The 1,020,037-nt window shown below is 44.1% G+C and overlaps 4 protein-coding genes, 4 long non-coding RNA genes and 1 other non-coding gene across 24 annotated transcripts; 5 read left to right on the top strand and 4 right to left on the bottom strand.

Annotated features, from left to right (window-relative positions):
• The first annotated feature begins 39,745 nt into the window (after window positions 1-39,745).
• NRP1 (neuropilin 1) lies at window positions 39,746-255,376 on the top strand. Of its 2 annotated transcripts, none has more exons than XM_053261193.1 (18): window positions 39,746-40,012; window positions 41,337-42,295; window positions 45,485-45,659; window positions 124,719-124,900; window positions 135,103-135,330; window positions 158,674-158,829; window positions 164,067-164,233; window positions 197,632-197,790; window positions 205,241-205,385; window positions 206,052-206,383; window positions 214,880-215,024; window positions 217,013-217,117; window positions 228,938-228,997; window positions 239,429-239,557; window positions 243,299-243,570; window positions 245,137-245,230; window positions 247,339-247,395; window positions 250,603-255,376. In XM_053261193.1, the coding sequence occupies exons 2-18, from the start codon at window positions 42,229-42,231 to the stop codon at window positions 250,893-250,895; spliced, it is 2,766 nt and encodes a 921-aa protein (XP_053117168.1). In that variant the 5' UTR covers window positions 39,746-40,012; window positions 41,337-42,228; the 3' UTR covers window positions 250,896-255,376. The 2 variants fall into 2 exon arrangements, with proteins under 2 accessions (XP_053117168.1, XP_053117169.1); XM_053261194.1 differs by lacking the exon at window positions 39,746-40,012 and adding an exon at window positions 40,321-40,641 and having other exon boundaries at window positions 217,013-217,096.
• On the bottom strand, window positions 120,665-129,531 carry LOC128329648 (uncharacterized). The gene is made up of 3 exons (XR_008309740.1): window positions 129,419-129,531; window positions 127,606-127,662; window positions 120,665-120,993 (listed from the first exon to the last, which is right to left on the bottom strand). It is a non-coding gene; the product is annotated as an uncharacterized LOC128329648 (long non-coding RNA).
• LOC128329649 (uncharacterized) lies at window positions 179,135-295,871 on the bottom strand. 2 transcript variants are annotated; one of them, XR_008309741.1, is made up of 7 exons: window positions 293,914-295,871; window positions 263,331-263,458; window positions 250,884-251,037; window positions 238,347-238,457; window positions 225,780-225,884; window positions 181,232-181,295; window positions 179,135-179,225 (listed from the first exon to the last, which is right to left on the bottom strand). It is a non-coding gene; the product is annotated as an uncharacterized LOC128329649 (long non-coding RNA). The 2 variants fall into 2 exon arrangements; XR_008309742.1 differs by lacking the exon at window positions 293,914-295,871 and adding an exon at window positions 265,412-266,194.
• LOC128332223 (U6 spliceosomal RNA) lies at window positions 253,292-253,398 on the top strand. Its single transcript, XR_008310629.1, has one exon. It is a non-coding gene; the product is annotated as a U6 spliceosomal RNA (small nuclear RNA).
• A 69,182-nt stretch (window positions 295,872-365,053) lies between the features above and the next one.
• On the top strand, window positions 365,054-434,556 carry ITGB1 (integrin subunit beta 1). Of its 2 annotated transcripts, XM_053261196.1 has the most exons (17): window positions 365,054-365,341; window positions 381,531-381,600; window positions 382,912-382,997; window positions 394,296-394,524; window positions 399,193-399,363; window positions 400,220-400,458; window positions 401,791-401,946; window positions 402,681-402,776; window positions 405,050-405,139; window positions 406,308-406,448; window positions 407,243-407,445; window positions 408,971-409,209; window positions 412,760-412,982; window positions 415,317-415,546; window positions 420,034-420,200; window positions 421,504-421,584; window positions 433,390-434,556. In XM_053261196.1, the coding sequence occupies exons 1-16, from the start codon at window positions 365,069-365,071 to the stop codon at window positions 421,576-421,578; spliced, it is 2,688 nt and encodes an 895-aa protein (XP_053117171.1). In that variant the 5' UTR covers window positions 365,054-365,068; the 3' UTR covers window positions 421,579-421,584; window positions 433,390-434,556. The 2 variants fall into 2 exon arrangements, with proteins under 2 accessions (XP_053117171.1, XP_053117172.1); XM_053261197.1 differs by lacking the exon at window positions 421,504-421,584.
• LOC128329653 (uncharacterized) lies at window positions 419,813-429,174 on the bottom strand. Its single transcript, XR_008309743.1, has 3 exons — window positions 428,970-429,174; window positions 426,358-426,466; window positions 419,813-420,920 (listed from the first exon to the last, which is right to left on the bottom strand). It is a non-coding gene; the product is annotated as an uncharacterized LOC128329653 (long non-coding RNA).
• A 2,889-nt stretch (window positions 434,557-437,445) lies between the features above and the next one.
• Window positions 437,446-894,633, bottom strand: CCDC7 (coiled-coil domain containing 7). Of its 7 annotated transcripts, none has more exons than XM_053259060.1 (77): window positions 894,379-894,633; window positions 891,022-891,083; window positions 881,446-881,705; window positions 877,225-877,308; window positions 850,924-851,013; window positions 850,333-850,353; window positions 850,200-850,232; window positions 830,543-830,703; window positions 826,586-826,650; window positions 821,567-821,638; window positions 820,559-820,634; window positions 807,424-807,454; window positions 786,231-786,320; window positions 780,362-780,459; window positions 773,223-773,301; window positions 762,689-762,754; window positions 758,350-758,467; window positions 756,005-756,246; window positions 754,700-754,770; window positions 728,238-728,673; window positions 724,842-724,908; window positions 715,365-715,478; window positions 713,266-713,385; window positions 711,814-711,936; window positions 709,709-709,828; window positions 698,829-698,954; window positions 682,004-682,123; window positions 681,168-681,290; window positions 680,971-681,090; window positions 678,531-678,653; window positions 676,114-676,233; window positions 674,212-674,337; window positions 665,173-665,292; window positions 664,231-664,356; window positions 652,282-652,401; window positions 651,121-651,246; window positions 650,923-651,042; window positions 649,472-649,591; window positions 646,425-646,550; window positions 631,441-631,560; window positions 621,899-622,024; window positions 620,674-620,793; window positions 619,152-619,271; window positions 612,728-612,847; window positions 605,465-605,590; window positions 597,084-597,203; window positions 579,312-579,437; window positions 577,668-577,787; window positions 574,700-574,822; window positions 572,119-572,238; window positions 566,273-566,398; window positions 564,042-564,149; window positions 552,350-552,469; window positions 549,146-549,274; window positions 530,664-530,786; window positions 525,523-525,645; window positions 524,820-524,939; window positions 524,117-524,242; window positions 523,671-523,790; window positions 511,160-511,285; window positions 510,900-511,019; window positions 509,965-510,090; window positions 506,053-506,163; window positions 503,633-503,740; window positions 502,749-502,850; window positions 502,440-502,556; window positions 492,757-492,864; window positions 479,107-479,226; window positions 475,888-475,986; window positions 463,504-463,611; window positions 461,118-461,216; window positions 449,386-449,493; window positions 447,350-447,469; window positions 446,412-446,510; window positions 440,465-440,551; window positions 439,987-440,060; window positions 437,446-437,627 (listed from the first exon to the last, which is right to left on the bottom strand). In XM_053259060.1, the coding sequence occupies exons 3-77, from the start codon at window positions 881,686-881,688 to the stop codon at window positions 437,535-437,537; spliced, it is 8,697 nt and encodes a 2,898-aa protein (XP_053115035.1). In that variant the 5' UTR covers window positions 881,689-881,705; window positions 891,022-891,083; window positions 894,379-894,633; the 3' UTR covers window positions 437,446-437,534. The 7 variants fall into 7 exon arrangements, 6 of the variants coding, with proteins under 6 accessions (XP_053115035.1, XP_053115037.1, XP_053115036.1 ...); XM_053259062.1 differs by having other exon boundaries at window positions 506,065-506,163; XM_053259061.1 differs by lacking the exon at window positions 894,379-894,633 and adding an exon at window positions 893,018-893,317.
• A 63-nt stretch (window positions 894,634-894,696) lies between these two features.
• Window positions 894,697-903,266, top strand: LOC128328880 (uncharacterized). The gene is made up of 2 exons (XR_008309434.1): window positions 894,697-894,908; window positions 901,768-903,266. It is a non-coding gene; the product is annotated as an uncharacterized LOC128328880 (long non-coding RNA).
• Window positions 903,267-907,712: 4,446 nt separating this feature from the next.
• EPC1 (enhancer of polycomb homolog 1) lies at window positions 907,713-975,203 on the top strand. 7 transcript variants are annotated; one of them, XM_053260632.1, is made up of 15 exons: window positions 907,713-907,867; window positions 908,570-908,759; window positions 951,445-951,604; window positions 954,959-955,104; window positions 955,184-955,390; window positions 956,060-956,208; window positions 957,157-957,337; window positions 958,079-958,252; window positions 958,363-958,452; window positions 958,543-958,691; window positions 960,158-960,510; window positions 970,465-970,583; window positions 971,782-971,923; window positions 972,021-972,381; window positions 973,841-975,203. In XM_053260632.1, exons 3-15 carry the CDS (start codon window positions 951,505-951,507, stop codon window positions 973,911-973,913), a joined length of 2,244 nt encoding a protein of 747 aa, XP_053116607.1. In that variant the 5' UTR covers window positions 907,713-907,867; window positions 908,570-908,759; window positions 951,445-951,504; the 3' UTR covers window positions 973,914-975,203. The 7 variants fall into 7 exon arrangements, with proteins under 7 accessions (XP_053116607.1, XP_053116610.1, XP_053116609.1 ...); XM_053260635.1 differs by having other exon boundaries at window positions 907,741-907,867; window positions 908,234-908,759; XM_053260636.1 differs by lacking the exons at window positions 907,713-907,867; window positions 908,570-908,759 and adding exons at window positions 925,064-926,058; window positions 970,664-970,750 and having other exon boundaries at window positions 957,157-957,316.
• Window positions 975,204-1,020,037: the final 44,834 nt, after the last annotated feature.

Raw genomic sequence — 1,020,037 nt, 5'->3', positions numbered from 1 at the left:
AAGGGGTTCATGATTGCTACTGCAAGACCAGCACAATCAAAAGGACTGCAGCTGGCTCATTTGGGGGGAATTCCCTCTCTCCACAAGGGGAACATGCAAACGTTCATCAGAGGTAGCTCAGTGCTATGTTGGCTTGTGCCAGGAGAACATCTTGGCTGCTTCCCAGGCCAGTCTCTTTATGCATCTTGATAGGAGGACTCAGATCTACCTCCTCCTCACTAGTCTTAGTTGATGCATGTATGCCTTTAAATAAATGTGTGGCCTATTTAATCCCATTTAGTGTGGCCCCTCTTTATTCCCTCCCATTGCCAAAAACAAAAAACAAAAACCCGTCACGTGAGCCACATGTTTCATTTTGGGATGGGCTTATATTTTAGCCAGAACATCCACTTCTATAGAAAACATCAATCTGATGTCATAGTCAATATTTACTACACTTTCCAGTGCATATGCAAGATGATTCACCCACTGATATTTATTCACATGCTGAATGAATCCATTTGCCCTGGGTGGTAGAAACATTTCAGAGAAAACACTGCTGGAGTAAGTTACAGCTCAGTACAAGTAAAGGTGTGAAAATCCATTTTGTGGCATTATGCCTAGAAGTGAATATACCCATCCGTCGTACTATGCATTCAACTGAAACACACTTACCTGTGCATTCAGGGTGTTTCTGAAATGTCTAGGATTAATGGTGCTTAGGTATTATTCCACAGTACAGGGAATGGAAAATATTTCTTTTTTCTTCACAGTACAAAGAAAAGTTGAAAACATGACAGTGCAGGCAAGGAAAAGTAGAGTTCTTTTAATTCTTTGGTCTCCCTTTTGCTTAATTGGGTTTATTTTTCTTCAGCTATATAAAACAACCGGGACTTTTGATCAAGTGAATATCCATCCATCATCGCTTCCAAGCGCTTTTATAAAGCCACAGATCTGAATATTTCTTTGACATATTTTTAAATCTAGAAATAGTTCTGCAGTAAGATATTTTCATCAAAAATGTAAAACCTTATAAAAAATTCAAATGTTTTGGTGCAATAGAGGCCCTCAACTGGAATAATGTCATCCCACATATATATACAGTGTGGTGTTATTCCTAGGTGAGTTTTCCTTTTCTTTGCTCTTCTAGTATACTGATTTCAAAGGTTCTAACTCCTCTAGCTCTCAGAAGAAGCTATGGTAATAATTATTCTGATCTGTCATCACCTTGCCAGATCATGATATTTCAGGTTTCTTGTTTTGAGTAAATTTAATTCCTTATCTTTGCAGCTTCATAAAACAGAAATCCATTTTGAACAATAAAGCATAAAAAATGTATTTCTATTTTTGAATGCGTTCTTGGATATGATTGCAATTTATGAGAAAAGCAACTATAATTATGAATGCAAATGATTTCACAGTTATTGCAACAGATTTTGTTTATATACATTAAAGTGTCTTGAAAAATAGCCTGCTTTCATGAGGGAAGCCTCGGCATCTTTTTTGAGACCACAGTTAGAGTAGCAGCTATAGAAAGTAGGACAGTTCCTGTAGTGTGATTCCAAAATGTACCAGTTGGGTTCTTTTATGCGGGTGTATCTCAGGCATCAAAGTGTAGCATGAAAACTTACAAGAATGCTGGTTAGATAGAAAGATAAAGTTTATTGTGGTCGTAGATCAGCCAACAAGAAAGCTGGTTGTTTTGGAGTCCACAGTTCTCTTAAAATGAAATTCTAACCTTACATTTGCAGATTATGAAAAAAACCAAAAATAATTTACAATCTGAAGGACAATATTGTAGCTAACTAAACGCTTTATGGACAAACTCCATGACATTAATTCCTTGACTACCTGGATCAAAGATACTTTAGCTAATGCCTTCTGCCCTTGGAACCTCTGTTATATGAACTCTTCAGGAGAATCAGTTCTTGTGTGACACTATTTAGAGAGATCCATAGGATAAAGGCATGGAATAGTATCTGCTCAAAGGTGACACTACTGATGTGGAATGCTCTCCCTAGAGACCCCTACCACACAACACCTTTGTTAATTTTTAGGGGGGAAAATTGAAATGTGTCTGTTCTGGTTTGGGGGCTAACCGCAGGTGCTCTCCATTTGCAAATTTTATTTTCATTGTAATTGTGGCTTTATCACTTGCATTTAGTGCTTTGGATTTGTTTTTTATGTAAGCCAGGGGCGTAGCAAGGTTGGAGTGGGCTCAGAGACAAGATTTTAAAATGCCCTCCGCCTCACTGAAGCTCAGCTCATGAAGTAAAGAAATCTTAAATTAGGATGAATAGTGGTAACAAAAAGCATAGTAATATCTCTATATCTGTATATCTACCTATATATATAACACCTGTGTGCCACATTAGAACATCATTCTAAATTATTTTTTAAGCGGTTTTGTAAATTGTGGACGATGCAAGTCATTTAATGGTACTGGAGAAAGACATGCTGTTCTGGTAGCTCCAAGTCTTAACACTCACATCAATTTCAGAGGATGAACACAACTGAAGGAAGCCCGGGTGGGTGCGCAGCTGGGGGAGTCAGTCATGTGACTTGCCTCTGGGGCCCCCCACAGGCAGTGGGCCCCCAGACAACAGTCTCCTCTTGCCCTATTATAGTTACACCCCTGATGTAAGCTTTTCATTACCTTGGACACTTTTAGCAGAGGAGTGATCCATATGAATAAATGGTTGTCTCTGATGATAACACAGCTAGGGAGACACTTCTAGCAAGCTCACATGTCACTAGGGTATCTCATCTCAAAGATATGAAAAGCTGAAGAAAAGGCTTTGAGTCCTTTCTCACAATTGGTAAGAAAGGGCTAAAGGGTCAGCGGGGAGGAAGCTTTAAAAAGATTACCTCCCCGTTTCTGTTTGTTTGTCAGGTGGATTGCCCACCCAGATGATTGATAGCTGCTGCTGGTAGCTCGGAGGGTCAGGGTCCAGGATGCATCACCACATGTTGCCCCACCCCCCAGAACTCCCATAATGCACCACATGAGTGTACGGTGCATTACCGGAATCCCCCCTCCCTGAAGATGGCCAGGAGCCCTGCAGTCTGCCAGCCCTGGCTGCAAGCAAACAAGCAAGCAAGCGGCCATGGCTAGCAGGTGATCAGAAAAACAGGGTTAAGAGACCGCTCACTATCTTAACCCCATTTAAGAGGATGGCTCCGGAGGCAGGTTTGACAGCAAGGCACCACCGGAATTGGGCACAATCCCAGCAGTTCTTATGCGCAGGCATAAACGGGCTTGGCTTCGTTAGCCCGGTTTTGCCTACACATGAGAACCGCCTCTTTGCGTTTTTACCAGCTATATGTACATAACTACCCAGAGTTGCATTGTAATTTTTCCATCATATTGGTTACCAGCACACAATAAACCCAAGGTCACCATTTTAACCTGCCTCTTGCCCACCAATTGCGTAGTATACAGATGAATACTGAAGGACGTTAATTTATTTTAGCCGTACAGATCCTCCTACACAGCATTCATTTCTAATATGTTTCACTTTCTGCTTTGCAATCTATTGTTATAGAGGTGAGCAATGTGTTCAGAAACAAAGGCCAACTCATGACTGACTCTTATGTTAGTATTGTGGGAGACACTTCTATATACAGGCTGAGTAATGTCAGTATGATGCCACACACCAATAATGTCTATATCCATGTAGGATGGGAGGATTACACAGTTTCTTCCCATACCACCACCACCCACCACTACCACCATCACTCTGTTGTACTTGTTGCTAAAGTAACACGTTAGAAAATGTGACACCTAGATCAGGTTTACATGTATCATTCTGACTAGGGCCAAGTCTCCAGCTTTGCAGATATTAGGAAAGAAGCAAATAGTTCTCTAATGCACATTCCATTCTGCAAATATTTGGAGAATATGTTATTCATTCATTCATTCATTCATTCATTCCATTTTTATACCACCTTTCATCCTGAGACCCCAGGACAGTGTACAAAAATTAAAACATCATAGTATTAATAAAAATAATACAATAAGCAAAACAAACAGCAGAGCAGAGTAAAACAAACACATGTAATTATTAGCCACCGATAAAGTGTTTCATCCCCTGCTCTGGAGTAGGGGTGGGGACTTCTACCTCAGCTAGCCATAGCAGCAGTAGCAGAGCAGTGGTGGAGCCACCATTGTGTGGATGGGTCCAAGGAACCCAGCCGTCACTCCCTGTGAAGCCACCCCATCCAACCTAAGCATGCCCCCTGCATCTGACATCTGATGCAGGGGGCGTGGCCATATGTGGAAACGGGGCCACGGCCCTGTTCGCAAGGCACTTCAGCCAGTGCTGGGTTTCCAGCCTGGCTGGGAGTGCCTTTTCCTGCCTTGAAAGGCAGAGAAACATGTTCCCAGCTAGGCTGGGGACCCAGTGCTGGCTGAAGCGTCTCACAAACATGTGAGCCTGCAAACTTGTGAATGTTCCTGCAACTTTATTTCATTGCATTGTCGGGTCTACATTCCTGAACTGTTTTTTACTAATGCTGTTGCTGATTATTTCTCCAGCTTCCTGACATGCACAAACCCTGAAGGTACTTTTTCCTTAAAAATCCTGTACTCTGTTCTTCACTGGATGCCCACACGGCTCAGATCCCAACCCCACCTTTTTTCTTGTCCACCCCAGGAGAACTTACTTTTCCCTGGAAATAATGAAGGTCCTATTTCTGCAATTACCGCCTCACTATACAGACCCCTAATTTTACTCCAGCAAACCAGAAGGCTATATTGTTTTACTGCCTGGGCCCTAAAGTCCAAAGTATATATACTCATTTGCCATTTCCTACTGGCTTGGAAGGGCATGCCAACCCCTATGAAGCTGGTTTTTAAGCCTTAGGTTATCATTTCAACCCTACTTAGAATGGGATTGCTGAATGTTACAAGTTGTGAATCTATTGATCAATATGTCACAGCATTGTGTGCCTTAAGTGTAACCTGCAAGTTTGCCAACTTTACTGATGAAATGATCAGGGATCAGATTGTTATGAAAACAAACTGCTCCAAATCTATCTATCTATCTATCTATCTATCTATCTATCTATCTATCTATCTATCTATCTATCTATCTATCATATTTTTGTACTGCCTGATATGTACTTCTCTAGGCGGTGTACAAAATTTAAGATATGAAAAATGCACAGATTAAAATACATGAAACACAATCAAAATGATAGTATAAAACACATTAAAATTGTTAAAATTAATTCTAATTAAAAACTTGTGAGAACAGGGGAGTCTTGAAGGTCTTCCTGGAAACAAACAGAGAAGGAAACATATTCCAAAGCCCTGGAGCAGTCAAAAAGAAAGCCAGGTCCTGAGTTGCCACCAGATGAGCTGGTGGAAACCATAACCTGACCTCTCCAGAAGATTATAACAGGTGGCAGGGTTCGTGACAAAGGAGGTGCTTTCTTAAATAGCTTGGACCCAAACCGTTACCCAAATTGCATGAAAAACTACTATTGCAGTGGAAACCTACCTTGGATAAAGTTATAGAGATGGCTAGGAGGGTGGGAAATGCTCTTAGTTGTGCCAAACCATCCTCTTTAGTACCCCAAAAACCAACCTCCTGAAATCCAGTAATCAGAATCCAAGAATATTCTGTCATATTGAATGAAAATGGAACAGAAATAAATGGAACAGTTTGAGACTTTCAAGCTTGCATATTATGAGACAAGAGAGAAAGAAGTCTGATCTCAAGAGACAAACTATAGAGGAATTTGATCTTGCCTCAGGTTTTGACATCACAGATGAGGTTAATGAATGTGATGGACAATCCTCTGTACCAGAAAACAAATCACTAACACCTCCTGTGCCTGAGACCCCAAGAATTAGGAGCAGTGTGCGTGACAGGATACCACCTAAAAGATTTCAAGACTTTGTCACCAAATTTTAAATGAATTCAATTTTGGTTGTTATAAAGGCAAGCAATGGGTTGTATTCTATCTAGGAGTCCTTTATATTTTCTTGATTAGAATTTTATCCCAGTGGGGATTCTGTAGAGAGAGTGTTTAGGGGGGAGGGGATTCAAAAAGAAAAGGGAGGCAAAGAAGAAGGAGAAAATGGAGTTGTTTCTAGAACAAAGTCTTAATTACACAAACATAAGATTACTTTGTATTTATTAGGGAAGCAGACTCTGGGCCAGTCATGTATCTCTCAGCCTAACCTACCTCACAGGGTTGTTGTGAGGATAAAAATAACCATGTACACTGTTCTGAGCTCCTCGGAGGAAAAGCAAGATATAAGTGTAAAAATAAAAATAAATAAATAAATAAATTTGTAAAACAGAACTCCAGAGAGTGATCACATTACATGATGTGCCCATTTATGCAACTAAAGGCCAATATATGAAAAGTCCTCATGATCAGGTACACTGACTAGCTAACTGTGGTTGTAGTCTACATATTCAAATAGTGACTTTAAGTTTTGTTTTATAAGAACCCGTGAGAGGGAAACCATTTCAAAACTGGGATGTAGAAATACCTTTTGGTCTTTGAGCTTTCCAAATACTAGCCCATCATATTTCCAAGCAAATGAAAATAATCAGAAACACTAACTGGGGCACAAAGGGAAAGCCTAAGGTGCAACAACTCATTTAATTTTGGGGTGGGGGGAAGAAAGACACATTTGGGTGGAGAAAAATATGCTTCGGGAGAGTTAGTAAAATGAGGGGGTAACTCCTCAAGTGTTTAGGGGAGATCTGTACCCTTAGTTACTAAAAGCTTGTCCCTGAGGAAAGAGGCACCTTTTAAAGTGATGATTCTCTTGTGTTTAGCGGGGGCAATAACTGTCTCTATCCAATTTCAGCATATGGAAGTTTGAACAACAGCATATGTTCAGCAACAACCAGTGGTTGTTGCTGGTGTCTACCTTTAGATTTTGTGCCTTTTTGAGACAGGAAACTATCTAATTTCTTTTTCTATGTAAACCACTTTTATAACTTTTTTGTTGAGAAGTGGTATGTTGTTGTTGTTGTTTCAAAATATGTATGCTGGGAAATTCAGGATTCTTACTAATGCCCAGAAGTCATTCAGAAATGTTAGCCCAAGTCACACAACATGGATTTCAAATCAATGCATGATGGAGGCAGGGCAGAATTGCACCCATTAGCCCCATCCCTAATGTCCATGAATTTGAACACAGCCTATGTGCAACTGACAGTCAGTGGTGGATTAACGCATAGGCAAAGTAGGCACTTGCCTGCGGCAGCAAATTTTGAGGAGTGGCAAATTTGCCTATGTGTTAATCTGCCACTTGAACTTGGGAAGTAGGGGAAAGTTACATCTACTTTGAAAGCTTTGAAAACTGCTGCTGTGTGAAGGCGGCGAGAGCTCCTAGTGGGCCTGCCTGCCTCCCAAATCATGACCAACCATAAGACCATCTTCATACATGTGTGTGGCAGGATGGTGGTGGAGACGGAGGCAAGAGCTCCTCCCACGGGCCCACCTGCCTCCCAAATGACAGGATGGGCCATTTCCAGGCCATTTTGGACCTCTGCACACATGAGGCCCAAAATGGGCTGAAAATGTTTTAAAAGTAGATTTAAACCCCACCCCCAGCCCTTTCCTTGTAAAGAGGAACCCTTGCTGGGGCAGCAAAAAGCTTAATCTGCCCCTGCTGACAGTAGGTGCAACTTGGATATACCAAGAGCCGGGGCTCACGATCAGTGAGACCCGGTTTGGGAAGCTCAGCAAGGAGAGCGGGCTAAGCCTGCTCTCCCCGCACACAAGCAGGGCGGGAGCCCTGGGCGGCCAGATCGGCTGCCCACACGATTGCCGGCTCCGTGACGGAGCCAGCCAGGGCTGGGGAGTTCGGGGGCCGTGCAGCCCCCGGAAGCTCCAGTATGCCCTGCGCGAGCGCATAGGGCATACTGGGAAGACCCCCCAAGCCGGGAGGCTGCTTTTCAGCCTCCCACCAGGGGTCTACTCATGAGTAACCGTGGCGCGGAGCTGCTCCATGGCTACTCACAATTTAAAAACCTGGGTTTAAGGGGCAGGCTACTTGAGCGGGTTACCCGCTCAAAAGCCACCGGGCCTGCAGCTGAGCCCAGTGATTCTCACGATTGTAGAAAATTGGGCTAGCGGAGGCTAGCCCGATTGTCTACAGTCATGTGAATAGCCTCCAAGACTCTGTTCAGAAGATGGGGACAGAGCCAGGAAGTGCAAACCTGTTTCCATTTTCCCATGTTTGATTCTCCACACACCAGTGAATAGGGCTATCATGTCAGTGTGCTGGGGTGGTGGAGAGTACATAACCAGCCTGTGGATGGCCACTCTTGATGGCCAGCCCAGGCTATAGAAAGGCTCAGTCCTTAGAGAAAGGACAGAGATTCCCTAAATCAGTAGATCCATAAATAAATGTAAAGCAAACCATATGATTTGCCACTAAGGGACTATTTCTTGCCAATGTTTGTAAAACCTTATTCTTGAAAGAGAAGTTGATTAGGGCTGACAGCATTCTCATTTTGGGGTCAGTAGGGCAATAGGTTAATATCATGGCAAAAGAACCTTCACTCAGGAACTGAGCAGCACATTAAAATGCCGTCGTCAACTATAAGAATTGAAAGATGGAGTTGTATGATAATTCTTTTTGCTAGAGGGAAGAGAGATTAATAAATTCCCTTGCATTTCTTTCATAGCATCTGCAGCATGTATGCCAATCTATAGTAGTTCAAATCTGAACCATTTGCACCGTTCAGATTTAAGAACACTGTTGGTGCTATGTAGAACCAGCAACAAAGCTTGGGGGAAAAATTCTTTTTGATTTAAAAAATCTAAAGAACTCTTTCACAGGATGCATTGTGTCCTAATATTATCCACCATATGTTGCATCTGGCTGTTACAGTACAAGGAATAATTTAACATTCCTATTTCTATAACATATTTTGAAGATGGCCTGATTTCATCCTTATGTTTGCGAGGAGTGGTTTCAATCTGAATATTTAAGGGATGGAGAACTTGCATGTTAGGCACATTACTTATACTTCACCAAACAGACTTCTGGGTTTGATTGTTTCCTTTTCTGTGAAAACATTACTCTGCAATATTGGAAGTGCGGACAGTAAGTGGCTAATAAATTTGTTCTTCCTTGGCATGGTGCAAAACTGAAGAATGAATATCATGGAATGGAATGAATATCAATTTATGAACATTTCCATTTGTTTATAAATTATTTCTACTTTTTAAAGAACTGCAGTGCTTGTGAAATGTGCTAAACCCTGGTTCTGTGGCATTAAGATGTCTTCTTATCCCTACAGTGAAGACAGCAAGTCTATACCGTGCAGCTGTGCAAATCCAGGAAACCCAGTAAAATATTTTCCATTGCAACTTGCTTTCATGTACAGGTGGTACTCGTTATCCATGGACTCCCAGATTATGATTTTATGTATCCACAGTTGGTTCTTAGAGACCCAAATAATTTGCCTATTCGTGGTTTTGAGTGGCCAGAAATTACCCAGAAATGACTGACAATGTCATTTCTGGCTGCCATTTTACAGTGGAGAGCCACAGAATGTGTCAGCCAGGTTGGTCTCTGGGTCATCTCGGAGAGACCATATTTCTCCCGTACTGAAAGATCTACACTGGCTACCAATAAGTTTCTGGGCAAAATACAAGGTGCTGGTTATAACCTATAAAGCCCTAAATGGCTTGGGCCCTGGCTATTTAAGAGAACATCTTTTTCATCATGAACCCCACCGACCACTGAGATCATCAGGAGAAGTCCATCTGCAGTTGTCACCAGCTTGTCTCCTTCTCCACTGCTGCCCCAAAGCTTTGGAACGTACTCCCTGCTGAAATAAGAGACTCCCCATCTCTGACAACTTTTAAAAAGTCTTTAAAGATGTACCTATTCACCCAGGCTTTTAATTAAATATTGTTTTAGCATCATTTTAAAATGTTGTTTTAGAATTTGAGTTCTCATGTTTTAACTTATATTATATCATTTATTTTGTTTTAACTGTTGTGTAAAGTTTTTGTTGTTATTTAACAAATGTTTTAACTTTTTGTTTTATTTGCTTGTTGTAAACCACCCAGAGACATGAGTTTTGGGCAGTATAAAAATATGTTAAATAAATAAATGTGGTTGTTAAGAAAAATTGGTGAATATTTGCCCCAATTCAACTGTTTTGGGGGTTTGGGGGGGGCATTGTTGGAGAGCTGAAGAATAGGGTAATGTGCTTCTCCTCTATTTCTCTCCCCCCCCCTTGATTTTTTGGCTGTTTGTTTGTTTGTTTGTTTGTTTGTTTGTTTGTTTGTTAGGAACCTACCTCCTAGATTCCCATGAGGTAAGGTTTCATTATTCATGTTTTCCATACTCGTGCCTATAGGCGAGAATGGACTCCCGCGAATGAGAAGGGCCACCTGCAATCTGGAGACCTCTTCTAAATGTGAACATCTACATGGGCTATGGCAACCTAATCAGTGAAATGTAATCTCTACCTTTGTGTCAATTCTCACCTTTTTCCATGGCTGTTCACAGGCTTGTATCAACAATCTTCTGCTTCAATACTAGTTTTATTTCTTCTTCCTTTCTAATAATGTGTTCACATTCAATCAAGAATAACAGCATGGATGTGTTGCCATCAGAGAGGGCAAATTAAACCGCTTGCCCTCATTGGTACTGAAGGATCTTGTTCTATTTCTTGTGCTCTCACAAACGAACCCACAATGTCATCCAGCATGTCAACACATCTGTCATACACCAAAATGGTCAGACTAGTTTATCAGGGAGCATATCAATGCCATAAATATGCATTTACGTGGTGATGTCAAGGTCCAGACATAATTTATTTGAGCCCAGGACAAACTTGTAACATGGGCCCCATTTCACATACATACACATTAAGGCCACAAGCTTGGGTCTCTGAAAATTATGAATGAGATAGTGTAGTACTACTTTCTCCTGCTTTTTGTAAACCTTCTTCTGAATGTAGTGGTGCTTGTGGAGATATTACCAGACAATCTTCTAAAAGCAAAGGCTTGCAATGCATCTGACTGTTTTCTTCAACATCAGTTGCCACAGACACAGTCTCTACACTGAAATTATTATCATTTTGTTTTGGTTCATCTACTTCCCTCAGCCAAGGTCTGCAGAAAGATCATGTTTGTTCTGAAAAAGTGGAGGATTTATTTGCGTCCTTTAATGTCTCTTAGTTTTCTTTGTTTTACCTTCTGATATTTCCGGCTACCTGATTTGTATTTATAACCAGACATGGAGGCTCTTCTCTAGGAGTGTGCACGGTTTTGGTCCGGCACAATAGAAAAGACCGCTGGACCAGTCCGGCAGTATGGCGGTCCGGCGGTCTGGCACAGGGGGAATGTTTCTTTAAGGGGGGGTAGTACTTACACCCCCCACCGCTCTTCCCCCTCCGGCGCTCGTCCTTTGTATAATCTTCTTGGGGCGGCAGAGTTCTTCCCTGCCGCCCCTGCCCCTGTCGTTGTTTGTAAAGGCTTTAACGAGACGAGCGCTAGCGGCATGCATATGCCCTCCTCGGCGCGCGCTTGTCTCTGACGCTGCCGCCCGCGCGCCGCATACGTCACGGCGCGCACACCGCATACGAGCACGCACGCTGAGGAGGGCGCATGCGCGCTGCTAGCGCTCGTAAGTACTACCACCCCCCTGCTTAAAGAAACAGTCCCCCCCCCGTGCCGGACCGGGGGCCCACTAGACCATGTACACCCTACTCTTCTCATGATTACTGAGAAGAGCCTCTAGGGGGTTTTTGGCTTAGCCCGCTCTCCCCGCAGACGAGCAGACAGTCTGCTCTGGACGGCCACAGTGGCTGCCCACATGACTGCCAGCTCCGAGGAGAGAGCTGGCAGCTCCGACTGCCAGCTCTCCTGCCAGCATGCTGGAGAGACCCCCAAGCCAGGAGGCTGACCTCCCAGCCAGGGGTCTCCTCATGAATAGCCATGGCATGGAGCCGCACCGTGGCAACTCACGAGCAGGAAAACTGGGTTTAAGTGCGGGGCTACATAAGCGGGTGACCCGCTTAAGAACCACCAGGCTCACAGCCAAGCCCGATGGTTCTCATGGTGGAATGAAATCAGGCTAGCGGAGGCTAGTCTGATTTCGTCCCATTGTGTGAATAGCCTCATGGTGTGTGTGTGTGTGTGTGTGTGTGTGTGTGTGTGTGTGTGTGTGTGTGTGATGAAATGTCCTTTCCATCCAAGTCTATTCCCTATCACAGTTCTTCTCTGTGGAATCTGTAAACTAGGCCTAACTTATTTACTCATTTTGGGGCATATAAATCTACCAGCATCACTGGTAGCTCCCACTGCCCCTGGGATCAATGTCCCTGATCATATGGTGTTTTGTCTCTCCCACCAGCTGTTTCTTTCTACCTATATCCACAAAAAACCCTGGGACTTGTAATTCTTGAGAAAACTTTTATACTAGTAAACAGCTTGCAGTTTGCAAGCACATTAATGTCTTATGATGCTGTGACTATAGTCTTTTCCCAGCTCTATGAGGTCTCATGACCCATGCTAAACAATGGGAGAGTATTCCCGCATTTCCAGGGGCATTTTTCTGAGGGTTTGGATGTTTTTTAAATTGCATGTTTCTTTTTGTGTGTGTGGTTTGGTCTGGATGTTTAATGTCAGTCATTTTGTGGCTACCTTCAGACATAATGTGAAACTGGAGGAAACTGTAGCAGAGGTTCAAGAATTTGGTCATCCTAAGGTGTGAACCAGCAGTTTCATCACTGAACTGTGGGTTGGTTTTAGCCCCCAGACTTGAATTGGAATCGATAAAATCTCAGGTCAGAAAGTGGCATCGTGGCATCCAAAGGACTGGAGTTGAGGGTAGGAAGCTCCTCCCTCCCTCTTACTCCATTGGCTGCCATGACTTTCCTTCATGTCTCAAAGGAAGCCCATACAACCAGTGCCATACACTTTTCAGCCTCCCAGACTGCAAATCTCAATGGTCTGGGAGCACACAGGGGGAATGGAGACAAACTGAGGGTCCAATGAGCCCGACCGTTATGTGCAAAGGTGGCCAGTGAGTCAGTGAGGGCTTGAAATCTGCAAACATTCTAATGTCTCTTGTGTTGCTGTGACTCTTGTCTTTTGAGGTCATGCTCTCCAATGAGAGAGTTTTTTTCTGGGAAAGTAACAAATTTTTCTGGGGGTATTGGATTTTTTTGGTGGTCTGGGCAAGGCCTGGAACACCTGTAAAAAACAGCATGTTTCTAGCTTTTGTGGTTTGATCTGGGAGTTTCATATCGGTCAGTGAGGCCCAAGCAGCTTTATATTCTAGATACAGTAGTGTAAATCTCTCTTTCTCTCAAACAACAAGCCCTATAATGAAGAGATGTAGAGAAACCATATAAGAAAATTATCTAAAACCTCTTCTTGGGTGGAACTCTGAATTTCCGTTTCTCCTTGGGCTAGCCCAGAAAACCCTGAAATTCAGAGATAATTGCCACTTAAAAGAAATTTCTCAGCACTCGCTGAGAAGAGCCTTGGCCTGGCCAGCTCTTTGCTGCTCAGAATGTTTCTTGTCCTGCTCTAAGACTACATTGCTGGGCTCCAGCAAATCTTACAACTTGCACACCACATTTAGGCCATGCATAACTTTTCATGCATGTCTTCAAACATAATCTACAATGGAGCTTCATTCCACCCCCCACCCCACCCCCACCACAGCAATGGGTTTGCTGCCTAGGCCAGGCTCTCTTGGATTTCGATGCATAGTGAAGTGCTTCCTTCCTTTACTGCCCCATGCCTGGGCCTTGAACAATGTTCTGGGGAAGAGAAATCGGAAGCAAGCAACATTTGAAACTCAGTGAACTTCAGCAGGGGGAAATGAAAGAAGCCAGAAGAGGAAGCCCTCTTTCAAGACTGAGAACCTGTTTACAGAGTTGAGGCCCTAATATAATCTAAAATGGCACTGACGTTTAGATCCACAACATTGCTTTGCAGATTCATGTTTATTAGTCACTGTGGTCCCTAAAGCCTTCTCAGAAGCATTGTTGATGACACAGTTTGGTTTCCTTCACCAAAACCCAGAATTGGAAGTGGGTCAGGGGTGTAGTGTCTGTATGATGGAACATCTGGCCGTCCCTTCCCCACGCACAGCCAGGTAAGCCTGCACGGCCCATACTGGGCAAAGGCCCTCGCCAGACCCCTTCAGCCAGGATGATGGTGGTGCCCCTGCCCTTCTGGTCATTCTTAGCCTGACGCAGGCGCAACACCACCCTGTTCCCCTCCAACTGGGTGTCCTTGTACTGCAGGGCTCAGGATGACATATCAAACCTGGAAGTGGCAACCAGCTCTCTGATTTGCAGTGCACCGAAGAAGGGCACTAGTCAGGAGGCCCTAAGCAGCCAGACCTCAAAGTTGGAGAAACAAATATTAAAATGTGGTAGCAGCTGCCACAGGGTTGTCGGTGCCAAAGGGACCCTTGGGTCTGAGAGAGAGGGGTGCTCCCACACCCATCCCTTGAGCATTCTGCATACCCGGAAGTCAGCAGTGGAGTCCACGTACCCCCCCCCCCATTTTTGCCTGGAAGGCAAGGGCTGCCAGCCTGCCCCCAATGGACCACGGTGCCAAGCCCCGACCATGTAGGTGGATGCTATAGTGCATTACATGCTCCACCGGGATAGGCCAGAGGTCATCAAGCCCTGCAGCTGCCCTGAACGCATTGAAGTCATGGACCGCTGACACATAGCACGTTCTTGTGCTAGGTGCCAAGGATAGGCGAATGGCCTCCTCAGCTGCTAGAATCCAAGGCTCCATAGGTGGGCAGGAAATACTTCAGGGAGTTCCCTGGCTGCTGAGGAGCGAGTTTGAAAGCGCTCCTCCTGCATCCTAGACAGCACGTCCGTGATGCTGTTATCCAGCCCAGGCACATGTTGTGCAGCAAAAACAATGTTGTGATGCAGGCATTGCAGTGTGAAGCAATGCACCAGGTGCATCACCCGGGGACTCCTAGAGGTCCCTGAGTTGATCACCTGCACTGTGACCATGTTATCACACCAGAACTGAATGGCCCACTCTTTGAAATCCATGGCCCAGATGTGCACCGCAATGACTACTGAAAAGAACTCAAGGAACATCATATTCCAGGTCACTCCCATTGTATCCCAATCAGGGGAGCATCTGGCTGCACACCACCTCCCCCAGAAGAAGAGACCAAAACCATACCCACCCGCTGTGTCAGACTGAACCTGGAGCTCAGCTTCTAGCAGGAATTTGGAGCACCAGAGGGAGATTCCATTGAAGTCCTTTAGGAATTCCACCCACATCCTGGCGTCCTCCCTAATTTGTTGGGCCACGAACACCCAGTGATGAGGGTCTCTAAGCCCTCTAGTGGCATCACAGAGTCTCCTAAGGAAGGCATGGCTGGGTGCAATCACCCTGCGTGCAAAGTTCAAGTGCCCCACTATGACCTGTAATTCCCTCAAGGTGACCTTCCTGGCATCCAGCAGCTGCCTCAGGCATTGCTCCAGGGCAAGGACCTTCTCTGCTGGCAATCAGCAGCATTGGGCCAATTTCAATTCTGCGGAAGGCCAGCTGAGTGGTTGGGCCCTCAGCTTTTTCCAGCACAATGGCACGCCCAATTCCTGCGCCAGCTCATGGAACGTGCGCATAAGGCATTTGCAGGTCAATGAAGACCCCAGACCAGAAAAAAGGAAGTCATCTAGAAAATGCACCATTGAGGCCAGTCCCAACCTATCCTGCACTGCCCATTCTAGAAAGAAACTGAAATGCTCAAAGGCAGAGCAGGAAATGGAACATCCCATGGGCAGCGCCCTATCCATGTAGTAACTGCCTCCAAAAGCAAAGCCCAAGAGGTCAAAATCATCTGGGTGGACTGGCAAGAGCCTGAAGGCTGACTTGATGTCGCACTTTCCCATCAATGTGCCCCTCCCCTGCGCCCGAACTATCTCCACTGCTGCTTCAAAGGTTGTGTACTTCACAGAACACAGCTGGTGGGGAATGGCATCATTTATTGATCTGCCCACAGGAAAGGAGAAGTGATGTACCAAGCGATATTCCCCTTTTGCCTCCGTAGGCACCACTCCCAGGAGGGGGGACCCTAAAACTGGGTAAGGGCAGTTCTGGGAAGGGGCCCAGCACACACTGTTCCTGTACTTCTTCATCAATTTTTGCCCTAACAATCTGCTCCAACCCGTTCACCAATCGCAAATTCATCACCCAACGTACCCTAGGGCCCTGATAAGGGAACCAGAAACCTCATTGGAACCCCTCCCTCAGGTAACCCCTATCCTGCACTACGGGTTGTGCTGCAGAAGCTGCAGCAGGGGTCCCAAACTTATGGGACTAGGTCCCCTTTGCCAGAGCAGGGGTTCCCCCTTTTCTAGGGGGAGGCCAGTCTTTTGGGCCTGGACAGGGCCAGTTGTCCTTTGTACAGGAGTTGTTGGCACAGGGGCCTCCCGAAGATGCAAATTCCCAGCGAGGCTGGCGAAACTGGCCCACCAACCCAGGCATCTGGCCCCTAGCAGGTACAGCAGCAGATTTTACTATTAAGTGTCCACTGTCCAAGAAATCCCCACTAACCGGCCATTTGGAGCCCATGATCCTCAACCAGAGTTGTTGGTAGTGACAATCCCAAGGGAGATCCGGGTTTATGACCGAATGCCTTCTAAATGCCTTGTCATACCAAACCCAAGAAGGCCCACTGTACTCGAGAAGGCATGATATATGATGACTAAATACTTCACCATAGATGTTCCCCATGCTGGCTGTTTTTGCAATACCACCCCCATGTACACCATGTACCCGACCAGCCAGATCGACCAGTTATGGTCAACCATCTTATACCTGAGCCTTTCTCTGTCCTTCAGGTCCCCCTTTCCCCCCTCCCTGGGAACAGCAATGAGAACATGTCAACATATTCGTTCCTCCATATCTTTTCCTTGTTGGTTAGATGCAAGTGATCACCCAAGGGCATAGACACTTCCCCCTGGGGGTAGCGCTCGATCTTATTGTTCGTAGCCACTGATCCCTTCCCTCCAGCCGCCTCCCCTGAATCTGCGCTAGCCGCCTTATTGCTCCCCCACTTCTGCTCCCATGGTGTAAGCTGCTGCTGCGCAGCTGATTCTGCCTTCTTATCTGTTGCCCCAGTAGCCCCTGTAATGCTTGAGGCTGAGTAACCTGGTCCTGCTGGCCATGTGGGCATCCCCCCCCCCAAGAAAGTGGCCAGGTGCCCAGCCAATAGCACCAACCCCATTCAGACTCACCAAAAGACCCTACATCTGTGTCCAAGGTGTTCCAACTGGCAGCATCCGTTGACTCGGTCACCTCCACCTCGTCATTCTCCAGTGCATCAAGCCTCACCTCAGTGGACTGTAAAAGTTGCAGCTGCTTGTTAGGTCAGTTCCCTGCCTTCTTTGCATCCTCTCTCCCAACTGTCTGGGCCCCTCCCCCCGAGGGGCCTTCTTCTTGGACTCCAAAGCGTCTAAGCGGGACAGAACCCATGCCATTGCCAGCTGCCCTTCATCCTCTGAACCAGAGGAGGGGTTGGGGCTGTGTCGGAGGCCACTTAGGGGTGGGGGCCTTGCCCTTGCCCTTCTCCTTGCCGGGCCCTTTCCTTGATGGCATGACTCAGTATAGGCAAGACGAGTAAGCAAAGGCAGCTCTCACAAATGGGATTTAAAAACCTGCCCCAAAGGATTTACAAAATGCCCCGTCTGAATGTAATAAATGTCCCTTTAAGTATTAATTGAATGCCCACACAACTATGCTACCCAATGAATGCTTCCCACTGAGTTCAGAAAATACCCCCCATGAATTAATGCCCCCCTAATATGTAGCACAATGAATAAGTGATGCCCACTAATTAAAAACTGCTTATCAATGCCCCCAAGAAGGGCTGCAGTGCGCCCCTGCCATTACTGCCAGCCCAGACAGCCCCCTCTAACGCTCCAAATTCCCACATTTTTGACACTGCTCTATGCAACCAGCACCGTTATATCAAACCCCTACCCAGATTGTTTTTATTCTTTTCCTATTTGCATATTGTACGCGTGTTTTTAAAATGCCAGATTTCTTTTTTCTTCTTCTTTTTGACAGAATTTGATCCAAAGGTAGGGGAGAAAGTAGCTGAATGTTTATGTGATGCTTGAAGAGCAAGCCAAGATGGAAGCCTCCAAAACAACATGCAAGTGGCAGGGATTCTACCGCTCTCTGCGGAATACACAAACAACAGTTAATAATTAGAAATGGAACAGAATCCTGGAATGTTAGGCAGCATATGACACTCTAGTTGCAGGCATAAAAAGAAGAGCATCATATGTGAATCTTTAGATGATGATTTAAAAAAAACAAAAACAAACCTTGACATTGTAAAGCCAAGAGAGCAGTTGAGATACAAAAGCCAGCATCACAGGGTACATTTAGAGAAACACTGAGTTGTTGTTGCTTCCACAGTAAATAAGATGTTCACTGGCACAGGATATGTAGCCTTTGTCAAAGCTGTCCAGATGGCCCTTGTGAACGAAACAGAGTACACAGCAGAGATACACTTGTTGGACAGATAACTTACAAATTTGGAAGAAGCCTCCTGAAGAGCTCCTTCATTAAGCTAATAATGTCTGGTTACATGGTAAACAGAAGCCAAGAGGCTGGTAACATTTTCACAAAAGGAGTAAGTTTTAGCTGCTATGGCAACCTGGACAATCCTGATGAAATCAGTTCTTAATTACCCAGACATCATGATTCCATGGATGTGAATGACTTGTCAGAGAAAATATATATAGAGAGAGAGATTATTACATGTAAAGAAGCAGGTCAGTGCTTTAGCCCCTTTCCTCTATTCTCTGTTTCTTTTCTGCTTCCACTCTGGAACAGAATCAGAGCTTTTTCATTTTGGAAAAAATATGGCTGTGAAGGACAAGATAAATGACAGAGGAGAGAGAAATTGTTTTTTCTCTCACTCATTCACTTTCTCTCAGAACACTAGAGCTTACAGTCATCCAATGAAATTGATTGGCACTAGGCCGGGCACATGTAGAAGGAAATAATTCTTCATGCAACACATCAGTTATCTGTAGAATTCATCATCACAAGAATTGGTGAAGGTCCCTAGGTGAAGGGCTTAAATGTCTTTTTAAAATATGTATGTGTTAATTTCCAGTTCCACTTTTGAGTTCAAAAGTAACCATATTAATAGCAGAGAACATCCCATTGAGGACAACATAGAATATTATCATTACTGTTGTTATTAAAAACATTTGTAATCCACCTTTCTAAATTTGACCAGGCAGTTAATAATAATTAAAATAGTAAGTTTTAATTGTGAGTGAGAGGAGGAGCCAGCATGGTATAGTGGTTAGGGTGCTGGATCATGATTGGGGAGACCTGAGTTTAAATCTGGCATTGCATTGACAAAACAATAGCATAAAATTCAGCTCAGATTATTCTGGTTGAAGAAAACTATTCCAGCCTCCTCACTTCCACCAACAAAATATTATGATCCATATTGACCACCACTGGCCATTGCCTTGCATAAAAAACATAGGAAATTTAATTTCCTAAGCCAAAGAAGAGAGGGGCTTTGACAAATGCTTCCACGGAGGCTGTTCTACAAAATCAGGGAAGCCACAAAATGACTCTGTTCCAGATCTCAGGGGAACTTGGAGCAGAGTTCTCAATGACAATCGTGGCATCTGGGCAGACTCGTACAGGAGGTCTGACCTTGAAGGGCTTGAAGGTCAATATCAGCCTCTTGAACAGTCAGTGGATTGGGTACAGAACTAGTTGTATATGCTCCCACCTGCCTACACCCACTCATGATCAGGCCATAGCATTCTGCACCAGCTGCAACTTCTGAACAAGGGCAGTCCCACAAAGAGAGCGTTAGAATAATAATTCTTTAAAGTTACAAAGGTATGGATAACTATTGCAAAATTATTGCTGGCTTAGTGGGAATGTGGTCAACATAGCATGAATGCACTCCTGGTTACTTCTGCCATCTGCTTATCCAGCAAGATCAGTAGATCCTGGCACATAATCAGTAATACTGTAGATAAATCTCCTGCTCCTGAGCTTGAGACTTCCAGCTAGCAACACTTCATTGTGACTAGATTCAACCTCCATTTATTAGCCCACATCTATATGACCATGGCTTTCAGGCACCAGTTCAAGGCTGATTCTGTTACTACTCATTACGTAGGGAACAACATAGAGAAATAATTATCAGCAGCATATTGATGACATCTTGCACAAAACTCTGGACCAGAGTTTCTTAACCTTAGGCCCCCAGATGTTGTTGGACTACAACTCCCATCATCCTCAGCCACAAAGGCTATGTCTGGGGATGATGGGGGTTGTAGTCCAACAACATCTGGGGGCCCAAGGTTAAGAAACCCTGCTCTGGACCACTTCTCCCAGCAGCTTAATATAAATGTTAAACAGCATAGAGCCAGTACAGATGCTACAGTCTCTGCCCACATGATTAGAAAAGAGACATTGCAAGAGTGTGCCCATTATGATGTCTTCTGCAGACATCCCGACACCCTCCCAGTACATCCCTTTATCATGTGCAGGGACTGTTAATCAAAATGGCACCTCTTCACAAGTTCCAAATACTTGTTTAAACAAGTATTTGGAGTGCATATAGAGGTGTGTTTGGATGAATAGCCCCCACACCCGGTGACAAAATGATGTGCCAGTTGGGACATCCACAGATGATGTAACAACAGGTATGTTCTCAACAGACACTATCTCAGAAATCCACTTTGCATGTTTGCATGGGCCAGGAAGGTATTGTCCAAACCTTCCCATAGGAGATAAAATACCACACTCACATTTCCCAGGGGACAAAGCAGACCTCCCCAATTACCATCTAGGACAGGTTCTCCAACTGCGATCTTCCAGCTGTTTTTGGCCTACAACTCCCATCATTTTGGGCTACGGGCACTCTGACTGGGGGTGATGGGATTTGTAGGCCAAAAACAGCTGGAAGACCGCAGTTGGACAACCCTGTACTAGGGTCATCCTACAAGTAAAGAACAGAACTTGGCCAACCTCCTCATTCCCACCGTTTTTCCAAATGATAGAACAAAATATGATGATCCGGAGTGATAAGTACACTGGCAGGTCCAGGAGCATCAACAAGGAGACATTCTTCTTGTCTTCCTGATGCATATTATCCACCAGAACAACTAATGTGGTCACCTACATATCCAAGTCTAAAACCAGAATGAGAAGGATCAAAGAATGATGTGTCATACAAGAAAGTCTGGAGTTGTTGCTCTCCAACCACCCAATCAATATTTTTTCCTTGAAAGAGAGAGATATGAAATGGACTCTTCGTTATAGTAGTATAGATACTGAGGCGAGTCTCACAATCAGTGAGACCCGCCTTGGAAGGTTAGCGGGGAAAGCAGGCGTAGCCCGCTCTCCCCACACACAAGCAGGCTAAAGCCTTGGGCGGCCGGATCGGCCACCCACACGACTGCCAGCTCCATCACAGAGCCAGTGGGGGCTGCGGGGATCAGGGGCTGCACAGCACCCAGAAGTTCCCGCATGCTCTGTGCAAGTGCGCAGAGCATGCTGGAGAGACCCCCGAGCTGGGAGGCTGCTTTTTAGCCTCCCGGTCGGGGGTCTCCTTGTGAGTTGCCACAGCACGGAGCCGTGCTGCAGCAACACACGATCATAGAGCCCAGGTTAGCGGAGCGCTTGCTCCACTAACGTGGGCTTAGGGAAGGGCTTTGCAAGCAGGTTACCTGCTTTGCAGCAACCAGGCTCTCCTGTGACTGTGCAGGCGAGCCCGGTGCTTCTCATGGTCCGCTAAAATCGGGCCACTTGCCTGCGAGCCCGGTGCTTCTCATGGGCTGCTAAAATCGGGCTAGGTTCCCCAGCCCTATTTTAGCCGATCGTGAGAATAGCCTCAATATCTAATAAACTAAAGGTAAAGTGTGCTGTCAAGTCGACTTCGACTCCTGGCAGGTCCAGAAGCATCTGTGAGAGCCCTGTGGTTTTCTTTGGTAGAATAAAGGAGGGGTTTACCATTGCCTCCTCCCGTGCAGTATGAGATGATGCCTTTCAGCATCTTCCTATATTGCTGCTGCCCGATATAGTACCAGCAGGGATTCGAACAGGCAACCTTCTGCTTGTTAGTCAAGTCCCCACTGTGCCACTTAAGGTGACGCTATCTAAAAAGCTAGCCAGATAATATCTAATAAACTGTGATTTAAAGGGGAAGGGGTCCCTGCCTCCTTCAAAGAAGATGGTAGTCTTCTTCCATGGAGAGCTGGCCACAATCTACCTAACATTTGCAGCCTTAGGGTGATGATCATAGGTTCAGGCGAGAATGGAACTCCCGCAAACAATGAGGGTGACCTGTATTTACAATCTGGATGCGTCTTCTAAGCGTGAACATCAACATGGACCATGGCAATTCAACCAGTGGACCCTAATAGTTGTGAATTACAGTTGTGAAATGTAATCTCTACCTTTGTGCTCACTGTCACCTTTTTCATGGCTGTTCACAGGCTTGTATATCTCCAATCTGCAGCTTCAACACTAGTTTTTATTTCTTCTTCCTTTCTGATAATCTGTTCACATTCAATCAAGAATAACAGCATAGATGTGTAATGTAACCACCAGAGAGGGCAAATTAAACTGCTCACCCTCACTGGTGATCTTGTTTTGTTTCTTGGGCTCTCACAAACAAACCCACAATGTCATTCAGCATGTCAACACGTCTGTCACACACTGAAATGGTCAGACTAGTTAATCAGGGAGCATATCAGTCCCATAAATATGCAGTCATGTAGTGATGTCAAGCCTTTACAGAACCCAGTCATCTGCTAACTCTTGAGAGCATCATATTGAAACAATCCAAGTAAGCTGTTGTTGTTAATCTAATTTGTTAACAACAAATATTTATATACCACTTTTCAACAAAAGTATCCAAAGCTGTTTACACAGAGAAATAATAAATAAATAAGATGGATCCCTGTCCCCAAAGGGCTCACAATCTAAAAAGAAACATAAGATAGACACCAGCAACTGACACTGAAGGTACTATGCTGGGGGTAGATAGGGCCAGTTACTCTCCCTCTGCTAAATAAAGAGAATCACCATGTTAAAAAGGTGCCTCTTTGCTAAGTTAGCTGGGGAGTAACTGGCTAAGAATATGCACATAGACTACTTTTCAACAACAACAATAAAACTAAATGAAGTTTATTTGTTAGCCGCCCCATAACAGTTTGTTATCTGGGTGACTCACAATGTTAAAACATCAAGTAAAAACACATAAATTACATGAAATCAGAACACATTGAAAATACAAAATACAAAACTATTTAAAAGTTTTTAAAAATCTTTTTAAAAAGTCAATTAAAAAAAATAAATTTAAAAGGCCTGAGTGAACACAGAAGTATTTACCTGGCATGTAAAAGAACAAAGTCTTTACTTATACTTTTACTAAAAGAAAAAGTCTTTACCTGGCACCTAAAAGAACCATAGTAATGATGCCAGGTGAACCTCACTGTGCAGACTGCTCCATAAATGGGGTGCAACCACTGAAAAGGCCCTCTCCCTAGTAGCCACTTGCCTCACCTCATTTGGCAGGGGCACTTGGAGCAGGGCCTCTGAAGAAAATCTTAAGGTCTGAGCTGGGACATATGGGGCAAGATGCTCCTTTAGGTAACCCTGTCCCAAGCCATTTGGGGTTTTAAAGGTTAAAACCAGTACTTTGAATTGGGCTCAGAAACGGACTGGAATTTGTTGACCAGAAATGGACAACAAATTCAGCAATGTAGTTTACATCGCAAAAGGAATGAGACCATGATTCCTTGGCCCAAAAGGACTAGCAATCTAAAATGAAATGCAAGGGAGACACCAACAGCTACTGGAGGAATTTTTGTTACATTTTTTTAAACATTCACTATCCTTTATCAGGATATGGCCATTGTCCTCAGCAGCAGGGCAGTGAATTGATAGCAAGGCTCCCCAGAACTACTTGTCTTGTTGACCCACAGAGAAATATCTTGACACAAATATTCAGTTAACAGTATAGAAGTACTTTATTATGCTCACCACCAGTCAAGATGAATACAGTCATTTCAGCTAGCTGGGTGACCAGGCCTTGAACAGTTAGCTTCCTCTGCAGAATTGGCAACACCTCGCAGTCTTGCTCAAGTATTCTTATACCCCATCTCCCACAATGAAACCTTTAGAACATGTTACCCTTGACCTTTTCTTGTGTATTGATTGACTAGAGCCCTTATTTCTTTCCCTTACTCCTTGACCTTTCATATCACCTGATACGTTTTGTCGATTGTGGGTTTTCACTTTCTGTACCTAAGTAGAGAACATCCTTTGATGTAGATGAATGTCACTTTTGTGGTGGGCTATATGTTTCCTTAATACACTTAGTTTGATACTATTAGCTTGAACAACTGAAAGTTGAGAGTAGAGATGTGCAGAATGCAAACCGGACCACCGCAAACTGGGCTGGTTTGAGTGGCTTGATCATGAACCACTTAAAACCAGTTTGAGCTGGTTCATCGAACTGACTGGCCCAGCCCATCGGTTAACCAGACCAGTTCGCATACCTGTGGTTCGGTCAAAATTCGGACCAAACCATGCCAAACAGTCCATGAACACCCCTAGTTGAGAGTTGATCTGAAGGTTATAAACTTTGACCTTTCATTCAAGAGATGTGGAAAATAGGACTCTGACCTTCTTCAGAGTTGAAATTTTAGTTCAGACCTTAAGCTGCTCTTTTAAAGTTCAATAGCCATGCTCATACCAAGCTAATATCTCACCTAAGTGAGATATTACATAATTATGTAATATAATTACATATAATTATATGTATAATTACTAGTCTATTAATCCTAATAATATGTTTGATTGATAGTAAATATTTCCCCTAATAATGGATTGTGCACTATGCTGGGTTGAATAGGGACAGATGTTATGCTAAATATGAGAGCTACTACTTTAAAGTTGCCCATTTAGCATAGGTTTTAAATATGATCAGCAGCAGTCTCAAAGAGCGCAATCACAGAGTAAAAATAAAAAATCCAAGTCCAATTCGGAGCAAATCTGGATGACGTAAGGAAAATTACCACAGCTAATTTCTCCAGTTGCATGGACTCCTCATTGGGACACACAAGTCCCGACACTACCTGGAATAGCTCAACTGAGTATGATTCTGCTAATACAATGGAAAGAATTATCTTTTTGCACCAACACTACCAGCTCACTGACCTGTACATGGCTCTGCAGTATGTTCAGCTGGAGTGCCCAAGTTTTCCATTATTTGTGCTCCATCACTTCCTGTTTGTTTCATACTGTTCTGCTACCCCATATAGCAAGGAGCCAGGGCTCTCTGAGACAAGGGGAGAAGACACTAGGGTGCATCCCATCTGTATCTCAATCAACTACTCACTTGAAGTGTTGACCAGATCCTCAGCAGAGCTCCCTCTGTGTAAACCACTGCCCAGTCTCTAACTCAATTTGATCCTTTGCCCCTGCTAATATTCTTGAATACCATTCTTGAAATTTTGGTCAGTTCCCAGCATTCTAAGAATGGGTTTTCCATTTAGTTTCAAATGCGAAAGCATGCCACGGCAAACATACTCCAGTTAATAAATAACACAAACAAGCATTTAGCTGAAAGGCCATTTAACATCAGCTGTAATAAGTGACAGACAAAATTATGATGGAGAACACCTATTGAAGAAGATGAAATATGACTCACAGAAAGGGGAGCTGATCTGTAATGAATGCAGTACAACTGCTTGTTTACAGTGATTGCTGTGTTCAGGCTGAAGGGGATGCATTAAAACATGCCGCATCATGATGATAGCTTCCATTTTCCTAATAAGGCTGTATCCCTCCTGGCATTATTATGTAAAATGTATGTAACAAGAATTACAACCTTCAATAATAGTGCAATGTAAGTGTATAAATGTACAAAGGCAGGTAGATTAGATGGGTGGTGCATTAATTTTCTTGTCAGACCAACAAAACTCAAACTTAAGATGAGCAGTCCTTTACTTTTTGTAATCTGCTTTTTAAAAAAAATTCTTGCTGCATTTTATGTTTTATGTTACTATATCTTCAAAGAAAGCTCTGCACTTAAAACAGACCCACTGCCTCTTTATGTCATAAAGCTTGCCGCGTTGAAACACAAACACTGATATTTAATTTCCTTAGTGAGCAGAATAGGAGTTGATAATAACAAGCTAATTATCTAAGTTAATTATCTAATTATCTAGGGCCTGCTCTTGCTCCCTGTGAAGTCAAATGGGAATTTTGCCACGGAAGCAAAAGAGACCAATACGGGTGCAATCTCACTGAACTCTATTGAAATCAGTGGGAAAATTCCAAGATTACTCTGACCCAGTGAATGGTTTGGGAGCACCTGAAGTTGTAGCATCATTGGTTAAAAAAAAAAATGGGTGAAGAATTAGACTGTGCCTGAATGGGAGCCCCATGCAGGCTACTCAGAGCTTTCTAATTAAGTACAGTAATTAGTAATTAGAGCTAGTGTAAGTGGCATTAGGATATCTCAAGATTTCTATTCAGGACATGGTGGGCAGGCTCTCCAGTAGCGGTGGCAAGTCTGGTTTCACCAAACTCCTTTCCTCGCAAACATGTGCTTCTGGCATGGGCCACAAGTTCTTTGGTGTTGTGAGAATCCAGCAATGTAGAGTTTTGGAGCAGCACTTTCCTCCATCACCTGACATCTGCCACGCAACTTCAAATCTTGGTTACAGGTGCTGGGTAGTGGAGGGAAGTGCTGCTAAGCAACCCAACACTGGTGGGTTCAAACAACCCAGAAGGCAGGGAACTCTTGGCTCCCACTGGGAACGTGCGCTCACTAGGAACCTGAAGTTGAACAGAACGCAACTTGCCACTGTAACATGAGAACCTGCCCAGTGACCTGGTTATTATGGCATACTAGTTTCAGGAAGGATCCTTCCAATGCATCCTTCTTCTTTTGTTGGTTTGGGTTTTGCTTTTTCCATTTCTTCTGGAGCTTCAGGGCTGTAAAAGCTAAGGGTGCCTGACAAAACTGTGAAGTCAGTAAAAGCATGTATGTTGGTTGTTACATTCTCCAGAGCAGGCTGGTGCATCGAAATCCAGATGGGATAACATTTATTGGCATCTGAAAATCAGAAATGGCCATGCTTCCATGCAGCTGCGGTAAAGTCTGGATTCAACTTCCATGAAGTTGGTTGGATCTAACTATTTAACTTACTCATAAATGATCTGGAAGCAGGGCAGGGTAGTGAAGTAGCCAAGTTTGCGGTTGACAAAAATAAAATTCAAGATGGAAAAAAAACCCCATGCATTCACATATGTGGGCAACAAAATAGCAAATCAGATCCAGTATAAGTGTAAAGTGATGCACATTGGAGCAGAAAGAAAGAAAGGAATTCCAACAACACATATACACAGTGATGTGTTCTGAACTACTTGTGTGAGTATCCAAGGAAGAGATTATGAGATTGTGGGGAATAACTCAGTGAAAACATCTGTTCAGTGTTCAACAAGAGTTTTGGGGTTTTTTAAAAGGCCTAATGTTAGGGAATTATCATAAAAGGGATTGAAGATATATGGCCAATATAATAATAACTGTATGTACTGTATATCTATGGTGTCCCTGCATCTGGAATACTATGCACAGTTCCAGTTGCCTCATCTCAAAAAGATATAATAGAGCTAGAAAAGATGGACAAAAGAGCAATCAAAATAAGTAACAATTGGAGCATCCTCCTTAAAAGTAAAAGTGGACATATTTGGAAGGGGCTGGTTCAGACAATGCTTCACCTGCCGGCCCTTGCATATGCAATTAGGTTGTGCACATGTTGTGAGTGTGCATGTCCTTTCCCACTCCCTGTGCACCAAGACACCTTTCCCTAATCGTGGAGGGGGATTCATTCGAACCATTCTTCTATCTGCACTACAATTACTAGAATTGCCCCCCCCCCACAACTAGGGAAAGACAGCTTGGCATACTAGGAGGGGGAGAAGTACATGCATGTCCTTATTGAGTGTGGTGAGCCAAGCAGACAAAGAGGGCATACACATGAGCAGCCCTGCCCAGGCTTACCCTTACCCTGAGTAGGGCTGCTCTTCACTAGGGTAGCCTGTTTTGTTTTTTTTAACCTGGGCTTATACTGAAGTAAAAGGGCACCCCCGGCCCTGGCCATACGGACATTCAGGCTGCCAGGCAGCCTGAATGTCCATATGGCCAGGGCCGGGGGTGCCCTTTTACTTCAATATCACACAGTGCATTGTAGGATTTCTGGAGGACAGGCTTCATTTCACCGGCCTCCCGATGGCCACGCTGCTCCCTGCAGCATGGCTTGTGCGGGCATGAGAGCGACGCAGACAAAGAGGTACGGCAATCATCTGGTGCAATTCTGCCTCCCCCCTGTACCCTCCCTGGCTCCACCAACAGCATTTGTGAGAACGGCCTTGAAGTTCTTTCTGAACCAGCCCAAAATGTGTTAATGGCCATAGTCTGCAATGGATTTAAAAGAAAATTAGATAAATTCATGGGAGGTAGGTTGTCAATGGGCTATTAGCCGTAAAAGGTAAATGAAAGCTCCATATTCAAAGGACGTACACCTCTGAATACCAGTTGCTGCCGAGGCAGGGGGCAGGGGAGAGAGAGATTTTTGTCTTTGTCTTCATGTCTAGTTGTGGGTCTTCCAGAAGCAGGAGGCTGAACTAGATGGACCTTTCATATGATCCAGCAGGGATACTTACCTCAATGGTAAGTAAATGGCAAGGGTTCTGTAGCTCATTGGTAGAGCATCTGCTTTGCATGCAGAAGATCCCATGTTCAAACCTTGGCACCTCCAGGTAGGGCTGGGAAAGACCCTTGTCTGAAAAGCTTGAGAGCAGCTGCCAGTCACTGTAGACATTAGTGAGCGGGATGGGCCAAAGAGCTGACTTACTATGAGGCAGTTTCATATGTCCATGTGAATGCCAACAACTAGGAACCAGTGGAACTAAATAAAATGATCCAGCTAACTCTTACAGAATCTCAATCCAATTGCCTGGATCCAATTACCTGTAGTTGCAGACACACTGGACCCAATCAGAAGGAAGTGACCGAACTAACTCCTTAGAAGTGTTACTTGAGGGGAAAGATTTAATGAGAAGGGGGAGATTATAAATTGTTATATATTACTGCTGTTGCTATCCCAGCCATACTATTTAGAGCACTAGTAGTATAGCATAGAGGCATGTAGCAGAGTGTATGAAGACGGTCCCAGGTTCAGTACCTGGCATCTCCAGTTAAGAGAATATCAGACTGAAATAAAAAACCCTGCCCATCCCAGACCACCACCTCCCACCTGCCAAGAGAGCCCATGCCAGTGAGAGCAGACGCACCAGTCAGATGAGATGGCCCAGTGGTCTGACTCACTATTAAGCAGCTTCATATGTTCAGCATGCTGGCATAACAGATAATCATAATTTTGGGTTAATCATATCAACTTGGATAGAACTTCACGCTGCATATCTTTCTGTTGCAAGTGAATATCTTGACTGGTTTTAACTGACTGTGTTTCTCTTTCAAAATAGCACCAAATAAATAAGCCCCTTGTCATGATTAATCACTTGCCAAACTTAATTTTGAAATTATTTCTTTCTGAGTTTATTGGAGTTCAAGAAAAGAGTACACTTCAAAGTTGTTTAAATGCAGTGTTTAAATGGCAACATGCTTATTTTTTCTTCTCCCCACAGGCAGTGTTAAGTCTTATATTACACAATATCACTCAGGGAAGTGCTCCTTTATTTTTATTTATTTTTTTGCTTAAATTATAAAGTTCCAGGAAGTAGCTTTACAATGAGAGTACAGACAATCTTCAATAGAGCACTGTAAATACAAAGACAAATCTAGAGATGGACCTGAACCAAAACAAAACCCCTGAACTCAGAGCTTGGGGGTGTGTGGAATTAAAGTATTGTGCATAGAAATGTGATGTTGCAAGAGAACAGAGGACCAGCTTGTCCAACTGCCTGTCCAAAGCACAGGGCCTCCCACAGATTAATCCACACAAGCTAGAACATGGTGTGCCACAAACAGAGAGAAGATACAGCACAGAAATACTGGATAATGCAAACTAAGTGAACCAAGCTACATACTACAGGGAAAGGCATTAAAGTGGACCAAACCATATATTACTTTAAGTGTGTTTTTGGATCTAGCATGCTTGTTTTTATCCTGTAGCATATTTTTGCACATATACTCTGTAGAGTATACAGTTTTTTGCATCTGATGAAAGTGGGTGTGGGCAGGGGTGTAGCTATAATTGAGTGGTCTCGGAGGTGGCCTTGGGTTCCCCTAAACTTATTGTCTTGGGGGATTTCAATGTCTATTCTGAGGCCACCTCTAGTAGGTGTGGCTCAGAATTTCATGGCCTCCATGGCAACCATGGGCCTGTCTCAGCTGGTATTGGGCTCTACCCACATGGCAGGACCTTCTCTGGATCTGGTTTTTGCTGACGGGGGAATAAATTATCTGGAGGTGGGGGAGTTTGATATAACTCACTTGTCATGGACAGATCATCATCTGGTGAGCTTTAGTTTGACTGCTCCGTCTGCCCTCTGCAGGGGTGGTGGACCAATTAGAATGGTCCACCACTGGAGGCTTATGGATCCGCTTGGTTTCCAGATGGCTCTTGGGGAGTTTCCAGTGTCCAGACCTAGTGACTTTGTTGAGGCCCTGGTGAATCTCTGGAATGGAGAGACAGCCCGGGGTTTTGACACGGGTGCTCCTTAATACACTCTCTGGCTTGGTGGAGCCCATTCAGCTCCTTGGTTTACCTCAGAGCTTAGGGAGATGAAACAACTTGGGTGATGGCTGGAACGATGCTGGAGGAAGAGTCATGACGAATCCGACCAAACACGGGCTAGAGCCCATTTTAGGAACTACTCCGTGGCGGTGGGGGCGGCGAAGAAATGCTTTTTCTCCACCTCCATTGCATCTGCTCAGTGTAGACCAGCGGAGCTGTTTCATGTAGCAAAGACATTGCTGCACACATCCCCCCAAGTAGTGGGGGATGAATAATTTACAGCCTGTTGTGATCAGTTTGTGTGTCACTTTGCAGATAAAGTTGCTTGCATCCATGCTGATTTGGACTCCAGAGTTTTGGCAGTTCCAACAGACGTGCCTCTGGTACCACCTGATCCTGTTGTGTTGGATTAGTTCCAGTTGGTGCAGCCTGAGGATGTGGACAAGAACCTGGGCAGTGTATGGGCAATATCATGTGCTCTTGACTCTTGCCCTTCATGGCTAATAAAAGCTGCCAGGGAGGGTACAGGCAGGTGGTTTGAGGTGATTATTAGTGCTTCATTAAGGGAGGGCAGGATGTCATTGTGCCTCAAGGAGGCGATCGTAAGACCATTATTTTAAAAGCCCTCCCTTGATCCTTCCAACCCAGACAACTATAGACCTTTCTCTAACCTGCCTTTTTGGGGAAGGTGATAGAGCGTGTGGTGGCATCCCAGCTGCAGAGGGTCTTGGATGATACAGATTATCTGGACCCTTCCAAATCTGGCTTCCACCCCAGATATGGGACTGAAACTGCCTTGGTCACTCTAGTGGATGACCTACGCCGGGAACTAGACAGGGGGAGTGTGTCCCTGTTGGTTCTGCTGGATCTCTCAGCGACATTCAATACCATCAACAATGGTATCCTTCTGGACCGCCTCTTAAGTATGGGAATTGGAGGTACTGTGTTGGAGTGGCTCTGGTCCTTTCTTGGGGGGAAGGTCCCAAAGGTGGTGCTGAGGGACTATTGCTCAGCTCCGTGGCGATTGGCCTGTGGGGTCTCCAGGTTTCGCTTTTGTCCCCCCATGCTGTTTAACATCTACATGAAACCACTGGGAGAGGTCATCCAGGGATTTGGAACTGAGTTGTCAGCAATATGCAGATGACACTCAGCTCTTTCTCTCCTAGGATCACCTGATCCTATGCAGGCCGTGGATGTCCTGAATTGGCTGGAGGCTGTGATGGCTTGGATGTGGGCTAATAAACTGAGACTGAATCTGGAAAAGATGGAGGTAATGTTGGTCAGTAGGAGAGCCAATCAGGATGAGGAGATTTTACTGGTTCTGGATGGGGTTGCACTCCCCTTGAAGGAGCAAGTACACAGCTTGGGGTTTTTACTGGACCCGGCTCTGCTTTTGGAAGCTCAGGTGGAGGCGATGGCCAGGGGTGCCTTTGCACAGCTTCGGCTAGTGTGCCAGCTGCGCCCCTTTCTCGAGAAGGCAGATCTGGCCACTGTTACTCATACCTTAGTCACAACATGGCTGGATTACTGTAACACGCTCTACATGGGGCTGCCCTTGAAGAATATCCAGAAACTGCAACTAGTGCAAAATGCTGCAGCTAGGGTTTTATTCAGAGCTGCCTGGTGGGATCACATCCCACCCATTTTGAAAGAGCTGTACTGGCTACCAGTTGGTTTCCGGGTCCAATTCAATGTGCTGGTTTTTACTTTAAAGCCCTTAACAATTTGGGCCCGCCTGCTCCCAAGGGTTACTGCCCGCTTGACAAGGTCATCTGATGGGGCTCTGCTCCGGGTGCCAGCAATGAAAGAGGCTCAGTTGTCATGCACGTGGGACAGGGCCTTCTCTGTTACTGTCTCCAGACTCTGGAATGCTCTCCTGGTGGCTATTAACTCCTCAGTCTCCATCACAGTTTGTAGAAAGCGTGTTAAATCTTGGCTTCTATATGAATGACTCTGCTGTTGCTTCTTTGTATTTTGTACAGTTTTTATGCTTGTATTTTAAATCTTTTCAATCAGCCTTTCAATTTCAATTTGTAGATCTTTGTATTTGGTGATTTTTTCCATTTCTTTTTCTTCTATTCTGCTATCCCCTGGTATTGCTATGTCAATTATTTTAACTTGTTTTTCTTTCTTCTCGACTACAGTTATATCTGGTGTATTGTGTGGCAGATGTTTGTCTGTTTGTAGTCGGAAGTCCCATAATATTTTTGCATCTTCATTTTCTACAACTTTTCCAATTTGATGGTCCCACCAATTTTTGACTACAGGTAGCTTGTATTTTTTGAAGATGTTCCAGTGTAGCATCCCTGCTACCTTGTCATGCCTTTGTTTGTAGTCAGTCTGTGCAATCTTTTTACAACAGCTGATTAGGTGGTCCACGGTTTCATCTGCTTCTTTACAAAGGCGGCACTTGCTGTTTGTTGTTGACTTTTCGACTTTTGCTCTTATTGCATTTGTTCTTAGTGCCTGTTCTTGTGCAGCCAGTATTAAACCCTCTGTTTCTTTCTTCAAGTTGCCATTCTTAAGCCATTGCCAGGTCTTGGTGATGTCTGATTTTCCACCGATATTGTGCAAATATTGACCATTCAGTGGCTTATTTTTCTATTATCATCATCATCATCATCATCACCATCATCATTAGGCAAATGCCCAGTGAAACAGGTAGGTCTTAAGAAGGGCCTTAAAAGCAGTCAGGGATGGGGCTGAATGAATTGGGGGGGGGGAGAGTGTTCCAAAGAAGAGGGGCGGCCACAGAGAAGGGATGGCCACATGACATTCAAACCACAATATTTTGTACCGTAGACATTGGACTTCCAAATAGTGCCTTCTTTGCTATTGTGATTTCTGGTTGTATCTGACTGCACAATGTTGCAGACTTGCAGGTGAATATTGGATATTTGTGACTATGGTTAGTATCAATGACTTGAATTCACCCCCACCCCCATTATGGTGTCCTCTGCTTGCACCATTTTGTTGTTGTTTTGTTTATATACTACTTTTCAACAACAACAAAAGTTATCAAAGCAGTTTGCATAGCAAAAAGGGAAAAGAAAATGGTTCCCTATCCCAAGTGGGCTTACAGCCAAACAGAAACACAGGGTAGACACTAGCAACAGCCTCTGTAGGGATGCTATGCTGGGATGAACAGGGATAGTTGCTCTACCCCTGTTAAATATGAGAGACAGTACTGTAAAATATATCTCTTTGCTCAGTTAAAACTAAAGTGTGCTGTTGAGTCGGTGTCGCCTCCTGGTGACCATAGAGCCCTGTGGTTTTCTTTGGCAGAATATGGGAGGGGTTTACCATTGCCTCCTCTGTGCAGCATATCGCTGCTGCTTAATATAGGTGTTTCCCAAAGCCTTATGTGGAGCAGCAGGGAAATGCTTGACTAACAAGTAGAAGGTTGCTGGTTTGAATCCCTGCTGGTATGTTTCCCAGAGTTTGGGAAACACCTATATCAGGCAGCAGCAATACAGGAAGATGCTAAAAGATATCATCTCAAACTGCACGGGAGGAGGCAATGGTAAATCCCTCCTGAATTCTACCAAAGAAAACCACAGGGCTCTGTGGGCACCAGGAGTTGAAATTGACTTGATGGCACACTTTACCTTTAAAGTTAGCAGGGGTTAATTCTGTGAACCTTTTAGTAAAATGTAAATACCCTGGATGCAATGCATTGCCTTCCCCACCATACAATGCATGAGAGTGGTCATCTATCTATCTATCTATCTATCTATCTATCTATCTAATTTATTTGTTTATTTTTATTTGTTTGTTTGTTTACTTGCTCGTTTGTTTGTCCATCATATTTATATACTGCCTCATATGTATCTCTCTAGACATATTTTTTATTTTGAAGTGCTGAACAGCAATACGGGAGTCTGTGCAAGCTCCATGTTCTGAACGCAAGTACATGTTTATCAACATTTTAAAAAGATATGAGGATGCACAGTGACAACACAGCTAGTACCCCTCTATTATGGGTGGAGATATCTCATTACTGTAGTTGAAAAGTATTGCTTAGAGGCCAAAATGAGGTCAAAACTCTCTTTGAGTGATTGTTCAGATGCCTTTTGTTATCTTCATTCGAATGAGCATTACAAGTATAGCAAACATTGGAATGTCACTTTTTGTGGCTTTTGCTCCTTGGCCACAAAGCAAATATTACATCTTACCAGCCTCTACCCATGACTGCTGACCTCAGAATGAAACGTTTGTTGTCATGTAGTCCTCAGTGGGGGAAACACAGTCCAAAGTCAATGGTGTGAGTTTCCTTCTGATATAATAGGATAGCATCCAGACCACTGACCTTCTGCTTGTTAGTCAACATTTCCCTGTTGAGCCGAGCAGCGATATAGGAAGGCGCAGAGAGGCATCATCTCATACTGCACGGGAGGAGTCAATGGTAAACCCCTCCTGTATTCTACCAAAGAAAACCCACAGGACTCTGTGGGTGCCAGGAGTCGAAATTGACTTGATGACACACTTTACCTTTACCAGACAACTGAATCAATCAAACAAGTTGGGTCATTAATTCCGATGCGAGTTAGCCTACCCTGCCTCTCCTTTAATCTACCACTGCATAATCCATATATCTGTGAACATTTTTTTTCCTTTTCTTTCTAAGTAGCTACTGACTGCTGTTTGCATAGTTGGATTCAAAGGCTGCAGGGATAGAACCACATGAAAACGACAGGTGGTACTGCCTCTAGCCATGATGTGTGCATTTAGAAAATGTTATACTACACACAAAATCAGAATGAGTTCTGTGGAGCCGTTGATCAAAACTACTTTAATGATGGACATATCATTAGTCAGAAGTGTCTCTGAAATGATGGCCATGTCATTAGTTAGAAGTGTCTTTATAGTTAAAGCTAATTTGTGAAATAAGCAAAGCATAAAAGCGCAAGAACTATAAAGAACCTAATGCAAAACTAGGAGAAAGTATCTCACCAAAAAACAGTTGGGTTTTCAATTTAAAGTAGCTTTGTATAGTGTGGTGGAGTATTCATTTGTTCTCACTTGGTTTCAGAGAATCTACAAGACAGAACCAAACTAACTGAAGAAGGAAGTCATGATTTGCAGATAATCATTATAACCTTTTAATACCACACACTTATTCTCCAGATGTCTGCTCAGTAAGAGAAACCATATCTAAAATCAGCTTCCGGTGCTACTTATCAGTGAGAGAAACCATATATAAAATCAGCTTCTGGTGCTGCTTAGCACACAAACTAAAATAACTTACTTTAAATATGCACCTTAACTGGATATGTGTACTCCAAAATAAGCTGCTGTCTCTTCCAGAGTGTGCCAGCCTACAAAATGATGAGGAAAGTTTCATCTCATTTGTTTGTATTATATGGAGTGCTCAAGTTAACAGCTGCATTTGAATTTCAGAGCAACGTTTAACCCATCCCCAATCTATTGGAACATCACTAAGTAAAATACAGAGGGAACTTGTCATAAAATATGCATCACAATCTAGCCAGTAAATGTGTAAGTACTATATATGATGGGCTCAGAGACTGACTAGTGTCTGGAAATAAATAATGACTGGAAATAAGAAAAGGCTGTGACTGAGCCCGCCATTGTGTCTGACTTTAAAATTCTGCATTTTTTAACATGGGTAAACCCTAAGAATATAGTTGGAAGAGAATGGAAGAAACTGACAACATAAGGGTATCCAAAAATAACAGCTTAAGATGTAATGCAACAGAAGTCAATGAAGAGAATAAGAAATATTTGACCCTGAGCTCAGGTGCTCCATCCAATACGCAGATGTTTGCTTGTGACCTAAAGGTTATTAGGGACACCGTTGGTTTCCAAAGTGAGATCCAGAAAATTTTTGGATATTTTGCCCAGAGAGGCAAAGGCATAGATTTGAACTAAGAATGTCTTCATACGTGAGGTCAATAACTTAATTGTTCTTTAAGAAAATGAAGTGAAAGCTGCATATGGTTTCTGAACACAAATGCAAAATGCTTTGTGCTTGCCAACTGTTACAACTGTTTGAAATTTATTTCAAACATAGTTACAGTCTGTGTGTGGACAGGGATTTATGCTCTGGCAGGGTGAAGGAAATGAGTGGGGTCCCAAATCTAAGCCTGGCTTTTCTCACCTTTTTTTTACAGAAACACCTGGTGGAAAGAGAAGAGACCCCTGGTAGCATGCTTTTTGTGACCTATATTAATACATTTCCTCCTCATAAAGTTTTGCTGGTTTCGCAGCAGTTGCATATGCATTGTCACACTGCTGGATACACCTATTGGTCTGTTTCTTCCCACCTACCCACCCTCAGAGTTGAAACTGGTACAAGTGGTTCACAGACATTCATGCCTATGGTGTGTTACACTCATCCCACGATTATCTCTGTTCATATATGCAGTTTTTATTACATTATTTTATTTTAAATTTTCTAGCCTGCCCTTTCCAACTTTGAAAATGTACCGTTAGACTACTGTACATTCCAGCATTCTGATAAAACAGAAGTTGCAGTTATTTGCAAAAGATACTAGTTTTGTACTTAGGCGAAACAAATATATTAATACAATGAATATTCAGTTTCACAGGTTTTAAGCCTGAGGCCTGCCATTGTTGAAAAACAGGATCTGTTAGGCATTCCCTGGCAGGAATTCTGTTGACAGAGAATTCCTGACAAGAACATAACCTTTTTGTCAGGAGGATCTCTGAGCTCAGGTGCTCACTCCTTGAGGCTGCATTGCTCACTTCATGATTTCTGGGTTTGGCTCTAATGGACTTAATGGCATTTAAAAAAACCCAAAAACTTCTGGAATGGACATGCCCTCCTTGCTTCTCGGCTGCCGGTCCGAGGTTAAGCAAAACAAAAAACAAAGCCATCGGCTGTATACTTCAGGAGAGGTCGGCCGAATTCAGATGTAACATGGAACCGGAGTTAAACGGGGCAGAAGTTGGAACTCCATTACATCCAAATTCATGGAACTGAGGTTTCAAGTTGAAAGCAACCCTTGCCAAGTTTGCCTTGCCACACTCCAGTTTAAACCTTCAGTTTGCAGTAAGGTTCGCCACCAAGACCACTAGTTTGGCTGCCAAAGTGTTACGTACAATCCAGAACGCTGTCATAACCATGGTTTTGTGCTGATTTTCAAACCACAATCATACAGATGGTGGCGTGAATGTGCCCAGAATCGTGCCTGCTCCATGGCTGCAGCGCTTCTCACTGGCTGATACTCTGATCACCAGCTCCACCCTTCCTGTCACTTATCCTGCTAGGACGCCGCCATATCCCATCCCAGGCTTGACAGCCTGTCAAATAGCACAGTCACATAGGGGCATTCTTTCTTCCCACTCTTTAAGTATTTAAGTACCCACCCACACACCCTGTGTTCCTGCCATCTGCACATGCGGCCAGCTCTGAGCATCAAAATCCCACTTGGGTGTGTGCAAGGCTTCACGGTGTGTGTGTGTGTGTGTGTGTGTGTGTGTAGCGCTTCTGTTGTATCTTTTACCGTGTAAGATTGGGAGCCCCACAAAGGCAGGGCCCCCTTTGTTGGGTTAGATCAACTCATGAGCGTGCAGTCCTGCAGGAGACCTAGGGCTTACAACCCCATGGTCCTCCACAGTAGACTGGCCCTCTCATGAGAGAGATAGCCCACCGGCAGCAAGCTGCCAGCAGAGCAGGAGTGTAGTTTGGTCTTCATGGACTGCTTTGACAGTGTGATTCCTTGCAGCAGCATCTTAGGTTGTGGTGGAACAGAGCCCACTCTCATATACATATCCCCACCTAGGAAGTCTTCATGTTCCCCTCCCCCAGGCCATTTTTTTTGTTCTGGTTGTTTTAACAAAAAACCAGGCCCGAAAGAGCCCAAAAACCGCCCAAACAGACCTTTACAAGACTGAGGGATGCTGGTGGGGGAGGAGGAACCTCCAGAGAAACCACCACAATGGCCATGACAGAGCCCCTGGAGGTGGTGAGTTCATTTAAAAGATTAAAAAAAAAAAACAGCCAGAACCCTGAAAATGTTCAGGGGGGTTCAGTTCAATTTTGGGCCGAATTGAGGCAGGTTCAGTTTGAGGCTGGCTCGATGGTGAGCCCTGGAACTGGGCCTGTTCAAAGTCAAGCCGGTTCAAATTTGATCCAGTTTGCACCTCCCTAGTGCATGTCTCTGAAAATGCACAATCGCCCTTGGACAACCCCCTTCAAGACTGTGGCTGAACATGTCTGCTCTGCTGATGTTCTGATGCTTTGCCCACAGTCTGGCCATGGAGCTTGCTGGGATCTGCCTTGGCAGCTGAACAGCAGGGAGGAGCTCCCCTCTCCCGGAACTAGAGTTTGCCGGACCTTGGTTGGATAAACGTCTGCCGTGCGATTTACAGTTTCGAATTGAAACGGCGGGTTTGCCAACCTCTGGTTTTGTGTTAGGTCTGAATGCAGCCAGTGGAGTCAGCAACTTTAGAGCCTGGCCTCTCCTCTCTTCCTGCCCCTTTGGACACACTTCATGCACCTGTTGGCTTCCTCCATCGGTATCTGCACCTGCTCCCTTCAAAGAAGCCAAAAAGAAGGCGGGGAAAGGAGGGACCCTCCTTCTTCGCCTTGCCTTTTCTTCTCAGAGCGCTGCCCTGCATGAAGGCCAGGCAGGAGGCCGGCTGCCTGCTCTTTCCCGCCAGCCGAGAATAATCGCTTCGCTCAGGAGGTCGGCTCTCGCCTTTCTCTCTTAGTACAGAGCTGGCTCGCTTTTTTTCCGAGAGGCCCCAGAGATCTGCTGCCACAAAGTCAGGAAGTGCTGAGGAAAAGTGTGACATTTCTCTCCGAAGAGACAGCTCGTCGTCTCCTTTGAGGGGATGTGCGTGCCTGTGGCGGGGTAGCTTCGCGGAGTCGCTCCGGGAAGAGCCTCGCCTTGTGCCTGGGCTTGCCGTTTATTGCTGACACAAACCCGTTCACACACACACAGCCGCTCGCCTGCCCGCAGCCTCAATTGCTAGCGAAGGCGTTAATGCTAATTCAGAGGAGGCGGGAAGCCGTTGCCAGAGGGCGAGGCGAAAAGCTCCTTGGGCGCACGCTGGAGAGCTCTGGAGGGCGCGTTTGTGGGCAGAAAGGGAGACACACTAAACTGGCCAAGGGGCGCCTTTCAACTCATGGCAGTACACGAAGTCTGATAGGCGGCGGCAGTAGCCAAGCTTCTGCTGCAAGGTGTGCGGCGGTGCTGCTGTCAGGGGATCAAGGAGCCGCACCGTTGGCGGGCGACGAGCAATAGAAGCAGAAGGAGGGCACGCCAAGTGTAAGGGTGCTGGACCGTTGAGGGCAAACACGTCCTCTTGACAGTGGGTGGCCGGGGCTGACATGGCAGGCGCAGCGCGCACAAGTGGAAAGCTCCTCCACTGGGCTTTTGCCTGGGATGGGCGCTCGTGAAAGGGATGGGCACCCTGCGGGGCTTCGAACAGCCGAGATCAGACGACGCGCAGGTGGCGCGGCGCGTGCTGCCAGTCGAGGGGGGCAAAAACTGGAAGCTTGTTGCAAGCGGCTGGGGAAACAGCGCGGAGCAAAGGCACCGGGGTGAGGGTGGGTGGGAGAGACGGGGTGAAAGGGGGCGAGCAGCGAGGTGCAACCGCGGAGCAGGGTTTGGAATAAGAAACACAGCACGGATTCTTACTCCCCACCCCGAGGGTCGTCGCAGGCTCCTGGCAAACGCGGGGAGGTCGGCAGGAGACAGCATCTCCACCGTGCGCCTCCTTCGATGAGAAGGCGCCGTGGAGGAAGGAAGAGGGGCGAGAAGCATCCGAAAGGATGCCGAGTAGTGATCACAGAGCTCCCAGGGGTGCGTTGATGGTCATATAGGACGCGGGGGCCACGGCTGATCGAGGCGGGCACACACTCGAAAGCTGCAGGTTCCGCGCTTGGTCTCTCCAGGTAAAGAGGCAACAGGGCTGCCCAAGACTCTCCTGGGGAGCGTGCCGACGGCGCCCCGCTCAGTGGACCCTTGGTCGGGCTTGGTTGGTATAAGGCGTCTCCTCCTCCCATGTGGACTGACCACCGTTCGAGGAGGAAAAAGAATGCTACGGGCTGGCCCTTGCCAAGCGTAGGGTCCTTCTTCTCCACGGTCTTGATTGAAGACCGTGCGTGGCGGCGATGCCGGTGGGAGAGGTGGGGGGGCGGTTTGTAAAGGGAGGGGGGTCGGTGCGAAGGTGGGATTCAGCAAGGGTGCCGCGACCTGCTAGGCTCCTTCTGCCCCACGGGGGCACCTCATGCCTTGCCACAGCTTCACTTGGCTTTACCTGGTGCGCGGAGAAGCTGCCCGTCTCGCTCTTTCTGGAGCAGATAGCTTAAGCGAGGGAGGCGAGGCGGTGCCACTCCCCGCCCGCCCGCGCGCTTCTGCCCTCCCCCGTCCGTCCGTCCGTCCCTCCCTCTCCCCCGCCCCTCCACCCCTTTTCCGCTCCCCACTCACCCCCCGGGTGAATTTCAGGGCTCTCCGGCTTGTTCTGTTTGTTTGTTGATCCTTGCGTGGGGGTGGGGGGGAGAGGGCGGGGAGGGGGTGGGGACTGGGGGCTTGGGAGACGGCGGCGGCTCCTCTCTTATTGCCACTGAGTTGCGCTTCTCCTCCTCAGGCTGCAAGGAGGAGCCGCCTGGCCGCTGGGCACTTCTGCCTTCTCCCGCCACCCGCCCGGATTGACAGCCGCCCAGCCCCGCAGCAGGCAGGCGGAGGGCTTGCCCCATCCCTGGAGGTGGCGCCTTGGGACTACTGCCCAGCCAGGTCAGTAGTAGCCAGCTTTGCTGGGCTAAGCCTTCCTGCGAGAGAGCCGCTCTCCTCCTCCACACCCCTTGAAGAAGGGCGCGCTCGGGAGAAAAACACGCCCGCCGTGCCCTGCTTTCCGCGGCAGGCGGGCTGAAGAGGGCAGCAGGGCGGGATGAAGTTGGGCACCAACTCGCCTCTTCCCTCATCACTGCTTTCCCTTCTTCCTCCATGCAACAGAGCGGCGCCCCTTTCTCCCCGGTGAGCCTTCCCTTCCCTTGGAGAGTTTTGCTAGCCGCGTAGAAGAAGAAGACGAAGAAAGCGGCCAAGGATTCTTAATCTTGACTGCTGCTGCTGCCGCCCCCCACCCCGTTTTCCCCACTGCTGTGACTTCCTGGTTAGTTTCCCCACCGGCTTCTTCTGGTTTTGTTGTTTTCTGAAGCGTCTGTATGGAAACGGCCAGGGCACCACCGACGCCTGGACAGGGAACAAGTGTGGGAAAAGGCGGAGGACACCGGTGCTAAATGACAGGATGCAGGAGACTTGAGGAGAAACACACACAGAACAGAGACGCGCCTCTTGCTTCTTCCAACCGGACTCCGGCTCTTGCCGTGGCCGCTGCGGCCGCCCGTCGCCGCCGGGCTGCTGAACCGGCGTCCTCATCCTAACCTGCCCTACAGCCTGCGGATTTAAGATCTGAGAGGAATTGCTTGCTGAAGCGGATAGCTCGTATTCTTTCTTCAGTCTTGCTCGGCTGAGAAAGGAAGATGGGCTGGGGACTCCTCCTGCAGTGGGTAGCCCTCACCGTCACCCTGGGCAGGGCTTTGAAGAGTGGTAAGTGACACAGGACCGCTCTCAAGTGCATCCAGGTAGAGGGGCCCTTACCTGAGCCCCTGGTTCCATAAGCCAGTCACCAAGCAGGCTGGGCACTCGGAAACTGGGGAGAGGGAAACTTGAACAAAATGCTGGGTATTCGCCCAGAGTTACACCCAACATCCTCACAATTGCCTGTCAATCCTTTTCAGTTTGCTACACACAGTGCTTTATCATGTGCGGCTTGTGGCTTTTATTGGATCAAGGAAGCCAGTTATTTTAATGTTTCCTCCTCATGGCAATAGTGTAAGATTCCTCTTTAAATTCTGAAGAATAATGGATCTGAAGGATAACTTCTAAGGCGAGGCTTTTTGAAGCTGAGGTGGATATTTGGCCATCTTTTGTAACTCTGTCTACCTACAGGTTCCTTTGTCAGTGTTTTCCCTAACTTATATCTAAATAAAAGGGTTAGAATGCTCATAGGCAGCAAAAGTGCTATCCAATCTATGCTATCCATAGGCTGCAGTTCTAAAACAAAAAACCTCATGCCACATACTTTGCTTCTTGCTTTAAGGCTTGCTTTGAGGCAGCCTTAAAACTACAAGGTATTCCTTCTTTTAGCAATGCCACGGAACCCAGAAGATCTCCCTGAATTAGGCTGTTTTCAAGATGTTTTTACTCTAAGAGTGGTTGACATTTAACATGAGTATGGGGGGGAAAGTTCTTGTGGGCTTTTCCTTCCCAGAGCAAATCCTGAGCAATTATTATTAGCTAATTACCAAATATTAACTTTTAGTCTGACTAGGTTCTCAATCAAAGTAATTAAAAGAAGGGAGCATCCTCCACTTAAGATTGTATATTGTTTTAATAAGAGGCCACAGAGTGTCTTTTACAGGGAGGAATATAAATCATACTTTATGATGGGAGTTAATCTTTTTTTCAATGTATTTTGAGGAAGTTGGCTAATTTAGCAAGAAATAAGTTCTTCCTCTACTCCTTGATGATCATGACTCTTTCTTTAAAAGCCTCTAAGGAAGTATTTGGACATCAGTCCTTGTGAATTATGCTTGAGATCCAGTTTGGCCTAATCTTTTTGAAGAATGTAACTAACAAGACCTTGTCTTTCAATCTGAAATCTTTCTTTGCAAAGATAACAGGATCACACTGTACGTCTGCATCGATTTGTGGACAGTGTTGAATTAATGGAGATGAGAAAATAAGGAGGGATGAGCCAAAGGCATAAAGGGACAGCATGGAATGGGATGTGCAGAGTGCCTTTGTGTTATTACGGGTAATATCATTCTCTTAAGTGCTGAGTAGACATAGGAGGAGCTATGACTAGAAAGAAACTATGAAGCTGTCATTGAATCTGAGCCGTGATGGGCAGAATGTAATAGCGCTGTTAGAATTGCCCAAGCCAGTCACCTTTTCTGTAACTTAGCAGAACCATTAATGACTCGTCCACCTCTGTCCAGTACTCCTGCCTACTAAATTAATTCATTAGCCTTATTTAGGAATAATGGTCCAGAGTCATTATGAACTGTTCTTCCTAATCAGGTGCAAGGCAAATTTTACAGAGCCAGGGAGTCTAGCAGCTCCCTGCATTATCTTCTTATACTATCACTTTCCCAGGAGTTACTGATTAAAGTGCTGCTGGTGGTGAGGCCACCTAAATGTCTCCTGGAGTGACTCTGTCAAGTACCTTGCAACAACACTGGTTTATTTAACAGATGCCAGATTCTGCCATGTTGTTTGCATAGAGCTAGAGTGGACTTAATGAGGCGGGATCATTTTCCGAGTCTACTGCACACAGCAAATCATGCAAGATTCTCTCTGAAACCACATGCAGGAGTCTTATGAATGAATATCATTGGCTGCAGATTTTGAAATCATAGTTGCAACCTCTTTTGTTCTCAGAAGAGAGCCACGCCATGCAAAGTGTCAAGGCAGAAATAAATAGTATCTTATTTCAACTCAAAGATCATTTATTCATTGAACATAACACATAATATGCACCATTTCATTCTTTCCTAATTTATGGCAATTGTTTTCTATAATGACTGTAGTTTATGCATTTTTGATGTGCACTTCATCTTTCATTTCCATTTGACCTGGTTTTCCTCTAATAAAATTATTTTACACATTTATAAACTCATGCCAAGAACAAGGAATGTCATTTTCATTTCACAAAAATTCTATTAGATACAGAATACCAAGGTTTTTGTGCCATTGCTGGGAAGATGTGATACATGTCAGTGTGTTAATGAATGCTTGCTTACCTGATGTTAGCAGGAAACATTCGAGTTAAGTTTCATTGGCTGAAAGGGAAAAACTATAAAAATTAGAAGTGGCAATGCCAATCTATATCTAACAATGGAATAAGTGACCTTGGGAGTTGGATTACTTTACCCCTTTTTCATCTTTCATTAAATCTTTACAATTAACCATAACGTGGGAGTAAACATACGTTGTCCAAGATATGACTGATTTGGATGATTTGTTCAAGTAATTAAATAGAAATAAACTTTGTTTTGGGTTAGTTGGTTTGGTTTGGTTTCTGCTCCACTGCTCTTATCAGGTCTCCCAGCTGTGTGGATGGGGGAAGCATTCTTAAAGGAGCCAGCTGAATGAATGCCGCTCCAACAAATGTACTTTGTTCTCTATCACAGATAACTTCAGATTGCTTAGATTTATGATCTGATAAAGCAAAAAAGAAGGGGTTACTGTAAACAAGCAGGGTCTGAGAAGACAAGCTGCCATCTAATGACAGAAAGCAGGCTTATCATCAAAAAGCTAAGGACAGGGATCAGACAAGATTGGTCTTTTGGTCACTCTCCATTCAAAAGTTGTTACAGTACTTTAAAACATCACATCTCCCTATAATAATTGAGTCTTCAGATGAGTCTGTAACACATTATTAACATCAGTTTGGGGGATGTTTTTAAGTGACAATGACATCCATTTGGATTTAGACATTTTGTGAAGCTGTCCTGTTTTGATATTTAAGTGATATAAAACCCAATCTAATGACTGCTTCAGAAATGTTTCATGATGAATTATCAGTAAATTATAGGTGTTTGAAAAAATAAGTTGTGAAAAAACACAATATTCCACACAGTGATGGAGTATTGAGTGAAATGCCATTTCGATATTTGACTGATCAACTGAAGAGTATGACCTGAATGGGAAATGTATTTGCTTTCATTGCAGATAAATGTGGTGAAAATATAAGAATTGTAGAGCCTGGGTATCTCACCTCTCCTGGCTATCCTAATACTTATCATCCAAGCCAAAAATGTGAATGGCTGATTCAAGCTCCTCAGCCGTACCAGAGGATTATGATCAACTTCAACCCTCACTTTGATTTGGAGGACAGAGAGTGCAAGTAAGTGAGATGCTCTGTTAAGGGGACCATAGCACCATCTAGTGGGCAAAAACATCCACAGTATCTTGTATGTTTCGGAGAACAGCTGATGATTGCAAAACTCTGTGTGTAAAATGAATCCCGCAGAGGTTTGAATCCAGACCAGAGATCATATGTTTGTGGTGAAGTTATTAAAGCAAGTGCTTACTGCGTGTCAGGCACCCTATAAGATTGTTTTAGATATAATCTTGTAATCCTGCTGTCTCTTTTTGTTGGAAACATGGATCCATTAGCAGTTATTTCCGGTGAAACTTCCCTCTAAGTCATTTAGTGACGTGGAAGGGGTGGAATGCCTGCACAAGAACCGCAAGGGAGGAATAAGCATTGGCTTCTGCGTTTGCAATTGTGGACCACTCTTACATTTCTATAACTGCAAAAACAGTTTAGAAAAGTTGCAATACTTAAGGAAAACGGTGTGTAGTTCCTTACTGTTTATAAGATGCAAACCATTCATTTTTGTTTGATGGGAGAGTCTGTATATTCATGTGACATGCTGGATTTTAGGAGTGTAAAAAGTATTAATGGCTTTACTATACTAGTATAGTAATAGGGAAAATATTTGTTTGGGGTCAAGAATGTTTTTGAAAATCGTTTAGTTTTCTTTTTAAAATTTGCATAACAGACACTAGCACACCACAGAAGTACTTAAGTTTCCACTCACATGAAGGAAGGAAGAAGTTATTTGTGACAATCCTCCCTGCCCTCTGCTGTCCCTGATGGCTCCCGAAAACATTTCCTTGAGGATTGGGGGAATTTCAGTGATGTGTTTTTGTGGGCAGTGGAAGCAGGAGAAGGAGTGGGGAATCAGAAAAAATCTTCACTCCCCCCTCACCTTGTGCAAGCAGAAAGTGATTCTGTGAGCACAACTTCAGCTGGCTGTGAGCCAGTGTTCTTCATGCTGAGTTATTCCAAGAGTCTGGAGAAAAGGCTTCTCTTGGTATGAGGATTCTGGCAGATATTTATTATGTAGAGTGTACATACCTAAGGTAGTATGTAAAGTGCTTTATAGTCTTTAATTCTGATTAAAATAATTACAGGCTAAGTAATTCATCTTCTTCATGGGACTTGGTTTCCATGTGAAGAGTCGATTATGTAAAAGTGCCCTCACACAAAACTTATGGTAGTATTTCTGTACTACCTCAAAAATAAGGCTTGAGAACTAAACTTCTCTATTAGGTGGTGAATTCTGGTGTGGAACATTTTACGTGGGAGTGCTGTCAAACCTCAACTCCACCATATGAAAACAGAGGAATTGTGTACTTGATCAAGAGGACAGCGCAAGTTTGAGCATCACCTTAGTAACCTTCAAAACAACCCTGTGAAGTAGGTTAATAAATAATATTCTCATTTTACAGACGAAGATGAAATACAGCATATTGCTTAAAGTCAGCCAAATATTCTGTGTCTGAACATAGATTTGAACCCAGATAACCTGGGTCTATATAAACTATCTTCTCAACATAACCTCACTGGTTAAGTCAATCAATGGGTTAAGACAGACAATGACCTATGCTTTAAAGCTTTAGAACATTTTTAGACTTTTAAAGCTTCAGTGCAATAGTCCTGAGACCATGAGTTATCCTTCTTAGAAGAAACCCCAAAACCTATAAACTGCTTGGGCCATGCTATTTTAGGGCTTGTCTCCTGCCCTGTGTTCCACCATGATTGTTTTGATCCCAAGGCGACCTCTTGAAGGGTCTTCTTTGCACAAAATATGAATCGCAAGAGCACATAGGGAGATGTCCTTGGTGGCTACTTTCCAGCTGGGGAACTGTCGTCCCATAGAGAGACATCAAAGTTCCAGGCCAGATGTCTTTTCCTTTAAGTAGGAATGTACTGCTAGTATGAAGAAGCAGTATGGTGTAGCAGTTTAGTGTTGGACTAGGACTAAGGAGACCCAAAACCTTACTCAGCTATGTAGTTCATTGCATGACTTTCGGCTAGTCCGTCTCTCAGCCTAACCTACCTTACAGGGCTGTTATCAGGATGCAAGGTGACAATGTAATCTGCTTTGAACTCCTTGGAAGAAAGACAGGAATAAGTGTTGCTGTTGTTGCCATTGTTGCTGTTGTTGTTGTTATGAGAAATGAGGATAAGATTGTTTTGTTTAGAGTAGTACTATGTCTTGGTTATTTTTAGTATGTTTACACACTTTTATATAAACGATGCAGTAATTACATGTTGCAAATATGTAAAAAGCATGTGGCATCATTGGAGAAGGATTCCAGAAGGGGACTGGTAGCAGGGAAGGCTTACTGGAAATAGGATATACCCCCTTAACTGGCCTGGATGTTACTGAGCACGGTCACTTCCCCATCTCTGTAATCACCCCTTTATATTGTAAGAGTGAGTTGTAGGCCCAGATCTGTGGATCAGATCTGTTTAGCAATTGCAGTGTAGAGCGTATTTGAATGATGGGCCAGCTCCCTCTGGTTTCCTTTGGAATGCATTTGAGTGTTCTGGGAGAACTCATGGCAGGGAGTGGAGGAACTCACAGGTCTTTCCAAACATTTTCTGAGAAGAAAGCTTGGGAGAACTGAACATACGGGAGATTGCCACTATCTCTCCTCATAGAGGAGAGCTGGTCCTGTGGTAGCAAGCATGACTTGTCCCCTTAGCTAAGCAGGGTCTGCCCTGGTTGCATATGAAAGGGAGACTTGATGTGTGAGCACTGTAAGATATTCCCCTCAGGGGATGGAGCCACTCTGGGAAGAGCATCTAGGTTCCAAGTTCCCTCCCTGGCATCTCCCAGTTAGGGCTGAGAGAGATTCCTGCCTGCAACCTTGGAGAAGCCACTGCCAGTCTGTGTAGACAATACTGAGCCAGATAGTCTGACTCTGTATATGGCAGCTTCCTATGTTCCTATGTACCAGCCCCCCTTCCAAACTTACTCTTGTATTGTGAGGAACTACATAATTGGGGTTCTTGGTAACCTGCTGTCTGGAGGAGGCATCAGGGGACTCACAGGCCTGAGGATTCACAACCATCTGAGGGTCCACCTAATTGATCCCCAAAGGAGGGGGATATCCCATAATGGCCAGTGCTGGCACTGCCGGGTGGGGGGGAGAGGCACCTTTAAGAGAAAAGTAGTAGGATGCTTACCTCCACTACCACTGCACCTGAAAGCTCCTCGGAGCAGTGGTGCACCACCCAGCATCTCCAGTGGGGGATTGGCTCCATCACTCACCTGGCCTCCACACATGCATGGAGGCCATGTTTGATCTAAGATCGTAAATAAACAACTAACTAACTGCATGGAGGCCACTTACGCAAATGTCCTATGCCAGCTGAGTGGTGGAGCCAATCGCGCCCCCCCTCAGCGGTGCTGGACAGCATGCCACTGCTCCGAGGAGCTTTCAGGTGTGGTGGTAGCGGAGGTAAGCACCCTACTAATTTACTCTTAAAGGTGCCTCTCGCCACCGCCCCCCTAGCATTGTCTGCACCGGTCACTACTGGGAATATCCACAGCTGCAGCTATGCCTGCTGACACCCAGTCAGCCTCCGCTTTGAGCCTTTCTCCCTGGCAAGCTGGCTAAGTGGGTGGTGGGCAGCAGCAGCAACAGCAGCAGCAACAGAATCAGGCATCCTCCTCCAGCAGTGCCGCTTTGGTTTCCCCGATGTCCCAAGCCCCTGATGCAAGATCAGGAGGTGGAGGGTCTGGGGAATCAAAATGGGCCTGGGCACTGAAGGAGGAGGAGATCTGCTGCCCATCATCATCTGGTAAGCTTGCCCGGCATGGGGTCCAATGAGAAAGCTTACTGGGCAGTGGTGGATACAGCAGCAGCAGCAGCAGTAGTGGATGTCCCCCTCCTTCAGCATTGTTGTCCTAAAGAAGGCACTGAAGGAGGACGCCATCCATTCCCCAGTTAGCCTTCCTGGCTCCCGACGCCATGGGGCAGACAGAGGACCAGTGGGCATTGCAGTGCCTGCAATGCCCCTTACCCTGGTGCCCAGCACTGAGAATACCAGAACACACTTCTCCTTCAGGGCTGCCATTCTTTCAGTGATGCTGAAGGAGAAGTGCATCCCAATCAGCCTTCATAGAAACATTGGGCAGAGGAAGCTGCCTTATAATGAGTCAGACTATTGGTCCATCTAGTTCAGTATTGCTTTCAGTGACTGGCAGCAGCTTTCCCAGGTTTCAGGCAGGAGTATCTCCCAGCCCTATCTGGAGATGCCAGGGAGTGACCCTGGGACCTTCTGTGTGCAAGCGGATGCTCTTCCACTGAGCAATGGCCCCATCCCCTAAGGGGAATATCTTACAGTGCTCACATATAGTCACCCTCCAAATGCAAACCAAGGCAGACCCTGCTTAGCAAAGGATTCCTGCTTCCTGGCATCAGGCACTATTGGCGGGGAACAAGAAAACCAGTGGATGCCTTGTATGCCTGGAACTCCCCCATGCAACTCTCTCTCTCTCTCTCTCTCTCTCTCTCTCTCTCTCTCTCTCTCTCTCTCTCTCACACACACACACACACACACACACACACACACACACACACACACACACACACACACGATGCCTGGCATCAGGAAGGCTAATCAGGACACACTTCTCCTTCAGCACCACCACCAGAGCAGCAGCATTGAAGGAGAAGCATGTTCGCCATCAGGTTATGTTGGGAGGACGTTGCTTTCCCTTGAGGGACAGGGGGAAGTTCTTTGCCCAAGGGCCCCCTGCTTCTGATGCCAGCCCTGGTTCCATCCAGGCACTGGTCAGAAGCTTACCTGTGTAGCTTCAGCCAGGTTGCTGCCTCATGTGTCTTTAGACCAGACCCTATTTTGTTTGCAAAATATTTGTTCAGACAAGAAGTAATCATTATGGTGGTGTAGTATAATAATTAGGGTGGTGAAGCATAATGCAACCATTAGGTCAGCTGAAATACCTAAAAAAATCTTTATGGCTTCTCCTAGGTGTATTATGGCCTGGGGCACAGAAGTGAACTGTATTTCTTCCTTTCTGTAGAGCAGTCTTTGCTCCTTTCAATCCATTTCAAGTCTCCAAAACCCACCTAATTAATGTCCTTTCTCCCTCTAATTGGGCAGTTTTGTTGTCAGGCAAGGATGGGGTAATTTTATGGGTAGAATCTAGATAGACAGAACTGTTTAAATTGGCCTTTCGTTGACTGACTTAAATGCTTCCTGTGTTATTTTGTGCCCTGTTTTAAATTCAGATCCTTTGACTTCCACACTGTGACCATTAAATCTGAGTGAGGAGTTTTGTGACAAACCCTTAAAAACACATTTGCAGGACAAGTGACTTTTTCATAGGGAATTTTCAAAACTCTGTTAGGTCTCAGAATAACTTGTTCTTTCGAGAAATGCATATTCCACTCACCAAACCTTTAGAGAGATAATAGATCAATGTTCCAATTAAGCTGTCATGGGATTTTTAGTGTTAAGCAACCTTTGATTTCCTAACTCTAGTTTTTCAATTTATTATCACAGCTGCATGGACTGTATGTGTAATTTTGCAGCCCAATCTATTATTATTGTAGTCTTTTTTTTAAAAAAAGCCCGGCATTGTAAATGGACAAATTTAATTTATCTGCTAGCAAAACTAAAAAGTAACAGATTAAGACATCTAGGGAGAAAAATCCGACACCATTCAGACTACCTTTACCTTATTTTTTAAAACGTAAGGAGAAGGTGAAGCTTCTTTTGCTAGTATAAAAAGACAACCCATTAAAAATTTTTAATGCTTTCCTCCATGGAAAGCCAAGCAGGCTAGTGGTAATGACAGCCAAGGGGGAGTTTGGGTGCATGGGAAAGCAAGCGACCCACTTCCTTCAAGTCTAATACATCATCACTCATAAAGCAGTGTCAACACTTCTAAACTTCTGTTGATTTTGGTTGGAAGATGAGGGTGAGCACACTGTACAGATGTCTTGTGGAGAGCTCATCTTGTGGTAGCTAGCATGACTTGTGCCCTTAGCTAAGCAGGGTCTGCCCTGGTTGCATATGGATGGGAGACTAGAAGTGTGAGCACTGTAAGATATTCTCCTCAGGGGATGGATCCGCTCTGGGAAGAGCAGAAGGTTCCAAGTTCCCTCCTTGGCAGCATCTCCAAGTTAGGGCTGAGAGAGACTCCTGCCTGCAGCCTTGGAGAAGCTGCTGTCAGTCTGTGTAGACAATACTGAGCTAGATGGACCAATGGTATGTCTCAGTATGTGGCAGCTTCCTATGTAGATTCGAGACCAAAGGCTAGTGGTCTGCCCAGAACTCGTAAAGGAGGCTCCCTTCATTTGCAGTCATGGGAGTGCTTGCACAAACAGAACCCAGGTCATTCTTGCATCTGGATCACTCTGGTTCCCATAAGTTCTTAAGGGCAGAACTACAGGTTACCTTTGCAAATGTGACTGGGGGTATTTGCAGGGAAGAAAACTGACCAGTGGGGAAAGGGGATGCTTAAACTGTCTCTGACTAGGCTATTTCCGCCCATGCTGGAGCCTGCCCTTGGGGGTGGGGGTATAAGTTAAAAAGAGACCAGTGAGGACTCAGTGGGCAGAAGAATAGTTGAGGACTAATACTTCTTTACAAATGCCAACCGCCCACCCACACATTAGAATTGTAAGGCAAACATGCGGTTGGGAATCCTGTATTTATCTAGATGCATCCAAGGACCCATAGAAGGAAGCATTAAAAGTTTTAAATGGATCATCTTTTTATGCTAGCAAAAAATCCCCTGAGACCAACAGCATTACACAAGCCTAAAGATAATATGAATACGATGCATATTTGTATACCACTTTTCAACAAAAGTTCCCAAAGTGGTTTACAAATGAATGAATGAATGAATGATGCATATCATATCCTCATAATGGATATGAGGTAGTGGGGAAAAGATTATGTGAGGTCGTTCACACGACTGCACAGGTGGGGCAGTGGGTGGCAGGGGAGAGGGAAGGCTGGTTTAACTTACCTTACTGCCAGATGACTACTGCCTATTTCTGGGAGCACGAACTGTGCTCCCAGACAATTCCTACTGTGTGTCATGCGATGTGTCCCAGCCTCCAGAGATCCCACAATACACTCCACGACATGTGCAATGCATTGTCTCTGTGTCCACTGGGGCAAAACACAGCCCCACTGAACACACGATCTCAGAGCCTGGGTTAAGGGCTCACTCAAGCCCTTAACCCTGCCTAAGAAGCCAGGCTACAAAGCGGGGCTAGGTGGCGCTGCCCTGCCAAGGTTAGGCTCAATCCCAGAGGTTCTCATGCACAAACTAACCCAGACTGGACTTCCCTAGCATGGGTTAGGCTCTGCGCGAGAAAAGCCTCTGTAATTTGTAAGTAAAGTAAAGTAAAGGTAAAGTGTGCCGTCAAGTCGATTTCGACTCCTGGCACCCACAGATCCCTTTGGTTTTATTTTGGTAGAATACAGGAGGGGTTTATCATTGCCTCCTCCTGTGCAGTATGAGATGATGCCTTTCAGCATCTTCCTATATCACTGCTGCCCAATATAGTACCAGCAGGGATTCAAACTGGCAACCTTCTGCTTGTTAGTCAAGCATTTACCCACTGAACCACTTATCTGTGCAATATCACTCTCAGAGCAAGCACCTTGTTTAATGTTTTGGAGATGCTCACATGACAGGGATCATAAATGTACTGAGAATTCTAGTTTTTCCTTAGCTGGCTATTTGTGTGTGTGTGTGTGTGATGACTTTGTGATGTATTTCATCATATAATTTGTGATGTATTGTGATGTATTTCATCATATAATTCTCACACTGAAAATTTAGATGAGCAACAATAATCTTTTATTATTTGTCGGAATAAAGCTGTGATTGTAATTAAACATACTGTTAAAAAACCCCTAAGGACAGAATAGCCCATAAAGTGCTCTAGAAATAGATATAATCAGCAGAGTGTGTGTAATGTGCTAAGCCTAACAATCCTAAGCATCACATATTCCAATCAAGATTTTAAAAAAACCAAAAAAAACCACCCACATAATATATGGATATATTCCCAGAGTGAACTATGTACCACTTTGAACAAAAGCTGGAATTGCAGCAGGTCCGAAGTTTGTGATCAGCTTGCAAAGATGAATGTGATGTGCTTAATGATGGTTATGAATCATTGTAAGCACATTTATCATTAATAGTTCATGTTTGTGAAATGACAGAATATGGTTAAAATGAATGGAGGAAAAGGATGGAATGTAAGAATTATTAACTTCTTTCCCCCCATGTCTGTTTCCTGTTGTAAATGTTTTTGGTCTACAAACTCCACCATTTGCCTGCTCTGATGTCCTACTGTGTACATGTAGCTATCTTGAATCTTGTAAAACTTTATATCTGGATAATAAACAAGAATGCCACTGATTCAGTGCTTTGAATTTATGGAACTTTTCCGGTTTCCCAGCAATGCAAACTATCAGCATGATAATTTATAATGGTTTGTGACAAATGCTGCTGAGCAAAGAGGTGTGTGGTTACATTCAGATCAGATGTCGTCAGCAAGGGAGCAATAAAAATTTCACAGACACTAGGTTAAAAACATTAAGAAAATGAATGTGAAGTTTCAGGAGACAAGGTTTTGGGAAGGTGGACAGAGTGGCTAGGGAAAGCCAAATAGTGATTTCCTTCCTGACAAATTATGGACTCTGGAAACAGAGTGAACTGTATTGTTTTACAGAAGTTTCAGAGATACAATGACACCGAACTTTTCTTTTTTGAACTTGTTTTATTGGGCATAATTTAGATATGCAGAGTCCCAAATCATCCTTGTTTGACAATTACTGAGTGTTCCCATTCTGTTGTCAGATAAGTTCAAACAGGAAATTCACTCTGATATGGATACATTGAAAGTGTAGAAGGAAGGACTTGATAGTTAATTGTTCTTTAAATTGGTTTTAACAGGGATTAGTTACATGACTGAGATTAGAGCTGTACAAGGATTGCTATCAATTATATCTTTAGTAAAAAGAGCTATTACAAAATATGTTTGTTTACATAGTAGTAGATGGGTTAAAAATAAAAAACAGATGCTGCTGCTGTTAACTGTTAACAGGGAATCCACTCAGTATCTTTACCATGGTGAAGAAATGTGGGTAACATAATTCTGCTGCAAACTGGCATGCATAGAAGTCTACAGATCATTATGCAAAGGATGTTTTCATACATTATTATTGTTATTGTTATCACACAATAATCATTGTGCATGGCACTTTACAAAATATAAGTTCCTGCCCCAAGGAACTTACAATCTAAAATTTGACACAGGGGAAGAATCAGCCCTGGATCAAATCAAATGGAGTTGATAATTTCTCCCAAAGCTCTATGACAATCCTTTCATAGTCATGAGAGCTTCGGGAGAAATAGAAGCCATGCTGCCAGTGATGGAATTCACTTTGTGGCCCTTTGGAGTTTGGCCTATGCAACAATTCATGACCAATTCTCTTGGCCAAACTAGCATGCTTAGAATGTGGGTCGAGAGGGATCTATGCAGAGTTCATCATATAGTAATTTGATTGTTTGATTCGCTTCACTACCATGCCTAGCCCCCACCCAGCTTACATTTATGGAGAATTGCCACTTACCTGCTGAAATCCAAATTTCCGTCAGCTTCAGTCAACACTTGATTTGCTGTATGGTGACACAGCAGATGTGCAGATTAAGAGAGACAGCTGTGAGTGAAAGCCCATAATACCGTGGGGGGAAACAAGTAAGCTGGGCAGTTGTCCACTTGGACACACTGTAGTTCACCAGCCCTGAGAAAAAAACACTGTCATATGCATTTGCCCTTCTACCATCTGAATTTGTCAAGCTAGCTTGGGATCTCCTGCTTGGGATCTCCTGCTAAAGCTGCAAAATGTCAGACATGAAGCTGAAGCAAAACACACATGGTTCAGTCACCCCACCAAATCCAGGACACCAGAAGTCCACAATGGCTCAGTGATTTCTAAGAATTTGGCCAAAGCTTGTCAGCCTAAGGACTGTGGATGCTCAGCTATAGCTAACCTCCCACATGTGTGACCCTTTATGAGCTCTTTTGATTCAGAACAGCCCATTGCCCATTCAGGTTGCCCATTCAACCCATTGCCCATTTCGTCCGGCTCTTCCTGATTTTTAGTGAGAATTTTGATTCTACGCTTTCTAGGAATGGGACTCAGTGAATCAGCATAATGTATTAAGGCTGTAGAATGAAAGGGAATCATGTTGGCTCATTACAAATGTCATGCCAATATGCAACTATGTCAAACAGTGAGGAAAAATAGTGGTAAACAATGATCACACAACCTCGATCGATTAGTGTATTTTCTGGCTTGTTACCTGTCCACAGGAGGACTATTTCATCCACAGGAGGACGATTCTTTGGCATATAATAACCTTTCCTCCTAATGAATCCCTATGAGGATTCATTGCACACCTTCATTTCTTCTGTTCATTTTGACTGTCATTGGACAGTATCAACTGGCAACTGTCATGTGCCAACTACACACACACACATACCTGCAAGGCAGTGGAGTATTTTTTAGGAATATTGAAGTGTTTAGATTCTTTGGTGTTTAATAACTTCTCCTCATAATGAATCTATATGAGGACTCATTATACGCCTTCATTTCTTCTGCTCATTTTGACTGTCATTGAACAGTGCCAAGTGTCAACTACACCCCCACACACCCCACACACAGGGTACTCAGTTTATTTTTAAGGAATTTTTGAAGTGTTTAGATTCTTTGATGTCTTCATTACACACCTTCATTTCTTCTGTTCATTTTGACCCCACTGCTTTGCAGGTGGGGGTGGGGAATTAGTGGCATCCCATGTGCCAAATACCCCCTCAACCTGCAAGCCACTGGGTACTCAGTTTATATTTTAGGAATTTTTGATGAATTTATACTCTTTGGTGTGTAATGAATCCTCATAGGGATTAATTATGAGGAAAGGTTATTAGACACCAAAGTGTCTAAACACTTGGGGGGAAAATCCTAGAACATAAACTGAGTAGTACCCCACTGCCTTGCGGGTGGGAGAGGGTGTTGTTGGCACATGGCAGCTGACAGTTGGCACTGTCCAAAGACAGTCAAAATGAATAAAACAAATGAAGGTGTGTAATGAATCCTCATAGGCATTCATTGAGGAAAAGTTATTATACACCAAAGAATCCAAACACTTGAAAAATAATGACCACACATTATGCTCCATAACTCCACTTCTACAAGGGCTAGAGCATAGCATTTATTTATTTATTTATTTATTTGCTTTTTTAAAAAAAATGAAAGCTGAGAATCTGGGGAAATTAATAGGAGGAATCCAAATCTTGAATTGATTCAAATAGAATCTGGCTCAATTCAATCTGGACCCGATTGTAGCCAATGGACCACAGGGGTGATTTGTTCTGTCTCCAAATCACCTGAATCAGCTAGATTTGGGGACAAATTGATTCAATTTGCACATCCTTAAATATAAGCTCCCACCTGAAATCTGAAGTGGTGGAGCTCAACACAAGTTTACTAATCCAAGAAGAACACCACCTTGGTGAGAACTAGGCCTCGAATGCACTTGGTTGTCTAATCTTGCTTGTAACTAATAGTTCTTGCATCTATTGCAAGATCTAATGGATCTTGCATCTATTGCATCTCTGCATCTTCAGCCTGTGGGTGAAGCCTTGGAGAGCCACTGCAAGTCAGTGTAGACAGTTCTGAGCTAGGTGGACCAATGGTCTGACTCAGTATAAAGCAGCATATACTCAGTACAGTATAAGGCAGCTTCCTGTGTCCCTGTGTCGTGAGACTGTGAGAACCAAGCCCCTGTGAGAACCTTGACAGGCCACCAGGGCAGAGAGTGTGGTTGTTCGACATGCTTGACTTTTGGAATCTCTTGTTTTACAAATGAAACCTGGACTGTATATTTTGATGAAACCTGGATTGTGTCCAGCATGTTGTTGGAATAGACCCAGCTCATCAGGCAATCTGTACCATGCTGTCTAGCTGCCCTGTCCTTACCATTTATTTACCACTACTCCAATTTATACGCCGTACACAAAATGTAATTAATGCCAGTCAACCTGATTTTTTAAAAGTAGGTCCTGTCAAACAAACCTGATTTCATGCTTTGATGAGATTAACATTTGGCTGATGATAGTAACAGAGTTGATATAATATCTTTTGATGTGTGCCTAATATATATTTTTTAATTTGTTGCTTTTGTTAATGGTTACAAGGTAAATACATTTTAAGACTCCTTCCAGTGGAAAAAGTGGCTGACGTCCAGACTAATGCTGCACTAGTGCAAGAATGGTGCACTAGTTAGTGCTGCTACATTGGGAGCTTGCATTCCAGACTAGAACTGATGCAACAGGGTATGCTTGTTCAATCAGTGCACCTTGTGCTGTGAAACCTCTTCCTGAGTCCATATTTGTTACAGGGAATGATGCAAAACTATCCACTGCCTTGTTGTGTGTGATGTTTTTGGTAGGGATGTGCGAAATGATGTGCAAAATGATTTGTACCTGAATCTGGTCAATTCAGGTGATTTGTAGAAAAAACAAATAACCCCTGTCCTCAATTGCCCAGATTCTGGTACAAAACAAATCACCCCAGATTTGGACCCCCCAAATTCAGAGATTTGGACCTCCATTTTGTGGCCAAAGTGGGTTGGGCGGTAGTGACCGATGGGTGGAAGCTACCACCCACATTTCAAAGAAATTGGGCAAAGGGGTGCTTTTCAAAATTGTTGAAGTTGGCGTATCTTTAAGCTTTCCCCCATAGGGAATAATGGGGAATTCAGCAAACTTATAGGTCCATGTGAGGGGCACCAGGGTGTTCCAGAGTGGGTTGTGGTGGGTGGTAGTGCCCTATGGGAAAAAGCTTAAAGACACGCCAACTTCAACAATTCTTTGAAAAGCACCCCTTTACCCAATTTCTTTGAAATGTGGGTGGTAGCTTCCTTGCACCCATTCGGCACTACCACCCACCCCACTCTTTTGGCCCCAGGGCCCTTTATTTTGATTCAAATCAATTTGGTTTTGGATTCAGAAAATATGGGTACATATATAATCTGGGGTGATTCAGCGGGGGATATTCGGACCCAAAACAAATCAGGTTTGATTCAGTTCAAATTAAAAAAAAAAAGCGATTCATGCACATCCCTAGTTTTTGGTTAATCCATTCCTTGATCCAGGCTAGCTTTTGAATGGTGCTTTAGTTACTTTTATTCCAATCCTAGTGTAGAGGTGGGGCAGCAAACAGCCAGCTGCAAGAGCACTGAAAGCAGACTGCACTTGCCCTCTCTGTACATTTAGAGCTGGTTCACACATACAGCTTAATTTTATTTAATGCTAACAGTGATTGTAACAGCAGTTCATCTGAATGAAAAAAAAAAGTTTTTAAGCCTCAAAAGTTAACTCCAAACTTCCACAGCTAACTCCAGTTTGTACCTGAGATCTTTCCTATGGTTCACCACCAATAACAGTGGTTATGCCGCCGAAGCTGTACACCCGAACCCAGAACTGGAGTTAAGCACCTCTGTCTGACAGCAATCACCTCTTGGAGATTCAGCCCCACCCCCCACATCATCCCGCAGTTCTGTGTGGCAATAACGACATGTGTTATGAAATTTAAAGAGATACAAACACAAACCTCCTACTAATTCCTGCTTCAAGGTGCTGTAAAGTCTTTTGTTTCCTAGTACAATAAAATCAAAAGCATGCCACACTTCTACAGCAGCAATCCTCTGCGCTTTTACTTAAGAGGAAGCCCATTGAACCAAATCATTTACTTATGTGCAATCCCATTTACTGCAAGGCAACATAGCAATTCAGGGCAGGGAGAGAGAACAATCACTTACTCAAGAGGAAGCCAGTCTTCCAGAGAGGAGAGCTGGTCTTGTGGTAGCAAGCATGACTTGTCTTCTTAGCTAAGTAGGATGTGCCCTGGTTGCATATGAATGGGAGACTAGAAGTGTGAGCACTGTAAAATATTCCCCTTAGAGGATGGAGCCACTCTGGGAAGAGCAGAAGGCTCCAAGTTCCCTCCCTGGCATCTCCAGGATAGGGCTGAGAGAGATTCCTGCCTGCAACCTTGGAGAAGCTGCTGCCGATCTGTGTAGACAATACTGAGCTAGATGGACCTATGGTCTGACTCAGTTTCCTATGTAAGCCTATTGAACTGAATCACTTACTTCTGTGCAATCTCATTTGTTTACTGCAAGGCAATGGAGCAGTCCAGGGCAGGGAAAGAGAAGTGCCACTTACTTAAGAGGAAGCCCATTGGACTGAATCATTTACCAGCAAGCCTGAAAACTGTTCTCAAAACTTAGAACACCCGTGCCCTTCACAGCCACAGCCTGTTTTGGATTGTATCTTGGCGTTTCAGGCTTGGGGGGTGGGGGGAGGGCGGCTCCCGTCTCCTTCAGTTAGACTAACTGGAGATGTTTTCTGTATGTCTGCAGTATGAATTGGAGTTAGGATTTTTAACTCCAGTTAGCGTTAAATCCAGTTAAACTATACATGTGAACCAGCCCAATATCTATTTCAATAAGCCATTAATATTCCTGATTCTGCTCCACTGCTTTGTCCTTGCAAGCCAGAACTCTTTCCTTTGGAAAGAGCATTGGTCCACTTGCATAAATGTTGTACATTGCACAAGTACAACATTTATGCAAGTGGACCAGGAATGCAAGAGATTGATCAGCTTTAACCATCCACTCAACTACATTACCTTCTTGCATGGGTGTGTAAGGGAGAATTTGAATCAACTCCTTATTTAGAGCTCAAAGAGGAGATCTGGAGACAATTGTTTAAGGTTTATAATGCATACCGTATTTCTCTGAATCCAAGACTAGGTTTTTTCCAAGTTTTTTAATATTAGAAACCAGGAGGTCATTTTAACTTCAGAGTCCTGTTCCTTTCAACTAAATGCAGGTTTAACCTGTATTTAATCTGGCCCTATCCACCCCCAGCACAGTACCTCCAGTTACTGTTGCTGGTGTCTATCTTATGTTTCTTTTAGATTGTGAGCCCTTTGGGGACAGGGATCCATCTTATTTATGTATTATTTCTGTGTAAACCGCTCTGAGACATTTTTGGAAGGGCGGTATAGAAATCGAATAAATAATAAATAATAAATAATAATCTCTAATTTTTATGGGAGTCATCTTAAATTCAGAGCTGTCTTCAATTCGGGGGTAAATATGGTAAAAGTTTATTTGAAGAAGTTACAAACTTAGATAGAAAGCCTACACCTTGTACTAGCTATCTCATGATAGAAGGATGAAGAAAGAACAGAAAGATAAAGAAGAAGGGAGTGTCCTAAGAATATCGGTCTACCAATCAGGACAGACGTAGCACAGAGATTGACAGGTTATAGAAAGAAACCAGGGGGGCAGTTCTGTACTCTCTATCTCTACTCCTAATGTCCCTAGTGGTCAGCAGGAGTTACTGTGTGTTAAGAGTCGATGCCTGTGGAGCAACATCTCCAACCAGGTGCATCTTTGTTGGGAAGAATGGAAGTCACTCATGTTGTCCTGGTACTGTTCTCTTGCGCAATAGTGTCGCTGTGTGGTTTAGAGCCTGCAGCAATGCACCGCCTGCAGGGCATGAAGCCACTATGCTGAAGACTTATTCCATAGCCATGAGGTGTTCACATAGCAGGGGGGATTCTACTGCATCATTAAAAAGATCATGAATGTATTCCTATAGAACTTTGCCTGCCTTTTGCAGACAAGAGCTTCTAAAGATAGTTCAGGGTAATTTTCATATGCCTCTGAGAGGCAGAGAGAGTTGAAAGAAGTTGGGAATTATATTGTGCTCCTGATTACTGGCTTTAATAAGTACTCTTTTGTTGCTCATCCAAGTTTTTGGCTGCTGTGAATAGCCCCCATTGTCAAACGATTTAAGTGACTTTTTGCTGAGTAGCGCTGTCTCCATTGAGCTTCTGGAAGGAAAGGTGTTAGCCAAATTACAGCCAAATACTGACCCCAAGTGTCTCCTCGTTTGAGCAGATATTTCCTTTCATTTATTGTAGATGAATGAGCCAAAGACCATTTTAATATTGCAGGAGTAATACTATAGTAATGAGTTTAATAATCCCCAGACCACTTAAATGGGCATACTTGCATGAGAACCAGTTAAGCCTTATTGATTTCAATAGGGCTAAATGCAACAATGTTGGCAGTAAGAGAGATCTGCAGATTGCAGTCTATGTGACAGGGAAGGGGGGGCGGGTGGTGGGAATAACTTGTTTACATTTCATGCATTTGTCTGCAATCAACGGAGCTGGAGGAAAGCTCCATGTTAAACTGATATAAGAAGAAACCTTTCAATCAGAACCTTCGGTATTTATAATATAGACCACACAAAGCCTGGTGTGAACAAGAATGTCAAGATAGTTGTTAGAAGGCAGAACAAAAGGTCAGGGTCAGTTTCCAATCTGAAATACAAAGTAATTCAACTCCTTCTTCGCATATGATTTTGCATCTTGGTGTTGACTTAATTTAAACAACCTTTTCCTACATATGTTAAAAATGTGTTCGCATGAATCGTAACTTCTTGCAGCCTGTGCCTGCTGATTACAAGGAATCAGCTTGAATATGATGGGTGAGAAGCAGAATTAATGTATTCCTTAATGTTGTTAATATTCCCTAAATACAATATGCTTTGTTACATTTTCTATATTTATATCACTCTGTGTAAGTATGAGATAATAATATGCACAAAGACTTACATGGAGGAATATTGTACTGCATATGCACACATGAATATATCAGTTTCTGCAGGAGTTCCAGAAGTAAATCTAGTAATTAAGCTATAATAGCCATCTTAAGGCTGATAATTAGGTCTAAGAAAGAACACGAGATAGGATTAGTGTTCAGATCATGTTCCAAATGCTTCTTAATTGGCTGTTTGTAATCAATCCTGATTGCAGGAAGCTGTGATTTGACAGACAAAAAGAATGAAAAAGTCTTGGCTGTACTATTTCCCCTGTTTAGGTGACTTGTTGGATGTAATATTTAGGTCAAGATCGAAGGGCATAATATCAAACCAACTGACTTTGCCAGCTATGGGAATGCTTCAAAACACATAAAAAGTTCCTCTAAAGCTATTCATTTGAAGATTTAAATATCATATTCCTCGGAGCTTGTTCAAACAAGCAAGCTGAACTCATGCAGAATCTTATAAAGTATTTTCGAAGTTCAAACTCTCAAGGAGACTCTGCTTTTCTGCTGCATCCTCCATTGACTTTCAGGCTCATAGCAGGTTCATTGGTTCCTCTTGGTTCTGCTCTCAATAATAATTAGATCTTAATGTTAAACAACAAAATCATTGTTCAAGTACAAATGGCAGATGTCCCCTTGGTACCATGAGAAACAAATATTTGGTCAGGTTGAAAGGAAACATATGACCAGATCATATGAATGGGAAAAATTGCTCAGTGCTCAGTGGCATAGCTGGGGAGAGGGGGACTGTGTTCAGCCCCACCCCATAGCATATGCAATCCACACTTATCTGTCGTGGCATCACACCACAACTTCAGGCACCCACCCACCATTTCAGCTGCTGCTGCTTCCATTTGCCAACACTTCCTGCTTCTGGAAGCAGAAAGGGCTGACAAGTGGAAGCAAGAGATAGCAAAGGAGGCAGGCAAGTATCTGGCCAAGTCGGTGGCAGAGGAGAGCAGGAGGCGGGTGAATGGCTGTGGCAACAGTGTGCGGTGGTGGCAGTGAGAGAGCAGCAGTACCAGCAGTAGTATCAGGAGCAACTGGCCTCAGGGCTGTCCTTAGGGCATGGCAAGCATGGCGACCGCCCCAGGCCCTGCTCTTTTAACCCCCATTAGAATTACCTGGAAAGGGGCCCCGCACTGGCTGATTTGCCCTGGGCCCTGCACCCCGCCAGGGCTCGCTAAGGACAGCTCTGACTGTCCTGGCAGCCAGCCAGTGGGGGGGGGGAGCAAGGCAGCTCTCAGGGGTGGTGCAGCCCGTGTTCCAAGGACACCTTGGAACACTGGGAGCTCTGCCCCTGTCAAAGCTGTCATACCTTGCATTTGCAATCTCCATGTCAGTCTCCTGTCCGTCTCCTGTCAGTTGTGCAGGGCTGCACAACTTTGACTGGCCACTGTGGCTGGGGGTGATGGGAAGAATTATTGTTATTATTCTTTATTCACACAGTCAGACAGATGTTATTGGCTAGTTTGTTTTACCCAGTCATCACGTCCTTCCCAAGGACCTGGAATGCCTGAACTTTATTGTCAATATTGTTGTTATAAATATCATCGCAAAATGTAAGTTGTTCCCAGTAAAGTTGTTGTTGTTGTTGTTTATTACATTTATAAGCCGCCCCATCCAAAGGCTCTGGGCAGTGTACCCAATTTTGGTTGTAATCCAAAACCAGCTGGAGGACCAAAGCTGTGCCACCCTGGACTACTGGGCGTATTGCCTATTAGCACTCACTGTGTGAATTGGAGGGAGTTAGTGAGTTCCCATTGCCCTTGTCAGGAACTGCCATTGACATGGATTGGTAGCAGGGGAACTCGCTACATCATGGTCCCAACGTACACGATGATTAGATTCTGTATCTGGGGCTGGTCTGGTGATGGTGGAATTGGATTAAAATGCACTACAGGGATGCAAATGGAACATCTAGACTAGATCTTACAGATCTAAACATGGAAAAGAAACTCAGCACTGTTGGATACACACCAGGCTACTATAAGAGGACTGTGCTATGTATACACAGGTTATACTATACAGGTTGTACGTCCAATTGAGTTAAATGGGACTTAAATCTGAGTAAGTGTGCCTTTTAAGTGCAGCCTTAAAACCAGGTGCAGAGCCAGACCGCAAGCGGCCCGTGCCCAGCCGCTGCAGTGGCCCCTCTCACCCTGCCCCTGCATCTTGATGTGGGGACTAGCCACGCCCCCCACATCAGATGCGGGGGGCATGGTCTGGCTCCTGAATGGAGCCACGCTACTCCGTTCAGGAGTTAGAGCCAGGCCAGGAGCGGCTCCACTCCCATACACTTCTTCCTCCTCCTCCTCCTCCAACAGTAGCAGAGCAGAAGCACTCAATGTGCCTCTTTATCTATATAGTCATTATACTACCCTACCTCCTTCCTGTTGCCTCAACTCCCTACTCATGGAGAAGGAAGTTATACTCCAGGCTGGGGTGAGAGGAGAGCGTTTCGTAGTTTATTTGCTGCTAAAATGCACTGCATGGTTATGTGCATGGCAAAACACATTCCTAATGCAGACGTGTCTGATGCTTGTGGGTGTGAAACATTGCTTAGGATTACTACTTCGCTAATGCACCATGAGAAGTGAAACGATTACCTCCTAGGAACTTGGGTAGTTCATGGAGCCCCTCAATGCAAAGAGACGTGCATGTGTGTGAAAAGAGCGAAACAGAGCTACGTGTCAAATCTGTGGGCGGAGTTTCCCTAGGCTGCTTGCCGGATTTTACATAGTGCTGGTGACTGGTAGCTTTGGAGGATCTGGACAGGATGAACGATGATGTCTTTGCACTTGTTCAGAGGGCTCAACATAAACTTTGAGGAGTTGCTGCCCAGCCTTTGTCAAGATCCCTTCTTCCTCTCCTCCCACTCTATCAGCCTCGGCAGCAAATCCTGCTGTGTCTGACCACCACGTAAGAATATGCCCATGTATGAGACACCATTGCATTCTTCCCACGTCCCTTGCATTGCTTGTCCTAGTTTTCAGGACACTTCTCATTTAAAGGAGAGAGGATTTCTCCTTCCCTCCTTGAAATTAACCACCCGAGCAGTTACTGCATCAATAATTGTAATCGCATAAAGACAGCTCTGCTGCCCAACCAAGCTTCAGTTAATACTCCAGCCCTCCACTTTACTATCCAATGGCATGCTGCAAATGATAGGTCCAGAAGAGAGGCATCAGGAAAAGATAGGGGAATGCTCAGATCTGATTCGTAGGCGAGGAGAAAATGGAGGGTGTGAGACAAAAAAGTGAACTACATTTCCCTGCAGCTGTTGTTGCAATGTCACATGCACCTGGGTTGTGGCCATTGCAGTCCAAAATGGGGTAGCCCCTGTATTTTTAAGGTTGGCTGATCTCAAAATCAAAGCACACCCAGCTGCAGAAAACAAAAGCAGGGGGATGTGTGTTGTGGAGAGGCAAGAGGCAAGTCACATGACTGACTCCCCCAGCTGCGCACCCACCCAGGCTTCCTTCAGTTGTATTCATCCTTTGAAACTGATGTGAGTGTTAAGACCTGAAGCTACCAGAACAGCATGTCTTTCTCTAGTACCATTAAATGACTTGCATTGTCCACAATTTACAAAACCTTCAAAAAAAATTTAGGATGATGTTCAATTGTGGCGCATGCGCACACACACACACATTTTAGGACATTAGAACGAGGAAAGGTAGATTTGGGGAGGGTGGTGTATTGAAAAAAACACTAGAAAAATGTGGGCTTGATGAGGATGGAAAGAGGGTTACCTGACTGAAAACATATTTACGGCCATGAAACAGGAAGAAAGGGGGGTGGGGGAGATCAAGAAGCCCGCGTTTGGGATAGGGCAGCAGATGGTAGTAGTAGTACAGCAGAGCAGATTTCCAAAAGCCTTTTGCAAGCCTGAACCACTCCGTCCACTGAATTTTCTGAGGGAAGAAGTAATGGCTGTCTGTCCTGACAACCACTGAACTCTTCCCTGCCTTAAAGGCAGGGGAGAGCCGCTTCTGGCCACACCGTGAATGCAGCGCGAGCTATTTAATTCCTGAACAGGGCCGCGCAGCCCCACTCAGGAGTTAAACCAGCACCCCCACCCCCCACATCTGACGTCAGATGCGGGGGGGGGGGGGGTGTTGGGGCTGCAAGGCGCAGCCCCTGATTGCCGGCGGCCTGGGTTCTTTGAACCCGTTCGCCCAATGGTGACTCCGTGCCTGCTTAAAACCTTAATTACTTGGCATCTGTGTCCATGCGTTTCAGACTAGGAGATCTTAGAAATAACTCCATACGTTACTTTAAGTAACTCTGTAAGGTCACTCAAAACTGTCCTTCATTGCTAGAGATAGTGTTCATTTTGCCAATGGTGCCATATCATTTTTATGTGCTTAACATAAGAACAGCCCTGTTGGATCAGGCCCAAGGCCTATCTAATCCAGCATCCTGTTGTACACAGTGGCCCACCAGATGCCCCTGGGAAACCCACAGGCAAGAGCTGAGGGCATGCCCTCTCTCTTGCTGTTGCTCCCCTGCAACTGGCATTTAGAGGCGTCTTGCCTGAGGCTGGAAGTGGCCTAAAGCCCTCAGACTAGTAGCCACTGATAGACCTGTCCTCCATGAATTTATCTAAACCTCTCTTAAAGCCATCCTGGCTGTTGGCTGTCACCATATCTCCAAATTACAGACCAGTGCCTTAGTGACAGCCCTTTCAGCATTAACCTCATATATTGCTTCAGTCTTGGAAAATAATCAGCAATCTCTGCCTGTTCAGCCTGTGGTAGTTTACTGCACTTTGGTGACAACCCACTGGGAGCTTCCTGTCCAAGCTCTCGAAATAGATGGGAGTTGTGTAACACAGCTGGGAGAGTTGATGTGGGTTATTGGAAGAACTTCTATATACACAAATAAAAACTAAAGTTAGTCTCAGTGCAGAATCCTCTGCCAACCATGTCTCATATAAAGCAGCCTTTATGAAATGTTTGTAGCATACAGGTGAAACTCGGAAAATTAGAATATCGTGCAAAAGTCCATTAATTTCAGTAATGCAAATTAAAAGGTGAAACTGATATATGAGACAGACGCATTACATGCAAAGCGAGATAAGTCAAGCCTTAATTTGTTATAATTGTGATGATCATGGCGTACAGCTCATGAAAACCCCAAATCCACAATCTCAGAAAATTAGAATATTACATGGAACCAAGAAGACAAGGATTGAAGAATAGAACAATATCGGACCTCTGAAAAGCATACAGTGTACTGTGCTTGATTGGCCAGCAAACTCGCCTGACCTGACCCCATAGAGAATCTATGGGGCATTGCCAAGAGAAGGATGAGAGACATGAGACCAAACAATGCAGAATTGCTGAAGGCCGCTAATGAAGCATCCTGGTCTTCCATAATACCTCATCAGTGCCACAGGCTGATAGCATCCATGCCACGCCGCATTGAGGCAGTAATTGCTGCAAAAGGGGCCCAAACCAAGTACTGAATACATATGCATGCTTATACTTTTCAGAGGTCCGATATTGTTCTATTCTTCAATCCTTGTCTTCTTGGTTCCATGTAATATTCTAATTTTCTGAGATTGTGGATTTGGGGTTTTCATGAGCTGTACGCCATGATCATCACAATTATAACAAATTAAGGCTTGACTTATCTCGCTTTGCATGTAATGCGTCTGTCTCATATATCAGTTTCACCTTTTAATTTGCATTACTGAAATTAATGGACTTTTGCACGATATTCTAATTTTCCGAGTTTCACCTGTATTTATCTAGATCACAATACTAAAACACTGTTATTGTAGCAGATGCTTCTGTCGAGTTTGGGAGTCCTGCATGCACTATTCCTAGGACTCTGTATAGAAGAAATCCCATATAAGCTCATGGTACTAAAAGGACCACTCTCAGGATATCCTATACTTAACAGACAGTGCTGGGACCAGCTGTTTTTGAGTCCAACAGTGCTGGGAACAGCTGTTTTTCTGTGTATGGGATTATCCCCCATGCACACTTAACATATGAAGGTTTAGGTTTCCCTTTTTATAAAATCAGTGGTGTGTGATAAGGCTGCCCTTTATCAGCAATTCTTATTTTATCCATCAAACCCTCTGCCCAGTAGGGAAATCAAAGTGAACAGATTAAAGGAACTGTAACAGAATAATAATAAAATAAGTGGTTATTCGGACATTATTGTTTTGTATGTACAGATCAGTTTCCTTCTAGTGAGCTCTTCTTTTTGTTTTGCAATGAAGATGAAGGAAGAGAGAATAATCTCTACAATCAGGCTTGGTACTAGGACCAGTGCTCTTTAATGTTCATAAATAATCTAGAAGTTGGGGTGATCAGCGAAGTGGCCAAATGTTCAGATGACACTAAACTATTTAGGATAGTGAAATCCACAACAGATTGTGAGGAGCTGCAAAAACGTCTCTCCAAACTGGGGGATTGGGTGACAAAATGGGAAATGTGGTTCAATGTAAGCAAATGTAAAGTGTTGCATATTTGGGCAAAGAACCCTAGCTTCACATATATGTTGATAGGATCTGAGCTGTCGGTGACTGACAAGGAGAGAGATATTGGGATCATGGTGGACAGCTCATTGAAAGTGTCAACTCAGTGTGCGGCAGCTGTGAAAGAGGCTAATCCCATGCTAGGAGTCATTAGGAAGGGGATTGAAAATAAAAATGCTAATATTATAATGCCCTTATACAAATCTATGGTGCGGCCACAACTGGAGTACTGTATATAGCTTTGGTCACCATATCTTAAGAATATTGTAGAACTAGAAAAGGTGCAGAAGAGGACAACCAAAATGATCAGGGGCCTGGAGCACCTTCCTTATGAGGCTAGGCAACAGCATCTTGGGCTCTTTATCTTGGAAAAGAGGTGACTAAGGGGAAACATGATCGAGTATTATAAAATTATGTATGAAGTGGAGAGGGTGGACTTTTGGAACCTTTTCTCTCTCACACACAACACTAGAGCCAGGGGTCATCCCATGAAATGGAGGGTCGGGAAATTTAGGACTGACAAGAGGAAGTACTTTTTCACAAAGTGCATAATTCATCTATGGAATTCTTTGCCATGAGATGTGATGATGGCCACCAGCTTAGATAGCTTTAAAAAGGGGGTTAGACAAATTCATGGAGGACAGGTCTATCAATGGCTAATAGTCTGGTGGCTGTGGGCCACCCCCAGCCTCAGAGGCACAATGCCTCTCAATACCAGTTGCAGGGGAGCCACAGCAGGAGAGAAGGCATGCCCTCACCTCTTGCCTGTAGGCTCCCCAGAGGCATCTGGTGGGCCACTGTGTGAAACAGGATTCTGGACTAGATAGGCCTTGGGCCTAATCCAGCAGGGCTGTTCTTATGATAATCTAATAACTGAATGCCCCTAGTATCTACTGACCTCACCAAATATATTTTTCAAAGTCAAATTGTAAACTGAAATGGCATGTTAGTTTTTTTGCAACTCAAAAGAGAGATGCAGAGCCAGGAACCCAAACATTATTGTGCTCCACACAATGCCTTCCCCTTTTCCCCAAGCCACATGATGACAAAGAATAGCACACACATGTGACTCCGATCTGGTCAGAAGAATCTTGCACTCATGAGAAATCTGAGCCAGTGAGAGCTGGCTATTTGTCTTACCCCCGGTTGCATCACACTGTGGCAGTGAGGCAGTTGTGTTGTCTTCCTATCTAGTTTTTTGCACCCACACAACATGTTCTAAACAATGTTCTAAACATTGGAGCATCTGTACCTGCCTACATCACCAACCTGAGATGACATTTCATGACATTGAACTGGCATGAAACTGGTAAGCTTCATCCTCAACTCTTACTACTTAGCACGGGATTGGCCTGTGAATTATGTATGGAGGGCAAATACACAAAGGTAATTCTTTAGATAAAAGCTCTCTTTTGCTATTCAAAGACATCTCCATAATTTTTTTTGAGAGAGAGAGAAAATGAGAGAGGCACAAAATGTCTTTGTACAGCAGGCACATCCTCCAAATGCTGAGTGTTTTTTGACATTCCCACAAAGCGCTCAGGGACTTTGTGTCACAGTCCTACAAACTTTTATCAATTTGTATATTCATATCTGGGCTCAAATCCAAAATCTCTTTACATATATTTATAACAAAGTAGACTATTCTCTTACAAATTTAGCTGCCAAATACCATAAGTACATGCACATTTTTACTTCCCTAAGTATTTGCTGAAGCCCAAATGCAAAAGTGAAAGTTTTACATTGTGGTTAGAGAAGAGCAGCTGCACTTAGATGTACAAAACACATAGTTCCTAATTCAGTCCTGGTGGAGGAATCATGTCACCGTACCTTGTTATATCAGCCATTAAGTGGTCAGGATGGGACTCAATGATCACCACAACAGCTCATTGCACTTGTACTGAGAACAGAGCTAGGATGATTGATGGCCACACCAAGAAGCTCTGGAACTCCTGCTCTAGGAAGAGTCTTTGTCACCAGATGTGGCACTGTAGCATTTCTCCAAGCTATTACATATTACAGGCATGAGCATCAAAAAAGAAAGACTGGCAATATCCAGCCTAAACATCAACATAAAGGCTTTTAGTAAGGCTGCAGTTGAAGAAATCTTAGACTGCAATCCTATTTATACTTACCTGGAAGAGGTTCCATTTATCCATTAGGATTTAATTTATACCTTAATATTCCCTAAATACAATATGCTTTGTTTTATTTTTTAAAGTTTATGTCTGTTTGTATCTAGGAGAAGACCCGGGACTTAATAGGACTTATTTCTGAAGAAGACATGCAGGAATGTAGCTACAATTGAACAAGTGGGGTGGTGGGAGTGGGGGTACAAATGTCCCTGGGTCTCAGGAAGGGGGACCCTGGCTGGGTGGCAACTTGTTCTTTCTTCTTCCCCTCAAGCCTCTCTGCAAAAGAAGTGGGTGTGGGTACAGGGGCCCATCTTTACTTTTTGTCCTGGGACACACTCCAGCCTTCCTATGTCCCTGAAAACATGCATATGAAAGAGGCATCCTTTCCTTTCCTTTCCTTTCCTATCTATCTATCAATCATCTAGGAAATCTGCAGCTCAATTAATAGCAGATCATGTTTTTGTTGATCAAGAGATTTTTAATTGGTGGGTTGACTAAATATTATGGCCCTGTTTATTACATTTATATCCTGCTCATCCTCCAAAACAGAGGAACCCTGTGAAATACTTAAGAACATAAGGAGAGCCTTGCTGGATCATGCCCAAGGCCTACCTAGTCCAATACTCTGTTTCCCACAGTGGCCCACCAGATGCCTCTGGAAAACTTACAAGCATGAGACAAAGGCATGCCCTCTCTCCTGCTGTTGTTCCCCTGCAACTGGTATTCAGAGGCATCCTGCCTCTGAACCTGGGGGAAGACTAAGGTAAGTTTGACTGAAAGATGGTGACTTGTTAGGGGCCATCCAGGAAGCAGGGAGTGGAGCCCAGTTCTTCCTCATGCTAGTTCAGCTATTTTATCTCTATTTTCTCACTGCTATATTACTGTTAATCCAGGCACCAATCCTCCCAAACCATTGTGTTTCTATGCTTTCCCTATTATAACACTTTATAAAAGAAAGTGTTAGCTTATGAAGGTTATATAAGCTAGTAATGCTGTTACAGTGCAGTGTTTTTAAGCATGAACCAAGTAGTATCGTATTTACCTGAACTGAAGATGACTCTGAATTTAAGATGATTCCGTGAAAAAGTAGAGGTTAAATATAGGTTATTCCTGCATTTACTCCAAAGGAACATGGCTCTGAATTTAAGATGATCTACTGATTTCTAATATCAAAAAACAGCAGGGTGGGGCAGGATCTAGTCTTTGATTTAAGTGAATATAGTACAGTTGTCCCACTTGTTATGGAGGAGTGTTGGGTGATATGGTTGTGATAGTGTGTAACTTGATCATCCTCCCTTCTCTCTGACAAGGTGGTAGGGAAGCTTTTCGAAAAAGCTTTGCTGAGACAAGGGCGTGTTGCAAAATGGCAAGGTCAAGAGCAGAGTAGGGAGCTCAAGGTCTGAAGGGCCAAAGTATCCTGCTCTGGACTGTACCATGGTCTCCTCAATGGCAAGGACTGGGGATCCTCAACAGCAGGGCCTCAGACCCAGGACAGCCCTCAGGGCAACCAGTCAGAACCAGGACCAGAGCTAACCAGCAGCTTCATGAGCTGGGTACTACAACAGGGGAATATTGCTCTGGTGATGTCTCTCTCGAGGCATTATAGTCTGCTACTAAGACAGCTCCTCTCCTTCGAGAGGCAAGCCTTGGTGCATAAAGTGACTTTGTCCGATTTTGCAGGGATTTGCTCCAGTGATGCTGGAGGCCTCCATCATGACCAGGAGGTCTTCGGAAAACTCCTCCAACTCAAGGATGTGGGCAAATCAACATTCCTGGGGTTTGGTGGGTTGCTGGCCAGGGTCCCTTGATTCACCAGGTTTGCAGGGGAGGGGGGGTCCCAGCAGTTCAGGGTCACTTTGTGACGTTTCACTTTGTGAAACACTACCATTCAGTTTTTTGGACTCCCTGACCCATCCCCCTGCCCCAGGTGGGGGATTTCCAAGGTCCAGGATCATGACACAGAGACAGTTGTGCAGTCAGGGCTGATCGAGGACCAAGTTCCAGAGAAGGCAACCAGGTCAAGCCAGGCCAGTTACTAGGAGTTTCCTCCTCCTCCTCCTCCTTCTCACAGTGAGAAGTTGCTCAGCTTGATGGTCCAGCTCTGAGACCAACGCTTTCTGGACCAAGTTGAGCTGGGATTGGCCAGACTGTGAGGTCAGCTGACAGTTACTGTAGATGGTACCTTTGCACTGCAGTACTTTGTCAACTAGGTGTGCAGGAGAGGCAGAGTGTTGGTGGTACAGGAGATAAATGCTAGGCCCTGACTGCATGAAAATATTACGATGCCCCTAGCATTGATGGTGTATGTACATGCTCTCTCTTCAGAGCCATGGCAGATGATATGGGGTGGAGAGGTGCTCTGAGAGGAGGCCACCAGATACTCCCTCTCCCCATCCTAACCATGGGAATCTATGGGCTTGGGGGAAAGCCTTGGCTCTCTGCCCTGAAGCAGTGCTGCGGTCATGCTCTCCTCCTGCCTGCTTTCCCTCTTTGCCTCCCTCCCTCCATTCTGGCTGTTTCTTTCTCTCTTGGCTTCCTCACCAGGCAGCAGGCAAAAAAGTCAGCATCAGCAGCCTTGAATCAGCCCCACTGAGGGAGAGGCAGGCAAGAGCCAGAAAAGAGACTTGGGGAGCAGCAACCAAGGGTACCTGTTACCAGGAAGGAGGGGGAAGGACAAGCTGCTGCTAATCTGCAGGGTGGGTGGACAGCTAGTAGATTTATTCCTTTGTTTTATTTGTTTAAAATATGCATATTCCCACCTCTCCAGCCTGATGCTGCTTAGGGCAGCTCACAAGAATAGGACAAAGTGGATGTCCACTTGGGAAAGGCACCCAGCAGCCACCACTTCCACTTCCGATCAAGTTGCTTGCTTGCACAGAGAGCAAAAGGCTGCCTTTCCCCCAAACGTCTCTTTGGAAAACCCTTTTAGTGCCCCTCGGCTGAGGCCTTCAGTGTCTTTTCTTACTTCTTAAGCCTTTCAGTTGGAGGATCCAGCTTGCCATCTGGAACGTTGTGGTTCTCCACCTTTCAGGTGCCACCTTCCAGTAGAGGTGTGCACAAAAGCCCTTGTCCCATTTTGGTTCGAGTCTGAACTGGACTCAAACAGAACCAGGCATGTTTGGTTTTGTACCACTAAACAACACACCCCCCCACACACCCCGGGCTTGGCTTGATTTCAAGCCAGTTCGGGGGTTCGAACATTAAAAAAAAAATAGAACCATTCACCGGTGGGTTCAGCAGCCTTGGGGATGCTGGCATGGCTATGGGGGGGTCCCCACAGTCTCCCTCTCCCCCTACTGGCCTCCCCCTGGTCCTCTAGGGACTGTTTCAGACCATTTGGGGGCCATTCCTGCCCTTTCCCCTGTGGTGGTGGCCATTTTGGAGGCCACTGCGCATGTGCCATGCATGTGCTGCACATGTGCCTCAGAGGCTGGTGTGGGAGAAGGAGACTGCAGAGACCTCCACCCATCCACGACCATCCCAGCACCCCCAAGGCTACCGGAGCCACCAGTGAAGTATTCTTAAAATTAAAAAACAATAATGTCAGAACCCTCGAACCGGCCCCTAGCCAACCCAGGGGGTGGGGGGAAGGTTTGGCTCAAGGTCGAGCCAAACCAGGCCCAGTCTGACTCAAGGGTGAGCCCTCGAGCTGGACCAGTTCGATGGCGAACCAGCTTGATCTCAAGCCGGTTCACACATCCCTACCTTCCACCTGACACACACAAAAAGCTGCTTTTTGGTTAATGCATGGGACTAGATCATGTGCATCTGCCATTGACAGGGCAAGCAACAGTAAACAGAGCTGCACTTTGAGGGTTGTCAATGGGAAGCACCCTCTTTCTCAACATGAGATGTATGGTACCATTAGTAATTTAAAGAAGAAACAAAAAGTTTTCCCAACCAACAAAAATGAAGTGGAAGCCCTATCCTCAAGAGACATGTTACTACTTATGAGAAGCATCTATAAAAGGCTCAGCTCTAACCAAAAACCAAACTGCAAACGCCATCCATTTGCAAGTAATTTCGAGTGCGTGCTTTTTGCCTGTATGAAAGTAGTCCGTTCTGAACAAAGAGTTCCTCCAGGGAGCTGTGAACCCAACAGCAATGACAAACTAATAGCTGTGTTCTTGTTTGTGGAGGAATGGAGATCACTTTAAAGCCATCCTGGGCAGCCTGAACTTGCACACCCATTACTTCTTAAAAGGCTGCTTCTGGTTGGGAGTATTTGGCACATGACTTCTTTCCACTGTGTGCTTTCTTTTGTTTTAGCAATGTGTCTAGTTTTGGTTTGGTTTGGCTTGGTTTTTGTTGTTGTTGTGGAGGTTTTTTGGTTTTGTTTTAAACAAACAACCAACATTTGAAGAGTCTCTTGGTATCAGGGGTTTTTTTGCCTTCTCAATGTAGTTGCAAATGGTGATTTTTTTAGCATGTTTTTGCTTGTGCATTTCACCAATGGTTTGTTTATAAAATGCTTCCTGTTCCCACATGTTTAATTCTTCTTTAAGCTGACATCAAAGCTACTACACAAAATAAATACTGGGAGGAAACCAGGAAAAGAATAAAAGAGGTGGTGGCAAGTCAGGTCACTTCTATTATTATCAGCTATAGGCCATTTTTAATGAAACTCTGACACTGCCTGTTAATGACAGGGAAGTTCATTAAATAAAATGCACAGCAAAACATTAAGACTATAAAACAACCCGTACAGTTAACAGCCATCACATTCATAAGCTTTTGTCTGAGTGGTTTTTGCTACAGCTGCAAAAGAGTATGGTACATAAATCATTGGATTTTTTAAAAAACCAAAAAAAAAAACCCCCTACAAAGTTGCTGTTATGTATGCTAGTTGCAGACTAGCCTGTACACAAGTACAAAGAGTGGGAACTGGGAGGAGCAGAAGGTAGTTCTGGTGCAGAAGGTAGTTCACTAGCAAGGCTGACATTCACATTTGTACCTGAGCACTTTCGGAGAAGGTGTTATGCATGTGGGGAAAGGTGTGCATTAAATAGGGGAAAGCTGCAAAAAGAGGAGGAAAAGTAAGAAAATAAGATTTTGATATCAGTAACAAGCTCATGACGTTGCCCCAGTCATGAGTGGCAATGACACTGAACATATTGGAATATATTATCTGAAGATCTGCAACACAAAAGACATAATGTTGGATATATACAAAGTCACTTATGGTTTTGAATCCAGGCAGTCCAAGAAGAGATCTAATCATAGCTTACAGGAGACAGGAACAAAATAAGTAACTGGCAACCCTAGTAAAGGAGTAAGACCAGTCCAGGGTTAGTGAAGAAATTAATTTTTGGAAACTGTAGAGAGCAGTCTAAAGCAAAATGGATTCTCAAACCCTATTGAAATCCCAAGGCATGTGCACAGCAGAATGCTTACATCCTATTTATTTTGACAGGTGAATCTTCTCCCACCATGTGGCTGCAGAGGTGAAATGCTGCAAAATTTTCCCCGCTACTACTAAAGACCAATAGTAACAATCCTAAAGACCAATAGTACATGTTGCACATATGCTGCCCAAATCTTGCTCAAGTTTACAGTTGCAGAAGGATGTTATGGAGCACAATATTCATGCAAAAAAGAGTTTCACGCGCTGGGAGCTCACATTGCTCAATGTGTTTCCTGTGCACTTTGACCTCAGCGCTTTGACCTAAGACCTGCTCTCATGACCTGAGAGTAATTAGCAGTCCAGCAGTCCAGCACTTGCACAAGATAAGTTGCACAATTGTGCTGCTTGTGCTTTTGGGCATGATGCAGCTACATCTTGCATAAGAACACAAGAACAGCCCTAGTGGATCAGGCCAAAGGCCTATCTACTCCAGCATCCTGTTTCACCCAGTGGCCCACCAGATGTCTCTGGGATGCCCTCTCTCCTGCTGTTGCTCCCCTGCAACTGGTATTTAGAGGCATCTTGCTTCTGAGGCTGGAGGCAAGATGCCTCTTGTGGCAGAAAATTCTGTAGGTTAATTATGCATTGTATGAAAAGGTACTTCCTTTTGTCGGTTCTAGATTTCTTGGCAATCAGTTTCATGGATGACCCCTGGTTCTGTTGTTACATGAGAGGGACCCTGACCTTTGGGGGTCCTGGACTTCAACATGTTACTTAGCAGCCTAGCATATCATGTTGTGCTTGTACAAATTCCTGGGTTCCGCCAGTGCAATGTTATGCAATATGTTGGCCACTAGAGCCCAGGCCCTGTCTTAAACTAACTCTAAATGAATAGGCTCCTAATTGTAGGTTTAAAGGTGCAAATGTTTCCCTCCCCCAAATATAACACAGCTATTTAGCTGTCTGTTCTTTAAATAAACCAAATCCCAGAATGCACCATCAATATAATTCTCTCTCTTTTTTTAGTAGTGCTACACCTGCATAGTCACCTTAAGTGGCACAGCGGGAAAATGCTTGACTAACAAGCAGAAGGTTGCAGGTTCAAATCCCCACTAGTATTATATTGGGCACAATGATATAGGAAGATGCCGAAAGGCATCATCGCACACTGCACAGGAGGAGGCAATGGTAAACCCCTCCTGTATTCTACCAAAAGAAAACCACAGGGCTCTGTGGGCGCCAGGAGTCGAAATTGACTTGACGGCACACTTTACCTTTACACCTGCATAGGAATACCTGGTCAGTGTTTTCCAGAAGTCAAGGGAAAAGTTCTCAGTTCAATTTGTTCCTAAGAGGTCAGAGTTTATACCTTTTCCCCACAGTGTGGTTATAAACACAGGCCTCATAAACAGAACCTAATACTGAACACAATCTATAAAATGTGTTGCATGTGTGAGTTGTGCCTGTATTAGTGCCTGGGTGGGCTACAATAGGGGTAAGATACTGGAATGTTCCCCCTGCAAAGCAAAGCACTGAGGATGTGGGATCCCAGATTCCTATTATGGTTTAGCTGGTGTGGGATGGAAGAAGAGAGAATCCCTTTTTCTATTATGGATAATTGTGCTGCTATGAATCAGTCTGTTGTTTTTATTTAAGTAGAGCCCAGGAAGGAAACTTTATAAAATTAGAGTTCTGTTTCTCTGTTCGGCAGCTGTAGCTTTTTACCATACAGCATCTCATAATCTGAATTCTTTTCAAATGTCAAAGAAAATTACTCTTCTTTGTATATATATAAAACAAAAACCCAAGGGATTTTGAGTTTTGTACAATGTTAATTTTTGTCAGCGATGTCAATGTTGCACTAACAGTGCCTCAGAAATCACACTGCCCTATCTTTCATTGGTACGTATACTATAGCAAGAAGTTCTGATAAGAAATAATCTGCCTATTTTCTTTTCACTATAATCTTAATTAATAATTACCATCTTCACAAGTTAGCCCACTTGTGCCTCATACATTCATGTGACAGCCATCTTGAATTGGAGTGGATGACGTTATCACAAACTGTGCCATTGAGTGTTCCTATGTGTCCCTACAATTGTACCCAATTTGTTTCAAATCTGTCAAACATTGCAAAATTAAGAACATAGGAACATAGGAAGCTGCCTTATACCTATTCAGACCATTTGCTCCATTTAGCTCAGTAATGTCTACACAGACTGACAGCAGCTTCTCCAAGGTTGCAGGCAGGAGTCTTTCTCAGCTCTAGCTTGAAGACAGAGGTGCACCACCTAAGTATTTTTGGAGCGTGGACCTAAAGGCCTTTTGTGCCACTGCCACCAGAGAAGCTGCAACATGCTACTTTTTACACCAGATCATGATCAGGGAAAGCTGGAAACTTTTTTTATTTTTATTTTTTATTTTTAGAAGAGATTCTGAATAAGATACTTCCCACTGACTTGCAGAGAGATATCACATCTTGCATAGACAATCCTACCACTTAAATTAGAGGCTGCTTACCAGAATGGGCTGAAATGACCCTTTTAAGACTGGGGAAGGATGGCAGGGGGAGTGGAATCGGCAGAGACCCCCCATGGCCATGGCAGCACCCTCAAGGCCGCCAAAAGTTTTTTGGGGGGTAGGGATTGCATGTAGAACCCCTGAACCAGCCCCAAGCCAGTCTGGTGGGTTTGGCTATACCTCGAGCTGGACTGGCTCAGTGTCAAACTGGCTCAAGATCGAGCCAATTCACATATCTCTAATCCCTTAAGGCACATATCTTAGTGCTCACGCATTGTCTCCCATTCAAATGCAAACCAGGGTGGACCCTGCTTAGCAAAGGTGACAATTCATGCTTGCTACCACAAGATGAGCTCTCCTTCCATAGACCAGCTCTCCTCCCATAATAGAGGGATGCACACACACACAGCTGGGTGATCTCATAAGCTTGCTTGCCTTAAGGAAAGTAGGCTAAAAACAGTGTTTTGGATTCAGTTGTATATTACCAATGAAAGAATACTTTTCCAGCTGTTGATAGATGTACATAATTACCACACGCTCCGTTGAGTTGAAGCATCAGCAGATAGGGTTCAACACGGTGGCTAAAGCACCAGTGCAAGGGAATGATATTTCTCCTTCTGACACTGGACACACATCTGCCCCCTCGGCTTGCACCGCAGCAGCTGAAGCGGTTGAAGAAAATTTGGATACCTGACAGTTTTTATATATATATATATATATATATATATATATATATATATATATATATATATATATATATATGAATGATATCTCACTGAGGATCCACAACTATCACCGAATGTGCTACAGTAAGAAAAGAAAATACATTAAATTTTTTACTGTCTGGAGCAGTTTTCTTTCCCCTTGCTTTCATCTCTTTGTATTTTCTGAAAGAGCCTTGTTGCAGGAACCCTTGAGTACAAGTCCAACTCTGATGAAAGCAACTTTCAGTGACTGTAACAGCATCTTCCCTCCCCACCTCCCCCACCCGCCTCTTGATTGCTACAGACATCTGCCTTTGTAAACACCATGTCAGAGTCCAGCAGAGACGTTTTATACTCATTGTTCCTCCAAAATAAATAAAAGAGGCACAGACGATATGAACTGGATGAAGACATCCCATTGCTAATAACAGAGCCATGTTTGTAATTGCTAATAAGGAAGCTATGTTGCAGCCTGGGAACACTCTGAAAATGTCGATCTGGCCCGAATAAAATGACACAGATGGTAACCTTATTGCATATTTCTCTGAAGCTTAAGTTGAAATTTCACTGGGGGAAGCAGGGGGGGGGGAAGAATACCATGATTTACAAGCACCCTCACATTTGTTTCCAGACTTTATTGAAACTATACTTGTATATTTAAATCATGAGTAATGTTCATGCTCCCTAAATATTTTACTGTTAAGGGCATCAGTGTGGTTAGCTGATAGACATTACTTTTCACCTAATAAAAGGAATGATGTGTCTGGGGAAAATAGGCTTTTTGGATTCCCTTGCAAGGGCAATATTGTGATCAAGCACAGAAACCAGAAACACTTGAAGAGCCAACTGCACTAAAGCACTATTCCTTTCATAGTATCTAACCCAAAGCATCCCTAAGAGCAGCAGGCCAAACTCCGTTTATTGCATGCTTAGCACTCCCTTCTGCACTCTGCATATAATGCCGCAGTGTTCAGCTAGATACATACAATGTGTCCCAGGAAGAGGCAGCTGCTTTGGGATGAGCATGGGGAACCAGCTACGCACACCTATCTTTGCATCCGTAGACTTAATATAGCTATTAAAAGAGGGCACTGTAAATATGCTTCCAAGACATTATTTGTTATTGTTGCCTTTTCTTAGGTCGTGAAAAAAATAAATCACCATGACTCCAACTGCAGCTTGAAGTTGCCTTTCTATTGAAATAATATTTCTGTTACAAAAATAACAGATGTCAGAGCTTTTGATCTAGAAAAACAACACTGCATCTTCAGAGCAACTTTCCTGTTTATCAAATATGAAATTACTTTAACATTTCTAGTCTGCTGCATACTTAGCTTTTTTAAAGTACAGGGAAAGGGTCTGGAGTCAACTGAAACCATATATCACGAGAATGTGGAAAAAGCAAGAAATAGCTCCACCCCCATGCAGAAAAATAGAGAAAATTTTGCTTTAAAGTTTCATGAAATTTGTGGGGAAATGATAATGGTTTTAACACTTTAATTTGGATGATTTAATTTGGTTTAATATAATAACTATATACCATACATTTAAAAGGCTATCCTATCTCAATTGGATACAATTCCTCAGTCAATATAGTATGTCCATATAACAAAACTGAGTTCATAAAAGATAACAGGTCTCATGAGAATATTCACTGTGTATCTAGTTGAGAAAATTAAATCCAAGAATATATCCAATTATTTCCAAAATATCATGCTGTCAACTTGTGAGAGAAGTGTGGACGAATATCTTCATATGATTACAACGCTGCATTCAACTGGAAGACAGAGTACTCGATCAGTCTTATGGTTTTGCCAGACACGTTTTGACTGTATGTGGTCTTCCTCAGTGGCAATTATAAGGAAGATTCTCACTTCCACTTGTGGACTTCTGTCCCTTCATAGGGATTGAACTAACAGATCCTTCTCCCTGGCACATCTGGCAAAACCATAAGACTGATTGGATAGCTTCCAACTGAAAATAGCATTGTAATCATATGGAGATATTCTTCTGCACTTCTCCCACAAGTTGTCAGCATGATATTTTGGAAATCATTGGATATATTCTTGGATTTAATTTTCTCAACTGGAAACAAAGTAAGGTCCTTCTCACAACCAGCTGCAGTGGGGCAGGGGCAGGAAAACTTGAGTTGCATGGCTTGTGTGGAGCCTCAGGACCCATGCCCACCTCACTGCCAGAGCAGGGCTACCCTGTTGGAAAACCCAGCTTGAAACCAAGGTTAAAGAGCAAAACCCCAGCCCACCTCCAGAGCCCTGATCATGTGTGAGATCGGGGTTGTGTTCCACAGCTCCCAGCAGCCTGGGTCTCAAGAGTGCTGCTTAAAGAGTGGCCAGGCAGCCAGGAGCTGCAGCATTGCCATAGGAAGCTGCAGCATTGCATTGTGGGGTACTGGAGCTCTTTGTCCTCCAGATCCCCTATGTATTCAACTCTGCCATGCTGGTCATGTGAGCGTGTGGCATGGAAGAGCTCTAATAAGCATTTGATCATGTGGGGGAAGCAGGAAGCCCCAACCCAGCCACCAGGGATTTTGATCGTGGGAATAGTCGCAGGGAATATTCTCATGAGACCTCATCTGTTATCTTTTATGGACTCCGTTCTGTTATATGGACATATTATATTGACTTTGAGGAATCATATCCAATTGAGTTAGGATAGTTTTAAAATGTATGGTATATAGTTATATTAAACACCAGTATTATTTCATTTGGATTCTCTTTTGATATTGTGACACACTACTGAATCCAAATAAGGTTTTTGTGTTTTTGCTTTTTTAAAACTTTAATTTTCACCCCTGTTAATTTTATATATAACAATAGTGCTATTAAATCCAATATGTGCTTCACTTAATTCTCTTTCTTATGGCAAGTCATTTGCAACTCATTTCAACCCTAAAACACTAAGATCTAAAGAATTTTGTTTTCTGCATTTTCAGGCAATGAATAAAATAATGTTAGACAAGCCAGGGTCTACTAAAATTAATGTTTTATTGTTATGGATTTATTATTAGTCTACTTTCTGAAGGAAAGAAAGCCTATGAGATCACTATATCCATGTCTATGTATGTCTCTTGTGTGTTTGTCCCACTAATGACTTTTGGATTTACAGTTTAATACAAATCAAATATATAGCACATGGGAGGGGGCTCTAGGGGACGCTGACAGGGATGGTTTTATTTCAATCCACCATCTTATTTTAAGATAGTAGCTACTCAAATTATAAGAACCACCCCTTTAGAAGTAATGTGTTGACAGTCTGATGCAAACCAAATTCACAACACATGGGAAGGAGGTTGAAGATATCTGGATGGGAGTAGTTTTCCCCATCTGCCATTTTGAATCAGTTCATGCCTGTAGAAATTATGCATCAGGGCATTTTGGCAAAGGTGTGAGATCTTTATTACCTTTTAACCATGACAGTGGCTTGCAGTTTTTCTCAGTATTTTTTCTCAATGAACCCTTTTCTCAATGTTATAATCATGAACTATGTTATTTGATGCATATAGGTGTTGGTTTTCAAACCACCCCACCCCAATTTTTATATTCTAAATTGATTGATATTGTTATGTTGCTTAATTTGTAACTTAGTTATGTAAAAAATATTTAATCAGATCTAAAAATAAAATTAACCCTTGGGTTATATCAGAAAATGAATTAAAATACTGTATATATAAAATGATTGCTAAGGCTATAAGGAATTGCTATGCCAATTACAATGGAAATCATGGAACCCTAGCATAATAGCAACAACACACTCCAGTAGTTCAATAAAGTTAGGCCAACTGAAAAATTGACTTAGGCTTGAATATTTCATTTGCATTGACGAATGTTCTGGTCTTGACTTTATGTGTAGCAATTTGTATTAAACAACATTTCTACTGAACCCAGACTAGTAGGTTAATTGTGATCATGTTTCCTGAGTGAAGTTAGTAGTAACACGTTTTATAATTATAAGCACTTGCTCTTGCTAATAAACTGTCATTTCCAGATGGTCCAACAATAAATGGGGGAGGGGGAGATACCCACTAGTCCTAAGAGGTACTATTCCAACAATTATGGAGCTAGCATAATGTCCCAACACAGTAACTTGAGAACTGCTTTGCTGAATCATACTAAGGAACCATTGGGTTTCCAAAGCAACCAGCTCAAGGCTTTTGGAAAGCTAAGAAGCAGCAAATGAAAGAAAGAAGAGGATGGCTCTCTCCTGTTATTTTCCCCAGGTATTCAGCATTCAGACATACATTAAGGTTGTTCTCATGACCATAACTGGGGTGGAGAGGCAGCAGGTTTGAACCCACCTTCCCCCCAGAAAAGCAAGAAGCTTCTCTTTGCTTGGGATACTAAATTTGAGCACTGTAAGATACTTCCCTTAGGAGATTGTGCCATAGATCAGTGGAAGAGCATCTGCATTCTTGCATGCAGAAGGTCCCAGGTTCAATTCCTGGCATCTCCAGGTAGGCTGGGAGGGAATCCTGCCTGTAACATTGGAGAGCAGCTGCCAGTCTGTGTAGACAATATCGAGCTGGACGGATGGTCTGACTCAGAGTAAGGCAGTTTCCCATGTTCCCAGAATTCTCACCATTCTGGAAATGTCCCCAGAATTCTCACCTTCTGCACTAGACTTTAAATGATGATGTATGGAGGCTGACACCTGGTTATTGCTGTTCTAACAATACCAACCAATGCTGATTCAGCTTGGAATGCCAGTTCAGTGCCATTGCTCATTTTTTTGTACACTGTACATACCTAAATGCTAAGTAATCATTACCTAAAATGGATTTCTATGCATTTTCTACATATCCTGTGTTTTTTTTTAAAAGATGCATTGCGTCCAAAGGTTCCCTTCTTTTGGAAGAAGGAGCTTCTTCCAAAGGATGCAAGCTGATGTGGCAAAATTTCAATGAGCGTTTTTTCTCATCATTTTTGTGCACATTCTTCTCAATGTGTCACTGTCTGGGGGAACATTTATGTTTTGCCATTTCCTACAATGTGACTGTGGTAAAAAGCATGTCTCACCACTTGGGAACACAGGCAGAAGAAAGGTTAACCATTCACCAATGATGGAAAAAAGCCACCTCATGCTGGTGTTAGGACAGCAAGAACAAGCATGAAAATGCAGCCTCCTTTGGATTATATGCAGAGCAAATCTCCAAGTGATGACATACTGAATTGTAGTGGGGGAAAATATTTCAAATATTATCAGGGTGATATAACTTGTTGATAAATCCCTTTGGGAACAACTGGCTTAATTCATTGTATTGTGAGCAGGCTGAACAGATCACAGTTCAACAGAATGTAACAGAATCTGATGTACTAATTCAGAGCAACCCAGCTCCTCAGCACTTCATAAAAGGGACCCTAGCTTATAAACCACAAGCACTTTAGCAGACTGTGGGGCCATTCACACGACTTACCGGGGAGGGGGGGATTTGCAAAACTTGCCTTCCACCTAGAGTATTCTGAGCCTGGTGGGAGTGTGCTCCATGCTCTCACATGATCCCCACTGCTCTGTGCAATGTGGAACAGCACGGATCTCTCTGAGGCCAGGACTCGTTATCCCAGCCTCTGGGTATCCCACAGTGCACTGCACACTGAGCACAGTACACAGGGGGATTCCCCCCAGGGGACAAGCACTCTAGGTGCCCGTCTCTGCGTCACTGCGAAGTACAAGTAGCCCACACTGACACACGATCCCGGGAGCTGAGTTAGGGCTCAACTAAGAGCTGGGCTTCAGCACTGGGTTTTGCGCTGCAGCACCACTGGGATTCATGTGGATCCCAGCAGTTTTCATGGGCAGCCAATTTTCATGGGCAAGCCCATGAAAACCTGCCTAAGCCTAGGTTTGGCTGCTCATGAGAACAGCCTCTGTGAGTTTGTAAATATGTGACTAGTATTTGCCATTACGTAGAAACTTAGGGCATCTCCAGCCAAGTTAAGCACTTCTAAATTTCATTGCTTTCAGCTGTAGAAACTGGCCTCATTCGCACATAACAGTAAACCAGTTGAAAGGGGCAGAGGTTGAAATGTGTGTATGTCCAAATGTGTGGAATTGTGGCAACCTACGGTTTCCCTCACCAAACTCAAATTTGAACCTTCATTTTGTAGTGAGTTTTGCTGTTCCATCCTGAGGTTTGAAGGTGATAGTGTTATGTCCAAACACAGATGCCACCATGACTGGAGTTTTGTGCTGTTTTGGGGACTGAAATCATAGAGAAGGTGGCCCAAATCTAGCCAGAAATGCAGCCATTCCATGCCTGCCGTGCTTCTTGCTGGCCACCTCTCCAAACTCTTACCCTACTCCCTGTCTCCTTGCTCCTTAAGCTGTTGCCCAGCGACAGGGATGCCATCGTTGTTCCATCCCAACCTTCTAAGCCTTTCAAAGGGAAAAGTCATATCAGGGAATGTCCTCTTTCCACTGTATCTGATGTCCCCCCTCCCCCTCCCCCGCCCAGGCAATCAGAAGAGAAAGGGGACGGGATGACAAGACAGGCACTATGTGTTTTGGTCTCCAAAAATGAATTGATAAAGAAATATATTCACCAGCACATGCAGTCGCGGATCTTATATGATCCCCACTTGCCTGAGATAACCCAAGGAGGAATGAAAGAGAGAGAGAAATGGCCACTAAAGAGGGAATCCTGGCTACAAACGATAGCAAGTGGCTGTGAAAACTTCTTTTGACCTGAAAAGCAAATCTGGAGAACATTCAGCTCAGTCATATAAATAAAGTAAATATTATTCAGAGACCTGCCATAAGCAGATGAAGATAGGAAGCATTTGCAAAATGGACAATAACCCACTTTTCATTTGTTTTGTTTTTGTTAACATAATGTTTTAAGAAAACCTCTCCCTTTTCTAAGGATCTTTCTCACAGAGGAAAATAATGAAATAAATGTGGTGTACTACCCAAATAGTGGAAGCAAATAAAAACAACAACACAATCCCATGTTGTCCGCAGATCACTTAACATATCCTTCCTGGCTCTCGTTTCATTCATCCTCCTGTCCACAAAAGTCTGATTCACATGCATATGTGAAAAATGATAGTTTCCCATGACTCTGTTAGGTTCACATACTTATTATGTGAATGGACTGTTTTAGCTTAGCTTTTCATTTTCTTTGGTGGTTTGTTCTGTGCTTTAGCAGATGGCAAACACTTAACACAATGGACCAGATTAACTCCCTAGTGGAAATCAGAATAAAATTGCACTCATGATGGAATTGGCACGGTTTTGTGTTCTTTCTTATAACCATGCAGCCACAAGGGCAATGAGGCTGCATGACTATATCACAAAGAGAAGGGAACAAAAGTGCTCATGAACATACTTCACTCTCTTCTACTCACTTGAATATATACATATACTTGACATATTAAAACCTTAATGGTGTTTGTTTGTTTGTTTGTTTGTTTGTTTGTTTGTTTCCAGAGCTGTGAGTATTATGACTGATGTACTGAAAGTTGAGCTAGGAGGTTAATTAATTAGTCTGGGCAAGCTGTTAAAGAGGGTTATGAATCAAGGAGTCTCTGTTTCTCTGGCACAGGATGCTAAGAGGTTTGTTTAAAGTGAGAGAGTCAGAGGTCAGTATGTGTCAAATATTTGAAAGGAAAACCATTAGAGTAAGATCCCTATTTGCCATTGGAAATATTATTGGATGCAAATGGAGCAACTGGGTTGGATAATGGAAGGAAGTGGCAGAGAGGGCTGAAGCACAATGGGGATCAGTGAAAAATCTCTCTCTTGCATGAAAAAAAGTGTCTTCCATTTGTGCAAGAACCACTTGTGATTCTACTTTTAGTATTTATTGGGAGAGATGAATCCAGATCAGGAAAAACATGATGTATTATGAAAATCAAATCCCACTGAAGCAAATTTGTGCCATGGGAATGTGGTGATGGTGACTAGTTTGGATGGCTTTAAATGGGGCTTAGACAAATTCATGGAGGACAGGCCTATCAATGGCTACTAGTCTAGTGGCTATAGGCCACCTCCAGCCTCTGAGGCAAGATGCCTCTGAGTACCAGCTACAGGGGAACAACAACAGGAGAGAAGGCATTCCTTCACCTCTTGACTGTGGGCTTCCCAGAGGTATCTGATGGGCCACTGTGTGCAGAGGTGCACTAACCCCCAGACCTAAGGAACCCAGTCCGGTCCTCCTAGATCCGGGGGAGCCTCCAAATAGCTGGAGCCGGGAGGCCTCCAGCAGACACCCTGCATCCACCCCGCCAAAGTTCTGCTTTTTAAAAAAACTCTTACCGCAGCTGAGGGGTGGCCGTAGGAGGGAACAGAGCAGACCTTCTCCCTTCTCCCACCCTCCTCTGGCAGCAGTGGAGTGGGACCAGGAGTGACGCTGTGCCCATCCGTTAGGGCCAGCATTTTTAAGCAAATGAGAGGCAATAGTGATGTGCACAAATCATTTTGGTAGCGTGGGGAGCGGTCCCTTCCCTTAACTTTCTCTATGATTGCTCTGTTTTAATGATTGCCCTATCTTGCATTTCTGTTATATTAGAGGTTGTTTTACTGTGTTTTTAATGAATTTTGTTGTAAGTCACCATGAATTTAAAGCATGTAAAGCATTTAAATAAATACATTTTGAATCCAACTTCATCTTTATTCTATGAAGGTGTTTGCTCCCTTGCACAACATAGCAGTAAATTTAGAAGCAGTGAAATAACCTTTTCAATTTCAAGCTTGTTACAAGTTGAAACCAACAAATGTGCCATCCTCTGGTTCAGAGGTTCCCAACCTGTGATGCTCCAGATGTTGCTGAACTACAACTCCCATCATCCCAGTTACAATTTATTATGGCTGGGACTGATGGGAGTTATAGTTCATCAGCATCTGGAGTTGGAACATAGGAGGCTGCCATATACCGAGTCAGACTTTTGGGCCATCTAACTTGGTTTTGTCTGCATAGACTGGCAGTGGCTTCTCCAAGACTGTAGGCAGGAGTCTCTCTCAGCCCTATCTTGTAGGTGTCAGGGAGGGAACTTGGAACCTTCTTCTGCATGCAAGCATGCAGGTGCTCTTCCCAGAGTGGCCCCATCCCCTAAGGGGAATATCTTACAGTGCTCTCACATGTAGAGGCTCTTCACACGATTAGTGTGAAGAGCCTCTAGGGGGTTTGCGGGGAGAGCGGGCTTAGCCCGCTCTCCCCGCAGATGAGCGGACAGTCTGCTCTGGGTGGCCACAGCAGCTGCCCACACAACTGCCGGCTCCATCACAAAGCCAGCCGGGGCTGGGAGGTTCGGGGCCGTGCAGCCCCCAGAAGCTCAAGCATGCCCTGCGCGAGCTCGCAGGGCATGCTGGAGAGACCCCCGAGCCAGAAGGCTGCTCGTGAGTAGCCACGGCACGGAGCCGCGGTGCAGCTACTCACAATTTTAAAAACCGGGTTTGCGGAGCAATCACTCTGCAAACCCAGTTTAAGGGGCAGGCTAGCTGCTTGTAAGCCACTGGGCTCGCCCGTGAGCCCGGTGGTTTACACAAGCAGCAAAAATTGGGCTAGGCTCTCCTCATAGCCTCATAGTCTCCCATTCAAATGCAAAACAGGGTGGACCCTGCTTAGCAAAGACCAGCAGACCACAAGACCAGCTCTCCTCTCACGAGGAGAATTCCCACAGGTTGGCAACCCCTGCTCTAGTTATACGTGGCATACAACAAGTGGTATATAAATATTTGTAGCAGTAGTAGAACTAGTTGCCAGAGAAATGAGTCCAGTTGTTTGATTTCCATGGCTAGAGTTTGTTAAATACATTTTAATCCACACTGTATTATTTTATGTCCCAGGTCCTCTTTTGCATTGACTGAATTGACAAAGATGTTGAAAAGTTATTGCCTTGATAATAGCAGAAAATTTGAAGTTGGCAGCTTTATGGATTGGTGTGTGTCTGGAAAGCTTTTAGGAGTTCTAGATAAAGGTTACTTGCTGCAGACTCCTAGGGAGCACACTCTTTGTAAAACTACACATCATTTCCCTTCCACTAAAAGTGCTACTGGCAGGATACGCATGGTATTTAATCCATAACCTTCTATGCAGTGCACCCCACAGCGGCACACAACAGAGGGAACCAGAAGAGAGAATGATCAAAAAGACCATTAAATGTCAAGCAATGGGGCTGTGTTTGGAACTATTAAGTGGAGATGCTCTCTTGCTTTTAACAATGGCAAGCGTTAGCGCACCTCGTAAGCAGCCGCCCTCCCTGCTCCTTATGTTCTTTTTATTATTGGTCCATGGCAATTTATTCAGAATGTAGATTTCTGCTTTGCTACATTGGCACTTCACAGTTCACGTGAGCAACTATTGAAAATGTTGGCACACATTTGTAAATATTAATGAAATATTCAAATATATTTGAAGCCTGCACAAGCTGCAGGATTTGTGGTAGGTTCTTAGCACTGACTGAAATGTGAGTAATTTGACAGAAGCTGGAAGTGTGCCTTAGGTGGTGCTGATAAGTGCTGATGGAAAATAACAAGGCTGATCTGTAATTCTTTTCAGCAATTCAGCCTTAAGAAGCCCGTTCTTGAAATGCATATACATATGCTAAAGTACTGTATGGATATGCAACAACAGATGTGCTATAACCTTATTGTAGTTATACATTTGTTGGCAATGCAGTCCTAATTGCATCCCTCACAACATTTTGCTAGTAATTATCCTTGTGCTTGTCAATGCTACAGATCAGTAAAAGTCTCTCCACACAGCTCTTTAAAATAGGATATCAGTACATCCAGCCCCTTGCAATACACAAGTCTTTTTTCTTCATCTTATGCTGGATCTACATTATTCTTTCATCCCATAAACTCTGATAGGGACTACTGCAGGACTGTCAAGGGCTAGAAGCCTGGAGGCAAAGCAGGCAAGCAAGAATGAGCAGCCTAGGAGCAGCTGCTAACTTAGCAAAGAGGCTGGTTGTCTTGTATTTGGTAGGGGGAGAGCAACTGTTCCTATCCCACCCCAACACAGCATCCCTCTAGTGGTTGTTGTTGCTGGTCTACCTTGTGTTTCTTTTTAGATTGTGAGCCCTTTCAGAACAGGGAAACTTCTTTCTTTCTGTCTGTCTGTCTTTCTGTATGCTGCTTTGAGAACTCTTGTTGAAAAGCAGTATATAAATATTCATAGTCATAGCTGGTCTTCATTCAAGTGATAAGATGCTCAGCCTGAAGAGCCAGACCAGAGTGAGGCTTTATGGGGTCTGCTGGAATCCGATTGGCCCCCTAGTGTCATGTGATGACTGCTGAACTAGAAGCTGCGGTATTGCTCTCTGGCTGCTGTATCAGTGGCACCTCAGCACCCAGCAGCTCTGATTACCTAGCATTGTGGCATAGACTAAGATGCCTGGCCCAGCTGCCTAAGACTCCCCGCACAAAGGAGGTTCTGCATACCTGGTTCTCCACTCCAGCACTGCAGTGGTTGGGAAGAGTAGGGGCTGCCTGGCATAGCTGTGGGGATGGGGGGATGGTTGGGCTCAGTGGTGATATGGGTAAAGAACAGTACTCCCTCTAATTTTTTTCATCTGTGTGCAGAATGAAATTTGTTCTGGGCAGCGGTATCAAGGCAGTGTGTGCGCACATGCATTCAGAGCAGGGCCTTCCTGATTCAACCTGAGCGGGACCTAAAATTAACTGAGTGGACATCAAAAAACTTGTGAGCGTGTGCACATGCACACGCCTTCAAGGGAACACTGGTGAAGAAGACTATTAAGCCTAAGAACTCCATGTTTAATTGGAGTGGAAGGTGTATCATTTTTACAGTTTCATCCAGGCCACTAGTTTTGTCTGGGCTAGACTGTGGTCTTCAACATGCCAGTCTAATTGATTACTATGTAATCACACATAACAGATTCATGGAACAGCTGCTGATGAAGATAATCTTCTAATGCACAGTATAATGGCTAAAGGTTTTTGTGTTTTTTTTCAATGGTGAGGGAAATTAATAGGCACACAGAAGCAGCCACACTGTTATTCAGATCACACCATTTGGAAAATGTGTTCTGAATATATAGTCTATACAATATGCAAACTTTAGCCAGTGCTAGAAAGTTCAAGTCTTTCAAATGCTAAGCACTCATACCTGGTCTAACAATAAGGAATTAAACATGTTCATTATCTTCAACATGCAAGTGATGTATTTCACTTAGCACCTGACATAAATTCCTTTTTTCACAGCCGGGGCTTTTGAATCAATTCATTTTCTTCAATGAAAGCAAGATTATTATTATTATTATTATTATTATTATTATTATTATTAAATAGCCTTCTTATGTATCACAGATTGAGTTCCCAATGTCATTATCCCCAAAGTGTTAGTTCATTATTTAAATGAACTGCTCTTGGGACGTTTCAGAGTGTAGGAAGATAAAAAAATAAGGTCCCTGACATAAAACTTGCTGACCCTGTGATCATAGCTCAAAGTTCCTCCTTGCTCAGAAACAAATGAAGAGATCCATCCTATAGCAACCATCCTGACTCAAGCATCAACTCATGAATACATCTCATTGACGACACATTGAAGTCAATGGGACTTAAGTGTTCAATATTACAGTCTGTATTCTCCAACCTCATTATAATTAAAACTCCCATCTTTGCGCACTTACAGATGCACAATAGTTTCTTTCCAATATCTTGGGAATTACATAGCCAACTCTTATTAACGCTAATGGGAGCTATGTGCGTAAGTCCCTGTTCATCTAGACAAGTCTGTGCCCCCAAGCATTTATGTGTTATGAAGAGATGTTATTGTAATGATGCTTATTATAAGGAGGTTTGATGTAATTGGTAAGATAGCACAATAGTTTATGTCACAGACCACATTAACAAGCCACAGGCAGAGTGCAGTGTTCACAATCTCTTTGTTCATTTTTATGTCAAAAGTTAGCAAGTTTAACGGAACAATCCCTAAACATCTTTTAGAATATGAGTTATGGTGGTATTGCTGTGTAATAATGGTATTATTATGTGCCTAAAAATTCAGTATCTCCCATTTTTCATATTCCATAAAATAATCTACAGTGACATAGAAGGCTGCCTTATACTGAGTCCGACCATTGGTTCATCTAGCTCAGTACTGTCTACACTGGCTGGCACCAACTCTCCAAGGTTACAGGCAGGAGTCTTTCCCAGCCCTACCTGGAGATGCCAGGGAATGAACCTGGGGCATTGTGCATGCAAGCATGCAGGTGCTGCTCCACTGAGCAATGGCCCCAACCCTCAAGGGGAGTATATTACATCGCTTACATATGGCCACCCATCGAAGTGCAAACCCAGGTGAACCTTGCTTAGCAATGGGTACAATTCATGCTTGCTACTACAAGACCATTTCTCCTCGCCAGTCCAGTTTTCCTCCAGAAGCTTCATTTGGTTAGCTCCTATTCAGCTTATATCATATGATAAGCCTGTAGGAAATAATTCATAGTACTACTGTAAGATTTTGTTTGTGAAAACACATGTTAATGGCATGTGTTTAATGTGACATGTGTTTAATGTCTCCTCTGATTTCTTTAATGTCTGCTGATTTAATGGTTTAATGGTTTAATGTCTGCTGATTGGAGTCAGCAGACTAGAGTCGTGCTCACATTGTAGTTTTTGACAATGTGAATTTCTCAAGATCAGTGATGGCGTTGGTCAATGTACAAAGAACATCTTAAAACTGTATTCTCCTCCAATATGGTACGGAGGATGAGTCAAGAGGATCTGGCTGGGACTCAGGAACTCCACTATGGGTAATGAGAGGCTCAGCGTGGCTTCTAGATTGGAAATCCTGCCTCACCAATATTTTAAAATTCTTTGAGAGCAGATAGGAGCAACCCAGTAGGGAGGTTGTACATGGGCTTAAAAATGCCTTTTAAAAGCCCCTCACCAGAATCTCTGTAAAAACAAACAAACATAGTAGTTCTGAGATGAGAGAATGAATCCTCTCGTGGATTAGTATTTGGTTAAAATACCAGGAGGCCAAGGAGAGGAATAAACAGACAGTTTTCATAATGCAAGGAAGCAAGGAGTGAAGTCCCCCAAGGATCAGAATTGGGCCTGGGGCTGTTTAATTTATCCTTAAAAGATATGGAGTCAGGGATGAACAGTGAGGCAGTTAGGTTTGCAAATGTCACCAAATTGTTCGGGCTGGTGAAATCCCAACCAGACTTTGAAGAGCTTCAAAAGGTCGGATCCCTCTAAACGGGGTGAATGGGTCAACAGAATGATAGAAGGAATTTGTTGTATGCAACTTGAAAGCCATGCACACTTAACAAATCATGACCAGTTCTACATGTATGATGATGGGGGCTAGACTGCCAAGGATAAAAATTATGGGGTCATAATGCAAAACCCAAAAGACACATTGGTTGTCTGTGGCAGTGAGAAAAGAGAAAAGATGCTTATGGGTTTCTCAGAGGCATCTGGTTGGCTGCTACTAGAAACTGAATACCAGACTAGGTAGGTTTTGGTCTAATTTAGGCAAGTCTCACTGAAGAGTGGGATATTTCAAGTCAACAAAAGCAAATAAAGCATACTGAGTTTGCAAACTTATATTCATCAGCTGACATCCTGGGGCGATTCTCACGTTCAACAAAAATCGGGCTAGCAGAGGCTAGCCCAATTTTTGTTGACTGTAAGAACCACTGGGCTCGCAGCCAAGCCTGGTGGTTCTTGAGTGGGTAACCCGCTCGAGAACCCCTGCTAAAAAGCAGGTTTGCGGAGCGAGCGCTCCAGCAAACCTGCTTTTTAGGATCATGAGTAGCCGCGGCGCGCCTTCGCGGCGCGCCTACTCATGAGTAGGCCCCAGCCAGGAGGAGAAAAGCCGGCTCCGGGGGTCTCCCCAGTATGCCCAGCGCGCTCACGCAGGGCATACTGGGGCTTGCGGGGGCCATGCAGCCCCCGCTCCCCCCACCCCCGCCAGCTCCATAACAGAGCCGGACATCGTGTGGGCAGCCGATCCGACCACCCAGGGCTCCCGCTCACTGCCCCAAACCAGGTCTTTCTGATCGTGAGACCCAGTCCCCTGACAAATTAAGTCCAAGTGCTGCTTGAGAAACACCAAAGCTACTAATGCATTTGACTAAACACAGCTCTGGTGCTTGCCTGAAGGAGGCAGAGAGAGAGAGAGAGAGAGAGAGAGAGAGAGAGGGAGGAGCTGGTCTTGTGGTAGCAAGCATGACTTGTCTCCTTAGCTAAGCAGGTTCCACCCTGGTTGTATTTGAATGGGAGACTTGATGTGTGAGCACTGTAAGATATTCCCCTCAGGGGATGGAGCCTCTCTGGGAAGAGCAGAAGGTTCCAAGTTCCCTCCCTGGCATCTCCAAGATAGGACAACAAGATTTATTAATTTTTAGAGAGAGAGCTGATTTTGTGGTAGCAAGCACAACTTGTCCCCTTAGCTAAGCAGGTTCTACCCTGGTTGCATAGGAATGGGAGACCTGATGTGTGAGCACTGTAAAATATTCCCCTCAGGGGATGGATCCACTCTGGGAAGAGCAGAAGGTTCCAAGTTCCCTCCCTGGCAGCATCTCCAAGATAGAGCTTCCTGCCTGCAACCTTGGAGAAGCTGCTGCCAGTCTGTATGGGAGGAGAGCTGGTCTTGTGGTAGTAAGCATGACTTGTCTCCTTAGCTAAGCAGGGGCTGCCCTGGTTGCATATGAATGGAAGACTTGATGTGTGAGCACTGTAAGATATTCCCCTTAGGGGATGGAGCCACTCTGGGAAGAGCAGAAGGTTCCAAGTTCCCTCCCTGGCTTCTGCAAGATAGGGCTGAGAGAGATTCCTACCTGCAACCTTGGAGAAGTCGCTGGCAGTCTGTGAAGACAATACTGAGCTAGATGGACCAATGGTCTGACTCAATATAGGCAGCTTCCTATGTTCCTATGAGGGATTTCAACAACCACCCCTTCCCCGGAAGTGCTCTGTGACACTCAATAATATGTTCCTGAGGGTTGTATAGCCTTCAAGGACTATTTTCAGGTGACACAAAGCACTTCCAGGGGAAGGGGAGATCTTATGAAATGAGCACTGGTTCTGCATTAGTCTAGTATTCAGCAGCAACACCCGAGCCTCTCATGTAGCACCAACACTTTGTTACGATGTCAACCAATATGATTCTCTGTGGTTACCAAGGATATATATTTTCCTAGCATAGTGCTTTTGCTTGCTTTAGATTTCAAATAATCCACATGAACTATCCTCTTGGAGCCAGTACGTAATTCTGGAGTAAATTGATTTAGAAATTGCAACCACTGAGGCTGCTCATGTGAAGCGCCAGGATTGATCCTGATCCCAGTACTGCCTCAGCCTCAAGCTTGGGGCAGTTACTCCAGGCTTTAAACTGGGTTTAAGGGCATGAGCACGCCCTTAGCCACAGGTTTGTGGTCGTATGTGGAGGATCCTCTTGAGAGAGGATCCCCCAATGCTCTGTGCTCCTGGTGTGGTGTATTGAGGAGGGATGCTGGAGGACTTCTTTCTCCAGCTCCCTGCTCTGTTGCTCACTCTGGCATGGCTTGTGTGCCACATGAATGGCAGAGCATGTTAAAAAAAATCATCTCCCCACCCGCTTTCTGCCCTGCCAGCAGTTTTGCTCATGTGTACAACCTTAAGGTGTCTTACAAAACTTGAACAGTGTTACTTCAAAATGTTAGCATTTACAGTTTCTCAATTAGGAAAGAAAAGAAAAGAAAAAAGAAAAGAAGGCTAGTCCCACCTGGCTTTATATTCCCCAAGAGACCAAATTAAGTTTACAATGAATGAATCCTATATACACTTCAATTGTTAAATGGGGATTTCTGCATGTGTCTAGAGAGGAAGGTTATTACTATTTCAGACATGCAATAAAGAACAGGATACTGTCTCTTGGATATTTTTACAATGGAACAAATGGAGCTATGTTACATTGTAAAATTTCAAAAGGAAATACTTTGCAGTGCCTATACTCCATGGCATGAAGTAGAAGAGTTGTTCATGTGGAATGCCATTATTAAGGAACATGTTCAAATCTTAGCTACTGCAATAATCGCTACATTATATATATATATATATATATATATATATCCAGTGTTTGCACTTTCTGAACCTTGTGAAATAATGCAAAGGTTATTCTCCAGGCTACACTTATCTGGAGGCTGGCTTCTATTGCCATCAGTGTTTGTTTTTCTAATAAAATTCAACTCTATTCATAAGGAAAACCCCAATATTAAATTCCTTAGAAAACCATGGAAGGTAAAGAGCTAACTAATTTTCAGAAACCCAATTATGAACACCCTGCAAGTTCATTATATTTAATTGTAAACAGTAGTTCAGTGTTCATGTTGGAGCTCTGTCATTGTGGTACTTCACAGATGTCCTGGAACAAGCTAATAGCATGAAATCAAGATTAATGGTAGGAAATAGGAATGGCAGGAAAAGTAGAAGGGAGAAGCACGATTCCAAATGGATCCCTTGGGTCAGAGGTTCCCAAGCTCAGGACCTCAGATTTTGATGTACTGCAACTCCCATCTGGAGACTCAAGGCTGGGAACTTCTGCTCTGGGCTCTGTTTCTGAAACTAGTTAATTCCAAAAGGTGGCAGAGCAGATGGATGGCCATCCCCCCCTCCCCCCAACCGGCATCTTGGATCACCACCACAGCCCATCCTGGGCTGATTTTCAGGCCCGTTCAGGCCTACAAAGATCAGTGCAGCAGCCATTTTGGAGGTCACTGCACATGCTCAAAAGGCCTCTGTGAGGCCTGGCAAGGCATAGGACCTCACAGGGACCATTTGAGCATGTGCGGTGTTATTTTTAAAATAAAAAAGGCTGCTGAAAACAAAAATAGCCACTGCACATGCTCAAATGGCCTCTGCATGACCCAAGTCTAGATTTTTCCCTGATCTCGGAAATCAGAAGAATGCAAAGTTGTTGGCAAGGGACCGAGCATTTAAAAAACAGATATAAATGGCACAAAAGTAAGTGAACAAAACATCCCTTTAAAAGACAATGTTGGTTTAATGCCTTGTAAGCTGGCAAAACTGAAAGGTGGGGGGGGGGGAGAGGCAAGGAATAAAATGGAAATATTCACTTGCATGCTGTTAAATCCTCTATACAGAGCTCTATCTTTATCTACATATTTGTCAAGCAATCTGATTATAAGGTTTGTGGGATTTCAAACTTGGAAAGTTCCTGCCTTTAACTTGTGTGGTGCTTAAAAAAAAAATGTTGTAAGAATTCACACCCAGAAATGTTGCATTTGCAATGTATTGCCATCCCTGTGTTGTGCAATCTTACCATACTGAGAAATGGCTTGTCTTTTGGAATAAGTGGTTAACATGCTGCAAATTATTCCCTTCAATTTAGCTGAGTTGTACTCGGGTTTTTATTGCCTGTGCATCCCAAGTAGATTTGTTCAAGTTTCCCTGCCTTCTAAAAAAGTTATATTTTAGAAGGTCTTTTTTTAAAAAAAAAATCAATGCAACTCTCTTTTTACTTTGAACACAATTGTTTTTAAAAGACACATTGAATAGTCATGCTGTGATTCTGATTGATAGTGCATTTGATAAACTAGACATAAAGTTTACTGTCCAGTATGCCTGTTGCCTGCCTCTGTATTGAACAAGGGAGGTGTAACTTATCCAAGGCACCATATTTGTGTGCCTACTTAGTTCATTTATGGCAGAACTCAGTTTTGAAAGGGTTGTAATGCTATGTAGGTGGCTGGTGTCCTCCATCCAATAAATGCTATCACAGACCATATGCTCTTACTTCCTTAGTATCTGTCACAGCGATAGATAGGAAATGGAATATGTGTGCAATAGAATTGGGTTTTTTGTTTTGTTTTTACCTTTAGACCCAGGAACTTGAGGGGATGGGACAGGGGCAACCTTTTACCAAACCTTTGCAGTGTGGCAGAGACAGAAAATTGGTGACGGTAGTGCAGGGTAGATTATTGTTATAAATTCTTTCTCTCTCACACACACACGCCATTTTTCTGATTTGAATATCACACTGTTTTGTTGTTCTTTGGCTAGTTGTAACTTCCACCTTCTTCCTGATCAGGCTGCTGGATCCAAGCCTATTGTAAGCTGCTGGATAATTTCAGATTGTTTGGGGCCCCTAGGATTTCCCATTGCAACCATCTCCCTTTAAGGCAAAGGCTGTTTGGACAGAAAAACCCCATCCCTGAATTTCTTGGAGGCAGCAACCTGTAGTGAGGTGTGCTGAGGTGGCAGAGCATTTGCTGAAGAGAGCTTTCACTGCTTAGCTCTATGGAGGCATGCCCAGCACATGGATGTGCTGCATTTCCTTGGGAAGGCGAATGGCACATAAGTGCCACATGTGTGGTTGTATGTGTGTATGCATGTGTGTGTTGCTTACAACCTGTTTCTCCTGAAAGTGTCTGAACTTGTATTTTTGAGCTGATATTATCTGAAAGATATGTGTCAGATGTTTGGACAGGGGTGCAATTTCAGTGCTTGCCCTAGGCCAGGGTTTCTCAACGTGTGGGTCCCCAGATGTTATTGGACTTCAACTCCCATAATCCCCAGCCCCAGTGGCCTTTGGTTGGGAATTATGGGAGTTGAAGTCCAATTACATTTGGGGACCCACACGTTGAGAATCCCTGCCCTAGGCGCTATTTTCCCTAGATATGCCTCTGACTCTACCTGAATCAACTAGCAGTTCTTTCTTGCTCCATCCCTTTCCATTCAACTCCCAGTGTAAACACTGCATGGATAAATATATACATATAGCCCAAGGCACCCTGATAACCAGACAGATCTGAATGTGTATGTCTCCTTGAAACATAAAGCACTACATTACATATACTGCAAAAGGTACTTCCACAACAGAAAGTAGCTTTGGCACACCTAGTCCTTGATTACTAGAAAAGTCTGAACACGGGACAATTAAGTCTATCGGTCAAAACATGGAACATTTTGAGGCCATTCATGCAATCCAAAAACTGTGTTGTACCTGGGTTTGGGAGCTGTGTGTGCTCTAAATTTCTGGTTGTGTGGAAGCAAGGTTAGAAAGAAAACCTGTGTAGAAGTGATTGTGTGGAAACAAGGTAGGAGGAAAAGCTACCCAGGTGTTCTTCCTACCTTGCTTCCACACAAACACTTCTACCCAGGTGCTCCTCTAACCTTGCTTCCACTCAACCAAAAATTGAGAGAACACAGAGCTCCCAAACCCTGGTAGAACATGGTTTTTGAGCCCATTCTCACAACTGGAGAATGGGCTCGGATGGGGCAAGGGGAGGAAACGAAGCACTTACCTCCCTGACAGACGATCTTGTCCATGTTGCTAGCACAGATGATTGCTGGCTTCTGCTGGTAACAGGAAGGAAGCAGGGAAGTTTGGGGACCGAGAGGCACTGCATGCTACATAATGCATACTGCACTGCATAAGTGCTACTTGTGTCACAAGTCTTGGTCAGGAGGCTACTTGTGTGTAGGTGCCACGCAAAGTCATATGGCACTGACACACATGCATTTAGCCCACTTTTGGGGCACCCTCATGGCCAAAACCCTGGCTAAGTGGCAGACTCCCTAAGCGATCTTGCAGCCACACAGCCGCTGGGAGCTGCATGGCTCTCGGCGGTACACACACGCATCAAAAACTGGGCTGGGCTTCCTTAGCCCAGTTTTTGGTGCCCGCGCGAATAGCTTTTTTGATTGTGTGAATGATCTCAGTGTTTTCCTGGAAACAGAGGCTAGCCATCCAGCTCAGAGCAACAGAATAGAATATTAGGCTGTAGAAGGTGTCCCCCCCCCCCGACTAGATTTAAACATGGAGCGCTTTCATGTATTGTCTATCTGTACAAATACATGATTATGTGGCTCTGTTGTCTCCATTTAAATCTTGTGGACGATGGAATTTCCTTTGTGTGTATTGGAGATCCCAAACTCCATAAGAAATTGCCATTTTTTATCCCATTACCTATCTGTACTGCATTTTGGATAGTCACCCACTAACACAAGAACTGGTAATATGTGTGAAACTTGCCTGTGGTAAAATATAGCAAAACTTAGAAGATGGTAGGGATTTCCCTTTCCATTTGGAAAGGGCTAATTTGCTTAGGACATGTGTGATCTGGAATTCATGGGTGAGAATTTCCTATTATATTGGTCTAATGTCTGTTTCAAATCAACATATGCTCCTGCTTTTTAAGAGACAAAAACATGGGGATGGCTTTCCCCCCATGTCTGAATCCCCCCATGTTGCAGTCATAACAATGAGCTGTCACTATGCTTTGGGTCATGTGGCTGACCCCAGCTAACAAGCTGTTCCTGCATTTAGGCTACTGGGAAGTTTTATTGGCCTTGGTTTCCCCCCAATCTAAACACATAGTTATTTCTCAAGGCCCATATAAATCACAAGGTCACATAACTCATAAAAGCTGTGATGTTCCAGGGATATATGATACAAAGAAGCTGAACTTGGGCTTAGTGGCTTTAAATTTCTATGGGATATTTTATCATAATATCAATGCAGTTATAATTGGAGCTATATTTACATTTCAGTTTAAGCAGCACACACAATAAAAATGGCACTAAAATTACTCAACAGGATCGACTTTTATATACTGAAACTCTGACTTGGTAGCATGTTACTACAAGCTCTACTTTAAAATCAAGTTAATATAATCCAGCACTAAACAGGGTTTACAGAAAACATTGATCTGCTTGCAATACATTTTAGGGCTTTGTTTTATTATAACATGGATAATGTTATTAAGTGATTAATGTTCCTTTTGTACATGTATTATGGACAGAAAGGGGTTTCTTCATCAATGTGTCTACAGCAGCAGGTTGGTTTATATTGGAACTCATTCTGGATTCTGGACTTGTGACATTGCAGTTGTGTGGAAAGAATTCACCTATGAACCACCTTGAACTCTAGAGAGTGTAAACAAGTATGGAAAAATCAGCCAGATTTTAACTAGAAATTGTTTTTGGAGATGGTATGGTCAAAGTATCAGTTTCTGTGGTGGTTATACCAAAAGGTGGTCCATGGTATTGTGGCACCTGAAATGAGGTACCAAATACTGCCTTGCCACATGCCACTGGTGGGGGCCAACCCCCTTTTAAAGCCAACCCTTCTAATCTTTGAAAGTGCATTGGGCATAGAGAGGAGTAAAGATTACTGGCAGCCACCTCTTCCCTCCTTGTGCTTCATGCAAGCTTTGTTTACAAGTTTGAGGAGAGGTGTTCCTTACAAAGTCCCAAAGTGCTGCTCCAGTGGCAGAGGCAGGGGGCATCTTGCCACCCTGCTGGCATCCCAATAATCTGCCACTTGAGGTGACTGCCTGACCTTGCCTAATAAAAGGGCTGCCCCCATTGATTTATACGACTATCGTCTCCGGTCAAGCAGGGTTTGCAGGTTGTTGAAACAGTACAAAGCCTAATGACAATACTAAGTACCTGTATAGGAGATAGAGGGGCTTATTCTAAGAACTCCTTGAGGCGCAGCCTAGGGAAGCCCAGCCTGGGTTAGGCTGTGCATGAGAACAGCTGGGAGGCAGCACCACCCAGCCTGGATTTTTAGCCCAGCTGTTAGCTGAGGTTAAGGGAATAAGCGCTTCCTTAACCTGGGCTACCTGCTCATGTGCAAGCATGGGCTGTTTCCAGCCAGCTGCCCATCTCTTGGGGGAATCCTCCAATGCACACAGAGAGTGCCTGCCTCTTGGGCACTCTGTCTCAATCCCCCACTGCACCGCGTGTGTAGCATGGTATATTGTGTGATTCCCAGAGGCCAGGATGTGTCATCCCGGCCTCCAAAATGGCCTGCTGTGCCACGCTGTGTTGCTCATATGGGAGCGCAGTCTGAACTCCCGAAACAACAGCTTGCTCATCTGAGGAAAAGGAGGGTAAAACAAGCCTCAGTCATTTGAGCAGCCTCCTTTTCTCCCAACCGGTCATCTTTCTGGTACAAGAGAATTCCCATATGCAATACTCTGTGTGCTACTGCATACAAGCATTTCTAGATCAGGGCATATGTTTTTCTTCGACATGGTCTCTGTGCTACCCTGTGCCTGCTCAGAGACCACATCGGGAACCTTTCAAAGCTTCTATCTTTTTGGCTGTTCTTTATATGCTCTTAATAATACAATAAAATGTGTCTGGAATTTTAATATCATTTTAAAATGTAGAAATGTTGTCTGCAGTGTTTGTGATAATTTGCTGATGTGTTCATGCCAGACAAACTAGCAACACAGGCATGTGGCGGAAGTAATTAAACCATGCTAATGAAGTACCCCTGTGACCAAGACCGTGTACACTCTGGAGTCAACCCACATGGAGAACATTAACAGATTTGAGCCCATGTAATGGGTGTAGAGTAATGGAACCTTTTGAGTGCTGGACCATTGGCCTTAATGGTCTTTAGTGTTCCTTGATGGAATTCTTTATATACTTATCAATCATGCTGCTGCATTTATGGATTATCACTACCTGATTACCCTGGAGGACAATTTCCATAAACTACATTATATAGTTGTAATGTATACTGACAATTTGGTTTCTCCTTTAGTCTTTTGTTGTATTGAACATGGATGCTAGCCAAAGAGGCCTTTTATTAACCTCAGTGGATAAAGATTAGAGTCAAAAGTCTGAAACTTATTTTCAACATTAATATTTTTATGAAAAAAATGAATATCAGTGCAGTGTTTTATAAGCTGAATTCCTTAGTTTATGGCCATACATTTCACAGATGATGACTGCCAATTAATTAATAGCTTGAATCATCCAGTTAACATGATATGTGGTTAATGGCATAAAAATATCCTTGTGTATTTTCATAAAATGCCAAAGGATCACAATACAGAATTCATTTTGGTACCAACTTTGTACTCTGTGCTTGTTAGGCGTTCCAAGTAAAGAATGCAATGGTTCCATATGCACCAATTAAGAGACCTTATTAGTGCATTCAGCACTACATGTTAACAGCATCAAACCAAAGGCAAATCATTAAATCAGTCAAGCACATCAAAAGCAACAATTAATGGATTTAGTGGTTTTTGTTTTATATGGATAAATTGGTTGTTCATTCTGTTTCAGAAAATTGCACTAATTGGTTGATCTAAAAAAAAAAAAAAGCCCGCTCTTTGTCCAAGTCATATTATACTCTTTATTTTTTAACACTTGAGAGTTTCCAGATTTCAAGTTTATTAAATGGCAGTCCTTGTACAGGCGCTTGAGCTATCTCTTGTTTGTTTATTTACAATATCTTTCAACAGATAGGCTCAAAACTATGTACATAATAAGAATAATTACATTACAAACCCCATAAAAGCAAACTTAGACTGAACAGTAAAAATAAAAAATCAGCAGCGGGAAAACTACATCTTCATCAATTTTCTGTTGATAGAAGGGAAACAATAAATAATTATTATAATAATAATACTTCGCATTTGTACAGTGCTTTTTGAGCAAAGTGCTTCATGTGTATTATCTTGCTGTAATCCTTGCAATAAAGGGTAAGTTCTATCCCATGTTGCAGCTAGGGAGCTGAGGCTCAGGAGGCAGAGGCAGGATTAGCTTACCCAGGGCCATCTAAAGTGTTCTTGGGAGAGGTGAGAACTAAACCGTGGAGGTTCTGATTTTTAACTTGGTCTCCCAAGAAAAGGTCTTGAGGTTTCAAGGTCTCAAACACAAGAAAGGGAAGACAGAAACGTTAAAGCCATTCACAAAACTTATGTATATATTATATTTATAGCATGTCTTATAATTCCATGAGGGTCAAGGTGGCATTCATAGGGTTTCCCCTGTTCTCCCATCCAGGTATTGGCCAGACCCAGAGCTGCTTAGCCTCATCAAATTTGTTTCATCATGTCTTCAGACAGTGCCCTGAGACAAAAGACCTCTTCCTCTCGATGCATTCTTTCTAAACATATCTGTTCTCATTCTATACATATTCTATACAAATTTGACTCTGTGTAAATGTTTAATTAATCCACCTCTATCACAATTCATAGGTAGATAGAATTAATATTTGATGAAGTACAGGGAGTTCCCAGCTTACAAATGGGATACATTCCAAAAGTTCATTTGTAAGTTGGATGTTCGTAACTTGGAACGCATATAGTTCCCATGAGGGATGAGTTGTTTGTATGTAGGGTTGGCATTTGTAAGTCGAGGACTTCATAAATTTAATACATTATGGAGCTTTGTTTGTAAGTATGGGTCATTCATAAGTCAGGTGTTCATAAGTTGGGGCGTGCCTGTATGTGGTTATCTATTGCCATATAACGTCAGCATCTCCAGAAGTAACAGCATTTTCTCCTTCTTTGTCTTGCAAGAATGTCCTATTGCTGTGCTTAGTTTTGAGACAGTCTATAAGGGACATAGTAAATTTAAAGTGGTTGTGTTGCTCATCTAATCTGTATAATTCATATATCTGCAGATCTTTGGCATGCAAATAGTCTCCTGCCTGTTTGCACAGGAGACAGAGACAACAGTTAGACTGATGTGTACAGTCCAAGATGTTATGCCAGCATATAGTTCTGTGCCTTAGTTAGCCACCTTTGATGGTGGAGGGGCACACTGTCCATACCAACTTAAGGAGGCCCAGATCCTGTATTAAGAATCTATGAATTTAGAACTGGTGCAGCAATATTGCAAAGATATTACCTCTTCATGTAATATCTGGAAACAGGGGGGTTGGGCCGGGGAGGCTATGTTCTTTGTGTGAGAAAAGTTCTGCTTTGAGAATTATAGCAGAAACAAACCCAAGTTGAAACTCCCATCTATCCATTTCCCTTTCCTTCTTTAGAAGGTCACTGCCAAACAAAGTTGTTAGTTCATCTTCATTAATTACAGAAATGTAAATGACCTACATAAAATCAAAACATGTAATGAATCAAGAGTGTAGGTGAACAACAGAATAAGATCTGATCATAGTAACAATATTCAAAAATGACCTGGTAATTTTATAATGCATATGACTTCTGAGATATGCATCAGCTAGCTTGGAGACAGCCAATAAAATCAGACTGCAATTTTTATTTTGAAGAGAACAGTGGAAAATTGGCAGAAACTAAGATTTTGCAGTGAAATAGGGAGACGAACAAGTTGTAAATGACTCTAATATGTTCCAGATGGCACATTTTTACTTGGGGACTGGATTTGGAGTAATTAAAGGCATGTGAATTTCCTATAAAGAGTGAACTTCACCAGCTTGACACTGGAAAGCTCCATCAACTCTGAAGTCTTTAAACTGCTGTTTTCTCTCCCCCACAATCTGAAATACTTGCGTTAGTGAACATTTTTTATTTAACAGAACATGAACATTTTTTATTAAATTAAATTAAATTAAATTAAAATTTTAAATTATTAAAAATAATTTTTATTTATTCTTTTCCCTAGGAAAAGAGTAACATTTACTAATGCCAAAAACTAATAGAGTAGAGGATGGTACCAAAAAAACACCCCTTCAAAGTTGAAAGTTTCTTTTCAGAAAGGGCCTTTGTTATCATGTATTTTCATAATTACATCAAAGTCTGGCAGCTTGATGCTTCTTCTCTTGAAATCAAGGAATTAATTTGTCACTGATTTCAATGCTAATTAATCTCATCAATAAGAGGATTGAGCCATCTTATTTTGAAAATGCACTTCATAGATTGGTCTTCATAGATTTGGATGGAACTAGGTTCCCATAATAGTGATGTCAAACTAATTATGATTTCAAAGCACAGAATTCAGCCATAACTGCTCATTTTAAGAACATAAGAACAACCCAAGGCCCAAGGCCCATCTAGTCCAGCATCCTGTTTCCCACAGTGGCCCACCAGATGCCACTGGGAGCCTACAGGCAGGAGTTGAGGGCATGCCTTCTCTCCTGCTGTTACTCCCCTGCAACTGGTATTCAGAGGCATCCTGCCTCTGAGGCTGAAGGTGGCATACAGCCCTCCCACTAGTAGCCGTTGATAGACCTCTCCTCCATGAAGTTATCCAAACCCTTCTTAAAACCATCCAGGTTGTTGACTGTCACCACATCTTGTAGCAGAGAATTCCACAAGTTTATTATGTATTGTATGAAAAAGTACTTCTGTTTGTTGGTCCTAAATTTCCTGGCAATCAATTCATGGGATGACGCCTGGTTCTAGGGTTATGTGAGAGGGAGAAGAATTTATCTCGATCCACTTTCTCCACACCATGTATTATTTTATAGACCTCTATCATGTCTCCTTGCAGTCGTCTTTTTTCTAAACTAAAAAGCCCCAGGTGTTGTCGTCTTGCCTCATAAGAAAGGTGCTCTAGGCCCTTGATCATCTTGGTTGCCCTCTTCTGCACCTTCTCCAGTTCTACAGTGTCCTTTTTTTAGATGTGGTGACCAGAATTGTACGCCGTACTCCAAGTGTGGTCGCACCATAGTTTTGTATAAGGGCATTATAATATTAGCACTTTTATTTTCAATCCCCTTCCTCATGATCCCTAGCATGGAATTGGCCTTTTTCACAGCTGCCGCACATTGAGTCGACACTTTCAGTGAGCTGTCCACCATGACCCCAAGATCCCTGTCCTGGTCAGTCACCAACAGCTCAGATCCCATCAGCGTATACCTGAAGTTGTGGTTTTTCGTCTCAATGTGCATCACTTTACACTTGCCAACATTGAACTGCATTTGCTACTTTGTTGCCCACTCCCCCAGTTTGGAGAGATCCTTTTGGAGCTCCTCACAATCTGTTTTGGATTCCACTACCCTAAATAGTTTGTTATCATCAGAAAAATTTGCCACCTTGCTGCTTACCCCAACTTCTAGATCATTTATGAATAAATTAAAAAGCACAGGTCCGAGTACAGTATTTTCTGGTTTAAGACATACAAATCTAAATTCATTTAGTGATTTTTATTGCACCCATCCTCCAAGAAGCTTAGGGCAGCTTATAGGAGTCTCTTCTTCCATATTACCTTCACAACCCTGCAAGATAGGTTAGACCACAGGTAGGCAGTCTTGGCTCCCCAGCCGTTTGGCCCAGCTAGGAATGATAAGCGGTGGTTCAACAACAGCTGGAAAGCCAAGGTTGCCTACCCCAGTTAGACTGAGCAATAGGGGCTGTAGCTCAGTGGCAGAGAACATGGTTTGCATGGAGAAGGGAGATCACATGGTTTGCATGGAGTTCCAATCCCTGGCATCTGCAAGTAGGGCTGGAAAATACTCCTGCCTGAAACCTTAGAGAGCAGCAGCCAGTCAGTGTAGACAGTACTGAGCTAGTTGGACCAATGATTTGACTCAGAGGCTGTTCTCATAAGCAGCCTAGTCCAGCCAAACCTTACATTTAAGACCGGTTCTTAGCCAAGGTTAAAGGGAGCAAGTGCTCCCTTAACCTAGCTGCCAGGTTTGTGTGTATCCCCGGGCTGCATGCAGAAACACAGAAACAGGCACCTAGAGCACCCATCTAATGGCGGAATTGTGGGATTCCTGGAGGATGGAATGCATTGTCTTGGCCTTCAGAGATCTGCGCTGCTTGGCGTAATGTGGATTGTCTGGGAGCATGGTTTGCGCTCCCAGCAATGTATTTGCTGTCGTCAGGGGCAGGAGTAAATTTGGAACAGCCTTCCCACTGCCCATGTGCCTGCCTGCCCCAGTGATCATGTGAATACCCTTTCAATTTAAGGCAGCATCTTATAACAGTTAGCTTTGTGACTGGGTGGAGATTTGAAGCCTGTTCATTCTGTCTGCATAGACACCTAATGGTGCAGCAGGGAAGTAACTTGCCTAGGGAGCAAGAGGTTGCTGGTACGAATCCCTGCTGATATGTTTCCCAGACTATGGGAAACACCCATATCAGACAGCAGCGATACAGGAAGATGCTGAAAGGCATCATCTCATACTGCACAGGAGATGGCAATGGTAAACCCCTCCTGTATTCTACCAAAGAAAACCACATTATTATTATTTTGCATTTATTATTATTATCATTATTTCTTGTTTACACAGTCAGACAGGTGTTATTGACTGGTTTGTTTTATCCAGACATCGAGTCCTTCCCAAGGACCTGGGATGGCTGAATTTTATTGTCAGTTGTTATATATATCGTTGCAGAATATAGGCTGTTCCCAGTAAAGCTGCTTTTTGTAATTGGCTGATGGTGATTTCTGTGGCCCCTATGGTGTTGAGGTGCTCTTCAGGGTCTTTTGGAACTGCACCCAGGGCGCCAATTACCACTGGGATTATTTTGGTCTTTTTCTGCCACAGCCTTTCAATTTCAATTTGTAGATCTTTGTATTTGGTGATTTTTTCTATTTCTTTTTCTTCTATTCTGCTAGCCCCTGGTATTGCTATGTCGATTATTTTCACTTGTTTTTCTTTCTTCTCGACTACAGTTATATCTGGTGTATTGTGTGGCAGATGTTTGTCTGTTTGTAGTCGGAAGTCCCATAATATTTTTACATCTTCATTTTCTTCAACTTTTTCAATTTTATGGTCCCACCCATTTTTGGCTACAGGTAACTTGTATTTTTTGCAGATGTCCCAGTGTATCATCCCTGCTACTTTGTCATGCCTTTGTTTGTAGTCAGTCTGTGCGATCTTTTTACAACAGCTGATTAGGTGGTCCATGGTTTCATCTGCTTCTTTACAAAGGCGGCACTTGCTGTTTGTGGTGGATTTTTCGACTTTTGCTCTATTGCATGTGTTCTTAGTGCCTGTTCTTGTGCAGCCAGTATTAAACCCTCTGTTTCTTTCTTCAAGTTGCCATTCTTAAGCCATTGCCAGGTCTTGGTGATGTCTGATTTTCCACTTATATTGTGCAAATATTGACAATGCAGGGGCTTATTATTCCATTTTTCTGCTCAGTTCTTGACTTGTTCTTTCTTGTAGGCCTGCTTTGTTTCATTGGTGTTGAATAGTTTCTCGTTCTTGACCATTTGAAGTGCATCTTCTTCACTGTCCTTGATATATTCTTCAAGGCCTCTTTTCTCCTCCTCTGCTGTTTGATGGACTTGCAGCATTCCTCTTCCACCTGAGCTGCAAGGGAGGTATAGCCTAACAACATCACTGCGGGGGGCAGAGCATGATTGATGGTCATTATTTTCCTGGTCTTACGATCCAGCGTCTCTAGCTCTGCCTGGATCCAGTCTATTATTCCTACAGTGTATCTGATAACAGGTATAGCCCAGGTGTTTATGGCTTGTATGGTGCTCCCGCCATTGAGTTTGGACTTGAGGATTTTTCTAACTCTCCTGATGTATTCACTTCCAATTTTTCTTTTAGCTTCAGTGTGTGTGATGTTATCAGCCTGGAGAATGCCCAAGTATCTGTAATGTTCTTTCTCTTCCAGGTTCTTGATCTTGCTTCCATTGGGCAGTTCTATTCCTTCTGTTTTTGTTATTTTCCCTCTGTTCATTATTAATGCAGCACACTTGTCTAGTCCAAACTCCATTGCTATATCGCTACTGAATATACGGACAGTGTTTAGCAGTGATTCGATTTCTGACTGGGACTTTCCATACAACTTCAGATCGTCCATGTACAGCAGATGGTTGATTTGACTTGATGTTTTAGATGTTTGGTATCCAAGGCCTGTTTTGTTTAGTATTTGTGAAAGTGGAGTCATGGCGATTACAGAGGGGATAGTGAGTCCCCTTGGAAAATGCCTCTTCTAATGCTAACCTGTCCAAGTGTCTTGCCATTGATTGTTAACTGTGTACTCCACATGCTCATTGCTTTTTTTATAAATATCTGAATGTTTTTGCTGACACCAGTTGTTTCTAAACATTTTAGTGTCCATTTGTGAGGCAATGAATCGAAGGCTTTCTTGTAGTAAATCCATGCAACACTTAGATTGGTTTTTCTTCTCTTGCAATTTTCTAAAATCATTTTGTCAATCAGCAGCTGGTCTTTTGTACCTCTGGTGTTTGGGCAATTTCCTTTCTGTTCAACTGGAAGCTGTTTGTTAGTTAATAAGTGTTGCATCACTACATCTGCTGTTATTCCAGTTAATAATTTGAACATGGTTGGCAGGCAGGTTATCGGTCTATAATTACAGTGGTCCCTCGACTTACGAACTACTCGACATCCGAAGTTTTCGACTTACGAACGACAAAAATGACCGGAAGTCGTTGCCGGTTTAGTTGTGGCTTCCTCGACGTATGAATTTTTAGATGCGGTTTCCTCGACTTACGAATGTTTCCAGACCTCTGTGGGTGCGCTTTTCGACTTACGAAAATTTTGACCTACGAACGTGCGTTCGGAACGGATTAACTTCGTAAGTCAAGGGACTACTGTACTTGGAACTGCACCTTTTGCTGGGCCTTTCATGATGAGATGAGTTTTCCCAGTTGTTAGCCATTGTTCAATATCACCTCCTTGCAAAATGTGATTGAACTGTTTTGATAGTTGTTTATGAAGGCTTGGTAGGTGTTTAAGCCAAAAGCCATGCAGTTCATCATCGCCTGGCGCAGTCCAATTTTTAATTTTCTTTGCTCTTTCACTTATTAATTCTGGTGTTATTATTAGATCTTGCATTTGTTGGTTACATTTTTTGACCTCTTTCATCCAGCCTGCTTTTTTATTATAATCTATTGGATTGTCCCATAATTTCCCCCAGAATTGCACTGTTTCTTCTTTATGTGGTGTTTCTACGTTTCTTGCAGTTTCTCCTTCTATGCTTTGGTAGAAACGTCTCTGATTCGACTGGAATTGGAGATTCTGCCTGTGTTGTGTAGTTCCGGCTTCATATCTGCTAATCTTCTTTGACACTGCTGTTATTTGCTGCTTTATTATTTCCAGGACTTCTCTAATTTTCCTTGACTCTAGGTGGTATTTTTGGGTCAGATACTGTTTGGTGTTTTCATTCTTCAGCTTCTTGTCTTTCATATCTTTCAATTTACTAGCATCTGATCTAAGCCTGGAGATTTCATTTTCTAATCTAATCTTCCATTTAGGTGATGTACTACTTTCTTTTTTTTACAAGTCCATTGATCTTATTTCTGAGCTCTTGTGTTGTTATTGTTGCTGCACTGTACATTAGTTGTTCTGTTTCTTGCAAATTATTGGTTGTTATTTCTGCAAGTGCAGCATTGACATCTTTTAATACCTGAGCAAGTTGTTTTTTGGCAACTGTTTTTAGAGCTGGAAGTCGAACCCTGGTGGTTGTTTGGTTCATGTGCTCAGTTATTTTTTGCTTTAGTTCTTGTTGCTTTTCTGTTAAACGGCATTGGGGTTTTTGAGGTGAAGGCAAAGGGGAGGTTGCCTGGTTTTGATTTTGAAACAGTTCAGCAACAGTGGCATCCTCTATTTCCAACACCTCCTCCACCTGCGCCTGAGCAACTGCTTCAGTTGGTGGTAATTCTTCTTCCATGTCTTGAGCCTGTGTTGCTCTTTGCAGTTCTTCCAGTTCAACTCCTATGAATTCTTTATTTCTTATTATGAATCTTCTCTGGTCTGCTAGCCTTTGTTCTGTTATTTCCGTATCTGGATGCTTCTCTTTCCAAATTTGGTACATTCTTTTTAAATAACCTCTTCTAGTTGGACTAGACTTGTATTTATTTATTTATTTATTTATTTATTTGATTTATATACCGCCCTTCCGAGCTGGCTCAGGGGGTTTACAATTAAAAAGCAATAATCATTAAAAACAATTAAAACAGAAATACAAATATAAACACCAATTTAAAAATATCTAAAAAACAATTAAACTATCAAAACAATTTAAACCCCGAAAACCAGGTTATGATTAAAACTAATTAAAAACCCTGAAAGGCCAGGCCAAACAGATGGGTTTTAAGTTTTACTTACTTTCTGTCTGCACTTAACTCAACACCCTAACCACTAAACGGCACTCAGAAAGCTTTGAGTTCTCAGTCAGTGTCTGAATGGACCCCTTCCAGCTAAGTAATTTTAATATGCATTGCAATTGCATAATCCTGTTAAATAATAATTAGAACTGCCTACAATACTGAGTGCAGAGTGCAAGCTGTTCCTGATTTTATTAAAGGAGAGGGCATGGGAGGGACTCCTGTGGGACAGTGCATGCTGCGGCTGTGCAGGGGTCACTAAGAGAGACAAAGGTCAAGCATACTTGGAGGACAACTGCTGTGATTCATACAAGGCAGGACTATTGTCAGCTGCCACATTTTAAGATGCTTCTCCGGGCATCTGCATAACCTATCTGCAGCAGATTGTCAGCAGACATGGCAAACACAAGCTCTTACAATGCATCAAAGGCAATCTTGCCACTAAATGGTAATTCTATATATTATATTCCCTTTCAGCATTAGGTTGCTCCTTCTTCATGTAAATAAGTGTTTATTAAGTTTATTTATCATTGACCACCTGATTCACCATCTGCCAGGGACATCCAAATGGAATGAGATTCTGTGGGCACATCCACATTGGAGCTGCCTACACTCCCAGTTTGCTCTTATTATACAGATCCAGAAACCCAGATGATCTCCCAGGACAACATTGTACCAATAGCAGAAGAATTGTGGTGTACTTCCAAATACATCTTGGAACAAGAAGGTAACATTAAGCAGCAAGGAAATAATATAGCAGCAGTGTTTAAAAATACCCTATTGCAGGGCTGACTCCAGGCTTCAGGGGGACCCTTGGTGAACTATCCTCCATGGGGACCCACCTTCCTGGGTGGGCACCAAGAGAGCCACTCCACCTCCAAGAACCTGATGCAACTCTAATTGATCTCAATATCTTTTGTCAACAAGGGAAGATTTGCAGCACCCTTTGTTTGTGGAAAACAGCTGGTCTTTTTTGTGTCCTTTCTGGTAAACTTAGTTTACCTTTACCAGGCGCCTTGATCAAAACATCTATAATCGGTCCATAGGGATGACTTGAAATACTCAGAGGAAAATACACAAGTACATCAAGTCACACCAGCCTATCCAGTTAAGCTGCTTGAGCAGATCAGCTGGAGAAATTCTATTTGTGAGCAGTGTTCCCTGTATCAGGGATTCCCGGATGATGACTACAACTCCCAGCATCCCCAGCTACAGAGGCCTTTGGCTGAAGATTATGGAAATTGTAGTCAACAACACCTGGGAATCACCTTTACAGGGAACATTGCTTGTGAGTGTATCTTGTGCAGACGTCAATACAAAAGTGTTAAGAAAGCTGCTAGTAGGTTTCTGGGCAAAAATCAAAGTGCTGGTTATTACCTTGATTGATTGATTGATTTGATTTGATTTGATTTACATACTACCATTCCAAAAATGGCTCAGGGTGCCCTTAATGGCTTGGGCCCAAGATATTTAACAGAACACCTTCTTCGCTATGAACCCTACCACTTATTAAGATGGTCAAAGGAAGTTCACATAAGGTTCATCACTGGTTCATCTGTTGGCATCTCAGAGGTGAGCCTTCTTTATAGTGGTCCCAGGGTTGTGGAAACCACCTCCTGTTGAAATTAGAAGTGTTCCATCCCTGATGGCATTTTGGAAACTATTGAAGTTACACCTGTTCAGCCAGGCCTTTAATTGAATTTTTACTGACATTGTTTTATACTGAATTTTGTATATGTTTTCATGTTTGTTTTTAATTTGGGGGTGTTTTTTTTAATTTGTCTGTGAACCACCTTGAGACTTTTGTAATAGGCAGTATATAAATGAATGGAATGAATGAATGAATGAATGAATGAATAAGATCCTCTTGTCCATTGACATGGAAGTCTCCTCCACAAGTGTGAGTAGCTTGTTACAGTAGCTGACTTCAGCACCAGGCAAATTCTGTACAGTATGTTCTCTTTAGTTCCAATGGCGGCATCTTCAGTGTTGCATATATGAGCTCACATCACCCTACTGAGGAGAGAAGAACAGACAAGCAGATCACTGTAATCTCATATTTGAAACTGGGGATGTGGAATTCTTCCCATCTCTATTCCACAGTTGCATTCCCATTCTCACTGCTTCATGCTCTGCTCTTTATAACCCTTTTTCCTGAAGCCATAACTCAATACTTTCCAAATGAGTGCTAGTCTTTTTGCAGTCCTCATATAAGAACCCTTAGAAGAATTCTGTGTTCTTTCATAATTCTGGTGGGAATCTTTTCCAGACATTGTTTTACTGAACCATAAAATTAGGACTGTCTAGTAGTAGCATGTTCAACCAATGACTGTGGAATTGGAAAGAGTGGGGGAAAGATTCTCACATTGCCCTTGAGCAACTTTCCATGCAATCTGAGTACAGCCTCCCTTAAGACACAGGGAGCCTTTCTGTAATATTAAAGCTTCCACAGGGTGTGGAAATGAGAGCTCTCAGGAGAACCCCTTGAATGTAAATGTGATTGTATGGTTATGTTTACCATAATCTGGGCACATTCCCAAACACAGACCACAAGTAGTCAGATTTTGTTTCTCCCATTCCCCCCAAATTCCATTGCTGTTTATAACCCAAAGATTTGAGCAGCACTTGGCTACATATCTATACTCCGATCACCATGATCTGGACCCTATGGAGCTATAGTGCTGTAAAAATATTTGCCAAGCCATGGATAGCAATAACAGAGCAATGATTTGCTGGCTGGGAGACCCACAATCGCAGACTCAGCATCCTGGGATGTGTGCCAATCCAGTCTGGGTGTGCTGCTGAAGTGACACATTTAAGCTCCTTAGAGGAATGCCAGTGTGCCAACTCCATCCCTGGCACAGCATTTTCTAATGACAAACTTATGGAGTGGAACTGGTACCAACTCCAGGGGGAGATGCAAGCTGCTTTCCTTAGCTCCTTCAGCAACAATACTGTTTTCAAATTGTGACTAATTTTCCTATTTAGGAAAAACTGTTACACTTTAGTCTCTGGTGCAATTTTAAAATAAGTGTTAAAATGGCAGGGGTGCTTCATTTAGGAAGTCCCATAATCTGCAGTCATTTTAATTTTTTTAACCCTTTGTATAGAAGCTCATCTTTCAAATACAGTTTTCACTGCTGAACAATTTTAATTATATTTATTTCAGGATTTCTAATTGCTAGATGCAGTGCTTGTGGTGTGAAGATAATAGAGCATTGGCTGTTCTTTATTTCTCTTTTCCCATCTACACAGTCACAATTAAGACTGCCATATGTCCACCTCAAAATTTGTGAAGTAAATCTTGTGTCAGGTTAGAGATCAAATTTGTTCTAGGCTGGAGAACATTCCGTGAAATCCCAATACATCTGTGAAAGCAATCTATTTCTGCAGTGCAGAACAATAAGCAGAGAAAAGATTTCATCTCCATTTCTTTTGGAGTTGTAGTGGAATGGACAGCCATTATAGAGATTCTTCTGGCTCTAAATGACAGCATTGGTGAGATTCTGGAAAGTGTTTATTCTTGGTCGAAATTAAATTCTTGGAAGGAATTTATTCTTAGAAGGAATTAAACATGGAGAGTCCAATGGGCAGAAAGTGGATTTTGGTTGCATGAGGGTGCAAGTCTGTCATAGCCCAGCCTGGTCATTAGTATTAATCACAGCTCTTTTTGCCTGAAGCTAAGGCTCAGACTACACACAGTATGTTAATCAAGTATCATTTTCTCTCTGACAGGAGAGGAAATGTTCATGCAAGGGAGAGTCATCCTCTTGCTTCTCTTTCAGTTTTCCACCTCAACTCTACTCATCCACTTTTGGCACTGTGGTTGAATAAAACCACTTGTTTTATTTCTTCCATAGTGTCAAAAACAGTGGAGAACCAGCAGAGAAGTAAGAGTCAAGAGGCCCCCATGCCTCATGTTGGCATCCCATTGACGCATGCAGCAGTGGGGAGCAATCATGATCATGATTTGTCTGAATCTTACCTGCCACCTGTTGCTGTATTGAAGTGACCATGCTCTTGCTTAACTGAAGTTGTTGCTACATAGGCACTGTGTTATAGAGGCATGCTGAGGTACAAGAAGTAGGTTTTGCTTGTGTGGAGCATTGGGGTGAGGCTGATCCCTGTGCTGCCACCCCACCTAACTGAACTATTTACCCTGGCCTTTAGCCAGTGTTAAAGACACAAGTGCACTCTTAACCCTGGTGCTAGGGTCATGTGTATGCTTGGTTAGCATGCCTGGAGTGCCTGAATCTTGGGGGATTCCTGGAGGCTGAGAAAACAAGTCCCGGCATCCAGTGACCCATGCTGCTCAGAGTACAATGGATTGTGTGGGTGGGTGTTGGTGCACCAAAGATGTGCCAAAAGATAATCTAGGGAGAAGGTAGGTGATTCTGTGCAGAATTTCCAGAATTGGAGAAAAGTCTTATTTATTAACAGGATTTATATACCACTTTCCCATGATAAAGCATACAAAAATTGTATACAATTTTAAAACATAAAATATAGAAATCCCATTTGATTTCCTAGTGCCAAATTGTTAGCAAATTCTCCCTTACATATTGGACTAGATGTAAGGTAGTGTAGTCCTATTGACCAAAATAGGATTTAATCTGCTTGAATCTAAGTAAGTAAAGTGTGCCATCAAGACGATTTCGACTCCTGGCACCCACAGAGCCCTGTGATTTTCTTTGGTAGAATACAGGAGGGGTTGACCATTGCCTCTTCCCATGCAGTATGAGATGGTGTCTTTCAGCATCTTCCTATATCACTGCTGATAGTACCAACGGGGATTCAAACAGCAAATTTCTGCTTGTTACTCAAGCATTTCCCTACTGCGCCACTTAAGGTGGTTAAATCTAAGTACTCTCTCCCAATGGGTTCATAAATTGGAGTGTTGCAAAGCAACACACAACCTAGTTAGGCCAAAGTACTAAGACGTAAGCTAATTCATCACTATTCAGCCAATGAAACACAGGACCAAAGTAGTGTTAGCATTGCAGATTGCTGGATCCGCATAGAATGTCCCATGTGCTTGGTGTTCAGGTAATTGCTTCAAGTATATACCCAGTTCAACCCATATTTAGCACTCCATTCGAAGAGTATGGGCACTTGAAAGTATGGGCTGATTCACATAACCATTCAAATCTAGATTTAATGTGAGTTAATGATAGAATGATTGGATGGACCCACACCAAGGCGGGAATCTCAGATTTATCTTGGGCCGTAAACCACCTTGGCACTCAGTTACGCTAATGTCGCTAACTCACAGTAAACTTAGATTCGGATGTTTGTGTGAATCAGGCCCTATGATGGTACACCGCATGTGGGTTCATTGGGTACATTGCATGATGGTACACTGCATGTTAGGCAGGGTTGAGAGATGTGGGTTGAAGATGTGCTCAATCAATCTCATGACCACTTCTCAGAATATCAATACTGAACTGGTCTTCAGTCAGCTTTCCTAGACTTTTTGCTTCAGCTGGGTTGTGTATCAAGCAGCTCATTGACTAAATTTAGCAATCAGCTGGCAGCTTTGTGTTCCTTGTTTCTTTCAGTTAGCGTTTCAATAAATATTTCACAAATTGGAGAGAGGATATATATGCAAACAATCAGCAGCAGTCCTAGATGGTAGGAGAACCCACAAAATATTCCCTTCTGAGAAAATACAGTTGCTCTTTCTGGGAGACTGAAATGAACATTCCTGATGGATTCTATGACATGAAATGAGCAAACAAATCTCAAGTCAGAATGTTTTGAAGATGGAAGGGGAATAAGGGGATAAATCCACCTTTAATCTCTTTGCAGGCCACCTTAACCATATGAAACATCTGCAAAACTCACTCTAAAGTGAACATTTCCTCTTTTTGTTTCCTTGTTTTTGAAACAGAGCAGCAAAGCTAATACGCTGATCAATGGCTTCTAAAACATCAGATGTATAAGAGGAAATGCTGTTAGGACAATATTTCATATATGTTAATGCTTACAATACCATCAGTGTCAGCTTTATTTTCTATTTGATATATACTAAAGCTGGCATACAATTTTAACTGGTGAGGTAATGTCATTTTTAATTTAGAGAGCCTTTTGCTGTCCACTTTAACTAGTGATATCATCTTCGCAGTTGTCTCCTGAGATCTCATGTAAACATAAGTAATGGGCCCCAGACAGTTTGGAATTGCATTGTTCAAGGTGGCACTGGTCATCATAAAGAATTTTTTTTTCCTTGACTCTCTTCAAAATTGTCAGCTGTAGTTTCCATTACTGCCATTTAAAAAACATTCTCCATATATTGATATAATTTGGGATGTTTCAGTGTGCATCCTAATAGAATGAAATGGCCAGAACAAATTAATATAGCGTATTAATGTCAGTTATAATAGCATAATGAAAAGAAAATGAAATTGTGTAGATGAAAAAAATCATATGATGCATTTTAGAAGGCAGCATAACAGAACACAAAGAAATAAAGAGTGATGGTCCAGTCTACTCCCAAGAATTAGATACAAGACAGAGGTATAGCTATAATTGAGCTGATGGGTTCAAAGAACCCAGGCTTCTGAGGGGCCCCCAGCTCTGCCCCCCCTATTTTCCTAATTATTCCCCTCACTCTGAGGAGCCACCAGGGAGAGGGGAGAACATGGTCCCTCTCTCCCTTAGCTACGCCACCTTTACAAGAAGAAGAAATGAAATGGTGTGTCTAGATCTTCCAACTTAACTATCTGCAAGCAGCTCAAATCATTCACTCTCAACTGAGTCACCCTGAGCGTGACCAACTTGAGACTGCCTTGGGCCTGATCCAGCAGGGCTGTTCTTATGGATGGCTTTAAAATGGGCTTAGACAAATTCATGCAGGATAGTCTAGCAATGGCAACTAGTTTGGTGTCTATAGGCCACCTACAACCTCAGAGGCAAGATGCCTCTAAATACCAGTTGCAGAGGAGAAGCAGTAGGAGAGAGGGCATAAACTCTTATCTTGGCTGTGGGCTTCTCAGAGGCATCTGGTGGGCTACTATGTGAGACAGGTTGCTGGACTAGATAGGCCTTAGACCTGATCCAGCAGAACTGTTCTTATGTCCCCCAGTTTATTCACAATTTGATCCTAAAACTAATTCTAACTTTTTCTCATTTACAAACATATGGGTGAAGCCCATGCCTGAAGGCTGAAAGACAGAAAGAGCTGGGTGGGGTGTTATCAATAACCAGCTCATGCCATTCTACCTCATGAATGGCCAGCCTGCAGGCAATGCAGCTCTAGTTAATGCCAAGGTGGGGCAGGATTGGAGAGAGGGGTGCAACAGGGGCAGCTGTACCTCATTTAGCATACACACCCCGGCTTATTAGGCTGAGCCATCACTGACACAAACCCAGCCACCTTGAATTCAAATACCAGTGAAACTGCAACATTTCGCCTTACCTAGGGCAGATCTCTGGAGAGGTAACGTGATTTAAAAAAAAAAAAAACTTCCTTTGCAAAAGGCAGAAAGACGGACTCTCTAGTGGTGGCCTTGGACCTTAGGAAGGTGAAGGAGATCAAATCATCTCTTGGTCAGGCTATCAAGTGCAGTATTCAGCTATTTATTATTATTTATTTTTTACATTTATATCCCGCTCTTCCTCCGAGGACAGGAGTTCCCAACCCTGAGTCCCCAAATGTTGTTGGACTATAATTCTCATTTATAACTCTCATATATAATTCTCATTTATCATCTGTAATTGGGTTATAATGGCATTTGTGGGGACCCAAGTTCACTAAGCTGTATACATAATACAGAAATAAGAAAAATAAGATGGTTCCCTATCGTAAAGACAACCTTGGGAAAAAATTCACAAGACACAAGCAAATAGTCAGTTGGGGTGGGGTGGGGCATGCTATGCTGGATTGAATATGGACAGTTGCTCTCCCCTGTTAAGTATAAGATAGTCACCACTTAGGAAGGTGCCTCTTTTCCCAGTTGTCAAGGCTTACATACATCTCCTCCTCCTCCTCCTCCTCCTCCTCCTCCTCCTCCTCCTCCTCCTCCTCCTCCTCCTCCGTAGATTGCAAACTTGTGTTTGAAGTTTTTTCCTGAAATAAAACTGAAGACATCATTGCATCTGTATACACAAATACATTCCAATAACTTTGATATAGTATGGGAGGAAAGGGGGTACTTGAGATGAACCTGTGCAAGGTATGTGTTGTTCTACAACTCCAAAAACAATTCTTTTTCCTTTCCATAGTAATGAGCAACAAAAACATTAATGCAGCATCTGTGGTGAATGTGTGTGGGTTTCTTTACACACAAAAAAGTGGGAAGTCTCTATTAATGAAGGAGGAATGCCCAGGAAAGAGGACATGAACAGGAAGAAGGACATTATAAGACATCTGTCCTGACTAATTGTGGGAGATTTATAACTCTTTAATGAGGTACAAACTAGTGATGGACCCTTGGCTCAGTAATTGCAAGCTTTCTCAGCAAGCATTCCGAAAAATCTCGTCTGTTTTCCAGACTTCTCTTCCAGCTTATAACATTGGTGCATGTTCGCTAATGGTGCCATTGTACTGCCTCCTGGGAACCAGAGTAGTCCATGAGCCAGGTCCACAAATTCTGGCCATCAGTACGATCTCAGAGGGTGAATGCTCATCATGGTTTTTGGCAATGTCTCAATGAAAACCACAGGGCTCTGTGGGCGCCAGGAGTCGAAATCGGCTTGATAGCACACTTTACCTTTACCCTGCTAGAAATAGAAATAGGTGATTGTTACAAATTCTACAAGACCATTGTAGCTTTTTCTGTGTGATTACACCTTCATTATCCCTACACCCCTGCCCCCCCCCCCCAAAATCAGAGTAAAATTGCAGTCATTTTTGCACAGATTTTTCATATCAGATCCCCAGAGATAGGGCTACCATATGTTCCCATCCCCCCACCCCCACCAACATCATGTTCTAATCTCTTTGAAACAGAGGAGTGTTCTTGAGGAAAGGCAATCTGTCAGGTATTTCTTCACCTCCCTGTGTGAGCCACCTGGCAGACTTGGCCCCCTTCAAGCCAGTGGCCAGGTCTACTGCTTCCTGGCGTCCAAGACTACCGGTACAAGAAAGCCAGCAGGTAGTCCTGGCTGCCTTGCAAAGGTGAGCAAGGCTACCCCAGCCTGGGAGGTGTCCTGGGTAGACCTGGCTTCTGTTGCTGCAGTGGCCAGGTCTTCTGGGTGGCTGCGGCTGGGTGTCTTCCCACCCAAAAAATGGGTGCATCTGGCTGCCCAGTACTCTGGAACATAGGTCTTCCAACAGCAGTGCTGTCCCATTTCATTGGTAGGCCTGGCCTTTTATATACATATATGTGTAGGACATGGCAAGGGTGACCTAATTTTACAAGTTGAAATATAGCAGCCTCAGAGAGAAGCCCTAAACTTATTTGAAACAAACTGAGATATGAAATCTTCTTGGGTTCATATTTTCTTGGGTTTAAGGAAGTTGTTTAGCGTAAACCCAGATTGGTCAGTTCAGCTCTCATGCCAATCTTGGTTTTTAAATGTGATCAGAAGTTTTCCAAGGCTCATGTGTGCCCAAAGCTCAGGATTGTCATATGGAATCAAGATTTAACCATAGTTCTGCAGGATGTCTCAACTGGCCCATTTACTCCCAGTAAGGAAACATCAGCCACCTCTCCTGTGCCATTAGCAAAGAAACTGCTAAACCAAAAGAATCTTTTTCCTTCTGTTTTTGTTATTTGTTGTACACACTAAAAACTTCAAAATTAAATCAGGCTGCTCTGACTCTAAATAGACTTGGAAGTAAACTCTGTTGTGTGTTTCCAGTCAAGTATGTTCAGACTCCAGGTGGAACTTTGCTCTTCTACATTCTGCTGAAGCCTCACCTGTCTTCCAGTATTCTCCAAGGATGATTGCTCTTGCCCCCTTGACATTTTCCCGGCTAACTCCTTTAATACTCAAAAGTGTAGTTCAGTAGGACCAGCTGGCTTGGATTTATTCAAGGCACTAACTATTCTTGGATAATCCAAAAGGCATTGTTTTTCAACCTTTCAGACCTGTGAGATGTCAGGTTCTTGGAGATTATCTGCCCAGTTTCAAGGGCTGGAATCCAAAGAACTACTTTAGGCATGCTCCAATGCTTGAAGATGTGCCCTGTGGAATTTTTCTCCTTGAACAGCTGACCTCCCTGCCATTTTGCAAATCGCTTTTTGCAATTCCACTCTTTTCAAATGAAGTTTGCCATGCAGCATGTGGGCCTGAGCTCAAGTAATACAAGCCCAAAGTCTCTTTGGGTACACAGGACTATTTGTGTAGATCTTTGAATCCTAGTCTTTGATGCAGAAATGTAGCTTCTGGCTGATATCCTGTTAAACACTGAGCTTGTGCAACGAGCAAAGCTATGCTAGCGCAAGAAAAATGCATAGCTGCACAAAGGCACAGGGATGTTCAAAACTGTACTATCAGCCAAAAGTTCCCTTTAAAACATATGAGGTGTGCCACAGGTTGTGTGCCTGTTGCACTAGTGCAAATGTGCATGAGTGCAACATTAGTCTGTAATGCAAACTTCAAACTTGGCACTAGGGATGTGCAGGAATCAAATTTTTCGCTTCAAATTTGAATCAAATTCAAAGTGGAGTTCAAAAATTCATTTCAAATTTGAATCAAAACATGTCTTGCATGCATAAGCTCTCAGGATGAGTCCCTATAGGGCTGGATTATGACATGCTGAGACTCTAAACTGTGTTAAGGTTAAAAGGCCCTGTAGCATTACCTAAAAAAAAAAATTCTTATTAAAAAGACAATGAAAATAGAAATAAAGTTATATTTTTACATATATACTTGGCAAAGATCAAAGCTGGTCTCGGGATCCCAGAATCCCCAGAACCGAATTGATCCTGGATCAGACTTTCAAAAAGCCAGGCCTTGTTCTAATAGCAATAGCACTTACATTTATATACCGCTCTATAGCTGGAAGCTCTCTAAGCGGTTTACAATGATTTAGCATATTGCCCCCAACATTCTGGGTACTCATTTTACCGACCTCGGAAGGATGGAAGGCTGAGTCAACCTTGAATGGAAGGCTGATTCAACCTTTCAATATAATTTTCATTGACATTTCAATATAATTTACATATTATTCCTGCACCGATTTATAAGCCAAATATGATAAATATTTGAGCGACGAAGCCTAAAGGGCTCAGCATGTGAAGATCTAAACATGTGGCTTGATGTATGTTTTTTTATTGAAGATTTTATGTGAACCGCTTTGGGAGATCTGCCTGAAAAGTGGTATATAGATGCCAAAACAAACAAACAAATAAATAAAAGTGTAGCCATATAAGTATATTTTTGTCTTATCAGAACAATGTCTTTCAGAGTATTTTTCCCCCCTTTCTCTTTATTTTTCAAACAATTGTGTAAAGCTTGAAATTTAGTCCTTTAAAAAAATTCAGAGATCCCTCATAAATGTGGGGCCCTAAGATGTAGCTTCCTTAGCTTGTGCTTAAATCTGGCACTGGGACCCTGGTATGGCTTGTCAAAAAGAATGGTAGCAGACTTCTGATGTAAGGCTTTGGAGAGCTGCCACAAATCAGAGGAGACAATACTGAGCTAGATAGACTAATGGTCTTGTTATAATGAAGGTTTGAATGTTCAATCAATGTTATACTAATCTCCTATCTTTTGAATAGAAATTTACATTTATAGATTCTTTAATATGCTCATGCAGATTAAACAGAGCCTGATAGTCTATAAAGACTTTCATTGTCATTATTGTATGCTACATGAACATAAATATATATTAGTCCTTTCACTTAGAAATTCCCAGTTTAAAAAAAAATCAAAATCATATTCTTTTTTTAATAACAGATCTAGCTTTATCTGGATATTTCAAGTGATATGATATAAACATGATGCATGCTGAGATATACTTAATTTTGGTCCAACTGACAAACAGTGGAGTGGTGAAGTGTTTTGAATTTGTAGGGCTTTATTATTCTTTGGATCTCTGTTTGGAGGGTTGCATAGAGAAATTAAAGAATTGTACAGAAATTAAAGCCAAAAAGACATTTTATAATTCAGACGTGAATTTCACCGCTTGAAAAGAATACTGTGTATTATGTATTGATAACAATGCAGCTATAGACAAAGGAATGCAATTTAATAATACAAAATTGTGCGCATGAGATTTCCTTTTTCTTGTTAATTGGTTACTTTAGCTGACATTGTCTGTAAGCATAATGGGCGCCATTCTTCCTAATAGTTCCATGTTGCCAGATGATGTCTACAGACATGATGTAGTCCATTTTAATTATTTCATTTTGCTTACATCTCTCAGCATAATGCAGCTTCCAAACAGGATAGCATTTTTCTTCATTATGTATGCTGCATGGCTGTGGTTCCTAAATTAATTAGCTCTCTTTTCTTTCCTGGAAGTTAAAAGTTTCTTTCTTCCATTTATCTACTAGGTACGATTATGTTGAAGTGATTGATGGAGACAATGCAAATGGGCGAGTGTGGGGAAAGTATTGCGGCAAAATTGCTCCCTCTCCTGTGATATCTACAGGACCGTACCTCTTCATCAAATTTGTCTCTGATTACGAAACTCACGGAGCAGGCTTTTCCATTCGCTACGAAATTTTCAAAAGAGGTGAGCAAAACTGTTTATGGTTGTTCTGGCATGCTAAGTACTTTTAATATTAGTTATTAATTACCAACAGGGCCGACCTCAGTTTTGGCACTCTAGGCAAAGTTTTATTTTGGCACACAACATACACCCCAGCTGAGAAGTGCAGAGCCCCAGCTATAATTTGAGCCAAACAAGCTGCTCATCCGCGAGGCTGAATGACCAGCCTGCATGGATGACCAGCAAACGGTTAGTCCATGCTGGTTAGGGTCCTTTATGGGGGCAAAACTCTAGAACTTCAGAAACGAAAAGTTGCTGCTGTTAATTTGGAAATCCAGTCTGAGAGCATTTCTTTTTGAAAATGAATGCGGAGGTAGGCAATTTATATTCAAGAGAGGGAGTGCAGCTTACGGCTCTAGCTATTTAGTGGGGACTGAGGTGCAATGAGCAAAGAAGACTGTGTGTTTTGGGTGCAGAATGTGCAGGCCCTTTGGGGAGCAGGGTGCAGGATTACGTATTACATTCTCACACTACTGTGCAATATTTCCGGGATGCAATACAAGAGGGAGAGAGAAAATAATTAGCAGTGCTATATTCTGTCATTGTTTATGCACACACACACACCCCAAAATTGGTACCCTAAATGACTGCCTAGGTGTGCCTAGTGGCCAGCCCAATTCTCATAATCATGACATTTTAATCTGAAGGGATCTAAAATTGTTGGCGGGCGGGGGTGGGGGACAAAACCACACATATTTCAGATTGGCAGCAAGATTGTTGGGTTTTAATGTGGGAAACATAGATTCACAAATTCCCACTCATCAGTAAAGTTCAGTGGATGATCTCACGCAAGTCACTTTGTTCTGAGAGCAAGAAAGAGGCACAGACCAACAAATATGGGTAACTTGACACAGGAAAATGCCTGGCCACAACTTTATTAAGAACAAGTAAACAAGACTATATGTACATCACCCAGAAGGCTTTGAGCAAGTGGCTAGATAGTGACTATGTTTCTATTTTCTTCCTATTACCAAGGATGTGGTGGGATGAGTCCAAGCCTCACCTGCCTGCACTCTCTGCCACTTACTTATAATGCCTTGGGGCAAAGCTACAGCCCAGTAAAACCACTTGGAGGTGTGAGAGGCTAGTGCACAGGCCATCCACCTAGGTGGTGTTTGTTCCAGCCTCTCTTCTCAATGGGGCTTCAATGCCATGCAGGGTTGTTATGGGGTTGATGAGTACCCTTCTCAGTGCCCACGCGGAACGATGAATTAGACCCAATTCCCTGGCCCACTGTAACCTGCCCTATTCCTGGCCTCAGTTTGAATCAAAACCCCTGGTACCATCCAGCTATCCCTGCCCCCAAAGTTGTGATGAGAAGCCAACCAGCCAAATCACATTGCCCATGAAGGCTCCATCCTGATGAGGGTGAAAACCTCACTTCCCAAATGCCAATCAGGGAGGACGAGTTAAAATTCTCTTATAGCCCCCATAAAGAGTGACTAGCCATTGTCCAGGAAGAGTTGCAGATGAGGGAGTGCGAGTGAATGCACTTGCTAACCCACCCACACACTGCTGCTTTATTCAAGATGGGAACTCCCCTTTATACTACGTCTTCCTGCCTCTCACAATATCTCACAAGAGGCAGGAAGCACCTCTGCCTTAACCCTTAACCACCAACGGATGTCTTTCCTGGCTCAGCACAAACCTCCCCCTTGGTATATTCATGCCGAGAAGGACCCTTGTGCTGAGAGGAAGACAGAGGCCCAAACTAACAGATATTAGTAACTTGGTGAGGGGAAAAACCTGGCCACTACTTTAAGAACAAGTAAAAGGGACTGTGTGTACATTACCCAGAAGGCTTTGAGCATATTTCAATGGTGACTATGTTTCACACTTTGCTGGCCCACACCCTCTGCCACTTATAATCCCTTGGGACAAGACTAAAGCCTGGCAAAATCATTTGGAGGTGTGAGAGACTAGAGTAAAGGCTAGAGTAAACATCATGCAGATGGTGTTTGTCCCAGCCTCTTCCCTTGTTAGTGCTTCAAAGCCACAGAAATTTGCAGGGTTGGGGTGGGATTGAGGAGTGCCCTCCTCAGTGCACCCACCCCTGACCATGAATTAGACCCAGTTCCCCAGTCCACTGTAGTCTGCCCCAGACCTGGCCTCTCTATTTGAATCCCAGCTCCCATTGCCACCCAGCTATCCTTGCCATGGTAGGGGTGGGTTCAGCAGCCCGAACCCACCACTAAGCCTCTGGACCAGCACACTGCCTATCCTTGTTCTCAGTTCCTGATGTAGAGCTTGTGCTGCTGGCAGTAGATTGGTGCATGCCACCATCCCTGAAAAGCTCTGGCCGTTTTGCTGAAAACTCAAACTGGGAGAGGAACTCTCTGCCACGCCAGCCCAGAACCTTAGCAATTTCCATGTTTGCCTCCTCTCTTGCCCTTTTGATGGCCAGTGGGTTCTGGGCCCCTTCCTGCTGCAGGCGTGGCAGCATCTCCATGAAAGCAACGGCCATCCACAGGATTAGCTTACTGTAATTATTTCCATCATGTCACTGGACAGGAAGAAAATAACCCCTAGCTCATACAACTTGACTAGGTCATTCTTCTCCAGGTGAAGCACCAAGAAGTTGGATGGATTGCCCTCTTTCAACAGGTCATGAAGAGAAGGCAGTAGCGCATACTATACCATGCCCCTCTTGCAGCTCAACACATGCTCACCTCCAGCACCAGGCCCAGATCACGGTGCTTGATGAGTTGTGACATTCTTGGGAGTGTCTGGAGGAGAGGAGAGAAACCTTGTTAGCCATCTTGGAGGACCCCAGCTGAGGAAATAGCTCCTTTCTCATGTAGGCCTTGTAAGTCCATGATTGCCAGCATCCAATCCGCATAAGCTGTTCTGCCCTCTTCACCATTGCCACCAATAGCACTATAGCAATAGCACTTACATTTATATACCGCTCTATAGCCGGAGCTCTCTAAGCGGTTTACAATGATTTTAGCATATTGCCCCCAACATTCTGGGTACTCATTTTACCGACCTCGGAAGGATGGAAGGCTGAGTCAACCTTGAGCCCCTGGTCAGGATCGAACTTGTAACCAATGCAGCTCCGATGTGAAAGGAGCGCATCCCAAAGCACTTGGTCAGCAGCCGGGCTACTGCCAGACTGCAAACTGCTGGCAAAGCCCTCAGTAGGAGCTGCAGGGTTTGAATATCAAGGGGCAACCTGGAATTCTGCCACCCATGCGGATGCCCCTGGCCTCTAGCCTGGAAGTGCAGGCCTGAGTAGGCCCGGTGGCCACAGTGCTAATAGAAAATAGCCCTGTGGAGGGGCCCCACAGCTTGGCCAGCTAGCCCCAAAATAATCTCCTCTCAGGTGGGCCCAGAGTGGGTCTTGCGGCCTTGCACAAACCTGAGGAATCAGGCCCAGGGATCCCAGAACACTGGCTGCAATGCTGGTGGGTGTGTGGGTGGTGCTTGTTCTGTGGATAGATGGCTCCCTTCGGAGGGGCACAGCTGGATGCCAATGTCTCCTGCTGCCTCAGCCCCTTGTGTTTCCATGGCCTGGCCCTGTGTATGCCCAGGGCCATGACCTTCCCCATGCAATGCCTTCCTCCTCCTGCCCAAATCCTGAATGGGCTTGATGATCTGAGCAGCTTCAGGGGTGCCTGCAGGAGAGCCAATTCCCTGCCCAAGGCCTGGTGTCCCCCCTGGTGATTCTGCCCTGGCTCCCCTGGTCACTGACTGGTGTGCTCACCTACAGAATACTCACCTCTGACCCAGCAGCCTGCAAAGGAAAACTCTTGGTGCGCACCATCCAATTGGCCAATATGGCATGAATGCAAAAATGTTCTTACCCCCAGACCTTGGGGCCCTGGTCCATGGCCGCCAAGGCCCAGAGGGGCACCAAGGGTCCAGGGGGGACTTGGGGGTGGGGGCTCAGACCACCACCCCGTGCCTGCCCTGCTGTGCTGAACTGCCAAAATTTACATTAATTTTAGCCACCACTGTCCGTGGCTGGGGGGGGGCGGGGAGTGGAGTGGAGCCGAGTAGGCCTCCCCCCCCCATGCCGGCAGCAATGGTGGCAGGGGGAGCAGCCGCTGGACCTGCCCATCTGGCCCAGTGGGCCTTGGAAACTGTGAGCCACTCCAGCACGCCTGCATTCTGCTGGAGGCTGGAGTGCCTCGCTGTTTTCAAGGGCCACTGGGCCAGATGGGCAGGCCCAGTGGCCACTCTGCCCGCCACCACCACGGGATGAGTGGAAGCCTTCTCGGTTCACCCCCACACCCAACCACCACCAGCCATGAACATTGGCTGATAAAATTAAGGTAAATTTTGGCAGTTTGGCGTGGCAGGGCATGGTGGGGTGGCAAGAGGCCCCCCCCAAATGCAGGTGGGGCTCACAGCAGGGGTTGTCCAGGCACCAAAATTACCTAGGTGCACCACTGCATTAATGCTGGCATTCAGACACTCCTGCAGTGGCGGTGATGCTTCCTTCTTGGCCCCTCTTCACTTCCTGCCTTAACCACTAACCTGCATCTTTCCTGGCTCTGCACACATATTCATGCTGAGAAGGGCCTATCTGTTGGCCTAACCTGCTAAGAACTGTCTTGCTTCATCAGACTAATGGTCCGTATTGGCCAAAATTCTGTTTCCAGCAGTTGTATGGACAATGGGTGCTAAGCAATGGTTGCCTGGGAAAATAGAATGTTGGGGAGGAAGGCAAGTCCAGACATCAGTTGCCAGGTGAAATGTCAACAGGAGGGCAGTAGAAGACAGTTGAAGGAAGGGGGGAAGAGTGAGAAGAAAAAGGAGGGGGGAGGATTTGATTTTAAATTAAGGGATTGGGATTTCATTGTCATCAGAAGATAAAGGAGATCCTCTTCCCTGGGGCCAAGCCATCAGATCAATGAGGGACAGAAGCAGGAGCAGGAGGCCTATTGCACTGAAGCCTTTAGTGACCCTAGCAGCAGGAAACCTCAAACTGCCATTCTGTGCCATCTGGGACACCATGTGTACACACACAAGACCAGAGATTGAAGAGGGGCAAAGGGGTGATATAATGAAATTTGGGGGAATTTGCTTTCTGTAAAGTATCAGAATATAAAGAAAACCTGTTCCACCCAAGTGTTTGGATTCTCAAGCCCCATCTCAGATTTCTATCTAAAATAAAATGTAGCTTTCACTGTCCACAGTAGCAACAAAGGCTTCTGGTAAACTTGCAAACAAGGGATGATGGTAATGGACCACCTCTTTTGTTTGTCCATAGCATCTGGTGTTCAGAGGTATACTGCAATGCACACAGGGACTCTATTTAGTGCTCATTACTAATAACTATTGATAATCCGATTTATAATTGACAGGAACTGAGGTTCTGAGACTCATAGAATGAGATAACCTCATGCATAAACTGTGATTGAGGGATTCAAGACTCTGAACAGTCTAATCCAGAAAAAGTTAGGCAAATCCTTGATTTTAGGAACACAACTAGTCCATGACTTGGTAATTTCCCAAGTGTATGTGTGTGTGGTTTTTTAAAAAAAATTAGCTATGCAACTGAGCACTTGCTGGATCAGGTAAAATGCTCACTGCTGGTGAAATCAATCCATTAACTGCTGATGACAAGACATGCTTCACCTACCCTTTTTTTCTTAAACACACACACACACACACACACACACACACACACACACTCTAAAATCTTTAATATAGATTGTTTCTACAGTTGAGCATGTTTCTTAGTACTATTTGCTGAATGATTTATAACATTGCCATTTTTATTAATGTAGTAACCTTTGCAGTCTGGGGCTTTTTTGTCTGCTCTGGATTCCCACCAAGAACATGGGAACAGACCACGTCTCAGCTCACATGGTAAACAGATGACACAAAGGATCAGAAGAAGTATTTCTGCTGGGGAGGTGGATGTAGAGTGATGGTTAACATAAGCACCTCCTCTTATCTGGCATATGGAATTTCAGTGCGGGCAGCTGAATCCAGGCATATCTAGTTGTAGAATAGAATGCTGCAAGTTGGGGGAGGCTGACCACTATTAGAAGGACTGGCAAATGGCCTCTACTCTGTGGTCAAATCCTTTGTTGAGTAACTGGCCACTGGGTACTAATGAGATCACTTCTTGGCATAAGCCTTATTGGCATTTGGATGCAGACCAATGAATCATGCATTCAGATGCCAGGAAGGTTCTCTAACCAAAACTAGATAATTAATAAATAAAGTAAAAAACCCCAGGGAGTTAACTTTTATATGTACAAGGATTTTCCTTCCACAACAAAAGCATTTAGATTCTTAAGGACCACAATTTCAGTGCCGTGCCAATTAAGCAATGCACTTAAAGGCTAGCTTGCAATGGCGGGGGGGAACTATTGAAAAACCTTCTAGGCAAGCTACTAGCAAAAATGAACATTTTCAATGGGGCCCTTTTTTCCTTGATACTTCAGCAGCAACTCAGCAGTTCCTTGCATTTATTTCCTTGTATGATTATTTAAATCTCTCTCTGAAAGGCTATAGTGACATTAAGGCAACATTATACATGAGAATTTCCACACACAAAAGTCAGAATTTTCGAAGTTATTGGTCCCAAAGTAATTCTAACTCAGGTTTATGCTGCTTAGACAGTATATCAAAGTGGAAACGATATCACCATGACAAGGTTGGAAAGGATTGCATATGCATGTGTGGTCCAAGCGTTTCATTCACTGAGAAACACAGAGGATACATTTCGTTTCCTTCTGAACATGTTATATATCCTAGCCCATGTTGAGTTAATACATATATGGGATGCAAAATATGTATCTAGAGTATGTATATTGAACCATTATAGATACAGATATTGATTATATGAACTAAATACAAGTTTGTTGTTTTCCATTACTGCAGAATCACACAAGAATGGGCTTAAAAACAATAAACCACACATACCCCCCAAAAATCCACAAAAAAATCACTGAAATCAAATGTTTTAGGCAATACTCAATAAGTTCAATACTAAAAAAACCCTAGATGTCTAGTATCCCATAATAGAGGTTCTCAACCTTGCTACAGTTCCTATTATCCCCAGCTGAATGGCTTGTACTCTTGCACTGTGCCGCTATCCAGTTCAGTAGACTAAGCTCGAAAGAAAACCACTCTAAGGCATAAGGGTTCACAGTAGACTGGTGCTATTTTACCATTTGACTTTGGCCAGTGGCACACATATTACATAATACAATAATAAGGGTTGACCAGCACTGCCATACAGTATTGCTATATGTTAGGCATCTGTGACTTGCTTGTTAATTCATTCTGAGATCTGTTGCCAGCAATACAGTTTTGACCCAACCCTTGACATGCTATCTTGTAAACTACAAGTGTTGAGGTAACCTGCATCACCTCAATTCTCTGTTCATTCACTAACACACTCCCTCCCTTACACTTTTATACAGTGGAATCAACTATAATACACATCACATGTAATGCTGCACAGCATTTCCAAGACTAAGGGTTCTCACAAGCAGAACAGTATCTTTCTACCAGATTCGTCTGCACTTTCCAACACATGACCTGGAAATGCACCCACCTTAGACCATCATCCTAACACCCATAATTCCCTACATCCAGTACTTGCAGTTTCTCAGATATCTCCCCTTTTCTGGTTCCCTCTTCATCACTCAGACATTAAAAATGTAGAGAAAACGAGTAGCTCTACCAGAAGAAGGCAGAGTATTTAACGAGAGAGCCAGTGGGCAGAAAACTGCTCTGCCAAGAACTCACAGGGTAGGTAGCACTAGGAAAGCTGAACTCAAGCCCATTTGTAACATGAGGATAACTGTGGCCTCACTTTTATAGTTGTGAGGGTAAATTAGAAAAGAATTGCACTTCATTTTCCCCATGAAAATGATAATAATATCCCAGACTCTCATGTCACTAAAAGCATTGAAAAGGACATTTCCAAGCCTGAAGTCAATTCCCTCTCCCTACAAAATATTCAGCTAGAATAGACCGAGGAAGCAGCCATGTCTTCAGTTCATGCAGTTTGAATTCATGTGCCTGTTCCTCTTCACTAAAGCCAATTGCATGGACTCTTCAAACTTTCCAAATTATAATTTGACCAGGGCCAGGAGACTTTAGATGGTGCATTTTCCCAAAATGCACCCCTTTGTCCATGTCTGGTTTTGCCATCTCATGCACCTCAGAGAATATTTAAGAACTGAAACAAATGAGATACCTTTCAACTCATTCTCCTGAAGATTTTCTCTACCTGGATGGTAGCCAAACCAGCAAGCGGTAGCCTGTTTTATATCATTTCAGAAGGAATCCATTTCCTATGGTGTGCCATTACTTATAAACATATGCATCTAACTGCTCTCGAGAAACTACTAGTATAGGTGCCTAGGATGTTTTCTAAGCCTCCCCTCACTGTGCTTCCTGACATCAGTACTAAAGAAAATAAAATCACATGTGGATCTATGCTCTCCCCTCCTCGCCTCCTTCCCCACAATTGCTGTCGCTGCCATGTAATGGTGGTTTTAAAAAAAAACACCATGGGGGATCTTTCTCCTTGCTGCCCCCCTCCCCGCAGCTACTGCCACCGCCACGCAGCAGCAGTTTTAAAAAAAACACCATGGGGGGACTTTCTCCTTGCCCCCACCCTCACTGCAGCTGCTGCTGCCATCCCCAGAGAGGGGATGGAAAAATTTGAAGAGTGGCAAAATTTGCCACTCCTCAAATTTTGCTGCCATAGGAAAATGCCTCCACTGTTTCTCCGGTGGTCCGCTACAGCTGGGTGGCCCTTCTACTGGGAAATGAGAAATCATCCCACAGAGCCTTGCTGCATCACAGGGCCCATTGGAGGAATCTCTCTTGTCACAGTGCAAGAAGTTTCCAGCCACTCTGGCATGATGGCCACACCCACTTCAGATATGCCAAGGCCCGGGTTGGTTTCTGTTGGGAGTAGTAGGCTGATTAATCATTCAAGTGTGGAACACATCTGTCTGCACTGCACTATGTTCATTGAAAGGTGCATTCTAATATAACTTCCCATCAGCAAGTGAATGGGGATGTGCATTGGAATGTGCATCCAAATGCACATCCTATTGGAAGCAGTGCTGTGTAGCTGGATGACTTCCACATTCAGATGTGCATCCAGTTTACAATTGTTGTTCCTGATCCAACCAATGATACGTGTGTTTAAGCCTGGTTCAACACATGGATCTCTTTCCTGGGATCAGGTGAAAGTGACTAATGAGGACAAATGAACGACCTGTGTCTTGTTTGTTTGTTTGTTTGTTTTTAAAAGGTTTATATTAAGGCTTATCAAGTGACAAGTGCTTTTGAATAGTGAGAAAATCAATCCAGATCAGCTATATGTTAAGCAACAGAAGAGATAACTTGAAGCATGATTGGTGACACTGAGCATCCTTGGTGGAAATACAATGGGAGCAGTTATGCAGTCAGACCCCATTGTTTATACACATGCATGTTTTGGGGGACACTGAGGGCTACACCACAACTGGTGTTATAGGTAAGGTTAGTACGTCAATGTTGGCTTCCAGCAACCCTGCCTGTAATCACACAGTTTATCATGCCTTCACTAACAGCAACACTTTACTGGTGCACCTGTGTCAACACTGTTTGGAATGAGTCAGTCACCCTTGGTACAAGTACGAATTACCTTTCACATCTAGTTTGTCAAGGAGGCATAGGTCACATCTGGCAGAGTTACTGAGTCACTGCTCTAGGAATCCGAAACCACTGCTCCATCTACTGAATTCACTCCCCTCCTCTTGCAAAATGTTCTATTTCACCAATAAAAGGCTGTCAAGCTTAAGATTTAAAGATTTAAGCTTGAAGGGACTATAATTATTTCCCTAGGGCTGTCGAGATTTCTGCAGCTTACACTTTCATTGTTCCCACATGACTTTGTCATAATTTCTTTCTCCTTCTCCAGAGCTGGCGCAACTTTTCCTCCCCCCCCCCCCCGCTTCAGATGGTTCCCCTACACACTGAAAATCAGAATTCATGCAATAAATGTGAATTACATTTTAATGCCAATTATCAATAACAGGGACAAGCTAGCTGGATGATTAACACTAAGATTAAAGTGAAGTATTTCACTGAAAAGTCTCTCTGCTGTTTGGAAAGATAAAAGGGCCTAATTTGCTTTCTAGCTAACTGGAATATCACTAAGTCAGCATATTTTATTTGTTTCTTTTGTTCTGCAGGACCAGAATGCTCTAGAAATTTTACATCTATGAGTGGGGTAATCAAAACACCAGGATTCCCTGAAAAATATCCCAATAGCCTTGAATGCACTTATATTATCTTTGCACCAAAGATGTCCGAGATTATCCTGGAATTTGAAAGCTTTGAACTGGAACCAGATTCAAATCCTCCAGGTGGAATGTTCTGCCGCTATGACCGATTAGAAATTTGGGGTGGATTACCAGAAGGTAAGACCAAAAATATATATAAATGAGCTGCCAGTCGTAAAAGAACATAATTCCATATCATGCTGCAGTGGGAATATTGTCTTTTAATATCTATGTTCATCCTGTTACTGAGGTCTTGACTTAACTTTAAACAAAGTCAATGCAGTGGAGAAAAAGAGAAAACTTTTTTAATTGTACAAAATATTTGCATCAAATGTGCCTGAAGAGCTTGACAGTAGTTTCTGCCAAGGAACAGAATTGCATAATAAAGTCACGCACATGGCCATTTTTGCTGGTGGCGCAGAGCGCTGGTGGGGAGGCAGGCTCTGCATTACATAGTAATGTGCACATGTGTAAATGAACCAAGCTGCAGTTGGTTCTTTTACAGTAAACTAGTGCAGGCTCTAGAGATTTATTTGCACATTGTTAGCACTAATGAAGCGAGTATGTCAGGATGGTGTTATTCTGTGGTCTGCTGCTGCTGCTGCTATTGTAGATTTAACAGAGTTTAATGTTAGGGTTCTCCCCCCTCTCTGATTGAGCAACTCCCTTAGGGTGCACACAGAATTTAGGAAGCCTTGGGTTTTTTTCATACAAGTCATACAAGCAGTGATGTGCAAGCCACTGTCCTCAATGTATTTTACAAGCTCTGTGTGATTGCCATGAAAAGCAGCTGAAGGGAAGCTGTCTTCAGTTATCCCTTTCCCTCTTTTTCTTCTAATTCAGCACAAAATCCAGTAGCACAGAAAGTGAGAGTTTCTGTGCTTACGCCCAGAGGCGTAAGTTTTGGGCGGTATAGAAATACGTTAAATAAATAAATAATAAATAAAAATAAATAAGTATTTATATTACACCATGCAGGGGTGTAGTGGCATTGGCATTGACCTGTGCTCTGGATGTGGCCATCTTCACAGCCATGCCACCAGGCATACTTTCCCCCCAGTGCCCTGGCCTCATAACCTCCTCCTCCTCCATGTTGGCCAACCTCCTTCTCATGGTCATCATCGTTGTTGCCACCTCCTCCTCCCCTTACTGCTCTTGCTGCCACCATTGCAACAGAGGCAGCAGTTCTTAAAACCCCTAAGCTTTCCCATTGCCTTGGGTCCAGCCCTTTTTATAGTGCCTGGGGCTGGGGAAAGCTTAGGAACCACCACTGCAGCTCCTGGAGTTTTAGGAGTAGTTACAATAGTGGCAGAGGTACAGGTAGCTCCAGGAGCCGCCGCGGTGGCTCCTAACGTTTCCCTGGATGCTGCATGCTATAAATATTCATTCATTCATTCATTTCTTCATTCATTCATTCATTCATTTGATTAATATCTGGAGCTTTAGGAGTCACCATGGAGGCAGCGAGCAAGCAGCTGGGGGTGGGGCAGAGGCAGCCTGGGAGGTGGCATCTGGTGGTGAATGGCTCGTGTTCCTTGAACACATCTGCTCAGTTATAGCTCTGCTCCTGACATAGTGCAATAACCTGCACGTGAGGGGAACAGCTTTTTTCTGTGATCCCTGGCAAGCAGGGTAACCATTCTGGGCAAAAAGGAACATCTGAGTGAGTGCTTTCACTCTCACTGTCCATCAGTCACCATGACTTGGAAAAGTGTTGGTGTGGTACCCTTCCCAGGGCTTGTGTGGATCTAGCAATGGGGCTGGCTGGCAAAAGCCCTCCGGCCCACATGCATGTCTCTATGGCCTGCCACTCTCATGAGAGAGCGGTCCTTGGGAGACGGAGTATCATCACATATTATTAGTGATCCAGCCTGGCATTCCCCAAGATGGGCTGGAGCCCCCTTCCCCTACTAATCTGTACTCCAAAAAATAGAGCAAACCACTCAAGAATTCCAGAGGATATGTTTCAAACCAGACCCCAGGTATCACACACACACACACACACACACACACGTATTTTCTTTTTTGTGAAACAACCGGATAGCCAGGTTTATGGTGCCATTGGGGCTCCATGTGCTTGTGCAAAGACTTCTTCATCCCTGGGTGTGTGGAGACCTCTCCATAAAGTGCCCATCTTGCCATTCCATCCCCTTTTCCTGCAGATTGCCAAGGAGGGGAATATGAGACACAGTGGAAAGTGGGCACACACACCCCAATATGGCATTTCCCTTTGACATGCTGTCAAGCTTGGGATGCAGCAATGCGGCATCCCAGTTGCCAGGCAATGGCTGGAGGAGTGCGAAGACAGCGGGGACATGGCAAGTGCTCCAAGAGGCAGCCAGTAAGAAGTGTGGCAAGCATGGAGCTGGCACATTTCTGGGCTGGGCTGGCCTCTCTATGGTTTTGGCAGCAGCCAAAGCATAAAACCCCGGCTTCAGGGGCGGCAGAATTGGGACAACTCGAATCCGCCTTCAAACCTCAGGTTAGCAATAGCAATAGCAATAGCACTTACATTTATATACCGCTCTATAGCCGGAGCTCTCTAAGCGGTTTACAATGATTTAGCATATTGCCCCCCAACATTCTGGGTACTCATTTTACCGACCTTGGAAGGACGGAAGGCTGAGTCAACCTTGAGCCCCTGGTCAGGATCGAACTTGTAACCTTCTGGTTACAGGGCGGCAGTTTTACCACTACGCCACCAGGGGCTCATCATGTTGGAGCAGTGACACTCACTACAAACTGAAGGTTCAGATTATGGTTTTGGCTCAAAAACCTCAGGTTGCTCTTTTTTTTTTTAACAAAACTGCAGTTTCATGCATTAGGACTACCACAAAATGGAACCTATGCCCCCTTTGCCTCTGGATTGGCATTATGTGCAAAAGTGGCAAGACTCTCCATATTGGGTTAGGGAACCCAGGGCAATTGCTGTTTTCGGGGCCAAAGTCCAGGGCCTCCACAGCCCTTGGGGGCCCCCAAATCCTCTTTAGTTTGTTCTGGGTGGTGTGGTTTCCCAGCCAAGCATGATGATGCTTAATTTGCAGGGGAGGGGGGCCCTCCAAAGGCCTTTAGGTCCAGGCTCCAAAATTACATAGGTGCACCTCTAGCTGTTTTAGTGTATAATTGTGCACAGCTTCAGGTAGAATTCTGGACTGCACCATTTTAGGCTGCAGGTTGTATCATATATTTAAGTACTCACCTGGTACAGAGGCCTATAGTAAACATTTCTCTCTGATGTAGTATTTTTCTGCATGCAGTGAGTTTCTTACATGGGAAAGCATTCCAAAATATAACCACACATGGACTGTAGCCTTGCAATCCAAAATGGTACTGTCCAGAATTCCACCTCCTTATTCTGGGTAAGGTTGGGTGTTATATAATAACAAGCATTTTAAATAGCATTAATACTTGTGTGCTTTTGAGATTAAATTAGTTCTCTTGGAGGAGCCATGTTTTGTGCCATGTTTAAACTATCTGCTGTTCCCTTGGGTTAACCTAATATTTAGACACATATCTGTTTACACACTGTGAAGGCCTTATCTTTTAAAGAGATGCTTTAAATCTTTGTGAGAAAATAGCAGTCTAGTTTTAGTGTTTGTTTGTGTTTAGGATTGAATAGCTCCACCAGGGTTCTCTGAAATCCTTCTTACTAAGTAGCAATGGAGAAGGCAATAGATTGAATGAAGGACAAATTTAACCTGTCCATTATAACCACCTTTAAACAGTATTATAACTATGTTTCGAAATTTAATAATACATTTTTTCCTCATAACAAAGCTTCCTGAATGAATTTCTCTAGAAATTTTGATTTCAACTGATGTGTGGAGAAAAAGACCAAGCATACAAATTATTGGAAATATTTTCAAAGAGATTAGTGTCAAGGATTTTGCCCCAAAGTAGTAATTTTCTGGTTCAAGAAAATGACTGAACTGAAGCCATTATAAGCGAGTGTTGTAATTGTTCAATGTATCTTTGGATTTAAAGTGCCTTTTGTTTAAATTACAGGAATCAGGTTTGTGACATTTAAAACATGTATTTCTATATCTACTTAGCTGGCATGTCTTTCCTGGGAGGAGAGTACTTTCAAAATGTGCATGATTTAGCGTGTGTAGGCATATGAAATGTCAGCTTGTAACGTTAGTCATTATTTAATATTTTAATATTATATTAAAATACATAACGTTGGATCCAGAGAAAATTAGTCATGCTTAAGCACCTTTGGAATCAGTGAGACAAGGTAGCCATGACTAACTTAAGTCCCATTAATTTCAGTGGTGCTTAAAGATGATCAGGGATGGCCCAAGGTATTGTGGCACCTCAGGCACGTGCCAAATGCTACCTTGCCCAGTGCCCTTGCTAGGGGCCAGCCCCTTTTCAAACTGCCCCTTCCAAGCTTTGAACATGGCACATTGGGAGGTAGGAGGAAGGTTTGCCAGCAACCTTTGGTCTTGGTGTTTCTTACAATATTTACAAAGAGTGTGAGGAGAGGCACTCCTTGCGAAAAATTGCAAGGGTTGTGTGGGTCTTTAAGGGCTACTCTGCTAGCAGTGGGGGGGGCGGTTTGCTGCCCTGCTGACACCCCAGTAATCTGTTGCCTGGTGATACCTCCTAACCCCACCTCATGAAAGGACTGACCCTGAATATGACTAACTTTCTTTGGCTCCAGCAACCCATAATGGAACACTGACTTACAAACTGCATTTTCTACAATTGTTCTAAGTGCCACATGCTGCTGTGTTCTTCTCAAAAACATGTAAACGCTGCATGTAAATGCACACAGCCTCTGTGGCTCCTAAATGCAGTGTCATTGCTACAGTGACGATGCTCCCATGATTCCTAATGGGAGTATTGTCGTGGCAGCAATGACGCTGTGCTGAGGACGTTCTGGTGACAGACAGGTTGTTTTGTGACACAGAGCTGTACAGATCAAGGATAGGCATACTAAATAAATAAACAAACAAATAAACAAACAAACAAATAAATAAATAAATAAATGCTAAATAAATAAATGCAAAATGAATAAATAAATGCTAAATAAATAAATATGCAAAAGGAAATGACTCACCTGATAAGATTAAACACTGAAGCCTCTATAGAACCATGTTAAGTAAACCTTCTCTTATTATTTGGTAGTCACATTATACAGTGGCTTTGTATAAACAAACAGCAAAGCACAGCACAACAGAACAGACATTGCACCATTTTCAGACATAGAACATGCTGCAGTTGCTATGTTGGATGCATAGGCTAGGAGTATGCACAGAGGAGAATGCATGCTCCTTTCCAAAGGCAGGAAAAAAGCTATTGAGGCTATTCACATGAGCAGCCCCACCCAGGCTTGGGCAGCCCTACCTGGGTAGGGCACCTCATGTGAAGCACCAGGATCGAAGCTGATCCCAGCACTGCCTCCCCCAGTAGCCCAAGTTTTTTACCTGGGCTTTTTCCTGCGTCAAAGCGGTAGAGTGTGCCCTTTACCCCAGGATTGGGGTCGTGTGTATGCTTGGGCTGCAGGCAGACTAAGCATGCACAGAGCTGGGCTCCTGGACCGCCCAGCTTGAGGGGGAATCCCTGAATGCACTGCGCTGCTCACACAGTGTATTCAGGGCGGGACTCATTCCCCCAGCCTCCAGAGCTCTGCATTACCAGAAACAGCGCGGACCGTGTAGGCGCATGAGCTTCACACCACACACAAGAAGACCAATCATCTGTGGGGATGGTGAACTTGGTCTTGCCTTCCTCCCTGCCCACCACAAATGGTTGTGTGCACAACTTCATTTTCTCTTATTTCAGGGCACCAGATCACTAGCAAGAAATTCCCAGAACTACCAAACTAAAATACCTTGTTATCAAAGGAATCAGAAAAGCAAACAACTCTTTTTAAGCCTAGACAAACATTCCCTTGTCACTGTCCCATAGCATTGTATATCACCTATTACTCTTTATAACACTATTACTCTATGAGGCGAGTCTCACAATCAGTGAGACTCACCGAAACGGGTTCTGTGAGGAGAGTGGGGGCTGCGGGGATCGGGAGCCATGCGGCCCCCAGAAGGTCCATGATGCCCCGCACAAGTGTGCGGGGCATCCTGGAGAGACCCCTGAGCCCAGGAGTCTACTTGTGTGTCGCTGTGCTCCGTGGCAACACACGAGCAAAGCACCGAGGTAAACTGAGTGCTCACTCCGTTAACCTTGATCAAGGGGAGGGGAAATTACCGAGGTTTGCTGCTGGGAGCTGTGTGGCTCCTGTTGCAGCACACGATCAGCAAAAAGCAGGCTAGGTTCCCTTAGCCTGTTTTCTGCCGATCGTGAGAATTGCCTCATATAAAATCCTCCTGGTGATGGCCATCTTGGTTTCTGAAAGCCAATGCAGTGAAGGAAGAGAGAGATGCTAGAGCAGGCATTATGATGCACAATAAGAAGAGCAAAGGAAGAGGCAAGCCTCCAGCTGGGGCTTCAAAGTAGTAATTTATTATGTGAAGATTGCCCAGTGCATTTTGACCAAAGGTCTTCCTCAGGGGCACTGAAATGAATGACATCATATATTTTAGTCTTCCTGCCATAATTTCTTTAACTGTCCTGGAGGCAAACTGCAACTTGAAATGTATTGGGGAGTCTTCTCATGATAAATTACCACTTCAGGCTTAAGGCTTGCCTCTTCTTTCATTCTTCTGTTTTGGTGCTGGCCTGTGTTTTCCCCATGCTATATAACATAGCCATCCATATTTGGAACAGAGAGACAGAGGTAATCGGAAAAACAAATAAGCATATTGCATCCAAATAGGCTCGTGAACCTAGTAGAAAGCAGTCATCCACAAAAATGTGTATGTAAGTAATTCACAAAACAGAGATAGGCTTAAAATGATTTGAACATTTAGCTAAATAATTTTATCTCTGCTTTGTCAGTCACTTATTTACATATATAGATAGTCATGCCACAAGGTTAACTGCAGAATTGTAATAATTTCAAACTTGCATACCTTGCTTCAGTCCTTGAACTACACAAAGAAGGAATGTTTTCAGAGAGCAATGTTCAGTGAGATGTTGTCAGCTGCATATGAAGAAAATGCTTGCAAAATTATAAAGAGTGGGTGGCAACATTAAATATAGGTTTGTTGATCTTTGGTATCACATATAAGATAAAATGATGGAAAGGAGTTCTGATTGCTGAAGAACAAGCATTTTCCTGAAGGGATGAGGAGAAACCGTCTGAGAAAATTGTCCAATATTTCTCCTTGAGTGTGAGAAACCTGAAATTCTCTCCACATCTCTGTTTTTCTTGAGATGAATCCTGAAATTGCTCTTTGATTTTCAGTTTCACCTTCAATTTCACCTTCAGTGAATCCTGAAATTCCCTTTTGAATTCCACTTTGGAGAAATTTTGGTTCTGTGCTGTTTTGAAACCAAGACTATGGCCGCGATCGCATATAACAGCAAAGTGTGGATAGATGAACCTGAGGTTAATTTTTGTAACCATGAATCGCATCACAGACGTTCTTCCAACTGTAGCCCCCACAACCTTTGATTTCAGGCAAGGGAAGCCACTCCTTCTTCCTGGTCTAGCAAGGCTGCATCCCAGCAAGCCCCATAATGTTCACATTGCCAGACTGTAAGCAAGGAGTCAGAATGTCTGCAGGGTAGAAGCCATTGGCTGTTACCAGCATCCCTGTTGCTGGGCAATGACTTGAGGAGCGCAGAGATACCGGGTGGAGCAAGTGCTAGGAGACACAGCCATCAAGAAGCATGGCAGGCATGGAGCAGCCATGTTCCTGGGTGGGTCTGGGCCACCCTCTCTATGATTTCGATTCCAGAAAGAGTACAAAACCCCAGTTAGGGTGGTGTCTGCATTTGGATATAACGCTGCCTCCTTCAAACCACAGGTTGGAGCAGCAAAACTCACAACAAACTGAAGCTTCAAATTGGAGTATGGTGAGGGAAACCGCAGGTGGTTTTTTCTGTGAAACTGCAGTTTCACACATTTGGACATACATGAATTCCAACCTCTGCCCCATTCAATTCCGGTTTGGCGCTATGTGGGAATAGGGCCTGTGGCTGACATGACATGCATGCTATCAGAGTCATAAGAACATAAGAAGAGCCCTGCTGGATCAGGCCCAAGGCCTATCAAGTCCAGCATCCCGTTTCCCACAGTGGTCCACCAGATGCCTCTGAGAACCCCACAGGCAAGAGTTGTAGGCATGCCCTCTCTCTTGCTGTTGCTCTCTTGCAACTGTTATTTAGAGGAGAGCTGGTCTTGTGGTAGCAAGCATGACTTGTCCCCTTAGCTAAGCAGGATCCACCCTGGTTGCATATAAATGAGTGGCTAGAAGTATGAGCACTGTAAGATATTTCCCTCAGGATATGGAGCCGCTCTGGGAAGAGCAGAAAGTTCCAAGTTCCCTCCCTGGCATCTCCAAGACAAGGCTGAGAGAGATTCCCTCTTGCAACCTTGGAGAAGCCGCTGCCAGCCTGTGTGTAGGCAATACTGAACTAGATGGACCTATGGTCTGACTCAGTATATGGCAGCTTCCTATGTTCCTATATTCCTATAGGCATCTTGTCTCTGAGGCTGGAGGTGGTCTATTGAATAAGTTTCCATTGTGGGGCTGCAGAAAAGCTGGAAGATATCCATGATACTTTATTTAATTAAGTTGTTTATTTAATTTACTGTGTTTGTATCCTGCTCTTCCTCCAAGGAGCCCAGAGTGGTGGACATGATTATATTTATGCTCACACCAAACCTGTGGGGTATGTTAGGCTGAGAGATAAGTGACTGACCCAGGGTCACCCAGTGAGTTTCATGGCTGAATGGCAATTTGAACTTGGGTCTCCCTGGTCCTAGTCCAACTCTCTAACCACTATACCACCCCAGTTGTACAAATAGCATGACTGCATTTATCCTTATTCATAACAGTGGGTATAAATATGGTAATGTTGCTTGAGCAGCTACCATTTTTTATAAGCATCAGGGATATCTTCCAGCTTTGCTGCAGCCCCACAATGGAGCCTTATGGCTCTGTTAGCATGTGCATCATGTCAGCCATTGTTTCTTACATAGGGAACTGGCTTATACTGAGTCAGACCATTGCTCCATCTAGGCCAGTATTGTCCACACTGACTGGCAATGGTTCTGCAAAGTTTCAAGCAGGAGATTTTTCCAGCCCTGTGTGGAGATGCCAAGGACTGAACCTGGAACCTTCTGCATGCAAAGCAGATGCTCTACCATTTAGCTACGGCCCATCTTAAAAGGGTTCATAGCCTGTCAGAGTTTGACCTAAAACTGAATTTGGAAACCACTTTAACATTTTCCATTTATCTTGATGTGTCAGAATACAATTACATTGGTGGAACAGCCCAGTCCTCTGCAGTATGTGCTCCTTTTGAATTACCTTGTGGTGTTAAAATTGGAAGAATATGCTGATTAAATACTTAGTGGTCTACTAGTCAGAGGATGCCTCTGAGTACCAGTTACAGGGGAGTAACAGCAGGAGAGAGGGCATGCCCTCAACTCCTGGCCTGTGGCTTCTAGCGGCATTTGGTGGGCCACTGTGTGAAACAGGATGCTGGACTAGATGGGCCTTCTTATGTTATTATGAAATCCAGAATGGCCTGTCATACCTAAGAGACTGCCTCCACCAGTATCTTCTACCATGGCGTTTAAGAAAGTGCACCATCTGAGTGCCAAATCAGATCTGCAAGGGCACCAAGAGAAGCTTTCTCAGCTCCTCAGCTTTGGAAGTCTCTGCCCCATTGCACTTCTGGAAGTGGAATAAGATTGTTTGGTGGCTAGGAATCAGGAGGTATTTAATAGCACAATTGTTACCTACCCCCACCCCCAGTCCTAACTATGCACCAGCACCGTAAGGACCTCTTGTTGCCACTGGATCAACCACAGAGATCAGCCACAGAGGCCCTGTTCTTTGGTGCTAATAGAAATATGGCTGGAGGCTACCAGAGATCTTTCGGTGGCAACACCACACCTTTGGAAATCCCTCTGTAGGCAAATTAAACTGGTTCCCTCTGCTTTTGTTTCTAACAGAGATTGAGGATCTTCCTCTTTCTGAAAGCTTATAGTAGTATGTAGAATTGACTTTATTGGCTTTATTCTGTTGCTGGTTTGCTTTTAGTGCATTTTATATATTTAATATTATTTTAATTTGTTATTCCTTGGCAGCCACTTGATTATTTTGTTAATGGATATAAACATAGCAAATATATAAATACTCATAACCATTGCAAACCATTGAAAGAAGGGGCATATTCCATTTGGAGGAGGAAATGACAGAAGGCACAAAGTGGACTGCAGTAAGAAGTAAAGCAAAAGGCCCATGAATGTGTGATATTATGTGAGGGAGACACCAAAAATGCCTTTGCCTAAGGCAATAGTGTACATAAGGGCAGCAAGACTGAAAGCAGACCATTGATGGCTTTAGAGGAAAATGGCAATGGTTCACTCCAAATCATGCAGACCTAGTGTGATGAATTACATATATTCATCACACAACATTTCTTTGAAGCTTAGCCTATGGAATGCCTACAGAGGGCTCAAAAGGCCCTTTAAAGGAGCTTCCATATTAGTTAGCACAGGCAAAGCATTATAGCCATGGTTGATTTATCTACCCATGAAGTATACCTCCTTTCAGCTTGTGTGTGTGTATGCATGTGTGTGTACATGTGTACTCAGGCCTACACACACACACACACACACACGATCGGCAAAATAATGGTTTGGCTTGCTCTTATGACTTTCATCTGTTGCTTGATCAGCAGAACCAGCAAGTGAACCTTTTTATATGATGGAGATAAGCATTATACCCTGATAACATTTGCAGATCAAAATGCTCTCAAAGGTTCAGCTTTAGGGCCTGGTTCAGTTCTTGGCAGCTCTTTTATGCCATTCAAACTCTTTCTAGGTCCTATTGATGGAAAACATAAGGAAAAATACTTTTATTGTATGACACAAGAGTTCTGTCCTCAGAAGAGTAGTTTTCTACAGAAATGAATGTGGTCCATGGGCTTGCAAAGTAACCTATGTATTAGATTATGGATAAGGGGCATTTGTATGGCCTGGCTCAATTTGACACAAGTCACATCTCATCATACTGCAACAGAAAGTGTCAGGAGGGCGCACACAAACATGACCCTTCTCAATTTATCATCCCTTTTTAGCCAATCTGCTCTAGCTGATTGGTGTCATGCTTGAAAGCGAGGAACTGTCTTGCTGGCCACTTCACCTTTGAAACACCAGAGATGTAATACAGAATCCTATGCATGCAGGAGTTTCCCATTTTCTTCTGTGAAGAGCAATGGTACCTAGTTACAAAAAGACTCTGCGGGGACATTATTTTGTTCATAGAGAGAATGCAGAGCCTTTGCTCATGCAGAACTACTGTATGCTTGCATTGGGAAAAGTAGTCCATAAACCCCACTGATTTCTATAGGAGAGTTGAGGGTGTGTTTCATGGACATCAATGAAGCTTTACTTTGTATTACATTCTGTACTTTTCACATTCACTATAGAGAGGTAGCTAATGTATTCTTTCAATCAGAATGTTGAAAAGCATGAACATTTGTGTGCAGCGTAGTTATTTTTGTCATGATTGCAGTCCTTTAGACTAAATATAAAATAATGAGCCGAAGGAATAGACACCCCCTCCCCCCCCATTTCAAAATCGCTCCTAATCACACAACTCCAGGACTGGCAGTGTCAGAATAATACCAAATACTGTGAGTCTCAAAATACCATAATTTCTAGCAGTAACTTCAAATGAGTGCCAGGCACTCTATAATTCCAGTTTCACCAACGAAGAGTAGATTTGCAATGTTGAAATCCATTTGACCCTTAGCTCACAAATTACAAGGCAAAGAAAGATTAATAGCAGCTTTCAAGAAACACTGACATGTTCTAGCTAAGCAGGTAGTGATATAAGCTTGTGAATGGCTAGTCAAGATGTTTTCTCCACAGAGAATCGTTTAGTATGGTAGCCTTTTACACATTATTAAGTAATTTATTGTCATTCACAGGTTTGGAAGCCTGAAATTGAAAATAAAAAGAGAGAAGTTTAAGTATGCCTTGTATTAAATAGGAAGACTAGGAACCTCTATTTCATCCAGTTCAGGTCAAATCAATATTGCATTAGCTCAGTAGGCAAAGTCTTACATGTGGTGTAAGAAAATTCAATACCTCTTTATATCATATTCTACAAAGCTTTCGGCTGCTGAATTTACACAGCTAGAAATGAGAATACAGCTGTGATATCTAGTGGCAATATGCAGAAGAATGAAATTTTAAATTACCAAGTATGTATGTCTTAAAAAGTTGTAAACCCATGAGTCACGCTGAACCTTCAAGTGTGAATCTGCTTAAAACAAGCTGTCTTCTGTTTGCAATTTCAAAGGAAGCTTCCTTGCAGGAAATGGTTTGAAGCGAGATCTCAGAATAAATACCACAGTATGGTATGGTAGTGACTTCTTTTCTCCTCCTCATTAAGGTCAATGGCAGCAGTGATCTAAGGGTCCATGTTGCCCATTGGACAGAAAGGAGGAAAAGACAATGAGAGGAAAAGGCCGAATGCGATTAGTCAGATATAACCTGAAACACACAAACCCTAAGGAGGTTTTTTGTTGATTAAGGATGGAGGGACCACAGATCAACAGACCTCTGTTGCTGCTGTTAAAATTTCCAGAGACTGCCCAGAATCTTTCAGAAGTATGGGGTGAGGCCCATAAAACTGCCCCATAAATGTAGTGCCACACACCTCCCTAAACTCCTAAGGGGCTTCCCCCTCCTTGTCCCTCCAAGGCTCTCTGCCAAGTATAGCCATCATGCAGAAAACATAACAGGCCCCAGGTAAAGTTAATTAAGAGGCCAAAGAGAAAAATACACATGCAAAACCCATACAGAACCAGACCATGTAAGCTCCAAATGTGTGATCTCTCTGCAGGACACAGACTGCACATCAAGATCCTATGCAAGATCCCTTGCAGGATGGGACCTTGAATGTATGAAGGTTGAGGGCAATGATGGGGGTAGGACCAGCAGGCATTTGGAGACACAGTAGAGAAGAGTGGAAAATGAGGAATACAGAATTGTCTGAAAAACAGTTATTTCTGAATGTGAAGGTATTGCCAAGGGAATGAGAAGCTGATTATGTGGGAAGCATGACCTCTACCATTTCACAGATGAAGACAGGGACTCTTGAACACTAGGTTATAATACCTCTATTCTCTCTTGCCAAGGCTCACTGCATGAGTTCTGTTCTTCCCCCACACCTATTATAGATTGATTAATAAGGCTCTTCACCTCTTGCATTTTTGTTCACTCTGCAAGAGCTTGGCCTGCACTGCCTTCAGAAGCATGACAAGTTAGTAAGCCAAATACAACATTTTACTTTTTAATTGAATGGTGTTTAACATCTCTCAGTACATCTGGCTGCATTTATAAAATAACTGCAACTCAGACAATATCATTTACTATATGGATAGGCAGTTAGTGAGATGGAAGAGAAACACTGTGCTGCCATTTTGAGTACCAGTATGTGCATTGAAATATGTGAAAGTAGAGCTAAGATAACACTTGGAGATCCAAGGGAAGAGCTGAAACCTGGAGAATACTCACTCTGACAACTCATACTGGGCTGGTTCAAACTTCACAGTGATCCGGTGGTTCAGGCAAGTTGCTTGTTCCCTGAATGCACACACACAAGCCCGACTTCCGATATGAGGAAGGATATGCTAATGTTGGGTGTGACATGTGAATCCACCAATGTCAGTATATTCTGCCCTACTTGTGGTATGGAACCCAACATTTATAACTAAGATTTGAAATAAGGAACAGATTTGAGTCCAACTTCTAAACCTCAAGTACAGCAGAATATGCCAACATATTGGGTGTGAGTTCACATATCACACCCAATGTTAGCATATCCTTCCAACTCCAGAAGTTGGGCTTGTGCATGCTCAGGGAACCAGCGCCTTGGCTGAACTGCCAAATCACCATGACGTTTGAACTCACCCATTGTAAATGCATCCCCGAAATCTCTCCAAAAGACAAAACAGATGCGGTGATTTATGAGGGAGAGGTATCAGGAAACAGGGAGCACTGTGCTGGAAAATACACAATGAAGGAGAATATAGCCAGCATGAGGGAAATGGCACTTGCTTGTTTGCATTTCACCCTTCCTTCAAACTCAAGTGGCATGCAGAAGCGCCCCATATTAGTCAGACCCATACCTACTTTGCCTGAGAGACTGAACTTTAGTTCAATCAACCTCAACTTCAATAATTGCTAAGGAATAACCACATGTTATTTTAGAGATGGAAAACTGACTAGGAGAAGACAGAAGCATGTCAGCATTATGCTTAGGTTTCTCCATGAGCTTAAATAATATACTCCATGTGCTGTTAGACAAGCTCAGGGTGAGGTGGGTAGTCCAGGGAAACAATTCAGAGTAAACCCCAGTTCCACTGTCCTGGCAGACAGACAGTGAACAGTTACAAGATTGGTTGTAAATAAAAGTCATGCTAAACCACAAGTACCACACAAATTGCCTTGAGTTACATTATCCTAATAGCGGAGGAGAGAATATATCACAAGTCATCAAAACCCTACAATTTCCACCCTACCATTGGGAAGGAAAATCAATGCCATCCAATTTCATGATGCAAATATACACTCCTCACTGCTGCAGTGTATTTATGAGAAGGAATTGCTCATATAGCATCATATTATGTTCCTTGCCACTAAGCTGGAGATGATTATAGGTGTGCTACTCCCCCTATTTTAGAATGGGCCATCCATAGTGATTCTGCTAGGCCCCACCTGCCCTAACCAACACGGGGATGAGCTCAGTGCAGGTGTGCCTTGCGGGTATTGAGGCTATTCTCATGATGGTGTAGGGGGGAGGCTAAAAGAGCCCAGCCCTGTTTTCCCCCATTATGAGAACCACTGAGCTCATGGGCGAGCCTGGTGGGTCTCCGATGGCTAGCCTGTCAAAGCAGCCCTCCCCTTAACCTTGGTTAGTGGAGCAAGTGCTTTGCTAACCTGGGTTTTCTGGTCGAAGGCTTCATGCCGCGGCTCTGTGCGCGGTGAGACACAAGGCGACCCCAGCTGGGAGGCTGAAATAAGCCTCCCAGTCCCAGGGGTCTCCCCAGGATGCCCATGCAATAGAGTGGGCCATCCTGGAACTTCCAGGGGCCAGGCCACCGCCCCAACAAGCTGGTAATTGTGTGGGCTGCCAATTGGCTTCCCAGGCCTGCCTTGGCAATTGTCGGGGAGGGGTAAGTTAATCTGCTCTCCCCGCAGACCCGCCGGAAGCTCTTCTCACCGATCGTGAGGAGAGCTTCATCGTGTCCACTGATCAACCTGCATGACAATTTAAAATTCCTGTATTTCAAAGCAGCAGAAGATTCAGCTTACCTCTATTAAGATTCAGCTTACACTGTTCAGGCATTTGGTACCTGAATGTCCAGAATGGATGCTATTAAACTGTCTTGATCCATGGGGTGCCCAAATCCAGCTGCTATTTACTGAATTTTAAAAAGTGTGCTAGCCTCAACCACATCTTAAGAAGTAACATCTATTTTCACACTAAGTCACTGACTAATTATTCCCCACGTTCTGTGCTGAACAAGTAGTGCTGAATAATTTAAAGCTCCGTATGGTAAAGTGAGTTGGAATCTCGGTATTTATTGAAGCACACCATGTTTGTTTCTGCTGCTGTGTTTAATAAACAGAGAAGAGTGTGTTGTAAGTTAGTTATAGCTGTCCCAGAGGTGAATGCACGGAACCAGTGGTGACTTGAGAAAACTACCACTGCATGTTCCTTGCAGTGTTCCCAGAATGTCACAGAAGGATGGAGGTGGTAACTCTTCCCTTCCTGAGTCAACTACAAAGTGGCTGACATCCAGGGCAAGGAAGTGCCAGTGCAGCGAGAGGAGCAGTACTTGCCGACTAACTGCACTGGTGCACCCAAAAAGGAGTGGTTTATTACAACCTCTCCTTCCACAGGAAACCCATGGAGCCTTCTAAAAATATGTCCCCCGTAGAGCTTCCTGGGGAAGGGGAGGTAATAAAAAATTGCCGCTTCCCCACAGAGGTGGCCCAAGGTATTGTGGTGTTTGATGAAAGGTGCAGAATGCTGCCTTGTCCAATGCCTCTGGTAAGGGCAGCCCCCTTTCAAAACCAACCCTAATAAGTACATGGGGTGGGGGGAGATTGCCAGCAGCCTCCTCTTCTGTCCTTGTGCTTCTTGTAAGCTTGGCAAAGAGTGTGAGGAGAGTTGCTCCTTGCAAAGCTTGCAAGGGTCAGGTCAGTTCCAAAGAGCTGCTCCTGTGACTACAGCAGAGGGCATCTTGCTGCTCTATTGGTGCCCCATTAATCCACCACCTGAGGCAAGCAGCTTGCCTCAAAACAGCCATTCCCAAGAGGATGGGAGCAGTTAATCTGGATGCTTCTTTGCTCTGGATGCCAGCCACTGAAATCCAGCCATGCTTTCCTTCTTCAGCATTCCAGCAAGTCCTGTTAGTATCCTTGATCCAATTTTGGCTGGCCTCAATCAGGGCAGAGCCTGCACACTTTCTGAGAATTGCAGTGCTGGCAGGAGGAGAAGACCGGGTAAGGAATGCCATGTAGTTGGGTTAGGGTTAGGGTTAGGGTTGTTCCAATAGCCAACTTCTAAGCCAGTGGGGAATACCTGAAGATGTGGAGAAACCATCTGAAAAAATAATCCAGTGTTTCTCTGTGGGAAGAATCCTGACATTCTCTTTCGAGTTTTACCTTGGAAAAATGTCAGTTCTAGGAACATAGGAAGCTGCCATATACTGAGTCAGACCATTGGTCCATCTAGCTCAGTATTGTCTTCACTGACTGGCAGCAGTAGGATTGATGAACAGGACTATTGGAACAGCATGTATGGAAGATGTGATAGGACTGGGAACATATGGGAAAAGCTACTGAGAGAGGTGGTGCAGTGAGTGTAGATTTAGTTCTTGCAAAATTAAATGGCTGGGACGGAACAGAATCTGTGTGTATTTCTTGGCCCCTAGCCCATATGGAAATTGTGGTAAGAGGCTCTTAGGCTTAGGAACTTTAGCCAATCCTGTTATGGATTTTACTAGCAAAAGATTTGTTGTTCTTAAACTTCCAGAGGCGACTTCATCGGCATATATCTTCTGTGAATACCTCTGAGAGATATTATCGTAATGGAGAGGAAATATTTCATACTCCATGTGAATTATTTCTTTGGTGGCACAAGCCACAGTAGGAATGAAGGGGGAAAGAAGCTGCACGAAGCTGTTGAAAGTACAAATTAGAAAGGGCAAAAGGGGGGCAGTCATTGATAACTGGGCCATCACAGCACTCTGGCATTTCTCTGAATTGACTAAACAACCCATGACAGCTACTTGCCCTGCAAACAAGAAGTTACAGAATGAGTGGGTGCACACCACCAGTTCAGAGGATGTGGACACAAATTGAGCAACAGAAGGCTAACATCTTAGTACCACAATCTATTAAGCATAGCAATACAGTAAAGTCACATCAACATATATAAATATATAAAATCATATGCAAGCAAATGTAAAGTTTGCACTTAGTAAACTGCTACCACGGAGTCAAATATAAGCATTAATTAGTGCTCTTTTACTTATTTGTCATGACACAAATTGGTGCTTATCGCGACGTGATACCACTTTACTATATACGGCTCTCTGTATATATCATGTTTGGTTGTCACTTCACTGCAAGGGCATGTTGAATACAGTCAGTTTTAAGGGGTTACTCTTCGATTCGTTTTCTGTCTGCATCTAACATAACAGCTTATGTACTTCTGTCAGATTCTGTTCATTTCAGCACTATTCACCTTTCTTCCTGATTAGCTTATTTGTTGAGATTTAATTGTTTTTAGTTCTCATTTCTAGAAGGTGGGCTTTATCTCATAAAACGGTTGTGTTAGCTAGACCACTCAAAATGTGACCTCTGCCGGGAGCATTGTAGTTTAAAGTTATTCCCTTTTGAACTTCTTCAACTCATATGAGGCCAGTTCAGACACTACACAGAAACAAGATTAAACTGAGTCTTGGGAATGTGCTCCCCCTCCTCCTCTTCATGTGCAAGCCTTGGAGTAATTCGACTTCTGATTGTGCTTAGAAATTTGGTGACATTTGAACAACATAAGATATTGGTCTGGTTTAGGGATGTGTGAACCAGCTCGCCCTCGAGGATGAACTGAACAACCCACCCACCCCCCGGGGCCAGCTCAGGGCCATTTTGAGTTTTACAGTTTTAAAAACAGTTTAACTGTTTTTTACTCGGGGGTGCTACCGCAGCCACAGAAGAGTCACCTCCCCCTGCCAGCCCCCCCTGTTCTCCCCTGGGCTGTTTTGGCCCATTTCCGTGCCATTCTGGCCCTTTCTGAGGTGGCAGTGGCCATTTTGGAGGCTGCCATGCATGCATCCTGGCCATTTGCATGGCTGGGTCATGACCCCCCCCCCCACGGCTGCAAGCAGCACCCCCCAAGAGCCTCGGAGGCAATTAGTAGGTAAGTCCGCCATTTAAAACAACAACAACAACTCTGGCATCCCCGAACTGGGCTCAAACTGGCTTGAATTCGAGCCAAGCCAGGCCCTCATTGGGGGGTGCCAAGACCAAACTTTGGTTCGAACCCAGTTTGGTTCGAACCCAGTTTGGTTCGAACCCAGTTTGGTTTGGTTCGAACCCAGTTTGGTTCGAACCAAACTGTTTGGTTCGAACCCAGTTCAGACTCAAACTGAACCGGGGAAACTGGTTTTGTACACATCCCTAGTCTGGTTCACACAGTTATTCAACAAATGCGGGAAATGGCTTGCCTAGCAAGCATGAGATTGCCAGTTCAAATCCCCACTGGTATGTTTCCCAGACAATGGGAAACACCTATATCAGGCAGCAGCGATATAGGAAGATTCTGAAAGGCATCATCTCATACTGCATGGGAGATGGCAATGGTAAACCCCTCCTGTATTCTACCAAAGAAAAACCACATGGCTCTGTGGTCGCCAGGAGTCGACACTGACTCAACGGCACACTTTACCATTACCTTTACCATTACCTTTACCAACCTTAGTGTGATTGTGTGAACCCGTGTCAAGCTGAGATGAATCTGAGATTACCAACTTGGTGTGAGTTCACACAATCACACTAATGTTGATAACCCACATTAAACCCAGATTTGAATGATTGTGTGAACCAGGCCACTGACTTATTTATTTATTTATTTATTTATTTATAGTTAAATTTATATACTGCCTTTCATTAAAACAATCCCAAGGCGGTTTACAGCAAGAATTTAAACACAAGATGGTAAAAAAGACACAATTAAAATATTAAGTGAAAAACATTAAACAAATCTGATTAAAAATTTAAAACAAATACATAAAAGCAATACAGAGTATAAAGAGCAGCAGCAGAGAATCAAATAAATGCCTGGGCAAAAACCCAAGATTTTACACTCTTTCAGAAGCTGTAATGGAGACCGAGGAGCGAATAGCCACCAGGAGAGCATTCCAGAGTCTGGGGGCAGCGACAGAGAAGGCCCTGCCCTGCGTGCACAAAAACCGAGCCTCCCTCATTGTTGGCACCCAGAGCAGAGCCCCCTCAGATGACCTCGTCAAGCGGGCAGTAACCCTTGGGAGCAGGCGGTCCCTCAGGTATCCCGGGCCCAAACCATTAAGGGCTTTAAAGGTCAAAACCAGCACCTTGAATTGGACCCGGAAACAAACTTGTAGCCAGTGCAGCTCTTTCAAAATGGGTGTGATGTGCTCCCACCGGGCAGCTCCAGATAAAACCCTAGCTGCCGCATTTTGCACTAGCTGCAGTTTCCGGATATTCTTCAAGGGCAGCCCCACGTAGAGCACGTAACAGTAATCCAGCTGTGACGTGACTGAGGCATGGGTAACTGTGGCCAGATCTGCCTTCTCAAGAAAGGGACGCAGATGGTGCACCAGCTGAAGCCGTGCAAAAGCACCCCTGGTCACCGCCTCCACCTAAGCTTCCAAAAGCAGAGCCGGGTCCAGTAGTACCCCCAAGCTGCGTACTTGCTCCTTCAAGGGGAGTGCAACCCCATCCAGAACTGGTAAAATCTCCTCATTCGATTGGCTCTCCTACTGACCAACATTACCTCCATCTTGTCCGGATTCAATTTCAGTTTATTAGCCCACATCCAACCCATCATGGCCTCCAGCCCCTGATTCAGGACATCCACCACCTCCCTAGGATCAGGTGACAAGGTGAGATAGAGCTGAGTATCATCCGCATATTGCTGACAACTCAGTCCAAGTCCCCAGATGACCTCTCCTACCGGTTTCATGTAGATAGTAAACATCATGGAGGACAAGACCGAACCCTGCAGGACCCCACAGGCCAGTGCCCACAGAGCCGAGCAGTAGTCCCCCAGCACCACCTTCTGGACCTTCCCCCCAAGAAAGGAGCGGAACCACTGCAACACAGTACCTCCGATTCCCAAACTCGAGAGGCGGCCCAGAAGGATACCATGGTCGGTGGTATCGAACACCGCCAAGAGGTCCAGCAGAACCAACAGGGACGCACTCCCCCTGTCTAGTTCCCGGCATAGGTCATCCACTAGAGCAACCAAGGCAGTCTCAGTCCCATATCCGGGGCAGAAGCCAGATTGAAAAGGTTCCAGATAATCTGTATCATCCAAGACCCTCTGCAGCTGGGATGCCACCACACGTTCTAGCACCTTGCCCAAAAAGGGCAGGTTAGAGACTGGTCTATAGTTGTCCGGTCCACCATTCTAATCGGTCCACCACCCCTGCAGAGGGCAGACGGAGCAGTCAAACTAAACCCCACCAGATGATGATCTGTCCATGACAAGGGAGTGGTCTCAAATTCCCCCACCTCCAGATCATTTATTCCCCGGTCGGCAAAAACCAGATCCAGAGTATGCCCTGCCATGTGGGTAGGGCCCAATACCAATTGAGACAGGCCCATGGTTGCCATGGAGGCCATGAAATCCTGAGCCACACCCACTAGGGTGGCCTCATCGTGGACATTGAAATCCCACAAAACAATAAACCTGGGGGAACCCAAGGCCACCTCCGAGACCACCCCCACCAGCTCAGGAAGGGAGACTGAAGTGCAGCGGGGTGGTCGGTACACCAACAGAATCCCCTTCGGCAGTTAAGCTGCTACTCCCGAACGGAGCCTCAAGGCTCCATTCGGGAGCCAAACCACGCCCCCTGCGTCTGACGTCAGACACAGGGCGTGGCTATCCCCTGCGTCTGATGTCAGACACAGGGGGCGGGGCTATCGGGGCGCCCACCGCAGCCGCACACAGGCCGCCGGTGGGCTAGCTACGCCCCTGGCCACAAGGCCAAGTTCCCTTGTGCTCTCGCCCTTCAGCTCGCGCCAAGAGGCTTGCGCCCCTAGCTCAGCTGGTCTTAAATGGCAGTTGATGTTACTTGCAAGGGGTGGAACACAGGCAAGCATTCAGGGCCCTGCTCCGCAGAGCCCTCTCCTCATCTCCCTGCCCCTGGCTCAGCTGGTCTTATTCTGTCCACAGTCACAAGATAAACCTGGATCTGCACCCAAGGTCTGAAGTACGGTTCAGATTGGTTTTTATTTTGCAACTAGGCATAGAATAAACCAAAAATGCTGAGTTGAGATGCCACAAGGAATCCTGGTTTCTTTCTATCCACAATTGGAAGTAAAATTCTTCCAAGACTCTTACAGGGAGTGGGGAGGGGAGTGCATGCTCCCAAAGCTAAGGGATGTGATACAAAACACAGGATTAATCTTGGCTTTATGTGACGTCTGAACCATCCCATAGAGTTAAGAACAGTAGCTGTTAGGTGGAACTTTCTGCAAAACTCTTGTAATAGAAACAATTGTGTTTCTCGTTATCCTTGTATTTTTCCTGCTATCAACACAAAATGACATTAAATCAGGGCTATTGCCTGATTTAAAAAAATTAATTGATCAATACAGAATCTTATGACACCACAAAGATATACTTTCATGAACTTAAACCCGAAGTAGATGAAAGTTTATGCTACCATACATCTGTTTGGTTTTGAGGTGACACAAAACTGTTTATTGTTTTTGGTGCAACCGATGAGTACTGTTACCCCTCTGGAATCTGATTTGTCAAATGAGTTTTAAATTATTATAAATTGATGGAAAATGCATAAATTTGCATATTACTGAAATAAGAGTTTGGAAGAAAATAACTTATAGTAGATGGTGCATGTATCTGCCTCAATAGGTGCTTCATTTAGGAGAATGTCTCATCACAGATGGTACTGCCATCTCAAGTTATATATATTTTTAAATAATTTCTTTTAAAATGTAATGCCTGGTTAATCTGATGAATGAGCTGAAACCCTACTTAATAGAAAGAAAGGCATCATGATAAAAGGCTGTGGCCCATTCAACCCTTTCTGTTATCAACAAGAGTTTCAGGTTCTTGGAACTCTTAAGAATTGCCCTGGAGTCTAGAAATCAGCATCAATCTACTGGTCACTGTTGAAAACAATCCTGGAGATTGCTCAATATTAGGAAAAATATTGGAAGTGGAGATATCCAGGAATAGCTTCAGTCAGAGTGGGAAATCCTATTCGTGTGTGTGTGTGTGTGTGTGTGTGTGTGTGTGTGTGTGTGTGTGTGTATACACATATATTTGCTTGTTATTCACTAGGGCTCGATCCTGGCAGCTATGCGGTGGCAAACCCGCCTAAGTACTGTAGCCACCCTCTTAAATGAGGTTAGGAGAGAGGGCTCCCTTAATCCCATTTTAGTAATCGTGTGTCAGCTGCGGCTGGTTGCAGCCGCATCTGGCACACTCGTGGGGAAGGGGCGATCCCCATAATGTTCAGGGGATCCCCCCTTCCCCACAAGTGTGCCAGATGCGGCTGCAAGCAGCTACAGCTGACACACAATTACTAAAATGGGGTTAAAGAAGCGCTGTCTCCTAACCTCATTATCCATGCTCGGCGGGGGAGGGTGATGCACATGGCGCATCCCAGCACCCTGACCCCTGGAGCTGCCCAGAGCGCAGCTGGTCATCTGGGTGGGTGATTCGCTCACCCAGGGAAGAGAGCTTGGTTGTCTTCAGGGATGGTAAGTCAAACCCATTCTCCCCGCAGACCTCCACAAAGCTCTTCTCACTGATCGTGAGAAGAGCTCCTATGTCTCATTGCTCACAATTTTGATCATTAAAAAAACAAACAAACAACAACAAAAAACCTCCCTGGAAATTTATCTGAATTTCTCCCTCGCCCCCTCCAGATTTTGCATTACTGGTTGAAATCTTTTAGGAGCAAGGCTTCTGTAGCAGGATAGAACAATATATTGTTTTGCCTAATAACATATGAAAATTGCAGGGTACTTCCTCTTTCCTGTGAAGGCCTCTCTTCAAGGGTCTAAACAATGTAGTCATCTGTTGTCGCAGAGAAAAGGTATTTTACCATCCCTGTCTTGTTTCCTTTCAGTTGGTCCTCACATCGGCCGATACTGTGGGCAAAATACACCAGGTCGCATCCGCTCTTCAACCGGCATTCTTTCCCTGGTTTTCTACACTGATAGTGCAATAGCAAAAGAAGGATTTTCTGCAAACTACACTGTCTTGCAGAGCAGTGTATCGGAAGGTCAGTGTTTATCCATCCTGCAGAGCAGTGTGTTGAATATTCTCCGTCATGTCTCCTCACCTGCTGAGCGCCATATGAAAAATTTAAAGAAACCTTAGATAAATAAGGACTCTGTCTTTGTATGTGTGTGTCTGTTTTTAAAGCGGCTACCCTTTGATAATCAATGCCAAGAGAAGACGTTTCCTTTCAGATTTGTTTCTCTAAAAGGTCATGAGGTTTCAGAAGAATGTCCGCATTCTAATGGAAATTGAGAGCAGTACATCTAAACAATAAAATGCAAGCAAAGACCTTCGTTGCCCAAAGTCTTGACACAATCTTTCCTCTCACCACATTGTAGTCTATATTTGGCATCATTCCTGCAAAGACTATCTCTACTGCCAAGGATCAAAATCTATTTCTAACTAAGAAGGAATTTACCAGGGCATGTGTTCATCTCACCTAACATTATGTCTGTCTCCAGGTGAACCCAGCATTTGTGCAGCCCCATCCCTCCTCCTTTTGGGTCAGAAATCACTGCAGACCCCACTGCTCTTCCCCCTTACCTTCCAGGCACACACAGTTTTATGGGCCCCATGCCTTTCCATATGAATGCCAGTAGCCAACAAGCTTGGTGCTGAAATAGACATACGAAGCTGTCTTATACTGAGTAAGACCATTGGTCCATCTAGCTCAGTACTGTCTAAACTGACTGGCCGCAGCTCTCCAAAGATTCAGGGAGGACGTTTTCCCAGCCCTACTTGGAAATGCTGCCAGGGACTGAACCTGGGACCTTCTACATGCAAAGCAGATGCTCTACTAATGAACTATGGCCCCATCCCCTAAAGGAAATATCTTAGAGCAGACAGTGCTCACATGTAGTCACCCATCCAAATGCAAACCAAGGCAAACCCTGCTTAGGAAAGGGGCAAGTCATGCTCATTACTGCAAAACCAGCTGAACACCCCCATGGTGCCAGTGACTCACAGGGTCTGACAAAACTGAAGACAGTACATGCTGCCAAATGCAGCATGAACAGGCAAGCCAGTATAGGTTAGGGGAGTGCATGGAACCGGTTTGGGTAGTTTGGTTCGCATTCAAACTGAATTCTAACTGAACTGAATAGCAGTCCAGTCCTTTTGGTCAAACTGGGTTGAACCGGTTCAACCCGGTTCAAGGGGCTCTGCTTGTAAAGGGAAATCCAGTGAGGATTGCCCTTTACAAGCAAAGGGAAATCCTGCCTTTAAAAGAATTCTAAGGGTGGCCAAGGGGTGGCGAGAGGGCACTTTACTGGCTTCGGCTGCATGGTGGTGGCTCCTCTAAACTCCATCAGTGCTCCCCCCAGAAGCACAGGCCACTGGAGGCCCGGTTCCAGTCTCCACACATGAACAGAGGCCATTTTCATGACCTCCACTGTGTAGACTAGTCCTCTGAGGCAGGCTAATGTGCCAAGTCCAGAGTGGAGACCTGGTCTGCCCACCGACCCCAACTGGTAGGCCAGCTCTCCTTGGGGAAAAATGGTGCCATTTTGAGGCCTGTTTTTCCAGCTCTCCCCTGAAAAATGGGCCTCAAAATGGTGCTCGAATCACCTGAATTGATTCGGATTGAATCAGGGTTGATTCTCTTCTATCTTGAATTGGGCCCTTTATTCTCTGAATTGCCACCAACACAACCTGAATCGATTTGAGGTTATCATTGCACATCTCTACAAGCTAGTTCAGGATAAAGACAGAACTGGCAAATCCACTCCGTGCTGTTTCAAGGAGTAATCAGTTTAAACAGAGATGCATGTAGAGGGGAGATTCAAATGAACACGTCCTTTGCATGGGACATCCAGAGAGCATATTGGAATGTTCTTCTGTGATGTTAGGGCAGGTGAGTTCTTGGCATGAACCCATCCTGATTACATGTATCAGCAGATATCTTGTCCAAACCATTGTCTATATAGGACTATTATTGTCAGTTTGTACTTTTTAAAATTGTGTGTGTGTGTGTGTGTGTGTGTGTGTGTACGCACACACACACACCAAAAAATAATTGATTGATTGATTGATTGATTGATTGATTAATTAATTAATGTATTAAGCATTTCACACTCAAGCCAAAGCAGATGAATAAAAATCCCATTTATACAATCTCAAGAAGAAGAAGAAGAAATCTGACTTATTCTTGGATAGCACTTAATAATAACCAGTTGTAATTTTTCTGTTTGGTTTCACAGAATTGGTTTTCTCATAGGGGAAACACTGATTGACCAGATCTCATCTGTTTAAAAAAGGAATTTCTTATAATAAAATTAAAATTACATAGAACAGAAGCTTAACCATACCCCTGTCACATTGCTGCTGCTTTCTGATTTATAAAACATTTTACAGCACATCTCTTGTTAACATTTAGTGCTACATTTAGTTGTAATACTTTCTTGTCTGAATTTAATGCTTGTCATAAGGAATGGTCTGTTTTATCTCCAGTGAGGAGGAAAGAAGGTGTAAAGACCTAGACTGACAGCTTTTAAGGCTGCAGTTTATAAGTGAAACTGATAGCTCATGTGCTGCAAGCTCCCCAACAATGTTTCTAAAGCTGAGTGGATTTTAAAGTCCGCCTCCTAACCCAGAGCAGGGATTTCTGTTTAGTTTCCACAGCCCAGCCTAGTTTTCTTGCTTCTGTGCAAATTTACATACAGGGTATCTGTTGGTTCTAATTTTCGTCACAATTTTTGTCACTAATGAGAATGAATACGCGAGCAGAGCCATTGGTTGTCTGCTCCCCAGGGATAGGAACATAGGAAGCTGCCATATACTGAGTCAGACCATTAGTCTATCTAGCTCAGTATTGTCTTCACAGACTGGCAGCGGCTTCTCCAAGGTTGCAGGCAGGAATCTCTCTCAGCCCTATCTTGGAGAAGCCAGGGAGGGAACCTTGAACCTTCTGCTCTTCCCAGAGCAGCTCCATCCGCTGAGGGGAATATCTTACAGTGCTCACATGTGGTCTTCCATGGAATCAGGGCGGACCCTGCTTAACTAAGGAGACCAGTCATGCCTGCTACCACAAGACCAGCTCTCCTCTCCATATTTCAGGCCCTCTCCCTGAATTTTTAGCTTTTGTTTTTTTAGAAGAGTAGCAGCTGCACAGGGCCCTGATCCAGATTGGGACCTTCACCTTGTTACACAGCACAAGACCATAACTGCCAACATCTCCCTATTCTCCCATTCAGGTCAAATGGGAAAACAGGGACATCTTAGCAGGTATGCAAGACTAATCTAGAATGCAAGCTCCCGACTTAACGGAAATAGCTAGGACAATATCCTTGCATTAGTGCAACATATTTGCACTAGCCCAGAATTCATCTGGATGGCAGCCAGTGAAACAATTTACATCATAGAACAATTAATTGGCCACAACAATAGCAAAACTATAGCTGTATTGAAACTACAGCAACAGGCTTAGCTATCAGGAAGGTTAAAGGCCTGCTGGGAAATAAAGAGGGGGGGTTTCCACGATCCGTGAGATCCGCTTTTGCTGAAACTGCGGGGAGAGCGGGCTAAGCCTGCTCTCCCCTCAGACGATCTCTGCAAAAGCCCTAGGCAGCCGTATCGGCTGCCCACACGATTGCCGGCTCCATGACGGAGCCGGCGGGGGCTGGGGAGCTCGGGGGCCGCACTGCCCCCGGAAGCCCCGGTATGCCCTGCACGAGTGCACAAGGCATACTGGGAGACACCCGGAGCCAGGAGGCGGCTTTTTGCCTCCTGGTCAGGGGTCTACTCGCGAGTATCCGTGGCACTGAGCCACACCACGGCTACTCACAATCAGGTAGCCCGGTTTTGCGGAGCGCTCCGCAGACCCGGGCTAAGGGCAGGGGCACTTAGGCGAGTTACCCACCTAGGAACCACAAGGCTCGCAGCTGAGCCCAGTGGTTCCCACGATCGGGGAAAATTGGGCTAGGCTTTCCTAGCCCGATTTTTCCCAATCGTGAGAATAGCCCCAAAGGTTTTCATCAGAATGGGACAGACTTGTGGAGGCAGGGATCACTATAAACTAGATGCCACTAGTTAAAGGCCCTTCACCCATCATTACCATCTGCATTTCAGAAGCATACGTCATACTTGCATCTGACAACATTAGAAAGATGAATATTTTCAACTATGTTTACATGCTTCCAAAAATTAAAGGCAATACAAACCTCAACCACTTGATAATCAAAATCATTGGATAAAGTGCTGGATGGGGTTACACTCCCCCAGAAGGAGCAGGTGTGCAGCTTGGGAGTACTCCTGGACCCAGGCCTCACCCTGATATCTCAGGTGGAGGCCATGGCCAGGAGTGATTTCTATCAGCTTCGGCTGATTCGACAGCTGCGCCCATTCCTTGAAGAGGATGACCTCAAAACAGTGGTGCATCAGCTGGTAACCTCCCGGCTTGACTATTGCAATGCACTCTACGTGGGGCTGCCTTTGTACATAGTCCGGAAACTTCAGTTAGTTCAGAATGAGGCAGCCAGATTGGTCTCTGGGGCAACCTGGAGATACCATATTATGCCTGTTTTGAAACAGTTACACTGGCTGCTGATATGTTTCTGGGCAAAATACAAAGTGCTGGTTATTACCTTCAAAGCCCTGAATAGCTTAGGTCTGAGATATCTTAGAGAGTGCCTTCTTTTACATGATCCCCACTGCATGTTAAGGTCATCTGAGGAAGTCCATATCCAGTTACCACCGGTTCGTTTGGTGGCAACTCAGAGGCGGGCCTTCTCTGTAGCTGCTCCCGGGCTATGGAATGCACTCCCAGCAGAAATTCTCAATCTTAATCCTTTGTTGACCTTCAAGAGAGCCCTTAAAACCCATCTGTTTGGCCTGGCCTTTCAGGGTTTTAAATTAGTTTTAATTTTTTTAATGTTAACCCGGTTTTCAGGGTTTTAATTGTTCTGATAGTTTAATTGTTTTTTAAGATGTGTTTTAATTGGTGTTCCTATTTATATTTCTGCTTTAATTGTTATTTGTTTTAATGGTTTCTGTTTTTAATTGTAAACCACCCTGAGCCACTTCGGAAGGGCGGCATAAAAATCGAATAAATAAATAAATAAAGTCATTTCAAAGTATTTAGCTTTTTTCCATTCGAAACAGAAAAGGCTGCAATATTGACCTATCAATGTCAATGAGGATTTATGCCACTAACTTCAATGGGCATGGATTACACCCATTGTTTCTTGACATCATTGCTCTGCGTTGATAGGAGTGACTATACTGTCCAATTTGCCCCCCCAGATTTCGAGTGTGCAGAACCACTTGGCATGGAATCTGGTGAAATTCACTTCGACCAAATCAGTGTCTCTTCCCAGTATAGCACTAACTGGTCTTCTGAAAAGTCCCGGTTAAATTACCCTGAAAATGGGTGGACACCAGGAGAAGATTCCAGCAGAGAATGGATACAGGTATGAAAAACATATTAAAAATTAAACTTCTGCCTGTGGCAGTTCAAAGAAGGTAACTGTGGGTGACAAGATTGTTTTTTCAAAGTAAAATAATGCACATTTACTACAGAGTTTAAAAGATTTCTGCAAAATACAAAAACCTCTGTGCCAGAGTATCTCATACCCCTATTAAGTGCATACCACAAATATAGTGATTCTCAAAGGTATGGTGGGGACGGGGGGAGGAAAGAAAAGGTCAAGAAGATTAATTCTTCTGCTTCCTGCATTTTTTTTTTCCAGTCTTCTGGGCACAAATAACAGAGATTTTGGTTTAGTGGGAAAAGTCAATATTAGTTTAACAGGCACTTAAAGCAAAACGGTCTGTTAAGCAGCCTGTGCTGGCTTTCAGATGAATGATTCTCAAGGGCTATTTGGTACCATAGGTAGATGAGTGAGAATTTCACCCCTGAAGTCCTGGTGCTGACACAAGACTAAAACAAAGAGGAGAAAAATATATTGTTTTCGTGCATTAAAAGTTAGATTTGTAGGTAGAACACTGACATGGTGTGAGGCCAAAGAGCAAGAAGTGGGGAAATTGCAGTTACCTTTGAAAGTTCCTATACTTAAGTTTTAAACATACAGTCTGAAATGGAGGAGTATGAACTGAAGCAGTGTCAATGGGAGGAGAACACTAAAGGCCAGGGTACTATAAGTAAAATTCAAGCCATTTGTCTGTACTTGCTGTGTGGTATAATCCCCCCATATCACTTACAATATTTTATTTAAATATTTAAATAAAATATTTAAACTGCTTTAAATTGTTTCATATTTAATTGTTTTAATGGGTTGTTTATTTTGTTTTTGTTTTTAATTCATGTGAACTGCATAGAGGCACTTGGGCTGGGTGGTGCAAAAGTGAGTGAATGAATGAATGAATGAATGATGACACAGAAAATCAACATCATGTGGCTATGGTTGTCGCTGTTCCATCACTGAATTATATTTTATGTGTACTGTCTAAGACAAGTCAAAATGAATTTCTATTCATAAGTAGAAAATTCAAACTAAGCAGCAGAATAGAGTTTTGCTGTAAACCGCCCAGAAACGTGAGTTTTGGGCGGTATAAAAATATTATTATTTATTTGATTTCTATACCGCCCTTCCAAAAATGGCTCAGGGCAGTTTACACAGAGAAATAATAAATAAATAAGATGGATCCCTGTCCAAAAAGGGCTCACAATCTAAAAAGCAACATCAGATAGACACCAGCAACAGTCACTGGAGGTACTGTGCTAGGGGTGGATAGGGCCAGTTACTCTCCCCCTGCTAAATAAAGAGAATCACCATGTTAAAAGGTGCATCTTTGCCAAGTTAGCAGGGTTAAATACATAATAAATAAATAAACTGACTGACATCCTGTCTAAATTTACTCGAGGAAGTCGAGTTAATGCCTAACTTGTCCTTTTAATTTCGGTGGGGCTTCCTTGATTAAATTTAGTCAGAACATCAGCCGCTGAGAGGAAAACCCATTTTGGCCCCAGTTCAGTGTCTGTCTGTATGGGTTAGCGTATGCATTCTTTACATTGTTTTCAAAAAGCAATAAGAAAGGGCAAGAGGGCTAGCAGTCCTAAGAAGGAAGCCTTAAAAAGCTTACCTCCCCTCAGACGATCCAGTTCTTCTCTTTGGGCAGACGCCTGCCCAGACGATTATCGGTTGCTACCGATAGCTCTGAGGGTCAGGGTGCTGGGTGCATTGCCCCATGTCACCCCGCCCCCAGAGCTCCCATAATGCACTGCCCGAGTGCATGGTGAATTATGAGGATCCTCCCACCCTTCCCGAAGCTGACCAGGAGCCCCGTGGTTGGCCAGCCCTGGCTGCAAGCATCCAAGGCTGGCAGGCAGTCGTAGAAATGGGGTTAGGAGAGCACTCGCTCTCCTAACCGCATTTTGGAGGGTGGCTCCATAGGCGGGTTTGCCACCTTGGTTGCGCCGGGATCAGGCCCAATCCCAGCGGCACACACGCTCATGCAAAACTGGGCTGGGCTTCCTTCACCTGGTTTTGCACATGCGGATGAATAGCTCCATCTAGTTCTAGCTCATCAGTGCTGAATGGCAGTGACTCTTGAGTGCCTCAAGCCTTGGCCCTTCCAAGCTCCACCTGGAGATGCCACGGACCTTCTGCATGCAAAACAAATGCTCGTCTGCTGAGTTACAGCCCTTCCCAGATAACACACCTTGCCCTCCCTGGTTTTGAGAATCAGTTTCTGATGTGGCATGAGCAAGCTGAATTTAAAATTTAAAAAGCAAAAAAATGCATACCTGAATTCTTCCCACCACCCTGAATTCTCTATACACAGAATTCTGAATTGGTATTCTTATTTCCGCGGATAAGGGAGAAATTGACAAGGGTGGATGACTTCTCCTCCTGCCGTCTGTTTTCCCCACCCATTCATATGGACCTTCAGAATATCACTCTGAGGCTATTCCCACGATCAGCCAAAATCGGGCTAGGGGAGCCTAGCCCGATTTCGGATGATCGTGGGAGCCACCAGACTCATAGCCAAGCCCAGTTGCCTCCCGACGGTTAACCCGCCTAAGTACCCCTCCCCTTTAACTGGGTTTGCTGAGCGAGCGCTCCACAAACCCAGTTTTTCTGATCATGAGTAGCTGCTGCGCAGCTCCGCGCCACGGCTACTCATGAGCAGACCCCCCGGAGGGGAGGCGAGAAGCCACCTCCTGGCTCTAGGGGTCTCTCCAGTATGCCCTGTGTGCTTGCGCAGGGCATACTGAAGCTTCCGGGGGCCACATGGCCCCCAAACTCCCCAGCCTCCGCCAGCTCCATCCAGCCACCCAGGGCTCCGACCCTGCTTGTGTGTCTCCCTGCTTCCCTTCCCAGACCGGGTCTCACTGATCGTAAGACCCGGCTCACTGTTTCACAATAGAGAAATTTGGCTAAGGTGAACAGCATTTTCTGTGTGGCTGTTGGCCTGTACAGCTGCAAGAGCAAAACCACACCCATCATTATCATTTATGGATATGTTAAAATTATTCATGTGCATTATTACAGAACTGAACCAAATTAATGCTACTGGCTTGTTGGGTTTTCTCTTTAAAAAGAAGAAGATCCTGATAAGAAATTCAAAGGCTTCATGATAATAAACATCAGAACATTTTTTCCCCTGTGCTGTTTAATTAGAATCTTCAGTTTCCCCTTTAATTGTGATATAAATGCAGTTGATGACAGCAGGAGCCAGGAGAGAAATGTTCACATTTGTTAGATTAATAATGCAGTATTGAAAGCTTTCAGTAGTTTAAATAACTGGGGCATTCGTTGGGCTTTTATTGTTTTCCATAGGAAATATCTAGCTGACATATAAGAATAATGCATAATTAGCCATCAATAAGCACATTCGCATCAGCATTCCCTCTGAGGCTGTCTGTCTGCAAGAAGGCTTAAAAACATGTTGAGTGGTAATCAGCCAGGGGAAGAAAGTCTAGGGAAATCTTTCATTCTTGATCCTTCAGTACACAATGGGACTCTCAGGTGTCCAGCTTATGAGGCCTCAGCACATCCTGAGCTGCTGAAAACACTTTAATTGTAAACGATAAACTTTAATCACACTTCAGCGCGGCAAACAAAAATCAGTTGAGTCTAACTCCCAAGGAAGAAGTTGCAGGGAAATTAGGCAAACTTTGACTATAAATAACATGATGTTGTTGATAATTACTGCCACTTCACTCCAGAGAAGGGTAGCAAAGATCAAAATTGTATTCCAGATGTTTCATTCCTTCCCTCTTCCCTGCTTGCAAAAGAAAATTCACGTTCACGTTGACTACAGCATAACCTGGTTTTTAAAAATAACTTGCAAATTGTAATTGTCCCTGTAGTTTGCTTTTAGCTGAGCATTAAGTGGTCAAACAGGCTTAAAGGGCTACAAAGAGAGAGAGATGATCATAGGAAAGTCAACAGAACTGAGAAAATAAACCCTGAGAACAGGAAACTGGGGGTAGCAGATAGGACCAAATGCACAAAAGGATAGAACCTCTTTGCAAGGGTGACCTCATCATGAGGCAGAACACATCTCAATGCCTCCAGCAGCAGATTAGGGTACTCTGAAGGGGGACAGCAGGTTTAAGCTTCAACCCAGTGATGATGGTGGTAATGTGTGTTTCCTTTCTACGTCCATCTGAAACAGCATGACTGCCATCACAACTCATCATTACTTTCCCCCCAAGAAGAACTAGGAATGCAATTCTGAGGTAGATTTGACAATTCTGATCAGGCATATTGCTTGACTTGACCATTGTGCAAGGAGACGCAGGGGGACTGAGCACCGCTGTCACCCCTGGGTGCATGTAAACTGCTGGGATGAGGCTGTACTGCAGGGCAGCAGTGCACAGCAGTAAGGACTCCATGCACAGAGCTGTGCAACACAAAACCCACCATTTCCAGTGGGCAGCATGTCATGCAGCTCTGGACCCCGTTCTGCCAAGTGCAGCTGCCCTGTGGCAGAGCTTCATCACAGCTGTTTGCATGCACGCAAGAGCACAGGCAGGGCTCAAGCCATCCGTGTTCCCTTGTGCAGTATGCAAGCCCATGAGTGTGAGGCAGGGGCACTTACTAGAATCTGCAGTTAGTTTTGCCAAGCCCTTTGTGCACTGCCACACTCAGTCACACTGCATTCTGGGTGGTGTAGACTACAGGTCAGAGTGCAACTGGGAGTGAAGAAATGTGCACAAGATTATCTGAGAGCTGCAAGTATTCAATGACCCATGAGACCCAGTTTTGGAGAGTGAGCGGGGAGAGCGGGCTAAGCCCGCTCTCCCCGCACACGAACAGGGTGGGAGCCCTGGGTGGCCGGATTGGCCGCCCACACAATTGCCGGCTCTGTGATGGCGCTGGCGGGGGCTGGGGGGAGTGGGGACTTATCGGCATCCGGAAGCCCCAGCATGCCCTGCACGAGTGTGCAGGGCATGCTGGTGAGACGCCTGGAGCCGGGAGGCAGCTTTTTGCCTCCCCTCTGGGGGGGTATACTTGTGAGTAGCCGTACAGCACGGAGTACAGCATAGAGTCGTACCGCAGCTACTCACGATAAAAAAAACTGGGTTTGCGGAGCACTTGCTCTGCAAACCCAGTTTTAGGGGAGGGGTACTTAGGCGGGCTAACAGCCTGGAAGCCACTGGGCTCGCCTGCAAGCCCGGTGGCTCCCACGATCAGGCAAAATCGAGCTAGGCTCCCCAGCCCGATTTTGCCTGATCGTGGGAATAGCCCCAATATGTAAGTACTTATACAGTCCTCAGGTGAGCATGCACATCCTTTGCTGTCTTGGTAGCAGCCTCAGTGAGCTATGTTCTGCCAGTACAGAAGCCTCTAACACTGGCATGAGTGGTACCATCCCCTTGTACAGAGGTGCTCTTACCCCTGGACCGGGGCCGAAGTCCAGGGCCCCCACACCCCTTGAGGGCCCCCAAATCCTCTTTTGTCCTGGCTGGTGTGGTTTGTGCCCTCAAGAACCTATGCTTAATGATGCTTAATTTGCAGTGGGAGGCCTCGAGAGGCCTTCAGGTCCAGGCTCCAATATTACCTAGGTTGCACCTCCACCTTTGTAGAAGCACTGAAGGCCTCTGTGCAGGTGAAGCATGACTTATCTTTCAAGGACATGCAGTCAAGTGGAATGTCCAGGGATTGATATCCAAATCCAAAAGTGTGGCTATTTGCGCGGCATTTACTCCTCCAGTGGATCTTACCGATAGCTAAGAAGGTCCCAGGTGACTTGATAGCACAAGAACCTTCAAAGGCAGCCTGACCTAGTCTTTTCTGGCATGACAGCAGCACCCAGCACTTCTAATGGGTGTAGAAAAGAAATCTAGGGCTGCTAGAAGACACTGGCAGTGGAAGAAAACTGCAGAGAGCAGAAGACAGAAGTGGCTAATAGCATACCTGCCAACATGTCCCTATTTTCCCATTCAGGTGAATGGGAAAATGCGGACAATTCGGCAGGTATGGTATGGTCACATTCTGGTCATCAGACTTGATGTGTGAGCACTGTAAGATATTCCCCTCAGGGGATGGAGCCGCTTTGAGAAGAGCAGAAGGTTCCAAGTCCCCTTCCTGCATTATCCAAGATAGGGCTGAGAAAGATTCCTGCCTGCAACCTTGGAGAAGTTGCTGCCAGTCTGTGTAGACAATACTGAGCTAGACAGACCAATGGTCTGACTCAGTATGTGGCAGCTTTCTATGTTCCTATGTCCTGGTTTAAATCCCTGGCATCTCCAGGTAGGGCTTGGGAAAGACTCCTTCCTAAAACCTTGGGGATCTGCTGCCAGTCAGTGGAGACAGTACGTGACTAGATGGAGCAATGGACTGACATGGTATAAGGCAGCTTCGTCTGTTCCTCCACTGGCATCATGAAGGTGCCACCCCTGACAATCTCCTGAAAAAAGGCCCACATTCTAATACCCATCAGTATTATGTCCTGGCCATAGATAGTGAAAATGAGATGCAGGTTCTAACCTAGTGGTTGTTATTTCCCCACATCTACTTCCAATGGGTTATCCATTGGAATTCCCAGAGTATGATGGCAGAGGATGTGATGCTTGTATATACAGTACCATGCATGGAAAACAGCAAAATAAATTGTGATATAGACTACAAAAAGAGCAAACTTTGATTCATATCCTGATAAAAATTTAACTACAATGCTGGGAACTTTAAACTTTTACATTGAGTCTATGCAGTATGACTCAGCAGTTGCATAACTCTTAAATGTTCTTGCTTACACAAACCCATTATAAATTCTTCCAGTTCAATGTACTGGTTTTACATTCTTTTTTTCAGACTCCATTCTTTCTCATTCACAAGAGCAGTGGTAGGGTAGTTAAGTCCTCTGACTGTGGTTTAGTAAAGATGGTAACTCCTAGGGATGTGCAGAACATTCAGAGCTCGGAACATTTATCTATTTATTTATTTATTTGGTTGGTTGGTTGGTTGGTTGGTTGGTTGGTTTTTAGACCGCCCTTACAAAATAGCAACAACATTCCAACTCAAAATGGGCCGTTTCGAGTGCTCCAAGCTCGAAACAGAATGCCCTTCAAATGAAGGGCCTGTTTCGAGCTCAGAATTGAATGAACCCATTCCAAGTTGGATCGCTCTGAGCATTCTGAATGCCATTTTGGTGGGCTGTTCTCCTGTTCTTGGCACTGGTTTCTGATTGGCTAGCAATCTCCTTGCTTCTTGGTTGGGTTGTTATCATACAAATCAACTTGATTTGTATGAGAACTTGATACAAATCACAAGCCAATTTAAGGCCAGTTTCAAGAACAGGAATACAGCCCACAAAAATGGCACTCGGAACACTTGGAACACTCAAAACTTTCCAAGCTCATTTAATTGATTTGCATTAAGTTCTGAGCTCAGAACTGAACACAAATCCTGTTCCATTCACATAACTAGTAACACAAAAGTACACAATGGATGAGGTGTGTGTTTACAAACTCATAGGTTTTGCTCAAGGGCTTATAAACTATGATACAAATGGTATTTAAAAGCAACCATTTCATTTGTTCTGCTTAAATGTAACTCTTGGTCCCAAATATGAACATTACATGTACTCTGTAAAAATAAAATTGTTGCTGCCAGTGCAAAAATCTGCCATCCGTTTAAAAGGAATGTCTTGAAAGTGAAATCATAAAATCCTGGCATGTTATGGATTTGATTAACATTTTACTCCCTTAGGATTCCCAGTTGTACAATAACAGGAGTTTCTTAGATTTTAAATGCCACAGACAGGAACAGATTTCACTAAAAACAGATGTGGAACCTTTGTGCTGGCCTTCTAACTGGTTTTGAGAGCTAGAACTTGGTTGGTAATTGATACCTATTACCATGTTTGCTGTTTAGATTACAGAAATGGAAACACTATATTGCTTTCCCCCATGAAAGAATATGTTAATGAGGGGCAGTCAGACCTGTACTTCAGCTTCATTTCCCTTCTTCTGTATAATTTAGAGGGTTGTTTGAATAGAAAATAACAGTAATGCCATCTCACCACAAAAAACCAAACCCAAACAGACAACAAAACCCAAAACACAAGCAGAATATAAGAGAAACAACCAATCAGGTTTTGTAGAAAGCGAAAAGAGCAAATGATGTCCCTAAGAGCAACAAACTTTCTTTAGAATTGTTTTTGGTAACCTTTCCACATGTGTGTTCTGTCACATCTTTAGTTCCTTTTTATTGACACTTTTGGGGGGGTTGGAGACCATGCTGGCTCAATCCAGCACACCACTGGCGCAGCACACACATGGAACACACACATGGACCCCCATAGGGCCTATGAACATATGCAGCTGCCTCATACTAAGTAATACCATTGGTCCATCAAGCTCAGTATTGTGTATCCTGACTACATACAATGGGCACTGGATCCCCCAAGCTTCAGACAAGGGTCATTCCCAGCCTTTCTGGGGATGCCAGGCAGGCGCATCATTAGCGGGTGGCCAGTGGGGCTTGGGGTCCCAATGAATGGCTCAGAGCTCTGAATCTCATCGGCCACCTCTTTCTGGATTGTGGGGTGGGTGCCTTCATTGTGGGGTCTGCTGCTGCTGCTCCAGCAGCAATGATTGCTTCTCTTCTCTGTCTCCTCCCCAAAAGATGCAGTGCTGGGGACAAATTAGATGCTTAGGCCTCAATACAGCATTTGTCTCCTATAGGAGATCCAGATCGTTTAAATATCTAGCAATGCCCCTGCTGCCAGGGATTGGAGCAGGGACTGCATGCAAACAAAGCATGTATTCTGCCACTGAACTAGAGCCTTCCCCAGGCTGGACTGATCTTTGTTTACCTCACCTCCTCCTGGCACATGTACAGTGGGCATTCGGTGCTTCAGACCGTTTTGGGTCCTCAGGATGCCCCCAGCCTTTCCTTTCCTCGTCCACTAAGTGCCAATGTGTTTATGCTACAGGAAAGCAGGGGAAACCAGGCTCTGTTATGTTCTGTTGGGAATTCCTTAATGCATGTGTGCAGTGCCTGCGGAGGACTAGGTTGAGCCCAGCATGTTTCCCTCCCTCTGCTCAGTGAAAGTCCACTGTGGGTATGTGGCAAACAGGGCTCTGTTATTCCCCATGGGAATCACACCATGCATGGGCACTATGCCTCGGTTGGATCAAACCCAGTATCTTGCAAATATCTCGGCCAGAACTAGCTCAACGAAATGCAGGGCTTGTACTACACTATACTAGAAATTTACTAAGAGTTTCCCATGGGTCACTTGCAAGATGAGTGCTACAGTTGGCTTGTTGCATCCATATAGAATAATACCCAGTTGATGAATGAAGTAGATGCCACTCTTGAGGTCACTGATAGCTATACAGTTACAGCCACCATGCAAATTCCTATGGAACTGAAAAAGGAAATCTTCAGAATATGAAATCTCTCTGAGATCAGATTTTTTAAAAAATTATTTATTTATTTAGCACATTTTTATACCGCTCTAACCCAAGGTCTCAAGATTTAACTTATCTAAGACATAACAGAAAACAGTTTCTCTAGCATATTTAAAAGATTGACAATTCTAGAAGCCCCACAACACCATTTCTTAGGAACATAGGAAGCTGCCACATACTGAGTCAGACCATTGGTCTATTTAGCTCAGTATTGTCTTCACAGACTGTCAGGCAGGAATCTCTCTCAGCCCTATCTTGGAGAAGCCAGAGAGGGAACTTGAAACCTTCTGCTCTTACCAGAGTGGCTCCATCCCCTGAGGGGAATATCTTACAGTGCTCACACTTCTAGTCTCTCATTCATATGCAACCAGGGTAGACCCCGCTTAGCTAAGGGGACAAGTCATGCTTGCTACCACAAGACCAGCTCTCCTCTGTATAAGGATCAGTAGAGCCTGCTTATAATATCATAATAATAAGCTACATGTTTTGCTTCTGTTGTGAAAGGATGACCAGAATGGCAGACCCTGCTTAGCTAAGGGGACAAGTCATGCTTGTTAGCACAAGACCAGCTGCATGCAAAGCAAATGCTACCAAGGAGCCACAAAGGAAGAGAGTGGGTCTTGTGGTAGCAAGCATGAAAAGCTTGCAAGGAGCATGAGGAGAGAAAAAGAAGTTGCTGGCAACCTTCCTTGCTCCCTGTGTCCCATACCACTCTCAAAGCTTGCAAGGGTTGAGACCTGGTCTTGTGGTAGCAAGCATGAAAATTGTCCCCTTTGCTAAGCAGGGTCCACCCTGGTTGCATTTGAATGGGAGGCTAGGTGTGAGATATCCCCCTTAGGGGATGGGGCCACCCTGTGAAGAGCACCTGCTTGCTTGCCTGCAGAAGGTTCCAAGTTCCCTTCCTGGCATCTCCAAGATAGAGCTCCTGCCAGCAGTCTTGCAGAAGTTGCTGCCAGTCTGGGTAGACAATACTGAGCTAGGTGGACCAATGGTCTGACTTGGTATAAAACCTGTGTTGTTTTTGAAAGGAGGCTGGCTCCCACCAGGGACATGGGGCAATGCAGCCATTGGTGTCTTGCCTCAGGCACTGGCCCTGCAATAGCTTGGTCCTCCTGGGGATTGTTATGTTTCAACAGGTTGTGCCAGTTGTGCAGAGCAGCAGCGGGGAGCAGCATCTGTAGGGGGGAAGTGTTTTAAAGTAGAGTTAACATTCATGCGCACACAGGTCCGCATTGGCTTATTACCAGCTGACAAAAGCCGACCCAAATAAATAGTCATTAAAATACTTTTTTTTAAAGTGCCTGGCCCCAGACTTGGGCAAGCCTTTAGAGAAAGGCATTTCCCCAGCTGTGGGGAAACTCAAGGACTCCTCTTTACATGCCCCTCCCCCCGGCCGTATCTTGAGTGCAAGAGTGCTTGACTTAAGAGGACACTCTTGAGGCCGAAGGAGACTCAAGACTGGGAGGGGTTGCTAACACTTGAGAAGACAGGAATAATGTTCAAAATGAACTCAACAGAATGGAACAGTGGGCTGACACAATGTTATTCAGCAAAGGCAAATGTAAAGCTCTGCCCTTGGGCAACCACGATCAAATGCACAGGCTAAGGTTGGGCAGTTTCTGACTTAGCATGTGCGAAAAGTATCTGCGGATTGCTATTGATCACAACCTGAGCATGTCAGCAGTGTGCTGCATCCTCAGAAAAGACTAGCACAATTAGGCTGCATTAGCAGAACCATGGCTCCCAAGGCACCAGAAGTGAGAATTCCAATCTATCCCACATAGTTAGACCTAATCTGGGCATGGCCCTTTGGATAGACAGATTGAAACCAGTTCAGAGAAGGATAGTGGCCAGGATTCCGAAGAAAAGCCATATGAATAAAGGTTGATGAACTGAGTATGTTTAGCCCGGAGAAGCGGTGACTGATGGGCGTGATAGCACTCTTCAAATACCTGAAGGGTCTCATCTAGAAGAGGGCAAAGACCATGCTCTCTATTTTCCAGGGGGATAAGAACATAAGTACAGCCCTGCTTGATTAGGCCCAGGGCCCATCCAGTCCAGGATCCTGTTACACTTGAAACTTTAAAGGCCCTCTCCATCCCTAGCACAGCACTGCCCGCACCCCGCCCCCCCCCCCCCGTGGCTGTTGCTGCTGTCTATCTTATTTTTATGTTTATTTTTTACATTGTGAGCCCTTTGGGGACAGGGAGCCATTTTATTTATTTATTTCTGTCTGTCTGTGTAAACTGCTTTCGGAACTTTTTGTTGAAAAGCAGCATATAAACATTCATAGTATCAGATTCATAAAACATCATAAACTAACAGCCTGATAAAACAGGTGTGTTTTCAAAACTTGTTTACAAACAACCACAGATGTAGAAATGCTGATTTCATTTGGGAGTGTGTTCCAGAGCCTCGGGGCAACCCTAGAGAAGGCCTGGTTTTGGTTCACCACCAAGCAGGCCAGTGGCAACCGCAACCAGACCTCCCATAATGATCTTAATAGGTGGTGGGGTTCATGAAGAAGAAGGCACTCTCTTAAATACCCTGAGCTCAAGCCATTCAGGGCTTTATAGGTAATAACCAGCATTTTGTATTTTGCCTGAAAACTAATTGAGAGCCTGTGTAGCTCTGTTAAAATAGGAGTAATGTGGTCTCTATGGGTGACCCCAGAGACTAACCTGGTTGCCACATTCTGCACCAGTTGCAGTTTCCAGACTACGTACAAAGGCAGCCCAATGTAGAGCACATTGCAGAAGTCAAGCCTGGATGTTACCAGCATATACACCACTATTTAAGGTAGTTTGTCTAGAGAAATGGACATAGCTGGCATATTAGCCGAAGCTGATAAAAAGCACTTCTGGCAACTGCCTCTACCTGAAATATCAGGGAGATGTTTGGGTCCAGAAGTACTCCCAAGCTGTGTACCTGATCCTTCAGGGGGAGTGTAACCCCATCCAGAACAGGCAGATCTAAACCACTTCCTACGTTCTGGCTGCCCACAACAAGTACCTCCATCTTGTTTGGATTCAACTTCAGTTTGTTCTCCCTCATCCAGCTCATTACCGATTCCAAGCTATTCATATTCATATTCATAAACATTTAGTTTATGAATACGAGCATTTAGTAAGCTCTGGCAACCCACACCCATCAGAAGGTGAGCTGCTGTATTCTGCACCACCTGTTAATATTAAGAAACCTATAATGGTTTTCTTTTCATTGTGGGTCAAAAGCTTAATGTGGAGGAGAACTTTCCCTTCTGTGGGATGAAGCCAAAATTTTCCCTCTTGATTTTTCAGAACTTGGCAGCTATGCCAAAGGTGATAGTTTGGATAGTATTAATTTCTCCAACAGCCTGCATCGATTAAAACATCAGCCATGCTGTACATTTCTGTCTCTCTCTTTCATGAAAAATATTGATTGTATTTAAAACATTTATTAGTATAGAATAGAATATTTCCTCAGGACCAAAGATGCCTCCAAATGGAGTTTCCTTCCCCTTTCCATTGAAATGATCAAGCAATCCATAATCCTTTAATATTTATAACTTTGTAATTGCAGGGGGGAAAGGGGACAGTATGCAAAGGTAATATACATAGTTGCAAAAAAAGGATGTATCCTAGCAGCAAGTCTGAAAATAATTGCAGTTCATCATACAACATCCTGCATTAGCATCTGTACAACTGTCTGTTTCCAGGCATACTCTCTAAACACAGACACACACATTTTCATCTCTCCGGATATGTAGGCTGGTGCACAGCACGTTGGCAATTTTTCAGTAGGTTTTTACTTCTTTCAGGCAGTTGTTTAGGTTAGCTTTACTGAAGGAGCTTATCTAAACGCCTCAGATAAGAGCCTGGGGAAGCACAAACCCTCAGCGTCTGTTCCTTCTGCTTCCTTCCCCTCCCCTCCCCCCCCCCGGTGTTCGCACCGTACCCGACTGCATCGTACAACAACTGCTTGTGATAAGATGAAACCTGGAAGCAAGTCCGCATTCACGTCTTCCCTGGCTTTGAAAGGCTGCCTGAGAGCAGAAGTTCACAGTCGTCCTTGTCAGGCTTACTCATTGTTAGGGAGTGCACTGACATGAAAGCCAGGTTACTGTCAGTTCGTTTCCCCCCTTTCAAGAGTACAAGTTATCTATGCAGTTCATGTCATTTCACATCTCATAATGCCACTCCAGAAAATTATGACAAGCAGCACTTGCTGTTGAGCAGAGAGAGAAACATTGGTTTTCCATCTTGTTTGCACAAGAGCAAAGAGCTGTTCAAGAGACACCTTTCCTTGGGACTGTTACAAGATGCAGGGCTACCTGACAGTCCAGCTCTATGAGTTTCCTGGCAGGGCTGAATTTCTTCAGGAGGGAGATGAAAGAGAGAGGAACAGTAAAGAGCAGCTTTATACCTGGCCTTGAGTCTGCTGTGTCATGGGCAGGGAGAGATCCTGTCTGCAAAGCTTTGGCTAATGTGGTGGATAATGAAGAAGGAGATTCATGGCTACTGTATATCCTTCACCTGACAGGCACCAGGCGGGCAGCTCAAAAGCCTATCCAAGCACCAGTGCACATAGTTCCCTTCAACCAAATCAGTGTCCCTTCCCAGTATAGCACCAACTGGTCTTCTGAAAAGTCCTGGTTAGGTAGCAGCTCTCATTTCTAGGGCCGTATTCACATGTGACACAGAACTGCGGGTCTAATGGCCCTGCAGTTCTGCACCCCCTCCTCTCGCTCTCCCATCTGCATTCGGGCATACTGGAGAGCATTGGGGGAGCTGGCTGTGCGGGCTTCCTTCTTGCTTGAAGGACAGACTGCACAGCCAATCATGGAGGGAGGGAGAGAGGGAGGAACTTCCTCCCTCAACTCCAGTCCAACCAAATGCAGCCTCCAGTGCTGCATTTGGATGAAAAGGAGCCTCCATGGATCCTCAGTTTGGAGCAGCAAAACGCAATACAAACCAAGTGTTCAAATTGGGGTCTCATCAGTGTGACCTCAGGTCGTGCTAAGGATGGGACCGGAGTTGGCTGGGTTCTGAGATAATGGTAAGGAAACCATGGGTCCCTCCAAAGCACCCACCCAGACCATCCGGTCCCCCGTTATGTGCAAATGTTGCCTATGTGTTAATAGCCTTGGTAAGGATCAGCCAGTTGGTAATGAGACCTTTTAGCATCAGAGCCCAAGAAATAAACAAATGGGGGGACAGGCAAGAACCCAGTTCATTTAACGCTAATTTATTGTGAGTTGGAGGGACGGCACCATGGCAAAAGTCTCCACCCCCAATTGCATGTTCATTTAACATATGAAAGGAATACTTTGTGCACATGGCTGTATGCATGGAGGCTCCATCCATGTGACCAGGGAACCCATACTGCTGTACAAATGTTGGGGAGCTGGCAACCTAGTAGTCAGTGTAGATTCCAGAGGAAAGAGTTGTGTTATGCAAGGACAAGACAGTGGTGGAATCAAAAAGATTAATGGTTTAATGAGACAGATATTATTTACAGAGAGGCAAGTGCCGTCTGCCTTCAGTGCTCTTGCTGCTGGCTGTTTTGTTAGCCCCGCCTCTGCTCCTGGACTGGAATAAAAGTAAAGCACCATTCAAAAGCTGGCCTGCAGCAATGAATGAATTAACCAAAAACACCACGGTCCGTTCCACCACCACTATCCCACAAGCCTCATTTAATACATGTTGAATAATGGAACTGGGCTAAATTCATCATCTGAAATCTGACTAGGGGAGGAGGCCAGCCTTTGGAAGTGACAGTGGGTGGTAGCCTGTAGCAGAGCATCTGCTATTTTGCAGATTTAATTACAGAGCATCTTGCCTTCACATTTAGGCTCACATATATACTGAACCGTACTTGTTCGCACATCTTGTGCAGTGATATAAGATGGAAGAGTTCAGATGCCATCTGGGTCTTATTTAGTCCATACCGTGTCCCATAATGATTACGTTCCTGGCTGTCTGGTCATTTGCTGCCTTTGTCCATGTGTTTTCCAGCCTGATTTTATTCTTCCATTGAACTTTGCCCTCTTTACAGCCCTCTCATAGTGGCAGGGAATAGGAGGTCAAAGGAACTTTGCTTCATTGAGTTAACTATCTGCCCTTCTAGAATCAGTGCATTCCATCTGCCATGTTCACGCAATCCTTTTTTTTGGGGGGGGGGTTTGTTTTCCTTTTCACCATCACTTCCTGCCATCAGAGGAGACAGAGCTGAGATGCAATTCCATTTTCATGCTAACCTTAAATGATTGCATTGTCCTTTAGTTTAAAATGCATTCTTTAAAAGCCCCCACTCTGGACTTTACATTTGTCGGATGAACAAAAGCTTCCAGCAGTTCCTTTTTTAAAAGGAGCATATTAATCAAGCAAGCTGAAGCCTATTTCTTCTTTCTTTTACAAGGGAGACAGGGCTTCTCTTCAGATGAAATGTTTTCACTTAACATCTGACAGACAGCTGGCACTTATGTAGCGTGTTGTTTTTCTTCTGTAGCCTGTTGTTTCTCTTCTGTATGGCCTGAGGTGTTGGATTCGCAAAACCAGGAGTTCTCAACATTGAGTTCCCATCTGTTGTTCGACTACAGCTCCCATCATCCCCAGCCACAAAGGGCTTGTGACTGGGGGTGGTGGGAGCTGTAGTCCAACAATATGAGAAGAGGACGACCAGCAGCAAGGTGGATGGACTCGATTACGACAGCAATCAATGCACCCTTGAGAGACCTTAAAGGCCAAGTTGAAGACAGATCATCCTGGAGAGAATGTATCTATGTGGTCGCTAAGAGTCGATACTGACTTGATGGCACTTAGGAACATAGGAAGCTGCCATATACTGAGTCAGACCATTGGGCTATCTATCTCAGTATTGTCTTCACAGACTGGCAGCGGCTTCTCCAAGGTTGCAGACAGGAATCTCTCTCAGCCCTATCTTGGAGGTGCCAGGGAGGGAACCTTGAACCTTCTGCTCTTCCCAGAGCGGCTCCATACCCAAGGGGAATATCTTACAGTGCTCACACTTCTAATCTCCCATTCATATACAACCAGGGTGGACCCTGCTTAGCTAAGGGGACAAGTTGTGCTTGCTACCACAAGACCAGCTCTCCTCTCCTTAATCAATCAGTCAATCAGTCAGTCAATCAAAATGCTGATCAGAGCTTCTTTGTCATCACACTAGACTAACTTTAATCTTGATGCAGTACTACTGTTGCACCATTGAGAGCTGACGTTTAGGTGCAGAAACTTACAACTTTCGGAGAGTTCTGATGTATTCTGCCAAAAAGAACAGGCCAGTATCTGGCCAACCAGAGATAAATGGTTGTAACGCTGAATTCCCAGTGTTATTCAGCATTTTAAATGCCCTAACTTGTTTTGATGGTGCAACAATATCAGAAAAACCCTCCCTGTTGAGATTTTGCCATCTACCCATTTCTGAACATATTGGAGGTATTCTCAGTAGCAAGCCAGTGTGAATAGCAAGTTTATTCATTTATCACATTTCTCCCCAGCTGTTCCCACAAAGTTTTTTACATATGGTTCCCAGGCTTTCTCCCACCCAGACAGCTTACACGGACTGACCTGCTTACCTTCAGTGATAGAACTGTATCTTCTTATCAGAGCATTCTCTGGCCTGAGAACATTCAGACTATTCTTTGATAGAATGGAAAACTGGGTTGAAACCAACTAAATGAAATTCAGCAAAGACAAATGCAAAGTTCTGCATTTAGGCAAAATAAATCACAGTATAGGATGGGAGATAGCAGGCTTGACAGCACATATGTAAAGGATTATGGGATAGCAATCTATCACAAACTGAACATGTCACCAGTGTGATGTAGCTGCAAAGGAAAGGTTAATGTGATTTTAGTCTGCGTTAACAGAATCATAGTTTCAAAGTCATGAGATGTAAGGGCTCCATTTTGGTACTCACTAGACAAAATTCAGCTGGAGTTGTGTTTCCAGTTCTGGGCAACTGCACTTTTTAAAAGGAGAGGAGAGGATTGCTGGTCTTGTGGTAGCAAGCATGACTTGTCCCCTTAGTTAAGCAGGGTCCACCCTAGTTGCATATGAATGGGAGACTAGAAATGTGAACACTGTAATATATTCCCCTTGGGTATGGAGCCGCTCTGGGAAGAGCAGAAGGTTCAGTTCCCTCCCTGGTATCTCCAAGACAGGGCTGAAAGAGATTCCTGCCTGCAACCTTGGAGAAGCCGCTGCCAATCTGTGAAGACAATACTGAGCTAGATAGCCCAATGGTCTGGCTCAGTATATGGAAGCTTCCTATGTTCCTAAGTGCCATCAAGTCAGTATCGACTCTTAGCGACCACATAGATACATTCTCCCCAGGATGATCTGTCTTCAACTTGGCCAACGCTGCCAATCTGTGAAGACAATACTGAGCTAGATTGATCAATGGTCTGACTCAGTATATGGCAGCTTCCTATGTTCCTAAAAGATGTAGACAAACTGGAAGGGGTTCAGAGAAGGGCTAAGAAGATGGACAGCAATCTAGAAAACAAGACCTACAAGGAAAGGAACTGAGTATGTTTATGAACATGAATACGCTGAATAGTTATATGCTGTTTTTCAACAAAAGTTCCCAAAGCAGTTTAGATAGATAGATAGATAGATAGATAGATAGATAGATAGATAGATAGATAGATACATACATACATACATACATACATACATACATACAATGGCACCCTGACCCCAAAGGGCTCACAGTCTAAAAAAAGAAACATAAGATACACAAGCAACAGCCACTGGAGGGAAGCTGTGCTAGGGATGGATAAGGCCAGTTGCTCTCCCCCTGCTAAATAAAGAGAATCACCACATTTAAAGGCTCAGTTAGCAGGGGTTTAGCTTTGAAATGCTAAGGGTGGTGGTGGGGAGACATGGTAGCATTCATCAAATATCTGAAGGTCTGCTGTATAGAAAGATTTGTTCTCTGCTGCCCCAGTGAGTAGGACTCTAGATCTAATGGGATGGAGGATACATTTTGGTTGAACATTACAATCAACTTCTTAATGGTAGAAACAGGAACCAGTTATCTAGGAGGGTGGTGGGCTTCACTGGAAGTCTTCAGCAGAGAATGGAGAACCCTCTGTTGGATTGAACTAGATGACCTACACAGCTCCTTCAGCTCTGTGATAATGGCCAGGGACGGAGGCATGCCATCCTCTGTGATGGGGAGCAGCCTTATTCCCCTTGAGCAGCCTGAAGTTGAACCATAGCCAAGGTGGAGATGGGCCATCAGAGGAGAACTCTGCTTCCCACTCATCCCAGCAAATGCAAACATTCCAGTCAAGGAAAGCCTGGTAACACTGCCTTTCTGCAATTTACATTACACAAGAGTAAGCCCATTGTGTGACACAATTTGCACAGATTTTGTATTTCAGTAACATTGTGACAAATTGCACAATGCAAAGTTACTAGGCTGCAGCACTCATGTGCAGCATGTGAGCCACTATTTTTTGTTGTTTCTCAAGCATTTCGGTTCTTCTCTATGAAACACCAATTAGCACCTCGCTGTGTTCCACAATGATAACCATTTGTTATATTGATACAGCTAGAGTTATGCTAGAAGAATGAATTGCTGTTATAGTAATTGTAGCACCTTACTGATCTACCAAGAGAGATCATACACAGAGCTCCATGTCCACAGTCAACACAGATTTGGGTAGGGGCCATGTCTGAGTAGCAGACAAATGCTCTGCATAAATAAGGTCCTCAACATCTCCACATGAAAGGGTCTCAAGGACGGAGAGAGAGAGATGCCTGAAGCCTTGCAGAGCTCTGCCAGTCAGGATAGACAATGTAGGAGAGCTGGTCTTGTGGTAGCAAGCATGGCTTGTCCTCTTAGCTAAGCACAGTCTGCCATGGTTGTATATAGCACTTAGCAATAGCACTTACACTTATATACCGCTCTATAGCCGGAGCTCTCTAAGCGGTTTACAGTGATTTAGCATATTGCCCCCGACATTTCTGGGTACTCATTTTACCGACCTCGGAAGGATGGAAGGCTGAGTCAACCTTGAGCCCCTGGTCAGGATCGAACTTGTAACCTTCTGGTTACAGGGCGGCAGTTTTACCACTGCGCCACCAGGGGCTCCTGGTGTATATGAATTTGGGACTTGATGTGTGAGCACTGTAAGATCTTCCCCTCAGGGGATGGAACCGCTCTGGGAAGAGCAGAAGGTTTCAAGTTCCCTCTATGGCTTCTCCAAGATAAGGCTGAGAGAGATTCCTGCCTGCAACCTTGGAGAAGCCTCTGCCAGTCTGTGAAGACAATACTGAGCTAGATAGACCAATGGTCTGACTCACTATATGGCAGCTTCCTATGTTCCAGACCTTTGGATGCTGATGGGGGATGTGTCCATCATTTCTTGAACAAGATAAGTTGTGTGTGACCAAAACTGGATCAGGGTGCACATTCAAGCCTTTCTCGAAGCCTTTTCAAATGACAAATGTGAGATGTGTGAACCTGCTTGGGGTGAGCAGGGTCACACACACACACACACACACACACACCCAATGCATTTATTTGAAGATTGGAACCAACCATGTACAACTGTACATAGAGCACTCTCCTTCTGACTGAGAACCCTGTTCGTTCGTTCGTTCGTTCGTTCGTTCGTTCGTTCATTCATCCATACATCTATCTATCTATCTATCTATCTATCTATCTATCTATCTATCTATCTAATTTGTACAGTGCCCCAAATTTTCATCTCTGGGCAGTTAACAATAACATAAAACAAGTTAAAAACATACACAAAACTTTAAACAATTAAAACAATTTAAAAGTCAAAAACAGATTAAAACCTAAAAATTTAAAAAGCTGAAAAAGCTTGGACGAAGAGGTGGGTTTTCAAATACTTTTAAAAAATTGTCAGAGATGGGAAGGATCATATTTCAGTAGGGAGCGCATTCCACAATCTAGGGGCAGGAACCGAGCAGGCCTGCCCCTGTGTGGCCACCAGCCAAGCTGGCATTAACTGGAAACGGACCTCTCTAGACGACCTCAATGGGCGGTGGGGCTCATAATGAAGAAGACTTTTCTTTCTTTCTTTCTTTCTTTCTTTCTTTCTTTCTTTCTTTCTTTCTTTCTTTCTTTCTTTCTTTTGTTTATTTAACTTGTATACCACCCAAACTTTCGTCTCTGGGCAGTTAACAATAACATAAAAACAATTAAAACAAATATAAAAGTATTTCTCTTAAATACCAGGGCCTAAGCTATTTAGGGCTTTATAGCTTACGACCAGCACTTCGTATTTTGCCCGGAAACCTATTGGCAGCCTGTGTAACTCTATCAGCAAAGGAGTGATGTGGTCTCTCTGGGATGACCCAGAGACCAACCTGACCACCACATTCTGTACCAACTGGAGGCTCCGGTTTATGTACAAAGGCAGCCCCACATAGAGCGCATTGCAGAAGTCCAGTCTGGAGGTTACCAGCATATGTACCACTGTTTGAGGTCATTCATCTCAAGAAACGGGCGCAGCTGGCATATCAGCCGAAGCTGATAGAAAGCCCCTCTGGCCACTGCCTCAACCTGAGATACCAGGGAGCGGTGTGGGTCCAGAAGTTTTTTGAGGTTTCCTGAAAATATGTAGAGAGCCATATGCACATCGAGTTGTATGCATGTAGACTCTGTTTCAACCTTCACTGGCTCTCTCCCTGCAATCCTACTCCTTTCCCATATATACTCACTCACCTGACTTGTGCTGTTCGTAAAGGACTTGGATGCAAGATATCCATCCATAGAAGAGAAAAGTGCGGGTGCTGCGTCTAAGCTGCTGTAAAGCATACCTGTGCTGCTCACATAGGAACACAGGAAGCTGCCTTATACCAAGCCAGACCATTGGTCCATCTAGCTCACTATTATCTACACAGACTGGCAGCAACTTCTTCAAGGTTGCTGGCAGGAGTCTTTCTCAGCCCTTTCCTGGAGATGCCAGGAAGGGAACCTGGAACCTTCTGCCTGCAAGCAGGCAGAAGATCTTCCCAGAGCAAACCCATCCCCTAAGGGATATATCTTACAGAGCTCATGCATGTAGTCTCCCATTCAAATGCAAACCAGGGCAGACCCTGCTTTGCAAAGGGGACAATTCATGCTTGCTACTTAAGTGGCGCAGCGTGGAAATGCTTGACTAACAAGCAGAAGGTTGCCGGTTCGATTCCCTGCTGGAACTATATCGGGCAGCAGCGATATAGGAAGATGCTGAAAGGCATCATCTCATTCCACGCAGGAGGAGGCAATGGTAAACCCCTCCTGTATTCTACCAAAAGAAAACCACAGGGCTCTGTGGGCACCAGGAGTCGAAATCAACTTGCATCACACTTTACCTTTACTTTAGCACAAGGCCAGCTCTCCTCCACTTCTGCAGACAGCACTTCCCCCCTCCGCTCGCTTCCCCAGACTGCTTCTGAAGGTAGGACTGCTGCACGCCTACTAAGCTTTGCAATCCATAGAGTTGTTCTCTCATCATTGCCAGTGACCACGGAGCTGCAAGTACGCTTTCACAGTTCTTAGAAGGCACAAAGCAGCCCCTGCCTTCAGAAGCAGTGCAGGCATACCTTACCGTGGCTCGGAAACAGTGCCAACACCTCTCTCTTCCATGGACAGATATCTGCACAGTACGACAGCCACTGAGCCTCCAAGTGCTTGGCTCTATGTGGCCGCTTCCCAAAATGCATGCATGGTTAATGTGGATAATAGTGAGCTGAAATTATATTATGACAGTAGTTGAGAAGGCAATGATGCCTGTCAATCATCAGGGCCCTCTGGTACCAACAAACCACACTTGTCTGCTAGGAAAGCTACTTGCAGCTGAGATGCAACAGCAGTGTTCATCTACATGGAGATCCTGAGACACTTGTAGCCTGCTCCTGGGATTTTAACAGCTCTTTAATTGTTATGTTTGTAAAGTGCAATTCAGGAAGAGATTTTCACAGTTCTGTAGTCTCTGAACTCCATCCCAGAAATGTTCCACACAGGCTGTACTAAATACTTGTATTCATTCCAAACAGCAGGATTAGGCTATGGTTTAAAATTAAATCTGAATCCGAAAAAAGGATTCAAAAATGTTAATTAAAAGTATTAAGTTTCTGAATAATTTATAGCTTAGCAAGGGCTTCTAAGAACCTTAGCAAGAGAAGGGGGGACCCATTCACATTACTCTCTTTTGTTGACCCAGTGATTGTGAAATGTCTTAGGTGTACATTTGCAAGCTAATGTAGTGTTGAAGCAAAGATTTTGGCTTCAGAAGAGTAATATTTTACAATAAGCCGTGCTCCTTGTAGACGCAAAGCAATGTTTTTCAAAAGTGCCAGGAGTTAATCAGCCTCTGTTCCTGCCACAGAAAAGTTTCCAATTACATAAAAAGCTGATTGCTTTGGACTGTGGAGCTCACCCAGAATGGAGATCTCTTTGTCATAGGAACGTATTGTACCATCAAGTCCAGTTCTTAAGATGCTGCCAAGGAAGAGATGAATTGGAAAAGGGATATGTTTTCAGATTCTTCTGAAAATAATATACCTTGGGATTTATTTTTTTTAAAGTAGTGCAGATGGAGTATCACTTAACGGTGTATACAAAAGTGCATTTCTCCTTTGTTTGCATGGCCAGTGGATGGAAGCAAGCCACAAAGCATACTTTGCTAGTTTCAGTGGGATGTATTGTATTCCGCATATGTCTCAAACTCTTTTTCAAAGGCTACACTAAAAATATCTCACAGAACTAATGTATAGTGGCACACTCCTCTCCCAGGAAAGGAATAGCATTTATTTTTTATTTATTTATTTTGGTCATTCACATTAATTTTTATCATTTCCATGCTGGAGCAGTTTGGTATGCTGAATACTGGAAACGGCTCAAGTTGAAATGCTAGTGTATGAACCTGCTGTACTGAGTCGCTTTTGTCTCCCCTTACTACCATACTGCTTGCCAATTTTTACAGCTACAGCAGATTTTACTATTCAGAAACAGAACCAGATGGAATGCCAGTTCAAAGAACATGTCAGAATTAAATATTTCTCTTTTAATTAGTTGCTTCTGATTTATGCAAAAAAAATTAACATAAGAGTAGGAGAATGTGCCATGAATCCAGATGTGACACAGCCCACACAGGCATTATCTTTTCCCTGTCAAAAAGAAAGGTCTTTTCCCCTAATTTTGGGGGGTGACAGGGCTTGCAGGCAGAGCAGTGACAAGTGACAAAGGCCCTTTCTGCACTCCCTCTGCAGCACCAACATAAATCTTTCACTGAAAACTAGTACATCTTCCTTCTTCTTTGTTATCTTCCATTTCAGTAGCTCTGTCTTGTGTAGATCTTTATTTCTGGGGTCCTCAGAACAGCACTTGAGGTAGCCTATTATTGTTTCCATTTTTCAGGAAGGAGAATTGTGGTTAAGTGAGAGTGAGTTAACCAGAACCACACAGTGAACACAGGAACATAAGAAGCTGCCTTATACCAAGTCAGACCATTGGTCCATCTAGCTCAGTGTTGTCTACGCTGATTGGCAGCAGCTCTCCAAGGTGTCAGGCAGGAGTCTTTCCCAGCCCTACCTAGAGATGGTCAGGAGTGAACTGAGGACCTTCTGCATGAAAGCAGATACTCTACCACTGAGATATTACCCATCCCCTAAGGAGAATATCTTACAGCAGACAGTGCTCACATGTAGTCACCCATCCAAATGCAAACCAAGGGAAACCTTGCCTAGCAACGGGATCATTCATGCTCACTACCACAAGACCGGATCTCCACCCCACTTCATAGATTATTTATTTCTTAGAGATGCATCTTTTCTTTCTTTCTTGCCAGAGCTCAAAGTAGTCTGCATAGGGTTTCAGGTGGTCTCCCATCCAGGCATCTGCCAGACCCAGACATGCTTAGTTTCAGACAGGTTGCTGCTTCATGTGCCTTCAAACCAGACCCTGGGAATATCTGCTACCTTGTTCCTATACAGAGGCCATTTCCGTGATGAAATCATGAAACAGCTTCCAAATGTGCATACTCACAGCAAGAGAATAATGCATACCGTGTTTTGTACATTAAAGCATGTGTGTGTGTGTGTGTGTGTGTGTACATACACGGGTTTTCTCATAGCATGAACTTGCTGCAGGAAAAAGGCAACCTATGAAGTAGCCTTCAATTCATATCTGAGGAATGTGTGCCAGAGATTGTGGAAGAAACATTTCAGGATGCAAAAGGGGCATGTTGTGACATATGAGCACCAGAGGCGTATCTAGGGAAAATAGCGCCTAGGGCAAACACTGAAATTGCGCCCCCTGTTCAAACATCTGATACCCATCTTTCAGATAACTTTACCATAATATCAGCTGAAAAATACAAGTCAAGTTTGTTAATCTTTTAATGTTTCAAGAACTATTTAGCAATGGACGTAGCCAGACCAAAAAATGCTGGAAAACTATGCATTTCAGTATGCTGGGGCTCATGAAATACCCAAATACTATGTGGAGGTGTACTTGGAAAACTAAACAGAAGTGCCTGTCTAATTCTCTACTATGCATTGTAGCATAGCTATTATATAAGTTTTAAAAATAAATGGAGAATTTGACTTTTCCCAGATACTCTGAAAATAATTAAAGGATATGCAAAGAAACTCCCAGTGGGCCTTAATACTAAGGATTTCACACTGATTCAAAGACAAACTCGCCATTAATAGCCATATTATTAAGACATCACATTTAACTCACTTATCACAAGAAGCAAAGTAAGAGCAAATGAATACAATCCTAGCATATATATATATATGAATTACCTGTAGCCCCTTGGTGGGGGCTTCCTAAAGGCCTTGTGTAGGGGGTCTGCAAAGGTCCCCCCTCTGCTTGCTGGCCTCTAATGCCTCACAGGGACCATTTGAGCATGTGTGGTGGCCGTTTTTGAAAATATTTTTTTTAAAAAATGGCCACTGAAAACAAAATGGCCACCACAAATGCTCAAATGGCCTCTGCAAGGCCTGGCATGGCCTAGGGCCTCATAGAGGCCATGTGAGCATGCACGGTGGCCATTTTGGTTTTGGCAGCCATTTAAAAAAAAATTTAATTTTTAAGAATGGTGCCCCCCTTCAAGTGGCGCCCGGGGCATGTGCCTTGCCTGCACCACCCTAGATACGGCCCTGATGAGCACCACTGGATCAAACCCATCACGAACAGAGCCACTCTTACCCTGGACTTTGGGGCCAAAGTCCTGGGCCTCCACAGCCCATGGGGGCCCCCAAATCCTCTTTAGTCTGTCCCAGGTGGTGTGGTCACCCAGCCAAGCATGTTGATGCTTAATTTGCAAGGGAAGGTGTGGCCTCCAAAGGCCTTTAGGGCCAGGCTCCAAAATTACCTAGGTGCATCTCTGATCACAAATTCAAAAAGAGGTTATCTTGGTGTGGGGAAAATGCCAGGTGATTGCACGCATGAGTCTGTACCAGACATCAGAATAATGATGATTAGTTGAACACAGAGTAATTCCTGCCATCTAAGGAAATGACACCATTCTCTAAAAATATTGACTTTTGGCACAGAGGGTCAAATAACAGAGTATGCTGCTTTCCAAGCTGCAAGACCTGCTCACAAACAAAAGCTTCCTGTTAATCAAACTCCAGCCCTTCATCTTTTATTTTCTCAGGCAGTAGAACAGACAAACCTACAGCACTAAGGAGGCTGGTAGCAACAATTCCTCCCTTGCCACTGCAGCAGGTCTCAGCGGATGATGTTTTATTGTGCACGGCAGATTTCCATCTCAAAAACGAGTCCTTTGCATTTATGGCTTAGTTATATTCACATGATTATAGGAAGCAGAAAGATTCATTTCATGGCCCGTATGTTGCACACCGCTCTTTAACCAGTCATTTTCATCTATTTGCTACATAGTTTACTGCACCATAGATAAATAAGCTACTTCATTCTTTTTTCTGCTGGAATGATCCTGAATGAAACCTGTGCACTCGGCTTTCACAACTTGTTGCCCCCCACAGCTGAATGCATCTCACTAAGCATGCATTGTTATGGCCTCCTGGTCTTTTGACGACAACTCCCCCCCCACCCGTGTGTGTGTGTGTGCGCACACGCGTGCATGTGTGTGTGTTGGGGGTGGGTTGCCTGTCATTAGGCAGCAAAAACAGAAGACTGCTTGATTCCCTGATAGGATGCCACAGGGACATAGGAATGGTCTGCCTTATGCAAGTCAGACCATTGGTCCATCTCACTTAGAATTGTCTACAATGACTGGCAGTGGTGCTCCAAAATTTCAGGCAGGAGTCTCTTTCAGCCAGGGAGCGAACCTGGGACCTTGCGCATACTAGCATGTGGCTGCTCTTTCACTGAGCTATGACCCCATCCCCTAAGGGGAATATCTTACAGAGTTCACATGTAGTCACCCATCCATGTACAAATCCATGTGGACCCTGCTTAGCAAAAAGGACCATTCATACTCTCTACCACGAGATCGGCTTCCTTCCCCCCATGGCTGGTAGACTGTGTTATGTTTGGTGGGTCACGATTTGTGTAGGCCTGATTAACGTAGACCATTCTTGAGCCATTCTCTCAAGAATGCAGCCAGTGACTGCAGCATCTAAGATACAAGCTTACTCTAACATTTATCTAGTTCATGCCAAGAGAGTTGCGTTTTGGGCAATATACAAATGTGGTAAATAAATAAATAAATAAATAAATAAATAAATAAATAAATAAATAAATAAATAAATAAAGAAAGAAAGAAAGAAAGAAATAAATAAAGAAAGAAAGAAAGAAAGAAAGAAAGAAAGAAAGAGAATCACTGCAGAAATTGGAAATATACTGAGTGAGAAAGGGGTTGAAGCCTTGAAAAGCTTACCTCCCTCCAAACGATGATTGTTTCTAGTCTGGGTGTGGAGATCACCCAGATGTGCAGCTGCCCAAACGTGTTGCCCCAACCCTATAACTCCCATAATGCACTGCTCAAGTGTGTGGTGCATTATGAGGATTCCCCCAACACCAGTCAGGAGCCCCACAGTCTCCCAGCTTGGCTGCTAGCAGCCGAGCTGGCAGCCGATCAAGAAAACGGGTCTAAGGGAGCACTAAGGTTTGGCAGGTTTGCTGCTGAGGCACCGCCGGGATCAGGCACAATCCTGGTGGTCCTCACGTGAGGGCAAGACCAGGTTTGGCTTCATTAGCTCAGTTTTGCCTGCGTGTAAGAACAGCCTCAATGGTTCCTTCCTATAAACCATCATGAAATTAATAATAATGTACATACCACAGTTTGATCAACCACTCTCTCAATCATGGTATTTTCTACTGATTTAAGTATTTCATTCTTCTTCCTGGGGCGCAGGCTCATGCTTAGTCAAGATGTTGGCCACTATAGACAAAGCTGTTCTATGAAGTGCTACCCTAAAAATGCTGATGAAGCAACATCCAAAATGATATTACTTCTAGAATTTCTGGAAATGATTTCAGTGAGCATCTGTGTTTGACAATCAGAGTTCTACTTTGGAAATATCTGGCTATCAGTTTTGGTTATAGGTATTGGATGAAAATTGTACCTCTCCAGGGACTTATACAAAATCCAAGAATACATCACATGGCACAGGTCCATTTAGTCTACCACAATGATCAATACAATGCCTCTGGGAAGCCCCATATGTTGGGCACAAAGTCAGTAGCTCTCTCCTGCTAATGTTGCCCCCAAACTGCTGTCCAGTGGTATACCACCCCTAAACCTGGAGGTTCCATATAGCCAACATGGCTAATAGCCATTGATAGATTTATCATACATGAACATGTCTAATCCCTTTTTAAAACTATCTAAGTTAATGGCCATCACCACATCTTGCTGCAGGGAATTCTATAAATGAATTATGCATAAGCCTACATTTTTTTAATATATTATTTATTCATTCGATTTCTATACCGCCCTTCCAAGAATGCCTTACACAGAGAAATAACAAATAAATAAGATGGATCCCTGTCCCCAAAGGGCTCACAATCTAAAAAGAAACACAAGATAGACACCAGCAACAGTCACTGGAGGTCCTGTGCTGGGGGTGGATAGGGCCAGTTACTCTCCCCCTGCTAAATAAAGAGAATCACCATGTTAAAAGGTGCCTCTTTGCCAAGTTAGCAGGGCAACATTGCCAAGTTTGCAATGTTGCCCTGCTACATTGCAAAGCATCACCAACTTTCTCAATAGCTACACTGCTCTTACTTATTTGTCTCTCACCATATCTAAGGTTACTAACATTAGAAAGAAAAATGCATTACATAGGCATCTTAGAGCATCATCGTAAAACATTTACTCAGAAGTAAGTTTCCCTGAGTTCACTGGGGCTTACTTCTTAGCCAGTATGCCTAGTGTTATGGTATGTTCAGAGGCGTAACTAGGGAAAACGGCACCCGGGGCAAGCACTGAAATGCCCCCCCCCGCCGCCGCCCCCCCCAACATAGTACATTATACTTAGGTTTTTCCTCACAAGCACCCGCCGCTGCCGCAAAGCCAGGCCACTGACTGGCCGCCAGGCGCCAGCAAAGCAATGGGGGGGGGCGCGGGCGGCACAGAAGGGACCGCTCGTGGGGGAGGGGGCGCCGACGCGCCCCCTTGACTGCTGCAGCGCTGCTGCACTGAGCAGGAAACATTTGTATTAACAAAAAAAATTTTAAAAAAATTGTCATGGCGGCGCCCCCCACTTGACCAGAAAATATGGCGCCCGGGGCACGTGCCCCCCCTGCCCCCCCTATAGTTACGCCTCTGGGTATGTTTAACAACAGCCTCCATAGTGTGAATGAGCGACAGCCAATTGAGAAACACAGCAGGATTCCTTGTGTAGTTTCCAAGGTGTGTCTTTTGCAATTTCCTTATTCCACTATTGCTAATCTTCTTCTTCAGTAGGGCAAATGCATAAAGTTAATTACTGTTTGACATTACGATAACATGTCAGACAATTGGATTCTGCAGAAGCAGCCAAATTTAACATTTCTGTCCCTTTCCAAACTATTCCCTCCCTCCTCCCTTCTCAGAGGCCAAGTCTTCATATGGTTTCTAATTTGTAGAATGCTCATAATGGACCACTGCTTGACTTTACTCAGAATGAGCCACTTGCTGATTATTTTTTTAAAAGAAAGAAAGAAAAAGAGAGGAGAAAGAAAGATAAAAAGGGAGAAAAACACCCTCATGAAAGTCCCATTTAGAGGCATTTGAAATCACTTTGAACAGTATGAGCTTGGGACCCTAATCATTTCAAAACTGAAGAGCTGTTTGAATTTTCTGAGCAAAGGATTTCATTTACGTAACTCGGCACTTTATTCGCTCGGTATTCTAGATTTTTGAGAGTCCTTCATCCTGGAATTGAATGTACTAACTGGACACAGCTCAAAATGTAGCACACTTTGCAATCAGCAACGTACAATTTAGAGAGCTTTTCAACTTAAGTTGAGATTCCTCTGACAAAAATGCCGACATTCTCCCCATTAACCTTCAGATTGTTCTTAGGGACAAACAATGTGTGACACTTAGTTGTGTGGATCCTTTCCCGCCGCCGGCTTGTATTTTTTGTATTGAAAGTAACCCTTGGAACCAGAGTAGGGATGATTGCTAGGGATGGCAAGGGGTAGTAGGCACTCCCCCCAAATATTGCCTGATCCCCCTTTCGTTCCCCCATCCACCAGACCAGAAATTCACAGCAAAGTATCAGACAACACAGTCATAGTATATCATGGTCTTATAGCTTCAATTAATTATCTTTAAAGCCTCCCTTGTTTAAAGAAGCTTCCTTATTCACTCCTATATACCAGAACAACAAGCAGAAGCCAGTGCAGCCAGTTAGGCAGGAGACTCCTCCAGCCTCCCAGGAGCCAGGCCAACCCCTTAAGTTGCTTCCTGGCCGGAAACTAGGTTGGGTGAGACCATGTGTGCAGATCATGAAGCTGTTCACACAACCGTGTGAAATTGGGCCAATGCAGCCCAGCCTGCTTTCGCGCAGTCATGAGAACCACCAGGCAAGCCTGTTGGTTCTCTGGTGGCTAACTCACCTAGAAACCCCTCCCCTTAAGCCAGGTTAGTAGAGCAAGCACAACACACCACGGTGACTCACAAAGAGAACCCCGGCCGGGAGGTTCCATCAAGCCTCCTGGCCTCAGGGGTCTCCCCAGCATGCCGCATGCACTCGCACAGGGCATGCTGGGACTTCTGGGGGCCAGGCGGCCCCCTATTCCCGCTGCCCCTACTGGCTCCATGACAGAGCCGGTAGTCGTGTGGGTGGCCGATCTGGCCGCCCAGGTCAAGCGATCTGATCATGTGCAGACTAACCCTCCCAGAGCTTCACGCTAATAGTGTGAAGCGCCTCATAGTGTGTCATCTCCCCTGAAGAATTCAGCTAGTCTGCTACTAACATCTTTCCCCCACATGGCTCTTTCCTGCCAGATAATCTTGGAGAAGAAAAGAAAACTAGCCTGGATAGCAGACTGGAAGGTTTAGCCTAATCCAGGAAGACTGTGAGGTCATTCACACAATCAAAAACTCTGATTTTACCAGGTTTGGGAGCTCTGTGTGCTCCCTATTTCTGATTGTGTGGAAGCAAAGTAGGAGGAAAACCTGGGTAGAAAAGATTGTGTGGAAGCAAGGTAGGAGGGTTTTCCTCCTACCTTGCTTCCACACAACCAGAAATTAGGAGCACACACAATTACCAAACCTGGGTAGAACACAGTTTTTGACTGTGTGAATGACCTCTGTATTTTGTTAGAAGAATCTGACTCATTTTCTGAATAGTGAGCAAGCATCATTAACACAGTAAATAAACTAACAACATCAATAACCTTACTGTGACTGAAAGCTGAGGCCATGGGAAATATTTGGGGGAGCCAAGAACCCACCATCCCCACCGCCCTTTGGAGTGATTCCTACCCATTTCCACCCACAGCGACTAAAGCAGGTTTGAATAATCCAGTCACACCTGATGCAGAGAAGACAGGAGTTCCCAGTGCTTTTATGGAAGCTGACTGGAAGGAGAGCAGACCAGAGCAGTGCACCATGTGGAATTGCAGTGAATGGCCTCCTCTGTGGAGGGACCTTGGGGGCTGGCAGTACACTAGCAGCTATCTCATGGCACAGCCATCTGAGTTTGAGAATTACTGGCTGACATGATGAGGAAATTGCTCAAAGTAGTCCCATTTAAGTTAGTCATTGCCCAACTTGTCCTTTTAATTTCAATGAGACTACGTTGTCATTTTCACATCAGCCACATATCTGTTCCAGATATTCAAGTACAAAGGATGAATTTTGCTGAATGGCACTGAATGTAATCAAAAGTTTTGCTAGGCTTAAGCAGCTGCAATAGATCCACCAAAAGTGCTTCTTTCCTTTCCCCTCCCTACCCCATACACAGATATAGAGCCGGGTCTCACGATCAGTAAGACCCGGTTTGGGAAGCTCAGCAGGGAGAGCAGGCTAAGCCCGCAGACGATCAGGGCGGGAGCCCTGGGTGGCCAGATTGGCCATTGCCGGCTCCATGACGGAGCTGGCGGGGGCTGGGGATTTCAGGGGCCATGCAGCCCCCGGAAGCACCAGTTTGCCCTGTGCAAGTGTGCAGGGCATACTGGGGAGACCCCCGAGCCGGGAGGCTGCTTTTCAGCCTCCTGCCGGGGGTCTACTCATGAGTAGCCACAGTTACTCACTATTAAAAAAAACCAGGTTTGCGGAGCACTCGCTCTGCAAACCCGGTTTAAGGGGCGGGCTACTTGAGCGGGTTACCGGTTACCGGGCAGCCGAGCCCGGTGGTTCTCACGATTGTAGAAAATCGGGCTAGTGGAGGCTAGCCCAATTTTCTACAATCGTGTGAATAGCCCCATAGTGTTCTTGTGTTCCAGGATTTCCAGTTTCCTAGTGACTTGTATATTAGCCATGCAGATCTTAATAGCAGCCCCTCTGTCTTTAACAGGACTTCCTTCACATTTTCCCAAAGAGATGCAAAGTATGTTGACTTAACCCATCCACCCACTCCACCCTACCCCACCCTTGCTTTTGGATGTGTGACATACTTCCAGGAAAAAGGATGCTTGTGGGACACTAGAGACATACAACCTGCATCCTGCATGTTTCAAAAACAATTTAAAAGCCTATGATGTGCAGGAGACATTTGGCACAAACAGAGCCTCAACACCCTACTTAAGTCTTGAGCAATATTTAGAGAGCAACCTGCTAAAGCAAACTTCAAGCACCAAATACTCAAATGCCACTTTAAGAGGACAGAAATGATTTGGTATTTCATTACAATGATACTTTAGCAATTCCATAAATGAAGCCTGTTTTTCTCTTGACAAGCAAATATTTTCATATGTTTTGGTATCAGAAGCTAAATAAGAAGCATGGCTGATTTTTGCAATAACAGTACAGGAACTATTTCTCAAGGGTTTTTAAAAAAATTCTCTTCACTCATAGTTTAAAAGAACAAAATTTTATATTGAACCCCTTATCCAGAGAGGCTTCTGTACCAAAAAGTAGTTGTGTGAAGAAGGTGCATACATTAGCTATGATTCAAGGAGATTCCACAGGACCTCCCTCAGCCCAGAGAAAGTATGCTCCTTGCTTCCATCCCTGTTTAAGTGCTTTCTTCCTTTCTCAGTTATTATATGACAAGATTGGTTGCAACGTCAGTCAAGTCCACCAATCTAGTTTGTCCTAATCTATTTGATTCAGAGAACCCAAGATCTGACCAGGGTTGAAGTGAGGTTCAGATCTCAGGTTCTCTGAGGCAAATTGGTAAGAATAAGCCAAGATTGTTAGATTCAGACATGGCGCCCAATCTTGGCATATCCTAATCTAGAAAGGAAATTGGCACATGTGGGGATGGAAGGGGAGAGTATGTGCTCTTCGGGCTGAGGGAGGTCATGTGGAGTTCAGTTTCAACCAAACTTCCACATGACATCTTCCATTAGGATCTACATCGATGTTTTACTTCTCTTTCTACTTTTCTGCATGACCCTCTATTTTTCTTACAGGTGGACTTAGGCCTCCTCCGCTTTGTTTCTTCCATTGGGACCCAGGGAGCCATCTCAAAAGAAACAAAGAAAAAGTACTTTGTGAAAACGTACCGTGTGGACACAAGCTCCAATGGAGAAGACTGGATTTCAGTTAAAGATTCAAATAATAAACCTCTGGTAAAGCTTTTCATCTTTATAAATGCCCGTGGATTTCTAAATGCATTATTACTTTTTCATTTTCTAAACCAAAATGTTAGATGCTTGGAGTCATCCAGCTACTTTGACTACTCATTTTAATAGATGAGAGAAACAAAACAGAGAGAAACTCTCAATCTACTAAAGAGCTAGAGTGAGACATTCTGAGATATAAAAGGTTTTCACATTTTATCCCAATAGCTTTTCTTTGTTATCCATTAGATATCAGGCTTGGGTTAACCATACTCCAGGATCATTCTGGAGTAAAGTACAGTGGTCCCTCGATTTACGAAGTACTCGACATCCGAAGATTTCGACATACGAACGACAAAAAATACCGGAAGTCGTTGCCGGTTTAGATGCGGCTTCCTCGACCTACGAATTTTTAGATGCAGTTTCCTCGACCTACAAATGTTTCCGGACCTCCATGGATGCGCTTTTCGACTTACGAAAATTCCGACCTACGAACGTGCGTTCGGAACGGATTATCTTCGTAAGTCGAGGGACCACTGTATACAGTTGCTACCAAATGGAAAACAAGAAAATACTTAGGCCATGATCCAGCCAAGGTGAAGCACTTTTAAGTTCCATTGACTAGAATAAGGGAGCCTTCCCTCTGCTATTCTTGTAGGTCGCTACAGTGGGACTCCTTATGCGGAGCGTCGATGCCCCTGTGGTGATGGGGAAGTTGAAACAATCGAACATGTTTTGCTTCATTGCTCCTTTTATAGGGACTTAAGTTTAGAATTAATATCTCCACTGCTGGCTCGTTTCCCAGGAAATTCGCCTAGTCAACAAGTGGCTTTCCTGCTTGAGGACAGCATTCCTGCCATTACTCGGAAAGTGGCGGGCTTTTGTGAGGCAACTCGAAGATTGCGCCAGTTTTTAATTAATAATTCTAGTGCTGCTCTATAACCTTTCAGTTATAACATTGCTGGTGGGTTAGACTGTTGACTTGTTATCTTTTTAATTGTTATTTATATTTTAATTGTATTTCCCCCCCTTGTTATGCTGGTCATAGACCATAATAAACTTTGATTGATTGATTGATAAGGGAGCTGTAAATATTTGTTTAATAATTCCATTAAAATCTATGGGAGTTATAAATGCTTAGTTTTGTCTGGATCGCACCTAATTCGTTTTTCAGACTTCTTAATGTTTTTGTTGTTCCCTTTGACTAAGATATATTTTGCCTTTGACTCTAGCCAACAAAAGCTCATACTATGACAAACCAGTTTTCTGGGGAAGAGCAGTGGGGTTAGGGTAATTGCCTTCAGGCGCTGCTTGTGGGCTTCCTGAAGGCATCTGGCTGGTCACTGTGGGAAACAGGATGCTGGACTTTGGTCTGATCCAGCAGGCTCTTCTTAGGGCCTCATGAAACAAGTCTGATGTAAGTTTTTCCAAGGCACTTTAGTTTTGTGCAGGCATTTCCTGTTGGCTGTTTTTCACTATTCCCAATAGGGTAGGAGGCAAATCCTACCGAAGTTTGGGAGCTGTGAGCACTCCCGTTCTCCATGCCTATGAGTAAAAATAGACCTCTGCTAACTGGGCAAAGAGACGCCTTTTAAATGGTGATTCTCTTATATTTAGCATGGGGAGAGCAACTGGCCCTATCCAACACCAGCACAGCATCCCTCCAGTGGCTGTTGCTGGTATATCCCTTAAGTTTCTTTTTAGATTGTGAGCACTTTGGGGTCAGGAGGCCATCTTATTTATGTGTTATTTTTTTCTGTGCAAACTGCTTTGAGAACTTTGGTTGAAGAGCAGTATGTAAATATATGCAGCGGCATCTTAGTAGTAGTAAAAAAACAAGGTGGGGGGGGGGAAATAATCATCTGCTAAGCAGCACTGGGCCGGATGACTCTGTCCTGCTCAGCAGCTGTATCCCGCTCTTTAACAAGGTGAAATGAAAAACCCTCCTCTGACTCCACTGCTGCTTTACAGATGATAACTTCCTCCTCCCTTGCTTTCCTTGTTTTCTACTCACAGACAACTGGAAAACAGGAATGCACACAGCTTCCAAACTTGGGTAGGAGACCTCTCTTACCATAATTAGAATCATGAGAACCAGCCTTGCGTTTCCTAATTACAAGATTTGAGGGCTTTTCATTTTCAGTTATTCAGCAAGTTGTAACAACTGACACCTAGACTAATGCTGTGCTAGAGCAATGAACAAAGATGTACACACACAAACAAACACACACTCATGTAGCTGAGCAGATGGTAAAAGCTGCGCAATCTCTTGAGCTCTCCGTCCCACTTGTGCAACAAGGATAATAGATAGCTTTGCATCAATGCCTGCAATATATATGGACTGAAGAAGGGGTTTCACAGCAGGCAGTGCTGTCCTTAGAGAGCCCTGGTGAGGTGTGGGGCCCAGGGCAAATCAGCCAGTGCAAGGCCTCTTCCAGTTAATTCTAATGGGGGTTAAAAGAGCGGGGCCTGGGGTGGTCACCCTGCTTGCCATGCCCTAAGGACAGCCCTGACAGCAGGAGGAGCACTGTAGGTATTACAAGTGCACCCAGTTGCACCAGCACAACCACTAATCTGGAACACAACCTCCTGACTTAGCAGAACTCCCTAGCACAACATCCTTGCACTAGTGCAATGTATTTGATGCAACATACATAGTGGAACATATTTGCTCTAGCACAGCATTGGTCTGGATGTCAGCCCACAACTTTTTCCATTTATCAAATAGACCATGAATATTTTTTTTTAAGAGCATGTTATCACTGCATCAGATGAGCATGTTTTGCTTGATTCGATATACATACCATAATATTCAGAAAGGATTACTGAGCAAAGTCCCAAATACTCCTCACTATTTCTATTTGTACTTAGGTCATTCCTTAAACATCTTAAGTAAAGCAGTGGTATTTGTACTTCTGCTATGCTTCCTTATCATAAATAGAGGTAGCTTGAGGAGAGCTAGTCTTGTGGTAGCAAGCACAAATTGTCCCTTTTGCAAAGCAGGGTCTCCCCTGGTTTGCATTTGAATGAGAGAGTACATGCAAGCACTGTAAGATCTTCCCCTTAGGGGATGGGAAGAGGAAGCTCTGGGAAGAGCACCTGCATACTTGCATGCAGAAGGCTTCAAAGTTCCTTCTTCAGCATCTCCAGATAGGGCTGAGAGAGACTACAGGTGAAACTCGGAAAATTAGAATATCGTGCAAAAGTCCATTAATTTCAGTAATGCAAATTAAAAGGTGAAACTGATATATGAGACAGACGCATTACATGCAAAGCGAGATAAGTCAAGCCTTAATTTGTTATAATTGTGATGATCATGGCGTACAGCTCATGAAAACCCCAAATCCACAATCTCAGAAAATTAGAATATTACATGGAACCAAGAAGACAAGGATTGAAGAATAGAACAATATCGGACCTCTGAAAAGTATACAGTATACTGTGCTTGATTAGCAAGCAAACTCGCCTGACCTGACCCCATAGAGAATCTATGGGGCATTACCAAGAGAAGGATGAGAGACATGAGACCAAACAATGCAGAATTGCTGAAGGCTGCTAATGAAGCATCCTGGTCTTCCATAATACCTCATCAGTGCCACAGGCTGATAGCATCCATGCCACGCCGCATTGAGGCAGTAATTGCTGCAAAAGGGGCCCAAACCAAGTACTGAATACATATGCATGCTTATGCTTTTCAGAGGTCCGATATTGTTCTATTCTTCAATCCTTGTCTTCTTGGTTCCATGTAATATTCTAATTTTCTGAGATTGTGGATTTGGGGTTTTCATGAGCTGTACGCCATGATCATCACAATTATAACAAATTAAGGCTTGACTTATCTCGCTTTGCATGTAATGCGTCTGTCTCATATACCAGTTTCACCTTTTAATTTACGTTACTGAAATTAATGGACTTTTGCACGATATTCTAATTTTCCAAGTTTCACCTGTACTGCCTGTAACCTTGGAGAAGCTGCTGCCAGTCTGTGTAGACAATACTGAGTGAGCTAGATGGACCAATGGTCTGACTCGGTATATGGCAGCTTCCTATGTTCCAGCCCGGATGTTTCATCCTGTTTGTCTTCTTGTACTGAAAGAGAGCCAAACTTTATAACAGGCCTTAGCCTAGCTTTTCCATGTAATATTAATAAGTTAAACAGATGGTTAGTAGTAAATATAAACAATGTTTACAAGAAATCCCTGCTGATCTTCCATGGCCACTTCCTTCCCATTGGAAAAGGAAGAGCAATTATTAGCAAGACTCTGATGGAAGAAATAGATCATCTATAGATGATTCTAAATGGAGAATAATCAGAGCATGAAGCTTCTAATTGTCCAAAAACTGAGAATTGTGGTTCTAATGAGGCTAGTTCCATCATGAAGAGAAGGAGCAAGTTAAGTGCCCTTGTTGACGAGATGAGGGTATGAGATAACCAGCTTCCTGCTATACTGCTCTTAGCAAAGGACAAACAGGAAAGCAAGGAGAAGATGTAAGACATTACTGCCCATATAAGGACAAAAACACAAGACCAGGAAATCAGAACTTTGCATTGTTTAATGGACAAGGAAATTAGTCACCTTCCTTAAACTCAGACAGTGGAGGATTTGATTTTCTTATAGCAGAACTTTCTCAGATGGTCAAAACAGATGTATTGTACTTTTATTGTTTGTCTGGTTTTAAGAAAGTATCAAGAAACTAGGAGAGGTGGAGGAATGGAGAGAATATCCACTCCTCTGGCTATGAGCTAGCCGAACAGATATTTTCTCAACGGATAGATGATATAGAATATCAGATGATGTTAACGGATTGCCCCGGTACATGAGGGACTGGGCAGTAAATTTTGTATGAGAACCCGCAAGTTATTTAACTACACTTTCCTTCCTCGGGCTGCGAAAGGAATTCTTCAGGGCAAGACATAATGTTCTCCCCTCTGGACTCCTGCAGGGTAGATACTCAAAAGTGCCATTGGCTCATAGAACCTGCCCATGTGGGGGAGAAGGGATAGAAACAATCCAACATGCCCTGTTATACTGCCCCTTTTACAAGGACTCCTCCATAAGATATATTTCCCCTCTATTGCAGAGGTACCCAGACAGATTGGAGGGGTTACGGCATATACCTAGCTATTGCTCTGTGATACAAATCAAACCATAACCTGCACAGTAGCTAAATTTTGTGTAGGAAAGGACAGGTTGTGCTGTCAAGTCGGTGTCTACTCCTGGTGACCACAGAGCCCTGTGGTTTTTCTTTGGTAGAATACAGGATGATGCCTTTCAGCACCTTCCTATATTGCTGCTGCCTGATATAGGAGTTTCCCATAGTCTGGGAAACACACCAGCAGCGATTTGAACCAACAGCCTCCTGCTCTATAGGCAGGTTGCTTCCTCGCTGCGCCATTAGGTGGTAGCAGCAGTAAAAATACGACAACAGTTGGTACAGTCATGATCTAGTTGGTTGTAATATTTTTATATATTTACTGTTTGTTAACTGTATTTGATCTTTGATCGAAATAACCATTGACTTGACCAATCATAGCAAACAAATCTGTTTCATAAAAGTTGAAAGGACGACTTTCAGATTATTTGTACAATTCTTCAAAATGAAATTATCCATAAGAGAATTTGTGCTTTTACATGTTCTATGGCTTGAGGATTGCAATCCTCTGCACACTTACATGAAAATAAACCACAAGGATGTGGGTGGTTCAGACCTCATAAGCATGTTTAAACCCATTAAAATATTTAGGAGTATAGGAAGCTTCCTTAAACTGAGTCAGACCATTAGTCCATCTATATCAGTATTATCTACACTGACTGGCAGCAGCTTCTCCAAGATTATAGGCAGGGGTCTTTTCCCAGCCTTTCTTGGAGATGTCAGGGATTGAACCTGGGATTTTCTGCATGCAAAGCAGTTACACTACCACCAGTGTTCCCTCTAATTTTTATAATTAGTGAGCGGAAAGAGTTTTGTCCTGGGCGGCAGCATCAAGGCAGTGTGCGCACATAACACTCTCTCTCTCTCTCTCTCTCTCTCTCACACACACACACACACACACACACACACAGGGCCGGACTGGGGGCCCTGAGAGTGCGGTGAAATGTATGCGGGGAGGGCGCCAGGTTTTGAGCAGAATGGGTAATTAACGGTGGGAGTCAGGGCACAGGGGCACCCCGTGGGTGGGGCACACCGGGAATATACCCTGTTGCCCTGTGGGCCAGTACAAGCCTGCACACACACACACACACACCAGTTAATGATTTTTGTGGCACTCCGGTCTCTGTCTGGGCTGCCGGGAGGTGGGGAGCTGCTGCCACTGTCTCCCGTCCTCCTCTGGCTGCTCTGTCTCAGATCTCACAAGATCTGCCGCTGGAAGTGGAGGAGGAAGAGGCCCGGCCGGAGGGTGGGGGAGGGAGAAGGAGGCAGCACTGTGGCAGTGACCTGGCCGGGGAGAGGGGGAAAGTTTGGCAATGCTTCCCAGCCAGGGAGGTGGGATAACGGGGTTCTGGGAAGTTGGGCAGCAGTGGCAGGTGCAGCAGAGACTGTGAGCCCACCAAAAACTGCTGTGTGGGGGCCTGGAAGTTGGTGCACGGATGCATACACACACACACACACACACCTTAGAGGGAACAGTGACTACCACTAAGTTATGGCCCCATTGACAAGTGCTCAGCACATTTAGCTCCAAGTTGGATTGTGGTTTTAACTTAGCTGTCATAGGGATTTAGCAGTAGGTTGTGACTTTCTCTGATTCTCCAGGCTCTGTGGAGTCTTTGTTGTTGTTGTTTTTAATCACTTATTTATGGATAAATAAGACACAACTTGGACTGTATTTAAGAGAAATTGCATTGCTAGCTGGGCAAAGAGGCACATTTCAAATGCCTCCCTTGTATTTGGCAGGGGGAGAGCAACTCTCCTTTTCTGAGCCCAGCACAGCATCCCTCCAGTGGCTGTGGCTGTTGTCTCCCTTGTGAATTTTTTTAGATTGTGAGTCTCTTTTGGCCAAAGAACCATTGTCTCACTCCTTTTGTTAAGTAAACCACTTGGAGAACTTTTTTCTTGAGAAGTGGAATGTAAATATGTTAAATATTAATACAGGTTGAGTATCCCTAATCTGGACATCTGAAATCCAGAATGCTTCAAAATCTGGAAACCACCATGACGTGTGCCCGCAGCACCGACTCGTTGCTGCTTCATTTTCATTACATTTACAGCTACCTGTAGTTATCGTAAATTCAATGCTTATTCGTTCTTATACTTCAAATAAAACCTAACAGAAATAAAATACAGTGTACAGTAACCTTTCGTGTTTAGACTTGGATCCCATGCCCAAGAGATCTCATTACAAATATGCAAATATTCCAAAATCCGGAAAAGTCCGAAATTCGGAACACTTCTCGTCCCAAGCAGTTCGTATAAGGGATACTCAACCTGTGATTGCTTCCTTTCTCTCTTTCTTTAGGTGTTCATAGGGAACAACAACCCCAACGAGATTGCTTACAGACCTTTTCCCAGGCCAATCCTGACGCGTTTTGTTCGAATCAAACCTGCAACCTGGGAAAATGGGATATCACTGAGATTTGAAGTGTATGGCTGTAAAATTACAGGTAAGGGCAAAGAAGGCTTTTTTCTTTGGACACATAGCCTTTCAGAGATGGGAGAAGGGCTGCAGAATGCACAGAGGCGTCAGCATCCCTGCGCAAGAAGACTACTTGCGCAGTGGACAGGGCACGGAAGGGGGAGCGATTTTTGCATTTCTCCCCTCCCACCAAAAGCCCTTTCTACTTCCATAAATATGTTCCTATGGGCAAGTATTTATTTATTAATTCATTTGTTCGTTCGTTCACTCATTCATAGTTAAATCTTTATATTGTCTTTCATTAAAAGTTATCCTAAGGTGGTTAACATTTGCTTTTTAAAAAAAGGACAACAATAAAATCCATTTAAAAAAATAAAGCTCAGTGGTAGGGCATCTGCTTTTCATGCAAGCCTCAGATTCAGTTACTAGCATATCCCAGCAGTGCTAAGGTTTCACAGAAGGTTCCCCTCTTTCAAACCTTAAAACCGTGGAGAGCTGCTACCACTGCCAATACTGAGCTAGAAGGATTCATGGCTGTCTCAGTATAAGGCAGCTTCCTATCGAATATACTATAATAATACTGACCTGTTTTGTGAAAGATTGCTAAGATAACGTATGTGAAGTGCTTCAGCCACTTAGGAAAAATCTTGTAGAAATGTGTTTGTTTGTTTGTTTGTTTGTTTGTTGTGTTTAGACTATCCTTGCTCAGGCATGCTCGGAATGGTTTCTGGGCTTATCAGCGACTCTCAGATTACAGCATCGAATGAACAGGAACGAAGCTGGATCCCAGAAAACGTCCGTCTGGTAACGAGCCGTATAGGGTGGGCACTAGCACCAACCGCTCACACCTATTCAAAGGAATGGCTCCAAATAGACCTTGGAGAGGACAAGATAGTGCGGGGCATAATTGTGCAGGGAGGCAAGCACAGAGAGAACAAGGTCTTCATGAGGAAGTTCAAACTTGGATACAGCTACAATGGATCCGACTGGAAATGGATTATGGATGCCAGCAGAAGGAAGCCCAAGGTGAGATTGTAATCAAGATGTGGTGCTGTGATCTCTTGAAAACAACTGGCAGTGTGGTGCTGCCCTACACAGGAACTAAATAGGACATGAGACATATAGAAAATGGTTTAAGGCAGACCTTGAGAAAATATCTTTAATTAGAGGAGCCACCCGCAAAATTTAGGAGCCAGACTACCCGCTCCTCTATGCGGGGAGACAGACTCACCGCTCTCTTGCAGCAATGCCCTCTGCTCCATGGGGGTGCAGACTCCTCACCTTGCTTGCCCCCACCTTGCACTAGCATTAGCTAGCTCCTCTAAATTGTGAGCTTGCATTCCAGACTAGAATTGTACTTGTGCAAACTGTGGTGTGTCTCCTGCTGTGAAGTCTCTTCCCCATGATCCTTGCTAAGCAAGCAGACCAAGAGCACATGAACCTCAGCAACTTGGAGCACCCACTCAGCTACCTTAACTTCTTGTGTGGGTGCATCTTTGTTCATTGTGCTAGTGCAGTGTTAGTCTGGATGCTGGCCATTATAAAGACTTGGTCAAAGATTTGGTCTGTTGCAGAAGCTCACAGAGGAACAGCTCTTGGAACTGCACCCATTTTTCATCACTTTTCTGCAAAAGTGAATCTGTTTTTGAATGACCTTGATACTGCAGCTAAGAGGCTTACCATAAAGTGTAAAGAATGCATGAATCAACAATGAGATCTAACCACTTGTGTGGTTTTTTAAAATGCATGTTGTTTTGACAAATTCTTCGAAGGGAAGAGGAAAAAATAGAGCACCATATGCGTTTGATGTGACATACCTTATGCTGCTTGGCCTTCTGGTACTAAATTCAAGGCAATTACCATCACTGTCAAAGCTAACAGTCTTGAGAAAAACGAATGCTGGCAAACACATTAAGTCCACTCCAAGTTTTCATTGCTAACAAAAATAATCCTCAGAGATTAGTACTTTTTTTCCTGGGGGGAAAATTGGATGTTGTGTAACATGCATAATCCTACTAAAATATTCAACACATTTAATAATGTTTCTTCCACAGGGGAAATGCATTATAAAGGAATTTGATAAATTCCTAGGATTTAGGAGGCTGATGGATTTTAAAACAGGACCTAGGTATTTTAAGATTGTTAATCAAACTGGGCTCTATGCAATGGTAACTACACTGATTAAAAGCATAAATTAAAAGCAGTTCTGTTTCTTGAAATGAAGCATGGTTTAATTACTACCTTGCTGGGAGGCAAGAACCATACAGCAGAGGACCGACCAACTGCCTTTGGCGTTGTGCTGTACCGAACTCCTGCACTGCACAATCCAAAAGATGATCCCCAGGATGTGGTGCAGAATCACAGAGGATGCTGGGGCTCAACTCTCCAATACAGTGCAGTAGCCGGCATCCAGACTAACACTGTGCTACCACAACAAACAAAGTTGTGCACACACAGGAAGACTGCATGCAGGAGCTGCACAACATCATGGGGATGCTTGAGAACTAAACCGCAGCAGACCAACGTGCCATTGTGCCTGTGCCATTGTGCTGTGCCTCTTGCACTGCTGTTGCAGTTGTTCAAGCCTTGTGTTTCTTGCACAAGGCTTGCAGGACAGTCTTTCCACTTCCATGCAACCTTAACCCCAAGCTAGCATGCAGAGATGTGATCTGCTTTGCATCATTCCCTGCAACATCTATAGACCGAAGCCACAGGTTGCACAGCTTGCTGTGGAAGCGCAACACTAGTGGAGAACGCAAGCTTCCAGCTTAGCAGAACAAGCATTGGAAACATCCTAGTCTGGATTTCAGCCACTATTTCTAAAAATGCTACCTCTCCAATCAATTCCTTGTGTTGCTTTCTTGCTTTCACACCAGCACTGATGTGAAACTATTTGAAAAGTAAAAGCATGTCCATGGTAGTTTCCCATGATTCCCGTCAGGCACTGTAGCCCATAAGCAGAACCAAGATCTAAAGAGGGATTCTGTGTAAGAGGAAGGGTACCATGCACACAACCAGAGCTTCCTTTCTCTGTGGTTGCTCCCACTCCCCAAATGTTCAGTTTAAAAAGCAACTTGACCCTTCAGAAATGCTTGATAAAAAGCTATAAAAGCAACTTTGCTTGCATAGCACTCTTCTTACTTGTGCTTAAATTACCTTGGTACTCCCCTCCCCACCCCAGATCATCCTTGGTACTTGGTGCAGGAAGCCAGTCCTTGTCGGTCCCATGGTCTGGACTCTGGAATGAGAAACACGGACATGGTGTTTCAATTCCTGTTTCAGTCCCTGCACCTAAAGATGAAGGGAAGATCACTAGGAGTCCTTCAGTAGTGATCATATTGAGGCTATCCACACGAGCAGCCCAACTCAGACTTAGGCAGCCCAGCCTGGGTTGGGCTGCTCGTGTGGAGCACGGGGATTGCTCCTGATCCTGGTGCTTTCGATCCTGGTGCTTCTGCCCCTGCTAGCCTGACTTTAACCCGGTGGTTAGCTGGTTAAATGAACTTGTGGTTCACTTAACCTCGGCAGGCGATCGTGAGCACAATCACCGCCAGGTTAGAAGGCTTCTCCCTGGCCTGCTGCCATTTCTAGCAGTGAGCCAGTGGTGAAGAGTGACTGTGCCAAGCGCGGCCACTGCTCTAATGCGAACAGCCACCGCACTTGTGGCACAGGGCACTCTGGGATGCCGAAGGGTGAAATCCTCCAGGCTTTTGCCTTGGCTTGTGCGGCCACATGGCATGGCAAAGGCAAAGACAATGCCGTCATCTGCTGGGGAAGGCAGGCAGGCTCTTGCCTTCCCGCACAGACCTCCATGAGTGGTGGTGCATTGAGTGCACAACCTCATTGTGTTTGACCCTACATGCCCTCAGGAACAAAGGCAATTCTTCTAGCAGAAAAAATGGGTTGACATTACAATGACTATGATTTTGGGCTAACATTACAGTCACTATGAGGATGGGGCTGTAGCTCAGAGATAGAGCATCTGTTTTGCATGCAGAAGGTCCCATGTTCAATCTCTTGCGTCTCCAGGTAGTGCTAGGAAAGGCTCTTTCTGGAAACCTTGGAGAACCACTGTCAGTCATTGTAGGCCAAGGCTGCTCAACTTTGACCCTCTTGCAGATGTTGGCCTATAGCTCTCATAATCCCTTGCTATTGGCCACTGTGGCTGGGGATGATGGGAATTGTAGTTCAAAAACAGCTGGAGGGTCAGAGTTGAGCAGCCCTGGTGTAAACAATACTGAGCTAGATGGACCAACATTCTGACTTGGTATAAGGCAACTCTCATATTCCTATGTCTTAAATAGGTAGTTTGAAATGTGATCTGATTTGCCCGACATCCTTCATGCAGTGACTTCATTTGTGGCTCCAGTCCTCTGGATGAATTACAGTTTGTTCCCTCACCCCATAGTTCCTTCAGTTTCCAGTTCTTTTTACTCATGCTTTTTATCATTTTACATTTCCATCTAGCTCAAACATATAGGCCCTGGCCCTAAAAACCACTGAGATCAGTTGATATAATTAATTTTCTTTACTGAGTTTTGGACTGGGCCACATTAATGAAGGTCTTTGCTTTGGGCCTAAGACAACAAACCTGTTCCCCAGTCATTGTGGAAATCCACTTCTGCATGGCCTTTTTGCACTAACAACCCTCCAAGGACATACTTACATCATGAACCTGGTTTCCTTTTCTGTGCCCCTTCCTGACCCCTTCTATTCATTTGTCCGTAGTTTCACTTTCTTCTTCCAACACCTTGCCACTCTCCACTCTTAGTACAAATGGCTCATCTGTCCTATTCTGGGTCATCCCAAACCACCACCTGAAATCTCATTAACTTTTGGAGTCTCTCAGGTAGCTACTCTTTCCCCCTCTTCCTGGTTCATTTCAGTTTCCCTTTCATTCATCTGCTACCTATTCTGTATACAATCAAATAAACCTGGTAGTAAATGAAATAATACTATCTTCCCTCCCCTTACCTCCCTTCTGAAATGATTGGTGCATATCAATGAACAGTCATAATTATATCACAGATAGGTCTAGACTACACAGATGATACAAGACAATGATTCAGTATAATTAGGATTCAAGGGACCATTAAACATCTATTGAATTCTATGCCTGTGTGTCAGTACATTGTTCGGAAACCTTTTATAGAAAAGTTTCCATTATTATATATTGCTATTTAAACTATAATTAAGCCTGGATGCCATAGTTACAATTGCCTATGACTATAATGTAAATAGTATTTCATTACATCGCCTCTATCATGCAGTAGGGGGCTTTTATGATCATCGAAACAACATTTGACTATGAAATAAATCCTAACTACAAACTAGCTAGCCCTGCCCTCTCAGTCCTATTTAATGAGGTACATTCATTGAATACCCTCAGTATACTAATTGAGTCTATTTTCATAGAAATGAGGCTCGGAGATTCAGGGTACATTAATGTAAACCTTGCCCTTTATATTCTGATTCCATTCTCTGTGGCAAAGGTTAATTACTTGACTTCTGCGGTGCCCTCATGTGTTTCCATTGTGCCCTCAATGCCTTCCATTTCCTCAAGTTTGGCTGATAAAAGTATACGCATCTGAAGCTGCCTTAAATCAAGTCAGACCATTGGTCCACCTAGCCCAGTATTTCCTACTCTGACTGGCAATGGCTGTCCAGGTTCTCACACAAAGGTCTTTTCCGCCACTATTTTTGTGTTGTAGATGAGGAACCAAGGATAAGAGAGAGTGGCCAACATGCTGGCCAATGAAGCGCGAGTGCTCCTGTGAATTGTGCCAGTGCTGCAGATGAGTTCCTGAGTAACGCAGGACTGGCCCTCAAGTGGGAAGTTTTTGATGACCTCCCCTTTCCCCAGAAGCTGTATGGCCCTAAGGGATATATTTTTGTGTTGCACAGAGCACTTCTGGCCAGGGGCTATAGCTACATTGGAACGGAGTGGGGGTGTCCCTGGGCCCCTGAGTGGCGGGGAGCACTGGTTGGCTGACAATTTGCTCTTTGTTCTCCTCTTCGTGTCTCCCTGAAGATGGCGGGGGGGGGCATCTTCACTTTTTATCCCAGGGCCCACTCCACCGCTACTACAGCTCTGCTTCTGAGGAAGGGGAAGTCACTGGAATCCGCCCCCTAGCCCAGTAGCAGCTCATGAACACGCCGCTGGTGGGGGGGGAGGCACCTTTAAGGGAAAAGAAAGTCGCTGCTTACCTCCGCAATGTGCCGCCCAACAGCCCCTGCGGTGGGGAATCGCTGCTGCCACTCACCTGGTGTAAACGGAGCCGAGCCCCTGCCAGCGGCCAGGTGAGTGGTGGTGGTGCTTCCTCACCGCAGGGGCTGCTGGGCAGCATGCTGCGGAGATAAGCAGTGACTTTCTTTTCCATTAAAGATGCCTCCCACTGCCCACCCACCCCCCAGTGGCGCATTCATGAGCCGCTACTGCCCCAGCCCCCATCATGTAAGTGCTGTGCTTGGTCAATCACATTTGCAACACTGACACATTTCATGAAGCACTAGTATGTCATTGGTTGGGATGTTGGCCAGCGACATTAGGAACATAGGAAGCTGCCATATACTGAGTCAGACCATTGGTCCATCTAGCTCAGTATTGTCTTCACAGACTGGCAGAGGCTTCTCCAAGGTTGCAGGCAGGAATCTCTCTCAGCCCTATCTTGGAGAAGCCAGAGAGGGAACTTGAAACCTTCTGCTCTTCCCAGAGCGGTTTCATCCCCTAAGGGGAATATCTTGCAGTGCTCACACATCAAGTCTCCCATTCAGAAGCAACCAGGGCAGACCCTGCTTAGCTATTGGGACAAGTCATGCTTGCTACCACAAGACCAGCTCTCCTCTCCACTGGACATTGACCATCCAGCAGGAATGGCTGGTGAGGGAAGTGCCAGGGGCGGGGGCGGCAAGAGTCACCTTTAAGGAGGTAATAAGCAGGTCCTTACCATCATGTAAGCTGCAGCTGCAAGCAGTGGCGCTCCGCTTGCAATCCCATGTGGGGCAGCGGCACTTCGCCCGGCATCTAGCGGGGCCACAGCATAGCCCTAGCCTCTGCATGTACATGGAACTTCTGCACATGCGCAGAAACCAGCACCACACCGTATGCCAGGTGGAGTGCCACCACCCCACATGGAACTGCAGGAAGAGTGCCGCAGCTTGCAGGTTCTGCTTACATGATGGTAAGCACCTGCTTATTACCTCCTTAAAGGTGCCTCTCACCACCATCCCCAGCACCGCCCTCACCAGCCTCTCCTGCCATCCAGTCTAGGTCTTCCACATCAAGGCATCCATTGCACCAGACAGGCCCTCATTTGCATGCTCCTAGACAAACAGAAGCCGGCCCTCTGTTCTGACAAGGAGACAAAAAACAAAGTGCATCAGGGCACTTTCCAGATTAGCTCCTCAAAAGCAGCAAAATACTTCCATTCAGGCAAATCGCATTTGAAACATAAAGAGCAGGGGGAGCAGTCTCACGGAAACTAACAACCCGAAAAAAGAGCAACATTTTTACGCCAGATACACAATGCCATAGCACTATATCACAGTGATTAAATTCAAAACAAGGCATCGGAAATGTGAACGGCACCCTGCTGTCAGTGTAGGGATGCGTTGTCACAACACAGGAAGTGTAGAAGCACACTTCAGAGATCTGCAGTGACCCCATTGCAGGGTGTAATCTGGAAAGCACCCTGGTTCTACTGAGGATACTTTAAACTCACATTTCTCAGACTGCAGCCTCTGCCTCATACCAGACTCCTTCTGCACCCTGTAAAGCAGCAAACTGCTTTGGAAAGTGAGGGGAATTCCAAAAGGAATTTCTAGCTGGGAGAGTGCGCTGCAGTTATAAAGAAAAGTCAAAATCCCACTGGGCTCTTTGGCTTTCATCCCATGTTTTCATCATTTACCTTTTTGAAACCCCATCATAAGTTCATTATAGAGGAATCAAATGATGTATGTGCATGAATGAACTAGAGAAACCCTGGAGTCTCTGAAGTGCCTAAATCCAATGGCTGAGAACAGGCACAGTGAATAGCAGCAGTCAGTGGGGCACTAACTTGAGCAGCCAACATCTTAGTACAGTAAACTGGCTCTGTTTCCAAAAATAGTTGGAAATCAGTGGCTTCCTATGCAGAAACTTTGAAGGAATGACTAATGACACAAACCAGCACTGAAAAAACAATAATTAGCCTCTTCCTGTAGCCTCCCCTTGCACTGGATAAAAAAGAAAACAGGGCTTGGGTAGTAGTTGTTCTTTCTTGAGGGCTCTGCTGTGTCAGCTTCTGGGTCATTGAGGAGGAATCTGCTCTGCTCTGTTGTGTGTGCTGTTCTCTCCAGAAAGAGTTCAGTACCTGTCAGCTGCTGAAACTCTTTTCAAAAGATGTCATTGAGAGGAAGACAACAAGCTTAAATGCTGGAAATTCCCAAAAATGCCGCCAATAATCTTCGGTCTGGATTCCAAAAGAAAGAACCTGATTGTAAGGAGGCCAGCTCTTGTTAAAATCTGAAACCATGTAGATATTGCTCTTTTCTTTATCAGGGCTTCAGGGGTTGGCAGCGGGCTCTCTGCAGAGACATTGGCCTTGGCAGAGAGGAACATAGGAAGCTGCCATATACTGAGTCAGACCATTGGTCCATCTAGCTCAGTATTGTCTTCACAGACTGGCAACAGCTTCTCCAAGGTTTCAGGCAGGAATCTCTCTCAGCTCTATATTAGAGAAGCCAGGGAGGGAACTTGGAACCTTCTGCTCTTCCCTGAGTGGCTCCATCCCCTGAGGGGAATATCTTGCAGTGCTCACACATCAAGTCTCCCATTCATATGCAACCAGGGCAGACCCTGCTTAGCTAAGGGGACAAGTCATGCTTGCTACCACAAGACCAGATCTCCTCTCCTACATTAACCACAGACTGATTGACGATGACCCCAATGCAAGCTCTGGATACAAAAGGAAGGTGTTCAAAAACTATGCTTCCCTTGACCTCCAAAATATCTATCACATCTTATCAGCATTTAGCTTTCCTTATGAGTAGCTTTGCAGACTTCTGCCTTACAACTTATGCTCCAGAATTTTAATTTGCACCTTTGCAATGTCACTATAATTTCTATGCTTCTGCATAGGTGGAGTGAATCAGAGTTGAAGTGTCCCTCTTGAAGGGTTGTCTTAATGTAATTACATGAACGCCAATAGAATCCAGTCTGTGGTTAATTCCTTCCCCCACCAGCAATTTATGTATATACTAGATCTGAGCTTAGTTCAAAACCTGTCTCATTAAAACACTCTGCTCCTCTGCTGACCCTGATGGTCTGATCTGTGGAAAATGAAATGTGTAACTTCTCGATGACACTTTATCTGTTCTTCCCTCATTTACAAATGTAGAATCAGCCAGTTGATAAAATAGTTGGAACTTAGGTTACCTGTCAACACATTCAGATGCTAGAGGCATGAACAATCTCAACAGGCTTAAAGTGAACTTATTGTTGTGATGATTAAAGTAAACCACATTTTGTTGTATGTTCTGCAGATCTTTGAAGGCAACACCAACTATGACACCCCTGAGCTTCGTACTTTTGAGCCTACAACAACCAGGTTCATCCGTGTTTACCCTGAAAGAGCCACCCATAGTGGATTGGGTCTGAGAATGGAATTACTGGGCTGTGAAATTGAAGGTAATTGCTCTGCCTGTGATTAATATGGTATATTAATTATTTTCCTGCACATGTTCTTGCTTATGCTTTTGCTGTGTGAGAAATGTCTGGCCTCTTTCTTCTCCATTAGCCGTTAATGTTACAGCATTTTTCTTTGCAGCTGTAGTTATGATCTTAGAGAAGAAAATTACATTCCTATGCTATCCTAGCATCCTTAGAGCCTTGGGTTGATAGGATATAGCACTGGAGAGAATTACAGCAGCAAAGCAAAGGAGAAATATTTATTCATATCATCCGTCTTTAGTTTGATTTTGAGGAGCTGTAGTATGGTACAGGATAAAATGAAAAATTGTGACTTTGATTCATTAATGGGTCATTTTAATAGGATTTTTCCTTTTAATGATGGCCCCCATTTCTACAGAAGAGTCTGCCTATATCCGAAACCTGTGCAGAATCTTTCTCTTGATCAAGTCCTTTGATGATGAGGAGGATGAGGAGGATGATGATGATGATTTACATTTGATATCCTGCTCTTCCTCCAAGGAGCCCGGAGCGGTGTACTACATACTTAAGTTTCTCCTCACAACAACCCTGTGAAGTAGGTTAGGCTGAGAGAGAAGTGACTGGCCCAGAGTCACCCAGCTAGTATCATGGCTGAATGGGGAGTTGAACTCGGGTCTCCCCGGTCCTAGTACAGCACTCTAACCACTACACCACGCTGGCTCTCTTATGCCCCATATGTGGGGGGAAGTTCCAAATGCTGTGTGCCATACAGACAATTCCAGGTTCCTAAAATACATCTGCACAATAAGATTGGTCAAATATAATCAAAGGCCCTGATCCAGAGAAAGAGTCTGCACAGGTTTCGGATATAGGCGGATATAGGAAATTATTCTAGATTTTCCTTCTTTTGGTTAAATATATGTCAGGTTCTGAAAAGCTTGCTAAGGTCATGCAGAGGGAGATTTTTGCCTTTTAAAATTCGGAACAGCACACCCTTATGCTGTATAAGAAACTGCTTCCTTAATTCCAAAAGAAGGACAATCTAGAATAATAAGCAATTTCTGCATGCTTCCTATAGAAGAGCCCCACAGAATCATCATACAAACAAAGCACTCTGTTGTGACATAATGTTCCTCTCCAGCAAGGGTTTCTCCAGCAAGGCTTACTCCGAACCACAGGAACATAGGAAGCTGCCATATTCTGAGTCAGATCATAGGTCCATCTAGCTCAATACTGTCTACACAATACTGGCAGTGGCTTTTCCGAGGTTGCAGGCAGGAATCTCTCTCAGTCCTATTTGGAGATGCCAGGGAGGGAACTTGGGACCTAGATGCTCTTCCCAGAGTGGTTCCATCCCTTAAGGGGAATATCTTACAGTGCCCACACATCTAGTCTCCCATTCATATGCAACTAGGGTGGACCCTGCTTAGCTAAGGGGACAAGTCATGCCTACTACCACAAGACCAGTTCTCCTCCCACTGATATATGAATAAAGATGCCCCTCATTGAAATAAATGGGGGAACCATTTCTGTCAAAAGCTCTGTAAGTACAGTACAAGAGAGCACCCTCTAAAGATTTGGATCAGGCACAGTGAGTTCAGATCCCATTCAGATCATCCCCTATTGTTGTAGTTGCAATCTGTTGTTTCCAATCTGGGTCTTAAAATCATGCTACTGACTTGACAGCATGATCCTTTTAGCCTTTGCATGTTGGCTGGCAGTAAGGAACAAGCCACTAATCTTTTTTCCATACTTTAAAAACATGAATGGCTAGGAGGATGCTATTACTGAATTTCCTGTTCTTTCCCCACACTTAAGTTAGGATGCCACAGAGCATGTTGATGGGAGGGCAGAGGGCAGGAAATGAGAAGATAGAGCAGAGGGAAAGGTCCTGCTACTGTTAACAAATGACTTTGTTCATCACAGAGTCTTTCTAGATGGTGAACTAGTCTTGTAACTAGTCCTGGAATATGTTTTAACTGAGCCAGGCTGGGATTTTGTTACAGCACCTACACTGGTCCCGACCACCCCAGACAGCCATCCAATGGACGAGTGTGATGATGACCAAGCAAACTGCCACAGCGGAACAGGTGATGACTTCCAGTTGACAGGTGCAGAAATCATCCTCATTCCATTCCAACGCCATTTTTGTTCAGTTCAGTCCCTAGTTACACTGTTTGTCCTGTCTTTGTCAATCATGATTAAATGGTCTGTGGCTGACATACTGCACAACAGTTTGCCTGCCTTTTAACAGAATGTGTGAGCAGTTGTACAAGAGCACTCTTGGGCAAAATGCAAGGATTACACATTTCAATTTGTGATTCCTGAAATATAGGAATCGCACAAACACGAGTATACGATGGACAGCCATTATTTCCAATGACCACCCATCATGCAACTGTATGTGCACAATTCTTGCATTTTGCCCAAGTGAACTCTTGTATAACTGCATAACAAACATTCCATTAAAAGGCAAATGGAAAATTGCACCATATGTCAGCCATTATTATGTATATAGCACCAACCAGCAATACTTCATTATTCAAAGGTATTGAAAAGGTGAAAATCTATTGAATAAGCTGCAGTACTTGCAGGTTTGTGAGAAGTCAAATATTTATCTATCTGAGGATCCTTGGAAGGTTTATTTTTTTAATTGCCTGTTTAGGCTTCCATCGAATTCTTGGAACACTTTTTATTTCTCATTATATCCAAAGAGTGTAGTCTTTATCAAAAGTAAGTTCATTGTAAATTTTGAGTTTATTAAACAAAAGCTTCCACTCATTATTAGAAAGTCGTTGAGGCTCTACACACGATCAAAGTGTAGAGCCTCAAGGGGTTTGACAGGGAGAGCGGGCTTAGCGGGCTGACACACGATCAAAGAAACAAGGTTAACGGAGCACTTACTTCATTAACCTCGTTTAGCAGCACGGGTTTTTAGGCGGGCTAGCTGCCATGGAACCGCTGGGCTCACCCGCGAGCCCGGCAGTTCTGACAATCACTAGAAACTGGGCCGGGCTACCTTAGCCCAGTTTCTAGTGATTGTGGGAATAGCTTCATTGAGGTCATTCACACAGTCAAAAACTGTGTTCTACCCAGGTTTGGGAGCTGTGTGTGCTCCCAATTTTTGATTGTGTGGAAGCAAGGTAAGAGGAAAACCTGGGTAGCCTTTCCTTCTATCGTAGTTTCACACAATCATTTCTGCCCAGGTTGTCCTCTTACCTTGCTTCCACACAACTGAAAATTAGGAGCACACATAGCTCCCAAACCCGGGTAGAACACAGTTTTTGACTGTCTGAGTGACCTCATTGTAAGTATGAAGCTGCCTTGAAATGAGCCACACCATTGGTCCACCTAACCTAGTATCCTAACTCTCCAGGGTGTTTTCCAGATTACACACTACAACAGTTTTGCAACGTGTCTGTAAGTACCGCTCCCAATTGCCTGTGTTTTGACATCGTGGTCACTGCACTGTCAGCAGGGTGCCGTCCATATTTCCGATGCCTTGTTTTGGATTTTATTGATGTGTTGTAGCCCTACAACGTTGTATATGTGCTGCAGGAAAGTAGCTGTATTTTTCTGTTGTAGGAGGCTTGCCCATCCTTTATGCATTGCAGTGTGGTGTGGTGGGGATGGTTCAAATCTCTGTGCAACAATTTTTTTTTATTTTTATAGCCCCTTTCCATCCAGTTAATAAAACTAATTTCCATCCCATTCATGAAAGGATTTAAACAAACAAACAAAAAAAAACCCAAACCCAGGGTTTTTGCACACAGGTGCAACCCGATTCTCATTGGCTTTCGACTTTTCTTTCGATTGCATATGCTTTTGGTTTTTTACCAGATTTATTTTTCGGACACGTTCATGTTTCCTCCTTTTTTGTGCACTGTGGATTGGCTGGCTCATTCAGCAAACCCCTGCAGCCTGGGGTTGAGTTTTGTTTTTGGGTTTTTTTGCTGGATGGCCTGTGCAAGGGTGCAACGCTGCAACTAAATTATCATTTTGGAGCGACGCTTTCCCTGCCATTGCTTTTTGTTTTTCATCAGACTTCTTTTTCGAACACATTGATTTTTCCTCAGGAAAACATGTTTCCTCCAACGGGAAGGGGCCTTATACAGTGTCAGACCACTGGTCCATCTGTCATCATGCCCCACATGTTCCCAGTGCTCTTGTTAGTGCAGAGCAGATGGAACTGCACCCCTCCTGGCAGTTTTGTGGAAAGGCACCGAGAATTTTTTTTAAAGAGTTGGTCGTGTTGGCGGTTCCCCGCCCCCTCCACAACCCTATTGGCACGAAATGGAGGAGGAGGAGAGGGCAGTGAGTGCAATTAAGGTGGGATATGGACACCCCCTGCCTGGAAAACCCGCTGCAGTGGTGGGCAATATGAACGGTCAAAACCCTGTCTTGATACACTGAAAAACGCATCAAGAAATGCTGTACTTGCAGTTGCAAGCCACTGCATCATACCATTTTACTTGCATCACTTTGACTGGGGCAAATCTCATCCAGAAAACGCCCAGCAGTGGCTCTTCAAGGACTCAGGCATGGGCTTTTCTGAGCCCTGCTACCTGAAATCCTTTCAACTGGAGATACCAGGGATTGAACTTGGGGTGTTTGCCTGCAAAGCATATTCTCTTTCACTGAGTAGTGGCCTCTTCTCTAACCTGTAATGTTTCTTTTGTAATAACACATTAGAATCAAATAATCTAAAAACAACAACAGGTTCTCAGCCAATTAAAATCAGCCTCCACTGATTAATCAACTAACACTTTAGTTTATCAGTCTACCGTTTCAATCAATGAAAGCTTGCAGCCCTAGGGGAAAAAAACTGTTTTCACCATTGGATTTTTCCAGTTTCAGACATCATGTATGGATCAGCAAACACTAGAGTGTGTTTTTTCCCCTACAGTCTTAAAAAACAGATGTAGGCTAATCACTTCTCATTTAATTGTCCTTTTCTACAGAAGGGCTGAACTGATAAGTTAGAGACCACTAAGGATAATCTTGGCTGAGATCCAGTTTCCTTGCAACCTGGGGAAGAGTTCTCTACTTTACCATTTCCACTTAGCAATGAGGTCACTGGGACTGGGGGCAGGGGAGCTTTTCCCCTATTTCATTACCTGTGTCCCATTTTGCCTACAGTGAAATGGTGATCTAACCTTCCGTGCTCTGTCAGAGACACAACCAAATCTGTACAGCATTGCCAAGCACAAGCAAAGAAATAGAAGCTGCAGAAAGCAGCCATCTCTCATGGGTTCGCTTTTATGAAGGCCAGAATGTTTCTGTTTCTTTTAATATGCCAAAATCAGGTTGGCTTATGTAGCTGTTTGGAACTCTCTTATCCCATAAGGCTACACGTCTGCTCTGCTAGATAGAGCCTCTCTGTTAGCCTGAGCAAGATACCTGCAAGCACGTGGCCTCATTTTCATCCTGCTACAAGTTACTGCATGATCACTCCCTTATGTGCTAGAGGGCTAAATGTTTATTGTTTCCTATAGTGCTGTGCAGCTTACGTCGGTATGTTTCCAACAAAGCTAAAATCTGGCAACACATACTCAAAGGACTTTAGATAACCTTAGCCAGGTAGCAAAGAGTTGTTCAGGGACTTGGGGTGGGTTTTATTTTCCCCTTTAGTAAGCAATTAAGTAGGAAAAAGGCCCCTCAAGCTAATGTGAGTGGGGGAGGACCTACAAGAGAAAATGCACTTGTATTTAAGTGTTCAGCTCTTTCTGAATCTTATGTTTTTCCTGAAAATAAATGCTGAAAACATTGCAATCTATCCGTGCCACACAGTTACAGTGCCTACTTTTTAAATTATAAGTTCTCAGGCTGCCATTCCTTCTTATGGAAGCAGCAAATCAGTAGTAACAAGATACTTTTCAGCTGCAAAAATGGTTAAGAAATTCAGCAAATTCTAAACATTTGAAACTTTTTTCACCTTTTTAAAGGGGAAAACGGGTTTCAAACGTTGAGAATTTACTGAGTTCCTATGGAAGCAGACATATGCTTCATTGCCATGTTATCATGCCATTTTATTCACTCCAAAGCCAGTGTGGTGTAGTGCTTAGAGTGTTGGGCTAGGACTAGGGAGTTTCAAGTTCAAATCCCCATTCAGCCATGAAACTCATTGGGTGACTCTTAGTCATTCATTTGTCTCTGTCTAACCTTCCACACAGGGATGTTATGAAGCTAAAGATAACTATGTACAGGTGAAACTCGGAAAATTAGAATATCGTGCAAAAGTCCATTAATTTCAGTAATGCAAATTAAAAGGTGAAACTGATATATGAGACAGACGCATTACATGCAAAGCGAGATAAGTCAAGCCTTAATTTGTTATAATTGTGATGATCATGGCGTACAGCTCATGAAAACCCCAAATCCACAATCTCAGAAAATTAGAATATTACATGGAACCAAGAAGACAAGGATTGAAGAATAGAACAATATCGGACCTCTGAAAAGTATACAGTGTACTGTGCTTGATTGGCCAGCAAACTCGCCTGACCTGACCCCATAGAGAATCTATGGGGCATTGCCAAGAGAAGGATGAGAGAAATGAGACCAAACAATGCAGAATTGCTGAAGGCTGCTAATGAAGCATCCTGGTCTTCCATAATACCTCATCAGTGCCACAGGCTGATAGCATCCATGCCACGCTGCATTGAGGCAGTAATTGCTGCAAAAGGGGCCCAAACCAAGTACTGAATACATATGCATGCTTATACTTTTCAGAGGTCCGATATTGTTCTATTCTTCAATCCTTGTCTTCTTGGTTCCATGTAATATTCTAATTTTCTGAGATTGTGGATTTGGGGTTTTCATGAGCTGTACGCCATGATCATCACAATTATAACAAATTAAGGCTTGACTTATCTCGCTTTGCATGTAATGCGTCTGTCTCATATATCAGTTTCACCTTTTAATTTGCATTACTGAAATTAATGGACTTTTGCACGATATTCTAATTTTCCGAGTTTCACCTGTACACCACTCTGGGCTCCTTGGAAGATGAGTGGGATAAATGTAAAAATCAATAAATAAAGATTAGGGAAATTATGGCACCCTCATTGAAAGGATTCAGTAGAGGACTCACGTTGCATGTTTTAAGATGAAAAGCCAACTATCCTCTGCCCATGGGTGCCTCCTCCATATCACAAAGCTAAGTCCACATCCTGTCAACCCAAATCCAAATCTGTACAGTCAATTGACCCTTATGGGCTTAGCACCTGTATATCTCCGGGATCACCTCTCTCGGCCAGTTGTATCCCAGCCTGTGAGGTCTTCTCAGCTGACCCTCCTTAGTGTCCCAGGCCCTGGTGTAGCACATGGTACCTGGGCCCATAGGAGGGCCTTCCATGTGGCAGCCCCTCTTCTTTGGAACACTCTTTTTTTCCCCCAGATTCATTCAGCCCCTTCCCTGACTGCTTTTAAGGCCCTTCTTAAGACCCACCTGTTTTGCCAGGTGTTGTTGTTGTTGTTAAAAATTAATTGTTATTGGTATTGTTGCTGTTCACTGCCTAGAGTCTTAGGAGGAGGTGGTATATAAGAAAATTTTAATAAATGAATGAATGAATAAATGAGGATTATGAGAAAGCAAAACCAATGGGTGATAAAAACAATTATGAAAAAACTAGTTTCCAATTTTTAATTTTATTATATTATCCATTTATTTATATACCACCTGACTCCCTGGGCTCTAAGCAGTTCACACAAATACATACAATAAAAACAGAATAAAGCAGCTATTAAAACAATTCAAAACCATTTAAAACATTCAGCAGTTACTAAAAGCCAGGCTTAAAACATGTGTCTTAAGGGCTCTTCTAAAGGCTAGTAAAGATGTCAAAGCACAAGTGTCTGTTGGGAGTGCATTCCACACCTCCGGAGCGACTACAGAGAAGGCCTGCTCCCAAGTTGCCACTAGACAAGCTGGCAGCATCTGGAGACGGACCTCTCCTGATGACCTTAATGTGTGGTGGGGATCATACAGAAGAAGGTACTCTCCCAGGTAATTTGGGGAGTGCCTCTGAGAACATCAGAGAAAATCAAGAAAATCAATTTCCCATTGATTTTGCCTTCTAATTATTTGAATATGCCTCAGAGGCAAGATACCTCTAAATACCAATAGCAGGGGAGCAACAGCAAGAGAGAGGGCATGCCCTCACCTCTTGCCTGTGGGCTTCTCAGAGGCATCTGGTGGGCCACGGTATGAAACAGGATGCTGGACTGGATGGGCCTTGGGCCTGATCTGGCAGGGCTGTTCTGCTGTTCTTATGTTCATATGTGTAAGAAAGAAACCTCTTTTGCTTACAGTCCATTTAGAGCAAGAGAAAGCACCAAGCTAGTCTAGACTCCACACACCTCCCCTCTGCCTATTGGGATGGGGCTGTAGCACAGTATTAATCTGCTTTGCATGCAAAAGGTCCCAGGCTCACTCCCTGGCATCTCCAGGTAGGGCTGGGAAGGACTTCTGCCTGAAATCTTGGAGAAACTGCTGCCAGTCAGTGTAGACAATGCTGAACTAGATGGACCAATGGTCTGACTCCATCCCAGCCAACTCCATTCCCAACATGGGTTCCCAACCTTGGGTCCCTAGATATTGTTGGACCAGAACTCCCATCATCCTCAGCCACTAAGGCCAGCAGCCATTGTGGCTGGGGATGTGGTTATAGTTATAATTAAACAACATCTGGAGATCCAAATTTGCAAACTCCTGCCCTAGAAGGTATTCCACTTTCACACCTGATTCCCCTGCCTCTCAGACATATTGATTCAATTCCTTTCCTTTCTGTGGAATGAACAGTGCCTCCCAGTTTAACATTTTCCAAACTCTAAGCCAAAAAGACCTACAAATATATCCACAAGCTCTTAGTAATACTACTCCCTAGTGTTCCTTTTTAACCACTGGTTTTTAGAAGCCTAGTGGAACCAAGCTGTAAATTTTCTTACCACAGAAGAGGAGCGATGCTCTTGCATGGGTTCACAGCTAAATGCTCCATTACTCACATGAGTAGGCTGCTTGCAAAGACAGTTCCATGGTTTTTAGCACAAGCTGCCAGTGCTGTATCACTGGAACTGAATGCCTGAAACCATTCCAGCTTGTAGAGCCTCAGCTGAGGGCGATTGTGGCTGCAGATGCAGTTCACAGGCTAGGTGGTCTCTCCATTTAGAGAACGACGTGACTTTTTCCTGGTCTGTAACATACACACCGGAGATCCAGAGACCAAAATATCTTTTTATTCTTAACTCAGTCCTTTGTGGCTGTTGGAACATCTCACCTTTTAAAACAAGGGTAATAAAGCCCCTAACACTTAACCTCCGTTGTAGGAAGTGGAAGTAGTACTATTAATTTATTAGTGCAATAACAGCAACTAGAAAACCGCAAGGAAAATTAAAGTTCTCCAGATTGGAATCTGTTAGAGAATAATATTCATTCAGCTAATGTACCAGCTGACATCAGTGTTCCCTCTAAGGCATGCGCATGTGTGCACGCTCACATGTTTTTTGATGTCTGCGCAGTTAATTTTAGACCCCGCTCAGGTTGAATCAAGAAGGCCCCATTCCAAATGCACATGCGCGCACACTGCCTTGGATAATGAGGGTCTCCTGTGGTTGAAAATGGTTTCTCCCTGTATTTAGAGAGACAGGCTGGGGAGCTGACACCATCCCCAGCAACTTGTCCCAGCTGAAGTGCCCCCAGCTGAAACCACAGAACAGCCAGGGACCATCTTGCTCTGAGAGGAGGGGAGAAGAAGTGTGACTGAGGCCCATGTAAAAATGTAAATGTGTGGCTTGCTGTATTATCCTTTATTTAAGTTTTTTGTAAACCGCTTTGGGAGGTTTGCCTGAAAAGTGGTATGTAAATACAAAAATAATTAATCAACCAATCAATCAATCAATTTATTTGATTTATATACTGCCTGACCAAAGGGTCCATACATAACTCTGGTTTGGTTTGGTTTTGGGTTTTTTTGTTTATTTATTTATTACTAATAATAGCAATTATTTTTATTAATAATAATAATTACTTATTATTAAGCACCACCACAGTGTTAGTAACAATGGCTTCCATACTGCACAATGCTGGCAGCCCAAGTACCACCCACATCTTGGAAGCATTGTTGACGGGGCTGCACTTGCAGGTTATTTCCAACAGGCGTCATGTCATGTAATTGTATTCACAAAGCACTTGTGTTGCTGACCTGCAGCACAGCCCATCAGCAGTGATTACATGCGTAGTGGGGTGTGGTCGGTGCCCCAGCTGTCCACATTCCCCTGCACAGTAAGTCAGCCATTGTCAGCTACCATATTTTTCAGCAAAAGAAGTAGATGGACATATGATGAAATATAGGCATGAGCTTTCACAAAAATATTATTACAAGACAATTTAATATCATTGTAGATTTTGCTATCTGGAAAGAAAATAAGGCAAAAAGAGAGCAACTATTTCTGTAATTTGGAGAGTTTTTATGTTATGCTCTTGAATGTATAGTTCTTTAATCACATGACGACTTGAACTAATTATCCAAGTGCATCAAAATGAACTCGCTTAACTGTATAATTGGAACTGCACTTTAAGCTAATTGTTCCCTTTACCAACCCAAATGAAGACTTTTTGTTAACAAAAACAAACATTTGTAATGCATGTATATTATGTGCCATTTATATCTTGCATGCCTCACTCACACCTTCATCGTACACTTCCATTACATCATTCTTTCCAAGGCTTAAAAGCAATATACCTTCATTAAACCTCATCACAATCATACTCACTCTAGCACTTCGAATGGTTCCCTGCAGGGATGGGAGGAAAGCGTGGCTGATTCTAATCAGCAGCTTATTGCTTGATACATTCAGTCCTCTTCTTATTCCCTTCATCTATATGTTTAGAATAACAAAAAAGAAGTTTATTAAAAGAGAAAAGTTTCTCTATAGTACAATGAATGGACAAACATCTGAAAATGAACTAGTGACAAAATACCTGTAAATTATCTATCAATTCCTCAAGCATTTATTTTTGACTGACAGCCAGTTAAATAATACTTCTGGTTCGATCGAACCAACTGGCCGGTCTGGCTGGTTTGTTAAACCGGTTCTCCCATAAGGAATAATGGGGACTAGAACTATCCCATTATTCACCATGGGTAGAGCCCAGGGACACCAAAGCGAGTTGGATGGTAGAACTGTCAAACCATTTAAAACTGTTTCAGATCGAACTGGGTCTGATTTGGTTTGATAATGGACTGGCCACCTTTTTTAAAAGCTGGTCCAGTTCGCAATCAAACTGGTGAAACTGGCCCAGTTTGATTCAAATCTGGTTTGAATTGAACCAGTTTGGCACACTCCAAATGCCTAGTCTCACTGACCTATACAAAACCATTGGCTATGGTCTAAAAGACTGGAACATATCCACTGCATATGCAATTCCCAGCTTGCAAGGCTATGGATGATATTTGTACCAATCATTTATCTTCTGCTCTGATATGTTGCAAGGGGGGGGAAACCAATATATGTCTCCCACCATCCTATAACTTTCCATAAGAACAGTCTTGCTGGATCAGACCAAAAGCCTATCTAATCCAGCATCCTGTTTTCAACAGTGGCCCACCAGATGCCCTGGGAAGCCAAACAACCAAGAGATGAAGGCATACTTCCTCTCCTGTTGGTGCTCCTCTGCAATTGGTGTTCAGAGGCATCCTGCCTCTGAACCAGTGTTCTCTCTAACAAGGATCCCCAGATGTTGTTGACTACAACAATCCCCAGCTGCAATAGCCTTTGATTGGGGTTATGGGAGTTTTAGTCAACATCTGAGAATCCCTGTTAGAGGGAACACTGCTCTGAACATGGAAGTAGCCTATAGCCATCAGGAGTAGTAACCATTGATAGACTTATCCTCCATGAATGTGTCTGTACAGTGCTTAAAGCCATCCAAGCTGGTGACCATCACCACATCATCCCGTGGCAGAGAATACCATCTATTAATTATGTGCTATGTGAAAAAGTACTTCCTTTGGTCAGTCCTATATTTTCCTGGCAATCCATTTCATGGGGAAACCCCTGGTTTTATTGTTGTGAGAGGGGGAAAACTTCTCCCTAACCGTGTTCTCCAAACCCTGCATAATTTTATAAAACTCTATCAGTTCTCCCCTTAGTTGCCTTTTTTCTAAACTAAAAAGACCCAAATATTGTAGCCTTGCCTCCTAAGGAAAGTGCTCTAGCCCCCTATACATCCATTGAGTTTTTCATAGATACTGTCTGGCTTCACATGTTGCACTGAAGATGCTGCATCCCCAGGAGCATGTGTCTTAGCCAGGGGATATTTTCATTGATCCATTGGCCAGCCTTACATGTCTGGGTGTGTTGTATGAACCCACCCATCTTACTTACTTATTTAATTTGACATATTTATATCCCACCCAAAACTCACGTGTTTGTCTCATCTTGGCATATCCTGCCCTACTTGTGGTGCAGAACTTGACATCTGTAACTTTGATTTTAAGTGAGGAACAGATGTCCAGATCCGTGCACAAGTAGGGCAAGATATGCTAAGACTGGTTGGTTTGTATAATATGCCCAATCTCAGCATATTGTTACCAATACAAGAAGTAGGCATTTGGCACGACATGTGTAGCCAGCCAATAGATCTTTGACATATATCCTGGCTAAGACATAAATCAAAATTACATAGTCTCCAGAGGCGTAGCTGGGGAAAACGGTGCCCAGGGCAAGCTCTGCCCCTGAAATTGCGCCCGCCCCCCGGCCCTCCCCCCACATACCTGCACCCTGGCCGGAGTGAGCGCGGCGGTGGCAGGTGGCGGCAGATCGCGCGGCGGTGGCAGGCGGCAGCGGATCGTCATCGTGTGCCCCTGGGATCATGGCTTGTGGCGGCATGGGAGTGAGCACGGTGGCGGTGGATCGCGCAGCGGTGGCAGGCGGCGGCAGATCGTCATCTTGTGCCCCTGGGATCATGGCTTGTGGCGGTGAGCGCGGCGGCGGATCGCGCGGCGGATCGCGTGGCGGCGGGCAGCGGCGGATCACTGAGTGCAGCAGAGCGACGCCGAGGCCTGCCGTCTGGCCCGGCGTCGCTTCCCAACTGCAAGGCGCACCTGAAGGCCACGGTGTCGCTCTGCTGCACTCGGCAATCCGCCGCTGCCCGCCACCGCCGCGCTCACTCCCGCCGCTGCCGCCCACCACCGCCGCGCGATCCGCCACCACCGCCACGCTCACCGCCACAAGCCATGATCCCAGGGGCACACGATGACAATCCGCTGCCGCCCACCACCGCCGTGCGATCCAGGGGGGGATCGGGGGGGGTCATGGCACTTTTTGCCGCCCCCCCCACGTGACCCACCAAAGTGGCGCCCAGGGCATGTGCCCTGCCTGCCCCCCCTATCGTTACGCCCCTGATAGTCTCTGTTTTGTTGTAGTAGTAGTAGTTATTTCTTCCAACATGATGCTGAAGAGGACAGACCAGTTTATTTCAGATTGAAAAGAAAGAAACTTTCATTTCTAGATTGAGAAGGATCTTGGTTTATTTAATTCACACACACACACACATCCATCCACGGGAGAAGATTGGACCCATATCAGCCAGGGTCTTGCACTATGACCTTATTCAACCCTTCCTCATTTGCAGACTTTGTAAAGGAAAGACAATCACAGGGTTGGATTAATTAGTTAAACCCATCAAATGTGTTTTCCAAAAGGTTATACCTGAGTTAACAACATTGGCGTTGTTTTTCAGTTATCATCCCTCTTGAAAAAGGGAACCAGATCTTGATACTACTTTGGGGTTGGTATTTATGCATGAATGCTCACCTAGCATTCCAGAGTCTGGGGGCAGCAACAGAGAAGGCAAGGGACATTTTCTGATTATTTCTGGGTCTATCTTTGCTATTCCACGTGACATACCATGTGCATTCCATTTTCAGGAAGCACCACAGCCGTGATAACAGAAAAGCCGACAGCAAGCGACACTACAGCACAGCCAGGTATGAGATGGGTTCTCCTTTTCTTCTTCTTCTTCTTATTAATTCAATTTCTATACCACCCTTCCTTCTTAATCATTTCTAGTTACGATACAGTACATTCCACAATCGTATCTTGTGCCAAATACAAATATAATGAATTGCAGCACTTTCTGGCTTCTCACTCCTTCAAAGTCTCTGAAGTATAAAGTAGCATCTGGTCTCCAAGCTCAGTACAGTAAATATTTTACTCCTTTCATCCACATGTATATGCAGCACAGAGCTAGCTTCCCGTCTGCACTGGTGGATGCCAAATGGTGACAATACCACCAAAAAATGTGCAGGCAAAATCACACATGTACTTACAGAGAAATAAAGAAAGAAATGGTAGCACATCTATGATACATTATATGTTTGCAAATGGATTGGGAAAAGACCATAAAGGCAATGGCTCACATATTGTGCAACACTCTATCTGCATGAGTACTCTTGTTCAAGATTTATTTATTTATTGTTTGTTTGTTTGTTTGTTTGTTTGTTAAATTTATTTACCGCCTTTCATTAAACAATCCCAAGGCGGTTTACAGCAAGAATTTAAACACAAGATGGTAAAAAAGACACAATTAAAATATTAAGTGAAAAACATTAAACAAATCTGATTAAAAATTTAAAACAAAAGCATAAAAGCAATACAGAGTATAAAGAGCAGCAGCAGAGAATCAAATAAATGCCTGGGCAAAAAGCCAAGATTTTACACTCTTTCTAAAAACTGTAATGGAGACCGAGGAGCGAATAGCCACCAGGAGAGCATTCCAGAGTCTGGGAGCAGCAACAGAGAAGGCCCTGCCCTGCGTGCAAAACAACCGAGCCTCCCTCATTGTTGGCACCCGGAGCAGAGTCCCCTCAGATGACCTCGTCAAGTGGGCAGTAACCCTTGGGAGCAGGTGGTACCTCAGGTATCCCGGGCCCAAACCGTTAAGGGCTTTAAAGGTCAAAACCAGCACCTTGAATTGGACCCGGAAACAAACTGGTAGCCAGTGCAGCTCTTTCAAAATGGGTGTGATGTGCTCCCACTGGGCAGGTCCAGATAAAACCCTAGCTGCCGCATTTTGCACTAGCTGCAGTTTCCGGATATTCTTCAAGGGCAGCCCCACGTAGAGCGCATTACAGTAATCCAGCCGTGACGTGACTAAGATGCTAGAATTGTGCAGACACAGTTGCATGTTAGAGGGCCATTATTTCCAATGGACCTCTATCATGCAACTGCATTTGCATAATACTAGCATCTTGCATAACTACACAAACACTCCATTGCTAGACAGAGGAAACATGGCTCAGTATGTGAGCCACTTATTCTATTTGTATCATCCATTGTTCTGCAAAACCACAACCAATTAGGCAACATTTTTTCCACCATTGATTGGGCAGTTTCACAATATCCTTTTCTAGCAAGAATTCTTTCAAAAACTGCCACCATAAACTTGGGCAAAGAGGCAGGAAATTACTGGTGGCAGCTCCTTTTTTTCCTTGATCAATACAATCACCAATACCTTTTGGACAAGTTCTTAATTTGCAACTTCTCAGGGTTTCTCCTGTGTAATATTCTGTATGGTGAGAAAGAAAGAAAGAAAGAAAGAAAGAAAGAAAGAAAGAAATTCCTCTAAAGTTTTTGAAGTATGATCAGCAGTTTAAAATGCTCTGTGTTAATAGTTGGAGAAAGGTGAAAAGGTCACTCCTCAGCTACTCCCATTTCCTTTATTAAACCACAATCAGGCACAGCCTCTAAAGTAATTTATTAACAGGGTGTATATGTGTATGTCAGTGTTTCCGCCACAACATGACACCAGAGGCTTTGCTACAAGGAAAAAATGAATGTACTAATAATGATTATGCTTCCTTAAGGACAGTAGTGTTGTAGGCCTGATTAGCCAAAAGAAAAAGTAGTTAATTTCAAGGCTGTGGCTCTTAATCTCTGAATCTTCATGTCGTAAAGGTGAACGCTTTCCCCTGACTCAAAATATTTTCTTCCTCCACATTTGTCCAGTCAGCATGTGCTATTGTGAGCAACATCCTGGCTTCTGATTTCTTGAAACAAACACATTTGTAGATCTTTTTTTTTTTCTTTTGCACCACCAAAATGAAATATAGTTTATTCAGACATTATGGGCAGCTTCACACGATCCTCTGCAAGTATGTAAAATGAAGAAATGTCAGAAAAATATCAGGGAAGCGTTGGGAACTGGCAGCATATGCTCCCAACTGGCATATGGTGCGAACCTGCCCAAGGCCAGTTCCTGAATCCACAGGCCGGCTTCCAAAACCAAGATATGAAGCTGGGCAGAGGATCTTGGGGGAATGTCAGGAATGTCAACTCAGGAACCAGACTTCGGCAGGTTTGCACAACACACCCACTGGGAGCAGGGGTCTAAGGAGCTTCGCCATGGCCGGAGGACAAAGTCCTGCAGCGGGGCCCCCACCTGCTATCATCATGTGCCCCAAGCCACGCCCCCTGCATCTGATGTCAGGTGCAAGGGGGAAAGGCCCATGCCGGAAACGGGGCCTGTCAGCCCTAGCAGAGCTTCCCTCCCCCAGCCAGCGGTTTGTGGAATTGCTGACAGAGAGCTTCCTTTCCCTGCCTTTATGAGGAGGCAGGGAAAGGAGCTCCCTGTTAGCGATTCCATGAACCGCTGACTGGGGAAGGGAAGCTATGCCAGGGCTGACGTGCCCCTTTCTCGGCATCGGCCCTGCCCACTTGCATCTGACGTCAGGCACAGGGGCAGGGACAATACTCGGGAGAGGGCCCATTCGGACCCTCCTGCATCCCTCCCCAGTCAGTGTCATTGAAATCCTGGCTGGTTGGGCTCCCCCCCACACACACACACAGCACAGCCAGCGTTTCAGTGAAACACTGGCTGGAGAGGAGAGGGGTGTGCCTTGTGCTCCCAGCCAGCGAGCACTTTGTTCGCTGACTGGGTGTGGGAAGGGGCAAGAGGTTGCCCTGGCTGAGGCCAAGGGGGAGCTTTGGTGGCTCCCTTAGACCCTGGTGGCCAGGGGACAATCATACCTCCTTGATCTATAGTCCCCCTACACCCCTGACTGGGAGCGTGCATTGCCAGTTCGTCACATTTCCCTATTTCCCTGCCTTGCTTTACTAGTGGCAGAAAAGCCACTAGTGAAAACCTTCTATTGTTGGTTACATTAGTTCACAGTAATCCCGCCATCCCACCCCTGATATTGTATCATTTGATTACTGTCAAGTAGATGGGCAAAAAGGCCCAAAGCTCCTAGTGAGGCTTATTTGGTGTAAGCTTCTGACTCAAACAAGTAGGAGCCCTTTCCCACATTTCCTAGGACAACTGAAGTATCATTTTTCTTAACAAATAACATCTCTACCCCCAGCCCTGAATAATTCATGAAAACAAGAAATGGGGTGAGAGAGAACTAGTCCATCATGAGTGAATGTGTGTGGTGCCAAGGGAAAGAAAAGAGAATAAGGTTGCAATCCTAATCCTGCTAACATCAGCTGAATGCCACCCATTATGGGAGGCTGTGAGTCTGTTCAGCATTGTGGGTTAGACTGGAGCTAAATTCCATACATGCTTTTTTCCCACAAGGACTGTAAACTCAGCATATGTCAAGATCAAGCTCTTAAATTTAACCTTGCTTCCTTGTGAATGAGCAAAGCGTGTGTCACTGAATTCAGCAGAACATACTGACAACTGAAAAAGGAGTGCATAAATGACCATACAAGTCCAAAGCTCAGGACACAGGGACTAGAGTATTACTTTGCATGGAAGGAAATATCTGAAGGGATAATCTTCCAGAAGTTCACATTAAAAAATGTGAAACCTAACATTAAGATGTGTTCTCCAACCTGCTACTACCAAACAAATGGGTACAGATAGAGGGAAATCTTGAGGAGCAATTCTCCACTTAAATTTTGGGCGAGAAGAGGAAAGACACTGGCAGAGGTGGGGGAGAGATATTGGTTATTAGGTTTGGTGGGAGGAGTTCAGTAAAATGGGGGAGTGGACCAGTATTCCCTCTAACAGGGATTCCCAGATGTTGTTGACTAAACTCCCAGAATCCCTAGCTGCAATGGCTTTTGCTTGGGGATTATGGGAACTGTAGTCAACCACAAATGGGAATCCCTGTTAGAGGGAACACTGGAGGAGACTCCTCAAAAGCTTAGGTTTGATCTGTGTCTCTGCAGTCGAATGTCATTCCAGTGCTTGCACCGGGTGATCCTATGTGTGCTTTCTCAGAGGTAAGTCCCAATGAGCTCAGTAGTCCACATGGTCACTCCACTTAACACTCCACATAATGCAGTGTTCTTCATTGTAACGCCTGGAAAAACCCTAAGTGCAGATCCCCGACTAATTGTTTATTGGGCTTGTATGAAGCGTCAGCCAAAGCTGAATACTCTGCAGTCCCCCTGGCACCATACAGAGATGATCTTTCTCTCCATGGAGTGCTGCACTTTACCCAGCACTGAGAGGCTCCTTTAAGAGAAACAGAACCTCTTGAATAGCTGCACCATCTTGGAAGGTGTGCACCAAGTGCTGGGAAGTGCAGCCCTTAGCAGTGCTTTCCTCAAGAGCAGTGGTTTCCAACCTGGGGTCCTCCAGATATTGCTGAACTACAATCCCCAGCATCCCCAGCCACAATAAACTGTAGCTGGGATGCTGGGGGTTGTAGTTCAGCAACATCTGGAGGATCTCAAGTTGGGAACCACTGCTCTAGAGCTCTTAAGAAAGGGCTCGATCTCTCTTAAAGGGCCCTTTCAGCACTGAGAAGAGCACAGTACCCTCACATTGAATTGTTTGTTTGTTCGTTTGCTTATGTTTTTATTTGCCAAAGTGGCCTCCACTTGAAAAATAGTGAGAGTCACTGACACAGCAGCTGTCACATTGTAGCTGCTTCTCACTTAGGTCAGTAAATGTTTCCACACTGCTGCAAGCATCTTTTTAAAAAACCAACACCATGTGCAGTGGCATGGAGAAAGTAATTCAGTCAGCATTGTGGCTGGTGATGCATATCACCATGCCATGTGCAGTGATTTAAAGTGGCTGCTGTATGAGATCCATAATATGTAAACTAGCTCTTTATCAAGAGCTTCTAGCAATAAAATAATTCATGATAAAATTGCTTGTTGCACAGGCCTGGTTCACAGAGTCCATCAAGTCTAGGTTTAATGTGGGTCACCAACATTAGCATGATTTGTGAGCCCACACCAAGGTGGGATATAATAAAATAATAACAATAATAATAGCACTTTATTTGTTAGCCACCCCATAACAGATTGTTCTCCAGGCGGCATACCGCAGAGGATTAAAACATGCAATCAAAACACATAAAATCATAACAGGCCAAAAAAGGTGAAAAGAAAATACAAAATATAATACAAAGCAGCTTAAAAACTAATTTTAAAATTAGTTAAAATCAGAATCAAATCTGAAAAACCCGAATTTAAAAGGCCTGGGTGAACAAAAAGGTCTTTACCTGGCAAAGTAATGACATTATGAGCAAAGTGATGAAGAGCAAAGTGTTGAAGCCAGGTGAACCTCACTGGGCTTTGGGCCTGAAATGAATCTCAGTTTCCTGCCTTGGCATGGGTTCACACAATCATACTAATGTCAATAACCCACATTAAACCTAGATTCGAACGACTGTGTGAACCGGGCCATAATGTGGCATTTTAAGAAAAGAAATGTTGTTTTACATTGAGTCCCAAACTTGTTTCCTTGGTAAAAGCAACATTTCTTCCAAGTTTCAGAAGGGTGTATGTTCCAATTGCACCATGCCCCTCCTGGCCGGCAGCTGGCATAGCTGTCAGAATGTGCCACAGCCCTGTGGCCCAAGACAGACAAATGGTGCCGCAAGGCATTTGCCCAACTGCTTGTTCATGTGGAGTATCAGCGATTCCAGCTGTGCGCAAGATATAGCCAAGAATCGCAGCTGTTGGCTTCTCTCGCGGGCCAGATTTGTTTTAATTACATAATACTATGTACCTCGATGCTTTAGAAGAGTCATATGGAGCTTTTGCTACACATCACCCTCCAGCTCCGATTCAAACAGCCTTTTAGGCAAGCAGAGCTGCTGGATTGGCTGCTTTCCTCTGTGCTTCCAGCAAACCCCCAAACTTGCATGTTGTCTCCTAAGCAAAGCCAGACGTACAAGAGAACTTCTGGTTGTGCTGATCCAGCCGAGGCATCAGCTCTCCTGTTTAGTCCTTCTCAGATGCCAGCACAGGAGGCCAAGCCACAAAAGAGAATCTATGTCTGAAGAAGCTCCTGCAGGAGCAATTTACATATCATGGAATCATTTGGCATAGATGACAGGCTGCAACTGAAATTGCCTCTTGGAGATGAAATACTGCAGCACAGCAAGCTTGTCCTAACTTGGGTTGGCATTTGCCAGCAGTAGATCGGCCTTGACACTCGGCCATCTTTTAAAGGGCCTAACTGGGTATTTTAGACATCTAGTGATTTCATGTTGGCTTTAAAAAGAAAAAGAAAAACCTACACAGCACAAACAGTACAATCCTAGGCCTGTTTATTCAATGAATTCAATGGGGCTTATTCCCAAGAAAAGGTGCATAGGGCTGCAGGCAAAGTTAGGCAAATTGGTGATGATAAATTCGCATCAGCTTGCTTAGATCAGGGCTGCCACAACTTCAGCCCTCCAGCTATTGTTGGACTACAATTCCCAACATTCCTGACTTTTGGCCACTGTGGCTGAGGATGGTGGGAGCTGTAGTCCAACAACAACTGGAGGGTCAAAGTTGTGGAGCCCTAATTTAGATGGTATATTCTAAGACTGTTCCCTCTTCGAGAAGGACGACTGCCTTGATCACAGAATGAGGAAAAGAATCAATGTGGACCTGAGTTCCCATAGAAGGAACAAAGCAGACTGCTCATCTTCATTCTCAGGCAAAGTCTTGATGCAAATCAACATGGTAACAGCACAGCACACCAGTATGAACTCTTCCCTGTTGAACTCCTGACTCACATCTGTATGTACTATGGTGAGATAAGTTACTGAAAGAGTTACTGTGCTGTATGTTACCGCTGAAAGTATTACTGTGCACTCCACATTTAAATGTTCAGTGTACATTTTAGCATATATTAGGCTTTATCCCTAGGCCTGTTCACACAAGCAGTTCATTCTAGGTTTAAGGTGGGTTACCAACTCTGTCATGATTGTGTGAACCCATGCCAAGGTGGTTTATAGCCTAAGAGTCCCACCTTGGCATGGGTTCACATAACCACTTCAGGGGTGGTAACCCACATTAAACCTAGATTCAAATGACTGTGTGAATAAGCCTCCTGTGTGTTCTTTCTTTCTTTCTTTCTTTCTTTTCCCATTTAAAACACTTCTTTAAATAAGTTGATATTTCAACAATGCAAACTCTCAACAAAAAGACCTTTTTTATTGCGCACATAAAGAAAAACTAAACTTTGGTAAACATAAAAATATAAGACATTTCAGTGTGACACACCATCCTTAGTTTAAGTAAAACAAATAAGCACAGAGGAAAACCTCAGTTCCCCAGCTTTTAAATTCCTTAAACGTGATAACACACAGTTCCCTGACTGCCAGAGAGATAATGAGCGAGGTGGGGGAGGAAAGAAGGGGAAAACACCTGATTCTTCTCAGAGGCAAATAAACTTCATTGTATCGGCCAGTGCCTCCCAAGCATTAATGCCAGGTCTCAATTTCTCTATAAATAAGGCTTCCTTGATTTTCCTTCTTTGTAGGTTCTTTTCAATCCCTAATATAGATATTTTAGTGGCCACCATTTGGCCTTCATGCTTAATCCTCATATGCAATGACCAGGGTTTTGTTCTCTTTGCACAATGCCTCATATCAGCTAGATGTTCTTTATAGCTATCTTTCAATGACCTGCCGGATTCCCCAACCTAAGCACTGAATTTTAAATTTTGTATCTTTCTTTCCACAGTTTCCTTCCCCCCTTCACAAATTTCATAATCTTGTACATCACAGCTCCTACCATACAGTCTAGGGTTAACTAACAATTAGCTAACACTTCCTTAAAGAAATGCGATGCAGCTGATGCCGCTTGCAGTTTGTGGGCTCACTCCACCAGCTGAAGACCAATAGTGAACACAAAGGCTATACACACAATCAGCCAAACCCCGGCTAGGGCACCCCAGCCTGGATTTGGCTGCCCGTGCAAACTGCCGGGATCGAGCCCAATCCTGGCGCTGCCCTCATGAAGTGGTGCTCTTACCCCTGGACTTTGGGGCCAAAGTCCAGGACCTCGACACACTGGGGTGGGGGGCAATCCTCTTTAGTCTGTCCTGGATGGTGTGGTCACTGCTGGCCCGCACTGTGCCAGGCAGCCAAGTGTGATTGTGACCTGTGCCGGGTGCTTTAGCGACAGAGAGGGGAAAGTTAAGTTGTGTGTTGAAATGTTTCCACTAATGCATATTTGCATAAATATACCTGTTTTATATTCTTACATTCTTGTAAGTTCAGTAACTATTTGTGCCCTAAATAACCCACATGCTAAAAATAATGTGTGTGTCATGATTTGGGGGGGGGGGCAGGGTGCTCAGCTTTGGCCCTCCTGCAGATGTTGGCCACTGTGGCTGGGGATTATGGGAGTTGTAGTCCAAAAACAGCTGGGGGGGCTAGGTTGTGCAGGACTGGTGTAGGGGGATGATGCTTAACTTGCAGCGGGGAGAGGGGGTACCTTCCACAAGTGGGAGGGGCTCCAAAGGCCCAGGCTCCAAAATTACCTAGGTGCACCTCTGCTCTCATAGGTAGCCCAACTTTCAACCTTGGCCTTTAGCCAGGGTTAAGGGCACAAGCACACCCTTAACTCTGGCGCCATGGCCATGTATATGCTCAGCACATAGACCAAGCATACAGAGACGGGCACCTAGAGCGTCCGACTCCTGGGGGATTCCCCCAATGCCATCACATGCTGCATTGTGGGATGTCCAGAGTCCAAGATGGATCGGCACTCTCGAAGCAGCGTGGATTGTGTGGGAGCATGATTTGCGCATCCCACCAACAAGACAGGATCATTTATGGGGGAGGTAAGTCTAGCACAGTCTTCCCCCTCCCCCCCTTACATAGCCTTACAATGTTTTCACTATCAGAAGAATGCTGTTGGTGTGGGATTGCCCTACACTACCTCATTCCTGTTGAAAGAGGGTTGAATTGTTGCACTATCATTCTTCCTGCTTGAGGCAAAAACATGATAAATCACCACAGCAAGACATTGCAGGACAATACTTCAAACATTAATTGCTCACTGCAGTTGAGATTCATAGAAGTCCTCTCGCCTTCCTTTTTTTAATTAGGGATAAGTAAAAAAGTTGAGTTATGTCTTTACTGCTACCTTGTTGAGGGGAGGGGTGTTCATTTGGGAGTTGTCCATGGCCCAGGTAGGCATTTTCTTCAAAAGGCTCTCAGCAACAAGAATGGAATTTAACAAATTTTGAAGCTGTTTCTGAAAACACAAATGAATCCACCCATTTGAATGGGATTCTCTAAATAAATAAATAACAATTGCATGCAATACCATTGGGCAGAACTAGGGTGGAAATAAGATATGATCTCATCCAGACCAAAATCAGCTACATAGTACCACACTTCCCTTGTTTTACAAGAAGCCTATTTTGTATTTGGTTGGCTGTAGGCCATATTTTTCTTTCTTCCCTTTCCAAACGTATTCATTTAAATGCTGCCATCTTGTGGGCCATTGAAGACCATGCTAAAAGAGCTTGCCTTATTTATTATTCATTAATAACACATACAATACACTAAGGAAAGAAAGAAAGAGAGAAAGAAAGAAAGAACCCCAATAATATTATAATCTCAACTAGGCAAGAGTCAAAAGGAAGAGGAATAGCTGTCTATTCTTCTCATACAGGGATCCTCTTACTCAAGTTAACTTATTTTTTACAACATGCATAGACCAATCCAGCTCTAGTTGCACATAGTTATGCATAAGAATATGGACAAGGGTGTACATTGATCTGAAAGTAAAGCAGTGCACATTTACCACCTAGAGATTTCTATATTAGGTGGTATAGAAAATAGATGAATGGATAGATAGATAGATAGATAGATAGATAGATAGATAGATAGATAGATAGATAGATAGATAGGATGCACATCCAGATGCACATCCAGTGTATATCCTGATTCCTGAACCTGCTTCCATATGTGGGTCTCCTTAGGCGCAAAAGTACAATGAAATTGAAAAGTAGCAAATCAAATTAGTAGCAAACCTCATTTATGCAGCACCAAAACCAAATGATACATGATCTAGACAGACGTTATCCAAAAATATAAGACAGATACCAGTACTTTGGCAGAATGAACTTGGAAATTTCTTTTGGAAGACACATAAGAGAAAAATGTACATTAATAACTTATAAGTATTTATGATCCTTCCTCTCCTTTCCTCTTGTCCAGCATATGGTTTCAACTGTGGGTTTGGATACAGTTCTCAGAAGACTATCTGCCGTTGGGAGCATGACAGCCGATTAGACCTGAGATGGGCAGTGCTAACCAGCAAAACAGGACCCATTCAAGACCACACAGGTAAAGTAGGGTTCACATCTGAACTGGTGGAGGATGGGCAAAAGGGCACATTTTGTTTAAAATCAAAGGATTTGCTAGGAAATAGTATTTGATGTAACTGAATTAAGGCATTTAAGTCTACTAAAATAATATCGGTGAGTAAGACTGTACTCTTTCAAATTTATCGCTAGGATTTATACTCAGATTCTAGTTAATCACCGCCTTTGGACATCATGCCAAACAGGAGGCAACCATGCCAGAGGTTTGGATTTGTGTTCGTCCAAATGCGGGAACCCGCAGTTCCCCAAGAAAAACGACCCGAGGTTTCTGACCACAAACCTGAATTTCTACCCTCAGTTGATCTTCAGTTTTGCTGCTGAAACCTCCGGTCAAAAAGCAGTGTTGTGTTGTCCTAAGGCTGCCGCTCTTTGAATCCGGAGTTGAGGATAGGAAGCACCTCCCTCTCTTGGTCTCTGATTGGCTGCCTCAACTGTCCTTCATGAAAAGGAGGAAGCCCGCACAGCCAGTTCCATACCCCCACCCCCACCCCAGTCTCAAAGATCCCAGATCAGTTTGTCTAGGAGCGTGGTGGGGGGAATGGGAGCAAATCACAGGTCTGTCGGAACCGAGTTTGCCATTACTATATATGAGAAAGCCGCCACAGTGTTACATCTAATGGAGCCTTTTCCCCTAAGCAAAAGTTCCAAAACCAGCCCGATCAAGCTGCTTTTAAATTTTAAATGCTTGCTCAGACAGAGTTCCTTCTTTACTAAGATCCCGAGAATTCCTTTCCTAATGATGACAAACTACGGCTGCAAAAGCACCGTCTTGTGCGTAGTGCATGTCTCTCAGCACACCGCCAAAACCGAGAAATAGCAAAGGGCATTTTGTGACCTGTGTGTCTCTCAATTATTGCTCTCTTTTCCATGTATGCAAATAAGTCAACTGAGCTGACAATGACCGCCCGCCCCCCTGCCTTCCTCCCCATCTCCATTTTCTGCACACACACACCCCACACACACACTTAATGAGAATGACAAGGAAATTAGACAAAATTGGGCTCCTTAAATTTAGAGACGCTTTCAACTGAATCTTAAGACAAGTACATTTAGTTTTAGGGGTGGGGGGAAAACTTAAAATACTTTGACTATAAATGGCACTGTACAAATAAATGGCATCAAATTAAGCAAAAGGCAGTTAGCTGAAATGAAGGCTGTAATAATGGGGAAATTTGATGCAAAGTAAAATGAAATGGCTCAGAAAGATCTGACATTGAAGGGAGGTTAAAAGCCACGTTAGCCAAGGACTGACAAAATCTAAAAGGCATGCATAAGTTGAGCTCTAATTAAGGCAAAAGAGGCAGAGTTCCTGACCCGGAGCGGCAATAATATTCTTGAAATGAAAAATATTTGAACTTTGCCACCAGAGTCTGGAGACAGGCACAACTTGTCCTTTCACTGAAGGGCTAGAAATTATACTCCTTAAATGAGGTTTTGTTATCTCTAGGCTTCAGAATTTCAGGTACTTCTTACATTCCAAAGCTAGAATCTGGAACAAGTTTTACGGAAACACCCTGAGCTTGGTTTCTTCTTTTTAGCTGCAGCACTCAACAATCCTGAGACTTCTTATGCCCATGTGTAAAGGCTCAAGTCAGCTTTCATTCCTACATCATGAAACACACCATAGCTGTTTTGAGTAAATTCCATAGGAAAATAAGAAACAATACTAATAAACAATGACAACAGAAGCACTGCAGGGAATTATTGCAGACTTACAGGCAGATATTCTGAGTGTCAAATGTTTGGGATCAGGATATGAGTCCTTGGATGCCTTAAGAAAAGTTAGACTTTTCATTTGTCTTTCATCCAACTTACTTCCATGAAGTTGAACAGAATCAAGAACTGCACAAATTGTAACTAAGGTTGCCACTTTGGATCCTGGAAACACACCACATCCAGAAGTGGGATGTGCAGCAGGAGCAGAGCAGTGGTACAGGGGTCAGGGGGTCAGGATAGTTTACCGTATTTTCAGCGGTTTCATCTGCTTCCTCACTGCCCTCCCCTGCCCCAGTCACTAATGGGAGCTGTTGTGGCTATCCATTGCAGGGAAGTGGGGGCACCTGCACCCCCTGCTGCACCATGAATTGGTGCCCTAGGTGACTGCCTAGGTCCACCTAGAGCAGGGGCCAACACAGCAGCTGAAGGAAGGAAGCAGATGACAGGGCTGGGGAGGGACCAGTTAGGAGAAGCAGGATGCTCTCTCCCCTGCTGCATCATGGGATTTAGAGGCATGCATCTGGTGTCCATGTTACAAGATGGTGACCCTAACAGCAGCTTAAGTGGCATCCTCTGCCTCAGTGACATTATGGCATGTGGAAAAGAGAACTACTGAGCAGAATGTGTTGTTTGCAGGATACTGATCAGCATTTGGAGGAACAGAATTCAGACGTCTGGAAAGGGGGCAATATGTGCATGTGGGAATTACATGTTTCTCAGAAGCTGCAAAGCTAGCACATCAGAAGAAGACTCGGCTAGATGCCTTTGCTTTGACTTACTAGCTTTGCATTCCAGAGAGACTTGGAATAGGATTCAAACAAGCAATCTTCCATATGCATTCAGAATTGGTATATCACTATGAGGACTGTACTGTGTGCCTTTGCTGGATGTCCACATTGGCTCTAGCTTGAGATTTGTGGGGAGGGGTCCCAAACCCTTTAACTCTGAAATCTTTTGAAAAATTGCCACTGGGATTTGTTTACCTAAACCAGGGGTTCCCAACCTGTGGTACTCCAGATGTTGCTGAACTACAACTCCCATCATTCCCAGCTGCAGTGTATTTATTCCTTTGCTTATATGTCCTTCTAGACCAGGGCTGCACAACTCAAATGCCCCAGTGGGCCAGAACAAACCACGATGTGACGTTGGGGGCAGAGGTCAATTTTCAATGCATTATTATATTAAAATTAATTATTTAAAATATTGATGAAAGCAATTATTAGTTACTTGTGCATCTTTTCCGCTCATCAAGGGACCCAGAATTTTAACTAAGGATAGTGGCCAGAAAATAGACCCTGTCCCTGTTCAGTCACTGGGGCAACTGGAGTGCATGCCAGCCCCAAACAAATGCCAAGTCCTCTCCTCTCCCTAAACTGCTGTTGCTTTCAGGTTGCAATCCTAGGCATGCTTACTTAGGAATAAGCCTCACTGGAAACACTGTGGGAATATTTTCCAAGTAAATATCCATAGGGTGGTGCTGTAAGGCAGTTGCAGAGAAGATGGCCACCTTGAACAAGAGGGAGCTGACCCAAAGCGTGACCCTCTGCCTTTTGGCAATGCTATTGCTGCAGAATAATCCTACCGACGGACCAGCAAAAAAGTTGTGCAGGCTGGTTTTGGCCCTGGGGCCTTATGTTGTGCAGGCCCACTCTAGACACATATTGCCGGCTTACCCTGCCCATTCCTGTAGCGGTGTCTTGCCCTGCCTCCTATCCTACCTGTCCACACCATCACCAGAATAATCAAATGCCCCATATTCTTGTTCTGCATTGTGGGTATGCTAAGAATGGTCATGGATAGAGAATCTTGACTTCATGAGGAGGGGAGGATGAGGCCACTGCACAAAGTTCAGGCCTTTTCCAGAGTTACAGTCTTGTTACAAATCTTGAGGAAAAGGCCAGACCAGTTTTGGAATGCTTGAGGTTTATCAGGCTTAAGAGAGCTGAAAGTGGGCCATTATTTCTAATGCAGCATTTTGTCACAGCAGGAGATGGCAATTTCATTTACTCGCAAGCAGATGAAAACCAGAAAGGCAAGGTTGCACAGCTCATCAGCCCCATCATCAACCCGCACCACGCAGCACACTGCATGACCTTCTGGTATCATATGTCCGGCCCTCACGTTGGCACACTGCGAATCAAACTGAGGTACCAGACACCTGAGGAATACGATCAGGCCGTGTGGATGCTGAGTGGCAATCAGGGAAACTACTGGAAAGAAGGGCGGGTCCTTCTCCACAAATCTGCAAAGTATTATCAGGTAGGCACAAAAGAGCCAGAACTCAGGAGCAGCAACACGGGAAGCTGTCTTAGACCAAGTCAGACCCTTGCTCCATCTTGCTCAGTAGTGTCTGCACTGACTAGCATCAGGCCAGAGTCTCTCCCAGCCCTACCTGGAGATTCTGCCAGGGATTGAACCTGGGACTTTCTGCAGGCAAAGCAGGTGTTCTACCGCTGCAGTGTGGCCCTGGATTCAATCTCCAGAATCTCCAGTTGAAATTACAGTATCTCAGGGCCAGGTAAGTACCCTGCTCTTGCTGGTCAGAACAGTCAGTTCTGGGCTAGATAGAGCATTGGGCTGAATCAGTATAAGGCAGCTGCATCTGTTTATAAAACCAGGGCTAAGCACCTGCCTGCATTTGGGAGTGGAAGAGGCCAAATCCACATTGGAGGCTTTATGGTGAGCATTCAGCCCATTCAGTGGTGGACCCACAAGCCTCTTAACTGCAGATCAATGCAGTTGTGATGTAGGGTTCTCTTATGTCACATTGTTACATCCAGAAAGGGAATACTTTCTTACTTCAGCTTATTCCAGCCAATGAAAGGTGCAGCATGTACCACAGCAGACCACTTCTAATAGCCTTGGACCATATACATCCATAAGGCTTAAAGCTGCTCTTCCTTCCACAGGGTTTGCCATATGGATGTCAAATTTACATTGTCCGGGATGCTCATTTGCATTACAAATGTCTCCCTTCTGCTTTCTCTTCCATATTAACAACAATCAGAGATTAATATACATTGGCAGATCCAAGGCCATTGAAGCCACATGCCCAAGATTAACATCAAGGGAAAGTTTGTACAGACACTATCCTAGACTTGAGTTACTCACTAGTCCTACTCAGGAGTTAATCTACCTAATTTCAGCAGGACTACTTAAGAATAATTTAAACTGGATACCAGCCTATGTGTGTGCACCAAGAGTGCCATGAAACTGACTGCCAGGAAATTTAGGACTGACAAAAGGAAGTACTTTTTCACACAGCGCATAATTAATCTATGGAATTCCTTGCCATGGGATGTGATGATATTGGCCACCACCTTGGATGGCTTTAAAGGGGTTTATAATGGAGGACAAGTCTATCAGGGGCTACCAGTCTGGATGGCTATAGGCTACCTCCAGGTTTAGAGACAGGATGCCTCAGAATACAAGAGAAGAGAGTAACAGCAAGAGAGGGGGCATGCCTTCATATCCTGCTTGTGAGCTTCCCAAAGGCATCTGGTGGGCCATTTTGGGAAACAGAATGCTGGACTAGATGGGCCTTGGGCCTGATCCAGTTTTTATGTTCTTATGCTCACAGCATTGCAGAAAAGGACCAGACTGTTTTATAAACTCTGGTCCATGTCAGAGTTGCACCCTCACTGCCACTACTGTTGTTTTTAATTCTAGAAAAATGTGTGCAACATCCTCAGCCCTGAAAGGTGGCAAATTGTATGACTATTTGCCCTTAAGTGATATGCTTGCCTAAGAACTGAATTAAGAATCCCTAAACTCCGCTTCTGGGTAAATATTCTAAACCAGCATAATACTCTTTAATTTTACTAGGTGGTGGTGGAAGGAGAAATAGGAAAAGGAACTGGAGGAATTGCAGTTGATGATATTGACATTGACAACAACATAGCACAGGAGGAATGTCGAAGTAAGTACTACAACCTGCTGGTGACTTCTAAAATCCGGGGATGGCTTTTAAGATGGTGGTGGCCTTATGTAGTTTTTGTATTTAAAAATAAGTTAAACATTGTAACATCTACCGATGAATTAATTGGGGGAGACTCTATCGTCAATTAAAATGTTTTTAACCAATGAACTGTCTAAACTAAGCATACTTAACCACTGGGGAGCAGTTGCAAGGGTAAATGGGATCAGAATTTTTGGACATCCTTTAGGATTCCATTGCCAATGTATTTTCCACATTTCAGACACTGAGGCTGTTCACACATGCAGGCAAGACCAAGCTAAGGCAGCCAAGCCCAGTCTTGGCTGCACATGAAAAGCAGCTGGAGGCAAGCTGCTGCCGGTGGCCGCACCACAGTGGCAAACCCGCCTTCAGAGCCCACCTCTAAATTGGGGTTAAGGGAGTGAACTCTCCTTTACCCTGTTTTGAATTTTTTATTATTATTTTTGCTTGTCTGTCAGTGACAAGCACTGTAGCCAGCACTGTAGCAGTGATGGGCACCCAACTGTTTCTGAAGGAATCCTCACAATCAGGGGCGCACCTAGGTCCAAAAGCAGTCCGGACCTGAAAGGCTTTGGAGACGTCACCGTGACGTCACCGGCATGCAACATTCCCTATTCACACTGTGCAGGCATGCTCGCCGGACAGGCCACCGCTGCGGGGGGAGGCCTGCTGTGCTTGCCACTCACCCCCCACACCCCAATGGTGAAGATGGCAAATATTGGTGCGAGGTGGTGGCAGGCGGGGCAGCAAGGCTCCGGGAGCCCCCCCATGATCATTGGGAGGCCCGGCAGGAGGGCACAGACCTAGTCCCTGAGGTCCATGGCTAAATCCACCACTGCTCACAGTGCACCATGCACTCGCATGATGCATTATGGGATTTCCGAGGGCTGGGACGATGTGTCTTGGCCTCGAAACCTCCGCACTGCCAGAGGCAGCTTGTGAGCATCTGACTCCCCTCCCCACTTGCTTTATTGTTTAAGTCATTGAAGTTTGCAATCAGTGAGGCTGTTCTCACACGTAGGAGAAACCAGGCTAAGGAAGCCCAGCCCAGTTTTCCTTGTGCATGAGAACCACCTGGCTCCCAGTGGCATCACAGTGGCAAGCCTGCCTCTGGATCCCACCTTCAAAACAAGGTTAAGGGAGTAATCGTCTGCTAGACCCGGCTGCTTGCTGTGGGGGCTGGGAGACTGTGGGGTTCCCAGCCAGCATTGAGTGTGGGGGGGGGGTCCCTATGATGCACCACACACTTGCACTTGCATGGTGCGTTATGGGAGTTCCAGGGGGCGAGGGAGGGGTCCCAACTCTCTACACTGCCAGATGGGGCAGCTGCACATCTGGGCATGCAATCTCCGCGCGCAGACCAGCGGCCCAGATCATCTGCAGGGAGGTAAGCATTTCAAGGCTTCCTTCACAGGGCTCTTTCCCAGTCAAGTATTCATGTTGCATCTCCACAGGTCTACTTCCATTGTCCTAGCCCTGTGGAGAATGTAAGCCACCATGTCTAATTGAAATTGTCAGGAATGTGCCACAACATCTGTCGAGACTTTTACTCTCTAGCAGCCTAAAAGCTTGTCTTCCGGTTAATCTCACAGGCTTTAGATTGCAGATGGGCTTACTCATAGGTAGGATCCTAGCATAGGATGTGTCTCTTGGAGTTCAACCCAAAGGTCTCTCTCTCTTTTCTGAAATCCCTACTTCCTCACTGTAGAACAATTTCTTGCAGTTAAGTACTGCATGTGTATGATTAAGGGTTTTGCAGTACTGGGCTCCAAGATTATAAATACAATGAATGAAACATGCTAATTTCACCTCCTGATTTTCATTTTCCAGAGACAGAAACCCCCTGCCGAGAACTCTAAAATTGTGCCAAGTTGGGGTGGAGGGGGGACTTTTAAACCTTTTTTCTTCTTTGCTAATTTTGGGAGACTAGGTTAATGAACAGCTCTGTCAAGCTGACATAATCATGTTCCAAGAGAGGAGGCAAATCCTCAATACCATTATTGCCAGCATGATAGCCAATCAGTGTTTGTCACCCTAATAATCAATGTCAATTCTCTTTGCCTTGTTAGAGTCGAGTGATGCAGGGAACGAAATAGACGAAGTGGAGCCAGATATTAATCAAACAGGTAAAGTGCTCTTTTAGTTAAAGATTGACTTGATTTTCATGTGAACCTCAGTGCCATATTAATTTCTTTTCATCCCCATTGCAATAAGCCTCTTTAATAAACAAACGTAGGGTTTCTTTACTTGTGTATTGGTGTAGTTTAAATTCTATTCATGTATAAGACTTCCTTAAAATATGTTTGGGCTGCAAAGAGGTAATCAAAGACAATCATTTGGGGTGGGGGTGGGGGTGGAGGAATCCCCAGAACGTTGCAGGGGGCAGGTGAAGTATCATTACCTATAGCATGTGTACAGATCTTACAAAACTATCGAGTTCCAAACACTGAGGTCATTCACACAATCAAAAACAGTGTTCTACCCGGATTTGGGAGATCTGTGTGTGCCCAATTTTTTGATTGTGTGGGAGCAAGGTAGGAGGAAAACCTGGGTAGCTTCTCCTCCTACATTGTTTCCACACAATCACTTCTACCCATGTTTTCCTCCTGCCTTGCTTCCACACAACTGAAAATTGAGAACACACACAGCTCCCAAACCAGGATAGAACACCGTTTTTTGATTGTGTGAATGACCTCACTGTCTAGGGAAGTCAACAGTGACCCGAACAGAACACATTAGATAGAGAGGCAAAACATGGGCCCGTTTTCCAGGCAACAGAGGCTGGTTCCAATACCAGTCCCTGAGTTTAGGTAAATTAGGTAAATTCAACAAAAGTGGGGGGGATTAGACATCTTCAGGATTATTTGGCAACTTTCAAAAATCTAGCCACTCAGTCCGCAAAGCACACCTATCTGAAGCAGAGTCTTCAAGCAGACTATAGAACCTTGTTACATTTGCATGGGCAGAATATCACATTTTGCTTCCAAGAGGGTCCATCTGCATAAGTCTGGATCAGCACTGCACAGCAGATCTCAGTGCGTGCAACAAAGCTTCAGGGCCCCCCAGTTTCCAAAGACTTCACCTCCCTTGCCCTCAGCCACCTGACAAGCCATTCCTGAACCAAATTCTTCAGTAACAGCCTCTAAGGCATTAGGAAGAGCTGCAATCAGAAACAAAAGCATGGGTGCCTCACTGCATTTATGGGAGGGCTTATGTGCAGCCATGAAACTCTTTGGATCAGGACGATGGTCAAGCAATATTCTCCACTAAAACTCAAAAGCTGTGGCAGGGTGTGTGTGTGGAGAGAGAAAGAGAGCGCGTCCATTTATTAAAGGAACATGATTTCTTCTTCAGGACAAAATTTGTGCATATGTTTGTCAATAAACATATTGATGTGGAATGCAAACCTTGCAGAAATCCATAATTTGAATTCATTATTGGCCTTCAGGACAGCCTTCAAAACCTATCTGTTTGGCCTGGCCTTCCAGGGTTTTTAATTTGTTGTAAATGTTTTTAACTTTCTGTAAACTGATTTTCCAGGGTTTTAAAACTGTTTTGAATGTTTTAATTGTTAATTGTTTTGTGGTGTTTTATAGTGTCTGTTTTTAATTGTTAATTGGTTTTAATTGTTTTGTTTTAATGTAAAACAAAACAGTGGCCCTGAGCCATTTTTGAAAGGGCAGTATAGAAATTGAATGAATGAATGATAGCAAGGGAAAGGGATACAAACCATTGCTGACTGAACAAGCCCCACCTTCCCACTAACCCACAATTTTAGATGGTAAGAGAACTATTTGTGCTGCAGTTCCTCATGGGCCATATTAAGCTTGTCTTGGCGGGGGCGGGGGGAGGGTGTGAACTTGAATGGGTTAAGAGGAGGGCAACCAAGATGGTGAGGAGTCTGGAAACCAAGTCCTACACAGAAATGTTAAAGAGACTGGATTTGTTTAGTCTGGAGAAGGGGGATACAATAACCGGCTTCAAATATCTGAAGGGTTGAAATGCAGAAGAAGCAACCTCTGCTGCCCCCGAGGGCAGGACTAGGGCCAATGGGTTGGCATGAGGTAAAGGAAGTCAACAAGCCAATCTGTATCCTGAAGTTACAGACCCAGCTTGCCAACTTCCCTTGCTTACATTGTTCTAACACAAGGCAGCAAATTTAGGCTAGACATTACGAGGCATTTCCTAACCCACATTTCCTTAATTGCCTCACGGGCTGTTCAGCAATGGCACTGGTTGGTTCTCCTTCTCTAGAGGTTTTCAAGCAGAGGCTGGACATGCATCTGCCAGGGATACAGTAGCAGTTTCCTGCACTGAGCAAGGGGTTGGACTAGAAGACTCTCCAAGGTCCCCTTCCAACTCTCAAGTTATCTTTCTGATTCTACGGAAAAAACAGAGCTCCACAGGCACAGAGCTATTTCAGCGTCCCTTCCTTAACTGGTCAGTCAGCCTTTAGGAAGTAGAGTCTTACTGACACCACCGCCTGCACAAGTCCTTCTGTTCAGCACTTATCTGCCAAGGCAGGGAAAGCAGACGAGCACGGGCATGGCATCACAGGTGGCAGCAGCAGTGTGTGCAGTAGAGCTGTTGCCAGGTCCCAGAAGTGCCATCATTCCCAGAAATGCCATGTGTTGATCCTTGTGTTGGGATCCTTGGACTCCAAACTACTGAGCTGGAGCAGTGGTTTGTAGGATCAAGCCATCAGCCTTTAGCAGCTGATAAGGGACTTTTCTACATCCCTTGATCCTGCTGACTAGTTCTGAGGTTTAACTGGCCCTGATGCTCATTGTACAATGGCACAGACAGAGGACTCAGTGCTCTCCTGGAACTAGCAAAATCAGTCCGTTAACTCAGAAGCCTTCCCAAGAGGAGATAACAGCATTCTCTGCAACCACAGCCTGTGTCTTTGCTGCCAGAGCACATGTGTAATGTGAAAAAATTTAGCCTGCTGGCTCAATCAGTTCCCAAATGGGGTAGAACCTATGAAAAGCCACTCAGGCATGGGAGACAAATGATAAAACCCAGAGTCCCATGCCATGGTATATTAGGCTTTTTAAAGCAATAGAACAATGTGTCAGAAATAAATAGGCTTTCTGTTATTCAGTGATGTATCCAATTCCAGCTGCTGTCACTAAGCATTCTGCTGTCACCACATCTCCACCCAAGCCAATGTCGTCTCCTTGGCTTTCCTTCCTTCCTTCCTCCCTTCCTTCTTCTTTCTCTCTCCCTCTCTCCCTCCCTCCCCTCCCTTCTCTTCCCTTCCCTCCTTACCTTCACTGAACAATGGAAATGCTGCCATTACATCACAGCTGCCACACTTTGTTTCACTGCAGGCTTCACTCCTGATTATCGTGAAAATGGGGAGCCCTACAACAACAACATCTCTAGGAAGCCAGGCAATGTGCTGAAGACCCTCGACCCCATCCTCATCACCATCATAGCCATGAGTGCGCTGGGGGTTCTTCTGGGGGCCATCTGCGGAGTGATTCTATACTGTGCCTGTTGGCACAACAGCTTGTCAGACAGGAACTTATCTGCACTGGAGAACTACAATTTCGAACTTGTGGATGGCGTGAAATTGAAAAAAGATAAACTGAACACACAGAATACTTACTCAGAGGCATGAAGGCGTAGGAGCAGCTGGAGAAGTTTGGGAGAACTGAGACGGACAGACATGTGACTAGCTGATGCTGGGGAACTGTGGATCTTCTTTTACTGTACAGGCTGAAAACTGCGTTGAGGACGCTGAGCCAAGCTTTTCTCAGGAGCTTCAGTGAGTGTACCAGATATAGTAAAACATGGACAACAATCTGTGTTAAACAATCTGAATCATGTACAGTCTACTTCTGTTTCTATTTTAATTTGAAATAATCAAATGCTGGTGTTGAGACCAAGTATGATTGACTTAAGAGGGGGTGATTCCTTTTATTTTTATTTTTATTTTTTGGACTTTCTGCTTCCCTCCCTCCCTCCCTCCCTCCTCATTTTTGTTTCTGGCCCCCACCCCACCCCCAACACTTTGATGAGTAAGTTTTGTTTTTTACTGTGCAAAAATCCAAGATGCTGTCACAAAGTGTATTTTGGTGGGGGTCTGTTGGATGGACATGCGGCCTGCAGCTCAGTGCCCAGAAGAAGAAAAACATTGGAGTAACAGCAACTTTGTGGATTCCTGAACCTGTATTTGTGTATAATTGCTTGTGTTGTGCATAGGCAAGGAGGGTTAGGGTGTTTTCAAAAGTACTGTAGCATCAGTACTGGTATAGTGTGTCAGCTCTGTTTACCAAGCAATACAGTCAGACTTTTATTGGTGTTTCTCAGTGTTGTACTAAACTTTGTGCTTGTGAATTCCATACAAAAAATGCGTGCCATCATCCCGAAACAACCGGCAAACCGAGTGTACTGCCTATAATTGTAACAAAAACAAAGCAGAAGTCCTTGGCACTGGCTAGTGTGTGTGTTCTCTCAAGTGCCTTTTTGTTTGTACTGCTTTTCATTTGCGTTCATATCATCAACTCCAGCTTTGTCTCTCTCCAGTTAAAAATCCTTGTCTTTATTACTTACCCCGAGGACTCACTGACTAACAAGAAAGTATATTTTAGTGTAAGTAAACCTTGGGGAGGCAAGGGCTAAGGGGATTGGACAACTTGGTGGTTTGACTCTTCCACTTCCTGTACTTCAGTTCCGTGTCTCTGGACCATTTTTGTACAAAGCTGCAATATCCCCCCCCCCTTTCCTCCTCCTTTTATTGTTCTTTCATATAGAATGTATTTTCAAATATAAGCACTCTCTTTCTCTTTTGCTCTTTCTCTTTGTCTCTGAGTAGATTGTTGCATAAGCATTTGCCATTGTCAAGGAAAGGAAAATGCAGCTTTAATTTGCTGGTAATGGCAAAAAGGATTTTATTCGACTTTGTGTTCTTCTCTCTCTCTCTCTCTCTCTCTCTCTCTCTCTTTTTTTTAAGTAAGGGAAATTTCTTTATTTTTCCCTCCAAAGTTGAACTTTGGGTTTCTTGTTAACAGCATAAAGTAACAGTATCTCTTTTTCTTTAGCACGTTATGGAATAAGGCTGCAGTCCTAAACACATTTAGCAGGGAGTAAATCCCACTGAACATAATTCAGTGGGAATTATGTCTGAATAATTATGTTTAGGACTGCAATATAAGCCTTTCAATTCTATACAAGGCATTCCTATTAATAGACAGCAGAGGAACTTTTGTTCTTTCCGTCTACCAGCCCTGCTACCCAATCTAAGAGTGATCCTCTCTGTGTAGCTCTCATTCAGGTTACTTAGGGTTACACTGATGCTGCTACAAAAATATAGATGGTGCTGTATTGTCTTAGCCAACAACTGATTTGCTCAATAAAAATGAATGATATGACTCGTAAATTAGAATAACATTGGTAGAATGAATATCCATAATATTCTCCAGGCAAGAAAGTACCAGGCCAGATTCTACCACATGGGAATTTTGTTCCAGATGGTTCTTTTACTGGTTAAAATAGAGCACAGTCTATACAACAGTCTCTTTATTTCCCCTTTATTTTCCGCTCTAGAAGCAGCTATTTTAATATTGGAAAAGTATGCCCACACAAAGTAACTGGCAATAGATGCAATATATTTAGGAATTCACTTATTGCCTGGAAGACTCCTATAGAAGCCAAGTGACAATGGGTGAAGTCACTGCATGGTGGTTTTGCCACATCAGTTTTGTGTGTTGAATATTTTTTTCAAATGCACCCTCACTTAGTGAGAGCTGGTATTTACTGTAACAGAGCAAACTCTTGAAAACCAGTGTTTGCTCCTGCTGTGGTCTATATGAGTTATTACCAAAGAAGGTTGCATTGAAATCAGATATTCTCCATGAGAAAAATCACCTCAACAAAAAGTAGTACGTGAATCAGGACTTAGTTATCCAAACTGCACTGTAATTGGAATACCCTGTTTGTTCATTAGCCCAAAGAGAAGAGCAAGCTCACTGTTGACTGCATTGGTTTCAAATAAAATTTAATTGTATCATGTAATTGCTCACTTCGGCAGCACATATACCAAAATTGGAATGATACAAAGAAGATTGGCATGGCCACTGCGCAAAGATGACATGCAAATTCATGAAGTGATCCATTTTTTTAGGGGAGCAACAGCAGGAGAGAGGGCATGCCGTCACCTCTTGCCTGTGGGCGCCCCAAGAGGCATCTGATGGGCCACTGTGTAAAACAGGATGCTGGACTAGATAGGCCTCAGGCCTGATCCAGCATTGCTGTTCTTATGTTCTTTTTGTTCTTATGTAATTACCCTTTTTTGTAAGGAGTTATGGACATCTTAATCTTAAGACACATGTCTTGAATGCATGCAGACATCATTCATGAAGGGTGAATTTCATTGCAAAGACATACATTTGGCAGGGCTTGAAAAGCAGTTGGCCCAATGCATATCTTGGCACCAAAACAGGACTAGTTCACACATTGAGCATATGAAGTTGTCTTCATATCTTTGATCCAAGTAGCCTAGTAATTTCTAATCTGAGTAGTGGCACCTCTCCAAGATCCTAGACAGAGGAATTCCCCAACTTATTTGCCAGAGATCCCTTTTTAAGGGACTTCTGCCACTGAGATATGACCCTTCCCCACCACTTTACTGCATCACTTAATACTCCAGCTCTTGATTGCTATCTGCCAAACGTATGATCTGTCTGCACTGAAGAGGATTGTCCTATTGTGCAACATCATTTAAAAGATATTTGTATGATGTTGCACAATGTGCTTGGTGATATGAAAGGCTTATCAGTTGTGATTCATCCATGCATGTAACTGCTTGATGCTACTAAGGTCCATGTATGATGAACATGCCTGTGTGAACCACCACACAGAATACAACCTTTGCTACTATTTGGCCTCTATTTAATGCAAAAAGTGTGCTTGGCATCATACAGAACCCAGAAGTGGCATGTTTGCTGTTCACTAAGGCCTTTTAAATGCTGTTGCACATGTGATGAAAGTAGCATTCCAAGCAGCCCTCAGATAGCAATATGGAACGTGCTTGCATGAATAGGCTGTGCATTAACATGCACACACACAAAAAAAATTGGGGGGGGGGGCGGGAATCCCATTCCCGAAAGCCCAGCTAAACTCATTCAAACATTTCAATTTGTTGTAATGGATGCAGGCTTAACTATTTGTATTGTCCTAGCTGGAACAGAAAAGCATTTGGCTGTAATCACTAGATTTCGCTGCTGTGTATCCTCCATTCATTTCAATGCGCACGCGCCAGCCCCACAAAAACAAATGCAATTGTACAAGAGCACAGCTTGGCACATTGAGCACTTCTTCTCCATATAATCTGTCCGAAAACTTGCTGTGCCAACCAGTAGTCTATGGTGAAGTGCATTGGCTGTTGCACCATTTGAACATCCCAGAATTGTGACATTGTAGGAATGTTACCCCAGCTTTGCAGGAACATGCACCAGCAAAGATATTCAAAATTGGCAAGGCAGAGTGCAAATCGTATGAACAGAATAAGAGAACCCATGTTGTTGCAGCCATTTAATGCTAGAGCAGAAAATGGGATCTGCGTTCTTCAAGTAGAGATTGAACAGAAACTGCCCTTCAACAAAGGAAAAATGATACTGCAACTTTAAATGGGAAAAAGTATCTTGCACTGATAAATATATTTAAAAATTATATGTTTATAAAGTTATTAATTTGTAAAGGCAGTGTTACAAAATGTTCAGTTGATATTGTTTTAGATTGTTTCATAATTTTGAAAGTGTAAAATAACATATTTTTTTCTTTATCAAAAAACTATAAAAAATCTTCTGTAGTAAAATGATTTCATTTTACTGGTATATTATTGCTTCATGTTTTTGTACCATCATAAAATTTTGTGCAGATTTTTTTACAGAAATTTTTTATTTTCTATGACAATATGACACTTTTAAATTGTTATTTCAAAATGAACAGCAAAGCCTTAACTTTAAATGATGTTTGTATTCTCGGACACTGAGTAGCATTTTAAAAAAAACCACATAGGATTGAATTGTAATTTAAAGTTTCCAAACAATGACTACTACATTCCAAAGAAACAGTTGAATTAAACATTTTCATAAAATACCCCATACCTTCATGACTTTTATTATCTTACAGCTGTACTGGTTTTAAAACAGCTTGCCTTTTTAACATACCTTTTGACAAGCACCAATGGCTTAGGTTCTCATTTGTTACCAAAGAACTTTGTGAAACAGATTAAAACATAGTAGCTGACATTATGTGCAGTTTCACAGAACTGTAATGCTGCACCCCGGAGTTCCTGCAGAGTCCTAAAGCCACCTCGATGCTGTTAAGAACAGGTGGTTGCATGAGCAGTGCTTCCAGAGTTCCCCCCGATAGGAAGCTGCCTTGTACAGAGTCAGACCATTGGTCCATCTAGCTCAGTACTGTCTACACAGACTGGAAGTGGTTCCTCCCAGGTTGCAGGCAGGAGCCTGAAGATGCCAGGGAGGGAACATGGGACCTTCTGCACAGAAGCATGCAGGTGCTCTACCCAGAGCGGCCCCATCCCCTAAGGGGAATATCTTCAAGTGCTGACGGATGTAGTCTCCCATTCATATGCAAACCAGGCTGGACCCTGCTTAGCAAAGGGGACAATTCATGCTTGCTGCCACAAGACCAGCTCTCCTCTCATTTGTGACAATGGGGAAAGCTGTGGAAGCACTGCTGGCACTGTTCTTAAAAGCATCAGGGCAAGGGCGTCCAAAGGAGGAGGCAAGGGGAGGCATTCCCAGCCCCAGATTGAGGCTGGGCCTATCCTAGCACCCCTTTCCCCAACTCTTCAAAGGCAACAAAGGGGAGCAGGCAGCAACAGCATCTTAGTGCCATGGATAATCCAGCCAGTGAGCAAGGCAGGCAGGCAGTGGCACTCATTCAGCCTCCAGTGAGGGCAGCCTTGCAGGATGAAGGGGAGGAAGGAGTGAGGGATGGAGGGTGCGCCACTCACTTTCCCTCAGTTTTGGGAAGTGGCAACTGAGCTTTGGCATGGGGAGCTAGCAAGAAGGAGCCAGCACAGGGTGTGTGGCACAAGCCTTCTCCCCCAGAAAGGTCCGTGCATCCTCTGCTGTCCCTGGGAAAGATTTCTGTGGACGCTCATGTGTAGGGGGTGCCTTAGGACTCTGCAGCACCATGGGGCATAGCATTACTGCTCCATAATTTATTTATTTATTTATTTATTAAAGAAATTTAATATACCGCCCACTCCGAAGACTCTGGGCAGTGTACAACAACAGGCAACATTAAAAATTACATTACATTGATAATTAAAAATTATGAAGAACTAAAGTAACTACCAGAAAACAGAAAAATGAACTACAGGGCAAAGGCCTGGCGCAAAAGAAAAGTCTTCAATAGCGATTTGAAGATCAGTAAAGAAGGTGCTAGCCAGATCTGCAGGGGGAGAGAGTTCCAAAGGAGCAGGGCAGCAACCAAAAAGGCCCTTTCCCGGGTCCTAGCGCCCCGAACATCTCGAAAATCAGGAACCGACAGAAGGGCCGTCTGAGCTGATCTAACCGGATGGGATGTAACTGGATGGGAGAGGCGGGTCTGTAGGTAGACAGGTGCCAGGCCCCACAAGGCTTTGAAGGTCAGAACCAGGACCTTAAATTGAGCTCGGAAGCGAATAGGCAACCAGTGCAATGACTGTAGGAAAGGTGTTACCCTGTCATATTTCTGGCACCCATGAGTAGATGAGCCACTGCATTCTGGACCCGCTGCAGCTTCCTGATCGTCCTCAAAAGTAACCCTAGATAGTGTTACAATAATCTAAATTGGAGATAACAAGGGCATGGGTCACTCTGCCGATCAAGGTAAGGGCGTAATTGGCGAACCAGATGAAGCTGTGCAAAAGCACCTGGCTGCAGCTTCCACCTGCTGCTCAAGCAGGAGGCATGAGTCCAAGCTCTTTTGAGGGCAGCGCCACCCCATCTAAAACAAGGTTCACATCCAGCAGTTGGCCGTTACGAGGGCTGAATAAAAATAAATTCAGTCTTAGTGGGATTCAGTCTGAGCTTGTTTTGATTCATCCAGACCTTAATAGCTTCCAGGCATCGAGTAAGCACAGAAACAGTGTCCCCAAAACGGTCTGGGATGGCAATATATAGCTGAGTATCATCAGTGTATTGATGAAATCTCACCCCAAAGTGGGAAATGACCTGACCCAGTGGCTTCATATAGATGTTAAAAAGGTCAGGGGCAAGAACTGAACCCTGGGGAACTCCATAAAGGAGAAGCCATGGGTCAGAGCACCTGTCCTCAATGCATACCAACTGGAGACACCTGCTAAGGTAAGAATGGGACCACTGTAAAACAGTGTCCCCGATACCCAACCCACGCAGGCAGTCAAGAAGGATAGCATGATCGATAGTGTCAAAAGCCCCTGAGAGATCGAAAAAGCTGCTGAGAGATCTAGTACTATGCATCATGTCAGTCAGCAACAATGAAGCCAATTCCTCCTCTGCTCGAAATCCACCTCTGAAAATGCCACAACACAACACAAGGGTCAGCATTCACTATTGAATATTCAGGTGAAATTGCCCCACTGAAACTTAATTAATACAAATTTTGAACGGACATCCTACAGACACATGCCAGAGAGAAAGTCCTCTTTGTGTGGAAATGGGTTTCTGTGTGCAAAGAAGCTGTTTGCAAAAGCTTGCTGAATGGGAGAAAAGGCTGGCCACTGGAGGCAAATAGGTAGTGACACAGTCAGCAAGCATGCTGGGAAGTGGACAAGCAGTCAAGCAATCTGATGACCTCTTCTGAAGACCTTATAGGGTATAAGACCCTATTGGTCACTTAAGTCACCTGACCCCCTACTAAAGCAGTAATTGCAATACTGCCTTTTAGCCATGCAGATTGGTCAAGTATAGCAAAGAACACACCAGTAGCTCCTTTCCCCACCAACAAGCTACCATAGTAGTACATAGCAAGTCAACATAGAGACCTTCCCATTGGCTGCTGCTGGTATTCATTCCCCTTTCACTTCTTTCTCCTTTTGAGCCCCTTTGGGATAAGGAATCATATTTTCATTCCTTTTGCTATGGGAAGTGTTTTAAGAAAAAAAAAATTAAAAGCAGTGCATAATATCCCTAATAATAACAGGGCAAACATTAAAGCATTAAAGTCCTGGGTTGCAGGGATGCCCTTCAGCACTTTTCACCTATGTCCAGAAATCTGCTCAGGCCACCCCTGCATTGACACAGGAAGTTGAAGAGGACAGACCTCTAAGAAGAGTTTAGGGCTATAGTTCTTCCACTACTCATGCTGACCTTGTTGGTGCATTTGGGTTGGGTATGTCAAGTGAACTGACACAAACATCTCCATCTAGAAAAGGACTTCCGGCACAAGCAAAGAGACCAGAACCAACTTTTTACACCTCTGCTACAAAGGAACACAGGAAGATGCCTTATACCAAGTCAGACCATTGGTCTATCTAGTTCAGTATGGTCAACACAGACTGGCAGCAATTTCTCCAAGGTTTCAGGCAGGAGTTTTACCCAACCCTACCTGTAGATGCCAGGGGTTGAACCTGGGGCCTCCTGCATGCAAAGCAGATGCTCTAAAACATAACCTAAGGGGAATATCTTACAGCAGACAGTGCTCACTGGCAGTCACCCATCTCGATGTACAGTAAGACAAACCCAGCTTAGCAAAGCAACAATTCATGCTCGCTACCACAAGACCAGCTCTCCACACTGCACAGGCCTCTGGGTGCTGCATCTGGGTGCTGCTGACCCCATACCAGTCTCCTCTTGAGACTTGGAAATCTTAACTTACATGGCCCTGTTGGAAACTTGGCCCAGGACTAAGGATTGGCTGTAAGGAAGATAGGATGCTGGTGAGGATGAAATATTTCACATAGGTGGAGTGGAGCTAAACAGGCAGCACGTTCCTGGGCAGGGAGCAGGAAATGGCAGCCATGTTCCCTTTGTCATGTGAAACAGTGCTCTCTACAGCAGTGAATGGCTGACATACTGCCCGAGGACCCAGCAGCCTAGGAATTGAGTAGTTATGCAGTTGCACAAACACAGTTGTGCAATAATGGGCTGTTGGAAGTAACAGCTCCCTGTCATGCAACTGCATTTGCATAATTGTGCAAACATGTGCAAGACTGCTCTTGTACAACTGCACAAATGCTCCATTCCTAGGCTAAGGCTTGCACAGTATGTCAGCCAATATACTTACAGAGCTTTGCTAGCAGAGATTTGCTCTTCCATTATTTATTTATTATTTATTCAATTTCTATACCGCCCTTCCAAAAATGGCTCAGGGCAGTTTACACGAAGAAATAACAAACAATTAAGATGGAAGATTGAAGTGAATGGAAAAGAAAAAATGTGGAACTCCATGTGCGCATTGGATTGCCCACATGGATCAAGGCCATTGTGAACCAATCTGCTATAGTGGAACAATTAAGAGGCAAGTGTGGATATGTGCTAGGCAGTTAAGCAAAAAGATATATTCCATTATGAGATGTTAAAAACTGTGCTTCTGGTTAACAAGAGGAATGAAGTACCATAGACAAGAAAAAATTTAAGCGTGAACAAATCATTGCTCCTTGAGCGGACATGCTACTAGGCTCAAAGAGCAGGATGTGGTAATTACAAACTGTAATGTGAATTAGCTGGACTGCTGAGATCAAGTACCATTCATGTTACTGAATTTGACACTTCTTCAACAGTCAAAACCAAGTTTAGAAATTGTGACTCCAGGGAAACTAAAATTGTAGAATGGATTTTTAAAAATGCCAACAGGAATCATTACGCATAATAAAAGGCAGATGGGGATCAGATATAAAATAGCACTAGAAATGGCAAAAATGTATACCCTTGTCCCCAGTCCATAAAAATGAGTTCGCAAAAAAACTATTATATCATCTTAGCTATTGAATGAACATTGGCATCAGATTTGAGATGTAGACTGGAAACTAATGAAGCAATATGGGAGAGCAGCTTAGGCACAGCTAAAGTGTTGCAGGCCTCGATAGGAGCAATTCCCATTGCAAAAGTGACAAGCTCTTAGTTTGAAAATAGTGTGTCTTTTCAGCAGTGTGAATTGAAATGATGAGCACAATTGAGTTGGATGTATTGTGTAACTAAGCATTGTCTTCTTGTCCAAAGCATAAAGGTAAAGAGTGCTGTCAAGTCTATTTCAACTCCTGGTGACCACAGAGCCCTGTGGTTGTCTTTGGTAGAATACAAGAGGGGTTTACCATTGCCATCTCCCATGCAGTATGAGATGATGCCTTTCAGCATCTTCCTATAACGCTGCTGCCTGATACAGTATCAGCGGAGATTTGAACCGGCAACCTTCTACTTGTTAATCAAGCATTTCCCTGCTGCGCCACTGAAGATGACTGTGCACTCCAAAGCATACTTATCTCTATATGTATGTATGTATCTATGTTAAGTCCTTGGGGTGGAGTCAGTCTTCACTTCTCTTGACTGGTTGTTTCATCAGTTCAGTTGGTTTTGCTCTCCCTCGCTTGCAGAAGTGACTGTTTCCTTATCACTACTACTACTACTACTACTACTAATATTTATATACCACTCTTCAACCAAAGTTCACAAAGCGGTTTACAAAGAAAAATAAATAATACTTAAATAAAATGGTCCCTGGTCCCCAAAGGGCTCACAATCTAAAAGAAACATATAGGCAGACACCAGCAAGAGCCACTGGAGGGATGATGTGCTGGGGCCGGATACAGCCAGTTACTCTCCCCCCACTAAATAGAAGAGAATCACCAATTTAAAAGGTGTCTCTTTCCTCAGTTATTAGTTGATGTTAGAACATAATAAATAATTAAGATGTTGTTTCTGCAACTAAAGTTAAGCCTCTTGTTTAATTTCAAGAATCACTCTGCAACTCTGGGTTATGGGCCCAGGTTATATCTTAAACAATCTCAGAGGCATTTTATAGGTGAGAAGTGAACAAGATGACTAATTTTGAATCTGTAAGGAAGCATCCTACTATGGAACTGCTGAATGATACTACAAAAAATGGCCGTCCAGAGTCAAGATGTTGCTAAATACACTTGGGCCTTTTCCATATTACCCACTGCCACAGATTCACAATGTGTCCCATAAGTGCCCCTGCATATCGCCAGTATTTTGACATCACACTTGCTGCACTGTCAGCAGGGTGCTGTTCATATTTACCAGGCTCTGTTTCAGATTTTATTGCTGCGTTGCACCCCTACAATGTTGTAAATGTGTTGCAGGAAAGTAGCTGTATTTTCCCATTTTTAGGAGGCTTGCCCCATTTTTAATGCACTGCAATGAAGTGTTGTTTGGGTGGTTCAAAACACAGTGTGACTATTTTAGGGAAGCGAAAAAGGCAGGGGATAGGAAGGGGCTCAGTGAGGCTGGATCCAAAAGAGGAGGGATGGGCAGCGCTGCAAAGAAGGGCCCACTTTGTCAGGCTGGAGCCTCACAGCCCTCGGGGCACAGCTCCTCCTCCTCTCCTCCCCCCTTCCCCAGCACAGTTTGCGGAGTTAGGCAGCATGTAATCTGGAAAATGTCCTGCCTTTAAAACACATTGGAGTGGACAGAAAGTATGAACGGCCACCCAGCCTACAATGAATCACTGAACAACCCTTTTCTCTTGGGTTGAATCTGTTGCACTATTGCATCACACTTTGCACTGCTTTAACCAGTGCACATCTTGTGGTCTGGAAAACTCCCAGGACTATCTTACGTTCTGTAGCAGGCCTGCTCGACTTCAGCCCTCCTGCAGATGTTGCCCTACAACTCCCATAATCCCTGGCAATTGGCTACTATGGATGGGGAATCATGGGAGTTGTAGTCCAAAAAAATCTGGGGGGCCAAAGTTGAGCAGGCCTGTTCTGGAGGAACAGATATCAACAGAGAATGAAAGTAAATAACAAGAATGGGAGTCTGCAAACAAACAGCCATGGAAGACATATCTCTGACTGTAAGTGATCAGTTAATTTATCATATAGAAGATAAAATAAAAGCAAAAGAAATGTGGGGAAATTAAAGGAGTATTTCAACAAAGAATACCAAGTTTCTCTTATGCTGCAGTTATGCAATAAAAGATTCAAAGAGGAAGAGCATCTGCAAGAGCACATATGCTCATTCTGGGGGATACTGAGAGAGTTGGAGCTGCAAGAGATAAATATGCCAGAACCAGCAAAAATTGGACATTTGCTAAATTCCTTGAGAATATTGTTAACTTTCTGCAAATTAGAAAAATTTGTAGAATTTTGACTCTGCAAAAGTCAAATTATCTGCAAATTATAGATAATGTAACTTTGAGGTTTGTGCAGGAGCATTTGCAAGAATTTAACCTGAAAAATCAAACTGAGAGGGAGGAATCAATTAAAAATCAAGCCTACAAAGTTGCTGGTGACAGACAATGCTTTATATGTGGGAGTACTTCATATATGAGAAATGCATGCCCTAATAAAGAGCAAGGAAATTATTTCCAACAAAGAAAAGTGAATAAGAGTAAATTCTAGGAAAAGGGCTTTTCTAGCAAACAGTCTCATCTATGCAATAGTGAAAGCAAAGGAAAGCTGTGCATAATAGAAAGTATGCATTGCAAGTATCTGCAGGATTGATGCAAGTCAAACTAGAAAATATATATTTGGATAATGAAACTACTTCACATTTCTTCAGTAATTTACAATAAGGTAATTTACCTATTAAGGTTTGCTTTACCTCAGCTGGTGATTGTCTGCATGATTGCCACCGGGTTAATAAGCTTCCACCCGACCCACGGCCATTTCCGGCAGTGAGCCAGGGGAAAGGAGCAGTTGCACTAGTGCCCCCAGGGCACCCTGGGGTGTGGGAGGGGGGAGTCCTCCCTCTCCCAGTGTCTCCCTCTACCGTACCACTGCTCATGTAAGCGTGTGGTGTAGCAGAGGGGAGGACAGTGGTTGCTTATCTGCCAGGGAAGACAGGCGAACTCCTGCCTTCCTGACAACCCATCCTCCCTCCCTGTGAGGTCATGTGAAAGACCTCACTGTCTCTCTTCCTGTCCAACTCATACTTACCTCTATATGTATGTATGTATGTTAAGTCCTTGGAGTAGAATCAGTCTTCAATTCTGTTGACTGGTTGTTTCATCAGTTCAGTTGGTTTTGCTCTCCCTCTCTTGCAGATGTGACTGTTACCTTGTTAGCTAGTGTTAAGAAATAATGAATAATTAAGATGTTCTTTCTGCAACTAAAGATAAGCCTCTTGTTTAATTCCTTATAAAACAAGGAATCACTCTGCAACAAATTGTTCTCTGTCATGTGTGTATGTCTCTTCTTTGGATCCTAGCCAAAGTTAGGGGTATTATCAACAGCTGAAAGGGGAAGCAGATTAATGCACACAGTGGCAGGTCAAATGAAGGAATGACTATGAAAATAAAATATAATTCCGCCACACAATGCATTCCAATCTACAACATTTTATCAGGGGAACATTTTTGAGAATGTATGGGGCAGGACAAGGCTTCAATTCCCTACCCCCAAAATGTTACCAAATCCTGTCAATGCTCCTTTATACCACTCATTTGCCAGATGAAATACAATAGGGGGTCAGTTTTGGCTTAGGGGCTCTGATATTAATTTCTCGTGAAGATGGTGGCTGGCATACAGAGCAAGGAGGCAACAGTGAAGTGAGACAGCAGCCTAAGAGAACTTCCCATCTAACTGCACCAGTTAAATGTTTGATGCCCTCTCCTTCACCAGGAAGCCTTCTGTGCCACCCAAAAATATGTCCCCGAGAACTCCTCGGAGGAGAGCTCCTCGGAGGAAGAGGGGGATATTAGTGTAAAAGTAAATTTTTAAAAAATCCTTGCTCTATATGTCAGCCCATGCCTCTTATCAATGTAAAACCCCAGCTGTTTCTTCTGCTACTAGTATCATGAGCAATGATGTAGGGAGGTGGGCAGCAGAACTGGGACAGACCGCTATCACCACCTGCCTTTGTAACACCACCCCCCACCCATGCGCCACACACCCAAAAGGACCAAACTGCTTGTGCTGGCTTCAGAAGAATGTCGATGCAGGGGTGTGTGGCTGACAGTCGGGCACAGCCACGTAGCCCCTCACCCTCTCTAAGTTGGCTACTGCTTTGTTCACCATCCGGATGCTTCCTTTCTTTCCCTCGCTCAGAGTGAGGCAGAGAAAGGAAACACCCAGCCAACGAACAAAGCACTATCCAGCTGGCTGCGTGTTGGGCAGGGGGCGGGGGGAAGCATGCGCCCTGGTAGTCCCTGGATGTCAGCAGAGCAGGGACATCCCACCTTCACCTGCCGCTCATCCAAAGGTAGCTACATCACTGATTATGAGTACGGTGTAACATTTTTGGGTACCATGCATCAAGTGCTATACAGAACTACTCTATTTTTCTTAAGCTGCACTAGCAAAACATCCAGTAGAACAGTTATTGTGAGTGGAAATGAATTGGTAGGAGAAATAAAATCAGCTGGGCCAGGAACTCATAGGAGCCAAAAGCCTACCAGTGATTATGTAGAACACTCTGATAATTACTGGGTCCATGGATCCTAAACAGACTACTTGGAAGTGAATTCTGTCAATTTTTGTGGAAGGCATTATGACACCCTGTGACATCTAAGGAGGATCAAAATGATTTCCAGGTCAAGGGTAGTACCCACAAGTCAATCCAGAACAAAGCTTTCTTGGTAACTAGTTTGATTCTACAGAACCCCATATTTAATGACTGACATAATTCAGTGTGTCATATGAGAGGAGTTTGGGTAATAATACTTGTAACAGTTGGAGAGAACTTCAGTAAAACTCTTCAGCTCACAATTTCCCTGGAAGATCTGAGGCCAGCAGTAACTTGTTAACATGCTTATGGACTAGACCCAAAGGTCCTAACTGGAGAACTTCAACACCACATGTCGAAACATCAACAAAGCAAAGTTTTGAAACACATCTGTATGACTTGGCGTGAACTCAATATGGCACAGACAACAAAATTACGCCGTGTTACACTGCAGACGATGCTTGACAGGAATAGCTTCTGACAGCACTTGTCTCTTTAAATTCCCCCTCAGTCACACACTAATTAAAGTCTATGCAGTTGCTAGAAACCCAAATTAAACTCTGCAATTCATTACTTTTGATTTGTTGTCAGAGGCAAATCCATTTTCGTGTTGATGTTTCTGAAGAGCTCGTTCAAGGACTTCAGCTTCACTGCCTGCTCTGACCAGTACCATTGCAAGATGAAGGATGGCAGCAGCCTTTAATCTGGATTTGGTTGCAGCTGGCATGTCACCGTGATATGCACTGGAACAGCCCAATGTCCCTCTGCACAGTCAGGGCCTCTCAGAGATAGAGGAAAATATTTGGGGCAACAAGTTTGTACCTCTGGATTGCAAGTTTGCTTCAGGCCTTTTCTAGCTCTCTGGTCAGGTCAAGGAGAATGGCCAAGGGGCGAGGCAAGATCAGGCAAGCTAGAATCAGTTCTCATTAGTCCAGGCAAGTGGAGAGAGAAGCAGATAAGAAGAATGGTAGGGCAAAAGAGTGAGAGAAAGGCTTGTTAATTCCGAGTGCAAAGCAAAACAGGCAAAATGAGGGGGAAGAAGTGAACCTATGAAGCTTCTTTATAGCCACCTAATGACGCAGCAGAGAAATGACTTGACTAACAAGACAGAGGTTGCCAGTTCAAATCCCAACTGGTATGTTTCCCAGACTATGAGAAACACCTATGTTGGGCAGCAGCGATATAGGATGCTGAAAGGCATCATCTACTGCACTGGAGGAGGCAATGGTAAACCCCTCCTGTAGTCTACCAAAGAAAACACAGGGCTCCGTGGGCACCAGGAGGCGACACCAACTCGAAAGTACGTTTTACTGTATGAAGCTGCCTTATACTGAACTTTGGTCCATCTAGCTCAGTATTGTCTACTCTGACTGACAGCAGCTCTTCAGCATTTCAGGCAGGGGCTTTCCCAGCCCTGCTTGGAGATGCCAGGGATTGGACTGTAGCCTTCTGCATGCAAAGCATGTGCTGTATTGTTGAGCTATAGTCCCTCACTTAACACAACCTAAGTCACGTGTTCTCAACCTTGTGTCCACAGATGTTGTTTGACTACAACTCTCTTTGACCTCAGCAACAATGATGATGTTGTGTCCAACATCCGGCAATACAAGGTTGTGAATTCCAGCCCTAACCTGTGTGTTTATTAGGCACAGCAGGTGCTTTGCTGCACAGGCAAAGGTCTTGCAAGCAGCAGATGAGGCAGGAAGCTTGTTTCTGAACAGAGGAACATTCAATCACATGAGCCACCACAGGGAGGCCACATTCACACATCACGCGAAACCACAGTTGAATGGGGCATAGGTTGGACTTTGTGAAGGTCCAAATGCATGCTACCGTGGTTTCAAGGCAAAAGCAACCTGTGGTTTCCCTCACAAAAATCCAGTTTCAACCTTTGGTTTGTAGTGGGTTTCACTGCCCCAACCTGAGGTTTTGTAGCAGCAGCATTACGTCAGAACATGGATGCCACCATAACCATGGTTTCATGAAGTTTCTGGAACCGTAATCATGGAGAGGGTGGCCCAGACCCACCCGGGATTGCTCCTACTCCATGCCTGCGGTGCTTCTTGCTGACTGCCTCTCGAAGCACTTGCCACACCCCCATCTCCAATATAATAAAACAGTTGCCCAGCAACAGGGATGCTGCCATGTCCCATCCCAAGCTTCCAAGCCTGTCAAACAGGGAAATCTCACAGGGGCATGCCCTGTCCATTGTTTCCCCCCCACCTCCTGTCAGTCAGAAGAGAAAGAGGACAGGATGACAAGATGGGCACTATGTGCTTCGTTCCCAAAAAATGAAGCGATCAAGATGTATGTTCACAATCACATGTGTCACAGTGGCAACATAGGAACATAGGAAGCTGCAATATATTTAGTCAGACCTTTCGTCCATCTAGCTCATTATTGTCTACACAGACTGGCAGCACCTTCTCCAAGGTTGCAGGCAGGAATCTCTCTCAGCCCTATCTTGGAGATGCCAGGGAGAGAACTTGGAACCTAGATGCTCTCCCCAGAGTGGCTCCATCCCCTGAGGGGAATACCGTACAGTGCTCACATGTGGTCTCCCATTCAAATGCAAACAGGGCAGACCCTGCTTAGCTAATGGGCCACGTCATGCTTGCTACCACAAGACCAGCTCAATCCCATTAGATTTCTGGGACAGCAACATATGGCAGGGTGGCAATATCTGGGATCCAGTCAGGGGCGTAGCAAGGTTGGAGTGGGCCCAGAGACAAGATTTTAAAATGGGCCCCCCCCCCAAAGTCCAGGGCCTCCGCACACCCCAGGCCCCCAAGGATTTAAGTCTGATATTCCAAAATAAGTATGCTGCCTGCAAATACATTTCACTGAATACACACACACACGTCACAATATATAGTGATATACATTGAGTACTATACATTTGTATTACTTTTAATGCCTAGAACACACTAGAAAGATGAATTATTAAAATGGGCCCCTCGCTGCAGATTAGCAAAGGAGACTTTCAACCATGCAGGGTGAACCTATGTTTGTTTTCCCAGAATTCTGAACAAATTCAGTCAAGTTTGATTGCAGGAGGTTTTTCACAGGAGGCTTTTAAAGCCCTTTAAGACACATCTCCTCTGGAATGGAGGTGCTGCATTCACATGTTGGCCAGATTTACCCTGAAATCCCTGCAAGTTATTGGGGAGCAGTGAACACACAAGAAAAATAAAATAAAAGCACCACACATGCTTCACAGTTCTCACTCAGACCTTCTGGGTTGCAAAACAACTTGATCATAAGTGCATTTATAAATGAATGAATGAATAAATAAAATTAATAAAATACTGTTCCAGAAGTTTTTGCAATTTTCTGCCATGAAACAAGCCACTTATAGGACTTTTTAGATAGTTTTTTTAAAGTCAGCAAATTTTCCAAGCTGTTTCAAAATAAATATTCAGAGACTTCTCGGTCCCTCCCCCCCCCAATATCCAAGCCCTATGGCAAGCAGATCCCTATATATGGGGTGGGGGGGGGCGGGAAAGGTAACCACAAAAAGGAGTTCACACTTTACCTAGCAAATGCTGGTCTGGGTTAAGCAGGGCAGCAAGGGGTCTTCTGCTGCAGAGAACACTCTGGCTGCCTCCTCCTTCCTGGCTGGCTTGGGCCCTACTCGAGTTCAGGCTTCACTGCGGCCTACACGGAGGCCTCCGTGGAAGCCCCGCCCACCCGCCGATCAGCTGAGAGGCGGGAGAAAAGGAGCTCTTGGCAGCTTGCCTGCTGCTTCCATTGCAGGCCAGCAGAACAAGCAGGAGAGATGGCGAAGAGGGCAAGTGGCTGAGAGGCTATGGGGCTGGGCAGGGGGCAATGGGGAGTCACATGAGGTGCCTCTGGGGTGCCCCTCCAGGCACTGGGGCCCCCAGACAACTGTCTCCCCTTGCCCTATCATTGTTACGTGCCTGGATCCAGTTTAACCACCCGGGAATTCTTGAATGGCTGAGGTCTATTTATTGCACAATGATATTGCCCCAGCCCCTTCCCCTTGGGTGAATGAATACAGTCCCAAGGCTTACTAAAGAGCAGGGGAGCACAGCAGGATCAGCATGGCCTCCAGTGACAGGGGAGATTCCTCCTCTGTGATGATGATGGATGCTGTTTCTGAGCGGACGGATCTCTCATGAGAGTGTAAGGCCATGGGTATACTCCTTCACAACTTAGGAGAAGAACCATCTGTGGGAACACAGATGTCAGGCAGAATCACTAATAATGTGTGACATTAGGATAATTAGGGATCATTAGGAAGGGCACTGAAAATAAAATGGCTAACATTATAATGCCCTTATACAAAACTATGGTGCTACCACACTTGGAGTACTGCGTACAATTCTGGTCACCACATCTTAAAAAGGACATTGTTGAACTGGAGAAGGCACAGAAGAGGGCAACCAAGATGATCAGGGGCCTAGAGCACCTTTCTTACGAGGCAAGACTACAACACCTGGGGCTTTTCAGTTTAGAAAAAAGACGACTGCGGGGAGACATGATAGAGGTCTATAAAATCATGCATGGCGTGGAGAAAGTGGAGAGAGAGAGATTCTTTTCCCTCTCACACAACACTAGAACCAGGGGTCACTCCATGAAATTGATTGCCAGGAGGTCTAGGACCAACAAACGGAAGTACTTTTTCACACAATGCGTGATCCACTTGTGGAACTCTCTGCCACAGGATGTGGTGATGCCCAACAACCTGGATGGCTTTAAGAGGGGTTTGGATGACTTCATGGAGGAGAGGTCTATCAATGGCTACTAGTCAGAGGGCTGTGGGCAACCTCCAGCCTCAAGGGTGTGCCTCTGAGTACCAGTTGCAGGGGAGTAATGGCAGGAGAGAGGGCACGTCCTCAACTCCTGCCTGTGGCTTCCAGCGGCATCTGGTGGGCCACTGTGCGAAACAGGATGCTGGACTAGATGGGCCTTGAGCCTGATCCAGCAGGGCCGTTCTTATGTTCTTATGTTCTTAAATGGCCTTCTCCCATGGACTGCGTTCTCATTAGAGTGTCAGGCTATGGAGACATGCATGTGGGCTGGAGGGCAGATGCCGCCCAGCCTGGTTGCTTGACACAAGCAAGCCAGGGGATGAGCAGCCCAGCAACACCTCTCCCTGTCTTGGCTACTGCCACAGAAAAGCAGTCAAAGTGGGCCCTCTGCCAGCCCGTCTGCCCATTTGAACATGTCCATCTTTATTTTTGCCCAGAACGGCAACTCCACTATACTGGGGTCTCAGGCAACCGGGGCTCCCCTCTCCCACGATTCCCCACTGCAGCAGATCTGCATACCCTGCAATGTCTGTTCAAACCCAGGAAACTTGAATGAGAGTTAAGGTCTGTTCCCGGTCCCAGTGTTTCTCAAGTCTGCCCACTCAGCTAAGCCCAGACACAGGGAGTGACTCCTTTGGGTGCGTCAAAGCTTCTCTGGAGAGGAAGGGGTCGCTACGCAAAAGATCTATCATTAACCAGAGAGAATGGGGCCCCATGCAAGCATGGGGCCTTTTTGTTGTTGTTGTTAGATCAAGTCATGAGCGTGCAGTCTGCTAGAGGACCAAAGGTTGGCGCACCTAAGGTCCTTCCCAGTAAACTGGCCCTCTTGCCAGGGCAAGCCATTGCAAGAGCATCCTTGGTCGCAGCAGGCCAGACCCCAGGATCCTTTGCCCTCCCTCATATATATGTACATCCCCTCCTAGGAAGTCATCATGTTCCCTTCCCTTTCCTGAGTAACAGGAAAATAATGCCCCTCAGCATTCCCCCACCCCCCAAATTGTGCTGTTTTGCTGCACAGATTTTGCTGCGGGGCTCTTACAAAGGCAGCAGCGGTGCGATCGCTGTCAGATGAAGGGCCTGCTGCCTGCATGGCATTTAAAGGAATGCAAATGCCCTTTCCCTGCCGAGGGCAGGTGGGTCATTCTGAAAAGGCATGATCCCGCTTGGCATGCCTCCTTGAAGATTGCGGCCAATGGCTGCCACCCTGGAGACTTTCTAACACCTTGCCCACAGTCTGATGATGCAAATGCGATAGAGCTTGCTGGGATGCAGCTTCAGCAGACCAGGAAGAGGGAGGGGCTTCCCTACCCTGAAAACGGAGGTTGGTGGGCTGTGGTTGGACAAACATCTGCAATGCATGGTTGGAAAAATTAACCACGGGTTTGGCAACCTCTGTTTTCACATTACATGTGAATGTGGCCGGAGTCAAGAGGTACAGTCCAGACACAGGCTTACTACCTCACCTGCTGCTTGTGCGCATTAGGCCAAAATCTGCTACAAGAGGTGATATGTAGAAAGGGAGCAGAAAGGGTAGTGACCAAAAGCAGCAGGGCAGGGTGGAGCTAGGCAAGGGGTCAATAGAGCATCTGGGGCCCAAAGGGCCTGATGGCAGAGGTTCCAAACCATGGGTCCCCAGATGTTGTTGGACTGCTCTTATGAGCAGTCACTAGAAGAAGTTAACTTTGCAAACTTTGCAAAGGAATGTTCAAAGACCGCCTTCCCTCTCTTTGCCTCACTGACTTCTGCTAGCAGTTCCCTCCCCCATCCCCCGCCACCTGATTCCAATACTGGAAGTGAGCCAAACAGGGAGAAAACTGCTTAAAGCAGCCAAGCACAGCAAGGTAAGGTGAGGAAGGGGTGGGTTTCCTTTCACCTCCCTCATGGGCTCCTTTTGGAATAAAAATAGACTCATCACTACTTGATAAGTGAATGGGCCAAGCATGTGTTTGCAAATACACAGATGCCCCCAAAGTCTACTTTGGGCCTTAGAATATCCCTGGAATATATCATGTGCCCACTGGGTTTGTGGCCACAGTTTCCCAGAACTCATTTACCATGTGTGCATTCCATCTATGCAGCAAAGAAATCTGTGCAGTCTGAAAGAGCTCTTTTTTAAATAGAGGAATTTGCCCCCATCTTTTTAACTCTTCCCATTCTGCCAAATAATGTCTGCATCTTCTGGCTCTTTTCTCATCATCTGTTTTCTCTTTCTAATCTTCAGGCTCTCAAAACCATCCAGCTAATAATAGCTGTTGGAGAAATATTGGAAATCTTGACTTGAAGAGTAGATCAAGCATTCCTGACTCCCCGTGACTTGGCCACAGAAATTCAAAGGATTTATTAGTCTTGGCGGCAGAGAACAATGGAGCAACTCTGGCAGTGATGTAGGTGTGACGGGCTCCGTGGAGAAACCAAGGCAATTATTGGCTGGGCTCCTCTGTGAAGGAGATAACAGAAACATCTAGACAAGACCTGTAGCCAAAATTCAGCAAAGTTACATGTCTAAAGCTTTGAGCAGAATTAACTCCTAATAGTAGTAATGCCTTTAAGAGTCTGATGGGAGTCTGTGCTGGTAATCTCTGAAGCTGAGGAGCATGGAGGGGACTGGGGAAAGAGTGGGTGAGGACGAGAGAGAGATTCACACAAGTCACAGAATCATGGGCCAAGTCTACATTCAGCAGGGAACTGGTGGTTCAGCCGAACTGCCATGGCCCCGAGCATGTACATGTGCCATACTTCTGGTATCAGGAAGGATATGCCAAGATCGGGTGTGTCATATGAACCCATCAGTCTCAGCATATTCTATCTGACTTGTAGTAGGGAACCCAGCATTTAAGAAAGATTTTAAGTGAAGGAAAGATGTTGGGTCCCATACCACAAGTAGGGTAGAATATGCTGAGACTGATGGGTTCATACAACACTCTCAATCTTGGTGTATCCTACCCAAGATCAGAAGGAGGGCTTGCATACATGTTCGGGGCCATGGCAGCTCACTGAATCACCAGTTCCCTGCTGCATGTGAAGTTGGCCATAGATTTAGAGGGGAACAAAAGACGATCCAATTCAGCTCATACAATTCAGCTCCCCCATAATTCCAGTCCAGTATGAAGCAACTGCATTGCAGAAAGGTTCTTGTAAACAACTCAAGAAAGAGAGCCACATCCTACAGGGGAAAACAGGAAAAGAAATCTCAGGACAACCAACCATTTGAGAAATGGAAGAACCTCATAAGTTCACTTATGTTCTGACATACTAAGTAAGAATTGCAGGTGGGAAACACTTTTGTGCTTGCAAAGAGGGAAGAAGTGGTTTTCAGTCATCAAAGGAATTTGGTTATCAAGGCTGCAGGGCAATGAGGAGCATAATTGATGTGGTACACCTTTTCTCAACCTCCCATCATTTTATTTTATGCTCACAAAAAATGGCCCCAAATCACCCAGTAAACTTCATGCCCGAGTGGAGCCTTGAACTCTAACCACTATTCCTCACTGGCTTTCCATGCATACCAGCCAATATCAATATTTGATTCTGACATAATTGTTTGATAAAGAGCAGGGTCAGCCCTGGGAATGAGACAATCCAATACAACATTAGGGTCTTAGATAACTCCTGAAGAAGAACATACCCTTACAAGTTTATAAAACTCAACTTTTTAATAATTCTGAACCACAGTGAAGCTTTAAGTAACACCATGGGGTCCAAGAGCACTCTGTGGGTGAGGTATACAGAGTGTTCACTGAGCACATTTGATCACCAACAGGGTCCCCTATTAAGGAATACTTGCCTAAATTCCGGAGTGATCAGTGGTTCTTATCACCAGGGAAGTGTACATAGGTGTCAATCATATAGGATATTCTGCAGGGCAGCCAACAGTATTGCCCCCCCTTCCCCCTTTCCTTTCTTTCCCGTGCCTCAGAAGCTATCTAGGGAGTGAGGGTCGCTTTCACCATTCTCTCCTCCTCTGGATGCTGCTACTGTCCCAGCTGGTTCTCTCTCCAGAGGAACAACAGCTCGCCTCTGTGCTTGGCAGCCTTCATCATTGACTGTCTGCCCCCTAAATAAGCCCATGCAGTTCTGACAAGCCTCAAAGTCTTTGTTAGGTTCTGCCCTTTCCAGTCTCGGACTTCCTGCTCCTCACCCAGAGGAATAATCACTTATCCTCTATAAGTGATTGAACAAGAAGCCAACTTTAACTGAGAAACAAGAGTCTGATATTTATTACTAACTAAACATAGGCTAAGAAAACAATAAACAGACTAACTAGTCTCTTATTCAGAGAGAGGGAGAACCTCTCAATTTGAATTCAAAGCAGCAAGTAAGGAGCAGACAAACAAGTACTGTGACTCCACCACCAAGCCAGTACTTAGAGACATTCACATAGATAAGCATGCCCCATACAAAGAACTGAGACAAAGTCTCTGGCAAAACCCAAACTTTCCCCATCTCATTGTCTCGTTCTTGAATTCCCACACCTTGTTTTATGGTGTGATGCAATCTTTTCTTTTCCTGATTGCAACAATCAATCTGTCTTTGACAGATTGTCTCTGAATCTGGCATGCCTTCAGTTTTGTGCCAATCTGTATGTTCTGACTACACACACACACACACACACACACACACACACACACACACCTTTATTATTTTAATTGGTGGGTCCCCTTTATTAATTCTGCTTGAGTGTCACACTTCTTGTTCCATCTCAATCTCCTCTTCTTGATTGGACCCCTCTGGTTCCGTCTCAATTCCCCTTCTTGATTGGACCTCTCTGGCTCCATCTCAATATCCCTCTATTATATCATAGTCTATGATCAGAGGTGCTCTAACCCCTGGACCTTGGAGACCCAGCCCGTGGCCTCCAAGATCCAGGGGGGCCTCCTGCCCTCTGCCACCCCACCCCGCCACTGCCCCGTGAAAACTTCAAAAATTCTAGTTGCGCCATGTGTGTCACTGGGGGTATGTGGGGTGAGCCGAGCAGGCCTCCTCCACCCCCATGCACCTGGCGTCAGCAGGTGGAGCAATACTCAGGAGCAACTGCTGGGCTCGACTGCTTGGCCCAGAGCTCAACCCACTTCGAAAAATGCAGGTATAACTTTTTTAAAAAACACTTAATTTTAACTTGCAGTGCGGGGGAGAGCTCCGAAGCCCTTCAGGTCCAGGCACCAAAATTACCTAGGTGCACCCCTGTCTATGATTACTTGTTCATTTTCTTGCTGTGGTTGCTGTTCAGCCTCTTCACTTACTGGAAAATCCAAGTTACAGTCAGACATCTTAAGGCAGCAAGTAAGGAGCAGACAAACAAATCGCGACTCCACCCTCAAGCTAGTACATAGAGACATTCACATAGAAAAGCATGCCCCATATGAAGAACTGAGATAATATCTATGGCAAAATCACACACACACACACACACACACACACACACACACACACTCCTGATCAAACACTCCCCACCACAGTTATTTACTATGGCTGACAAATCTGTTAAGGTCCTGAGTGGCTAAGGAGCATAGAATAGGCCTAAAATTTCCCTTCCTCACCCAGAACATCTGGCTTCACTCTGCCATCGCAGTGGGATACTGCATCCCAGGTCATAGGGACTTTCAACTGGGTTTAGTGTCCTTGTATCATCATTCCTTTGGACCTCCTCTTTGTGAAAGGGTAATCAATTTATAAATGCCTATTACTCCCTCAGTAATAAGAGTGCATTATTGCTGATGCACGCTGGATAATTGAGAAAGCCAAAGAATACCAGAAAGAAGTCAATATGTGCTTTATTGATTACAGAAAATCCTTCGATTGCATCGACCATGTCAAGATGTGGAATATCCTTAGGAAAATGGGCTTCCCAGAACATCTTATTGTTCTCATGAGAAACCTTTACACAGGACAGGAAGCCACAATCCAGATGGAACATGGTGAAACAGACTGGATCCTGATCAGCAAAGGCATAAGACAAGGCTGTCTACTTTCTCCTTATTTATTCAACTGATATGCTGAACATATACTGAGAGAAGCTGGATTTGAAGAAGATGAGAATGGTTTTAAAGTTGCACAAAGGAACATCAATAACCTGCGCTACTTTGATGACACCACTCTGATAGCTGAGAATGCGGATGATCTGCAAAATGAAAGTCAAGGAGCACAGTGAAAAAATGGAACTACGACTAAATGTAAAGAAGACTAAACTAATAACAAAGGATACAGCCTCAGAATTGATAATGAAGACACTGAAGTGGTGGATAGCTTCTGCCTTTAAGGATCAACCATCATCAGTAAAGGATCCAGCAGTCAAGAAATACGCCGCAGACTAGCACTTGGTAGGGTTGCAATGAAGGCCTTGGAAAGGATATTTAGATGCCATGATGAGTCTATACCTACAAAGGTTAGAATTGTTCAGACAATGGTTTTCCCCGTAACTATGGATGTGAAAGCTGGACTTTGAAGAAGCAAGAGAGAGAAAGTAATGACGCTTTTGAACCTTGGTGCTGGAGAAGACTTTTGAGGATACCATGGAGAGCCAGGAAAACAAACAAATGGATCATAGAACAAATCAATCCAGAATTTTCACTTGAGGCACAAATGACCAGGCTAAAACTATCATACTTAAGACACATTATGCAAAAACGCAGCTCCCTTGTGAAGGCCATAATGATGGGGAAAGTTGAAGGAAAGAGAAGGCGATGATGACCAGCAGCAAGGTGGATGGACTCGATTACGACAGCAATGAAAGCACCACTGAGAGAACTTAAAGTCCGAGTTGAAGACAGATCATCCTGGAGAGAATCTATCTATGTGGTCGCTAAGAATCAACACCGACTTGACAGCACTTAATCAATCAATCAATCAATCAATAAGAGTGAAGCATGTGAATTGCTGGACAGAGACAGTTTTTCTCAGGCTTTCCTGTCATTTGCATCTAAGCCCTGCTTACTCTCAGTATTCCAGAACTTGATTCTGCTGGGAGTGTATGGCTTTTTCTCCTCAGATGGGGAAGGTGTGCTGTGTGCTGGAAAAAAGATTTCCACCGCTCTTTTTTTATTTAAACCCTGCTATGCCAGAGTTCCAGAATTTGGTTCTCCTGAGAATGTCAGTTCTCTTCCCTCTCAAAAGTGGAGGGGGTGGGGGAGTTGTCTGTGGGGGAAAGGGAGTTTCCTGCTCTATTTTTCTGGGCTTCCTGTAATATAGAGAGACTGTGTGTCTGTTCAGAGAGAAGGGCCATTCAAGTGATGATCATGTAGTCTGGCCCCAATATGTAAAATAGGTTAAACAGAGTTTGCCAATAGAAAGACAAGTGTGGCTCTAAGATCCTTTCCTCTTCCATGTTCTTCTGGTGAGTGGTAGATTTAAATATGGTGGCAGCGGTAGAGCATCTAAGATATGATGATGTATGGGTTCACATCCAAACCTCCAGGAGAGTTGTGGGAAAGAAGAGGATGAGACTCCTGGCTGCTCCTGCTCCAGAACTCCCAAACCAATTAGGATTCTATCATGTTTACAGCTATTGTCAGAACAGTTTCATCAAATGAGAATAAATACTGACAAAATCCACAGTTCATGGTCCATGGTTCAAGATATACATTCAGCGTTCAAGAACTGCACCATAAATTTCTAGTCCCAACTTGAATATCTCTGGAGCATTATGAAGCTAAATGTGTTCTACTGAAAGGTAGGACAAGTGCAATTTCTCTATGGATGAATATTCTCAACAGTAAATTAAACATGAAGTAAATCAAAATAATATCACCCATGGCCATTTTAAAATGTAATCAATTTGCTGCTTTTGGAAGTTGCCAGACTCCAGCAGCTGAAAGATACAGAGCGTATCCTTCGGCAGGAGTTTATGCATTCCTGAAAAACTTCTCAGGGAAGGCTTCATCACAGATTATATTAGATGGAGGAATTCTTGGGGCTCATTTTAGCCCCAAGAGGCCAACATCCACCTGCACATATCCATGAAAGCAGATGGTAAACAGGCTTTTCCTATTCAACAGTGGAGAAATAGCAAAGAATCTGCTTCCCAAAATACCCATTTAATATCATAAATAACAGCACTGCATACCCTCCAGGCCAGACAACAAGACCAACAGGAAGGTACTGTTATTATCCTCCTTCCAACATCCAGGGAGATGAATAAAATGCCTCAACAATGTACCTTACAGTCTTCCAAAGGCACCAAATGCAAAGCTAATGATCTGATGAACATCCACATCTAGGGATACCAAGAGTCAATGAAGGCTGCAAAAGTAAGCACATTTGCAAGGAAATAAATCCTACTGAATTCAGCAAGACTCACTTCAGAGTAAATATGTTTAGGATCAGAATGCAAAATGAATTAAGACAGGGGTTCTCAAAGTTGGGTTCTTAGATGGGTGTTGAATCTCAGCTCCCATCATCTCCAGCCACAATGGCCAAAGAAGATGATGGTAACTGTAGTCCAACAACATTTGAGGACCCAACTTTGAGAACCCCTGAATTCAAGGAAACAAGCCAGATTAGAAGGACTATGGGTGATACCTTATGCCCAGCATATGTATAGTTCTGAAGAATTTCCACTTAGCATCCAAAAGACAAAAAAAGTAATGTCACTGTGGCATCTTCCCTTCATCTCCTCCAAGGAGATGGGCATGTCCATTTAGTACAAGGTTTACCTGGCCTTTTGGAGAACACCTGAAATGATCTGCACACTCACTACCTAATGAAACGGTCATACTGATCCACACCAGCCACATCATGTATAGGGTAAAGAAAGGAACTGGAGTGCCAAAAAGTTAGAAGGGAAGAGTTCATGAACCTAGCAAGGGGAGAGTGAAGATGGTACAAGAGGCTTTAAGAGTTCAGAGTTTGTGGTCTGTTGCTTGAAAAGTAAAGGAGGAAACAGAGAATACAGGTGAGACGGCTTGCCCAATGTTTCAGTCATCTAAAACTGGAGATCCTCCAAAGACCACCAGTCTATCATCTAATCCTCTACTTCAGCAGTACCCAAACAATGAGATGGCTGCTGTGCCACTCACATAGATTCCCCCAAAATTACTCCACATCAGGACCTCATTCTCTGAGAACTCTCTGCATCTATAGTCACAGTACAGCAAAATACAATGGTTAGTTTTCAAAAAGCGTGACTTCTCTGGATCTATTCAACATAAAGAAGTTTGTTTTGCATTTTAATACCAGCCATGTTAGACATGCGGTGCCTGTGACACTATCATGTGTTGCAAGACATCCCTATAATGCCAAAGCTTCCCAGTAGGACTACTATCTGCCTTTCCAGTTTGGGCATAGCAAAATAAGATAGCTGATTTTCAAAAAGACTCATTTCTTAAGACCTAGCTATACATTATCTCATTCTCGGTACAGAAGGAGTAAGGCAATAACCAGGGGCGTAGCAAGGTTGGAGTGGGCCCAGAGACAAGATTTTAAAATGGGCCCCCCTTCACTGAAGCTCAACTCATGAAGTAAAGAAATCTTAAATGAGGCTGAATAGTGGTAACAAAAAGCATAGTAAAATGTATATATAACCTATGTGCCACAATAGAACATCAACCTAAATTATTTTTAAAAATGTGGATGATGCAAGTCATTTAATGGTACGAGAAAGACATTCTGTTCTGGTAGCTCCAGGTCTGAACACTCACATCAGTTTCGGAGGATGAATACAACAGAAGGAAGCCCGGGCGGGTGCGCAGCTGGGGGAGTCAGTCATGTGACTTGCTTCTGGGGGGGCCCCCAAGGCAGTGGGGACACAGCCAACTGTCTCCCCTTGCCCTATTATAGTTACGCCCCTGGCAATAACAGTGTACACTTGTGCTACTCTCCTTGCAACATATCAGGACCTTGAATCTGGAACACAATCTGCTTCTCACAAGTGTTGCAAAATCCTGTTGTGATCTTGGGCTTATTATTATTATTATTATTATTATTATTATTATTATTATATACCCCTTGCAACAAAAAAGTTCTCAAAATGGTTTAAACAGAAAAAGAATAATAAGATGGTTCCCTGATCCTGAAGGGCTCACAATCTAAACACACACACAGAGAGTCAGGGTCTTCCTATCTGTCCCTACTCTATGACCCCTGATCTGACTCTTCAGCACTTCCTGTGTTGAGTCACAATCCTTCCATTCCTCCTAAAGAGCAGATGGAAACATCTCTCTCTCTCCTTTCCTGTTCATTATGTAGTCCTTTAGATTAGGATTAGGACTTCCCTATCCAAGTGGACTTAACCAATAAATACTCAGTATTTCGTTCTACAAGGATCTCCATGTGTTTTCTCAAACTAGCTGCAAACAAGCAACCATCCTCTGCTGCCTACTCTGTAACTGGAGTGTGCGCTCTCTTCCTTTGTGCTCTGTCTTCCCTGCCTCCCGCTCTGTAGTAAACAGCAGAGCACAAAGGAAGAGGGTGCACACTCCAGTTACAGAGCAGGCAGCAGAGGATGGTCGCTGGGATATTTCCCAGACTATGGGAAACGCCATTACTGGCCAGCAGCAATATAAGAAGGTGCTGAAAGAAATCATCTCATACTATGCAGGAGATGGCAATGGTAAACCCCTCCTGTATTCTACCAAAAAGAACCACAGGGCCCTGTGGACTCCATGAGTCTACACCGACTCGATGGCACAACAGCAACAAGGTTGGGAAAGACTCTTGCCTGAAACCTTGGAGAACCACTGTCTGTCAGTGTAGTAGACAATCCTGAGCTAGGTGGACCATGGTCTGACTTTGTACAAGTCAGCTTCCTAAGTCATTATTATTAATAATAATTTAATTCTTAATGAGTTTCTTAATGAGTTAATGAGTTGCTATCATACACGAAATTCTTGCATTATTATTTTGTATTTCTCACATCTGAGCAACAGAATCATGCTAGCTCACATCTGTGTTCAAATATTAATGGTGTGTGGGTGTGTGTGTGTGTGTGTGTGTGTGTGTGTGGGTGTGGGTGTGGGTGTGTGTGAGAGAGAGAGAGAGAGAGAGAGAGAGAGAGAGAGAGAGAGAAGTTGTGTGAAACTTCTCTGAGAAACTTTTGCTATATGTTTTCCTCATCTATTAACAAGCCTTGATTTCCCTAGACAAATGAGGTGACTGACAAATTTCAGCAAATTGTGCCCAGTTCCTTTAGGTATTATTAAATTGCCCTTACTTGACTCCCTCTTTAAAAAGCATATGGAAAATTCAAATTCCTCCCAAATGGAAATGAATTTCAGCTCTTCTTCTATGGCTGCATACAGATAGTTCTTTGGCGGGCACCCTGGTAACTCATTTGTTTAGCTGTATGCAGATGTCTTCCTTTCAGTTCTTGCCTGAAACACAAGAAAATGTTCCAAATAAGAGGCCTTAACATGTTCCAAAGTCTCACAATATTTGAGAAGGGCACAAGTGCTCTATGTATCCAGTTTGGTGAGCCTTGCAGTGCAGCTTGCTGGTCCTGAGAAGTAAGGCTTTTATATATTAAGGCATATATATATATATAGAGAGAGAGAGAGAGAGAGAGAGAGGCTTTATATACAGGCTGTAAGTAAGGCTTAGTAAGGCTTTATGTAGTAAAGTAGTTATAGTAGTTATAGTAACTACTATACTAACTATACTATATTACAGTATAGTATACAATACTATAATTACTATACTATAGTAGTTATAGTAAGGCTTTATATAGGCTGCTGATATATATATATATATATATAGAGAGAGAGAGAGAGAGAGAGAGAGAGAGAGGAAAACCAGGTATCTTATTTTGCTTACTATGCCTGCCCTGGAATGGCGGCTGTTCTAGGCACAAGGGCCTGGCACAGGGGTGGCCAAAAGTGTTACCTGTAAAAAGGATTCTCCGATGTGTTTGACTACAACTCACAGCATCCCCCAGCTTCAGTGGCCTTTGGCTGGGGATTATGGGAGTTGTAGTAGTCAACAACAACATCTGGGAATCCTTGTTACAGGGAACACAGGAGGTAAACCTGAGCCTCTCCAGCTGTTGGTGGACTATAACTCCCAACATCTTTGGCCACAATCTAGGATGGGAGTTGTCATCCAAGAACAGCAGGAGTGCCTTGAGTTGGCTACCCCCGGGCTAGACTGATGCTGCTATGCTGCTGGAACCTGGCAAATGGAGTTTGCAGTGCTGTTTCAAAGGTCCCAGGCTCAATCTCTGGCAGCATCTCCAGGTAGGGTTGGGAAAGACTCCTGCCTGAAACCTTGGAGAGCTGCTGCCAGTCAGTGCAGACAATACTAAGCAAGATGGACCAAGAGTCGGACTCAGTATAAGACAGCTACCTGTGTTCCTATGTGCTCATTTTCTGATACTGGCTCACATCCAGACTTTTACTCAGTATTACTACTCAGGAGTTACTCTAAAGGACTACTGCATTTCAACAGACTTCCTCTGGTAAATTTAGTCAGCATGTCAGCCACGGTTTCTTTCTACTGAAGTTCTTTATTCTTGTTTTTATGTTTCTTAATAATTGTTTTAATTATTGCTAGCTGCTTTGAGTTTGTTTTCTGAAGACAAAGCAAGGTACACTACTGTATATATTTTTCTTCTTCATCCTCCCAGAATAATAGGATTCTAGGACACTCTCTAAGGCACCTAATGGTGCAGCGGGGAAATGCTTGGCTAACAAGCAGAAGGTTGCCAGTTCGAATCCCCGCTGGTACTATATCGGGCAGCAGCGATATAGGAAGATGCTGAAAGGCATCATCTTCTACTGCACTGGAGGAAGCAATGGCAAACCCCTCCTGTATTCTACCAAAAGAAAACCACAGGGCTCTGTGGGCACCAGGAGACGAAACCAACTTGACAGCACACTTTACTTTAGGACACTCTCTGGACTGCACAGGAATGCAAGGCACTGTCCAGCACCATTCAGTCTCATGGGTGCCTTGCATAAATTCACCCAAGAACATACCCAATGCTTACCTGTGGCTGCCCACTGCAAGGGAATATCAAGAGTGGGTGAGCAAGTTGTATTTTGGGGCATGTTTGTCCTTCGTTACTGTCCTCCTACTGAGGAATCCTTGACACTCTGCCAAAGAACCTCCGGGTTCTCAGCACAGAACTGGAAAAGAATTGTCCTAGGGCACTCTGGATCTCTGTCTTACATTAGCTCCGTGCTAGCAGGCTGCCTTTGATGTTAATAAGAGAAACACACACACACACACGCTAGATGGAAGAACAGACCCTTTACAAAGAACATGTGACAGCTAAAGTGCCTCAGTCAGCAGGGAAACAAAAAAGGTCATAATTTATGTGAAAGGTTGATTAGGCAATGCCCCCCAAATGCTGCACTAACAGGTCTGACCCCCCATGACATTTGGCAGTTTGAAATAAAAGGGGTGAACCATTCCCTGCTGGCAGGTGAATGCATAATGGGAGAGATTGATTTAAAATCCTTGTCATTGTCATTTTGCACCTGCATACATAATGATCTGCAGTTCCTTATTAAGCGCTCCTTGTACTTACAGGGCTATGGGGAAGGGGGGGGGACCCCACGGCTTTGAAATGATATTTCATTGTGATGGGAATTTTGGCAGCTCACTCCGCTTATAAGGTATCAAAGCCATTTTACAATAGATAGTCTCCACTTTGGCACAGGCGGCGCATACATTACCACCCTGCTTTGTGAGGGCTCAAATCTCATTCCGCTACCAAGCCAAAGTGCCAGCTGTCAATGCATTACATAATGAAACATGTCACCAGACATTAGAAGGAACAGCGAGATGCTAAATGGGTCCAAACTAAGCCAATGTACAAGGGAGGGAAGAAACTGGCAACACAAACTTTTACTAATAAGGTTTGCACCTTTGTTCTGGCCAAGCTCCTGTGGTTTTTAACAGCTACGGGAGACACAGAAAATTGAACAAGTGATGGAAATGTAAGTTGCACCTGTTGAAGATCTGTCCAACATGCAGTTGCTCAAAGGCAAACAGCCCTGACCTCCCCAAAATGGTAGTAATGTTATCTAGCAGGAGTTCTAAAACTTAGACTACAACTTCCATCATTTCATCAGCCTCTGGCCACTGTGGCTGGGGATGACAGGAGCGGTAGTTGAACAACATCAAGTCTGAAAGCCCCTGCTGTTGTGGCTCGAGATGATGGGAGCCTATGATTGAGGCATGGGGCCATAGCTCAGTAGTAGAGCATCTGCTTTGCATGCAGAAAGCCCCAGGTTCAATTCTTGGCATCTTCAGGCAGGGCTGGGAAAGACTCCTGTCAGAAACCACAGTGAATTGCTGCCAGGCAGTGTGGACAATACTGAGCTAGATGGACCGATGGTCAGACTTGGTATAAGGCAGCTTCCTATGTTCCTATGAGCTGTAGTCCAACAACATCTGGGAACCCAAGCTTGAGGACTCCTGCTATCTAGTAAGCATGCCCATGTGAGATTTTGAGTGCGCAGAGTTTCTGTGTGATCAATACTGTGGTGTTATCTTCTTTGAATGATAGAATTGTATTTGACTTTGTAACCTCCAGTGTGTTAGAACAGGGCAAAGTGTTCTGCATGGACCTACAACTAAACAATTTGGAAACTTAGCTTACAAAGTATGTGATTGCTTAGTTATTGGGGGGGTGGGCACTGGCCAGTGGGACTTACAGATCACTTTCTGGTGTGATTTACAGTGTTGAGATTAATCTATAGAGCACTCTAGTTCGGCAGTCGGATAATGTAGATGTTCACAAATTTTGCTAAGAAAGTTAACTGATGCTCCAGGGATGCGAATAATATTAATGAGGGATAGAAAGTAGGAAAGGGCCATTTTCAGACTGAATGTATACTTAGCCAATGTAGGTTTGCGTGCAAATTACAAACATGGGAAATGCTAGAGCTGATATAAGCCGTGTTTGTGAAAATAGCTTCAGAGATGGCCTTTTGCCTCTATATCATTGCAGAAATGAAAGATCAACTGCAGCACTCCTGATAGAGGTCCTCAAATGTCCTCTGCGGTGAATGGCTGTCTCTAGAACTTCTTGCTTGCTTTTATGCATGAGAATTAGCAATCTCATCTAAGCATTCATTCTGAATTAGTGCTGACACATATCAAGGAAGGCAGTGCACAGTAATGATTGCATCGCTGTGGCCTTGATATGCATCAGCTGCAGGTCAAAACTGCTGAATGATTTACACTGAGAAGGTCATCAGGAAACTCCTGTAGGAACAGTTTATTGTCATTTATCATGTTAAGAGTCAGTCTGCATAACATGATCGTAGGTTGCACATGAAGGATGACTGTAACCAGGGGCTCCAGACATCAGCTCTGAGCCTCTGCCCATAGTTTTGAAAGTACAGTGCAATGGAGGCTTCTGAACTGTGCCTAAATGTTCCTTTCACCCTTTTCCTTTCTCCCACTGGCTGTAGCAAGCAGGCAGAGCTGGCTTCAGGGGGCCCTCAACAAACCACCATCTCTGGGGCCCCACCTCAGGTTTGTGGTTGGTTTATGAGCAGGGCTCCATAACTCCGGGCGTCCTGCAGATGTTTGCCTGCAATTCTCATAGTCCCCTACTATTGGCCACTGTGACCAAGGACTGTGTGAGATGTAGTCCAAAACCAGCTGGAGGGCCAAAGTTGTGAAGCCCTGCCTTGAAGGATGAGACAGGAAAGAAGAGGTGATATCCAAAAAATTCTCCTGGCTGAGAAAGTCACTCCATCACAAACAAATAAAGGTTACGGGCATGCAGGCACAGAGTGGTCTTGGGGACCAGCAGTGGGCCTTGGATGCATCTAAATACCTGTTGCAGGGCAGAAACAACAAGAGAGGGCATGCCATCACCAGGGGCATCTGGTGGGCCACTGTGTGAAACAGGATGCTAGACTGGATGGGCCTTGGGCCTGATCCAGTAGGGCTGTTCTTGTGTTATGTGACCTATCTGATGGCCCTGGGTAGGGCTGGCCTTTTGGTTAGGTGAGCCAGGCAGTTGCCCAGGGCACCTATCTGAAGAGGGCGCCGAGCTGAGCTTGGTGGTTTGCTGTTTGTTGAGAGCTCAGCTGGATCCTAGAACTGGGGAGAGCACTGGCAGCATGGCAGTGAACGACTGACAGGTAGGTCTGAACCCTTTTCATAGAGATTGCTGGCAGAGTCTGAGATCAGTAGTAGAGCCCAATAAATCCTACACAAACCATACAACTTGGCTACACTGTTAAACTAATCATGGGGTGTACACAGAAGGCATTCCTGATCCGGGGTGCTATTCATCCAAGGGCAGCCCTAGGCCTTTGGAGCTGCCCAAGAATGCCAGCTGTGCCAACAGGGCTCTAAAGTCACCCAACAGGAGCAAGAGAGAAAGATGATTGAGCACTGAGGCAGGAAATGATGTTGGCACATATATTCACATTGCCCTGGAACTCATAAAACTACAGAAGGCAGTCATGAGCCAACATAGTGCTAGGCTTGCTAAAAGTTAGGGCTGGCATCAGGGTCAGCAGAATCACTGGATAGCTGCCAAGGGCCTAAAGCCCTCAGAAGGCCCCACTGGCAATCCCCAAGACTGGCAATCCCCATAGCCTGTATGTGGTAGTGGCAGAGTGACTCTCTTAGCCAGGAGAGTCACTCCATTGCCACCTCCTCGGTCCTATCCCATCCACGGTAAGCCACATCACAAACTTCAGCAAGGTCCAGGCTGGAGGGAGGCCTTGAATCCTGGAGCTGCTTAGAGCACATTTATTTATGTGTGTTTAAGCACACCTAACTCTGTGTTGGACTATGCCCAGAGTCTCCAGACTTGGAGCATCCTGAAATTCACAGTTCAAATCTCACCTGAGCTCTGCAATGTCATACCTTGATTCGGGTCAAGACCAGTTTGAATGGGGAGGTCCAGTTCAGTCATGGGTGGGTGAGAAATGGAGGGCCAAAAGCAGGAGGAGGAGGCAAGGATGGGCCAGGCTCAGGTCCTGGGTTACAGCCAAGCAGATGGCTAGAGGCAAACATTGTGGGTCACACAATGATGTGTTGCTCAGACTGCCAGGTTAGCCTAGAGCAGGGCTGCACAATTTCAACCCACCGGCTGTTTTTATACTACAACTCCCATCATTCCCAGCCACAGTGGCCAATAGAGATGGTGGGAGTTGCAGGACAACATCTGCTGGAGACCCATGAAGCCCTGGCCTAGAGTTTTATAGCACAAAGGGGTCAGGTGACCACAGTCAGCCTGGGGTCAGCTGCTCAGCCCAGCATTGCACCCCAAATGGCACTCTTGATCCATAAGGCTTAACTCCTCCAACTTGCTGATGAGCCAGGACATGGGTAGCACAGGAGATAAAGTGCTGGAGCGACCCATTTCAAAACTTTCCCCCGCCAGCACTTAGGTGACCACCATACCTCAGCCCTACATCTGCAATATTAGGATAATATTTTTATTTATTTCTCAGACTCAGCCCCTCGACAAAGGATCCCAATGAACTAACAATAGGAAATCATACAAGATACAATATTATAATTTTTAAAACTTCATAAAATGACAATCCATTAAGCCAGCAAAAACTCTGCAGCAAATCAGATGAGAGGGAGAGATTAATAGTATAAGGCAGCTACCTATGTTTCTAAGTCAGACCATTGGTCGATCTAGCTCAGTATTGTCTATACAGACCGGCAGCAGCATCTCCAGGGTTACAGGCAGCAGTCTCTTTCAGCCCTATCTGAAGATGCCAGGGAGGGAACTTTGAAACTTCTGCATGCACACATGCAGGTGCTCTTTACAGAGCGACCCTGTCCCCTAAGAAGAATATCTTACAGGGCTCGCATGTAATTTCCCATTCAAATGTAAGCCAGGGTGGACCGTGCTGAGCAAAGGGGACAATTCATCCTTGCTACCACCAGACTAGCTCATCTCCCCATAATGGCTCAATAAACAGCATTTACATTTAGCTCAAATATAGTTCCAACTGCTGAACACAGGCCACCCCACATTACAAGGTTGTTGTAAGGATTACTAAAATAATGAACTGCCACCGCCCCGCACCTGCCCCGCCCCGCCCATCTTGCTAGACACAGAGTCTCGCAAGAATCCCTACCCCAGACCTCGAGGAAGTTAGAGAGTATGCGGCTCCTCTCGTGTCCTTGCCCCTCCCTTTCCTCACACCACAGCAGAGCATGAGGCTCGCAGCTAGGGGGGAGGGGCCATGCGACTAGAGCGTGAGGCGGTTTGAGGCAGCAGTTGCTGAGATGGTGGCAGTAGCGTGTTGCTGCGCAGAGCTTCGCTGGCGGCAAGAGTTGCAAACCAAGAAGCAAGTTGCAGGAGCCACACTGGGAGGGACTCAGAAGAGTCTGGGTTCCATGAGGAAGCAAGAGGAGCACCTGAGGCAGCATGGTGGTGGTGGTGGAGGAGGAGGAAGGCACGCTGAAGATGAAGACAGTAGGACAGTAGACAGGAAGACAGTAGTTCAGATGGGAGGACAGTAGCAGCTGCAGATGGATAGTGAGCGACCAACAGACCCTTTTTTTTGTATTTCTTGTCATGGCAGGAGAGGAGGTAGCTTCCTTCCGCCATTGCTTCACGGGAGTCAGTGGCCGTGGCTTTGGCAATGGGGCTGAAGAATAAAGTAGGTCACCCCCTTTTTTGCCTTCTTTCTCCCTCCCCGTGACTTCTGCCCGCATGCAGCAGCCCTTCAGAGGCATTAGGGCTCCCACAAGTCCCTCAGACCTAGTCATGGTGGGGTCTCACGGTGGGGGGAGGGGGGCTCCGAAGCCCTTCAGGTCTGGGCACCAAAATCACCTACGTGCACCACTGTATATAAATATTATCATCGACTTCAGAATGTGGCAACACTACTGACAAGCAAATAAATAAATAAATAAATAAATCCCAGCCTACGCCTTAGTAACATGTCATCCTCAAACAGCTACTCAAAATGAATAGCCTAGATTTTCAGTCTATTAACAGAAAAAAAGACAGAAATGCAGTTCAACACTGACATCACCTGATGCAGTTACTGACTAAACCAACATGTGCCAGTGACAAAAATTCAAGCAAAGACACCTGTAAATGACAGCCTAATTCTTTCACATCTCATAAAGCAGATGGGGTTATGTTTAAGCTCTGAGGAGAAAACAAACTGTTGTGCATATGTTCTTTTGTTATTAAGTCTTGTGATTTTCACACGTATCCTACTCCTACATGCCAAGATGTATTCACGCTTGACAAGTCTTCAAAGAGTCAGTCAACCTTTGTCATAAAGTTTCTGTTTCTTAAAAAGTGCAATCCTAGTAACAGTGTACTATACCTTGTCTTGTTTGCATTGTGCACAATACTCACAACATTACTCACACAATACTTGCAACAGCATCATAGGCCTGGTTCACACAATTGTTCAAATCTAGGTTTAATGTGAGTTAACTAACTTTAGCATGATTGTGTGAACCCATGCCAAAGTGGTTTATGGCCTGGAAAGAAGCAGACTTTTGCCTTGGTGAGGGTTCGTACAGTCACACTAATGTAAGCAACATTAAACCTAGATTTGAAAAACTGTGTAAATCAGTCCATTATCATTCAACAGCATTCAAAGCACTTTCAGTAGTTCACTGCAAGGCAGAAGAATTCAAGAAACAAGCATAAGCAAGCAAGCAGTCAATCAGTCAGCAAGCAACACTGAGCAGGGCACATATCTACTATCGCCTATCCTGGGATTGCAATTCCTGGACTTATTCCAGCTTCTGATTCGCAGTCAAGGGGTGAATCAGAAATTGAAAGAAGTTCAAAGAATCTCAGTAGGCCATGGCAAGACCAAAGGCTTTTTGTTTGCATCTCTTTCATCCAAGGATAAGCGATTATGTAAACAATATCATGATTCTTCTTCCTCATGAGTGGATTTTACAGTTTCATAAACAAACAAAAGGCATAAGCAGATGACCATGTACAAAACGGTAACTTGCCGTGATGTGCTCATTATGTCAGGTGGCAAGGAGCAGCACAGAAGTGTGGTAAAAAGTGCTAAATGTTCATACTTGTGGGTTCAGAGACAACTGGTTTACCAAATGGATACTCTGGGATTAGAAAACCACCTCCAGTTAGTTTAAGCATCCTTAGGAGTTCTCTGTATCATCCTGCCAGGTAAGAAAAATTTAACCATACGTCTTGGGATTGGTTATAAACCAGTTTAAATTATAATCCTATTCAGACATTATGCTGAACGCTTGTACAAAGAGTATAGAGTGTACACAGGTACAGATCTGTACACAGATACACATATTCACATGTTATGTTGAACACAGGTACAGCACTACATCCTATCTGTATCCTGCATTTGAAAGAGCCTGTACCCAGGTTCTCTTTTTAAATACATTCATGTACAGTCATCCACACAGAAACATGCACCTGTGCACTCATACAGCCTCAACACATGATCATTTGGGGCTTGTGAGAAGCCTAACCCAGGTTAGGGCAATAGTGGGACAGACAACCAGAGCTGCTGCTAGACTCCACAAACCCTGCTTGCACATAATCATTGCAGTGGTGAGTGCAGAGCATGGAGGTCCACGCAAGGATCAGGAAAACCATCCTACAATGTAATGGCATCCCACTGCCAGGAGAAGGGGGAAACCTCATCATGTCACAGTTGTGCTCTGACTGGTCATGAAGGGAAGTGGGTGGGGCAAGCCCCATTCAAGCCATTTCCCACACGGGATCACAGAGAGGGCTGTGCAGAGTGGCACATTCCCTGCTCGCAGCCCTGACAGCCAAAGCCCTCTCTGGAAAACATGGCAGTCACCCACCAAAACTTTAAAACAGCATGGGAATTGGACACAGAACCACCAAATGCAGGTACCAGGGCCCCTGCTGTGCCCTAACTTGGGTCAAGACCCAGGTTTATTTTCAGGGTTTACCTGTTTTGGCAAGCCTGGGTTTGGCAGCTTGCCCACTGTCTAACCGCCACTGAGCTGGGTTAGCGTCATCATGTGTCAAGGCTCATTGTCTGAACAGGGCTTATGTGTGTTGGGAAAGAAGCACAGAATCAGAGTCTGAAGAGACGAGTCTGTTCCTTGTTCTACATGACAGCCCTTCATATATTTGAAGACAGCTACCTTATCCCCCCCAGTCTTTTCTTCTCCAGCTTAAACATTCCCAGCTCCTTTAGCTGACGCTCGCAAGGCTGGGTTTCCAGGCCCCTCACTAGCTTGGTTGCCCTGCTCTGGACTCATTAAAAGTCACTTAGACACCCTAGAAAGGGACAATAACATGCATGGTAAAAGAGTCCATCGGTGTCCACTCAGAGTCACCAGCAAATGACACAAGATAGCTGGCAAGGAAGTGTGGCAGAACATTCCTAGAATTCCCTGATGGTGTGCCCATAAGTGATAAGTACCCTGGGATTGCAACTCTGACATCTCAGTTGTATTCATGAGCCTATCGCCTACTGCCCTGTCAATTTCTTTTTATACAAGCCACCAGACGGCTGTTAGGAGTGACCGACCTTATGGCGTCTTTGGAGATAAAAGCGGCTGCTGCGCTGATTTCCCAAACCAAGACGCAGCCCCTGCCTTTCAACAGCTGATCAATAACAGTAATGCGTAATCATCGGGGTTTGCATTATCTGTTGTCAGTCTTGTTCTGTCATACTTGGCAGGCGCTCTTTACGCAGTACTTACAGTCGAGACCCAAGGAGTTGCTGGCAATTCCGGGAATGAGATACGGAGGCGCGTCTGGCCCTTACAAGGAACTGAGCAGCTCCTCTTCATTATGAGATACAGGTGTGGAGGGCGCTAAAGCCAAGTAGGAGCACTGAGGCCTAGCAGTTCTGAGGTAAAATGAAGCAAAATGTAGGCCACTGTCCAAGAGAAGCAGTCGCAGTTTCTGTAACCAGCTTCTGTTTGCCATCCTGCCTGCCCCCCCCCCCACTTCTCTGAAATGCTGCTCCTTTAAAAAAAAGCGGACGGAGGGGAGAGAAATCAAATAAAAATGTGCAAAAGAAATAACAATACTGGGGGATAATAAATGTTTCTCACAGTATCTACCTATGCTTTCCATCGCTTCTTTTCCATAGGGGCACACACACACGCACAAAGACACACACATTTTTCTGGTTGTGTTGTAACAGGAGCATCACGAGTGTATAGAATGCATGCAAGACAGTAATGCTATGTTGTTATCAGGTTAGGTCCTACCACATTAGTGTCTACTTTAAAGATTTTTCGCCTGACTAAAAGTCAGAAGCACCTGACTGTGTAAACAGGAGGAGTTTTTCGCCAACCAATCAGGAAAAAGGAGCTTTCCTCCCAGCTAGTTCAGATTCCCAGAGCAGCCACCATGAGATGCAAACTCTCTAAGGTGGCTCTTTGTAGTTAGATAAAAGCAACAGAAGCTTTTATAGTTTGAAGAAGCCCAAAGTCTTTCCACCTAGCAATCATCTTTTCCACATTCACATCCTTCAAGAATTCATCTCCTGCACTTTGATCTGTATTTGAACTGCCAAACTTGCAAGCTGAGCCTCTGAGAATGTGTTAACTTTGCATGCTTGGAAGTAAAATAAAGCCTTTATTTTACTTATTTTATCTTACAGTGGAAATTGTGGTGGTTGTTTGAGTGACACTTACTGGAGTCATCTGACATCCAGAACTCTAGTGTTTTTGTTTTTAATTGTGCTCTTGCATGATGGTACTATATACACCGCTTGTACTTTTAGGATTTTTCAAAATCACAGTTGTTTTGGGTCAGTTTATTACAGGGAACTTGACTTTCCATGCTCACTCAAAAAAAGATGGGCATTTGTGATGTCACAGCCCTGCCAGCATGGCTGCTGTATGTTGCGGGGTGGGGGCATGGCCAAATTGGAACTTGTCCTTGATTTCAGCTGTGTATAAGCAAATTTCTCTCTCTATCATAGGAACATAGGAAGCTGCCATATACTGAGCCAGACCATTGGTCTATCTAGCTCAGTATTGTCTTCGCAGACTGGCAGAGGCTTCTCCAAGGTTGCAGGCAGGAATATCCCTCTAAACACTATCTTGAGGAAGCCAGGGAGGGACCTTGAAACCTTCTGCTCTTCCCAGAGCAGTTCCATCCCCTGAGGAGAATATCGTACAGTGCTCACACTTCTAGTCTCTCATTCATATGCAACCAGGGCAGACCCTGCTTAGCTAAGGGGACAAGTCATGCTTGCTACCACAAGACTAGCATGCTCTCGCACTCTCTTACACACACATACACACAGTAACTTCTAATCATTTTCTGGTAAGAAATGAACAACATTTTTTTACGCAACATCCCTCTTAAGCATCTCCTCCATAACCACTTTTCTCTGCTCCCATGTCTGCTCCCAATGTGCTTCTGACAGTCCCAACCCATTTTGGATTGTCAGGGTTCTGGTAAAAGCACTTGTATACAATGAGGTCATTCACACGGCTGGGCAGGCAGGGCAGTGGGTGGGCAAGGCAGGGGAAGGCTTGTTATACTCACCTACTTTCCCCCAAGACAAGCACTTTCTTCTTTGGGGAGCGTAAACCATGCACTCAGACAGGAAGCATTGCGTGTCTGCAGCACACAGCTCCAGAGGCCAGGACAACGTGTCCCGGCTCCTGGAAATCCCACAATGCATTGCATACAGTGCATTGTGGGATCCTCCCAGTGATGAGTGGGTGCCCGTCAGTGTTTCAGTGCCAGCTGAAAGCAGCCAGCACAGATACACAGTCAATTAAATGGCATTGAGGGAGAGCTTGCTCCTTTAACCTTGCTTAAGAGCCTGGCTTTAAAGATGTGCCCGAAACATTCCGGAGGCCATTATAGAAGCCTCCAGAACGTTTTGGCCACTGGGGCCATTTCGGATTTCAGAGGCAGCGGGGGTGCTCCCTTAAGGGCGGGGGAGGGTGCACTTACCCCTCCCGCCGCATTTCCCCCGCCAGCACTCCGTTGTATCAAAGCCCCTCGGGGTGGCAAACCTCCCTGCCGCCCACCACCTCCGGAACGCAGAGGAGCGGTTTCGGGCACATCCCCACCTGGCTTCTTAGCCAAGTTTGCCATGGCCAACCAAGCCCAAGCTTAGCTGCCCTAGCCCGCTCTTGGCTGCTTGTGAGAACAGCCTCAATATTGATTTGTTAGTTTGTCAGTTTGTTTGTTTGTTTGATTGATTTCTATACCGCCCATTCAAAAATGGCTCATGGTGGTTTACACAGAGAAATAATAAATAAATAAGATGGATCCCTGTCCCCAAAGGGCTCACAGTCTAAAAAATAATAATAAGATAGACACCAGCAACAGTCACTGGAGGGGTACTGTGCTGGGGGAAGATAGGGCCACTTACTTTCCCCCTGCTAAATAAAGAGAATCACCATGTTAAAAGGTGCCTCTTTGCCAACTTAGCAGGGTCCTCAGACTCTCACATACCAACTTGTTTGTGTCTTCCAAGATCTGCAGGGTTTCTGTCATTTGAGCTGCTGCTAGACTGTGGCTTTTCCATGTTTCAGGCTCAGTGATTCAGCATCTCTGACACCTGCAAGCTTTTGGAGGATTCTTGTAAAGCCTGCGTGGATTCCTCTGAGGGCTGGTTCACACACATCCATGTGCATCGATTACACTTGATGACTGGCCGGTGACAGCCGTTCTACAGATTAAGCAGAACAATATGGAAAATTAAGGGGTAGTTATTGGGATGTACTGTGACAGGCTGCAGGCTTAGTGTCATATTTTTGTATGCTTTCCTTCTTTCTTTCTTTCTTTCTTTCTTTCTTTCTTTCTTTCTTTCTTTCTTTCTTTTTTTTTTGCATGTAGTAAACTAGCATACCATACAAAAAGCTCTGGTGCGCTTTCCTTCTCTATGGGCTAGTTTACTACATGCAGTGTGGCTGGTGTTATATACAGCGGGTGTTCAAAAATCTGACATTTCCATCCACCTGCAGCCCCAAATAGATCTGCTAAATTAAAGGGCATGCCTAACAGATGTTTACTGTTCATGTATTCTATTCAGATATAATGTTTTGCCTGATTAAATCCTTAAATTGCAGTTTCTTTGATGCAGAGATTGTGTTTATTCAGAGCGTTGGCAGCAGTTTGCTCCAACAGTTTGACTGCACAACCTGAATTTGAGCTCACATCCCAGTTCAGTCAAGGATTCACTGGTTGCCCTTGAGACAATTCAATCTTTCATTCTCAATTCTCCCTATGAAATGAGTGATTATGGTGGCCCAGCTCCATGGGTTTTTTGTCAGGGTGAACAAGCAATATAAATAAGCTAGTAATTAAAATCAGATATGAAACTTTTTAAATGCTATATTTTGGCATATTTATGCATACCAAGAATGTAGCTACAATTGAACAAGGGGTAACAAATGTCCCTGGACCTCTGAGGGAGGAGGGCCCACCAGCTGAGTGGCAGCTTGCTTTTAGTTCTCCCACAACCCTTGCCTCTATGAAGAAAATGGCAGGGAGGTGAGGGGCATCAGAGGCCCATCTTCCCTTTTTGTCCCAGGGCTCATTCCAACCTTGTTATGCCCCCAGTGCACACCCTGTTTTTCCCACCCATGGCAGTCCAAAGCATCATCAACTTTCATCTGCAATCTTGCCCGCCCATTCTATTGCAATTTTTTCATCTGTCCTCTTTGAACCAAGATTTGAAGTTGGGTAGAGAACGACGGTAGAATGTCGGGTAGATGACTTGGGCACTGGACTTGGGCAGGGTTAGCATGACATGCCCGCCAGGAGCGTGCAGTCACCAGGAACCAGAGATTCCCACCTTCCTTACTTTTGGCAGATCATGTGAAGTCACCCAAAGAAATAGCCACATTTTAACTAAACATACACAAACGATCGAGGAGTAAAGACCATGAGGTTCTGAGGGGTGGATGTTCCAGCATGTTGGCACCACCACTGAAAAGGCCCTGCTCCTTGTCAATGCTCACCACATTTCTGATGGCAAAAACACCCAGAGTAGGGTGTCAGATGATAATCAGAGTGTTTGGAAAGGAGCATGTGGAAGACGACCATCCTTACCGCCCAGGTTCTAAATCATTTAGGGCTTTACAGGTGATTATGTTGAGGGGTGTAAGGAGAAACATTAAAATCCTCACATAGTAGTGTGTGTTCTGGTGATAAAGAAGTTCAGCCCAAGAGATGATCTGGATACAGTATGTTGAGTTCAAAATAAATAAAGAACAAAAATTTATTAAGAAACTAAACACATACTGGGAGAGACATAGAACAACATACCCAAACAAGCACTAGCATTCAACACCAACTGAACAGTTTTAACTGACCAAGACAGACCTATTAGCATCTCATCATGCCTCTAGTGGCCAGAAGAGGTTACTGCGGTGCCAAGAGCAATGCTTTAGAATTCTCGCTTCTAACAGACAATCAGCACCCTTAATTGGGCACAGAAACAAACAGGTTTAATTGGGCCCAGAAACAAACAGATCACTTAGCACTCTAATAATATGTTCCCAATAGGCAGTTCTAGCCAACAGCCAAGCTGCAACATTTTGTACTAACTAAAGTTTATGGACATTCATCAAAGGCAGCCTCACATAGAACGCCTAGCAGTATTTATATAGTGCTGTACCATCTTCATTGTGCTCACCCTCACAACAAATCTGTGGGGTAGGTCACTATTATTTCCATTTCACAGGTGGGAAACGAGGCAAGAGAGGGTGACTTACCCAAGGACAGATAAGGAATACATGGCAGAGATTGGGCTTTAATACAAGTTTCTCAGATCCCAGTCCAACTTTCCAACCACCAGACCATACTGACTGTCATCTTCTGTAATGAGTAGGCAACCTTGGCCCTCCAGCTGTTGTTGAACAACTCTCATCATGGATGATGGGAGTTGTAGTCCAACAACAGCTGGAGGGCCAAGGTTGCTTATTCCTGTTCTATAACAATGCTCCACATATCAGCAAGCCTGTCTTGACATACTTTCCTTCTGAGCCATTTTACTAGTGTGTGTGGTATAGTTACCATATAGCAATCAAGAGGGAAGATAAGCTAATCGAGTATGTTTGGAGAACCTGCAGAACTTTCAGTTGGGAAATAAGTTCCCCAAATCATGTCCCTTCCTCTAAGATCTGCATTCTGGAATAACACGGCTTTCCCCTACTATAGAAAAGCATCAATGTTTTTGTGACATCACTAGTCATTGCTCCAAGTGAGGGCTGCACAACTCAAGCCCACCAGCTGCAGTTATATGACTCCCATCATCCCCAGCCACAGTGACCAATAGTTGGGGATGTGCGGACCAGTCCGGCAGCCCGGTCCAGGAGTTTGGGGTCGAACCGAACCACCACTACCCCGGTTCCGTCGGACCAGAACCAGACCGCTGGGTCCGGTCCGGTCAGTCTGCAAATTTTCTTTATTATTATTTAATTAAAGTATATTTAAAATACCTTTAGCCCCTTCAGGGGGCTTGCTGAGGCCACGAGGAGGTGTCCGCGCGAGTTCCCTCTCCCCCTGCTGGCCATCCTTATCACCGCCACGGCCTGCCATGGCCAGGTAATTGACCATTTTCGGCCCTTTCGGGCCTCCGTATGAGCTCATATGGAGACCCGAAAGGGCCAAAAATGGTTAATTACCCAGCCGCGGCGGTGATAAGGACAGCCAGCGGGGGGAGAAGGAACCCACATGGACACACACACCCCCATGGCCTCAGCAAGCCCCCCGAAGGGGCTAAAGGTCCGGGACCGGACTGGGGGGGATCGATGTAGGGCTGGACTGAACGGGCCCGAACCAAACCGGGCCAGCCGGTTCCATGCACACCCCTACCAATAGTCAGGGATGATGGGAACTGTAGTCCAACATCTTCAGAAGGAAAGACTGCCATACTTTACAGGTGAGAAGTAAACAGTCCAAGAATAAATGTGGGCATACACTGGCAAGCAGCACAGTTATTCCAGACACATTCCTGCCATTTGGTGGGCATTTTGTTAGCAATAAATACATTTTGCTTTTTTTACACTTCTTTTGAAAATGTAATATAAACCAGTCACTTGAGACACAGCTGATGAAGCTCAGTCTAAAGGAAACCCAGAGAATTTTGCGTCTGTGTGTAATTTCCTCTTCTGTACAAGAGTCAAGCCTTTATTTCTTTTTTAAAAACTGGTTAAACATTTGCAATAACCAATCATGTAAAAATATCTAATGCAGTGACATTTTACCTTGTGCTGCTGAAGACCAAAGATCACGTTTCTTTTGTATTTTATTTATGAGTTCAAACACTGCAGTGGTGTTCGGGGCTTCTTTATGAGGGCAAAGGAAAAGATCAGACTTTCAGCTCTTTATCTTCATTCTCATTGTGTTCATCCAATAGCCCGTTCTGGCCATTATTTCTTAAGCTTCTTAAAAAGCAACCTCTCTCCTGGGCCAAGCAATGCATTATTTTTTTTCCCCCACAAGCAAGGTCAAATGAGAGAATCAGATATGAAAACTGAATTTCAGGAATAAAGATGAGTTTCTTGCACTCAGACAGGCTTCGCTACTTTCAGGTTAGCCTTTACATACAGAATTCAAAACATCTACTAGAGGAGAATAGATATGATCTTGAAAATGTGTGGGTCTCTTTCAAGAGAGGATCAGTGAAAGGAAAGAAGGGTGATCAATGTTCACATACATCACACCAGCTGATTCTCCCCTACAAATGCTCCCCACCCCCTAGATTAGCTTTCCCCAGCAGAAGTCACTTCTAGTTTCAGAGTGGGGGTCTCGAACTGTGACACTCCAGCTGTTGTTGGACTACAACTCCCATCATCCCCAGTTATAATGGCCAGTAGCCAAAGATGATGGGAGTTGTAAGCCAATTTCTGCAGGGGGGCTGCCATTTGAGACCCCTGTTCTAGGGGCTGGCCAGGGGAAAATTAGATAGCCCAGAGCAGGATTTGCAGCTGAATAGTTCAGCATTCTCTCCCCGCCCCCACCGGCCACTCCTGACCGCTGACTGTCCCTTCTCAGCTCCATCCCCTGCACTCACCCCCTGCCTAGGTCATTCTTCCCAAATGCCCCCAGCCCCTGCATTAATGCTGCAAGAAAAACACTGTTCTCAGCAACTTGTAATGTCTGGTTGACATCATCTGCAAACCAGCATTATCAAGAGAGGCAAGACTTCCCCACATTTTTGGCTGGGGTCGGGTGTAGTAAAAGGTCTGCCACAGGGGCAGACTTAACCCACTGAGCCTACGGCTGCCAGCCCCTATGCCCATGAACGGTCCCTATACCTTGAATTATTAAGATTTCAGAGGTGCATTTTGTCACCAGCTGTTTGTATAATATTTCTACACTTTCCTGAAGCTTACTTACCTACAGATCTTAATGCTAAGCTAGAGCCCGGGTGGACCATCTAGACCTGAGCTCCTTACTTGAATGTAAACATAGGAAGTCTCAGAAATACTTTTCTATCCTTGCTGCTAATTTTAGTTTTGTTTGATAGTTCGTTTTCCTTTCCAGCTCTTTTCCCTCCTCAGCCCCCAGGTCACCCTTGTCTATCATTGTATTTTGACTATTTCAAAATAGTCAGTATTTTGACTATTTCAAAATATCACTGTATTTTGACTATTTCTATGGCTATCACCTTTTTGTGTTTTGTCAGAAGCGAACAAACATTCGGCAAACCCATGTCAGGTAATCAAAGGCATTACTACAGGAAGACCTGCTCTTACAGGGACCTGCTTCCTGCTGCTGGCTACCAACGAAAGGATGTCCAGCAGATAACTTAGTGGGTCAGGCAAAAGTCACAGGAAGGGTAACATCTAAAATAGTGAGATAACCTTTGTAAGAGTTCTCCTACCCTATACATGCATCCTCTACCCCAGGCATTCTCAATGTTGGGTCCCCAGATGTTATTGGACTTCAACTCCCATAATCCTCAACCAAAGGCCACTGGGTCTGGGGATTATGGGAGTTGAAGTCCAATAACATCTGGGGACCCAACATTGAGAATCCCTGCTCTACCCTATAAGCCAAATAACGGCTGTGGTAGGGTTGCCAACCCTCCAGTATTGGAACAGAGGAGGGCTGCACACCTTTGGCCCTCCAGCTGGTTTTGGACTACAACTCCCATCATCCTCAACCACAGTGGCTGAAAACTGGAGATTACCATAGTCCAGATTACTGTAGTCCAACATCTACAGGAGGGCGGAAGATGTGCAGCCCTGTACTGGAGTCTTCAGGGATCAACAGCAATCCCCAGTGAGGTAACTATACAGTATAAACCAGAGGTTTTTTTAACCTTGGGCCCCCAGATGTTGTTGGACTACAACTCCCAGAATCCTCAGCCACAAAGGCCATGTCTGGGGATTCTGGGAGGTTAAGAAACCCTGGTATAAACCAATCCTGGAGATTTTAATGGCTTGTATTAGCAGGCAGAGCTGGCCAGGAGCGGCAAGGCACTTACTCGACTGACTGATGCAGCTCTGGAAGAGACTGCTGGTGCCAGAAGCAGCAGCCCAACAGCAGTGCAGGAGGAAGGGAACAGACAGCAAGGACTGACATCAGGGCAATGCCAACAGAGAGAGGCTGCACAACTCCACAAACTGTGCATGCATGGAAGGCTGGGTCGGCCAGAAAGGAGCTGGCTATTAGGCCAGTGAGGGGAGGAACAGGAGGAAAGGTCCAAAGGGGTATGGAGAATGTACAGAGCTATGTACTTCAGAGCAAGGTAGTGCCAATTGGGAGGGGACATACCCTAAGGTATAGCCTTACTTCCTGTGGGAGCAGAGCTAAGGGACCAAGGAGCTGGGTGGCTGAACCAAACCCCCTTCCCTGCACTTCTGGGGCACTATAAAGGCCATGAGCTCTAAGGAAGGGCTGACAATCATCCTTCTCATGTGGGGATATGCCAACCCCATGACTGCTTGATATTGTTAAAATATTGGGGGAGAAAAATATCCAGGAACAGTCTCGGTTGGCAATCCTAGCTTGGCACTGGAATGTGCCAGCTACACAAACTGACCCCAGATGTTGCACTGTACTGGGTGCAGCTGCAAAAACCACTGTGACCAAACATGCCATGTGCCCCCTTGAAGAATAGTATTGGGGAGGGAGGGTACTAGTGGGACTAGGGAGGGCTGAACCATCCAACACTTAACCATGCAACCCCACACATCTGGTATATTGCAGTAAAAACAACTATGGTCAAAATGACATTGGAAAGCAGCATAGCAGCATAGCCAGATGGATGTGCTGTAGTTGCCCGACATAGGATGCTGCTGAAACTGTTTCAGCCCAAAGCCCATGCTCTGCTCTACAGTCCTATCCACGGGACTACATTTCCATTCTAGGAGGCTGTTCTCACGAGCAGCCAAGCCCAAGAACCACCAGGATCACGCCCGATCCTGGGAGCACCTCAGTGGCAAACCCGCCTAGGCAGCCACCCGCTTAACGAGGTTAAGGGAGTGAGCACTCCCTTCACCCTGTTTTGTTAATCATGTGGCAGCATCAGCTGCTTCCAGGCGATGCTGCAACACTGACAGATGGCTGCTGGGGGAATCCCCATAATGCACCACACACTTGCACGGTCCAGAGACGTCAGTTTTGGGTGATATAAAAATATGTAAATAAATAAATAAATGAAAATAAAATTATGGGAGTTCCAGGAGCTGGGGCGACGCATCCTGGTCCCCAACCCTCCACACTGCCAGGGGCAGCCGGCAGCAAAGGCCAGGATATCGTCTGCAGGGGAGGGAAGCTTTTCAAGGCTTCTTCCCCTCACCCCTTCAAGCCCTTTCTCGCCAATCGTGAGAAAGGGCTCAACGAGTCGTTTTGGTAGTCCTATTAATAATAGTTATTTCTGTCAATTCTTATGTATGTGGTTTTCTAGTAAATCTATATCACATCTCTTACATAAAGTATTTTAGACTATTGATTGATTGATTGATTGATTGAATGAATGAATGAATGAATGAATTTATATACCCCCTAGTATAAAAATCTCTGGAGCATGTATCATTGAATGAGTACAGCCTCATAGTTTTGTTCCAATGTCTGATTATTTTGCTAGATTATTCTTTTATTTTTGTTTTGTTTTGTTTTGTTTGTTATATTTATATACCACCCCATCCACATGGCTCTGGCCACAGCAGCAAAAATAAAACCCGTAAATCAGTCCTTTAAAAACAAAACAATTTTAAAACAGTTTAAAACCATTAACAACTAAGACATTTAATACAGTTTTAAAACCCAGGAAGGCCAGGCCAAACAGATTGGTTTTAAGGGCTCTCCTGTCGGCCAGCAATGAACTCAAGCTACGTATTTCTGCCGAGAGTCATTCCACAGCCCAGAAGCAGCTGCAGAGAAGGCCCGCTTCTGAGTCGCCCCCAGATGTACCAGTGGTGGTAACTGGAGACAGATCACCTCAGATGACCTTAATGTGCAGTGGGGATCAAGCAGGAGAAGGCGCTCCACAAAGGCAGCCCCACGTAGAGTTACTAGGCCCACTGTCCTTTTATGCTATTGAATGGTCACAGTTAACTTCTCCATTTCACCTACTGACCATATCTGAGTCAACCATTTCTTCCTCATTGGCATGGTATATGATTTCCATTATTTCACCAATGTTATCTCTGCTACAGTTAACCAGTTTATGCTAAAGGATCTGTCTTCCTTTTGGATAACTACATACAGACAACATAAGAATATGACAGTTGGTTCACTCTGTTATCTGTACTCTGTCATATTTTGAATCACTCTTAACACAGCACTGCAAGTATCTTTTAAAATTCCATGTAACAATGGAAAGTGTCCCAACATTCCTCTTGGTTGAGCTTTTGGGAAAACATAAGGCCTGTTTATTTTTACTGGCTTTTGGTAACTGAACAGGGGAAGCTTAACTGCTGTTGATAGTGACTTGATTCGCAGGTTTGTCACGATGCTTCTTTTAATCAATCTTATCACCTTTAAACCCAGGTTAAAGCCTGGGGTAAATTCCCGGGCTTGGGGCTGAGGCAGTACTGGGATCGGGATTGATCCTGGCACTCAGGGTTGATCCCAGCACTTCACACAGGCAGCCTTTTGGCTGTTCATGTGAACAGACTCAAGTACTTAAGTTAGTGTAGACATTGAGGAGATTCTCACAATCAGCAAAAAGCAGGCTAAGGGATCCTAGCCCGCTTTTTGCTGATCGTCTACTGCCATGGGAGCCACACAGCTAGCGGCAGCAAACCCTCCTAATTTCCCCTCCCCTTAGCTGAGGTTAGCGGAGTGAGTGCTTCACTGACCCTGTCTTTTTGACCGTGTATTGCCGCAGTGCAGCTCTGCGTCGCAGCAACACACAAGGAGACCCCCGCCGGGAGGCTCAAACAAACCTCCTGACCCTGGGGGTATCTCCAGGATGCCCCATCCTGTAACTTTTGGGGGCCGCATGGCCACTGATCCCTGCGGTCCCCGCCGGCTCCGTGACAGAGCCAGCAGTCATTTGGGCGGCCGATCGTGAGACTTGCCTCATTATCTTATAAACTCTCCTCTTCTAGCAATGGAGCAGTAGAAAGAGAAATGGGTTGCCATGGGTTCTATTTACAGTGTGCCACTGACTTACAATGTATGCAGGTTAGGTGACTCTACCTCTACATTTCCAGCCCCCTGATCTCTGTCTAATTTAGGGTCTCTGGATGTTGTTTGACTACAACTCCCATCATCTCCAGCCACAATGGCCTTTGTTGTGGCCTAACAGCATCTGAGGACTGAAATATGCGAACCCCTGATCTAATTAGATGCCAGACAAGCAAAGTATAGTGTAGCCTCATCTTTAAATGTGCTTGCATGTAAATCTTGTTGTGATCAATTTCCACTGTCCAGTAAAATGCACGCATTTAATTGGGACAGACACAGTAGACAAACCTCAGGCAACAATGCAACATGATTTACCATACTATGCCACTCACACGCAGCAAAATTAGAGCCGGAGTATCTTGCTCCCCATATATCAGCCCCCAAACATTCCATGCCAAATACGTATTAGGAGAGTTTGATCCTTCACTGATCTTTCTTTCCCCCGTCAACTTCCTTCCCACATGTGGTGTGCATACATGACCTCACACAGGGAACAGAATAGACTGCGGTCTCCTAAGTCACTTCAACTGACAGGAGGGCTCACAAGTCTGGGATCGGCTTACAGCTGTCACGGAGGCATGACTTGAATGTGTCACAAGGCAAATTACACAAGGCAAATTCCATAGCAATGGGTGGGTTAAAACATACATTTACCATCCTCTCTACTACCACATGAAGAACTGGTCATGCAGTAGCAAGCATGAGTTGTCCTCTTAGTTGAACAGAGTTTGCCTTGGTTTGCATTTGGATGGGTGACTACATGTGAGCACTGTCTGCTGTAAGATATTCCCCTTAGGGGAATGAGGCTGCAGCTCAGTGGTGCAGCATCTACTTGCATGCAAAATGCTCCAGGTTCAATCCCTGGCATCTCCAGATAGCACTGCTTGAAACCCCAGAGAGCCACTGCCAGTCAATGTAAACAATACTGAACTGCATGGACCAATATTCTGACTCAGTGTAAGGCAGCTTTCTATGTTCCTATGCAGCATCTCTCCTGCTTTTCCCTACAAACATAGCAGTATCTGCTCAACAGGAGATCCAGCCTGAATTTCTCCTGCATATGCTCTGAGTTTCTAACCTTTGGTTCCCAGATGTTGTTGGACTATAACTAGAGATGGTGGGAGTTTTATTCCAACAACATCAGGAGACCCAAAACTAATGCCTGCCTTACAAGAGAAGCAGCACAGGCCAAGGAGTTCATGAAAAATATATCCCTGAGGACTGTGTGGCCATCAGGGACATACCTTCGCAGGGTACAGAGTGCTTCTGGGGGAAGGGGAGGTAATCAAAATTGCTCCCACACATGTTCACTGGTGCTGTGTTAGTCGAACCCAACCGCAGCACCTCATGTAGCACCCACACTTCCTTAATCAGGATGTCAATCACCTTGCTGATGATGAAGATTAAAACACTTATCCTTTTACACAGCTCCAGTGCATTTCAACAGAGCATGCACATGAGAAGCTTCTCAAAGATTGTGGTTATTGTCAAAGGACAGCAAACAAGTAGCTAAATACCTCAAAACACAGACATGGAGAAAAGATAATGGAAAGACTGCATTTATTTAGCTAATTGAATTTGAACTCTGCCCTATTTTGAAGGCTAAAAGTGGATAACAATAATCATAATAATCATAGATTAAAAAGCAAACAATGTCCAGTTAAAATCTAATTCAAAAAGCTAAAACATTACCCAACATAAAAGCACCAATCTCTCTTTCTCAAAATGGAAACACATTCCTAATAAATAGTTCTCAAGTCCTAAATCATTGAAAATGCTATGTTAGCCTTGTCTGTAACCAAAGACAATTTAATCACTCAATAAAAAATGTGTAACAAATAAACATTGATTGGGCAATGTCTTTCAATTGCACTATCAAGCAAGCCATTTTTAATTTAATCTCTTTTATTTGGTTACTGCTTTTCATCTGCATATTACTACTTATTTTATAAGATTTCTAGCACAATGACTCAAATATTTCTCCATGGGAGGCTCCTATTTAAAGCATATTTTGCAATTTACTGAAACTATACCAAAAAGAACCCAAAAGGATGGTGTTGACTTGTCAAAAAAAGAATAAGAATCACTCAAATCAGTTGCTGTATTCCATCAGTAGCTACAATTATCCATTTTATCTCATTTGAGTTACTAATTTCATTATAATATTCAGTATGCAGTCAAAGAGGGGGTTGGAATTGGGATTGACTTTGTTTTCATTTTCACTATTGCAGTTCCTAGCCAGATCTTCTGTAATTTATCTCATTTAGAATAAATTGTGAAATTACACTTTTAATTTTTTTTTAAATTAAAGAAAATATCTTTTTTATCCATGCTGAGGTTAGTTCAATCTATTATTTGAGCAATAAATTGGACAATTGAATCACCTTTATTTGCAATGTGAGAATGAAATATAAACTGGCTGGGTACACACAATCATCGAATTCAGGGGAGGGGACTGGCTACTGTGGTTTGCAGGATCATGTGAACTCGCAAAAATCCCTCCAGTCCAGGTTACTTTCCAATCATGCTCTCAGCTGAGTTAGGAGAGGAGAGCTCTCCTACCTTGATTATCTGGTTGTGTGAATCTACTTTCCTCCTCTACCTAGCCACTGGGACCCAGCAGGCCCTCTCGTGCATGGAAACAATAGAGCGCTGTGGCTACAGAGGCTGCCATCCATGGACATGCCACTCTGCAAAGCACACTCTATGATCCTGAAGCTGGATCAGCTTCAGTTGTGCTAGGTCTGCCTCTTGCTCCTTTGTGGCCAGAGGGCAGCTGCTAATGCCATTAAGCTTTCCAGTCTGCTCGCAACTCAAAGCATCCTGGGAAGGCATTCCAGAGGACCTTCCATGCTTGCAGCTCCCAATGTAAACATTGTATGCCACACCTGGTTTAACGCAGGAGTGGAGCCACCATTGAACGGACAGGTTCAAAGAACCTGGCCGCGAGCAATGGAAGGGCCACACAAGCCCTCTGGAGTTCATTCCCAGTCAGCATTAGCTGGTTGGGTGCATTTATTTCCCTTTCTCTCCCTCGCTGGAGGGAGAGGAAGGGAAATAAATGCACCCAGCCAGCAAATGCTGGCTGGGAATTTGCTACAGGGGGCTTGTGTGGGCCCTCCGGTGATTGGGCCACACCCATATGCACGTGACAACATGCATAAGAGCAGAAGTGCTCTTACCCCTGGACTTCCAGGCTGAAGTAAAGGGGCTCCACACCCCCTGGGAACCTCCAAATCCTCCTTAGTCTGTCCTGGATGGTGCTGGTCCACCACTGTGCCTGGTAGCAGAGCATGACCTCTGCTTTAAAGATAGAGGGGGGAGTGGGAGAGAAATATGTGGGATGGGAATATGTTTAGTTGTGTGTGGAAATGTTTCTGCTAATGCATATTTGCATTAATGTACCTGTTTTATATTCTTACATTCTTGTGAGTTCAGTTGCTATTTGTGTCCACAAGAACCCGTGTTAAAAATACTCCATGTGTCACAGTGTGGGGGGGACCCTCCAAAGCAGGGGGGGCTCCAAAGGCCTTTAGGTCCAGGCTCCAATAATGATGCAGCGGGAAAATGACTTGACTAGGAAGCCAGAGGATGCCAGTTCAATCCCCACTGGTATGTTTCCCAGACTATGGGAAACACCTATACTGGGCAGCAGCGATATAGGAAGATGCTGAAAAGTATCATCTCATACTGCATGGGAGGAGGCAATGGTGAACCCCTCCTGTATTCTACCAAAGACAACCACAGGGCTCTGTGGGTGCCAGGAGTCGAAATCAACTTGATGGCACACTTTACCTTTGCCTTACCTCTGCATAAGGGGTGTCACTGGCACGCATGGCAGTGCCGCCGGGGATGGGGCAGAACCCATGCCTCTGTTCCCTGGCTCCACCACTGGCGGTTTGTTTCCTGGGTTTGTTGACCCAAACAGAGGTTCTGCTCACGTGCTGCTAATGGGGTAGGAGCCCTCCAACCCTCCAAATCCGCCCCCTGCAAAGGATTGTATGAACAGCCTTGTTCAACTGAGTCTTGTTCAACTCAGTAAGAAAAAAACCACATAATTTGAAAACCACTTCTTTTTCAGGCTGTCGTTCAAGGTTTATTGCAATTTGCCTAGCTGGACAGGCCTACAGGTAGCTGTGACTTGGCTGCTACGGTCATGGGGTGGGGAAACACAGGAAGTCTCTCTGGGATTCAGGTTGTGCCAGGCATTAACACAGCTGACTGGATAGCAGGTGGCTGCAAGGATAAATTTCATGCTAACATATTCATTAGCGTTCCCTTGCCTCTGTCTTCCTGGAATTGTAAAGTGCTGCTGGTATCACCTAAAGCAAGCCTGTGCAAGGACACACTCCTTTTCTCAGCAAAGAAAGAAAATGAAGCCCAGGTGAATATGAAGAGAAAGAGCACTTCCATATTCCTTGTTACTTTCTCTTCACCTTTGCAGAATGTTGCTTTAAGCTGAGACTTTCAAATGCTCCTTAATAAGAGTGTTAAGTACGCACACCCAATTCTGTTTGGAGATGAAATCGTTTGGAAGTTCTCGGTCTCAATTAATTTATTTATAAGAACCCAGAAGGTGTGACAGTATTATGCTATCTAGCCTATCTCACAGAATACCAATTTATGAATCAGCACCTGGTAAGTTTAAAAGACACAAACATTCTGAGAGTTTCGTACTTCCTGTAAGAGTACTTTTTAAAAAGACAAATGAATCTGTGATGTTTGATTTTTTATTTGCTTTTCCCATCAATAAATAAACATATTCCATAAATGTGCTGAATAAAACAAAGGCAGGAGACACTTATACTTCAAGCGCAGTGGCAGGAAAAACTAGAAGTGATGCCTGAAGTATATGTTTTTTCCTGTAAGCTAGACAAGAGAGAATCATAAATCTTCCTTTTGACCTAGTTTAGCATATGCTGCATTTCCTTCTTAAAATATTCACACACAATTAAATATCCACGGGCAAGCAGGAAGGAGACATGATCATGAGATGCCAGGAAGAATCCCACATTGAACTGGCTTCCACCTCCCACTCCCAGAATTTAAATTGGTGCATCAGGGAAATACTTGACTAACAAGCAGAAGGTTGCTGGTTCGAATCCCCGCTGGTATGTTTCCCATACTATGAGGAAACACTTATATCAGGCAGCAGTGATATAGGAAGATGCTGAAAGGCATCATCTCATACTGCACGGGAGGAGGCAATGGTAAACCTCTCCTGTATTCTACCAAAAGAAAACCACAGGGCTCTGTGGGTGCCAGGAGTCAAAATTGACTTGACAGCACACTTTACCTTTTGACTCCTTAAAAGGGACAATGGCTGGCATCAGACTAACACTGCTGTTCATGTTTGTGCCATGATGTGCATGTTTGTGCCAGCTAGCTCCATCCAGACTAGTGTTGCACTAGTGCAAACATCCTTGTACAAGAAGGTGCACAATCTGTGGTGTGCCTCCTGCTAGGAAAGTTCTTCCTTGGTTCATTTATGATGCAGGGAAGGTTTTCACAAGAGTGCAACTCTGAACATCGCCAAGACTTTGAATAGCTACGTGATCTTCTTTCAGGTACATAACTTTGTTGCACTATCACAGCCTTAGTCTGGAAGTTAGCCAGTGTAAATTGAACCAAGTAGAGTTGCCGGGTGACAACTGGAAGATTCATGTAATACCTTTGAATGTATGAAGCTTCCTTAACCTGAGTCAGACTGATGCTGAAGCCCGAATGTTGCTGTGAATCTCCTGATCAGAGCATAACACTCCATTTCAGTCTGAAATGAATTACACTAGGGAAGTTGACATGACTATAAACTGGGAAGGAGATGAGTCCTACTCAGTCTCTGGAGCTGCACACATTTCTGTGTTGTGGCTGTGTGTTAGATTAAAAGCAAGGTCAGAGGTGGAGAGCTTGATCGTCTGTCAAGCCCCAGCTGGGTAGGACAATTTTTCTGCCTATCTCATTCAGAAGCTGGGGTCAGAAGCTGGCTAGGGCATGCTAGTCCTACTCAGCTGGGGTTTGACAGATGATCAATGCCCTGCCTTCAATCTTATTTTTATCTAACACACGCACAGGAACGCACACAGCTCCCAAAATTAGATAGGACCTGTCTCCTACCTAGTCTATGGTCATGTGAACTGCCCTACTGACTTCCCATCTGTTTTCCGTTTTTATTTAAGGTCTCCTAAAAACTGCTCCATTCTGCTTCTCCTGCTGGCCATTACCTTTAAAGCCCTATACAGTTTGGATAGCTGATGGGTTACTGACAACCAGATGGTTCTGCCCACTGGAAATTTCTGGATGGGCTCTGCTTGGCATGCCTTCATTGACTGAGACTTGATTGGCATGAGAGTGGGACAGCTCATTTCATTGGTAGCCATTTCATTGGTAGCCACCAACTACCATTTCATTGGTAGCCACCCCCCTCCAGGCTCTTGAATCTTCTACCACATGGGGTTTGTGATGCTTCCACCCTGCCAGCTTTCAATAAAGCTTTAAAACTTATCTGTTCTGCCAGGTTTTTAATACTTGACCATCGGAGGTCTATAGGTAGCCAGTGGTTCTCAGCCTACCCAGAGTTCTCAACCTTGGGTCCTCAGCTCCCATCATCCCCAGACACAATGGCCTTTGATGAGTTGTAGTCCAACATCTGGAAATCCAAGTTTGATAACCCCTACTGTAGACTAAATTTTCCGTACTGCATTGGTATTTCATTGTCCTGAATTTATGATGTATATTTTTATAATGTGTGATCTTTGTGAATTTTAATTACATTTAAATTTTATGTTTGCTGTCTTGGTTTACCGTGAAAGATGAGGTCTAAATAAAATACATATTGTAATGTACTTCAAGACTTGACATTATCATCGAGTCCAATGCTGTTTAACCTCTACATGATGCCCATTGACCAGAATCATCCATCCATAGCTTTGAGGTTGAACACCACTGATATGTGGATGCCACCCAGCTCTGTATATCTGTAATAAAGCATCCAGGAACAGCTCTGTCCTGAATATGAATGTGGAGGCTGCGGTCATATGGATGACAGAGCACAGACAGAGATGAAATCCAGATGAGGTGAGGTTGGTAAGGAATAACCATGACCTGGTGGGAATAAGTCTGTCTGTTGTAGGTTACTGAGACCCCATATGATCAGACAAATTGCCTGTGGGTATTCCTGGACCCAGTGCTGTTTTTTGAAAAGCAGGATGGTATGGTTGCAAGGAGAGCTTTCTTTCATTCAGGGCTAATATAGCAGCTTTTTTCCTTCCTCAAAGAAGCCAGTCCTTGCTACACTGATGTATTCTTTTGCAGCTTCCAGGCTGAATTACTGCAATGTACTCTGTGGACAGAGTACTGCAGAAAAATACTAAGAAACTTCAACTAGTGCAGACTACTGCTTGCCATCTTCTAATAGGTGCTGAGAGGTTTGCACAAATTCAACAATGTCCGAACCAGTTACATGAGTTACCAATTGGTTGCCAAACTCTGGTCAAGGTGCTGGTTTTAGACTTTAAAGCTGGCTAAACCTGAGGCCCACTAGCTGTTGTGGCTGGGGCTGAAGAGAGTGAGGATATGCACAAAATTCACACAGATTGATTCAAATTTGAATAGAATTTGAATTGATTCAATTTGGAAACATTGAACAGAATGGAGATTTGTTCAAATCGATTCAAACAAATCTTTATTCTGTTGAATGGTTCCAAACTGAATAAATTTGAATTTGATTCAAATTGATTAGTGTGAATTTCATGCACATCTCTGGAGTTGTAGTCCAGCAACAGCAGAAGATCCTCAGGCTGGCCACCTGTGTTTTAGGCCTTCCCAGTCTGAGGCAATCTTGTTTATTCATTAAATTGTCCTATCGCTCAATCGACCGAGGTCCTTAAAGCAGTTTACAAGAAAAATATAATAATTAAAACCAGATTAAAACAGGAATACAAATAATACAATACAATACAATACAAATAAAAGCAAACAACTCTAAAATAATACAATTAAGGCTGATATGGAGGCAACAGAAACTCAGGATAAATAGCAAAATTATTCAATGAAAGTTTGTTGGAACAGGAAGGCTTTAGTCTGGCAACTGAACGTTTACAGAGAAAGGTATACGAATACCCTTAGGGAAGGTATTCCACAGACTTAAAAAAAATACATAATTATTCTTGGGGGTATGATTGAGTTTCATTTTTTAAAAGGGAACTGTGGGCCTGAGGCCCAGATATTTTTAATCCCCAGCAATGCCCCTGGGCAGCTTCCTATGTTCCTATCCTCCAGAGGAAGTATCCTTGCTCTGGCGAAAGGAAACCTTTGAATGCAACTGGCAATCATTCAGAAGACATAGTGTGAACACACACAAAAGTGTGAACACACACAACCTGTGCTTCCTTTTCTCCAGAGCAGTTACCTCAGCAAAATCTGCCCAAAAAACAACAAAAAACAACAACACAGCACTAAGAATTGGAATTATAAGGCAAATCTGCAAGTTCATGTGTAGATGTCCTCCACTCACTTATAACAGAACAATGTGTATACATATCAGATTCCTTTTAACAGCATGCACTTACATGTCATGTGCTATGAGGATAATTTCAGTTTAAATGGGGAAATAATCCATCAAATTTGTTATGTATTGGCATTGTACAGTTGGAATGAGTGAAAAATGGGCAGTGGAGTCCTGCCGAACAGCCAGAATCCCCATGAAATATTTTTCATATGTCACATCTGTGGAAAGCAACCCAATCCTTAATGTCATATGTTCCAAATTATACAAGCAATTATGGTTAAAAATCTATACCAGATCACATGTTATTCCTGAGGATTATGGCTGAATTGTTATTAAAACTTTTAAGCATTTTCAGTTGGCAGATTTATGAAATCCTTCATTTCTACAGCACATTCTCCAAGTCCGAGATTCACATGGCTCGGCCAGTCTCCTAGCATAGGGAAAGACTGGAGGATTAAAACAGACTCTCTGTTGAAAATATCTACCCACTACTCTAATACAGTAGCAATAAACTGGCAGTCATGACGGGCAGCCCTATGTCGACAATGTTGCGCAACTTGCCATGGCTGTTGCGCAACTTGAAAGGCAGGGTTAGGGTTAATGATGACCCAATGGTGCATCGTCAGAACAACTTAAAATAGTTGCTTTTCATTGTTGCCAATGGAAGTAGCGCTGCCTGACTGCCTGGAATTGGTTTTAAGTCATTCTGCAGCAGCCCCATATACATAATTACTCTTGGGGATTCCTTTCAAGTTGCACAGCAGCCCCAGTGGGTCCCTAATGTTGCTGCAGGGCTGTTCATCATGTAGGAGTACCCTGGGCTTATCATGGCTTCCTTAATCTTAACATGGTTTCTCAAATTAAAAGATCGATCATAGCAGCCATAAGAATGTTGGGTGTGTGCTAGAATGGTCCTGAAGGCCAAACTAAGTGTGAAAATGGGCAGCCATATTTATCTTTTCTTGTGTCTGTCCTGTTCAGATACAAAGTGTGTTTGGTGAGGGTGAAGGCAGATGAACTTCCCCCACTTATTCATTTCACCGCTCCAGGCACTTTCCCACTCAGCCTGTCTCATTTCCAGTATTGTAGCTGAACTGGCTGAAAACCCTGGCTAAGGAAGGAAAGAGGCACCCGCCTTCTCTTTTAAAGTGATGGTGATTCTCTTACATTTAGTGGGGTGGGGGGAGCAACTGTCCCTATCCCACCGAGACACAGCATCCCTCCAGTGGCAGTTGCCAGTGTCCCCTTATGGTTCTTTTTAGATTGTGAGCTCTGTGGGGACAGGAAACCACCTTACTTACTCCTTGTATACAAACTGCTTTGAGAACTTTTCTTGAAGATAGAGAAATATTCTTTTCTCCAGTAGTAGTGGCAATAGTGGCAATAAGCTCTGGAGCAAGAGAGTGCAGAGACTTAAGGCAAAAAGTTCCTTTGGACTTTAGCATTAGATCCTCCAGACTCTGAGGCAGACAACTTGGCCCTCCATTCAGAGCCCCAACAGACGAGCTGGTGGCAACTGCAGACAAACCTCTCCAGATGATCTCAATGGGCAATGAGACTCATAGTGAAGAAGACATTCTCTTAAATGCCCTGGGACTAAGCTGTTTAGGGCAGAGGCGCTCTTACCCCAGCCAAGTATGATGATGATTAATTTTCAGGATAGTGGGGGACCTCCAAAGGCCTTTAGGTCCCAGCCACAAAATTAACTTGGTGCAGAGCCACCTAAAGGCACAGTGGGGAAGTAACTTGCCTAGGGAGCAAGAGGTTGCTGGTTTGAATCCATGCTGGTATATTTCCCAGACTATGGCAAACACCTATATCGGGCAGCAGCAATATAGGAAGATGCTGAAAGGCATCATCTCATACTGTGCAGGAGGAGGCAATGATAAACCCCTCCTGTATTCTACCAAAGAAAATCACATGGTTATGTGGTCGCCAGGAGTCCACACCAACTCGGCACAACTTCACCTTACCTCTGTAAGGTAAGGTTTAGGGCTTTATAGGTTATAACTAGCACCTTTGAATTTTGGAGGAAATTGTCAAGCTTGGTTAGATATTAGGCTTGTATGAACAATATTTTAATCTAAGTTTAATATAGATTACCAACACTGAAGTGATTGTGTGAACCCATGCCAAGGTGGTTTATGGCCTGAGATTCCCACTTTGGCATTAGTTCATACAATCACACTAATGATTGTGATGCACATTAAACCTAGATTCAAACAATTGTGGTAACAAGCCTATTGTTTAGGACAAAGGACTGTTTCTTTAAGTGGCACAGCAGGGAAACGCTTGACTAACAAGCAGAAGGTTGCTGGTTCGAATCCTCGCTGGTACTATATTGGGCAGCAGCGATATAGGAAGATGCTGAAAGGTGTCATCTCATTCTGTGCAGGAAGAGGCAATGGTAAACCCCTCCTGTATTCTACCAAAGAAAACCACAGGGCTCTGTGGGAGCCAGGAGTCGAAATTGACTTGACAGCATACTTTACCTTTACTTTTACTGTTTCTTTCTTGTACAAGTCCACAAATCTGATTACATGTGATTATTTTCACAACCTTCTGGTATATATGGAATGTTTTTACAGATGTTGGCTATGTCTTAATGGCATGACAGTCTTACAGTTTCTATAAATTGCTTTTTATACATTCAGCTCTCTTCAGTATAATTCTTTTTCTTATGAACTTGTGAACATTTGTGTTTTGAAATCGGCACTGGCATCTCTAGTAGATAACAATAAAGCAGAGAACAGGCAACATGGATATTCACATTAGTAAGTATAGGAGGCCACACAGTGGCCAAACCTGAGAAAAATGTAAGCATACAGAACAGAATCTCTATGTGCAACAGATTTTCCTGAAAAGGAGGGGAAATCTTATGACATTTATATTCACACTTATTTCACTGTACTCAGAATGGTGTCCATGATAATCTGTGATGTATGCTGATCATCTCTAGTCTAGGACCTGGTCTGGAAAAAGAAAAGTATCACATGATGACACCTTCAGGCATTCTCTGGGCCTCAATGAAGAAGGTTAACTCAAGATAGCTTTACGCCTGGTTTGGATAGGGATAGTTGCTCCCGCACCTCACCCCTGCTCAATATGAGAATCGCCACTTGAAAGGTGCCTCTTTGCTCAGCTAGGAGAGGAAAATTATAACCAGATGTCAAGAAGGAATTGCTAAAATTATTTGTTCTCAGGCAAAACACTAGATGGCAGACAACAACTCATTTTCAGTCTATCTCTATTTTAAGGAATCTGACAAGGAAGGACTTTGCCACAGACTTGCATGTTCTGATAATCTCTCCATTTGACTGCTTATATGTGCTGTATGTAGGTCTGTGCTTGAAAGTAGTTTAGACGCTTCAGTTGATCCTGTTCAATTGATACTGTTCTGTCAGGAGCTGACAGCAGGGTTCATATCACATCAATTCTCTGCAATCTTTACTGTCTATCAGCAGGCTAAGTTCTAAGATAATAATTTTGATCTTTAAAACCCTACAGGGGTCTGGGATACCATATGCAATGCCTTCTCTCATATATACTCCTCCTGTGAATTCATATCATCTGGAAAAATGCTAATTCAGAAGCCATCGACAAGGATCTGCATCAGGCACCAGGGCATAGCTATAATTGAACGGGGTGGGGAGGGGCACCTGTCTCTGGGCCCCTGAGGGATGGAAGCCCACCATCTGGGTGACAGCTCTCTCTTCACTGTTGATGGTATATGTATATATGGTGATTGTAGTAGATATATGTTTTTAAAAAATGTTTCTGAGCCAGAGGAATGCATGAGCGTATGGTGGTGGGGGGGTGAATGTCTGCATGCACAGGGAGTGTGTGATACTTGTATAGGAGTGAGAGAAAGGGCACAATCATAATTTTTGTTTTTCACCATCTTCTTACAGTTCTTCTGCAGCAAAGACATGATGGGAAGGGAGAAGATGGTGTGGGCCCAAGGGCCCATTTTCGCTCCTTGGCCCAAGGGTCCACTTCAACCTTCCTATGCCCCTGACCATAAGCGTATCTTTTTCTACCAAGAATATGACTTTTTCTCCAGTGGCATTTGTTTGGAAGCTCCCTTTCAAGGGCAACCCACCAGGCACTTTCTGTTGAGAGTTTCAGGTGATTAGCTAAAACTTACAATTTCCAACAAGGAATTCTTTGGACTATAACTGATTTCACTTTCTGTTCAGCTGCTAACTGGGCAAAGAGGCACCTTTTACCGTGGTGATTCTCTTTATTTAGCAGGCGGGGAGTAACTGGCCCTATCCACCCCCAGCACAGTACTTCTAGTGACTGTTGCTGGTGTCTATCTTATGTTTCTTTTTAGAATGTGAGCCCTTTGGGGACAGGGAGCCATCTTATTTATTTATTATTTCTCTGTGTAAACCACCCTGAGCTATTTTTGGAAGGGCGGTATAGAAATCGAAATAATAATAATAATAATTATTATTATTGGTGGGCTAGATTTAAAATAGTATTGTGATTAAATAATCAATTAATTTTAGATAAAAATTGCAACCCCAAAAAGCCAAAGTAAGTTACTAAAATCAACAAAAAGGTCATAATACCTGTAATACCCAATATCTTCTAATTAAACATGTTTTAATTGTCTATATATTTAATTATCTTACCTCCGACTGCATAGGGAACTCCGTGGGGATGTGTCTGGATGCCTGCTGGAACACTCGCGAGGTCCTGCGAGAGTTCCAACCATTGCCTTGGGAGGGAACGGCAGAGAGGGAGGCAGGCAGGAGAAAGGAGGAAACTGGACCACAGAGAGGGCAGCAAGACAACGGACACCCGCTGTCAAGGAGCAGGAGGAAAAGTGGCAGTGGAGGACAACAGGGAAGGGGCGGCTGGGACAAAATAAGGACACAGGACCCCTGTGAGGTAAACGAACCCAAGGAGTGCCCTCAAGAAGCGGGAGGAAATTTGGTGGTTGGGCAAGCAGTTGCGAGGGGGCCAGTACCGATGACTGAGGGACCGCAAAACAGCATGTGGCTCCACCACGAAGTTCGCCACTTTCTGACTTCAAATGGGCCCATTTTCTCGGTGCAGGTTGCTCTGGGCAGAAGGGGTGAGGGAGAGGAGACTGGAGCCGAAGGGTGTGGGGAAGGAGACTGGGGCAGAAGGGAGGAGAGGAGATGGGCAGAAGGGGGTGGGACAGAGGATACTGGGGCAGAAGGGGGCAGGGGGAGACTGGGGCAGAAGGGGGTGGGACAGAGGAGACTGGGGCAGAAGGGGCGGGGCAGAGGAGACTGGAGCAGAAGGGGTGGGGGAGAGGAGACTGGGGCAGAAGGGGTGGGGTAGAGGAGACTGGGGCAGAAGGGGGCAGGGAAGGTGAGGGAAGTGTAATGCTGCATAGATGCTCTGTGCGGGTTCAGCTAGTTGGTTATAATTTGCCTTGAGGGCCGTTATGGCATAAGGAACATTTATGTTTAATTTAAATAATAAATACATCTAACAATAAATACATCTAACAATAAATACATCTAACATCACTACTGTGAATATTTATATACCACTTTTCAACAAACATGCTAAGAACAATCGCCACTCAAATTAGCTGAATGCACTACTTTTTACTCTTGAATATGCTGGGGAAAAGGTTTACTTTAAAAAAAAAGAAATGATGTTGAATATAATATTTATTTACTTATTTATTTGATTTATATACCGCCCTTCCAAAATGGCTAATAAGATTTTAACTGTTATTGTTCTGAACAGATCTTTAACACTCAATAATCAGATCAATAATTCAAAAATGATATCATGACTAAGAGAAGCAGAAGATCTTTCTGAGATTCAAATTTACTATGATTCAAATTTACTATATATGCTAATTATTTAATAAAATGCATTATGTTTGAAGTTGAAATCCTAGGACAGTGTTCTTTTACTGTATTTACCTGGCTACAAGACTTAGTTTTCCTCAAGTTTTCTGATATTAGAAATCAGGAAGTGGTCTTGAATTCAGAGTCCTTTCCTTCTAAGTAAATGCAAGGATAACCTGTATTTAACCTCTACTTTTTAAGGGGGTCGTCTTAAATTCAGAGTCATCTTCTATTCAAGTAAACACAGTGCTTCGCTTTCACAAGCACATTAATTACAAATTATGTTATATATATTTAATTTCTTGAACTTACCTATAAGTTTTTCTACAAAAAATGACACACTGCCCGGTCAACAATGGACCTCACCTACTAGGAGTGGATGGATGGATGGATGAATAAAGGCTCCATGTTCTAAAAATGCAACAATAAAAAAGGGCTCACAATCTAAAAAAGAAACACAAAGGAGACAGCAGCAGCAACCAATGAAGGAATGCTGTGTTGGGTTTGGATAGGGACAGTTGCTTTCTCCCTATTAAATATAGGAGAATCGCCATTTAAAAAGGTGCCGCTTTGCTCAGTTAGTAGAAGAAAATAAGTCGACTTTAAACTTTAAGATAGGAATTGCTAAAATTATTTTTTCCCCAAGTAGATCACTAGATGGCAGAAAACAGCTTCCATTGCTCTTTCAATTTGGTCTAGAAATCCACAAGCAAATGGCCTGTCCTAATAATGAAGCACTTTACTATTAGCCAAAGAGCTTAGCAATATTGATTGCAGTGGGGGCGGTTATTTGTGAGCAGATAGGTCCTTGCCAGTTTTCATTAACCAAAGTTATTCATTAACCAAAGTTAAAGAGCAACTTAAAGAAATTCTGAGATGGATTGGCCTCTAAAGGGTGTACTATTTAATTTGTTCCTTTGCCCTCTCCCTCCTTGTCAGTGCTGAGTGAGGGGAAAGTATTCGTACCTTTTCTCCCCTGTGCTTTTCAGCAGCTTCAAGTGGCTGGGGGAGTTTCAGCTTTGGCTATATAAGAACGCTGGTTCGAACACGGTTAAACATTAAGCATTGGTAATGATGTCTTTATGTCAAAACATTGGCTTTTAATTGAAACATTTGCTTTTAATTGAATTTTATTTGGATTTATTTCATTTTATACACAATAAAAAGATGGTCTACAAAGGAGATTTGCTTTGAGTGTCATCATGTGTATTTCATTGCCACTATACCAGCTAATTCAAAATTATATTTGTCAGACAAACTGGTGGTCTCAGAGAACAGTGTGAAAGGTGATGCCAAATGCTTCTAGAGAAAACCTGAAAATGTTCTATTTCCATTGAGATGAATTCCAGAGGGATAACCAGTAGCCACAGGAGTCTTCTGCAACTAAACAGCAAAGAGATGCGTGGCACCTTAAAGACTAACAACGTTAATGGGGCATGAATCTATTCCAGTGCCTATCCACCAGCCTGATGACTCTGATTGTGTCTTCTGCCTCTGGCCATCTGTATCACATGGTCCCTGATCCTGACCTGTCCTCAACAGTGGCCGACTTCCTCACTAATACTGTGCTTGCACAAAGGACACTGCACTAGTCCGAGGCTGTCGTGCTAAAGCTGGAACTTGCATTCCAGACAAGTGTTGTGCTAGCACAAAGATGTTTGTGCTTGTGTAACAAGGTGCCAACCTGTGGCATGCCTCATAGGTTTTGCAGGGGACATTTGCACAAGAGTGTAATTCCAAAAAATTCCATGTTTTAGTGTAACTACACTGTCTTCTTGCACTAGCACAACTTTGTTCGTTGCACAAGCACAGCATTAGTCAAGATGTTGGCCAGTAGTTTTATTTTCTGTGAACATATTTCTGTTAATTGTTCATACTGCAATTAACTTGTGGTCCTGATGAAGGATTTTCTCCAAAAAACATGTTGGACAACCATACAAGAATAAATTAATAAAAGTATCTTACTCAAAATGTAAGACCAACATAAAGAAATACTTATTCACACAGCACATAATTAATTTATGGAATTCTCTGCCATGGGATGTGATGTGGGCCACTAGCTTTGATGGCTTTAAAAAGGTCTGAGACAAATTTATGAAGGACAGGCCTATCAATGGCTACTAATCTGATGGTTATAGGCCACTTCCAGTCTCCGAGGCAAGATGCCTCTAAATACCAGTCGCAGGGGAACAACAGTAAGAGAGAGGGCATGCCCTCACCTCTTGCCTGTGGGCTTCTCAGAGGCATCTGGTGGGCCACTGTGTAAAACAGGATGCTGGACTAGATAGGCCTTGGGCCTGGTCCTGTTCTTGTCTTCTTATGTTCTTACTCTAGAATGAAGTCTTTTCCTCCCTTGTTTTTTGCTTTGGTTTGGTATGTTCCACATTTTGTCCATTTTCAACAGCGCCTCCTGTCTCAAAGCCTCTGTTATTCATTGCCATGATCCGGTACCCAACCCTGGTTCATCTTTGACTGCATCTCTGCATTTGGCCCTTCATTTCTTGCCTGCCCATGCTCAAACTTGATCAAGTTTGAGGGGCACTTGACCAAGGTATGAGAGTGCTTGGTCAAGGTATAAGCATCCACTGAGGGATGCTTGACCAAGGTATAAGACAGAACCAAGGCCAAGTGCTAGCATACTGACCACTTCATGATGTTCCTGCAACAGTTTGCTTAAGAACATAAGAACATAAGAACAGCCCTGCTGGATCAGGCCCACGGCCCATCTAGTCCAGCATCCTGTTTCACACAGTTGCCCACCAGATGCCGCTGGAAGCCACAGACAGGAGTTGAGGGCTCATCATCACAATGAAAAGTATGGGGCTATTGCATGGCATAGATAGATAAAGCTCTAAGAAACAGTTCCTTCTGATTTCCAAAACAACTTTTCCTGGCAGATTTCAGACTCAGAATCATATGAGATTCTGCAGTAACCATTGGTTACATTGACATACTATTATAATTTACAGTATTTCAGTTTATGATGAATTCCATTATTAAAATAAGTTATTTTCATTTAAAACCTTGTTTGTTAAGGCTGTTTCATGGGGAGAGTGGGACTAACTTATATCAATTTAAGTGTATCTAGTCCAAAAACTACGTAACAGAGAACTACTATATTCTTAACATGTGTAAGAAAAAGTCTGATGGCTGATTTAGTAGGAAGGTGAGTTTGAATACAGAAGCAGAGTGTTGGGAGTGCTTAACCCCTGCTGCTGCTGCTACTACTACTACTACTACTTATATACCACTCTTCAACCAAAGTTCTGAAAGCGGTTCACACAGGGGGAAAATTAATACATAAATAAGATGGTCCTCTGCCCACAAAGGGCTCACAATCTAAAAAGAAACATAAGTTAGACACCAGCAACAGCCACTGGAGGGATGCTGTGCTGGGGTTGAATAAGGCCAGTTGCTCTCCCCCTTCTAAATATAAGAGAATCGCCACTTTTTAAAGTGTCAGTTTACTCAATTAGCAGGGGTACCTTGCTCAGTTAACAGGCAGCTGCTTCTTTACTACAAATAATATATCCTAAACTGCCCCCTCCTCCGCTGTGCAAACATTATTGAACCTAGAGTTGTCACAGAGAGAATTCCTAGACACAACCATTGCGGGGAGGGGCTCATATTTCAACCCACCCACCCCCTTTTTTTTCTTTACCAGGCTTGGAAAGAGTGTTTGAAATGAAACCTGGTGACTGTTTCACACATTTTTCTCTATAGTGTTCTTTGTACAGAAGAGGGTTAGGAGTGTTTCAGCTTAGTAAACACAATCAACTATGTGAATTAAATATGCGAGCAACATATGTGCAGATGCGAAATAAAAGACACCTGTGTTAGATGTTTACTTTCTTCAGTATCAATTTATAAAATGTTTAAATACAGTTGGACCTGGGACACGCGTTTTCTTCTTCTTCTATACTTGCTGTCCTCTGTTGTTGCCTTTGGAAGATCTTTTGATTCATGGCCACTTAGAAAAGCATCAAATTCTGAATGGCTTTCACTGCAGTTCAGCCTCACTTGTAGTTCTGCCTTCACAAATCAACAGTCACACTGTTTCTTTCCATCCACCAAAGGAGTTTGAAGGAAAGAAATGACTGAAATGCAGCACTGGTGCCAGAGAAAAGGTAAGAATATGTAGCTACATCGTGTCATTTATACTGACACGACGTAGCTACAATGACTGGAGAGGAACATCAGAGAAATAGGTAAATTTGTTAAAACAATTTTCAATTCAAATCCCTGGACATTTCATATCCAGGATGACACTTTTTCTTATGGCCTGGACAATACACGAGAATTGTGGGCTTTCCAGCCTAATCCTGGACATGTGGCAACCGGGAAACATACTGGGGGGATGAGCTGGGAGAAGACTTTTGGAACAGAGCATTGGCAGTCAGGGAAAGGGTAAAGCTCCTCTGATGCTTCTGCACTACACTTCCCCCTCCTCAAAGCTGCTTTTTCTCTTTAAAAAAAATCAGTTGGGCTCTTGTTATACGTTTACATTTACAGTAGATTTAGAAGGCGGGGTGTATAGGGGTGTGCATGAATGGTTCGTGCAGAGCTGGTTCACCTCAAACCATGGTCGGTTCAAAGGTTCGATCACAGACCGAACTGGAGGTCATTCCGGTAAGGAGCGGCCAAGTGGGGGGTAGCGAGATGTGGGATAGCTGCTTACCCAGCTAGGCACAGCTGCCAGCACCGACACTCGCTCTCCCGGTGCGGCCCCAAGCACACTCCCCACTCCTTTACCAAGCTGCTGACTTGGCGGAAGCTCGGTGCTGGCCTCCACACATGCCCAGCCCCCCGTTACAGTCCCCCACTGTTCAAGTTAATGAATGCAGTCACTAGGAAATAACAGGATTCAGTACTAGGAAATAAGTACCACTGAGTGAAGCCTTAATGTTAAATCTGCAGCACACCAATCCCACCTTGCCTGCCAAGAGCACAGAAGATCCCTGGATGACCTCCTCTCCCCACAGAGGAGGTACGGAGTTCTGCAGAGACAAGAGATGAACAACTAACCCTTTGTTAAGAGTTAAGGGGAGACGTGATATATTTACTGTAGGGTGTGCAAATAGTTTGAGAGGCTGCCAAGCATGTGAAGTAGGCAGCCATGGGTTTGAGTGGGAGAAAACCCTCTTGGTCAATGATTCACCTGATTCATCCTGCCCTAAGACAGGGCCTGTTTATCTATACAGACCAAAGAACAGTTCCCCAAGGACTCGCTTCTGGTTATGATTAGGATGGGAGCATTAATGTCAAACATAGCATCATTTCTTGTAATACAACCTGTGAGGCACCCCTAGAAACACACTCCACACACACACACACACACACTCACCTCTTTCTATCACTTCTCTTCTATGCAGCCAGAGCGTTGATGACAGTAGCTGCAGTGTGGAGGCTGAGCTTTCTGGTAGGGGTGTGAACGGACCCTTTTTTCTTTTCTTTTTTTGGCAGTTCAGTCCAAATTCAGATGAAATTCAGACCAAACCAGCTGGAATTGATTTGGCAGTTCAAGGGGCTATGCATGTAAAGGGGAATCCTTGAAAAGGCTTCCAAAAGGGCAGCAGGCGGGCCGGTGACAGTGCCCCTTTAAATGTGGATGTAAGGGGCGTACTGGTCCAGTGGCATCTGCGGTACTGGTACTACCACTCCTCAAAGGCCCCCCCTGACCCAGACTGAGTGTGCATGCAGTACTCCCCCCCCCAGCAGCCCGCCCATGCAGCGATGGCGCTCCCTGCTGAAATAAGAGCCTCCCCATCGCTGACAACTTTTAAAGCGTCTTCTTTTACATGATCCTCACCGCACGTTAAGGTCATCTGAGGAAGTCCGTCTCCAGGTGGGGACTCAGAGGCGGGCCTTCTCTGTAGCTGCTCCAGGGCTGTGGAATGCACTCCCAGCAGAAATTCGCAATCTTAATTCCTTACTGACTGAGAGCCCTTAAAACCCATCGGTTTGGCTTGGCCTTTCAGGGTTTTTAATTAGTTTTAATTGTTTTAAGGCTAACCTGGTTTTCAGCGTTTTAATTGTTCTGATCGTTTAATTGTTTTTTAAAGATTTTTTAAAATTGGTGTTCATATTTATATTTCTGTTTTAATTGTTATTGGTTTTAATGGTTTCTGGTTCTAATTGTAAGCCATTCTGAGCCATTTCGGAAGGGTGGTATAAACATCAAATAAATAAATAAATAATAAAAAGTCTCTAAAGACAAATTTATTCACCCAAGCTTTTTAACTAGACTTGTGGTTTTAAATTGTTTTAAGGTTGTAATTTCTGTTTTAATTTGTTTATGTTGCTGTAAACCTCCCAGAGACAGAAGTTTGGGGTGGTGTACAAGTAAAAGAAATATATAAATAAAATAAAATAAAATAAATAAGATAGAAGTGCTCTGGGTCAGTACAAGTGATTATCCAAGTGATGAGGTAAATCTGGTCTTGGACCCAGTCACACTCCCACTGAAAGGCAAAGCTCATAGCTTGCAGGTGCTTCTGGAGAGACAGGTGGCAGTGGTGTGCAGGACTGCCTTCTACCAGCTATGGCTGGTATGTTAGCTGAGAACCTACTTGGAGAAGTCAGACCTGACTTCAGTCACTCATGCTTTGGTGACATCTAGGCTGGACTACTGCAATGCACTCTAGTGGGGCTGCCCTTGAAGAAAGCATGGAAACTTCAGCTAGTCCACAATGCTGCCACAAGGATGCTTGTGGGCACGAGTCACTTCACAAGTATTACACCCATCCTGCAGCAGCTTCTCTGGTTAGCAGTTCTGAGCTAGATTCAAGTATCTGTTGGATCGAATTTGCCCATATGAATTGAGGGGTGAGGTGTAAATAGGTTGCATAAATTAAATAAATAAATAAAAGATCAAGGGGCAGGGAGTTCCAGAGTGCCAGGGCCACCACTGAGAAGGCTCATCCATGCATCACCAACAGTAATACTTCAAAAGTTTCAAATACAAATGCATAAATGTTGGGATATCACTACCTTTTACCAAAAAACCTCCTTTATGGTGACCTATCCTCAACCCTCCTATCCTGCCCAGTGTTTGCTTCTGCACCCCCAACGAAAAATGTCTTGCTACACCTCCGTTGGAAGGATTTCATAAGAGGTGCTTAAACAGCTTTTTATATTTTCCCATGATGCCAATTACAGGGGTCATGCTCAAATTTTTTTTGAACCCTTAGAAATACCTACACACATCTCTTTGTAATATAGGAGCTACCATTCTATCCTGGCTCCTTGCCCTGGAGTACAGATATTATGTTTTTTCTATGGCAAAAATTATGGTTGAGTAAAGCACATCTTGTAGACAGCACTTTCTCATGGGAATGAGAAAGTATGTTCACCAGACCATTCAAACTTAACAGCAATAGTTCTAGGATCTATCATTCAAATAAAGCATAGGTACATCTCTGCATTACTTATCACATAAGAACATAAGAACATAAGAACAGCCCTGCTGGATCAGGCCCAAGGCCCATCTAGTCCAGCACCCTGTTTCACACAGTGGTCCACCACATACCTCTGAGAAGCCCACAGGCAAGGAGTGAGGGCATGCCCTCTCTCCTGCTGTTACTCCCCTGCAACTGGTACTCAGAAGCATCCTGCTTTTGAAGCTGGAGGTGGCCTATAGCCCTCCGACTAGCAGCCGCCGATAGACCTCTCCTCCATGAAGTTATCCAAACCCCGCTTAAAGCCATCCAAGTTGTTGGCTGTCACCACATCTTGTGGCAGAGAGTTCCACAAGTGGATTATGTGTTGTGTGAAAAAGTACCTCCATTCGCTGGTCCTAAATTTCCTGGCAATCAATTTCATGGGATGACCCCTGGTTCTAGTGTTATGTGAAAGGGAGTTTCTCTCTATTCACTTTCTCCACACCATGCATGATTTTATAGACCTCTATATCATGTCTCCCCGCAGTCGTCTTTTTTTGAAACTAAAAAGCCCCAGGTGTTGTATCCTTGCCTCATAAGAAAGGTGCTCTAGGCCCCTGATCATCTTGGTTGTGCTCTTCTGCACCTTTCCCAGTTCTACAATGTCCTTTTTTAGATGTGGTGACCAGAATTGTATGCAGTACTCCAGGTGTGGCCACACCATAGTTGTGTATAAGGGTATTATAATATTAGCAGTTTTATTTTTGATCCCCTTCCTAATGATCCCTAGCATGGAATTGGCCTTTTTCACAGCTGCTGCACATTGAGTTGACACTTTCAACAAACTGTCCTCCACAACTCCAAGATCCAGCACATAAATCATATTCACAAGATCAAATATAAAGAACAAATATGCAGAATACCACTAGTCCAAAGAGCAGACATTCAATTTCTCATTATTTCAAAGCTGGGCTTTGTAAAGTCTATCCTACGAATGCTAATATTTAACATTTTGTTACCTCAAACAACACACTTAGTGCTAAACTAAAAGCATATACAATTTAAATGACAAGGAGTCTGTCATTCTTGCAGCAGCTGCTCTGAACAGTATCATTAACTGTCTCAATATTGCAGAGCATTTGTATTCAGTATGATGCTAGCATGTCTTGTACAATCTGTGCATTGTGTAAGAACACTCCTACTGGTATAAATACTTCTATCTACCATATACAATAGTTAATGAGTATATATGAAAGAATTCTTTCAAGGCTCAATTAAGCCATTCATAGAAATGCAAGTCCAGCAATGAGTGAACAGTTGCAGTACATTTGCTCTAATGCTATATAAATCACATTCATTGGCAAAGTATCAGCACCTTCAGATAGATGATATGATCCTAGGAGAGCCCTATGAAATCCCTTAATCATCATATCTTGAAGATTGTATGGTACTCTTTAAGCATCCCTTGCAGCTGGTATTGTTATTGATTTTAGCATAAATAAAAAGCACTGGAATGTAATACAGTTTGATTAAACTAAGTTATGACTATGGAATGGATTAAAGGAAACCTACTAGCCGACTTTATGTATCAAAGGGCCCATAGCAAAGTGCCCTCTATGGGTCCATTCCTACCCAGGTGGCAAACCCAATTGATACTCAAACCCCTGAAAGAGCTCGGATGGGAAAGCCAACGGTGGAAAATTGAAGAAATTCAGCCAAAAATACTTTGGCACAGGATGCAATGACTGCTATACTGTGCAGCATTATACACACGGTGGAAAGTAACATTGCGCTGTTGCGCAAGTGCAAAATTGCACAAATGGAGTTGTGCGACAGTGCATACTGTAGCCAGTAGTGAAGAAGGGAAAGGAGGAGGAATCCTGATCATAGAGTATACGAGGAATAGGAAAAGGTGCATTGCAAGAAGGTGCCTGGGGAACAAATATCTCAAGATAGTTCAAGAAAGAAGGCCAAACAACACACTACAGGGAAAGCAAATAAATATACAAGAACAGATGCTGAAAATTAACATATGAATATTCTAATCTGAGGTGTGGCTTCACATGATTGCTGGCATGTCCAGAGGCTGGAAAAATGTCCAGACCTGGGAGCGTGCACTCCCAGTGGGCATGTTCTGCAAACTCACCCAAGTCTGATTAACAGGCCATCTGCCCAACATTTGTGTAATTTTTGCCCAACATTCTCCACCCACTTGGAACCAAGATTTCAAGTTGGGTGGAGAAAGTTATTACAGTGTTGGGTGAATGGCAAAGTTAGGCTCACTATCTGAAATGATCAGATTGATCCTTTTCATTCAAGGCAGCAAAACTAATCATTTAAAATATAAAATTTCACCTTAAAACCTTAGATTTCACATTCTTCCGTTCCCATTAGTACTCAGCTGCCTCAACCAAGACTTCCCGGTGCTTCTGAGACATCAGAATAATTAAGTGAATTGTACTTTCAGAACAAGTCAGAGATTGTTGGTTTGAATTCCCACTGGTATGTTTCCCAGACTATGGGAACACCTATATCAGGCAGCAGCGATATAGGAAGATGCTGAAAGGCATCATTTCATACTGTGCAGGAGATGGCAATGGTAAACCCCTCCTGTATTCTACCAAAGAAAAACCACAGGGCTCTGTGGTTGCTACGCTAGGAGTTGACACTGACTCGATGGCACACTTTACCTTTGCTCTCAGAAACCAGGAGCTCTCCTCCTCACACAGGCCCAGCATGACATCAGAGCAATTCAGCCAATTGAATCACCATCAACAGAGCAGAGAGGACAGGTAGGCAGAAAGGTCAGAGATCAAGGCGGAGGTTTCAAGAGTGAAGAAGTCCGAGGATGAGAAACAGAAATTCAACAATGCTCCCAGCCTGTATTCATGAGGGAACCACAAAGTTATTTCTGTAGTTTCAAAATTTTGGTCTCAGGCAAAAATATATTCCCTTTGGGTTCCCTAAACCTAAAGGGGAGGGAAATAGAAACAACAGTTGAATAAACAGACAAATTGGCTGAACTACAATTGTTAAGGATCAAGGTCATTTCCCGATTCCCAGAAGAGACGGAATGTCAAACAAATGGCCCTTTGGCTTCAACAGCCTCTTGGATGCTTCTGTTATTAATTCAAAGACAAAAAGGGACTGCAGCCAACAACTTGTTCAGAACTTAGTTTCTTAAGCCAAAACTGTTTCCTTAAAAGAATTTGTTCATTTAAACCAACAACATTTTTATATTCTATCCGGTCTCTTTTATGCTTTGTTGTTTAAAAGTTTGTCCCAGAGGGGATCCGGTAGAAAGTGTGTGGGGTGGAGTCAGAAAGGAAAAGGGAAGGGAAAGAGAAGGAGAAAATGGAGTTGTTTCTGAATAACTATTACATGTGAACTGAAAGGAAAAGGGAGGGGAAAGAGAAGAAGAAAATGGAGTTGTTTCTGAATAACTATTACATGTGAACTGAACACACACACACACACTCTCTGCTTTTTGAAAATGAGAAAGACATAAAGAGTTCCGATAATGGAATGTCAACCTTTTTTGCATATAGTTTTATTACCTTATATAGTTTAATAGTGATTATAGCAATAGCAATAGCACTTACATTTATATACCGCTCTATAGCTGGAAGCTCTCTAAGCGGTTTACAATGATTTAGCATATTGCCCCCCAACATTCTGGGTACTCATTTTACCGACCTCGGAAGGATGGAAGGCTGAGTCAACCTTGAGCCCCTGGTCAGGATCATAAAACACAATTACTGATGTTTTCTCTTTATAAACTTTCATTACCTTGTGTATCTCATTAATTTCATCTTTAGCAATGGTATTGTATTACACCATATAGTTAATGAACATATGTGGATGTTGGCAATCATAAGAAAAGCAATACGGAGCAATATGCACAAATTAGCATTAATTGTCTGCTTTCCACAAAGCAGGTTTAAAAAAAATGACATGCACTGGAAAACAGAATAATCTTATTTCTTCTGCCCTATGCCACACCTGCACAACTCATGAGCCACCAAGCCAAATACACCCCTCTAGCAAGTCATTGTGGTCTGCTAGGTGCTCGGCAGACCCCCTGCTTCTATAATCCCAGAGAGACTACAACACCAGGATGTTTTCAATATTACATGCTGCAACATACTCTCAATGTGTCCGCTAAGTGCCCCTTCGCATTGTCCGTGTTTCCACATCGGTGTTACTGCGTTGTCAGCAAGGTGCTGTTCATATTTTCCCATGCTTTGATTTGAATTTTAGTGATGTGTTTTTGCCCTACAATGTGCTGCAGGAAATGTGCTGCAGGAAATGTGTAAATGTGCTGCAGGAAAGTAACTGCATTTTTTCCATTGTAGGGAGCCTTGACCCACATTTTATGCATTGTAGCATGTTGCAGTATAGACAGTTTTTTGCTCCCTCCCCACCCGTGCTTGCTTCCTCTGCCCCCTCACCACATGGAGAGAAACAGGCAGGGAGAAATCTCGGCTTTTCCCTCCTTTCCTTCCCACAGATCCCAAACCACACACCTCTCTCCTCCTCCACTTGCTTCCAACATAAATTGGCCTTGTCACAGGATTCCCTTTCACACCCCACCCCACAATAAGCAGTTCCCTTGTTTTGTCACTCCAAAGGATCTCCTCTCTACTCCCCCTCTTAAAAAATATATCTTCGTTACTGCTTGTGCAAGACTGGAATGATGCAAGACAAAGTTAGATTTTTGTTTTGGAATGGCACTTCCCCCTGCTTGTGAATTAGTGCAAGGCAGCCAAAAAAATTCACCTCACCAAATGGCCCAAATGGAGCAGAAGGAGGGGCAGATAAACATGTTTCAAGAATATGAACAGTGTGTGCTGCCTTGAAAACACGTTGCAATGGACGGAAAACATGGATGGACACCAGCCTACAATGTAGCATTGAATAAGGCTTTACTCTCAATTTTAAACCATTGCTCTATTCCGTCACACTTTGCAACACTTTACCTGTTGCAAATCTCATAGCCTGGAAAACGCCGAGGAGGAGAGCTGTAATGCATATGTTTAGTTTGGTGGGTCACATCCTGCTCTGCTATTACCTGGCAGTTCTGGCTTCAAGAGACTCCTTGGAAGGAAAAGCAAAAAAGCTGACCACCACCAGCTGTAGCAAATGTGCTATTCCCTAGAAAGTACTGGACTTTAGTGTGATGTACTGCTCTCTATGCACATGGAAAGAGCAATAAGCAAAATAGGAATTGTCAGTGGGAGGAAAGAGTGAAGCCCCAAACAAATTTACATGAAAGTAACTCACGTTGGCTGACATTCTGACTAAATTACTCAACAGAAGTCCTACTAAAAACATAAGAACAGCCCTGCTGGATCAGGCCCAAGGCCCATCTAGTCCAGCGTCCTTTTTCACACAGTGGCCCACCAGTTATCTCTGGGGAGCCCACAGGCAAGAGGTGTGTGCATGCCCTGCTGTGGCTCCCCTGCAACTGGTACTGAGAGGCATCCTGCTCTACTGGCTGGAGGATGAAAGGGAAATTACTCAGAGCAGCCCCACTGAAATTCAAAGCACACATTAGGCAATGCCCAACTTGTCCTCTGAATTCCAGTGGGACTTCTTTGAGTAATTTTTCTCTCATGTCAGCCACTGAAAATAAGTAGTATAAAGGAGTAACTCTAAAGTAAGTTTACAGAGTAAAGTAACTCTAAAGAAGTTACTTGATAGTACTACTCAAGAGTTAATCTGGGTGTCAGTGGGAATTCCTTCAAGTACACATAGTTAGAACTGGGTTGCAAATGTCCCAGAAAAGCACCGGGGGGAGGGGGCAGGTAAGGTTAGTCATCACAGAATGTAAATATTTTCTATCACTGCCCAGAGGTTTTGGAACGAACTCTCTGTTGTTGTAAGAGCTCCCCCATCTCTAGCAGGTTTTAAAAGCTGTAAGTTGGTTGTATTGTTCTGCTGTTTTAGATTGTTTTAAAAACTGTAGAACTCTTTTAATTGTTTTTATTGTTTGCTTTGTAAACCACCGTGAGACATTGGTATGTGGCTACTGTAATAAATAAATAATGGTACATAACCATAACTGAGGACAGGGAATCCCCCCAAACTAGAGATGTATTAAGGCAGCATGTAACATAGAGACTTTTCAAACTATGTTTTCCCCCACACAATAAATATGCAGTTATTTGTTTCCCAAGATCCAGACAGATGCCTCCAAGGGTCATTTGTGTTCACAGGACACATCTTTGTCAGGGCACTATCACAGGTTTATAAATTGAGTTTATTATTGTTCATTACTTTGAGAACCATTATGATTGAAAATCCACATAAAAATAGTGTAAATAACTTGGGGGCTGGCAATATTGTCCCATCAAAGGTGACAGCAATTCCTCCTTATTTTGTAAACCTGTTGCTTGTTTAAATGCACATTAAAAAGGCTACATACTCCCTTTCTGCACCACTTGGGTAGTTTTTGGTGATGAAACAGGAATACACTGCTCAGAGCCTTTGGATAGGGCACTTATTGGTTAAATTAATAAATCTATGTTCTCAGGAGCAACATTATCCCCTTGAATGTATGTGGGGATAAAATAATGTACTACTGCTGCTGGATCAGCACTAGCATGTATTTAGTGCTAAGGCAAAAAAAAAAAAAAAAGCAGGCTGTGTTTCATTTGGTCATAACAAAGAAACTTTGGCCAGTTACCAAAGGAAAAGAAATCCCTGAATTTATTAGACTGTGGAACAGACTCAAGAAAAAGGATATGCCTCTCATATTTTGGGTCGTTTCAAACAAAGCTCTGGAGAGCACTCTCTGTGCAATAATCCTGCCCTGGCAAAAGTATGGAAAAGATTACCTAATGTTCATAATTCAAACTACCGTAGAAAGAAATGAGTTATATTACAAAGCACTCAGAGGCCTGTTGTTGCATTCTGCCGGGTATGGAAAAAGCACTCTCCTTGCCCGCCTTAGGCTTACCATTTAAGGCTGCAATCTTCAGGCAACGTCCTCTGAAATTCTCCCACTGCCTTCAGTAGAATTATCCCTCCTGAGTAATTCTCAAACGGCCCCTTTAAGCCTAGCTTACGAGGCCCTTTGACATGCTAGAAAGAGTCTTTCCCTAACCAGATTGTCATTTATTTTAATATGGGTTGCAGCAAGGGTCACTTGGAGCTGCAGAACTGAAGGAGTCCTAATACTTTGACCTTATACACTGCCTGTGACAGCACGAAGATCCAATCGCACCACTCCAGCTAAAGCAGTATCCTGTGCATGGCGGGATGGGGGGCAGGGGGGCGCAGGTATCTATCCACCCCATTGCAATGAACCTACATGTTCAGAGGGAGCATAGCTCTTAGTACCAGAGGCCAAGGAGAAACAAAGCAAGAAGGTGCCATTTTCTTTTTGTGAACTTCCCCGAGGCATCTGGGTGCCACTGTTGGAAATATAATACTGGTCAAAGAGGATCTCGCTCATCAAAGCAATTTGATAATCCTCTGTTCTCAAGCAGACCCAGTGACAAATGGGTCTAAGATTTATATAACTGAAAAAGGAGAATTCAGCAGCTCCACTGCTGAGCATTTTTGGCCCAGTCCTTTATGAGTTGATGGCTCAGTGTTGTGTTTTAGTGCTCAAACTAGACTCAGAATTCACTTCCCAACCTGCAACATGAGGCCCAGTTTCCTACTATATGTATCCTCCTTCCTTTCTAATCTTAGAAAGATTAATCTTATCCTGTGTTGTGCTCTGTATTGTGAATTCAGTGAGGATAGTTTGAAAACCTATTGCCCTAACCTTTCTTTCTTTCTAATCTTCCTTTCTTCCTGCCCTGATCTTTAGCTATGACCACAGGTGTGGCCACAGATAATGCATGCTGGGCTGGGGGTATGACCACAACACAATAATATCCTGCAGATGTCAAAAGAGCAAACCAGTAGTAACAAAAAAAGTTATCCCCCCCCCTTTTTTTTAACAGGCCTCAAGGAAGAAGGATCCCATCTTTGACTGAATACCTCCAGCCACACGTATCAGCAGCACAGCATGTTAAGGCAATTTGCCCTCTTACAGAGGCAGATTAAGTCTTTTGTGACCCTTGGGGAGCCAAGGATTATCCGCCCCCACCACAGCGAGGAGCATAGGAGTGGTGAGGATGAAGACCCCCCCCCTTTTTTTTTACTTCTGGCTGCCGCAGCGGCGGAATAAGAGCCAGTGAAGGCTGCACAGCAGCGGCTGCAGGGAGCTCTGGGGGATGAGAAGCAAGTCCCCCGCACCTGGCCTTTACATTAAAATGTCCCTGTACAGCGGAATGGGGTGATTGGGAGGTTTGTGGTGGTGGGGAGGAAGTTCCCCTGTTTTACTTCAAGGCAGGCAGCTTCCACTGTGTGGAGGAACTGGAGCAAGAGGGAGGTCCTTCCAGCTCCCCTCCACCCTCTCAAATGAGTGGCACGCCCTGAAGCAGCCTGTTTTGGGATGGATGCTGCAGCGGCATTTAGAAGTAAAAAGTGGGGGGGGCCTTCATCCTCGCCACCCCTACCCTCCTCACTGCAGTGGTGGAGCGGCAAAAGGCTTACTCTCCCACCACCACCAGCAGCAGTTTAAAGGTTTTTTTTTAAAAGAATTAAAAGTTCAAAACAAAAACAAAAAACTCCTCCCCTATCCCAAGATCTGCTGCTCCTCCAGGATTTGCTGCCATAGGCAATTGCCTCCATGGCCTCTGTGGTAATCCGCCATTGCCCTCTTACTAGAACAGACTTGTTGGCCTAACTTGCTGTGCAAAATAATTCATTTGTACAAGATGTGAAGGTGCCCTTCCACTTTTGACACTGCATTATGGAACTTCATTTTTCAATCATGGTGTGCTTAACTGCATCAGAAAACCCAACAGTTTAAATCAAGCAATTCATGTTTAATTACCGCCCAGAGACGAAAGTTTGGGCAGTATACAAGTTAAATACATACATACATACATACTAAATTGAGGTTTTGGTCGCCTTTTTACAATAACTTTCCTTGAGAGCTCTGCCTTGAGGGTGATTCGTCGGCACCTCCAGTTCAGGCAAATGTGCGAAATTTAGCTCAAGAAGAGAGACTGTTCCAATCAGCCTTAATTTGTGCAAGTGTATGAACTCAAGAAAATCGGCTTGAGAGAGAGGTTTTAATTAAATTAAAAAAGAGTTTATTGAAAGCAAAATAATAAGATGAAATTACTAGGCGGCCCTAGTGTAAAAGCAATACAAATATGTTTAGAAATAGTCTATTGTAAGGCACATTTTGCTTAAAGTTCCAAATTATGCGTAAATTCCCAGGCAGGCTAGAGAGAGGCAATTTAAGATAGAGGGGCAAGGTTGCATAAATAAGAGAAAGGGATAGATTCAGCCCTGAAGGAGCCAGGCAAGAGGCTATATCATCTATCCTGAAGAGGGGAATACCAAGGTGGTCTGCTGGAGTTCTTGTTGCAGTCTGACAGGGTCCCAAGTGAGAGGCACAAGGGAACACTGAGATGTTTTGCAGTGTGAGTCCCAAGTGTAATAGACAAGGAAGCACACTGAGTTATGGGGTTAGGGATACTTATATCCCAAAATGTGCCTTCAGGGTACTTTGCTATTGTCATGCTCTGCTGAATAGGAGAGTCCAGACAGGCTTTTTCAGCATACATTGTGTCTGATTGTCCTTCCTGAGTAGGAAGGTGTGTGAATCACCTATTTATGCAAGGCTAATTGTGAGGACAATTGGAGTGTGCAGGTGTGTCCAACAGTATCCTGTGCTAGGAAGGGCTTCCCAAATAGTTCTATTAAATTTTTCGATGGGTACCTCTTCAAAGTTACATCACTGACTCATTCCGATTGTGAGGGAGTTTGATGCTGTGCTTGTCTTATCTGTCTTCCCTTCCTGGCCTAATTGCTTCATTAGCATCAGGTGTTATCCCTCTTGCAAGAGGCTGAGGGGAGTTTTAGAGTTCATCTTAAGTCCAAAATGACCTTGGATGCCAGATAACTCACAGTAGCTAGTTCTGGAGTCTGCTTAGCCGGGCCCACACATAGGAAGAGGGTGTGTGAAGCTAATTGCCTTTGCAATTTGTGTTACTTGCAGCCCAGATCTAGGGGCAACCAGTCCACTGCCACCTAAGTGACTTATCCCCATGTATAACATAAACTGGGAGCTCACATTGCGCTGCAGTTCCTGAGCATAGCAAAGGCACACGCCTAGAGATGCAGCTGCAACCAGAGAGGCTTCTGAGAGCGGGAAGAAAACGCTCAGCTGGTAACATGTTAAAGCTGTGGTGGTGGTTTCAGTCATCAGCTGTTGTTACATTCCATCAACCACTGAACAGCCTTATGTTAGCCATTCTTAGTCTATGAGATAGAGTGGGATATACACTAAAAAAATTACATACAACTGCAATAAATACAGTCTTGGAGGAAACTGATTTTCTAGACCCATTTCAAACTGGCTTCCGGGCTGGCTATGGGGTGGAGACTGCCTTGGTCAGCCTGATGGATGATCTCCAACTGGGAATTGACAGAGGAAGTGTGACTCTGTTGGTCCTTTTGGATCTCTGGGTGGCTTTCGATACTATCGACCATAGTATACTTCTGGAGCATCTGAGGGGGTTGGGAGTGAGAGGCACTGTTCTGCAGTGGTTACACTCTTACCTCTCAGGCAGTTTCCAGATGGTGTCCCTTGGAGACTGCTGTTCTTCAAAATCTGAACTTTTGTATGGTGTCCCTTAGGGCTCCGTATTGTCTCTGATGTTGTTTAACATCTACATGAAAACACTGGGAGAGATCATCAGGAGATTTGGTGGGGGGTGTTATCAGTATGCTGATGACACCCAAATCTATTTCTCCATGTCAGCATCATCAGGAGAGGTCATAACCTCCCTAAATGCCTGTCTGGATTCAGTAATGGGCTGGATGAGGGATAACAAACTGAGACGGGCCTTCTCCGTTGCTGCCCCAAGGCTTTGGAATGTGCTCCCTAGTGAAATAAGAGCCTCCCCATCTCTGACAGCTTTTAAAAGGTCCTTTAAAACACATTTGTTCACCCAGGCTTTTAACTGATACTGTTTTGATTGTTTTTAATGTTGTTTTAGAATATATTTTTTTAATTAAATAGTTGTGTTTTAAATTTCTTGTTTTTGTTTTTAACTAATGTTTTAATGATTTACTAGCTGACCGGGCGCATAGCATCTGCGCCCCTAGTATCGCCGCCGCTGCGGCCGGGCCCGAGAGTGCCGCTGCCGCCACGGCCGGGCCCGAGAGTGCCGCTGCCGCCACGGCCGGGCCCGAGAGTGCCGCTGCGGTCAGGCCCGAGAGTGCCGCCACCGCTGCGGTCAGGCCCGAGAGTGCCGCCACCGCCTGGCCCGCCGCCTTGCCTCCGCAGCCGCCCAGCCAGGCAATTCTCCTGGGTGCGCCAGGACCAATCAGGCGCCCCCGCAGCCCAGCCAATCAGCTGGGCTGCCGGGACGCACGTTCCAAAGGCACACCCAGGAGAATTAAATATATAGATCTTGTTGTAAACCGCCTAGAAATGTAAGTTTTGGGTGGTATAAAAATCTGTTAAATAAAACAAACAAACAAACTAAATAATAAATAAATAAATAAAACTTTCAGAAGCTGCCCTGGACTCACTATTGCTTACATTAGGGGTGCAAAACTTCAGCTGCTGTCGGACTACAACTCTCACCATGTCTGACTATTAACCATTGTAGCTGAGGATGATGGGAGTTGTAGTCCAACAACAGCTGGCAGGCTAAAGTTGTGCACCCCTGGCTTAGAGGAACCGTATCATGATGTGATGCAGCCAGGTGACCAGCTAACACAGAGGAGCCTCATGCATTGGTCAGCTGACAGCAGAGGCATTTATGGGGAATTGCTGGAAGCAGTGAAAGAACATGGGTGGATAAACTGTATATATAAGGAGGAACAGACTTGGGCCAAGGAATCAGTTAGAAAATAAGAACTTGCTGGATGGGACCAGGGACCATCTAGTCTGGAATTATCTTTGCAGTAGGTGTCAGTCAGATGCCTTCAGAAAAGCAACAGTGTGATCCGAACCGGTCCACCATGAACTGGGCCGGTCTGTAGGTTTAACTGCGAACCAAACCAGCCTTCAGGAAAGGGGGGCTGGTCTGCAATCAAGCCTGCCAGTTTGAGGTGAACTGGTTTGGTGGTTAGTGCTGCTATGTAAAGGGATTCCACTTTGCTAGTAAAGGTGAATTCTTTTTAAAGGGCTTGCCGGTGAGGGTGGTGCTGGGGAGGGGCAGCAAAAGGCACCTGTAAAAGAAAGTGCTCCACACTCACTTTGCATCTGCACATGCATGATGTCTGCTGCTCAGTACTGCCGCTGGTAAGCATCTTAGCATTTTCTTTTACAGGTGCCTCTTGCCGCCCCTCTCCCCAGGCACTGCCCTCACCAGCAAGCCCTTTTAAAAGAATTTCCCTTTACAAGCAAAGGGGAATCCTCACCAGATTCCCCTTTACATAGCAGCACAAACCTCCAAACCACTTTGAGCTGGTTCATTCAAACCAACTGGGCCAGCCTGTCGGTTCAACCAAACCAGTTCACAGACAATTTGAATTTCATTTTATTTATTTAGCAAATGTCTATACCACCCAAAACCTACGTCTCCAGGTGGTTTACAATAAAAATACAATTAAAACAAAATTTTAATGGCCATTTGCCTTGCAGAGGCCATTTGCGCATGTGTGGCGGTGGACAAAATGGCCACCGCACCAGCATACGGAGGCCTGAACGGGCCCAATAAAGCGGCTGAACATGCCACGGCGGTGATGACTGAGGCCAGCAGGGGGAGGGAGAGCCTTCGCGGACCACCACACACACCCCACGGCCTAGAGGAAGCCCCCCGAAGGGGCTAAAGGTTAAAAAAAATTAAAAACCATGAACCCCCCTGGACTGAATAGAACCCAGGGGGGGGGGTCTGAAGGGGTGCCAGACTGAACTGGTCCGGTTAGGTTCGAGTCTGGACTTGAACCAAACTGGGCCTGCCGGTTCCGTGCACATCCCTAATCCTCACTGGATTCCACTTTACAAGCATAGCAACCCAAATTGGGCCAAATCGAGCCAAACTGGTTCAACCTGGTTTGACCGCATGAACCAAACCGTGGGCCAACTCTAACAAACCAGTTTGTGGACCAGCAATTCAGTTCGAATTCAGCTCAAATTTGAACTGAACCACCGAGAACGGTTCCATGCACACCCCTATCCCTGCCTCTCCTGATGGTGCTGGTGGCCTCTGTCCCAGCCAGGGCCGGAGCTATAATTGGGCGAATGGGTTCAAAGAACCCGGGCCGTGCCCAATCAGGAGCCACCATTCGCGCCAGAGTCTGACGTCAGAGGCGGGGGCGGAAGTTTCGCTCCCGAGCAGGGGCCACGTGGCCCCTTCAGGAGCTAAACAAAGGCTGGCGCTGCATTTGCAGCACCAGCCAGGAGCAACTCTGCCCTGCCTTTGCAGGGAAGAGTCGCTCCTAGCTCCTGAAGGGGCTGCGCGATGGCCCAGCAATGGTGTGCTCCACTAGCCATGCAGCGCACCACTGGGGATGGGCATTAAGTGGCCTTGGGCTGCAGAAGTGCACTGCTGGGGAGCTGGGACATGCAACTGGGGCATGCCGCTGGGGCCAGGCAGCATAGTGCACTGCCCTGTGTGAAGGAGAACAGGCAAATGAGACAGCCCTGGAGGCATGGCAGCATGGGTTCTTGGGACTTGTGTGCTCTATTATATCCCCAGCATTTTAATGAGGGTGGACAAAAAGCCATCCTGCCCTGCTCCCAGCTCCCACACAATCACTCTCTCCTCCTCCTACCTTAATGTTTGGGTTCATACAACCACTGATCGGGAGAACACATGGCTCTCCTACCCTGGCTCCTCCAGTCCTGCTTATGGTAATGTGAACAAGCTTATAATCCGAGTGCTTCTTCTTATAGACCAACAGACACTATTACCCTCCTAAAGCCAAAAGGTATCGGAGACTGAAAGACCCAGCACATTCTAGTTTCATTATGGCGCTTTCCAGATCACATGCTACAACAGGGATAACATGCTTTGGCTTGGCAGGATCATATTAAAATGATCCCCAGAATCTCAAACTCCAACAATGGGAAAATACAGCTATTTTTTTGTGACGCACATGCAATGTTGTAGCACTATAAAGCAAAGCTAAAATCCGAAAGAAGGCATTGGAAATGAGAACTGCACCTTGCTGTCAGTGCAGGGACTGCGGTGTCACAACACAGGAAGTACGGAATCACACTTAGCAGGTCCATAGTGACACTGTTTTAGGGTTTAATCTGGAAAGCGCCTATATTTCCTTACTGATTTTTTCCTCCTCAATCCTGCTGGGCAGAAAAAGTGTTGCTGCCTACTTTTGGAGAAATGGTGTTGCTGATAGTTTGGTTTTAATTCAGTTATAATAACCCTGTTTAAATTTTGATTTCACGAACACTTAACTTTACTAGGTCAACATCAACCCAGATATGCAACTTTAAATATATATATTTAATTGTATCATCCACAACTGAACAAGTTTTCTATGTAACTTGAAAGTCTGCATCTATCATTCTAAATAATAGGTGGCCCAAAATAGTGTATAGCCTCACTTGCTCAGTTAGGCTTGTCTACATGACCCTTTTTCACCCCAGAAGAGTCTCTTCTTTCCTCCTTTGTTCACTCCCTTTGTCCAGCTACATGTTTGGTTCAGTGCTGAACAGAATAACTGTAGGCGGGAGGTCACTTAACTAGGTCAGTCCCAGCCTAGCATCTGGAATATGGCACTCCTTTTGTTTAGCTAATGGAACATGCAGCACGACAACTCCCAGGCCTTGCCTTTATTCAGGAAGTGAAATGCTGATTTAGAATTAATCTTATGTTCTTGGCAATAAATGTCACCATATATATATACATATATATATATATATATATATATATATATATATATATATATATTCTGTTAAACGCAGTTTAATAAGGGAGTTAAATTGTACTCAAAGAGCATTGCAGTTACATTGATATTACTGTTATGCATCATATAACCTCTGGATAATTTAATCAGGATTCTATTCTTTTGCAGCAGGCAGGGGAAGACAAGAGCAACATAATGCTTCCTCCCGGAAGTGCAATTGCTCTAACTACTTTTTATGCTGGCAGCACCCCCATGTAGGTTAGGAATGGAAGGAGCCAATCTACTTATGCAGATGAGGAGATGTTCCTGCAACAGACCATGGTGATACAGACATCTGTGCAAGATCACCATGCTGACACACCTTACAGCAATGTCATCTCAACTCACACACAGCACACACTGTGCACTGAGTTCCAAACTGCTGCTGGGCCATTTTCGCTGATCTCCCCTTCCCTCTGAAGCCCACTGTGTATGTCATGAAAATATGCCTCCCCCCAACGCAAAGGTCAGGGGATGCACAATAAGGTTCAGAAGGAAGGGGAGATTGGTGGAAACAACCCCTTTCCCTGCTTACATGGCAGCACAGGGGTAGTCTGGAACTTAGCATGCTGCACCTGCACTGTGCTAGTCTGGATGTCAGTCAATGTTGTGGCTTCAGCACCTTCCAATCACATGGTCCAGGCAGCAAGAGGACCGAAGCAGCAAAACCCATGTCAGAAGGCAACTTCTGAGAGAACATAAACACAGAGCCCTGCCTTGCTAAGCAAGGATTCAAGGCCACCTGGGGAACACATCATCCACATGCAGGAGCAGATCCTTTTACCAAGTGGACCAGCAGCAAGCAAAGCCTCGGCTGCACTCAGGCAGGAGAAGATGCCTGCAGCACAGAGTTCCAGCTTGGGAAGCATAGGAACATAGGAAGCTGCCTTATACTGAGTTAGGTGGCCATTGACACATCTAGCTTATGTTGTCTACACTGACTGGCAGTGGCTCTCTAGGCTGGGGTCCTTCCTAGCCCTACCTAGAGATTGAACCATCTCTGCATGCAAGTAGATGCTCTACCACTGAGCTACAGCCCCATCCCCTATGGGGAATATCTTACAGCCGACAGGGCTCACATGTAGTCTCCCATCCAAATGCAAACCAGGACAGACTCTGCATAGCACGGGGGCCAAAATCATGCTTGCTGCTGCAAAACTAGCTCTCCTCCCCAATAAGCTGGTAAGCCAACTTCAAGCACAAGCGGGGGGGGGGGGGGAATAAAAGCCAAACTCAGATTGTGCTTGACTGGGCAGCAATGCCCATGAAGCAAATTTTTAGGTTTTTTTTAGTGTGCCATCAAGTCGATTTTGACTCCTGGCGCCCACAGAGCCCTGTGGTTTTCTTTGGTAGAATACAGGAGGGGCTTACCATTGCCTCCTACCATGCAGTATGAGATGATGCCTTTCAGCATCTTCCTATATCACTGCTGCCTGTTATAGGTACCAGCGGGGATTCGAACTGGCAACCTTCTGCTTGTTAGTCAAGCATTTCCCCACTGCGCCACTTAAGAGCAGAAGCAAATAGCAGAATCAAAGGATGACAGCCCAGGAAGGTCTTGAACCCCAGCTACATATACCATACAATAGTTCACTAACTATCCAATTACAAAAGAAAAACCATATCAGGAGGCATTCGTTATCCCTCAGTCACCCACCAACAGCCTCAGCAACACAGGGCAGGAACACAGAAGCTTCATATAGAGCCCTAACCCTGTGGAACAGCACAGGTCTCGTGTACAATAGCTCACAGGTTCAAACCCTGGTTGTGATCCCCCATTGGTATCTCATCCAAACAAAGTATCTCATCCAAACAAAGGGAGTACTGCCTGGGCCAATCACATGAGAAAGCTTGCCTTTTGAAGTAGCCACACCCACTGCTTGATTGCCTGGGCACCAGCATTCCTATTATCCAATTCCTCTGCCCAAACGACTGTCTCATTCATCACGGCAGCAATGACCTGGCTGCATTTGTGCGTGGAAGAATGTTATCCTTGCTGGAGCACAGGATTTTGTTTTTTAAATATGCAACCACAAAATATGCAGTTCCAAAGAAAGGTATGGTTCCAAATGAACATTTGTGCAGTTCAAAAATGTAAGTCATGCAAAAGTTGCATTATGTTCGCTGATGTAAAAATGACTGATAACCAGGAGAAAAGTAAAGTGAGTAGTCCAGGCTCCTCTAGAACCCAGACCCTGAACAAGCATAACAATTTCTCTTCTCCCTGTCAAAAATGCATCCCACAGACTCCACTGGAACTCCCCAAAGCCTTCATCAATGAATAGATATAGATATAGATATAGATATAGATATAGATACACACACACACACACACACACACAGAGGATATGTGTACAGGCAAGGCAAATAGGTGTGCTATGCATGTGAATTATACTCACATGCCATAGCATAGTGGTTAGAGTGTTGGATTAGGACTGGAAAGACCCGGGCTCGAATTCCCATTCAACCATAAAACTCACTGGGTGACTCTGGGCCAGTCATGTATCTCTCAGGCTAACCTAGCTCACAGGGTTGTTGTGAAGATAAAAATAAGCATGTACACCACTCTGAGCTCCTCTGAGGAAGAGCAAGATATACAGTAAATGTAATAAGTAAATAAATAAATAAAATTGTGCAGTTCTGAACTTTCCTTTTAAAAAGCCCTGGATTGATTGCATTTATATCCTATCCAATCCAATTGTGCGGTTATTTGGTCCACAACCAAAATACAAGAAAAGTAAACCAAAAAAAAAATTAAAATTAAAATTATAACATTATTTTTCCAGTTAACAGTTCAGTCACTAGACAGAGTTGCATTTATATCCCTCTCAAGGAGAAGTTGCAGGTCCTGAGATCTGGTCACAGAAAGGTCCCTGCCTGTCTCTAATTCGGAGTCCCATCCTGAGGCTAGCAGAAGTACCGTAATAAACAATTAAAGCTGGGGGTGGAAGGGCTTCCTATCTGCTAACCCCTGGTAACAAAGAAATAACCACCGTGACAAAGTTTACACTTTCACTGAACAGCATCAGAGAAGGAGCGGCATTTGAAAGAAAGACACTTCTCACATGAGCAGCGCTCCTGGCCCACCTACAACATACCCTGTTTTTGGCCTTGCACTAGCACCACGGCCAACCCGCCCACCTGCTAGGCAAACAAAGGGGCCAACTAGGGCATTAAGTGGGGAGGGGTGCCAACTGCCTGGGCCATGTGCTGGCACTGTCAGAGTCAGCCAGCCAAGTGGCAGGGATTGTCCCATCACCACAGCCAGCCAATCAAAAATCCTTGGGCCAGCCTGGGTGGCAGAGTTGTGCTGGCCATGCAGTTGCGTTGGTGTCGTGTTCTGCTGGTTAAGCCACTGGCAGTGCAACTGCAAACTAATCTAAAGATATGCTGCCTGACAAGGGTGCAAACAGAAGGAGAGCTTGCGGAGCGACTTAAATTTGGGGGGTCAAGAGGGAAGATACTTTGTGAGGGAGAGATGATTTGGGGTTGGATATGGAGTATGTGGTTTGTTAGATTTTACAAGGAGGAATTCCTCAAATGCTTAGGGCAGATGGATGCACCCCTGCTGGTGGAAGGCAGCATCCACTCACAGGAACATAGGAAGCTGCCATATACTGAGTCAGACCATTGGTCCATCTAGCTCAGTATTGTCTACATAGACTGGCAGCGGCTTCTCCAAGGTTGCAAGCAGGAATCTCTCCCAGCCCTATCTTAGAGAAGCCAGGGAGGGAAGTTGGAACCTTCTGAATGCAAGCATGCATGTGCAATCCTATGCTGCTCAGACTGACATAGTTGGGGCATAGGATTGCACCCTTAAGTCTAACAGGAACTCCTTGTCTGGAACCAACATAGCACCCCAGGCATTGCACACTGACAAGTTAAGCAGGATATGGTTATGGAAAGAGAATACGGAGCTACTATGACTGCATGCAGAAACATGCTCCTTACAATGAGTCAGTTTTGGTTAACATGTCTTTAAAACAAAGACCTACAGCCTTCCTTCTCTAGCAGGTGTGTCATCATTCTGAATGGGAAGCGCTGTCTCAGCTTGCAAGGTCATGATGACACACCTGTGAAGCAAAGCTTGGGAAATAAGGCTACGAAATGCCTGCCTCTGGGCTATGCTTTTCATTCTCTGTCTTCGCAGCCAGACACTGCAAAAAGACGTGTGTGTTTTTAAAGACAATGAGGAGTAAACAGTTCACAGTTGTAAAAGAGTTACATAGCAGGGCTTTTTAAAAGGAAATCTCAGGACTTCACAACCCTATGTGATTGCTACTACAACACACACCTGTGCAGTTTCCTGTTCTGTGCACATTTTGTTTGCTAGAGCACATTCCATGACATTTAGGTACTTACACAGAGTGGGAGAAAAGCCTGAGAATTGAGAATTTGACTGATAATTGTTGGTGTTTTATTTATTGGTGACAACTCTGTGGTGAGGAGCAGTGAAGTTGTGGGAAGCATTTCTGGCAGCAGCAGGAGAAGTGTGTATGTTTAATCAGGGCCTGAGTTCTGGAGCAGGGGTTCTCAACCTGCTGGTGGTAGTCCAGATGATTAAGAAGAACTACGACTCCCATCATCCCCAGCCACAATAAATTGTAGCTGAGGGTGATGAGAGTTGTAGTTCAGCAACATCTGGAGTACCACATCTGGGAATCCCTGTTCTAGAGAAAGCTGGAATACTCATTTTATTTTACTCATGATTATCAGTCTTTAAAAAAAAAAAAACAGCATCTAACATAATGCAAATTTCACATGACTTGAATTTTTGAAACACTTTTTTTACACACTCTTTTTAGGACTTCACATTTTTTGGAACTGCTGTTTTGTGTCTGGTGTGGGTGGGGGAGCCCTGACACACAGACATGAAAGATAAAATTAAAGTTATTTCATTATTTTCCTTGGCAACACAGTAGGGCCTTTCACATGACAATCTGGGGGTGGGTTTTTCTTACCCCAGTAGGAACAATCAGAAGCACTGTTTGGGTCAGCAAACTATCAGCAGCTGCCCCTGATTGGCCACAAAGGAGTAGGAGGCAGGCTCAGCACAAGTGACTGAAGCTATGGGATCATAGAGTGTGCTTTGCAGAGTGGCATATCCATAATGGCTGATTTCCAGAAGGTTGCTAGAAAATGTAAATGAATCCACACAACCAGAAAAGCAAAGTAGGGGAGCTTGTTGAGAACTGTTGAACAAAATGTCGTGTTTTGTCCCATTCCACAGTTCAGAGGGTGTTACTCCTTTAGTTTTAGACTATTCTGCAAATTCTGTGCTCGCGCCCTTAACCCAGTTTAAAAGCTGGGCTAAAAAGGCAGTGCTACCCACCAGGATCGGGCCTGATCCTATGTGTGAGAACAGCCTTTGTGACTCCACGCCCCAAGCCAGTACAAAGATACAATCAAATTAAAGAAGTATGCCCCTTACAAATAACTGAGACAATGTCTATGGAAAAATCCCAACACTGACTAGCAAAGTGCTTGCGGAAGGAGCAAAGTTATGCTAGCACAAGAAGATAGCATAGATGTGCTAAAACCCAACGGTATACACAGCAGCACAATTGCACAAAAGGCATGCTGCAGTTGTGCACTGTTGCACAAGTGCAAACACATTTTCTGTAGCACAACTCCACTCTAGTCTGGAATGCAAGCTCCAGACTTTGTGCAAGTTACACAGGAACATAGGAAGCTGCCATATACTGAGTCAGACCATTGGTCCATCTAGCTCAGTATTGGCTACATGGACTGGCAGTGGCTTCTCCAAGGTTTCAGGCAAGAGTCTCTCTCAGCCGTATCTGGAGATGCCAGGGAGGTAATCTGGGACCTTCTGCATGCTAGCATGCAGATGCTCTTCTCAGAGCAACCCCATCCCCTAAGGGGAATATCTTACAATGCTCACATGTAGTCTCTCATTCAAATGCAAACCAAGTTGGATCCTGCTTAGCAAAGGGGACAATTCATGCTTGCTGCCACAAGACCAGCTCTCCTCCGCTTTGCGCTAACATTACATCCTTCTAGAAGTGCTTCGTTCATCAGGATGTCAGCCAATAATCAGAGCTGTACTATCAATACAGGTCAAACATTCTTTTTTAAAGAAAGGTAGAGCACCTGCACATAGCACAGAGGCCTGTTTAATGGAGATATGAATGCTATAGCAGTGCTCATTCAGTGTGAAGAACAAGTGCTTTGGTCATAAATGCATTAAAGTGTGCCGACGAGCTGGTGTTGATTCCTGGCGACCACAGCATACCAGCAGGAATTCGAACCGGCAACCTCTGGCTTGCTAATTATGTCAATTCCCCTCTGTGCCATTAGGTGGCTTATAAATGTATTAGCAGGTTAGAAATAAAGATGAGGAATGATCAAATGTAGTCTGAAACACAGCCTCCCCCAGCCCATTCCTTGACAGCTCTCTCACAAACACTCATTATGCTTAGGAATATAGTAATGTATGATGTCTTTCCTATTACATACAGATGTTAAAACAAATGCCAGTTTTAATAACAGCTGAGACAGGACTGGTGCTTGGAAATAGGCCCTCAAAACCAAGCTGGACAAAATGACAGAGCCATGATTGGATCTGAAGACCCACCTCTTCCCAGCTGAATCTGCCTGCCCCTTACAATCTTCTAGATACGGCCTTTTGAATCTGCTATCTGCAATCTATCTAGGTCAGTAGCAACAATTGGAGGAGACAATCCAGCTCCGAACTGTCACACTGAAGGAGGATGATTAACCTTCCACTCTGCTGTTCTCCAATAAAATAGCCTCTTAACCCTGCTATTTGCCAATCTGGGAGCCCAGATTGGGTCTCCCTACTTTTCCTACTGGCCAAAATAGAGACAAAAACCCTGTGGATCTTCACTGGGCCTCTTCGCACACAATGGCAAGCCGGGGCTCCAACAGACCCACAGTTTACCTCACCCCACCCCATCCCAGTCTGGGAGCCAGCCATGGGGGTAGGACTGGCTGTGCGGGTTTTCTCTGACCTGGGAAGGACAGCTTGCACCAGTCAATGGGAGGGAAGCTCATGGGAGGGCCTTCCTCCATTAACTCCAGTTTGGGGTAAAATCTCAATCCAGACAACACAGAGGAAACCATGGACCCTCAGTTGGGTGAGTGGAACTCACTACAGACCAAAGGTTCATTCTAAGGGTTGGTGGTGAAATCAGAACCTCAGCTGGGTCCAGGAACCATGGTTCCGATCATTTTGACAACATGGTGGGTGAACCTGAGGTGAGTTCGCCTCAGGTCCCCCGTTATGTCCAAAGGCAGCCACTATCTCATCTAGTTTGGCCTTCAGTCATTTAAGATCTTCTACTGACTTGCCCTACCAAATAGAGAGGTCAGCTCCAACTTAAAAAGGTGCTTCTGAACCTTTCCTATTAGTTCAATGAATCTCTTGCTTTCACTTTGAAGTCTGAGCTACTGGTAACAACAATAGGGCTATCATCACTGTTATATTTCCCAACAGTTAAACAGGGTGTCTCTTCTTATCAGTGAGCATCACAAAAGGAAGACATTCACATGACTTTTTGTGCCTTCAGCCAAAGGAAATGTTGTACTTACTGGTCTCCTTCCATTTAAAATGCATGCAAGTATTGTGTTGTTAGTTTACCACTGAGTAAGGAGTGAAACATTCAACTTAAGGGGGGGGAAATGTATTTGTGCCATTTTAAGACTTCAGAATTGCCCTTCTTGAGTAAACATACCATGATCTTCTCCAGATGCCGCTGAACTGGAGACATACATACATCTACCCTTAAAAGTGAGTCAGTTTGACTCAGCAAGTTGCTGATGCTTTTAGGGAACTGTTTCTCTTAGGGAACTGTAACAGCTTTGAACAAACATATCTCTGAGCATTGCAAATGAAACATGTAAAATATGGAATGTATTACTGGAAGCTAGCCTGCTCCTGAAATCTTTCATGGAGATGTCAAAGGCAAGAAAATCAATAATACTTACCGATCCCAAGGCTTACATTTCATATTGTAAGTGCTTCTTGTATCATGCACAGTGAGAAATCAAAGGACACTGCTACAGAATTAAGTTTCCTTTGGATGAAAGCACATTGAAGGCTTAGGGTGTTTGAAATTTTAGTTGTATTTATAAATATAGAAGTAGATGCAGATCCTCCCCTTCTGTGTTGACAAGCTCAAGTTATATTGGAAGCAAGTGGAGGAGGAGGGTAGTGTGGGGTTTGGGATCTGTGGGGAGGAAAGGAGGGGAAAGCCGAGATTTCTCCCTGCCTGTTCTCTCCCTGTGGTGAGCGGGTGGAGGAAGCAAACACAGGTGGGCTGCGGGGGAGGGCAAAGAACTGTCCATACTGCAACACGCTGCAACGCATGAACTCCGTTGCAAGCCTCCCTGCCACAGAAAAATACAGCTACTTTCCTGCAGCACATTTGCAACATTGTAGGGCAAAAGCACATCATTAAAATTTGAATCAAGGCATGGGCAATATGAACGGCACCCTGCTGACCACGCAACATCGATGTGGAAACACAGGCAATATGGAGGGGCACTTAGCGGACACGTTGCGAGCACGTTGCAGCGTGTAATCCAGAAAACTCCCTTGTCATCTTACATTCATCAAATATGTTATAAACTATTCTTGTGCCCCCCCTTCTAATTTCATCTCTATCTGCCACCAGCTCTAATTGGTGTCACATTTCAAAGGCAGGGGAGAGAGATTTCCAGGCCATTGAGGAAAATATCCCCAATCACAAGGAACATTCATGTTCCTTTGTTTGCCTATTTAGTCCTCAATTACTTATTAGTAAATATGCCCAGTAATGCTAATCAAGACAGCAAAACTCAGTGATAGCCAAAAAAGGAGATTAGCTTTTCCCTAGTGTTTTGTATAACTTAATAGCTAAAGATATGTTCTCAATGGGCAATGATGATTAGGTGCTGTTTTTTTAAGTGAGCCCTGGTGAGTAGCTTGTGGTGAGTATCTACATCATTTTTTAATTTATCCTCCCTGCTTGAAGTTGCATGCATTGAGGAAAAAAACTGATTTTTGGCTGATAAGCTAGTTGTGCAGCCAAACATATTTTGTTCTGTTTGTGAGGTCTACCCTCAATAAGTTTCCATGGGCCAAATTTTAAAAAGTAAGCATGCCGGCTAGATTGATCTTATCCTTTGCTGCTGACCACATCCTTTACCAAAGGAGGATGTTAATACCACAGCAGGTATTATTATTAACAGGAACGGACTTGCAACAAAATGCTGCCATATATCCCTCGTGTGCAAAGCTGAGCCTGTGGCTGAACATGGTGGAGGGGGGAAAGTTATCAACAAAGCCAAGAATGCTTGTTCTAACTTGGGTCTTATTTCATATGCAACTTTTCCCTCTTGTATTTGTGTAGGGTGTGTGTGTGTGTACTGGTGCTCAGTCTCAGCTCCATTTCAAACCCCTTCCCTTTCACAAAACACAAAGCTGTGAAATGTCTGGTGAGAAAACAAGAGTTTTACACACCGTCTCCCCCTGTGAAACAGAAGGGCTTGTGACTGTCACTGTCTTGAGGGAGTGCACTTCAAACTGATAAATGTCCTGCTCTTTTTCTTCAAGTCCTTCTAATCTTCACTTCTGAGTTCCATTACCCCAACCATTACTTCAGGTTCCATTACTTCAAGTCCTTCTTCTCCACTGAGTTCCATTACCCCAACCCACCTGTTTGTCTGTTAACAACGTGCTGCAGCTCTACTAGGATTATGAATACGACAAATATTTATATCTGATGCATTTCAACAAGAGTTCCCAAAGCAACTTACATAGATATAAATAAATTAATTAATAAAATGGCTCACAATCTATACAAGAAACATAAGATAGACACCAGCAACAGCCACTGGTGGGATGCTATGCTGGAGATGAATAGAACCAGTTGTTCTCCCCCTGCTAAATAAAGAGAATCACCACTTTTAAAAGGTGCCTCTTTGCTCAATTAGTAGGGGATTGGGGAGACCTGAGTTCAAATCCCTATTCACACTGGGTGACTCTGCATGAGCCTGGCCTAGCCACTTATCTTTCAGTCTAACTTACCTCACAGGGTTGCTGTGAGGATAAACGTAACCATGTTTGCTGCTCTGGGTTCATTGGAGGAAGAGTGGGATATAAGCATACAAATAAAATAAGCCATGAACATTCTGCCCATTGACTATAACATTGGAGCAGTTGGTGGGGGGGTCCCCTTGGGGTGACTTTTCTTTTAGAGCTTTTTTGAAAACTGACGTATCTGTGGGTCGCTTGTGACTGCTGGCTACTCTCACTTGCTTGCAGGTGCTCTGGTTCTCCGGCTATAAGTCCCAAATTTCAAAACTTTCGGAAATCGTTTATAGATGTTTACACTCTTGAGGTTGACAAAGGAAGTTTACAAACATCAGAATGCCTGAACAGAACATTCTGTACATGAATCAGGCCGTTTCGGGCGATTTGTATGTAAAACAAATCACCCGATCACAACTTCCAAAAGTTTTGTAAACAAAACAAAACACCTGAATTTCGGCTCTGAAAGATTTGTTGTTTTGGACCTCCATTTTGTGGCGATCCCATTGTAGTGTCCATTTTGTGTTTGATGTCTGCTTGAATTTCCTGCCTTCAAATGAGTGTACAAAAGCATGGGCTGATCTGCTGACAATTGTCTCCTTGTTCCCGATTGGTTGTTTTGGCTGTTGCCACTCCTAACTGACCTCACATTGGCCAGGGGAAGGGTCAAAGAAGGGGCAAGGGTGGGGGGAGTTTGAGGGATTTTTCATTCAACAAGATTTAAAGAGGCAGCAGTCACTATTCTGCCTTGCTCTGCCTCATAAGAGAACAGAGAGTGCTTTGCTTTGCCTTGATTGCCACCATGCTATGCAATTGCCTATACCTATTGCCTTCTGCCCTGCCAGCCTGAGTCCAGCCTGCCCACCCAAGCCTGCCTGCCCCTACTGGCTAGTGGCTGGCTAGTGTGGCTATTAGCCTGGGGATGGATTAAAATTTATCTCTGCTGCATTGCTTTTTTTTTTGTTGTTGAATCCTGAGAAGAATTCTTTTATCACCCCCTTGAGACTGAGAATCACTACCTGTCTGTGCCACCAGCCATCAGCAGCCCCAGCCCCTGTGGCCACTTGGCCAGCCAGCCCTTTCCCCCCAGATTTTCAAGGCTTTTGCCCCAGCCTCCCCCCACCCCCCAAATCTGAAGACTGAAGAAGGAGGTTGAAGAAGAAAGAGTAGACTCAGAGACCAGACCACAGAAGTGGACAACTGGACACACAACATGAGTCATGCCCTAGACTGAATGAGTGTACCCCATTTTCACACCCCCTCCCTCTGGAATTCTGTATTATTGGGTTTTTTTCCTGTTTGGAGGGAGGTTTTGGGTTGCAATTGGATTTAAAAAGTTGTGTGTTGTTTAGTTTAGAATAAGTTTAAATGGGTTCTGTGTGGGAGGGATCCCTGTTACTAGTAGGTGGTGTAGCCTCGTGGTTTTAAAAAACAATTTTGTCATTTTTCCCATTCCAAAGACTGGCGGGGGGGGGGCATTTTTTAAAAAACAGAAGCCTGTCTTCCAGCCCTCTGTGCCCATAATCTATCAGTATTAATTTTCTCTGCCCAGCAGCCTACAGGCTCTGTGTGTGCACATGCTCTAACCTCCACCCTGCGCCCATTTACATTTACCACCCACCCTCAACTTTGCTTTAAACATAGAAAGCCTTCAGCCACCACCCCAGCAGCCTATTGCAGGGTTTCTTAAACTTGGGCCTCCAGCTGTAGTTGGACTACAACTCGCAGAATCCCCAGCCACAAAGGCCATGTCTGGGGATTCTAGGAGTTGTAGTCCAACAACATCTAGGGGCCCAAGGTTAAGAAACCCTGGCCTATTGTATCATTCTGTTCCCAAGTTATTATTGTATCATTCTGTTCCTTAGTTATTATGGTATCTGTTATTGTGTCTGCTATGTTCCCTATTGTATCTGTGCCCTATTGTATCTATATGTATCTATTCCCTAGTGTGTGTGTGTATTTTGTGTGTGTGTGTGTGTGTGTATATATAATGCAATTCAAATGTGTGTGTGTGTGTGATTTCTTTGCAATGCAGATTGGGTTATATTGTGACTTCTAGCATCATCAGCGTGTTTATTCAAACTAGATTGCATGCATCTACAATAGGTTGTGCTGGTGCCACAGGATCCAATCTGCTGCAGAAATGTCAAAGAAATACGCCAAAAAACTGTGTGCCGTTGTTGTCATCATCACTCTTCTACTTGCGTAGGTGGGAGTGGGAGGCAAACCTCACTGGCAGAATGTTGTTTTGCATCCTTACTTAACTCACGTTTATGGCTGGGTGCTACATATGTAGCTGTGTGTTGCTTGTGGATGAAAAATGCTTGGGGGAGGGAGGCCAGGGCACATGTGATGCTGCTGTTCGCCCTAGTCCGCTGCCTCTGTGATATCACACTTACTTACTTGCTTGTTGCTGGCTGCTGCTACCCTGCATTGGGAGGGGGTGCATGGGCCAGTGCATTTCATTGTTTTTGTTTCACACCTTGTGCTGCTACTTTCTGGGGCAATTCCATATAAGAAGACTGGGTTTCAAAGGATTTGCACCGAACAGCCTGGATTTCAGGAGGTTGATTTTGGGGTACCAAAGAGAGCAATTTGGCACAGTGAAGAGCATTTTCCACCCTCCTAGCCAACTCTGTAACTGTATCCAAGGAAAGTTTCTACTCCAACAACAGTTTTTCACAAAGTTTGGAGCAGTTTGTTTTCATAACAATCTGATCCCTGATCAGTTCATCGGCAAACCCATAGGTTACACTTAAGACACAGAATGCGGTGACTGATCGATAGATACACCAGGCAGTTGGAATCTAGAACAGAACTTGTAATGTTCAGCAATCACGTGGTGGGGCTGGAAGAGTTTAGAGCAGAGATCCCCAACCTGTGGCACTCCAGATGCTGCGGAACTACAATTCCCATCATCCCCAGCCACAGTTTATTGTGACTGGGGATGATGGGAGTTGTAGTTCATCAACATCTGGTGTGCCGCAGGCTGGGGACCCCTGGTTTAGAGGAACTAATGCTTTAGAGGAACTGAAGCTGCTTTGAAAACTAGCAATCTGTGACTGTTTCTCCTGGAGTTTCTCACTGCCTAGAAAAATGAGAAGCCTCCTAGTACATATTTTACCACAAACTATCTCAAGCAGGAGTTAAATAGTGCTTCTAGCTATTTTGTGGAAGGCACAATTTCCCTAGAAATCTATGCAGATGGGGCCTTAGCTGAGTGGTAGAGCATCTGTTTCGCATACAGAAGGTCCCAGCTAGGGATGTGCATGGAACTGGTGACTGCCGGATTAAAGGTGGGGGCGGGATAACTTTAAGGACTGGGGAGGGTGCTCTCCCCACCTCCGCCACATTTCCCCTGCCGGCGCTGTTCTCAAAAACTGTCCTGCCAGGGCTGCAGCATACCTCCTCGCTGCCCCGGTTTATCATAGACTGGAAGTGGCCACTGCGCATGCACATGTTGCAATGTGCGCATGCACGCCATGATGTGTGCACAGTCACAATGTGTGCGTGCGCAGTGGCCACTTCTGGCCTGCAATGGACCAGGGCGGCAAGGAGGTACCTTGCCGCCTTGGTGGGAGCGTTTTCAAGAACAGCACCGGCTGGGGAAACGTGGTGGCAGGGGGGTGGGGTGGTAAGAGTACCCTCTCCAGTCCTTAAAGTTATCCCCCCCACCTTTGAACCAGTCAAACCACCTGTCTTTCGAACCAGCGGTCTTTCGAACTATGAAGGGCCTCCGAACTAGTTCCGTGCACACCCCAGCTTCAGTTCCTGGGATCTCCAGATAGGGTCGGGAGAGAATCCTGCCTGAAACCTTGGAAAGCCATTGCCAGACAGTGTTGACAATACTGAGCTAGATGGACCAATGTTCTGGCTCAGTTTAAGGCAACTTCCTGTGTGCCTGTGTGTGAAAGCTTTGGAACTGAGGCAAACTACCTTGAGAATCTTTTTGAAGAATACTACATGTTTTTAACACAGCAAGAGTATTCCCAAAGAAGGGAACAAAATAGCAAGCTACAGTCCATATAATATGCTGGTGAATAAGGCATGCTTCCAGACATTCCCTTTACACACTCCCCTGAAGCATAAATAGTATCTTGGCTGACGCAGTCAGTATGTTTACACTAAATACATGATAAGAAGGTGAAGCATCATAGAGGCATTACTGATTAATCTTAGTTGATGAACAGATGCATTACGAAGAAGAAATACAGTTGTCTAGTGTTGCCTAAGTAAGAACCTAGTAAAGAATTCCAGACTTCACGTACTCATCTTTCTAGAAAACGATGTCATAAAACAGCTCCTGAAACATCTTGTATCAGACTTCTGCTGGTTTTTAGGTGGTTGTGGAATATGTTAACATTTGTTCTTAAATGCATGCGTTGAGGGTATTATGTGTGCTTAATGATGTACTGAACATAAAGAATACATTTATAACAGATTCTCAAGCATGCAAAAGCATACAAAGAATCTTCCCAGATTATCTGTTACTGCATTTTATAAAATACTAGTTGGGCTGGGCACAGAGCATCTGCTCCTCTGATGGCCCGCCCGGCCTGCTTCTCCCCACACCCCGCCTGGCTGCCGTTTCTGGCTGGCTTTCAAGCCGGCCTGGCCCTGCTTCCTGCTCCCGGTGGCTGGGCTAGGACCGCCGCCGCCGCTTCCTGGCAGCCAGGCCAGGCCCACCGCCACTGCCTCCTCATCCTGGCGGCCAAGCCGCCGCCCCCCGCCTCCTCATCTTGGCAGCCAGGCTAGGCCTGCCACCACCATCTCCTGGTGGCCGTTTTCTCCCTGTCCCCATTGCTAGTCCAGCAGCTGCTCGCGAACTCTCGCAAGAGCTGCCACACATGGGATTAGCGCATAGAGAAATAAATATATAGATGGTTTTATAACTGATGTCAAAAACGTTACTGCTTTAGGATTGTTGTTGAAAACACTGGGCTAATTGAGATACAAATAGGAAATAGCACACTCTTAAAGTTAGAGCTATATTTCAATTATGCAAACATGACATAATAAAATTGTAAAATGTTTTCATTGCAAACCTCAGTGCTCTGCAGAAGTTTTCCCAGAAAATAGCCAGAGGATTATTAGTGGATGGTATTGTGCACTTTGGTCTACAAAGCATGTGATTTGGCAGAAATGTTGTCAGATATTTGTGGTTTTAGAAAGTATAGGCAGGCACTGCAAAATCCAATATGGAGGCTAAAAAGCCAAAATTCATTGTAGCATCACAATATTACATGTTTAAGCTCACCAGAATAATTCAGATACTAATAAAGGCCTGAGATTTGGCAGACGTGTTGTCAGGTATGTGTGGTTTTAGAAAGTACAGGTGAGAACTTCAAAAATTCAATATGATAGCTAAAAATCCAATGTGGTGTCACAATATTGACTGTTTAAGCTCACCAGAATCAATCCAATTATAGACTGGATCTCAGGAAGGCTTGAGATTTGGCAGACATGTTGTCAGATATGTTTGGTTTTAGAAAGTAACATTTAGCCTCCCAAAATCCAATGTGGTGGCTAAAAATTCATTATGGTGGCTAATCATAAATATGGCCTTGTGATATTAAATGTTAACATAGTGATAGACCTGAGATTTGGCAGAAATATTGTCAGATGTTTATGGCTTGGAAAGTAACTTCAGGCACTGAAAAAAAAATCCAATGTGGTGGCTACAAAACCAATATGGTGGCTACATTGTAGCTAAAAATATGGTGTCACATTGACTCTTGAAAAATTTTAGAATCATTAAATAGTTATATAACATTGAAAAAATATCATTCAGATTGTGGGGAATACATTTTATTTGATGGAAAGGAGCATCAGAATTTGCAACAGAACAAGTTTCTGAAGAAACTGAGCTAATATGGCCCTATTACGGCCTTTTCCAGGCCCTAATGAGTCAGTGACTTCATGGACAAGAATCCATCAGTGCTTTGTGCTTTTCCAAAAACAAACCCACATAGTCTGAAGGCCAAGCTCCTTAAAGTGATGGAATAACTGATATGGTGATGACTACGATGTCTGTCTCACTGGCTTTGATTAAAAGTTTCTTGTGCATTTCAGCCTCTTCATGTGAACAAGGAGCCAAATTATCTACGCAGATATCTGGGTTGCTTATGACATGTTCTCCTTTAGTTACAATAACTGTTCCTTCTGCACAGAGTGCTATCTTGTCTGATAAAAAGTGGAAAAGTTCACTTTTGTTAGAATCTCTTCAAAAGCTTTTTCAGCCACTTGATGCTGTGTTAATTGCTGCTACTGTTCTCAGACCTTTTCCTCAGGCACACCTAGTCTCCACTTTCAAACTGTCCTGCAAGTACACATCAAGTACACATCAAATACTTTGTAGAATATGTCACCACTGCATGGAGAAAAAACATCCTATGCATAACTATCAAAGGTTGTTCCTGTTCTCCGTGGTGGTAGGCTATTCACTAGTGCTGACCCATCTATTATGATATTATCTGCTGATGGGTCCTTGTAGCTCTTTTATATCAGCTTCAAGAATTTCAATCAGTTGAGACTTCTCACAGGTATGAAGTTTCCCACTGTCACTGCGTGAGGCTGGACTGATTTTCATATTTTAAAAACTCTTGCAAATTCAGTTGTCTGTTCTGACAAGAGCTAAAGGGTCGTGCAAAAAGGTTACCATCTTCATTTATTGTAGCCTGTGGATCAACAACCTGTTGCTTGCAGAAACCCAACTTGTTCTTCTTAAGAGGTCAACTTAAGAGTCTTTCATCTTCATTGTCGAGCCCCACCATTAATGACTTGACTTGTGTCATAGGAAAAAGGAAAGATTGTGCCGTCGAGTCGGTGTCGACTCCTGGCAACCACAGAGCCATGTGATTTTCTTGGTAGAATACAGGAGTGGTTTACCATTGCCTTTCTTTACCATTGCCTTTCTCCCATGCAGTATGAGATGATGCCTTGCCTGTGTCAAAGTATGTAAAAATCCTGTCAGCAAAATTCTGATCCACAATATTTCAGGTGTGGAGAACCAGTAACTATAAGTTCTTCTGTGAAAAGCTGCCCCATTTCCAGAATCACATTGGTTTGCTGAATCTATATATCCAGAATCTATATTGGTCTGATATAGTTTGCACACTATATCAAATAATGCTTCTTGAATTCACCCACATGAATGCTGTTCATGGTGATTGCTGCTGTTCCTTAATTCTTTGATACTGAAGGCAGTCTACCAGGGGTGAGTGAAGGAGGAGAGAGAAATAATATAACAAGAAAACCCCACCTGCCACCCAAATTAATTTCTGCTCACTCCACCTCCATGCCTCAAGGGTGTGAAGGGATTAAAGAGATGTTTGAATGCAGTCTCAACTCCACGCATGTCCTAAATGAGGGAGCATTTTAGAAAGACAATGTCCAACACATTGATTCCAATAGGATTCCAAGAAGCCTTGGAAGGGTTTAGTGTTGGCTCTGCTAATGATTCTGTTGATGCTCTGGTACAAACATGGAATAATGAACTCACTAGAGCAGTAGACACAATAGCACTTAAGTGTCCTCTCTGACTTGCCTTAAAGACATCCCCGTGGTATTTGGATGAGTTACAGGAGCTGAAGCGGTGAGGTAGATGATTAGAGCACAAGTGGAGGAAGACTCGGTGTGAGTCTGATCGGGCACAACATAGAGCACATTTATGCTCTGGCAGTGTGGGCAGCAAAGAAGCAGTTCTTTTCTGCCCAATTGCTTCTGCAAATTCACATCCAGCTGAGTTGTCTAGGGTTGTGAGGGGGCTAGTATGTACCCCTCCCCATTGAATTTAAACTTGGAACCATTGGTCACTCGCTGTGACATTTTTGCAGATAAAATCTCTCACATTTGGGCTGAACTGGATTCCACAATTAATGCAGCGTCTATTGTGGAGGTGTCCAGCAACTCCTCTTATGGGATTAGATTGGAACATTTTCAATTTGTGACTCCTGAGGAAGTGAACAAACTGCTTCAGACTGTGCGTCCTACAACCTGTTCTCTTGACCCTTGTCCAACTTGGCTTATCTCATCTGATAATCATATTATCAGAGAGGGTCTGGTAAATATTATAAATGCTTCTCTGAGGGAGGGTAGGATGGCTTCCTTGTCTTAAGGAAGCTGTTATTAAGCCACTCTTCAAGAAAGCTACACTGGATCCCTCAGAATTAGCTAATTATGGACCTGTTTCTAATCTTCCATGGTTGGGCAAGGTGGTTGAGTGGGTGTTGGTCTCTCAGCTTCTGGCAGTTTTGGATGATGCAGATTATCTAGACCCATTTCAAACTGGCTTTCATGTGGGCTATGGGGTTGAGCCTGCCTTGGTTGGCCTGATGTATGATCTCCAACTGGCTATCGACAGAGGGAGTGTGACTCTGCTGATCCTTTTGGATCTCTCTGTGGCTTTCGATACCATCAACCATGGTATCCTTCTGGACCGTCTGAGGGAGGTGGGATTGGGTGGCACTGTTTTCCAGTGGTTCTGCTCCTACCTTTCGGACAGATTCCAGATGGTGTCACTTGGAGACTGTTGCTCTGAAAAGCGAGAGCTGAAGTGTGGAGTTCCACAAGGCTCCATACTGTCTCCAATGCTTTTTAACATCTACATGAAACCGCTGGGAGAGATCTCCAGGAGATTTGGTGCTGGGTGTAATCAATATGCTGATGACACCCAGATTAACTTCTCCACGCCGACCTCATCAGGAAATGGCATATCTTCCCTAAATGCCTGCCTGGAGGCAGTAATGAATTGGCTGGATGAGGGATAACAAACTGAGGTTGAATCCAAATAAGACTGATTGTGGGGGGCCAGGACCCGAGATATGGTTTGGATATGCCTGTTCTGGATGGGGTTACACTCCCCCTGAAAGATCAGGTACATAGCTTGGGAGTGTTCCTGGACCCAAAGCTCTCCCTGGTTTCTCAATCAGCAGCCAGATTGGTCTCTGGGACAACACGAAAGGACCACATAACACTAGTTTTAAAAGAACTGCACTGGCTGCCTATATGTTTCCAGGTGAAATACAAAGCACTGGTTATTGCCTATAAAACCCTTAACAGCTTGGGTCCAGGCTATTTGAGAGATCGCTTCCTTTGTCATGAACCCTGCCGCTTGTTATGATCTTCTGGAGAGGTCCGGTTACGGATGCCACTGGCTCATTTGGTGGTGACCCAAGACTGGGCTTTCTCTGTGGCTGCCCCGGGGCTTTGGAATATGCTCTCTACTGAAATAAAAGCATCTCCTTCTCTGTTTGTTTTCAGGAAGTACCACAATACTCTCCTGTTTCCACAGGCTTTTAATTAGAATTAATTTTTAATAATTTTAAAATTTTGTTTTAATAACTATTTTATTCTATTGTTTTTATTGTCATGTATTTTAATCTGTTATTTTTAAATATTTAAATTATGTACACCACCTAGAGATGTACATATCAGGCAGTATAGAAATAAGATAAACAAACAAACACAGTTGCATTTGAGAGATTTTCTTGCCTGTGCTGGCAGAGTTGAGGTCAAATCTGAGTAATCTAACTCTAAATTTGAAGTATACAGTTCTGTGAAACAAGTTCCAGAGCATAGACAGAGTACACAAAGATGTTAGAAAAAAAGAATTTTAAAAATGTGTTACATGAGGGCTGACTGAAATACTTTGTCTACAGTTATCTTAGTGCAATCAAGGGTGCAAAACAGAAGATAAATATGTGTTTTCTTAATATAGCCATGTTAATTTAGCAACACCATATTTATTTCCAGCCACCAAGTTGCATTTTTGGGGTGCGAAACATTACTTTCTAAAACCACACATATCTGACATGTCTGCCAAATCTCAGGCCTTTATCTGTAATTGGATTGATTCTGGCGAGTTTAAACATTTAATATTGCCACACCATATTGGATTTTTAGCTGCCATGTTGAATTTTGGGGGTTCCCACCTTTACTTCCTAAAACCACACATATTGGACAACATGTCTATCAAATCTCAGGCCTTTATCACTATTTGAATGATTCTGGTGAGCTTAAACATATAATGTTGTGGTGCCATATTGAATTTTAGATTTTGAGCCGCCATATTGGATATTGGGGGTGCCCACCTATACTTTCTAAAACCACACATATCTGACAACATTTCTGCCAGTTTGCTTGCTTTGTAAACCAAAGTGAATGATTCAGCTTATTTTTGCCATTTATCTGCTCCACTATATGTTATCAGCCCAGTGAACCTCTTGACTTGAATTGCCCTTCTTTCTCTTATCTTGGTATATTGCCGTAAACTTAACCTACAAAAAAGAAAAAATGTGATGCACCAAGTGAATCATAAGTGAGTAAAGAACCCATATTGTTGCGCAATAACAATTACTCTTTATCTTACATGAGCAGTCTGAGATTTGCCACGTCTATTTCTTCGGCCTTAATCAAAGCATTTTAAACATCACATTACATAGTTAATAAACTAGTTTTAGATAAACAAAGAAACATTCCACACACTTCACTAAAGCTTATCTTTGGTCACTTTCCTGATCTGCAACAGCTGCAAAACTCAATAGCAATATAGGGCCAAACTAGACATGGCTTTAAATATGTTGTTTGACCTTCCATGGTTTTTGGTTTTTTTAAAATAGCAACCACAGGGGTGGGGGAGCATCTGCTCCAGTTCGGAACCATGACTTTGTGGAAGAGAAGTTAGACACCACTTATGCCAATAGTAGCCTCTCTCCAGGGGCAAACAGTAGCTTGCCGGTGGTGGTGGTGGGGGATGGTTGGGATCATAGCACAAGGGGGAGAAGTTTTTTTTAAAAAACCCTCACCCATGTTGTAGTCCTAATTTGGATTCAGCCTCTCCAAAGCTACTATTTAAAAAAAGCAAGGATAAATAATAACATGTTTAAACTCATATCTATTTGGCTCTCAGTAGTCTGGTTCAGTTGTCATTTGCTGTGCCTCATGTTTATTTGCTCCCTTACACATTCCAGGTCTTTCCTTCATGGTTTGTGATATGTATAGTTTGCCTAAGCCAGGTCAGTGGCATTTCTTTGAGGAAACTGAAATGAAAGAATAAATGGACCAAACTCTTAATATTTTATTTTTTAAAATTTATTTTAAACATTTATATACTGTTTTTCTTTCAAAGGAAACACAAAGCAGCTCACAAAAGGAGCATTTGTAGCCATATGTTAAACATAAACATAATAAAACACAATTTATAAAAGTGATTTAAAAAATGGAGAACAAGAATAGAAATCGAACAAAACCAGGAAAAGCTAATTCAAAAAGGTGGGTCTTGGACAGCTTTTAAAATATCCCTAAGGTAGAGGGAGGAGTTCCAGAGCCAGGGGCAACCACCCAAAAGGCCCTGTTTCACATTACCACCCAACACACCCTTGAGGGAGGATGGACATGCAAGAAGGTATCTCTGGATGTTCTTAATGGGATAGGCTGATTCCTGTAGGAGAAGATGGTTCTTCAGATATCTTGGTCCCAATCCTTACACAGTTCTACCCCATCAGCCCTAAATTATGCAAAACTGCAACTACAAACATAACAAAGAACATGTAACAGGGGGTTAGCAAGTCAATGAATAACCTATATGTGATCTAGGCTAACAGAAATATTTGACAAGACTTTGGAAGGGACAAAAGGTCAGAGAAGATGACTATGAATCATTGGAAATGTAACACAATCATCTTTCCGTTTAGCATCAGCAGTTCTGCTGGGATATCTCATACAATAAAAAAGAATTTTTAAAATGAGACTGGGATAAATGAAGCTATTTTCATACCAACATGTATTGTATTATTTACAGCATAGTCCAAGCCAGAAGTAAGTCCCAGTGAGTTTACTGTATAATATCATACTGGCTTTTCTTTTAAGTATGTGTGGGGATAGGTTCAGATGATGGCAACCAAGATGGTCAGGGATCTAGAAAACAATCCCTGTGAAGAAAGATTTAAGGAACTGGATGGTCCTATTCAGACATTATGTAGTACCTCTGTACTGGTGTCTGTGTACACATGTACATGCTTTTGTTTGAATGACTATATATGTGTTCATTTTAAAAGTGGCACTGGCCCCCTCAAATACAGGGTAAAGATAGTACACATACTACAGTACATATACTGTGAATAACTGTATGTTAATACAGAACTGTACATGCATACAGATCTGTAAGTGCACACACTGTACATAGACTGTACATGTGTTGAACATAATGTGCAAACAGGACTGATTTATGCTTCAATGTCTCTCCTGCTATTTTGTTTTGGAATTTGATAGACAACACACCCCCACCTCACCCCAACTCCCTCAGTTTGTCATGTAGCACTCAAGCCTCTGTCTTAAGCACTTTGTACTAGTGGAAACGATAAAAGCCATTCTAACTTGGGAGGAAATGCAATACATATTACAAACTGTTTACCAGAAAGAAAAGTTGGATTTATAATGATGAATCTCATTGATGCCAATCTTTAATTTCATCCCTGATTCTTACCAAAGTACAGCATAACTTTTGATCTGTTCTGTTATGACAGCAGAAACATTCTATTTTTACCAAGATATGCTAGACAAATATCTTTGGTATTTTGCTATGTATCAATGCCAATTTTTCTGTCCTCTTTTCAAGAAAAGAATGAGAGAGAATACCATAAGAATATTAAATACTTGGGGGACCTTGTTATAAAATCAGTAAGAAATCACAGAAATAATTGTTTATGGCAATCCATACTAATATTCTTATACACAGAGAAATTGACAGGGGTGGCTGCTGTAGCGTTTGCTCTGCTGGTGTTGCACAGACAGTGCTCTAATAGAGTTGCTCAGAGGATTAGATCTGTGCTTGGTCCTTCTGCCTTCATTAAAACGAATTTTCTACAAAGGTACACAAATTGGAGGCAACTGTGCTAATCCGTTAGAAAAATCAATGGTAGAATAATACATGTGTTACAACCAACTAAAGTATTACAAAGTGGCAATCAACCTCTTGAATTCCCGAGAACTTTTTATTCTGGCTGGACATTAAGCAAAAAAGGAGGTGGAGAGGAGGAAGTAGGAGGAAGAGAAAATGCACAATATAAGGCCCAATGTGCACTTGGTAATAGACGTAAGATGGAGCACAAAAGGTATTGTAGACTTAAATAGGGCTAGATCATTTTGACTGCAAAACAGATTTCAGATTGTTTTAAGGCAGGGTTGCACAACTTCCACCCTCCTGCAGATGTTGTATTAGAACTCCCATTATCCCCTGACTATTGGCCACAGTGGCTGGGTATGATGGGAGTTGTAGTCCAAAAACAGCTGGATGGCCAAAGTTATGCAGCCCTGCTCTAAGGGTTACTGGAACAAAGAAACATTGTTCCCCATTTGAAAATATGTCAGCAGTTATTTGGATCTGTCTGTATGACTAAGAGGAAGTAGTAAGTTTCTGGTTCTAGAGCTGTCTGCGGATGTTCCTTTACCATAGAGAGCATCATCTGAATCTTGTCACCAATAAACAAAGGACCTTTACAGTGGCATCTCTGATATATGAGGACTACAGACAGATGGTGGGGCCTTTGATAAGTGACTATTGCTACTTCTGAGAGGTTTCTCACATGTTTTCACATGGCAGTTTGCCCCCAAAATTGCAAAATGGTTCCAAAAAGAATGGTACAAGTTTATATGTACTTCTGGAAAGTTGAACAGGTATGAAATAATAATATGCCTGAGTTTAAATTTTAAATGGTTGCTTTTAAAACTGGGTGCTATGATTTCATGTTGAATATATATGAAAACACTTATTTTGCTAAATTGCTAAGTTAGTGCTGACCACAAACTAACTAAGTAACTTCCAACTTGTGGCAAGATTAACATGTGACTGCAGGGCTCAGAAACCATGACAACATTTTATACACAGTTCCTGACAGCTTTTAAGCCAATTTCACAGAATGCCAGACTTGAGATTTTGAATATTTAGAGCTAGCAATTGTGTAGTTCTCCTTTCTGTGAGAACCCATCTAGGTGTCTGACAGTTCTTATTCAGCTTGCTCTTGTGGTCTCTGAAAGCCATGTCATTTCCCTTGCTAACACAAAATCAGTGACTATAAATTAAGATGAAGCTGATAGATGGGAAGAAAGCACATTCCAAATCTTTTCAAGTAAGTGTGCAGCCAGTGTTGAAAATGAGGTGTGTGTGTCGGTGGGGTGAGTTGCTAGTGTAGTCAAAAAGACAAAGTGTATTTTTTGTTTTACTGGAGTGTGAAGCAGGGAAAGGGTTTATTCTCTAAAGCACTGTGTGTGGAATTATTCCCTAGAGAGGTTTTGCTGCTAAAAGAACAAAGTGCCCTTTTAAAAATTAACATATAGTTGATGCTGTTCATATTTTGGTGGTTGAACAATTTAAAGAATAGACAATCTTCTCCACCTCAGTCACTCACCTCTCAGTCTGTCTCAGGGGGTTGTTGTAAGGTTGCCAACTTTGACTGAGGCTATTTCCTTTTGATTCTTCCTCACCTCCCACTGATATTTTTCAAAACATCAAGCCATTAAAATGTCCAGGATTGCCTTCAACTGACACCTGGAGATTGATTCATTCCTAAGAAACCCCAGGCCAATTCTAGAAGGTTGGCAACCCTAGCTTGTTGTGAGGCTGCATTGGATTGAGATGGGGGACATAAGAAAAGCCCTGCTGGATCAGGCCCAAGGCCTGTTTAGCCCGGCATACTGTTTCCCACAGTGGCCCACCAGATGTCTCTGGGAAGGCCAAAGGCACATGGAGGCTTCCCTGGGCCCACTGAAGGAAATGAAGAACCAACATTTAATGAATAAATTACATACTTGGAGACACTCCAGGGTGGAGAGCTGTAAGGGTGGATAATCTTTACTCTTTTTCAAATCTACAAGGAAACCTTTGGTGTGTTAAAAGCGTTACGTTGTCTCGGGTGTTTAATTAAGATATATATATATATTTTAAAGGATGCCTCAGGTTGCAATCTGATGCACCCTTACTTGAAAGCAAGCCCCACTGCAGGCAGCGCAACTTGCTTCTGAGTAAACCTCCCCAGCATTCCTCTGTCAGTTACCCAAAGCTGTGCCAACCCACCCACGGGGGGATGATGAAGAAGAGTTGCTAGTGTAGTTGCTGCTCCTTCGCAGCAGCGAGTCTGAGAAAGGGCGGGGGGGGGGGCGCCGACTGACTGCTCGTTCCCTAAAACGGACGGGAAGGAGGGACGCCCCGCTTGGTTCAGTCAGCTGCCAGATACAGCCCGGAGGACCCAAATCCGCGCTTTTCATGCTCCGCCCAGCCTGACGGCAGCGGGGAGGAATGCGCTTCCGGAGGCGCAGAGGGAGCAGCGGCGGCGGCGCTTGCAGGGCCCGCCGATCCCCCTTCCCGGCCAGGCGCTTGGAGGGAGGAGTGGCTTTGCTAGCTGGGCGTGAGGGAGCCGAGGCATCGCCCTCAGGAGGCCAGGCGCAGCCAACGCGGGGAAAGGGCCTGACGCGTGGAGGAGAAGCAGGAGAAGCGCCAACTTCTTTCTTTCCAGCGCCGCCGGGGGAGGGAGGAGGGCGACAAAGCAGGACCACGGCCATCATGGCACAGGTAGGGAGGAGAGGAAGAGGCGCCCTCGGGGTGTGCGGGGACAGGACTGGGGGAGGGGGTAGTGTGTGTGGTGGTGGAGCAGCCTGTCCTTTCGTGCCCTCAAGTGTGTGTGTGGCTGCAGTGTGTGTTTAAAAAAAGGTGGGGGGAGGGTGGCGATCAGGCGAAGGAAGGAAGACCACTGCGCTTTGCCTACGCCCTAGGCGGTGGGGCAGGGCGAAGGAAGTGTCTGGTGTCCCTTCAGCAGCCCAGACCAAAGGCGTTGCCTTATAAGGCAGGCTGGGGGGGGGGTTAGTGGGATCCTTGAAGCTGCTGGGGGCGGGGGTACTGGTGGAGGAGGAGAGAAACCTTGCACTTCAGTGGGAACTTAATGAAAACCATCTCTCTCTCCGCTGCTCCCTCCCCTCCAGAGCCAGCTTCTGGGTGCCGCTGGCAGAGAGGTGACTGGCTTAGGCCGTTGCAGAAAACGAAACAAAAGAGTTTTAATGGCACCTTTTAACGGATCACTGTCTGTGGCATAAGTGGGGCGAGGGTTGGGGTGGGGTGGCGGCGGTTGGAGGGTAGAGTCCCTGTCTGCTCGGGTGGGCTCTCGTCCAGGATAGCTTAGGCTAACAACCCTGTTCGCGTTATGGTGCGGACAGAGGACCTGTGTATGTCCGGTTTGGGTGAAGCTTGCATCACTTTCCTTCCACTTTTCTTCCTCCCCACGCTTTGTGCTTGAATGTTGGTGGCATCAACACGGCCCTGGCTGCAAGAGCATGGCAGGGCAAACGTGGAGCAAACGGCAGACAGGAAATGCCCAGCGTGTCATTTCCCCAGTGAGGGCTATTGAGCTCATACTGTGGGCCTTACCGACTTGCACCGACATGCCATGAACTTCGCAGCAGGACTTTTAACCAGAATTCTTAGGATAGCCTTCTGATCTGGGAAGTTACTCCCATTGATTTTGACACGCTTTCAGCCCAGGCCTGTGGCATGCTCACTTGGAACCAAATTCAGTGGGGTTTATTTCCAAATAACTCTGCTTTGCGCATTCTTTTGTTGATTGGAGTAGTGATTCTGGATTTTCTTCCTATGATACCTTCTGGCGGAGTGGACTCCAGTTTGGGGCTCTGACAGTTCCCAGGCCCCAGCTTGCCATGGCACATGGAAATTTAAGTGTGGCCCCTGAGCCAGGAATCAGTGAATGCAACTCGGAGGAGGAGAGAATAACCAAGTTGGGGCAGATTGCTCCCTACTGGTCCCTCACCTTGCCTAAAATGGACAGCCCAAGAGGAAGGAGAATCCTGCCCCTGCCTTACGTGCTTACTCCTTCTGGCCGTGCCCATCTGGCTCAGGCAGGCAGTGGACAGGCATGATCAGGAGGAAGAGGGAGCAAGCAAGGTGTCGATTCTGCCCTCCCATGGAGCAGAAGGCATTGTTGAGGTGAGTGGTGTGTCCACTCACTCCATGGAGTGAAGAGCCTTGCTTTGGGGGATAGGGAGTCCACCTGCCCCATGGGGCAGAGGACAGTCTGGCCCCTGAATTTTTGAAAACTTGTCAAGGCCTTCTCTAGATCACAAAAACTTTTATATTACAAATAAATGTGTGAGTCTAATTATTATTATTATTATTACATTTTATATCCCGCTCTTCCTCCAAGGAGCCCAGAGTGGTGTACTACATACTTAAGTTTCTCCTCACAACAACCGTGTGAAGTAGGTTAGGCTGAGAGAGAGGTGACTGGCCCAGAGTCACCCAGCAAGTCTCATGGCTGAATGGGGATTTGAACTCGGGTCTCCCCGGTCCTAGTCCAGCACTCTAACCACTACACCACGCTGGCTGTAATTCATTTTTTTGGTATACTTTACTGTAACAGACTTACACGGCCTTCCCTCTGAAACCTGTTTCAGTGGTAAATCATGTTTCATTAGTTCTTACTAGGTACATTTTAGGAACATAGGAAGTTGCTGTATACTGAGTCAGACCATTGGTCTATCTAGCTCAGTATTGTCTTCACAGACTGGAAGGGGCTTCTCCAATGTTGCAGGCATGAATCTCTCTCAGCTCTATCTTGGAAAAGCCAAGGAGGGAATTTCGAACCTTCTGCTCTTCCCAGAGTGGCTGCATCCCCTTACAGTGCTCACACTTCTAGTCTCCCTTTCATATGCAACCAGGGTGGACCCTGCTTAGCGAAGGGGACAAGTCATGCTTGCTACATCCACAGAAATTAATTGCAATTAATCCACATAAATCCACAATACACAGAAATTAATTGCAATTTGCAGTGCTGTGCCCATGCTTGCACTATACATGTCCTTATAGGGACTTTCCATTCTCTCCCTCTTTCTCACTCCCCTGCTCTGCTTTCTGAGTAACATTTCATATTACATGTTCATTCTTAATCATTTTGCTTTGTGACTTCCTTTTCCTTTCAGACCTTAAACCACCTTGATACATTTGTTCCATTCATATGGCACCCTTCCTCCAAGGTGCTCAGAACAGCGTTAACCTCAAAACCACACTGAGAAGTGGTTTTAGGCAGAGCAATTGTGAATTGCCTGTGGCTGTCAGGGAGGCTATTGGGATTTGAACTTGGGAAATTCCTTTATCAGGCAGCAGTGATATAGGAGGGTGCTGAAAGGTATCTCATACTGCACAGGAGAAGGCAATGGTAAACATCTCCTGTATTCTACCAAGAAAACCATATGGCTCTGTGGTTGCCAGGAGTCACCATTGCACAATCCTTCCTTTTTTCCTTTTTCACACCCACACCCCAGCTGCCAAGTTGCTATGCTGTGGTGGTGGTGCTGCTGCTGCTACTTTTGAGCTTCTGTTGGAAATTTCAGTCTGACACTTATTCATTTCTAGCTTTTGGTGATTAGTGCTGAAATTCCAGGAACACAAGTAACTACCATGAACTGGGAAATTGGCTTCTGAGTTAACTATGTATTTGAATTTCAAACAGTTGTACCCTAAGCTTTTAGCCCGAAAGCTGGCTTAACAGTTATTAAAACTAACAGTCATAATAGCGTAAAAAGTATGGTAATAAAAATAAAGCAAAAAAGAGAAATAAAAAAGCAACAATCACAGTTTGTATTATTTAGCCTTTAGTTGCTGTGGAAGCTCCAGCAACAGCACCAAATTCAGTAGGAAAATTAAGAATTAAAGGATCAGTGTGCAATACTGAGATTCAGAGCAATTATCTTGCCTGTTTAGAAATACACTGAGAGCATCCTTATCAATTGCAACTTGTATGCTGCATTGTTTCTTATCAAGTTCAAATTCCCGCTCAGTCATGAAGCTCATTGGGTGACCTTGAGCCTTTCACTTCCTCTCACCCTCTTAGTTTGTCTCCTTCAAATTTTTTTATTGATTCTTTTAATTATACTTTACAGACAGTTCGTTCTGTCTGAAGGATGTCACACAAAGGCTCTATTTTCTTACCTTTCTTTTCAAACACACATCTTTTCCAACATGCAACTTAGCTCTCTCACTCCAGTCTTCCTGACAGAAAGTTTGGATCTGGCATAGGCTAGGACAGTGTAGTGTCTGGAGAAATTTCTAAAATGTGTGAGATCCACTGTATTTAGCTCTTTGGTTACTGTTAACTTATTTACACTCCCCAAATCATGCTGCATATTATACAAGAGACTTGAGACCAAGCAAAGTGTGGCATCTTAACGATTAATTTGTGACATCACCTATTGCCATAAATGGAACTGAGGAACTCAACTCTGTTCAGATAATCTATACGCGAGATGAAGGTGGCAGTATGAGGATTGATGAGCGATAAGCAAGGATTGCTATAGTGGCCCACATTCTCTGCAGCATTATGAGGTTGGAGCAACAACTTGCCCTCACAGCAAGCCAGGAGACTAGCTGGGCTGCAGGCTTGGCATGCAAGGGGATTGGGAAGCAATTTATTTTCCTCTTTCCTCGCTTCAAAAGCCTGCTGCATGACCCTCAGGGACATATTTGTGACAGTGGAAAGAGTTTTTGCAGGGAGGGGAGATAAGCAAAAATTGTTTCCCCATTTTTCTGCCCATGTGCTGGTTTGTATAGCAAGCCTTCAGCGTAGCTCATCTTCTGGGTCCCTGCAAGGGTGGAGCAAGATGCCCTGAAACACTGCAGAGCATGTGGGCCCGTAGATTCCAATCATGTGGGAGTTCTTTTTAAGTGCTGTGCTCCTGACACTGTGACTTATGTTGAACATGTGATTTTTTTTATTAGGTTAATTAATGAAAGGCTCATGCGCATTTTAATCTTACTACTCTGTTGTTCTTAGCCTAGCTCTGCTTACTGTAGATTGCTTTATAGTTTGATTTCCCTTTATCATTTCTAAGAATCTCTTAATGACCTGGGTTGAGAAATGGAAAGGCGATGGATGGTGTATGTAGCCAAGTGGATTTACAAGCGTGTATCTAAATGGAGAACAACTCAGTTTAAAAAATAAAATAAAATGGGGAATCTTGCCAGTGACTTCAGTTGGAGGTGATTGAATGTTATGGTGGTTGAATGAATTTTTATCGTAAAAGAGTGGTCTAGAGTGTTCAAATAACATTATATTTTATCCTTACAATACCCTTGTAAGGCAGGCCAGGATCATTATCCCAGAACTGCAGAAGAAGAGCTGATCGATACTAACTTGCCTAAGGCTGCCTTGTGAGTTAATAGCTGAAATTAGATTTGAATCAGGTGCTTTCACTTACTATGCTACATCTTGTAACAAATTAAATAAATGAATGAATAGCTTTATTACGATCACTGATCAGTTATATATAGAAACAGATACTATGTTCAGATAAGTAAATCCTACAGAATACACTAACATAGAAGCCTCATGTAACAACATCTAAAAAGAAGGGCTGGAGGTTAGCTATTGGCGGATTTTAACAGCAAATTGACATACAAATGATAAGATAAGCCACTTTGTTTCTGGTGTAAAAATTGGATGGAAACTGCATGCAAAAAAGAATTTGTTATGAAAACAGAAATGCAGTAGGAATTGATACCTGGTGAGCCAGCGTGGTGTAGTGGTTAGAGTGCTGGTCTAGGACCGGGGAGACCCGAGTTCAAATCCCCATTCAGCCATGATACTAACTGGGTGACTCTGGGCCAGTCACTTCTCTCTCAGCCTAACCTACTTCACAGGGTTGTTGTGAGGAGAAACTCAAGTATGTAGCACACCGCTCTGGGCTCCTTGGAGGAAAAGCGGGATATAAATGTAAAAATAATAAAAATAATAATAATGTTTGGTAATACTCATTAGGATTCATTGAGTGAGTGCTGTGATCCATTTGGGGTTCTCTAGGAGGAAGAGAGGTGAATAGGTTTGACTGTTGTTTAGTACCACTTACCAAGTAAATTCAGAGATACCCAGCTTTGAACCTTTTAAAGAACAATGAAGCTTCCCAGCACAGACGCAAACTATAAGCATCCACCCAAATGATGATAAAATAGATGACTCATGTTTGTGTCACAAAAAATGTATACCAAGGAAATGATTAAGCAGCCCTTTCTAAGACAACATCCAGTTTCATATGAGGAAATATTACAAAAAGGAGGAAAGAAAGGAATAGTCAGCAATAACTGAAGACTTTTTAAAGACCATCAGTGAAATAGGTTGATAATGAAAGGTGCTAATCCTCAGACAGGCGTTCTAAAACAGTGTTTTCATTAAAGCTAGAATATGTCTTTGGAACCATAACTGTGTTTCTTTTTGGACTGGTCCACTGTGACATCCTTGTACTAATCTGCTGTAGAGAGTGGATATTGTTGTGATGTATCCACTCCAATTGTAGTTGTCAGAGGGATTATGAGCTTCCTTATTAACAGGTCATATTTGCATAGATCTTAGTTTATGTTCAGATCACAAACAGGTGAGTATCAGGCGATGCCTGCTAACCCTTTTTGCTTTTAGATGTCCGTGTTCAGTAGAGTATGCAAATTATGGCTAACTTCTGTTAGAGCTGCTGTTTCACCATGTAAACCTGTACAAGTTAACTAACCATGTCAGAGCAGGCAGTTTTGTTTCCTGAAGTGCAGATCTTCCAAATGCATAGTATACAAACACAGGTTAATTAAATAAGGCTATTCTGAACATGCATCTATAGCTAAGAACCAATGGCAGCTTTTCCAAATAGCTCAGTACCCACAGTTAAGGTGGTATTTTCTGTCTCTGATCTACAGGAAGGTTCAGGAAAGATCTTCACTTAGCAGCAGCAATAACAGATATTCAGTAGGAGGTGCAACAAAAGATTTTGCTCTGAATAAGCAATTTGCTGTAATAAACATGTATAGCACTATGGCTAAAGGCTTTAAGCCTTGCCAACTCCAGTCAGTTACCTAATTTTGTTCTTATTATGATCATTATACTTAGCATCTCGCTCCCCCCTCTTTCCGAATCTGCAACGGCTTTTGTAAATTGAGTCATGATGTCTATTAGCCCGGTACATAATGGGAAATATTGAATCTGTTATGATTGCCTGATGACTGTTATGATTGGAATTGGTTTTTGGGGTATGGTCATTGGATTTGCAGTCAGAAATCTGATAAAAATCAGGGGGGAAATTCTCTATAGACGATTATGGGAAAAGGGGAGAAAGCTTGGGAATGACTGGGCAGAGAGCTCTGAAATTTGGTATATGTGTAGTTCAGAATGACAGGACACTGTATTGAATTTTAAGTAAATCCGTCTATTAATTGATATTTTGTTTGAGGTGTTCTTGTGCAAGAACATGTTTTTGGTTTGACAAAATGGTGCTCTTGTGCAAGAATTTCAGCAGTTTTTCAAACAGCAATCCAATCTGCCAATACCATTTTGTATTTCTGGTGCTATTTTGTCTTGGAGTGTTCTGATATGTTTCCGATTTTATTTTTAATATTAGGATAGTGATTCCAATCATTCTAATCCAATCTAGGCTTCTAAATATCTGATCAGAATTATTTCCTATATATCCAGTATTCTTGATATCATTCTGATATCCATATCATATATATCCAGCTGCAAAAGCCTAATATCTATGTAGAACCCACTACTTGAAAGAAAGAAGGTAAGGTCAGAAAATACCAACCTCCTTAACAGGTTTGCCCCCTGAGTATGACTTCAAGTTAGACGAATGACTTCAAGTTAGCTGATTTGATCTGTAAAGTGAAGCAGATTTACAGCTTCTCTAACTTCATAAACCTCTAGAGACAGATAATTAATTTAGGCAATCAGTGTCCCTCTGCTGACATCTGCTAAAACAGAGCTGAACATGTGAACTGATATATTTGCTGCTGCTGTAATTCAGAATATTGGAGAGACTGTTTATAAACCTGTAAGAGTTGCAAAGAAGTTGTTCCTCTCTCCCACTGAATCGTCCTCTCTGCTGTTTGAAATTGAACATGGTACTAGCTTGCCTATCTAGCTTGGCTTTTTTAAAGTCCGGAGAGGGACAAAGTTGAGCAGCATTGTTCTGGCTTTAAAAAACCAAGAGAGTCTAATAAACAGCATGGAAATACTTGTTCCTAGCCTAGGTTTCTACCCTAGTCTAGGATAATGAGGGTTGTATTGGTGAGTGAGAATGGTAACTGACACAAACACAGCTCAAAATTAAGGTAATTTATTGGAATAGCATACCTACAAAGATTCAGTATAGCTGTGAGTCATCCAGGAATCTACCTTGCAGGCCAGCAACACTTTGGGAGTATTCACTGACTCGTATGGTGTCAGCAAAAATTGGTGCAAATATTCTTTTCCTAATAGTCTAGATCAGGATTTCTTAACCTTGGGTCCTCAGATGTTGTTGGACTACAGCTCCCATCATCCCCAGCCACAAAGGCCATGGCTGCAGATGATGGGAGATGTGGTCCAACAAATATATGGGGATCCAAGGTTAAGAAATCCTGGTCTAGCTCATCCTTATGTTGAACACTGACAATTAACTCATTAATTCCAGTAAGAAAATAGAGGCAGAAAGCATTCATAATTATAATTGAATTTAGAGAGGACCATGGCATTCTGTCTCCACATAGATGAAATGGTGGGAATTCTTACAGGTTAGTTTTAACTCCTGCTTTGGAAGGGTTTTATCATTTACAAACATTAGGATCGAGGTAATAATGGTGTAGCTAGTAACTCATTGACAGAAGACAATTCTTGCATAATTCTGCTTGTTTGTTTAGCTAGAGCAAAATGTGTCTTTTTCTCTTAATCTACTTATCCCTTTGGAGTTGAACTCTGCAGAATTTAAGCTAACCTCAGAACCTGGAGGTCCTGTTGGCAAAGAAGATGTAGAGCAAATATTAAAAATAGGTTACATAAATACTCTAGTGAACAAGGTGAAGAGCAGGCCTACACATTTTATCTGGCCTTGGTAGCTAAGCCAGAATTTCTAGTAGCCAGGATTCTACTCCTCCCTCTGGTGCAATCGTATGCATGGCTACTCATTAAGTCCCACTGTATTCAATGAGGCTTACTTTTGGATAACTGCAGTCCTATGCATGCCTACCTGGGAGTAAGTCCCATCAAAGTCAGTGGGACATACTTTGGAGTAGATGCACAGGCTTGGGTTGTTGGCTCTTGACCTTGTGCTGTACTTCTGCATAAGCTCAAGGACAATCTCTTGCTTCTCTCCCCAAGCTGGGAGTGGGAGTAGTGGGCTGTTTTCCACCATAATCGGAGACCATCCTTTAGTAAGGGTATTTCCTCTGTGCCATCAGGAATGACAGGAAGTTAACACAGCAAAGATTTCCTGGAGGGCTAGGTTGATCCCTAATCCCCAGTTCCTTTTCCTGTTGCCTCAGGCTGTACTTCTGCATGAACTCAGGGACAATTCCTTGCTTCTCTCCCCAAGCTGGGAGTGAGAGTAGTGGGCTGTTTTAGTGCTAGACAGTAGTGTTGCCCATCACCCAAATGATCAGCTTCAGCCTTCCCCTTTGGTTGGAGGGCAGCAGAGGCAGACCTTATGGGCATCCCTGCTACCAACCCCTAGGTCCAGCTTTCCCTTCTGGAGCCAGAGAAAGTGTGGGGATCCTATGATCAGTGGTCAGTAGAGGTGCTTCTTGGAACACCTCTGCCATTCGCCACTTAAACGGCCAGCTCCTGTTTTGTTTTCTGCTAGGAGCTGGAGATATGTATGGGGGTCTCTTTTGAAGATGTGTTTTGCTTAGGTACACTCTGAAGCCCCTATGAGGGAAGCAGTACAGGACACTGAAAGTCATAGGGATGTGCACAAAATGCTTCATGCACATCCCAGGAGGCGGGAGCGGTGCCTTTAAATGGAGGCAGGCAGGTTTTACCTGTTCCTCCGGTGAGCCACCCTGCCCACACGGTGCTGTCGTGCTTAGCTTTAAAAACTTAACTTAAAAGCCATAGCTGCAGTGCTGTCTTCTTTAAAATGCCACACCGATGGGATGTTGCTCCTAGCATCCCTTGTTCAGCATCAGCACACAAATAGCATCAGCACACATCATCGGCACAAATGATCGGCACATCATTTGTGTGAGAGGGCTGCTGGGAGCAGCATCCCATTGGCACAGTGTTTTAAAGAAGACAGCAGAGTAGCTGCTGCTTTTAAGTTGTGTTTGGTTTTTTAAAGCATGGGAGTGCTATGATGGCACTGGGGCGCGGGGCAGCGGCGGCTTACCGGAGGAGCAGGTAGGACCAGTCTGCCTCCTTTTAAAGGTAGCCCTTGCACTGAAACGTCCCAAATCGTTCCAGCACCTCTCCAAAGAGGCGCCAGAATGATTTGGGCACATCCCTGCTTAGTCAAACCATTGGTCCAAGTAGCTCAGTGTTGTCAGTGACTGGCAGAGACTCTCCAAGGTTTCAGGCAGGAGCCTTTCTTGGCCCTACCCGGAGATGCCAGGGATTGAGCCTGGGACCTTCTGCATGCAAAGCAGTTACTCTACCACTGATCTGCAGCTCCGTCCCCCATGCTTTGATCATTGGAAGTATTATTCAGCTACTTTTCTGGCTTATGTGATGTTGTCCACCTTCTTCAAGCATATATTCCCAAGAATAAGGGCTAGGAGGTTGTTTGTATTTGTTTGTTTAATGGAAGCTAAACACAGCAGCTTTTTCTGTGCTGCCATGAACGTGCACCTTATGTGCAACCTTGGTTGAATCCTCTACATCCTTAAAGGTAAAACTTTGAGTTTGTACATCTTTGAGCTATTGTGTTTCCAAATGTAGAAAATACTTGGTAAAAAGTGTATTAAATTGTTCCTCCTTTTTGTTATGGAATGGGAGCCTTTGCATGCACCAAGGCCATAGTCCTAGGAACAATAGGCTGGAGCCAAAGGAAACTTCTTTGGATTCAGCCTAATGTACTTTTCAAAATGAACACTCACATTTGCTGTGAAGTTCAGGTGGTGATAGCTACTTAGAACTTGAGGGTAGTCTATAAAACACTTGTTTTTGACAGGGTGTCTCTTTGAAGCCACCTAATGGTGCAGTGGGAAAGCAACCTGCCTAGAAAGCAGGAGGCTGTTGGTTCAAATCCTCGCTGGTGTGTTTCCCAGAATATGGGAAACTCCTGTATTGAGCAGCAGCGATATAGGAAGGTGCCGAAAGGCATCATCTCATACTGCGCTGGAGAAGGCAATGGTAAACCTCTCCTGTATCCTACCAAGAAAACCAAATGGCTCTGTGGTTGCTAAGAGTTGGCACTGACTCGAAGGCACAACTCCTCTTTGAATACTTGTGATACTCAGTGGTAGAGAACACTGGTGACTATGCTTGGGTGGGGACACTGAAAATCAGAGTGCTAAAGGAAATAGCAAACTTCCTTTTCTACAGAGAGAGATTTTACTGTACACATAATGGGCATATGTTTCCTCTATCCAACTAACAAGCTTCTTTTGGGATAGCTTCACAGTCCCCACCCCACCCTGTATAATGTCTAACCCTATCCAGCTGCTTTGACTTAGTTTAGTCCTTGATGGTGGTGATTGGGGAAGACTCGAATGATAACCTGTTATTATAGGACTTAAATTGTATGGTTCTTTTTTGTTGACGATTGACCTTGCCGATCACAGGAATAATCAAACAGATGTTTCTAAGTTCAATCTTTATGAACAAAGTAGCTAAAACATCCCCAGTTTTTTTTAATCAAAGGGGAGTATTTGGTTTTCTTCTTACTGTAGTGGCTCTTAATGTATTTATTCATTTTTACATTTATATCCCACTCTTTTTCCAAGGAGCCTTGAGCAGTGTAAAAAGTAAAGTGTGCTGCCAAGTCGATTTCGACTCCTGGTGCCCACAGAGCCCTGTGGTCTTCTTTGGTAGAATACAGGAGGGGTTTACCATTGCCTCCAGTATGAGATGATGCCTTTCAGCATCTTCCTATATCGCTGCTGCCTGATATAGGTGTTTCGAATTTAGAAATCTTGGGAACATATCAGCGGGGATTCGAACCAGCAACCTTCTGCTTGTTAGTCAAGCATTTCCCCACTGTGCCACTTAAGGTGGCCCTGAGTACATGGTGGTTCTTATCCTCAAAACAACCCTATAAGGTGGGTTATGCGGAGAGATAAGCAACTGGCCTAGAGTCACCCAGTGAGTGTCATGGCTGAGTGGGGATTTGAACTTGAGTCTCCCCAGTCCTAGTCACACTACTACCACTTACACTGGCTCTCAGCTCATTAGGAGCCAGGGAGGACCTTCTGGCAGTCCTTGTGAAGGCTCACAGAGACAGTGTTGTGTAACACATAAGCTGTGTAAGAACTGTCTATTCTCTAAACAAAATTGATTTTGTGAGGCTAAGTATGGGCTTTAAATTGCACACGGCTGCCTCAGTTGGGAGGAGCCGTGGATGGAATGTTTCTATGGTGCATAGTTTATTCAAGGCAGTAGCTGTGCTTTCTTCTAGAAATCGCAGGAAGAGTTTTCTGCTAAATTACTGTATACTATAATTCTTGTGGCAAGGAATGTGGCTCATTTGTAATTGAGAGCTTCATCAATTTTGAGAATCCTTCACTACCAAAATGAACTGGGGTGATAACAAAGGTCAATCTGTGCTGTAGACTGAGGCTGTGTAATCTTCTGCTGTGGAACTTTGCTGCTGCTTCATTATGAGGATTTGTGGGAAATGAATTAATAGTTCCCAAATGTTTGAAAGGTAAAGACTAGTCTGTATTACTAAAATACATCACTTGATTACTTGACACTTGGTGGTTCCTAGTAGCAAAATATCACATCTGATTGTCTGAAAGTTCGATAGATGGTGTTTGATCTGTGGTGGCTCTTTTAAACATCCAAATCAGTACTCAGTCTATTGAGTGAGAGTGTGTGTGTGTGTGTGTGTGTGTGTGTGTGTGTGTGTGTGTGTGTGTACACCAGCCCTTAGACGTTCCGGAAAAGAAGCAAAACTAAATGAGCAGGTCATGTATTGGTGCATCGTACCAAAGGCCTGGAGTGATTCCAGATGTTTAGTTGGTCTTGTCATTGTTCCTGGGTCTTGCACCCAAGAATTCTATCTAGGATTTCTTTTTCCTGCACAGCGCTGTTGCTCAAGAGTTCTAGGCTCCTAAACATTTGCTGATGCTCAGCGTATGAAATATTTTCCTGGCTACACCAGCAGAGGAGGCCCTTTTAGTTCATTAGCAGCGTTACCTCTGTGGCATGCGTATATGTGCGTGTACACACCAGTCTTCCTGATGTCTGCTCAGTTAATTTTAGATCCTGCTCAGGTTGAATCAAGATCACCCCTTTCTGAATATAGTTGTGCACACACTGCCTTTGTACTGCCACCCAGAGCATAACTCATTCCACACATAGATGGGGGGGCGGAAATAGAGGGAATACTGTTCATCAGAGAATAGTGGTTATTTTCTGATGACTGTGCTTGTGGAGTCACAGGCATCAAGAGCATGTGGTCAGTCATGGAAGAAGGCATATTCACTGTGCTCCATCAGGCTCCTTTGTTCTGGACAAGGAACTGCTTATGTACAACAGCTCTCCTTGTTCAAAAAAGCTACCTCTTCCATAAGTCGCATTGTAGGTTTGTGGCTTGTGGATGTGCCCAAGAAGGGAGCTTGCTGTTTGGAAAGTTTCATCGTGGAGGAGGATATTTACTTGTATACAGCTTTCAAATGGTCAAAGCACTTTGCATTATTGTGCTGTAAATGTTAGCTTTGTGAGTAAATGATATTTTCAGATTGCAGTAGGAGGGGCTGAGGCCAAGAGGGAGTGGCTTGCCTGCGTGAATTCACCTAGTGAATTCATTCTTGGAACTTCGATGCATAACTCCGTCTCTTTGGCATCATGCAGCTACACATAATGGAACCATGGTTTTTCGTTTCTTAGAAAAATATTGGCATAATGCATACATTGGCTGAGGGTAGTGTCATACAACATGAGCTGGAGTGTGAAGATTTTCAGTGCTGAAGTTCCAGATACATGTTCAGTGACAGCAACATTTATTTGCAAGCTAAAAATAGGCAACTTATATCACCTGGCTTTTTTCTGTCTCTCCATCACACATGACACTTTCTCATACCTGTCATACCAGGGAAGTAAAATAAGCACTTTGAATAATGATTGCAGAATCATGTGCCCTTACAGCAAGTATATATAGCATGTTGCTGTGTTTTTTAGCCAGTTAAAAGTGCTTTTCTGGGTTTTAAAAGCTTACATTCAGTGAAGGGCATAGTATTTTAGAGATGAATGTCTAATTGATGGTATTAGTGTTATAACACATCATCTTTATAGTAAATGAGAGAGAGAGAAGTTTTGCATTTGGTACTTTTAAAATACTGGCATTGTTATACCAATTATTGGACATTAATTTCAATTCCATAATTTCATTGTATGTGTATTGTATGAAGAACATTTGCTTGAATGCGTTAGGCTTATTTGGGGTCCGTCTTCAAATCAACATATGCAGCATCTGGGTGTTGCATATGTTGATAGTCGTCCTAGCTGTTGGACTACTATTGTTTTAGTTTCAGGAAAGTACAAAACATTTAACAGAATATAGACGTTCAAAATGTTTTGCTGGTGAAACACTTTGACTTGAAACAGGCCATTCCAAGCTCGAAACAGAACACCTTTTAAAAAAAGGTCCTGTTTCGAGCTCGGAGCAGAGCCACCCCTGTTTTGATTGAAACGTTTCAACATTCTGAGCACCACGTCTATTTTGCCCTTGCTGATTGGTTTTCTGGCACTGGATTCTGATTTCCTTGCAATTTCCTTGCTGATTGGTTGGCTTATTATCATACAGATCAAGTGTTGTCATGGGCAGCTGTGCTCCTATTGGCTGGTGGAAGGGAGGAAACACAAAATGAGTGAATTTCAAATTCAAAATGTGTTCAAAGGGACTGGGAGGCAGAGAGAAAGCCCTTCTGGTGTGCCTCTCTTGAAGAAGAGGATACATCAGGACAGGAGGGAGAAAGGTTTGATTTTGTGGCTTTCTATTCTCAGCATTGAGTATAATACTAGTGGGCCCAGGTGCAGAGCATCTGTGCCTCTAGTTGGGCTCAGCGTCCCCCCCCCATGCCACTGCCGTCTCACCCTGGGGGGCCAGCGCCAGGCCATCCCACCACCACTGCCTCCCTCTGCCTCGCCGTCGTCCTCCCAGTTTGGTGTCCCAGGGAGCTACCTGTGGAGGACAATGGGGTCTTTTGAGTTTCCCCATTGTTCCCTATGGCAGGAACACTCAAAACATTTCAAGTTGTTTTGTTGAAACAACAGGCTCGACTGCTGTTTCGATGGAATGTTTAGGCTGTCTTGCATTTCACTGCAAGCTTGAAATGGAGCAGAAAATACATTTCGTACACATCCTTAGTACAGAATTGATATCTTGGAACTTTGTGTGTGGAATACCTGGAAAAATACAGGGTTTGGGTAAAGACTGGGTGTTCACGGTGGGAAGGGGATAGAGGAGAGGTTAGATGGCAGCTCAGGAGCTTGTAAGAGGAAATGATTAGTTTGAAAAACTTTAAGGTCAGTTTTGATGAGAGATTTAGGTCTAGTATTAATTATAACATACTATTTGTATGTTAACCTGTTTACTCAGTACTTGCAACTGAATATGTGGATTGGCTTCATTGAAAAGCATAATGTTTCAGGTACATTAACTATGGTATCCATTCATAAATGCAAATCTCAAATTGAGCCTGGTCTTTCACTTTTAAAAATAGTTGTAATTTGCTATTCAATTGGCAGCTTCCAGAGCAGCTTGCAACAAAATATAAAGTAATCCTCAAGAAAACAGTGTGAGATCCATAAAACAATTTTATTGTTTTACCTTCACCAAAATAAATACAAATGGAGCATCAGGCAAGGCTCCCTGCAGAGAGCATTTCCAGTAGACACTTACTTTCTAGGCTGTAGTAACAATGACAAGATAATGCAAAGTCCTCGGGGACATATTTTTTGGAGGGCATAGAGCATTTCTGCAAAAAGCGGAGATTGGTGAAAATGGACTCATTCCACTCTGCGTGCCCCATGCTACAGAGCTAAGAAAGCTCTCGGCAATGCTGTCACCGTCTCTTGATTAGAATGTTGGCCACTGGTCTGGTTCACAAAATTGTTAAAAACTAGATTTAATGTGGGTTACTGAAATTAGTGTGATTGGCCAAGATGGGAATCTCCTTCTTCTTGGGTCATAAACTATCTTTGGTACGAGTTCACACAATCTCACTAATTTTGGCAAAACAACATTAAACCTTGATTTGAATGACTGTGTAAACTCGGCCACTAAAACAAACCAAGATTAAATTGCCAGGTCAGATATCATGGGAAATCATGGTTGGAATTAATAAATCAGCGTCAAATCTTGGATTCATGTCATGGTTTGGATGCTCAAAAAGCTCTGTATGTTGACTGAGATGGTTCAGACATATACAGTAACCACAATTGGACAAAAGTTCCACATAACATCTTAATTTGCATGTAGTGTTTAAAGGGATGTTTTGTGTTTATGCAATGCCACCCTACCCCCACCTTTTAAAGTCAATTTTTGGTATCTGGAATCCTAGAGAACAGAACAACTTTCATGATGTACATTCTGTTTATATTATAACATTTTTTTTTAAGCAACTGTAAAAATATTGCATTTTTACAATATAGTTGAGAGACCTATATTGTCACAATATTGCACTATCTGAATCACATTTTTGCACATGTTTACTCTGGCATCAGTGTTTATAAGAAAAAGTGAGTGGGGGCAGGGGAGAATGAAATACAACTAGCTGGTTCAGTGATTTGCTTTTTGTTTTCCAGGGACATTTGAAATTGTTCATCTGGACGGGATTGTTAAGCAGCCTCATAGTATGTGTACTTGCCCAACAAGGTAAATGGAATGGCTTAATTCATCTGGCATAGATCTGTGTGGGGTTTTTTTTAGAGCATAGGGACTGTGTAGTTCTACTTTGCCTTAAAGGTTATCTGGAGCTGTCCACACTAGGGTTGCTATGCTGGTGTTTAAGAACATTAGAACAGCCCTGCTGGAGCAGACCCAAGGCCTGTCTAGTCCAGCATCCTGTCTCACACAGTGGCCCACCAGATGCATCTGAGAAGCCCACAGGCAAGAGGAGAGGGCATGCCCCCTCCCTTGCTGTTTCTCCCCTGCAACTGGTATTCATCTTGCCTCTGAGGCTGGGAGGTGGCCTATAGCCACCAGGCTTACATAAGAACAGCCCTGCTGGATCAAGCCCAAGGCCCATCTAGTCCAGCATCCTGTTTCACACAGTGGCCCACCAGATGTCTCTTGGGAGCCCACAGGCAAGAGGTATGTGCATGCCCTCTCTCCTGCTGTTGCTCCCCTGCAGCTGGTATTTAATTATGCGCTGTGTGAAAAAGTACTTCCTCTTGTCAGTCCTAAATTTCACAACCTTCAGTTTCATTCTGGTTCTCCCCATGAAACTGGGGAGAAATACTTTTGACTTGTAGCCATTGATAGTAGTGAAAACCAGCTTGAGGTCGAGCCGGTTCACCATTGATCTGGGCCAGCTTGAAGGCTGGCCCTCGGACTGAGCCCGGTTTGGCTTGAGGTCGAAACAAACTCCCTGGGCCAGTTTGGGGCTGGTTCAGGGTTCTAAATGTTTTATTTGTTTACTCACATACATGCATATTTATATTTAAACTTATTGCCATAGCCAAGGGAGGGCGTTTCTGGACGTTCAGCTTCCCTCTGCCAGTCTCCCCTTGGTCTTCTGTGGGCTGGTTCGGGCCATTTTCAAGCCCTTTCGGCCCTTTCTGAGGTAGTAGCGGCCCTTTTGGAGGCTGCCACACATGCTCCCTGACCATTTGCGTGACCCGGTCATGACATGTTTGTTTAGGAGATGTGTGCCATTAGAAGTGGTCCTAATTCCCAAGCTAATTAGGAGGAGAAAAAAGCCAGTATTAGTGCAGAGCATCTGTGCTAGGCACCCACTTCTTTGGCTTTAATAATTTGCGCTAGTACAGGTTCTTTTTGGGCCCTTGGCATCTGTGGAATGGATTGTCAAACATTAGTAATATTCATGTTAATTATTGATATTTGAGTTATCTAATTATTGATATTTGAACTATAGTTTGGCTGCTAGTGAAACATCTAGTTATCTCAATACTAACTGTGCTGTTGCCATTTCTAAAAACTCAACATGTTTGTACTTTCATGCAGGTGGGAACAATTGTATAAAACATAATGCAAAATCATGTGCTGACTGTATACAAGCTGGATCAAATTGTGGATGGTGCAAAAATATAGTAGGTATTTTTTCCTTGAAATTTTGTATCCATTGCTTTATTTTCCACTGTGTTGTATATGCAGGAATTCTTATTTACACAATAATTTTCTATGGCACCTTTCTTGTCACTTGATAAATTAGCCAGCTGTAACTCCAAGTGAGCAAACTGGAGGAAAATTTTAACCATAATTTTGGCACTGTGGATATAATCATGCATGATAAAATGTATGCAAAAGCTATCCTTGCAATTAAGACAATCCTGCACATTCTCTTTTCTAAACTGCCCATTCTGGGAGTAGGTAGGTCAGGTAGGGGGATAAAGCAAAAAAAAAAAAAAAAAAACAACAACAACAACAAAAAACAAAAAAACCCACCCACCCCCAAAAAAACCCACAAAACTAATTCAAAGCTGGGTGGGAAAAGCCAAGTATCCATTCCCCATTGCTCCTGTTAAGAAGGAAATTAGACCTTGCTATTTGTTCAGGCCTTTGCCCCTTAGGAGATTTTTCCTTTCTGTATTTTATGTTGTGTTGTGGTTGTTTTAATGTTGTTTTATGGATTTTACTGTTGTATTTTAACCTTGTAAACTATCTTGGGTAAGCTTATGAAAGGTGGAATAGAAATTCAACTATAAACAAATAGCAGCAGGAAGCCACGTGACTAGGCAAAGGCTTTCTGTCTACCTTTATTTTAAGACTCCTGAGAGCCCTTGTGCATGCCTAAGATACTTCTGTGAGCAGACGATGGTGCATTTCACCTTCCAGCTACAACTTCTTGTGCTGTGTTGAATGCCTCTCCAGAGCATGTGCCATCCTTCAGGAGAGATTTGGTGGGGGGTGGGGGGAGGACAGGACAAGTTCTGATGGGAAGGAGGGCCTTGAAAGCCTTGACTTGTGTATACAACATAGCATATGACTTTTTAGATCCCAGTGTGAAATGACTGCAGAAAATGGTAGACAGCCTTTATTTCATGGGGAAAGATTCTAGGTCTTTGAGGTTCCATTAGAACAAGTGCCGTTGCCATAGTTTGCGGGGGTAGGGTGGGGTGGGGAGTCATTTTTCAGGGAATTCCGATTCCTAGGTGTCTGTCAAGATCTTCTTTTTTCAGAATTTAGATTTCATCTTTGTATAATTCAGATGTGCCCCCCTTTGCCTTGTCAAACAAATCTTCCTCAGCCCTTGGGTTAGTGCTTATATTGATCTGTTATTGGCTTGAGAAGGAGAGGTTGCAAGACTCACCCCTTGTCCTTGCTGGATTGCTTCTCAGGGTCCGAAATGCTGCTTCTTATATTCCTACTGGGGTAGCACTTGCAACCTGTCCCCAGCATCTCCAGTTTTGGATTAAAAGCAGTAGAAAAATACAAAATCTAGACACAAGCTGGCAATCTGATGCTTGCATTGCAGGCAGAATCAGAAAAAGCACACGAGAAACTGAATAGAGAATTAGAATGGAGGAGACTAGCATCAAGTTTTCTTTGTCCACTAACTGGGTGTTGTGTTCTGTTTTTAGGCAAAGTAGTAAAATGATCAAGTAGGGATCCACAAATCTTAGCTTTCAAGCCAGCCATGGTTTATGATCACCTGGCCAAGAAGAGCAGGGATTCTGCCTTGCACCCCCTGGTGCAAGAACAGCAAGATTGATTCTTGCTGTTTCTGAGTGCCTCCCAGCAGGAGGCAGATGCCTTCCCTCATTCATCTGCATTGCGCTGGCTGGAACACACTCAGAAGTGGCGCGGATTTTGTCTGCTACTTGTAAGCATGTCCCAGCTCTATGCAACGTGACTGAAGGACCCTACTTTTCCAGAGATCTAGGTGGAAAGAGGATCCTCGTCTCACCAGGCTGGAAGTCACTATATAGTTCTGGGGCATTGTACTGCCCTTATACATATGTGGCATGGCCACATTTTGAATACCATTTCTGTTCTGGTTGCCATATCTCAAAAAGGACATAATAGACCTGTGAAAAGTGCAAAAGAGAGCAACCAAAATTATTAGGGGGCTGACGTGTCTTTTCCATAAGGAAAGGCTAGAAATTTTGTTAAGGGGGAGGGAATTGTGACTAAGGAGCATATGAATGAGGCTAATAAAATTATGCATGGTTGGCTGGATAGAGGAGGTTTTTCCCCTTTTCCATCACGCTAGAATCTGGGGTCATGCAATGGAACTAGATAGGTTCCAGCAGCATGTTCTGTTACAAGGGGGATTTCCCCCCTCTGGGATCAGAAGCTGGCAGGAGTGTTCAAGACAATTACAGACACAGCAAAGGTCCAATAATAAGGTTATTAAGGGAGGTTGAAAACAAGGGATAAGTGGGCATTCCCACATGGCACAGAACACTTAAGATGAAACGCATTGTCTGGGTGCTATTATTAACTTTTGCTTTTAATTACCTGCCTAATCTAATGTATAATCTGTATACTGGCTACATGGACATATACTATGTATAGGAGGGGAGACAGCGGGATTGTAGTGAGGAGAAGACATGGCAGGCAATATTGGGAAAACATAGAACACAGAACAACTAAAGAATCCAGAGAAGTAATTTGGGTTGGTCAGAGGACTGAAGAGAAGAACAAAACGTGCAGAGCGGCGCCAGTAGAGGGAGACAAGTTGGGGGTCAGATTAGATGACCACATGAGACCAGACCGACTGGGAATACGTTCCTGGATAAGTCTGGGGAGCAAGAGTAAGCTGAGTCAATCTAGACTTCCAGAGGGCTAGTGGGGTGTATTTAAGGAGGAGACCCAATTAGCTTCGGGTTGCCAGTCCAGGAAGATACAGAGATGGGGAGGCAAAAGGGAAAAACAGGCAAACAGCATAAGGGGAGCAGACTTTGAACCCAATCAAGTTCAGGTATAGAGTGAGAGTTAGGGTTGGTCCAAGGACTGGAGGTATGGAGTAGGACAAACATGGAGGCAAAACTGGAAAGACAAGGCAGTTTGGGTCAGACTAGAGGACCGCATGGGATCCCAGATCGATGGACAGAGCTACCCAGGCAGAGCCGAAGAGCCACAATAGGCTGAGCCCTTCTGGACTTCCAGAGGGCCCGTGAGGCAGAGGTGGAAGGGGAAAGGGGTGAGGGACTGACCAAGATAGGTTAGTGGGTTGAGTGAAGCAGGAGAAGCCATAGGCAGAGCAGACCCACAAACATTGGAAGGACACAGCAGTCCAGCTCCCGGAGGGGAGTTGAAAGAGGGAGAAGGAAGCAGGGAGTCAGACACGAATATAGCCAAAGAGATTTGGGTCCAAGATCAAGGCTGGTCTCGCTGAACCTCTAGGGAAACGAGCAGGGGCAATTTGAGAGAGAGAAGCCCGAACAGACTCAGGAAAGCTACAGAGGAAATGGTGATGGGTGGAGGGAGAGGAGAAGAAACGGCTTCTAGTCCACATGGGGGAGCAGACTAACAAGCAGAATTACCCCGAACAAAGCCAGGGGGTCAGGATAGGCTTAGCCCATCTGGATAGCCAGGGGGCCAGCGGAACAGTGTCTGGAGAGGATAAAAGGGGGGTGAGGGCTTGGCAAGGACAGATCACACCTGGTCAAGGGAAACAGCAAAAAGCATCGATACAGCAGACCAATCCCTGGAAGGGGGTTGGAGAAGAGAGAGAAAGACAGGGAAGCAACCATCCCAAAGCCTGCAGAGACTTGGACACCAAACCCAGATCGCTCCCTCTGGACCTCCAGAGAAGGGAGCGGGTCAGTTTTAGGCAGCTTCGGATTTATCAGTCTCAGGAAGGCTAAGGAGATTTAAGGCTAAAGTGCAGGGGGGTAGTTTCAAAAATGGCCATACCCCGTAAGAGCTGGCATTCACTGTTCCTTTCCTTCAGAGGAAGGGTCAGAGTCATTCCTTCCGGGGAAATGCAAGCAGTCAAACAATCTCTTGCCATGTCTGTGTGCCTCTGGCAGCCCATCATTAAGCAGGTGAATGGCTGTCTTTCCCCTGGTGGAAAGGATCAAGTGCTCACCAGACATCAATCTGGGTGAGGGTCCTCTTGCTTTGTGCTCATCCACAAGTCCAGGAAGTTGAGAAGAGACCCTGCCTGCCAACAGCAAGCTGGAATGTGTATTTGTGGAAGCTTGTGAGTAAGACGCCTCAGCTCGCACAAGCAACGCATACTTCTGCAGTTGTAAAAGTTCAACTTGAAACTATTTAAGACTCCTGAATATTCTGTGCAAGCACATAATAGCTGAGATGTATATCCTATTCAGATGTTATTATGTGGTAGCAAGCATGACTTGTCCCCTTAGCTAAGCAGGATCCACCCTGGTTGCATATAAATGAGAGACTAGAAGTATGAGCACTGTAAGATATTCCCCCTCAGGGTATGGAGCCGTTCTGGGAAGAGCATCTAGGTTTCAAATTTCCTCCCTGGCTTCTCTAAGATAGGGCTGGGAGAGATTCCTGCCTGCAACCTTGGAGAAGCCGCTGCCAGTCTATGTAGAGTGTAGGCAATACTGAGCTAGATAGACCAATGGTCTGACTTAGTATATGGCAGCTTCCTATGTTCCTATCCATATTATGATGGACACACAATGAATCTTTACCATGCATTTGAAGAACCTGTACCCAGGTTCACTTTTAAAATGAACACTGGTACAGTCAATCACACAAAATAAATCTACAAGTGTACAGACATCTGTACACTCAGACAACTTAGTGTCTGAAATAGGGCTTTATACAAACAGATTTGTAAGGTGAAAAGTGCTTGCTGTTTTTAGTGTTTAGTGGAAAAGACATGGGTCCTAGCAAGATAGGATGCTGCCTGTCGCCCTATTGATTAATCTGCCTGACTATTGTCTACGCTGACTGGCAGCAGCTCCAAGCCCTGAGATAGGAATTTCCACCTACCTGCTGGGGTTTGAATCTGAGCCTTTCGACATGCAAAGCATTTGCTTTACCCCTGAGCCACAGCTCCATCCCTCCTGCAGAATTGCTCTCCCCTCCGCCCCAATCCTCCCCTTTTTTCCGGCTGTCTTATCAGTGGGAGTTCACTTATTTCCTTGCAAGTCTCCTATTAAGGAACATGCTGTCACTGTGCTCCAGTTCTCCCCACATCTGTATCCTCTGCTTTTCAGCTAAAGCAATTGTGGCAATGGCTGGCGCTGCATTGAAGGTTTCACCACATGAGCTTGAACACAGGAAGGGTCACATGGAGACAAGTGCCTTGTATGCATGAGACAGCCCTTAGCTCTGGGATAGCCAATAGGCCGAGGGAGCAGAGAATGGAAGTCTGAATGACATGCTAATAGACAGATGGGCCGAGATGCACTTTGCCTTACTAAGGCAGAACATCAGAAGTGCCAGCACTGGTTACCTAGAAGCGATTGCTAGTCATACTCAGTGACTAGGCAAATGGCTAAATGTGTTTTCTTTTAAATGACACTTGAATGATGGAGGTGGGGAAGGAATTAGACTTTGTCCTCTACCTTTTACAATTGACATTACAGCTTTTCTGCATCCCCCACCCAACAGCTCTCTCATAGTTATTTAAAAATGATTCCACACTGGAGTCTCATCGTCTGGATTTAATTATATTCTCCCTGTGACATTAGAAGGGCAGTAACTTTAGATGCAGACAAAACAGGTGGGCAGGGAAACGGAGGATTTTGTGCCCATTTCAAATCTAATTTCAGTTCTAAACTGAGCAGTCCTGTACTCTCATTATGGCTAGCCTAAGGTAGTCGGAATCCTATACCAGACCAGCACAAGGCAGGAGGAGAACACAAGAGCGGAGGCAAAGTCCCAGAGGGTCCCAGCAGCACCAGCCACATCCCCCAACATCCGTGGCAACTCACCAGCATGCACCAGTCTTAGGGTGGCAACACCCACATATGGGCCAGGCATGGAAAGATCCAAGCCACCCATTGTGAGGTAGTTCACATGATGATGGAAAGAGCAGGAGAAGCGTCCTACCCGAGTTCGGAAGTTGTGCATGCTCCCAAGTTGTGCTCCAACAAGGTTGGAGGTGCCGACAGTGATCATCTGTTAAGCAGCAGCGGGCTTGGAGGGCTTTTCCTTCTAGCTTACCGAGCCGCTTGGTATAGTTTCTGGGTAGGACAGAGCCTTCTGATCCAGCTGCCGCATAACAGATGAACACTGTTGGTGCCTCCAACCAGTGTTCTAATTTTTTTCATCTGTGTGTGGAATGAGTTTTGTTCTGGGTGGCAGTATCAAGGCAGTGTGTGCACACATGCATCCAGAGTGGGATCTCCCTGATTGAACCTGAGCAGGATCTAAAATTAACTGAGTGGACATCAGAAAATGTGTGAGTGCGTGCACGTGAGTACACCTTAGAGGGAACAGTGCCTCCACCCTTGTTTTTTTGCTCACACATGAGCAGAAACTGGGAGGGCATGCAGCTCCCAAATTTAGGTAAGAGACTTCTACCTTTTCCATCTTGTGAACCAGCCTAGTGATTAGGAAACACCCTTGTGATGTCAGCACACCAAACCACATACACAGAACATGCAGTGCACCTCCTACAAAGGTGCCTTAGTGCCTTCTACTACATGAGCGACTGTGGTGTCATCAGCCAGAGACTGGAAACAGGCATTGAGGCCCCAACAGAGAGAATTTGCATCTCTTATACCACTTGCACAGACCCACAGTGCTACTAGCCACCTTTTTGACCACACTACACAAAGGGAAGAAAGATTGCTACTTTTGGAGCAGGGAACATAGGAAGCTGCCTTATACTGAATCAGACCATTGGTCCATCTAGCCCAGTATTGTCTACACAGACTAGCAGCAGCTTCTCCAAGGTTACAGGCAGGTGCCTCTCCCAGTTCTCTCTTGGAGATGCCAGGGAGGGAACTTGGAACCTTCTGCGTGCAAGCAGGCAGAAGCTCTTCCCATACTGGCCCCATCCCCTGAGGGGGATATCCTACAGTGCTCACACTTATCTCCCATTCAAATGCAAACCAGAGTGGACCCTGCTTAGCAAATTCATGCTTGCTACCACAAGACCAGCTGGTACACTATAAACAGAGACCTTCCCAGGGCAAGGATTCAAGTTTCCCTGAGGGAGTAACGCTTATCTCTAGGAAAGCACCATTTTGCCAGGGGAGGAAGTGGGAAGCCACAAAGGGAGTCCCAACTGCACTCATGTAGGAGAGAAGGCTGCTACCTCACCATCCAGGGAACACTGGGCGGTAGCCAGGTTCAAGTCCATCTGGAGAAATGGTAGAATCAAGGCCATACTCCTCTTCTGCATGACTGTCCAGTAATAACCCTCTCGGAAGCAAAACAATCCACAGGCAGGTCTCAAAGCCCATATGGCATATACCACAGAGTAGCTCTCTGACCATCTGCCTATAGCAGGAGACGGAACAGAGGCACATCATGGGGGCATTTGCCAGATTTGCCAGCCCCTTGTAGCTCACTCTTTGTCTGGCTGCATATACCAGGAGCACAGAGACTACAGCCAGCCCCATAAAGTGGCACAGGTTTTCTGGACAAAAGGTCACAAGTGTGAGCCATGGATGTGATCCCTCCACTGGAAAGGGTTCCCACAACTGCGGTATCCCAGCCAATCAGAGAAAGCATTGCAGCGCCAATCAGTTGGCTCTGACATTGCATGGTTTGCACTCTGCTCCAGCCATCCCATCTAGCCACACACATTCCATGCTTGACTGGGTGGCCATCCAGAAGAATCTGCTGAATTCATATTTTGGGGCATTGTTTTCACCAGCACTGCCACCCTCCACTTATCGTAGTGCCTTGCTCTTGCAACCCCAGTTGGGAGAATGGAAATTCCAGTTGGATGTCCGTGTGTGGAGCCTTCCTGAGGCACAGCCTGTGAGGGTTCTGAGAAGACAAGTGTTAGCAAAATGCTCTTCATGTCTGTGTTCTGAGATTAGCAGGCAGTTTGTGCAAAATGCACACTCTCATAGTTCCCATCAACAGGGTTCACATTTGTGTACTTTAAGTCTACGCAGCATGAGGTCAGAGGGAGATAGGCGCATGCCCTAAATTATGGATGTTCTCTCAGGAGTTCATATACTGAGGGTAAATGTGCTCCTATTGGTGCAGAGTTAGTCAGAATCTGTACTCCATTGTGGCAGAGTGGTTGGCGTGGATGAGACGAGGCCTGTGTGGGTTTTGCATTTGTGTTTGCTCTCCATTGGATTCAGTTGGTGCTTTGACTTGTATCACCTCGGGAATTGGCTTAACATTATGCTTCTGGAACTGTGCCCAAAGTCTTGAGGGAGTGTATGGCTTGGCATGTGAGCTCCACTCCATAATGCCCACATTTCTGACCCTGGCCAGAGTTTCTACCAGTGATGCAGACATATCAGCACAATCTCCATTTCCATAGGGATGTGTCAAAAGAAAGATTTTGCGTTTTGTTTTGAGCTTGAAATGAAACGCAAAGCAGCCAAAATGTTTCGTCAAAACAGCAGTTGAACCAGCTGTTTAAAAAAAAAAACCCAACTTGAATCATTTTGAGTGTTTTAAACATAGGAAACAATGGGGAAGCTCTAAACACCCCATCATTCCCCTGTGGGGGTTTGGGGGAAAGGTTAAATTTTGTTAAAAATAGCCCGCTTACCCATTTCTTTTGCAGGTTGGGTGGTAGGTAGCACCCATCATGCCCCACCACACAACCCACTTTGTGTCTCTAGGAGCTACCCATGGGGGAACAATAGGGTGTCTTGAGTTTCCCCATTGTTTGGAACAAGCTGTACTCAAAGGGCACTGCACACAAGTTTTGCATTGCAATTTGCAATGCATTTTGCAACCTACCTTGAAAAGCACTTCAGAAGCACACAATAAAAGGGAATCTGTCCTCTCAATACAGAACACAGATCTCAAACACAGTCAAAATGGCCAAATAAGAATCACTGACCCCGCTCCACTGCCAGCCACAGTGCCTGTGCTGCAGTAACATCCTTGACACAAGTTGCTCTCTCTCACATTGACTCCTACTTCCTAGCATTGCAACAGCTGCCACAGCAGCACCCTTAGCAGCAAGCAGAGCCATAAGCTCAAGTAGAACAACTTCAGCCAAATCTTGACTGAATACACCTTGTAATGCAGATTACAGAGCAGACCAGAGCAGTGAGTGAAGCCCAGGTTAGTTTCAAGGCCAGATGTGGAGCTCATCACAGCAGTCACTAAGAAATATTACTTACACACACAGCTGCCACTGTCCATTTCTCACTACAGCACTATCTCACAAACAAGACAAATCTGGGATCCAGCAAAACCAGATTGTTATAGCAGCAATAGCACAGCATATTCTACTCAGTGCTGAGAGAAGAAAACCACAAAATTAAATCTACCTTCCTCTTCTCCTGATGTATTCTCTGTAAGAGAGGCATAAGGGAGCTCTCTGTCTCCCAGTTCCTTTGAATATATTTTGAAGTTCCCTCCTTCCTCCCACCAGCCAATGGGGGCACAGTTGATTTGTATGATAACAAGGCAACCAAGAAGCAAGGAGATCACAAACCAATCAGAAGCCAGTGCCAGAAAACCAACCAGAGAGGGGGGGAAACAGGCCTCCAAAATGGTGCTTGAAATGTCTTGATCAAAACGGGGTTATTTTGTTCAAACTCAAAACAGGCCCTTTATTTAGTGGGTGTTTTGTTTCAAGCTCAAAACACTCAAAACAACCTGTTTTCAATTGAAACATTCTGAACATCCCTATGTTTCTGCTGACAGAAGAGGGCTTGCACCAGATCATATGCTGATCAAACTCTCTCTCTCTCTCTCTCTCTCTCTCTCTCTCTCTCTCTCTCTCTCTCTCTCTCTCTGGTTTGTTTTTGGAAGTTAGGATTGCATATATGTCTTTGTGATACTTCATGTTTCAGGTTTTTTTTAACTGAGGGTGGTAAGCCTTGTCTCTGGTACAAGCCAGATATGGGTTTACATCTCAGTCAAAGCTAGCCTTGTTTTTAAATAAAATACATTTATGCAGGGTTATACACTCAAGACAGAAAATGGAAGGCTTAAGTTGGTCACTTTGTTCCTGCTTCTTTTTAATGTTATCAATTCCTTTCCCAGTCCATTGAAAGAGAGGGCTGGTTTGTGTGATGGTTTTTTTGGGAGCTCCCTCCCCCCCCCCCGCCCCCCGATTTGCAAGGTATGAACATCCAAGGATAAGCACAATAAGTGAACTGAACCATTTCTTGGATATACCCAGCAGTTCCTTTTATGGTTGTGCTTTCCCAGCAATCATGGGACTTGCTGTCCCCCACATCTGTCTGCATGTACGGAAGAGATAAGGCGTTAAAACTTGACACTATGGTTTGGTTTTGGCCTTTGCATGCACAATGATAGATATTGACTCTTAGAATTGTGATTGTTTAAACAAGCTGACAGCATGACTTGCTGGTCTGTTCCAGTTGTTGGATGATCAAGATGTTAGAAGCAAGTACTTCATTACTCTTAGAATTTTGAAGAGAGAAGATACACATTGGCACCTCCCCAAACTTGACAAATATTTGTATTTCTTAAACCTTTTTAAACAAGTGTACTTGTTCTGTCTTAAAGCTTCAGCTCAGGAACCCCATAGAGACTTTTAGCATGTGTATGTAGTGCATGCACACGCATGCACACACTCTCAAATGTTAAAGTTATGATACAGACTATTACAGTCACTGGCTTACACATCCAGCCTAAGTTATTCATGAGTACTCCCATTGAAATTAATACGACAAGTAAATTTGTCCCACTAATTTCAACAGCACTACTTATGAGTAACTTAATCTGTTTGTAAGGCAGTGATTGTAATAGCCAGGTCCTTTGATCATGCGGCAGTGGAGCTGGGTCAAATCACTAGTCACTGAGCTGGGGAGGCAGAGGGCTCTCGCAAGCCTTAGAAGTATCCCCAGGGCTTCGTGTACCTCTGGTTGGGAACCACAGCTTTAAAACATAGAATTCTAATTACTTTCCCCTGCTGTGGGCTTGGCTGTAGCTTCCTAGAGAAACCTACTGTCAACTTAGTCTGCTGCAAGCAATTTTCCATTTATGCTGCTTCTTGACCCTCAAAGCAGCTAATAATGATTGAAAATAGTTAAACTACAGCATCATTAAAACAGGAGGTCAATAATAAAATTATCGACTCAGCAGGGGACAAAACACATCTCTGCACTATTGAAATCGCATTTTGCAGACGTTGATTTTTCTTTTCAGTTTAGCATTGAATCTTAGCAAGACATGCCTTTTAAAAGCTAACATCAACTTTGGTTTTATCCTTATTTAAAAAAATAATGGTTCTTAAGTTTAAAGCTAAGCAAGCATAGTTGTATAATCGTTATGGAGATTTGTGAATTGTGAAGAGTCATAAACCTGATTTCTTTCATGTTTGTTAGACTTTCTTAAAAGAAGGGGAGTCTACTTCAGCAAGATGTGATGATTTGGAAGTATTAAAAAGCAAGGGCTGCCCTGCGGATGAAATAGAAAACCCCAGAGGCTCCCAACAAATGTTGAAAAACAAGGAAGTAACGAATCGCATCAAAGGTCAAACCGGGCCTGAGAACCTCAGACCAGAAGACATTACCCAGATTCAACCACAGCAAGTGCACTTGAAGCTACGGATAGGTAAGTGTGTATGCTGCAGCCCTGTCGTGTGTCACAATTACTATTGAAAGTGATTGACACTTTTTAGATCTTTAAAAAAAAAAAACAGGATGACTCCAGGGGTTTGGGGCAAAATGGGGAAAGGGGTGAGCTGTCCATTCAATTCTAAAGAGCAAGATAATTTTATAATTGGTTTTTCAGTTTCTCTTAAGTTTCTGTGATTGTTATGATCTCTCTGCTGTTTGTGCTCAACTTCTAGTTTTATTGCAGTTTTAACTCTTGTGTATGTTACTTCAAATGCTATATAGAAACACTTGTGAATGAATATTTCAGGTTGTACCACTTAGGAAATGAACCTGAAACTCTTAAATGACCAAACTTCATATAGGATAATTCCTGAAATATTTGGCATATGCTCCAAAGGTAGAGATATCTGGGAGTGCCAGGGGAGAACTGGTAAAGTCCAGTTTTTAATGAAGCATTTCTTATTGCAAACAGCTGAGGGATTAATTAATCAGGGGTATGCCACTCCTGTAGTGAATTTAATGATGTCCTAACTGGTAGTGTAGTGTTGCTGGGAGCAAATTGCAGCAATATTCTAGCATTTGTACTGGCTTTTTTGTTTTTCTAGGTATCCATTCAGAATATGTTTTCTGACTGCTTGGGCCTGTCCAACCACCTTAACTTCTGTTTTATTGTGATTTCTAAGATCAACCAAAATGACTGCCTTAAACACACCATCCATGCAGCCAAAAGTTAAGACTTCAGGAGCATGTGTGTATGTGTTCTGGTGCCTTTTCCCTGAAGACTCTCCAGGGACAGAGTCACAATATCTTCTAGAAATGGTGTGAGACCTTTTTAAAATTAATGGATATCTCTTACAAATCTCATTACCTGGGCAGGCCATAAATACTATTGGAATGTTTTGTCACTGCTCCTCTCCTGCGCGTAAGATTCAAGGTGCTCGCTGAGTAGCTGCAGGGGGAACTTGTCTTGCAAGGTGATGGATACCCCTTGCCTTCCGTTTTTTAGCTTGAGAAGTCCTCTGTTATCTAGATTGGAGGCAGCTTGCTATTGCTTTGAGACAGGAAAATACATGTATTTTGGAATATGTTGTTGAGAATTTTCACTCTGGTTCTGGTAGCTGTAGTGGTATGAATTAGGGAGAATCTACATCATAGGAACATAGGAAGCTGCCATATACTGAGTCACACCATTGGTCTATCTAGCTCAGTATTGTCTACACAGACTGGCAGCAGCTTTTCAAAGGTTGCAGCCAGGAATTTCTCTCAGCGCTGTCTTGTAGAGAGCCAGAGAGGGAACTTGGAACCTAGATGCTCTTCCCAGAACAGCTCCATCCTCTGAGGGGAATATCTTACATTGCTCACATGTAGTCTCCCATTCAAATGCAACCAGGGCGGACCCTACTTGTGAACTGTTTCTGGCCAAGTACTGTAATGAAGATCTACAGGCATACCTTGTTATACGCGGAACCGCAATTAGTGGTTTCATATATCCGCACATGGTGTAAAGACACCCGACCTCTATATCTGTGGATATGAAAGGGATAAAACCCTGCTGGTCTACGGCCGAAATAAAGTTTTTTGCTTACTTTAACTTACTTTTTACTAGTGGATAAAACCCTTTGTATCTGCAGTTCCAAGAGGGTCAGAAATGACCATTTTTTGCTCTTCTGTTTTTTAAAAAAAATGTTTGTGTGTGTGTGGTTTTTCCAAGGTTTGGGGGGCATTTTGGGGTTTCGAGGGGCATTCCTGGGCACATGGAGACCCCGCAGGGCATGGTACAGTAAACACTTTAGTTACTTTTGCCTTTTTGCACTCTTATTTTTAACCCTTCCCCCCATCCTGGAATCTAAACACACACACCCCCATTTTCCATAGGGACAATGCCTCATTACTCGCAATAGTAGGTGAGGAATAGTACCTCCACAAATAGTGAGGTAAAAATCTAATTTCCAGTTATCCTGTGTGTTACAGCACAATGTAAAATGGAGGAAGTCTTGGAGAATGAAGCTATTCTCACGATCACTGAAAAGCGGGCTAAGGGAGCTTAACCCACTTTCCAGGGATCGTGGGAACCACTGGGCTCGCAAGTGAGTCCGGTGCTACCCAGGCGGCTAGTCTGCCTAACTCCCCCTCCCCTTAAATGAGGTTAACGGAGCGAGCGCTCTGTTGACCTCATCTTTTTGCTCGTGTGTTGCCACGGCGCGCGGCAACGCACGAGTAGACCCCTAACTGGGATCTCTCCAGGATGCCCCGCGCACTCGTGAGGGGCATCCTCGAACTTCCAAGGGCCTCATGGCCCCCGATCCCCACATCCCGCACCGGATCTGTGACGGGAAACCCACTCTCCACACAGAACTCCCTCTGGCGCTTCACACCGATCGTGTGAAGCGCCTTATAGTCTAACAGAACATGGGTTAAACTTCAATATGTCGTGGAGCTTTGTACTGGCAAAGCAAAATGAGTTCATGGCAGATAAATTAGCACTCAAGCTTCAAGTATTCATTCTTTAAGAGTGGTTTGATCTATATATTCTTCTGAAGAAATAGGCTGCCTCCCCAGCACCTTCTGTGGTTTCAGCTTTCTGTTTTGCTACACTATAATTAACTTGCAAGACAAATTGAACAGTTGAGGATTTCCTTTCAGCAGCATGCAATCTTTTTGCAAACTTTTCTCATATACAGTCCTACCTTGAGCTTATTGGAGTTTACCATTGTGAAAAATTAACAATTAATGGTCTAACAGCCTCTTCAGAGAGAGAGGAAGAGATATATGTTTAGATAGACCTCAGTGGTATTGGAGATAGAAATGGGGTACTATTAGAAGAGCAAATAGAAAAAGGTGGTGCATATGGAGATGGCTTGACTGCTGGAAACAATGTGCATATAAGGACTCCTGACAGTAGTGTTTTAGTAGATCGGAAATTGACACACAAATTTCTCAAAAGCAAAGCTATCAGCAAATGTTAAGTGTGGTGATCACCATTTGTTGTTGACATGACTGTGGTTTGTGGATAGTGCTGTTTGGTTAGCATTTTAACTGTGTTGACAACTAGTGATGTTGTGTTGCTAACCTAATCCTTTTAGTGGGATTCTTCTCCTATAGTTACTTAGTCAAACCTAACTGTGTAGCTTCTGAATGCATGGATATGGTTGTCCAATAGCTTAATTATCCAGAGTGTGTGTTTGTTACCTTTATAGGTTTGGAGTATCTTGCCATACAAGAATCTGTATGGCAACCTTAAACCATTGTTGGGAGTTGTCAAGTGTAAGACCAGGTGATATAACCAGCTCTGACTGATATAAAACCTATAAAGAATGAGATTGGTAATAAATTATTCACTTGTGCCATTTCTGGATATTCAGAGTCAGTCGAGCAAAAACTAGTGAAGGAGAAAAATGTTGGAAATGAATGGCAGACATTTGAAAGGAATCTTCGTTAAAGGAGACTACATTGATGAAGACTAGACAATGTGTACCATTTGTCCTGGGTGAATCAGATAAATACATTTCTGTACATTAGAGCAGCAGGATTTAATTAATAGGTGTGCAAAATCAACCAAACCTTGAATAGGGATGTGCATGAACCAGTCTGAAGGCCATGCAAGAGGCCTGCAAACCAGTTCGTGCTGGTGCTGCTTCACAGGTCGATGCTGGCAGGGTTGGGGGTGTCTCCCTTTAAGGGCAGGTGGGGGTTGCACTTACTCCTCCCACCGCTTTCCCCCTGCCGGCACTCCATTTTAAAAAAAGTTTTTTGTGGCAGCAGCGTTCCTCCCTGCCGCCCCTGCCCCCGTTATTGCCTGGAAATACAGGACATATGCCCACAACTGCACATCCGCAGTTCTGTGCACATCACTAACCTTGAATCACATAAGTTTGGCTCCTGTATGTTGGTGGTAGCTGACTTGTGTTTTCATGTCCAGAGTTCTTTTAGTGATTATCAGCCTTCAGATGGAGATTGGGCAAAGACTTTAGCTTTATTCAAAAATTACACTGTCCTATGTACATGTGTCTGTACACATGTACATTTTTTGGTGAAAGTGACTGTACATGCATTCATTTAAAAAGTGAACTTCGGTCTCTGAACTGCAGAGTACAGATGGATTTGTACTATTGTATGTGCATTGAACATAATCTTTGATAACTATTCGTGCATATAGACCTGTACATGCACTGAACATAACAGGTGAATGTGGCCTTTAAAATCTAGAAATCTGAGTATAGCTCTGGTAGCTTCTCATCTGTCAAGATAGAAGAGGCCGTGCCTCCTGGGGCAAAAGATCTGGTGCTACCTGTCCCTATATTCCAACATAGCACACTTCTAGGTACAAGGTACTATTTCTTCCTTTTGACCACTATAGTACCTTTTGAGGAGTAGCAGCAGAAAATCAGCAGTTGTAATACCTGAAGCCTGAGGACAGAACATCTTAACACTTTTAAAGAGTTGTAATGTTTATAGTTGTAATGTAAATTGCCTTGGTGTCTTCAAATGAAAGAGAGTCTATAAATTGATATGTAATTTGTTTAGTAACCCTAGGATATGTGTGGCAAGTCCTTATGGTAAATGCATTCATATTTTCAGCTTATTTGCTGTTTACTAAGTGAAGCTTTGTTTTAACCTTAGTGAAGCTTTGTTTTAACCCCCTTTTTGCTTTTTCTGGAATTAGGGGAACCACAGACATTTTCATTAAAATTTAAGAGAGCTGAAGATTACCCTATTGATCTCTATTACCTTATGGATCTCTCTTACTCCATGAAAGACGATTTGGAGAATGTGAAAAGTCTTGGAACTTCTCTGATGAGTAAAATGAAGGATATAACTTCAGATTTCCGTATTGGTAAGAATCTTGTGTTTAAAGATGATGGGATTTTCTGACTGCTGCTGCTTCTTTCTTTTTTCTTTATCCGATCAGTGATCGTGTCTGTAATATGCATGTGCTCACAAATGTGATTTTCGAAGGCTGTGCTAGAATAGGATAATGTCCTGCATTAGAAGGAAAGTGCATATTTTTGATAGAAAAGCTCTTTCTTTAAAGAGTTCCAGGCAAAAGAATATGTTGACATAACAGCATCAACATTCCCAAGTGAATGTAGAGAGAAGCGTTTATGGTCTCTTATAGTGATCCACGTTAAACTGTTGAAAATATTTACCTTAAAACTTCCTGGTAATTGCAGTTAGGGCTGTTGATGTTCTGAGATCCTTTTACAAGCGCAGAATTTGGTACTGGGTATCAAATTCCGCCACTTGATTATATCTGTGTCAATATGATCTGTTTCAAAATTATATCTGTTTCAACAAGAACCGTGTGTAAAAGTAGCAAAACTTGGCTTTCTACAATAACAAATTTGGATTGATTTTTCATAATTTTGGTGATCTGAAGCACAGTTTACATGTTCCTGGTATATAGCACGTTGCACCTAGCAGTGGCAGGCTTTCTCTTCTCATCACCTTTGGGATAAAAGAGCATCAGAAACCTCATACAGCATCCTCTGCTTATTAAGGATGGCTTTGATCCTTCAGAAATTCCTCCCACTGATAATCCACTTCCTTCCTCACCCAAATTTCCCCATGGTTCATAGAGGGAAATATGTGTAGGAGGAACACATGCTTCCCAAGGAACACTTTTCCTCTACAGGGCTGCCTGCTGCACTGAAAACCGTGTAGTTAGAGAATCTATTTTCTCTCTCTCTTAGGTTTTGGTTCTTTTGTTGAAAAAACTGTAATGCCTTACATTAGTACCACACCAGCCAAGCTCAAGAACCCATGTACAGGTGACCTTAACTGTACGAGTCCTTTTAGCTACAGGAATGTGCTCAACTTTACCAAAGATGGAAGTCTGTTCAATAAACTTGTAGGTGAACAACAAATTTCTGGCAATTTGGATTCTCCTGAAGGTGGATTTGATGCTATTATGCAAGTTGCTGTTTGTGGCGTAAGTGCATTTCAGTTTCTTCTGGATGTTGCTGTAAAGATATCTTGCATGTATCTCGATGTAGTTGTTGTTCAGTCTCAATGGAGCTGTAATGTTTCGTGTTGCCATTCTGACCCATTAGTTAATTCTCTTGGTTGCAAACACGGAAAGAAAGATAGTGTTCACTTTTATTTGTCTTGCTATAAGCCATCACAAAATACAAAGAACAAATTGCAGCTGGGATCCTAACATAAGGTGGAAGGAGAAATACAAGGGTGAAAATGACACATTACAATTGTGGTAATTTGTGGTTTAGCCATAAGTCATAACAGTAAATGTTGGAGAAGTATAACTGCTATCAGAAGGCATCCTGAAAACATTAAACCCCATGTTGTGTTCATATGGGTTTGTGTGGACTTCCTGTTGCAAGAACAGAAACATTAATCAACCTCTTCCTGCTTGCTACTTTTCATGAGTTATGCTAATCAGATGAGTTTTTAGTTCAAGTCCTTTGAGCACCTTTTGGTATCCTAGGCTGCAATCCTATATACATTTACTTGGAAGAAAGTCCAGCTGAACACTTCCTTCTCCGTGAATATGGCTAGAGGACTGGGCAGTTTTTCAATGTTCTTTCCAATGTTAGTTTAGTTCTGTACCTTGCTCCTGTAAGGTCTAATTTGCCCCTGGTTTTGCTTCTGTAAGGTCAAACTGCCTAAAAACAACCCATTTAAAGTAACTGGTAGCCAGCAGTGTTTTCTCGGAGACATGGCTCATGTTTTCTGTTTTCCAGACACATTTTGGTAAAGATTTTAACCCAAGTCCTGAAGCAGGTGTGTGATATTAAAAAGTCCTGGTACCATGATGTCTAGTACTGGAATAAAACTTGCAATTTACTGATGGCGTTTGACAGTCATGGAACCCACAAATGGAACCCACCTCCCACCCCACTGCCACTTACACTGAAGTATTCTGAGTCAGACAGGTTCTATTTGCAAAGGTCATAAAGCCAAGGCTGCATGACTTCAATGAATCATGCTGGCAACAACTGCCTCCTAGTGCGATAACAAGACCCATCAGTAACTTCTTCCCACACGTGTTCTAAGACTGCAGTCTTAAAAATATTTACTAGGGGGCAAGTTCCAGTGAACTTGGTGAGGCTGATTTCTGAATAAATAGTGGTACTCCAATCTGTGGCCGTGTCTGCAACACAGTGATGGTGTGAGAGGAGTTTATACGTTTCTATATATGGGTATACTGATAATTTATTTGAGGTCTGAGTGCTGATGCTTTCACTCCACCCAATACTGTGTTTTTAATTAAAAAAATGTATTTAATAAAATTCTTCTTCCCAAGTCAAAACTTGGATGGAGAAATGTCACTCAGTTGTTGGTGTTTTCCACGGATGCTGGATTTCATTTTGCTGGAGATGGGAAACTTGGAGGAATTGTTTTACCAAATGACGGGCAGTGTCATTTAGAGGATAACATGTACACAATGAGCCATTATTATGTAAGTATATTTAACAGAAGCAGTGGATTTTTAAATCTTTGCATAAATCTGTTTAACACAAAAGACACTGAAGGTTGTTCCTAGCATTTTTAAAGAAGAAAAAACACAATGTTAAATACGAATGCATGAGCTTTTGAGGATTTTGAAAGCAAGATCTGTGAATCAATGTAGGCTATTCTTAGAGCTTTCAAGTAAAATCCACAGAGATTTTGCATTCAGATCACAATCGTTTTCACAAATTTTCTGTCATTGAAGAAGAAAGCTATATTGGAGTTTCCTTTCAGCTCCTACACTTAAGATTTGAGAGGTGATATTAGCAATTCTAGCAAAATGGGATTTCTTCTTGGTTTCTCTTTCTGAAATCAAACAAATGTTTGTTTCAAAATACAGGGGAAGTCATAAGCAACCCTTTTATGAGAAAGAAGAAGCAGAGAATAATTAGAGATGCATGTGAATCAGAATTGGTGGACTGTTTCCATTTTAAAAGCACTATTAAATACTCTGGTTATCTTAACAGATCTTCAGGCAATTTTATACCCTAAAGATTTCAGGAGTTAGGGTAGGAATGGAAGAAGAAGATTTGAAACTATTTTTAATGCCTTTGCTTTGTGCTTTGATCTAGGTATGCTTTTTATAGAAAGTTAATGTATTTTTTATGGTACTTTACATATACAAATCTATAATATTGTGAGTGCTTAAAAATATGAAATTAATCTAAAAACTCCATTTTGCAGGATTATCCCTCCATTGCTCACCTTGTTCAGAAGTTAAGTGACAATAACATTCAAATCATCTTTGCTGTAACACAAGAATTTCAACCAGTTTACAAGGTAAAGATCAAGTGCGGAAAGCTTCTGTCCATGTTTTAGAAACCTGACAAAAACCTTTTACAACTGGCTGGCTTGAGAAAGTTCTTTGAGGTCTTTAAACTATAGAATATCCACTATTTATGCAGAAAATTTGTTGTTCATACAATCTGGCTTGGATCCAGAGAGGTGCTGTTCTAATAGCAGAAAGCCTCTTCCACTCATGGGAAGGTTTTCCAACTTTGCTAAAGAGTGTTTAATGAGGGAAATAACGTTCTCCTGTTTGTGCAGGTTCTAAGTCTTTCTTAATTTATTATTTATATTTTTATATTGTCCTCAAGACCCAGGGCACTTAACAACAAGATAAAAATAGTAATAACACTTCAGTTAAAACATACTGCTAAAACAAAGGAACAGCTATGTATAAAAAGAGGGGCCACTCATTGGCCAAAATCCTATTTAAAAAGGGCGGTCTTCAGATTTCCCTGAAAAGCTGGGAAAGAGGGAGCCATGTGGGTCTCGGCTGAGAGTGTGTTCCAGAGCCTGGGGACAATCACTGAGAAGGCCCTGTCCCAATTGCTTGCCAAACAAGCTTCAGCAGGTGTCAGCATGTGGAGCAGAGCCCTTTCAGCCGATCTAGTCAGGTGGGTAGATTTGGCTGGGAGCAGGCAGTTCCTAAGGTACTTGGGGCCCAAGCCATTTAGGGCTTTGAAAGGTAATAACCAGCACCTTTAATTTTATCTGGAAACAAATAGACAGCCAGTGCAGTGACTATAGAATTGGTGTGATACATGCATGTGTCAATCCCAGAAATCAATCTGGCAGCTGCATTCTTCACCATCTGTACTTTTTGAATACTTTTCAAGGACATCCCCACGTAGAGCACATTGCAATAATCCAAGCTTGACGTGACTAAGGCATGGGTGACAGAGGCCAGATCAGCCTTCTCAAGGGAATGGTTGCAGCTGGCATATCAGCAGCCAAAGCTGAGCAAAGGCACTCCTGCCCATAGCGGCCACCTGATTTTCTAAGAGCAGTGTTGGGGGAGTGCAGTCCCATCTACAACAGGCCAAATCCCGCTACCCTGATCAGGTTTCCTACTAACCACCATCACCTCTGTCTTGTCAGGATTAAATTTCAGCTCCTTAGCCCCCATCCAGTCCATCACGGTTTCCAAACCACATCTCAGAACCACCTCTGCCTTCCTGGGATCAGAAGAGATCGTGAGAGAGGGCTGGGTGTCATCTGTCTGTGGCTGACACCGTAGCCCAAATCCCCAGATGATATCCCCCAGCAGTTTCATATAGATGTTAAACAACATGGAGGACAAAATTGAGCCCTGGGGGGACCCCACAGGTGATGGTTCTGGGGCTGAGCAAAGGTCCCCCAATAACACCTTCTGGACCTAACCCTTCAAGTAGGAGCAACACCAGTCCAAGACTGATCCACTCAGCCCCAGCTCAGAGGGGCAGACCAGAAAGATAACATGGTCAATAGTATCAAAAGCTGCTGAGAGGTCCAGCAGAACTAACAGGAACTCACATCCCCATCTAGTTCCTGGCATAGATGATCCACTGGAGAAACTGAGGCAGTTCCGGTGGAAAATCAAACTGACATGGGTCCAGATACTGACTCTGAAGCTGGGCTGCCACTGCATGCTCTGTCACCTTGCCCCAAAAGGGAAGATGAGAAAGATTGGAGGAATCGAGAGAGAGCTCTTTCAAAATAGGTGCAACGACAGCCTCTTTCAGAGGAGGTAGAACTTGCCCTCTCTCAATGAAGCACTGATAATAGCAACCACTGAACCATCCCCCTCCCCCACCCTTGGCAGCTTTTATCAGAAAAAAACAAGAATTTTTCCCCTGACCCACAAATAGTTGATATGCTATAGCTTTATCACATTCATCATACAATATTACAGCTCCCCATACATTGTGGTGCTCCACTGAGAGACATCTTCACTTGTGTTTGAGCAAAAGTTCATGGAACAATGCTAATCAGCTTTCTCCTGCTCACAATTCCTTGGATACACTTCACAGAGTCCCCCCAGTGTTGGTAAATGACTTGTGTAAATAGCACTTCTGTTTTTATCCAAATCCCTTGATACTCTGGTTTCCTTCCCCATCGCTACCTGGGTACTGTTTTATAAATCAGGTACCGTACTGCTGATTCACAAATCCCAGAACTTGAAAATACTGATATTTATGTTGAGAGCTTCCACTTTAAATTATGGTGTTGCAATAAATGTGTGTGTTACTTCTGGTTTTTAATTGCATTTTTAAACTCTTATGTTAAAGGAATTGAAGAATTTGATTCCAAAGTCTGCAGTGGGAACCCTGTCTTCAAACTCCAGCAATGTCATCCAGTTGATTATTGATGCATACAATGTAAGTGCAATTTAGTGAGTAGCTTTCTTTCCCTATAATGGTCATTTTTACTGGGGCTCAAGCCACATTTCATGAAGTTCAAACATATGGATTTCAATATGTCTGTTGGGTATAATAGAGCTGGATTACACCTAAGCATATCCTTGATTTAGGAGATTAAACTTTTAATATACCCTAAAAGAAGAATAACACAAGGTGCTTGGGAGAACGCTCCTCTGGGTAGTGTTGCTGCTGAATTCTATGGTTCTGGAAAATAGCTAGGAATACTGTTCTGAAACAATAGATTGCTTTTTGGAATCTGTACCCTTCTAGAAAATGTGCTCCTCACAGAGCTAATACAGAAGCCTCTCGAAAAGACCACGGGTATATGTTGGCACTAGAGGTCATTCCACAGGTATCATTTGGCCTTGGTTTCAGTAGAGTTAAACTGCAACTAGAGTGCTTGTGTTAATCAGTTACATTAAGGACCTGCACTAGGGGCCTCTGGGTGGGCATGGATTGAGTATATTTAGTCCTCCTTGAATACAGGGTAGGCTTTTCTAGAAACTTTCAGATTCTGATAAGTGAGCCGGATGTGTGAAAAACTTGAAATGAGTCCACCACTCTAGTTCCTAGGTACTGCCTCCAAGAAGCAGATTTGCTTTTCTAATTCTTTCTGTAGAGTATGTGTAGCTTCCAGATGAGACTGTGGATTAAGAATATAATATAATATATTAGAAGAAGGTGTGTTTCAGAGCAGTCTTTAGTAGCAATGTTTAAATATCAAGCAAAAGAAGTCATTCTATTTTCCTCTGCCCCAAAATGTTTAGTGCAAACAAGAAGCTGACACACTTTATTCATGCATGCTTATGTGTATGTACTGTTTTCCTGGCAAAGATAAATAAAGATAACTTTTTGTCTTTCTTGGAAAGATAAATAGATCCCAGAAAGATCTTAGCAGCAATAACTCGTAATTCATTGATCTGTTTTGTGAAGCTGCAAAGGCTGCATGAAACCCATAAATAAACTAGCTCTAATTCGTATAAGCAAGAGATATAGAGGGAAGCAGTCTTTTCAACATGTGATTAAAGCTCTTCTGTAAAAGATGCACACTCTTATAAATACTGTCTAGTCCTTTGAAAACTACATTTGATCTTTTGTATGACTCAATTATTCAATTTGGTTTTAGTCATTGTCTTCAGAAGTCATTTTGGAAAACAACAAACTACCAAAAGAAGTCTCCATTGAATATAAATCTTTCTGCAAGAATGGACTGAATGGGACAGGAGATGAAGGAAGGAAGTGCTCTAACATTTCAATAGGAGATGAGGTAATTCTCATGAACTGGAAACTAAGGCTGATAGACTAATGAAGTGCTTGCTCAAGGATGTTACGCTAGCTAGCTGCTCTAAGATTCAGGCTTGCATTCCAGGCCTGTGCTGCATGATCACAAACATAAGCATAGAACATAGGAAGCTGCCATATACTGAGTCAGACCATTGGTCCATCTAGCTCAGTTATGTCTACACAGACTGGCAGCTGCTTCTCCAGGGTTGCAGACAGGAATCTCTCTCAGCCCTATCTTGGAGATGTCAGGGAGGGAACTTGGAACCTAGATGCTCTTCCTAGAGCAGCTCCATCCCTTAAGGGGCATATCTTACAGTTCTCACACTGTAGTCTCCAATTCATATGCAACCAGGATAGACCCTGCTTAGCTAAGGGGATAAGTGATGCCACAAGACCAACTCTCCTCCTCTGCAAAGACATACCACAAGATCAGCTCTCTCCTCTACAAAAACCTGTTTGCAGTGGCACAACGAGGTGCACAATCTGTGGCATGCCTCTGTTTTTTCAGGGAAATTTCGCATAGAAGAGCAGTTTTGAGCATCCCTCACTACTTTCTGGAGCAACGTTACCTTCTTGCACTAGCACAACTTTCTTTGTTGCTTAAGCTCTTTGTTAGTCTGGGTGTCGGCCACTGTGTCTTGGATTGGCTTTTCTGCACATTTGGAGTGAGTCAAATTTGCACAAGCCTGATGCTGTTAAAAATTGCCCCTTTTCCTTTTAATTGCTTTGGACAAATTGCCTGCTGTTATACTGTTCACACTGTCGACTTTGTTACAGGTTAGGTTTGAGATTAAAGTAACAGCCACCCAATGTCCAGAAAAGGGGCACACTGAAACCATTAAAATCAAGCCACTGGGTTTCACTGAAGAAGTCGAAATTAACCTGGAGTTCATCTGCGAATGTGAATGTCATGATGAAGGAATCCCGGACAGCCCCCTGTGCCATTTTGGAAATGGGACATTTGAATGCGGTGCTTGCAGGTACAAAAATATGAACTAAACTGTGTGTTTTCCCCTCTCAAAGAAATCTCTAGCTAAGAGTAAGATATTGCTGTTTTAAAAAGAGCAAAGATTGCTGACTGCAATAGGAAAGGAGGATTTATGCCCAGGGTTGCTTTATGGCCCTTTGCTTTCTTGCGTAGCATTCACAGTAAAAGCTGCATGACTAGAGGGCATGATGTAATTCTGATGTAATTGGCTGATGGTGATTTCTGTGGCCCCTATGGTGTTGAGGTGCTCTTCAAGGTCTTTTGGAACTGCACCCAGGGCGCCAGTGACCACTGGGATTATTTTGGTCTTTTTCTGCCACAGCCTTTCAATTTCCATTTGTAGATCTTTGTATTTTGCGATTTTTTTCTATTTCTTTTTCTTCTATTCTGCTATCCCCTGGTATTGCTATGTCGATTATTTTCACTTGTTTTTCTTTCTTCTCGACAACAGTTATATCTGGTGTATTGTGTGGCAGATGTTTGTCTGTTTGTAGTCGGAAGTCCCATAATATTTTTACATCTTCATTTTCTACCACCAATGGTCCCACCAATGTTTGGCTACAGGTAGCTTGTATTTTTTGCAGATGTTCCAGTGTATCATCCCTGCTACTTTGTCATGCCTTTGTTTGTAGTCAGTCTGTGCGATCTTTTTACAACAGCTGATTAGGTGGTCCACGGTTTCATCTGCTTCTTTACAAAGGCGGCACTTGCTGTTTGTGGTTGAAATTCACAGTAAAAGCTGCATGACTAGAGGGCTTCCATTTGCGCAACAAGGGGCGGGGTGACTTTCATCAAGCCTATTATCATTATTATCATTATTATTATTATTACTTTACATTTTATATCCCGCTCTTCCTCCAAGGAGCCCAGAGCAGTGTACTACATACTTAGGTTTCTCCTCACAACAACCCTGTGAAGTAGGTTAGGCTGAGAGAGAAGTGACTGGCCCAGAGTCAGCCAGCAAGTATCATGGCTGATGGGGGATTTGAACTCGGGTCTCCCTGGTCCTAGTCCTGCACTCTAACCACTACACCATGCTGGCTCTCATACAACTATAATAATATAGAATAGAGTTGCCCAGCACCTTCCTCATACTGTTGCTCTTGAGTTTCAAAATGTCTGTCTCTAAGGCGAACTATACTATTTTTCAAACAACCTGGTTTCAGTAGCTACAGACCTTATTTGAATATCACGGTGTTGAAGTTAGGGGTACAACTATTAGTTTAAAACAATCTGCAGATGGCAAGCACAGGAAAGAAGAGTCTTTCTCTCTCTCATGGGGGGGAGAGGGAGGGGGAAAATGTCTCTTCTAGGACAATATTTGCAGCAAATATCTTATGAAAAGAAGGAAGTGGTGCTTCTTGGGAGCTATTTGTCTCATATGGATATTGATTAAAATGGATATGATGAATCTTTTTTTAATTGGGTGACATTGATTTATGTAATGAAGAAGATCAGTCTGAGATTCATGCAGCATAACAGTTCAGATATGTAGTTCATTCTTTTTTCCATTTTAGGTGTAAACCAGGACGTATTGGAAAACACTGCGAGTGCAGTATGGATGAAGTAAACAGTGAAGACATGTCAGGCACTTGCAGGCCAGTGAACAGTACAGAAATATGTAGTAACAATGGAGACTGTATCTGTGGACAGTGTGTGTGCAGGAAGAGAGAGAACCCCACTGAAGTCTACTCTGGCCAGTTTTGCCAGTGTGATAACTTCAACTGTGATCGATCTGATGGTTTGATTTGTGGAGGTAAACTTGCACATTTTCTATCTGAGCTTTTGAAACTGAACAGACAAGCCTGAAGCTGCTATGATAAAGTAGGTGAAGAACCCAGACTAATGAGACAAGCAGGTGGGAGGATTTGGAACGTATGTAGCACTGACTAGGATTGTGTGGTCAAATAGGTTTGACAGGACTACTGGATCAGACATTGGGCACGTTGGAAAATGATGGATACTGTGCATTCTGACATGACTGTAATAGAGTGCTGTTGTATCTGAATTATCAGAATGCATTCTATATTGTATAGGATTTCTGTCGAAATTGTCAGGTATGTTGGAATTAAAAAGAATTATTTGTTTAGGGGTGTCTAGAAGCCAAGGAAACAATATTGCCATTGCAGTTGCCTTATTTGGAACAGGCTGCGGGGCAAAGAGATTTGGAGTGACAGATCAGACTAGCTCTTTGCAGTGCATTATGTCAGATGGTCTGAGTCTTGCTTTTCCAGTGACAGTGCTGCTGGCGAGGGACACATCCCTATATTATCCTTGCTCAGCTGCTAGTCTTACCCTTTTGCTAGCAGTCTCTTTGGAGAGATGCTTTACCTTCCACTTGTATTACCTGTTCTACTGTCCAGTGCTTTAAAAATACACACACTCTCTCTCTCTCTCTCGTTTAATGGGTGGACTAGTATGCTTCAGACTACACACACCAAATCCTATGGCCATGTACGACCAACATGGGAGATTTGCCAACCCATTCTGGAGTTATAACATGGAATGCCAAAAAGAGTGGGGGTGCTCCTTTCATATGAAGGCAAGGAGTGCTTTCCTCCTAAAGGCATGCTCAGTGACCAGCTTCACTTCCTGTACTTTTTGTAACTCTCTGCCATGAAACAGTACAGTTATGCCATTTTAAAAAAGTTTAAATATAAATTTCATTAAAAATCAACGGGTGACCTGATATTTTTCAAGAGACACACATTTAACATATTACTACCATGAGAAGTTTGAGAACTTTCTGCCTAGCCATTCTAGAGTTGTAACATGAGGTGCCAAAAGGGGTGGGGAACATAGGAGACATAGGAACATAGGAAACTGCCATATACTGAGTCAGATCATTGGTCTGTCTAGCTCAGTATTGTCTTCACAGACTGGCAGCGGCTTCTCTAAGGTTGCAGGCAGGAATCTCTGTCAGCCCTATCTTGGAGAAGCCAGGGAGGGAACTTGAAACTTTCTGCTCTTCCCAGAGCAGCTTCATCCCCTGAGGGGAATATCTTGCAGTGTTCACACATCAAGTCTCCCATTCATATGCAACCAGGGCAGACCCTGCTTAGCTACCACAAGACCAGCTGTTCTTTTTATATGAAGACAAGGAGCAGTTTTCTCCAAATAAGGCATGATTGATGGTCGGAGTGGAGGATTTAGTCCCCACACTTTTGCCATGAAACAAAATAGGGCACTTAACAGTTTTAAAAGCTTTTAAAAAAATCATTTAAAATCAGTGGGTAGGATCATTGATTTTCCTTCAGAGTCCACACATAATGCACACTTTCCTTCATAGTCTGCACACTTGATGTGATAATCATCTGCAACCACCATACGAAATTTCAGTGCTCTCTGCCCAGTCATTAAGGAGTTATTAATTTGTTTGTTTTGCATTGACCTCTAAGGGAAATCTGACATAAGCTGGAAATTCCAACTCATTCCAACTATCTGACCATTTTAAAGGGTCCTAGTTCTGATTCTGGTAATTTTAAAGTTGTATTGGATCATGACAGAACTTCTTAGAACTTTACTGGTGCATAGACTAGGGCTGAGATATTTCCCTTCCTTCTATTGATTGCTGTCTTGTTCAGAAAACCAAACCTAAGCAAGCTCCTTGGACCTAAAGATAGTATGGGCTGAAGATGGCTATCTCTCTTTATTACCTGATCCTAGGGAGGCAGTGGATGTCCTGAGTCGGGGGCTGGAGGCAGTGATGGCTGAATGTGGGCTAATAAACTGAGATTGAATCTGGGCAAAGTGGAGGTGCTGTTGGTCAGTAGGAGAACCAATCAGGATGAGGGGATTCAACTGGTTCTGGATAGAGTGGCACTCCCCTTGAAAGAGCAGGTGCCCAACTTGGGGGTAGTGCTGGACCCTGCTCTGCTTTTGGAAGCTCAGGTGGAGGTGGTGGCCAGGGATGCCTTTGAACAGCTTCGGCTAGTGCGCCAGCTACGACCCTTTATCGAGAAGGCAGATCTGGCCACAGTTACCCACACCCTTAGTCACATCACGGCTGGATTACTGTAATGCGTTCTACATGGAGCTGCCCTTGAAGAATATTTGGAAATTGCAGCTAGTACAAAATGCGGTAGCTAGGATTGTATCCAGAGCTGTCCGCTGGGAACATGTCACACCAATTTTGAAAGAGGTACATTGGCTGCCAACTTGTTTCTGTGTCCAATTCACAATGCTGGTTTTGACCTCTAAAGCCCTTAATGATTTGAGCCCTGTATATCAGAGGGACTGCCTGCTCCCAAGAGTTTCTGGGATTTTGACAAGATCACGGGGGTGCGCTCTCCTCTGCTCTGTGTGCTGACAGTGAGGGAGGCTCAGCTATTGAGCACGCAGGATAGCGGAGCTTTCTCAGTTATTGACCTCAGACTTTGGAATGCTCTCTTGGTGAGCATCTGATTCTCTATATCAATCACAGTTTTTAGAAAGCAAGTGAAATATTGGCTTTTTACCCAGGTTTTTATGTGAATGTGGTTTTTGTTGCTGCTGTTTTGTATTTTATGGTCTTGTGTATTTTTTTAAAACTTTTAATTATATTTGTATATTTATATTCCAATTTACTATTTTTATTGTGTAACTGTTTTATAGTTTTAAATGTTTTGTAAAGTGTCTTGAGATTGTTTTAATGAAAGGTGGTATAATAATCTAACAGTCAATAAAAAGTGGTTGTAAGGATTGCATCAAGACAATAGATACGAGGTGCTTTGTGCACACACAAGTGCTATGCAGATGCCAAGGATGTACTGGATAAGATTAACCTGATGTTAGGAACATAGGAAACTGCCATATACTGAGTCAGACCATTGGTCTATCTAGCTCAGTATTGTCTTCACAGATTGGCAGCGGCTTCTCCAAGGTTGCAGGCAGGAATCTCTCTCAGCCCTATCTTGGAGAAGCCAGGGAGGGAACTTGAAACCTTCTGCTCTTCCCAGAGCGGCTTCATCCCCTGAGGGGAATATCTTGCAGTGCTCACACATCAAGTCTCCCATTCATGTGCAACCAGGGCAGACCCTGCTTAGCTATGGGGACAAGTCATGCTTGCTACCACAAGACCAGCTCTCCTCTCCTGCTTGATTGGAGGACCTTTATGGTGCCTACTCACTCGTTGGAAAGGCCTTTAACACGACTAAGAGACTGAGGCTACTTTTAAAAAGAAACAAAGCATTGTAGTCCTTAATGTATGCTCTCACTAAACTTAATTATTGGATATAAATGTACGAAGGGTACCAAATGCTATAAAATGTATACTTCGTGTCACATTTAAGTTTGGCAGTAAAGTTTTTGTTTGTCTCTTTATGTAGGACATGGTGAATGTAAATGTCGTGAGTGTGAGTGCTGGGCAAATTATACAGGCTCTGCTTGTGAGTGCCCTTTGGACAAAACCCCCTGCATAGCTAGCAACGGGCAAATCTGCAACGGCAGAGGAGAATGCCACTGTGGAGTATGTAACTGCACAGATTCCAAATTCCAGGGACCTACGTGTGAGTTATGTCAGACCTGTCTTGGAGTCTGCGCAGAGCACAAGTAAGATTTGTGTTTTAAATGATAAAATACCTTGGGCCATGTTCAGAGTGGTGCTAGCATAAAGCAGAGTTAATGCAAGCAATGTTCTCCTTCCCACTCTCTTCCTGCAACTGTTCCTAAAGTCAAAGGACCTCAGTAACAGCAAGGGATGTGGTGCCAGTGGCTGCAAGGGGAAGGGCGAGACCCTGGAAACCAGACTTAAGACACCAGAAACCCTCCCCCTGCAGCCGCTTGTAGCACATCCCATGGCTTTGCTGAGAGTCCCTTCAACCTTGGGAATAGCTTTCAGGCAGCCCTGGGGGCTACAGGGATGAGGGTGGGAAGGAAGAGACTGCTTGTTCTAACACTGCTCTGGATGTGGCCCTTTGTTCCTAAGAGGGTGTTTAAAAACAAACTGGAGGTGGGGGTTGTTCCTATTTTGGTTTGGTTTTTTTTAATATGGACCCGCATGTTGGATAAGTTTCCCCTCCTACCCAAGCTCTCAAGTGGGAGCCACAATTGTGGTGTTGCTATCAGTGTTCCGTCTAAGAGGGAATCCAGGTGTTGTTAGCTACAACTCCCAGCATCCTCATCCAAAGCCCACTGCAGCTAGGGATTCTGGGAGCTGTAGTCCACAACATCTGGGATTCCCTCTCAGACGGAACACTGGTTGCTATTTGCATTTCATGATGTTGATTTTGATGGTTTTTGTTGTTTGTAAGCTGCCTTCTAACTGAACAGTGGAGAAAGAGCACTTATTTAACTAATCGATCTGTTTCTGCAAACCATGAAAAACCACTGCACTCATTTACTTCACAAGGTTGCTTCAGCAATCTCAGTTGCTGAAGTGATCTTGTGTCTAGAGAACTTCCTGCCTGAGTTTAGTAATGCTTCACGAGCAGCCCCGCAAGCTCGTCCTAAATGTTTTTGCTTAAAAGCAAGTCTCACAAAGGTCCTTCTGTGCCCACATCCCGTTTCCCATAGTGGCCAACCAGAGGCCTGTGGGAAGCCCCAAAGTGGAACCTGAGGCAAGAACCCTTCTCCTGCTGTGATTTCCTAGCAGCTGGTATCCAGAGGCATACTGCATACTGCCTCTGAATGTGGAGGTAGCATATGACCAGGAGCCATTGCCGGCAGGAATACGCTTCACCTGCAAAGAGGTGAACAAAGAGCTGCACCTGCAAAGGGGCTTTGTTCAAAGACGAAATAGAAATGCATCCAAAGCGCAATACTGAGAGAGAATCCTGCAACGTTAAGGGAAAGAAGTTGTGAGTTTAAAAACCCATTTCGTAACACTGTTTGAAGATAAAGACATTCTGGGACTCTGACTCTTTCGCTGAGCAGATCTCCTGCAAAAATAGACAATTCAACCAAATATTAATAGGTTTATATTTTATTATAGACCAGCAGAAATAACATTTAAGTGTTTGCCTCAGACTGTTAGGGACAACAACTTAGCAGTGCCAAACGTTGGGCTGTGGTGTTGCACAGCCATTTTAACTACTGTGAATTAGTGACTGAAAGAAAATTCTGATGGGATAGATATATATTACAAGTTGCATTCTTCATCACTGTAATAGATACAATCCCCAGGAGAATTTGGGACAAGAGATACTAAACATTATGCATTGACCTACTTGGAGAGCATTCACAACTTCATATAGTCTGGGTTCCCACAGTGTCAAGGATCCTGGTTAAAAGGTTAATCGGGATTAGTGAGCCCAGAATGTCAGGGCAATCCTGATCTAACTGCTCTGGTTAACCAGCATTTAACCAGGATAGATAACCAGGATTCTGCATGATTTTTATAAATGGAATATGTTATAAATGCTATAATGGAATTTGAATATTTAAACAAAATAATTATGTAAGATGGAGGGTACTGATTGTGAGGGATTAGAACCCAAAAGACAGTTTAGATCTACCTGTTCTGGGTGGGGTTACACACACCGCCGCCGAAAGATCAGGTACATAACTTCGGAGTGCTCCTAGATCTGTGGCTGCCCCAGGGCTTTGGAAGGTGCTCTCTGTTGAAATAAGAACATCTCCTTCTGTGTTTGCTTTTAGGAAGACTCAAGACACGCCTGTTTCTCAGGCTTTTAACTAAAATTAATTTTATACTGTTTAATGTGTTCTTATCTTATGAGATTGTTTTTACTTTATTTTGTGAAATTCTAACTTTTAATCTGTTTTTCATTTTTAAACCTAGAGATGTACATATCAGGCGGTATTAAAATATGACAGAGATTAAACCTTTTTACTTCCTGTTTGTTCTTTTTGCCAAACTTTCATACTAAAATGGGTTTTTCTTTAAATAATGTTATACTGATGTGTGGTGTCTCTGGCTTCCAATAGGGATTGTGTCCAGTGCAGAGCTTTTAACAAAGGACCAAAAGTAAAGAGTTGTGATGAAGATTGTTCACATTTTAATGTGGTACAGGTAGACCACAGGGATAAGCTGCCGCAGCCTGGCCAGTTTGATGCGCTGTCTCATTGCAAAGAGAAGGATGAGGACGACTGCTGGTTTTATTTCACATATTCCGTTGACTCAAACAAAGCTGTTGTCCATGTGGTGGAGACACCAGGTATGTTTTGCTCCTCATAAAGGCATTTTTGATTTTGTTCTCCATGTATATAGCTTGGAGCAAGATTACAAGTTGTATCTTGTGTTAATTTTTTCACCATGGTGTTAATTGTGTACACCACCAAGAAATGTACATAGCAGGCGGAATAAAAATATAATAAATGTCTACAAAAGCATGCTGAAAGAGATTCAGGTGTTGTATTTTTTACTTTTTCCAGCCTCAAAGACTGGGTCACTAAAATATATCTAGCCGCCCCACGGAGGAAAGAAGTAGAGACCTCGGGCTCCTTCCTGCTTTGGCTTCTGAATTGAAAATAGCATTTTAAAATGAAATCCTTATTACACATGAGTTTCATCAGGATGTCAGCCATTGCCTCTGACAAATAGACTCTAGCCCAGCTGTAGGCAACCTTGGCTCTTCAACTCCCATCATCCCCAGCCACAGTAAATTGTGGCTGGGGGTGACAGGAGTTGTAGTTCTGCAATAGTTAGACAGCCAAGATTGCCTACCCCTTCTCTAGCCCATGAGAACTCAAACCACAGAAAGGTTAGTCTTTATGGCACAATAGGACTCCTGCTTTTTTTGAAAAAAGAACATTGTCATTCTCTTTCTCTTCTTGCTTCCCCCTTCTTTTCACATTTTTCTTAAGAACAGCCCTGTTGGATCAGGCTCAAGGCCCATCTAATCCTGCATCATGTTTCACACAGATGTCTCTGAGAAGTCCACAGGAAGTGGGGTGAGAGCTTGCCCCCTCTCCTGCCGTTGCTGCCCTGCAACTGGTATTTGGCAGCATCTTGCTTCTGAGGCTGGAGGTAGCCTATAGTTACCAACAAGTAGCCCTTGATTGACCTGTCCTCCATGACTTTGGCTAAGCCCCTTTTAAAGCCATCCAAGCTAGTGGCCATTACCACATCCTGTGGCAGAGAATTGCATAAGTTAATTATGTGCTTTGTGAAGAAGTACCTCTTTTTGAGAGTCCTAAATTTCCCAACCTTCAGTTTCATGGGATGACCCCCGTTTCTAGTGTTGTGAGAGAGGGAGAATTTTTTTTATCTCTGTCCACTCCCTCTACTCCATGCATAATTTTATACCCCTCTATCATGTCTCCCCGAGGTTGCCTCTTTTCCAAACTAAAATGGCCCATATGCTGTAGCCTTGCCTCATAAGCAAGGTGCTCCAGGCCCCGATCATCTTGGTTGCCCTCTTCTGCACCTTTCCCAGTTCTACAGTGTCCTCCTTAAAATATGGTGACCAGAACTGAACACAGTACTCCAAATGTGGTTGCACCACAGATTAGTATAAGGGCATTATAACACTAGCATTTTTATATTCAATCCCCTTTCCAATGATCCCTAGCATGGAATTGACCTTTTTCAAAGCTGCCGCACACCAAGTTGACACTTTCAACGAGCTGTCCACCTTGACCCCAAGATGTCTCTCCTAATCGGTCACCAACAGCTCAGATCCCATCAGTGTATCTGTGAAACTGGGTGGTTTTTTTTGCCCCATTATGAATCACTTTACACTTGCTTACATTGAACCACATTTGTCATTGTGTCACCCACTTCCACAGTTTGGAGAGATTTTTTTTTTGGAGTGCCTTACAATCTTTTTTGGATTTCACTACCCTGAATAGTTTAGTGTCATCTTCAAATTTGGCAGCATAGGAAACTGCCATATACTGAGTCATACCATTGGTCCATCTAGCTCAGTATTGTCTACACAGACTGGAAGTGGCTTCTCCAAGGTTGTAGGCAGGAGTCTTAGCCCTATCTTGGAGATGCCAGGGAGGGAACCTGTAATCTTGATGTTCTTCCCAGAGTGGTTCCATCTTACAGTGCTCACATATGTAGTCTCCCATTTATATGCAACCAGGGCACACCCTGCTTGGCTATGGGGACAAGTCATGCTTGTTACTACAAGACCAGCTCTCCTCCCCTTCTCTGCAATCTCCTTATCCTCCTTTTAATAATCCCTTTCACACCCTCGTCATCTAAGGGTCCAGCCTCCTCCCTGGCAGGTTTTCTGCTGCTAATATATTTAAAGAAGTTGTTGTTATTCCCCTCTACATTTCTAGCTGTATGCTCCTCAAACACTCTTTGCATCCCTTATTGTCTCCTTGCATTTCTTTTGCCAGAGTTGATGCTCCTTTTTGTTCTCTTCATTTGGGCAGGACTTCCATTTTCTGATGGAAGTTGTCTTCCCTTTTATAGCTTCCCTGACACTACTTGTTAGCCATGCTGGCGTTGTCCTGAACTTGGTGGTAACTTTCCTCCTTTTTGGTATACATTCCAACTGAGCTTCTATTATTGCAATTTTAAATAAGTTCCATGCTTTCTGGAGTGATTTGACCCTCCTGACTTTCCCTTTCAGCTTCCTTTTTACCAGTCCCCTTATTTTTGAGAAGTTTCTCCTTTTCAAGTCCAACGTATCAGTGTTGGACTTCCTTGACAATACTCCGCTCGCATATAAGCTGAATTGCTTTCCTTTCCCTTCCTTTTTTGTTTTTGGTAGTAAGATTTCATGTCCAGGGAATTAAGCACTGGTATTGCCCTAAATCCATACTTTGCACACCCATTGGATAGCATCCACAATAACACTGTTGCAGTGTGCGCCAGTGAAATACATCTTCTCCAATCTTTTATCTCTATTGAGCCTACCCTGAGCCCCCACAAAAGCAGGGGCTGGCGATTAGAGATGTGCAAATTGATTCGAGCTCAAAAATAAAACACCCTTAAAATAAAGGACCTGTTTCAAGCTCAAAATAAATCAGCCCCGTTTTGCCTTGAATCGGTTTTAGTGTTTCGAGCACCATATTGAGGCTTGTTTTTCATGTGCCAGCCTGCCTTGGAGGACTGGTCTACCTGCCGACCCCAATTGGTAAACCAACTCTCCATCGAACAACAGACCGCGATCACCACCCCTGCCCTTTGGGGGGGTTTCCTAAAAGCCGTGGGGGGTGGGGGGTCCGTGAAGGTTCCCCCTCCCCCTGCCGGCCTCAGTAATCACCACCACAGCCTGTTTTACAGTAATTTCTGGCCCATTTGGGCCTCTATAAGTAGGCGTGGTGGCCATTTTGCCTACCAACGCGCATGCACAAGTGTCCTCTGTGAGGCCTGGCATTTCGCAGAGGCCATTTGTGCATGCTTGGTGGCCAATTTTTTTTAAAAAAATTAAGAATGGCCACTGAGCATGAGCAAATGGCCTCTGCGGCCATCCCAGGCCTCTCAGAGGCCATTTGTGTATGCATGGCTGTAGGCAAAATGGCCACCGCACCTACTTACCAAGGCCGGCAGGGGGAGGGCGAACCTTCACAGACACACACACCCCTGCGGCCTTTAGGAAGACCCCCGAAGGGGCTAGAGGTAAATTTAAAAAATATTTGTGACACACACACACCCCGCACCAAGCTGAACCGGGGGGTGGGTTTGAAGGGGGCCCAGACCAATCCGGTCAAGTCAGGTTCGAGTGCAGTTCGCACTTGAACCAAACTGGGTCAGCCGGTTCCGTGCACACCCCTACTGGCACATACTGCACCACTGTTACTGTGGATGCTATCCATTGGGTTTTGCATCCGGGAATCCCAACACTGCATAATTGCAGAGGAAAATTTAAAGTATGAAAACAGTCAAAAACCATAAATTAGAAGTTACAGAATAATTGTGTGTGTGTGTAGTAACTTAAAGCTTGAGTGATTTCACAGATGTGGACCCCTGGGGGTGGTGTTGGGAGTACACTGGGGGGCAGATGGCACGTGTGTCTTGGAGAGAGCTAATTGGGTTGGCTAGTAATTTAGCCAAGCTGGTTTGTGGATCCTTGTGCTTGAGTCTTTCAGTGCAAGTTACAGATGGTACGGAAGTGCCCGTTGTTGATTTCCAAATGTCCTGAGAGTGTGGAGATGCTTGGCATAGAAAAATGCTCAGCAAATATTGTATTTAACTTTTAACCATTTCTTCATGGCTGAAAAAAGCAGGGTATTTTGCTGATGTTTGTGTCCGTAGCCATAGCTTCTGGGCTAAGTCACTTGCTGCAGCCAGTGACGTTGCTCCCCCAACCTCTTCTTCATTATATTTCCTCCACTTTCTTGTTGTGCAGTAGTGCTGCACTCACCATAATGATGGGTGACTTTAGAAGCAGACAAGTAAAGCAAGGGATTCTAGATGCAGGGCAGGTGCAGTGCATAGACGAGATAAAACTTAACAGGCCATTTGGGGGAAGCAACTGGTCAGTGTGCTGGACTAAACGAGAAAGCTTTTGAGGCAGGGACACTCTTGATTTTCTTTAATTGGTATTAAACACTTTGATTTTATACATTCACAGTGCATTAATTTGATAATTATCTGTAATTATACTCTTAATTAAGCACAAATTATTCAGACATTTTATCAGCTAAATGTACTACTTTATAGCCCACAGCTCATTTCACGTTTTCACAGTGTTGATTGTATGTTATGCTAAAATTGTGCTTCAACTATTTTGTTTGCTAGAATGCCCAGCTGGTCCTGACATCATTCCCATCGTTGCTGGTGTGGTTGCTGGAATTGTTCTTATTGGTCTTGCTTTATTGCTAATTTGGAAACTACTTATGATCATTCATGACAGAAGAGAATTTGCAAAATTTGAGAAGGAAAAGATGAATGCAAAGTGGGATACGGTGAGCCATTCTATTAATCTACTGAAATAGCTGTACACAGTTTATGTGGGAGTTCAATTTTACTTTTGTGCTCTTCAAATACCTTAACTATATCTTTATAGGACAAAGACTACAAACAAAGATTAGCCTCTCTCTAAAGCCCAATTTGGGCATTATGCTGTACAAGTGTATAGATGTCTGTACACTCGTTCACGTGTTTGTGTGAATGACTGTACCTGTGTTCATTTTAAAAGTGAACCTGAATACATTCCCTTAAAATATATGGTACAGATAGAAAGTGTACTTTTACCTGCATTCAGCATAACATGTGAATGACTGTACCTATGTATAGGACTGTACCTGTGTACACTGTACACTCGTATGAGTGTTAAACATAATGTGTGAATGGGCCATAGATCACCTACCTACCAATCCAGTGAAAAGCAGTGCTCTTTGCACTAAGTTACTTGGACAGATAATAAAGTGTTTCACCTTATGGATAGCTCTGAGCCTTTATGTCCCCCAAGATTTCTAGATGGATTTGAGCTAGAGTTAGAGTCAGAAGTCCAGCTTGATTGCATCCACGTGAAAACATCCTTTGACTTCTGGGCACAACGTAGGTGAGGTGTAGATGTACAATTTCCATTAAGAGTCAGTATATGTTACATATAGTGTTGAGGGGTGTGAGGAGAAACAGCAGAGTATGCGCTGGTGGTAAAGATGTTCAGCCCAAGAGATTATCTGGAGATATTAGATTGAGTTTTAAAAAAAAACAAGTAAAGATTTGTTAAGAAACTAAATATCACATACTGAGACAGACATAAAACAACAACATACCTAAACAGGCACTAGCCTTCAACAATAACCGAACAGTTCTGACTGACTTAACTGATCAAGAGAGACCTATTAACATAACTCCTCAGGCCTCTAGTGGCCAGAAGGGGTTACTGCAGTGTTAAGAGCAATGTTTTAGTATACTCGCTTCTAACATATAGTTGATGCAAAAGCCCAGAATATTGTGGAGAAATTGTGTGTATAGATATCTCAGTAACTTTTGAAAATGTAACTATCTGTAACTAGTCCAAAGAGATTCTGTTGGATTCAGCATGCAAACATGCCTAGTGTATCATCTTCTTTTGTCCATTTGAAGAATATCTTTTTAGTAGAGTTTTAAGCTTTAAAAGGTTTCCTTACATTTGAGGGGCACTGAATAAAAGGAACTTTAAAGAAACTAACAATTTTGTATAGATGCAGCATTCAATTTTGCATGTGAGAATACTTCTGTCTCTTCTGTATTCCACATTGACCATTTTTCTACCTTCAGCAAGAAAATCCAATATACAAGAGTCCTATTAATAATTTCAAGAATCCAAACTATGGACGTAAAGCTGGTCTCTAAATCTCCGTTCGTATTTTCTTTTCCATTTCTTTCTCTATGCATGCCACTTTCTTCAAACTTCCCTGTATGCGCCATTAACTAATCGCTGCTTGACTCTTACAAACTTTACCAGGTGCTGCTTCAAATTTTGGATTTTTAGAATGGGTGAAGTGGATAAACAACTTAAGAGCCAAACTGAAGTTAGGGTTGTATTACGGGAACCTCACTTGTTTAGTAAGATTTGAGTGACTTACCCCAGTGCATGTATGCATTGTGTTTGGCAGCCCTTAGGCAAAGTGCTTGCTGTGGGCCCTTTGAATCTGGAAGAGGCAAGTACGCAAGCAGAATTATCTCATGCTGCTTCCAATCTTCTTGATTGCCCCATGTAAAATGAGAATGGCAGTGTTGTCAGGGCAGTAGGTCCTCTTGCCGTCTTATGGGTGAACAAATGCCCAAACTTACTGCCCTCTTGACCTGGCCACATAAAATGTGGGCATGATCTAGCCATGTCTCAGTGGGAGAGTTGAGCACATGCTTAATGCTCTCCTACAGAAACCCGTAGAACTAAAAATTAACTTAGCTGGGTCATGCCCTGTATATTAGGAAAACAAAACATTGCATTAGGATGGTAGCATAGGGTAACATTGCTTTTACATCCTCTTCTTCTCTTTCTTTTCCTTTTCCTTTTATTACTGGTAACATCACAGTCTCTCACCTTCTTGGCATTCTTCAGGTTTAAATATTTGCAACTTTAACTCACCCTTTAACTAAGGATCTGGTAGAGTAAGAACACTTTTTATCCTCTCATCTTAGGCAATTTTACTAGGAAACACTAAAAGAGGAAGAATGAGTTATAGGGATGTGTGAGCTGGCTTGATTCGAACCGTGGTTGGACTTAAACTGGCCCAGTTTGGGCAGTCCAAGTTCTAACTGGACTCGTGGGCCTGTTTGGGTATACTTCTAAAGGGGAATCCTTGAGGATTCCCTTTACAAGTAAAGGGCACATCCCTAATCTTTAAGTTAAGGGGATGGAGAAATAACACAGCCTCCTTAACTTTAGAGGAGGCTGCAGCAGAGAAGCATTGGAGGAGGTGGTGTCGGCAGCAGGGACTCCTCCAAGAGAGACAGCAGCAGCTCTAAGAGCAGAGTGATGGTGGACTGAGCCTACCTGCCTGGCCCCCAGTGAGTGGAGAGAGGCACAGAGAGTGCCTGCTGGGCTTCTCTCTCTCTCTCTCTCTCACTCTCTTTTTAGCCTTGTAATTTGCAGTGCCACAACTGCTTTATATTTTCCTTCATTTTTTTTAATGGTAATAGCAGCCCCAGTGGCTTAACTGGGTGCTGCTTTTTGCCTTGTTGCCCTCCTCCCCCACAAGTTTATTGCTTTGGGATTCCCATCACCACCGTAAACTTGTTGTTTGTAGCTAGCTAGCCCCCAGTGGCTTTAATAATTGGGATGCTGTGCTGTCCTGCCCCTCCCCCCCGTAGCCCCAAACTGCACCTCTTCTTAGCTGCTGCTGTCTGGACTGAATTTTTATTTTAGTTTGTTGCAGGCTGGTGTACTGTGACTTTTGTCTGGTGCCCAGGCTCTCTCTTGATTGTTTCCCTTTGGGGTATGGTGGTGATTTTTTGTTTTGATTGGGTGGGTGTCTTACTGTTGCCCACCTGTCCACCCTCAGCTATTGAGTCCTGGTGTCTGCTCGGCCCAAGAGTGCCTCCGAGAGCAACACCTGGCAGTCTTCAGCTGGAGACACCGCTGCAAGCCCCCAGCTGAATATGCCAGAAGGCAAGAGCCCCACCCCGCCATGATCAGGTTCAGTTCTTTAAATAGGGTCTAGTTTGAGGAAGGGAGGGATTAGATGTCAGGACTATAGGACAGGAGGGGTGGGTTAGAGGCCACAGTAATCCCCTTGTTGCTTGGTCCCCTCCAAAAACAGCCCCCCTCCAAATAATGCCTCCCCCTTTATTTGGGGGGAATGTAATTTTTCTAGATTCTGTGTGTGCACCACAGTGCTGTAGATAGCTCTGTGTGTGGTGCACAGAGCATGAATAGACCACCCTCGGGCCCACACACCCTTAAAAGTGCTGCTTCTAAACACTCCACCCTCATATCAGAATTAGGGCTTGCGTTTAAAACAACAACAACCCAAGATGTCCAGAAGGGTGTGAAGCAGAGTGGCAGGCAGAGGGAGGGGAGATGCTGGTCTTGGTGGGTGATGGCGAGTGGAGCCTACTGCCATAGTCATCCCTGCTGAAGTGATTGTGTGCAGGTTCTCTGGAGGAGACTGGCCCTGCAGCGCATCTGCTTATGGTGGCTGAGGTAGAAGTATGGAGGAGGTCCTTCCCTGTCAGAGAAGAAGCTCTTCTTCCTGTGTCAGTGGACAAGTTGTTGGTGGAGGCTGCTAGCACAGTTGGATCGCACTCTCTATCCTCCCCAATCCCTGTGGGTAGTGTGACCACCCTTTCTGAGACTGAGGAGGAGCAGGAGGAAGTCATTCCAGTTGTTCCTGGAAGTTCTTAGCCCCGGATGGAGGGCAGTGGTGGTAGCCACCAGAATGGACCGGCACCCCCAGTACCACCACCACCAAAATGGTCCTTTACTGAGAGCAGCATGGTGTGGGACCACTTTGAGTGCTGCCCTGGTAACCCACACCATGCTGTCTGCATCCACTACAGGACACAGATCAGCAGGGGTAAGGACCCCAAGGATCTTGAGACAGTGGCGATACTACAGCACCTGCAACGGCATCACCCGGGGGTCCCTGCTCTTGCTGGCAGCCATAGGCCTGGTGTGTCCTCAGATAGCTGCAAGGCACCTGCTCCTCCTCTCAAGCAGGGGAAATTGCCTATGCAGTGGGTACAGTCTGTGGGCAAGCGGACTGGTCACCCAGAGCCTCATCTCTTCACCCAGGACGTTGGAGAATGCCAGCTTCTGCTGGCTGCTCTGGCTGCTTGCCCGACTATCAAATCCCCTCATGCACTATCTCAGCAGGCAGGTGGTGCACCCTGTACTGGTTGTGCAGGGAGGCCATGTTGCGGCTGCTACGCACAGCAGCCTCTGACACCAGTATGCCCTTCACTGCAGATCTGTGGTAGGAACACCTGTAGAGCTGTCCCAGTGGGAGGCATGCTGCTTTCCTGTCCCTCATAGTGCAGTGGTGGGGAGCAGGAGAGTGAGGGGACATCTGCAGCTGGTGGCATGGCCAGCCCCTCCCATGCAATGAAGCACAGGTGGCCTGTGCTGCATGGTGGGGGGGGGGTGCTGGGCACTGACCACACTGCAGGTGAAGTGTCAGCAGCCATGATGAATTGCTAGGCAGGGGGCATGGCTGTCCGGCCATGGTGTTGTGTCAAGAAATGGACAGTGGCAGCCAAAGCACATGTGCTCAGTGTGTGTGTGCGCATGTGTGCAAGATTTTCTTGTGCCAGTGATGTTACTGCAACGCCGGCACTGTGGCCGGCAGTGGATTCTGGGTCAGTGATTCTCTTTTGGCCATCTTTGGACTGTGTGTTTGGCAAAATGTGGTCTTCTGTTTTTGAAGGGACTGTGTGCGCTTCTGTTCTGCAATGTTTTTCAAGGCACGGTTGCAAAATTTCTGTACTCTGTTTTGCCCATAGGGAACAATGGGGAACTCAGATCACTCCATTGTTCCCCATGGGTAGGTCCTAGGGACACCAATTAGGTTGGCTGGTATGGCATGATAGGTGCTATCTACCACCCCACACACAAGGGAAAAGATCCTATGGGTTTTGGGGGGGAGGTTTAAACAGTTTTTTTAAAAATTGCCCATCTCTTTTGTGGGTTGGTTGGTAGGTAGCACCCATCATTCCCTACAACCCAACCCATTTTGGTGTCCCTAGGACCTACCTATGGGGAACAATGGCGTGATTAGAGGTCCCCATGGTTCTGTGTGGACAGATGTTGAAATTTTTGCACATTTCCTGTTTGATTTGTTGAACAGGCTGGCTATGGCTGGCCAGTTTGACAATTTGATTTTTTATGATTTGAAGTTGAATTGAATCGCAAAAAAAAGAAAAGAAAAAAAAAGATTCATGCACATCTCTAAATATCCAAAGGTTATCTTCTTCTTTCAGATGGAGACATGACCCTCAACTTACTAGTTCACCTGTTAATATACACGCATGCTCCTTCTGTCTGCTCATTCCCTGTTGATACCATGTATTTTAGCAATAAAAATATACATTGGGAATTAATACTAGAGCATGTACATAAGAACTGATGACCAACATTTAATGACTGTACTTGTGTCATCACATCCCTCCTTCATACACCATATTCCTTAAATTATGGCTCTTGGTTAGTTTCATTGTGGTTATTTCCATTATACTTCTATTTAAAACTTCAACTCTTAAACAGATTTCATTTACATCATGGAGCTGGAGTCATAAATATAACCAAGTCTGAAATGATTTTGTTAAAACTAAAGCAGTGTGAGAGATGTGTCTGCATAAGAATACTAGTGAATTCCTTGTGTGGTGGTGCTTGTCTTTTAAAAAGCTGCTTAGCAGAGAAGATACTGTTGTCAAAAATACATTCATGATGAGATGAGATGAGAGACAGAGCATGTGCAAGAAAGAGAAAATAAAACAAAAATGAGTCCCTCTTAAAAGGAGAAGACATACACATGAAAAGTAAAAATGAGAAAATAATTGTGGCCACTTGAACGCAACTTACTTATGACAATCAGCACTTAACATGAAAACTGATATACAACAGTAAGCATATAATGTAGATACTTCTGCTCCTTTAAAATAATTGTCATTAATATCCATTTGACTCACCTGTTTCTTTTGCCATACTGAAACAAATATACATTATTTTAAGTGGATAGACCACCATCCCAGAATTCGGTGGTTGTTGCTTTCCTGTAGTCTGCTGCTCCTGTAAGCACTTGAAAAACACATTTGAACAAAAAGTTGGGGTTCTGTGGTTTGAGTGTGTTTTTAGATGCTGTAACTTGTGATTTTGATACAGTAGCTCATTCTCTCATGAACTTGCTGTACAAAAACCCAAACAAAACTAAAATGAATCTAAAATTTGTTAAGTTTCTCAAATTAGATGTCTAATTCCATCCCCCAGAAACGCATGAATAATAATAGCATGGTGATAACATGATATATAGTTTCCAACTTTTAGGTGTGTGTTGCTATGACTTTATAATTCTGAGCAATGGATTAACGTGCAAGATGTAGGGTTCAGTACATGCATTCAGTAATGTTGGTTACAATACTTATCTAAATAAATAATTAATATTGATTTAAAATCAGTATATAACAATACTGTTGTACCAGAATCTCAGTTCCAGACTCCCTATCTCCTTCCCTATATATTTCAGATCTTTTCAGTCTAAGCAATCCTGCAAAGTTATGCCAGCTCCCTATTGTAATTAGTAACTAATTTAAATTTCCCAACATCACTTTGTATTTCTGTTGATCTTTCATTCATGTTCCTGTTTTAATAAATTGTCGATTTAAACTATTGTCATGAAAAATATTTTTAATAATTAAGTGGATTACATAATCAAATTTCACTAAGATGTAAGAGTTCCAAAATTCCTAGTTTATATTCATGTTATGGGAATCCATATAATAGTTCCCATGCTTCATTTGGGCAGATCCAGGAATGGTCTTCATAGAATGGCTTTTAAAAATGAGGCACACTACCCCTCTGTGCATATACAAAATATTGCACTGGCACTTTAAGAATGCCGAAGTGATCTGGCATTCAGGATGCTGTCCTGACTTTACCAGGAACAGTATTTGTGAATATAAACCAAATGCATTGAATTAAAAATAGTGAAGGTTATATCTAAATGTTTTACTACTAACTAAAGTGTGCTGTCAAGTAGATTTTGACTCCTGGCGCCCACAGAGCCCTGTGGTTTTCTTTGGTAGAATACGGGAGGGGTTTACCATTGCCTTCTCCCACACAGGATGAGATGATGCCTTTCAGCATCTTCCTATATCGCTTCTGCCCGATATAGGTGTCTGGGAAACATACCAGTGGAGATTCAAACCGGCAAATTTCTGCTTGTTAATCAAGCATTTCCCTGCTGCACCACTTAAGGTGGTGTTTTATTACTACAAATATTTATATACTGCTTTTCAACAAAAGTTCCCAAAGCGGTTTACATAGAGAGAGAATTAAAAAATTAAAAAGATGGCGCTCTGTCCCCAAAGGGCTCACAGTCTAAAAAAGAAACATAAGATAGACACCAGCAGCAACCATTGGAGGGAAGCTGCGCTAGAGGTCACTTGCTCTCCCGCTGCTCAATGGCGGGGGGGGGGGGGAATCACCACTTTAAAAAGGTTCCCCTTTGCTCAGTTAGCAGGGATATGCTAACTGATATTTGTAGGGATTGGTAAATATCAGTATTTGCCATGTCAAGATATGAAAGGTCTTATTTCACTTTACAAGTCCTGTATGACTTATAAAAACACATCATCAAAATAAATTCATCCAGGCCCTTTCATATATATTCTTTCTATATATACATATACATTCTCCCCACCCCCTTAGGGCAATCTGGGCTCTCTTGCTGTTGCTGAACTACAACTCACAGTTTGATGGGATGAAGGAAGTTGTAGTTCAGCAACAGCAGGAGATCCAAGATTGCCTACACCTGCTTTATGGTATAACGGTACACTTTTGAAAAGAGAATGTTTCTGTTCCTTTCCAGGACTTAAGGATACTCTGCTGTAGTAATGGGTTTATTCATAAGGTATATGATGTGCTTGCCACAAAACAAAACAAAACAAAACCCCACCCCAAAACAAAAACCAAAAACAAAACACAGCTTATAAAAATGGAGATACCTAACTTGAGTTCTTATCAAAAATCCAGTTGAAAATATTCAAATAATTCAGCACTCCCTTTTCCTTCTCTTAAAAAATGTAATTTTGTCTCCCTCTCTCTGTTTGAGATAAAAACTGGCTTCTGGCCCAGCATTTCTATTAGGACAAGAGGGAGGGAGAAATGAGCTCTCTTTCTGTTAAAATGAAATGTCCAAAGCAGCTCACAAAACCTAAAAAACAGAAAGCCCAGTCAAACATAATAAAAGAAACCACTACAGCAGAGAAAATAAAATAAAGCAAAAAGCACAGCAAAGATTCTCACAGCATCAAGAAACCACTGAAACAAAAGAACCAGCCGAATCATACTTCTTTAACCCCCTTCAGACCTCTTCTTGTGAAGGCAGAAAATCTTCAGATGTGGCAGAAAATCCAAGTCCTAGCCTCCGCATTCCACATCACACATAAGATTTTCTGCTTCAAAAAGAACAAGATGTCTCTCGTCACATCTCAACAGTCCCCTTCCTACTAGTATGGGGGAAATGATTTCCCAATCTCCTCCTGGAGATTTCAGCAGTAGCACCTTCAACAGTAGCACTCACCTTCTTTTATTTCATGAGTTCTCTTCAGTCGTGTCCTGTCTGGTTACAAGCATACTGAGGTTCAGAGGAGATGTGGGTGCACTGGCTAGTCCCCGTCCCACGCTGGTGTGTTCAGTATCCACACAACCTACACTTCTTTAAGCACAGTGCTTGTCTGCAGAAGCAAACGAGCTGGCAAGAGTTTCTCCCTGTGATCAGGACCGCCTCTGTTCCCAAACACTGTCTAGGGGGTGGGCGGGCAGTGGCACTAGCCAGCCCTCTCAGCCCACTTTGTGGCTGGGTACACTGTATCCAGATAGCAAATGCCTGAATAGGGCTAAAGTCTGATGACATTCCAGGGTCACTTCACATTGAATTTGCTTCTTTGCCCAATCCCAAACAATGATTTATAGCATCAGATAATCCCATGCTCTGTAAACCTCGTTAAAAGAAATTCTTCCAAACCTATGTTACATTTCTCTGTCAGTTTGCAGGGGAAGTGTCCTATATAATAGTTTTCACTACCTTCACCATTAAGCCTGTCTGTGTTTGGGGAAAAGGAAAGGTTGTGCCTTTGAGTCGGTGCCAACTCTTGGCAACCAGAGAGCCATTTGATTTTCTTGGTAGGATGCAGGAGAGGTTTACCATTGCCATCTCCTGCCCAGAATGAAATGATGATGCCTTTCAGCACTTTCCTATATTGCTGCTGCCCAATATAGGAGTTTCCTATATTCTGGGAAACACACCAGCGGTTGATTCGAGCCAACAAGCCTCCTGCTTTCTAGGCAGGTTGCTTCCCCACTGTGCCATCCTCTTATACCCAGTTGCATATGAGAAACACGGAAAAGACACCCCTACTGCAGTTTATTGGACCTTTCCCCATTTGATACAGTCATTAGATATATGCATGATTCCTTCCCTAAATATTAGAAGGCATTAAACTTAAATTGCTAGATTTTGAGGTTTTGACAGTACAAGCCTATGTGTGTGTGTGTGCGCACACACACACACACCCCTACACCTGGAAGTCTCACTGTTTGGTGCCACCTTCTAGTTCAGAACTGCCACATAAACTGTACATCTCTTCTCAAGTATTCTTTGCCATTTAGTAGTATAGTGTGTAGGGCTTGTGCCACTTATTAAAGGTTTCTACAAACAATAGTAGATCTAGCCTTTTCACGGCTCTTCCCACATCTCCAAGACATTCTCTAAGCCAGGGATTCTCAATGCTGGGACCCCAGATGTTATTGGACTTCAACTCCCATAATCCCCAGCCCCAGTGGCCTTTGGTTGGGAATTATGAGAGTTGAAGTCCAGTAACATCTGAGGACCCAACGTTGAGAATCCCTGCTCCAAGCTACTTCTTAAAGAGGGAAAATACCACCACCACCCCCAGGATCAGCACCTCACAGGATTGCATTTGACTTCCTTCAGGCTCCACGTACCCTCCCTCAGCTGAGTTTTTAACTCCCCCAACTGTGTGGAACAAAAGGTACTCCACACCAGCTTGCCACTGCTTATACATTTCCTAAATCATACTCTCTCTTTTTCACTCCCCGCTCTGGATTTCTAGCCACACCCCAAATTCAGTGCTTCTTTTTCTACACGGCTAGTGGTCCATAACTTATGATCCTCCACCTTAGTTTTGTTTTGTTTGTTTGTTTATTGGGATGTGAGTTTTGGGCACATACAAATATCCTAAATCATAAATAAATAATGTATTCAGACTATAAAGTAAGGATTCTGCTCCACTGCGTACTGAATTAGGTAAGAAACCAAGTTCCTAGGATTGCCTCTATACTTACCACTTTGCCAGCTATCCACATATAGATTGCAATCGTGGTTTATTTGCAAAGAAAGATGATCAGTAAACTCGTTCATGTCTGTTTCTTTGCTGTTCCCAGCCATATTCATCAATTTGTTACTGGTTAAAGAGGATGCTGGTTTTGAAGAGTGATAATTAAGCTACACAAATAGTTTTTACTATAGACAAATTAAGCTAATTTTATTGGATAGTGTACAAAGATTCCACATTCAGTGCAGCAGGAGAATCATCCAGAAGTCTGCCTTGCATTCTAAGAGTGTTCATTGGCTTTTATAGTGTCTACAAAAGTGTGTCAATATGCATTTTCTTAATTGTCTAGGGATAATCTACATATTGTATTGAGCATAGTACTGACATCAGTCCATAATAAACCTACGAATTTGACTATGCCCAGTCAGACTATAGAGGCATAATTATCATCAGATAACAGTAGAATTTTAACAGTGACAGTCCTATTTCTGTATCCAGATGGCATGATGAACATTCTCATAGGATGTCTGTGACTCCTGCTTTGGCAATGAAAGGGTTTTATCATTTACTAACACTAGTCAGGAAACAGATCATGATGGTAATATGGCTGGTAACTCATTAAAAGAAGAATACATAACCCTTGTATATTCTGCTGGTTTAGGGCAAATATGTGTTTTGTCTATGGAATCCTCTGAGGTCAAACTACCTTGCCGAGTTTTAGTTGATTGCAGAAGAGAGAGGTTTCGTGTGGTAAGAATACAGAACGTAGATTTTTTTAAAAAATAAATCATCATCATCTTCCAGGGAACTGGAACCAGCTCTGCATAATCTATTCCTGCAGTAGGATCATACATTTCCCTATGGAAGAGAGAAGGTGATGTGCAGGTTCTCTATTAGCACATCACCTTAGAAGTGCAAAAGAGCAAACACAGGTTCTGTTCACTGTCACTTTTTGCACTTGTAATATGAAGTCATCCTTGGGCTCTGTTGATTTTGTTCTCCAACTTCCACTTCTGCAATTATTGTCACCCTTCAAGTATCACCAGCAGAGGTAAATACATAACAGCACCTTTTGTTTGTTTTGGAATGCTCCGCAGTCCTTCCCAATTTTCCTATGGTAGTCTTTCCTTCCTCCTGTCGATTTTCAGTTTGCGAAAAGGCCTGCCAGACATGATCTGCATTATTTCTGTTCTACCATCACCAAGGAACAGAATGTTCTGTTTGAATATTGCAGGTAGCAGGGGTCCTTAAAATAGCATCTCAGCCATGAATTTGGTACTGCCTTTCTTTCAATTTCAAACATGGAAATAAGAAGCAAAACAGATATCGGAATTGTCTCTATCTTCATGAGAAATAAAACAATGTATTGGGGGGGACCTACAGTGTGTATCCTTTTTTTCTGTTTAACAATGTTGTTTGCCACAATTAAAGCTGTCTAGTTAATGCATTATTAGTGCCCCTTAGGAAATGTCTTTGCCACAAGCAAACTAGACATTCCAAGCTATGTATGTATGCGTACAAGACTTGCATGCTTTTGACATGAGATATTGTATGTACAATACAATACCAGCGGTATCTCAGGTATTGGATGTAATGTGGGGAGGATGGACTTTCTGGTCTCAGCAGTACTTAATTTTTTTAACTGAATTTTAAGTATTGCCTACACAGCAATACTTAATTTTTACACACAATCCTAGCGTGTACCTCCAGAAGTCAGCTAAGCTTTGCATTGATTATCACTATGTTATGCTGTGACTCTGTGAATTGGGCTATTAGTGTTGTTTGATTTTGAATTGCATATCTATATAGCTTCGGAGCTTGATTTTTACAGCACTTCTGACTTGTCTGCTTTTGTTATACAGCTTGCTCATATAGGGCTTGTGTCTGAGCCATAAACTCTCAATTTTATTCGCTTTGACATTTGCCAGCTCTGCACTTGAATAACTAAGGATGGGGATGGCTGTGTTCATACTTTAACTAATCTTGTGTCTGGTAGAATAAGCTATATATATGAAGATCCCAGTAGTGATTCTCGTGTGCCAGTCACATTTGGAATATGATAGCCACAGATCTCTATACATGAGATTAGCAGGACTTCAGGTTGGCCCTGCTCTTTCTTAAGGCCTTGTGAGAAATGAATTGCAGTAGGTCTGTGAGGATCCTGCTTTAGTTGTCAATGTGAAACAAAACATTGCCTCATACAGTCCCTTGTGCATATGTGGGTGGGGGTGGGAGAGAGCCACATAAGGGATGGAAAACAGAGGCCTATTCCTAAAACTGGTGCAAACTTTATTGTATACCTCTCTCTAATATAGCAGATGAAAGTGCTGACATGTAAGAGATTCAGCTGCCAAGCAAATATTTGCAATTCACATAACCCTTTTGCATATTATAAAATAATAATGTTATAATATGCATGGCGTTTAATACAAGCTGAAGTTGCTAGAGACCTTTAGCTCACTTTAAAATGTGTATATAGTTGCTTGCTTCAATCCAGTGATCCTTTGCAGGAGTGGGCAGTTCCAACATGCACATGGAGCTCTGGATTGGTTTGATTGTGTGTGAAAAGTTTACAAATAAAAAAGCTATTCCAGTAATCTTTGATACTAAATATTAACACATCTTTCTCTCCCCCCACTTTCTTAGGGTGAAAATCCTATATACAAGAGTGCAGTGACAACTGTGGTCAATCCCAAATATGAGGGGAAATGAAAACTGCTTTGTAACTTCACAACACTGTATGCAACATAGCAATTTTGTAGTCACCGTAACCTAGCTTTAGGGCAATACTGCAATGAATTTACTAATTCATTACATTACATATAGGTTTGTTTCCTATGCAGATTCTGAAAATGTACAGTATGTTTTTATTTTGTGTGTGAAGGGTTTTTCTCTCTGTGTTTGCAAATAATCAGTGCCAGGGGACTGACAGAAAACTTGAGACTGCATAGCCCACTCAACCAAGGTCACGTGGTGCCTTTTTGACCTTTTCCCTCCTGTGACTGGAGTGAAATGGCTAAAGCAATCAGTATGAGGGGCTTAGCGTAGCCATTAAGTATTTTAAAATAAGATCAGTTTTAGCTTTATAGACACATCAGGGCTTGGTTTGCACCTTTAAAATGCAAGCCAAATAATTCCTTGTAAACTTAATTTTTCTTCTTCTGTATAATGGAATTTACCTTATTGGGTACAGTAAGTTTTAATAAGATGGAAATCATGTTGTAAGAGACAATTTAATATGTATGTATGCATTTTAAACTGTCAAAGGCTATGTGTAAGAAAATAGGAAGAAAAAAATAGATCCAAAACAATAGCTTTATTATTGTGCCATTTTCTTCATAATGCTGTTGGCTGCACCAGTAACCTAGGAACTCTTCTTTGTAAATTTAAAGTCCTGGCTTTGGTACTTAAAAGTCTTCTGCCAAGACATTTTTTAACTGCATTAGGGCCTTAATTCATTAGTGGGATTTTTAAAAAAAACGTTTTTGCTTGGTTTAAAGCCTGGTGCTTTGTCACCTTCTTCTTTAGTGTATTTACTTTCATTTTGTGTAAGTTTGTTGTGTCAAAACAACTTGATTTTTTTTCTTGCAGTCTTGGTTGAAATTTTGTCTTTACCGTGTAGCTAAGATTGCATAATTGTCGTGTAACATGACTGTTGGTCAGAAGATATCATTGTTTTGTGCCATGTACATTCTGTCATCTGTTCTATGCTAGCTACATTCTTATTTTAAGTGCCTTTTATTTTAACAAATGTTCACTTTTTACAGTGCTATTATGGAAGTTATTTATTAAATAAAAATATTTAAAACACCAGACCTGCTTTTTCTTTCTACATCCAACATTTTAATACCTTGAAGGCAGCCTGAGGAATGTTTTAAAATATTAGGAAAAACTAAGAACTAGTTATTCTATCCATCAGGAATGACCTGGGGTTCCAGAGCTAGACTTCCCCTCGGGTCAGTCCTAAGCCAGTCCATTTTACTTAAACTTAAGCTGCCACCATCCCCTCATTAGGGAATCTTGGGGTATCCTAGCCCTCGTCTTGATGCTCTCTGTCTCCACAGAGCAGAATCTGGGCTAGGCTTGTCCCTTGAATCACATTACTCATGCGTAAGTAGCGTGACCAGCAGACAAGCACGAGAGAATGTGCATTCCCAGAACTCCCAAAAACCCACACTTGGAATTAGATTTTCTTTATAAAAGTTTGTTTGTTAAACTAGAGGAACAAGGAATTGGGTTGGGACAGAATAGGAAGCCGGAATCAGAAATAAAACAGTTAAACTGTCTCTACTAGCCTACCAGATATATTACGAATAAAGATCATTCAAGTCCAGTTTCAACATAGAACGATGGAAAAACCACTGACAACATGAAGGTAAAAACAGACAATTTTAAAACAGCCCTTCAGGAAGAGCATCTGGAGCGGGGAGAGTATTTCCCTCCAATCAGAGGTGAGTCATTCTGATAGGGGCTGGTCCAATGAAAAGTTGAGACTCCCTGGAGTAGCACAGAGTCTTGGAGTCTGATTTAAGGTGGTGCTTTCTCCATGGCGTAAGATATGATAGTCCAGGTGCAATCCTCATTTCCCTCATGCTAGACAAGGAATAAGGGGTTGGAAGAAGTGTGACGTATGAGGTGGACATGACGTGATCATCTGGAATTCATGGTGGACTCCCATAAAGTGTATGTGCCCCCACCCCACTATCATTCCAGAAATTTGGAATGCTTCAAAAAATCAAATGCCTGGGAGGAAGTGGAAATAGATTACTACAAATAATTATCTTCATACTAAGTATGGTCTTAGAGGCTCTAGCACAATATTATTAAATAGATACAAAAGAAATTAGTGTGTGTTCAGAAGCAGTCTTGAAATTTTAGTGCTACAGTGCTAGGCATACTTAATAGGAAGTATTTTGCATTGGACTCAGCAATACTTAGGTCTAGTTCTTGCTAAGGTGATGATCTATTTTTGGACTGTATCATCGTCATTGGGGGCTCTTGCAACCGAAAGCTTGTTCATACAAAACATTCACTGCACCTTGAAAACAAGCACGTCAGAAGGTTCAATTACAACCATTGTCCCTAACATCCTAATTTTTATGTGACACAATGCCCATTATTTTCAATGGGCCTTGCATCTCACAACTGTGTCCACACAACTTTGAGTTAAAGCAGAACTGCCCTGTTCTGCAACGGATAGGGTTTTACATACATGCCTCAGTGCAGGCCATGTGTGGTATGCAGGTGACATTTTAATTCTTGTAAGGAACAGTGAAGCGTAGGGCTGGTATCATACATGGACCAAGCTGGACTTGGGTCTGAGGGCCTAAACCTAGCTAACCCCTTTGCAGTGCCACAACTCCACTGCCAGAGTTGTGGCACTGGGCACACCCGTTGGCCTGTGGGAGCATTTCCTAGGCTTGTGCCATTGTGGGGCCTGGGAGACTATGAGGAGAGTGGGAAGAGGAGCTACTATATGACTCTTTTGTTGCAGACTGCTGCAAACAGCTCCTCCTTTGCCCTGGCCAATAGGCTTGCTCCCAAAGGCTCCTGCAAGGACGCAGGTGCCTTTGAGAGCAAGTCCTTTAGATGCTGGGAGAGGGAGAAGTTGTTGCTGAAGTACTTGGAAGTAGTGGTGACTGTTCCCCTTCTTCCTGCATTAGAAAAAAAGCTGCTGCTGCCACTGTTACCAAATCCTTTAGTGATGAGTTGTCCCCCTCTCACTGTTGGGGGGTGGAAAGGGCAAGAGCGAGTGCTTCCTACTACCACCCAGTAAGTTGAGGGGCAGGGAGCAGGGCAGTGTCACCATCTACCCCAGGGCCCACCACTTTGCTTAGCATGAATACAGCACTACTCTATCTTATTAATTAGTGTTATGTAACACCAGGTTAGGTGTCTGTGATAATTATTAAGGAACAAAAATCACATAACATACTGATGGTACCATATTGGAAACAAAAATGTACTAGCCGACCCCGCACAGAGCATCTGTGCGCTCTTTGGGGATGGTGATGGATACCTCTCCCCCCACCTTCTGCCCCAGTCTCTGCTTCTGGGCCAGCCACCTCTCCTCCCCACTGCCACTTCTGCCCCCGCCCAGGCCTTGCCTCCGTGGCCGGGCCAGGACCACCACCTCTGGACTCCATAGCCAGGCCACCGCTGTGGCAACCAATCCTTCTGGGTGCGCCTTAGCCAATCAGGCACGTCTGCAACCCATCCAATCAGCTGGGCTCTGGGACGCACATTCCAAAGCACACCCAGGCGAATTAATATAATAGAAGATTCCTCTCCTCTACAATCAAGAACTTTTTCCGACCAGTAACAGTTGCATTCCAACTGACCTTAACCATCACAGCCACCTCCTCCTTATCTGCATATGGAATCCCCACTGCCCAATCAACATGGTGCTTCTGCTCTCACAGGTTTCTCCTCCCTATCTGCTTATGGAATCCCCACTGCCCAATCAGGTGCTTCTGCTTGCAACTTCTGTCAGCCAATCGCCTTCTTTCTACCACGTCCCCACGCATGGCCCATCTTGGAGAATAAATCATATAGAAGTTTAGTTAGAAACACATGTAGCTGTGCTCTATTTAATCCATTAAAATTATTACTATTTGAACTTTGGTGATTCAGGTTCATGTATTCTAACTGCCATTCCAGTGCAATTAACTTTCTGCAGCTCTCAGAACAGACTCAATAACATAGGTTGTGATTTTTTATTTTCATAGATCATCAAAGATGACATTTGTAAGATGGTTGTAGCACTCGGTTGATCCATAAAAAGTCTAAGGTCAGTTGTGTCTCAATGGCTGCCTTGTGACTGGAAACCCTTGACGTTTTGATGCGTAGGGACTGCATCCTTTCCCAGAAATAGCGATTGACCCCTTAAAAAAAAAGACACTTGTTCTGTGTAATTGCAATATAGTGACTCCAATTAACACACATTTTAGATTACTATGTGAAAAGATTTTCTGCTGCAGATGTGAGTTGGCTGAACTACTAACAAGGTAATTATAACTAATCTGAACAGTTCCAAAAGTCAGAGACTGTTCTAGCCATAATGAACTAATAGAAATCTAGGGGTGGGGTGTGAAAAATGAAACCCATTCTTGGGCATTCTGCTGATCACCTAACCTGATCAGGTTCACAGCTAATTATAGAAAGGTGGCCAACATTTATTTGCCCCTCAGCTGCATTATCTTTCAGTAAGCTGCAGTGTCTGAGCAATAGTGCAGGATGGTCATTTGGTTGGAATACTGCATGGCCACCAGATGGGGCTAGATAATAGTTTATTTTATATGAAGAACAAAGCTACTAGTATGATTTAAGATTCTGCGCGAGTGTTTCATACACCCACTCTTGACTGCCTGTCTACACATGCAGCAAACTGTAAGGCATCAGTACTTACACTGGATTCTTGATGTGTCCTGCTGAAACCAATAAAGCTACTTCAACACTGGTTTGAATGTTATTCTCAAGTAAACACAAAATATCAACCATAGGGGTGGGGTAGCTAACACCTTAGAAGACAGAATCGAGATTCAAAACAATCTTGACAGCTTATACATGGGGCCAAATCCAACAAGATGAAGTTCAACATAAATAAATTAAAGTTTTGCATTTAATAATCAAAGAGCAGTTGCGCAAGTATAGGATGAAGGAGACTTGGCTTAGCAGCAGTACATGTGAAAAGGATTTAGGTGTCTTAGTGGACCACAAGCAACATGAGCCAGCAGTCTGACACAGCTGCTTAGAAAAAAGCCAATGTAATATTGGACTTTGTTAAGAGAGACATAGTGCCCTAATAATGAGAAGTAATAATTCTACTCTATTCTGTGCTGACCTCACTTGCAATAGTCCAAATCTGGAATTTGCATTTTCAGAAGGAAATTGATAAGTTGGAATGGATTCAAAGGATGACAACAAAACTGACGAGGGGTCTGGAAACCAAGCCCAATGAGGAACAGGTCAAGGAGCTGGGATGTTTAGCATGGAACAGAGGGGAGATGGTAGCCATCTTCAGGTATCTCAAAGGCTGTGAAATAGGAGGAGCAGACTTGCTCTCAGTTGCTCCCAAGGGCAAGACAAGAACCAAAGAGTTGAACGTACAAGGAAGCCAATTTAGATAGTAGGATTACATTGCTTAACTCCATTATTAAGAAAAAAGCACTGTTTGAGGGTGGAGCAGTCTTCCTTCTGCAGGAAGGCTTGCAGTTTGAGGATCCTCCTGGACCCTGCCTGATCTTGGATGCACAAGCTGTAGTGATGGCTGGAGGTTGTTCCTGGAGAGGTGACTCTCCATAGGCCAGCCATAATCACATCTGCCTTAGTTACATCTAGACTGGATGAAATTGCAACTAGGCAGAATGCTGCTGGAATACTTACTAGTGCCAGATACTCCCACTATTGTATCGGCTACACTAGCCATCAATCCATTTCCAGTCACAACTCAAAGTGTTGGTCATTACCTTTGAGGTCTGAAGCAGCTTAGGTACCTGAAGGACCTTTACGGTGGTGGTGGAGAAGTGGCAATGAGGAAGGAGGGTCTGGCTAGAAGGGCCCAACAGAGCTGTTAGATCTCCCATCTAACCCAATCTAATCCAACAGGAGAGGCAGTCATGGCCCCTCTCAATGGTGCCAGGTTGGGTTAGGTCAGAGGCCAACCACTTAATGTTCCTGGTTGGCCCTTATGGTTAAGTGGTGTCCCACCATTTTTGGAGGTGCAGTTGGCAGTAATGTGTGAAAGGGCATTTCTATAGTAAGACATAGCCTGTTGGAACTCTCATCAGTCAAGCCCGATGTTCTACTGCCTGCTGAATGTGTTTCTTTTTTTCTTAATATGCCTTTAATGTCTTAGTGAGTTAAAAATGCTATCTCACTCCTGGAACTGTGTCTGCTATGGTTTCATGTAATATTGTGTTGTTTTTTACTGAGTTGCGATGCAGCTTCCATTATTCCCAATGGAACTAGCATCACAACTACAACTGGGCAATGCTTAGTAGGAACAGAGCAGCCCGCCTCCACAGCTGCATGGATGAGTTCTGCAGAGCCTTGCAGCAGTGCCAGCAGCTCTCTAGACTGGCAACACTTCTTTGTGCAGTATTGTAAGCAACTATTTTTAACACTATGATTGCTAGCTGCTCTGGGTACCCCATAATGGGGTAGAAAAGGGAGATATTTTTTTTAAAAGCAGAAATGGCAGATACAGAAATCAGCATTTTGTGTTAATCCCTAATTACTTACCATTCTCTGACCAGGGATGGTTCCCCACGGAGTTCTTGGTCCCTGAGTGGGTGCTGGAGGACCTGCCCATAATCCTAAACACAAAATCCATTACTTGGTATACTGGGGCAAAATGTTACCTTTACATACAGTGCAAGGTGTAGAAAGCAAGGCAGCTCCTTGCATGCTCCCTCTGGAACAAAGATCACTCATTGCAACCCATCCAGTCAGAAGCTGCATTCTCTGTTCTAGGATGAGGATTTGGTAAGTGGAGGGTGGGGGTGGAGAGAGGGGAGGTGGTGGAGGAGAGGTTGCAATAAGGGGGAAGGGTCTGGCTGGAAGGGTCCAACAGAGCCTTCAGATCTCCCACCCAACCCAATCTAATCCAACAGGAGAGGGAGACATGGCCCCTCCCAATGGTGCCATGTCAGACTGGGTGAGGCCATCATTTGGGGCCATGCACAAGTGTAATAGAACCCTTATAAAAGGAAAAAAATACCTTTAATCTCTGGCCCCATGAACTTTTTCCTTAATAGATTCAGTTTATGCATATAGTCTCTTTGGGGCAACTGGTTTCCTTCCCATACTGTATAGGAAATATATAAAGATAAACTGAGCACATACTATGTTTTACTCAAAACAGAATGTTACTTTGGAATTGGGAATTTCCACCATAGCTGATCAAAAATAGTTATACACTGTTTCCACAGAACAGATTAAAATTCACAAATCTTTACATTACTTGGTGAATCAAGGATAAGGAAGATTTTGTATGCATGAATGTACAGCGTAGTTCAGAAGTATTAAAGAAAAATACAATCTGCCATTTCTACTGAATCTAAAACAGAAAAATCCTCATTTACCTAGTCCAGTATTTTATAATCTAATTGTGCTGGCAGATATGTACCTCTAAGGCAGCATGAAAAAAGAACCCAACAGGCCAGAGTAGAGAGTAGGTTAACCAAGATCCCATATAATTTGTGTTTTGTTGTTATGGGAGTAACAAAATAGAACATGTTATTATTTGACAGCCCATTGAGGGAGGGAGAAATGTGTCATGGATATTTAATGAAAATACAATAATTGATCTCTCCTCTCCAAAACAGGTTGTGCCATTTTTAATAATGGCAATCATCATCATCATCATCATCATCATCATCATCATCATCACTGTAGTCAAGAAGAAAGAAAAACAAGTGAAAATAATCGACATAGCAATACCAGGGGATAGCAGAATAGAAGAAAAAGAAATGGAAAAAATCACAAAATACAAAGATCTACAAATTGAGATTGAAAGGCTGTGGCAGAAAAAGACCAAAATAATCCCAGTGGTAACTGGCGCCCTGGATGCAGTCCCAAAAGACCTTGAAGAGCACCTCAACACCATAGGGGCCACAGAAATCACCATCAGCCAATTACAAAAAGCAGCTTTACTGGGAACAGCCTATATTCTGCGATGATATCTATAACAACAACATTGACAATAAAATTCAGCCATCCCAGGTCCTTGGGAAGGACTCGATGTCTGGATAAAACAAACCAGTCAATAACACCTGTATGACTGTGTAAACAAGAAATAATAATAAATAAGGGGCTTTTGCAAGGAAGGATCAGAAGTGAAAGCCGCTTCCTTTTCCTTACCCTGCACACTACATTGCAAGGTTAGAGTGCTGGACTAGGACCGGGGAGACTTGAGTTCAAATCCTCATTCAGCCATGATACTAGCTGGGTGACTCTGAGCCAGTCACTTCTCTCTCAGCCTAGCCTACTTCACAGGATTGTTGTGAGGAGAAACTCAAGTATGTAGTACACCACTCTGGGCTCCTTGGAGGAAGAGTGGGATATAAATGTAAAAATTAAAAAAGAAAAGAAAAAGATAAGCCTCATGTGCTATTAGTTTCCAGGCTGCTTGCTTGTGACTGAGCCCTTGCTTTGCATAACCTACTGGCTTTATTTGAATGCTATATTTTTGTATGGAGAGTTTGATTTGTATTTATCTGTGTTTTAAGGTTTGTATTCATTCTGCTTTATTGTCATGAGCCTTGTTCAGGCATTATACAGAATGGGGGTGTTGTATTTGCCAAGAAGAAAGTATACACTTCCTTCTTAAGGGAGGCACCTTGTCAAAGTTGCTGGGAAGAAAGCTGAGCTTGTCTGTCTGTTGTCACCTGGGAGCTGCAGTGAGTAAAATGCACACACACACACCACCCGCCACACACATTTTGCAGGTAATAATTAAGGGAGGTGCCTTGTCAAAGAGCTAGAGCCAAAGGGCTCTTAGCCTGGGGCACAGGAGCTGAAGAGGAGCAGAATTGCTGGGGAACACCTGGGGTCTGCAAGGAGGACGGCGATAACAGCATGCCTCTCCAAGCAGCCCGGCCCACCAAGCAGCACATCGTGATGTATGTAGGAACCCACTTCCCAGTGGACCGGGGGATGAAGGAGACTTTGCTTTTGGTTGGACTTGGAGTAGGTTTCTTTTGCTGTGAGCACCGTCCTTGTACTATTAACTAAACTCTTAAAAAAAAAAAAAAACTTCTGTCCACATGAGGTATTTAGCATGTGCCTGGGAAAGCGGGGAACTGGGGGTAGTCTGGGGGCAGCCATTACTTGGGTGGCAGGCAGAGGTAGACATGGCAGTGGGAGTTGGGCAGGCTGTTACAGGGGGTAATGGTCTAGGCAACTGAGGCCTAGTCCTTTTTCTGGCTCTTCTCCCAATCCAGCAGCTCCAGGGAGTTCTGGGAACATTCCCTCAAGGATTAGGGTTCTGCTGTTGAATGACCGGTCAGTAAATGCAAAAACACCTCTTATCCATAATTTAATTGTGGGTGAGCATGCTGACCTGGTTGGGCAAGCTTGGTAGAGTGGGTTTCATGATCCTACATCAGCCCGGCCATGAGGGTCGGGGAGGAGAAGTGGTCATTTATCGTGAGTCCATTCTCCTCTCCAGATGCCCGGTTAGGCAATATCAGAATTTCGAGTGTTTGTCCTTGAGTATGGCTTACGAGATAAGATAGGAATTCTATTGGTGTACTGACCACCCCGCTGCACCTCAGTCTCTCTGCCTGAGCTGGCAGGGGTGGTCTTGGAGATGGTGCTGAGTTCCCCTAGGCTTATTGTCTTGGGGGATTTCAATGTCCACGCTGAGCCCCACCCCCACCCCCGGTAGGAGCAGCTCAGGACTTCATAGTTGACGTGACAACCATGGGCCCATCTCAACTAATATTGGGTTCTACTCACATAGCAGGACATACGCTGAACCTGGTTTTTGCAAACCAGGAACTGAATGATCTGCAGGTGGGGGAGTTTATTATAACTCCTTTGTCATCGATAGATCATCATCTGGTGGGGTTTAATTTGACGGCTTCGACCAACATCTGCAAGGATGATGGACCAATTGGAATGGTCCACCCCTGAAGGCTTATGGATCCACTCAGTTTCCAGACAGCCCTTCGGGAGTTTCCAGTGTCCAGAACTGGTGACTCTGTTGAGGCCCTGCTGGATCTCTGGAATGTGGAGACAGCCCAGGCTATTCACATGGTTGCTCCTAAATGCCTTCTCTGGCTTGGTGAAGACGTTCTGCTCCTTGGTTCTCCTCAGAGCTTAGGGCAATGAGACAACTTGGATGACGACTAGAGCAACGCTGGAGGAAGATTTGTAAAGGTTACCCCTCCCCCCGCCGGCCTCTGTTATCACCCCCTCCAGCCGGTTCAGCCAGTTCTTCAGCCCATTCCGGCCTCCGTAGTTTGACGTGGTGGCCATTTTGGATGCTGCCGCGCATGCACAAATGGCCTCTGAGAGACCTGGCATGAAGAACCAGCCGAACTGGCCGGAGGGGGTGATAACGGAGGCTGGTGAGGGGAGGGGGAACCCCTGTAGACCCCCCTGCTGCCTCAAGGACCTTCCCCGAAGGGGAGAAGGTTAAAAAAAAATGTAAAAAAATGTTTGTGAACCACAACCCCAGACTGAACCTCGGGGTAGGGGGAGGTTCAAGGGGGTGCCGAACCGAACTGGTCCGGTCAGGTTCAAGTCCGGTCCAGACTCGAACCGAACCAGGCCAGCCAGTTTCGTGCACATCCCTAGTGTACCTCCCTGCTTCCCCTTCCTCCTCTTTGGCCAGAAGTACACACACCCGATACTTCCGGCCGAAGAGGAGGAAGGGACGGCAGGGAGGTACACTGCCTCCCCTAAGGCTTTTACCAAAATCGAGCGCAGGCAGGGGGAAAGTGGGGGGAGGGGTAAGTGCACCCTCCACTGCCCTTAAAGCAAGACCCCTCACCCAGTGTTTGAACCTGTTCAGAGGCCCATAAAATGGCCTCTGAACAGGTTTGTGCACATCCCTAGTAGGTGGTCGGAGCCAATTATTAACAAATCACTAAGGGAAAGCAAAATGCCATTGGGTCTCAAGCAGGCGGTGGTAAGACCACTATTAAGAAGCTCTCGCTTGATTTGACCAACTTTGATAACAATCGGCCTGTTTCAAATCTTCCCTTTTTAAGCAAGATGATAGGGCATTTGGTGTAAGTGTACGTGCAGCCGCAAAGGATCTTGGATTGGCACTGAAACTGCCTTGGTTGACCTAGTGGATGACCTATGTCAGGAACTAGATGGGGGAGCGCGTCTCTGTTGGTTCTGCTGGACCTCTCAGTGGCATTCAATAACATCGACCATGGTATCCTTCTGGATCACCTCTCAAGTATAGGGATTTGGGGTGGTGCACTGGAGTGGTTCTGGTCCTTTCTTGTGGCCATTGGGGTCTGGCAAGGCTCAGTATTGTCCCCCATGCTGTTTAACATCTACATTAAATCACTGGGAGAGGCCATCAGGAGGTTTGGACTGAAGTGTCATCAATTTGCAGATGACACTCAGCTCTACCTTTACCTGACATCAGATCCTAGTGAAGCAGTGGATGTACTGAACCAGGGGCTGGAGGCAGTGATGGGCTAGATGTGGCCTAGCAAAATGAGGTTAAATGCTTTTGGATGTTCAGGTGGAAGTGGTGGCCAGGGGTACCTTTGCACAATTTCAATTAGTGTGCCTATTGCATCCCTTTCTCGAGAAGGCAGATCTGGCCATGGTTACCTATGCCTTAGTCACGTTGCAGCTGGATTACTGCAATCCACTCTACATGGAGCTGCCCTTGAAAAATATTTGGAAACTTCAGTTGTTGCAGAATGCAGCTGCCTGGAACTGCTGCACTGGCTGACAATTTATTTCCAGATCCAATTTTTTGTCTTGTTGTGCACCACTCAGAGCCTTTGGATAGGTCAGTATGAAAATGTAATTAATAAATACATTGGTATGCTTCCTTCCTTCCTTCTTACACACACACACACACACACACACACACACACACACACACACACACACACACATTCTTTGTACCGACTGAAACCTCACATTCCTTTATAGCAGCTACGCTATCACAGAAGTTCATCAGGCTGGATTTTTATTCTGCTGGCATCAATGAAGTAATGAAGCTTAACAATAAATTAGCAGTTAATTAACTGATTATCAGCCCCTATGCTTACAGGTAAATTATTTTAAAAGTATTTTAAATATTAAAATAGTATTGTCCGAAAAGACCACATAGAAAACTGCCTTACACCAAGTCAGGCTATTGGTCAATATAATGTACTTTGTTTATTTAAGGAACTGCTATGTTTTGCTAAAGGTTTGGAGAACGGAGGTAGGCTATGCTTGCGGCCTGGAACTTTATAGACACCCCAAATCTAAACATTTGCACAGGTTGTGCTACTAATATATAGTGGCGCAGCAAGAGTTAGAAGTTGCCTTTAAGCCTTTTTGGTGACAAAATCTGACCCAGATCCCAGTTCTATTGAAGTACCAAATCTTTTCTCTAATTCCAGTAAAGTATTTTATTTATACTCTGGTAAAGAAATATATATCCTCTATGGCACCATCTATGTTCCTAGAATAAATGCTTCCTTTAACTCTCTGGGTCTACTGTATATGACAGCTTCAGATGTCATGTAGAACCTCTGTTCACACTGAGGTCCAGGTGACATCCTTCAGCCCTTCATGAATGCATGCTCCATCCTCCCATCCCTATGTAAGCAACTACTTCCTTTTTAGATTTGGAAGAGCTGAGATTGGTGGGTTAGGATGTTGCAGCCCATCTCAGCTTCTTCTAACCTCACCCTGAGGGTTGAAGTGAGTTTCAGAGATTGGGTTTCTCCGAAGCAAGTAGATCAAAGGAAGCCAAGATTGGTGGGTTTGGACACTGCAACCAATCTCGGCTTTTCCTAACATAGCAACAATGTAGTGACTCGCTTGGGAATAGAAGTGGGGAGCACACGCTCCTGGGGATGAGGGGTGTTAGCAAAGGTTTTACACGACGTCCAAAGCCGCCCATACTGTAAATCAGATACCCTTAAGACAAACTTTAGGAATATGTTCATCATCCATTCAACCTCATGGATTACCTGTTTTTTTAGGTTGCGTACTGTATTCATGAAACCTAGTTATGCCGTGCATTGATGGTTGGGAACCAACTATTGACATATCCATTTCCTTTTCAGCAGCTGCAAATCAAAACACACACAAAATCTTTTAGCAAAGTAATTACACAGCTATGTTCCAAAAATGCTAACAGAAAATAAACTTAACTACATGTTTAAAAAGATAACTTTTTAAAATGAGAAAATGCTGGGTATCTGCCCACTAGTTATTATTATTTTATTATTATTTATTCGATTTCTATACCGCCCTTCCAAAAATGGCTCAGGGCAGATTACACAGAGAAATAACAAACAAATAAGATGGAACCCTGTCAACAAAGGGCTCACAATCTAAAAAGAAACATAAGATAGACACCAGCAACAGTCACTGGAGGTACTGTGCTGGGGGTGGATAGGGCCAGTTACTCTCCCCCTGCTAAATAAAGAGAATCACCACATTAAAAGGTGCCTCTTTGCCAAGTTAGCAGGGGTTAGCAGGTTAGATCTGGTTAATATTTAAAGCCTCAAACTACATTAAAGTATCTGGTCCTAAACTGATAATTATATTTAAAACCTTTATCTCTTTAAGACCAGATAGCTTCAGGATCAAAACAGCATTTTGGTACTGGGCACAGAAGCAGACAGGAAGCCAGCACAGCTGCTACAAAATAGGACTGACATGCTCCCCAAACCCGGCACCAGTTAAAATACTGGCTGCAGCATTTTGGGTAAACTGAAATTTCAAGACACTCTGCAAAGGCAACAGAAACAAGTGACCACTCAAACTATTTGGCTGTCAAAATAGTGTACAACGCTGACCAATTTTGATTTTAAATCAAATTATTAGAATTATAAATATCTACAGGGTTCCTAGAAATGTAACAATGGATCCAATGCAAACAAACCATTAACCCATGACTTACCCAAAATATTAGCTTGTTGTAACTGATTCTGTGCAATCATTACTGCATGTTGCAGATTTGCCTTATGGCCTGGAAGCATATTCCTGTTATAAGTAATTATTTCTTGCAACACACTGTCCACTGAAATAAAACAATGGTTGACTTAATTCAACGAATACATTTTTAAACTTGAAAATACTCACCATTGAAGGTGCCTGTGGGAGATCTGTGTTGACTAGATTGATCAGTGCGCATAGGCCTTTACACATGGTTGGCAAGTTCAGTTTTGACAGCACTGATTCCTTGGCTGATCACTCCCACCTTTGGTAGTGAGGGACTAAAATCAGGCTGACCATGGGCAATATCCAATCAAAGTTAGTCACATGACTAAGTCTACTTGAAATGAATGGGACTTGCTTTAGTAACAACTAATTTGTCACAATGATTTCGATAGTACTTACTTATGACTAACTAGTTTGGATGCTGTTCCATGTGCTTGGGTGCTATGTTGAGAGGCACTGTTCTGGCCATTTAATTTTTGACATGGTCAGCCCAGTGTCTCTTAACTGAGAGGAGCTGTGTGGGCCATTTAACTTGGATCCAACAGGAATGTTAGGACACTGCAGGAGTTCAGACACAACAGCAGGGAGCTCAGCTGGAAGTGCTGACTGTCAGGTCTCCCTGCTGTTGTGTCTGAACTCATTCCAGTAATGCCAGACAGAGAGCACATTGGGCCTGACATACCTGTCAGATCAACACAATCACACAGCCCTAGTATTTACAGTAAAGGGGGGATTCATTTGAGAAAACATTATCTCTGAGCCCAGTTCCCCCCACCACCAAAAGGACAGCTTAGCCTGTAAACACACCATGGTGGAAGAGAGATTAGATTGTGTGGAAACTGATGAGTGGAAGGATCTTGGGATAATGATGCAAAGGCCAAAGACTTGCAACACAGCAATGACCATCTGAGAGTCATCTCTTCTGTCACTTCATTTTTCACTCAGTCAACGCAATTCCCCCATATCTTCCATGGGTCCATGCACAATCCTCACCCTGAACAACATGCAGGGAATCAGGGGGTAGGGATGTGCAAACAGGTTCAACATCGAACGTGTTCGATGTTGAACTGGTTCAGGTCGACAGTTGGGGGTCAAACTGAAACACCCCCTGCTTGGTCCAACCCCGGACCCACCCCACCCCCCGCCAGCTTGTTTAGGGGATTTGGAATTAAAAATTTTTTAAACAACAACAACAAAAAAAACAACCTTACTCCCTCCAGGGGATTCTCTGAGGCAGTGGCGGGGGGTCTGCGGAGGTTCCCCTGCCAGCCTCCCATCCATCCAAAAACAGCCCCGTTCGGCTGTTCTTCAGCCCGTTTGACCCTTTCCCCCACCACTGTGGTGGCCATTTTGGAAGCTGCCGCACCTGCGCAATGGGCCTCTGCATGGCCTGGCATGTCCCACACTGGGGGTGAGGGGAGAAAGGCCCGTATGGGTCAAAGAATGGCAATATGGGCCAGTTTGGGATGGATGGGAGGCCAGTGGGGAGAGGGAGAACCTCCACAGACACACACACACCTGCTGCCTATGTGAAAAACACACACACCCCCGCAGGGGGTAAGTTTTTTTTTAAGTTAAATGATTTTTAAAAGCTCACAAATCCCCCTGGACTGAAACGGGTGTGTGTGTGTGTGTCAAGGGGCTCCCGGTCTGTTCCGGATCTGGTTTGCACTCGAGCCAAACTGGACCAGCCGGTTCCCTGCACACCTCTAGCAGAGGGTCATTTTTCTACAAGTGTAATGGGACTCTGCTATTAGCTGACATTCAGTCCTACCTTTTCATCTACACATTTAGGCCTGGAGATATTTACACATGGATATGCTACTTCAAAAATAGATTGATGTGACTTTGTTTACTGAAAGGTTATTCTGTCCTCCTGAACCTCATTCTCTCTCTTGTCAAACACTCTTACTACTCTCCCATTCACTGTCTGAATCAGACCCTCTCTCTCACTCATTCCTCAACCCATCCCGAGTATACCAATTCTATACTTACCAGGAACTTTTGATTCAAATGACTTAGCACTAGGCACTCCTGGCAAAGATGTTTTTATCAATGGGAATTGCTGTAGTTGCCTTTTGAATGCTAGTTCTTTTTCCATCTCTACAAAGTTTTAGACACAGCAAACAGCTTATTAAATTCAAAGCATAAGAACTGACAGATTGCAACCAATAAAAGACAAAGCCTACAAGGTATCAAACAAGCTGTTCTTAATCTGGTGAACACTGAATATAAGAATGTACTAATTGTGATTATTGTGTCATTGCTTATTGATTGATTGATTGGATAGATTGCATTGTTTTGTATGTCAAAATATATAGTGTAGGATTATCTGTTACATATATATAAACAGGTTGCTTACCTGTAACTGATGATCTGGAAGAGATCCGTTGTATTCATAACATTGGGTTCTGCGCCTGCGCAGTGACCTCACGGACCGACTAGCTAGCTCCTCGCTCCGCCCTCAACTGCCATGCACGAGGCCGTGCTTCCCTTATCTCCGGCAGTTGGGGCGTGTCTCTTTCAGTTTCTGGTAAACCGTCAGATGTCTATTTGACGTTCCTAATTGATCTTGTCCTGTCCATACGTCGTGGGGAGGTCCGGGCGGGTCTTACGAATACAACGGATCTCTTCCAGATCATCAGTTACAGGTAAGCAACCTGTTTATCTGGATAGTGATCCGTTGCATTCATAACATTGGGTGATTAGCCAGCTCTAACCCTGGTGGCAGGTAGCAGTCATGGCAGGACCCTTTTCAGAACGCCTCGCCCAAACTCTCCTTCCTTCAATTGCCTAAGGTCCAAGGCATAGTGTCTTATGAAGGGTTGGCTTGACGTCCAGGTCACAGTTCTACAGATGTCCTTCATCGGAACCCCTGCCAGATCAGCTGCTGAGGACGCGTAGGCCCTTGTTGCATGTGCGGGTAACCGACCCTGGCGGGTTCTTCCCTTGAGCAGTATAAGCAGCTCTAATCGCTTGCACAATCCACTGAGCCATTCTCTGTCGTGAAACTGGCTTCCCTCTAGATGTCCCCTTATAAAGGACAAACAGCTTTTTAGTGCGTCTCAAACGTTTTGTTGCATCCAGGTAATACAGGAGTGCTCTACGCACATCCAGAGTATGCATATCCCTTTCTATACTAGACTCGGGGTTTTGGAAAAACGTTGGCAGAATTATATCAGCATTGATGTGGAAATCCGTTGTCACCTTGGGTCGAAATCTCAGATCCAAACGTAGAGTGACTTTATGTGGATAAATTTGCATGTACAGCCGGTCCATCCGCAGAGCAGCCAGTTCGCTCACCCTCCGTGCTGTGGTGATCGCTATCAAAAAGGCTGTTTTAAGCGTTTGCAGACTTAAGGACGCCGCGGCCATGGGCTCAAATGGCTCCTGAGTCATTGCCCTTAGCACCAAAGTTAAATCCCACTGTTGTTGTGGGCGTCGTATTGGTGGGAACAAATTATTCAATCCCTTGAGGAATTTTTTACACTCCGGACGGGAAAATACCGTAGCCTGGTCCCATCCCCTATGCTCTGACGAGATCGCCGACAAGTGTACCTTCAGGGAAGTATTAGCCATCCCCGCCATCTTTAGAGTTGTCATATACAACAATATCTGTGTAACAGTTGCCTTTCTCGGGGAAAAACCATGCTCTTTAGCATATTGCGTAAAACGTCGCCACTTACGATCATAATTGAGGCGCGTTGACTTTTTCCTATTATTTAGTAGTATTCTTTTCAGTAGCCTATGCGCCACGCTGTTAGTCGTAGAGACTCTACTTGAGGGTGTTGCACCGCTCCAGTGTCCTGAGTCAATAAATCTGGTACGTCGGGAAATCTGTGGTACACCCCTCTCAACATACGTAGCACTGTTGAGAACCATTGTTGTCTGGGCCACCATGGCGTTATCAAGATGCCCATCATGGCGTCCCTGAGCATCTGCGCCACCACCTTTGATATCAATGGGTGCGGTGGGAACAGGTAAAACAGACTTCGGGTCCACCTGTATTGAAATGCGTCCCACTGAGACTTCATGCCCACACCTGCACGAGAGCAATACATTGGACACTTTGTGTTTGCAGCTGTCGCAAACAGATCTATCGTTGGCCACCCCCATTCGTCGAAGAGGGCCGTTAGATAGGTCATATCCATCTCCCATTCGTGTTTCTGATTGAGCAGTAGCGACCTGCTGAGACCATCTGCTTGTATATTGTCCACTCCTTTGATGTGTATTGCCAACAACACTATGTCTCTCGCTATGCACCAGTCCCAGATGTCTTGACTCAGTGTGCAGAGCGACCGAGAGACTGGACCTCCTTGTTTGTTTAGGTATGCCATTGCCGTGGTGTTGTCCAGATGAATCTGCACAACCTTCCCCTGCAGAAGTGGCTGAAAAGCCTTCAGCGCCAAAAACACAGCAAGGAGTTCTAGGTAGTTTATGTGCCGTCGCCTCTGCTGATTCGACCACTGTCCCTGTATCTGATGGTCCAGACAATGTGCTCCCCAACCCTGCAGAGAGGCATCCGTTGTCACACTGCATGTAGGAGTGAGTGGCCAATAAGGCACCCCTGACAGTAAATTGTCCGGGATTGTCCACCAACGCAAGGACTCCAGCACCACACCGGGGAGCGTTAGCCATTTGTGCTGACTGTCCTGGTTTGGGCGGAAGCATTTTAGATACCATCTTTGCAGCGTGCGCATAAGCAGTCGAGTATTGTGAACTGTCGTGTTGCATGAGGCCATAAGTCCCAGAAGTCTCTGCACCGACACTGCCCTTTGCTCTGGTTGTTTTAGAAACAGGCGTATAAGTTCTTTGATCTGCTGGTACCTGGACTCCGGCAGATAAGCTCGTTTCTCCTGCATGTCCAAAATCGCACCTATATAATCGAGCCGCCTTCGGGGGTCCAACCTCGATTTCTTCAAGTTTACCGTGATCCCCAAGTCCTTCAACAGATCTAGTACAAATTGGACTTGCGAAAGTAACTGTTCTCTGTGGTCGCTGACCATCAGCCAATCGTCTAAATACGGGTATATCACTATCCCAGTGGTTCTTAAGTAAGCCACCACAGCCGCCATCACCTTGGTGAATACCCGTGGCTCCGTGGACAGGCCAAATGGCAACACCACATACTGGTACGCTGTACTTCCTACAGTGAACAGCAGGTACTTGCGATGTTCTTCACGAATGCCTATATGAAAGTAGGCGTCCTTCAGGTCCAGGGTGACAGCCCACTCCTCCTGCACCAGAAGGTGTAAAATGCTCTGCAGTGTTATCATTCTGAACTTCCGCGTGTCTACATATACATTCAGTTTCCTTAGGTCCATAATGGCTCTGATCCCTCCATCCTTTTTGGGGATTTGAAAATACCGGGAGTAAGACTCCCGCATTCTGTCCATCCACCTCACTGGCACAATTGCTTGCTTCTCCAATAACACCTGCACTTCCTCCATCAGCACCTGGGTTGGTCTGGTATACGTTTTACCCTGAAAGGGTGGCAAAGCTCTGAACTCAATCGCGTAGCCAGACCTTATGATCTTCAAGACCCACTGGTCTGATGTTATACGTTGCCACGCTTGAGCGTGGCTGGCCAGCTTGATGGAATTGCTGACCTGCACAAGACCGATGTCGTGGGCCTTGGGTTCTCTGTCTTGTGGTGATGTTGGTTTCGGTGGTGTTGTTGGTGCCTGAGCTGGATGGACCGTTCCATCAAAGAGACTGCTTTTGCTGGTCTTTTCCCTGTTTTTGCCCTCTCTGGCGCTGGGCATAGGGCCTATTTCTCTGGTAAGGCTTATACTGCCTTCTGTACTCCCTCTTATCCTGTCTGTAGGCTGACCGGCCTTGCTGCCGCCCGAAGGCGCGGCCCTTAGATGTCTGTCCGCCCACAGCCGCCATAAATGTTTTTGCAGTGAATTTCGACTGCTTCCAAGACTGCATTGTCGAATCTGTAGTTTCAGCAAAGAGTCCCTTGCCGTCGAAAGGCAGATATTTGACCCTTTCGCACATATCCTGTTGTAAATTTGTCGAGCGCAACCACGCATGGCGACGTAGAGTTATGGCAGTGGTCATTGCTTGAGATTCCGTCTCTGCAGCATGCTTGAATGTACTTAGTAAATGTCTTGTTATCACTGTTGATTGTTCATACGTCCTTCTAAAATTCTCTTGGAATTCCTCCGGCGACATTGTCGCCGAGTCCTGGAATAGCATATCCCAAATATGGTGCCCATAACGGGCCAAACATGCTGAATAATTTGCAATTTTAATTGCCAAACTAGATGTCGCGTAGACTTTTCTTCCGAGGACATCCAGCTTCCTGCCCTCCTTATCACTGGGCGTTGAATGACGCTCTCCGCCTTTCAAAGAAGCGCATTCTATCACTAGTGAATTTGGCACCAGGTGTTTCATGAGGTAGCCACTGTCATCATCTTGGATGCGATACAATCCCTCCAGTTTGCGGGAAGTGGCTGTAGACGTCTGCAAAACATCCCAGGCCGTTTTCGCTGCCTTTGTTATTGCCGGAAGCATGGGCAGCGAAACTGGGTGTGTTACTTTAGCCCGCGCCATCATATTGTATACAGGGTCTTTTAAGTCCAACTCCGGTTGTTTCAATTCTAACCCCAAGGCTTCTGCCATTTCCCGAATTTGGATATGGTATGCCTTCAACTCTTCATTGGGCGACACCGAAGTGTGTGGGGGCACATCAGACGGAAGATCCGGTTCAAGTGGCTCCTCCGGGATCGATGGGTCACCCTCATCCGACCCCGTCGTATCCAAGGAATCCGCATCTCCGGAATCTGGCACTGTAATAGGTGTGGAGGGCACCCTCAGTCGCTGCCTTACTGACGGGGCATTTGCCGGTGCATTCCTGGGCGGCAACTCAGCTGATTGCTGCTGTGCTTTCCAGATCTTATATTCAGCATAGTCTGCCGGATAAACCACTGGCTGAGAGTGAGTGAACCCACACATGTGGCTAGATTGCGAGGTGGCCGGGTGGGCAAGACAGGTAGCAGGAGGAGGGCGTACAAACAACGTGGATGGCCCAGTCAATGTCGCTCTGTCCATCATTGTTGGCACCTGGGCTTGCATTGGACTCGTAGCCGCTGAAACCCGTTGCACTGGTCGCAGTAGAGTAGGTAAATGTAGAGGTAGACGCTGCGGCGTCATCGACGGGGTTCTAGATACTGGGAGGACAGTCGGCGTATTCGGTACCGACAGTAGCCTGGTACCTGACACACCCGAGAAGCCATGAAACGTTGACTCAGTTGGTGTGGTATCTGCCGAGTCCAAGAGAGCCAGCAAGTCAGTCTTTGCCTTCGCACCCTCTGTTATCCCTCTCTCTGCAGCATCTTCTCCAAAATCCAGGTAGTCCTCTGTCCTGTACCCCTGTCTCGGAGTCATGGCAGGCGAGACCAGTGGGGTATGCGCTGGGGTGAGTTCCATCGCTCCCAGACATTGTAAATGGAGTCTCTGTGCTGGGGTTTCCATCGACACCGAGCACGACGCCTCAACAGTTCTCTCTACCGAGCACGGCATCGACTCACTCTGTTCCGTCGACACCGTTATCGAAGCCGTGTTCAAATTCGCCTCGACAGAGCGCAGTCTCGACACCGAGCTGGCCGTCGACATCGAGCCCGACATCAACATTAGTAGTCCTTGCGCCCCCGACATCGAGTCCTGCGTCGACATCAAAAACGATGCTGCACCCGGCTGATGTGATGGAGCTGTCACCACCGCTCGTCGACCTTGGTAAACTCGGGCTCTCTCCCGATACCGAAACCCATGGTGTCGAAGTTGTTGATTCCGTGGAGTCCCAGCCCTCACAATCGGACTGGAGCGGCAACGGTGATGGAGTGCGGCTATGGACCCGAGTCTTCTTGGTCCTTTTTCGAGGGGGTGAAGCCTCCTGTTCATCCTCTGTCAACAATTTTCGTTTATGCCGCTTATGCCGGTGGTGCTTCTTTCCCACGTCTTCCGGCTGTTTGAACTCCTTTGTTCCAGTGGCTTTCGACTGCCTGATGGCAGAGTCCACTGCAGGAGCACTCGAGCTCGGCATCGGTGTCGGTATCGTGGTCGGCATCGAAGTGGCGGTCGACACCGAGGTTGAGGGTCTCGGCGTTGGTGGGCGTAACGCATCATCGTAAAGTGCCGCCCGCAACCTCAGCACTCAGTTTTTCAAAGTCTGTTTTGAAAAGGATGAGCAAATCCGGCAAGCCACGGGGTTGTGCTGCTCCCCTAGGCACAATAAGCAGGAATCATGTGTGTCCGTGGAGGGCAGCTTCGCTTTGCACTCTGAGCAGCGCTTAAAAGTCGTTTTAGGTTTGTCCCTGGCCGCTGTGGCCTCAGCCATTCCCGCAGCGGGAACAATCGTGTTTTTGCTTTCTTTCTTCAAGGTTAATCCGTGCACAGTCCAAAATACAGTCCAATAGTCAAGATCCAATATTCATTGTCCAGATACAATCCAAATTCTGTTTTCAATAACTAACTATCCGAGGAGCTAACAGTCCAAGGTGTTGACGCAACGGCGGTCAAACAGAAACTGAAAGAGACACGCCCCAACTGCCGGAGATAAGGGAAGCACGGCCTCGTGCATGGCAGTTGAGGGTGGAGTGAGGAGCTAGTCGGTCCGTGAGGTTACTGCGCAGGCGCAGAACCCAATGTTATGAATGCAACGGATCACTATCCAGATCCACGCTATCCACCCCTAGCACAGTACCTCCAGTGACTGTTGCTGGTGTCTATCTTATGTTTCTTTTTAGATTGTGAGCCCTTTGGGGCCAGGGATTCATCTTATTTGTTTGTTATTTCTCTGTGTAATCTGCCCTGAGCCATTTTTTGAAGAAATAGAATGAATGAATGAATGAATATATCTGATATAGCTGCCCCAATCCAAAGAATCACATGTGCAAGTACACTCCTGGTGTACATCTTTCTCTATCAAAGAGCACAAGTGATCAATACTTTTCGTTCTGATAAACCTGATCATTTGTACAGGCAATGGGAGTATGTGGACTAAGGATGGAGGCAGTAGAATGCTGAGCCTCCTTTGCCTGTGAATTTGTTAACTGGAAGAAACACTGTATGCACACATAATTCTAGAAGCAGTGTGCAGTGGATTTTCCTTGTGCACAGTCCCTCGTGCACATGGAGCTAAAAGGCCACATGTGGAAACCCGTTTCTGCCCATTGATTACCCACTACTGATCAAGTTGAATGTCAAAAATTATCCTGCTCTCGTCCTGCTGGTATAATATCTCCTTTAAGATACAACATACTAAGGCTACTTCTAATGAGTATTACATATTTGCACTTTATTTTCAACATAGTGAGCCTCAACACATGATGACACTAACCCAGGTTAGTGGCAGGCTAACCTGGGTTATCTGGTCATGTAGATGGGGGACAAGCTCCCACATCCAGGCTAGCCAAAGTCCGCTAACTTCACTTGGAAACCTCAGTCCTAATTCAGGTTACTGGGCCAGAGCAATGTACTAACTGGGATTAGTCAGTTGTGTGGCTGTCGCCAGCTGAAAACCCCATGTGGATACTGCTCCCCTGCCAGGGCACCATAGAGTCCCATGGCAAGAGCAGACTTCAGAAGAAGCCATTGCACCCTGCACAGAGAGCGCAGTGGCCTCGAGCCTCGGGCAGCCTGCCACCAGGTGGCTCCTGTCTGATGAAAGCGACAGACACCCCCCATGTAGCAGCAAGCATTTGTGAGGGGAAGGGGCAACGCACCAGGTCCACTGGTGCAGTAGGCTGGCAGCACCCCAGCATGTTTCCACAAGATCCACAACCACAGCCCCTGCTGCCTGAGCAAAGGGGCACCTTTTGAAGTGGTGCCTCTCACATTTTTGGCAAAGGGAAGTCAACTGTCCATAGCCAACCACTGCTCAGCATCCCTCCAATGGCCACTGTTGGTATCCACCAATTTTCCTTTTGGATTGGGAGCCCTTTGGGGACAGGGAGTCATCACATCCATGATTTGCCCATGTATGGTGCTTTGGGCTCCCTGTGTGGGGTCCTTGCCTTGTGGGGGTGGTATAGTCCCGTTGGCATGGCTGGGCAGGGGTTCTGGGAGAGTTCCATCCCCCAGTGGGGGGTGTCCCAGCGGATATCTTGTTCTACCCTTTAACTGGTTTTATCAGAGGCTTGCAACTGCTCTCCAAAAATTAGCACATTGAGGTCCATCTTTGTGCAGCATCCAAACAAAAAAAGGGGGGGGGAATTAAAGGGAGAAGAACAAAGGGGCACATGATTAATTATTGCTGACCATGGTGGCAGCCCAGTTCAGTGGCAGTTCTGCCACCTGTGTGCAAGGCCAGTGTGCATATGAGGAATGGCTGGGGAGGGAGCCCCTCTGAGGCACTTCCTTGCCCCTCCAGCTCATGGTACATGGGCTCCCAGGACTGTCCCATGGGGCACTGGGGGGCAGGCATTTGCCAAATCCCTCCTGGCTGTGGTGGGCACAGCTCCACCATTGCTCTGGGGGGCTGTCACTCGGTGAAAGTTCCAGTACCTTGCTGGTGCCCCTTCCCTGATAGCTGGGGTGCACCGGGGGCCATGACACAACCTTGGGCAGCCACAGGATGGACGCTGAAAGGTTAAGTGCTGCCTCCCAGTTCCAAACCAGACAGCATGTGTCGAGGTGGGGCATGGGTCCACCGAGGAGTGCCGAGGCTTCCTGAGTGCTCTTGGGCCAGCGCTGGTGGCCACAGGGCCCCTGCAGCTGTTACAGGAACCCCAGTCCTTCTCTCTTTCTTTGCTTTTCTGTGGTGTTTCCTCTGTGTTGACTCCTGCTTGCTTTGCATTAAATGAGTTATCGTTTCAGCAGGGTTCTAGGCCCTAAATCAATAGCCACGGCATCTTGAGATAAGGCCTGCTATGAGTATAATGAACTGAATGTTTGCTGTCCTGTTTTAAAGGCTATACAACTATCCGAAGACAGCAGATTAGCTGATCCCCCTGCTTGACAGTTGAATTTATGTATTAGAGCCATAGATAGGAAAGAGCCAGAAGGCGTTATGTATTCAATCCACTTGTATTTAATTGTTATAGCTTGTATGGAAATTGACCCCAAAATCCCCTCACTTCTTACTGTAAAGATTATGAGGATTTGCTAAACACCCCAAGCTTTTATGTTGGTCTATTGACGGGCATAAGCTTGAGCAGGTCAGTTTCTATTAAGTACTTAGGCGTTGTATTTTACTCCACTGTTAGTCGTCGACTCCACCAAGAATATGTAATCTAAAATTAAGGTTATCATTGGCAATATTAGTGTTTTTCTGCTCTAGAGGTGATCTTTTTATTCTTGCAGCCATAAGACTATTTGAGTCCAAGGCGCTGGCTAATTTGCTTTATGGAGCACAGCTCGACCTAACATCCAAGTCTTAGAAGCTGTGCAATCTAAATATCTTAGAAAGCTGTTTAGGTACCACTTCTAAAGCAGCTTTGAGAGTGGAGGCAGTTTTGATAAATGTTGAGTCTAAAATCTGACTTTTAATATTCAAATCTTGGCTTAAAATAAACTTTAATCCCACTGGATTACTTCCGCTTATGCTAGCAGATACATTCACCTCTAACTGGGAAATGGAAGTTAAGAGGAAATTGTTCTCCTATGGGTTTGCCCCCCAGTTATTGCTGACAATGGATCTTGATCAAGCCAGCCTGGCATTCACCCAAAGAATTTGTGATGTAACGTGGTAATTCGATAGAAGTTCTATATCAAGGAGATTAATGGTGGGTAAACAAATTTTGAATATGAAAACTGCAAATTATTTAGATAAGGTTATAATAGCAAAATACCGTAGAGCTTTTACACTAGCATGCTTTGACTTTCTACCTTCTGTTGTATATGAGGGTAGGATTTAAGTAGTCCCTTATGCAGAGCGGTTTTGTTCTTGCAAGGCAGTAGCTTTTGAGACACTAACCCATGTGCTACTACAGGGACACTCACTGTTGTTTCTACAGGGACACTCACTATGAATTATAATAGTGCCCCTTCTAGCAAATTACCCTGGCCGCCTGGATGAATTCTGTGTTCATTATTTTTTATCTGACAGTGATGATAAAACCACTTATGCAGTTGGTAAGTTTTTGCCTTGTTGCCATTAGAATTTATAGTAAGAGAGTACTTGTATAGTTAGATTTCATGAGATTTATGAATACATGGATTCGTTATTAAACTGTTTGGACTGTATGTATATATTTTTCTGGTCAGCGACTGCAAATAAACTGCAAAGAAAAAAGAAAAAGACCCAAAAGTAACCCCACCTGGCCTATATGCTTATTCCTCTCCCTTTGAATTTCTAATATGGGCTTTGATGGCCCAGATGGCAGGAAAGGAGTATGAGCACGTTTGACAAGCTAAAACTTATCGATCTAGGCTGAAGACAAGAGAAGGTGAGAATTATTGCCCAGTACCAGGGAACTGCCCGTCCTCTGACCCTGGGCACAGAAGACAAGAATTGTAATACTCAACCAGCTGTGGCGCCAAGATGGGAGGAAGGGACTGGACAAGATCTGCCGGAGACAAGGGGCCTGGAAGATGGCCTAATTGCACCCTGATGATGACCAGAGGGGGTAACTTCAAAGGCCAGGAAGGATATAATAACCCAGGGTTCAGACCAGGAAGACAGAGCACCAATCCAAGAAAGGTCTCTTCCCTCTCCTATGTCGCACAGTGCTCTGCCTCTTCACTTCACTTCACCTCAACATGCTACATCTTCGTTCTCAGACATCTCTATTCAACAGGAAAAGCTGTGGGCCGGCCACCTATTGGCATTCTTGCTTCTTGGTAAAAAACAACAACTCTCCCCTATTCCCCTTTCCCTTTCTCCGCTGTTTGCTAGGAAGAACTGTTGTGCATTCAAGTTAGGAATATTAGCCTCTGCTTCCCAGGACCCAGTTGTTGCTGTCACTGCTTGAATCTATTTCTTAAGGAAAGCTATAAAAGGCAATCTGGTTTGGAACCACCGGGGCTAGGCAGGGCTCTCAACTGCTGCTTGCGGGTTTGGCTGGCACCTGGTCGCCAATCATGTGAATGCGCCTGAGTGCTGTGGTGCTCGCCTCTGCTGCTTGTGTGTTCTGCCACAGCGCTAATCTGGGTTAGGCTCTTGCCTAGCCCCAAATGATTGTGTGTTGGGGCTTGAAGTTTCTAGTTCATAGAGGACAAACAATGACTAGCTGATGCCTCCAAATTACACAGAACAGTTGATCAAGAGCTTGTGTATGAATATGACCAAGGTATGTTACAAACATATATATGAACTATGCTATGTTCCTCAATTTTATTACCAATATATCTCCTGAGACTGTCCAAGGATTAGGAAGGGAATGTTATGGTGCTATAAAGTTTTGTTGATTAGGAAGGGGTTTTTATGGTGCTATAAACCTTCTTTCCACCATCAGTCTGACTGAAGATTGATATTCTAAAGAGCTGGTGTGGAAAATATCATTACTTTAGGGAAGTAAATAGTTTCTTCAGAATTCAGAAGTATCAACAGATTATCTTACCACTTCCAAGCAAACAGGCAATATAGATACAATAGGCAATATAGATACAAACAGAACAATTTCATATTCTTCGTACAATCAAAGACATTTAATGAGTAGTCTAACAACTTATAGGTGTTCTTCCTCATAATCCTATGCATGTTTACTCAGAAGCAAGACCCATGTATTCAGTGGGGCTTACTCCTAAGTAAATATGCATAAGGTTGCAGTCTAACTTACTTAGAATTTTGTCCTCCTGTGTCAGAATTGGTGAAGCATCAATTTCTAGGTCTTGACTTTTTTGGGCCATTATATGTCCAGGCTTGGGTCTTTTAAGTACTAAATGTTCCATTGATCAGTGGAGAGAAAACAGATACATGTAAAATTAAGTGCTGACACAAATGCCAAATAGTTTCTTCTAGGGTATATTGTACATTCATTCTTGAGTAATGATTTTCTGAAAGGCCAGCTGGATCCTTTGGGTTAGCCAGAATTTCCAAAATTTCTGGGTTGTGCTCCTCTGGCTTGTGGCTGGGAGACAAGTAGGGAAGACTGCCTCTTTGCTCTGCCCTCTTCTGCAATCTCCCAGCCAAGAACATTCCAAGTAGCAGACCTTAGAAGAGTCCTAAATCATGGTAAAAAACCCAAATCTCAAAATAGAGAATTATGCAACTTGAAAAAACCCAAACAATAGTAGTGGATAATACATGGAAGTGGTTCTTGCCAATGAACCAGGCTCCCAAAAGAACCTACCAGCCAATACTAAAGAAACCTCTCTAGATCTCCCCCTTCCTCAATTATTTGGGGTGTGTGTGTGTGTGTGTGTGTGTGTGTGTGTGTGTGTGTGTTTGCAGTATTTGGTCAAATGCATGGGTTAGAATGACACTATGGAAAATCCAAGGAAGGACCCAGCTGGCATTTTTTTAGGTTATGGTGTCACTCCAAGATAACTAGAATGTATCAAAGCAATACAATCCCCAAACTGAGGGAGAACCAAATTACTGAGTTGCAATACAAAAGCATCCTTCCAGGAAGGATAATCAAAATCTTCCAAATGATCCAAACAATTAATCTAGGAAAACCTGCAGCCTTATGTCCAAAAACAGTTTCTACTGAAGAGGGAGTATCTATGTAGTGTTACATGAAGGAATGTGTTCGGTTAGTTGTCCAACATGCCCCGGATTGCAGAGTGGGAATACTGTTGATCCTCTTCCAAAATGAGCTGGGGGAAGAGTCCCTGAACTCTGACATATTTTAAGATGGTGGTTGGCTCCTGTCTCCCTGCCTGCCTCCCATCACTCCTGACTCTCCCTGTGCCTGGGAGACAAAGGGTAAGGCTTCTGCCTTCCAAAAGCTCCCACCTGACCCCCTTTAAAGTTGCTTATGCCCCTACCCAGGAGTCTTGACCAACAGACTGAGAACTCCTGGCTTAAGGTTTATTGTGACTGGAACTATCCTTCACAGAGAAAGGGGGCCTAAAAACACGAGTGGGCACTAAGAGAGGTTTCTGTCTGTATTAGCTTTGACCATCTGCATGTTTATTTGCTACAAAGGCTGGTTGTTAAATTTCTCTGCACCACCAAGGTCTGAGGCTGTCTTGTGCATTTCCCCAAAATAGAAAGATTATGTGTGTACATAATGTGTGTCCAAATGCAAGTATTCCATATTGGACAGTGGCAACTCCTTTCACTGCCAAAAGTGGTGGTAATCAAAAGTGCCACCCTTCAGCTCTGTCCAAATCTGTCCACTACTTGGATCCCTCCTACCTGCTGTACTCCCAGTTCCACCTGTCAAAAGCCTACCCCAGCTCCATATGCCACTCTTGCAAAGTACCTGTTGCAATCTATGACCCACTCACTAAAGTAAGCTACACATGTATAAGAACCAACCCTCAGACTCTTTGCATCACTTCAGTCACTGAATACATAATGAAAGGAGACAGAGACTGAATCTTTGAAGTTTCTCCACACCTGCCTATTTCTAGAGAGTGGCACATAGCGTCAAAGCCTGATTAGGACATGCTCATTTTGAGAAATTCAGGCTATAGAGGAAAGTCAACATTAAGTGCTGCACCAAGGTGTGGAAGATGCCAATTACATCCATCAGCTCATCATGCCTGTCAGGACTTTCCTCATGGTAGACACAACCCCCCTCTAAGGTGCTGATGAAGCAAACACCCTCTCCTCCTGCTCTGGTTTTTTATTATGAAGAAAAATAATGATGAAAAGAAATGAAAACTGAAGTAGAATATTCTATGAAAATGATCTATGAGAGGAAAAAAAACATGTTACTAAGGCAGCAATCAAAAGGGAATTGAGGAGAGAGCATTGGTCTCACCCTGGAGACATGCAATGGCATGATTTTTTTCTATTTTAGGGCAGGAGCCAGAAGACCTTTCTAAGTTGGAGAAGTTCTTGAAATGCTGCTCTACACAAGTGCTGATCACATATATGTGTCTGCACATAGTCTACAAAGAGAAACATTCTTCCTTTTCTCTTGTCACAACTATGCTATCTTCTACTCCCCTATGAAATACAACATACTTTACAACCATCCCAACTTAAGGGGCATCTTTGGGAATACACATGTTAGAGATGACATGTTAGAAATAACATTCTGTACTTACCAGGTGCTTTAGTTGTTTGTATCTGCAGCCCTGAAACTAATGGTTTCAAGAAATATGGAACTTGATGATCTGATGGTTCAGTTAAACTAGATTTTTCTCTGACTGGCACTGAGGGGAAAAAAGGTTGCTCACTTGTAACATGCTCTGTAAGTGATCCATAGACATTCATAAGCCTGGGTTCTGTGCCTGTGCAGGTCTTCATGGGTGGAATATAGAAGCTCATTGTGGTACTCACATGCCACCGCTTGTACTCAGCAATGCATGACCATTTACTGTATTTTGGCATGCCCTTCCTTTGGTTCCTGGACCCCATATCTCATGAAGTCTTTTAGAGAGCACAGGTTAGTCTTTATCTATTCACTTACTTTTGTGGGAAGGATGAGAAGGTCTTATGAATGTCTATGGATCACTTGCAGATAATAAGTTACAGGTGAGAAACCTGTTTATCCGTAACATGATCCACAGGACATTCATAAGCCTAGGTGTTTATCGAGCTTTCCGAGGAGGAGGGAGCAGTAAGCTATTGCAAATTTCTCTTCAAGACTCCCCTTCCAGAATTAGCTTGCACAACATAATGTAGGTCAATTACATAGTGTTTCACAAAGGGTAGTTCAGAGGACCATGCTGCCACCTTACAGATATCTTCCATTTGGATTTCTGAGAGATGTTGCATAAGCGCTAGTAGACTGAGCTCTAATTGTGCATGGTGGTTCTACCTTCTGAATCTTGAATAAAAAGATTAGTTCTACCAGCCAATTGGGCAGGCATTGTCTTGATATAGGATGGCCCTTTGACCTACCCTGATAGGTTACAAAAAGTTGTTTACTCTTATGATAGCCCTTAGTCCTACCTAAGTAAAATAAGAGTGACTTCCAAACATCCAATGCATGTAAAGATGTATTTAGAGGCATTGAGAGTTTCTGGGAAATGTAGGTAGCACAATATCCTGATTCAGGTGAAAATCCTCTTGAATTGCCTAAGTAGATGTATCTGAAACACATGTACCCTGCACACAGCTGGTCTCCCCAGAAACAGCAGTTGATCTAGGCAGAGATTTTAATGAAGAAGAAGGACCTGCAGCTGCAGTAGGGACTTTGAAATACTGTAAGAGTAACTCCTTCTCTGTTTGTTTTCAGGAAAAACTTCAAGACTCCTATTTTTGCAGGCTTTTAATTAGAATTAATTTTTAATAATTTTAAAAACTTGTTTTAATGACTATTTTATTCTATTGTTTGTATTGTCATGTATTTTAATTTGTGACTTGTATATATTTTAAATTTTGCACACTGCCTAGAGACGAACATATCAGGCGGTATAGAAATATAATAAATAAATGAATTAAATAAACAAACAAACAAGCAAACAAACAAACAAAAAAATAAACAGGTTGTCTCCCTTCTGCCCCTGGAATGCAGATGGAGCCGTCCCTTGTATTCTGAAGCTGGTCACTCCTGTCACCTCATTCTCTCCAAAGAAACAGACCTGTGTGCCTTCCACAGATGGTAGTCATCATAATCATATGGTAAGCCTGGAGACATAGTGCAGCGATATTTTTGAACCCTAGTTGGATTTCTACTGCTGCTGTAGTGGTGAGAACAACCCAGTGATGCAGGTGAACTCCAATAACTGGAACAACTGTGGCGGTGCAAGCACTGTGTGTGTGCATTACCTGATGCAGAGGCATGATCCAAATGCTGAGTGCTTCTTGGAGAGTAATGTTTAGCTGGAGGCATAGAAGGAGTCTTTGGAATGGGAATAACATCCTCTTCATCATCAAATCTAGTCCTTGACTTTAAAATCCTCTAAATGTCGCAGCCGATGGAGTGCTTTCAGTAGAGACTAACAGAGAAAGCGAGGAATAGGTACCAGCTTGATCTAGACCAACATTCTCCCCGTTAGAACTTTTTCCTCAACATCGATGATAGTCATTGATTGAGAAGGACGACCTTCTGAATGAGACTTTGTTCCCATCAATGTCGACAGATCCAGCAATGGAGACAAGTGTCCTGACACATTCACTGTCATTGCTGGCACCCCTGGTAACTGGGCAAAGAGGCACCTTTTTAACATGGTGATTCTCTTTAGAGAATCACAAGGGGGAGAGTAACTGGCCCTATCCTATACAGTACCTCCAGTGACTGTTGTTGGTGTTTATCTTATGTTTCTTTTTAGATTGTGAGCCCTTCGGGGACAGGGATCCATCTTATTTATTTATTATTTCTCCATGTAAACTGCTTTGGAAACGTTTGTTGAAAAGCAGTATATAAATAGTTAACATAAGAAGAGCCCTGCTGGAATGGGCCCAAGGCCCATCTAGTCCAGCATCCTGTTTCACACAGTGGCCCTCCAGATGCCACTGGAAGCCTACAGCAGGAGTTGAGGGCATGCCCTCTCTCCTGCTGTTACTCTCCTGCAATTGGTACTCACAGGCATCCTGCCTTTGAGGCTAGAGGTGGCCCTCCGACTAGTAGATTTTGATAGACCTCTCCTCCATGAAGTCATCCAAACCCCTCTTAAAGCCATCCAGGTTGTTGGCTGTCACCACATCTTGTGGCAGCGAATTCCACAAGTTGATTATGCCTTGAAAAAATACTTCCGTTTGCTGGTCCTAAATTTCCCGGCAATCAATTTCATGGGATGACCCCTGGTTCTAGTGTTATGGGAGAGGGAGAAGAATTTCTCTCTATCCACTTTCTCCACTCCATGCATGATTTTATACCCCTCTATCATGTCTCCCCAAGGTTGCCTCTTTTCTAAACTAAATAGCCCCAGGTGTTGTAGCCTTGCCTCATAAGAAAGGTGCTCTAGGCCCCTGATCATCTTGGTTGCCCTCTTCTGCACCTTTTCCAGTTCTACAATGTCCTTTTTTAGATGTGACTAGAATTGTACACAGTAATCCTGGTGTGGCCGCACCATAGTTTTGTATAATGGCATTATAATATTAGCAGTTTTATTTTCAATCCCCTTCCTAATGAATCCTAGCATGGAATTGGCCTTTTTCACAGCTGCCGCACATTGAGTCGACACTTTCAACGAGCTGTCCACCACAACCCCAAGATCCCTCTCTTGATCAGTCACCGACAGCTCAGATCCCATCAACATATACTTGAAGTTGGGGTTTTTCGTCACAATGTGCATCACCTTACACTTGCCAACATTGAAGCGCATTTGCCATTTTGTCGCCCACTCTCTCAGTTTGGAGAGATTCTTTTGGAGCTCCTCACAATCTTTTTTGGATTTCACTACCTGGAAGAGTTTGATATCATCTGCAAATTTGGCCACCTCGCTGCTTACCCCTACTTCTAGATTATTTATGAATAAATTAAAAAGCACCGGTCCCGGTACAGATCCCCGGGGGACCCCACTTCTTACTTACTTCCATTGTGAAAACTCTCCATTTATACCTACCCTCTGTTTCCTATCTTTCAACCAGTTAGCAATCCACATATGTACTTGTCCCCTTATCCTGTAACTGCTAGGTTTTCTCAGAAGTCTTTGATGAAGAACTGTAAAAAGCTTTTTGGAAGTCCAGGTATACTATGTCAATTGGATTACCTTTATCCACGCACTTGTTGACACTCTCAAAGAACTCCAAAAGGTTCGTGAGGCAAGATTTCCCTTTGCAGAAGCCATGCTGGTTCTCTCCCGGCCAGCAGGACCTGTTCTTCTATATGCGTTACAATTTTATCCTTGAGGATGCTTTCCATCTATTTGCCTGGAACGGATGTTAAGCTTGTTGGAAGGAAAGGACTTTGCGCTGTCTCTTTGCCTCAGACAGTGGAGGACAGACTAGTAAGTCAGAGGGCTAGAAGGTCAAAGACATTTGGTCATCACTTCCTGCTGCTCTGATGCTATCCCTTTGAAATGTAGATTGCTAATCTTAGGGGATTCAACTTCCTTCCTCCTTCTCTCTCTTCCTACCTGGCTGTTGACCTTGCAACATGGCAAGTCTCTTGCCCTGCACCATATGTGCAGAGAAGATGGTGAATCCATCTGCATCCATTTAGATAGATAGATTAGAGATCCTAAATCCTCACTTTCTTATCTAGAATGGAGTTCCTTAATAAATACCTTTTATATTGATTTGAAACTAGCAATTGGCTCCAAGTTACTTTACTCTTAGCACACATGCATGCATAACTAAATCCGCTGTGTTTCTGCCTCTGTGCACTCTGCTATATTGAAAAAGGGATTCTCTCACCACAGAGAATTTCCAACAGGTTATGGGCTCCAGCAAGTTATGGGAGCAGTATTTTGAGCTGCGTGTGCTGCAACTAGATAGTTAGGTTTGTTCCAGGAGATCCATTGAGATCTAGCGTGGACACTTTGAATTGCTAATCTACAGCAACTGCCTTTTGGAGCCGGTGAGCATGGCTGCATACCTGGAGGGAAAACTCAGGCTTACCATCCTGGAAGCGGATAATTACTTGGAATGGAAGACTCGACTGAGGATTGCACTGAAAGCAGAGGGACTCCACCAAGTTACTGAGGAAGACCCCCCGCCAGATGGAACCTCGGATGCTGAGAAAAAGGAGAAGGAACTCTGGCTAATTAAGGACCGAAAATCACAAGCGATGATTGCAGCTTCCGTGAGTAAAACTTTCCTTTATGCTATTTGTGATCTTGGAACCTCAAAGGAGATGCTAAACAAGCTAGATTCTATGCATATGAGGAAAGGATGGGCATACACGTTTAATTTACGCCGAAAATTGCAAGATCTCCAATATAAAGATGGGGACTGTTTCTCTACTTTTATTGGGACTTTGGAAGATTTCTTTTTCCAATTTAGACAAGCAGGAGAGGAATTTACAGAGAGTCAAAAGCTGGAGACTCTGTTCTTGAGCTTGCCTGCTTCCTATAGCACTATAATTGGGCAATTGGAAACCCACACCAATCTAAACTTTGAAAAGGCTGTAGAAACATTGTCTTCGGAGGCAAACCGAAGAAACCTTTTAAACTCACGCTATGAAAGTGAACTGGCTAGCAACTTTGCTCTTAAAGCAACAATTGATCATTCCAGACGTAACCCGAGATGGGGAGGGAATGCTGGAGGAAATGCTGCAAGAGGGAACCGCATGGGCACCTCACATTTGCATACAAAGAGAGCCGATTTCACCAGAGAAACTCAGCCCAGAGAGAGAGGTCACATGACCGCCAGTGCTGAAATGAGGTCAGCTGGAAACAAAGCCTTCAGGTGTTTCCTATGTAACGAATTTGGCCACCGGGTGGCGCATTGTCCCAAGAATCAGACCAGGAGGTCTGGGAATATCAGTCAAACAAAGGAGAATGAAAATAGAGATTCCAAGTATACAGACAGACATTTCAACAAGAACTATAGTGTTAATTTAATGAAAAATAATGAAAAGCTGATTTTAGATTCTGGGTCATCTGTCCATATTTCTAAAAATCTAAGTTTCTATACTGAACTGTTTGATATTCCTGAAGAGACTGTTTATTTGGGCAATAATACTACAATTAAAGCAAAGAAAAAGGGCGAAGGAATTGTATATTGCAAATTGCTGGATGGATCTGTTAAACCATTTTTTCTGAGAGATGTTTTGTATATCCCTGAATTCTCAAGCTCCTTGATTTCAATATCCAAGCTAGAGCAACAAGGCTGTGAATTGTATATTAAAAATGGACAATGTGTTGTTACCCAGAATGGAAAAGTTTGCCTTGTGGGCTCGGAATTTCAAGGTCTTTATCATGTGGAAGAGCAATTTACAGACAGAGAAAGACCAGCCCAGTCCAGACCTGAGGCATACCAGCCTAATGTAGTGAACCTAGCCAAGTTGTGTGAGCATGGAAACTGCTTACAATTATGGCACAGAAGACTAGGACACAGAAGTTTTGAATCAATTCAAAACATGAAGGAACAGGGATTAGCTAATGGCATTGATTTTGTACCATGTGACACTGTAACTAACTGTGTTTCTTGTCTCGAGTTCAAAGCAGTAAACAAGCCATTCCCAAAGCAGAGTGAAAGGAAGACGAAAGGACCCTTGGATCTGATCCACAGTGACATATCTGGACCACTACCAGCAACCATAGGTAATCATAAATATTTTCTAACTATAACAGATGATTTCTCACGATACACGTGTGTTTATTTACTGAAGGAAAAATCAGAGATGCTGGAGAAATTAAAACAATATGTGGCGATGGCAAGCAACAAATTTGGCTGGAAGCCAAAGATCCTGCGCACAGACAATGGAGGAGAATACATGTCCAATGCTACACAGCAGTTCTTAAGAGAACATGGAATTGTGCATCAAACTACGGTGCCTTACTGCCCGCCCCAAAATGGAATCGCAGAAAGAATGAACAGAACTCTACTGGACATGGTAAGATGCATGCTTGCTGACGCACACCTCCCACAGAAATTCTGGGGAGAAGGCATCATGACTGCTACATACATACACAACAGAATGAACACAAAACCTATTGAAACAACACCTTATGAACTTTGGCATGGTCATAAGCCGTCCATGACGCATCTGCGTGTCTTTGGAAGCACGGCTTACTCATACATCCCAAAGGAAAAAAGGACTAAGTTAGGGCCTAGGGCCACAAAAGGGATTTTTGTAGGCTACGCAGCACAATCCAAAGCCTACAGAATTCTGGATCCTGACACCAACAGGATAACCATGAGCAGAGCAGTGTGTTTTGAAGAGGATGAAAGAGCTACACCTTCAGAGGGGGCCTACACTGAAGCAAGCAACCAGACCAAGCACCCTGATGACTGGATTATGCTTCCTGATCTCAGAGGAACTGAGGAGGAGGAGGAGACAGCAGATCCAGATCCAACCACACTTGACACAGAGACCCCCAGCGATCCACCAGACGCACCTGAGGTGATAGAAGGGACCACAGAGGGTGAGGTGAGGCGATCAACGCGCTCAAACAGAGGTGTTCCAGCTCCGAGGCTGTCCTACCTCGCAAGAACAGCGGAACAACCAGAACCTTCATCATGGGAGGAAATATCCCAGCTACCACAACCAGAAGCCCAGAAGTGGAAACAGGCTGCAATTGAAGAGCTTGAGGCTCTACAGAAAAACAAAACCTGGACTCTTACTAAGTTACCACAAGGAAGAAAAGTTATTGGCTGCAAATGGGTTTTCAAACTCAAACATGATGCTGATGGTGAGATTCAGCGCTACAAAGCCAGATTAGTAGCAAAAGGATATTCACAAAAATATGGAGAAGATTATGATGAAACCTTTGCACCAGTGGTTAAACATACCACAGTAAGGACTCTGTTAAGTATTGCTGCTAGCAAAGGAATGCATGTTGAGCACCTAGACGTGAAAACTGCATTCTTGCATGGTGAACTAGAAGAGGACATTTACATGCAACAACCACCAGGTTTCTTACAGGAAGGCAAAGAGGACTATGTATGCAAACTGCAAAAGAGCATTTATGGTTTAAAACAAGCTGCCAGAGCATGGAATATAAAACTGAATGATATGCTGCTTCAAGCAAACTTCAAAAGAAGTGAAGCTGATCCCTGCCTGTACACGAGATGCAGAGATGGGAAATGGACTTACATTTTGGCGTATGTTGATGATTTGATTTTTGCCTATGAAAATCCAGATGACAGCAAGGAAATAATGGATCATCTGAACAAAGAAGTGGAAGTCAAGCAACTTGGCAACATTGCACACTACTTGGGCATTCAAGTACAAAGAGAGAAAGATGGAAGTTTCCTGATCAACCAAGAACAGAAAATTAAAGACTTGATAAACTTGCTCAGACTGGAAAATGCAAATCCTACACCAACTCCAATGGAAGTGAACTACATAAAGCAAGAAGATCAAACTGAGCCACTATCTGACAACCATAGATATCGTGAAGCATTGGGTAAGCTTTTATACATTAGTACACTCACTAGGCCAGATATTAGTACAGCAGTTGGTTTACTTTGTAGAAAGACTGCATCACCAACAGTCAAGGACTGGAATGCAATGAAAAGACTTGTTAGGTACCTAAAGGGTACTGCACACTTTAAGCTCAAGCTGCCAGCTAATAGTGAACCAAAACTAGAAGCATACGTAGATGCAGACTGGGGTGGAGATATAACAGACAGGAAATCCACCAGTGGTCACATAATTTTCTATGGAGATGGAGCGATAAGCTGGTCAAGCAGAAAACAAGACATAGTAGCATCATCAACCACTGAAGCGGAATATGTATCAGCTGCACAGGGCTGTCACGAGATACAATGGCTGTGTCAACTACTGAAGGACCTAGGTACAGATGTACCACAGCCCATACCAGTGTATGAAGACAACCAAAGCTGCATTCAACTCTCCAAACAAGAAGATGTAAAGAGGAGTACCAGACATATTGATGTGAAGTACCATGTAGTGAGAAGTCTGCAGAAAGATGGACTAATCAAGTTGCTCTACTGCCCGACAAATGAAATGCTCGCAGACTTACTCACTAAGCCACTACCAAGACCCTGCTTTGAAAAGCTGAGAGAGAAAATGAATATTGTGAACTGAGTCACGAGACAACGAGAGGGGGTGTTGGAAGGAAAGGACTTTGCGCTGTCTCTTTGCCTCAGACAGTGGAGGACAGACTAGTAAGTCAGAGGGCTAGAAGGTCAAAGACATTTGGTCATCACTTCCTGCTGCTCTGATGCTATCCCTTTGAAATGTAGATTGCTAATCTTAGGGGATTCAACTTCCTTCCTCCTTCTCTCTCTTCCTACCTGGCTGTTGACCTTGCAACATGGCAAGTCTCTTGCCCTGCACCATATGTGCAGAGAAGATGGTGAATCCATCTGCATCCATTTAGATAGATAGATTAGAGATCCTAAATCCTCACTTTCTTATCTAGAATGGAGTTCCTTAATAAATACCTTTTATATTGATTTGAAACTAGCAATTGGCTCCAAGTTACTTTACTCTTAGCACACATGCATGCATAACTAAATCCGCTGTGTTTGTGCCTCTGTGCACTCTGCTATATTGAAAAAGGGATTCTCTCACCACAGAGAATTTCCAATAAAGCTAACCTGCCTGTAATTTCCAGATTGCCCCTGGATCCCGTTTTGAAAATCATTGTTACATTTGCTACTTTACAGTCCTCCAGTACAGAGCCTGATTGCAGGGATAAGTTATATATTTTAGCAAGGAGGCTGGCAAGTTCACATTTGAGTTCTTTGAGGACTCTAGGATGGATGTCGTCCGGCCCTGGCAATTTGCTAGTTTTCACTTTTTCCAGACAGTTTAGAACATCATCTCTTGTCACTGCTATCTGACTCAGTTCCTTAGCCTCCATCCCTAAAAAGCCTGTTTCAGGAACAGGTATATGCTCAGTATCCTCTGCCGTGAGGACAGACACAAAGAACTGTTGTCCCTGTCAACGCTAGTACTGGGTCCGCAGCTTGCTCCTTCGACACCGAGGTTGACATCGATGGCCACTTCGTTGTTGACATAGAAGGTACTTGCAGCTTAGTTGTCGCAGCTGACTCCTTCAACAGTGATGTCAATGTTGATGTCTGCTTCAGCGTCAACAGTGCAGATGCCTGCCCCACTTTTGTTTGAACCCCTGACGGGGACAGTATTCGAAAAGTGGACTTAGATGCTGAGGCATCTGTCAACTTGTGGGGTCTTTGCTTCTTTGATGGTGACTCCAAAAGTGAATGTTTTTGAATGTTTCCTATGGTGACTCCTGGAGGCAGAATCTTTCAAGACCTCTGCTGGGAGTATACATGCTCCCCTGATGTCGATCTCAAAGCTGAAGAAGACATCGATGGTTTAGTCGGTGTCAACACCAAGGTCAATACCAACAACAGTGGCTGTGCAAAGTGCGGCATCAATGTTGGGGGGCGAAGCGCTTGCTTATACAGAGCTGCCTGAAGTCAAAGTGCCTGGTTTTCAAAAGGTTGACAAGAGAAGGATGTGCAAATTCTGCAGGTCCTCCTTGTATTGTTATCCTCAGCTAAACAGAACAAACAGAAGTTATGCTGATCCATCAACAGCAACTTTTCCACTCAATTCTTGCACTTCTTAAAAAGTTTTCCTAATGTCCATTGAGAAATCAGAAACCAAAAACAAGCTGCACCAAATCAAGAAAGCAATCCAAATCTGCCAACAAAAACCACCCATTTATTAATGAGTAGTCAGCACCCAGTCATATAAGTCAAAAATATTTCACCAGAGTCTCTCTCTCTCTCTCTCTCGCTCTCTCTCTCTCCAAATCCAACTGAGGAGCCCTAGCTGATGAGATGAACACTTTGGCGGTCAGAAAGGAATTAAAGGAAGGGCACTCCAACTGCCAAAATAAACAGTCATGCCAAGCATGAGGGGCAGTGTGTGAGTGCTATAAGGAGCTTGGATATTCCACCCATGAGATCCTGTGCAGATGCAGAACCCAGGCTTATTAACGCCCTATGGATCACGCTACAGATTATTATTTTTATATATTGTAGACAAAATAAAAGTGAATATAGCAGTTGGAAATGCAGTTTTTAAAAAGTCACTGTCTCACAGAACTAACAATAATCCTTTGCTGTGAGTAAAATGCTAGATAAGATAGGTATGGATTCCAAATAGTAGCAGCCATTGTGGCCAGAAGACATAACAGTAACAATTCACTCTGCTAGACTGATATTTACCACCGAGTGTCAGATCTATTATTATGACCTATCCACATATGCAGGTCACTATTTGATATTGCACTCATCTAGTGATGAACATGCATATGTGAACCAGAGTTGAGTCTTATCTTTGCCAACATCTGCATCTGTAGGCAGTTTCTGTAGCAGACAGAACACATCCCAGGGCGGAGGGTCAGAGGCAGCTATGTAGTTAATATCGAGTAGGTCTAGTACAGCAAATAGAATTTGCAAGTAGGGGTAGAGGTAGGGTCATAGACAAGTCAGGCAAACTGTCAGTTCCCAAAAAATGGAAGTTCAGTGAGGAGGAAAAAGAGAGGCAAGGCATGCAGGCATTTGTGTGGTTACTCACAGAGGTGAGTTGCTGAAACAGAGGAATCAAGCCTGAAACAATTATATAGGCCAAGTCAGATTCCTATTGGTTCTCCAGATCCCCTGAACTGGATAACTTCTCTGGTCACCATCTGGGTGACGGTTCAATGATAAGGCTGTAACTCCCTCTGCTTGAGAGCTGACCTGGTGGTACAGGGAGTAAGACACCTGTGCGTACTGGAGGTCCTATTTCAAGAATCACTCACCTCCAGTGCCTTTACAGAAGCAAATATCATAGTCTAATTAGAGCATTTGAAAGTTCTGCTGAGCAGCATTGATCTGCTCTTAACACATATACCAAAGAAGAGAGAAAGGGTATGAAAGAAAGGCTATGAGAGAAAGTGTATGAGTATTGGCTGGGATGAGTGACAGGAAGAAGCAGTTATTGTTATTGAATTTTGTTTGTTTGTTTTGGGGAGTGGCAATGATGGGAAAGTTTGGGGAGTGGGAGAGATACAATAGCTATATACAGCCAGGTAAGGCAACTGCTTCAAGCAGCAGATTAGTGAAAGTGACAGATTGCCCACCAACCACTGGCCCTCTGCTTCTGGCCTGGCCATCTCCCACAAATCTCGTCCACAAAGCATGCTCACCACTGCTGCTCACCCTGGGGAATGTGTAGTAGCAGAAAGTACCTTTGGATCACTTCTTGCCACTCTATTCCCTGCCTTCTGAAAAGGCAGGGTGGGTTGAAGAGCAGGAACAATACCCGAACCCATTGTCTATTGTCACCATCACCAAATCGGGGGAGATGTGGCACCATAGGGGAGAGATTGGGGCAGGGAGGGAGATTGAGAGAATTAGCAGGAGGTGGGTGAAGATTACAGGGAATTGGTGCACAGCATGCTCTGCAGGGTTCGGGAGGGAAATCAGGAAGGGATAGAAAGAAAACTGGCATGCATTGCACTCTGCACACCTCAGGGATGGTAGGAGATTAGGGGGATTGGTGTTCAGAGTGCTCTGTGTGATGCAGGGGCAAGGAGGGTGAGTGAGAGGGAAACCAGGCAGGGGTGGGGGAAACTGGCACCCAGGACACTCTGTGGACCCCAGGGACAGCGGAAATCAGAAGCTGGGAAGAAATCTCTGTGTGTCTCTGTGTTGGAGATTTGTGTATGGTACGCTTTGCACAGCATGGGAATGTAGGAGGTGGCTCAATGTATCACCTCAGGTGCCAGGTGGGCTTGGCCTTTTTTAAGCTATTCCTTTGAGGGAGGGTGTTATAAGGGCTCACTCTCTCTCATCTATAACTACAGACAACATGAAGATTCTGAGCACCATAGGGATTTTGGTCACAGATTTGCCTATTGGATTCACATATACCATGGAACTTCCAATTATCTCAACAAAATGTTTCTATATATGCTTTTTTGCTTATACTCTTCACTCACCACTAATTTTGGTTATTTTTAGATCCTTTAGAGATTGCAGTTCTTTTATATTTGCTTCTAGTTTTGCAGCCAGCACCTTTTGTTTTGCTAGTTGTTCAGCTGCAGATAAAATGTATTTAATTAAATTTACAAGTGTTTCTGAGAAGCCACAGCCACATATTTATAAAGTTAATTTGAATTGTATGAAGCCATAAAAAATTACACAGAAATTATCTTCCTCTAAACCCTCCGGATGGAAGCAGCACGGGCAGATAAAGACAATGAATCGGATAACCCTAATTTGGAGTGGTGCATGCAATATTCCCTTAATTCCCTTCTTTTCCTAAATAACCCTTTGCCCCATTGTTAATCTAAAATAGAATGGGTGTTTGTGTGGAAATAAAAGTCCCCAACAAGGTGCAGTGCAATGTCCCCATTAAGGCGTGCTCACATGCAGGTGCAATGTGAGATTTTCAAAATGTCAGCTTAGTTAATTTTAGATCCTGCTCAGGAAAGCCCCATTCTAAATGTGTGTACAAACACAATGCCTTGATACTGACGCCCAGAGCATAACTCATTTTGTGCATATATGAAAAAAAGTAGAGGGAACACTTGTGCAGCCTATCTTTAACCAGTAAAATTCCCAGGGGAAGGAGGAAGTGGGCCCCAAGGCCCTTCCTCCCCAACTTGGGAAGACAGTTTCTCTTTCCCCAAGGAGATTAAGAGGACCCCCATAAGGTGTATGCAAGGATCCTCGCAGCCAGAAGTGACACGCCATGCTTCTGGATGAATTCCAATGCAGCAAGCAGATTCCCCCTAGGGAGAGTCTACTTGCTGGTTGTAGGCTCCCCATCCAATGGCAGGGTATGTGTTTGCACTGCAATCACTGCCGAGGGGGGTCTCCACAACTGCCCTTTTAAATGCAGTGATTGCAAACTATATGTATAAATCCCTCCTTCTCTTTAGGTTTTGTCAGTCATTCCTCCTGACCAAAGGTAGAGGTCACATGGCCCTGCCCCTCTGTTTATGTGCATGTGCATCAGTGTGTGCTGGCCACACCTCCTGCATATGACATCATACGCAAGGGGCATGGCCACCAGAGCAAGACGGGTGAGATGCCTGCCTGCTTGCTGCACTTGGTGCCTCGTTCGTGTGCTGCTAGGAACTGAACTCCAATGCTGTGTGAATGAGGAATTGAGTGAAGCGCACGTGGAGCAGGGAAGGACGAATGCCGGCGGCCCCTGAAATGATGGGGGAAAGTGGAGATAAGCCTCTGGCAGCCCCTGGGAGTGCTCAGGGTTGCGGTGACTGGGTGGCGCTCATCCTTCCCTGTTCAATGGTGGCCACACACCTGGTCATGCAGTAGAGCTGGCTTGGTCTTTATTGGCTCCCATTAAGTTCTCTCTGAAGCCCAAAAGCCGAGGATGAAGGGAACAGCCCTCTCACATCGTTTTCCCTCCCCCAGCAATTGATATTTATTGGCATATCACCTCTGCACATGGAGGTTCCATTTAGTTAAATGGTTAATACACCTATCCATGGTTAATAGCCCTATCCTCCAGGAATGTTCTAATCACTTTTAAACCATCTTAGCCAGCAGTCATCACCACATCTTTAACTATGAATTTACAAAGTTTATGTACTATAAAGTATATGCAACCTACTACAGCATATTGCAAGAATTATGTGTACACTGCATTACATAAGAACAGTCCTACTGGATCAGGCCCAAGGCCTATCTAGTCCAGTATCCTTTTTCACACAGTGGCCCACTGGATGCCTCTGAGAAGCCCACAGGCAAGAGATGAGGGCATGCCTCCTCTCTTGCTGTTGCTCACCTTCAACTGGTATTTAGTGGCCTATAGCCACCAACTGGTAGCCATTGATAGATCTGTCCTCCATGAATTTGCCTAAGCCCCTTTTAAAGCCATCCAAGCTAGTGCCCATCACCACACCCCATGGCAGAGAATTCCATAGAGTAATTATACATGGTGTGAAAAAGTGCTTTCTTTTCAACAAAATTGTAATTGTAAATTTCCCGGCCTTCAGTTTCATAGGATGACCTAGTGTAATAGTAATAATAATAATAATAATAATAAATAATTCAATTTCTATACCACCCTTCCAAAAATGTGTCAGGGTGGTTTACAAAGAGAAATAACAAGCAAATAAGATGGCTCCCTGTCCCCAAAGGGCTCACATTCTAAAAAGAAACTTAAGACACACACCAGCAACAGTCACTGGAAGTACTGTGCTGGGGGTGAATAGGGTCAGTTACTCTCTCCCTGCTAAATAAGGAGAATCACCACGGTAAAAGGTGCCTCTTTGCCCATTTAGCAGGGGATTATGAAAGAGGGAGATATTTTTCTCTCTGTCCAGTCGCTCTACCCCATGCATAATTTTATAAAACTATCATGTCCCATAGTTGCCTCTTTTCAAACTAAAAAGCCCCAGATGCTGTAGCCTTGCCTCATAAGGAAGGTACTCCAGGCTAGGGATGTGCATGGAACTGGTTTCCCCAGTTTCGCTTCCATCGAGCTGGGGCCCTGTCCAGTCCAGTCCTCGAGCTGGGCCGAGCTGGTTCGTGAGGATTTCTAGCAAGGATTTGCATGGTGACACAAATGGCCTCTGCACACGTACGGAGGTCATTTTAATGGCCTTGCATGCACAGAGGAGTGAAATGGGCCGCAGCTGGCCCAGCCTGTCACTTGGGAGGCTGACGAGGGGTGGGTGTTGGAGGAGCCCCCACCGCCTCTGCAACCACATCTGCCTTCCCTACCATTGCCATCTCATTTCAAAAGGTAAAGACTACCTTTTTTTATTGCCCCCACTGCATTTACTTTGGGGAAAGTGCTTTACTTGTAAAGGGGAGTCCTTTCTGGATTCCCCTTTACCAGTATACCCCTCAAGCTGACTCGTGATCTGATTTTTCAAGTTGGGTTTGGCTCAACCGAAACTCATACTGGCTTCACTCTTTTGAGGCTGGTCTGGTTTGAGCACAAGCCTTCGAGCTGAGCTTGTTTTGAGTAGCTTCGCACACCCCTATGATCCAGACCCCTGATGATCCAGACCCTTAATCATCTTGGTTGCCCTGTTCTGCACCTTTTCCAGTTCTACAATGTCCCTCCACCCAAAATTACAGAGTTATTTTCTTTTGTCAAATGAAAAGTAGAAGTTCATGGAATTTGTCAGGTTAGCCCATTGTATTAGTTAATTCTGTTTTATTATGAACATACGCACCATGAGTTCCAGACTTTATACTTATATCAGAAGGTTCTGGTTGCAGCAGCTCTAGTGGAACTGCCACAAGATACTCATCCAAAATACTTCTGCTGCTTGATAAATTGTGTATTCTTTTCTCTGAGATAAAGGGAAATGAAATAACTAAATGCAGAAAACTTCTAAACATTTCATTATTCGTATAAAAGAATAGTCACAATTACATGGGAGAAATGAATATTGACAATGAAAACAATAGCCACCTTACAGAAGCAACTGGTTTTTGGTTACCATTTTGATTTTTGGTTACCTTCAGCAGCAAAGCAAAAGCATCATAGAGAAACTGTCAGCATGAAGCTCACTAAATATAGCACTGTCATTTGAGGAATTATTTATTTTATTTTTATTTTTACATTTTATATCCTGCTCTTCCTCCAAGGAGCCCAGAGCGGTGTACTACATACTTAAGTTTATCCTCACAACAACCCTGTGAAGTAGGTTAGGCTAAGTGCACACTCAGCAAGAAGCTATCACCAATTCCAGCACCCTGACAAATGTACATGTACAATAAACATTTGCAGATTCATGTCTATTGTATTCATTTATGTTATTATACTGTACATATGTGTAGTAGACACGATCGCTCCTAAGCGTCCCTTCTGACCTGCTTTAAAAGTGGCCCCTTGGTATATAGAGGAGTTGCAGGGTCTGAAGCAGCAAGGTAGGCAAGTGGAGAACTCAGCTTGAAATTGACAGGACACAGCATAGAGCCCATTTGAAGGTTTACGTGGAAGCGGTGCGTGCAGCAAAAAACCACAATTCTGGTCTGCACGCATTGCTTCTGCAGGTTCGCATTCAGAAGAGCTGTCCTGGGTTGTGAAGAGTTTGATTTAGGCTCATTCCATTTCGAACCAGTCCCTGGACACTTTGTTCTGTTGCGATGCTTTTAATGGGTGCTTTGCAGACAAAATCTCTTGTATTCGGGCCGACTTAGACTCCACTGTCTTTGCAGAATCTATTAAGATGGTGTCCAGCAATCTCTCTTGCAGTATTAGGTTGGATAAGATTCAATCTGTGATGCCTGAAGACGTGGACAAGCTGCTTGGCGCGGAGCAGCCTACCACTTGTACTCCGGACCTTTGCCCGACTTGGCTGCTTCTATCTATCAGCAAAATTGTTGGAGGTGGCCTAGTTAATATCACTAACTCATAGTTGAGGGAGGGTAGGATGCCTTCTTGTTTGAAATAGACAATGATTAGACCACTTCTTAAGATGCCTTTCCTAGATCCTTCAGTGATGGGTAGTTATAGGATGGTCTCTAATCTCCCATGGTTGGGCAAGGGGATTGAGAGAGTTATGGCTAACCAGCTCCAGGAAGTTTTGGAGGAAACAGATTATCTAGACCCATTCCAAACTGGCTTTAGAGAAGGCTATGGGTTTGAGTTGGCCTTGGCTTGATGGATGACCTTTACCAGGGAATCACCAGAGGGACTGTGATTCTGTTGGTTCTTTTGGATATCTCAGTGGAATTAAATACCATCGACCATGGTATCTTTCTGGATTGCTGGTCTGGTTTTCCAAGGTTTTAAAATTGTTTTTAAGTATTTTAATTGGTTTAAATGGTTCTGATTTTTTTTTTAAAAAAAAACCTTTTTATATTGTTTTAAGCATTATGTTTTAAATGGTGTTTCCTTGTATGTTTTTTAAACTTGTTGTGCACCGCCCAAAAAGGTAGTAACTTAAAAAACAGAGATGGTTTAGGACAGCAGGCTGCCTCATCTACTCTCAGGTAATTTATTAGTTGATTTGGCATAGCTCACATGTGACTCATCTACACAAAGAGATACAGAAGATGAATATCAGTGCACATGATACAGTGTCTCTATCAACCAAACCCTACCCCCATGCTCCCTTTAACCAGGATAGATATGTATGAGGTTTTTGAGTAGAAGGGTTTTTTTAGTCTGCGCATTACTGCTCTCTTTGTAAAGTAAAGCAGCCAATGCCTATCTTACCAGGAGAGCCATAGCTATGGGCTTGCTTGAAGAAGAGTGTCTTCCAGGTCAGTATCAAAAATCACAATAATAAATCATCACACTAGTTTCAATATATAGTGAAACTATCACAGAGAAAGGAGCACTGGTCACTCACCGTGAAGGCTTCTTCTGGCTGGTGGTGTCGAGGAAATCTCACGTCGGTTATCCTCTCTGCACGCTCCAGAGGCAGGACAAACAGGCAGAGTCTTTAAAAGGCAGGAGAGGATAGCCCCTCCAAGTTCTGTTTGAACCAGCCAAGCTTCTAGAAAGAAAGTAAAAGAAAAGTAGGCCCGCAGAAGAGATAAACAAACAAGGAGAAAAAAACAAAACAGACCAGTAGCTGCAGACATCCAAGGGTGGGTCGAGATGTGCTCGACACCAGCAGCCAGAAGAAGCCTTCATGGTGAGTGACCAATGCTCCTTTCTTGGCTGCTGGGTGAGGACATCTCACATGGGACATGCCACAACTGGAGACCCAGGGAGGGAGCGTCACTGGCTACTGGGGAGGAAGAACTTGTTGGAGGACTTGCCTGCCGAATGCAGCTTGGGCAGACTTGAATAGATCCAACTTGTAGTGTCTCATGAACGTGGAGGGAGAAGACCATGTAGCGGCCCTGCAGACCTCATCCAAGGGAGCACTGGTGGAAAGTGCTGCAGAAAAGTGGCTGCTGAACGAGTGGAGTGGGCTGTGAGCCGCAGAGGAGGCAGAAGGTGTTGGACCTCATAAACCAAGGCTATGCACGCCTTAATCCAACAGCCCAAGGTGGCGGAAGACACGGATTGGCCCATGGTGGCTGGCAGAAATGAAACAAAGAGGGACTCCATTGTTCGGAAGGTGGCCGTTCTAGAGATGTAGGTTTTCAGGCAGCGTTGTACGTCAAGCTTGTGCCACTGTTTCTCTTTCTGGCTTAGGGCAGAAGGAAGGTAGAATTACATCCTGGGGCTCTGTGGAAAACTGATGCAACCTTCAGGAGGACCAATGGATAGGGAATCAGTTGAACAGAGTCACTGGAGAAATTGCAGAAATGAGGATTTGCGGAGAGGGCCCTGAGTTCCGAGATCCTCCTGGCAGATGTGATGGTGACAAGGAAGATGAGTTTAAAGAAAAGTATCCGTAATGGGATGGACTTTATTGGCTTGAAAGGAGGAGCATGAAGGACCCTGAGAACTTTATGGAGATCCCAGGAGGGAAACCTGTGAACTACTGGGGGAGAGGACAGCGTGGCACCCCGCAGGAAACGATGTAGTTGGGACTGTGCATTCCTGGAGGTTGATAGAGCAAGGAGAGGAAGTATAGCAGCTGCATGTCGCCTGGTGGTATTTGCCGAGAGCCCTTTATCCAGGCCGTCCTGGAGAAAGTGGAGAAGTTGAGGGATACCACAGATGTCTGGAGTTGTACTGTGTTGGCAGCACCAGTGAAGAAAGACTCTCCAGGTAGTTTGGTAGAAGCGGTTAGTGGAGGCCCGTCTGGAGGTGAGGATTGTGTTTAGGACCTTGGGAGTATATCAGTGTCGGCTCAGATGGTTGCGCTCAGTCAGCAGGCAGCAAGCCTGAACCAGGCCAGGTTATGGTGCAGTATTGGACCTTGGCTGAGTAGGCAGTGGGGGCAAGAACCACGGCCCCACTACAGCAAGATGAAGGATTTCCGGAAACCAAGGATGCCTGGGCCAGAACGGAGCCACGCATAGGCGTAACGATGGGGGGGCAGGGGGGGCACGTGCCCTGGGTGCCATCTTTGTGTGTCACGTGGGGGGCGCCGCCATGACCCCCACCGATCCCCAAATTTTTTATTTTATTATTTTAAAAAAAATTTAATACAAATTTCTCGGGCAAGGGAGCGCGTCAGCGCCCCCTCCCACGAGCAGTCCCTTCTGCGCCCGCAGGCTGCAGCACTCTCGCTGTCCTCACATCGAGCGCGGGGGGCGGGCGGGTGGCGAGCGGGAGGAGAGAGCGTGACTGGGAGGGGATCGGGCAAGGAAGGAAGGGAAACGCGGCTTGTGTGAAGGAGTAGAGAGGTGGGAACACGAGAGGGTGGGGGCAAGGAGGGACGTGAGGCACTAGGCGAAGTGGGGAGACAGACACGGTGGCGGTAGCGGATCTTTCCGGTGTGCAAAATATCAAAGTTACTTGGAGCTCACTTTTGGCATAGGGAACGCGCCATGGGGCAGCCAGCCCCTTGCTCTTTGGGGCACAAAATTGGGATGAAGGCGTGGGGGGAGGGGGGAGCGAGTCAACCTTTATTCAGTCCAAGAGGCTTTGGGGTGCGGTAGACACACAAGACGGGGAGACGGACGAGAAGAAAGCAAACGGGTAGTAGGAGGTTTTCAAGCCACGGCGTTATTGGGCTATGTGGGCCAGCATCGGGCAGGAGAGAAAACGGCGATCAGCAGGATCCCTAGCCCCAGGGTTCCCTCCCTGTTTGGATTTGAGACCGGCGGGAGCGGGGACTTCCAGCCAACCTGTTTTTAGCACAAGCTTAGGTTCCCATAGAAACTGCGCCCAGGCGCTTGCAAAAGTCTCAACGCCTCCATGCGCGTGCTCTCACTCCCCCCCTCCTAAGACATCACAGCTCATTACCCGGGAAATGCCAATGACATCAGCAGACGAAAAGGAATGCGGGTCTTGGGAGTTGCAACGCGCGTCACGCGAGTAAAGGTTAAGGCAATCTCGAGGGGGAAAGATTGTGCGACGTGTACATAATAAAAGCGGCTTCCAAGTCCAAAATACGTTTGCACTGCAGACAGTAGACATTCAAATGGCCAGAACGGAGCCCATCATCAGCAGACTGTCCCTCATTGCTGAAAATATAACCCAGCACGACTTCTGTTATAATGAAATTACATACCCCTACTCAAAATTACAGGACGTCTTCCCATTATCGACTGCACCAAACGTATATGTTGGAATGGTCCGAGTTCAGTAGAAAAACACACTAATTTTGTGACATTTGTGTAAGGGATGGGTTCTTTTACCATAGTATACATTATATTTAAATACAGCATATTGGCAAAACAATCTAGAAACCCTTCAACTGATTGTAAAAGTACCCTCCCATAAGAAAATCCCCAATTCCCATTCTGCCACGCCCAGCCACTTCCTTCCTTCCTGCCTGCTTCTCAGCCTTGTATGCTGGCAGCTGAAAGAAGTTTGATGATACTATTTCTTGGGCATCCTTTTTCCTGTCCTTTAGGAAAGGTAAGTTTTGGATTTTCCTGATTATAATGTTTGTTCTTAGGAGGAGCTCTCCTGATTTCCCTAGAGATATGCATCTAGAAACTTTTCCAGGGGCTGTTGTTTGTGTTCAGTGAAATCAAGGGGCTGCATGAAATGGGTGGAAATGGGACCAAACAGAGGGTTGTTTTATAAATTGTAAATCATAGACTTCTAACTTTTTTTTTAATCCTGAAGAAAAAACCAGTGTGATTAAAACAACAGACCAAAAAATAAAATAAAATTAAAAAGTGCTAGAGTTCATGTGTTGTGTTTTGCTCTGACAACTTCCCCTGTGAATCAAAATACCATATTCTGGTAACAGAAAGGAGGGGAAATGATGGGTACAAATATGCAGTGCTGGATTCTTTTTTTTTAAAAAAAGGATGTAAAGTTATATTCTCAGATATGTGACATGGGCATAAGCCACGCCATTTTGTATGCAGAGCAAATGTGTATTGAAGCAAGTAGGTGCTTCTCTCTAGCATTAGGCTAGAGCTAAGAGTAGGAACCCCCTCCTTAGGAATGTGTATTGGGCCTCACCGAGATAAGCCGTTAACTGCTAGTTAAAGACCAACAGCTGCTGAAAGAGCAACGGCTGCAGGAAGAAGCCCTAGTAGAGATAAGATAAGTGAACATACCAAGGGGGCTCATGTCATTAGAAATTGAAACCGTATGGAGTGGGATTTTCCTGAACTTTTCTGGAAGTATGTAAATCTTTCTATATCATGATTGGATGAATGTAAATGTTGAGGGGTGGAGAAAAATCTTTATAAACTCTTGTTAGTCTGTAAGAGGCACGCTCCCTGGATTTTGGCCGAGAGGCACCAGGGACGTCCTCAGCGCTGTGTAATAAACCTTTTTGTTTCCTTCACCATCCCGGACTCAGTGTTGATTTCTCAGGTAACAGATATGACAAGATAGGTAGGAGAGCTTTAAGAGGACTCATAGATTCCTTATTGAACATGACATGTATAGATGAGGGAGATTAACTATTTCTGTTTCAATATTTTTCCTGTTACCCTTTCATTTTGATAAGACAAGGTCTTAAGTCAGAGATGGAATTATTATTTTTAAAGTAAGAGTATTAACTAAAATGAGACAAGAAGCCTGGCTCACTCTGTAGTTAAGGTATAGTGCCTGGTTTTAATCTGGAATATTCCTGTTATGCCAACTGGACTAAATAAATTTAGATCCATATATTTCAGCTTAGTGCTAGGTAGTGGATCAAGCAAGACACAATTCATTATATAAGAAATATAAAAATGAACCTATAAAGATAACCCAATGATTTACAATTACAATAAAATATGAAATTGTACAGGATTGGTGCAATTGAATAATATATATTTTTAAAACCCGTAAACACATTGATTCCAGATTAGGTACTAAAAGAAGGATTAACTGCACTGAGGCAGATGTAGCATATCATCATAAAAGTGTTTTTTACTGGTTCCTAAATAAATGTAAGTGCCATTGAGGTAAAAAAAGCCCCGTGAGTTTGAGAAACATGGTCTAATCCAGATGGCACATCCTCATTCATGAGCCTTAGATAAGTATCTCTTTGCCTTAGATCCCCATCTATAAATAGTAGCCTACCTTACAGGGGTGCTGTGGGGAAAAATACAGTAATGTAATGTGCTTTTCTCATTAGCAGTGCTCTAATCAATTATTAATGATAGTTTAAGATACTTCTACTTTGCATCTTTTTCCACATTTGGTTTATAGCTATTCTCATGGCATAGCAGAAGTAGGGAAAGAAGAGCCCCTAATTGTTCAGAGGCTTTCTCTCTCACTTCTAGGTCTTGGCATAATACTTTGCTCATAAAAAAACAACAACACAGAGATTGAAACAAGTGATTTCTGCTATTTTGGAATGTGAACTCATATTAGTAAGGTTTCAATGTACACAACATAAGGTCAATTTATTGAAATGTTCTGAGGGAACATTTGAAGCATTTTAGAACTGACCTGAGCCTCTTGGTGCAGGATATTACATGAGAAAGCTATAGTAATAGTTAAATTGATTTTTGTTTATACTATACAGTCACTCACAGGGTTGTTGTAAGGAAAAACCTAAGTGTAATGTGGGATGTATCATCATTCATTGCATCATAATTCTGGTGTTTGAGATACAAGCCAACTTCACAGGGTTGTTGTGAGGAGAAACCTAAGTGTAATGTGGGATGTATCATCATTGCATCATAATTCTGATGTTTGAGATAGAAGCCAACTTCACAGGGTTGTTGTGAGGAAAAACCTAAGTGTAATGTGGGATGTATCATCAGATGTATGTTGGGGGGGCAGCAGGGGGGGCGCCATTTCAGTGCTTGCCCTGGACGCCGTTTTCCCTAGTTACGCCTCGAGAATCACTTGTGCATGCAGGAGGCGAATGTGGCGGAGCAGGCAACTCAGGAGCGGTATTGGAGGGAAAGCATATAGGAGTTCCTGTGGCCAGGGTGCTGATAGGGAGTCCACCGCTTCTCCTTTGGGGCAGGGGAAGCGGGAGAAGAATCTCGGGAGCTGAGAGTTGGACTGGGAAGCAAACAGGTCCACTGTTGGTTGGCCCAAATGAAGGGAGAGTTGTTGGAAGACCCGGGGATGGAGTCTCCATTCTGCTGGGTGGAGATTCTGTCAGCTGAGCCAATCAGCATGGGTGTTCGAGGAGCTGCTGACATGATGGGCTAGAAGAGAGGCGATATGTATCTCCCAGGAGAAGAGGACGACTGTTTTGGTATGTAGAGACTTGGAGTGAGTCCTGCCCGAGCGGTTGATGTAGGTCTTGGCCGTGGTGTTATCTGTTCAGACAAGGATGTGATGGTGCAGATCCTGTTCTGGAAGGCTAGGAGAGTGAGACAGATGGCTCAAAGCTCCAGCCAGTTTATGCTCTGTTTTGCCTCCGTGGGGACCGCCTGCCCTGAATTGATTGGTTGAGGCACTGGGCTCCCCAGCCCAAGAGACTAGCATCTGTCGTGATGATGATGCGGGGCAGGTTCAGGAAAGGGCGGCCTGTGTTGAGATGGGAGTCCAAGAGCCACCAGTTCAGGGTGACCCTGACTGAGGGAGACAGTTGTATTCAGGCACGTGTTCTTTGTGCAATGGATGACTGGTGAGGAAGAAGGAACCACTGTAAGGGGCGAAGGTGAAAGCGTTCCCAGGGGACCACCTCCAGTGAAGAGACCATCAGTCCCAGAAGTTGGACAAGGGAGAACAACTGGACCGAGTTGGTGAAGAGGACCTGATGAATGAAGGATTGGAGTTTGACTATCCTGTCCAGAGGGAGGAAGAAGCAATTGCAGTTGTCCATGGTGTCTATAATGATGCCAAGATGTAGAATCCTGTTGGAGGGGTTCAGGTTGCTCTTGGAGATGTTTGACCAGGAAGCCATGAGAGGCGAGAATAGAGAGTGTTGTCTCGAGGTCCCTTTGAGCTGAGGTGCAAGAGGGCGACTGAACCAGAAGATTGTCTAAATAAGTGAAGCGCCTGATCTTTTGGAGCTGCATGTGGGCCACCTGGGGGGCTAGGGTCTTGGTGAAGATACGAGGTGCTGAGGAGAGGCCGAACGGAAGGGCTGTGTATTGGTAGTGAAGACCATTGCAGGCGAAGCTGAGAAGTCAACGGTGGTCTGGGTGGATAGGGACGTGCAGAGAGGCTTCCGTGAGGTCTACTGATGCCAGGAAGTTCCCATGGTGCAGGGCTTCAGAGATGGAGTGGACAGTTTCCATGTGGAATCTTCGGCGCTTCACTAACTTGTTTAAGAACCTGAGATCGGGAATGGTGTGGAGGGAGCAATCTCTTTTGGGCATGGTAAATAAGATGGAGTAGATGCCCCATCCCTCCTGCCTCGGCGGGATTTCTTCGATGGCAGAGATGTTGAGAAGATGTTGAATCACCTACAGAAGGGCTGAGTGCTTTTGGAGGCATCTGGAATGAGGTGTCAGAAGGAAGCGGTCTCTTGGATGAGATGTTAACTCTATCTTGCAACCGTGTTGAACAGTGTCCAGCACCCACTTGTCTGAGATGGAGGTTTCCCAGGCATGAAAATAGCAAGAAAGGCACCCTCCCACACTCTGGGGCAGTGAGTCAGGAAAACTGGTGGGGGTTTGGCTGTTGCCTAAAGTGTGGCTTGTTGGGGGCATTGCTGGGGGAGAAGCATTGACGGTTCCACTAGGGGCGAGCTGGCCAAGAGTTCCTGTCCCTAGGTCTAAAGTTTGGACAAAAGGGATGAAAAGAATGGAACGGTTTGTGTGATTGGCGTCTCTTGTCCTTACGAAGGGAGGAGGAGAGGGCTTTCTTCTTATCTTTAGTTTCTATGAGTACTTCCTGGAGGGCCTCATCGCCAAACAACTTGGAAGCTGTGAAAGGGACTGTAGTCAGGTTTGCCCAGGAGGCTTGGTCCACTTGCCAGTGTCTGATCCACAGGATGCACCTGGTGACAATATTGGTGGCCGTGGCATGTGCCACAAAACAAACTGAGTCCAAGGTGGTGTCTGCGATGAAAGCCTGAGCCTTCTGGATCTTAAAGGTGATTTGCCGCTGTCACGTAGGGTCCGGGGTGGCGACATACTGTTTAGACACAATGGCGGCAGTCTTTTTGGAAAAGGTGGGTGCCTGCCACTCCTGGTCCGCTACTTCAGAAAAAGTCTCCGGAAAAGGAAAAAGGGGGTCATTGGAGGAGGAGGTAGGTAGTACCAGCAATTCCCTCGAGGGAGTAGGTGCATCCTTAGGTACCTCTGAGTGCAAACCCAGGGTATGAAGCGCCTTGAGGAGCAATTGGGTGAAGTCATCAGGTAGTAAGAGCCTGCGGGAGGAGTGGGAAGACTCTACCTGTTGGCCATCTGACCACTCACCCTCTTCTTTGGAATCTGGATCATTGGCAGGGATTGGTATGGTGCTGCCAGGTGAGTCCTGGGATGGGGGGGGGCACCAAGGGCTCCGCAGGGACTGATAGCCGCCTGGGGTGAGGATCTGGGGAGTTGTATTCAGAAATGTCTGAGGAATGAGGGCTAACCCTCTTGCAGTTATGTCTGGAGTGTTTTTTGGAGGCTTTTACTATTTTGCGCCTATGGGACCGCTTGTGGCCATGGGACCTTTTTAACGGCTTAGGGCTTGTGGAGGAGTCCGAGGGAGAAGAGTCATCGAAGGAGAGAGACTGACACTCTTCCCCATGCCTGAGCTTCTTCTTCTGGGGTTGTTTGGGTTTGAGCTGTTCAAGGGAAGAGTGAATAGCTTCCACAAACCAAGCCTGCCAGGCAATGGGCATGTAAGCAGGAAGGGCTGGGACTGCCAGATTAGAAGGGGCAGGTTGGGCCCTGAGGGCAGAGTGGGAAGGCCGGGGAATGGGGGACTGGCCGACTGGCCGACCATGGATTCACCGATTTCGTGGGTGCAGGCATCAAGGACAGTAGAGTGATGATGCCTGGAATGCCCTCCTCTGAGGGCCAGGCCGCAGCCGTGGCGCAATTCGCAGGGCTCTGCTGTCCGTAGCCGGCAGCAGGAATGTGTCCCCCCTGTGCTGAAGGCTGCACTGGCAGAGAAAGGTTGCTGGTGGCAGTTGAGGGCGGGAGCGTTCCGGAGGACAAAGAAATGGCCGGTCATGCCTGGTCCCGCCCTTTCAGGCCGGTGCGGGAAATTACAGGCTGGGGGAGAGCGTTCAGCCTTGCAGAGCGGGAGCGTCTTCCTCCAAGACAACGATGCCAGGCTCTTCCTGAAGCCCGAGAGGAGACAATGGGCGGAAGTGTTTGTTTGCGCAAGTCACCGAGGCTGTCTGGTCTTCCGCTGACCTCTTCCAGGTAGTGAAGGAGCTTTGCCCCAGATCAGGCTCCAGCGCAGGCCGCGGGGGTCCCAAGATTTCAGCATGGACCTGCGCGGTATGGAGAAGGCGCATCCCATGCCTTGTCGGTGGATTTTTTCCCTTAGGCAGGAGGACGTGGAGAATGCCAGTTCTCTTCGGCTCCATGAGGAAGGATCGATAGAGGGAGAGAACAGAGGAAGGGGTTCACAGAGAAGGACGAAGAAGACAAACGAGGGGGGAAACTTTTTTCTTTTGTAAGACACAGAAGCAAGGAAGGAAGGGTAGAAAGAGAAGGCAAGAGCTAGGAGGCTAGAAGCTGGCAGCTGAAGAGCAAATTACCTTCTCTGGAGTGAAGCAGGACAAACTGAACTGGGAGAGGCTATCCTCTCCTGCCTTTTAAAGGCTCTGCCTAATTGTTTGTCCTACCTCTGGAGCATGAGGAGAGGATAACCGATGTGAGATGTACTCACCCAGCAGCCAAGAAAAAGCAGCCCCTCCCCCGGGGCATATCTAGGGGAGAGGGGTGCCGTGTTTGCCTCTCTCCCTGGTGGCCCCTCAGAGTGAGGGACATAATGAAGAAAATAGGGAGGGGTGGAGCTGGGGGGCCCTCAGGAGCTAAGGGGCCTGGGTTCTTTGAACCCATCTGCTCAATTATAGCTATACCCCTGCGTCCCGTCCCCCCCGGCTCTAAAACTGTGCTTTGGGGCCATCTGAAACATTTGAGCTTGGCAATTTAGATTTCTTTACTTGTCTTTTAATGGCAGCTGGAATCGTATGCTGTATTTTTGTGAATACACCCTGCATATGGGTATAGCCCACACTGAGTATACTCCATGGAAAGCTAGCAAATATGTTTGAAAGATTGAGCATAGCCCACACCCCTTTCTTACCCGCACTGGCCTACCACCACTGAGGATCCACCTCAGCTGTCTTCTGTCATGCCCTCGGGCTCAGATAGCGAGGAGGAAGGGGAAACTGACAGCCTTCTAGCTGATGAAGGGGTGCTTGAGGGGCAGAGCCCAGCTGTCAGTTCCCAAGAGATGGGTGAGGAGGGTCCGACTAGTGTTTCAGAGCAGGCACAGCAGTCTGGGGCAGCAGAGACAGCGATGGACAGCACAGCTGGAAACTATCAGGAGAAGTAAGCGCCTCTTGCAGAGGGCTGATAAGCCTTGAATCCCTGCCAGCTGAGAGTTATCAGCTTGGACTATAAAGCATGTCAACAGCTTTCTGTTAGCTGCTGGAAGACAGCATTTGTCAACCCTCGTGTCGAAAGCTTTCAGCCCGAGCCTGATATAGAGAACTATTCCAAGCCATGTTTCGTTTCTGCAGCCCAGTTTGTATTGTGGACTATCTTCCTGGACTTCCCTTCTGGGTGGCCAGATTGCTGACATCTTCCCAAGGAGACTCTCTTTTACTGCCTGCTTCTGTGCCTGAACCACTTCTCAATGTGGTTCTAAAAGCCCCCCAGAAGGAACATCCCACTCACCACCTTCTGCAACTGCTGTCATTGGCCGCCACTTAGGGAGAACTGGGCTGCCACTGCTGCCATTGGCTGTTCTTGGGGCCAGCGCTGTAGAGCAGCTAGTGCCCTCACCCCCAGTATGAGAGCTGGGAACCCTCCGCTGCCTCCCAAGGCCCAACAACAAAGTGTCCTGCCAAGTAATACCTCTGTCCACTGCCTTGTGCCTTGGACTGTGTTGGGGAAGCTTCACTGAAAGACCCTACTGGGTGGAATGGAGATGGGAGGAAGCTGAGACCTCCAGGATCTCCACCATATGTAAAAATAAGTTCGTATAAAATAAGTTCGTATAATCCAGACCACTTAGATCCCTGCATGCCCCCCATCGCAGGAAACAAACTCAGAGCGTACATTAGCAAAAATACGGTAGTAGCAATGTATGTTGTATGTCCTATGTATGTTGTCCTATGAAAAACTTGTCCTCCAAGTCTTATGTAAAGATATGCACATTCTCTTTTGCCAAGAGAACAAAACAGTGGATTGGAAATCCACTGCCAATCACATTAGGGTGTTCATTAGGAAGCTAATTAATGTTCATTAACTTCGTAATGAATACAAATGACACAAAATAGAACTTGGCATGATCTTCCTAGATGGCAGTGTATAATGGTATAAGAACATAATGGTATAAGACACAACACAACGGTACAATAACATAAGAACAGCCCTGTTGGATCAGGCTCATGGCCCATCCTGTCCAGCATCCTGTTTCATACAGTGGACCACCAAAGACTCTTGAGTAAACTTAGCAGTCATGGGATAAGGGGACAGGTTCATGTGAGGATTGCTAACATAACCTATTCAGGAAAAATGCACATTTATGGAAATTTATTTGGTAGATTTATCAACTAAAATCTGGCAACTGATTGGTTAAAATTTCTTTAATTGTGTTTCAGCCCTAGAAAAAAATCTATGTACGCAGTGGTCAGGTGAGAAGCTCTGAATGGGTCTGTGGAAGTGTCGGACTAGCAAAGTTTAGAATATTTTAATGGGGAAAGTTTGTCAGGATCTTTTGGTTTTTTGCAAATACATAATCACTCATTTGTGTGGAGCTATTCAGGAAACTCTAAAAGAAACACAAAACAAATGTCCAGAGACAACTTTGTACTTACCAATGACACTGTCTTCTGGAACAATGCCTTTTTGTTGCAGTTCTTTGATACTTGATTTCAAATATGAAAATAAATTTTTCCCCCTAATGAGTTCTTTTATTTCTTTTTCTGCAAAACCAAAATCAAATCTTTATTGAATTATTAAATTTACCTTTATTTGAGGTAACTCTATGACAGTTCTAGCTCCGTCTAACCACGTGACACTGTCATGGAGGTAATCCATGTGATGAGGAACTAGGGCTTGTTTACCAGTGCAGCACATTACTATAAATCATAATCTAGAGGTATTAGATTACGGTAAGTAGATGTAGACTGAAAATACAGAGGCTATAGATAGCAGGAAAGGAATAAGTTGGAGAAAGGCACAGAGTCTTGAATGAGGTAACTATTAGAAGAAAAGGATCATTCTCAGGTAAGAGTCAATCAACACAAAGATATTGGACTGAAAACATGGAGGGAGATTAGTAGTTTCACAGAAGCGTATAGAAGATATAAAAGACTGGTCCAGATGATCCAACAAATGGGAGGTCCAGCTAGGAGTGTAGCTATAATTGTGCAGATGGGTTCAAAGAACCTGGGCCCCCAGCTCCTGAGAGCGCTTGAGCTCCACCCCTTCTTATTTTCTTCATTATCTCCCTTACTCCAAGGGCCACCGGAGAGAGGGGTGAACACGGGCCCCATCTCCCCTAGCTACGCTGAAATGAACATATCTTGTTTGGTTAAACTACAGTTTTCTATGCTATCCGAACTGGGAAACTGTGATTTGAGTGCTACCTATAATATCAAAGCAGGTTCAAACTGTGGTTTGATGACCTAGTTTGTAGGCAGTGCTGAAACCACATTTATTATTATTATTATTATTATTATTATTATTATTATTATTATTATTACTATTAGACATAATGAGCAATATGTCAGTATTTCCATCCCACCAGGACTGCTGCATATGTGAAAGGCAGCCCCAGGAGTGTTGTGGAAATGGGCAGTTGGGCAATAGCTTGAAACAGCATGCAAGCACTATTGCAGCCTGCCTTCCATTGTTTCCAATTTAAATGGTGCAACACAACTGCTCACACACTGTTTCAAATTGTTCTGCAACTATTCACCTTTGCAATACCACTGGGGCTGCCTTTCATGGACACAGTAGCCCTGGTGAGTTGGAAATGCCGACATTTCATTGCATGTCATGTCAGCCATCATCATCATCATCATCATCATCATCATCATCAATAATATGTATATGCAATTTTTCAATAAAAAACAAGTTCTCAAAGAAATAAAAGAATGAGTCCTCTCTCAAAAGAGCTCACAACATGGAAATAAAAAGACCCAAGGGGGACACAGAAAACAGCTACTGGAAAAGTCATTGAGGGGATAAAAAGAGACAAGATTATAGACTGAACATCATGAAACTGTGATAAAAAAAACCCAGAAGTTATCAATTTAGCTAAGCATATGAGGTGAAGAGGAAAGAGTGCTCAAAGTCTTTGCTTGCTCCAACAAGCTGCTTTGGAACTTAAGCACAAAGCAGGATATGCATTTTTTAAAATAAATAAATAAAGCAAACAAACCATGGTTTGTTGGATCATTTGAATTGGCCAATAACATCCCATGGAGCAAATCTGAGCCATTGAAGAAAGGCTGTAGTAGACAGGGAGATATGGTGCGGAGAGGAAGAGAGATTATCAAGCATATAGAGCCCTCTGAATTGTGCTAATCCTAACTTTCTCCAAGACAGTGTGTTTAGGGGTCAAGGTTGCAAAGTAAAATAAATAACAATTTAATTTAAGATGGAGGTGTAACAAAAGAAGAAACTGCTCTTGGGGAATTATTGCTTTCCTCCCTTAAGCTTTAGGTTATCACCAGCTCCTTATTAGAACAGAAGGAATCTCAACCTGAGTTAACACGCAGTAATTTCTCTGGACTGAGGTCAAGGCTTGTCTTTGGCACAAAAACCCTTGAGACCATACCACTCCACATACCACTAAAATTTAAAAACAGCACTTTATCTTTTCAGAATTTGCAGAAAGAAAGACGCAAAGAACAATCACCCCTGCTAACTTGGCAAAGAGGCACCTTTTAATGTGGTTATTCTCTTTATTTAGCAGGGGAAGAGTAACTGGCCCTATCCACGCCCAGCAGAGTACCTCCAGTGACAGTTGCTAGTGTATATCATGTTTATTTTTAGATTGTGAGCCCTTTGGGGACAGGTTTCCATCTTATTTGTTTATTTGTTTATTATTCCTCTGTGTAAACCACCCTGAGCGATTTTTGAAAGGGTGGTATAGAAATTGAAATAATAATAATAATAATAATAATAATAATAATAATAATACCCCCAGTGAGGCACTACCTTGGCGTGGTTGTGGGGCTTGCGTGCTCTGAGGAAGGTGAGAGCTATGCCAGAGGTCCAACAATACTGGACAGGTCTCACCAGAGCAGCCAGACGAAGAGTGCCTCTCCCATCAACAATATGGTGAGACGTAACTTTAATAAATCTATACCGGATCGGTCGTCGCCTGGGTCAACAAGGATCGCACCAGGTGCTGGAGTCCCTTGATATCTGGTGGCAAGTGGGCTTCGGGACTCAGAAACTTCAGTTGAGCAACCAGGGCTGGAGACTGCAAGGTTACTGGAAGAAACGTCGCTTAACCAGAAAAAATATACGAAAAATGCCAACAAGGAAATAATGATCTGCTATTACAAGTCTAGTCCAACTAGAAGAGGTTATTTAAAAAGAATGTACCAAATTTGGAAAGAGAAGCATCCAGATACAGAAATAACAGAACAAAGGCTAGCAGACCAGAGAAGATTCATAATAAGAAATAAAGTATTCACAGAAGTTGAGCTGGAAGAACTGCAAAGAGCAACACAGGCTCAAGATATGGAAGAAGAATTACCATCAACTGAAGAAGTTGCTTAGGCACGGGTGGAGGAGGTAGAGGATGCCACTGTTGCTGAACTGTTTCAAAATCAAAACCAGGCAACCTCCCCTTTGCCTTCACCTCAAAAACCCAAATGCCGTTTAACAGAAAAGCAACAAGAACTAAAGCAAAAAAATAACTGAGTACATGAACCAAACAACCACCAGGGTTCGACTTCCAGCTCTAAAAACAGTTGTCAAAAAACCAACTTGCTCAGGCATTAAAAGATATAAATGCTGCACTTGCAGAAATAACAACCAATAATTTTCAAGAAACAAACCAACTAATGTACAGTGCAACAACAGTAACGACACAAGAGCTCGGATATAAGATCAATGGACCTGTAAAAAAAGAAAGTAGTACATCACCTAAATGGAAGATTAGATTAGAAAATAAAATCACCAGGCTTAGATCAGATGCTAGTAAATTGAAAGATATGAAAGACAAGACGCTGAAGAATGAAAACATCAAACAGTATCTGATCCAAAAATACCACCTGGATTCAAGGAAAATTAGAGAAGTCCTGGAAATAATAAAGCAGCAAATAACAGCAGTGTCAAAGAAGATTAGCAGATACGAAGCCAGAATCACACAACACAGGCAGAATCTCCAATTCCAGTCGAATCAGAGACGTTTCTACCAAAGCATAGAAGGAGAAACTGCAAGAAACGTAGAAACACCACATAAAGAAGAAACAGTGCAATTCTGGGGAAAAATATGGGACTAACCAATAGATTATAATAAAAAAGCAAGCTGGGTGAAAGAGGTCAAAAAATGTAACCAACAAATGCAAGATCTAATAATAACACCAGAATTAATAAGTGAAAGAGCAAAGAAAATTAAAAATTTGACTGCTCCAGGCGATGATGAACTTCATGGCTTTTGGCTTAAACACCTAACAAGCCTTCATAAACAACTATCAAAACAGTTCAATCACATTTTGCAAGGAGGTGATATTGAACAATGGCTAACAACTGGGAAAACTCATCTCATAATGAAAGACCCAGCAGAAGGTGCAGTTCCAAGTAATTATAGATCGATAACCTGCCTGCCAAACATGTTCAAATTATTAACGGGAATAATAGCAGATGAAGTAATGCAACACTTATTAACTAACAAACAGCTTCCAGTGTAACAGAAAGGAAATTGCCCGAACACCAGAGGCACAAAAGACAAGCTGCTGATTGACAAAATGATTTTTAGAAAATTGCAAGAGAAGAAAAACAAATCTAAGTGTTGCATGGATTGACTACAAGAAAGCCTTTGATTCATTGCCTCACACACGGGTATTAAAATGTTTAGAAACAACTGGTGTCAGCAAAAAAAACAGGTTGCTCACCTGTAACAGATGATCTGGAGGTGATCCGTTGTATTCATAAAGAATGGGTTCTGCGCCTGCGCAGGGACCTCGCAGACCGATTGACTAGCTCCTCATGACGCCTCCAACCGCCCTGCACGTGATCATGCTTACGTTAAATAGGCGGTTGGGGTGTGTCTTCCTCAGTTTCTGTAGACCGCCAGATACAGCTGTGTACACCGACGATCCTTCTCAAAACTTTAATGCCATCACCTTGATACCGTGGGGAGGCTGGGTGGGTATTATGAATACAACGGATCACCTCCAGATCATCTGTTACAGGTGAGCAACCTGTTTATCTGGATAGTGATCCGTTGCATTCATAAAGAATGGGTGATTAGCCAGCTCCCAGCTCCGGCAGCGGGTCATCAAGGCAGCACCCTCTTCAGGACACTTCGACCAAACTCCGCATCCTTCGCTTGCCGAATGTCCAGAGCATAATGCTTCATAAATGGATGACATGTGGTCCATGTGGCCGCCCTACAAATCTCTGGCATTGGCACACCAGCCAAATTCGCGGCCGATGCAACATAAGCTCTCGTTGAATGTGCTCTAATAGAACCCGGGGGTGCCACACCCTGAGCATTATACGCTAGCCGTATAGCCCGCACGATCCACAGTGCAAGCCACTGTCGTGTCACCGACAAGCCCTTTGACTTGCCATGGTAAAGCACAAACAACTTGTTTGTTTTCCTTATTAATCCAGTAGCTTGCAGATAGTGCAACAACAAACGTCGCACATCCAACGTATGCATTTTCACTACCAACTGAGTTTGTGGGCCCAGGAAGAATGTGGGCAACACAATATCCTCATTTATATGAAAATCTGTGACTATTTTGGGCCTGAATCTAGGATCAAGGCGCATCACCACTTTCTGCGGGTAAATTTGGGTATAAGGCCGGTCAGCTCTCATTGCAACCAACTCGCTCACTCTTCGTGCTGACGTCATCGCCACTAAGAATACTGTCTTTAATGTTAGCATGCTCAAGGGTGCAGCTCCCAAAGGTTCAAACGGTGCTTCTGTCAATGCATTCAATACTAACGTCAAGTTCCATTGCTGCACAGGACACCATACAGGTGGGTACATGTTATTCACCCCCTTAAGGAACTTCTTACTCTCGGGATGCGAAAACACGGTCTTCTCATCCCAGCCTCTATGCTGCGCTGATATAGCCGCCAGGTGCACACGGAGTGATGAATTCGCCAAACTGGACATCTTCAAGGTCGTCATATACAGTAGTACCTGCATGATCGACGCCTGTTTAGGGAAAAAACTTTCCTTCCTAGCATAGCTTAGAAATCTCAGCCATTTACTATTGTAATTTCGCCTGGTCGAAAGCTTTCTACTATTAAGCAGGATTCTTTTCATCAACCTAATAGCCACGCCGTTAGTCTCAGCGTGTGTAGTTGAGGGTGTAATATCAGACCCCCTTCTCGGCTTAGCAAGTCCGGGTAGTCGGGGAACTGGTGATACCGGCCCCGAGATAGTTTCAGTAGAAGAGCAAACCAAGGTTGCCTGGGCCACCATGGTGCCACCAGTATCCCCTGTGTCCCGTCTCGGAGAACCTGTGCTAATACCCTGGTGATCAGCGGTTGAGGGGGGAAAAGATAATACGGACCCCCCGTCCAGAGATGCTGGAACACGTCGCCCAGCGAGTCTTTGCCATGTCCTGCACGAGAGCAATAGCTCTGACATTTTCTGTTCATAGCAGTGGCAAACAAATCTATTTGCGGCAGACCCCACTTCTTGAACAACGGCCGAAGGTAACACTCGTTCAACTCCCATTCGTGCTGCTGGTTCAGCTGAAACAACCTGCTCAGCCTGTCTGCCTGAACATTGTCTTCTCCCTTGATATGCAACGCCATGGGGAGTATGGAGTTCGCAATACACCACGTCCACAGCCGCTGGCTTAGATGACACCGTCCCCCCCTATTTGTTCAGATATGCAATGGCGGTTGTGTTGTCGAGGTTCACCTGCACAACTTTCCCTTGCAACTGGGGCCTGAAAGACTTCAACGCCAAGAACACCGCCAAAAGCTCCAGATAATTTATGTGTTTTACTCTTTGCAGTGGAGTCCACTGGCCCTGGACCTGACAATGGCCACAATGCGCTCCCCAACCCCACAGGGAGGCATCCATTGTCACCCAACAGGACGGTGTCCGGGGCCGGAACTTCATTCCTCGAGTCTGCAAACAGCCCTTTCCCATCAAAGGGTAAATACTCAATTTTATCATTCATTTCTGGCTGTAAGTTTGTTGACCTAAGCCAAGCATGGCGCCGCAAAGTAACAGCTGTGGCCATTGCTCGCGACTCTGTCTCAGCCAAATGTTTGTACGTGCTCAATAACTGCCTGGTTACCACAGTAGACTTCTCATAGGTTTGTGCTAGTGCCTTTTGTAAATCACCAGCGTTTAGCCGTGAACTTCATCTTCTTCCACAATTCCATCGTGTCATCCGTGTACCGTGAAAACAATCTAATTATCCGAGGAGCAATCGATCTGAGGTTTAGACGCAATGGCAGTCTAAAAGAAACTGAGGAAGACACGCCCCAACCGCCTATTTAACGTAAGCAGGATCGCGTGCAGAGTGGTTGGAGGCGTCACGAGGAGCTAGTCAATCGGTCCGCGAGGTCCCTGCGCAGGCGCAGAACCCATTCTTTATGAATGCAACGGATCACTATCCAGATCATTCAGGTATTTATAAAAAAAGCAATGAGCATGTGGAGGACACAGTTAACAATCAATGGCAAGACATTTGGACAGGTTAGCATTAGAAGAGGTATTTTCCAAGGGGACTCACTATCCCCTCTTTTGTTTGTAATCGCCATGACCCCACTTTCACAAATACTAAACAAAACAGGCCTCGGATACCAAACATCTAAAACATCAAGTAAAATCAACCATCTGCTGTACATGGACAATCTGAAGTTGTATGGAACGTCCCAGTCAGAAATTGAATCACTGCTAAACCCTGTCCGTATATTCAGTAGCGATATAGCAATGGAGTTTGGACTAGACAAGTGTGCTGCATTAACAAGGAACAGAGGAAAAATAACAAAAACAGAAGGAATAGAATTGCCCAATGGAAGCAACATCAAGAACCTGAAAGAGAAAGAACATTACAAATACTTGGGCATTCTCCAGGCTGATAACATTGCACACACTGAAGTTAAAAGAAAAATTGGAAGTGAATACATCAGGAGAGTTAGAAAAATCCTCAAGTCCAAGCTCTATGGCGGGAACACCATACAAGCCATAAACACCTGGGCTATACCTGTTATCAGATACACTGCAGGAAAAATAGTCTGGACCCAGGCAGAGCTAGACACGCTAGATCGTAAGACCAGGAAAATAATGACCATAAATCATGCTCTGCACCCCCACAGTGATGTAGATAGGCTATACCTCCCTCGCAGCTCAGGTGGAAGAGAAATGCTGCAAGTCTATCAAACAGTAGAGGAGGAGAAAAGAGGCCTTGAAGAATATATCAAGGAGAGTGAGGAAGATGCACTTCAAATGGTCAATAACGAGAAACTATTCAACACCAATGAAACAAAGCAGGCCTACAGGAAAGAACAAGTCAAGAACTGAGCAGAAAAATGGAAAAATAAGCCACTGCATGGTCAATATTTGCACAATATTACCAGAAAATGAGACATCATCAAGACCTGGCAAGGGCTTAAGAATGGCAACTTGAAGAAAGAAACAGAGGGTCTAATATTGGCTGCACAAGAACAGGCACTAAGAACACATGCAATAAGAGCAAAAGTAGAAAAATCAACAACAAATCAAGTGCTGCCTTTGTAAAGAAGCAGATGAAACAGTGGACCACCTAATCAGCTGTTGTCAAAAGATCGCACAGACTGACTACAAACAAAGGCATGACAAGGTAGCAGGGATGATACACTGGAACATCTGCAAAAAATACAAGCTACCTGTAGCCAAAAATGGGTGGGACCATAAAACTGAAAAAGTTGAAGAAAACAAAGATGCAAAAATATGGGACTTCCGACTACAAACAGACAAACATCTGCCACACAATACACCAGATATAACTGTTATATTTTCTTCTTTCGAGAAGAAAGAAAAACAAGTGAAAATAATCGACATAGCAATACCAGGGGATAGCAGAATAGAAGAAAAAGAAATAGAAAAAATCACAAAATACAAAGATCTACAAATTGAAATTGAAAGGCTGTGGCAGAAAAAGCCCAAAATAATCCCAGTGGTAATTGGCGCCCTAGGTGCAATTCCAAAACAACTTGAAGAGCACCTCAACACCATAGGGGCCACAGGAATCACCATCAGCCAATTACAAAAAGCAACTTTACCGGGAACAGCCTATATTCTGCAACAATATCTATAACAGCAGCAACAACATTGATAGTAAAATTCAGCCATCCCAGGTCCTTGGGAAGGACTCGATGTCCGGATAAAACAAACCAGTCAATAACACCTATCCTGTGTAAACAACAATAATAATAATTGTTTACTAACAATTTACTAACAATTGTTTACTAATTGTTTAATATTGTTTAATAAATAAACAATAATAATTGTTCACACAGTCAGAAAGGAGTTATTGACTGGTTTGTTTTATCCAGACATCAAGTCCTTCCCAAGGACCTGGGATGGCTGAATTTTATTATCAATGTTGTTGCTGTTATTATTACAGATATCGTCACAGAATATAGGCTGTTCCCAGTAATGTTGCTTTTTGTAATTGGCTGATGGTGATTTCTGTGGCCCCTATGGTGTTGAGGTGCTCTTCAAGTTGTTTTGGAATTGCACCTAGGGCGCCTTTGGAATTGCACCTTAAAACCACTTCTGGGAAGTTGATGCCCAAAAACAGTTTTAAGTCATTCTGCTGCTGTCCCCTTGCACTACACCATTGGGGCTGCCCTTTAAGTTGTGACCTTTAAGTTGCTGCCCTTTAAGTCGCCCAGTGGGTCCCTAACACTGACACAGGCTTGCCGGTCATGTTGGGCACTGCCTTTAGGGGGACGTAAACTTATCTATAGGACTACAGTCTAATCTAGATAAGAAAAAAAGAAACAAATGGCTGTTACAAATTATGGTCATGTTCCAAACTAATTTAAGCATTTTCAAACTCATTGATTCCAGTACATGCTTAATTCTATCACTGAAATCAACAGGAATTAAACATTCTCAACTTCAGCAAGGTAGTGTCCCACAGTTGAAAACAACTGTAGTTGTCTTGCAGGTTTTTAATTTAGTTATAGTAAACTAGGTAGCAAAGATGAAGAAGAAAAGAAGGCTTATGAGAAGAAGCAGAATTTGAGTGCAAGAATGGATAAAATATCCAATAGAAATTAAATTCATTTTAGCACATGGAACGCCCCAAAACCTAATAATATATTTGCTATTATTTATACTTACGACTAAGTCCGTATTCTTCCAATTCAGCACTTGAAATTGATCGTACATCATGAAGAGGTACTTCCCATCTATCAATCAAATCCTGTCTTTGTTTTCTTAGTTCATGCACTTTTCTCCCTGCAAAAGTGAGTGGATTGAATTAAGTATGGGTATTGTTATAAATATTTTGTTGTCTAGCATAGCAGTTCTGTGTTTGGCCACTAAATAAACATAATGTACTGCACAGATTATTTGCCTAATAAGCTTCTTCAGTATAAATCAGTTTGGATTACAAGTTACAGTATCCACAAGGTCTAACTCTGTACTCACTCATACTGTCCAGTTGAATATCTGAAAGAGCCCCAATTTGTTGTAGTTCATTTAGTTTTGACTCTAATATAGAAAGCTCTATCAAATCAATTCCTTTTCTCCCTAGAAATGTAAGAACAAGTTATAGTCAACAACAGAAAATGGGGTTGGAAGAAGGATATCAGGTGCAGAGTTGGCAAAAGATTGGCAAAGTGATCAAAGTGGTTTTGCCCAAATCAAAGCACTTTGCCTGTCCAAAATCCCTAATTAAATTAGAGTACACTCCAAAGACTGAGACAACCCCCAAACAGCCCCCTCTTGTGCAAAAAGCACTCAAAAACCTGAGTCTTTCCCAGTAAGTTCTCTTTCAAGGATTATTCTTGGCCATTAAGATTAATAGATAAGATATTTCCATATCTTTAAAAAATTGTCAAAATCCTGGCACACAATATTTCCATTTAGTTTTCCACAGATGAGAGCTTAGGATGTTCTTCTCAGAAAATGAAGATTTGATGAAAACCAGACACAACAAAAAAGTTAATTTTTGAAGTATCTCAGATTTAAGACTACTTTTTGTATATTATGAAATAGTAGCTAGAATGCTGGCCTGGACATAGGCAATGCAGGTTCAAATACTCACTCTGGAACAAACTAGAAAACTAGAAAAAACCTTTCCCCTTCGAAAAGGATTTTTTGGGGTAATATTACATACATCTGCATTTTATGTCTAGTTTAGCCCTCTGCTAACTAATTGGGTGACCTTGAGTGTCACTAGTTTTCAGCCTAACCTATCTCTTAGCAAGGGTAAAATGCCACTATGAGAAAGGGCAAATGTAAATGTTATAAAATCCATGCAAATAGATTTTTTAAAAAGACATATACATGGAATTTTATGTCATACTCACCATCAGGTCTTCCCATTACATGTTGTGTTTCTTGCATATCTTCAATAATTGCCTCAAGACTAGCAATCAAAAGTTTTTTTCTCTTAGTTAGCTCCTGCATCTTATGCTCTGCATAACAACAAAAACAAATATTTATATATTTATATTGAAATATACTAATATTTCAACAGAAGTTTCCAAAGAAACTTTTACATAGAGAAATAATAATTTTAAAAGATGGATAAATGATTATGTCCATGTTACTAATTATGTTCTCAGAAATGCTCTCTCTAAAAGTAAACTGGAGGTCAGTAAGTTTATAGAGACCATGAAACTTGGTGTATTGGAAGAAGACTCAACTTAAAACACATCCAAGTAGTGTACTCAAATATTTTGAAAGCACTTGTGCAAACAGCTTTACTACAATCAGTCACAAAATCATTTTATCTAGCAGGTAAGGTATCAATAACAGCCAAATGGCACAGAGTGGCACAGGATTTTATGCCCCAGAAGCAATTGGCAATAGTAAGATCATGTAATACTAGTGGAATTTTAAAAACCATTAACTTTAATTTTTTGTATTAGAAAAACACTTCAAATTATAATACTGAAACAGAACATAATTTAACAGACAGTGAGGTCATTCACACAATCAAAAAACATGTGCTACATGGGTTTAGGAGCTGTGTGAGCTCCTAATTTTCAGTTGTGTGGAAGCAAGGGTGCTTTCCAGACTAGACCCTACAACAGGGTCAGGACATATCTCGGAAGTGTGTTTCCACACTTCCTGCGTCGTGACACTGCAGTCCCTATGGGGACAGCAGGGTGCTGTTCACATCTCCAGTACCTTGTTGCAAATTTAATACTGTAGCTGCAATGTAGAGCAAGAACGTCATACATCCGGCATGAAAAAGTCGCTGTTTTCTCGGGTCGTTAGTTGCTGTGAGACTGCTCCCCCTGTTGTTTACGTTCCAAACGCAACTTGCCCAAACGGAGGCATTTTGCTGCTGTTCCAGCAGCTAGACTGGAAATCGCCAAAGTAAGAGTGATGGTGTGGAAGCAAGGTAGGAGGAAAAGCTACCCAGGTTTTCTTCCTACCTTGCTTCCACACAAACAAAAATTGGGAGCACACACAGCTCCCAAACCTGGGTAGAACACAGGAGAATGATCTCCTTGTGTGTTAGTATTCTATAAACAAAACAATTCACACTACAGCATTGATAAGATCTACATGCACATATCTTGATGATTATTTTACAATACAATAAAACCCTTCACAATCATGCATAAAATTAGGGCCAAACTAGACAGGACTGTAATCACATCAATGGCTCTGGTGTGGTTCTCTGCACTGTAGTCCCAGTCCAGACCATCCCCTTTCATGTGCATTATTTGCCATGAGAAAAAAGTTGCATCGGCTTCAACAGATTTCCCCCCAAGAAGCCACTGGATCAAGATCAGGCACGCCTGTTTATGCTCCTTCAAAGGAGGGGAAAACAAGCATACCAGGATGAATTATGTGATTAAAGTCACATCTAGTTTGACCCTTGGCTCTGTCATTACACCCACAGCAGTAACAAGAATAGGGAGGAGAGGAGAGGAGGAACAAGAACAGACATATGACTGGGTTAAATCAAGTCACAACTTTACTGAATATAGCTTCCATGACTGACTAGCACTTGGGTTGGGCCTTTATTTATGGCGCAGTAGTGGCCCAAAATGCCTGGACTTGGTATGCACAGTACTGCAAGGATGAGTATGTCATTCAGGTAGACTGCCATAAATTTGTCCAACGTATCATGAAACATATTCATGAAGTGATGAAAGATTGCAAAGGCATTACATAGACCAAATGGCATCACTATATATTTGGAATGGCTATGTATCCCAAAAGCAGTTTTCTGTTCATCAAATCTTTGTTGGTATCACCACCTTTGTTAATGGAAACAAAGTTATAAGCCGGTTTGATGTAGCCAGCTGCAGTCTTTCAGTGCTCAAACAACTTGAGAATCAGGGATTGTAAACAGTGGATGGCAGTTTCTTTTTTCAGAGCATTGTCAAAGATCTACTTGTGCTCATTCCCTGCAACACATGGAGTGAGAAAGAAGTTTCACAGCAGGAGGCACACCAACTCCAAGGTGGTTTACAAAATTAAAAACAATGGCTGTCGACCAGACTAATGCTGCACTAGTGCAAACATCTTGCATTATAGCAAAGATGTTGTGCTAGCTAGTTCCATTAAGCCAGGAGCTTACATTCCAGACCAGTGTAGTACCAGTGCAAAAAGGTATGCTTGCACTCACCTTGGAGATGAATCCAGCTGCACTCTAGTTGCCCCCATACCTGTTTCACAGCCCTCAACCCAATGTTTGATGCTATCTTAGCTATAAAATATTACCAAGAAAGGGCAAGAATGCCCCAAAACATAACATTTAACTTACGACTCATACCACCTGACTGAGTAATTTCAAGAGCCTGCAGATGTTTTAGCAATTTCAGATTTGAGTCTAGATCTTTGAAAAACGATATTCTTTTCTTGGATAACTCTTTTTCTACAAAGAGAAACATTTTTTAGTTATTCTCTGAAAAAAGAGTCAAAATATCATTTTCATTACTTTAATTACTTACTGTAACATTATGACTAATTATAAGGTATCAAAGAAATTTACTATAAGCAATCTAAACAGTTGTAACTATTGAAGAAGAAGCTGCAGGACAACACTGTAAAGTATACACCTTAGGGAGCCTAAAGGCCATACAGCATTCAAGAAGGACAACCACAATGATTTAGGCCCGGCTATAACTTTGGTTCTGGAGAAGACTTTTGAGGATACCATGGACAGCAGGAAAACAAACAAATGGATCATAGAACAAATCGATCCAGAATTTTCACTCAAGGCACAAATGACCAGGCCTAAACTATCATACTTCGGACACATTATGTGAAGACGCAGCTCCCTTGAGAAGTCCATAATGCTGGGGAAAGTTGAAGGAAAGAGAAGAAGAGGACGACCAGCAGCAAGGTGGATGGACTCAGCTACAACAGCAATGAATGCACCACTGAGAGACCTTAAAGGCCAAGCTGAAGACAGATCATCCTGGAGATAATCTATGTGGTCGCTAAGAGTCAACACTGACTTGACGGCACTTAATCAATCAATCAATCACCTTCAAAGCACTCTGAGGTCAAATGCGGACTGGGAAAACACTGTTTTTGTTGGTAATGTTTTGGTTGCTCTCTGTTCATGCTCAGAAGCACGAAGAGCTTAAACCAGTCTCTCAGACTATGTTTAAGAGATATCATTGAAAAAACCTAGAGGATGCCTATATAGATGTAAATATCTTCATCCTTTGGATTTTCAATAGGTCTATGTGAGAGAGGGCCAGGTGTCACCTAAATACCTGGAGAACTTCCACTTATGAAAATCATTAGGTTCTAGTCTAAGTGAAAGAGGCAGAATCAAGGTAGTCTGAAGAGGAAGTAAGCCATTTGTTTGGAGTCTGAAATTTGTGGGGAGATCCATTTGGACTCTTTTGAGGGAAACAGATGCCAGTGGCTAGCCATGCTTTTGTCTGGAATTGAGACAAAAGCTACCCCCAGACTCCCCAAGATCCAATCCACAAACATCATCTAAAGGAGGATAAAGTACTTTGTAATGGGAGATAATGATGCATGTTCTATTCATCTTCACAGGGAGCAAGTTAGCAGTTAGGGGGAGAGAGAATAGGATTATATAATATATAGTTTTGTCTTTGCTCAGATGGTAAACAATTAGAAGTCTGTTTCTTACTACTATGTTTTATCTTCTGCCTCGAAGAGCTTGAGAGTTCTACCCACCAAGCTCCTGTGCAGGCACATCACTCAGTATTGCGAATGTACAATGGCTCATGACAAAGATGCTTTGTTTTTGTTATTTTATTGTTAGCCCAGTGGGAAGCTCAGGTGCTGGATCTTTGCCTATACTAAAATTGGGGAAGAAATACCAGGGGATTGCTCCAAGATAATTGAAGACATCATAGGCTTAAGAGAAAGTGGGGTAAATGATCCAATTTAGTGTACTAAAATATAGTAAATGATAGTAAAAAATATACTGGGGCCATTCAAATGACCAGGCAAGCGGGGTGTGGGGGGAGGCGGCACGAAGCTTCCCTTTCCCCCAGACAAGCCATGGAAGCTTGCTGCGCCAGGCAGTGCAGAGCTCTGGAGGCCCGGATGACACATCCCAGCCTCCGAGTATCTCACAATGCACTACGCGCTGAGTGTGGAGCATTGAGGGATTTCCCCGGGAGAGATTGGGGGATTCCCCTCTAGGCACCTGTCTCTGTGTCTCCTCAGGCTAAAAATAGCCTGAGGAGACACACAACCCCAGAGCCTGGTTTAACAGCGCATTGGCACCATTAACTCAGGCTAACAGCCAGGCTAGGTAGTGCTGCCCAGCCAAGATCAGGCCTGATCCCAGCAGTTCTCACATGCAGCCTAACCCAGGCTGGGCTTCCCTAGCCTGGGTTAGGCTGCACATGAGAACAGCCTCACTATCTTTTTAAATAAAATACAGTAAACAATCAAGCATCATTTACTAGCTAAAAGATCCCTTTGATGGCAGCCGCTGGGAAGTTTCAGTGGTGAGGAAATGTGACTGAGAAAAGGGAAAATTATCCTCACTAAGATCAAGTAAATCAAGATGCTGGAATTTTCTAGGTATACAGGAGAACTTTGTTAATTGTGGACGGGGCATCTGTGTTTTCACGTATTCATGTTCAGGTAATTGCCACCCGACTTGTACATCCGTGGGTCGGGGATAGGCGGAAATGGCTTCTGAGATCATACTTCAGGGCTCCCTATTGTTTCAGATGTTGTTTAACATCTACATGAAACCGCTGGGAGAGATCATCAGGAGATTTGGTGCAGGGTGTTATCATTATGCTGATGACATCCAAATCTTTTTCTCCATGTCAACATCATCAGGAGAAGGCATAACCTCCCTAAACGTCTGCCTGGAGGTGGTGATAGGCTGGATGAGATAACAAACTGAGACTGACTCCAGATAAGACGGAGGTACTTATTGTGCAGGGTTGAAATTCAGGAGATGATTTTGAAATGCCAATTCTGGGTGGGGTCACACTTCCCCAAAAGGAACAGGCACTCCTTCTGGGGGTGATTCTGGAGACAAACCCCTTCCTGGTGTCCCAGGTTGAGGCAGTGGCAAGAGGTGCCTTTTATCAGCTTCAGCTGATATGCCAGCTGCATCCATTTCTTGAGATAAATGACCTCAGAACAGTAGTATATCTGCTGGTGACCTCCAGACTTGACTATTGCAATGCACTCTATGTGGGGCTGCCTTTGTATGCAGTCTGGAAACTGCAATTGGTCCAGAACACTGCATCCAGGTTGGTCTCTGGGTCATCTCAGAGAGACCATATCACTCCTATCTTAAAAGATCTACACTGGTTGCCAATATGTTTACAGGCAAAATACAAGGTCTTGGTTATAACCTATAAAGCCCTAAACAGGTTGGGCCCTGGGAATTTAAGAGAACATCTTCTTCGCTATGAACCACACCACCCATTGAGATCATCAGGAGAGGTTCGTCTGCAGTTGCCACCAGCTCATCTGGTGCCTTCTCGGAGACGGGCCTTCTCCACTGCTGCCTCGAGGCTTTGGAACACGCTCCCTGCAGAAATACAAACCTCCCCATCTCTTACAACTTTTAAAAAGGCAGTCAAGACACATTTGTTCACCCAGGCTTTTAATTCAATACTTTTTAAATAGTTTGATGGTTTTTAATAGTTTTAATGTTGATTTAAATTTTAAATAGTTGTAATGTTTTAAGCTTTTTATTTGTTGTTTTTATTGTTTTGTTGTAAACCACCCAAAGACTTGTGTTTTGGATGGTATACAAATATGTTAAATAAATAAAATAAATTTCTGTCCGCCATATTGAGGACAGGAGCCATTTTATGACTCATTTTTGTGGGGGGGAAATGATTTTTCACACACACACAACCCGCCCCCCCCCCCATGATTTTGTTACTTTGGGACAGCATTGCTGGACAGCTGGGGACATATGGACCACAGTAGGGCGCTCCCCCCAACTTCCCCCACCCGTTTTTGTCAGCCCTTTTGCCCCGTTTTCGCCCTTTTGTATCATTATAGCAGGAACCTAACTCCCCAATTCCCATTAGCCTAATGCCCCATTATCTGCAGTTTCACTATCCATGGCCCCCTCTACAGAACAGAACACCTGTGGATTATGGGGCTCTCCTGTACATACCTTTCTATCACATACCCTTAGGTAAAAGACCCATTTTGTGCATTGTGTATTTGATGATCACGTTTTTAATTCTGTACTTACGACTGGGTTTTAATAGTCCCCCTTTGTCTGAAATCTGAGTTTGTATTTCTTGTATGTCTTGCACAATTGCCTCTAAACCTGCAGCCAAAAGCCTTCTTTCTTCAATGAGCTCCTTTACCTTGTTTCCTAAAAAATAATTTGGCTTAAATTGAAATATATTTTACACTGCATTAAACATAAAGACAATTCACATAGAAAGGTTGCTTTTTGCCTTTTGAAATAATCACAGTGAACAATTTTACAGTTTAACAATAATCATACAGTGCTTCCTGAACAGCACTTAGATTCTAGAATAAACATTATATAAATGATCATTTCAATGGGGTCTTGGCCACAAGGATCCTAAAAAGATCCTATCTTTTCCATTCTGGTTTTAGGCATGTCAGCAGAAAGGCATGCCCTGCAGAGAATGAAGGCAAAGCCCTCCCCGCTGCTGAGATCCCATGTGGGGAGTGGGTTTAAGAGTACTACGCCAGGTGCTTTCGGAGCTTGGCCACAGCCCTTGTGCATGCAACATATAGGGAGTCTGATCAAGCTCCAAAAACACCTGCGTAGCACTGCGGTAAGAGTAACGGCACCTTTAAAAAATAATAAAAGCACTGGATGTACCAAATTCCTACATACCTTATAGACGGTTGCTTCCTTTCTCTTCCACCATGACCTTTAATACCAATCAAGACCATTTGCCATACCTGATTATGTCCAGGACCAAGAAATCAATTCTATAGAAGCTGAAAGTTGTTCTTTCACATTATATGTGCTACTACACGAATTTATTTGAATAAACTCCCGAATCAATTTTCTGTGCTTTCAGGACTGTAACTCCCTTCACAGTATTCCAACCTCCAGGTGTTGCATGGTCAAAACAATTTTGAGAATGCTCCATTGGTTTCTATTGGCTACATAGAATTAATATATAAATGATAATACCTTACCATCAATACCATCTGTCTGGGCATCTGGAAGAGATTGTGCTTCTTTTAGGTCTTCCGAATTTAATGCCATATTTTCCAAAATCAATTTTCTTTTTTGAGACAGTTCCTCCAAAATCCTTTCTACAAACAGATATTTTTCACAATTATTTAAAAATTCCTCTCTACTACTTAAGTCCTATGACACAGAGAATGCTATTCAGTGGAGAAAAATGGATTCTGAAACAAAATAATATCTTTCCCAAGTTCCTTTCTGTACTCACCTTTGGATTTTATTAGTCTAGCTTTCTCTGGAGCAAAACCCCATACATCTTCTAAATCTTGTGTAATTGCTTCCAGACCAGCAGTCAAAAGTCTTCTTTGTTCAGCAACCTGTTGCATCTTTTGCACTACAAAAATATTTGAGCAAAAATGAAAATATAGTTATTAGGTAAATGCAAGGTGTTAGGTAAATTAAGGGTAAGCAATGAATTATAAAAGGTTATGTTTGCCTTTTGGAATAAATTCTAGTGTACTCTGTCACCAGAATAACATTCACATTATGATACATTCTACTATGGTCATAGAACCCACTTGTGGAGGATTCCCATGAAATCTTCATTAGACCCCCTGCACCCCATACTCTCAACTAAACATGCACATAGGGCCACACATGCAAGTAGTATGACAGACTGTAGGGGGAATAGGAAAAATGTGGATCTCCCATTGTCAAGAGCTGCTTGGGGTGAGGCTAAGAACTATAGGGTGTCTTCACATGATCATTACCAAGTCAGTGAGCCAGAAACCCAACATTCTTGGCGAGCGCACACTCCTAGCAGGTGTGATGTCTGAAGTCATCCAGGTTCAGAGAATGTCATGTGAAACTTGGAAACCTGGCATAGGAATCAGGTTCTGATATGACAACCGCCAGGAGCACACACTCACTAGGACCCTCTGATTCCTGGCTTACTGACTTGGCAGAGATAGATGAAGGTACGCTGAAGCTGATCTACAACTATCCAGTGTGGAACACTGGTGAACTACAACTGCCTTCCCAAGACATAGAGCTCTCAGGACCTGGACTGTCATCGGACTGTTCCAGACCAGGAAGGGTCATTCTATTGGGCTACAGTTTTGCTTCAATATCAAGGTCTCTTGGTTCTGGTGGTCTATAATTCCTGGTTTGTCTGCTTGGCTTTAACCCCAGGCTCTAGCTCTGATTTTCAACTCATTTACTAGGGGTGTGCATGAAACACATTTTGTGTTCTGTCCCAAGCTCAGAACGGAACATAAAATGTGCAAAACATTCCATTGGAACAATCGGGCAAGCCAGTTCACCGGGGTTTATCAGAATAATATCAGAATGCATCGGAATGGTTTGACCCCATTCTGAGCACCATTATGGATTCCAAAATGGCACTTGGAATGGGGTTGGAACATTCCTTTTCATGATGGGTCATTCCCTTCTGAGCATGGAACAGGCCCTCTTTTTTAGGGCTGTTCAATTCCGAGCTTGGAATGTTAGAAATGGCCCATTTTGAAGTGAAAGATTCCAACCTTGGAACATTCTGCACACCCACATCATTTACTGATCCTGGTTCCTGGTTTGTTCTATGCACTCCCGGTTCCTTGCTCAATCTTCCCAGTCTCAGCTTTGGACTTTGAATGATCCTGTGGTAACTGCCTACAACCCAGTCCCAACATCCATATCTTCATCTAGTCCTCTCTTTCACCTTGATACAAGTGACTCATGTCTAGAGAATAATTTTCACTGAAAGGAGGAGGGTTGGATGGAGATATGAGAGGTGCATATAGGGCCAAATTTGGAAGCTTTTTTTGTCATCTTCTTGCCATGAAGGTTGCTCGCCTGATACAATTGGTGTAGGTAGGGCACCTTGAAATCTACAAGTAACTAACATATAGCCAAAAAGCAAAGTCTTTACTGGCAGTGGGAAGACTCTGTGTGATAATTCAGACTATAAAGACAACATCACTGCTCAGGCCTAGAGTCTGGCATAATATGAAGGCATTATGGTAAGTTATAAGGTTCGGGACATTAAAACCAGGAAGCAAATCCATGCTAAAGAGAAGAATGATAATTAAACTCATACATTTGTGAAATGTGATTGTAGAAAAGAGATTAGTAAACCCCTAAGAACATGAATTAGGCAAAGGAGGATACTTATTTTGATCATGTTAATCTTCCCACAAAAAACGGACATATATCTTTTCATCTTTCCATGATCAATGAATCAATCATCTTTATTACAGTCTAGGACTAGCATAAGATAGAGCAGTAGAGCATGATTCAAAATAATAAGAACAATTTATGGATCCATGAAACTATATTACTTTAAAGTTACCACTCAAATAATATAAAGCTATATCCTTTAAAAAAATACTATACGATAATGCTGCTATTCTTTTTTTTTAAAGGGGGTAACTAAGAGATTATTAAACAGCTGTATTTAAAAAACTATGAACATATAAAATGCAAAATATATAAAATGCAAAAAGCTGTGGCTAAAACAGGGGGTAGCAATCTGGCCCTTGCTTACCCTAAAGAGTTAACCGGAAGTGAACCCTGTCCTGTCTGTCAGGCAATGACTTCTAGGGATCAGCCACTCAGCACACGGAAGTGTTCTTTGTTCTCGGTTGGAGAACCAGGCAGGGGAACACAGTTGGAGCCAGGCAGGGGAAGCAACAGGTTGGCTGGCCAAGCCATGGCAGCAGCCAGGAACTCTGCAGGGGCCTGAAGTCTCTACCATGGTTTTGGTGAGTTCAGGGAAGAAGCCAGGGCTTGGCTTCGTAGCTGGTGTCAGATTTCTTTATTTTAGTGCTTTGCAAGTCCTTACCGTTGATCTATTGTGTATTTTGTTACGTAACCTTCTCAGAAACCCTAGCCTGAGCCCTTTTATCCACCCAGGGCTCTGTAGAAGACTATGTACCCTATAAAGGTGCTTTTAAAGGTTCCTGGCAACTGGGGGTGCTTTTTGAATTATCTTTGTAACCAAGATTTTAAAGTGTACCACTCCAACTATCACCTGGAATGCTCTTTTTGGAAGTAATCTTGTAAAGTACTGAGTGTCTGCTGTTACCTGTAACTGAAGTTGAGAGAGAGAGAGCCTCAAACTGAAGCAGTCTGTAGAATTTTGAATAAAAGTTATTTTTCTTTTTTGTCCTTTACAATTTTAACCAGCCTTTTTGAGTGGATTTTCAACTCAGGAATGTGGAGGCTGGAATGGGGTCTTATTCTGGTACAAACATGCCTCAGGTTTGATTGCTCAGCAGCACACTACCAAGTTTTTCTCCTCACGTGTAGGCTACACATGGTAGGTTTTTGTATTTTTCCATTTGTTTAAAAAAAAGGGGGGGGGGAGTTTTCCTGGAATTTCGCCCATACCAGGGAGGGATTAAACTCTGTAAAAAAAAGTGGGCATGGTGGCAGTGGTTACCAGAGGGACAGCCTTTGTTGGGCAAACATGGAGGGAATGAAGCAGCATTTTTCTTTTCCCCATGTGGGCTTACTTTGAGCCAAAGGCTAGGCTTAAATCCACCATTTGCTAGAGTCTCTATGTGTTACATGGGGTATATAAAACAAGGCATCTAAATAGGAAGACTAAACAAGTCAGCAGTTTAAAACTATGCAGAGCTAATGCAAAGTAATGGCCTGGTAGTCACAACCCGGCAGATCCCACACTCTGCCATGCAGAACTTGGCAGTGTTAAACGTGAAGGCCAGGTCTTCATCTGAGAGAAGCAACGGGGTGTAGACATGGTTTGGGGGGCCCAGGGTACTTGTGAAGTAGCAGAAATATAAGCTTGGCCCGAATGTCTCTGTAAAAGGGGCAAAAGAGGAGTATATCTTCTGTGGTTTCTACCTCCCCCGTATCACAAGGACAAAGTTTCTCTGCAACTGGGATCCTTCTGTATTTGCCTTCCAATACAGTGGAGGGAAGGGCATGACAACAGGCGAGGGTAAAAGCTCTTCTGTGGTTTGAGATTTCTAGTTGTGACAGGTACACAACAAAGGAGGCAGAGTATGTGTGCCTTTCTGAGGACAGGAAGATTGGAACCCTGCCTAGGTCAGCCTGGTGCTCAATGTCCATTATCCTCTGTTTGATGACTGTTTTTGCTTGGTCATGGTTCATAGCAAATGGGGGGAGCCCAGGAGTGACAATTTAGTCCACACAGCGCTTTTCCAGGAAGATTGAAAATTGTCCTGTAGGGTTGGAGGGGCCAGGCCCCGAGGGTTGAGGGATAATTTAAGCCAGAGGTTAAGAATGGACAACTACACTCTGGCCTCAACCTTTATCATGCACATTTCCAAGCATAGGGCAGCATTTGAGACACAGCAAGGCACCTGGAGGGCCATTCTTAGAAATTTGGATTGCACCAACTCCAAGGGGGCAAGATTGGTGGGAGGTCCCAATTGGGCACCATAGAGGAGTTTTGCCATCTTGGCCTCAAATAGTTTGAGCGCTGCGGGTATGTATCGGCCCCCTCTAGACCATAGGAATTTTTAAATAGTGGTGGAGCTCCTCTGAGCAGTGAGGGTGACATGGTCACAGTGGGCCTTTCTTGAGCCAGAGGCATGTAGGACCACTCCCAGATATTTGAAACTAGCAACCTGTTTAACCTGTTTGACCTTGTGGCCACTTATACTCCAGGGTCAGGTCTTGGGTCTCCTGGCAAAAGCCATAACTTTAGGGGTTTTTTATAGTTGATTTCTAGTTGACCATTCTTGCAATACTGGGCTAGAGCTGCCAGCGCTCTTTTGAGACCTACAGGAGGTCCTAGAGAGGATGGCTGCAGGAGGGAGGAAATGCTTCTATCTGCCAGCTTGGGAGGGTAAAATCTGGGCTTCTAAGGGGTCTCACCATGTCATTAATATAAAACTTGAAAAGGAATTTGGGCCAGGATGCAACCTTGTTTAACTCCCTTCTGTGTCGGGACAGGGTTTGTGAGGTGGAATTGTGGCTTGCACCTTACCTTGAGGGTCATGTCTGCATGAAGATCAGATAGAGCAGGATTAGACAGAGCAGAAGTTGATTGATTAAGGAGGCTTCCAACCTCCCATAGCCAGACTCGGTAGATGGAATCAAATGCAGCCTTAAGATCAATGAGGACAGGACAAAGCGATGCTGAGTTGCTGGAAGAATATTTTTCAATGAGGTGCTGAAGCACCAGGCATTGATTGGTTGTGGATCTACCCTCCCTAAAGCCAACTTGCTCCTCTGCAAACAGATTTTCTTTTATTGATAGTGGATTGGATTGGAAGATGAACAATGATAGTGGATTCTTAGTTCATTCATCATTTTGCACCAAAGATGATGAATGACCAGAGAATCCTCTATCAACAAAATAATGGATTTTTAACAACATAACCCAGTACCCCATGGGCTTGTGGTTTTGAGGGATGGTTGGCACCCCATGTGCACTACACCACAACCTGCTCTGGGCCACCCTAGTGCCCCCCAAGTGGAGTTATGGAGCTGGTGAAATCACCATTATTGCCTTTGGAGAAAAGCTTAAAGATGTATAAACTTCCATTTAAAAAACAAAACAAAACAAAACCCTTTGCCAAATTTCTTTGAAATTTGGGTGGCAGCTTCCTTCCACCCATTGGGAACTACCACCCACCACAACCCACTCTGGGCCACCCTGGTGCCCCCCACACGGAGTTATGGGGCTGCTGAAATCCCCATTATTCCCTATGCAGAAAAGCTTAAAAATGCACAAACTCCCCCACCCCCACCCCCAAAATTAAAAATCACCCCTTTGCCCAATTTCTTTGAAATTTGGGTGGTAGCTTCCACCCATTGGGCATGACCACCCAACCCACTTTGGCCACAAAATGAAGGTTCAAATCTCTAAATTTGGGTGTGTGTGTGTGTCTGCATCTGGTTGATTTGTTTTGTACCCAAATCTGGGAATTTAGCACAGGTCAATTTGTTCTGTCTACAAATCACCCGAATCAGCTAGATTCAAGTACAAATCATTTTGTACCTGAATCAATTACACATCCCTACAGATAAATAAGTAAATTATCCTGAATGGTCCTCTATGAAAGAGCCATTCAGTATATGGAGTTTGAGCCTGGCAGTTGATTTTGCTAGACATAGGCCCACATAATTTGATCTCTGGTCCTTAGAGATGCAGGTGAGGTGGGGGTGCTCGGACTCCAAGCAGGGAGGTAGAAGCTGGTGTCTGGAAAATAAAGTGTAGTCATCAGGCTCCAGCCTAGCATTGAAGTCACCCCACAACACCACCAGTGCATCAGGATTGGCCAGCATAAGGTCATCTGTATAATCTTAAATCTCAGTCCGTGCCGAGCTGATTTTGGGTTTTCAGTGCTATGGTGGAAGGCATGTATTGACTATCAGCAGTGAGTTGAGCCCCAGGTGAATTAGAATAGCCATAGCAGTTTGTTTAAGTGGGGTGAGGAGTGTTTCCATGGGTTCAAGGCCTTGGGTGGGGCTGTACCGCTGGGCCTCTTGCTGAGGAGATGTAGCGGGTATGTGTGTGTGTGCTGCATGGCTCAGGCCTTCATTCTCGTTGAATACCAAAGGGCTTGTGTGAATCGGTTCTTCCATCATAGAAGTCATCAGCCCTAGAGTCAAATAAGGGGGCACCGTGGGAAGGATTCGGGAGACTCAAGTCGTGGACAATTTATCTGGGGCGAGGAGAGCAGTAACATTGTTGAAGTGTGGGTCAGAAGCAAGGAGCACTCCGGGGCACATATCTTGTGGAGCAGGAGCCCTGGAATCTAGGCCGCTTCCAGGGGAGGCAGGGGGGAAGCCTGAGAGACAGAGCTCTAGGGTTATCTCTTGCACTGTCGCTTTCGGTTTCTGAATAAAAGTCTGATGGGTGCACTTTCAGGGAGTTACCTCCATCAGGTTGGTCTGGCTGCACATGTCTGAAGCATGGCCTCATCTTTCCATGTCTAGAGCTGTTTGTTATACAATTTTGTCTAGCTTATCTATTCATTACTGTATATCCCACCTTATCCAAATTAATATCAGGCTGGCTCACAAGATTAAAAATAAAATATATCACAATTAAAAACAAAAAACAACTTACAGTAATAAAACACAAAATCTAAGACAAAACCAAAAGTCACAGCCAACTAAAATCATTGCAAGGGGAATTGCCAGGCAGGTTCATATGGAAGCAGGCAGTTCTTCGGATTCCCTGGTCTTAAGCCATTTAGGGCCTCAAAGATAAAAAACTTGAATCAGGCCCAGTAACAAACAGGTAGACCATGCAACTCTTTCAGCACTGGCATGATGTGACTACATTGGTTAGTCCCTGTCAAAAGCCTGGCCACTAAATTTTAAATCAGTTGCAATCTCTGTACACTCTTCAAGGGTAGGTCCATGTAAAATATATTACAACAAAACCATTAAAACTATACCTGGAGAGAGATTCGCTGTGACCATATAATCTCTCTCCAGGTATAGTTTTAATGGTTTTTAATGAGTTTTATGTGTTATATGTTTAATGGATTTTAATGAGTTAATAGTTTAAATATTTTATTTTTAACTGAGCCATTTTGGGATGAGAAGTATATAAATTAAATGAGATAAATACTAGTCAAAGTTGTACAAAAGTGACATTTGCTACAGATGCCTCTTGAACATAAAGTAGAAAACCGGAATCAAGCCGTACCCCCAAAGTGCAAACCTGTTCCTTAAGGAGGGTGACCCTTATCTGGAACAGGTTAAATATCGCTATCCCAAACTCATAGACCATTCACAAGCTATACTTCTATCTTGTCTGGATTGAGCTTCAATTAATTAACCATCTACATGCAACTCCCATTCAGGTGCTCCTGAAAGATATTCTTGTCAATGATACTGAAAGCTGCTAAAAGCTCCAGGAGAACAGACAAGGACACAGTTATTATCACTCTTGTAGTGTAGATCATCCACCAGGATGACCAAGGCAGTTCCTTTACCCAAACCATCCTGACGTCAGATTGAAATGATTTGGGGCCTGGAGCGGAACAAGCAACATTATCTCAAGTATCCTGCCCAGAAAAGGGAGGCTTGTCACTTGCTTATGGTTATTAAAACCACATAGTTCGAACATAGTCCATCAAACCCTCCTGGCTAGATTTTATCAGCTTCCAGGACACTGGGCCAGGAAACATGTGGATGGCTGGAGTTTGCAGGCACTCTGTGCATACCCTTGGGGTGAAATAACTGAAATCCATTAAAAAATGGATCAGTGCACTCTAGATGTCCGCCTCTGCGTTGCATCCAATCTGAAATTTAAATCAGTGTGCATGTGAAAATTTTCATCTGAAAAATGCTTAGCAAAAAAGATCACAGTGCTATTCTGAGGGTTCAACACTCACTTTATGAGAGGCAACTGAAAAAAACAGACACCACTGAAGAAAGTTCTGCTAGACAGTATTGTGCAGATTAGGGGTCTGTGAGCTGGTTCAAGGTTGAGCCAGCTCGGTTCAAAGGTTCGACCTCGAATCAAACCAAACCATCCAGTTCAGACCAGCTAAAAGCCCTACCAGCAAAAGGGAAACTGGTGAGGATTCCCCTTTACCAGTAAAGGGGCAGTGGGGGGCTTCTCTAAGTTTAGAGGGGAGTAAAGAGAAGTACTTACAAGTTGTGCCAGCAGTCCCAGTGGCAACCACAGGGTCCCCAATCCCTGCCAGTCCCCACCCCCACCCCGCCTCAAATGTCCTGGGCTGGTGGCAGCCCATTTGTGCAGGTGTGGAGGCCATTTTTGTGACCCCCACACATGCGCACAGGTTATTTGTCTGATCACACAAAAGCGTGGTCATGAAAATGGCTTGTGTGCATAAGCGGAGGTCACAAAAATAGACTCCACACCTTCGGAGAGGCCTGAAAAGGGCCAGTAAAGGCCCAAAATGGTTCACTGCTGGCCCAGGAAACTTGGGTGGATGCCAGCAGGGGTCGTGGGAGCTGCTGCCTGCCCCCACAGCCATCGGCGCAACTTGTAAGAACTTCTCTTTATTCCCCTCTATACTTAGGGAAGCCCCCCACCCTGTACTGGTAAAGGGGAATCCTCACGAGATTCCCCTTTGCTGGTAGAGCTTTGAGATGGTTTTTAAATATCTTCTATTTACTAAGAATACATACACTATAAAACCTGTTTATTATAAGGTACTTCATTAGAAACAATCATCTTGGTTAGGAAATAAGTTGTAAAGTGAATAGTGTAATAGTGGGGCTAGAAAACCATGGAAATATAGGACAAAACATTCCATCATTGGTATGTAAACTGTAAAAATCAAAGTTCAAGAAATACTTTTTTTTCGAGAATTACGTTTAATGTGAAAGAAGTCCCTCTACTTTCTTTCTTTCATAACCAAAACTCATGTTCAGGGTTCTTCCTCAATCTATCATTAGCCACAAAAAGGCACATTTAATATTACCTGCCTAATATACAATCTAACACTATATAGAGTTGGATTCCACAGCTATTGCAGAGTCTACTGTGGAGGTGTCCACATCTCTTATGGGATTAGATTGGATCATTGTCAGTTTGTGACTCCTGAGGAAGTGCACAAACTGCTTCAGACTGTGCACCCGACAACCTGTTCTCTTGACCCTTGTCATAGGAACATAGGAAGCTGTCATATACTGAGTCAGACCATTGGTCCATCTAGCTCAGTACTGTCTGCCCAGAGTGGCAGCGGCTTCTCCATTGCAGGCAGGAGTCTCTCTCAGCCCTATCTTGGAGATGCTGCCAAGGAGTGAACATGGAACCTTCTGCTCTTCCCAGAGCAGCTCCATCCCCTGAGGGGAATATCCTTACAGTACTCACACTTCTAGTTTCCCATTCATATGCAACCAGGGTGGACACTGCTTAGCTAAGGGGACAAATCATGCTTGCTACCACAAGACCAGCTCTCCTCCTGAGGAAACTTAGCAGTCATGGGATAAGGGGACAAGTACATGTGTGGATAGCTAACTGGTTGAAAGACAGGAAACCAAGGGTAAGTATAAATGGAGAGTTTTCACAATGGAGGGAAGCAAGAAGTGGGGTCCCCCAGGGATCTGTACTGGGACCAGTGCTTTTTAATTTATTCATAAATGATCTAGAAGTAGGAGTAAGCAGTGAGGTGGCCAAATTTGCAGATGATACCAAACTCTTTCAGGTAGTGAATTCCAAAACAATTTGTGAGGAGCTCCAAAAGGATCTCTCCAAACTGGGGAAGTGGGCGACAAAGTGGCAAATGTGCTTCAGTGTTGGCATGTGTAAGGTGATGCACATTGGGACGAAAAACCCCAACTTCAAGTATACGCTGATGGGATCTGAGCTGTCGGTGACTGACCAGGAGGGGAATCTTGGGGTCGTGGTGGACAGCTCGTTGAAAGTGTCGACTCAATGTGCAGCAGCTGTGAAAAAGGCCAATTCCATGCTAGGGATCATCAGGAAGGGGATTGAAAATAAAATGCTAATATTATAGTGCCCTTATACAAAACTATGGTGTGACCACACTTGGAGTACTGCGTACAATTCTGGTCACCACATCTAAAAAAGGACATTGTAAAACTGGGAAAGGTGCAGAAGAGGGCAACCAAGATGATCAGGGGCCCAGAGCACCTTTCTTATGAGGCAAGGCTACCACACCTGGGGCTTTTTAGTTTAGGAAAAAAATGACTGTGGGAAGACATGATAGAGGTCTATAAAATCATGCATGGTGTGGAGAAAGTAGATAGAGAGAAATTCTTCTCCCTCTCCCATAACACTAGAACCAGGGGTCATCCCATGAAATTGATTGCCGGGAAATCTAGGACCAACAAATGGAAGTACTTTTTCACACAACGCATAATCCACTTGTGGAATTCTCTGCCACAAGATGTGGTGACAGCCAACAACCTGGATGGCTTTAAGAAGGGTTTGGATAACTTCATGGAGGAGACGTCTATCAACGGCTACCAATCGGAGGGCTGTGGGCCACCTCCAGCCTCAAAGGCAGGATGCCTGTGAGTACCAGTTGCAGGGGAGTAACAGCAGGAGAGAGGGCATGCCCTCAACTCCTGCCTGTGGCTTCCAGCGACATCTGGTGGGTCACTGTGCAAAACAGGATGCTGGACTAGATGGGTCTTGGGCCTGATCCAGCAGGGCTGTTCTTATGTTCTTCTGTTATCTTGGGTTATCTCATCTGGTAATTATACTATCAGAGAGGGTCTGCTAAATATTATAAATGCTTCTCTGAGGGAGGGCACGATGCCTCCTTGTCTTAAGAAGGCTATTATTAGACCACTTTTGAAGAAACCTGCATTGGATCCCTCCGAGTTAGCTAATTACAGACCTCTTTCCAATCTTCCATGGTTGGGCAAGGTGACTGAGTGTGTGGTGGCATCTGAGCTCCAGGAAGTTTTAGATAATGCAGATTATCAAACTGGCTTCCATGAGGGCTATGGGGTTCAGACTGCCATGGTCAGCCTGATGGATTATCTCCAACTGGCTACTGACAAAGGGAGTGTGACTCTGCTGATCCTTTTGGATCTGTGTGGCTTTCGATATCATCATGGTATCCTTCTGGACCATCTGAGGGAGGTGGGATTGGGTGGCACTGTTATATAGTGATTCCATTCCTACCTCTCTGGTAGATTCCAGATCGTATAGCTTGGAGACCTCTGTTCTGCAAAGCGAAAACTAAATTGTGGAGTTCCACGAGGCTCCATACTGTCTCCAATGCTTTTTAACATCTATGTGAAACCACTGGGAGAGATTATCAGGAGGTTTGTTGCTGGGTGTTTGTTGCAGTAAACTGATGACACCCAGATCTCTTTCTTCTTCAACCTTATCAGAAAATGGGTCTTTTCAAAATGCCGCCCTGGAGGCAGTAATGGGCTGGATGAGGGATAACAACCTGAAGTTGAATCCAAATAAGACAGAGGTACTGACTGTGGGAGGTCGGGACTTGAGAGATGGTTTAGATCTGCCCGTTCAGGATGGGGTTATACTCCCCCTGAAAGATCAGGTATGTGGCTTGGGAGTGCTCCTAGAAACAAAGCTCTCCCTGGTTTCTCAGGTTGAGGCAGTGGCCAGGAGAGCTTTTTATCAGCTTCAGCTGATACGACAGCTATGTCCATTTCTGGAGGTAAATGACCTTAAAACAGTGGTACATATGCTGATAACCTCCAGGCTTGACTACTGTAATGCATTCTACATGGGGCTCCCTTTGTATGTAGTCCAGAAACTACAATTGGTACAGAATACGGCAGCCAGATTGGTCTCTGGGGCAACACAAAGGGACCACATAACACCGGTTTTAAGGGAACTGCACTGGCTGCCGATATGTTTCTGGGTGAAATACAAAGTGCTGGTTATTACCTATAAAGCCCTTAATGGCTTGGGTCCAGGCTATTTAAGAGAGTGCCTCCTTTGTCATGAACCCTGCCACCTGTTACAATCTTCTGGAGACGTCTGGCTACAGTTGCCACTGGCTTGTTTGGTGGCAACCAAGGACCGAGCTTTCTCTGTGGCTGCCCCGGGGCTTTGGAATATGCTCCCTGCTGAAAAAAGAGCACCTCCTTCTCTGTTTGTTTTCAGGAAGACCCTCAAGACTGACCTGTTCTCACAGGATTTTAATTAGAATTAATTTTAATAATTTGTTTTAATAATTGTTTTATGCTGTTTTTATTTCTGTTTTATGCTACTGTTTTGTTTCATGTATTTTAATCTGTGCTGATTTTTAAATATTGTTTTAAATTTTGTACATGGCCTAGAGATTTACATATCAAGCAGTATAAAAATATGACAGACAGACAGACATATAGCTAGATATACCTACCATTTAAACTCTCTGGGTGAGCAGCTGCAAGTTTTTGCCTTCGTTGCAGGAATTTTAAATTTGACTCCAAACGTTTTAAAAACAGTTTTTTCTTCTGAAATAGTTGATTTACATTCCTTTCTGAGAATGGAAATATAAATATAAATATAAATATATATTAGATTTTAAAAGTTTTGAAATATTCTCTTTATTATTGGAATCATCAGAGATCCTAAGTAATTATTTAACTGAGAGAAGTAACTTCTGAGAATACAAGCATACAGAATGTAAAAAGGAAGCTACAGAGAACATCTCCAACAAGCAGAAAGCTAACTGAAGGCAGTGTTATGGATATGATTATATTTTAAGAAATCCATAAAACAAATTACTAATATTAAGCATTATTATTTAAAAAACAATCATCATCTAGGGATCTTTGTTTACTAACCAATTTATTCTGTACTCACCAATGGGTTTTTTCATTCCATCTATCTCTGAAACATTAACTTGCATTTTTTTAATGTCTTGCACAACTTCTTCGATCTTTGCACTCAAATGTTTGGTTCGCTCATTAAATTCCTGCATTATTTTATCTGCATAATGATTTTAGTGCATATTAGAGAAACACTAAAAAAAAGTCATAGGAACACTGAAATATTCTGGCATTCTAATGTCAAAATTTTGTTTAATATTAAATAATACAATAAATGTTAAGTTATATCAATTTGAGACAATTATACCTTATGACCTTCAAAGGGATATCTGCATTCTGAAGCAACTGCATAAATTTACTCAAAGTAGTCCCATTGCAATTAAAAAGTGTTAGGCAATAACTAACTTGCTTTTTATTGCACTATGTATCTCGAGGGAAAAAAAAATCTAGATATTTCAGATATCTGCTGAAGACGACATATGATAAATTAACACTGCATTAAAATCTAATTATAAGACTGTGTAAAGACAGAAAATAAACAGATATAATATAGTAAATTCATATGGTGGCAGTACAGTTGGCAGGGAAATGCACAATTACAAATTTTTCATTTATCCAGAGTTGGCTGAACCAAACGAACCCTCAGAAATAATCTCTACTAAGATCAAAGGACATTAATTCCAAGTACATTTGTTTAAAATATGATCTTTCAGCACAAGAAATTAAAGCATACATACTGCTGATACTGGCTGGTTGGGTAGCTTCAAGAGCGTATACTTCTTGTATGTCTTTCAAGTTGGTTTCCAAATCTTCCAACAGAAGCTGCTTCCTCATAAATAATTCATGTAATTCTCTTTCTACAAAATAGAAAGATTTTAGAATTGCTTCTTGAAAAATAGTTTCAAATAGTTTCAATAGTTTAATTGCTAACAGAGTAATGTAAAATGAAAAATGTGATTCAGATATAAAAACTTTGATTTTTTTTTCATAAGACAAATATCCTTTTAAGCCATCCTGACAGTTTACACAATAAAGACTGGTGGGGGAATAGAGGCTGTTCACACGTGCAGTCAAGAGCTGGCTGAGGCAGCCTAAAAGCAGCAAGACAGTGATCAAAAACGTCTTCCTATGAAATGCTCACCTAAATAATACTGGTTTACCTGGCATTGAAATGATTTAAAAAGAGGATGACAAATGAAACTCTCTGGAGAGCTAAATCCAAAACCTGGGCACCACGACTGAGAAGGCCCTGTCTCTGTTTCACAATATAATACCTGACAATAGGCTATCAAATTCTGATAAAATTTGAGAAGTACTGAACTAGAGATACAGACAGTAGTCTCTAAAGTACTCCATTGCCACATTTCACTCACTTTAAGTGGGCTTGCAGTCACTGAAACATGATGTACATACACAGACACACACACATTATGTACTTACCAGCAGCTTGTGCAATTAAATCTCTTTCTGAAACATGTTTTGCTTTTTGGATATTGTCTAAAGTCGCCTCTAGATCTGCTGCCATTTGTTTTCTTTTCTTAGCTAGCGCCTGTAGTTTATGGTCTACAAAATAATTCAAGCCAATCCATAATTAAATATTCTTTGAAATAATAGAAGTCATCCAATTAGTATATATTACCTTGACTTTTTAAATATTAATATTCATCATTTATATAATGCTTTTGATTAACTTCATATATATTATTTCAGCAATCCATACAATAATCCTATAAGATCATTCAGTATCCCCATATTGTGTATGAGTGAGTTCTATTTTAGATTCTAAACAAGAAGCATATTCTTTATGAAAACAATGAAATAGGCATCCTGAAGGTCCAAGGATACAGATCATGCATCCCTGGGCAGAAGAGCAAGGATAATTTGAATGGTGACCATACGGAAGCAACAATAATGTGCAAAGTTGTTGAGTACTCTGAGGTCAAGGATGCGGCACAGATCTCCATCGCATTTTGGAAGTGTGAAATACCTGGGGTGGGGGGGACGCAGATTGATATTGTGTGTCACTTGAATTGCACCCTTCAGGAGAAGGCTTTGTATCTTTGCCAGAAGGGGAGGGATTGGAGGGGTTGTCATGATCCCTGAAATAGGTGAGGAAATTTGTGAATTCAATGGAATAGCTGTGTTTGATAACTGATAAGGTCCAGTGGTCTGTGGTGATGACTCTCCACTGCTCTAAGTAGGGAGTCAGCCTTAGATGGTAGTCAAACTTCTTTGGCATATGATGTCTGTTTGGGTTTGAAGATGGAGCGAAACGACTGGTAGCAGTAGGGATGAAAGGACTCAGAGTGTTGTTGGTAAGACCTGGAGGAAGTAGATGTGTAGTAATCAGCCTCCCCTTCCTGTAAAGAGTGAACAGGGAGTGATCCCTTGTCTCGACTGACAGGCTGGTGAACTCCAGGGCAGCCAATCAGTACACCAAGTGGGTGGGACCTAGAGAGCGGTTGCTGGGAATTCTGGGAACAAGAAGGGCAGTCTTTGATGGAGAGAAGCGGGTTCGGAAAGGCTTAGTGAAGGGCACAGAGTTTTTGCTCCCTCATGGTCAAAGCCAGCAGATCCTTGAGAGATAGGATTGCAGGAAGCTTGATTCTCATCAGGTATTGGGTGAGTTTTCAAGGAAAAGGAAACTCAGCATAGGGAATTCAGCATATGGAACAGTGAGTTAGTCAGATTTTGCGTTAAAAACTTATATTTCTTTGTGTGCATGCTTTGCATATTCCTGATATTGTTCTATTACAGTTTACATGCAACGTAATTAAAATAAGATACACTAGCCTATGCTCAATCCAACTAGGGCATTGTAAAAGACATTTTAAACATCTAAGCGTACCTAAATGCAATCTAAACCAAAGCCTAAGACAACCTATTTTTGTAACCTACTACATATTTTTGAGTGTATTTAAAACCTAAAAGCCTCAGATGGAATCAGTCTGTAGTAACTGAATAAAACTGTATTTGTTTTTGTTTTGTTCTTTTCTTTTTACAAGCCTCTCAGAGTTGATTTTTAACTCAAGGAAAAAAGGGGATATCTCTGGTGCAAAAGCATCCTCAAGCACAAGCCTACACGTGGAAGGTTTTTGTATTCATCCAACAGCAAAATAAAGAGAGTTTTCCCTGGGATTCCACCCTGAGCCCAGGGAGGTTCAATTTCTGTCAATAAATTTGGCAGGTGGTGGCAGCAGCATTTTAATTCTACCAGAAATATAGATTAGTTTTAGGAGAAGCCTAGCCAGGCAGCTTGCCAGGGATGATTCAGCATCCCCCCCCTCATGTGAGCTGCTCTGAGACAAAGGCTTTAATCTGCTACATGATGGCCTTGTTCACTGCCTTGGATTTATCGAGAAGTAGGATTGTTGGGAAAAGGTAGTCTAGGAGGGAGTGATAGGTTTTAGTTTCTGCACAAATTCTAGAGTATCTTCAGTTTTATCTCTGGAGGTGTTCACTATCAAAGGGTAGGTCCTCAATTTTGGATTTTGCTTCAGGTGTTAGAGAAATGGAATGAAACCAAGCATGTAGGCATAGTGTCATAGATATAGAGATGGTGTGTGATGCGCATTCTGCTGTATGACATGCTGAATGAAGCAATTGCTTGGTAAAGTTTTGGCCACCATTAAGGAATGTCAATACTGCCGCCGTGCATGCACAAATGGCTGTCGCTCCAAAATCAGCGGCCATTTTGGAGTGGCGGCCATTTGCACATGTGCAGTGGCCAAAATGGCCGCCACTCACCAAAAATACTATATTTACCCAGCCGTGGTGGTGATGAGGGAGGCCAGCGAGGGGAGAGGGAACCCTCACCCCCCCATGGCCTAAGCAAGCCCCCCAAAGGGGCTACAGGTATTTATTATTATTATTAATTTGATTTCTATACCGCCCTTCCAAAAATGGTTCAAGGCGGTTTACACAGAGAAATAATAAATAAATAAGATGGCTGTTTAGCATTGATTTAAAAAATAAAAAAACCCACAGACACCCACCGGACCGGACTGGACTGAGGGGAGGTTCGAGGGGGGCCGGACTGAACTGGCCTGGTTCCATTCGAGGCTGGTCTGACCTCAAACCAAACCTGGCCAGATGGTTCCGTGCACACCCGTAGTGTATTTGCGGGGGTTGAGCAACAGTTGTTTTCCCCAAACATATAACTGACTTTGCTGCGAGATGGACAGAAGGAATAGCTACTGTAGACATTCGTTTGAAAATAAACCTTCTGCAACCCGGTCTTAGTTGTTTTGGGCCATGGAATTTAGCTCTTTAGCTAGTTCAATCAAACAGATCATTAAGAGACATTGGTTGGCATAAAGTAAAAGATCTTCCAGATTGTGATACAGCACCAGGCATGGGCTACCTTAGAACATTCAATTTGAAGGATCATTTAGTTCATTCTGATATCAACTATACTAGGATACATTTAAACACTACGCCTACAGGACATTTTAGGTGTGGCCATTGTTCTTGCTGTTCTCAATCTTTACAGATAGAGCAATTTGTTCAGCCCAACAATGGTCATTCGGTTGCATTAAGATCCTTCACGAACTGCCTTATGACTCAGGTCATATATATTATCATTTGCCCATGTGTCCACTCATTTATGTGGGTCAAACCAGCAGGCCATTAAAAACCCGTATAACTGAACACAAAAGCAAAGTTAGGACTGGCAATTTTGAGGCCCCATTGATAGCCCTTTTTTTTCATTATTTCTATCATGGTGAGGATGAGTTCAAATTTTTTGCCATTGAAATTTTTTTTGTATCAAGTAAGAAAGGGATAGATCCAACAATCAGATTACTTCAATGTGAAGCCTTTTGGATTTTCCACTTGAATACTGTAGTTCCACATGGTGTTAATGAGAAATTCAATTTTTCATCTTTTTAATAAAATCCTGTTTTTGTTATAATGTTTACAATTATAAAGATTGCTGCAAATGTCCTTGCCGTATTATTTATTACTGGGGATCACGCCCAGTAATAAATAGCCCAATATAGACATGTAAGCGTGTTTTAGCTGGTATCTGGCATATAAGTTTCATATTCTTTTAACTTGTATATCTCAAGTCCCATATGGACTTTTTGAAAAAATGTCTTATCGTTTGTGCAAAACTTACCCAGGTTTCTGTTTCTGGGACATATCCAGTAGTAAAATCATTGTGTTAAAAATCACTGTTGTTAGTATTTTGGAGATTAACACCTATCATTGGTAGCATACTTCTAATTCTCCAATTATCACTAATTTTCTTTGGGTATATAAGCTGTGCTATATAGATAGATAGATAGATAGATAGATAGATAGATAGATAGATAGATAGATAGATAGACAGATAGACAGATAGACAGATAGACAGATAGATAGATAGACAGACAGATAGATAGATATACACACACACACATATTTCTATACCACCCAAAACTTATGTCTCTGAGCGGTTTACAACAAAATAAAAACAGAAAGTAAAACATTAGTTAAAACAAAAATGAAAAGTTTAGAACATTACAACAATTTAAAATTTTCAAAAGAATATTTTAAAACAGCATTAAAACCATTAAAACAATATTAATTAAAAGCCTGGGTGAACAGATGAGTCTTTAAAGACTTTTAAAAAGCTGTCAGAGATGGGGAGGCTCTTATTTCACTAGGGGACGCATTCCAAAGCCTTGGGGCAGCAGCGGAGAAGGCCCGTCTCTGAGTGGCCACCAGACGAGCCAGTGGCAAATGCAGATGGACCTCTCCAGATTATCTCAGTGGGCGGTGGGGTTCATGATGAAGAGGACATTCTCTTAAATACCCAGGGCCCAAGCTATTTAGGGCTTTATAGGTTATAACCAATACCTTGTATTTTGCCTGGAAACATATCGGCAGCCAGTGTAGCTCCTTCAATACAGGAGTTATATGGTCTCTCCGAGATGACCCAGAGACCAACCTGGCTGCTGCATTCTGGACCAACTGTAGTTTCCATGCTGCATACAAGGGCAGCCCCACATTGCAGTAATCCAGTCTGGAGGTTACCAGCAGATGTACCACTGTTTTGAGGTCGTTCACCTCAAGAAACGGACGCAGCTGGCATACCAGCCAAAGCAGATAGAAGGCACTTCTGGCCACTGCCTCAACCTAGGACACCAGGGAGAGGCTCGGATCCAGAAGCAACCCTAGATTGTGTACCGCCGCGCATGCTCTCTGGCCATTTGCATGGCTGGACCCCCCGAGGCGACATCAGCACCCCCCAAGTGGATGTTCTAAACCCAAGGGGAATTTGAGAAATGGAGTCACACACACACAAACCCCCATGGCCACACCAGCACCCCACCCCTCCGGACACATGGTGGTGAGTGCAATTCTTTTAAAAAAACGTTTAGAACCACCACACTGGCTCAAATTTGGGCTGGAGGGGGGCGTGTTTGGTGCCACAAAATCGAACATACCAGGTCCAGTTTGGACTCTAATCAAAACAGGCAAATCGGTTTTGTGCACACCCCTACTTGATGATAGTGAAAATTAGGCTTGCAACATGAAGAAACATGCACACTACATGATATTTAAAAAAAACACAATGAACTCATTTTTCTACTTACCACTGGGTGCAATTAGAGCCTCTTCTGAAGCAAGATGCTTTGCTTTTTGTATTTCTTGCACAATTGCTGCTAGATCTGCAGTTAAACGCTTCCTTTGCTCAACTAACTCTAGTAGTTTATTCTCTATAAAAAGGATTTAGGTCAATTCATAATAATATACTAACAATCACTGCAATAACTACACTAAATATTGTAGTGCAGTAACTATTCAATGTTAACAGGAAATATTTAATATTAATGCTTAGAATTTGCATAGCACTCACTCATTCAAGTAACTCATTCAAGTCACTTCTTGTATATTGTGGCCAACATCCTGACTAATGCAGAGCTCATGCTGTGGAAAGTGTCAGTGCTGATAAAGAATTCCAGGTTAGCAGATTATTTGTGCAGGCCTCAGAGAAACATTGTCATGTGGCACAAGAAGGGGAGATTGGAGAAATTTGCCCAACCCTGCATGATCACCACAGCTACATTAGTCAAATGTTTCAGCAGCATGCATGCATCTCAAGTAGCACCTGTGCTGCATTAGTTAGGATGTTGGCTTATATCTGTAATATATATAACAGCTCTATGAGGTCAGTATTATCTTCGCTATGCACAAAAAGCTGCTTAAAAGGCAGCTCCATTTTAGAAACAAGTTGTTCTAGTAAGGACTAATCTGCCTAATTCCCTTTCACTGTCCCTACAATGGGCTACATTTGGTCCAAATTGGCTAGGCAGTTCAGAAGTTAGCCCACTTGTGCCTCAAACATTCATGCATCTGCCATCTTGAATTGAGGTGGATGACATAAACACAAACTATGTGTTTGAGGTAGAGATGTGCACAAACAGCTTGTACACAGGCTGGTGGGGCAGGGAGGTGTTCCCTTAAGGAGACAGTAAAAAGTTCCTTACCTGCTCTGCCCCGCAGCTTTTTTGTGCATGGCGCCCACTCCCCAACCAGCCACATGCCCATGCGGCCAGTTGGGGAGCAGGCACCACACCCAGAAAAGCAGGGAAAAGGAGTCCCTACCGGCTCCGTAAAGGAACCACTCCCTGCCCTATTGAGCTAGGTCGAACACTGGTGCCTGAGCTGGTGCAACACTTCCCAGAGGAGGCACCAAACTGGCTCATGCACATCCCTAGTTTGAGGGATGTACCAAATTTGGTACACATCAGTTCCCACTTGCCATGTTCATGTTTCCACTGTCTTGAAGCAGGGTGGATGCCATCATTACAAACTACACCCTTAAGCCGTCCCTACGTGTCCCTACATCTGTAGAAAATTTGGTTCAAATCAGTTTGCCAGTTCACGTTAGCCCAATTGCACCTCAAATGTTCACATGTCTGCCATCTTGAATTGGGGTGGATAACATCATCACAAACCATGCCACTGAGGTGTCCCTATGTCTCCCTATAGCTGTAGCAATTTGGTTCAAACCAGTTAGGCAGTTCACAAGTTAGCCCACTTGCACCTCAAATATTTATGTTTCCACCATATTGAATCGGGGTATATGTCATCATCACAAACTATGCCGTTGAGGTGTACCCGATTTGGTTCATATTGGTCCAGGCATTGCGAAGTTGATGGTGGGTGGGTTAAAACACATGGACTGACACACCTATGGAATAGCCAGGTGATCTCATAAGCCTACTAGAACTAAAAGAGTCCAAATATCATAGAAAAAACAGGTTGCTTACCTGTAACTTATGATCTTTAAGTGATCCATAGATATTTTTATCTATGGCAATTTTTAAAAAACACCTAAAAACCCATCTCTTCAAACAGGCTTTCTCAGCTTTTTAAAACTTGTTTTTAAATTGTTCTGATTATTTAATTGCTGTTTTACGATGTTTTTAATTGTTAATCATTGTTTTATGCTTTATAATTTTTGTTTTAATTATTAACTGATTTTAATGATGTTTTAATGTAAACCGCCCTGAGCCTTTTGGAAGGGCAGTATAAAAGTTTTAATAATAAATAATAATAAATAAATTCATAATCCTGGGTTCTGTGACTGTGCAGGGCCTTGCGGGTGGAATTCTCAAGCTCCTTGTGATGCTCATGAACCACCCGATGCACTTAGCGCTTCCATTTATTTTGGCAGTAGGAGCACCTCCTTCCTTAGTTCCTGGATGACTGCCTATGATCATCCTGCAAGCTAAAGTTCTGAGACTACTGGTAAGGTAGTCTCTGAACTTTAGCTTGCAGGATGATCATTGTGTGAGGCAGTCATCCAGGAACCAAGGAAGGTAAGGTAAGCAATGTGCTGTCAGGAGGTTGGGAGGGTCTTATGAATATCTATAGATCACTTAAAGATAAGTTACAGGTAAGCAAATGTGTTTATCTTTAGCTTCATCCGTAGGTCATTCATAATCCTGAGCGTTTAGCAAGCTTACCTAAGAAGGTAGGAGAAGTAAGTTTCTTCAGGATTCTTCTTCCAGAATTGGCAGCCACAGTGGAATGGAAGTTAAGTGCATAATGTCTCACAAAAGGCAGTTCAGACAACTACGTAGCCACTTTACAAATCTTTTACTTTAATCCAGATAGATGAGTCACCAATTTGCATAGGCTCTAGGAAAGTCTGCCTTAATGGTATGTGGAGGCTCAGTTTTTTTAGTCTTATATGCTAGAGATATGCGCCCCACCAATCAATGTGACAAACATTGGTGTGAAATTGGGTGGTCTTTTGTCTTGCCTTTATAGGCCACAAATAGCTGCTTGCCTTTATGAAGTGTCTTTCTGTCCAAATAAAATAAAAGTGACCTCCTCACATCCAAAGAATGCAGGGATGTTTCCAAAGGTGTGGTGAGGTTCATGAAAAAGGCTGGAAGCACAATATCCTGATTCAGATGAAAATCAGACACCACCTAAGGCAGAAAGCCAGGCCCATCTGCATAATGACTTTGTCAGGAAAGAACCGTATATATGGATTGTAAGCTCTTAAAACCACCAACTCACTCACCCTTTTTGCCATTGTTGTGGCAACCAGAAAAGCAGGCTTTAACGTGAGTAACTTTAAAAGAATAATTGCCATTGGTTCAAAAGGCTTCTCTGTTAAAGTTGAAAGAACGAAAAAAAGACTCAATTGTTCAAGTTGGCTGTCGTATTGTGGGATACAAATTGTTCAAACTCTTTAAAAATATTTACAGTCAGGATGGGAAAACACAGTACTGCCATCTCAACCCTTATGTTGAAAAGATATTGCTGCCATATGGACTTTTAAACATTGGCCAGACCTGAGCCTTTAATATAGAAGAACTTGTCACACTGTAGCAACATGAGGAAGGAAACCCCGAACGGATGCATAACTCTCAAATCTTTTCCACTTGCAGGCATAATTATGCCTTCTGGAATGCTTCCGATCATGAATAGTATCTTATCTAGCAGCCAATTCTCCATGCTGTCAGTTTCATTGTGTCTAAATATGGATGCAGAACTTGACCGCTGTCCTGATACAGCAAGTCCAGATAGCATGGTAGTCGCCACTACCTCTTGACTGAAGGCAGTATAGGAAACCATGCCTAGAGTGCCACCAAGGAGTCAGCAGTATGCAGGATGCATTCTCCTGAAGGATCTTGGACAGCACCTTGTCTATCAGAGAAAAAGGAGGAAACATGTAAAGTAGCCCGTCCCTCCAAGTTTTCTGTAATGCATCTCCTGCCAAATTCCTCCCAAGACCTGCCCTTGAGCAGTATCTTGGGAGTTTCCTGTTGCCCCCTGCTGCAAACAGGTCTATAGAAGGAATCCTCCGGCATTTGAAGGTTTGTGCTAAATACTTGCACTGAATCTACCACTCATGGTTTTGTGATCCCATTGCCACTCTGCTCAAAGTGTCCTCAAGAACATTTCCATTCCCTTTATATGCAGAGCACTAGGAAAGATCAGGTGGACAATGCACCAGGTCCACAACTGTATGCCTAGGTTGCACAGTAAACGGGAATCTGTACCTCTCTGCCTGTTTAAGTACACAATGGCAGTGGTATTGTCCAATTCCACTTGTACCACCTTCCCTTTTATAAGAGGTAGGAAGGATTTTAGAACTAGAAGCACAGTCATCAGTTCCAGAAAATGTATGTTAAACTCCCTTTGATAGCTTTTCCAGATGTCCTGTGTCCTGTGACCTTCACAGTGAGCTCCCCATCCCAAGAGGGACTCATCAGTTGTGACTCTGGCTACAGGGGACAGAACTCGGAATGAAACTCTGCTCAGTAAGTTTCTGCCTGAAGTCCACCACTGCAGAGATCACAGTACTGTCACAGGAATTTCAAGGCTTCTCCGTTGGCTGTGAATGTAGGACTGAAGATCGACAGGAATTACAGATTGCTTACCTGTAACTGGAGTTCTTCTGGTGGTCATCTGTCCAGTCACACTGATGGGCTTCATGCCAGCGTGGAGAACACCCCGGAACACTCACAAGCCAACTTTTTTCACTTTGCTTTATCTCCAGATAGGTAGCTTGGCTCCTCGTGTGTCACCTGACGCACACCCTCCTCCTCAGTTCTAGAGTCCGCCGAACAAGGCTCTGCAGAGGGGCAGGCTGAGCGGGCATGTGACTGGAGAGATGACCACCAGAAGAACTCCAGTTACAGGTAAGCAACCTGTAGTTCTTCTAAGTGTTCTCTGTCCATCACACTGATGGGCACATAGCAAGCTCCAGAAAAAGGAGGTGGGGCACAGCCAGAGACAAGGCATGAGTTCCCAGAACAGTCCCCAACAAATTTAAGTGAAGAATGCAAGTAGGAATGAAGAAAAAATACTTTCCAAAACTTTCCTCTGTTTTTTTTTAAATTCAAAACAAGCAACAAGAAACAAACAAAAAAACCAGAGAACCCCACAGAAGTAGCAACTGAGGTATACAGTATAGAGGCTATGTCATTGAAAAAACTGATTGCAAAACAGATGCCACAAAGGAAGCATCTTGGCAGGCCTGCACATCCAGAGCATAATGCCTGACAAAGGATGAGGGTGAAGCCCATGTTGCAGCCTGACAAATTGACTCTAGAGAAATTCCCCTATTGAAGGCCGTCGAGGTGGAGACCACCCTAGTGGAATGCACTTTTAAAGCAAATGGAGGAGGGATACCAGCAACTTGGTAGGCCAGCTTAATGGCTTGCACAATCCATGCAGAAATTGATTGTGAAGAGGCCCACTGGCCCTTATGGGGCGCACCATGAGCGACAACGAGAGCCTTGGTGGTCCTAAAGGATGCCGTTCGATGGACATAAAAGTCTAACGCCCTCCTGACATCCAGGGAATGCCATCTTCTTTCCACCGGAGTAGATGGGTCTGGGAAGAAAACTGGCAAGGAGATAGGTTGGGATCTATGGAACGATGAAACTACTTTAGGGAGGAACAAAACATCCACTGGCAACACAACTTTATCTTTATGAAACAAAAGGATCAGCGGGGCACAACGTAATGCCCTTAACTCCCCAACCTTCCTAGCAGAAGTAATAGCGACAAGGAAGAAAGTTTTAAGAGTCAACAACCGTAAATCACAAGTTGCCATGGGCTCAAAAGGCTTGCCCATAAGAGCCGTAACTACTCCCGGCAAGTCCCAGATAGGAACCACAGAGGGCGTGTCTGGGTGCAAATGAGCTAAGCCTTTTAAAAATTGTTTAACTGATCACATGGCAAACAGGGATGGATCGTGGTCCTCAGAGGCCCAGAAGGGGAATATGGCTGCTAGGTGGACCCAGACAGAAGACATTGAAAGGCTGGACTTCTTTAAAACCAGTAGGTGTGACAAGATCATTGATAGCGCTGCCTTCGTAGGAGGTGAACCCCCCTTCAAAGAAACATACTCTGAAAAAGGTCTCCATTTTGCCCTGTAAGACATCAAAGTGAAAGGCTTTCTGCAAGCTGTGATTACCTTTTTCAACTCTGGAGACCAGAAAGCTGGATCCTCCAAACTATCAGCTGCAACTTGTGAATGTCCGGGTGACATTCAGCCGTTCTCTAAGGACAGCAGGGTCGGGAATTCTTATGAAGCAACTGCTGGCAAGTTGAAGAAGACGTGGAAACCAAGGGCAACAAGGCCACCAAGGCGTTACAAGAATGCAGTTCACCGCCTCTAGGTCTATTTTCTGGAGAATAGATGGAAGGAGGGGAACTGGGGGGAATAGGTAAAAGAAGCCCCCCGACCATCTTATCGCAAATGCGTCGCCTGCTGAACCGTTCCCCACTCCAGCCCTGGAATAATACATGTGACACTGGCAATTGACTTCGCTTGAGAAAAAGTCTACATCTGGGAAACCCCAGTGATGAAAAATATTCTGCAGGACGACTTGGTCTAGTTTCCATTCATGGGACAGAGTGTTTGATCGACTCAATCTGTCTGCCAAACAATTGTCTAGGCCCCTGATATGAACTGCCGTGAGACTGATGTGGTGAGACAGGGCCCAATGCCACAGGTTGAGTGTCAGTCGAAGGAGGGAGCGAGAACCCGTTCCACTTCAGCGATTGATATACGTCTTTGTTTTGGTATTGTCTGTCATGATTTGGACTTGCAATCCTTTCACCACCAGAAGAAAACCCTCCAGAGCCTTTAATACTACCAACTATTCTAGGTAATTTATGTGGTGTTGAGACTCCTCCATGGTACAATGCCCATTGATACGGAGATCTTGCATCGGGGGCATCTGTCGTGACCTGTACATCGGGAGGATCTCTTGTGAATGGGGTGGATTGCCGGAGATTTTGAGTGACAGTCCACCACGTAAGAGTTCTGCTCACCCGAGCAGGGATCAGAAGCCTTTTTGAGTTGTTGTCTTTGAGTGGTCAGAAGGTGACGATAAACCATCTTTGAAGTGGATGCATATGTAGTCTGGTGACCGGTAAAGTCGTTGTTGCAGAGGCCATGTAGCTTAGCATCCGTTGAACATCTTGCAGTGTGAGAAGACTTCATGCATAGACGTCAGGCAAACTGCTGAATATTCTGGATTCGATATTCTGGTAGTCTCACTTCCGTTGCTACAGAGTTGAACAGAAGACCCAAGAACCTTATATTTTGGGTAGGTTCTAAATGTGACTTTTTGAAATTGATGGGCAGACCCAAGTCTTCCAACAGGGTCAGCATCATAGTCATGTGAAGGTCCCTTAAAAGATGGGTTGTGGACCTTGTGCACAGCAGCCAATCGTCTAGATGGGGAAAATCTGTACCCCTCTTTCTTGGAGAGATCCAACAACAACAACCATGCACTTCGTAAAGACTCTCGGTGCTGAAGAGAGTCTGAAGGTCATGGCTCTGAACTGGAAAGTGTCTTCACCCACCTGAAACCGAAGGTATTTCCGGTGCTGTGGTCGAATGGATATGTGGTAATATGCATCTTCCAGGTCTATGGAAACGAACCACATCTCTTGAGAAAGGAGCGATAAAATGTCTGTGATCATCAGCATTCTGAAGCATTGGTACCACACATAGTTGTTGAGTAGGCGTAGGTCTAGAATCGGTCTCAGGCCTCCATCTCTCTTTGGGATGGTAAAGTAGCGAGAGAAAAGGCTGTCGTGCAGATAAGGCGGAACATATTCTGTCACTCCTTTTTGGAGAAGGATGTCTATTCTTCTAAGAGGACAGCATTTGCAGGTGTATGTTTTCTGTCTGAGTCTGGAGCATGCTCTGCAAACTCTATAGTGTACCCTAGGCGGATGATAGTAAGGACCCAGGCATTGGACGTGACCTTTTCCCATTGCTCGAGGTAAGGTAGCAACTGTCCTCACTTCATGAAGAGGAAGCAGCGTCCGTATCTGAATCCAAGGAGGAGTCCGAAGACTCCAAAATCTTTTCTGGTGGAACAGGACAAGTTACGTCCAGATTCGGGAGGGAGCAGGCTGCTGTGCTTGCACTTGATCAGTAGCGGGATGTATAGCTGAAGAATCTGTGTGTTTGGTACTAACTGTGGGATGAGGCACTGAAGCCACAGTCATTTGCGGGTATGCGTCAGAAGAATGCTGTCTGCCCACACGGGTCCACGCCCGAGGGGCATTATAAACCCTGTCAGCATAAGAGAGGCAGCGGTAGCACTTATGCATATGAGACCTGTCCCTGACATAGTAGTATGACTTCCTAAAGCATGGGCACGGTGATCGAGACCGAGATCTGTAATGCCTGTCTGGGGTAACAGAGCAATTTCTAGAGTCTTCACTCCTGTAGGAGCGGTAAAAATGAGGTCTTGGCAATGTCCTGTATAAGCACTCCTCTTGGTCACTATCGTTAGTCAGATAAGAACCATAGTGCTTTATTGAAAAGTAAGGAGAAAAACCTCCATCAGGGTGGTGAACGATAATATGAATCCGTGCCTCCCCTAGAGTCATCTGATTGCAGATGATCAGAGTCATATTCATAATGGTCATCACACTATGATTGGACACAGGTAGATCCTCACACCTATTGGCACTGCCTACTAGGGAAGGCTCAGACCAGGGTGGAACAGCAGTCAACAATTGTGACTGGAGACCTTTCGGGGACACAGAAGCAACTTGCTTCGCTCCCAAGTCTTTTTGCTTCCGCTTTTGTCGCTGCTCCTTTCCGATTGCCATAGCCTTGGTTTGAAGCCCTGTTGGCTTCAAAGAGCTGTGCGATCTCTTAGAAGAGACCGGGGCCTTGTTCACATGTGTGGCTTCACAACTGGCCTCAGCACGGTCTCCTGGCTTCGGCACTGCCTTTCCCTTCGGTGCTGAGCCATCTGAGGAAAGCCCCTTCTTCTTTTTATGTTTTTTGTGTGCGTTCGAAGGGGGCTGTGCTTCAGGAGCCCAGGGAAGGTTAACAGTGGTAGAACCGACCAGGGGCAGCCAAAGGCTTGGGCAAGGCTTCAAATGTCAATGTCAAGTCCGCGATCGCAGCCGTGGCCATGGAGCCAGAGGGAGTCCCTGAGGGAGTCCCAGGCCCTCCGTGTGATGGAACTGTCACCTCAGGCACCACACCAATATTGTTAGAAGCAGATGTTGAAGCCTTGGCAGACTGATCCATAACATTGCCAGACAGAGCCCTTTCCCACAAATAAAGATGAAGCTCTGTTTCTTCTTGCTTGTTTAGAAAATTTTTGACAATGGGAGCAATTCACACTCAAATGAGTCTCTCCAAGGCAGATGAGGCAGACCATGACCATCAGAAGCGGGGAAGGCTGATCTACACTTTTTGCAGCATTTAAATGCCGCCTTACTGGCCATACACGTTCCCCTCAGAAGGGAAGGAGCGATCTGAATAGAATAATTGCGAGATAAAGAAAAAAACATGCAAAATGCAAAAGGGAGAAATATATATAAGGACATAAAGAGAAAGAATAAACTTAAAATTAAAAAAGAAAGTCTAATAATTATTATTAATTCCTGACTGAAGGCTTGTAAATGTCCCAAGAGTACTTCTCTCTCCGCGGATGAAAAAGAACTGAGGAGGAGGGGGGTGTCAGGTGACTAAGGTGTATCGGGGAGGAGCCAAGCTACCTATCTGGAGATAAAGCAGGGTGAAAAACGTTGGCTTGTGAGTGTTCTGGAGTGTTCTCCATGCTGGTGTGAAGCCCATCAGTGTGATGGACAGAGACCACTTAGAAGAACCACAGCTTTAGGGGTGCATTCTTAAATGTGCATTCAGGACTGTAGTATTGTGGTATGCCATCAGACCCAGCAGACTTTGATGGAACCTTTGGATTTGATGCATCCTTTGGATTGGTTTCCCCCCAAAAGTCTTTATTGTGTACGTTATCAAAAGTTGTCTGTCTTCTGGTAAGTATGTTGTGTGTGTGTGTGTGTGTGTGTGTGTGTGTGTGTGTGTGTGTGTGTGTGTCCAATATGTATTACCCCTTCTGACAGAGTCCAGGTTGGACTTTTTCCAGTTCATCTGGATTCCCAGGTCTTCCAGGAGATGTAGAACACAGTGTATTTGAGAATGTAACTCTTTTTCATTGCACACTGTCAGAAGCCAGCCATCTGGATATGAAAAAAAACAGAAATCCCCTCTGTCCACAGATGCACTATGATCACGCTCATCTGGTGGACAACCCAAACAGAAGCACATTGTATTGGTACACTGCACCTCCCACTGTGAGATATAAATATTTTCTGTGGCTGTTCTGTATGCCAATATGGAGGTAGACATCCTTTCAATCCAATGTTGAGAGCCATTCCTCCTCGTAAAGGAGTGGCAGGATACCTTGCAGCATTATCTGCCTTCCTTGTGAGGACATACTTGTTTAACTACCATAAATCCTTTATGGGTTGAATCCCCCAATCTCTTTGGGGGATTTGAAAGTAATGGGAATAGAAGCCTTCTCTTTGAGAGATTTACTGCACAGGGGCAATTGCACCGTACGTGGGCTGCTGGGAAGCTGCCTGGAGCGGCAGAATAGAAGCTTTCTCTTTGGGAAATCCACTGCACAGGGGCAATTACACCGTATGTGGGCTGTTGGGAAGCTGCCTGGAGCAGCGGTCATGCTGGTAAGGACCTGTGTCTTTACTTTTTAAGGTGCCACTTGCTGGAACCCAAACACACCACCCACCGGTACCACCTAGAACTGTTGGAACAGTTCATGGTTCAGCTGAACTGGTTCACCAGAACATGGACCAGTCCAAATCTGGACCGGAACTTGGACAAGCATAGACAGAGCAACTGCTTGTGCAGACTGTGAAGCTGCCATAAAATTGTACACTGGATTTTTGATCCTGGCAGATTGCTTTTTAATTTCTAGCCCTAAGGCCTCTGCCATCTCAGCCACTTGAACAGATACACCTTCTCTGTAGGAGAAGTAGATGGTCTGGCAGAGATAGCTTCATCTGGAGATGGATCGGAGAACTGTTCCATGACAGCAGATTCCACCTCGAAATCAGAGGATGAGTCATAACTCTTCTGAAGATGGATCACTTGCCACTTCAACTGGTCCATCTTCAACTGGTGAAGATGGATGAGGGCACAAAAAACCTGTGTCTGTCCTGGACACATATATGCAGTCTGTACCTCTTTGACACTTATTGGCACAGCCGTAGAAGTAACAAGGGGCTGCTACAAAATCATTGCTGAAATTAGAGTTGGAGAAAGCACAGCCACTGCAGTAGGAATTCTGGGTGCCACAGACCCAGACTGCTCTCCCAGAGCAGGTGGATATGGACTTTGGGACGTGAACTGCAGCAGTTGATGCAAGGGTATAGCTATAATTGATCAGATGGGTTCAAATAACCCAGGACCTGATGGCCCACCAGTGCCATCCTCCCTATTTTCTTCATTATCTCCCTCCCTCTGAGGGGCTGCCAGGGAGAGGGGCGAACATGGACCCTCTCTCCCCTAGCTATGTCCCTGAGTTTATCACTCTTGTCAGTTCTCATACCTTCCAAGGAAGAAGACCTAAGCACCTTCCATAGATGATACTCATCATATTCATATGGTAAACTTGGTGACATGATATAGCTGTACTCCTTGACTTTAGAGTGCTCTCTAGCGCATCTGTGGTGGTGTGCACTGTCCAATGATGCAGGGGAACTCAAATACACCAAGCAGATGCAGCATGTAGAACAATGTTTTGGAGCTCCAGGTATGTCTCCAGATACCAAATGTCTTGAATGTTGTGTAGCACGGGGAGAGTAATACTTAGCAGCAACATAGTAGAGGTCTTGGTGATAAGAATAATCTCTTCCTCCATGTCATCATCAACATTGAGACCCTGGCTTAGAAAGCCCCTAAAGTGGATGCTGATGGAATGCTCTGTCAAGTCAAGAAGGGTAAGGAGAGAGTGGATTACTGATGACCGATATTGAAGAAGGTCGGCCCTGAGAACATGATGCTTTCTCTATCAATGTTGATGGCTTTGTCAATATCAATGCTCTGTCTTGGGTTGGTTCTGTCAACATTGAAGCTGGCAGGGTTTTGGTAATCGGGTCCCTCGACAGCGATGCCAACATCAACTGTGATGTCCACTTTGATGCTGAAAGAGGAGACCTCTGTGGCATGGCTATCTGAACCCCCCCAAAATATGGAGTTCAATGAGATTTTTTTTGACATCAGACTACTTTGCATCCTGTGTTTTCCAGATTGTTATAGTGGAAGCTGGAGGCACTTCCTCATTCGAGGACCTCTTTTTCTTTTTATGCTTCCTATTGGTCCTATGAAGTACTCTGAGGCGGAATCCTTCAATACATCAGTCAGGCGCTTGAACTCATGCTCTTTTGAAGTTGAATCTCCATTTGATACCGAAGACTTAGGCTGCCCCAGTGTAGGCTATGGCTTCAATATTTATGTTGACACCAGCATAGCAGGCTGTGGGGACTTTGGCATCGTCATTGGAGGTTGAAGTGCCTGTTCGTATAATGCCACTCAGAGCTGCAAAGCCCATTCTTTAGCATTTGGTAAGAAGAGGTTGTGCAAATCTTGCAGGTCTTGGTATTATGATCCTTGCCCAGACATAATAAACAGGAATTGTGATGATCAGTAAAGGGTAACTTTCCCCCTCACCCTATGCACCTCTTAAAATTTGCCTTACTGTCCACTGATAAAGCACAATCCTAAGCCAAGCCACGTCAAGCCGAAAAAAACCAATCCAAATCCCAGTCAACCAAGTCAATGTCCAAAAACCAAAGAGAGTAGTCTAAAGCCAGTTGCAATCATAAAAACCTCACTAATAATTTCTGTATCCACCAAACCAAATCTGATGAGGAGCAGAGTCTGACAAGTCAAATGCTAAGGCAGTTGGAAGGTACTAAGGAAGGAGGCACGGGCTAGAGTGCTGCACTAGGACTGGAAAGACCCAAATTCAAATCCCCATTCAGCCATTAAACTCACTAACCTACCTCACAGGGCTGTTGTGAAGATAAACATAACCATGTACCACTCTGGGCTCCTTGGAGGAAGAGTGGGATATCAATGTATAAATAAATAAAATGATCATGCTGAGCACGAGGGGAAGTTCATGATCGCCATGAGGAGCTTGAACATTCCACCCACGAGGTCCTGTGCAGTCACAGAACTCAGAATTATGAATGTCCTATGGATCACACTAAAGATCATTATAAATAAGAAACATATTCTGTTGCCTAGATATTTATTCATTTATATTTAAACGTATATGCTGTTCTGCTCGAACCCATGTCTCTTGCGTACATGTATACTTAGTTTGCATGTCCAGAGGAGAAGAATCAAATCAGTTCTGGATTAATTACTTTTTGAATCGGGGGAATTACTTTGGTACTATGGAGACTATTCCCTTTTGCAGCTAAGTCTGACCAGCTGGAAAAGCAGCTAGCTGACTGTCTAGTAAAGCATGCTCAGATTAATTAACACCAAATCAACAACTGTGCATAACTTCAGGTCAGGGTCCAGATAGTGACACATCACTGTAAAGATAAATCAGAGTCAGGAGGAGAGAACTTTTTCAAATAAAGCTTTGTTTAAAAGAAAACAATAAGCTATATTTAGACTGAATAGGAAGGATTTAAGGCTTTCTGACTAAGAAGAGTGAAGGGGAGAGGTAGTGGGTGAGAGTAAATGTTAAGTCTTACCTACAAACCCAAAAGAGAAGAGCTTGAAAAGGAAGTGGGCGGGAGGAGGGAGAGCAATATGCATTTTTCCTATTCTGCTGGGGAAAGTAAAAAAACTTGAAGGGGAAAGGATCAGAGGTTCCACGCTACAGAAAGGTCTTCATCTGGCTGGATTCATATCTTCAGATGCCTGACTAGTACAAGGGGGTCCAAAAGCATCTACAGCTCTCTGTACAAGAATAGCCCTCTGTGCAGCTCATCTCTACAAGTTAAGGATTAAGATTAGGGCTTATGCAAAGTATGCACAACCAAGTCCATTTCTAATCATAGGGTGCAAGATAGCAAAGCTGTGCACACTGTGAGACAGCACACTAGGAAGGTTCAAGGGAACACTGGAGTGCAGACTAAGACGACATTCAACCAGTAGCCTTGAAAGAGAGACTGGATAGAAAGTGTGTTTGCCAACCTGCTCTCTGAAGAAGGAAAACTGGCTCACATGCAGTGCAGTGCACTGCCCTGTGAAGAGTGGGTATGAGCTTTGGCTCCATGTCATTCAAAACTGTGTCTTCATTTCCACCAGGATGAATTTCCACCAGAATGAATGAAAAGCCAGGGTAGTGACGACCCTGGCTTTTAATCAGATCTATGGCTCTAAAAATTTTTTTTTAAAATACCGGGTTTAAAATGTTTTAAAATGTTTAATGTTTTAAATAATTTTAATTGTTAAGTGATTTGAGGTTTTAAATTATCAATTGTGCCCAGAGATGCAAGTTTTGGGTGGTATAGAAATGTTTTAAATAATTAAATAATTATATATTTATATAATACATATTAAATTTAAATGTTTTAAATATAAGATTACTAAAAACAAAACACAGCTCCTCACATGGAACTTGTCAGATACAGAATGTTTATATTTGAAAGATAAGACTGGATTTCAACTGATAGAAAAACCTATTAAATATTTAGGGATTAATTTAACAGTGAATAATAAAGACCTGTTCAAGAATAATTATTCACCGTTGTGTAGCCTTATTATGGCAGATCTAACCAGGTGGAAAAAATTAAATCTTTCTTGGTTGGGAAGGCTAGCATTGGTTAAAATGAATATTTTACCAAAGATGAACTTTCTATTTCAAATGATCCCTATTAAAATCGAGGATAAAACATTGAACATGTGGCAGAGAAATATACATTCTTTTATTTGGGCCAATAAAAAATCAAGAATTAAGTTCTGGGTCATGAAAGATGCAAAAGATCGGGGAGGATTGGCTGTTCCCAACTTGAAATTATATCATCATGCCAGTTGCTTGGCATGGATTTTGGACTGGATCAAAGAACCATATGGTTTAATTATGGCTATGGAAGGGTTTGACCTTCCAGAAGGGTTACATAAGTATTTATGGACAAATTTTTAAAAAAGGAAAGATCATTACATAAAGTTCCATACAATTAGAAGTAGTTTATTACATGTTTGGGAGAAATAAAAGAACAGGATAAGTCTGGAATTATCACCTTTGGCATCTATCCTAAACATTTTTTTTTCCATGGAGAGGAAAACTCTAGAAATTTTGCCTACTGGAGAGAGAAGGCATACAATTTGCAAAGTTTAACTTCATCCAGACTCTTGCTTCAGAGTGGTCCAATGAGCCCTCATGGTTTCATTATCTACAAATTAGCACTATAGTGCAGAAAGAAATACAGAGACAAGGTGGCAAACTTAGAGACTTAACAGAATTTGAAGTATTTATTACTAGAAATACTGATCATTTACTGGGACTGATATATACGTTGCTATTGAAATATGATTCAGAAACAGAACAGATAAAAGACTGTATGATAAAGTGGATGCAAAACTTAAACAGAACAATAGATTTGCAACAATGGGAATACCAAAGGAAGGTGAACATTAAATTTACAGAAAATAGCATTTTAAGGGGAAATTGGTACAAAATGTACTTTAGATAGTATTATTCCCACGATGATTGCAAAGATGGACAGTAATTACTCTGGAGATAGTTGGAAGTATAAGAACCATGCGGGGACGTTTTATCATATGTGGTGGACATGTAGCAAAGCGCAATAATTCTGGGGGGGAAATCACCGTAAGATGCAAGAAATTTTAAACATAAATTTTCCTTACTCTCCAGAGGGTGGTTTTTTTTGTTAAACATGACTAAATCCTATATTCCTACTAAGTATTCTGAGCTGTCTTTGTATATGATAACTGCAGCAGGATCTTATATGCAGCTAAATGGAGACAACAAATAACCCCGACGGAAGATGAGTAGTTTTTAAAATTATGGGAATATGCCTCTATGGCCAAGGTTACTGCTTATTTATGGAATACTTCAGATGAAACATTTATTTCTACTTGGGAGCCTTTCATAATTTTCAATTTAGCACAGGGTCAACACCCTCATCCAAGATTTGACTTTTCTTTCTAGAATACATGGTTATCTCTTTGTTTTTGTTTGTTTGTTTTTTGTTTCTCTTATTTTCTAATAATTCTTGGCAAGGGTGGATTTGTGTGGGTGGGTGTTTCTTTGGAAGGTGGAGAACAGAGGGCTGCTGGACCTCCCGAATGATGTATGTAATCATGAGATGTTTAAGAACTGCTAATTGTAAAATTACTTTTATTTTCTTTCTCTTTCTCTTCTACTGTTTATAGTTCCTTGTTTATTCCTGTTATTCTTTTAAAAAAACAATACAAATTTTTTTTAAGAAAGAAATGTTTTAAATAAATCTAAATAAATAAAATAAAAGGCTTGAAAGGGGACTTCCTGGGTGACAAAATGATACAGCAGGTTTGGCCAACCTGAGGCACTCCAGATTTTGCTGGACTACAGCTAAGAATGGTGGGAATTGTAGCCGAACCACAGCAACAAAGTCTCAGGTCAGCCATCCCTGGGAGAGAGGAAAGGATAATAATTTTCTAAGAAACGGATGGTGGGACCTGAATAGGTGAAACAGTTCCAACTGGTGGATTCTCAATGACTCAATCAATCAGGAACAAGATCTGACAACTGCATTGAGGTGCAATTAGGCTGGTCCATTCAGACCTCTATTGTATTGGGACCTTAGCTTTCCTGGGCAGGCCAGTTTTTATTTATTTGATTCATTCATTGGTTGATTGATTGACTTTATAAACCACCTAATATCAAACATCTCTAGGCAGTTTGCATAAAATTAGAAAATCTAAAACAACCCACAATTTAAAATGCAAATGTGCTGGGAAGGGAACATTTCCTGCTACCCACCCAAGCAGTCACATCCAGCATCAGCATATACTTACGTAACCATCAAAATGGATCTTGTGGTCCAACATGGGGACTACTTTGGAAATGTCCACAAAAAAACCCCTTAAAACCAGTTTTAAAATGAAGTAACAAATTAATATAACAATAAACTACAATAGCAACAAGAAAATAAAAACCTTACAAAATTAATACAACATTAAAAAAAAAATGGAATCAACACCACACTCCAATCAACAGCAGCAAAAAAACAGCCTCACCAATGTTCAGGGGGAGGATGACTATTTTACAAATCCTGAGTTTCTGACTTATTAAAGTCTTATTTTGAGCCATAGTTATACTTCATCTACAGTGAAGGATTAGTTAGTCTAGGGATAGGTGCACAGCATGTATCACACAGAGTTGCACTCCCCCTGAAGACCCAGGTTCACAACTTGGAGGAAGTCCTTCCTCTGGCACTTGTTTTGGATGCTCAGGGGGCAGCAGTGGCTGTCTTTTTCCAGTTTTAGCTACTGCAGCAACACTCTCTCTTGGTGGAAAGGCCAGCTGAATGATAACTTATGTTCTAGTAACTTCCAAATTGGACAACTCTAATGCACCCTACATGGGGCTGCTCTTAATGAGCATCTAGAAACGTTAGCTGACGAAATTTTCCCCCACCAGACAATTACGTAACTGTAGCTAGTCAGTCAGAACCCTTTATTCCCATTCTATCTGATCGGCATGTTTCTTCCTGGGCTCAAATCAAATGTAAGTGCTGGTTCTCATCTCTAAAATCCTAAATCAGGGGTGTCAAACTACAGTGCCCCAGCTGTTATAAATCTATAAATTCCATCATCCCTGGCTACTAGCCACTGTGACTGGGGATTATGGGAGTTAAAGGCCAACAACAGCTGGAGGGCCACAGTTTGACATGCTTGCCTTAAATGGTTTTGAAATCTGGATAACTTAAAAGACCACCCTCTCCTGTATGTTCTCTTCCATGCACCTCATCCAGCATTTGGATCCTGCTCCCTATTCCTTTGTTAATTAAAGTATGGGGGAGGGGTGTCCACTAGGGGTGTGCACAGACCACGGTTTGATTTCTGGTCCAAATTCAAACCGGCTCAGTTTGGTCGAATCGCAAACCAGTCCAGCAGTTCAAGGCAGCGCTGTGGAGGTGGTGAGTGGCACCTTTAAAAGTAAAGACACAGGTCCTTACCAGGGTGACTGCCACTCCAGGCAGCTTCTTGCTGTAGGTAGGGGCACTCCCTCCAGCAGCCCGTGCATGATGGCATGTGCGGAGGCCAGGTGAGTGATGGGGCCGCACCATTGCGCATGGGCTGCTGGCGGAAGCACTCTTCCCACTGCAATGGAGCTGTGTTCCTTTTATTGATCTGGCTACTGGTTTTATAGTTTTAGGATTTGGCTTTTTTGTTGCTTTTATTACCAGCTACTATTTTGGGCTTCATTCTCCCCTGCCCCCATCACTATTATTCTTAAAATATGATGGTTTGTTGTTCAATTGGTCTGTATGATTGTTAGATACTCTTTCTTTGGAATAATGAAATGGCATATAACCTCATATTATTGATATTGTGATATGATACAATACAAAACAATACAAGCAGTGGCCCTTATTGATGATGGTACAGTAAGACACAAGTAATGCAGAAACAATCCTCTACAGGTATAGAACAACTGCTTGACAATGACCACAAGTGCAGCTGAATAAAAGGACCTTAATTCCAAGTACATATGTTTAAAATTGTAGTTGCCTGCATGAGAAGTCACTGTATACATACCACTAATACTGCCCGGTTGGACAGCTTCAAGAACTTGTGCTGCTTCTAGTTTTTTCTTAATAGAGTCTAACTTTTTCAGTAAAAACTGCTGCTTCTTAAATAGTTCGTGTAAATCCCTGGCTGCAAGCTCTAGAAATATAAAAATATGCTTAGAAAATCTTGAATATAGTTTCAAATGTTCTGATAGAAAGCTGCCTTATACTGAGTCCGACCATTGGTCCACCTAGCTCAGTACTGTCTACCCAGACTGGCAGTGGCTTCTCCAAGGTTCCAGGCAGGAGTCTCTCTCAGCCCTATCTTGGAGATGCTGCCAGGGAGGGAACTTGGAACTTTCTGCATGCAAGCATGCAGATGCTCTTTCCAGTGCAGCCCCATCCCCTAGGGGAATATCTTACAGTGCTCACATGTGGTCTCCCATTCAAATGCAAACCAGTGCGGACCCTGCGTTAGCAAAGGGGACAATTTGTGGATCCTACCACAAGATCAGCTCTCTACCCATTGTTCAAATAGCCAAAAAAGGAAGATATTAAAAAAATGGTTAATGCATTAAAATGATAAACACTTTGTGGCTTCTCATTGCAGTTCTTAAGGCAAGAAGCTAAATGAAATCCTCCTGGAAATGTAACAAAAAACGTCAAGAGGATCTAAAGGCTAAACTAGATGTGTATGCAAATATAAAGCTCAGCTCAGCACCACAGGAATCTCTCTTTCTCTAAAATGAGCTGCAGGAAGGGGTGATCCCAGTCAGAACTGCAGCACATGCAGAGGGGAAGGTTAACTCTTTCCTCTCATGCAACTTTGACACCTAAAATTGCATCCCCATCCGCCTCTGAAGAAGCAACTTGCTCCCAAAGTGGCTATTTGAGGAAATAGCTACTTCAGAAGCAGATTGCTGCTTTGGGGGTGGGGGGCAATTTTCAGCTAGAAAATGGCACAAGGGAAAAGCATTAACTTCTTCCTCTTTGCATGCTGAAGTCCCACTGGGACCACCCCACCCTCTCACAGCTATTTTTTGAGAAAGAGAGGTGCTGTAGATGCAGAGCACACCTCTATAGCACATGTTTGCATGCATGTCTAGTTTGATGACAACATCCTGTACCTCATACAAGAACCCATGGGATGCAGAATCCCGGAGACCTCCAAATGAGCAATTTGCTCTGACTGGGGCTGGAGGTGGAATGAGTTCTTAAATGCCTCCCAGTTTAGATTATTCTTTCCACATTGGGGGTAGTTTAAGCTGGGAAGCTTTCAACACTTCATTCCATCTCTGGCCCTAATCGGAGCTAGTTGCTCACTTGGAGGTTTCCACATCTCCCTGCCTAGAGAGCAGAGAGATTTCAGGGGGTAGCCCTCTGGTTCTGGAGGATCTCTGGCTCTGGGATTTCTTGGCTGGGAGTCTGACTCCAGTCTGGTGTCAAGGCCTAGTGCTGAGACTGAGTTTAGGGCTGACTATTCTGACCCTTCTCAGGGTCAGACTCTGAACTACTGCTCAGGGCAGAGGCCATTATGCTAACTCTCTGACAATATCACATGGTTCCACTATGATTATCAAGTGCAGAACACTAAACAAGTGAGCCCTAAGGGCCACATAGGGTATTTACTAAGACAAGTCAGAGATAAACTTTGGCGTTGTTGGAAGCTCACTGATTAAGACAGCAAAGAGTCCCAGTCCCTTACATTTCCCAATTAGTAAGAAACAGGAAACAATGCACACACCATCTTATATCAATAATCAGTACTGGAAGGCCAATACACAAACTCCTTTTTGCAAAAATTCATCTTCTTATAGGAACATTGGAAGTTGCCTCATACCAAGTCAGACCATTAGTCTAACCAGCTCAGTATTATCTATACTGATGGGTGAAGACTCTCCAGGGTATTTCAGATGGTATTTTTCAGCCCTACCTAATGATGTCAGGGACTGAACCTGGGACCTGCAGAACAAGTCTGAGCTACAGCTCCTTCTTCTGATAAGTAAACTTATTAATTTACTTAGCCAATAAACTTGTGCTAAGTAGATGAATAAACAAACATTACTTGGGGAATGATCTGTCAAATGAAATATCTTATAATAATGTCTCAGAAGGTCAGTATTTCATTTAACAGACCATTCTCCAAGTAATGTTCATACATTTACTTAGCACAAGAAGTACTCTGCCAAAAGCTTCAGTCACTCTAATTTAAATGTACAAATTTTTATATTTTTTATCTTCTTAGTAAAAGGGGGGGGGGCCTCCCAAAGTGGATAAATCCAACAAAAATAACCAATTCAATTTTAAAGTGCTGTTTGGGGACAGATTCTGAGCTTGCATGGATCCAGGCATAAAGAAAAGGTGTCTGGACATTGCCTGTGGAGGGGAGGAAGGTGAGGAACTACAGCATGATCCATAGGATATTCAGAAGCCTGTGCAAGACCTCACAGGTGGAATATCCAAGCTCTCTTCCTTTTGGGTAAATAAGGGTATATCTGACATTTAACTTCTATTTTTTAATAGAGGGGTAAACAGCTTGTCTTAAATTCAGAGTCATCTTGTATTCTGGTAAAGAATTCAAGTAAGCATGCCAAGACCATTGTTTTAAAAACACAAGGCGTCATTTCAGATGATACAGCCCGGCATGTGCAAGAACACTGGGGCCACACCAAGAGTGTGCCTGCCCTGATGTCACCAGTGGACATGCCAACCTGCTCTGGGAACATCCTTGAATTGCATGAGGGGGTGTTCATTTGAATCACTCCTCTATACGTGCTCCAAAATCCTAAACAGGGTTTTGGAGTACATGTAGAGGGACAATTAAGATGAACGCCCTGTCATGTAATTCAAGGAAACGTTGAGAGTACATTGGCACTTCTGCCAGTGACATCAGGGCAGATGCATTCTTGGTGCGGCCCCAACATTAATGTGTGTGCAGGACTATGTTCAAATGTACTGGCCCCAGGAGCTTTTTCAGATGGTGACTTTACCGCGACTTTACTTTGGTGTTGTTCACATATCAGCTAGATTTACCCTGAAGTCTGTAAGATATTTCAGAGAGCACATTACACATGATTTGGGTTTCCCCCTCTGTATTGGAAGCTAGCTCGATTTATGTCCAGGGTAAAACAATCTTCTTTTTGCATCAGAGTATCCATCATGCACTGAACTCGCAGTAAAGCCTTATGTTAAACCTGTGGTAAAGCCTCCAAGTAATTTATTCTATACTTACCATCAGATGTTACAGTTGGTTTTGAAGGTTGTTCCTGCGCTTTTTGCATATAATGCACAGTTGCCACTAGATCTGCAGTCAAACGTTTTCTTTGCTCAGCCAGTTCCTGTAGCTCTTCCGCTACAAAATAATTTCAGGTGAGTTCATAACATAAGATTATTGTACTGTGAAATAACTTCCCTAAATACCCTAAACACAATTTTATTCAATATTACCAGGAAATGTTTAAATATTAAATATTAATGCTTAGCATATATATTTTAATGTGCTCTCCACTTCCCTCATCATTGTGTTATAGGCTTTTCATGTTCACTCAAGCTCCAAAATGCTGAGAAATTGCAGTTGTTAAGGCACATACCTTTAACAGAAGTGTTATTTAGGTAATATGGATGTGGTATGGTATCCTACACTGCAGTTTGTTCCAGTTTCACCACTGCGTTGGAGCTAGATTATTGTTAGTGGCAGTGTGGCAGACGTATTTCAAGCCAGATCACTCATCCCTACCTACCACCAAACCCGTTTGGGTGTCCCTAGGCACTACCCATAGGGAATAATGGGCCACTTTGAATCCCCATTATTCCCTATGGCGGAAACTAAAGCAAAAAAGAAAGAAAGAAAAAGAAAAACAACCCAGTAAGATACACACTAACATTACCAAACACAGGAAACATTTAAAAAATCCTAGAAAACCACCCGATTGCCCTACTGCTTTGCAGGTTGGACAATAGGCAGCACCCATGTTGCCCTGCCACCCAACCCGCTTTAGACTACCTAGGCATTACCCAAACCACAAGAAACCACAAACCAAACTGCAGACCTAACCGAGAGACAATAGCAAACCATTAAACTACTAACCACAAATTATAACAAACTACAAATCTAACCAAGACCACAAGAAACCACAAACCAAATTTTAGACTACAGCAAACTACAAACACAAACTACAAGCAAGCAAGCATTCAATACAAAGACAGAACTGAAGGAAGATTAAAATAACGTACCTACTGAGAAGTCTGCTTTCTTCTCTTTGTGCATGCCAAAATATTTTTGCTCAGACTGGCAGGGCCATCACAGCTTTGCTGAGGGCCTGCAAGGCTGACAGACACGTGGTGGCACCAGACCACTGACTTTTCATTGGAGATTCATGTGGGTATGAGTGTGTGTGCTAAGAAGAAGAAACAGGCTGCTCACCTGTAATATTTTATCCTTTGGTGGCTTGTCACCATTCACAACGTTGGTCTCTGTACTCTACGCAGTAGCCACCGCAGAAGGATTTGGCACCTCCACAAGGCACTTGAAGCTCTGCCCTTCACACATGGAGTACTCTCGGCCTCTTTGGGCAGCAAGTGCCTCTTCTCCTCAGTTCCTGGATGGACAATGTGATACTGAAGCTTCTACAAGACATTATCCGACAAGCAGGAAGGCTGCGTGGGTGTTGTGGATGATGCCAAGCCACCAAAGGATCAAATGTTACAGGTGAACAACTTGTTTATCCTTGTGGCCGCTAGGCATCATTCCCAACATTGAGTGAGTAGCAAGCAACCAAATAGTAGGAGGTGGGGATTTAAAGCACTTTTTTGAGTACTGAATGCCCAAAAACAGCCTCAGCCGCAGAGTGGATGCCTAGGGCATAGTGTCAGATGAAGGGCTAATCAGTGGCAGCTTTCCAGATGTCAGAGAAGTTAACACCAGACAGGTGTGCAGCTGATGTTGCCACTGCTCTTGTAAAATGAGCCCAGATGTTAGAAGGCAGAGAAACGCATTGCTTCTTGTGGCAGAAGAGGATAGTCTGGACCAGCAGTTCTGAAAGTCTTTGTCTGGAGACTGGTTTTCCTTTGCTAGTGCCCTAAAAGGTGACAAAGAGTCTATGCATATGTCTAAAGTCCTTGATACACACCAGGTAATATAGCACAGCTCTCCGAATGTTCAGTGAGTGCAATGAGTGCTCATGAGGTGTCACAGGGTCAGGAAAGAAAGTGTGAAGAACAATGTTTTGGTTGATGTGAAAGTCTGAAACATTTTTGGGGAGGAATGATGGGTCAGTCCTCATCACTACTTTGTTAGGATAGAATACAATGTAGGGGACACCCAGCACAGAAAACTTGCTGACTCTCCAAGCTGTTGTAATCACTATGAGAATTAAAGCAACTTGCGGGAGGCTGAGGAAAGTGGCTCTAAGGGATCTTCAGTCAGTGTTGACAGGACCAGAGAAAGGCTCCAGGGTTCTACTGGCTCTTTTATCAGTGGTAAAAGGTTGTTAGTCTCCTAAAATCAGTTTACAGTCTGGGTGAGAAAAAACAGACGTGGATGCCCAAGGTGCATGGCAGGCAAGGTGGACATATGTACCTTGATAGATGTATTAGATAGGCTTGTCTTCCTGATAGAAGTCAGGTAGAGCAAGATTTGGTGGACCAAAGCTTTGGAGGGGTCAAAACATTTGGAATGGTCATAGACAGAAAATCTCTTCCAAGTGCAGGAGTAGTTTAATCTCATGGAGGCCTTGTGTTCATGCAGAAGGATGTTGTTCAGAAGGTCAGCCTCTACATATTCATATTCAAGGTCCTCAGGCTGTGATACAGGACCTGGCCTCCACTCTGGTGAAGGAGATCTGGGCAGTGTTGGGGATGGCAGTTGGATCCCTGAGAAAGGTGGGGGAGAAGAGGAAACCATGGTTGGCCACCATGGGGTGAGTAGGGTGCAATCCAGCTTCTGTAGATAGATCCTGCTGACCACCCTGGAGAGGAGTGGGAAGTGGTGAGGGGATGTAAGAGTTTGCCGATCCAAGGGATTTGAAAGGTGTCTCCCAGTGACCCTTTGCCTTTGAACAATACGCCAGGCACTTCTTGTTCTCCCTGGCGAATAGATCCACTTAGGGAGCTCCCCACCACTGGAAAACAAAATCCAGAGCTTGTGGATGCAGTTACCACTCATACTGGCAGGTATCACTTGTCTGTCTGCTCAGGTTGTCTGCAAGAATGTTGTCAATGCCTGCAATATGTAGGGCCAATGAGTACATGTCGTGTAGAATGCACCAGTCCCATATTTGGATGGTCAGGTTGTGCAACTATCTGGAGACCATGCCTTCTTGATTATTCAAGTAGGCTATGGCTATAGTATTGTCGAGTATGACTTGTACAGTCTTGCCCAAAAGAAGAGGTAGAAAAGATTTTAGGGCCAAGAAAACCGCCATGAGTTCCAGGAAGCTGATGTGAAGGGAAGCTTGCTGGCAGTTTCCAAGGCCTCTAGCACATAGGCCCTCACAGTGGGCACCCCAGTCTATCAGGGAGGTTTCTGTTGTGAGTGAGATCATTGTCGTAGGTGGCTGGAATGGAAGGTCCACATTCACATTCTCCAGCCAGGTCCACCACAGCAGGGAGTCCAGAACAGAGACAGGAATCTCTAAATGAAGATCCTGATCGTCCACATTGGACCAGAATACAGAGAGCAGCTACATCTGGAGGAGGCACATATGAAATCTGGTGTAAAGTACTGTGGCTGTACCCGAGGCCATGAGACCCAAAAGGTGCTGGATGGAATGAGCTGACTGGCATGGGTTGGAGCAGAACATGGTCACTGGGTTGTCGATTGTCTGATTTCTTTCTGGAGGAACAAAGGCCCATTTGAGGGAGCTATCTATAATCACTCCAATGTATTGCAGAAAGCGCTGAGGGGGTCAGATTCAACTTTTTCCAGTTCACCTGGATGTCTAGCATTTCCAGCACAGAAAAGAATTCTGCAATGTGGGCCTAGAGAATATTCTTGTCGTTGGATGTGATCAGCCAGTAGTCCAGGTATGGGAACATATAAATTCACTGCGTTCTCAAGTGGGCAACGACCACACTCATACATTTAGTGAATAGGCATAATGTGGCCGAAAGATAGAGAAGCATACTGAAAAACCTGATCCCCTACTGTGAAAATGCAGATATTTTTGATGCCGAGAATGGATGGAAATGTTGAAATAGGCATCTTTTAAGTGCAGTGTGGTGAACCATTCCTCCCCAGACAAAATTGGGAGAAGCAGCTTAAGTACGAGAATTCATAATTTCCTCATATGAATCCGCCCCATACTAAACCTCCAGCAGATGGAGGTCTAGTATGGGGCGAAGGACACCATATTTCTTTGTCACTTGGAAATATCAGAATAAAACTCCACCCATTGGTGTTCTAAGGAGACTTGCTCTATCGCCCCTTTGGATAAGAATTCTTGTACCTCTGCTTGCAGCATAAGAGTTGCGGGGATCTATTTTATTTCCATAAAGGAAAGAGTGGACAAGAACTTGATGGCATAGCCAGTGGAAATGATACTTAGCACCCAGGAGGGTGATCATTGGAGGTGATAAGACACCTAATGTCTAAGTAGGGGGCAAGCAGGATAACGGAAGGAGCAGGAGTAATGGGTGATGGTTCTAAGGAGTCAAAATGCATCTTTGAAGTCTTCCCAGATGGAATAATAACATTTAGATATGCAGGCCATATAGTTTGATACCTTCATACATAGGGAAGATGATGAGTAGATCTTCTGCCCCATTGCGTCACATTTTTCTGCCCTCCTTGTCAATGGGAGAATGTTGCTTACCCAATTTAAGGACAGGGTGCAGGCCATCCCTAAAGAATTGGGTGGGGGATGCTTAAATAAAAACCGACAATCCTCCTCCACACAGTAGAAATTTTCAAGTCTACAGGAGGTTGAAGCTGTAGAAGATGGAGCCTCCCAGGCTGCCTTTGCTGAATTGACTAGGACAGGCAGTAAGGGCGAGGCTGCAGGAGTGGACGTCACAAAAGTGGCCATAAAATCATATACTGGGGTCACTTAAAGTGTTGGCTGGAGACTTCAATTCAAGGCCCAGAGTCTTTGCCATTTTGGAGATTAAATGCTACAGGATTTTGTCTCCTCTGATGGAGAGTTCAAGAGGTTATTAGGCACATTGCTGTCTGGTGAAGTCCCAGATGGAGTCTCTGTAACATTTGATTCAGCATCAGAGTCAAATGTGGAGGAGAGCCCCTTATCAGGAGCAGGCTTGTCAGGTAGGACAGATGCATGTCCTACATCTTGTCACTCTGGCAGTGACAAAGGCTGAATAGGCCTGCCAGGTTGGATAGCAACCTGAGACGGGGGAGCTGGTGCTGGAATGGCAGGCTGAATTGAAGGTTGGTTCAATGACCCAGAGTCAGCTGGACTCTTGAAGAGGTCAGAAGGTTGACCTTGAGGAGTGAGAGGGGACTTAGGTTTGCTCAACTTACATTGGCGGAATTCCTCATAATAATAAGGTAGAGGAGAATGACCCCACATTAAATCATAGAAGTGTCCCATTCTGCGCTTATAGCCATAATCCAGGGCCCCTGGAGAATGTCATTAATTGAATCTGCGTCGATAAAGAGATGAGGGTGGCAAAGATAAACTTAACTGCTCCTTCCATCATGAGAGAATATGAGCTGGTGAAGCCACTGGGGTGACTTTGGCCAGATAAGCCAATGGAATGGCTCTGGCAGGAGATGCTGATGGAGTGGCCCTGGCCAGAGAAGCCTATGGGGTCTTAGGGACTCATGGATTCTCAAGGTTGATGTCATTGTCTAAGTTGAGACCATGCAGATCAAATCCTTTGAAAACTGACCCCAACATTGTCAGGGGCAAGTCCAGAATGGCATCAAAGTCAGGAATTTGAATGTGCCTTGGCATCGATGCTTTCGAGGGTAGGTTGATGCCAAAGACTGGAGAGGTCAACACTGAAGATGGGCAGAAGAGACGATACTTCGATGTCAATGGGGCTATCTTTGGTGAAGGGTGAACAGTCAAGATAAGCTATGTCACCAATGTCGTCATCGATGTTGAAGCCAAAGAATGGAGATTGCTCGACATTTTAAAGTGGACGAGATGTGTCAATGATGAACTCCAGTGAATGAAGATGATGAGTGGACAACCTGAACCAGTGATGACATTGGCATCAAAGGCAATAATGAAGACTGTATGAGAGGCCGTATCTTGGTTGTCAGTGCAGAGTGGTACTTGACGGCTGACAACCTCGAAGAGGAAGCGGAAGCAGTCATGGGTAGACAAAGTTGAGCATGCTGACAGAGCTGACAAAGCTGACAATGTTGATTTCGATGCATTTTCAAATGTGAGGTCGAAGATGATTCAGACATCTTTGGCGACTTTGAGGAAGATGAAGAGTCAGAGTCGTTATGCTTTTCTTGGGACTCCTTCGGGACATCCTTTGACTTTTTAAAAGAGGTTGATGTGGAATTGGATGGGGGCTTTGATGTTGATGCTAGTTTCGATATCAATGTTGTTGGCGTTGGTGGATGGAGGGCCACCTTGTAAAGGCAGCCTTTAGCCGGAGTGCTCAACTTTTCGTGGTCTATTTGGAGAAGGACAGACAAATCCTGCAGGTTCTATTGCTATGGTCCTCTTCAACGCACAACAGGCAGGGCTCATAGTGGTCAGAGGATGGTAAAGTGCCGCAGAATGAGGTGCAATGTTTAAATGTTTTCCTCAAATGCATGGGAATTGAGGGAGAAAACAACCAGAGCAGCAGGCTAGAAAATGGTTGAGGAAGTCTGAGATCAAAGCTGATAAAATCACAGAAAAGTCAAATGCAAATGAAAAGTGAAAGCGCCGTCTAAAAATGGTCTAAGGTCAAAAGAAGGACAGGGTTTCAAGTGCTTCATGGAGCTATTGAATCCTTCTGCAGTGGCTACTGCACAAACGTAGAGCCCAATGTTGGGAATGATGCCTAGCCACCACAAGGATCAACTATTTACAACATGTTTAAAACATTAACTATTTGCAGTATCTACCTGCTCCTAGCGTAGGTCTTCTGCCATGGCTGCCAAGTACTGCTAGGCAGGGGCAAGAGTTCATCAGCATCACAGGCAGTGCCAGTGGGGTGAGTGCATGCATGTCCGTGTGTGTCAGCAGCACTAACGGCAAACTGTGACACCACTGGTTTGTCTAGAGTGAGTGTGGGGTGAGCTCTGAAGCAGTGTTGCAGATGGATGAAGGTGACCATGAGTTACTCACTCACCCTCCACTTCCAGCTCTCCACCACCCCAGTCATCAGCCGACCTGCCAGGGCTTTGCCATCCCTAGTGGTCAGCAAGGTCTGGAATTCACCCATCACGTTCTCAAGGAGAAGCGCGGCGGCAAAGTCTAGCTCAGATGCATTGCCTCAGCACACAAGCTCTTCATGGCAAACAGGTGAGCTTCCACTCTGAGTTAGAGAGGTCACACACCCTCGTCACATCTCCTCACCAGATCATGGATGGCCACCTCTTGCTCCTACAGGAGCTGGAGCTGGAGAACAGTAGAATGCAAACAGTTCTTGACATCCCCAGGGATAAGGTGTTGAGGGAACCAAGCTCATGCTGCTGCTCACGGAGCAGGCGCCTACCCTTCTCGCTCCAGTGGAAACAGCCTGCAATCTTGTGGCATTTCACCACAAGTGCAGCCATGCATGAAGGACGGCCCGCTCCCTTGGTGCCCTTGAGGCCAATGGCATCTGACACCAACACGTGAAGAGTATGGTCCATACAACATATGGACACACACTGCAGCTGCAAGACCACCTTAGTCACATTGGAGAAATTGTCAGCGACAATGAAGCCACACGAGTTTTGGCTTCCGGTCAGCCATTCCTCATTGTAGTGGCTGAATATGGCCGCCAGCTCATCCAATGTGTGCTGTGTGTTAATTGCCTCCACATGCAACACAGCCCACCTGTGCTGTACTGCATGGGAGGGACTGGCCATGGCAGCAACAGCACAGGTGGTCCGCTCTCTCTCCTGCCCCGAGTAGTGAGGGACAGGAAAGCAGTGTGCATTCCACTGATGCTGTTCCATAGGTCAGTGTCTCGCCCCTCCTCAGTGTCACTGCCCTTGTTGTTGTTGATGATGGTGGTGATGATGATGTTTGGTCTGCCTCCCCCAGATTTGGTCTGCCTTCCTTTCAGCCTTTAAAACCTTATTGAAGACATTTCTTTTCCGCCAGGCGTTTGCCCTTTAATTTAATTCATTTATTAAAATCTCGGATGCTATTCTTGTTTGTACACCACCCTGAGTCTATGGATTGGGCAGGATATTAAATCTTTCAATCAATCAATCAATCAATCAATCAAAAACTTTATTTGATATCCGCCCCATAACAAATTGTTCTCTGGGTGGCTCACAACAGAGGATTAAAACATACAATAAAAACACATAACACATTAAATCAAAACAAACAAAACAAACAAAAGGTAAAAAGAAAATACAAAATACAATACAAAGCAGCTTAAAAACTTATTTTAAAATTAGTTAAACATCAGAGGGAACTACATTCAGGGGAACTACGTCACTCAGTTTGGCCTCAGAGAGCTACCACAGGTGGGAGCTCCCTTCCGATAACAAGAGCTTGTTCTCTTCACAAGACCCTTCAGGACGGGCTAACCTGGGCTTAGCCCAAGTCACTGGGCTCCTTCCAGGTTGAGCCCTCCATGGGAACTGGCTTCTCCTCATCAGCCAGCTGTCCTTTATATAACCCTTGACACTCGTGGCAAATCTCCTGCCAAACTCTCATGAGATCTCATTGAGCTCCTACAAGACCTTTCCGAATCTTCACGAGACCACACTGTCAACAAGTGTCATCTTGCTGGTTCCTTGTGCAGACCAGCTTCGGGAGAACCCAATGGGCATTTCGCTGGTGCCATTCCTGACAGAGGTAGCAGTGCTGGCAAGATGTCCATGGGGCACTCCCCATCATGGGCCACGGATTGATCCCCAGGCTCCCCCCCCCCACACTCACACCTGGGGTTTCTTCACAGTCAGTTGTGAAATTCATGCTGGTGTTGGGCCCTGCTTACTCCAGAAGCCCCGACATGAGCTCCCTATGTGCCCGGTAAAGGGAGGGGTGCCCAGTAAAGGGAGGGGACCACCAACTGGTGGTCCTTGAGGGAATCTGATAGTCAGGGGCAAACACCTGAGTAGCTGGCAGAAGCTGGTATTTTTCACAATCTGGAAAAGCTGGTCATCCAGAGCCATCATCTCCTCAATGGTCTGGGTGATGAGACATCAGTTTGTATGACTAGGATGCTTGCCTAACTATGCCCAGTGCTGAACAGGCAACATCCCCTGCTTCAGAGAAGCTGGGGCATGTCCCTTGCCAGTGCTGGTCAAAGGCACACAACTAGGCGTGCTAGCACTGTCAGCAGTTGAAAGGACGCCAGGGTGATACCACTGGATGTGTCTCCACATTGAGGACATCCTCAGATGCTTGACATTCTTCCCCCTGCTCACTTGTGCCTTGCAGTGGACACAAACTGCACATGTGGGTTCACTTTGACAGATGTCAAAGTGCTTCCACATACCACTGGTAGAGGCCTTTGACTGCTTGTGTGATGGCAGTTCTACTGGGTTTGCTGGCTGGCCACCCGCCCTCCACCCTCTGTCTGGTGGGTACAGGAAGGGCCAGGCTCAGCAGGGTCCTACTCGCAGACTCGATGGCGGGGGTCTCACTGAGGGGCGGGATCAGTGGACAGACAGCCCCTCAGATTGAGAGGGGCTGTCTGTCTGGGCTAGCAGCCATCAAGCCCTCCCCCTCCACTCCCGCCATGGAAACATCAACTTCTCTGGCAGGGGAGTGCTCCCCCCACCAGAGGTGTTGCAAGTGGCACCTGTGATGCAGGGTCAGGCTCCTGTGGATAGGAGATCCTGCGTGCCACTTCGCTGGGGCGGAAGACTTGGTGAGTGGGTGCCTGCCCCTTCCACCTGCTTCATATCTGGCCTCCACCAGCAGGGACACCTCTCCCTCTGACCGCCACTCTGGTCCAAGTCTTGCTCAGGACCCAAAGGGTGTCAGCCATCACCCTGACCCTGGGAGCTTTTAGAGGCTTTTAGATTAAGAAAAACCAAAACCTAGCACCTACTACCTACACCTAGCACCCATCTGAACAACAAAACACACAGCAACCAGCAACCCTCCTCCCAAACCAGGCCGGCCCTATTAAAAACCAAATCTAGGAGGGCAAGAGGTTAAAAAAATGTACTCATTCTCCAGTCTTCTCCTTTCGATGTCTTCAGCTGGAGTCAGGAATTACAAGCCCAGCACAGCAGCACACCAGGCACTCACTCACATCCGGGAAGAAGGCAGATGGGGGCCAGCAGGGCCACCCACCCAAACAAACAACAGAAATAAAGCACTGATTTAAAATAAATTTTAAAAGCCAAAAAAGCAAAAGGGGGTTGGGGTGGGGTGGAGGGGATGAGACAGAGAGAAAACAAGCCGCTTTCTGTCTCAGACTCATCAGGCTCAGTCAGTGCAGTTCAAAAAATAAAACATAAACTGTAGCAGAGCCGGGCCAAAGGCCCAGAGCCCACCTAGCTGGCTCGGCAGGCAGCAGGAGCCAGGAAAAGCAGGACTCTCTCCTCTGCTTTAACAATAAAAGTAACCAGCTAGGAAATAATTTTTTTAAAAACCAAGAAGGAGAAGGAGAAGAAGAGACTCCACTCAGCTCAGCAGGCCAGCCAAGTAGAACATCTCTTAATGATCTCTCCAGGCCACTTTGAGAAGTAGTGATTTTGTTAGGCCAAGGGCTGGCCTTAAATATATTTTGATCCCCCTCCTTTCTGAACCCCTGCTTGTTTCTCCCGCACCCAGCTGATGGGGGCACAGTTGCCCCAACAACACACTGACGAACAGGATGGTAAGCCAACTGGGCGGGGGGGGGGAGAGGACACAGCTAGCCAATCAGAAGCCAGTGGCAAGAGAACCAATCAGGCATCTTAACAGAAATGTCACAAAATGGCTGCCACCACTGTGAAATAGCCATCCACCACTTTACTGGTTTTGAGCCATTCAAACTAATTTGAACTGGTTCAACTCGAACTGGGCTTGGGTCAGTTTGAATTCAGACCAGCCTTATTTTGATGTTGAGCACAGTTCAAATCGATCCAGCTCGCACCCCCCTACCCCAAACCACCCCCCAGATGATCGTGTGTATGACCTTAATATTGTTCAAATGTCATAAAACATTATTCTAAAAAAACAACAACCTATACTCTGATAAATCTAGATATATCTTAAGAAACCTGGTTTTCTGTCTGATTAAAGTTTTCCATGAAGCATAATCTTGTACAAAAACAACCAATGGCCCTTACAGATATGGATTAGCACTATGAAAGTATTACTGGAGTAACAATTCTCAGCAGGCACAGAAAGATTGTTTGGCAGACTATTAGTTTAATTCAAACAGAAGCATCATAATTCCAACTACATATGTTTAAAACTGAAAATATGAAACTGCCTTAAAGTGAATACGACCATTAGGAAATCCGCCTAGTACTGTCTACATTGGCTGACAGTGGCTGTAAGGGTGAGACCCTTTTAGATGGAGATGCCAGGAATTGAACCTATAGAACCTTCTGGAATATAGGGAGCTGCCTTATACTGAACCAGACCATAGGTCTATCTAGTTCAGTACATTAATTGGCAGCAACTCTCCAGGGTTTCAGATGGGGGTCCTCCCAACCCTACCTGGAGATGTACAGGATTGACCCTGGACATCTCCAGGTATGATCTTCTGCAAAACAGTGCTTTACCACTGCACTGCATGCACACTTCCCACTTCTGTTCTGTTTGCAGAACATGAGCTCTGCTATTGATCTTCAGAACCTTCCACAAGACTGCAGTAGGCAGCATGACAATTCACAGTATACATACCACTGATATTGCCTGATTGGGTAGCTGCTGCAGCTTGAGCTTCTTGTAGCTCCTTCAAGCTTTCCAATAATTGTTGCTTCTTCTCAGATAGTTCATATAAATCCCTTTCTGAAAACAGAAATGTTTTACAGTTATCTCTGCAAAAATAATATTCAAATAGCCTCACTGCTCACACAGTCACCTGACATGAAGATAAATATCCAAACATTGAAAAATTCATTAAAATTATGAATCACACCTTCATCTGTTATTGTATTGCAAAGACAAGACAAAAGAGGTAAGTGAAATCATTTTGGGAATGTATCAAATAAAAAATCTACTATGGTGATCTAGGGCAGAAGTTTAAAAATATGAACCCCACAGAGTAACATAGAGAATTGTAAGGAAAAGCCCAATGTCTTATCAGACACTTTTGTGAATGTCTGGGTTAGGCAAAAATATGCCATTCCCCCACATCTAAATCAGTAAGAAATAAGAGACTATAAATCTTCTCCTAAAAATAATTGGTACTACAATCAGGAGGGTCAGTACAATAAACTGATTTTTTGCAACAATTCTGTTTCTTATCCAGTAGATGAATGAGCTTTGATATCAGGTGAATGGTCTGTCAGGTGTACTATTTCAGTATATATCAGACCAGCCAGTCAGTTCAACCAAAATTATTTGGCGCAACGCAGCTTGGTTCGAACTGATTCGAATTTGAACTGAACCATGTTTTTTGTTTTCATGCACACCTCTACCAGACAGTCTTGGAGGAAACTGATTATCTAGACCCATTTCAAACCATCTTTGCGGTGGGCTTTAGGGTGGAGACTTGGACGTCCTAATGGATGATCTCCAATGAGGAATTGACCGAGGGAGTGTGACTCTGTTGGTCCTTTTGGATCTCTCAGAAGCTTTCAATACTATCGACCATAACATCCTTCTGGAGCATCTGAGGGGGTTGGGAGTGGGAGGCACTGCTTTGCAGTGGTTCCACTCCTACCTCTCGAGCAGATTCCAGATGGTGTCACTTGGAGACTGTTGTTCTTCAAAATGTGAACTTTTATATGGCATCCCCAAGGGCTCCATACTGTCTCCAATGCTTTTTAACATCTACATGAAACGGCTGGGAGAAATCATCAGGAAATTTGGTGCAGAGTGTTATCAGTATGCTGATGCCACCCAAATCTATTTCTCCATGTCGACATAATCAGAAGAAGGTATAAATGTCTCCCTAAATGTCCGCATAGAGACAGTGATGGGCTGGATAAGGGATAACAAACTGTGACTGAATCCAAATAAGATGGAGATATTTATTGTGCAGGATTGGAACTTGGGAGGCAGTTTTGATCTGCCGGTTCTGGATAGGGTCACACTTCCCCAGAAGGAACAGGTACACAGTCTGAGGGTGCTTTTGGACCCAAACCTCTCCCTGGTGTCTCAGGTTGAGGCAGTGGCCAGAGGTGCTTGCTATCAGCTTCGGCTGTTACACCAGCTACGTCTGTTTCTTGAAAAAAATGACCTGAGAACAGTGGTACATACGCTGGTAACTTCCAGACTTGACTACTGCAGTGCGCTCTATCTGGGGCTGTCTTTGTACGTAGTCTGGAAACTGCAGTTGGTACAGAATGCGGCAGCCAGGTTGGTCTCTCAGTCATCTCAAAGAGATGACTTCTCCTATACTGAAGAACTACGCTGGCTCCCAATAAGTTTCCAGACCAAACACAAGGTGCTGGTTATAACCTATAAAGCTCTAAACAGCTTAGGCCCAGAGTATTTACGAGAATGTCTTCTTCACTATGAGCCCCATTGTGATGATCCATAAAGGTTCTTCTGCAGTTGCCACGAACTCGTCTAGTGGCTACACAGGGACTGGCCTTCTCTTTTGCTGCCCTGAGACTCTGGAATGCACTCCCTGCTAAAATAGGAGCCTATACATCTCTGACAACTTCTTTAAAAAACCTCTAAAGAAAAATTTATTCACCCAAGCTTTTTAACTAGACTTGTGGTTTTAAATTGTTTTAAGGTTTTAATTTCTGTTTTAATTTGTTTATGTTACTGAAAACCGCCCAGGGACGGATGTTTTGGGGAGTATACAAATATAATATAAAAAATAAAGAATAAATACACAGCTCTTGTTCCACCCACAAACTGTTGCAAAACCTGTGGCCCAATGAACTGTAAAACTAAAGCAATATAAATGTTAGAGAGCTGTTTTTAAAGCCAAGGGTAACTTTTTCACTGCTTACCACCAAATTGCATAATTATAGGACTTTCTGAAACATGATGCTGTGCCTTTTGTATATCTTTCACAGTTGCATCTATATCTGCTTTCAAACGTTGTCTTTCCTCAACAAGCTCCTGTAGTTTATGCTCTATAAAATAGTTTCAAGCCATTTCTTAACAAAATATTACTATCTGCTGAATCAAGCCATTTCTTAATAAAGTATTACTATCTGCTGAAACTGCAACACTAAATATAAAAACAGGTTGCTTACCTGTAACAGATGATCTGGTAGTGATCCCACGATATTCATAAACAATAGGTTCTGCGCCTGCGCAGACCAGCTTCGGGTAAAATTCATTAGCTCCTCGAGACACCTCCAACCACCTCCTCCACGTGCCCTGCAGTATCTTATAACGGCGGTTAGGTGTCCTCCTTTCAGTTTCTTGTTGGCCGACTGGTGCTAATTTCTGAAGCATCTCTGCATGTATAGTACGTATTGCTTGCACTCTGCAGTGGGGATGGCTGGACAGGTTTTATGGATGTCGTGGGTTCACTACCAGATCATCTGTTACAGGTAAGCAACCTGTTTATCTGGATAGTGATCCGACAATGGTCATAAACAATGGGTGAATTACGAGCTTCCCCTGAGGAGGTGGGAGCTGCAAGCTATTGTAACACCCTTTTAAGCACTGCTCTTCCAAACTCAGCCGCTGCTGCAGAGAGAAGGTGTAAAGCATAATGCTTGACAAATGCCTGGTCTGAAGCCCAGGAAGCAGCCATGCAGATGTCCTTGAACCTTATACCGGACAAATGTGCTGCCAATGTTGCATATGCTCTCGTTGAATGGGCCTTCTCTGAACTTGGAGGGATCACATTTTTTAGTTCGTAAGCCATCATTATGACTTCCACTAGCCAGTGTGATATCCTTTGGCGTGATGGTGTCTGACCCTTTTGTTGGCCACTTACATAGACGAATAGATGTTTTGTTTTCCTTATCTTTTGTGTCCTCTTTAAATAGAACAGAATAGCTCTGCACACATCAAGAGGATGCATTGCATGCTCCAAAGGCGAGGATGGATTGCTGAAAAAGGTTGGTAGGACTATATCATTATTCAAATGAAAGTCTATCTTTGGTCTGAAGTCAGGATCCATGCGCATCACTACCTTGTCTAGATAGAGCTTTGTATATGGTTTGTCTATATGCAGCGCTAGAAGCTCGCTTACACGTTTTGCAGTTGTTATTGCCACCAGGCATAATGTTTTTAATGCCACCATTTTCATAGCAGCAGTTGCCATTGGTTCAAATGTTTTTCCCGTTAATGTTGAAAGTACGAGAGACAGGCTTCACTTGTCCATGGGCTTTCTTACCAGTGGGTACAAATTACTGATACCCTTCATGAATTCTTTGCTCCTAGGGTAGGAGAACACCATTTTTCCATCCCATCCACTGTGGTGTGCTGAAATTGCTGCCATATGAACTTTGATAGAGACATATGTGAGTCCCTTTGATTTCAAGGATGCGAGGTATAGCAACACCTCCTTTAGTGTTGTGTTTTTGGGTACAAAGTGTCTTGATTCTGCATAGGTGCAAAATCTCTTCCACTTGGACCGATATTTTTTTCTGGTGGATCTCTTTCTGTTATTTAGTAAAAAAATTCTCAGTAACCTATCCTCCATGCTGTAAGATTCAGTGTGGCTAGGTTCGGGTGCAGCAGTTGACCTTTTTCTTGAGATATTTGGTCTGGCTGCTGTGGAAGTCTCCTGGCCAGACAGTCTGAGTAGTTATGGGAACCATGGCTGTCTTGGCCACCAGGGGGTTATTAAAATTCCTCTGGTTTTGTCCTGCAGTATCTTGGCTATCACCCTGTTCAGTAGGGGATATGGAGGATAAAAGTAAAATGTACTCTGAGTACATTGAAATTGGAATGCATCGCCCTTGGACCATTTCCCCAGACCCATCCTGGAGCAGTACTTCTCACATTTCTTGTTCTGGGCGATTGCAAACAAGTCGACCATTGGTGTTCCCCAAGAGGCGAATAGTTGTTTCAAGAGTAAGTGATTAAGTTCCCATTCGTGCTATTGGATCACATGACTCCTGCTCAATGCATCTGCTAGTAAGTTGTCTTCTCCTTTTATGTGGATGGCCATCATATGAATATTCCGTGTGATGCACCAATTCCACATCTGTAGAATGAGTTGACACAGTGGTTTCAACACAGTGCCTCCTTGGTTGTTTACATACGCAATTGTGGTGGTATTGCCCATCTGAACCTGGATCACATGGTTCGTGATGATGTCCTGGAATGATTGTAGAGCCTTGAAGGCTGCTAGTAGTTCTAGGAAGTTTGTATGCAACTGCCTTTCTGGAGCAGACCAGAGGCCATGTACCCTTAGGTCTGACAGATGAGTCCCCCAGCCTTGCATGGAGGCATCCATTGTTACTGTCAGCGTGGGCACCAGAGACTTGAATGGCATTCCCTTCTGGGGATTTCTGCTGCTGGCCCACCAGTGAAGAGAGGCTAACACTTTCCTTGATAGAAGTAGGAGTTTGTTCTGAGGATCTATATTGCAACGAAATTCTTCCAAGTACCACATCTGCAGTTTCCTCAGTCTCAGTCTCACTGCGCATAGCGCACTGTGGAAGTGCATGAAGCCATCAGGCCCAAGAGTACCTGAATTGTTCTGGCTTTTTGTAGTGGTGTAGTTTGGAATACTTCCACTATCTCCCGAATGCATTTGTACCTGTCTTTAGGTAAATATGCCTTTTGGTCATCCATGTCTAGTACTGTGCCAATGTATTGTAGATGCTTGGTGGGTTGCAGATGTGACTTCTTCCAATTGATTTGTACTCCCAAGTTGTGTAATAGCGATATCACTACCTGTATGTGGGAGGTTAACTGTGTCCTTGTTTTTGCAGTGATGAGCCAGTCGTCCAGAAATGGAAAGATGGAGAGGCCCTGTATTCGAAGGTAGGCTATGATTACTGCCATACACTTCATGAACACCCTCGGGGCAGTCGCCAGGCTGAAGGGTAGCACATTGTACTGGTATATCTCTGTGCCTACTGTAAAGCGCAGGTACTTTCTGTGGTTCTCCTGTATGCCTACGTGAAAGTATGTGTCCTTCAGATCCAGTGTTGCAATCCATCTTTCTTCGTGTAGAAGTGGGAAGATTTTTTACAGCGTTATCACGCGGAACTTCTGCACTTCGACATACAGGTACAACCAACATAAGTCCATTATTGGGTGTATGATAGGATTTCATCTCTTCTGTCAGCGATACCGACAGAGCTGTCGATACATTCTGGCTGGGCTCTGGGATATGTTCCTCAGACTCTCCTCCAGAGGAGTCTGTAGCATAGCTTTCTGCTTTGTCTGAGGAGTCCAGATGTTCTTCAGTTGGGTGGCTCGCAGCCCCACATGTGTCTGTCACACTGTCCGTCAAAGATGCAGGCAGATTTCTGTTGCCCCTCCTTTCGATGTCTCTTACTTGGATTGTTTGAGTAGCTATATCCTGTGACATCTGTGTAGATTGTATAGCCACGACCGGTAAGGGAGAGAAATGTGTTTGAATGGAGACTGTTCTTATTTCTTGGCTCTTGTAGTGCAACCGTCTGTACAACTGTGTCTCTGAAATCTTGCTTGTCTGGTGTGTTGTGGTCTGTCTGTGTCAAATGGCTTCTTTGCATTTGCCATTGCTTGAATAAAGAATATTCCTCTGGGGATAGGGTTATGGAGGCATTTCCCCAACCTCTATATGGTAATAATCCCAATACTGGGGTTGTCTTATACAGACTTGCATACGATACTGAAGGTGTACTTGGTATCGAAAAATATTGGTCCAACTCTTTGTCCTCGACGTCCAGACCGTGGCTAAGGAAACCTCTAAATGTAGAGGTTGATGGGGTACTTTCTCCAGACTCCAACAGTTTTATGATGTCAGGCGCTGAGGAAGGGTCTAAACTCATTTCCACCTCAGTTCCGACGTCGTGTATTGTGTCGTGTTAGGTGTTGAGGGTGACTGGTGTCTACTCGCTTGCTTTCGATGTCTATTCACTGGCTTTTGATGTCTGTTAGCTGGCCTTCAATGTCAAAGAAACTGGTCTTGAATGTTGTGGTCTCAATGTCAATGTCAGCTGTAGTGGTCTTGTAGTCGGTGAGAGAGATGCAGATCGGTGTTGAGATTCCGGCACTTGCCCCCTTGACTTCAATATCGAGGCTGTCGATATTGAGCATGGCATCGACAGAGATTGTTGTGGAGTTGGTGCCGGTGAGAGCGATACCACTCAATACCATGACTCTGATCTCTGATTTTCAAAATTCAGTGGGATAAAGCCAAGAACAGTTGTTGTCCGTTCCGTTTCCAAGCCATTGAAGGTTTTTTTTAAAGTTTAATTGTTTATTTCTGAGGAGCTTTAGAAATCTGAAGATGTGATCGCTAAGGTGGTCAGAAAGAAACTGAAAGGAGGATGCCTAACTGCCGCTATAAGATACTGCAGGGCAGGTGCAGGAGGCGGTTGGAGGCGACTCGAGGAGCTAACGAATTTTACCTGAAGTTGGTCTGTGCAGGCCCAAAACCCATTGTTTATGACTCTTGTGGGATCACTATCCAGATTAGTACAATTAGTAATCGATGTCATCTGGAAAATTGCTTAGCATTTATTAGGACTGTGCATCACATCAAACCAATAACGGTGTCCAAGGCAATGCAAGCCTGATTAGCACTGAAATGATTCCAGAAATGATTCCAGAGAAAAATTTCTCTGCTATTGGGAGCTAATTCGATACAATATCTAAATGTATATATAATATTGGAAAGGACTGGAGGGTGTGGGTGTAGTTTACCCTTAAGCAAAGAGCCAGCTTCTGTGAAGAAAGTGGATGCCTTCCATCAGCCACAACAGCTGAATTTCAAAACATCACTTTCCCTTCCACTGTATCATCTATAATGCATCAGGGGAGGAAGCAATGTCATGATGTTGCATCCTTTTCCTGGTGCATTACGGGGTGGTGGGGGGATGACAGCACTCTGTGGACTATTTTTGTTCCCATAATGCCCCAGGAAAGGGATGCAACATCTTGATCATGCTTCCTGCCCTGGTGCATTCTAGGGTGGCACTGTGGAGGGAAAGGTACATTAGCTCAGTAATTCATACACAGAGATGTGGGTTTTCCAGACAATTTTGGATTGGAAAATATTCCCATGAAAATTCCCCCTTCATATGCATAAAATCTGCACTCCTTTTTTTTCTTTTACATTTTTTTTAATTAATTTTCCTGATGCCCTACATAGATTGTGATCTGATTTGGCATAAAACCACCTCCACCATATCCATTCCCCCAACCCGTATCAATTTTTTTCAAATAACCAAACAGAAATTTTAGAAATGGAACAATTTCCATGAATAAATGAAGTATGGGAAATATTTCTGCAGAAAGTTTCCTACCCCACATCTCTGGTCATACAAGAGTCCTATAAGGTTGGTCATTATTATTATCATGATCCTGCATGGAGAAATGCATCTGAGGGAACTCTAATTTCAGACATTCAAACTGAAATGTTATGAAACATTTTTATAAACAAGTATCTTACTTCTGATAAGTTCAGCTATATTTTACAAAGGCAGACTATTTAGCATATCCAGTTTTTCTTTTGAGTTATAATATCACTGTACAGAAGTAAGCAGTGGCCTTTCGTAACATGGTATACCATACAGATCTTAATAAGCACCAATGCATGGACAACTCACTACAGACGTACAAAGGCGGCTTGGCAGTGACCATAAAATCAAATAAAACAGAAGGAAGTTAATTCTAAGTAATATTTTAAGATTTTAATTATCAATATGAGAAATCACAGCACACATACCACTAACACTGCCTGGCTGGGTATCTGCAAGAGTCTGTGCTTCTTGTAACTCTCTCTCAATGGTTTCCAATTGTTCCATTAAATTCTGCTTCTTGTCATATAGTTCATACAATTCTCTAACTGAAAAGAGAGATGTTTTGGAGTCACATCTTGAAATACAATTTCAAATATCCTTACTGCTCACAGGTTTGCATGACATGAAGAAAGATATTTAAAAAACAGTAATTTACTAAAAATGACAGATAACTTCTTTATCTGTAAAAGCAGATCTTTACATGGAGCAACACGTGAGGAGTTGGCTAATGTGCAAGCTAATGTGCAAGCACATCATTCCATGTATGTGAATGCACAATAGATCACAACAAAGCTTAAATGAAATCCGTCTGGGAATTCATTTAGTAAAGTTACTAGTAGTGATGTGCACAGAACCACGGAGCTGCGGTCCGGCACTGGGGTGGGGGTTCCTTTAAAGGCGGAGGGAGGGTGTACTTACCCCTCCCGCCGCTTTCCCCCCTCCATGCACCATTTTTAGTTAGCAATTGGGGCAGCAAGATTCCTCCCTGCCACCCCTACCCCTGCTCAGCTGCAAAAGGCTTCAGGAAGCCTTTTGAGCGTGCGTGCGACATGCATGTGTGTGGCTGCGTGTGCATGTCGCGGAGACATGACGTGCGCATGCGTAAAAGGCTTCCTGAAGCCTTTTGCAACCGAGCAGGGGAAGGGGGCGGCAGGGAGGAATCCTGCCACCCCAATTGCTAACTAAAAAAGGTGTGCAAAGAGGGGAAAGCAGCGGGAGGGGTAAGGACACTCTCCCCCCACCCTTAAAGGAACCCCCACCCCAGACGGCCGAACCCCGAACCGCCTATGTCCGGACTGGTTCGGAGGCCTGTAGAATGGCCTCTGGATCGGTCCGTGCACATTACTAGTTGGAAACCTAAGTCTCTGACAATACCACAGAAATCCAATGTGATAAACACAGGCAGAAGTCTGAAAAAAACAAGACCCCTAGGGTTACACAGAGATCTGCCAGGAAAGGCTCAAGTTCCTCTTTCACCCTTCTCAGCAAATGGATTAGCACAGCAAAAATCCTGCCAATCTTCACACTCCCCAATCATTAAGAAAAAAAGAGACTATACCAGAGGTGGAGTTATAATAGGGCAGAAGGGTTCAAATAACCTGTTGTGCCCTGTGTCCAGGAGCTGCCAAGCATCTGGGAGGAGCTGCTGAACTCCCCCTACCCCCTGGCTGGGGCTCACACCACTATCATCACCAGTTGTCTCCTTCAACCACTTGCCCGGCTCCCAAATCCAGGTTCCTGGTGGGCCAATGAGAAGAGAGCGGGCCTGGGAACCAGGCAGCAGAAGAGGCAGTTGGCAGGAGCACTGATGGCAGGCAGGTGGCCAGCTAGAAGGGAGACCTCGGCCAACTGGAGTTGGGAGGCAAATATGGGGGGAATGGGAGGTGCACACACACACATGAGTGCCCACTCTTCCCTCACTATGCCCCTGGACTATACATGTGTCATCTTGTACTGATAATCAGTGCTGGAAGGTCATTAGAGTAATATCCTTTTGCTGGCGTTGCAGATAGTCTGCTTCCATAAGCTGGAAGAACATAAGAACATAAGAACAGCCCTGCTGGATCAGGCCCAAGGCCCATCTAGTCCAGCATCCTGTTTCACACAGTGGCCCACCAGATGCCTCTGGAAGCCACAGACAGGAGTTGAGGGCGTGCCCTCTCTCCTGCCATTACTCCCCTGCAACTGGTACTCAGAGGCACCCTGCCCTTGAGGCTGGAGGTGGCCCACAGCCCTCCGACTAGTAGCCATTGATAGACCTCTCCTCCATGAAGTCATCCAAACCCCTCTTAAAGCCATCAGGCAAACTATATGTCAAGTGAACTTTCTCATCATGATCTCATTATGATAAAGTTCTAAAAAACTGCTGAAGTTTGAGAAGTACTGGCTAAGGGTCTAGCACAACTCTGCCACAATTGTCATTTGCTTTAACTAATTAATTAATTGTATCATTGTTTAGAGCACAACAAACTGCCCCAAACAGTATATTGTTAGAGTTTTTTTAGAGCACAACAAACTGTTCCCAACAAAGCAGTTTGTTCTTAGAACACTACAGCTGCTCTCAAAGCAACTGGCTGCATTTAACATCCAAAATAATTACAGATTAAAATATCTTACAAAGTTCTGCTTTGGGACAAGAATTTCAAAATGTCTAGATCTGGATGTGGTGGAAGGGTACCAGTCTGCAGCCTTCTCCCTTTATTTGGCTGAAGGAATTGCACTTAGGAGCTGAAGGGAGGAAGGTGCTCTGTTGGAGCTCAATGCAGTTTTTAAAAAATTTACTACAAATATTTATATGCCGCTTTTCACCCCCTAAAAAGTTTAAAAGCTGTAGAACTGGAATTAGAAAAGGTGGAATTAGAAAAGGTAGAATTGAAGAGTGCTAAACATTTGCCTCCTCTCCCTTAGATGACCTTGGTGATTAAAAGGACAATTGGGATTGGGAATGAAGAATCAGGCACGTTAGTTGCTTTAAAAAAAATTAAGGTCATTAATTTATTTACATACCAATGGGTCTCACATATGCACCACTTCCTGAAGCACGACGTACAATTTGTATATCGGCCATAGTTGCCTCTAGGTCTGCAGTCAAACGTTGTCTCTGCTTAGTTAATTCCTGTAGTTTATGCTCTGTTAAATAATTTCAGGCCAATGCATAACAAAATATTAATACATGCTGAATAACCAAGCTAAGTATAAGAGTGCAATTAGTAGTCAATGGGCTAGTTGAGACAGTAAGTCCCAGAAGGCCACATTTACATGCAATTAGGGATGTAAACAAGCATGTCACACTACCCCTCCTGACATGCCATTCTGATTTTAATAATCAAGTAGGGTGGTTATCACTTCTTGGCAAAGAAGACTGCAAGTGAGTTTCCACAGAACACGTTTTATTCACCATGCACACAACACAAAAGACAAAGAGGGCTGATTTAGGATAAGACAGCATACCTGCCAACATGTCCCTATTTTCCCAGAATGGGAAGATAGGGACATGTTGGCAGGTATGAGATAGTACTCTTCTTACCAAGCCTAAACTAGACAAAATAAACAACAAGCAAACTCTGACCACATTCATATGTAATGTGGAATTTGCACATTCGGCTCCCCGCTCTCTCTACTCTCCTATCCGAATTCGGATGTAACGAAGAGATTCCTCTCTGCAGTCAGAGAGGCTGTGCAGGCTTCCGTCTTCCATGAAGGATAGCTTGCACAGCCAATCATAGCCAGAGCTGAGGGAGGAGCTTCCTCCCTCAACTGCAGTTCCAAATTTGGATGAAATGCAGCCTGCACCAAACTTCAGGTTGTGGTGATGAAACTCACTACAACCTGAGGGTTCAGATTGGAGGCAGAAAATTGAAACCTTGGGTACACCACTGTGCAGGACTGCAGTTGAAAGGATTCAGACATAACGTTTGTGGAACCTCTGGCCCCTTCAACTCCGGTTCCATGTTATATGTGAATGAGGCCTCTATGGAACAATCGCACTAGTGGACATTCTACATTATGACAACAGTGGTCCATATGAACTGCTCCTTCACATTCAATCTAAATAGTACACTACATAGTAAATATGTAGTATTTAGACTTGATGGTAGTATTTACATCATATGTGAGGATGTCGTTTAGGCAAACCACCCTCCACGTGATTATTAAAACTGGAATGATATTCCAGGAGGGGAGTAAATCATCTCTAACTGCACACGGGTGGAGTAAGTTCATACTATTGTCCCAAATGACTCTATTTTGCCATAAATACTTGCTATTTCTGCTTAGCATTTATAGTGCTTATTGATTATTCAAATTATCTATATATATATAATTCTCCTGGGTGTGCCTTGGAATGTGCGGCCCAGCTGATTGGCTGGGTGGCAGACAGGCCTGATTGGCTGAGGCGCACCCAGGAGGATTGGTCGCCGCAGCAGTGGCAGGCCTGGCCGCAAAGGCCAGAGGCAGCGGCAGGCCCAGCCCAGCTGCGCAGGCAAAGCCCAGGGTAGGGGGAGAAAGTGTGGGGGGAGAGAGGTGGCTGGGCCTGGAAGTGGAGACTGGGGCAGAAAGTGGGGGGGGGAGAGGTAACCGCCGGCCCCACAGAGCGCACAGATGCTCTGTGCGGGGTCGGCTAGTTTAATATACATTATGAAATAATAATGTATCTTTTCACATACATTTCAATGTACATATTTTATTATACATTTGGGCTATGTAGCAGCCCTATAAAATCATTGTTGGTATGACTGTGTAAGAGGAGATGATCTGGCTTTGTTTTAGACAATGGAGTTCAAATGTCATAAAAGCATTATTTTAAACAAGAAACATTCTGATAAATCCAGATACAGTATATCATAGAAAACCAGGTCTTCTGGCTTCAACTTTCATTTTGAGATATAATATAATTGTACAAAAATGCACAATGACTTTCACTGATATTGTATACCATATTATATCTAAGTATGTAATAATGTAGAAATCTTCTACAAGTGTACAAAAGATGTCTGCATTTGGCTATAGGCTGGATGAGGGTTAACAAACTGAAACTCAGTCCCAATGAGAAGGGTTTCTGTGGTTTGATAGTTCCACTGGCCAGGGAGATAAGATTCAAACCGATCTAGACCTTTCATTGGTATGCCAAAGATGATCTCTCTTGGACAGTCTGGTGGTTACAGTAATCCATACTCTGCTAACTTTCACCTCCACTATAATGCATTGTACATGAAAATAACCTTGAAGACGGTTTGGAAGCTTCAGTTCATGCAGAATGCTCCAGTTAGGATCCTAACTGGGATTGCATTAGGAAGATATTTTGCTGGTGTTGTAGGAGCTTTATTAGCTGCTAGTCTGTTTCTGAGTTGGTATTGGCCTGGAAAGCACTATGCAGCTTGAGATCTAAGTACCTAAAGAAACATTAACTCCTACATCAACCTACCCATACCCAGTAGTAATCTGCCAGTGCAGATTACTGAAGGCAGGTGTCCCCAGCTTTAGACCTTAGGCAGGTAACAAGGGCTAAGGCTTTTTCAGCTATGGTGCAGTTTGTGGCGCTCTCTCCCTAGGAAGGCCTGCCTTGTTATTCTTTAGGTTCCAGATTAAGACTTTTCTTGTTCTCCCAAATCTTCTAATGTTTTCAACTCCTCCCAGATTGGTTGGATGCCATGAGATTTTAGTGTCTTTTAAGTGCTGTTGTTTTATTTGATATTTTACCGCCATTGCTCTGACTTGCTGTTTTATTGTTGTATAAATTATTGTTGTTTTATTTTCTATTTTTGTCTTTGCAATTTTATTTTGTTGTATACAACCCTGGTATCTTTGATGAATATCAACATAAAAATAAGAAAATAAATAATATTATAAGAGCACCTTACGTGACCATCACCACTTCAGGAGTGACCATTAATCTAATTCAGATAAAAGGGCCTTATTTCCCAGTCTGAATTTTTAAGACTGAAGTTGATAATATGAGAAATCACAGCATACATACTGCTAATAGTGCCTGGCTGGATAGCTGCAAGAGCTTGAGCTTCTTGTAGTTCTTTCCAATTAGATCCCAAATTCTCCAATAAAAGTTGCTCCTTTTCAGAGAGTTCATATAATTCCCTTTCTGCAAACAGAAATGTTATACAATCATCTCGTGAAAAATAGTTTCAAATGCTAGTTGCTCACAGCTTCTCATAATTCCACCCATTGGGCAATAACACCCCCCCCACACACACACACACTTTTTGCTCCGGGACCCTTTTTAAATCCAAATCGATTCAGATTTGGAAAAATCGGCTACAAAATGTAACGGGTGATTCGGATTCATAAAATTCATGTACAAAACAAAACGGGGGCGTTTTGATTCAGATCCGAATCGAAACAAGAAAATTCCGAAATGCACACCCCAACTGGAAGTGCTGTGGATAGGGCCTGTTACTGTCCCCCTGCTAAATAAAGATAATCACCACGTTAAAAGCTGCCTCTTTGCCAAATTAGCAGGGGTAACATTACAGATGATGATGATGATGATTAACATTTTATATCCCACTCTTCCTCCAAAGAGCCCAGAGTGGTGTACTACATACTTAAGTTTCTCCTCACAACAACCCTGTGAACCCTGTGAAGGGTTCTGTCAACCCTGTGAAGTAGGTTAGGCTGAAAGAGAAGTGATTGGCCTAGAGTCACCCAGCAAGCATCATGGCTGAATGGGGATTTGAACCCGGGTCTTCCCGGTACTAGTCCAGCACTCTAACCACTACACTACGCTGGCCAGATCATAAGACAAGGCAAAGAAACTAAAGGTAATTCGTCTGGGAATCTAGCAAACTAACTTTAAGAGAGCCTAGCTCTCTAACAATGCAAATGACCCATGTGCATGTGCGGCCATGCAAATGACCCACGTGTATGTGCAGCGACCTCCAAAATGGCCACTGCACACTCTCAAAGTGCCAAAACTGTCCCCAAATGGTCTGAAATGGCCATTGGGAGACCGGGGGAGGCTGGTGGGGGGAGAAACTGCCAGAAATCCCCTCCCTGCAGCAGCACCCCCCAGGACTGCTGAACCCAGTGGTGGTGATAAGTCAGACTTTCCCCCCTACTCATTACATGTCTGGCACCCTTGAAGCGGGCCCGAACTGGTTCAAATTCAAACCAAACTGGGCACCAAGTTTAGGGGTGCCAAAACCGAACTTGCCTGGTCTGATTCAGATTCGAACCAAACAAACTGGGTTTGTGCACATCCCTAGTAAGCATTGCCAGGTGAACTACCATGATAATACAGTTTGAGAACTACTGACCTAAAGGTTTTGGCACACCCCTGCTACAAGCTTCACTCACTTTAATTTAATTTATGTATTATATATTATTGCATGTTTATCCCACTTCTCAGCTGAAACCTAGTTCCCAAAGCAGCTGGCAGCATTTACAATTCAGTATAAACAGCAATTAAAATGTAATATAAAGTGCTGCTTTAGGACTGATATTTCAGTATGTCTCAATGCAGGCATGATGGAATGCTGCCTGTCTGCTGCCTCCTCCCTCTGATAGCCTTGGTGATTAAAGTGATGATTGGAATAGTAATACTGCAGGAATATGTGCATTAGGTGCCTTTTTAAAAAAAGCTCAAGATCATTTATTCTCTCCTTACCAGCAGGTCGTAAGATGGAAGGAACTAGTGAAGCGCAACGCTCTGCTTTTTGGATAGCTTTCACAGTTGCTTCAAGAGCTGCTGTCAAATGTTCTCTTTTCTCAGCAAGTTCCTCAAGTTTATGCTCTACAAAATGTTTCAAGCCAATTAATGACATCAATATTAGCTACACTAGTACACTAAATGCAAGTGTGCAATTAGTGCTCAATAATACTTTGTTTTTAAAAAGATTAGTGCTTATCATTTATTTATTTATTTATTTTAGACATATATATTCCGCCTTTTGACCAAAATATCCCCAAAAGGACCCCCAAGGTGGCTCATAGTAATTTTTAGAATCATTCAACAATAAGCAAATACACAATCATTGGATTCACATGCACACGTCAGCCGCAACTAACACTAACTAGAGTAACAATTCCAGTTACTGGAATTGTAATTGGAGTTAACGATCCACGCCACAGATATACAGCTAATCACCGTTAGCCTAATTAGAATAGGGGAGACCCTCCCTGCCACTCAGCCTCACAGGCCGATCCCGCCCAGCCCGGCGGCCAGACTGTGGGCAAAGATTCACCACCTCATAGGTCCGGCTGCGATTGGACACAAATTGTAAGCAGCATTCCCTCGTTGCTCTGCTCTCGTGGGTTCTCCGGACAGCCTCCTAGCATTGCTAACAGCTTAACCACTTCCTCTCTATGCACCCAGCGACATTGTCCCAACAAGCGAGCTTCCCCAAATAGACTTGGGGGCCAAGAAAACTGCTGCCATGTGTACAAATCTTCACTGATGCTTATGTGTGAATTTGCTGCTCAGGGCTGAGTGTAGCCATTCATTTTAAACATCCCCCTCAGGGCACAGCAGGGCAGGAGGTGGTGTGAGATGGGATGGCATGATATGGCATTTGAGTAGAAGACACCCCCACACCCATTCCATGTTTTGTGCTGACTCCCCTTGAGGGCTCTTCTGGGAGTGGTGAAGTGCTTCTGCCTCAAAGCCATTGTTCATCCTGCAAAATGGCACCCTCAAGGGTCTGCCTATGCCCCTTCCTTCATTGCTTACCACTGCAGCCAGTGATCCTTCTTGGGTCAGCACAGCCCTCCCCCCCCCCGCAAATAGAACATTGCCCCACACTGAGCACATTCAGCAGGCCCAACAGGCCTTTGCTCCTCCCCAGTTGGAAACCCCCCCCCAAACACCCCTGCAGTTTTCATCTCCTCCTACCTGTGGATGGGGTCATTACGTGCCAATGCACACCTGCCTCTGAGAGGGCTGTCAAGGAGGACTTGTTTCCCACACCCCACCACACTGCTCCCCAAAATGCACACCGCTGCCACCCAGAGCCACCACCCACCCATTCCACACATCCCCATGAAGAAATCACCCAGATTAGGGTGGGGAGACCCCACACCACCATTGATGCCACCTAGGAACAACAGAGCTTGTAAAGGGAAGGATTGAACTGTATTTTAACACACGGCTACAAGCTTGCAGGACTTCCTGCTGGGTGACTGGGCACCAGGTGTTTGCTATCGACGATTCATCCCTCTTGCATGGGTGTGGAGTTGACATGTGCAACTGTCAGTGTTCAAAAGGGCAGCAAGCACTTTCCACACTGCAAGTAAGTGTGATGCTGCCGCAAGTGGGGTGGGGCTTCCACCACCTCCCTCACTGCCATCTGGATCCCTGGGCTGCACACTGGACTCCTCAAAGCAGGATGTTGCCTAGGGACTTACTGATGTTGTGCAGTATGCAGCAGGCCATGAATATGTTGGGCACCAGGTCCTCCTCCACGTCCAGCAAGCTTTAGAGCAGGGATTCTCAACATTGGGTCCTCAGATGTTTTTGGACTTCAACTCCCATAATCCCCAACCAAAGGCCACTGGGACTGGGGATTATGGGAGTTGGTCCAAAAACATCTGAGGACCCAACGTTGAGAATCCCTGCTTTAGAGGGTGCACCAGCAGGCCTTAAACCTACCAAAAGCCCGCTCAACCATGATGCAGACACTGCTGGGCTAGTGGTTGAAGTGCCACTCCAAGGCATTCTTTGGTGCATGGAAGGGGGTGATCATCTGTTCCTGTAGGCTGTACCCCTGGTCCCCAAAGATCATCAGCTTCACCATGTTTCTGACCACATCCACGGCTGGGATGTCCACCCATCTGCCACTGACAAGCTTGGAGGCCGGGGGGAGCTCAAGGTGGCCATTTCATAACTCCTGCCCAACATCCCTGTGTAGACATCTATGAAATGCCTGGTGGAGTCCACCACACCTTGCAACATCATGGTGTTGTAGTGCTTCCACCTATAGTATTGCTCCTGCCGCCTGGGGCCCCCCAACATTTCCACGTGAGTCCTGTCAATGCAGCCCACCACGCTGGGGAAACCCAGTACCTTGAACCCGGCCATCACCTCCCTTGTGTTGCCCACACAGATCATGTTGTCCGTGAAGAGCTCAACAATCAGGTTCACCACCTCACTCACAATTTCACAAACAATGGATCTGCCCACCACAAATAGGTTGCTGAGGATCAGATAGGTGGAGTTGGAGGCCACCTTGTAGATGGCTATGGCCACCCTCATCCTCACAGAGATTGCCCACTGCATGACTGTGTACTGATGAAGGAAAATTCCTCTGTCCCCTCAAACTTAGCAAGAAATGCTTGAGCAAGCAGCTTAAAGGTCACAGGTGGTGTCAGCAATCTGGTCACCCGGTAGGGAAGTCTAGGATGATAATTCACAAAAGACCAAACCGGGCTGAAGAAGCGAAACACGGCTCAGAAATATTTCTCTCTCTCTTTCTTTGGCTCAGGTTGAAAGCTGTCAACACTAGGGATTCCACACATTGCCTTCCAGCAGCTAACTGCAAGCTCTAGATATGCTTTATAGTCCAAGCTGATAACTCTCAGCTGGCAAGGATTCAAGGCTTATCAGCCCTCTGCAAGAGATGCTTACTTCTCCTGATTGATTCCAGCTGTGCCTGCCATCTTGTGACCCGTCTCTGCTGTGGAATCAATGGGGGTTGCCTGCACAGATCATCCTCTGGTTCATCAGTCCCTGTCTCTGCTGCCTCAGACTGCCGTGCCTGCTCTGAGACATCAGCCGGACCTGCCTTGGCCATCTCTTGGGAACCGACAGCCGGGCTCTGCCCCCTCAGGCACCCCTGCATCAGCTGAAGGGCTATAAGTTTCTCCTTCAGTCCTATCAGACAAAATAGGGTGCCATCTCTCCCCCCAGGTAGTCGAAGGTCGCATTGGAGGTCCTGAAGCTGGAACGGAAGCTGGCATCCTCCCACTCGTTCGCTTTCTCCATGGACCTCCAGGTGATGTCATGCCTTGGCAGCTCCAACCTCCTCCTTCACTCGGACAATTCTTCATCCAGGGCATGCATGGCATTGGTGAGGGCACTCAGCTGTCTAAAAGCCTGGCCTTTAAAGCCACCCTGGAGCGTGTTAGCAGATGCTTGCATCTTGTGGAGAAATAGAGAAACCTTGCCACCTCCACATGGGCCATGAACACACCTGAAGACCCCAACGTCTGAAGTGTCAGGAGGAGGCGTCTCCTTTGCACAGCTCTCTCCATCACGTCCTCCTCCATACCAAGGGCTGTCTGCATGGTGGTGAAGGCAGCCATGACTGTTTGTCCCACAAACCTGAGCTGTTGCAGAGGACCCAGTGACTGCACATAAAGAATTTTTTCTTGGTGCTCGCACAGAACGATCTGGATGTGGTGTTATGGCGTGGGGTGGCACAGGCATGACCATCTTGTGAGGTCTCTCGTCATGTAGATAGAGGAGGCATTGTGGGGGCTTTGGGGGTGTAAGACAGGGCATCATGTCCTGCTTAAGGGTTGCCTCCTTTTACCACCCTCCATGTTGTACACGTCACCTGCACCGCCTGCTCAAGTGCGTGCTTTTGGTGCACTGTGGGATGGTTTTCTCACAGCCAACCAATTATCCTCAGCAACACCAACTAGCAGCTGCCATCCATACAGGTGTGCTAGTTGTTATCTGCATCCCATTTCACCACCTGCTCAGACACATTTCTTTTTTGTTTTCCCAACCACCTGCTTCTTTAACACCTTGGGTTTGTGTGTTTGTACTCTGAAGTGCAGTGAAATGCACCCACCCACACACCAACCCACCACACACCAACCCACCACACACCAACCCCCATCTCCACAAACCACCTCTGGGCCTGGCCAGGGACCTGGTCAAGCCATGCTTCCCCTAGTTAAGGTTTGTAGAAATGACCCTAGTGGTGGGTGCTTTGACAGGAACCGACTTACTCCCTCTCGCCCGTGTTTTTCGCACAGACCATCCCCCAGCACTCTCTCAGCGTTCTCCAGTGCCACTGCACACAGACGTTAATGGACAGTACTCTTAACAAAGAACATAAATTTGATTTAAAAGACTACATAGTCTTTGGGGAAGGTAACAGGGGAGCAGGGTTATTCCATCTACCTTGCTGGGACCTACCATCTAGCCCCTATGCCTCCTGTGGACATTCCAGCTCAGACGGAGTGCAGCCTGCTTGTTGGCTGCCAAGTTCCAGCTGGCTGGTTGCCAGCCTCCCAGCTTGCTGAAGATTGCTGAAGCTCCATCACCTGCCGCCTGTCCTGGGAGCTGCTTGTGTGAGGAGTGGCTTCTGGGGCTTGCAGGCTCAAAAGCAAGGAGGCTCGCCATAGGCGTAGCCGGCGTGGCCGTCAGGCCGCCTGTAGGCAGCCGCCGAAGCCGGACGCCAAAGGCGGCCTGCCTTTGGGTGTGGGACTGAGGGCTGGGGGGTTGGGTTGGGCCAGACCTTTTGCAGACATGTGTTTGGGCTCTCTTGGGGGGGGGGTGCTGGGGATGTGCCTAGCAGTTCAGGGGCAGCTATTACTTTAGTGGTGGGGAATAGAAGAATTAGCGCTGGCAGAGCAGCTGGCCATTACAGGGGAAGGGAAGTCAGTAATTTAATAACTGTTTCCACTTCCAACTGTTCTGTCAACTCTTCGGCCTTGGGGAGCAGCTCCAACGACCCACAGGATCTGGCCTTGCTCCTTTGCAATGCCAGATCAGTTCAGAATAAGACCGAAATTGTCCACGATCTGATCGTGGATGAGGGAGCTGACCTGGCATGTATAACGGATACCTGGTTGGGGGAGGCGAGTGGTCCAGTGTGGGCTCAGCTTCTCCCACCAGGTTACTCTGTAGTGGAACAGGCCAGATGAAGTGGGCGGGGGGTGGAGTGGCTGTGGTCCATAAGAATACCATTTCCCTTACCAGGGCCCCTGTGAGACAGCCGACTTATATTGAGTGCATATTTTTGAGGCTGGGAACTAGGGATAGATTGGGGATTCTGTTGGTGTACCGTCCACCCCGCTGCCCAACTGACTCCCTAACTGAGCTGATGGAGCTGGTCGCGGAGTTGGTGTTGGAGTCTCCTAGACTTTTGGTGCTGGGGGACTTCAATATCCACTTTGGGGCTGGCTTGTCTGGTGCGGCTCAGGAGTTCATAGCGGCCATGACAACTATGGGCCTATCTCAACTAGTTTCTGAACCGACTCATGTTGCCGGCCATGCACTCGATTTGGTCTTTTGTTCGGATCAGGGGGGTGTTCCGTGGGTGGGGAATCCAGTGGTTTCCCCATTGTCATGGACGGACCACTACCTGGTTAAGGTTGGTCTCACAGCCGCAATCCACCACTGCAGGGGTGGTGGACCTATTAGGATGGTCCGTCCGAAAAGGCTGCTGGACCCAGTGGGATTTCAAAAGGCCTTGGAGGATTTTGACGTTGGTGCAGCCGGTGATTCTGTCGATGCCCTGGTGGGAACCTGGAACAGGGAACTCAACAGGGCAGTAGACACGATTGCTCCTAAGCGTCCCTTCCGACCTGCTGCAAAAAGGGCCCCTTGGTATACTGAGGAGCTGCGGGGGCTGAAGCGGTTGGGTAGGCGACTAGAGCGCAAGTGGAGGAGAACCCGGTTCAAATCTGACAGGATTCAGCACATGACCCATTTGAAGGCTTATGCGGTGGCAGTGCGCGCAGCGAAAAAGAGATTCTGGTCTGAGCGCATTGCAGCTGCAGGTTCACGCTCGGCGGAGCTATCCCAGGTTGTGAGGAGTTTGGTTTCTCCTTCTTCTACTTCCAATCAGTCCCCGGGGTTGCTCTGCTGTGATGCCTTTAATGGGTTTTTTGCGAATAAGATCTCCTGTATTCGGGCTGACTTGGACTCCACTATTTCTGCAAGGTCTATGGAGGAGGTGTCCAGCAATCCTTCTTGCAGTATTAGATTGGATCAGTTTCAATCTGTGACTCCTGAGCATGTGGACAAGCTGCTTGGGGCGGTGCGGCCTACCACCTGTTCTCTGGATCCTTGCCCGACTTGGCTGCTTCTATCTAGCAGGGAGATTGTTGGAGATGGCCTAATTAATATCATAAATGCATCGCTGAGGGAGGGTAGGGTGCCCCCCTGCCTGAAGGAGGCAATGATTAGACCACTCTTAAAGAAGCCTTCCCTGGACCCCTTAGCGATGGACAGCTACAGGCCAATCTCCAATCTCCCTTGGTTGGGCAAGGTGATTGAGAGGGTGGTGGCTGACCAGCTCCAGGCAGTCTTGGAGGAAGCTGATTATCTAGACCCATTTCAAACTGGCTTTAGAACGGGCTATGGAGTTGAGACAGCCTTGGTCGGCCTGATGGATGACCTTTACTGGGGAATCGACAGAGGGAGTGTGACTCTGCTGGTTCTTCTGGATCTCTCGGTGGCGTTCGATACCATCGACCATGGTATCCTTCTGGGTCGCCTGGGGGAGTTGGGGATAGGGGGCACTGCTTTGCAGTGGTTCCGTTCCTATCTCTCGGGCAGATTCCAGATGGTGGAGCTTGGTGACAGTTGCTCCTCAAAACGGGAGCTGTTATATGGAGTCCCTCAGGGCTCCATTCTGTCACCAATGCTTTTTAACATCTACATGAAACCGCTGGGTGAGTTCATCAGGAGGTTTGGTGCTGGTTGTTATCAGTATGCTGATGACACCCAAATCTACTTCTCCTTTTCATCCCCAGGAAATGGCACTCATTCTCTAAATGCCTGCCTACAGGCAGTAATGGGCTGGATGAGGGAGAACAAATGGAAGCTGAATCCAAGCAAGACGGAGGTGCTCATTGTGGGGGCTCAGAATCTGAGGGGTGAGTGAGATCTCCCTGTGCTGGATGGGGTTACACTCCCCCAGAAGGAGCAGGTGCATAGCTTGGGAGTACTCCTGGACCCAGGCCTCACCCTGGTATCTCAGGTGGAGGCCATGGCCAGGAGTGCTTTCTATCAGCTCCGGCTGATTCGACAGCTGCGCCCATTCCTCGAAGAGGATGACCTCAAAACAGTGGTGCATCAGCTGGTAACCTCCCAGCTTGACTATTGCAATGCGCTCTACGTGGGGCTGCCTTTGTACGTAGTCCGGAAACTTCAGTTAGTTCAGAATGCGGCAGCCAGATTGGTCTCTGGGGCAACCCAGAGAGACCATATGATGCCTGTTTTAAAACAGTTACACTGGCTGCTAATATGTTTCTGGGCAAAATACAAAGTGCTGGTTATTACCTTTAAAGCCCTGAACGGCTTGGGTCCAAGATATCTTAGAGAGCGCCTTCTTTTACATGATCCCCACTGCACGTTAAGGTCATCTGGGGAGGTCCGTCTCCAGTTGTCACCGGTTCGTTTGGTGACGACTCAGAGGCGGTCCTTCTCTGTAGCTGCTCCTGGACTGTGGAATGCACTTCCAGCGGAAATTCGTAATCTTGATTCTTTGCTGTCCTTCAAGAGAGCCCTTAAAACCTATCTGTTTGGCCTGGCCTTTCAGGGTTTTTAATCAGTTTTAATACCTGGTTTTCGGGGTTTTAATTGTTTTGATAGTTTAATTGTTTTTTAAGTTGTTTTAAATTGGTATTTATATTTGTATCTCTGTTTTAATTGTTTTTAATGTTTTCTGTTTTAATTGTAAACCGCCCTGAGCCATTTCGGAAGGGCGGTATATAAATCAAATAAATAAATAAATAAATAAATAAATAAATAAATAAATAAATAAAACATACCACTAAGTGCAAACAAGAATAACATTTCTGATTTTTAGGAGTTGTAACTGAGGTGTAGTTTAACTTGGAATGCTCTGCAGGAAAAACCTTTCAAGGTGTAAAAAAAGTGGGAGTTTTAGTGTGGTACTCTGGCCTTTGACTGCTGGGGGGCAGAACAAAACTAAACTGGCAAGGCAAAATGGTGAACTCTTGTTTTCTTCTCAGTGCAAGCTATATAGACAACTCCCATGCTTTGTGAACTTTTGGCCAAGGCACTCAACAAGTTGAGAGGTAAGGTTAGTTATCACTGCCTCCTATGTCCTGGCCTTCTGGGTTCCCCTGTGTCTGCACCTCCTCCGAGCCCTGGACATCCTGGATCACGCCCTCTGCTACAGGGGTCTAGGTTGGCCCCTGCACCCACCTCCTCAGCTGTTCCCACCTCCTTGTCTGGGCAGCCTAGACATGAGGTTATCTGTGAGCTCCCCCCCCCGCCAAGTTTGTTTCTGTTTTCATGGGGAACTGCGGGCAGGTGCTATACACCCCCGCATGCCCATCCTTTGCCCCTCACCCTGTCCCCATTCAGAAAGAGACTTGTAGGTGTGGCTCCTTGTTTGAGGAGGTGTGTTTTGCCTGTATTTCACCTTTTCTTGGGCCTTACGTGGAGGGGGCATGGCTACCATTGCAGAAGGCCCTTCCCCCATGCCAAGAGGCAGCTGTAAAGCTGGCCTAGTGCAGAAGAACTGGTATCTCCATGTGCGGGGGTGGAAGAAAGGTGGGCTGTGGCAAGCACAGGACTTCCAGAGCTGTGTCTGGATTATACTTCCTTGACAGGACACCTGAGTGGGGTATGGGGCATCGAGCTCAGACGCTCCACCCGCTGTTCTCTCGGTGTGCCTCTGGATGAACCTGGAGGCATGTGCTGTTAGGTCCTGCTGTGGGCCATCAAACCTCCAGTCCTAGTGGTGGGGGATGGCCAGGCATGTAGGACCCTTGTAGAACAACCTGTGGGGGGTACATTGGCTGTGTGTGTGGGGAGGGAATGCTTGTGGCTGGTTGGACAGCCACTCGATGGCTGCAGACATGTGCTCCAGGTGGTCTGTGTATCTGTCAAAGTGCAGCTCTGCAGCCATGTTGCTGCATTCTAGGGCATGCACCACTTCCCTCACTGTTTCCCCCTTTGCAGCAAAGACCTAAGGGACTGTGTTCTCATAGGCATCCACAGTCCTATTCATGACCACCTCAAGTACCCACCTGTCCACTGCACACATTCACCCTCCCTCATGTCCAGCTCTCAAAGCACCTTGCAGGTTGCCTGTGAGGTCTCCGCGTGTTGAGCCACCAGGTCCTTGGTGAACTGCAGGTGGTTTCTAAGCCGCACCATGAGCGCAAGGTTGCTTACTAGCCTTAGCGGGAGGTGGCTCCTCTGAGGGATCACCAGGCAGGAGAGGCTTGGCTGCCTGTTCCTCCTGTGGAATGACTGGCCAGGCAAGGTTCTCTCTTGTGGGTGTTTCTGGTGGGGGAGGGAAGGTGACAATATTATGCACTGCACTATCACACGGCCAGAAACGCCCTCCCTCAACTCTTGTGGCTGGTCCAAGAGAACTTGTTCTCTTGGTTGCATGCCCCTCCAAATTAATTTCCTGCAATCACGCTCCCCTTTAGCCAGACATTGGGCAAACATCAGGGGTTTTAAACTGTTCTGTTTAATTTCCTGAAGTGTTGATTGATTTTGATGGTTTTGTTTTAATTGTTATCCGCCCTGAGCCATTCTGGAAGGGCGCTATAGAAATTGAATAAATTAATAATAAACAAATAAACAAACAAATAAATGAAATATGCCCTCACCCAAGTACGATAGCCACCAACACAGTGGCATGAGAACAAAAGAATGTCACCACCATGCACTCATCTATGCCATCCAGGTCAAGGGCTCCCTGGTCAGGTTCAGTGTCATCTTCCAACCAGTGCCACTCTTGTTGGATCAGCTCCAGGCTGGCTTCATCCACTAACTCGTATGCACGCGGTGTTCCCAGCACATCATCTTTAAGCCCTGTTCCCTTCCCAGCAACCATTTTTGAGTACATTGGGAACAAATTGAGGGAGCCCAGGTACTGCTGGCCGACCTCCTTGATGTCAGTCTCATCTTCATATCCCCCCTCTCACAATTGCAGGGCCTCAGATATGATGCATCTTGTCTGTCCCATAAAAGATTTGTGCAGTGAATCCCGCAATCCTGCTGTACTGGGCCTCTCCACAGAACACTGTCCTCCTGAGGGCATATGTAAGGAAGCATCCAGGCGCTGCATGGGATGCCAGGTGAAGCTAGGATTTTATGCTGCTGTGGCTGTTAGGCCCACGGGCCCTCCCAAGGTGGATGTGGATTTATAGCTCAGTCCAGCTTGCTGCCATCTTGCTACCATGCACCTCCCTTGGGACAATGTGAGCAGAGGGGATGTTCCCAGGGGGTACAAAGGACATGCCCTGTGGATGTCCCTGTGGCAGTGATGCCTGTGGCTGTGGCTTGGTGGGTGCTGGCAATGCAGGAAGATGGAGGGGAGACTCTGCCCATGCCCTGCATGGCTCCGAGGGCTGAAAGTTAACTGGCCCTCAGCCTCCTGTCTGCCATAGCGTGAAATGTGTCCGATGTGTTCCCAGGCACACATCCAGCCTGTCACCCCAAACTGAGGCGAGCATTTCATAGTAGAGCATTGTCACTGGCTGAACTTTGGAAAGCATGTATCCAGAAAACAATGGTCAGTGACTGTGTTTTCGAGAGGGTATATGTCCTCGGGCAGGCCGCCTCGCACACCTGGCAAGCATGGATGTGTGTAGGTGTGACTGGGAAATGGGCACAGACATTGAGGCATGCAAAGAGGTGCAGATACAAGGAGATCTTGTGGCCTCAAGGGCCGCACAAGCGTTAGCCGCTCGCAACATTTGACAATAGTGCAATGTGCTGCATCAAAGGATGTGCCAGCTGTAGCGCAAAAGATAAGGGCCAAGACGGATGGGGAGAGCATCACTGACAGATTCATCTTTCACTTCCCTTGAGCTATCTTGGGATTTGTAGGCAGGCCAAGGACGGCATAGTGCTGCATCCATCTGTAGGTCTGTGGCCCATTGCATTGGTGCGAAAAGGCTTCAGCACCCCACCCCTTGCACTGAACTTCAGAACTCCCTAGTACAAATACCCCCATCCATGGCGCCTACAGCATTAATGATTGGCCTTTGAGACAATGGCCAGGCTTCTTAATGCTGATGGTGTTCTCAGGGGGGAAACAGACCAACTGTGAAAACAGAAACCATTTCTCTCACTGCCTCTCTGTTTACACACAGATCTAGGGAACACAAAAAGCGGGCTGGGGTCGGGAGGAGAAATCCTGGGGTGCTGTCCCAGGGCTTTGGGCAGATGGCATCTTTCAGGGCATTTAAAGTATGTGCACCCCATTCACGGGAAAGCCTCCCCAGCGAAGTTTGCCCGGCTTCACCAGGTTAAGAACTGTGTGATTATGCAGGCCACTTTTTAATGTTCTGCTCCGATGGTATATGGTTTATTTAAAAAGTATTTTAAAACATTATGTATGGCATCTTGCATCCCCTCCCACATCTTTTTTTGGGTCTGCTATGTTTTGAGTGGTGTGTTTTTATCTTGTGTTTTAAAGTTGTATAGTCAGCCGCCCAGTTATGGGGCAGCTAACAAATAAAGTTTATGATGATGATTGACCACTTTGATGAGAATGGGTGAGAAACAGTGAAGGGGAGACATGGGTGTTTTCCCACTGTGGCTCTCCATAAGAGGGCCCTGGTTGTGTGTGGGTGCGTGCATGACAGCATGCCCCAAAGAAACATTTGCCACCCCATCCCTATTTTCGGCAAGGAGTAGAGGGAGGGCCGTGTCTCTTTAAAACTGCAAGCAGGTGTCACGGTTGCCGGGCAGAACTGGTGACAGAGGGGAGAAGGTTGATGACAGAATGTGTTCTCTAAGGGCCGGCTGGAGAAGGCTGCAGTATCTGTACTGCGGGCACATTCCTGGGTGGTTCTAGGATGCTGCCTCTATGATTGCTGTTAGAGATAAGTGCTTAACTGTGGTTAGGGCAGAGTTTGCCTTTGGGCACAACAGTTTGGTGGCAAAACCACGGTTCTTGGTGGCAAACTTAAGAGTAACCTCATGTTACAAGTCGTTTTTGTCAGGGCAAACTGGAGTTAACTTTAGACTCTTAACAGCAGTTTTGTGTGTTTGAGCATACTACAGTTACAGACTCTGGCAGCTTTAACTGCAGTTAAAGTGTACGTGTGAAATGAGCCAATACATTAGAACTATCAAAAATGAAAAACTAAAAGTTAGATACTGCTTGTTGAATATTCAAATGACTACATTTGTTCAGTAAGCCATATAATAGCCCAACAAGGTTGGTCAGTATTATCAGATCTGCTCAACTTCAGCCCTCCTGCAGAAGTCCCACAATCCCTGACTATTGGCCACTGTGGCTGGGGATTATGGGAGTTGTAGTCCAAAAACAGCTGGGGGGCTGAAGTTGAACAGGCCTGGTATTATTATCCCCATCATGCATAAAGAGATGCATCTGGGTGAGCTCTGCTTTAGGCAATGGACCCTATGGGGTTTGGGGGAAAGGTTACAATTTTGTTTAAAATCACCCGCTTGCCCATTTCTTTTGTGGGTTGGGCAGTAGGTAGTACCCATCATGCCCTACCACACAACACACTTTGGTGTCCCTAGGAGCTACCCATGGGGAACAATGGGGTGTTTCGAGTTACCCCATTGTTTCCTATGGCTGGAACAAGCTGCACTCACAGAGTGCACTGCACACAAGTTTTGCATTGCAATTTGCAGTGCATTTTGCAGCCCTGCCTTGACAAATAATGCAGATTGAAAGCACACAGTAAAAGGGAATCTGTCCCTCCCAACACAGAACACACATTTCAAACACAGTCCAAAAATGGCCAAAAAAGAATCACTGACCCAGAATCCAATAACATCATTCGCTCAAGTTGCTCTCTCACAAACTATTATGACTCCTTAGCTCCTAGCATCAAACAGCTGCCACAGTAGCACTCTTAGCAGCAAGCATAGCGAGTGATTTGCCACTGTGCATTACTTGCCACAACAAAATCAAATCACAACTCAAGGAAGGCAGGCACTCAAATTCTGCCTTTGTCAATCTGAGATCCAGCAAAACCAGATTGTCATAGCAGAAAGAGCACAACATATTATAGTCAGTGCTGAGAAAAGAAAACCACAAAATCAAACCTTCCGTGATTCCTTCCTCTTATCCTCCTGATGTATCCTCTTCAAGAGAGGCACACTATAAGGGATATCTCTGCCTCCCAATCCCTTTGAATACATTTTGAAACTTCCTTCTTTTGTGTTCCCCTCTCCCTCCCCCGAGCCAAAGGGAGCACAGTTGTCCATGACAACACTTAATTTGTATGATAGGAGATCATACAAGAAGGAGATCACAAGCCATTCGGAAGCCAGTGCCAGAACACTAATCAGCAAGGGAAAAACATGCCTCCAAAATGGCACTCGAAATGTCAAAACATTTCAATCGATATGAGGTTGTTTTATTCTGAGCTCAAAACAGGCCCTTTATATAGAGGGCATTTGTTTCAAGCTCAAAACACCAGAACAGCCCGTTTTGAGTTGAAACATCCTGATGTCAAAGTTTTGCTAATTCCTAATCTAGATACATTTTACGAAGACTGGCTTTCTGGCTTATTATACTTTTCTTTTGAGTTATAAACCCATTACACAAAAACAAGAAGAGGTCTTTATTGACATGCTGCAAAGTATTAGACCTCTGTAAGTCCAAATACAGAAACAATTTGCTATAGATAGCAATGGCTAGCACACCATTGTAGCATAGCTCACTTGTAACTATTGATCTGGTAGAGGTCCGGCGACATTCATAAGAATGGGTAATGTGCCTGTGCAGAACCCTTGTGGTAGAATGCCGCAGCTCGTTGAGGCAACCAAGCCTATCCCCATACCTTCAGAGTGCTATTTAAAGGCAGGCCGGGCACCTGTTATTCAGTTCTTGGACGACCACTGTGGAGGATGATCATCTGGAATCAGGTGATTTCATCACTGAAGGAGAGTAGCATGCACACTCAGTATGCTCATATTGTAGCACTACTGGCAAAGAGATCCAACTCATGAAGAGAGGTGAAATGTAGTCTGTCTTGATTTCCCATTTGTGCTGTTGTGGTGGTGGTGGGAAAACCTGGCTTAAGTCGTCCGCCAGGATGTTGTCTATGCCCTTTTATGTGTATGGCTATCGAATAGACTTCATGCCAGATGCACCAGTGCCATTGTAGGCTGGGTGCACAAAAACTGCAAGACACTGTCTCTCCCTGACAGTTTATGTAGGCCAGAGCAGTGGTATTTTCTAACTGTGTTTGTACAGCTTTGTCTGCATTTGTACAGAAGTTGTAAGACGGCTTTCATTGCTTTGAAGACAGCCAGAAGCTCCTAGAAACAGATATGTAATTGTGTTTGTTGAAGGGTCTACTTGCCCTGAATCTGATGTGCTCCACAATGTGGCCCCCAGCCTAGCAGAAAGGTGTCCATTGTTAACCAGATAGGAGTTAGCATTTGAAAAGGAATCCCTTCCAACAGATTTCTGCCCATCGACCACCAGGTAAGTGAGTATAGAATTTGATCTGGGAGCACTAGATGTAGCCCTTGACAGTCCACATGCAGGCAGAAGACCAACAGAAACCAAAGTTGTAACTTGAACAGCTTGAACCGGGCATATCACACCACTGTGTTGCAGGATGCCATAAGACCTAGGAGTCTTTGCATGAGTCAAGCCAATTGAGACAGATGCTGCTGGAAATTGAGAACCAGGTCCCTGATGCACTGGAAGCTTTTCCGAAGTAAGTACGCCTTCCTGGTCTCCGTGTCTAGGACTGCTCCAATGTAGTTGATAACATGAACTGGCTCCAGTTTGGATTTTTTCCAAACGACTTAGATCCCCAAGTCTTGGAGAAGAGACAGTATGTATTTCATCTGAGAACTACTTCCTGATCCCAAAGGATAGTACGTATCTTGGAAGTCAGAAGCCAGTCATCCAGATATGGATAGACCCAGGCGCAGCTCGTGAACGCGCCTGGGGGGGGGGCGGCTTCTTTAAGGTAAATGGAGCTGGTGCTCTGTGCTGCCCAGCAGCCTCCGCGGTGGGGAATCACCTCCGCCACTCACCTGGCTCCCGCAGAGGTGAGCCCCCGCCAGCGGCCAGGTGAGTGGCGGAGGCGATTCCCCACTGTGGGGGCTGCTGGGTGGCACGGAGCACTGGCTCCGTTTACCTTAAAGAAGCCACCTGCCGCCACCCCAGAGGTGCGTTCACGAGCCGCACCTGGATAGACCAATATACCCTGGGTCCCCAGGTAAGCTACCACTACAGCCATACATTTTGTAAATACCCTGGGGGGCTGTGGCAAGCCCGAAGAGTAAGACTGTGTATTGGTACACTTGATTTCCTACTGCAAACCTCTGATATTTTCTGTTATGCCCTGATGCCAATGTGGAAATATGCGTCTTTGAGATCCAGAGTCACAAGCCATATAGAAGTATGGTATAGAAGAGGTAGGATCTCTTGCAACGCTATCATGCAGAATTTTTGCATATGGACAAATTTGTTCAGGTGGCGTAGATCCATGGTAGGTCGTATACCACCATCCCTCTTTGGGATCAGGAAGTAAGGTAAGTAAAATCCCCCCCCCCATCTGTGCACCTACTGTACCAGGGCAATGGCTCCTTTGGCTAAAAACCCCTTCACTTCCTCCAGTAACACTTGGGAAGGTTGAGTGAACCTCATCCCTGTAACTCTTGGGGTTGTTCTGAACTCTACGATGCAGCCTGAAAATATGATCTTCAGGACCCAGCGGTCTGATGTTATGTGGTGCCATGTGGGGGCATGGTGCACCAGTTTGATATTGGATGCTGGCAGGAGAATAGTGTTCATGAGACTGGAGTTGTCCCTTATTTGCCAAGATGTTGTGGACCCCGGTGGCAGGAAGAGTGTAGTGGTGGCAATGGGTAGATCTGAACCTCAAAGATGTTTCTGAGGCTCAGTCTGCTTTGTATGCTGGGGTTGATTTGACTTCCCCTTGCCATGAAAAGGGCATTTGTGATAAGGCTGGCACTGCTTCCTAAAGTCATGGCACTCCTGCTGTATAAATGTGGACTTCTGTTTCGAATAAGGATGGTATTTGGAGCCGTAGGAAGAGGTAGATGTTGACGCGGTGAAACGTTTGGCAGAGAATTTGGATTCCCCCCCCATTTCCCCCCATTGTGGAGTAAGTCCTCACTGAAAACTCAAAAGGTAAGCCCTCAATTCTCATTTTTTCCCCATTGTGGAGTAAATCCTGACTGAAAACTCAAAAGGTAAGCCCTCAGTTCTCTATTTCATATCACCCTACAGGTTGGTGGAATGAAGCCTGGCATGCCTCTGCAGGGAGATTGCAGCTGCCAAGAAGTGCAATTCAGACTCAGCCAGGTGTTTGGTAGTGCTCAATTGCTGGTGGGTAAGTGCTGCTGATTTATCCAATGTTTCTTGGAATTTTTAAAATTCTTTTTAAATTCTTCTGGCAAGAGGACTTCCAGGGTATCTTGTAGATCTTCCTTCCCATAAGCCATGGGTATATTTTGCAGTGCAGGCTGAATAGTTCTGTAGGTGTCAACAGAGACGAAGAGTCTACTGAAGAGGGAGCTGGTGACAGAGAGCATTCTCTTGATGCCAGCAATCTCAGAGTCGAGGCACAGCTGACATTGAAGACTCTTGGTGTTTCCAATGTCATTTGTTCCTTTTCCTTTGAGGTTGAAGTTCTCTACATCGAGCGATGTCTGTCAACCCTGACATCAGAAGTCGAGGATTTCGAGGGCAGGGTCTGTAGACTTGATGGAGATGGTGTCCTGTCCCTTGTTAAATCCACTCTTTTGGATTTCTTTAGTCTCTGAGAAGAGTAAGGATCCTCCAAGCCCGACCATTTTCATTTCAACTTCAAACGCTCCAATGTCAAAGGGGGAGTGGATTTCAAAGATATCTTTGGAATTACAAACAATGCCAACATTGAGCTCGATGTTGATGGCTGTGGTTTTGTAGGAGGCGGCTTAATGCCGACATCAAAGTTTTTGAAGTTGATGATGAGGTGGCAGGGCGGGATTCTCCTGATGTTGAAAGACTTAGCACCTCATCATAAATGGTGGCGCAAAGCCACAAGGCCCGATTCTTTCTGCTTTGAGAAAGATAAGCATATCTTTCACGAGGAGACATTGTGCTCTTCTTCCAGGCAGATTAAGCATAGGTCATGGAGTTCTTTTGAGGGAAGCTTGGCATTACACCTGTGCACCTTGAAGCTCCATTTCTCCTCAGCCATTTTAGGGATATTCCAATTTGTAGTCAAAGTCAGTTCCAAATTTGAAAATATATTTAATTTTATAAAAAGAAGAATCTAACTGACGTGGAGCAACAGCCCAAGGAATGAATGCACAGCAGTCAGAACAGAACTGAAGAGCAGGGGCCTGGCCCATCTTTAAATAGTACGCTGAAGGCGTGTGGGCAGGGCTTGGTCACCTTGACGAACTGTGGGATTCTACCGCAAGGGTCCTGCACAGGCACATTACCCATTCTTATGGATCTTGAAGGATCTTGATCCAGATATTTAAATTCTAATTTAGGAAATTAATAAGGAATAACAGCATACATACCACTGACACTGCCTGGTTGGGTAGCTGCAAGATCCTGAGCTTCTTGTAATTCTTTCCAATTGGATTCCAAATGTTCCAATAAATGTTGCTTCTTCTCAGAAAGTTGATATAATTCCCTTACTGCAAACATATATGTTTTACAATCACATCCTGAAAAACTAGTTTCACTTTCCCCCATTGCTCACAGTAACATAAAATGAAGCAAGGTATTCAAAATGGATCACTTCATAAAAATAACGTCCTCTTCATTTGTCAATGCAGGTTGACAAATGAAGACTGGGCAAGGAAACGAAACAAAATCCTTCTGGAAATGCAGCAAAGACACAGTGAAAGGATTTTTTTTACTGTAATCCTATGTATACTTACTTGAAAGTAAGTTTTATTGAATATAATGGGGTTTACTTAGAATAAACATGTCTGGGATTGAGCTCTAAACTACGGAGAAGAATATCATACAGATCCACTGATGATTACTAAAGAGTAGGAATCTGAAAAATGGTTCACAATGCCCACAAAGAAATTGGGTGGCAAAGTCCAAGGTCCTCTCTCATGCTGACTTTTTTTCCTGGTCTAAGAGACAGATTTCTTCCAAAACACAAAGTAGTTATATTGGCTTCCCAGCACTAGTTTCCACTATTGATTATTAACATGGTAAGATTTATCCATAACCTCTTGCTCCTGGTAGGAAAGTGTAAAGGTAAAGGTAAGAGGTCAGAGTTAATTTTTGATTAGGGCAACAAAAGGAATACCACTTCCGTACACTTCCTGACCAGAAAAAAACCCCAGGTTGCTTACCTGTAAGAGATGATCTGGATGTAATCCGTTGTATTCATAAGGAATGGGTTCTGCGCCTGCGCAGGGACCTCACGGATCGATTAGCTAGCTCCTCGTGCTGGCCCTAACTGCCAAGCACGTGACCATGCCTCCGCTTATTCTAGGCAGTTAGGGTGCGCTTTAGTCAGTTTCTGGCGGACCGGCAGTTGCCTTTCATGACAAACATAAATATATCCCATTACCCAGCCCTTCCATCCTTGCGGGGAGGTCAGGCGGGTTTTATCAATACAACGGATTACATCCAGAGCATCTCTTACAGGTAAGCAACCTGTTTATCTGGAGTGTAATCCACTGCATTCATAAGGAATGGGAGACTAGCCAGCTGAGAATCAACCCAGGCGGTGGGTCCATAATTTCTCCAATAATCAGGGTAGGATATGCTTCAGGACTGCACATCCAAACTCCGCTTCCTTTGTCTGTTTCAAGTCAATAGCATAGTGTTTAATGAATGGTTACATATCTCTGCCATTGAAATGCCCGCTAAGTTAGCAGCCGAAGAAGCATATGCCGTTGTAGCATGCGCAGTTATTCTTTCTGGTGGGGTCTTCCCCTGTCCTGTATACGCCAATTTGATCATCTGGACAATCCAATGTGATAGCCTCTGTCTTGTAACTGGTTGGCCTTTAGACTTTCCTCCATAGATCACAAAAGGTTTGTGCGTGGTACGCATCTGCCTTGTAGCTTGTAAGTAATATAGCAGTGCGCGCCGCACATCTAGTGCATGCATAGTTTTTTCCAGCTGCATCTCAGGATTAAAAAAGAATGTAGGCAGAACTATATCCACGTTAATACGAAAATCTGTCAAAACCTTAGGTTGGAACCGTGGGTCTAACCGCATCACTACCTTGTTTGGGAATATCTGCGTGTAGGGACGATCCACCCTGAGGGCCGCTATTTCACTAACCCTCCTCGCTGTGGTGATCGCCACCAAGAATACAGTTTTCAATGTTTGTAGACACAGAGAAGCCCCCGCCATTGGCTCAAATGGTTGCTTCATTAAGGCTTGCAGCACCAATGTCAAGTCCCACTGTTGAAGCGGCTGCCGCAGCGGCAGGAATAATTATTTAGATCTTTTAGATACTTTTTACACGGGAAAACACCGTTGTGTCCCCCCACCCCTTGTGTTCTGATGAGAGTGCTGCCAAATGAACTTTCAATGATGTGTTTGCTAGGCCAGCCATTTTGAGTGTCGTCAGGTAAAGCAATATCTGCCTGACCGTGGCCCTCCTGGGGAAGAAACCATGTCGTCTAACATATAGCTTGAAGCGTTGCCACTTGGTAGCATAATTCAGCCTTGTGGATTTCTTCCTATTATTTATCAGGAGTCTCTTTAATAATTTATTCGCCACACAGTCAACTTAAAGTCTCAAGCTGTGGATGCCGAATTACCCCTTGACCTTGCGTTAGTAAGTCTGGTCGGCTTGGCAGTTTGCGGTAAGTCCCTCTCGACAGATGCAATAGCACCAGGAACCACTGTTGTCAGGGCCACCATGGTGCAATCAAGATCCCCCTTGTGGCATCCCTGAGTTATTGGGATACCACTAGAGTTAACAGTGGCTGCGGAGGAAACAGATAATATAGTCCCCTTGTCCATTTGTGCTGAAAAGCATCTCCCAGGGAGTGCCTGCCTATTCCTGCACGCGAGCAGTATGTCCAACACTTTGTGTTCGCAGCAGTCGCAAAGAGGTCTCTCTCTGGCCAACCCCATCTGTTGAATATACTTTTCAGGTAGACCATGTTGAGTTCCCACTTGTGGTGTTGGTTGCGTAACAATGTTCGATTGAAGCCATCCGCCTGCACATTGTCCTCCCCTTTTATATGCAACGCCATCGAGATTATCGACTGAGTGATACACCACTTCCAAATCTTTTGACTCAACTGACAGAGAGAGCGTGACACTGTCCCCCCTTGTTTGTTCAAATACGCTATCGCTGTGGTGTTGTCTTGATAGACCTGCACTATCTTCCCGTGTAGCAATGGCTGGAATGCCTTCAGCGACAGAAAAACAGCATAAAGCTTGAGATAGTTTATCCACTGCTGCACAGACCATTGCCCCTGTACTTGATGGTACTGGCAATGAGTACCCCATCTCCAAAGGGAGGCATCCGCTGTCAGCCCACGCATTGGCATGAGTGGTTGGAATGGAATGCCTGCCAGTAAATTGGCAGACACCGTCCACCATTCCAAGGATTTTAGCACTGGCTCCGGGATCATTAGTATTTTCTGTTGGTTGTCTAGATTCGGCTGAAAGTTGCCGAGGTACCACCCTTGAAGTGGCCTCATATGAAGACGTGTATTGCGCACCGTCATATTGCAGGACGCCATAAATCCTAGTAGGCGCTGAATCAACTCTGCTGGTTGCCACGGTAAATGTTGAAATGGAAAAACCAATTCCTTGATCTGTTGATACCTGCTCTCTGGCAGATAAGCCCTTTTCTCTTACATATCCAGCTCTACCCCATACAACTCACACACCTTTGTGGTTCTAATTTCAACTTTTTTAGATTCACCGTGATGCCCAAGTCTTCTAGGAGCCGTAGTACATATCGGACTTGCGAACATAACTCTTCTTTCATGTTGTTGACCAGCAGACAGTTGTCTAGATAGGCATAATAACCACTCCTTCCATTCTTAAGAATGCTATCACCGCAGCCATCACCTTTGTGAATACATGCGGTGCTGTGGAGAGTCCGAACAGCAGTACTACATATTGGTACACTGTATCTCCAACTGTAAATCTCAAGTATTTGCGGTGGCGCTCACGAATCCCAATATGAAAATACGCGTCCTTTAGATCTAGAGTTGCCTCCCACTCTTCCTGCACTAGGAAGTGTAGGATTCCCTGTAAGGTTATCATTCTGAACTTCCTGTTGTCCACATAACAATTCAAGTCCCTTAAGTCCATTATCGCACGTATGCCTCCATCCTTCTTGGGGATTTGGAAATAACGGGAATAATATCCCTGTATCCTGTCCACCCACTCCACTTGCACGATCGCCTGCTTCTCTAACAATACTTGAATTTTGTCCAGAAGCACCGGGGTCGGTCTGGTGTATCTTATGCCCTGAAATGGTGGCAAAGCTTTGAACTCTATTGCATAGCCAACCTTATAATCGTCACGACCCAGTGGTCTGATGTTATGTTATGCCATGCTTGAGCATGGCTTGCGAACTTGATGTTGATGTTGGCAATCACAAGGCCGGTGGTTTGGGCCTTGGGTACTGATTCTTGCATCGTCGTGCATCATGGAAGTGGATGGATCTGACCATTAAAGAGACTGTTTACTCTGCTCCTTATTCTGCTTCTGGCCCCTTTGTCGCTGGCCATAGGCTTTATTACGTTGATATGGTTTATACTGCCTCTTATATTCTCTTCTCTCTTGCCTGCATCCAGATCGGTATTGTTTATTGCCATACGAGCGATTGCGTGGCCCTTGGCTGCTTGCTGCAGTAGTCATAAAGGTCTTTGCTGTAAACTTAGATTGCTTCCAGGATTGCATTGTTGCATCCATGGTCTCGGCAAAGAGGCCTTTCCCATCAAATGGCAAGTTCTCCACACTATCCTGCATATCCTGCTGCAGGCCCGTGGAGTGGAGCCAGGCATGGTGGTGTAAAGTGATAGCAGTGGTCATCGCACGTGACTCCGTCTCTGCTGCATGTTTAAAGGTGCTCAGTAGATGTCTAGTCACCACTGTCGCCTTTTCATGCATTCTCCTGAAAACCTTGTGGTGACATGTTATTATTTATTTTTATTTATTTACATTTATATCCTGCTCTTCCTCCAAGGAGCCCAGAGCAGTGTACTACATACTTGAGTTTCTCCTCACTACAACCCTGTGAAGTAGGTTAGGCTGAGAGAGATGTGAATGGCCCAGAGTCACCCAGCTAGTATCAAGGCTGAATGGGGATTTGAACTCGGGTCTCTCCAGTCCTAGTCCAGCACTCTAACCACTACACCACGCTGACATGGTAGAAGAGTCCTGAAAAAGCGCATCCCAAAGGTGGTGCCCATATCTGGCTAAACACGCAGAATAGTTGGCTATCTTAATTGCCAAACTGGACGTCGTGTAGACTTTACACCCCAGCACATCCAGTTTTCTGCCCTCTTTGTCACTAGGAGTCGAATGGCGCTGACCTCCTTTCGAAGATGCACATTCAACAACCAATGAATTTGATACTGGATGTTTCATCAGGTAAGTGTTTTCCTCTTCCTGTATACAGTGGAGGCCCTCTAACTTCCGAGAAGTAGCGGTTGATGTCTGCAAAACCTCCCATGCTGTCTGTGCAGCCTTTGTAATTGCCGGTAACATTGAGAGTGACACAGGATGCACTATTTTGGCCCGAGCCATCATATTGTAAACTGGATCTTTCAAATCCAACTCCGGCTGTTTCAACTCCAACCCTAAGGCTTCTGCCATTTCATGAATCTGTACATGATAGGCCTTCAATTCGTCCGTCTGAGACACCAACGTAACTGGGGACACATCTGAAGGAAGCACAGGCTCCATGAGTTCTGTAGGGACTGTAGAGTCCTCATCATCTGTCTCAGTTGTAGCAGATGAATCTGCATCTCCTGAATCAGGTGGTAAAGGTAAGTCCGGAATAGACTGCACTTGTATCGTTGGTGGAGTAGGTTGAGAACGCGCAGGCACCACCGTATCATGCGGTTGCTCTCGCTGAATTGAGTCAGTGATGGTTGTCGAAGTCTGGCACGCCATAGAAACAGTTCTCACTGCCATGGCTGCGTCCTGTCTAACTGGAGAATTCTGTAGTCTGCTTCCCTGTTGTGCTTTCCGAATCTTGTACTCAGCATAGTCTACAGGGTAAACCACCGATGGGGCATGTTGAAAACCGCAGGTATGAGCCATCCAGTTAGCAGCAGAAGACTCTCCAAGCATGGGCGATCTCCATTGTAATGTCGAGGGCCGGACAAACAACGGTAAAGGCCTTGTTAATGTGGCTCGATCTGCAGTTTGCAGACCAAGCAAGCCAATAGGGCTTGTGGCTGCCAACACAAGATGTAGTGGTCTCGGTACCGGAACCCTTGGTACCGAAGCCGTTGGTACCAGTGACATCGAGGGAGTTTTCTGGTACCGGCTGTAGCGAATGCCCCGTCACCTGTTCCATCTCTACTCCTGAGAAACCATAGAACATCGAACCTGATGGTGTGGTATCAGTCGAATTCAAAATGGCCGGCAAATCTGTCCTCATCGAAAGATCATGCATTAGTTGGTCTTGTGCAGCTGTCCCACCAAAATCTAAAAAGTCTTCCATTCGGAACTCTGCCCACCCACCCCCCGGGGTCAACACAGGTGACATCAGCGGAGTATGGGCGCGTGTAAGTTGCATAGCGCCACAATGCCAAGTCCCAGTCCCTGGCTTCGATAGATCTCCTGGCCGTACTCCTTCGATGTCGTGTTCGGTCGGTCTCGATGTCGACATCGGCACCATGGGGCTGTATTACACTCAACTATCGGCATCGGTCGCTCGAACTTGGCCGTCCTCAATATCGACATCGATGCCGATGCTGTGATGGGAAGGTCCCCCTCCGACTTCGACTCCAAAACCCACAGGGAAGGCATAACCTTCAACATGGAGTCCCATTCTGAATCAGATTGCAAAGCAGTCGGAGATGGGGTCCCACTATGAATTCTAGTCTTTTCCTTCCGTCTCCTGGGCAGAGAGTTGTCTCACTCTCCCTCAGAAGATGGGGCACACTTGTGCTTCTTATGGTGGTGCCGCTTTTTTTCCATGTCCTCTGGCCGTTTAAAGTCTTGCACAATGGCGGCTTTTGACTGCTGAACAGCAGAGTCCACCAGAGGTGCTGCGGGCTTCGACACCACTGCACTTGGTGTCGTGCCTGATACCAATGCCAAGGGTCCCAATGCCGAGGGACCCGATGTCGCGGGTCTCGGCATCGGAGGCCGAAGCACATCATCATAAAGGGCCGCTCTCAAGCGTAACGCCCAATTCTTCAGTGTTTGCTTCGAAAACGAAGAACAAATTTTACAAGTGGTCGTATTATGTTGTTCTCCTAAACACAGCAAGCAAGCATCATGAGTGTCCGTTGAAGGTAATTTTGCATGACACTCAGAGCAACGTTTAAAAGTAGTCTTTGGTTTAGTAGCATCAGCCATCGCCCCAAGGGGTGAGAAACAATCGTTTTTATGCTTAGTCCGATGGGTTTTCAGAGGGAAGTCTGTTTTCCAGTCAAGAGTCCAAGTCCAATCTTTCTTCGTTGTCCGGTCCAAGTCGTTTCCAAGGTATAAGAAGTATATCTGAGGAGCTATATAATCCGAGGTGTAGACGCAACGGCGGTCTAACAGAAACTGACGAAAGCGCACACTAACTGCCTAGGATAAGCGGAGGCACGGTCACATGCTTGGCAGTTAGGGCCAGCGCGAGGAGCTAGCTAATCAATCCGTGACGTCCCTGCACAGGCGCAGAACCCATTCCTTATGAATGCAATGGATTACACTCCAGATCAGGTTGCTTACCTGTAACTGATGATCTGGGAGTGATCTGTTGACATGCATAAGAATGGGGTTCTGCACTTGCACGGGAACTTCACAGGTAAAATACTATAGCTCCTTATGGCGCTTATGTTCCGCTCCCACCCTCGGTGTGACTTATTTAAGGAGAAAAGGACGGCATCTTCTCCAGTTCCAAGACAACTGCCACAGCTACTTTTAGTTTTGCAAGAAATCTACTTCTTAGACCAGGAAGAAGAGTAAGCATTGCCTGGTGAATGCTTTGTCAGGTGAACTCTGTCATTATGATACACTCTGAGCAGCACTAATCTAAGGGTCTAACATATATCTATTGCAAGCATCATTTATATTATTGATATATTGTATTTTTATATTGTATATTTATATTTTGTATTTTTATGCCAAATTGCCACCGAAAGCTGCCAACAGCACCTAAAATCCAATATGAATAGCAAATAAAATGAAATATTATATATAGGCTGACATCCAGAGCAACAATGCAAGGGCACAATGGGAGCTGCATACATGCAGCTGGAGGCTTCCGCCTACTGCTGCTTTACCCACGAACATGGGGCTGGAATTTTGAGAGATCTTCCCTGCCTTTGGAAGTGCCTTGTCCCTTTTGAGACTGTGTGCCTGGGGTCTATGTGATTCTCAGGGACACAATTCTGGAAGGTACAGGGGACTTCCAAAGGCAGGGAAGATTGCCCAAAATTGTTCCCTCTCTGCCCTGCACAGAGGTGCAGCACAGTGAGGAAGCTTCTGGGTACAAGGAAGCAGCTCCCATTCCACCCTCACTCCATTGCTCTGGATTTCAGCCATAATTCTCAATCTGCCTGCATACAGGTATGATGGAAAGATGCTTGCTACCTCCTCTTCCCACTCTGTTGTCCTCTGGTAGTTAGAGGATGAGTTCTCTACAGGATCTGGATCTAGGCATAATGCTGACTCATCTTTCTCTGATGGCATCAGTTATGATAATTAAGCTTGGAATACTGAGGCAATATGCTCAGATGCCTTTTTTAAAAATCAAAAGTCATTTTTTTCCTATACTTACTACTGGGTCTTACAAATACAGTCCCTATTGAAGAATGAAGCTGGACTTCTTGTATATCATGCACTGTAGCCTCTAGCTCAGCATTCAACTGTCTTCTTTGCTCAGCCAGCTCCTGTAGTTTTTGCTCTACAAAACAATTCCACACCACTTCATAACAGAATTTAGATATACTTGAAATAATTATTTAATTTTTCAAGAGGTATATAATAGCCACTATATATAATTTAACTACTAATATTCATGTAGCTCATATTGAACGCGCAAAGCACTTAACATAACAATAATCTCTTCCACAGCCCGTAAACATTATACCTATAATACCTTGGGGGCTGAATCTGAAGGGGATCTTTTTAGGTAATGGAGTTCAAATATTCTTGTAAAATATTATTGTTAGCAAGAAAAATACTTTGATAATTTATATCTTATAATCATTGGCTTTCTGGCTAATTAAACTCTTCATTTGAGTTTTAAACTCAAGAACAAGCACACAAAAAATCAATGGCCCTTATTGACATGCAGTAGCATAGTGGAATAAAGTATATATTCACTGATTTTTTAAAAAACACATTCTAACTCTGATGATAAATACACAAATGCATTCACTCCAGAGAAACACATACAATCAATAATAGAGGATGCTATACATCCTCTTATGGTCTGTGTTACCTTCGAGAGCTCCTTCTTTTGTATTACCCCCACCACATATTAAAGTAATCTGAAGAGGTCCATCTGCAGTTACCACCGGTACGTCTAGTGGCAACTTGGAACCAGGCTTTCTCTGTAGCTGCTCCTGGGCTGTGGAATGCACTCCCGGCAGAAATCAGTAGCTTAGGTTCATTGTGGGCCTTTAAGAGAGCTCTTAAAACCTATTTGTTTGGTCTGGCCTCCCAGGGTTTTTAAACTGTTTTTAAATGTTATAAATTGTTTAGTAGTTTTAGACTGTTTTTAAATTTGTTTTTTCATTGATTGCTTTTAAATGATCGATTCGTGGGTTTTGTTGTTGTGCACTGCCCAGAGCCTTTTGAAGGGGGCAGTATACAAATGTAATAATGATAATAATAATAATAATAATAGATGAGAAACATGTAGAAGGAAATGCAGATATGCCTGACATTTGAAATGAATATTTCCATTCACATGTATTTCTTGTTTTTTTAGTGTGACATAACACAAGGTATGTGAAAAAGATGGCAAATGCTAGTAAGTGTGCTGCACTTGCAGATGTGGTTGCTTAGAAAGTCGAGATCATGAAGCTATAATCATACAATAAACATGACAGATAAAGATCAATAAATCAACAAACCAACAAGAAAATACAGGGGAAAGGAGAAGCTAAGTTTGTAAGGGCTAGTAATTTTCTAGGGTTTGATTTCTGGTTGGCTGGAAGCGTGTGTTTTTGACAGAGCAAGAGCACTTAGCCAGAGTGAGGGATTAATTCCAGGCGAGTGACTCCGCTTGTGGGAGGGGTCACATTCCTGAGGAGAGTCAGTTTGCCAGCAGATCTTGAAGACAAGACGCAGACCAGAGCAGTTTCGCTCCGAGGAACTTTGTGAACATGAGTTTCCAAACAAATATCTAAGGAGTTTTGCAGGGGTTAGAGGGAGATTGGCAGGGAATGCTGTGGGGAGGTGCACAAGTGGTTCTCCTTCATCACAGAGGAGACATGCAGCACAAGGATAAGGTGAATATTACGCAACTTTTGTAATTTTCTTGAAGGACAAAACTTAAAACCTTTAATTAGCCGACAACTGGACCCAATGAATAGCTTCAAGTGCACAAGCCCTATAAATCCTAAATAGCTAATCAAACCAGTTATGAAGGTAGATGCCAGCAGGGGAGGGGTCCTTCCCAGTGTATTGCACCGCGTGTTGCATGTATGACTATCTGCCTGAGAGGCAGAAGTCCTGGGTGTGTGCTTGGTGCAAAGAGCTCCTGGCTCTCAGGAAACAAATTCATTCCCTTTAAGCCAAGGTGGCTGACCTGGAGAAGCTCAGGGAGACAGAGAAGCGTGTGGATGAGACCCTTAGGAATGTGATAGAGGCATCCCACTCCCAAGCTGACAGCGTTTCTGCTGTTATGGAGAATGAGGGTCTCGGGGAAGGAGGACATTGGTCTGAAGAAGAGGGAAACACTCCCTTAGCAGGGACCCCTACCGTAGGTGATGCACTCATATCCTCTTCCACAGAGGACACTCCTCCAAGGGGTGCGGTGGGCCTCCTAGTAGTGGGTGATTAGGGGCAGAGAGAAAAGAGTCTGTGACCTGTGTGTAGACCACACAGTGACTTGCCTACCTGCAGCGAAGGTTTCAGACATCACGCTGTGTCTAGGTAGGCTGTTAGGCAGTGCTGGGAAGAAGTCAGCTGTCCTGGTGCACACTGGCACCAACAATGTTAGGAAATGCAGTCAGGAGGTCCTGGAGGCCAAATTTAGGCTGCTAAGTATCGTACTGAAATCCAGGACCACCAGTACAATGTTCTCTGAAGTGCTATGTGTTCCATGCACAGGGCCAGTGAAACAGGCGGAGCAGAAAGCTCTCAATGCTTGAATGAGACGGTGTTGTCAAGAGGATGGGTTTAGATTTGTTAGACACTGGGATACATTTTGGGGCAATCAAAGCCTGTAAAAAGGGACGGGCTCCACTTGAACCAAGATGGAACCAGTGCTGGTGCTTAAAATCAAAAAGGTCGCAGAGCAGCTTTTAAAATCACACCTGGGAGATTGCCAACAGGAACTGGGAGGTATCTGGTTCGGCCAGCAAAATCCCCTATGGTGTCAGGGTGTACACATTCCAGATAAACCAGAAGGGGACAAAGTAGAGCCAGGAGTTGAGCAGAAGGTGACACATGACAACTGGCCAAAAAGGTTAAATGATGATAAGGGAGATAGCACACACCAACACCAGGTGAGGGACTCAGCATATAGGTGTCTATATACCAATGCCAAAAGCCTCCAAGTGAAGATGGGTGAGCTGGAGTACTTGGTTACTATTGAACACATAGATATAGTTACACTGTTACTGGTGTAAAGGAAACCTGGTGGAACCGTGAGAACTAGTGGGACATGGTTATTCCTAGATATAAACTCTACAGAAGGGACAGGGAGGGGAAGATTGGGGGAGGAGTAGGACTGTATATTAAAGAAAGGATAGATTCCAACAAGCTAGAAAACCTAGGTGGATTGGAGTCCTCCACAGAATCATTATGGGTAACATTTCGAGGACAGAAAGGAAATGTGTTACTAGGGAACTGCTATCGCACTCTGGATCAAAATGCTGAGAGTGACCTGGAGTGACCTTTCGCATCAATAGAGTATCATGGGGAAATCCATTGTCCGAACGATTCTAATCTTTGTAGGTGTAGACACATTACTGCATCTAAACATCCTTTCCAAGGCCTTCATTGCAACCCAACCAAGTGCTAGTCTGTGGCATATTTCTTGACTGCTGGATCTTTTACTGTTGATTGTGAGTCCTAAAAGGCAGAAGCTATCCACCACTTCAATGTCTTCATTGTCAATTCTGAGGCTGGTTGAAGTACCCGTTGTCATTAGTTTAGTCTTCTTTACATTTAGACATAGTCCTATTTTTTCACTGTGATCCTTGACCTTCATCACTAGAGCTTGCAGATCATCCGCATTCTCAGCTATCAGAGTGGTGTCATCAGCGTAGCGCAGGTTATTGATGTTTCTCCCTCCAGCTTTAAAACCACGCTCATTTTCTTCCAATACTGTTTCTCTCAGGATATGTTCAACATATAAGTTGAATAAATAAGGAGAAAGTATACAGCCTTGTCTTAGTCCTTTGCTGATCAGGAACCAGTCTGTTTCACCATGTTCCGTCTGGATTGTGGCTTCCTGTCCTGTGTATAGGTTTCTCATGAGAACAATGAGATGTTCTGGGATGCCCATTTTCCTAAGGATATTCCACAAATTGATATGGTCAATGCAATCAAAGGCTTTTCTGTAGTCAATAAAGCACATATTGACTTGTGGGGGGGGTATTCTTTGGCTTTCTCAATTATCCAGTGTGCATCAGCACTAATGTCTCTTGTTCCTCGGCCTTTTCTGAAACCAGCTTGAACAGCCGGCATTTCCCTTTCAACGTAAGGCTCTAATCTTCGTTGGATGATCCTGAGCATTATTTTGCTAGCATGTGAAATTAAGGATATAGTGTGATGGTTTGCGCAATCCGTTAAGTCTCCTTTCTTTGGTATGGATATGTAGACTGACCTCTTCCAATCTGTTGGTCACTTTGGTGTTCTCCAAATTAGCTGGCATAGTTTGGTTAGAGCCTTGACTGATTCTTCTTCTGTTGCCTGCCATATTTCTGCAGTGATTCTATCAATTCCTGTAGCCTTCCAACTTGGTAATGACCGGAGTGCTGATCTAACTTCATCTTCCCGTACTAGAGATTCTTGCAAGTAGGGAATATATTCTAGAGTATTTTGGATGTTCACGTCCCTGCTGTGCAGATTTTCAGTATACTCCTTCCATCTCTGTTTGGTCTACTCTGAATCAGTTACTATCTGTCCTTTGGCATCCCTTACCCACACATAGACTGGGTAAATTCACATTCAGGTAATGAAGAGAGGACACATTTCTAGACATGCTAAATGACTGTGCCTTAGAACAATTAGTCAGGTAACCAACCAGAGGGATGGCCATCTTGGACTTAATCCTGAGTGGTGCCCTGGACCTGGTGCAAGATGTCAGAGTTGCAGAGCCATTGGAGAGTCGTGACCATAATGTGATCTAATCGAGCATATATGCGAATAGAGAAATGTCAAGGAATTCCAACAAAGATGTGTTGGACTTCAGAAGAGGAAAATTCTCAAAAATGAGAGAAATAGTAAAAAGGAAGTTGAAATGGCAAGTCAGGAGGGTCAAATCACTCCAGAAAGCATGGAACCTATTTTAAACCACAAAACTAGAAGCTTTGTTGGAATGTATACCAAGAAGGAGGAAAGGTACCACCAAGTTCAGGAGGACGCCAGCATGGCTAACAAGCAGAGTCAAGGAAGCCACAGAAGGGAAGAAGACTTCCTTCAGAAAATGAAAGAGAACAGAAAGGAACATCAACTCTGGCAAAAGAAATGCAAGGAGACAATAAGGGATGCAAAGAGAGAGTTTAAGGAGAATATAGCTAGAAGTGTCAGGGGGAATAACAAAAATGTATTTAAATATATCAGAAGCAGGAAACCTGCCAGAGAGGCAGTTGGACCCTTAGATGACGAAGGTGTGAAAGGGATTATTTAGGAGGATAAGGAGATTGTAGAGAAGCTGAATGAGTTCTTTGCATCGGTCTTCACAGCAGAAGATACTGACCATATACCCTCTCCAGAATTGAGCTTCTCAGGTTTAGAGGCTGAAGAACTGAGACAATTTGATGTGACAAGAGAAGATGTTCTAAACTGTCTTGAAAAACTAAAAATTAACAAATTGTCAGGACCAGATGGCATCCACCCAAGAGTTCTGAAGGAACTCAAATGTGGAATTGCTGATCTCCTAGCAAAAATATGTAACTTGTCCCTATAATCAGGCTCTGTACCTGAGGACTGGAAAGTAGCCAATGTAACTCCAGTTTTCAAAAAGGACTCCAGGGGGGATCAGGGAAATTACAGGCTGGACAGCTTAACTTTGGTGCTGGGTAAATTTATGGGAAGCATACCTAAGAACAAAATTGTTAAACATATAGAAGGAAAGGCCTTTCTGAAGGAGAACCAGAATGGTTTCTGCAAGGGAAAGTCTTGCCTCACAAATCTTTTGGAGTTCTTTGAGAATGTCAACAGGCATGTGGATAAAAGTGATCCAGTTGACATAGTATACTTGGACTTCCAAATAGCTTTTGATAAAGTTCGCCACCAAAGGGTCTTGAGTAAAATTAGCAGTCATGGGATAATGGAACAGGCTCATGTGTGGATCGGTAACTGGTTCAAGGACAGGAAACAGAGGGTAGGAATAAATTGACAGTTTTCACAATGGAGGGAAGTAGGAAGTGGGTTCCCCCAGGGATCAATACTGGGGCCAAGGCTCTTTAACTTTTTCATAAATGATCTAGAAGTTGGGGTAAGCAGCAAAGCGGCCAAATTTGCAGATGACACTAAATTATAGAAGGTAGTGAAATCCACAACAGATAGTGAAGAGCTGCAAAAAGATCTCTCGAAACTGGAGGAGTGGGTGACAAAATGGCAAATAAGGTTCAATGTAAGCAAATGTAAAGTGATGAATATTGGGGCAAAAAACCCCCTATTTCACATATACTCTGATGAGATCTGAGCTGTCGGAGACTGACCAGGAAAGAGAACTTGGGATCATGGTGGACAGTTCATTGAAAGTGTTGATTCAGTGCACAGCAACTTTGAAAAAGGCCAATTCCATGTTAGGAATCATTAGAAAGAAGATTGAAAATAAAAATGCTAATATTATATTGCCTTTGTACAAATTGATGGTGCAAATACATCTGGAGTACTGCATACAGTTTTGGTCACCGAATCTTAAGAAGAATATTGTAGAACTGGAAAAGGTACAGAAGAGGGCAACCAAGATGATCAGGGGCTTGGAGCACCTTCCTTATGAGGCTAGGCTACAGCATCTGGGGCTCTTTGCAAAAAAGGAGACTAAGGAGAGACATGATTGAGGTGTATAAAATTATGAATGGAGTTGAGAGAGTGGAAATACATTTTTCTCCCTCTCTCACAATACTAGAACCAGGGGTCATCCCATGAAACTGAAGGTCGGTAAATTTAGGGCCAACAAGAAGTACTTTTTCACACAGCACATTGTTAATCTATGGTATCCTTTGCCATGGGATGTGGTGATGGCCACCAGACTGGATGGCTTTAAAAGGAACTTAGACAAATTCATGGAGGACAGGTCTATCAATGGCTACTAGTCTGGTGGCTATAGGCCACCTCCAGCCTCAGAGGCAAGATGGTTCTCAATAACAGTTGCAGGGGAGTAGCAGTAGGAGAGAGGGCATGTCTTCAGACTCTTGCCTGTAGGCTTCCCAAAGGCATCTAGTGGGCCACTGTGTGCAACAGGAGGCTAGACCTGATAGGCCTTGGGCCTGATCCAGCAGGGCTAGTCTTATGTTACTACTAAAACAGAAGCACTATCTTACTGGGGGAAATAATTGTCTTCATTTTTTATTGAATGAAGGGTGGGAACCTTATCCAACCAGCTTTAGAATGGATGAAAACAACCTTATTTCCAAGTACATATGTTTAAGATTATAGTTTGCAAGCATTAACAAAATACACAACCTACCACTGATACTGCCTGGCTGGGTAAGTGCTAGAGCTTGAGCTTCTTGTAGCTCTTTCAAATTGGATTCCAAATTTTCCAATAAAAGTTGCTTTTTCTGAGATAGTTCGTATAATGTCCTTTCTGCAAACAGAAATGTTTTACATTGTGGTCTTGAAAAATAATTGTAATGGCCTTATTATTCATGATCATTAAAAAATGAAGAAAGTTATTCAAAAACCGATAATTTCATAATAAAAACAGGTTTCTCACCTGTAGCTTATGATCTGTAAGTGATCCATAGACATTCATAATCCTGGGTACTGCACCTGCGCAGAACCTCACACGTGGAATACCCAAGCATCTTGTGGCACTCTTGCACCACCCCTCGTGTTCAGCACAACTGTTTATTTTGGAGCTTAGAACATTCTTCCTTTGGTTCCTGAACAAATGCCAGAGAACGATGATCATCCAGTGTAGGCCTTTTCTGTTAAGTCTCTTTCTTCAGCTTACTGCTGTGAGTAGGTTGGGAGGATCTTATGAATGTCTACAGATCACTTACATATTGTGTTACACATGAGCAACCTGTTTATCTGTAGTGTGATCTGTAGGACACTCATAATCCTGGGTGTTTAGTGAGCTTTCCCAGGAAGAGGGAGCAGTAAGCAATTGCAAGACCCTCTTTAAGAGACATCTCCATAAGTACAATAACACTTGTCTTATTGTTGCAGCTTCAGGAGTAAAACCCTGATCACTGCCATAAGACACAAATCTCTACCACATGCAGGCATAATTTTGCCAGTTGGACACTTTCCTTTAGTTTAAAATTATCTTATCTAGAAGCTGACACTCCCTGCTGTGAGGGTCAGGGTTTCTAGGTTGAGATGCAAAATCTGACCCCCGTCTGTCTATCCTTTCCGCTTAGGGGCCTGGGTTCGATCTTGATCCATTGGGGAGTGCTTCTGAATCTTAGACTTCTTCTTTGTCTGTACCTCCGATGAATTCAGGGGAATCTCAGAAGCTGCCTGAGGCTGGTAAGAGGCGAGCTCCTCCAACCTATCGCTTGACACTGAGCTCCTCCTCTCCTATCGCTTGACGCTGCTGAAGACCGAGTGTTCAAGGGCGATGATCCTGATACTTGGACCTGGTCCTCCACATTATTGACACCTGATGGGTCTGCCAACATCAAAACAGCCATTTTCATTGACTGTTTAATTTTTAAGGCTTCCAAAGAACGGAGAGCCAGATCCCACAGGGCAGTACGCAAGCGAGAAGCCCTATTCCTGTGAGTCTGCTTAGTAAACTTCTGGCAATGCGGGCAGGTCTCGACAATGTGGGACTCCCCCAAAGACAAGAGGTACTCAGCGTGCGTAGCAGGGGAGGGAAGCTTTGATCCACAGTGGATACACTTTTTAAAGTTCTTCATACCCAGCATACATGCCGAGGGCCGGCAGGCCACCAAGCTCCATCCCAGCCAGGACCTGAGCTTGAAGGAAAGACCATTAAAATAAAAACACGAAGGTGAAAAAACGCAACTGTGCATAGAGAAAAACAAAGAAAAACTAGAAAAAGCAGAAGAAAACAGGAGGAAAAACAACCAGACTACCAGATCCAACGAGTTGCTGAGCTGAAAGACACCATGATGTTAGCTGAAGCATGGATGAAGAGAGACTGAGGGGATAAGGAGTGGCGCGGCCACATATAGCGACTGGGGGCGGGATTCCTGTCCAAAGCAGGAGAAATTGAGCTTGTTAGATTCCAACGTGGTCTCTGTGTGGGTGCATAGCCCATATGTGTAGGTTTTCATTAACAGGAACTGTTCGTTTGGTAAATATGCTCTTTTTGTCTGCACATCCAAGATTGACCCAATGCACTGTATTCTCTTCATAGGCTCCAGATGGAGTTTTTTCTAGTTCACCTGGATACAGTTGAGAAGCCAAATGGAAGCATATTGTATTGGCACACTACACTTCCTACAGTAAGTAAACCTTAAGAACTTTCTCTGGCTCTTCTGTATGCCAATGTGGAAGAAGGCATCCTTCAAATCCAGCGTTGCAAGTTATTCCTCCTTGTAAAGGAGTAGTGGAATACCTTGCAGCATTATCATATGGAACTTCCTGGTTTGGACATACTAGTTCAACCATCTTATATCCATGATGGGATGGATACCTCCATCGCTTTTCAGAATTTGAAAGTAATGGGGGTAGAAACCTTGTGTCTGACATATCCACTGCACAAGGGCAATTGCTCCTTTTCCCAATAAAACCTTCACCTCCTTAATTAGCGTAGAAGTTGAAGTAGTATATTTTATACCTGCATATACAGGTAGGGTTTTGAATTCTATCGCATAGCCAGTAGTGACAATGCGCAGCACCCAATTATCTGATGTTATGTTTTGCCAACCAGGTGCATCATGTGCTAGCCTTATTGTGGTGGAGGTCTGAATAGAAACCAGTAGAATGGCTGAAGCATCAAAGATGCTGCTTGTTTGGATCCTGCTAATTATTGCAGGCTGTTGTTTGCCATTAGGCTGATAATTCTTGTGCTTAAACCGGTGGTAAGGCCTTCTGTAATCCCATTTTTCCAAGGCTTGTACGATTGCCTCTGCCAACTGTAAGTTTTGTTGAATGCAGACAAATAAGATTGGGCACTAGAAGATGTAAAGGTTTTTGCTGTGTACTTTGATTTTTTAAAAATCAAACACATGGATAAATGGTGTTATCTGTTCCCTCACTGAACAAGCCTTTCCCATAGAAAGGAAAGCCTTCAATCTTTTCTTTCATTTGTTTGCAGGTTTGCAGATCCTAGCCAAGCATGCCTATGCATTGACTCCGCAGTTGATAAATCTCAAGGCTCTGTTTCTGCATAGTGCTTGGCAGTACTCACGTGTTGATGAGTGATGTCATTGGACTTTGCAAAGCTATCTACAAATCTCTTCCAAAGTCCTCTGGGAGATCTTTAATATCCTGGTGTAACTTCTCCCATATAGAATGGTGACATTTTGCCATGCAGGCTACATAGTTTGTGATCTTAATCAATAAGCTTGCCATCTAATGCACTCTTGTTCCCATGATAATTTTGTGGCCTTCTTTGTCTACTAGTGCAGAATGTGGGCAGCTAGGACTGTGAGGTAGCGCAGTCTGTCACTAGTTAATTTGGTGTAGCGTGCTTCAACAAGAAAGAACAGTCATCCTCCTGCAACTGGTAAAGGCCTTCTAACCTTTTCTAGGTTGTTGTGGAAGTGTTGAGTGTCTCCCAAGCTGACTGTGCAGCTTTAGATATTACTGGGAGCACGGGTAGAGCAACTGGTTGTGTAGACTGGGATGCTGTCATGAAGTTATATACTGGATCTTTAATCTCAGAGGTATGTTTCTTCATTTCTAGACCTAAAGCTCTGGTCATTTCATATACCTGCACATGGTAGACCTTCAGTTCCTCAGTGGGGAATTGGACATTCTCATCCGGAGATGGGTCAGAAGAATGCTCAGTTGCAGCAGACTCAGACTCAGAATCCAAGGATGACCCATAATCCTCCTCTGAATTGCCAGTGCAGATGTTACTGTATCATGTGAGCTGAGCTCACAACTGGACCACTCAGACATTATTTGTTCGATCAGCATATGTAAAGCTTAGGTCTGCACTGCAGATGATGTAACCACTCGTAGTTGAGTTACTTGAGATGACTCCAAAGATGTAAATGAGCCTGCAACCGCTATTGGAGCTTTAAAAACTGGATTTTTCTGATGCGCTTGAGTAACAGATGGTAGTGCTCCTAGACTTGCTGAAAGGAGTTGGTCACCTCTCACATGCTCCATAGAAGCCTGTTGTGCTTTCCACAAGCAATATTCTTCATAAAAGTATGGGGGCCCTGGAGATACAGTACAATGGTATTCCCTGCATTCATCTGACTCTCTTGCAGCCCTGTGGCTATGAGAGCAGTCATATGTTGCAGGAGAATGCCCAATGACCTGTGCACTTAAAGTGATGGGTGCACTGAGAGAAGTCCTTACTAGCAACCTTGGTTAGGTAGTTATGTCTGGTATGAATGGAGGATCAGAGAGTAAAATCTCACTGTTAACATTCATGGGTTTTTTTGGCCCAGCCATTATATCATCATCCAATTCCTCCTCAACATCTAGTCCTTGGCTGAAAAACCATTTAAAGGTGGAAGCGACTAGTGTGCTCTCGGTGGAGTCAAGGAGAGATACCAGGAACCGAGTGGTAACAGGAACCGAGTGGCACTCTACATCTCTTGTAGCGGATTTCATTCCTCAACATTGATAATCAACGCTGAAGGAGACATCACATCTCAGGGTCAAGCTGCTTCCATTCTTGACACCAAGGCTGACGGTCTAGCTGCTTCTTCTGTCTATGCCAAGGGTGATTTCTCCTCTTGCGATTGAGATGTAGCTGATTCTGAACATGTCTTCTCTTGATGCTGATGCTTGTTCTCCTTCAGTGTTGAGGTTGATAGCTCTTCATGTTGAATGGAATTCTCCCTTGCTGTCAACTTCGCTGTTGACTGTGCAGTAGCTGCACCCCTTGGTTTCGTTGTTGGTGTTGAGGAACGGTGCAGCTCCAAGGTCGACGCCGAGGATGGAGACTTCACTACTTGCAGATCCATAGAGTATGGAGTACAAACACCAATGCTTGAAGTGGAGGCGGAGGCGGAGCCCAGATCATTATGCCTCTTAGCTGAAGGGGAGGTAGACAACTCCTCCTCATAAACTTTACACTTCTTCTTATGCTTCCTATGGTATGTCGATGAGATAGGACTCCTCAACACCTCAACCAGATGCTTAAAAACATATTCAGTCGAAGTAGAAGCTACACTCAGTGTCAAAGGTTGGGGATGAGTGGCTGCTGCGGCTCCCAGCACCATCGACATCTATATTGATTATGATGGAGACTGAGGCATAGGAATTGGTGGCCAAAGGGCCTGCTCATACAGCACTGCTCAGAGATGAAGTGCCCTATTTTTCAGAGTCTGGAGGGAAAAAGATGTGCAGATCTGGTGTGGTGTTCTGTAGTTGACAATATGACCCATCAACAACAAATATTTATATATTGCTTTTCAACAGAAATTTCCAAAGTGGTTTAAATAGAGACATAATATATAAATAAGATGGATCCCTGTCCCCAAAGGGCTCACAATCTAAAAAGAAATGTAAGATAGACACCAGCAACAGTCACTGGAGGTACTGTGCTGGGGGTGGATAGGGCCAATTTCTCTCTCCCTGCTAAATAAAGAGAATCACCACATTAAAAAGGTGCCTCTTTGCCCACTTAGCAGACTCCAGACTCCTCTAAAATCTTCTTAACATCCATTTGGAGAAAACAAGATTGTGAGCCAAGCCAAGTCAAGCCAAAAGTATGATTTTACCGAAAAACACCTAATCGACATCAAACAACACCAAAAATAGTCAAAATACAGACCAAGTTCAAGCCAAAAATCTTAATCAAGTTTTTCCAATTTCATTCACAGAACCAATCTGAAAACCGAGGAGCAGAGTCTGACGAGGAGAACACTATAGCAGTCGGAAAAGAACTAAAGGAAGCACTGGTCCCTCTAATTTTTCCAGTCTCTTTGCGGAATGAGTTTTTTTCTAGGTGGCAGTATCAAGGCAGTGTCCGCTCATGTGTATTCCGAATGGGGCCTTCCTCATTAAACCTGAGCGGGATCTAAAATTAACTGAGTGGACATCAAAAAACTTGTGAGCGTGCGCATGTGCGCACGCCTTAGAGGGAACACTGAAAGGAAGTGATGGCCTCAGTGATAATTGTGCCTTAAAGACCAACAATATGCATACAGGCAGACATCAATATCCGCGGATTCACATATCCACAGTCGGGTAAAAGACACCTGACCCAGTGTTCTTTCTAATAGGGATTCCCAGATGTTGTGGAATACAACTCCCATAATCCCCAAGCAAAAGCCATTGCATCTGGGGATTCTGGGAGTTGTAGTCCACAATATCTGGGGATCCCTGTTAGAGGGCACACTGACCCGACCTCGGCATATGTGGGGTGAAAGGGGGCTAAACATGCTGAACTCACACATCTGCAGGTCAGGGGTATCCGGATATGACCAAGGAGGTCATTTATGGCAGCCATTTTCGGAGCCTCAAAATAGCTCCTTTTTTGTGTTTTTTTAATGGGGGGAAAAACCAACAGTGATTTTCGGCCAATTTGGAGGCAATTTTCGGGGCACAGCACAATTCAGGGGACCAGCAAAGCATGGTAGGGAGCTTCCCCTCACATGTGACCAATTTTTGATCATTTTCTATCATTTTCCTCACTACCAGGAACCTAACTCCCACGATCCTGTGAGTCCCAATGACTCAATATTCACAGTTTCTGTATCCACGGTTGCAGCCGAGAATGGAACTCCCGCGAATATTGAGGTCCTCCTGTATTTGGTGCCTTTAAAAAAATATTGTCTCCTTACCAGCAGGTTTTACAGCTCTTTCAAAAGAACGATGTTCTGTTTCTTGTATATTGTGCATTGTTGCCTCTAGACCTGAAGTCAAACGTTTCTGTTGTTCAGCTAGCTTCTGTAGTTTATGCTCTACAAAATAATATCAGGTGAGTTCATAACAAAATAATATGTTTTGAAATACCTATACTACACACAATAGTGCAAACAGTATACAATATTACCTGGGTTTAAAAATATTTATATAGTTATAAACTCCTTGCCTCCCCAAACCAAGGGAAGTTCCAAGAACAATGATAATCAGACTTAGTTTTCTTTCAATAACACAAGAGTGGACTTGTAGTATTTTGTAACATTTGCTTTACTTACAAAGATAAAGGTAAGTAGCATGCAATCTGACAGAGCAACAGATCCATTACCACACATCACATCTTCAAACGGAGGGCCTATACCCGCAAGTTGATTCAAGCCTTAAAGCCAAACTAGACAAGTCTTTCACCCACCACATGTGATGCTTTTATTGTTTATAATTATACTGGGTTTTAACTGTTTTTATGAAAACTGCTGCCTAACTACAGCTTAATCATTGACTAAAAGAAAATAGTGAGATGAACTCTGCATCCAGACAAGTTTAGCCCTCTGGCAATTCCCCCCATGTCCTGTCTGTCTCTTGAGATTCACCCCCACAATCTCTCTCCACCTGCCAATTCACCCCTAGCCAATCACCCCCTCGCCTCTCCTTCCTACCCCAGTGCACCAATTGTATACCGCTCTGGTGTACAATTGGTGTACACAGTACACCAGCGTGGTGTAGTGGTTAGAGTGCCGGACTAGGACTGGGGAGACCTGAGTTCAAATCCCCATTCAGCCATGAAACTAGCTGGGTGACTCTGGGCCAGTCACTTCTCTCTCAGCCTAACCTACTTCACAGGGTTGTTGTGAAAGAAAAACTCAAGTATGTAGTACACCGCTCTGGGCTCCTTGGAGGAAGAGCAGGATATAAATTAAGTAAGTAAGTAAGTAAGTAAGTAAATAAATAAATAAATAATAAATTCCCCCCACCCAATGTCTCTCTCTGTCTCCCCTGACTGGGAGGTGCTGAAAGCAGTGGCACTCCTGATCCTCATCACACATATACCACCAACATTTTGAAAAGGCAGGGCCAGACGGCACAAGCAAGACAAGGAAAAGGAGCGGCAACAAGGGAAGCTCCAGTCACTACATCATCCAGACATTAGCAGGCCACCTTTGTTCAAGTCACATATGAATACTTGCCTCAGAAACTTATGAGGGGCAAACAGGGTCATTCTGATAAGGCTGGCTAATTAAGTAATAGGATCTTCACAGAAAAACAAGCAAAGGGCCTTATACACATGGTATACCATAAGTACTTGTGCAGAAATAATTCTGCATGGGCATGCAAAGCTTGCTTTGCAGTGATCAGAAATTCCATTCAAATAGAAAGACCTTATTTCCAAGTACATTCATTTGATGTTCTCATTGCAAGCCTTAAATTAAATACAAAAATATGTACCACTGATCCTGCCTGGTTGAGTAGCTGCTAGAGCCTGAGCTTCTTGTAGTTCTTTCTGTTTGGATTCAATTTTTTTCAGTAAAAGTTGCTTTTTTGCAGACAGCTCATATAATTCCTTTTCTGAAAAAAGAAATATTGTACAGTCACCTCTTGGAAAATACTGTTAAAAATGGCCCCACTGCTCACAGAGTCCCATAAACTGAAATAAGTTATTCAAAAACTGATAATTTCCTAAAAGTGACAGGAAATCTTTATTTGTCATTGCAGATATTAACAAGGGGCAAGTAATGAACAGGAATCCTTCTGGGAATGTAGCAAAGTAACTTCAAGAGGGTGCAAGTCTCTGACAATATCACATAGATCCATTGGGAAGCTCTAGGACAGGGCTTTGAACAAAGTCCAGACCCTTCGTTTCCTGAAAAGGTCCACAATTCTCTCAGACTGCCTCAGCTAAAATTTTGATCAATAAGGACCAAACTACACATCACTAAATGCATGATTAGAGAAACACTTAAACCAGAAGCTTTTCTTTTTTAACCAAGAGAAGAAAGAGGCAATCCAGAATGGGGCAACAGTCATGCAGACGAAAGCTTTAACCCTCCCCTCAGTGCCATATTTCCACTTAATATTACCCCACTCCAAAGCTGAACAGCTATATGCTCAGAACAACTACTTGCTACATATAGCAACAACACCTATTTGCTGGATACAGCTGATTTGGAGACACATAGCAGCTATGGGGAGCTATTAGATGGGAAAATAGACCATTAGGTGCCCATTCCATGTGCATCAGTTTGCCAGTTTGAACCACACTCACCCTTACCCTCTGAGGGTCTCAGTGATAATTGTGTTTTGAATGGCAGTCAGTAATTGTAGGGTGTAGCAAGGTTGGAGTGGGCTCTGGGACAAAAAGTGAAGATGTGCCCCTGCCCTCCCCACCTTCTTCTTCTTCTTCTTCAGAGATGTGAGGGGACAGAACAAAGAGCAAGCTAGCACACAATTGGTACCCACCCCTTCACCAGAGCCTCCGGGAAATTTGTCCCCCCACTTTTTCAGTTGTAGCTACACCCTTCCTACAAACATGATGAAAGGGAACCTAGCTGTTGTCTCCTCTCCCTCTGATGGACTCAGTGATGATAACAGTGATAATTATGCTTTTAACAGTACCAATATGTGCATTCAGTACTATACCTTTTAAATAATACTTTCTTTATTCTCTACTCACCAGTAGGTTGCACAGTTACAGCTCTTTCATAAGCACGATATTCTGCTTCTTGTATATCATGCACAGTTTCCTCTAGATCTACAGTCAAACGCTTCTGTTGCTCAGCTAACTCCTGCAGTTTATGTGCTACAAAATAATTTCAGGACAGTTTATAACAAAATATATTCTGAACTAACTACATGAATACAAATTTACGATTAGTATACAGTACAATATTGCCTGAACACTTTTAATATTTATATTGTTTTGCACTTCATATTTCCTGAGCTGTGGAAAGTTCAAGGGACAGAACTACTCTGGTTTTACTACCTTGGATGATAGAAGCCTACAAACTACTCAGATTTGACTACCCTGGATGACAGAACTCTACAGAATTATGATATTTTTATAACACTTGCTTTATTTACCAATATACAAATGGAGCAGAAGTCATGACAAGCACCATGCATGCTGGAATTGCAATGGCAGTTGGATTATTCCTTGCCAGAAGGAAAGGGGTTAATATTCCCTTTAGACCTGGGGGCATTCATATGTAAATAGATTCTCTGTATACCAGCTTTGTGTCATATAGCCACATACACATAGGCCCCATTCACTTGCCTGGTGGCGCAGTGGTAAAAACTGCTGCCCTGTAACCAGAAGGTTACAAGTTTGATCCTGACCAGGGGCTCAAGGTTGACTCAGCCTTCCATCCTTCCGAGGTCGGTAAAATGAGTACCCAGAATGTTGGGGGCAATATGCTAAATCATTGTAAACTGCTTAGAGAGCTTCCAGCTATAGAGCAGTATATAAATGTAAGTGCTATTGCTAACATGAAACCAGAGTTGAGGGGGCCTCAGGTTGAAATTTTTGTACATCCAAATGTGTGCAATTGCAGTTCGGACTCAAAAGCGACCCGAGGTTTCCCTCCAGCCATCATGACTAAGAGCTAGTGGTAGACCTCTCTTCTGTGAGTGTCTAGTGCTTTTTAAAGCCATCTAAGCTGTGCTAAGTTGGGGGGGTGTCCTTTTTGACTAGGCTATGGGGTAGGTGTGGCTATGGGGATGTGGCTACCAGGGTGGGCATGGCCATGGGGAGTGCCTGCACTTCTGAATTTGTGACTACACCACTGGTCCAGATATATGCCCCCACCTCAAATGCTTAAAGAAAATTAAAAATAGAGACAGAAGGGGAAAGATGTATTTAAATATACATCTAATTTGGCCCTTCTCTGTCTCTCTCTCTTTCTCTTCCAATCTTCAGAACTCCAGTTTCCTTAAATCACACCCAATTGCCTCTTTCCATTAGGTTAGATGGTTGGGGGTTCACCTTCTTAAAGTCCCAGTGGCTAGATCCTTCAAAACACCCAAGAGATCTCCAGAAATCATGAGACCATCTTCTAATAATCAGTTCCCACTAAAAACCACATGGCTCTGTGGTTGCCAGGAGTCGACACTGATATGACGGAACAAATTTTCTTTCTTTTTTATGATACATCAACTCATCATTCTAGGGTATTAACAAGGAATCAAATGAGCAAATTAACTGTCACACCACAACATAACAGTACTAACGCTTTGAATGTACCTAGTGCTTGTTAACTACTTTCAGAAAGGTATTCATGTTACAAAATCATAATAAGAACAACAAAGAGTCTTGTACCATCTTAATGACTAACCAATTTAATGCAGCAAAGCCTTTGCAATTAAAATCAAATGTCCAGTTAAACTATAATTCAGACTACAGAGTGAGACAGCTGAAATAGAATGTAGGAGTTTCAAAAATAGCATTCAATTGTCATAAAAACATTGGCCAACATCCAGACTAAATTTACTCAAGGAAGTCCCATTGAAATTATAAGGAGAAATTAGACATGCCTAACTTGCCCTTTTCATTTCAATGGGACTTCCTTGAGTAAATATAATCAGGATGTTAGCCACTATTCTAGGCAAGACATAGTTCATGACTCTAGATTTTTAAAAAAATCACCTTTCTAGTGGATTAAACTTTTATTCTGAACTACATTATCATTGTACAAAAATATGGAAAGGTTCTTATAGACATGGTTCACCATAAGTACTTGTGGGAAAACAGTGCTCTACAGGCATCCCAAGCAGTGTTCTCTCTAATTTTTTTCATCTGTGTATAGAAAAACAGGTTGCTTACCTGTAACAGATGATCTGGTAGTGATTCCACAACATTCATAAAACATAGGTTCTGTGCCTGCGCAGATAAACTTCAACTTCAGGTGGAACTCATTAGCTCTTTGAGATGCCTTCAACCGCCTTCTGCATGTGCCCTGCAGTATCTTATAGTGGCAGTTAGGCGTCCTCCTTTCAGTTTCTTGAAGGCCAACTGGTGGTATATTTTCATGCAGTTCTAGGCTGTATTTCTCTCTCTCTTTTTTGTCACGCTTGAAACAAACATAGCTTGCACTCTGCAGTGGGGATGGATGGGTGGGCTTTATGAATGTCGTGGAATCACTACCAGATAATCTGTTACAGGTAAGTAACCTGTTTATCTGCATGGTGATTCCACGACAATCATAAAACATGGGTGTATCATGAACTTTCCAAGAGGCAAGAAGAGGTGGGAGCTGCAAGCTACTGTAACACCCTTTTAAGCACTGCCCTTCCAAACTCCACTGCTGCTGCAGAGTGAAGGTCTAAAGCGTAGTGCTTGACAAATGTCTGGTCTGAAGCCCAGGAAGCAGCTGTACAGTTATACAGCTGTCTTTGAACCTGATACCCGACAAATGAGCTGCAGACGTTGACTATGATCTGGTGGAATGCGCCCTTATTGAACTCGGAGGGGCCACCTTCTGCAATTCATAAGCCATCTTTATGACCTCTACTAGCCTATATGATAATTTCTGACGTGAAGGCTTTTGACCCTTTTGTCGGCCCTTTACATAGACAAACAGATGCTCTGTCTTTCTAATCATGTGATCTTTTCAAATAGAACAAAATGGCTCTGCTTACATCCAGAGAATGCATAGCATGCTCCAATGGGAAAGATGGATTTCTAAAAAGGGCTGGTAGTACTATATTGCTGTTTAAATGAAAATCTGAGATGATCTTTGGACTGAATTCGGATCTAAGCGCATCACTACCTTGTCGGGATAAAATTTCATCTATGACTCATCTATACGTAGTGCTAGTAACTTGCTGACTCGTTTAGCAGTTGTTATGGCCACAAGGAATAATGTCTTTAAAGTCACCAATTTCATAGTAGCAGTTGCCATTGTTTCAAATGGTCTCTCTGTTAATGTTGTAAATACAAGAGACAGACTCCACTTGTCCATTAGCTGCCTTATTGGCGGGTACAAATACCTTTCATGAAGTCTTTGCATTTAGGGAGAGTAAAGACAGTCTTACCATCCCATCCACTGTGGCATGAAGAGATTGCTGCCATATGTACCTTGATAGAGACATTTGTGAGTCCCTCTGACTTCAAGGATGTGAGGTATAGCAGCATTTCTCTCAATGTTGCGTTTCTAGGATTAGAATGTCTTGATTCCGCATAGGAGCAGAACCTTTTCCACTTAGCCTGATAGTTTCTCCTGATTGACCTCTTCCTGTTATTTAGCAAAGTTTTCCTCAGTAACCTATCCTCCATGCTGTAAGATTCAGTATGGCAAGGTTCAGATGTAGTAGTTGTCCATACCTTTGGAATATCTGGTCTGCCCACTGAGGTAGTCTCCTATGATTTCAGCCAGTGAGTCTGAGTAGCTGCGGGAACCAAGGCTGTCTCAGCCACCAGGGAGTTATCACAATTCCTCTAGTTCTGTCCTGTTGTACTTCGGCCACCACGCTGTTCAGTAGGGGGTACGGAGGATACAAGTAAAATGTACTCTGAGTCCACCGAAATTGGAATGCATCACCCTTGGACTGTTCTCCCAGACCCATCCTGGAGCAATACTGTTTGCATTTCTTGTTCTGAGCGGTTGTGAAGAAGTCGACTGTTGGTGTCCCCCAAGAGGTGAACAGTTGTTCCAGAAGCAAGGGATTTAGTTCCCACTCGTGTTGCTGGAGTACATGACTCCTGCTAAACGCATCCGCTAGTGAGCTGTCCTCTCCTCTTATGTGGATGGCCATCATATGAATATTCCTTGCTATGCACCAGTTCCACATCTGTAGACTGAGGAGGCACAGCAGTTTTCATACAGTGCCTCCTTGGTTGTTTACATACACAATTGTGGTGGTATTGTCCATCTGAAGCTAGATTACATGGTTCTTGATAATGTCCTGAAACAACTGGAGCACTTTGTAAGCTACCAGTAGTTCTAGGAAATTTATGTGCAACCGTGTTTCCCAGGCAGACCAGAGACCCTGTAGCCTTCATTCTGACAGATGAGCTCCCCAGCCATGAATGGAAGCATCCGTTGTTAATGTCAGTGTGGGAACAGGAGACTTGAATGGCATCCCTTCCTGGAGATTCTTGCTGTTGGTCCACCAGTATAAAGAATCTTTGGTATCAGCAGGAGTTTGTCCTGAGGATTTATATTGGGACGAAATACCGCCAGATACCACAACTGCAGTTTCCTCAGCCTCAGCTTCGCAAAGCGAACTGTGGACGTGCATGAAACCATCAGGCCCAGGAGCACCTGAACTGTCCTAGCTTTTTGTAGGAGTGTATTCTGGAATAGTCTCACCATATCTCAAATGCATGCAAATCTTTCTGCCAGTAGTTATGCTATTTGGCTGTCCATTTCTAGAACTGCGCCAATGTATTGTAGTTGCTTGGTGGGCTGTAGATGTGACTTCTTCCAATTAATCTGAACTCCCAAGTCATTTAACAGCAATGTCACTACCTGTACGTGGGAAGTTAACTGTGTCTTTGTCTTTGCAGTGATGAGTCAGTCGTCCAGCTATGGAAAGATGGAGATGCCCTGTATCCGAAGGAAGGCTATGATCACTGCCATGCATTTCGTAAACACCCGCAGGGCGGTCACCAAGCCAAAGGGTAGCACATTGTATTGGTATATCTCTGTGCCCACTGTGAAGCGCAGGTACTTTCTGTGGCTTTCCTGTATGCCGATGTGAATGTGTCCTTCAAATCAAGTGTTGCAATCCACCTCTCTTCTTGTAGAAGTGGCAGGATTTTTTGCAACATTATCATGTGGAATTTCTGTATCTCGACATACAGGTTTAACCAATGAAGGTCCATTATCGAGCGTATGCCCCCATCCCGTTTTGGGATCTGAAAGTATCTTGAGTAAAATCCCGTTTGACTGTGAGCCCACTGCACTGTTGAGATCACCTGCTTCCCCAACAATACTTTGACCTCTTCCTTCAGAGTTGTTTCAGGAGTATACGGGAATAAAATAAACTCTGGCAGAGTCTTTAATTCTATCGCATATCCCATCGTGATTATGCACAAGTCCCAGTGGTCTGATGTTATATGGCACCATGCTGGGGCATGGCTTGCCAGTTTGATGGAGATTCTGGCTAGCAACAAGGTGTTGTTCTTCCTTGTGCCGACAGTTGGTATTGTTGTCTAGTTGGGTACTGGTGGGCTCTGACTTTGATCAAAGATGTTGTTTGGCCTGTTGTGTGGCCTTGCTGCGGTTTTGCTGGTCAGGTGGCCTATTCCTTGGAGTATATGATTTATGATTGAAGCAGTTGTATGGCTTCCTATAATCTTTTTGGTTATTACGTCTGTACACATTTTGCCTTCTTTGGAAGGGCTGGTATCTATTATTTGTGTATCTTTGAGACATAAATGACCTTGCCATATTTTTTTAAATTTCTTCCATTGTTCCATTGTAGTTTCTGTTTCCTCAGAAAACAGACCCTTTCCATCAAAATGTAGCACTTCAATACAATCTCGCATATCTTGCTGTAGAGAGGTTGATCGCAACCACGCATGCCTTTTCAGCATTATCGCAAACGCCAAAGTGCATGATTCAGATTCAGCTAAATGTGTGGCATTAGCTAACTGTTTTTGTGTTGCTGTTGTTTTGATGAAAGTGCTTTCGAATTTCTTCTGAAATTCAGTTGGTGTTAGATTTCCATGCTCTTCAAACAGATTTTCCCATGAGGAATGTGTGAACTTAGATAGGCACGCAATATAATTTGCAATTTTGACAGAGAGGCACGATGTAGAGTAGGTTCTTCTGCCAAGAACATCTAGCTTACGTCCCTCCCTATCTGATGGAGTAGTGTGGCGCCTTCCACTCTTGGACGATGACGTGCAGTCTATTACAAGTGAGTTAGGTATCAGATGTTTCATGAGGTACTCATTGTCCTCTTCCTGTATCCTATACAGTGTCTCCAGTCGTTTTGAAATCGGTGTGGATGTCTGAACCACTTCCCAAGCTGATTTCACAGCCTTGGTAATGACTGGAAGCATAGGTAAGTATACTGGCTGCAACCCTGCTGCCTTGTTCATAAAGTTGTATACAGGGTCATCCAGATCAGTAGTCTTCTGCTTAAGGTCCAGGCCCAGTACTTCAGCCATCTCAGCAATCTGTTGATGATAAGATTTCATTTCTTCCATTGGCAAAACGGAAGGGGCTGAAGATACATCTTAGATGGGCTCTGGGATATGTTCCTCTGAATCCTCCCTGGAGGAGTCTGTAATGTAACATTCCTCGTCAGAGGAGTCCAAATCATCTTCAGGAGGTTGGCTGGAAGCTCCATGTGTGCCTGGAGCACTGTTGCCCGCAGATGTGGGCAGACTTCTAATATCTCTTCTACCATCACTCATTTGAATTGTTTGTGTTGCTGAATGTTGTAGTAAATGTGAAAGATCGTGAGTGTACCCCTGGTAAAGGGTGGGGGGACTCTGAATTGAGACTGTCCTTATCTGTGATCTTGGTTCCTGCAGGGAACTCAGTGTCTGCACAGATGTGTCTCTGACAGACTGTCTATCTAGTGTAACTTGTGTTGCTGTTTGTGTTAACTGTTAACTGTCTTTGCAATTGCCATTCCTTAAACAAAGAGTATTTCTCTGGGGATAAAGGAATAGAAGTGTCTCCCCAGCCTCTATGTGGTAACAAACCTGGAGTAGTTTTACAGGGTTTTACATACGACACCGAAGGTGTCCTCAGTATCGAAACATGCTGATCAGATTCTTCCTCCTTGACGTCGAGTCCGTGGGTAAGGAAAGCCCTAAACGTTAAGGTAGATGGAGTAGTCTCTCCTGATTGTAAGAGTTCAACTATTTCCGGGTCTGGTTCGGTTTCTACATCGTGTTCAACATCAAGTCTGCTGTCATGTTCGGTGTTGATATGCTGCTCAATGTCATGTTTGATGTCGAGGGCGACCGGTGTTGTACTTGGCCCCGATGTTTGATCATTTCTCTTTGGAGTTCTTTCACTCGTTTGCAATGTTGGTTTTGATGCTGAAGTTGTCGGCACTGAGCATAGTGTTGATGGAGATTGCTGTGGAGTTGGTGCTGGCGGACGCGATATTGCACAATGCTGTGACTTTGTATGTTGTAAGCCCATTGATGAGGGGGTAGCCTCTGATGCCTGTTTGTGGTGTTTCCTTTTGTAAACCTTGCTCTTGTGTTTTTTTGCTGGCGGCGCATCCAGTGATGGCTTGCCCTTTTGTTTGGGGCTGGTATGTATGGCAGCCAGTCTCTTAAATTGAATATTATCCCTCAAGATTGAAGCTGCCATTTCCAACACCGAGAGTTAGACTGCATGAGCATTGCAGTTCTTGGTGTGGTCTTTGAGATCGAACTCAAGGTGCTGGGGCAAAGTGTGTCTTCCATCAAAGCAACCTTAAGCCGCGCAGCCCGGTTTCTTAAAGTCTGCTTAGAGAAGCCGGAGCAGATTGGGCAGGTCGCCACACTATGGCCCTCTTCTAGGCACAATAAACAAAGTTGGTGCCCTTTGGTCGAGGGGAGTTTCCCCTTGCAATTCTCACACTTTTTAAAGGCGATCTTCTCCCTAGGTATTACACTAATAGGAAGAATGAAAAAGACGGGGGTCTACACAGAAGATTAATTAATTCCAGACCAGGGTAAAGCCATTAAATCCCGCTGTAACCAATATAAAATTGTTAAGCTTCTCGTATATCATTCACCGTTCCGTCGTCAAAATCCGTATAATCAATAAGAGAGGAAAAAAACCTTTTTTTAAACTAGGGGAAGGTGAAGAATAGTACATGTTCAATCTGATTTCACGCTGTTGAAACAGACATATTAATTTAAAATGCTTATTCCTGAGGAGCTGAAGTGATCGAAGATGTGATCGCTAAGGCGGTCAGAAAGAAACTGAAAGGAGGACGCCTAACCACCGCTATAAGCTACAGCAGGGCACGTGAAGAAGGTGGTTGAAGTTGATCTGCGCAGGCACAGAACCCATGTTTTATGACTGTCGTGGAATTACTATCCAGATTGAGTTTTGTTCTGGGTGACAGTATCAAGGCAGTGTGTGCACACATGCATTCAGAGGGGGGGCCTTCCTGTTTCCACCTGAGTGGGATCTAAAATTAACTGAGCGGGCATCAAAACATGTGTGAGTGCACTCATATGCACACGCCTTAGAGGGAACACTAATCCCAAGGCTGTTTCGCTGGTCTTTGCTGCAGAAGAACAATAAGGACATGGTGAAAAACAAATGCATGCACTCAGACACTTTCAAATTCACACTGGGTGCATTCATTCCATTGGCTCAGAGACATATATACCTACAAGAATCACCTCATATATGAATATAATATCAACAACACCTCTATCTTTTGTATTAACCTGTGTGTGTGTGTGTGTGTGTGTGTGTGTGTGTGTGTGTGTGTGTGTGTATGCGTGCATGTGCACTCTCTCTCTCCTCCAGCCCAGGTTTTCACAGGACATGAGTACCAGGTTTTGATCTAGAATTGAGAGGTAAACTGAAACTAGTTGCTAAGTGATACTGGAGGCGGGAACAGAGAAAAGGTGCATTGGTCTTACCTTGTTATTTTAAATGAGGGCAGGAATAAAAAAGGGTGCCTAAATTCCTTTATTTGAAGATCTTTTCAGCTTTGTCTAAGCTTCAGGAGAAAATAGGGAGGGGAAGAGTGTTGGGCAGCATCTCTCTTCTCCTTTACTCTGTCTGGCTGGCTGATGCTCAGTGACATTTCCTTCACATAGGGGCCTGTCAGTCAAGCTGAAGTGCGGTGAGCTGAACCCTGAGCACTCCGCAGTCAGCAGGAGAGGAGGATGAAGGGATGCTGCCTGACACACTTCCCCCTCTCCACCAGGAGAGGGTTTGTCTCCAGGGGTGTAGCTAGGGGAAAGGGGACCCGTGTTCACCCCTCTCCCTGGTGGCCCCTCAGAGTAAGGAAGATAATGAAGAAAATAGGAAGGTATGGAGCTGGGGGGCCCAGGTTCTTTGAACCCATCCACTCAATTATAGCTACACCCCTGCTTGTCTTACTTGAAGCCAAAATGAATTCTCAAATCAGGACTCAACAGCATGCCAATGAGTTGGGGAGGCAGGAGGTAGAGTAAACTTTCACTCAGCCAGCAGACTCCTAGCAACTCAGGGCCTAGAGACATTTGTCCCACCTTGTTCAATTATAGTTATGCCCTATTTAATGTTGTAGCTGCAAACAAATAAATACAAGACGTACCACTGAAACTGCCTGGCTGAGTAGCTGCTAAAGCCTGAGCTTCTTGTAGCTCTTTCTGACTGGATTCCAAATTTTTCAATAAAAGTCGCTTCTTCTCAGACAGTTCATATAATTCCCTTTCTGCGGGGAAAAGAAATATTTTTCAATCATCCAACCACCTCTTGGAAAATACTGCCAAATGGCCTCATTGCTCACATAGTCACAAAAATTAGATATTCAAAAACTGATAATCTCCTACAAATGACAAAACACTTTTATTTGTCACTGCAGATGTTAATGTAGGGCAAGGACATGACATGAAATCCTTATGAGAAGGTAGCAAAGTAACTTCAACACGGTTCAAGTCCCTGACAATATTGCACAGATCCACTCTGGGAAGGTCTAGATCAGAGATTGGAGCTGGATGGAGAAGAATTGTATGAAAAGGTCCAGAATTCAATCATGCCAATTCAATGAATGCTTTAATTAACATGAGAAGAAAAATACCAATCTTCCATATCTCCTAATGACTAAGCGCCAATCTACACATTATCTAACATGCATTATTAAGACATTTGTTTAACTTAGAAGTTTTCTTTTTTATCCAATTGCTGTGATGGCAACCCAATCTAGATTGGGTCTGCAGTGCATTACAGAGGTAAGCTTTAACAACTACAGTACAGTTTTCCCACAGATAACTGGACCCCCCACCACACACACACACTAAGTGAAACCCTCCTTCACGCAACGATATACCCCCAAAAGAGCTATAAGATGTAAATAGAACCTTTGGGGTCACATTGTAGTTTTGGGAAGACATTTTTGGCAGGAAAATAGCCCACAGGAAAAAGACTACCCTCCTCATTCACATTCACCACTGTCAGCATGGATGTGATCACTCACCCCATCCCCATTTTTTAAAAGAGTGAGCATTACCAGGTTTTAGACCACCTTAAGTGGCACAGTGGGGAAATGCTTGACTAACAAGTAGAAGGTTGCCGGTTCAAATCCCCCTGGTATTATATCGGACAGCACCAATATAGGAAGATGCTGAAAGGCATCATCTCACACTGCACAGGACGAGGCAATGGTAAACCCCTCCTGTATTCTACCAAAGAAAACCACAGGGCTCTGTGGGCGCCAGGAGTCAAAATCAACTTGATGGAACACTTTACTTACTTATTACCAGGTTTTAGAAATACTAACTTGAGAGTTTGGCATACCTTTAACAGCAAATTTCACTTAGTTTACGTGTTTGATTACTATTGCATTTTTATCCTAATTTTAAGCCAAAAATTGGCTCCCAAAACAGCATAGAATTCAATACAAATACCAACTGAAATGTAATACAAAACACATCTTTGGCCCAGAGCTTTCAGCACATATTCCAAGTTCAATGAGAGGGCATTTAGCTGCTGCCTCACCTCCCTCTGATGGCTCCACTGGTGACAGTGATAATTCCACTTTGAACACAAGCAATGTGCTCATATTATTCACTATGAGAGCTAGGGTGATGTAGTGGTTAGAGTGTTGAACTCAGACTGGGGAAATGCAAGTTCAGATCTCCTCTCAGCCATGAAACTCACTGGGTGACTCTGGGCCAGTCACTTATCTCTCAGCCATACCTACATCACAGAGTTGTTGCAAGGATAAACATAATCATGTACACAGCCTTGGACTCCTTGGAGGTAGAGAGGGATATTATTTTAGTTTATTTTATATATTTATTTAACACATTTTAAAAGTGTCTAACACCTAAATATCAGGGTGGTGTACACAACTTAAAACCCAGGCTTTTAAATGAGAGTACAGTTTTTATTGCTGCTGTTTTGTACATTACTCTTTTATATAGGTTTTTAAACTTTTAAATAGAGATTGTAATTCTTTATTACAGATTTCTATATTTAAATTTAACATCTGTACTTTTTATATTCAACTATACATTCTTTTAATTATTTTGTAAAATGCTTTGAGATTATTTTAATGGAAAGCAGTATAGAAATTGAATAATAAATAAAACTCAATGATAACAATTAAAAAATAAAAATCCTAAGAACTGAAAATAAATTTTAATATAAGCATTCTTAAAAATAGCTTAGCAGGCCTGAGGGGAAAAAAAACCCAGATTGCTCACCTGTAACTGATGATCTGGAAGAGATCCATCGACATCCATAAGTATGGGTTCTGTGCCTGCGCAGGGACCATGCGGTAGCCATGCCTCAGCTTCTCGAGGTGTCCAAGCCCTGACACCATGCCGACAGCATGCTATTTAAAGGAGGGCTGGACCCCATGTTCCTCAGTTCTTGGATGACTGCTGTGGAGGACGACCATCCAGGTACACAGGTTAGTTCATCCATGTTGATGGAATAGGCACACAATCACAATCACACAAGCACTACTGCAGAGGAGTGGTTCGGGAGGGTCTTATGGATGTCGACGGATCCCTTCCAGATCATTAGTTACAGGTAAGCAACCTGTTTATCTGGATTGAGATCCATAAGGATGGGTGTCTAGCAAAGCTCCCCAAGAAGGAGGGTGCAGTGGTGATTATTGTAACACCCTTTTAAGTACACTTCTGCTGAAGTTAGCCACAGCAGCAGAGCACACATCTATGGCGTAATGTTTAACAAAAGGTATCTCCGTGGACCTTGTAGCTGCTTTGCAGATGTCCGTAAAAATTCTCCTGAAAGGTGTGCAGCCGACGAAGCGTAAGCCCAAGTGGAATGGGCTTTGATAGCCTCTGGAGGAGTCTTGCCTTGCAACTTGTAGGTGAACAAGATGAGTTTGACCAGACAGTTTAATAATCTTTGCCTTGAAATGCAGGAGCCCTTGGCCGTGCCCCTGTAGGCTACGAAGAGATGGTTGGAAGATCGGAAGTCCTTAGTTCACGCCAGATAGAACGCGATGTGTGCCCTGCACACATCCAGGGCACTCATGAAGAGTTCTAAAGAGGTTGTGGGATCTCTGAAGAATGTTGGCAGGTTGATGTCCTGATTCAGATGGAAGTTGGAGACTAATTTTGGCAAAAAGTTGGAGTCTAGGTGTATCAGGACTTTATCTGGATAGAACCTTGTGAATGGAGTATCTATCCTCAGAGCTGTAAGTTCACTTACACATCTTGCTGTTGTGATGCAACTAAGAAGGCTCTCTTTAGGGAAACAAGTTTCATGGGCACAGTAGCCATAGGCTCGAATGGAGCCTGAGTAGGTGATAAAAGCACCAAGGAGATGCTCCAGGGTTCCACTGGGGCCCAGATAGGTGGGTATACATTTGAGAGTCCTTTCAGGAAGGCTTTACTGTCTGAATGTGAGAATAGAGTTTTGCCATCACATCCCTGATGTTTTGATGAGAGGGCAGCTATATGCACTTTCAAAGATACATTGGCCAGCCTTGAGTCTTCAGGGTAGTCAGATAAAGGAGGACATCCCAGACAGAAGCTTGCCTTGGTAGAAAACCATGGGATCTAGCATAGGCTTTGAATCTGAGCCACTTTCCCAAGTAGTTACGCCTGGTAGAGGTTTTCCTTTGGTTGAGGAGAATGCAGTTTAGAACCTGATTCACCAAGTGGTCAGACAGAGAATGGGGATGTCCGGGTGGAGGACGTGTCCGTCGTCTTGGGACAGGAGATCTAGAACTTGAGGGAGATGATGATAATAATTCTACAACAGTTTGAGTACTTGTGGAAACCATGGTTGCCTGGGCCACCATGGTGTCAAGAAAATACCAGATGTTGGTGAGGCCAGGAGACAAGCCACCACTCAGTTGATTGGTTGAGGGGGAAACATGTAGGGTGTTTCCTGGGACCAATCCAGCTGGAAGGCATCCCCCAGGGATTGTGGGTAGTGTCCTGCCCTTGAGCAGAAGCGGGTGCACTTTGTGTTCGAGGAGGTTGCGAAGAGGTCTATGGTAGGTTGTATCCAGCCGTCAAAGAAGGGAGCTATGTACTCCGTCTTGAGCTCCCATTCGTGCTGATGTTCTTGTAGAAACACTCGGCTGAGATCGTCTGCTAGGACATTCTCCAGGCCCTGTGGATTGCTACTGGAGAGACGTGATGCCGGATACACCAGTGCCATAGTTGAACACTTTGAGACACAGTCCCGCCCTGTTAGTTGATGTAGGCTTGGGCTGTTGTATTGTCCAGCTGTATTTGGACAACTTTGTGCTGTATCCGAGGCAAAAAAGCTTGTAGTGCCTGGAAGACAGCCAGCAATTCTAGGAAGTTGATATGTAATTGGGCCTGGTGTCGGGACCATTTCCCCTGAACTAGGCGGCCTTTGCAGTGGGCACCCCAGCCCAGTAGGGATGCATCAGTTCTTAGCCAAATCGATGGAGATGGTATATGGAATGGGATGCCTTCCAGGAGGTTCCTGTGATCTGACCACCATGACAGCAATCGTAGAATTTGTGGTGGCAGTTCTAGATGTTTCCACTGGCTGGCTGTGTTGGAATGAAAAACCGACAAAAACCATAGTTGCAATTTCCATATCTTCCGTCGAGCATAACGTATACAGCATTGCAAAAAGCCATCAGGCCAAGGAGGCACTGTATCAACTGAGCTGGCTGTAGAGGATGTTGCTGGAAGAGTAGAACCAGATCCTGGATACAAAGGTATCTGTCTTCTGGTAAGTATGGGTTACTGTGTCCAATACTGCCCCTATGTGGGTGGTCACCCGCACCGGTTCCAGACAGGACTTCTTCCTATTGACCTGGATGCCCAGGTCTTGGAGAAGAGATAATACATATTAGATCTGCGAAAGTAACTCTTCTCTATTTTGAGGTCAGAAGCCAGTCATCTAAAAAAGGATAAATGGTAATGCCCCGGGTTCTCAGATGGGCAATCACGACTGCCATGCATTTGGTAAAGACCCGAGCAAAGTCTGAAGGGCAAGACATCATATTAGTACAGTTGGTGGCCTACAGTAAAGCTGTGTTGTTCTCTGATGCTGATGTGGAAGTAATCATATTTTAGATCCAGCATAGCAAGCCACTTTTCCCCACAGAGAAGTGAAAGTATCTGTTGCAACGCAATCATTCGGAACTTCCTGAGACTGATCAGCTTGTTCAGGTGGTGGAAATCCATAATGGGGCGGATGCCCCGATCCCACTTTGGGATCTGAAAGTAGTAGGAGTAGAATCCCTCCCACTTGTGCGCTCACGGCACCGGGGTGATTGCACCTTTCTCCAACAGTTCCTCCACTTCGTCCTGCAAGGCTGTGGACGGCGGTGTGAACTTCATTCCTGAAAAGCGAGTGGTCGTTTTGAATTCTGTGATGTATCCTGAAGATATGATCTTCAGGACCCAGCGGTCCGATGTTATGTGGTGCCATGCAGTGGCATGGCTTGCCAGCTTGATGGAGTTGATTGGCAATGGTGGTATGTTGTTAGAATCCGCTTGCCCAGATGTTGAGGCCCCCGCAGGCGGGAATGGGAAGAGTAGTGCCAGTGGGTGATCTTGAATTTCAAAGGCGCTTCTGAGGCTCAGGTTGTTCAGAACGGTGTGACAGAGACGCCTTAGCCTTGCCTTGATAAGGGCGTTTAGTATGATATTGCCTTCTAAAATCGTGGTGATCTTGTTGCCTGAAGGAAGGCCTTTGTCTACTGGAGTAAGCACAATACTTTGTACCATAGGTAGAGGTTGTTGCCGGGGAAGTGAATGTCTTGGAGGTGAATTTTGACTTTTTTTAGTTGCTCCATCGTGGCATCTGTTGATTCACTAAATAGCCCTGTGCCATCAAAAGCCAGACCTTTGATTATGTCTTTCATATCGGTCCGGAGATTGGTGGATCTCAGCCATGCATGTCTGCGAAGGGTCACAGCAGCAGTCAGAGAGCGAGATTCAGATTCAGCAAGGTGCTTCACAATGCTCAACTGCTGCCTAGTTAGGTCAGCAGATTTTTCAAGCATCTGCTGGAATTGCTTCTTGAAGTCCTCAAGGGACAAGGTGTCCAGGTCACCCTGAAGAGCTTCCCAAAGACCATGATTATATTTGGCCGTACAGGCTGCAGAGTTCGCCACCTTGACTGACAGGCACAAGGTGAAATAAATTTTCCTCCCTAACAAGTACAATTTTTGTCCTTCTTTTTCAGATGGAGTTGTGTAACGTCTTCCGGATTTGGAAGAAGCAGCACAATCGACCACAAGAGAGTTAGGAGCTGGATGCTTCAAAAGGTAGGTGTTATCCTTCTCTTGGATGAGGTACAGTCTCTCCCACCTATTAGACATGGGAGTGGATGTGTGGAGTACTTCCCAAGTGGGAATGGGCCAACTCGCCGCGGCCAACTCGTCATCAGTCAATTGGATGTGGTGAACTCACTGCAGGGACAACTCGCCACAGTGAACAATGCAACCCCCGCCCCCGGAAGCCAATCCTGTCACTTTGACTTTCGAGCCAGAGGGAACAAGCGGGAGGGAGGCGAGAGGAAGCCAGCCCTCCCCACACCCGAGAGAAAGCTTGCAAAACCTTTTACATACAATGGAGTTTTCTTACACAGAACAGAGTTTGTTGCAAACAAACATGTGGCGGGCAAGAACCCTGCAGCGGCAGTGCTGCCTACACCGGATCAAAAGCCAAAGTGACAGGATGGGTATGTGGAGGGGGCAGGTGGGAAGGGAGATGTGTTGTCTGCCCAGCGGAAGCTGCAGGGAGTGCTCTCTGGGCACCCCTTCTGCTCTGGAAAAAGAGCCTCCCAGCCCTCCTCCTGCCCACCTGCCCCTTGGTTTTGTCAGGAGAAGCTCCTTTTTGCAGGAGAGTTGCAGCTTTCTCAGTGAGGCTGGCAAGTTGCCTCCAGAGAAGGGCCATTTGACTCTAAATGGGTAGAGCCCACATCGCTGCTCTCCTAGCCCGCCTCCCCCACCCACCTCATCCCAGTGAGCCACAGAGCAAAACAGCAGCTGCTGCAGGGAGCAAGTTGATGCTGTTCTACTAAGTGAGGTTATCACACTTCTTTCACTGCAGTACTACAATGTCACATTTAGACAGCAGAATCAAAATCTGAGAAGAGTCACAAATGTTTTTTGATTTTTTACTATTGCATTTTTGTCACCTCTCCAGAGGTGATAAATAGTTCAGATTGGTGACAAATATGAAAAAGGGGCTATTTTGATCCAATATGGCATTCTGGTCATAATACTGCTCCGGAGTCAGTAACAATTATACTGTGGACTTGCAGACATCTAGAAGCCTGAGCTTGTATATACTTATCCAAGCTTTGGCAGTTGTTCAGGGCCGAGCCCAGAAACAGAGTGGGGAAATTGATCTGCACCAGACATTTCAATTCTCATGAGGCACAACCCCACATGTAGGAATGCAGAGAGATTCTTAGTCAGTCTAATACCACACCAAATACAAACATGTTTTGACAATTGCATGGTTATTTTGAAACCCCACAGTTTCCAACAAGAGGTTGTGTTATATATGGGGAGGATGCTAGGTGATATGCCAGTTTTCAACATGCAGATAATGCAGCCAGACTAAAGCCCAGTCTCTTGTTCATGCAAAAATAAATTAATAGATAAAAGCCTAACAGTCTGTATAATCCTGCAGAGTGAATGATTGGCGTGGCATCTTGATATCTTCTCTGCCATGTAAGCAGTTTTATGCTGGGCCATAGGGTGCAGTGAGCTGTACTTTCCTGCAGGGAATTTAGAAACAACAATACAAAGTGCATGCACACCTTGGCCAGGAAATCTCCTCCTAAGAGTTTTGCTAAACAATTCAAAACTCAACTACACACCAGATCCCCCAAGTGTTCTGTTAATATCCCTGGGATACACATGAGGTAGTCTGCTTTAATAAGAGAACTCAGCAGCAAGGTCTACTGCTGCTTTGGGGAGACCCGCAAAGGGACAATATGAGGAGGGAAATGGCAGCTCGCCTGCTCTAAAGCTTGGGTGCAGGCTTTGCACCTCATAGTTCACTCCTCATGAGGCACAACCCCACAGGTAGGAATGCAGAGATTCTTCCTTCCACTGCAGAACGTGAAAGACATGCTGTGGTGGGTGGTAGGTTGAAATTTAGCTTCCTCTCGCCTCCCTCCCGCTTGTCCCCTCTGAATCAAAAGCCAAAGTGAAAGGATGGGCTTGGGGGGGGTTGCGTTGTTCCCTGCAGGGAGTTGTCCTTGCAGCAAGTTGGCCACATCCAATTGAATGGTGGTGAGTTGGCTGCGGCGAGTTGGCCATGGCGAGTTTTCATAGACCCTTCCCAAGCACATTTGGCTGCTCTGGTGATCACTGGGAGCATGAGTAAGGCCACAGGTTGGGTGGATTTAGCCCTGGCCATAAAGTTGTAGACCAGGTCATCGATTGTAGGCAGCTCTGACCATAGATCCAAACCAAGCGCCTCCGCCATGGCACACATGTGCTTGTGGCATGGTTTCACCTTCTCATTTGGAGAAACTTAAGTAGGCGGAGGCACATCCATGGGAGGATCCACCAAGCTGTCCACATCTTCTGGGTCCAACTCAAAGTCAGAGGAACCGTAGTGTTCGGAGGCTGATGCAGTTGGGGAAGAGGGAACACAAGTCTGAGCTTCCATGGTGGTATGCTGTGAAGGAGACAGAGCGCCTGTCTGGGTACCAATCGAGTATAAGGAAGGCGAAAGAGTCTGCGTGGTTTGTTGAGCAGTTAGTAAAGGTTGAGTATGCAAGGCCTTTGAAACACTCGAAAACACCTGGCTTTTGGAGGTCAGTTGAGCTAATGCAGACACTGACAAGGACGATGTAAGCGGAGTATAAGGTCTCCAAGATCTTGAAGACTTATAATCATACAGTGCACTCAGAGATCAGATGCCCATCACAGTTGCTGTCATGGTGGTAGTTGCAGGGGGAGCATGTGTAAACCCACAGGTGTGCCAGACTGAAGGTTCATGTAGGTGTTCCACTGAAAAGGACGATGTAAGCGGAGTATAAGGTCTCCAGGATCTTGAAGACTCATAATCATACGGTGCACTCAGAGATCAGATGCCCATCACAGTTGCTGTCATGGTGGTAGTTGCAGGGGGAGCATGCATAAACCCACAGGTGTGCCAGGCTGAAGGTTCACATAGGTGTTCCACTGACAGGGCGATGCCAGAGGCGGTGTGGAGGTGGTTCCAGCCTCAATGTCTGCGGGAAGGAAACCTTTAAAAGTGGATGTCAATGGAATGCTAGAAGATGAGTCCTGTGCCGTGGATGGGTCGAGAGCTGCAGTGGTATTGGTATCCTCCTCGTTCTCGTCGACATCAAAGGTCGGTAACAGCGGCTGGAACTGAGGAGACACCTGCATCGAGATCACAAGAGTATGGAGAGTCGAAGTCAGAGGGATAGTTTGACGAATGGTTGGCGTCGACGGTGCCGAAGATGAAACTGGCTTTGGTGCCAGAGATAAAGAGCGAGCCCTTGATGTCAAGAGCGTCGACGTCGATGGATGGAAGGATTGTAGATGTTGAACCTCTGTCAATGCTGACGCGTCGAGAGCTGGATTCAATGACGAATACTGAAACAGTGTTGAAGGACAACGTTGGATCGACAAAAGCGATGGAGTACACTCTTGCGTCAAATAGACAGTCTTCTGGTGTTTGCTTGGTGGTGTCGAAGGAGCCTCAGTAGTATGGCGTTTTGTCGATTTTGAGGTTCCCCAGCCTCAAGATTGTGTCTTCTGCACAATGCATACCGGTCGTCAACATTGAAGGCTTGGTTGTTTTCAATGTTGAGTGAGAGGGTACCGACGTTGAGGTCGTCATTGTAGATTTTTGTTGCGTAAACAATGTTGAGGTGGATATTTTCAATTTAAGATGGGTCGATGTCAATGTAGGTGTCGAAGCCAATTTTGACCGATGTGGAGTCAACAACGATGGTGGGGCCGAGGCTGACTTAGGTGGCATTTTCAACGCCGAAGTAGACTGGCGTGGTTCACCAGGTGTCGGAGGGCTCAAAATCTCATTGTAAATGGCGGCCCAAAGACGAAGTGCCATATTTTTTCAAATGTGCTTGGAAAATGATAAACAAATTTTACAGGAGGAGACATTGTGCTCCTCACCCAAGCAAATCAGGCACAAATCATGGAGGTCCTTAGAGGGGAGTTTGGCTTTACAGCCCTCACACCTTTTAAAGGACTTTTTCTCCTCAGCCATCATGGGACACACAGAAGGGTAATCAGGTCCATTACGTAGGTCAAAAGCCAGTTGAAGTCCGTCAGCCAAGCCAAAACGCGTCAAGCCAGAAACAAATGGTCATACACTAAATATCCATCCTCACCCCCCTGCCTCGCGAAAGATGAACTCAGAGAGGAACTTTACCGATGAGAGGAGCAAAAGACCGAGGTCCAAATGCGATGGCAGTCAGAAAAGAACTAAGGAACATGGCACCCAGCCTGCCTTTAAATAGCACACTGTCAGCATGGGGGTGGGGCTTGGACGTCTCAGCAAGCTGAGGCATGGCTACCACGTGGTTCCTGCACAGGCACAGAACCCATGCTTATGGATCTTGACAGATCTCGATCCAGGTCAGATGCATTTTAAGTGATTTTTTGAAGGCAGCCAGAGATGGAGAAGCTCTTATATTAACAGAAAGCACATTCTAAATCCTCCCCCACAAAGTCCTGCTATGCTGCCTCATCAAGGCCAGGGTGGGGCATGTACCCACCATGATGAGAGGGATGAGTAAAGTATGTCGGGAGGTATACTCCCAGTAGGGTCACACAAGGCACAAAGGTCATCCCAGATGCCCAGCTAAAGCAAGCAGTCACCTATATTGGGCAGCAAGCAGCAATATAGGAAGGACAGTCACTTTAGTGACAACGACAAAGGCATAATTTCATATGGTGTGGGAGAAGGCACTGGTAAACAACTCCTGTATTTTACCAAGAAAACCACATGGATAGACAAGATAGAATGATTGTCGATGTAGTGCCAGATGATGGGCCCTTCAGATTGGATGGTACTCAACATGGTACTGAGGAAGAGCTGAGGATCTCTCAGAGTACTGATGGTGTTTATGAAGAGGTTAGGCCAGGCATCCCCAAACTGCGGCCCTCCAGATGTTGCTGAACTACAATTCTCATCATCCCAGCCACAATATATTGTAGCTGGGGGTGATGGGAATTGTAGTTCAGCAACATCTGGAGGGCCGCAGTTTGGGGATGCCTGGGTTAGGCTAAAGCCTTTTGGATGCTAAGGGCTGATGTTGCCATGCGGGAAAATAAAATCTGAAGCTTCAAAAACAGAATTACAGTGGGGACGTGGAATGTTAGAAGCATGAATATGGGAAAGCTCGACACAGTGAAAGATGAAATGAATCAGTAACAGACTGACATCTTGGGAATTAAAATGGACTGGAATAGGACAATTTCAGTCAGAAAATCATACCGTTTACTACTCATGACACAAAAAAACAAAGAAAGAACAGTGTTGCTTTCATAGTCAGGAAGAATAGAGCAATGACGGTACTTGGGTAAAATGTGGTCAATGACCAACTAATACCAATTAGATGTTGTGGACAATTAGATTTAACATGACAGTTCTTCAAGTCTATGCCCCAGTGACTGATGCAAAAGAAGAGGAAGTTAATGAGTTTTATGCTCAAGTTCAGTCTGAAACATACAAGCAAGATGCACAACTGGTGGTTGGAGACTGGAACGCCAAAGTTGGAAAGGGTAAGGAGGAAAACATATTGCTAACACATTCTTCAAACAACCAAACACCTATACACATGGACATCACCAGATGGAGTACACAGAAATCAAATTGATTACATTATTGGTGCAAGGAGGTGGAAGAGCTCAGTTATAACAGCAAAGACATAGCCGGGGGCTGATTGTGGAACAGATCACAAATTGCTCATGTGCAAGTTCCAAGTCAAACTAAAGCAGAAAAATAGAGCTATCCAGTTTCCACAATGTGATCGAGAATGTACCCACCATTTTCAAGAAGAACACCAGGAACCTCTTGGAAGTTCTGAAGCTCAATGATAGGGAACCAGAGAAACTGGAATGAAATCAAAGAAGTTCTTAAGGACAAATGTGGAAAGAGACTGCCAAAGACCAAGAAACAGAAGAAAGCAAAATGGATGTCAGAACAGACTGTGGAAATTGCCAAGAGGAGGAGAGAAGCCAAAGTCAAGAAAAATAAAGACCTCAGGGAGGAATTTAATAGGGAATTTCAGAACTGCTAGAAGAGACAAGGAGCAGTATTACAATCACATCTTTAAAGACCTTGAGGATGGAAATAAACATGGAAAAACAAGGAAGGTTTTCCAAAAGATCTCTGAACTCAGGAGGAGATTCCAACCTCGAATTGGTATGTTAAGGGATGCCAAAGGACAGATAGTAACTGATTCAGAGAGATCAAACAGAGATGGAAGGAGTATACTGAAAATCTGTACAGCAGGGATGTCAACATCCAAAATACTCTAGAAGATATTCCCTACTTGCACAAACCTCTAGTACAAGAAGATGAAGTTAGATCAGCACTCCGGTCATTACCAAGTCAGAAGGCTACAGTAATTGATGGAATAGCTACAGAAATATGGCAGACAACAGAAGAAGAATCAGTCAAGGCTCTAACCAAACTATGCCCGCAAATTTGGAGAATGACACAGCGGCCAACAGATTGGAAGAGGTCAATCTACATACCCATACCAAAGAAAGGAGAATTAACGGATTGCACCAACCATCGCACTATATCCTTAAGTTCACATGCTAGCAAAATAATGCTCAAGATTATCCAACACAGATTAGAGCCCTACGTGGAAAGGGAAATGCTGGATGTTCAAGCTGATTTCAGAAAAGGCCGAAGAACAAGAGACATCATTGCTGATGCATGCTGGATAATTGAGAAAGCCAAAGAATACCAGAAAGAAGTCTGGTATTAGACTTCTAATATGTGCTTCTAATAGACTTCTAATATGTGCTTCAATGACTACAGAAAAACCTTTGATTGGGTCAACCATGTCAAGTTGTGGAATATCCTTAGGAAAATGGGCATCCCAGAACATCTCATTGTTCTCATGAGAAACCTATATGCAGGACAAGAAGTCACAATCCAGACCAAACATGGTGAAACAGACTGGTTCCTGATCAGCAAAGGAGTAAGATGAGGCTGTATACTTTCTCCTTATTTATTCAACTTATGTGCTAAACTGTCGTAAATCTGTTAGCTCGGCTAACCCAACAGGATTTACAACCCCCTTCAGCACTCTCCGGTGAGTTAACAGAAAGCGGCAGCGGAAGTGCACAAGTGAAAAATAAAAGGCTCACAAAGAAAAACAGTAAATGAATTAAGTCCCCTGAACTGAACTAGGTACCCCACTCTAACAATAGCTGAGTAATAAGTGAAAGGAAAACACAGAGCAAGGAATGAAAATAGTGAAGGACAACAGAAGCAAGGAATTAACAAAGCAGGAAAGCATAAACAAGGCAAACTGGAACTCGGACAAAGTTTTGGAATTCAATAGCACACTGTTTGCGGACCAGCAAAAGTTGCAAACAGCACCTGAGCAATTGAGAGACTGCCAAATATATATGGCTCAAGAGAACCAGCAGCCAATCAGGCTTCCCTGAGTCAGCACTTCGGCTTCCTCTCTAGTGATCTCCTGCACCTGCGTGACCTCCACTGAGCTTCCCTCTTGAGCCGTCTTCTCAAGACAGGGGAAATCCCAGGCTCCTCCCCATCAGATATCATGTCTGGCAGCTGTTGCGAATCCTCAGCTCCAGAGTCTGGTCTCCCTGCCTACTCCTGTTGCTGTTCCTCTGAACCCTCACTAGCAGGCGAATCCTCCCATTCCTGCTCTGACTCTTCTGAGTCAGAAGTCTGAGCCATGACATAAACATATACTGAGAGAAGCTGGATTGGAAGAAAATGAGCGTGGTTAAACATCAATAACCTGTGCTTCACTGATGACATCACTCTGATAGCTGAGAATGCGGATGATCTGCAAGCTCTAGTCAAGGAGCATAGTGAAAAAATGGGATTACGACTAACTGTAAAGAAGACTAAACTAATAACAATGGGTACAGCCACCAGCCTCAGAATTGATAATGAAGACACTGAAGTGGTGAATAGCTTCCGCCTTTTAGGATTGGCCATCAACCGTAAAGGATCCAACAGTCAAGAAATACGCCACAGACTAGCATTTGGTAGGGTTACAATGAAGACCTTGGAAAGTATATTTAGATGCCATGAAGTGTCTATACCTACAAAGATTAGAATCATTCGGACAATGGTTTTTCCCATGACACTCTATAGATGCGAAAGCTGGACACATCTATAGAAGCAAGACAGAAAAAGTATTGATGCTTTTGAACTTTATAGTGCTGGAGAAGACTTTTGAGGAAACCATGGACAGCCAGGAAAACAAACAAATGGATCACAGAACAAATCAATCCAGAATTTTCACTCAAGGCACAAATGACAAGGCTCAAACTAAAATACTTTGGACACATTATGCAAAAACCCAGCTCCCTTAAGAAGTCCATAATGCGGGGAAAGTTGAAAGAGCAGCAGAGGACGACCAGGAGCAAGGTGGATGGACTCGATTACTACAGCAATGTACCACTGAAATTACTATAGAATGTACCACTGAAAGACCTTAAAGGCCAAATTGAAGACAGATCATCCTGAAGAGAAATGATGTGGTAGCTAAGAGTCGACACCGAGGTGACGGCACTTAATCAAACAAACACATTCCAAAGCCCTGGGTCAGCCACAGAGAGGACCCGATCCCGCATCACCACCAAACGAGCCAATGGCAGCCATAATAGAACCTCTCCATGAGATCTCAGTATGTGACAGAGTTTATGACAAAGAAGGAACTCTCTTCAATCCTGGACCTGATCCATTAAGAGCTTTATCGGTAATAGTAAGCATTTTGTATTTTGCTCTGAGACATACTGGTACCCAGTGCAGCTCTTTTAAAACTGATGTTATATGGTATCTTTGGGACACCCCAGAGACCAATCTGGGTCTGTAAATATAACTGTAAAAAAATACATATTTTGTGCCTTTAAAAAAAAAATTCTTATTTTATCCTTACCATCAGGTAGCACAGTAAAAGCTTTTTCAAAAACACGAAGTTCTGCATCATGTATATCGCGTGTGGTTGCCTCTAGGTCTGCAGTCAAACGTTTCTGTTGGTCAGCTAGCTCCTGAAGTTTATGCTCTACAAAATAATTTCAAGGCAATTCACTACATTCAACACAAACATGAAATCAGTAGACAATATTAGGAGAGGAGAGCTGGTCTTGTGGTAGCAAGCATGACTTGCCCTCTTAGCTAAGCAGGGTCCATTCTGGTTGCAGATGAATGGGAGACTTGATGTGTGAACACTGTAAGATATTTCCCTCAGGGGGTGGAGCTGCTCTGGGAAGAGCAGAAGGTTCCAAGTTCCCTCCCTGGCATCTCCAAGATAGGGCTGAGAGAGATTCATGTCTGCAACCTTGGAGAAGCCACTGCCAGTCTATGTAGACAATACTGAGCTAGATGGACTTATGGTCTGACTCAGTATATGGCAGCTTCCTATGTACCTTGTTCTGCACCACAGGAGTAACTATTGCTGAATAAGGGGAGGACAAAATGTCCCTGGATCCTTATGGGTGGTGGGTCCACTGGTTGAGTGACAGTTCACTCTTCACTCTCCCCCTCCTGCTTTCCCAGCTCACTGGCATGCTTTTGGCTCCTGATTAGAGGATTCATCTCAGCTTCATGTGAGATGAGTCGAGAAGGGGAGGGGAGAGGAATGCCAGGCAGCATCCCTCCTTCCTCCTCACTATCTGGCTAATGCTTAGGTTCAGCCCACCCCTCCCTCAGCCTGACTAACATGCTCAACAGCAAGGGAACTGGCGCTGAGCATCACCCGGTTAGTCAAGAGGAGCAGAAGATGAGGAAGGCTTCCTGATAATTATTGAATTGTGCCCTCATTAAAAAGAAAAAAGGGGGTGGGTGGGAACCAGGGTGAAATCAGTATACTCCTTTTCTCTACTTCCCATCTCAAGAAAAAAATTAATTCCTGAGCAACTAGGTTCAGTCTATCCCTAATCCTGGAGTGAGATCTGGGATTCAGTTGTGTGTGTGTGTGTGTGTGTGTGTGTGTGTGTGTGTGTGTGTGTCAGAGAGAGTGTGCAAATGAGGAATATAGAAGTGTTGTTGGTATTAAATTAACCTATCAGACGACAGTAGTAAGTATATAAGTTTAAAATGTTTCAGGGGAACGCACTTGCAAAAGGGGGGGCGTGTGTTGGTATTCGCATATGAATGACAGAAAGGACGTGCAGAGACAGTTTTCTTCTTCACCATGTCCTTATAGTTCTTCTGCAGCAAAATATAGGTGAAGGGGAGGTGGAGGTGGGAAGGCTCAGGGGGCCTTAAGGACCATCTTCATTTTTTGTTCAGGGGCCCACTCCAACCTTGCGAAGCCCCTGTTCTGCTCATTTCACTTTCCCAAGTTAAAATAACAGAACTACTCATGTTCAGCTTCCTTTGTGTGGGGCAGCTGGTGTTCCCAAGCCATGAACCACCTGAGCATATCCTTCAGCACTCTGACAAAAACAGAGAGTAGAAAGAAGCAAGGACAACAATTGCTGGTGCTGCAATAATCAACATAGCAATACCAGGGGATAGCAGAATAGAAGAAAAAGAAATCACAAAATACAAAGATCTACAAATTGAAATTGAAAGGCTGTGGCAGAAAAAGACCAAAATAATCCCAGTGGTAATTGGTGCCCTAGATGCAATTCCAAAACAACTTGAAGAGCACCTCAGCACCATAGGGGCCACAGAAATCACCATCAACCAGTTACAAAAAGCAACTTTACTCGGAACAGCCTATATTCTGCAACGATATCTATAATAACAGCAACAACATTGATAATAAAATTCAGCCATCCCAGGTCCTTGGGAAGGAATCAATGTCTGGATAAAACAAACCAGTCAATAACACCTGTCTAACTGTAAATAAATAATAAAGATGAGCAAGGCAGTGCCCAACGGGCTATAGAGCCTGAGGACAAAGGTTTACTGGCCAGACCTCCAGGTTTGGTGGTCAAGTGACCTCAAGATCACTGGAGGATACCCAGAGCCAAGCTGAAGGGTGAACCAATAGGAAGATAGGTGGAAACGTGATGGAAGCCTCTTGCTGCCTCAAAAATTCCCCCCAAGAGAGAAGGGGGCAACCCATGCCCTGGTACACATTGAGGTGGGATCCACCCCAACACCCATACTTTGTAATATTGGCTTTATTTACATATATGCAAATTGGAGCATGCACTTGAACGTAGCAGGATACCTATCACACCACTTCAGATACCCTGAGATGAATCTACACACCCAAAGCTCTTCCAACATTCAACAAAAGGGGTAATCCAAACTGTAGCTTTAGTATGTGGGATTAGAAGGGGAACATTTAAATCTCTTACCCCTTGCTATGGTTCTGATGAAAACTCCCAGTCTGGACCTATTATATCTTCCCATATATGAAAAATAGCAGCCTGGAGAAGCAATTTTCTTTAGGACCATGGAGTATGGACTGTGTAAAATCTAAAACAGAATGGAAAATCCCAGAATGCCCCCCTAACAGTCAAACTGGATCCCAAAAGCAGTGGGATGTGTTAGAGACACTGGAGAACAATATTTAGCACTTAATATTATTCCAGCCTGTTCTGAGCCATTTCGTTCCCTTTTAGGCTGTGAAGGGGTTAATAAAAGTGTAATATTGGAAATATTTCAGGGCTAAAATATTCCCAAGTATCTCCAACACATCCCACTGCTTTGGGAATTCAGTTAGTTTTGTAAGGGTTTGTTCCTTCCCGTTCTGTTCTGAACTGGCTGAAAGGAGTGTTCAAATTCACATCAGGTTTGCTCATAGTATAGCTCACTTTCTCTGTCAGCCACTTTCCATTTCAATCTTTAGCTTATTCTTCCAACACAAAAATACCTCTTTCCCTTATCCAAGCCTAGAATGCCAGATACTTCAAAACACTCAAGGGAATTTCAGGAACCAGGAGAGTATCTCCTCATAATTAACTACCATGAAGATATGTTTAAAATTGTAGGTTCAAGCATTAAAATAAATATGAGAATACACACCACTGACACTGCCTGGTTGGATCGCTGCTAATGCCTGAGCTTCTTGTAGTTCATTCTGTTTGGATTCCAAATCTTTCAATAAAAGTTGCTTCTTCATAGACAGTTCATATAATTCCCTCTCTGCAAAAAGAAATATTTTACTTTTAGGAAAAATATTTATTTTGTGCTTTTAAAAAAAATCTTATTTTCTCATTACCAGTAGGTCGTATAGTAACAGCTTTTTCAAAAACATGATGTTCTGCAACACGTATATCATGTGTGGTTGCCTCTAGGTCTGCAGTCTTCTTCTGCATGATCCCCACCACATGTTAAGGTCATCTGAGGAAGTCCGTCTCCAGTTACCACTGGTTTGTCTGGTGGCGACTCAGAGGCGGGCCTTCTCTGTAGTTGCGCCTGGGCTATGGAATGCACTCCCGGCAGAAATCCGTAATTTGAGTTCATTATTGTCTTTCAGGAAAGCCCTTAAAACCTATCTGTTTGGTCTGGTCTTCCAGGGTTTTCAAATAGTTGAAAACTGTTTTAAATTGCTTAAAATGTTTGCCCTGGTTTTCTGGGGTTTTTAACTGTTTGAATATTTTATTGGTTTTATTCTGTTTTTATAGTTTAGATTTTAATTGTTAACTGGTTTTAATTGTTTTTATTTCTGTTGTAAACCGCCCTGAGCCATTTTTGGAAGGCAGTATGTAAATTGAATAAATAATAAGTAATAATAAAGAATAATAATGGGTGGGTAGGTGGGGCAAATGTCTTTGGATCTTTGTGGGTGGTGGTGGGGGTCCACTAGTTGAATGATAGTTTGCTCTTCACTTTCCCCTTCCTGCTACCCCAACTCACTGGCATGCTGTTGGCTCCTGATTAGAGGATTCATCTCAGTTTCAGGCAGCATCCCTCCCTCCTTCTCTCCTCCTCACTATCTGGCTATGGCTCAGGTTCAGCCCACCCCTCCCTCAGTCATACTGACATGCTCAACAGCAAGGGAAATGCCACTGAGTACCACCCAGCCAGTCAATAGGAGCAGAAGATGAGGAACACTTCCTGACACTCCTTTCACCTTTCTTTTCTCTCCTGAGACACAGCTCAGAAGATATTCAGTTAGAGTTTGGAGCCCTTTTTGAATCATGCCCTCATAAAACAGAATAGGGAGAAATCATGATACTCCTTTTCTCTGCTTTCTTGTCCCAAGGAAAAAATAAAATCCTTAATGTGGCCAGAACCTAAGGGGTCTACTCGTGAGTCAAATGGGCCGTAACCCCAAATTTGGCTTTTAAAAAGCCAAATCTGGCAACAGAGGCCACCAGGTCCAGTCTATCCCTAAATCTTGGGGTGAATTATTGGATTCAGTTTCCCATGGAATACCTTGACTAGCGTGTGTATGTGTGTGTGCGTGTGTGTGCGTGCACACAGGCAAATGTGTGAGCTTCAAACATTAAAATAAATATGAGAATACACACCACTAACACTGCCTGGTTGGATCGCTGCTAATGCCTGAGCTTCTTGTAGTTCATTCTGTTTGGATTCCAAATCTTTCAATAAAAATTGCTTCTTCATAGACAGATTGAATAATTCCCTCTCTGCAAAAAGAAATATTTTACTTTTAGGAAAAATATGTATTTTGTGCTTTAAAAAACAACAACTTATATTCTCCTTACCAGCAGGTCGTATAGTAACAGCTTCTTCAAAAACACGATGTTCTGCAACACGTATATCACGTGCAGTTGCCTCTAAGTCTACAGTCAAAAGTTTCTGTTGCTCAGCTAGCTCCTGAAGTTTATGCTCTACAAAATAATTTCAAGGCGGTTCACAACTACATTCAACACAAACATGAACCCAGTAGACAGTTTTACCTTGTTCTCCACCACAGGATTAGCTATTATTGAATAAGGGGGGGGGGGGCGACAAATGTCCCTGGGCCCATGAGTGGTGTGGGAGGGTTCACTGGTTTGCTTTTCACTCTACCCTTCCTTCTTCCCCAACTTACTGGCATGCTGTTGGCTCCGGATTAGAGAATTATTCTCCACTTCAGGCAGCATCCCTCCCTCCTTCTCTCCTCCTCACTATCTGGGTAATGCTCAGATTCAGCCCTCAGCCTGACGGACATGCTCAACAGCAAGGGAAATGCCACCAAGCATCTCCCAGCCAGTCAATAGGAGTTGAAGATGAGGAAGGCTTCCTGACATTTCTTTCCCCTTTCCCTTCTCTCCTGAAACTGAGACACAGCTCAGAAGATACTCAGAGATATTCAGTTAAAGGAGTTTGGAATCCTTTTTGAATCATGCCCTCATAAAAAAGAACAGGGAGAAGTCATAATACTCCTTTTCTCTGCTTTCTCCTCCCAAGAAAAAAATAAAATCCTTAGCAACTAGGTTCAGTCCATCCTTAATTCCTGGGGTGAAACCTTGGATTCAGTTTCCCATGGAATACCTTGACATGTGTGTGTGCACGTGCAAATGTGTGAGCTTAAAAAATTAAAATAAACTACCTGGGCCGGGCGCAGAGCATGTGTGCCTCTAGTTCTGCCATAGTTTACTCCCCCACACACTGCTGCCCGCCGCTGTTTTCTTTCCCCGCCTGCCGCCATTTTCTTCCTCCTCCTGCCCTCTTGCCACCATCTCCTCCTGCCCACCACCGCCTTCTCCCCCCGCCCACCCATCGCTGTCTTCTCCTCATCCGACTGCCTGCCTCTCTCCGTCACCAAAGCTTTCCTCTTCCCCTGCCGGCAGCTCGCTCGCAAACCCTAGTGAGAGCTGCCACACATGGGAATTGTGACAGCTACGCATAAGATAAATATATATAGATATGAGAATACATACCACTGATGCTGCCTGGTTGGATAGCTGCTAAAGCCTGAGCTTCTTGTAGTTCAATCTGTTTAGATTCCAAATCTTTCAATAAAAGTTCCTTCTTCATAGAAAGTTCATACAATTCCCTCTCTGCAAAAAAACAACAGCAACAACAAAACAGGTTACTTATCTGTAAATGATGATCTGGTAGTGATCCGTTGACATCCATTAAAAATGGTTTCTGCACCTGCGCGGAATCCTCTCAGTGTGGAGTTTCAGCCTCGCCCCATGTGACCACATGGTTTATATTTAAGGCGGGAAGAACACCACTCTCTCAGTTCCTGGACCACCACCGGAGCTGGTGACCATCATTGAAGTAAACAACATGTGAGTTCCATTACACAGACATGGATAAATCTGTAATTTTGGGAGAGGTGTGCTTAAAAGGATGTTGCAGTAACTACTGCTCCATCCACCTGAATAAGCTAACAAAACGCCCATTTCTAATGGAGCTCAATGGATCATGATCCAGATAAACAGGTTGCTTACCTGTAACTGATGATCTGGTAGTGATCCATTGACATCCATGGAGTATGGGAGGGTCTAATTTAAGCACACCTCTCCCATAATTAGCCTCCGCTGCAGAGCACAATTGCATTGTATTACATTTCCGTTGAGCAGGTTGCCACTTTACAGATGTCTTTGAAGGATATGCCTTTAAAATGGGCCACTGAGGCTGCATAGGCACTAGTAGAATGTGCTCTTATGGACTTTGGTGGCACTACCTTCTGATGCTTGTAGGTCAGTAGTATAAGCTCTACCAGCCACTGTGACAGGTGCTGTCTAGATACACAATGGCCCTTTCACTTTACTTTTTAAGTGATGAAAAGTATGTGTTTCTTGTGAATAGCCTTAGTGCTAGCCAGATAGAATAGTAGTGCCTTCTTGACATCAAGAAAGTGTAGTGCTCTCTCTAGAGAGGTTGATAGGTCTCTGAAGAAGGTTGGCAGCACAATGTCCTGGTTTAAGTGGACATCAGATGCTACCTTTGGTGAGAATGTGTTATCAGTCCACATCAGTACTTTATCTGGAAAGAATCTTGTGAATAGTTTGTGTACAGGTTGTTGTACAGTTTACGCAATGCTGTTCGCTCCCTCACTCTGCGGGTTGTAGTGATTGCAACCAAAAAGGCAGTCTTCCAGGTGACGAACTTAAGATTTGCTGAGGACATTGGTTCAAATGGTTCCTCAGTCAATGCAGAGAGAACCAAGAAGATACTCCACTGCTCTATTGGTTGTCTTATTGGGGGATATAAATTAGTGAGGCCTTTTAAGAAACTCTTGCAGCTCGGGTGGGAGAAGACTGATTTACCATCCCATCCTGGATGAATTGATGAAAGTGCTGCTCAATGAACTTTGATTGATATATTAGACAGACCTGATTTCAGAGAAGTTAAATAATCTGTCTGACTGATGCTTTCAATGGGAGGAAGATCTGAGAGATTGCATAGTATTTAAACTTGTTCCATTTCTGAGCATAATTTTTTTTAGTGGATGACTTCCTTTCATTCAACATTATCTTATCTATCCACCATGCTGTCAGTCTTAGGGTAGCTATGTCAGGCTGTAGCACTCGGCCTCCTTCGCGTGACAGTAGATCTGGGCAATGTGGAAGCCTTCTGTATCTGTGGTGGGACAGTCTGAGTACCAGTGGAAACCAAGACTGCCTTGGCCACCATGGTGTTATCAGAATTCAAGCTACCCGACAAGCCAGAAGCTTCACCGCTATCCATCCTATGAGTGGTAGTGGAGGATACATGCATAACAGTTATTTTGTCCAATCCAATTGCAATGCATCCCCTAGAGGCTTTACAGACAGGGCTTCTACCCCGAATCTCCTTCAGAAGAGAATGTGTGTGTTCACACACCAAGAAAACTTACCCCAAAGTCCCTCCGAGATTCTTGGACCCACTCAACACAGAAATTGGGCTTTGTAATGAAAATTCTAATTTATCTCAACATATTTCCGGATTTTTAAAATGCTGGTTTTAAATTACTTTTTCTGAAAACGCCGGAGCAAATAGAGAGAGGCACTGACGTAGAATCATTAACATGATAAAAGGGATGTTCTCTTTAGAAATGCAGATATCGCTCTTTAGGAAGCTCCCCTCTCCCACTGGCTAAAAGGAAAACATATAGCATGCCACGTGAACTTGTTTCAAAACAAAATTTGAGAGCAGAGGGAAGGGGCTGTTTCCCTCAATGCCGCAAGTGTCGTTTGGAGTGGCTTCGCTCAATATTTACCCCAAAGCATGAAGCCATGTGCGAATAACTCCCTAGAGATAGAGGATCATGTCCCGCTCAGGAGCAAAAGCCCTTGCACTTGGCATTCAGCGATGTTGCGAACAGATCTATCTGGGTCCAATCCAAGGCTTTGAATATTGGATGTAAATATTTTGGGTTTACATCCCACTTGTGTTGGTCTCTGCGTACAAGCGCCCAACTCAAGTCTGTCTCCTTTATGTGTATTGCTTGAGGATAGATATGATTGCGAATGCACCAGTGCCAAAGTTGGAGGCTTAAGGCACAGAGAGACCTCGAGATGTGTCCCCCGTCTGATGAGATAGGCAATCGCAGTGGTGTTGTCTAACTGGACTTGTACTGTTTGGTTTCTCAGCACTGGCAAAAAAGCATTCATTCCTTGAAATATTGCAGGAGCTCCAAGAAACTGGTATGTAACTGTTTCTGCTGATAGCTCCATTGCCCCTCAACTTTGCTGCTGTTGCTGTGCCCTCCCCAACCTTTCATGGAAGCATCTGTTGTCACCCATACAGAAGGTGTTTTAACTTGAAAGGGAACACCCTGTAGGAGGTTCTCTGGAAGCATCCACCAGCGTAGTGATTGGATTATTTGGGGAGGAATTGTCAGTCTTAGTAGAGGGCTGTCCACATTTGGGCAGAAGGCAGAGAGGAACCACAGTTGTAATTTTCTCAACTGCAAGCGAGTATAATTGACTGTTGCTTTGAGGAAAGCCATGAAGCCTAGGAAGCTTTTAATTTGCCTTGCACTCTCAATAGGCTGTGCTGTGAAGCAGTAGATCAGTTCCCTGATGGATTGGAACCTTTCTTGAGGTAAGTATGCCCTTCCTGCTTGAGTGTCTAGGATTGCTCCTATGTGTGCTATTGATGTCACTGGTTCTAGGTGGGATTTCTTCCAATTCACTTCTATGTCCAGTTCTTGGAGAATTTGCAACACATACGATACCTGAGAATGTAACTCTTCTTTGTCTCTGGATGCTAGAAACCGATCATCCAGAAATAGGAAAGTTGCAGTTCCCCTGGTCCTTAGGTGTACAACAATCACTGCCATGCACTTCGTGAAGATGTGTGGAGCAGACCAAAAGGCAGTACCTTGTACTGGTAGACCGAGTTGCCCACAGTGAACCTTAGGCATTTCCTGTGTGTCTCCCAAATTCCAGTGTGAAAGTAAGCATCCTTTAGGTCTAATGTTGCAAGCCACCATTCCTGATGCAAGAGTGGTAGTATGTCTTGCAACACTGTCATTTGGAACTTCCTCACATGGACAAATTTGTTCAGGTGTCTCAAGTCCATTACTGGACATATTCCTCCTCCCCTCTTGGGGGTCTGAAAATAGCATGTGCAGAAACCTCCTTGCCTCTGTGCCCATCATAATGGGACTATAGCCCCTTGTGCTAATAACTCCTTCACCTCTTCCAGCAGAGCTGGTGTCACTTGTGTAAAGCGTACACCCTTGAAGACAGGCATTGTCTTGAACTCTATGGCATATCCTGCAGATATAATCTTGAGAACCCAACAATCTGATGTTATGCGGTGCTATGCTGAGGCATTGCTTGCCAGTCTGATGGTACTGGCTATTGATGTTGTTATTGGTGCCATTAGGTTGGAATTGGCAATTATCTGTGGTGCCAAAGAGATGCAATAGGCATCTGCTTGGGTTTGGTTGAGGTTTGCAGCTATAAGCTCGTCCAATGGGCAGGCCCAATCTTCAGAGGTGCTGCTTTTTGGCCTCTGCCTGCTTAGTGTGTTGGCCCTGATTCCCCTTGTTCTTGTTTTGATAGGGGCTTTTATTGTAAGGTTGATAGGGTTTCCTATAGTCCCTTAAGTCCTGTTGTTTGTAACTTGATTTTGGTCTGGAATAAGATTTGTACTTGGAAGGGTATGTAAATGTAGATGCAGAAGTGAAAGTCTTAGCCATAAATTTTGACTTCTTGAGTTTCTCCATGGTGGAGTCTGTTCACTAAATAAGCCCTTACCATCAAATGGCAGACCTTCTGTCTTGTCTTTCATATCAACCTGCAGCAATGCTGATCTGAGCCAGGGATGGAGTCTTAAGCTAATGGCTATAGTCATGGCCCAGGACTCTGATTCAGCCAGGTGTTTTGCTGTGCTCAGCTGCTGTTGTGACTTTGCCATGGTCTGTTTAAAATGTGCCTCTGGGGAAAGCTTATTCAAGTCTTGCTCCAATGTGTCCCAGAGATAATGATTATACTTTGCTATGCCAGCACAGTAATTGGCTATTTTTACAGTTAGGCATGCCGTTGAGTAAAACTTTCTGCCCATGACATCTAACTTCCTGCCCTCTCTATCTTCAGGAGTCATGTGCTTTCTTCCTGATTTTGATGATGTGGCACAATCTATGACTAATGAATTGGGCACCAGGTGCTTCTGAAGGTAAGCATTCTCATTTTCCTGCACACGGTAACAGACCTCCAACCTCTTTGAAATGGGAGTGGAAGTGTGTACAACTTCCCAAGCACTTTGTGCAGCTTTTGTAATCACCAGGAGAACTGGAAGGGCTACCAGTTGAGTTGAAAGGGACTTTGTCATAAAATTATAGACTGGGTCATCAATAGTCACAGTTTGAGTCTTGAGATCTAAGCCTAGGGCTTCTGCCATTTCCTTAATCTGTATATGTTACGCCTTCATCTCTTCTGTTGGAGAGGCATGAGAAGGAGTTGCCACATTTGGAGAAGGATCTGTTAAGATCTCCACGGTATCAGTGTCGGATTCAGAATCAGAGGATCCATGATGGCTTTCAGGTTGTGACTACTCTGGTAACTGTGGTGCAGGGGAAGAATGCGACACTGGATCCTGTGGTGGAGATTGTGGCACCTGAGTTTGAGTTTCTGTAGATGCAGTATGCTTTGTTTTGGCTCAGTCTGCATGGTGGTTGATGTCATCACTGGTCTGACTACCTGCTGAGGCAAAGCCAGTTGTGTCTGAGTGGAAGCTGCTGCAGTTAGTGTTTTCTTTTTCACTAAGGAACCTGAAGCATCACCTGCTGCTAATGTCCTCACAGACATACCCGGGGTAATGGCAGATGTCAAGGAGTACGTTTGCGCCTTTTGCTTGTCAAGATTTAATGGTCTCCAAGATCTGTCTTCCCGGTAGTCATAAGACAAGCCCAGGGAATAAAGACCCATACCACCTGAACAAGCAGCTTGAGTGTTTGAAGTTGGGCAATGAGAAAAACCGCATACATGCCAGCTGGAAGTAGTAGCCAAATGGGCTGTGGTCAGTGCATAGCATAAAGGTGGGTTTGTTTACATAACCAATGGATGTTACTTGGGTTGCTATTATCTGAACCTGTTGACCCTCTGCCTGAGGTAGAAAACCTCTAAAAGTTGAGGTGCACAGTAGGGATGTGCACGGAACCGGGCAGGGTGGCTTGAGGGGGTAGGGGGGGTCTTACTTTAAGGGCAGAGGAGGGTGCATTTACCCCTCCTCCGCTTCCCCCCCACCAGCGCCCGGTGTCAGTAAAAGCCCTTGGGGCAGCAGTGTACCTCCCTGCCGCTCCTTCCCCCTCTTCGGCCAGAAGTACCGGGCGCGCGAGCGTGCTCGTGCACATCAGACGGGTGTGCGTGATCACGACGTGCACATGTGCATCTTATACTTCTGCCCACTTCCAGCCAAAGAGGGGAAAGGGGCGGCAGGAAGGCTTTTACCGACATCGCATGCCAGCGGGGGGGAAGCAGGGGGGGTAAGTGCACCCTCCCCAGCCCTTAAAGTGAGACCCCCACCTTCAAACTTTGAAAAACAACAACCCCAGTGTTCAAACCTGTTTGGAGGCCCATAAAAGGGCCGCCTAACAGGTTCATGCACATCCCTAGTGGACAGTGTATTGGAATTCAAATCCAATATTGACAAAAATGATTGTGCTGTTGAGGGATCTAGCCCTGTTCCTACACTTTACATATATTCTTCTTCACCCTCGACGTTGAAGGTAACAGACTCTTGATGTTGAGGGGCTACTTGTCTTGATTCTGTCAGTATTGGCATATGTAGTGCAGAAGTTGTTCCTCAATGCTGCTCTGTTGGTGTCGATGAAGATTGTATGGGTGTCAGTGCTGAAGCCCTTGGTGTCTGTGGCCTTGAGCCCGTTGCTTCCTTCGGTGTTGAAGGTCTCAATATTGAGATTATAATAATGTCTTGTAAGCTCGAAGGAGAGAGTTCTCTCTGGCATCAAGGTTCTTTGCCTCTTTTTTGCCAGTTCTTCTGCCTCCATGATAGTTTGATGTTTTTCTTTAGGTTTCTTTGGCAGTCTTGGTGACTTGAAAGAAGGCATTGATGATTTAGACTCCATTTGAGTTGCAGTCCTCGGGCCTAAAGCTGATGGCAATTTAGATGACGGACCTGCCCCTGCCTTAGTTGAAGGTGTGGAAGGGCTTAGAACATTGTCATACAAAGCAGCCCACAATCTGAGCTATTTGTTGTGTCTCGTTTGTTTTGAAAATGACGTGCAAATTTTGCATGTCGAGGTATTGTGGCCTTCTCCAAGGTAGATCAAGCATGAATCATGTCCTGTGATAGAAGCTTAACAATTGGAGAACCTTAAAAAAAAAAAGTTGCTCACCTGTAACTGATGATCTGGTAGTGATCTGTTGACATCCATTAGAATGGGTTCTATGCCTGAGCTGAAGCCTGTCGGTGTGGACTACCACAGCTCCTCTTGGCGCTTGCACCCCACCACACATGATCACGTTGCTATTTAAGGTGGGAGGAAGCGCTAGCACTTCAGTTCCTTGGAAACCACCGAAACAGTCAAACATCTTTGGAGCAATATGTGAGTTCTATGAAGACATGAGCACTACTGCAGAGGAGAGGTTTGGGAGGGTCTAATGGATGTCAATGGATCACTACCAGATAATCAGTTACAGGTGAGGAACCTGTTTTTCTGGGGCATGATCCGTTGAATCCATCAGAATGGGTGTTTAGTTAGCTCCTTAAAGGAGGAGGGAACAGTAGTGTCATTGTAACACCCTTTTGAGAACACCTCTCCCAAAATTTGCCCCTGCTGCAGAACGCAAGTCAGTGGCATAGTGCTTTACAAAAGGGCTGTTCTGAGGACCATGTTGCAGCCCTACAAATGTCCCAAAATGATATGCCAGACAAAGGAGCCACTGAGGCACTGTAAGGTCTGGTTGAATGTACCTTGATGGTCTTAGGCGGCTGTATTTTTTGTAACTTATAAGTCAATAGAATTAGCTCTACTAGCCAGTGGGATAGCCTTTGTCTTGACAAGGTCTGACCCACAGACCTTCCTTTGTAGGATATGAACAACCTTTTTGTCTCTATGATCGTCTTTGATCTTGATAGGTGGAATAGAAGAGCCCTTTAAACATCTAGGGAATGCAGAACATTTTAAAGAGCTGTGCTCAGACAGCTGAAGAAGGTAGGAAGCACAATGTCTTGGTTTATGTGACAGTCTGTCACAACCTTAGGTAGGAAAGTAATGTCTGGACGTAGCAGCACCTTATCTGGGTAGAAGCGTGCATAAGGCATACCCATCCTCAGACTGTAAGTTCACTCACCCTGCAGGCAGTTGTAATTGCCACCAAGAAGGCAATCTTCAGAGAAACCAGAGTCAGAAGAGCTGTAGCCAGAGGCTCAAAGGGTGTATCCGTCAGAGTCGAAAGGACCAAGGATATACTCCACTGTTCCAGTGGCTGTCTAACTGGAGGATACAGATTGGTGAGACCCTTCAGAAACCCTTGCAGCTGGGGTGAAAAAATACTGTCTTTCCATCTCATCCCACATGCCTAGCTGAGATCGCTGATAAGTGAACCTTTATGGAGACATTAGAAAGCAGGGAGGTATTTAGTGTGGCTAGGTACAGCTAGGACCTGACGGACAGTAGCTTTCAGAGGGCAAAAGCCGTTTGAGGCTGTATAGCAAGTGAACCTCTTCCAAAATTACTAGTATACTTTCTCCTAGTGAAAGGCTTCCTCTGGTTAAGTATGTTTTATTTAGAAACCTATTTTCCATGCTGTTAGCTGCAGAGTGGGAACTTCTGGGTGCAGTACCCGCTTGTTGATTTGTATGAGCCACTGTTGAATAGGCAGTATCTAGAGGCAGAGAACATGCATCTCTCTGAATATGGAAATCCCCTAAAAGTTGAAGGGGTGGTAGTGCTGGAGTCCAGCATAGATAGTAGGGATTGTGCCATGTTGGGATCCAACGTGCTCACTTCCTCAACAGCAGGAGAGTCCTCATCTTCAGCCTCGAAAGTAACTGACACACGGCATTGAGGCATTACAGTATCTGTTAAAACTGGTGTGTTCAATGTCGAGATCAATTGTTTTGCCTTTGGCGTCAATGGGGATGTCGTAAATCTATCAGGCTAGCCAGACAAAGCGTAACAGAGGCAGAAGCAGAACAGGAAAGTCTAACAGGAATAAATTCTCTAAACCAGGTCCAGTCCGAGTCAATCCAATAAATGCAACAGAGTCCAAAGTGAAATCCACAGGCAAGGTCAACATAGTCCAGGATCCAAACACAGTCAAGGTAATGCACTAACACAGCCAATTAACTCACAGGAAATTGATGTTGCTATCAGCAGGGTAGCTATGTTACAGGCATCTTAAATAGGCTGACTCCTGGTGCTGTTAATTAAGAGTTGCTGAGTCAGCAGCTTTGCCTGTTGTTCTGCACATGCGGATCCTTAACTCTTGCTGTCTCTTGGACCGGCACCTCTTCACAGCTGAGACCGGTCCCGCCTCCTCCACATGAGCTGCCTCACCCGGCTCTAACTCATCTTCAACTCCTTGTGCATCGGACCTATTGCAACTTCTGGTCCTTGCCCACCCTCCTCTGCTGTCCACTCTGTCTCCGCCTCCAACTCCTCCTCGGAGTCTTCCAGCATGCCCATGACAGGGGACTTCAATGGCGTCACTGCCAGGGACAAAGAAACTGCTCTTGATATCGGTGCCGACTTAGACGCCAGTGGGGAAAGAGGTTTTGGTGTTGATGATCTTGATGCCAAGAGTGATGCAGCAGACAAAGCTTGTGCCAATGTCAATGCTGCTATCGCAAGTTCCTTCAGTGTTGATGTCAAGGATGGATCTTTCGACACCAGCACCGAAGCTGTTTGCTTCGGCACTGATTGTCTCGATGTCCACACGGTTGGAGTTGATGGTTTCGATATTGACAAAAAAACTACTCTTGTGCCGGAGACAGAATTGCTTTAAATGTTGATGATTACTTTTTCTTTTTGGTGTGCTCCGATGAATCCACCATTTTGTCTCCATGCCGCTTCAGTGCCTTTGGAGACTTAAATGTAGGCATCGAGGGTTTAGACTGGGTTGAAGCCTCAGACCTTGAGCCATCCTTATTAGAAGACAGCTGAGTTCCCTCTTTCGATGGACAAGAGGAACATAGTCATCGTAAAGTGCAGCTCTCAAACGAAACTCCATGTTGCATCATGTTTGCTTTGAAAAGGACTGGCAAACCTTACAAGTGGAGGTGTTGTGAGATTCCCCAGACACAGCAAACATAAGTCATGGCCATCTTGTGAGGGTAACTTCGCTTTGCATTTAAAGCAGAGTTTAGAAATCTTTTTATCCGTTTTCTTTTCTAAAGGTTTAGGGTCATTGATTGCCATTCTAGGAACATAGGAAACTGCCATATACTGAGCCCATATACTGAACCCGACACATCAAGTCTCCCATTCATATGCAACCAGGGCAGACCCTGCTTAGCTATGGGGACAAGTCATGCTTGCTACAAGACCAGCTCTCCTCTAAGAGTTCTGTTTTCAAAACCAAAATATATATCCGTTCTTTCACCTCAAACAGTCCGTTACACAAAATATGTAGTCTAAAACAGTCCAAAGACCAGAATAGCCAATAAAGTAATAATTTTTTAAAATATAGAACTCACTAAGATCATGGAAACAGAACGAGGAGCCACAGTGACCAAAGAACTAATCGCTACAGAGGTCTCAAAGGAACTGAAGTGCTGGCACTTCCTCCCGCCCTAAATAGCCCCATAGTAATATGGGGTGGGGCGTAAGTGCCGAGGAGCTGTGGTACTCCATGCTGATAGGCTTCAGTGCAGGCGCAGAACCCATTCTAATGGATTCTACAGATCACGCCCCAGATGTCTTCTTTTCCATCTTTTTTGTCTTATCCATGTCCATGTCCATAGCCGTATTTGTAGTCTGATGTTGACAGCCAGAAAATCAATCCATTTTTTTTAAAAAACCTCACATAGAAAAGGTGTATCAATCGGCTCTCCCTTCCCCTAAAGAGTGAACCGGAAGTTAACTCCTAGCCTGATTGACAGGCTAGGGAACAGCCACTCAGCACACAGTGGGTGGGACCTTGAGGGCTATGTTGCAGGAAGAGAAGCAAGTTTTTGTCTCAGAAGGAGCTAGGAGGGGGATGAGAGAGGACAAGCGGAAAGCTTAGTGGGGAACAGCAATGGAGCTTTTGCTGCCTCATGGTCAAAAGCTATCCTGAAGAATTCTCTCATGGAAGGACATCTGCAGATTCTTGACAGACAGGATTGCAGGAAGCTTGAAACTCTCCTGGAGTTTGGGGTGAGTTTCAAGGGGGAAGGAAGCCAGGGCTTGTGGGCTTCTGAAGGGTTTAGCAAGGGAACAGTTTGTTAGTTAGAGTATGTTAGATTTCTTTCTTTTTGTGCTTTGCAAATCCTTACAAATGGTTTATTGTCTTTTTATTAGTAACATAAACTAAGAGAAACTTAGCCAATCCCCTTTTCCAACTAGAGCATTGTAAAAGTCTCTGTAGACTCTCAAAAGGGTCTTTTGTACTTTCTTACGTTTATGTTTTATGTGACTGGGTAACCACAAGTTTTAAAGTATGCCGCCACAATATCATCAGAGGGTGCTTTTTGAAATATTCTTGTAGTTACTGAGTGTTCCTTTTTCCTGTAACTAAAACCTGAAGAAGTTTGTAACTTTGAAGTTTGTAAGTTTGAAACCTGAAGCAGTCTGTAGTATTTTGAATAAATGTTTCTCTTTTTATTCTTTGTATTTTACCTGCCTCTGAGTGGATTTTTAACTCAGGAAAAAGGGGTTTTTACTCTGATGCAAACAAGTCTCGAGTTTGTTTGCTCAGCAACTCATTCTGTCAAGTGTGTGCATCACATGTAGGCTGCATGTGGAAGGGTTTTTGGACTTTTCCCTTAGAAAAGGAAAGGGGGGGTCTCCTTGGACATTCACCCAAATCCAAGGGGGGCAAACACTTGAATAATTAGGGTGTGGTGGCAGTGAATCAGCGACTGAGGAAGCAGTTTAAGTTTTAAAAAGGAACAGCCTTTGTTGAGCAAAAATGGAGGGAATGATTCTGCATTTTTCTTCCCCCCATGTGGGCTTGCTCTGAGACAAAGGCTGGGCTTAAATCCGCCACAAAAGGAAACCAAGTCAAGGAGCTGCAGCAACCAAGATGCAGTCACCACAGAGGTTGAAAAGGTACTGAGTGAGTGCCATTCTTCCTGCCTTAAATATCAACCACGTGGTCACATTGGGTGGGCCTGAAATGCCATAAGGAGCTGTGGTTCTCCAAACCAAGAGGATTCCGTGGAGACACAGAACCCATTTCTAATGGAGCTCAATAGATCATAATCCAGATGAAATATTTTATAGTGAGAAAAAATATGTTTTGTGCTTTTTAAAAAATATCTTATTTTCTCCTTACCAGCAGGTTGTACAGTAACAGCTTCTTTAAAAACATGATGTTCTGCAATACGTATATCACGTGCAGTTGCCTCCAAGTCTGCAGTCAAAAGTTTCTGTTGCTCAACTAGCTCCTGAAGTTTATGTTCTACAAAATAATTTCAAGGTGGTTCACAACTACATTCAACACAAACATGAACCCAGCAGACAGTTTTACCTTGTTCTTCACCACAGGATTAGCTATTATTGAATGGGGGGAGGGGGCAAATGTTCCTGTTGTGCGGGTGAAAGGTTTGCTTTTCGCTCTCCCCGTCCTTCTTCCCCAACTCACTGGCATGCTGTTGCCTCTTGATTAGAGGATTAGTCTCAGCTTCAGGCAGCATCCCTCCCTCCTTCTCTCCTCCTCACTTTCTGGATAAGGCTCAGTTTCAGCCCATCCCTCCCTCAGCCTGACTGACATGCTCAAAAGCAAGGGAAATGCCACTGAACATCGCCCAGCCAGTCAACAGGAGCAGAAGATGAAGAAGGCTTCCTGACACTCCTTTGCCCTTTACTTTCTCTCCTGAAACTGAGACACAGCTCAGAAGATACTCAGAGATATTCAGTTAAAGGAGTTTGGAGCCCCTTTTTGAATCATGCCCTCATAAAAAAGAACAGGGAGAAATCACAATACACCTTTTCTCTGCTTTCTCCTCCCAAGGAAAAAATAAAATCCGTAGCCACTAGGTCCAGTCTATCCCTAAATCCTGGGGTGAAATCTTGGATTCAGTTTCCCATGGAATATTTTGACTATAGTGTCTGTGTGGGGGGGGGGGGAGGTAGAGGGGGAAAGAGAGAGAGAGAGTGTGTGTGTGTGTGTTTCTGTGTGTCTGTGTATGAGAGAGGGGAGTGGGAGGGAGAGAGTGTGTGTGTGTTTCTGTGTGTCTGTGTATGAGAATACACACAATTGTATGAGAATACACACCACTGATGCTGCCTGGCTGGATTGCTGCTAAAGCCTGAGCTTCTTGTAGTTCTTTCTGTTTGGATTCCAAATCTTTCAATAAAAGTTGCTTCTTCATAGAAAGTTTGTATAATTCCCTCTCTGCAAATCAAAAACAACATTTTACAGTCATCCAATCACCCTTCGAAAAATAAATTGCTGCCTCTGTCCTAGAGCTGCAAAAATTGAAAAAAGTTATTCAAAGTTGAACTGCTTACGAATACCAACACATCTTTATTAAAACATCATTGTTAATATCATTGCAGATATTACCACAGGGCAAGGAGGCTAAATGAAATCCCTCTGAGAAGGTAAAATACAGGGCTGCTCTGAAAACTGCTGGTGCCCCAAGTGGAGCATGGCTTTAGAGTTCCCCTGCCCCCTTCTCCCACATGGATGGCCACCTCCCATCATCTGAGTGTGTAGCTGGTAAGTGAGCAGACAGTCCCCATTCTCCAGACAAGTGGGTGGATACACTGGCAGTCCCCGTCATCCAAGTGAGCAGGTAGGCAGTCCCTGTTAGATTTTTAGAGAGTTCATAAGTTTTATATATAGCCTTTGTTTAATTTTTTAATATATCTATTTTATGGGTTTTATAGATGCTCTCTTTTAATTATAGATTCTAGTTTTAAAGTTTTACCCTACTGCTTTTAATAATTGCTAATTTTACAGTTTCTATGTCTCTTTTTACTTTATGCTGGTCAAAGACTGAAATAAAGGAATTGATTGAAAAGGAATATTTTATAATCATCCAATCACCCCTTAGTTTAGTTTAGCCACAATGATCCATGCCCTTGTCACCTCATGGTTAAACTACTGTTAATGCCCTGGGGTTGGCCTTGGGGACAAAACAGGTTGCTTACCTATGACAGGTGATCTCTCTGGTGATCCATGTTCACTCACAACTGGGTGTTCTGCACCTGTGCATTAGTCCCGTGGAGGAATATCGAGCTCCAAGAGGTGCTATCCAGAATTCTGAGGAATGTGGGAAGTGTCTGCCAAAAGATGTGGGAGAGTGCTCTCTCTCCCAGTTCCTGAAGTGGCTACTGCGATGTGAGAAGAGATGAAGACATGCAGAGTCCAAGTGAGAACAGGTAAGAGTCTAATACTGTGGAGACACGCTAGCAGTGGGTTAGTTTGGGTGTGTGTTGTGAGTGAATCACCAGAGAGATCACCTGTTGTAGATAATAAATGTGTTTATCTCTGAGGTTATCCACGTTCCCTCACAACTGGGTGATTGACTAGCTCCAGATATGGAAGTGGTTGCTAACATGATCCGAGCACATTTTTTCAAAACCACCCAAACAAAGTTGATGTCAGCAGCAGAGTGGAGATATTCAGCATAGTGTTTTAGAAAGCTTAAGTCCGAACACCAGGTAGCAGCCATGCAGATATCAGCCACGCTGTAGCCCCATATGGGCAGCAAAGGAGACCATGGCCCTAATAGGATAAGCTCAGACTCTAGCTGGAGGCTGGACCCCTTGCTGTCTATAGCATGAGAAAATGAGATCAACAAGCCAGATAGAGAGTCTCTGATGGGAGATGGGGCAACTCTTGTTGCTTCTGGAACTGGAGATAAAAAGCTTGTTCGATTGATGGAAGGATTTGTGCGGTCCAGATAGCAAAGGAGGCATCTACAGACATCTAGAGAGTGCATAGACCTTTCTAAAGGCACCAAAGGGTTAATGAAGAAGGTAGGCAAAATAATGTCCTGGTTGAAATGGAAATAGGAGACCACCTTTGGGTGGAATGAGGGTTCAGGATGAAGGATTACCTTGTGTGGGTAGTCCTTGGTATATGGCAAATCAGCCCTTAAATAAGAAAGTCCACTGCCTTGCCTTGCCAAGGTGATGACTATCAGAGTTTCTCAAGCAAGAGGAGGGAAGAAGCTCAAAGGGCAGCTCAGAATCTCCACAGCTTGATAGGTTCTCATATAAGGGAGTACAAGTTGTTAACTCCCTTAAGGAACCTCTTAGAGTCCACCGTGCTTGTTGCATCGCAATTAATGCTTGAGGCCAACTTAGAGTTAAAAGCGCAGACCACAACTAGGGAGTTGGGAGCGGAATGCTTAAACAGAAAGGGGCAAGACTCTTCTTGCAACCTGTAAAGACTCTCCAGCTGCTTAGAGGTGGTGGTAGACGTGACAGGACTGTCTCATTGGCAGTGAAGCCGGTTTAGCTGCGGAAGCTGTAGAAAGGAAAAAATAGGCTCTTTAATTTCCTGGACAGGAGTTTGGATTTCAAGACCAAGGGCCTTAGCCAATTAAGTGACCAGAACCCTGTAAGATCTGGTCTTCTCCATGGAGAAGCGGAAGGTGAAGCAGTCATACATTCATCCAGAGATGAATGTGACTGAATCTTATCTTCATCAAAAGAAGAGGAAGAATTATATTCTCCCTCAGATTGCACTAACTCTGTTGATGTTTGTGGAGGATTCAAAGGCTGCTGCTCCATTTCTCATGCAGGTGCTGTTGGCGTAGGAATAATCGGAGTAGGCAAAGCTACAGGAGCAGCAGATCACTTGAAAGATGACTCAGTAGGCAAAGTCTCCTTTGGTACAGGTGTAGTAGGTTCAAAAAGGAGGCCTCTAAATATCATCATTTTCCACCACCTGCATTCCTCAAAATCACAAGGAGGACCAGGAGAGGCAAAATGAAACAGATCCCTGTAACAGTCATGTCCGTAGATATGCCTGCGGCCAAGGGCACAAGAAGACCTCAGGTAATTGAGAGGACAAGATGGAAGATGGGGAGCAGAGTAGTGGAAGTGTCACTTCCAAGGGTAGGGAGGGGAGCATCTTGGGGTATGACACACTGGGAATGCTGAAGGGGTCTTTGGCACCTAGAGGAGAGCTGGTCTTGTGGTAGCAAGCATGACTTGTCCCCATAGCTAAGCAGGGTCTACCCTGGCTGTATATGGATGGGAGACTTGATATGTGAGCACTGCAAGATATTCCCCTCAGGGGATGAAGCCGCTCTAGGAAGAGCAGAAGGTTCCAAGTTCCCTCCCTGGCTTCTCCAAGATAGGGCTGAGAGAGAGTCCTGCCTGCAACCTTGGAGAAGCCGCTGCCAGTCTGTGAAGACAATACTGAGCTAGATAGACCAATGGTCTGACTCAGTATATGGCAGCTTCCTATGTTCCTATCTGGGATTGAAGCAACATCAGCAGCATCCAGACCATGTAACAGGAACTCCTTAAAAGTGGATGTAGAAGGGGTTGTAGTGGTTGAACTTATCAGGGATTCCAGGCATCAAGCAGGGGTTGTTGAGAAAGATGGAGAAAGCTCTATGGGAGAGTGCAGACAATCTTTGTCTGACCCCTAGCCGCCTCTATGAGGTGAGTGGCCAGGTGAGGAAGCAAGTGAGTCTAGCACATTTGGAGATGGAGGCATCACTGGTACTGGGGAAAGATGTGTTGCTGATGGTATCAGATGGAGATCTGCCAGAGGTTTGGTGGTCATAGATGTTGTTGATGGTGAAGTGATGGTAGAGATCAGCGGAGTCTTCTGGATGTGTAGAGCTGGTATCGAAAGAGATGATGTTGATAATGTCAATGCCGAGGTCGACACATGGTCCAAAGTCCCAGAAACAACTACAGTTTTCAGCGTTAACAACACATGGAACATAGGAAGCTGCCATATACTGAGTCAGACCATTGGTCTATCTAGCTCAGTATTGTCTTCACAGACTAGCAGCAGCTTCTCCAAGGTTGCAGGCAGGAATCTCTCTCAGCCCTATCTTGAAAACACCAGGAAGGGAACTTGGAACCAAGATGCTCTTCTCAGAGCGGCTCCATTCCCTGAGGGGAGCAGGTGCAGAAGGTTTAGTTGATGGAGTTCCTCAAGGTTGAGCCATTGAAGGAGACAGGGTATGTGGCAACGACATCGAAGTCAGTGAGACAGGAGCCCATAACATTGTCAATGTCCATGGTAAAGCAGAAGAAGCCACTTGGATTCTGGTTGCCTAGAGGTGTCAGAGCAATCGTGCTTGCGCTTATGTTGATGCCATTGGTTGCCTTTTTCAACAGAGGCCATCTTCTTAAATGCAGAGGCACCATGGTGCTTTATTTATTATTTAGTTAGTTAGTCAAATTTGTACACTGCCCCAAACTTTCATCTCTGTGCGGTTAACAATAACATGAAACAAGTTAAAACATACACAAAAATCTTAAAACAATTTAGGCAATCTAAAAATAAAAACAGACTAAAACTTAATAATTTTAAAAGCTGGGAAGCTTGGGTGAAGAGATGAGTTTTCAAGTGCTTTTAAAAAATTGTCAGAGATCGGGAGGATCGTATTTCAGTAGGGAGCATGGAGGGCAGCAGAGCAGATCAAAGAGACTACTTAGACTGGCCTGTTGTTCTGGCTCTTAGGGTGTTGGCCAAAACCCTTTCTTTGGTATGGCTGGTATTGTCGCCAGAAATCCTTTTGCTCATGTTGTTTAAAAAGGGCATGTTGTTTCCCATATGGGTGGTAATGGGATGTTGCAGAAGATGCTGAGGCCGTTGCCATGAATGTCTTTGCTGTATACTTTGATTTCTTTAAAGACACTATAGTGGAGTTTCCAGGCACGGAGCCAGCTGAGTGGCGGCCTGGGTCCAGCCCTGCCCGGCGGTCCCTCTGATGACATCCCGTGTGCGTGACGTCACGTGTATGGGGCATGCCTGAACCCCAAGAGAAATCTCCTCCCTGCCCACAAGCGACCGCTTGCCCATCCTTTTCAGGCAGCATCTAAAGGCAGAATAGATGCTTTCAGGCAGTAAGCGCTGCCTGAAATGACAGGGAAGGGCTTGCTCAGGCTCTTTGGATCTTGAGGCCACACACCCCTGGGGGCTTCAGTGGCCCCTACCATTGGCAGCCCAGGTTCTTTGAATCCGTTCGCACAATGGTGGCTACACCCCTGGGAGTCTCACTAAATAGTGGAGACTAACACAGTACAGACTATCTAAATAACATAGTGGAGTCTATTGATAAATAAATAACATAGTGGGGTCTCACTTTAGTGTGCTCTCACTAAATAAGCCCTTTCTGTCATAAGCCAAGTTCTCCACACAGTCACACATGTCTTGCTGAAGGTTCGTGGATCTCAACCATGCATGACAGAGTATGGTTACTGCTGTCACCATGGCTCAAGATTCAGTCTCAGCTAAATGTCTGAAGATGCTGCTATGTTGCCAGTGACAGCAGTGTTTTTTTCATATACAGGTGAAACTCGGAAAATTAGAATATCGTGCAAAAGTCCATTAATTTCAGTAATGCAAATTAAAAGATGAAACTGATATATGAGACAGACGCATTACATGCAAAGCGAGCTAAGTCAAGCCTTAATTTGTTATAATTGTGATGATCATGGAGTACAGCTCATGAAAACCCCAAATCCACAATCCCAGAAAATTAGAATATTACATGGAACCAAGAAGACAAGGATTGTAGAATAGAACAATATCAGACCTCTGAAAAGTATAAGCATGCATATGTATTCAGTACTTAGTTTGGGCCCCTTTTGCAGCAATTACTGTCTCAATGTGGCGTGGCATGGATGCTATCATCCTGTGGCACTGATGAGGTGTTATGGAAGACCAGGATGCTTCATTAGTGGCCTTCAGCTCTTCTGCATTGTTTGGTCTCATGTCTCTCATCCTTCTCTTGGCAATGCCCCATAGATTCTCTATGGGGTCAGGTCAGGCGAGTTTGCTGGCCAGTCAAGCACAGTACACTGTATACTTTTCAGAGGTCCGATATTGTTCTATTCTACAATCATTGTCTTCTTGGTTCCATGTAATATTCTAATTTTCCGGGATTGTGGATTCGGGGTTTTCATGAGCTGTACACCATGATCATCACAATTATAACAAATTGTGTTAATTGTATAAGGCTTGACTTATCTCGCTTTGCATGTAATGCGTCTGTCTCATATATCAGTTTCACCTTTTAATTTGCATTACTGAAATTAATGGACTTTTGCACGATATTCTAATTTTCCGAGTTTCACCTGTACTTCTGTGAATCTGTCCTGAAATTCCTCAGGAGTCAATGAAGTTGAATCCTGTAGCAAAATGTCCCACAAATAATGATTGTATCTGGCCAAGCAGGCTGCATAGTTAGATATTCTTATAGCCAAACTGGAAGTGGAATAGATCTTCCTTCCCATAACATCCATTTCACTTTCATCCTTATCAGAAGGCGTAGTGTGACAGCGGCCAGTAGGGGTGTGTCCGAACCGGTCCGGAAGCCATTGTAAAGGCCTCTGGACTTTCCAGACCGGTTCGGATCTGGCTGGTTCGGGTCCGTGTGGGGGGGTTCCTTTAAGGGCGGGGAGGGTTTACTTACCCCCCCGCCACTTGCCCCCGTCCAGCGCGCGTATTTAATGTAATAATTGGGGCAGCAGGATACTTCCCTGCTGCCCCTTGTCCCTCTGCAATGCCGCCAGCCGCTTTGACTCACAGTTTTGAAAGTAATTACTGCTGCCCAGTGCCAATAATGAAGTTGAAGAAGAAGCCGGCCTCCACTTCGGCGCCTCTCCGCCCGGCGGGTCCCCCAGGAGCCACCGCCACCTCCCAGCAGCCACTGAGAGCGGCTCTGCCATGGAGGACGCGCCGCGGCAACCCTCACTTCCGGCTACCATGCGACTTTCCCCCACATACAGAGTGGCTGCATTCTGCCACTCTGTATGCGGGGGAAGTCGCATGGAAGCCGGAAGTGAGGGTTGCATCACTTCCGGCTTCCATTCGACTTCCCCCGCATACAGAGTGGCAGAATGCAGCCACTCTGTATGTGGGGGAAAGTCGCATGGTAGCCGGAAGTGAGGGTTGCCGCGGCGCGTCCTCCATGACAGAGCCGCTCTCAGTGGCTGCTGGGAGGCGGCGGCGGCTCCTAGGGGAGCCGCCGGGCGGAGAGGCGCCGAAGTGGAGGCCGGCTTCTTCTTCAACTTCATTATTGGCACTGGGCAGCAGTAATTACTTTCAAAACTGTGAGTCAAAGCGGCTGGCGGCATTGCAGAGGGACAAGGGGCAGCAGGGAAGTATCCTGCTGCCCCAATTATTACATTAAATACGCGCGCTGGACGGGGGCAAGTGGTGGTGGGGGTAAGTAAACCCTCCCCGCCCTTAAAGGAACCCACCCCACAGTGCCGGACCGCAGCTCTGCGGTTCAGTGCACACCCCTAGCGGCCAGATTTTGACGTGGACGCGCAATCAATTATTTTATTTTATTTATTTATTCATTTATTTATTTACCTGGCAATGGCTTAAGAATGGCAACTTGAAGAAAGAAACTGAGGTTTTAATACTGGCTGCACAAGAACAGGCACTAAGAACAAATGCAATAAGAGCAAAAGTAGAAAAATCAACAACAAAAAGCAAGTGCCGCCTTTGTAAAGAAGCAGATGAAACAGTGGACCACCTAATCAGCTGTTGTAAAAAGATCGCTCAGACTGTCTATAAACAAAGGCATGACAAGGTAGCAGGGATGATACACTGGAACATCTGCAAAAAATACAAGCTACCTATAGCCAAAAATTGCTGGGACCATAAAATTGAAAAAGTTGTAGAAAATGAAGATGCAAAAATATTATGAGACTTCCGACTACAAACAGACAAACATCTGCCACACAATACACCAGATATAACTGTAGTCGAGAAGAAAGAAAAACAAGTTAAAATAATCGACATAGCAATACCAGGGGATAGCAGAATAGAAGAAAAAGAAATAGAAAAAATCACAAAATACAAAGATCTACAAATTGAAATTGAAAGGCTGTGGCAGAAAAAGACCAAAGTAATCCCAGTAGTAATTGATGCCCTAGGTGCAATTTCAAAAACACAGGTTGCTTACCTGTAACAGGTGATCTGGTAGTGATGCCTCGACAGACAGAGGCTCGTGCAGAGGCAGTTAAAAGGCGTCGCGAGGAGCTAATCAACATTACCCGAAGTGTCTTGCGCAGGTACAGAACCCATTTTTATGTTTGTTGAGGCCTCACTATCCAGATCAACTTGAAGAGCACCTCAACACCATAGAGGTCACAGAAATCACCATCAGCCAATTACAAAAAGCAAGTTTACTGGTACCAGCCTATATTCTGCGACGATATCTATAATAACAGCAACAACACTGATAATAAAATTCAGCCATCCCAGGTCCTTGGGAAGGACTCGATGTCTGGATAAAACAAACCAGTCAATAACACCTGACTGTGTAAACAAGAAATAATAATAATAGAGCCCCTGGTGGCGCAGTGGTAAAACTGCCGCCCTGTAACCAGAAGGTTACAAGTTCGATCCTGACCAGGGGCTCAAGCCTTCCATCCTTCCGAGGTCGGTAAAATGAGTACCCAGAATGTTGGGGGGCAATATGCTAAATCATTGTAAACCGCTTAGAGAAGCTCTCTTAGAGAGCTTCCAGCTATAGAGCGGTATATAAATGTAAGTGCTATTGCTATAATGTTTTATTGCTTGAAAGAGAATATTAAAGAGTAATGTGTATGTAAGCCACCATGATTTCATATATGAAGAGGGCATATAAAGTTTTTAAATACATAAATAAATATATAAATATTCACTATTGCATTTTTCTCTGATCTGAAGCCCAAAATTTGCTCCCAAAGCAGCGTAAAATTCAATATAAACACCAACTAAAATGTCATACAAAATGCATCTTAAGCACAAAGCTATAAGCATATCCTATAATTTAAGGCCAATGGGAGGGCATCTAGTTGCTCTCTCTCTGATAGCCTCAGTGGTGACAGTGATAATTACTCCTTGAACACTAGCAATATTTATTTATTTATTGTTACATTTTATACCACCTTTCATAAATATAATCTCAAGGTGGTTTACAAAACATTTAAAAACTATATAAAACCATAAGAAACTACACAATAATCATTCAAAAAGAATATAAAAATACAAATCTAATTAAAAACATGTACAATAGAACTATAAGATAAAAAGCAGCAGCACAACTCTCATTTAAAAGCCTATGCATACGTATTGCCCTTTTAAAAATATCTCTTAATTTCTCCTTACCAGGAGGTTGTACAATTATAGCTTTTTCAAAACTACGACGTTCTGCATCACGTATATCCTGCTTGGTTTCCTCTAGCTCTGCAGACAAATGTTTCTGTTGCTCAGCTAGCTCCCGAAGTTTATACTCTAGAAAATAAAATCAAGCCAGTTACAACAAAATATATTCTGAACTAACTACACTAAACACAAAAGTGGAATTAGTATATATTTGTTTACAGAAGTCTAGTTTGCTCTTTAGTTGAAGGCTAGAAGCATCTTGGGGTTACAGATCCTGTCTCTGGGAATCTGAAGTGATGTTATGAATCTTCTGCTATGTTGGAGTGCAGGGCATTTGCCCTGACCTATGTATAGGTCACTATACTAGTATATTTGTAAATAAAGCCAATGTTACAAAATGACATCGAGATTAAGTGTTTTGTCACCCCCCAAAAGCCAAATCTGAGTAGTTCTGTCCTTTGAATATATATAGCATGTCCAGGTAATATTTTTTCCCCTTCTGTATGCATGGTCCTTTAAAAAATAAAAATCACATCTGTGGACAGGGATAATCCAAACTGCAACTTCAGCATAGTGGGGTGTTTAACTTTCTTGATCCTTTCTATGGTTCTGGTGAAAGCTACCATCTTGAACCTGCTATTTTATCTCTATTTTATTTTGTGGCAAATAGCAGCCTGGAAAAAGCAATTTTCTTTAGGACCATGGAGAATGGATTAAAGAGTTCCATCCCTCTTCGAGCACACTGTGGTTCCAACAGATGCTATTAAATTCTGCCACCGCAGAGATGCTATTAAAAAATCAATTCACACAAAGGAAAAAGACTTTATATTCATATTGAGTTTTCCCATAGTATAGCTCACTATCTCTCTGTCAGTCATTTGCCAAATGACTATAAAAAAGCTTTGTCTTCAAACTACACAAATTTCCCTCTTCCCTCTATCCAAGCCCTAATGGCTTGGTCCTTCAAAATGCTCAAGGGATCTTTAGCAATCAGGAGATCATATCCTGATAATTAGCTCCCATGAAGATATAGAAACTATTCTGGGTAATTAACAACCATCCAAATTAAGGGACTGTCACACCACAGCAGAACAATAATAATGCTTTGCATGGATATAGTGCTTGATAACCACTTCCGGAGACCTAGGAGTGTTGGCTGCAGAAGTAAAAACAACGAATAATTTTAGGGTACCTTAATGACTAACCAATTAATGTAGCATAAACCTTTGTGGGCTACAACCCACTGCATTAGATGCATGAAGTGTCGTGTGTGTGTGTGTGTGTGTGTTTAAAAGTCTTAACAATTGCATTCAAATGTTACAAACCAATTATTCTAAGACTGAGAGACAGACAGACGCACACACACACACATCTATATCTCTATATCTATATCTAGATATTTAATTAGTAAAAGAACTGACAAATACAGTAATCGTTAATAACAAGATCCTTTGACTCAGCTTAAGTTAAGTGACACTGTTATGTGATAGAAAAACCTCAACTCCAATTCTGACCTGTACATAAACTCTCTAACTTCTTAATAAATTCTAACATAATTTAAACTGCACTTGAGACTGCTGAATTAGTATTCTGAAGTCTTAATAACAGCATTCAAATGTCATAAAACCATTATTCTAAGCAAGATAGATGTTAACTCCATATATTTTTTCAAGAATTACCTTTCTGGTGGATTAAACTTTTATTATGAGCTAGACTAGCATTAACAAGGAAAGGCCCTTATACACATGGTGTACCATAAGTACTTGTACAAAAGCAATTCTCTGGAGAAAGGAAAGCCTACCTCATACTGACCATATACACCATTCAAATATAGAGTCCCTATTTCCATGTACATATGTTTCATATTGTAGCTACAAGCAATAAAATAAATACAAGAATATGTACCACTGATGCTGCCTGGTTGAGTGGCTGCTAGAGCCTGAGCTTCTTGTAGCTCTTTTTGTTTGAATTCCAAATTTTTCAGTAAATGTTCCTTCTTCTCAGACAGTTCATACAATTCCCTTTCTGTAAAAAGAAATAGTTTACTTTCAACAAGGCACCTCATGGAGAATACTGTCAAATAACCTCATCACTCTCATCATTGAATAAATGCATGACCACTAACATCATTGCATTCCTCCCTCAAAATGGACGAAATTCTTACAAATAACACACACACACACACCCACACACACACACACACACAGAACTGTCATTACAGATTTTTACCCAGGGCAAGGAAATGTCGTGACCTCCTCTGGGAATGTAGCAAAGTAACTTCAAGATCGTCCAAGTCTCTCACAATATTGCACAGATCAGATGAGAGAAGAATAAGCCCAAAAGGTCCACAATTCTCTCAAACTACTTCAATTAACGTTTTGATTAGGAAAGGGGGGGAACTGTACTTCAGTCTTGTACACATTCTGTCACTTTGATTTAAATGTATAATTAAGAGACTTGCTTAACCAGGAAGCTTTTCTTTTTTTAACCAAGGGCAGCAATGGAGGCCCAATCTAAATTGGGATTACTTTCCATACAGAGGTGAGCTTGAGCAACATGAGAACAGTTTTCCCACTGATTATCCCTCTGCACAAAGCAAAATGCCCCTCACACTCAACCATTAGCGGCCGATGAGGGCATTGGTGGAGGGGCGGCGAGAGGCACCTTTAAGAGTAAAAGAATAGGTGCTTATCTCCACTCCCGTCGCACCTGAACACTGCTCAGAGAAGCAGTGTGCCATCCAGCACCCCCTGTGGTGGGGAATCGCTTCCACCACTCACCTGGCCGCCACTCACCTGGCTTCCACAGAGCCGATCCCCTGCCCACGGCCAGGTGAGTGGTGAAGGTGATCCCCCGCTACAGGGGATGCTGGGCGGCACACTGCTTCTCGAAGCAGCGTTCACGTGTGGGAGCAGAGATAAGCACCTATTCTTTTACTCTTAAAGGTGCCTCTCACCACCCCTCCACCAATGCCCTTACCAGCTGCTGCTGCACTCAACTATATGCCCCCAAAGCAGCTATTAGTTCCAAATAGCCTCCTTGGAGGGTCACATAGGAGCGCTCCCAATTTTTATTCGTGTGGGTGGAAACAACTAGGTAGGAAGAGGGAAAAGTTATTGTGTGGAATCAAGGCAGGAAGAAAAGCTGGGTAGGACTGCACTGTCCTACCCAGATTTCATACTCAGCATTTGACCAAGGTAGGAGGAAAAGCTATCCTACCACACAACAACAGAACAAATATTTATATACCACTTTTCAACAAAAGTTTCCAAAGCGGTTTACATAGAAAGAAAAAAATAATAAGATGGATCCCTGTCCCCAAAGGGCTCACAATCTAAAAAGAAACATAAGACAGACACCAGCAACAGTCACGGGAGGGGTACTGTGCTGGGGGTGGATAGGGCCAATTGCTATCCAGCTTTTCCTCCTACCTTACTTCCACACAGTCACTTCTCCCTCCTCCTGTTTAGTTGTTTACACCCTCACAACCAAAAAGTGGGAACACACACAGCTCCTAAACCTGGGTAGGATACTGGTCCTACCCAGTTTTCAGTTGTGTGAATGACCTCCATGTCTTAATGACATGAGCAAGGTAGTTTGGTTTCAGGAGGCTGTGCATAGATTCTGTTGTATTCATTCATTCATTCAATTTCTGTATTGTCCTTCCCAAAATGGCTCAGGGTGGTTCATACAGAGAAATAACAAATAAATAAGATGGATCCCTGTCCCCAAAGGGCTCACAATCTAAAAAGAAATGTAAGATAGACACCAGCAACAGTCACTGGAGGTACTGTGCTGGGGGTGGATAGGGCCAATTTCCCCTTGCTAAATAAAGAGAATCACCATGTTAAAAGGTGCCTCTTTGCCAAATTAGCAGGGGTTGTACTGAGAATTAGTCCTGAAGAGTTAATACAGTAATCCTCACCTTTTCAAGAATTCTGCCTCTTGGCCCAGGAAAAAAGAGTGAGCACTACCAGGTTTAAGGAATATGGGCTTCAGAGTATAGCATGTTTCAACTTCACTGAACACGCAACAAACTTCACTGAATAATTTACTATTATATTTTAATCTTGATTTTAAATCCAAAATTGGCTCCCAAAGCAGCATAAAATTCAATATAAATACCAACTAAAATGTAATACAAAGTGCATCTTGGGCACAGAGGTTTAAGCACATTGTAATCTAAGACCATTGGGAGGACTTCTAGCCACTGCTTCTGATCCCTCTGACGGCCCCAGTGGCAGCAGTAATAATTACTCTTTGAAGGTTAGCGATATGCATATTTTGTGCTTTGTAACAAATGTCTCATAATTTCTTCTTACCAGGAGATTGTACAGTTATAGCTTTTTCAAAAGCATGACGTTCAGCATCAAATATTTCCTGCATAGCCTCTAGATCAGCAGTCAAATGTTTCTGTTGCTCAGCCAGCTCCTGAAGTTTATGCTCTACAAAATAAATTCAAACCAGTTTACAACAAAATATAATTTGAACTAGACTAAATATTGCCTGGTCATGTTATATTTATATTGCTCTACACTTTTAAAAAGGTCAGAATTACTCAGGTTTGGTTTCCTTTGGGTGACAAAACACGATCTTTATATCAATTTTGTAATATTGGCTTTATTTTCAAATACACCAAGTGGAGCAAAGGTCAAGGCAACCATCATGCACTGCAACATAGCAGGAGGTCCATCACATCAGTTCAGATCCCCTGAGATGGATCTGCATGCCCAAAGTGTTTCCAGTATTGAGCAAAAGACCAAACTAGACTTCTTCAAATAAATATTTCTCCTTCTGTGTGTATGGTCCTTAAAAAAAAAAGCATCTGTGGACAGGGATAATGCAAACTGAAGCTACATGTGGAGAAGTGAGCATCTAAATTTCCCACGCTTTAACGGACTGTGAGATCTTTGTGGACAAGAGACCATCTTATTATTGTTGTTTTTCTATGTAAACTGCTTTGAGAATTTTTTGATGAAAAGTAGAAAATAATAATAATACTTACTACTACCACCACCACCACCACCACCACCACTACACCCTGTGATAGGATTCTGATGACAACTGCCCTTTTGAACCTATTATATCTTCCCTTTTACAACAACTAGCAGCCTGGAGGAACAATTTTCTTTAAGACCACGGAGTATGGGTAAAAGAGTTATCTTCTTCTATAGCACACAGTGGTTCCAACAGACATCCCACCATCCTGCAGACGCTATTAAAAAGATTAATATTCACAGACAGAAGGGGAAAGGTGTGTTTAAATTCACATCAAGTTTCCCCAGAGAATAGCTCATTCTCTCACTTTCCATTTCAACCTGAAAAACAGCTTTTTCTTCCACAACACATACTTGCCTCTTCCTCTTATTCAAGCTCTGATGGCTTCATCCTTCAAAACACCCAAGTGATCTTAAGCAATCAGGAGACTATCACCTAATAATTAGCTCCCATGAAGATACATAAACCATCCTGGGGTATTAATAAACAAGCATGCAAACAAAGGAATTGTCACACTACAACAGAACAATACTAATGCTTTGCATGGATATAGTTCTTGTTAACCAGGGTCAGCCCGTCCATTAGGTGAACTAGGTGGTCGCCTAGGGCACCAAGCAGGGAGGGGAGGCTATGGCCTGGGTCACGCCACCTGGCAAGCCATAAGCAGGGCCAGCCCCTCCCACTAGGCAGACCTGGGTGACCACCTGAGGCAGAAACCTGTAGGGTGCACTGTTGCACCCCCTGCCCTGCATGTGTGATAGACACATGCATCTCCCAACATCTGAGCAAGCATACGATAGACATAGCAGGTGCTTCCCATCCCAGTTGCCCACCTGGCCTCCAACTTGCTCTCCTCACCACCTCCCCCTGCCACTCCTACCATTGTTGGCTGCTTCTGGAAAGCTGGTCTGCTGCAGTATGTTATAATCATGTTGCTGCATTGCACAGCAACTTATTATAATGTGCCATGGCAGCTGGCTGCCCAAAAGCAGTAGCAGCAGGTTTGGTGGACAACATCAGCAGAACAGCGAGGACAGGAAGTGGGTGGGCAGGAGGGAAATGTGGACTGCCCACGGGCACACTCAGATGACTGGGACTTCCCGCCCATCCACCCGCTTGTTTGGACAATGGGGACTGCCCACCCATTTACCTACCTACCCGCTCAGATATTGGGAGGCGCCCATCCGTGTGGGCAAAGGGGGCACCCACACAGGTGAACACCAAACCAAGGCTTTGCTTGGGGTACCAGCAATCCTTGGGCTGGCCTTGTTTTTAACCACCTCCAGAGATATAGCAGTGTTGGCTGTAGGAGCAAAACACACACACACAAACATGCACACTGAGTTGTAGGGAAATTTCATGGACTGTAATCCACTGCATTAGGTGCATGAATGTCATCCTTAGTATAGATAGATAGGCAGGCAGGCAAACAAATAAACATGTATTTAGAAGTCTTAACAAAGACATTTTATGTCAAAAATCATTATTCTAAGCAAGATATGTGTTGATAACTCCATATATTTGAAAATGGCCTTTCTTCTGGATTAAACTTTTATGATGAGCTATAGTATCATTGTAGAAAAGCAAGGAAATGCCCTTTAGTCGGTGTACATAGGTGCTTTTATACAAGAACAATCCTCTAGAGTCATGGAAAGTCTGTTGTGCAGTGATCACAAACTCCATTCAAAGATAAAGTTGTTGTTTCCAAGTACGTATGTTTAATATTGTAACTTCAAGCATTAAAAGAAAAATGAGAATACATACCACTGATGCTGCCTGGATTGATTGCTGCTAAAGCCTGAGCTTCTTGTAGTTCTTTCTGTTTGGCTTCCAAATCTTTCAATAAAAGTTGCTTCTTCATGGACAGATCATATAATTCCCTCTCTGCAAAAAGAAATATTTTACTGTAAAAAAAAGATACATATTTTGTGCCTTTTAAAAAAAATCTATTTTCTCCTTACCAGGTTGTACAGTAACAGCCTTTTCAAAAACATGATGTTCTGCAACACGTATATCCTGTGCAGTTGCCTCTAGGTCTGCAGTCAAATGTTTCTGCTGCTCAGCTAGCTCCTGAAGTTTATATTCTAAAAAATAATTTCAAGGCAGTTCACAACTACATTCAACACAAATGTGCAATCAATATACAATATTACCTTGTTCAGGACCACAGGAGTAGCTATTATTGAATAAGGGGAGAGGGAGACAAATGTCCTTGGACCTTTGTGGGGGACGTCCACTGGTTGAGTGACAGTTCACTCTTCACTCTCCGCATCCTCCTTCCCCAACTCACTGGTATGCTGTTGGCTCCTGATTAGAGGACTCATCTCAGCTTCATGTGAATTGAGGCCAGAAAGGGAGGGGAGAGGAATGTCACGCAGCATCCCTCCCTCCTTCGCATGATCTGGCTAATGCTCAGGTTTAGCCCACCTCCCCCTCAGACTAACTGACATGCTCAACAGCAAGGGAAATAGCGCTGAGCTTCACCCATCCATTCAAGAGTAGCAGAAGAGGAGGAAGGCTTCCTGACACTCCTTCCCCCTTGCCCTTCTCTCTCGAAACTGAGACACAGCTGAGAAGATATTCAGTTAAAGAAGTTTGGAGCCCTTTTTTGAACCATGCCCTCATTTAAAAAAACCAGGGAGAAATCATAATACTCCTTTTCTCTGGTTTCCCCTCTCAAGAAAAAAATTAATTCCTTAGCAACTAGGTTCAGTCTATCCCTTGGAATACTTTGACGTGTGTGTGTGTGGGGGGGCAGGGGGGCTTCAAGCATTAAAATATATAAGAGAATACACACCACTGACGCTGCCTGGTTGGATAGCTGCTAAAGCCTGAGCTTCCTGTAGTTCTTTCTGTTTGGATTCCAAATCTTTCAATAAAAGTTGCTTCTTCTCAGACAATTTGTATAATTCCCTTTCTGCAAAAAGAAATATTTTACAGTCATCCAATCACCCCTTGGAAAATACTTTTAAATTGCTACCTCTGTCCTAAAGCTTCAAAAAATGAAGAAAGTTATTCAAAATTGAACAAATGCCTATGAATATCAAAACAGCTTTATTGAAATACCTGTGTTAATATCATTGCAAATATTAACATAGGGAAAGAAGGCTACATGAAATCCTCCTGAAAAGGTAATAAACAGGTCTGGTCCAAGGACTGCTAGCGCCCCACGCAAAGCCTGGATTTGGAGCCCACCCCCGCCCCTTCACCCACATGGATGGGCACCTCCTATCTTCTGAGCAGGTGGGTGGGCGGTCCTCATCATCTGAGCAGGTGGGTAGGTGGACAGGCAGTCTCTGTCATCCGAGTGAGCTGGTGGGCATTCCCCATTGCTCTCCTGCCTGCCTACTTGCTGTCCACACAGATCTACTGCCTTAGCCTGGTGCTCCCTGCTGCTGCTGGCTGCTTCTGGGCAGTCGGCCTGCCATAGTGCATTCTAATGACATTGTCATGCAACGCAGCAACATGATTATAATGTGCTGCAGCAGGCCGGCTGCCCAGAAGCAGCTGGCAGTGGCAGCAGTGCTGGGAGGAGGCATCGAGGAGAGCAAATGGGTGGCCAGGCAGGTGACAAGGATGGGGAGTGCCCAGGAGATGTGTGTGCCTGTCCACGGGTGCAAACAGTGCACCCCACATGTTTCTGCCCCAGGCAGCCACCCCGGCCTACCTAGCGAGTAGGGCCAGCCCTGCTTGCCAGGTGGCATGTGACCCAGGCCATTGGTGCTCTTTCCTGCTTGGTGCTCTCAGAGATTGCCTAGTTCACCTAATGGGCGGGCCGGCCCTGGTAAGAATTGGGTACATCTCTACCAATATCACACAAAGCTACTGGTATGATCTAGGACAGGGTTTTGAACAGACTCAACACAGAATTGCTTGGAAAGGTTCAAAGTTCTCTCAGGCTACTTTTATAAACATATTAATTAGGAGGGGAAGGAAAACAGATCCAGTCTTCTATATCTCCCTATCACTAAGGGCAAACTACTAAATGCATCATTAAGAGACTCCCTTAAAATGCAACATTTTCTGTTTTAGCCAACATCCAGATTGGGTTCACAGTGCATGCAGAGGGAAGCTTTAATTCTCCCTGGGTGCCATTTCCCCACCAAATATTCCCCTGAAAGCTGCTATATGCCCTCCCATCGATAATGCAGTTATTAGCCACAAATAGCCACTCTGGAACACATAGCAACTATACATGGATATTTTTGGTGGGAAAACCATGGGAGGATAACTCACTCGTTTCTTTTGTGCCATGGTCCCAATTTGGATCCCCTTCCATGCCTGCATTTTGGCAAGGGGAAGCTCCTGGATTAAAGCACATATAGTCACATGATTAGGGTAAGTGGAAGGCACTACAAGGTTTATATGGCACAGTTTAGATGTAATGTTATATCATGGTTTAGCACAAACCATAGGGAAGAATCTAATGGAAGAATAGGATTTAGTGCTCCTCTCTTGTGTGCAACACAAGGAACAAACCACAGTTCTCTATTTATCTGAATTCAGGTAAACTGTGGTTTAATTAATAAAAACAGGTTGCTCACCTGTAACTGATGATCTGGAAGGGATCCATTGTATTCATAACATTGGGTTCTGCGCCTGCGCAGTGACCTCACGGACCGATTAGCTAGCTCCTCGCTCCGCCCCTAACTGCCATGCACGAGGCCATGCTGCTCTTATCAGTAGCAGTTGGGGCGTGTCTCTTTCAGTTTCTGGTGGACCGATAGTTGACTCCTTGAAGTCCTTACATGATCTTGTCCTGCTCATTCACCGTGGGGAGGTCCGGGCGGGTCTTATGAATACAACGGATCCCTTCCAGATCATCAGTTACAGGTGAGCAACCTGTTTATCTGGATAGTGATCCGTTGCATTCATAACATTGGGTGATTAGCCAGCTGTAACCCTGGTGGTGGGCAGCAGTCATGGCAGGACCCTTTTCAACACACTCCGCCCAAACTCTCCTTCCTTCGATTGACGAATGTCCAGGGCATAATGCCGTATGAAAGGTTGGCTGGATGTCCAAGTTGCTGTTCTGCAGATGTCATGCATCGGCACTCCCGCCAAATCAGCTGCCGAGGACGCGTAGGCCCTAGTTGAATGCGCAGTAATGGACCCTGGCGGAAGCTTCCCCTGAACAGTATAAGCCAACCTTACTGCTTGTACAATCCACGGAGCCAATCTTTGCCTAGAGACTGGCTTTCCTTTAGAGCGTCCCTTATAGAGGACAAATAGCTTCTTAGTTCGTCGCATACAGCTTGTTGCTTCCATGTAGTACAAAAGTGCTCTACGCACATCCAGAGTATGCATATCTCGTTCTATACTGGACTCTGGGTTCTGGAAAAATGTTGGAAGAATCACGTCTGCATTGATGTGGAAATCCGTCGTCACCTTGGGGCGGAATCTCGGATCCAAGCGTAACGTGACCTTACGTGGATAAAACTGCATGAATGGCCGATCCATCCGGAGGGCAGCCAACTCACTCTCCCTTCGAGCCGTGGTAACCGCGATCAAGAAAGCGGTCTTTAGAGTCTGTAAACATAAAGAAGCCGTAGACATGGGCTCAAACGGCTCTTGAGTCATTGCCTGCAGCACCAATGTTAAATCCCATTGCTGCTGTGGGCGCCGTATTGGCGGAAACAAGTTATTCAAGCCTTTGAGGAAATTCTTGCATTCGGGATGGGAAAACACCGTAGTCTCGTCCCAACCCCTATGCTCTGCCGATATTGCTGACAAGTGAACCTTCAGCGAAGTATCCGCTAAGCCCGTCATCTTGAGAGTTGTCATGTACAACAACACCTGAGTCACACTTGCTCTCCTTGGGAAGAAACCTTGTTCTTTGGCATATTGTTTAAAACGCCTCCACTTACTATCGTAATTCTGGCGCGTTGACTTTTTTCTATTATTTAGCAGTATTCTACTTAGTAGCTTATGCACCACGCTGTCAGTCTTAGTACTTCCACCTGAGGATGTCGCAACGCCCCGTCGCTCTGAGTCAACAAGTCCGGCACGTTGAGAAACTTGTGGTAGACCCCTTTCAACATACGTAGCACCGCTGAAAACCACTGTTGTCTGGGTCACCATGGCGTTATCAAGATGCCCTTTGTGGCGTCCCTGAGCATCTGCACAACAACCTTTGATATCAGCGGCTGCGGGGGGGGGGGAAGGTAGAAAAGACTCCTGGTCCACTTGTATTGAAAAGCGTCCCCTTGCGATCCTGTGCCTACACCTGCACGTGAGCAATACGTTGGACACTTTGCGTTTGCAGCTGTCGCAAACAGATCCACAGTTGGCCATTCCCACTTGTTGAAGAGGGGCCTTAGATAGTCCATACTTATCTCCCACTCGTGGTTGTGACTGCACAGCAGTGACCTGCTGAGACCATCCGCCTGTACATTGTCGACCCCCTTGATGTGTATTGCCATCAACACCATGTCTCGAGCTATGCACCACTCCCAAATGTCTTGACTCAGCACGCAAAGCGACCGAGAGACCGTACCTCCTTGTTTGTTCAGGTACACCATCACTGTGGTGTTGTCCAGCTGAACCTGCACAACCTTTCCTTGCAACAGGGGCTGAAATGCCTTTAGGGCCAAAAATACAGCCAGGAGTTCCAGGTAGTTTATATGTCTGCGCGCTTGCTGACTTGACCAGTGTCCTTGTATCTGATGGTGTAGACAATGCGCTCCCCAACCCCTGTAGGGAAGCATCCGTTATCATACTGCACGCCGGGGTAAGCGGCTGATAAGGTATCCCCAACAGCAAGTTGGCCGGGATTGTCCACCAACTCAGAGATTCCAACACCATGCCCAGGAGTGTTAGTCGCATGTGCTGACTGTCGTGGTTTGGTCAGAAGTGCTTCAGATACCAGTTCTGCAGCATGCGCATACGTAGTCAAGTGTTGCAAACTGTTGTATTGCACGATGCCATCAGTCCCAGGAGCCTCTGTATTGACACCGCCCTTTGTTCTGGGTGTCGTTGAAACAGGCGAATAAGCTCCTTGATCTGTAAGAATCTGGACTCCGGCAGGTACACCCTCTTCTCCTGCATGTCCAATACCGCGCCTATATAATCGACCCTCTTTTTGGGTTCCAACCTGGATTTCTTCAAGTTCACCGTAATTCCCAGGTCCCTTAGAAGATCTAAAACACACTGGACTTACGAAAGTAACCTTTCTCTGTCGTCGCTGACCATCAACCAATCGTCTAAATACGGATATATTACTATACCCATGGTCCTCAAATGCGCCACCACAGCCGCCATCACTTTGGTGAATACCCGTGGCACCGTGGATAAGCTGAACGGCAAAACCACATATTGGTATGCTGTACTTCCGACGGTGAAACGCAGGTATCTCCGATGGTCTTCCCGAATGCCTATGTGAAAATAGGCGTCCTTCAGGTCCAGAGTGACTGCCCATTCCTCCTGCACAAGAAGGTGTAAGATACTTTGCAAGGTTATCATTCTGAATTTTCTTGTGTCTACATACATATTCAGTTCTCTCAAGTCCATAATGGCCCTTATTCCCCCATCTTTCTTGGGGATTTGAAAGTAGCGGGAGTAGAAGCCCCGCATCCTGTCCAACCACCTCACTGGCACAATTGCCTGTTTGTTTATCAACTCCTGCACCTCCTCCAACAACACTTGGGTAGGTCTGGTATACATTATCCCCTGAAAGGGTGGCAAAGCCTTGAACTCTATTGCATAGCATCGGGCTCGTCGCAGCCGAAACGCGCTGCAGTGGTCCCAGCAGAGCTGGTAAACGTAGGGGTGCATGCTGTGGCAACATCGATGGTGTCCTCGGTACCGGGAGGACAAGCGAAGCGCTCAGTACCGACAGCAACCTGACACCTTGGTCCGTTGATACACCCGAGAAGCCATGAAATGTTGTTCCCGTCGGAGTTGTATCAGGGAGTCCAAGAGAGCAAGTAAGTCAGTCTGCGCCTGTGCTCCCTCTGTTATACCTCTCTCCGCAGCATCTTCCCCAAAATCAAGGTAGTCCTCCGGTCTGTACTCCTGTCACGGAGTCGAAGCAGGTGAGACCAGAGGGGTATGCGCTGGGGTAAGCTCCATTGCTGGCCGACGCTGTAGAAGGGGTCTCGCACCCTGTAGATCCAACAGTGCCTCCCTCGACATCGAGCACGACGTCGAAACAAGTCTCGGTACCGAGGATGTCAGCAACATAGGTACATTCTGTCCTACCGACACCTGCGGCCTCGATACCGAGGTTGACGGCGTCATCAAACTTGTCATCGGTTGCAGCAGTTCCTCTGCCGGAGTCAAGGAGTCTTGTGCCGGCATCGAGAATGAGGACACTTCAGCCTGTCGCGGCGTTGCAATGCTCGACTGCTCCGTCGACCTCGGTGGCTCTGGGCTTTTCCTCGATGTCGACACCCACAATGTCGAGGCCATCGATCCTGTGGATTCCCAGCCTTCGCAATCGGACTGGAGTGGCAATGGTGACGGAGTACGACTATGCACTCGAGTCTTCTTTTTTCGCTTTCTGGGGGGCGAAGCATCCCGTTTCTCTTCCGTCGACGACTTATGTGCACGTCGCTTATGCCGGTGGCGCTTCTTCGCCACGTCCTCTGGCTGCTTGAACTCCTTCAACGTAGTGGCTTTCTACTGCCCGGAGGCAGAGTCCACCGTAGGAGCACTCGACCCCGACTGCACAGATGCCTTTATTGTCGGTATCGAAGTAATTCCCAACATCGATGTCTATGTCGAGGGTCTTGGCGTCGGCGGGCGGAGGGCATCATCATAAAGTGCCGCCCGCAACCGCAATGCCCGGTTCTTTAACGTCTGCTTCAAGAAAGACGAGAATATTCTACAAGTCGCTGGGTTGTGCTGCTCCCCCAGGCATAGCAAGCAGGAATCATGCGTGTCCGTGGAGGGCAACTTTGCCTTACATTCCGAGCAGTGCTTAAAAGTTGTTTTGGGCTTCTCTCTGGCCGCTATGGCCTCAGCCATAACCGGCTTGGAAACTATCGTTTTTAAGCTTATTCTCCTTAGGTTAATCTGTATCCAGTCCAAAAAACAGTGCAATAATCAAGATCCTTCCGAGGTACTCACGCAACGGCGGTCAAACAGAAACTGTAAGAGACACGCCCCAACTGCTACTGATAAGAGCAGCACGGCCTCGTGCATGGCAGTTAGGGGCGGAGCGAGGAGCTAGCTAATCGGTCCGTGAGGTCACTGTGCAGGCGCAGAACCCAATGTTATGAATGCAACAGATCACTATCCAGATCTATAGTTAGGGCAGGGGCAATGGCTCAATGCATGTGTTTTGCATGCAGAGTGATCCAGGTGCAATCACTGGCATGATTAGAAACCCTATCTGACTCCCTATAGACAATACTGAACTCAACGGACTAATCATATAACTCAGTATAAGTTAGTTTCATTATGTTCCCAGTTCCTTGAATGTACATGTAACAGGGAACTATGGTTTGTTTTAAAGTGAAAACAGAAGCCTTCATATGTGTGAGAAGGGACTGTAACATTCCTGTTTTCTTTACAGTGTTGTTGCTAAGGATGCATAAATCCTGAGTAATCTACACTGACTTTGAAACAGCATAAGTGGCCACTGGTGTAGCTAGAACCATAGGATTGCTCTGAAACTCTCATATTTCCTGGAAAAGTCTGTGGAGCTATCATACAATCAATCACCTTTATTACAGTCCAAGAACAGCATGCTATCACATGACCATTCGGGAGGGGATGAGCAAGGGGAAAGGATGTGAAACCTTACCTCCCCACTTCCCCAACGATCCTTTGAATATTCCTGGGAGCGTGGACTGCGCTCCCAGATGAGCAGCACTACACCAGGCAGCTGGAGCTCCAGATCTGCATATTTGCCAGCACCACACAAACAATCTAGCCCTGGCTAGGCTGCTTGTGAAAACAGCCTCTGTGTCTCCTTACAGACGATAGAGTTTAGTAATTCAACAAATTATCTGCTGGGACCAACTCTTGTCATTCCCTTAGCAACACTCTCCCTTTTCCTATTTAAAAAAGCAAGTACATAAGTACTTGAAATGGAGCATTGGTTCACTTACCATGAAGGCTTCTTCTGGTTGCTGGAGTCAAGAACATCTCGATGGGTTATCCCCCTCACATGCTCCACGGCAGGACTATGTTAATTAGATGAAAAAACAGAAGCCTCTAGAGCCTGAGGGAAATGACCCTGCCCAGTTCTTACAAGCCAAGTTAGTAAGTAAAAACTGCCATATGTTCCAAACAATTGAACAAGCAACATCAAATATATGTGAATGAAACTAGGATAAAACGTAAGGTGTGTAAGCAACCGATACTGAATCTCCTCTTAAAATTGAGGAACGATCTAGCGCCTTACTCACAGTAGGCAATGTGACCAAGAAAATGATCTCCCAGGAGTAAGTCAAGAGGCAACAAGCCAGGTGGGCCGAAATGTCCTTGACTCCAGCAACAAGAAGCAGCCTTCAAGGTAAGTGAACCAATGCTCTGTTCTTGGTTGCGGTAGTCAAGGACATCTTGATGGGACATACCCAAGCCTGTAGGTCACCAAGGGAAGGGTGTGCTCCTGACTACTCCTGCAGAAGCACCTCCTGCAGCACCTGTCTACCAAAGGCCGCCTGAGCAGAGGAATAAATGTCCATTTTATAATGCCTCGTGAAGGTGGACAGGTTCTTCCAGGTTGCCGCCTTGCAGTTTTCCTGGACTGGTGCATTAGTTGAAAATGCAGCTGAAGTAGCCGCCGCCCTTGTGGAATGAGCCATTATCTTTGTGGAAGGCTGAAGATTCTGAGTCTCATATGCCAGAGTAATACATGCTAGAATCTATCTAGAGATAGTTGTAGAAGTTACCGCCTCTCCCATTGATCTCAGTAGAAATGACACAAAGAGAGTCTGTATTACGGAACAACACTGATCTGGTGATATACACTTCATGGCACCATCAAACATCTTAATCTGTGCCACAATTTTTCCTGAGGATGTTTTGGGTGTGGACAGAAGGATGAAAAGAAAACGTCTTGTGACTGGTGGAATTGTGATATCACCTAAGGACGGATGAAGAGATCAGGTATGAGACGAACTGATTCCTGTGTAAAGATGCAGTAGGCCTTGTGTATGGATAGCACTCTCAGTTCCGATACATGTCTAGCTGAAGTGACAGCAATTAGGAATGTCAGCTTAAGAGACAATCATCTTAATGGAATTGATTTTATCGATTTGAATGGTACGTACTGTAGCGCCTTCAAAATGGTATTCAGGCTCCAAGAGGGAAACCGGTGTAACGTAGGTGGAGATAACAATCTTGCCCCTCTGAGGAAGTGTTTAAGGAGGGGATTTGGGAAACTTGACCTTCTAGATAAGCTTGGAAATAAGGCCCACCAGCGATGCTGCCTATCTTTTCAATGTTTTAGGTTTCAGACCCTAGACGAGGCCCTCCTGCAGAAATTGTAAAAGGTGGTGGATGGTAGCTTAACCCCTGGGAATGCTGTGACATACTGACCATCGTAAAAATGCCCTCCAGTTACATTGGTACACTGTTCATGGAGGCTCTACAAGAAGCAAGAATTGTGTTGGAGACCTTATCAGAGACACTTTGACTCTTTATTATTTATTTATTATTATTTATTATTTATTTGATTTATATACCGCCCTTCCAAAATGGCTCAGGGCGGTTTACAATTAAAACAATAAAAACTAAAACAAATTAAAAACAATATAGCAATTAACAATATAAAAACATTTTAAAATAGGATTATACAGTAATAAAAAGCCCCAAAATCAGGTTAAAATTTAAAAACCCTGGAAAGCCAGGCCAAACAAATACGTTTTAAGGGCTCTCCTGAAGGCTAACAGAGAATTCAAATTACGGATTTCCGCAGGGAGCGCATTCCACAGCCCCGGAGCAGCCATAGAGAAGGCCCACCTCCGAGTCGCCACCGGACGAGCTGGTGGTAACTGGAGGCGGACCTCCTCAGATGACCTTAACGTGCGGTGGGGATCACGCAGAAGAAGGCGCTCTCTAAGGTAACTCAGGCCTAAGCCATTCAGGGCTTTAAAGGTAATCACTAGCACTTTGTATGTTGCCCGGAAACAAATCGGCAGCCAGTGCAATTGTGTCAAAATAGGTGTAATATGGTCTCTCCGGGTTACCCCAGAGACCAATCTGGCTGCCTCATTCTGAACTAATTGAAGTTTCCGAACTACGTACAAAGGCAGCCCCACGTAGAGCGCATTGCAATAGTCAAGCTGGGAGGTTACCAGCTGGTGCACCACTGTTTTGAGGTCATCCTCCTCAAGGAATGGACGCAACTGTCGAATCAGCCGAAGCTGATAGAAAGCACTCCTGGCCATGGCCTCCACCTGAGATACCAGGGTGAGGCCTGGGTCCAGGAGTACTCCCAAGCTGCGCACCTGCTCCTTCTGGGGGAGTGTGACCCCATCCAGCACAGGGAGATCTAACTCACTCCTCAGATTCTGAGCCCCCACAATGAGCACCTCCGTCTTGCTTGGATTCAGCTTCAATTTGTTCTCCCTCATCCAGCCCATTACTGCCTGTAGGCAGGCATTTAAAGAGTGAGTGCCATTTCCTGAAGACGAAAAGGAGAAATAGATTTGGGTGTCATCAGCATACTGATAACACCCAGCACCAAATCTCCTGATGACCTCACCCAGCGGTTTCATGTAGATATTGAAAAGCATTGGTGACAGAATGGAGCCCTGAGGGACTCCATATAACAGCTCCTGCTTTAAGGAGCGACTGTCACCCAGCTCCACCATCTGGGATCTACCCGAGAGATAGGAACAGAACCACTGCAAAGAAGTGTCCCCTATTCCCAGCCCCTCCAAGCGACCCAGAAGGATACCATGGTCGATGGTATCGAACGCTGCCGAGAGATCCAAGAGGACCAACAGGGTCACACTCCCTCTGTCGATTCCCCGGTAAAGGTCATCCATCAGGCCGACCAAGGCTGTCTCAACCCCATAGCCAGCTCTAAAGCCAGTTTGAAATGGGTCTAGATAATCAGTTTCCTCCAAAACCGCCTGGAGCTGGTTAGCCACCACCCTCTCGATTACCTTGCCCAGCCAAAGGAGATTGGAGATTGGCCTATAACTATCCATCGCTGAGAGATCCAGGGTAGGCTTCTTAAGAAAAGGTCTAACTATTGCCTCCTTCAGACAAGGAGGCACCCTACCCTCCCCCAGCGATGCATTTATGATATTAACTAGGCCGTCTCCAACATTCTCTCCACTAGATCGAAGCAGCCAGGTTGGGCAAGGATCCAGAGAACAAGTGGTAGGCCGTACTGCTCCAAGCAGCTTGTCCACGTCATCAGGAGTCACAGATTGAAACTGATCCAACCTAACACTGCAAGAGGGATTGCTGGATACCTCCCTCACAGACCCTGCAGAAATAGTGGAGTCCAAGTCGCCCCGAATACAGGAGATTTTATTCGCAAAGAACCCACTAAAGGCATCACAGCAGAGTGTCTCTGGGAGCTGATTTGAGGCAGAAGGAGCAGAAATTATACTCCTCACCACCCGGGACAACTCTGCCGAACGTGAACCCGCAGACGCAATGCGCACCGACCAAAAATGCTTTTTTGCTGCACGCACTGCCATTGCATAGGTTTTCAAATGGATTCTATGCTGCATCCTGTCAGATTCGAGCTGAGTTCTCCTCCACTTGCGTTCCAGTCACCTACCAAGCCGCTTTATCCCCCACAACTCCTCCGTGTACCAGGGGGCCATCTTAGAAGCAGGCCTGGAGGGACGCTTAGGAGCAATAGTATCTACTGCCCTGGTGAGTTCTCTATTCCATGTTCCCACCAGGGCATCGACAGAATCACTGGCCGCACCAACATCAAAACCCTCCAAGGCCTTTTGGACACCTGCTGGGTCCAGCAGCCTTTTTGGGCAGACCATCATAATAGGTCCATCACCCCTGCAGGGGTGGATTGTGACCGTAATACCAACCTTAACCAGGTAGTGATCCGTCCATGACAATGGGGTAACCACCGGATTCCCCACCCACGGAACACCCCCCTGATCCGAACAGAAGACCAAATCCAGTGTGTGGCCGGCAACATGAGTTGGTTCAAAAATTAATTGGGATAGGCCCATAGTTGTCATGGCCGCTATGAACTCCTGAGCTGCACCAGACAAGCCAGTCCCAAAGTGGATATTGAAGTCCCCCAGCACCAGGAGCCTGGGGACTCCAACACCAACTCCGCGACCAGCTCCGTCAGCTCAGTTAGGGCGTCAGTTGGGCAGCGGGGTGAACGGTACACCAACAGAATCCCCAATCTATCCCTAGTTCCCAGCCTCAAGAATCTTTAGGATCCACCACTCAGTCTCCATACAGCTAGCTGTAACCAGCTGGGGTTGGAATACCTCACTGGTTCCTGTAGCAGTAGGTCTGGAATAAGTGGGAGGAATCACGGTTCTGATGTGCTGAGATGTAGTAACTCTGCGAACCAAGGCCTCCTCGGCCAAAAAGGAGCCACCAGTATGACCTCTGCTTTTAGGATTCTGATACACCTCAGTACTCGCATTAGTAAAGGAGTTGGGAAGTCAAAACACCCCTGTTGGCCAGGGGGCTGACAGTGCGTCTGTGTCTTCCACTGCTCCACATGGGAACCTGGATAGGAACCTTGGTAGTTTGGTGTTCTGCGGTGTCGCAAACAGGTCGATTACTGGTATTTCCCACCTGTGTAATAACTGGTTTAAGACATCTGTGTTTAGAGACCATTCTCCTGGTAACAGGTCCTCTCTGCTGAGCCAATCGGCCAGATAATTCAGATCTCACTTCAGGTGATGTGCCAACAGCATGGCAGTTGTGTGGTGTGGTGTAGTGTGATGTAGTGGTTAGAGTGCTGGACTAGGACTGGGGAGACCCAAGTTCAAATCCCCATTCAGCCATGAAACTAGCTGGGTGACTCTGGGCCAGTCACTTCTCTCTCAGCCTAACCTACTTCACAGGGTTGTTATAAAAGAGAAACTCAAGTATGTAGTATACTGCTCTGGGCTCCTTGGAGGAAGAGTGGGATATAAATGTAAAAATAATAATAATAATAAAATAATAATAACAACAACAACAACAACAGGGAGATCAGGTGTAGTTCAGCCCATGTCATCAGAAGGACTGCCTCCATGTGTAAAGACCTTGATCTTGTTCTCTCCTGTTTGTTCACGTGGGCTTTTGCTATTGTATTGTCGGTCTTGATCAGAATGTCTTATCCTTGTAATATCTGTTAGAACTCGCAGAGCACCAAGCGAATGGACTTCAGCTCCAGCTAGTTGATTGATTGTTTCTTTTCTATTGTTGGCCACTTCCCTTATGCCAAATATTGCTGGCAATGTGCCCCCCAGCCTCTGTTGCTGAAGTCGGCTGTCACAATAATCTTTGGAGGATCCAGGAATCTCTTTCCTCCCAGCAGGTTCTGTGGTGAGAGCCACCAGAGAAGCAAGTTGCGTATTTGAGCGGACAGAGTAAGGAGCAGATGTTTCTTGGCAGCAATGTCTGTCTGATATGGAAGAAGGAACCACTGAAGTTCCCTGAGGTGGAATCTTGCCCAGGGGACTGCCTCCAGTGTTGCCACCATCATGCCCAAGAGTCTTGCTAAGGATAAGAGATGTACCGCTTGGGCTGTATAGACCAGACTGACCTCTGTGAAGTGTCCAGAACCTGTATTGCAGTAGAAAAAGCCGATCATGTTCCATGTCTATCACAACTCCCAGATGTTGAATCTTGTGGGAATGATAGAGATGACTCTTTTTGAGGTTTACTAGGAATCCGTGCTCCTGCTGGGTCCTCAGTGTATTTTGCATATCTGATGCTGTTGATTCCTTTGTCTTTGATTGAAGCAAAAGATAATCTAAATAAGCAAAGATCCTGACCCCCCAAAGCTGTGGCCATCAGAGGGGGCAGGACCTTTGTGAAAACTCTCAGAGCTGATGACAGTCTGAAGGGTAGAGCTGCATATACAGTAGGTAGTCTATCCCCGCATATTTGAACCTTAGAAAAGCCCGGCTGCTGGGGTGTATGGGGATATGAGTATACGGCACCTTTAGATCCACTGACACGAGGAAGTCCCTGTGGTGAAGAGCTTCCGCTATCGACCTCAGTGACTCCATACGGAATCTTTCATGATGTACCCACTTGTTGAGGTACTTTAAGTCCAATACTGCTCTTCTGGACCCATCCTTTTTGGGGACGGTGAACAGAATAGAATAAAGGCCCCTCCCATCCTGGCCATGAGGCACTTGCTCCACCACTCCTATATCCAAGAGGTGTTGAATTGCTTTTTTTAAAACTCTGAGTGCTTGAAAATAGAGCAAGAACGTGGAGTTGAAAGAAATCTGTGGGTAGGAAGGCCATTCAATTCTATTCTGTATCTCTTTTGTATTAGAGTCAGGACCCACCTGTCCATTATGGAAGTAGCCTGACAGGCGTCCCCAGGTCGGATGGCTCCAAGTCATGGCTGTTGCTTTGACTGTTTTGCCTGATTAAAGGCCTCCCTGTTTCTCATATTTCTTGTTGGGAACCCCTGGCAATTCCATGACCCTCACTGTGGTCTGAATTCCCTGTCCCGGCCACTGAAAGAGGGCCAAAACATACAAAAGGGCTGAAAGGGCCTTTTATAATCTGGTTTGTCCGGTTTGCAGGGAGCTGAGGGCATAGTTCTCCTCTTGTCCCTAGATTCCACAAGTACCTCTTTAAGCACTGTCTCACTGAACAGCTTTGTGCTATTGTACGGGACCGCCGTTAAATTGGTCTTAGAGGTAGTGTCTACCTGCCAGCTTTTCAGCCAAAGGTGTCTCCTGACCACTACCACGGCAGCTGAAGCCCTGGAGGAGAATCTGATGGAGTCCAATGTGGCCTTTTCAAGCTTTAAGAGTTGTTGCCACAGTCGCACTGGGTCACTAGGAGTATCATTAAGCAAGTAATCAACCCACAGTAAACTAGCTCTGGCTACCATAGATGCTGCTGCAGATGACTGGGTTGCTAATGATGAATTGTCATGGCCTCTCCTAAGGGCCATTTCCGCCTTCTTAACTGAAAAATATTTCAGAGATGCCTCTCCATCCCTGGGGAGCAGAGAACCTGACATCCCCTGATTTGGGGTCTTTAGCAGGTCAGAAGACTCCTGCTGGAAAGAATAGAAATGGGACGCTGCTGCCATTGGCTTCCTATTAATGGCAGGCAGCAGCCATTCCTGTTTTATAGTTTCTGTAAAACAGTCTAGCATTGGTAGTAATATGTCTCTAGGTTTGGCACTGGGGAACACTAAATCCCCTTTTGCTGTTTGGGCAGACTCAGACGTTATCTTCTACTGAAACCCTATAGTTGTTATCACCTTGGTAATTAATGGGTTATAACAAGGTTTCTTAACCTTGGGCTCCCAGAATCCCCAGCCACAAAGGCCATGTCTGGAGATTCTGGGAGTTGTAGTCCAACAACATATGGGGGCCCAAGGTTCAGAAACCCTGGGTTAAAATCCTCAGAGACAAAAAAATGTTGGGATATGTTGCTGGATTCGGGTTCCTCCTCCCGCCCGGACCATTCCCCCCCCCCTTGTCTTGAAGGACATCAGGGTCCTGGATAGCCTCGCCCGTGCCCACTTGGTCCCCCTCTATGTCACATTCAAGTTCAGAGACAGGGGCGGTTTTTTGTGGTTTTTTTAATTTTGCTTTTCATGACCAGTGGGTCTCACATTCAAGGGAGTGGGGTTCCCAGAATCAGGGCCTGACTGTTCTGATGAATGAGCCCCTTCATCATAATGTTTTAGGTCCCTTGCCCTTTTTGCATGAGACTGTTTTGTATGATTTTTCTTTCTTTTTGCCTTTTTGGGAGATGGTGGGGGGAGACTGAGTAGAAGATTCCTCTGAAGAGGATGAGACCCACTTGAGCCTCCTTGCTTTTGTATTTTTCTTAGAAGGCTTAAGCTGGTCAACGGTCTCTACGATTGCATTCTTGAACCAGGCTTGCCATTCTGGGGGTACTGATTTTGGCAAGCTGATAGCCTCCTAAGAGGGACCCATGAGGGAGCTACCCTCTCCTTGGAAAGAGCTCACCATTTCCTGTTGGTGTCCCTGGGTTTTGCGCCTGGCATTGTTAGAGTGCCGTTTTTGCAGCTCCTGGGGAACGCCAGTGGTTTTTGCGCCCTTTTTGTTGCGGCCACCATCTTGAATAAGCTGTGCCACCTTCAAACTGCTCACCGCCACCATTTTGGCCTTTTCTGCCCAGGCTCTGAGTTCTGCCTGTGTGGATTCTTGAGGGGAGTCACCACTGCCTCTCTGAGGCGGTTGGCCAGCAAGGGTGTCAGCTCCAAAGCCCCTGCCTGCTCTCCTGGAGCGCTCCTTGTGCTTGCTCCTGCTTTTCTCATTGCTGTACTGCGGGTTTCGCAGCCCGAAGGCAGAAGACCCGTTGCAGCAGTACTCTGTGTCACGCCGGGCGGCTCTGAGGTGGCCAGCAAGGATGCACCCGGCAAGAGGGCTCCTGGGGCTCTTGAGGTATGAGGGAAGTTGGTCCCAGCCCTCCTGGTAGGCACGCAAATGTTTCTGCATGGCCCTGCGTGCTCCATACAGGTAGAAATTTGATGGGTAAGGTCGGAGAAAGGGGAGGGAGAAATATAGGGGAAGTATTTTTTTTTTCCCCCAAGAGAAGATAACAAGATAGAAAGTAAGGTAAAATGAGAGGATTAAAGATTAGGATAATATTAACCGAGAAAAGGTGATCAGGGACTGAGAAGAGAATATGTCTCCCTGGAGCAATGCAGGTAAGAACTGGGTGGGGTCATCTCCCTCAGGTTCTAAAGGCTTCTGTGTTCTCAGCTAATTAACATAGTCCTGCCTTGGCGCATGTGAGGGGGATAATCCATCAAGATGTCCTTGACTACAGCAACTGAGAAGAGTAAGCTAAATTGCACTGACTCTGAAACCAGTGCAAATTCTAATTTCTCCGGATCATGCCTACAATACATTGGAATATGATCATACAATCATGGGATGATCGCCCATTGAGATCATCTGGAGAGGTTCGTCTGCAGTTGCCACCGGCTCGTCTGGTGGCTACGCAGGAACGTGCTTTCTCCATTGCTGCCCCGAGGCTTTGGAACTCACTTCCTTCTGAAATAAGAGCCTCCCCATCTCTTATAACTTTTAAAAGGGCAGTCAAGATGCATTTGTTCACCCAGGCTTTTAACTAGATACTGTTTTAATTGTGTTTTAATTAATTGTGTTTTAATTGTGTTTTAATAGTTTTAACTTTTAAATTTTAATTGTTGAAAAGTTTTAATCTTTTTATTGGTTGTTTTTATTCTCTTGTAAACCACCCAGAGAACTTGCATTTTGGGTGGTATAAAATATGTTAATTAATTAATTAATTAATTAAATAAAAATATGGGCAGCATTTGACTTGGGAGTGTTTTGAGGAATGGGCTCTAATTCATTTAAAAAACATTAATTGCTTTTATGGCTGCTTATTTACTTGGATGGGATCCCTTAGAGTAGTTATTTGAATTATGAAAAAGATACAGTTTAGAAGTCCCGTTTGTAGCAGATTTTGTTAACACGAGATATAAATTATCATTAATGGCAGTTCCAATGATGACAGATCAATAGATCATTCACCTGTAAGTCTTCTTTCTTCTGGAAGGCCTGGAGCATAAGCCTGTGCCCTTTGCAGATCCTGTAGATTTGATTCTAGATCTGCAGTCAATAGCTTTGTTTCCTCTGTTAGTTCTTTTAACTTTTCATCTGTAAAAACAGAACAGATTCTTTACCATCAGTTATGTTCTTTAAGTGGTTGTCTGAACAGTCATATCTATAAGAATTGTGCCTGTGCAGAGCTTTGTTCAGAATCTTCTAGAGCATAGCCCCAAGAGTTTTGGTGTGAGTCACATTCCAAAGGAACAACAGAACATGTAAAAGTAGGCATGGCCCATTACCTCCCCCTCAGTTAAGATACTGCAGATATCAAAAAAGAAATAACAGAAAGAAATTATTGCAGTAGGGAGGGAGGGAGGACTGAGCGACTACACAGATCACCACTTGAAGAACATCAGTTACAGGTAAATAACTCTTCTTCTTCTTTGTGGTCTCTGTGTATTCACACTTATGGGAGCTAGCAAGCTATCTTACCTGCAAAGAGGTTGCAATGGCATCATGCAAATAAAGAGTGAAGAACAGCTCTGTTGAAGGCAGCATCAGAGTGGGAACACACATTGAGAGAGTACTGCCAGCCAAAAGTAGAGGGCTGTAACCAACTGACAGCTCGGCAGAATTCTGGGACCAGCATACCTCTGTTAAACACTATAGACTCTGCTGCAGCTGAAATGGAATGGACTGGGATTGATGTTGATATTGAGCAACAGGCAAGTTGGCATGCAGGCATGATGATGGATGACATCCAATGTGAGAACTACTGAGAGGATACTTGTAGTCTCCGTGGGATCCAGAATAACAGAGGGAGAGGAAGAACAACATATGTTAAAAGGGCTCATGTTCCACATATAGAAGGACAGCGCTTGAAGAAGCCCTGTGAGTGAAGTGCCCATTCTCCATCTGAGGTTGGCAAAGGAAAGTATAGAGAGAAGCAAATGTCTTCTGCAACATGGAAAGTGGAAACAACTCTAGGTTGAAAGGATATGCCAAGACAGAGGAAGATCTTCTCCCAATGAAATATAAGGAAGGACTGGTCAGACCAATGTACTCTGAATGAACTCTCTGATGTGACGGGCTAAGGTGAAGGCAAAGAGGGAGGAGACTTTGAATGACAGAAGCTAGAAATCACAGGAACCCATTGGCTCTAAGAGCTTAGACATAAGCTGGGTAAAAACTAGAGGAAAGTCCCGGGGGGGGGGTAGCTTTGGAGCCAGAAGATAGAAGTAGATAGTCCCTTGAAAAAATGTGTGACAACAAAGCAGGAGACAAGAGAGCATGACAGCAGCAGCTGATGGAAGGCTGAAATGGCAGTTAGATGGACTCTAAGAAAGGAGATGCTGAGCCCAGAATTATTTAGGGAAGTTGAGGGTATGGGGGGCTCTAGGAACACAACTTGGATAGTTGGCCAGTCAAGGTAGGATACCTACCTTGCCAAGAGACTCCCTGGAATGCAGGTGAGTTGCAGACTAGAAGCAGGCTGGTAGACAGCTTGAGTGTCATTGGTGGAAAACTCAGAATGAATGTGACTGAACACAGGCTAGATCCCATATTAGTGACTATTCTATGGTGGTGATGGCGGCGAAGAAATCCTACTTTTCCGCCACCATCATGTCTGCTCAATGTTGTCCAACAGAGCTTTTTTGAGTGGTTCGAGGCTTCCTACGTGAGGGCCACAAAGACCATCAAAACTGTAATCAATTTATGTTACATTTTGTGGATAAAACCACTTGTATCTGTTCTGACTTGGCTGCTAAGGTTTTTGCAGCACCAGAACTGGATGTTACCAATGCACCATCTGGTCTTGTTATATTGGATGGTTTTCACTGTGTTGCCTGAGGAGGTGGACAGGCTTGAGGCATGTACATGTGCATCCTCAACCCTTATGGATGGTGAAGGCTGCTAGGGAGGGACTGGGTCCATGGGTGGTGAGGGTGGTGAATGCCTCTCTGAAGCAGGGGACAGTGCCCTCTCAGGTGAAGAAGGCAGTCATTAGTCCCCTCTTTTAAAAAAACCCCAAAACAAAACACCTTCACTGGATCCAGATGATTTAAATAACTTTTGACCCATTTCTAAAAAACATTTGACACCTAGGCAAGCTGTTGGACAGCATGGTAGTGTCTTAACTCCAGGTAACCCTGGATGAATCTGATTACTTAGATTCTTTCCAGCCTGGCCTGGATACAGGACAGAAACAGACTTGGTTGACCTGGTGGATGACCTGTGTCTGGAGATAGAAAGAGGGAATGTGACTCTGTTGATTCTCCTGGACCTCTCAGCAGCTTTTGATACCATTGACCATGGTATCTTTCTGGGTCGTCTTTCCAGGTTGGGACTTGGGGGCACAGTTATAAGGTGGCTCCACACCTACCTGGAGAATCGTACTCAGAAGGTAGTGCTAGGGGGTGCCTGTTCCACCCCTGGGCCTTTGGGGTGCTACAGGGATCTTTTCTGTCCCCAATGCTATTTAACATCTACATGAAACCTCTGGGAGAGATCATCCATGGGTGTGGGCTGCGATGCCATCAATATGTTAATGACATCCAGCAGTACCTATCTTTTAAACCAGCAGACACCAAGGAGGCAGTGGATGCTCTGAACCAGGGCATGGAGGCTGTTCTGGATAGGAGCAAACAAGCTGGAACTTAATCCAGATAAGGCAGAAATGCTCTGGGTTGGTAAAACTGATCATCCGAGTAGTGAAGTAAATCTGGTCATGGATGGGGTCACACTCCCCCTGAAAGACAAAGTCCGCAGCTTGGGGGTGTTTCTGGACCTCCAGAACTGTACTTGGGAGCACAGGTGGCAGCAGTGTCCAGAGGTGCTTTTTACCAACTATGGCTGGGACACCAGCTGCAACCCTACTTGGAGAAGTCGAACCTGATCTCAGACGCTAATGCTTTTGTAACATACAGATTGGACTACTGCACTGCACTCTATGTGGAAGATGGTTTGGAAGCTTCATCTGGTCCAGAACGCTGCTGCAAGGATGCTCGTAGGCACAAGTCACTTCATGAGTGTCACATCCATCCTGCAGCAGCTTCATTGGTTACCAGTCCACTTCAGGGCTAGATTCAAAGTGCTGGTCTTGACCTTTAAAGTTCTACACAGCTTGGGGCCAGGATACCTGTTGGACCACATTTGCCCATATGAACCTGCCAGGGCTCCACGCTTGGCATCTCAGGCCCTGCTCATGGCCTCGCCACTAACAGAGATTGAGTTGGCGGGGACTGGAGATAGGGCATTTTTGGTTGTGGCCCCTCAGCCTTGGAACACCCTCTCTGAAGAGCTTCACCATGCACCTCGCCCTTTGGTTGAGTAGGATCTTATTCAAAAGCCGATTCACCATGCCATCAGATGGAGTGTGAGTACGTCTGGATGCAGGACTTGAACGTTGCCTTGTGTCAGGAGATCTAGCTCTTGTGGCAGTCTTTGGTACTAGTTTCTCAATAGTTTGAGTACCTGTGGAAACCATGGTTGTCTTGGCCACCATGGAGTCACTAAGATGCATGAAGTTGGAGAAGTCAGAAGATGCACCACCACACGATTGCTCAATGGACATGGTGGGAACATGTACAGGATCCCACGAGTCCAGTCCATCTGGAAGGTGTCTCCCAGTGATTGCGGGTCGTGACCTGCCCTTGAGCAAAAATGTGTGCATTTGGTGTTTCCCGAAGTTGCAAACAGATCTATGGTGAGACATATCCAGTCATTGAAGTGTGGAGCAAAATATTCTGTCTTGATCTCCCACTCATGGTGCTGCTGTTGAGCAAATGTGCAACTCAGATCATCTCCTAGGACGTTGTCCAGACCTTTTATGTAGATGGCTATTGGGTAAACTTGATGTCTGATGCACCAATGCCACAGTTGCAGGCTGAGGGCACAAAGAGTCCTTGACACTGTTCCCCCCTGCTGATTGATGGAAGCTAGGGCGGTTGTATTGTCTAACTGCACCTGCACAACCTTGTTTTGCAGAAGTGGTAGGAAGGCTTTTAATGCTTCGAAGACAGCCAGCAGTTCCAGAAAGTTGGTATGCTACTGGGGCAGTGGAAAGCCCAAATGGTAAGACTGTGTTGGTACATTTGTTCTCCTACGGTAAATGTCAGATATTTTCTTTGCCAATAGAAAATCTCTTATGCCAAGAAGATCTCTTATATCAATATGAAAATATGTGTCCTTTAGGTCTAGCATTGCAAGCCAATTCTCTTGATAGAGAAGCAGTAGGATCTCTTGCAATGCTATCATGCAAAATTTTCTTACACAAACTTGTTTAGGTGGCGTAAATCCATGATGGGGCATATCACACCATCCCTCTTCAGGATTTGGAAATAACAGGACTAAAAACCCTCCCACCACACAGGGGTGATTGTACGCTTCTCCTACAACTCCTTCACTTCCTCTTGTAATGACAGGGACGGTTGAGGGAATTTCATTCCTGAAAAGCTTGGGGTCGTTCTGAACTCTATGGCGTATCCCAAGGATATGATCTTCAGGACCCAATGGTCTGATGATATGCGGTGCCATGCAGGGGCATGGTGTGCCAGCCTGATGGATTTGTGTGCTGGCGGAACACTTTGAAGTCTACTCTGGGAAGAGCAGAAGCAGCTTCAGGAGGTGAGCAAGCTTTTCTAAACAGAACATCAAGCCTTTTCACCCATCAAACTAACTAAAAGGAAGAGGGGAGATTTTGAGGGGCTGATTTCTCTTTAAGGGATAATTCCTAGTCTGCGTGCGTGTTATCTGCCAGGGCTAGCAAACTCCTGTGGCATCCAGTTTTTGTTTCTCCCTGCCTGGAGGGGGTGGAGACAGCTAGGGCTGTGGGAGGGCCCACATTCCTTTGAGCCACATTCCTGTGTCTCAGTTTGAAGCCTACTCTCTACAAAAGTGGTGAAGGCCCGAGAGCATAGCGAACAGAGCATAGTGGACAGGGATAGCAAACAGGGTATTTGGGTTTTGCGGGAGTTTAGCGGGAAGTGTCCTGGGAAGCCTGGAATAAGTCCCTGTGATCACAAGGAGCCCAGTGGAGAAGAGAAGGTAAGCACAAATCCCTCCCTCATATAAGTACTAATCCCTCCCTCATATTCTTGAGAAAGAAAGATTGGACAGTTAAATAGCTAACCAATACAGCTGAGACCTATCTTTCTAATAAATTGTCTCTAAATACTGTAAACTGTCAACAAACAGGAGGGAGGGCATGCCCTCAACTCTCGCCTGTGGCTTCCAGCGGCATCTGGTGGGCCACTGTGAGAAACAGGATGCTGGACTAGATGGCCTTGGGCCTCATCCAGCAGGGCTGTTCTTATGTTCTTAAACCCAGTTATGAAGATAGAAAGTCAGCAGGGGAGGGGGCACTTCCCAGTGTACTGCACAGAGTGTCACATGTATGACTATTTGCTCCATGGGCAGAAGTCATGGGTGTGTGCTCAGTGCAAGGAGCTCCTGGCTCCCAGGGAACAAGATCATTCCCAAAACTCGCATTTTGGGTGGTATAAAAATGTGATAAATAAATAAAATAAATAAATTCCCTCGAGACCAAGGTGGTGGATCTGGAGAAGCTCAGAGAAACAGAGAGGCATGAGGACAAGACCATCAGGGATGTGATAGAGGCATCCTACTCCAGGGCTCATAGCTCGTCTACTGTTAGGGGCCTCAGGTAAGGAGGACATCAGTCTGAGGAAGAGGAAAATGCTATTTTAGAAGGGACCCCTTCCATGGAACATGAGCCCATATTCTCATCAGTGCAGTAATAATGGGTGATGTCAATTACCCTCACATAGACTAGGTCAATTCACAGTCAGGTAATGACAGAAAGGTCAGATTTCTAGATACGCTGAATGACTGTGCACTAGAACAATTGGTCTTGGAACAATCCTTAGAGAAGGTGACCTTGGACTTAATCCTGAGTGGCACCCAGGACCTGGCACGTGATGTCAGTGTCATCGACCCTTTAGAGAACAGTGACCACAGTGCCATCAAATTCAGCATACATGCGGGAAGATAATAACCAAGGAAGTCTAACACAGACATTTTGAATTTCAGAAGAGGAAACTTCTCCAAAATAAGGAGTATAGCGAAAAGAAAGCTGAAAGGAAAGATCAGGAGTCAGTTCACTCCAGAATGCATGGAGTTTACTCAAAACCACAATACTAGAAGCCCAGTTAGATTGTATACCCAAAAAGGAGGAAAGGTACCATTAAGTCCAGGAGGATACCAGCATGGATAACAGGTACCGTCAAGGAAGCCATAAAAGGGAAGAAGACTTCTTTCTGAAATTGGAAGGCCTGTTCAAATGAAGATAAAAGAAAGGAACACAAACTCTGGCAAAAGACGTGCAAGGTGACAATAAGGGAGGCAAAAAGAGAGTTTGAGGAACATTTAGCTAAAAGCATCAAGAGCAATAACAAAAACTTCTTTAAATACATCAGAAGCAGGAAACCTGCCAGGGAGGCAGCTGGACCATTATACAATGAGGGAGTGAAAGGGATTATTATGGAGGTTGCAGAGAAGCTCAATGAGTTCTTTGCATCCATCTTCACAACAGAGGATACTGAGCATATACCTGTTCCTGAACCAGACTTATCAGGGATGGAGGCTAAAGAACTGAGTCAGAGAGAAGTGACAAGAGATGATGTTCTAAACTGTCTGGAAAAATGGAAAACTAGCAAATTGCCAGGGCCGGATGGCATCCATCTAAGAGTCCTCAAAGAACTCAAATGTGAAATTGCCGACCTCCTTGCTAAAATATATAACTTATTCCTGCAATCAGGTTCTGTACTGGAGGACTGGAAAGTAGCAATTTTCAAAAAGGGATCCAGCGGTGATCCGGGAAATTACAGGCTGGTTAGCTTAACGTCTGTTCCAGGCAAATTGATGGAAAGCATCCTCAAGGATAAAATTGTAAAGCACATACAACAACAGGCCCTGTTGAGAGGGAGAGAACCAGCATGGCTTCTGTAAAGGGAAATCTTGCCTCACAAACCTTTTGGAGTTTTTTGAGAATGTCAACAAGCAGAGGCATATCTAGGGAAAATAGCATCTAGGGCAAGCACTGAAATTGCACCCCTGTCCAAACATCTGACACCCATCTTTCAGATAACTTTACCATATCATCAGCTCAAAAATACAAGTTCAGACACTTTCAAGAGAAACAGGTTGTAAACAACACACACACATGCATACACACACACATACAAACACGCATGTGGCACATATGTGCCAGTCGCCTTCCCAAGGAAACACAGCACATCCATATGCTGGGAATGCCTCCATAGAGGTAAGCAGTGAAAGCTCTCTTCTGCAAATGCTCTGCCACCTCAGCACAACTCACTACAGGTTGCTGCCTCTAAGAAATTCAGGGATGCATTTTTAGTGACCAAACAGCTTTTGCCTTAAAGGGAAATGGTTGCAATGGGAAATTCTAGGGGCCCCAAACAATCTGAAATTATCCAGCAGCTTACAATAGTCTTAGATCCAGCAGCCTGGTCAGGAAGAAGGTGGAAGTTGCAACTAGCCACAGAACAGCAAAACAGTGTGATATTCAGTTTGTTTGTAAGCACCATACAAGTTAAAGGCAGGCACTTTCCAAGTTTGAAATCTCACAAACCTTATAATAAGATTGGTTGACAAAATGCAGATAAAGATAGAGCTCTGTATAGAGAATTAAACAGCATGTGAGTGAATATTTCTATTTTATTCCTTGCCTCTCCTCCCCACCCTTCAGTTTTGCCAGCTTACAAGGTATTAAACCAGCATTGTCTTTTTAAGGGATGTTTTGTCCACTTACTTTTGTGCCATTTATATCTGTTTTTTAAATGCTCGGATCCCTTTCCAACAACTCTGCATTCATTCTGACTCCCTAGATCAGGGAAAAACCTAGACTTGGGTCTTGCAGAGGCCATTTGAGCATGTGCGGTGGCCATTTTTGTTTTCAGCAGCCTTTTTTTTAAATTAAAAAAAAATGACCACTGCACATGCTCAAATGGTCCCTGCGAGGTCCTATGCCTTGCCAGGCCTTGCAGAGGCTTTCTGAGCATGTGCAGCAACCTCGAAAATGGCCACCACATTGATCTTTGTAGGCCCAAACAGGCCTAAAAATTAGCCTGAGACAGGCTGCGGCAGTGATCTAAGAGGCCGGAGTGGGGAGGGGAAACCTTTGTAGACCCCCTCCCCTGAGGCCCTTAGGAAGCCCCCACAAAGGGGCTCCAGGTAAAAAAAATATTTTTTAAAAAATCCGCAAATTGGAGAGGGGATGGGGGGCAGCATGGCACTGGCACACACACCCCCAGTGGCACCTAGGGCATGTGCCCTGGCTCCCCCCCCCCCAGTTTCACCTATGTCAATAAGTGTGTGGATCAAGGTGATCCAGCTGACATAGTATACCTGGACTTCCAAAAAACATTTGACAAAGTTCCTTATCAAAGACTCCTGATAAACTTAGCAGTCTTGGGATAAGGGGACAAGTACATGTGTGGATTGCTAACTGGTTGAAGGACAAGAAAAAAGAGGGTAGGTATAAATGGAGAGATTTCACAATGGAGGAACGTAAGAAGTGGGGTCCCCCAGGGATCTGTACTGGGACCGGTGCTTTTAAATTTATTCATAAAAGATATAGAAGTAGGGGTAAGCAGCGAAGTGGTCAAATTGGCTGATGATACCAAACTCTTTTGGGTAGTGAAATCCAAAACGGATTGTGAGGAGCTCCAAAAGGATCTCTCCAAACTGGGTGAGTGGGCAACAAAGTGGCAAATGCGGTTCAATGTTGGCAAGTGTAAAGTGATGCACATTGGGACGAAAAACTCCAACCAAGTATACAATGATGGGATCTGAGCTGTCGGTGACTGACCAGGAGAGGGATCTTAGGGTCTTGGTGGACAGCTCGTTGAATGTGTTGACTCAATGTGCAGCAGCTGTGAAAAATGTGTCAATTTCCATGCTAGGGATCATTGGGAACGAGATTGAAAATAAAACTGCTAATATTATAATGCCCTTATACAAAACTATGGTGCGGCCACACCTGGAGTACTGCATACATTTCTGGTTACCACATCTAAAAAAGGACATTGTAGAACTGGAAAAGTTGCAGAAGAAGGCAACCAAGATGATCAGGGACCTAGAGCACCTTTCCTATGAGGCAAGGCTACAACACCTGGAGCTATTTAGTTTAGAAAAAGGACGACTGTGAGGAGACATGATAGAGGTCTATAAAATCATGCATGGTATGGAGAATGTGGACAGATAGAAATTCTTCTCCCTTTCACATAATTCTAGAACCAGAAGTCATCCCATGAAATTGATTGCCAGGAAATTTAGGACCAGCAAATGACGTACTTTTTCACATAACACATAATCAACTTGTGGAATTTTCTTAGAAGAAGGAGAGGATGGTGTGCATAGAGATAACCCAGAATCAGTAATGTGGAAGGAAAGAGTCAATATTTTGGAGTTATAAGAGGACAAAGGCTGTGGGACTCAATCAAAAAGTCAAAGTGAATGATTGTCAAGAGATGTATTGTTTGGTCTGACAGAAGGCCTTGTTTTGAAAAACCATGGCTAATTTGGTGGTACATATGCTGGTAACTTCCAGGCTCAACTACTGTAATGCACTCTACATGGGGCTTACATTGTATATAGTCTAGAAACTACAATTGGTACAGAATGCTGCAGCCAGATTTGTCTCTGGGATAACCCGAATTGACTATATAACATCAATTTTAAAAGAACTGCACTGGCTGCTAATATTTTTCTGAGAGAAATACAAAGTGCTGGTTTGGTGGCAACTCAGAACCAGGCCTTCTCTATGACTATCCCAGGCTTTAGAATATTCTCCCTGTCAAAATAAGAGCATCTCCATCTCTGATTGCTTTAAAGACACACCTGTTTTCTCAGGCTTTTAATTGAAATTAATTTTAAACTGTGTTTATCCTGTGAAATTGCTTTAATGGTTTTATATTTGTTGTGTTTTAAATTGTTTACTCTGCCTAGAGATATATATATCAGGCAGAATATAAATATGATAAATAAATTCCACTTGTCCTGGGGGAGGAAGTCAAAGCACTGACTTAGCTTTTCCCATATGAAATACAGACAGCGCAACATACATGCTTCATAGTTCACAATTTGAAGCTGGGGAGTGGTGGAATAGAATTTTCTGTCTATAGAGTCCAGTTTGCAGCCTTCCTGGTCAGTTGGGGCAGCAAATGGTTTTAGCGTGTTGCAACTGGGCTGCCACAACAGAGTTTTGAACAGTAAAAAAGAGCAGTCATGTGTCTGGCAGCAACATGTCTTTTCCATCAAAATGGTTGCCAGAAATGACCTCGGAAGTCATTTCCAGGGGACAGGAGGTAGAAGGGAAGGAGGAAGGTTTGAAGCATGAGTTCTTAGTTACTTCAAGGAGTGACAGGACCATAGGGAGTGCTACTGCTGCATGGGAATCAGTTTCACTAAAAAGAAAAATTGGGTCTTTAACAGAATGCAGAGACTGTTGTATTTTGAGATTGAGTGACATGGCAATACGAGTAAGTTGTTCTGTGCATAATCGGAGACCTGCAATAGCAGGTTTAGAGTCCTCAACTAGCTCCAATGATTAAAAAAAAACAAAAAACCTGAGGCAGAATTGGACTTGAAAGATGATGAAATGTCCAGCTTTGAGTGTGAGGGAGAAAAGACCTCAGATTTGGCATCAGAGTCCCTATGGGTGGGGGGTGGGGGGAAGAGACTGAAGAGAGTTAGGTTCCAGTTGTTGGACAGTAGTGGCCAGCGATGCAAAAGCAGCAGATGTGAGAAGATGCAGAGGGACAGGTGAGTCAGCATAATGCTGGAACTAGCTTTATTCATATTGAGATTGTACTTACCACTCACACTTCCTGGTTCAGCAGCTGCAAGAGCCTGGGCTTCTTGCAGGTTCTCCAGATTTGAGTCTAGATTTGCAAGCAAAGCTTTTCTTTTTTCTGAGAGCTCGTTTATTTCCTTCTCTACAAAGTGAGAAATATTTTTAAAGCATTTAGAAGCAAGATATACAAATATGTATAGTTTAATCCAGACTTAGGATAGTTGAATCCACAACAACAAAAGGGATCTTCCCTGCCTTCTCTTCCCACAATGCAGGCCCCTCAGCTCCAAAAGGTCATTCCTGAGGTTGAGAGACCTTCAGGAATGGCACAAGATATGGTGCTTGGGGCTTCAGGGGGTGGGACAATCCCCAGAAACTAGGTGCAAGCACCTTCCACAAGTGAAGAATTGTGTGCAGAAAGTGCTTGCGCTTAATTTCCAGGTATTCCTCTCCATCTCCTGCACACACACACACCCATTCCATATACCACACAGTTCCTGGCGTCCTCTGTCCCTCAGGACTCAGGAGCAGCTGTTAAGGAGATCCAGTAGGGGTGAGGAGGTAAAGATCCCTTCTGTTTGCACCATTGTGCGAGCACAAATCTGAGTCTAACCCATTACCTTTAAATCCTGAATCACACAAAATACTAATACAAGTGGCCTTCATTATCCACGGGGATTCCGTTCAGCAGATAACGAGACTTTGAGGCAATGGGAACTGGATGGATTAGATACCTGGAGGCTAAAAATGTTTAAAAACGTAAGAAATAAAATGCCATACCGTGCCATGCGGGTCTCCAACTATCCAGCAATGCTCTCTAAATCCTCCAACTCTGGCAGTTTTCACCAAAAGAAATCACAGGAATTTTTTAAAAAACAAGAGCCACAAAATGGCTCCTTTCATCAAAATGGTTGCCAGAAATGACCTTGGAGGTCATTTCCAGCCACCTAGGAATTCTAACCTTTTGTGGCTCCCTACAAATATCCCTTCTTCCTTACTTAAGGCCAAGCTAGGAAATTTCTGCATTTCAGCTACTGTAAAGTCCATATTAACTGAATAAAGATTTGACACTAGAAACATTTTTACCTGTTTAGTTTTTTTTGTTTTCATTTTTACAGTATCACAGCAGCTGTGGGGAGAGGCCCAATCAATAGATCAATCAATTGGAACCATAACACTCAGGGAAGGGGTATTTAACTTAACTCATGGGATATTAAGTGATATTTAAGGAGTGTTCACCCCAAGAGGAATGCCTTCATTGGTGCCTATGGGAAGCTCCCTCATAGGACTAGTAGCAGCTTCAGAATATTTTTCTTGGGATCGTAGTTGGGATCGCAGTGAACAGAAGGGATAAATATATTTCCTCCACAAACTGCAGTCCTGATAATGATTGCCTCCTCTACCCCTGAAGCTGCTATTTTACTGGTTTTATTTAAAAAAAAAAGATGGAAGCAATAATGACACCAAGCATCACGTATGTTTGACTTCAAAACTGCACGTTCAGGTGGCCCAAATTATCTGCGGGGGTTCCCACAAATAACAAAACCACAGATAATGAGAACTTGAGGCAACAAGAATTGTGGGGTTAAGTTTTTAAAGGCTTTAAAAGGGCTTAAAAGGAAAGAACTCAGATAAATAAAAGTTCCATACTGTGCTCTGCAGGTCTCCAGCTGTCCAACAATGCCCCCGAAAACCTACAGTGTTTTTTTTTTTTTAAACAAAAAGTTCCACAAAATGGCTGTTTAGTAAAATGGTGGCCAAAAATGACCTCAGAGTTCATTTTTGGCCACCCAGAAACTGTGGATAGGTAAATTTCCAATATTTTTCAAACTGCATATAATGAGGTTGGGTCTCCATTGCCCAACTGTGGATACGCAAAACTGCAGGTGCCGAGACCGCGGATAATGAGGGCCACCTGTACTGAAATAATAACAATCTTTAAGGAAATATTAAATCTTATAGCTCTCTTGTATTATTGGAAGTGTGCAGCTCATGGGTTCATGTATTTTTTTTTGTTCTTCATCTTTTGTAACAGGGCTGACTGCTGTGTAGGAACTCTTGTCAGTTTGCTGATATGATCTGTGCTTTGTGGACCTACAACAGCTTAAATTATTTGATCTCCTTTACCATGCTTATCTTTTTCTTTCAAGCTAGCTTCAAGAACTTTTGCACTTTGCAGATCCTGCTGATTTGTCTCTAGATTTGCAGCCAATAGTTCTCTTTGTTGTAGTAACTCCTTTACTTTGTTCTCTGTAGAAAGAGGAACATTTTTGTGCACACAGCTCTCAAATCATAAAGGTGTTACTTGCAACATTAAACATACATGGAAGAAAACAATCTAAAATCAGAATTTGTCTTTGTATTAATGAATAACCACTTCAAACATAATTATAAAGCAAGCCTCAAAGGGGTACATCATTACAAACTCGATGATGTTTGTAATTTGCAGTCTGAATCTTCTGATTGATGTATTACTGTGAAATACAGTATATTACACAGTGCGTTACATTATATTATACAGACAAATCATTTAGATTATACAGTGGAATGTTTAGCTTGTTGTGCAATGAAGGCTGGTAATCTTTGTAGCTCTAAGGCCCACACTACTGATTTTAAACTGGTCTGTGAGTCACACAGCAAACAACATTCAAACAGTGGCTGTATTCGCACATAACGTGGAATCGCGGGTCTACTCCCCACCCCGCTCTTCTGTCCAAATTCAGACATAATGGAGAGCAGGCTCTTTGCAGCCAGGGAGGCTGCAGAGAAGAGCGACAACTGGCTTTCAAGGACAGCTCGCACAGCCAATCACAGCCAGAGAGAGGTAGGAGCTTCCTCCCTCAACCCCAGTTACAGGGAATGCAGGCTGCAGTTCTGCATTCACAAGTAAGGCAGGCACGTTCAACTTCAGGTTGGGGTGGCAGAACTCACTACAACCCAAGGGAACAAACTGGAGTTTGGAGAGTGAAACTTCGGGTCGCTCTTCGTGTGGAATCACAGTTTGGATGAGGTGTCCTGCATTCGGATGTACAAGTTTGGTAACCTCTGACCCCTTCAAACCTGGTTTCACATTGTGGATGCGGCCACTTTGTCATGGGCTTTTGTATGCTTCACTCTCTGTATACTTCTCACTAACAATTCACCCTGTTTCTCATATGCAAAAAATCCAGAGTGAGTTGCTTAGGGAAGCACTTGATTGCCTCTAAAATAGGCTTCAGTACTTGCTGGGCCAGTCCACCTATTAGTTTCTAGATTGTAAATCCATGGGCAGGGACTGTTTTATTTTGTATAGTAGTTTTAGGTATAATAATAATAGTAACAACAGTCCTTCCATGATATCCCTCTGCAGAACCTCAGATTGACAATTTCTTAGAAATGTAGTCCAAGCAGACACAGCCCTGGAGTGTCTGGAGTAGAACAAAAGCAGTTTGGGATCAAATTTTATTTTATTTATTTATCATATTTATATACTGCCTAGGAAGTGTACATGATTTAAAAATACAACACATGTAAAAACAGAATAAATACAAATAGGTGTTACATGTAAACAATTTTGCATAAAGGTCCAATAGTAAATACCATTCATTTCTGATGGCTTGGTAGCTGCTATTGCCTGGGCTTCTTCCAAATTTTTCATATTTAATTCCAGTCTTGCAAGCAATTGACTTCTATTTTTGGACAATGTGTTAATTTCCTTGCCTAAAAAAACCAAGAATTTAAAGTCATTACAGTACTTGGGAGGGAAATTATGTTATCTATTGAATCACATTCACTATGAAATGTGAAATCTAATTACCATATGCATTCCTAGTCTACATTTAACAAAATGAAAGCATTTGGTCTTCACAGGTGGACAATAGAGGTTCAAATATGTTACACTTGTAAAATTTATTATTATTTATTACAGTTTTATACTGACTCTAGATGGTTTACAAGAAAAAAACAATTTAAAACCATTAAAATAATTAAAAGCAACCAAATGTCTGCCTAAAAGAACGTGTTTTGATGGCCACCTTAAAGGCTGCCAGAGATGTTAGGCCTTATATTTCTTCAGGAAGCACATTCCAAAGCCCAGTATTGGCTATAGAGAAGGCATGACCATGAATCACCACCAGACTAGCAACTGGAGGTGGACCTCTTTGCATAACCTTAATAAGCGATGGGGATTATGCAGAAGAAGGTGTCCACAGGAAGGAGAATCAAAATACAATTTCATAATCTTAGACACAGTCTATACAAAATGCCCTCTATGTGTTTTAAACTACTTCCCATAACAGTAGTGTGCATTAAGGGTGTGCACAGACCAGTTCATGGTAGAAATGGTCCAACGTGAACTGGGTCGTTTCAAAGTTTGAATGCGAACCACTTCGAGCTAGTTTGATGGTTCAACCGGCCCAGCAGGTCAGCCCAACTGAACCAGTTTGCAGAGCAGCACTTTAGTCCAAATTCAGTCTGAACCACTGCGAACAATCCATACACACCCCTAGTGTACAAGCAAAGAGATGTCTGTGTGCACAGGCTCACCATGTGAAACACCATATCAGTATAAATACATTTGCAGAAGTTCACAGGGAGATGGGAAGAAAATCATAACAATGGGAAGAAAACCATAACATAATATGAACAGTTCTCCTCATGGAGGCTATTGCCTTAGAGAACAAACTCCACATGGCAGATGCTTCATGTGCACCAACCTTGGTTTGTCAACCTGAAAACCTTTAGTAATGTACATCAATTACTCACATGGAGAAATCATAACTGAATGCAAACTTATATCATAGTATTACTGAATGTTTCCCTTACTGTTAAAAATTGACCTTTTTCCCACCTTGTCTAGACATACATACATACATACATACATACATACAGCTTCCTCCCATGCATTAAGATTAATAGGAGACAGCCAATTATAGGTGTCCCTGAGGTGTTGTGAGTGGCAACTAGACAGAGGGCCTTTTCTGCTTTGGTATCTGCCCCTTAACAGCTTATTGAGCAGGATGCTACCCTAGTTGTGTTTATAACACAGACTAAGACCCCTGCTACCTTGGCCAAGAGGCACCTTTTAACACGGTGATTCTCTTTATTTAGCAGGGGGAGAGTAACTGGCCCTATCCACCCCCAGCACAGTACCTCCAGTGACTGTTGCTGGTGTCTATCTTATGTTTCTTTTTAGATTGTGAGCCCTTTGGGGAAAGGGATCCATCTTATTGATTTGGTATTTCTCTGTGTAAACCGCCCTGAAATATTTTTGGAAGGGTGGTATAGAAATTGAATAAATAAATAATAAATAATAAGAAGAAGAACATAAGAACAGCCCTGCTGGATCAGGCACAAGTCCTCTCTAGTCCAGCATCCTGTTTCACACAGTGGCCCACCAGATGCCGCTGGAAGCCCACAGGCCCTCTCTCCTGCTGTTAATCCCCTGCAACTGGTATTTTTAGGAATGCTTTTATAATCCTATGATATTTTACAGGAACTGATTATTTTATATCTGTCACTATTTTATCTTGTTTTTTTTTTCTGGTTCTATTACTTTATTTAATTACCTTGTATATATCATTTTTTATCGTAAGCCACATCATGAACAAGTAATTGGTATTACCAATATTTTAAAAGTACATTTCATAACACATTTTCAATTATGCTTTTTATTCCAAGCATCCAATTTTGATACCCACCAACATCTTGTAGAGTAGGTCTAGCACCTTCTGCTTCTTGAAGACCCTTTAAGTTTGATTCCAGATTTTCAAGCAAAACCCTTCCCTTCTCTGCCATCTTCTTCACTTCTTTTTCTATAAAGACAGATTCTTTTAAAGTTTCATCTAGCCACAAGAAGGAAGATACTTTTTTTTTTTAAGCACATGTGGAAGAACAGCTATCCCACCACGCTACCATGGGTGAAAGATCCCACCACTGACACCACGTGTGGAGGAACAACCCTCTATTCCTAACCTTTTAACCACTATCACCAAGTGTACTTTTGATATGGCTGGATCCACTACAACAGGCCTTCAAGAAAAGCCCTCAGTAGTGTGGAAACGCTTACAGGCGTGAGGTGGAGACAATCAACAAGCTTCTAGATTTTCTTTTAACAAGAAAATGTACTTTTAGAAAAACTGTTTCAATTAAAACATTACTTTTGCAGCACCCCCCCCCCCAAAAAAAAACCACAAATTCAAAACAGTTATTAACAGAGCAGGTTATGGGGGAGGGGGGCTGAGCTGGAAAAATACATCTACTACCTGACTGTATACTGGTCCCTACTCAAAGTTCTCTGTGCTTGCTGGTCAGCTTCTAGCTTGCTAGGTGGTTCTGATTACAGCACAGGTCTGGGGCTCAATCCAGCCTGGCTCTTCTTTTTCTTCTTAGTGATTTCAGTTGGGTTTCTCCCTCCAGCAGACTGACTTCCAGGACTTTGTTTTCTTCAGCCTTCAGCTCTGACTCTCTTCAGCAGACTTGACTTCTCTGGCTTCCAAAACTCTCTGTCTCTCAGGACTCTTTTGACTTCACTGACTTCCAAGACTCTCTGACTTCCCTCTCTAAATACTCCCAATATATACAGTTTCTCTGGCCCAACAAATTTTTAACCATCCAATTAGAACAAACAAAAATTCCCTCCATTTCTTGAAATCTATTTTCCCTCCAAAAATCAACTGTCAAAAATGCTAAACCAAAAGTGAAACTACAGAAAACCAAAAATGAAATTTTGACCCTGTCACCCTTCTCCATGCACAGGATTTGCAATCACATAAATCCTGTTTACAATAATACAGAGGTTTTTTATGAATATAACACAGTTCATTTATCAGGGCCTATTTACAAGAAGAAGTTTAGGAATATTAATACACTATACAATACAGAAACTCAAGAGGTTTAGGCCTCATTCTTTCACAGCACACCATGCTGGAATTACATTATACTTTATTTTTTAACATTCATTAATAGAGCAATTAGTATGTCCTATCACAAGCATTTCTTTGCTCCGTTTATATCTTTGATTTGTTCTGATTTACTAGGCATAAGAAATAGGTTAGCTATCATTCCTACTTTAGGTGAATAAAGCAGAAGCACTGCTGATGTTGTATGAATACATGAGATGACTGTAGTAAGTACATAGGTTAAAAAATATTTCTGAGCCAGAGTAATGCACCCTCAAAGAGTGTGTGGGGGGGGGAGGGGAGGCTGGTAGGTGAGAGGGGTGGCAAGAGGCTCCTTTAAAAAGTCATTCTTGGCGTTACCACCGGCACCTACAAGCCACCAGGAGCAGAAGCACCCAACCCGGCATCCTGTGTAGCAGCTGCCCCAGTTATGGTACTCACCTGGGCTCTGCACATGCACATCAGCACATCAGCGGTCAGCAACATGTTGACCACACAAATGGCCTCCATGCATGCTTAGAGGCCAGGTGAGTGTCATAGCCAGAGCAGCTGGCACACAGGATGCTGGGTGGAGCGCTGCTGCTCCTGGCAATTTGCAGGTGCTGGTGGTAATGCTGGTAATCACTTTTTGAAAGTATCTCTCACCACCAGCAGCCCCAGCACTGCCCTCACTGGCCGCCTCTGGAGAGGTATTCACTGTTATCCACACTGATTGGAGCATAACTAGTTAACTTAACTGGATGGAGGATGCAGCATTCTAGAAATATAATGAATGTAATAGTGCTTTCTCAAAGGATGAGTACAAATGGGCTCCCAAATCCGACGTGTAGTACATGATGAAAGAGGACAGTTGTGTCCAAGTTCCTGCGTTACAAATGTGTAGATATTTGTAAAGAGGTATGGATATGCCTCTTTCAAAAGCTGCTGAAGCTGCTAACACATAAATAGAATGAGCTTTGACCACCACCTCGTGAAGGAACCAGTCATTTAGCAAGTTCATAACAAAGTTTGATTGTTGATGTGATCCAATGAGTGAAGTATTGGAACAAATCTGCATTTTCAACTACTGGAATAACAGAGAATTTTTTTTAAAAAAATGTTTATTTATATACTGCCTGATATGTGTATCTCTAGGCGGAGTACACAATTTAAAACAACAAATATAAAACACAGTAAAAACAATTAGACAGAATAAAAAGTTAAAACAAATTCATAGGAAAAACCTTTTTAAAACAGTTAAACAGTTAATTAAACAGTTGAAAATTAATTTCAGTTAAAAGCTAGTGAAAACAGGTACTTCTTGAGGGTCTTTTTCACTAGGAAGTTGTCCTATGTAAATAGAAAGAAATTGCCATCTATATTATTAATTCTCCAAGACGGGCCATGCATGGTGACGTGGCAGAAAGGAGGCAATTGGCTGACAGAGGGGGAGGGGATTGGCTGACAGAGGGGGAGAGAGTTCCGGAGCAGCAGGGAGTTTTGCAAGGCGGCTGGAAAGCAGTTTGACAGTTGGCTCGGGAGCACCATGAAGCAGCAGGGTGCTCAGAGGCTGGGGGTGGCTTCGGGAGCTGGACAGTTGTCTCTGGGGGCTGTGAGTGGCAGACAGTTGGCTGAGATGTGCCGTGAAGCAGCAGAGAGCAGGAAGCTCGGAGGCTGTCAGGCGAGCAGGCGACAGTCCCTGGCAGTGGCAGGGGGAAGCAAGGAATGCGAGACAGAGATAAAAAGATGGAGAACAGAGAGAGAGAGAGAGAGAGAGAGAGAGAGAGAGAGAGAGAGAGTTAGTTGTGGGGGGGGAAGTGCGAGCGAGCGTGTTGTGGGGGGGAGAGCAAGCAAAAGAGTTAGGAACATAGGAAATTGCCATATACTGAGTCAGAACATTGGTCTAGCTAGCTCAGTATTGTCTACACAGACTGGCAGTGGCTTCTCCAAGGTTTCAGGGAGGAATCTCTCTCAGCCCTATCTTGGAGTAGCCAGGGAGGGAACTTGAAACCTTCTGTTCTTCCCAGAGCAGCTTCATCCCCTGAGGGGAGAGAGCAAGCGAGAGAGTTGTTGGGGGGCCAGAATGTTGTGGTGGGTAGTGAGAGTTGTGGGGGTGGCGAGAGCAAGCGAGAGAGTTGTGTGGGGCAGCAATAGCAAGCGAGACAGTTGGGGGGGATGCCACAGGCTCAGTGCATGACCACACAGATGAGAAGAGAGCTGGTCTTGTAGTAGCAAGCATGACTTGTCCCCTTAGCTAAGCAGGATCCGCCCTGATTGCATTTGAATGGGAGACCACATGTGAGCACTGTAAGATCTTCCCCTCAAGGGATGGAACCGCTCTGGGAAGAGCATAAGGTTTCAAGTTCCCTCCCTGGCTTCTCCATGTTAGGGCTGAGAGATACTCCTGCCTACAGCCTTGGAGAAGCCGCCGCCAGTCTGTGAAGACAATACTGAGCTAGATAGTTTATGGCAGCTTCAGTTTATGGCAGCTTCTGATGTTCCTCTGTGCAGGGTCAGCTAGTTATAATAAAATTAGTGCAATACCCTCTCTGCTTCTTTAGAGTAGAAAGAATATAGGCAAAGGCATTTCATGCTGAAAAAATCATAGGTACAATATTAGCATCTAGATGTAGCACCACCTTGTCCTTTAATACATGGAACATCTTTTTGTGGACTAGCTAGTTGAGGTTTGTAAGGAGGCAGGAGAATTCTAGAAGCTGAGTGCAACAAAGGGCATCAGTAATCTACTAACCAGTTATTAATCCAAGGTGAGGACCAAGAGCAAGAAGGTGAATGCCTATAACATGATGAGCTAGATAGGGATTGAGAATAGTGCATGTGGTTGGGCAAGTATCTTCTATATATATAATTCTCCTGGGTGTGCCAGGGAAAAATGCGTCCCGGCAGCCCAGCTGATTGGCAGGGCTGCGGGGGCGCCTGATTGGTCCTGGCGCACCCAGGAGAATTGGCTGGCCGGGCGGCCGCAGTGGCACTCGGGGCCTGGCCGCAGCGGCACTCTCGGCCCGGTACACTCTCAACTAGAGATGCAGATGTTCTGCGCCCTGGCCCACTAGTTGATACTAATGCTCATAGTCCCACTCCTCTCAGTACTGAGGTCACAGTTTTTAAAAAGTGTCACCTCAGTCCACCCCAGCATCCACATGGGACATGTTACCATAGCTTCAGTGAAGAGCATCTTCCCAATAAGGTTGCAAATGTCAGTAAAATGGGTGAGGAGATGTAGGTAGAATGGAGACCTCGTCAGAATCTAAAGATATATGCCAGAGACTGGGTTTGATGTAAGTTGTTGGAATTACTCAGGAGCTTTTAAGGGTAGAATTAACTCATGGATTCAGGAGAAAATGGGCAATGCAGGAGCTGGTTGCACTTCTGCCATCATGTTCTTTTAATTTTTATTCTTCAAATATGGCTTTGGTTGTAGAGTGGGTTTCTTCTTTTTTGAAAGTACTGACCCTAAGGTCAGAACTGGAGCACTCAGGCCCTATGCCACTTTAATGGGTACAGAAGGTTATGCTGCTGTATAAACAGGTTGCTTACCTGTAACAAATGATCTGGTAGTGGTTCCATGACATTCATAAGAAGTGGGTGAATTACAAGCTACCCAGTTGGTGGTGGGTGCTGCAAGCTACTGCAGTACTCGCTTATGGATCGCCCGTCCAAATTCTGCAGCAGCCGCTGTACACAGGTCCAAGGTGTAATGTCTGATGAAGGAATGATGAGATGCCCAGGTGGCAGCTGTGCAAATGTCCCTGAACTGTACACCCGCCAGATGTGCCGCTGAAGTGGCATACGCTCTAATGGAATGAGCACATATTAAGGCTGGTGGAGTGACCTGTTGTTCGTCACACACCATCTTAATGAGCTACACCAACCAATAGGAGAGCTTCTGTTGAGTTGGTGACTGTCCCTTGTGTCTACCCTTCTCACATTCAAACAGATGTTTTGTCTTCCGGATGTGATGGGTTGCCTTGAGATAGTAGAGCAAGGCTCTGCGGACATCCAGCGAATGCATCATTTGGTCAAGTGGCGACGATGGATTGCGGAAGAAGGTAGGTAGTACAATATCCCCGTTCAAATGGAAGTCTGAAACAATCTTCAGTCTGAAGTATGGGCCTAAGCACATGACAACCTGGTCAGGATAGAACTTAGTGTAGGGCTCATCAATGCGGAGTGCCCTGAGCTCATTAACTCGCTTCGCTGTGGTTACTGCCATACTGCCACTAGGAAAAGTGTTTTGAGAGTGGTCAGCTTCAAGGACAAAGCAGCCATTGGTTTGAAAGGCGCTTCTGTCAATGCCACGAGTACTAGAGACAGGCTTCATTTCTCCGCAGGTGGCCTCAGAGGCAGATAAATGAAGGTTATTAATACCCTTTTGGAAGTCCTTACATCTCAGGTGGGTGAAAATTGTCTTGCCATCCCACCCGCTGTGGCGTGCCAATATTGCTGCCATATGCACCTTTATGGACACATTAGCTAGGCCGTCCCTCTTTAGGGTGGTCAGGTACAGAAGTACAGCTTTCAAGGTTGCTTCCTTAGGTTCAAATCCCCGGGAGGCAGCATGTGCGCAGAACCTGCGCCACTTAGCTCTGTAGTTGCTTTTTTGGTGAGGCCAAAGTGCTGATGGCTTACAGCGTCTTCTTCCCAACAAGAGTTCTTAAACAAGGGGACTGATTTATTCTAGTTTGTTTAGTAAATCAAAGACAATGCTGACAAGACAATGCTGCAGAGTAATTTAAGAATACGCAGAGGAGTTGAGGAAAAAGCAACAAGGCTTGTATTTATTTGCAGAAAGAAAAACAACAAAAGAATAATCTCCTGTCCAGGAGAAAAACAGTGCTCATTCTTTACAGCTCAAAGGCTGAAACAGTTGTGAGAATGCAAATACAGGACTGAAATGAAAAGTCAAAATTTTCAGACTTGGATTCAAACTCCACAATTGTTACAGTCTGATGCGGGTGTCCAGCAGCTCCTCTTATGTGATGGCCCTGGATCAATTTCAGTTGGTGACCCAAGGACGTGGACAAGTTGCTTGGAATGGTGCAGCCTACCACCTGCCCTATTGATACTTGCTCAACATGGCTTATACTATCTGGTAGGGAGGCTGCTGTGGAGGGCCTGGTAGAGATTATAAATGCTTCTCTGCAGGAGGGCAAGATGCCTCCTTGTCTTAAGGAGGCAATCATTAGACTGCTTCTGAAGAAGCCTGCCTTGGATCCCTCAGAGTTAAGCAACTACAGGGCTGTCACCAACCTTCTGTGGCTGGGCAAGGTGGTGTCCTCCCAGCTCCGGACGGTCTTGGAGGAAACTGATTATCTAGACCCATTTTAAACTGGTTTTTGGGCGGGCTATGGGGAGGAGACTGCCTTGGTCAGCCTGAAGAATGATTTCCAATTGGGAATTGACAGAGGCAGTGTGTCTGTTGGTCCTTTTGGATCTCTTGGCAGATTTCAATAATATTGACCATAGTATCCTTCTGGAATGTTTGAGGGGATTGGGGGTGGGAGGCACTGCTTTGCAGTGGTTTTGCTCTTTCCTCACCAGCAGATTCCAGATGGTGTCATTTGGAGACTGTTGTTCTTCAAAATCTGAACTTTCGTATGGTGTCCCTCAGGGCTCCATATTGTCTCCAATGTTGTTTAACATTTACATGAAAACGCTGGGAGAGATCATCAGCAGATTTGGTGCAGGGTGTTATCAATATGCTGATGAGACCCAAATCTATTTCTCCATGTCAACATCATCAGGAGAAGGCATAACCTCCCTAAATACCTGCCTGGAGGCAGTAATGGGCTGTATGAGAGATAACAAACTGAGACTGAATCCAGATAAGATGGAGGTACTTATTGTGCGGGGTCGAAACTCAGGAGACGATTTTGATTTGCCAGATCTGGATGGGGTCACACTCCCCCGGAAGGAACAGGTTCACAGTCTGGGGGTGCTTCTGGATTCGAACCTCTCCCTGGTGTCCCAGGTTGAGGCAATGGCCAGAGGTGCTTTTTATCAGCTTCAGCTGAAACTCCAGCTGTGTTCGTTTCTTGAGATGAACAACCTCAAAACAGTGGTAAATACGCTGATAACCTCCAGGCTGGATTACTGCAATGTGCTTTATGTGGGGCTGCCTTTGTACATAGTCCGGAAACTGCAGTTGATCCAGAACGTGGCGGCCAGGTTGGTTTCTGGATCATCTAGCAGAGACCATACTACTGTGTTGAAAGAACTACACTGGCTGCTGATATGTTTCTGGGCAAAACACAAGGTACTGGTTATTACCTATAAAGCCCTAAACAGCTTAGGCTCTGGGTATTTAAGAGAACGTCTTCTTCACCATGAGCCCACCTCCCACCTTTTGAGATCATCTGGAGAGGTTTGTCTGTGGTTGCCTCCAACTTGTGGTGGCTACTCGGGAACGAGTACTTGGGAACATTTATTAACCCAGGCTTTTAATTAGATTCATGGTTTTAATTTTTAATGTTGGTTTTAAATGATTTTAATGTTAATGATTTTAATGTTTCAATTATTTTGTTTTAATGTTTTAGATTATTTTAATTGTAAACCTCCCAGAGAAACAAGTTTTGGGAGGTATAAAAATATGTATGTATGTATGTATGTATAAATAATTAGCTAGACTCCTCCCCTAGGCCAAACCATACAAATACACATAGTCATAAATATTGTATAGAGAAGGGCACTGACAATGTACACAATGGAAATTTTTTCATCAGCTTCTACCCTGTCCATCTCTTTGAGGCACAAGCAAAAAACACTCTTCATGTCCGTTGGAGGTGGGACGTTTTCCACCACACATAGTACATGTTTTAAAAGTTATTTTCCTGGGTATAAGCCAGGAGTGGTAAGAAAAAACATAGTCCTTCCTCCCCCACAATCCTTTTAATGGGAAGAGGTGTGAAGGAAAGCAACATGCAAAACATAATGATAAAAACACACAGAGAGTAGATTGATTTTTTTAAAAAAATCATGTTATACTGCAAAAGGAAGGAAGATATATATAGAGAGATCATCTACCTGCATGAAGGCTCTGACAAAACACTACAGTGGTCATACTGTGCACATACTGTGTGGACTTAGAAAGATGCTTAGAGGAGGGGTTCCTGCCAAAAACCTGTCATGAGCTAAAGCTCCAGAAGGTTCCCAGTGAGGCTTCTCACAGGCACAGAAGCCCATCAGTGTGAATAGCACAGAGAAAGCACCATCAGTGTGAATAGCATGAAGAAGAAATTATGATCACTGTCAATAAATGAGTGTTAACCTCTCATTTAGAAACAGCGATACAGTATTTTTCATAACTGAGATACTTCCACAATTTGTATAATCATTTTACATGATTAAGGCAGTTGGCTGACATCTAGAATAAATTACTCATGAGTAATGACAAGCATATCTCATTATTTTCAGTGTGAATACTTACGAGTAATTTAGTGTGGATGTTAGCCAATGAGCCCTTTCTCATGATACATGAGAAATCTCTTGTGAGCAGACTGGCTGGTTGTGGGGAAGGCTGCAAAAGCCTGCTTTCCCCACAGATGACCCCCAGGACTGCCTGGGCATGCAGATTGCGCACCCGGATGGTCCTCCACTGCCATAGGCAGAGGCTGTGATATCCAAGATATATCCAACAATGTACTACACCAGTATGCAGTGAATTGTGGGGTTCTCCCCACAATGGAGCTCCCTCCTCATGCCTTTAACCTTAGCTAACCAGCAGGCCCCCTAGGCAGGTTTGCCACTGAGGCGCCACAGGGAGCCACGGAGCTCCCAGCAGTTCTCATGGGCAGCCAAGCCCAGGCTTAGCTGCCCTAGTCACTCACTATTTTATGGCAAGAGCAAAAAAGATTCAGCGTATACCTGAAATATTGGTTGTTAAATTATAGTGTATTTTTCTGTTGCTCTCATCGCAACTACTGCAGAATCTCAAATAAAAAAAATAGCAGTGAAAGCTTTCTGCTTGCTCTGTGGAGTTATATGTCAATACTTTCCATAGACTATTTTCTCTTAACTTCAGGGCACTCAGTGGGAGGGAACATTTCCTAGAGTCAGACTGCCCTGTTACACTGGGTGAGAACAGTAATCTGAAGATAATTATATGGCATAAATAAGTTAAGCAGTTATAACTCATTAAAATTATAAAAATATATTTTAGACATTATTGCACCAAAGTATTTTTTAATGAAGTCACTCATTTCCTTGCCTCCATTGTTTTTTTCATGTTAGCGGCAAGCCTTATCAAATATTATTTTTTTAGCTAAAATTAAAAATTACCTTGGAATCCTATTGCATCAAGTTTTGGAAGACCTTCTACAGATGGGGCTTTCTCTAAAGTTAAAGACTATTGAGAAATAAGAAAAAATAGTAAAGAGAAAATATCTAACATACGCTTTCCTGATATATTTCTAATACATTGATTTGATTGGAAGAAAAAATATTGACTATTTTTTCTGAGTCTACTGCCTGTTGATGACGTTTAGATTTTCCTTTTCTTATTACTCTTCGATCTTTAATCAACATGCCACTGAAATATTTTCCATAAAAAGTGTTAATGACCAAAGTCTTAGGTTTCTGAAAACACTTATCTCAGAAGAATAATAGGAAGAACAAGTTGTTTACCTGTAACTTATGCAGCAGAAATATAGGAAGATGCTGAAAGGCATAATCTCATACTGCATGGGAGATGTCAATGATAAACCCCTCCTGTATTCTACCAAAGGCAACCACAGGACTCTGTACTTGCCAGGAGTCGACATCGACTCGATGGCACACTTTACCTTTTATGATCTGGAGGTGATCCATTGTCAGTCATAAGAAATGGGTTACTGAGCCTGCGCAGGGACCTTCTGGGTGGATTAATTAGCTCCTCTCTGGTACACACACCCCACCATAGACATGCTCAATCGGCATGTCTTTATTGGCAATCGGGCGCCATTTTGATTCAGTTTCTTGCAGACTGCTTGCTGCTCAGATGATCCTCAACTGTCCAAACCTGGTAAGTCTCTCTCTCTCTCTACAGTGCAGCAGTGGGGAGGTTTGGGTGGGTCTCATTACTGACAACGGATCATCTCCAAATCATAAGTTACAGGTAAGCAACCTGTGTATCTGGAAGTGATCCTTGGGTGATTAACCAGCTTCCCCGTATTGGTAGATGGTGTAGCCATTCCACCCACAATTCAGGTACTCTCTTCAGTAACTCTCTCCCAAATTTTGCCTCTTCAACCAGACACATATCTACGGCATATTGCTTTACAAAAGGCAAATGCATAGTCCAAGTTACTGCCGCACAAAAGTCCTTGAAACACACTCCAGACAAATGGCAGTATTGGACGGACGCTTCGGGAAGGTGCCCTATGATCAAATATTATGCCCTGCCAGAATGGTGAAGTGGAGACTATGGAACATCTGATGCTGAAATGTAGATTTTATACTGAATTAAGGAGAAAGCTTCTCTCCCCTCTTATAATTCATTACAATTCTAATTGCCCTTCTGATGGGGACAACGTCCTTTTTCTGCTTACTGCTAAGTCAGAGGACGTTTACAGGAGGGTAGCAAAAAAAATTTTCATAGCAAGCAAGATTAGGTTTAGAGTGATTGAGGCACGAGATGCTGGGCTGTGCATTTCAGATTAACCAGTTTCATTTGAATGAAATTAGTCATGTATACAGTATTTGAAGGTATTAATGTTTTATGTATTTTATTGTTGTTGTTTCTTTTTCTTGTATTTATGCTGGCCTTGGACCGAAATAAACAAATACATACATACACTTCAGACAAATGTGCAGCAGAAGTAGCACACACTCTGGTAGAGTGTGCCTTCACCACTCTCGGAGGATGTTGTTTCTGTAATTTTTATGCTAAGAAAATTAGCTCCACCAACCAATGAGATAAGCTCTGCCTTGAAAAAGAACTTGGATTATAAAATCTTCACTTCAAGCCTCCCAGATGACCAGAGCCTCTTTTGGGTTCTGCAACTCGCACACACTGCAGCTGTGTTCTCCATTGCTGAAATTAGGAAACTGGGGCCCCCATATATACCATAATACATTGCCAAAGGTGTGGAGAGGCAGCCTTCAGTACTGCAGCAGCTTTTCTCTCACTGGCCCTGCAAGACACAGGACTCCATGGTTAACACGACCGCCAGCTGCCTGGGAACAGTTTATAGCTGCATAGCAGCACATGCAACAAGAAAAGAAGGCAGTATGGGCTCCATTTCTCCCCTACCTAACTTTTAACCTGGATAGCAAATCTGGACTACCCAGGTTTGGAGCTGCTAGACTGGGAGGCCTCCTGGTTCCCCAAATGACCATGGATTCTTGGGTTAACCCTGTCCTACCCAGGGATCTGTGGCTGTGAGAAGAGGCTGAATGTCTACATAAATGAAGTTCAGAAAACATTACAAGTAGTTTGGACTACAATAACAGAAACTAAGTGAATGTAATAGTACAAAATAAAAAGTCATGCTGTTTTACTATGAACTAAGGACTCTTTAGCAACAAATCACAGAAGAAAAGAAACCTGGAAGACTTGGTCAGACACAGGAGGATTATAATCCATCAAAGTAATGCTGTTGCAACCATGACAAAAATAGTGTTAGGGTGTCTTAAGTTTAATATTTGAAAATGAATTAGAAACTTGAAGACAATGCCTAATGAACCACCCAAATAGCAAATATTGTGATATGCACAAATACTATTGATTAGAATTTCCAACATTCTTTTCTTTTTCAAAACCAGCTCTGTGTGTGTTGTGGGTTGGTGATTTCAATCAAGATTACAGGGCAAGTTGAGGGAGATTTAATGTTTTGCCCTTGCACTGATTCCCTTACTTTTATGCCCCTTCCCAAGCTTGTATTAGCCAGAGGTAAAAAACATATAGGCACAGGATTTGTGAGAGTCTTCAACAAAGGGACTATTGTGATAGTGAACACCAGCATCAAAGGAGACCCCAGTATGAAACTGCAAGAGAATTTATCAGGAAGCTTGGTTTTGTCTGTTTAGGAGTAACTTGCTTTGTTTGTTGAATTTCTATATCGCCTAATATAGAAATCTCTATATTAGCAATGAAACATTCTAATTGACTTGAGTAACAATTTCTTCTCTCAATACAGGTGTTAATTAACTTAAAAAGGCTAGAAAAACTGTTGATAACAGTTCCTGCTGTTGTCATTATGCTTCTCTACCACAGTAACAACTTCCAGAAAGGTAGCTGCATTAGTCTGTTGCAGCAAAAACAATGAAGTCTTGTGGCACCTCAAAGACTAACACATTTATTGAAGCATGCACTTCTATGGACTAAATCCTACTTGGGAAGCACAGTGATCACTTGGCGGTAGTCCATGAAAGATTACACTTCAGTATATTTTCATGTGATATAAAAGTTTTCCTGTGGTTTCTAATCCATCACAAATGTTTCACAGGTATAAGTTATTACTTTTGTTGCAGCCATCAAGTGATAAACATGATTGTATAAACTCACCTTTAGTACACAAGCATTCTGAAATGCTAACAGTTGTTACATGCTGCACGCTAATTAAAATAATGCTTTATATTTTAACATTTGGTGTAAATATTAACTTTCATTGCTGATCACTTTACAGCTATCTTTTTACTAACATAAGCACAATCCAGAACCAAATACATAAAATTATTCAGTAGATAATACCATACCCTGTCCTCTGTTGCATAGGGAATAGGGATTCTCTCCTTTGCCATAGTAACAGTTGCTTGTGCCTCTTCTGGAGTGAAAGCTGTTGGTATCCTTTCCATGATCTTAGTGAGCTCAGGTACAGGTGTAATTCCACTGACAACTGTTTTAGACTCTTCTATAATTTTTTTAGGTTCAGCTGAAAGCAAAGTAAGTGAATCTCTTTCTTCTGAAAGAAGTGGTGAAGCTCTCTCTTTGGTGATGGGCATACCCTCGTCTATTTGAGGAGAAATGGGAATTTCTGTTTCCCTTATTTGTGAATCTGGTGAAGGTATTTTCCTAGAAGATTTTTCTAAAGTCACAGGCAATATTTGTTCCTTAGCTTTTGTGGAATCTGACAAATAAGGCATTTCTTCAACTGGAGGTAATGGTGAGAGTTCTGGAACAGCTTTCCCTGCCCTTTAAGATTTAAAAACAGCTATTATTCACACACGCACCAGACACACTTATTTGCTGTGGGTTTCCCCCCAGAATTAAACATGATCAGTTGAATGTTAAGCCTTTTCCATCAACTACAAAACTGTATATTATTAAAGAAGCAGAAGCGCTGATAGCACACTTAATTTTAGCAGACTTACAGAAAATGAATGTACTGAACTTTATTTTACTCACAAAAATTATTTTTTTACAAATATAGCATTTATTCAGGGAATGTTTGGACGTATACATCTTGTGTTGTTAAAAAGAAAATAGAGAAACAATAACATCCATTGTGTAGTCTTATTGTATAGAAAAATGTCAAACTAGTCAGTGAAGATAAGAAGAGTCATGCTGGATCAAGCCCAAGGCCTATCTAGCCCAGCACCCTGGTTCTCACAGTGGCCCACCTCTGAAAAGCCCACAAGCAGGAGATGATGGCATGTCCTCTCTCCTCTTATTGTTCCCCTGAAACAGGCATCCTGCCTCTGAACTTGCAGATAGCCTATAGTCATTCAGACTAGTAGCCATTAGGGATGTGCCCAAACCCAGTGCAGTTCGAGCACTTTACGAAAAAGGAGAGCAGGTGCTTACCAACTTTCTGCCGCCCCTCAAGCTTCCTGCTGGGACGGCACATGTCCCCAAAAGCGCTGCACACTGTCAGAATGCATATGGCATCCGCACATGCTCGGGTGACATATGTGTGATCAGTATGGTGTTGCTGACCATGCAAATATTGCCCGCGCAGATGCCATTTGCATGCTGATGGCACGCTGGGGTTTGGAGGATGTGTGCTGCTGCAGCAGGAATATGGGAAGGGCAGTAGAGATCAGGTACTTCTTTTTTTCTTAAAGACTCCTTCTGAATTTCCCTAAGTGCTCAAACTGTGCTTTGCACCATGGTTCAGGCACATCCCTAGTAACCATTGATAGACCTGATCTCCATGAATTGTGTAAGCCCCTTTTAAAGTCATCCAAGCTGATTCACTACTAGTTGTAAAAGGCCAGAACTTAGGAAGTGGTTTTGATCTGCTTGTTCTAGATGGGATTACACTCCCCCTGAATGATCAGGGGCATAGCTTGGGAGTACTTCTGGACCCAAACCTCTTGGATATTGGAGGTTGAGGCAGTGGCCAGGAGTGCTTTATCAGATTAGTCTTAGATGAAACTGATTATTTGGATCCCTTCCAGTATAGCTTCCAATTAGGGTTTTGAATGGACCTATCATGAGACAGATGGAGGAGTATAACCCTATTGATTCTCCTGAAAACGTTCCTCAGCAGTTTTCAGTACAATTGTCTATGGCACCCTTCTGGATTGTCTCTCTGAGTTGGGACTAAGAAGCAGTTTTACAGTGGCTGCAGTCCTACCTGGAGGATCATACCCAGAAGGTGATACTGTGGGACTTCTGTTCCACTCCTTGGACTATGAGGTGCCACAAGGTTCTTTCTGTCCTTCATGCTATTTAATCTCTGCATGAAATTGCTGGGGGAGGTTTGGGCTGCTGTGTCATCAGTGCACTCCGGCTCTCATTTAAGTCATCTGATGCCAGGGAGGCAGTGGAAACTGAATTGGTCTTTGGAAGTGCTTCTGGTCTGGATAAGGCAAAGCTGTAGCTTAATCCAGGCAAGTTGAAGGTGCTCTGGGTTACCAGGTCCACCAGTCTAGGTAGTAATATACACCCAATTATGCACTCCCTCTGAAAGATGAAATTCACAACTTGGGTATGCTCCTTGTTCTGGCACTGTCCCTGCATATTGAGGTGGCATCAGTGACCAGTGGTGCCTTCAGTGACCAGCAATGTGGATCTCTGAAATCTTACATGATCTGGTGCCAGACTGAACTGAACTTCCCTCATGAACCTGGCCAGGCTTTAAGATTACCTTCGCAAGCCCTGCTGTCTGGCCTGCCATTATCTCAAACTCATATGGCAGTGATCACACAGGAGCTAACATGACAGGCAGTGATCCATCAGCAGGATCAGAGTTGGGTCAAGGCAAGTAGCCTTTTAAGTAGTTGCCCTGCAGGCTTGATGGGCAAGGCAGGGCAGACAGTGTGTGGGGAAGGAGACTGGGAAGTAATTCTTGCTCCTTTCTCCTCCCTGCAAAAGTTCTATTTGCTAAGAACATAAAGAATAGCCCTGCTGGATCAGGCCCAAGGCCTATCTAGTCCAGCATCCTGTCTCACACAATGGCTCAACAGATGTCGATGGGAAGCCCAAAGGCAGGAGCTCAGGGCATGCCCTCCCTGCTGCTGTTATTCCCCTGCAACTGGTACTCAGAGGCATCCAGCCTCTGAGGTTGGAGGTGGCCTATAGCCCTCAGACTAGTAGCCGTTGATAGTCCTCTCTTCCATGAAGTTATCCAAATCCCTCTTAAAGCCAACCAAGTTGTTGGCTGTCACCACATCTTGTAGCAGAAAATACCACGAGTTGATTATGTGTTGTGTGAAAAAGTACATCCTTTTGTTGTTCCTAAATTTCTTGGCGATCAATTTCATGGGATGACCCCGGTTCTAGAGTTATGCGAGAGGGAAAAAATTTTCTCTTTCAAATTTCTCCACACCATGCATGATTTTATGGACCTCAGTCATATCTCCCTGGAGTCGTCTTTTTTCTAAAGTAAAAGGCCCAGGTGCTATAGCCTTGCCTCATAAGGAAGGTGTTCTAGGCGGGGGGGGGGTTGCCCCAATATGCATCACTCTACACTTGCCAACATTGAAATTTGCCATTTTGTCACCCACTCTCCCAATTCAGAGAGATCCTTTTGGAGCTCCTCACAATCTGTTTTGGATTTCACTACCTTAATAGCTTGGTGTCATCTGCAAATTTGGCCACCTTGCTGCTTACCCCAACTCCTAGTTCATTTATGAATAAATTAAAAAGCACCGGTCCCAGTACAGATCCCTGGGGAACACCACATTTCACTGCCAGAAATGTGTCCATGAAGGCTGTGCAGCCGGTTTATAGCTCATTCACATAGCACCAAAACATAATTTCCAGTTGCATTTGAATCAGTTCAGCATGTATAGTCACCGGGGGGGGGGGGGGCAATGTGCGTGTACATTCAGAAGCCCAAGAAGAAAAGTGAAAAGCAAGAATTCTACAATTACTGCAAACTTAGAACATAGTTGTCCATGTGCTGTGACTAATTTATACACAACATTATGCAAGCTCTTTGTTCCTTGCATGCATCATGTGAACTGGTTTTACATCATTAGATAACATCTATTAAATTAAAGTGAAGCACCAAATCATTTATATGCTTAGGAATCTAAGCTTTAGATTCTTGTCAAATGTGGATTGAGTGGAACTCAACTATTATATTTATTCTCCTGGGAATATGCGTCCTGGCACCCAGCTGATTGGCTGGGCAGCAGAGGCGCCTGATTGGCTAGGGCACACCCAGGAGAATTGGACGCTGCAGCAGCTGCAGGCCCGGCCGCGGAGGCCAGAGGCAGTGGCGGGCCCGGCCCAGCCGTGGAAGCAGGCAAGCGGTGGCGGCGGGCCGGCGTGGCAGTGGGCTGGCCCGGCCGCGGAGGCAAGGCCCAGGAGGGGAGAAAGTGCAGGGGCAGAAGTGGCGGTGGGGAGGAGAGGCGGCTGGGCCTGGCATGGCTGGCCATGGTCAGGAAGTGGAGACTGGACTGGGGCAGAAGTGGGGGGAGAAGTAACCACCAGCCCCAAAGAGCGCACAGGTGCTCTGTGCGGGGTCAGCTAGTATATAAGAAATTCACAAGTGTACATAAAGAACGTATCTCTTGATCACTGTGCAAACTTCACAAAAACATCCCTGTGAGCCCAAATGGCATGAGGAAGGGGGACCTGCCTGAGAAGGAGGGTTGGCCAGAGGGAAGCTGCTCACTTGGCACTTATGGGGCACCTGTTTTAACAGCAAAAGAGTCAGACTGGGACCTGACTTAAACTCCTCCCCAAACTTGGTTTATGTAGTTTGGCTGAGGGAGAAGAAGGAGGAAGATCCTGGCTGTTTTTTGGCATAGCCTCACCTTCGCAGGCAGCCAGCCCAATTCACAGACAAGGCTGTCATCGTAAATTTGTGAGTGATGATGGGAACATCCCCTTGGGCAATATGTCCAAGGAAGGACTAACAGGCAGAGCAAAAAGAACTCCCAATACTTTGTAACCTCTAAGGAGTAAATACAATTGCAAGTGAGTATTGCCTGTTGATTCATCTATGAAACTCATGAATATTCCAGGTCCCTTTGATGTGGTGTTACTCCCATGGGGAGAATGAAGTCAAAAATCCCTACACATTCCTCTGCATAGTGTTTGGAACATATTCTGAATTTACACCATGCTCCCAAATTAAATTTTTAAATCATTTTTCCTTTCTGTGATACAATAGGATAGAGACAAAGAAAGAAACACATCTTAGCAGGCAAAGCAAGAAATACTTGTATGCAAGAAGTATCAGTTGCCGAAGAATGCAGTTGCCAAAACAAACTGCTTTGTAGAAATGAATTAGATCTATTATTGATATAATTAATTCAATATTTATCTTTGATCTGTTACTAATAATTAATGAATTATTAGAGTAGTATTGTATTGGAGGAATGGATTATAAATATTTTAAATAAATAAAATAATAGCTATATAATTTTTAGACCAGCATGTGCACTCCATTAACATTTTTTTCATTTCATTTTATTGCATTTTTATCTCACCCTTCTTCCAAGGAACTCAGCGTAGAACATATGTCCCCCCCATGTAATCCTCACAACAGCCCTATAAGGTAGGTTAATCTGAGAAAGAGAGTGATTGGCCTAAGGTCACCAATGAGTGTCCTGGCTGAGTGAGATTTGAACCTATGTCTCCTAGTCTACTCTAACCACTAACCACATTCTCAAAGGACTGGATGATCATCTTTTTAAAGTGAGTTTACTGCTGTATAGTTATCTACTGTAAATAAATAATTGATTTATAAGGTTGTTCAGAGTTTTAGTGTAATATGTTTAAATCTCCCACTGAAAGCAATGGAGCTTAAAAGATCATATCTGAACTATGTTAATCAAATAATTTGGTGTGTTTCTACTTCTGTTACTTTCTCCCTCCTTTGTAGACAGCTGAGCAGAGCCTTCTTGGGGTATTCTCATGAAGGAAATCATTTTCTTTAAGAGTGCAGAGAAGCTTGTTCTTGTAATAGTCCAAAATTCCAAAAAGGCCCATATCTGTTTAGATAAGCCCTACATCTGCACTAGCCTGCATACTTTTAAATACCACTATGAGACATTTTTATTCATACTGGCTCTTAAAGGACCTTTCATTGTTTTAAACTTTATGCTAGTTTTCAGAGTAGCATACATCTCCACTCAGTTTAAATATTTTACATCTAATATTAAATGCATTGTTTGTATTTCTTGTATATTGGTCTATGACCGTAATAAAGTTCTGTTCTGTTCTAATATTAATCTGTATTGGATTGACATACTGTGAGCCATCCGAGAGAATGCATGGGGAAAGTGGTCAATACATCCTCAAATATATTGGAGAGATCTGCCTCCAGCTGCCACTGGTTCATCTATGTGACTTGGGATCCTGTCTTCTCTGCAGTTGCTCCAAGGTTGTGGAATGTGCTCCCCACAGAAATCCAAGGTTTAACATTACTGGCCTTCAAGAGTGCCCTTAAGATGCACTTTTTTAGTCTGGCCTTCCAGGGTTCTTAAGCTGTTTTAAATTGTTTTATATTTTTTTAGTTCCTGGATGTTTTAATTAGTTATGCCTTTGTTTTATTTATTGTAAACTGCCCAGAGCGAACAGATGGGGTGGAATAAAATATAATAAACAAACAAAGAATAAACTACAAGTAACTAAAGTGGGAAAACTTGTTTTCCATGTTGAATCAAAACTTTCTGTTGGTGTTCTCCATAATATCAAATAAGCTTACAAGACATATTGGATTTCAAACCATCTTATTTATTGAGCAGCAAGACCTGGCATCCTTGTTTTGGTTTTATTTCACTCCTCATTGCAGTTTGGAAACCATTCTTCAAAGATATTCAGGAATCCTTTTAGGACCTAAAGAGCAACCCGGGATTAATTTTAATAGTCTAATAATCTGTCAGTGTTTTTAACAGTTACTTATATTTCCCAAATAATGTTGTTAAAACTGATGATAAATTTAGAAATGCACTTAACATATCCACAACCTGAATTTTATCTTTGCATATTACTGTTGGGAATATGTTTTGCTTGATATGTTACAATATCAAACATGAATTTTTATGCTTGGCGGGGCACAGTTTTCCACACTGTAAATGTGGGAAGTGAACGTCTAAACCCATCCTCCATATCACTCTTCATGTAGTTCAAAGTGCCTTCATCTTTTTTCCATGCACAAATAGTAATATGTACATCTTCTTTACTGCTCAGCTTAGTAAAATAACAGAAAAGTACTATTATTTAGTTTCATATAAACTGAATCCTTCAGAAAGCATTTATATATGAGCATGTACTATGTGCAGTCAGATTTCAGAACCTTCATAAAAGAAATAGTCATTGAGAATGTGCCTGCCCCTCCTCTTCTTTGAAGTTTTTGCATAAGCTATATACAGAAGCTTATACATCTTATACATAGAGCTCTTCTCTATATGCATACAACAGAGGAACACCAAGTTCCTTCAATTTCTTCCAGTTCCTATCTCAAGTCCAGCAAAAGTCAAACTAGGATTCCACACAGCAGCAGAGACGGTATGGAATAAACATGAAGGAGCAAACAGTCTTCTCCAAGAAAATCCTACAGAAGGTTAACTTTCTTTTATTTCTTCAGATCAGCTTTCCTTTTTGCACATTCTTACACAGTGACTGCAAAACACTCCCCTTTACTTTGGTTGACAACATGTAGAACAGGAGTGTAGGACACTGGCAGCTGAAGGACAAGCTCTTATTGGTGGCGCCCTCCCCTGCATTGCTTTGTGCACACGCACAAACACACATGGGCCACATCCCCTGCAAATGACATCATACACAAGAGTATGGCCACTAGTGGAAAAAATGGGCTACATTGTCCTTCTGCTGCTTTCAGCTAGCAATTTTTTCATCGCTGTTGAATGACACATGAACCAACTGGAAGCACCAAAAAGGCCACCTGCCCATCTTGCCACTAATGGCAACAGTTGTGAAGAGAACAGGGATGGATGAGCACCTGGAGACTCTTCTCCTGAAGGGATAGGGGAAAGTGGGGGATGGGCCTCTGGCAGCCCCAGGAAGTGCTCAGGGCAATGGCAGTCCAACACTTCAGCCATTTCCACAATATGCACATGATAGGTCTCCATCTCCTCCATAGGGGAGGAGGATGGTTTCTCAAAAACATTTTCATCAGGAGACGGGTAGCGTTCTCTGTCACAACCGACTCTGTATCCAAGTCTATTGACATGCCATATTCATCAACTTTTTCTTCCCTAGGTGTTGCTGTTCCTCCAGATGGTCCTTATGTTACAGTAGCAGGATTGGAGGAAGTGTTTGATGTGGATATCAATGTACATGTCGTTGAAACCAGGTGAGTAACCACTGTGGACTGCATAGTAGGCTGCAGAGGCATGGCTTCACCAGTTGTTTAAGCTGATGGTTTAGTTGAAGGATATAAGTAGTATCCATAGAACTGGGCTGCTGCGGCAAGTCTGCAAAAGGGGCTGGGTTTTTTTTTAACCCCTTGTACTGACGTTTCTGGAGCATCTCCACCTCCCCTCTTGCTAAGGCTCAAATGCTTATGTCACTGTACCTTCCATAAGGAGAATTCCTCACAGTCATAGAGGAGTCCCAGGGATGGCATGCAACAATACTCTCTGCATCTGTTCAACCTATGATAGTAAGTATAGTCTAGTGCACCTGGAGAGTTCCAACAACCCATGTTCCTATGTTGTTGTGGGTGCTTTGGGCTGTTATTTTGTGCCCTGTCTCACCATCTATCCCCTTCCTGACAAGTTGAGGGTGCAGGGGATGATGCCTATGCTGGCAACATTGAAGGTGTCTTCAGAATGGGCATTAGGTCATCTTTGTAATCTTCATCAACATCCAACACTTGGCTTTAAAATCCCTTGAATGTTGATGCCGAGGCAGTACTGTGGGTTGAATCCAATAGCAACATGAGGGACTGTGGAGCTGCCCACTCTTGAGGCTTTTCTATTTCTTCTGTCAGCATTCCAGGCTTGCCCACATGGACCATCGACAGTGAGGTGGGCTCCTATGGTTGGGAGTGACCATTCACTGCTTGCATTTGCTGAGCTTCCAGTATGAAGGCTGTTGCTGCTCCTGTTGGCAAGGAGCAATCCAATGGAGTGGCGAAATCCAACTCCTCTATGGGCACTGTTGACACAGACATCAGTATTGTACTTTCCACCATCACCATAGTTGGGTGGTGTTTTGCTGACAGTGTTGAAGGTGTTTGGTCCTCTCCTGATGTCAAGAGCCTCTTCTTTGAATCTGGAGATGAGGAAGCAGATGCGGAGTCTAAATGTTTTCTTTTTTTCTTATGCTTTTTGTGGCTTGAGGATGCTCTCTCTCTACTCAAATTCCCAGGGTACTTAAACATGCCTGAGTGTGCATCACTGAACTCTGAGACAGCGAGGATGAGTATCGGGGTGGGAGTATCAACACTGGCACCCAGGATGATCCAGCATTCCCTGTCCCTGCCACAAATCTCAATTTTGACGTAGCTGTCATTGTCAGAAGTGGAGACTTTGGTATTGGGGTTGGCAGGCATAACGCTTATTCATACAAAGCTGCCCATAAACAAATTTCTCAGATTTTTTTGTCTGGTAGGAAAATGACAAGCAGATCTTGCAGGTGCTTGCTAGAGTTATGGTCTTCCCCCAAACAAATTAAGGAAGACTTGTGCCAATCAGTAGTTGGTAGTTTTGGACCACAATCCATACATTTTAAAAATGATTTCTTAACATCCATGAGGAAGGGAAAATAAAATCCAGGCCAAGCCAAACCAAAGTGGCAAACAAACTACCTGTGATTCAAAAGAGAAATGTAATCCATTCCAAGTCAAAACTTGAATAAACCAAGAACTCTTAACCTTTTGTCTCACTAGAACCAAGGCAAATCAACGAGTAAAGTCCAATGAGGATGACACAACAGCAGTCAGAAAGGAACTGAGAAAAGGGCACTCCAACAGCCAAAATAACTGTTGCACTGAATGCACAGGGCAGAGCGGGAGCACCATGAGGAGCTTGAGAATTCCACCTGCAAGGCTACTGTGCAGCCACAGAGCCCAGGATTGTGAATGTACTAAGAGTCACAACAAAGATTAATAGCATCTTCAGGCTGTGAACCTATCCAATAAGAGAGAGTGCAACCCTGACTAGGACAGGTTGAATACTACCTCCTAGAATCATTGAACTACCAACAGTACTTCCATCTTGTTAAAGCTGAGTCTCAGTTTATTCACCCTCATCTAACCCATTAACAATTCCAGGACCTGTTCATCACTTTCACTGCCTCTCCTGGCAAAGTTATAAAAGAGATAGAGCTAAGTCAATCAGCATACTAATAGCAGCTCACTTTGAATCTCTAGACTATTCATTCAGCTGTTTCAAACAGATATTACAAAATGGCGGGATGGGGGAGAACCATGAGGAGTAACATTGCATACATGTCATAGTGTCAAACTACAGTGCTTCCCACAGCATCTTCAGAAACATCCATGGTGCCTCCAGCCCCTTCCCAGGTAGATAGTTCAGAAGGATACTATGATCATCAATGCTTTTAAAAGCAAACGAGAGCTCCAGGAGAACCGACTGTCTTTCTCCCATATAGGTCACCCATGAGAGTGACCTTAGCTGTTTCAGTGTCAAATCCAGCTCAAAAGCCAGAATGAAAAGGGTCTAGCTAAGCAGTGCCATCCAATAGTGACTAGTTGTGCAACCACCACTCATTTGAGTACCTTATCCAAAAAGTGGACATTAATGACCATTTGGTAGTTGGCACAATCATCTGGATCCAAGGAGGGTTTCTTAGGGAATGCCACACAACTGCCTTCTTCAAAGAAGCCAGGACCAACCCCTCCTGTAATTACCTCCCAAACACAGCCAGTCACCCTTCCCCAATTAGAAGTTATCAACCATGAAGGGCAAGGATCATGTAAACAAATGTTATCTACTTAAAAATCATCTTTTAAAGTGGTGGCGTGCAGATAGCAACTGCCCCTAATCATCCCAGCATAGTGCCTCTTTGTGTCTAACCCTAATCAAAAGGAACATCAGTCATATACTAAGAAACTCCCTGAAAGCCATCAAGGGAAAAAAGGTTGCTTACCTGTAACCGATGATCTGGTAGTGATCCGTTGACATCCATTAGTAATGGGTTCTGCGCCTGCATGGAACTCTCTTGGCATGGAGTACCACAGCTCCTTGTGGCATTTCTGCTCCACCCCATGTGACCACATGGCTGATATTTAAGGTGGGAAGAACACCACTCCCCCAGTTCCTGGATGACTGCCAGATCAGGTGCCCATCCTTGCAGTAAGTAACAGGTGAGTTTTGTATAAAAGACTTGGCCTACTGCAGTGGGGAAATATGGGAGGGTCTAAGGGATGTCAACGGATCACTACCAGATCATCAGTTACAGATAAGCAACCTGTATATCTGGAACATGATCCATTGAGCTTGTTGTAGGGTTGATAGGGCTTTCTGTAGTCCCTTCTGTCCTGTTGTTATAGCCTGATCTTGGTCTGGAGTAAACTTTGTACTTTGAAGAATAAGACATCGTAAGTGAAGGTCTTGGCTGTAAAATTTTGATTTTTTAAAGTTTCTCCATGGTGAAATCAGTCTGTTCACTAAACAGGCCCTTTCCATCAAAAGGAAGTCCCTCTATCTTGTCCTTCATATCTACTTACAGTAAGGCTGATCTGAGCCAGGTATGAAGTCTCAAGGTATTTGCTGTAGTCATGGCTTGGGATTCTAACTCAGTAAGATGCTTTGCTGACACTGACGGGTCAGTGCTGTTGACTTTGCCATGGTTTGCTTAAAGCATGCCTTTATCTCCTCTGGAGACTTTATCTAAGTCTTGTCCCAATGCGTCTCAGAGAGAATGATTGTATTTCGCCATGCAGGAAGAGTAACTGGCTATTTTAACCAGCCAAATAAAAAAATACCAAATCATCAGTTACAGGTAAGCAACCTGTTTATCTGGATCATAATAATCCTATATAATAAAATGCTTGGTGTCTGCGTCCGTGTCTTTTTCGGGTGTTCTGGGCATGCGCGGAGCATGTGCGCAGAACAAGCCGAGGGAGACACGGACGCAGACATCGGCCGCCATGTTGACCGGGTGTAGGAGAAGCGGCGGGCCGAGGAGAAGCGGCCAAAGCCGGGCGGGGGGAGGAGGCGGCGGGGGAAGCCAGCCGAGGCGGCGGCGGAGCCGTGGCCTCGGCCAGAGGAGGCAGTGGGGGAGGCCAGGGAAGACGGCAGCGGGCTGCAGCGGCGGGCTGCGGCGGCGGGGCCCAGCGAGGTGGTGGGCCCGGCCGTAAGGGCGGGGGAGAGGGTGGGGGCCCGAGGACACAACAACCTCGGGGAGCCTGAGGACACAACTAGTGCCCGTTAAGATAACGGGCATGCGTGGCGCGGCGAAACCTGGCGGGCGGTGGGAGCAGCAGCCGGAAGCCGCCAGCTGGCATGGAGGCCCGGGAGAGGGGCCTGGAGGAGGCGGTGAATGGCTGGGTCCTGCTCTACTACTTCCACTGAGCCATGCAGGCTTTCTGGGCCAGCCCCTCGGCCCTCCCGCCCCGTGATTGACAACGGTCCGGGCTGCCCGCTTGGTCGGCATTGCCAGAGCAGCCTGCCTGGCCGCCCCTTCGCTTCCCCGACCCACAGAGGCCCCCCATTGGCCACCCTCTCCAGGGGCCCATCGCTGCCTGTATACCCCCCACAGGAGAGAGAATCACAGCGTGGGTTACCCCTTGAGTTGCGTTGCTCTTCTCCCCTTTCCCCCGCCCCATCGCAGCGCTTTGCCTTGGTCGAGGGTCGCGCTGGATGGAGCAGGAAGGGGCGAGGTCGGGCCCTGCTGCGCAATGAGACCCTGTCTGAAGGGAGGGGCCGGGGGTCCCTCCAGCGCCTCTCTTTAGTCCTGGGTGTCCCTTCCCCCAATGCGTATCAGGTAACAGGGGACTGAGAAAGAAAGAGATGCAACCTGAAGAGACTTGGAAGTCCATCTACTGGCCCCAAAGGTCTACTAGCGCACGTTAATGAAACGGGCTTAAAGCTACTAGTGGTGACTAATAAGCTGTCATTCTGGAGGCGGGTGCAGTATGTTATGGTAAAACCCTTTTCAGCACGCCTCTCCCAAAGTTAGCATGTGCTGCAGAGCGAAGATCTAAGGCACAAAGTCTCACAAAAGTGTGCTATTACAAACAAGTTGCTGCAATGCATATGCCCTTGAGCTTTATGCCTGCCATATGTGCTGCTGAAGAAGCATAAGCCCTAGTTGAATGGGCCCATATGGCTCTGGGAGCCTCTACTTTTTGGTATTTGTATGTCAGATATATGAGTTCCATTATCCAGTGGGATAGTCTTTGTCTGATATTTGCAAACCTTTCCTTTTTCCCTTGTATCCTACAAATAGGCGTTTTGTTATTCTGTAGGGTTTCATTTGCTGCAGGTAGTACAGCAGAGTAATGCAAATGTCCAGATAATGCAGCAATTTATCCAAATATGTTTGTGGATTCTTGAAAAAAGTAGGTAGCACTATGTCACTGTTGTATGGAAGTCCGATACCATCTTTGGTCTGAAGTCCGGATCTAGCTGGAGAACTACTTTATCCAGATGGAATTTTGTGTAAGGCACATCAATGTGAAGAGCATTGGGAACTCACCCTTCGTGCCATTGTGATTGCTAACATGAAAGCAATATTTAAGCATATGAGTTATAATGGTGCTGTTGATAGTGGTTCAAACGGGTGTGCTGTTAGGCCAGTAATACCAGTGACAAGTTCCACTGATCTACAGGTTTGCATATCGGGTAAAGATTATTTTCACCATTCATAAAATGTTTTGTCTCTGGATGGGAAAATACTGTCTTTTCATCCCAGTCTGGGTGCTGTGCCAAGATTGCTGCCAAATGTACTTTGACAGGAACATTTGCCAGTCCATTTGTTCATAAAATAAAGTAGTACATTTTAAATGGATGCATCATGTGGGTCAAACGCATGCATTTTTGCATATGTGGTAAATCTCCACTTGCAGCCATAGTTTCTACATGTGGATGCCTTTCTGCCATTTAGGAGTTTCACAGGCACACAGTCTTTAAGTCTGGATGTAGTATTTTTCCTTGTTCTTGAGTCAGGAGATCTTGATGCTGAGGCAACCGTCTATAGATGCCCCTGACAGTTTGAGTGCCTGCAGAAACCATGGTTTTGCCTTGGCCACCATGGAGTTATTTGTTTGCATTTTGCAGAATCCTGTAAGTTTCACCACAACTCTGTTCAGTAGAAGATATGGCAGGAATGAGTACATCTGGAGAGGTTCATCTACAGTTGCCACCGACTCGTCTGGTGGCAACTCAGAGACGGGCCTTCTCCGGCTTTGGAATGCACTCCCTGTTGAAATAAGAGCTTCCCCATCTCTGACAACTTTTTAAAAGTCAATTAAGAGACATTTGTTCACCCAAGCTTTTAATTAGATTTACAGTTTTAATACTTTTAACTTGTTTTAAGTTTAAAATGGTTTTTAATGTTTAAACTTTGTTTTGATTCTGTTTTTATTGTGAAATAATAATTTTATTTCCCCACTGGATCAGGCCCAAGGCACATCTAATCCAGCATACTATTTCACACAGTGGCCCACCAGATGTCGCTGGAAGCCTACAGGCAGGAGTTGAGAGCATGCCCTCTCTCCTGCTATTACTCCCCTGCAACTGGTACTCAGAGGCATCCTGCCTTTGAGGCTGGAGGTGGCCTATAGCTCTCAGACTAGTAGCCGTTGAAAGACCTCTCCTCCATGAAGTAATCCAAACCCTTCTTAAAGTCACCACATCTCATGGCAGAGAATTCCACAAGTGGATTATGTGTTGTATGAAAAACTATCTCCGTTTGCTGGTCCTACATTTCCTGGCAATCAATTTCATGGGATGACCCCTGTTTCTAGTGTTATGGGAGAGGTAGAAGAATTTCTCTCTCTCCAGATTCTCCACACCATGCATGATTTTATACCCCTCTATCATGTCTCCAAACAGTCATCTTTTTTCCTAAACTAAATAGCCCCAGGTGTTATAGCCTTGCCTCATAAGAAAGGTGCTCTAGGTCCCTGATCATCTTGGTTGCCCTCTTCTGCACCTTTCCCAGTTCTACAATGTCCTTTTTTAGATGTGGTGACCAGAATTGTACACCGTACTCCAGATGTGGCTGCACCATAGTTTTGTATAATGGCATTATAATATTAGCGTTTTATTTTCAATCCCCTTCCTAATGATCCCTAGCATGGAATTGGCCTTTTTCACAGCTGCTGCAAATTGAGTTGACACTTTCAACGAGCTGTCCACCACGACCCCAAGATCCCTGTTCTGGTCAGTCACCGACAGCTCACATCCCATCAGCGTACACTTGAAGTTGAAATTTTTCGTCCCAATGTGCATCACTTTACACTAGCCAACATTGACCTGCATTTGCCATTTTGTTGCCCACTCACTCAGTTGGGAGAGATCCTTTTGGAGCTCCTCACAATCTGTTTTGGATTTCACTACCCAAAAGAGTTTGGTAACTTCTGCAAATTTGGCCACCTCACTATTTACTCTTACTTCTATATCATTTATGAATAAATTTAAAAGCACCGGTCCCAGTACAGATCCCTGGGGGACCTCACTTCTTACTTCCCTCCATTGTGAAAACTCTCCATTTATACCGACCCTCTGTTTCCTGTCTTTCAACCAGTTAGCAATCCACATATGTACTTGTCCCCTTATCTCATGACTGCTAAGTTTCCTCAGGAGTCTTTGATGAGGAACTTTGTCAAAAGGATTTTTGGAAGTCCAGGTATATTATGTCAACTGGATCACCTTGATCCACACACTTGTTGACACTCTCAAAGAACTCCAAAAGGTTGGTGAGGCAAGATTTACCTTTGCAGAAGCCATGCTGGTTCTCTCCCAGCAGGGCCTGTTCTTCTATGTGCTTTACAATGTTATCCTTGAGGATGCTTTCCATCAATCCACCTGGAACAGACGTTAAGCTAAGTGGCGTGTAATTTCCTGGACCACCCGTGGATTCCTTTTTGAAAATAGGTGTTACATTTGCTACTTTCCAGTCCTCCGATACAGAGCCTGATTGCAGGGATAAGTTATACATTTTAGCAAGGAGAGGAAGGTTGCCTTGCAACATTAGCATATGAATTTGTAGCACACTGATGTGCAGGTTCAGCCAACATAGGTCCATGATAAGCCTTATTTATTTTATGTTATTGTTATTTAACACATTTGTATACCGCCCAAAACACAAGTCTCTGGGTGGTTTACAACAATACTGCCCCCATCCTGATTGGGTATCTGAAAATAGCAGGAGCATAAGCCATTCCACTGATCTGTCCACCGCAGTGGCGTTATCGCCTCCTTGTCCAAAAGAGTCTCAACCTCCTCCATCAGTTTTGGAGTTGCTGGAATGTATTTTATTCCATTGAATTATGGCAGAGCCTTGAATATAAAGCCCATCTGTATTATATGTAGAACCTATTGATCTGATGTTATGTTGCACAATGCAAAGGCATGACTTGCCAGCTTGATAATCATAGTGCTATATTGGATTGCATTTGAGGTTGGTTGGTTAGACTTGCAGAGACAAGGGAAATCGGTGGACTGGCATGGCAATCAAAGATGATGTTTGCTTGCTTGCCTCTATGTTCTTCATGCGTTGGTGTCACGGCTCAGACTTCGGAATCAGAAGACTCAGGGCAGGAAGACTCGCCTGCTAGTGAGCCACAGCAGCAAGATATGGCAGAGAAACCAGACTCGGGACCTGAGGATTCTCAACAGCTGCCAGACTTGAATTCTGATGTGGAAGAGCCTGGGATCCCACCTATAGTGAGACGAAGTATCAAGAGGCAGGCTCAGAGGGACTCATGCAGGTGCAGGAAATAACAGGGAAGAAAGCCAAACTGCTGACTCAGGGAAGCCTGATTCATTCCTAGTTCTGTTGAGCCATATATATTCAACAGTCTCTCATGGCTGAGTTGCTGTTTGCAACTTCACTGGCAGCAGATACTGTGCTCTTGGGATTATATCTTTTCCGTGTTCCAGTTTGTCTTGTCTATACTTCCCTGTATTGTTCCCTTAATTCCTTGTTCTGTGTCCTTTGCTAGTTTCATTCCTTGTTTTGTCTTTTCTTCCACTTATTTATTACTCAGTTATTGTAAGAGGGGGGTACCTAGTTTCAGTTCAGGGGACTTAATTCATTTACTGTTTTCTTTGCGAGCCTTTTATTTTCCTTCATCCAGTTTCGTTACTGCTTTCTGTTTACTCTCTCTCCGAGGTTGTAAATCCTGTAGGGATAGCCAGGCTAGCAGTTCACGACAGTTGGCCTTGCCTGTTTTTGCTTTTGGATTGAATGGTCTCTTACTGAAGCGCTGATACTGCTTCCTGTAATCTTTTTGATCTGAAGTTACCTTGGTGCTTGTTGTATGGGCGGTACTTGGAGGAAGTATAGGATTGTGTTGAAGTAGTAAATGCTTTAGCCATATAATTAGACTTCTTCATAGATTCCATCGTTGAGTCAGTGTTTTCACAAAGCAGTCCTTTCCCATCGAAAGGCAAATTCTCTATCTTTTCTGTCATGTCCTGCTGTAACATTGCCGAACACAGCCAAATATGTCTGCGTAACGCAATAGCAGTCACAAGCACACATGACTCAATCTCCGCCAAATGCTTTGCATTGCTTAACTGCTGTCTTCTCAACAAAGTCACTTTAGTATGTATGTCATTGAAGCGCTCCAGAAACTCCTCTGAAGAAAGATTTGCTAGTTTGTAGAACAGGTCATCCCAAAGGGATGTGTGAACTTTGCAAAGCATGCCGTATAATTTGCAATCTTCAAAGACAGGAATGCATTAGAATATAGTTTGTGGCCGTACACATCTCACTTTCAAACCTCTTTATCTCCCAGGATAGTGTGTTGCCTTCCCATTTTTGTGGAAGATGCACAATCGATTACCAAGGAGTTTGGTGACAGATGTTTCACTAGGTAATCATTATCCTCCTCCTGTATTCTGTACAAATTTTCTAAATGTTTTGAAGTTGATGTCTGGAGAATGTCCCATGCTGATTTTGCTGCTTTAGATATGATCGGCAGCATTGGTAGGAGGACTGGCTGAGTTGTAGATGTGAAATTTAGGAAATTGTACACTGGGTCATCTAGTTCCTGAGTTTGTTTCTTGAGCTCTAAGCCCAGAGTGTTAGCCATTTCCAATATTTGAGGGTGGTAAGAACGCATCTCTTCATTTGGTGATATATTTGACCATACCATCTTCATGGGAGGATCATCAGGGTGTTACGATGATACAGAATTTGTTGTTCAGGAATTGGATTCATAATCATCTGCTTGGACTGCTTTTCGCTCTCGAATGGTCGAGATTGTTTTTGGTTTTGGTGCAGATTGAGTTTGAGTTGAGTGATTTTTTAATGGTGGGTTTTGTAGCTTATCCACCATCTATGTTGCCATGGAAATGCACTGCATAGGAAGTACTGTCACCACTTGAGCCTGTGTAGTGGCATCTTACCTTGGGAAGGGGTGTGTGTGTGTGACCTGCATTGCCATCATTGTAAGCCAGCGTGGTGTAGTGGTTAGAGTGCTGGACTAGGACCAGGGAGACCCGAGTTCAAATCCCCATTCAGCCATGATACTTGCTGGGTGACTCTGGGCCAGTCACTTCTCTCTCAGCCTAACCTATGTCACAGGGTTGTAGTGAGGAGAAACTCAAGTATGTAGTACACCACTCTGGGCTCCTTGGAGGAAGAGCAGGATATAAAATGTAAATCATCATCATCATCATCATCATATTGAATGCCTGTTGGTGGGCTTTCCAAAGCTTGTACTCATAGTAGTCATATGGCAGCCCCGGTGACTGCAGCTGTATGTGTGCACTCACCCCATCCGCCTCCTGGAACTAATCCATGTGTCACGGTGTATTCCCTTGGTGTTTTCCAAGCTTTCCCAGCAGTGCCTTGTGCAATAGGTAGCAGGGTCACTGTAATGCGCACCTGTGGTTGAAATGCCAAAGAAAATGGATTTGTTAAAAACTGCATTCTTGGCAGGGACATACTTGGAGTCTTTGGAATCGTGCCCTCATCAAGATGCCCATCATCATCAAGACCCTGACTAATGAAGCCTCGGAATGTTGAAGTCGATGACGTGGTCTCATTAGAATCTAGAAGAAGCATTAGTCTTTGGGTATCTCCAGATCCCAGAGCTTCTTCTGTCTCATCATTGTCATCCTCGATTTAGAAGATAATCAGCGATTGGGTAGCAGGTGTTCCATCCTGAGCTCTCAGTGTCAAGGAAGAAAGAGATAGTACTCCGTCTTGTATTGGAGCTGGAGACAAAAAACTGTCTCAATGCCGAGGCATCAATATCGTAGTGTCACAATATCGTCGGGTCAATATCATGCCAGTATCATCAAGAAGAGCAGGAGGTACCAAATCCCCTTGAGCTCAAAGGGAGGACTCTGATGCCGTCTGCAGCCTAGAAGGGCATGGTGCCTAACAGGCCATTTCTGCTGCCTTTGCAGTTTGGGGCTGTAAGCCCTTGTCACAGTATTTCTTTGGAGGCAGCTTGTCCTCAGTATCAAACACCTAAAGTTTCGATTTGTGCCTCCTTGAATGTGAACCCTCGGATGGGGGCTTTGGCTGTTTGAATTGCATCTCTGAAACTGTGGTGGATTTTAGGGATGTGCACGGAACCACGGAGACGTGGTCCGGCACTGGGGGGAGTGTGGCTTTAAGGGTGGGGGGTAGTACTTACCCCCCACCACCACTCTTCCTCCTCCGGTGCTGGACTTTTCTAAAATGTATTTGGGGCAGCAGAGTTCCTGCCTGCCGCCCCTGCCCCCATCGTTGTCTTCAAAGTTTAGAAGCAGTAAAAGCTGGTGCCACGCATGCGCCCGTTGTGGAGAGTGTCCGTCGCTGCCGCCGGCACGGACCACATATGTCATTGTGACGTATGCGGTGCGCGCACGCCGCACACATGCGTGGCACCAGCTTTTACTGCTTCTAAACTTTGAAGACAACTATGGGGGCAGGGGTGGCAGGGAAGAACTCTGCTGCCCCAAATACATTTTAGAAAAGTCCAGCGCCGGAGGGGGAAGAGCGGTGGGTGGGCAGGCGGGGTAAGTACTACCCCCCGCCCTTAAAGCCACACTCCCCCCCCCCACCGAACTGCCGGACCGGCCAAATTCCAGACCGGTCCGGAGACCTTTTGCATGGCCCCGGACCAGTCCGTGTACCCCCCTAGTTGATTTCCCCAATGTTGAGGATTTAGACTGCCCTTTCAACGCAGTCCCCAACACCGACAACAATACCATGCTTGAAGTCAGCGGCGCAGGCGTATCAGCTGGAGACCATAGCAATGGTATTCCTGGTCTCAAAAAATCCTCATATATCGCTGCTTTCATATGCAGCATTTGGTTTTTCCTTGTTTGGAAAAACAAGATCTTACAAGTGGAGGTACTATGTCCTTTGCCCGAACACAATCAGCACAAATCATGGACATCTGCTCAGGGGAGTTTCCATTTACAGCACTGACATATCTTAAAGGTTTTTTCTTCTCCATTACCTGCCGATGTTGCTTTCAGTAGGTGTTTGGGTTTTTTTTACTTAACCAATCGCCAAAAGAAGCATCAGCAGTCCAGGTGAAAAGTTTTCCATTCACTCTGTCATCTATGTTTTCATCCGATAAGAATTAGCGTAGTCTAGCATTCCGAAGTTGGAGAGGGATAATTTACTGTTATTTTTATTCTCGTTCTAATTTAGATAATTTCCAATTACAAGGAGCCATGTAGCCACAGTATTGATGCAATCACAGTTAGAAAGGAACTGAGGGGAGAAGTACCTAACCGCGGAAAATAATGGAAATGCACCACATCCAAGGGGTGGGGTTGGGCACCAAAAGGAGCTAACGAATTCTCCCCGAATGATCCTGCACAGGCGCAGAACCCACTATTATTAATGCAATGGATCATGATCCAGATCTATAGAATTGGTCGGGGCATTCAGAGTAGTTGGCAGCTGAACTTGATCCTGAGGATCTTCTGACTGAGATAAGAAACCTATAAAAGTAGAGGTAGATGGCGTACTGGAATTTGAATCCAGTATTGATAGGAAAGTCTGCATCATAGAGTGATCTAGACTTGAATCTGTGGCCTCCTACCTCCATATCCATCCTCATACTCGATGGCGAAGGTAACAGGTTCTTGCTGCCGAGGGTCACATACCTTGACTCCATCAGTATCAAAGTGTTAAGAGGCAATACTGTGTCTTGTCAATGAATCGCTACCATCAATGGATACTGTATAGGCATCATGGCCAGTGATACTGACGCTATCCTCAGCGCCAACAACTGTGATGGCTTCGTTATCGAAGATGGTTCAGCTGGTGTCATCATTAATGATCTTGATATCGAAGAAGGTTGCTCCGATGTGCTCGATGGCTTTGATGCTGAAGTTTGTTGAATGATGCTTGACGTCTAGGGATGGCTCAGTGGTGAAAGACGATCCAGCATTGATGGATGTTTTGCGAATGGAGTCCTCAGTGTTTGTGGCTTCAAGCCCTTCATATCCCTCAGCATCACTGGCCTTGATACCCATGTTATTATAACATCTTGGAGGCTCAAAGGAGATGGTTTCCCTCTGGCATTGAAGTCCCCCCCACACACACTTTTTGGCTGGTTCAACCACTGCCGCCACAGTTAGCTTTTCCTTCCACTTTTTTAGAGGTCTCAGTAATTGAGACCTCTTGGTAGGCGCCAAGGATTTAGATTGTGTTTGTGCAGTCCTTGGGGCCAGGTGATTTTAATGACGGACCTGCCTCTTCTTTAGATGTTGAAGACGTCCAGGGACTTAAAACATCCTACAAAGCAGCCCATAGCCTGAGCTCTCTGTTGAATCTTGTGTGCTTAGAGAATGACATGCAGATTTTACATGTTGCAATGTTACGTCCTTCTCCGAGGCAAATCAGACATAAATCATCTCCATCCTGTGACTGAGGTTTCGCCTTGCACTCGAAGCAGTGCTTAAAGGTCTTCTTTTCTGCCTTTTTATCAGTTTTCCTAGGTTTTTCGGTTATCATGGTCGTAAGAGGCCAATAGTTCAAAAGCCAGAAAAATCAATCCTTTTTTTTTTTTTAAAAGAACTCACACACTGAGAACCAAAACAAGGAGCCACAGCTAACGAGTAACCAATCGCTACAACGGTTGAAAAGAAACTGGGGGGATGTTGTTCTTCCCACCTTAAATATCAGCCACATGGTCAGGTGAGGCAGAACAGAAATGCCACAAGGAGCTGTAGTACTCCATGCAGAGACAGTTCTGCGCAGGCACAGAACCCTTTAGTAATGGAGCTCAATGCATCATGATCCAGATCAATCCAGATCCACTAATTTTCAAGGACTGTACTCCAGGGTGACTGGAAGAAAGTGTGACTGAGGGCCAAATTACTTATAACACATAGAAGCTATTCCCATGACCAGAAGAGATTAGGCTAAGGGAGTCTAGCCCAATTTCTCCTGTTCATCTGCTGCCACAGGAGCTGCACGGCTCCCAGCAGCAAACTACCAAAATTACCCCTCCACTTAAACTATGTTAGCAGAGTGAGTGCTCCACTAACCCCGTTTAGCTGATTGTGTGCTACTGCAGTGCGGCTCCGCGCCGCGGCAACACATGAGGAAACCCCTGCCAGGGGGCTAGAACAACCCTCCTGGCCCCTGGGGTCTCTCCAGGGGCTGACTGGCACCCGATCCCCTCTGTCAATCGTGTGGGCAGCTGATCCGGCCGCCCAGGGTTGGCTCCCTGCCCTTGTGCGGGGAAAACAGGCTAAGCCCACTCTCCCTGCACTAACCCTAATGGCGTCTCATGACTCTTGGGTTCTTCCTGACCCCCGCTTCAAATCACTTCCAGGGGCTCAATCCGGATGAGGACTATGCAGGTGACCTTTAACCCCTTGACCTTGCTAAGGTCCCATTTGGACAACCTATAAATTCGTTATTTCCATGAGGTCAATGGAAATTTTCCTCCTGGAGAAAATAGAGGTCATGGGGCAGGGTCCAGATCAGAAACATAATGAAGTGAAAGGATGAAAGACTCCTGAGGTGCTTGCGTTTCCTCCTGCCTTAAATAGCCACGTGGTCACCTGGAGCGGGTGCAGGCGCCGAAAAGGAGCTGTGGAACTCGACACCGGGAGGCTTCCGCGCCGGCGCAGAGCCCATTCTAATGGATTCAATGGATCACGAACCAGATCTAACCATTTACTTATTACAGGCCTGGACAACATGCATCCCGGGGGCCGGATGTGGCCCACGAGTACTTTTTTCTTGGCCCCCGGGGCTATTTCCTCTTCCTCCCCCTGCTGCTTAAAAAACACCTCCTCAAAAAAAATTCCAGCCGCTGCACGGCCGAGGAGATGGCTGCAGGGGTGCGGGTGTTCTTCCTTACCCTCCCCCACGACAGCAGTGGCGCACAGCAGCAGAAACCAAAGCGACACTCGGGTCTGCCATTTGGCCCGGTGTTGCTTCCCAACTTCAAGGCACGCCTGCGCAGTTAAGTCTCTTAAGTCTCTCTCTCTTTCCCCCCCACCAAAACTGCTCCATTCTCTCTCTCTCCCCCTACTAAGACTGCTCCATTTTCTCTCTCGCTCCCTCCCACCAAGACTGTTCCATTCTCTCTCTCCCCCCCACTAAGACTACTCCATTCTCTCTCTCTCTCTCTCCCACCAAGACTGCTCCATTCTCTCTCTCTCTCTCTCTCTCTCACCCACCAAGACTGCGCCATTCTCTCTCTCTCTCTCACCCACCAAGACTGCGCCATTCTCTCTCTCTCTCTCACCCACCATGACTGCGCCATTCTCTCTCTCTCTCCCTCCATTCTCTTTCTCTTTCCCTCCATTCTCTTTCTCTCTCCCCCCCCACCAAGACTGCTCCATTCTCTCTCTCTCCCCCACCAAGACTGCTCCATTCTCTCTCTCTCTCTCTCTCTCTCAGGCCAAGCCTCCTGCTGCATCCTTTCCATCTTTCTTTCCCCTTCTCCATTCTTTTCCAAAATTATGAGAAGAGGTTCTCATTTTTCCCCCGTTAAAAGTGTTCCATGTTTTGTGTGATGATTTGGCAGAGGTGGAAAGGAAGAACACTGCATTTTATTATGTATTTTGTACAGATTGTATAATATTTATATTATTAGAATGAATTTTAATTCAACTTATTTCATATTAATTTAAATCAATCTTGGCCTGCCAGAACATCAAAAGTTAAATATTGATTAAATTCATTTTATATTCATTTTTAATTCATTTCACTTTAATTCAGTTGATTGGTTGATTGATTGATTGATATTAAGTGTTACTCTAATAATCAGCACCCTAGGAACTGACCTCGGCCCCCATGAACGAAGTCACGGTTGGTTTCGGCCCGCTAGGTCATTTGAGTTGTGCAGGCCTGACTTATTAGAATGCTAAACAGCTTCCAATGTAAATTTTTAAAAGGATGGGGTGGGAGCTGATAACTACCATTACAAACTTTCACTAAACCATAATTGGAAAGAAATATATGACAGGTTGTCCAACTATCCTATAGGCATAATATATTTACAAATTTAGAGTATCACTAAATACCTATTTTTCTAAGAAAACCTCAGGAGATATGGGATGTGCAGATGTTTCAAGCTTGAAACAGTTAGTTTCAAGTGTTTTCAGCTCAAAACAAAACATCCTTAAAATAAAGGGCCTTTTCCAAGCTTGAAACAAAATGAACCATTTCAAGCGCCACTTTGGCGGGCTGTTTTCCCCTCACTGGTTGGTTTTCTGGCACTGGCTTCCAATTGGCTTGCACTATCCTAGCTTCTTGGTTGGCTTGTTATCATACAAATCAAGTGTTGTCAAAGGCAACTGTGCCCCCCGTTGGCTGGGAGGAGGGAGGACAGACAGGAAACAAAAAAGAAGGGCATTTCAAAATATTTCCAAAGGTCCTGGGAGGCAGAGAGAGTCCTTAGAGTGCTCTTGAAGAGAATACAACTGGAGAGGAGAAAGGAAGGAATCAAGGAAGATTTGATTTTGTGGTTTTCTTTTCTAAGCACTGACTATAATATGCTGTGCTACTGCTGCTATATTAACTATCTGGTTTTGCTGGATCTCAGATTGACAAAGGCAGAATTTGGGTGCCTGCCTTCCTTGAGTTGTGGTTTGTTTTGTTTATGAGATAGTATTGTGGTGAGACATGGACAGTGGCAGGGCATGCACTCTCTCACTCTAATATTTCTTGGTGATTGCTGGGATGAGCTTCATGTCTGGCCTGGAGAATAATTTATGCTTCACTCACTGCTCTGGTCTGCTCTCTAATCTGCATTGCAATGTGTACTCAGTCAAAATATAGCTGAAGTTGCTCTAGTTGAGCGTATGGCTATGCTTGCTGCTAAGGGTGGTGCTGTGGCAGCTGTTGCAATGCTAGGAAGTAGGGAGTCTTAATTGTGTGTGAGAGAGCAACTTTTGCCAATAATGTTACTGCAGCACAAGCACTGTGGCTGGCAGTGGATTGAATTCTGGGTCAGTGATTCATTTTTGGCCATTTTTCGACTGTGTTTGAAAAAATGTGTGGAAGAACAGATTCCCTTTTACTATGTGCTTCTAATCTGCAGTGTTTTTCAAGGCAGGGTTACAAAACTTGTCATGTGCACTCTGTGAGTGCAACTTGTTTAGGCCATAGGATAGCTCCTAGGGACACCAAAGTGGGTTGTGTGGTAGGGCATGATAGGTGCTACCTACCACCCAACCCACAAAAGAAACGGGCAAGCAGGCAATTTTTAAACAAAATTTTAACCTTTCTACCAAACCCCCATAGTAGGTAGCACCCAACATGCCCTACCACACAACCCACTTTGGGGTCCCTAGGAGCTACCCATGGGGAACAATGGGGAGTTTCAAGTTCCCCATTGTTCCCTATGGCCAAAACACTCAAAACATTTAGAGTTTGTTTCACCAAAACAGCCAGCTTGGCTGCTGTTTCGATTAAATGTTTTTAGCATTTTGTGTTTCATTTTGAGCTTGAAATGAAATGCAAAATCTGTTTCGTGCACATCCACTCTAACTTTACAAAGCACATTGCGTTATTCTTATAATCAGCAAAATATTAAATGTTTAACCTATATTTACCATCCTGCAATTCCAAGTTGTTCTTTTGTTCTGCCCTCTATTAATTTTTCATAATCCCCAGAAAAGGGATGGGATCATAGATGAACACCAGAAAATGAAGAAGGCTTTCTGAGTATGAATCTGTTCAAGTCAAGAGAAGTCTTTCTATTCTTTTTAAAACTCTTTGTAGTCAGGCCCTGAATAGCAGTCTAGCTACATGCAGTAATTTTTAGGCATAAGGAGTTGAGACACATAAAATATATCTAGCATTTCAGTAGCAGATGATGATGATGATGATGATGATGATGATAGTAATGCCACAGATAAAAATCATATCTGTGAACTAGTATGTCCAGATCTTCTGGTATGTTACATTCGCTTAGTATGAGACAAAAGACATTTATCAGAAGACAATAAGTTATACATTTTTATACAAATGACTAAACCACAATCCTAGTTGCTCTAGGAATTCTCATTTATATTTTACCATGGCCTGTAGTGAAAGTAACTGTAAACTGCTATATTTTTAAAGTTACTCTAGAAAGACAAAACAGAGAAGTTGAAATTTCCCATACTGATAACCTACAGTTTTTATAGCAATAACATCTAACAATATTCATAAGTTGACTGTTCACAAGTTGCCCCCTATAAAGATATAACACTTCATGGAAATATACATTTTCAACAGTGCTTACCCTTTTGATGTTGAACGTCGGTTTTTCATTTCTACAGAATCTTTGTGTTTTATAGCACCTTTAGACTCAACCTTTGAAAGTAAAAATAAGATGATCAAATTATATGAAAATGCAAAACAGAAAATACAAATGGCACAAGAGGTCTTCTGTTTATTCTAATTTCACAATTTTTTGCTATTATTATAAAAAGCTTTTATAGAAAGACTACATTTTAGGTTGACCTTTTAAATTATCTTTTGAACAAAATGGATGTAAAATATCTCCAATTATTATAAGGAATTCCTCCTTTAAATGTTTTATTTATTTCATATATATGCTACCCATTCAAAAATAAAATCATTTAAAATATTAACATAAAACTAATTTAAAAACCATTAGAACCACATAAATACTATTAAAAGTCGAGCTTAAAAAATAGGCCTTTTCAGCCTTTTTCTTGGAAGCCTCCAGGGAAGATAGACTTCTTATTCCCATGCGGAGTTTATTCCACAACCTAGAAACATCTACAGAGAAGGCCTGATCCCAAATTGCTGCCAGACAAACTGCAATCCTCAGGGACATATTTTCAGGTGATACAAAGTGCTTCCAGGGGAGGGGAAGGTCAACAAAATCCCTGCCCGCCCCCCATGCAACTGCCACTTCTGAATTAGTGGAAAGCGCCAAAAACATTTGCACTTCTCATTTGGAACCCAGGCTTTGTTAATCTGGATGTTGGCCACTATATGGTTTGAAATAGTGACATATGGCTACACATAGCATGGCTCCATAAACTGGCCTGTGAAAGCAGAGTCTAGTACTATGAAGGGTAATAAACCAGGAAATTTGGAAATTTGAATTGTTAAAGTATAGTTATTTCAGTGGGAAAGTTCCTGCAACTGGTGAGGTGGTATCAAAAAGAAGTGACCTGACTGCACTCTAGAAATATTCAAATGCTCGGAATGAATTGCAGTGGCTCTGTTAATGCCCGGCACTTTTAGAATGTTGTGAGGTATACACATTCAGTCATTTGACCACTGTCAGAAAATTGGTCTAGAGGGATCATGTTGTTATTATGTTCAGGGGCCAGTGGCGTATCACCCTCAACATTCCTTCCTCTACTGAACAAAAAGACTTCAACTGCCTGCTTGCTGCATGGACATATTTCCAATGAGACGCCTAGCCAAACAAATTCAAAAGAAAAGACTAGAAAGAACATGTATCTCAGGGTGGGAGAGAAGGCATAAATATGTAGTAAAACTGTAAACAATGCTTTATTCAAAATTAATCTCTATTTTAAGGACTAAAATAATAATAACCATGTCTTACTGTCTCTGATTTTCCTTCTGCCTTGACTTTTTTCTTTGATTCTTCTGTCTTTTTATCAGTTAATTGTGCTGTGCCTTCAGAAGTGGCAGACAGTTTTCGAATATTTTCTGTAACACCAAGAGATTCCTTTTCAGGACTACTTGGTCCTTTTTCAACATCTGGATGAGCTGCTCCTTTTTTCTTGTGTTTGACATCTTTTGTTTGGGGTGCTGTGGAAATGTCCTGACTTTTTCCTAGTTCACCTGTGTTAGAAGTTGCAATGGTGGCAGGATTATTCCCAGCAAAAATGTAAAGAATTAATCTCAGTTTTAGAGGTGAAGGAAGATAAGAAAGTAAGAATATAAAAACAAATATATTCATGCAAATTTGCATTAGCATCTCTACATAGTCACTTTGAGTTATATGGCATGGCAGCAGATATCAGCCACACAACTCCTTAAAAATAAAAATATAGCTTTAATTCCTTTCTAGGCATTCCTCAGTATTAGAAATCACATCAACATCTTTTTAACAAAGAAAGCCTTAAGGAAGATCTTGCAGATCAGCAGCCAAATTAAACATCTACACAGGAGCTATGCCTACGATGGCTGGAGTGGAAGAGTTAAACACTGTCTCTTCCTCCAGCATTGCCAGAGCCCCTACATCGGAGGAGTGCCTCCCTTTTTAGGGAGGGAATCAGAATAGAAGCCTCTCACGGACTCGTCCCCCACCCAGCGTCTTGATCTCGCTTAGCAAAGAGCTCTCTGCTCTCAAGACCAGTCTGCAACACCGCTTGCCATGGACTGAGGCCTCCCCAACCTGCTTTCGGACAACAAAGCAACTAGGCTTGGCGGGAAAGCTGCAACTCTATCTGAGAGCCACCCTCTGCCCGTCTCCTCCCCTTTGCGCACATGCATGCCTATGGATGGCTCCGATGGAGAGTTGTCCTTCTTCTTGCCAGTGCCCCTAAGCTGCGTCCTGAGCTTGCATTTTTACTTGCTTTCTCCTCACTGTTGCAGGCAGGCGCAGGTTGCAGGGGGAGGAGAAAATACTTATTTGCAGCAACCCTAGTCTCGGGTCTGGCTTTAGTTAAGCGTCCCTTCAAAGCCCAGGAAAGAGCTGTCTTCGAGGGGGAAGGAGACAGAGAAGTGCAGGGATGGAGTAGGATCAAAGAATTGAGACGTGAAGTGTGGTGGTGTGTTCAGGGCAGAGGCCTCTCCTCTCCTCCCACGAGCACAGCAGGATGACTGAGCCTCCTCGCCAGGGCCCCACAGCTGCCTCGGCTATTCAACCCACCGTCCACCATGCGGTCGTTGGGGGAAGAAGTGGGACATGCCCAGCGACAGGCCCATGTGGGTGGGCAGAGAAGCGAGCCACCATGCAGTTGTTGGGCGGGGAGGGGGGGAACTGGGACAGACATGCCCAGCGACATGCCCATGCAGGCAGGCGGAGAAGTGAGCCGTGCAGCAGGGAGGGGGGAAGTCGGGAGAAGCGGACCATGCCCATTCAGGTGGGGAAAGAGCCAGATGAGACCAGGAGGCGGTCACCTAGTATGCGAGAACAGAACATAGTCAGTCAGTTAGCTAACCTGAGGGCTCCTGAGCCTCCTGCCGCTCCATGTCTTGTGTTAGTCAGTCAGTCAGTCTCCTAGTCCTAGTTTGCTAGACTGAGATTGATTGGTGGCAGGGCAGGGCTGTGAATAGCAACCTCTTCCTTCCTTGCTCAGTGGCACATGTTCCAGGCAGCAGCAGCCTAGCTGATCATGTGCCTTTCTGGATCACATGCTACGCCGCCAGCAGCCAATGGGTGGGGGATGAACCCACGGCCACGAAGCAAAAGGGTGGAGATGGTGAGGGACAGAGGGAGGAAGGCAGGAAATACGGCACTCACGGAGCTGGAACAAGGAGGGGGAAATTTTATTTTGAATTTGAAAATACAGTCATTCAAGGAAGCTGGGGCCGACGCTGGGTGGGGGAGACATGTGAAATGTCTCTGGGGGGCCCTCTGAGGCAGGGGCCCCCAAGACAACTGTCTCCCCTTGCTCGATTATCGCCTTTGGATTCGTATGTAAATGGTGTCTCTGCAGACCTGCTTTGTGTCAAATAGGAACACAGACAATGACAAAGACTCACAGACACAGACTTCTCTCTCAGTCCAAACACACATGTAACCTAGCTGCATATTTCTTATTTTAAAATAAAGTTTCTTACAGTTATTAGCTATGGTTCTAAGTGGTTTCCTCAGAGTCAAGCTCTGCTAATAATGTGTTATTCCAGTGTCAGCTCTCTGCAGTTTCTGTAGTGTTCCAACAATTCCAGTAACAGACATTTGTCTCATATCTATTCTGTCTTCTCCTTTGCTTTTACCTTTTGGTTTTTTGTCTTTCTTAGTTAAATCTTCTTCCCCAGTCAATGTAGAAGGGAACTCCCAATCTGGAATATTTGGAGGAATTTCAGCAAGTTGGATCTTCACCTTTCCAGTTTCCTATTTAAAAAAGGTTAAACACACTGGCTGACATTTTATTTATTTATTTTTAAATTTATATACCGTCTTTCATTAAAACAATCCCAAGGAGGTTTAAAACAGAATTCAAAACAAGACTATAAAAATGACACAATTAAAATATAAGCTAAAAATATAAAAACAAATCTGATTAAAAATGTAAAACACAAGCATAAGAACAGTACAGAATACAAAGAGCAGCAGTAGAGGCAATCATATAAAAAGCCTGGGTAAAAAGCCAGGATTTAACATGCTTTCTAAAAGCTGTGATGGAGACTGAGGAGCGGATACCCACCGGGAGAGCATTCTAGAGTCTGGGGGCAGCAACAGAGAAGGCCCGGTCCTGCGTGCACAACAACCGAGCCACCCTCATTGTCGGCACCTGGAGCAGAGGCCCCTCAGATGACCTTGTCAAGCGGGCAGCAACCCTTGGGAAAAGGCGGTCCCTCAGGTATCCTGGGCCCAAACTGTTAAGGGCTTTAAAGGTCAAAACCAGCACATTGAATTGGACCCGGAAACCAACTGGTAGCCAGTGCAGCTCTTTCAAAATGGGAGTGATGTACTCCCACGGGGCAGCTCTGGATAAACTCTAGCTGTCGCATTTTGCACTAGCTGCAGTTTCTGAATATTCTTCAAGGGCAGACCCACGTAGAGCACGTTACAGTAATCCAGCCGTGACGTTATTAAGGCATGGGTAACTGTGGCCAGATCTGCCTTCTCGAGAAAGGGACGCAGCTGACGCACTGGCCAGCCATGCAAAGGCACCCCTGGCCACTGCCTCCAGCTGAGCTCCAAAAGCAGAGCTGGGTCATTGTGTGCTTTTGAGTCCCTGTAGATATGCGGCAAGAGCCCTCATGCAACTACCCAGTCCTCCAGCATGCATGCCATTGTGCCAGAACCCTAATATGGGGATGTCAAACCCCCGGCCCACAGGCCAAATGAGGCCCATGGAGCTCCTTCCTCTAGCCCTCAAGTCTCCAACCCTTCCAGATGTGGGCAAGTTGCTTCTTCCTTTCCCCCGCCTCGCCATGCTGCACCATTCTATACCGCTCCTTCCGTTTCACCTTCTTCCCAGCTGTGCGCAGTACGACAGCATGACTAGAGGAAAAGGTGAACTGAACCTTCCCCACCACAAACTGCTCCTTCCTTTCCTCCTGTGCCACACTGAGCAGAGCCAAGCCACTTTTTCCTTTCCCCTTCCTTTCTCCCATCCCTCTGGTGGCACACCAATGGCATACCTGGTGGGGAAGATGAATTTAACAGTTAGAATGTGATATTCAGAATTTGTTCTGAAAAACTAAAAAAAATAAATTAAAATTTCTTTTAGCATATTCTGGTGTAAGAAGTTGTACATTCAGCTGATTTAAGTGGCAGGATTGTCCTTGCAAAATTTGGTATCTGTAGGTTACTGGGAAAATTCAACATTTCTTCAAAGAGCTACAAAAAATATTATTTAAGTTTCCAACAAGCATATTCTGGTGTAAAAAGGAGGGCATTCACCTACTTGAAGTGGCAGGCCAAGGGAGGGAGGAAGAAAGGAAGAGAGTGAGAGAAAGAGGGAGGCGGAGGAGGAAGAAGACAGAAGGTGGCACGAGGCAGGTACAAGGTGACAGAAGGCAGTACAAGGCTATGTTTGCCCCCCACCCCCGCCAGATATGCATCGGAATAAAATTGGGTCCACCACCCAATTGAGTTTGACACCCCTGCCCAAATATTTGGAAATATTTCCAAATGCTGCCTATGTTTTGGAAGCACTCTGCAAGATGAGAAAACTGTTGCTGATCCTCAGCTACATGTTTCCTATCTTGCAGAGTGCTTCCAGAGTGCAGACACAGCTTGGAAGAATTAAGGCTCTAGTGCAACCGCACATGTGCTAAAGGAGTGGAGGAGTTGTGTAAAAGCTCCCAGTGCATGCCCACAGGAGCTCGAGGCAGAGATGCTTTGTTTGTTAGGATCTCAGCCAATATTTACAATAATTTTATTTGAAATGTACAAACTAGTTATATAGGGCAATAACATTTAGCAATGACTTCATCAGCTTTCATAGGCTTTAAGCTCTTGCCATGTTATATGACAAAATATAACGATAGGATTCAAGCTCTAAATGAGCTTCTAAACAGCAGAATGTCCAGTGAATCTCCACAAGAGACCACCACATTGGTTCTTACTTGCAACAACTTTACGAGTAAAGTTCTTAGGGTAGGCTCATTGAAATTAAACAGGATACAGTAGTTCTATTTAATTTCAATGGGACTACTCTGAGTAATTTTCATGATCCTGTCAGTCACTATCTACAAATCAAAGGCATGGCTATGGGCAGCACATGCATGGTTCCATCTTATGCTGATCTATGGGCAAACTTGAGGAAGCTAGCCTTAAAGAAACTAAATGCAAACCACGTGTATGATGGTACTGTATTATATAGAGCCAGCGTGGTGTAGTGGTTAGAGGACTGGAGAGACCCAAGTTCAAATCCCCATTCAGCCATGATACTTGCTGGGTGACTCTGGGCCAGTCACTTCTTTCTCAGCCTAACCTACTTCACAGGGTTGTTGTGAGGAGAAACTTAAGTATGCAGTATGCCACTCGGGGCTCCTTGGAGGAAGAGCGGGATATAAAATATAATAAACAAACAAACAAACATTTATGACATATGTGTAATCTGAACCAGTGGCAAAGAACATTTTGAACAACTTAGAAGGATGTCAACACATCAAACACCTATTGAATTCACATGTCATATCACCATTGAAAATTCATAAATTCTTTTCCTTAATGTTCCCCTGAAGACTAAGCAAAATAAGATTTTGCTAAATTAATTTTAAGATCACTGAGATCTATTAATACTCCATGGCCTCAGTCTTGAAGTTAATACTTAGTGTGCATGTACATTTAATTCTCTTGCACATGCTGAGGCTAGGCTGAGAATTCTAGCACCCTCAGCATTCTGTCACCTTGGTTCACAGTGTTCACAACTGTGTGTTAGTGAGGAAAACAGATGTAAAAATGGCAGAAGAGGCATGGAATTGATAAAGAGCTGCTAATGGGAAATGGGCCTTAGTGCTTAGGATCTCACTGCCTAGGGTCAGGAGGGACTTTCTGCTATGTTGGGGGTGGGAAACAGGAGTACTAAGAAAGCTAACAAAAGGAAAATGTAGGCAGTAGGATGAAAAGCAGGAAAGTGAGGAAAATATGGGTGGTAAAGATAACAAAATGAAGAAAGAAAGAGTCAAGGAGAAAGCAGAATTAGGGTGAAATCTCATGCAGTGCCTACAGATAAGAGGGGCTGTGCAGTACTGATAGGAAGAAGTGGATAGATAAAGGAAATTTGGAGGGCTGGGGATTATAGGCCAAAGAAATAACAGGCTATAAGGTCTAAAGTCTAGACCCTGGCAGGAGAATTCTGTCAGTTGTTGCCAATGCTCAGGAGAAGAGCTATAACTTAGTGGACTTGTTCATGAAACATGAGGCACTCACTGCCAGGGGCTACCTCTTGGGCTGCCACTCCCCTACACCCAGCACTCTGGTCCTCCCCAGTCACTCATTTGCCACCTCTGTGGCAGCTCCGGCAGCTCCAGGAGCTGCAGAGGCAGCTTCTAACTTGCCACTGGCACTATAAAAAACATCAGGGCCCAGCATGTTGGGTTCTGACATTTTTATATGGCACAGCCAGAAAAGCATCAGAATGCCTGCTCCTGCAGTTTTAGGAGCCACCACTGCTGTCATGGCAGTGACAGCAGTGTAGGTAGCGGAGGAAGAGGAGAAGGGAACAACAACCAGAGAGAGGTAAGCCATCATGAAGGTGGCAGCTATGGGGCCAGGGCAATATGGGGGAAACGAGGCCTGGTAGCACTGGTGTAGTAACAGATGCATGCAGGACACAGGCTGCCGCTAATGTCGCTACAGCCCTGCCATTGCTGCATTGTGATTTGGCATCTATTAATTTATTGTCGTTGTTATTGTTATTGTTATTATTTTAAAAAGTTATACCGCCCTTCCAAAAGGCTCAGGGCAATAATCTTAAGGAGGCAATAAGCACCAAGAATCAGTAGAATGTAAACTGAATTTCATATATTGATTTGAACCAACCAATCAGCTCTTTCACTACTAGTTTTTCTACTAAAAATATAATTACTGTAAGCCTAAATGTAAATGTATTCCCATTTAACACCTAAAGGTATCAGAAAGTGCTGAGAATAATACCTCTAATGCTTTCTGCAGCATCTCTTCAAGCATTTTCTTCTCTTGTTCAAGAGAAAGAATATTTGCCTGCAAGGTTTAAAGTTTGTTTTAGACATTTTAGTATATAAATAATCAATATAGGAATGTCTTTATATTCAGATTGTTAAATTAAAAGATATACCCTGTCCTTCCACAAATGTATTCCCTACTCATTCCAAAGAGACATACTATTGCATTTGAATTTCCTATGCTGCCCTAGAAGATATGCTCCCACTTGAAACCAACCAATTAATTGGGCTAAAAAGATGGAGGCAGTCAGAGGTCCTTTAACTTCTGACCTCCTGCCCTAAGTGTGTGTGTGTTATGTGGGGGTGGGGTGTGGGGGGGGGAGGGGAGCTCCATGACAAGAGGGCCCACAAAGTCCATTGTCTAAGAAGAGGCGGACACTTGCTGTTTGTCTTCATTTTAATGAATAGCAAGTTAGGTATAGTCTGATGGGGGTTGCAAGTATTCTAGCCCTGACCGGTGGTCTAAATCAGGGATTTTCAATGTTGGGTCTCCAGATGTTATTGGACTTCAACTACCATAATCCCCAACCAAAGACCACTGGGGCTGGGGATTATTGGAGTTGAAGTCCAATACCATCTGGGGACCCAACGTTAAGAATCCCTGCTCTAAACCACCAGCAGGTCCCATCCCATCCTTCCAAACCCTAATGTTGCTCCGTCTCATGCCCCTAACTGGAAGGAAAGGAAGACGTTGAACAACACCCCAACTCTCTTCTGTCCTTAGTCTGCCCTGCTGCCTTCCCTTTTGACATAGGCCAACATCTGCCAGCCCAAACCTCTCAGGAACATTAGGTGAAAGTTAGGCTGTCCTCCCCACAGCTGCTTCCTTTGGGCTTGCCTCTCTGGTATCTCTTTCCTTCCTATAACATGCCCTCCTCAGCAACTTCCTGGGCTTTCATTTGACCCAGCTGCAGGGGTACTGACTTTCCACCTTCCACTAATTGCCTTAGTCCATCTTCCAAGTTCAGCCTGTCTCAACGTGAACAAATAATGGGTTGCATCTTAAGGATTACTTCCTTCAGAGGAAGAAGCCCTTCCTCTGCTGGGAAGGAAACCTTAGGACATAATCCAGTCTTATTTGCTTCACTCACTATGACATGGTCTACAAAGATTTAGCAACACATAATAACTGCTTTATTCATGTTTCACACTATACTTTATCTGGTATAATATTATTCAGAGAAGGCTAATTATATAAGCAACTCAGTCCCTCCATCTGACTTTACAACAATATTATAAATTTACTTAGTCCTTCTTCTTTCATATCCACTTGAACTCTACCTCCATCCATCGCTTTTGTCAACTCCAAATACGAAAGGATAGGGAAAGGGGAAGTTGTGCCATCGAGTCAGTGTCGACCCTGGTAACCACAGAGCCATGTGGTTTTCTTGGTAGAATACAGGAGGGGTTTACCATTGCCATCTCCTGCACAGTATGAGATGATACTTTTCAGCACCTATATTACTGCTGCCCAATACAGGAGTTTCCCATATTATGAGAAACATACCAGCGGGAATTCGAACCAACAGCCTCCTGCTCTCTAAGCAGGTTACTTCCCCACTGCGCCATTAGGAAAGATGTTGAAATCATAAGCTTTTTACAATACTTTACTTTGGCTGATTGAGCTCAGTGATTAACTCTCCCATCATGCTTAACTCTCCCATCAAAATTAATAGTACTGTTCCCACAATATATAGGTTAAGGATATGCATGCACTACAGCCCCTTGATTACAGTTTCTACTGTAATTTTTATTTTTCCATGTGTTCTAGTGCTACTTTTTACATGTTTACAGTACACAGTTGCAAAAAAAGCACAAGTATAACAATAAAGGACAAACCAGTAGATTGATTAATCTACTGAGGCTGTTCTCACATGCACCCTAACCCATGCTAGTGGAGCCCAGCCTGGGTTAGGGTGCAAGTGAGAACCACCAAGACCCAGTGGGGAAGCACCGCCTTGCCCAGCTTTTAAACCCAGCTCTTAGCAGGGGTTAAGGACTCAAGCAACCCCTTAAGCTGGGCTCCAGTATCCTGTGTTTACTGGGGCTACATTCAGCCCCAGCATACACAGAGATGGGCACCTCCTGGGGGAATCCCTCAATGCATCATGTGTCGTCCCAGCCTCCGGAGCTCCGTTACACCATGCAATGCGAATCATATGGGTGCATGGTCCACACTCCCAGCAACTGTAAAGCGCTCATCTGGAGGGAAGGCGAGTTCAACCAGCCTTCCCCCCACAGCCCACCACTCCACCTGGTTATGTGAACAACTTTACTCTGTTGTTGGGCATCTGTCAAATTGCAGGTTTTCAATTTTGTCCTTCATGCCTGGCTCCAGAGGGGTGGACCTGAGCCAGGCATAGCAACAGAGAGCAATGGACCCAGCGAGTACCTTGGACTCCATTTCCGTCAGGTCCTTGGCTATACTCAGATGCTGCCTGGTAAGATCAGCAGACCTGGAGAACATCTACAGGAAGCTGGGCTTAAAAGGTTGAGGAAGTTCAGCAACATCCTCTTTTAACGTGTCCCAGAGGGACTGCTGATACTTGGCCATGAAGACCAAACTTAAGGGGAAAGCAAGCCGAGGAGTAGAACCTTGCCATAGAGTCCAATTTCCGGTCCTCCTTATCCATTGGTGCTGAACGTTTCCATGTGGACTTTGCTTGCAGCAAGCAGTCTACCACCAGCGGGTTTGGTGCCGTGTGTTTGAACAGAAACGGGCATGAAGCTTCTTGGACCCATTACAGAATCTCCATCTTTTTGCAAGGAAGAGTGGATGTCACTGGGGCAGACCAAGCCGCTTTAGAAGCAGCGACTAAGGCCGAGAGCATAGGCAGTGCTGTAGGGTGAGCTACAGATCTAGAAGCCAGCTAGCTGTAAAAAAGATCTTTGATCGTATCCTCAGGAGGAGGAGCCTCCAGGTCTAGGGCCTTTGCCATCTCCTGTATTTGCACACGATAAGATTTAGACTCCTCTGTTTAATTGTTGTTTTAAAATGTTTTTAAATTGTTAATTGTTGTTATATTGTTTTTTAATTTTTGTTTTAGCTCTTTACTGTTTTAATGGTTTGTTTTAATTGTAAACCACCCTGAGCCATTTTGGAAGGGCAGTATAAAAATCAAACAAGCAAACAGTTGGGCAGCTACACTGTCATCCAGCAATATGCCCGGTGGAGCTTCCAAGAACTCAAAGTCAGGGTCAGATGCATAAGAAGACTCCCCATCAGTATCAGGATCCTCAGGTAACGGAATCCTGGGATGGGATCCCGCAGAAGAAACAGGCTGTGCAGGCACAGATGGTATTGCAGGAGCTGCTGGACATGGTGCAGGCTCAGAAGGGAGCTCAGGCACAGGTGATACTGGCAGCATAGGAGTAGGCAGTGGAGCCCTGGGCAACAGCGTAGCAGGCCTTGAAAGGACAGGCTGTGTGGCAGGGTGTTTAAATGAATCAGCCGGATCCAGAGTAAAGGGTGCTGGAAGAGTCTCTCGAAGACACATCAATTTCTGTAGCCTATATTCTTGGGAGTCATATGGCAATGCTGGGAAACTATAAAGGGATTGAGTGAGGAAATGCTCCCTTGCCCTCAAATGCGGTAGGTCAAAGGCCCCCTGGGGGGTCCCTTGGGAAATGGGAAGCAGAAAAGTGGAAATGTTCCTTCCAGGGCACAGCCGATGGGCAAACTGGCATCGAGGTGGAAGGGCTACACATTGGAGTTCTGGGAATAGGCAGAGGCAATCTGGGCTCATCAGTGTCAAGACCATGGGACAAGGTGAAACCCTTGAAAGTGGAGCCTGATGGCATTGAATCTGCAGAACTGAGTATGTGCTCCAGTACTTGTCAAAGTAGATTTGCCTAAAGAAAGGTCTAAAGAAGGTGTAGCAGGCTGCAACGGCGAAAGGCGGAGAGGAAACTGGGCAGGCATCAACTCATAAGAGATGACAATGCTCAAAGGCAGCACCAAGTGTACAGGCAAGAGATAAAGAGCCAGTAAACTTGGCTTTGAGAGAGGTCTTCACCTGTGGTGTCGCTGCAGGTGCCGATGATACCAGGGCCGAAGTCATTGACACCAATGAGGGAGGGTGTCTCAGGTCTTCAGGAGTCGATGTCGAGTTTGAAACAGAAGGCACAGGCATCGAAGACATCGAACACCATGGAACTGGAAGAGTAGGCGTCGACGCCGGTGGAGTGGGCGCCAAGCGCACCAACACCAAAGAATGTTCTGGAGTGCTAAAGTCCCTCAACGCCAAGGGGTTCAGAAAAACAGGTTGCTGACCTGTAACTTATGATCTGTTAGAGATCCATCAACATCCATAAGTATGGGTTCTGCGCCTGCGCAGGAACCAAGTGGTAGCAATGCTGCAGCTTGTCGAGGCGTCAAAGCTCCTCCACCACGCCTACAGCATGCTATTTAAAGGCGGGCTGGGCACCATGTTCCTCAGTTCTTGGATGACCGCCATGAAGGACAATCATCTAAATAAACAGGTGGGTTCATCAGCATTGAAGAATGGCTTGCACACTGGTATGCAAGCAGAGGGATGGTCCAGGAGGGTCTTATGGATGTCGACGGATCTCTACCAGATCATAAGTTACAGGAGAGCCACCTGTTTATCTGGACTGAGATCCACTGAGATCCATAAGTATGAGTGTTTAGCTAGCTCCCCATGGAGAAGGGTACAGTAGTAATTATTGTAACACATGCTTCAAAACACTTCTCCAGAAGCTTGCCTCGGAAGCAGAGCACACATCTATGGTGTGATATTTAATGAAATGTAATTCTGTGGATCATGTTACTACCTTACAGATGTCCGTGAAAGTTAACCCCGATAGGTGTGCAGCCAATGACGCGCAGGCACGAGTAGAGTAGGCTTTGATTGCTTCTGGTGGTTTTATGTTTTTCAACCTTATCAGCAAAATGAGCTCAACCAGCCAGCTGGACATCCTTTGTCTGGATATGCAGGCACCTCTAGCTAGACCTTTGTAAGCCACAAAGAGGTGCTTAGTGGATCTAAAGTCTTTGGTACATGCAGGGTACAACAGTACCCTGCATACATCCAGAGAGTGCATTGTACGTTCTATGGGTGTAGATGGTTCCCTGAAGAATGTGGGAAGTACAATGTCCTGATTGAGGTGGAAGCTGTACACTATTTTGGGCAAAAAATTCAGGTCCATACACATAAGCACCTTACTGCCCAGGGAACAAAAGGTTGCTGGTTTGAATCCCTGCTGGTATGTTTCCCAGACTATGGGAAACACCTCTATCAGGCAGTATTCCCATATCAGACTATGGGAAACACCTCTATCAGGCAGCAGTGATATAGGAAGATCCTGAAAGGCATCATCTCACACTGCACGGGAGATAGCAATGGTAAACCCCTCCTGTATTCTACCAACAACTTTAACTTTAAGGGGAATCAATCCTTAAGGCTGTAAGTTCACTTACACGCTTTGCAATGGTAACAGCGAGTAAGAAAGCTGTTTTCAAAGTTATAAGCTTGGTGGTAGAAGTAGCCATAGGTTCAAATGCACTCTGAGTTAATGAAGAGAGCGCCAAGGAAATGCAACATGGCTCTACTGGTGTATGAATAGGTGGCTACACATTCATAAGTCGTTTCAGAAAGGCTTTACTATCCGGGTGAGAGAAAGGAATTTTGCCATCACATCCCAGGTGTTTGAAAGAGAGCGCTGCCAAGTGGACTCTCAGGGACACGTTAGCCAAACGCTGCATCTTTAATGTAGTTAGATAGAGGTAAAGGTAAAGTTGTGTAGTTGAGTCGGTGTTGACTCCTGGCAACAACAGAGCCATGTGGTTTTCTTTGGTAGAAACGGGGGGGGGGGGGTATACCAGTGTGAGATGATGCCTTTCAGCATCTTCCTATAACGCTGCTGCCTGATATAGGTGTTTCCCATAGTCTTGGAAATATACCAGTGTGGATTCGAGCCAGCAACCTTTTGCTCCCTAGGCAAAGAGGAGTATGTCTTTTAATAGTAGCTTGTTTTGCTAGAAAACCATGCGCATTGGCATAGATCTTAAAATGCAGCCATTTCCCAAAGTTGTTACGTCTAGTGGAGGGCTTTCTTTGGTTAAATATGATGTTTTTCAGATGTCAATTTGCCATGCTGTCAGACGGAGTGTGAGTAAGTCTGGGTGGTAGATGTATCCGCTGTCCCGTGACAAGAGATCTAGCTCTGGAGTCAGATAACGGTAAAGGTTTCCTGACAGTTTGAGTAGCTGTGGAAACCATGGTTGCCTTGGCCACCATGGAGTCACTAGGATGCATGATGGAGGAGCAGCCAGGAGACGTGCCACCATTCAACCTATCAAGGGACATTGTGGGAACATGTATGGTGTCTCTCGAGTCCAATCCACCTGGAAAGTGTACCGTACAGACTGAGGGTTGTGTCCTGCCCTCAAACAAAAGTGAATGCACTTTGTATTTTCTGAAGTTCCAAACAGGTCTATGGTTGGGCTCATCCATCATCTGAAAAAAGTAACAATATATTTCATCTTGAGCTTGCATTCGTGTTGTTGCTGCTGTGCAAACATGCAACTTAGATAATCTGCCAGGACATTGTCCAAGCCCTCTATGTTTATGGCTATTGGGAACACCTAATGCCTGATCCACAAGTGCCACAGTTGTAAGCTGAGAGCACACAGGGTCCATGACACTGTTCCCCCTTGGCGATTGATGTAAGCTTGGACTGTGGAACTGTCCAACTGTACTTGGATGACTTTGCCTTGTAGTAGTGCTAGGAAGGCCTTCATTGCCTGGAAAACGACCATCAACTCCAGGAAGTTGATGTGTAATTGGGCCTATTGTGGGGTCCACTTGCCTTGAAATTAATGGTCCTCACAGTGGGCATCCCAACCCAGTAGAGACACATCGGTTATCAGCCAGATTGATGGAGAGACAGTCTGGAAAGGAACTCCCTCTAGGAGATTCTGGTTGTTCTACCACCATGACAGTGAGTGTAGTATCTGTGATGGTATTTCTAGACTCTGTGTCTCAGTTTGGATGGAAAACTGACAGAAACTAAAGTTGCAACTTCCTCATTTTCAACCATGCATGGTGTATTACTGTGTTGCAGGACGCCATAAGGCCCAGGAGTTGTTGGATTAGTTCAGCCGACTGTGACAGATGTTGCTGAAACACTTGGATCAGGTCCCTGATGCACTCGTATCTTTCTTTGGATAAGTACGCTCTCCTGGTTTCTGTATTCAATACAGTTCTGATGTAGTTGATGACATGTACTGGCTCTAGATGGGACCTTTTCCAATTGACTTGGATCCCCAAGTCTTGGAGGAGAATTAAAATATACTGCGCCTGAGAAAGTAACTCTCCTTGGTCCCTGGACATCATGAGCCAATCATCCAAAAACAGGTAGATCACAATACCTTGCATCCTCAGATGGGAGATCACTATGGCCATACATTTGGTAAATACCCTTGGGGTGGTGGAAAGTCCGAAGGATGAGACGTTTTATTGGTACACTTGTTAGCCTAGGGTAAAACATAGGTACTTTCTGTGTTGTTCCCTTATGCCAATATGAAAATTGGCATCTTTCAAATCCAGCGTTGCAAGCCAGTTCTCTTGATAGAGAAGTTGTAGGATCTCCTTCAACACTATCATACAAAATTTTCTGATGCGAACAAGCTTGTTCAAGAGGCATAGATCCATGATGGGGCAGATTTTGCCATCCCGTTTTGGGATCTGAAAATAACGGGAGTAAAAACCCTCCCACCTGTATGCCCACTGCACAGGGATGATTGCACCCTTCTCTAACAACTCCTTCACCTCCTCCTGCAATGATGGGGACGGTGGAGTAAACGTCATTCCCATAAAGTAAGGGGTCATCTTGAATTCTATGGCATATCCCAAAGATATGATCTTCAGGACCCAGTGGTCCGATATTATGCAGTGCCATGCAGTGGCATGGCGTGCCAGCTTGATGAACTTGTGCGCTGGTAGAAGAGGTGGAATCACGAGGCTATTGAAGGTCCTCGCCTGCCAAGATGTTAACGCCCCGATGGTTGAATTGGGAAGGAGTTTATTGTTGGTGGGCGGTCTTGTACCTCAAAGGTGCTTCTGAGTTTCTACCTGCTTGGTACATTAGGACTGAGTGTTCTTGCCCTTCCCTTGGTAAGAACGCTTATGATAAGGATTGTACTACTTCCTATAGTCCCAACGTTCTTCTTGTCTGAAAACAGGCCTCTGCCTGTTAGTGTAAGGCCGATATTTTGCCCCATAAGCGGAAGTTGAAGTCGCAGAGGTAAAAGCTTTTGAAGTAAATTTTGATTTTTTAAGTTGCTCCATTGTGGAGTAGGTCATTTCACTGAAAAGGCCCTTTCCATCAAAGGGCAAATCTTCAATCTTTTCCTTCATGTCACTTTGAAGGTTTGTAGATCGTAGCCATGCTTGTCTTCTTAGTGTAACAGCTGCAGTCAAAGAATATAAGAACATAAGAAGATAAAAACAGCCCTGCTGCATCAGGCCCAAGGCCCATCTTGTTGAGCATTCTGTTTTGCATAGTGGCTCAACCAGATACCACTGGGAGCCTACAGGCAGAGGCTGAGGGCATGCCATCTCTCCTGCTGTTACTCCCCTGCAACTGGTACTCAAAGGCATCCTGCCTTCGAGGCTGGAGGTGGCCTATAGCCCTCCAACAAGTAGCCGATGTTAGACCTCTCCTCCATGAAGTCATCCAAACCCCTCTTAAAGCCATTCAGGTTGTTGGCTGTCACCGCATCTTGTGGCAGAAGATTCCACAAGTTGATTATGCGTTGTGTGAAAAAGTACTTCCGTTTGCTGGTCATAGATTTCCTGGCAATCAATGTCATAGGATGACCCCTGGTTCTAGTGTTATGTCAGAGGGAGAAGAATTTCTCTCTATCCACTTCCTCCACACCATGCATGATTTTATAGACCTCTATCATGTCTCCATGCATTCTAAACTAAATAGCCCCAGGTGTTGTAGCCTTGCCTCATAAGAAAGGTGCTCTAGGTCCCTGATCATCTTGGTTGCCCTCTTCTGCACATTTTCCAGTTCTACAGTGTCTTTTTTTAGATGTGGCGACCAGAATTGTACGCAGTACTTCAAGTGTGTCCGCACCATAGTTTTGTGTAAGGGCATTATAATATTAGCAGTTTTATTTTCAATCCCCTTCCTAATGATCCCTAGCATGGAATTGGCCTTTTTCACAGCTGCCGCACATTGAGTTGACACTTTCAACGAGCTGTCCACCACGACCCCAAGATCCCTCTTCTGGTGAGTCACCGACACCTTAGGTACCATCAGCGTACACTTGAAGTGGGAATTTTTTGTCCCAATGTGCATCACTTTACACTTGCCAACACTGAACTGCATTTGCCACTTTGTTGCCCACTCACCCAGTTGGGAGAGATCCTTTTGGAGCTCCTCATAATCCATTTTTGATTTCACTACCCAAAAGAGTTTGGTATCATCTGCAAATTTGGCCACCTCGCTGCTTACCCCTACTTCTATATAATTTATGAATAAATTTAAAAGCACCACTCCCAGTACAGATCCCGAGATCCCTCTGCTGGTCAGTTACCAACAGCTCAGATCCCACCAGCATATACTTGAAGTTGGGGTTTTTCATCCCAATGTGCATCACTTTAAATCAAAATCCACCCTGGTTCACGGCCTCTTTCCAAGGGCGTCTTAAAACCTGCACTTGATGATGTGGTGGACGTCAACAGGGTCAGTGCCACAGTGGACTCTGGTGATGCCGAGAGGCTATTCAGCACTGATTTTGGTCTCAGGATCCCCAGACAGAGAATATATTCATACAAAGAGGCCTTCAGTCGTAATTTCCCAAACATATGAGGCAGTCAGCATGGCCGTCAGAGGAAGGCATAGTGCCCCTGGAGGTTGCACACCTTTTAAAACTTTTAGGAGTAGACATAGCCAAGTCCCAAAAACTATCTGAGGTCAGCTTAATCAGAGATAAAATGCCAAGTCCAGAAACACAGTCCAGAGACCAGTCAAAAACAGTCCAAGGTCAAACAATCCAAATAGCATTAAATTTTAGAGACAGAAGAATAGTCAAAAAACACAGTCCAGGTCAAAGCACAGAGAGTTAGATAAAGAGCTGTCAGAAAACAGTCCAAGTCAAAACCAAGAAAACAGTCCAAATAACAATATTCACTTTCTCACAGGAACGAGTGGACAGGAGCAGATCCTTTACGAGGCAGCACAAGTGGCGGATGAGAAGGAACTAAAGAGGGAGGCGCTCTACAGCCGACTTTGTAGGCTACGATATCACTACACCTTGAAGGGTAAGAGAGCACCTATGCAGAGCTATATATTCTTCCGCAGGCCTCCTGCGCAGGTGCAGAAGACCCAGTTGTGAGGGACCATGGATCCCTACAGAGATCATATGTTTTAAAATTATCTAGCAGAAGTCAAAGGCTATTGCAGTGAGTTTGATATTGTCAGAAAACTGTTTAGTTTTCATCATTCATTACCTGAGCTTTAGCTAATTCTTCTTTCGTTTTCAGATGTTCAATGTCTTTCTGCTTTGGATGAATAGAAGGTCTTTTTTGCCTAGAAAATACAAATATATATAAGGTAAACTGATGCAGTAGAGGAGTTATTCAAAGCATCTCTAATGCTTTAGAATCTGTCAAACTCCAAACTTACTGTCCTAAACAAAGTGATAAATACACCATTTCCCCATATTCAGGCATGTTAGAACACAATAGCGATATAAAATACTAAACTAACCATTAAGATCAGCCTTACATGTAAGAAAGTGCATTAAATGATTAAACATTCAAAAAAGATTTGGAAAACAAATTTGTATTAGCTAGTGAGAGCCAAGCAGATCATTGAGACCCAGAAAAATGTACAAAGGCTTTAGCCAAGTCAGAGTACAACAATTCAGTTCAGAGGCACTGACTATGATAAAGGTTGCTACAAAATCAAATAAATCTTTAAGCTCATTTCTCCCCTGCTTAATGAGCAAAGAGGCATCTTTTTATAGTGGTGATTCTCTTTATTTATCAGGGGGAGAGTAAATGACCCTATCCATCCCCAGCACAGCATCCCACCAGTGGCTGTTTCTTTTTTTTAGATTGTGAGCCCTTTGAGGGCATTGAGACATTTTGTTTATTTTATTTAACTTATTTATTTATATGTATGTAAACTGTTTTGGGAACTTTTGTTGAAAAGTGGTATATAAATATTTGCCATATTCATATTTCTCGAGATCATTAAGTTTTCACAGCCTCATGTCTACTTTAAAGTACACTGTGAACAAGCTACTGCTTTATGGCACGACATCAAACTGGAGTGGCCCACTGCATGGGAGAACTGGGAGAAGGAAGAAGCAAGGTCAGGCCAACAAAAGAGCAGCTGCCCAAGCAGAAAAAGAGAGATTGAAACTTACTTCACTGCTTAAGCAATATAATGTTATAAGTTCCTTATAGCGCCAGCATTTGCTCCCCAAACAAATGGTGGCAGCAGGACATACAAGTCATGCAACTGGCTATACGTATAGCAAGGAAGGAGGTGGAGTAGAACCTCCTGCCCATACTGTCCTACTTGCACTTTTCCTTATTGACTGGACTACATACTTTCTGCTCATATGCCCAGATGAGACATGATGATCCACCACCTTTGAATCTAGGACCAGATGTTTAAAGGAAAAGACAATCATCAGCTTGTACCTTATACATCCTCTCTAGTCTCCTAGAAGTAGAGGATAAAGAAGAGGGTTTTCTCCCAAACCTGTTCTGCTGCATGTAGTAGTACTGGTAAAAAAAGGCAACGTATTTCAAAACAAGGCACTGGTCTTGGATACAGAAGAAGTATCTCAAGATAAAATAGTTCTAACACAGAAGCAGAAAGGCCTGTGTTGAAATTAGCAGGAAGTCAAAGGCTCTCTTTAGATGATTTATTTAGAACCAGAGACTGGTGTTTTAGGATTTACCTTGCCAATTTTCTTGCCTTGAAAAGACAAAAAGTTCTGCATGTGCTGATCAAAAAATAGATCTCAAACTAAGTTTTAACAAGAAAGACATGAAGAGGAATGGGATCAATACAAGGATTGATGACATAAAATAAATGCCTAATGCTTCTGTTGTAAACATTTAAAGTCTTATTTTTTACTCTTTTCAGGGTGTCATCCATAGAACTACTGAAAAAAATGTCACCATCAAAGGGGAGATACTCTATCTTTGATTTTGTGTCAGGTAAAAGACACAAAGTCATTTATGCCAACACAACGCTATGGAGGAAAGTTGGTCTTGTGATAGTAAGCATGAATTGTCCCCTTTGCTAAGCAGGGGTTTGCATTTGAATGGGAGATGTGTGTGAGCACTGTAAGATATTCCTCTCAGGGGATGGGGCCACTCTGGGAAGAGCATCTGCATACTTGCATGCAGAAGGGTCCAAGTTCCCTCCCTGGCATCTCTGACACAGGGCTGAAAGAGACTCCTGCCGGCAACCTTGGAGAAGCTGTTGCCAGTCTGTGTAGACAATACTGAGTAAAATGGACCAATGATCTGACTCAGTATAAGGCAGCTTCCTATGTTCCTGAGATAGCCTTAGAAGAGTAGGCAACTAAGTGGTGTATTAAATTTATTTTCTGCCTCTCTATCTTGGCCACCTCAGCCTGAAAGGTTTAGATTAAGCTTTTCTGTCTTAGAGTAGGCGAAAAGGGATTTCTCCCACATAAAATGTCAGTATCCTTCCATACAAGCAAGATAATCAGAATCTTATAAGGAAAGCTGTTGTGGAATAGAATGTTTTGGCTATTATGCTGCACATTCTGTCCTTTGAATCCATAGTTACTGAATGCTTTTTATGAGAGCACTAGTAAATGCAGGCCCGTTGAATAACGGGCGCTAGTGAGTGCTCCGGGGCTCCCGGCTGCCATTTCCCCTCCTCCCGCCGCCAGCCTCTATGCCGCAACCGGTCTCCCAGGCCGGGCAAGGGCCCCAAGCCACCCGGCTTCGGTGGTGGCGCCAGGCCTCCTCCCCCCGCCCGGATTCAGCGGTGCGGCCAAGCCACAGCCATGGCTCCGCCGCCGCCTTGGCCACGTCTTGGCCAGTGCTCCCCTCCACCGCATACCCGGCTTCTTTGAGGCGGCCACTTCTGGCTGCCCAAGATGTCCGCCGGGTCCTGCCGTTCGTTCGTGCCTGGCCTGTTCTGGGCATGCGCTGCGCGCATGCCCAGAACAGGCCAGGCACGGACGGACACCAAGCGTTTTATTAGAGAGGATACTCAAATCATGCTCCGCAATAACAGAGTTTAGTGCAGGACATTTAACTACAAAACAACACCTTTTGACTTGTACTTTATACATCTGCTCCTTTGTTTTATATGTAGGAGTACAGCAGAAGGTCTATTCCAAGCACCCTTAGCTGCCTATATCAAAACTGGAAATACTGGTAACGCAACAGTTTCCAATATCTCACAATGGACAAAATTATAGATTGGGTCATCACTTGAAGGCTTAGATTGCTGAAACTCCAGTCTTAAGGGTTTGCTATGCAAACACTTTGTTCACTGTAGGTCTTCTGAAGGGGAAAGAACTTTGGCATCTCTCATTGTGTAATTTGAAGGTTTAGTCAGTTGTCCAAATGAACACACTGATTCCAAAAGATTCATGACACAAACATGAACCACCATGAATGTACTCAATAGTGGTCAGTAACTGTTGACATCACACAGGAGTCAAGAGACAGGTATTGGTGCAGTAGGAGGTGTAGATATTGATGGGGCCACCACAAGTAAGGAAGTTTTCTGTGTAGATACAAGTGGAGGAGGAGAAAGAGAAGTAATATGATTCAAGGGCAAGGAACCACATTTGTTAAAGGAGAAGGCACTGGTAAAGAAGTTATTTTTTTTGGATCAATATCAACACTAAATGAGGAAGGATGATCAACATGGTAGTTGAAACGCCTACTGAAGCTGAAGTCAGAACTGCAAGATCCTGACTCGGGCAATTTGCTGTATTTCAGTTGGTAGCACTGAGACAGTAGTTCTAGGTGTACTGTGGATATGACAATCTGGATATGTTGGTTAGTGCCAAGGTGATCTGTCTCAACACTAAACACACAATTGTTTTGATGAATAATAACTACTACTTCCCCTCTTGTAATTTGAGTTATTGTAACCCCTGGCCTCCTTCAGCGAAGATGAAAAACTGCTAGGGATGTGAACGAATCAATTTTTTTCAGTTCGATTTGTACCCAAATTGAATCACCCCTGATTTGTTTTGGGTCCGAATCTACCCCCAAAACACCCCAGATTCTATTTGGATCCAAATAAATTCATATCAAAATTGATTTGGGGCAAAAAAGGAGTTCCAGGGTCAAAAGAGTGGGGTGGGTGGTAGTTTCCAATGGGTGGAAGCTACCATCTAAATTTCAAAGCAACTGGGCAACAGGGTGATTTTTAAGAAATTTTTGAAGTGTGTGCATCTTTAAGCTTTTTTCCATAGGGAATAATGGGGATTTCAGCAGCCACATAATTCCGCATGGGTGGCCCAGAGCAGGTTGTTGGTGGTGGTAGTGACCAATGGGTGGAAGCTACCACCCACATTTCAAAGAAACTGGCCAAAGGGGTGATTTTTAAGAAATGTCTGAGGTTTCCACGTCTTTAAACATTTTCCCATAGGGAGTGCTGGGGATTTCAGCAGCCCCATAACTCCAGGTGGGGGGCACCACGGTGATCCAGAGCAGGTTGTGGTGTAGTACACATGGGGTGCCAACCACCCCCGAACCACAAGCCCAGGGGCTAATGGGTTTTGTTTTTATTTTCAGTTTTTGAGGTGTTCTGAAAGTGGATTCTTTGGTGCAAAATGATAATGGATTCTCTGGTCATTCATCATTTTGCACCAAAGATGATGAATGAACAAAGATGAACAAAGATGTTCATTCATCATCTCTGGTGCAAAACGATGAATGAACTAAGAATCCACTATCATTGTTCATCTTTGTTCAGCTAGATTCGGGTACAGATCGTTTTGTACCCGAATTGATTCACACATACCTAAAAACTGCAAAGATGTCTGCCCATCCAGGAAGAAGCATTGTAATCAAGATATCAAGAACTTGCATCCCAGTCAGGGATGGGAGTCTATACAATGGTCATCTTGGGGATTCTGTCTTCTTATCTCTTGCCAGGGCTTCAATCTCGATGGTAAGATCATGGTGCATAGCTTGGGAGAGTGGTATTGGCAAGAACTGATGTCAGTCTTTCACAGGTAAACATGATCTCTCAACAATCTCACCAAGACATAATAATTTGGACTTTGGAACCGATGCTTGATTTATGAGAAATCGTCTTGGATATATCAAGCTGCACTTGAAAATCAATCTGATATATATATGATGGTGTTTGTATAGGCATTTGTGCTGAAGCCAAGCATGATGGTGGTATAGCAGTTTAATCAATCGGAGCCATAGATTGCAATCTGCTTACTTGTAAAACAAGTGTAATTGTTCTGATTGTTTAATTGTTTTTTAAGATGTGTTTTAATTGGTGTTCATATTTATATTTCTGTTTTAATTGTTATTAGTTTTAATGGTTTCTGTTTTTAATTGTAAACCGCCCTGAGCCATTTCGGAAGGGCAGTATAAAAATTGAATGAATGAATGAATGAATGAATGAATGAATAAAAGAAGAATCCTGATCCTTCTTTTTCATTTTTTATTGGCTCCTCTTGATTAAAGCCTTGGAGTCATCATAGGATTTGGTCTGTGATCCAAAGTCTAAGATCTCCATTCTAGCAGGCCTGCTTCATTAACTTAAGACAATGAGGGCAAGAGTTCTCTGTGTTCTTCATCCAAGAAGAAAATACAGAAGTAATGCACACCAGAGGCAAGAAGCTTTATACAGCAAGCAAACTACTTTTTAAAGGAGCCACAAAACACCATACAATGACAAAGGAAAAAAAAATTAAAAGAGAAATTGTTTTGTAGAACAGACTAGAAAAGAGCAAGGGAAAAAATGAATAAACTAAAAAACTAGCTGGTGGGTTTTAGCACATATCTGGTTGGTTTTAACTTGTTACTTTTAATTTTGGTTTCTATTATTTTTATATTGTTTTAAAATTTAATTTCTATTAATTTTATATTGTTTTATCTGTTTTACTAATTTTGTGAGGTGCCCTAAGCAGTAGTGCACTGGAGTGGCAGAATATGAATAAAATAAAATAACTGAAGTAAAAAGGTTTAACTGAGGAAAGGTATTTTAGACAGTGATCTAACAAAGTTCCTTGTATGTTGCTATTGCAGCATCTGGAAAAGAACTGAGTAAAAGAAACAAGGCATGCACGATGCACAGGGTTTCCCCACAATTTCTGGGCCATCCCAGTTAAACCACTACAATTAACCAGCATATAACTGGCATTGCTCACCAGAGATCCTGAAATGCTCATCCACCACAGTGGTTTAACCGCGATTGCCCAACAAGTCTGGATTCTCATGACATACTCCACAGGAGCATACAGGGCTCGCCAAACATTGTGAACGCTTTAAATACAATCATTCTTGTTGTGAGAATGAGACCTCTATATTACTTACTTATTCTATACAATTGCTTTTTCACTAGACATTTAAAAAATGTGGACACAGTTTGACCCAATAAAAATGCTAAGCACAATGCAGCCACCACCAGCTAGGGATATGCGAACTGGCTAGAGGTCAAGACAGTTCGCCATTGAACCGGACCAGCTCGAGGGTTCACCTCAAACCGCACTGGGCCCGGTTCGGCTCGACCTCAAGCTGAATCCCCTGGCTGGCTTGGGGGGTCAATTTAAAAAAAATAAAAAAATTTAAACACTCTCTCTGTCTCTCCCATTTTCCCCTCCCCTCACTGTTCCAAGGGCCATTCCAACCATTTCTCAAGTGGCAGTGGCCATTTTGGAGGCCACCGCACATGCACCCTGGCCATGCAAATGGCCATGGCACATGCACAGTGGCCTCCAAAATGGCCACCACCACCAGAGAAAGGTCCCAAATAGCCTGAAAATGGGCCAAAACGGCTTGTGGAAGAGCGGAGGAAGGGGAATAGGCAGAGACCCACCTGTGTCCACAGCAGCACCCCCCCCCCACCAGAGACTGTCCGACCCAGTTGTGAGTTGTTGTTTTTTTAAAACAATATATTTTTGACTTTAGAACCTCTGAACTGGCTTGAATTTGAACTGAGCCGGGGGTCTGTTCGGGGGGCACAAACTGAACATGCCCTGTTCAGTTCGGTCTTGAACTGAACCAAACAAACCGGGTTTGTGCACATCCCAGCTTTCTGAGGGCAGAACCATGAGCCACATGCTACCATTATTCTAAACCATCAACCGCATCTTGTATTCTGGATCTGCTATGAGGGCAGTATTATAAATTTCACTAAAGTGAATCACTTTGAGAACTATTACTTTTTTATTTTAAATAATAACTTTTATTATTTTCCTTAATAAAAAGTATATTATTTGCCCCATTTTCCTTAAAAAAATTCAGCTGAACTTATATTATGGTTGGAAGAGTGGTATAAACATATTGTAAAATAAATACATGAAATGAAACATTTAGTGATCTTGTTGACACATTTGGTAAGTTTGGTATAAAATCAACTTTGTGTATGTAACTATTTTCCTTACATGTGGGCCTTTTCTGGAGCAACCTGCTTCTCATCAGCTTTTGTTTTCTCCAGTTTCTGAAATAATTTTTTCCTTCCTTCTGTCAGCTTTTCACCTTCCTGCAAGCCATAAAGATTTAAAAAATCACCACAATTGCCTATCAGAAGTACCTAAGAACATAAGAAGAGCCCTGCTGGATCAGGCCCAAGGCTTATCTAGTCCAGCATCTTTTATCAAAGAGTGGCCCACCAGACACCACTCGGGAGCCTGGGGAGCCTACAGGCAAGAGGTGAGGGCATGTTCTCTCTCTTGCTGTTGCTTCCCTGCAACCGGCATTGAGAGGCATCAAGGAGTACCCATGCCTTATTAGTCCAGATGTCAGCTGCTTTCTGTTTGTAGTTTTCTTGGTGTTGCATCTTTGCTCTGCTTTTGATATCATTGAAGTTACATTTCTTTTGTCTTATTTGCTTAAACTTGATTTTCAGGATCCTATTGTTTGGTTTTCTTCTTATCTCTCCAACCGTTCTTATTGTGTTTCTATAAATGGGTCCTTCCAAGTCTCATTTCCTTTTAACTGTTGGTGTTCACTAGGGTTCTGAAGTTGATAAGTTGATAACCATTTACTCTTTATGTGTTGCCTCTTTGACTCTTTTACATGTTATCTATACCAGGTGTTTTTATGCCAATTATTTATAGGTGTTTTTTGTTCCTGATCTTGCCCTACTGTCAGTTGCTAGTCTTTCTGCCTGACTTGTTTTGTCATTTTGTGAATGACTCTTACTTTCTCCCGGTAATTTTTCCTAAGATAGGATTTCTTATTTTCCCTCCAACTTCTGGTTTCTTATAAAGGTTTTCTTATTTTTCTGTCAGCTCCTTCTGTTTCTTAAACTTTAGAGTGTTTTAGTCTCCTCTACTCCACGTATTAGAAATTTGGGTGTGATTTTTTACTCCCCCCTCCCCCCACTTTACATTGCAGATCCTTTCTAAATCATTTAATTGACCTATCAGTATTTCTAGAATTCATTTTTTTTCTTTCTGAATATACTGCTAAACGACTTGGTCACCCTCTTATTCTGCCTAAACTTGAGTATTGCAATGTCCTTTTTGTTGCTTTTCTTTCATCCCATCTAAAGCCACTAATATCTACTCTTCATTCCATAGCTTGTCTTATTGTTCTACCCTGTAAATATGACCATGATTCTCCTATCCTTTTCTCTTTAACTGGCTCCCTCTGCCTCACCATGTCCAGTTTAAAATTCGAGTATTTACTTTTAAATGCTTAAATGTTCTGTTGCTACTTTTAATGATTTTTCTTTCAATTTTCTTCACACTGCCCCCAAAGTTCAAGATTCTTCAAAACCAGTCTCTAAGCTAGACCAAGGGTTACACCATCAATTTTCTTTGGAAACCCATTATATTTGGAATTCACTACCTCCAGACGTGTGTGATTCAGTCATTCCCGTACTCTAGACATGGATGTGGTTTTCTTCTTCACCTTCCCTAATTTGTTGTAATTTTAGCTCAGCACTTCTCTTCCTCCATCTTCTTCCCTCACACCTCCTTTTCCTTATGTGTCAATTTAGGTTGTAAGCTTCCAGAGGGCCTTTTTAATTGCTAATTCCAGTGTATGTTGCAGTGCCTTGTTTTCAGTGCTTAAGGTTTTATTTATTTTCATTAATAATTATTATAATTATTGTGCAGCAACCTTGCTGAACCTGAGCAGGTAAGGATCTAGAAAGGGCCTGTAGGGGACACCTGGGAACCCTATGTACTGTTGCCAGCACTGCAATTCTGTGAGCTCTAACAAACCTCTCTGCTTGCGCCTGGGACAACAGGCTTGTAGTTCCCACTCTTAACATACTCAGGAGTCTATGGGATCGTGGACTCCCCATTTGTTGGCATAAGGGGACAGGTCACTTAGCTGGCAGTGAGACAATCACCCCCAGATTCAACAGCTGCCAAGCAAATTGAAAGGGGATTAGCCTCCCGCCTTTCCCTATATTAGGGAATGTCTAAGCAGACCCGAGTTAGCTTGCGAGCTAACTTCACTTTCAAGGTCTCTTTGTCTGAAGATTGACTTTTCACTTCCCCCTCCTCTGCAGTTGCCTCAAACAAGCTAAGGCTAATCACCTCAGCAAGAAAGCCAGAAAAGGCACTGGGAACGCAACTCCCTTCCCCACCACAAAAGAGTTAAGTGGGCAATAGGAGGAGGCGCGGTCATTAAAATTACTGATTGGTTTACTGGGTCTGCGGAATGTGTAGTATCTTGTTCTGTGAATTGACGTAGGGGCGGAATTCCATCAAGTGCCACTTCTGAGGCCGTCGCAGTTTTGCATAGCGAACTGTCAATGTGCAAGAAGCCATTAGGCCCATAAGCACCTTTATTGCTCTTGCTTTCTGTCATGGTGACATGTGGAAATCCCTCACCATTTCGCCTATGGGCTCATATCTGTCCTCTGGCAAATACTCTTTTTGTGTACCCATGTCCAGCACTGCTCCAATATACTGGAGACACCTGGCTGGCTGCAGATAGATTTTTTCCAATTAATTTGTACTCCTAAGTTGTTTAAAAGAGTTATCACACATTGTATCTGCAAAACTGTTTCCTTCTTCTTGCAGTGAGAACCCAGTCATCCAGCTATGGAAAGATGGAGAGACCCAAGGTTCGAAAGCAGGCCATGATTACTGCCATGCACTTCGTGAATACCCTTGGGACTGTAGCCAGGTTGAAGGGCAGCACATTGTATTGACAGATGTCGTGCCTGCTATGAAGTGCAGGTATTTCCTGTGGTTCTCCTGTATGCCAATATGAAAATATGCGTCTTTCAAATCCAACATTGCAATCACATTTCCTTGTGTAGAAGTGGAAGGATTGCTTACAGCATTATCATGCGAAATTGTTTCACTTCAACATGCAGGTTCAACCAACGTAGATCCATTATTGGGTGGATGCCCCCATCCCTTTTCAGGATCTTAAGGTACTGAGAGTAAAATCCGGTTTGACTGTGAACCCATTGCACTGGTGATATTGCCAGTTTCTCCAACAATACTTTGACCTCTTTCATCAATGTTGTTGTTTTCGAAGTGTATTATATCCCCATAAACTCTGGCAGGTCTTGAATTCTATTGCATATCCTGTATTGATTATTCTCAAGACCCACTGATCCAAAGTTATGTGGTGCCATGCTTGGGCATGACTTGCCAGTTTGATGTTGTTTCCGGCATATGCAGATATGATGTTCTTTTCGGCGTTGATGGTATTTGTCACAGTCTTGCTAGTGTTTACTAGTGCAGATAGGCTCTGTGACCAATCAAAGGTGTTGCTTGGCCTGTTGGGTCACTTTATTACAGTTCACTTGATTGCCTTTGTTCCTTGTTACATAGGGCTTTCGACTGTATCTTTGGAAAGGTTTTCTGAAGTCTCTCTGTTCATTCTGGCGGTGTGTATTTTGTCCCTGCTGATACAGTTGAAATCTAGAGTTGGTGTATTTTGGTGCTGGCATTGTAAATGTCTTTGATGTATTCTTTGATATTTTCCATTTCTCCATTGAGGAGTCTGTCTCCTCACAAAATAGTACTTTGCCATCAAATGGTAGAACTTCTATGCGGTCCCGCATGTTGTGATGCAGGTTAGTTGCACGTAGCCAAGCGTGCCTTCTCAGCATTATTGCTGATGTTAAAGTCCGTAACTCTGATTCCGCAAGATGCTTTGCATTACCGATGTCGACGGAGACTGCTGTGGAGTCGGAGCAGGCAAAAGCAAAACTGCTCAATGCTGAGGCTTCGATGCTGGGAGGCCCATGGACTGTCAATGTTCCTTCGATGTTGAGGGCTTCATACAATAGTTAAGTGTTTTGTCTCGATATTTTTTCGGTGGTGGAGCATCAGCTGCTACATTGCCTTTTCTCTTCATTTTGTCCCATTTGAAACTGGCCTTTGAGGCTGTTGGCCGACCTCGATGTCAAGGGTGATTGGGGCATTGCGTCCTTGGGGCTTAGTGTGCTTTCCAGCAGCGCTACTTTCAAGCATGCCGCTCAATTTTTCAAAGTCTGCTTAGAGAACAAAGAGCAGACTGTGCAGGCTAATGTATTATGTCCCTCTCCCAGACACAACAAACAGAGCTCGTGGCCATCAGTCGAGGGGAGCTTGCCCTTGCAGTCAACAACCTCTTAAAGGTGTTTTTTTCTTTCGGAGTTTTTCCACTCATGTGAGGCTCCTTTGAGGATTAAGAGATAGAGTCATTTCCCATTCCGTGTCTAGCCAGTAATTTCCACTGAAGATCAATATTAAATTGTTTCACGTTAGGATTGTTGATATGTGTTCCATAATCTATGCTGTTATCGTATTATACTTATCGCTTTCCGTTTATCACTTAGTTAAGCTGTCCCGAGTCCTTGCTGATAGTCTTTTAATAGTTTATTTCTGAGGAGCTTTAGAAATCCAAAGAAGTGATCGCTCTGGCGGTCAGAAAGAAACTGAAACAGGGACTCCAAACTGCCAATATAAACGGACACGGAGCATGTGCAACAGGAGGTAGGGGGCGTCTCAAAGAGCTAACGAATTTTACCCAAAGTGATCTGCACAGGCACAGAACCCAATGTTTATGACTGTCGTGGGATCACTATCCAGATTATAACATAATATGAGAGTACCTAAATATGCTTATTGTTCTTTTCCCTGCCCACCACTTTTTCTAATTATATTGTGTCAATTAGATCATAAGCTGTTAAAGCAGGGACTCAATTATTCTACTACTAGTCATTAGGCCCATTACATTAACAGGTGCTAGTGGGGCCGGCTACCTTTCTCTCTCCTCCCGCCTCCTCCAGCTGGGTCCGCCGCCTCCTCCGGCTTCCCCCGGGCCCGCTTCCTCCGGGCTCCGGCTACCCCCAGGCCGGCTACCCCCGGGCTCCGGCTTCCCCCGGGCCCGCCGCCTTCTCCGGCCTCCCCCGCCGCCTCCTCCCAGCCGGGCCCACCGCCTCTTCCAGCCGAGCCCATGGCTCCGGCTGGGCCCAGTGCCTCCCGGGCCCGCCCCGCCTTGCCCAGCTTCCCCCGGGAGGTTAAGCCGGCCGAACTTCCTTTTCAGGGCCGCGGAGAAGGAGCACCCGTGGATTCCCTATCAAAAGGCGCTCTTGCACGATCTCCCCGACGCTCCCAACATGGCGGCCGCCGCCCGCTCTGCTTCCCTTTCGCTGTGTTCTGCACACACACGCACCACGCATGCGCAGAACACCCGCCGGAGACATGGCCGCAGGCACCCTAGCATTTTATTAGATAAGATTGTTAATCACTGAAAATTGTTTTTAGCAAAGAAGACAATGAGCCATTACATCTCTAGCAAAATAAAGAAGTTTTTACTTCTCTCCTGATAAAACACAGTGAAGAATGGGTACATACCCAAGCATCCTAAGCAGGCATAATGTTTCTGCAATCTGTCACTGTTTCTCCTTCATATTGTACCATTCCATACAAACATCAGTGTGTGCTGAACACAGCAACTGTTTATTCCAATTATCAGATGAACTAAGGTTATGTATTGAAGCCCTCTAGAAACATTCAATGGCCTGAGAACCAGCTACTCTATTGATATATGGAATTTTAGTACTGGAGGTTTTGAGAATAATTTGGTATGCAATGTCAAACATGGTTTAGGTATCAGATCCCCTATCCTAAGACTGGCTGGTTGGCAGCCAAACTAGATCAATCCTGACTAGTCCTGTTGAAATTAAGTAGTTTCAGAATAACTCCTTTAGAGCACTACTATTGAATAACTTAGTCTGGATGTCAGCCACGATCTTAAAACCTCTTTTCCCAGTAAAACTATTTGCACTTTCAAGTAAAAATTTATTTCTGTATTCTTCATTCTGAAATCAGTTTCAGTTATACTCACTGATGATTCTTTCATCTTTTGAAGTTCATCCTCCATTATCTCTTTCTCTTCTGCTAACTTCCGAAATTCGTGTTGTATTTTCTGTAATTTCTAAATACATAAAGAAGAAACAATTGGGGAAACAAAATTATCCAAAACAGATCTGGGAAACCAATCTGGCCCAAAGATGCAAGATTCAAAGATTCTTTTGGATCTCTCAGTGGCTTTTGAGACCAATGATCATGGTATCCTTTTGGATAGGCTGGCTGTGTTGTGTGTGGGAGACACTGTTTAGAAGTGGTTCCGCTCCTACTTTGAGGCCCCTTCCCAAAAGGTGGTGCTGGGAGATTACTGCTCAACCCCTTTGCAATTATGTTATGAGGTTCTGCAAGGTTCCATTCTTTCCCCTATGCTGTTTAACATCTACACGAAGCTGCTGGGAGAGGTCATCTGGAGATTTGGTCTAAGGCGTTGTCAGTATGCGGATAACACTCAGCTGTATCTCTCTTTTTCATCAGACCAAGGTGAGGCGGTGACTGTTCTAAATCAGTGCCTGGACTGGATGGGAATGTACAAGCTGAGGCTCAATTCAGACCAGATAGAAGTACCGCTGGTCAGTAGTTCACCTGCCCAGGTGAATGATGTTCAGCCAGTGCCGTCCCTAGGGGTGTGGGGCTGGGAGCAAATCAGAATGTACGGGGGGGCCCTAAACATTTCATGATTACAGATTCATACTAACTAATGAAATACTATGTAGTGAGTGAGAGTGAGGTTTTTGGACATGTCCAACCAGCTTGGACATATAGTGAATTTGTGAGGCGAAAAAGTTAAACGCTTAACATATGCCCCTTGCTTCACAGTTCTCACTCAGATCTTCTGGACTGAAAACTTGAGCCTAGAGCATTTACAAAGGCACTCCTCCTCCTCTCCACTGTCTCTCTCATTCCCTCCCCCACCCCACACCACCACCTTGCCCTGCCAATTAAATTAGTCGGATGCACTATTTTTTACATCAAAATACACTCAGGAAAAAAGATTGGTTGGTGTGGGGTGTGTGTGTGTGTGTGTATACCAAACCCACACCAACCAATCTTTTTTCCTGAGTGTATTTTTCCTGAGTGTATATAAAAGTTCTGAACAACATACCTGTTGATACCAGATTTTGCATGGACAATTCTTCCTGTCCACTCTCCCCTCTCCCTTGCAAATGTGTTGTTAGGTACTTAAAAGATCCAGTGCTTGTGCACGTTTTGTTAATTAAACCATTTCATGCTCTCTAACAGTATCCAACCCTCTCCTCCTCACTCGTTTACTTTATTGCTAAAAGTCAATCTCTTTTTTCTGAATTAGATTTCTCCCACAATCAATACCCACACAGTGATTAGTGTTTTAAGACTAGGATTGGGGAAACTTGTGTTCCCCATTCAGTCATGTAACTCACTGTGGGACTTTGAGTGAGTCTCTCCCCCTCCCCAGAACCTACCTCACAGGACTGTTGTGAGGAGACAAGTTTGGAGAAAGAACAGGATGTGTGTCATAATAAAATATATGTATATGTGTCTGTAACATACATATTTCTGTTGACTTTTAGCCACATGCACTCCAATCCTAAATATGTAAACTCAGAAGCAAATTCATATAGCTTTTTACAGCTATCACAGCCCAGTTTGAGCTCTTTTATGAACCACATTTCATTTAAGCAACAAGTATATGAAATTATAGTGTATGTCTATACACTACAATGTATAGTGTGTGTCTATACACTACAGAAGAAAAAGCCACCAATCTGATTTCAAACAGGACAGCAGAAAAATATTTATATATGAGCTACTGTTACAAGCACAAAGCAAATAAAGTAATGTCTTATAGAGTATAGTAAGTATAAGTATGGTTGAGAAAGAACAATTTTCTCATAACTTCCTTCCACCACCTCCATTGCCATTCAGCTGCTTCGTCCTCATGGCTTTCTCCTCCCTGCTCTAAAATTACAAGTGCAGGCAGGAGCAGGGGAGGAGCACAAGACTCCAAGAGAACCAATCAAGTGGCTGCTCCTGCTGGGGAAGGGCTGGAAGACAGAAAGCAAAGGGAATGGTTAGCCCTTTTTTGTCTCTGCTGCTGCTGAGGAACTGCCTGCCAATCTCTATAGAAATCACAGGGGGTGCTGCAACTAGGCCCTTGAACACACACACACACACACACACACACACACACACCCGCCCGCCCCTGCTGCTTACTGTTTGCTGGGCTGATGCTGCAGCTGGTGTGGGATGGCAAGGCAAGGCAAGGCAGCAGGGAACACCTGGCTGAAAGTTTCTGCTCCTGTAGTCTGGAGGAACAGTGACCAAGAAGGGGCAGGCTACTGAGCAGCACGGGGCCTGTCAAAGCGTGGGGCCCAGGGCAATCACCCTGCTTGCCCTGCCTTAAGGACAGCCCTGTGTTCAGCCTGTTCTAGATAGAGTTGCACTCCCCCTGAAGTACCGGGTTCACAGTCTGGGAGTGCTCATTGATCCAGAACAAGGGGCTGAAGTGGCCTCTGTGGCTCGGAATGCCTTTTATCAGTTTCGGCTGATACTACAACTGCGCCCTTACTTTGACAGCGATACCTTGACCACAGTTACTCATGCTCTGGTAACCTCTCACTTAGATTACTGCAACGCATAGTACATGGGCTGCCTTTGAAAACAGTCTGGAAACTGCAGCTGGTACAAAATAGGGCTACAAGATTATTAACTGGGACTGGACGTTTTGAGCATATTACACCCATGCTTCATCAGCTCCACTGGTTCCTAGTCCGTTTCCTGGCCTAATTCAAAGTGCTGGTTCTAAGATGTAAAGCCCTAAATGGCTTGGGACTGGGTTATCTGAGAATGCCTTGCCCCATATGTCACAAGCCAGACCTTAAGATCTTATTCAGAGGTCCTCCTCCAAGTGCCCCTGCCAAGCGAGGTGAGGAAGGTGGCTACTAGGGAGAGGGCCTTTTTGGTGGTAGCACCCCCCCTTATGGAATAGGTTCCCCAGTGAGGTTTGCTTGGCTTCTTCACTTGGTTCTTTTAGATGCCAAGTAAAGACCTTTTTGTTCACTCAGGACTTTTAAATTTTGATTTTTAAACTTGATTTTTAACTGTTAAAAGAGTTTTTAAATTGCTTTGTATTTTTTGTTTTCTTTTTTCCCTATTGGTTTGTTGATTTGATGTGTTCTGTGTTTTTATTGGATATTTTAATGTTGTGTTGTGAGCCACACAGAGAACAATTTGTTTTGGAGTGGCTAACAAGTAATTTTCTTTATTTACTTACTTACTTATTATTAGTGCACGTGTGGTAGATGGCTTGCATTTTTAAGCAAATAATTAAAACAGGTTGCTTATCTGTAACTGATGATCTGGAGGTGATCCGTTGTCAGTCATGATATGTTGGTCACTGCACCTGTGCAGGGACCTCACGGATGGATTATCTAGCTCCTCTTTGTGCCCCTCCCTGCCATGCACATGCTCAGTGACTCTCTCATCACCGGCAGTTGGGTGGCATTTTGTTCAGTTTCTCGCAGACACAAGATCTTAAATCTTCAGGAAAAATTTCTTTAAAAAAATAAATAAATAAACTCATCATAGCTGCAATGGGGAGGTCTGAGAGGGTCTCATGACTGACAACAGATCACCTCCAAATAATCAGTTACAGGTAAGCAACCTGTTTATCTAGAAGCGTCCATCATGATATGTGGGTGTTTAGCCAGCTACCTCCTTTTGCAGCATCCCATCTTTCATTTGAGTACCCTTTTAAGAACTCCTCTCCCAAAATTTGCCTCTACAGCAATGTGTAAGTCAACTGCATAGTTCTTCACAAATGGAAAATGTGAAGACCAAGTCACAGCTGCACACAATTCCTTAAATTATATACCAGATAAATGTGCAGCTGAGGTGGCGTACACTCTTACAGAATAGGCTCTTACCAACTTCATTGCTGGTTGTTTCTGTAGCTTGTAAGCATGTGGGGCTATGGCTGCTGCCCTGTGGGTGGGTCTGTGTGGGATTGGGACCAGATTGTCTCAGCAGTTCTTGAGGACCAGCTGCCCAGATTAGCCATCTTTCTGGGCTTATAAAAGGGCTGCTGCCCTGTGCCTCAGTTCCCAGGAGCCTTGTAGAGAGGAGGACCCCTTAAGATCTGCTGCCCAGTGGTGAGAGCGTGTAGCTGCTGTCTGCTGCTGTCAGCCTGCCAGCCTGTGTGCCCCCTAATGTGTGGGGCTGTGGCTGCTGCCCTGTGGGTGAGTTTGTGCAGGATTGGGGCCAGAGGTAGTGAGTCAGCAGTTCTTGAGAACCAGCTGCCCAGATTAGCCATCTTTCTGGGCTTATAAAAGGCCTGCTGCTCTGTGGTGGCAGGCCCGCCACTGAAGGAGTGACACCAAAGGAGGTTGCCCCTTTGCGGAAGACACTTCGGGGGTGGGGGCAATGAGGGTGAGGACCTGGTGGTATTTTTGGCTTCTCTTGTTTTGGGTCCTAGGTGTTTCAGATGTGTCTTGGTTTGCTGGGAATGAAGAGGCAGGGGGTGTGTCCATTGACTGTGGGGTGGCTATTCCAGTTGTGGTGGGGAATAGAAGTAAAATTGACAGCTCAGTGAGTCGTTTCAGGGGAAGGAAAGTCAGAAATTGATTAGCTGTTTCCCCTTCCAGCTGTCCTGCTAGCTCTTTGACCTTGGGGAGCAGTGCCAACCTCCCACAGATCCTCACCTTGCTCCTCTGTAATGCCAGGTCTGTCCAGATTAAGTCAGAAACCATCCATGATTTGATACTGGATGAAGGGGCAGACCTGGGATGTATTACAGAGACTTGGTTGGGGGAGGCTGGTGGCCTAGTCTGGTCCCAGCTTCTCCCTCTAGGGTACTCTGTTGCGGAGCAGGGGAGGGGACATGGGTGGGAAGGTGGAGTGGCTGTGCTCTATAAGAATAACCTCTCCCTTACCAGGATCCCTATGGAAGTGTCTGACCATATTGAATGTGTGTACCTAAGTTTGGGGACCAGGTATAGACTGGGACTTCTCTTGGTGTACCGATCACCCCGCTGCCCGATGCAGTCTCTAACTGAGCTGACGGACTTGGTCTTGGGTTTGGCATTGGAGTCCCCCAGACATGTGGTGCTGAGGGACTTCAATGTCCACTTTGGGACCAATTTGTCTGGGGTGGCTCAGGAGTTCATAGCAACCATGACAACTATGGGCCTATCCCAAAGGGTCTAGGGACCAACGCACATTGCAGGTCACATGCTTGATCTGGTCTTTCACTCTGACCAGGATGGTATTCCGTGGGTGGGGAATCCTGTTATTTCCCCAATGTCATGGATGGACCACCATCTGGTTAAGGTTAGACTCACCGTCACACCCCACCTTTGCAAGGGCGAAGGGCCAATTAGAATGGTCCACCCAAGAAGGTTATTAGATCCAATAGGGTTCCAAGAAGCCTTGGAGGGATTTAGTGTTGGCTCTGCTGGTGATCCTGTTGATGCCCTGGTGAAGAATTGGAACAGCAAACTCACCAGGACAGTAGACATGATCGCACCTAAGCGTCCTCTCTTGGTATACAAAAGAACTACGGGGGAGGAAGCGGCAAAGTAGACGACTGAAGCACAAGCAGAGGAAGACTCAACTCAAATCTGACAGATTACAAAATAGAGCACTTTTGAAGATCTATGGTCTGGCAATATGGGCAGCAAAGAAGCAATTCTTTTCAGCTGCAAGTTCACGTCTCACATTCAGGGTTGTGATAGGGCTAGTAAGTGCCCTTCCTCCCTTGAATCAGAATTTGGAATCATCTATTACCCACTGTGATGTACTTAATGAATTCTTTGTGGATAAAATATCTCATATTTGGGTGTGACTTGGATTTAGACCCCACAATTACAGCAGTGTCTGAAACAGAGGTGTCCAGTGACTCCTATTACGTGATCAGGCTGGATGAGTTTATGTTTGTGAGTCATGAGGATGTGGACATGCTGCTTAGAGCGATGAGGCCTTCCACCTGTTCTCTTGACCCTTGCCTGACATGGCTAATACCTTCTGGCAGGGAGGTTGTTGTAGAAGGCCTAGTAGAGATCAGAAATGCTTCTTTGAGGGAGGGCAGTATGCCTTCTTGTCTTAAGGAGACAATTATTAGACCACTTCTAAAGAAGCCTGCCTCGGATTCCTCAAAGTTGAGCAACTATAGGCCTGTCTCCAACCTTCTGTGGTTGGGCAAGGTAATTGAGAGGGTGGTGGCCTCCCAACTCCAGGCAGTCTTGGATGAAACTTATTATCTAGACCCCTTTCAGATCGGCTTTCGGGTGGGCTATGGGGTGGAGACTGCCTTGGTCAGCCTGATGAATGATCTCTAATTGGGAATTGACAAATGAAGTGTGACTCTGTTGGTCCTTTTGGACCTCTCGGCAGCTTTCGATCCTATTGACCATAGTATCCTTCTCGAACATCTGAGGGGATTAGGGTGGGAGTCATTGCTTTGCAGTGGTTCCACTCTTACCTCTCAGGCAGATTCCAGATGGTGTCCCTTTGAGACTGTTGTTCTTCAAAATGTGAACTTTCGTATGGTGTCCCTCAGGGCTCCGTATTGTCTCTGAAGGTACGGGCCTTCTCCGTTGCTGCCTCAAGGCTTTGGAACACACTTCTTGCTGAAATAAGAGCCTCCCCATCTCTTACAACTTTTTAAAAAGCAGTCAAGACACATTTGTTCACCCAGAATTGCCTTTGTATTGTCTTGAATCAACTTCCCCAACACCCTGCTGAGCAGGGATTGTGGCAGGAACATTAGCAGGAGATTTGTGCTGAAAAGTATCCCCCATGGACACTGGTCCAATTCCCACTCTTGAACAGAATCATGGAAAAAAATTGTTCTTTTCCTTTGGAAACATGTCTATCCATAGCAGACCCCACTGTTTGATCAAGTGGTGTAAGCACACACTTTTCAGATCCTATTCATAATGTTGGTGATTCGTGAACATGCTGCTCAAGTCATCCACCAAGATGTTATCTATCCCCCTGATGTGTAGCGTTATTAGATGTATTTTGCGAGTCATGCATCAATTACATAATTGAATGCTGAGTGCACATAGTGACCAAGAAAACATGCCCCCTTGTCGATTGAAATATGCAGTTGCTGTGCTGTTGTCCATTTGCACTTGCACTAAAGAATCCAGCAGCATTGGGGGAAACTATTTAAGCACTAGTTATACCACCATGAGCTCCAAGAAACTGATATGCATTCGCTGTTGTGCATTTCAAATCCCATGCATTTGATGAATTCCACATTGTACACCTCAACCTGTCAGTAAGGCATCTGTTGTCAACCATTGTGTTGGGGCTGAAGGTTGGAAGCAGATTCCCTCTAATAGGTTGCTCTCCATCTTCCACCATCTCAAGAATTTCAGAATAGGGGCAGGCAGTTCCAGGAGCATCATTTGGCTCATACAGATGGAATGCACTGAGGAACCATAGTTGCAGCTGTTGCATCCTCAGCTGCGCATGGAGAACTACAGACCTGCATGAGGCTATTAAACCCAGTAATCTTTGAACCTGTCTGGCCTGTTTTGATACTACCCTCAAACATTGTTATTAGCTGTAATATCTGTTTGTACTTTTCCCTTGGTAAGTAAGCTTTCTTTTGTCTGATTCAATTTTTTCCAACTGACCTGCACCCCTAATCTTTCCAGAAAGTCCAGTACAAATCAGATCTATGAAAGTAACTCTTCTTTCCTTCAATGTACCAAGAACCAGTCAACCAGGGAAGTAAAATCTACTATCTGTTGAGTGCGTAGATACAACATTATTATCCCCATACATTCTGTAAATACCCTCGCTGCAGTGGAAAAACCAAAAGGCAGCACTCTGTATTGGAATAGTGACTCTCCAACATGGAATCTCAAGTATTTCCAATGGTCCTGTTGAATCTCTGTATAGGAGTAAGTGTCCTTCAAATCTAACTTTGCAAGCCACTCCTCCTTGGCAAGGAGTGGAAGAATACCCTGCAACACTATCATCCTGAACTTGCACGTATCTATAAATTGGTTGAAGTCTTGGAGACTCATAATCACCCTTATTCCTCCATTGCGTTTTGGTATCAGTAAATAGCAAGAATAGAACCCCCTCAACCTGTCTGTCCATGCACTGAGACAATTGCCCACTGCTCCATCAGAGTCTTCACTGCCTCCTGCAAAGTAGTTGTCACTGGAGTAAATCTCATCCCCATAAACTTTGGCAAAGCTTCAAATTCTATTGCATAACTAGTGTTGATAATTCATAAAACCCACTGGTCTGATGTTATGTAGTGCCACACCAAAGCATGACTGGCCAGCCTAATGGTATTGGCTACTGAAACAGTTATTGGTATATCATTGCCATTGGCCATCATAAAGCTGATAGAATTCACTTCGGCAGGCGTTGGAGATGTGTGCAGTGGACGTTCTTGTAAATCAAAGAGACAGCTTTGCAGAATCCTTTCCTGAACAGAGGCATTGGTTTTTATTTTTGGCCCCATAGCCTTTCCTTTGATATGGCTTGTATTGTTTCCTATAATCCTTGTATTCTTGATATTTGAAGTCTGAACACTGACAATTGAACGGCCGGTACTAGGATGCAGTCTGAGACACTGGTGCATTTGACAAGAAACTCTTAGCCGTATACTGAGATTTCTTTAGGATTTCCATTGTAGAATACGTGTTGTCACTGAATAACCCTTTCCCAAAAAACAGGTTGCTTACCTGTAACTCTTGATCTGGAAGTGATCCGTTGTAGTCATAAGGAAATGGGTGCTGCGCCTGCGTAGGGACCTCGCGCACCGACTAAGTAGCTCCTCACGACACCCACCGCCAGCACGTGCTTCGTTATTAGTGGTGGTTGGGGGGTCTACTCTCCAGTTCCTTACAGACCACTGAGAACGATGATCTGTGCAGTCCTTTCCGCGTACCAGTACCAGCCTCTTTGGAGTCTACTGCCGCAGGGATCGCACAGGAGGCTCTTATGACTACAACGGATCACTTCCAGATCAAGAGTTATAGGTAAGCAACCTGTTTATCTGTATCATGATCCATTGTAATCATAAGGAAATGGGTGATCAGCCAGCTTTCTCCTCTTGGAGGTGGGCACAGTAGACCCAAAGCTCATGGCAGCACCCTCTTTAGAACACTTCTTCCAAAAGTAGCCTCCCTCACCATGCACAAATATATGGTGTAGTGCTTAAAGAAGGGCTGCTGGGAAGACCATGTGGCCGCTGTGCAGGTATCTGACATCTGTATGCTGGATAGATGGGCCGTCGATGTTGTGTAAGCTCTGGTTGAATGTTCTTGCACAGTCTTTGGGGGAGCAACCTTCTGTTGTTTGTATGCTACCAAGGATCAACTCCACTGCCCAATGTGCCAGGTATTGGCGTGATATAGGGCGATCCTTACTCTTTCCTCTGTAACCTTACAAACAGTTTCTTTGTCCTTCTAAATGTCCATGTCCCTTGCAGGTAATACAGGAGGGTTCTACGCACATCCAGAGAATGAAGTGCCGCTTCCAAGGGTGACTGTGGTCTCTGAAAGAACATAGGTAAGATAATCTCTTGACTCAGATGAAGATCAGATATCACCTTTGATCGAAAAGCCGGGTCCAATCTCAAAACCACTTTATGTGGGTAGAATTGGGTGTGTGGCTTGTCCATTCACAAGGCTGTCAACTCAATCACCCACTTCACTATGGTGATTGCAATAAGAAATGATACCTTGAGAGTGAGCAAACGGATGGGCGCTGTGGACAGTGGTTCAAAGGGATGTTCAGTTAGAGCTGACAGCACCAAGGACAAACTCCATTGTTCCATAGGTCTTCTCACCAGTGGGTACAGATTGTTTAGTCCCTTCATGAATCTCTTGTTCTCGGGATGTCAGAACACCATAGTTCCATCCTAGTGTCTATGTTTGGAGGAAATAGCTGCCAAATGAACCTTTATAGACACATTGGCTAAGCCCTTTAACTTTAAGGCAGTCAAGTAAAGTAATACTTGTTTCACAGTGGCACATAGATGGTGAAACCTATTGCTCTGAGCATAAGCTGCAAAGCACCTGCATTTGTTGCTGTAATTCTGCCTAATGGAGAGTTGCCTATTGTTCAGCAATATCCGTTTCAAAACCCGATTCTCCACGCCATCATCCTCAAAGACCATACATCGGGATATAGAATTCTTCCTCCTTCTCTCTGGAGCAGGTCTGGGATGAGAGGGAACCTGTGTAGGCATCCCCTGGACAGCTGTAGAAGTGGTGCAAACCACAGTTGCCTCAGCCACCATGGAGTTAGGAGTATACACGTCACACTGTCTCTCAGTATCTGCACCAGCACCTGGCCAATTATTGGCAGTAGCGGGAAGAGATACAGAGACCCATCCACCAACTGTGCTGGAATGCATCACCCAGCGATCCCTTTCCAATGCCTGCACGAGAGCAGTATTTGGAACATTTCTTGTTGGCTACTGAGGCAAACAAGTTCACTGATGGGGCACCTTACTTGTTGAAGAGCTGCTGGAGACATGAGTCCTTGATCTCCCACTCGTGCTGTCGGTTGTATTGGGAGACCTGACTGAGGCTGTCTGCCAGCTGATTGTTGAGATCTCTTATGTGTATTGCTATAGGGTAGACGGCATGTGCAATGCACCAGTCCCAAATCCGACTGGACAGGGCACATAGTGACATGGAGACTGTGCCCCCCTGCTTACTCACATATTGTCCAGCTGAACCTGTGCCACCATGCCCTTGAGCATTGGTTCAAACGCTCTCAGTGCCAGGAATACGGCCAGCAGCTCCAAGTAATTTATATGCCGTTGAGCCTGATGTCTCAACCACTTCCCTTGGATCCGATGTGGTCCACAATGGGCACCCCATCCCAATAGGGATGCATCTGTCGTCACCCATTGAGTTGGTGATAATGGCCCAAATGGCACCCCTTGGGTGAGACTGGCCTCCAGCATCCACCACTGCATGGTTTTCAATCCCGTTTGTGGGATTGTTAAGCGCATATTCTGGCTGTCTATATTAGGATGAAAGTTGTTCAGATACCACAGCTGCAACAGTCTCATTTGGAGCCACGTGTGCCTGACCACTGTATTGCAGTACGCCATCAAACCTAGTAATCTGTGTATCTTCTCCGCAGGTTGAACAGGACAGAACATGCACTCCTGAGCCAGTGCACTGATCTGCTGATAGTGCTCCAGAGTATGTCCCTTTATTTCTCCATATCTAAAATGGCTCCAATGAAACTTAGCCGCTTTGTCGGTCCCAGCCTCGATTTTTTCCAGTTGATATTGATGCCTAAGTCTTGGAGTCGGTGCAGCATTGACTGGATCTGAGAGATCAGTGGCCCTTTGCTGCTGCTGACTAGCAGCCAAATGTCCAAGAAGAGATAGAGCACCAGCCCTTATGTCCTCAAATACGCCACTACAACAGCCATAACCTTGGTAAATACTCCTGGTGCCATCAACAGTCCAAAGGGCAGAACTGCATATTGGTATATTGCACTCCCTACCATGAATCTGAGATACTTCCGGTGATTCTCCTGGATGCCTACATGAAAGTAGGCATCCTTCAGATCCAATGTTGCCGCCCACTCTTCCTGGCCCAAGAAAGGTAGAATTGCCTGCAACGTTGTCATTCTGAATTTCCAGGCCCAGATAAAATGATTGAGGCCCCATAAATCCATGATTGCCCTGATTCCTCCATCCCACTTCGCGATCTGAAAGTAGTGAGAATAGAATCCTGAAAATTTCCCTGCTCACTGCACCGAGACTATTTCTCCAACAACACCTTCACTTCTTCCTGAGGAACCACTGTGGCCCTGGTGAACTTCAGACCAGAGAATAGCGGTAGCGCTTTGAACTCTATCACATATCCTGTATCTATGATTCAGAGAACCCAGCAATCCGATCTAATGTTGTGCCATGTTTGGGCATGGCTTGCCAATCTGATGGAAGTGTTGGCAACTACAAGGTCGATGTTGGGGGCCCTGGTAGTGTTGGCAACAAGGCCAATGATTGGGGCCTTGGCAGTTGGAGGAGTGTGCAGTGGGCTCGCAGAGCCATCAAAAGGACTGCTTTTTATTGTCCCAATTCGGGCGGGCATTCTGACCCTTATTTCTCTGGTTGAATCCCCTATACAGTTGGTAGGGTCTGTATTGCTTTTTGAAATCCCTCTTGTCCTGGTATTTGTAGGACCTCTGTCAAGAGTACGGATGCCATGAGGCACCTCCTGATGCAGATGAGGATGCCATGAAGGTTCTAGCCATAAATTTTGACATCTTTAAAGTCCCCATCGTTGAATCTGTCTTGTCATGGAAAAGACCCTTTCCATCAAAGGCAAGGTTTTCCACCCGATCCCTCATGTCCTACTGTAGGGATGTTGATCGGAGCCAAGCATAGCTGTGCATACTGATGGCTGTAACCATCGTTCTTGATTCCGTTTCTGCTAGGTGCTTACAGGCACTAAGCTATTGTCTTGTGATGGATGTTGTTTTCTCATACACCTCATTAAACTTATATTGGAATTCGTCTGGTGTCATAGAAGTCGAATCCCAAAATAGGTGATTATAGCGGGCCATGCATGCTGCATAATTAGCTATCGGAATAGCCAAACTAGAGGCGTAGATTTTTCTCCCCAACACATCCATCTTTCTGCCCTCCTTGGCAGCAGGCGTTGTATGGCGACGCCCCCTGCCGGTGCCATCAAGGCACAATCTATGACTATCGAGTTAGGCACTGGATGGCACAACAGATAGGTGCTTCCTGTATTCTGTATAAGTTCTCGAGACATTTAGAAGTGGGGGTAGATGCTTGGAGGACTTCCCATGCAGTCTTGACAGCTTTGCTGATGGCTGGAATCATAGGCAAGGCTACTGGGTGGGAAGATTTGGAAGATTTGGCCTTTGCCATCATATTATAAACTGGGTCAGCTACCTCAGTGTCAGGTATGTTTAAGTCCATCCTCAGTGCCTCCACTATTTCCCTAATGAGAGTGTGGTATGCTTTCAATTCCTCCTTCGGAGATGTCAGAAGGCGTGGAGAAACGTCGGAAGGCAGGTCTGACCAGTGACTAGCAATGTCCGAGTCAAACTCCTCGGACTCTGAAGAATAGGCCCCTTGGTCTGGAGATGATGGTACATGTTCTGATGGAGGGGGCTTGTTTTCTTGTTCCTTTTCCCTGATAATTTCTTGGGGGCCACTGCCATTTGCTGCAGTGTAATGTCAAGTTGCCACGACTGCAGAGCCTATGCCTGACCCACTGCCAAATAGATCACTGCAACATCTCCCTCAGGGCTTGAGACGGAGGCACCAGTTGGCGTGCGGCCTCACCAAACTGGAAATTAGGCTCCAGCTGTGCCATAACACGTTGACCTACCGGAACCTGTGGTGCCGATCTGCTTTAAAAGTGGCCCCTTGGTATACAGAGGAGTTACGGGGTCTGAAGCAGCAAGGTAGGCAACTGGAGCGCAAGTGGAGGAGAATTCGGCTTGAATGTGACAGCACAGAGCCCATTGAAGGTTTATGCGGAGGCGGTGCATGCGGCAAAAAAACAATTCTGGTCTGCGTGCATTGCTTCTGCAGATTCGCATCCGGTAGAGCTGTCCTGGGTTGTGAGCAGTTTGATTCAGGCTCCTTCCAATTCAAACCAACCCCTGGGGACTTTGTTCTGCTGTGATGCTTTTAATGGGTTCATTGCAGACAAAATCTCCTGTTTTCGGGCCAACTTGGACTCCACTGTTTCTGCTTGAGGATTCAAATAATATTTGGTTTCCAGGGAATTCATGAATAGAATGGCCACATCCTGAGCTACTGGTGAGCCCATGGCAACTCCTCTGATTTGTAAATAGAATTGCTGCTGAAATTTAAAATAATTTTTTTCAAAGATGAGATCTAGAAATTCAAGTAAAAATAAATTGGGGGGATGTTTATGCCTGTCTTAAAACAGCTGCACTGGCTGCTGATATGTTTCTGGGCAAAATACAAAGTGCTGGTTATTACCTTTAGCGAAAATGGATGGACAGAGGATGGTTTCTCCCGGAAACTCTTTGTGATGTCCATGAGAGCCTGGTTCATTTGGAATGCCAGAGAATGTGTAGATTTATCATCCAGAATGTCAAAGAGAGGGATAGCAGAGGGTTTAGTGACCTCCTTAGGTTGGATGTCCAAGGCATGGGCCATGGTGGCCATATAGGAAGAGAAAATCTTAAGGTGAGAGCTAGGCGGTGAGGAGTACCCGTCCTTGTCATGCCTCTGGCATTTAGGTACAGGAGTTGCTGGGTGCGTTGAAGAAGCAGAAGACTCCGAATCAGAATCTAAGGAAGAATCAGATGATTGCAAGATCTTCTCGGGGGAGGGGGGGTTGGTCCAAGAAGTGCCAAAAGAGGCGGGTCAGCAGGAGCAGGTTGGGCTGGTGTCGCGTGCTGACCAGATTTTTCCTCTGTTTGGGGTCCAGATGTGGTAACGGTACAGACTCCTTGATGTGGCCGCACGATAGTGGCATGAGAGTCACCAGGGGTAGAATGAGCTGGTCGTTGGCGTTCACGGTTCCCCACGCTGTGGGATGGACGGTATTTGCGCTGAAACAGGCAATTGTGCAAGGGGGATTGCCACCTACTCCAAGAGGAGACCCCTACGGTAGCAGGGAGAACGTGATCTAGACCGATAGTGTCTGTGAGGTGGATAAGATAGGTAATAATAGGAGCACCTACTGTGGGCACTATCATTGTCTGAGTGGTAGTGAGGATATCTATAAAGTTTTCAGTTGCAAGGTCTTTGGTTACAAAGCTCCCCTGCGCTCTCTCCTGACAACTCTGATTTATAAGGAGAGTAGTAGGGGGCAGATCCATATGGGGATTCTGAGCATCGTAGCACACCCGCATGGTAGGCACATTGATACCTAGAATCATCAGAAGAGGAGAGAGTGAGGTCCAAAGCAAAGGTGCCATTTGTCTAGAACAGGGATTCTCAACCTTGGGTCCCCAGATGTTACTGGACTTCAACTCCCATAATCTCCAGCCCCAATGGCCTTTGGCTGGGGATTATGGGAGTTGAAGTCCATCAACATCTGGGGACCCAAGGCTGAGAACCCCTGGTCTAGAAGGACCCAAGCACTGCCACTCAGATCACTGTTGTCCTCCAGCACCGTGGTGCTTCTTTGTTTTCTTTTTAGCCACGGTACCAGAAAGCTCTGCGTGCTGGGAGCTGTTGACAGAGGCCTGGGCATGCACAGTTCATGGTTCTGCCTGATTGCAGCTGCTTTCGGCCGAAGCTACTTTAGGCTTTGGTGCCGAGAAATCCTTAGAATTGTCTATTTTTTCTCTTGTGTTTTTTAGGTCCAGCAGTTGCTATGGGGGGCACCGAGGAAGCATTCTGCCCAATGAAAGATGAGGCTCATGCCAGTGCAGGGGCCATGACTACCGGCTCCTGAGAGGTAATCTGGAGCCCGACAGAGGCAGGAGATAGAGAGTAGGCGGAGGGAGTCCCCGTGGGCGTCCCAGCCGCTCCCAGTGGTTTTTGTAGTACCGCCGACATTTCTTTCACCTCACCAGGAGGCAGAATTGGAACGGTGTCTGATTGCTCCATGGCTTCACCCGAAAAGACACTTTCCCACAGAAATACACGTACCCTGTCACGTTTAATTCTCTTGGAGAGTCTTTGGCAATGCTAGCAAGAATTGGAAAGGTGGTCCTCACCCAAACAGAAAAGGCACTTGGAATGACCGTCAGCTGAGGGAAAAGCTGATCATCAGTCAGGGCAGCGCTTAAAAGTGGATTTACCGGCCATAAAACAAATAAGAGGGTTAAGGAACCTCCTCTGGTGAGGCCTCTGAGCACATAGGGTGAGAAGGCCAGCAGGGGTGAGTGGGAGGAACCCCTGTCGCTGAGGCCACCGTCCCTGCTGGCATGGACAGCTTATTTTTTAAAGATAAAAACTACCTAAAAACTACCTCACCCCCCACATTTACTATCACAAAAGCCTTTTATTTGTAAAAGGGGAACCTTTGCTGGATTACCCTTTACAAGTATACTTTTCGAGCCCCTTGAGCCAGCTTGAGAGGCAGCTCAATAACTGGATGGGCCTCCCGAGCCTCCCAGGCTGGCTCAAATCTGGTTTGGATTCGAGCCAAACTGGGAAAAACAGTTGTGTGCACATCCCTTGCAGAGACAGAGTCTAGGGCTATGTCCATAGCAGTATCCATCTGACAGTATGCTTGGCTCTGCTTTGTTCAGCAAACCAACAAAATAAGATTAAAGATAAAATTGAAGAATTACCTTTTGATGGCAAAGGCCTTTGCAGTGAAGAGACTGACAGTAGAATGCAAAAACTAAAGCAGTCAAAGTATACTGTAAAGTCTTTCACATCCATGGCTGCTCAGTCTTGTACCTCTTCCAGGTACAGACCCTATGGTCATCAAAAGATAGTAATTGTTACAGTGAGTTGGTTCTCTTAATAAATTTTCTAGAAGTTACACATCATTGGATTCTGGAGTATTTGGACCAGTGCTGTCAAGTTTATCGAACTTTTCTAAGATTATTTTGTAAGATCTTAATCTAAGATCTTGGTCTTGTCAAAGACCAAGATTGAAATGGAGGTCATTGGGTCACCGTTGTAGAGATGTGGTCTTGTTTTAAATGGATGATATTACTTTCAGTACAATGGACTTCACTATTATCTAACTTTTGTAAAGAGATCACTTTCAATGTGGCTAGGTTTTGCTGCATTATTTGTATTACACGATCTAGTCTTATGTAATTTTTTTTTGTACTCTCTGATCTATGATCGTAATAAAGTTTACCTATCTATCTATCTATCTATCTACAATGGACTTCACTATTTCTCCATCGGAATACATCTAGCTTTATTAATATGATTTCCAGTTGCCACCTTTGGTTGAATTTTTGTTCCATCTGAGGTTTAAAGTTGCTTTGATAAAAAATACAATTAAACTAATTTGTTCTACTAAGTGGTCTCTGTCCATCACACAGATGGGCTTCACGCATGCGGGAAGAATAGTCAGTAACATCTATCAAGCTGATCTTTTTCTTTGATTGCCTAGCTGGGTAGCTTGGCACCTCTCCATGTACCTTGTTCACATGGCCCTACCCCCTTCTCCTCAATTCTTTTTCGCCCGCCGGAGAAGTTACATCTCTGGACATCTGTCAAGTTGGTTTTTAGGCTATTTTAATTTTTCATTTTATTCTCTCTCCCTTGTTTGCTTAATCTCTTTTGTTTTTTGCGTTATTTCCTCACCTATTCGTGTATAGTTTAAAATAAATAAATAAATAATAAGTGAAGAGGGAAAGGAAGAAGGGCTGGCACCTCACCTCACCTTCAGTTCCTGATATGCCTTCAGTTCCTTGGTATGTTAGATGGACAGCATAGGTTGTCCTGAATATGGACAGCATATGCTCATTAGACACAGACTCTGAGTCGGAGGAAGAACCATAGTCCTCCTCTGATGAGGATCTGTCTCATCCCTGCACAGTATGTGCAAAAGTCACTGAGGCCATGGAGGCAAATGTGGCTGTCTCTGTAGAACATGTCTGTGAAGTAGTAGACACAAGCACTGGCACCGAAGCTAACTGTGATACTTAAGTTGCTGTTGGTGTTCAAGTTGAGGTAATTGTCACAACACCTGGGAAGTTGTTCTGAGTCATGGAAGAGATACTTGCCATTGAAGATGCTTTAGAAAAAGAAGCTCTGCACTGTGACTGGGAAGCCTCTTGATCCACAGATTTAAGATGTCTGTCTCTCATGCTTTCTATAGAGAAAAACCTACTGTGCCTTCCACAAGCAGTATTCCTTATAGTCGTATAGGAGTCCTAGGTATGTTGTGCAGCGGTATTCCCTACGATCTTCCAAATCCCTAGGAGGCTATCACCATGAGAGCAGTAATTCCTCACTGGTGACTTCCAGTGGCCAGAGCATTTACAAAGAGATGTCACTTGAGAGCACACTATCCCTGAATTAGCTTCTCGAATCTACTTCTAGCCTAGTCGATTTGTCTAGGAGTGTAAAACCTAGCAGGAGACATATGGGGTTGTCTTTGGGACTGGCACAACCTCGTCCTCCAAATCTGGTTCCTCATTCATTCAGTCCTTGACTGAGGAAGCCTTTAAAAGTGGAAGGTGAGGGTGTGCTCTCTGTTGAATCAAGGAGCAACATCAGGGATCTCAATGCCAATGGTTGCATAGCCCCCTCTAGCTCTTGTTGTTTGTTGTCGATCTCGAGATTGATGATCGACCTTGGAGGATATACGGAGGAGACCTCGGTTCTCAGTGTCGAGGGGTGCCCTCCCTCTACCTCAAAAGAGACTGTCAAGGCGTCCCCACTGCAGACATTGAAGGTGACCGGCAAGGCGGTCTCCTAGCTCATTGAAACTGAAGATGTATGCTCGTGCTGCAACTTTGTTGTTGCCTGCAGGACTGCAAAGTCTTTCTGCACTGGTGCTGACCTCAGTGTCGACATAGAGTCTTTCTGCACTGATATCAATCTCAGTGTTGAAGCAGGAACACTCAAGAGTCTGTAGACCAGTAGGGGTTGGAGTGCCTCCATTCAATCTCAAGGGTGCATTGTTGCTCCGATCCCTGCGAGCCTTGTGCTGCTTCTGCTTTTGATGATGCATCAATAAAGACAAGCCTTTAGGCACATCTGTCAGGTGGTTGAAGACATGGTCAGTTGATGTAGAAGTGCCACACAATGCCAAGGTTTTAGACTGTGCAACCGCTACAGTTCCTGACATAGATGTCGCTGTCAACACCATCGATGGAGACGAAAATTGAGGCATCAGCATCGGTGGTTGAAGTGCATTTTCATAGAGTGCTGTGCAAAGACTGAGAGCTCTATTTTTCAGAGTTTGGCAAGAAAATGATGTACAGATCTTACAGGTCATCGTATTATGCTTCTCACCCAGGCACAAAAGGAATGAGTCATGCCAGTTTGTTGATGGTAATTTGCCACCACCCTCTGTACACATTTAAAAAGTATTTTTAACATCCATTTGTCTGCATCCAATCCTGCACCCAATCCAAAATAACCAAAGTCCAATGTCTGATTAGCAAAAAAATAGTCAAGATACAGTAAGTAGTCAAAGCCAAACATGCAATTACAATCTGTTTTTTTCTTTTATTCAAATAACTTGACCAATAACCAAAGAGCCTAACCCAAAGGAGGTGTATGCTATGTTGTCAGAAAGGAACTGAGGAAATGGTCCTCCAACCACCTGAAGAAATGGTCGCATCGAGTGTGCTGCGCAGAGCGCAAACACCACAAGGAACTTCGAAATTCCACCTGTGAGGTCCTGTGCAGGCGCAGAACCCAAGCTTATGAATGGCAACAACTCACGCTACAGATCTACAAAGTTAGCCTAATGAACAGTTTACTATCAGAAGACAGTGACATATAAGACCATTGGAGGCCCATTGTTTGCTTATGGAAAAAAATATTTTGATAAGAGAACCTGAATATGAATTAAGTTTAAAGTATTTTGAAGATTTTAATATTTGGTTGAGACTATTTGTTTATAGTTCCAAATCAGTGACTTCTCTGAAGACACAATATTCATTCACCATGAATAGGCTTATCTCGATGATGTTCCAGTTAGAAACATGAAGGAAAGAAGCTGAATGAAGTTGTCATACTGAGTTGGTCCACTGGTCCAGCTAGCTCAGTAGTGTCTACTAGTGATGTTCACGGACTGGTCCGGAGGCCATTCTACAGGCCTCCAGACCAGTCCAATCTTGAGGCGGTTTGAGGTTTGCACACCGGGGTGGGGTTTCCTTTAAGGGCAGGGGGAGGGTGTACCTACCCCTCCCGCTGCTTTTCCCCCTCCGGCGCACATTTTTTAGGAAGCATTTGGGGCGGCAGGATACCTCCCTGCCACCCCTTCCCCTTCTCGACTGCACCCCAGTGCAGCTCCATGGATCCGTGCACATCCCTAGTGTCTACAATGACTAGCAGCAGCTCTTCAAAGTTTCAGGGAGGAGTCTTTCCCAGCTCTGTCTGGTGATACCAGGGATTGAAGCTGGTACTACATAAGAATACAAGACAAGCCCTGCTGGATCAGACCCAAGGCCTATAGTCCAGCATCCTGTTTCACACAATGGCCCACCAGATGCCACAATGGCCCACCAGATGGGAAGCCCACAGGCAAGAACTGAGGACATGTCCTCTCTCCTACTGCTACTCACCTGCAACGGGTATTTAGAAGTATCATGCCTGTGAGGCTGGAAGTGGCCTATAGCCCTCAGACTAGTAGTCATTGATAGACCTGTCCTATACTCTTTCAGATGCCAAGGTAGCAGAACCCTATCTCTGCCAGCTATTTAGCTAATGTAGATAAAGTATTCTGGAATGGGGAGAGGTGGAATTTGGAGAGAATGTTCACCATTCCCTCCCAAGCCCAATATACCATGGAGTAAAAATAGACATTACCCCACATTGTTCCAGGACTAGATGAGTAGCTTCCTACTCACATAGCTCCAAGCCTCAGCAGTCAGCATTATAGTGAATTCGTACCATAGCACTAGACTGCTGAGGCTCAGGACTAGGAGAGCAGGAGGAAGCTACTCATCAAACTCCAGAACTCAGCAATCTATTGCTGAGGTGTTTCCCAATTGTTTTTATCCTCTAATCAACATAATTCCTCACAAGCTTCCATGTCTGGAAAGCATAGGAACCTAGGAAGCTGCCATATACTGAGTCAGACCACTGGTCTATCTAGCTCAGTATTGTCTAGACAGAGTGGAGGCAGCTTCTCCAAGGCAGCAGGCAGGAATCTGTCTCAGTCCTATCTTGGAGATGCCAGGGAAAGAACTTGAAACCTTCTGCTCTTCACAGAGCAGCTCCATCCCCTAAAGGGAATATCTGACAGTGCTCACATGTAGTCTCCCATTCAAAAGCAACCAGGGCAGACCCTGCTTAACTAAAGGAACAAGTCATGCTTGCTACCACAAGACCAGCTCTCCAAGCAAATATACCTTGTTTCTGAAACTTTGTAAGAGTTCAAAATCAATTGACTAAAGATATACTTCTGAAAGCTGGTGCAGTTTTGCAGCTTTATTTTAGCTATTTGAAACTCATATCTTGTCATACATTTAAAATGCAAAATATTTGCACCATGATTTTATATATTATATGATTAATATGCATCAATTGCTCTGAACATTTATACATTTTTTAAAAAAAAATACAGCATACTCACACCTTCAAGGACATCCTGTTCATTTGAAACTCTGAAAATACAAAGACACCACATGTTTCTTAAGGTGTACTTTTATAATACTGCGTTAATTTCTAACTAGGGCAGACAAACATTGGATGTCATGAAAACCACACTATTATGAATATACATCACATTGCATTAGAAAGATCCTATTCATGCCATGTGAGAATCTAAAGACACATATCTTTTAGATAAGAATTTGGCATGCTGTGATATTTGATATACAGTGCTTAAAGTATAATTTGGCAACTCACATGTCATTGATGGGAAATGAAGATATTTGCTGACAAGATATGTAACGTATTTATTATTTATTTATTTATTTATTTATTTATTTATTTGATTTCTATACCACCGTTCCAAAAATCGCTCAGGGTGGTTTACATTAAAATAAAACTAAAATCAATTAACTGTTAAAATCAAAAACTGTAAAAATGACATAAAACCATTATTAAAACAAAACAGTTTTTAAAACCCTGGAAGCCAGGCCAAACAGATAGGTTTTAAGGGCTCTCCAGGCCAATAATGGACTCAGATTACAGATTTCTGCTGGGAATGCATTCCACAGCCCAGGAGCAGCTACAGAGAAGGCCTGCCTCTGAGTAACCACCAGATGTGTTGGTGGTAACTGAAGATGGACCTCCTCAGATGACCTTATCATGCAGTGAGGATCTTGCAGAAGAAGGCACTCTCGAAGATAACTCAGAACTAAGCTGTTCAGGGCTTTAAAGGTAATAACCAGCACTTTTTATTTTGCCCGGAAATGTATCAGCAGCCAGTGCAACTGTTTCAAAATAGGCATACTATGGTCTCTCCGGGTTGCCTCAGAGACCAATCTGGCTGCCGCATTCTGAACTAACTGAAGGTTCCAAACTACTCTACTATGTAGAGAATATTGCAATAGTCAAGCCTGGAGGTTACCGGCTGATGCACCACTGTTTTGAGATCCTCCTCTTCAAGTAATGGATGAGCTGTCTAATCAACCAAAGCTGATAGAAAGCACTCCTGGCCATAGCCTCCACCTGAGATACCTGGGTGAGGCCTGGGTCCATATAATATTGAGTTAAATGTAAATATGTGGATAAGTCTCTTAGTAATCACGATATAGTGGCTAAAGGTTCAAACAGGGGTGACATCAACTGAGAAAGTACTAACTGCAAATCGCATGAGGGCAACACGCATGGGGCAGATGGGAAAAAATTTAAAAATCCCTTCAAAAACTTCTCAAATATCGGGTTGGTGAATAAACTTGAGGAACTGTGATAGGACGCCATTGCTGCTAGGTGCACCCTCACGGATGTGTGAGCCTGGCCCGACTCCCTTAAGGCCAAAAGGTACTTCAAAATAGCAGGAACTGGTGCTTGCTTGGGCTCGAGGTTCCTCTGCACAGCATGGGAGAAGAACCGCTTCCACTTAGCAGCATAACTTTTACGTGTGGATGGCTTTCTTGCAGCCTCCAGGACCCTCTTAAGCAGGTCAGGGAGTAGGGCAGGTCCCATATATTCCAAGCTGTGAGCGTAGCGACTCCAGGTTGGGATGCAGCCTCTGGCCATTGTCCATCGTCAAGAGTCTGGGCTTCAGTGGTAAGTATCAGAAGGTCCAATTGGCCAGATAGAGGAGACTGGTGAACTAGGGTTGTCTTGGCCACCATGGGGCCTTGTCCCCTTTCAACTTCTCCAGGACTCTCAGGATCAACAGGAACGGCGGTAATGCGTAAACAAAATCCCAACCCCAGTGACGAAGGAAGGCCTCATTCAGAGACCAGTGATCAGCTCCCGCTCGGGTGCAGTAGCACTCGCACTTCTTTTTGGCAGCTGTAGCGAAAAGGTTGATGGATGGAGTTCCCCATTCATGGAACAAGCTGCTCAGGGTCCTCCAATCAAAAGACCATTCGTGAGGGCTGGACGTTTTGCAGCTGAGAGCATCCGCCAGGTAGTTGGAAGCCCCTTCTATGTGAACGGCCATTGGCCATACCCTCTGGACCTTACACCACAACCACACTTCCAACGCCAGCAGCATCAGGCTCTGAGAAACTGTTCCTGACAGTTCAGGTAAGAGCGGGCTGTAGTGTTGTCCATCAGGATAAAGACCAGGTGCCTCCTGATCCAGTGGTGGAAGGCCTTCAATGCTCGAAAAATGGCCAGTAGCTTGAGATAATTGATGTGCATGTGTCTGACTGAGCCAGACCACTGGCCTGCTACTGTAAGGTCTCTGAAGTGAGCCCCCCATGCAGAGGTGGATGCGTCAGTCATAATGGACTACCTTGGAGAAGGCCTCCAAAAGGGCATCCCCTCCTGCAGGTGTGACCTCTGCATCCACCACCAGACTGCTGTCCAAAGTTCCTCGGGTGGCCAGAGGTACGTGCGTTGGTGTTGGCACAGTGGGTTGAAATTCTCCAGAAACCATGCCTGAAGGCACCTCATGTGGAAATGTGCCAGTGGAAGTATTGCCATGGTAGAGGCCATGAACCCCAGAAGTCTTTGTATATCCCACGCCATCTGCCTTCTCTGCCAACAAACCACGGCTCTGAGACTGACTATTCTGTGGGAGGCCAAGTACGCCCTCGCTTTTGTGGACTCCAATATTGTTCCAAGGAACTCCAATCTCTGTGCTGAAGTGAGGGCAGACTTTGCCAAGTTCACCTCCAGTCCCAAATCCTGCAGCAGGCAAAGGGTGAGCTGCACGTGCTGTAGCAGGCAGTGAGGTGTGGCGGCCACCAGTAACCAATCGTTGATGTACGGAACAACATTTACTTCTTGCAGCCTGAGGTGAGCCTCCACCGCCGCCATGCACTTCGTAAAAACATGAGGTGCTGACACCAGTCCAAACAGCAGGACCTTGTATTGGCACATCATGCTACCCACACGGAATCGAAGCTACTTGTGATGGTGAGGTGCGAATACAGGTGGAAGTACACATCTTTTGATCAATAGACGCGAACGAGATGTCCCGGGATAGGAGGCGCAAAATGGTCGGGATTGTCACCATATGAAAACGCCGGTAGCAAATGAACGGGTTGACACCTTGAAGGTCTAAGATGGGCCTTTGGCCACCGTCACGCTTTGGGATGGTCAAGTATCTCAAATACAAACACACTTCTGGGTGGGAGTATACCTCCTCTATGGCCCCTTTTCACAATAAGGAGTGTATTTCATTTAGCAGGTCTGGGGAATGTCTGGTATCTTTTAAGCAAGAAAAGTGCGGAAGGGAGACAAACTCTATGCGGTAGCTATTGTGGACGATGGCAAGCACCCAAGAGTCTGATGTGAGGGCTGCCAACGCATCATAATGGCTGGATAGCCGAGATGCTGCAAAGTAATTGTCTCTTGGGGTAGGATGGCTTGGGCTTGGAGAACCAAGTTGTGGAGATGTTGTCCTTGCGCTGCTGTTATTTGTTCAGCTGGCAAAAGGAATCATTCGGCTGGTAGCCCAATTGATAGTTTTGTGGCCTATGTTGGCCATAATGTGGCCAATAGAGCCTCCTAGCAGAAAAGGTAGAGGAGGAAGATGTAGAGTAGGCCATCCCCATAGACCTTGTAGTGGAGCGGAGTTTCCGCATTTTCCAATGTGTCATCAATTTTCTGACCGAAAAGGGCCTCTCCATCGAATGGCAACTCCTCAATGCGGGTATGTGCTTCCTGCAAAAGCTATGTTGCACGAAGCCACGCATGCCTCCTAAGGGATACAGCAGCTGCCATGGTTTGGGACTCCACATCAGCACAATGTCTTGGAGAGTGAAGTTGCTATTTAGCTATCCGGGCACCCTCCTGGAGGAGAGTGGTGGTTGTCTCCCTCTGGTCTCGAAGCTGGCTCAAAAATGGAGCCAATTTTTCCAGAATGAAGTGCTGGTACCGAGCCCAATACATCTGGTGATTTGCCGTGCTCAGGAGAAGGCTCGCTGCAGAATAGACACACTTCCCCAGTGCATCCAGCTTTTGCCTTTCTTATTGGAAGGGGTCGATAGCAGCTGCTGCTTTGATTTTGACTGCGTAGACTCAACCACCATCAAATTCAGGACGGGGTGTCTAGTAAGGTAGTGGGTATCTTGCTGTCGCACTCTGTAAATACGCTCCAATTTCTTGGAACTGAGTGGGACCAATGCCGGTTTCTCCCAAGCAAATTTGATAATTTGGGCAACTGTCGGTATCAGGGGGAGTGCGACCAGCCCTGCAGTTTGAGGCTCAATCTTTTCGAAAATATAATCCTCAATGCGAGAGCTGGGATCTGATGTAACCAACCCAAATGAGGTGGCCATATGAAATAAACGCTCAGCATAGTTCTTAACTTCTGCTGAGGTAGTGCTATCAGCCTGATCTGCTCCCATGTTATCTGCTTCACTGTCTACCGGCTCCCCTTCTTGGATAACAAGTGCATCCAGGGGTTGCAGATCAGTCCCAATCGGTGGTCCCACATCGGGGCCGGTCCTGCCGGTGGCAGCGGTGGGAGTAGGGCCACGGGAACCGCTGGCAACGGTGCATCCACCTCCGGGTTCGGATGCTCACGTATCAGGGAGCTGCGCAGTTTGCAGGCTTCTTCTTTTTTTCAGTTTCCTAGAGTATATCCTCGGGCTGGGCGGCGATTCCGTTCTAGAACCCGAATGGGAACATGATCTTCTCTTGGCATCCTGCCACTTATAGGATGCAGAGTCCCCCGGAAATGGTTCTGGGTAAGGTCTGTAGCATGAAAGATAAACATAATGGTCCTCCTCATCGCTCTAATATTCATATACCCAGTGGGGCAGCTGCCTGTTGATCCTGTAACAGGGGCACCTTATGCCATATGGGAGGAGGTGACGTTTTACCAGCTTATGAGCGGGAGGGGTCAGTGGGGATGAGTCCTCCAATGAGTCACTGGAGGATTTGGGCACATGGGGTCCGCCTGGTCCTCCAAAGAGGAATCTTGTGGCACTGATAGCACTGATGGTCAGATCGGAAGTTCGGGACCCCAGGAGCCCTCCTCCTGAGATCAAATGGGTGATAGGTAAATAGGGCTCGGTGCAGGGGACTGGGGTACGTGCTTCTCTTCTTGCGCTTCCTTGGGCCAGGCTCGTGTTCTGGCTCATTCCCCATACTCTCTGCTTTCTCGGGTTTGGCTGGCTGCTCCTGCTTCTTTTTCTTTGGGGGTAGGCTGTGTGCTCTGGTCCCGAACATCAAAGCCAAGCGCCGCAGCACTGCCAACTTAACAGGAACCGTGCCTCTCTCCCCGAGCAGTTCAGCAGGCTGTCTCGGTACCGATGCTTGTACTGAGCAGGCAGATGACATTGCAAGACTTGTGAGAGTGCCCTGAATACCCTGGAGCAGTGCGGGGGTTGAGGGGAGTACCGGTCCCGATGCCCAAATCTGTAGGAGCTCGCCCTGTATGGGTGTGGCCTCAGAAGCCGCTGCTGCCCCTAATGCACTGTGAACTGGCCGCTCCATATTTGAAAGCAGAGGCTGGGTCTGCACAACGACCACTCCCTTGGCTACAGTCTCTCGCTCAGCTTCTGAGGGATTTGCAGCAGCCATTGAATTCGCTTGGAGAGCTCGCTCCCACATAAGTGCTGCTAAGCGGGAAGCCCGATTCCGACGGGCTTGCTTGGTAAAGGACTTGCAGAACACGCACAGATCAACCCTGTGTGTCTCCCCTAAACACGGTAGGCACTTAGCATAGTCGTCCGATGTAGGGATTTTAGCTATGCAGCTCTCACATTTAAAGGTTGCTTTAGCCAAAGTGCCATAAGCCACCAACGGCCCATGGGCCCGGAATGTGGGTGGGGGCGATTCAAATAAACACGCAAAACAAATTCTAGGTAGAAGAAAAGGGTAAAAGAAAGTAAGGAAATGTGAGAATAAAAATAAAAGACAAAAAACAGGTTGCTCATCTGTAACGAATGATCTGGAGGTGATCCGCTGTATTCATAACATTGGGTTCTGCACCTGCGCAGTGACCTCACAGACCGATTATCTAGCTCCTCACGCCGCCCCTAACTGCCATACACGAGATCGTGCTCTCCTTATCCCTGGCAGTTGGGGTGTGTCTCTTTCAGTTTCTGGTGGACCGTCAGTTGTCTTCTTGACGTTCCTAATTAACCTTGTCCTGCTCTTACATCGTGGGGAGGTTCAGGCGGGACTTATGAATACAACGGATCACCTCCAGATCATCAGTTACAGGTGAGCAACCTGTTTATCTGGATAGTGATCCGTTGCATTCATAACATTGGGTGAGGAGTCAGCTGTTACCCTGGTGGTGGGTAGCATTCATGGCAGGACCCGCTTCAGTATGCCCCGCCCAAACTCTCCTTCTTTTGTTTGTTGAAAATCCAACGCATAATGTCGTATGAAGGGTTGACTTGACGACCAGGTCGCTGTCTTGCAGATACCCCTCATTGGTACACCTGCTAAGTCCGCTGCAGAGGATGCGTAGGCTCTTGTAGCATGGGCAGTAACAGTCCCCGGAGGAACTTTCCCCTGAACAGTATAGGCAAGTTTGATTGCCTGTACGACCCACTGAGCCAACCTTTGTCGTGAGACCGGCCTACCCTTAGAGGTTCCCCTGTATAGGACAAACAGTTTCTTAGTGCGTCGAATACGCCGTGCGGCATCCAGGTAGTACAAGAGCGCTCTCCGCAGATCCAGAGTATGCATATCTTTTTCTATGCTAGACTCCGGGCCCTGAAAAAAGGTTGGAAGAATTATATCCGCATTGATGTGGAAATCTGTTGTCACCTTGGGGCAAAATCTTGGATCCAAACGGAGGGTGACCTTATGTGGATAGATTTCCATGAATGGCCGGTCCATCCTGAGAGCAGCCAATTCACTCACTCTCCGCGCCGTTGTGATCGCTATCAAGAAGGCAGATTTTAAAGTCTGTAGACGCAAGGAAGCTGCAGCTATGGGTTCAAATAGTTGTTGAGTCATTGCCTGCAGTACCAAGGTTAAATCCCACTGTTGTTGTGGGCGTCAAATCGGTGGAAACAAATTATTTAAGCCCTTGAGGAATTTTTTGCACTCCGGATGGGAAAACACCATAGTCTTGTTCCAACCCTTATTCTCCGAAGAGATCGCTGACAAGTGAAACTTCAAGGACGCATTTGCCAGGCCCATCATCTTAAGGGTTGTCATATACAACAATATCTGTGTAACAGTTGCCCTTCTTGGGGAAAAACCATGCTTCTTGGCATATAGCTTAAAACGTCTCCACTTACTGTTATAATTGAGGCGTGTTGACCTCTTCCTATTATTTAGCAGTATTCTCTTTAGTAACTTATACGCCACACTGTCAGCCGTAGTGTTTCCACTTGCGGGTGCCGTATCGCCCTGGAGTTGTGCGACAAGAAGTCCGGCTGGTTGGGAAACTTGTGGTCGACCCCTTTTGACATACGCAGCACTGCTGAGAACCATTGTTGTCTGGGCCACCATGGTGTTATCAAGATGGCCCTCGTGGCATCTCTGAGCAACTGTGATATCACCTTCGATATCAGCGGCTGAGGTGGAAACAGATAAAAAAGACTCCTGGTCCACCTGAATTGAAAAGCACCCCCCCGTGAATTCACACCTACACCTGCACGTGAGCAATATGTTGGACACTTCGTGTTTGCAGCCGTCGCAAACAGATCCACAGTCGGCCAACCCCATTCGTTGAACAGGGCCCTTAGATAGATCATATTCAACTCCCATTCGTGCTGTTGGTTATGCAGCAGCAATCTGCTGAGACCATCCGCCTGTATATTGTCCACTCCTTTTATGTGTAATGCCATCAAAGTTATGCCCCAAGCTATGCACCACTTTCAGATGTCTTGACTCAGTGCGCATAGCGACCGAGACACTGTACCTCCCTGTTTGTTTAGGTACGCCATTGCCGTGGTATTGTCCAAGTGAATCTGCACAACTTTTCTCCGCAGTAGCGGCTGAAAAGCCTCTAGGGCTAAAAACACAGCAAGAAGCTCCAGGTAATTTATGTGCTTCCTCCCCTGACGACTCAACCACTGTCCTTGTATCTGATGGTGTAGACAATGCGCACCCCAACCCTGTAGGGAGGCATCCGTTGTCACACTGCATATGGGAGTGAGTGGCTGGTAAGACACACCTGACAGTAAATTGGTTGGAATCGTCCACCACTTCAAGGATTTTAGCACTGCACTCGGGAGCGTAAGCCACTTGTGCTGACTGTCGTGATTTGGGCGGAAGCCTCTCAGAAACCAAGTCTGAAGCGTACGCATATGCAGCCGAGTATTGCGAACTGTCGCATTGCACGAGGCCATGAGACCCAAGAGTCTCTGTATCGACACTGCCCTTTGAGCTGGTTGCTGTTGAAACAGGTGTATAAGATCCTTGATCTGTATGTATCTGGATTCCGGCAGGTAAGCCTTCTTTTCCTGCATGTCCAAAACTGCACCTATGTAATCGACCCGTCGTTGGGGTTCTAATCTGGATTTCTTTAAGTTCACTGTGACTCCTAAGTCCCTCAAGAGATTGAGCACATACTGGACTTGCGAAAGTAAATCTTCTCTTTTGTCGCTGACCACAAGCCAATCGTCTAAAAAAGGATAAATTACTATCCCCCTGGTTCTTAAGTACGCCACGACAGTTGCCATAACCTTGGTGAATACCCGTGGTGCTGTGGATAGGCCGAATGGCAAAACCACATTCTGGTATGCTGTATTTCCTACGGCGAATCGTAGGTACTTGCGATGTTCCTCGTGAATGCCTATATGAAAATAGGCATCCTTCAGGTCCAGGGTGATGGCCCACTCTTCCTGCACTAGAAGGTGTAAAATGCCCTGCAGTGTTATCATTCTGAACTTTCTTGTGTCCACATACAAATTCAACTTCCTCAAGTCCATAATTGCTCTTTTCTCCTCATCCATCTTGGGGATTTGAAAGTAACGGGAATAAAATCCCTGCATCTTGTCCATCCACCTCACTGGTACAATCGCTTGCTTTCCCAACAACACCTGTACCTCTTCCATCAGTACCTGGGTCAGTCTGGTATACATTATCCCCTGAAAGGGTGGCAAAGCTTTGAACTCTATCGCACAGCCAGACCTTATGATCTTCAAGACCCACTGGTCTGATGTTATATGGTGCAACGCTTGGGCATGGCTTGCCAGCTTGATGGACGCGCTGACCTGCACAAAGCCGATGTTGTGGGCCTTGGGTTCTATATCTTGTGGTGTCGTTGGCATAGGAGGTGGATGGACCTTCCCATCAAAGAGACTGCTTTTGCTGGTCCTTGCTTTGTTTTTGACCTCTCTGGCATTGGGTATAGAGCTTATTACGTTGGAAAGGTTTATACTGCCTTTTGTAGTCCCTTTTATCTGGTCTGTATGTAGGGCCTTGCTGACGCCCGTACGTGCGGTTTCTTGATGTCTGACCTCCTACAGCCGCCATGAACGTCTTTGACATGAATTTCGACTGCTTCCAAGACTACATGGTCGAATCAGTAGTCTCGGCAAAAAGCCCTTTGCCATCGAAAGGTAGATGCTCCACCTTATTGCGCATGTCTTGCTGCAAATTTGTCAAACGCAGCCACGCATGGCGACGCAGTTATCGCAGTGGTCACTGCACGAGACTCCGTCTCCGCAGCATGCTTAAACGTGCTCAGTAGATGTCTTGTAACTACTGTTGCTTTCTCATAAGTCTTTTTAAAGTTTTCTTGAAACTCCTCCGGCGTCATCGTAGCGGAGTCCTGAAATAGCGTAGATATGTGGTGTCCATATCGTGCCAAGCACGCAGAGTAATTGGCAATCTTAATTGCCAAACTAGACATAGCATAGACCTTCTGGCCCAGCACATCAAGCTTTCTGCCCTCCTTGTCATTGGGCGTTGAATGACGTTGCCCGCCTTTAGTAGACTCTAAAGTAGTAGACGTTTTAGTAGACGTTGCCCGCCTCTATTACTAATGAATTTGGTATCGGGTGCTTCATGAGGTAGCCATTGTCATCCTCTTGCACCCGATACAGTCCCTCCAGCTTTCGAGAAGTAGCTGTCGATGTCTGCAATACTTCCCAGGCTGTTTGCGCCGCTTTTGTTATCGCCGGCAACATGGGCAGAGACACTGGGTGCGCCACCTTGGCACACGCCATCATATTGTAAACAGGGTCCTTTTAAGTCTAACTCTGGTTGCTTTAACTCAAGTCCTAACACCTCCGCCATTTCACGAATCTGAATGTGGTATGCTTTCAATTCCTCAGTGGGTGAAACTGAAGTGTGCGGGGGCACATCTGATGGTAGCTCTGGATCTAGTGGCTCATCTGGGATGGAAGGGTCGTCCTCGTCAGACCCTGACGTATTAGAAGAATCTGCATCTCCCAAATCCGGCACCTCCATAGGTGCAACTGGCACATTCTGCTGCTGTCTAACCGGTGGAGTGGTTGCAGTTGCCCCCCTGGGCATAGGCTCAGGTGCAGGCACCATAGCCTGGCTCGTCATGGCCCCTGATTGTTGCTGCACCTTCCAGATTTTGTATTCAGCGTAGTCTGCCGGATAAACTACTGGTGGGGCGTGTGAGAATCCGCACAAGTGGCCGGACTGTGACGTGGCCGGACGGGCGAAATACGTAGCAGGAGGGCGTACAAATAACGGAGATGGTCCAGTTAGTGTTGCCCTATCCATCATTGGCGGCCTCTGCGCCTGCATCGGACTCGTGGCCGCTGAAACACGTTGAACTGGTCTCAGTAAAGCAGGCAAATGCAATGGCACATGTTGTGGCAATATCGATGGGGTCCTCGGTACCGGGGGAATAGCCGGTGTATTCGGCACCGACAAACCCCTGGCACCCTGGTTGGTGACAACCCCTGAGAAGCCATGAAACGTTGACTCAGTCGGCGTGCTATCAGTCGAATCCAGGAGAGCCAGCAAGTCTGTTCTCGATCTCGAACCCGTTGCCATTCCTCTCTCTGCGGCTTCCTCTCCAAAATCAAGGTAGTCCTCAGTCCTGTACTCCTGTCTTGGAGTCATGGTAGGAGACACCAGTGGGGTATGCACAGGGGTTAGCTCCATCGCTCCCCATCGCACTGCAGAAGAGGTCTTGCGCCCGACGCCTCCATATCTCTCTGCGTTGAAGCATCTCTCGACACCGAGCCCGACTCAACATGGGATCTCGACACCGAGCACAGGTAACGACATCGATACGTCCTGTGCCCTCGATACCGATCTCGACACCTAGTCTGGCATCGGTGTCCTGTGTTCTCGACACTGAGCCCGGCATCGACATCAAAAAGTCCTGTGCACTCGACACCGAGTCTGGCATCAACATCGAAAGTGGAGGCGCTGCACTCGGCTCCTGCGGAGCAGTCATCGGCATCGACCCAGTTGGCGGCAAACTTGGGCTTCCCATCAACATCAAGACCCATGGCGTCGAAGTGGCCGATCCTGTGGAGTCCCAGCCCTCACAATCCGACTGGAGCGCCAATGGTGACGGGGTTCAGCTATGGACTCGAGTCTTCTTTGTCCTTTTCTGAGGAGGCGAAGTCTCCTGCTCATCCTCCGTCGACGACTTGTGCTTATGCCGCTTATGACGGTGGTGCTTCTTCCCCACGTCTCCCGGCTGCTTGAACTCTTTCATCACGGTGGCTTTAGACTGCCTGGCGGCAGGGTCCACCGCAGGAGCACCCGCGCTCGACACCGTGGTCGGCATCGAAACGGCTCCCGGCGTCGAGGGTCTTGGCGTCAGTGGGCGGAGCGCATCGTCATAAAGTGCCGCTCACAATCTCAGCGCTCGGTTTTTCAAAGTTTGTTTTGAAAAAGACGAGCAAATCTTACAACTCGCCGGGTTATGCTGCTCTCCCAGGCATAATAAGCAGGAATCATGTGTATCTGTGGAGGGCAACTTCGCCCTGCACTCCAAGCAGCACTTAAAAGTTGTTTTGGGCTTGTCCCTGGCTGACATAGCTTCAGCTATTCCCCTTGTCCAGCGGGAACGTTCGTTTTTATGCTTTCTTGCTTAGAAGGATAATCCAAGAATGCAGATCCGATATACAGTCCAATATTCAAAAACCTGTTTTTCATCCTAATCCATTCCAAGTCTTTTACCAAAATGCAAACTATCCGAGGAGCTAATCAATCCGAGGTGTTGACGCAATGGCAGTCAAACAGAAACTGAAAGAGTCATGCATGGCAGTTGGGGCGGCGCGAGGAGCTAGATAATCGGTCCGTGAGGTCACTGCGCAGGCACAGAACCCAATGTTATGAATGCAATGGATCACTATCCAGATCTGTAGAGATTGCCAAGGGCGAAGCCAGAGGAAACATTCCATGATCCTGCTTTAGCGGCGGTCGACAAAAGACTGAGGTATACTGGGGCTCTATCCTACAGAGGGGGTAGATTGCCACCATTTTTGCCTTTCAAGGGTGAAGCTATGGAAGTTTCCAGAACCTGTTATCTGCACAGGTGCATAATCCCAAGTGTGATGCACAGAGACCACAAAGAAGAACCTCTCTTTGAGCCTCAGTCCAATGTTTTAGTGTATTATTATCAGTTGTTGTTGTTTTTAATTTGTTCTTTACTGCCCTGGGGTCCCAGAACAAAGGGAGATATATAAATGCAAATAATTTATTTATTGCAGAGAATATGGGAGCAAAGACAGCACATGCCATGTCCACAGCAGCTAATCCTAGACTGCTGACATTTCATCATGGATTACTACTTCACTGCAGCAACTGTACCTTTCATTTAACAGCAGAGCAATTGAAAAAAGTGGAAGCCAAACCATCTTGCACATTATGGGCAAAGTGACTAGATATGGAGTGATCTCCACTGAGTATTACAGAGCTCCTTCTCCAACTTAAGCATACATACATAGGCACTCAGCAAACGAGGCCACTATGAAGAATCAGAGATATGTGTTCATCTCCCTGTGCAGCCCTTCTCCCTTTGCTCAGTCAAGAAATGCAAGCCCTGAACTTACATTCTTTGACCAAATGGAAGGAGAGGAATATGAGAGGGGCATACAAGTCTCTCATTACTCATAACATTCTGGTGAAGTACTTGTGCAGAGGAGAAAACAATTATACACAATGGGATCCCTCCACACATCACAGCTGTGCCTAGGCAGGGACAAATCATACTCTTTCTGTGTAAGTAGTGCATTAATCCAGTACATTTTTCTGTGTAAAATGCCATATACATACTTTACCTGTGTAATTTATTTGTTTGCCTTTCAAATACTTTCATTATTTCTAGCATGCGATTGTTCATTGATTCAATAGTTTCTGGACAACAAAAAAGTAAAATTATTTAGTTGGTTATTAGATATGACATACATTTTTTACTAAAAACATGGGCCTCCAAAATGACTTGGAACAATTCCAGTTTAATAATACAATTTAAAATAATTACTATGCAAGAGCTTAGTAAAATGTAGCAACCATAATTGGTAAAAAAGACTTGCTTTATTATTTAATGTAATCTAAGACATATGAAGGTGGGATTTAACAGAACTAAAAGTCACTCAGTGTCATGTTGCATACTGACATAAGAATACTCCACATCAGAACAAATACATTTATCATGCAAAAAATGTCTCCAGGTCATGGAAAAACATGAGTAGGTTTTGCAGCTGTGTGCACAATCTAGTAATGCTCAGACTGCAGGTAACCTGCAAGCTCTGTCCCGAAAAAAAGCAGATAAGTCAGATCTATTTATAAGAGATGTACATAGTTGTTCAGCTAACAATAATGGCCAGGCATTGGTCTGTGGATGATAGGAAAGACTCCTTTAAATCCCATGGGGAATTTCCCCTGCACATGCAGCTCTTTGACTTGCCCTACAGTGGTTGATTGAATCAGACTTATTTGATATCTCCATTCCAATAGCTAAGCAACTGGCTTATTTCACACTTGTCCATTTCCAGCTTGTGACTATCTGCTAACTCTTTTGCTTCAGAAACAAGATACATCATTTTCCCTCTCCTTACTTCACCAGGCACATTCCATTATAGGGCATGACAACTCTTAATTTAAGTGCACAGTTCAGTTAAGATGAAACTCCTTTAAGTACCAGTAATTTTACTAAGTGCTCCAATCTCCCCCCTCCCATTATACCAATGGGACTTAAAAGCAGTTAATGTTGGCTGAATCATTCCCTAAGATTTCAACAATTACTTTTCATACTTTAGCAATATTTCAAGTTCTGAAGATCTTACGTGGTCCTGCGTCTTCTTGAAAAACCTCTACCATATTCATCACATCTTCAGTTGCATGTTTCGTTGCAAGTTCTGAAACAGAAATATTTTGTCTACTCTGTTAAAATTTAGACAGTACTTAAATAGGTCTTCAAATTTAGATAATTAATTCACTAGGAAATGTAAAAAATAATAATAAACATATTAGTAAAACAGAAAGCTTTTTCTACTAATCCATATTGGTACAGTTTAAACCCTCAGATTAAATAAACAATTATGTCAATTGATCAGTCTCTGGGATAGTGTTAAGTGCGTTCTATGCTATGATTTTAAAACAATCTAAAGTAGAAATGGATGCTGGTAAAAAATATGATGTATTAAGTTGTAAGGTGGATAATTTCATCTGCTGCCTTCTCCCTGTGTACTTCTATGATATTGTTCACCACTATGGATTATGCCAAACAAAAGAGGTCAACAAGTTGCTGAAGCCACGTATGCTTCATACGTGGTAATAATTACAGTGTACCTTATACTACTGTTCACCACATTCCTTTGGGACACATGCTCGGACCTAAATATATGAACCGTCAGTTGGCAGGTTTACATGACACACTCACCAGGGGATCTCTGGTTCCCAGCTTCCAGACTTGGTGGTGATTGTGTGAACGCGCCCGCTGTATACCTGAAAAGCTTACAAAAAGCTTTTGACGAAGTCCCTCATGAAAAGATCCCTGTGTAAACTTAGTAGTCATCACATAAGAGGGCAGCTCCAGTGATAAGAGTGGTAACTGGTTAATGAAGCAGAGAGTAAAAGACAATAGTGGTGTATTGAGAGTGGTGCTCTTTAGCCTACTTTCCAGTAGGCTTATGAGATCACCCAGCTTTCTGTGTGTGTCCGCGTGTCCCCACTATCAACTTTGCATTGTCTGGACCAATATGAACCAAATCAGGTACAGCTGTAGGGACACATAGGGACACCTCAAAAGCATAGTTTTTGATGATATCATCCACCACGATCCAAGATGGCAGACGTGTAAACATTTGACGCGCAAGTGGGCTAACTTGTGAACCATTTAACCGATTTGAACCAAATTTGCTAGAGCTGTAGGGACACATGGGGATGCCCAAATGGTGTGGTGTACGATGATGTCATCCACTCCAATTCAAGATGGCAGTCGCATGAATATCTGAGGCACAAGCGGGCTAATTTGTGGACTGTCTAACCAATTTAAACCAAATTAGGTACAGTTGCAGTGAGTGACACATATGGACACCTCAACAGCATAGTTTGTGATGATGTAATCCACCCTGATCCAAGATGGCAGATGTATAAATTCTGGAGGTGCAAGTGGGCTAACTTGTGAACCGCTTAACTGATTTGAACCAAATTTGCTGTAGCTGTAGGGACACCTCAATGGTGTAGTTTGTGATGATGTCATCCACCCCAACTCAAGATGGCGGATGCATGAACATTTGAGGCGCAAGAGATCTAACCTGTAGACCTCTATCTGAACCAAATTTAGCCCAGTTGTGGAGACAGTGAAAGGAAAGTAGGCTAATTAGTTCTTACTAAAACAACTTGTTAATTTGTGCATGAATGAATTGGTCATGTGCAGTGAATGTGCAGTGAATTGGTCAAGTTTGTGGATGGCACAAGATTATTCAGGGTGGTGAAAACCAAAATAAATTACCAGTTTCAAGGACAGATTGCAAAGAACTCCATAAAGAGCTCAACAGTGAATAGTCAGCATAATAGCAAATTATGTTCAGTGTAAGGAAGTGTAAAGTAGTGCCTATTGAGGTGAAAAGTCCTGAATTTCACATATATACTAATTGGGTCTTATCTGGCTGAGACTAAATCAGGAGATAGATCTTGAGATTGTGATGGGTAGCTCAATTAAAATGTCAATCCAGTGTGCAGCAGCAGAGGTTGTTAAAAAGGCAAATTCCATGCCAGATATTAGGAAAGAGATTGAAAATAAAATTGCCAATTTTGTAATAGAAAATCTATCTTGGCTTGGAGGTTTCTGGCAATGACATATAAATACCTATATGATGTGTCCCTTTTCATGTGTCATGTGTGTGTTATCTCCCAAACTGTCATTTGACCTCTTTCACCAGCAATCATAGCTTTCCATCTGTTCTTTTCCTGGTTCTACACTGTCCTCTTCTGGATTATCTGAAATATTTACACTCTCACATCTTAAACTATTATGTTTGCTGAACCCGAGGTTGCCCAGTTCCTGTTGGCTTCCCCACCCCGCTGTCATTTTAAAAGCTGCTCTGCAACTGTTTTAATTTTAGGTGTCAGCAGTCTGGTTCCATCTTGGTTCACAGCATTCTAAATGTAACTGTGCCCATCTTAGTTTAGGCAGAGCCCATCTTGTTTGTATAGGCTTGGCTCCTGTGTCCAATAAATCTAATCCCCTCCTCCCAGCATCACCCATCCATGCCTACAGACTGCCTGTTTCATTGTCCCTGTGTATGGAACAGGTAACATTTATGAGACTGCTACCTTGGGGATTCTGGACTTCAATATGCTACCTAACCATTTATATTTAGCCTCCAGGACCTCCCAACTACATATCCCAACATTATTGGTGCCAACATGCGTCATGATTGCTGACTCCTCCCCAACGCTGCCTATGGCCTATCTAGACACTGTGTGACATCCACAACCTTTGCACTAGGCAGGCAAGTAATCTTGCAGTCCACAAGCCTAACAAAGATCCATCTCCCTAAGCCCCTAATGATTGAATCACTAGGAGAGCTCCCCCATCCCCAGAAAAGTAGAAAAGGATATAGGTTCATCATCCAAGGAATGAGTCCCTTCTAAGGGAGCATTTCCCTCTTCCTCAAAATGATGTCTTCCTTCCGCAAGACCCTCATTCTCCGTGACAGCAGAACAGCTGTCAACCTGGAGTGGGATGCCTCTATCACCCCTCTGCCTCTCCTAGCTTCTCCAGGTCAGCTATTCTGACTTATAACAGTCTTGTTCTCTGGAAGCCAGGAACTCATTGCATCAAGCACACACCCATGACTTCTACCCAACAAACAAATAGTTGTACATGCAACAAATCCAACAAATGGTGATGGCTACTATCCTAGATTATTTTTAAAAGGATTAGACAAATTAATGGAACATCTCCTCCCTGCCCCAGCAAAATCAATTGTCCTCCACCTGATTAGTGTCATCCCCAATGCCTCAACAAGGAGTAGAATTTTTTCAGGGGGCTTTGGCCTCAAACTGTATTAGTTAAAGGATAGACCTCAAAAATACCTGGGAACCCCTACTACCAAGGGCAACCATGGGGTGGGTGGCAGGGGCCACCTGTCCAACACATCCCAGTGTTCCAGTCACAAGTTGCACAAGCACACACATCCCCACCATCCTCCTGTCATGGGCAAGCAACATTCCACACTGCTGGTCCCACAGGTAGTGCATATGGCCACTGTTGCATGAGCAGTCAGGTCTCCTGCTAGCATCTGTCAATGGAGTTTGGGGCTGCTAGTCATGTGTAGCTGTAGCTTGGAGCTATGGCATGCTGTGCTGTAGTCTGAAGGGGTGGGAGTGTGGTTGTTGGGACAGGTGTGTATGATAGAATGTGTTGCCAAGCAGAGTGTAATTGAAGGTGTTCTAGGTATGTAGCCATGGAGTGTGGGAGGCGACAGCATCCAAGACATCACCCACTCTGGATATGAGCGTCTATGGTGGGAGGGGAGAGCATGGCATGGGTTCTCACAATCAGTGGTTTCAGTTCAGTGTGTTTGGGCAAGTGACTAGCCCAAATCTGATCCTAGATCAAATATCCTGGTTATGTCTCCAGAACTTAGCCAGCATTGCTGCTATGCACAGTTTCACTTGATCACATGGATGTCAGTCAACCCCATGTAACCAGGATTAACATGGCCGTGAAATTGCAGCCCTAAAAAAAAAAGAAAAGGCTGCAACAAATGATGAAGGGCCCTTCTTATGTATCATATTTGCCCATTCGCAGCACATACACTCTCATATGCCTAGGATCTTCATTTGAAGGGTTGCCACCTATGCCTTTCAAGCTGCATTAAAAGCAAGAATGTAACAGCTACAGCTTTTCCTACTATAGCAATACAGTGCAAAGAAATGCACTGGAATATTGGCGTCCTGTACTTATAATTTCTTTATCTAAGTATCTATTTCTAAATCTGTAGTTTAAAAACAAAGTTAAACAAAGAAAACTGTGGACTTCAACTAACTGTAGTTTGTAAGGTATGGAGCTGAAGAAATGAGGGCCAAGGAAGAGGTGACATTAGAGACAAATTTATTCAGAGTGAAGGTTGCTGCCTTTTCCTAGCCGGGTTCTTAATCCATTAAAAAGCAGCACAATTTAAAGAAAATAACATGCAGCATTTCTTTAGTGTAAAACCCATGAATGACTGAAACTACCCCATGATAACTAAATTGGTATACAGGCAAGTAGCCCACGAATGGGTGAAACAGTGGAAAATGAACTGGCAATATTCGATGGCCTCCTGCATTTCATAATTACAAAAAGTATGAAACTAAATAACAAATACAATTATTAACTTTAATAAAACACATAGTTCCAAATACTCATTTTAAAATAAAACTCACTTTCTTAAAAATTAATTATCCATTATTTTTCCTGATTTTCTATTTAGTCAGTCCGGCTTCATTCAGCCATCTTAAGTCCCAGCCAGAATGCTTCACTGCCCAACACTCTTGTTCTAACCATGATCCCTAACTATATACAGTGGTCCCTCAACCTACGAACTACTCGACATCCGATGTTTTCGAGTTACGAGCGACAAAAAAGACCGGAAGTAGTTGCCGGTTTAGATTCAGCTTACTCGACCTACGAATTTTTAGATGCGGTTTCCTCGACTTACGAATGTTTCCAGACTTCCGTGGTGCGCTCATCGACTTACGAAAATTTCGACCTCCGAACGTGCGTTCGGAACGGATTAATTACGTAAGTCGAGGGACCACTGTATCTAGCTTTTGTTATCTTAAGCACCCTGTGAAATTATAAACCTTACCTTCTATAATACTTTTGGGGTCTTTTGTAGTAGGGGGTGCTGGACTTACTGGTCTTCTCTTTTCTCTGCCAAAACATACAATATTGCAAATGTGAAATCTAATTTTACAAACTGAATGTTCCAAAAAAGTTCTAAAAGTGATTCTCAACTTTATATAATTTTTCTGGTTACAAGAATAAAATTCCATCCTCATAAAGAAACCCTATTATAATAATTAGGCTACAGGATATGTATACATTGGAACTTAGGAAGCTGCCATATACTGAGTCAGACCATATGTCCATCTAGCTCAGTATTGTCTTCACAGACTGGCAGCGGCTTCTCTTAGGTTGTAGCCAGGAATCTCTGTCAGCCCTATCTTGGAGATGCCAGGAAAGGAACTTGAAACCTTCTGCTCTTGCCAGAGGAGCTCATCCCCTAAGGGGGATATCTGACAGTGCTCACATGTAGTCACCCATTCAAATGCAACCAGAGCAGACCCTGCTTAGCTAAGGGGACAAGTCGCTTGCTATCACAAGATCAGCTCTCCTTCCCAATATTCCCAATAAAACAATATTCAAATAGGAGTTTTTAAAATGTTTAATATATTGTTCTACTCAATTAATATTGCTATTATGCAAATACAGACATGAATATGTAAGAGAGAAATAATATGAATATCTTTACAGACTATTGTGCGAGTCAAAATCATAGACTATTTTCTTGTACTTTGATTTACAAATTTCCATTTAAAACACCGACTTTTATAACCTACACTTCTGAAAGGCTAATCACAAATTTATCTTTATGGACAGATTTTTCATGTCTCCTTTGGTCATCTAAAACACATCAATTATACTGCTTCACTGCCTTATACGTTCAGCTGAGAGTCAAGTGATGAACTCTCAGGAGACCAACATGAATATGTGAATGTGTTTTTGAACCTGCTGCTTTACCCTCTTGGTGCCTCAGACAGCTCACACAAGTCCTCCTCTTTGTTATTTTTCTCTCTGGCCAAATTCACACATAACGTGAAACCAAAGGTTGCCAACCCATGGTTAATTTTTCTAACCATGAATTGCATCACAGGTGTTCATCCAACCACAGTCCGGCAACCTTCGTTTTGAGGGCAGGGGAGCCCCTACCTTTCCTAGGGGCTCATCCTAGCAAGGCCTCATTCTAGCAAGTTCAGTAGCACTTGCATCACCAGACTATGGGCAAGGCATCTGTACGTCTCCAGAGTAGCAGCCTTTGGCCACAATTTTCAAGGGGGTATGCTGAGAGCAATCATGCCTTTTTGGAATGGTCCACCCATACTGAGTAGGGAAAAGGCAAAGAGGCACCTTTTACCATGGTGATTCTCTTTATTTAGCAGGGGGAGAGTAACTGGCCCTATCCACCCCCAGTACAGTACTTCCAGTGACTGTTGCTGGTGTGTGTCCTATGTTTCTTTTTAGAATGTGAGCCCTTTGGGGACAGGGAGCCATCTTATTTGCTTTATTTCTCCTTGTAAACCGCCCTGAGCCATTTTTGGAACGGCGGTATAGAAATCGAATTAATAATAATAATAATAATAATAATAATAATAATAAATGCCATGCCATTCAAGCCCTTCTTTTGACAGCAATTGCACCACCGCCTTCATAAGATGCCCGCAACAAAACTGTCTTGCGCAAGCACAATTTCTGTCTCTTACAAGCACAAAATCTTGCGGGGGCACTTGTGTGGGGCCCCCGTTCTTTCTGGTTAATGATAGAAGTTCTACACAGCAATCCCCTCCTCTCCATGGAAGACTTGCATGCACCCAAAGGAGAATGTGATGCTCCATGTGTCTGGCCATAGCCAGTTGGAAAGACTGGGGAAAGACTGGGACCGGGGACAGATCTTTACTCTCATTCAAAACACCCAAGTTAAGACCGGTGTTGTACTGTATGCAAATCTGCCACCATGGGATTGCGGGAGAGGGGAGCCCCAATTTCCAGTGACCTCAGGAAATGGGGTCGCCATTCCGGGCAAAAGTAAAAAATGGACATGTTCATATAGGCGGCCGGGCTGAGAGAGGGCACACTTTTAATATCTTCTTCATGGCAGCTGCCAAGACAGGGAGAGCTATTGCCAGGCTACCCGTCCCCATGGTTTGCTTGTATAGAGCAACCTGGCTGGGCAGCATCTGCCATCCGGCCCTCATGTGTGTCTTTATGGCCTGACAGTCTCGTGAGAGCATGGTCCATGGGAAAAGGGGATGTCATTGCACATTATTAGCAATTTAGCCTGACACCTCTGTTTCCACAGATGGTTCTTCTCATGAGTTGTGAAGGGGCATCCCCATGGCCCTACACTCTCAGGAGTGAGCGGTCCACTCAGAAACAGTATCCCATCAGCATCACAGATGCGGAATCACTCCTTTTACTTGGGACAATGCTGATCCTGCTGCCTGGCCCTTCTCATGAGGAAGCCTAGGGACCACATACATTCCCTCAAATGGAAAGGGCTGGGGCCCCCTTCCCCAACATGAAACAGAGCAGAGACATTCAAGAATTCTTGTTTGCATTTTCCCTTTAAACCCAACCCTCGGTATTGTCTCAATGCTCTAATGGGGTTGCCTGCTTATGTTGCCACCTCGAGTGCATGTGCTTGTGAACATGTATCTTTTTTCAGTTCATTTTCAGAGAGCAAAGCATATAGTGCCTGTCTTCCCGTACAGTGTTTCCTCTAAGCCGGGCATATGTGCATACGCTCACATGTTTTTTTTGTGTGTGTGCTCAGTTAATTTTAGATCCCACTCCAGTTAAATCAAGAAGGCCCCACTCTGAATGCATGTGCACATGCACTGCCTTGATACTGCAGCCCAGAATAAAACTCATTCCACACACAGATGAAAAAAATTAGAAAGAACACTGTTCCCATCCCATCCCATCCCATCCCCTTTCTGTCCTGATTACCAGGAGTTGGGAACAAGGGACAGAGTGGGAAGAGAGCATGCCCCTGTGTGACTTTCCCATTTGACAGGCTGACAAGCTTAGGATGGGACGTGGCAGCATCCCTGGCACACTCCATCCAGCAACTGCTTTGTTGGATCAGAGACAGGGACAGGACGAGAGCTCAGAGAGGTGGCCAGCAAGAAGCACCACAAGCATGGAATGGGCGTGATCCCAGGTGGGTCTGCTCTGCCTTCTCTATTATTATATGGCTGCCACCACATTTTCCCCTGCACATCTCTTCATCAAGGTTTAGAAAAAGCTGTGTGTGCCACAACATTGTTGCACTTAGCACTTCCATGCCCCACTCCAGTTAATTGGCTGCTGTTGCAGAAAGCAAGGAAACACTGAGTGACGTTATTCACTTATTTTACTTGATGTTACATGTATGGGAGACACATGTATGGGTGACACGTGTCCTCCATAATACCTAAATAGACCCAAAAGGAATTACCAGCCACATTTGCACGTAACAGGAAACTAGAGGTCTCTTCACTTCCAATTTTGCAAATGATATGTCCAAATGTGGGCAACCACAGTTAAAGCTAAAAATGGACCCGCAGTTTCAATCCCCAAACTCTATTTTGTACCTTCAATTTTCATATAATTTTGCCACATTAACGCCATTTCTGCAGCGCCAGTGTTATTTCCAAATTCTGGCACTGCAGCTTCCCCCTTAAGGCCTTCATTAAAGAAGGAAGCCCTGGAAGCCAGTTCTCCCTCCTCTCTGTAGTCAGCAAAACTACAGTTAGATCACTCTCCATTTTGTCCAAATGTGGATGGGGGCAGGGGGCAGATGTGTGGGTCCATTGGACCTGGGGTTAAACGTTACATCTGAAGGCAGCCATACAGTAACAGTGTGTAAGAATCTCTAGCTTTTCATTATTATTAAGTAAATGCTATTATTCTGCCTTAGGAACAAAAAAATATTCGAACATTTTATCTTTCTATTTCACATCCTATATTTATTTCCTCTAATTCTATTTTACAACATTCTTACTGTTTGGGTGTGGAAATCTGGATAAGCTTGGGCAGTTCTTGAACACGACCCTTCAGTTCTTCAAGTCTTTCAATGCGGTTCATTAATTTGTTAATATTATCTGTTATGCTTTTATCAGCCAGTGGAACTTGCCAATCTGGAATAATTTCTTCCTCACCTATCTGAAACATAGTTGGATATCAAAGCATCAAAATAATTATCTATCTATAAACTGAGATTTTTCTCAAATTGCTGGAGTTGGGGTAGAATGCCAAGCCCCATCCCATTTTGCAGAACAGGTTTTATGTTAATACTGCACAGTTCTATACATTTATTTTCATATTTATGACAATAATACTTCTTTGATTATTTTATTTTATTTTATTAGATTGTGACCACTTTGGGGACAGAGAAGCATTCTCTTCTTGTTTTTTTTTAATGTAATCTGCTTTGAAAACTTTGTTGTTGAAATGAGGTATATAAATAACAATACTAAATAATAAATAACATACTAATATTGATAGAATCCTAGCCAAGCTTAAACTAGCAACTCCGGCCTATAAGATTTATTAGCTATTTTGAAGAATGAAAAAGACAATTGGAACCACAGAGGCCTAATATGCTCCCCACAGACCTCCCACCAGGTCCACAAGATAGTTCCAAACGTCCACCTGTTACACACAATATTATGCACCAGCCACTTTCTTCCAAGCTAGGAGCACGCAAAATCCTCTTTTAAACACTGTGATTAAAGATTCTGCCAGAGTTCTCACCTTATGCATCTCAGCTGCTCACTCCCACATATGAGCCAAGGCACAGACAGAAATGAAAAGGAAGTTCTTACTTGGGAAACTTGCATTCTTGATTGGATATTTAAAGTTTGAATGCACAAAGTGGTGCATATCTGCGAGAGAATAAGTAGCACTTGTCCAAATACCCAGGCAGTTATCAAGTCTAAGAACTGGGGGGGGGGGGGACTAACTGGAACATCCTATGACCAAAGGCTGAATATGACTGATACACTTCTAGAGTTCAACAGCAATCTAGGTAACGAAGGATCAATGGCTGATAATGTTCAAACTCATGATGAGTAGAATGATGACATCCACACTGTGCTCCCCTCTCTGTGGTCTTCTAATGTAGAGCTGGCTCTCACTCAGGAATCATCCTTACTGGGGAAGCATGTGTAGGAGACATAGGAGTCTTGGGAATTAAAAAACTTCTCATGCAGGTGATACTAGGGGTTTGGGGAGGGGATGCTACCCCACCCCTCCAGGATCAGAAGGGGTGTTATAAAGCAGGCAGTTTTATTTCAAGACAAAAAAGGAAGGACATAGCAGGGATCAAATAATATATTTTATTGGTTACAGAATGAGGCTTTAATGGTATGAACATGTCAGGAATTCCCATATAACACAGAACACTTAAGATGAATTATGTGTCCGGGTGCTGTTGGTTAACCTGCACTTTTAATTACCTGGCTAATCAAAGGAACATACCATATGGCTGAATTTATATGCTGGCTACATATACTATGAATACTCTATAGGAGAGACAGAGAGGCTGGGGGAAGATTGTAGCAAGGAGAAGACATGGCAAGCAGTATAAGAGAGAGAACTTTGTTCTGGGGTCCATTTCTCTTGAGAATTGTATTCTGTACAATGGGCTCCCCAGCCTTTTAATGAGGTGTCCGTTGTAGGTTTGATTTTTTTCCAATTCCTACAGGTTACTCACCTGTAACTCTGGTTCTTCTAGTGGTCATCTGTACTTCTACACAAATGGGGCTATGCGACTACGCAGAGACCTCGGTACCTAACAAGGTCAATTCTCCTGCTTCGGGTGGGAACCCCGCCCCCAGCCACTATATGCAGTTGCACCACTCCTCATCCCCTCAGTCACAGAGTCCAGCTTCAGTGAATCCCACAGAGAGGACGGGATGGCGTGCAGAAGTACAGATGACCACTAGAAGAACCAAAGTTACAGATGAGTCACCTGTAGTTCTTCTACGTGGTCTCTGTCTTCTACACAAATGGGCGCATAACAAGCTAGCACCCAAGGAGGAGGGAAGAACAGAAGCAATATAATCTGCCAGAATTTTTATTTCAGAAACAAATACATCAACTAAAAATGGATTGCAGGACAATCCTGCCATATACAGCATCATTTCGTGCCCTGGTATCAATTGCATAATGGCAGATATATGAATGAGGCGAAGCCCAAGTAGCTGCCTGACATGTAGCACCCAATGGGACCGCCCTATCAAAGGCCACAGAGGCCACGACGGACCTAACAGAGTGTGCCTTAATGGTAGCAGGCAACTACTTATGAGCCAATTGATAACAAAGTTTAATCGTGGAAACTAACCATCTAGACATGGACTGGCCAGAAACGTGGAGACCTTCATGTGACCCATCATACAAAACAAACAAGGAAGGAGGCTTTCTCCACTCAGCAGACCTCTGGACATAGAAAAACAGTGCCCTTCTAACGTCTAAACGATGTAACCTCCTTTCCGCATCCAATGAAGGATTTGGGGAAAATAGGGGCAAAGTGAACGGGGACAAACGATGAAACATGGATACCAATTTGGGCAGGAACTGGACATCTGGCCTGAGTACGACCTTGTCCTTATGGAACTGAAGGTATAGTTGGTCGACCCTCAGGGCCCTTAACTCACTCACCCTCCTGGCAGAGGTAATGGCCACCCAAAAGGCGACCTTCCAGGTCAGGAGATGGGGATCAATTGAAGCCAAAGGCTCAAACGGTGGCCATAGTAGACCAGCCAAGACTACTGACAGGTCCTAAGCCGGTGACATAACCGGATCATCTAGGAACATGTGTGTAAAACCTTTCAGAAAGCTTTTTACTACTGGATCTTTAAACCATGAAATCCGGTCAGAGGGGGAACCTGCCACAATGGCAGCCAAATACACCTTAAGGGATGAGAGCTTTAAACCAGATTCCATAAGGGACAACAGATAATTACATATAACTTGTACAGATGGATTACATGCATAAAATCCATGCAGGGAAGCGAAAGAACAGAAACGAGTCCACTTGTAATCATATGCCTTCTGTGTGGACTGCTTTCTAGCTGCAACCAAAACTTCCTTAAGTCTCAACAGGAAGTCGGCAGGACCTTCCATGCCGTCAGGTGGATGGACCAAACATCCGGGTGAAGCACCCATCCCTGTTCCTGAGACAGCAGGTCCGGCAGGTGTTTCCAGTCTACCCCCAAACGCTTCAGGGTCGGAAACCAAGGCCTCCTGGGCCACCATGGGGCAATCAGGATTGCCCTGGCCCGATCCACCCTCAGTTTGCGCAGGACCCTCGGAATATTATTATTATTATCATCAGAAGAAGAAGAGGGCCCCCGTCCACAACAGGATGAAGGCATCACTCAGAGAACCCTCGCTATCTCCTCCCCTGGAGCAGTAGAGGGCATATTGTGTATTGACCCGGGATGTAAATAGGTCTAGAGTCAGGACCCCCAAAGTTACAAATATGTTCCTCAGAACACCCTGATGCAATGCCCACTCATGGGAGACCACTGCCATCCTGCTCAGGGTGTCCGCCTGAATATTCAGGGAACCTTGTATGTGAACTACCTGAGGCATCACCGCATGTGCCACGCACCAATGCCAAAGGTCCAGAGACAGAAGCAAAAGACTCCTTGATGATGTGCCGCCCTGTCGATTGATGTAGGTTTTCGCCGTTTTATTGTCGGTTTGTATAGTCACTGCGTGACCCCCAAGCATGGGCAAGAAGCCTTTGAGAGCATGGGAAATAGCCAACAGCTACAAATAGTTGATGTGCCGGGGGCGAAGCCTGTCCAGGTGTGCGCCCCAACCAAGCTCCGATGAGTCTGTTGTGACCACCCACTGGGCTCAAGGGGCTTGAAAGAGAGTACAGACACTCAAGTGCCGAAACTCTGTCCACCACTCCGCCGTCGCCCACACCCATCGAGGGGGCGTGCGCTCTAGATGGCCCGGATCTTGAAGGGAATCGAACACGTCTAGAAACCATCTCTGAAAGATGCACATTCGAAGACATGCTTGAGGTAGAACGTATGTACTCAATCACATTCTTTTCCAGGAGAGCAGCAACCTCCTGGTCCAACGCCGGAGTAAAGGAGTCACCACGACCCCGGACACCAGCTGTGGTCCACAAAACTCGAGGGCAAAGCCCAAACATATTATTGTAAGGACGCATTGGTCCGTAGTCACCTTGTCCCAGTTCTCCGAGAATGGGGCCAGGCAAGTCCTGAAGCGCCCCGAGTCATTGCTTGTTTTGGAAGGAACCTGGATGCTGCTTTGGAAAGGGTTGTTTACCGGGCTGGTTGCCCGACTTGCATCGTGCCTGAGGCTTGTTGGCCCGAAAGGAACATTCTGAAGGTGACTGTTGTCTCGAATGGGCCTTCTGTGATTGATAAGGCGACCAACTTAGCAGTCTTCTGTGGCTTGGCAGCCGGGGAGGCATAGGTCATGGAAAGTGCCATGCTCCTCAACTTCTGGACTTTCTGGAGCATGTCATCAGTCTGTTCAGAGAACAGGCTGGAGCCCGCAAATGGCAAGTCCTCGACCCTCACGCAGGACTCATAATGCAGCCCCGATGAACACAGCCACGCACATCGTCTGAGAGCAACAGATGTGGCTATCACCTTAGCCACGCATTCCACTGAATGCCGGGCTGAATAAAGTTCAAGTTTGGCCACCTGAATGGCCTCACGGGCAAATGATTTGGCCGAATCTTTCTTGTCCAGTGGCAGGAGGTCCAGAAAGGGACTCAACTTCGCCCACACAAAAATGATTATATCGGGTGTTGTAGGCCTGATAATTGGCCACCTGCAAATGTAGGGCTGAGGCAGAGTAAAGTTGCCATTCCAAAAAGTCCAATTTTCTGCCCTCTTTGTCACTCGGCGCCGACTGACTGTGCCCCTGGTACGTTGTAGAGATGCCTCCACGACGATCAAATTCGGGGTGTTGTGGTTCCTCAAAAAGGATGCATCATCATCCAATTGCACCCTATAGAAATTCTCTAGACGCCTATTAAGCTGGGAAAGCGTCGTAGGTTTCTTCCAGTAAACCCGGATGACTTTTAACAAATCCAGGTTCAGAGGCAACACGGGCGGTATCATGGCCTCTGAATCTATGAGGCTGAAAAACGGGTCCAGCTCTCCCTTCTGCTGGTTACCCAGGTTCACACCCAGGGCTGAAGCCATTCGCATCAGATACACCATATACAATTTGAGGTCCTCCTACAGGGAAACTAGCTTCAAATCTGAGTGAACATCAAGCAGGGACAATCCCAGAGAAATGACCTCAGAGTCCTGAGAGCTACCATTGCTCTTATACTTGGGTTCCAGTGAAGCCAAAGAGTCCTGTGCCACGGGCATCGAACCCGAAGGGGAGCCTTGATTGTCCGGTATCGACCTGGAAAGTCCCGTTGGCGGCGCTTGTGAGGGTAAGGCAGTTGGAGGTAACACCGGAATCAAAGGGGCGGTTCATGACGCTCTGCACAGTCCCTTGGGTAGCACTGCAGTAAGCGGGAATGCGGCCTCCCTTCCAAATGTGAGGGAGGGTCTTTCCAATCCCTCACTGGCAAGTGTTTCCCATATACGGGATCATCGGAGTAGTGGGACGCATAGCAGGGACGAGCATAATCGGAATAGTCAGACCGGTAGTCAATTTGGTACTGATCGCAAGATCCAAAGTCCCAGCACCACTCGCCATAAGAAAGATCAACTGCGCTCAAGGGGGGGCAATATGTCATCTCTCGGTATCGATCTGGAAAAGAATGTTCCTGAGTGTCTAGCTGAGAGGGCCACCAAATGCACCTTAAGGGAAGTGTTGGAGAGAACAGAATGCTTTAGTGAGGTCAGGTAGAGGAGGATCTGGTTGACAGAGACCGCAAAGGAGCTGAACCCATTAGAGGCAGCATATACAGAGAAACTCTTCCCCTTGCATTTGTAATTTTTACGATTAGATTCTTTTCTTCCATTCAAAGGAATAGAGTCTAGAAGTTGAGTTTCCAAGCCGTCAGACTGAGTGTCTCCAGGTCGGGATGAAGTATTTGACCTCAGAGGGTAGATCCTGGCGCTGGGGAAGACGCCGGTGCTGGCCTTTAGATAAGTGAAGGAGAATAGGGAACTCGGGTTAACGGGGCCACCATGGGGTTACAAGGATACATTGAGTCCCTTCTTGCTGAATTTTGGTGGAGATCCTGGAAAGAAGGGGAAAGGGAGGAAATAAGTAAAAGAGATGACCCATCCAAGGTAGTTGCAATGTGTCTCCAAGGACTTTCTTCCCAAAGCAACCCTTGAGCACTATAGGTTGCATTTTTTGTTGTGCTAGGTGGCAAATAGGTCTATCATGGGAGTCTTCCAAGATGAACTACTTGGAAAATGGCAGGAGTATTCAGTTCCCACTCATATGGCAGAGCAGTTGAAGTCCCTGCTACCCTTAATGCACACGGCCACCGGATGTCCATTGTCCATGCCCTTGATGTGTAAGGCCACCGGGTGGACATGGTGGGTGACCACCGTGGGTCACACATCAATCTCACAAATGAGATGCTAGGTGACATAGGAAGCGGGAAGCAGTCCCTTCTTGGTTATTTATGTAGGCTATTGCCATCGTATTGTCTAGTAGTAGTTGGACCACGTTGTATTTCAGCAGAGGAAGAAAAGACTTCAGGGCATAAAAGACTCTCAGGAGTTCCAGGAGGTTTATTTGAAGATGGAATTGATGAGGGGTCCAAAGACCCTTGGTGCGAAACTCCCAGCAGGGATGAGGCAGCCCTTCAGGGAGGCATCTGAGGTGACTGTGAGAGAGAGAAGGCACCAAGAGGCTGAATGGCATGCCGGAGAAAAGAGGGCCAGTTTTATTCACCAACGGAGAGATTTTAGGATTGGATTTGGACCCATTTACTTGGATCTCCAGACGAGCTAGAAGATCAAGAGTGCATGGGAGATGTGAGAGTAAGAAGTCCTTGTTATCTGATGTGAAGAGCCAGTCATCCAGTTAAGGACAGACTAACACCCCCGAGTTCACTGGTGGACTATGATTGTACTCATGAACATAGTTAAAACCTGGGGGGCTCTGGAAAGACCAAAAGGGAATACTCTGAACTGGAAAGTTTGAGTGCCCAGAGTAAAATGAAGGTACTTCTGATGCTTGTGAAGGGAATCGGCTTTTTTTGCTGTGGTCTTGAAAGTTGCATCACTGCAGTCCCCATCTTGAGATGAGGTATAGGAGGCAGGTGCAGATGTCAAGACCAAAGCCGCTCCCAAGCCCAAAGGGCAGCAGTTGGTCAAGAACAATGTCATTGATGGGATTTGCGATCTAGGTATTAAAGTCAGTGGACAAAGCACTGTCTCGTACAGGGCCGCCTGCAAGCAGAGTTCTCTGCTTTTTTCATCTGCTTTGAGAAAGCCAGACAAATTTTACAGGCATCGACACTGTAGCTTTCCCCTACACAGAACAAACACTGTTCAGTGGGTCTGAAGAGGGTAGCATTCCCCTACAGCAAGTACACCAATTAAATGTGTATTGTTGTTGTTGTTGTTTTTAGTCCATAGAGGGACTGAAAAATGGCAGGCAAAAGAGAAAGTAGAGTTAAGCAGAACATTGTCAAAGCTGAGAAGACACAGGGAAACCAAGACAAAACAATGTCTGAAAGAGTAGTCAAAAATTGTCTGTAAGGTCAAAAAAGTCAGAAAAAGGAGTAACCTTGGAAAGTATGTTTTCTCCAAAGCAATGAGGAGCAAACAGAGCGAACCTTCCTGAAGCGGCTAGCATGGCGGTCATGAAGGAACGGAGGGAAGAGTAAAATTCTGGTTACCGCATCTAAAAAAGAACATTGTAGAACTGGAAAAGGTACAGAAGAGGGCAACCAAGATGATCAGGGACCTAGAGCACCTTTCTTATGAGGCAAGGTTACAACACCTGGAGCTATTTATTTTAGAAAAAAGATGACTGCGGAGAGACATGACAGAGGTCTATAAAATCATGTGTGTTGTGGACTTCTGGCAATGGCGTCTTGACGGGAGGTTATCAGCAGCCGAGCTGCTGAAGCCTCCTTCGCCTATTTGGTCCATAATTCTTCAATCGGTATGATTGAAGACCAGAGGGCGTGTGGAGCTTGACCTTCTCCTTGTCCAGTAAGATTCCAGGTTTGATCATGCCTGGGAGACACCTGGACTGCCCCGGAGGACGGATCCGTCCACTTCAAGCCCCGGACTGAGTAGGACGTGGCAAAGTCATCTTGCTATCTTAAAGACTGCCTGCCTTTTCTAACTACTTCTTACTTTAAATCACTGAGCCTATAAGATTCTTTTTTTCCTTTCTCCTCTTCTTCTCAAGTATTTTAGACTTTTTTTTACCTTGTCCTGTGTTTTTCTTTTAAATTCTTTAATGACTCCAATGGACTTTTTAGAAGGTTACTATGATGTTCCAGACTTAAGAGGAGAGAGTCAGACTGAAGAGACAAAGAATGTTATTGTTCCTCTGCTTACAATTTTGGCTGGAATCGGGACTGAAGAAAACTGCAGCTCAAATTTAGGTTACTGCTGAAGGTGCCTGAAGTTTCAGTGGTTTACGTTGTAGGTTAACTGTTTTATTGGAGCAATCATAATTAGAACATAAGAAGACTTAACAACGGCAGAAGTGAAACACTGATTGGAATGTCTACAAGATTTACTGTTTGTTTACGTCTTAATTGGATTTACAACATTTATCAGAGTGGGAGGATTTTTTTTCTCTTCTGGTTGCTGTAAGGAATAGACTGGAAGGTGATTGATGGGCTCAGAAGAATACTGAGTGTTTGCGAGATATCTGGGTTTTTATTTTTTCATAAGTTAGTTATTTGAATTCCATAAGCTGACTTATTTCTATTTGTTAGACTGGGAAGATTTCATTGGAGATGTTAAAATAGGATATTTCAGAACTCTAAGTAGTCGAGGGAAAGGATTGGATTAAAGCAGGCATCCCCAAACTGCGGCCCTCCAGATGTTGCTGAACTACAACTTCCAGCATACCTAAAATCAGGTTGCTTACCTGTAACAGATGATCTGGTAGTGGTTCCATACATTCATAACAAGTGGGTTCTGCACCTGCGCAGATCAGCTTCGGGAAGAATTCATTAGCTCCTCGCGAGGCCAACCGCCCACTGCACGTGACTGCAGTACCCTCTAGTGGTGGTTAGGCGTCTCCATTTTCAGTTTCTTGAAGGCCGACAGAGCAGCCCCATCTTGAGGACAAGATGTCAAATGCCAAATAGTCATTAAAAATAAAGCAGTAGCTTGCAAAACGTCTTAGTGGGGACGGCCGGGCGGGATTTATGAATGTATGGAACCTCTACCAGATCATCTGTTACAGGTAAGCAACCTGTTTATCTGGATAGTGGTTCCAACATTCATAACAAGTGGGTGAATCACAAGCTACCCAGATGGAGGCGGGTAAGCATTACAAGTTACTGTAACACCCGTTTGAGGACCGCCCGTCCGAACTCAGCAGCTCTGGTCGTACACAGATCTACGGCATAGTGCTTCACAAACGTCTGATTCAACCACCAGGTTGCAGCTGTGCAGATATCAGAGAAGCGAATGCCAGATAGATGAGCTGCAGAAGTGGCGTAAGCCCTAGTGGAGTGAGCCCTAATCATCGTTGGAGGGACGACACCCTGCTGGTAATATGCCAATTTGATCAACTCCAACAACCAGAAGGACAATTTCTGTCTTGTAGGAGAGAGCCCCTTGCACTTGCCCCGCAAGCCAACAAACAGCTGAGGCGTCTTCTGAAAGTCCTTAGTAGCCCTCAAATAGAAAAGAAGGGCCCGACGAACATCTAAAGAATGCATAGCCCGCTCTAGCGCGGACACAGGATTTCTGAAAAAGGTAGGCAGTACAATCTCGGCATTGATGTGAAAATCAGACACAATCTTAGGCCTGAAGTCAGGATCCAAACGCATTACGACGTTCTCTGAATATATCTTCGTATAAGGCTCGTCGACGCGGAGAGCCCGCAGCTCACTCACCCACCTGGCCGTAGTGATAGCCACCAAGAAAAGCGTCTTTAAGGTTAAGTTCTTCAACGACGCAGACGCCAAAGGCTCAAAAGGTGGCTCCGTCAGTGACGAAAGCACCAAGGAAAGACTCCACTTCTCCGTCGGTGGGCGAACTGGCGGATACAGATTGTTGATGCCTCTCATGAAGTCTTTACAACGCGGATGGGTGAAGACCGTCTTACCATCCCACCCATCATGCTGTGCTGATATCGCTGCCATATGCACTTTAATGGAGACATTCGCCAGGCCACTCTGCTTCAGAGTAGTCAAATACAGAAGAACAGCCTTCAGGCTCGCCTCTTTGGGGTCATAACCTCTGGAGGCAGCATGCGTCGCAAACCTACACCATTTAGCCCGATCGCTCCGTCTTGTTGATAGCTTGCGGGTGTTAAGGAGAATTTTCTTTAGGAGCCGATCCTCCAAGCTGTGAGGTTCAGCACGGACAGATTGTGGTGCAACACCTCCCCTCGGCCCTGTATTATCAGATCTGGCCACAGCGGCAGTCTCCTGTACCTGCCTTGAGACAGTCTGAGTAGCAGCGTGAACCATGGCTGCCTTGGCCACCAAGGGGCAACAACGATCACTCGCGACTTGTCCTGAAGAAGTTTGGCCACCACCCTGGGCAGCAATGGGGTCGGAGGATAGGCGTAAAGCAGCTGATGACTCCACTGATACTGAAAAGCATCTCCCTTTGAATCCTGGCCGACGCCCATTCTGGAACAGTAGTGGCTGCACTTGCTGTTCCCGAACGTCGCGAAGAGATCCACCTTCGGTGTGCCCCAAGACAGAAATAACTGACTCATGATCCTTGGGTTGAGCTCCCACTCGTGCTGGTCCAGCACTAGTTCCCAGCTGAAGGAGTCCGCCAAAACGTTCAAGGTCCCCTTGATATGAATGGCAATGGGATAGATTTTGCGTGGAATGCACCAATTCCACAACTGTAGACTGAGACTGCACAATGACCTGGAGACCGTCCCGCCTTGCTTGTTGACATATGCAATGGCTGTTGTATTGTCCATTTGGAGCTGGACGGTCTGCCCCACGAGTCTCTCTTGGAAGGCCACCAAGGCCTTGTATGCAGCCAGCAGCTCTAGAAAATTTATATGCAGACACCGCTCCTTCAGCGTCCATTGACCTTGCATCCTGTGGTGCAACAGATGTGCACCCCAGCCTTGCACTGAAGCATCCGAGGTCACCGTCGCGGTCGGGTTTGACGTCTCGAACCGCACGCCTTTGAACATGTTCGACTCTTTCGTCCACCACGTAAGGGAGGCAAGTACTGCGGCCGGCAGTGTTAATCATTTGGACTGCGGGTCTAGCAATGGCCGGTAAGCTGTCAAAAAACAAAGTTGCAGCTTGCGCATGCGAAGTCTCGCACACAATACCGTGGTTGTACAGGAGACCATCAGATCGAGGATAACCTGTACCGTTCTCGCCTTCTGCACCGGATGGTTCTGACACATGAGGATAAGTGTCTTCAGGCGGGCAAACCGATCCCTTGGCAGAAAAGCCCTCTGGGCCATCATGTCCAACACTGCCCCGATAAATTGAAGGCGTTTCGCAGGTTGCAGAAAGGACTTCTCCCAATTGACATTCACGCCCAGTTCGTTCAACAGGGAAGTCACCGTGTGGACATGCTCCTGTAGCTGTTTGCGCGTACTGGCTGTCAGCAGCCAGTCGTCCAAGTATGGATAAATGGACAGTCCCTTTGTCCGAAGATGAGCTATTATCACTGCAACACACTTCGTGAACACACGTGGGGCTGTGACCACGCCGAAGGGTAGGAAGTTGTACTGATAGACTTCGCTTCCCATAGTGAAGCGGAGGAACTTGCGGTGGTTCTCCTGAATGCCTATGTGGAAGTAAGCATCTTTTAAATCGAGCGTTGCAATCCAATTCTCTCCATGAAGGAGTGGAAGGATGGCTTGCAACGTTGTCATCCTGAATCTCCTTACTTCGATGTATTGATTTAGGCCCTGGAGATCCATAATTGGCCTTATGCCCCCGTTGCGCTTGGGGACTTGGAAATAGCGGGAGTAGAAGCCTGACTGGCTGAGAGCCCACTGAACTGGCGATATTGCCCCTTTCTCCAAAAGCTTCTCCACCTCCTCCCTCAAAACAGGGGTTTCTGGAGTGTACCTTATGCCCAGAAATGGAGGATACTCCTCGAACTCTAGCGCATAGCCCGTCATCACTATGCGTAAGACCCACTGGTCTGATGTTATGTGGTGCCACGCTTGAGCATGGCTTGCCAGTTTGATGGGAACCCTGGTAAAGTTCAAGGAGATGATGTTCCTTGCTTCGTTGGAGCTTCGGTTGTTCTGTAGGGGCAAGTCGCAAGATGGTAGTGGGCTCGCCTCTAGATCAAAGCTGCTGCTTGGTTTGTGGTGCCCTCTTAGTCTGGCCAGACTGGTTAGCTCTATTCCTGGGGTAATAAGGGCGCTTGGAAGCATTTCCAAACCGCTGGAAAGGGCGTCTAGAATCCCTCTTTTCGGACTGCCGGTAACCGCCCTGATGCCGTTGGTACGGATTGTACTGGCCATACGGACGGTATCTGTTTGCCATTCTCTGATCGGTAAAGGATCGTGCTGTACTCTGCAACTTCTTCCACTGTTCCATGGTCTCGTCGGTCTTATCCGAGAACAGGCCCGCACCATCAAATGGAAGATTTTCAATCCTGTCCTTCATATCTTGTTGCAAGCCTGTCGCCCGTAACCAGGTGTGCCGCCGTAAAGTAACAGATGAGGTCAAAGTCCGTGACTCCGAATTGGCCAAGTGTTTGGCATTAGCCAGTTGCTGCCGAGTGGCCACTGTTGACTTCGCGAACACAGATTCAAACCTCTTCAGGAACTAACTAGGGTCCAATATCATACGCTGATCGTACAGGGACTCCCACAGAGAATGCGTATAACGCGCCTGACAGGCAACATAATTGGCAATTTTAATGGACAAGCAGGCCGTGGAGTAAGTGTGGCGTCCCAAAACATCTAGTTTGCGGCCCTCCTTATCCGCAGGAGTAGTGTGGCGCTTGCCGCCCCTCAAGATGGCCGCGCAATCGACAACTAATGAATTTGGTGCAGGGTCATGCACGAGATAACCATTCTCCTCCTCCTGGACGCGATATACAGCTTCCAGTCGCTTAGAGGTCGGCGCTGATGTCTGGAGGACCTCCCAAGCCGACTTTGCAGCCCTAGTGATGTGAGGAAGCATTGGCAAATAGACTGGTTTCAAACCAGAGGCTGCCTTCATCATGTTAAAAACAGGGTCATCTTGTCTTCTCCTTAAGGGAGAGGCCCAATACTCGAGCCATCTCTGCCACCTATTGGTGATAGCCCTTCATTTCTTCAGTGGGCGAAATCGATGGGACATCCGCCACATTGGGATCAGGATCTGGAAGAGCCGGTACCTCAGGGTCATCAGGATCCGGTGCAGAATCTGTGGCGTAATCATCTTCCACATCATCGTCCTCACCCTCATCAGAAGGGGCCGGAGAATGACCTACAGCAGTTGAGGTGACGTGAGCAGGCACGAACGCTGTTTGAGTTGCTGCCTGATGCAGGGTAGTAGACGGAATGTGCATCACATTTGCTTGAAGAGAAACTGTGCGTTGACGCGGCACTGGCGCCGTTGCTTGAACAGCCATTTCCATGCGCTGCACCGGTGTGAGAACAGCCTGCACCGCTGTCTCCTTAATAACCTTGGGAATCTGTTCCCTATCTCTCAGCCAGTCTCTGAACAAGGCATAGTCAAGTCTTCGTAACCTCCACTACGTCACCCCATCCGACACCGAGCGAAGGTCCGGCAGCTGGTGTGTCCCTCAGGTACAATGAAGGAGTCTTCGGTATGTATCCAGAGAGAGAATCCCCCACATGGAACCCCGTAAAGGTGCCCGTCGAGGGAGTAGTCTCTTCTGAGTTAAGCATGAGGACCAGTCTCATCTCCCCTTCGCTCGCCCCTGGTGTTGCCGGGGATGTGTTCGGTAGCGCACGAAACTCTGGCGCTGACATATCCTTGACGTCGACAAGGTCCTTCCCCTCGATGTCGAAGGGTTCCTCTTCTTCGAAGTCATCGTGCGCTTCCTCAATGTCGATGTGTTCAACGTCGGGGTCGGCGTCGACATCGAGCTCCGTGTCTTCGATCAGAACAACAGTGGATTCTGGAGCCACGTTAGACATCGATGCCAACGTTGAAGAGCGTGCGGCATCTGCTGTGTCAGGTTGGTGTCGGGCCCCAGGACTCGACGCCTGCGTTCTAGACCCTGTTCTCGGTTCTGTCGACGTTGACCACTCATGTTGACGAGCGTTCCGTGGCTGGTGTCCAGGAGTCAACGGAGATTGGTAGGGCGTCGGAGCCGGAGACAACGACGCTGCTCGATGTCGAGGGATCACATAGCCCTGCAGGACCGTAGGCGAAGGCATATGTTCTGAAGCATGGCCATGCTTAGATTTCTTACGGGTGGCATCATGGCCTGAGGCCGCACCCTTGTGCTTCCTCTTCAGGCCCGAACTGTGATTTCTTGGGCACTTAAAGGAAGAGGAAGGTCCCGATGCCAAGGCACCCAAAGTCGAGGCCTGGCCTGATGTCGAAGCCTCGATGCTCGATGCCGAGGGCCTCGACACCATGGCAACGGAAGCCAATGGCAACGGAGCCCCTTTCGGCCTTTTCGATTTGCCAGGGTCTGTAGACTGCGATTTCGACGCAGGATTTCACGATAGACGGAACTTGTTGCAAGATGTATCTACAACTTCTTACCACATGAGGGGACAAGATTGTTACACGTTTTCACTAAATTGACTTTACTACAATTGAGATATCTTACTTATCATATTTGAAATTAAAATTGAATAAATGCAAAGAAGATATTAAGACACTGAGAAGCTCAGCATGGCTTTTATGTATGGATGGAATCTAAATGTTTGAAATGGTCCTTATTTTGTGTCTTACTAGGTGCCTCAGTACCCAAATAACTGTAATTTTTATTTTAATAATATTGGCTTTTATTCCAAATAAATAGGTTTTTAAAAAATAAAAATAAAATTAGACAACCAGAAACATTATAAATCTCCTGTTTGAGCATATTCAAGTATTTTGAGAAAACTGGAGTTTGAATTAAATACAACTCTTTATAAGATATTAGGGACTTGGCATATTCTGTTCCTGACAGAAAATCTGGGACATTAAGATTTATAATCTCTTTGAACTTCAAACTTCTTCTAAAAGTATTGTTTGTACTGGATTATGATCTTTAATTTCACAATTTGTAATTGGTTTGGCTTCTTTGGCAATTAATTCTAGGGAATTCTGTTAGGGCCTCCTCCAAGATTGGTCATTGGTTTCCCCTGTATACAGTTACGTAAAAATGCATGAAAGGGGATTTGAAGGAGAAGTCTTGATTAGTTCCATAAAGATCGGTGTTTATTCCCTGTGATAATGATTACAAGGCTTGGAATAGGGAGATAGAATTGAGATGTCTTATTTAGTTATATCCTAAAGATAAATGGTTGTTGTTGTTATTATTATAATTTTAGCCTGTTCTGAAGGATAGAAATAAATAAGCAATTATTTTATTATGATTAATATACTTTATATTAACCAGATTAGCCAGTTTTTAAATTCAAGGAGAACTTTTTAATGAAGGGATTTAATGCAGGAGAATATGGTTCTATACTAGAGGTTAGACCTTTTTACCAGTTTTCAAAGATTATTATTCGGGAGAATTAAGTTTCTTGTATATTTCTACTTTCTCCCCTGTTTTTGTATGTTGGTTTGTTCACTAAATTTTGGCTTGTAATACATTAGCAACGTTAACATTAATGTGCTACAACACACTAATGCTGATATTATAATAAACAATTATCGGTACTGATAATTGATAATAACTGATAATATTAATTATTGTTGTTACAATATATTAATAATATTTTTAATTCATATTTTTAAACTTTTTGAGAAAGTCTGTTCCATGGGGGCTTGCTGAGTTTTGTTTTGTTTTCTCCCTCCTTTCTCCCTCCCCTTGTTTTTTTGTTTGGTTTCCCTCTTTCTTTCTTTTCTTTTATTTTATTTGAAGTATATGAAAGGCTATGGATTTATTAATACAAGTAAATCTGTAACTCATTTTTCGAAGAATTTCAAGGGAGAAGTTATATTATGGAAGAGTATCTATAAATATATGTTTGGTTTTTTGTTACAAAAGGATCCTTTTGATGTTCTTAGAAGTGTTGCTGTTAGTTTCAGTTCCATCACCACAGAGGCATTACAGAAGTCTCAGCTCGAAGTAGCATTTTTATTTTTCAAATGGTTGCTCCTTTTTGGTTCACCTTTGGAAATAGGTAACCGCCCAATTAGTAACATACATTAAAGTTCTGAATATGTTTCGTTTACAGGAAATTTAACCAGAACACAGAAAATTGTGGATGTAATTTAAAATAATATTCAAAATAACTAACATTTTTATTTTAGTAATATTGGTCTCTGTTCTTAAATAATTTGATCCTTTTTTTCTCTCTCTCTGACTTATAGTCAAATTATTATTTCACCCAAGACAAGATTATTATCTAGGTATTAGCTGACTGACAGGTCCGGTGGGAGTTGTTCAGTTATTGTTTTCTCTTTTTCTTATAATTTTCTTCTTCATATCAATTAGGTGTGTCAGAAAGTTATTGATGGGCAAGATTTAGTTTATTTTTGCATTTGTTCTGTATGTAAACAATTAACTATGATAAGTATGAAAGTACGTAGCACATACATGGGTATGAACATGTGTTATATCATATTATATCATATTGGACAAGTTGGTGGCTCAGAGGTGTAACCTTTTTCTTACCTTTCTATATAATAAAACGCATTTTTTAAAAAATCATGCATGGTGTGGAGAAAGTAGATAGGAATTCTTCTCCCTCTCACATAACACTAGAAACAGGGGTCATCCCATGAAATTGATTGCCAGGAATTTAAGGACCAGCAAACAGAAGTACTTTTTCACACAATTCATAATCAACTTGTAGAATTCTCTACCACAAGATGTGGTGACAGCCAACAACCTGGACGGCTTTAAGAGGCGTTTGGATAACTTTATGGAGGAGAGATCTATCAACGACTACTAGTCGGGGGGCTATAGGCCCCCTCCAGCCTTAAAGGCAGGATGCCTGTGAGTACCAGTTGCAGGGGAGTAACAGCAGGAGAAAGGGCATGCCCTAAACTCCTGCATGTAGACTTCCAGTGGCCACTGTGTGAAACAGGATGCTAGACTAGATAGGCCTTGGGCCTGATCCAGCAGAGCTTTTATTATGTTATGTATTATTAGGAGCTCTCCTGCATAATTTAATGACACGCCACATGAGCAAGATGGCATGCTTAAAAGCGCCTTGAGAAGCTTGTGATTTCTCCACTGAGGCTTTGCTGCATGCACACAAACCCAGTTGTGAGGGAACATGGATCCCCTTAGATTATATACTAGAAAACTAAACTTATCAAAACTGTTCTCATTTTTTCCACAGATACAAAGTCTTCAAAGGAGCAAAGTTCCCCCTAGTGTTGCTGCCACAGCAGTTGGAAAGGAAATGAAGATCTCACTCCAACTTCCCTTTCCTAATGGTTGCACTGATTACATGAAGGTGTCAAAGCATAACGAGCAGCTTGAGAAATCTGCTGAAGGGTCGACTGTGCAGGCACAGCTCCCATAGGTGCACAACAAAGATCCTTGGTTTTAATTCCACTTCCAGTAGATTGCAGAAAATGCATGCCTCAGCAGTGCTAAAATGCTCTAGTGTGAAAGCAGCTAGGAATTCCTGAGATGTCCCTACCTTATATTTATTTTTTTATTTTATTTATTGTTGCACTTATATACCGCCTTTCATTAAAAGACAACCCCAAGGCGGTTTACAAAAGTTAAAACATACAATAAAAAGACAATAAAAATATTAAGCTAAAAAATATAAAAACAAACCAAATTTAAAATCTATAAAATACAAGCATAAAAACAATACAACAGGTAAAAACACACAGAAGCAGCAGTAAAAATGATTATGTAAAAGCCTGGATAAAAAGCCAAGTTTATGGCTTATAGGAAGGTTTTTAGTTCTCTAACTCAATTTTGAAAGTCTTACACTAAATGGTAGGAATGTCCTATCAAAGGTACAACTAAAACGCATAGAGTGTAGGGGTGTGCAAACCACCTTGAGGTCAAGCCGGTTCGACATCGAACTTGGCCATCTCAAGGGCTCACCCCTGGCTCACTTTCAAGCCAAACCAGACCTAATTCAGCTCAAACTTGAGCTGAACCCCCACCCCCACCCAGCCAGTCCGGGGGTTCTAACGGGGGGGGGGATTAAGAACTCACCACCTCCAGGGGGCACTGCCATGGCTATGGGGGAATCTCTGGAATTTCCTCCCCACCCACCCCCACCGGCCTCCCTCCAGTCTCAAATGGTTTTCCAGCCACTTTTGGCACATACTGGCCCTCTTTGTGCTGTTGGCAGCCATTTTGGAGGCCGCCGCACATGCACACTGGCCATCTGCATGACCGGCCATCTGCATGACCAAATTCGAGCCTAACCGGGGGGTCTGTTCAGAGGGGCAAAACTTAACATGCCCAATTCCATTCAAGTCCAGTTTGGACTCAAACTGAACCAGGCATACAGGGTTCATGCACACCCCTAATAGAGAGAGAACTTCAGAAGATCACATTTGAGAATAGGGGATTCAAGAACTCTTGATCTGTGTGGGAGTAAGTGGACCCAAGGATGCTGTTCACTTTAACTCTGTTAAAAATTAGTTATTGATGAGGAATTTAATACAATCATCACTAGGTATTTATGTTATAATAGAACAGCAACAAGTTTATATTTATGAATAAGCATTATGAATAAATATTAGAATTCCACAATAAACAACAGATAGCCAATGTAATTATCATAATTATTCAAGGTCACATTTCATTTCTGGGTCTTTTCAAATACAAGAAGTTATGAAAACCATTTCTAACTACATTGCTGAATTAAATCTGAATTGCTTAAAATTCCTGATTGTAAGAACAAAATCACAAACCTTTCACTGTATTATCAGTGTTCTTCATCGTAAGGCCCAGGGGCCACTGGCAGTCCTCATCAACCCCTAAGTGTAGCTCTCAAACTAATTGTTTATTGGGCATGTGTGAAGCTTTGGTCAAATCTGAACACTTTGCACAGTCCTCCTGGAACCATGTGGAGGCAACCACTCCAACCGTGCAGTGATGCACTTTGCTCAGCACAGCTGGTGCTCTTTTTAAGGGAAATGGAGCCCTCATGAGCCCCTGCACCATCTTAAATAAATAAATAAATCTTGGAAGGTGTGCATGTAGTGCTAGGAAGTGAAGCCCTTTCCAGCACTTTCCCCTCCCTGCCCTGCAAGGGAGTGCACAAACAGTTCTGGCACATCCCGACCTCTGACATTGAAGGGTTTTTGCCAGAGTAGTCCCCACTTGAAAAATAGTAAAGATTACTGTCTATGACTGTAAAATTGATCATAAACAAGAAACAGCAGTGTACAGCAGAAATATTTCACATTGCTATTATTATATGCTCAAAATATTTCCTATCAAACCTTTATCAACGAAACTATCAAAGTTTCAACTTACCTCTTCCATCTCATGGACCTCCTTCTCAAACCACTTGAAGAAAGAATAAATAAATATCAGCCACTGGCAGTTTAACTTTTTCAGAAATAAAACAGACTCTGAAATATATATGAGAAACAACAAAGTTTCTTACCTGAAGCAATGACTCTAATATCTAGGAAACAAAATTATAATCAGTGGGTATTTATGTTACAACACAAGACCAACAATTTTATCTTTATAAATATAACAGCTTAGCAAAGGGAAAGGGGGAAGACAGTGAAGCTACAGTATGTCTTTCAGTCTGCCTGGCCAAACTGTCACATAGCTTCTTCCTTCCTATTCCCCATTAATGGTAATCAACTCTGCAACTTTGCAGAATAGAAGTGGCTCTTTCCATAGTTCAATTCCTATCTGGCCCTTCCCCTCACTCCAGTCATTCTGCAGCTACATGGAGGGGAAAAGAACAGGGCCCCTTGGACCAGCTTCCCTGGACCAACAGCTACCTAAACCCTTCCCTCTTCAACCCCTGCAGTATGGGAGAGACATAAAACTATAGTAAACAAAAAGGCAGGCTCTGCAAGCATGTGTATGTACATGTGTATGTCATCTGGCTAAATATACTGATGTACATGTGTATGTCATCTGGCTAAATATACTGTATCTTATTAAATTAAGTCAGAAGGGAACTTTCTAAGTACGGAGACAGCAAATGTAAAAGTAAGAGATGTTTAACAATACATACTACTTTTTCTTCACGAACTGCAGTTTCTAATTGGTTAGTAAGTTGTGAACAACATATCAGGAAAGAGGTCATATCTTCAAGATCTTCCTTCTAATGAGAAAAAAAATTAAGCAGTTTACTTCTGTTCTTTAAAATGCCAATATTTCCCATTGAAAAATACCAATAAAATCTATACTGCTTTTTAAAATGTTGGACTGATATTTCACGTTGCAAGCTATTTTGCCTTAAGCAATGTTGGTATTTAGTTGCTCTTTATAAGTTCTATATAATACAAAGAAAGGGCATACTCGTGATTTTTTTATTTATTTAATTTTATTGAGTGAATGTTTTATTTATTCAGTTTTACTGAGTATATTAGCATATACATTCTGTAAACTAAAAATAGTGTCTGATATTATGAGGAAAATTATTCAGAGGCATTGCCTAACTTGTCCTTTTAATTTCAATGGGGCTACTCTACTTTCTCATGTTAGCCACTGAAATGCAATCCCCACAATCAGCAGGGAATATATTTCCTCTTCTCTGATGTTCTACTACCAGCTGCTTTTAAAAACTCTTCTGTAAGCGATCAAGCCCGTTCACATGAGAGGAATTTTAGCCTAGTCACCTCTCCCTGTGCCTCATGGGCTGACCAGGTCTTAAATTAACTAAAATAATCCCTGGTAGGTTGAATTTGCACATCTCCAGAGTGCAAAAAGCTAGTAATTTTTTTCCTTGGTTACTACTTTATTTCAGAATATTTTGACTGCAAAAACAGCCTGCAAAGTTGGAGGACTGCTGTTCAGCAGAAGAAAACAAGATTATCTACATGAAGAAATCTATTCTATACATAAAGATAGTCTCACTAGATTTTAGCCATGCTGTTTGCATTGGTCTTTAGTTATTAGAAAATATAGGTATTTTTAGAATTAACATAAGCTGTTGTCAAACATTCTTGATTTACTATTGCTTTAATCACTGCATCATTTTAGGCTATGTTATATTCACTGATCTAGTGAGAGAGGTGGAAGGAGAAGATTATGTATTAAACATCCCTTGTTGTTCAGGAACCAATGTATAGCACCAAACAGATGAACAGTACTGTTGGCTTTGACAGCACCTACCATCTACCAAAGTAAACCACAGGGCTCTGTGGCTGCCAGGAGTCAAAAGCAACTTGACGGCACACTTCACCTTACCATCTTTTTGAGGATTGGAACCCAGCCTCTAGTGTGTACCCCTATTTTAAAAAGAAAGGAAGAACCTGGATTCAGGCACTGCTGGAGCTGAAAGCATTTGCTGGAAAGTTAGGCACCGGGCGCGTAACAACGATCGGGCAAGGGGAGACAGTTGTCTGGGGGCCCCACTGCCTGGAGGGGCCCCCCAGAGGCACCTCACGTGACTCCCCATTGCCCCCTGCCCAGCCCCAAGGCCTCTCAGCCACTTGCCCTGTTCGCCGTCTCTCCAGCTTGTTCTCCTGGCCGGCAATCGAGCAGCAGACAAGCTGCAAAGAGCTCCTTTTCTCCCGCCTCTCAGCTGATCGGCGGGTGGGCGGGGCTTCCACGGAGGCCTTGTGTAGGCCTCTGTGAAGCCTGAACTCCAGTAGGGCCCAAGCCAGCCAGGAAGGAGGAGGCAGCCAGAGTGGCCACCACTGTTCTCTGCAGCAGAAGACCCCTTGCTGCCCTGCCGAACCCATTATTTGCCAGGTTATTTGAACTCCTTTTTGTGGTTACCTCCCCCCCCCCCCGGATATATAGGCATCTGCTTGCCATAGGGCTTTGATATGGGGGGGAGGGACTGAGAAGTCTCTGAATATTTATTTTTAAACAGCTTGGAAAATTTGCTAGCTTAAAAAAATCTATCTAAAAAGTCCTATAAGTGGCTTGTTTCATGGCAGAAAATTACAAAAACTTCTTGAAGAAACAGTATTATATTTATTTTATTCATTCATTCATTCATTTATAAATGCACTTACGTTCAAGTTGTTTTGCAACCCAGAAGGTCTGAGTGAGAACTGTGAAGCATGTCTTGTGCTTTTATTTTATTTTATTTTTCTTGTGTGTGAACTGCTCCCCAATAACTTGCAGGGACTTCAGGGTAAATCTCGCCAACATGTGAATGCAGCACCTCTATTCCAGAGGAGATGAGTGTTAAAGGGCTTTAAAAGCCTCCTGTGAAAAACCTCCTGGAATCGAACTTGACTGAATTTGTTCAGAATTCTGAGAAAACAAACATAGGCTCACCCTGCATGGTTGAAAGTCTCCTTTGCTAATCTGCAGCGAGGGGGCCATTTTAATCATTCATCTTTCTAGTGTGTTCTAGGCATTAAAAGTAAAACAAATGTATAGTACTCAATGTATATCACTATATATTGTGACGTGTGCGTGTGTGTATTCAGTGAAATGTATTTCCAGGCAGCATACTTATTTTGGAATATCAGACTTAAATCCTTGGGGGCCTGGGGTGTGCGGAGGTCCTGGACTTTGAGTGGGGGGGGGCCATTTTAAAATATCGTCTCTGGGCAACTCACTTTCTAAGCATCAATGTATGAATCAGAGACACAGAACTATAGCTCCTAGCAATATTTGTACTTGGGAACATCTCAATTTGTCTAGGTTCATATTTATAAAAATGATATTTTAATCAAATACTAGCTGACCTCGCAGAGAGCATCTGTGTGCTCTCTGGGGCCAGCGGTTACCTCTCCCCCCTCTTCTGCCCCAGTCTCTGCTTCTGAGCCCAGCCCCCTCTCCTCCCCACTGTCACTTCTGCCCCCTCCCCCCCCACTTTCTTTTCTCCTCCTGGGCCTTGCCTCTGTGTCTGGGCCGGGCCGGGCCTGCCACCTCTGGACTCCACAGCTGGGCTGCCACTGCAGCAACCAATCCTCCTGGGTGCACCTCAGCCAATCAGGCACGTCCGCCACCCAGCCAATCAGCTGGGCTCTGGGAAGCACGTTCAAAGGCACACCCAGGAGAATTAATATAATAGATAGATTCTGTCAGTATGTACCAATGATATTGGCCACACATATCCTAAACTGTTACTGGGGAAATGACTTTTTGGGAGCTGTCTTGATTTAAAAGATTTAACACACTACTTTAAATTATCATAAAATAATGTATTTATTTAGATTACGCAGAAGTATGAAACAAAACGTACTGTAGTCTTCATTCTTAGAGATCATAATCCAACATAGAGCTGAGCATGAACTTTCAAACACTTTTGACAAAGGCTCCTGAGTAAACTTAGTAGTAATGGGAAAGAATACAGATTAACCTGTGGATCAGGAACCAGTTAAAGAATAGGAAGTACAGGACAGAAATAATCTGATAGTTCTCACAAAGTAATGAGTTCAGTTCAGTAGGATCCCCAAAGACCTGTATCAGGGCTTGGTAGTGGTTAATTATTTTCATTAATGATCTGGATTCAAGAGTGAGCAGTGAAGAAGTCAAGTCTGCAGATATATCAAAATATTCAAGACAATGAAAATCCAAACAGATTATGATGAACTCCTAAATGACCTTTCTATTATTTTCCAATTATAATATACTTCCATGTATATTAATACCATGTATAATATACTTCCATGTACACAGTGCTAACCTTTGAAAGAAAATGGAGAAAAATCATTCTTTTCATATGCATCACCAAAACTTGGACTTGTTTATCTTCTTCCTTTCTTTGTCTCCGAGTTGCTTGGACAAGGAGAGCTACTGCTAACTTAGCAGAGGTGCCTTTTAAAGTGGTGAGTCTCTTATTTTTAACAGCAGAAAAGCAACTGGCTATATCCAGCCCCAGCACTGCATCCCTCCTGTGGCTGTTGAGGTTGAAAAATGTAACCAACAAATGCAAGATCTAATAACACCAGAATTAATAAATGAAAGAGCAAAGAAAATTAAAAATTGGACTGTACCAGGTGATGATGAACTGCATGGCCTTTGGCTTAAATACCTAACAAGCTTTCATAAACAACTATCAAAACAGTTCAATCACATTTTGCAAGGAGGTGATATTGAACAATGGCTAACAACTGGGAAAACTCATCTCATAACGAAAGACCCAGCAGAAGGTGCAGTTCCAAGTAATTATAGACCGATAACCTGCCTGCCAACCATGTTCAAATTATTAACTGGAATAATAGCAGATGAAGTCATGCAACACTTATTAACTAACAAACAGCTTCCAGTTGAACAGAAAGGAAATTGCCCGAACACCATAGGCACAAAAGACCAGCTGCTGATTGACAAAATGATTTTAGAAAATTGCAAGAGAAGAAAAACAAATCTAAGTGTTGCATGGATTGACTACAAGAAAGCCTTCGACTCATTGCCTCACACATGGATACTAAAATGTTTAGAAAAAAACAGGTTGCTTACCTGTAACAGATGATCTGGTAGTGGCTCCATACATTCATGACTGGGTTCTGCGCCTGTGCAGACCATACTTCGGATAGAATTCTCTAGCTCCTCGCGACACCCAACCACCAGCAGCGCGTGGCTGCAGTACCCTTAAACAGCGGTTAGGCATCCCCTTTCCTCAGTTTCTTGATGATAAGCCATTCAGTGTGGCTGAGGACGACTGGAACTACAATTTCGAGTAGAGGTAGATATAAAGATGTCACAAAGGTAAGTACCGTAGCTTATTCTCCTTGTTCACCCAAATATGCAGTGGGGATGGACGAGCGGGTCTTATGAATGCATGGAACCACTACCAGATCACCTGTTACAGGTAAGCAACCTGTTTATCTGGATAGTGGTTCCAACAGCCATAAGGACTGGGTGACTCACAAGCTGTATAGTATGGTGGTGGGTGCATGAAGCTACAGTAAGATTCTCTTTAAAACCGCCCATCCAAATTCAGACGCAGCTGCTAATCTAATGTCCAAGGCATAATGCTTGATAAAAGTCTGGTGTGATGCCCACGTGGCAGCCAAAGAGATGTCCTGAAATCTGATGCTCGATAGGTGTGCTGCAGAGGTTGCATAAGACCTGGTGGAGTGTGCCCGTATCTTAGAGGGCGGAGTAACGTTCTGCAATTCATAAGCCTTCCTTATCAGCTCTACTAGCCAGAACCGTCCTGCCAACTTCTGGCGGGACGGAGGCTGGCCCCTATGCCGGCCCCTCTCACAGACAAATAGGAGATTCGTCTTACGGACCCGTTGTGTAGCTTTCAGATAGTACAGCAGTGCTCTTCTCACATCCAGAGAATGCACTGCCTTGTCAAGCTGTGTCTCAGGATTCTTAAAGAAGGTTGGTAAGACTACATTTGTATTGAGGTGGAAATCAGTGATGACCTTTGGTCTGAAGATCTAAATGCATTATTACACAGTCAGGGTGAATTACGGTGTATGGTTCATCTATCCGGAGGGCCTCGAGTTCACTCACCCTCCTCGCCATGGTTATTGCCACTAAGAATAAAGTCTTAAGTGTTGTTAATTTCAATGACGCCGAGGCCATAGGTTCCAAGCTGTTAGATTTAGTACTGACAGGTTGGGGTTGAGGATCTGGCCTAGATTCTGTGTTAGCTGATCTTCCCACTTGGGGAAGTGTATGTAGGTCCCCTTCGACAGTTTGAGTAGCTGTGTGAACCAGGGCTGGCGAGGCCACCACGGAGCAATCATGATTGCCCGCGTAAGTTCCTGGAGGCGTTTGGCCACAATCCTGGGAAGGAGCGGAGTTGGTGGATATATGTAGAAGAAGCTCCTTACCCATTGATATTGAAAGGCGTCGCCTTTGGAATGTTTGCCCAGACCAATTCTGGAACAGTAAACATCACATTTCTTGTTGTGTTCTGTCGCAAACAGATCCACCTCTGGCCACCTCCAGGTTACAAACAAATCCTGAAGGAACTCTGTGTGTAGTTCCTACTCGTGTTGTTGTAGTACAATTTCCCTGCTTAACGAATCCGCCAGGCAGTTTAGGCTCCCCTTGATATGTATCGCTTGTAAGTGGAGATCTATCGGAATACAACAATTCCATATCTGCAAGCTTAGGTTGCATAGTGCACGTGACACTGTACCCCCCTGTTTGTTCACACAGGCTATTGCTGTGGTGTTGTCCATCTGTAGCTGGACCACAGTGTCCTGTAGATTGTTTTGAAACGTGAGCAAAGCCCTGTATGCAGCTAGTAGTTCCAGGAAGTTGATATGCATGAGAGCCTCTTTCCGATTCCACAGGCCTTGAGCCCTTCTGTTTCCCATGTCCACTTGTGGAACTCTCTGCCACAGGATGTGGTGACGGCCAACAACCTGGATGGCTTTAAGAGGGGTTTGGATGACTTCATGGAGGAGAGGTCTATCAATGGCTACTAGTCATTGGGCCACCTCCAGCCTCAAGGGCAGGGTGCCTCTGAGTACCAGTTGCAGGGGAGTAATGGCAAGAGAGAGGGCACAACCTCAACTCCTGCCTGTGGCTTCCAGCGGCATCTGGTGGGCCACTGTGCAAAACAGGATGCTGGACTAGATGGGCCTTGAGCCTGATCCAGCAAGGCTGTTCTTATGTTCTTATGGGGCCCCCAGCCCCGCATGGATGCGTCCGTCGTCAGGGTACAAGATGGTAACGGATTCTTGAATGGTACCCCCTTCAAGAGATGAGCCTCTCTTGTCCACCAGTGTTACGACATCAGGACCTTTCGTGGTAGTAGAAGTCGTCTGGTCTGCGGATCGCATTTTGGATGGAAAAGACGGAGGAACCAAAGCAGTAAACTGCGTATCCTTAACTTCGCATAGGGTACTGTAGTGGTGCATGAGGACATCAGGCCCAGAAGAACCTGTATTGTCCTCGCCTTCTGTAGTGGCGTCACTTGGAATTTCCGCACTAGGGCACATATGCGTAGGTACCGTACTCCTCTGATAAATACGCCATCTGCTGCAGCATATCGAGACGCGCGCCGATGTACTGAAGGCTTGGTGCTGGAGTTAGATGAGATTTCTTCCAGTTGATCTGGATCCCTAATTCGCTTAGTAGTGATTTCACAACCTCTATGCCGGAGATTAATTGCTCTTTGGTTTTGGCTGTTATGAACCAATCGTCGAGGAACGGGTACAACGACAGACAGAGTACCCTTAGGTGAGCAACAATGACTGCCATGTATTTTGTAAACACGCTTGGTGCCGTCACTAGCCCAAATGGCAGAACATTGTATTGATAGATTTGTGTCCCTAAGGTGAAGCGTAGATACTTCTGGTGGTTCTGCTGAATGCCTACATGGAAGTACGCATCCTTGAGGTCGAGCATTGCAATCCATTGCTCTTCATGGAGCAGGGGAAGGAAGCTTTGCAACGTTGTCATGCAGAATTTTTGTATTTCGATGTATTGATTGAGCTAGCGTAAGTCCATTATTGGTCGAATCCCTCCACCTTCTTTGGAATTTGAAATATCAGGAATAGAATCCCAACTGGCCCTGAGCCCACTGTACTGGTGATATGGCCTCTTTCAGCAGTAATTCCTGCACCTCCTCCCGCAAGACAGGAGTATCTGGTGTGAACCTCATCCCCTGGAATGGAGCAAGCTCCTTGAACTCTATAGCATAGCCTGTTGAAACTATTCTTAAGACCCACCGGTCTGATGTTATGCTGTGCCATGCTTGAGCATGACTGGCCAGTTTGATGGTATTTCCGGCAGGCGTCAAGGTGATCTTTCTCCTTGCGCTCTTGTTGGTGTTAAATGTCTCGCAGGGAACTGAGGCCGAGATGTTGTCGGTCAGTGGGCTCTGTAACGGATCAAAGCTGCTGCTTCAGTTGCTGGGTTGCTTTATTGCGGCCTTGTTGGTTATTCCTGTTCCATGGCTGGAACTGTCTTCGATTGTAGCGCTGGTACTGGCGTTTGTAATCTCTTCGATCCGGTTGATGATAATAACCCTGCCTCTTTTGATAGGGTTGGTACCTTTGATATGACTGGTACCGAGTAGAATTAAATTTCTGGTTCGTGAAGGATCATACCGTCAATTTGGATTTTTTCCACTGCTCCATGGTTGCATCTGTGTCATCCGAGAATAGACCTTTTCCTCCAAAAGGCAAAACTTCAATACGGTCTTTCATATCTTGCTGTAGTTGAGTAGCCCTTAACCAGGTATGACGTCTCAAAACAACTGCGGATGTCAAAGTACGTGACTCGGACTCCAGCAAATGCTTTGTGTTAGCCAGTTGCTGTCTTGTTGTAGTAGTCATACGTAAGAAGGTAGCTTCAAATTTCTTCAGAAATGTTTCGTGATCTAAAGATGCCCGTTGGTCATAAAGAAGTTCCCACAGCGAGTGAGTGTACTTAGCTTGGCAAGCGATATAGTTTGCAATTTTTATTGAGAGGAAAGCATTCGGATAGGTTCACCTTCCCAACACGTCCAGTTTGCGCCCCTCCTTGTCTTTACCAAAGAGAAATCCGTGGCCGTTCCTAGTCGCTCGCCAGGAAAGTCCGTCGTCCGTTCCAAGTCTTCTCCTTTTTTAAAAAAAAATAAATCAGTTAGTCTTTGCCAAGGATTGTCCGAAAGGTTAGTAAAATTCTGTGCCAATCGTAGTTATCTATTTAGCAATCTCTCTAAGGAGCAAAAGTGTCCCGAAGATGTGATTGCTTTGGCGGACAACAAGAAATTGAGAGGGGATGCCTAACCGCCGTTTAAGGGTACTGCAGCCACGCGCTGCCGGCGGTTGGGCGTCATGAGGAGCTAGAGAATTCTATCCAAAGTATGGTCTGCACAGGCGCAGAACCCAGTCCTTATGGATGCTGGAACCACTATCCAGATCAACTGGTGTCAGCAAAAACATTCAGGTATTTATTTAAAAAGCAATGAGCATGTGGAGTACACAGTTAACAATCAATGGCGAGACACTTGGACAGGTTAGCATTAGAAGAGGTATTTTCCAAGGGGACTCACTATCTCCTCTGTTGTTTGCTATCGCCATGACCCCACTTTCACAAATACTAAACAAAACAGGCCTCGGATACCAAACATCCAAAACATCAAGTAAAATCAACCTTCTGCTGTACATGGACGATCAGAAGTTGTATGGAAAGTCCCATCAGAAATTAAATCACTGCTAAACACTGTCCGTATATTCAATAGCGATATAACAATGGACTAGACAAGTGTGCTACATTAATACTGAACAGAGGAAAAATAACAAAAACAGAAGGAATAGAACTGCCCAATGGAAGCAACAAAAAGAACCTGTAAGAGAAAGAACATTACAAATACTTGGGCATTCTCCAGGCTGATAACATTGCACACACTGAAGTTATAAGAAAAATTGGAAGTGAATACATCAGGAGAGTTAGAAAAATCCTCAAGTCCAAACTCAATGGCGGGAACACCATATAAGCCATAAACACCTGGGCTATACCTGTTATCAGATACACTGCAGGAATAATAGACTGGACCCAGGCACAGCTAGAGACACTAGATCGTAAGACCAGGAAAACCATGACCATCAATCATGCTCTGCACCCCCGCAGTGATGTCGATAAGCTATACCTCCCTCGCAGCTCAGGTGGAAGAGGAATGCTGCAAGTCCATCAAACAGTAGAGGAGGAGAAAAGAGGCCTTGAAGAATATATCAAGGACAGTGAAGAAGATGCACTTCAAATGGTCAAGAATGAGAAACTATTCAACACCAATGAAACAAAGCAGGCCTACAAGAAAGAACAAGTCAAGAATCAAGCAGAAAAATGGAAAAATAAGCCACTGCATGCTCAATATTTCCACAATACAACTGGAAAATAATACATCACCAAGACCTGGCAATGGCTTAAGAATGGCAACTTGAAGAAAGAAACAGAGGGTTTAATACTGGCTGCACAAGAACAGGGACTCATGCTTGAATTTTTATTGATTTTAACAATATCTTAACATTCACATCACATTAAACAAATATTGACTTCCCGCTCACACCTCCTTGTGAATCACCAACTGTAGAATTAACCCTTGCTATAATAGTAATTCAAAACATATATCTTAAACCTTACAAACTCGATTTTTATCTACCGAACCTGCTATTATTACTAAATTTCAAACCCTGTTGTAAAATCAATATTAGGGAAATAGTTCTTTAAGTATAATAAAAATGGTTTCAAATTTTCTTTAAAACATTCCAAATTTTGACCTTTTATCAGTACTGTGAGTTTTGCCATCTCCGCATATTCCAAAATTTTTATCAGCCAATCTTCTTTTGAAGGCAGTTCACTACTCTTCCATTTCTGCGCATATATTTTTCTGGCCGCCGTAGTAGTATACATAAAAAATGTTAAATTGGTTGCAGAAAACACTCCTTGCGTTATTCCCAGCAGGAAGGATTCTGGCTTCTTAGGAAATGTCATTTTAAAAATTTTCTTTAACTCATTATATATCATGTCCCAAAAGGCCTTAGCCTTCCTACAAGACCACCACATATGAAAAAAGGTTCCTTCAGAGTGTCCACATTTCCAGCATTTGTTTGAAATGTTTTTATACATTAATGCCAATTTTTTAGGTGTCAAATACTACCTATACATCATTTTATAATAATTTTCTTTTAAAAGATAACATGTAGTGAACTTTAAATCATTTTTCCATAATTTTTCGCAGGCTGCCATTTCTATATTATAGCCCACATCTTGAGCCCATTTTACCATAGTCGTTTTAACCACTTCATCTCTTGTCTCCTCCATAAGCAAGAGCTTATACATTTTGGAAACTAATTTTTCATCATTTTCACACAGCTCCTTCTCAAATCTCGACATCTGATCCTCAGATCCAACATTAAGATCTTTCTTATAAACTTCATTTAACTGATGGTACTGAAACCAATTACTGACCCAATTTTGTACTTCAATTAAACTTTTTAACTTACAGTCCTTTTCTTGAAAACATAAAAGATCCCTATAAGTACCCCATTGCGATTGCATATTTACCTCTTTAGGTACTAAAGCTTCAATCGGGGATAACCATAGCGGAGTTTTAGGTTCCAACCATTTTTTATATTTTACCCAAACTCTCATTAAACTCCTTCTTATATAGTGGTTAAGAAAATCTTTATGTACTTTACTTTTGTCATACCACAAACAGGAGTGCCATCCAAACCTTCTGTCAAATCCCTCCAGATCAAGTATTCTAGAATTTCTTAATGTTATCCATTCTTTTAACCACGTCAAACAAACAGCATCAAAATACAACTTTAAGTCTGGTAGGGTAAGACCACCTCTTTCTTTTGCGTCTGTTAAGTTTTTAAAATAAATTCTTGGTCTTTTCCCTTGCCAAACAAATATCCTTCTGCCATTGCTTAAAACAAGTTAAAGTATGAATTATAGGAATAGTCTGGAAGAGAAACAATATTTTGGGTAAGACATTCATTTTCACCACTGAAATTCTGCCCATTAAAGATAAATTCATATTAGACCATCTATGTAAGTCAGTTTTTACTGTATTCCATGTTCTAATATAATTATTTAAGAACAACAAAGAGTTATTATTTGTCAGCCAAACACCCAGATATTTCATTTTCTTCTCCACTTTCAGTTCACTTATTTCCGAGAATCTATCCTTAGATTTCTGATCCATATTTTTTGTCAACACCTTCTTTTTAATCTTGTTTATATAAAACCCCGCCAATTGGCCAAATTGTTATATTTTTTCCAAAAGTCTTCCAATCTTGTCCAATGGATTTTCTAAAAAAAAACACGACATCATCCGCAAAGGCTCTTAGTTTATACTCTTGTTTCCCAATTTTTGGGCCTTGTAATTGATCATCTTCTCTAATATTTCTACAGAGCACTTCCAGTACTAATATAAAAAGTAATGGGGAAAGTGGACATCCTTGTCTAGTTCCTTTTTGTATTTTACAATTGTCTGATAATTCCCCATTTACAATAATCTTAGCATATTGCTCCGAATAAATTGCCTTGATAGCCCTAGTAAAATTATTACCAACGCCCATTGCATCTAATAACCTCCACATGAACTGCCAGGAAAGGTTATCAAAAGCTTTCTCTGCGTCCAGAAAGATCATAGCCATCTGTTTATCATTGTGTTTTTCATAATACTCCAATACATTCAAAACTGTTCTCACATTATCTCTTAATTTTCTCTTTGGCAAAAAGCCAGCTTGATCCTCATGAATAAAGAGTCTTAGTATAGCCTTCATTCTTCTTGCCAAAATGGCGGCAAAGAGTTTATAATCATTATTCAAAAGTGAGATTGGCCTGTAGTTTTTGACTTGCGTTAAATCTTGATCCGGTTTTGGGATTACTGCAATATTGGCATACTTCCAAGACTCCAGCATAATCCCTCTTTGCAAAATGTCATTCATAGTCCATTGCAAAGGCTGTAGAATTTGATCTTTAAATGATTTATAGTACAAAGCTGATAGCCCATCCGGTCCTGGCGCCTTATTGGCCTTACTTTGATTTATTGCTTCTGTTACTTCCATTATTGTTATCGGATCATTCATAATTTCTATATGATCCTTAGAAAGTTTTGGGATATTTTTGTTTTTAAGAAATTGTTCAATTTTTATATCCTTTACTATATTTCCCTTATATAATTCTGAATAGTATCTTAAAAAATTCTCCTCTTATTTCCTATAGGTTTTTGGGTTTTTTTCAGTTCTAATTTTCCAAGCCAGCAACTTGCCTGGTTTATTTGCGAATTCAAATGACCTTTGCTTAACATATTTTAAGTTCCGTTCAACTTCATTTACTACTAGCATAGAAAGTTGTTGTTGAAGCATTTTGATAGCTTGAGTAATCGTCTTCTTATCCTTGGCCCATAGTAATTCTCTTTCTTTTTTAGAAATCTGCATCAATAATGTCTCTTTTTCCAGTCCTCTTTGCTTTTCAAAGTATGCATTTTGCTGTATAAAGAAACCTCTCATAACCACTTTTCCTGCATCCCAGACTATTTTGTTGTCCATTCCTTGATTTAAATTCAGCTCAAAATAGTCCTTTAGCTTCTTTTTAGCTTTCTCCACAACATCTGATTTTTTCAGCAGGTACTCATTCAATCTCCAGCGAAAAGAAACCGTTCCTTTCTTCTTCCATGTAAAACAAATTGGGTTATGATCTGAAAAAGTTCTGGGCAAAATATCCATTCTTTTTATACATGGCGTAATAGATTTTGATGACCAGACCATATCTATCCTTGAATGAGATTGATATCTTTCAGAGAAGTAAGTGTATTCTTTTGCATTTCAATTTTTAATTCTCCACAAATCAAGAACAGGCCTTAAGAACAAATGCAATAAGAGCAAAAGTCAAAAAGTCAACAACAAACAGCAAGTGCCGCCTTTGTAAAGAAGCAGATGAAACCGTGGACCACCTAATCAGCTGTTGTCAAAAGATCGCAGACTGACTACAAACAAAGACATGACAAGGTAGTAGGGATGATACACTGGAACATCTGCAAAAAATACAAGCTACCCGTAGCCAAAAATTGCTGGGACCATAAAATTGAAAAAGTGGTAGAAAATGAAGATGCGAAAATATTATGGGACTTCCGACTACAAACAGACAAACATCTGCCACACAATACACCAGATATAACTGTAGTCGAGAAGAAAGAAAAACAAGTTAAAATAATCGACATAGCAATACCAGGGGATAGCAGAATAGAAGAAAAAGATATAGAAAAAATCACAAAATACAAAGATCTACAAACTGAAATTGAAAGGCTGTGGCAGAAAAAGACCAAAATAGTCCCAGTGGTAATTGGCACCCTGGGTGCAGTTCCAAAAGACCTTGAAGAGCACCTCAACACCATAGGGGCCACAGAAATCACCATCAGCCAATTACAAAAAGCAACTTTACTGGGAACAGCCTATATTCTGCAACGATATCTATAACAGCAACAAAACTTACTATAAAATTCAGCCATCCCAGGTTCTTGGGAAGGACTCAATGTCTTGATAAAACAAACCAGTCAAAAACACCTGTCTGACTGTGTGAATAAATAATAATATCAATATCCCTATAAAAATCCATGGTATAGTCATATCTAGAATATTGTGCACTTTAAATCATTCAAATATAAAACTGACCATAGTATCTTTCTGGACAGACTGGCTGGGATGGAATTGAGAGGCACTGTTTTGTAGTGACTCCAATTGTTCCTGAAAGGTAGGTTCCAGAAGATGGTACTAATGGACTTCTGCTCAGTGCCTTGGCCAATGGCATACCACAAGATTCCATCTTGTTCCCAAGCTCTTTAATATTTTAATCATTTGTTGTGAGCCTCCTCAAGTAGTATTGTACTGGAGGAGCAAAATATGAAAATATTAAATAATAAAATAATATTTAGATGAAACCACTGAGAGAAGTCATCTGAGAGTTTAATGTGGGATGTCATTGGTATGCTACACATCTCATTACCTTCCCAACTTCACACCATTCCAAGTTGTAGATGCGATGGCAGTGCTTAATTGGTGTTTGGAGTTGACCATACTCCTAGTTTCTGTCCTACAATGCTAAAGCAGCCCGAAACTCTAGCAGGCACAACATGCTGGAAGTCAAAGTCTCAAGTTAGACTTATAGGGAGAGGGAGAAGAGACTTTGACAATTACCAGGATAAGAGTGGGAGTGGGGAAGGCAGGAACAACAACAACATCTCTGACAATCAGAATGGAAGCAGGGTAGGAGAAAGGCAAGAATTTAGGAAAAGCTGTGACCAGTGAGAAATTGCACAAGGCCTGGATACAGGTTTGCAAGAGATGGGGAGCCTTTCACAAGATTGTCGTAGCTGTACAGGGCTTTTTTTTAATGAAAGAGCACTGAGGATGAAAGTTATGTGATCAGAGCAACAGCCTTGGCTCATGGAAAGGAGAAGGAATACAGGGGCTAAAACACAGAAGGAGAATGCATATGAACAGGATCTTTTCCATACTGAAGTTCTGGGGATGGTTGGAGAAAAAGGGGGCCCTTCCAATGGGCAAGGCACTCCCGGAGTCAGTAATGGGCTGGATGAAAGTGAACAAACTGAAATTAAATTTGAACAGGACAGAGGTGGTCCTGGTCAGGAGACCCATTGATTCAGAACTGAGTTGTTTCCCAGCTTTGGATGAAATTGTGCTCCCCTTAAAGGAGCAGGTTCTCAGCTTGGGAGGACTCCTGGACCCAGATGTATTCTTTGGATAGCCAGGTGTCATCTGTGGCCAGGGACACTTTTTCTCAGTTTTTTTCTCAGTGTGCCCTGATTATCTTTGGTGGTTCTGTCTTTTGCTATTTATAAGCTATCAGCTCAAATAGCCAATGTGAAAGGCACTGTCTGGAGACACATAATGTGGTGAACACCCTGGCTGAATTGGGACCAGCACTAAGAGCCCAAAGGGCTAAGCTTAGGTCTGTATCTGGGATTGTCATTTGTAAGAAACTGGAGTGTGAACTTTGGCTCTGATGAGCCAAAGTAACTGGATGGAATTGTTTATTCTATATTCAAGGCTTGACAAGAGGGGAAAAGACTCACCTCTCCCCACTCTAAAACTTGTTTATGCATTGTTTATGCATTGTGCTATGCCAAGAGTAATCATGGGACCCAAGCTGAAATTTGCAAATGTTGACAGTAATCAGATTTTGAAGGTCTTAGGAAGCAACACATAGATATCAGTACCTACATATTTTAGGGGTACATTTTTTATATACCCACAATTAATTGCTGAAACTCTTTCCATGTTATCTTCTAACACTTTTCTTCGGACCAAAAAGGCGCCAAGTCTGCGTTAGGCTGACCACAAACCTGTCAATCTGGGCAGGGACAGGAATGTTTTGAGAACATCAAAAGGGAAAAAACAGGTTGCTTACCTGTAACAGATGATCTGATAGTAGTTTCAGGCATTCATAATGAGTAGGTTCTGCGCCTGCGTAGATGAGCTTCGGATTGAATTTGTTAGCTCCTTGTGACGTCTGGAACCGCTGGCTGCACATGACTGCAGTACTCTCTAGCGGTGGTTAGGCGTCCCTTTTCTCAGTTTCTTGACGGCCGACTAGCCAAACTGGCACATGGCATTTTCTTGGTCTGTTGATGTTTTAGTAGCTTGTCCCTTATGCAGTGGGGATGGACGGGCGGGTTTTATGAATGTCATGGAACCACTACCAGATCATCTGTTACAGGTAAGCAACCTGTTTATCTGGATAGTGGTTCCAGACATTCATCATAAGTGGGTGAATTACGAGCTACCCAGTCGGTGGTGGGTGCCTCAAGCTACTGTAGTACTCTCTTAAGGACCGCCCATCCAAATTCTGCAGCTGCCACTGTGCGAAGGTCCAATTACATAATGTTTGATGAAAGATTGATGTGATGCCCACATGGCAACTGTGCAGATGTCCTAGAATTTAATGCCCGCCAGGTGTGCAGCTGAAGTGGCATACTTCAGCTGCATAGTGAAGTGGGCATGTATCAAGGCTGGTGGAGTGACCTGTTGTTGGACATATGCCATCTTTAAGAGCTCAACCAACCAACAGGACAACTTTCGTTATGTAGGAGACTGTCCCTTGTGTCTACCCTTCTCACATACAAACAGATGTTTCGTCTCCAAATGTGCTGGGTCGCTTTGAGATAGTGGAGTAGTGCTCTGAAGGGGGTTATCCTCCAAGTGTTGAGGAGGATCTTCTTCAGAAGCCTATCTTCCAAGCGGTGGGATTCAGCACCGACAAGTTCAGGTGCAGTATCCGTCCTTGGTCCTGAGTATTTGATCCGCCCACCGGAAGAGTCTCCTGTACCTCCCCCCGGACAGTCTGAGTAGCTGCGTGTACCACGGCTGCCTTGGCCACCATGGAGCAACCACAATTGCCCATGTCTAATCTCGTAGCAGCTTGGCAACTACCCTGGGCAGTAGAGGTATCGGCAGATAGCCGTAGAATGAACCTTGAGTCAATTGAAATTGAAAGGCATCACCCTTGGATAGTGCTCCCAGTCCCATCCTGGAGCAATATTGGTCGCATTTTTTGTTTTACACTGTTGCGAATAGATCTACCTACGGTTGTCCCCATGATGCAAACAGCTGTTCAAGGATTGTCGGGTTCATCTCCGATTTGTGCTGTTGCAGCACCAGGTCTCTGCTCAATGAGTCCACCAAGCAGTTCTGGGTCCCTTTGATGTGAATGGTCATCAGATGGATTTGCCTTGGGATGCACCATAGTTGGTGGCTAAGGTTGCAAAGAGACCTGGATACCATTCCACCTTGCTTGTTTACATAGGCGATGGCCATTGTGTTGTCCATTTGAAGTTGGATGACACAAACCACGATGTGAACCTGAAAGGCCTGAAGGGCTTTGTACGCTGCTAAGAGCTCCAAAAAGTTGATGTGTAGACGTGTCTCCTTTGGAAACCAGAGGCCCTCTTCTCTCTGCTCTACCAAGTGGGGCCCCCATCCCCGCATGGAGGCGTCGGAAGTCACTGTTAGAGTGGGCAGCGGTGTCCTGAAGGGTACCTATTTCAGGAAGTGTGTCTCCTTCATCCACCAATGCAAGGAGAATAGCACATTTTCTGAGATCAGGAGCCGTTTGGACTGTGGTTCGGCCCTTGGGTGGAAGGAGTGAAGAAACCATAGCTGTAACCTACACATTCTCAGCTTCGCATGAGGGACTGTGGTGGTGCAGGAAGCCATAAGGCCCAGAAGCACCTGTATCGTCCTTGCCTTCTGCAGCAGAGTTGCATGGAATGTGCCAATCAACGCCCGTAAGTGTTGGTACCACTCCTCTGGCAGATAAGCCATTTTAGCTGTCATATCCAGTTGTGCCCCAATGTACTGTTAGCGCCTTGCTGGTTTTTTCCAATTGATTTTTTTGCTTGCTTGATTTTTTCCAATTGATTTGGATTCCCAAGTCGTCCAGCAGCGCCATCACTACGTCTATATGGGCTAGCAATTGTTGTTCCGTCTTGGCCGTGAGGAGCCAGTCATCCAGAAAGGGATAAACCGACAGGCCCTGAACCCTGAGGTAGGCTACAGTGATGGACATGCACTTTGTGAATACCCTTGGAGCAGTTACCAGTCCGAAGGGTAATACGTTGTATTGATAAATCTTCAATCCCATAGTGAAGCGGAGATACTTCCAATGACTCTCCTGTATTCCGACATGGAAGTAAGCATCCTTGAGGTCGAGCATTGCAATCCATTGTTCCTCATAGAGTAGCGGAAGGATGGCTTGCAACATTGTAATGTGGAATTTTTGTACTTCAATGTATTGGTTTAGCCACCGCAAGTCCATTATCTGCTGTATGCCTCCATCCCGCTTGGGGATCTGAAAGTACTGGGAATAGAACCCCATCTGGCTCTGAGCCCACTGCACTGGTGATATGGCTTCTTTCAATAACAGCTGCTGTACCTCCTCCCTCAATATAGGTGTTTTGGGAGTGAATTTTACTCCTGTGAAAAGAGGGATCTCCGTGAACTCCATGGCATAACCCGTCGTGAATATGTGTAAGACCCACCTGTCTGATGTTATATGGTGCCATGCTTGGGCATGGCTTGCCAGTTTGTTGGTAACCCTGGCTAGCTTCAAGGAGATGGTTTTCCTCATTCAGGTGTTTATTGCTTTTGCTGTTGTTGTCATTGTGGAGAAGCGTGCTCTGGTCTGCAGGTCGGCTCTGCTCTAGATCAAAGCTGCTGCTTTGATTGTTGTGCAGCCTTATTGCGTCCTGGCTCATTAGGTTTGTTCCGAGTATGAAAAGGCTTTTTATTGTAGCACTGGTATGGTCGTCTATACTCTTTCCGGTCAGCCTGTCGATAAAAGTTTTGCCTCCTTTATGACGGCTGGTACAGTTGGTATCTGGTGCTGAAACACCTCTGGTTTGTGAAAGAGCGTGCTGTAATTCTCGACTTCTTCCATTGCACCATAGTACTATCAGTGTTTCTAGAGAAAAGACTTTTACCTTCGAAGGGCAGTGTCTCGATACAGTCTTTCATGTCTTGCTGCAGGTTAGTAGCTCTCAGCCAGGCATGCCTTCTCAGAACTGTGGAGGAAGTTAAAGTGTGGAACTCAGACCCAGATATATGCTTGGCACTCGCCAGCTATTGTTGAGTTGCTGTAGTTGTCCGCACAAAGGTGGTCTCAAACCTCTTTATGAAGTCCACTGGATCCAGCAATGTCCGCTGGTCATACAAGTTCTCCCACAATGAGTGGGTAAATTTGGCTTGGCAAGCTATATAGTTGGCAATTTTAATTGAAAGACAAGCCGTCGAATAAGTACATCTGCCCAGCACATCCAGCTTGTGGCCTTCCTTGTCCGCAGGTGTAGTGTGCCACCACCACCCTTTAGACATTGTGGCGCAGTCAATCACCAAAGAATTTGGCGTGGGGTGGCATAGCAAGTACTCATTATTCTCCTACTGTATTCGGTAAAGCACCTCTAGGCACTTAGAGGTGGGTGTTGAAGTCTGGAGTACTGTCGTAAACCTGTCCCACTTATCTGGAGCTATAAATATCAGCTGCTGGAGAGTGAAACAGACAGGGGCAGAAGTCAAACAACAAAGCCAGGCAGTAAGCAGTTTCTTCAAACCATAATCCAGTCCAGGTCATAATATCACCAGTCAGTCGAACAGAGTCCAAATCGTAATCCACAGTCCAAAAAAGTCCAAGGTCAAAACACAGGCACAGCAAACAGGAACACAGCCAAGTATCTCAGTAAGAACAACGTTGACACCAGCACAGTGGCTGTGGCAAAGCCGGCTAATATAGGCTGAAACTATGCGCTGTTAATCATGGATCCCTGACTCAGTAGCCTTGCTTGTTAGTCTAGCCATTCTGTGCATGTGGTCCTTTATCTCCTGCTGTCTCTTTGAGTGACGCCTCTCCACTGCTGAGACCGGCCTGTCCTTTTTCCATAGGAGCTGCTACGACAGGCTCTAACTCTTCTCCAACCTCCTGTGGGCTGGTACCACTCTCCTCTGCAAGTTCTGTACCTTGCCCTCCCACCTCTGCTGCCATCCCATCCGTCTCTTCAACCTCCTCCTCGGAGTCCATCCACGTGCTCATGACAAGTACTTTCCATGACAATTTCGCCGCCCTGGAGATGTGAGGCAGCATTGGTAAGACTGGTTGTAAACCAGTAGCTTTTTTCATCATATTATATAGTGGATCGTATAAGTCAGTTTTTTCTGTTTGTTTGTTTCAGGTCCAATCCTAAGTCCTGTGGCATTTCTGCAATCTGCTGGTAATAGCCCTTCATCTCCTCAGTGAGCAAAGTGGAATGGACGGCAGCCACCTCAGGGCTTGGATCAGGAAGCACAGGATCCTCAGCCTCAGGCTCAGTCGTATCTGATGCATAACTTTCTGTGTCATCTCCCTCAGAAGAGGAGACAAGTGCCGAGTCGTCACGAGTACCAGTTGCAGCAGGAATGTAAGTTGGAGTCTGGCTTGTTTGTGTGCCTGTCTGACGAAGTCCCTGACATGGCGGTAACACTGGTGGCGGGAAGTTGGCCTGAAGTGAAATTGTTCTCTGCTGTGTCTGTGGAGTAGGTCTGCACAGCGGACTCTTTCTGCTGTTTATCAGGTGCACGTGGTTGATCCCGTTCTCTCAGCCACTGCTTGGAGGAAATATTCTAGAGGGAGATAGTGCAGAAGTCACCACCCTGAGGCAGCAGGCCCCTTACAGGAGTAGTTCTTGCCGTGATCTACAGGGTCCTCGGTACTGAGGCCATCTGCGCCTCGGCCTCCAAGCTGTGGACATGGAAACCCCGAAAGTTATCCGTAGAGGGATACTCTCCTCCGAGCATAGCAAGTGGGAGAGGCAAGTGGCATATTGTTCTTGTCTCTCCATGGCCATATCAGAGTCCTGTGCATTCTCAGGGCTGCTTTCAATGTCAAAGTCCTGGTCGCATCCAACATCCTGGTCCAGCTCGATGTCCAGCTCAGTGTCGTAGATGATGGCTATTGCAGGATTTGAAATGTCTTCAGGTGTGCTGTGTTTCTTCAATGCCAACACCGCTATTGACATCAGCATCGATGTTGAGGTCAGCGTCGATGGGGTTAGTTTCCTCTTCCTTTTAGATGTTGAAAAGTCTTGATGCAGAGCGCTTGCGTGACCATGGCTCCCTTTCGATATTGAGGTTAGTCCCGAACACGGTGTCAAGGGAGAATGGCATGGCATCGGTGCCAGAGACAGAGAAATTGCCCGATGCTGTGGGCTCTCGTAGGTCTGCAGCCCAGTGGGCGAGGGAGTGTGCCCTGCACTATGGCTGTGATGTTTCTTTTCATGACCTTTGTGTTTTTTAGCCAGTGGCTCCAGCGTTGAAGCCTTGCCCCTCTTCTTTGGGCTCGGCAATAGGTCTTCCGACTTTTTAAATGGCGTTTTGCCCTTCGAGGCCGTAGCAGCTGATGTCGACGCGGCCAATGTCAAAGCCTTACCCGCCACAGCCGAGACTTTAGACTGTGTTGGTTGTGCAGGTCTTGACATCGAGGGGGATCTAGAAGACTGCAGTGGGCAGTTCAAGAGAAGGGCCCGTTCCATTAGGGACACCTTTAAGTAGGCTGCCCGGTTTTCCAACGTCTGCTTGTTGAACGTAGAGCAGACAGAGCAATTGGAAGCATTATGGGCCTCCCCCAGGCAGAACTCATGCCTGTCCATAGACGGGAGCTTCCCACGGCAGTCGTGGCACCTTTTGAAGGTGGTTTTCTCCTTAACCTTCTCCCTCTTTTTACTCATGAGAGATCAGGTGTTAAATTAAATTGGGGTTGTTTGTTTTCTTTTTCTTTTGCCAGAGAGCATTATAAATACCATCAGTGGCGGCTGAGGAAACCAAAAGCAAAGTCGTTGTCCATGCCAGTAGTCATTTTGAATAAATCGCAAAGTAAAGATCAAGCTATCTGAGGAGCTGACTGTTTCCGAAGGCCTGATCGCTTTGGCGGTCAGCAAGAAACACAGCAAAGGGATGCCTAACCACCATTAGAGGGTACTGCAGTCACGTGCAGCCAGTGGTTACAGGTGTCGCGAGGAGCTAACTAATTCTAGCCAAAGCTTGTCTGCGCAGGAGCAGAACCCACTCATTATGAATGTCTGGAACCACTATCCAGATCAGCTCCATCTGATTCAGTAAACAAGTGCCAGATACGACCCCAAAAATGGCAGGCTCCTTGACCAAATATGATAAAGAGAGTCGGGGGAGAAGCCAGAGTTGCTGATATCAAACTGGAGACACAGAGAAAAATGATAGGACTGTTTCTGATATGAGATATGGATCACAGGCCTGGAAAAAGGTATAAAAGGCCACACACACAAACACACACACACACACACACACACGGAGAAGTAGCATGTAACCTCTATCTGTGAAGGCAACTTGTGCTTAACAGGTTGCTGAAGTTTCTCCGGTCTCTAAGATCGGAGGGACTTCCATTTCTGCATATTCAATTACTCTGCCAAGCCACCTGGACAGGTGGAAGCCCCTCTGCGCACTCAAACTCTCCATTCCTGAGTCTCACAGCCGGACGTTGGCCTGCAGGATCTGGTAAATATATCTGCAGACATTGCTTCAGCCCAGCATCTTCTAAACGAACATCCCTGCCCAGCTCCCCACCCCACTGTCCTATGGATCTCTTTCTCTCCCCCTTTTGCTTCCCAAAAAAGTCTGTCTCTTCCTTAGCCTGTGCCTGTCAGCTTTCAGTGAGTCAGCTTACCCACTTCAGCCCACTCTTCTCTGTCCTTCCTCCCCTTTCTCTGTTCTCAACTCACTCACTCTGGATTGTCGGCTTGAGGCCAGAATTGGCACCTCCTCCCTTCTCTGCTCTTTCCTCTTCACTCATTACCCGCTTTTCTCACACATGGATCTTTGCTCTCTTTTCTCCTTCTCTCCGCTTGAAACTGAAACTGTAATTTTTATCTTAGCTAAAGAACAGCTGCGAGATAATACACACACAGAGTTCATTGTTAGTGAGAGAAAATGATTTTAACTACTATTCATTGCTGGTGAGAGAAAATGATTTTAACTGCTACTGAAAACTAGGGATGTGCACGAAGGTCTTCGGTGCCGGCGGGGGTAGCGCTTTAAGGGCGGGGGAGGGTGTACTCACCCCTCCCGCCGCATTTCCCCCGCCAGCACGCTGTCTGTTTTAAGCCCCTCGGGGCGGCAGCGTTCCTCCCTGCCGCCCCGTTTCTGCCATCGGCCGGAAGTGGCCGGAAGTCACGAGTGTGCATGTGCCCGTTTGGAGGGGCTGTATGCTCCCTCTCTCCCTTGCAGGGAGGACGTTGCAGCCTGCTCACAATAACCCCTTTGATTTTCCTTTATAGGAGACAAAAAGCCGCTTAGTCGAGCAGAATGTTTTGGAACAGTTTAGATAATAAAGTTGTGCCCTTCACACACCTAGTGCATGCATAGATAGCTCCAGATGAGTTGTTTGGTCTCTAAAAAAGGTTGGAAGCCTTATATATTGGTTTAAATGAAAGTCTGATACAATCTTGGAAGAAATGTGTGGTCCATGCGCATTAGCACTTCGAATAAAATCTGGTAAATGGTGTGTCAACACACAAAGCCATCAGTTCACTCACCCTGCAGGCTGTGGTAATGGCAATCAGAAATACAGTTTTAAGAGTCACTAGTTTAAGCAGGGCTGTAGCCATGGGCTTAAATGGGGCTTCAGTTAGAGAGGATAGAACTTGGAATAGGCTCCACTGATCTAAAGGTTCTCTTAAAGGAGGGTACAGATTACTTAGGCCCTTCAAGAATCATTTGCTATCTGGATGTGAAAACAATGATTTTCCATCCCAGCCCAGGTGCATGACCAATATAGCTGCCATGTGTACTCTGATGGACACAATTGCCAATCCTTCAAATTTTATGGATCCCCAGTTTATGGAGGAGATTTAAGCCACAGGACATTTGAGAATGTAATTCTTCTGCCTCTTGAGCCACCAGGAGCCAATCATCTAGTTATGGAAAGATTGTAATCCCCTTTCTTCTCAGATGTGCTACTATGACATTCATACATTTTGTGAAAACTCATGGCATGGTTGACAATCCAAATGGCGAGACTCTGTATATGGACAACACTGTGTCACCTATGGTAAACCTCAGATACGTCCAGTTATCTTCCCTGATGTGTATGTGAAAGTCAGCATCCTTGAGGTCTAAGTTTGCAAGCCACTGTTCTTGGAATAGTAGTGGAAGTATGTCTTAAAACATTATCGTATGGAATGTTGATACATACAAAATTGTTGAGTTGTTTGTCTTTTTAACACAGACAAATCTGTTAAATTGCCACAAGCCATCCCGTCCACATGTCCACCACACCAGGGCAATTGCCCCTTTTCCCAGCATATCCTTCACCTCTTCCATCAATGAGGGCATTGCAGGAATGCACCTGATGCCTGTAAACCCTGGCAGAGTCTTGAACTCTGCCACACAACCCACAGAAATAATCTGAAGGACCCAGTGGTTGGATGTTATGTTATGTGGTGCCACGCTTGTTCATGGCTTGCCAGTCTGATGGATTTGGCAATTGTAGATGGTATTTGTGGTGCCAGTGAGGCAGAATTGGAAGTAGGTTGTTGGTTCAGCAGTGGACTAGCCAAAATATCAAAGATGCTGTTCTGATTTTCAGATTGTTTGTTACACAGCCCTTGGTTATTTTTGCCCTTATGATCATAGCTGCAGGGCTAACAACATTCTCTATGTTCTGATTGCTTGTAAGAGGAACGCTGTTCCTCCAAAGTTTATGCATCCACCATCTTGAATCGGTGTGGATGACATCATCACAAACTATGCCACTGAGGTGTCCCCATGTGTCACTCACTGCAACTGTACCCAATTTGGTTCAAATAGGTTAGACAGTCCACAAATCAGCCGGCTTGCACCTACACACGACCACCATCTTGGATTGGGGTGGATGACATCATCACAAGCTACGCCATTGAGGTATCCCTATGTGTCCCTACAACTGTACCCAATTTGGTTCATACTGATCCAGGCGTTGCGAAGTTGATGGGGACGGGGGGACACACATACAGAATTCCGGGTGATCTTATAACCCTACTAGAAAGAAGGCTAAAAATGCACTTCTACATCTTGAACAATGAAATTATCCGTTCTTCTACAGCAGCAATCACATTGTCTATTATACTTTATATGAGACTATACATCAATATAGGCTTGGCTACAACTGACATACAGTATATCATGGCAGTATAAGACCCATTCAAGCAGTATTGGCGAATCTCCACTCTCCCTTGGTTGGGCAAGATGATTGAGAGTGTGGTGGCCGACCAGCTTCAGGCAGTCTTGGAGGAAACTGATTATCTAGACCCATTTCAAACTGAATTTAGAGCTGGCTATGGGGTTGAGACAGCCTTGGTCAGCCTGATAGATGACCTTTACCGGGGAATCAACAGAGGGAGTGTGACTCTGCTGGTTCTTCTGGATCTCTCGGCGGCGTTCCATACCATCGACCATGGTATCCTTCTGGATCTCCTGGGGGAGTTAGGGATAGGGGGCACTGCTTTGCAGTGGTTCCATTCCTATCTCTCAGGTAGATTTCAGATGGTGGAGCTTGGTGACAGTTGCTCCTCAAAACAGAAGCTGGGCTCCATTCTGTCACCAATGCTTTTTAACATCTACATGAAACCGCTGGGTGAGGTCATCAGGAGGTTTGGTGCTGAGTGTTATCAGTATGCTGATGACACATAAATCTACTTCTCCTTTTCATCTTCAGGAAATGGCACTCATTCTCTAAATGCCTGCCTACAGGCAGTAATGGGCTGGATGAGGGATAACAAATTGAAGCTGAATCCAAGCAAGAGGGAGGTGCTCATTGGGGGGGGGTTCAGAATCTGAGGTGTGAGTTAGATCTGCCTGTGCTGGATGGGGTTACACTCTCCCAGAAGGAGCAGGTACGCAGCTTGGGAGCTTGGGAGTGCTCCTGGACCCAGGCCTCACCCTGGTATCTCACGTGGAGGCCATGGTTAGGAGTGCTTTCTATCTAGTCCGGAAACTTCAGTTAGTTCAGAATGCGGCAGCCAGATTGGCCTCTGGGGCAACCTGGAGAGACCATAAGATGCCTGTTTTGGAACAGTTACACTAGCTGCCGATATGTTTCCAGGCAAAATACAAAGTGCTGGTTATTACCTTTAAAGCCCTAAACGGCTTGGGTCTGAGATATCTTAGTGCCTTCTTTTACATGATCCCCACCGCATGTTAAGGCCATCTGGGGAGGTCCGTCTCCAATTATCACCAGTTTGTTTGGTGGCGACTCAGAAGATGTGTTTTAATTGGTGTTCATATTTATATTTCTGTTTTAATGGTTATTGGTTTTAATGGTTTCTGTTTTTAATTGTAAACCACCCTGAGCCATTTCGGAAAGGGCGGTATAAAAATAGAATGAATGAATGAATGAATGAATGAATGAATGAATGAATAAAAAAATTATTAACTAAACATACAGGTGGAGTTTCTTCTTCCTCTTCTTCCCCCTCTCCTTCAGTTTCATCATCCTTCACATAGACATGTTCCATTCTGTGTACAATCTGCAAAAAATTCCAAATTATGTCTATAATCTCACTAGTCATTTCCTACTGGTCTCATATACTACTACCAATCTTTATATACCACTTTTCAACCAAAGTTCTCAAGTGGCCAAAAGCTATCAAGCCGTATCTGGTATCCAAAGTGGTATTCTGAATTAATCATTACTAGCTGGGCTGGGCACAGAGCATCTGCGCCTCTAGTTCTCAGCCCCTTGTTCTCAGCCCTGCTCCCTCCAACTTTTTTTTGCTTTTTCCAGCCACCAGCAGAAACCTCCCCACCACTTTCTTCCCCCGCTGGCCACCACTTTCTTTATACACCCCTGCCACTGCTTTCTTCATTCCCGCCACCACTCCCCCTTCCTGCTTTCCCTGGCACCACTTTCTTCACACACCCCACCACCGCCACTTCCCTCACCCCCCGCCACTACATTCTCTCCCCACCACCACACCGCTTTTCCCGGCGCCACTTTCTTCACCACCACCACCTTCTCACTTTCTCTCTCGCCCATCCTACTTTCCCTGCCATCACTCTCTCACCCATCCATCCATTTTTGCCCATTCACTTTTTCCCCAGCAGCTCGCTCACAAACTCTCACAAGAGCTGCCATCCATGGGATTAGCAACAGGTATGATTAAAAGAAATATATATAGAGAGAGAGAGTCTGTCATGCACTGGCCTGGGATCACAGTCTCCAACTGCCTCCCTTCCCCTGATCCTGTTCATAGGCTGTGGAAGTAGCCTCAGAAGTGCTGGTGAGGGGGTTAATTGTCACCCTATTCCTCCACCAGCTGTCAGGGAGAAGGGTAAGACTGCTCTTCAGCGGGAGTCTTTAGGTCCAAATCACTCCCATCTCTCCAGACCTTCTCATCCCTGGCTATCCAAGCCTTAAATAAAGCCCTGCAATCAGGGCAATCCCAACCACTCTCTCCTCATTCTGCCCTCTCCAAGGTAGCTGCCTGCATTCTCCCTCCTTCAGCTGTTGCCTGTCTTGCCAGATGTTATGGCCCTGCCTTCTCCTCTTTACCACCAAGAGCAACCTCTTGGGCCATGCTGGCCCATCCACAGTCTGTGGGTTCCTGGGTGTCCTGGCTCTCCCTTGCAACTGTGTAAGGTCCCAGCTGGCTTTGCCTGTACCCAGGAGTTGTATTGCCTCCGTCTGCTAGGCCCTCTGACCGGGTGCGTACTCAGGGGCCCCCACAGCCGTCGGAAAGACCCAACAATCATATTACTCAGCATATACTCAGTAATTCCAAAATGACATAATGCCCAAGAAAAGCAGATCTTTCTCAGATTCAAATTTATCATGATTCAAATTTACCATATATGGTTATTATACAATAAAATGAATAATGTTTGCAATTGAAATCCTACAAATTTTAAACTGTACTTTTACTTCTATTTTACAAGCACATAAATATAAATTATATGGCAAATATTTAATTTCCTGAACTTTCCTATAGGTATAATTGATGCAAAATGACTCTGCCCAGTCCATAACGGGCCTCACCTACTAGTCTTATATTTTTTGTTGAGTTTGTGCAAAAGAAAGTCATATTTCACTTTGATACCTACAGATACCATATTTGATACCTACAGGTATCACATTTTGCATACACAATCTTGCCACTTAAATTAGCTATATGCACTACTTTTTATTCCAGTATATGCCGGGTGAATGGTTTTAAACCGTTTTCGTATTTTTAGAAGAAATTCTTTATACAATAAAAATATTTTAACCGTTATTGTTCTGAACAGATTTTTAACACTCAATAATCAGATCAATAATTCAAAAATGACATCACACTCAAAGAAACAGAAAATCTTTCTCAGGTTCAAATTTACTATGATTCAAATTTACTATGTATGGTAATTCAATAAAAACTGCTCTTTGACTTCCCTTTTGCAATCACATTAATAAAAAGTTCTATTACATATATTTAATTTTTTGCACGTTCCTATCCGTGTAATCTACACAAAATGACTTTGCCCAATCAACAATGGGCCTCACCTAATAGTCTATATGCTATTTCCAAAAATGCTGAAATGTGGGACTCTTGTGGATGGAAAACCAAAGTGCCTGCAGGCAAGTGGGAGGTATCGGCAGACTCAAGGCAACACACAGATATGTCAGCATTAAAAAAAAATCAGAAGAAAAAAATCTTAAGGAGTTTTGTTGTTGTTGTTTTACCAAAACGGCCTCAATTTAGTCAATGTGATAGAATGCAGTTTAACAGACAAGCAGGTGGGTGGAGGAGGTAATGGAGCCCTGTGGTAATTTGTGCAGAGGAGGGCTTGAAGAAAAAGAACAGGACATTTATCAGCTTTAAGAGCACTCCCCCAAGAAAGTCACAAGCCCTTCTGCTTCTCAGGGGGAAAGGAAACTCTTGTTTTCTCATCAGCCATTCCACAGCTTTGTGTTTCTGATAGGGAAGGGATTTGAAAAGAAGCTGGGACTGAGCACCAGTGGCCACCACCCCACCCCACAAAACACCAAGATTCTTTTGTTTTCTCACCAGCCATTCACAACATTAGTGTTTCTGAAGAAGAAATACTTTGAAAAGGAACTGAACACCAGATCAGCCACCCCCCCGCCACACCCATTTATTTATTTATTTATTTATTTATTTGTTACATTTGTACACCGCCCCAAACTTTCATCTCCGGGCAGTTTACAATAGTATAAAAAAAGTTAAAATATATACAAAAACTTAAAACAATTTAACAATTTAAAAATCAGCCACGAATTAAAACCTTAAAATTTAAAAAAACAAACAGAAAAAGCTTGGGTGAAGAGGTGGGTTTTCAAATGCTTTCTAAAATTTGTCAGAGATGGGGAGGATTGTATCTCAGTAGGGAGTGCATTCCACAGTCTCGGGGCAGCAACCGAGAAAGCCCATCCCCATGTGGCCACCAGCCGAGGCAGCGGCAACTGGAGATGGACCTCTCCGGACGACCTCAATGGGTGGTGGGGATCATAATGAAGAAGATGTTCTCTTAGATACCCAGAGCCTAAACCTATTAGGGCTTTATAAGTTATGACAAGCACTTTGTATTTTGCCCGGAAACCTACTGGCAGCCAGTGTAACTCTATCAACAAAGGAGTGATGTGGTCTCTCCGAGATGACCCAGAGACCAACCTGGCCGCCGCGTTCTGTACCAACTGAAGCTTCCAGACTTCAAAGGCAGCCCCACGTACAAAGGCAGCCCCACGTAGAGCGCATTGCAGAAGTCAAGTCTGGAGGTTACCAACATATGTACCACTGTTTTGAGGTCGTTTATCTCAAGAAACGGACGCAGCTGACGTATCAGCCGAAGTTGATAGAAAGTACCCCTGGCCACCGCTTCAACCTGAGAAACCAGGGAGAACTGTGGATCCAGAAGTACTCCCAGACTGCGAACCTGTTCCTTTTGGGGAAGTGTGACCCCATCTAGAACAGGGAGATCAAAATCATCTCTAGAGTTCTGACCCCACACAATAAGTACCTCCGACTTATCTGGATTCAGTTTCAGTTTATTCTCCCTCATCTAGCCCATTATTGCTTCCAGGCAAGCATTTAGGGAAGTTATGCCATCTCCTGAAGAAGTTGACATGGAGAAGTAGATTTGGGTGTCATCAGCATACTGATAACACCCTGCTCCAAATCCCCTGATGATCTCTCCCAGCGGTTTCATGTAAATGTTAAAGAACATTGGAGAAAGTATGGAGCCTTGAGAGACACCATACTTAAGCTCAGATTTTGAAGAGCAACAGTTTCCAATCGACACCATTTAGAATCTGTCCGAGAGGTAGGAGCGGAACCACTGTAAAACAGTGCCCCCCACCCCCCAACACCCCCAGACGTTCCAGAAGGATACTATGGTCGATAGTATCAAAAGCCGCTGAGAGATCCAAAAGGACCAACAGCGTCATACTTCGTCTGTCAATTCCCAATTGGAGATCATCCATCAGGCCAACCAAGGCAGTCTTCACCCCATAGCCCACCCAAAAACCAGTCTGAAATGGGTCTAGATAATGAGTTTCTTCCAAGACCGCCTGGAAACATGAAAGAAAACCTACGCATAAGAAAAATATCTACAGCTGTACTAAAAAATTATAACAGTATGAAAGTTGGAAAATTTAAATGAATATATCCTACCTGATTTAGATGCAAAGTGATATTCCTAAGCATATCCATTTCATCTAGCATTGTATCTTTATTTGCTGATGGAAGATTTATAGAGTACTGTGTGACAGATTCCGGAGGAACTGCAGGTATTAAAACCATTGTATCAGGTTCATATTCACCAGGCTTTAGTTTCCTTTTTCTTTTTTCACCTGGAGATGAGAAGTCTACCAGTGGATCGGTCTTTCTCTCTGTCGTTGCTTTCATCGCTTTCATTGTGGTAGATGTGTTATCTTTTCAGAAGAGATGACAAAATATAATAGCATCTCTATCTCTATCTCTATTTATCGATCAATCTATCTATCAGAGATTGTCCCATCCAATTGCCCTGCATTCACTAGGAAATTCACACTCTTCTAAGCTTTTACACTCAGAAAAGTGTAAAATAGCTACATTTAGCTATGCTAGATGTAGTATGATATACTTATGGTATAAGTACCGTATAGGTCTAAAAACAAAAACCCTAAGAGGAATACAGCTAGAAGCACTAACATATGTCAGGACTAACAGCTACAGTGGGTCTCAAACTGAGAACTGAACTGGAGCCTCGTTATATGAGCTGCCCAACCAGCTTTACAATTTTTGCCATACTCTGTAAATTCTCTATGTGATTGGGCCTACTGTTCCATCTCTCTCTCTCTCTCTCTCTCTCTCTCTCTCTCTCTCACCAAGGTTATGCATGGCAAGCCCCACCCACACAGTGCTTTACTAATTGTGGGTAACAAACAGAAGCACCATGGTGATTGGGCAATGGGGATTCCATATGCAGATAGGGAAGCAGAGTGGTTAGGGGGCGAGTGAGTGAGAGGTGGGGAAGGGGGCAAGTGAGCAAGCAGGTGGGGAGGGGGGCAAACTAATGAGCAGGGAGGAGGTGAGCAAGAGGCAGGGAGGGGGTGAGCAGTGTGGAGGGGCGAGTGAGCAGTGGGGAGGAGGTGAGTGACCGAGCAGTGGCAGGCAGGGGTGAGTGAGCGTGTGGGGAGGAGGGGGTGAATGAGAGAGCGAGCAGGGAGTGAGTGAGCAAGTGGAAGGGAGGGCACAAGTGAGCGAGCAGCAGGGAGGGGTGAGTGAGCGAGCGGGGGCGAATGTGCAAGCGAGCAAGGAATGAGCGAGTCGCAGGGAGGGGGCATATGAGAGTGGGTGGCTGACACTAAGCAATAAATCAGGGGCTGTGGTGGGGTGCAAGGAGAGCAACAAAGTCTTAGTGCTCAGATGATCTGTGCAGGTTCAGCTAGTTCATATGTAAATTTCCTCTCCCTACTAGATAACTTTTATCTGTGCAATGAAAGTTGAGCTCAACAATTGCTTGTTAGACTTCTGGCCGTCAGCCCCATTACATACTTCTCTCCTCCCCACCCACCTATGTACAATGCACAGAGCTCCTTAGAAGAAGAGATAGAAATGTAAATAATAAAAATTTTGATAGCTTTTGTACCACAGGACCAGGATTTGTTCTATTAAATTAAATTGTTAAATGTCCCTAATTCTGCTAACAAATGACAACAGCAGCACATATCTTTCCAATACACTGCCTTAATGACATGAGCAAGAGAAAGGATCTCAATGCATTATTTGACTAATTTTATTTATTTATTTATTTATTTATTGTTAGATTTCTATACCACCTTTCATTAAAACAATCTCAAGGTGGTTATTTTAAGTAAAAATAGTAATTAGTCTTTGAATGCACATAGCATATTCATTCTATAGTATTGCAGTAACCTGCAATAACATTTTCAACATTCCAATTTATTTATTTATTTGACATATTTTTATACCTCCCAAAACGTCTCTGGGCAATTTACAACAAACAAACAGACAGAAAGAGCTAAAACATTAGTTAAAATAATGACAACAAAAATTAAAACACCAGTTAAAACAAAATAAATGTTACAGCAAAAGTTAAAACACTACAACAATTCAAACCTTAAAACATTTTAAACGTTAAAACTATTAAAACAATATTTAGTTAAAAGCCTGGGTGAATAGATGTGTCTTTAGAGACATTTTAAAAGTTGTTAGAGATGGAGAGGCTCTTATTTCAGCAGGGAGCGCATTCCAAAGCTTGGGGCAGCAGCGGAGAAGGCCTGTCTCTGAGTACCCACTAAACGAGCCGTTGACAATTGCAGACAGACCTCTCCTGATTATCTCAATGGGCGGTGGGGTTCATAACAAAGAAGATGTTCTGTTAAATACCCAGGGCCAAAGCCGTTTAAAATATGATTTTAGTTATCGCTAAACAATAAATATAGAGTTCAGGCAATACCAAGCTAAGGGTTTATCAGTACAATATGCCTTAAGTGCTGTTGTTCATCCTTTCTGATGGCATGCACTCCCCTTTCTCATTTCATTTTTCATTTCACTTATTGCTTGTAACCCACCTTTCCATCCCAAAGGAGCCAAAAGCGACTAACAATCAACTCCTGTTTGTAGCTTTTCCTCCTCTCCCTCTGTCTTTTTTTGCTTGCTCAACTGTTTTTATACTGAGTTCAGTTTATTCCAGTCAATACAGCAGAAGTACTGTTTTTATATCATTGTAGTTTTTGTTTTATTGTGTTGTAGTATATGTTAAGCCACCTCCTAATGGCTCAGCAGGAAAATGACTTGAATAGCAAGCCAAAGGTTGCCAGTCCAAATCCCCGCTGGAATGCTTCCAAGACTATGGGAAATACCTGTATCAGGCAGCAGCGATATAGGAAGATGCTGAAAGGCATCATCTCATATTGATGGCAATGGTAAACTCCTCCTGCATTCTACCAAAGACAACCACAGGGCTCTGTGGTCGTCAGGAGTCAACACCGACTTGACAGCACACTCTTTAGTATGTTAAGCCACCTAATGGCACAGCAGGGAAATGACTTGCCTAGCAAGCAAGAGTTTGCTGGTTCAAATCCCTGCTGGTATGTTTCCCAGAATATGGGAAACACTTATATCCAGCAGCAGTTATATAGGAAGGTGCTGAAAGGCATCATCTCAAACAGCACAGGAGAAGGCAATGGTAAACCCCTCCTGTATTCTACCAAAGAAAAATCCACATGGCTCTGTGGTCACCAGGAGTCGACACCGACTCGAGGGCACAACTTGAACTTTTAGTATATTTTAGCTGCCTTCTACTTCTACGGGGTGCCTGCCTGTCTGCTTCTCCTTCTGCCCCCTTACTTGCCATCTGCCCCCCAGGACTGACTGCTGTACTGTGGTGAGGCTTTGCAGGACTGGGGCCCAAGGGGTGACTTGGCAGTTTCCTGGATCCCATCTGCCTAGAGCTTGCTGCTCACAGCTATTTAGGGTGCTGTCAGTAGCAGCAGGCCCGCCACCAGCGGGGTCGCCACTTTGGGGGAGCTACTTCGGGGACAGCCAGGGCCAGGGCCAGGTTTCCTGGACAAGAATTTGCATGTGGGTGGGTATTTAGTGATGTGGCTTCTGTTTTAATTAGTCCTGGGTGAGAATGTTTTATAATGTGTCTGGACTTACCTGGAGATGGGGAGACAGGAGGTGTGTCCACTGATTATGGGGCGGCAATTGCGGTGGTAGTGGGGAACAGAAGAAGTAACATTGGCAGGCCAGCGGACCGTTACAGAGGGAAAGGGAACTGGAAATCTAATAGCTGTTTCCCCTTCCGGCTGTCCTGTCAGCTCTTTGACCTTGGGGAGCACTGCCAACCATCCTTGGAACCTTACCTTGCTCCTCTATAATGCCAGGTCTGTCCAGAACAAATCAAAAACCATCCATTATCTGATTCTGGATGAAGGCGCCAACCTAGTATGTATTACGAAGACCTGCTGGGGGAGGCTGGTGGCTCAGTCTGGTCCCAGCTTCTCCCTCTAGGGTACTCTGTTGAGGAACGGGTGAGGGACCATGGGCGGGGAGGTAGAGAGGCTGTGGTTTATAAGAATGACATCTCCCTTACCAGGATCCCTGTGGAAGTATCAGACCATATCAAATGTGTGTACTTAAGTTTGCGGAAAGGGATAGACTGGGACTTCTGTTGGTGTACTGATTGCCCTGCTGCTCAACAGAGTCCCTAACTGAGCTGATGGAATTGGTCTCGGACTTGATGTTGGAGTCCCCCAGGCTTGTGGTGCTGGGGGACTTCAATGTTCATTTTGGGACCAATTTGTCTGGGGTGGCTCAGGAGTTCATAGCGGCCATGACAACTGTGGGCCTATCCCAAGTTGTCTCAGGACCAACGCACATTGCTGGTCACATTGATTTGATCTTTCACTCCGATCAAGGTGGTGTTCCATGGTTGGGGACTCCTGTGATTTCCCCATCGTCATGGACGGACCACCATCTGGTTAAGGTTGGACTCACAATCACTTCCCACCTTCGCAGGGTTGGAGGGCCTATTAGGATGATCCACCTGAGATTGGATTATTTAATAATTGGATTATTAGCTGCTTAAAACTGACATAAGAACCCAATGAGATAATTCACACAATCAAAAATTGTGTTCTATCCGGGTTTGGGAGCTGTGTGAGTTCCCAATTTTCAGTTGTGTGGAAGCAAATTAAGAGGAAATCCTGGGTGGAAGTGATGGTATGGAAGCAAGATAGGAGAAAAGCTACCATTTTCCTCCTACCTTGCTTCCACATCATCACTTCTACCCTGGTTTTCCTCCTACCTTGCTTACACACAGCTCCCAAATCCAAGTAGAACACAGTAAGGTCATTCGACTCCATCTCGCTTGTCAGACTTTGGGAGAAGATGGAGGCCTCATCCATTGATTGGCGTTTGCTATTTCTTATTCGTAGCCTGCCTGTAGACACTTCTCTCAAGGTGAGATGTAAGCCTCAAGGTCACCTCACAAATGCTGTTTCAACTCAGAAAGGCATCAAGTAAGGATGCATTCTGGCCCCACTCCTATTTAATTTTTATATTAACTCCATGGTGGGCCAGCTCAGTAATCCTGATTTCCATCCACCAAAGCTTGAGTGGAAACACACTGCCATCCTGTTATATGCGGATGTGCAGCCATTCTTTCAAGGACCCCCATTGGGCTTAGAAGAGCACTGAGGGCCCTGTTGCTGCACTGCAAGGAGGATTGCCTGGAAATTAACTACCATAAAACTAAAATCATGGCCTTTGCCAGGAGACCCAAGGAACACTCTTGGAGGATTTAAGGTCATAAGATTGAGCAAGTCACACATTTTAAGTACCTGGGTGTAGTTTTTCACTCTGGCAGTTCTAGAAAAGCACATGGAGAACATGTGGCACTAAATGCTCAGAGAAGCTCCTCTGCTATCCTTCAATTCATGCAGACAAGAGCAGGCCACTATTTACCCACAGCACTCAAACTGTTCATAGCTAAGCAACTTGCTCAGCTCCTCTATGGTGCTCAGTTGGGTCCCTTTCCCAACATTGCGACTTTGGAACGTGTACAATCTAAATTACTGGGGGCAGCGCTCTGTGTGCCACAATGTGTCTCTAATGCCACACTGTGCCTGGAAACAGGCTTGATCAAGACTGATGCTAGGGTGTGGGTGACCAATCTCTGTTACTGGCTCAGATTATCCTCTTGCCCAACTGGTCTTGCCCCCCTAATCCAACAAGACGATTATCAATCTAGTTGAATTCAGACAATTGAGGCCAAAATGGCTACCCTGGGCATCTAATAGGAACATAGGAAGAACACAGGAAGCTGCCACATACTGAGTCAGACCACTGGTCTGTCTAGCTCTGTATTGTCTTCAGAGACTGGCGGCGGCTTCTCCAAGGTTGCAGGCAGGAATCTCTCTCAGCCTTTTCTTGGAGAAGCCAGAGAGGGACCTTGAAACCTTCTGCTCTTCCCAGAGCAGTTCCATTCCCTGAAGGGAATCTCTTACAGTGCTCATACTTCTACTGTCCCATTCATACGTTACCAGGGCAGACCCTGCTTAGCTAAGGGGACAAGTCATGCCTGCTACCACAAGACCAGCTCTCCCCGCAGTCCTTGCTCAACATGGGCTATGATCAGGCAAAAGCAACCATCAAGAGCTCATTACAGACATTAAGCGTCAAACGGATCTCAGCAGCATTCCTAAATTTTATATCAGTGATAGGTTCAGATATTCTGCTTCTCTTGCAGCATATCTCAATCAACTGGAGACTCCAAACCATAGAAGGTGGTTCACTTTGGCTCACTGCCATGGCCTCACCTCAGCAGTGCTAAAAGGCCATTATAGAAGGATTCCTTTTGCAGAGCGACTATGCCCCTGTGGCTCGGGACAGATCAAAACTACTGAACATGTCCTGCTATACTGCTCGTTCTATAAAGACATCTGTGCCTCATGCACCCTCCCATTGTTGAACAAGTATCTGGGTCGTCCAAGCAAATTCTATAGCTTCCTGCTACTCTCTGACTCTAAGCCTGCTGCGATTGGCATCCGTCGGAGGTTGACGGGCTGTGAGCCCTTTTATCTGTAATTGGATCCCAGTGACTCTGGATAACTTCGCATTTGCCCATATCTCCCTTTTCTTTGTTTTTTATTGTTCCTAATGGTTTTTATATTTTTTGCTTTTATTGCTTTATTGCTTTTATTGCTTCTTGTAATTTTTAATCTGGTATATTCAGTTTTATTAATATTTTATGCCCCCCCCCCCCTTTTGTTTATCTCATCTGTTTTTTTAAAAACAAATTATAATAGAAATAGTATTTTTAGCTCTTTTCCTTTTAAAAGCAATCATTCTTAATTTTAGACCTTTTATGATTTGCAACCCGTATTTACTATTGGTCCCTTTAGTACTAATATGTACCGTATTTTTCGGACCATAAGACGCACCTGACCATAACACGCACCCAGTTTTTACCACCCACCCAACCGCCCAAAACAAGAAAGCCACCCCCCACACTCCGATGACCGGCCGAATCGGGCCAAACTACAGCCGCCGCGGCCGACCACCCACCCAACCGCCCAACACAAGAAAGCCACCCCCCACACTCCGATGACGGGCCGAATCGGCCCAAACTACAGCCGCCGCCGCCGACCACCCACCCAACCGCCCAACACAAGAAAGCCACCCCCCACACTCCGATGACGGGCCGAATCAGCCCAAACTACAGCCGCCACCCGCCCGCCCGCCTTCCCTCCCAGGCGACCACCCGCCTTCCCTCCCTCCCAGCCACCCGCCCGAGTCCTCACCATAAGAGAGAGGTTGTTCAAATAAATTGTTCAAATAAGAGAGGAGCTCGCAAACAGAGCTCCTCTCTCTGCAAAGTCTCGGCCCCAACTGGGGCTTTGGGCGCAAAGGACGCCTGGGAACTCGGGCGGGCGACTGGGAGAGAGGGAAGGCGGGCGGGCGGGCGGCTGGGAGGGAAGGCGGGCAGGCGGCTGTAGTTTCGGCGGATTTGGCCCCCAATCCGGTCACGGCGGGGCGCCGGGGGCGGCTGGTGCATTCAGACCATAAGACGCACCTTCATTTTTCCCCCACTGGGGGGGGGGGAGTGCGTCTTATGGTCCGAAAAATATGGTATATATTTTATGCTGGTCTCTGACGGTAATAAAGGTTGATTGATTGATGGTCAGTAAGGTCATAAATATGACCTTGCTGGGGAGGGAGGGCAGGCTGCGGGGAAAGGCAGAAACTCGCCTGCCTTCCCCGACAGACAAGCAGCTGCCATCCTTCCTTCCGCCACACCACGTACCCACACAAGCAGCGGTGCAGGGGAGGGAAATGCCAGGAATGGGAGTACTCCTCCTCCCACCCACCACCCACGATAGAGATGTGTATGGAACCAGTGGTTCTACCACTTCGAAGACGGGGGGGGTGACTTTAAGGGTGGGGGAGGGTGCACTTACTCCTCCCACCACTCCCCCCCCCAGCGCTCCATTTTCAAAGGGACCGTCAGGGTGGCAGGGTATCTCCCTGCCACCCCATTGGCATTTTAGTCCCTACGTCACCAGAAGTACCTGATGTGCCTTAAAGTTAAATCCCCCAGCCTTCAAATTTCCCCCACAGTGCTGTGCACATCCCTGTCCCAGTGTGTCCCAGGGCACAAGTGCACAAACACTCAACTTACTGCTGGAAATGGCGGTGGGCCAGGAGGCAAATCGTTTAATTCAGCAGCGGTCGCCCAGACAATCACCAGCCAAGGTTAAGTGAACAACAATTTTGCTTAACCTCAGCTAAATGCCAGGTTACAAACTTGGGCTTGGCACAAGGGCAGCGCCATGACTGGACTTGATCCCAGTGCTTCAAATACACATCTTAACCCAGGCTGGGTTGCCCTAGCATCGGTTAGGCTGCTCATGTAAATACCCTTAGACCCGGTTCAGACATAACACCCCCCTCTCCTGTCTGCATTCGGATATTGGGGATAAGGGTCTCTCTGCAGTCAGCGAGACACTGCAGAGAGGTGGGGGATCTGGCTGTGTGGGCTTCCTTCTTTCCTGAAGGACAGCCCACACAGCCAATAGCAGCCAGAGTGAGGGAGGTGCCTGGAGAAGACTAACAGTGGTGCTAGCATTCGAATGTAATGCTGGCACAGGCAAACCAGAGGTTGGGATGAGGAAATTTAGAGGTAATCGAATGTGACAAATGAAATTTGGGGAGGGAAACCACAGATCCATTTTTTTCTTTAACTGTAGTTCCCTGTGTCAACTTGGGAACCTTTTATAAATTACAACATAGCACAGAGTTAACATCCACACCCAAGATTTAATATCTATACATATATATCGAGGGCTGACTAGCGTATTATTTATATCTTTCTATAATATCTGGTGTGAGGGTGAAGGTTGGCAAAGGGTGGAAGCAGAATCCCGGACTGTCATAGGTAATATGTCATATGTAACTGCTGGAAGTTCAAGAGATGATGATAATGTAATTCTGCTACTTCTTTTTATTTTAATAAATTAAAAAAAAATTAAACTGTAGTTCCCCTGGTTCGAACATTTGTTAAGTAGAACCGGAGGCAAAGGTACCTCCCGTTTTGTATTACAGCTGAACCTGGACTTTGTTTTTTATTGTGTTAATGACCTCATTGTGTCTTTCTGGCAACAGCCTTTAAATACAAATGTGTTTTCATCCACTTCACAACAACTATAAAAACACATTCCTAATGGCACAGCGGGGAAATGCTTGACTAACAAGCAGAAGGTTGCCAGTTCGAATCCCCACTTGTACTATATCAGGCAGCAGCAATATAGGAAGATGCTGAAAAGCATCATCTCATACTGCGCAGGAGGAGGCAATGCTAAACCCCTTCTGTGTTCAACTAAAGAAAACCACAGGGCTCTTTGGGCGCCAGGAGTCAAAATCAACTTGACGGCACACTTTACCTTTACCTTACATAAGAACACATAGCCTGAAGTGAAATGTACAGAACTCTATATTTTGCTGTTGCTCTGATATCTCCATTGAATTAAAATATCTATGGTGCCATATACACTCTTAATTCTAAAACGGTTGAAAGCAGGCTTCTGCTTCAAACACACAGAACTAGCTTCCCCTCAGCTTGATTCTGGAGGTGATTGCACATTTGAAAAAAAATATAGTGGATATGCTTCCATAGCAGCCCCTGTTCAAATTATGTAGATTTTTATGCACCCAGATATTCCCTTTGAGTGAATGTACCTGCATCAGGAGAGCTTTTTTCAGTGTTTCAGTGGCTTCTCAGGTGACTTATTGTTCCCAAACTGAAATGGAAAGGCAAACTGGATTTAAAAAGATATTTTTCTGAAACCTCCTAGATACAATGTGGTAATGCCTCTATCACAATCCTTACAAATTATATAACTATTTTCAGGGCTAGGAAGATGTTGTCATTAGTAAGCCAAAGGGACTAACTTGCCAAAGGCTACTACAGTGTTCGATGTCATCAACCTCTCCTTCCCACTTCTAAATTAGTAGCCCGAGTGTCAGATAAGATAGAAAGAATAAAGGGTGCATTTAGCAGAACAGCACAGAATGTATAACTTCTTGCCCAATAAAATCCTTCCACCTGCCCAAACAACTTGTGATGGAATAATGTTAGCAAGCAATATGAGTTTTGCAGACAAGACAAGAAATGGTGACACACAGAAAGAGAGTTTGGATGGTAAAGATAATTAAAAGGTAGCTAAAACATTTTGATGAGCGAAGCATTCCATGACATAACCAGTAATATCATATAAGAGTATAACTATACATTGTATAGTTCAGTGATGTGTCTTTTTTAGGCTTTAATACAGAGAGAGGGAGAGATTATTTGCACATGCATACAAAACTAGGCTAAAGAAGCCCAGCCCGGTTTTGCTTGTGCATCACCGGGATCGGGCCTGATCCTGGCAGCACCACAGCAGCAAACCCACCTGTGGAGCCTCCTGCTAAAATGATGTTAAGAGAGCAAATGCTCCCTTAACATTTTTTTTTAATCGTCTGTCAGCCATGGTTGCAAGCAGCCACGGCTAGTAGACTGCAGTGCTCTCAGGGAGGGGAGTAAGGATCCCCATAATGCATCGTACACTCACACGGTGCATTATTGGAGCTCTGAGATACTACAAATGCAGGTCTTTGATATTTATGACATCATGTGAGGCTTATCATTACAAGATTTGTCTTACTAGCTGGGGCAAGCCTATCACTAGAAACAGAAAGGCAGCTTGCCATAGAATGGGGTACCATTGGGGCAGCAAATTGTCAATTATTTAGTGTATAATATTTTAAACTCTAAGGGTATCATTTGGATTTTCTTCCTCTTGCAGTAAAACATCCTGAACTGCCTCTGCTTCAGGTATTCTCCTGACCACATAAAGAAAAAAACATACTGGTGCAGTAAAGTTTAATTTCCAGGTGTCACTGTCAGCATCATTTCAACATTCCAACTTAATTATATAACTTAGAACAAAAGAGAGATTTGCCTGTGGTAAAGAAGTAGGGGGATTTCTTAATTTTTGATAGAGTATAACTTCCAAGAGAGTTGTGGAAGAATACTACAACAGATTACTACAGAATACCACATAACAAGCCTACAACAGACTGCTTGATGGTCATCCTGCGGGGTCATCCTGTTCAGTCTCTATTATATTAATTCTCCTGGGTGTGCCTTGGAATGTGCGTCCCCACGCCCAGCACACCCAGGAGGATTGGTCGCCATGACAGCGGCAGGCCTGGCCACAGAGGCCAGAGGCAGCGGCGGGCCCAGCCCAGCCGCGGAGGCAAGGCCCAGGGGGGGAGAAAGCGGGGGGCAAAAGTGGCAGTGGGGAGGAGAGGCAGCTGGGCCTGGAAGTGGAGATTGGGGGGGGGAGAGGTAACCGCTCGCCCCAAAGAGCGCACAGATGCTCTGTGCGGGGTCGGCAAGTATTTATTTATTTAATGTATTTTTATACTGCCCCACACTAACATCTATGGGCGGTTTACAACATAGCCTTATGAAACTCCACAGAGATAGCTGTTCAGCAAAAAGCTTAATAGGAGTAAGAATGTCATCCAGTTTGTGAGGCTACCATTCAGTACAGTATGACCTCATATATATAGGGTGGGTGTCTGGGACATAGCCCACTCTTCCATGAGCCAAGGTAAGGCAATTGCCTCAAATGGCAGATGCAAGGGCTGGTAGCACCACTGCCCACCACCACAGCTGCCACCTTACCTGCCTTTCTGCTATCAAACCTATCCCCCACACCCACTCTGGCACATCTTGTCATCTTCTGTCCTGCTGTAACATGCAGCTGTGCCACTGCAGCAGTTCCTCCATCTTCACTCTCCTCCTCCCCCTGGAAGAGGAAGGAGAAGAGTACTGTATGCACCCAGAATGTCTTCCCGCCATTTCTTCTTCTGGAAGGAGCGAAGTAGAGATAGGATGGATATGGAGTAACCTGGGCAACACCTACAAAGCAGGCCCCAACAGACGAGGAGAGGGAGGAGGATCACCCCAACTGGCAAAGGGGAGAAAAGAGAGAAGGACTCCCAAAGAAATGTGGCAGCATTTGGTGCCCAAAGCCTTCCATCACCACTGGTCTGAGGTGTATGTGAATGCTTTGCATCACAGAACACCACAGGGAAAAGCTGAGAGGGGTCCATAGGCTACAATAACCAAAATGAAAGCTGGTGTCAGGGGGGTAACGAGGCTGGAATGGGCCCAGAGACAAAATTTTAAAATGGGCCCCTCGCTGATACATACACACTCACTTCACATGTGACTTGCCTCTGGGGGGCCCCTCGAGGTGTGGGGGCCTCCAGGCAGCCGCCTCCCCTTGCCTAATGGTAGTTACACCCCTGGCTGGTGTGGTGTAATGGAAATTTGTAATTGAAAAGCAGGGTATAAATCCTTCAAGCAAACCAATTAAAAGGGCTAGTATTGAGCTTAGACTGGAGAAACCCAAGTTCAAATCCCCACTCAGCCACAAAGTTTACTGGGTAGCTGGTTTCGGTCCAGTCACAACCATCTTTATCAGTCTAACCTATCTCACAAAGTTGTAGTGAAGCTAAAACAGGAGGGCTCAGTCACAGAGCACCTGCTTTGCACACAGAAGATCCCAGTTCAACCTCTGGCATTGTCAGTTGACAGGGCTGGGGGAAAAGATCCCTCTGGAACCCTGGAGAACAGTGTAGGCAAATCCTGAGATAGACGAATCGTCTGGCTCAGCATAAAGGAAAAAAATCTGCGCCTTAGGTTTCCCCCTCAGGGACAGGCGCTGGTGTCAAGTAGTCTGTCCTGAGCTCCCTGGAGGAAGATATCCAGATGTATACACAGAAATAAATGGGGGAAACTCTATGGATAACGAGGTCCGTCTCATCTCCACGAACTCGTCCGGGTGGGGTGCAGGGCTGAGAGGAAGTTTTTCTGGTGGTTGAGGCGCCTCTCCTTTCTCCAGTGGGAGAGGCATCGTGACTCCTCCTCGCTCTGCTCTTCTAACGGTGCCCCGTTTATTTTAAGCCACAAAAACAGAGGCGCCTCCCGCCCCGCGCACACCCGGCACTGTGATTTCTCCCTCACTTCCGTAGACCCACCTGTCCCCTCCCCCTCGATGCTCAGCAGACTCTCAGAAAGGCTGTTCAGCTGCCCCAGCGCTTCATCTCCCTCGCCCGCTCTTCTCTCTCTCCCTCCTTCCCTCTCGCTCGCTCATTCCTTCCTCCAGCCCGCGCTGTTGCCGTCTTGCTGCTCTCTTGCTAAGGAATGAGGGCGGGAGACGACGGCGCAGAACACGCGCGCACAGCAGCCCCCCGCTGACGTCGTTAACTGCCAGTGGTTTCGAATTATATCGGCCCGCGCGCTTGTCTAATGCGCACAAGCCGGGGGCGGGGGGCGGGGCAGCAGGCACAGAGAGAGCGTGTGGTTGGCGCGCGCTGCTTTCCCTCCACTTGCTGCGCTGGGTTGGCGCGGCAGCAGTTAAGTTTTTACGATGCTGCGCTCTTAGCGGGGGTGGGACCGGGACGATCACGGTAATATATTGAATAGGACGGACGAAAAGGTCGTGGAGAAAGAAGTGAACACGCCCACCCACCCCATTCATCAGCATTTTTTTCCATCAGGCTAGATAGTAAGCAAAAACAAATGCATAAAGGGGGGGGGGGGGTACTTGCCGGTTCGAATCCCCGCTGGTACTATATCGGGCAGCAGCGATATAGGAAGATGCTGAAAAAGGCATCATCTCATACCGCAGCGCAGGAGGAGGCCATGGTAAACCCCTCCTGTATTCCACCAAAAGAAAACCACAGGGCTCTGTGGGCGCCAGCTTGACAGCACACTTTACCTTTACAAACAGCCGCGGCCATATACCGTAGCTTAGTACTATTGTGTACACAGACTGGCAGCAGCAGGAATCTCAGTCTTACCTGGAGGTGCCAGGGAAGGAACTTGGAACTTTATGCACGCAAGCATGCAGGTGCTCTTACCAGTGTGGCCCCATTCCTTTGTTGAGAAAATGGTGTTGCTTTGCAAGATATCCGCAATTTTCCTCTTTTTTTCTTCCTTTCCCTCACTTCTGCTGCTTTTACATTTTTATTTATTTTCCTATCACCTTGCCTGATGGTGTCCAAAGCTTACTCTTTTAGTTGCTCCTAATAATGGCATCTTGTTATATTTTTATTCCTTGGTAGTGGACTAGCACATGTGAGCGCAGATTTTGTCTACTTACTTCTGAGTAAATATGCTTAGGGACCCGCTGCACAATTCCCACATCCTCCTACAGGGACCTTTGGAGAGGAGAGTTGATCTTGTGGTAGCACTCATGACTTGTCCCCTTAGCTAAGCAGTGTCCACCCTGGTTGCATATGAATGGGAAGTAAAGCATGTGGGTCCTCGTGACAGTACTGCCCTACTGAAACCCCATCTCATGAATGTTTACCTTTCACCCAGTTTGTGGTCTTTTCTAAGCCAGATGTTATTTTGTCTTATTCTACTGCTGCTATGCTTTTATTGTATAATGTTTTTCTTCTGTAACACGCAGAAGTTTTCACCTTAAAGAGTGGACTATAAATTTCCGTTTTTTAAATTTTTAATTGGTTTTTACAATATCTTAACAATCCCGTTACATCTAATTAAGTAAATATAGACTTCCCACTCATCAATCTGCACAATTCATTAACTATGCAAGTCAACCATTGCTATAGTAATTCAAAACATATATCCTACACATTGCAAACTTGATTTTACTCTACCCAACCTGCTATTATTACTAAATTTCAAACCCTGCTGAAAGGTCCATATTAGAAAAACAGTTCTTTAAGTATAGTAAGAATGGTTTCCAATCTTCTTTAAAAGATTCCAAGTTTTCATCCCTTATCAGTACTGTAAGTTTTGCCATCTCAGCATATTCCAAAAATTTTATCAACCAATCTTCTTTTGAGGGCATTTCATTGTCCTTCCATTTCTGCGCATATACTATTCTGGCCGCCATGGTTGCATACATAAAAAATGTTACGTTTCTTCTGGAAAACTCTCCTTGCGTTATTCCCAGCAGGAAGGATTCTGGCCTCTTAGGAAATGTCATTTACAAATTTTTCTTCAACTCATTATATATCATATCCCAAAAGGCCTTTGCCTTCCTGCAAGACCACCACATATGAAAAAAAGTTCCTTCACAATGTCCACATTTCCAACATTTGTTTGGAACATTTTTATATATTAATGCTAATTTTTGGGGTGTCAAGTACCACCTGTACATCATCTTAAATTATTTTATTTTAAAGTATAACATGCAGTGAAATCCATTTTCTATAATTTTTCCCAAGCTGCCATATCTATATTATGGCCCACATCTTGAGCCCATTTTATCATAGTCGTTTTAACCACTTCATCTCTTGTTTCCTCCAAAAGCAACAACTTATACATCTTAGAAACTAATTTTTCATCGTTTTCACACAGCTCCTTCTCAAATCTCGACATTTGATCCTCAAATCCAACTTTAAGATCCTTCTTATAGATTTCATTTAACTGATGGTACTGAAACCAGTTATTAACCAAATTTTGTACTTTGATTAGGTTTTTTAATTTACAGCCCTTTTCTTGGAAACATAACAAATCCCTATAGGTACCCCATTCAGATTGCATATTTGTCTCTTTACGTGCTAAAGCTTCAATCGGGGATAACCATAATGGAGTTTTAGATTCCAACCATTTTTTATATTTTACCCACACTCTCATTAGACTTACATAATGATTAAGACAATCTTTATGCACTTTACTTTTATCGTACCACAGATATGAATGCCATCCAAACCTTCTATCGAATCCTTCCAGATCAAATATTCTGGGATTTCTTAATGTTATCCATTCTTTTAACCACGTCAAACAAACAGCATCAAAATACAGCCTTAAATTAGGCAGGGTAAGACCACCTCTTTCTTTAGCATCTGTTAAATTTTTAAATTTAATTCTTGGTCTTTTCCCTTGCCAAACAAATTTGGTTATGTCCTTTTGCCATTGCTTGAAACAAGTTAACGTGTTAATTATAGGAATAGTCTGAAAAAGAAACAACATTTTAGGTAAAACATTCATCTTCACAACTGAAATTCTTCCCATTAAAGATAAGTTCATTCTAGTCCATCTTTGCAAGTCGGTTTTTACTATATTCCATATTTCAATATAATTATTTGAAAACAACAAAGAGTTTTTGTTTGTCAACCAGATGCCCAAGTATTTAATTTTCTTCTCTACTTTCAGTTCACTTATTTCAAAAAAACTATCATTAGATTTCTGGTCCATATTTTTTGTCAACACCTTTGTGTTAGTCTTATTTATATAAAACCCGGCCAATTGGCCAGATTGTTGTATTTTTTGCAAAAGTCTTCCGATCTTCTCTAGTGGATTTTCTAGAAAACACACCACATCATCCACAAAGGCTCTAAGTTTATACTCCTGTTTCCCAACTTTCAGGCCTTGTATTTGATCATCTTCTCTAATATTTCTGCAAAGCACTTCCAGTACTAATATAAAAAGTAATGGAGAAAGTGGACAGCCTTGTCTAGTTCCTTTTTGTATTTTACAATTATCTGATAGTTCCCCATTTATAATAATTTTAGCGTATTGCTCCGAATATATTGTCTTAATAGCCCTAATAAAATTATTACCAACTCCCATTACATCCAGTAGCCTCCACATAAACTGCCAGGAGACATTGTCAAATGCTTTCTCTGCATCCAGAAAGATCATAGCTATCTGTTTATCACTGTGTTTTTCGTAATACTCCAATACATTCAGAACTGTTCTCACATTATCTCTTAATTGCCGTTTTGGCAAAAAGCCTGCTTGATCTTCATGAATAAAAAGTCTTAATACAACCTTCATTCTCCTTGCCAAAATGGCAGCAAAAAGTTTATAATCATTATTTAAGAGTGAGATTGGCCTATAGTTCTTGACTTGCGTTAAATCTTGATCCGGTTTTGGAATTACTGCAATATTGGCATACTTCCAAGACTCCGGCATAATTCCTCTTTGCAAAATATCATTCATCATCCATTGCAAAGGCTGTAATATTTGATCTTTAAAAGATTTGTAGTATGAAGCTGGTAACCCATCGGGCCCTGGTGCCTTATTAGCTTTGCTTTGATTTATTACTTCTGTTATTTCCATTATTGATATCGGTGCATTCATAATTTCTATATGATCCTTAGAAAGTTTTAGAATATTTTGTGTCTTGAGAAATTTGTTGATTTTTATATCTTCTACTTTATTTCCTTTATATAATTCAGAATAATATCTAAAAAATTCCCTTTTTATTTCCCTTTCATCATAGGAAAGCCCATTTTTTGTTGATATCTTGGATATGTACTTATTCTTTTTCTCACTTCTAATTTTCCAAGCCAGCAACTTGCCTGGTTTGTTTACAAATGCAAATGACTTTTGCTTCGCATATTTTAAGTTCCGTTCAACTTCATTTAATAATAACATAGAGAGCTGCTGCTGAAGCACTTTAATGACTTGAGTAATCTTCTTCTTGTCCTTAGCCCATAAAGGTTCTCTTTCTTTTTTAGAAATCTCCATCAATAATCCCTCTTTTTTCAGTCCCCTTTGTTTTTTAAAGTATGCATTTTGTTGTATAAAAAAACCTCTCATAACCGCTTTTCCTGCATCCCAAACTATCTTATTGTCCATTCCTTGGTTTAAATTCAGTTCAAAATAGTCCTTTAACTTCCTTTTGGCTTTCTCCACAACTTCCGCTTTTTTCAGCAAGTATTCGTTCAGTCTCCAGCGAAAGGAAACCGTTCCCTTCTTCTTCCATATAAAGCAAATTGAATTATGATCTGAAAAGGTTCTGGGCAAGATATCCATTCTTTTCATACATGGTGTAATAGATTTGGATGTACAGACCATATCTATCCTTGAATGAGATTTGTATCTTTCAGAAAAGAGTGGACTATAAATTTAATAAAGAAATAAAATGAAATAAGGGGAGATTAGGATATCTTTTTTCTTTTAGCTATATTAGTTAAAATACAATTATTGAATAAAGAATTAATTCTTTAAAAATACAAAAAAAAAAAAAAAACCCAAAACTTTCACCCAGCATATTTCAGTGTAAAAAGAAGTGCATTCTGCTAATTTAAGTGCCAGGAGGATTGTTAATGAAAAATTTGGTATCCGTAGGTAATGGGGAAGTATGACTATGTTTTGCACAAAATAAAAGGAAAGGTTGTGCCGCAAATCCACAAAATATATAATAGATTGTGTTATGTACAGTTCAGTCCTAACCATGTTTATTCAGAAGTTAGTCCTACTAAGTTTAATGGTGTTTTTGGACAAGTAATCATATAAGGTAAAATAACAGCAGTCAAAAATAAAGCTGTCTTAGTACACCCGCTCATTTGCTAGGGATAGTGAATAATAGCACCAAATCAACACAGCACAGGAATCACCAAAATAAAATACCTTGTGGGCGCCAGGAGTTGAAATCAACTTGATGGCACACGACCTTTACTTATAAAGTGGTGTATGCTGTATCAAACTATCTTATATGTATGTAAACATTAAAGCAAGTCCAAACAGGTACATGTATATTTATGTACTGAATATAAAATGAAACTGTAAAAATTACATTATTTCATAAGAAGATAGTATTTGGGTAACCACTAGAGTTGCAATCCTTTTATTGACACTTTCTACGTGTGGCTTTTCCCCACATTAAGATACACAAAGATGGGAAGAATGTAATCTGATTTATTTCTGTTGTGTGACCAGGGCCTTTAGAAGGAGTGGGGCATGCTGGGCAATTGCCCTGGGCCCTACACATGAAGGCCCCAATCCAAAGTATGGTTCAGTAATTGAAATGATCAGATTGATCTGTCTTATTCAAAGCAGTAAAACAAATCAGTTAAAACATAACCCCAGGATCAAGAGTTATTTCAGTATTTTGGGTTATTATACTGATACAGGATGTCATGGCTGACATACTGCATGATGTTACATACACAGCAGAATGTAACATTTGCACTGTTGTGCCAGCTTATATGGCCATGGCTATGCTGTCGGACAACTCCATTTGTGCAAATTTAGCACTTGCACAACAGCGTTCTTGTGCAACTGTGCAAACATTATGTTTCACTATGTGAGTAACATTGCACAGTATGTCATCTAGCAAGAGAAAAATGGGGCTTCAAATAAACATTCTGCCCCAGGCCTCTCAGAGTTTGAAAGTCCCTGCATGTGGCTGTTAAAGGCACTGCTTTGTCTTGCTACAAAGTGGCAAGTCAAGCAATTCTGCACACAATTATAGAAATGTGGCAACACTGAAGGTAAAATGGCTGCTTCTTTCATGACAGAAGTCTTTTGTAACACTGTGCAACAGGCACATATTAAATATGCTCTCTGGAATAGCAGAGTCTTAACTTTCTGCCTGGACCCTATTATTGAGGCAAGCAAACAAGTCTCCCTCAGGACAGAGTTCCACAGTCTAGGCACCACCACTGAGAAGGCTTTGTCTTTCATAGCCAACCCACTCCACATCAGAAGGGACATGGAGCAGGACCTTGAAAGATGACCTGAGTGAAGTTCATGTAGGAGAAAGCAATCTGCATTTAATTGTTTGGCTTGCCCTTCCGTGGGTAATGTTCCTTTTTCCAGAGAATCAACACCACTACTTGTTAATCACTATATTGTGAACCACCCAGGGACATGCATATGGGGCGGGATTAAAATGTGTTAAATAAATAAATAAATAGCTGCCATATAGTCAGTCAGACCAGTCAGACCACAGGTCCATCTAGCTCAGTATTGTCTACACAGACTGGCAGCGGCTTCTTCAAGGTTGTAGGCAGGAATCTCTCTCAGCCCTATCTTGGAGATGCCAGGGAGGGAACTTGGAACCTAGATGCTCTTCCCAGAGCAGCTCCATTCCTTAAGAGGAATATTTTACAGTGCTCACACATCTAATCTCCCATTCTTATGCAACCAGGATGGATCCTACTTAGCTAAGGAGACAAATCATGCTTGCTACCACAAGACCAGCTCTCCTCCACTGTGCTTTCCATATTTATCTTCAGCTCTGCTTAATATGATGATACATCTGTTTTTAATTTGTACTATCCATTACATTCTAATGGTATTTCATTAGTCCAATAGAACTGGAGATAGAAAGATGCATTATAATTTATCTTTGTGTTTCTTTGCTGGAATTTTTTTTTTTAATTTGTTGCTGAAAACTTTTATTTTCTGCTTTCTGGAGGAGGCACGAACCTATCCTTTCAGCAAAGCCAGATATGTTTTTATTTAAATTAATATAAATTAATATAATTCCCATATAAACAACCTTAATCTTTGTTTTAAAGCACATTCTGTTTTGCTAGATTGACAATGATATGCCATTTTTAAATTTGTGCTTTGAACTGAAAGCACATCCCTCAAAAAGAGGGGTTTTTTTGTGCCCAGTATCTCTGAAAATCTGTGTATTTACATCTTTACAGGTGAAAGGGAATGCAAAAATGATATCAGCTTTAAAACCCAATAAGTTCAGATTTCCAAGGCTACACCTTCCCAGTCTCAGCTTCCATCTCTCAGAACAATCAGATCTAATCTCCTTTTCTATGTGCAGCCTCCAGTCCCTGTATCATCTCTCCACCACCACCCCTATCCTGTATATCTAATATGATTAGCCAGCCAAACAAGTTTAAATGTTTCCTCATTTTAGTGATGTCTATTTGCAATAACCTTTTAACTTAAGCTGTCCTTGTTATTCAGCAGACACTTGTAAAGTGTCAAGACATGGCTGACATTTGTAAGAGCAGGGTTGAGGACTGAATAAATCGGTTCATGGATCAAGCCAAAGGGTCGAACCAGAGTCAAAATGGAGCAAACAATAAGTTAGAGAGATGATAACGCAGGAATCATGAGACTGCAAGAAGCAGACAGACACAAGAACTGGAAAACAACTGGAAATGGAGCAGGAATTTAAGCTTGAATAAAAGCTGGCTGGGTGCTAAAAGATAAAAGCAGGAGCATAACCTCCTGCACTTATTTGCAAGTACAAATGTAAAAAAATAAAAATTAAAAATAAGCACATATTTTCTCACAATGTGAGAAAGTTTCTGGTGTGTACTTTTTTATTTATTTATCTATGTCTCTATTTATCTATCTATTTATTTATTTTATATCCTGCTCTTTCTGACAGGCTCAGAGTGACTTACAGCATCTTTTAAAAGTAATAATCCTGTCCCAAAAGTACTCACAATCCTTTAAAAAAACGTTTTTAAGGCGGGGGGGGGAAGGTTGAGGGGAGAATCCAGCAGGTATTTGGTCCTTCTCAGGCCAATGGATCGGTATTGCTGCTTTGCCTTGTGCTCTGCTGCATCCTGATGGTAATGGCTGTAGAGAAGGACTTGGTTTTTCACAGAGGGGTGGGGTCAGATGACAGCTGGTCCTCCTCCAGGCCAATGGAAGGATCTTGCTGTTTGCCTCACCCTCTGCTGCAGCCACCTGATGGAGCATACCTGCCATCAGATCTTGTTAAGTTAATACATTATTGTCACTTTCCGTATTTATAAAGGGAACCGAAAGAAAGTTGTGTGAAGAACTGTGAAATTCTGATAACTGTAATATTTGTCTAATGTGATTTGCAAAAGGAAAATATCTTGAAGTGTTTTAGGGAAATGTCTCTTTTGAAGTCAGTATTTCAGTGTTGTTTGGCCTATCGAGAGTTTAATGTGAGAGCACAGATTATCACTGGGGCAGTCCCTGGACTCTGGGACTGATAACCCAAATTAAGCACTTTGGGGTAGATATTCCAGACTAACCTATTGCAGTGGAACAGTGGCACACCTAGGCATTTTGGATGCCCGGGCTTAAAGGGCTCACCAACCTGGCCAAGGGCTTAGCTGCCGCCGTTGGCGGCATGGCGAAAGGATCTTATGTATTTGTTGCCTTTTTGTTCTTGACACTGAATTTTCAAATAAAATATGAAAATCTATACAGTTGTTACTCATTATTTGTTCCAGATGATGTCACTGAAGACATACAGAACTCTGACCTATTCTCCTGGGGATATGGAAGCCTGGCCTCTTGCTATGGAGGGGTTAAATGATCATTTTACTTCAGGAACAACATGGAGCTGTACCAGATATTGGTAGCTCTCTGTAACCATATGGTTGAGGCCATCTTGGAATCTTGAAGGTTCCCAGACAAAGGACTATGATAAGCCTACAAGCCCTGTTTGGCAAACAATAGCTAAACAGAACAGCAAGTGATCTAGCAGCAATAGTTTTATGTTAACCTATGTGCTTTATTAAGTGTTATGCTATTTAGATCATTAAGTTTTATTTAGTTAATAAGTTTTACATGCCACTCTTAAGTTCCAAAAAGATTCAAGGGCATCTTATAATAAATGTAAACAACCAAGAGATAAAAGCAATACAAACAATGTTAATAGTAGAATACAAAACAACAACCAGAAGCATTAATATTAAAAGTAAAAGGTTACAAAGATCAAATTAAAAGGCCTTCACCTGGTGCTGAAGATACAAGATTTCATGCCATTTGAACCTCCCAAGGGTGAAAATTATAAAAATGGATAATCACAACTGAAGAGTTCCTATCCTTAGTCTCCAGCTGCTTCAGTTTCCACGGTGGGGGGCACCAGGAGAAAGGGCTTCAGAAGATGAGAGTAGTAGTTGGGCAGGTTCTTTTGGGAAGAAGAGGAGGTCATTTACAGTGTGCATCCACGATTCATGAAAGACACTAGGTCGCTCAGTTTCTTAGCTTTGGTTCAATAAAAAAAAATTAAATGGCCACCGAAAACAAAATGGTCACTGCACATGCTCAAATGGCCTCTGTGAGGCCCTAGGCCAGGCCTCGCAGAGGCCATTTGAGCATGCGTGGCAGCCATTTTGTTTTTCGTGGCCATTTTTTAAAAAAAATATATTTTAAAAAATGGCCAGGATGCATGCTCAAATGGTCCCTCTGAGGCCCTAGAGGCCAGCACGGAGAGGAGGAACCTTTGCAGATACCCCCCCCCCACAGCCTTTAGGAAGCCCCCCGAAGGGGCTACAAGTAAAAAAATAAAATATATATATTATATACAGTAAGTCACTCTACACATATTTAGTCTGGAACTATGTACAGAGAGAATCAGGGCTTGTGAATACTGAGCTGAAGCTTATGAGCTAGGATTGTATTCATTTGCTTCTTGTGATAAGTGAGTTAAATGTGATGCCTTAATAATATGGCTATTTAATGGAGAGTTTGTCTTTGAATCTGTGTGAAATCCTTAGTATTAAGGCCATTGGGAGTTTCTTGCTCTGTTTCTCTCATTTTAACTGTCTTTCTGAAATACTAGAATATATTCCAAGCAGTGAAACAGTTTACTCTTCATATCCTTTAATTATTTTCAGAGTATCTGGGAAAAGCCAAATTCTCCATTTATTTTTAAAACTTACGTAATAGTGATGCTACAATGCATAGTAGAGAATTAGACAGGCACTTCTGTTTAGTTTTCCAAGAACAACTCCACATAGTATTTGGGTATTTCATGAGCCTCAGCATACTGAAATTTGTAGAAATTTTTTGGTCTGGCTACGTCCACTGCTAAATAGTTTTTGAAATATTAAAAGATTAACGAGCTTGACTTGTATTTTTCAGGTGATATTATGGTAACGTTATCTGAAAGATGGGTGTCAGATGTTTGGACAGGGGGCGCAATTTCAGTGCTTGCCCTAGGCGCTATTTTCCCTAGATAAGCCTCTGGGCAGGCGCCCCCACTAGCCCTGCGTCTGACGTCAGACACAGGGGTGTGGTCTGGCAGAACAGAGCCTGGAGGCTCCGTTCGGCCGAGAGAGACTCAGTTGCTCTTTAACTGCCGAAGGGGCCACACGGCCCCTTCGGCAGTTAAACGAAGGCTGGCGCTGCTTTTACAGCACAGCCCAGGAGCGGCTCTTCCCTGCAGGGAAGAGCCGCTCCTGGGCTGCGTTGCAAAGGCAGCGCCAGTCTTTTAGCTCCTGAAGGGTCCGCGTGGCCCCTTCAGGAGCTACTTAGGCTGGCGCTGCATTCGCAGCACTCAACCAGGAGCGGCTCTTCCCTGCCTTTGCAGGGAAGAGCTGCTCCTAGCTCTTTGTTTAGCTTCCGAAGGGGCCATGCGGCCCTCGCTTGGGAGCTAAACTAGCCTCCCTGCGTCTAACGTCAGATGCAGGGGGCGTGTCGGGGCCGCTCTCGCAGCCCCTGATTGGTCAGCAGCCCGGGTTCTTTGAACCCATTGGCCCAATAGTGGCTCTGCCCCTGGCTACCAGAACAGCATGTCTTTCTCTAGTACTGTTAAATGACTTGCATCATCCACAATTTACAAAACCTTTAAAAAAATAAATTTAGGATGATGTTCTGTTGTGGCACATTGGTTATATATATATAAAAAAAACCTATGTATATATAACCAAAAAGCATAGTAAAAATTATATATATATATATATATACACACACACACACACTATGCTGTTTGTTACCACTATTCAGCCTCATTTAAGATTTATTTACTTCCTGCGCTGAGCTTCAGGGCAGGCGGCATTTTAAAATCTTGTCTCTGGGCCCACTCCAACCTTGCTACACCCCTGGTGAATATTATTACTGTTCATTTAATAACTTTAGAATGCTTTACACTGATCTTTCTGCTTTTTTTCAACCAGTTCCTATTTTGCATCTGATTAAGTGAATTGTCGCCCATGGAAGCTCATGCCCAAATGTATCACTAAAACATCTTAATAGTCTACATAATGCTACCAGTTGCTTTTATTGTTTATATATATATTACTCTTAAAAGAAGCAAGTTAAGTCATGAATGTTGGATGCTTAAGGCTAGAACTACACATTGTACAGTACAGGACAATGTATTTAGGTAATTAGGCCTTGCTCAGCCAGATTACAACCATCTTTCCAAGCTTTGTTTTCCAAGGGATTTTTTTTTTTTTAAAGGGAAGTCAAAGTACTGTTTTGGTTCCATGTGACCCAATCTAGCACGGAAATACACTGGGGCAGTAGCTAATGGGGTTTAAAATATGGGCTCTATACCAATACAAGAGAAAAGATGACCACAGAGCTGGCACAACAGGCATCAACATTACTGTGCAAGTTGCTTTTGTGGGTGGGTAGATATGTGGAGTTGTCATGTCCTCTTCTACTGAATCCAAAGGTTTCTCTGTCTCATCACCTTTCCACATCTGTCATTTTCAAAATATAGGGAAGTTGTGTTAGGACAGATAACAGGCTCTCTATGCACTGAAATATCAAGTGGGCAAAGACAGATAGATGGATGCATGTTGCTTTAGCAACAGTCACATAAATAGAGGTAGTACTACAACAACTAAAGCACACTCTTGAAATCGGGCTGTTAAGCTGGAATCTTGAGAAGACACTCACACGGAAGTATATTCCCTTGAAATCACTTAAACCAGTTTGGTCCCATTGAAGGTTTTCATAGCTACCAATAGGTCTAAGTTAGTTTAAGTGGTTTAAGTGGTTTGAGGCTTGAAATTTAAATTCACAGTCCTCAAGATCAGGAATAGTCTTCAGTGGGGACTATTCTATAAGAGATTTGAGGCTTGCTACTAGAATAGCTGCCATTGTAGTCAAATTAAAGATACCTGTGAGAACACAATGTGGAGCATTATAGATTCTGCAGAATTGCATGAGAAGTGTCATGTTTAAAGGTTTGAAATAAATTATGTATGGACCAAAATAAATTAAATGAATTTTGAGCAAATTTTAATACAAATAAACAGTATCCGCCCCGCCCAGCATAAAGAACTGTATTGATTGGTGTTAGTAGCTGCCCTATATTCCCACATTTAGAATTGTTCACAAAGAACCAGTAGCAATTGCTTAAGCTACAAATATACAAAATATATCCCACGTATGTGGAAGAATTAAACTTTCTCTGTGAAGCTAATGTTCTTAATCACTTGACCTTGCACAATTAGAGTTGCCTACAAAAGATTAAAAGGAGAAATGAAGAGCAGAGCCTGCCCGAGTTTATTTCTGTTTTCCTTTGTTAGGCCAAGGATCTCGCCTATATTTTACCAGCACAGCTACAGTGTCAGCAAGTACCTGACTCAGCTCACAACTGAAGACGCACAGCATCAAATTTCCCAGCCCACTTAATCCGAAAGCCTGCCAAGATAGGTGAAAGACCTTATACATATGTAAAGCAGGAAGTTCAAATTACATAGCCATGTAAATTTCCAATGATTGATGCACGTTTTTAAACAATAAAAAGATCCCTTAAAGATAGAACAGCGGTTTGTCAGCGACCCTCGCCTTCCTGATGACATGTGGAGTTTGGACCATACATTGTACTTTGAGTACTGATTTATTTGGAATTTTTACCACTTCCCGGAGGCCGCGGTGTGAAGCACGGTGGGAGGATCAAAAAAAAAAACTCAGTGCAACAGCCATTTTGTTTGTGGGCAGCATGGTCGGATTCTGTCAGTCAGTATAAGGAGGGGTTTTTAAACAGTCTTTGTGGAATAACTATGTCTACCACAATGGATGTATCTATTGAAATTAACATTCTTAGCTCAGTTAATAACGGTAGGTATGCAGATTTGTGGAAGGGGAAATGAGCCTTTTCTGCCATTTCAATAGGCTTTCCACATCAAGGAGTCGTGGATTTTTGTCCCAGGCGTGACTATCTTTTTAGGCGCTATGATATCATCCAGCCAAATTAATTTTGCTATATTTACTTTGAAATTATACTAAGTGGCTTGACTGCGTGGGGGAGGGGATTCACTAACGCGTTTATTAGTTGAACGTGATTTTTAGAAACGTAGGGTGGAAGGAAAACATTGCAACAAAACAAAACAAAAAAACCCACCCCTCTGTGTGGAAAGGGGTGAATTATTTGTGTGTGTGTCTTTTCTTTCTCTCATTCTCTGTCTCTTTTTCTTTCCCCCCAAGGACACGTTTCTGTACTGAAGGAGACCTAGAAAAGCTTGAGGGAGCTCTTGTTTTGCAGTGTCACAAAGTATGAAGCCTAGGCTTTTGGTGGTTGGATTGGGGTGTGTTTAAAAAGCCTGTATAAAATGGCACACTGCATTTCTGCATTTTTTCCTGGCTGCAGAAGGGGGAGAGCGGGGGATAGTGCAGACTGTGTAGGGACACTGCCCTCCTAACCAATCAGAACACGCCTGTTTGCCATTACAAAGTTGTTAACCCCAGAGTCTTCTCGCTCCTGCTGCCTCTGCTTTTAATCTTCTTTGGATATTTCTCCGGTTTACCCAAACGCCCCCACAGATCCTGAGGAAAAGCCTTCGGAATCAACCAGCGATCTTGGGAGAGAGTCTCAGTTTTCATTTGCAAAGATTTTTAAAGATGTTTGGGGATCCTTTCTCTGCGTGGAGATGGCTATTTGCAAGCGAGCAACTATACACAGCCTATTTTGTTACAGTCGCTGTGAAGAGGCAGCTGTCTGCTTCCTTTCGAGGTAAGTTTCCTGATCCTTTTTAATACATATATATTTTGTGCGGTAATCCGCTCGCGTCAAAGATGTTTCTTATGCTGATGAATCAAACGTAGGCTTGTCTTTTCCCCTTAGGTCTGAGCTCCTTTAATTATTTACACCAAACGTCGTCTCATTATTTTTGACCATTAGAAAACAATTTTGCTCTGTCCTTAAGGGTGAATTTATCAGGACCGTGCATTGTACTTAAGACATTTTTATGAAGCGACAAAGAACTCAAGATATTTTCAAGGTGGAGTTGGAGTCTCCCACAATGATGATAAATCGATAGAGAGAGAAATATTATTTGAATAAACTAAATGTATACTTTAGTTTCTGGTAATAGGGATACGCCTTTAGATATTTATGGTTGTAATTAATTGGGGGTGGATGGTTTGCCTTGGTATAAAACTACAAGAGAAACTGCCCTTCGTGTAACGAAGGAGGGGATTGACATAACAGGGCTTATATTAAGTTATGTCTGTTACTAAACATTGGCCTTTTTATTCACCAATCAGCTCTCTTTTGGTCACCCATCTTAAAGCCTTCTTTATATTAAGGATCCTAATGAGCATACCATATCTAGACTAGGTATCGTGTTCTTTTCTTGAGAAGGTGCGTTTGGGAGACATTTTGTAATTTTTGGCATTTTTCTAGGCGATTTTTTTTTTTTTTTTGCACACGGTGGGAAATCTTTTTTGTTTTGTATTGATCTGTGTTGGTGGCGCTGTGGTGCTCCTAAACAATTTATGTCCGTTTCACCAAGAAAAGAGGCGGGGGGGGGGAGAAGGTGGGGCAAGATTTGATCTATTGTACCATTCCTCTTTTCTTCTAGTAAAGTACAAGTTACAATTTAATTACACCTACCGTATAGATTGTATATAGATACATATCCTTGCAAGTACAGTGTTGTACACCATAACAGACATGTCGTCACAGTCCTTTGTTGTTCTGTGAGACAAGAGGCAGGGTTTAGATTTTTTTTCCCCCCTTGCTTAAAAAATAACTACTACTAAGGTATGTGAAGCAGTTCTTCGGTATTGTTTTCTTTCCTTTAAAAAGGGATTTTGCAATGACTACAAAGGATTGCATACTCATAGGTCATATTTACAGTATAGTATATATAATATGATTTCCCTGTGCTATAAATTCATTATCACATAATAAGTGTCTCTAATAATTAGTGGCTCAGTCTTAAATGCCTTACATCTTTACACTCTTTAAAGGATTATAAAGGACTTGCAAATACATACAAATTTGGGATTGGGCCATTCAAATCCTGCATGTTAATATAAGGATATGTTTGTAGTTTGTCATGTTTAATTCAGAATTATTTGTATAAGCATGAAAATTAAGCCTGACAAGGCAACTATTACATAAGGCATCTTATCCAACTTGTCTTCTAACTATCTTAAGTGCTTGACACACACATTAGGGCACAAATGTAGAGCTATCTGCAAACATTTTCATTGTGCATATATAAACAAAAAGTGATTAATGTGATGCAAAGATGGCTGGGAAGATGCAGTCGCACATGCTGAAATAATGAAATAAAAGGCTTTGATCTTATAAATTCATAGTTTTGAAATAATCAAAATATCTTTGAAACGCAACAGGTTAAGGAATCTATTAAAGTATTGTATAGGAATGTTTTATTTTTCTCTTTTCAGGAAGAGAATTCAGGAATTCTTCAGAGTGATACTATGAAGCCCTTTGTATAAGTGATTTATTTATATAATTCTATAGCACACAGACATATTTAAACATTATAATGATAAAGGTCATCACTATGTTTTTTTACTAGAAATATTTCATACCTCAAGAGAACTGATACTTGTCCTTGAAAGAGAATCGTTTACATTTTGCTTCATCACACTCTTTCTATGTGAATCTTTCAAACTACATTTGCTTAACAGGGATTTCATCTTAGTAGATGAAGGTTATTTTAGTTGTATTAATAGGTTATTAAAATGCCTACATTTGAATCTATAGCAAGAATTGGATCTTGGATTAGCTAAGGGCAGATTAGCAGGAGAGAATGCTTTTATTGGTTAGGGCCACACCATGCAATAACAATGGTTGAAGAGGCCAATCATGGATGTTTTCTTGCAGATCTAAGAATGCAACTCATGCAGCCTCCATCATAAAATATGGCGGTGCAGCACATGACTGCACCATACTGTATTACAGGCACCTTGATACATGGATGCAGAACTTAGTGCCCTGTAAGCACAGCTGCTGTGAAGGAAGAAGTGTATGAATCTGCCTAGACTGGCTTGGGTAGATCAATTGTTATCCATGTTTTAGATTATTATTAATTATTCTCAACCATGAGTCCCTTCTGTGTTGATAAATAACCATATGTACTTGTTCACAATGGCAGTGTGTGCAAAAAGTAGGATCTTACTGTTTATGTTATACTTTTGTTCCACCATTCTTCCAAAGAGCTCAGAGCAGTATGTGCGGAGGGCACTTTAAGGTCCCAGGTTCAATATTCTCATTTATGCAGTTAATACATCAATGCAATTTGATATTACACACTTTTTGATGCAACTCAGGGTGGCTTCACACACACTGAGTTCATACACAGGAAAACGGAGGTTGGAGCAGTAAACCTAACTATTTCTGATCATGAAAACCACGGAACTACCTCAGAACCATCCTGTCTAGATCTGGCTAGCCTTACTTCTTTACCCTGGTCTTTACTAAAGTTGGAGGGAAAGAGAAGCCCCTGTACCTTTGTTTACTACTCGTGTGCAGAGATTGCTGCTGAAAACTGTTCCCAGGCAGCCAGCTACCATCTTTACATAGATATCGTTGGCTAGAGGGACCAACCAGAGGGGAGCTGCTGCTGTACTGAAGGCTGCCTCTCTACTGTGTGCACAGTGCATGCTGGGATATCCTTGGAGGACCCAGCTTTGTTTCTCCACAAAGGAGCGCTCGGCTGCCTTGGTCATCTGTGGGGTAAGTAGGGGTACTTGTACCCCCTGTTGGGAACCCCTGGCCTAAGCTAGCCTTATGTCATAAAATGAACAGCATAGGCATGAATTTATTATATCAGTATGCTTCCTTAAAGGAGCTCAGAGGGCCATTTTAAACTCTCTTCAGCAACCCACTGAGGTAAGTCTGGTAAGCCTAAGGCCACTCAGATTTGAATATGGGCTTCTTATGTTCCTGTCCAACACTACAATAAGGACATGGCAAGTGGTGTAATTAAGAGAAAGGAGTGTGGGTTAGTAACATGCATACTTAATTGCAAGGATGACGTCGGGTGGCTTCATACATAATATGGCACCTGCGGCAAGCGGCCTCTGCCCCAAGATAGGGATATGCATGAACTGGTTCAGAGCCCCTTTTATGGGTCTCCAAACCGGTTCGAAAGTTCGGCTGGTTTGGAGGCAAGAGCACTTGGTAAGAGCACCCTCCCTGCTCCTTAAAGGTAACCCCCACTCCCCACCTTCAAGCTGGCCATCGCCAGTTCCATGCACATCCCTACCCCAAGATTATGTGGGAACCCTCCTGGTTTCACTAATGATATGCCAAGATTGATGGCTTTGTGCAACATGTCCCATCTTGGCATATTGTTGCCAAGACTGTAATTAGGGCTTCTGCATGCTCTCAGGCTATGGTAACTCACGGTAACCTCAGTAAGGTCTTTCACATGATCATCTGGGGGTAATTTGGGGAAGGAAAAAGCCTCTACCCTGATCCCCACAGATGAGTAAGGATGTTCATGTAACTGGGCAGGGGGAGTTCGAAGGCGGGGGGTGGGGTTTGGCTTTAAGGGCAGGGCAGGGTGCACTTACCCCTGCCTCCGCTTTCCCCCCACCAGTGCTCCATTAGCAAAAGGTCCGTCAGGGCAGCAGCATACCCTCCATCTCCCCATTGCCTCGTTGGACCCTACATCACCAGAAGTATCTGACACACCTGTGCACAGTGGCGCATGCACATGTACATCATGTTCACACACCCCATGTTCCAACCCCCACCCTTAAAGTCACACACACACCTCAAATCAAGATGAGCAGAGACTTCTTTGGGCTCTGGTCACTTACCCCACAACCAAGGCAGCCAGGCACTCCTTTATGGGGAAACTGAGCTGAGTCTTCCAGGGATATTTCCGCATGTATTGCATGCACAATAAAGAGGCAGCCTTCAGTACAGTAGCAGCTCTCCTCTGGTCCCTCTAGCCAAAGTGCTTTATGTAATGATGGCTGCCTAGGAACAGTTTTCAGTGGTGATCGCCACATGTGAGTGGCGAACCAAGGTCCTTGAAGAACTCCCAGGGCGTACTTTAAGCCCTCACACACACATTTCAGCTGTGCTATTACCTCCCCATCTGCATAAGAGGAAGGAGGAGAGTGAAGACCCTCCTCCTCTGCTCCTGATTGGCTGGTTATGTGCTGAAGCTCAGTGCACCCCTCCCCTCAGCTTGATTGACAAGCATCAGAAAATTAGCACTCCCATTGACATTAATAGGACAAGTAAACCTATCCTGTTAATATCAATGGGAGCACTCCTGAGTACTTTAGTCTGGATATAAGTCAGTGATTGGAGTAGTCTGTCTCATAACTAACATTTAAGTGTGTGTGTGTACGTGTGTGTGTACATACCCCACCCAAATTTCTATGGGGTACCTGAGCTATGGAGTACTCCTCTATGGGGTACCCTTGTTTTAAAAATGGTTGGGAACCCTGGCTTTGGATAAAGGTTTTCAAGCCCTTTAAATAAGTATACCTTTCTGTCTCAAAGCTTCAGCTCAAGTGCTCATATATATATATGTATACTCACTCACTCACGAATGTTGTGTTCATGAGACAGCCTACTACAATCACTGTCTTATGTAAAGACTAAGTGTCATGCATAGTTCCATTGAAATTAATGGGGCATGTTTACTCGTTCTATTAATTCCATGGGAGTACTCCTGAGAAATCCTATTCTGAGCCACTAGAAGCAACCAAGAATTGTGACACCCACTGGTAAATCTTGCCAATGTTGTGGCAAGAAAATACAAGCCAAATCTGCCCTGGAATCAGGCAAGCAAAAGGAAATGCCAATTTACACTGTGGCTTCCTTCCTCCTCCTGCCCTCTGGAGCCTTGTAGCCAGAGCTCCACAGCAAACCCCTGGCCTGGCTTCTCTCATGATTGGCTGGCTCGGTGCTCAGGCCCAGTCCACCTCTCCCTCATCCTGACTGATAGGCTCAGCAGCAAAGGAAATGCTGGCTGATGTTTAGTGACAGTATTCTTTTGCTGCTGTGCCTATCAGTCAGGCTGAAGGTAATGTGGGCTGATCTTGAATATGTAACCACCAGGACAGAAACTGGGAGGGATGCTGCCTAACACTCTTCCCCCTCCTCAAGAGACCTTGTTGTCTCTCAGCTTGGAGATTGATTGGGAGACAACAGTGCAACATGTCAGTGAAGTGGGAAGGCTCTGTGTGCCCCTTCCAAGGCTTTAAAGTACCCTCAAAGGAGCATCCTTTGGCTTAGGAGAAACACCCAACACTTGCAGTAACGGACTTTCCTGGAGGCAATTGCTTACTTGTCACAGGCAAATAAGATCTAAAAATTGTATCCAACATTGACTATGTTCTAGGTGCTGTACAGAATATAATCAACATGGTTTCTTGCTGAGATGGCTAGATTACTGAAGACAAGGATAAAGAGAGGGGAATATTCAGGGATTAATAATGAGTAGTGAAGGTGGATTAGGGGAATGTCTTGTGCCAGCACAGAGGTTGGTCAAATGAGGCTAGAGTAGTTCAGGAAAGGGATTTAAAGGAGAAAGAAGCATCTCTTATCATTTGGGGAAGGACTGCAGCTCCATGGAAGAGCATCTGCTTTGCATGTGGAAGATCCCACATTCAGTTCCCAACATCTCCAAATATAGCTGGAAATATCCATCTGGAGCAGTACTGTCTACACAGACAGTACTGAACTAGGTGGACCAATGGTCTGACTCGGGATAAAGCAGTTTCCTATGTTTCCTGTCTTCCTGAATAGCTGGGTTGGAGGCCCTTTCAAGCATAGTGAACATGATAAAAGGCATGGAGATGGCAAAAGGGAGATACTAAAGAGGTCCAAGAGTTGATAAATTTATCCAAAACAAAGCAGTGAGTGTGTGTAAGGGGGAAGGAACAGGTGATTTATTTAATTGTTTTGAAATGTGGCATTTCTGCCTGTGTATTGAACTCTTAATTAGTTGTTTGATATATTGATTTTATTGTGTATTATTTTGATTGCAATTTTACTTCCTGTGAGCCACCTTGGCACTTTGTGGAAAAGTGGCATACAGATAAATTTTATTAAGAGCAGAGAGGTAGAAAGCTAAAAACCTGATGAAAAGCATACCAGTGTAAGAATTTGAGAAGGATTTATTACAGACATCTACAAATTCACTTGCCAGTCACAAATGCTCCCAGCCCTCTGGCATTCAGGACACCCAATGCCACACATCTCACCAGAGATCTCATTTCCACTGCCATTTTTGAGAAGGTAAAAAAACACCAGGAATCCTTTCTGAGCAGTAGGAGAGGGCTCCTCTTGCCAACTCTATATCCCAGTGGAAATGACAGAAGACCTGCTTCTTTCCTCTTCCTGTGTGCTAGAAAAGGATCTGAGGGAAGGGAGGGGATTGGTGGTGACCACAAATAAAGGCTGACTAATCAGTTAAGCCTAAATTTCTGGATCCCTGTTAATCAATTTCCTTGATCATAATTATGAGAAAGAGAAGTCTAATGCAGACATTCTGTATCAAGAAGGACTGCTGCTGGAAGATTGCCAGGATGGGGAAGCTTTAGTAGTCCGGATGTGAACAGGGTCAGAGTTCAATTTTGTGTTGGAAGGCCATGGTTCAGTTGTGATCTGTTTTCAGTGGCAAGGCTTAACCTTTCACAGATAGCTTGCACATATCTAGTATTACAGAGCAAAGCTTGTGATCTGAAGGTGTACTTTAAGCAGGTTTGATCTCTGGTATCTCTCTTCTTGGAAAGTAAGCTCCGAGTAGGGCGTGAATGAGTGTCGTATGGTATATGTGCATCCTAAAGTACATAGGACATTCTAATTCATCTAAAATTGCAAAATAGTGTATAAAACTGTTGTGCTTCTGCCAAATAATTGTGCTGATGAATAGCTAAAAAGTGTTTGCTGCAATTTCTGAAGATGAATGCAACTGGATCTGCATAATAGTGGCCATTCATGGTCACAATCTATGCAAGCCCCCTAGTTCAGAGGATGCTTCAAACTAATGCATGTTCTGATGATTACCTAGGCACTACTGTGTGCATTTTCTTATGATAGGTAGGGCCTAAGATACTCAGTTTCTTGTCACATGGTCTGTCTCAGACCATGACAAGGTGCACCATGACAAGGTGCACCTAGTACGAGAGATATCAAATCAAATCTTTATTGTTACGGTCATTCGACCAGCAAAAGTACGAGATATAGACCATGTGGCAAGAAACTGAGTGTCTTGGGCCATACTATACTTCTCATATAAGAAAATGCAGACAGAAGTTAAAAAGGCCAATTATAGAGAGATTCATTTTTGCATATTCCTTCCCAGCATTTAGCAGTCAGAGGATCAAGTGACACAGCTGGTATAAGTTTATCTTGTGGCCATTTCAACTAATGATATAGGATAATTAAACTGAATAGGTAATGGTTAAGGTATGAGAAAATAAATTGCAGTTCTTTCCCCATACATCCTATTAAGTTGTCTATCATAACACACTTTACTAATAATGCTTTCTAACCTTAAGAGCCTTAAGACTTTCCATATATGAAAGCTTGGAAGACATGCACAGGCCTCCCGTTCTCTATTATGCTTTGGTGCACTTCTACATGTGCCAAGATGAAGAAATGGGAGAACCAAGGCTCTGTTGAACCAGAGGGGGCTCCATCTACATTGGCAAGGATCTTGCTTGTTGTGTTTATATATAGTAAGGATACTGTTTCCCAGTGAATTTAACTTTGCACCTATCAACACTAAGGCATATGCCATTTTATCCCCTAAGCACTTGATTAAGTGAGAGCATTCTATAACTCATTATAGTCTGCTTCTGCCCAACTACCTTGAATAATTTTGTATTGTCTTCAGATGCTTGCAAATGTAGAAGCAACATAACCATCTGTTCACATTCAACAAGCCCCAGGTATTTTTGTTTTTAAAGTTAAATAACGTCTGCAATAAAGACTGAGCCAATCTGGTATTTGAATTGCAGGCAGTCAGATACTATATTAGAGGATACATTCGTTGGATTGATATTCCTTGGTTCTATTAAAAGCCTATCGTTATGTACAGTAACAGGAATATTTGTACAGTTTTGTATAATTTTGTAAAGAAACAGGAAATTGCACCATATAGATTCTTCAGAACCTCAGCTTAAAAAAAAAAAAAGCCCAATTGTATATTCCTGTGGAAATATACAGCAAATCTTGTAAACAGTTGGCAACACTCACACTAGTTAGTCATGATGAAGTGCAGCTGAAATCAGTTGAGACAAGCTAGTGAAGACTACCTTAATCTGGATGTTGCCTACTTTTTGCAAGTTTTGCTGTATATTTTCATGGAACTCTATGTGGAAAACCATTATTGTTCAGAGAATAAAATGTTTCTGCCTTGCACATTCCCTGGATCCCAACATACAATTTGGTTTCCTCTCTGTAAGTCCCTTCTATCCTCATCCCTACTGTTTCAGTTGGTCAGCACATGATTCCTTGCCCTTAACAATCCAAATTCTATATAAATAATTTTTATATGGAAAAAAGCAATATTAAACATATCTTTATAAAAAAATAAGCATTTTTAAATGATCTGAATAATGTCAGTTTCCTTGGTATATGCCTGATTGGTTCCTGAACCCTTGGTTCCTGGGGAGTGTGCGCTCCTGGTAGACATGTTATGCAAACCTGAAGACCAGCTCCTGAGCCTTCCGCACAACATTCTCTGCAACAATTTCAAATGTTGCATACAAATGGGTCAAGAATTTCCGGCAGAAGGCCCAAGAACCGGACTTCAGCAGGCATGTACTCCCCAGGGACTCTGGTTCCCAGAAACCAGGTTTGTGTGAATCAGCCTCATATGCCCATCTAATCTGATATCTTATCAACAGTAGCCAGCAAAATAAAGCTCATAGCAAGGTAGGAAGGTAATAACTATTCCTTTTTGTTAGCTCTCTGAAGCTTGTAATTGAAGACATACTGCCTTTGAACATGGGATGTGCACTTCGGCTTTTATTTATTTATTTTATTTTCTATACCGTTTTTCATTAAAATGTTCTCAAAGCGGTTCACAATATAATTGAAACAATGCACAATTAAAATATTAAAAGTACAGCTATTAAATATAAATATAAAATAATATGGTAAGTGATGTCTAATTCCTTTTAAAAGCCATCTAACAGTGGTCATTGCCAGCTCTTATAGTACAGACAACATTTTTTCATTGTTGATGCAAGTCTTGCAAAAAAAGGTAATATTTCACAATACCACACTTCCCATGTAACTGATTTATACATACCATGAGATAGCATGTAAGTGAACAAGTTTCTCTTCTCTTAACAGCAGGGCCTTTCCATTAATTCTAGAATGTACTCCCAATTCCTAGAAATTCTGCAAATGTTTATGCAGACTCCTGATCCTTTCCGTTTTATGCCCCACTACCCATATTCATACCAGAGACGTGAGGTTGAAAATTTCCCCACACTTGATACTTCCGTGCAAAATTTTCCATTTCTAAATTTCTTTCCACATAAAATCTTAATTTGTTCCAGTATACTATTTAAACCACATTGTATTTTTCAGCCCCTACCACTCCACCAATCAAATATTTAAGTTCAATTCCTTGGCTACTGCAAAAAAATAACACAAGATAAAGCGTGGGAAATTTTTTGCATGGTAAATGTTTCGGGGGGGGGAATGCAAATTGCATGCAAATGAGGGAAAATGCATTAGAGAAAATTCTAGAAAATTTTCTAGAAAACCCACATATGTATCATATGTTGCCTATTTTATCTGATTTTAAGTGTTCTTGTATTCCCAGTGATTTTGCTCTTTGCACTTCCTGTTCCCTCTGCCACATGACATTTTCTTCCCAACTTCAAATTTCAGTTACAAATGCTGGGCAGTTGGAGAAACCTGACAGTCTCCATCCAACATTGGCAAGTTAATTCACATGTCACAAAATGACCCAAACATGCAACTTGTGCCAGGAACACATGCTCCTTGGGAACCTCTGGTTCCCTCTGACTTACATCCTGGAGATCATCTGAACCCATCCTATCTGTCCTAGGGCATGCACTGAAAGCAAATGATGCAGCAGTCTTGCTGAAGCTAAATAGGTCTGGGTCTGGTCAATGTCTGGATGGGAGGATATATGCCACATTTCTATCTTAACAAAAGAAAGAAGGAATAATGCACTTGATATAGGTTCTTCTAGATTTGTTGCATGTTTTGTGTTTATAATACATGCTGGGGTTAGAACAAGATGTGTCTGATTCTTGCCACTATAATGTTTGCATTTGGAAAATGCATCATGGCTACCACTTTAGAGTTTTTCTATGAGTTGTTGAAAAAGAAAAAAGTTGACCTTGCCATTACAATAAAGAAATTGGAGGTGAAACCTTCAGTTGGATAAACAATGTGTTTTACTTTATATGATCTATTTCACAGCTAACTTTTCATATCAGGAACATCTTCATCATAGTGTCATGCATGAGAAGCAATAACTTCACTCAGTTAGAGAATCTTCCAGCTCTATTGAGCCACATCATGGACATGCATAAATAAAAATGCAAGGCACTACCATCCTGAGACAGCACACTACCATCAAAATAACTTTTGGATGGTACTTGCTTTCTTGAATTGTCGCTTTAAATCTTTTCATGCTCACAGTCTGAAGAATAAAGAAGCCTATTGTCTTTCTAATTCTCTGCTGAAGACAAATTTGGTAGTCTAAACTAGCTGAGATCATAAATCTTGTTTGAAGGGGAGAAGCAACATTCCAACAACACCTCTTTAGGAAACAGCAAAGTAGATATTTGTGGTTATTGAAATAATAATGTGATAAATCGATGCCTGCCACCACTTGAAAAGTTCTCACTTAGAGGGGGGGAAACAGGACAAGGGTTGTATGCCCTCCACTAACCTTAGCTGCTTAGTTTAAAGGGGAATGGTGCCAGTTTCAGATAATAAAGGACAATGAATTTAGGTAGGGAGACATTGTTATTTTAAAGTTTATCATTTTAGAAAATATATCTTCACCTTATACTAAAGTACAAAATAAGTATTGTAAGTCATTTTACACACTTATATTCTGACCTGAAACACATCACAGAAAATTATTATTTATGCAGAAGCATAACAACAAAAAGAAAGACTGCTTCCCTGCGAAGCCTAAGATCTAAAAAGAATTTCAGTTAAAACCAATGACATACTTCTACAGGTGAAACTCAAAAAATTAGAATATCGTGCAAAAGTCCATTAATTTCAGTAATGCAAATTAAAAGGTGAAACTGATATATGAGACAGACGCATTACATGCAAAGCGAGATAAGTCAAGCCTTAATTTGTTATAATTGTGATGATCATGGCGCACAGCTCATGAAAACCCCAAATCCACAATCTCAGAAAATTAGAATATTACATGGAACCAATAAGATAAGGATTGAAGAATAGAACAATATCAGACCTTTGAAAAGTATAAGCATGCATATGTATTCAGTACTTGGTTTGGGCCCCTTTTGCAGCAATTACTGCCTCAATGCGGCATGGCATGGATGCTATCAGCCTGTGGCACTGATGAGGTATTATGGAAGACCAGGATGCTTCATTAGCGGCCTTCAGCAATTCTGCATTGTTTGGTCTCATGTCTCTCATCCTTCTCTTGGCAATGCCCCATAGATTCTCTATGGGGTCAGGTCAGGTGAGTTTGCTGGCCAATCAAGCACAGTACACTGTATACTTTTCAGAGGTCCGATATTGTTCTGTTCTTCAATCCTTGTCTTATTGGTTCCATGTAATATTCTAATTTTCTGAGATTGTGGATTTGGGGTTTTCATGAGCTGTACGCCATGATCATCACAATTATAACAAATTAAGGCTTGACTTATCTTGCTTTGCATGTAATGCGTCTGTCTCATATATCAGTTTCACCTTTTAATTTGCATTACTGAAATTAATGGACTTTTGCACGATATTCTAATTTCCCGAGTTTCACCTGTATATAACGTATTAAGCACTGGGCAGTAAGAGTACACCTCAGTGTTGGCAAGTGTAAGGTGATGCACATTGGGACGAAAAACCCCAACTTCAAGTATACGTTGATGGGATCTGAGCTGTCGGTGACTGACCAGGAGAGGGATCTTGGGGTCGTGGTGGACAGCTCGTTGAAAGTATCAACTCAATGTGCGGCAGCTGTAAAAAAGGCCAGTTCCATGCTAGGGATCATTAGGAAGGCGATTGAAAATAAAACTGCTAATATTATAATGCCATTATACAAAACTATGGTGCGGCCACACTTGGAGTACTGCATACAATTCTGGTCACCACATCTAAAAAAGGACATTGTAGAACTGGAAAAGGTGCAGAAGAAGGCAACCAAGATGATCAGGGACCTAGAGCACCTTGCTTATGAGGCAAGGCTACAACACCTGGGGCTATTTAGTTTAGAATGCGAGGAGACATAATAGAGGTCTATAAAATCATGCATGGTGTGGAGAAAGTGGATAGAGAGAAAGAGAAATTCTTCTCCCTCTGACATAACACTAGAACCAGGGGTCATCCCATGAAGTTGATTGCCAGGAAATTTAGGACCAGCAAATGGAGGTACTTTTTTACACAACACTTAATCGACTTGTGGAATTCTCTGCCACAAGATGTGTCAGCCAGCAATCTAGATGACTTTAAGAGGGGTTTGGATGACTTCATGGAGGAGAGGTCTATCAGTGGCTACTAGTCGGAGGGCTATAGGCCAACTCCAGCCTCAAAGGCAGGATGCCTGTGAGTACCAGTTGCAGGGGAGCAACAGCAGGAGAGAGCGCATGCCCTCAACTCTTGCCTGTGGCTTCCAGCAGCATCTGGTGGGCCACTGTGCGAATCAGGATGTTGGACTAGATGGGCCTTGGACCTGATCCAGCAGGGCTGTTCTTGTGTTTTTAAGTTGCATTGAGCAACATCCATCATATCTTTTTCTTTTTTCTAAATCTCAACCCAAGTTTGAATCACACCCCTAGATCAATACCTGTAGTGTGGAACCTCTTCTGTTTCCAATACTACATTTGATACTGGCAGAAGCTATTGCCAGTGGCTAGTACAAAAGTGTGAAGAAGGCCAATACAAGCTGGTAAATACCTTAAGAAAATTAAAGGTACAGATGAGTTCCCTTGGCCCTAATATGGGACAGAAATGGACAATTTGCCACATTTGATAATTACATTACTGCTTTAGCTGAAGAAGTGCAGTCTGTCCTTTTTGTACTGTTTTAACTTACAATTAAAGTGGGCATATAGACCAGGCTATCTGACCTTTGCAGCAATGACCAAAAGGTGCTACGCTGTATCTATGTGAATGTCCTTGGGTACAATGAAAAAGTGAAGATGTTTAGGGGGGGAAGCAGAACCATTCACATTAGTGTTGCAATGTGGGAGGCTAAATGCATTGCTAAAATGTAAAAGGAATATTTATAATATGCTAAATGTCCAGTTGTACCTCCTAAATTTCTAACAAAAAACATTTATAGTGCACCTATGCTTCCAAAAGAAAATCCAATCAACTTGCAAATTATGTTAAGTGGTTCCTAGGTATAATAAGGATTTTCAGCTTTTTGAGGACTTGTCTGAGAGCTCTCATTTATACCTGGTTTTGTAAAAGCAGGTTGGGTGAACACCAGAGATTGGTTGATGCAATGATGTTGTGCATCATTACATCAACCAAGCCCCATTTAGTTCATCTGATATGTGAAAGTCTTATTTAAGAGGAACAGCAAAGTGAAATGATTCTACCTCAGCAGTCTTCACGTGAACAAAGGTGAACATCACTAGTTGTTCCTATAGGAATAAAACTTAATAAATCTTATTTTTAGATGAAGAACCATACTTCTCATAAGCATGCTGTCTGTGCAGCATCTCTTATAATCCATCGGACGACTACACAAATCTACCTGTATTTGAGGCTGCAATCCTATGCTAATTTATTTGGAACAAGTCCCACTGAATGCAGTTGGAATTTTACTTTTGAGAAAACATGCATAGGATCAAGTTGGAAGGCAGCCCAAATAGAGCTTGAAAGATGCAGTAATATGCAACGTAGAGTGTACATTTCTCAAAATTTGAAAAAGGACTGGCTGGTTACTAAGCCAAGACTGCATTTCTGTGCATGTGTACTCTTTTGGCTTTTATTACCCAGTAAGTGTGCATAGTATCTGGTTGTAAATCAGCAACTGAGAGAATGGGGCTCTCTTTTATGGTGGGTGGGTGTGATACGATTAAAGCATCTGAAATTGTGTAATATTGTTTTTAAATGCTTCTTGGATTTATAACTTAAGCCTGCATAAATGTAAATCCTGATAAAGATTTCTGCTACTGCTGAATGGATGCTTCTTCTGTTAATAACATTGCTACATCAGAACTAGCCCTGAATATTTTGCACATTTTGTCACGAGAGAAAGTAGAACACTTTACTACCTCCCCCAAAGTGGGTATTCTGTATAGCCCATGTAGCTGTGCTTTTAAAGTAATCCATGGAGACCAGCAGAAGCCCCAGGCAGCCCTAGAACTGGTTTTCAGTGTTAAATGATTCCAGCATGCAGCTGAACTCCCCAGATCAAAAGGAAGAATTTGAAACAAACCCATATTTCCATCCCATCCCATTCTAAGGCTGACTGTCTTGTAGTAACTAAAGCAGGCCCCCTACCAATTTATATTAAGCCATTTTGACAGACTCTATAACGTGCCATGAAAGAATCATGAATGAGGGTGTTTGTAAGTGAAGAAATTGTGTTGAAATTGCACCTTGGCTCTTAGAATGTGCTACCAAATCCTAAACATGTCCAGAAGTAATTTCAGTAGGGCTTACAATCATATGCAAATTTACTCAGATATAACCTTGGAAGTGCATTTATAACAGGTGAGTACATTTGGATCAAAACTTGCAAAAAACTTAAAATACACTTCTCAGTGTCTTATCTTCTAAGATTTAGAGCTATTCTGTCCATTTCGTTCCTATGTCTGACCTGAGATGCAGGTGTGATGAACTGCAGAACTCATTCCTTAAAGTGTGAGCTGTAGTGTGTTAACAGTAAATACAGGATTCTTCTCAATTGGCACAAATCACCTGGAAGGGAGGTGTAAAGTCATGGGGCAGTGGAGAGCATCCTGCTGTTGGCACTGCTAGAAATGCTTTTTTCCTAGCTTCAGAGATTTAGCATTAACAGTTACTGAAACTGCTCTGCTATTGGAACTAAATCCACAACTGGAAGCTGTGGAAAGGTAGAGACCATAAATGACTTTCTATTAAGCTGTTTCTTCGCTTACACTTTCCTTTCCTGAATGGGTTGATTTTAGGAGGGAGACTTGAGGTGGTAAGCTGCTGATGGATTTATAGTACTTCAGATTGTAGGTGTCTACAACAAATATTTCTATGTATGGAAATAGGCATGAATACTTCACTTCTCCCTGACATACCGTAGAGATTGTGTGCAGGGATTTATTTTTTATTGAGCATTGCATGTGGAGGCCCACCTGCAGTTTAAAACATATAGTGCACTAGTGGATTACCACACCTGGCTTTTTTTTGGGGTGGAAACTGGGTTGAAGATGCCCTCTGCTAATTCCAGTGTTCGGTTTAGTGCCCCAGTCTCTGGATCTTACCCACATGTGTGCATGCACACACAGCAACAGGCGATATCCTTATAGTGGTGTGCCTGTCAAGTACCTGAGCTGCCAGTGGGTTGGGTAGGCTCGGCTCTGAAGGTAGAATCTACCTAGAAGAGGACTCCCATTTTAAAAGCGTAAGAAGCTCTGCTTTAGTACGGCATGTGAAAAACGACGACTTGGTTTAGCATTTCCACCCCCAACGGGTTCAGGTGGTATTGCTTTTTGTTTATTTGTTTAATGTTGCTTGGGAGTTAACGTACTTGAATGTAAAAGACCCAAGAGTAAAGTTGCAAAGTAATGGTATTTGTAAAATACACTATAATCCCGATCAATTCTATAGAATTTTTTGATGTCACAGAGGCCTGACTTCCAGAGTAGAGGACAAAATAGTTCGGGGACCGGGATGGAGAGAAGTGGTGGTGGTGGTGGTGGAGAGAAAATATAGGGGCGGCGAGTCTGGCTGCTAATTAATCCCGCCCTCCACCGCAAACTTCAAAAGAGAGAGCCTGGGCGCCTGTCCACCACCTTCCCGCAACGAGTCCCTGCCGTGTCCTCCCTGCTGGGGAGCGGTGGCGGTGGGTGCTCCGAGGGGATGCTCCTGGTCTCCCTCAGCCGCGTGTGCTACAAGCATCCTCCTTCGCCTTCCTCCAGGCGGCAGTGACAGAGTCGTCGTCGTCCCTCGTTTGCTTCCCGCTCCCCAACCCGAGACGAGGGGATCCCGGGCGTGCGAGCCGGCGGGCGGCTCAGTCTCTGCCGCCGCATCACAATGAGGGGGAACCTCGTCCAGTGACGGCTTTGGGGCGGCGGCGGCGGCTTCGCTCCCGGGCGACAGTCAAGCCCGCTCTCCCCGTGCCCGTCCCCCTCCGTGCCCGCGCCGCGCGCCCCCTTCTCTTCCCCCCCTCCCGGCCGCGCCGTGCCCGCGCCTTTGCGCGATGCAGTGTGGGAATGGCTGTGGCGCTGGGGTTGGCTGAAAGAGGCGGCCAGTCGAGGTTTAATGTCCGCCATGTTGGCCGTGGCGTATTGAGCAGAGCCGGAGCGGCGGAGGAGAGAAATCGGCGCCGCAGCCTAGCCCCGCCAGCCGGCGCCGCTGGGACCCGCCTCGGAGCGAGCCCCGCCCCGCCGCGGGAGCCCCGGTCCCTCCATGAGAGCGCTCGGCGGGGTCCGGCGGCTCTCAGCTCGGAGCGCCCTCGCTGCCTCCCCCCTCCCCTTGGCCGGAGCAGCAGCAGCCGCCATAGCAGTTGCAGCCGCCGACGACTAACATGAGCAAACTGTCGTTTCGGGCCCGGGCGCTGGACGCGTCTAAGCCGCTTCCCGTCTTCCGCTGCGAGGACTTGCCCGACCTGGCCGAGTATGCCTCCATCAACCGGGCCGTGCCGCAGATGCCCACGGGCATGGAGAAGGAAGAGGAGTCGGTATGTGAGAGACCCCCTCCCGCCCCTGCTCCGGCCGAGCCGGGCCCCGCCATCGCCCTGCTGCTGCTGCTGCTGCACCCGGGCCCCCACCATCGCCTCTGCGCAAGCACAAAATGGCCGCCATTTTCTCCCCGCTTCCTCCCTCTTCTCCCCTCCCCCGCAGAGAGAGGGCGACGCGGAGCCCTAACGGCCCCGCTGCTTTCCCTCTGGGAGGGCTCGCCGAGGTCTCCCTCGCGCTCGGCGGCAGTGTCGAGGCCGCCCGCGGGGCTCGCCTCGGCCTCCCGAAAGGCACAAAGGGGGGTCACGTGACGCGGCGGCCGGCCGCCATTTTGTTGTGCCGCTAGTTGGTGGGGCTGGGCCTTGTGCGGCGGCCGTGAGCGCGAGTCTCGCTGCGAGAGAGGGTGAAGCGTGGTCCTCTCGACGCTAGATGGCGCCTTTGGGTAGCAAGAGCAGGTTGTGGCTGGAAAGGCGGAGGAAATGTGTGATGAAGTTGCGGCATCCCGGGTGGCGAGTTCACGTCGACTTGTTCGTTCTGGTAGCGTAGCGTCTTATATAAAATAACTGCAAGCGTTGAGAAGGGCTTCATTCTGACGAACCTTGTTTGGCACGCAGAATAACGCATGTGTCAGAAAGTTCCTTGAGATGGGGAGTGGTCTTCTAAGTGAAGCATCGTTGATTATATGTTGTATTTAGTGAGCTGACTTGGTAGTTGCTGCCAGAAGATTGTTGTTATCAGTCAAGTTCACGTTGGGAGTTACCCATAGATAATCAGCAGTTGAGTGTTTCATCTTCCAAAGGGAAACCGTTTTTCTTGTCTTGAAGTGAAGTTCTGTCCTTACCAGAATACTTTGCGATGCAGCTATGTCTTAGCATTATCTGTGTGTTTGTGTGTGTGTGTGTACGTACGCGCGCACACACAAAGAAGCAGTGGCATGGCTCTTTTTATCTTGCAAATAACTGCTTTTCGGAAGTCATTTATTTAATAGAACTAAAAGTAATTAAGGAGTCTAGAGGTAATATACAGTGCAAATTAGCTCTAGTGTGACAACTTTTCTACGGTTCACAATAAGTTTTGAAGATGGAGGTTTGAGTTCGGGCAGCTGCCCTTTTAACAGTTAACTGGAATTGCGAAATTGTAAATGTTGCAGCAACATATAATTCAAAAGGTTTGGGTGCATGTCTGAATTGAGGCTTGCTCAGATGCTTGAAAACATGGCAAATATAGCAACTTCTGTCACCATAATATTAAAACTAATGAATGTGTGGCTTGGGTTACATCTAAGAAGAATGCAAAATAGCATATTTGAAGAAAATATTCTTGATCAGGATAATTTGTAATACTTCAATAGCATGTAGCAATGTTGATTTAACATAACGCAGCATTAACAGTGGAATTCAGGATTTGATGTGTGTCGCATTTACTTTGACTACTTTTTAGTGCTATGGACATGAAGAAAACTCAGAATCCATTTCAATAACTATTGCTTGTTGGCTCAACGCATGGTGAAGAAACATACCAAAACCAAGCTAGCAATCCTAGGAAACCAATCCTTATTTTTTAGGAGGGAAAAATAGAGCTTATTCTGTATGAAACAGACTGCAAAGAAACAGCCATCTACTATATTTTCTTTGTCCATCACCTGTCCTGATCTGTGAAATTCAGCATCCCTGAATTGTAGAGTTTTATTTTCTTAATGCAGAATCTGTGAAATTGCTCCCCTAGGTAAAAGGTAAAGTGTGTCATCAAGTCAGTTTCGACTCCTGGTGCCCACAGAGAAAACAGGAGCGGTTTACCATTGTCTTCTCCTGCACAATGTGAGATGATGCCTTTCAGCATCTTCCTATATCGCTGCTGCCCGATATAGGTACCAGCGCGGATTCTAATTTTGGCAACCTTCTGCTTATTAGTCAAGCATTTCCCCTCTGCGCCACTTAAGGTGACTTGATTGCACCCCTACACATCCCAAGATTCTGTGTCCTGAACACAAGAGGATGAAGAAGGGTGTCAGGCTTCCGCTTCTGCCAACATAAATTACCATAACAGTTGAAATTAGCAAGGTGTGTAGAGGTAAATGAGCTTTGATAGGTACCATTCTGCAAACTAAACCATTAAATAAATAAATCTAGAAGGACTGAGGACAGGCTCTTGACTAATGTATAGTTCCTGCCAGATGTAAGGGGTGAGAGTGGCAATTCTTCAGTAGTAATGAGAAAGAAAGCAAGTTTCCTGTCATGGGAAGACTTGTGCCTCTTCAGTAAAAGCGTCAAAGAAAACTAATATATCTACAAGGTAGATAAAATATGAAATGTTTGTGACATTGTGTTCCTGTGACATTGTGTTAGAGGCAAGTCCCTGCTAACTTGGCAAAGAGGCACCTTTTAATGTGGTGATTTCTCTTTATTTAGCAAGGGAAGAGTAACTGGCCATATTCACCCCCAGCACAGTACCTCCAGTGACTGTTGCTGGTGTCTGTCTTTTTTCTTTTTAGATTGTGAGCCTTTTGGGGACAGGGATCCATCTTACTTATATTTATTATTTCTCTGTGTAAACCACCCTGAGCCATTTTTGGAAGGGTGGTATAGAAATCAAATACATAAATAAAATAAACAAAGTGCAAGAATCAAACATAATTTACCCAGCATTATGCTTGGTGTTGAATTGTTGAATGAATGGAAAATATAACTTTTAATGCAGCTATTTTTGTATAAACACAACTTGAACATGAGCTGTTGATAGGAGGAAATCTGACTATGAAGTTGGTTCATCTTTGTGCCTTGTACCTGAGAATTTTAGGGCATATCTTGGCTAACACATATCCCTCATAGTGAAAATATGTTTTCAGTTGAAAATAATTGGTGTACCTACAGTCTGTTAATGCACTGATTCCTCCCCTTCCCCCCCGCAAAGTTTCCACATTGGCTTCTGATGAAGATAGTCAGTTGACTTCAGTAACTATTCATAGTATTGGAATAAAATACCTGTGCTTGACAAGATTGATGCCAAAGAAGGAGCCAAGGGAGGTCAGAGGTGGATTACTTGGACTGTTTTTTGTTTTTGTTTTTACATTGGTAGCACAATAGTTCAGATGTCCTTGGTGGCTAAGAGTAAAACAATTTGACAAACAGAACAATTCTTGATCCTTTTTATTCAGAAAGCTTGCTGCCACTGTCTCTTGAACTTCTCCTGTCTCCTGAACTTCTCATGTCTTAGAATGTGAATGTATAGTTTGTTTTTACTTGTAAACTACCTTGAGAAACTATTGAGAAGAGTTTACAACTACCATAAATATATGTAGTCACCTATATCGGGCAGCAGTGATATAGGCAGATGCTGAAAGGCATCATCTCATACTGCATGGGAGATGGCAACGGTAAACCCCTTCTGTATTCTACCAAAGACAACCACAGGGCTCTGTGGTCACCAGGAGTCGACACCGACTCGACAGCACACTTGACCTTTAGTAGAACCCTGGCCAAAACCTTTTCTCGGTATTTTGGTAGTAGGATTCATGAAACAAATATCTGGTAGAAATAGATGGTGGGGTCGTCTTGTGTTTGGAAATAGCCTAGTGAGGCATGCATGGTTTGACTCACTGCATTTCCAGATGATGAGCCTCCCTTTTGAACCCACCATGGACGGCAGTGACAAGACATCACTGTCGTCCATGGTCATAAGGGGAAATTGAAACCATGAAATAGGAGTGGAAGTTGCTGTGATTGTAACAAACAGTAGCAGGACATTGTGTTGTACCTTGAGGCCATCTGTGAAGCTCCAGTAATGCAGGAGTTTTTTTAGTTTTTTCTAAGTTCTTTGATTGATATTAGAAATAGAGGTTCATTTTTTCTTTCTTGGATAAATATGGTATGTCACTGGAAAAATAGCTTAGTGCTTCTTCTTCTTCTTCTTCTTCTTCTTCTTGTCTTGGCTATAGTATCTTCTGGCTTGGTGGTCTGCTGCCTTCAAACTAAGCCCTAATTAACTTTACTAGCTGACATACTGACTACAAGGGATTGTGGGGGTTCAGCAGGAGTCCTTGCACAACTCTCCCTGTGGGCATGCTGTTGTGTGAGAGCCATTAGTTTTCCAAGTGCTACATGCGCTCTGGAACACCTCTGCAAGATTGGAAACACATCACTGAGTAGGGATGTGCACGAACACTGGCCGGTTCAAATAATTCGACAGCGGGGGTGGGTAACTTTAAGGGTGGGGGAGGATGCACTTATTCCTCCCTCTGCTTTCCCCCCGCCGGTGCTCACTGGAAAACCAGTCCGGTGGGGGGGGGGCAGCATACCTCCCTGCCACTGGAAGTAGGTGGAAGTAGCTTGGGCACGTGCGCACATCGTGCTTGCGCACACCAATGTGCACACGAGCGACTTCCGCCTGCTTTCTGTCCGCAGATCAGACAGGGTGGCCAGGAGGTGCACTGCCGTCCCGCCGGACTCGTTTTCCAGCCAGCGCCGGCAGGGGGAAGCGGAGGGAGGGGTGAGTGGTGGGGTGGGGTGACTCCCCCATCCTTAAAGCTGTCCTACCCCTGCCAAGTTCCATGCACATCCCTATCACTGAGTCCCTTGAAGCACACACCCGTCATTCGTCAGGATGTCAGCCAGTGTCTTAACAACTATGAAGGTGAAACTAACAGAACTTGTGCCGTAAGTTGCCTGCCATAAATACAATACCCCTGTTTCCTTCAAAGCCAAGGGTAAAAAATTTTTTTTAACTGTCTAAGCTTTAACTACTGTATAACTTTCTCTCTCTTTTTAAGAAACCTAGTTTAAAGTGAAATCTGAACTAAATACAAATTGCTTTAAACTGCTCTTAAGACCCACTTATGAAAGGCTGCTCTCCTACATAAAGAGAGAATTGGTGGGGAAAACATCTTTGCCAGTCATGCAGCATAATAGTTAATGTACTTGATCTTATGGCTTGATACTGGGTGCCAGGGCTGGCAAGTCAGCACAGGTGTCAGCGATTGATCCAGCTCGGTGACCTTTTACTTCTGTTTTATGCCTATTAATTACCTTATCTCTGCAGCTGCCTCAGTCAATACTCTAACTATAATAAACATTTATAATTCCACTTACTTGTCAAAGAATGTTGGACAGCTTATCTTCCATTCCATGGAGAACAGTTATCTGCACTCTTTATGCGCTTAGTATCTAAATAATAAATAGATAACTTTGGTTTAAATCTGCCTTTTTTTTGGTGACTTTTGATCACTGGTGTAATTTGCTTTTATTTAAATCAGTCCACTCTATTCAGTGCATTGTTCCAAAGAAGTCTCATTGCTACTTGTAAGAGCATCTTATAGATTTAGAATAAAGGTGGAAATAACATCTGATGTGTATGTGCATTTTAGTATCGTTTGGTGTGCTGACATTTGCATTTGTCATTGTTGACGCAGTCTGCTATGACGTAGGTGGGACAGGAATGAAGAGGATTTAATAGTTCCGTCACCAGCTGTGCAGTTTGGAGATAGCCACCATCTTGGATAGCTTTAAAAAGAGCTTATGCAACTTTGTGGAGGATGGGTCTACCAGTGGCTACTAGTCCTGGCTATTTCCAGGAGCCAACAGTAGGATAAGAGGTCATGCCTTCATCTCCTGACTGTGGGTTTTCCAGAGGCATCTGGTAGGCCACAGTGGGAAACAGAATGCTGTACTGGATAGGCCCTGGTCCTGATCCAACAGGACTGCTCTTAAAACTTGCCCACATATTTCTCAATTCTCCAGTTGAATGTTATTGTCAGTGGTCCCTCTAATTCTTTTCATCTCTGTGCAGAATGAGTTTTGTTCTGGATGGCAGTATCAAGGTAGTGTGTGCACATCTGCATTCAGAATAGGGCCTTTCTGATTCAGCCTGAGCGGGATCTAAAATTGAGTGGACATCCAAAAACTTGTGAGCACGTGCGCACGCCCTAGAGGGAACAGTGAACACTATATGTATGTCATAAGATAATGTTTTGGATAGCATTCAGTGCATGGTCACTATGGGTGAGCTCTGAACATCAAGTTAGTGGATGTGTGTCCAAAACCTTACCCATATGCCATAGTTGCATGATAGCATATTTTATTTAATAAATCTTATCCTCTCCCTATAAGCTCAAGATGGCTTGCAATTCCAAACCTAAAATTGCATTTTAAAAATCAAACATTTAAAAAAAAACCTCTTAGAAGCTAATTTAAAATGCTGTTTCCCAGTAAATTCCAAAAACCAAATGTACAATCATCATTTACTGACCAGTTGCCCCCCAAATAAAGGCCTGGTAGGATGTGTTGGTCACCTTAAGTAGTGCAGTGGTGAAATGCTTAACAAGCAGAAGGTTGCCAGTTTGAATCCCCGCTGGTACTGTATCAAGCAGCAGCAATATAGGAAGATGGTGAAAGGCATCATCTCCTACTGCGCGGGAGGAGGAAATGGTAAATTCCTCCTGTATTCTACCAAAGAAACCCACGGGGCTCTGTGGGCGCCAGGAGTCGAAATCGACTTGATGGCACACTTTACCTTTAGGATGTGTTCACATTACCCTCTTCTGGAATATAGTGTTCTGTAGCCTCAGGGCTGCAACAGTGAAGTTCCTTGGCTAATGTTGCTTAACATCACACAATGAAGCTACCTGGAGCAGGACCCTACATGATTATTTTGGAGTATGTTTGCGAGGTGGTGAGAGGTGGCCTATGAGATGTCTAGGGTTTTAAAGGTTAATAGTTTCTTGAATTGGGCCAGGAAGCCAAATGTCAAGTAGTGCAGTTGCCATATTATGTAATGACCACTTATTTATAATCTCTAAATGGATTTTATTGTTCACCCTTTTTGTTTAAACAGATATGCAAGCTTCATATAATAGGCTTCTTTGATCTCAACAAATATTTTGAAGATGGCCTGCTCTTGCCCTTTGCTTTTGCTTGGACTTACCATGCCATTTACCAAGCTCTTATGTGTGAATATTTAAGAGATTGTCAGTTGCCCATGAGAAGATATGTCCTTGTTTCAGAGTGGCAGGTATATTGTTCAAAAGCACAAGAACAAATAGCCCCTTACTTAAGGCACTAGAACTAAAGGTAAAGTGTGAGTCAGTGTCAGCTCCTGGCGACCACAGAGCCCCATGGTTGTCTTTGGTAGAAAACAGGAGGGGTTTACCATTGCCATCTCCCGCGCAGTATGAGATGATGCCTCTTCCTATATCGCTTCTGCCCGATATGTTTCAGTCTGGGAAACATAATAGCAGGGATTCAAACCAGCAACCTCTGGCTTACTAGTCAAGTCATTTAGAAAATACTATTTCACATGATTTAGGATTACTCCTTCCACATTGCCTTTTGCAGACTGTGGAAGAATTGACTATAATTGTTACAAAACAGTTATCATTTCTTGAAAAAAGAAATTGATTCTGAGGGTGTTCTTAGGAGAAAAGAGGTGCTTAGGATTAGCTTCTGAAGATGCTTCTCAGTTGCAGTATCTTCTGAGTTTGATGGAGAAACTTACAAAAAGAGAACCAGGCTTTGGAGGTGATATTTTTGTTTGTTTATTTATTTATTATTCAATTTCTATACCGCCCTTCCAAAAATGGCTCAGGGCGGTTTACACAGAGGAATAATAAATAAACAAAAATAAATAAATAAAAAGATGGAGGCTAAGATGGAACCTGAGTACCGTATTTATGCATCCTTAAGATAGCATTGGATGATACCTTGCCACGTGTTTTAAGAGATCACTTGTTTTTATTTATTTAACATACTCCTATACCACTGCAAGCTTGCATCTCTAGGTGGCTTACAATAAAATAATGTAAATGGGGAAAACAGAATTACAACATTTAAATATTAAAACAATCAACAGGTTTTCACCATTACCAAGCTTTTTAAAATGAGCACGGAGGGGTAATTGTTTACAGTGTAAACAATTAGTATTGATTCTGTTAATTTGGAAAATGCCTAAGGTATGTCCTTTAAAGATTAATCGGTGCAACGAAAAAACAAATCATTGTAAGCAGACAGCTTCCATATCCTAACTTACCACAGTACTTGCATTTGTTACATATATTATTGTCTCAGAATAATTCATGGTAACAGAATTCACCTTGAGCTTTTACTCTATGCACAGTGCAACAAAAAGTGGTCTTCTATGTTTGACCACCAATTACAAGCCCATAGACAGTATTCTTCACTCAACTACAGCAGGAATGCTGTAAGAATACAGAAATAATTATATAGTGACATAATAGCTTTGAATTTCTAAATAGTTCCTGCAACTATAAATCTGTGTGGTAATGTGTGTGTGAAAAATAATTATGCTGCATTGGCAAGAGTAAATGAATAGTTATGCATAGGGCTAGCAGAAATATTAAGAGATACTAGCAGAAGAAATAAAAATATTTTAGGAGAGCAGCAAGGGATTCAGCCGACAGATGTCACATACAACTGGTTAAATCTTGTTGGTTTTTCATGGTCTTTCTGCAGTCACACCAACTTGCTTTTAAGAACAGCCCTGCTGGATCAGACCCAAGGCCTATCTTGTCAGCATCCTGTTTCACACAGTGGCCCACCAGATGCCTCTGGGGAGCTCACAGGCAAGAAATGAGGGCATGCCCTCTTTCTTGCTGTTGCTCCCCTGCAATTGGTATTGAGAGCATCATGCCTCTGAGGCTAGAGGTGGCCTATAGCCACCAGACTAGTAGCCATTGATAGACCTGTCCTCCATGAACTTGTCTAAGCCCCTTTTTAAAGCCATCCAAACTAGTGGCTATCACCCGATCCCATGGCAAAGAAGTTTATAGATTAATTATACAATGTGTGAAAAAGTTCTTCCTCTTGTTGGTCCTAAATTTCCTGGCCTTTGGTTTCATGGCATGACCCCTGGTTCTAGTGTTGTGTGAGAGGGAGAAAAATTTCTCTCTGCCCACTCTCTCTACTCCATGCATAATTTTACACACCTTAATCATGTCTCCCCTCACTCGCCTCTTTTCCAAAGTAAAGAGCATAGCCTCATAAGAAAGCTGCTCCAGGCCCCTAAACATCTTGGTGGCCCTCTTCTTCATCTTTTCCAGTTCTACAATATCCTTCTTAAGATACACTGAACAGAACTGTACACAGTACTCCAGATGTAGCCTCACCATGGATTTGTATAAGGGCATTATAATATTAGCATTTTCCCCCCAGTCCCCTTCCTAATGATCTCTAGCATGGAGTCTGCCTTTTTTACCACTGCCGCGCATTGAGCTGACACTTTCAATGAGTTGTCCACCATTACCCCAAGGTTTCTCTTCTGAGCAGTCACTGACAGCTCAGATCCCATCAGGGTGTATGTGAAGTCTGGGTTTTTTTGCCCCAATATGCATCACTTTACAGTTTACACTTTCACACAACTTCCCTGATTCTCAGGCACATGCATTCCCTTGTCAGTGCAAACCTCAACATAACTCTACTTCTGACTGAGGATAAAAATTAATTTTGGTTTATTCAGTTTTATTCCTAAAATAACCTGATCTGAAACTCACTCCTAAACCTGGATTCAGATCTATGTTTGTTATAGGGAAGTCGGTCAAAATAAACAAAGCTCTGTCAGTTCAAACTTCGCAACTGAGCATGGCTTGTGTTTCACCTCAGTCAGTCAGAAGAATTCTGCTGAGGCTTGTACAGGCAAAGAAAGGTGGGAGGAGTGTCTGCTTCTGAGATTTAAGGGCACTGCACAGAATCAAACAGTTTAACTATGGTTCCACATGATGCCTGAATCAGCTCATCATGACATTTTGGTCGAAAGTGTGATTGGTCTAGTTGTTTCCATCTCTAAGCCAGATGTGGAAGTTGTTCTTCTTTGGAAGCGCAACACAAGTATTTTCCTTCCCTCTAATGGAAGATTGGTGTTGGGTGGGGAACAGCAAGTAGTTCAGAAATTTACTAGATCTGATTTCAGGAACCATCTCTGTTTTTGTTGGCAGGCTGTGTAAACTGGACTTCAGTACACCCATGTCCGAATACTGTATCTTCTTGATATTGTTTCAGTAGTACAGGTGAAACTCGGAAAATTAGAATATCGTGTAAAAGTCCATTAATTTCAGTAATGCAAATTAAAAGGTGAAACTGATATATGAGACAGACGCATTACATGCAAAGTGAGATAAGTCAAGCCTTAATTTGTTATAATTGTGATGATCGTGGCGTACAGCTCATGAAAACCCCAAATCCACAATCCCAGAAAATTAGAATATTCCATGGAACCAAGAAGACAAGGATTGAAGAATAGAACAATATCGGACCTCTGAAAAGTATACAGTATGCTGTGCTTGATTGGCCAGCAAACTCGCCTGACCTGACCCCATAGAGAATCTATGGGGCATTGCCAAAAGAAGGATGAGAGACATGAGACCAAACAATGCAGAAGAGCTGAAGGCCGCTAATGAAGCATCCTGGTCTTCCATAACACCTCATCAGTGCCACAGGCTGATAGCATCCATGCCACGCCGCATTGAGGCAGTAATTGCTGCAAAAGGGGCCCAAACCAAGTATTGAATACATATGCATGCTTATACTTTTCAGAGGTCCGATATTGTTCTGTTCTTCAATCCTTGTCTTCTTGGTTCCATGTAATATTCTAATTTTCTGGGATTGTGGATTTGGGGTTTTCATGAGCTGTACGCCATGATCATCACAATTATAACAAATTAAGGCTTGACTTATCTCGCTTTGCATGTAATGCGTCTGTCTCATATATCAGTTTCACCTTTTAATTTGCATTACTGAAATTAATGGACTTTTGCATGATATTCTAATTTTCCGAGTTTCACCTGTACATAATGAAATGTTAAAATGTTGAATTATTGTCAATAAGCAGATATATGTGCTTCAAAACTTATTTCTGCCAATGATTTACCTTGATAACTACAAATGATTGTTGCTGGTATGTTTGCTTTTCTTCTGGTCTGAATATAAAAAAGGAAGAGAAACAAATGAGTGCAAAACGTTGACAATGAATGTAGTTGGCAGGGCGAACACCTCCCTGTCCAAGATTGTTCATTGGGTTGCATTGGAATATACTTTAGGCATGTGCACGAACCAAGGTTCATGGTTCCGCATACCGGTTCATTCTGCTTTGGCCAACAGTGAGCTGGTTCAGTAGTTCAAGGGCAGTGCTGTACGGGGACAGCCGGCAGCATGTTTAAAAGTAAGCAAGCAGGTCCTTGTCTCCATGACCACCATTCCAGGCAGCTTCCTGCAGCAGCGCTCCCCCCACAAAAAAAAAACCCACGTCAGGCTGTGCATCTTGACAGCACTCACTTGACCTCAACACATACACGTAGGCCAGGTGCGTGATCAGCATGCTGTTGATGATCACCTCATGACTCAGAACTCTGCTGAAGCTTGTACGGGCAAGGAAAAGTGGGGAGAGTGTGTGCAGAGGCCAGGTGTGTGCCAGCACTGCACATGGGGGAGCTGCCACCTCGGCAGGAAGCTTCTGGAACAGCAGTAACACAGGTAAGGACCTGGTTGCTGTGCTGCTCCCTGGCACTGTCCTCGAACTGCTGAACTGGTTTGTGGTTGGGCTGAACCGGAATGAACCAGTTTGCAGAAGCATGATCCAGTCTAAAATCAGACCACTGCACAAACCTTGGTTCATGTACATGCCTAATTATAGAAAAAGAATGTCAAAAACGGATTCTGTTAACTATTTTGAATGTCTCAGACACTATAATATTTAAGGATTTTTTAAAAATATGGTCTTATAGTAAAGATCAGGGCTGGGGAAATGCACTAGTCTGTGAAGAGTAAAAAATGATGCCCGAAGAGTGAAAAAACTCCGTAAGAAAAATGTACCAATATAATAGCTTGAGGAACATCCAGAGAGTAAAATACTTCGACTCGCTGGTGAACTGAGGTGACACTTCTTGACCCCTGGTAAAGATATTATCTTGCCTGTGGATGCTGGACTGCCTTGCATGAGTCATCATCAGGCACAACTGCTAAAAGTTGTTTAGATTATGAAGTTGGTAAACATGAAGCAGTGTGAGAGAGAGAGAATCTGCTGTCATAGTCTTGAAAAACAAAAAAGGCCTCCTATTACAAGGGTATGCCTGCAGAAGTAAATGCTTTGACTGATTTTTAGAGTAGTCTCGCTAGTTTAAAGATGGTGCTTTGATCAGATCAGTGGAAGGAAAGTAGGAAGCTACTATTGGATGCAATAGTAGTGTTCCCTCTAACGGGTTCCTAGATGTTGTTGACTACAACTCCCATAATCTCCAGCCAGAGGCCATTGCAGCTGGGGATGCTGAGAGTTGCAGTGAACAACATCTGGAAATCCTTCTTAGAGGGAACAGTGATTGGATGCCCTGTAAAATCTTGGGTGTGTTCACATACCCAATATAGACTTGTGTTGTTGTTGTTTTGCAAATACCCTGTTGTACATATTTTATTATTATTATTATTATTATTATTATTATTATTATTATTATTATTATTATTAATCAACCTATGGAATTCTCTGCCACAAAATGTGGTGATAGCCAATATCCTGGATGGCTTTAAGAATGGCTTAGACCAATTCTAAGGCTGGACTACTGCAATGCTTGACTACTGCAATGCACTCTGCCTTTGGCTGCCTTTGTATGTTGTTTAGAAACTTCAGTTGGTTCAAAATGCAACAGCTAGATTGGTCTCTGGGGTGTCTCGGAGAGACCATATTATGCCCTTTTTTAAAGCAATTGCATTGTCTACCAATAGGTTTTTTGGCAAAATACAAAGTACTGGTGAGACTACACTTTAAAGCCCTAAACATCTTAGGATGGGGTTGTCTGGGAGTGTACCTACCGCCTCCTGCATGATCCCCACCACACATTGAGATCATCGAGAGAGATCTGTCTCAGTATACCACCAGCTTGTCTGGCGGTGACTCAGGAGTGGGCCTTCACTGTTGTAGTTCCTTAGCCATGGAATGTGCTCTCTATAGATATTCATGGTTTAACATCTTTGCCAGCCTTTTAAAAAGCCCTTAAGACACACTTTTTTAAAGCCAGCTTTTAGTAATCTATGGATGTTTTTAAACAATTTAAATTGCTGTTTTGACAGGGTTTTCCCCCTTAAAGCATTAGGAGTCAGGTGATAGTTAGACCTCTCCTCCACTTATTTCATTATTTATTTATTATTTATTTATTTGTCTATCGATGGCTGCTAGTCTGAGGGCTATGGGCCACATCCAGCCTGAGGCAAGTGGCCTCTCAATACCAGTTGCAGGGGAATAGCAGTAGGAGAGAGGGGATGCTCTCAGTTCTTGCCTGTGGGCTTCCCAGAGGCATCTGGTGGGCCACTGTGAAAAAGGATGCTGGACTACATAAGCCTTGGGCCTGATCCAGCAATGCTTTTTTTCCATAGTTGAGAAGACCATCCTTATCACTGGGTTGTGTACTGTGCATGTTCTGACAGGACCTGACCTTTTGAACTGTAGGCATGGCTAGCTTCCTGCCTGGAAGGCAGCAAATCCCCAGTTCCAGTCCTGTCTTGCTCCTGAACACAGGGCTACCGAGAAGCTCCTGGCTCCTTGGCTCTTTTTTCTGTGGCTAGAATTTTCTTTTTTCCCTCTACCCCCACACCCTTAGTAGTGTGCCAGAAGATGAAGAAAGTCGACTTTTTGCAGTTTTGTTTTTTTTATAAATTGAATCAAAACCATTTTTGCCTTTCTCAATTTGGCTCATTGGCATTTGTAAGGTGTGTTTGGCATTTGCTTTCTGATTTCCATGGAGGAGAGTTTACAGCCACTTATTGGCACTATGAACCACTCCCATGCAGGAGCTTTACTGCAGGGCACCCTCTCTGAGGGTCTGTGCCCTGATACTTGGGGAGGCTCTTCCTTGCACGCGCAATAGGGGTTACAGCGAACAGGCTCCCTTTCTCCATGCAGGGAATGCTCCATTCTTAACACTCTGGCCTTCTCTGCTTCATGCTCGGAGAAGGACAAAAAGTTGTACAAAAAAGCCACTAAAAAGATGCACCATGCAGAAGAGACCAAGAAGGGCGATGCTGAGCCTCGCAAATGCCACAAGCCCTCGGCAACTTCCCAGCTCAGTGCATGCCTCTTAATTCAGGTGGTTTGCAAGGAGTGCTCTCCTTGCAGTTTCCCGTACGCATCAGAGGTTATTGAGCTCCCATCTCCCTTGGCCAGCCCCATTATTTGTTTGTTTGTTTCATTTGTACACTGCCCCAAACTTTCATCTCTGGATGGTTAACAATAGTATAAAACAAGTTAAAATATATACAAAAACTTAAAACAATTTAAAATCAACCACAAATTAAAACCTTAGAATTTTAAAGAACAGAAAAAGTTTGCATAAAGAGGTGGGTTTTCAAATGCTTTCTAAAAAAACAACAACCCATTATGGTGTCCCTTCCAAGAGGACATCATGGCTTCTGTGCACAAGGAGATCTCTCTCACCCCAACTGTGTCACTTTTGTTCCATTGGTGGCTATCACCAGCCTTGGATCTAGGGCTCCTTCTGACTCCTCTGGAACGGAACATCATCACTACCAATGTGAACCTGCTGGGTTGGGGAGCACACTGCATGGGTCCATATGACCAGGGCATTTGGTCAACCAGGGAGGTGACACACACCATAAATTGGCTCGAGCTTCATGCAGTTCAACTGCCCCTAAATCAGTTCCTCCCTCTAGTTTGGAAAACTCACATTCTGGTGCACACTGACAGTGTGATAGTCAAATTTATTTATTTACTTATTTACACACCAATTTACACATATATTTATTTATTTACACATCAATCAGCAGGGCGGCAGCAGATCACATTCTCTGATGGAGTCAGACAAGCTCTTTTGTTGGGCAGAACTTCACCTTGCATCCATCACGGCAGAACATCTGCAGGGCATGGCCAATTCGCAAGCCACCTGGTTCAGTCACCAAAGCATAGATCCAGCCAAATGGTCATTACATCCATTGGTGTTTCAACAGATTGCGAAGCGCTTCACCCCCACCTCCCGACATGGACCATTTTGCATTTCCCCAGATTCTTCACCAGGTTCTTTCCCCACCAGGCGGAGGTGACAGATGCCCTGATGGCTCTGTGGCCCCTCGGCCTTCTAATGCTTTTTCTCCGGGGGTTGTTGCCAAGGTATTTCAAAAGCTTCGCAGAGAATGGGCACAACCCATCGTGATCACAACCCATTGTCTTCAAAGGCCTTGGTTTCCAGATCTTCAGAACCTCTTGGTCAATCAGTCATGGCTGTTTCCTCTGTGGCCAGATCTACTATCACAAGGGCCGTTCCTCCATCCAGATCCTCAGTGGCTCTGACTCTGCACCTGGAAATTGAACACTCCATCTTAGCCAAGAAGGGGTACTCAAAGGCTGTACAGAATCTTATTCTTGCGTCCAGGTGACCTTCAACTAACCGTATTTACCGGACAACCTGGGCAGCCTTTTCTCTCTGGGCTCAAAGGAAGGCAGTTCATCCACTATCTGTAGGCATTTCTGAGGTTCTAGCCTTACAGTCAGGGTTAGATATGTGGTTATGTCCCAACACACTTAAACACCAGACATCTGCCCTTTCTTCTGTTCTCAGACTTTTGCCTAAGGGTTCCTCCCATTTGCATCCCCACCTATGACGATTCCTCAAGGATGCCTCCAATTTGGCTCCTCCTCCAGTCCATAGATTCTTATCATGGAGCTTGAACAAGGTGCTTAATGCACTCACTTAACCTCCCTTTGAGCCCCTGGCAGACAGCTCCTTGAAGCTCCTCTTATAAAGTCCTCTTTCTCACAGCAATCACATCTGTGAGTAGAGTTTCTGAACTGGGGGCTCTCTCAGTCCAGAAGGAGCTTTGCATCTTCCAGACAGATGCTGTGGTGCTGAAGACAGATCCTACCTTTCTGCCAAAAATAAACTCCAACTTACACCGTTTTCAGGATATAGTCCTCCCTTCTTTTTGTCCCTCTCCAGTGCATCCTAAGGAAAAAATCTGGCATACTTTAGATGTGCACTGTGCTATTCATGTTTACATCTGACAATCTAAGGCCATTAAACACTCAGACTCTGTTTGTTTCATTTCATCATTCGTCTCTGGGGAATTAAGGTATCTAAAGCTACCTTGTTGAGATGGATAAAAACCTGCATTACAATTGCTGATGGGGCCTCTAATCTTTCCACTCCTAGCCCATTCTACCTGCAGTGCAGCGACTTCTGCAGTATTTAAGCCAACGCCCTGCAGTTAGAAATATGCAGGGCAGCTACGTGGTCTCCCATTGCCCCTTTCATTAAACATTACAAAATCTCCTCTTTCCACTTTGCTCAGGCAGCATTAGGTTGCACGGTCCTGCTGCAGAGTTCTTTTTCATAGTTGAGGCCATCCAACCCACCCTAGGAATCCGCTAGTATTCTTGTACTGTCTGGGTGGGAATTGCTCATTTTGGGGGGAGGTGGCAACTTTTAGGGTTTTCCGCTTTGTAGTATCTTATTCCCTGCTGTTTTCTTATGCCTCTTTGTTTCTAGCATTACCCTTTTCATTTGGTGTTTTCTGTTCAGTATATATGTAACATTTGCTGTTGGGTGGTGTTTTTTTAATTATTATTTTTTGTGGTCTTTGGTGCAACAGTCCTGGAACTAGGGATTTGCTGCCTTCCAGGCAGGAAGCTAGCCACACCTACTGTTCAAAAGGTTAGATTCTGTCTGTTGGAGCATGCTTGATACACAAGGATAGCCTCCTCAACTATGAAAAAGAACCCTTCACAGTAAGACCAACGTTTCTTATGTACCCATAGAAGATCCTGTTCTCAGTGCTCCAAAGAAAATATTTCTTTGCTCATAAAGCAGTTATGTTGTATGCTAAGTTCACAATTCTGGCCTGAGAGTTTGTGCAGTGTTGACTACCTATGTTATCTATTCTTTGATGGAGAAACTTAAAAGTACTTAGTAGTCCATCAATTTGGCTGAAATCCAGGTTAATGTTGCATGCTCTAAAAAGCATTCCGAGTTAATAATTTGAGAGAGCAGAGTGTGTGTGGGTGTGTTATTAATGTCCCCTTTCCCTTTGCAGCCCGGTTCTCTCAGGGTAATGGGCTGAAGAGATAATGAGACAGCAACAAAAACTGCCCAACTCCCATTGTGCATGTGGAACATCTTTGGTGGGTGCAGTATTAGTCTGGTTGTTGGTAACCATTGCTTAATGAATCGCTGATTCAAGAAAAGCAGATAGGGACAAAGTGAGAAATTTATTTTTTACTTAACCCCAGAAAAGCTTTTTAAGATCCCAGCTCTTAGAGATGCAGTTCTCCAGAACTGGTCTAGTCATCTTCTCAGGACAGTGCCCAGTTGTGCCTTTTTGGATATCATTTGACGTGCCACTTTTTGTTTTGAGCATGCTGCCTTCACTTCTTGTACTGATTACATGATTACAAGTACACTTCTTGTACAGATTACATTAAAAAAATCTGATTTTTTTTATTTAAATCGGATTTTTTTTATTTAAATCGGATTTTTTTTATTTAAATCGGATTTTATTTTTATTTTTATCCACCCTGCTAGTGATTTAAATCAAATCCACCCTGGTAGGGAACTTTGTCAAAAGCTATCTTGAAGTCCATGTGTACTACTATGTCAACTGGATCACCTTTATCCACATGCCTGCTGACACTCAAAAAACCTCCAAAGGGTTAGTGAGTCAAGACTTGCCCTTGCAGAAGCCATGCTGGTTCTCCTTCAGCCTATTCTTCTATATGTTTAACAGTGTTGTCCTTAAGTATACTTTCCATCAATTTTACCTGGCACAGAAGTTAAACTAACCAGCCTGTAGTTTGCCGGATCCCCCTTGGATCTCTTTTTGAAAATGGGAGTTATAAGAGCTATTTTCCAGTCCTCTTGTTCAGATCCTGATTATAGGGTACGTATTTTTACTAAGAGATCAGCAATTTCACTTTCATGCAGCTTTTCATTCAGGTTCACTGCAATTTCCTTATCCTCCTCAATAATCCCTTTCATAACCTCATCATCTAAGGGTCCAACTGTCTCTTGGCAGGTTTTCTGCTGCTGATATATTTAAAGAAGCTTTTGTTGTTCCCCTTGACACTTTTAGCTATATGTTGCTCAAGCTCTCTTTTTGCATCTCTTATTGTCCCCTTGCATTTCTTTTGCAAGAGTTTATGTTCCTTTAGTCTCTTCATTTGGGCAGGACTTCCATTTTCAGAAGGAAGTTGTCTTCCTTTTTTATAGCTTCCCTGACTCTACTTGTTAGCCATTCTGGCGTCGTCCTGAATTTGGTGGTACCTTTTCTCTTTCTTGATATACATTCCAACTGAGCTTCTGTTACTGTGGTTTTAAACAAGTTCCATGCTTCCTGGAGTGATTTGACCCTCCTGATTTTCCCTTCTTTTTTACCAGTCCCCTCATTTTTGCGAAGTTTCCTCTTCTGAAGTCCAACGTGTCTGTGTTGGACTTCCTTGGCAATACTCCACTCTCATATAAGCTGAACTGGATCACACTATGGTCACTGTTCCCCAGTGGTTGTACAACTCTAACATACTGCATCAGGTCCTGGGCATCACTCAGGATTAAGTCCAAGGTCTTCTCTTTGATTGGTTCCATGACCAACTGTTCTAAGGCAACTTAGATCACCTTTAATTGAAGTCAACCATTATTACAGCTCTGTCTCTCTTGGACACCTCTGATTGCTTCTCCAAATCCAGATCACTCTCAGCATTTTGATTCGGAGGGCGATAGCATGTCCCTAGTAACATATTTCCTTTCAGTACCTGTATTGTCACCCATAATGATTCTTTAGAGGGCTCCGGTCCTCCTAGGTTTTCTAGCTGTTTGCATTCTATCCCTTCTTTAATATACAGTGCTGCTCCACACACATCCAATCCATCCATCCCTATTCTTCCTGTAGAGTTTGTATCCAGGAATAAGTGTCCCACTGGTTCTCACTGTTCCACCAGGTTTCCGTTATGCACACTATATCTGTTTTCATTAATAACCAAACTCTCCAGCTTGCCCATCTTGGCGTGGAGGCTTCTGGCGTGTGTGTGTGTGTGTGTGTGTGTGTATAAACACCTATATGCCATCTCCCTTACTGTCATTTGACCTTTTTGACCAGCTGTCATGTGTTTCCGCTTGATCTACTCCTGCTCTGTCCCCTTCTGGTTTATCTGAAACGTTTGCACCCTCACGCCTAGAGAATTTTGCTTGGCAAACCAGACAGCATCCAGTTCCTGTCGGCAATCCCCTAGGCATCATTTTAAAATCTGCTCTGCAACCTTTTTTATCTTAAGCGCCAGCAGTCTGGTTACGTCTTGGTTCACGTTGTGCCTGCCCCTTTTTATACAGGCTTTGCTTGCCCCAAAGTGTATCCCAGTGCCTAACAAATCTAAACGCCATCTCCCACTGCCACAGTCTCATCCATGCATTGAGACCTCACAACTCCGCCTGTCTCGCTGGCCCCCTTATACTTTGTCATGGTTATACTCTATTGACATCACCTTTGCCCTCTCCTCTCTTTTGAGTGCACATGTTTGTGTTGGGTGTTTTTTGTGTGCACGTACAAAGAGGTTTTTAAATTGTACTGTGTCCACAGGGAAGCTTGTGAGGGGGGAGGGTAATGGGGGAGTTCTCAGCTCACTGGGGACAACAAGAATTTGACATATATCTCTGGATTGTATCTTTAAAAGTTATTCGTTATTAAGCACCATTGAAATTGAGGAGACTGACTCTTCTTCTTGACCCTTGTCTGACATGGCTTATACTATCTGGCAGAGGGCGTTGTCATAGAGGGGCTGGTAGATATCATAAATTCTTCTCTGAGGGATGGCAGGATGCCTTCCTGTCTTAAGGAGGCAATCTTAGACTTTTTCTGAAGAAGCCTGCATTGGATCCCTCAGAGTTAAGCAACTAGAGGCCTGTCTCCAATGTTCCATGGTTGGGCAAAGTAATTGAGAGGTTGGTGGCCTCCTAGCTCCAGATAGTCTTGGAGGAAACAGATTATCTATATACCCATTTCACACTGGTTTTTAGGCAGACTATGCGGTGTAGACTTCTTTGGTCATCCTGATGGATGATCTCCAATGGGGAATTGACAGAGGGAGTGTGACTCTGCTAGTTCTTTTGAATCTCTCTTTCGATACTATCAACCATAGTATCCTTTTGGACTGTCTGAGAGGGTTGGGAGTGAGAGGCACTGCTTTGCAGTGGTTCTGTTCCTTCCTCTCAGGCAGACTCCAGATAGTGTCGCTTGGAGACACTGTTCTTCAAAATGTGAATTTTTATATGGCTTCCCTGAGGGCTCCATACTATTTCCAATGCTGTTTAACATCTACATGAAACCACTGGGAGATATCATCAGGATATTTGGTGAGGTGTGTTTTCAGTGTGCCGATGACACCCAAATCTTTTTCTCTATGTCAACATCAGCAGGAGAAGTCATAATCTCCATAAATGTATGCCTGGAGGCTGTGATGGGCTGGATGAGGGAGAACAAACTGAGACTGAACCCAAATACAATAGAGGTACTTATTGTGTAGGGCCAGGAGACAGTTTTGATCTACCAGTTCTGGATGGGGTCACACTTATCCAGAAGGAACAGGTACACAGACTGGGAGTGCTTCTGGACCCAAACCTCCCCCCCCCATCTGTATGTGGAATGAATTTTGTTCTGGGTGGGAGTATCAAGGCAGTGTGTGCACACATGCATTCAAAGTGGGGCCTTCCTGATTCAACCTGAGCGGGATCCAAAATTAACTGAGCAGACATTTTTTAAAAACCTGTTAGCGCAGGCGTGTGTGCACGCCTTAAAAGAAACACTGCTGGAGTCTCATTTTGAGGCACTGGTCAGGTGCTTTCTGTCAGCTTCAGCTGATACACCAGCTGTGTCCATTTCTTGAGATAAAATGACCTCAAAATGGTAGTACATATGCTGGTAATCTCCCTGCTAACTGAGCAAAGAGGTACCTTTTTAAAGTGGTGATAGCAGGAGATCAACTGCCCTATCCATCCCAAGCACAGCATCCTACAGTGGCTGTTGCTGGTGTCCATCTTGTTTCTTTTTTAGATTGTGAGCCCATCGGGGACACTGAGCCATTTTTATATCTATGTAAACTGTTTTGGGAACTTGTGTTGAAAAGTGGTGTATAAACATCATATTTGTACTAGCCGACCCGCACAGAGCATCTATGTGCTCTTTGGGGCTGGCTGTTGCCCCTCTCCCTCCTGCCCCGAGCATTTTACCTCACCGGGTGGCCATATTCGGCTGGACTTCACTGCCGCCACAGGCCCCCCTTACCAGGTGGCCAAAAAAGGCCCCATCGCCACCATTCCTCCTCCCATGTGGCGATCAGGGAAGTCCCACCACCCATTTCCCTCCCGCCCTGGCCTCCAACAGGCGCCGGGCTGCGCTCCGCCACCCGTTTCCCACTAACCCCCCCGCCTCCGGCGGCCAGGCCAGGCTAGGCTTTGCTGCCACTGCCTCCTCCCCCTTACCCGGGACGGCCTGGCCACCACAACGACCAATCCTCCTGGGTGTGTCTCAGCCTATCAGATGCCTCAGCCGCCCAGCCAATCAGCTGGGCGCCGGGACACACATTCTAAAGGCACACCCAGGAGGATTAAATATATAGAAGATATGTGCTCTGTGGGACAGCTTTTGTACATAGTACAGAAATTGCAGTTAGTACAGAATGTGGCAGCCAGGTTGGTTTCTGGGTCATCTTGAAGAGACCATATTATTCCTATATTAAAAGAACTACACTTACTCCCGATAGGTTTCTGGGAAAAATACAAGCTGTTGGTTATAGCCTAAAGCCCTAAACAGCTTAGGCCCAGGATATTTAAGAGAACATCTTCACAATGAGCCACATCATTCATTGAGATCATCCAGAGAGGTCCATCTGCAGTTTTTTTTAAAAAATTATTATTATTTTTACATTTATATCCCGCTCTTCCTCCAAGGAGCCCAGAGCGGTGTACTACATCTTGTAGTACATGAAAGAGCTTCTCTTTCACAACAACCCTGTGAGTAGGTTAGGCTGAGAGAGAAGTGACTGGCCCAGAGTCACCCAGCTAGTATCATGGCTGAATGGGGATTTGAACTCGGGTCTCCCCAGTCCTAGTCCAGCACTCTAACCACTACACCACGCTGGCTCTATACTGCTTCCTGCCTCTCGCTGAAGATAGACAAGTATATGGCCTGTGTGTCAAAATATCAGCAGTTCCTGTCCTTGAAAGATAATGCAAATGACCTGCCTGAGCCTTTCAAGTCCAGATTTATGGTGGCAGTTGCCACCAGATCCTCTGGTTCAGAGATAGGCTTTTTTCTGCTGCTGTCTGGAGACACTGGAATGTGCTCCCTGCTGAAATAAAAGCCTCCCCATCTCTGACAACTTTTTAAAAGTCTTTAAAGACACATTTATTCACCTAAGCTTTTTAATGAGACTTGTGCTTTTAATTGTGTTAAGGTTTTAATTTCTGTTTTAATTTGTTATAAACTGCCCAGAGAAGGAAGTTAGGGGCACTGTACAAATAAAATAACTTAGATTCCATTAACTTCATTGGGAGCTAGTCATGACTAACATGTTATAATAGCAACCTGATCTGGATCGTGATCCGTTGCATTCATAATGAATGGGGTTCTGCACCTGCTCACGGACCGATTAACTAGCTCCTCGCTCCGCCCCCAACTGACATGCACGTGACCGTGCTTCCATTATCCCTGTTTTAATTTTTAAAATTAGGCTGCTTCAAGAAATACCTGCAGCTTTTTGATAAAATGTTCTTTCATCAACCCTATAAGATTGTGTTTTGAAGGCAAAGGGGAAGGTAAGAGCTAAAATTTTTACTAAATTCTTGTTCAGTAAATCTTTCCCACCCCACATTCAGTCTCTGTAACACAGGGCTCTCCAGATGCCAGCTCACTGTGGCACCTGAGCCAGGCCACAGACACATGTGAGCAGGAGATGGCAAGCAAAGTGGGCGCATGTTGTTCTCTCCTGCGGCTTGTGCTCATCTGTTGCTGTCCAGCAGATGGATGGGACCAGGCACAAAACTAAGGCAGTCAAGGCAGGGAGTCGTTTCCCATGGAGCAGAAGACATTGCTGAAGTATGAGCAGCAAGTCCATGTCTCTCTCCCCGCCCCTCGTGGAGCAGAGGGTGTTGCCGGCTGGCCACATACGCACACACAAGCAAATAGGCTAATGGACAGACACAACACTATGACTGAATGAAAACTAAGATTACATATAGTAAATGAAAACTACAAACTAATGTAGATAACAGATACATACAATATTATACGGAAGGTGAGAGGGTTATCTTCATTTAAACTAGACCTCAATAATCCAGAAAGCTGAAAAATGAATATGGTTCCTAATTTATGGGGCTGGCGCCTAGATTTTTTTAAAAAAACTTTTGAGGCCTTTGTATCAGAGCAGCTTTAAATAGATTTGAACTGTATCTGCCACATAGTGACAGTTGGGTCTATGCATAAGGTAGCATTCCATTTCTTTGTCATCTGTAACTGTCACCCACTCAGTTTGTATAAATGGTACTAATGACTTTTGAAAGATGACTAGTGCCTTGTTCTTGCTTGATCCTTTTTGACTACTTGAAGATAAGACTCAATTCTTCATTGATCACCTGTTCAGAGTACTTCAAAGGAACCTGCCAAATTTTACCTATGCATACCCTTCAGACTTGATAACAGAAGTGTATTGTTCTTGAGTACCCAAACCAGACTACAAAATGTAAATTAAGAATTTCAGCATCAGTTTTGCTTGGGTTCATTCACAGTCTTGAGGAGTTCAGAACCTGTTGACTGAATTGATAATCAGTATGAGTGTCCTATCTATCGCCATCATTGGCAAGGTAGTCTTTATACCTACATCATATATGTAATCAAGCTAGTAATATAAACCTTTCAGTAATTGTTCTATATGTGTAGCAAAGGTATAATTACCAAAAATATCACTTTAGAATTTATAAATTGTGGAAGATTAGTAGGTGCTGCCAGTGAACATGGAATAATCATTTCACTTGTACCTTTTAAGAGTATCCCCAAGGTAGCCATGTTTCTTAAGTGTTCATCTTGAATGCTGCAAAAAAGGCCATATGAAGTGTTGGAGAGTTTTTGAAAGATTTATATTGCATATGTTCTAGACTAGTCTCTTACTCCACATGGATGCCAAATTAGAATGATGGTGCTGCAGAAATTTTTCAGGCAACCAACTAGAAGATATTTGGGCTCAAGGAAACTTGAGAAATGGGATAAATGGCATTGCAATAGGAAAACTACCCCCTCCCCCCCAAAAAACCACCTCATTTGCCAATTTGTAATTTATTTCTTTTTCTATGTAAACCGCTTTGAAAAGTGGCATATAAATATTAGTTAGAAATAGTTTAGAAGTCAACAGTTGGTACTGATACAGATGTAACACTGGCTTAACTCATGATATGGATGATACAGAATGTGCCATTGGCTCATGCACTCCCTTCTCCTCTGTCCCATAGAGAATTTCCTCCTCCTTTTGCTTTGTCAGACTGTATTTGCTGTGGTATCCAAATCAGTAAGCTATCATTTAAACCAGGAGTTATCAACCTTTGGCACTCCAGATGTTGCTGAACTACAACTTCCATCATTCCCAGCTGTAATTTGTTGTGGCTGGGAATGATGGGATGTATAGTTCAGCAGCATCTGGAGTGGCACAAGTTGGGATCCCCTGCTTTAAACCAAGATTTGGAGGAAATGAGATGACAGAATTTGAGCCACTGCTCCCTAACTGTAGTTTGCACGCTGTAGGAAATTGGGAACATGTTTTTCCCTACCCTCTGGAACAAGTTCTCACTTAACCACAGTCAATGTGAGTTCTGGCATTCCACTTAACCACAGTTCTTGGGAGGGAGAGGGATAAATTTCCTCCAAGAAGGGGTGTAGAGAAACAATCCTGAGGCTGGTTCCCAGCTTTTACTAATTGGTTAACAGAAAGCAACTGCAGTGCCTCACATAGTTGATGCTGTGGTTGTCTACCTTTTTAGAAATACCTTAAATATGCAGAAAATGAAAGGATACAGCCACTTAGTTTTGCTTGTCGGCAAAATCACAAATCTTACTTTTGTGATAACTATTTGTGGTAGATTATGATGCATTTTGCTGCTTCCAAGTAGATATCAAAATTCAATTAATAAACTGCTAGTTTATCTATTGAAGACTGAGTTGACCTATTATGAATTTGTATAGTCTCTTACAAATGTAGGTAATAGCACATCTGGTTATTATTGTGAATATATTGGCTTGGAATAATAAAGCAAAGGAAAGATGAAAGAAAACTAAATCCAGTATCCCTGCCCTGCTATTAACTGTACTTTGGTAGAGTCAGAGTGTGTCTTTCACTACTCAGGTTCCCTTTTCCTTTTATTCTAGGAACACCATCTCCAGCGGGCTATTTCAGCACAGCAGGTATATGGAGAGAAGAGGGATAATATGGTCATACCAGTCCCAGAGGCAGAAAGTAATATTGCCTATTATGAATCTATATATCCTGGAGAATTTAAGATGCCAAAGCAGCTTATTCACATACAGCGTGAGTATTCTTTATAAATAAATGTCTTAATTTCACAGATAATTCTAGGGTGCATTTTTCCCTAGTGGTAGGAGATCCTCAAAACGGTTATGGAGTGCACATGCTCGAGACAGAACTGGACATGTGACTCTTTGTAGGCGTAACTGCCTTCCAGTTCCAGTTCTGTCTTGCTCGGGACTAGACGGCTATTGAGAGAGCTCTTAGTTTTCTACAGTCTTTTCTCTTCGGATCTCCGTTGGTTCGTTTGCTTACCTTATCAGCTTCTTCTCAGTTCTTTACTACGTGCTCAGCTTTCCTCTTCTTAAACTCCACATGAGACTCCATGATGGGTTGTGTCCCACCCCCGAGATCTCTGCAGAAGCATCTGTTGGGTCAACTGAGAACTTCTGAAATTTCAGAAATCAGCTTTAGTAATATTAGTATAAAACAAAGGGTGTGGCCATGTCTAGTTGGTGTGGCCCTGGTGGCGCAGTGGTAAAACTGCTGCCCTGTAACCAGAAGGTTACAAGTTTGATCCTGACCAGGGGCTCAAGGTTGACTCAGCCTTCCATCCTTCCGAGGTCGGTAAAATGAGTACCCAGAATGTTGGGGGCAATATGCTAAATCATTGTAAACCGCTTAGAGAGCTCCGGCTATAAAGCGGTATATAAATGTAAGTGCTATTGCTATTGCTAGTGCTAGTTGGTTGCAGAAGATGGTTGGCAATACTATTATTTGGGGAATATCCTCTAGGTCTTTTCCCCAAAGGGCTCACAATCTAAAAAGGAACATAAGATAGACACCAGCAACAGTCACTGGGTATGGATAGGGCCAGTTACTCTCCCCCTGCTAAATAAAGAGAATCGCCACGTTAAAAGGTGCCTCTTTGCCAAGTTAGCACTTTGTTCTGGTAGTATTCCATGCTATATATCTATGTAAATCTGTTTGTTCTGCATCTCAGATATGACAGATTAATGAACTTTATATTTAACATGGGTCTTTACAGAATTATTGAGTTGCAGGCTACTCAGGATATCTAGGGCTAGAGCTCCCAAAAGATGGCTGTCCATCTTCTGTTTGAAGCCCTTCAGTGAGGGAAAGCACACCAACCTCCTAAGTACAGTGAGGGAAATAAGTATTTGATCCCCTGCTGATTTTGTCCGTTTCCCCGACACAGAAATGACCAGGCTATAATTGGAATGGTAGGTTTATTGTAGCTGTGAGAGACAGAATAAGAACAAACAAACCCTCAAAAGCCCAGTGCCCAAAAGTCAGCGATGGATTTGCATTGTAGTGAGGGAAATAAGTATTCGATCCCTCCACAAAAGATGTCTTAGTACTTGGTGGCAAAACCCTTGTTGGCAATCACAGAGGTCAGACGTTTCTTGTAGTTGGCCACCAGGTTTGCACACAACCCAGGAGGGATGTTGTCCCACTCCTCTTTGCAGATCCTCTCCAAGTCAGAAAGGTTTCGAGGCTGATGTTTGGCAACCCGAACCTTCAGCTCCCTCCACAGATTTTCTATGGGATTAAGGTCTGGAGACTAGCTGGGCCACTCCAGGACCTTCATGTGCTTCTTCTTGAGCCACTCCTTTGTTGCCTTGGCTGTGTATTTTGGGTCATTGTCATGCTGAAATACCCATCCACAACCCATTCTCAATGCCCTGGCTGGGGGAAGGAGGTGCTCACCCAAGATCTGACAGTACATGGTCCCGTCCATCGTCCTTTCGATGCGGTGAAGGTGTCCTGTCCCCTTAGCAGAAAAACACCCCCAAAGCATAATGTGTCCACCTCCATGTTTGACGGTGGGGATGGTGTTCTTGGGCTCATAGTCAGCATTCCTCCTCCTCCACACACGGCGAGTTGAGTTGATGCCAAAGAGCTCGATTTTGGTCTCATCTGACCACAACACTTTCGCCCAGTTCTCCTCTGGATCATTCAGATGTACATTGGCAAACTGCAGACGGGCCTGTTACACGTGCTGCCTTGAGCAGGGGGACCTTGCGGGCACTGCAAGATTTCAGTCCTTCACGGCGTAGTGTGTTACCAATTGTTTTCTTGGTGACTATGGTTCCAGCTGCCCTGAGATCATTGACAAGTTCCCCCCGTGTAGTTCTGGGCTGCTTTGTCACCGTTCTCATGATCATTGCAACTCCACGAGGTGAGATCTTGCATGGAGCCCCAGACCGAGGGAGATTGACAGTTATTTTGTGTTTCTTCCATTTGTGAGTTATCGTGCCAACTGTAGTCACCTTCTCACCAAGCTGCTTGGCGATAGTCTTGTAGCCCAGTCCAGCCTTGTGCAGGTCTACAACCTTGTCCCTGAAATCCTTCGATAGCTCTTTGGTCTTGGGCATGGTGGTGAGTTTGGAAGCTGAGTGATTGCTTGCTTCTATGGACAGGTGTCTTTTATACAGGTACTGTCACAAGCTGGGATTAGGAGCACTCCTTTACAGAGGGTGTTCCTCATCTCAGCTCGTTATCTGCATATAGTGAAAAGACACCTGGGAGCCTGAAATCTTGCTGGTTGATAGGGGATCGAATACTTATTTCCCTCACTACAATGCAAATCCATCGCTGACTTTTGGGCACTGGGCTTTTGAGGGTTTGTTTGTTGTTATTCTGTCTCTCACAGCTACAATAAACCTACCATTCCAATTATAGCCTGGTCATTTCTGTGTCAGAGGGCAAACGGACAAAATGAGCAGGGGATCAAATACTTATTTCCCTCACTGTAACTGGTTCCATTCTCAAATTATTCCTGTTCTTTCTCCTAATGTTCATCTGAAATCTACCCTCCTGTAAAACCCATTAGATCTAGTCATCCTCTGGGACAGCAGAGTAAGTCAATTCTTCTGTGCAACAGCCCTTCAGGTATTTGATTAGGTATTCTTTCTGCTTGTCAGTCTCCAGTGGTCCAGGACTGGGCTGCTCTCTAACCAATGCACTAGGAGACAGGTTCTTAGAATACAGACTTGGCCAGATGTGGGTTAGGAGGTACCTCCCACTTTCTTTCTGCAGCCAGTTATTCTCCTGTCTGTGAATGGATGCAGGTTCACAGCCTGGCCAGAGAGACCAGCTACAGCTGGTTATTCTTTCCTCCTGTCTGGTCAGACAAGAAAGAAAATTGTGTGTAACCTAATTTTAAAGGAACAATCTAGCCAAGCCAGCTCAGTGCTTTCCCAGCATATGGGGTCAAGGAAATGTCTAACAGCAGTGACTAGGTATTATAAAATGGGCAGTTTCTAAGTTGAATTCATCTACTTCTTAAAGCACCTTTAGTGCAACACCTTTAACTGATTTTGCCCTTTTTGTCAACAACACTAGAAAATGAAAAACATAAATGCACTTTTTCCTCCCTCCCCCTCCCATCAGCTTTTAGTTTGGATGCTGAGCAGCCAGATTATGACTTGGATTCGGAAGATGAGGCCTTTGTGAATAAGCTGAAGAAAAAAATTGAGATTTCTCCTTTGCAATTTGAAGAGATGATTGATCGGCTAGAAAAAGGCAGTGGTCAGCAGGTACAGCATTATTTCAAATAATTGAAATTATTATAAGAACTGAATGTATGAAAGTGACATGCTTGGGTTTTACCTTCAGCCAGTCAGCCTGCAGGAGGCCAAATTACTCTTGAAGGAGGATGATGAACTGATTAGAGAAGTGTATGAGTACTGGATTAAAAAGAGGAAAAACTGTCGAGGTCCCTCTCTTATCCCAGCAGTGAAGCAGGAGAAGCGTGATGGTTCCAGCACAAATGATCCTTACGTTGCATTTAGAAGACGAACAGAAAAGATGCAGACCCGAAAAGTAAGTATAAGGGTGACTCTCATTATCCGTGGATTCCACATATCTGCAGTCAAGAAAAAGACACCCAACCTTGACAAACGTGTGGTGGGGGTGGGGGGACTTGCTGACTTCACGCATCAGCAGGTCGGAGCTGGCCGGAAATTACCATGGAGGTTATTTCTGGCTGCCATATTATAATTTTTTTTTTTTAATGGGTGGGGGACGTCGATTTGGGGTTACAGCACAGCAAAGTAAGAAGTCCCCTCCCCTCTGCAAAATTCGGCCTATTTTCTGCCATTTTCAGCCAACCAGAAACCCGATCCCTGTGATCCCATAGGATCAATTACTCAATATTCACGGATTGCCATTTATGTAAAACTGAGTGGGTTTATCTTTCTGTACCATTTTTAAAAGGTTTAGGTGTATCTCTGGAGTAACAGACCCTGCTTTCAAAGTCATCTGTTGTGGCGAAACGAACACAGAGTCTTATGGCACTTTAAAAGTGTTGTAAGTCTCTTGTGCTTTGTAATTTATAATTGACTATCACAATTGAAGTGAATGTTCATGCCCAGAGGGATTTAATATAAATCCGTTCCCTCTGGCCATGAATGCTCCAAAATCCTTACTGCTTGTCTAACTCTAAACCTAAATGGTTAGATTCATAGCAATGCAACTTTTTGTTGTTGTTAGAATCGAAAAAATGATGAAGCTTCATATGAAAAGATGCTCAAACTGCGTCGGGATTTGAGTCGTGCAGTAACTATTCTAGAGATGATAAAGAGAAGGGAAAAAAGCAAAAGAGAATTACTGCATTTAACACTGGAAATTATGGAAAAGAGGTAAAAACACATGACTATTACAGGACTCTTGTGTTAAAATGATGTCATTATTAAAGAGCAGAGTAGTATTCTGTATCTTTACACAAGGATATAAAATGGGTTTTTTGTAATAAAGTAGTAAAGATTTAACTCTGCCATCACTGGACAAATTTTATTAGTATTAATAATAATATTAATTATTGGTGGACACCTAACTCAAAATAAAGGGTCACCTTAAATGCAGTCTTTATTTTGGCATATTAATATCTATATGAATACCATATTTTTCATGAAACTGTTGCTGTATTTGGATAGTCAGTGTCCTTTTTATCAGATTGGTCCTAATGCCAACTAGATGAAAAATTTGAGTATCCTGGTGCTTGTACTTGCAGCCAACCAAAGTTATGGGATCTTGCAGTCATAAGTGAACAACTGGGTATGCCCTCAGGCTTAATATTTGTTGACTTGGTAGACATCAGAGTTTGATGGTTGAGTTTAGCTGTTACTGAAGTACAGGGTGTTTTTTTTAAAAAGCTGGGTACCTTTGTTACTTCAAAATTGTGGCATTCCGTAATAACTATTCCCCATGCTAAAATAATTAAGCTACTTGTAAAGTAGTTGTAAAAGTTTGTGATCTCATTTGAGACAACCACAGTGCTGGGGGGTGGGGCAGGGCAGGGGGATAGAGACAGAGAATAAATATGACTAACAACATCTAAAAATTAAATGTGCTAGTTGTATGACTGGTGATACCAACTGAGAATCCCATACTTATCTTCCTCCGCCTTCATTTGGAATCTGTTAACTGTAATAATGTCATCAGAATTTTGGTTTGGTTTCATATTATTCTGTGGGAATGTTACCTTACCAGCAGCATCTTACCCAAAGTCTGCATTCACTAGGTAATTTAGGGTTGTGCAAATATTAATGTCATAAAATTCAATGAAGCATTTTCTTTTTAACTTTCAGATACAATTTGGGTGATTATAGTGGAGAGATCATGTCTGAGGTAATGGCACAGCGACAGCCTGTGAAGCCTACCTATGCTATCCCTGTTATTCCTGTTCCTAATAGCACTCAGTTTAAACACCAGGAAAGTGTGGAATTGAAGGAATTTAAAGTCAACAAGGTGACTACATCTTCTAAAAATGTGTGTAGTGCTTAATCTGTTGCTGATATGACAAAACAGCCCTTTGCGGGGGTGCTATAAATACACTTAATAACTCTTGTGATTTTAATGCATGAAGTGTAAAGATACCTGCTCTCTACACTGGGTTCATTAGGTTCCATGTTCCCAGTTTCCATGTTCATTAGTGATGGTGAATTCCCTAGTCACTTTAAATAGTGTTGCATCACTATGGTACACAAAGGCAACTAAATGCACTTGTAAGATAGAATTTTGGTGTAGATGTGCAAAACAATTATTTGGAAAATACAAATAATTGGCTTATTTTCAGTCAACACTACCTTATAATGCCAGCTTTATTTAATTTACTCTGCAACTGTAAACTCAGTATGCATGTGTATAAGGTCTTGCACTCAGAGTACTGTAAACGTTTAACACGTTCTGCAGTGGAAACTTGGACCTCCTTTAGAACACAACTATTTCAAGTATAATTGAAGTTAACACAAATGTTAAACAAATGCATTTTCCTTACATTATTGCTCAGCTGGTTCTTGTTTCTGCTTGTCATTTGGGATCTTATAATTCCATAGTTCTAAGTGTGGATAGGATGGCAGCCCCAGAGTCCTTAGATTTCTCTAAACCAGCATACAGAAGTAAAGCAAAATGTAGTGTTGCAATTCATTCTGTCTTTGTGTTTCTGCTGACTAGGTACAGTGTTGTTTAATGAACATTGATAAGACCACTAACCAGTTTCTTTTCTTTCAGCAAGAAAAGGCTGATGCTATACGACCCAAGAGAAAATATGAGAAGAAGCCCAAAGTTGTACCTTCAGCTACTGCTGCTACTCAGCAGACAACTCCTGCTGCACAGCCAGTCTTTAATGCTAAAGATATGAATCAATATGACTTTCCCAGCTCTGACGAAGAACCTCTTTCCCAAGTATGGCTTCCATATTTTTAATATGATTTAGGAAGGAAAGAAAATTCTTCCAGAACTGAAGAAAGTGTCCTTCAATTCTTAACTGCGCACTCTCTCTGTATGTTTTAAAGGTCTTATCTGGCTCGTCTGAAGCTGAGGAAGAAAATGATCCTGATGGTCCATTTGCTTTCCGTAGGAAAGCAGGCTGTCAATATTATGCTGTAAGTCTCGCGTTTCTGAAACTTCTGAATACTGATATTCACAGCTAGAGAAGTGTGTTTTAATTCTTCTGTTACTTTTTGTCCTTCAAGCCTCATTTAGACCAAACTGGTGACTGGCCCTGGAGTAGTCCGAAAAAGAGAGCATTAGGAGACGAGCGTTATAGATACTGCTTAACAACCCTTACTGTACCCCAGAGGTGCATAGGGCTTTCACGTAGACGGGTTGGACGTGGTGGAAGGTAGGCTTATGGTTAACAAGTTCATGTTGATGTTAAACTAAAATTGTAGTTGTCTTAAGAAGTCAGAATGCAGTATAATATACTACATATCTTAACCAGCTCTCAAACATTTTTTTAATAGTGTGGCTCTATGGCTTTATTCAGATAATCCAATCATGTGCCACAGGAACATGTTATGCAGTCACATACCTCCCTCTTACTTTTCTGGATTGCTCAAACTACAATTTTCTGCAGCATCAAGACTGGACACACTATGGTTGCCACTAACATTTCAAACCATGGTTCTCGTAACTGCTTCAGTGCATAGTTTCAGTTCCATGGTTTGTAAATTTGCACTAACCCCAATTGTGTAATTCAGACATCATAGCAAATTATAGTTGTAACTTGCCTAGGGAGCAAGAGGTTGCTGGTTCGAATCCCCGCTGGTATGTTTCCCAGACTATGGGAAACACCTATATTTGGCAGCAGCAATATAGGAAGATGCTGAAAGGCATCATCTCCTATTGCATGGGAGATGGCAATGGTAAACCCCTCCTGTATTCTACCAAAGGAAACCACAGGGATCTGTAGTCACCAGGAGTCGACACCGACTCGACGGCACACCTTACCTTTACATTTTTGGTAGCATTTTGTTGTGTTGCTCTGCAAATCTTTTGACTTATCCTGGGCAGTGAAGAATATGTATTCAGAACATGTATTGAAACTGAAAGTTGGTAAGATTATTTGTAGGTGGTAATTGCCAAATAGGCTTGAAACTGATGAAATACCTGCACACACATTTAAACATAGCCCAGTTTGCTCATCCTTTTGTATATTTACAAAAGGATGGGTAAGCTAGGCTATTTTCAAGTATATTTGACATATTGTACAGGGTTTCCCCCACTCTTATTACAGCAACTATAGAACCTCTGAAACTGTTGTTGGTTTCCATGTTAGTGCTTTTCCTTCCTGGTCTGTGTGCCTATTCTGTTATTTCTGTTCAGTTTTCTGATCAAAATTAAATCTTTCTTAAAAGACAGTTTTCCCCCCATGACCCTTTATGAAAGACCTTTTGACGTCCTCACTCCACTGACAACTCTATGTATCTTTCAGTGTTTTGATGTGCAGTTCTGTAGAGGAGAATGCTTTTCTTCTAGATCTTTATATGCCACTAAGAGAAACTTTTAACAAACGTAAGCTACAAAATGCACATTAAAAATATTGTTACAACTGGGAATGGCATGTTGATATGTAGCTCATGCTGCCATGTTAACAGCACACTTTTTTTGTGATACATGAAATCTTCATGGTGCTTTGCTTGTTCACATGGTTCTTAATTCAGAACATCTTCAGCATACAGAAGGGAAATGTTAACAATTGATTTGGAAGTCTTGTGGCACAGGATTCCCAAAACTTGTACTGGCTGTAACTAAAGTGCTTTGTTTGAGCTTGAATGCTATAAAAATGATGATCTTCTTACTTTTTAGGGTACTACTGGACCGAGCCTATTCAGAGAACAACAGTGCGTTTTGCCAGCTGGATTCAGAAATGCTTTCCTCACAACTACACTCTTCAATCAATCAATTTGCCAATACCTCAGAAACAAATACCTCGGACAGATCTTTCTCTAAAGACCTCAGTCAGATACTAGTCAATATCAAATCATGTAGATGGCGGCATTTTAGGCCTCGGACACCATCTCTACATGACAGTGACAATGATGAACTTTCCTATAGGAAATTACACAGGAGTGTAAATCGAACTGGCACAGCACAACCTGGGACCCAGACATGCAGTACCTCTATACAAAGTAAAAGTAGCAGTGGTTCAGCACACTTTGGTATGTTCATTTTGACAAACTTAATTCTAAAAATGTCTTTGGCAAAGATAATCCAACTTTTATTTAGCTCCTATATGTCTTTCTCATTTGGCTATGGTGTTCTATGTTACACGTTTATCCTGCTGAAATCTAAACATATTAATATAGGTGTCTCTTTCCCCCCCAACCCAGTCTGGTGTGTCAATCTTTCTCAATTACATAAAAATTCTTAGACTGCTTTCTGAGCAAAATATAGTTAAACCTTAAACTTTAGAGTTTTCTTAGGACAGGTATAATATCCTAGTGAGTTAGTTTTCCAAGGTGTGCATTTACACCCAGAGAAGAGTACTGGGACTCAGATTGCATCTTATTTGAACAGCTACAGAATGATTTCTAAAACAATTGCTAGGATTTGAGGACTTGCCTAAATGTTTAACTTGCGAGTATAAGTCTACACAGAATATTTATAGTGTGGTGATAAATATATAAACTGATATGAGACTCGGGGCAACCAACAACAATCTTTAATTCTGTGGAACTTCAGTGACATTGCTTTTTCTGATCTCTACCATTGTGGAATAAAAGAATATCAACAATTGTATTCCGAAGTGTGGTGTTCAGGCATTTGTAAGATCTAATTAGTTTAATTGCTCCAGAAGTGTATAATAGTTACTGATGCTCAGATAATTGTCTATGATATCCTTTAAACTAGAGAAAATTCTATTGGTGTTCCATACCCCATTACAACTAAGTCATCTTCAGCATAAATTGAAATATGTCATTTAAGAACAGTCAGATGTGATAACAAAATATTTGAGTCACCATTGTAGTATTACATTAGATAGGCCTATGCACCTTGCAACCCACTAAACCAAGTGCATGCCAGCAGTCAGACATTGTGTACTTCAGTGTGTTGGCAACCCTATCCCCTATTCTTGCAACTTGATTGAGCTGCTAATGGGATGTATGTTTACGGCTTGGTGAATCACAAGTTATGCAATTTGCATTGAAAGAACTAAAGTATACAGGACCAGATTCACCACAATCACCTTCTGAGAACTAGCTGACCGTATGTAATGTTAAATATGTTTCGTTATACCTAGAATTAGTATATTGTATCATGGCTGCAGCACTTCTGTGCTTCTTAAGATGCACTGACAAGTTAATAAGTACGGTTGGTAATTTCAGAGTTAACAGTTATAAACCATTACAGATAATTGTGTTTAAAATGAAACCAATTTCCATCCATTAAAAGAAACTGTACAATAGGTGTAACTTTGAAAGGTGTATATCTGAATAAGTATTTACAGCTTGATCTTTCCTTTTGACTGTAATTTGACTGACTTTTTGACTTCTCAAGGCAACATTTGCCTATACATAATACTACTGTAGAACTTAAATCTAGAAAGATGGTCACAAGATCTGAAGGCACTTGAGAACTTAAGATCAAAATCACTTAAGCCTAATCTATGGTTAGTGGACTGATTTAGAAATAACAGCTTAATTATGGTTAGGCTAGTGTCCTAGGCTTATGCACTCCCTCTCATTCTTCTGCTTGTACAACCTGACTTCCTAGTTTGGTCAAACCATGGCCACTACATCCTAATCAGCAGGTTATAGTTGTGCATGCCATCCAAACCAGACCTGGAAGCTGTTTTGAAGTAATTAACTGGTATTTCCAAAATGCCCCTAGCATGTTGAGTAATTGGATTATTACCTCCCATAAAATGTCCTCCATTTTTAGTAACATATCAGTTTTGGTAGACCTTCCGGGAACACATATGTTTGGGTCAGATGTTGCAGCTGTTTGCTTTGTTCTTTGTCCTAACTAGTGACATATAAAGTATTCAGATTTGGCCTCACAGCAAGAAAAATCAGAGTTAAATCTGTGTAGATTTCAAAGGAGGGGGTTCAGTTCTTTGATTTGTATTTTTAATTTTGCCTGTGCTCTATTGTTGGATTTGTTCCTTTATATATGATATTTCTTTCTCGTCATGGCCTTTTGGCTTGTACAATAAAAAAAGGTCGATGACTTGAAGTAGGTTTAAGGTTCTGGTTTGGAGGGCAAGCATGAAGAATCACTTGCTGATCTGAATGTAGCAGCAGATTATAGCTTGTGCATACAATGAAATTGGAGACCAGCTGGTTTTGCATTGTATATGAACTGGCCCCATGACTTTCACTAGTGAAATCTCTGTGAAGTAGTCCACATGAAAAAGTGGGAAATTGCCATATTGAGTTACAAGCTCCATGTGGAGGCTTTTCACACAAGTAACTCCATTGTGGGTGGACTGAGACACTTTAAATGGGCTAGAGCCCAATCTGCAGATTAATCAGTCAGTACTTTGGAATATAACTTTGCTATTTTAAGCTGTTGGATGAATCTTCTTACATTAGACAAAACATTTGATGGTCAGAGTCTTACGATAGATGTAAGGTTGTAGTTGTTTGGGTGCATTTTGCAAGTTCATGCACTTGGCTCTCTTCTGTGTTTGCACTGGCTGAAGAAGTTAAAACGTCCTTCATAGTCCATGTCCTAAATAAACTGTTAAAAAACAACTATTTTGTAAAAAAAAAAAAAAACAACCTACTTTGTATCCCGCTCCTCCCAGTAAAATACTGCTTTGGGGGAGCTTACAGACAATAAAACAGTATAAAAGAATAGAATTCAGTAAAAAAACAAACCAGGATTCAAGTAAAACTAGACTGATAAATTAAAAACCTACTAGAAACAGACTAAAATGCCTTTCCAAATGTTTCTTTAAAACTCTGAGGGAGAGAGCGAGATGAAGCTTGTCCAGGAGGGTATTCCGAAGCTGGGGGGCCACAACCAAAAAGGCCCTATTTCTGGTCCCTGCCAACCAGATATTGGTCAGTGGGGCTGAGAGCAGAGCCTGACAGGTCCATATGGGTGGCTGCAGTCTGATAGATACCCCAGCCCCAAGCCATGTAGGGCTTTCAAGGTCAAAACCAGGACTTTGAATCTAGCCCAGAAGCAAATTGCCAGTGATGCTGCCACAGGATGGATGTAATACTTGAGAAGCAGTTAGCACCCACGAGCATCATGGGCATACACCTGAAGTACCTATAGCCCTGTCTTGGTATCAGAGTTGAGAATAAAGTATATTAAAGAGTAGAAACAATACTTCAGGATATTTTGCAGAATCTTCCCCCAGATTTAGTTAGGAGAAACTAAAATACAGCTCTTCTTAAACTGAAGATGCAGTTTCTTTAATACATCTACTCTCTAGAATACTTTTGGGGGGAATGTAGTCGTCCTCTTATTGATACAGTATGTAGCAATAGAGCTGTTCATAAGAAGAAATTGGTTCTTAGAAAAATGTGTTTTACAAAGTAATAGTAAGGTCAGATATTAAATACTTATAGCCAAACTTATTTTCTTGCTCTGGTGAGTACCTTTTAGGCACCTGACATTAATGTAGCCAGTTTAGGTGATATTCTAGTGCTGTCGGAACCAACAGTACTGGTGTATGTGAAAAAGCTATTTGAGTGAAAGCATGCATGCCTTACTAACTTCATTTACATTTATTATGACCTTTGATCAGATAAACAGATTTTAACTCAAACCTAGATGAAAAGAACATTAAGAGTAAATTTTGATACAGATATATAAGAATACATATATAGAAGCTATTACATAAGGGTAAAACAAGATAAAATGAAACAACCTAAATTAACAATTTCTAACACACCATGTGCAGATCTTAATTGCAGCTGTACAAAATCTGGCTACCTGCTGCAAAACATTGGTGTGAATGTCAGAAAAAAGTAAACTTATGAAAAACTCATCAGAATTATTTGAATATCTAAAAACAAGAAGAATATATCTAAAATGAAAATCACAATTAAAAGAACAGTAGAGGAACACATGGCCAGCTGTCTCAACATCCCCATTCCCACAAGGGCACAATCTTTCCAGATAGGGGACTCTCTTCAACCTACTGTCGATTACCGCAGAAGGCAGCACATCCAGCCAAGCCAATGTCAGGGCTCTTCTATGTATTGGGTATATCAAATTATATAGATATTTGGCCAGTTCTTGTAAATATTTAACAACTCCAAACCTTGCATAGCTTGATGTCCGACTTAGATTAATCTGGTGTTCCATATCAATAATATACTGCTTGGGGATTACCTTGGCTTTATCATAACCCAGAGAGAGCCTTACTAACTTGTGTGTCTGTCCTTATACAATTGTGTATTTTCAAATTAAATGTAATGAAACCCAGTTTCTTTGTAATAGAAACACTCTGCCAGTCTTGGAGCATAATTCAGCTTAAAAGTGATGTACTTGAGAGTTGAAAATTTCCATTGCTTTAGTAGTGTTGCCCCTGCCTACCCCGTGTGTGTAATTACTTCAAGGTATACAGCTAGTTGTATTGGGTAAGCAGAAACCTGTTTTGTAGTGCTGTAAATGAGTGAGAAAGGAGGTGATATTCAATAAATGAGAACAAAGCAACATTGGAGGTGTAATTCTCTGGTTTGTTGTTTGTTTAAAAGAACAATTTTTCCCCAGACTTCCTGACCAACAGTTGATAAAATATTTGCAATGCAATAAATAATAGGCTGGATAACTGCATACTGGCACCAAGACGTTCATAGAAAAAGGCTCACTGGCTTGATTGTTTGGTGTGTCTCTTGAGTGCTCACAGCTCTGTCTCAACTATTGCAGAGTAACATTTCAGACAAGCGAGGCTAGTATATTTAGACAAACTTCAGCAAGTGTATTACTTTGAGTTGATAGAACTCTGAAAATCTTTCAGTTTGGTTTGGGGCTTCACAGTCAAATTTATTTTTAATTTCAAAGAATTGGTTGGGGTTCTTCTCCTCCCCCGCCCCAGCCTCCAGCTGTCTAGAAGCCTAGCAGACCTACCTGTTTCCTCGACCCATTATAAGCAAAGCTCATAACTAAAATTAAAACACTATATTGAGTGCCTTTTTAACTTTCAAGGTAATGTAACATACCCTTCAAAATAGAACCTTTTCTATTTAAAAATTAATTTCACAGGTAGACTTGCTTAAATGTTTCATTCAGCTTGTATGATGCATTGAAAACTTGAGTTCTGCATATAATGGTTGTTGAAAAATGTTGCATAGCAGTTATAATGGAGAACAAATTCTGAAGACCCTTTCCTCCCTGTGCTGGAGCTTCTCATTAATGGATTTTACAGTGAGCATGCTTGAGACAGGACTAGAATTTCTAAGGCTTGCTTCCTGCCGCTGGAGGGCACCTGATCCCAGTTCTGGTCCTTTCTAAACGAGCTTGCAGGACAGAGAAAAAGTTCTGGCTCAAAAAAGATACATGTAAAGTAAAATGCCAGAGAAAAATGTATGATCTACCAGTGGAAAAATTGTGAACGTCTGATCTACTTCTCAGGACTTCAGATCTAACAAGCTTGTCCACTAATATTGTGTGATTGTTTTGAAAGGAACTTGTATCAGTTAGTTGACATACTGCTAATAACATTGCTTATTAAACATACGTGCCGCCTAAACCGACCAACCTGTGTAAGAATTTTTCTTCCTTGTATCACATAAACAAAAATGCTTTTTGTAAGCAATGAAGAATTGCGGATATGGCACAAAGCAGTTCTTCAGGTTAACTCATGTAGCACATTACTGAAACCCATCACATCCATCTAGCAATTTATGTTAATTACTTTCAAATTACTCAGAGTTGCCTTGTAATCTATCTTGAGGCATTTCTATGAAAGATTGTAACAGATAAATTATCTGACTTGCTGCTTAATACTTGTTGAAAGATAACTTGCAAGAAAAAAGTGCTCGAAACATTTAATGACTTAACAGTCTGGTAATTCATAATCCTCACCATGACTGGTTTTAATAAGGAAACTGAAAAAGTTCTTAGACTTAGAGGATAATTACTTGCCAGTTAATGAAATGGCAGGGTAGAGAACAGTCAAATGGGACCAAAAGTGCCCAGAGTGACATCGCTGTAACTGGAGTCTCACTAATTGAAACTGAAATTGAAACCTAAAAGGCTAGCTGTATTTAGCATGGAAATCTACAAGTGTAGAGTACACCAATTTTTTAAAATAGAACAAAACATTGATAGGTTAGGATAAGATTTCGGTGTATTAGTTGTAAAAGCTAATCTGTAGATTTTCTATCCCATATTTTGCCATTCCTAGTAATAGCAGAAAATACCATAGGGTTATATCCAAAAGAAGTTAGTCATGACTAAGCACCATTATTGAAACCAGTGCAACAAGTTAATCATGATTAGCTTAAGTCCCATTATTTTCAGTGGGTTTTGCTCATCATTTAGTTCTTCTTCAATCCATTAAGAGTATAGTATGCATGCTCAGGACTTTTAGAGGAAAACTTGCTATTTCTGAAAATATTTTACTTATTATTATTATTTATTTTGATTTCTATACCGCCCTTCCAAAAATGGCTCAGGGTGGTTTACACAGAGAAATAATAAATAAATAAGATGGCTCCCTGTCTCCAAAGGGCTCACAGTCTAAAAAGAAACACAAGATAGACACCAGCAACAGTCACTATAGGTACTGTGCTGGGAGTGGATAGGGCTAGTTACTCTCCCCCTGCTAAATAAAGAGAATCACCACGTTAAAAGGTGCCTCTTTGCCTAGTTGTAGAATGGACATTTAACTTTCAAAAACCTTAAATATCTCTGACAATCCAGCATGATATAAACTTCTTGCAGCAGGTCAATGCATTTTTTGTGCATAGTTCTGAAATACAAACTGCAGCAAGGAGGATTCTAGAACTGCACTAAAATGCCTGTTTGTTTCACTAGCAAAACGAAAACTTGTAATTCTATTATACAATTAGGGGGAATTTGCTTGTTCTGCTTTATGTAGTCTGCACAATGTGTGCCTTCAATTTTTCTTGACAGAATTCTGAATTTTATCCCACTGATAAAAATTACAATACTTTTTATTACCACTGATTAGAATGGTAGGCATGAAGGTTGAAAATTGCCTGTGGCAATTCTTACTTCCTGTCCAAAGCCCCATTTACTTCTGTCTGAGTGCGTGCACACAATAGTCTGTGGCCACATTAGGCATATCTTTTATGTGCGTGCAGGGGCTCATGCATAGCATTTCTAACTATTTTTCCAAACAGTTTTTTCTTCCTTGTGGCGGCTGCTTTTGAAGCTCCCATGACCTTTGAGATGGACTATGGGAGAAGCTTCTACAAAGCAATCTCTGAATTTGCCACACAGCCCTGTGGATTGGAGCCTTTGGCTTCTTACTACCGTAGGAGTCTAGTGAGTCGCCTAGTGGATGTCTTTTATCTTAAAACTTGCAAATAAGAAGATAATGGACTAAGCCACATTTAGGAGGACAATCTTTAATTAAGATCATTGAGAATTTTGCTTTAATCTCTAATCTCAATTTGCAGAATGCAAAGATCTAGATTGTTAAAGCCCATACGTACAGCTCTTTTCAAAAGGATAGGGAGTTTTTTTCATGACTTCTGTATAGTCCACATATAGGCCATAGTGCACAGGCTTCTAGAGAGGTTCATTTTGCTGTCTATAATTCTGAAATCCTTGAGTATGCTCCTGAAATGTTAATGCTGTAGGCAGGTGTACACTGTCATAAACCCTTGCATGTTGCAAAAAGCAATATGGAAGCTGGCATCTTAATGACCAAATGATTGGGGGTGGGGGCTTGTGAGAATTGCAAGTAACATGTCAATTGCATGTTTTTAAAAAGAGTTCTAAAAATATCTTTTCTGGTCCCCTATTTTGACTTTGCTATTCACTTGCGAAAGATTAATGGGACTGAAAATGCTCTCCCAACTAGCAGGTTAAATTACTTCCTGTATAAATATACTAATATTCTTCTAGTTTGTACTCTCCTGTAATTGCCTTGCCCTAGAATTTCTCAGGGCCATTTCAAACAAGACAAATGCTTTATGTTGTTGCTTGACAATTGCTATTTCTTAAACTTAGTCTATTTTATGTGCATTTGTCACATGTGACAAACTATACAAGGAAATCAAGTTTCCTGGATAGATGTGATTTCTTTGTAGAATATTCATCTTGCATGAAGCAATTCTAGTAAGATGGTTGGCATTCATGTGGAAGAAGCTATTACTTGTGCATAGAATTGAGCTACCAGATGCATAAGCAGGCAGGCATGCAAGCCATATTTCATTTTAACACGATTGGGTGATCCTGATTCTACATAAGACTGACCTGTTAAGAGCTCACTTAAAAAAAAAAAAAGTAGTATGTGCGTCTGCTGAAAAAGAATTCAAAGAACCACACCACCAAGTTCTAAGAACATAAGGAGGATCCTACTGGATCAGACCAAAGGCCCATCTAGTCCATATCCAGTTCTGCATATCCAGGTGGGCTTTGGAGCTTGTATTTCTCAAGCATCAGCAATGCCATATGCCAAAACACTTTTGAAACGAAGAAGATGTTTTAAAAAGCATTTGATACAATATGGAGGTCTGCTGTTGGAAAGAAAAATATCTCACTGGGCATAACTAAAGAAGTTCTTTGGATTCCTGCCCATATAAATATTCGTTTGGAACCAGCTTACGCTGCTGAATTCTTCCAGGGGATACTCTGTGCAAGCTAGCAACCAGGTAGAGATAAGATTGTGGGAATCTGGCTGAGCACAGTAGTGAGTAAGCAGTGATCATGGAGGTGGTTGCTGTTTCATTGCATGGATAGCCTGATTCACATTATCCATTTTCCACAGATACAGAAAACTGAAATTTCCATTTGCTATGTTGTTGGCAGTACAGTATTAGCAGTAACCATTTTAAACATTTTAAGTTTTGCCTTTTTTCAGCTCTGCAAAGAAAGTTGTTAAGAATGCAGGATTTTAGTTTGAATACCTAATTAATTGTATTAACTAACTTTCCTTTTATAGATGTGCCCTCAAGGTCACTTATTTAAGGAACTAAAGTATAGAATTATATATTATCCTGCTGGTATAAGTGTGAAAACATTTCCTTTCATTGTCTTGTAGATTAACGCTTTCATTATGTCCTCTTAACATTCTCGCTTTGTTCATTAGCTAGCATTGAGTAAGTCTGTACACAACCAGTTCATTTCTGGAAACTTGGCAGTACCATAAAGACTACTTCCCTGGTGTGTGAGAAGAAAATGTAGACCATGTTGAATATGGCTAGGTTCTTGTTTGAGGAGGCTTTGATTTTTCTAAGATAATAGAAGTATCTTCAGTCAGTAAAAGGTCCAAAATACTTTGGTTTCTGTTTTGAATACTGTATCCACCAAAATCTGGTATTAAAAATATTAATTTGGAAAACTTGACAATGTAATATCTAGACATAATTTTAACTTCAACCTTGCCCCCACTTTAAAAGTTGGCAATAGGGAGTGTTTTTCATTAAGATGCTCTAAAATGAAAACTGCAATGAAACCTCTCTATTTTCTGTTTTTAGAACTGAGCTCTCCATAGACAAATAAGTAATATAATACAGTCTTTCTTCATCCCTCTGTAAATCAGCATAACCAACTGCGTTCTTATTGACTGGATTTTTTTTTCCAGGTGGGTTAATTGAGGGACACTTGAGTGATTAAAACTTCATCATTTATTCTGCCAAAGACTTTTAAAATAGATTGTGTTTGTTTTTTTTACCTTGATTGGGTTGAATACAAGCATTATCTGAAAACAAGGACATGGAACAAACTTCATTTGACAACTTCTGGGGAGTTAATAGTGGGAGTTCTCTTAGTATGGTAATTGTGATACAGCAACTGACTGTTTCAGAACAGCATACCATGTTTCTGAATATCTTAATTTCTATATAATGTACAAGCACACTTATTTTGCAAATAATGTCAGCTCCCACTCTAGATGGAGCACAGAATACATGTTTTGCTCCAGACCTACACACATTGAGAGGCTCCTCTGTAGGATATGGGGTGTGCATATGAGGTGTACATATTTTGATACAGTATTTTCTTATTTTGTTCAGCATTTACAGCCGAACAATACCAGCAACATCAACAGCAACTGGCACTTATGCAGAAACAGCAGCTTGCACAAATTCATCAACAGCAAGCAAATAGTAATTCTTCTGCGAACGCTTCACAGGTGAGGGAGTTGTCTGTATTATGATTTATCCCTCATTTTTCCCACCAGGGTTCATCTCTAATTCTCAGCTGTTGCCATAGCGCCTAGCAACTAATCAACAGGAAAGTGGCTTTCGCTCGCATCTACAACTTAGCCATACTCTAAAGTGTTTAGAAGGGACACTTCAGGTGAGTATAGTAGGCATTGCCTCTGCTCCCTTCTAACAGAAAAGAGGTGACTCAGTATTTAAAGACATGGGTGTACATGTTCCCAAGAACTCCCGATGATATCATTAACTGAGACTGCATGTACTCTTTGACTTCTCCCGTTTGAAATTCAAACTTTAACCCTTAAATAATGGAAGTTATTTACCTAGACACTGTCAAGTCTCTGGACATTAACACTAATTGCTAATAAACCTAATGAGGCTTAGGAGTTCTGGATAGGATATATTATGCTTTATTGAGCTTCATACATGCCCAACAGTAGGATATTCTGTGCTGTTTCCAGAGATGCTGTGCAGTCTCAATTGCCAACCCAGGCTCACACTTGCTGATTCTGAAAACACCAGACTTGGTCTTTTAAACTGATTAAATTTGTAATGCACGCTCAATGCTAGCCTCTAAGCTCTTATGCTTAAGGGATTAGTGAGGCTTAAACAAGACTTGTAATGTGCAGGCTCCAGAATTGTGGGATACTCACCTACTAGGGCTGGGGTAGACAACCTTGACTCTCAAGCTGCTCTTAAATTATAGCTCTCATTCTCTCTAGCCATAACTTATTTTGGCTGGGGATGATGGGAGTTGTAGTTCAACACAGCTGGAGAGCCAAGGTTGCCTATCCTTGTGCAAGAGTTTCAGAGAGCTTGCATGTGTTTTGGGGTGTGGTGTTTTTTGGCAAGAGAATGAAGACTTGTTTAGGTGTGCTTTTGGAGAATAAATGGAAGGCTTGTGTTTTTGTTTTGGAGGTTTTGTGTTTTGTAAAATTGGTAGCTTTTGCTCTGTTCTTTGATTTTTATATTATGCCTTGTGTTTGTATCTGTCTGCTCTAACTGTCGTGATGTTTAGCATCTACATTTTTTCTTTATATAAGCTGCTTTAAACTGTTAGAAGGCAGTCTAGAAATATTGTTAGTAATAAACTACAGTAGTCTCTGCTTTTATAGCTTGCTGTGTTATCACTTTTAAAACCCCAGTCTGTTTGATTTTGTGTATTTCAAGGGTTTTATTTCCAAGACGTTGGATTCTGTTAGTGCTCAATTTGCTGCTTCAGCATTGGTTACATCGGAACAGCTCATGGGATTCAAAATGAAGGATGAGGTTGTGCTTGGAATTGGGGTGAATGGCATCCTTCAAGCCTCAGGTAAGAAATGGTAAAGATTGTCTTGTCTTGGTCTTGTATCTAAGTCAGTAATACAGGGGTTCTCAAATTAAATGTAATTGTGCTCTTTATTCCACAGGAGTATATAAGGGCTTACACCTCAGTAGTACGACACCTACAGCACTTGTACATACAAGCTCATCATCAACAGCAGGTTCAGCCTTGTTACAGCCTTCAAGTATAACACAGACTTCAAGTTCCCACAGTGCACTGAGTCACCAAGTAACTGCTGCCAATTCTGCAACAACTCAGGTTCTGTTTGGGAACAACATTAGATTAACACCCTCATCAGTTGCCACTGCAAACTCTATTACTACGCTCAATGCACGACACATACCTAGGACTCTAAGTGCTGTTCCATCATCTGCCTTAAAGCTGGCTGCAGCAAACTGTCAGGTGCCCAAGGTGCCAGCTTCATCCTCCGTGGACACAGCACCAAGGTAAGCCTTTGTATTAGAATTCAAGCTGCTGAGGAGATTTTTCTGACCTCATCATTTCACCACTGAAAAATAAGAGGAGAGCTGGTCTTGTGGTAGCAAGCATGACTTGTCCCCTTAGTTAAGCAGGGTCTGCCCTGGTTGCATATGAATGGGAGACTAGAAGTGTGAGCACTTTAAGATATTCTCCTGAGGGGATGGAGCTGCTCTGGGATGAGCAGAAGGTTTCAGGTTTGCTCCGTGGCTTCTCCAAGATAGGGCTGAGAGAGATTCCTGCCTGCAACCTTGGAGAAGGCGCTGCCAGTCTGTGAAGACAATACTGAGCTAGATAGACCAATGGTCTGACTCAGTATATGGCAGCATTCTATGTTCCTAAACCCTGTAGTGCTTGCAAGTCAGACAAGAAATCATCTCTGTAATGTGCATGTGTCAAATTGACATGGAAATATTCATAAATTTGGATTTGAAGGACCACACTCGTATCTTTGGCTGATTATGGTAGGATGCAAACTTTTAATTAGAAGTCTTGAACAATGAAGCTTTGTTTCACAGTATAAATTACACTCAAGTAGGTGGATTTGAGGGAATTGTATTCTGTGGCACTACAGTTCTACATGCAGTTACAGAGAAGCTGCCTTATAATAAGTCAAACCATTGGTTCATCTAGCTCAGCACTGCCTGCACTGGCAGCGGTTCTCGAGGACTTGAGCAGGAGCCTCCGGGTCTGGCCTGAAGATGCCCGGTGTTGAACCTGGAACCCTCTGCATGCAAAGCAGATGCTTTACCACTGAACTGTGGCCCCATGTTTTGAAGACAAGCATCATAACTGGAACCTCTCCACTTACTTAGAAGTAAATCCCAACCAAAGAGCTGTGATAGATTCGGTCTCCCGCCCTCCCCGCCACCCGATTGCCATACCACAAACTACTGCTTGCAATGCCCCTTGGTTCTGAAAGTCAGTGGGGTGGGGGCACTTCTGTTCAGAAAGAGACATAAAACCAAAGTGTACTTAATTCACTACTATTTCAAATCCTCTATCCCTTTCTCTTGTTTACTTTGAAATCTAACTGTTCCTGAAGGGTTATATGGATTCAAAAGAACCCTTTTATTTTTCATGTTTCTGATACCTCATCCCAAATGGTACACATTAAATGCATTTGACTAATTGAACACTTCTGGTTCTATTGTACAGTACTGTAAACATTTTTTTACTCTTAAAATATTCTTTTCCTTACGTTCCTGTAATCATAACTATTCTGTAATAATACCTTTCTCTTTGAAACCTTCACAATAGTACATGTGTAACGTAATCAAAGGAAATTAAAATGGCATAGTCATATTGAAGGATCACTTTTACAGTTCTTTTTTGTTGCTTTTGAATGAAGGCATTTGACAGTTTGATTTAGGTCTCCTGTTGTACTTGGATATTTATGAGTGTGTTTTCTCTCTTTTTATTTCACAGGGAAAACCATGAGACAGAAAAGCCAGCACTGAACAATATAGCAGACAATACAGTAGCAATGGAGGTTACGTAGTTTCCATAGTAATGGAACTGCAGCCTTTGGGAACTTGTTTAGGTGCTATGCATCAGTAGCAATTTGAATGCAAGGGATGATGGAATGCAGCATATTGCGTTTCCATGGCAGCTGTGGGGACTTGACAGCAATGCACATCTCTCATGCTTTGGTTTTTCTTTTCTTACTGTTAATAGGAAAGAATCCACATCTGTAAATTAAGAATACAGCAATTATCTGTACAGTACTGCATATTTGTAATACCCTTGTATATATGTTACTTGAATACAGAACTGTTCATTTGTGATGCTTTGCACTTGGGGCTGGGGGGAGGGGAGGGAGGGAAAATTGCAACAAAGTAAGAGTGTGAGAAGTGAGATTGTATAGAGATGAAGTGTCATCACATCATGTGCATGGTGCGGAACCTGCTGTTTTATCTATTTATTGTGCCGTGTTTACAGTTTTTTGTACACTGTACCTTCATTGGTTCCTGTGCTGTAGTAAATGTGTTAGGTAGCTGTGGACTCCTTGGTATTTTGTAAATGGTATTAACATAACTTGGTTCCCCCTCTGGGTCCTTGAGTTTTCTGTGTATCATGTGAAAAATGGTGACATACATACAGAATTTTTTTTTAAGGCATCAGTTTAAAAATGGGGAATGTACTATTCAATGGGATCTTCCTGTTCTAATAAGGCAAGTAACAAGCTAAAAATGAAGTCTCATGGATTCTACCAACTGACTCGCTCACAAACATGTGTGCAGTTTCTGGTACTTAAAGCACTAAAGTTATGTTGCTGCTCTTCATACAGCCCCCTCTGTTGTCCCATTTCCTTGCACACCAAAAAAGTTGGTGTCAAATCAAGTATGCAAATGGAGTCCTTACAACTGGAGTTTTTATGTTGTCTTGCCCTTCTTTTGATCACAAATTATATTTTTTTATTGTATAATTGTTAAAGACTTCATTCTTTACTTGTTCTTAAGAAAAAGGCTATAAGGGAGAAGAATGCAGTAATTGCTGTACGTGTATCATCATTCCAGTTTCTGAAAACAGCCAGCTTTTTTTCCTTTTAAAATTCTCCAGAAGGCTGCAAGGCCAGAACCACAACTGTTGGGTGCCTTCCTTTGGAAATATTTGCCCTCTCTTCTGTGAAGAGAATGGTACTTAAGACTCTACTAGTGCTTTGTCAGTACCGAAGCCTGAATGCCCACTCCAATGGCGTACATTATCCTTAAGGTTTTTAATCCCACCTGGAAAATTGTGACAGAACTCTCACAAAATAAACCCAGGGCATTACATGTTGACAGAAAAATGTGTGGTGTGTTTATTACTCACTCGCGTGTTATCCTGCTTTCTTGGACCACAGGTCCCCAAAACAGTGCATTTTTCTTATCTATAATACACAATTTTAAAAAAAATAAAAATCAAATTAAACAATTTGAAATTGGGAGATGGCATTAGCTCTTATTCTAGCAGCTTGTACAATTTCTTCAAGGTAATCAGAAATTAGGAAGAGCCTGGCCTAACAGATAAAACCGAGGCCTGCTACAGATTTATTACATAAGCTCCTAAAACAAGCAGCGCTGCACAATATAAAACATAGAATAAAACTGTTCTGCCTTCAGGATTACAATGTAAATGAACAGGCATGCAAGGAAATAAAGGTGCTTCTATTTTTGGTTTTAAATTTATATACATTTAAAACCCAAAAATACAGGGCTAAAGAAATAAAAATCCGTAGTTAACATGGCAGCAGTTTACACTAAAAACTATTTCCAACAATTATACCTTACAGAAATATCCATTCTTAATATGCTAGGCTACGTACTCTAAATTGTGCATTTCTACAGCCATGCAACCTAGTAGAGTTGTCACCTGAGAAAACATAACTGCTTAAGCTACTGAATTTGCATATGGGTGGAAACATTTCCAAAGCAAGAAGCATATTTATTTCTAGATGTATGCCTCAACATGTGCCAACTTAGAAGAAACATTGCCAGACATTGCTTGCCATCCACAGTTTATAAATAACTTTTATATTATAAAAGTAATATAAATTTATAATATAAAAGTAATATAAAATTATAAATTACTTTTTTTAAAAAAACACTACCTGATAAGTCAAGGACCTCTTTTTTTCCTTTTCCCCTCAGTCAACTAATACTTTTAATCTAGTGGATTAATCATTATATCCCTACCAATAAATCCACAAAGATTGCTAGTCTGTAAACATGTTTACTAGTCTATGCAGTCATACCAAAGTGATCTATGCCCACACACAGCTACTTTGGAACATTCTAGAACATGCCCTTTAGTGGGAGAAGTGAGCACCAGTTCCTTGACTAAAGCCTCTTCACTTCTCCCTCTAAAGGGCAGCCTCCCCACCTACAAAGAAGCACTTTCTTGCTCAGTTCTGTTCTAACTGCTCTGTGATCAGTTGTTCCGGAGAACACTGCATCACTGGCCTAAAAAGAAGCAAACTTTTTTTGTTTGGTTTTGAAGCTTCCATGCCTGCCCACTAAGTGGCAGTTCTTAGCACCAAGCAATCAGGCAAGTGACTACAAGCCTGCAGTATGGTGGGGCGGGAAGCAAAGTTTAGAAGACATTGACAAGGCATTAGGTGCAATTTCATTTGTTGTCAAAAACTTCAGCAAATGCCACCTGCATTTCTTACAATCTAATCTTTATCACTACAAAGGCTATGGTATTGTATTCTTTTTTACAGTACTGCAAATTGTAGTGTGGCTAAAATCATTCAATAAAGTGGTCTTTGATGGTATTTGTTTTTGTCCACACTTCCCGTTAAGAGTGTTGGACTAGGACCGGGAAGACCTGAGTTTGAATCCCCATTCAACTATGAAACTCACTGGGTGACTCCTGGGCCAGTCATGTATCTCTCAGCCTAACCTACCTCACAGGGTTGTGGGTAGGGGATCATGTGGCTTCCCCATTGTCTTGGATGGACCACTACCTGGTTAAGGTTGGTTTCACAGCCACAACCCAGCCCTGTAGGGGTGGAGGACCTATTAAGATGATCCGCCTGAGACGGCTGCTGGACCCAGTAGAATTCCAAAAAGCCTTGGAGGATTTTAATGTTGCTGCTGTCAGTGGTTCTGTTGATGTCCTGGTGGGAACCTGGAATAGGGAACTCACCAGGACGGTAGACACAATCTCTCCTAAGCATCCCTTCTGACCTGCTTTAAAAGTCGTCCCTTGGAATACAGAGGAGTTGCAGGGTCTGAAGCAGCAAGGTAGGCGACTGGAACGCGAGTGGAGGACTGCTCAAAATTGACAAGACAGCATAGGACCCATTTGAAGGTTTATGCGGAAGCGGTATGTGCAGCAAAAAAACAAATTCTGTTCTGCATGCATTTCTTCTGCAGGTTCGCATTCTTCAGAGTTGTCCCAGGTGGTGAGGAGTTTGATTCAGGCTCCTTCCATTTCGAACCAGTCCCCGGAGACTATGTTCTGCTGTGATGCTTTTAATGGGTTCTTTGTGGACAAAATCTTTTATTCAGGATGACTTGGACTCCACTCTTTTTGCAGAGTCTATTAAGGTGGTGTCCATCAATCTCTCTTGCAGTATTAGATTGGATCAGTTTCAATCTGTGATGCCTGAGGATGTGGACAAGCTGCTTGGGGCAATGCAGCCTGCTATTTGTTCTCTAGATCCTTGCCCGACTTGGCTGCTCTATCTAGCAGGGAAATTGTTGGAGATGGCCTAGTTAATATCATTAACTCATCACTGAAGGGAGGGTAAGATGTCTCCTTATTTGAAGGCGGCAGTGATTAGAACAATTCTTAAGAAGCCTTCCCTAGATGCCTCAGTGATAGTTAGTTATAGGTTGGTCTCCAATTTCTCATGATTGGGCAAGGTGAATGAGAGTATGGTGGCTAACCAGCTCCAGGCAGTTTTGGAAGAAACCAATTATCTAGACCCATTTCAAATTGGCTGTAGAGCAGGCTATGGGGTTCAGTTGGCCTTGGTCAGCCTGATGGATGACCTTTACCAGGGAATCGACAGTGTGACTCTGTTGGTTCTTTTGAATCTCTCAGTGGCATCAACAAGGAGCATAGGTCCGGGAGCCAGGGAAATCTAAAAATGGACCAGAATCTCACAGCTTAGCAGCAGGAATGCTGTGTAGATCGGGTTAGGAAAAGGGCCAGTCTGGAGATGAAAGGTAAAGCAGGAGCAAGAGTCGAGGCAGGGTAAAATGGAGGTGCTTGTGTCAAGATATAGGAAAAAGATGGTGGATACAAGGAAAAACCACCTGGTGAATCTGAGGTAAGGACACGAGTGACACAGGAGACACAAAAAACACACATTACATAGGAACATAAGAAACTGCCATATACTGAGTCAGACCATTGGTCTCTCTAGCTCAGTATTGTCTTCACAGACTGGCAGCGCCTTCTCCAAGGTTGCAGGAAGGAATCTCTCTCAGCCCTATCTTGGAGAAGCCAGGGAGGGAACTTGAAACCTTCTGCTCTTCCCAGAGCGGTTTCATCCCCTGAGGGGAATATCTTGCAGTGCTCACACATCAAGTCTCCCATTCATATGCAACCAGGGCAGACCCTGCTTAGCTATGGGGACAAGTCATGCTTGCTACCACAAGACCAGCTCTCCTCTTTATCTTGATCTCTTATAGGAAAACTAGTATTATTAAACCCGTTATAATAACGGGCGCTAGCCTTTTTTGGTTCCCCTTTAAGTGTTGTGTGTGTGTGTGTGTGTGTGTGTGTGTGTGTGTGTGTGTGTGTGTGTTACCTGTCTGTTTCTTTCTCTTTTTCTCTTTGTCTCCCCCCCCTTTTTTCTTTTTTCTTTCCTCTCTCCCTTGTTCTTTTGTTGTTGTTGTTGTTTTGCTCTTCCTTTTCCCTTATTTCGTTCTTACAGTTGGGCAAACCATAAGCATATTTTGCGAAGAAGAGAGGAGCTCGCGAACAGAGCTCCTCTCTCTGCAAAGCCTCTTCCCGAACTGGTGCTTTGGGCGCAAAGGACGCCTATTGCGTCCTTTGCGTCCATAGCGGCAGTTTGGGCAGTGGCTTTGCACAGAGAGGAGGTCTGTTCGCGAGCTCCTCTCTTCTTCGCAAAATATGCTTTTAGTTTGCCCGACTGTCGCGGGCTGGATCGGGTAAGGAGGGCTTGGGTAGCTGGGAGGGCGGGGCCCCTAATCATTTGGGGGGAGGTGCAGGGAAGGAGAAATCGGGCAGCTGGGAGGGTGGGAGAGCGGTCGGCGGCTGCGGCCGTGGCGGGAAACATTTGGGGCAAGGGCAAGGGCAATTTTGGGGCCGGGCAAGGGCCCCAAAGTCTCCGAGCTGCCCGTCCTTGGTGGCACCACCAGGCCTCGGCGGCGGCTCCACCGCCACCTCGGCTGGCTTCCCCCGCCGCCTCTTCCTCCCGCCCGGCTTCGGCGGCGCGGCCAGGCCTTGGCCATGGCTCCACCGCCGCCTCAGGCGCGCCGCGTCCAATGGCTGAGGCGGCGGCTTTGCCGCCGCCTCGGCCAGTTTTCCCCGCCGCCTCTTTCCCGGCTTTGTGGGGCTTCATCGGCTTCTTCGGGGCGGCCGCTTCTGGCCGCCCAACGTGGCCACCGTGTGCTGGCAGTCGTGTCTCCCTCGGTCTGTTCTGAGCATGCACTTCGCGCATGCCCAGAACAGCCCAGGGAGGCACAGACACACGCTTGTGTCCGTCCACAGACAGACACCAAGGGTTTTATTATAGAGGATTCTTGCCTGAGGGCAGTATGCTGATCGCACCTTGCAAAGGTGGGCAATAGGGACAAAGTACAGGACGCAACATTATTCTGTTAAAAAGTGAGGAGTAGACTTCTGCTTGGACAAAAGATGGGGAAGGTCCTAGTGTAGGAAGAAGCAAAATGGACACAATGATTATCTCTTGAGTCTAAAAATATCTGGGGGTGGCTAAGATGTAAACAAGCTAGCTTCCTTCACCTTGAGCCAGCCATTAACGTTAACAAAGGAGATGACCTGTTACTTTCTTATCACTTCCTGGGGAGGTGTTATCTTGACCTGATCCACTGTACCAACACAGGGAGAATACTTCGCTTATTCCTTAAAGAATAGCTCGATTAGATTATGTCTACTCCAGCTTCCCACCTGTGAGTAATTGGGGGTTGACAGCGCAGGGAAGTCCTCCTGCAGTCCTGTGCTTTGAACTTGACCTGAGAGTTCCTTCTCCCAGGCTATGTGCCAAAGTGACATGCCCTTTGAGTTAGCTACAGACAAAACAAAATGGAGATTTCACAGTCCCATAAGAGCCCAAGTGCAAGCAGTGGTAACTACAGGTGTATAGTTCCAAATATAGAGAGGGATGCTCCGTGGGGGACCCCTAAACAGGCTCTCTTTGTAACACACTTCAGAAGTCAGGTCAACTGTTGCCTTGTGGTTGCCCCCTTCAACTCAATTGGTAGACTTGGCCTCCATACTTTTTCTTTTAAAAAAAGTGGGGGTGGGGAGTTGAAAATATGGTAAGCCTATGCATTGCTATCCAGTCAGAAGTTTGCCATTACTCTGTCATGGAATTTATTTGTTGTTGTTTTTACCACAGGAGCCAGCATACTCTGTTCTCAAATGTCAAATTCATGCATTGCAAAACAGAACTTGGGAATTACTGCATTCCCTGCTCCCAGCTTCAAAGTTGCTTTACCTTTTGCACAATATGTATTCTGTTCACATATGGTAAGTGCTGTTGATGAATTAAGCTGCAGCAGATGTTAAACGATGTTTTTGTGGAACTGGAGGATTCAATGAACAAGGTCAGCATTTCAGCATTCCCTAATTACAATTATTGCACAAACACCGGGCACTCAGCCACACTAATCACAACTATTTTGATTTTATTTTCTGTAAACACTTTCTTCCTCGGCTAACACAGCATGAGATTATCTCACTGTAACAAAAAGCACAATAGTCAAAACAGGTGGAAATTACAGCCGTGCTCTGCACCGCATAGCAATAATGCTGGGTTTCCTCATTTTTGTAAACACTGTTGTGCTGAAGAAACAGTGGGATAAAAATAGTTACTTTAATATGTATTTACATTTGTCATAAATCAATATACTTAAGGGACGTTTATCAGATTGCCTAATCTTTTAAGTTTAAGTTGGCATCAGGCCTCTGGGCACATGGCTCATTAAGAGTTTATAATGGCTTGGAGCCAATATACATGCTCATTGCAAGTCTCATTCATTTCATATTTTCCTGTGTGATTTTCTTTGTGCTATAGGATTCTTCCCATAGCTTCTGAGACCTGTACTTAGGGTGGTAATTCCCAAAGTGTGGACTGCAGTGCACTAGAGTGCCATAAGAGAACAAATAAAAATAATGCTTAGAATGTGTACAGTGTTTCAAATACTTAAAACACTCCCCATGCATTACCTTGTAATCCTTATAACAACCCTGTAAGGTGGGTCAGTATTATTACCCCCATATTTGTGGACAGGGGATCTGAGGCTGAAAGGGAGCGGGTTGCCTAAGGCCACCGAGTGAGTTTGTGGTCGTGGCAAGATTTGAACAGCAGACTTCCTGATGCATAGCTCAATCTCTTCGCCACTGCTCTGTAGCTATGCTTAGGAACGTAGCCAGACCACTGGTTCATCTAGCTTAGTATTGACTACCCAGACTGGCAGTGGCTTCTCCAAAGCTGCAGGCAGGAGTCTCTCTCAGCCCTATATTGGAGATTCCTGGGAGAGATCTTGGAACCTTCTGCATGCAAGCATGCAGGTGCTCCTCCCAGAGTGGCCCCATCCCATGAGGGGAAAATCTTACAGTGCTCGCATGTAGTCTCCCATTCAAATACAAACCAGGGCAGACCCTGCTTAGCAAAGGGGACAATTCATGCTTGGTAGCACAAGACTAGCTCTCTTCCCTATAGCTCTAAATTTGCTCCTGTGTCTGGTGTTAGATGTGGGGGCGTGTCAGGGGCCGCTCTCACAGCCCCTGATTGGTGGTGGCCTGGGTTCTTTGAACCTGTTTGCCCAATGGTGGCTCCGCCCCTGCCTGGGTGATGTGGTCGCATCGCGTCTCTGTGCTGCTGGTCTGTGCTGCACCGGGCGGCCGAGTGTGGCTGTGACTTGCGCTGGGCAGCCAAGCATGACCTCTACTTTAGAGTCAGAGGGGAGAGTGGGAAAGAAATATGTGGGATGGGAATATGTCAAGTTGTGTGTTGAAAGCTTTCTGCTAAAGCATATTTGCATAAATATACCTGTTTTATAATCTTACATTCTTGTGAGCTCAGTTGCTGTTTGTGCCCTCAAGAACCCACATGTTAAAAATACTCTGTGTGTGTGTGTGTGTGTGTGTGTGTGTGTGTGTGTAGGGGATGATGCTTAACTTGCAGTGGCGGGGAGGCTTCAAAGGCCTTTAAGTCCAGGCTCCAAAATGACCTAGGTGCACCTCTGACTACAACTCTCATCATCACCCGTCACAGTGCTCTAGCCAGGAATGATGGGAGCTGTATGCCAACATCTGCAGGAGGCTGCAGTTTGAGACCCCTGGTTTAAAGTCTCCAAAAAATAAAGTCATACTTGTTGATTTGCTTGAAGTTTCCTTCAAAAAAAATTGAGATTGCTCTGAACAGGCTCTCCAGAACTGTCTTGGACAGAACAACCTATTCCTCGATCTCTCCCAGTTTTAAATGACCCCTTTAGGCAATAGGACAATCATCTTGTTCCTGGAACAATGCTGGGGCGACATTAAAGATGGTCTCCACATCTCATTTAAGTTAAATTATTTTTAAATTGTTTTAAGCCATTTTATTTTGCTTTTAGTTTTTATCACCTACTCATTTTAATTGATTGTGTTGGTGTTTTATTTGTTGTGAACTACTCAGAGATGACAGATGGGGCAGTTTAGAAATATAATAAATAAATAAAGTGTAGGAATTTCCCAGAACAGAAGGAAAACAATTATGCATGACACCTTGAGAAATATAATTAATACACTTTTAGAGATATAATCCTCTATAATAAAGAGCTTGAGTCTGATCCCGTGTCCCTGCCCGTGTCTTTCTCGGCCGTTCTGGGCATGCACGGAGCAAGATACGGCCGCAGGGACACGGGTGGCCATGTTAGGTCCCGGTAAGCGGTGAGGGGAAGCAGCAGCAGGAGGCGGCGGTGACTGGAGCTGATGCCGGCCGTGGCGGGCCGCCAGGGACCAGTAGCGGCGGCCGCCTCGATGGGACAACGGGGCGGCGAGTGGGGCCCATGGCGGCGGTGGCGGCCGTGGAGGGGCGACAGTTGGTGGTTGCGGGGCTGGCCCGGCAGCGGACGGGCAGCCCACAGTGGGCCCCGATACCAGGGGCTGAAGGTGGAAATGGGAGGAGCGGTGGCTGTCCGGCAGCCGGCCGCAACGACGGACAAGCAGCGGCAGCGGCCATGGCAGGCAGTGTGGCGTGGCGGGCCCGCCGCGGCCGGCATCGGACCCAGTCGCCGCCTCCTGCTGCTGCTTCCCCTCACCGCTTCCAAAAATGTAAACTGTAAACTGATTGCCACCCGGGAGGAGGAGCGGAGGGCCGGTAAGATAAAAATTTAAAAATGCGGGGGGTGGGGAAGGGCAGGGACAAGAGGGAGTGGGGCAGGGGGAGGGGGGAGGGCAAGAGGGAGTGGGGGAGGAGTGAAGGGCAAGAGGAAGTGGGGCAGGGGGGAGGGGAAAGGGCAAGAGGGAGTGGGGCAGGGGGGAGGGGCGAGGGAGTGGGGCAGGGGGAGGGGAAAGGGCAAGAGGAAGTGGGGCACTCTTGGCGGCGGCGGTGGCGAAACTCTCCCCTACTAGCGCCTGTTATTTTAACGGGCTTGAAAACACTAGTTAATAAATAAAGTGTAGGACTTTCCCAGAACAGATGAAAAACAATTATGCATGACACCTTGAATTGCATCTTATCCCATTCTTCATTGGTCTGGCTAAGTTTATTAATAAAAGCAGCAAGTGGCAGTTTTGTACATGTAAATTATTCTTCCACACTCAGTCTGATCAGTGCCCAGGCATAATTTATTTGAGCCTGGTAGAAACTTGAAACAGACCCTCTTCCCCTTCCCTGTGACAAGCCTTGTCTGTTTTGAAAAAAAGAGATGATTTTTTGGTTGTCCAGTTAGCTTCTTTAGGGCCTTTTGTTTAAGTTCATCATCCCTGGCTGTCTGAGAACCAGAGGCAGCATGGCAGATATGTAAAATTTTTATGCACAACTGACATAGGCCCTTTAGACCCTGCTCCCTGTCCCTGGGATCTAGCGGCAACAATCCTATGCACTCTGGAGACCAAGAGAGCTCATTTATTTACATACATTCTGGGTCTGCAAGTCTTCAGCAGTACTGAATCCTTCCCATTGCAACTAAAATATGCTGGTTCTTATCCTATCTGCCCCTCCCTCCTGCTGCCAGTCCACAGCCATACCCTGTTGGTTCCTCCTGCTTGTGAAATGCATGGAGGGACTAAGGAATTCTGGGACATATTGCTCTTGAGAGAGAATGTCACTGCGGAAGCACACTTCTTTCTGTACCTGTCCTGTTCCAGACTGAGCCTAGGCTGCTTATGAGCTGGGATCAACCTCTGGGGGAAAAGTAGGTCCGAACCTTCGATAGCACCAAGATCTGAGTGCAGCAAGCATGAAATGGATGTTGCTCCAGCAGATACTTGCAGTGAGCTACTAGTTTTTTATACCTTCTGCCCAAATGAAGTGGATTGGCCCTGCCCTGCCCCTTCTTTGCGGAAGGCTCTGTTATTTGAAGGGGCCTTATCTGATTTTCTAAGGGCTGGCTCCAGCAGTGCAGGGGGGACCTCTGCTAGTGCTGGCAGTTTCTTGAGGGGCTCTTTTGAGTCAGATGAAGGCAGGGTTATATTATTAAGTTGTGGCAGGGTTGCTGGCTCTGGTTCTCCTGCTCTGGGAATGGGGGTCTAGAGATGTGTGTGTGTGTGTGTGTGTGTGTGTGTGTGTGGTCACCTGGACACAGGGTGGTCTTTCCATCCTTTCTCATCCTCTGAACAGTCTGTCTCCCCCACAAGTGAGGGGAGTCCTGGACTAGGGGTTGTGTCACTCCATCAAGCTAAAAGACCAAGAATTTCCTGTTGAATCTAGAGAAGGGTTTTCTGTTGAGCTAGATGTTCACTGTTCAGATAATATTGCTTGTTCTAATACTGCTTGAGACACCTAATGGCGCAACGGGGAAATGCTTGACTAACAAGCAGAAAGTTGCCAGTTAGAATCCTTGCTGGTACTATATCGGGCAGCAGCGTTACAGAAAGATGCTGAAAGACATCATCTCATACTGCATGGGAGGAAGCAATGGTAAACCCCTCCTGTATTCTACTAAAGAAAACCACAGGGCTCTGTGGGCACCAGGAGTTGAAATTGACTTGATGGCACACTTTACTTTTAATACTGCTTCTGATTAACTCCAACTAATAAGAGCCTCCTCATCTCTGACAGCTTTTAAAAGAGCTGTTGATGCATTTATTCATCTAAATTTTGCCCAGAGATGTGAGTTTATATAAATATGCTAAACAAACAAACAAATTTGCATAAAACTTCCTTAAATATGTTCTACAGTTTAGCCTCATCCCCCCACCCACCTCATGGTAAGGAGTTTGCAGCTCAGGCAGAGGCACCCTGGTCTTCTTGGCCCAGGTCTCAGCATGGGAGACCTTACTACTACTACTACTGCTGCTGCTGCTACTACTACTACTACTACTACTACTATTTATACACCACTTTTCAACAAAGTTTTCGAAGCAGTTTACATAGAAAAATACATAATAAAAAATTATCAGCCCCAGAGGGCTCACCATCTTCCTGCCTTCTTGGATTCTTCCACCCCACAAGAGACTGGTTTATTGTTTCTTCCAAACTGTAAGCTAGAGAAACTGATGCTTCCAAATAGAAAATAAAAGTACAATTCACTAACCCTTATCCAGGAATGGATAATAAGACCCAATCTGTCATATACTGCTTATCACTAGTCGGCAGTTGCTTATGGACTTTGCAAGGAAGAGAAGATGCCCTCTGGAGGCTGAAAGCCTGCATGGTATCACCAGCAATTTGCACAGTAGAAGCAATTTAGTTAGAGGAGGTACTATATTCTTGCCCATGGGCAGTTTTTCCTGTAAAGATTCAGGTGATCAATATATGGACCAAAAATTTTACTTAACAAGTACAAGAATGTAAATGAGTGCACACAAACCTAAGCATCAGAAGCCAGTCCTACTGAATTAAATGGGACTTACCACCAAGGAAGCACCCATAGTCTTTCAGTGGATGACTAAAATTGTATTTTAATGCTAGAACAAATGTGTTGGGAACACTCACCTCTGTGCAGTCCCTGTTGGATCAGGACCAAGGCCATTCTAGTGCAGCATCCGGTTTCCCATAGTAGCCCACCACCTTATGCCTCTGGGAAGAGGAGGCCAAGGCAGGTTGAATAATTTTGTCATCTTATGTGGCGCAGTGGGGAAATGCTTGACTAACAAGCAGAAGGTTGCCGGTTTGAATCCCTGTTACTACTATAGTGGGCAGCAGCGATATAGGAAGATGCTGAAAGGCATCATCTCATACTGCGTGGGATGAGGCAATGGCAAACTCCTCCTGTATTCTACCAAAGAAAACCACAGGGCTCTGTGGGCGCCAGGGGTCGAAATCGACCCAACGGCACACTTTACCTTACATCATATGACTTCTGTTTTGCAACTCTGCAACCTTCAGCCTCATGCTCTATTAAATGTTTCTGTTCAGCTTTGCCGCCCCCTTATGCCTTGACTCTGCTCAGTCAGAGTTACTTAAGAGAGCACGAGGCTGAAAGGTTGGCACCACTTCTCTTTCATCCTTCAAACTTTGGCTCAGAACTTGCCTCTGCCGTGAAGTCTTTAACTCAGTCTATTCATTCAGTCTATTCATTCATTCATTCATTTTTTACATTTTATACCCCACTCTTCCTCCAAGGAGCCCAGAGCGATGTACTACATACTTAAGTTTCTCCTCACAACAACCCTGTGATGTAGGTTAGGCTGAGAGAGAAGTGACTGGCCCAGAGTCACCCAGCAAGTCTCATGGCTGAATGGGGATTTGAACTCGGGTTTCCACGGTCCTAGTCCAGCACTCTAACCACTATACCACACTGGCTATCCCTAGCATAGGGTTAACTCAGTCTAACTTCACAGGGTTGTTGTGAGGAGAAACTCAAGTATGTAGTACACTGCTCTGGGCTCCTTGGAGGAAGAGCGGGATATAAGCAGGATATATATAATAGTTTGTAGCGTCTATGACCAAAACAAACCTGGAACCAAACCGAAAGGCCTACTGGGCTTTTCAATATATATGCCTTCAGCAAACCTTCCTATTGACTTGTCTGCTGTGGAGCTCCTCTGCCCCAGAACTCTTGTGTATTGCAGAGAATTCTGGGGCAAGTCCAATGACTGCTGATCAATGGACATCCCTCAAATGGCAGTGAAGTGAGCTTAGGCACATCAGGAGCTGTTTTACACTGAGTCAGACCATGGGTCCATCTAGCACAGTATTAGAGGTGTGCATGGAACTGCTCTGGGTGGTTCGGTTTGGATTCAAACTGAATTGGAAGTGAACTGCCAGTCTGTGAACTGGTTCGTTAGACCCAGCCAGCAGTTCAGTTCATTCACTTGAACCGGCTCGAATCAGTTTGGGATGCTTGTAAAGGGGGATCCGGTAAGGATTCCCTTTTACAAGGAAAGGGGAACCGGCCTAGTCTGACCAGTTCAAACTCGAGCCAGACCAGCCTCTCCCCCAAAAGGGGGCCAGTCTGAGTTCAAACCAAACTGGGCCCGTTTTGGATCAAACTGGTTCAGTCCGGTTTGGGATGCTTGTAAAGAGGAATCCAGTAAAGATTCCCCTTTACAAGCAAAGGGGATCCCTAAAAACTAAAAGGGGGCTGAAAGGGCCGGTGGGGGGTGGGTAAGAGGGCACCTTACAGGTGGTGGCGCCTCTATGCCCAGCTGCCACTCCCCCTCCATCAGCACAGGCTGGCAGGGGCCCGTTCTGGCCTTTGTGCATTTTCAAGACTTCTGCACATGTGCAAATGGCTTTCACACATGCACAGAGGCAACACAAATGGCCTCTGCACATGTGCGGAGGCCTGAACTGGCCTCCACCACCAAGGAGCCGCTGCTGCACCACCACCACAGGTAAGGTGCCCTCTTGCCTGCCCCTCCACACCTGCCCTTTCAACCCCCTTTTAGTTGTTAGGATCCCCCTTTGCTTGTAAAAGGGAATCCTTACTGGACTCCTCTTTACAAGCATCCCGAACCGGGCTGAACCGGTTTGATCAGAAACAGGCCCAGTTAGGTTCAAACTCAGACCAGCCCCCTTTTTTGGGGGGGGGGGAGCTGGTCTGGCTCGAGCTTCAACTGGTCAAACTAGTTCAGTTTGAATCAAACCGGTTCTGCACATCCTACTCAGTATTGTCTACACAGATTGGCAGCAGCTCTTCAAAGTTTCCAGACAGGAGCCTTTCCCAGCCCTACCTGGAGATGCCAGGCTGTGAACCTGGGACCCTCTGCATGCTCTTCCACTGAGCTACAGCCAATCCACTAAGCAGGGATGGATCATAGTCTTATATATGAGACAGCACTCACATGTAGTCACCCATCCAAATGCAAACCAGGGTGGAAACTACTTAGCAAAGGGACAATTCATGCTTGCTACCACAAGACCAGCTCTCCTCCTCACTTCTTATGCTACCATCTCATATTCCTATGTACACAGGTAATTGATTTCTTGGAACTGTGAAAATCAGTGCCAACGGCTGCATTCAGGAATTCTTCTCCTTTCCAGTGACAATGGATGTCCTTGACAGGTAAGTTTGTTTGTTCATCAGGACACATTTCTATGGCTGATTCTGAGAGTTTCTATCTTTTGGTTGCCATGGCATATGAGGAGAGAAATCACATTGTTGTATTAGAAGAAAAGCCTTATTTCCATTGCCTTAATTCACAGAGGCGGAACTACGGATTACAAAGCAAAGAGAAGACTGGGGATAGTAAATGTGAGGGGCACTTGCAAAAATGAATTGAGGGGTCGTTAACGCTTCCCTGCCTGCCAGTTCTTCCCCACAAATGTCCTCTAGAGCAGGGGTTTCCTACCTATGGTCCTCCAGAGACGTAAGTTTTGGGCGGTATAAAAATGTTTTAATAAACAAACAAACAAACAAATAAATAAAAAAAATTAAATAAACTACAACACCCATCATCCCCAGTCATTGTGGCTGGAGGTGATGTAGTTTAGCAACATCTGGGCGCTTTCCAGATTACACTCTATTCAGCAGTAAAATGCTTTGGCTTGGCAGGATCATTTTGAGAACGTAAATAGCTTGCACGAGCAAACCTCCTACATCGGGAAAATACAGCTATTTATTTGTGATGCAACGCTGTAGAATTAAAACGGAAGGGTAAAATCCAAAAGAAGGCATCGGAAATATGAACAGCACCTTGCTGACAGCGCAGGGACTGCGATGTTGAAACACAGGCAGTACGGAAGCAGTACAGACAATAGTGACACTGTTGTAAGCGTGTAATCTGGAAAGCACCCTGGAGGGCTACAGCCTGGGAACCCTTGCTCTAGAACTTTTAAGATGTTTTCTACCTATCTGGGCTCTGAAACCAGAACTAGGCCCAGCTGAAGGAAAGATGGCCAGGGGGCATTTGCAGGGGAGAATCAGTGGGTGTCCTTCTGTCTGTCTCCAATTTCCCACTATAACTGTCTTCTCAGCCCAGTTTGCAAAATCTGCATCACCTTAACAAACATGAGTTTGGGAGCAAGTATTTGCCAAGGTCAGGTGTAGTCACTTTCCATTTGGGTCTGCCTGCCCAAGGAAATGGGTTCATTCCACTGAATGGAAGTGGATACATTACCACTTTTTAACAACAAACCAGAATTTCAGTCTTTTAGCTCAGTGCATATGGAGAAGAAGCCTTTCTGCCAATATGAGAAAGGTGGCAAGGAACCAGTATGATCCATACATGCATAACATCATAAGTGTTTCTTGATCTGCATATATTTTAATCATTCCTGTAGACCTATGGTTTAAAGTGCATGTCTCTCTTGTTACTTCCTTTTAAACATTAGTGTGCCACGCTAGGTAAAATACTCCCTTACGAAGTCTAAGCCACATTTTACAGAATAAATGTGAAGAAGCCATGAAGCTCTGCCATCTTGTGGTATGAAGATGTACTGCAGTTGGACCCAGAAGCTCTTATTGGCAGTAACTATTACTATGTGCATATTCATATTATCTAATATTGATAATGTTGTTTGAATTTGGAAACTTTTCTGCCCAGTGACTATTTGTACTTAACATGTTTGCTAGTCACCCAGAGTTTTCTAAATAAGGAACATGTATTGCTAGAAGTCCAAATAAGCAGCATTCGTCAGCACTTTGAAGAGTGGCGACTGGTGAGCTTGTGAGGATGGTTCATGCTTGGAGGCTGATGGATCCAAACAAATGGATTCCTGAGTACCCTTAGGATGTTTGCAGCTGGTATGGTTGGCACTCATGTCAAATCCCTTATTGCTCTGTGGCTTTACAGAGGTTACTTTGGAAGCGGACACTATTGCTCCTAAGTACTCCTTTCCACTGTACTGAGCCTGTTTTGCTTTCTGGTTTATCAAGGAGCTCAGGGCAATGAAGCAGCTAGCAAAACAGCTAAAACATGGATAGTGAAGAATCGGGGTGTACCTATAATTGATTGGATGGGTTCAAAGGACCCGGGCCCCCCAGCTCCACCCTTTCCTATTTTCTTCATCATCTCCCTCACTCCGAGGGGCCGCTGGGGAGAGGGGCGAACACAGGCCCCACTCTCCCCTAGCTATGCCCATGTGAAGAGTGTAATAAATTTCACCAGAGCTCATAGGGTCAGACTACTGGTCCATCTAGCTGAGTATTGTCCACACTGACGGGCTGCAGATCTCCAAGGTGGCAGACAGGGGTCTTGCTAGTGCCTACCTGGAGATATCAGGGAGTGGACCTGGGACCTTCTGCATGCAAGCATGCAGAAGGTCCCTCCACTGAGCTATGGCCTCCATCCTCTAAGAGGAATATCGTACAATGCCCACATCTAACTGCAAGCCAAGGCGGACCTTGCTTAACAAAGGAGACAGGTCATACAGCTCTCCTTATCGACTGTTGATGAAAACCAGCTGTTCCAACATGCTTTTTGGCCAGCCCACTGTGCATGGATTGGTCCTCCTCCCTGCAATCTATTGGCAATTGTGTGATGAGCTGCTTGCTCCATCGTGGTTCAGAAAACAGGCCAAGCAACTGGGGCATGCTCCTCCTCCTCCTCCTCCTCCTCCAAGAGGGTCACCTCTGGATTAGAGTCCAAGTGGGTCCTGACATCTGGACACTGCCAGTTCTTCAGGAAGAGCCTGGGTGGAGTAATTTGAGCCTGCAGGTACTGAAGACCTCATTCCTCCACTGGCTCTTGCTGGAGCAGGTTGCTCACCTGGGTGTTTTCCAGACTAGTTGCTCATCAGCAGCAAAATGCCTCCATTCAGGCAAGTCATATTTGAAGCGCAAACAGCAGGGGGAGCAGTCTTGCAGCAACTAACAACCTGAAAAAACAGCAACTTCCTTATGCCGGATATACGACGTCCTTCCTCTATATTGCAGCGATGAGATTCGAGACAAGGCATTAGAAACGTGAACAGTACCCTGCTGTCTGCATAGGGACTGTGGTGTCATGACGCAGGAAGCGTGGAAGCACACTTCCAAGATATGTCCTGACCCCGTTGTAGGGTCTAGTCTGGAAAGCGCCCTGGAGCTCTCCTGGGTCCTACAACCCAACTGCCTCACCTTGCATCCCGTTTGGCCTTGTGGGTTCTTGTATGCAGGGAATTACACTTCCTGAGACCTATGCCCCTCCGGACAAAAGCCAAGAGGTCCCTGGGAAAAGTCACCTCTCACCCCACATTGTGGGGCTAGAAAAATGTTTGTTTCTCAATCAATGGAGCAAGCCCACTTGGCAGGGGGCGGGAACAAGACACCAGGAGTGAAGGGTGCCAAGTTCAAGGGAGGGAGAGAAATGTTCTTGCACCAGGCCGAGTGAGAAGCACTCCCCTCCCAACGACAAATGTAGCATTGCAGCAACCCAACTGGCTTTGCACCAAGGAAGCGACATGAGAAGGAAGATAAATGAGTTTCTAGCAAGCTGCATCAGCAACTCTTCTGCACCTGGCCAAAAATATTGGGAAACAAGGATTGTTTATGATCTAGGCTATCAGTTATATATGTAATATTTTGCTTTATTTCAGGCTTTTGAACCCTATTTGCTTGTGGGTCTTCAGGACATTATAGAACATAGGAACAGAGGGAGCTGCCTTATACCAAGCCAGACCATTGGTCCATCTAGCTCAGTACTGCCCTCAGCAACTGCCTGTGGGCTTCCCAGCAGCTTCTCAGTGGTGGGCCGCTGGGTGGAACAGGATGCTGGACTAGATGAGCCTTGGGCCTGATCCAGCTGGGCTGTTCTTATGTTATTTTTTTCCCTTTGCAATTTTCTTTTTGTTTATTAAGAAATAAAAATGACAAGTTTACATGAACATCTCTTGAACTTCTGAAAATTACATGTAACAATCCAGAATTACGCTATCATCCCTTACCAACCCTCCCCCTCAGATCAGGTATTACAGAAAGAGAAAAATCATGAATTATTTTTTAATGAATTAATCAATCTCTGTACTAAAAAAACACAACACCAAATCTTGGGTGTGGATGTTGACTATATGCTATATTATAATTTATAAAAGGTTCCCAAATTAGAGCAAATGAGTCATCCAAATTATTCCGTAAATAAGCAGTGATCTTAGCCATAGAGGTATATTCCTGTAGCTTTCATAGCCATTTATCCAAGGCTGGGACTGCTTGTAATCTCCAGTTGGCCGCACAAAGAATCCTGGCTGCAGTAATCATGTATAAAGACAACTCTGTATGTTTAGTAAGTATATAAGGTTTAGTCATATTTAACCAAAAAAAAAAAGTTTGGGTGAGTAAGGAAAATTTATCTTTAAAATTTCTTGCATCTTAGAATCTTAGAATGGATTTTCTTCCAGAATGGTTGTGCTTTGCTACAAGTCCACCACATATGATAGAATGTCCCTGCATGATTCTACAGTTCTTATGTACTGTCTACTCAACACTGACTGGCAGCTGTCCTCTAAGGTTCCAGGCAGGAGTCTTTCCCAGCCCTGCCTGAAGGTGCCAGGGATTGAAACCTGAGCCCTTCCACAGGCAAGGCAGATGTGCTTCCACTGAGCTCCACCTCCAATAATAATAGACTAGCCAACCCCGCACAGAGCATCTGTGTGCTCTTTGGGGCTGGCTACCTCTCCCCCCCCACCTTCTGCCCCAGTCTCCGGCACCAGCCAGGCTCCTGGGCTGAGTGTCGCCGCCACAGCCTCGCCTCTGTGGCCAGGCCGCCCATGACCAATTCTCCTGGGTGCGCCTCAGCCAATTAGGCGCCTCCGCCCCTAGCCAATCAGCTGGGTGCCGGGATGCACATTCCAAGGCTCACCCAGGAGAATTAAATATATAGATTGAGATGTCAGGGGTTGGACCTGAGACCTTCTGCATGCAAAGCCTATGCTCTACTATTGAGCTGCTTGTTTGTTTTTAAAAGAACTTACATTACAGTATTTAAGAAAATGCTTTGTCGACCGTTTCTTAAAACATAATTCATATATGCATTTAATTTCATTATATAAACATGTAATCAATGAACACAATATTTAAACAAGAAGAAGAAGAAGAAAGTAATGGTGCTCAGAAAAGAATATGAAATAGATTTCTCAGCTTGGTCTCTTTATGATTCATATTGAATAACTTTTGATTGTCAGGAAATTTAGGATGAAACAATGGAAATACTTTTTCACACAATGCATAATCAACTTGTGGAATTCTCTTCCACAAGATGTGGTGACAGCCAACAACCTGGATGGCTTTAAGAGGGGTTTTGGATAATTTCATGGAGGAGAGGTCTATCAACGTCTACTAGTCGGAGGGCTATAGGCCACCTCCAGCCTCAGAGGCAGGATGCCTGTGAGTACCAGTTGCAGGGGAGTAACAGCAGGAGAGAGGGCATCAGAGAGCCCTCAGCTCCTGCCTGTGGGCTTCCAGAGGCATCTGCTGGGCCACTGTGTGAAACAGGATGCTGGACTAGATGGGCCTTGGGCATGATCCAGCAGGGCTGTCCTTATGTTCTTAAATAATCCCTGTCTGAAATATTTCACAGGGCAGGGCGTGGTGTGAATTGACCATTCCAGTGGACTCTCTGCTCTGAGGCACAGCTATTTGCACAGATGTCGCTGTGGTGACAGGCAGCCGAGAAGGCAGTACACCCATATTATTGTGTTGAAGCTAATGACTTCTTACTGCTGGCATGGAGAGCTGATGTGCTGTCAGCTAAGTCTCAACTCCAGCTGCTAAGACCGATCTTATTTTGGGCTGATGTGTCATTCTGGCCCTAAATAATTCACATACAAAAGATATCTGAGGCATTCATGAACTTTTAAAAGTGACGCCTGTATTCCAAATGCGCTGGAAAGCCCCTCGTTCAAATCTCATGTCAGTCAAAAATTCACTGCAAGTTACTTCAGCTCCCTGTTTGCAGAATCGCGACAGTAATACTGATCTACCTTACAGAGGGTGGGTTCACACAATCACAAGGATCATGGTTAAAAAGTGTATCAGGATCAGTGAATGCTGTGGAGCTGCTTGTGAGAACCCAGGATTTCAGGGCAATCCGTTCCTGCTCATGTGATTAGGAAGGGGGATGCTGAGAGCATGCCCATTATGACATCCTCAGTGGACCAGCATGTCCCTTTGTCACATGGGGGCTATTTATTTATTTTATTTATTTATTGTTAAATTTATATGCCGCCTTTCATTACAACAACCTCAAGGTGGTTTACAAAAGTTAAAAACATACAATAAAAATGACAATTAAAATATTGCTAAAAATATAAAACCAATCTAATTTAAAATCTATAAAATACAAACATAAAAACTATACACGAGTAAAACACATAGAAGCAGCAATAAAAACAATCATGTAAAGGCCTGGATAAAAAGCCAAGATTTAACAAGCTTCCTAAAAACTGTGATGGAGTCCGAGAGTGAATGGCCACTGGGAGAGCATTCCAAAGTCTGGGGGCAGCAACAGAGAAGGCCCTGTCCTGAGTGCATGACAGCTGAGCCTCCCTCATTGTCGGCACCTGGAGCAGAGCCCTCTCAGATGACCTTATCAAGCGGGCAGCAACTCCTGGGAGCAGGCGGTCCCTCAAGTACCCTGGGCCCAAAGCGTTAAGGGCTTTAAAGGTCAAAACCAGCACCTTGATTGGGACCCGGAAATGAACTGGCAGCCGGTGCAACTCTTTTAGAATGGGTGTGATGTGCTCCCACCGGGCAGCTCCAGACAGAACCCTAGCCGCTGCGTTTTGCACTAGCTGCAGTTTCCAGATATTCTTCAAGGGCAGCCCCACGTAGAGCGCGTTACAGTAATCTAGCTGTGACGCGACTAAGGCATGGGTAACTGTGGCCAGATCTGCCTTCTCGAGAAAGGGACGTAGTTATTCATCCAAATGGCCTTTCTAAGTGCATCCCAAGTTGAAGAGCATGTAGAGGGGTCATTCAAATGAACAGCCCCACCCACACAATAAAGGGACAGCATAATCTGAATTGGTCCAATAACAATAAGAGAGGGAAAAGCTTACATGCTCCTACTCCCTTCCTTTGTGTGCAAGAGAAGGAGAGCACAATGTTGTCAATCAGCAACATCTTCTGGCCACCCAAGTAGCTGCATTACTAATGCTCCAAACCACAGTTAAAAATACAGCAGTCCACACCAGAAAAAAGTTAACAAAAACCATGACCCATAAAACCAACAACTGTTGCCACCAGCCATGGGAAATGCCAGGAAGGAAGAAGTGTGGGAAAGAGTGGGTGGAAGTATATAAAACAGTCAACAGCAGAGTGGCTGGATGTCAAGAGCCCAACAGCATCTTTCATTTCATTTATGTGTGAGAAAGATTATGCGCAGCAGAATCTGGAATCTGATGCAAACTATGAATCAGCAGCTTTGGAATGCCAACCCAGAAAGAATGGCAACAATGGATCCAAGAGGACACAAAAGCATATGTGAGCTACTTCAAGTCACCTTTAGCATAACACATAGCTCCAAATCCCAAGATATCTTGAAAAAAAATGATGGAATGAGGTCTTGGTGACTTTGTGCAATATACGTAATACATTCCTCAAAGTCTAAATTAAAACCTCTGAGACACTGAATAGACAGTAACATCTGTTATCCAGACAGAATTCAGTCAAAATGTCTTTTCAGGGACCATCCATAAAGTCTGTCTTACATTAAGGAGAGAGGGTTACACAAAGCTGAGATAAGGGAGGGGTCTAAGTAGAAATAGGACAGAGTATGACAAGGAGAGAGGAAGTTCAAAAAGTCTTCAGTGTGTGGCGTAGTAACATACATTATGGAAAGACTTATGGCCCATTACAATCAGAGCTCAGGAGAGCGAGGAAAAACAGTTTTGCTCCCGGAAGCTTCGACCGGAAGTATTCTACTTTATGGATGATTCTTCAGCTTCCATGCTTTTGCTATTTGTATTTGAAACATAATACTGATTGTGGTTTTTAACCTGACTTTTAACTTGTGTACTTAATTGGGTTAATTTTATTACTTTTATTGTATATTGTATCTATTTTATTGTTGTGAGCCGCTCCGAGCAATAGTGTACTGGAGGGGCGGGGTATAAATATTTCAAATAAATAAATAAATATTAAAGGAGCCATTTCCATTGTCTGCCACTGAAATGTTGCACACTGAAAGGATTCTGGGGCATATTCTGGGACGTACACTCAACTCACACAAGGCACTGACCAGGCCTGCTGGAGCAACTTGTTGTCCTATGCAGAGAGTGTACACGCCAGAGCAGGGAATCCCAACCTTGGTTCCCCAGTGGCTGTACTACAACTCCCATCATCCCCAGACAGAATGCCCTTGGCCTTTGGCCATTGTAGCTGGGTATGATGGGAGCCGTAATCCAAAAGCATCTGGTATGTCACTATGTCATACTATATCATATTATATTACTATGTCACACATCTAAGACCTTCAGTAGGCCTGAGTGCGAGATGGGAAGCCCTGATCAAACACACTTGACAGCAGAGGGAGAACAACCGTCTCTATTCAGCCCCAGCACCTCAGCCCTCCTTTGGCTGTTTCTGGGTTTACCTTGTTCTGTTCACACAACATTCTGAGTGAACCTTTCTGTTCCCTCAGACTTTTAAGTATCTATATATTAAAATTTAGCTACCTAATGGCACAGCGGAGAAGTAACTTGCCTAGCAAGCAAGAGGTTGCCGGTTCGAATCCTCTGATACATCGAATCCTGATACATCCGCTATATCCATTTCTGGAGGTAAATGGCGTTATAACAGTGGTCATATGCTGGTAACCTCCAGGCTGGACTACTGTAATGCACTCTACATGGGGCTGCCTTTGTATGTAGTATGAAAACTACAATTGGTATAGAATGTAGCAGCCAGACTAGTCTCTGGGACAACCCAAAGGGACCTTATAACACCAATTTTAAAAGACCTGCACTGGCTGCTGCTATGTTTCTGAGCAAAATACAAAGTCCTGGTTATTACCTATACAGCCCCCAATGGCTTGGGCCCAGGGTATTTAAGAAAGCACCTTCTTTGTCATGAACTCTGTCACCTATTAAGATCTTCTGGAGATGTCCGGATACGGTTTCCGCCAGCTTGTTTGGTGGCGACTCAGGACCAGGCCTTCTCTGTGGCTGCCCCGGGGTTTTGGAATATGCTCCCTGTCAAAATAAGAGCTTCTCCATCTCTGATTGCTTTTAGGAAGACCCTCAAGACACACCTGTTTTCTAAGGCTTTTAACTGAAATAATTTTAAACAGTTTAACTGTTTTTATCCCTTGACATTATTTTAACCTTTTTATTCTGTGAAATTGTTTTAATTGTTTTTACTCTGTTTTGTATTTGTTGTGTTTTAAATTGTGTACACTGCCCAGAGATACATTACATATATCAGGCGGTATATAAATAGGATAAACAAACAAACAAACAAACAAACAAACAAACAAACAAACAATAAGTTATTGTTTTCTTTTTTTATTGTGAGCCCCTTTCAGGGGCAAACATTTCTAGTAATAGTAGTGGCCAACATGATGCTCAGTGTTACAGCTTCATAGTGCTGTGCCCAGGACTGATGCAGAGTCATAAAGCAGCCCCCCTGCACTGGTAAGATGGGTGGTAGCCCAAGCAGCCCTTCTGCAGTTTTCCCCATTGTGGTAAAGTGGGCGGTGGGGGGGGGGGGACTGTAGAAGCACTGCCTGTGTTAAAACCCATTCTTAACAGCGTCAGGGCTGCCTTATGAGTCTGACTGCAGCAGCCCTGGGGCACAGGGTTAGGAAGCCCAGGGCTGTCCTTAGGGGGCAGCACAATGGCACAGATCCACTCAACACACATGCTGCACTGGCAATTTGGTTTTGTGAACTGATCAGGACCTTCAAGTGATCAAGACGATGTATGTGCCTTTATTTATTTATTTAGTACATTTATATACTGCCTCATACCCCACCCCGCACCCCCCAAAGTCCCTGGGTGGTTTACAGTATAACTTTTGTAAGTCAGACGCTAGGAGGAGGTTGGAAATATTTATTTTTATTTATTTTTATTTTTTATGTTTACATTTCTATACTGCCTTTCGTTAAAAGAAAACCCCAAGGCGGTTTACAAAAATTAAAACACACAATAAAAAGCAGTAAAAAACATCAAGCTAAAAACAAGCATAAAAACAAGACAAAAACACACAAAAGCAGCAGTAAAAAACAATTATGTAAAAGCCTGGGTAAAAAGCCAAATCTTTAAAAGCTTTCTAAAAGCTGTGATGGAGTCCGAGGAACGAATGGCCACTGGGAGAGCATTCCAGAGTCTAGGAGCAGCAACAGAGAAGGCCCTGTCCCGAGTGCACGACAGCCGGGCCTCTCTCATTGTCAGCACCCGGAGCAGGGCCCCCTCAGATGTCCTTGTCAAGCGGGCAGCAACCCTTGGGAGCAGGCGGTCCCTCAAGTACCCTGGGCCCAAAGCGTTAAGGGCTTTAAAGGTCAAAACCAGCACCTTGATTTGGACAAACCGGCAGCCGGTACAACTCTTTTAGAATGGGTGTGATGTGCTCCCACCGGGCAGCTCCAGACAGAACCCTCGCTGCCGCATTTTGCACTAGCTGCAGTTTCCGGATATTCTTCAAGGGCAGCCCCACGTAGAGCACGTTACAGTAATCCAGCCGCGACGTGAATAAGGCATGGGTAACCGTGGCCAGATCTGCCTTCTCGAGAAAGGGACGCAGCTGGCGCACCAGCCGAAGCCGTGCAAAGGCACCCCTGGCCACCGCCTCCACCTGAGCTTCCAAAAGCAGAGCCGGGTCCAGTAGTACCCCCAAGCTGCGTACTTGCTCCTCTCCCCTCATTTTACACCTCTCCCCTCATTTTAATACACCTCTCCCCTCATTTTAATGGCTTCCCCCCCAAAGTAAGACAAAAATAAATCTAAAAGTTAACTTTTGTCCAGAATGCCATGTTTACTTGGAAGTAAGTTCCTCTGTGTTTAATGCATAAGACTGCAACGTACATGTCAGTCCTGGCTTTCATCTTGTCTCTATTCTTTGGAATTTGCTACCAGTAAATAAAAATTTTCTTTGTCCATCTTGGCTGCTCCTTTGATTAAGTTCCTGTCCTCTCCATTCAGTTGTGTCCTGTGCTGGTACAGTGCCTTCCATGCTGTTGCTACTCAATAAGTGAACTTGACATCCAGCAGGGAAGGGGCTGTAGCATATTGGCAGAGGATTTGCCTTACATTCAGAAAATTGCAGATTAAGTCCCTAGCATCTCCAGGTAAGGACTGCAGGCATCAGGAAGTGGGAAACACCCCTATTCTATTTGAGATTTTGGAAAGTTACTGCCAGTCAGAGTGGTTAGTAGTAAGCTAGATGGTCACTAGGGGGTATTTTAGGAGAGGAGAGCTGGTCTTGTGGCAGTAAACATGAATTGCCTCCTTTGCTACGCAGGGTATGTCCTGGTTTGCATTTGAATGGGAGACTACATGTGTGAGGAGAGCTGGTCTTGTGGTTGCAAGCATGACTTGTCCCCTTAGCTAAGCAGGGTCTGCCCTGGTTGCATATGAATGGGAGACTTGATGTGTGAGCACTGCAAGATATTCCCCTCAGGGGATGAATCCGCTCTGGGAAGAGCAGAAGGTTTCAAGTTCCCTCCCTGGCTTCTCCAAGTTAGGACTGAGAGAGATTCCTGCCTGCAACCTTGGAGAAGCCGCTGCCAGTCTGTGAAGACAATACTGAGCTAGACAGACCAATGGTCTGACTATATGGCAGATTCCTAAGTTCCTATGTACACTGTAAGATCTTCCTCTTAGGGGGTGGGGGCTGCTCTGGGAAGAGCACCTGCATGCTTGCATGCAGAAGATTCCAAGTTCCTTCCCTGGCATCTCCAAGATAGGGCTGAGAGAGACTCCGGCCTGCAACCTTGGAGAAGCCACTGCCAGTCTGTGTAGACAATACTAAGCTAGATGGACCACTGGTCTCACTCAGTGTGTAAGGCAGTTTCATATATATGCATGGAAGGCAGTGCGTTTCTTTGGGCATTAAAGTAACATTTTGGAATTTGCATCTGTTTGGTGCACTAAAACTTTGAGCTGTGATTTCATGGGAATATGGGGTTCCTCTTCAATAGATGCAACAAGTAACCAGTGCACAGCCTACCAGAGAGCCAGACTCACCAGGCCAATCAGGGAAGTAAGAGCTCAGCCAATGAAATCAAGGAACACAAGTCAAACAAAATGGAGGACAAGATCTAAAATGGCTACTAAAACCTTCGAACCAGCTCGAACTGAACCAGGCTCAATTGGTTCAAACTTGAACCGGCATTGCCAATGCAATGCCCTGTTTGGTCCAAGTTCGAGCCTTCGAACCAAACCGGTTTGAATTTGAACCAGTGCGAATTCGAGCCAGTTTGCACATCCCTAACCCTAATCTCTTAAAAGTGAACATTGCAATGTTAAATATATCTGCTCATAATTAGCTTCTGTGATCTATATACCAGTGGTGCTTACATGTGTGTTTAAACCAGGATCAAAGAAATTAGAAGCAAGAGATTATTGCAGTCAGTGCATGTTTAATTGGTGTGATATCTCTCTCCAAATGCTTAATTAGAAGAGTAAACACCATGATCTCATGTAGATAACACAGCTGGTTGTCTCCCAAAAGACTGTAGAAGAGGGACTCTCCAGAGGAACAGGCTGAAAAGATGGAACAAAACAACATCTTTCCTACTGATTTCATTGCTAGGACGTAGAATATGTTCCAGCTAAACACTGTTGCTTGTTCTCTTGGTTACAGAGCAATTGATTCTTATAATACTCAGAAATACAGACAAGAGAATTACTTGAGAGCTAGTGTGGTGTAGTAGTTTGTGCCAGACTTGGACCTGGAAGATCCACAGTTCAAATCCCTACTCAGCCATGAAGCTTTCTGGGCGACTTTAGGCCAGTCATCACTTCTTGGCCTAGCCTGCACTGCAGAGTTGTTGTGAGAATAATATGGGGTGAAGAACCTTGTACACCATCCTCAGTTCCTTGGAGGAAAGATGCAAAAAATGTAATGAATAAATAAATATAGTCTTTCTTTTGACACTGAGGTTTGCATTATCAAAACTAGGGCCACAATTCTGTATACACTTCTCACTCAGGCTTTGAAATATTTATTTTTAAAACTGATTTTTTAAACAAGTTTTTTTAAAATGTATTGTATTGTATTGTGTGTGTGTTGTGATTTGTTTATTGTATTTTATGTATCATTCCCTAATATCTTTTCCATTGTTTTTCACATTATCAAGCTATTAAGTTTTCTGGGGTTACTTTCTATTGTGATCTGAAGACTGATGCCAAATCCTAGAAACTAAAGGCCAATCCTGAAGGGCTAGCAACCCAACTCAGGCCAGGTCTTCTACTGGCCAGTCTCTGGTACCTTACCCCCCGAGCCATTTATGTCTAGACTGTCAGCAAGCTGGAGGGATGATAGGCCAAGGACAGGCTCAGCACAGTCGGTTGCCTCTGGCCTGCCTGCTGACTCCTGGAAACTACAAAACCCTTGCCTCTAGACCAGCAGGGCAATCTGAACCAGAGGCGCTTTTATCCCTGGATTTCGGAGCCAAGGTCTAGGGCTGCCACACCTGCTGGAGGCCCCCAAATTGTCTTTAATCTGTCCTGGGTGGTGTGGTTTGTGCCCTCAAGAACCTACATGTCAAAAAATGATGTTTAACTTTCAGTGGGGGGGGGGAGGGGCCACTGTTTGGGACACCCTGACCCCAACATTAAACCCAGAATTACCAACCCAGAATTGTGTAGAATTCAGGCCTGTGTCTGAATCCCATTTTATTAAGGAATCAATTAATGCCTGAATTCAGATGCACTGACCAGGGCATGACACCTAGGTCTCATGATTGCCTCTGCTAAATGCTCTGTGAAGGAAGAGGCAATCCCGCATTGTATTCTCAATGTTTGTGAAATGGGTACTTAAAAGAAACACAAGGGCTAGGCTTGGGCTATCCAAATGCTAAAACTTACTATCAGATAATGTCTGGAAGAAGTGAGGAGCTGAGCTTGCATTTCCTCCTGCAAGAAGTCTATCTTAATCCTTGTCAGTGATTGCTCTGCTCTGCCCAAAGGGGATAACACAGCTGTCAATAGAAACTCCACTCTAGGTAGATGCACACAAAGAAAACATCTATAGATTTAATTCTTCTTTTATTAACACCTTTTAACACCTTCTGGGACCAGGCACCAGAAATCTGGGGACAAAAAAGATGCCCATTTGCAGCTCGGAGATGCAGATTTGCTTTGGGTAAAATAGAACAGACTCCTCACCAAAACAGCAGCTAACAGAAGATGGGATTGAGATCTCCCTGGACTCAGCTAATATCCTGAACTAATATCAATAATTAAAAAACAATATCCAGAAGGTAACAGCAAATCGTCACCTTTTTGGGATCCAGGAAGGATGAGGATATTTTGAAAATAGACTCTATGGAGATGAAAGAAAGGAACAACTATAAAGAATGAGGCTTAACTGGAGAGAGCAAGCTTTGCCTTACCAGCAGATCTGTGCTCAAGAACCATCCCAGAGTTTGCTGCTAAAGCCGCGGGGCTAAAAGCAGGAACTCTTTCCATGGACAGGAACTGTTTTGACTTCAGCTGCACAGTAAACAGTCAAGACTACCCAGCCATGGTGCTCTCTCTCTTCGCTTTGCTCTGAGCAGCTGCCCCCAGCCTGTTTGACTGCTTGAAGCTTGCACCCCAGGCTCCTGTTCTCCAGCACCCACGTTTCTCCTCCATCTGAGGTCTGCATCGTTCCAGCTCCTGCTCTCCAGCTCCAGAGTCTCTTCTTCAGCTGAAGCCTCACTGCTCTCAAGCCTCTGACCCTGGCAATATGCTGCTTCCACAAGTCTTGGATCCCTCTTCCCTCCTCCCTACTAATGACTGCCATCCCTCTCCTAAGCCCTCCCTTCTTCCTTCTTTCTCTGCTTCTCTCTAAAAGTTTTTTTAGGATATGTTAGATAGCTGTGATTACTGAGTGCACACACATATGTTAGGCACATTACACTACACCTTGAATCGGAAACATGTTTTTAATTTGGATGACTTGTTTGAATTTTATCCTGATGAGCAACTTTCTATAATAAAGCCCATTGAACTTTCTGAGTGTGTCTCCCTCTATCTCTGTTTGTGCGCCCAGATCCTTTGGGCATGTTGAAAGCAGATCTTTGAATCCCAAGATAAAAGCGTGCATTACACTGCACTAATAATAAAACACAAATAGTAATAACTTTCACTGTCTACAGTGGCACAACAAGCCAGTAGATAGCTAGGAAGAAAATATGACTTTATGGTTAGTTTTTTTGCCAGATACATACTGAATTAGAATACCACTAAGTGCCAGATTCATAGGTACTGTATAGCTTAGCACTTAAATGATGCAATGCTGTTGCCATCTAGGAAGATCACTTTAATGCACCACCTTGCACTTTACAATTATTTTTATTTATTTTATCCTGGCATCCTTTCATAATGGACTGTAATCAGCAGGAATGATTCTGGAACCTTGTAGCAAAACAAACAGTAGAATAGTGCATTGCTGGCAGGCTGGCGGCTCTGCTTAATAATCTTAAATGTGATTGCTCATTGCTTTTCTCTCAAATTAAAATGAGTCTCGTGGTGAAAGCAGGTTTGCCCTTATTCATAATAGGAGGTCATACCATTTCTTGTGGTCTGTCTTTATTTCAATAGTGTGTTAAAAACGTGGCTGTGACATTGACAGGAGTTTAGAGTTCCACGTTGCAGGAGATCCTTCAGGCACTCATACCTCACGGGATTCATAAAAGTGATGCAATCACTCTAAGGATTTGGGTGTGTTTTATAGTCCAGCAGTTTACATGGTGGCATTATTCAGAGCAATAGCAAAACATGCTTGCTCCTAGCTAAAGAAGGAACACTTAAAGTCCTTGCTTCAGACCAGGATCAATTGGAAGGCAGAAATATTCCAGATCAGCTCATTATTGTCAGATACTTTTCTACCTCACCCTTCCTCCAGTGAGCTCAGGGCATTAGAAAATGTTCCATTAGTTCTAAACCATTTTATCCTCACTGTAGCCCACTGAGGTAGATTAGGATCACTTAAGCCTCATAAGGGTAATAGTGATCTTGGAATGTCTACCCCAGTGGTTATCAAACTTGGGTCCCCAGACTACAACTCCCATAATCGCCAGGCACGATGGCCTTTGGCTGGGGATTATGGGAGTTGGATCTACCAAAGCTAGGACCGAACTGGACAGCTTAGGTGAAGTTTGAAGCACTTCTATTTTTGTGAAGGTCACCAGCTGCCACTCATGTATTTTAATCAGATGCATTTGTGGTTTAAAAGGAGCTCTTGTTCTTTAAATGGATGCTGCAATGTCATAAATTTTTAAAAAACAACATGGCTTTAAAAAAGAAATATGGAGTCAGTGCTGGGTTTAAGTGCAAGCTAAGTGAGCTACAGCTTAGGGCCTCACATTACGAGGGGCCTCTGAATTTTAAAAAGACTAATTTTACATAATTTATTTTCATTTAAAGGCATTTCTAATGCAAATTGTCTTATTACATGATAATTGTTTTTGTTAGATAATGAGGTCATGCACAAACCTTGCTGTGGAGGGCACGCAGACCCGACTGTCTTCCCGGCAGATGAGTGGCTGCTGTCCTGCCCTCCACCGTACTGTGTGCCCACATGAGTGGCAGCACAGCGAAGGGGAAATGCTGGGAGCAGGAGGATTCCCCCCCCCCCCACACACACACATCCCAGGGTGCCTCAGGGCATGAGTGTGGCTCCCCCCCCCCAGCTCGCTGCTGGAAATGACAGCGGGCTGGGGGAGGCTGATTAACCCAGAGGCGATCGCCCAAACCATCTCCAGCCAAGGTTAAGCAGACTTTTATCAGTTTTTTTGTTGCACTTTTGCCAAGTAAAAATACAGCTTTGTTATTTCTATTTTCATTGTTCTGTTTGTTAAAATAATTTTGTCCCTAATGCTATGGGGTCATTTGACAAACTGTATTTACCCAAATAGAAGGCAATTCTGAATGTAAGATGATAGCAGCTCAATACAGGTTATACCTGTATTCACAGCAGAGAAAGAGGAATCTGAATCTTAAGATGACCCCTCCCATATTTAACAGGAAAGAACTGAGGGGAAACCTCATCTTTGATTCGGATAAATATGGTAGATGTATGGCTTCATCATGTCATAATCCTTCCATGTGTGTAGGTGGGGCAAATGGTATTTCAGGTGAGCTGGTGCATCTATGTTCCTACCCTGGCTACAGGCTTGTACAATCATCTGTTTCATTGATATGTCTTGCCTTTCCCACTATTAACTGCTGATCAATCTCACGTCTTTGGAGATTGAAGAAAGGTCATCTCTGGAGAAGGAGTCATCATGAGAAATATGTCCTTGTTTCTTTCCATTTAAAAAGAATCCATTTATCACTTTTGTAATCCAAGGAGGAAACAAACAGGCGGGCCCACCAAGCAAACATATTTATATTATGTGCTTTTTGCCAGGTTGTGTATACATTGCTGCTGAAACACATACTGGGCATATTGATTATGAAAACAGAGCACATTGTTTGTCTTCTGTAACTTAATAAGGGAGAGAGGAAAAGAGATTTCTAGTTCATTCAAAGGATACTTTTGTTGATATGAATGCTGTAAATGAATTAGCTTCTGCAAATAACACTTTGATGTTCTCCCTCCCTATAAATGGGTTGAGTTGGTTGAATGAAGAAATCTGAAGAGTCCAAGAAAGCTTCTTCTGCAAACAGTTGCTGGCAGTGTTTTGCTTTCAGGATCAAGATGAAGGTAAGGATTTTTTCCCCTTTTGGGCCTAGTTATTTTCATGTGCTTCAGGGGATAACTACCTTCGGTCAACCTGGTCCACCAACCATCCTTTAGCAAATACACTCTATACAAACAAGGCTGTGTTCACACAGTCACTAGGGTCCTGGTTAAAAGGTTTATCAGGATTAGTCAGCCCAGTAGAACTAATTGTGTGAATGCAGAATTTTAGGGCACTCCTGGTCAAACTACTCCGGTTAACCAGCAACAACTAAGATAGATAAGATAGATAATCAGTCCTGATTATCTATCCTGGTTAAATGCTGGTTGAACAGAGTGGTTTGACCAGAATTCCCCTGAAATTCTGTGTTCACACAATTAGTTCTACTGGGCTGACTAATCCTGATAAACCTTTTAACCAGGAGATCCGTCCATGTGATTGTGTGAACCAGGGTCCTTATGTAAACACAGTCATAGTCAGTTGTGTTTAAGGAGCAGTAAGATGGTTTTTAGGAAGTGTAGTGCAGCTCATCTGCCTAAAATGTTGACATGGAAATGGGCAGTGAGTGCTTTGGGAAGTGGAGTGAATCTGGAGAGGAGTGAAGAGAGTAATCTGAAGAGAATATGGTAGATGCAAATCCCAAAAACCAGTGCTCCCGTTACTGATCGTTGAAATATTTGCAGTAGCTCCAAGCTGCCTGCACTGCTCAGTTTCTCAGCAAAAATGTGTTTTATAGCTGCTTCCCTCATAAACGCAAAGCAATCTTATGTTTGTTTGACTAAGCTTTTTTCAGAAGCTTCATTTTTCTCCTTCTCCTTTCCCCCCCTTTTCTTTGACTTCACCCCCCACACTACAGGATCCCCACAGGGACAAACTAGTAATCAACAAAACATGAAAGGTTGTCAGATAGAATGCAACACATCCCTCCCCTTTATTGTTGGAAGTGAAGGACTTTGCGCTGTCTCTTGTCTCAATGACAGTGGAGGACAGACTAGTAGTGAGTCAGAGGGCTAGAGGGTCAAGACATTGGTCATCCCTTCTCTACTGCTCTGACACTATCCCTTTGGAATGTAGATTGCTACTCTTAGGGACACTTCCTTCCTTCCAGCTACTTCCTTCCTCTCTCTTCTCTTCCTGTCCCTTCTACCTTGCAACATGCAAGCTCCTCTCCCCTGCACCATGTGTGCAGAGATGCAGAATCCATCTGCATCCAGCTAGATAGATAGATTAGAGATCCTAACTCCTCACTTTCCTATCCAAAATGGAGTTCTCTAATAAATACCATTTATATTGATTTGAAACTATGAACTGGCTCCAAGTTACTTTACTCTCAGCATACACGCATGCCTAACTAAATTCCGCTGTGTTGTTCCTCTGTGCACTCTGCTATAATGAAAAAGGGTTTTCTCCTACCAGAGAGAATTCCCAACATTTATAACAACCAGAACTGAGTGTATTTAAAATTTGGTGACAAAGTCTTTAAGTCTTTAAGGTGGTCTCCTGTCACACAAACACAATTTTTCTAATTCTTGGGGTCTCTGGCACAGGAACTGTTAGTGATTTGTTTTCTGGCACAGAGAATTGTCCATCACTTTCATCAGCCTCATTTGTGAGGTCAAGACTGGAGGCAAGATAAAAATCATCTCCAATTCCTCTCCTGTGATCAGACTCTCTTCCCTCTGTTCTCATAGTATGCAAGCTTGAATGTCTCAGACTGTTCCATTTCTTCCCGTCATTTGATATGACAGAATCTCCTTGGATTTTGATTATTTGTTTTGGTCCAGAATATCAGGAACATCCCTTTCTCACATTATAAGGCAGCCTCCTATCTCCTTGGCTAGCAGAATACCATTCAAAATAAGCGGAAATATGCAGAGCTTGCTAGTGAATTTCTGTGGCATGAGAACCTGCAATTAATTTCAAAAATGATCTCCATCTTTATATAATCAAAAATTAGACACAGCATATCAGGAGACAAGGGTGAGGACAATTACTCAACAATGAATTACTTACACGATGAGGACAATTACTCAAAGTAGTCTCATTGAAATTAAAAGATAATTTCAATGGGACTACTTTGAGTAATTTTCCTCATTGTGTAAGCCAGACTCTTACCATTTAATGGTCCTCACCTTTGGAATTGTTTCTTGTAGAAACCTTCTTAGAACTGAAGTCTAGTAACCTTCATTACACTATTGATTTAATTCTAAATGTGTTACTGCCCTGTGTTCTCGTTCATGACTTAATTGCTTCTTTTTATTAGGGCTTAAAATCATTACTGAATAATGATTCTTCTATAAAACTGCATTTTCTTTAAGGCTCTAAAATCCCCAAATGAATCTTTGATTTGTCGACTTGACATTTTCCTATACTGTATTGCTCATTCTACAAAAAGACACAACCATTTTACCTTCAACGCCACATGGAAACAGACAACTGACTATTAATCTGTTAAACTATTAATTGTTAACAATTGGTATATCATTGGCAGTGGATCTTCACATTGGTGAGTGCTATCTCAGTATACTGGCAATCTGTCTAATTCTGTTAAAAGGCATATGTGTTTGGAATGAGCACTGCCACTCCCTTGGAATGATATCATTCTCAGATATGTGGCGCAAGCATAATCATGCAAATGTCTAAGCTCTGTTTAGAAGCTAACAACCAAGCTCTACCTAATTAATCATGCCATTGGTCCTCCAGATGCACTTAATTTTTACTTATTAAACTAGCAGTCAGAGGGGGCCCAAATTAGACTGGGACTATGGTGTGGGGAGAGAGGGGCTTTAACCCTTTGCTCTGTCATGGTCCCAATCCAGATCACCTCCACCAGTGTTCCCTCTAACAGGGATTCCCAAATGTTGTTGACAACAACTCCTAGAATCCCTAGCTGCTATGGCTTTAGCTTGGGGATTATGGGAGTTGTAGTCAACAACATCTGGAAATCCCTGTTAGAGGGAGCACTGACCCCCACCCTGCAGCTGCTATTTGCCCTGGTGTGGGGAGACTTCCATTGACAACAGTGGGAGCTTCCCTCCCAGGGCCGACAGCAGTCACAGGGGGCTAATCTGGATCAGGAGGATCATGTGGGAGGGTTAAAGCCCCCCCCCCCAGTTCCAGTCTGCATCAGGTGCTCTGCATCTGCTATCTGGTACATTAAAGTTATGCTCATTGGGGCTAATGGTTTAGCATAATGTTTAGTTTGTCCCTAAGGCTGCAATTCTGTGCACACTTACCTGAGAATAAATTCCATTTAACTTGGGAATTACTGACCTTCAGGAGAATGAACTATGATTCAGGAAGTCCCAACTTTAAAGCTCATCTCTGCCACAAGCTTCCATTTTGGCCTTAGGCAAGTCACACATTCCAGCTCAGTTCCTCAACAGAGATCACCATTACCTTGCAGGGTTGTTGTAAGCATTAGCTTTGAATGTTCTAAAGCACAAGGTATATGATAAATATTACTACTGACTGAGGCTCTGCCTTGATGCCAACATTTCAAGATAGGTCATTGGTGTTTGTACTGTTTACATGAGGGTAAACAGCGCTTGAGTGCAAAGTATGTGATGAGCTAACCAAAGACAATGCATAGCCATGTTTCACTTACATATCTATGCAGAAGGAGAGCTGGTCTTGTGGTAGCAAGCATGAATTCTGGTAGTAAGCATGAAGCATGAATGAAACAAAGCAAAGTCCCCTTTGCTAAGCAGGGTCCACCCTGATGTGCATTTGAATGGGAGACTGCATGTGAGCACTGCAAGATATTCCTCTTAGGGATGGGGCCACTCTGAGAAGAGCACCTGCATGCAGAAGGTTCCAAGATCCCTCCTTGGCATCTCCAAGATATGGCTAAGAGAGACTCCTGCCAGTAACCTTGGAGAAGCCACTGCCAATCTGTGTAGACAATACTGAGCTAGATGGACCTATGGTCTGACTCAGTATATGGCAGCTTCCTATGTTCCATTATATTTTGCAGATGGCAGATAATTCAACATGCCTTAAATGCCATAAATTCCTTTACTGTACATTTATGGTAGCCTGGAAGCAGAAGAACACTTTACTTTATGGATACTGAATGTCAATGCATGTTGACAAGAGTGCACTCTAGCATCTTGGTTTTTAAATCAGGGAGATAGAGACAAATTTGATTTGACTCTGCATGCACACCTGCATTGTTAATTTAGTCTAATTTATTTTTTTAAAGCAAATTTAACTTACTGATGCCAAACTAATTTTGACAAGATAATTATATCTTTATGTAGATACGGTAAGCCTCATCATTAGCAGAGTCTGTGTGGTAAAATGACTGTTCCTATAATGTGATAGCAGCAGAAATTAAGACACACACACACCTCCCCCAAAGAGACTCTTTGAAAGCATAAAATCAGTCACACTTCTAAGGTGGGTTCTTATGACCCACCCAATGCCTCCTGACTAGGAATCTGGAGATCCACATGGTGTGTACACTCCCAATTTCTGATCGTAGGAACCCAGAATTTTGCAGCAATGTTAGGTTGGCATGATGCCATCCTGACATTTAACTGGGATTGGTAATCTGGGATTTGATCTACCCTTGCCGATCATGGTTACATGTCAAGTTGGCATGGTGTCAACCCAACATTGCTGAACATTTCTGGGTTCTTACAACAGAAAATTGGGAATGGTTCTCCCAATTCCTGTTTCCTCACCATAGCAGGGATCATGAGAACCAGTCCATGCATACTTCTTTCTGTACTTAGAACTGCAGCCTTACTTGACTTAAGAGTGAAAAACTGGAAGAAAACATGAAAGTATGTACTGTAAAATATCTCTGAGATTCACATTGCAAATTTCTGCATAAATAACTAGGGGAAATTGTCTGTTCCTGGCAAAAGGTTCTTGGATTGCTCAACAATCTGCACAATCTCTGTGGCATTTGAAAGCCCTTGCAGTAATTACAGAATCTACCTGGCTTAATTTAACAATAGTTGCTAATGGACTTTGGAATTTTGGTTGCTAGGTTTTGTTCTTTTTATTAAGCAGTCAGAGCCAGAGCAGACATGACACCTTTAAAGACACTTTAAAGAAACCACAGGACAGTTCCAATTTTGAGCAGCTAATACTGGTCACCCAGCTCAGGAAAAATTACAAGTACCTGCAGGATGTCTGTTTTGGTCCTCAGCAGTCTGGCTGTGACATTAGAGCAGCTGGCCAGTGGTAGCCAACACTGCACAAATATGCATCAGAAACTTTATGAGGCTGTTCACACAGTTGAGGACTGGGTAGGACAGGTGTCCTCCTACCAAGGTTTGGGAATTGTGTGCTCTCCTAATTTTCTGTTATGTGAGTGCAAACAACTAGGTAGGAGGAGTGAGAAGTGACTGTGTGGGAGACAAGAACTGGGTAGGACAGCTTTCCCTCCTACCTTGGTCAAATGCTGGTTATGAAACCTGGGTAGGATGGTGCTGTCCGACCCAGACCTCCATACCTGTGTGGCAGGAAGCAGTTTGGAGTGGGGGGAAAGCAGGTGCTGAAAAGGTTAAGCACCTCCTACCCTTCCCTCTGCTTTTCAGTTCAACTTTGTGGTCAACCAAAAGATGTTTTTCTTAATAAAAATTAATTCATAGGAACATAATTACACACATTTAAAAGTAACAGGTAGTTTGCTACCCAATTTAATTTGTATTTGAGAGTACAGGTGAATCTCCCTATAGGCAGTTCCACTATTCGTGGTCCCGCATATCCACCCAACCTCGACATACTGTCATGCCCCCACTCAAGGACATTGGAGAGCAGTGAGAGGCAGGTGACTTACTGGAAAGTGGGGAGGCACCTGAGGAGGAGCAGGCCGGTGATGTGAATGGGGAGGTAATTGGGACAGACCAGGGCGAGTCTTTGGGACAGGAGGGGCCAGCAGGGCCGAGTGATCTTTGGAGAGAAGTGTCAGGATCTGAGCCAGAGTTTGAATGGCCACTATCTCCTTGAGGACGCAGTTGAGAAAAATGTCAGCAGCAGGTGAAGGAATTATGGAGGAGTAGTCAGATGGCATAAAAATAGCAGGATTGAATCTATGGCAGCTGGTGAGGGTGGAGTGTTGATTAAGTGCACATGGTTGCTGACTATCAATTGGGCAGCCTGTGCCATGAACAAACTACTGGAAACAACACCTCAAACCTGCTTGGAGCTTTTGTCAGAGAGATTGACTTTGGAATTTGGGCTTCTCACGCCTGTATTCCTGGTGAGACTGTTAAACCTGACTATTTAGCAGTAAAACTGAAACTTGAGCTACTGGCTATTGTGTCATATATTTCTGGCCGGTATCTTCTGTTGAGTGAGCTTGTGACAGATATTTGGGTATACAAAGGGTTAATAGCCATGCATCCATGGTTGCTAGGTGGCTGGAAATGACCTCTGAAGTCATTTCCCGCTGTCATTTTGTGTAAAGAAGCCATTTTGTGGCCCGTCTATTGAAAAAGAAGAAGAAATTTCCCCCTTACAAATTTTGTTGAAAAATGGCCAAACTGGCAGTTTTGGGTGGCAGTGCTGTACAGATAGAGACCTGCAGAGTATGGTACGGCACTTTCTTTGAAGTAATTTTGATGTTTTTCACATTTTTTTGGACTTTACCTCCACCCCCGAAGGAACCTAACCCCCCAATTCCCATAAGCGCGCAATGACTCGTTATTCATGGTTACTCGCGGTTGTAGGTGAGGAACGGAACCCCTTCAAACAACGAGGTATGCCAGTATTGTGGCAAGTAGTAGAAAAACAAGTTGATATGCCGCTTATTAATTAATTCCTTCCATTCAGATTAAACTCTGAGACTTGCGGCCCATGCCTGTTCACTCTGAAATTAGTCCCACTCCATGGCTAACTATATGCCATGTGCCAATCTGGATAACTGAGCCCTGATCCTGTTCCTTTTAAAAAGAAAACAGCTTTGGGAGGGGACGGTTTTGAGTGGAAAAGAGATACTTAGGCTCTGTGGTCGCCAGGAGTTGAACCGACTTGACGGCACACTTTACCTTTACCTCTTTTCTTGACCAGCGTTTCTCCATTCACAATCCCCAGCACCTCCCCACTCTATGGAGTTCAAAATGTGGGAAACATGACTTCTGGGTCACTTGAGGGTGCATTTTATGCAAAGAGTGGGTGGCAAAGGAGCCATTTTCTGATCAAAATTGTTCCGCCTTTGCCCAGACTATTACCCTTTTAAAAAAGAAGGGTGTTAACACATTTGTGTCTTACATGGTTAGTCCCTGAATTCTGTTGGAGTGTCTCCTGTTTTGGTATGCCTTCCCCCAGACTGCTGATTTTAAATGAAGCAAAGTGCTGCTCAGTGCAATCAGATAATGACATACTCTGTAGTTATGGATGATTGCACGTTTTCTAGACTGCTCAACATAATGGATATCTCGGCTGTCAAAGCCTTTACTTATGTAAGTAATGATCGGAAGGGGATAATCTACACCTGTTTGTTTTATATCCATTTAACTGTCATGGCTTCCACTAAAGCAGGGGTTCACATATTGAGTCTGCAGATGCTGTTGGACCACAACTCCTATCATCCACAGCCACAGTGGCCAAAGACTGATAACGGGGTGTAGTCCAACATTTGCAGACCCAAGGTCAGAAGCCCCTTCCCCAAAGGATCCTGGAAATGGTAGTTTAGATTGGAGAGGAGCTCTTTGCTAGAGATCTATAGCCATTTCAGGGTATTACAGTTCTCAGAGTTCCCTGAGGAGGGGAGAAAGAACATCAATGAAACCAATTTAAATCTGATACCCCAAAAGATGTCACTGATAGTTGTATTGCTCTTATTGTTGGAGTTTTTACTTGAAAACAAGGAAGAATTTTGTTCTCTTTAGAGTATTATCATGAACCCTAATTTACCAAGACATTTTTGGGGGACCTTTGGTGAATGTGAAAACACATGCTTTCCAAACAGGGTGACAATCGTTTGAATGCACACTAGGCTTGTTCACACATTTATCTGAATCTAAGTTTAATGTGGGTTACCAACATTGAAGTGATTGTGTGAATTCATGCCAAGGTGGTTTATGGCTCAAGATTCTCACCTTGGCATGGGCTCACACAGGCACACTAATGTTGGTAACCCACATTAAACTGCGATTAAAATGACTGTGTGAACAAGCCTATTCTCTACCCTCAACATAGTAGCAGAGTTGAGTTCAGAAGAAACCACTTGGAAGCATAATTCATAACTGTAAGAAACTACTTAAAAATAAGAAAAACTTTAGCTAGCGTATATGTCTCTTTGGATGGAGAGAAAAATCCGTGTCTGTGTGACACAAAGTTGGTATACAGAGAATTCATTTACATATGAATTCCCTCCACATTCCTTCATCTCTAATAAAGCTAAGTTTAACCATTTGCTTTCTGGCTAGAAATAGATAGCCTTTGCCATCCCAACCAAAAAATGCCTCGTAATGGAGCAAATGTGTTTTAAAAGCACTTCCATCACACTTTGGAATATCCAGTTGTCTTGAATTAATGCAAGAAATCATTCACACTCTTAGTTTTGTTTGTAAATGAAGCATAGAATAACATACTCCAGCAGATACTGTGTGTCCAGTAGGGACACTCAATGTATTTGTAATTTGTCACACCAAGGATTCCTCCCTGCAGCACTTTCCTGCTGTTCCACATTGCTAAAGATTCTTCACCACTTGCTGAATCTTCTATATATTTAATTCTCTAAGATGTACCCGTGACTAATCCCATGTGTGGCAGCTCTCATGAGAGTTTGGAAAGCTGCCGGATAGCCATGGGACGGGTGGGAAGGAAGAAAATGGCAGCAGTGGCGGTGGTGGCAGCTGGTCTAAGAAAGTGGAGGCAGCTGGGCAGCTTCGACTGGGCGGCAGGCGGGTGGGCGGGCAGCTGCGACTGGGCTGCGACCAGGTGACCAGGTGTCCGTGACCAGGCAGCCACAACTGGGTGGCAGGCAGCTGTGACTGAGTGGACGCAGGTGGCAGGCAGCCATGACCAGGTGGTAGGTGAGCGGCTGAGTGGCTGCAACTGGGCGGTAGGCAAGCGGCTGAGCAGCCGCAACTGGCAGCTGGCTGGCTGGCGGTGGCAGGACATGTGGCACAAAAGAAGAAGATAGGGGTGGCAGGTGAGTAAGAAGAAGAAGGCGGCTGTGAGTAGGAGGAAAAGAAGACAGCAGACAGCATTAGGGGAAGGCATTCCAGGATCCTGGAAGGGGGGAAGGATGTGTGCATGAATGCCACACGCACATCCTTATTGTTTGTGGTTGGGCTGGTCAGAGAGGTATCCTCCAAATTATTCCATTATGTTGGGATCCAGGAACCTTCTGGATCCTGTGGCAATGGCGTTTTGAATATTTTATTAAAAACAAGGAGATGGGCACATTTTTAGAATGATGTACTTCTTGAGCATCTTACCTCAGAGTCCATCAAAGAACAGTGGCCTTTTAACAACTCTGTTTCTCACTCTCAGCCTAGCGAATAATGATTGCCTACAGCACTTCTGTGGTTGTGAGGTACAGCTGTTTCTTCTCTGATTAAGGGAGAACCCTTCTTAAAGGCTTCAGCTGCATCAGCTGAATGAACTAGTTACAACATGATCTTTATAGGGAAGACTGAAAACTTGTCTTACCACACCACACTAAACTTGGAAAGAAATTCCTCACTATGTACAGCTAGAATATAATAAACTTTTCAAGGTGAATTTCAATAACATTTGCTCGTTGACTGTCCTGGTCACCAATACATATCTGTGCAATTACAACTGATGATCAAAATCTGGCGGTAGTGATCATGAAGGCTCTGCTTACACATGATAGGTTTTATGTGCATATAGGCTCTTATTTGAATATATCGTTCATATGGATGCCAGGTGTAGGTGAGGTGGGCTTGCTGCAAGACAGAGTAGAGGGGTATTATCCTGATCCCCACTTAGGCACTATGTGGTTCTAGCAATATGGCACAGGGCTCAGATTAACTTCTGTAATCAATACCTTACTTCTGTATTTATTACAAGTGTGTGTGTGCGCCATTTCCCCCCACTATTGGCTTACACACCTGAACAGCATCTTAAAGTACAAAATATCAGAGTCTGAAGAGCCAGAAGTAACAAGAGCCCCAGGACACTGCCTTTGGAATGCAGGCTACAAGGTGGGACAGGCCACATAGTTGACAATGTTATAGACTATCAATTCTTAAATGCTACGAACAAGAAATGTTCTGGATACACAGACTGAACAATCTATGAATTGCACCCAAAGATCCCCATTTTTGCACATCTGTAGTGAATTGTACCCTGCTTGTCACTCTGAGTCACTACTAATGTGTGGGGTTCTATTCCCAAAACTAGGGAGGTTAATCATTATATGACTTTGGGGACTAGTTTTAAGAATAGTGTTCTTCTCTCCTCCTCCCTTTTTAAAGCGTTCACTGCCACCACTAAGCTTTTCTTGCTCAGGTTTGTGTCCTGACAACCTCTTGGCAGAGGCGCTCTTACCCCTGGACCTTAGGGCCCTGGCCCGAGGCCTCCAAGGGCCCGGGGTCCTCCTGAAGCCCCCCCGTGCCCCCCGCTGCTGCCCCACCATGAGGCCGAACTGCTGATTTTTTCAATAATTCTAGCTGGTGGGGGGTGGGGTGAGCAGGCCTCCCCGGTGTCCCCCCCCGTGGAGGTGGTGGCAGTGGGTGGAGTGGGAGTGGCCACTGGGCCTGACTGTCTGTCCCAGCAGCCCTTGAGAACTGCGAGGCGCTCCAGAGCGCCTGTGCAATTGGAATAGTGCATCGCAGTTTGGCATCATGGCAGCGGTGGGGAACCTCACAGCAGTGATGGGGGACCTCATGGTGGGTGTGGCCCAGGCACCAAAATTACCTAGGTGTGCCACTGCCTCTTGGTAGTATAGCTGAGGGCTGCGTGGGGAGAAATACAATTCACAGGACACTCAGGGGCGTAACTATAATAGGGCAAGGGGAGACAGTTGGCTGTGGCCCCACTGCCTTGGGGGCCCCCCAGAGGCAAGTCACATGACTGACTCCCCCAGCCGTGCACCCACCCGGGCTTCCTTCAGTTGTATTCATCCTCCAAAACTGATGTGAGTGTTAAGACCTGGAGCTATCAGAACAGCATGTCTTTCTCTAGTACCATTAAATGACTTGCATCATCCACAAATTACAAAACCTTTTACAAAATAATTTAGGATGATGTTCTATTGTGGCACATAGTGTGTGTGTGTGTGTGTGTGTGTGTGTGTGTGTGTATGCTTTTTGTTACCACTATTCAGCCTCATTTAAGATTTCTTTACTTCATGAGCTGAGCTTCAGTGAGGGGGGGGCATTTTAAAATCTTGTCTCTGGGCCCACTCCAACCTCGCTATGCCCCTGGGACACTGAGTGAACTTTAAAATTAAAAAAAAGTTTATTTATGTACAGTAGCTTAGAGGTTTCTCTCTGCCAAAGCAGGGCTACACAAGCATAACGGTTATAATAACACTGCATCAAACTTAGTTCTTTAATAGAAGCTATACTTATATATTACTGAGGTGCCTATGTTGGATTCAACAAGCATTCTCTGACTCTTAGCAGAGGCGTAACAAGGCTGGAGTGGGCCCAGAGACAAAATTTTAAAATGGGCCCCTCGCGCGCACACACACACACACACACACTTACTTCACATGTGACTTGCCTCTGGGGGGCCCCTCGAGGTGTGGGGGCCCCCAGGCAGCCGCCTCCCCTTGCCTAATAGTAGTTATGCCCCTGACTCTTAGCCCTTTTATTGGAAACAACAACCCTGGTTGAAGATCTGTGTATACACCATACACATCCAGCATTCATACATAAGAGTCACGCTTTAAACCAGAGGTGTTTCACTGGTGTGTACCATTTACCACCTACCTCCCCAACATCCAACCCACTGACCTAGAGACCTCCACTAGCGATCCTATCCCTAGCCGTCTCTGTCACTGGCTCCTTCAAGCCCTAACTACAACTAACTGCCTCAGCTAACAGTTAGGCAGTTTAACTGTCACCCTTCACTCTATTCTAAAACCCCTCCCTCAGGAATTCCACCTGGAGGGTGGTTCCTTGGACTTCAAAAGATAATTGACAGCGCTGGCGCCAACCATCACAACATATGAAACAGATATCACCATCTCCCTGATGCCAGAAGTCACAATTATTTCTTTCATAAAGTCATGGATCCTAATAAGTGAGTATCCCTGGTTAATAGTAGAACACATGCTCTGTATCTTTCCCTCCCCACTCAACCCTTCTAGACTTCCAAGGAGTCCAGTCTGCTCCATGTGTGCGAGCAGTTTTGGGTGGGCAGAGTTGGGAAAGTCAGGGGATGGATCTCAAGTTCACAGCCAGCTGGACTGGGCTGGGCTGGGCCTGGCATTGTGGCATATGCAAATCGGCTGCCGCACAGCATCCTGGAACAGGGCACCCGTGGATTTCAGTGATCTTTGGCAAGCCAGGTGGCTGTGTGGGGCAACCCCCCCCCCAAAAAAAAACACCCCTCATGGATATCTTTTGCATGGAGACGAGACTGTGAGATTGGGGCACTTCGACTCCTGCTTCATAGCAGTCCTGCTTCAAAGTATCCTTCATAAGAACAGCCCTGCTGGATCAGGTCCAAGGCCTATCTAGTCCAGCATCCTGTTTCACACAGTGGCCTCTGGAGAGCCCACAGGCAAGAGGTATGTGCATGCCCTCTCTCCTGCTGCTGCTCCCCTGTAACTGGTATTGAGAAGCATTGTGCCTCTGAGACTGGAGGTGGCCCACAGCCACCAGACTAGAAGCCATTGATAGATCTGTTCTCCATGGAATTGTCTAGGTCCCTTTCCTGGGGCTTTCATGGATCTAACAACTGGGCTGGGCAGCAAGAGCCTGCCGGCCCACATGTGTATCTCAGTGCCCAGGCATTCTCATGAGAGAGCAGTCCTTGGGAGAAGGGAACGTGGATCTATGGCAAATGTTGTTGTCACACTGGCCTCCCAAGTCCATCCCTGTTTTCCTTTGGAAGGTTCCGCTCATGGACTATGTCTGGAGACTGCATGCTTGTACCCAAGAGGAAGGGGCTGGAGCCCCCTTCCCCTATGAACTGATACAAAAGTTAGAACAGAACCAATGAAGCAACCTAGTAGCTTTCCTTAAACTCAAACTTTGGCTTATGCCCGTCATGGTATATTTTTCATTGCCAGGCCACATGATTCTGCACCAGCCTGGGATACCTCAGAGTGGGGGGTCCAAGGCTGAAGATTTGGAGACACACACACACACACACACACACACACACACACACACACACACACACACACACACCAGAGGCGTAGCTAGGGGAGAGGGGGCCTGTGTTCATCCCTCTCTCTGGTGGCCCCTCCAGAGTGAGGGAGATAATGAAGAAAATAGGGAGGGGTGGAGCTGGAGGACCCTCAGGAGCTAGGGGCCCGTGTTCTTTGAACCTTTCATTCAATTATAGCTATGCCCCCCCAACACACACACGTGTGCAGATGTGAGGGCACCCCTCTATGCAGTTGGAGGAAGCAGCACCATCCACAGGAACCTCTAAAATAAAGACACTGTCCGGACATCCATGGAAATCAGTGCTTTGCTGCCCAACCAGACATGACATTAATTATTTATTATTATTATTATTATTATT

The sequence above is a fragment of the Hemicordylus capensis genome, chromosome 6 (assembly GCF_027244095.1).
Source record: "Hemicordylus capensis ecotype Gifberg chromosome 6, rHemCap1.1.pri, whole genome shotgun sequence".
Classification (NCBI taxonomy): Eukaryota; Metazoa; Chordata; class Lepidosauria; order Squamata; family Cordylidae; genus Hemicordylus; species Hemicordylus capensis.
The sequence above is the reverse complement of the archived record's forward strand: the minus strand, read 5'-3'. Positions and strand labels throughout refer to the sequence as shown.

Bases quoted from the DNA above. Each gene is read 5' to 3' on its own strand.
- CCDC7 (XM_053259060.1), bottom strand. From the start codon at position 881,688: ATGAAAGCGATGAAAGCAACGACAGAGAGAAAGACCGATCCACTGGTA. The intron at 851,014-877,224 runs GTATGTTTAGTT...TTTTCTCATTAG, and splicing joins AGGAAGAAGAAACTCCACCT to AAGGAAGATCTTGAAGATAT. The intron at 523,791-524,116 runs GTGAGTACAGAA...TTCCATTCTCAG, and splicing joins TGGAATGAAAAAACCCATTG to AAAGGAATGTAAATCAACTA.
- NRP1 (XM_053261193.1), top strand. From the start codon at position 42,229: ATGGGCTGGGGACTCCTCCTGCAGTGGGTAGCCCTCACCGTCACCCTG. The intron at 124,901-135,102 runs GTGAGCAAAACT...TTTGTTCTGCAG, and splicing joins CTACGAAATTTTCAAAAGAG to GACCAGAATGCTCTAGAAAT. The intron at 247,396-250,602 runs GTAAAGTGCTCT...GTTTCACTGCAG, and splicing joins GCCAGATATTAATCAAACAG to GCTTCACTCCTGATTATCGT.
- ITGB1 (XM_053261196.1), top strand. From the start codon at position 365,069: ATGCGCTTCCGGAGGCGCAGAGGGAGCAGCGGCGGCGGCGCTTGCAGG. The intron at 401,947-402,680 runs GTAAGTATATTT...TCCATTTTGCAG, and splicing joins ACACAATGAGCCATTATTAT to GATTATCCCTCCATTGCTCA. The intron at 405,140-406,307 runs GTAAGTGCAATT...ATTTGGTTTTAG, and splicing joins TGATTATTGATGCATACAAT to TCATTGTCTTCAGAAGTCAT.
- EPC1 (XM_053260636.1), top strand. From the start codon at position 925,906: ATGAGCAAACTGTCGTTTCGGGCCCGGGCGCTGGACGCGTCTAAGCCG. The intron at 958,692-960,157 runs GTAGGCTTATGG...CTTACTTTTTAG, and splicing joins CGGGTTGGACGTGGTGGAAG to GGTACTACTGGACCGAGCCT. The intron at 971,924-972,020 runs GTAAGAAATGGT...TTTATTCCACAG, and splicing joins TGGCATCCTTCAAGCCTCAG to GAGTATATAAGGGCTTACAC.